Source organism: Macaca fascicularis, chromosome 3, assembly GCF_037993035.2.
Source record: "Macaca fascicularis isolate 582-1 chromosome 3, T2T-MFA8v1.1".
Taxonomy (NCBI): domain Eukaryota; kingdom Metazoa; phylum Chordata; class Mammalia; order Primates; family Cercopithecidae; genus Macaca; species Macaca fascicularis.
This window is the reverse complement of record NC_088377.1, coordinates 92,560,261-93,516,092: the sequence shown is the minus strand read 5'-3', so window position 1 is coordinate 93,516,092 and position 955,832 is coordinate 92,560,261. Positions and strand designations below refer to the sequence as shown.

Below are 955,832 nucleotides of genomic sequence, written 5' to 3'. Positions count from 1 at the left end.
GAGTATCCCAGGTTATCCAGGTGGGCCCAAAGTTATCCCAAATTTCCTTGTAAGAGAGAGATGGAGACAGAATTGAGGACTAGAGTGATGTGATGTGAGGACTCAACCCACCATTTCTGGTTTCAAGATGGAAGGGGTCACAAGCCAAGCAATGTGGGCCGCCTCTAGAAAGCTGGAAATGATACAGACACAGAGTCTCCCCATGGAGCCTCCAGAAAGGGATGCAGCCCTGTCAATACCTTAATTCTAGTCTGGTGAGTTCCATTGCAGACTTTTGACCTCCAGAATTATAAATTAATGAATTTGTGTCTTAAGACATTACATCAGAGGTAATTTGTTATAACAGTGATAGGAAATGTATACCAGCACTAAACCTGTCCCTTCTTTGGCAAGGAAGCCAATAATGGTCCCAGTTACCCAGGGTGGTGATGAGAACCATGAAAGTTAAGCATGTGGTGCCTTGGCACAGTGCTTTGCACAGGATAAAGGCAGTGGTCAAAGCAGCAGCTGCAGTAGTAGTAGTTCTAGGAATAATAATATTATTGCCATTTAAGGTAGTCGGGGAGGTCAGTTGGGAGTTCAAAGAAATACCCGAGAAGAAGCAATCTGATTGAGTCTTGCAGGAGAGGGCAGTGGGTCCCAGGGAAGGCACGAAGGTGGCCATACTGAGGAGGGGGATTCAGGAAAAGGAGGTGGGTGTCAACCGTTGAAGACACCCCCCTCTGTCACAGAGAAGCTGCACAAGCTCAGGTGAGTTAGGGAGTTGGTCCCATCCCTTCCCTCCCCTTTAAAACTTCCTGGCCAATTCTGTACTTTTTTTTGTTTGTTTGTTTTGCTTTATTTTTAATTTTTATTTTTATTTGAGATGGAATCTTGCTCTGTCGCCGTGGCTGGAATACAGTGGCGTGATCTCGGCTCACTGCAACCTCTACTTCCCGGGTTCAAGTGATTCTCCTGCCTCAGCCTCCCAAGTGGCTGGGATTACAGGCGTCCTTGACCATGCCCAGCTAATTTTTGTATTTTTAGTAGAAACGGGGTTTCACCATGTTGGCCAGGTTGGTTTTGAACTCCCGACCTCAGGTGATTCACCAGCCTCGGTCTCCCAAAGTGCTGAGATTACAGACATCAGCCACCAAGCCCAGCCTCCTGTACCCTGTACTGTTTTATAATGTTGGCTGGGATAAGTGGCAAGGGACAGAGAGGGGACAGGTCAGCATTCTGGGAGTCCTGAGGACAAGGCCTCTAGGCTCTTTTTCTTCCATTCTGGATATCTCCTGGAGACTCCAGAGACACCCATCTTTACCTGTGTAGCTGAGACCTTTGGCTAAGCAAGAACTGCTATTGAGGTTGGGAACCTGGGTTTAGACCAGGTGACTCTATTTACTAGCAGATGCCCCTGGACAAGGCAGCTTCTCAGACCCTGGAAGATGATGGGACCAGATCTATGGTTTTCAATCTATGTTTCAGGGGATTCCTCAGGGGCTGTCATTGTGGGACCAGGCCCAAAGAGAGTCCTTGGGCTCCTGCTTGCCAGTGTCATCCCAGCACCTCTGTGTTTACCTTTCATGGAGATTAGAATTTCACACAGGCTTTGGTTTGGGCATTGGGGGAGTTGTTGGGGGCGGGGGGAAACTTTGAAAATCACCAGAGAGATCATCATTTCCAGCTTAAAGTTCAATGATATTTGGCCCAAGCACACAGTGAACATAGGTTATATAATGGGAGAGTCAGGAAGAATCTTTTGGGGGGTTGATTAACACTGCCTCCTGTCAGAGAACAGAAGGTCTATAATCAGGAGAAAATACTCTCTTTTCAACTGGCTTCTGCCTGGAGGTCCCACCATCTGGTGGAGAATCCTCCCTAGAATGTGGACAGCTGTGTGAAGACCCACCTGCTGTGGGAGTAACAATGGCTCAGGCCAATCCTCCTTCCCCACCATGTGGGAGAGCTGGCAGGTTACCAACGCCTGGCCTCCTGCATCCCACAGCTCCAGGCCTGGGTCCTGCCCAGGTGGGTTTCCCATTTAGAAAGTGAGATCTGGAGCCCTGATTCTCAGCCCTGACTGTACATCTGATCACCCAGAGAGTTTAAAAAGCTTGATGCTCAGGTCTTCAAGTTTCAGACCTATAAACTCATTATCTCTGGGTGTGGGACAGGAGGATGGGCCCATCCAGCAAGAGACTCCTGACTCCCCGAGGGGCCAAGCCTGCAGCCCTGGAGATGCCCTGGAACCCTCTCTGCAATGGCAAAACATGAATTATATCACCACCCCCCTTCTCACTCCAAATTCTAGAATGACTATGGCTGTGATTTTGCAGGGTGTCATCAGCTACGCAACTCATCGTAGCAGCCTATAGCTCAACAGGTGAAAAGTCTCTCTTCACTTTTCAATGGTTTTTCTCCAGTGATCATTTTACTGGAGAAATTGTTCAGGTTGGTCTTTTGAGACAGCTCAGGATCTTACATATGATATGTTTCATGGTTGTCATAAAGATGAATGCCCTTGAAGCCTGCCTTTATTTGAGTGAGAGGTGCTGAGTACGTTGAATAACAATAAACCGCATTACATATTGTTATTATTGCTCAGCAGGAAAAGAACTATCTGTACAGGGAAATAAGCCAAGTTTCATTAGTCAGCTCACCTATCATGCATTTGAAATAAACCTAGTGTGTATTCTTCTTAATATGACATCTGAGATTAGAAGTCGGTGTCAAAGTCAAACACCAGGAGAAAACAAAGACAAACACAGCTCTCTGGAAGGCTCCATTCTCATTAGAGTTTGCCCAAACATTTAGATGACTTGGTTATATTTTAGCTCGTGACTTTACAGATAAGCTAACTTTTAACCAGACAAAAACACATAATGTGTCAACCTTTGGACGTGACTACAGATGGGCAGGGGTGTTTATGTCCAGGTAGGCTCTGTAGATACTCCTTAGCTGAGTTTTTAGTAGACTGTTAGCTCCCAGTGTCACAGTACTTTAGTCTTAGCCACAGAAAGCTTTACTAATTTGGGCTTGCTGTCTTTTCCCATCTTCTGTCTTGGTTCATTTGGAGGAGCTACTAAACAATAGAGTGAATGAAAAGAGCAAGGAAGGGAGGCAATGAGGGAGGTGGAGGTGGGGGTTGAAGAGAAAGAACAATTGAGAAGCCCCTGCTGTAGTTCACATTCATGCTTTGCAGATGTTAACCCCATCTGAAATCTCATAATAGCACTACGAGGTAGCCCCATTCTCACAAGCGGGATCTTGCTGAACCCTAAGCTCCAGGAGCAAATCTGGTTTTGCTTATCAGTGTACAAGAGGCCTCAAATAAAATGGTTTTGTTTAATATTATTTTGTTATAACACTGATGAGAACAAAATTTGATTCTTGGCCGGGGCCAATGTCTACATGAAGTTGACATATTCTCCCCGTGCCTACGTGGATTTTCTCCAGGGCCTCAGGTTTCCTCCCGCATCCCAAAGATGTGCATGTCAGGGACTTTGACGTGTCTCTGTTGTCCCAGTCTAAGTGTGGATGTGTGTGAGCGCACCCTGCAATGGGATGGCGCCTGGTCCGTGGCTGGTTCCTGTCTGGTGCCCTGAGCTGCCAGGAGAGGCTCCGGCCACCTGAGACTCTGAACTGGAATATGTGCTTAAATAATTATCTTACTTGTTTTTATGAACCTTTCTTAGATGTCCATTTTACTCACTATCATTTCAATGTTTAATATTAGAAGTGTTTTGAGTCCTTAAGAAGTTTGGAGATATTTTTGTGACCAGAAATACGCCATAGGAACTTCACTTCTGTTTATCTAACTCAGGCTGTGCTAAAATTGATTTTGTTATATGCTGTTTCACTTAAAATCACAGTTTCCAAGAACCTATTGATGACATTAAGTGAGGACCTAGCCCATCGGGGGAGGTCGAATGACTTGCTGAGGGCAATAGAGCCAGCAATGGAGTCAAGCTTTGACCCCTGGCCTGTCTGATGCTCAAAGCACTTTGCACATTGGTCCACAGTGACTGTGATCCGAACATCTGTGCTTCCCAGCCAGGACTTTGCACAGGACAGTCATGGGCACCTTTTTTGTGGTGTGGGGAATTAGGCCACAGGTGCTCCTTCTGAGCTGCAAGGCTTTACTCAGCTGAGTGTGCCTGTGTGCATTTCCAAGAGCCTGTCTTATTGTAGGTGAGAATGGAAACTGAGGGCAGTGGAATCCCCTCCTTCTGCTTGCCTGCCCCCTTCACCAAGCACACATCTGTACTAAGTGGTATTTCTACCGCTGTAAGAGCACGTGACATCTCAGCACAAGTTGAATTGAGTCTTGACTCCCAGTTTTTTTGAGGCATTCCCAGCTGCTACCAAGTGCTGCAAGATGAAGGTGGGGCAGGCTCAGCAGATGGGAAGATACTACCAGAGAGGCTACCCTATCGCTTAGCACATGTTTGTATGTTTTATTACCTTCATTATCTCACAAGTAACCAGTGCAGATTGAGGCAAAGTTAGGCAATATAACTGAATTCAGAAATCATGAACGGATGGACAATTATGCAATACATAGCCCAAAGAAAGATTAAAAATATAGAAAGGAAGTCAATGCCAGCTCTTTACCTGGAACTCTAGGCTACATTGAGTTAATTTTTAATGAAAAGAGAAAATCTAGAATAACTCAATAATACTCAGTTTTTCCCTCCATGATGTATGTATCTTTTTTTCATTAGTAAACTATGGTCCTGTCCTGAAACCTAAAAATAAAAATACAGTGAAGAATTTTTAAATAAATAGATACATTGCCAACAATGCCACAATTTAGAGTAATCACACTAGAGATTTGGAGGAATATAATTTCAGGTGTGTGTGTGCGTGCATGCGTGTGTGTGTGTGTGCATGCGTGTGTGTGTGTGCATGTGTGCGCATCTACTCTTACAAGCATGGCACAAAAGTACATACTGCATATTTTTAACTTAAATATTACTTTGTTGTAGAAATACAATTACGCAATCTTTACAAGTTTCTCTCTTTAAGAACATGACATGGGCAGCCTTGCCATTTATTTTTCTTCTTTTACACCTCTCAGGAAAAAAAATTAGTTTCTTCAGAAAAGTCTAACACATTTCTGATTAAAATTAATCTTCAGAATTCTGTTTGTGTGGTTATTGTGTAGCTTTTTTGTTATATAATGATGGTGTAGTTGATTTGTAGGGAGGCTATATAACTTTTTTATTATTTGTAACTATCTTACTGAAGTCTCCTATGAGTTCTAATATTTTTTTCAGGCAATTCTCATATGTTTTCCAAAGAGGAAATTATATTTCCTGAAAATAGTGGTAAAGTGCCTCTAATAGTTATAGTTCTTATGTAATTTTCTGTTCAATTGCATATCTTAGCACTCTCGGAACAAGATTGCCTGATAGATGCAGGTGATGATGGGCACCTGTGTTTCATTCCTGATTACTTGCTCTACTGTTTTACTATTAAGCATAATGCCAAGTATTTGATCTAGGTATTTGTTTATCATATTAAGAAATAAATCTTCATGATCTTCGACAAGATTGTTTTATTTTAAAACTCAAGAATGAAAGCTGAATTTTATCAAATGCCTCTGGGTATCTAATAGGGTGATTTTGTTTTTGCCCCCTCCTTCGTTAAGTTAATGTGATAATTACATTAATGATTTCTGATGAGAATATATTTTTTCAGATAAATTCCAGAGTGGTATGGGGGATGAGTAGGTGAGAAGGAATCAGAGGGGAAGTGGGAGCTGGAATCAGGACTACATTTTCCAGATGAAGGAAGGGTCATCTCTGGAGAGTACTGGACTTAGAAGGTGATGAAGTTGGAGGAAGAACATCACCATGGGGTCAGAAACCCCTCAACAGGATTCCTCATTTGTGATATGTTTATATTTTTAGTAAAGTAACCTTGTAAAATAAATTTCAGAACATTCAAAAAATAAATAAGGAAATTGATTTTTTTTTTTGTGGAAAAAGGAGAAGAAAAAAAGAAAAGGCTTACAGTTTGTTATGTGACCAGCCCTAGATGGCTGGTGAGAGACAGTGAGGAGGCAGAAGCCCAAAGAAATAAGGCCTGGGATTTACAAGAACTGCTTTATGTTGCTCCGTAACTCAGGACTGGAGTCCAGATTCCTGAGAAACAGGGAAACCCTAATTGATGTGTGGGTTACAGAGAGATTTTCTTTTTTTTTTTTTTTTTCTTTGAGACGGAGTCTCACTCTGCCGCCCAGGCTGGAGTGCAGTGGCCAGATCTCAGCTCACTGCAAGCTCCGCCTCCCGGGTTCACGCCATTCTCCTGCCTCAGCCTCCCGAGTAGCTGGGACTACAGGCGCCGCCACCTCGCCTGGCTAGTTTTTTGTATTTTTTAAAGTAGAGACGGGGTTTCACCGTGTCAGCCAGGATGGTCTCGATCTCCTGACCTCGTGATCTGCCCGTCTCGGCCTCCCAAAGTGCTGGGATTACAGGCTTGAGCCACCGTGCCCGGCCAAGAGAGATTTTCTATTGTTAAACCATCCTTGCATTTCACAGCTAATTTTGCTTGCTCATGGTATATTATTCTATTATACCAAATTCTATTATACCCTGCTGGGTTCAGTTTGCTAATATTGTATTAACAATATTTATACCTATAATCCTAAGATTGATCTTTTTTTTTTTTTTTTTGGTATTATTTTTTCTCAGGGTTTGGTATAGAGATTATATTTTCCTTATAAAAATAATTTATAGAGTTTAATTCTTTCTATTTTTTGAAATGATTTAAATAAAACTAGACTATCTGTATTTTGAAGATTTGATAGAAATTTCCTATAAAATTGCTGGGCACAGTGGCTCACACCTGTAATGCCAACACTTTGGGAGGCTGAGGTGGACAGATCACCTGAGGTCAGGAATTCAAAACCAGCCTGGCCAACATGGTGAAACCCCATTTCTACCAAAAATATTAAAAAATTAGCTGGGCGTGGTGGCTCATGCCTGTAATTCTAGCTGCTTGAGAGGCTGAGGCACGAGAATTGCTTGAACCCAGAAGGCGGAGGTTGCAGTGAGCAGAGATCATACTATTGCACTCCAGTGTGGGTGACAAGAGCAAGACTCTGTCTCAAAAAAAAAAAAAAAAAAAAAAAAAAAAAAAAAAAAAAACCAGAAAAAGAAAAAAAAGAAATTTCCTATAAAATTATCTGGACTTTGGGATAGATGTAGTTCAATTACCTTGTTGTTTGTTTTTTCAGTTTCTCTACTGGTTACTGTTCCATGTGAGTTTTCTACCTTTTCTTGGAATCTATATTTTTTCTAGAAAACAATTTAATTCATATTTTGAAATTCACTGGCATATCACTTTATCTAAATTCTTTCGCCATGTTTTTAATTACATGCCATGTCTGCAGTTAATGGTTTCTTTCTCATTCCTAATGTATTTGTTTATTTCTTTTTTGAGGGAATGGAGATAGGAGGTAAAATTTGCAGATTTGTCGCCTTTAGAATCAGGGTATGGGAGTGGGAGGGATTAAGAGAAATGAGTAGTGGTTTTATCAATACAGCAGAAGCTCTCTTAATCCAATATCCACTGACTCACTGCATTTATCAAATTTTTTCACTCATCGTAAAATGTACCACCTGAGCTGATGTATCTAAAATGTTCACAATTATGACTTAAGTTTTTCATAGGTACCTCTCCCTCTCTCCCCAGCTGAGTGGGATTATCTGAAAACTGTTTATGCCAGTTGTGAATGTTATTGCAATTATATAATCTACTTACATATTATATTAACCAATGAATATGAATTTAGAAAAAGTTGTTTCCTAGAAAACTAGGTTGAATATTTTGGAAAGTCTTCATTTTTTTTAAAATTGCTTAAATATTGCTGTTGAGTTAGATGTGGAAGAGGCAACTGTCAGAATCAGGAAAGAAGCCAGGTGCATACCTGTCATCCCAGCTACCCAGGATGCTAAGGATGGAAGATCACTTGAACTCAGGAGCTTGAGACCAGACTGGGCAATATAGTGAGACCCCATCTCAAAATAAATAAGTGAATGAATGACTAACATATGGGGAAAAGCTTCAAGACACTAGGATTTAGTTTTCATATTACTTCTCAAGGGGTTGTTTATTTCTCTTCTCACTTTAAAGAAATGGAAAATAACAGTTATAGAAGATGCATTATGGGAATGGTTTATGTGAAAAAGATGATGGTGCATTCCAATCAGTGGGCCCCATGTAAAGAAAAGACTGCCATAAAAGGTTGAGGAATGACTGCACGTTTATGTTGTCGGTTCAAATAAAGCATATGTTAATTTGTATGACTCCTGGCTTTCTTTGAATTTTTCAGTTAACTGCTCCTGATTGTGGTAGGAAGAGTTTCTACTGGACATTAGCTACTTTTGTTTGTTAATTCTTTGTGTTTACTGTCCTATGGTTTAATTTGTCATGTTTTTCTAGCATCTGGAATTGAATGATTAGTGCCATGGACATTTCTCATTTTTTTTCGGTCCAGCGTCCTCTTCTTTAGGAAACTGTTCTTTCCTCTGCCACCTGTGATTCCACTGGGCCCCCAACAATGGGATCCTGGCTCACCTTGGATAGATCACCTGAGATAATTCAGTCAGACATTCTCTCCTGGGAAGCTGAATCTGGTGTGGAGACATTCAGGGATGGATGGCAGTTGTAACTGCGGCATGCTAGTTTCAGCATCTTGAAGGAAAGGTCCATGAGTTCCTAACGTTTAGTTCTGACTTCCCTTTCTTTCCTCTTTGATTCTGTGACATATTCCAATGGAAAAATTGGAGTCTCCCAATGGATAGCTCACGGAGGGCTGGAGAATCCTTTGAATACATTCCAGAATCAGCTTTTTAGTTGTTGTTGTTGTTGTTGTTGTTGTTTTTTTGGCAGCTAAAGAAACTTAACAGAAGCACTACATTTATTTATTCTAAATCTTACTTCTTTAATAATGTATTAAATGCTATGAATTTCCCCCAAGTACAATTTTCACTAGAATGTGGCATAATTATCATTAATATTGTCTAAGTAACTTATAATTGCACTTTTGATTTATTCTTGATTCCAGAGTTATTTAGGGAGAAATAGTTTTTGAGTTCCTTCCAAACTCAAAAACATGAGGGTTTTTCTTCTGTTTACCATAATTTTTTTTTAAATTTTCATACATTCTGACTCTATAACCAGCACCTAGCATATTGCTTGGCAAATAATAGGCTCTCATTAAATATTGAATGAATGAATGAATGAATGAATGAATGGAAGAATCAGAGAATGAGACCTATAGAATTTCTACCCTTGAATTTGTTTGTCTTTTTAGTCAATTTTGACAAAGTTTTATAAATATCTTGGGGTAATTTTTAAAAACGTATTTTTTGGTGGGGTAAACAGCTCTATATCTATTTATTAAAACAAATATATGTTTCAGAGCCTCTAAATTTTTACTATTTTTGTTTGAATTCCTGGTTCATAAGAAAACTGCATAAAACCTTCCATCAGGTTTTAAACATTGCCAAAAGTAGGGATGATTATTTCTCTGAGCTAGACTTTGAATCTTCTAAAAGCCATGAGATGGAGACATGATGGCCTGAAAGACATAGCCCAAACAACACAAAACAAGAATAAACAACCTTTAGATGTTACTCAGATTGCTTTCATTCCTCTGCTAAAGAAGAACAATAACATTTTTTTTTTCTGTTACTGTCCAATCTCAAACTCCCATATCAGTCTAGTTTCCTCAAATAAAAGGGAAGCACAAGAAGTTTGCCTTGTCACAAGGAGTCAAGGTTGATGGGCTTTACTAGGTGGCTGGTCCCCAGTGGGTGGTGGTACCTCCTCTCTTATTACTTCCGCTGGAGTGTAATTAGGGTGCCCAAGGATCACATCAAGTCACAATGTTATTAGATTTGAAATGCTAAGGGACCATCTTTGTTTGTTTTTCTTTTTCCCTAATAGAAACATTAAACAGCAAGCAAGCATCATTTCCAAACACAGAGAGAGTGCTCAGAGGAATCTTGCAAACATTACAGGGTCTCCCTGGGAAGGAATATGGAGCTTGGAAAAACTGCCAGTTTATTATATTAATTCCATTTGTTTCCAATGAGAATGATGGTGTTTCACATGGCAATACTAAAGAGCCCCAGCCCATTAAAACAGGTTTTCCAGGGGTTTTTCTACTGCATATCACAACTGTGGTCTTTGCTTTTCTTGCCTTTCTGTTTTTGTTTATTTCTGGGCTAAGGCTGGAAGATCACTTGAGCCCAGGGCTATGTTATTTGACATGTAAAGGTGTGTGACTGCTATATTTTCACTGTGAATTATCTTCCTATCCACTAAAAATAAGCCTCTTTGTTCTTTTTAATGCTCTTGCCCTAAATTCTACCTTGTCAGACAATTTTGCCACCCTAAACTTTTTGTGTATTTATGTTCACTTGGTAGACCTCTCCCTTTCTCTTTCATTTAAAACTTTCTGATTGTTTGCTATTAGATGCGTCTCTTGTTTAAGAAAATCTTCTTTTATTTGAGGATCTTTTTCTTACAAGAATGTAGCCTACTTATATTCATTTTTATCTCATTCATGTCCTCCCTAATAATGTAATATTTTTCTTTTTCTGCAGTAATATGTGCTTTTCTACTCTTAATGTTGTATATTTGTGTTCTATCTCCTTTGTTTTATTAGTTAGCTTTGTCAAAATTGAATCACCTTATTTTGGTTGTTAACTGTTCTGTTTTTAATTTATGAATTTCAGTTTACTGTATACATTTATTATTCATTTTCATGATTAATAGGTCCATCAATATTGGTAAAAGTATGGGTCATGTGTTTTTATTCTTTTTGAAATGTTTTTCATACAGTTTTGGCCATAGCCAATTAAAATGTGGATTCATTCTAGTCATTATAATCACTTTCTGAATCATCCTTAATTGCAGTTTTAATTTCTTCTTTGATTCCAGTGTTACTTAGCTGTGTGTTTTTCAGTTTCTAAGTAGATTTTTTTTTTTTTTTTTGAAACGGAGTCTCACTCTGTTGGCCCAGGCTGGAGTGCAGTGGAGCGATCTTGGCTCACTGCAAGCTCTGCCTGCCAGGTTGACGACATTCTCCTGCCTCAGTCTCCCGAGTAGCTGGGTCTACAGGCGCCTGCCACCACGCCCGGCTAATTTTTTAGTAGAGACGGGGTTTCACTGTGTTAATCAGGATAGTCTCAATCTCCTGACCTTGTGATCCACCTGCCTTGGCCTCCCAAAATGCTGGGATTACAGGCGTGAGCCATCGCGCCTGGCCAGTAGATTTTTTTTTTTAAAGAATTGGCAATTAGTTTGCAGTTGCATTGCATTTTGGTGAAAAATCTGGTTGATATAATGTCTCTTTTGGAATTATTGAGATTCGCTTTTTAATTTAAGATACTGATTTTTTTGTAAATATACAGTGGATGGTTGTAATAAATGTAATCAACAACAGCTAGCTACCTAGCTAGAGATATAAGCTCATTAATTATACTAATTTTTATATTCTTAGTGAATTTCTCTGCTACTCTTTTGGGACAAGTATAATAAAGTTGACTATAGGATACATTTTTTTTGTCAATGTCTCCTCCTATTTTGAATATATTTTTCAATATTTTGATGCTATGTGATTAGGTGAATAGACTCAGTCATTGTTCATGGCTGTTGTATCTTTACTGTAGATATTCAAAATTTAAAACAGCCCTCTGTCCCATTTAGTAACTCTCTTTATTTCAACTTTATTTGATATTACTATTGCCATCCCTACATTCTTTTATTGCCCAGTGTGCCTGTATTCACCTCATCATTTTAAACCTTCTTACTTAATTTTAGTCAAGTCTCTGGAAAACCACATTTAATTAATTTTTTAATTCAACTAAAGCTGAATATTTCTTATTTCTAATTCTTCTATTTAATACATTCGTATTCACTTTAATAACTTTTTTCACCGTTTTCATCATCTTATTTTGTACTTTTAAACTTTTTTTCACCTTTTTCTTACATTTTATTACATTGACCAGATTTTCCTATTTTTTTCTGTTTCTTTAGAAATTAAATTTTTGTCTACCAATGATAATCTTCGGCTGACAATATATTTCTTTTGAATACCTCCATAAACTATAGGAGAGTTAGCAGACTCATGCTTTCTCCTTTCTTCTTCCCTTCCTGCCTACCATGTCCCCTTGGGTTTTACCAATAGACACTGGACTTTCCATCCAGATTAATAATAGTAATGGCTATCTGGTTAATTTAATGTCATGAGTATTAACTTTAAAGGACTATTTTTGACATTTGCATTGTTTCACTCACACTAATATCAATTATTTAGAGTAATTCCAACCTTTGAATTTTTGTTTTATTGTTCATCACCATCAATTTCCTATCCAATCTCCAGACTCAACTTCTTGGTTTGGAGCAACTGTCCATCAATACTTCCACAAGTAATTTCTACTAAGAATAAGTGTCCCAACACGCTGCTTTTTGTCCTAGCATGTATGAGACATCCTTCTGATGTTCTTGTGCATGTTAAATATGACTTTATTGGATACGGAAGCCCCAGGCCATGATATTTCCCCATCAAGTGCCACGGTTCTTCTCTGTTGACTTTTGATATCTGGTATTTTTCAAGAAGTCTGGTGCCTACTAAATTGTTTCTATATTTGGAAGACTTGTTTTTAATCCCTGAATGCCTGTAAAATTTTTTCCATGTCTCTTGAGTTTATTCCACCACATAGGTTTGCATTTCTTTCTGGATATTTTGCCTGGTACCTGGAAACCTTTTGTTCAGAAGATTGCTTGAAACAAAGCAATTTTTCTTTTATGATTTGTTTAACCATTGCTGCTTCTCCTTTGCTCTCCCCTGCTTCTGAAATTTCTCTTTCATATGAAACACACATAGATATAATTCTCTGGATCTACTTTTCCATCTTTTTTTTTTTTTTTTTTTGAGACAGGTCTCACTCTGTCATCCAGGCTGTAGTGCAGTGGCATATTCTTGGCTCACTGTAACCACCATCCCCCAGGCTCAAGTGATCCTCCCACCTCAGCCTCCCAATAGCCGCGACTACAGGCATGTGCCACCACACCCAGCTATTTTTTTTTCTCTTTTTTTCTATGGAGAGGGACTTTTGCCATGTTGCCCAGTCTGGTCTTAAGCTCCTGGACTCAAGCAATCCATCAGCTTCGGCCTCTCAAAGTGCTGGGATTACAGGCGTGAGCCTCTGCGCCCAGCCATTACTTTTCATCTTTTTAAATGTATTCACATGGACTTCTTTCTTTAGCCTTTTTGTCTGAATTTTGGTAGACATAATATCATCTTCTTATTGACTCACATAAGTGTCTGTAGTATTCCATTTGCAGAATGTTGCTTTCATTGCATGTCTAAAAAGAAAAAAATTGACTTATTTTGAAAAATATAAATAACAGATTAATTCATCTTTTAGATAAAAGTTGAAGCAATTAAAATACAGTGAAAACTGCCCTTAACATCTTCCCAACTCATTTCCGTTTCCCAAAGTAAAAAGATACATATCTCCATCTTTTTTTCTGTGTATTTATACCCATCTAGAAATGTATGCTTTTGTTGTTGTTGTTGTTGTTTTCCATTATTTATGTGGAAACGTTCTATTCATACTGTTTTACAACCTGCTTTTTTCCTTCAACATTAGGTAGTGGAGGCCTTTCCACACTAGCTTAGGTTAGGGTTTCCTGGGAAACAGAAGCTGAGATAGAGATTTGTATGTAGGACGTTTATCGGTCACTGCTGTAAAGAGTAATGCCCCTGGGGGAGTAATGGGAGCAGGCTTGATCAGAAGGACAAGTTCAGTGGCAAAGCAATCACAACAAAGACCTCAGCCATCTTATGGGAGGCTTTGGAGCCCTTCAGCGCTGTTCCATGTTGAGGCAAGGGGGCCTTTATTTATCCTATATAGCTTTGAAAATGGATGTGAACTGCCCCTGGGGAGGGGCAGCTCCCCTTGGCCAAGGTCGGTTCCTGGGAAGGGATTCAGCTTTTAGACATCAGTAGGCAACCCACTGAGATGCTGGGGAAATAGTTTCTCCACCCTGAAGAGGGGATATAGACAGAGCATCCCGGCACCCACCACGTACTCCAGTGTAGATCTGAAGGTGCAAAGTCCAGGTGTGATGATTTTTAGACTGAGTGGAAGATTCAGAAAAAGAAAATTCTGTTCCAATAGCTGCCTGTTATGAGTAACGAATCAGATAAACATGACGTCCATTTGACTGTAACTTATGTAATTGTTAAAAATGAACATTTAAAAAAAATCAAAAGAGAGAAGAGCACAACAAACCGCCTGAAGTGAATTCCCATAATTTTATGTTGCCTCAGCATCCATGTTTGAAATTAGTTGGACTTTATCATACCAGAAGCAGGGCTTAGTCAACCTCAACATAGTGTCCAGTTCTGTACCTCTTCCCAGTTATTCAATCTGGTTGATCTAGATATCTGCCTTATACAACTGCCTCCTGGTGACCACTACCCCATGGGACATATAGATGCCTGCTTGACTCACCCCACTGACTCCCACACCTCACAGGGACTGCACAGACGTGCCACAGTGACACCTCTCAGTTACAGTGTGCCTCCACAGAGCTGGGGCCAGCTAGTTATAAACCCATCAATTGGACTTCCCACAGGAAACCCACCTGGGTTACGCATGTTACCAGCTCCCCATTGGCCCTGTGAGGACGGCTGCCCTTTTCTCTGGGATCTGTAAGTAATGCACTGCTTCTGTTACTTCCTGTGGTTTGTTGAGTGGCCCTCCCTGTATCTCGTGTCTCCACTGACTGACACACCTGAACCTAACTTCATTCCCCATCAGGGCTCTCTTAGAGAATGACTTTCTTGGAAGGAATAAACCAGACAGAAGTCAGACAAGAGCCACAAAAGCATTTGCCGGTATAAACAAGTTTCCCATGAGTCATGGGTTGGACACTGAGGCATTAGGCCATCCACAGGTATCCTGCCAGAGACACTCTAAGCACTCACGACTGTCAGGGCAGGGCTAGTGCTTATAGCCCATCTTCAAAGGGAGACCTCAAGATCAAACAAAGAAAACTACAACACCTCCATATCACCAGCAGCCAGATTCAGTAATAATCAAGATTTTGCAACATTTTCTTTGTCTATTCCTTTTTTTCCTTTTGTTGAGATATTTTAAAACAATGCCAGCCATCATGTCATTTGTGATTTATGTGTGTGTGTATGTGAGGTGTGTTTTGAGATACAGTCTCACTCTGTCACCCAGACTGAAGTGCAGTGGTGCAATCTCAGCTCACTGCAACCTCTGCCTCCTGGGCTCAAGTGATCCTCCCACCTTGGCGTCCCAAGTAGCTGGGACTATAGGCACGTGCCACCATGCCTGACTAACTTTCTTATTTTTGTAGAGATGGGGTTTCACTACATGTCCCAGGCTGGTCTCGAGCTCCTGGAATCAAGTGATCCTTCCACCTTGGCCTCCCAAAATGCTGATATTACAGGCATGAGCCACCACACCCAGCCCACATTATGTCATCTTTATCCCTGGACTTTGACATATGCATGTCTAAGATTAGATGGACATTTTCTTGAATACACTATCACACCTAATAAAATTGACAAAAATTCCTTGGTATCACACAGTATTCAATCATGTAATTAAGATTCTCTGAACATTTCTAAAAATGTCTTTTTGCCTTGGTTTGTTTGAATTAATATTCAAACAAGTTCTTCCCTTCCCATTTGGTAATTTTTTTCTCGTAAGTCCCTTTTAATCTAGGGCAGCCCTCTTCCCTCCTTCCTTTTTGTTTTATACCAGTCAGTTGTCTTATAAAATGTCCTGTACTCAGTATTTGCATCCTGGTGGTGTCAATTAACTGGTCCTTCCTTCTCTCTTCACCCAGGTTTTCTATAAATGGTTACCTTGAAAGATTTGACTGGATTGTGTTTCACCTTTTTTGGCGAGGCTCAATCAGAGGCGGAACCATGGGCTTCCTGCTGCATCACATCTGGAGGCAGGTAATGTCTGGATGAACTGCCTTAAAGCCTCTTCCCTGATATTAAGTCAATCACCACTAACAATAGTAATCACTTCAGTCTGAGCTCTCCCTTTACAAAGCACTGGGATGCCTTTGACCATCATTGTCTGAATCAGCTCATGCATTTAATAATCCACAAACCACGTTTTTCATATTCAAGTCATCTTTTCTCTCATCATTTTGATTGCCTTTCAAAGGTATGATGTTCTCTCAAATTCTGTTATGCAGAAAACATATTTTTCAGAAATGTTTGTATTTGGTTGTTGTTAGTCTGTTGTGTAGGGAGATGTTTTCTTTGATTCCTTGTGTAAAGTTCTGTCTTTTGAAGTACTGAATCTTGTCAAATGTCTGGTGATTTTCCTTCGTTTGCTTCCTCTTAGAGACAGAAGTCTTTCTTTCTCAAGTATGAATAGCGATGGTGATTTCAGTCCAATATAGGGGACATGCATTCCAAAGACAGCAGTTGTTACCAAACTGAACTGGGGTCTGCTTGCCTGGCACAGCAAAGCCAAACACTGACATCAGGATTGCAGTTTGAGAAAGTGAAGCATTAATTACAGGGCAACTCATGCCCAAGACCCAACCTCTTCAATGGCTGACAAGGAAGGGTTTTTAAAGGTAGGGAGACAGAGGTTACAGGCAAAGCCATAAATCAATACACAAAGGCTATGTATTGGTTTGGACTGAAAAAGCAGGACATCTTGAGGTGGGTAGGGGTACAGGTCATAGGTGGATTCAAAGAGTTTCTGATTTGATTTAGGAGGTGAAGCTTTGTCTGAAAATTTGGGATCAGCAGAAAAGAATGCTAGCTTTGGCTCATGGGTTTGATCTCCTCCAGGCCCCTCAGGAAGAAATTTTGACGGACGAACAGCAGTCAGAGTTCAGTCCCAGTTCCCCCTTATCAGAAGTCTGTGTGCCAGCAGATTCATTTGGTGGGGGTCTGGGTTTCTGAAAACAACTCAGGGACATATGTTAAGATCCTATTCTTAGTTTTTATAGGGAGCAAAACATCTCCTCACTCTAACTTCCTTGGCTATTGTTTGTTTGTTTGTTTGAGACAGAGTCCCACCATCGCCCAGGCTGGTGTGCAGTGGTACAATCTCGGCTCACTACAAAACTGAACCCAGGTTCAGGCGATTCTCCTGCCTCAGCCTCCCAAGTAGCTGGGGTTACAGGTGTGAGCCACCATGCCTGGCTAATTTTTATATTTTTAGTAGAAGCAGGGTTTCACCATGTTGGCCAGGCTACTCTCAAACTCCCGACCTCAAGGGATCCACCCACCTCGGTCTCCCAAAATGCTGGGATTACAGGTGTGAGTCACCATGCTATTGTTTAAAACTAGTATTAAACAATAGCCCTATGGCTATTGTTTAAAACTATTACTACCTTCTTGTTTATCAAGTTGCTCATTTACATCTCAGAGTTAGGTAGGTGCCTAGAATTTTCCTTGAAGGAACTCAAGATTTTCCTTTATTTCCCTATTTGGCAGTGCCCACAGGCCCCTAAGAAGGGTTCCCGCTCCAACTCACAGGGATGAGAGCTAGAATCAGGAGGTGAACGAACTGCATTCTTTGTACTTCCAAGTGTTCATAGGCTGAGAGTTGCCTCTTTCTCTGGGCCCCAATGACTGCTCTCACTTTTGGCTCCTCTCAGCTAAAATAGTGGGTGCAGGGAGCTAGGGAATGGGGCGTATAGCTGGGCTTGTCCTGTCCACCTTCTGGTTTCTTAATTGTTTTATATCTTTGTCTTGGCAATTAGAGAGGGAAAGGAATTAAATACTGAACAATATTGCCTAGGATAGGCCATAGGAGGCCTCAACTATATATCTGCTCCAATTCCCACACCACGGTAGTTCTTAAACTTTCTCATGTGCAAATCATGTGTTGGAAGCTGCCTTTCTATTGTGAAATTGATTTTTAAATATTATAACTATGTTTGGGAGCATTTAATATGTCAAATTCTGTTTTAAGCACTTCACCTGCATTACTAACTACATCGTGACAACCCTACAAGGTTGGTACTGTTATTATCCCTGTAGAAATAAACTAAGACAGTTCAAAGGAGAACAAACAGAGGCTTTTCGGGGCTTACTTACAGGAGAGAGTCAGCCCCCACCTCTTGTGTTTGGCAGTGACTCAAAGGCAGGCAGGGAAGTGGGAAAGCTTTAGAAAGGGAGGCTTCAGATATGCTCTGTTGGCATGGCAAAGCAGAGGTTGCTAGCTAGAAGTGGGGCATCTTATGGGATTTGTTAAGGGAGCATATGTGGCTTTGGCTTTTTCTGGTTGGTTCTGGGTTGGAAGGAAGGGCAAAAAAGTAAGGAAGCTGGCAGTCATTGCCCACATCCTGACTGTTCTGGGCCAACTACTGTAGAGATTGAGGATCGGAGCTCCATTGTCATATATGGTCTGGCCATTGTCCGTTTGTATAATACCCCTAAATTACAGCTAGGAAACTGAGGCACAAAGAGTTTAAGTAACTCACCCAAGGCATTGTAGCTAGGAAGGGCGGAGCTGGCATTTAGACCCAGGTAAGTCATGCTCCAAACCGCCAGGCAACAATACCATAGCTTCTCCTGTTTGATCTGGTCCACACCCAGTGCCTCCCCTGGTCGGGTGTGGCACCTAGAGCAACTGGCTTCACTCTCTATGTCTCTGTTTCTTCATCAAGAAGAAGGCAATTAGAAAAACAAAAAACAAACAAACAAAAAAACCAATTCCCTCACTGGGTTTTTATGAGAATTCAATGAGATTACAGTTGTAAAGTGTCTGGCATAGGCTAGACCCACTGAATGTGTGATCTTGCTTTTGAGAGAACAGGATTGCGCTTTGTAAATATAGGTTCCTTTTGAAAGTCCAGTCGATAATGATTTACATCCCCAAATCTTTTTTGTTTGCTTGCTTTTGATAAGGAGACTGGGAAATTTTATTGGAAACATATTTTAGGCCGCTTTTCTCTGAAAAGAATAAGGTGTTATGGCTACACACACCTCCTACTAATTATAATAAGATGTTTAAAAACTTACACATCATTTCTTCCAATCCTTTTCATTAAACTTGTCACAGATTGAAGCCATTTCTGCTATTTTTCTTATTTGGGCAGCCTCCATGGTGGCATCTGCTTTCTATTTACAGAGCCAAACCCACAGACTCCACACTGCTCTGATTAATTAGAAATCACCATAGCAGGATGGACTCTCTTCCTACCCTCCCAAACGGTGAATCTTTTTTTTTATTTAGCTCATGTTCCAAAATTAAAGCATTTGGCCCTTACAGTCAGCTTATTTCAGGCCCAATCAGAGGCTGATATTTTGCCTGACCATATTCCTGGTTACTAAAGGGGCTGCCTGTGCTACTTTGGGGAGTGAGGGACCCAAACAAAATATAGCAGAATCACAGGCCAGTGGGAGAGTTGAAATGTGGGTAACCTTGATTGACATTTACAAGGGACTAGCATTGAGCTCATAGGGATAGAAAGCATAGGAGAATGAAGGTTGGATGTGTCCTAGGGAGTTATTTGAACAGAGACCTAGTTCTGGCTCTGCACGCACCTGCTGTGTGACCTGTGGGTGGATCACAACTCATGGAAACCAGTACCTACCTTCCAGGTTGCTATGAGGTTTAAATGGAATATGAAGCACCTTGATAAGCTCCACTCATCCCAAGAATGGCATGCTATTTTCCCAACAACCATCTTAGCAAACGGTATGAAGATTCTACGATTGTAATTCACCAGTACAGAACACAGGCAAAGGCATAGATTTAGCTAAAGTTACTATCAAATGACTGTTTTTATAAGAAATGAAAAGAAAAATGATATGGGGTTTGATGTTCAGCTGCTTTCACCAAACCTCATCATCTCCATCAGTGAGCTGGACAGGCCAGATCCCAGTGGAGACAGGGAGTAGGATAAGATGAGGGGACCTTGAATTTGTGCCTAACTATATTCCTGACTTTAGACCACTTTCTGACACTGTTTCAGTGGCTCAGTTTTAAGTGAGCCCAATGAGTTTTAAAATCTATACATTGCAGAAGAACAAACAGAGGTTTGTAAAGGTTGAGTGAATTGCATTAAGTTTCAACTTCAACTCACAGCTAATTCCGCAAGCCCATGGACTGTGACACACTAGCTTAGAGGGAAATGATCTGACAGACTAGCCCAAGCATCAGGATTGATAAAAGCAATCTTTTATGTTTTATCATCTATGTTCCCAGGCTCTTCTATACCTTTTCTCTAATCCTCACCAAACCCTACAAGAAAAGTGGTTTTCATTCTGGTTTTACAGGAGCAAGAACTGCAGCCAAGAGGGGTTAATTGACTTTCCAAATGTCATGCCACAATTAAATGCAAGAGACAGAATTAGGAGACAGGTCTTGCTTCCAAACTAACTGCATCTTCTTTCTACATCACATGAAACAGGAATGTCTGGAAAGTGATATTCACTCTGTTCAAAGCCAAAGGAATTGAACTACTGGCAATAGCAGCTCTGTCCCAAGGAGAAGTCTGCGCAAAGGAGAGGGGCTGGCAGAAAGTTTTGTCTATACACCTTCATTTGGCCCTTGGATATATTACCATGTGCCATTTCTGCTTTGTCATTCTCTCTAGCTACTAACTTTTCACGTATTATTGCCCCTGGTGAACCTGTGAATACTTGAGCCCAGGGATGTTCTTTTACTTCCCTATAAACCCTAAATTCATGACAAAGTGTCTGCACATAAAAAGTTCTTGGGATAGCAATTCAGACGGCAATGAAGAGGGCTACTCCTGGAGGCAGTCCGGAAGGCTGTCTCCCCACAGGGGGAATATCAGGGAGTAGGGTTTTTTTTCCAGCTCAGCATTAAGGACCCAGAAACTTGATCTAATCAACACGGACAATGAGTGTGGCTTCATTTCTCAGAAGTTGAGTCACATTAACCATATTCATAAGGCTAATGCATTGATCCAAAAACATCAATTTATGGACTTAAATGAGAACTCAATGTTAAAAGTATAGGAATACTTGATGCTTACTAAGACTCTCTGCTCCCCAGATAGAACCGACATTAACTGGAGAAGTTCTTTCTATACTTCCTTGTCAACTCATTCTCATCCTAGTAGACTTAGTCTTACCTTGGATCTCTTGATACTTTCTGACAAGTTATTTTCAAGCCTTGTTGACCAGGGAGTCATTTTTTTTTTTAACCTTACCTCTGTATATCTCCCATGGATCAATTAGGTGTTGATTTTATAGCTTAAATCTAAGAGTGGCATCTAAGAAGGCATCAAACTATAGGTTTTAGGTACTGGTAACACTAAGTACTTGTCATGTGAATAAATGAATTGAGTTCTGTATAGGTGTTCACCACCATTCCAATGCAACCCTTCTTGTCGAGACAGCCAGTGACCACCATACTGCTAAAACTATTGGTTAGCTAGGAGTCATAATCTGACTTGACTTAACAGCATTTGACAGGTAATTTCTCTTTCTTGTCCTTAACCTGGTTTCTTTATTTGGTTTTTATTTCAATTGTTAAGCCTTCTTGGCCTTTCTGCTGGTTTCTCCTCTTTTTTCCAACAACTTAACACTGATTACCCCATGGCTAAGTCTTTGGTTGTGTTCTCCTCTCCATCTAGTAGGAGCTCATAGTCTCATGGCTTTAAATCTATATGCTGACACTTCCACATTTGTATCTCCAACCTCAGCCTTTCTCTAAACAATAGGCTTATATTTCTGTCTAATTATTTGTTATTTCTACTTAGATGTCTAATGGACCTCTCAAACCTAGCATATTCACAACTAAACTCATTATCTTACTTGCTCCAATCTATTCCTTTCACATTTTTAATAATCTCAACTGATGATAGCTCTCTTCTTCTGCTTGTGTGGCCCACAAATTTTGGAGCCATCTTTGACTACTATCTTCTCTCATACTTCTCATTCAATGCATCAGAAATTTTCTTGGCTGTACCTGCAAAATATATCCAGATTCTACTGGTACCACCTTGATCTAAGCCATTATCATCTCTCACCTAGATTATTCCCAAAGCCTCCTAATTCTTCTCTTACTTCTTACCTTGCCATCTACTCTTATTATTCTATTTGTAACATTGCAAAAATATCACTTAAAAGCAATAGCCAAATGGTGTCATCCCTCTAGTCAAGACCCCAATGTATCTCCATCCCACTCAGAGTAAAAGCCAAAGTTCTAACAATGGTCCTGTATAACCTGCCCACAATGCCTACTCCCATTACCTCTTCGGAGTCATTTCCTACTACCCTCCTCTCACCCTGCTCCAAACATGTTGATTTCCTTGCTTGACCCTGAACATGCCAGGGACAACTATCAAGGGGATTTTGCTGTGCTCATTTCCTCAACCTGGAATACTCTTCCTCCACAGATCTGCATGGCTAACTGTTTTACCTCCTTCAAGTTTTTGCTTAAAGGTCACCTTCTCAAAGAGGTCTCCCATGACCCCATTATTCTAAATTGCACCTCTTCCACTCTACACTCTTGATTGCTCCTAGGTTGCTCTATTGTTTTCTACAGCTCATATCACCTTGTAATGTACAGAATAAGTATTTATTTATTATGTTTTTAGTTCATTATATCTCTGTTCCATTAACTAGAAACGCAAAAAGGTGGAATCTTGTTCTATTTGTTCAGTTACATATTCCAAGTACCCAGAACAATGCCTGGGACATAGTGGATACTCAAAGAATGTTTAGTAAATTGAATGAATGAATGAAGGGGTGAGTACTTTGCCTACAGGATTCCTCTCAAGCGATAACATCTCTATTCTAACATAACATATAAAGCAATAGATATGAGACACTCGGTAAGGAGAGATCACGTTCATGTACATATAGAGGGTGGGTAATTAAAAAATCTGAAAGGCAATGTATGAATTTTGTTCAGTTTTTAAAATGCATCTTCTTATCGCAAAAAGCTTAGAAAATGTATCCTTGGGAGCCACTATGAAATGATGGAAAGAATAAGACTTTGAATCAAACCTGGATTTGAGGTCCAGCACTATCATTTACTAGCTGCATGTTATGATGTCAGTTGCTAAACCTCAATTGTTCCATGTAAAACTGGTTGTCTCTATCTTGGCAGTTCCCAAACTATGTTCAATGCAAACCGTACTTTGATAGGCATTCCTTGGAAAATAGAGTCCATAGACACCCATATTTAGGAAAAGCTGGATTAAACAAAATTAAACAGGTTTCTTTTCTGCAGGATTTCTCAGAGCTTTTAATATGTTAATGTACATTATGAATATTAAATTTGATAATAGTGTACAGTATTTCCAGTACTTGTAACCATTAAATATTTCTTTTTGTGGAATATCTTTTAACATTTCTTGGGGCACCAATTGAAGATCTCATAAGATTGTTATAAAAATTAAATGTGTTAATATATATGTAGTTAAGCACTGACTTAGTTGACCTAGGTTGTTTATATCCTACACATTCCAAAGGTCTTCAGGACTAGTGTTTGGCCAGCTGTTGGGAGATAATTTCTCAGCCCTTGGAATATACTGTCTGAGAAGAGTGTCTTTGTATATCTAGGGCCTTGGGCCATGTTGTATCAGTTTGATCTCTGGAAGGGCTGGAGACTGAGAAGTAAGTTAGGGTCAGCTACATGGGTACTGCTTGCCTATGTGACTGACTTCTAACTAAAAACATTTGACATCAAGGCTCAGGTGAATTCTGATGGCAGGCCATACTTTATATTCAGCAAAATTATCCTTTAGAAATAGGAAAAACTCAGACATTTCTAGATAAACAAAAATTGAGAGAGTTTGTTGCCAGTAGACCTTCTTTACAAGAAATGCTGAATGTAGTCCTTCAGGTTGAAATGAAAGAACTCTAGATAGTAACAGTAGACAATAACTTGAATCACATGAAGAAATAATAAACACTGGTAAGATAGCTGCATATGTAAATATATAAGTAAGTATTAATGAATTTTATATTTCTTAGCTCTTCTTTTTCTCCTATCTCATTTAAAACACAATAATTATGAATCTACATTTACTAGAGTACATGTTTTTCTTCCTCCAAAATTTCTATGTTAAAGTTCTGATTTCCAATATGATGGTGATTAAAAGTGGGGCCTTTGGGAGGTAATTGGGTTTTGATGATGTCAGGTGTGTGGGCCCTCAGGATGGCATTAGTGTTCTCATAAGAAGATCTCTTTCTTTCTAACATGTGAGGATACAGGGAGAAGGCAGCTGTCTTCAAACCAGGAAGAGGCCCTCACCAAGAACCAAATCTGCTGGCAATTTAATCTGGGCCTCCCAAACTCCAGAATAGTAAGAAATGAATTTTTGTTGCTTCCGGCATTTAGTCCATGCCATTCTATTACAGCAGCCTGAGTTGACAGAGACACCATATTTATGGGCACTCAACAGATGAGGATATAATTTGTGACAACAAAAACACAAAGGGAGAGGAGATATACAGAAGTAAACTTACGAAAATTAACAAAATAGATTGTTAGAGCTTAAGATGTTAATTATAATCACTAGGGCAACCATTAAGAAAATAACTAAAACATATATAGTAAAATAAATAACGAGAGAATTAAAACAGTACACTAAAGTATCTATTCAATACACAATGGATGTAATGGAAGCAGTAATGGAGGAATTAAGGAATGTAAAGACATAAGATATGTAGAAAACAAATAGCAAAATGGCAGAGGTAAGTCCTTTCTTATCAGTAACTACATTAAATGGAAATGAGTTCAACTTTTCAATCAAAACACAGAGATTAGGAGAATTGATTTAAAAAAAAAAACAACATGGCCCAACTATATTAGGCCTATAAGAGACTCAGTTTAGATTCAAAGATACAAATAGGTTGCAAGCAAAAAGATGAAAAAAGATATTTCATGCAAACAGTATCCCAAAATGAACTGAAGTGGCTAATCTACTACCAGACTCAACAGACATTAGGACAAATTTCTTAGCTCTTCTTTTTCTCCTATCTCACATCTTATTTTAAACGTATAATGTTTTAAATAAGGACATTATATGATAATGAAAGACCAACCATCAAGATATATAACAATTATAAATGTGTATACACCTAACAATAGAGCTTCAAAATACATGAAACAAAACTAACAGAACTGAAGGAAGAAATCGTTCAGAAATAATAGTTGGAAAACTTTATACCCCACTTTCAATAGTGTATAGAACAACCAGATAGAAGATCAGCAAGAAAATAGAAAACCTAAACAACACTATAAACCAGCTAGGCCTAGCACACATTATAGAAAATTTTACGTAACAACAGCAAAATACACGTTCTTCTCAAGTGCATATGGAATATTTTTCCAGGATAGTTCATATGTTAGGCCACAAAGCAAGATTCAATAAATTTTAAAAGATTGAAGTATGTTCTCTGACCACAATGGGGTGAAATTAAAAATCAGTAACAAAAGAAAATTTGGAAAACTCACAAAGATGTAGAAAATGTAAAAGCACACACTTGAATAAATAATAGGTCAAAAAAGAACTCACAGTAGAACTTAGAAAATACTCTGAGATAAAAAACAAAAATAAAACAAATCATAACTTATGAGATGCAGCAAAAGCAGTGCTCAGATGGAAATTCTATAAACAACTTTCTTATCTTAAATCAATAACATAACTTTATCACTCCTTAAAGAAGAGAAAAAGAAAAGCAAACAGAAGGAAGAAAATAATAAAGATTTGAGTGCAAATTAATGAAATCAGAAATAGAAAAACAATAGATAAAAATCAATGAAACAAAAAAATTGATTCTTTGGAAAGAGCAACAAAATTGACAAACTTTTATCTAGATTTACCAAGAAAAAAGAGAGAAGACTGAAATTACTAAAATCAGGAGAGAACGTAGGTATTTTCTAGATAGTAGTACTACCAACCTTACAGTACTAAAAAAGATTTCAAGAGACTACTATGAACAATTGTATGCCAACAAATTAGATAATGTAGATGAAATGGACAAATTCTTAGAAGCGCCAAAGCTGACTCAAGAAGAAATATAAAATCTGAACAGATTTATGACAAGCAAAGCAACTGAATCAGCAATGAGAAAAAAACACTTTCAACAAAAAAAGTTCAAGATTAGATGGCCTCATTGGTGAATTCTACCAAATGTTTAAAGAATAATTAACACCAAAATATAGAAGAGAGAGGAACATTTCCTTGCTCATTCTATGGGGCCAGTATTACACTGATACCAAAAGACAAAGCCATTACAAGAAAAAGTAAAATTAGAGACCAATATTCTTTATGAATATAAGTGCGGAATCCCTAACAAAATACTAGAGACAAAATCTGGAATTGTATAAAAAGGATTAGAAACCATGACCAAGTGAGAATTGTCCCAGAAATGCAAGGGTGGTTGAGCACAGGAAAATCAATCAGTGTAGTACACTGTATTAATAGAATGAAGGGGGAAAAACTGCCATGATCATTCCAATACATGCAGAAAAAGCATTTGACAAAATCCAAAATTCTTGCATACTAAAAACAACCAACAAACCAAAAAATAGAAAACTACTCAACCTGACAAAGGTCATCTGTGACGAACCCACAGATAACATTATTCAGCATGATGCAAGAGTGAAAACTTTCTTCTAAGATCAGACACAAGACAAGGATGTCCACTTTTGCCACCTTTATTCAACATTATGTTAGAAGTTCTAGCCAGGGCAATTAGCAAGTAAAAGAAATAAAAGGCATCTAGACTGGAAAGAAAGAACTAAAATTATATCTGTTCACAGATGACATGGTCTTATATATAAAAAAAAAAAAACCCAAAGAATCCATTGAAAAACCCCAAAACATTGGTGCTCATAAAGAGTTCATGAAGGCTACAGGATATGGCCAGCCTCAGTGGCTCACGCCTGTAATCCCAGCACTTTGGGAGACTGAGGTGGACAGATCACCTGAGGTCAGGAGTTCAAGACCAGCCTGGCCAACATAGTGAAACCCCATGTCTACTAAAAATACAAAAATTAGTTGGGCATGGTGGTGGGCGCCTATAATCCCAGCTACTCGGGAGGCTGAGGCAGGAGAATCACTCAAACCTGGGAGACGGAGGCTGGAGTGAGCTGAGATCGTGCCATCGCATTCCAGCCTGGGCAACAAGAGTGAGACTCCATCTCAAAATAAATAAATAAATAAATAAATAAATAAATAAATAAATAAAACAGTTTATAGGATACAAGATCAATACACAAAAATCAATCATACTTCTATTATACAGTAGCAATGAACATTCTAAAGATGACATTAAGAAAACAATTCCACGTACAATAGCATCAGAAAGAATGCCTAGGAATAAATTTAACCAAAGAAGTGCAAGACTTGTACACTAAAACTGCAAAACATGGCTGAAATAAAGATCAGTAATTTCTTCTGACTGCTGTGATTCAATGAACCTTGCCTTTTCCTTTCTACTACTCATGCATTTGCCTCACCTCTGACCATGTTTTAAATCACCTTTGTATCTCCTTAGCTGCTCAATAAATATTTGAATGAAAAAACATTAACTTGAAATTGACAAAAGACTTAATGTAAGAGCTAAAACTATAAAACTCTTAGAAGGAAAGGTAGATGTAATTCTTTGTGATCTTGGATAGATAACTTTTTAAAACGTAACGTCAAAAGCACAAAAAAATAGGTAAATTGGACTTCATCAAAATATAAAAAATTGCATCACCAAAGAATACTATCAATAAAGTTAAAAGACAATTCACAAGTTAGAAAAAATATTTGCAAGTCCTATATTTGACAAAGGGTCTAATAATAGACTATTTAAATCAATTTTGCAATTCAAAAACAAAAGACGGCAACCCAATTAAAAGTGGGCAAAGAACTTGAACAGATGTTTCTTCAAAGAAGATACACAAATGGCAAAGGAGCACATGAAAAGGTGCCCAGCATCATTAATCATTAGGGAAATGAAAATCAAAATTACAATGAGTTACCACTTCACTTCCACTAGGATGGCTATAATAAAGAGAAAAAAAGGAAAATAATTTTTTGTGAGGATGTACACATTTGAACCTTTTTTTTTTTTTTTTTTAGTAGAGAGGGGGTTTCACCGTGTTAGCCAGGATGGTCTCGATCTCCTGACCTCGTGATCCGCCCGTCTCGGCCTCCCAAAGTGCTGGGATTACAGGCTTGAGCCACCGCGCCCGGCCCACATTTGAACCTTTGTGTATTGCTGGTAGGAATGCAAAATGCTGCAGCTGCTGTGGAAGTCTGGCAGTTCCTCAGAAGGGTAAATGTGGAGTTACCATATGACCTAGCAATTCAATTCCACTCCTAGGTATCTATCAAGAGAACTAAAAACAGAGGTACACTAATGCTACCTTTATAGTAGCATTACTCATCATAGCCTAAAGTAGAAACAACCCAATCCCCATCAACTGATGAATGGATAAAAAAAAAGTTAGTGCATTCATACAATGGAATATGAGTCAGTCATAAACAGAATGAAGTAATGATAAATGCTACAACATGCATGAAGCTTGAAAATATTATGTTAAAAAAGCTAGTCATAAAGGACATGTATTATATGATTCTATTTGTATGAAATGTCCTAAATAGGCAAATCCATAGTAACAGAAATTAGATAGTGATTGCCCAAGGCTAGGGAAATAGTGGAATGTGGAGTGATTGCTTAATTGGTAAGGAGTTTCTTTTGGGGGGATGATGAAACATTCTGGAATTAGATAGTGGTGGTGTTGCTTGCACAACATTGTGAATATACTAAAAACCCTTGTACACTTTAAAATTGTTAAAGTGGTGAGTTTTATGTTTTGTGATCTTTATCTCAATTTTAAAAATCCAAAATGAGGGTAAAAACCAAGAAAGCAGAAGCCATGGGATCCAAGAAACAGGAGATACATTGAAAAGAGTTAGGATGATAGTGAAGGAAGTTCCTAGATGCCCACTGTGCATGGAAGATAGAAAGCAACCAGTTCAGTGGCTTCTGGGAGAATATCTGTGAGAAGATGAAATTGATATTGCTCCTGATGTGTTCAAAAATATTGAGAGGAGATTTTGAAGATTGGGGAAGAATCTGAGCAAATATAAAGGAAATTAAGTGTATTCATTTGGGTTTTCCAGAAAAACAGAACCAATAAAAGAGATGATGGATAGAAAGATAGTCAAACAGATGATCGATCGATCGATCGATAGATAACAGATGGATAGATAGATAGATGATAGATGAGAGAGAAGGAAAGAAGGAAGGAGGGAGGAAGGAAAGGGAAAAGAAAGGGAGAAAAGGAGAAAGATGAAAAGATAAAGAGATTTATTATAAGGAATTGACTCACACAGTTACAAAGGCTAAGAAGTCCCAAGATCTGTATTCAGCAAGAGACCCAGGAGAGCTGATGGTAGAGTTCCAGACTGAGTCCAAAGGCCTGAGAAGCAGGAGAGCTGATGATGTAAGTTCCAGTCCAAGTTCAAGTCTGAAGGCAAGAGAAGACCAGTGTTCCAGCTCCAAGATAGACAGAGAAAGAAAATTTTCCCTTTCTCAGCCTTTGTTTTATTCACTTCCTCAGTGGATTGGATGAGGCCCACCCCATCAGCAAGGGCACTCTGCTTTACTCAGACTACAGGTTCAAATATTAATCTCATTCAGAAAACCCCTCACAGAAATGGCTAGAATAATGTTTAACCACATAACTGGGCACCCATGGCCTTGTCAACATGACACATAAAATCAACCATCAAACTAAGTCAGTTTAAAAAATAGTCCAGTTATTAATTTCTCAGAAGACAAATAGCTGTGCATATCTTATGTGACTCAACTGAGAATAGCATTTATATTTGTATAGTAATAATATCAATATTAAATATTGAATTAATCAAAAATTTGACATAAGTATAACTGGAGTTTGAGGGGAAGAGAAATGTTTGTGTGTGTGTGTGTGTGTGTGTGTGTGTGTGACAGAGAGAGGAGAGATGATAATGGTGGGGCAAAGAGTATAAAAGAGCTAAATCCTTATCTTCCACAGTGGGAAATCATTTTATGCTGCCTAATGCTGAAAATCACAGTAGTGCTAAAAATCATATGTTATTTATTGATATGCAGCTGAAAAACAAGAGCGATAGTTTAAAAAGCTGCAAAGGTAGCCTTTTAGGAATGGAAACTTGAGGTTGTAGGTGGGGAGCAGGGCATTGTTTTGGTTCAGCTTGATTTTGGTAATAATTCTGGTAAAACAATTTGACTGCATAAGTATGCATGTATAACTTCGATTAAAATAAAAATCAAATTTTAAAAATGTATGGTATATGGAGTTGGAGAAGATCAAATAACAATAACCTACTTTTCCCTGCTAATGTATTGTACTGTATGGACTCCAAGTTTGATTATGGGAGACAAATTCTTTCTGCATGGGATCACATAAGTATGTCATATGTGTTTGAGTACATATGTCTGCACACATGTGCATGTGTGTTCATGGGCATAATAAGATATGCCTATTCTTACGTGTGCCAAAATGAAGAGAGATATATTCATACATATTCATACATATTCGGATATAGACTGGCTTGTAAGCAGCAAGAGAGTAAATAATGTGATGCTTACAAGAAAAGATAAGAGACAACTGAAAGTAATGGAATTCATTAAGGAAACCATAAGCAGACATTAAGTTTTTAAAAATCTAGCTAAACAGCTCTTCTTTAGAATGTGAAGGCATTGCTAGGTGAAATAATTGAGGATATGGAAATGACTACTTTTTTTCTTTTTGCTTTGCACTCATTTTCTATAAATAGAGAAACATAATTATCATTGTCAAAAACAATGTATTATTCATTATAGAACTTATAAACATAATTAACAACAAGTTCTTGTCAGTTTCTGGAACAAATCAATGAAAGAAACACTGAAGGAAATAAATATTTAAATGCCATCTGATATTTTTAAAAAGAAAATTTGTATTCAAAACATATAAATTTGGTCGATTAAAAATTAGCAACTGTTTTAGAAGGATTTGTGTGGTAGCATAGCATTGGAGACAGTTGTATACTCCTAGAAATAAATGAGCTTTGTTGAGATAGAATTCTGGAAGGGAAAGTATACAGCTGATTTTAACCCTGGAATCTCAGCTCTCCTTGTCTACTAAGAACCACCTGGCACAATTCTCAGAGGAATAGTTTGGCTTAGACTGGATAGAGATAACCAAAGGACTCACTGAGAAAATCTAGACCTGAATGATTAATGAAAACATACGCGGTGGCTCACACCTGTAATTCCAGCACTTTGGGAGGCCGAGGTGGGCGGATCACCTGAGGTCGGGAGTTCGAGACCAGCCTGACCAACATGGAAAAACCCATTCTCTACTAAAAATACAAAATTAGCCGGGCATGGTGGCACATGCCTGTAATCCCAACTACTCGGGAGGCTGAGGCAGGAGAATCGCTTGAACTCGGGAGGTAGAGGTTGCAGTGAGCCAAGATCGTACCACTGCACTCCAGCCTGGGCAACAAGAGCAAAACTCCGTCTCCAGAAAAAAAAAGAAAAGAAATAAAAGAAAACATATACGTATATGTTTATACAATAAATAAGAAAAAAAAAATTAGATATAAACTCTGTTGTTAATCCCTGGCTTATTCTCTCTGAGATTGTGTTACAGCAGCAGTCCCCGACCTTTTTGGCATGAAGACAAATTTTTTCCACAGACCTGGAGTGGGGGCATGAAACTGTTCCACCTCAGATCATCAGGCATTAGTCAGATTCTCATAAAGAGCACACAACCTAAATCCTTTGCATGCACAGTTCACAATAGGGTTTGCGCTCTTAAGAGAATTTATCTAATGTTTTTGCTGATCTGACAGGAGGCGGAGCTCAGGCTTTAATGCTCACTCCCACCACTCACCTCCTGCTGTGTGGCCAGGGTCCTAACAGGCCATGGGCCAGTACCAGTCTGCAGCCCAGGGACTGGGAACTCCTGTATTATATCCATCCTTGGCCTATTCTTTTCCTGGGTGTTACACATTTCTCTTGACTTATAAAGGAGATGACCGATTGTTCACCCTTATTAGAACTTGGTTAAAAAGTCTTAGTACTTGGTTGTGTTTTCTATAAATACCATGTTTATTCTGAGTGTTTATCACTGATTTCTAGAGTAGGCATTGTTTGCCACCAATGTACTTGGCCAGCACTGGCTATGGGTGTAGGTTCCGTGAGTCTCTGTTCTGGCTGTTCTGCCCCGTACTCTCAGCTCTGATGACCGCGTGCTTAGCATACTGTAGGCAAGTTTAAAATTCTTTTTGGAGGGAAAAATCATTTCTGACTTAAAGCTAGAGCTGAAATCATCCCTCATTATATTTAAACACAGGCACCAAGATGTTTTCTCTGCAGCACCATTAGACATCCCTCCAGGAGCAGAAATTGGGTGTGACACTGTTCAATATTTTCAAGTTTGGCATCATCTACCTCTCAGAAGAGACTTGAAGAGGTAGTTTAGCCTGTTGTCTTTTCCTCTTTCTAAGCTGGACTGCACTACTAAAAGCCACAAACTGAACGGATGAATGAATATATAATGCCAGCTGTTGGCAATTTCTCCATGGTGGCATGCTCAGGTGTCCATCTGTATTTGTTTATCCTGTTCTCTCTTCCCATTTCTTCTGGTAAAAAACTCCCTTTATAGTTGAAGAATCCATTCTGTGAGATTTGGAAGGGTCAGATTTTCCCATCTCCCTACCCACTGAGAAAGAGAAAACATGTACGTTAGGAGTTTGGGGGCTAAAAAAGTGGGGGAAAGCCAATATGGTTGGGGAATTCATTCTCAGGACTTTGCCCAAGCAAGTTACAGAAATAGACAGCATCTCATTTGCTTTCAGGACATGTGTTAGCACATATGAAATGTTGATATGTCTTCATTTTAATGCCTCTCTACTACTTCCTATGTTTATGTTAGCCTACCCCAAGTGTTTCCAAACTTCTTTGATCATCAAAATCACCAAAGGAGCTTGAAAGTGAAGATTGACAAAATGAACCCACATATTTTGGAATCATATCTAGGAAATGGGCTTTTTTTCAGAAGCTGCCCAGGGAGTTCTTCAGATGAACCAACTTTGGAATTTATTGTGCTGCATACAATGTGGTGTCCATCCGTGAAATCATTAGTTAAGTGATTATATCTCTGACTGCTGCAGAAAGGCAAACGCTTAACTGGCCACATATGATATTTCACAGTACCACGTGTTTCTGCTGAAAGGTCTGCCACTTTCAGCCCAGACCAAAGAGAGTAGAAGGAACTCCACTCCCCACTCCACAGGGCAGGCTGAACCCAGGACCAACACTGATGTTACAGAATAAAGAGGCTTCAATTAGAGCACAGAGGCAACATGCTACCAAAAATAAACCAATTAATTAATTAACAAATTAATAAATAAAACTCGCTTGAGGATAAAAGTTATCAGTGGCCAATGTTTTGCAGGCTATATTTGAGGGAAGTAAAATCACTGTATCACTGAAAATGTGTATAATTAAAGTGAATAGTGAGTTAACTCACAAGCTGAGAATGAGGGACCCTGCTTCAAAACAGACATCTCAAGACAGATGAACCTGGAGCAAGAATAGAATAGGATGTACCCTAATGATCAGCAGATCTTAGACTAGCCAGAGAGATGAGGGAACCAGACTAGACCAGAATGGAGAGCCCTCTCTTGGCCACATGGGGTGGCCAGCCTCTCAGATGATACCCAATGATCTTGCCCCCTGTATCTGCACCCTGGTATAGCCCCCTTCAATGTTGTGCCTGGTTGCTTTGTGTGACCCATAGCAGATGGCCTAAGAAATGACACGTCACTTCTGAGATTAGGTTGAAGAAGGGTGCAGCCTCTGTCTGGGGGCACTCTCTCATTTGTCTGTGTTGTCTCTGTCTCGGATCACCTGGCTCAGGGGAAGCCATTCTGTAAACCATCCTATGGGGAGGCAGCTTGGGGAGGAACTGATGTCTTTTATCAGAAACCATGAGAGTGAGTTTAGAAGTGGATCCTGCACGTTCAGTGAATCCTGAGGTTCCAAGTGACAGCTTGACTGCAACGTCATCTGAGACCCTAAGCAGGAGTCGCCTTGCTTGGCCAGTCCTGGATCCCTGAACCCTTGGAAACTGTAAGATAATAAATGATTATCATTTTCACCTGCTGAGTTTTACCGGCATTTACCACAAAGCAATAGATAACTAATACACCACGCCAACTTCACTGTGAGAAAGTCTGTACATTTATTATCAGAAATGACTCTCTATCTTCAGAACTTGTAATTTATTGATGCTTTAGTCAATTATGTCACTTAAATTCTGGGATGTTGGTTGGTAGTTCTCAACCCATTTTTGTCATTGTCAGTCCTTTATTCCGCAAACATTTGATCATCTGCAGTACCAGCTCCTGGTTTAGGCTTTATGAATATAGCAGTGAGCAACAGTGGCAAAGTCCCTACCTCATACAAGCTTCATGAAAAGTAAATGAATACTTTAAAAGGCAATTGCATTTTATGATAACATGCACAGAAAAAATAAACAGATGACCTGAATGAGGGTAACTAGCTATAGGGCTGGAGTGGGAGGCGACTTCTCTTGATAGGGTGGGAGGGAAGGTCTCTCTGCAGAGTGGCATTTGCTGAGATTGAAGGGTGAAAACAGCAGGCCGTGGGAAGGGGCAAGGAAGGGAAGCCCAGGCAGAAGAAGTCAAGAACAAGGCCCTAAGCTGGCAAAGGGGACCAGAGAGGACCTCCTCCCTTAAAAAGCACATCCGAACCCCGTGACTCCCACCTAAGAGGCTCTCAAGATGTTGGTGCCCAGGTAAGTGCCCTTCCCTTCAGCAGGTGGCTAATTCTAGTTTCCTCTCCCCCCAAACACCCCTGGCCCTTTCTGAAGAGCAATAGGAAACATTCTCATATATTATTTTATTGAAATATTGTTGTATAAGCTAGAAAAGAAATATGATTATTACTGGATAGTATTTGGGAATCCTTGAATTTCATGCCTGGCAGTTTTTAACAAGCAACTCTTATACTCTTAGCTTTCTCTTTACGGGTTTCTCTCAAACTTTGAGAGAATTGGATATTTTGGAGACAAGATGAAATGTATTTTGTCGTATTTCCTCAATCCACACTCTTACCCAGCCTTTGAGGAAGCAATCCCACGATTTTCAGTCCTAGTCAATATCCCACATCTGCTGTGTGAATGAATTAAGGAGTTCACCAGGGTGGATACATGCCATTTTGTCTGTGTCTCTCATTCCCTTGCTGTCCTAATTCTCCCATCAGCCCCATTTTGTGAGTCTTGTTATGCTTCCTAAGGAAGCTTGCTTAAACAGAGCCTCCCATTCCTACGAAATGCAGGTGCTGAGCTCTGAAGGGCACGAGACACCCTCTGATGCACTGGCCAGCTGTTCTGAGCACCCAGTGAATCATTCCTTCTTACACAATCCGATTGTGTGACTCTGCTTATGTTTAGCATCAATTAATTTGGAGGAAGATAATGTTTTGCATTTTGCAGTGTGACATTGTCAGAATCAGTCATCACTGTTAGCTTGATACCAATACTGTGTATTTCGGGTGATCTGGAGAAGGCATTGTGACCCTTGGAGAGAAGCTGGTCTGTGTACAGTCCTTCTGTTTCATGTGACAGTGCAATGTCACTGAAAATCTGGTTAATTTATCTTCCCTGCCCCCTAGACTCTCTCCAACATAAATTATAATGATACTCAAAGTGTCACCAGATTGGTAATTGAAAGAACACTTGGCATCTTCAAGAAGGGTTCAGATGGGGAGATAAATTTATCAGAACATTGCTGAGCAGCTCTTACCAGAAAGTTCCTTACTCCTGTCTGGACCAGTTACAAACTGACTTAATAGGTCATGAAGTATGGTTTATACACAGATGAAAAGACACAGATTAATGAGTCAAACTAATTGCTGCCACAAATGAGTATGATATACAAGTTGGAAAGAATTAGAGATACAGGAAGGAACACTAGTTGAGATAACCCTGGATTGGATTCCTTTAAAGGCTAACAGAGGACTGCAGTTTTCTGCCAGGTGTTGATAAATTGTACGCTATGATTTGTTCCTTTGTTCTTATTTCCATTCAGAACATCTCTAATACATTGAGTATCCCTTTTGATGAGGCCATAAGAGAAATACATTTACCATTTAGTATGAATTGGAGAAGTAATAAGCATTTCAATGTCAAAACACAATCTCAAGACCTGGGGAAGAAAAAGGTTTCTTAGACACAATATATTTTTTAAATTAGCCAAGCTTGGTGGCATGTACCTGTAATCCCAGCACTTCCAGAGGCTGAGGCTGGAGGTTCAACGAGCCCAGGCCTTTAAATCCAGCCTGTGAAACATAGCAAGAGCCTATCTCTTAAAAAATTCACTAGCCATAAAGGAAAACTGGACTACATTAAAATTAATAACTATTTCATAAGACATCATTAAGAGTGGAAAAGGTAGGTCACAGCATAGAACATATTTATAAGACCTATATCAAATAAAATATTCAAATTCAGAATATAAAGAATTTATACAATTTAATTAGGAACAGACAAATAATCCAATAGAAATATGGGGGAACCATTGAATGGACACTCAAAAACCTGGTCTTCCAAATGGTCACTAGCTATATGAAAAGGTTCTGAAATTCAATAGTCAACAGAGAAATAATTTCAAACTACAATGGTGATACCAGTATACATTCACCAGGATGGCGAAAATGACAAAGACAGACAATACTCTGTGTTGGCAAGGACATGAGTCAATTGGAACTCACATTGCTGGTGAGAATGTAACCTGACATAATTATTTTGGGAAACTATTCTGCAGTACCTGTTAACACTGAATATTGGCATACACTAGGAGCCAGCATTTGCACTCCTAGATATATAGTCAACAGAAATGTGTACCTATATTCACCAAGAATGTGTGCAAGAATTAAGAGCAGCAGAAGTAGCAATAACCAAAATAAAAACCCAAATAGTAGGATGGATGATTAAATTGTGGTATGTGTTCACACAAGGGAAACCCATCCAGCACTGAGAAAGACTACAACTATATGCAGCAAAAGGAATCAATCTCAAAAATATAAAGTTGAGTGAAAGAAACCAAAGAGAAAAGAATCCATACTGCGTGATTTCATTTGTAAAAATTTCAAAAACGGACAAAACTAACCTAAGGAGTTAGTTAGAACAGGCAAGGCTAATTTATAGAGTTAAAAGGTTATGCTTGGAGGGTGATTAGGGACTGGAAAGGGACCCCAGGGGCTCTTGGGGTGCTGGTAATGCTTTGTTTCTGGATCTGTGTACTGGTTACTCACTTGGTGAGGATTTGTCAAATGTACGATTATGATTAGCATTCTTTTCTCAATGAATTTTATACCTAAAAGTTTACATGGAAAGCTCTCCACTGATGAATGAATGACCAAAATGTGGCATATCTATACAATTAAATGTTACCCAGTGTTAAAAAGGAGTGAAGTACTGATATCTACTACCATGTGGATGAACCTTAAAAGCACTGTGCTAAGTAAAAAAAGCCAGTCACAAAAGGCCACATATTGTGTGGTTCCATTTATATGAAATGCCCAGAATAGGCAAAATAATTCAGAAAGCAGACATGGTTGCCAGGGACTGGAGGGAGGGAGAAATGGAAAGTGACCACTATGAATATAGGGTTTCTTTTTGAAGTGATGAAAATATTCTAGAATTAGACAGTGGTGTTGGTTGCACAACACTGTGAATATGCTAAAAACCACTGGAATGCACTTTCAAAGGATGAATCTTATGGTGTGGGAATTAAAGTTCAATTACATAAAAAACCTTCCTTAGTGTTAGTATATTGTATGCAAAGGCCTACATTTCCACAACCATCAAGATGTATGGACTTTTTCATTGATTTGTCAGCTGACAGAGGCTGGATCATCTGAACTATACATTCCACATTGGTTTGGGTACCCTGGATCAGGAATCCTCAAATTTTACATAGAGCCTGACATTCTCCTTGAAAGCCTTGGGGACTACCAGTAAGCAAACAGTTTCAAACATTTCAACCAATACCAGTGGATTGGAGGAAGTAAAACTTCATGTACATTAATGGGCTTAAAGTCCTGCTATTTCCAATGATTTGTTATTCATATGCCAATAAATATATATCAGTTACAGAACACTTGTTTATAATTTGATTAGGAAAAACTAACACTTGCCTCATGAATGGGCATGAATCAGGGGTCTCAAAATTATTCATACTCTTTGATTTAGTAATTCAACTTCTAGGATTCTGTCCTAAAGAGATAATTAGCAATGCCATCTGGATTAATTTAAAAAAGCATTAACCACAGGGTTGTCCTAGTGAAGCAAAAGTGCCCAAATGATAAACACAAAGAGGGATGGAGGCAGAGACTCGCAGCACACAAGAGATTCTGGGCATGGAGGCCCTGCCCCCACACTTTCTGAAGAACTGAGAAGTGTCCATAATGGATATTAGAATACCAAGCCAGATAGACCCAAGGCCCTAATCCAAGTGCCCCACCAGATATGTGAATTGCGAATTTCCTGTCTCATTCCTTTCCTCCTCTCCCGTCCATTCTTCTTTCTATACTTACCCCAATTGCTCAGGGCCTGACCTTGGCTAAAATCCCTGGAGAGAAGACTGATTAGCTTTTAGTCTTGACCAATTAAAATCAGCTGGGGAGCTTTGATCTGGAAACATCTCTAGAAGGGGCATGAGTAACAATGTTAAAAGTAGGACAATGAAAACAGTTGGAGTGTTAAAACAAGGACATCCTCATTCACTCGCACCAATGAACTCTTTGCCAAAATGTTTATCTCTGCCAAAATGTTTGATCTCTATGCTGTAGATGTGTATAGAAGCTAAGTGAGAGGCAGGGAAAGGCAGAGAAACTGGGCCACCTTGGCTCTCCTTGATTAGCTTCCAATTTGTTGAAGAGGAATAGGGCAGGGCCAGAACAGGTGAGTTTCCTTTAGTGGTACTCCATGGAATTCTAACTTCTGTCTTAATGTAGTAGGAGATAGTCTCAGTATTTAGAGGCTATGTTCTTATCACTTGTTCTACTTTCTATCTTAAAGTCAAAGAGACTCGGTCATCCCAATAATCCAAAGGGATTGTGTAATAACATTTTTAAAATCACTTAATTAAAACTCTTGTTATAAAAGTAGCACATACTTATTATTTTAAAAGTGACATTTACTCTGACACCCTAACTCACTCTCCAAAACAAATACTTATAACTTCAGTGTTTTTGTATGTATGTAAAAGTATATATGTAGATATATCTAAGTACAATAAAGCAATTTTTCTCAAACTTTAGTGTAGATCATGCAGTTATTCAAGAGCCTTGCTAAACATGCAGATGGGGCCCAGGAATTTATGTTTTTAACCAAGATAATGATGAAGGGGGTCTGCACCAAGATAAGCCCCAATAATCACCATCTCCTAGGATTCATTCCCTGTGCTTCTCTTCCTGTATCAAACATGGTTGACTTTAGTAACCAACAGAATATTGCAGACACAATTAAGTACCACTTCTGTGACTAAGATCATCAATGTCATTGAAACTTTCACCTTGGATTCTCTTGGGTCATCCCCTCTGGAGGAAGCCAGCTGCTGTGTCCTGAGGACACCCAAGGAGCCCTACAGAGAGGTCATCATGGCAAGGAACTGGGGCCTCCCACAAAGAACCAGTGTCAGCATGCCAGCCATGTGATGAGCCACATGGGAGCAGGTCCTCCATCCACAGTCCAGCCTTCAGATGACTGCAGCCCCAGCTGACGCCTTGAACAAGATCTCATGAGGGATCCACAGACTGAACTATCTAGCTCAGCCTCTCCTGATTTCCTGGCTCATAGAAACTGTGTGAAATGATAAATGTTTATTATTTTAAGACACTAATTTTATGGAAATTTATGGCAGAAAAATAGATAACTAATGAGGAACAATGCTGTAAAGTATATTATTGATCCCATTAGCTACCTTTAAAAATAGTTACATATTTTACATCATATATTTTATGTCACAGGTGAGGTTTGGTGACAAGTTAATGCCTAACATTATCAAAGGCTAACATTTCTATAGATGTAACTTACTTCAATTCCAAATATTAACAGTACTAAACAGTAACACCTTAAGAAGGGACCCTTTCCTGTTTTTTATTTAACAGGATAAATAAAAAAAATTTTATTTTTTATTTATTCTGGCTGAAATTAGATGTAAATCTCCTCATAACCCCTAAGAGGTTTTTCTTTTCTTTTTTTTAAATATCAATAATAGGGCCAGTACATATACATAGATAATTCAGTATTTATTGCCAACCATCATGCTACAAAATTTACTTATCTACAATCTTTACTGTTCCTTCACTAGGTAAGAATTATCACTCCCATCTTACAGATGGGAGGACTGAGGTTCAGGAAAAAGGATTAAACTTCTACACACTTTTCAGCTGGCAAAAGGAGGAGCCAGAGCTTATTATTTTCAAAATGTCAGACCAAGTGTTAGTTATTGGCATTGGATTTGCTACTGTGGCCACAGACCTGAGTGGGAGTTGGGGTAGGTTATCCTGCTTTGGAATGTTCCTTATACAGACACCAATCAGACAGTGAACAGCTAATTGTGAGTGCTCCTTATGTGCCAGACACTATGCCATGTTCTAAGAAGATAGTGGTTTAAAAAAATGAACATGGGTTCTACCTCTACCCAGTGTATAAATTGGTAGGCTGCATACTCAAGATTTATTCTTATTTTTTGGTGGAAGTCACTGAGGTTAAGAAGCCATTTAAGCAGATGCCCAATACTTCCAAATAATGAATGTGATAAAGTGATATAGAGTGTTTTTTAATAGCACCAATGATACTCAGATCACATCTAGTCCAACTGTTTCATTTTAGAGAAGCATCTGAGGTTCAGAAAGGGTAAATGACTAATGAAACGGGAGCTAAACCTAAACCTGTGTGTAAGACCAAGTCCAGAGCTCCTCACACTCTAATCTAATAGCTTTCTGAATTTAAGGGGCTATGAGATAAAACCACCCCAACTGTCTGACTCATTATGAACTGGAGCCTGGCTGACTTCTCAACTACACCAGCTTCCATGCAGTGCTTCTCAATCCTGGCTACACATTTGAATCACCTAAGAAGCTTTAGAAAACTCCAAAGCCCTGGCTGTACTGCCACCAATTAAATTAGAATCTCTAGAGGTGGGTCCAGGCAGCAAGATTGGTTAAAGCAGTCTAGGCGATTCCATAGTGCAGCCGAGTTTGAGAATTCCAGGTTGAGATTCTGGTGATAGAGTCTTTCAGGTTCTTCCAGGTTTTGCTAGTTTGCTTTTTACCATGCACTGGGTTGGCTAGTGCTCCCCAAAATTCATGTTCTTCCTGAAACTCAGAATGTGACTTTATTTGGAAATAAGGCTGTTGTCAATGTAATTCATGAATTTAAGAGAAGATAATAATGGAGTAGGGTATGCCATTAATCTGACTGGTGTCCTTATAAGAAGAGGCGAAGAGACACAGAGAGACACAGCAGAGAGGTGAACACCATGTGAAGACACACACAGCGGGCGGGTGGCCATGTGATGATGGAGGCAGAGATGGAGTCATGCAGCTACAAGCTGCGGAACACCAAGGAATGCCTGTCATGACCAAGGGCTGGGAAGCAGACCATGGCCCTGCTGACACCTTGATTTTGGACTTCTCAGGTCCACAACTGTGAGAGAATATTGAGTTGAGCCATACAGCTTGTGGCAGTTTGTTATGACAGCCCTAGGAAACTGCACTCCTCTCCACCAGCCGGGGACTACTTCCCACTTGAATGGCATGAGTCCAGCAGACAAGGTTTGTTACTACTTCTAGTCCTACTGTGATCCCCTTCTCTCCCTTGTGTGCCTTATCTCTGGTCAATGGTGAATGTCCTGGTCTTCTTCCTCCCATTCATCTCCAGATTTCCCATGCAGCAAACACATATAGTAGAGCTCCTCTTTACCTCAGAGTTCTTAAATTCCCTGGTTATGTATTTGGAGAACATTTTCCATGTTCTGCTGTTTGCTTTCCAATCTTTTCCTCTTTCATCTTGCCCCAGGGAGGAAGGGGAGGATAGTATCTAGAGCACAGACTTTAGAACCAGAGAGCATTAGTTCATCCCCTGGTTCTAACAGTTAGTACCTATGTGGTCATGAACAAATTTTTAACCTCTCTAAGCCTCAGTTTTCTAATCTGTAAAATGGGGGTAATACCTTCCACACAGAGTTGTCATTATAAGGATGAAAGGAAGCAATGTCTATATTTAGGATGGTGCCTTCAGCACATGGTAGAGATCAAGAACTCTCTCTCAAACTGCTCTTTCCTCTCAACCCTAACTTAGCATTCAGATTACCTCTATTAATTGGTCTAATGTCCTGTTCCATTGCTCCCATGACATCTATTCTCCCTGGACAAGACTATAGCCCATTGGAATCCCTCTTGTCTATTGTTCTTTGACTTATTTGGAGGCAGAGATAAGCCCATCCTTCCTCTTTATAATGTCAAGCAGTGACACATCATTATTCCAGCCCTCCAAATATGCCATCTGCAGAGGAAGAATTATTGACCAGGAAGAAATTTTGTTTCATGAGGTAAGAGGAGTGAATGTGTGTATGTGTATATACTTTGTTTTAGAATTCATTTCTAAAAATCTATATGAAAAAATCTATTGGGTCTATCCAGAGAGAAAGTGTACAGCTAGAAGAGAAAAGAAATCTAATCTCTGGTTAGTGCGAGAATTTGGGGAAATATATCTAGAACCTTCATGAAAAAGCCTAGCTTTTTATATAACATGAACAACAGCAACAACAAATAAATGGGAAAAAATAACAGACTTAAAATAAGAATTAATTTATTAAAGAGAAATTAAAAAGAAAATGTTATTAAGACAATGATTGGGAGAGACAGGATAAAATTTTAAGGATAGAAATTTTTAAAACCTAGAATAAAAAGTTCTTTTAACCCTAGAAGAAACCCTAGGCAATACCATTTGGGACATAGGCATGGGCAAAGACTTCATGACTAAAACACCAAAAGCAATTGCAACAAAATTGACAAATGAGATCTAATCAAACTAAAGAGCTTCTGCACAGCAAAAGAAACTATCATCAGAGTGAACAGGCAACCTACATAATGGGAGAAAATTTTTTCAATCTACCCATCTGACAAAGGTCTAATATCCAGAATCTAAAAGGAATGTAAACAAATTTACATACACACACACAAAAAAAGCCATCAAAAAGTGGGAGAAGGATATGAACAGACACTTCTCAAAAGAAGACATTTATGTGGCCAATAAACATATGAAAAAAACCTCATAATCACTGGTCATTAGAGAAATGCAAATCAAAACCATCATGCCAAATACCATCTCATGCCAGTGAGAATGGCAATCATTAAAAAGTCAAGAAACAACAGATGCTGGAGAGCATGTGGAGAAATGGGAACACTTTTACACTATTTGTGGGAGTGTAAATTAGTTCAACCATTGTGGTAGACAGTGTAGCAATTCCTCAAGGATCTAGAACCAGAAATACAGCAATTCCATTACTGGGTATATATCAAAGGATTATAAATCATTCTACTATAAAGACACATGCACAAGTATGTTTATTGCAGCACTTTGCTTTACAATAGCAAAGACTTGGAACCAACCCAAATGCCCATCAATGATAGACTGGATAAAGAAAATGTGGCACATATACACCATGGAATACTTTGCAGCCATAAAAAAGAATGTATTCGTGTCCTTTGCAGGGATATGGATGAAGCTGGAAGCCATCACTCTCATCAAACAAACACAGGAACGGAAAACCAAACACTGCATGTTCTCAATCATAAGTGGGAGATGAACAATGAGAACACATGGACACAGGGAGGGAAACATCACACACCAGGGCCTGTCAGAGGATGAGGGGCAAGAGGAGGGATAGCATTAGGACAAATACTTAATGCATGTGGGGCTTAAAACCTAGATGAGGGTTGGTGAGTGCAGCAAATCACCATGGCATATGTATACCTATGTAACAAACCTGCACATTCTGCATATGTATCCCAGAATTTAAAGTTAAAAAAAAAAAGTTCTTTTGAATGAATCAATAAAATGATTAAAATAAAAATTCAAATAGATAAAAGGAAAGATTTAAATAAAAATTTAAACAATTAAAAACAAAACCTGAACCTCAAAAGCTAAAATGAAAACCAAAACAAACCTAAATGTATATACTATGATGTAAGCTAGAATGTCAAAGATGAAGGCATGAAAAAATAATAAAAAAGGAAGCTCTGGCTCTAAAACCCAGAAGGTTAATGATTGAATGGGCAAGCAGTTAAATACTCTCTAAAGTTTCTAGACACTTTAGAAAGGCAAAAAAATATTGCAAGAAACAAAAATCAAAAGGATAAGGAACACTAAAATGACCCAACAAAAAAGCATGTTAAAGTCGAGATATTGTCTTAGTCTGTTTGTGATGTTATAACAAAATACCTTAGACTGAGTAATTTATAAACACCAGAAATTTATTGCTTACAGTTTTGAAGACCGGTAAGTCCAAGGCAAGATCAAGGCACCAGCATTAGGCGTCTTGTAAGTGCCTCTTGCTGCATTCTTAGGTGGCCAAATGTTCCCTGAAGCCTCTTTTATAAAGGCCTTCATCCCACTCATGAAGGAGGAGTCTTTATGGCCCCATCACCTCCTAAAGACCCCACCTCTTAATAGTATTACACTGGAGATTAAGTTTCAACATGAATTTTGGAGTGACACAAACACTCAAACCATCACAGTTATTAAAAATAATAATATCAATAAAGAAAAGCACATGAAAATAAGTAAGTTGCTGTTTGTGGAGCAATGGACACTTCCATACCCAGGGGTCCTTCGGGGGCAAGAACTGAGGCCCTTGTAACTGAGCTTGGAGGTCAAAGCTGTAGCCCAGTTGCTCTTCCAGAATTTGAAGGGTTGGTCTCAAATGCAAAGAAACCAGTAGCTTCCTTCTTCTCCCTTCATTTCGCACCCCCCCAAAAATCTTATTGTAAGACCCTGCCTTGCCATTTCCCTATAGGTCCCCCTTTCAATTAGAAGTCTGACTAGATAAGGGAGCAGGGACCTGGTGGGTTCAAGTGAATGGGGAGAATGGCATGTCAGTGTGGGGTTGTGGCAGAGAAAGCTCACCTCCTCCTATGTTATATTTCCTGGAATGTCCCACAGGTGCTCGCACTCCTATGTCCTAAATAAATGCAAACATCTTCCTCCGGATCTGTTCCTTCCACCCCGACCCTGCCCACTCTGTGCTCATTTAGCCCTGTAATGTCTCCACCATCAATTTAATCAATCAAGCAGGCAACCTCAGAGTCACGTGGGACTGTTGAGTCAGAAAAAGGATGGTTAGTACTGGGTCCAGGTCGATGTCCAGAAGTAATTCTAGAATTAATTCCATACCACTGGTCCTGCCCCGTGCTGCCTCACTTGGCATGACTCAGCAGACTTCTGGGCATGGTGTCATTTTAAGCAATGGAAATGGACTGGCTGGCTCCTCCATTGGTTGAAGTAAGTCTGGAGAGATCAGCTTTAACAGTTCCCGCCTTGCTTAGCATATGTTTTATTTATTTATTTATTTTAAGATGGAGTCTCACTCTGTCACCCAGATTGGAATGCAGTGGCATGATCTCAGCTCACTGTAACCTCCACCTCCCAGGTTCAAGTGATTCAGCCTCCCAAGTAGCTGGGACTACAGGCACGCACCACCAAGCCTGGCTAATTTTTTGTATTTTTAGTAGAAACGGGGCTTCACCACGTTGGCCAGGCTGGTCTCGAACTCCTGGCCTCAAATGATCTGCCCGTCTCGGCCTCCCAAAGTGCTGGGATTACAGGCATGAGCTACCGTGCCCGGCGCATATGTTTTATTCAAAGGAAGACTAGAAGAGATCTGAGTGACCATGGAAGGCTTTGGGGCCCAGAGGCTTTTTAATAATCTCCGTCAATCTCTCTATTTTTATCCCTCCACAATGAAGCAGGGACTGCACAAGTCACCTATGACTTCTATTAATACAGGAGAATTCAAGTCAAGGGACTGCAGGCCATGGCCCAAGAGCCTTTCCTCTCACTAATCTGATTAGACACTCAATCTTCTGTTGCTATGTGATTCAGGCCAACACTTAGACACATGGCATGTCTGGGCTCTTGAGAGATGCACCGGGGTTTTCCCTGTATGAAGGCACTTTGAGCTTAACATGTTGTGAACAGACAGTGTCTGGAGGGGATGACAGGAATGGGAGAGGAAGATGCCACTGCAGAGACTTCTGGCAATGAACTCTGACACTGACATCCCTGGGCAAATCACTGCCACTTGTTTGAAAAACAGCCTCAAGTGGATGTCATGCTGACGGTAATAGGATTTAAAATTAGTCTTAACGTGCCTTTATCAAAGGAGGCTTAATTGCAGGGTCTAATCAGTACACAAAATACTCTAACGACAGTTTTGCTGACAAAGTAATTCTAAACAGACCAGAGGATTTAGAAATGGGTAAAATCTTTGTGGAATTACTCAGTTTTGGTGTCACTAAAGTTGGCCTCCATTCAAGCCCATCTCCTCATGCTCTAGGTCTTCTGATTTAGAATTTATACATTTAGAATTTCTAAGATTTTCTTGCCTGAGATCCAGGAACACTATCTTATCTTAGTGTATCTTGTCTGGCCAGATACACTATTGCAGAGGAAGGAGCTCTGCTGTTTACCTGCTACGTGATCTTGGGCAAGTTACTTACCTCCTCTGAGACTCAGTTTTCTCACCTGTTAAATGAAGGAAATAATGCCTGCTTTGGAACGTTGTTGAGAGGATTTAAATAAATGAGCTATGTGGATCCATTTTTATGTTGTTTCTCTCTCCAATCCCAGAAAGCTGTGATGCTCTCAGCCCTAGTGACCCTAGGGATGCTGTTACTAAATGTTTTCCTGTGATTTGCAAGTAGGATTATTGCATATGTAGCTCAATGGTTCTCAACTTGGGGTGATTTTGCCCCCAAGGGACATTTGGCAATGTCTAGAGCCATTTTTGGTTGTCACAACTAGGAGGAGAGGGGCAGGTTCTACTGGTGTCTAGTGGGGAGGGGCCAGGGATGCTGCTAAACATCTCAGAACATGCAGGACAGCTCCACAACAGACTTATCTGGCCCTAAATGTCAATAATGCCCGGCCCTAGAGGATGATATATATTAGCATTCATGGGTTCCCCTAAGGAGTATGCCTTGTATATCTCCCTTTTGTTTGAAGAGCTTTTAAAGAAGGCTGAGCAAAAGTACTCCAATGGAATTGCAGTGAGTTCCAATTACTCAGCATAAGGGAAGCAGATCTAAATCCAGCCTGACTTGGCCAGTATTTCTATGTTCTTTGTTCTTCAAGTGGAGGTCTGTGAACGGCCTGCTAGCATCCTGCATCTTCTCATTTGCGCCTGACTCGAAGTATTTCCTGCAGCTTTCCTCCATGTGATATGTAGGATTTACTTAATTTTGCTGTCCTTCTCACCCATGAATGCTGAATATTGAGAAACATACAGAGATATCTTGTGTGTGAAGTCAAGAGCAGCTAGACCTGCCAGGAGGCTTTTCCAGAGGTCAGGAGGAATGGTCACAGGAACAAGATATTAAACTTCAGAAGAAGATGAATGGGATCACTGAAGGAGACCCTGAGGAAACCTGGCTACTTCGAGGGCAAGTGTATGACAGATTCATTCTCCCCAGCTGATTCCATTCAACTGGTGATACAAGTACATATAAATATACAGAATATTCTCGGTTTTATTTGCCTGGAAGGAATATATATTAAATACTAATGATAGTTATTTTCTTGATAGATATAACTTTTTCCCCTGGGTAGCTGTTTTTGAACTTTCTAAATTTTCTCTGAGTATTTTACATATTAAAAAAACAATGGATATTTTTTAAAGAAGAATTGAAGAGTCGTTCCTTATATGTCTGCCTGAACTTTATATTCTGAGGATTTCTTCTCCTCTGTAAATCACAGGTTAGATGTTGGCAAGCTGCTGCTAAGAGATAAATTGCTCTCCCACCTCCCCAGCTGAGAGTCATGTCTGGGTAACAGCTGCTTCGATAATGACTTTATTTGGTGATGGATGTATTCTTGCTTTACAGATGCTGAGATGACTTGAGCCAAACGAAATTGCATGTATGACTGTTCATTTCTCCTCACTCTACTCGCAGTAGGTGCCAGAGACAGAGGGCCTCAAGCCAGGGCAGGAGGATATGACATTGCTTTCCTCTTCATAGAGGCGATGTCACCCTTGAGCACCTGCTCCTAGAGAGCTGCATGCAGCTGGCAACTGCACCAGCACAGCAATATCGCCCACAGCTGGCTCCGCTGAGGCCAAGCCCCACCCCGCCCAGGCTCCTACTCTCCCTTCTGCTTTGCATTTTGTGATGATGGCATATCACTCTTTTCCAAATGAAAACAGAAAAATGCAAAATCCAGTCTTGAGAAGGAATGTTCTCACTTTTCAAAGAGCTACTGGTCTGTAATGTGAGAAAGCTAGAAAGCTGTTTATTGGAAGAACTGTGGATGTTTCTTGTCGCAAAGGAGTGACCCTATGGTGCTGAAAGGCATATGTTTCGGAATAACAACTTCTAGCATATATTTTGGAATGTAACCCTCTCAAAGAACTACCTTGCAGCTTTCAAGGACCACCGTGATCTCAAGGAGAAGTTAACTAAGAGCAAATATAGAAGAGAGAAGGACCAGGTAGAGGAAAGTTGGGAGAACCCAGGATAAATCCAAGTTTGGGGGTTATACTGAGAACAGAGAGGACGTTCTCTTACAACTTATGACCAGAACATCCACTAGCAAAATGTAGTGGCCTGTTTCCTCCATCCAAAAGAGAAATGGGAAGCCCCAAACTTGGGATCAAAAAAGTGAATAACACAATTATCAACGTGTGAAAGTCTAACACAAACTGTCCTTTTGAGGACAGCAGAGCCCATGGAATCAGATAAAGCCTAACAGCCCCTGACTTAACCCCTTTCTTACTGTGTGACCTTGGGGAGTGACCTAAATGCTCTGAGCTTTTGACTTTTTATAGGTAAAGTAGGTAGTAATACCAACCTCCTGGGAGTATTCAGAGAGAGAAATGATAAAATGCAAGGAGAGTATTTAGCACAATGCCTTGCACCAGGTTGTCAGTCAACAGTAGCTAACTCGTATCAGTGGCAGCCAAAACCACATGAGCACCACATGCCTGATGTCCAATAAAGGCACGTCGCAGGGATTTTGCCATTATTTCTGGTGCCACATAGAATACCCCTTAGCTCCTGACCCTGGTGCCATTTTTTGCTGCTTCTGCCTGACTCCTGCATGTTGACTCAGGTTCCATTTTTAGCTCTACTCCTGCAGATTGAACCACAGATGTTGGTTTTCTAGGTAATATCTATCTGGAATTGGGCCTATTTGCATAACACCTAGCACCACCACATAGGAAGGTGGGGGTGAGATTTGGATAGTGGGATTTGGAAAATGAGACACTGTTAATTCATGAGAAAGAAATATGAGGATTTTAGTTAATTGTAAAATCCACATGGTCAACAACACATTTGGGAGGAGGGATGAGTGTAATCTGATTCCAAAACTCAAAGGGGGGCTTCCAAGTGGCATGAGCTTGATTTTGGGCACTAGAAAGGTCTAGCAATAAGTATTTACTAGGCACTAATTATCGAGTATTCACTATATACTAGACACTATTCGTTGAAATGTATAAACACGATTTAATATAATCCTTCGACCATTGTTAGTAAAGATTGCACAAAGTTTTACCAACCAGGAAATAACTTACCTGAAGTCAAAACAGCAAGCAAGTGTTGAATATGGAATTGACACAGGCCTTCAAAGTCAATATATATATATTTTAACAACTAAAGAACTCTAACATTGGCCCCAAATTAGGCCTTTCCTCAACAATTAGTAATTATCACACACACACACACACACACACACACACATTTTGTTTCTTCCTTCCTCTCAAACACTCAGAAGAGTTAGCTAGAAAAGCACTCATAGATTATTAATTTTTAGTGTCTCATTTTTTATGCCTCTCATCTTAAAAACTATGTTTGGTATCAACAGATCTTGCTCAATCTCTTAGAGTTTTAGGGCAACATTGTTACCTGATTCCAAAAACAAAATGAAATGGCATAATAAAATTAAAACGGTTGTGTTCTTCAGCTTTAAATGTGCAAAACTACTCTGCAAGTTAAGTAAAGCCTTTTGTTTGCTGGACTGTCAAAACACATTTAGAAAACTAATGGGTTTCAAGTGATCTATTTTAAATGGAACATCACTGAACGAAAATTTATCTGTTGAAGCTAAGCTGCAAACCATGTCACATAGGAAGGGTTGAAAAGAAATAGAAAAACAGAAAACTAAAAGGGACATAATAGTTGTTTTCAAATATTGAAAGGCTGTTGTGAAGAAGTCAAATTAAATGTATCCATATGGCCTTAAGGAGTGCATAGAGGGAAGTCACTAAATGTAATGAATGTTCTTATATTCTTGTGTATATTCAGATTATTCTGTGTTCAAAGGGGGACATTTTGGCGGGTAGTTGGTTTTTGGCTCTATAGTTTTCCAGCGGAGGCTGGCTTGAGGATGGACTTCCTATACTTGGACAGTGGGTCAGATTAGTGACTCCTAAGAGTCTGTGATTTTACCCATTAAATTGCATCATCCAAATAGGCAGGTATCCTCATTGCTGTTGGAAACTTTTGCAAAAATCTGAGACAGACAGAGTAGGAGTGAGGGTAGGGGTACCACTGCCCATGAGACTACAGGAAGGCCTGGTGAGAGAAGGAGATGAGAGAAGAAATGGGAGAGCTGAGGTCAGAGGTCAAGGGAAGCAAATTGAGTGTCAACAATAGGTGGTAGATAAATAGAAGCATGGTGTATTGGTAGAGGTTGGAATGAAGCAGGAAGTTAGAGTGCAGTGGGCAAGAAGGTAATGTAGGGGATCGAGTGGATAAAGTTAGTCCAGGTCCTTAATCTGCTGACACTGAATTTAAAAATTCAAAATAAACTTTTCTTATTTCAAATGCAAGACATGCTCCCATTACAAAAATCTGAAATATAGACTTTCATTACACAAACAAGAAAACATAAATTCCCAGAGTTCTAGTCAATCAGAGAAAACTACTAAAAACACATTATTAGGGCTGAGCATGATGGCTCATGCCTGTAATCCCGGTACTTTGAGAGGCCGAGACAGGAGGATCACCTGAGGTTAGGAGTTTGAGACCAGCCTGGCCAACATGGTGAAACCCTGTCTCTACTAAAAATACAAAAATTAGCTGGGTGTGGTGGTGGGTGCCTGTAATCCCAGCTACTCGGGAGGCTGAGGCAGGAGAATCACTTGAACCCTGGAGGCAGAGGTTGCAGTGGGCTGAGATCGCCCCACTGCACTCCAGCCAGGGTGACAGAGTGAGACTCTGTTTCAAAACAAAAACAAACAAAAAAAAACACATTTGTGTATATCCTTCTGAATGCTTTTCTAGGCATATATACAACACACACACTGACATTGTAAAATAAAATCCATATGCATTTTCATAGAGTTTTATGAGCTATTTTTTTCAGTTAACATCTTATTAACATCTTTCCTTTCAATGGACCACTTCACATGATTGTGAATGTTAGTCATGTATGTCACGGTATAAATGGATGTCTCATAGTTTATTTTAGTCTGAGGTTTTACAATTTTATTTTAAACACTGGAATCCTTTCATGAAACAAAATCATACATAGGTGTGTAGCAAATAAACAGATAAAACAAACAGAGCAGCTCCATTTGATGAGTAAAATTGCAAAGTCAAGAGTCAGTCATATTTTGAAAACTTTGGCTATGTATAACCAAATTTTTTCCAGAGAGATTGTGAGAGCCTGTTTTATTACCCTTTCACCATCACTGAATATTTAAAAAATGTTCTCAAATTTTGTCTTGCGATGTGAATGTGCCTTTTAATATTATTTGTGACCTTAAACATTTTCTTTGTTTATTGATTTCTTTGCTTATTCATAGATATTTACTATTTTAAGTCCACATTTATTTTGGATTATACTATGCTAAATTATTCTGGTTTTTTGTTGATTTTTTAATACCACTTATACATTAAGAGAAATCATCTTTAATCATACAAAAATTTGCCAAGTTGATAGGCCAAAAACATGTATCATTTTAATGTGTATTTCTTCAAGTTTTTTTGATGGTATTTTTTTCAATTACTCCCTGGTCAGTTATACTGATATTTTGTTAATTGCCTGTTTATTTCCTTTTCACATTTTTCATCGAATCATTCATTTTTTCTTATTTATTGTTGAATTAATTTAATTTTCTTTATCTTTTTCCTCTTCTGTTGATAGAGAAGTCACACATTTTGTTTCTAATATTTTCAATAGTTATTCTCCAATTTTAACATGTAGAGTTGATTTAAAGTCTAAAGATTATCAGTATCTCTAAGCTTCTGAAAACTGAAAGGAGGATAAAGTAGTTTAGGTTACGTTATAGACTTTCATTGTACGTTACATTATTCTGTATTTTAATTCCACATAGTTTTAAGACACCTTAAATTAGTTATTATTAGTTAAAAGGTGTGTTAAAACTTAATACACCTTAAATTAGTTATTATCATTGTGTCTTTTACACAGCTATTTCTGGTTTAGATTTGCTTTCAAAATTATCCTTCTTTCTCTTACTCTTAGAGATCATCTGTGAGTGACAAATTCCCTTTAACCTTATTGGAAATGTCTTTATTTTGTTTCCATTCTTGAGTGACAGTTTAACTGGGAATACAATTCTACTTAAAATTATCTTCTTTCAATGCTGTGAAAACATATCATCAGCCCTCCATTCCAGAGCTTCTCCACGGGTGCTGCAGCATATACCTCTCTCCTCATTGCAATGCACTGCTGACTGGGCACTGGTATGCAGAAGAATTGATGGTCTTGTTGTCAGGGTGTCAGGGCAGGGCTTGGGCTGTGGCCCTTCCTGATGAGCAGCCTTATCTGCTTACCCTCGTGTGTTGTGCAGGCATCATAACTTTCAATGTACTCTGTGACATAAAAATACTCAGGCAAACATAGAGCCAAATCATGAGTGAACTCCCATTCACAATTGCTACAAAGAGAATAAAATACCTAGGAATACAACTTACAAGGGATGTGAAGGACCTCTTCAAGGAGCACTACAAACCACTGCTCAAGGAAATACAAGAGGAAACAAACAAATGGAAAAACATTCCATGCTCGTGGATAGGAAGAATCAATATCATGAAAATGGCCATACTGCCCAAAGTAATTTATAGATTCAATGCTATCCCCATCAAGCTACCATTGACTTTCTTCACAGAATTAGAAAAAACTACTTTAAATTTCATATGAAACGAAAAAAGAGCCCGTATAGCCAAGACAATCCTAAGCAAAAAGAACAAAGCTGGAGGCATCACACCACCTGACTTCAAACTATGCTACAAGGCTACAGTAACCAAAAGAGCATGGTACTGGTACCAAAACAGATATATAGACCAATGGAACAATAGAACAGAGGCCTCGGAAATAATGCCACATATCTACAACCATCTGATCTTTGACAAACATAACAAAAACAAGCAATGGAGAAAATAAATAATGTTTAATAAATAAATAATGTTGGGAAAACTGGTTAGCCATATGCAGAAAACTGAAACTGGACCCCTTCCTTACACCTTATATAAAAATTAACTCAAGATGGATTAAATACTTAAGTGTAAGACCTAAAACCATAAAAACCCTAGAAGAAAACCTAGGCAATACAATTCATGACATAGGCATGGGCAAAGGCTTCATGACTAAAACACCAAAAGCAATTGCAACAAAAACCAAAATTGACAAATGGGATCTAATTAAACTAAAGAGCTTCTGCACAGCAAAAGAAACTATCATCAGAGTGAACAAGCAACCTACATAATGGGAGAAAATTTTTGCAGTCTATCCATCAGACAAAGGGCTAATATCCAGAATCTACAAAGAACTTAAACAAATTTACAAGAAGAAACAAACAACTCCATCAAAAAGTGGGAGAAGATTATGAATAGACACTTCTCAAAAGAAGACATTTATGTGGCCAACAAATATGAAAAAAAGCTCATCATCACTGGTCATTAGAGAAACGCAAATCAAAACCACCATGCCAAATACCATCTCATGCCAGTGAGAATGGCGATCATTAAAAAGTCAGGAAACAACAGATGTTGGAGAGCATGTGGAGAAATGGGAATGCTTTTACATAGTTGGTGGGAGTGTAAATTAGTTCAACCATTGTGGAAGACAGTGTAGCAATTCCTCAAGGATCTAGAACCAGAAAAAGTATTTGACCCAGCAATCCCATTACTGGGTATATACCCAAAGGATTATAAATCATTCTACTATAAAGACAGATGCACACGTGTGTTTATTGCAGCACTGTTCACAATAGCAAAGACTTGGAACCAACCCAAATGCGCATAAATGATAGACTGGATAAAGAAAATGTGGCATATATACACCATGGAATACTATGCAGCCATAAGAAAGAATGTGTTTGTGTCCTTTACAGGGACGTAGTTGAAGCTGGAAAGCATAATTCTCAGCAAACTAACACAGGAACAGAAAATCAAACACCACAGGTTCTCAATAATAAGTGGGAGTTGAATTATGAGAACACATGGACACAGGGAGGGGAACGTTACACACCAGGGCCTGTCAGGGTTTGGGGAGCTAGGGGAGGCATAGCATTAGGAGAAATACCTAATGTATATGATGGGTTGATGGGTGCAGCAAACCACCATGGCATGTGTATACCTATGTCACAAACCTGCACATTCTGCACATGTATCCCAGAACTTAAAGTATATTAAAAAAAAAAAAATTACTCAGAGCCCTCTTCCATTGTTGCTACTGAAGGAGCAATACCTGTTAGTCTAACACTTGCTGTGAAGGTGATCGTCTTTCTCTCTAACATTTTCTCTGTCTTTGGTGTTTTTCAGGGTCATTGTGATTTTTATCAATGCATATTTATTTATCTTGCTTGGGAGTTTTTATATTTCCAAATCTAAGGATTTGTTTTACTAGCAAATCTTCAGCCATTATTCCTTGAAATACTGCATTTCCACCAATTGCTCTTCTTTCCTTTTGGAACTTCTGTTAAGAGTTCTCACCTTCAAGCTGCCTAACAGTCATTTTTTTTTCTCAATTCTTTGCACTGCCTTTTGGGTAATTTTCTCAGATCTGTTTTTCAGCTGATTCTCTCTTCAGTTGTGTCTAACCTATATTTAACATAACACTGAGTTCATTTTTTCCAAAGCCTATATTTTTCATGTTTTATTGCTTTTGTCATCTCTTTATTGTTCTGGGGATTTCAATACTATTTAAAATATGTTTATCTTAGGCCAGACATGGTGGCTCACACCTGTAATCCCAGCACTTTGGGAGGCCTAGGCAGGCACTTTATTTGATTTTCATGTTTTTATTCTATTGTGTCAAGTTTTGGGGTGTCTAATCTTACTCTTACTCATTATAGATTGTGAGTCTTTTTTCTCCCACAGCCTAGTCAGAGAAGATTTCATGTTAGCTTCGTACGCCAATGGTTAGGGTTCCCCCACCAGCTAACTTGCAAATGAGGGTGTAGCCCTCTTAAGATCCTGGCTTTTGTGGGAAAACAGTTCTCTTCCTCATTAATATGCAAATGAGGCCTGTTCTCTAAATCCCCACCTGGACACTAGAACTTACACCTCTCTCAAGACAACTACCACCCTGGGGAGGCCACAGCCTCAGCCACAAGTTTAGTGTTTTGGATTTCAGTTCTTTCCTTATCTCTGACACCTGTGGATTTCCCTTTTTGTAATAGAAGATCAGAGAAATCATCTAAAATGATCTGTATTGTTTTAAAATTTTAGTCATATTTGAAATAATTGTTTTTGGGGGAGGATGTTTTGGGTATTGCTATGAAACCTTTATACTTACATTCTGTCTCATGGTGTAAAGATTTTCTTTGTGGCCATCTATATGAGGAACATTTTCCAAAGATATATTATGTATATTTTTTGTAGACTATGTATATCTAAACATCTTTATTTTTTATTTCTTTTCTCTTTTTCTTTTCTTTTTTTTTTTGGTCACAGGGTTTCACTCTGTTGCCCAGGCTGGAGTGCAGTCGCTCGATCATGGTTCACTGCAGGCTTGAACTCCTGGGCTCAAGCAATCCTCCCGCCTCAGCTAAGCAGCTAAGACTACAGGCATGCACCACCATGTCTGGCTTTTTAAGTTTTTTGTAGAGAAGAGATCCAAAACATCTTTCAAATTCAGTTAATCATATATATGCCATTATTTGAAGTCTCTACCTAAGGAATGGTGCTCATCACTTCTCTTCTATATATAATAGTATTGGTTTATATATTTCAAGGTGATTTTATTTAGCATGTAGATATTCTTGATGAATAAAATATTCTATTTTATTTAGCACACAGACAGAGACATGAAAAAAAGTACCAACATAAAAGAGTACAGAGGGTCTGCAACTTACAATGGTTCACCTAGATTTTTCGACTCTGTGATAGTGTGAAACTGTTGTAATTTGGATGTACTTCAAATTTTGAATTTTGATCTTCTCCTGGGCTTGCAATATGCAGTATATGAGATACTCAACACTTTCTTAAAAAATAGGCTTTGTGTTAGCTGATTTTGCCCAGTAGGCTAATGTGTTTTCAGCACATTTAAGGTAGGCTAGGCTAAGCTCAGATGTTCAGTAGGTAGGTATATTAAATGCATTTTCGACTTAAGATATTTTCAACTTACAAAAGGTTTATTGGGATATAACTCTGTTGCGAGTTGAGGACCATCTGTATTATAAAATAACTTTCTTTTTCGTATCTTTGTATTTTCAATTTTACTTTGCCTGATGTTTATTTGCTCTTTCCCCGCCACCTCCTCTCCCGACTCATTGCACTGGGACTTTGCCTTTGCTGGTATTTCTTGGTCAACTCTGCATTTGCAATTATTGTGTGTCATTTTGTCTTAGGCACATATCTTATAACCAGCATTTGTCCAGATTTTGCTTTTTCAGCCAGTCCGAGAAAGATTTGGTCTTATTTCTATTTTTGTATTTATATATCGAACTTTGAAAATACAGTTGACCCTTGATCAACACAGGTTTGAACTGTGCAAATCCATTTTTACGTGGATTTCCTTCCGCCTCTATGACCCCTGAGACAGCAAGACCAATCCCTCCTCTTCAGCCTACTCAATGTGAAGATGATGAGGATGTAGACCTTATTAATGATCCACTTCAACTTAATATTAACAAATAGCAAATATATTTTATCTTATGATTTTAATAGCATTTTCTTTTCTCTAGTTTTAAGAATACAGTATATGGGGGGGCAGAGCAAGATGGCCGAATAGGAACAGCTCCAGTCTCCAACTCCCAGCGCGAGCGACACAGAAGACCAGTGATTTCTGCATTTTCAACTGAGGTACTGGGTTCATCTCACTGGGGAGTGCCGGACGATCGGTGCTGGTCAGCTGCTGCAGCCCGACCAGCGAGAGCTGAAGCAGGGCGAGGCATTGCCTCACCTGGGAAGCGCAAGGGGGAAGGGAATCCCTTTTCCTAGCCAGGGGAACTAAGACACACAACACCTGGAAAATCGGGTAACTCCCACCCCAATACTGCGCCTTAAGCAAACAGGCACACCAGGAGATCATATCCCACTCCTGGCCGGGAGGGTCCCACACCCACGGAGCCTCCCTCATTGCTAGCGCAGCAGTCTGTGATCTACCGGCAAGGCAGCAACGAGGCTGGGGGAGGGGCGCCCGCCATTGCTGAGGCTTAAGTAGGTAAACAAAGCCGCTGGGAAGCTCGAACTGGGTGGAGCTCACAGCAGCTCAAGGAAACCTGCCTGTCTCTGTAGACTCCACCTCTGGGGACAGGGCACAGTAAACTATAACAAACGCAGCAGAAAACTCTGCAGACTCAAACGACTCTGTCTGACAGCTTTGAAGAGAGCAGTGGATCTCCCAACACGGAGGCTGAGATCTGAGAAGGGACAGACTCCCTGCTCAAGTGGGTCCCTGACCCCTGAGCAGCCTAACTGGGAGACATCCCCCACTAGGGGCAGTCTGACATCCCACACCTCACAGGGTGGAGTACACCCCTGAGAGGAAGCTTCCAAAGCAAGAATCAGACAGGTACACTCGCTGTTCAGAAATATTCTATCTTCTGCAGCCTCTGCTGCTGACACCCAGGCAAACAGGGTCTGGAGTGGACCTCAAGCAATCTCCAACAGACCTACAGCTGAGGGTCCTGACTGTTAGAAGGAAAACTATCAAACAGGAAGGACACCTACACCAAAACCCCATCAGTACATCACCATCATCAAAGACCAGAGGCAGATAAAACCACAAAGATGGGGAAAAAGCAGGGCAGAAAAGCTGGAAATTCAAAAAATAAGAGCGCATCTCCCCCGGCAAAGGAGCGCAGCTCATCGCCAGCAACGGATCAAAGCTGGATGGAGAATGACTTTGACGAGATGAGAGAAGAAGGCTTCAGTCCATCAAATTTCTCAGAGCTAAAGGAGGAATTACGTACCCAGTGCAAAGAAACTAAAAATCTTGAAAAAAAAGTGGAAGAATTGATGGCTAGAGTAATTAATGCAGAGAAGGTCATAAACGAAATGAAAGAGATGAAAACCATGACACGAGAAATACGTGACAAATGCACAAGCTTCAGTAACCGACTCGATCAACTGGAAGAAAGAGTATCAGCGATTGAGGATCAAATGAATGAAATGAAGCGAGAAGAGAAACCAAAAGAAAAAAGAAGAAAAAGAAATGAACAAAGCCTGCAAGAAGTATGGGATTATGTAAAAAGACCAAATCTACGTCTGATTGGGGTGCCTGAAAGTGAGGGGGAAAATGGAACCAAGTTGGAAAACACTCTTCAGGATATCATCCAGGAGAACTTCCCCAACCTAGTAGGGCAGGCCAACATTCAAATCCAGGAAATACAGAGAACGCCACAAAGATACTCCTCGAGAAGAGCAACTCCAAGACACATAATTGCCAGATTCACCAAAGTTGAAATGAAGGAAAAAATCTTAAGGGCTGCCAGAGAGAAAGGTCGGGTTACCCACAAAGGGAAGTCCATCAGACTAACAGCAGATCTCTCGGCAGAAACTCTCCAAGCCAGAAGAGAGTGGGGGCCAATATTCAACATTCTTAAAGAAAAGAATTTTAAACCCAGAATTTCATATCCAGCCAAACTAAGTTTCATAAGTGAAGGAGAAATAAAATCCTTTACAGATAAGCAAATGCTTAGAGATTTTGTCACCACTAGGCCTGCCTTACAAGAGATCCTGAAGGAAGCACTAAACATGGAAAGGAACAACCGGTACCAGCCATTGCAAAAACATGCCAAAATGTAAAGACCATCGAGGCAAGGAAGAAACTGCATCAACTAACGAGCAAAATAACCAGTTAATATCATAATGGCAGGATCAAGTTCACACATAACAATCTTAACCTTAAATGTAAATGGACTAAATGCTCCAATTAAAAGACACAGACTGGCAAACTGGATAAAGAGTCAAGACCCATCAGTCTGCTGTATTCAGGAGACCCATCTCACACGCAGAGACATACATAGGCTCAAAATAAAGGGATGGAGGAAGATTTACCAAGCAAATGGAGAACAAAAAAAAGCGGGTGTTGCAATACTAGTCTCGGATAAAACAGACTTTAAACCATCAAAGTTCAAAAGAGACAAAGAAGGCCATTACATAATGGTAAAGGGATCAATTCAACAGGAAGAGCTAACTACCCTAAATATATATGCACCCAATACAGGAGCACCCAGATTCATAAAGCAAGTCCTTAGAGACTTACAAAGAGACTTAGACTCCCATACAATAATAATGGGAGACTTCAACACTCCACTGTCAACATTAGACAGATCAACGAGACAGAAAGTTAACAAGGATATCCAGGAATTGAACTCATCTCTGCAGCAAGCAGACCTAATAGACATCTATAGAACTCTCCACCCCAAATCAACAGAATATACATTCTTCTCAGCACCACATCGTACTTACTCCAAAATTGACCACGTAATTGGAAGTAAAGCACTCCTCAGCAAATGTACAAGAACTGAAATTATAACAAACTGTCTCTCAGACCACAGTGCAATCAAACTAGAACTCAGGACTAAGAAACTCAATCAAAACCGCTCAACTACATGGAAACTGAACAACCTGCTCCTAAATGACTACTGGGTACATAACGAAATGAAGGCAGAAATAAAGATGTTCTTTGAAACCAATGAGAACAAAGATACAACATACCAGAATCTCTGGGACACATTTAAAGCAGTGTGTAGAGGGAAATTTATAGCACTAAATGCCCACAAGAGAAAGCAGGAAAGATCTAAAATTGACACTCTAACATCGCAATTAAAAGAACTAGAGAAGCAAGAGCAAACACATTCGAAAGCTAGCAGAAGGCAAGAAATAACTAAGATCAGAGCAGAACTGAAGGAGATAGAAACACAAAAAAACCCTCCAAAAAATCAATGAATCCAGGAGTTGGTTTTTTGAAAAGATCAACAAAATTGACAGACCACTAGCAAGACTAATAAAGAAGAAAAGAGAGAAGAATCAAATCGACGCAATTAAAAATGATAAAGGGGATATCACCACCGACCCCACAGAAATACAAACTACCATCAGAGAATACTATAAACACCTCTACGCAAATAAACTGGAAAATCTAGAAGAAATGGATAATTTCCTGGACACTTACACTCTTCCAAGACTAAACCAGGAAGAAGTTGAATCCCTGAATAGACCAATAGCAGGCTCTGAAATTGAGGCAATAATTAATAGCCTACCAACCAAAAAAAGTCCAGGACCAGATGGATTCACAGCTGAATTCTACCAGAGGTACAAGGAGGAGTTGGTACCATTCCTTCTGAAACTATTCCAATCAATAGAAAAAGAGGGAATCCTCCCTAACTCATTTTATGAGGCCAACATCATCCTGATACCAAAGCCTGGCAGAGACACAACAAAAAAAGAGAATTTTAGACCAATATCCCTGATGAACATCGATGCAAAAATCCTCAATAAAGTACTGGCAAACCGGATTCAGTAACACATCAAAAAGCTTATCCACCATGATCAAGTGGGATTCATCGCTGGGATGCAAGGCTGGTTCAACATTCGCAAATCAATAAACATAATCCAGCATATAAACAGAACCAAAGACAAGAACCACATGATTATCTCAATAGATGCAGAAAAGGCTTTTGACAAAATTCAACAGCCCTTCATGCTAAAAACGCTCAATAAATTCGGTATTGATGGAACGTACCTCAAAATAATAAGAGCTATCTATGACAAACCCACAGCCAATATCATACTGAATGGGCAAAAACTGGAAAAATTTCCTTTGAAAACTGGCACAAGACAGGGATGCCCTCTCTCACCACTCCTATTCAACATAGTGTTGGAAGTTCTGGCTAGGGCAATTAGGCAAGAGAAAGAAATCAAGGGTATTCAGTTAGGAAAAGAAGAAGTCAAATTGTCCCTGTTTGCAGATGACATGATTGTATATTTAGAAAATCCCATTGTCTCAGCCCAAAATCTCCTTAAGCTGATAAGCAACTTCAGCAAAGTCTCAGGATACAAAATTAATGTGCAAAAATCACAAGCATTCTTATACACCAGTAACAAACAGAGAGCCAAATCAGGAATGAACTTCCATTCACAATTGCTTCAAAGAGAATAAAATACCTAGGAATCCAACTTACAAGGGATGTAAAGGACCTCTTCAAGGAGAACTACAAACCACTGCTCAGTGAAATCAAAGAGGACACAAACAAATGGAAGAACATACCATGCTCATGGATAGGAAGAATCAATATTGTGAAAATGGCCATACTGCCCAAGGTAATTTATAGATTCAATGCCATCCCCCCATCAAGCTACCAACGAGTTTCTTCACAGAATTGGAAAAAACTGCTTTAAAGTTCATATGGAACCAAAAAAGAGCCCGCATCTCCAAGACAATCCTAAGTCAAAAGAACAAAGCTGGAGGCATCACGCTACCTGACTTCAAACTATACTACAAGGCTACAGTAACCAAAACGGCATGGTACTGGTACCAAAACAGAGATATAGACCAATGGAACAGAACAGAGTCCTCAGAAATAATACCACACATCTACAGCCATCTGATCTTTGACAAACCTGAGAGAAACAAGAAATGGGGAAAGGATTCCCTATTTAATAAATGGTGCTGGGAAAATTGGCTAGCCGTAAGTAGAAAGCTGAAACTGGATCCTTTCCTTACTCCTTATACGAAAATTAATTCAAGATGGATTAGAGACTTAAATGTTAGACCTAATACCATAAAAACCCTAGAGGAAAACCTAGGTAGTACCATTCAGGACATAGGCATGGGCAAAGACTTCATGTCTAAAACACCAAAAGCAACAGCAGCAAAAGCCAAAATTGACAAATGGGATCTCATTAAACTAAAGAGCTTCTGCACAGCAAAAGAAACTACCATCAGAGTGAACAGGCAACCTACAGAATGGGAGAAAATTTTTGCAATCTACTCATCTGACAAAGGGCTAATATCCAGAACCTACAAAGAACTCAAACAAATTTACAAGAAAAAAACAAACAACCCCATCAAAAAGTGGGCAAAGGATATGAACAGACATTTCTCAAAAGAAGACATTCATACAGCCAACAGACACATGAAAAAATGCTCATCATCACTGGCCATCAGAGAAATGCAAATCAAAACCACAATGAGATACCATCTCACACCAGTTAGAATGGCGATCATTAAAAAGTCAGGAAACAGGTGCTGGAGAGGATGTGGAGAAATAGGAACACTTTTACACTGTTGGTGGGATTGTAAACTAGTTCAACCATTATGGAAAACAGTATGGCGATTCCTCAAGGATCTAGAACTAGATGTACCATATGACCCAGCCATCCCATTACTGGGTATATACCCAAAGGATTATAAATTATGCTGCTATAAAGACACATGCACACGTATGTTTATTGCGGCACTATTCACAATAGCAAAGTCTTGGAATCAACCCAAATGTCCATCAGTGACAGATTGGATTAAGAAAATGTGGCACATACACACCATGGAATACTATGCAGCGATAAAAAAGGATGAGTTTGTGTCCTTTGTAGGGACATGGATGCAGCTGGAAACCATCATTCTTAGCAAACTATCACAAGAACAGAAAACCAAACACCGCATGTTCTCACTCATAGGTGGGAACTGAACAATGAGATCACTTGGACTCAGGAAGGGGAACATCACACACCGGGGCCTATCATGGGGAGGGGGGAGGGGGGAGGGGGGAGGGATTGCATTGGGAGTTATACCTGATGTAAATGACGAGTTGATGGGTGCAGCACACCAACAAGGCACAAGTATACATATGTAACAAACCTGCACGTTATGCACATGTACCCTACAACTTAGAGTATAATAATAATAAATAAATTTAAAAAAAAAGAATACAGTATATGATACATGTAATATACAAAATATGTATCGATTGTTTATATTATTGGTAAATCTTCTGATCAAAGGTAGGCTATTAGTAGTTACGGTTTTGGGAATTCAAAAGTTATACTTGGATTATTTGACTCTGCCGGCAGTTGATACCCCTAACCCCCATGTTGTTCAAGGGCTAACTGTATAGCCTTTTATTTTGCTACCTTTTGCAATAATGATCAAGTTTCATCTCTTCTACAGCACCCTGTATATAATCTCTGTTGGATTCCATTTGCTTCCAGTAATTTGATTGATTGAATGATTGATACATCCAGCCTTCTTTGAAAGTGAAGCATTTTTGACACATATTCAGCCTCCAGTCCCACTCTTCCCCAACTCCTCTTTTGTGCTGCTGCCTGTGTGACAGTCGTGATCTTAAAATGCAAATCTGGTCATGCCGTTTACCCAGGTAAAATGTGCCAGTGGTTCTTGATCACATAAAGAATATATTTCCAACTTCTTGGCAAGACAGTCAAGATTCTTTACATTTTTTTCCCATCTTATCTTCTATTCTCTCTCCCATATTCCTCTCTGTTCTCCAGCCATGAAAGTTTCCTCTTTCTAATGCCTCAAGTGGTTAGGGTATTTTTTTATATGCATTTACAGCATACACTCTTACCTCCCCACTGGAATTTATTTTAAATTGTGGTTTTATTGCATTACCTCCAATCCTTAATTCAAGAAGTATATCAAAATTCTTAAATTTTCCACCCTTCCTTTCTCTTTCTCATTTTTCTTTACCATAAAACAGACTGAATTGGTTGAAAAACAGTCCTGCATATCTACAGGTTCTGCATCCTTAGATTTAACCAACTGAGACTGAAAATATTTGGGGAAACAAACAATAAAAAACATAATACAAACTCTAAATTTTGAAAATGATAGAGTATAAGCTATTTGTGTCACATTGACATTGTATTAGGTATTATAAACAATCTAGAGATGATATAAAATATATAGGCGGATATGCATAGGTTATATGCAAATATGATGCCATTTTATATAAGGGACTTGGGCATCCTGGGTTTCGGTATCCATAGGCTCCTGGAACCAATCCCCCATGGATCTTGAGGGATTGATCGCATATCATTTAGTTAAGCTATGCTAAAGATCCCTCCCTCAAACCACCGTGGATAACAGAGGAAAGGAAGGAAAGGGAAGGGATGGGGAGGGTAGGGGATTTCCTTTTTGAGCAGTGACAGTTTTCAGCCACCTCATGTATAATCCTCACAATAACATTTCCATTATAAATGAGTAACAGGCACACAGTAAATGACTTGCCTCAAATTATCTGTTTGGAGAAGTTCACCAAATGCACACTATCTCATTATTTCATCTCATTACTGTTCCTCCTCTCTTCCTGATTTTTGCTCACAGCCCTATCTCTTACCTATTCTAGGAGCTCAGGAGTCCTCTGCACTCTTCTGTCTCTCTCACCCCCATGCTAATGAAGTCTTCGCTTCTCTTTAATAACTTTACCCTCCTCCCCATTTCTATTGCTACTACCAAAGTCTAGGCTCAAATAATGCTGGCTTGGGATTATTTCAAAAATCTCCTTGCTAATATTTCTGCTTCCAGTTTTCTCCCACTTCAAGTTTGCCCGCACAAGGCTGTTTTGTATCTGCGATATTTCTGAATGGCAAATCTGACATCACACCTCTTAATGCACTCTCTTTTGCCCTCAAGTAAACATCCTTGCCAACTCTGTCAGGATTTTCAGGATTTGTGCTTTTCTTCCTCTGCAGTGTTATCACCCTTTGCTCTCTCATAAGCATCCTGCACAGCAACCACATTGAATGACCTACAGATTCTTGAGTTGTTCCAGATCAGCCTGCCTCCATGCTTTGTTCGCACTTTGCTCTACTTAGGTTTCTCTCTTACATGGTGAAAATCCCTTTTTCAAGATCTTACTCAAGTTTCTACTCCTCTCTTGCTTTCCCTTATACCATTTTGGAAAGTGTTGGTCACAACCTCCTTTCTACTATTCTACCTTGTACCTATTTATATAATGCTATTTACCACACTGTGCTGCAACTTGTTGGTTTTATATTTGACTAAGTTGCTTGTCATTTCCCTGACTTGATAAATTTTGTTCTCATTTTTACAAATGTTAATTTTACAAATTTTGTTCTTGTTGAGTTCCTAGGGCCTATCTCTAAGCACACTTTTGATTATTGAATGGATATTTCATTCCCCTTAAAATGAAAGGTTTGTGTTAATTGTATTTTCATAACTAAAACAAAATGGATGAAAGGTATGCATGTCACTGGGGACACCCATTGCTTTGTTCACTGTAAAAGCAGGTGGACAGGACATGCTGTAGTTGATAACTGAAGGATGGCTTAGAATGGACTTGCAATTAGACTCAGGAAATATTCAGCCTTGCACTTTCTCTTTTGCAATTACTATTAGCTTTCCCTGCCCTCAAATGTTGTCACAGAAGTTTGAGAGGCCAAATCATTCTCCTTCCTCTTATGTGTTCTGAACAAGATAGGAATTTAAACATCAGCAGATTCAAATTATCAGTTTTATTTTGAGCAAGGCGAATGGGAGAACGCAACTTGGACTTCATGACATCAGTCTTCCTACTTTACTTCTGCCTTGGATTTGGCTGAATTGCCCAGGCTTAGGAAACTGCAGGCAACAGGAGATGAGTTGGAGGCGGTAGGCTTATTGCATGGGAAAAAAGCCTTGGGCAGCCTGGAGAGAGAAGGTGAGGTGGCCAAATATGGGCAACAATCCTTCCCCACATGGTCACAAAATGAAGGGAAACAGATGGCATACTCTTCAGATCTCACAGGTCCAAAGGATGGTCTAGGGAGGAGCTGGAGAACGCTGCCTTTTATAGTCCTGAAAAGATTTCTTTCTATTAAATGCACCAAAGCCGGAGTGCCAGAAGAGAGAGGGGCTGGATCTTCCCAGCCAAGGTCACAGGACAGATACATTTCTTAAACCCAGAGTCTCAGGACCTCAGAGATCCTGGTCCAGAAAATTCCCTTTTTCATGGATTGGATCTTATAACCCGTAAGTAAAAAATAATATGACTTTGTTTGCTTTCTTTGACCTAACAGTTACTGTTTTATCATGATGATGGGTAGATTAATAAATGCTCTTGACAGCAAGTACATGTTAATAACATCGAAGCTTAATGATCAACGAATTAACAGCTCAACACTCAGGTGTGAGTGCTCTGATGGGAAGAAGGAACTCCTGTGAATGGCTTTGGATTGCAAAGGACTTTTTTTTCCTGCAATGCATGCAGTGCTCTGGACCATATCATCTCAACCCAGGTCAATCTGTAATTGCACATCCTGATGACGGTAAAGAGCAATGACCTGGATGCTTCCACAGCTTGTGCTGTGAGGCCAGAGTGGCTTGTGCTGCACCACACTTAATACTGCACCTTGGACCCTTCTGACATCCCTCCCAGGGCTGGAAGTTTACAATCCTGATAATGCCTCCAGTGGAAATGACCTAAGAAACATCCTTCGCTGGGCTCTGACCCATAATTAATCCACAGTTAGATTTATTTAGTTCTGGCTTAATTTATTTCAGGTCTGTGGGTTTGCATTCTTTTCACTGCTAAATGTACTTCCTCAAAGTTGTGATGTGTTTAATTTGACCCACTCTATAAATTATATCATGGTAAGAAAGAAAAAGAAGAGAAAGTCATGGTCAAGAGACAACAATGTAAAAGGGATAGATATTTTCATACAGTGGGTCTGATATTCTCAGTGAGTAGAGATGGTCTTCTTAGAAGTAACATTCTCCACTGATAATCTGAGCCTATGGTGACCTAGTAAAGGTGGAGGGTTTCCCACAGCAGTGTTTTTCAAACCAATGTACATACACATCACCGAATTCAGCAGGTCTGGGGCAGAGCTGAAGAGCTGGCATCTCCAACAAGCTCCTAGGTGATGCTGATGACTTAGTAGCAAGAACCTAAGTTACTAAATCAAAACACCAGCTCCCCAAATCATCACAATCCATTTTATTCCACAGCATGTTTAAGGGAATGTTATTTTCAGGACGATGTTTGGGATTAAAATAATTAAAAAAAACCTGGAAATTCACACATTTATGTATCTCTTCTTTTCATTAAATATATATCTGTTTGGCAAAAAATGTTAGACTCTTTTGTACAAAAACAAAGCCAAAAAAAAAAAAGAAAAAAAAAACACTAACCCAAAACTCTTGCAAATTGTAAATACCAGTAATAATTACAATGATGTAAACTTGGATGTCTGACAGTTTGACCATCCTGTGGAACTCATGTTGCAGCAGGACCTCCCAGGAGAAGGTAACACCAAACCCTTGGATAGCAACAGCCTGTCCTAGAGGCATTTAGGTTTAGTCTATTAGAGATGGAGCGAGACTACTGATTTCACCATTTGTGCTTTCAGCTAAAAGGCTGGGAGTGTGGGTGGAAATGAAGAAGGCAGTTCTGGCCTGGGGCAGGGAGAGGAAACCCCAGACTAGCTGGTGAGGAGGGAAGATTTGTCACGATCACAGTGCAGACGCAAAGTGGGCGTGGGACCTGTGGACTGTTCGGGAAACTGATGCTAGGGAGGATCACGAGGAGGCTGCGGCTGCTGCTCTTGGGACCAAAGAGGAACAGAGCAAGGCAAAAGCAGGGAGGGAGGTGGGAGGAGATTTGAGCACAGATCTCAATTCAAGTGGAACTGGTGGTACGAGATGATTCTAGAGAGAGGGGAAAGGAGGATGTGGGGTTTGGTCTTCTTACCAAATAGCTGGGCCATTTCCTCCAGACAGGGGCCGTGGGGCACTCCCCTTGGTCTGGTGGGCAAGTTTTGGGGCAGTCTGGGGCTGCTGGCTTTCCTGCCACGGGGAAGGAAGGGCATGCCTGCGGGGGGCTAGGATGGAAGGGCCCTTTGGCCTTCTTACTAGCAGTAGGCTTTGCTCTTGTCCCACCGGTGGACTGCAGCCATGGGAAGTGACCTGAAGCAGTGGAGCCGAGGAACAGAATCAGGGTGGTGAGCAAGATGCCAGCTAGGGGCTGAAAGTTGTCGGGGTTAGAGGTGATGCTGAAGGGAGTGTGGACCCACAGCTTCCCTTTACCAAAGGAGGGTTCCAAGGCGTGGGCATGTTTTCATTCCTCTCTCCTGTTAGCTAGGTGTTCCAGTTTTGGAAGGGGCGTGTCTGGGCCCGGCCACTTCAGTTACAGTCATAGACGAAGTCATAGTTGCTGGGCTCCTTGGGAATCGGCGGAGGTGCATCAGGGATCTGGATGTTTTCCAGATCCAGTAGGCGGAGCTTGATTTCCATGCTGAGCAGGGTGTCCAGGTCATTCCGCGTCAGGTCGCTCATCATGTCCTTCCCGAGTAGCGCATTCAGTCCATCCGTCCAGATACAGTACTGGCAGGAAGGGAGGCAACAGCGATCATTACTCGTGGCAATTGCAGAAGTATTAATAGTAAAAATAGCTAACAGTGAATACTCATCACCCAGTAGGCTCTGCGCTAAGTGCTCTGCCTACTTCGTCATTTCATATTCACAACATCTCAATATAAAGTCGATACTTCTGTTATCATCTCTGTTTTATAGGTGAAGGAACTGAGGTACAGAGAAGTTAAGTGACTCAGTACTACATAGACTGGGTGGGATTTGAACCCAGGCAATCTGACTCCAGTGCCTGTGCTCTTCTCTGCAAAGAATGGCTCTCCGTAACAGCTGAGGATTGGAGTTCTCCATGACTTGCAATGTAACACCTATGTGGTAGTCTATGACTTTTAGGTATTGGTGGAATCTACCAGTCCTGGACTCAACATCAGGTGAAGCTGGCTTCTTTCTGACTCCAGTCATGGCTCCTAGTCTAGTATCTCATCTCTGCCTGTCTTGTCTGATTCCTAGCATTCACAATGACAGCCCTGTCCCACCCTGGAGCCAATGGCCAACAGTAGTCCCACCTTGGTGTTTCTCAGCTAAAGGGCTAGGAAATAGCCTTCTGCTGCCCAGTGTCTAGCAGCCAAAATGGTTAAAATTATTGGGCAATCTTAATGGGAGGAGGGTTGGCTGCCTGTCTGGGGACCTCTTTAGCCTTTGTCTCCAGTTCCTAAGGTTTCTTTTCACCAGGTCTCTGGGGCCTGATCCCTGGGGACATTATCTGTTTTGGAAAGACCTTCAGAGTCCCCAACTAAGAGTCTGATTCTTCTCCTTTCATAGCCTTTTGTCTCTCCAGGAGACTATGATCTCTCTGAGGGAGAAGGAGGAACTGTGCCTTGTCTGAGGACCTGCTTTTCTCTTGTTAGCTTCTCTCCCAGAGGCTGGAGTTCTGTACTGACCTGGACAGAGAACCATGACACCTGGTGGAAGAGGCACCCCTGCTGCATCACAGAAAGCTGCTTGGCGTTCTGGATGCTGGGCTCCACTCACACACTGGAGTTAGGTTTCTAACAGTCCTGTATAGGATTCTATAACAGCAATTATTCTCCTATTTTGTTCAAGTGATCTTCCTTCTACCATGCACTTCAGATTCCCAACTTTTCTGCCTCACTAGGTCAAGTGGCAATTCCAGACCCTCCTTAACCTACTTTGGCACTGTGGTTATCTGGATTGTATTCCATGGTAGCAGATCTCAACATAAAAGTACCCAAAGTATACAGAAAAACACTATATAAATCTCCAGTCACTATGATGTGATAGAAATCTTCCGTGATGCACATCGGTGGTCCTACTTTTTAAGCTGAGGAGGTGCACAATGGGTGTATTCTGAGATCCGTGTTTGAGGAGGGCAGCGTTGATTTGGAGGGCTTTCGTTCTACCATGGTTAGGTGATCTCAGCCAAAGCATTTAACCCATCGAAACATCAATTTCGTGTTAAGGGATTTCTGGAAGAATTAGTGTCCTCATGATCTGATTCTGAACATGTCTAACCATCCATTTCTGCAGTGTGTTTCTTTTTAGAAACAACAGGCACAGAAAATTTTATTTGAAAGTACATCGACCAATAAATAAAAACCCTGTAGTATTGATACTGAATTTGAGTTGGAACTATCAGTATCATTATGTAGTTTATCTTAAAAAAAAAAAAAAACCCTCCTAGCTCTGTCCCCAGAAAGGGCTAAAAAATAAAATAATGACCAACCAAGAACCATTGCACCATGGTGTGCAATGACCATAAACATACCTCATGCTTAGATTCTGGTCACTAAATACCATTTCCCACTACAAGTAATAAAGGCTCCACAGAGAAAAGGCAGGAAACAAAGATAAACCTGGAGCACCCCATCATACCAGAATGCCAGAAAGTTGTCAAAGACATAAGGGGTCCTCCCAACAGGACTCAGATGCCAACCCAATGGTGTTCCTATTTATTCCAGACTAGATAACTAAGAAACTAATAATGACAGTAACTGCAACATATTGAGACATAATTCTGTTTAAATGCATGATTTCCTACTCAACTCCTGCCCCCAAATGCCTCATTGTTCTTCTTTGAAAGACACTATTTTGAAAACTGGTAAAGAGAATCAAGTATTTATCCTGCCTACCATATGTAAATTGTATAACTTTAGGATAACCAAATAGTTGATGAGGCCAGTTTCTCTCTATCCCTTTAATAAATAAAGAAGGAATTATAAAATTAGGATATCAACCTTTTGCAACCTCTAATGGTTCCAAGGATCCAGACAACAATCATCAGTGCCTGCTAACATCCAAGAAAGGGGAGCAAGAAATCACCATGAAAGTACAAACACCACTGCTACTGCTTAGAAAGGGAGCCTGAATTTGATTAATCCTTTAACTACAATTCATAGGACATACAGGGGACAGATGAATATATGAATTATACTGCAGGTTGTGGTGAGAACAATAATACCCGCCTTCCAAAGATACCCACATTCTACTCCCTGGATCCTGAGAATATGTCAGGTTCTGTGGAAAAGGGACTTAAGGTTGCTATCCGCTGACCTTAAAATAGAGAGATAATCTTGGATTATCCAAGCAGGCCCAATGTAATCCCAGAGGTCCTTAAAAGTGAGAGAAGGAAACAGAAGAAGAGTCAGAGTCAGAGAAGTGAGAGGTAGAGGGAGATCCGACTATGGAAGAGGAGGCTGAAGTGATGTGATGAAAAGGTTCAACCGGCCATTGCAATGGATGGAGGCCAAAGAGTGCAGGTGGACTCTTGAGTGAAAAAGACAAGGGAAAATTCTTCCCTAGAGCCTCCAGAAAGGAACACAGCCCTGCTGACACCTTGATTTTAGCCCAGGATACTCACATTTGACTTTTGAAGTCCAGAATTGGAAGATAATAAATTTGTGTTCTTTAACACTAAATTTGTGGCAGTTTGTTACAACAGCAACAGTAAGCTAATATATAAACTTATAATCAGCACAGTCTAGACTATTAACATTACAGGTTTAATGACCTGTTTTTCCCAATAAATAAATTTCAAGGAAAAAAGGCACATGCTCATGATTGTGAGAGACAGAGAAAGAGAAATCTGTAGATTCAGAGAAACCTAAGAAACATGTCAACCAACTGCTACGCATGGATCTTATTTGCATTCTGACTTGAACAAAGTATGAAAGAAAAAAACACATAAATGAGACAATTAGAGAAATCTGAAAATTGACGGCACATGGTTTAATAAATAAATACCACATTATTAATTTATTTGTGATCAGGGTATTGCAGTTACAGATTTTAAATTGAGTCTTTATTATTGGGAGATGCATACAGGAATATTTATACATAAAGTGATATCCAGATTTGCTTCAAAATAATCATGGGTGATGGTGGAAGAGTAGATGGGAGCACAGATGAACCAGATTGGCCATGAGTTGGTGACTGCAGAAGCTGAGTGATGGGCCTGCCAGGAATGTGCGAGCTCAGTGCCTGCTCCTTCTCTTCCTAGCTCCACAGTGTAGGGGTTAAGTGAGGGGCTTCTGGAGCAAGGCTGCCGGTGTTTAAATCCCAGCTCCGTCTCTTACTACTTGTGTGACCCTGAACACGTTTCTGAAGCTCTCTTGCCTCATTTCCCTCTTTTAGTAAATGGGGATTCTTTCAGAGTTATATGAGGGTTAACTGGGGTGAAATATACATATAAAGCATTAATGGTGCCTGGCAGAGAGTAAGCCAGGGTCGTTATACTTATAGTTGACCCTTGAACAACATGGGTTTTAACTGTGTGGGTCACTTATACATGGATTTTTTTTTTTTCAGTAAAACTTCCACCAAGTGTGCCTGTCCCTCCTGCTTCCCCTTCCACCTCTTCCACCTCTCCAGCCTCTGCCACCCCTGAGACCTCAAGACCAACCTGTCCTCTTCCTTCTCCTCATCCTACTCAATGTGAAGACAATAAGGATGAAGACCTTTATGATGATTCTCTTCCACTTAATGAATAGTAAACATATTTTCTCTTCCTTATGATTTTCTTAACATTTTCTTTTCCCTAGCTTACTTTACGGTAAGAATACAGTATATAATACACATAACATACAAAATGTGTGTGAATCAACTGCTTATGCTATGGGGAAGTCTTCTTTCTGGTCAACAGTAGGCTATCAACAGTTAAGTTTTTGGGGAGTCAAAAGTTATGGGCAGATTTTCAACTGTGTGGGGGGTCGGTGCCCATAACCCCCATGCTGTTCAAGGGCAACTGTATTAACCTTTCTATTGTTGAGGGTATTCAGTTCTGGGGGGTCTCTCCCTGCTCATTTGATAAATGAGAATGTCTGTAATAGAACTTTCTATTGTATGTTGTAATTATGGAAATAAAATGAGGTAATAGAGAGGAAAGTGGTCTGAAGTAATTAAAAGTGTTCACAAGCATATGGCATTTTTCTCTTCATTGTATCTATAAGAAGTGGCAGATATGAATAAAAATCTGGCAGTCCCAGAGCATTTATCTTGATCTGGAATTAATGTACACTGGGGAAAACAGCCTTGCATAGATTTAAATAACATCCAAAGTTCTACTATTTTAAGTAGTTTTGTATACAGCTCTATACATCTTGAATATGGTGGCCTGTGTAGAACCGCAATTTTATTTAAAAACAGAAACAGTAGGACACAGTATCTATTTTCAGAAAGATGAAGACAAAGTCTTACCCTTCAGCAAACTAAATGTCAAGTGACACAGAATTATATTTAAGCACCATTCTAAATGCAGGATTTGTGTCTAATCTTTCCTCTCTCTTTGGGATATACAATTTTATTCAAAAGCTTCAAACCAGTGAAAACCAGATACTGAATAACTTCTAAATGAGCTAAATGTCCTAGGGGAAATGGGGAACAAAAATCAGATTCTATTAAAATGTTCTCTTCCTTTCTAAAAGCTGTTTATACAACCACATGCAAAACAAAAATTTGAATGGTATCATCTAAAAATAAAAGTTTCAAGCATGATGTTGGGTTCCAGTTTATAAAAGAAAGTTAAATCAGCCATAACTGCCACTTTATCTTACAAATGCATTTTCCTAGATTTATGCTAAATATTTTAAATATAGCTGACAGCGTGCTGCAAGAAGAGAAACAAATTATACATATAACAAGATGTCAGAAAGGAATAAAAGCATCTCGAAAATAAAATCCCAACAGCAGAGACAGCCCTAAACCTCTTAAAATAGCTTAAAGAAATTTGGTAGAAAACCTACTTCCTCAGATGTTTTAAAGAAGAGAGACCAGTTTATCTTGGGAAAATCCAGACCAAAAACGAAAAATTCAATGAAAACCAAAGCTGTAACCAGGGCCGCTTCTTTCTCTGGATTAACAACTATGCCTTTGCTGCATTTGAGGCCTTTTACATCCTTTTTCTTTACCAGGCTACTAAGAAGTTGAATCTGTTGCAAGGGGCAGTTTGTCAAGAGGTTTCTATTCTACTCCAAGTCAGCAAGATGCCCCTTGGTGCGTCATTTTTTTGGGCAGATCTATTTTTCTTAAGCAAAATTTCTTTCTTTCTAATATTTTTCTTGAGAAAAGATTACATTCTCTCATAAATTATCCCCCCTGAGACCCTTACCTCATGCTTGTCAGGAGCGATGAAGTTCAGTTGGCAGTTTGAGTCATACAAGATGGAGAAAGCGAGTTCAAGCACCTCCTACAAGAGATGAGAGAAAACAGCACCTTAAGGAAAATCGGCACATTTCATTTTGCTGTTGCAAATGGCTGCACATTGACCATGGAACAGGGCCAGCTTGTCTAGACAAGCAGAGCTGCAATGAGGCTGATGGAAGGAGGAACCATGTTCTTCAAGGTTCACGGCATGATTCCTTCTCTCCATTCAGGGCGGTCTGTGTACCATCTCATTTAATTCACATGCAGCCCATGTAGCAAGTGTTTTCATCCCCTTTACGAGGCGGGGCTTAGAGAGGTTCAATGAGTGTCCAAGGTGACAGCCCCCGCCTCCGCCACCAAAACCGTGTTATTCTCCTTTCTTTGCATCTCCCTTCCAGAGAGGCCACAAAAAAACAGTAAACTCCCAATCAACAGCATTAAGGGCTGTCCTTCCTTCTATCATCCTAAGACAGACAGAGAGGCCCACCGAAGTATGAATTCACTAAAATGTGGACGCTACGCCAGCTGTAAGGAGGCTTCTAGGTGAACCCATTATCTTTACATCTGTCCTTTGACCTCTGAGCTACTGTACAGTAAAGGCTACACAAAGCTTAGGTTTTACCCAGCAGAGACTCCAAGGTATGATCGAGAAGCATGGTCTCACTCATTGGTGATCACTTACGGAGTACACACAATTAGCCAGGCCCCAAAGGTCCGGGGACCAAGTGACATTTTCATTTCATTGCAGATGAATGACCAATGGCCAAGGCACTCAGTGCCATGTCTAATATGTACATTAAACCACACTTCTCAGACTGTACATGCTGTACCAATACTGGGTAGGACGATCATTCTAGTGGTCTGAGTGGTCAGCAGAAGATGAGAATCATCAGCTCATCTCAGCATCCTGAGGACTCCTAGTCTGGAGGGGAAGGGCCAAGTGTATCCAAACCAATGCTCTACACTGTTCCAGCATGGAGGTTCTAGTATGCCTTCCTTCTCTGTGCTTCTATTAGGCACCAGGGATGACCATCCCTCTCCCCTCCTGTGATCTGAGAGTCATATTGCTCAGTAATTGCCCACAAAGCATTCTTTCTTAGGGAGCCAGATCTCTTCACATCATTCTCTACCTTGATATCTGTTAGAGAGTTTGTCTTTCACCTGTGACTCACAGCAAAAATGCTCCAGAAAGATAAAAGGCAAAAAGATGAGGTCAGTGCCTACAGATTTCAGAATTTCAGACGGATTAAAGAATTATTCCAAAGTGGCTGCATCCCTCTCCCGACACAGTCCATCATCTAACTATTTCTGGCTCTCGTGGAGTTCTCAGTGTCTGGTTCACCTCCAGCTGTCCCTCAATGAGAGGTGGCAGGACTTGTTCTGAGGATAGACCTACCAGCATCTCACATTCATAAGGTCTCCTCACCTTGACAGAAATAGAAACAAGGGAAGGAAAGAATGCTGAGTCGTGGAGTGGGAGCTATTCTGCAAAAATGCTCTCCTCATTTTCTATTCTTCTTCTTTAGGCCCTGACTCAGGCCTACCCAGTAAAGACAATAATGTAAAAAGGAAGTTTGCTGAAACAAGCAAACAAAAACAATTTGCCATTAAGTACAGCATCTGTTTCCATAACCATCTCTCTTGGGACTTTTAATTTATAAATTAAAAGAGTCACAGACTTACTATTAGTACTATAAATTCATATCATCCTTTAAAAAAAATCAGTATGAAAATCATATCAAGAACCAGAGATGCTATGCCTGAGATAATTTCAAAAGAAAAATTCAAAAGAAAGCAAAAGCCAAATATTATTATCTGAAAGAACATTATGAGAAACTAACCTCTCCCTCTTTTGGGTAATAAAGATATCATAAATTTGCCACCAAGGGAAATATGTTTGGTCAATCATTCAGTAAGATAATTATGGGGAGCCGAAGTTAAGTGGAGAAAAGCATGAGACATGAACACCGTGTACACACTGATCACAATTATGAATAATTCCTACTTATGGACAGAGACTGGAAAGAAATATGGGAAATGAAAATAATTATGGTAAGGTGACAGGTCATAGGTCATTATCTCTTCTTACAACTGTTTTTTCAACAAAATGCTATGCTATAATTTCAAAAATTCATAAAAATTATTCTCAGATTTGTCATGTTCATTAAAATGACAATTTCTTCACTAATCTTGAAGTCATTTATTAGGCAAACTCTCTGACTCATACTTGAGAGATTGGAGAAAAAGGAGGGAGTGAACTTTGCTTCTGAACAACCAGTCAGGATATTACAGGGGGCCCTCAGAGGTAAACAGGAAAAGGTAAAGTTCATCCAGGCCCCTTTGGGCTGACCCTGGGTGACAAGTGCCTGACTGCTCAGGGAGATCACGTGGCTGATCACCCCTGGCTGACAGGAGCTGGTGTGAACAGCACCACAGCCCAGATGTGCTCCCGACAGGATGCTGAAGTCACTCGAGACCGGAGTGTCAGCGTGGTTACTGCTGTGATACTTTCTCTTCTGCAGGGGGATGGAGAAGGAAGGAAAAGGAGGGAGCATGCGAACTTTGGGCTTTGCCCTTCTATGACATATACCACTCACGACGTGAATGATCGGAACTGTCATGACCTAGATTCCTGATAAACACAGGCAAGAAATGGGAAATTCGTGAGAATGTCAATTCCCACTTTAATTTCACCAAAGCTGCCTGGGAGGGGGTGGGAGGAATTAATTCTCTGAGCTGCATGTCTGTGTTAAAGGGTGCTATCGCTTATAATGGGTTTTATTGATGTCTCTGGCTTGCTGTTGTTGAGTCATTGGTGAAGGTCAGCTCTTCAGCACTTGGAGCAGGGAGGCTGCAGAGCTGGGAGCAATGGCACCTCTCAGGCTAACACTCCAGAAGCTGCCACCTGTCCACACCGTCCATGAGGGAGAAGGTGCCAGGTGGTGAAGGAGTAGACTGTCACTGATCTGTGTCCCTCTCAGGGCCTACTTGCCTCCACACACCACAACACTCACTTAGACATCGAATGCTCAGGGGCTTTGTTGCTCATGACTGAAGCTCTTTTATTCCTCTGGTTTTAATGCAGTGAAAAATTACATCTAGAAGCAGCTTCTCTCCATTCTCTGCTGCACTGATGCCTGCTTGCCACCTTGTCATGTGGAGGAAGCCTGAGTTCTAGGGAAAGTGGAGGCAGAGGAAACCGAACATCCTTTCATGCCCTGAGGCCCCTGACCTTTGTACTCAACGCTCTGGCCCTGGGACAGATGACAAGGCACACTGTGTCAGCGGATGCTCAGGAAAATGGTTCCTGGGTTTGGGGACTGCCATCTTCCATGGGTCAAATGAGGGACTGACTGATGACAAGAGTAGAGTTCTATGCAACACATTTTCAGTGTGCAGTGTTGGCTGTCAATCCTTATGTTGTTGGAGGGTAACGCACCACATTTGGCCATTTTGCTAGCATTCACTTAACTATGCTGGTTCTCTATTTATCCAGGTCATCATGAGGGCAAAACCTTTTGATAAAAGACACAGGATATAACTTGGCATGTGTGTGGGTGTTAAATTATGGTCACAGAAATAGCAGTAGATTTCAGAGCTATAGTGTATTACTGCCCAGATATCTATGAATTTGAGTTTCTATTTTAGAAGGCAAAAACCAATCATTCATGTCATCCACTCACTCACGTAGTACACAACAGAGATTACCTTCTTCAGGTAGTTATAACTCTCCAGCCCCCATCTACCTTAGCAGCATAACTGGCCAAGAGTTCTCCAACTCACATTCTTCTCCTCATCCCCATCCATCCTATAGTCCAAATTCAGTGTTTCCCAATTAGAGGATGCTGTTCACATGAGCAAAGGCCCTTGTGCCTTTTCAGACTGTTTCCTCCTCTTGGAAAGTCTTCTCCTCACTTCTCTGCCTGGCCAATTCCTTTTCAAAAGCTAGATCAGATGCCATTTCCGGCATCGGCCTTTCTCAATTCTTCCAGGCTCCCTCTGTGTTTAATTTTTTTTGGCATAAACATATTAAATTGTAATTGCATATTTAAATATAAATTTTATCTACTGGACACCTAGGACCAGAGGCCAGGTCATATTTATCTTTGGATTCCTGGCACCTAGGACAAAGGAGATGCTCAATACATTGCTGAATGAATGAATGAGTGGATGATGAATGAAGTAAATGTGAATAAAGGGCTTTCTGGCTAAGACCAGGATTTTCAAACTGATGCAAGGACATCAGCTTCAGTAGAATATGCTTCTTATTTCAGGTTTAAGCACCACACTAGAAAAACAAATGCTTAATTCTGGCAAATAGGAAGATGGAAGCTTCTCATATACCAAATACACTCCTATCTGAATCAATGAATCTTCACTCTGGTGGTTTCATGTTGACTGTTGAACTAAAAGCCCCAAATCCAGTCAAACAAGTACCAAGAATGCCCACCTTAAAGCACACAGCCACAAACCAGCTTATCTTTATAGAGTTTGAATTTAGAATCCTTAATCCTTGTAAATCTAAACCTTCCAACTGCATTTCCATCTACTCATGGCAATTCTTTTCAAGTCTCAATGAGAAATTTTCTGATCCCTGTGTGAAGAACCCAGCATTTCTTGTCTCCATAAAAATGTGCCTGCTGCACTGACCTCTGTTAAACAGAGTAGACTCTAAGCTCCAGAAAGACAGGACCCCGGCTACCCCATTTACATCCTATGCTATTTCAGGCACTCCCATGCTGGCTGACTGGATGACTGACTACATGAACAAATGCCTCTGCAGCAGACACCCCAAGGGAAAGGACCAATTTTCTTCTTTCTGTTCTCAGGGTCCTGCTGGGAACATCAGCAGAGACTGAGTGGGTGAGAGGATGATCAGTTACCAACACTCTGCCATTAACGAACTATCTCCTTTACTGATGCCAATGTCTCAGTTTGCCTTGCTCGGTCATTAAGTTAACCATGGGTCTCATGGCACAAAATGTCAAAAGCTGTTCCACAGCTGGAAACACTGTCCACAGAGCCAGCAATTTGCCTTGGTTATCGTCCATCCACTGTGCACTGACAGACCTCTTATGAACACATTTTGGTCGATTCTCCTTTTAGGCTGCAGGTCCCCCTTTCCTACCCAGAAATCCCAGAGGTAGACAGGGGGGCACCTCTGGAGTACAGGGAAAGGGGTGTGGGTTGGGGGGTTCAGCAGGTAAAATTGTGGCTTTCCTTCTGCCTTTTGATATTTTTGCTTGATGACATGGTATATATGAATGCTATTAACATTGCAAAACAAGTAAATTCCATATATTTGCCAATTAAAGGGCCAGGCTGCTTGAAATTCTGCTAGTATCATCCCTCATGTCAGACTGGAAGGGCCCAGGGTAGCTAGAAATATGGGCCAGTGAGTCCCAGGAACTAGCCTCTATTTGCAGTCTTATCTGTTTACAGTAGCGTACTCCATCCATCCATCATCCTCCAGCTGTCCATCCATCATCCATCTATCCATCATCATCCATCCTGTGTTTTATGAGTGTCATGACAATACGTGAAAAATAAAGGTTGCAAAACATCATTTACTCGGTTTTACTTTTTTAGTCTCCTTTAAGTAGAGAGGAGTCTGATACAAGAAGGCCAAATATACTACCTCACATGTTCAAATGAAATCATCTCCACATCTGTTATATTGGTGACTCTCATTTTTTTCTTGGTTGGCCAGGCTAAAAGTTTATCAATTTTATTCATCTTTTCAAAGTACCAGTTTTTGGTTTTGATTTTCTCTACTGATTTCAGTTTCATTGATTTCTACTCTAAATTTTATTATTTCTTTTTTTTTTCTGCTTGCTTTAGGCTTAAATTGTTCTCCTTTCTTAGTGTCCTAAGGTGGAAGCTTTATTGATTTTAGTTATTTTTTCTTTTCTAATGTAGTCATTCAATGCTATAAATTTCCCTCTAAGCACTGCCTTCACTGCATCCCACACATTTTGGTAAGCTGGATTTTCATTTTATTTAGTTTGAAACATTGTGCAATTTCTCTTGGGAATTCTTCCTGGAACTGTGGGTTATTTAGAAGTGTGTTGTTAAATTTCCAAATATTTGGGGGATTTTCCAGCTGTCTTTCTGCTACTGATTTCTAGTTTAATTCCACTGTGATCTGAGAACATACTTTGTATAACTACTGTTCTTTAAATTTTTTAAGACATGTTTTACAATCCAAAACGTGGTCTATCTTGGTGAATGTTTCCTTTGAGCTTGTGAAGGATGTGTATTCTGCCGTTGCTGAGTGGATTATTCTATTAATATCAATTAGATCAAGCTGATTTATGGTGCTGCTCAGGTTATCAATATTCTTGATTTTCTGCCTGCCTGGTGTATTGATTACTGACCGAGGGATGTTGAAGTCTCCGATATATTAATAGTAATGAATTTGTCTATTTCTCCTTTCTGTTCTATCAGTTTCATAACTCATGTATTTTGATATCTTCATGTTAAGTTCAGACATGTTAAGGATTATTATGTCTTCTTGGACATCTGACTTTCCACATTCCATGGTGATGGTTTGCCTTCAACCTCAGTTCTAGGATAGGTCCAAGAAAACTTGCTGATTTTCACTTTGTTCTGCTTTTTTTTTTTTTTTTTTTTTTTGAGACGGAGTTTCACTCTTGTTGCCCAGGCTAGAGTGCAGTGACGTGATCTCGGCTCACCGCAACCTCTGCCTCCCGGGTTCAAGCGATTCTCCTGCCTCAGCCTCCCAAGTAGCTGGGACTACAGGCGCCTGCCACCACACCTGGCTACTTTTTTGTATTTTTAGTAGAGACGAGGTTTCACTATGTGGGCCAGGCTGTTGGTCTTGAACTCCTGACCTCGTGATCCGCCCACCTCGGCCTCCCAAAGTGCTGGGATTACAGGAGTAAGCCACCGCACCTGGCCCACTTCTCCTTTTTGTGAGGATGGGAGCACAACTCTCAAGCTCTTTACATGTTGGGGCTGAAACAGGTGGTCCCTCCACACCTATTTTACATAATTCCCTGTCTTTATTTAGCACACTTGAACTCTGGCAGGTTGCTATTTTTCCAGGTACACCCTTCCTGGTCTTCTCTGGGTTGCAGACTCCCAGACCCCTATTATTGCCAATTTCTCCACACTGTTTCCAGCTCAGCCCCAAGTGTTATGTAAACGTGGGGACCTTCTTGGCTGAAGCAGAACCAGTGCTCTCCGAGATTGTGGAGAGAATACCTGACATGGGCAGCATATGGTAATCCTGGCTGGTGTTGAAGAAAGTCTGCCCCACAAGAGGCGAACCATGAAAACTGGAGATTTGCTGCTAAAGCTAAGGATGCTTCTCTAATCTGCTCAGCTATAGAATCTCTGTCTCCCCACAGCATGCAGAAGAGAGAAACGGAAACCCCCGTCGGTGCTGTGTAACAGAGAGGCCATAGATCCTGGCCTCTTGGGCATACCCTGCCATCAGTATGCTTGCCAATCAAATGTGTTACATGACAGTGCTGTGCTGGGCTCAACAAAGTAGGAGTTCCCATGGAGTTGAGGCGAGTTATACTTATAGAACTTAAGAAGGAAAGATCTTACAATCAGCCTCTTCAGCTGCATCCCCTGCCCTCTGCCTTCCTGAACAGTATTTTCATAGCACTTTTGTTTTTCCTTAACTATAGATAGGGCCATCCTGCAAAGAACTGGATTCTCTTTGTCTTACAACAATAGAAATTACAGAGTGGAAACTATTTATTTTAACTCTGATTGGTAAATAGATTGTATATCATTTTAGTGTCCCTCTTAGACACTGACACTGGAAATAAAGATGCAATCTATTGCTCTATGTGACATTTTTGGTACCAGATTATCTGGGTACTCCAGATAATCTGGATACTTTTGTTCATTAATGGTATAGATCACAAGATTCTAAGAGGCATAAACAAAGAACTGGCTCCCTGATGGCCTCTCCAGCGGGCAAGAGAAATTCTTTTATCTTTTCAAATAATGTTCCCTCCTGTGCCCTCTGTAATGGAATGATAATGGAATGGTTGGTAAACTAGGAGGGGATGGTGAAAGGTATTGCAGTATGAAAGGTATTGCAGGGCTTAATACACACCTCTGGGAAAATTTTCTCCTTCAGTCTGAGTTGGAGATATTTCATAGCCTACTTTCCACAATGCTAAAGGGTATCAGGCCTTTAAATTTTTCTAAGATGCTTTGAGTCAGCTGCTCTCTGCCTGTCCTAGGCTTCGCTGAGAGCCCGGGGAGGATATTAAGAGCATGATTACAGCAGGAGAAAATGAAAGATGTTGGGGTGGAAGTTGGAGAAGGGAGAAATAAACATAAATGGGGGAGGTGAGGAGAGGCCCAGGGAATGGATGGATGAGCAGAGGGGGCTCAAGAGAGGACAAAGTGACAATAGTAAGGGCAATTCTCAGGGTTGGAAGTAGACAGGAAGTGAGAGAATGGAAGAGATGGTGAGCATCAGAAAAGTCATCAGGAAGAGAAAGAATGAGGGTAAGAGATGTAAATGGAATCGGGACAGGAAACAGGAGAGCTGAGTAAGAGAGGTGTGTCGGAACACATGCACACACACAAACACTGCTATAAAGGAGGGCTGGGCTGGCTGCAGTTGCTGACTGCATTGGGCAAACAGAGTTATTTGCAATAATCTGGAAATCATACCTTGTTTTGTTTAAGGGCACCTTTCTCTTTCATATGAGGGCAGTCCTTTCCCGTCACCACGGCTTTGATATCTGCCACCGGCACTGCAATTCATAAAAGAAAATGCAAGTAACTACACCATGTGAAAGCTTCAATGTCAATAAAGAAGCAGGACTAAGCACTGGGTCCGCTACTGTGGTTGTCATTCCCAGAAACTACTGCAAAAAGAGAAAAGAAGATTGTGGAAAAGAGGAAGAGAAGCCAGGTACTGTCCCAGGACTAGAAACTAAAATATATCTTATATTCTCATAAAAAGCATCCCTGGGGAGAAAGAACTTGCTTGTAAGCAGAATTTGGTTCAGTGAAACAAAGACCTATAAAAAAACACCCATCATAGTACTGTTTGAAGTGATGGCATTAGAAGCAGTAGTAGAAATAACAGTGACCGTAGTAACAACAGTGATACTCATACTGATATTACAGAGGGCTCCTGTGTGACAAGAGCAATGCCAAGTGCTTTACATATATCAGTATCTCTTGCTATAGCATTTGCATCTATTTAGTTTCTGAGTTTTTGGATAATGAGAGAAAGCAGCCCTCCCTCAAAAAATTTATCCCACTCTAAATAGTTCTGAACTCTCACTCTCCAAAATCTCTTTCTCTGCCATCTCATTAATTCTGTAAAGCAGGTTTTATTATCCCTGTTTTACAGACAACAAAACTAAACTCAATTAAACAAAGGGAGAATTCCTTTCTGATACAGGATTCTGGAAATAATGCAGTTAGACAAAATGATGTTATCTTATGTCTTACTCTGGAGTTGGAGGAAGATAAGAAAATATATGGAAGGGTTTGTGCACTTAAAACTTTTGTTAAGATCAGGTGAAAGAGTCTGGGAACAGTAAGTGGATCATGCCTGTAATTCTAGCACTTTGAAGGGCTAAGGCAGGAGGATTGCTTAAGGCCAGGACATTGAGACCAGCCTTGGTAACATAGGGAGACCCTGTCTCTACAAAAAATGAAATGAAAATAAAAAATTAAAAACAAAAAGATCAACTGAAAGAAAGAAGGCAATAGGATGGTTTGGAACCTTAATTTAAAGTAATGCAAAGTCATCTGCCCCTCTCCAATCCCTAACCCTTCAGCCCCACATGGGTTTATGAATCAAGGTATGCACACTGGCTAGTGTGGCTTTACCAAGAATTTGGGATATGTGGGAATGCCAAGTAATCAATTCCTTAGACTCTCTTAATGATGAAGATGATGAGAGATTTCATAGTTAAAGCTCACATCTTTTTATTGGGCAACTGGGTTGTGAAGGTGAGAGATAAGGATAAAATTACAGAATACCTAGAATATTAAAACAATAGACAGGAAGGCCTCAAAAGCTAACATTTTCCAGGTACCCTAAAATTGCTAAGAATTTGGTCCATATCTGTTGACACTCCTAGAATATTAAAACAATAGACAAGAAGGCCTCAAATGCTAACATTTTCCAGGTGCCCTAAAATTACTAAGAACTTTGTCCATATCTGTTGACACTCCTAGGCCTCTCTGTAACCCTAAGAAGAGTGGGGTTGTGATGAATCCTCCAGGAATCTCTGTAGGTTCCCCTGCCATATCTCACCACATCTTGCAACCTGATTCTGGACCCTTCTGGTAGACATTACTTGTAGTTATGAATAGCTGTCTCTCCTTTCCTTCTGGACACATAGAAAACTACACTTCCCAGCAACCTTTGCAGTCAGGTCATGTGATTAATTTTAGCCAATGAAATGTGAAAGGAAATGCTACTTTTCTAGGTGGAGGCCCTCCATTCTGTCTTCCCCTGCCGCAGAAACTGAAGGAGTGACCTGTTCCATCCAGATGGCACAGGAGAGGCTCAGGGAATGGATGGATGAGCAGAGGAGGCTCAGGGAAGACAAGGTGACGATAGTCAGAGGGCAATTCTTAGGGCTGGAAATAAACAGGAAGTGAGAAGATGGAAGACATGGTGCACACTGGTCTGTGTTCCTGAGTGACTATATGGAGCAGCCCTTTGCCAACCTGTGTATGTTGTATAAAGTGAGTGAGAAGTAACTTTTTGTTGTGCAAGCCATGGAGATTTTGGGGTTGTTTATCCCTGCAGCACATGGTAGCAATATAGCCCCACCTGACTGATCTCAGATCCCTTTTCTGCCTCTTTGCCTGACCCCCTTGGGGTTGGCATCTTCCTGTGGGTGGTCTCTGTGATTCCTGAACCCACCATTGACCATGAACACTGACTTCAGTTCTCCTCAAATCCATTTTCATAACCAAGAACTGGCCTCCTTTCCCTCAGTAGCTGATCTGGCTGCCTAATTCCTACCCTAGGAAGGGACATTTGGATACTCTGGGAAGTTGGCTAACTTTCCAATGGAAAACCACCATTGAAGGGAATGTGATATAGTCAACAAACTCATTCTAAGAAACGTTCTCAAGATTCAAATAGAGTTTGAGTCACAAGTGCCTTGTAGAAAGTTTTTGTGTTATAATATACAGCATGGTCCATGAACTAGAGAGAGTGTCCACAGTCTACAATTGGTAAGTTAGCCCTTAGCTTTGAAAACCCATTGTATGGAATGTGATAAGAGTAACACCATAGTCTGTCCTGGGGGTGGTCTTCAGAATCTCTAACAGAAAGGCTTCCAAGGAGAAGAGTCACTTTTTCACTAGGTTTTGTGGAAGTACATGTATATTTTTTAACATGCATTGTCCCTTGTCCTAGAGACCAGCTGCTACATCATTCATAGGATTATGACTAAAAGGAAAACAAAAAGTTCTAAAAATACAGTGTAGCTTTTAAAGGTTGCTTTTTGCATAGTTTGTCTCTAGATGCACCAGAAGATTAGGCATTGGAAAGGCTCAAATGCTGGCCTCTCTATTCTCATGAGCAGAAACAGAGGGGTCAGACCCATATCTCCGGAATCTACACTCTAAGGAGACCGCAGGGAGCTCTTGATGACTTCAAAGCCAGGCTAGCATTTTGATGAGGCCTTTTTTATGGAAGCACTATAAAGAAGGGGGGTCCAGATCTGTGAGAATCAGGGTCACCAGTGAAGAACGAACCCTCCCGCCACATTTACCCCCTGGGGCATGGCCTCATTTCTTTCTATGCTTTTTATAGTTTGAGCTGGGTTGAGACCATCTTAATTCAACACTCCTATTTTACAGATGGGAAGACTGACCCTAAAGGGAAGAAATCAATTATGCAATGACACAGAGCTAGGCTAGTAGGGGAAAAGAGCTGGGTTTAGTGATTCTTCTTCCACTCCATGTTCCCTTGTTAGGCCATGATTTCTCCCTTTGTAAGGGGCCAGCCCCCTAAATCATGCTGAGCACAGCCCTAAATGTAGTTATCACTTCAGATGTTCAGGAAACTCTTTGATTGCTAATACCCGTGGAAGGAAGTTTAATTGTGATTTAAAACAAAACTACTACTGAAAAAGCAAATGTGGCCACCCACGATGAAAACAGTTTCAGCTTTCATCACTGAGATCCAAGTTCAGGCAGAAACCATTCAGAGGAAGTAGCTAGGAAGGCTTGAGCTCTTGCTGTGTGCACAGCTCCGTAGTAGAAGCTCCTGTGGGTAGAAATATGAGGAGGTACAGGCTGATCCCAGGATAGCTGCATGAAGAATCTGGTCTCTTTGGCCTAGCAGATCAGCCACATGACATGGAATGGTGGGGAGAGATGTGCCTTTGGAATCAGAGTGCCAGGGTTTGAATTCTACATCCACTAGCCCACTACTACTTTGGGCTTAAGTTTTCAGAACCTCAGTTTCCTTGTCTGCAATGTGTAACTCTAACATTATCTATCCCATATGGTTGCTCTGAGAGTTAAATCCTGATGCTGGAGCTGAGATCACTGTTGATTTTTAATCTAGGCAGTATACAGTAGTGGGTGAAAATCTGGGCCATGGAGTTAGACAGTTACATTCAGATCTTTGCTTTACTATTTACTAATCTTATGACTTTGAATAAGTTACTTAATCTTTCTGTATCTCAGTTTCCTTTCTGTAAAATATGGACAATATTATCTACCTCTTTAGGTTGTTGAGAATAATTTACGTAAAGCCCTTAGCATAGGGCCTGGTATATAGTAAGCACTCAATAAATGCCATTTGCAATTATTCCCATTATCAATAATCAGATAATGTTAATTCTGTAGATGGAGGGACCTGAATTATTCTGTGTGCTTTGGTGACCCAAATTGCCTACGGTGCCTCCCTGTGTTGCCGCTCTCCGCATCCACTGGAGCAGGCTTAATCTCCACATGGGCGGGTGAGCCAGCACTTTCCTCCCTGCCCCCTCTGATGAGGGAGCGAGGAATGCTGGCCTAGATTCTTTCAAAGGGAGGCAGTGAGGAACCCAGGGCATGGCTGCAAAGCAATGGGGTCCTGTGTGTGTTGGGGGCTATGACAACCTGTAAGTCAGCTTGGGAGGGATATGGGGAAGGTGGGGCTGTAAGAAGATGTCGATTTTCAAAGGCCAAGTTTCCTGACAAAGAAAAGCAACACAAAATGAAAGATTTCCTAAAGCTTTGGAGAAGACAGCCAAAGAGGCACCCTCAATCATGTGCACTGTCTGTATTAAGAAAACTCCATTTTACTATTTGATTTATCAATAGCTCAGTATTCAGCACTGATTAACTCAAGGGGCGCAAGACGATCTCTGCCTTGGTCTCAAGAGAGGGCAATGGTACATGGCAAGAGCAAAGACACTGAACATTAATTAAAGGCACGACTCATTTTTCCAGTGGAATGGGGTTTCTGACTTTTAAGGGTTCCAAAAGGTGGCTATTTTGCTCTAGGCAGAATGCAGAATTGGAATTAAATGCAAACCAAGGTGGCAGGCCTGCAGCAGGAAACCTCAGCTTCCTAGGCCGTTTTTTTTTTTTTGTCTCAGGCACAGTATTGCTTCATTTCAACTCATTACATGAGTATCCCCATTTCTCTAGCACATACGTGCAGAAGGATACAATCTTACTAGTACACACACACTCTCTCTCTTTCTCTCTCACACACACACTCTCCCACAAGGTGTGGATAAATACTTGTGCAGATAAATAGATCCGCACAAGTATGCAATCTTAGTTCATCATGCAATGGATAAACTGTTTTTGGAGCAGCTCTTTGGAACTTCATTTCAGAGGAAAACGGTTGCTAAGAGTTTTGGAGGCATTGTCAGGAGGGGCTATCACAACCCCTTCAAGAACCAGCCTTGCTCAGTGGCCACTGTGAAAAGCTGTGTGGAGATTTGCAGCTGTGGCCTTGCTCTCCTGCACTCACCCTGGCAAGCCGGCTCTCCCTGGCATCAGCACCTCTGGTTCCAGGTTAGTTATTTTCACCCTGGAGTCTTGGGGGTGAGGGTCTTAGCAGAGCTGGGGGACATCAGCTTGTGGGCAAGACCAGGAACTGCCCCTACACAAGGCTTTGTTGCTGTGGCTGCCAATTTCCTAGGTAGCTGGCCATTTAGCATGGGGGTGCTGTGCTAACACCTGGTAAACCTGTCAGTCAAGTGCCTATCTTTGGGTTGAGAAGTGATTACATCCCTGTAAACACGGGGCTAAACACTATGTCCTGTTAGTGGGAGAGCAGATTCACTGGACCATATGGGGAGTCAGGTTGTGTTTGTTCTGTCCTGACCACTTTTCCCCTTGTGACAGGTTAAGAATGGGGCTGTGGGGCCCGGACCTCCTGGGGAGCTGCTGTTTGTTTCAACCAACAATAACCTCTAACTCTTTCTGTTTAACCACTGCAGAGCAGTGATTCCACATCGCTGGGCTCTGGTCAGTTCCTAGTTCACAGGGGAGTTCACACCAGTGAGATTTTCACCAGTTAATAGCAAATGCAGAAAAATGAGGACACCGGTGTGAGTTTTTCAGCGAGCTAATTTAGTTTAGCAGAGGGGACTGTCTTTTATCTAAGATTAGGTCCTTCTTACTTTTTATTTTCTGGTAATTGAGGGACCTTTCTTTCATGAAAGGGTTGTGATATTAAACTTTAGTTAGATTTTATTTTTTTAATACCCTTTTTTTTTTTGGCCCAAGTTAAAAGTTAGCAACATACTATTAATTTACTTAAACTTTTTTTTTTTTTTATAATTATTAGTGAAAGCCACGTTTGGGGAATCACAGCTCTCAAAATATGCATGTCAGAACCGCCTGGAACATCTGTTAAAACAGAGATGGCCGGTCCCCACCCACTGAGTTTCTGATTCAGCTGGGCTGGGGATGGGGTCTGAGAATGTGCATTGCTAAGAAGTTCCGAGGTGATACTGCTGTTGATGTTCCAGGGACCACGTTTAGAGAATCACTGGTCTATAGCTTGGCCAAGGTGGGGTGGGGAAGGCTTGAACTGTAAAGGGAGGATCCTCATTTACAGGTAGAGGCCCAGGACACCCCTAACTCCTGCCCCAAAGCAGGGAGGCATAGACAGTGTCCCAGGCTCTCTGTAGCAGTGGATTTCAGATTTCTTTCTGTAAACCCTGACTTAGGGAGCCAATAATGTGGGCTGGGAAGAAAGTTCTCCTATGAAAGAAAACAAGATTGTTTTCTGAACTAAATGACACTACAAAGACCAGACTGTCCCATTTTTAAGCTGGAGGAAGAGTGAATGTTCCAGGCTGTCTGCCTGAGATGTCAGCGCAGAGTCTGAATGTGTCAGGAAATTTCCCACTCCTGGGTTATTTTCGCCTTCAATGGCCGTGAGTTGTAAGGAAGGCAATCCAGATTTGACTTCCATGGGCCCCAGGGTGACAGGACAGAAGGTGTGAGACTCTGGGTAAGGACTCTATCTGGGACACGCTTATCTGAATACTGCAAGGTCAAGGTGACTTTTAAAGGTTATTTAAAAGTGCTCTGAATGTTTTCTCCCTCTCGGATTTTTCTACCTGGGATATCCTCTGAGGCTACGTTCATTTTATCTCATTTCTCCTCAAATTAATTTATCACCCTTGTGTATTTCAGTGTTTCTATAATACTTGTTTAATTTGTATGGCTAACACTGTCAAAATAATCTGGCACCTGGTTCCGTGTGGGGCTAAAAGAATCCTGCACATTACTGTCTCTTCAAAAGCATGCATGTTAAAACAGACAACATACAGAAAAAGTCAAAAAATATACAAGAGAAATATTTAGCAAACAGTAGAGGTAACTGATCATCATTTTCAGTGTCTTTGAGGGAAACTAGCTATATTTGGACCTGCCATTAACTCTGTGTCATAACTATGGGATACACAAAATTGTAAAGAATAAATGTTGTAGGGGTCAGGCATATACATTATGAAAATAAGAAATTATTATGGGTTTTCAGAAAAAGACAACTGACAGAGTCAGGTTTGTATTGGTTTTGCTCCTTGACACAGCACCTGGATAAACAATGTAAAAAGCGGACATTTGAACCCCAAGTTTACGTCTTTCAGTGAAGATACCTTTGCATCCATTTTACATTCTCCCCTGTTCAGTTCCAAAGCCCAAGTCCATCCAGGTCTTGCACTTGATGAGATGGCTCAGGCCAAGACTTACAACTAGATGAGATGTGTTCAAAGGGCTTACTTAGGCTGATAGTTTTGCTGCATGATATATTGTGATTAGGAAACAACCAACGGACCAACACTCAGGCCTCTGCCAAGGAGAGCTACTTACGTTTGTCCTGCAAGGAATCGTGAGGCACTTCTCCCTGAGGACTCTCTTCTAAGTCTCCGTAATGCAGGACTTTGTGATTTGGTGAAAGTCGACAATACCAAAACTTGTCTGAGAGAAAAAACACAAGTTTACAAGGTAAGTGATTCTGGTTTATAGAAATATGATCCTGGTTATTTCTTAATACTCTTGCCTGGAGGAAACAAGCAGTTCATCTGATTTTAAGTCCTGAGGAAGGATGAATTCTAGGGCCCTGCACAGTAACTTCCCTTTTGAGTTTGATATTTACTTATCACCTGTCCTGCTTGCTATACATTTGGTAACCATTAGTAAAGTCATCGACCCCTTCAAGCTCAACAGCAATAGATTTTAAGAGGTGGTGGTTTCCAGAGGGTATTTTATCACTAATGATAACCACCATAGGAACTGCTCCGTATTCATTTACAGACAAAAGAGGGAGGGAGATGTAGAAAAAAACAGATTTCTCAGAATGTTTCTGCTTCCACTTTCCTCTCTGAGAATTTCAGACTGTTGAGACAGTTGTGTCCAAGGCCATATTTTAGCTGATACAACAAACCCCTACCCTAGGCTACTACACACACATTAATCATGAACGAATTGTTAGGCAACTGGTGATACACACGGTGGGTGGGATTCATGAGGAATTCATCTAAATAATTCAGGGATTTAGCTACAGAATGGGGACATGCACAATCATTCTCCTCTCTAATTCCCAGAATTTGCTTATCTGGATAGGCATGACCAGGGGATTAGGATCATTCTTATAAACAACTTCCTCAACTTTACTGCCTCAGTCTCTCAAAAGTGAGAAGAAATTTTGAGTAAGCCTATGAGGCAGGAAGAAAGAGGCAAAGAGCACTTTTTATAGATTAGGGACTTGAACTGTGACAGCAATGCTTGTGCAGCTGTCTCCTCCAGGAAGCCCCCTTTGATCCCTGCAGCTGAAGGGCCTCTCCCCATCCTCTGAGATGTTCTAGAGTCTCCTTTGCACCACCAGTTTGGCTTGGACTGGCAATATTGGAGCCTAATGTTAACACCTTAGTATTTCCCATTATCTGCTACAGACCCTAGGTAAGCAACTTGCCCTTGAGGGTGTATTGTGAACAATACTGATAGGAGAAGAGGATTCCAGCCCTGACAGTGTGGAAGACTCTCAGTCTCTCTGTTGACAGTCACTGTCTTCATAATTGCAATGTCCCAATCTCTTGGCACAGTGTCTGACACATAAAAGTTGCACAGTTGGTGTTGGCTAAGCTGATAAATGAAGACCCAAGGGGACCTGATCAAAATGCCTAAGGCAAGAAGTGTCTGTCACCTACAAGCCCCTTTGCGCCACTGTGCGGTTGGTACCCTTTGAGGCCTTGGCCAAGTTACCTCATTATTGTGCCTGAAATATAATTTGTTTTGAAGCCACTCTGACTAAAAAGCTCTTCATTATATTTTAAGAAAAGTGGTTTTCTCTCTAAAATTGCTGTCACTGCAAACCCATGGTTTAATTATGATTCTTTTAATAGAAATAGAAGTTTTAAGAATGGAAGTAAAAGCCACACAATGAACAAAGAAAATGCCCAAATTTGATCCACAAAAGGAGAGCGTCTCTGTGATTCTTATCTTCCTTGTCTTTAAATAGGGTTTGAGAATTCCGAAGCATAGTCAGAATACAGCAATTCATAGATTTAAAGGAATCTGAACTCTGGTGGAAAAAATTGAGCAGGAAAAAGGTCATTTAACAGCTAGGAAAACATTTGAAATTGCTAAGTTTCAAAATTATGCCATATATATACCAAACATGGGTCATTTTGCTGGGAGAGCATTTCAAAGGGAGAAAACAGTTATTCTCTGAGTAATTCACAGACATTTAAATTAGGCAAATGTGTACTTATGGGTTTTCCATGAGGACAGCAACTTTGGGAATTTGACTTGTAACTCACAACAGGAATTGTGAATTCCAGAGCAGGAGGCAATGGCTTTCCGAACGTCAACAGTGCTGTTGGGGGCCTGTGGCAGCTGCCTCTCCGCACAGGTTCTTCCCCCTGCCCTTCGTGGCTGTGATGATCAGAAAGCCAGCTGGAGAAATCTGCCATAAAGTTTTCCTTTCCTTGCTGCATCTAGGTGATATGTTTGGCTAAGTGAGCAACTAAAGGGTGATAGAGGCTGGGAAGGAAGACAGTGAGAAGTAGTACTTGGACATGCTGGGCTTATTGTGAGTTAAATCTTAGCCTGTGCTTTATAGGAATCCCTTACTTCTCGAGCTGGGGTAAGTAAACTCTAGGGGTCAGCAGTGGGACTTGAAGCCAAGCCAATGTGTCACAATCAAACAAGATCAATGACACTCAATTGATTTTGAGGAGAGGAATTAAGAAATTTAACTGGTGCACAGTATAATACAAACATACATTATTGTAGAGTAAATTGCACAGCTTAATATTCACATGTAAGATATATTGATTTGTAAGATTTCAAAAATTTTGCTGCTCTACTTTCAGGATAAATTTGTTTATCCAATGAATACTTGCTGTGTGGCTGTCTACAATGCACACAGCACTCTACTCGGTGTAGTGAAACATCTTTAGAATGGAAGGCAGACATGAAAGACAAGGCCAACGAGCTCAAGGAAAAGGAGCTCCCTCAGTTCTTCATGGCAGCTAAGAGAGAAAGATGTTGTTTCCCAGGTCTGGGAAGTAGGAACTGGGACAAATCAGTAACTCTGGCTAGCCTATGGAGAAAAAGAGGAATGCAGAAATCTCTTGTGCAACACATTCTTACATTTGGAAATGATTATAGAACAGTGGCTATTTATCAGAGTTTCAAGAGGCAAAACAGCCATCTTCCTTGCAAAGTTGCAGTTGATGTTTGTTTAAAGAAAACTCAAAGGGTCTGCAGCAGACAGACTTTCCTCCTTTCCAGAGCTTAAATTCCCTTGACTTGTATGACACCATCTTGTCCTGGTTTTCCTCCTACCTCTATTCTCTTATCCTATACAAGTTTCTTTTCTTCTGTCTACTACTAAAATGATAAAAAGCAAAAAGATCGGTACATCACAGATATAAGTGATGTGTTCCACTCCTCCTCACCAATTAGAAAGTCTTGGATGGATGGCAAAATATTGGACAAAGGGGCTGAAAAGGCTGAGAAACTTGTCTTGACTCATAATCAAATGGGAGGCTACTCAGCCAGTATCTTCCTCACAGTAAAACGGGAGTCCTAAGGTTTGGAAGGCTTAGACGTTGTGTATTTCTGTCCTGAAGGGAAAGCCGCTACAAGGATAGCATCAGCACAGTGCGTCGACATGTTGGGTGAGACAGTTTCAGTGTCAGCCACCAGCAGCAGCTTGATTTGCAGTTTCTTTTATGGCAAGAAAAATGTGTATTTTCCTTTCAAACCCCAGCATGATGTTACTCGTTCCTTTATCCCTCTGGGCGATGAAAGAGTGAGTTGCATCACTAAAAGCAATTAGCAGGAAGCAGTGAGAACATTACCAAAGATTGTTTACTAGCATTTAGGTGAAAATAAGAGTTAATATGGAGGTCTTCCAGTCAATGACTAATGAGAGTATGTTAATAGCCAGGCTTGGTCTCCAAACCCAAAACAAAATATGGGGAGAATTTTGTGTTTCAATCTTGTGTGTGTGTGTGTGTGTGTGTGAAGGATAAGAGGGAAAAGCTGCTTCCACAGCTCACGAGCCTGGTAAGAAGGGCTGATTAAAGCTATTCCCAATGTCACATAGATTGCTATGGAGCTAATAACCACTGTCAACTGTAATTTTTTGCAGTGTCGTCCAACAGAACTTCCTGCAATGATGGAAATTCTCTATTATCTGTTTTATCCAATACTAAGAAAACAAATTATAAATTTTCTTTCATTTTAAGTAACTTAAACAGCCATAGGTAGTTCTATCAGATAGTGTAGCCCACTGTCTGTTTTCATCATCCAGGCTGAAGATAAGCTTGGGGCTGGTCCCCAGGTCTCTGGGAGAGCCCAGCAAGGTGAACAGTAGCAACCACTGCTAGGTGTGAAATGCCAGCCAGTTCAGTGAGACGCAGGGCACAGCAAGAACCAAGCCCCAAGACTGCCGTGGAATCAGGACACATCTTTGTCTTGAGTGCAGAGCCCGCTGTCAGCAGCTGGGGGCTGACCCCGGGGGCCCTAAGAGTCCCATATTAGGGAGGAGAACAGGTTTTTGTAAAAGATGTCTTTAGAACACTCCCATGAGGATTCTGAATTTTCCCAAGGATAACCTAAAATGTGCCAAGTCTTCTGTGTGTTCAGAACAAGGTCAGCTTTCTGCCTAAGGTCCAACCTTTCCAAGTCACAAAACAAGAGGGACCCAGCAATGTGTTTAAAGGGAAATGTCATCTTTCGGGTGATGAGATCTAAGATTTTTTTTGTTGGTGCAAAAAAGGGAAACAACTATCGATACCGATGAAGGGCATCAAATCTTTCTCACTTCACTGAGCTTTCTTTAAAAGGACAGATTTGTGTTTTGATTCTGAATTCTGCCTCCCTGGACACAGCTGCTCACAGCAAATGACCCCTGAGTCCCCAGGTACTTTTCAAGATGATTTGGTTTAACAGATGCCTTGAAGTCACACATACCTGGGTGACACACCTGGTTCTGATTCTTATTAGCTTCGGGGCCTTGGCCTAATTATAAAAACCTCAAAAATCCCTGTTCTTCATAAGTATAATGGTCATAATTATATGAGTAAAATACACATAAAGTATGGATCCTACATCTTCCAGAATTGGTTCTCAAAACATATTTGTACTTTCCTGCTCTTCCAGTCAATAGTAGTCCCTCTCATCCACACTACTGTCCCTCCATCTTTTGGGAACAATGATTATGCATTATTCTGACCTATTGGGAAGTGCCTTTTTTTCCTGAAAATGAACTGGCTTTTCATAATTTGAAAATATGTATTTATTTATACCTGCCTTTTTGTAACAAAATATTAAAATAAAATTTCAACCAAGGATGGAGAAAGGAATGACCTGCTCCCCACAACAGGGCAATATGGTTACTGTGCCCGAACACACCACTTGGCTCTAGGTCTTCTGACGGGGTCTCCAGAGCAATGTAAGATATACCAGCCTTGTTGGCAGGAGTGGTAGGCATGCATTTTGCCCAACACTGAGTTCCAAGATAAGCCTGTCATGTCAGCACTTAGGGAATGCCAGTCAATCAAACAGACACTGTCCTCCGCAGGAGGTTTCATGTTATCACTTCTTGAAATGATTTCCAATGTTAGCCCTGGACTCTCACCAAGGCCATTCAATGCAAGTGATTCTGAAAGACCTTCATCTCTGAAATACAAGAGAAGTAGGGGGCAGTTCTTGAGCCTACAGATTCTCATGAAGCAAATAGTGGCTGGTATCATTTGGATCTGTGTCCTCACCAAATCTCATGTGGAATTGTAGTCCCCAGTGTTGGAGGTGGATCCTGGTGGGAGGTGACTGGATCATGGGGGCGGAGTGCTCATGGATGTTTTAGTACCATCCTCCCCTTGGTACTGTATAGTGATAAAGTCCTCTTGAGATCCGGTTATTTAAGTGTGTGGTACTTCCCCTCTCCCTGTCTTCCTCCTGCTGTGGCCATGTGAAGTTCCTTGCTCACCCCTTGCCTTCTACCATGATTGGAAGTTTCCTGAGGCCTCCCCAGAAGCAGAAGCTGTGATGCTTCCTGTACAGCCTGCAGAACTATGAACCAATTAAACCTCTTTTCTTTATAAATTAGCCAGTCTTAGGCACTTCTTTATAGCAATGCGAGAATGGACTCATACAGTGTCCCTAACACAGACAACTTCTGGGGTTTCATCTGAAATCTCTCCTGCAGGAGTCCAGGGAACACAGGAGCCAGGCAATTTCCATGCCAAGGATTCTGTGACCAGGGCTTATACTTCATGGTCAGTAAGTATAAGCTTGGGGAGAGAGTGGAGTGATGCAGGTTAGTGGCCTCCAATGCCACTCCACCTCCTGTGTTTAGAAATCTATATTCTGGCCAGGTGCAGTGGCTCACGCTTGTAATCCCAGCACTTTGGGAGGTGAGGCAAGTGGATCATCTGAGGTCAGGAGTTCAAGACCAACCTGGCCAACATGGTGAAACCCCGTCTCTACTAAAAATACAAAAAATTACCCAGGCATGGTGGCGGGTACCTGTAATCCCAGCTACTCGGGAGGCTGAGGCAGTAGCTTGAACTCAGGAGGCAGATGTTGCAGTGAGCCGAGATCATGCCATTGCACTCCAGCCTGGGTGACAGAGCAAGACTCTGTCTCCAAAAAAAAAAAATTCTATATTCTGAGGCGCTACGAGCTAAAATTAATAGCCAACATCATCAATGAATGTTTGATAATCTGCCCAGCATCAAAGTGCTATAGATGTATAATTTTACTTACCCCTTACGGCTATTTGATAGAGGAACTAACATCATCCCCATTTGAAAGAAGAAGAAAGAGAAGCACAAAGACATTGAGCGGATTGCCCGAGGCTACCCAGCTAGTGAGTAGGGAGCAGGGACTTCAGCCCAGCGGATTGTGTCTTTTGAGAAATATTACCTCCCAGTTCTAATGTGGTTAGAATTCCCAGAAACCCAGATCTGTAAATGTCTGCATCTGACTCTTCCAGTAGCAGAGTTGCACATGAGACAGGCAGAAGGATCGCCAAGTATCAACTCAGGGATCTTCTAGCCAAACGTGGCATAGTCGAGTACTCTCTATTTTTTCCATCACTTTCCAGTTCTGTGGAACTGTAAGTTCTTTCATATTTTCCCTTATAAAGTTAACTACTTAAAAATTCACTCATCTGTATCCTATTCATTGTCAGACAAGTTTAAAGGGAGTATGCTGCTGGCTCCTGCACTGGGAGTGTCTGCTCTTGAACCTGTGATGACATCTGGCAGGCAGTTGTCCATCCCAGTCTGAGGTCTCATGTAGAAGTGCATCTTTTTTGAAGGGATTAAAAATGTCATGTTCTCATTAATCTGTGTAAATCTAAATGGAATGTTTTGATGGGGTGATAGGAAACCAATTTCAGCACAGTCTGCTTTGAATCCCTATTTTTAAGCACAGAACCAGTCACCAGATTTCAAATCCATTTACCAAATACCAAAAAGCCTTCCTTTTTGCACTCGGAAGGATGATTTTGTATTAAACACAGATGGTCATGCTCCCTAGGGAGCTCAACTCATAAATTTATAATCTAGATGCTAATATTTTTTTTGTTCAGGAGGTAGTTCATTATTAGAAAATTGGAAAAATTTACAGATACGGGACTAACATTTTTTAAACAACAACAACAACAAAAACGCTGTTAATTAATACATCTAGAAACAGGATTATTCTGATAGAACCCATCCACTTCAACCTAGTCAGGGAATTCTCATGACGCAGTAGACTAGAAGGTTAAATTGGTGCTAGGAGCTAGGTTGTGAGGGATTCTAGCTGGGCAGCAGTAGAAGCATTGGGTGTCTATTTGCCATTTCCCATCCCCAAACTTCTGTGTCCTTTGCCCAATGTCAAGTAAGTAAAAATCTTATAAATCATCTTTATGGGGGCAGTATATCCCAAACATTGATTTTTTCCAAAGGCAAAAAAGACATCAGGGCATACAATCGGCTCTCTGACTAAATGAGCTCCTGGATCCCCTAATCCTGTCCTCCCACTTTACAGATGAGAACTTGGGGCCTTGAGAGGTCATGTGTCCTTCTAAAGACACCTAGATGGTTCATTAAAGAACTGAGAAGCCTAGCACCAAGTCCACTCACTCTGGCTCACTGCTTTTTTCCTACACAATCTTAAAGAACAATAGTAGCTCCCTTTTCTTGTTGTTTATTGTTGCCACATTCATAATCACCTCTCTTCCTCATGATAGCCCTAGGAGACAGGCATTGCTATCCCCATTTCAGATGGGGAAACTGCCCAAGGTCACACAGCTGGACAGGTGTAGAGGCAAGACCGCACCCACATTGCCCGGTTCTGGGGCTATGTCCTTGCCACTGAGCCCTGTGGTCTTCTTGGAACACCATTTACTCCGACATGATACCTGATGCAAGGAATGCGATGAGAGGAGGCATGAACTCATCCTTCAGTGGCTGAATGGGAGGGAGGAGTTCCCTCTTCCACTGCTCTCACTAATAGGAGGCTTTCTCTGTAACTCAGCCCTTATTATTCTGCCTATTGTCCTCTCCCGAGGCTCAGCCTGAAATTCACTCTAAGAGCTTCTCATCCTCTGTGAAGAAACTGCATTTTCCTTCCTCCAGGAAGTTCTGCCTTCGGAAGTTCCTCAATGTGATGTTTAATGGTGACATGAGAAACACTTCCAATTTACTGAATATGCAGCACAGGACAGTTAAAGTAAATGGCCGGGGGATGAGTTCAGCTGACAAACACAAAATGATTTTTGTCATTAGTGGGTGAGCTCTGTGGCTGAGCAGGGCATTCAGCAGGTTTCAAAATATCTGCCAAAGTTTCTCCTGGGCCATAACTGGTGTTCTTAGTATAGTTGCTAATGCCTATGCTTGCTCCTGCCTCTTCTTCAATCTCTTTGCCTCTTCCCAAATCTTACTTTACAGTTTTATGTTCTGGCTGTTTGCTTCTAGGAGTGTGTGGTATGAAGACTCTAGCTGTGCAATCAGCAGCATGTCAAGAGAGCAAGAAAACAGTCAAGGGTGCTTTACTTGTCCAGGAAAGAAACAGCTAGACATGTTTCCCACCTGTTGAGTCTAGTCTTTTGACATTCATTTGGATTTGACATTTTGAAGTTAGAATTTATAGAGACAATTCAGAAATCTGTCTTGAGAAATTATGTAAGTGATGCTACCCTATCTTAGTTCACTTACTTATATCCCCATATGAAATAATTCTGTCCTAGAAGAGAAGCAGTGTGGGGGATTTGACAATAAGGGCCATCCACGCTGAAAGCTTCAAGATCAAACCCAACAGTGGGTGCCAGCTCTCCTGCACCAAGGGGAGTCATTAAAAGGAAGGGTCCTGGAGCTGTGGAGTTTGAATCCTTGCTCTTCTGTGACTTTGGGCCAGTTTCTTAGCCCTTTAGTGCCTCCATTTCCTAATCTGTAAACTGGGCATAATCCTAGTAGTTACTTCCTAGGGTTATGGTGAGGATAAAATGCATGATAAAGTAATGCATTGTAACAGGTATCGGCCAGAACACAGATCTGGAAGTCAGAAGACTAGAGTTTCAGAAGCACCTGGCACATGGTAGGCTCATATACACGTCAGCTATTGTTGACACCACCACTAACAGTTTTGTGGCACTAAATGGCAAAGAATGGCTCTTCATTTCTGTGGCTCTTCTGGTAATTGTGGACTTTGATTCTCTCTGGATGTGCATGGGAAGCAGAAATGACCTGGACTGCTATTCCTGTCCTGAGTACAATGCTGCATGGCCTACCCTTAAACCAACACCACACCCCTGTGATGCTCCAGGGAGCAGGCCACTCTTTACCCTATCCAAGTTTGGAGTGTCCCCAGAAACAATACCTTGCCTCCGCCGGGCGTTGAGTTTCCTAAAGCAGGTCCCTTCCACGAGGCGGTTCAGGCGTTGCTGTTTGATCAGCTCTAAGATTTCTGGCTGAATCTTCTCCTTTAGTTCCCTGTTACAGGAAAAACACATTCCACAGCATGCCTTGAGAAACAGAGTGTGGCTTGGTGGGCATCATGGGCAGATGGGCAGGGGAGAACAAGTGCATCTTTTCATGACCATCTAATACCTCCAACTTGGCGCTTTAGAGAAGTGTTTATTAAGAGTCAGTGGCCAGGGGCATAAGTACAACACCACAATAGATTCTGTGACATTTACAGAATTCCACAAAGCACCAGTCACTTTAGTGATGTTTTTCTGGAGCTAAGTGTCCTGAGAAATTTCTTCTTTTATTTTCCAAAGCCACAGATATAAACTTACACAAAAATCCATTCAGCACTGCTAAGACAATCAATCCTTGGTCAACTTTTTTTCCCCTGTACCAGGTAAACTCTGAGACTGTATTTGTGATGATTAAACAGGCTTATTAGGCAATCACACGATTACTATTCCACAGCAAACACTGTATAGTGAGCAAACCACAGGACCACTTTTGCTTCGAATTCCATCATTCACAAATGGGGACAACACTGTCCCAGATTCTAGCCCACAGAGACTGAGATAATCATGGGATAAATGAAAGATTATTTGCATCTTGTCTCAGGCTAATGCAATATAATTTAGTTTGAGATCCATTATGCTGCAAAGATATCATGATAGAGTGAAATGGTTTTATTTTTTTTTAGAGCAGAAATTTTTATCACAGGAAATTTTACATAGCACCCTAGCATTTGAGTCTAGTAAAGCCAAAACTATTCTAGTTGAAGCTGGACAGAGAGACCCAGAGCCCATTCCTCACAGCAGTGTTCTAAGAAGCATTGGCCAGAACATAGATCTACAAGTCAGAAGACTAGAGCTTCAGTCTAGGCTCTGCCCCCATGACTAGCATTTCACGTAGCTCATCTAAGTCTCAGCTTCTTCATCTATAAAATGGGAATAAGAATCTTTCCTGCTGTGACTCCCAAATGAGACAGAGTACAAGTCTTTATTAAGCACTGAGCAGGAATGTAAGGCACAACTGAATTTGCTTTGGTGACATTCTCTCCTTTCCTCAAGCCAAACAGTTCATAGGCCTATATTACCCTGTAGTCAAGGTTCACACATTCATCAGCTTCCACCTTAACTCTGGACCTGCCCTGATGCTGAACTGCCAGCAACCTGTTCTCACATGGTGCTCCATTCCAAGGCGAGAAAGGGACTCATGCATGTTGGGCACCTACTGTGAGCCGGGTAGCGCAATATGCAGTTTTAGCTCATTTAATCTTCTTCCCCTCCCTCCTGAAAATAACATCTTTTGGGGAAGGTATTAATTTCATCATTCCCATCTTACAGAAGGGGAAACAACTCACAGAGGTTACGTGTAGAATATGGGCACAGACTTAGGTTTTCCTTGTGCAAACTGCTTTGATTTACTCATCAGAAAAAAGAAAAAAGTTACATAAAAGGATAAGGCCATCTAACAGGGTATTCTAGCACTCCATTAACACATTTTTTTGAGGCTTAAGTGCCCTCAAACATTCTCTCATTTGATACTGTTGCAACTGAACATCTATAAAGCATAATATGGAAATTCAGTCCTAATAATAGTTTGGGACATTTGTAAAGTCTTCCCTGTACAGGTCTCTTAGGGTCTCATTTCAGACTTTCAGATCACTAAACTATTTATTATCAGCGCGTAGCTCTTCTAAAATGGACTCAGTAAATTGCAGCTTTGATGAACCCTGCACTGAGTGGAAAAGAAAGCTGGTATCTGCCAGGGAGTTGCACACAGCAATAAATCACTTTATTTATAAATCAACTTCCAAGTCCAGGTGACCGGGCGCACACAAAGACATGGTACCAGAGGATGGAGAAAATCTGGGAGAAAGAGTTTTGGAATTTCATCAATTCTTAGGTTATAGATATATATATTTAAATAATAGTTTCACTAGGCCAGGGTTGAGTTATTAAAATGGAGCGGAGGATGCAGTGATGAAGACCAAGAGAAGGAAACCATTGAAGGAATTCTGAGTAATCTTAATTGATGCTTTATGACTTTTTCGTGTAAGACCCAGAGGTGCCTGCCACAACACATTTCATCATGGAACCATATTGTGAGGATGCACTATCAGAATAAGAGAATCTGCTGCTACAAGAATTACTCCTTTTTTTTTTTTTTTTTTTTTTTTTTTGTTATAAGCCCCCAAGGACTCCAAAATGTGACCAGGCAACGAAGGAAACGAGACAGCTCTTTCCTTCTATTGCACTACTTGGCTCATAGCAGGTGCCCACCAGCTCTTTCTTTTTCGAAGCAATTTCTTCTTTCCTGGCAAATGGACTCAGTAGCCGTAGAATTCACACACGTTAAGAAAACATAAGTAAGCCCTACAGTATGTTTCTGTGGCTGATATCTGCCCTCTGGGGTAAGCCAGGTAATAGCTTCATGGGCTACAACTGGCTTTTGAAATTCTGAGCTTGGGGTCAATCAGGCCAGAGCTATGGGTTTACTAGCTTTGCTTTGATAAATATCTTTCTCATTCTATCCAAAGGCCTTGCCAATAAATAAAAGGAAGAAGATTAAAGGAGAAAGGATTTAAAGAGTGTGTGAAGAGCAATTCAAAGTCTAGCACTGTTTCTGGAAAACAATTTCAAGTTCAGGTCCAGTAAGGCCACTGCTATACACAGAAGGCAGACAGCACCATTAGACTGGTGAGATTCCTTCTTTGACTTGGGGCCTGCCCTACTGAGCAACTACCCACTGTCCATCTCTCTGCTGAACCCCAAGCTCAGCTGTCTGACTGTCTAATTGGACGTCTCGTAGCTTCATATATCCAAAGCCGAACTTCTGATCCCCTGCTCCACTTGGTCTGTCCTTTAGTTGTTAAGGCCCAAAACCAGGAGTTCATCCTTGACTTCTCTCTTTCTCTTACATCCCTAGATATTTCCTAATCAATCAGGAAATACCTTTGTCCCTTCTCTTCAAAATGGATCTCATTTTCAGTACACTATAATAATTTCTCATCACCTCTTGATTGGGTTATTAAAATAGCTTTCTCATTGATTTCCCTGCTTCCAAAAACTTGCTTTCTCAGAGTCTATTTCCAATACAGTAATAGAAAGATTATTTAAACACCTAAGTCACATCACATCATTCCTTTGCTCAAAACCCTCCAATGGCTCCCCAACAAGGCCTTGTGTAATGGAGCTCCCTGCACCTTTCTGGCCTCACCTTCCATTGCTCTCTCCCCCTCAGTTATTTTGCTCCAGCCACACTGGCCTCCTCTTTATTCACTAAACACCCAGACCTCTCCAACCTCAGGGCCTTTGCCCTGGTGGTTCTCTCTGCCTGGAATACCCTTCTCCCAAATACCCACATGGCCTGCTCCCTTAGTCCCTTGCAAGTCTGTACTCAATTGGCACCATCCTAATTAGAGAGCTACTCTAACCAACATATTTAAAACTGCACTCTATTTCCCTTATCTTGCCTTGTGCCTCCACTGCATGTATCTCCTCTTAACATGCTATCATCTTATTCACTGTGTGTATTGCCTTTTTTCTCCCTACTAAAATATAATCACTGTGGGGGCAAGAAATAGGTCTGTTCTCTTCACTACTGAATTGCCAACACATAGACTAGTGTCTGGCACGTGGAAGGCGCTCATTAGATATTTGTCAGCTGTCTGAACACTGAACATTGTATAACTGACCAGACTGTCTCCCTCGCATTGGTTATGAGAAAGCTCTGAGTGAAGCATGTGGCAGATCTTTAGCGAGGATGCAGGTTTGCAGGGTAGGCATCAGCTTTATTCCTGGCTTTGTTTTTGCTTTTCTTTCCCACTGATTTCTGTTGTACTTTCTAAGACAAGGGAGAGGCATATATTAATACAAATACATGCACAGTGTCAGTTTTATCATTTACATATCAACAGTATCACAACTTGTTAAATTCTGATTACAGGCTAGTAAGACAGAACATTTCTTCAAGTGAATATTAAGGCCCGGGCATATGATAAGTGCTTTTCATGCATTACTTTGTCAAATCCTTATGACAATCCGGTGATGTAGACACTTTGACACTTTTGATATCTTCATTTTTAGAGATGAGGAAAGCAGGCTTAGAATGGATTACATAACTTGCTTACAGAGCCACACTTGTAAATGACCCCAGGTCAGTCTGATAGCAAACTGGGTCGAAGTTTTACACATTTTGCTTCACTGCTTTCACTGATGTTTGTCCTCGCATCTCCCCTTCCTTTCCAACATAGTGTTAAATGATCCATTTTTGGACTATTCAAACTTTTTATAACCATTAACTCCGATTAATTGTGTGGATGGACTTATCTTCCTTGGTAAGTTGCACTAAATAAGACATAACAAATACCTCCTCTTTGAAACAATTAGTCAAGAGCTAAGAAATAAAACAGAGCTTCTTCAACCCACTGAATATATATTCCCCAAAATATTTATTCACATGGAGTTTACATTTTTCTTCTCAGGAAACATAACCATTTTGTAACAACAGGGTGTATTAACAGCTCAAGTGGTCTGCATGGAGCTGAGGTTTGCCACCATGCTGTGTGTGGCATACACAGAGGCAGCAGGCAGCCTGATGGCCAGTGGGATTCCCCACTGGTGGTCAGGCCCCAGTCAAGTTGCTGTCCCTGTCTGCAAAATGAAAAGCTTGAACTGGATGGCCTTAAGGGTGATTTTCAGCTCAAAAATCCCAATATCCTAACCCTCAAGCTTGGGTTAGATCCATCTCCTCTGTGCTCTTCGTGTAACTAAGCACTGAGCCCAGTCTATGGTAAATCCGCCACCCCTAATCCTAGCCTGTGACAGAAGGAGGCCAAGTGTCTCTGGGTCTCTGCCTGCCCCCAGCACCTTGCGCAGGGCCTGGCATGTAGGAATTGTTCAATATATGTTTGTGAAATGAACAAATGAATGAAAACAAGCATACATGGTCTACTCCTCTATTCCTTTCTCTTAGGTGACTTGGGTTTATTGTGTGAGCCATTTTGGCAGAAGTTAGACTTCATGTAACCCCATAATGAATTCCTGTCTAGTAGATCACTCTAATAGGCAAAACATACCGCAGCTACCCTCTGCCGGTTTCAGAGGTTGGGGTAAATATCAAACTGGTCCCTGGCCCTCCTGCTTAAATGCTGTGGCTCCTAACCACTCTCTGTGACTTTGCTGCAGCTACAGATATGCAGCTACAGATATCAAGACCTCCAGTGGGCCATGGTACTTCTCGGTCCTTGGCCGAGGGATGATGCAAAAGCTACATCCATGCAGAAGATTCCCTTCATATTTGGATTGTTTCAAAGATAAGAGCATCTTATAATACAAGGGGAAAGAAACTTCAGAATGTCACAGGCAAAGTCTTAGGAAGTGAAGATATAAAGCCAAAGTAGGAGTAAAATGTTCGCACTTGCCATGAGGTTAACAGTCTTAACTTGAAAAAAGTCAAGGTCAAACATAATTCATCAAATGTAATTCAGAGTCACTTGCCTTTAACGGAAGTGATTCCACAAGTCTCCCTTCAGGTTTTAAGATTTATTATCAAAAGCATAATAAAGTGTCCTATGTTTATACATCTGCTGAAACATGTTATGAAATCCAGTATACTGTAGGCCCTGGGATGGGGCAAGGAGCCATTGTCCCTCTTTGCAGGTGAGAAACTGCATCTCTGAGGAGCCAGTCACTTATCCAAAGTGCATCCTGCTTGGTGTTTCTAGCTGTTACCGTCTTCTGGCTGAGGACCAATGCAAAACCCCAGCAGTACCTCTTGTCAAGGCTAGCTGATGCTTATGCAGGTATGACTTAGGTTTTGCAATGATGAAACCAAAGCACCTTGGAAGCATTTTCCCTCCCCAGCTGACTGACTTCATGCCAACTAGTCTGCAGGGTTCTACTCCACAGTTTCTAACAGTGCTTCTTAAGATTGGAAAACAAATGTACAGATATTACTGCTTAGCTATTGTCCTTTTAGACCTGTGCACTTTTTAAACCTCATTTCAGTCTCTCACATTGCAAAGAAGCTTGGGCAGGGCAAACAAAATATTAGCTGAGGGGTCATAGACTTGAGGCTCAGTCCTGGCTCCTCCACTTGTTAGCATGGTGCTCACCCCTCCAGACTAGCGTTTGCATAGGAATAAGACCTGCCTATCCTGGCCTTTGCATGGGAGTAAGGCCTGCCCATCTCACAGGGATGTGAAGAAATGAAATAGCATGAAGGGTGCTTTACAAATTGCCAAGCATTAGAAGTGTCAAATACTGGAGGTCAACAAACAAAAAGGGAAAGAATCAGAAACAGAAAGAGAGCATGTGTGCGTGGTAGGGGAGTATAGCCTTCAGAATTAAAACTATGTTACAAGTTGGCTTCATGCAAAAGCTCAGAAGAAGCTGTGTCCAGTCTTCTGAGGACAAAATGAGAATAAATATCAAACACATATGCCTTTCCCTATTTTTTTCCTCTTTAAAATTGACCCAGCTCTTAGAACAGGACAAAGGAAGGGAAACAGAGCAGTTCTAAGAAAAGATGAAGCAAGCAAAATACCCTTCATGTGTGAGTTCAGAACACTTTAAAGATTGGAATACATGAAATTTTGCAATGCTTGCAAGTGGCGTTTCTTGCAAAGTCCTGTGAAGGGGGGCATGCTGCCTCCCCACTGTAGGACTGTAGGTTCATAGTCATGAAGGCCATATAGCATGCTGCGATGCCAACCAGTGCCAACAGGGCAAAGAGGAGGTAGTTCACTCTCTTCCTCTCAAGCTCTCACTCCCACTCATTTGGACTCATGCTACTTTCATTTTCATATTGCTTTACCTATGGATGGGCCTCACTCTGGCTGGCTCGGAAGGTCTTGCTATTCAAAGGGCACCCGCATGAAATATAGTTTTACTGGACAAAGGGAAAAAAAATTGTTCCAAGTGTTGGAAAAGGTCCAAACTTTTAAGCTACAAATCCCTGGAAGACTTGTCACTAAAGGGGCCGGTTCCTGGTTTAGATCCATTCTTCCAACACCTGGCCCACTCCACTCAGCCCAGCCCTTCCTCAAGGAGCTGCTGAGACTCCCCTAACTAAATAAGAGATCCCTCGGAATGTCTTCTGCTGACCTTCCCTGAGGAGCTCACGGCACAGCCCAGCTTCGTGATAGGCAATCATTCGAGAAATAGTGGGTTAGAGTCTTTTGGGAGACAGAGGTCAATACGGGGTAACTTACAAAATTGGGCGGGACTGGAAATCTTCCTGGTTCATCCTCTCGGACTGGCGGATTTTCAGGATCTCAGTGTAGCTCAGGTTCTGCAGTTTGCTCTTGAACTGGTCCAGGGAGCTAGGCTTGGTTGTAAGTGCTCTCATAACCTGCTCCTTCACCACCTGCATTACCTGCAGATAAAAGGAAAACCATCATTTTTCTGGGGGCTGACCTTTCCCATTCAGAAAAGTCTTTCCGAGTTAAGGGCTCCCTGCTTCCCTGGTGCCCTCTGCATGCATGCTCAATATGAACCTTGAGCGTGCTTTTCCAAAAGAGTAAACTTCCATCATGCCCATCTTTCATTTTCTCTTGTATTGCTGGAACACAAGAAAGGAAATGGATTGATAACAGGGAACTGGTAGGGTGGGGAATCTTGGGGTGGGAGGCGGACTCCACTTGCTTGACATATTATGTGACTGCTGCTGACTCAACATTGTAAACAATGCCAACTCAAGAGTCAGGAATGAACGAAGGCCAAGCAGCAGCTAGAGCCCTGCATAGTAATTATTTTTTTCCAGGAGAAAATCACTGAGATACAATTAACTGTGGAAGTTTGGTTGGCGCTGCTTCAAATGAATGTGAACAGATACTCACACCCCCCTCTCCCAGACTGCTTTCCCCATGTAGTTAGGGCCTGAGTGTTCATACTAATTATGCATTTGGAAATGTACATGTGGTATTGCCTCTTTGAGCCAGGCGCTAAAAAAAGAGGTTTATTAAATTAGAACAGACATATCCCACTGGAAGCTTCACGAAAAAAGAAGAATATGGTAATTTTCTGCCTCAGGACAGGGCTAGCCCACAAGGAGGCAATTAACTACTGCCTCTATTAATGTGGGTTCATCTTCATCAGGATGCATACAGCAGGAAAAGACCAGAAAAAACACAGAAGCATCTCAGAGTGGAATCTTGCTGCTTCTTTTTTCACCCTCCATTACAGATGATAGCAACAAGTGATACCATTTATAGGAATCTATGTGCCAGATGCTATGGTAGGTGCTTTATCTATGTTTTCTTTCTTTAGCCACTCAAATCTATGAGGTAGATATTACCATCAACTCCACTTTACATATGAAGAAACTGAGGCTTTGAAACCTTAAGAAACTTCAAAATCATACCATTGGTCGTTAAGTGGCTGAGCTGGGATTGGATATCAGGATTGTAAACACCCGACTGTGCTGCCACCCATGCCACCATTCTTCGTGTCATTTGGGAACTTAAAAATAAGGCAAACGACAGATGCACCCCTGCTATATGTTGAATTCTGTGCTAGGCAGTTTGCTCTTTATCACCTTATTTAATCCTCCCTCCAATATGGTGGAGGTGCCATTACCACTATGTAAAAGAAAAGGAAACTGACTGAGAAAGGATTGATGACTTGCCCCAAATCACACATATGTAGTTGAATCCTAGGATCCCAAGCAACCCAAGAGGATGGATTTGGCATAGACTAGATGTTGAACAAATATGCATATGATGTATTTCTTGCCTTCTATGAACTAATGGTCTCAGAAAGGTGGACATGGCCAAGGATCATTACAGTAGAAGTGCAGAGACGATAGAGATGACAGGCTGATGGACTTTGTTGGCAGGTGGATAGGCTTTTCATTGAAGACATTTCATGGGAAGGGAAATAAATGAATAATCTAGAACACCACTGTGTATCAGCTGCTTTGAACCTGGGTTGCATCTGAATTGGAATTAGTCACATAAGCATTGTTTCATGCCCCCAGCATAATGTCATACAGGCAAATTTCCAGTTGATCTTTCACCAGATCTGTTTTTTTTTTTTTAACGTAGGCAAAATGCCAAATTTGGAGTGCTTGACAAATTTGGAAATTGTGACCATCTAACATCATGTGGCAAAAATGATTAAATTTGGTCAAAGTTGAGCTATAATGCTTTGCTGTATCATATGAGGGGCACCATAGGGGGTGCTGCTTTGCCCACTTAGAGAGACTCAGAATTGAGCCAAGGAGATCATTACTGTTTGCCAATGATATCTGGCTTTCTTGTAGGAGGTTGGACATGATGAGAGACAAAGATATAGTGATAAGAATACCAAAAATGAAGATATGATTTTCAAACAGAATCAGGTTAAAGCTAAGAGTTTTAGAGCGATCTCCACTCCCCTCATTTTACAGATGAAGAAGGTGATTCCCTCATGTCATTTGTTTCTTAAGGGGATGTCACAGAGATAATGGTGATTACACCACATCTGCCTAGACACAGCAATGAGCCAAAGTGGTCACGTGACCTGAGCTGACCAATCAGCATCCTTCCCCAGACTTTTCTGCCTCAGACTTTTCTGTCTTGAGGCAGACCCGAAGCATGCTCTCTTTCCCTCAAATTGAGAACTGTAAGACTATGTTCCTTCATATTTAGGAAAGGGGAAGATAATGAGACTAATGCCGGTAGAAGCACACAGAAGACAATAGATGTGTGTGTGTGTGTGTGAGAGAGAATGTTAATAGTTAAGCCTTGTTCAACTGTAAAGGTAATTCAAGTCCTGCATTTGGTTGTTTGGTTACAAGAGCCTTTTTTTTTTTTTTTTCCTTTGGAAGATGGCTTGGATGATGGCTTGACTGTTCCTGTCACTTGCAACCAAAGAATCCCAACAAATACATACAGTGATGTCCAAGAGGAGGACCAGCTGTGGGGCTGAGATTGTCCAGGGAAAGGGAGGAGTAGGAGAGGGAAGCTGGATAGAAATAGCAAAGTTAATTCAACAAGTGACTTTTAAAAATCGCCTGCATTTACAGGCTCATGGGTGCACCTCTGCATGGAAATCATGATGATCCCTTATGGAATGTGGGGAACTCTTTAACTCCTACTTATAGATTATGCTTAAAATCCACTCCTAGAGCCCCATTCCTCTAGCTTAAGACTTTGATCCTTGCTAGATGCAAGAATACATAAATAGAATAATCCTTTGAATTTTCCCCAAATCACTTATACTTCAGTTTGAAGAAAGTATAGAACTTTTCCTAAGACTAGGTTGACAGGGAGAAGGAAAAAGCAGGCACCTGGCCCCAGAGGAAGGGATGTAAGCAGTGGGTATAAAGCACAGGACAGAAGTTGGTGGAGTGAAAGACTAGCTTCACCTACTTCACTTCACAGTTGTGTTGGCACCAGCCCTGAGAAGTTCTATGGTCACTCTGCATGTCAAGGAAAATAACCTCAGTGAAAGGTATCATTAATTTTTTTAAGAAGACAAAAGAGTTACATAAGTCAAACATTCCTCTGTGCCTTTGCAATTTAGCTACAAGGTTTACAACTGATAGCTTTATGTCTCTGTTACTGTTTCGCATGTGAAAGACATTCACAAATCAAGACATTCACAACCACCATCCTTAACTCTATCTTCCTTAGAAAACATCACACCTTTTACTATTTGTTTGAAAAACCCACAGACGGTGTTGTGGAGGCATCAGAAAATCAATAGAATTAAGCTTTTAGTTACAGTACGTGCTTTGCCACAGACATCAAAGACAGCACACTCATAGAATCTGCATTCGCTGTTGGTATTGCCCCCTCATTCAATCGATGTCTGGACCCTGTCAGTGGTGTGTTTCTGGAGTCTTCTTAGCCCATATTCTCTGTAATAATGTTACAAATTACAAAAAAAGTGAGAGTCCCACAAGACATTTGTACTTCGAATTAAGAAATCCTTTTGGTTCCTTGGAAGACCAGGTTAAAGGTACGAGCATAGGAGGTTCCTAAATGGAATCAAGCATTCTGGCAAAGTCCACCTATGTCCCTGCTCTCATTGTTGGTCATGTAAATGTGCTCCTGTGTTTTATCACAAGACCTACTGAGTCTACATGTGCTCCTCATCCAATCAGTTCTCCCATCCTGCCTTTAACCCACAAGCTTCATCCAGCATCATTTATCCATTTTTTTAAACAAATGTTTTGTGAGCACCTACTCAGTGCAAGGAATGATGAGACACTGCAGGCCTTGCGCCGGATGAGCTCTCGGCCTGGGACAGTGGGAAGACACATACTTGCCTCACCCAAGGGAAGACGTGATGTCACAGGGGAGCAAGGGGTCAGGTGTTCACTCCACGAACACTTATGGAGGCCCTCCCAAAGGGCTGAGGGCATAGCACCAGGACTTTAGCCGGGGCTGGTGGAAAGGTCACATGCAGACAGGCTGAGGTGCAGGGGAGGGGCCATTCTTGGTGACAGCAGCAGCCTGAGTGAAGTCTTGGAGGGGGAAGGAGAACATAGCCGTGGGTGGGGAAGAGTGTTCGGCAGTTTTGTTTAGTTGGAGAAATCAGGTGGAGCTGCAAGGTGTGGTTGAAAAGCAAGCTGGGTCAGATGGGGGATGGCTTTGATGGCTAAAATGAAAACTTTGGATTTTTTTTGTTTGTTTGTTTCTGTAACTAAGGATATGTCACCAGAGGACTTTGGGGTCTGTGAAGGAATTTGATAATATAAAGTATGTTGGAACGCTTATAAAGAAGTCATTATTTCTGCTCTAGCTGGGGTAAGGAGGGGATGTTACAGAAGTCTCCATGGCTGAGACAACATTTTGCTTGGAGGATGAATGGGAGTTACTCAGGTGAAGTAGAGGGAGAAGGGAATTCTAAGCAGAAGGACCAGCATGAGCAAAGGCAAGGAGGTAGGACGTACATGCTTCAAGCATGGAAGAAAACATGCTTTTGGAGTCTACATTAGTAGCTTTTGGCAAACAGACAGGTACTAGCTGCAGTATAGCTTCTCAGCCTTTAGAACACCACACGTGATTTTGAATCCAGCATGCATGTTTCCTGGGGCTTTGACCTTCCTCAAGACACTCAATCTCTCTCAGACTCATTTTTACTATCTTTACTCATTTTTTTTTTTTTTTTTTTTTACCACTCCTAAACTAGGAGTACTAATCATTTAGAATTCAAACAGTTGTAAACTGGATAATACCCCACATCCTTTACAGTACATACTGGATATCTAGCAAATGTAAGTTCCTCTTCCTAAGCCTTAGTTTGCTCATTGTAGAGTGCTAGTAATAATATGAAATTCACAGTGTTGTGAAATCTAAACAAAATATTATAGCCAAATTACCTAATATACTGAAGAGAACATATTAGACACTCAACCAATGTCAGCTCCCTTACAATCCCAGAAGGAATTTACGTATGTAAGAAGCTTCTCCTGTAAAAATATTTTGGACAGGGTATTCCTGGGCCACACATGCATCAGCTGACAACTTGGTAGGAATGCAACTTCCTGGGCCCACCCCAGATTTACTGAATCAGAAATGCTAAGAGTGGCACCCAGCAATCTATGTTAACAGTTCTCTAGGTGATTTTAATGCATGCTCAAGTATGAGAACCACTGATTTCGGCAAACATCCAGCACCCCTTCTGAGTCTTCCATATGGCATCTACATCTTCCAGCGAGTCTTGTCATATCACCAGCAAGCAGTGAAGCTAGTTATTGGTGTACATTTCATGCTGTCTAGATTGTAAGTCCCTGGAGGGCAGGAACTATTTCTTACTTGTATGATGGCCCATACTACTTAATACAATATATTCCAGAGTGTAATATGGTTGGTATGAGCAATGCCAGAGGCTTTTAGGCTCCCACCTTTCATCTGTAGATTGACACAACAAATAAGTCCTTAGCAGAATGATGAGTCTGCCAACAAGGTTTATAAAGCACACTTTCACAAAGCCAAAGAACAAAGCCTGTGGCTGTGGGATGGTGTCTTAGGGCTCCAGCAGTCATTTTGGGCTTCTTTCCAGGGAAAGAGCTGGAAGGCGATAGATCTACAGCCAAGTGAAGGGTTTCTGGAGAAGGTACAATGGTGTATGCTACTGGGCACTGCCACTAACAGGTGGTCAATACTTACAAAAAAAGTACAGTTTACCCCCAATCAGTGGTGTCCATTAAATTGATTTATCTTCACGGTGGAGAAAAGGCTGTCTTAGGAAAAACAGATGCCAACCCAGTCTAGCTAAAAATGACTCATGTGGGGGAGACTTTATTGCTGGACCATTTTTCTTCCTAGGAATGTTCCTTACACACAACAAAAGGACTGAAGGCTCACAACAACCGAAGAATTGGAAAGATTCTGCCTGCAGAGGGGTCTGGGGGAAGAAGACCCTAAGTGCTCATGTGTGGGAAGGATAATTTCCCAGAGGCCAGGGATCGCTTTGGGGCTACACTCTAAGGGTACAATGTGGAGAAATGGCCTTGCCCAGAAAAAGTGTGAGAAGTGAGGGTACAAACTGATGGCTTACCTGGTAGGGGCAATTACTGATCCCTCCTTGGCCTACCTCCATATAGAGGTCTTTAAAATTGGGTCAGCTTCTGGAAACTCACATAGTTTTACTTTATAGTTTTGCCAGATCAGGGAGTGGAGTACCTAGGCCAGGCCATGCATGCAGGACACTTTGCTGAGTGGTGTCATGCATATTAACACGAAGGAGAGAGAAAATAAAGGTGCTGTCTGGGCTCAAGGAGTAGCAGTTGAGGTTTCTGAATTTATTTTAGGACAGTGAGGCTTAGACAGGGGTTAGCAAACTTCCGTTAAGGGCAGATAGTAGTATCTTAGTCTTTGTGAGCCATATAGTGTGTGCTGCAATTACTCAACTCTACCATGGCAACTTATGTAATGACAGACAATATGTCAGTGAATGGGCATGGCTGTGTTCTAATAAAACTTTATTTACAAAACACAGGTGGTGGGCTGGATTTGGCCTGCAACAGTAGCTTGCCAATGCCTACTGTAAAATAAAAACAACACCTGGCTTTGTAGTTAGGCATAAGTCATTTCAAAGTCTGGTTCTGTCACTTACAAGCTGGGCAAATCACTCAACTTCTCTGAACCTTGGTTTTCTTATCTATAAAGTAGGGGTAATAATCTTTAATTAGGATTAAGAGATGTAGAGCATTATGCCCAATATGTTACGACGTTTCCTCTGAATCACAGTCCTAGACATCTTATCCAAAAAAAAATCATCTCCTTGCAGCTTGCAAACAACTTACGAATCTTCACAAGATGACTCTGGGTGTTTTATAATACATGCAGGGTGGTTCAAGATTATATTCAGGACAAATTGAACAGAATTGGTTCCGACAGATTAAAGAGAGGTGTTTTCATCAAACAGTATTCTCAACTCTTGCCTGAATGGTTTCAGGGCTCGGAAGATGCTCTGGCCTGTCCTTGCTCTCTTCTGCCTCACCTCTCACTGTGGTTCCACCACTGCAGTCCCCTGGTGAAGGGGCTCCTCGTCTAGGGTCCTGTGGGGTCAGCCTTAATGTCAATGAAGAGAAACTGCTTTGAAATCACAGCTCAGCCAGTGTGCAACCTCTGGCTCCTCTCAATTTCATCATGTGTCCTCAATTATACCAGATGAATTCAAAACACTTTGTTCATTAATAAATGCAAAAAAGCTTCTCTGAATTTCACAAAGGATGTGTGGTCTAATCTGGGCATCCAGTAATAAAAGAACTCAGCAAGTCATTAACTTCTCCTGCCTCTGTTTCTTCAGTGTGTCCCTAACGGCCCTCTGAGCTCTAAGCTCCTGTAAGCATCTGCCCGAAGGGGTGATGACACCTAATTTAGAGCCAAAGCCAGTGCTGTGCTTAGCATGGGCAGTGAGGTCCTTGTAAGTCTTCCTCTCTAGGACGGCATTTCACAACCCAACCAACACGAAGCTTATGGTGCATCACATCAAAAACGAAGTTAAGTGCTATGAGAAAAACAATGGTCAACAACAGACTGAAACTTTCTCCATTGGTTTTATTCTTCCTGGGTTATTCTTGAATGCAAACCACTGACAACTCAAGTCTTGTTCTCTGGGCGCCATATACCTGGATTTGTGACCATATGTAACTCTGAGGGTGTCTTTGGTAAGCGATGGCAAGTGATGTAGCAGTGATCAAAATAATGAAACTTCTTGAGCTTGGGAACCTGTATGTTGATGAAAGTCAGGAATTTTGCTCTGAGGATCAGAGTTTTCAGGAGTGGTGGGACGTTGACTTTGCCTCTTGAATATCTATTCCTTCTACTTCACGTCATTCTCACTGACCTCTCCCTGGACCCTTGCCCTTCCTGGTTTAGCCATCAACCTTCTTACTTCAACTCTGCCCCTTCCAGCTCCTCCTCACTCCAGCCAGCTTATTTCCAAAATGCAAAGCTGATCATGTCATTCACCTGTTTAAACCCTGCAGGGGCCCAGCATTTCCTCTTGGGTGAAGGCCAGCCTCTCCAATGCATTGCCGTCTACCTTCCCATCTCGTAGAGACGTCCTTACCTGGCCGAGCCCTTGCACCCCTCGATCTTGTCTCACTAGGATCCCCTCAGTGCTTGAACTTCACTCCTGTGCCTTCATTCTTGCCCTTCCTCCTACCCATGACTACTACCTTCCTTCTAGCCCCTGCTCATTTGTTAATCCTAGGCCTAGATGTTACCATCCTTGATCATTCTTCCTGACCTGCCACACTTTCCCCAAAGTCAGGGTTCCTGTCCCTATTCTCCCATCACAGCCCTATCACAGCACTGACTGTACCATAATATGACCTGTGCCCTCCTTTATTACTATCTCATCTCCAGAGCCTGCACAGTCCAGTCACAGAGTAATGATTGAGAAAATATCTGTTTAATTTATGAATAATGGGCTCACCAAATGACTACCAGAAAGAAACTGCCTCTAAAACCAGTGGTTCTCAACATTCACTGTGTAACAAAATTCACGAGATGTCTATGCCTGGCCTCATCCCTCAAGATTCTGACCCTGGAATGGGTTCTGGACACGGGTCATGTTCTGCAAAGCTCTCCAGGGGAGGTGCATACGCAGCTGGGGTGGAGGAAAACTGGTCTGAATTAAGAAGCATAAGAAGGTAGGAAGGAGGAATGACTGCACTTCCAGGGAAAAGGGAGAAAGGGCCTGCACCCTTTCATCTGTGCTGCCCAATGTGACTTACAGATGCCAACCAGAGAGCCGAGTCCTCTGTGTGTTACTGCCCACAGTTCTCCTAAAACTTGGTCTTCAACTCCTCCCGACAGCATGGATAGGATTGGTACTCTCATTGGGGACAGTCAGATTGGCGGACAGGGGACTGTGCCTGCTCTCAGCCTGCTTGGGTGGGTCCCTTAGACACCACCTGCTACCTGAGGCCAGACCACTCCCCCTGGGCTGCCTCAGTGAGAGGCATGTGGAGGGCCTCAGGCTACCTGGATCAGGCACTGTGTAGGGACTGCTTTAGCAAGGGCAGCCAACGTCTTTCAAAGTAGCTCATACCTCCTTGGGCAGCAGTGATGGTCAGTGTTCCCAGAATCTCCATCAGAGGTGGGCAGCAACGAGTGCCCACCCTGAGCGGTCAGGCTTGCAGCTGGCAGCGTCCAGGCAGTGCCCGGGGAACCTGAGGACAGGCTGTGATGAAAGTATAAAAGGTGACTTTTCAAATATGCCTCGAGAGCCAAACAGATGGCACTGAAGCAGTTGGGAAGGGAGCTGCTCCCAGTGCTGCCACTGCCTTGCTTGGATTTGCAGCTTCTAATGAAACAGGAATGGATGGCAGGGGACAGCGATGCTCAGGCAGCTTCAAGCATCCTGAGAATCTGGTCATAATCCAAAATGGGAGTGTTGAGGGCCCTGGTGTTAGACCCCTAAATAACTTGTTATGCAATGCCTTACCCTGCAGTTCGGCACAGGTGCTCACTGGGTGTTGCCCCACTCCTAAGACTCAGACACAGGCCATGAATAACTGCCATGCACCTCATGAGAAAGCACTTTAATTTAGGGCTCAAGGCATCTTTATAACTGGTAAAAATAAATAGGTAAACACATTAACCAGCAATTCATCTTAAACTCAATTAGTGCTCAGTTGAAGAACAATGTTTATGTAAGCAACATCCTTCTCACTTTCTTTAGCATCTGCACGGACCTGATGCAAAAGAGGAGACAGAAAAGGTGAGGTTTGGGGTCACCACTTTCTCTTTGCAGTCTGCTCTTGAGACAAGAGATCAAGAGGCAAACAGCCATGTGACAAAGCTGCTTTTCCCCATTTAAATTTAGCCCAATTGCTGTATTTCAATTTGATTCTCTATTTAAATAGAGCACTTGGGCTAAATTTGCTGGTTAGCTAATCGAAGGACCTGGTTGGACAACAGGAAGCTATTTTCACCAGTGTCTAATGGAGCCTGCCTCAGGCAAAGCCCAAGCAAATCACATTAGTGGGTGGCATTTAATCCGCAGCTTTAAATAAACAACATGTCAAGCAAGTCAGTTCAAAACATGTGACCTTGAGGAGACAGGGTGGGGGAAAAGCAGAAAGAAATAGAGTTGGTTTCTTGTAAAGAAGGCTGGAAAACTCTTTCACCAACAGGATTGGGAGAAAATGGCTATACCTTTTTAATAATCATGCTACTGTTGGTTTTTCTAATGCCTGTTCAAATTTGTCCATACTTCGCCAAACATGGGGTGAAAACAAAGCCTTCTACAAATCATTCTGAAGTTACAAGGAATGACCCTCCCATATGGAAGGTCTCCTAAACTACATGGAGTAACTCCTGGGGTGCTGCTCTCTTGCAGCTAAGTTTTGCCTGTCCTTGGTGGGGAGGGGATGGTGGATTCACTTCCCTGGGAGCTCCCCCAAAATCAGGGGAGGAATTCCATTGAAGAAGTAACTGAGACTAGATGGATTTTTCGTTTCCAAGTTACACCATCATGATGCCAAAACACAAGATGCTAGGAAGGGTTAGCAAATCCTTTTTGTCTTTGTTAATGAATAAATGATATCCACAGGCATTCTTTTCAACATTCAGGATGTTTACCAACAAATCTGATACTCAATCACTGCCCCTTCTTCACTCAACTCATTGGTAAGGCCTGAAAAGGGGTCAATGGTCACTGTGATGATCTCTCATCAATGCCTGTGAATAAGCCCCACACACTTAGCTCTACCAGCATGTTTTGCATAAGCTGTTAAATAGTGACAAATGAAATGGGACAACCTGCCCCTCTGGAAAGGAGATTTGATAAACTTTTCTTAAGCAGACTGCTCAGGCAAGACCACAGGGGAAATGAGGTAGGAAAAGCAAGGTCTGGTTCCCATAAACCAGCTCTGATCTTCCATCAGGCAAGGATGGTGAACTCAGAGGAAATCAAAGACCACTCCAGCAAGTCACCCTGCGAGGAGAGTACAATCAACCAAAATGAAACTGTTCATGAACTTGCCTCAACAGACAGACCAGGCAGTGGAAGTGGCCACAAAGCTGAACTTCAGAGCCTACTCGTCAATATTCTGTGATATATACAAGAAAATATTATGTTTTCACCCTTTTAGCACAGATCAAACTAACAGTGTCACATTTTAAGTGGCCCATTCTTTGTTGAGAAATTGAAAACACCATTTCAGTTTTCAAATAAATTCAGCCGAATTATTAATGAAATATTGTAAGAATAAATATGTTCTGATTGTCTACATTTTTTCTAATAAGTTGTTGATGCCTGGTATTATGTTAGAAGCATCAGAAGTATATTCAGGCCTGTATTTGCTCAGCTAACATTTACCAAGATTAATATGTGCTAATGGCTGGGTGAGGAGGTGCTGGGAGCAGAGAGAATGACCAGACCAGTATCCACCCCTGAGAAACTCAAAAGCACTTAGGTGAGGCCGGGCACAGTGACTCATGCCTGTAATCCTTGCTACTCAGGAGGCTGGGGTGGGAGGATCGCTTGAGCCCAAGAGTTGGAGGCTGCAGTGAACTATGATGGTACCACTGCACTCCAGCCTGGGTGACAGTGCAAGACCTCAAAAAAAAAAAGGCACTTAGGAGAAAGTTGGTGTGTAAACAAATTATAAGAGTAGATCTCAGTAAGTGCTATTATCAATACAATTTAGGGGCAGGAAAACAAAGTGATTATTATGCACACCACTGTTTTTTTTGCTCTTAGAAATCTATGTCCATTCTTACCCTATTGCTTTAACAACCATATATCTCAGAGTGCAGTGAAATTATTTATTCACTACTCATCTCCCTAGCAGGACCTTGAGCCCTTTAAAGGAAGAGACCATGCTTCATTTGTCTTTTTATGACTACTGAATTTTAAAATCCCTCATACTTGGAAAATGTCCCTTTCGGTCCAGAAACTGAAGGTCAACTAGATTGTATTTCTAGAGTTATGTGCAAAAAAAAAAAAAAAAAAAAAAAAAATTCTGGCAAGTCTTCATGAAGGCCAGGGATGAATCCCTGTGATCGTTTTAAGCAGAGGGAAAAAGAGGGTTGAGAGAGGAGCAATGATAGATTAACTCTTACTAACATACTGCTGTACCAATGTCCTGCTGTATTTCTCCCAAATGGTTGAAAATTGGGACACCCTCATAAATCCCCAGGCCTTTTCTCTTCTATGACTGGTTATTACAGTGTTCTGGGGCAGAAGAGTGCTTTCCAAAGTGAAGTAATTGCAAGCCATTTATAATCTTTAAAGGGGAACTTGTCATCTACCACAGCTACAAAACTCAGACAATTAAAACCACCCAGAGTGCCCTGACTCTGCAAAACCTGGACAGTTCCTCAGTCGTGTGAAGTCAATGAGCCCAAGCTAGATCTGAAAAGGTTCTTGTCTTTCTTCACTCCATCCCTCTTCCTTTCTGCTCCTCTGTTCTACCCCTCACAGCTGTGAAGCCAGCTATTGTAATGGTTTCCAGAAATCTGCTGGGTCTGCCATGCTCTCACCCGAATGCAGTCCCTTTCCTTACTGATGAGTCCTTTGGAGGACACAGAATAGACAATTATGTGGCATATATCTCACCACTCCTCTCTCCCATGCCAATGGCAGACATCACTAATCTATCACGGCACTTCTTTTTTCTGCTGAACCTGGACTCTGTCTGCAAGTAGCCACCACCAATCCACTAAATTTGGCATTCACAGTGGCACCATCCTCCATCTCCTATATTGGTGGGCACTAGTTAATCTTACCTAACACATAGAACGGGTCAATAACTTTGGATCAGGTTTTCTTATAAGTCCCAATAAGCACTAACTAGACTTCCTTGAGGACTAAACCAAGTGTTTTTCGGGGCCTGAACTTGTGTTCAGTTTTATGTCCTTGTGAAAGTTATTTGATCCAATAGCTAAACAGAATTTCTATATCCCTTCCCATCTTGGCTGCTGAAGTCAATACTAACACCTCTGACAATGATGTGCTGGTTGTTGTAAGGACATGCTTATGGGTCCTAGAACAGTGCCAAGCACTCAGCTCAGAAGGAGCCTGTTGAATATTTGTTGAATAACTGAAATAGTGAACAAATTCTAGACGTACTGATGTTGAGCACAACCACCTTTTTCCTTCTTTTCAAATTTCAATGATTTTGTAACTAGAAAAAAATTTCTGACTATAATCAATGTCTAAGGAACTTTCTCAGAATTATAATTTGGGTGAAATTACTGAGGATTTTTTAGAAGTAATGTTTATTTATAAATCAAAAATGTTCTTGCTACTTGTTTATTAAAAACAAAATGATTCCCAAAAGGATATAATTTGTATTAGAATTTTGTTATATAGCAAAGCCAATACCATGTTTTGTTATTTTTTTTAAAGATAATGTGAAAGAAGGGAAAAAACAGCATACATCTTGTAAAGTGACAATCAAAGTCAGCTTCATAAATAAATAACTTTTAAACTACATAGTGTAATGGCAGTTCTCAACTTCTTATTTAAGAAGAGCATACATCTTATGTTGGACCTCACCATGCATCTCATCCTTGAATTAGAAAACGTATGTTTAAAAACTGAAAATGAATTCAATACCCCCCTTTCTCCCACCTAATTAGGCACAGTATCAAGTGAGTCAGGTGCATATAAAGCACCTCCTATCTGCTAGAGGCAACAGAATGCTGACTATTAGCATTTCCTGGGTGTTTACTAAGCACGGGCACAGTGCTCTAAGCTTGGAGTCTTTAAACTCATTATATCGTCACAAGAATCCTACCAAATAGGGACTATCCTTTTTTTTCAGTTGCAGAAACCAAGTCTCGGGGCATTTATACTGGTAAATGACAGAAGAGAGACTTGAATCCAAGTTCTGTAATTAGAAAGCATATGCTTTAAACTATTATAATGGAAACATGGAGCTGAAGTTGACTTCAGAATGTGAGAATTGAATCAAAGACTTTTTTTTTTTTTAGAGGTTTTTTTTTTATTATTATTATACTTTAAGTTCTAGGGTACATGTGCATAATGTGCAGGTTTGTTACATATGTATACTTGTGCCATGTTGCTGTGCTGCACCCATCAACTCGTCAGCACCCATCAACTCGTCGTTTACATCAGGTATAACTCCCAATGCAACCCCTCCCCCCTCCCCCCTCCCCATGATAGGCCCCGGTGTGTGATGTTCCCCTTCCCGAGTCCAAGTGATCTCATTGTTCAGTTCCCACCTATGAGTGAGAACATGCGGTGTTTGGTTTTCTGTTCTTGTGATAGTTTGCTAAGAATGATGGTTTCCAGCTGCATCCATGTCCCTACAAAGGACACAAACTCATCCTTTTTTATGGCTGCATAGTATTCTATGGAATGCTCATCATCACTGGCCATCAGAGAAATGCAAATCAAAACCACAATGAGATACCATCTCACACCAGTTAGAATGGCGATCATTAAAAAGTCAGGAAACAACAGGTGCTGGAGAGGATGTGGAGAAATAGGAACACTTTTACACTGTTGGTGGGATTGTAAACTAGTTCAACCATTATGGAAAACAGTAAGGCGATTCCTCAAGGATCTAGAACTAGATGTACCATATGACCCAGCCATCCCATTACTGGGTATATACCCAAAGGATTATAAATCATGCTGCTATAAAGACACATGCACACGTATGTTTATTGCGGCACTATTCACAATAGCAAAGACTTGGAATCAACCCAAATGTCCATCAGTGACAGACTGGATTAAGAATCAAAGACATTTTTAACTTTAACCTACGATTAATGAATGCTATTGCACTAAGTTGATGAAAAGATTAGTGAGTAATGCATAGCTCCTAGTGAGTAGTAAGCAAGCACTCAAGTAGTAAGTAAACAAGAAAAGTGTTTATTATAAATGAAATCCATCCACCATGAGAATTTTACTTCTGTTATTATTGTGATAAAGGAGTCTTGGAATCAGCATGGACATCTGACAGGTGAAAACTGGGAGTCAGGGAATTTGCTGGGGGTAGAAGGGACAAAGATGGTTTCTGCTTTGCAAAATGGTGTCTGCTGATGGGGTAGGCAGAACTGCCATCTCCTACAATGAATGCCCGAGGAACTGTAGAAGCTAAAAAGCGATCAAAGATTTTAGGTGCAAAAGGGGACACGCACCATTGAACATGGCATGAACCCGATTATTTAAATTAATTGATTCTTTTTTCGTGTGTGTGGGTTGGTAACTATGGGCTTGTATGTACAGGTACACAAAGATTGATTAAATGCTGAAAAAACTGTAATGCTGAAAATGTTACAAAGTATTTATGGGTTATTTGCCTAAGTTTTGTCTTCTGAGATCTCACATTATAAGAGTGACTTTTCCTTATTTGCTTCGGTTATTTTAAAAAAAATGGAAAGTCCTTTTCTTCAAGGATTTAATTCCAAACCTATGACTATATTGTCCCAAAGTACTGGTGAGGCCTCCAGAAGATGTCAGAAACAATCTTGGGAAGTAACAGAAAAATTCAATGCCAGCAATAAATAAATGAATGAATGACCAAATGAATAAACAAACAAATAAATGGGAGTGAGTTACAACTGAAGACCAAAAAGTGTCTCTCATCAATACTCCACTGCCCCTTCTTCTGCATAACGCATTGCATAGACAGCAGGAAACTAGGGGTGAGGTGGGCATAGACAGCAGGGAAGTATGGGTGAGGGAGGCACAGATTAGTACAGGACTCAACTCACACTCAATATTCTTTTCAATAATATAACAACTTTAGAATCCTGGAGTTTTTGGCTAAGCTGGACTTTAGAGGTCAGGTTGATGCATCTGCCAAGACAGAATTAATTGGCTTACTCAAAATCATTCCCCAGATAGTGCCAGAGCAGGGATTTGAACCTAAAGCTGCCTATTCCCACCTGCTCCAGGCTGTCTGCTTTACAGGCACTGGTGCCAAATGAACAGGCTGTAGTGCCATGTGATTCACAGGAGGAAAGGCCACTTCCATTTCAGGGTGGTTGGGAAACACTAAGTGAACAAAGCAGGCTCTGATGGGTCCTGCAGGATGGGTATAATCTCAATCTAAAAAGTGGAGTAAGGGGAATGGTTAGAACTTTGCAGGTCAATGAAAAGGCAACTGCTCAAGATCAGTTTGGCTCTAGTGAAATATGGAAGGAAAGAAACAGGAACTGGCATCAGGCAGAACTGATTCCAAATCCTTGGCTTGCTCACTTGCCATCTGTGTGTCCTTGGGCAAATTCCTAAACCTCTCTAGGTCTCAGATTCCCAACAAATGGAGTGTACAGTGCAGACCCTGCACTGTAGGGCAAGGATTAAAAGAGAGAATGTTGGTCAGTGAGCTTTGACAGGACCAGATATAAACAATGGCTGGAAATGCAGGATCTTAGAGCAGATGAATGAAGTGGTACAGTCAAAGATTATCAGGTAAGGAGGACACCCGGCACCTCCCTGGCTTTGTGTCTTTCTTGTCCTACTGCTCCTGTGTAACCTTCAGCACATCCTTTCACCTCTCTGTATTTTCCCCCCAAAATGGGCTTGGACATCCTTGTAACTTCTCACTTGAGTATTCTGAATAAGCTTGTGAGAAAATGCCTTCTAAAGAAGGGGTTATTTATCTTTAGGAAATCGATGTTGCTACTGTCTCTGGTCAGGAGTTGCCAAAGGAACTTACAGTATGAGAGAGAAAGGAGTTCTCTGCCAGGAACAACCACCCACATGGTGCTACGGAGAAAGGGATCTATTCTGGAAAGGACAATGAAAAATATTTTGTGTTTGGTTTTGCCATGCCACTAAAAGGACGGCACCCCAAGCAGGGCTGAGACATTATCTCTACAACTTCAAGATCAATGCATCCTTTCCTCACTGCCCCACCTAAAGAATAAAAAATACAAAAGAGACAATTTCAGAAAAGAAGTGGATGCCAAACCAACATGACACAGTAGGTGAATGAAATGAGAAAGAAAAATGAGACATAGGAAGGACATAAGGCAAAATAAATACTATATGGGGCCATATTGAAACCTTTTCCAGTGTAAAATACACTTGGTAAATAAAAAGCAAGGCTGTAAATGCTTGTTCTTTTGGCATAAGGGCTTCCAAACGAACATTTCATGATGTTTACTGGTATAAAGTGCATTTTGTCTCAAGGTATGACTGGGAAGAAGATAAGCTCTTTAAGCAGGTTTCTAAATGGTGAAACTCAAAGCACAGAAACGATGCTGTTTTGTGAATACATCTGTAACATGCCTTAGACCTGATCCTGGGGTGTCTACCAAGAAGCCAGACCCAAAAATAATGTCTATTGCAGAATCTGTCCCTTCCCCTAGTTAGGATCACCAAAAGTCATGCTGGTATCTCTCAAAATGACTCTCCTGTCTCAAGAGCCCACTTCCCTCACTCCTATCAGCCAACTTTCAGCTATTTGTCTTTAGCTAACTGGGTTTCTAAGGTGGCTCTGCAAACTGTCTGCTCTCCACACATCATTAATCAGTGCCAAACTAAGCAGGCTCCAGGCCCAGCTGAGAATACAGCAGCTCGGCTCATCACCCCAACACCTCATGAGCAAACATAAGTGATGACTGTTGGGTAAACACTATGCAGAGAACGTACATCAGCTAAATAAGTATTGCTTTAGATGTTACACTGAGGAAGGCTACATGACAAATATTGATATCCAAGTTGTTTCAGACATATAGTAATTTTCTAACGCGGCGAAGCTTGATGGCATTTATTTAAAGTGTTAAATTGTGAGACAGATGAAATCTGGGTCATTTAGTGAGTATACCCAGCAACTTCTGATATACTGAATAGATGTACTGGAGCTATAATAATTCCCACCCAAGAAAGGATACTATAGAGGGTTTGTCAGTGGTTATGTTAAAAAGGGTATGAGAGGCCCTGATTACAAGAAAAGGTGCTGCCACGCCCAAGTCTCCTTAAGGAATGCCCATGCTTAGGATAGCATACCTATGGAAAGTCAGCCTAGAAAGGCAGCACGGTTAATTACCTCCAACACGAGTACTAAATCATAGGAGAAAGACAGGAGGGAGTTGCTTGGCCAAATCCAAATGAATTTATTTTTGAAATTACCAGAATATCCATAATCGTTAAAGTTGCTAAGGGCCAACCCCTTAGGATGTTTCAGGTATCTACTTACCTGTAGTAGAAAGGAGGAAAAAGATCAATGAAGTCGAAAGAAAACTGAAACTAAATGGGTCATATTCTTCCTCACTGTATTATTTTGATATCTTTCATAAGGCATTTCAGCAATATAGAGTGGAAACAGCATGAGTATTAGGAACAATGATTTCTTCAGCAGGTTATTTATCAGCTCTGAGCTTTAATTTCCTGCTCTGTAAACTGAAGACAATACCTGCCTCAAGCATAGTTAGGAATATTAAATTAGATAACATAAGTGAAAGTGTTGAAAAGAATTTTTGGTGCACAATATGTGCTCAATAAATATTAGTTTCCTCTGTTTTTCTGTATATGTATGGCATGTATCACTTCTACCTCCACTATAAAGTTTATTTTGTGTATCTTTGTGAAGCTCTGAAAGTATCTCGAAGTCAAGATTTATCTGAGGATCCATCTCCAAAGCACTTAGCACATTGCTCCGGAGGGATATTGCCGAGAAGTGAATGACTCACCCCATCAGATAAGGAACGGTGGAGCACGCACAACATGAAATTTTGGGTCTGTTGCTATGTTACTTACACTGCGTGTAATTTATAAATTCACATTGGCCACATTCATTACACTGGGTTCCTCGAGAGAAACCTAGTATGTAGCAAGTACTCAATAAATACTAAATGACAGAAAACTTTAATATATCTCTGTATCTGTTTGGGGACCCTGTTGATCTGAAAGGCTATTGTATTAGAGGAGAGAAATGTCAGCAATGTTAGATGGGGGAATAAAATGTATTTAATAAGTTTGTTTCACGGGAAATTACATACAGCTTGTAGAAAGAGGCAAAATTTGGAGGTGAAAATTGCAGAATGTTTGTATTTCTAGAGCAAAAGTGAGTTGAGTTCTGAACACAGAGTTTGACCAACTGAAGCTGAGGATACAGTGGAAGATCAAGTGTATGTTCAACATTCTTACCGTCCTTGCGGTAGAATCTTTGCCTTATGTAACGAATTGGGACAAGAAAGGCCACACACCAGTCAATAAATAATAACAAAGCCTGAACATGTGTTCTGCTAGCCCCACCTGGGAGGATAGTTTGGAGAGATGTCTGTGAAACAGGCCAAGCAGAAGGTCATGAGGAAAAGGTTCTGAGTGATGTATACAAGAGTTAAAATGAGTCCCTATGCTATAGTTTCTGGGTACTGCAATTGTTTGCTAATCTGCTGACTTGTGCTGATAACAAAGCCTGTGATCCTAGCTAGAATCCTCCAATCATACAGCAGTGGGGTAGGATCTTTGAGTCTCTCAATATAGGACTTGGCAGCTCAGAGATTTGTTTGGAGTTTTAAAACTCCATGTCCCATTTAAAGCAAGGATTATTACTTGAAAGTTCTACAAACAAAACTGAAATTGTGCCGTATTTTGTGAACATGCACGTGTGTTTTTCTACCTCCGGAAAGTTTCTGGGGCTTTGACTGAAACTGGCTAGTGGCAGCTAGGCACAGGAAGCTATCTTGAAAGGAAAGGGTAAGGAAAGCAGCTCACAAATAAGAGCCCTGGCTTCACACGGATGATATGAAGCCCTGTTTAATTCCATGAATCCTGCCTCCTTGATATTGACCTGAGTGTCAGCTGAATGACGATTCATATGAATCAGCTCTCCGAAAGTATCGTATTATTTCTTCATCAACTTAGTATTGTTTGTGGCTAAAGAAATAAATTACTTGTATGTGTTAGGCCTAGGTGACTGCAAACAAAATGTCCTTTGCTTTTTAAAGTAGTACTATATTAGAAAGTTTAATGCTTTTTGCAACTTAATTTGCTTATATGAAATACAGATGATAAAATTTACCCGATAGAGTAATTAGGTAAAACAGATCATTCATATGAAAGCACTTTGTAAAATGTAAGGTACTATATGAAATGAATGTACATTTTTTTTTCTTTTTTTGAGATGGAGTCTCACTCTGTTGCCAGGCTGGACTGCAGCAGTCTGATCTCAGCTCACTGCAACCTCTGCCTCCTGTGTTCAAGTGATTCTCCTGCCTCAGCCTCCCAAGCAGCTGGGACTACAGGTGTGGGCCACCATGCCCAGCTAATTTTTGTATTTTTAGTAGAGATGGGGTTTCACCATATTGGCCAGGATGGTCTTGATCTCTTGACCTTGTAATCTGCCTACCTCAGCCTCCCAAAGTGCTGGAATTACAGGCGTGAGCCACTGTGCCCGGCCGAAATGAATGTACTTTCTTAACTCTCCATTTGATTAGAATGATCAGACACACATGAGTAAACTGCCTTCTGGTATAAAATGCAAGATTCCAGAAATTCAGAAATTCAAATTGTGAAATCCATACAGTTTTCATTTAGCAAAGCAGTTTTTTGTTTGTTTGTTAGTTTGTTTCAAGAGATGGAGTCTCGCTCTGTTGCCCAGACTGGAGTGCAGAGGTATAATCAGCTGACTGCAGGCTTGAACTCCTGGGTTGATGCAATCCAGGCATGCACCACCACATCCTGCTAACTAAAATAAAATAAAATAAAAAAATAAAAATAAAAAAATAAAAAAATAAAAAAATTAAGACATGGGGTCTTGCTCTGTTGCCCAGGCTGGTCTTGAACGTGTGGTTTCAAGTGAGCCAATCTTTCTGCCCAACCCCCTGAGTAGCTGGGATTATAAGGCTCAAGCCACTGTGCCTGGTGCTAACAAAGTGGTTTCTTAAACAATCAGCCCTATTAATAAAAGGCTAAGCTTACATGCATTTATTTTTGGTAATTTTTCTATCTTGCTCAGAACACTGCTCATAATATATGCATATTTGAAACAAAATTTCTCAGCCACATTTTTCAATATGTTTATTCTTTTATCTAAGGAAGGGGAAAGAGTGATTTCATACTGTAAAGGATTCTAGTCAGAAGAGAGAAAGCAAAGATCTCCAAAGCTGCGATCACATTCAGCCCCCATTCAGGCTTCAGAGATGGATCCACCACGAAAGGCTTTCCAGCCATACACAGCTTTTCGGCTTGAAGTACAGAAAGAATTCATGAATGAATAGAGAAAGCCAAGAAGAATCAACAACTTGGTAAACCAGAAGGCTGGACTGCTATCTTCCAATCTCCCTTTCTGAGGCAAAGTAAAAATAGCATGGGTTTGTGTTGGCAATCCAAGATATCAAAGCAGGAGAGATGCTAACAGCTGAGTCACAGCGAGTGACCTGATCAATAGGGAGGATGAATGTAGCCAGAAACCAGAGATGATGCGGCTTGACCCCCAGGCAGGAGGTGAGCACTGGAAAAGATGCAAGCATCAACGTGATGCCCAATGTGAGACAGAAGGACTTATAAAGAACTTCCCCAGCCACTGCCTAAATAAGGTTCTGGGCGGCTAACTGATGTGTTTATTCGGGGTCATCCTAGTGAGTGGAAAGAACAAACAGTGGTTTGGGAGCTGGCAAGCTCAGGGAGCAAATCTAAGCTTTTCCCTTTACTTTTATGAAGTTCAGTTTTGTCACCTTTAAAATGGATACAGCAATACCTCTCTCCCAGGGTTGCTGTAAGGATTCAGTGGAAGGCGGCACCTGGATGACTAGACCAAAACAGGTGTTCCATAAACATGGGAATTTCATCGTCCCTACCTCCAACAGGCAGGAGATTTAGTTTAGGTAATTCTTTTGGTGTTAACTTTCCTCTCTCGTCATTTCCAGTCCTGACATCTTTGCACGAGCAGGGAGATTAGGGATCATCTAGGTCCAGCTTCTACCCAAGTCGGCGATAATCCCTGCCACACTCCTGAGATGCAGCCCTTCAGCCACCTGCTGGGACAGACTCTGTGATATGGAGCTTAAATTGTGAGAAAGTGTGCCATAGTGGTTGAGATATGCCTACCTTATCAGGTTTTATAAACTCAAATAATGTAACAGGGTTTTTCAAAATGTAAAGCACTATATATAAATGTAACATGAGCAGAGAGATGAAAATATATCAGTTTATATTAAGTAGTCTAGTTTTTTAAGGCAGTGCTTCCAAGCTCCCCTATTCCTTTTAGCAGTAGAATCCCTTTTCCAATAGATTTTACTTACATAGTGCCTAAAGTACAAAACCAATAAGGCAACACTTGTGTGGGTTAAACTCAGGAGGGGACCTGTGCCCAGCCTTCCCTCTGGTTCCCCAGTTTCCACCCTCGTTCCTCTTATACTGCCTATCAAACAGTTGAGCTGCATCCCAGAGCTCCTTAGAGAAATAGCTGGAAACCTCCTGCTCTGAGGAGACAGAAAATTCTGACATCAGCTTCATATTTTCCTAGGCAAGGCAGAGACATCACAGAGGAAGGACTGGTTTACAGTGTTATTGGAGTGAAATGGCTCAATTTGGGTACAAGTGGTAATTAGCTTAATGAAGGCCAAAGCTGTAATTTCAACCAGCCTGGCTGTAATGCAATTTGAGGTACTTTGCAAGAATTTAGGGGCAGAAAGGAAAATTCAGCGAAATCTGACTGACAGAAGCTGCAGGATGCAATTTTTTTGAGATCTCTGATTAAAACTCAGAAAATGTTTTTAGTGCAAATAATACTTGGTTGCTTTTAAAATGTGAATAACATGATTTAATTTATTAACAGGTAATTATTAATAGTTTCAAATCCTGCTGCTAGATAGTAGTGTGACCTTGGGCAATAATACTAAATAAGACATAACTACCTTATTCACAAAAACAGGAATGATATCCTCTTGAATGGAAAATTGTTTCATAAAAAAGATACTTAAATCACTAACCACAGTTGAAAATTGTTGGATTTATCTACATTAAATTGTAAGGATTTTTGTTCAAAAAAGAAATTATTGATAAATTATCAAATTATAAATGGAGTGAATTAGTTTAACCTCTGAAACTGACAAGGGCTTAACACACCTAGAATATTAGAAAAATAGAGAATTGGATAAAGGATAGAAAGATGCAATTTGCAGAAGGAAAAATCCAAATGGGTAAAAAGTATGTGAAAAGATGCTCAAGCTGACTAGTAATCCAAGGGATAAGAATTAAAACAATTAAATGTCACTCTCAGACATCAGAATGATGAAAATTCAAAAGGTGGTTCATACCAAATGGTGATGTAAGGAGATGGGAACTCTCATTCATTTCTATTAAGTAAAACAATCTGAAATTAAAGAGGCATACATCATATCTGGACCCCAGGATCCAACTCCTGGACACATATGCCAGATATTAGTCTCACACAGGTCCCCAAGGGTCACAAATAAGGATGTTCGCTGCAGAATTCTTTGTGGCAGCAGGGAGCTGAGTGTCTATCAACTAGTGAAGATATAAACAAAATGGAATAAATGCAGACAATGAAATACTATGCAAATGTGGGAAGTTTATACAACAACATAGATATATCTGAAAACATAATGTTGAGTGAAAAAATAAGAAGCATTCTTACTTTCTATACAGTCTATTTATATTATGGAGATTTATCATTTATGTAAATTAAAACAAACACACACACAAAATAATATATATTTTGTAAAGACACACGTTCATTTTAGTTCTAGCATATTAGGTGGTTCTCTTTGGAGGGAAGGAAATGGGCGTAGGGAATGGGGGTGAAGAGGAACAATAACCAAATAAGAGGAGGGTCTTGCATGGCCTTAGGGTGACAATAAGCTACGCACTGAGCAGTATGCATAACTCAACTCCATATCTGAGGGCCAATAAATTCTTTAAACATTGTTGAGTTCTTGTACAGATTAAATCAGATCTATAAGTCAAACTTCTGGCAATGTAGGAGGTGCTCAACACCTATTTGCTCCCCCTGTGGCTCTCAGAAAATGTAAAAGGGGATAGAGTTTCCCTTTCTTTGTTTCTCTAATAATTTTATAAGTGAAAATGAGAGTCTCAAGAGAATGAGGTATGAAGAGTAGCACTCAGATATGAGTGTAGAAGGCTGGCTCTCCACCCTGGGTGCATATCATAGTCACCCAGGGGATTTACAAAGAATTCAGATAATCAGGCTCAATCCACTCATTCCCTCCCCCAGTGACAACGTGTATCATCATCTCTAGGGTCAGGAGGCAGAGGGGCCAGGGCCAGGGCCAGGGCCAGGGTCCACAGTACATTTTGAAAAGTGTTAGCCTTGGGTCAGAGGGTCTGTCTGTCCACTGTGCTCTCAGCCACTCATGTTCTTTGGATTGTTGCTTTTGAAACTTTCAAGGGCTTTTGCTAAATAAAGCGTCACCAAATTGCTCAAAAAGAAATACATTTCAAAATATATGATTAGTGTATACAGTATGGTATCCCATCTGCTCTTCCAAAATACTTGAGTTTTAGAAAATAATGTGTAGACAGGTCTATAAATTGCTACCTCCCACAAAACAAAGTAGACTCACTTTAAGGGGTAAGGAAAAATATTTTTTTTTCTTTTGGTTTACCCATAGCATAGCAAGCGAGCTAATCTATAAGAGCAAGCAAGCATGCCTTCATTCATTCATTCATTCATTCAGTGAGTCAGTAGGCACCTGGGCTAAAATAAAGTACTTTATTCTAGGGATGGTTCAGCTAACTTACAGGAATTTAGCATCCATAATAAATATAACTTGCACAAACACAGCAACTTTTCTTCTCACAGCTCAATACTCAAGCCAGTAAATATGCACCTTGGGTTGCAAGATCCTAGAAGGCAGAGAATGTAACTCTGTTGAATGTCACTATGTGCTCCATGTTAACCAGCATTTGGTTAATAGTGACTAGGACAATCGTTCATATCTATTACTATTCCCATAGCATTTAATATCGTGTGAGTCTCAGCCTTTTCCAACACTGCTCAGATGCTGGCTGAAGACTTTGAGACTTTAGGCTATCCCTGACAAATTCCTGAACCAATCTCTCTGGCAAGTGATTGAGGCTCAGACTGGCACAGGAGAAGTAGCACAGTAAACTAGGAAGAATGTGGGCTTTGGGGTCAGAGAACTCTGGGTTTGAAACCTGGTTCTCTCGCTTATGGTCTAAGTCTCTTCATCTGCAAAATGGGATAATGGCATCAACCTTGTTGGGTTGCTATGATAATTAAATAATGTACATTTAGTGCCTAGAACAGAGTAGGCCTGGCAACTGTGGAAGGGAGGCTGCTGGCAATCCAAGTGTGTTGCTGCACACCCAGTATCAAGTATCCTAAAAGAAGCTCTGATTCCCCATTGCTCATGAAACTCCAGTTGGTATTTCCAAGCTCTGTGATGGATGCTGGGCTCAGGGGGAAGAGTTTCTGCAATCCAAAGCTCCCATCAGAATGGGAGCCCTTCCTGAACCCCATTGCTAATGTGACTGCAACTGAAACAACCTGTCTAATCATTTCCATCTCCCTCCCTCTGATTCATTTAAGGAATTAATCAATGCCTTAATTATGTGGACCATTCAGAACTATAACGTGTCATGACTGGGAACTCCCTATGAGATGCCAAAAGCCCCACCCCTTTTGACATCAACAGTGGCCTGGATCAGGGATGCTTTGGTTCTTTCCTCTGGGTATTCTAGTCTGGACTGATGTCCAATCACTTTCTTTTGCAAGGGCCAACCTCACACTTTATCCCTTCAGCCTGGCCACCAAGACCTAGCTCTTGCCTCTTCTACTCTGGCTAACATGCCCCTTGGCCAGGCCTCACAGCCAACTATAGGGCTTAGGAACTACCTGAAAAATATTTGTTGAATAAAAGAGTCAATGAGTTTGTGAAACTGAATGAATGAGTGAATGAAATGAGTTGCTTCTCATCTCTGAATGAGATTTGGATTAATTGTTTCGTTGGACTGTTGCCCCATGCAAGCAACTATCATCTGGCAGTGCCTCTGGAGGAAGAGACTGACCTCATATAGCTCTAAATATGAAGTCCAAACATATAGTTTGTTTCCTAATTCAGCTGATTTGTGGATATTAAAAACAACTGCCACAATGTCCAAAACTAGATGGTTCTTTAAAGTTAATCACAACATGGTTTTTGGTTTATATTCTAAAATATAATCTCTCACCCAATACATTAATTTACATATCCACATAATGAGATTCATGCATATATATGTGCACATATTTTAATGAATCTAAATAGATCACTATAGTTTTATGCATGAAAGGCTTTTAAAAAAATTTGGCATAAAACATAGCATATTAAATCCCTCTCCAACATGGTAATTTAAGAACAGAATTTTCCATGTTGTTTTCTACTGCTGATTTCATTTTCTACTGTTAGACTGACCACCTTGTGTCTCCTGAAATGCCATCTTGCTTGAATAGTCCTTCTTAACTCTCCCACAAGTCACTCTCTTCTCTATGCACCCCAAATCCTTTTTATAGGTCTCTATGAGCAGTGTCAAGGTCTTCATCTATGGTCTGAATGTTTGTGTCTCCCCCCGCCAAATTCATATGCTTAAATATAATCCCCAGTGCAGTAAAATATTAAGAGGTGGAGCCTTTGAAGGGAGAGGATTAGGTCATGAGGGTTCTGCTGTAATGAACAGGATTATTGAAGTTATAAAAGAGGTCCAAGGGAGCTTATTAGTCCCTTCCACCATGTGAGGATGCAAGAAGGCATCATCTATGGAGCAGGAAGTAAGGCTTTGCCAGGCACCATATTTGCTGGTGCCTTGATTTTGGACTCCCCAGCCTCCAAAACTGTGAGCAACAAATTTTTGTTGTTTATAAATTACCCAGTCTAAGGTACGCTGTGACAGTAGTCTGAATGGACCAACACAATGTCCTTGAGAAGTAGTGTGGCCTTGTGGTCAAGACCAGGCAGGCCCACTGGACCAAATCTTCTGCCTTTGGAACCTGGCTCTGCCACTTACTAGCTAGCTGATATAGGCAAGTTATTAAACCTCTCTTGGTCTTAGTTGCTTCAACTGTAAGATGAGGACAAAAACAGTATCTAAAATCTTGTGAAAATTGTGAAACCCATGAGCAGACATTTATGTCCTGGCATCAGAAACACAGCAGCAAGCAAAACGACAACTCTTATTATTATTGATGTTATTATTATTGTTATTGTTATGACTACTACTCCTTTCTCACCTAGTTTGTGATTTCCTTGACAGGTAGAAGAGGTTCTCTTTCTTGCACCTGGTTCAAGAGTCAAGTAAAATTGTGGTTATACTTGTAGGCATTTACTAACTATAATGTATTCTCTAGAATTCCTCATTTTCCACACAGAAAAGATCCCAAAATGCTCTTCAGTGAAGAAAGTGCTAGGATAGGATTCCTTGCACAAACCTCTCAATTATGGTAGTCTTTTATTTTTCAAGGCTGTATGTCTCCTGTGAAAGTTCTCTAAGGAAGGATCTCATCTGGGGTATTTGCTGGGCTTTAAAGATTGGACAGTGCCCAGGTAAAGTCAAATAATACCTAAGAGTGGTAAGATCCCTCTGCATATGCCTGTGTGGCACCGTCAGATCTCTTTTCTTGTGGAGCTTTCCCTATTCCCCGTCAAACTCTTGAAATTCTAAATATTTGCTCCTTGCTAATTTTGTTTTTTTCTAATCCCTTAAGGAAATGAAGCAAATCTGGGGGAAACAAAGTATGGTACCTGTTTGCAGTAAACCAGTTTAAAGTTCTAATAAAATCAATAGGTGGTCAGGTGTCTAGTTGTGCAACTGAAGTAAGTTAACAAAGAGGAGAGGAAGCGGACTGAATGATGCTATTTTTGAAAGCAAACCCACAGATTCATTAGCTCTTTTACTAAGACTATATTTTCTCTCAACCTCAAAATTCACAAAAGCTCATGAACTTCTATTTTATTTTCTACTCTTAAACATTTTATCACTTTTTTCTCTTTTAAATTCAGATATCACAGACTTGCAAAAAAAAAAAAAAAACAAAAAACCAACAGATAATTGAGTTCTTTTATCAGCCTCCTCCACCAGGCACTTTAAAAGACATTTTATTTATTCTTGGCTTTTGGGAAAATTTCAGCCCACAGATTATTTGTCATTTTTTTTATTTTGGCCAATTTGTCATTATAATTAGTTTTATTCTTGGATTGCGGGATCTTTTCTTTCTGCAAATTAAGAAACCTTCCCAAAGATGACTTGACAGAGAAGGGAAAGGAAGGAAAACAAGTAAGACAAAGAAAAAAATGACAAGCTCCGTCTTATAAATGAATATGACTTAACAATTAACTTGCTGCTGCCGGGAGGGCATCAAAGGGGCATGGTGGCTGAGTTCCAGGCAATCCTAAGTGTTTCCATGTGGATGCTACACTCAGATGCCAGCACCGATCAAGGCCTAAGAACCGCCCTTTCATATTCGTCTTTCATGACAGCTTTTTAAATAATGGCTGAGTGTTAGCCTAAAAGTTCATTCTAATGGCATGTTTTCTATGGAAAGTGCTCAGAGTCTCTCAATGCACCTCCTGTCTTAAAGGTGACGATGAGTGGAAACGACCACCAGCAAAGTGGTCATGGAGGATGGGCACACCACTGGTCTCTAGGGATCTCACTGTCACAGCCCAGTCCCTCATCTGGGAAGCTGTGTCCAGACTTTCCCACAAGCTGCCACTCCCTCCAATCGGCTCTCTCAAATTCTAGTACCTGTATCCATGGAAGCCCCTTCTGTGGGCAGTGGAACTATGAGATGGGTTAGCTACCTCACTGAACTGTGAGGTCCTTGGTATTTTTTCTTTTCTAGCATCCCTCAGATGCCAATTAATTAATTAAAGAAAAGGAGGAAAAAGACCACATTCATAGGACAGAACACAATCTTATAGAACTAATGGGTTTGTTAGCATAACAATGAGTGAAATTTCTTCTGAAACTGGACTCACATCTTGCAGTCAAACAGTGTGTGTCAATGTTATATCTTCAGGTAGGAGAGTAAAGGTCAAGAGGAAATTCAATTTCAGTTTAAGAAAACAGTTCCAAGGAAGCTATGACCATTGAAAACCTACAAGGAAGAAAATAATGATAAAAACCCTTGTATTGGTTGGATCCACAGGATCAGAGGGCCTAGTGTGTGGGCTTAAGATTATCTAGGCCTTCCCCAGAGGAAGAGGCTGGGTGAAGACTGTAGAATTTTATAGGCACTTTCTGGAATTTAGAACTTCAGTAACTGATTTTAAAAAAATCTTCTCAAGAATGGCACATCCTAAATTACCTCTGAGGGATAAGGATCATGCCTTAATCCATTCAATTACATTCAGGGAATTTCTACTTTGTATCACGTATTGGAAATTCAGAAAGGAACATAAATAATTCCAATCGATTATGAGAACTATAATATACTATAGATATTAGGCAGAAAAGTAGCACCAAAGAGATGTTTGAGGTAGGTCATGAATGATGAGTAGGAATTTCCAGGCAGAAGGGAAGAAGAGAGGGACATTCCAGGCAAAGCTGTGGAATAGCCTGGCACATCGAGAAAACTGAAAGTGGTTCTGTATGTGTGGGACACAAACATTGAGGAAGCTTCGCTGGAGGAAAGACTGGTGATGAGGCAATTATGGGCAATTATAGGAGCCTTGCACTCCAGGCCAAGGAGGCTGAACTCATTCTGCAGGAGCCACTAAAGGGTTGTGAACAAGGAGTGCTGAGGTCATGAGAACTGTGTATTAGAACAACTGCTCTTCTAAATACCACTCATTTCAACCACACTCCACTTCCAAAGTCTAAATTTAGATCTTATAAAACATTTAGATCTTCGACTGTTGCCCAACAGCTTTGGCCTTGACTTTACGGTTTAGCTTGCCTTTCCTAGGAGAAACGCCTCTCATTCTTCTTTGGGGGTGTGCTGAAACTGGGTGCGGGAGGTTTGCAAATCCATGGGAGGGAGGCTGTGCCCACTCAGTATGCATCACCACCAGCCTACATGATATGTACGTGCTTCCCAGCGAGGGCCCTCCTGCTGGCAGAGCATATCTCCTTGTTCTCATTCTGGAACCCCAAATACTGAACAGTGTAAAAGAAAACCAATGCTGTATCAAAAAATAGAACCCCAGAGACCTCAGGACGAGTACGTCCTCTTGGCGCTGCCTTTAAAAAACACACATAAACAAAACCAAATGGAAACACAGAGTAAAAATGTGTTTTCTCCTGCTGAAGCAGCACATTTGGCAAACTTTTACTTAAAGGAAATATATTTGGTAAATATAATGCAAATATTTCATGACAAGAACAGTGTGCACTAAACTTATTATGTTATGGGGGGGAGGAGGAATGTAGAATCATTTCATCTGATGGAGGCCATCAGAGAACGCAGGGGAATAGCACCCCCATGGGGGAGGGTGGCACTGGCCAACTGGAAGGCAGGTGGGCACAAGAGAGCTTGGTGGTCTGGGGGAATAACTGAAAACTGAAGAAAAACAATGCACCAGCTGTAGGAAAGGTTGTGTTTTCTGCCCTCGCTTTGTATTCTATGGAGGAAAAAAAGCTGATGACTTTGAGGATAGAGAAGTGATTTCAACTTGGAACAGTTTTACCCCCTGCGGGAACACAGGGCAATGTCCGATTATCTCCAGTGGTGGCGGGGGTGCCACGGGCATCTAGTGCGCAGAGGCCAGGGATGCTGCTATACATCATACAATGCACAGGACAGCCCCCCAGCCAGGAATTATCCAGCCCAGAATGCCCACTGTGCTGCGGCTGAGAAACCTTTGACTCCTTGTAAAGTTTCTGCCTGCACCCACCCTTGCCTGCACCATTCCACTTCCCAAGGCTGCATCTGAAGACAACTGCCAGTAGATTTTTAAAAACACTATAATCTAAAAATAAAACCATTTTTATACTTCAAGGAACAAACAGAGCGATCATTTTTTTCGTGACTCTCTGAGTGCTTGAATGCTTCCAGAGTCTGGGAAGAGCAGCCCTGCAATCTATACATAGCTCCCAGCCCCTCAGATCTTCCCTGTGCCGTGTCTGGCCTTGGCCTATCTGGGTTGGCTGCTGCACAAAAGATAAGACCTTAATTTATGAAAGGATGCTATTCCTGGCAGGTAATGACCAGGTACTTCCAGGAAAGCCTCCCTTCCTTATGAGCAGAGTCTCTCCTGTCCCATTATTCCTTGGGTCCCTATATTGCCCCCAACCCATTTCAATTTTCCTGGGCCCCAATGCAGGGCCTGAAAGCCCAGCAACTCGTCCTTTTCTTTTCACTTTGCCCTGATCCCTCCAATTCTAATTGCAAAGACAGGCTGGAAAATGAATTTTTTAACAAGCAATTTTTAAAAAGGCAAAAGGTCCAAATGCCATTAAGGATCCAGAGTTCAGCCTGGCTATTACCTCCGACAAATCACCTACTCGTAATTTTCTTCCAACAAATGTCTGTGAGGGCTGCCAGGCTGCAGCAGAAATTTGTTTAATGACAATCTCTGGAAGTTTAAATACTCTGAGCAATGGTGATGGATGTTTCTATCCCCCAGCACCACCCCCTCAGCCTCTTTTTCAGCCACAGACCCAGCAACGACACCGAGGACTGACTACAGATGACTGCCCAGGTCCAGAGGAATCAATCTCGATTTTACACGGGCTCTGTTCCTTCCCATTTCCCTCCAAGTCCCTTTCATCTTCATTCTTCCATCCCCAGAACCCAGTGCGGTCCCAGCTTGGCTATAACTGCGGGGTAATATTTTTACCTTCCTGCCCTCCTTTTCCTGAACGTGTTACATAAGGAAGATCCCAGCTGCCCGAGGCAAAGGGGTGGAGGAAGGGAAGAACTCCAAATTCCAGACTGAGAGTCCACCCTCATCTCTACTCTGCTTCATAAGTCTCAGGACAATCGCAGATAGTCCCTTTGTTTTACACGTGAAGAACAATGCTTGGGCCTGGAGTGACTTACTCAAGATCGCACATATAGTTAGTGACAAGGTTAGGACTCAGACCTCACTAAACTCCCATCCTCCTGAAGAATTTGGCTTTGAATTTTTAAGCCTAGGTGGGCATTTTTTTTTCTTCATTCTTCAGTATGGCAGCATTAGGGCAAATCAGTTCTTCCTGTGACCCCTCCCTAGAGTCCCATGGGAGAGGTGACCCCTCCGACTAAGGGTGGAGTCTCAGGTTTTACTTTTTCCAGCTTTGGGATCCACTCAGAATTACACTTAAACCCATATGACTAAACCTTCCCCTCTCCTCCTTTTTCCCTTAGTGTGAGGAGGAAGAGGACAGAAAGAAAATCCAGCTACTTAGTGTCTTACACTAACCCTAAGAGACAATTCATTCAGATGTGCTCTTAATATATGGAGTTGCAAATAACATAAGATCTGGTACTCCGGTGTTTCCATTTAGTAACTCATTGCTGAAGCTCAGAGGCCTCTTTCAATTCCTATTTGATATTCATGAGTTACATTTTTCTTTATTTCTAATGCAACAGAATCCCATAATTTAGTATGTGTTCTGCTTTTTGTATTAATTTTTTTCCTAATTCGATACATGTTAGAGAAAAATTAAAATCCCCATAACTTATTTTTAAAGCAAACAATAATTAGCCTGATAAGATTAGTTCCTATGGGAATTGTCTCTTGGTGATTAGTACCATTTAAAAAGATACCCAGCCTTTTGGTTTCAAAAAATATAACAAGACTAACACTTCTAGAGAACTTAGCATGCATTAGGGACATTTTAAAATGCTTTATATGGTTGCATTCATTGAATTGTCTCGACAACCCTAGGAGTAGATACTATCATTCCCATTTTACAGACGAGAAAACCGAGACAACTTGCCTGGGGCCACGCCAAGAACCTAGATTGTCTGGCTCCAAATTCCTTAATCACTATGCTATCCCTGCCTCAAGAGACATTCCTTAACAAATGAGTTTAATGAACAAGGAAGAATGTAAAAGATATATAGTACTGGAGATTTAGAAACAACTAGCGAAATCAAGATTGTTTCTTTAACCTAATGCTTCTCAAACTTGTTGGGCGACAGAACACTTTTACGTGTTATGCCTGTTAACAGTATCTTGAACACTTATTCCATGGAATATAATTTACAATCTGCTGCTCAACAGCAAGCCCACATATAGAAATCCTTGTTTAAATTAGTGCTAGTAGAGTTCTAGAGTTTACCTAGGCCGATTCTCACACTAACACCAAGAAGTAAGCTATAATCTTCCCTTGTGAAGAGTCAGAGTAGCAGAATTGAAAGCTTACGGTATACAAGGCAGCCCAGAACTGGGGACCACACAGTGGTTCCATACTCAGCCTTACTTTTGGGAGACAGTCCCACACTATTTTGTTTATGGTAAAACACATACCCCTCCCTATACATTTAGCATCACTCTAGGGATTAAACTTGAAGGAACTAGTTCATACTGGAGTATGAATGACTGACAGGGGCCCAAGGGCTATTTACATATTTAAATAAATTGGTTACTTCCAAGGACTGTCATTTTAACTACAGTAATGGGCTCAAGGGGAAGAGATTTGGGAGTTCAAATATCAGTAAATAGGTGATTGATCTTGAAACAGTTCTGGAAGCCAGCCTTGGGATAATCTTAATAATTCATGCCAGTCAATCTCTGATTGTTCAGAAATCCAAAATTTATCACTTTGTGGTTTAGTACTGTCTTTGGGTGATAGTAAATCTCTGAAAATCGGCAAATGAGAGAAAAAGAAGATTCAAAAGTTTTATTTATTTATTTATCTGTCACTTGTTAACCAAGAAGATAAACTCCTTTGATTCAAGTGAGGCTTCAGGATTAACGTCAGGATTCGTAAGTGCATCTTCGCTCTGCATGAGAAAACAGAAAGCTGGCTGTCTCTTGCCACCTGCACTTCTATCCAAGAATAGGATTATTTTAAGACATTCTAAATCTCCTTCTGCCTCCTTTCCCACTGACTCAACAGGGCCTTAACAGCAACGCTTACCCTTCCCCATCCAATCAATAAGACTTTAAGCAAATCATTTAGCGTAACCAGGCAAAAAGAACCATCTATAAATCAGGTGCAGAGGGCAATTACAACAGCCTCAGTGACACACAAATGGCATTTTGTATTTGAAAAGTGAAGTCTCTGATAAGAACAGTATATTACAGCATCGTTTTTTTTCCTTCTATTCCAAGAAGCACTGACAAGAAATGCATCAGGGGCAGTGACACCTATTTCAGCCCTGTTTGGTTCCCACTGCCTGGTTAATAATGCTCATCTTGAAGGAGCAGGCCGAGTAAACTCTCAGCCCCATTCCCAGGCCAGACTGTGACTATTATCTATGGTCTAAAGTGCAGTCAGTCATCCCAGCCACCAGGGCTGTGGGAGAGGCCTCAGGGAACCACACGGTCCTGCTGAGGAGCTAGGGATCTTCTTCCACTAGATTAAGTGTGAAAGGGAGCTTTTCTGAATGGTGAGAATGTACTAAAGTATGGCATGTGACAGACAAAGAGCTGCACAGCACGTGCACCCACAACGAGGGACCAGAAAGACAGGAGGGACTGGTAGCAGCATGACCTCACTAGCCATGGGCAACCTTCACCTATGGAAGTTTTATCTGGCCAGCCACTGAGCTACGGGCTGCATCTGCCCTAATAGCGGGGATTACTAAGAAAGGGCAGTTGAGAGAGGTTAAGAGTTTTACTCGGGGCACCTGGTTAGCAAGTAGCAGACTCTGCAAGAACCAAGGCCCATACTCTCTAGTACTGCCTCTAATGGGGTTACCTTGGTCTAGGCAGCTACAGATTGGGGTATGGACTTCTGCCGGGCTTACTTCCTGATGTCCAGAGGCTGGCTGCACCACCAGCACTGCACTGACTCTTTCATCCACATAGAAGTGGGGTCAAGCTCCACATGAAAGTGCAAGTGCTGCCACCTCCTCTTAGTTCCCTAGGGTCACTCCCCTGTTCCGTCTCCTGCCTCCCAAATCTGAGTTTTCTGATGGAGTGCACATCAAAGCATTGGTAAATACACATCAAGGCATTAGATGTGATGGAATGCACATCAAGGCACAGGTAAATACACATCAAGGCAGCAGATTGAAAATTTTTCTATTTAAGTTGAGATTAAAATGATCATATAAATATTTCTTACTGGGGCAATATGCCACTCTCCAAACCTTTATTAAGCACGCTTTATGGTCCTCCAGCTCAGTGTTTATTGTGGCCCAGTTCAGAATGGTCACCACTCATAAAATACTTGTTGAAAAAATAAACAATGAATGGGTCAAGCAGCTGATGGTTTTTATAGAGTATGTCTTAGAGTCACTGCAACAGAACAATGTGAAAGTAGCTGGCGATGTATACTAAAATATTATATATTCAAGTCTATGATGGTCAAATCTGTTGTATTGGCTTTCAAATGCACTTGAAAACCATCACTCCCAAGTGAGTCCCCTGGAAACAAGCCAGAGCTTGTCCGGTCAATGAGTTACTCCCAAAGTATAAGTAAAGAGGTTCATCAGCTTTGCATACTCCTTCGGGAGCAATTGGGAAAATGAATAGTCTGCTGCTCCATGAGATCCAAGTGGCCTAATGAAATAATGCATCTCCACAAGGCCCTAAATTATGTTTAGAGATTACGTTGTTCATTAGGTAGCATCCCTACTGTGAGGAGCACTGGTCGACCCAAATCACAGAGAGCTGGGAAACACATCCAGTGACTGAGGAGTCATGAGCTCGTTATCTGTATAAAATGCAACCGAACTGACTACCCTGGTGTGCGGGTCTCTCCAGCCCATGGGCAAGCTACTATTTTCCAGGGAATGTTTACGCCCTCTGGACATGTCTAGAAATGGTTAGGTGGCTTTTTGGGCCCAATGTAGTTATGTTAATAAAATCAATAGCAAGCCAATGTTGGGCTAATTCAAAAGCTGTATCTTGCTTCCAAATGGCAGATTCAGTGAATTTTATTCCATGTTCATATACTGTAATATTTTTCGATGTGCCTTTTTAAGATAAAAAGAGTAGAAAGTCTAACTCCATGCAATTCCCCCAATGAAAACTACAATTTCCTAACCTTTGAAGGTTCATTTCTCTTAGGCTGTCATTAAAATTACTTATGCTTGGCCGGGCGCAGTGGCTCAAGCTTGTAATCCCAACACTTTGGGAGGCCGAGACAGGCGGATCACGAGGTCAGGAGATCGAGACCACCCTGGCTAACCTGGTGAAACCCCGTCTCTACTAAAAAATACAAAAAACTAGCCGGGCGAGGTGGTGGACGCCTGTAGTCCCAGCTACTCGGTAGGCTGAGGCAGGAGAATGGCGTGAACCCGGGAGGTGGAGCTTGCAGTGAGCTGAGATCCGGCCACTGCACTCCAGCCTGGGCGACAGAGCGAGACTCTGTCTCAAAAACAAAAACAAAAACAAACAAAAAAAATTACTTATGGTTTTAATTTTCTGAGTTGCATTTAGTGGGAAGCCTCCCAAGTCACAGGCTGTGCTCTGTTACTCACTCCTGTATTCCAGGGGCATTGCTCCTCACAAGAGTAGTCATAATAGAAATACCCGCTAAGATAGGATAAAATCATCTTCTACAGAGCATGCTCAGGCACCTCATTTTTTAATGCTGTGTTTTTAGAACCACCTCACTGATTTTTTAAAATAAACTTGACTCTGCTTCCCTCCCTTAGTGAGAAAGTCTATCATTCCAAACATGTCACGCTCACAATTGCAACTGTTTTCCAATAAGGCAAGTGCAGAAATGGTCGAAGCATGTTTTCAAGGGTAAGAAAGACATGCTTCCTCTCTTTCTGCACAAAGGGGGCGTGCAGAAAAATTCAGTGAATCTTTTCAGACTCACCTTTGAGGTGAGAACATGAGCACCTTCAGTCTCCTATCTCTTTCTCCATCAGTCCTCGAAAGGGGTCAGAATGGATAACAGTTTCTTCCTTTCCTATTGCACTTGATCCATTTTTGTCAATTTGATAGTTAAGAAATGTATTCTAAAATAATGCAGAATTTAATAAAATGAAAGCTTTGGTCACTATCATGCTTATTGGGCACCATGCTAGAGTGAAAAGGATGGATACAAATTTGGAATAAAATGTGCTTCCTTTAGAACACTTAAGGCAGCTTTTCGGGATTTATCCCAGAGAGTCAGTCTCCCAGGACCAGTACTAGCTGCTTAAGCTGTAATGGATGCTAGTGGAATAGGGTCCTGTGGTGTAAAAACTTGTGGCCTTAAATAAAACTCTTCTTAAGACCTCAGTTTCAGGCCAGGCATGGTGGCTCACGCCTGTAATCCCAGCACTTTGGGAAGCCGAGGTGGATGGATCACCTGAGGTCAGGAGTTCAAGACCAGCCTGGCCAATGTGGTGAAGCCCTGTCTCTACTAAAAATACAAAAATCAGCTGGGCATGGTGGCAGGCACCTATAATCTCAGCTACTGGGGAGGCTGAGGCAGGAGAATCTCTTGAACCCGGGAGCAGAGGTTGCAGTGAGCCGAGATTGTATCACTGCACTCCAGTTTGGCGGCGACACAGTGAGACTTTGTCTCAAAAAAAAGACCTCGTTTCATCATCTCCCTAATCACCACACTAATATATACTCTGCAGAGTTGTTGTAGTATTAAATTATAAGCACGTGGCCAGTTCCCAGTGGCACACCTAGCACATGGTGGGTCCTGAATACATGCAACCTGAACACAAATCCAATGCTTGAGCTGTATAACCTTGGGCACACGTGGAGTTACCTCCACGAAAGGGAGAATGGTATTCCCTAGCTACAGACTTCCCTTAATAACCATCTGTGTGTATTAAACACTAATTGAGCAAATTTTATGTGCTGGGATCTTTTGGGTATATCTTTCTCTCTTTAAGGATATGTCAGAAAATCAGAAAGCTCAGCATAATATATTGTTTCAGGTAACCAGAAACTATACACAAGACTTTAAAGACTGAAGATACTAAAACACATGCTGAGGTGTAAGATGATCTGCTCTTTGGAGGGTTAACCTCATTCATTCATTCACAGAACACTGAGTATAGCTGTGGAAAGGGCAACTACTAGACACCATTGAAGGCTCCTGTCCACACACAGGGAAGGGTTCCCACACAGTACCTGGCTCAGGCTCCTTCATAAAAATTATTAGTTTTCTCTTTTCTCTGTCTCAAGGATTTCCCTGATTAACTAGGAGACAAATGAAAATCAATTCAGGATTGGGTGATAAGTGATAAGAGAAAGCAATGTGCTAAATACCCTTCTGTCACTTCCCGTTTCATGAATGGAGAAAAAAAGCATGTTAGATTTAGGAGTCTATCTACTTCTAATTAAGAATCTTGAAATGTATGGATGAAAAAATGTCCTGAATTCAAACCCTGCTAAATGAAGTCTTTGTACTTCAGAAAAGGATTGACTGTGGCTTACTCTTGTGGGGGCAAGGGCAGCAGGGAGAATACAGTGCAAAGGAAGCGAAACAAACTAAGTGAACTAAGTGAAACAAAGCTGGAAGGTTCTACGGAGTCTTATGCTTCTGTAACTGAAGAAAAAGCAGGCTGAGAGGATCAGAGAGGAGACAGACACAGAGCAAAGATGAGATCTGATTTCATTCTTCTGTGTCTCTAATATCCATTAGACTCTTGGATGTTTCCAAGATGTGGGCTCCTTGTACCTCTTCAGCCTGCTCTGTCAGGCTGGCAATACCCTGTGTGTGCTCCATTCATCACTGAGTGTCCAAGCTCAGTGCCCGGACAGCAAGAGCTCTCTAGATGTTTGTTCAGGCAACAGATGAGTGGGAAATGCTTGCTGTCCATGTCTGAGATCCTCTGGGGTGCTGCAGAGACAGTGGGTGGAAGCCTTCCCAGGGCTGGTGCTCCAGCCAGGGCTCAGAGAGTCTCAGCGTAGAGACTGACTTGGAAAAGATGTGAAGCTATCACTTCTGTCCCATTCTCAATCACAATCCCGCACTGCTATGATAGAGTGACAACGAGGTGTCCTTTTGGCCCAGTTAACTTCTGCTCAAAGCAGCTCAGAGCACATGGGGCTAGACAGTACCTTTATGCCACTCACCCATGCTTTGAGAAGACTATGAGACGCCAGGCTGTAGGCGAGGAATCACTGTACCCCAAGTTTGCTTAGATAGGACTCTTCACAGTGTCACCAACTTTCTACAGCTAAAATGATACAGGAACAGAGTATACAATGGCATTTTTAAGGATATTAATCCATTTGGTCCAAGGTGCCCCAGATAGGAAGAACTAGTCGCTTTCTCTAACAAGTCCAGGTCATTTTCTAGTTGAAGATCCACAAGGGCTTACATCTCCACTCTTACCTTGGAACTTGGTATGGGAAGACGAATAGTAGTTCCTGCTAAGCCTCTAAGGTGAGAAGTGAGCTGTGAAATCACAATTGCATGAGAAGCACTTTAAATGCTCTGTGTGAAATACTCTGTGTGCTTGGATGCCCTAGAGTGAGAGGTGTGGGGCGCTGGGAGGACAGAAGTCTAGGACCAGGGCAATAGGATGTGAGCAACGCTCTCCTGCTAAGAGGCTGCATCTCTGTGGGATGAAGGGCAACCCTGTGGGATTCTTCCAGACACATGACAACTCAGGGAGTTCTGGGGAATCTGGCGGAGCAGGCAGAAGTTGGAGAGGAGAATGCAGAGGCAGGTAGCACTGAGGCACCTGCCAGACAGGCAGCAGGCCTGAGGCTTCATGGCTGCAGGCGTGTGACTTCAGGTCTCTGATCTTCAGTGTTCAAAAGAGGCAGGGCTCACCTCGGAGTGCCAAGGGGCAGGACTTCAAGTTGCCCCTCCCATCTGAATGACAACAGCTCTGCTGTACAGCAATTATTTACTGAGTTTCCTCTAAGCCTTTTTTGTTTTGTTTTGTTTTGAAGAAAGGGTTTGGTATGGGAAGGTCTGAAATGTAGGCTCTCCTAGCAGGATCCTGGCAGCTTTGGGTGGCTTGTGGGGTTGGAGAGACCCCTCTGGGAATGAAGCAAAGAGGGCTGGGTTGAGGGTAAGTCACAGTTTTGGAGGGAATTTGCAAGGGAGAGTAAGTTTTTGTAGAGATTGGGCCATGATGGTAAGAAGCGGACTTTGGCGAACTAGGGCAATGTGGATGACAAGTCACGTGCCTGGCCAATTTAACTCAGCCCTTACCCAACCAAGAAAATGAGAGAGGTTGCTGCAATGCTTTCCTAAAAGGCTCAGGAAGAGAGTGGCCTGGGTAGTGGCTCTGGAAAGTGAGGCAAGGGCTGACAATATGTGCCTTTGCTTTGGCAGCTCTGCACGGAGGGAGGAGCGCTAGGTTTCGCACCATCCACACTCTAGTCCCTTCTCCCTGCACACAGCTCAGAGACCAAACCTGCTGAGGGTGCCTTCCCAGGGAAACAGGAACCCTCAGGCATGGCTAGGTAGGGTTCACAGCTGTGTACTTTTGGGCATTATAAAAGTTAATAACATTGGGATTGTTTCTGCTTTGGATGCAAATAATTGAAATGACTGAAATGGAAATGAAAACATGTGCTTTTGATGATTAGGCGATGAAAAAAGAAACAATTAGCATGAAGGTTAATAATGGGCAAAATAGTTTTTTTCTCCTTGACAAGAAGTCAGATGCTCACTAAAGAAAATGTCCTTGAAAAACTCTTGGTTTTTGTAATCCTCTTCTGGTGACACTAGAGAAAGCTTTAAATAGCCAAGGGCCAGAGAAATTCTAAAGAAAAATGCACAGAAGGAGTTCAACTCCAGGTTCGAGCCAAGGACCCACGTTGTCCCCAAGGTCTAAGCCGAGGAAGCTTGTTCTTCATTTCTCGTCACTTGAGTGAGATGCCAGGGACACAGGAAAATTTTTCTTCCATCTGGGAGATTTGCTATTACTGCGAACAATATTATCAGGACCACCGTGGTCTCCACCACTGCAAGTTTTTCCTGAGAGGCATTGCCTTTGATATGGTTTGGCTGTGTCCTCACCCAAACCCCATCTCGAATTGTAGCTCCCATAATTTCTTCGTGCTGTGGGAAGGACCCAGTGGGAGATAACTGAATGGGGGTGGTTCCCCTCATACTGTTCTCGTGCCAGTGAGTAAGTCTCACGAGAGCTGATGGTTTTATAAGGGGAAACCCCTTTTGCTTGGCTCTTACTCTTCTTATCTGCTGCCATGTGAGACGTGCCTTTCACCTTCTGCCATAATGGTGAGGCCTCCCCAGCCACGTGGAACTGTGAGTCCATTAAACCTCTTTTGTAAATTGCCCAGTCTTGCATATATCTTTATCAGCCACATGTAAAGGACTAATATAGCCTTGTCCCTTCTAAAAAAAAAAGTACTAGTACTCTACTGGCCTAACGGCAAAGTTGAGGAGAGCAGCTCTGTTTTTTGTTGACATCCTTATCTGATGATGCAACCTATCTGATATCTTGATCAAAGTGCATTAAGGCACAAAAGGAGGCAAACAATTTAATGAGCGGTTCTGCTGAGGCTGTCTATTCAGGTGGGGCATTTTCCCAGCACAGGCACCCCCAGAATTCTCTCTAAACACTCAATGACAGCACAACAGCATTTTCATTCAAAGGGGCACACACATTTTGAGGCTATTGATGCTCTTACTACAAGGCGCACAGCTGAGGGTTTTGAAGGCCATTTCTAATAAGCTATGACTACACTACTATTCCAAAAAGCCCAGGAAAATGGCTGGCCCCTCCAGTAAGAGAATAAGTGGTGGTATGCTAGACAAAGTCAAAGCCATTTGGTCTTGAATGTTCATCTAACACAAGCTGTGTGATTTTGGAAAGAAGTGAGCAAGCAACTCCCTAAATCTGAGTGATTTCATCTGTACCCTGGGCCTCCTGCAGTGGATACTGTTGGTTGCTTACCTAAGATTGCCCCCTTCTCCTTCCTGAGAGGACCCTGTTTTATTCAGGTGTCCAATCACCCTCCAGGCAGCCCTAGCATCTGAGTGAATGCTGACCACCGCACCCACCTGCAGAGGTAGCTCTGATTGGTCTGAGTGCAACCCCTTTTACTGGGACAGTATTTGGTTCAGAAATAGGCAGTGGGCACAAATTCAAGCCAAGGACCAAGTAGAGGGTGGACTCAGTGTTTCTGTTATGTATTTTCGATCCTTCTGGGATCACGTTCTGAAGATAGCCCTGTCTCTTCCATGGGATGCTGTGGTGTGCAAATGTCCCTCATTACTGCCACCCCCTTACTAGCTGCTGAGCAATAAAACTGCCACACGGAGGAGGGAAGAGCCCAGGGAATCATGGGGAAATGGGCTACTGCCCCTGGATTATGCTGGCCCTGAATTCTACCTTAGTCTGGCTTCCAGTTAAAGAGCCAATACGTTTTCTTCTCTCAATTTTTTATTTTTATTTTTTAGAGATGGGGGTCTCACTCTGTTGCCCAGACTGGAGTGCCATGGTGCAATCATGACTCACTGCAGCCTCCACCTCCCAGTCTGAAGTGATCCTCCTGCCTCAGTCTTCCAAGTAGCTGGGACTACAGGTGTGCACCATCATGCCTGGCTAATTTTTGTATTTTTTTTTTAGAGATGGGGTCTATGTTACCTGGGATGGTCTCAAACTCCTGGCCTCAAGCCATTTTCCCTTCTTGGCTTCCAAAAGTGTTGGGATTACAGGTGTGAGCCACTGAACCTGGCCCACTTTCTTCTTAGAGACCATTAACGTTTGGTTTTCTGTTGCTTACAAATGAAAGCATATGAAATGCTAAAGATATCTGTTAGGATTTGAGGGAAGATACATTCAAAAAAGAATGTGCTTAACACAGGATTAAGTATAGAGTAAGCACTGAAAATATGGTATTTCCTTTTATTGTAGTTTCTTTTTTGGGCCCCACTGCCTCACCTCAGTTAGGGGGTTCTCCCAGGGATCTACTTCAGTTTTATTCAGGCACAGGGACATCACTGGCATTTTAAATGTTAGGAGGCTTTGTTTTATTTCTGGCAGTTTCTAGGGGCAGGGAAAAGAACTATATTAAACAAATCTTTAGCACCGGTTATGGGTTTAATTTTGCTCCCCCCAAAAGATACGCTGAAGTCCTCATACCAGTACCTCAGAATGTGACACTATTTGGAAACAGTGCCATTGCAGATGTAATTAGTTACGATGCAGTCATACTGGAGCAGAGTTGGCCCCTAGTCCAGTATAACTGGTGTCCTTATAAGAAGATGGCAATATGAAGACAGTCACACAGGGAGAAGGCCACGTGACAACAAAGGCAGAGACTGAAGTGATGCAGCTGCAAGCGAGGGAATGCCAAGGATGGCCAGCAATTCAACAGAAACCCGTGAGAGGCGAGGAAAGATTCCCCTGCAGGTTTCAGACAGAGCAAGGCCCTGTAAGCCATGCTCCAAAAGTAGGAGACCATAACTTTCTCGTAGCCTCCAAAACTACGAGACCATAACTTCCTGTTGTCTGAAGGCTCCTCATTGGTGGTACTTTGTTACAGCAGCTCTAGGCAATGAACACAGTGCCTATTCAGAAACACGTAATGGAAGAAAATCAACTGTAAACCAGACATTTAAAATCACTTGTCTCTTGAAAAGATTTCAGACTGTTATCAGATGTCCTCTATTGATAATAGTGTATGCTACTGCTAAAGGTCTAAGATTTCCTCTCTAAAAGCACCACAATATCCATTGTTTAAAGATAATAATGGTTTGCCCTGTCTTCCTATTTGAATAAAATTAAATGCAGCAGTGAGAGGTATGAAACAAAAGTGGAGCTCCCACAGCTGCAGGAAGCTGGGGGGTTTCAGACTTGCTGGCAACACTCTCTGGTGGCCCCTGAGGCCACCCATGGAACTGCCAGGTGCCACAGAACTCAGGCTGAGAAACACTGTTCTAGGAGCTGCAAATAATGTCCGCTTATGGTCACATCCAGGAGTACAGTAGGAGTTCTCTTAAAAGATGGCCACCATAACAGACTTGCCAGTTTAAGAAACACCCTCCATCCTTTTTGTAAAATATACTGGCTGTTGCCCAGGCTGACACTCCAAGCTCATAGTCAAGATGCTGGAATGCCCCTGGGTTTCTGCTCCTACCAGCTGAGATGTGAGATTTAGGGGTCTTTGTCTCCTAAATGTGTTTCTTCCAGTTATACTTGTCCTTGTAATTATGTAATTTGATTGCATATTATATACACTGATGAAATATGAGTAGAAAAAGCTTCAAGTTGAATGCTTTGAAAGACTGGATGAAAACGAGTTGCTGAAACCAAGCCAAACCTGCTGTCGAACCACATGTGGGAGGGTCAACCACAAAAAACTAGAAGAGATTGTACTTAGATTACTTCAAAAGTGTCTTCAGAGCTCATTCCACTTTAAGAAAACTGAAACTGGAAATCACAGATTATGTCTTTTTGGCATGGTTTATCTAAGAATGGTAATTAGAAACTCCAATCTGCAAATTTAAGAAAAAGCTTGGGTCTCACATTAAAAAGTGGGTGATTTAACATGCATTTGTATGTTTTACATTAAAATAAAATATTTAAGGTATACATATGTCATATTATGATTAACCATAACCATTGTCATCAACTTTTTAATTAACTAATTAGCTGCTAACTCCTGCTACATGAGCTAAGAGGGCCTTTACTACAGTTTCTTCATTTTGGATACTGTGTTCTTGGATGGGAAAATCCTATTTCTCTATTTTAGTTGTCATCAATGGCTACCTACAATGTAAGGTCCATGAGAGAGATTTTTTGTCTATTTTGTTCAGTGACGTCAATTTTTTAAAAATTCAATTGATTTAAACATCAAAGATTAGCTGGGCATGGTGGTGCATGCCTGCAGTCCTCAGTACTTGGGAGGCTGAGGTGGGAGGATTGTTTGAGCCAGGGAGTTCCAGGCTGCAGTGAGCTATAATCGTACAACTGCACTCCAGCCTGTGTGATAGCAACACCCTCTCTCTTAAAAACAAAGCTATAGACATTGCTGATTTAAGAAAAACATGAACATGTATTTCCCTGCATAATTGTTTAAGCTAATAAAAATAGAGACTAACCCCTAAAGCACTATGGACATAACTGTATTCTGACACATCTAAGACATGAGTTTTTTTTATCTCCTAGCCACAGCATACAAAGGCCAAAGACTTGGCCACTTACTGAAGACAGAGTCTAAGAACTGCTCCAAGACTTAACCTAGTCAGGCTGGGGGCTCAAGTACTCACAGAAGACTTAACCCAGTCAGGCTGGGGGCTCAAGTACTCACAGAAGACTTAACTTAGTCAGGCTGGGGGCTCAAGTACTCATAGAAGACTTAACCTAGTCAGGTTGGGAGCTTAAGTACTCATAGAAGACTTAACCTAGTCAGGCTGGGGGCTCAAGTACTCATAGAAGACTTAACTTAGTCAGGCTGGGGGCTCAAGTACTCATGGAAGACTTAACCCAGTCAGCTTGGGGGTTCAAGTACTCATAGAAGACTTAACCTAGTCAGGCTGGGGACTCAAGTACTCATAGAAGACTTAACCTAGTCAGGCTGGGGACTCAAGTACTCATAGAAGACTTAACCTAGTCAGGCTGGGGACTCAAGTACTCATAGTAGACTTAACCTAGACAGGCTGGGGGCTCAAGTACTCATAGAACTCTTCCTGCAGGCTCTGTGTGTTTCACCTCCTGCAAGAATAAGTCTACACAGAGTAGATCCTATTCCAACTTGGATATCTGTTTTGATCCAGCTCACTTAACCAAGAACTGCATTTTTTAAATATTCTCAGAGATGAAGTGGTGAACAGAACACATGAGAAGCATTGCTGTGGCTCTGGACCATGCCACACGTAGACAAGGGTCCCCATGTTCGAAGTGCAGATCAACCCTTTCCCTGGGATTGTGGGGGGGATGCCCCACTCTCAGCCAGGCCGAGAAGGAGAGAGTAGGAATTGCGAAAGCCCCCTCTCCTGCTTTTACTGCTGAGGGATCTGGGAAGCAGAGGGGCCAAGTGGCTGGTCTGAGGCAGACATGGAGTGGCAACTGACCCACAGTGAGAAAACAAATCTCCTGTTTCATTCTTCACCACACTGTATGCTCCTAGCAAAAGCAAACCAGTATGAATGAATTCATAACACTCACCCTATCCTTACATGTGGCGTGTGCTCAATAAATACTGGTTGGTTTTATTGCCTGACTCCACAGGTGGCAATCGACAGGATTTTGAGTGTGGAAATGATCAAGACTTTGTAAACAGGAAGAATCTGGAGTGGCATATGTTGTTGCCATCCCCTTAACCCCATTAGCAGCTGGGTGAGTGAAGAGTAAATAGACAACCATCTCCTAGTTCTGAGGCTGCTTTCCCTGAAGGGACTTTCTAAATGAGAACCTTGCCTAAATTGGCAATTAACCCAAGCTTAACAAGGGCTTACAGTCACACTGGGGCAAATCTGGTGAAAGCAACCTTAGATAGAATAGGCCAAGGAGAGCCTTCTACACTCACACTGTATGTGAGAAAGCAATTGGGTAGTAGCATTCAAGTCTTTCATCCCTAGGGGTGATTATCTCTACAGTGGGACTTAAGGAGAATGGGGAACTACCAAGGCTCCTCTGAGGCTGCCCTTTTGGGTTGTGGGTATTTGTATATTCTTTACTCCTTAAGAGGGTAATTTAGTGATTTAAAGCACAGGCTTGGGCAAGATACAATTGTAGTTTAGAATATTAGTTCTGATACTGGGCAAGATATTTTATGAATTCTTAAAGCCTTGGTTTCTTTTTGGAGAGGGCATGTATCTACTGCAGAGTTTTGTTGACAATATTGAGTACAGTAATCAATGCAAATTGCCTAGCACATAGATGTTCATGAAATATTAGTTAATTGACAACTAATTATTAGCAACAATAATAATGACAAATTAACAATCTTAGGGAAATACAAGAAAGTCTCACCAAGTCAAACATTTGAGTGTCTAGCATGTGCAGGCTCTCTGCTAGGCACTGGGGGACTCTACAACAAGAGTTTCTTCATCAGCAGGAGAGACAAGCCACGCACACAATTAGCTCTTGCATTAACAGCGACAGTTATAAAGGAAGATTTATACAGTTAGGAAAGTTATAAATGCACAGGAGAGGCACAGATAGTGTGATAAGTGGTTTGGAGAAGGAAAAGACAACTTCCAGCTGGGAAATCTAGAGAAGGTTCATGAAGGAGGTAGCATTGGCCCTGAGCTCTGTATTTTATGAAATATGCCTAAACAATGTAAACGAAATTCCAAGTTTGTTTCCAATTATGTAGTATACTCTTTGGATATATCCCATCACTTCTTATCCAGATTGGCTCTAAAAGAACAAATTGATTTCTGAAATTTCAGCTAAATAAAAAACACATAGAATAAAAGCCTAGTACTTCAACCAATCACCTTCACTTCCTATAAGGTATATTCAGAAGTCACATATTTGCTTTTCATATAGTGTTTGGTATTGGCATTGTCTATGACAATGTGCCTTTCTGGTAGCACAGGTGTCAAGAGCTGAGAACACTAACTGTGGAATTCCTTAGATCAACGCTTTTCAGAGTAAGCTCTGGGTTACACAGGTTCCATGATATGTTGGGTGGGGCAAAAGAAAGAAAGGGAGCATGAGATAAAGGAAAAGACTTTATGATGTAACATTTTGAGAAACTCCATCTTTTATGTACAAACATATTAACATCTACATGTTAAATCTGTTCGATTTCTTAAACCTAGCATATCACAAACATTTGGTCATGTGAGGCCTTTTATCTCCTAGCATGACACCTATTAATTTCTCAGTTCCCTTTAGAAATTGTCACTTTGAGCAATTGCCATGGCATTGCTAAAGGGTCATTAGAATAGAATGTCAAACCTAATAATTTGGATCTCTAGGAAGAAGTTCCATGGCTTCGGTCTTGTGACCAGTCCTGGGTAAATGGCCAAACATGTACTTTCAAAGGATTGAACTCATCTTCTCCATTTGGAAGACACTGCATTCACTCTACAAAACATCCTGAGAGGGGGCCTCATTTCTCTAGTTTCACAGATGAGCAAACTTATGCTCAGAGATGTAAATCAACTTGCCTCGGATCAAACACCTGGGAAGTGGCAGGACTTGAATTCTGTTTCCTAAGCCTTTCTGCTCACTCCACCCCAGGTGCCTTGGCTTTGAAATCGTGTTAGTAAGCTAGCATCACCTTAGCTTCGTGCTGAATGATTTCCAGGGAGCAAGAGTTTTAGAGGTAGAGGTTAACATTGATTTGTAATTTACATAAAACCAATGGACTATACAATCATCATTTCACCAATGGCTATACACAGACAAATTTTTTTTTTAAGGTACAATAGTCCAAAGCACTCCCCTGTCAGTCCAGACCTCCAGGTAGCTGGTTCACAACCTGGTGGACGTGGATCAAAAAATAGTAAAGGCCATTGGGAGGCATCCCACCCTGACTTACTAAGGAGGCATCCCCCTCTCTGCCATATCTAGAACGTCTTTCCTCTTCTATCAGGAAGTGCAGCTGCACATTACTTACTTCTAAGACCCCTCAGCTATACTAGAAAAACAAAATGATTTACCAGAGCATGTCAACAATGCTTAAAATAGAAATATAAAGTAATTACAAGTGACAACCTTCAAATTGTAGTGAGGCTTAAAAGTAACGTTTTCTCTGTCTCAGGAGACAGGTGGGTGCTGCCACCCTCTGAGGCGGCTTATGACATGGAAGGGGATTTCAGGAGGGAAATGAAGAGGACGTTTTCTTTGGTGTAGACGACAGATTATCTTTAGTCACATAAAAAATATAGATTTGTATGGAGAGGGAATAAATCTGGACAAATGGCAGGGTTTACCTTTTTTGAAGAAAGCACTTGCTTTGATGGTGGGTTCACTGTGTTTTGGCTTGAAGGAATGATAACAGGAGATCATATACGGCTTTGCATGCTAATTAGATTTAGTACCCCAGCCAGGAAATTTTTTAGGCTCTGTAAAAAATCTACACTTATAATGAACACTTCCCAAGAAAATGAATACATAGTACAGAAAGGCCTTTCCCAGTAACTGATAAGATGCTCCCAGGAAAGAGAAGAAAAGATGTCCAAGGATCTGGAAGGAAAAAGGCAGTCCTGACAGCACACCACTGAGAGCTTCCAGAATTCTCATGGATCAAAAATCACCATGACCAGCCACCTTCAGATCACGGTCGCAGCAGGCTGGCATGGGGGACAGTGCAGTGTGACACAGACTACGTGCGGAACCCGGGTCCTACCTCAGACGTGCTCATGGTGAGGGCTACTGCCTCATTCCCTTTGAGCTCTAGTTCCCGCATCTGTACACTGGGGACAACACTGGCCACTGCAGCGGGTTGAGGTGGGTGAACATGCAAATGAGCAGGCAACACATTCATTAAAGTCCTTCCACTGTGTATGTTCGGTATCACTTATCTACTACGGTTACGCAGTTCTGTGACTGTTAACAATACCTTTTCTTTTATGCTTAAAAAATTCAGAGTAACATGGTGTTTATATAAATCCAGTCTTCCCTTTCCCCCATCTTCTGTAAGCTCTGCCTCAGCTAAGCTGCTACACTCATCCTAACACAAGGGCCACCGGCCTCCCCTCGTCTCTGTGCTCTCTGTTGGCATTTTAGATCCTCCGTCATGAGCGGCTCTTTGTTCAATTGCTTGTATCACCAATTTCATTCATAGACAATTTGATTGGAGTTTTGGGGGATAAGGACTGTCCTGTTCCTATTTCTATCCCCAGAACCTGGCATAGAACCATGTATAACTGAACTGCTATATAAGAAAGTTTGAATGAATGAATAACTGGAATATTTAATGCCTCGAATAAGTGAAGTGTATTATATGCCTCTGAATAGTTTATTCACTCCTTACTCAAGAAACATGTATATTACTTTTAGTTTTCAGAACACTTTGCACTTTTGTTTTCAATTGCAGAGCATATTTTCATAACAAAAAAGAAATGAAACCTTAACCCCAGTTCTGAGTAACAACATTCATCTTTTTCCTCGAGAGCTCCCTTCCTGGCTTTCCATGAAAGTCGTGCCAACATCTGCTATGAGGGGGGATATACACTAGACAGGGTCTGCACAATCCTTTAGGAAAATCACAACAATGGGGCTGGTTTCGCATTCAAAAAATGATCAGGAAACATAAAAATGATCAAGAAAAGAACAGGGAGAGTAAGAGAGCAAGATGAAGGTGGGGAGTACCACAGGAGGGGCATCTCTGCTCAGTGCCACCTGGTATTGTCACAAGCACACGTGCAGTTCTTATGTGCTTCACAGTGATCTTAGAACGTTACATAGATTAACTATTCCTCATGGCAACTTTCCCTATTTTAAACATAAAGACATGAACATAGAAAGACTAAGTAATTTGCTGCAGATGACTCAGCTAGTAAATGTCAGAGCAGGAATCTGAACTCGGCAATCTGGCTCCAGAATCCCTGCTTGCCACCTAACATTAGACTGCTTCTTGGACACGACAATCCTAAGAATCCAATTATTATCATGTGTATTTTTAAAATGGGGAAGTTGAGATTCAAAGAGACTCAAACTTGACCGAAGTCCACCAGCTCACTCAAAGGAGTGCACGATTCAAACTGAAGTCTGCTTGATTTCAAAGCCCACATGATTTTCACTCTACTCCTGGGACCTCCCGTATAATATTTTCTATCCTCACAGGCTGAGCAAAAGATGATTCATTATTTTCTCTGCTCAGCATCTTGCTAAGCTCTACTGGTGAATATCAAGCTGTAATTTTACTCACGAAGCATATCTCTGGTCTCTTCCCCAATGTGGAGATCAGATTCTCTGATGACCAGGGCTCCTTGAAGTCAACGGGGCTTCACAAACATTGATTTGTTGCCTGCTGGATGCCAGGTAGTATAGAAAGTACTTGGGAAGCACAATGGACTGGATGTAGCCCAGCCCGGGAAGTGTTCCCAGCCCTTACTGAAAACATAGGCCCTCACACATGGAGACAAGATTTGGGAGAAAAGGCCCAAAGCCCTAAAACACTAGTACACTTTCTTAATGTAGAATTAGAGCTAGAAGGGGCTGCCCCACCAGAAAAGCAAAGGAGCCTATGCTAGCAGTGACTGGTTGCCTTGAAGTGGGAATAAAGGGTCCTGAATTCACTCTGTGAACCCAGAGCAATGGCAAGTGTATTTGCTGTCCTTTCCAATGCCTGCTGACTCACGGCAGCTTTGCTCTACTCTCCGGGGATAAGGGTAAAGAAAATATCACAATAACTCTGCTTTGGGTGTGGTACCATCATTACTTTGTTATTCACAGGTGATTTCCTATTCCAGTTCTCAACATTGTTTTCTTCCTAATTTTCAATTATGATTGTTTTTAAATGCACAAGGTCCATTATTATCATACATTTTCTCAAAGCCTTTGTAGGATACAAAATTGTTTAAGTTACTACTGCTATCTTAGGTACCTTCCAGAATCCTCTGACTCACTTTTATATGGTTTCTTTCTTTTCTTCTTCCCAAAGGGTCTTGAAGGGGCTTACAATACAAATGCATTAAGTCAATGAGCCCAAAGAAAGAAACTGGAGCAGAATATAAACCCCAGGGAGGGAAGGAGGGAGGTACAGGCATACCCCAAACCAGAGACCAGCCTCAGTGACGGGCATTTAACTTAGCACGAAGCTTTCTGGGCATCCCTAAAACGATCATTTAGAATGCCATCACCTCAATCGGCTTTTTTACAGTTATGGGCTCTTAGTCACATAGTTGAAAAATAAGAATGCCTCTTTTTTCCAACGGTGGCTCACTGTGTTTCCCTTAGCTCCCAGGATGGGGTTAAATCGGGCAAATTTCCCCAGTCAGATGACCCGCTGTGGCTCCATACCCCTCACATTCCCCTTAAGTCAGAGTCCACGCCTGCTAACATAATAGCCTGACATGCTGCCCAGAGTCCTTGAAGGTACTATTTTTAGCAACAGGGCCATGTGGCACACAGTCTAGAGTGACTGTATCTCACTCCATCCAATTTTCTTTTCAACGGGACCAACTTTAATTAAAAGGGTCGAACACATCCCCAGATCAGACAAATTCCCACTTTGGACTATAGAACCCGAGGAAGTGACATTTTTAAGAAACCCCTTCGGAATCCTGGAATGAAAGGCATAGGAGGTAGATTATTGAAATGACTGATCTCCACCTGTCCCTGCCTCTCCCTGCCAAAGGAAGATGGGATATGGACAGTCGGCAGGCACAGCAGAGGTAGCCTGAGCTGGGAATAGGAACAGCAAAGCTGACAGCTGTGCTTTTCTGCACCAAGCACCCTGGGAAAAATCAACACTTGGGCAGCCCTGCTGCCATCTGTGGAGTTCCTACAGCAGACAGGTTATTTATAGAAACTTGTTTGTGCAAAGCCAATATTTACCTGTCGGGGCTGTCAAAATTTACATTTCATCTGTGCCATTAGCCTGCTGTTTCCCTGTCAATAATGGAAAGTTCTATCACTAGGAAGGGAGACTGGGGGGGCAGCTATGAGGACTACAGTCCCCTCCCAGTAAGTGAGAGAATGAGTGGTATTCATGGTTACAGGGTAAGTGCATCTGTCGTCCAAGTGGCCACTGGACCCTCCTGCTATGCTATGAAGACAAAGAGTTGTCAGGACCCAAAACTGGAATTCTCCCAACTGCTTCTTTGTAATTTAATCTTCAAAGCCACCCCTGGTTAAAATGAGAATGGCATTTACTGCAACCATCTCTGTGTTTGTGTTGCTCCATGCCTTCCAAAGGTACTTATCTATGGTAAGTATGAGGGGTTGGGGGCTCTCCCTAAAAACCCACTTTCTTCTAAAATCATCAAGATCCTCCATTTTTCACTGAAAATAGTAATCTCTTCTACTTCTCTGAATATCCTCTTCAGTCTTTTGGGAGTTCATCTTCTCCTGCCTGTCCCTTAAATGCAGATGCACAGTCCTGGGGTCTTCTGCTCTTCTCACTCCCCACCTTCTTCCTCGGTGAGATCATCTATTCAAATGACTTAACAATTTTATCTAATTCTTGTCACTCCAATTTCTCCAGCCCATCTCACTCACCTTGTCTCTCTAGGCTCTTCAGCAAAATTTATTTTTTAACTGTTAATTTATTTTATCTTATTTTTTAAAAATTATTTTAGATTTGGGGGTACACATGCAGGTTTGCTACATGGAAATACTGCACAATGCTGAGGTTGGGACTTCTATAGAACCCGTCACCCAAATAGTGAGCACAGTACCCAATAGGTAGTTTTTCAAACCTTGCCCCACTCCCTCCCTGCTTTGGGAGTCCCCAGTGTCTACCGTTTCCACTCTTATGTCCCTGTGTACCCAACGTTTAGCTCCTACTTATAAGTGTGAACATGCGGTATTTGATTTTGATTCTGTATTAATTCACTTTCTAGCTTTGAACAGCACAGTATCTCCATCTGGATGTGCCCAAAGCACTTCACAGCTAGTTCATCCACTGAGCTATTCTCTCCCCTAATCCTGGTGTGCTCTTATTCTCACATTCTCTATCTCAACTGGAGGTACTATTACCCACCAATAAATCATCCCCAGTTTCTCATTCTCCAACTCAGTCTCCATCACATCGTATCAACAACCCAAACCTGTTGATCCCACATCTGAAACATCTATTGACCACATTCCCAATCTGGGACACGACGTTGATTAGGTGTTTATCTCCTAGCTTGGATCAGACGTTGGTCTCCTAATCTTTTCAATCCAAAGAGTTTTCTTTCCAAAGCACAGATCTGATCATGTCTTTCCTTAGCCTAAAATATTTCTGTAGTCTTCAGTAACCTTGGGTCAAAGTCTGAGCTACACAGCAATTTATACGAGGCCCTTCCTAAGCTGACCTCACCTCGCCCGCTGCATTTCTTGCCCCTTTCCTCCTCACACTCTGACCAGTGACCTAGAAGCATCCTTCTCTCTTCTGGCCTCCACCCAAGAGGCCACTCCCTCTGCCTGGAATGTCTCATCATCTCCCCACAACCACGTAGGCCCTGGGGATTCTTTTCCTAGCTGACTCTCTGTCCTCCTTCAGGATGTAGCCCAGGTTTATTTAATTGAATAATATTGCAAAATTAATGAAGGTCGAGTTCCAGTGACATAAGCTAGGTAAACACTTGTCTATCATAGACACAGTCAAGTGAGTTATTGTGTATTCTTCGACTTACTATCCCCAACTCCTATGTCGGTTCCTAGCATGCAGATGATGCTCAATAAATGTAGTTTGAATAGATAAGTGGTGAAAAACATAACTAGAATCAAGAGGTGCTTGATTTTATATAAAATATTTATCTTAGAGAAGCTTATAAATACTTGAGAGGACAAACACTTGGTTCTTAGAATCATTTAGAGGGGTAGACAGTGGGTGGGGTGGGGGTGGGTGGGGAGGGTCACTGTGTCCTGCACTGGTGGGTTGGGTGAAGGACACTAAGGCAACATGCGGAACCCAAGTTGACATCATCGTGTGCAGAAGACGCCAGACTCCTTCAACCAAAGTCCGGAGTACGGAGAAGATTTCACATTGAGTTATAGAATGTCATCTATGCACCAGGCACTTGGCATACATTGTCCTTTTATCCTTACAAAGGTTCTACAGAGCACATCATTTCATCTCTCTTTTACAGATGAGGAAACTGAAGTTCAGAAAAATTAAACCAACTGTATAATATCACACAGCTCTTACCCCTCCACAGAGCAGTAACTTCCTCCATACCACAACAGTCTCTACCATTTATTGAACTCTTGACTGTGTGCCAGGTGCTATTTGAACCATTTTAGATTATCTCATTTTTTTTCTTACACTATAACCCTACAATTATCTCCTTCCTATGAAGAAGGAAACTGAGGGCTAGGATATAAACCCAGTTCTCACTGTTCCTAAATCCATGCTCTTAACCACCATGCTATATATATCAAGACGCAAAAGGGCTTCGAACATGTTCCCACCATATAGCAGAGCCTCTAGGATATGCTCTATATAGAAGGTACTGCTCACTCACTCCTTTTTTTTGTTTGTTTTTGAAATGGAGTCTCACTCTGTCACTCAGGCTGGAGTACAATGGTACAATCTTGGCTCGCTGCAACCTCTGTCTCCCAGGTTCAAGCAATTGTACTGCCTCAGCTTCCCAAGTAGCTAGGATTATAGGCACCCTCCACTACGCCCAGCTAATTTTTGTATTTTTAGTAGAGAAGGGGTTTCACCATGTTGGTCGGGCTGGTCTTGAACTCCTGACCTCAGGTGATCCACCCGCCTTGGACTCCCAAAGTGTTGGCATTACAAGCCCTGAGCCACCATGCCTGGCCTACTCACTCGCTCTTCAAAGCTTTCATAACACTTTTTCACCCTATGGTAGAGGTACTTACTTCAATCTGCCTTGTGTGATAGGAGACCCTATCACTGAACTGGAAACTCGGCAGGGTGGACACCACTTCTTATTCCACTGTGTTTCCCTCATATCCCCTTGCCCTGTGCCTTGGCCACAAATGGAGGATATAAGTATCTGTTGATTTTCAGGGAGACTCACACAAGAGCTGAAAAGACAGGTGGAACTTCACGGAATGTTCTCATCTGGTTCCTCTGATGACAGACCAGCTGAAGAGCCCCCTTCTCAGTGTGCATGGTCACACTCTCTCTCCTTGGCAGACATCAGGCCAGGTTCTCTTGCTCTGTCCTCTTCACTTGGTCTAGGCCAGGGTTCTTCAACCTTGGCAGTACTGACATTTGGGTCAGATAATTCTATGTTGTGGGAGCCTGTCCTGTGCATTGTAGAATGTTTAGCAGCATCTCTGGCCTCTATTTACTAGGTCTCAATGGCCCCCCACCCCCAACCCAGATGTGACAAAACTATCTCCAGATGTTGCCAAATCCTCTCATCCCCATGGCAAATCCCTCCTGTTCACTGTAGAATGTTTAGGAGCATCTCTGGCCTCTACTCACTAGATATCAGCGGCCCCCCTCCCACCCCACCCAGATGTGATAAACAAAATTATCTCCAGACATTGCAAAATCCCTCCTCCTATTTGAGTACTACTGTGTGGCCTCATGCCAATCACATAGGCAATGCAAACATCTTTCAAAGCAAATCCCCAAAGTCCCATGGCTAAGCTGGTTCTGCAAAATTAGCTTCTCAGATTTAGGTTACGGCTCTTTCGGTTGGAGTTCCCTCGTTCTATGTTTGCCCCACGCTCCTATACATCTCATTTCCATTCTCCCCATCTAACTCACCATTTTTTTTAGCATTTAAATCTAAAGATACAGCTCCCTGTATATCCTAAACAGACACAGAAAACAAGAAACAATGTACTATTCAAGACCCACCATCAACAAGGTGCGAGGGACAGCTGGTGAAAACGACTCCTGACTGGCTGGACTGACTGGCAAGCTCATTATTAGTATCTGTGAGAGACAGAGGTGATGCTTCCTTCAGCCCTGTGAGCAAGACTCAGGAACTGAGCAACCCACAGTAGCTTTTTATGTAACCAGCCCACCTTCTCTGCAGGAGATGAGCAGAGTTAAAAGATCTGTTTTCCTTCCTATTCCCTCCTGCAGTTCACTCTTCACAGTGGGTGACTGGGCAAAGGGTCACTCACCACCAAGCCACAGGTTTCTTCTATTTTCTCCTGGGCCCCTGGCCACTCCTATCTTCTGCTTCTGTCTTTGGTTCAACCCCTTGGGCTGTCTGTGTTTCATGGCACCAGGCAATTTATCTTTTTTCTCCTTGCTAAGGTGAAGGTAACAATTATACATCTTTAATCAAGGCTGGGGACTGACTCAATATTTTTTCTGATAGGAATGCTGCTCTTCCTGCAGACCGAGTCACTTAGGTATTTCTCAAATGTTCACTGCACACAAGACATTGTGCTAGAAGGACAGAGCACTTATGGAGATCAAAGCAATGGCTCCTTGATCTCCATGAGGGCTCAGGGGTCTGGGCTGAACTGAGGACTGGCCCACGAAGACAAGCTGAAGATGGACTCCATGAAGCTGTTTACAGTGGAATTTCAGACCCAGCATGTTACAGAGTGTCTGAGAGGAAGGTTGAGAGGGCATGTCCACTTCTTGCCTCTCTGGAGCAGTAAACGACCCATCCACCTACTCAGTTACTGAAGCCAGACACCAGGAAGTCAGTCATGATTCCCCCTCTCCACCACTACCCCTGCCCACACCCCTAATCAGTCAACAAGTCTTTTTGAGCTTATTTCTAAAACATATCTCACAAGTACCTTCTTACCTTATTCCTACTGTTGCCACCTTGGTCCAGGCCACCTCCATCTACTTCCTGGACCTGTGCATCCGCCTCCTTCCTGGTCTCCCACTTCCATTCTTAAGCCACTCCAATCTATTCTGGACTCAACAATAGAGATCATCTTGAAAGGGAGTCCAGATCAGTGCAAGGCATTGCTTAAGATGCTTCAAGGGCTTCTGAACTAGATTAAAATCCTGTCCCTTCACTTTGGTCTGCAAGAGCCTATCTGATTTAATCCCAGCCCACATCACCAACACTTGGCTCTGGCCAAAATGGTCTTGGTTTCAGTTCCTCAAAAAAGCCAAGCTCTCTCCTGTCTTTGCTCATCTGGACCCTCAGCCTGGAAGGTGCTTTCCTCCACACTTCACATACCTACCTCCTTCCCATCACGCAGGCATAGCCTAAATCAGTGGTTCTCAATCTAGGGTGGTCACTAGAACCACCTGGAGGGCCCATTAAATACAGACCGCTGGGGGAGACTCTGATGAATCAGACTGAAGCGGGTCTGAAATATGGTCTGAGAATCTGCATTTCTAGCAGGTTCTCAGGCAATGCTGATGGTGTTGGTCCAAGGACTACAGTCTTCTCTGGCCATGCTATTCAAAATATGGTGCCCACTCCTACTAGATTCTGTCTCTGTCTCTTTTTGTTGACTTCATAGCACTTCTTACACTTGAGACCACGTTGCTTTGTTTACTCTTCTGTTTTTCTTTTACGTGTCGTCTTTGCTAGAAACTTCCATGAGGTCAGAACCATGTTTTTCTGGCTCAGAATTATGTCCCCAGTGACTGCTGCAGAGCCTGGCATACAGTAGGCACTCAATAGATGTTTACTGAAGAATGATTAAATGAAGGGGGGTTTAAAGGCCAAAGCAAGGGACTCTGAAGTCAAAGACCTCTATGTGGAAGTCAGGAAGTAGATTAGAGAAGGATCTGGCGAGGAAGCAGGAAGCAGGGAGGATGGTCTTGGCACCAGCAGGATGTCCCCAGATGGAGGGGGCATGACTGCTGAACAGGTGCATCCCACACAAGCCCATGCCAGAGAGATGCTCAGTGTCTCTGAGGCCTTCATCCACTCCCAAGGGCAGCCACTGGGCTCAGTGTGGAACATGCATCCTGAGAAGAAGCTTCCAGAGGATCCAGGCAGATTTGAAAGGAAATCAGTCAAAGAAGCCATCAGAGGCCCTGTAATTTAATGTTCTGCTTGGTAATCTCTTAGTGATCTTTCTTTGTACCCAGGGGCCAAACACAGCACATGGCCACAGGAGGTGGGAGAGAGATGGAGCCGGTGATGGAAGCACTGGTGGCATTTTAATGAATGCCTCCAAGAGCAAGTGGGGCGGGGAGATGAGCACAGTGAAAGATGACACTAATGAATCTTATCCAGCTGTGCAGGTTTAAGTGATTAATGCCCAGTACAGAGCAAACGTTTGATTAATAAGGCAGCACCTCCATATCATCACTCTAACCTTCTGAGGCTCCCAGGTAAAAGTGGCTCTTGTGAAAGGGACAGGATACATTCAAGTACAGTTCAAAGAAAAAAGAAATCACTCTAGACTCGGTTATGAAAATGAATGGATGGGGAGCGGGAATTGTAATGATGCTTTTTCAAAAGAGGGGAAAAAAACTGAATACATTCTTTTCCATCACAGTCTCAAGAGAGGTCCACTTACATAAGAGAAATTCTACTGGTGTGTGAATACCTGGGAAGGAAAAAAAATACGCAGAGAGCAGAGGAGGAAGAGAGCAGTATCATCTCTTGGAGGAGACAGACCTCTTTGTTACTCCCAAAGCATTTCTTAGGTGACCCACTGGAGAGTGAACGACTCTCAAGACATTTCAATATAATAAGGTCAGCATGCCAAATAATGGAAGGTACTACTCTCTCTCTCTCTTTTTTTTTTTGAGATAGTGTCGCTTTGTTGCCCAGGCTAAAGTGCAGTGGCGCAATCTCGGTTCACGGCAAGCTCCCAGGTTCACGCCATTCTCCCGCCTCAGCCTTCCGAGTAGCTGGGACTACAGGCGCCGCCACCATGCCTGGCTAATTTTTTGTATTTTCAGTAGAGATGGGGTTTCACCGTTAGCCAGGATTGTCTCAATGTCCTGACCTCGTGATCTACCCGCACCTCTCTTGACATACTACTCTTGAAGGTACTACTCTCTTGACATTTAGACGGACATCACACAAGAGCCCCTAATGAGCTATGCAAATATTTTTAAGTCTGCAGCTGAAGTCTAAAAGCCCCAATTATTACTATCTGTCAGACAGATGTTTATCATACAAGTATGTTAGATTCAAAGTAATTAAACTAGACAGAATAGATAAGCAGTATTTTAAAAGGTGATCTAATCCTATCATTTACAGAAAATGTCAAAAATGTTGCTGCATATCCTTTTAAAAGTCTTTCTAAGCATGGTTGCAATATATAATATTGTATATATTGTTTTTTAATCTTTTTAAGGTAACAATATTTTTATATGTAAATGATGCTTATACACCATCATCTTTAAGGACAATACAGTTTTTTATTTATTTCCTCTATTGTTGAACATGTAACAATCTTAGCCACATAAAATGAACCCACTGAGATTCTGGCAACTTAAAGGTGTGTGTGTTTTGCATGTTGCTGAATGAATGAGTAGATTTCACTCTTCCCTGCTCCAGCTCTGGTACAGTATATGGGGTATGTTTTGAGTGTGTGTGTGTGCGCGCGTGCGTGTGCGTGTGTGTATTAGTCATTTCAGTAGGAACTTTGGAAGAAGGGGAATTAAATGTTTCAATACAAAATTACTATCTTTATTCAGAGGCTAATTATCTTTTAGTAAAAATTAAAAAGCTGTTTTTTTACTTTCTACTCCATGCCCCCAACTTGGACCCTTGCTCTGATCCCTAGGCAGGATTTCCTAATTCACTGTTGTTGCTCAGAAGAGCATCTACATACAAGTTCCTGAGGGGCAAGAGTTCTTCATGATCTGGACAGCAGACCCCACACAGCAGGATCTCACAGAGCTTGAAGCACTCGCTTCATCTTCACAGCAATGCTGCAACCCAGGTGCATTTTGCTCATTCACAGGTGAGAAATTGGAGGCTTGGAATTAAGTAAGGGAATTAATGGGGGTCACAGAAGCAGAAGTATCAGAATTAGGGTTCTGGCCAAATGTTTGGGTCACCTTCCGATGCATCACAGATGTTCCTTGAGGCAGGGGTGTGGGGGAAGGAAGGACAGAATGGGAGGTTTTGGAAGGTTGTTAGCCTGATTCCCACCCAGGGGCACTGCTGACAAATGAACGGTCAATGTGATGGGAGAATGCAGTGGGTTTGAGTTTCTGCTAGCAGCAAGCAGGGTAATCTGTTCTTGAATCCTCCACCCCAAGCATACCATAGGAGTTCAAAAATGCTAGCACCTCCTTTATTTGGTGCAGGAGAACAAGGCCAATCTCAGCTGGGGTGCCTGTCAAAGAAGACCTTCAGAAGCCTAGCAAGGGGTGCTTGCATTTTCTCTCAGAAGGTGAGTCCAAGGTTTTATTAATAGGCTGGGCAACTTCTGGCCTGATTTTACTGGATGCACATAACTTTTAAGATCTTTTAGGACAGTTTCTACAAGAAAATGGTCTCCTTGGTCCTCCTTCCTCGCAACTCATGAGATGTCTGCTCAAAATGCAGATTCTTAAACCCTGTCCCAATCCCATTAAATTAGGAATTCTGGAGATGGTTCCCAATATTTGATGTTTTTACAAGCATACCAGGTGAGACATGTTTCTGTATCCCAGAAGTTTGAGAAGCATTCAATGAGCCATTCATCTCTTAACCTGTGACCCTAAAGTTGTAACAAAGCTAAATTCTCAAAGTATACCAAGAGATCAGGAGGACTACGAGCTCCCATTTCTACAGCGTTTTATGGCACAAAAGGGGTTCTCTAATGCCTCATACGTAGTATCTTAGGAGCCTCAGAATAGCTCATCACCTCCCTCTACATGGCCGAAGGCATGAGACTCCAGGAGGTCAAGGGACTTTAGTCTAAGGTCGAGTAGCTCCTAACTGGTCACACTAGTAAATAAACCCTCCTCTCAGCTCAAATCTTCTTTTCCTGTACTATCTGTTTCTACACTACAGTTTCTCTACACTATCTCCTCTCCCTTCAAATTCACCACTATACCCCTTGGCTCCCATTCGCCAAAAGATACAGAATCTATTTTCAAGCAGAAATTCCGAAGTAAAAGTACTTGGAAAAACCACACAGTGAACAGGTGTAAAACCTTCCTTTATGAAAACACCCACCAGATAAATTATTTAGACTTGTCACAGAAAAATGGTCCAATTCTGCATTATTTCAGTACAGTAACCTGATTTCTTATATCCTGGAGTATATAAGTATCAAGTAAATATGTGTTCTCTGCACCATCTTGGAAACACATATACATCTTTTTATTCATCCTAAATCTGTCAAAGGTTGGGTGCCAGGAAACTCACAGAATCTTTTCCATATGTAAGGATCCAAATCACTTCTTTCTGTCTGTTGCTACATCCCCAGGGTCCCAAAGTCTACCCTATTCGTGCCCTTAATCCTTTACTCAGGCTGTTGCCTCATCTTTAAATTCCTTCCCTGACACCCTCTAGCCCATTCCTATCCAAAATGGGTGGTAAATTCTTGATATCCTTCAAAGTCTAGTTCAGATATCTCCACTCTTGTTCTCTGTAGGATCCCAGCTCCCTACTCACCCAAGAAGATAAACTGTTCTTACTCCTCTGTTTCAGTCTAATGCTAACTCAACTGGGCTACTGGATTCCATGTCTCTCTCCTCTGCTAGACCATTCGATGCTTTAGAAGATCCCTTTTTCATGTTTAGATCTCTATCTCTTAGCACACTGTGTGATGCAAAATAGGTGTACATCTCAAATTTATTTATTGCAGTATCTGTTCCCTTTCTGAAAGCCTTTTCTTGTCTAGGGTGCCCTGAAGGCTACACATACTTCTTGGAGGCTAAATAGGTATACTTCTTGCTTCTGCTTTCTGCTTCCAGACTACTATCCTTTCCACTTGCTAATCTCCTGCCCAGTTCCTTTGAGGTGCCTGCCATGGGACTACAGCCTTCCTTATGTTACTTATTCTCCTTTTGGTCATGCCACAATCCATTGATGATGTTCTTATCCTTCTCTTAGTCAGGGCAGAATCTATAATTCCCTTCAAATTCTGCATTTGCCTTCTTTTCTTTTTTGAAATAAAATAATTAAGTCAGAAACTTTCAAAACAAGGCCTTGTTCTCTTCTACATCCAAGAAGTAATTTCAGACCCAAATGCCATCCGATCAATCATCATGTTACATGTTTGTAAAGGACAATTCTGAAATAGGCAAGACTGCATATAAAAAAAAGGTCACTTTATTCAACAAGTTTTATTTTATAGCTCAAAAATGCACCCAGGTGTACAAGAAAACTAATTAGACTTTAAGACTACCAAGTGATGCCATCTTGTGACAGCTTATAGTGACAAAGCTTTTTAGCAGTTGTGAAAAAGACTTTCATCAAAAATATGTTGTTCCTATATAAAAATCATCAATTGGGCAATTTTTTAAATGACAACTTTGAAATGGGAAGAGTGAGAAAGTGGAACTTAATGAGTAAATAATCAGTAGCCTACAGGTTTGATTACAATGCTGGAAAAAATGGCAAGAAATCATGAGCCAAGGTAAGCGCGCGTTGATTGCCGTTTCCCAATAACTACTCTTCTGGTAGCCTGTTTCCCAAGTCCAAAATGCTCAGTGGCGAGCAAAGAAAAATATCATTTCCAAGTTATGTTCCATGGTAATGTTGTCGATTTCCCACAAACTGTGATCTCCCCAAGAGATAGCCAAAGCTATTTAAGGGCTGTCAGCCTTGTTTCTGTGGAGAGGATGGCACCAGCTCTTTTCCAATGTAAATATGAAGTGCTCTCCATGAAAACAGTATTTGTGGAAGCATTCAACCAACTTAGTAATTCCGAAATGCATTCAGGCAAAGACCCCAGTTGCTGAGTGGTGATTTCCTAATCTAGAAAGTAATGAGCAAATGAAGGGGTATGGCTCCTGGAAACCTTGAGGTTGCCTTTGACAGGATTGAGGCAAAGCCCTTGCAGCTCTGCAGCCCCTACTGGACCACTGCTCCTCCTTTCTGCTTCCAGACCACCATCCTTTTTACTCCCTAACCCTCTGCCCAGTTCCTCTGAGGTGCCTGACATTATACTACCCACCATCCTTCTTTATGGAACTTACTGTCCACCTGGTCATGCCATAATTCATTGACGATTTTCTTACTCTCCCTTCTCTTTATCATCATTCTTAGTAACTTCAATATCCTCACAGATGATCTATCCACAAAGTCCTTATGGTGCCCTGAGCTTCTGGTGCAATTTTCACTCTCCCTTCTCCAATCTTGCCCACCATAAATAAGAGTCCTAACAAGTAGCTACATTTAGTGCTGAGTATCCCATTCTCCTGTCTGGAAGCAGCCCTGTCACACCTCTTATTCCTGGGTACCTCAGTCAGGAGCAGGAGCCCAAGACTCCATCCAGCTTATCCCATAACACCCAGGTTTTCACAGATCCACTGTGTCAAAGGCTCTGCTTACTCCCTAATTTAAGCTCTTATCTCCCTACTTCTCTACCATCACCAAACCTCTCCAAGGTGCCTTTTGTACCTCAGGGTCTGTCATCAGTAAATTCTCATATATCTTCTCCAGGCATTTGCTTCTCTTTCTTGCCCTGATAGAAACCTAGCTGACTCTCCAGGCAACTGCTAATCTCTTGCAGCCTCCTAAGTTTTTTGTCCCACACCCTTGGTACTGCTGGTCTTGAAGGCCAGATAGGTGTACCTCTTGCTCTTCCTTTCTGCTTCCAGACCACCATCCTTTTTACTCCCTAACCCCCTGCCCAGTTCCTTTGAAGTGCCTGACATTATACTACCCACTATCCCTGTTTATGGTACTTACTCTCCACCTGGTCATGCCACAATTCATGGACAATTTTCTTACCCTTCTCTTTATCATCATTCTTAGTAACTTCAATATCCTCCCAGATGATCTATCCAGTATCTAGCTTCTCAGTTCCACAATCTCCTCAACCCAAAGATCTTGTTCTTTATAATCTCCTAAAGCAGGCTTTGCTGTGATTGTAGCCTAAGCGCTGTCATTGACAATACAGAATCATTGCTGAAGTCTTAAGTTTACAAGCACCATCTCTTGTCTTTCCAATTCACTCTTTCTAGTATGCCCATTCTGTGGAGTCCTGATTAGATAAGTAAACAGCAAGGAAGATGCCCCAGGTGTGGAGAGAACAACTGTTCTGAGAGAAGGCTAACCACCAACAACCTGCTGACACAACATCCTGTTCCCAAATACCTTGCTTTGAATGTAGCCCCAGCAGCACAAACTTATCTGTAGGTAGCCCCTCCAGCACCACTATAAAACTTCCCTCCAGATCCTGTCTCTTTGCAGACAGCTTCTTCTCTGCTGTGCTGCCCATTGCTTTAACTCACTACTGTCTTTGTAAATTATCTTACCACCCACAATGCTGGCTCCAATCAGTTGCAACTCGCAACACATTCCAAAAGTTCTTTGATCCTACTGTGACTTTTAACATTGCCACCTTTTCCATCACCCCATTCATGGCTTCACTTTCCTCATTACCTAACTTCTATTCCATTATAATTATAATCTCTCCTTTTATATTCATGAATACATCCCCAGCACCTCTTCTCTCTATCATATTTGCTTAGCAAAACCAACCTTGCTTAAATCCTATTCTCTGCCTCCTCCACCCACCTGAACAGCTGAACAGGCTGCAGAAAAGCATACAATGGTGCTGTCTGATCTCATTTTAAATTTATGACCTGAACTAACAAGAGAGTTCTTAGTTCTGTTTGAAATCTGACTATATTTTTCTAGCTGATTCACTCTTCAGACAACTATGTACAGCTTCTCCTCTATTCACAAACCTCCAGAGTCCTTCCCTCCCTCCTTTTTCATCAGATAACTTAGATCCTCATTTGACTAAGAAACTAAAAGCAATCATAAGAGAACTCCTGTAATCAGGCAGTGAATCAGAGCTGAATCTGCTCTCACTGGGGGCACCAGTGACCTCCATGAGGTCAAATCTGATCACTTGCCATCTTCATTTTACAACAGAGTTTGAAACAGCTGATAATGGCCTCTTCCTAAAGAGCCTTTCTTATCTTGGCACTATAAAACACCACACTTGTTGTTTGCATACTTCTTGCTTCCTAGTATCGCTTCCTCAGTCTCCCTTGCTAGGTTTTTCTCATCTTCCTGACTCTATTGGAATGACCTGAGTTTGGCCCTTGGACCCCTTCCCTGTCTTCACTCACTCCCTAGGTGATCTGAACTAGTATCATCTATGTGTGAACAACTACAAATTATATCTGTAGTCCCAACTTCTGCCTTGAACTCAGATGCATCTATTCCACTGGTTTTTCTATATCTGCACTTGGGTGTCTATCCAAGCATCTCAGAGCCAACAGGTCCAAGCTCAACTCTTTCTTGCACTTGCTTGCCCAAATCTGTTCCCCATCTCTATTAGTGGTGCCATCAAAACCTAAAGTCTTACTTGTCTTTATCCAGTCTCTCCCACCACAATGCCCATCTGTCATATTCAGTCAGAGCATCCTGTCAGCTCTACCTTTCAAATAAATTCAGAGCATGCCCACTCTTTGTCATCTCCAACCCCTCCACCTTAGTCTATGCCACATATGCCTTTGCCTGATCTGCAGCAGGGGCCTCCTCATCTGCCTCATGTCCCCTCATTCCCCTGCAGTCTCAGTGGTCTTTTAAAATCTGGCAGATCATGTCACTCCAGTGCTCAAAAGTCTCCAGTGGTTCCCTGCCTCACTCAAAATAAAAGCCAAAGTCCTGACCACGGTTTTCAAGACCCTGAAAAATCTGGCCCCTGGCTAATGTTGAGGCTCATAAAATAATACCCCAAAGTATGGCTCTTTGACATCTGCGTACTTTGAACTAAAGAAGCAGCCTCAGAAACCAGGTCTCTTTGGCCCTCTCCTGTCTCCATTTCTTACCCCTCTGCCTCTTCCTAAGTGAAGGGAGGGGCTTTCTCGGAAGTTCCCTTGTCTGACTGAGGGAATTTCCTCTAGAAGTAATGCAGTTGTCTTGAGCTCCCTCTCTGTAATCTCTTTTAAAAAATTTTCTCTAATTTTTTATTTTTTGAGATGGAGTCTCACTCAATCTGTCGCCCAGACTGGAATGCAGTGGCATGATCTCGGCTCACTGCAACCTCTGCCTCCTGGGTTCAAGCGATTCTCCTGCCTAAGTCTCTCGAGTAGCTGGGATTACAGGCATGTGTGACCACGCCTGGCTAATTTTTGTATTTTTAGTAGAGATAGGGTTTCACCATTTTGGCCAGGCTGGTCTTGAACTGCCGACCTCAAATGATCTGTACACGTTGGCCTCCCAAAGCATATAATCTCATCAAACAAGGAGGATTAACTCCCAGGAAAGACCAGAGTTGACATCCACACCCGGCCTACTGGAACTTTGTCTTAGTCTATTGTCTGTTCCTCCTGTCCATTCATCTCCCCTAAAAACCATTTACTTTTCCTCTAAATGTGCCTACAGCCCCCAGTGCCCTCTTTCAAATGAGAAGGGGACATGCATTTCTAAATTTCATTGAGCTATTGGGTACTCACTTTCCTGTGATGCCCCCACACAGGTAATAACTTTATTTGCCTTTTCTCCAGTTAATTGGTCTACTATCAGTTGATGTCAGCAGACTCAATTATGGAAACTTCAGAGGGCGGAGAGGAAATTCCCTTTGCTCTAACACTAGCTCTCTGACTGAGTCCACTCACAGGCCTCTCCTTGTTCACTGCCCTCCAGGCACAATGACTGACTGGCTTCTTAAAATTTTATTTTATTTTATTTTATTTTTTGCCTTGCTTTCTAAATAAACACACCAAGTTTGCTGTCCACCTCAAGCCCTTTAAAGCCTATTCTCTCTTTCTGAAATGTTCTTCCCCCAGCTGTAGTTCTGTAGCTCTCTCTTCACAGCTCAAGGGTTACCTCCTTGGAGAAACAACCTTCAGCAAGCACGACTGAAAAAGCAGCCCCCATCCCCCCCACTCTCTCACCCCTTAAACCTTCTTTATTCTTTTTCTATGACACTGCTATGACTGGACAGTATTATCCACCCATCTATCTATACTGTGAATACTTACATCTTCTATTTTAAGAAATAACCATTCAACAAACTGAAAATAGTACTGTAAAAAGGCAGCTTGGAGATCCCTTGAACTAGATAAGACTTCGATGAAGATCAGTGTTACGTAAATGACAGGCTACGTAAATGACAGACCTGGTCAAATCAAACCAATCCACTGGGCCCTATGCAAACCAGACACCGCCTCCTCCAGCGTCCCAATATAAGCAACCACTTTTCTGTCACACCTGGGGTTTCCCTTTGTTCAAATCCCCCTTCCTCTGTCTCTATACGGGGGAGTGTTTGCTTTTTCCTTTCTTCTTTCTTGCCTAACAAACTCTCTGCTCCTTAAAACCACCCCACGTGTGTCTTTGTAGTTTTATCTAAACTGGCACAAGACCAACGACCCTGGTGTTCCTCCAGTCATTGATGCCGTATCAATAGCACAATGCTTTGAAAACTCAGACAAGCTAGGAAAAAGTATTTTCCATTATTATAAGCTTTCTCTAGGTCAAGGATCACATTTCTCCTTCCCATACACCTTCTCAGAGAGGCCTGTTACACAAAATTCCATTCTTTATCATGCAGGCTTTAGCTCAGAAGATAACCTGGGCCTGCCATCACCCAGGCACGGGGACACAGTATGAATAGGACAGAGACAGTCTTTGTGGAAATTACATACTAGAGGAAAAAAGAGAAAGAAAAGCAACCAAAGCTGTTTTAAAAGCTAATCTCTCTATTTTTCAGAAGTGATATTAACAATATTAGTAGCCAAACTAGGAGTTCACATTACATGGTATGAAAATTACAGAGTTTTAATCCATTAAACTACTATAAGATTAGCGAAAGATAAAATAGAAAATAAAATGCTATTATTGCAATATCCTTTTCAGTTTCACAAAGTACTTTTTCTAAAAACTTCACCGTTAATTCAATGGAAACATATAACTGCTCAAAAATCTTTTTTTCTTTTTGTTAATAGTTTGATATTTATGAATACGTTGCCTACAAGAAACACAAATCATTAAATAGCTTTTAAGCATTTTTTCATAAAGAACCTAAAATTTAAACATTCTACTTGAAAAAAAAAGTAGTTTAACATAGTGCTCTAATAAGATTGAAACAAAATACCCCTCTTGCCCCTCTGTCCCACAGAATAGTACTTTCTACCCGGACCTTTAATGTGGCCAGGCATGTAAATAGTATTATCCTAGAGCAAATCTTCAATTTCAACTACCTGCTTTGCATTAACAGAGAAGCAAAAAATCCTGACTCAGCAAGAAAAGACTTCATACCTCAAAAATGGTGTTACTTAATTAAATTAGACTTCCTAAATGGAAATGATCTTTTAATCTATACTTGCAAACATGCTGCTCTTTGGTGAAATGCTTTTTAAATTATTCCTAAAATAACCACACTGTGGTAGAAAATTTTTGGCTGTAGCTTAGGGAAGTTTCCAGCTATAACTGGCCTCATAACCTAGTGTCGGTTCCAAGCAGACCAGTTTCCACAGTGCCCATTTTGGGGATATCTGAAGAGCCAAGCTGCTTGAACTGAAATCACAGTGGAAGTTTAAAGAATACCGATTCTCAGGCCTCAGCCTCGGTGACTTGATCAGGAAATGAAGGCCGGTATGTCCAGCTGAGGAGTTTGAAGTACATCTAGAAAACAATTTGGGGCCATTAAAAACTTTGAGGCAAGGGAGTGCATCATGAGATGGACATGAAAATGAAGTATGAAAGATGGATTAACGTGGGAGCCAAACCCAAGAAGTGGAGAGCCCTGAAGAAGTTCTGTGGTGACCCTGGGTCACTACAGAAAAACATGAGGGAAAGCTGAATGATGTGGGAAGAAGGTAAGCATGAGATTCAGGGCATTTTTTAGGAGGCAGAATGTAGAGTTTGGTGACTAACTGGATGTGGTAGGTGTTGAGTAAACAGAAGGAGCTGAAAGCTCTTTCCATGCTCTGGCTTGAGTTAAGCATCTAAGGGAATTAATGGGGGTGGGGTGGGGGTCAGAAGAAAAGCACAACAAAGGAGAATCTAAAATTCATGAGCTCCTTAGGAGCTTTGAAGTCCTCCTTCTGCAAAAAGGATAGCTTAGCATTGTCTGCAGTTAGCATCAATAAACAAAGATCTTACATAAAAGCTTTGGGTATGTGTGTGACTCAGTAAGACGCAGAATCACAAATCACTGTTCTCTCCACTACTAGAAAAGTATTACGGAAAACTGGAAAAGTGAGAAAAGATATATTTAAAGAATGTTCACACAGTATTGTTGCTAATAGTGTACAACTGAGAACAACCTATGTGTCAACTCTAGAAGACTGGTTAAATAAATCCTGATAGAGTTACACACTTGAGTGTCATGTAGTAATTAATAATGGCATCTTTAAGCCAGGTGCGGTGGCTCACGCCTGTAATCCCAGCACTTTGGGAGGCTGAGGTGGGCAGATCATGAGGTCATCGAGACCATCCTGGCCAACACAGTGAAACCCTGTCTCCACTAAAAATACAAAAATTAGCTGGGCGTGGTGGTGTGCACCTGTACTCCTAGCTATTCGGGAGGCTGAGGCAGGAGAATCTTTTGAATTCAGAGGTTGGAGGAGGCAGAGGTTGCAGTGAGCTGAGATCGCACCACTGCGCTCCAGCCTGGTGACAGTGAGAGACTCCGTCTCAAATAAATAAATAAATAAATAAATAATAAAGGCATCTTTGAACTGCATGTCTTGATGTGCAAAGAGGTAAAGAAAGGGGACCACAGAACAGTTGGGATAGTGTGATACACATATACGCAGAAAAATGTCTAAGAGATAAATACCAAAATGCTTGCAGTTTTCTTTGGGTGGATAGATAAGAGGCATTTTTCCTTTCAGGATGCCTACTTTTTCTAATTTCTCACCTGTAAGCTTGAATTAGTTCTATATAAAACAAATGTCTTAATAGGAACAAAAAGCACCACTGAAATTTCGTAACTGTTGATTTGTCACCTATATGTCTATATCCAATGTGTCTTCAATTAGTTATACAGAACACATGTGTTCCAGCCTCCCGAGAGAGTCAACTTTGAAGGACATCTTATAAAACCTGCCCTTTCCCTGTCTCTACTAAAAATACAAAAAAATTAGCTGGGTGTGGTGGTGGGCACCTGTAGTCTCAGCTACTCAGGAGGCTGAGGCAGGAGAATGGCGTGAACCCGCGAGGCGGAGCGTGCAGTGAGCGGAGATCGTGCCACTGCACTCCAGCCTGGGCGACAGAGCGAGACTCCCAGTCTCAAAACAAACAAACAAACAAACAAACAAACAAAAAAACCTGCCCTTTTGCCCTGCCCCTGGGTACTGTGTATTAAGTCCTTGATTACAGAAAAGCTCTAAACCTGACTGGTTACTTTAACTCTTTCCCCTCACCCTGAACTGTCCCAGAGTCATGCTTTAATGCGACATCTGAAATTGACAGAAAGCAATTAGAGAACCTACTTTTAGATCCTATGAAAACCAGTATTTGTACCTGCTGTCTTGTAGTATAGTTATTTGTGTAGGTTCTTTACATATCCTATTAAATTGCAAGCCCCAGGAAGGCAGAATTTATGTCTGATTAAAGCTTGCATTCCCTAGAGTGCCAATAGTTTTTGTATATTTGGCATTTAATATTCATAAAGAGAATTATTGATGAATTACTGTATAAGACTCAGTGAAATACAAATATTCCTTGACTTATAATGAGATTGTGTCCCAAAAAACCCATCATAAGTGGAAAATATTTTAAGTTGAAAATTCACGTAATGCTGAACATCATAGCTTAGTGTAGCCTACCTTAAACATGCTCAGAACACCCACATTAGCCTACAGGTAAGCAAAATCAACTAACATACAGTATATTTTATAATGAAGGGTTAAATATTTCATGTAATTTATTAAATACTATACTGAAAGTAAAACCAGAATGGTTATATGGGTCCTCAAAGTATGGTTTCCACTGAATGTGTGTCGCTCTCACACCAGCATAAAGTTGAAAATCTTAAGTGGAACCATCGTAATTTGGAAACTTAAGTCTGTACATTAGGTTTAGAATTTAGTAGTAGATGTTTCTTTCCTTAAGAATGAAGGGCCTTCCTTTTTTAACTAATTAGAATTATGTAAGCCATTCTTTTCTTTTTTTGTTTTTTCTACTCTGGCTTTGGGGAACACAGAACTACATTTTAAATTCTCAATCCCACTATCTACAGTACCCTACAGTTAACTTCCTTCCTTCTTCCTCCACATGGTCTTGAGCTTTTATGAACCAAATGAACCTGTGCATACACAACGCATACGTGAGTTACCACAAAGCCATTTTGGAAGTCGAAGGAATACAAACATAAACAGCTTAGTCATAAGAAGTTTAATAATAAAACAAACCAAAGTTAAAAGCAAACTTAAAATGAAAAATTCTGAGTTTCCATCACAGCCTAGTACATGTTCTCCAACCAGCCTTGCTTCCCTCTGACCTCTTGGCCACGATCACCCCAGCATCCCACATCCAGGATGGGCTCTGGCCATCTTCCCATTCCTTGAATACCTCTGTCTCTGGGCTTCCAGGAACTTTCCTGGCCTGAAACACTTTTTCCCAAGCTCTTGATGTGGCCACTCTTCCTCAGCATCCCGGTTTCTTCCACAGGCCTTACCCACCCATCCTTTCCCCATGAGTTCCCTCCCTAAGATCCGTTTCTCCCCATTCTTAATGTATTCATGGCATCACGGCTGGAGTGGCCTGGCTGCCTCCCCAGCTGCCTCCCTGAGGACAGTCTCCTTGTCTTTCCTCCTCACTGCTGCAACCCATTGTCTAGAAGAGGGAGGGCCTGGCTTATCATAGGCACTGAATAAATATTTGTTCCAGCAGAGGATGAATGAATAATTAAAGGCACTTTTCCCCTAGGTTATACAGAAGAAACCTTGTTCTTTCTCCCAGAAGATTGTTTTCGGACTCGGCTATGGGAGAAGAGAGGGAGGCACTGGAGAAAATGGCTTAGTAAGGGGAATTGCCGAGATGCTCAACCTGGTTTCCCTCAGAGTTGCCCTTTCGTGGGTTTTATATGTAGGGTTCTACTCTGTTTATAATAAGGATTTGGCAGCTACAATAAAATGTGAAAAACAATGATCAACGTAACTGATATGCCTGCAAAAGAATCCTGTCTCTAGTCAGTACTGAAAATTGAAATCAAGTTTCTATAAAAAACCTAATCCCAATCATTACATGTTGCAGTCCATAAAGATGACAGTGGAAAGGTACAAATGGGAAAAAAAAAAACCCATTCCAAACACATCATTTCCTCTGCATTACCTAGCAGATCATTAACACTGCTTGGAAGCATCACATCTGCCCGTATGATGTGACCTTAATTGGAAGCAAGCATACTTCCCCACATAAGGATATATATGTTGGATATAATGCTTACATTTTGATGTCTTGATCCCCCATGCTGCCTGTGTTCATATTTCATTTTTTCCCCTTACCAAATGCCTTCAAAGCAAAACTCGGAAGGAAAAATGAATACACTTCATTTATTTTTAAACTCTGCCAAATCATCTCAGACAGGTAATGGAAAGGAAAAGAGGAAAATGCTTGGTGTAATAGAGCCATATTTTTACTGCAGCTCCTCCATTTAATTCCCAGGACCTCTGGCTGCCTTCCTTTCAGGACGCAACCCCATTCAAATCTTACATTATCTTGCCTACTTTCAGCCATTCATTATTGCAGAAGTCACGCCACAATGGCATTCTGCCAACATGAGTTTAATGTCACTTTTATACGACCTAACTGTATACCTTGGAAACCATTTGTGAAACGGGAATCAGACCTGAATCTATGGGTCAGCTTGAAGGTTATTTATATTTGGAATCCTTTGTGTAACAATGAATATTAAGACCGCGGGTTTTTAAGTGAGACTCCTAAAAACTTGGCCTGTATCTACTGCTCCCCAAATAATGCTGTTTCACATGACAAGGACACCCCTTCTCGAAGCAGAAGCAGCAATGAAGAGAAAACACCCATCCACAACAAAGGGCTCTTTCCTTTCTCAATCAATAATTCTGACGAATCTGTTCTCTACAACTTTACATGTGAGTGATAAATGATTTGAGGAATGTGTTGATATTCATATGAACTGTCTTCTTTTTCCTCCATGGATGATTAGCATCAATGAATTGAATTAATGTGCCACTTGACAGTTTTGAACAAAGAAGTGGTAAAAAGACATCACCAGAGCCCAGAGAGAAATAATGAAAAAGAAACTTTGACCATAAGACAAATTATTCTTCAGAGAGGACCAGAATAGAAACACCAGTTCAAATTAGGGCCAGTTTTATTTAAGAGATGCATTAACCATCTGGAAAACATGATAAGCAGCATGTTGATTAAATCAGCAGGCTGCTCCAAAGAGGCTGGCTGGCCACTGGAGAACACATTTCAGGTATGGGGGATGTTTAGAAATAGAAATGGAGAAGAAAGCAACAGTGCCAAGATATAACATGCTTGGTTGTAATTTATACACTGATATGGCTGCAGGTAGAATAAAGTAGCAGCTAGTCTTTTCACAAGTGTTCACTGGAGGACATCAATCACAAACGTCTCTGGTTTCTATTCTCTTTAGTAATGTATACTAAGTTTACAAGAGATTCACTCTTATATTGCCTCTCTTCTCTAAAATATATAGAACCATATGCTCTAGGCCAATCAATTTGAAGTTTGAATGTTTTTTCTCACATTCAGTACTAAAAATTGGAATCAAGTTTTCTATAAAACACTGAATCCCAATCACTATGTATTCCACAAAAATGACAAAGGAAGGGTACAAATGGGACAAAAGCCCATGGTTGAGATGCTTGTTAAAAAAGAATACGTATTTCTGGGCCATACTCCTGAGGTAGGGTCCAGTGATACGTCTTTAATTAACAAGTGCCCCAGTTAACCCAGCGTGGCATCAGTGCTGGGCCTTGGCTTTTGGTTGGTCAGTTCAGGAGTTTGTTAAATTGCCACTAGGGGGAGTGTTGGCCAAACTTTGCACTTCTGGCAAAGGGAGGGTGCTGCTGACCACTTCCAGAAAGCTCAGATTCAGGGACAGAAAGCACAGAGAAAGGAAAGAGCAAGAGAAATTCATGTCCCTGGATAGGTAACACCGAAAGGAGTTTCTGGTAGGGATTCAGGCACCTGGCGATGAACAGCTGACATCTTAGAGATTAATGATAAAAGACCCAATGATGGAAACACGAAATAAAAAAGAATTCAGGTTTTGGAAAGAGAACACATCCTAGCTAATATCTTCTCCCTCCACCTCTCATTCATGTCCCTTTCAGGGAAATGGAAAGTGAACAAACTAACCGGGGAACATTAGGATTTGGTGGCATCCTCAGTCTTGATAAATTATGCAGGCATGATTTTTGTATGTGCTTTGCCTGTTACTAGAACCTTTCCATTATTTTTGTATTAAATTTTTGTTTCAGTAATTTTATTATTGAATTACAGAAATACTACCTTCTAATTGAATAATATTAGGAAGAAATATAAAAATGAAAGGAAGAAGTTAAAAATCACTTGTAATCCTTACACTCCAATAATGAGTGTTAGCACTGTGGTGTAGAGTCTTCCAGAATTATTTTTAAGTTTATAATTCCATGCTATTTTTTCTAGATGAAATATTGGTTTTACTTCTCCCCACAACCATTCATATCATCAGCTCACTCCCATGACATGAGTCTTCCTAAGGTCTCTTAAAATATCAAAGAATATTTATTCTGCACTTCTGATTTTCTTAGGATGAACTCTTTGACTTGGAATGGAAGGATAAATATCACAGAAAATTTTGAGTTCTTAATAAACATTGCCACTTTCAGAAAGACTGTACTAATCTATACTTCAACTGGCAAAGTATGACACTTTGCTTTATTAGCAATGTATATATTTTATCCCAAATATATTATTCACAGGTAGCCTATGGTTATTTTGTTTGTGCAGGCATGCGTGTCTGTGCGTACTAATTGAGTTTTGTAAAGCACACGAATATTGCCACCGATTAAATTCATTAATTAAATTTTAATCAGCTCCATGTCTCTGTCATTTTCAATTAAATTTTGTTAATTATTATGTTTTCTCTATATTTTGTTTGATAGACTGTCAATTATTTCTATTAAGTAATTGCCTTAATAGCAATAGTTCTTAGATTCACTTATTGATTCTATTATTTCTTTTATTTTCTAGTTTATTGCCTTTTATTATCTTTCCTTTTGTATTCTTTGGGTGCTTTTGTTATTTTCGAACATGAGTTATATCCTGAGTTCATTTGTTTTTATTCTTTCTATATACATAATTTAAATATAGTAATTTTGGGGCTACAAATATACTATATGAGGGCAGCTTTGGCTATATCCCATAAGTTTTGGCATGTGATGTTCTCACTGTCATCATTTTTTAAATCTTTAGTAGCAGTTTAGATTTCCTCTTTGGTTCAGTGATTATTTAAAAGCCTTTGAGAATTTACTGAGGATCTTTAGCCATGTAAGTGATGCATTTTTGAAAAAGTTGCATGGATACTGAAAAATAAGGCCTACTCTCAGGGGAGGGTGTCAATTCAGTGTGTACCTACCTATTAGTTGACACGTTAATTATATTATTAAAGTATTCTATATATTATATTTTAACATAATACAGTTACAATGTAAAGATATGCCATCACAGCTATATTTAAAGGTATCCATACAATACGTACATATTAGTTGACATGTTATTTATATTACTGAAGTATTCTATATATTATATTTTAACATAATAGAGTAATAGTGTAATGAATGTCAGTCCAGCTATATTTTTGTTCATTTCTTCTTGCATTTCTAGTTTTTTCTTATATTTGGGTGATAATGATATATGGTAAATTCAATATTCATGATATTGTATATTGTTTTTCAACCCAATTTAAGATCTGTGTCATTTCACAAGCAGTTTAACTCAGTATGTTTACAGCCACAACTGCTTCCTCCCACTTTCATCACTTCCCTAGTTTTATACCTTAAGTTGGTGCACATCAGGATTGACTGAGGAAGCTGCTGGTGATATATGTGTGTAGTATGTGGGGTGTGTGTGTGTGTGTCTGTGTGTGCTGTTTAAAAACATACTTGCTTAAGCCTCCCTTGAAATTCCGGCTTAGAAAGTCTGGGATCATCCTGGGGCTGGGTCTCAATTTTTAAAAGACTCAACCGGTGACTATATCCAGCAAAGGATGAAAATCACTGCTTTAAATATTTCCAAAACAAACTCTAAATAAGTCATATTTCTTTAATAATTAAAGTCAAGAGTAAAACATTCCCTTTATGAACCCCTTGAGTCGCTTTCCTGTTCATATTATTGTAAGGGGTTTAATTTTTATTAGTATTTTAACAAGATTTATGTTGTTCAAAAATCCACTTTGATGGTTAAATAAAATTATTATAAAAGTCAAAACATACCGATAGTAAAAATATGTATCGAAGAATACTATACTAAAAATAAACCTCTTCGTCTGGATTCCCCAGTCTCATTCTCCAGCATTAACCACTCTTGATAGCATTGTATTCATTTTTCAGGCTTTCCTTATAGATACAAACACACATACACATGCACACACACACAAATATATTCATACACTTAATACACATACACACACACACACACACGCACACATACACCCCAGGGATCATGCTGTATGCTGTCCTAATACCTTCTTTGTTCCATGAACTATTTCTTGGTAATCTTCCTTCGACAAATACACACAGAGGCACTGCATTCTATACAATAAAATCATATTACACAATTTATCCAGATGCGGCTGGGCAGCAGACATGATAAACTGGTTGGGAAAACCATGCCAGTGTGGACTGTGCTGTTTTCAAATGTGGTAGCCACAAAACTGTGGCCTGTAACTTAGTCCACTGGAGGCTTCCCCCTCTGTGGTTAACTAGCTAATGTTGCTTACAACCTTATAAGCTTTTCACTGTTTTCTAAGATCCCTGAGAGCAAAAGCTGGATTGTATTCTTTTTGAATTCCTTCCATGTCTCTGGCATATTACTAGGCATGTAGCATTCACTTGATAAAGGTTTTGTTGAATCACTGAATACTGGTAACAAGTGACAAAACGACCACACTTTTACCACTCTTCTAAAATAAGAGCACAATAGTTTCCTGTCTTCTCTTTTCCTGAATGCAAGAACAAAAAACAAAACCTGAGTTACTTAGGTATGTGGTTGTGCAGCGTCAGAGCTGGCCAGTCAATCTGGAACTCCCGCTTCTCCAGAACTCTGAACTGTGGGATTAGGAAGAAACGTGGCATTCAGAACATGGATGCAGAGTGTAAGGCTGCTCACATGAGGGAGATATCAGGGGAGAGGCCAGGAGCCTTGCCATTCCAGCTACCTGGTGCCCGACAGAGCTGGACATCAGGATGGACACACCATCTTCACTGCCATTGCCAAGGAGATGGGCCACCCCTGGGACATGTTCTCCCTGCAACTGTGGAAACCTAGGTATGGAGGACTCACTGGTGAAGTTGTGTGTACGACTCATTTCAACTTGAAGGGAGATTGGAAAGCACTACCTGGAGAAGTCTTCTTCAGCAAAAAACGAAAGTTCTAGAAATACTAAGTTTCACCAAACATTAAGAGGATAATTATCTACAAGTACTTAACAGGCCTTACCACCAAGGTGAGGCATGAACTGTTCAAGGTGCTTTGTGGAGGTGAGAGAAAGTTTTGGCAGGTGGTGATAATTAAATTAAACTGAGAAAAATTACATTTCAGCTGGGCATCCAGGGAAGCCTCCCTTTGAGAGAGGTCTATTAAACAACTGTCCCAAAGGATACACTTAAGCCATTTAAAGTCAAACTGAGCTTGTTATTTGAAGACATAAGAAAAGAAATAATTTTAAATGGGGGAACAGGAGGAGTTAAGGGAAGAAGTAGCTGACTTAATTTGTTACATTTTTTTCTGTTGCTTTGAAGGGTTGTAAACATTACACTTCCACCTCTCCCTGGGAAGGAAACATCCAGATTCCAGTGATTCAGAAAAGCAGTATTACCAAGAGATCTAAGCGTGGTGTTATTTACTTACTAAATTTACTCTTTGAAATGTGTTTGGTCAGCTGTGCTTGGCCTCTGTGACTAGCCGTATTTGTCCAGAGGCTAATTAGCTCGAAGGGTAAAAAGATCAGAGAGTTAATCCATAATCTCGAGTGACTGATGAAACCTAACTGCCAACTGGTGTCGGAGCGGATCCTTTTTTAAAAAAAAGGATTAATAGGACATGCTAGCTATTCTCAAATATTAACTTTTCCAAGAATAAGACAGGATAAAACAAGAGAAAAGACAAGCAGAGATTTTTTTAAAACCTCTCCAACATTTGTAAGGTAATTTCACAAATAAAACTTCTAGAATTCCAGGGGAGCATGCGGGCTTTCTTGCTGTGTGATTCATGAGTCTGGGGTGCTCTTAGGCACTGGTTGCTTTCTGGCCCCCCAACAATGGCAATGAACGTTTCATTGTCGAGCACTTATTATGTGCCGAGCACCAAGAGTTTTACATGTTATTAATTCACTTGGTCCTCCAAGTAATCTAAGAAGCAGGTATTATTATTCTATTTTATAAGAGACACCATTTGGGCCAGAGGTCACACAGCTAATGGGATTTAAACCCAAGAGCTCTGGCTCCAGTCTTTGACCTTAATTGCTCTTAGGGGAAGGAGATAAAAATTCCTATCCTGATGGCCCACGCCATGTGGCAATTTCAAAACACAGCTAAAAGAAACAGAAGTCCCTGGGCTTTGGAAAGTCCATGAAAAGAAACTGTGCTTTTGAGTGCACTCTATCAGTTTGCCAGGGCTGCCATGATGAAGTATGGCACACTGGGTGGTTTAAACAACAGAAATTCATTGTCTCACAGTTCTGGAGGCTGGAAGTCTGCCTTAGCAGGGTCGGTTCCTCTTGAAGGCTGTAAGGGGCTCTGTTCCAGGCCTTTCTCCTTGGCTTGTAGATGACCATCTTCTCCCTGTGTCTCTTTACATCATCTTCCTTCTTTTTTTTTTTTTTTTTTTTTTTGGTGTTTCTTTTTTTTTTTTTTTTTTTTTTTTTTTTTTTTAAATTTATTTATTATTATTATACTTTAAGTTGTAGGGTACATGTGCATAACGTGCAGGTTTGTTACATATGTATACTTGTGCCATGTTGCTGTGCTGCACCCATCAACTCGTCATTTACATCAGGTATAACTCCCAGTGCAATCCCTCCCCCCTCCCCCCTCCCCATGATAGGCCCCGGTGTGTGATGTTCCCCTTCCTGAGTCCGAGTGATCTCATTGTTCAGTTCCCACCTATGAGTGAGAACATGCGGTGTTTGGTTTTCTGTTCTTGTGATAGTTTGCTAAGAATGATGGATTCCAGCTGCATCCAAGTCCCTACAAAGGACTCAAACTCATCCTTTTTTATGGCTGCATAGTATTCCATGGTGTATATGTGCCACATTTTCTTAATCCAATCTGTCACTGATGGACATTTGGGTTGATTCCAAGTCTTTGCTATTGTGAATAGTGCTGCAATAAACATACGTGTGCATGTGTCTTCATAGCAGCATAATTTATAATCCTTTGGGTATATACCCAGTAATGGGATGGCTGGGTCATATGGTACATCTAGTTCTAGATCCTTGAGGAATCGCCATACTGTTTTCCATAATGGTTGAACTAGTTTACAATCCCACCAACAGTGTAAAAGTGTTCCTATTTCTCCACATCCTCTCCAGCACCTGTTGTTTCCTGACTTTTTAATGATTGCCATTCTAACTGGTGTGAGATGGTATCTCATGGTGGTTTTGATTTGCATTTCTCTGATGGCCAGTGATGATGAGCATTTTTTCATGTGTCTGTTGGCTGTATGAATGTCTTCTTTTGAGAAATGTCTGTTCATGTCCTTTGCCCACTTTTTGATGGGGTTGTTTGTTTTTTTCTTGTAAATTTGTTTGAGTTCTTTGTAGGTTCTGGATATTAGCCCTTTGTCAGATGAGTAGATTGCAAAAATTTTCTCCCATTCTGTAGGTTGCCTGTTCACTCTGATGGTAGTGTCTTTTGCTGTGCAGAAGCTCTTTAGTTTAATGAGATCCCATTTGTCAATTTTGGCTTTTGCTGCCATTGCTTTTGGTGTTTTAGACATGAAATCTTTGCCCATGCCTATGTCCTGAATGGTACTACCTAGGTTTTCCTCTAGGATTTTTATGGTATTAGGTCTAACATTTAAGTCTCTAATCCATCTTGAATTAATTTTCGTATAAGGAGTAAGGAAAGGATCCAGTTTCAGCTTTCTACTTATGGCTAGCCAATTTTCCCAGCACCATTTATTAAATAGGGAATCCTTTCCCCATTTCTTGTTTCTCTCAGGTTTGTCAAAGATCAAATGGCTGTAGATGTGTGGTATTATTTCTGAGGACTCTGTTCTGTTCCATTGGTCTATATCTCTGTTTTGGTACCAGTACCATGCTGTTTTGGTTACTGTAGCCTTGTAGTATAGTTTGAAGTCAGGTAGCGTGATGCCTCCAGCTTTGTTCTTTTGACTTAGGATTGTCTTGGAGATGCGGGCTCTTTTTTGGTTCCATATGAACTTTAAAGCAGTTTTTTCCAATTCTGTGAAGAAACTCATTGGTAGCTTGATGGGGATGGCATTGAATCTATAAATTACCTTGGGCAGTATGGCCATTTTCACAATATTGATTCTTCCTATCCATGAGCATGGTATGTTCTTCCATTTGTTTGTGTCCTCTTTGATTTCACTGAGCAGTGGTTTGTAGTTCTCCTTGAAGAGGTCCTTTACATCCCTTGTAAGTTGGATTCCTAGGTATTTGATTCTCTTTGAAGCAATTGTGAATGGAAGTTCATTCCTGATTTGGCTCTCTGTTTGTCTGTTACTGGTGTATAAGAATGCTTGTGATTTTTGCACATTAATTTTGTATCCTGAGACTTTGCTGAAGTTGCTTATCAGCTTAAGGAGATTTTGGGCTGAGACAATGGGGTTTTCTAAATATACAATCATGTCATCTGCAAACAGGGACAATTTGACTTCTTCTTTTCCTAACTGAATACCCTTGATTTCTTTCTCTTGCCTGATTGCCCTAGCCAGAACTTCCAACACTATGTTGAATAGGAGTGGTGAGAGAGGGCATCCCTGTCTTGTGCCAGTTTTCAAAGGGAATTTTTCCAGTTTTTGCCCATTCAGTATGATATTGGCTGTGGGTTTGTCATAAATAGCTCTTATTATTTTGAGATACGTTCCATCAATACCGAATTTATTGAGCGTTTTTAGCATGAAGGGCTGTTGAATTTTGTCAAAAGCCTTTTCTGCATCAATTGAGATAATCATGTGGTTCTTGTCTTTGGTTCTGTTTATATGCTGGATTATGTTTATTGATTTGCGAATGTTGAACCAGCCTTGCATCCCAGGGATGAAGCCCACTTGATCATGGTGGATAAGCTTTTTGATGTGTTGCTGAATCCGGTTTGCCAGTATTTTATTGAGGATTTTTGCATCGATGTTCATCAGGGATATTGGTCTAAAATTCTCTTTTTTTGTTGTGTCTCTGCCAGGCTTTGGTATCAGGATGATGTTGGCCTCATAAAATGAGTTAGGGAGGATTCCCTCTTTTTCTATTGATTGGAATAGTTTCAGAAGGAATGGTACCAACTCCTCTTTGTACCTCTGGTAGAATTCAGCTGTGAATCCATCTGGTCCTGGACTTTTTTTGGTTGGTAGGCTATTAATTGTTGCCTCAATTTCAGAGCCTGCTATTGGTCTATTCAGGGATTCAACTTCTTCCTGGTTTAGTCTTGGAAGAGTGTAAGTGTCCAGGAAATTATCCATTTCTTCTAGATTTTCCAGTTTATTTGCGTAGAGGTGTTTATAGTATTCTCTGATGGTAGTTTGTATTTCTGTGGGGTCGGTGGTGATATCCCCTTGATCATTTTTAATTGCGTCGATTTGATTCTTCTCTCTTTTCTTCTTTATTAGTCTGGCTAGTGGGCTGTCAATTTTGTTGATCTTTTCAAAAAACCAACTCCTGGATTCATTGATTTTTTGGAGGGTTTTTTGTGTTTCTATCTCCTTCAGTTCTGCTCTGATCTTAGTTATTTCTTGCCTTCTGCTAGCTTTCGAATGTGTTTGCTCTTGCTTCTCTAGTTCTTTTAATTGCGATGTTAGAGTGTCAATTTTACATCTTTCCTGCTTTCTCTTGTGGGCATTTAGTGCTATAAATTTCCCTCTACACACTGCTTTAAATGTGTCCCAGAGATTCTGGTATGTTGTATCTTTGTTCTCATTGGTTTCAAAGAACATCTTTATTTCTGCCTTCATTTCGTTATGTACCCAGTAGTCATTCAGGAGCAGGTTGTTCAGTTTCCATGTAGTTGAGCGGTTTTGATTGAGTTTCTTAGTCCTGAGTTCTAGTTTGATTGCACTGTGGTCTGAGAGACAGTTTGTTATAATTTCTGTTCTTGTACATTTGCTGAGGAGTGCTTTACTTCCAATTACGTGGTCAATTTTGGAGTAAGTATGATGTGGTGCTGAGAAGAATGTATATTCTGTTGATTTGGGGTGGAGAGTTCTATAGATGTCTATTAGGTCTGCTTGCTGCAGAGATGAGTTCAATTCCTGGATATCCTTGTTAACTTTCTGTCTCGTTGATCTGTCTAATGTTGACAGTGGAGTGTTGAAGTCTCCCATTATTATTGTATGGGAGTCTAAGTCTCTTTGTAAGTCTCTAAGGACTTGCTTGATGAATCTGGGTGCTCCTGTATTGGGTGCATATATATTTAGGATAGTTAGCTCTTCCTGTTGAATTGATCCCTTGACCATTATGTAATGGCCTTCTTTGTCTCTTTTGATCTTTGATGGTTTAAAGTCTGTTTTATCAGAGACTAGTATTGCAACCCCTGCTTTTTTTTGTTCTCCATTTGCTTGGTAAATCTTCCTCCATCCCTTTATTTTGAGCCTATGTATGTCTCTGCGTGTGAGATGGGTCTCCTGAATACAGCAGACTGATGGGTCTTGACTCTTTATCCAGTTTGCCAGTCTGTGTCTTTTAATTGGAGCATTTAGTCCATTTACATTTAAGGTTAATATTGTTATGTGTGAACTTGATCCTGCCATTATGATATTAACTGGTTATTTTGCTCATTAGTTGATGCAGTTTCTTCCTAGCCTCAATGGTCTTTACATTTTGGCATGTTTTTGCAATGGCTGGTACCGGTTGTTCCTTTCCATGTTTAGTGCTTCCTTCAGGATCTCTTGTAAGGCAGGCCTAGTGGTGACAAAATCTCTAAGCATTTGCTTATCTGTAAAGGATTTTATTTCTCCTTCACTTATGAAACTTAGTTTGGCTGGATATGAAATTCTGGGTTTAAAATTCTTTTCTTTAAGAATGTTGAATATTGGCCCCCACTCTCTTCTGGCTTGTAGAGTTTCTGCTGAGAGATCTGCTGTGAGTCTGATGGGCTTCCCTTTGTGGGTAACCCGACCTTTCTCTCTGGCTGCCTTTAAGATTTTTTCCTTCATTTCAACTTTGGTGAATCTGGCAATTATGTGTCTTGGAGTTGCTCTTCTCGAGGAGTATCTTTGTGGCGTTCTCTGTATTTCCTGGATTTGAATGTTGGCCTGCCCTACTAGGTTGGGGAAGTTCTCCTGGATGATATCCTGAAGAGTGTTTTCCAACTTGGTTCCATTTTCCCCCTCACTTTCAGGCACCCCAATCAGACGTAGATTTGGTCTTTTTACATAATCCCATACTTCTTGCAGGCTTTGTTCGTTTCTTTTTCTTCTTTTTTCTTTTGGTTTCTCTTCTCGCTTCATTTCATTCATTTGATCCTCAATCGCTGATACTCTTTCTTCCAGTTGATCGAGTCGGTTACTGAAGCTTGTGCATTTGTCACGTATTTCTCGTGTCATGGTTTTCATCTCTTTCATTTCGTTTAGGACCTTCTCTGCATTAATTACTCTAGCCATCAATTCTTCCACTTTTTTTTCAAGATTTTTAGTTTCTTTGCGCTGGGTACGTAATTCCTCCTTTAGCTCTGAGAAATTTGATGGACTGAAGCCTTCTTCTCTCATGTCATCAAAGTCATTCTCCGTCCAGCTTTGATCCGTTGCTGGCGATGAGCTGCGCTCCTTTGCCGGGGGAGATGCGCTCTTATTTTTTGAATTTCCAGCTTTTCTGCCCTGCTTTTTCCCCATCTTTGTGGTTTTATCTGCCTCTGGTCTTTGATGATGGTGATGTACTGATGGGGTTTTGGTGTAGGTGTCCTTCCTGTTTGATAGTTTTCCTTCTAACAGTCAGGACCCTCAGCTGTAGGTCTGTTGGAGATTGCTTGAGGTCCACTCCAGACCCTGTTTGCCTGGGTATCAGCAGCAGAGGCTGCAGAAGATAGAATATTTCTGAACAGCGAGTGTACCTGTCTGATTCTTGCTTTGGAAGCTTCCTCTCAGGGGTGTACTCCTCCCTGTGAGGTGTGGGGTGTCAGACTGCCCCTAGTGGGGGATGTCTCCCAGTTAGGCTACTCAGGGGTCAGGGACCCGCTTGAGGAGGGAGTCTGTCCCTTCTCAGATCTCAACCTCCGTGTTGGGAGATCCACTGCTCTCTTCAAAGCTGTCAGACAGAGTCGTTTGCGTCTGTGCAGAGGTGTCTGTGTGTCTTAGTTTACTGTGCCCTGTCCCCAGAGGTGGAGTCTACAGAGACAGGCAGGTTTCCTTGAGCTGCTGTGAGCTCCACCCAGTTCGAGCTTCCCAGCAGCTTTGTTTACCTACTTAAGCCTCAGCAATGGCGGGCGCCCCTCCCCCAGCCTCGCTGCTGCCTTTCCGGTAGATCACAGACTGCTGCGCTAGCAACGAGGGAGGCTCCGTGGGTGTGGGACCCTCCCGGCCAGGTGTGGGATATGATCTCCTGGTGTGCCTGTTTCCTAAAGCGCAGTATTGGGGTGGGAGTTACCCGATTTTCCAGGTGTTGTGTGTCTCAGTTCCCCTGGCTAGGAAAAGGGACTCCCTTCCCCCTTGCGCTTCCCAGGTGAGGCAATGCCTCGCCCTGCTTCAGCTCTCGCTGGTCGGGCTGCAGCAGCTGACCAGCTCCGATCGTCCGGCACTCCCCAGTGAGATGAACCCAGTACCTCAGTTGAAAATGCAGAAATCACCGGTCTTCTGTGTCGCTGGCGCTGGGAGTTGGAGACTGGAGCTGCTCCTATTCGGCCATCTTGCTCCGCCCCCCACATCATCTTCCTTCTATGCACGTCTGTCTCTGCATCCAGTATTCCCTTTTTATAAGGACACTAGTCATACTGGGATTAGGGTCCATCAGATGTCCTCATCTTAACTTGATTACCCCTGTAAAGACCCTATCTCAAAATAATGGAACTTTCTGAGGTTAGGACTTCAATCTTTATCTATATATCTATGTCTATATATACATACATTTGCCTAGGCTAGATGGAGTACAATAGTGCGATCTCGGCTCACTGCAACCTCTACCTCCTGGGTTCAAGCGATTCTCCTGCCTCAGCCTCCTGAGCCTGAGCAGCTGGGATTACAGGCACCCACCACCATGCCTGGCTAATTTTTGTATTTTTAGTAGAGACAGGGTTTTGACATGTTGACCAGGCTGGTCTCGAACTCCTGACCTCAGGTGATCTACCCACCTCAGCCTCCCAAAGTGCTGGGATTAGGGGTGTAAGCCACCCACGGCTGGCCGGGACTCCAGTATATATTTTTGAGGAGGACATATTTCAATCTATAACACGCATCAAGGTTTCTAAGCAGACTTAAATGTCCACTTGAGTGGTACAACCTAATTGGTGAAGCCAGAGCATGGTGCAGTCTCCCATCCATCCTACAGGTACATCCTGATAAAAAGCCAGCCCTCCGCTTCCTGGAGGGAGACTGCTGTTCTTTTTCTACCCTAGCTGGCTAATTAGAAGTGCTAGTATAGGGAAAATTTTTCTGATCTGCATAACTGAGGCCTGACATTTAGGAGGACTGTGCTTTGACACTGTCCCATTAGGGCCCTATGTCTCTATCAGCTACCCTCTAAGTTGCAGAACAATAGCCTGAGTGAGGGCTGAGATGCCCACATAGGCCTCAATTTGCCCCATGAGAAGGAAACAAGCTCCGGCCCATCATTAGGATGGTCTTGAACTATGGAAGCCACACTAGTGATCCTGTCTTCTAAGGCAGTGACTTCCCCACTCCCTATTTTAAAAACTGTATGTATGGCTCAGACATTTTTAAGTCAACAGTTGAAGTTTTTCATCAGGCCAGGCGTGGTGGCTCACACCTGTAATTCCAGCACTTTGGGAGGCCAAGGTAGGCAGATCACTTGACGTCAGGAGTTCGAGGCCAGCCTGAGCAACATGGTGAAACTCCATCTCTAATAAAAAAAAAAAAAATTAGCCAGGCACGGTGGCACATGCCTGTAATCCCAGCTACTTGGGTGGCTGAGGCAGGAGAACTGCTTGAACCCAGGAGGCAAAGGTTGCAGTGAGCTGAGATCATACCACTGTACTCCAGCCTGGGTGAGAGCGAGTCTCAAAAACAAAACAAAACAACAGAAAATTTTCATCAAAGTTGAAATAGTTTCAAAGAATATCATTTTCAGTGTACTACAATATTGACATTTAAAAGATAAAACTGGCTGGGTGCTGTGGCTCACGTCTATAGACGTGAGCACTTGGGAGTGCTCCCAGCACTTTGGGAGGCTGAGGCGGGTGGATCACCTGAGGTCAGGAGTTCCAAACCAGCCTGACCAACATGGTGAAACCATGTCTCTACTAAAAATAGAAAAATCAGCCAAGGGTGGTGGCGCATGCCTGTAATCCCCGCTACTTGGGAGGCTAAGGCAGGAGAATCGCTTGAACCAGGGAGGCGGAGGTTGCAGTGAGATGAGATCGTGCCACTGCACTCCAGCCTGGGCAATAGAGTGACACTTGTCTCAAAAATAAAAAGATAAAACTGTATGCCATCTTTTAAATATATAGTTGAATATACATACAATAGTAATTTGAGATCCATATCACTCACTTAAAAATACATGAATAATCTCTACTTGAATAGTTGGAAATCATAATAATTATTTTCCTCCTTGAATAGTGGTCAATAGGATTTATGTAAAAGCCTCAATACCAAATATTTTAGGCTTTCTAGGCAGTCTCTGTCACAGCTACTTAATGTGCCACTGCAGTATGAAGGCAGCCACAGACAGTACACAGAAAAATGGGCACAGATGTGCCCCAATAAAATGTATTTAACAAGTCCAGGGAGCAGGCCACAGGCCATCATCCTCTAATGCCTGACCTAGAACCCAAACTCCCATTTTATTTCCCATTTTCCCCACTCTACCTCAATCTTACACATACAGAATTTTATCATAATGGAATTTTATGCTTAAAAGTCTTTTATTAATCATCCTATCATACTTCTCTGAAACAAAAACACATACACACTAAAATCTAACTTAAAAAATACTTCCTGTGAACAGAAGGCTCTAATAAAACTTTTCTTCTTGATTGAGCTTAACAGCATAATTATTATTAATATAAACTAATTTAAACATGACTTTATTACCAATTTTGATACATAATTTCCAAACCCAAGAGAAGTATCCCATTGGGAATGCATCTCTTAACGTGACAGGGACCCACTTATGGTTCCTTATTTAAAAGATAGGTCACAAGTCCTTTTGTTTGGCTCTCAGAGAAGGTTTATATACTTTGAGCAACACACCATAGTAAGATCTGATGGAGGTGAGCGGGGGGCTTTCTTTTATCAAGAGAGAGAAGAGCGGTTGGGAGAAGTTGGTGTGAAAGCCACAGGTGCGGTTGCAAAATGATCAGTTTTAATGTATGTGTGGAAGCTGAGAATCTGAAAATGGATTATTGTGAGGCTAATTATCCATGCCTTCCTTTCCCCTGAAAGGTCTTCACACCCTTCAGAAGAATGAGCACCCAGGTTGAAGATTACTTTTCCAGTGTATTAGCTATAGATCTACGTACAGTTGGTGTTGAAATGGAGGCACCTGACCTCAGTAAAAACGTGGGCTTGGGAATCAGACACACTTGAATTTGAACTTCACTCTGCCACTTACTAACCGGATAATAAGCTAACTCTCTCTGTGACACAATGCCTTTTAATACTGCTTTTAACACGCTACTGAAACTGTTAGGAAAAGGACAGAGACTGAGAATTGGAGTCTCCCTGAGTCTGGCCCTCTATCCTTTGAGCATAGGAGGATGTACTCTTCAATAAAACTTGTTGCTTGACAGAGCATGCCATGTGGTAATTTTAAAATAATCACTACATTGAAAATTTTAAAAAAGGTTTAAGAAATCCCACTAAAGGAATATGCAAAATGCCTGGCACACAGAGAGTGCAGCTCTTAAAACCATCAGTGCAAGTGTTTCTGAGATTGGTCTGGCCTTGAAGCAAGTAATGGGGAGTCAGAGTGGTAGACAGAGACAGATCACCATACACAGTGGGTAGGATTATTGTATATTTACCTACAGTATTCAAATTTGGGGATAAGAGACTTTCATCTCCATTGCCATTTATACTTCTACCCAAGTCACATGGAACTGCAACAGTTCTAGATCACCATAGGTACAAATTCTTTCTCTTTTAACAGTTCTAACAGTTCAGAAACTTTTGAAAAAATTTGGTCCACCCAGGTTTCTACTTGTAGGTTGCTTTGTAAGACTAGGATAGTGTACACCTCTTGAATTTGTTTTTACAGTTCAGTTTCTCTTGGGTGTTTAGAGGGGAAGGAAGGCGGAAGGCAAAGATAGCTGTCGGACAATTTGTTTTCACTGATTACTTTCAAGTAGTTTTCAAACAACTCTTACAAAGGCCCAGTTTTTGAAAGTGGATAAATTTTCTTTATGTAAACAGGCATGGAAATGAATGCATAGGTGAATGCACAGATGACTTAGTGAATACATAAATAAATGTGGTTTGTTGAAAATTTTTCTTATTGTAGCTTCCATATTCCAGGGAATTCCAACGTTGAGGCTAATGATTGCCTGAAAAATAAATCTCCATGCAGGTTAATCCATATATACTCACAATTGGGAATCCCAAGGCCTAGAACAGTACCTGATAAAGGACTGGCATTCAGCAAACATTGGTTGTTGAATAAATTGAGCAAGAAAATGTGAACTCTGTCTCTTGTTAACAGTGGATATTAGCAAGTCAATGACGGTCTCTGAACCTCACTTTCTTTACCTGTAATAAGGTAACTGCATGCTACTACCCTCCCCTCACTCCCTGTTGGCTCATGGAGCCCAGATGTACAGCCCCAACAAGCCATACCAGAGGGCCTAAGTTGTCACCAGATGAAATCTATTTGACATCCTACGACTCAGGTTACTTCAAGATCTAGGATGCTATAGGTTTATATCAAATAGATGTCCAGATGTGACAGAGAAAGAAATCACCCCTTCTCCTCTCTTGACAGAATACATCATGGGTATGAAGTGCGTGGCCGGCGGGAGTGGAGGAGGGGTGGAGAAGAAAGTCATCAAGAAGTGGCTGGGAATCTGCATGTGAAAGAACCAAAAATGTACACGTTTCTGAAACATTATGCCTTCAAGAAGAAGAAAGAGTTGGGCTAGGATGGCGAAAGCTCAGCTATCCAGAAAGATTTATGGGCCATCTGCCGAGACCAAAAACATCTTGACTTACAAATGTAAAAGCCACCGATTATTTATGGCAGGTCACAGCCTTCTTGAATGCCGCCAGGCATCTCCCTAGAAGCACAATATCATTTGATGTTGACTGGCTTCCAAAACCAGGAAACTACACATCGCTGTAGCTCCACATTCTGGAGCTTCTGCTACCTTAGAAATAGGTTTCCAATTATTCCTCCTTAATAAACAAGGCTGAGTTAGGAGATACTAGATTTGAAGCATAATAGTAAGATCTTATTTTACAATCCACAGAGTACATGGGATATATTAATAAATGTGCTCTCTAAACATTTCTATGTACCAGATAGAGTTGATAAGATCTATATTTTATCCAGGAGAAAAAATACTAAAGATTGGAGAGGCAACATGGTGAAACCTAAATCTTACTTAGTGGCTATGCTGAAACTTGACCCAGGCCCTGGGTTTTAAGTGTAGTGCCTTTCCCTCTGGGTGGCCTCCAGTGCTAGCAGGGTTGGAGTGGTGTCTCAGGATTATCTAGGAGAATAATCAGAAAGTAGAGAGACCCTTCCATGGCAAAAGAGCAGAACTAGACATTCTGTGAGACGTGAAAAATAAATGGCTTCTACCCAAGGGATGGAATCAGACTATTTTCTCCTCACATACATATTCTAATTTAGTAATCACTCACACAGACATCATTCATATTTTCATTTGTTAACAGCCTCATGGGAAACGTACCTACTTCTCTTTCTACAGATGAGGAAGCTAAGGTTCAGAGAGATTAAGGAGTCCCTCTACCCAGTTCTCAGAAAATTTTAGAGGCAACAGAAGGATGGCTCATAAGGTGGTCTTTGCAAAGCTTCTTATGCCTGCTTTGCCCAGATATTTGACCCTGGCTTAGGGAATCTAGGATGTGGCTTTTATCCCACCATCATTCTCTAAAGCTAAAAGGTATGGCCCTGCTACTACCCTCATGGTACTAGAAAGAGTGCCCTGGAACCTTTAGCATGAAGTAGTCTAGGTTTAGGGACAGTACCAATGTTGGTGGTTTTCAAACCAGCTCCTGCTTTGATATCCCTCTTTGTATATGACAAAGTTTCTGAAATGCAGACTTCAAATTGCTGGCTCATTAGGCAAGGAGGGGGCTCCATCTCACCTGCTGGGACCTGTGACCTGGAAGACTTTAGTTAGAACTGAGTTGCCCAGAGCAGCTTGACTTGGGCTACCATTGTGAAGGCCTGAGTTCCATTAGCTGATGGGTGCTTCTTTCCAACCAGGCAAGTGGATGTCAGAGCTGCCCCAGATGCTATCTTAAATGTTCAGCTGCAAGAATTCCATCCAAGTTGGAAAGAAACTTTATTTCATTATACTTCCAGGTCTGGGAATGATGCCAGTGAACAGCTCTCCTTGACAGGTCTCTCATCACTTACAGCTTAAAGGAAAAGAGAAGTGAGCTCCCAAAGTGCAAGGCTGCAGCCCTCCTTGTCAGATGGCAACACCTCCACGGAACAGCTGAGCAAGAGGATGAGTAAAGAGCTGTCTGCCTTATCACCAAAACCCTGCATACTGATGATAATTCCCTGTATGCTTCTTTTCAAAGTCTTGCACAAGGCCCTGAGCTGAAGCAAGGACATAGGAGAGGGATGAAAAATCAGTTTCAGCTGTAAGACAATTCTGATATCTCACTAGTGGTTGACTAAGTGCTGTGTTAAGAAGGATTCTGAAGCTAGATCTGGATACACCGGGAAAGATTGTTATTTTCAATGGAACATGGGCGCCAGAAGACAGACGGATAGATAGTTCAGAAGTTTGACACATTTATGCCATAGGAAGTCACCAAGTCTAAACTTCAGTTTACCCATGTAAAGTTGCTGAGAATCACAAAGGTTAAATAACTTGCAAAACTTAGTTGCTAAACTAGAAACCACACTCTAAAGCCTTGGATTCTAGATTACTGCTCGCCATCATATGAATACTTTTCTAGTCATTATTTCTAGAATATCACAGATTGCTTGAAATGAGCTAGCAAATTAGCAGACTTCCAAATCCTGTGGTAATCCAAAGATACTTATTGTAATGATAATTCTACGTATGTGATGTTCAGCTACTTCCCAGCATCTCTGCACTCACTGAAATCCCAAATCACTAATTTCCACTCATGACTGAGAGTCTTAAGCCTCGGCTTGGCTGAAAATCAGCAGACATGCAAAGCAATTCATCTTGCCCTGATATTCAACCCTGCCTATGGTTTAATCTATTTGTTCCACCAGTGTTGCTTCACTACAAAAAGTTAAGTAATATTATCAAAAGAAAGAAGTTGTAAAGGACCCACACAATTTACTCCAACCAACATTCACAAGGCATTCTTTGGAATTCTGTCCAAAATGCAGGAAATGGGGACCATTGGGTCAGAAGGCATTCCTGATAGGAAAGATAGTATTCAACCACATGGATTTTGTTTTTCTTAATGTTTTGTGGAATTCTTAATAGAGCTCTTTATTAAAGGAAAGTTTAAGAGGACTGAGCTTAGAGTGAGCTTTGGCAAATGGAGGCCAAATGAAGGCCAAAGCTCACTCTAAGCTCAGTCCTCTTAAACTTTTCCAAAGTTCACTCATTTCGTCCATTTGATTTGGGTGAAATCATCAATTGGGGACATCATTAGAAGACTAAGACTAGTTGCCTCTAGGAAGGCTTTGCAGGATGGTTTTGATGTAGTTATTGAAGAGATTGATTACTCTTTCATGGTGAGTTTTACGTTAAAATAAATGTTTGGGGGAGTGAAGATATAGGATAATATCTGGTATTGAAGGCATGGATTTGAAGACCAAATTAACTGAAAGAATTATTTAGTCAATATTTTCTCGCTCAACAAAATTTGCAGAATTGAATGAGATGATAGCAATTAAATCACTCCTTAGCCTGAATTTATACTTGTCTTCATGAAGAATTATCTGCTTGTAGCAGAGTTACCTTCTCAGTTATGGTTTGTTTATAATTAAAATTAAACCCACGTTCCATACTGAGTTGACAGAGGGGGCCACAGAGCACAGTAAATAGCAGGGCCAAGATAAGTAAGGATTAAGAAAGAAATGCCACAGATGGATGAGTACTGACTTTCTGTAAGAGGAAACAGCATACTATTTTAATCCCCCCTTGCCAAACTGTAATGGAGAAACTAAGATTCAGCTGTCCATCTTGAGTTATGAGCAATGGTGAAAGCAAAAGTTAGTATGCTTGTGAATACTAACATTCTGTTTCTCTGTTACCAGAGCAGGTGGTCCAGGTACCCTGTGGAGGTAAAAGAGATAGAGGTGCCGTGGCATGATGATGGAGTGAGAGAATTTACGGGCCTAGTGCGCGAGGAATGTTCTGAGATCCTAGTGCCACACTATCCAGTAGAGTAGCCACTAAACACGTGGGTAGGGAAGCCTTGGTGAGTAAGTGTGGTGAGTGTGACTGTGCCGCTGAATTGTAAATTTTATTTAATTTTAGCTCATTTAAATTTAAAAACCAATACTCAATTCAGTTATTGGAAAACTTTGATGTATGTTTGGAACAACTTGTGCACATGAATCTACTTTTTTAACTATGAATTTTATGAGATCTAAATACAGATTTCCTGTGAAAATCCAGTATCCAAATTGAGTTGTGTTGTAAATGTAAAACACATGTCATATTTCAAGGACTTAACATGAAAAATTCAATGTAAATATTTTGTTAATAGTTTTGTAGAAATTTTGTAGTTTTGTAGAAAAATAGTTTTGTAGAAAATGTGTAGTTTTGTAGAAAAGTTGAAATAATGATTTGGACATAGTGGGTAAAATAATACATATCATTAAAATTAACTGGCCTGTTTCTTTTAACTTTTTTTCAGGTGAACTACTAGAAAAACTAAAATTACATACATAACTTGCATCATATTTCCATTGGACAGCATCGATGTAAAATGAGATCTGCTATATTGTCCCTGTAGTACATTTTTTGTACACTTGTTAAAATGTCTTCTACACATTTACATACCTAGTATAATACTAGAAAGTGCATAATACTAGCAAGCATAGCCAAGAACCCACGTTGTAAAAACCTGTTACCATGACCCCTACAGATTCCTTTCCACTTAGCATTGCAATCTTGTTTATTTTTTTATATCAGATAAGACATCCTGATAAGATGAACAGCTTTTCTTCTTCCTTCTAGCAGCCTAACCCCTTCCTTCTCATTTTTTATTGTTACATCTTCATTGTGAATCCATTTATAAAACAGATACAAGGGGAGATGCAGTGGCTGAACCGGGAGTGGAGGACTCACACACCCATCCAGCTCCACATTGCCCTAGCAGTCATCAATTCTCCCTCGAACTCTGAGGAACACAGTTTCTATTTCTGAGCTGGGCCCACCTCCCCTGCTCACAGGTCTTGAGAAAGCATGGTAGTCCTGGTGATTCCTGCAGCCATTGCAGTTCATAGGCACCCCCAAACTGGCTGCCTGGTGGTTCCTGGTTGTTTGTCACCCTCGCCATTGCTTTGGCCACTGCAAATCATTCCTGGCAAATGCAAGCAAAGGGCAGCCATGGGACACTGGTGACCTGTCACCTCTCCCAGATGGCCCAGGAGGAACTGGTCTCCTAGGTTAATTGACCCAAATCATACCAGGTAAAAATGCTACAGGAATGAGATGGGGCATCGCACGTAACATAAAGGGACAATCAATGGGGCATTTTGTGATGAGCTTTTTCTTAGCTCAAACTTCCCAAATAGTATTATTAATAATTAACCCAACCACCCCAAAATGCCTTTTCAATTTGACTTTAATTATTGTGATGACTGTTTAATTCAACTACCTATGGTCTGACTCCACTTGACAGACTGATAGGTTGATGAAACCATCTTCCCCTACCTACTCACTCTTCTTCCATATATGAATGTAGCAATAAGTACATCAACATGCATGAAACACCTAGCACTTGTCAGTTCCTAGCTGGATAAACACAGGCAAGGTCCTTAATATTTTGGCAACTAAATTTCCTCATCTAAAACAGGCAAAAAACATTAGTCCTATTAGGGCTGCTGGAAGATTCAATGTATTATTATATCTACATATAAAATGTACTGAGCAGTGCCTGGCACACATTAAATGGTCAGGACAGATTGAGATGGGGCTGCAGCATTTAGCGGACCCATATGAAAAGAAGGAGATGATGAACTTCAGGGTATGATACATTCTTGGCTATTCCCCCAGGACAGGGATCTTGCTTTACCCTAAAATGCCTGATAATCAAAGTGTTATGTGTTTATGCATGAATGCATTTGGGGGGTGTGGGCAGAGAGGAGGTTCATAGCTTTCACATTCTTAAAGAGTTCCATGATCCAATAATAGCTTAAGAACTACTGTTTTAGAATTTTTTTCATAAACATTTTTTACTGCTTCCATAAAAGGCTGGTTTCTTCTCTCATTCTTACCAACAGGTGCCAGCACTTCACTCATGTAAAGTGACACTACTGGGGGAGAGAAGGGGCCAAGGCAAAATGGACACTGACTCTAAGGAGCTGACTGTCACTTAATGCACATCCTCTAGAAACCAGACTTCCTAAAAACCGAGCATCGAGGTGTACTGAGGAGTGTGGTGCAGCAGGCAGAGTTAACACGCACACAAGCTCTTCCAGTCAGGCAGAATTCTCAATGTATGCAGCCATCTGGAGCCTCATGGGATCAGAGAACAGCCTATATCTCTAGAAAGGCCTTCGGCTAACTAACAGGTCACTGACCTTGTCAAGTGACCAGGTGTCCCTGATGCACTGTCACCTGCAGTTAGGAAATTCTCCCTCTCCTGCAACGTCAGCCCTACTTCTTTAACAGACAGAGTAGAAGGTCTCTCCCAGACACCCAGTCGCCCTCACCCTGCCTTGAGTCTTCTACAGGCGCAAGATTCCTAGCTCTTTTGTTTCTTTAACCATTCCTCACAGGTCCCATTTAGGATAAAGTAAATTCTATCCTAGAGCCACGTGAAAACCCACAACATTCTCCTCTGCAAAAGGACATTTTTTAAAAAGGACAAACCAATAAGATTTCTCTTGTTTGACTATTTCATGTGCATTTCTTCATAAACCAGATGATAATGCATCATTCTCTTTTCCTCTCTCCATTATTTGAAGTCAAGTGGACTGTAAATAGAAGACATCAAGTGTGCTATGACACTTTCAGGCACATAAGACAGGAAATCACATTTTTTAAAAAAAGCAACAGTGATGAATCCTCAAAATCAGGAGACAAACAGGGGAAAAGATCTTAGGCAGAGATAGAAGCCCCAACTTCATCCCCCACTCTCTGCACCCAAGCCAATGGCAATACCTTTCCTCTCCCCGTTTAGAATGATTATAGCTGGTCTGGAATCCTGCTCTGTGCTTGGATTGCATCTTGCCACATACATTTTTAAGTTTGCAGCTAGAAGGGTCCCTACAGGCGAAGAGTTTCTCATTCCCCATGCTCCCCTCCATTGCCTGTTTATAGTTCTTCCTGTTTCTACCCAACGAAATTGAAAATTTCATCACCAGTGTCAGAAAATTAAACCCCAGGGAGCAGAGCAATAGCTCAGAGCATCCCTTTCCTGGCAGAGAGCCAATCCTTGAATATAACTTTGCAAACCCTCTCTGGTTTTTCAGAGGTTTGAAAGGATGCAAAATAGAGTCATTTTGAAGCATGCTTTTTGACTGCTAAAATCTTTCCAACTGCACTTCAATTTATCTTTGCAATTAATTAAAAAACACATTTCAGTTTGGAGACAGGTTTCATAAAAGAAGGAAAGGACATGACCTAGCTCAGTTACACATTTCCCAAGCAGAGAACAGTGGCACACGGAGAAGAGATGCTTCGTTCCGTGGCTGGGGATCTGAAGAAGTGTTTGACAGACCATTGTAATAACATCTGTCTTCACAATGCAAACACCAGCAATACATTCAAGGAGCTCCGGGCTCCGTGCCTGCACCTTTTTCTCTCTTCCTAGCAATACACAGGGTTGACTCTTATTATTAATGTAGCTTTAAAAGCATTTTCTTTTGAAATGCATCGACACCCAGGGAAATAAAGCAGAACTCTGCTCCTTACACTAATCCTAACAAGACAACCAATGTCCAAGTATAATGTACAGTCAACTACAAATCGGATCAGACCAAAGCAAAGCATGCAGTCTTTTGAATTCAGAGTCTCCTACATCATGGGAACCCTTGAATGCCCGCTCTTCCATGTGCTTGTTCCAATTCAGTTTTCTCGGCAGACAATAGGACAAAGCTACATTTAGCTCAGGCTGCTAATACCAGTGGACAGATGTGTCAGACGGAGGTTTACTCACCAAGCTCCCGTAAGTCCATCTTTCCCAACCACAAATACTGATTCTAAGCTGCTGCCACCACAAAGCGACTTAGAGTCGTCCCCCTGAAGAACAATGTGCTGGAATACCACCAGATGGTTCCTGAGTAAGCTTGTTCATGAAACAGGTTTCCAGTTGAGCCATGTGAACAGAGACCTGCCGCACACCTTTGAATGGTATACACTCCAAGTCCAGAGGAATAAGCATGTAGCTTTGCTTATGTTTATGGAGCTGGAGCCCAGGGATGCTCCGATTGGCAGAAGTCGAGGAAAGATCAGCCAATCAAAGGGCGCCTCCATTTCAGGGAAACTCCTGCTCATTTATTTAGCATCTTCAGAGATCATCGGCTTTTCTAGGAAGAGCTTTTCTCTTAGAGTATCACAAGAGAAAAATTATAACTTCGTTTCTATTTTAGTGTCCTATGCTCTTTTGTCAATAAACACATAGCTCCCCTTCTTGGTACTTCTCAATATCTCCCGTTTTTTCTTATAAAGAACTGAAAAACAAATAAGGACAAGAAGAAAAAGAAAAAGCTGGTGATGGGCTGGAGATAGTTCATATTCATCAGCCTCCACCTTGTTGGGAGAAAGGGGGGAGTGCCTGGGCTCAATAATTACTGATTCTGTTGCCATAGAAACAGACTGGCTGCAGCGAGTTGGATTCGTGTAGAACATCTGCTGCCAGACCCATAATCAACTGCAATCTCATCTCTTCCCCCTCTCTACTTTTATTTGATTGTGAGTTTGCTTTCTCCTACCTTCTCTTCACATACAGTTTTTATCCAGAAATGTCATAGAACTACCTCGCGATACCTTGCCATGTACACACAACGCATGCACGCCAGGGGTGCTCACATAACCAGGAATGCAAGCATTCCAGCGTGCATCCCAGCAGGGGTCCTACTGGGAGGATCCATACTCTAATTCCTACCCAGGATGTAAACAAACATAAACAGCCTCCATCTCTAATTAAAATGACTGCAACTTTTAACCTAGAGAATTAGAGGGACATCTTTAAAAATATTTGTTGCCTAACAGCCCTGAGAGCTCCGCAAATAAAAGTTAAAGTTTTCAATGGTATTCCTCAGAGGGCACTGCGGTGGTTCCTAGCAAACCTCTGGAATGAAGTGATTACACTGGCGGCTTGTGGAAGATTTTGTAAGTACGGAGTGTTCAGGCCCAGCTCTTTTCTGCATTAGCACCTCACCAAGGCGCCCTGAACACTGGGGATCTCCCTGGATTTTCTCAGCCCATTTTCATACCCTCAGACTCCTCCCCTGCTTGCTCCAAATTCCCCGGGTTGCATGACTAGAATTAATGTCACCAACTCTGAATGTGCTGCCATCTCTCTCCTTAACAGCAGGGGCCGCCACTGAGCAGTGAATGGCTACACATCCTGGTCAGACTCAGGAGGGGGATCATAAGGTGGCAATCTCACTCAGGGGTCTGCGGAAGCCCTCAGTTCCACAGAGATTGACGGAAAATGGTAAGTGTCACAGAAGGCACTGATCTGGGCTTATGTTAGAGAGAAAGGAATTACTTTGCCCTATCGTCATCTGCCTTGGCATCATAACAACCTCAAGGAGAACCTTCTCTTCCTTAAAGGTTTCTGCAAGCCTGGGACCCTCAGCCCATAATGACCCAGATGAGGCTTCTGAGGAGGCTGGGACCTGCTCTTCGTGTGTTTCTGATTCTTGAAGCCAAACTGAACTGTCCATCTACCACACATCCACTGTCCAAACAGCAACAGTAGCCCTCGGCCTCCTTTCTTCCTAAATGAGGCTCAGTATAAACCCCATATCCATCCAACTCCAAATGCTCAGCTATACCCCACTGGTGTTATTGTTGTTGCTGTTGTTTGACAGTCTTGCTGGAGTGCAATGGTGCGATCTCGGCTCACTGCAACCTCTTCCTCCCGGGTTCAAGCGATTCTCCTACCTCAGTCTCCTGAGTAGCTGGGATTACAGGCATGTGCCATCATGCCTGGCTAATTTTTGTATTTTCAGTAGAGATGGGGTTTCACCATGTTGGCCAGGCTGGTCTCAAACTCCTGACCTCAGGTGATCCATCCACCTTGGCCTCCCAAAGTGCTGGGATTACAGGCAAGAGCCACGATGCCCAGCCGCCCATTGGTCTTGATGTTGGATTTGCACCTTCAAGAATCTGAATGCTGGTTTTCCATTTTGTCGATTTATGCCACTAAGTGTAGGAAGAAAGTCTCACCCAGGTGCAGCACCCACTGCCAACACTGTCAATCTTTCTCGGCTCTGCCCAGACAACTTTCACTCTCAGGGTGGTGGATGGCTCAGGTTTTCTCTACCAGCTTTCTGGAACATCTCCTCTAACCCATCCTACCTAGTCTCCTCTGCCATGGGAACACCCAGCCTTTGCCATCCCATCCTCTTGAAGGGTGTCCAAATCCTCACTGTTTATGACAAAACCATCATTCCATCCAAGTCTTCCTCAATCAAAATTTAATTATCTTCTCAACAAATATTTAGCAAGTATCTATATGCCAGGCACTTGTGCTAGTGATACGACAAACTGACAAGGTTTCTACCTTACAACCTGCAGACTCTAGTAGAGGAGGCAAAAATATTAAGCATAACTGTGATATGGGGTATAAAAACAGAGCTACTAACTCTGTGTTCTCTTAGCACAAATAATCACTTAGTGAGATCAGGAAAAGCATTTCAGAGAAAGTGACATCAAGCCACAATCTAAAGGAAGAGTAAAAGTTAATAAATTGAGAGTGAGGGGAAGAGTGACCCAAACAGAAGGAATAACACATGTGAGCTAGGAGGCAACATGGCATCTTTGGAAACCTGAAAGAAGCCAAATGTGAATGGATCACAGTGAGAATGACTGGGAGGACAGTGTAAGATCAGACCAGCAGATGCTTAGAGACCAAGTTAAGGAGTCTGGTTCTTGTTCTACAAGGAATGAAACCCATTGCAGCGCTCCATTAAATGACTCCTAGCCCCTCCTAACGCACCAACATAACCCAAGATATTCCTCAGTTGAGCTGAATGACAGATTAACAGAATACCAACCTGATTGAAACAATCTATTTCAAGACATTTCTGATTTGTTGGGTTGATCTAGCTAACATTTACTGAGCAATTAATAATCCAGGAATTAATCCAGCAATTAATAATTCAGCAATTAATAATCCAGGAATTAACCTAGCAGTTAATAATCCAGTGCATTCTAAGCACTTTATCTAGATTAACCAATTTAATCCTCCCAAAAGACCTGTGAGATGTCATTCAACTATTTATACAAATGAGGAAATTGAGACATAAGGAGGTTAAGCAACTCGACTGAAATGACAACAACAAAAAAAGTAGCAGACCCAGGATTTGAATCAAAGGATTTGAGCTCTGGATTCTTTAAGTGTGATCCACAAGGATCACCTACATTAGAAATTCTCATTACATGCAGATTCCTGGGGGGAAGTGCATCTCTCCCCAACCAGAATTTCAGGGGGGTAGAGTCACGAATATTTTCCTAAGCACTCCAGGGCTTCTTACGCACACCACAGTTTAGGAATCACTGCTAAGAGATGTTTTCGTAAAGGAGGAGAAGACTACCCCAAAAGTAATCTTCCACGTACAAAATGGAAAAAGGCATTTTTTTGGAGAATGGGACAGAGGGTCTCACTATTTCAAACCATTACAAAAGACCATCTACATGAGAGTAAGATCATCCTTCTTTTGAATGACTGCAAATTTGGTTGTATCATATAATCCAAAGTTAAAGTGGAGGGTGGGTAGACAGCACAGTCTGGCGCTTGGTAGTTATCCTAGTAAGGAGGTTTATGAAGAGAGAGCGTGCAAGTTCGTAAAGACCACATTCATGAGGTAATACAGATGCTATTAGAGCCATCAGCAATAAGGTAGGAAGACTATGTATTATTATTGTTGATACTACGTGAAATGTCATAAAGTTTTTTAAGGTAATTTTTATCCTGAAAAACTCATTTTTAATACAAAATTGCAAGATAAACAGATAATTTGATTTTAGCCTTCAATCCTTCTCCCCCTCATCTATTCAAAAGTTAGCAAGTAAAAGCTCTTTCATTCACCTAGCTAGTCATGGTTTTAGTTCTAGAAAATAAGCAGTTTCATCAATATTTTTAGAGGGGCTGCTTCACAAAAAAAATAGCTATAGCAGCATCTTTGAGGAAACTTCCAAAGAATTTTTCCATGGGATCTTGTCCAGTGGTTTTGTTAAGGAGATCACAGGCTGGGTGCTCTATTTAGTTAACCTGGCCTTTCTGGCGATTTTTTCCCACTCTAGATTGTGATGAAAAGAGTATATACAAGCTTACAGAGCTGCTGGTGAGCCTCAAAAAGAGGGAAACCCAGATTTTGTTAGCATGATATTTGGATGACTGCTTGTCAAGCTCCTAAGAACTGGCATGAAGCTATTCTGCATACACCTAATGGACTTGTACTCCACGGGCTCCACATGGATGACAGGTAGCCTATCATCCAGCTTCTGAACACATTCAGATTGACTATGTGCTATCCACAGAAAGGAGAAGGGAATCACAGTATCAGATACTTAGAAAATTCAGGGGGTGGGGTGGGAATCACCCCTGGGCATCTGAATAAAGGTCAGAAGAAATCCCTTTTTATTTTGCTTACATGTTACAACCTGTACCCTTTGTTCTGCTTGGAGCAGGCACTGTCAGTACCATTTATCCCATATTGTCTTGGGGCAGATCCAACCTCATGAAATTTTATTCCTTTCCATAAACATGATTTATTGAATGTATTATTACTAAATCTGATGTAATTCTTATACATTTGTAATAGTTTTTAAATAAATCCACAAATCAAAAAAGAATGTTAGGTGGTATGCCTGTATTTTTGAATAAAAAAATATAGTGACTGTTATAGAATAATTTCTAAACTGGCTGTCCAAATTCTCCTTAGTTCACTTATAGGTCCTAACTGAAATGAGCACCTTTTATATTGAGCCTTTAAAAGGCAGATGAAGGGATTCCATTTACTGGGCCCTATGAGAGGTGGCACTTACAGCCATTCCTTTCATTTTCCAACTCCTGTTCCCAAACTGGACGCTTCCACTGAGTATCCATTTCATCAGGATGCATGTTCCTTGCTGGCAATGAAGGTCATGGTAATGGTCTCTACAGTTTATGACATGGCTATGCTGCAACCCATTTTTGTTTGATTAATTCATTCTTATGAGGGAGGTCATCAGGGTCAAACACAGCCTCATGAAAATTCCAAACAGGTAGGGTGTATATGCACTAGGCGCTTCTCCACCTACATCTCAGCCCTCTTATGGAACGCCCTCATACACACACGTGCACATGCATGAGCCCACACACACAAAACACGATGACATCGCTTCCATAACAGCAACAGGCTCAGTGCAGACTGCATCAGACCATATCTCCCAAGGGTGTGAGGTAAGAAGTGGGGACTCTTCCTCAATGGGTCAGAGGTGCAGCCACTACTGGCTCAGTGAGACACCTTTATTTCATTCAAGAGACTTTGGAGAGATATTTCTCTAGATGTTGGGCTGACCAGTATAGTTATCTCTGATCATTTTACATGGTGCGTTTTTAAAACCAAAACATATGCAAAACTGCAACTGAACATAGGAGACCTTTTACAACTCTTTTTATCCTCAAAGGGAGATATCAATAATATTCCATAGAAACATTCCCATACATAGGCACCTGCATCTCTTTTCCTCACTTTCATGGAGAGATGATCCTGAGAAGAATGTGCAAACCCTGCCACACTGTCACTTTATCTTTTGGTCCCAGGATGCTGAGCTCTCTGTGATAAGCCTGGACATCTGTGGAAGCTTAGGAGAGTAACAGAAAATGCAGATGCAGTGCTTACCATGGGCCTCTGCTATAAAAGGCCCCATTTACAAATGGAGAAATGAAGGCCCAAGACATTCAGATAACACGTCTCCAGTTGCCATCTAGTAAGTGGGGCACTCAGGATTCAAACTCAAGTGTCTATCTGTGGAGCACCTTGAGCAGCACACCCCATTGTGGCCTCACAGTTCCCCAGGCAAGCAGCTGGAGCAGGTGGGATTGTTCCCAAGCATCCTAAGGCTGAGTTATGAGTCGTTAATATGAACTTTATTTCCCTGGGCTTTGCTACTTTTTATTACCCACAAAATGCCTAACATGTAAGTGGTACCTACAAACAGTAAGAAATAACACCAGGATCCACAAAATGCATACCCATCTATAAACAGATCCCCAACCCATGCATTTCTTCCTGCCTCTTCCAGAGCACCAGGCTCAGAGAGGTGACCATGATTTGGATTCACAGGATTGGAGAGTCAAGGTCTGGAAGTTCCTGGGGCATCACAGACCTAATAAGTGAATGGGCTGACCCAGAAGAACATGGGCCTGAAGAACAAGGGCCAAAATGATGCATCTCTGATCATTCTGAAAGCCTTCAAAGGGATAGTTGGTGAAATTCTGAGTTTATCACTTGCCGATTTGAATTTTCCAAATATACCATGGAAATGAATTCCAGAATTGCAGGCTGATGAAAAATCAAGCCAGAAGGAAAAATGAAAATGCCAAAATTGTCAGCTCAGTCTTGCCAAGCACATCCACTGGCAATATGGTGACAAAAAGCGACTGGGCCAATGGTAGGATATCCTTTAGATGGTGCAAAATGAGAAACAGCTACTTTGCCATAGGAAAAGGAAAGCTTCATCACATCCTCCTTGGTTTTCAGATCTAATGAATAAGTAAACCTCTTCTAATTCCAAAACACACCCATTTCACATGCAAATAATTCTACCTTTCAAGAAAAAAACTAGTTTCTGATATTCTCATTAGAGGACTAATTTAATTGCAATGTGTAGAGATTAAACCCATGGCTCACCATGTTTTCTCAAATGGTTAAACATTTGATGTCCTTACTTTTTCTGCTCTTTCTTCTCACAGATGCAAAGGTATTTTATCAAATGAAAAGGCTCACAGATAACCTATGCATTCTGGTCTCCTGTGACAACAGGGATTATGCCACAACAGAAAAGGGTGCACCAGGGATGCAGGGAAGAATATAGGGTCTGATGAATAAGACAGAAACCAACAAGGTCAAGAACACAAGCAAACTCAGCTTACCCAGGCAAGCAAGGAAGTAGTAGCAGAAATTGGAGATGAAACTAGAGATAAAGGCAGTCAGTTCCAGGGAGATCATGTTCTGAAGGGGGTGGACAAAGCAGAGAGGCTTAAAGGGGGATCCAAGAGGTCTGTACAGGGCTAGATATGGAACCACAAAGGGAGGGTACCCAGAGGCCCAATAAGTTACCATATGAAATTCTAGGGTGAGTCCTGTTTAAACCCAGTTGTTTTAACTTTGGTTCTTGGTAGTAAGTTGGTTTTATCAGAAGCCAGTCACACAATGAATATCAGCAACAACCCATAACCTCTCTAAACAAACTAACTAAGGGTGTACCTGGTCTTAGCGAACCAGCACTGCCATCACAAAAACAGGATTGCTGTTCTTTTTTTTTTTTTTTTTTTTTATATTTTCCCCCCAATTTGTTTTGCTTTTTAATTTTATTTTCTAATGTACAACAGTTTTATATGGACAAACCAGTTGATCTTTATCTTTTGATTTTAATTCATTTATCATTTTTAAGTTTTAAAATCCTTTCTCACCCAGAGATTTGATAAATATTATATTATTTTTCTGCTGTTCTTAAATCCATCTTTCGATAGCAACAGCATGTACGAGCCAGATCGCTTCAAACTGTTCTCTTTCTATGAATACTTCCAATCAAAGGAAGTTTTGAAATGTGAACCATGACCCCTAAGCAAATGATATTTGACAGGTTATTCTCCATTTTCACCAAGAATAAGCTCTATAAACTAATTTGTGGAGAAAATAAATTTAGAAAAAAATATAATTCCATTTTATTGTCCAGTACTTGCCTGCAACTTTTAGCTACTAATTGCGGAAAGGAGTTAATTTGATAATAAAAATAAAAATTGGCCCTAAAGTATAATAACCAATCCATGTATATACAATGCAAAAATGTATCCCTGCCCCCACCAAGTCATCTTGAGCTAAATATAGAACATGGTTTCCAAAATGCATTACCTACAATTCTCTCCACACAATGAAAAGCATGAGAATGACGAAGCAAATCTTTCAAATAATCACATACATTGAACCTTGAATAAGTGCTCTTGCTTATGTTTTGTGAGAGTCTATTGTGTTGGACCTCTCAGCTGTTCGAACACACATTGAGAAAACATATTTCACACTCAAAAAATCCCAGTTGGGAAGTGAGGAGTCCGTGCATTTATTCAAGTAATATTTAGGAAGTGCCTGAGATAATGCACTTTAACATGTTGCCTTGTGTTTCCTTCAAGTCTTGGGAACCCAAGAATATAGCCTTAATATCTTGAAAATAATAAAGTTCCATTTATTACATTTTGTGTTCATGAATTTCATTATATTTAATATCTTTTGCAAGCAGACTCTATTCTGCTCACCTGGAGAGCCTCTATTCTTATGATGCTCTCTTAAAGTTCTTCCTCTATGTAATTTTTCCTTTGCATTCTTTCCATACAATATATGTGCTATGGCTATTGCACATTAATCTCTTTTCACAGCTCTCCCCAATACTGGGAACCTTTAAGGCTGGATTTACTAATACAACACCAGGAATACCATCTCTAGATATATCTGATAACTTAGACAACAAGACAAAATCCTACTGCAAACCTTACATGTAGACGGGTTATACAAGCCTTCTTCTCTTCTTCTGAGTACTTCTGTCATTCTACCCACCATTGTAGGTACAGCCATGGGATGAGGATATCTGAAAACATCAAAATGACTCATCCCCTGTTGTCTCCCATTCCTTCCTCCTCCCACTCCTGCAATCCCAGTCTGAGAGGGACTAGGGTGCTCTGAGAAGCACTGCTGAACACTACCCCTTTCAGAAATTCATTTCACAAGCAATCCAGAGCTGGGTCCAGCTCTGTCTGCAATGTGGCTTACTTTTTCAAGGGTGTCACATCTGCTTAGAACTTCCTTCCAGTTAATGAATCTTTCTTGAATCAAACCTGAGAGGGCTTTTGATCTCAGTACCAATCAACTTCAGGCTAAGATGCTGGGCACTAGCTGGGCTGGCAAAGCTGGCCCAAACCCATGCTCTATTTCAAGGAAGAATAAACAAACTTAGTCTGAATTTATAACATGGAATGTCAAGATAAAGAAATTCCCCGTAGACTGACACCACTGATCAGACCACACCTGAAGTTTAGTACCAGTTCTACACCCACATAATTTAAAGTGTTTCTTTAAAAAAAAGATTGTAAGGTAATACATGATAGGTAGCGAAGATGGGGAACATTAAAAACATAGTAAAAGAAAAATATAATTAATCACACTATGCAAAAGAAACCATTTTTCTTTCAAACCCATAACCCAACATCATAGAAGCCATCATTAAAATCATTTAACCCGGCTGGGTGCCGTGGCTCACGCCTGCAATCCCAGCACTTTGGGAGACCAAAGTGGGCAGATCACGAGGTCAAGAGATCAAGACCATCCTGGCCAACATTGTGAAACCCCGTCTCTACCAAAAGTACAAAAATTAGTTGGGCATGGTGGCATGCACCTGTAGTCCCAGTTACTCAGGAGGCTGAGGCAGGAGAAGCGCTTGAACCCAGGAGGCGGAGGTTGCAGTGAGCCGAGATTGCGCCACTGCACTCCAGCCTGGGCGAGAGAGTGAGACTCCGTCTCAAAAAAACAACCACCACCAAAAAAAAAAACAACAAAAAAAAACAAACGAACAAACAAACAAAAAAACAAATCATTCAACCCTTTTTAGTTTGTAGTTTTATTAGTTGAGATATAATTTTGCATGCTGCTCTACTCCCATTTAATATAGTACAAAACATATTTCTGATATTTAGATACTATTCATGAATATCATTCTGAGTGAGTAAAAAAATTCTAACAGAGAAATAAATGTATCCATAAATTAATTTATCATATCCCCACTGTTGAATAGTTGGGCTATTTTCAATTTCTCACTCATAAGTAACAATGAAATGAACATCTATATGCGCATCTTTGCTTTTCCCCCCTTGAATGACTATAATTCTAAATAGCTGTATTATACAGGATGGCTCTACAAATGAGATAATCAATGTTGGTGAATTTCCAACATTGAGTCAAAGGATCATGAGCCAAAGGAACCCTGTCTCAACCAGTTTCTTAAAATTCTACGGAAATGTCAAGGTTTCTGCCAGCAAAGTGGTAGCAGGGCATCCTTTCGCATCGTCATGAATGCCAATTCCTCCTTTCTGTTTTGCAGAAGGAAGTGCAGGTCTTCTCCCCATGCAGAGGGGTGTAATTGACCTCACAAACAGCTGGAAGCCAGAACTCCAGCCTCAACCCAGCGTGGTCTGGGAAGGGAAGTCTTTGCCATCATCTCAGCCCTGTCTCTGTGCGGGAGCACATGCCAGCATGAAAAATCAATTGGCTTTTGTTAGACAATAAATCTCACCAAAAGAAAATCCAAAGATGTTTTTAAGACAGTAAAAAGTATTCCTTTTCCTTCTCTTTTGGAAATAGCTTAATTTTTTTCATCTTGGTCTTAAAAGAAATTGCCACTCGAAGAATCACTCTTTTTCCTGACATAGCCACACAACACCATTCAATGCCAAAATGAGTCCGTAAGACTCAGTTTGTTCTGTAGGTTGCAAAGTTTGTTCTAGGGTGTGCTTTTTCCTTTTAAGACCTTATCAGCTGATTTAAAAATAGATATTATTAGCTTTTTTTTGTTCAACAATAGGATAAAACTTCAATTTAAGTAACATTTGTTAAGCCCATATATATTTCTTTCTTTCTTCTTCATAGGCACTCTGGGGTAGAAAGGTAAGAATCAGTCCTAGTTCTTAGGGGTAGAGACAAGAAGGAGAGAGAGTAGATAATACCCATAATCTAAGATCATGATTTTCAAGCCTTTGGAATTCTGCAGCATTGCCTCAAGATAGCCATGAGGTGGGACAGAGAACGAATGGGAACCCAGTTAAATCAAAGATAATTGGCTAAAATAAGTTTCCAAACTTAGTGTATGGCTAAGTTAAGTGCTACAGGAGAGGGGAAGAAAAGTGAACCTAAGAGGGAAAATTACTCCCATCCCCATGGAGGGGCTTGGCAGGGCCCATGAGTTGGACCTTGAAGGACAGACAGATTTTCACCAGAAAGAGTGAATGTTCCTCCTTGCTAAGGGAACACAGTCAGGGACAGATACTGGGAAGTGCAAGGCATGCTGGGCACTCAGCATGAGTAATGATGGGTTAGTAGGAGGTGTGCTGCTAGACATAATAGGCATGTTGTTTGGAAGAATGGTTTAGGACAGAATGTGGAGTTTTGCTATCCTGCTGGAAGAAGAGAGAGCCAAAGGTTTTCGAAGACAGATGTCTTATGAGAAGAGCTGTGCCCTAGAAAAGTGTTTCTGGCAGCTAGGGGAAAGAGAACTTAGGCTTGGGTCAAGTCCAGATTTAGGAAGACCAATTAAAAGACAAACACATCGTCTACACAAGAGATGATGGTGGCAGGAAGGCAGGATACAGAACAAATTGAGTCCATAAATGAAAGGCACAGGGTGGCTAAGCTATGACAGGAGAAAGTGATTCTTGAGAGCAATAAGATTTCTTTTAAGACCAGAAAAAAAATTAAGCTATTTCCAGGAGAGAAGGAAAATGATTTTGTCTTTTTCTCTCTTAACAACACCTTTAGATTTTCTTTTGGTGGTATTTACGGCCTGACAAAAGCCGATTGATTTTTCATGCTGGCATGTGTTCCTGCACAGAGACCAGGGCTGAGATAATGGTGCAGAAAAGCAGAGTTACAGCATTAAAAGGCAGGTGGCCCTTCTCATACGGTGGCGGATCAGTAGGACTTGGGGACCTATTAGGGAGAAAACATAGGGAAGCCAGAGATCACTCCTGGATTTCAAGTCCGAGATACGGGGTGGACTGTGATGTCACTCCTGGAGTTAGAGCCCACAGAAGCAGCAGCAGGAAGGAAGCCATGAGAATGGAGAGTTTAGTTTTGGATATCCCGAGTTTGAGGAGTCTGCAGACCATCCACAGGGGTGGAGCTCAGAAGACGGTAAGGGTGGAATTCTGTCTGCCTCAGATGCTGGTTGAAGGTGGGGAGGAGGCGGTGGTAGGAGAGGAAAAGACGAAGGCCTCGGGAAATGCCTGTGCTAAAGGGGTCAGTGCCATGGGAATGAGGAATGGAGAGGATCCCAGGAAGCACAGGAGGAAACACAAGCCAGTGCCTCAGAGCCAGGGATGAGGATGAACAAGAACAATCAGAAGGTGTCCTTGAGCTAAATGAAGCAATTGCAGCAGGTGGGGGTGGGTGAATATCAGACCACCTTGAGGCGAGGAGGTGGGAAAGTGGAGATGCCGTTCTCTCCTGGAAAATTTGGCAGTGCACAGACGGACAGAGATTGGGTAAGAACTTGAAAGAGGAAGAGGGTTGGAAAATACTGTTTAAGGACAGGAATGATTTGGGTATATTTTTAGGTTGAAGACAAGAGATGGGGGTGGGGGAGGATACGAATAGCATGAAGGTGTAAGGGATAAAAGATGTATTTTTATAAATTTTTTGATGTCTATCTTCTTCATCAGAGTGGGGATTCATAACAATGTGACTTCTTTCCAGTCTTAAATTTAGAACAAACTCAATGACTCCTCTCAATTCCCACTTGTCTCTTACAAATCATGTATTTTGTGGCTACAGAAGTTTTCAAGTATTCAAAATATATATTAATGCACTTTGGAGTCATATTTCTTTTCTTGAGCTCAGTTATATTTTTAGTTACCCTTTAATTTTTTTTCTAAAAATACTGCTAGTAACTGGAACAACAACAGTTATTTTATTTCTTCCATATATATTCAATGTGCCATTTGTATATATATCTTAGGTGTATTGTATGTATATACATATATATATATGTCTGTATCTGTATCTGTCTCTGTATATCTATATCTATCTTGCATGTACGTTCATTTCCAAAGTCACAGGAAAAAAAATTTTTTAAGGAGAGAGTGGCCCACAGGGTCAAGGGCTGCAAAGGTGGCAAACAAGATTGAGATTTAAAACTGTCCATCGGAGGTCATTATTTGTCAAAATCAGTGACTTCTGTGGCTAAAGAGGTTTTCAAGGACTGATACTATATTTCAGTGCTTTTTAGAGTCCTATTTCTCTTCTTTTGCTCAGTTACATTCTCGGTGCGGCCAGAAGGCAGGCTACAGTGGATTATACATGAAAAAGTGAGCTGGGAAACTGAAGCAATGACTTCAGAAACCAAGCTGGAGGGGCACAGGTGAATAGGGGGTTGAGAAAATCATTGATTTATTATTAAAAATGTGAGAGATTTGTGTTTATTTATATTCTGGTGAGAAGACCACGTGTGAGAGGAAGAGACTAATGATGCAAAGATTAGAAGTGATAATAGACAGAGAGCCCCAGAGGAGGTAAGAGGGGATGGAATTCAAAGCACAGAAGGAGGCCATCCCCGGGGCCACAGCCTTGTCTAGAAGGGAGGGTGGTGAGTGCAGGATAGGAGAAAAGCCCCGGGTCATGCAGGAGGTCACAGGCAGAGCTGGACTAGAATCCATGCCTCTCCAATGCCTCATCTGGAGCGTTGTGTGTGCTGTGTGATGTTCATGTCATTTCCCTCACGGGGATGGCCCCAAATGCTTTTCATTTATTAAGAAGAGTGGAACAGAACTACACATTTTGTAATTCAGAAATGGTCCTATATTGGCCATTTCATGAGGTTCCACCTAATCTTGGTTCATTTAACCCTCAGAACAACTCTATGACAATCAGTCTCTAGACAGAGAGACTGGGATACAGGGCACGGCAATTAACTTGCTCAAGCTCACCCAGCAAGTAAACAAAGGAGTTAAGGTGTGAACCCCACTCTTTGGGTCCAGGGCCAATGCTCCTGACTGTTAGACTTTACTACAACTTATTGTGGTGAGCTAAATGATCACAGAATAAGAGAACACGAAAGAGAAATAGGTACTATGAATAACACAGAAGAAGACTGTGTCAGGAATCAACAGTGAATACTTATGGGTAAGTACCGCTGATTCCATGTAATGTACAACAATTTTTGGTTGAGCCATTTGAAATTGCTGTATTTGTCAGACAAAAACAGTCCAAAACTGGCAGTTGCATATGGCTCCATGTCACCTTTGTGTGTGTGTGAATCTGCAAATCCCTTTCTTGATTCCTCAGTCATGCAGGGGAGCAAAGGCTGAGGCTGCATCTGTGGCAGCTTCAGGTCTCCATTATCAGCCTAAAAGCTTTTATAACTTGAAAATTTAACGAATAAAATATTCTGGTAAGCTGCATCCAAAAAACATTGATATCTTTTACTCACAGCCTTTTCTTCCTGGTACATGCACAAGCAAATTTTTATCCATCTGAATCCCTGACCAACGAGCATCTGCTCAGTTGAGGCTTGGAAGCAAATGTCCAGGCTTGCCCAGTGCCAAAACCACAATAAAGCAAGCCAAGAACCTTTTTCAAACACACATTGGGGCAAAAATATGTCCATTTTATATACACTTTTTGTGGCAATGAATGCATTTTAATAGGAAAAGCATCTCTGTGTGACGCGTGGGTCTTACCCTTTTCTACTTCTGCTTTAAGAACACATAGTGGCCAGGGAGCTTTCGGACAGAATCCCGTGCTCTGTGATTCACAAAATGGAAATCTGGCATTATGTGCCAATGACATTTACTTCTGTGGCAGCTCAAGCGGCAAAAAGCCATATGCCATACACCTCAGATCCAGCCAAGCCATGCAAACAAATATGTGAAAGAGAAATAAGGAGAATAGGACCAGAAGAGTTCTGGGAAGTTGATTGCCTCCAGCACTTAAAACACTCACTGAGGCAAGAACTGGGTCTTCCCACTCTTATGACATTCTAAGGGGGGATGCATTTTTCCCCCAATTTAAGAGAACTTTAGGAGGTAAAGGTAAAATACAAAAGATAATTTTTGTGAACGACATGATGTGTTCACACATGTGATTCGACATTCCTGCTGCACAAGCACACATTTCCTGGGCGTGCTTGGGTAAGCTCCCGTCCCCTACATGGGATGGAAGGTTGACAGTCACATTTGTTCTTTGCACTGGAAGATCTCTCGGCAGCCATTCTGGGAAAGAATAAGCACCATTACTGATGTTATTTTTCCCACTGGCCTGGAAACAAGGCTAGTGGGAAAAACAGTGCTCTTGGAATGGCCAGAGTACATGGGTTAAGCAGGTCTAAGAGCAATATAATAAATGAGTGAAGGTGAAAATGAAAGAGAGGGAGATACATATATATATATATATGTGTGTATGTATATGTGTATACACACACACACACACACACACACACACACGTTTTTTAACAAGGAGTTCCAACCAATCTTCTTGGAAAAATAACAATTCAGTTTCTTTTGCAAAAGTTCAATGTCTTTGAAACTTTCTATTCACCTTGTATAAAGCTACATACGTAGAAAAATGACAACTGCCATTTTTATTAAGAAACAGATGGCAAAATCATTTCATAACTTCCTCAGAGTATTAGCATCCGAAGAGATTCTGATGGCGGGGTGTAGAAGTGTTTCTCAATCAGGCCTGTTGGCATTTGGGGCAAGAAAATTCTTTATTGTGTGGAATTCCAAAATACCCATGGCCTTCAGAAGTTGAACAACAGTGGCCACCCCATATTAAGATGGTGTATATGAATTTAGCTTATTGGTCAGGTGGACCATTTTTAATGATCATTGAATTAAACATTTCTGGCCATTAATTAATTCAACACTGAACACCAAGTATTTGAGCAGATACTACTTAAAAGTACCTGGAGGATATTAAGACATAAAATCTAGCTCTTGCTTCCAATGATATATTGACTTTATTTAGGAAGACAGATTTAAAAATAAACAACTACTACAGAGCTAGAAGACATTCTCCAAAAAAATTTGAACTCCATGCTGTGGGAGCAGATGTAAAAAAATTCATTCTGAATAAAAGGGAGATGGTAATTATCTCACTAAGGTGGCACTTGTGCAAAATCCTAAAGGATAAGTAAAATTTCAACAGGCAGATGGGGGAAGATGTTTCTGGTAGAGGGAATGAGATATGAAAATGTAATTGCACATACAAGAAATGGTGGGCAGTTCAGGTAGAGCCTAGGGTAGGTGCAGGGGAAGATATGGAGATAAAGCAGAAAAAGTATTTTAGGTGAATTAAAGATAAATCTGAACATCTTGCTAAGGCCATAAAATTTAATGAGTCAGGGAATGAACAGCCACTGAAGTTTTAAAAGCAAGAATGGTATGGTCAGATCTGTGTTGAAGGAGATTTGGAAGATGGAAAGGTTTCCAAGCTGGGAGATAAGTTGGTGTAACAGTTGCTGTCTTAGTCAGCTACTGTCACCATTAATGCTGTGTAACAAACAACCCCAACAGGTAAGAAGTTATTCTCACATTCACAGATCTACAGGTCAGCTGAGGTGGCTGTTTCAAGCTCTAATTCTGTGGGCTGACTGGAAAAACTGTGCTCCATATATCTCATTCTGGGACCTACAATGAAGGATCAGTAGCTGCCAGGGGTATGTAGTTCTCATGATGATGGCAGAAGTGCAAAAGCCCAGCTCAATCACTTGAGTAACAGTCAAGCTCCTGCTCATTTCACATCCATGCACATCTCACTGGCCCAAGCAAGTTCACTTGGCCAAGACAAAGGTCAAAGGGTGGAGGAAATATACTTCACCCATCATGAGGTCATGGCAAGCATGTGGAATTATTCTACTACCATGAAGCAGTGAAGAACTGTGACCAGCCATTCAATCTATCACATTGGGGTGAGAGAAGAGGAAGACAGAAACTGAGGCAATGATGAAAACATAAAGGACCATGTGGTGATTGTACTGACTTTGGCCACTAATCAGTTTCACAAAGAGGGACTAGCCCATAAATTTCTAAGTAGAAACTTACTAGACTGCCAGCTCTACGACAGCAGGAACCATCCTGTCTTGCTCACATCTGTATTCCCAGTGTCTACCACAAACACTGTGTTGTAGACACAAATAAATATCTGTTGAAAGAATGAATAGCGTTTGAAGAGTAAGTCGGATAGTGACCCCATTAACCAAGATGTGGAATGCTGATGTGGCTGTGCTGTATGTATGATGGTGGTGAGACAGCAACTCTGAGTACCTTCTAGATCCCAGGCATGGTGCTAGATACTCAGAATAGAGAAAGAGCAAGACTCTGCTCTTAGGAAGCCCGACAGACAACTGCAGTTCACTGAGATGAGTTCTAGGATGTGGGTATTCCTAGGGACACAGTAAGAGGGACATCTCAGAGGCATCTGAGTGAGTTGTTGCCAAAAGTGATAGCTGCAGGCTTGAGCACTTTCCTAAGGAAGACAGTGGTCTGACTGATATCTGAGCTGATTACCTGACTAAATGACTGCCTCCTACACAGTTGGCCTGAGCATGCATTATTTTTAACTTTACCAGAATAGGAAGAAAACACATAGAAATCAGAAAATAAAGGGAAGAAGGAGGCGGGGAGAAGAAGAAATTCGGTTTGGAATTATCATCTCTCAAATTCAAGTTTTAATGTAAATTTTTCTCCCTGTGATGACTGCCAAAAAGGTGCTGGAATGCTGGGAGTGGTAGCTCACACCTTTAATCCCAGGTATTCGGGAGGCTGGGGTTGGAGGATTGTGTGAGGTGAGGAGTTTGAGATGAGCATGGCCAACATAATGAGACAACGTCTCAAAAACAAGAAAGAAAAGAAGGAAGGGAAGGGAAGGGTAGGGAAGGATGTGGAAGGAAGGGGAGGGGAGGGAACCACTGCCAAATGTAGACTTACTTTGATACCCTCTTCTGGCCTCTCAACCTCTGTCCTTGCTTCAGCCTTGTTTGACTCAATGACTTGGTTCTATGACTGGTGACAGAGCACGAGGGTCAGTGTGTGGGTTGAACAAGGCAGATCAGTGTTTAGCTCCTACTTTGAAAAATGAAGGCAGATAATCTTGACCCATAAGTCACTGTTGCTCAGATAAAAGAGCACAATTCTGAAAAATTTGCACAGAATATAAGCAATGTAAATTAGAGGCTGAATAGGCATATGAAGTTGAATATGCATGTTTAATGATTTAGTCATTAAATATATATTTTAACTACCAAGCACCTAGATCTGGTATTCTGCAGAAAACATTTGGAAATCTCACTTAGGATCTCCTAACTTTTTCTAGCTCTTGTTTTGGAGTCTTTGCAAATAGCTTCCAATCCCACTCTCTCATTCCGACTGCTTGGTTTATCTTGTCTAGGGCCCCTTGTTGCCCTCAATCCTTCATTAATCACAACATCTGGTACCCTCAGTTGGCAACAGGGGGGCACCTATATGACAGCACCTACGTGCTCTTCTGTTCTGCCTTAGGAGACTCATCTCTTTTTAGAAATGTGCTCTCAACCTCCCATGTAACATCACTTACATTGCAATTATGAGATAAATATTTTCTTTTAAATCAATGAGGACCTGTATTTCATGAGCGATTCCCACCTAATGGTACCCTTCTTAGCTATCCAACTCTGCTTCCTATCTGCCCTTTAATTTAAAATGCCTAAATCTCATCATGCCTTACTTAAAATGTAGGCAATTTCCTTTTAATTGGACATATACTAATAAAATGGTTTCTACGCCATTATCAAACCTTTCATATAAGCCACAATGGAATCTGGAATTCAGGTCATAGAAACCAGTTAACAACTCCTACACAGCTCCAATGTATATTAATAAAAAGGAAAGAAGTTTCAGAAGTCACTGAACAGAGTTATAGAAAGCAGTTAACTTAAAGTCATCATTATTCTCATGCTCAGGGATGGTCAGAAATTGAACCAAGGAACTGATATATCTCACTACTGTCCAGCAGAAGAACCAATCAATTATTTTCTCCTCCTAATTGGCAAATCTCAAGTTAGCACATGCGAAGAAAGATACACTGGCTCTGGAAAGACTTCAGAAATGAAAAGCACTTTATGCAAAATCTTGAACACAAAGGAACACCCACGAAGTATATTTACTACTGTCAGGCTTATTCAAACTGTGAGATTTACTCTTGGTCAAAACCATTTTTATAAATGCTCCTGTTATAGAAAATGTCCAGAAAACAAAACATATTAAAAATGTCTTCAGCTAAAGACAGCAGTCAACCTTTATTTAAGCAGGTTTTAAATAGTTTAACCATTTTTATGAAAATTACATAGGCTGGGGGCATTGGCTCATGCCTGTAATCCCAGCACCTTGGGAGGCTGAGGCAGGCGGATCGTGAGATCAGGATACCAAGACCATTCTGGCCAACAAGGTGAAACCCTGTCTCTACTAAAAATATAAAAATTAGCTGGGCGTGGTGGTGCGTGCCTGTAATCCCAGCTACTCGGGAGGCTGAGGCAGGAGAATCACTTGAACCAGGGAGTTGGAGGTTGTGGTGAGCCGAGACTGCGTCACTGCACTCCAGCCTGGTGACAGAGGAAGGCTCTGTCGAAAGAAGGAAAGAAGGAAAGAAGGAAAGAAAGAAAGAGAGAGAGAGAGAGAGAGAGAGAGAGAGAGAGAGAGAGAGAGAGAGGGAGAGGGAGAGGGAGAGGGAGAGGGAGAGGGAGAGGGAGAGGGAGAGGGAGAGGGGGAGAGAGAGAGAGAGAGAGAGAGGAAAAGAAAAGAAAAGAAAAGAAAAGAAAAGAAAGAAAGAAAGAAAGAAAGAAAATTGCATGAACAGGGTCAACAAAATCCAACTCTTCCTGGATGACTCAAGATTCCTTGCATTCTCCTTCCTAAAAAGAGATGCTGCCAGGGCTGTAAATTCAGGGGGTAGAGGGTTGGGAGATGCAGGGTACAGTGCACAACCCCAGGACAGTCCCTGAAAATGGATCACCCTCTGAGGTCTTCTCTATGTTCTTCATAAAAGCTGCCATGGACCCCATGCAGCTAAGACCACCACGGCAGCACACTTGGAAGTTAAGTCACTACTGGCTGGGCATGGTGGCTCACGCCTGTAATCCCAGCACTTCAGGAGGCCAAGGCAGGCGAATCACCTGAGGTCAGGAGTTCAAGACCAGCCTGGCCAACATTGTGAAACCCCATCTGTACTAAAATTGCAAAAATTAACCAGGTCTCATGGCAGGAGCCTGAAATCTCAGCTACTCTGGAGGCTGAGGCAGGACAATCACTTGAATTCGGGATGCAGAGGATGCAGTGAGCCGAGATTGTGCCACGGCACTCCAGCCTGGGTGACAAGAGCAAGACTCTGTCTCCAAAAAAAACAAAAACAAAAAAAGAGTCACTACTAAGTTAATCACTAAACTTGAGGGAGCAGTTTGTCCACCTTTCCTGAAGATGTTTGCTGTCAGTGTTGCCATGAGCATCCTTTTCCTTTTCAGATGCATTTGGAAACCCGTGTCACCCGGTCTTCTCCCAGCTCTCCATTACTGTGGACTGGTGTTGGCTCCAGGCCACTGCTGAGCCTGCCAGTTTATCTGCTTGATGCCATCAGGGTGCACAGCCATCCTAGCTGTGGGTAATTTCCTATTCCCATCTTACACATGAGGAATCTGAAGCCGACAGAACCGAGTCCCTTGCACAAGGTTACCCAGCTGGAAGGGAGGCCCTTGGCATTTTTATGTACTGTCCCCAGTCCCCTCCCTCACCTGCAGTATATTTGTTTGTGGGTGGGCTGGGGAGGAGTGACCACAGTGGTCAAAATCCCCTCTATGGCCAAACTAAAGTTCAACGCACCCCCATACAGAGGTATAAAACAATCTGTATTTATGGATATTTGAACAAACTATCTGGGGAAATCAAGGCAGCTCAATTACACTGCACGACCAAGTGCAAATTACTGCCACTTTAGGTTTTGCCTGTTGAGATTAGCACCTCCTATTTGTATAGGGCAATTTGCAAAGCAAACCTAATGATAGCTTAATCCCCAGTGACTCTGGGAAGTATTATTTATTACTACTGCCACTACCAGTTTACAGGTGAGAAGGGATTTGGTGGTTAAAGGACAAGATCAAGGTCACACTGCTGGTGAGGGGCCAGCTGGGACTGCCACCAGATCCTCCAGCTAATTCAGCCTCGGTTCTTGCCTTTGCACCATGCATTCTTGATGAGGGTGTGGGGACATCATCCTTAGGGAGGGCACAAAAATGGTTCTTGGAGGAGTAAATCTTACTCTTTTTACATAAAAGGCACAGTTATACATACATACACAAAGAGATATACAATATATCTGTAATTACAATTTCGGGGGAGGGTGATTGGGGAAAAATACCTATAAAAACTCTCTAGCGGGGTGATAATGCAAAAGAGAATGTGAAATATCGCTCTATACCACAGCGCTTCCCTGACTTGGCCAGAGTCATGTTACCTGTCATTAATCCGTATCTGTTTATGTATGACAATGGGGTCTATTTGAACATACACTTATTGAAAAACATAAGTTACCAAAGTCACGTTCCCAGTCTGTCTGCTGTCTCTGGATAGTATAATTGACACTGATGAGGACTGGAGAGGACATATCTTGATTGCTGTCCAACAGAAAGTGACAAATTCCATGGAAATAGGTAACACTATCTTACGCGAATAGCTTAAAAGCAGACACACAAATGAAACTCTTTGCTACCTATCCAACAGGGAATGTCAAAGAAATAATAATTAAATCTATTCATAGAATGCATTTGCTTCTAGAGGAGGTTCCACTGCCTGTGTGGCAAGCCTAAGACCTTTGTGAAACATCAGAAGCCTTTTGAAAAAAAATGCTTGTTAATGGCCTAGACAGTTGAAAAATGGAAAACCTCATTGTACGACATTAGGGCTCTTTAAGACTTCTCCTCTACTCAAATATTCATGTTTCAATTAAAACATACACCTACTTTATTAGCCACATCAGGCCCAGTTCAGATCAATAACAGCAGCACTAGATGGAATCCTAATGAAGATAAACAACGCTGAGTCCTCCCAGCTTCCCCTGGGCATGGATGCACAAAGCTTCCTTTCACAGCTTGCTCCAAGATATTTTACAGTCACCTGCCTCATGCAAATGAGGAGACTCATGTTTATTCATGATGAGAGTTACAGACCACCTTTCATTCCCTAGGCCAGCTCAGCTAACCAACAGAGCGCCGTCTGCACCACTATGAAGTTGAACTGTCCTAGTAAGGGGACTCCTGAATATATAATTGTCCCCTGAAAAGCAGGCACAGAAAGTCAGTAAGCTGCAAACAGTTTGAGAAGCAAACACATTTCCCTTTTTTATTCATGTGTTAGCTGCCTTTAAGGTTTTAAATACAATCCCTTTTCTATCCCACACTATAATCCACTAGATGTGACTAGCTGGTGGTTATTTCCTATGAATAATCTTCATAGGGGATTTCTCAGGATGTTTCCTTCTGTCCTGCTCTCCCATTCTTCCTAATTGAGATTTTCTCCCATTGACTCAGATGAAGCTCACAGCCTGGCCAGGGGCAGCTGCAGCTTTGTTTAATGGGCCTGGGTTCTCCCTATGCACAGTCTCTGCTATTTTAAGGGGTGGTTTTTCATCTGCAAGCCTGAGACTCTAAGCTCTATTGTGTGCGCTTAGTTTATTATGCTGCTGGATAAAGTTTCAAAATAGTGCTTTTTACTCTAGAGTGACTTCATTTTTCAAATGAATTTCTTCCATTTTGGTAATCTGAAAGTGTGGCACAATCATCTGATCTTGGCTTATAATGTCAATTTTGATAGCGTCTAAAGTAACACCAATGCTAGGAACAAATATTTTGATGGTTTCTAAAAGGGCTCAATCATCAGCCAAGAGATCTGGGCAACTAGTAATTGTTGGGGAAGACTTAATTGTCATCAGCCATTAAATATGTGAAAATCATGCGACCTTCTGATTTTTAGACTGCTACCGTGTGTTTCACAAGGAAACTAAGGTACCTAATAAAGTTGTCTGGAGGAAGACACTTCCAAAATCCATGAAAATTTCAGCTTAAAGCCTACTTTTGTCAGTTACATGGGTTATTAATTCAGTTCAGAATTTAGTGTGAAATTCATAGCTTCACTTTTTTTTTTTTAACATAGCCAAAAAATGTCTGTTTGTGAAAAGGGCAATTTACTCATTTTTTCATAGAAAGGCTTTACCTTTTTCAGTACACTCCACAACTACATATGCCATTTTTATTTCCTCGAGGCTTTTTTTTTTTTCTTTTTTTTCTGACAGAGTCTCTCTCTGTCACCCAGGCTGGAGTACAGTGGCACGATCTTGGCTCACTGCAACCTCAAAGCATTTTTACACTAATTACTTCAATTTATTATCACCCCACCAAAAGAGAGGGTGATAGATCCTTTTAAAAACTATTATTATTTTTAGATTATCAGACAGAGCTCTGGAATAGCAGACTTAGGATGAAAATCTGAGTCACACAGGTCAACAAGCATCCTACTCCATCAATGCACGAAATTTATAGTAGCTTGTGATAAGTGTCACATATGTCAATGATGGGGGGTCTATTAACATAAATCACCTTTAATGGTAAAATCTACCTTAATGAAAATACTCATTCATAGCTTTCCCCCTCCGATGATTTAATTAATCTGTGGTGCGGTCGTCCAGTGGGATAACAGGGTTTTCAAAAGCCCCCAGGTGATTCTAATGTACAGTTAATGGTGAGAAACAGTGCTACACACAGACATATATTTTAAAGTGTACACTCTCATTAGATTTTTTTTTTTTTTTTTTTTTACAGTGGAGTAGTTAGCCACACATGCTTTAAATGAGATTCCCATACCTAAAATATCCAAGTTACTTGTGTCCCCTTTCTTACCCTGCTCAAAAATGAAGATTTCAATGAAATGATTATGGGGCTACTTGTGTGCTGAGGTATCCAGCTGCAGTTTAGCTCTTCTCTAATGCCCATAAAAATGAATAATGCATGCTCTAAAATATTGGTAATAAAAGACAAAAACATAGAACACAAACTCAATGGCCTGAATCAATGGATTATTCTGCAGAGTGCTATATTGAGAAACTGAAAGAAAGTACTTTTCAAAGCATAAATATTTTAATCACTCTCCAATTCTACTTCTCTTATATAAATAAAAAACATTCCATCTGCTGCTTCCCAAGCCCGGAAGAGCAGACGACAGCTGCTTTTCCAAACACCCTCTTCCAGCAGTGGCATTAACTACCAAGCACTCGATATCTATAAACTGGTGTCCCAAGCAAGGCGGGCTGCAGCAGCTATTCCTGCCTCTGATAGAATCCAGTGTAGTTTGTTGGGCAAATCAAAATTTTAAATTGAGGGGCACTGCTTCTCCAGTGAGGAGCTAAAGAAGGCAGATAGCTAAGCCCTGCTCACAGAGCCCTGGGTCCCAGGGTTGACAAATAAATCCACCTTCCACGCTCTGTTTACAGTGGCAAGAGCCTGAGATGGTGTCCAAGAAAGTTGAAAAGAAATTATGTTTCATGTTGGGCTTTTAAAAGCTATTTCTGAATTTGAATGTGGACAGTCAGGGAATAAGAAAAAAAACATTAAATCTACCAGTAATTCACAACCCACATTTGTTCCTAAATTCAATCTCCTCTGCTACCAAGTTAATAACAAGAAGAAAAGTGAACTGATTTAACTTTCAGCTCTTCTCTCTTCTCCAATTTATTATCAGGTAAAGCAGAACAGTGGCTGATAGATGGGCAGCAGGAAAAAATCAGAAAGGCAGTCTTCAAAATGAACTAGAGGCTGTCACACAGGGGCTTCCTTTTTAAAAAGGCTAGTGGAGGCAGAACAGGGCCATAAAAGAAAACGGATATAATTATATCTGTATCTGAGTTGCCACTAGCAGAACTCTGTGACAGGTATTATGTCTACCAGCAAAAAGAAAAACAAACGAAAGGCTCGTCTGTCCATGTTTCATTAATTTAAACTGATCTACACATCTAAAAATCGAATATAGCTGCAAATCAAATACACACTGGAGTAGGCAGAATAACAGCTTCCCATTGGTGCCTGTGTTCCGATCCTCAGAACCTGCAAATACGTTACCTTCTGCAGCACAGGGGATTGGGGCTGCAGATAGAATTAAGGTTATTATCAGCCAACTTTAAGATGCGAAGATGATGCCGGATTATCCAGGTCAACCAATGTAATCACAAGGTCCTTAAAGGTTTGGAAGACCAAGGCAGAAGAGGGATCAGGGTGATGGGATGGCATGTGAGAAGGACTCAAGCTGTCCTTGCTGGCTTTGAAGATGGACAACAAGGACATAAGCCAAGGAATGCAGGTAACCACCAGAAGGTGAAAAAAGCAAGGAAACAAATTTTCTCCTAGAGCCTCTGGAAAGAAACAGCTCTGCTGCTGCCTTGATTTTAGCCCAGTGAAATCCATTGTTGACTTCTGAACTATGAACTGTAAGATAAATTTGCATGGTCTAAGCTACTAAATTTGTGGTAATTTGTTATATCAGCAACAGAAAAGTGATATACACATGATAAAAATGTAAATACCTGATACATTTTTCTGGTTATTTAAGTAAGGCATGCACAGTACTGAGAAAAAGGGGGGGGGGGAAAAGCAAACACAACAAAAGTATTTAACGTAGCAAATTAAAATTCCTTGTCCTCCCCATCCCTGATTTTCCTCTGATATCTGCTCTTGCCTGATGGCTATCTGGATGTGAGGCAGGACCCTCTGGCTCTCAGGCCTGGAGCTGTTTGTCCTCAGCCATAAACTGTCATCCCTACTTGGCAGTAGAGGTGTGACCCCCCAGCATTAATCTATGATCTGTAAACAACACAAAAAGATGGCATTAGAGCTACAGTAAGAAACTGCACCCAAAACCTGGCTCTTAGGTCTTACTGAAGAGATTTCACAGCTATATAGGCTAATTATGATAAAAGTTTCAGAGTGACACTCTGGGGGATTTGCTGTCTCCTGCCAGGGCCCTGAACAGGCAGGATGTCTGCCACCAATCTGACCACATGGCCAGAAGCCACAGGGACCCTAGAGCTATGGTCACCTCCCTCTACCTGCTGTGCCCACCTCCTCCAGCCTGGGGCCTCTGGCTTCCTTTGCTAACAAGGAACTCTTGGTGCTTCATGTTACAAACTGTAACTTCTATAGGATTTAAGTGTCTGAATGCTCATCCCCAGAGTCAGTCCTCTGCAGAACTTTCATAATATTTCCTACACAGCTTATCTGTGCCTAGATCAACACCAATAATATCTGAAACATTATTATTTGCAGATATTATTCTGCAAAAATGCAGAATCTATAATTCAGGAGAAGCAGGATAAATGAGATCTCTCAGAAAGCAGACATCTGATGCCCAAATCCGTAACAGCTGGTGAGGTCTCCTTCTCCTGGAGGAACAGGTGTCCCCAGCTCGCAAAGCTGAGGACTGGATGGCTTTCACACAGCAGCACATGAAAGAGCTAAAATGATCCAGGGCAAAGTGGCCTTAGTCCCTTAGCCAGTTTCAAAGACTACTGATTTAACTCTCTTTTTTTGGTTTGATTGAACAAACGCCTCCCTGCTCCCCTTTCCCTCTTTCCCAGGGATGATTTGCACCTGAATTGCAAAGTCTCTCATAATCAAGTGAAGTACACTTAGGAGGCCGCAGTTATAATCATAAGGAAATTAATGGGCTTCTTTTCTCCACTTTCCTTCTTGAAACGTGCCTGTCTTCCGGCATAGCTGCTCAGACACACAACGGCTCTGGATTGCAGTTTCTAGACCAAAGCTCTCCACAGAAGGGCATTACTGGGGTCTATTTCAATGAATTCAATTGATGACCAAGATGCAAAGGACAGATCGTTGGGATGACAGAGATGATATGGCAGGTGAGAACACTGTGCTGAGGAAGAAAGTCAGATTAGGACCTGCCTGAAGCTTGGGGGTCCTTTTCCTGATTTTCTTTCTTTTCTTTTTTTTTTTTTGTTATTATTATTATACTTTGTGTTCTAGGGTACAGGTGTACAATGTGCAGGTTTGTTACATATGTATACATGTGTCATGTTGGTGTGCTGCACCCATTAACTTGTCATTTACATTAGGTATATCTCCTAATGCTATCCCTCTCCCCTCCCCCACCTCACAACAGTCCCCGGTGCGTTCCCCTTCCTGTGTCCAAGTGTTCTCATTGTTCATTTCCCACCTATGAGTGAGAACATGTGGTGTTTGGTTTTCTGTTCTTGCAATAGTTTGCTGAGAATGATGGTTTCCAGCAGCATCCATGTCCCTACAAAGGACACAAACTCATTTTTTTTTATGGCTGCATAGTATTCCATGGTGTATATGTGCCACATTTTCTTAATCCAGTCTGTCATTGATGGACATTTGGGTTGGTTCCAAGTCTTTGCTATTGTGAATAGTGCCGCCATAAGCATACTTGTGCATGTGCCTTTATAGCAGCATGATTTATAATCCTTTGGGTATATCCCCAGTAATGGGATGGCTGGGTCAAATCGTATTTCTAGTTCTAGATCCTTGAGGAATCACCACACTGTCTTCCACAATGGTTGAACTAGTTTACAGTCCCACTAACAGTGTAAAAGTGTTCATATTTCTCCACATCCTCTCTAGCATCTGTTGTTTCCTGACTTTTTAATTGCCATTCTAACTGGTGTGAGATGGTATCTCATTGTGGTTTTGATTTGCATTTCCCTGATGGCTAGTGATGATGAGCATTTTTTCATGTGTCTGTTGGCTACATTTTCTTTCTTTTCAATTGGTGTTGGTTCAAGATGCCACAAACCAGAAATATAGTGGGAAACAAGGATGAGATGTATATCCAGGGAGAAGGTGACAGGGAAGCAATAACCAACAAGCATATTAAGTGCAGGTGAAATTCAGATATCACGTTATGCAACAAGCACATGCCCATGAAAGCCCCACAGTATGACTGAGGCCTAGACCCTTCGACTCTTAGTCACAGCCCTTAGTGCTGGGTGAGTGGGCATGGGTGACAAACCCGACCACATTCAGAGCCATCAATAGCAGCAAATTAAAAGTACTAAAGGCTGCAATATGCCATTAGTTATTATTGCTAATTAGGCCTTTATCTAAGGACAAAGATTTTGCTTCTGTATGAAAGCATGGATACTGCTTCTGCTCTCTTTAAGTTGGCCAATGCCCTTCCCTCTGCTCGTTATTCACACACAAATGGAAATGTGAAAGTCACACTCTAGTGAGATGTTATGATATAGAAAACCAAAGGACATCTCAGTTCAAAGGATCAAATGCTTACTGTAAACCAAGAAATGTTGCATATAACCTTAATGACTCAGTTCTTTGAAAGAGATCTTTCATTTTAACAAAAATTCTTTTGACACAGCACGGGGCAGATGATCACAACACATCCATAATCCACAAAGAAACCACTGGACTAGGTGGAGCAGTCTTCCTGATCTCATTTGCTGTGTACCAATCTCCTACACAGGTGGAGGGGAGGCCCCTTCCCTGGCAGATCTTGCAATATTGACAAGGCATCCCAAACTAATGCTCTGAAAGGAAACGTTCTCCTTGATAATGTATCTCAAGAACAACTCTCTGCTGGTGGCTACGACTTAGACAAAAGGAACAAAGCTGCTCCAAGCTTACCCCCAGAGGGAGGAGGTCATCCCCAGCACACAGATTCATGTCTACACAGGGATGTTTGTCTTTCTCCACTCTTGAAGCAACTGTCATTGCAATCTTCCTCATTTCCCCACCTTGCCAAATGCCTTCTGCACAGACAAGGGACCACGCAGCAGGCCCCTTTGGTGTCACAGGAATCCCCTGCCTCTAACTGAGATCCACATTACCTTGTTGAAGTCTTCAGAAGTTGCCCTCATTTCCTTCCATGTCTTGTTCAGGAGCTGGATACAGATGCAGAAAAACTCCTCAAAGGATCTGTCGTGGGTGAAGAACATCGGGTGGAAGTCGTTGCAGGTCTCACTAGCTGGAGGAAACATGGAAAACAAGGAAAGAAGTTTTAAAACAGTGAAACGCGAGGACATAACCACAGGTAGGTGCCCCAGAGGGAGACAAGCGGAGGTATCTTTGGTTCAGGCAATAATGGTGAAAAAGCATTTCTGAAAAAGCAACCAAAGGATGGTCCCCATACAACTTGGAAGCTTAAGGGCAGATAGCCAGACCTAGCCTTAGAGACATATTTTGACTGACAATAGTCAGTCCCTAACCCATACCAGGACATGACCCCCTTGGCTTTGCTCTAAAACTGCTGTGTTGATTATGAGCCCTATATCTGCCTTCTTGACCTTATACAGATTATTCAAACTGCCCTCTCAGGCACAGCTCCTCCATCACCCTCAATTTCCTCTTTCTTATCAGAATAACTGGCAGAAGATGGGTTTTCCTGAATACACGATTAATTGCAACTTTGAAAATAGCATCCATGTTTATTTCTCCAGGGGGCTCTTTTCTCTCTTATGGCAGTAAGCAGGGGACATTTGAGATCATTAACCATCTGATGCCATTAACCATTTGTTTTACATTTCCAGGCACAGATGGCTGGAGGTCAAAGCAACCCGAATGGCTTTGAAGGCGGCAACTGGTCCAGTCCTGGGCAAAACCGTAAAGTCAGCCAAAATTGCCTTCAAGCCCCCACTGGAGAGCTTCCTTGGGTCAGACCTAGTGCTCTGAACACTGAACTTTAGGTCTGGTCCCTACTCTCCTCCTCCTCCTCCTCCTCCTCCTCCTCCTCCTCAGACCAGCGCCCCAGCCCCTCCCATCATCCCATCAGTCAAGCTTACATTTTTATAGCCCTTCTGTACATTAAACCTCATTTGATCTTTACAGTTCTTCTTATCACTCATGTCTTATGGATGAAAATACTGTGGAGCCCATGGAATTAGGGTTTGTGACCCCCAAAACCAATACCCTAAGGTTTTTAAAAAATAAATATATATGCTGTTACATACAGTGAAAGTCTTTTCTATTTTATTTGGAATCTTTTTTTTTTTTAGTTTTACTTTAAGTTCTGGAATACAAGTACAGAACGTGCAGGTTTGTTACACAGATATACATGTAACATGGTGGTTTGCATGAGGACTGGATGACTTTCAGGCTTTCACACAGCAGCGCATCAACCCATCATGTAGGTTTTAAGCTCTGTATGCACTATCTGTCCTAATGCTCTCTCTCCCTTAGCCCCCCAACCCCCAACTAGCCCCGGTGTGTGTTGTTCCCCTCCCTGTGTCCATGTGTTCTCATTGTTTAACTCCCACTTATGAGTGAGAACATAAGGTGTTTCATTTGCTGTTGGAGTATCTTCTAAGGTCAATTCATCCTCAAGGCTCAGAATGGTGGGGTTTCAGGCCCTGGAAGTCCAGGATAGGATGGAGGGAGGGGTGGGAACAGACTTACAGCAGAGACCTTCTGTTCTCGGGGAGAGCCCTGGTGCCTGCCATGTAGATGAGCAGTGGATCTGCTCAGAATCCTACAGAGCAGGCCCCCAGTGAACAAACCCTGATCAAGTCTCATGGACACACACTCAAGGGTACCCAGCCACCAAGCTATTACACACCAACCTCTTCTCTCTTCAACCTTCATGAACACAGTGAATTTCAGACTTCTCAACAGTTTAAAACAACAGCAACGTAGTGTATATTTGCACAGCTCACCACTTCTAAAGGGCACAACCTGATTTGAAGATATGGTAATGCTGTTTTCTTCCGAATAAAGTAAGGGCATGGGCCAGGAGCAATGCACAGTCCTGCAGGAAGAGTCCAGGGGTTGGGGGACAGAAGATTTGGGTTCAAGTGCAGCCCAGGCCAATCAGGAGCAAGTCACTTCACCTTTCTACGCCTCAATTTTCTTAATTAAAAAATGGAGGGCTGGGCACAGTGGCTCACACCTGTAATCCCAGCACTTTGGGAGGCCTGGGGGGTGGATTATCTGAGGTCAGGAGTTTGAGAGACCAGCGTGGCCAACATGCTGAAATCCTGTCTCTACTAAAAATACAAAAATTAGCTGGGCATGGTGACACGCGCCTGTAGTCCCAGCTACTCTGGAGGCTGAGACAGGAGAATCGCTTGAATCCAGGAGCTGAAGGTTGCAGTGAACCGAGATCACACCACTGCATTCCAGCCTGGGTGACAAAAGCAAAACTCCACCTCAAAAAAAAAAAAAAAAAAAAAAAACAAAACCAGAGGAAATGAAATCGCCTCTGCCTTCTCCCTAGGCTTCAAAGCAGATCAAACAAGTCAACTGATGGGAAAGGAAAGTACTTTGGACAGGATAAAAGTTAACATCAATATGGAGGGAAGTGGTGGTGATGACAATAAATATTGCACCTGCCTATGGTTTCCAGGAACGTGAGTTTTTCTGTGATTTTTTTTTCCCACTAATTCCTAGTCCAACCTGTTCACATTTCAGCAGTTAAAAGCAAGAACATATAAGTCATCCCACCCCAGCCTGAGTCTAGCAGAGAGATGGCAAATGTGAAGTTCTGACCTGCGACACAAAGCTATTTAAGAAACTCAGAAGATCAACACTGGCAGCCTGTGCAGTTTGCTGCCCTGGGCAATGAGCGGTCGGTCTCACTTTCATAAGCACCAAAGCTAATGAAATTTACAAATCTTCAGCTGTACCTTAAAACACTGTTGCCATCTAAGAACTTGTTATTAATCCATATTATCACAGTATCATTTTTGGATCTAGTGTGATTATATGTGTACTTTATGCCCTAGTAAAAGTTTTTATGTGATGAGTGGAGCTAAGATAGCCAGACAAAACTGAGACTTGCAAGCCCTGCTCTTGCTTGGGTAAAGAGGGAGGGAAGTGACATCATTAGTAATTAACTAAACAATTTGTTGGGTACATATGACATGCCAACGGTTCTACAAGCACTATTCTTGCAACAACCCTCGAAGGTAGGCCTTATGGACATCCTCATTTTATATATGAGAAAGGTAAAACTTGGATAAATAACACCTTCCATCATGAGCTTTTTTTAGTCGGCCCCAAATGAGCATCTGAAACCCACAGTCAGCTGCTCCAGCAGCAGACTTCCTACCTTAGTTGACATCAAGAGCTCACTGCATTTCTTTGTGGTTGCTGCTTTGAAAATTAATTCCTCCACCCACTCTCTTAGGTCTCCCGTACTCCTCCTTCAACATAAACCCAGATCATGACCTGCAGTCCAATGTGGATCACAGCAAGTATGTAGCCAGCATCTGCTGACTGAGAACACTCGGCCATGAGATAGCAGTACCAAGGCCAGCAGCCACGCACCGGGCACTGGATGACGGACTTCATAGTCACTTATTATGTCAGGCACAAAAGGAAGATATTACTAACTTCCTTTTAAGATTATAAATAGGAGATTTAGAAAGGCTTGGAGACTTGTCCAAGGTCACATAGTTTGCAAGCAGTGGTGCTAGGATTCAAGGTCGAGTTGGCTCCAAAGCCCATCATTGTTCTGCTTCACTCGCTTTCCTCATTCTGTTTCTCAATTAACCCTGCCTCCAATGCACTTCCACAAACACAAATCTGAAACAAGTGTTTTTCTATCCACAGAAAATATTTATGAAGTAAAATCTTACAAGAGGCGCAGCTTCATCTATGAATGCTTATGTATATTTACTGTGTGAGATTCCTCTGCTTTCCTCCAGTACTCGTGGCTTACGTGGAGTTAGGTTGGAATCACCAGGGTTCCGCTCCCCTTCTGGACCTTACGTCTCCTTTCCTGGGTCTGGGCAAAGCTGCACTCTCAACAACTGTGTTGAGCAGCCAAGAAATCGTCTACATGGTTCCTAGCTTCTGCTGAACCAACTCTTTTTTCTTCCTCAAGGTATTTTATCTTTCTCAGCTTCCGTAACATATCAAGGTTTCCTCAGGTACTCAGTCACTGGGGAAAGGTCACACTGGATGAATGCATTTGATTTATTTCAAGAAACTCACAAGTTGGGTTTCATGTTAATAGAACTTGAGTTTTGTTCATGACAACAATGTGCCCAGCTAAAAAAGTACAATTTGCAGCCTCCCTTGTGATTAAGAGTCATCATATGACCCAATCCCAAATAACAGGTAAGTGAAAACTGTTGGGCACAGTTCCCGGGAAAGACCTTTAAAAGGGGAAAGACTTGGTTGACTTGTGGCCTTTTGTCTCTGCCTCCCCACTTCAACTTCTTCATGTCTGGAACACAGGAGTGATGACCGGAGCTCCTGCAGCCATTTTGTCAGCATAAAAATGAGGGCTATACCCTAGACAGTTAGCAGGAGCTCCTGATGACACTGTGGAATCACCACAGCAAACTGGAATTGGAATTCTTTTGTACATAATTCTTTGTACACAATTTGTTGGTATGTAATTTGTTTAAGCCATGTGAAATTACTAATATTAAAAAGAAATGCAAGCAAGTACATTGACAATAGCATAAGAAAACATGCTCAAGATCACTGGAGGTCAGAGAAAACACAGGAATGAGGAGGCAGGATACTACAGCCGTGAGAGCGAGACAAACTTGCATTCAAATAATTAAATGTGATGCCCCCTAGTGTGCCATAAAACCTTAGACAAATAAACGCTCCCTGAACCTGTTTCCTCATCTGTGAAATACATAACCACAGAAAGTTTGTAAGCACCAAGTTAGATTACGTACATAAAGTATGCAGTAAAGTGCCTAGCACATGGCATAGGATTAGTAAACGGTGGCTATTAGTTACTATTTTTTTTTTTTTTTGAGACAGACTTTTGCTCCTGTTGCCCAGGCTGGAGTGCAATGGTATGATCTCAGCTCACTGCGACCTCTGCCTCCCAGGTTCAAGCGATTATCCTGCCTCAGCCTCCCAAGTAGCTGGGATTACATGTGTGTCCCACCACACCTGGCTAATTTTGTATTTTTAGTAGAGACGGGGTTTCTCCACATTGGTCAGGTGGGTCTTGAACTCCTGACCTCAGGTGATCTGCCCAAAGTGCTGGGATTACAGGCGTGAACCACTGTGCCTGGCCTAGTTACTATTTTTAATCAAGCACCTGGCATAGGTTTAGTAAATGGTGGTTATTAGTTACTATTTTTTTTTTCTTTTTGAGATGAAGTCTTGCTCTGTCGCCCAGGCTGGGGTGCAAAGGTGCAATTGTGGCTCACTGCAACCTCTTCCTCCAGGGTTCAAGTGATTCTCCTGTCTCCTCCCGAATAGCTGGGACTATAGGTGCCTGGCTAATTTTTGTGTTTTTAGTAGAGACAGGGTGTCGCCATGTTGGCCAGGGTGGTCTCAAACTCCTGACCTCAGGTGATCTGCCTGCCTTGACCTTGCAAAGTGCTGAGATTACAGGCATAAGCCACCATGCACAGCTAGTTACTATTTTTAATCAAGTACATGGCATAGGCTTAGTAAATCATGGCTATTAGTTACTATTTTTAATCATCATCCCCAGCACATTATATAGCTTCTTTTTTTTTTTTTTTTTTTTTTTTTGAGACAGAGTCTCGCTTTGTCGCCCAGGCTGGAGTGCAGTGGCCGGATCTCAGCTCACTGCAAGCTCCTCCTCCCTGGGTTCACGCCATTCTCCTGCCTCAGCCTGCCAAGTAGCTAGGACTACAGGCGCCCGCCACCTCGCCCAGCTAGTTTTTTGTATTTTTTAGTAGAGACGGGGTTTCACCGTGTTAGCCAGGATGGTCTCGATCTCCTGACCTCGTGATCCACCCATCTCGGCCTCCCAAAGTGCTGGGATTACAGGCTTGAGCCACCATGCCCGGCCTATAGCTTCTTAAAGACTCCAACAATTCTAGGAGATGAAGAAGGAAAGAGGAATCTGGTGAACGGCCTTTAGGGTCCCGTAGGTAAGGGCGGGTAGAGTCAACCAATCATTCTTGATGATTATGTCAAAAACCTACTGAAGTATTCAGACTCCAAAGCTGAAACTTCACATGAAGAGGTAACTATGTGCAGGGTAATCTTTTAAGGACTTTTCCTGTCTGAACTCTCTGAATGTGTAATAATGACAAAGGTACTATTATTATCATCCCTGTTTCACAGATGAGAAAACTGAGAAGCTGTGAAGATGAGTAACTCGCAACGACAGTGCCAGAAATCAAATCCAGCATTCTATCTCCAGCACTGCTGTTTCTGACCTCCACATGAAGGGGTTGGCCTGCCATCATTCTAAGATTCTTGAAGACTCCTCCTTTGCAGGGAGATACAGGCAAACAACAAAGTAAGAACAACTTGGTTCTTGACTGGTAACAAAAGAAACAGTGATGTTTGTGTATGCGGATACAAACTTCATCAGTTCGCTGTGAGGATCAAACGGGAACAGTGACTAAGACAGCAAGCTCAGTTCAAGTGTGGGCCAACGGGGTGGCCATGTTCACCATTTATCAAGTGGAGCCTCTCCCAGGCTACACATTTATACACGTGAGCTTGTCACCTTGCAGAGACAGCCTAAGTCTAAGAATAGAGTTCTTAGGTTTAAATAAACAAATAAAAACAGGAAGGGTGAGGTTTATTATTGTTTTTAAAGGAAAACAACACTTACTGAGAAAAAAAATTAGCAGACAATTATTTTATAAACGAAATTTAGAGAGACACTTTCAATGAGACAAAAATAGTAAGACGTTTAAAAACGAAATTGTTTTAATGACACTATTTTTAACACAATGAGATTTTACTTTATTTAAAAAATCCAACACAATGGTTTTTTAAGTCTGGAATATTAAGATATTTTCAGGACTGAGGGTACAACAGATTCTATTAATTTGCTGATATCTCATTCACTTATAAGCAAGCCAGCTTTGAAAGCAGCTATAACCTGAACATATATGTTTTTAAAAATAAACATAAGAATGCTGTACACTTATGTACCACTTTGCCTGTCAAAGTAGATGTATTCCTATTTTGCACTGGGTAATGTGTGGTGAGGCAGGTACTGTCACTGGCTCTCAGAGAACAAGGATTACTGCAGTGTAGCAAACAAGCAATGAAAAATGAGTGTAGGGAATGGTTCTAGAGCTGACCATACCCTTGCAAAGGTCACTGCAGCTCCCTGGGCTCCAGATTTCCTACCTGTAAATGAGTTGGGCTAATTGATTTGTAAGGCTCTTGCCAAGTCCAAAATTACAGCAGTCTCCATACACATATACACCAGATAATGTATCTTCAACTCCCCAAAGTCCATCCAAAATTATAGAATTTAGAGAGTCTGCCTGCACTGAACTTTAGTTCCTAAACTACTATTTCCTTTATTGACAGGATGACGACACATTTAATTTAGAGTGTAAAGACATTAGAGTGGTATTTGATAGGTTTAGCAAATGTTTGATGAGCAAGGATATATTCTTTCTTTCATAAGAAAATTGTCAATTGTTTTTACACTTTCTCAACTTGTTAATCGTACCTAATGCAGACCATTTCATAAGGAAATTACTTGACTAATGATAGAATGACAAGATCACAGGAAAATGCATACCATTTTTGCTCTCACAGAAATTTTCTAAAGACAAATACACATTTTCAGATGCTGAAAAGCTCTGTTTATCCTTTCTATGACCTTGGTGATGCTAAGAGAGACTCTGAACCCATTCACAAATAACAGAGATTTGGGAAGCACTGGGCAAGTATGAATATTTTTTACCATTACTTCATGAGCTATTGCAACAGACTTTGGAAATGGTGCACTTTGAAAAAGACACACGCACTGGTCTAACACAATGGACATTTTGTTGTAAAATTATGAATTACAGGAAAAAGGGAATACATCATACACACACAAAGGCATTTAACATAGAAAAACTGCTAGAGCAGTCATTAAAATCTGCCTGGTGATCCACAGCACAGAAACTTACAGTAGAACTATTTGTGGTTCTATGGTCAGTCTGGATAATATATTTATGAATTCTCTGATGCAGATGTATATTTATACCTTTGTATAAAAATAATCTTACCCTACTTAGAAAACTTTGAGTTTTCTATTTTTAAACCTGGTATTCCTTAACGGTTTGATTTTGGAAGGTGGTACTGCGTGGGGAGATGCTAAAAGTTCAGAACCTTTTGTAGGTGGGAGAGGTGAAAAGAGGAGAGTGGGGTCAAGAACTTGAAGTTCCTTCACTGCCTATGAGTTCAGCCTAGATAGAAGCTACCACCCCTGCTATTTCAGGACAGGGGATCAGAGGCTTTAAACTTTCACAGCTCTTCTCAGCTCCTGAAGTCTGGTTTAATAGAACTCTGGATAGTCTTTTGTATCCTCAGCCATCCTAAAAATAGTATAAAATTTATACTAAAAAATAGTATGAAATTTATCCAATGCTTCATTGTTCACCTTCCCTTGGGCCTTTTTTTGAGGACATGGAGAGAGGAAAAAAAAATACCGACTAGTGTTAAGGCTGAAAATCAGACTCATAGCACCAAAAGACAGCCAATTCAGCAAAAGTAATCAGAGGCCACATCCCAGGCACACGGTGTGTGTTAATAAAAGAGCAGAGCTTCTGCAGCCAGGTTGGCCTGCATGCAAATTTTGACGTCACTACTTAATAGCAATGTGACCTTGATCACCTTAAAATTCCTCCATGCCTCTATATCCCCATTAAAAAAAAAAAAACAATGGCATCTATCTTATCAGGTTGCTGTTAAGATTAAATGTAGAGTGATTCATATATTAACTGAGATAAAATCAGCACTCGATACATGTCAATTTTAGTAGTTTTAATAACAAAGTAACTACTATCGTACCTAGCTAAAATGCCAAATTTGGAAAACTTTTGGGACCAAATATAAAGACTTGTAAAATATCAGCAATGAAGACAGTGTGATATTGGTGTATGGATGGAAAAACAACAATGGGACAGAATAGGGAGTCCAGAGATCCATATATACAGTTACTGGATTTATGACAGAAATGACACTGCAGTGGAAAGGAATTTCAATTTGTTGAACTGGGCCAGTTGTATATGCATCTGGAAGAAATGAATGATGACTCCCTATCTGCAAAGATCAATTCTGCATGAATTATAGATCTCAATGTGAAAGGAAAAACAACAAAGTTGTTTTCATATAACATAGGAATATATTCATGATTTTAAAGTGGGCAAGAGTTTCTTAAACAAAACAGAAATATCATTAATCATAAGAAAACAGTTTGATTCTATTATATTAAACTCAAAAACTTGTCAAAATATACAATAAAAATGGCAAATTTAGAATACAGAAAAAACTTTAACATTATCTAATAAAGAACTGGTATCTATGACACATAACCACTTCTATAAGCTGTAAGTCCCTAAGAAAAAGACAGACAACCCAGTAGAAGAATGGGCAAAATGTAAATAGGCACTTCACAAAATAGGATGTCTATGTGGCCAACGAACACATGAAAAGGGGCTAAGCTTTTTAAGTCACAGAAAAAAATATGTAGCTTTAAACCACAATGAGCTACTTTCATACGTCCACCATAAGGGCTAAAATAAAAGATGGAAAACAGTAAGTGTTGATAAGAATGTGGAACAAATGGAATCCACTGTTGATGGGAGTGTAAAATTGTTCAACCACTTTGTAAAACAGTTTAGCAGTATTTACTAAAGCTAAAATATTCTTACTTTATAATACAGCAAGTCTAGCCAAAGATATAAACCCGACAGAAATGCATACATATGCATTCCAAGAGAAATGTATATGAATGTTCACAGCGGCACTATTTGTTAGAGCCAAAAACTTGAAACAATCTAAATGTCCATCCAGCAGATTGGATAAATAAATTATGATTTATTCATACAGCAGCGTACTTACTACAAAGAAATTATTTTTAAAAATGCTACACACAATATGAATGTATTCAAATAACTTTCACAATAACATGAATGAACTGAAACAAACATAATGTGGAGCAAGAAGAGCCCCACACTAAAGAGACCATAGGATATGATCCTATTTATTTAAAGGTCAAAACAGGCGAAATTCATTCATGATAATGGAAACAGGGTATTGTTCTTTCGGAAGGGAGAAGAAACTGAGACTGAGAGGATGGCCCAAGAGGGCCTCTGAGGGTTGTTTAATACCTTTTCTTAATCTAGATAGTAGTTACATGGGCAGTTGGTGGTTTGAAAATTCATTGAGCTGTGTGTGCTCTTTGGATTTGAACACCTCTATGTAAGTTACACTTTTTATGAAAAGTTAACTTAAAAAGGTGGAATATGAGCTCTCTAGGAGCAGATATCCTGTCTATCCAGCAAACAGGATAAAACTGTAACATTTCATAATACGACTTCAGTGGGCTTCTCAGAATGAGTGTTGTGTATATCCTGCCCATCACCTCTAGAAATAGGGATTGACATTTTATATAACTAGGTTTACTGGCTGGGTAAAAAAGTACGTAACTGGTTTATGCAGGCATCCTGGACCAATCACCTAACTGCTATCAGCTTCTGAAGTTGGGCAGGGGGTACCTCTCCATACCTGGACTTTAATTTCATCTGTTGGATGGCTAAATGAGTATATGCATGCATTTTCTTGTTTTGGAGATGGAGCCTTGCTCTGACACCCAGGCTGGAGTGCAGTGGCACTATCAGGCTCACTGCAACCTCCGCATCCTGGGTTCAAGTGCATGCCGCCAAGCCTGGCTTTTTTTTTTTTTTAATAGAGACGCGGTTTCACCATGTTGGCCAGGCTGGTCTTGAACTCCTGACCTCGAGTGATCTGCCTGCCTCAGCCTCTCAAAGTTCTGGGATTACAGGCACGAGCCACTGGCCTATGCATGCATTTTCTTTCATGAATGGGGATCCCAGTCTTACTGAAGGGTACTGCAGATGTCGATGCAAAAACTATAATAAACTTGACTAGCTGTGTATGAAATGTAAAGAAGTGTTGCAGGGTTCTTTCAAATCATCTCCCTCTCTTTTTCCTTCCCTCCCTTCCTTCATCCATTTATGGGTGCTTCCTTTCTCCCTCCCTCCCTCCCCTCCTTTTCCCTTCCTTCTGTCCATTAATTCATGTGCACATTAGTCCATCAGTCGGTCCATCCATCCATCTAACTAGCAAGGTGGTTACGAGCATGGCCCTGGAGCCAGTCTGTCTGAGTTTGGATCCTGGCTCTGCCACTTATTATCTGTGTGACCTTGAGCTCATGAGCAAGGAGAGATGGGTAAAAGCCAAGGCTGAAGAAACCAGCAGACATCGGTTCGCACAACGCTTTGTAGACCGCATTAGGGAGGTGAACTCATTCCACCTGCAATGGGAAGCGACTAAAGGGGTTTAAACAGGAGTGTGAAAAAGTGACAACTTTCCACCTCTTTTTTTAACTCTTATTTTGGTCTCTGTTTAATGAAATTAAAATTCAGGTGATTTGGCCGGGCGCGGTGGCTCAAGCCTGTAATCCCAGCACTTTGGGAGGCCGAGACGGGCGGATCACGAGGTCAGCAGATCGAGACCATCCTGGCTAACACGGTGAAACCCCGTCTCTACTAAAAAAAATACAAAAAAAAAACTAGCCGGGCGAGGTGGCGGGCGCCTGTAGTCCCAGCTACTCAGGAGGCTGAGGCAGGAGAATGGCGTGAACCCGGGAGGCAGAGCTTGCAGTGAGCCGAGATCTGGCCACTGCACTCCAGCCTGGGCGGCAGAGCGAGACTCCGTCTCAAAAAAAAAAATAAATAAATAAAATAAATAAATAATAAAATAAAATTCAGGTGATTTGAGGATTCTTGTTATTATGGAATCCAGTGAACTGATATTTCAGCATATTAAGGATGAGTGATGAACCAGGTAAATACCTTAGCACAAAGTGGTTAGGAGTGTCATTCTGGAGGTAGGACTGCAGCTAGAATTCTCCCTCTGCCACTTAACTATGTGATCCCAACCAAGTCTGTTCATGTCCCTCAGCCTCTTTTACTATGATGAGAATAACAAAAACTCGTATCTTGTAGAACTGACTGAAGATATAGTAGAAAGATTCCCATAAAATGCTTAGTCCAGCACCTGACATTTGGTAAGCACTTCATAAATATTAGTCATAAAATGTTATGCAGAATAAAAATATGATTTTTTTTTCAAAAAAGTCCTTGCTTTAAGGTTTAACTTGTGGTGAAATCTTATTTACTTAGCTTCGCGTTAGAAAGGTACCCTAATCTCCTAGAAAGTTATAGAGCAGCATTCCCAAGGTCATCTTCTGAGATGTTGAACTGAAAGGCGAAATATGCAGAAATTCCAGCAAATTGAGATTTCTGTTAAGTGCATACCAAGTAGCCCTTGGGAATTTGCTTATAATTGAAAAATGGTCTTGCTGATAGGTTCTGTGTTTGCTCTTTTCCTTTGTCCTCCAGTTGAAAACAATCAAGACGTGCACAGAAACAAAACCTGGATCATTTACCCTTCATCTGTTGGCAAAATAATCATTTCTGGAGCTGCTTTTAGGTCTAAGAAATGTTCTTTCTTGGCCCAAAGAGAAAAAAATAACAGTAAAAAACAACGAAAAAAATTTTTGGAGAGGAGTATCAAGTTTGTGGTGTGAATTAGCAATACAAAACTGAGTATGAAACACACTTATCTTGCTAAATACATTTTACTTACCTTCTGGGAGTGGTGTTGATGGAGCATAGGGAGATGTGGGTAACTCTATGCATCAATCTGACTGGGCCAAAGAGTGCCCAGATTAAACATTATTTCTGAGTGTGTTTGTGAGGGTATTTCCAGTAGAGATTAACATCTGAATAAGTGGACTCAATGAAGTAGATAGCTCTCCCCAAGGTGGGTGGGTAACACCCAATCCCTTGAGAGTCTGAATAGAACAAAAAGGTGGAGGAAAGAGGAACTTAGCCCTTTTTCTTGCCTCTCTGCTTGAGCTGGGACATCTCATCTCATTTTCCCCTGTCTGTGGACTGGGAGTTACATGATCAGTTCCCCTGGTTCTCAAGCCGTTGGACTTGGACTGAATTACACCACCAGCTCTTCTGGGTCTGCAGCTTTCAGATGGCAGATTGTAGGACTTCTCAGCCTCCATAATTACATGAGATTATTCCTCATAATAAATCTCATATATATATACTTACATACATATATAATATATATATTCTATATATACATGAGATTTATAAGGAATTCTCTCTTTTGCTGTCTCTCCAAATATACATATATTTTATATACATATATAAAAATAAAATATGAGCTATCTATTTTTTCTATTGGTTCTGTTTCTCTGGAGAACCCTAATACAAGAAGGGAGAGCAGAAGATGAAGAGGAAAATTCTAGTTGTGTGGTAAACAGTTCAAGGCAGGGCAAAGGAAAATATATTCAAGTGATTTCTGCATACTCTTGTTAAAACTTTATGAGGAAAATTATTCAGAGAAATGGCACATTAAGAGACTGTCATACGGCAAATTTACTGTGGATATAAGTAATTGCCTGTCCAACCATGTGAGATGGGCACCTGAGGATTATGTTGGGATACAGGCAGATTAATAAGCAGTTGGGATGTCCCTCACTGAAGACCCATTAAGAACTGTGTCTGTCTTGCAGAGCCATGGTGTGACTTTAGATTACACCTTAACCTGGGGCTCAGAGCATTAGCCAGGTCTAAGGAGCTGGCAAATGGGCTAAAAATAAGAAATTCTGTATTGGATAAAGTGAATTTAAGGATAAATGCCAAGGATTGCTCATTACACAGGTTCTTTCTTGTCTTTGGTGCTCAGTAACTGACTCCCCTTCAAAAGTCATTACCTTGTAGTGATCACCTGTAGTGTTAGGGAAAAAATGCAAATGCTTTAGCAAGGCATTCAACACTCATCTAAACTTGAGCCAACTCCACTACTTCTTGCTTTTCTCTGATCTATGAATGCACCCTAAATTCAACCATAATTTGTACCTCTGTGTCAAACAAACCACCCCTGATTGCATTTCCACATGCTTAGCTGATGGTTTTCCCTCTATTTGGAGCCCACTGAGTCAACCTCCAAAGCCCAGACCTCTGCTAATGGTACTTCACTTCTAAAGCTCTGTTCCACTTCTTGATGCTTTCATAGGTCTTTCGTTTCCTCCTTCCATTTGGATTCCCACTCCTGATTAGAAGCCTAGGGAAAGTGGGGAGGCTGACTTAATCATGTCTGCACCCTTCATGGCTCACATGACCTCACATGGTCAGCCTTCCAGAAACACGTGACTGTACTCCCTTCCTTGGTTTCCTGCCTCCTCATGCCTCCAGCTACATGCTTTTCTTCTACGTGGCTTTCATTATGTTCCACTTCATGCACAGATCGTGGAGTATCCCCTAACATACATCACAGCCCTCCTGCAGTGGGGCCAGCACAGACACACAGCGCTCTGGAAGGCTCCCCACAAGCTTTACCCAGTGCCTTAAAATAGTCCATCCTTCAAAATGACCCATTCTTCCTCCCTCTCTCCTCCAACTTTCTGAAACTGAGTGTAGATGTTCTCTTAAAAGAGAACAATGAATAACATCACAAAGAAGCAAACTCATTGCACAAATTCAGCAGAAAACAAAAGCAAATCTGATTATGTTTTTAAAATACAGAGACATAGCCCTCCTCTGTACAATTGCCAACACGTAGTCCCCAGAAAGGGGATTCTCTTTACCATGCACCACCTGCCCCATTTACAGGAACCTACTTTGAGCAGGAGTACTGGGCTTAGTGCTCATCTCAGCCTCTGCCAGGATGAACATATCGCCTCAAGGACGGCATAACATTGTCAACTATGTATTAATCCTGGACAAAGGCATTAAGGGAGATGCAGGGGATATTAAGGGAATGATCCATTGACAATCATGCTTTGGTCAATGTGAGATTTGAAAGGATAGAGACGCATACTAGTAAACAAAAATAGAGTTAAATCTTGTAATATTTTTGCCTATACACTGTTTGGTTCAGTGTCTTAAACAAGTGAGTGTGGCAAGGACCATAGCTCTTTGCTCCCCAAACTCGTGTGGGAAAGGTCATGAGTGGAACACAGAGAGGCGCTCTTAGCACATGAACGCAACCCCAGACCCCAAGAAGCATATCCTCAAGCACTGTGGTAACTATTTAGGAAAAGGTCAAGTTTCACACAGCCACTTAACTGAGATTTACAAAAAAAGGGAATGCTAAAGGATAAAGCATTAAATATCAAACCAGTAACGGCTGGCTGGAAAACTTGAAAAGGACATAATCTGAATAACACGACACTTGGGGGATCTGCTTCAGCAAATTAGGAGAGCCGCCTAGAAAGGTGGGTTGTTTATCTTAGAATATTGCAATGACCATACACCGGGAACTGTTTTTTTGTTTTGTTTTGTTTTTTGTTTTAAACAAGTATTTTCTCATTTAATCTTCATAACAATATCACAAAGTTAGTGCAGCTATTATCATCCCCATTGTACAGATGAGAAAACAGAGGCAGAGGAGTGAAGGAGCTTGCCCAGACTCACAGAACTAACAAGAGGAAGAGCCAGGGTTTAACAACAGTTTTAGTACAGAATTCCTGGTACTTTGCTGCTCACTGGAGAAGAATTTCCTTTCATGGAAAAAGCAGAAAGTTAATACTTTCTAGAAAGCTTACTTGCCGTGATTTTCAAAAATAGTTGATTCCACTTCTTTTTTTCTCTGATCTTCCATTTTTATGGAGACTTGATCTTGTCAACTATCTAATTTTTGGACATGCAATCCTTACAGTTGATAAAACAGCACAGAATTTTCCAATTTATCCATGGCAAACGTGTATTCCCATAGAAATGTTATTGTTTTAATATTACTGGGAGGAAAAGTAGACAATTCACAGACTTTTCATTTCAAGGACTACTTATTTGTTTATTGGTTTTATAAATCTTGCTCTTTTAAAAAAAATTCTTTTTTTGAGAGAAAGTCTCGTGGTCTTGCTAGGATGGAGAGCAGTGGCATGATCACAGCTCACTGCATCCTTGAACTCCTGGGCTCAAGCGACCCTCCCGCTTCAGCCTCCCAAGTACCTAGGACTGTAAGCATGTGCCACTACACCTAGCCAGTTATTTTTTGTAGAGAAAAAAGTCTTGCTGTGTTGCCCAGGCTGTAAATTCTGATTTCAGTACACAAGATACCAAATGCATCTCCTTTAATACAAGGCTAATATCCTGAAAGATTAAGAAATTCAAGCTAATCAGACCAATTTATTTCTTGCCATGCATTTATATAGTGCATAATATATAACAGTAACTGTTCTCAGTATTTTACAATTATCAAGTTATTTAGTTCTCCTATGACCCCCTATAAGACAGGTTTGGGTCTTATTTCCATTTCATAGGTGAGAAAAATGAGGCACAGAGAGGCTAAGTGACTTGCCCGAGTCACACAGCCAGAGAGAGGCAGAGCCAGATGTACGTGCAGGAGGCAAGCGGCTTTCACAGGTTGTGATCTTAACCAGATCTGTGTATAACCAGTGCACTCAGAGGTCTCCTTGGCCCAGAAGCTAAATAAATACATAATTGCTGCCATTATGCAGTAGGAGATGTGAATTTGCCCACAGTTCACATAAAAAGACCACAGGCCTCTTTGATCCTGACTGATCACATACATATCAAAGATTACCCCAGGTGTCTCAGATTTTAGAATCTCTCATCAGTAAGTAGCCAAATTATATCAGTTTGATTCATTACAAGAAATTCCATGCACACTGATTTCTTTAAAAAAGAAAATGAAAGAAAAGAAAACAACCACAAAGATTACATAAGCTGGATTTCTTTATTTCACAGAAAGCGCCTCAAAACCAAACCAAAACAACCAAACACAACAGATGTTAGTGTTTTGGTGGTATTTTGGGAAATAAGTTTAAGTATAACACAGCATACTCACTAGGGTGTGCTCTCAGAATGTATTGCACTGTCTTGAATGTACAGACATCCTGGAAGGGAATCTGGTTTTGCAGTTAATAAAAATTATTTGCACCATAAAAACACCCTAATAAAATTAGGTTTAAACTCTTTTTATTGGTATAAGGAGTCTACTTTTTCATTCTCCACATCATTGTAAGCTAATTGGTATTCCTATGAATAAAACATTATTTTTTTATTCCTGGGCCACTGGGATGGAGACACGTATAGATTCTGCCTTAGAAATCTGTGTTTGTGAAGAATTAGAGTCTTAAATTAATGGGAGAAGATCTTTTTTAAAACCTTAGTTTCCTCCTAAGGTGTTTGTAATACTGGATGTCTGCTACTTTTTTTCTTCAATCTTACTAACTTATAATGATAATCAACCCCTGAAGGTTCTATAAGATCCCTGCAAGTCTTTTCAGGTGGCTGTAATCCAATCACAGACATTGCCTCCAGGAGAATTTGCCCTAAACCAAATTCAGTGAGGGCTACTTTCCTCTCCAACTTCTTGGCCGCCATCTTTCTCTCTCTTCTTTTTAAAAATCTTCACTAAGTAGAGACCATTTTAGATAAGAACACAACTTAATGAAAACCTAAGGATGAGACTAAACATAAGATGCTTTTAAAGGAAGAAAAATACTGATGAAATTGTTCAGAACTTCCTCCTATGTGAAATAAGAGTTGATACTCTCAGGCGTTTTTGTTCCCATTCCTTGCAGATATTTTATTTCTTAGTCATTCAATTTTGTTACTAATATTTGAAACTGGTTTTTTCTCTCCCTTGACAAATGCATTCTGAAACTTACATTTTATAAACACCTGCCAATTCTCTAAAACCAGAGAGCATTTTTACTATTCTATTCTCCAACACATAGAAGTGACCCAGGACATCTTATATGGTTAATACAATGTACAATAAGATACCCAATATGACAACATGGTTCTTCGTAAGAAAGACATCTATCGAGTATGTGTATATATTCATGCAGGTTCTTTATGAATGGCTTCAAAATTATTTGATAGTCATTAGGACCTCACAGGGGAAAAAAGCATCAGCTCACTAATACTGGAGAAGAGATATTTAGATAATTGTTCTTCTTCCCAATCTCATTGCTCTTTCTTGTCTCCTTCACAGATTTGTTTTTTGTTTTTGTTTGTTTTCCTTACGCCCAAAGTTCTTTTCTCACCATTCTTTTCTTCTCACTCTTCACTCTTGCCGAAGGAGGACTAAGCTGGTCCTGAAGCTTCTACGTTCATAGATGCCAAATCTCTACTTTGAACCAAGATAGCTTCCCGAGCTCCAGACAACTCCTTAATGGATACACCCATCTTAGCCGTCTCTTAGCCACCTCAAAGTCAAAATTAACAAAACGTTAACTCCTAATCTTTATGGCTTATCCAAACTTACTAGGTTCTCCATCTCAGCTATTTCCACTCAGTTGGCCAGGGTAGCCTTGACTCCTCTCTCAATCACCATCTCACAAATATATTACATTTACTCCTTTCCTTTCCCATTGCCACTGACCTTGGTTCAGGTGCTCATCACTGCTCTTCTGGATTAAGACAAAAGGCTACAATGGTCTCCCAGCCTCGGGACAGAACCATTTCCCTCACTGTCTTCCATGAGGAGCTCGTGAAAACCTAACTACAGCCACGTTTATAGCCTCTGCTTAAAATCCTTCAGATAAAGTAATGCCTCTTCACAACTGACTCGCCCTGAATGAGATGGTTTCTGGGACAGCTTGAAAAAAGGTTTCCAGAATGCATTTGCCAGGAGAAAAGAAGAAAACAACTGCAAAATTTTGAGAAAATAAGAGAATAACCAAAAACATAAAATAAACTGTTCGGAAGACTTCTAGATTTAATACATGCTTTTCCCTCTGCCTTAATCACCCTTCCTCATCTCAATCCACTTCTCAGTGGTAACTCCTGCAGGTCTTTCAGAATCCAGAGCAGTTGTTCCCACTTCCGAGGGATCCTTTTACGCCCATTCTCTATAGGTCAAACCTTCTAAGTGTCTCCATCTCACCCTCTGCCAATTTTCCAATGCTCCGTTTGCTTTTATGTCTCCCTGTGGAAATTCGAAGACTCTTGAGGCTTAGGAGTATGCCTTCTCTCTCTTTATATATTCAGTACTAAGGGCCTCAAAAAATGTTTGTGGAATGCATGCTTACACGCGAAGTAGGCCTTATCCAATGCAGCCAAGTTCTTGAAGTCACAACACTCAAAAACTCTTCTTCTCCTCAGATTTGAAATATTGCACTGAAATATTATATTCTTGATAGTGACAGTTAATCATTAAACATCCTTCCCCACTGGCAAAACAAAACATGACCACAGGAGAAGGCTCCGTGGAGACCATGCCCACACATTTCAGTGCCTGGGCTAAAATAAGCATGTAAGTGTGTAGGACTAATCATCATATTGCACCAGGAAGCGCGCCCTTCCAGATTTAAAAATATACTTGTTTGTCTTGATTCAGGCTGCTCCTCATTCCAGGCCTGTGTGAGTCATTGGAGAAACATCCTATTAGAGTGCACCCCTACTGATTGGCTTCCTTTGTATGTTCACGGTGACTCAGAAGAGATGACTCACAGTTCACGCTTATGACAAAAAGAACTTGCTCTCTCTTCCTTTTCATTACCCATGTTTTGCAGGCTTTATTGGCACCTTTGAAAAACATCTAAGGGAGCAAGGGAAAGGAAAACACAGGGGGCAGCCTGAGTATTGGCATTACTTATTTTTAACAAGCAACCCTACTTAAAGCACCTTTTATCAGAGCAGCACAGATATACTTCAGAGGCCTAATACATCCAACACTCACATTATTCCTGGAAGGTCACTAACTGGATGCTATTGCTCCACCGTGTCAGTTGATGGGAAGGAGCGATGCTCGAAGGACATAAAGATACTTCACAATGTCCCTCTGCAGGGGTGGCACCCAACACTGGGCTCTCAGAGCCGCTGCTGATAAAATGGCTGGTTAGATCATGCTGTCTCGGTTATAATACCCAAAGCCTTGGCCAAGGAGAGAGAGATTCTCCAAAATAATCAGTGGTCAAGCAGTGAGCATGAAGCAAAGTGAGAGGACAATCCAACCATGACAATCTTCTGGTTGCCTCAAGATGCTCATGACCTCCCACTGGAAGAAACTGTTGGGCTCTGTGCCAGTCACAAAGAACAGAGGTTAGTTCCCTTCACTCTACTTCAGAAAACATTTCTGAGTGCTTATCCACAGAGATGGATCAGGCATAGACTCTGACCAGGAGAGCAACAAGATAAAGTGTGGTGAGTTATACACCACAAAATAAGGACGGGTCAAGTGTCTACAGAGTCCAGGGGAAGAGTTGGCTTTATTTTTTAGAGAAACTGGCATTTGAATTGCACCTAAGGATGGGTGGAATCTAAATCATACTTCTACACTTCATCTTAGCCAAAACGCCAAGAAGCGATAAAATCATATTTCTGAATGTGTTTTTCTTTCAGAATAATTTACTAGTCAGGCTCATTTCAAATTCCATTTACATTCAGACTCCACATTCCATAATCGCTGTCTCCTGGAAGCCATTGAAATGCATGCATGTACGTCTGCCTGCAAAGGAGACACTTCTGTGTGCAGTTCTGTCGGGGTGGGTTTATGGTGCCCAAATGAATGGAGCAGGAGCAGCGCAAATGGGCTAAGTCCAAATTGCTCCCCCTTCCAGGGGATCCTTGTGCAGTGAGCTCTGCCTCTGCTTTAATAAAAGCGGATAAAAATACTTGCCACCTACTTACCTCCAAGGCACACTGCAAGGCTGGATCGTGTTCACAGCAGTGTGAATTTTTCAGGAGATAAGTGCTCTATGAAAACAAAGCTTTATTATCATAAATGTTGAGAGAAAATGAAGCAAAACCAATGTCTAGGCCATGTGTTTAGTGTAAAAAAACAAAAAACAAAAAACAAAACAGAACAAAAACCAAACAGACACCAGATTATAACTTTCTAGCAAGCTGGCATTCCAGTGTCAAGGCCTGAATGTCCCTTCCCAGGGAGTAGGGCTACAAGGGTCCCGGTACACGGAATATCTGATGAAATGAAGCAAATGCAGTATTTTGATGACAGATGTTTCTGATAAGAATACAGAATTTGGAAAAGAAATTGCAAGGCAAATCTGTCCCATGATGTGAGATGAGGGACATGAATACTACGGACCAAGATCATCAGAACTGATCCCTAAAGAACTATGAAGAGGACATGTAGAGGACACTAAGAGAAAGACTATTCATTGCCCAAGGCAGAAAGGAGTGGGTGGTTCAGAATCTTCAGGGGTGCGGAATAAAGACAACAGAAGAGAAAGGGAAGACGTGAACAGTTAGCTAGTAACTCCATTAGGTTTAAGATAAGAGAGACAGTGCTGTGCAAAAAAAAAAAAAAAAAAGAGCATTAGAGGACTTAAATTGTATTCCCATGTACAAATTAGATATACGTTTAGGAGGTGAATTATTTCTAATTCCTCACAACCTCACACAGTTGAGAGATCAGAGGGAAAAAAACATGTAATATAACATGAGTTAAATTGTGCCCTCCCACCCCCAAATTCCTATGTTGAAGTCCTAACCCCAGTAAGAATGCGACTATATTTGGAGAAACGGTCTCTAAAGAGTGAAGCTGAAATGACAACAGGGTGGGCTCTAATCCAATAGGACTGGTGCCCTTATAAGAGAAGGATATTAGGATACAGACATGAACAGAGGGAGGCCCATTTGAAGACACACGATAATATGGTCATCTACAAGCCAAGGAAACAGGCCCCAGGAAGAAACCAACACCTTGATCTCAGACTTCTGGCCTCCATAATCATGATTTTTAAAAAAATTATGTTGTTTAAACCACTCAGTCTGTGGTACAGTTGACCTTTGAACAACATGGAGGTTAGGGGAACCAACCCTTTGTACAGTCAAAAATCTATGTATAACTTTTGACTCCCCCAAAACTTTACTAATATCCCACTGTTGGCTAGATGCCTATCAGATAGCAAAAACAGTTGATTAATACATATTTTACATGTTATATGTATTATATATTGCACTCTCACAATAAAGTCAATCAGATAAAAGCCTTACTGGTCCTTATGACCCCCTGATCTAGAAGCTGAATTAGGGATGTTGTTTGGGGGCAAGTAGACCATTTCAGTTTCTTTGATTTTGAACTTATGGGGTTCTGGGTGACAGGGGCATTGTCCAATATGGAAAGCACTTTAAAAAGCAGTCCCTTACTGGCAAGGTACTTTCTGACTTCAGGAACAAATATCCATGGAACCAATCCAGAAAAAGGGTTCTTTTTGTCCAGAGCTCCTTCTTGTACAACCAGAAGACTGGAAGCTGGTGTTTATCTCCTTCCTTCAGGGGTTGGAAGTGAGCAGCTTTATAGATAAAGGCAGCCCTGATCATAAACCCAACTGCATTTGTCCAGAACCAGTAGAGTTAACCTAGTCCTTGCAGCCTTAAATCCTGGTGCTTGCTTCTCTTCCTTACCAATAAATGTCCTTGGTGGCATTTTCCATTTCTCCAAGATAGGGCACTTTCATCTTCATTAAAAATCTGTTCAGGCAGATATCCTTTCCCCTTAATGATTTTCTTAATGGCAGTTTGGAACTCATCTGCTTCCTCTTGTTGATAGAAGCTATTTCTTCTATCAGCTAGACACTTTTAAAGATACACTTCTTTCTAAAATTATCAAACCATCCTTTGCTGGCATTAAATTCTCCAGCTTTTGATCTTTCATCTTCCTTTTGCTTGCAGATGAAAGTGTTCTTGCTATTTCCTCACATGGTAGAAAGAGAGAGATGGCAAGCTCCCTGGTGTCTTTTCTGATAAGGGCACTAATCCCATTATGAGGGTCTCACCCTTGTGAACTCATCTAAACCTAATTACCTCCTAATGGCCCCATCTCCAAATACCTTCACATTGGTAGTTAGACCTTCAACACATACATTTGGAGGGAGGACACACTTAAGTTAGTAGCACTTGGGAACTCTGAGATTGAGGCTTTTTCTTGAAAGAATTAGAAAAAGTTTTATGAGGTTTAGAAAATGAGTCACTGCTGCATTTTTTTAAAAAAATGATTTAGTTTGCAAGGACAACCACATGGGTGCAAACAGGCTCACAAAATGAATGGCCCTTTATATTACATACTTATCAATGGGCAGAATGTACAGATTATAACATGCCATGGTTTGAGGTCAACTGGTTTTGTTTGTTTCAAAATGCTGACATTCCTTCCATAATAATAGGAGCTGCTTTGACTCCTAGAAGCCTCCTGGTCACTGACTGTAGGCCATGGGGAGGGGGAGATACAAGGGCAGGTTCTTTTGTAGTAGGCTCCTGCTGGTGGGCAGGGCACATAGCAAACTGTGTCTTTGTTTCTTTCCCCACAAAACCGGAGAACAGATCTATCATTCCAGTTTGTCTTAATACTGACTCAACAATGAGGGGAACTGAAATGCTGAGAGGGCAGTTTGGACTTTTCACAGTTACACCATCAGAAGGGAGCACTGTATGAGCACAAAAACCCATCAACATTGTCCTTATGGAAACAGGGAAGCAGAAGCTGTTGCAGTCTGCACCGTCTCCTTATGGGAAAATTTTCCTTTTTAGTCTGAGGCTAGTTGACTCTATTTCAGCCTGTGTCTAATTCCTCTTTCTATCAACAATCAATACTTACAATTCACACGGTTTATTTAGATAAATAAAATTGTTGGTTTTATTTATTTGTTGACATGAATTAATCTCTCTCTACATGAGCAACATCATGTTGATTGAAGATAAATTACAGGTGCTGATCCAGAATAATTAAAAAGTGCAAAAGACGTAAACTCTCACATTTTACTCAGATTTTTAAAATGTTATCACAGAAAGTTCTGCTGGACAGTATTGTAATGTAATATTACATTATATTACAGTATATTACAATGTTGTTCAGTAGGCTTTCCTGTGATAATGTAAATGTTTATGTTTGTGTATGTGTATGTGTGTGTGTGTGCATGTGTGTGTACTGAGCACTTGAAATGGGGCTAGTGTGACTAAGGAATTAAATTGAATTTTAAAATTTTACTTATTTCTACTTGATTCAAATTTAAATAGCTACCTGTGGCTAGTGGCTAATATACTGGACAGTAGTTTTAGAGAGACAGATGTTCAACTTAGACACCTACCACCAGACAAAAACCATCCCCAAAGCACAAAACTAAATAAAGCCAAAAGAATAGTTTGGGATCATTTTCCTTATTACCCCCAAGGGTAATGGTTACATGGTGACTTTGTTAAGGACAAAAGTAGCTGTGATACTGTACAAACAGTTCTTGCAAAACAGGTCTTCCAATGCAAGACCAACAGAATTGAACTCCCATGTAAAGGACTTAGCATCATTATGACAAAAACATTAACTGATACAGGAACAGCAAAAATATAAACATAATAGCACCCAGCTGCTATCAGCATGTGCGTGATGTGACACGCAGAAGTCTGTGGATGCCAAATCCCTATTCCTCCCCAGCATACGGCTTTGTTTATAGTGGAACAAAAACAGCTAGTCACAAACCTAAAGTAATGTATGTTTCACACACAATGTTACTGCCTGTTAGTGTATTTCTCCATCGGTGAAGGAGTAACAGGGCATTATGTAGCTGCCTCATCAGCTATATCCTGGTGGGTATAAGCAGCAGATGTGCCTGCCTTATTCTTGTATCATTAGCGTTCTAGCATTCTAAAAGTTACATGGGGCTGGGCGTGGTGGCTCACTCCTGTAATCCCAGCACTTTGGGAGGCCGAGGTGGGCAGATCACCTGAGGTCAGGAGTTTAGACCAGGCTATCCAACATGGCAAAAACCCGTCCCTACTAAAAATACAAAAAAAGTTAGCTGGGCATGGTGGCACATTCCTGTAACTCCAGTTACTCAGGAGGCAGAGGCAGAAGGATCGCTTGAACCCAGGAGGCAGAGGTTGCGGTGAGCCAAGATCATGCTGCTGCACTCCAGCCTGGGCAACAGAGACTCCGTCTCAAAAAATATATAATAAAAAAATAAAATAAGTAAAAGCTATGTGGGAGTAGGAAGTTGAGATCAGAAAAAAGAGGGGCATATGTGATAGGTAATGTCAACACTTGGTACAGGAAAGGAAAGAGGGAAAAACGACTCTCAGGTTACACTGTTGCACTGACCTTGGCTGTCCCTACAATGTCCTTAGGGGAAAGGAATAACACAAAGATTAATGTGATCATTTGTCATTTTATAGCCATAACCTGAACAACATAAAGCCTTATTCATCATGGACAGACTAAAGGACTCTGAAATATACAAGGTCTATTTCAAACGGGAAGGTCTTGGCCCACCTCGCTGATCTACTGTGGCCTGAGTTGGGATTGCAGCAGTGGTCTGTATGTGCCAAAGGAAAGATACACGTTTATCAGGCGTGAGTGTTTTTGTATTTTTTTTCACTAGTCCAACATCTCCCAGAAATTCTCAGCCACAGTGAGGAAGTGGGGAGCAAGGAAGCGGGGAAACACTGTTTGAAAAGTATCACCAGAGACAAAAAGGATGAGTTTATCACATACATGTAAAATAAATGCATAAATTTAAATTGAAGTCATAGCCCCTGAAATATTGGCAGAAGAAAGGAGAATGAAGATAAGAGGATCAAGCTGTGCTCAGTGGTGACCTTGCCAACAAGAACACATGAGTTAACGTGGCAGAAAAGCAACCTCCCAAACCGGCTGTGAGCCCTGCAATGGCACCGTTTCTCGTTCACTGAGTTGCACCGAAGCGGACACAGGTTTTCTTTATTTTATTTTATTTTCTATGTTGATGAAACACTTGTCGCTAATTATATTTGCAAAAGTAAAGAGATTCATCACTTACGTTTCACAATATCTGTAATTGTTTTAGTGTATTCTTGACAGGCCTATTTTGTTCAAGAGAGTTACAAGGTCGGGCATGGTGGCTCACACCTGTAATCCTAGCACTTTGGGAGGCTGAGGCAGGTGAATCGCTTGAGCTCAAGAATTTGAGACCAGCCTGGGCACATGGAGAAACCCCGTTTCTATAAAAAAATACAAACACCATCCCACCACTGCACTCCATCCAGCCTTGGCTGTTTGAGTGAGATGCTGTCTTTAAAAAAAAAAAAAAAAATAGAGAGAGAGAAAGAGTGTTACATATGCACTGGGAATTTGAGCTTCATATTTTTACATTTCGCTGTAAAGGAATATTCAGAGCCATGCTTTAAAACCCAGTTCATGGCCGGGCGCGGTGGCTCAAGCCTGTAATCCCAGCACTTTGGGAGGCCGAGGCGGGCGGATCACAAGGTCAGGAGATCGAGACCACAGTGAAACCCCGTCTCTACTAAAAATACAAAAAATTAGCCGGGCGCGGTGGCGGGCGCCTGTAGTCCCAGCTACTCAGGAGGCTGAGGCAGGAGAATGGCGGGAACCCGGGAGGCGGAGCTTGCAGTGAGCCGAGATCACGCCACTGCACTCCAGCCTGGGCAACAGCGTGAGACTCCGTCTCAAAAAAAAAAAAAAAAAAAAAAAACCCAGTTCATATGGGGCACAATGTAGTAATGAATTAAATATTTCCATACTAACCCTATTGCTGCTGGTAGGCACTGATTTCTCTTAGTTGAATTCTGATTTCTTCCTTCCCTGTGCTAATCGGCAGGAGCCCATCAGCCCAAAGCAGAGCTGCTCAACTGCCCTGTGAGTGATGTCACAGTTACAACTGAATGTCTTTGGGCCTGGTCAACTGGAATTCCAGGTAGGGACTGGGAATATATGTATGCAAAAGATGCAGGCTGTATCAGAAGACAGTAGAGATGTGTCACTAGTGACCAGACGTTCACTTCCAAAATCTGAGACATCCTCAACATCCTGAGAACATCTTTCTTTAAGTTCTAATGCCCATGAGTCTTATTTCCAACTGTAAAGCCTTTGCACTGGCTGTTCCTTTGGCCTGGAATATTCATTAACTCCTCATGGCTGCTTTCTTCATAACATTCAAGTCTCAGCTTAAATGTAACCTTTTCAGAGAAGCTCTCCTGGGCCACTCAATCTAAAGTAGCCCCCACACTCTAGAGTATCACTTGGATTCAGTTCTGTGCATCACATTTTCTGATACATATTTTCTTCTTTGCATATGGGTGTATTTGTTCCTTGCCTATCTCCATGCACTTGAAGCAAGCCCCATTTGAGCTGTATATGTAGTTCATTATCGTGTCCGCATTGCTGGGAACAGTGTCAGTCACCTAAAAATGGCTGCATACATATCTGATGCCCTCACAGTGCTCACTGTGGCAGGTTCAGGAGGCCTGCTCTCCCCAGACAATGCCAGGAGCCTCCTCCCACTCCAGTCCCTTCTCCCTTCCAATTACCACTAAACAAAGAAACAACAGCAGCAAGAGTGGGCAACAGAACTGCCTTCTCTCAGCTAAAATCCGTAAGAAAGCCTAAGTCAAAGATCATCTGATGGATGATCCTGTACTGTGTTAACTGAGCCCAGCAGTTCTCATCCCTGTGCCCCAAGCATCTTATTAAAGGCTGCCAGGTAGCTGTACTCAGTTGCACATTAAAATCACCTGCATTTAAGAATTAGTGGTGCCCCAAAAAGCAGAGGAGTGGCTGCCAGGGCCAGGCGTTGGGGGAAAGGATGACAAAGCGGGCACACAGGAGGTTTTGGAGTGATGCAAATGTTCAGATCTTGACTGTGGAGTTGGCCATATGACTGGATGCCTGTGCTCATGTCAAAACACAGAGAACTGTACTCAAAAGGGGAAATTCTACTATGTGTAAATTGTATCTCAATAAACTTCATTACAATGATATACTAATATCTGGGCCTACCCCAGATGAATTAAATCAGAAAATCAGAGTGTGAGCCATAACATGAACATTATCTGAAAGGTCCCTGGTGAATCTAATGTGCAGGCAGGATGGAGACCAACGAGAGTTTGGCCTTGTGGCAGCAGGACAGTCACATAGAGCAGGGAGCCCAGCACACAAGGAACTGGGGCCAAAGGCCGGCTTTGCTGCCTGCTTTAGATCAAGAACTCAGGGATCCTTTGCTGCCTGCTTTAGATCAAGAACTCTGGGGTCCTCAGGTTCATGAGCCGAGTTCCCCTCTCTCTTTATAATGGCGATGCCATCTCCATTCCCCAAGACTTGAAATAATGAAGTAGTCTTTTTTTTATATACGTCAGACACTCTCAACGAGAAGGGTGAAGCATGAGATGTTTATTTATAAGGGAAAAGCTCTACATCCCACTCATTTTAAAAAACAATTACAACGAACAGGTTTGTTGTTATTTTTGTACAAAACAAAATAGAACAAAAAGGCTATGCTCAGGCCAGGTGTGAAAATGCTCAATGAGGCATGAATTGACAACTCTGTCCCAACCAGAGGGTGAGAGGGTCCTTACTAGTCAGCGGGCACAACGAATGTAATGGCCACTCCTTTCTTTCAGATCACCTGGAAGACTCACAGCAGCCAACCTACATGAAAGTCATCTGTAAACCGTATCCCATTAAAATAGTGTGACTGCACACTTCCTGCACTAAGCACTTCACATGTGTTATATACGAATCCTCACAACATTCTAGGTCTGCACTATTATTGCCTTCAGTTAAAAATGAGGCAGTTGTGGCTTTCCCACCATCTCCACATTACCAAATCCGGGGTGCCTGGTAAATCACCATCTCACTCACCCATCACGGTGTCTGAGGTGGTGATCACCCCTCCCCATGTAGACGGCACTCTCTCTCAGCTCTCCCTATGATGGGTGCCTGATTCACTGTTTCCCCCTCCTGTTCTTAATGTCCAAACCTGGAGCTCAATCTGCTGGTCTTTGCTCCAACACCTGTTCTCACTCTCTGGGTGATGAACTCTTACCCAGTCTCCTGGCTCCTCCCTCTTTCTGCAGCGAGATGCGTGGTTCCAACTATCTGCATTCCCATGTCTCACAGACATCTCAAATGTAACATCCAAGCCCGGGTGTTTGTTTTGCTTCCATCCTCAAGTCCTCCCCTTCCCTAGTCTTCCCTTCTTTAATAAAGTATGAATTAGAGAAGTAATGTTAGCAGCCATGTGCTGTCATTTGCTGTGGCTGTTGTGGGCTATTTTTTTTTTTTTTTTTTTTTTTAATTTCCACGCTAGGTTTTGCCCATGTTTTGCTTAAAGTGGCTATACAGCTAAGCTCCAGGGTGGAGGTAATATTACTAGGCTGGTATGAAGCTATGAATGCTTTACTAGCATGGTCAATAGAGACTGTTAAAAGAGTAACTAGTTTTATACACAGATACACACTACCAGTAAATTCTGAATCCAGACCACCTGGAGTAGCAATCAATGACTAAATGCAAGGTGATATTGCGCGTAGAATCCTGGAATACGAAAAGGACATTAGATAAAATAAATGTATGAATAATGTATGGACTTTAGCGACCATTACTATTACTAATGGTAATAAATATGATACACCGCTGTAAGATGTTAATAACAGGAGAAATGGTGCAGGGGACATACGAACTCAGTGTGCTCTTCTTTGTGTTTTTCTTGAACTGGACTAAAAAACAAACTTTCACTAAAAATCTTTTAGTGGTATAAGAATCTGAGGACTTGCATTATCTGCTTGCTGCCTGGAACTTATATGGCACGTTATTATCATTTTAAAAAACTTCTCTTTTTCTCCCAAATCACAATAGTTCAAAAACTTTCTAAAAATGCCTTTTTTCCTTTGCTCACTTCTTTTACTCAGCAGCAACTTCTCTTTCCTCTTTTCTCTACTAAATTTTAGTAGAGAGGAAGTAAAAATACCACTTATTTGAACTTGGGAGGAAGAAGAGGTTTTTTTAAAAAAATATGTATTTATGCAGTGCCACATTCCACAAAGGAATTAAGAGAAAAGGAAAATAGTTAAATACATCTTCCTTTTCCTAGATTCCCTAAAATAGTCTAGGATTATGAAACAGTCTATATTTCTATGATGGAAAGTATCTTTCATGCAATACTTCAGTGTTAACAAAGCATTTCCCCACAGCTTACCACACATATCTAGATAACAACCACTGTGAGGTTTAGAATCAACCCTATCTCATAGGCTCTGAGAGGCGAAGGATAGACTTCCTAGGTACGCAGAGCTGTCTGCTTCCTGCAAATCCCATGACCGCTCCTCTACCCAGCTGGTCCTGGAGCCCACACTGTCTCATGGGAGGCAGGCTTGAATGGATTAAGCCCACAGAAACAACTTGCCAAAATCTAAATCAATCCTAAGTTTATAATCACCATGTCCACCTTTACCTACACACAATCTTCCTGCTTCCTGAATATAAATAAGCCAAGAAAGAGTCAGTTGATCTTTCACTGTTGCCTATAACAAATATTTTTCTTGACTCCTTTTAAAATTATATAGAATATGTATAACTATCCAGTAATTATTACATACAATTTCAATAGACTAACTCAGGGTTGGCCTCTGAAAGAGAGAAACTGCTTTTCTACACGTATAAGCAAGTCAGAACATCTCAGATGACACTGCCAGAAACATCAAGTATCACTTTTCTCATAAGGAATCCCAAGATATTAGTCCTCAGTAATGAGAAAAAAAGCCCAGGCCTCTGCCCAGTGGCCTTCGTGTAAAAGAACAGTGTGGAACTGACCCACGTGGGGCTACTTTTCAGGCTTTGAGTTGGCCAAAGAAAGGACCCTAGTATGATTTCTTTCTTTAGACCAGCGGCTTACATTTTATATGTTGATATTTTGCAATCATTAGTGAATCAAACAGGGGAATGAGAATGATGAAAACAAAACAAAACAAAAAGAAATCAAAGTATGAGACAAATCAAAGAATGAAGCAAATGTCTGCTGTTAACCTTAATTCTCTGAAACTCATGGAGGGATCAAGGGGAAGGCCACAATGTCTATCTTGCATCAGATTTTCTTAGGTCAAGAAGGGGCATCTTTGAAAGATCAAGGGAGTTTCTGGAGCAAAATAACAGCTAACACAAATTCACCTTCTGATTTTTTTTTTTTAAGGGAACCTGGGAATGCTAAGTGATTTCAGTACAAAGAACAAATGAGTTTTCAAATCCTTTTCAAGCTTGTGGAAGGCACTGGAAGACACTGGAACAACTCACTATGTGCTTGCTAATGAAATAGAAATTTTCCTTCTATGTTTACAAGCCAGATTCACCAATAAGAAACTTATGATTTAGGATCATAATTTTCCAAATATTATACTTTTTAGAAAGATGTCATAGTTGGTCTTAGGTAGTCACTGTTGTTGCTTATTTAACTTACAAAGGAGAAAGAGAAAGAGCTGAACCAAAATGAATGTGTAGAGGCACAGAGCTATCTATGGCTGGTTTACCTTTCTGTCCCCACCCTATAGTGCTTTGTCCGTAATACATGTTTGTTGAATACAAATGACCTGGCATTTCATTTTATAGGCCAATTTAACGAATAGCTTGTTAAATCAGAAATAGTTCATTAATCGGTGTTCCTTCCTGTCTCAGCCTTTCCTTCTCTCTCTATAGCTGGTGTTTGCTTTAAAACACCTAAGCAAGACAGTTGGGCTGACCACAAAAGTGGGTTCAGGTTCAAAACTGGACAGACATGACACTCTGGCCCCAGTTAAGGCTGGGATCTTACAAGCACATGAGATATGTAAGGGTGGACTAATGACGCTACTCCGGTGTCACCTGCTCCCCATAGAATCAATACATTAACATTCCAGATCTTTCTGAATCAGGAAATTCTGGCTGCAACACAGTTACCACCTCTTTTCCTGACTGGATTGTTGGGCTTATTCTAGTTAAATATCATAAAGCGTAACCATGGCTTGTCACTACAAATGTGTCTGAATTGTGGCTAAACAGGCTGTATATGTATTGGAAAGGCTTTTCTCTAAATAAAGTATATAATTTTTAGTACATAAATGAAGTTATCTTTTTGTCAGCAAGAGATATTTGTGCATTCAGTTGGGCCTATCAGATAAGTATCTCCAGGAAAGAATTCATACAGTACAGACTAGTTTTCTCTTCCCCAATCTTCCTAGTAAAAAAAATTGTGATAGTTATTTTTGAAAAAAGGTATTTTAAAATTAAAAAAACCCTGCTTTCTTTGATTAGAATATGTCAGTACCTTAAATATTTACAATCATGGTTTATCTGAAAAATCATTCCACTCTTATCATAAATCATTGGTTTGCCTTGTAGAACTAAATCTTCACATCTTGAAATTTATAACAAAACAGTATTGATTTAAGCTAGGGTTTCTCAACATCAGTACTATTAGTGTCTGGGGCTGGTTAATTCTTTGTTGAGAGGGAGGCTGTCCTGTGCATTGAAGGGTATTTAGCAGCATCCCTGGCCTCTCCCCACTGAATGCCAGTAGCACCCCCAAAGTTGTGACAACCAAAAATGTCTCCAGACACTGCCAAATGTGCCCTGGGGCACAAAACCAACACTCACTGAGAGTCACTAATTTACACACTAAAATCTAGCATAAAAATCTATTTTATCAATTACATACTTATAAAATAAATTTCCTTAAATTATAAAAAATAAAGCAACCAGTTGCATTATAGAACTGATTCCAATTCTTTCATAAGACAGCAAATGAAAGAAGATTCCTGTGCATTTGCATAATCATTATGACTATTCTGTGACTTGAAATGCTGAACAAGACTCTGACTCCTTGGTACTAGAGAATGGAAGCCTCTGTTTTGAGATCTGTTCCCCATCCAGCCCACAGGCAACTCTAAAGCGAAAACATGGATGAGAAATTCATCGTTTATTTTATTCATGGCAAATAAACCAAATAAGTAAACAATGTATATTTGAGCGTTCTCATGGAAAGACTTAGCCTGAACACTTATTTAAACACGTTTCATGAGACAATCGTCAGAGTGATTCCTTTAACATTTTCAAGATGTTTTCCTATGTATTACCTCAGCTCAAAATCACATAGCCAATGTCCTTTGAAAGACTTAAAAACAGGGCCTAGGTACCTGCAGTAACCTGTTTGGACAGTTAAAGTTCAGTTGACTCAGAATATCCTGTATTTGCTGAAAGGGCTTGAATTACATTTCTTGATATGGGCAGCTTTTTATCTCTTTCACAGACATGAAAACGGAATGGAAATGGCTATTCCCAATGAGTTTAGAGGAAGTGACGTGGTGAGGGAGACCCACTGGGAAAGCAAGCCCTTGCTTTCTTTTCGATTCATAATTTGGTAGAATTTGTAATTATTTAATTTCTTTTTAAGTTGTTTTTTCTGTCTTCTCACTGGAATGGGAAGACCGTGTTTTAAGAGAGACCACCCTGTTATGTTTGTCTTGTTAACGGATAAATATTAAGTGCCTAATGTACCACCTTGGACTCAGGACACAGCTGGCTCTGAGTCGGGTGTGGGGAGAGGGTCACTGCCTGCAGCCTAAGCAGGGACAGTGCCGCTTTGGGACTCCCCAGGCCCTTTCCCCCAAAGGGCCCCTGGTTCAGCTCTTGGGCCGGGATTCTTCTCTGATCACATCAGCTCCCAAGGAAAGGCTATTCTGCTGCAGAAAGGATTCTGCTTGGCGACCCTTTGAAACCAATTAAAACTATGTGATGCGCCCAGCTCTCTTCTCCTTTCGGATTTCAGCTTTTCCCTTCCAAAGGAAACCATGGGCAAAAACGTGAAAGGTGCAGAGCTGCTCTGTCCCAAATGTGGCTTCTTCTTGGGAGCCTGCTGTATCCATCTCTCTAGGACAACTAGATAAACCAGAGGCTCAGGTCAGAAGCCATTTTTGTGTCATATTCGTTCATGGGATTCAAAGAAAGCTGCTCTCTTCAGGCTTTCTTCAGGAGGAGAGGAGTCCGTCACAGATTTCCTATGAAGGTGGAAGACTTCCACAGGCAAACGATATCCAAGTGTTTGAGAGCTGTAAAACTCATTGCTCTTGTTGCCCAGGCTGGAGCGCAATGGCACGATCTCAGCTCACCACAACCTCCGACTCCCAGGTTCAAGCGATTATTCTGCCTCAACCTTCCGAGTAGCTGGGATTACAGGCATGTGCTATCATGCCTGGCTAATTTTTTTTTTTTTTTTTTTGTATTTTTAGTAGAGACAGGGTTTCTCCTTGTTGGTCAGGCTGGTCTCGAACTCCCGACCTCAGGAGATCTGCCTGCCTCAGCCTCTGAAAGTGCTTGGATTACAGGTGTGAGCCACCGCACCCAGCCTATTTTTTTGTTTTTTGAGACAGAGTCTTGCCCTGTTACCCAGGTTAGAGTGCAGTGGTGCAATCTTGACTCACTGCAAACTCTGCCTCCCAGGCTCAAGCAATTCTGGTGCCCCAGCCTCCCAAGTAGCTGAGACAACACGTCACCACACCCAGCTAATTTTTTGTATTTCTAGTAGAGATGGGGTTTTGCCATGTTTTCCAGGCTGCCCTTGAACTCCTGAGCTCAGGTAATCTGCCCACCCTGGCCTCCCAAAGTGTTGGGATTCCTTGGCCTCCCAAAGTGCTGGGATTACAGGCGTGAGCCACCATGCCTGGCCCCCAGTTCTATTTCTTAATAGTGCAAATCATAGCCTTGAAAGAAAACCAAGAATTAACTGTTCCTCTGCTATGGTGCACAAGCCTTACAACAACTCTGCAAGGCAGTGCACGCAAGTCTGGGGACCTAAAAAACAGCATGGGGACTATTGTCAATAATATTGTACTGTATGCTGGAAATTTGCTAAGAGGGTAGATTTTAGGTGCTCTTAAAACACACACACACACACACACACACACACACACACACACACACACACACAGCAACTATGTGAAATAAGCCAAACTGGCTTGACTGTAGAAATCATTTCCCTATGTATATGTATTTCAAACCATCATGTGGTGCACCTTAAATACATACAATTACAGAAAACAAACAAACAAACAAACAAAAAAACCCTATTTGATAGATGTAGAAGCCAAGTTCAAAGGTTTTTTTTTTTTTTTTTTTTTTTTTTTTAAATCACAACCTTATCTGCACTTCAGTGAAAGACATGTCAAACATTTGTTGCTAATATTTAGTCTGCTCCAACCAAGGTTAATGATCATCCAAGGAGACAATTTAACCACAGAAGGTAATACATATGGAAGGCATCATGGTTTACTCTAAGGGTTTCAGGTAGGATGCCCTGCCATAAATGGTGGTATTTCCCATAAAAATTCTTTCTTTGACATGTTCAGCTTCCTTCTTCTTTGGGTAAATGCGTAGTAATTGTTCTGAGCCATTCTGTGAAACAAATGACTGGATATTGTTTTCTTTCAGAATCGATATAAGTAGCATCAAAACTTTGGAAAGAACTGCAGTGCTAAAAGAAATGAGAAGTGATAAAAACTGAACTGTGTCTACTTGGCCTCTTATGCATGCTGAGTGAGATATGATAATAAGAGCTGTGCAAATGTACACTGGGTCACTTTAGCTCTGAAGAATATTTTACTCAGGAAATAAAGGTTTTAAACTATTCAATAAATGGGCTGCTTCTTTAGTGACTCTTTCTAATTTGGATAATTTTTGGAAGACTAATAAATCTGAACTTGAGTTTGACCAGATGTTAAAAGACTGGCTTAAATTATGAGACAGTATGAATTATTTCACTTTCCAAGTTCTTTCTATGAAATATTAATCACAGAATCTCACTTGCTGAATTCTGAGGATTAAATGTTTCACTTGCTATATTTCCTGAAACCTTGTTTTTATTTACCCTGATACTTAAAGTTTTTTTTTTTCTCATTCTGCAAAATTCACATGAACCTTGGAACGCATTTACTAACTACATAAATGGGTGTAACATTATTCTATAAATTACAACTAGTGAGCTACTTTAAATGAATCCTTTCTTCAAGGAATTTTGCCATTAAAATCTGGCTATATAATTTATGAACCTTAAATGGTTTGTCTTCTGTGCAAGTTTTTATAAAAACTAACTGTCATTAAACAGCAGAGGTTCTCAGACCTTTCATTCCCTTACGATCCATGTTTTTCTCTTCCTTTAGCATCTCTTTTTCTTCCTTTTAATTCTGAGATCTCCAAGATCCTTTCACTTAGCTCAATCCCAGTTGCCTGGGTTCTTGGGGAGCAAGGCTCACACCAGTGAATTTCTGTCTGTTGAGACCCCACAGAAGAGCAGAAGTACCTTTCCCTGCTAGCCCAGCAGTGTTCTCCTCTCATCAGGAGAATATGACTGCCTACTCTAGACAGGCCAAGTTCATCCAATCTCTGCTTTTGTTGTCAAGTTATTCCATCAAAGTAGTTCTTCCTGTTGTCATTTGGTAACATTTACTCAAAGCTATTTCATTTCATGCAAAGTCATGTTAGTTTAAAGAACTGCTATCTCCAGTCATCAAGAACAGTGCTTTGTATGTATGAGAGAAATAAAAAACATAAAAAATTCCAACTTTTATATCTATTCTATGAGAGCTCTCATTGAACCCTTAAGGCCCTGTTTTTCAGGCTGCAACCTGCCATATCCAATATTTGCCTTCATATCTAAGTCTACTAAGATTCAATGAATCTATACCATGGGATGACTCTGGAAGTTACAGAAGATGCAATTGTTTAATAAGTCTATATAGATCTATGAATGTGATGTTTCACCTGCTACACAGTTCCTTATCCAAATCTCAAACCTCTTGCATAACTCATCTTTCTTGAGAGAGAGGTCGGTGAATGAGGAATCAAAGTAGTCACAGTACCAGTTGGATTTAGCAAAGGCAGCAGAATTATCAGATCAACAGGCAAGAGGTGCAACCTGAATTGCTGCAGGGTAGGGATAAGGTTAGGGACAACCTTAGCCTGGGAGGAAGCCTGAAGGCCCAGCCTCAGTTCAGCACCAAGGAGAGCACCAAACCCCCAGGTCCTGTTTGTCTGAGGCTCCCTAATGATGCAATCTGTCTCTTCCATAAAGAAAGCCTGATAGCAGTGTCTGTGATTTACAGAATGTTGAGCAGATGTCCTGGGGTTGGGTGGGTGTCAGGCAGAAAGAATCTAGTTCTCTGATTTTATATCCTTGAAAGTACTTTTGTCAGAATATTCCTCTAAGAATCTGCATTCATTTCCAGACATGGACAAAACACATTAAAAAAAGTCTTTCTTTAGGTTATTTATTTTGTGAGAAGTTAGTACATATGCACATGGCCAAAAAATCAAAAGACAAAAAGGAAACTCTAACTTCAATCATAGCAACGCCCATGAAAGATTGCCATGTAATTTTGGTTACACCAAGAGAAGTGCCCCACAACTTTGCAGAACATTTTCATTTTGTTAAAACACAAGCACACACACACACACACACCACCACCACCACCACCACCACCACCAACAACAACAAAAGACTACTGTCTGGTTTCCTAACAGTTCCAAACATTGCTCCTGATTTATCTTCTAGAGTTATATGCAGTAAGTCAAATATCTTTTCACTCGATGATTATTGAAATACTTGAAAAGAGTTCACGTGTTTCCTCTTAAACTTCCCTACTCAAGGCTAATCATACCCCATTTCATCGACTGTTGCTTCCAGACATCATTACCTTCTTCTGGATGTGCTCTTGTGCCACAGAATGATTCCTAATATTCCCGGTATGATCTGAGGCAAGCATATTTATCACAGGACAATTAACTCCCTCCTTGGATCTGGAAACTATATTCTTGTGAGTATAGCTGGATACTGCACTGGTTTTACTTAGCAGTCATTTAATAGCTTAGATTGACAGGGTTGTCAACAAAAATGCTCAAGTCCTTTCACCTTGGGTTATTGATCAAAGTCTCTTCAGTTCTACATGTATGCAATGTGCAACTGATTCTTTAAGTATAGAATTATATCAAGTTAAACAAATCTTGATATTTGTCCCATGGTTTCAGTCTACTAGAACATTAAAAAATCTTTAATTATGAAATAAGTACTCCTCTTGGCTTGGGGTATCCTGAAAAGTCTGATAGTATAATTTGCATTCCTTTATTCAGATTATGGATTCAAATCTTGAAAAAATACACAGCTAAGGATAGACTCATGCTCCCTCCACGGAAATGATTCTCAGATACCTATAAACATGTCCTTAAGCTAAAACCTAGATACTATATTTAGGATACCTGTGTAATTTAATATTTATAACATAAAAAGTTATTTCTGGTAGAAATTAAATTTAGTAAACCTAAAATGGCTCCAAGTATTTGTTACTTTCTCTTTTAATCATCAAAACCTAGTCTTTTCCAAAATCCATTAAAAAATGTCAGTGGCAATAGTTTCAGAATCTACTTTTAAAGACTGTGATGATGAGATTCACTCTCAGCCCCAGTGGCCTACCAGGAAGATGAGAAGATGCGTAAGACATGGCCTGTATTTTCAAAGATCTTGGAAGAATGGGAAATTGGTTATGAGCATAAGAATGGCACTGCAAGAAGAAGGTGATATATGCTATCATAAAGAAGTACACAAAGTTTCAAGGGGCCATTTTGCTTTGGGGTTAGTAATAACAGGTGAAATGTACTAATGTTTTATTAAATATTTTAAGGAAGTCTTGAGAAAAATGTGAAGTTTTTCAGCATTTTGTATAATCACAATGCAAGGTAAATTTAAGAACTTGTGTTTATTCATACTACACTCAATGTATATGAGAGATCTAATTCATGTAGTATTTTAGAGAATCTTTGGGTTTCAAAGTTGGCAGACATTTTATCCAACCCCTTGTAGATAGCATGCATGCCTACAGTAATTCAGAGGATGGCACTACTATGTAGCAATCTCCAGTTTCTGGCACCTCTCCCAACTTCATTGAAAACCTGCTACAAAAATTTCATTTTCCATTGGCTGTAAATGTGAAACAGACAAGCTTCTTTGATTCAAACATCTTTCCAACCATTCATGCACATATTAGCATATGTATTGCATTTCTTGTCCTAGCAGGAATGCTACTGCTCAAAAACAACAGCACTGAGCATATTCCATCACCCAGGGAACAGATTTCTAAGAAGCTTATCATTTAGCTTTGCCACTACATCCACATTTCCCTGTCAGCCATGTCAAAAAGCAGTTGTGACTCGTCCTGCAACATAAACACTGGACATTAAAATGAATGTGTGCACATGGCTTCTGTGACCAGTGGATGCAGATACAGAAATAACAAGAAACAAAGAGCTGAGACATTTATAGTAAAGATACTGCCCAAACTAGAAGCAGCAGAATATACTGTGAAGAACATAGGCTTTAAAGATTTGGGTGAATGCTATCTCTACAACTTAGAAGTCCTGTGTATTTGGGCAGGCTGATTTCCCTTTGTGAACCTCAATTTCTTAATCTTTTGGCAAATGAGACTATAGCAGGAGACAAACAAAGACTCCTGGGTCCATAATTATGCAAACTTCAGACTTTCAAGTATGTGTGTAAATCTAGAATCAAAGTTGTAGTAGTCAAGATACCTAACCCCTTCCACACTCAACTGCCCAAATATCCTCCCAAGAACCAACGAAATGTGGTCACTTTTTGCAGGACCTGCCCCAATCAGCTTGTGAGTCAATGTTCAAGAGGATGTTAGCTCTAGCCTCCTGTGGGCGGAAATTTCTCATTGGTTTTGCCTCCCTGAATTCTGAGGGTAAAGACCTTCTAGGCAACACATGCTCACCACATCTGTGTTAAGTCTTGGGTCCTGCAGTACCCACAACTGGACCATTGCATCCAGTTGAGTGGTACCAATTCTAGGGGGCACCATCATCCTCACTGTCCATGTCAGCCATGCACCCTGCAGTTGCGCCATCCAGGTACAGTGGGCAGTCACAATCTTTCTAAGGGAGATGTCCTACCTGTAGTCTCGGCTGAAAGGGCAGCCCTAAATTTTCATGTTTTACTCCATATAATTCATTAAGATTTAGCATTCAACTTAACCTTAATTAGGAACCAATTAATCACAAAACATTCAGAAACATTTGATGCTTTAGGAAGAACAAAAGAAATGTAAAGGCAGAATCCTACCCAGAAAGAATTTACAATTTACAATGGTCTGGCTTTCCTCAATAATATTTCAGGAAGATTTCAGTTCTAGTAAAATTTGTTGAGTCGTTCTCACACTTTGGGGGAAAGGCGATTTATAAACACAAGCTATTTTATTGACTATAGATCCCTAGCCAGTTCTTTACAAGGTCGTGTACCCAAGAGTGAAGAAATGCAGTGATTAAAAAGCAACAACAGTTGCAGTTTCTTTTAAGTGACTTTCTTGACAGGGGCACCAGGCAGGGTCAGCTTTTCACATGTCAGTTCACAATGAGATAAATAATTCTTGGAGCACCGTCCTTTAGAATTCTTACTGCAACCTCCTGGCTCAGACCAAGCAGAGCTCCTAGGAACAAGCTTAAACCAGATCATGCTCCATTAGAATGCAGTGTCAGTGACTGTCAGAAAACTGGACAGGATATCCCTACCACAAACTGAGTTTATTTCGTCCATCAATTTTTGAAGAGGAAAAGGATGACATGGAAAATTAAAGAAGCATACTCTTCTCTGGTTCTTTCCAAGCAAACAGATTTGACTTGAAAAGCAGGTTGAAAGGCACCAAGGGCAAGGTCCCTTTGAACACCAAGAGGAAAGGTGCCCTGGCACCAACAGATGGCAACGTCTATCATCCAAATAGCCTATTTCATCCTTGTGTGAGTGTGCATGTGATGGTGGAGAGGGCAGGAGGAGAAATACAATGATATACTCAGGGCAAGAACAGTGGAGTCCAGTGGGGGACTTGGGAGTCAGAGTCCTGAGTTCTGGCTCTTATTTGGTCCCCTTTTAGCTGGGGCATCTGGTGCCAGTTACTGCACCTCTGAATAGGTTCTCTCATCTGTCAAATGGAAATGAAGACAGTATCTTTTTCATAGGATGGCTTCAGTATTAAATAATTACTGTAAAAAGTCTTATAAGAAATGTCCTACACATAAGTACTCAAAAATATATGTATTATATTTTTATTAGGTTAGGTATAATATAGAAAAGATGAGGAAAAGGGTGCTTAACGCATTGTTAAATAAATGAAAACAAACATATAACCAGACAGATGTAAATTCTAATCATTTTGTGGGAAATTATATTACCAATGGCAGGTTTTACCTTATTTTTTCCTTTAATACATTTGGGCTGGACTTTACACCCTGACTCTGATATAACATGCTAAAATCAATGATATCGTGGTACACAGTTGTCATGTGTTTTGAAAAAAAAATTAAGAACCATTTAGGAGTATGTCTAACTTTATAGGATTAAGGAGAATCAAGTATTAGAAGGCTGACTCCCTTAGTGATCTCCGGAAGGCACAGCCTGCCCTTTGTGGGGTACATGTGTCCTGCCACCTGTTGCTCTAGGTAGAAAATGGGAAAATGATTTCGAAGTGACATTAAGTTTTCCTTAAGCTATCAGGTTCTCATGAAATAATCTACACAATAGCTTCTTTCATGAGCTTTGTTCTTTACAAGGCCTTCATTACTCCTTCATTCAGATGTCCCCAAGATACAGAAGCTTTATCCAACTCAGGAACACCACCTTAGCCCAACAAATTCAGAGCATCATTGGTAGAGAAGAAACTAGTCTGTCCTTTTCAACGCAGATGTGTGCATACACACACAAGCACATGCCCACCATGAATTGACCTTTGGGTTGATTAGTGAGAACACTTCTCTTCACATTTCCAAGCTTCTTCTAAAAATTGAGTTTAGAGGGGAGTGAGTCCTGGCAGTTCAGTTAGTTAATGATCTCTACTTTCAGACCAGAAAACATTTTCTGTTATATTTGTGCATTGCCATAATATTACCAACTTCCTATTGTGTCAACTAACACCATTTGAAAATTCTTATACCATTACTACCATTTAATAAAGAGCAAGGGGTTATCAACCCTAAAGAAGATGGCAGGAACTGGTTACAGAAAAAGGTTATTTCTTCAGTGGCACAAAGAAAAGACAAAGGGCAACTCTACACAGGCACACACGTGTGTTCACAGAGGTAAGTGCATGCATGTACACTCACACACAGTGTACATTATATGACTGGCTACTGAACAGTGAAAACTCCACTCCAGGCTAGCAAGGTCTTCAGTCGAGAGCTCCTTGGACTCTATCAATGCTAAGGTCCCTTCTCCTTCTCACTGTTTTTGATTCTGTGGGCTGGTTTCATACAAATGTTAAGTCATCTTCTCTAGGATGTTTCACTCAGGTCACAGCAATAGAGGTGCACAATTTAAAAAATCCCACTCTCATAGGAGAGGTTTTTTAGCTAGCTTATATTTTCATTGTAAATTTTAAAATTCACTTAAAAAACCTAAAAGGCAAGGGGTCATGCACCAACCTCTCTCCTGCTCTCAAGGGCACACCTACGCTGTCCCTTCACTTCCTGCTGCACTGGGGTGGGGGACACGCTAACAAGAAGTGGGCAGAGAAGAGAGTGAGGAAAAGAAGGGAATCTGTCCAGGCTTTCATCAGACTGACTGGAGGTACTGGTGCGAAATGATTTTGTGTCTGCATGAGAGTAAATGCATACCTTCTGAAGGTTCCATCAGGGCTCCATTCCTTCTGTGAGAGTGGGATGTGACCTTTCCTCCAGAGAATCTCAATGCAGGAAGCCCTGGGGATACCCCAGGACCAGGGAAGCCTAGAAGACACTTCTAGGAAACCAACTGTCCCTGATTCTACATGGGCCATATCCTCATCTGAGAGTACTTGGTTAAAGGATTCCTCAAAGATTGTGAAATGTTTCAAAAATCTACAGTTAGCAGTCTGATTTCATCCATACCCCAAACAGGATTTCTCAGAGATTTCTGGAACCCATCATGGGTTTCTTCCTTTCATAGGGACACCCAAGAAATGATCAAGGGGGATGTTGGGGAAGGTTGCATACCCATTAGGCACAATATCGCCATACATGAGGCATCCCATTGGCTCACGATGTCCCACTCAGGCCACCTGAGGCAAGGAAAGGTCTCCCTGTGGTTAGAGTCTCAGATGAGAGTTTCATGCTGGAATATTTTCCAGTGCTCAGTGAACTACCCTGAGATGGTTCTTTTATATGCACTCTGATATATTCCCCATATTGGTGAATATTTTAAATAAACCCAGGGGAGCCAATTCTGATCCACCAGGGAAAATATCACTCCAGCGGGGGCTTTTACAGACAGATGCTCTGTGGATCAGGGTTCCAGCAAGTCACCACCCTTTGCAGTGCTTGTCAAAAATGGAAGATTAAAATTATTTCAAGGCAGGAATGCAAGTTTAGGGCCAATGTATCAGCTTTTTATGGGAACATCATAAAAATCAGATAACTTATCCTTGCTGAAAACTAATATTATGTGCGTCAATCTTCTAGTATAGTGTAGTAGAAACTATTTTATGGACTATTGTTATATTTTTCCTCTTTCATTGTGTGACAGAAGCCATTTCTGTGTTTCACTGCTTTTCAGTATGAACTGCCATCAATAATATCTCACAGAGCCAAAAATGATTCACTATTATGTTAATCATTTGAAATTATTTTTAGCTGGGAAGGAGATTCAGACTTTAATGGCCACTTAAGGAAACGTGGCTTTGAAGTCATGTGCAGGAGGCCCCAGACAGCACAGCTGAATTCTAGGGAGGTTTCTTTTTTCTTTATTATTGTCTTCCTCTCTCAAATGTTCCCACCAGAGACCTCATGGCACCAGAACAATAACGGTAACAATGCCTTTCATTTTCTCATTAGATCCCAATGGCTCCAAATTACCACTCAGAGCTGGAAATACGAAAAGGGAAAGGAATGATAAATAAATGACTTGCCCAAGGGCAGGCGCAGAACTACACATGGGCCACCTGTTGGCATTTAGTTCTGACAATATCACTTTTAGAGGTTTCTGTGATAGCACCACAGGAAGAGGATGGAAACAAGATACCTGGCAAGGAAATACATGGATTGAGCACCTACTATGGATTAGGCCCTTTGTTAGGGACTTTCATATCTGTGATCACACTGACCTTCATAACAGTCCCATGAGGTAAGAATTATTACCCATGCTTTCATAAAGAGAACTTAAGTAACTTGTCAGGTGTCACAGAACCAGCAAGAGGCAAAGTGAAAGTTTAATCATGTAATTCCAGCGTTGGCACTGAGAAAGTGAAAAATTGTCTTTTAATGAGGCATAGTTCTTTTTGGTTGGAAATGGGTGTACGGAATTTTAAACAATGGGCCGAACATATACACCCATGGAATACTACACAGTCATATAAAAGAATGAAATCATGTCCTTTGCAGCAACATGGATGCAGCTAGAGGCCAGTATTCTCAGTGAATTAACCCAGGAACAGAAAACTAAATACTGCATGTTCTCACTTATAAGTGGGAGCTAAACACTGGATACACAAGGACACAAAGAGGAGAATAACAGACACTGAGAACTACTAGGAGGGAAGAGAGGGTGGCAAGGGTTGAAATCTAACTGTCAGGTACTATGCCCACTACCTGGGTGACAATGGTACACCAAGTCCCAGTGAAATGCTATTTACCCATGTAACAAATCTGCACATATACCCTCTGAACCTAAAAGTCAAAAAATAAATAAAATAAAAAACAAGAAAAAACCCAAGTGACGAAAACATAAAAATTTTAGTCAATAATTCCTTTGAGTTTTACTGCCCATGAAATATTAGATCTTTGGCTTTTTAAAAGTTTGATTTACACTATAAACTAAGTAAATTAATTAATATGTCAAAAATTGGGGGTAATGTCCCAAGACACCTGATTCTGGCCCAATTTGGTAATGGGCTAGAGAGGAGGGAGGCACAGAGGGAAGAGAGGAGGACAGAGACACAGAAGGTTTCTGTCCACAGAGGCTCCCAGACTAAGATTCCGATTTCCAAGTACACATCTGAATAACTATATCTGTCAATGACTACTCTCAATTTGCCAAATTTGGTTATCATTTATATTTTGCTTTTGCAAAGATGATACCTGTCATAACCTTAGGTTTGCTTTGGCATAAACTGTTTTACCTTCATTTGTCACTGACAGAACAGAGTGCTCAGAGAACCAGAAACAGATTAATGGGGATTGGTGGGGGGGTCATTTTACACGGAATTATAGCCAAATAGAATAGGTAGTTTTCTTTCATTTTGAAGATACAAGGGATTTGAAAGGCACAGACCTACTGTATAAAACCAAAGGTTTCTACACAGAGTTAGCCTTCCTTCAAAGCACTGAATATAGCCACAAAGTAGAGATCTCCTTAATGCAAAAAGACATGTTCTAGAGAGAAGCTTTATTGAAACAAAGAATACAGCAGGCCTAACGAATAGCGGAACAAAGTGACTGGGGTTGCCCAGAATTCAGTCTCATGGTGGTAGCACTTATTGACCCAACCTCTTTCCTCCCTCACTCCCACCTGTCCTTTTTTCCTTCCACAGTGCTTTTGTGGCCACCATATACAAACCAGACATTGAGGTGGACTAGCGGAGAACAGTGATAAATCAGCCAGTGGTCTTCAAGAAGGGGACACGTAAGCAGCCGTTAAAAGAATCAAGTCATTTAGCAATGGGGTACCTTAAGGAGACTGTGCTGTCTGCTGCCTTTTATAATGAGCATGGATTATTTAAAAACAAAAAAAGAACGATAAGCAAATTATATTAAATACACTGAATAGCATCAGTACTCATGGGGTTTTCTCTATGACTCAGACATTTAGATTAATCGCCAACCTAAAAGGTTTCCACATTTTAATATTTTTCATTCAGGATTTTATCCTTTTCATTCCTAATATTCTGTGGCCCCAAATGTGCTTCATCTAACAAAAATGGAAGGTCACACTGAAAGGCAACTTGTGACTTTGGACAGAAATAAACCCTGGCCGGGTTATATTTCATTCTATGAGAAGTGTTCAGCATTCAACCTGCAGCATCCTAGTTGACACAGCAGCATCCTGTAATTACCCCTAACGGCCATTTGATTTGATAATATATTCACCACCATGTATAATTTACATAATGTTTTACAATTATCCATTAATATGCAAATGTTAGGCTAAAGATTATGTGGCCTGGAAATGCAATGCAAGTATTTCTCTGACAATCACGCTCTGTGTGTATATAGATACCTAACCTGATAGGCCCTTCAATGTTAGTGAAGGAATGACTCATGGTGATTAAGAAGAAATGAGAATGAGCCCAGCATTCTAAATTTGCAATTCGCTTACCAAAGTACATAAAGCCATGTTAAGTTCAATAAACACTATGACGATGAACATTTTTCTCTCTAAATTTCTTACATGGATCTCTGGGACATCAGAAAGCCTGTCAAAACCAGCACCAAAGGTGGGAAGTAGTTCAGACACGAGCATCCTTTAGACATGTAACTACCATGAAAATAACTCGCCAAGTGTATATTAACACACATTAATCAGATAAACTGGGCTGTGAAATTAAATCCTCTTTCTCCTTTCCCCAACAATAATCTATCTACAAAGGGAAAAGGAAATGAAAGTGGGGAAAGGGATAAATACTTATGTCACTTTAGCATCACTGTTGATGTGTTAAACGTACAAAAGCCAGGAAATTCCGTTACCGTTCCCATAGCAACTGCAGCTTGCCTCCTGGACCTGGTAAATTAAGTTATGAAAATTAATCCCACTTAGAACATGAGGAAACACTGCCTCTAAGCAAGGGAAACCACAGTTAGGTCGAACTTTGTACTAACTGAGTAGCAAGCTCTCCTCAAGATGAGGTCCAGAGGAAAAGACACTTGCGTGAGCAGCTCACTGCAGGCTGCTCTTCAGGAAAAGGGGGATTTCCTTCAACTGGTATGACCTGACCAGCTGACAGCCCAGTGAGTGGGAGACTAGACATTCCAGAGGCATCAGAGAGAGAATAACAGACACAGCTTCCCCACACATGGAGGCCCAGGATGTGAACTTATTTAATCCTCCCGGTAAGAAAAGAAGCCACCATACACATGGTGTACCTTACTACTACTTGTAAATGCCAGTTCTCTTATGATTCAATGAAAGACCAACAGAGAACAGGGGACCGAAATCTGAAACTGAAGTGAAAGGTAAAGCTTCAAATCTTATGTGATTGTCATTCAAATGGTGCTTACACCTGGACCAACTCTGATTGTATTACCTGAGGAGGGCTGTAGGTTGTATTTTAAATAAATAAGCAGCTTTTGGTGACTAGCTAAATTCTGGTGAAAATTCACCCAATTAAGATTTCTTTACTATGCTGGTACTTATTTTCAGGTTCAGTAAGGAATCTAAATATTCAAAATAAAAACGAACAAAAGGTCCTACAGTCAGTACTAAACAAAGTTTAAAAAATTGTAAACAGGCATACATTTTCCTTCCCTAATGAATACAACAAATTAGTTTTGGAACTAAACTGCAAACATTCTCTATAGTATCAGCAATAGACACAGAAGTCAAATGGCATATTATTTAATAGTAAGCGTTTTCAAGCCATGATCACAGTCTTTCTCTTCATCACAGCTTCTACCATCATCCCGGGCTGCTTTTAAATCCACTTGTATGACCCTTGGCCTCATCTCCAATGACCCTTCCTCCAATTCACCTCCGCTATCTCCCTCTGCAGTCACCCTGGAGCTGAGAGTATTGAGAAAACGCATAATCACCAGAATCAGCACATTCCAACACTCAAGTTTTTGAAGACAGCCTCCTCTCCTACCTCCTTAAGTACTAAACACACTGCTGTAGTTCTTCAACCTAGTCAAAACTGCAAGTTCAACCAGCCCCCTCCTGCCACCACAACCTCTTTCTCCCATGCAGATTCCATGGTCCATTATTATAATCATGCTGTTTCTACCAAATTCCCTAAATTCCTAAATTCTTTCATCCTTGGATCTTCTGCCGCATCCACTTGTCATAGTCCTAACCATAGAGGAGCCCCATGGGCTTCTTCCTCTGGGCCTACATGGAGCAGCAGAAGTGTCTGCAAGAACACAGTCCCACCAGATGGCCTCACTGCAGTCAGGATCTGAACCATCAGCTGGGCCCTTGACACTGCCTGGGCATTTTCTCGTGTTCCTCTAGTCGGCCTGCTCTCACATGTTCCACAGCATCATTTCGTACATTTTCTACTATCTTTAAACCTTGCTCACTGACTGACCTCATGCTAGGAGGGTGATGTTGCATCCTTCATAGAGAAAATGGAACAACTGGTGGGGAGCTCATGTCCCAGGGAGCTCCTGCCCTGGGATCTGCATATCCTCTGCGATGCAGTAGAAACTGCAGGGGACTATGTATGAGGGCTGGAGCATCAGATCATCAGGTTCCAATCCTGGCTACATGGTTTGACAGTCAGTGGGCCTTGGGCTAACTACTACACCCCTCTGTGCCTTGGATTCCTCATCTACGAAGACACAAGGATGCTACCTGCCTCAGTGGTGTAGCTGTTACAGGAAGTAATATAGGCAAAGCCTGCAGAACAGTGTTTGGCACACAATACGCACTCAGAAATGTTTGTCTTGATAATTATCACTGTTATTATGAATCTTGGCTCTCTCCTCTCTCATCCTTCTTACTTTCCCTCCTATTAAAATCCTTCCTGCTTTTAAAAGCCAATCTCCCCATAAGTACTCAGATGCTATCTCCTTCCCCATCTGCAGAGACTAGGCTCCAGCAGTGTCTCCTCTCTCTTCTGCACGTCTCTCCTACAGTGGATTCCATCTATCTGTATTCAGATATGCTCAGCAGTATGCGGTACCTGTTTAACAGCTAGCTTTTGGTGGGGATGGTGGGGTCTTAGTTGTGTTTGCCAGTTTCTGTGGTGTAAATATTCCCACCATAGCCGAATCTAAGCTGCCCACTGTTTAACGACTGGCTACCAAATTTGCTGAAAATAATTGGCTCTAGTCCATCGGTGATATATGTTGGAGTGTCTTTCATCTTTAAACAAACTCCCAAACACCACCATGAACAAAAACAAAACGAAAACCCAGCCAGGATTCTAACACACACCTCTACCTCCCACCCCAAACAGCTTTTGCCCTATCTCTTCATTACCCTTCATGGCTACCTTTTTTTTTCCCCTGAGGTGGGGTCTTTCTATGTTGCCCAGGCTGGTCTTGAACTGGGCTCAAGGGATCCTCCCACATCAGCCTGCTAAATAGCTGGGATTATAGGCATGCACCCACCTGTGGCTACTATCTTGAAAAGAGGTGTCTCCATCACCCCAGGCCTGACATCTACTCTGCCTTCCATCTATTTCCATCCCTCCATGAGAACTATGCTAGCTAAAGACTCCAATGTCCTCCAGGAAAGAATTCAGCCCTCTTCTAACTTGACTCTTCGCAGCATTCACTGGTGCCTCCGCGTCTTCTGGTTCTGCCCTTCCCCCTCAAGTCACTCCTTCATGTGGTCATCCTTCTCTTCCTCTAGGAGCCCTTAAACAAACGTCTTCCATAGGTTTGCATGCTGGACCTCTGTTCTTCCCACTCCAAATTCTCTTGAGACAATCTTAACTCATCTCATAACTTTACCACCAACACACATGGAAAAAAGTGCCAATTTATTTTCTCTGCATAGGTTTTCTTTTTGGGTTCTCTGTCTGAACGTATCTATTTTGAAAATGAAAACACTCGTGCTAGCAGACTGGAGGAACAAAACCACCATAGAGACACTGCCTGCCTTAACAACATTCAGGCAATCTGGGAAAAAGAAACAATCTGAAAAGTTGTATCTGTGACTCACTGATATGGTTGGGCTGTGTCCCCACCCAAATCTCACTCTGAACTGTAATAATCCCCACATGTCAAGGGCAGGGCCAGGTGGAGATAGCTGAATCATGGGGCAGCTTCCCTCACACTGTTCTCATGGTGGTGAATAAGTCTCACAATATCTGATGGTTTTATAAATGGGAGTTCCCCTGCACAAGCTCTCTTGCCTGCTGCCATGAAAGACGTGACTTTGTTCCTCATTCACCTTCAGCCATGATTGTGAGGCCTCCCCAGTCACGTGGAACTGTGAGTCAATTAAACCTCTTTCCTTTATAAATTACCCACTCTCGGGTATGTCTTTATTAGCAGCATGAGAACAGACTAATACACTTGCCAGCCAGGTGGTAAGTCACAACCACGTGAGGAAGAGGCAGAATCAAAACTGTAGGGCACTGAGTGTGGCATGTCCATTAATGCAAGCACTTATGCCTGGTTGTATAGCCTTACTTCTCTGAATCTAGTATTTAGTCATTTGGGGGCAATGGCAAGAATGAGGCAAAACTGAATCTTCCTCAGCATGAAGTGGTTCTCCAAGCACAGATGCAGGCCCCTTCCTGGCTGTGGCCACTGGGTTGTCCCTTGGTACCCAGTACCCAGGCCTTCTGGGATCATTCTCCAAAGAAGGCACTGTGGCTACAGGCCAGTAGGCCTCTGTGCCTCAAAGAGCCCCAAAGAGTTCTAGTGTTCTATACCACTGTAGGATGACAGTGGTATTAATATATAGTTTCAAATAGTTGGAAGGAGGATATCGAATGTTCCCAATACAAAGAAATGATAAATGACTGCGATGATGGATATGCTAATTATCCTGATTTGACTACTATACCTAGTATATATCAAAACATCACTGTGTTCCCCATGAATATGTACAATTATTATTTGCCAATTAAAAAATAAAATAAAAGAGCTATTGATACAGAGAACATTGAACTCAAGTGCTCACATCAGTTTTAGGGTAAAGCAAAATTAATTTTAAAAATCCAGAAACTGAGGGCACTATGTTTTGATCTGCTCTGATACTTGGAAATCCACTTGCATTACCCAGCTAAGAAAAACTAATGGGTCACGATAACCTACAAGAAGATTTTTGACTGATTAGACAGTGATACCCATCAAAAGGACTTAGGAGTGAATTATCTGGGCAACTTCTGGGGCAGGAAATATTTTTTTCCACACTGAATTTATGAGACAAACTTTGTCAGAATTTAAAGAAGATCTCATAAAACTCAAGATCCATGTATTCTCCAGAAACTCATCCATTCATTTTTAGGTAAAGGTCTTAAATTTATAGATGCCACTGATTACTGAGAGTGCCAGGCAACCCAAGCATTCATCTACAGACGTGATGCTTTGAGAGTAAACATTCTGATCACATGGTGCTATGGCACCATCTCAACTGAAAAGAAAACTGAGAAATCAACATGAAAAAAGTATCCAGTCCGCACATACCTGCTGAGAATCTCACTACTTTTCAGGTCTGTTGGTCAGTAGGGTACAGCAATGAACAAAATATCTAAACATATGTGCAACAAAGAGTGACAGAAATGCAAAGTATTTTCTTCCTATACTTCATATTCTAATTATTGTATTATGTACAAATATTTATTTTCTTCCCATACTTCCTTTTCTAATGATTCTATTAAGCTATCTGCTTCATCATCAGGAAAAGAAGTGGAGCTTTGTTTAAGGAAAAGATGTCGAGAGAGATAATTTCAGAAATGGCTTCAGATGTTTAAAACATTACAACAACTTTGTTTCTAAGTTATCTCTATTAACTTTAGAACTACAAAATTAACAAACTAGAAATAGAAATTGTTCGTCTGGAACAGCTTGAAACTCATAATTTTTTTTCTGAAAAGACAGAATTTTTCTGTTATTAACACCATAAAGGTTAAAAAAAAAGCTTCTTGGAAATGAAGTCATGTGGCTAATAAATGTGTTCTTGAAGGCTCTTCTTGGACTGGAGTCACTCAGAAATCTCAGAAAGATGAGTTGAAATATAAACTCTAGGCAGGCTATTCTCACTCATAAATAAAACAGTTCGAACTCTGCTTGGGGTTATGAGAATCCAAAATTCAGTATTACGGAGGTGCTCAGAACATTTGCATTTGAACATTACAGACCAAATACTGGGCTAAGAGAATGGAGAAGACCAACAGGTAATAGCAGGCACAGATGGCCTGGGCACAGGTCTACTGCTCTCCAGTGGAACTGACTGTGAGTCACCTGCTCCACTTTGACACATGGGAAATTTCATATGCCTCATCCCTTTCCCAGGTAGGCCCTAAATGAAAGCTGTGGTGACACAAGATGGGTTGTGCAATAAAGCAGTTCCCAGCTGTCTGGGCGAAACTCTATCCCAGTCTCCCTATCTCAGGAAAGTACAGTATGTTAGCAAGTGAGAGTGACGTTAAAGAGACATTCTTGAACTTACTCTAGGAAATCACCTGTAACCTTTGGCACTTTACCTATTCTTAGTAATAGAATATTTGTGACCACTAAGATGTGATAGTGTTACACTTGAGAGTGGCCAATGTATATGACACTTATTGTCAACATTAATTCCCAGGACATACTCCCATCTCTTCTTATTGCAGTTGCTAGTATACCTGTGAGGCCCACTCTGTTAAGGCAGATGACTTTTAGCATATGCCTCAGTAAAACACAAATAAGAAAATCAATTTCATAAAAGAACAAAACATTTAAGATACAGGTAGCTCAGAAATTAACATGCAATGTCTCAGACTTAAATAACTGAGAGAGTAGAGAGAACTATGATTGGTTCATTACCCGATATAATGATATAATGAAACTAAGGAGTGTTCACGCTGGTTTACAAAAGGGGAGATAGTGGTGCTCACTAAAGCACAGATAGCTTGAGGGATTCCTACAGAAATCCCCTTTAGGAGGTCTGGGCCCCACAAACAAACATTACATAGTAATGAGCCCGACTCCTAGGTCATGAGATGCTCCCCCAAATTATTGAAGGCTATAAATCTTAAATATAAAGGTCGCTAATACAAACTAATTACAAAATAGCAGTTTGAATTTAAGTAACAATTCTACAAGTCAAATATAAAAGTGTTAATGACCTCATTTTGAAATGATTGGTCACATGTCTCCAAAGCCTCATCTCTCCATGTAAGAGTCAGGGTTCTATCCTGACAGTAGGACACTCCTTCATTCCTCTAAGATTGCAGCTGCTGCTCTCTGGGAGCCCGTCAGTGGTGGGAACAGCTCCACTTCCATTCTAAATCACTAAGAGCTGCAATAAACGGTTACCATTTACTCCCAGGGTTGGCCAGTAAGCCCCTCCCCACTTCCCCAGTAAGTCTAACTAGAGACATTAAAAAAATGTGCTTTATCTATACCTTGCAAGTCTGGTCCTAAGACCTCTCTAAATAGATCTAAGCGATCTATTTAGAAGGAAAAGAATCTGTTTCTTGATGAAAACCACTCAAATTAGTAAATTAATTCTTGGTCTGATAAAGTCAAAACAAATTCCACTCCATCACTTCCCAACCCCTTCATCTATGAGGCAGGGGAAAAAATCTAGAACCAGAGTTACTAAAAGCAGAAAAGTTCTAGCAGCTGCAAACATGAAAATTAAGAAATTCCCTAGAAGAGAAATTCTCAAATTGTGCCTCACTGTAGCAAAGGAAAGTGAATGACTAATAGGTGCTAAAATTTCTAAAGTCTCACATCTCATAACATGCCCCAAATTTATAATTTATTTCATAACAAGCACTTTTAGCTCAATCTTTGGAAGAAACGTTTCAAATGGAACTGATCTCCGATTTTATACTAAAAGTTAATGAGAAAATGGGTCTCAGAATTAGTAATCAACTTTGCTAAAATGTTCCTACTGACTTAAAAATTAAGAATTGGAAGAATTTTATAACTAAAATATTGTTATATTCTATTTTGATCCATCTTACCAGCATAAGTTGAAATTTTTCTTATGTGAAGTTACTCCAATTTCACCCTTTTTAACTTTGAGAACATGAGTTAATTTGTGTGCTCTCTCTGCATATTTTTATCTAAATCCTAGATTTGCTTGAAAATGTGAATTTTATCAGTTGTCAGAGGCAACTCAACATAGGAGGGTGACAGGGGGAGAAAATAAAATTATATTCAAATGAAACTTAAGCTGGCTCCCATCTGGCTAAAACTTTAAGGCTTCAAATAAATGCAATTTTCTTTTCTTCACCTCATCCAATCAGACATAGAAAATATTCCTCTAGGGGGTAAGGAGACAGCAATCCAAGAAGGCAAAAGAGGGAAAACTGCCACTGCATCCTCTTACAACCTCATCACCCTACGTTCCTGGCACCATTGGATGGCAGAGAAGCCCATGCTGCTTAAGTCTCTTCATTTTGTGGCTCTTCGCAAGCCTTCCACATCTTGGGGAGTGTGATTAAACAGACGTGAAGAGGATATGAGAATACATATGAGAGGCTGGGAAAAATTCATATGAAAATGCAATCCTCTTATATTCTTTATTTCCTTTTCATCTATAGTAGAGGGCTAAGACCATAAAAAGTACTTCTTTATCAATTTAGTTCACTAAAAATATCGTACCCTTTCTTGATTTCCATTGGAATTTGTGAACTGAGTGTGTGTGTGTTATACTTAGAACACATATTTAAGTATCAGCCTGGGATAATAGCTGTAAATTGGAAACGATGATCAGAAAATACACGGGTTTCCAGCCTCCTGTTCTCATCTGTGGTCCCGCGTGTTCTTGAGCAAGGCTTTCTTGTTTGGTCTGGCCATCCCTGGCTTCTAGTGAAACATGGCGTGATGGATTTCAGAATGATGGGTACCAGCTTTACTCTGTTGTCAGGGAGGGGTCCTGGCTCACCCTTTGGAACTAACCACACCTGGATTAATAAACGAGGGTAATCCCGTTAAGGGGAGCATCTGTGATGTATTTTCTCTTCTGGGACATTCCTTTATACACAATTCACAAAGGGGAGGCATACTCTCATCGAGGAATCAGTGCATCATCCTAACAGTTAACTCAATGAGATTAGTGGAGATTTCTGTCAATGAGCCTAGATTTACTTTCACCACGTTCCCCCACCGATTATCCTCCACCAACTGAGAACTACTAGTCAAAGAGGCAAAACTCATTGTCCAGAGAAAACTTTTAGGAGAACTGAAAATAGCCTGTATCCTGATTTTGATGGTGGTTACATGACTGTGTACATTTACCAAAACTAAAGAACTGTACATCAAAAAAAGGGTAAATTTTACTGTATAAATTATCTCTCAATAACTCTGACTTAAAAGGAGAACAAAGAAAACTGAATCTCACCTGGCATTAAACCAGTATGTAATAGCCTGAATGACTCAAAAACCATATATTGAGTGGAAGAAGAGAGACACAAAAAGCTACATATTGTGGGATTCCATTTACATGAATAGTAGGTAGAAAAGAAAGAAAATCAATTATTCATCCCTTCCACCTCCACCCCTACACATACAAACCTCATACTCTTCACCATGCCCACAATCTTAGGGGAAAAATAATTGTATTTTTCCCAAAACTGGCCTCACGCTCTCAAAAAGAAACTAGCAAGAGATTTCATAACTGTGTTTCAGAGTCTTGAGTGGGACTATTGTTCAAGAAGAGAATCAATTTTGGATGTTTTGATTCAAATCTCCTAAGGAGAATTCAACTCCAGAGAGAGCTCAGTGGTGGTGCACATGCAGTCTCTCTACCTTCCCCGCTCCTCATATTTAATTAAGCAAAAAGATTTCAGTACATTCAACAAGTAAGGAAGACAATACAATTTAATAACACCTTCCTGTATTTGGTGTAACTTGAAAAAAACAAAACTCATGCTACCATATTTTCTCAACTAACATTAGCTAAAAAGATCATCCCCCAGTATCTTGCTAGAAGATGAAAATAAGAAAAATTCCCTGCAGGCAAAACTAACTTTGTTAATGCCCCCATTTCAAACATAATCTTAGATCAGACATTACTCTGGAATATTATCCAGCCTTTAAATACACACACACACACACACACACACACGCACACACACAACATATATAATATTAGTATACTCAAAAAGGTTCAGGAGAGCCCTTAAGCTGGGAGCTGAGGCTCAAGAGTAAACAAGTTCTTCTTGAGAATGAGGAGGAGCATTCTTTCTTTTAAATCTAAAAGTATTAACTCAAAAAGAATCTAAAACTTAACAAAAATTAGACACTAACCCAAGTATTCTATAGGCTTTTGGCAATTCAAAAACCAGAGTGTTAAAGTGCATGACGCACCAAAAAAGGGTCTCCTCTGAAAATAGGGCTTGGGCCCTGATATGGTTTGGGTGTATTCCCACCAACATCTCATTTTGGATTTGTAACCCCCACAATTCCCACATGTCGTGGGAGGAGCCTGGTGGGAAGCAATTGAATCATGGGGGTGCATCTTTCCTGTGCTGTTCTCATTATAGTAAATAAGTCTCATGAGATCTGGTTTTAAAAATGGGAGTTCCCTGCACAAGCTCTCTTTTCCTGCTGCCATCCACGTACGATGTGACTGCCACGTGGAACTGTAAGTTCATTAAACCTCTTTCTTTTGTAAATTGCCCAGTCTCCGGGATGTCTTTATCAGCAGAGTGAAAACACACTAACACAGGCCCCTCAATACTTAACTTCTTATGAACTCGGAATGCAAATCAATATAGCACCTCTATTTTAATATTTTTAAAGCAGTAAACTACATAAGTAAAACCTCCACTCCATACGCATCCCAAACGAGGAATCGTCTATTCCACCTATTACTTTAAGAGTCAACCTTCATAGTTCCTTTGTTAATAACATGTGTCACCATTAACAAGGAGGAGCCTGCAGTGAGGGGGTGCCACTGGTTTATCTTCTTCATAAAACATAAGGCGGGTACCACTCACATGCAATTACAACAGAATCAACCATTTCAACACACAAAATATACATGGACAATGCATATGTCAAAAAATGTTTAACCTTTCTCATAAAACAGCTAAGAATAAGACAATATCCTGAACTCTCAAGGTGACAAAGAGGTTTCTTGGTTTTGTTTTATTGTTGCTATTCTTTTTATCATACCCCTGGCTAAGGGGCCAGAAACATCAAAGGAAACTTTTCAGAGGGCAGTTTAGCAATATGTTTCTAGTAACCACACATGCCCACTGACTAGCAATTTCACTTCTAGGAATTTGTTCTAAGGAAAGGATTAAAAATGAATCCTTTGGATTAATTCTGGTATTAGCCAGAGGTGTTTTTTACAGTAAAAATTTGGAAACAACCTAAATATATAGAAATAGACATCTTTTGTACATAATTTATGATATATATATATATATACACAATGGGATGCTATCTAGTCACTAAACAATATGCCCTTGAAAGATATTTTAAGATATGGAAAAAAGTTATTGATGATCATTTTGAGGGAAGGAAAAAAGAAACCAGGATTCTGAACTTCAGAGGCAGTATGACCCCATATTTCTTATATATACATGTATATGCAAACATATGTATTTATGCAGATAAGGTGAGGATACAATTATAGATACAGTAGAGGCTAAAAGGGAACACATCACTATGCCTATGCTGTTATCTCAGGGTGGCAGAATAGTAAGGGGCTTTAATTTTCTCCTTTAAATATCATTCCCATTTTCTAAAACTTCTACATTTTCAACAGTAGACAAGCATCTGGTTTTTATTGTTGTTTGTGAGTGCATGTGTGTGCTTTTTTTTTTTTTTTTTTTCCTTAGAGACAGGGTCTTGATGTGTCACCCAGACTAGAGTATGGTGGCACTGTATCCTTCACGAACATACCATAGTTCACTGTGACCCTTGAACTCCTGGGTCTGTGCTAGGACTACAGGCACATACCAGCATGTCCAGGTAATTTTATTTTAATTTTTGTAGAGACAGGGTTTTGCTGTGTTGCCCAGACTTGTCTTCTGTCCTCAAGAGATCCTGCTGCTTTGGCCTCCCAAAGTATTGAGATTACAGGAAAGAGCTACTCTGCACCTAATGTATTGATTTTATAATATTAAAATATATTTCTATATATATTATACAGTGCAGATTTTGTGTGATTATTTTAGGAGTAGGGAAATGGCAGAAAAAAATTCAAGAACAATTATGTGACTGTTTTAAAAAATGAAAATACTGATCCTCTCAAAAGTTATAATACAGTATAATTAAATATACAGTATAAATATATAGTATGCAAATATACATAATTATATAAATATATTTATATGTATAATTATATAAATATATTTATATATCAATATACCATATATTTATGCATATTTATACATAAATACACTTATTCATATACTTTCATATGTTTTATATATGCATAAATTCATATATAGGGTATAAATATATAGCATAATTTAAATATAATAGAAAATATTTGGAAATAAAATCTATGCTATGTCACTTGTCTAAACAGTGGTAGAAATCAAAGGATTACTGTGGGTAAAACAGTTTTATTAATATTCTGTTTTGTTTCTATAGAACTACTCTTTGCTCAGTAGCTTAAAATGATGTTAGAATACAAACAAATAAGAAATAATTCACGATTCACTTTTCACTTATCTTCACCAGATCAATAAACTCCCAGTGCCTGGAATGAGATCTCGGACATAGCTGACGTACAGTAAGTATTTGCCTAATAACTCTGTGGCCTGGGTTCTCGGGAGGGTGAGGGGATGAAGACAAGAATCCTGTTGTCTTTGCTGTCCTATCTGGGCACCATGCTTGCAACACGGTAGGTGCCCCATAGAAGTGCACTGAATTATACTTAGCCTGGATCCAGGGCCCCCAGAGTGTTGTGTGGTGGTGGCAATAACCCGGCTGTGAATGTGGGGTTAATATTAGACCAGAAGCAGCTAGGCAGAGAACATACCAAGGAGGAGTCAGAAGTGAGGTGGTTTAGCTTGTTTAGGGAGTTGCAAATGGGCAAAATGCAAGCTGATTTTGGTTGTGAGTTTAGTTTTCTTTTGAGTTGCATTAGAAAGTTAGGGCAAAAAAGCAGGCAGAAGCCAGATTACAGAGACTTTCAAGGCCCAAAGCAGTAAGGGTTTTTCCACAGACCTTGGCTTGAATGGGAATACATGACTATTCAATCATTTTCTTCTTATTTGGGACCCTGAAATTGCTTTCTCATGCCGCACTTATTCCCATTCCCTGGATTATGTGTGAGGATGTCCAGGAGCTATGAAAGGTGTATAACAATTAGCCAGCCATTTCTGCCTGGGTTTTAGATACAGGGCTTTTACATAGATAGTAGTTGATGGTTTTCATTTGGAAATATTTTTAATGGAATATTATCTTTCCAATAAAACACTGGCAATACACTGAGACAAATGAGAAACACAGAAGCTGTTTTAAGGCCTAACTCCAGGAGGATGAGACCAAGGTTCTATTTGGCAGCTAAAAGGATGGACACTGTCCTTTTTTTTAAAAGATATGTCTTGTGGCTTCTTCTTATGTGCATGTAGGAAATGTCACACATTCCTACTTTCTAATCTATCAAGAAGCCCTTCTAAGAGGGGGAGAAGCCTAGGGCTATGGGGACATCACAAAGAGCCAGAAGGGGCACCAACAGAGAGGCTGTGGGCAGGAATCGGATGGCGACAGATGACGATCAGCCTTCCTTGCATCACCGCGTGCCAGGCAACTCGTCCCTTAAGATAAACCCTGACAGAAAATAATGAATTTGAATAAAAAAGTGTAATGCACACATTAATGTGAAAACAGACAATGCTCTATTGAGTAAGTAATTTCAAGGTGAACTGCCTTATAATGGGGCAGGGGTGAGGAGAACTTTTTAAACTATTTCAGCTGTGACCTACAGTATGAAACACATTTTGTACTGCATCCCAGTACACAGGCAGACGAATGTAAAACTGATTTAATGAAACACTTCCCTTTGCTACTTGTGAAGCACTCTAAAAATTATTTTGCTCCATTTTGAAACCACTATCCGAAATTCAGTAAAGTGATTTCGTTACCCCGGATGAGTCACTATTTGCAATTACTTCAAGAGAGTAATCCATTTGACTGCCTCCTTCCAGTTATTTTTTTTCCTATTTCTTGAGATAAAAAGCCTCCACAACCACATCTCATGAACTACTCAAAGCTAGAAATCAAAGGACTCAAGGTCATGACTAAAGAGAAATAGTCAAAAATGAAAGAAATTATGTTATTATCTTAAGCATAAATACAGACAACCACGTGGCATGGGATCCGATGAAATAAGAATAAAGGTTCAGGAAACGGTCTCTTCTGCCCATCTCACCAGCCACGATGACCAGTGTTTTAAGAGAAAAACAACACAGTCAACAGACAGAAGGTTAGACTGATCTTGTTTGGCTGTTTAAATTTGTTTCCTTACCACCTGAGAACCCAAACCTCTAGCCAGCCAAAATAGTTCAGTAAGTGTTATTGGCTATGATTTTAACTTCTCCTCAAGGCTAGGAGCAGCAAAGAAACTGGGGCTCCATCCCACATAAAGAGAACAAAGATCTTGAGTTCCATTGGTGAGAATCTAGTAGCAGCAGGACCCATCTGCTGGTTTCTCACCTCCTTCCCACTGCCTGCCAGTGATGGTATTATCCTCAGGGTACACCATCCCCCACCACAGACAGCCCCGAGAGGGCAAACTCCTGGCCAGCCGGGTTCCCAATGCTGCCTCCATCGGGATGATGATGACAGGCAATATCTGCTGAGCACAGGCTGTGTGTCTGGCACTGCGGCTAAGACCCTTCCCATTGTCTTCTACCATCCCATGTGACTGCCTGTGCTGACTGGGAGGTTTTACGGATTATTTACTGTCCCAATTGTGCCCCCAGAAACAAAGAATTTAACTTTCTAACAAAACTGTCTTCTGTTCAGTTCAGCATGGTAGCCACTAGCTGCCCCACTCCAAACCGTGCAGCCTCTCCAAGCTTTACATACATGTTGGATTAAAGGACAATCTTATACTAGAATTGGGATGGAACTGATACTAATTATGGGGCAGATGGAGCTGGAGGGAGAAAAGCTGCAAATAAGTATATGAAAATATGCAATTCAATACAGTGTGAGATGTGCCTCAACAGGGGGAAGGGCAGGATCAAGCCCAGATCTCAGGGAGCTGTGACCTCAGGGAGAGGGGCTGAGAAGTGGGTCTGAATTGCACAAGCACAGGGATGGAAAGGACATTCTGGAATGAGGACCCAGTGTGGGCCATGGCCCAAGGTGAAGAGAAGGCACATCACACTGAGATTTCTGTGGCATGGAGGTGTTGCAAAGAAGTCTGGGCTTCAGCCTAAGAGGAATCGTGGCCCAATGAGGGGTTTTAGACAGGTCTGACAATGCTGTAGGAGAAAACACACAGTTGCCGGATGAAGCAGGGGTAGACTAGAGGAGGCAAGGATGCAGGCCATACAATGGTGATCTGAATTAGAGTGATAAGAGTGCATATGCAGAAAAATCAGGAGATTTAAGAAATATGGGTACTGAATTAACAGGATGTGGCCACTGGCTGGCTGCGGATGTGAGGCAGTGACCGAAGATGGAACCAAGTTTCAGGCGCCAACAAGGGGGTGAATGTAACCCAGGGGTCAGGAGGAGCCACAGGTGGAGAGAGGAGCTAGTGCATTTTCACTTTTTCTTGATTGTTGGAGCCAGGCCTTCCAGTCTAGCCCACTGTTAGGGAGAAATGAGCCGGAGCATACGAGCAAAGGGGAATGTACCTCCTGCCTTCATGAGTAGAGGGAAAGAAACCTACCTAGGAAGCATGAATATTTATACATTTAGTTTTATATTTTCCTCCTTTATTTTTTACAAGTAATGTCTATTCATTATCAAAAATATAAAAAGTACAGAGAAACAGAATCAGGACTGACCTAGTCAGGAGGCCTGGCAGGCACAGTGCTGCAGGCCCGCGATGCTTTCAGACGCCCCTGAAAATATTTTAATTTCATTTAAATCAGAAAGAAAACATAAATAGAATAATAATGAATCCAGCCAGGATTATATCCATCTTTATAATAATGCAGTCATAAAATGTAAGTTTTAATATTGTTTTATGAAGGAAGGGACCCATAAAGGCAAAAGTACCTAGGGCACACGAAAGTAATAATATGGCTATAGTGGAGATGAAGAAAGAGCATCCATAAATCCCTATCGATAAATCTCTACCTATAAATCTCTATCATAAATATGCATAAATCTACCATGCCTAATCCAAAAGTCTCTATCGTGTCTATATCTATTACCATCTATCTTAATATCTTCCTATATATGGATCACCTCAAATCCCACCATCTCAGTTAGGTTTCTTCCTCCACCCCCAATTTTTTAATTAGTTCAAAAACTGCCTTTTATCTGCATCTACATGACTGCTCAGTGAAGTGCAAATGCTTCAGCTTTTCTAGGGGTTAATTTGGTAAATAAATAAAAACCTTTAATATTTCAGACCATTTGACACAGAACTTCTTCCAAGAATTAATTTACAGGAAATAATCACATGGAATTACAAGGATGTTCATCACACTGCTATTTCTCATGAAAAAGAGAAATGTCCTTAAATATCCTGCAATAAGAGTCTAGTCAAATTAATTACAGTAGATACAATGAAACACTAAGCAGACATTAAATAATGATACAATTACATTTTTGTTATAGTGGATAGTTACAATATATTAAATAATAGAATATTAAAAAAATACATACTCTAATCCTGTTTTAATGCCCCAAAATGTGGAAAGGTATATATGAATCCCTCTTGATGGCGGGATAATATATAATTATTGGTTCTGCTTCTCTGCATGTTTAAATTTTTTAGCATTGAGCACATATTACCTGTGAATTTAAAAATACTAAAAGTATGCACTAATTCAGAATCTCTTGGTAGGCACTTGGCTAAGGAAATTATTAAGATGTGTGTAAAGACAGAGATACAGGTCTCCTTCTTCATCAAATTTTCCCTCTCTACCAAATCTTCCCCAGGAGCATATAAACATGCTGTTATTCCCCCACCGATAAAGAAATCTCACTTGACTATAACTTCCCTTCCAGCTTCCACCTTATTTTCTGTATCACTGTGAAGCAAAGGCCCTTTAAATGGTCATCTATATCAGCACCTGTCAAACTATCTGCAGTGAAAACCAGTTTGTTTTCAATTTCTAACTTGTTGTTTAGAAACAGACACTCTTGAAAAAAAGTATAATGAAATTTAATCACCAGAAAAATGATCATGGGCTTCACTGAAGGCTATGGTGATGTCAAACTGTGTAAAAGTTTCTAAAAGCCTCCTCTTCACTATCTCCTCACAGCCATCATCGGCCAACACGGAGCAGCATGCATTTCTACTAACCGTCTCATTGCCTCTGCCCCTACTTGCTCTTAACTCATCTAGTTGGGCTCTCTCCTCCCCCGCTCCAATGAAATCACTCTTGTTCAGGTCACCCTGACCTCCACCTTACTAAAATCAATGGTCAGTTATCAGTCCTCATTTAACCCCACCACCTGCAGCATATGACACTGCAATCTCTCCTTCACTTTAAATTGAACTTTCTCTTGAGTTTCTTCCTATGCTCCTGGAGCTCCACACTCAATTCCTTCCCCAGTCTCCTCTTCTCCCCAGCCTCTAAATCTTTGGGTGCTCTAGGGATCAATTCTAGGGCATCTTTGATGCTTTCATTCAGTCTCATAGCTTTAACTATTATCCATATACTGGTGATGCCCAAAGTTAAATCTCCAATTCAGAACCATCCCCTAAACTCCAGACACATATATCCAACTTTGAAATCAGCATCTCCAATTAGATGTCTAAACATCATCTCAACACTAACACAAATAAAACAGAACCCCTAATCTTCTATGCCCCTCCATCAATTTCAGTGATGACTCCCTGCTTCTAGTCATCCATCCTTCACTCCTCTTATTCCCCACTCCACATCCAGTCATCCAGGAAAATCCTGTTGGCTCTACCTTTAACATAAATCCTGAATCCAACCTTTTTACAGTACTGCCACTGCTAACACTCTGGTTCAGGACACCATCATCTCTCAACTTGCTTATTGTAGTGGGGTGTATTAATTTGACCTCCCACAGTCTAATCTCAATAGATGAGCCACACAGTTCTTTGAAATTATAAATTACATAATGTCACATGTATGCTCGATCTGCCCAGTGGCTTCTCTTTCCACGTAGAGTAAAAGCCAAATTGGTTACAAGGGCCTACAGGTGCCTGAAGAATCTCTCACCCACTATCCCTTTTTTTGTTTTGTTTTGTTTTTTGAGACAGAGTCTCGCTGTGTCACCCAGGCTGGAGTGCAGGGGCGTGATCTCGGCTCACTGCAATCTCTGCCTCCCGAGTTCAAGCAATTCTCCTGCCTCAGTGTCCCACGTAGCTGGGACTACAGGCGCCTGCCAACACGACTGGCTAAATTTTTTTTTGTATTTTTAGTAGAGATGGAGTTTCACTATATTGGCCAGGCTGGTCTTGAACTCCTGATCTCATGATCCACCTGCCTCAGCCTCTCAAAGTGCTGGAGTTGCAGGTGTGAGCCACTGTGCCCGGCCACCCACTACCCCACTCTTACACTATCTTCCCCTGGTTCTCTCTGCTTCAGCCCCACTGGCCTCTGTGTTCTTACTTTCTCATGGCGAACACTCATGCCTCAGGGTCTTCATATTGGCTGTTCCCTCTTTCTGGAAAACTCTTGTCCAGATACCATCTTGGCCCACTTCCTCACTTCATTCATAATTTGGATCAATGTCACCTTCTCAATGAGGCAATCTCATGAGTCCTCCCTTTTCTGCTCGATTTTTCTCCATTGTATTTTTTACCATATGACATACTTCTTTATCTGTTTATTATCTTTCTCCAACTAAAATATACTCTCTTTAAGGGAATGCATAGTAGTCAGATTATTTCACTGCTATAGCCCCAGTGCTAACATGTTAAGTGTATTTACTAAGCAAATGTTCATCCCAGTGCTCTTTATAAGAATAAAAATTTGCAAACAATGTAAATACCTATCAATAGGAAACATACTTACATAAAATGAAATACTATTTATATCCATATCCACAAAATGACCCTATCTATAAAATTGAATACTATGCAATTATTAAAAGTTTGAATGAACTACAAATGAACATATTTTCTGAAAGGAAAGATGTCTCTAATACATTAAGTGAAAAGAGTCAGGATATAAACTAATATGCATATTAGTCCATTTTTACAGTAAAATCACATAGGAGAATTTCATATAGTATATGTGATATGGTTTGACTGCGTCCCCACACAAATCTCATATAGAATTTTAGCTTCCATAATTCCCATTTGTTGTGGGAGGGACCCAGTGGGAGATAACTGAATCATGGGAGTGATTTCCCCCATACTGTTCTCATGGTAGTGAATAAGTCTTATGAGATAAACCCCTTTCACTTGGCTCTCGTTCCCTCTTTGCCTGCTGCCATGTAAGACGTGCCTTTTGCCTTCTGCCATGATTGTGAGGTCTCCCCAGACATGCGGAACTGTGAGTCCATTAAACCTCTTTTTCTTTAAAAATTACCCAGTCTCAGGTATGTCTTTATCAGCAGCGTGAAAATGGACTAATACAATATGCATTAAGGCAAACTCTTGATCTAAAACCAAAAAAAAAAAAAAAAAAAAAAAATGATGAAAACAATGAACCCTGCGAGACCTTACATTTGAGGTTTCTTCTGATGATGGCAATGACACAGAAAAGCGGCAGGATGAGTTCTCACCCAGCCAAGTCCATGGGAAAATAAGTTAGTGCATTTTTGTAGGATTCTTAGGGACTCTGGCAAAAAGCAATTTCTCAAACAATTAAATTGCCAATAAAAGACAAAGAAACATGAGAGCTATGCTTCTTGGGGATAGGTATGACTTGCAGAAATGTTAATAGCATTTGCATTTAGGTTCATTTGTTCCTCCAAGTGTCAGGTTTATTTAAACACTGCTGTTTCCATGTAAAGATGGGCCAGGCACCTGCCACAACCCCCAAAAGCTGCACTGGCATTATAGAGTGGCCACCAAACCTAGCCCAGAGGATGCTTACGTGGGAAAATAGAGGGGGAGAAATCAGTTGGGCAGAAAATAATGAAAACAGAGGGATTTTTTTTTTTTTACCACTTCCTATATCTGTTCTGGCAAAATTAATGTTTAATTCCTCTAAAAAGATTCTGATGGTTGATATTTCGAAGTAGGAAAACATGCAGAATGAGAAAGGCATATTTCACAGCCAGGCACGGTGGTTCACATCTGTAATCCCAGCACTTTGGGAGGTCGAAGCAGTGGGCTTGCTTGAGTCCAGGAGTTCGAGACCAGCCTGGGTAACACGGTGAAACCCTGCCTCTACCAAAAAAAAATATATAAAAATTAGCTGGGTGTGGTGGCATGTGTCTGTGGTTCCAGCTACTTGGGAAGCTGAGATGGGAAGATCACTTGAACCTGGGAAGCAGAGGTTGCAGTGAGCTGTGACTGCATTACTGCACTCCAGCCTGGGTGACCCTGTCTCAAATAAACAAACAAACAAATGGAAAAGCCCATTTTGCTTAAATGTCTGTCCAAAAGCTGAGAGTCATCATACCTGCAGGGGAGAGGTAAATCCTTTGGTCCATGCTTTGAGGTTGCCTATTCCCCAGGAGCCCTTTATAACAAGGCCTGTGGGCATTTCCATAATTCTCTTGTACAGAATGGAATAGCCAATACATGTCACTCAAGAACAGGTGACAACGAAGTTCAAGTAAAACTAATGTGGTGGTTACAGTCAGCATATTGGTTACATAACAAGGAGTACCACAGTAGCTTTTGAGTTGGTGGCCACCTGGACAATCCCAGCACTTCCCCGCCTAGGAACGTGAGGGCCATACAGGAGATGCTTGTCTAGAGCTGCTTGGTAGTGGAGCCAGAACTAGAATCCAGGTCTTCTAATGCTTAATCTCTCTTAGGCACTGTGACCGGCTCTTGCCACCCCACGGTAATATCCACTTAGCCATGATCTGAATTCCCAGGAAAGGATAAGTCCAAAGTTGGGAGGGGGCAGTCGGGCTGCCTAGGAATCAACTGCAGAGTCTATTAAGCTTGCTGATTTCTGGATTCCCCTGCAGGAATTTGCATTTCACAGAAGCTCCCCGAAGTGAATCTGATACACAGCCAAGTTCAGGAATCACCGGACTAAGTTATACAAGACAGAAGAGCAAAGAAACCAGCAGATTTCCATGTAAAAAAATGCAAGTCATTCTCCTTACTCACGCTATAAAAAAAAAAAAACATGGAAATATGCAATTATAAAGCTCAAAATAGCTTCTTCAGGGGAAAAAAACTGTGATTCACACTTCTAAAGATGCTCAGGCCACAGCTGCAATCTGTTCTTGTGGCCAAAACCCTTGGGAAGCAAAATTAAGGGAAGCCACATTGGGCTTGTTTGCTGGGATCTAGAACTGTGTCCTGCTCCCTGCAGACAGGTCAGAAAGGCCTCTCTGGGAGGAAGAGAGTGAGCTCACTCCAGAGAAGACAGACAGCCAAAAGACCTGCCAGCTGGAGCTGCCCCTGATAATCTGGCTTCTGACAGCCACCATCCGAGAGGACCTGGCTCCCATCAAGTCCTGGTGGATAGGTGCACCTGCTGAGGAGGAGGCAGCTCTGCAGAAGTGCTGTTTACTGGCCTCTCGGAGTCCTTGCTGGAGTCCTGCCTAGAACAGAGATTGAACTCTGTGCTGGTTAAAGTCGAACTCATTTCCCATAGAGCAGGAGTGGGTAGAAAAAAAGCAGCAAGCTGAGAGCTGTCTGGAGGCAGTTGGGGATATAATAAATTAGGAAGTCACACAGCTGTGTGTTCTGAAACACAAGATTGAAAATAGATCATTTTTTCTCCTCTTGGGGGAACATACTGTAGTGTTGATATTTTCTAATTCAAATTTGGACTCAGTGGGCCTTCTCAACCAAATTACCCTGTGGAGGAGGGGGAGGGAGAGGAATGAAGAGAAGCCCTTTAGTATAACTCATTCTCACTTATTTTAGAAGAAAACAAGAATGTTGTTTGAGAGGTTTCAGGGTAAAATGCAAAGTTTATTAAAAATTTAGCAATGTCTGAAGAATATTTTTGGAACTGACCCTGAAGCAAATAGAAAGCTACTCTATTCATGCAACAAACACTTATTAAATGCAGACAACATGTAAAACACTGGGCTAGAATTTAAGATGGAAGATGAATTCACTATGAGTCTAGTCCTCAAAGGGCTTACAGTCTGTAAGGAAGACACAATATTTACAAAAAAAGTGAAAGCAGTGGGTGATAGTATTGCACCATAGTTAAGGGCAAACAGCACAGGAGAATCTCACAATAATTCACTCCATCTAATATCTGCATCACCTCAGTCTACTTAACCTCTCCCTTCATCTCAGGTTCTTTATTTGTAAATGGAGACGCTGAGGGGGTTAACAGAGGTAACATGAGCTTATTATTGACTCTGGGAATCCTCTGTTACATAGAAAGCGTCCAATAAAAGGCAGTGGTCACCCTCTTTTTTAAAAAGCAAATGTTTTCTCTGTTTTTGAGATGGAATCTCACTCTGTTGCCCCGGCTGGGGTGCAGTGGCACGATGTTGACTCACTCCAACCTCTGCCTCACAAGTTCAGGCGATTCTCCAGCCTCAGCCTCCCAAGTAGTTGGGGTTACAAGCTCCCAAAAGCATACCTGGTTAATTTTTGTATTTTAGTAGAGACGGGGGTTTCAGTATGTTGGCCAGGCTGGTTTCAAACTCCTGACCTCATGTGATCTGCCCGCCTCAGCCTCCCAAAGTGGTTGGATTACAGGCGCGAGCCATTGTGCCCAGCCAAAATCAGCAAGTGGTTTTTGATTGAAGTTCAAGTGCCCAAGGTTGGGAGACCTGATTAGCACTGACCTTCTAATCTACTCCAACCACCAGGTAAATCTTTACAACCAAAGGCCCCAGGTGAAGGATGAGAAATAAAAGCATTCTAGAACTTTCTGTCCTCAGCTGCTCCCCTAACCACTGCAGACTCCCTGAGGGAAAAACTGACACTGTGGGAAGCCACAGTGTCTTCGAAAAGTGTGTTAAAGACTTTAGCTCTGGGTATGCTTCTGTGTTTTTTTTTTTTTTTTTTTTTTTTTTTCTCCATTTGTTTGTTTCACTCATGTATATTTTGGTTTTGAAAACTTTACAGTTAGCATTTCGTTACCTTTTCAGTGCAGTTTGACATCCTGATTTCTGTGGTTTTACTTTCTTTTAGTGATGTTAGTTTATTTTACTATCTATTAGAAACTTCTAGCATTCTGCTTATACTTTCCCTCCAATTTCATGCTGCCATCCATACTAATATTCTACTTTTACAACTTATGAGGACTTTGGAGGGTATAAATGCTGATGACAGTGATTACTACTCTGGAAAAAAACATAACCCATGGGTCCAAGCTTGAAATTTAGAAGAGATTGGCATCTCTGGAACCAGGGAAAGATGGTTTTTGCACTTTACACCTTTGGAATGAGACTAGTTACTGTGATACTCATTTTACTGATGAGACTTGATGGTGTCATCCTGCAAACTGCCTCTGTCATTGATTGGAATCCTGTTACATTTGTGATTTTGTTTTATGATGTTTCTCCTGCTATAAGATGCTTGCATCCTGAATTTAAACTTCCTCATGTATATAAGCACTGGCATTTTAGGAAAACGACATCTACCAGCATTGGAAAAGACTAGAAGGGAAGGTGGACGTAAGTTTCATTCAAGAAAGGTCCCTGACAGCAACACCGTTGATCTGCTTTGGGGAGAACTCGGCAGCAGTGAGTCTCTCTCAGATCTCTAAGGGCAAGCAGAGGTGCTCAGCCAGACTCCGGACACCACTTCCAGATGGAGCCTCACTCTGTGGCAGCGGAGTCCCTTCATCCTCCACAGCCTTCCCGGGCAAGCCTCCTGCCAGGCAGGGCTCCAGCACCTTTTGCTCTTTCAGAGACAAGAGGCTGGAGTTAGAACTGATTTAAAATAGTTCTATTTTGAAATTTTCTTCAGGTTATATTTTTTAAAACAATTTTTTTTTTTGGCTAAAAGAAACATTTTTGTAACAATTCATGACTGTGTGTGTGTGTGTGTGTGACGAGAGAGAGAGAGAAAGAGGATGAATGATAAAACGTATGTGGCAAAATGTTAACATAACCATAGATGAACCTGGGTGAAAAAAGAATGAGTTATTTGGGCCAGGTGCAGTGGCTCATGCCTGTAATCCCAGCACTTTGGGAAGCTGAGGCAGGCGGCTCACTTGAGGTCAGGAGTTTGAGACCAGCCTCACCAGCATGGCGAAAACCCATCTCTACCAAAAATTCAAAAATTAGCCCGGTGTGGTGGTGCATTCCTGTAATCCCAGGTACTCGGGAGGCTGAGGCAAGAGAATCACTTGAACCCAGGAGGTGGAGGTTGCAGTGAGCCAAGATCACACCACTGCACTCTAGCCTGGGCAACAGAGTGAGACCCTGTCTCAAAAAAAAAAAAAAAAAAAAGGAATTCTTTGAACTTTCTTGCAAAAAAAAAAAAAGTTTAAAAAATATATTTTTATTTACATTATTTTTCTATTGCTATTCTTTATCAATTCTCCCTTACCAATTCTCATATCCGTATTCTTTCAAATGAAGTCTAGAGTCATTCTGTGAAGGTTTCACCCTAATTCCCAGTGGTACTGTGGAATGCGATATGAGCCTGTCCACTAATGTAGAGGAACTTGCATCTTTTTCACATTGTTTTCTTACCAGGAAGAAAACATTTTGCTTCTCTATTTATTTGAAATGTCTATTGTATATTTTGGTAAAGTCTTATATAGTTTTCTTCACCTAAGTTTCTAAGATGTTTTCCATTGGGATTATTCCAGAGTAGTTTACATTTTCATTGCTACTGTTAAATAATCTTTTTTTTTCCATTTTGTAATTAATTATTGCTGACATATGGAACATCTACTAAGTTTTGTTTATTCACTATCTAGCTAAACCACATTAGCTTATCCTTTGTTTCTTCAGGGATAGAAAATCTTAATACCTATAGTTTAAAATATTTGTTTCTATCGATGAACTCTACCTCTAATGTGTTTGTAAGTTTTCCAGATCAAGGAAAAATAGTAATGGTGAATAATATGAGCATCATATAGCATCCCAGTTTAGTCTCAGTTTTTTATGGGAAAGCTGTTTTGGTATCTTCATTTTAAGAATGATGCTAGCTTGTCACTTTCTGGCAGATTTTTCTTTAATGATAAGAATGTGTCCTAGTCCATCATCTTTAATGAATGTATTAAATATTATGAAATACTATTTTAACATTATTGGGTTTAAATTGAAATTAGCATCTGGGTTTTTACATTGAGCTTATTCATGTGATATGGAGCACTGACCTGTTTCATATTTTCAAGCTCCTCTTGCTTCCCTGAGACAAATGAATATTTGAACCAAATTCAGTGTCCACTGCCAGCAAATGCAAAGGCTTTTGTAACATGTACTTTGCTAACATTCATCATTCATTTTTCCATTTTACTTTTTATTTGCCCTGGTTTTTACCACGTATCATTATTTTTTATTATCTTCAAGGTTTCCTATAAACCGCCCCAATTTTTAGGGGAAGTGAGGCCAGGAATGAAAGAAAAAGAAAAGAGTATGTATTAATAAACAGTAGAAAGCATAACAAAGAGACACAGAGAAAGTGCTACAGGAGTTCTGAGGATGCTGTAATGCCCTCCCACAGTGAGGGTGAGGTGAGGAATCAGAATGGTCACCCAAACCTGTCACTTGAGATGAACCAGAAGTGTTTCTCTAAGGCGTAAGAAGACAATGGGAGCCTGTGCCTTTCAACAGATCTGCATCTCTCATTACCAGCGTGGGCAAATCTACCAAGCTCACCTCTTAGGCATGACCTCTAAGAGACAACAGGAATGGATGCTGACTGGGGCCAGCTATGTATCTTTTCAGAAATAATGTAAAAAGGAGGAAGTCCTTAAAAAGCCTAGGATAAATATTGTTTTCATCCATTTATAATTGAGATGTGCTTGGTATAGTCTCCTTTTAAACTGCCAAGTTTAGTTGCTCTCTGCAACCATTTCCTATGGGGATGAACATTTTACTGCAATTTCAAAAGTATCTTCAAGTACTGCCTTCTGAAACAAAAACAAAGCACCACAGAATTTCAGATCACGCACAGAAACAGTTGGCTTTGCTGCAAGATGCATCTTGGTATCTCTAAGCTTGTGCATATTCAAGATAATTTATTTCTTCCACAAATAGGGCATTTTGCAGTTAACAAAGCACTGTAATTTACATTGCCTCACCTGATTCTCAGAAGAGAATGATGACGATGACTGATGATGATGACAATGATGATTGATGATGATTGATGACGATGATATCCCCAAGTTACAGATGGGGATACTAAGGGGCAAGATGAAGATTAACCATCATGGCAAAAGCCCTCATATCAACTATCCCTATCACAAGGGTTTCTGATTCTGAATGCAACAATCTAATATGAGGTTCTCCTGCCTTCGAGAATGCTATTATAAATCCCACTATTAGTTTTATAATTATTTAAAACAATCACCTTCAAATGACTTTTATGCTCTCTCCTATGATTATTTTAATTTGGACCAAAAGTATCTGCAACTTCCTAACATCACAGTTAGGCTTTAGAACAATTGTTTTGTTTTACTTTCAACTTAAGGTTGAAATAGAATATAACAGTACAATGTGAAAATTCAGGGCAGAATCAAGATCTGAGAGCATTCCACTTTGCATAGAGCAAGAGTACAAGCTCGTATTTGGAAGGAAAAAAAAGGTCCTTAGGAGATTTAATTGTTAAAAGCTAATTTTCTTGAGTTTTCTTTAGCTAGAATGTTTTGCCCAAGAATGAAAGTGATGGATGGTACTTCTCAAGGTACGAAAACACCAATGTCCCAGAGTCAAGTGTCTATTCTAATTGCTGCTGCACTCCAAACAGTCCTTCAGGTTGCTCATCTGTGTTATTTTTACTTGCTAAAGCAGAGGTGTCTGGGTGATGAATTATACAAGGTGCTCTGCTCGGCACCACTGGTGTGTTATAATAAATATTGCCATGGAAAGACAAAGTAAGGAAATGGTGAATGTTTTCATAGTGTGTGATGTAGGTTTCTTTCTGTTTTGTTTTGTTTTTTTTTTAAAAAAAAAAAAAAAACCAGAGAAGTAGTTATTAAATTGTAATCTAATTATAAATGGTTAAACAGGTGAATTTGGCAAAACTGTTTCAAGGCTTCAATCACAAATGTATGTCTATTCTGCCCTTCAAAATACACCTGAGAATAGCTCCTACACAAAAGTGTAACTGAGGAAGTGGAAATACCCATTTGCTAAAACGACAGTCATGTAGTGGAGCCCTAGCATCTTAGTGATGAAAGAAGAAAGGCATTATAATCAAACCTCAATTTCCATTTTTCTGCAATCTTTGATACTGCTACATTACAAAAGACACTAGTGCATTTCCCCAGTTCTCAGTACAGACAAAATGACAGAGGGCTATAATCTGGCTTCAATTTGTTATAGTTTTCTGCACCAGTAAGGACACTGCAGAAAAGACTGTAAAGAGACAGAACTAAGGGTTTCAGGTAATTATTTCTCCCATCTTAACAGAACTCCAGTTTTCTTTAGATATCTAACATCCTGTGGTCACATAACATTCTCAGGAGAAGTATCTTATACTAATGGGTAATGGGTAATGACTAATCCAACCTCTGGACAGTCTCATTCCCTGTCCATGGCTGGGCGAGGCACAGTCAGAGGCCACAGTGTCAGCCAAGAAAATATGAGAGAAAGTGTGCTGAAAGTCTTTCAAAAACACTTCTACACATCTAGAAGAGATCCACCGGAAGAGATGGCCTCTTGTTCCTCTGAATATGTGAAGGTAGCCATCATCTTGCTACCAGACACAGAAGAGAAAGATGAAAATAACTTGGGTCCCTAATGACATCGCCAAACAGGTATGCTAACCAGCTCTAGGATCTATACAACTCTGGACTTATGCAATACATGTTCCTAGCAGGACATTTTGAGTTGGGATTTCTACTATCTGTAGCTGAAATTGTCCTAACTGCTGCATTATTAGACCAGGGCTGGGGTGAGCCTGTACACCATCATGCTCACAAGTTATGTCACACCCAGAAAATATAATCTAATTCTAGTGTGTTATGTCCATAACTGGGACATTTCTTTTCATTATTAAAATCCTTCTATTGGTTTCCACTACCTGTAAGGTAAAGTCAAAACTCTCTGCATGGCAAATAACTTGTGATCTGACAGCTGCTTCTTCTGCTAGCACCTCTGCCCTTTGCTTCCTCCCTCAAACCCTCTGCATTAACTACACAGAACTAGAATTCCTCGAAGCTCCAGATCTTCTAGCTCACCAATTCTCGCTACCTAGAATTTTCAACAGCCGCCTCCCACCATCCACACAGTCATGCCTGCCTGATACCTCTTTGTCTTTGTTAACCCCACACGCTGGTATCGCTTCTTCTCTATCACATCTTCCAAGATTCTCCTTTCCACAGCCCTACCCAGTTCTTCACAAACCGAAGGAACCAAATATTGCCTCCCAGAGACATGAACGTGACTCAAATGTAATGTTACAAATGGAAAAATGTTTTATAATCATTTATTTATGTAAAGGACCCCCCAGTTAGCGTGAGCTGCCTGAGGATGGAGAATGGGTTCTAAATCCATGTCTGCAGTGAACCTGATCCTGACTCATAGAGGAACCCTAGTTATTAAGTAAATAAATGAATGAGTGAGGAAAATAAAATATCTTAGCTCTATCTGACATCAGAATATAATTGGGTAAGGTTCTACCTATTCAAAAGAGAATAACTGGCCCATTTGTACCAGAAATCAAGTATTCCAGCCACTCATCAACAATTTATTCATTTATTTATATTTTTACTTTTTTGAGGCAGAGTTTCATTCTTTTCACGCAGGCTGGAGTAAAATGGGGCAATCTCGGCTCACTGCACCCTCCGCCTCCCGGGTTCCAATGATTCTCCTGCCTCAGCTTCCTGAGCAGCTGGGAATACAGGCATGTGCCACCATGCCTGGCTAATTTTGTATTTTTAGTAGAGACAGGGTTTCACTGTGTTGGCCAGGCTGGTCTTGAACTCCTGACCTCAGGTGATCCACCCACCCCAGCCTCTGAAAGTGCTGGGATTACAGGCACGAGCCACCATGCCCAACCAACAATTATTTCTTTCAGGACAAGTGCTTTAATAACAACAACAAAAAATAGCTACCATTTCTTTTTCCACAGCTAGAAGCTGGGCATCTTCTTAATGACTTCACATTGATAATAAGCACATGTGTATTTATCTGTGCCGTGCCTCCTGTGTTCTGTAAGGGTACCACTCCCTGCCCCCTCCACTCTCACTGACCCTGCACACACAAATATACCTCTTCTTTTGAAGACTTGCTCCTTTCTTGAAATAGTCTGTTTTCATGCTGCTGCTAAAGACATACCCAAGACTGGGTAATTTATAAAGAAAAAGAGGTTTAATGGACTCACAATGCCCCGTGGCTGGGGAGGCATCACAATCATGGTGGAAGGCAAAAGTCAAGTCTTACATGGCAGCAGGCAAGAGAGAATGAGAATGGAGCAAAAGGGGTTTCCCCTTATAAAACCATCAGATCTCATGAGACTTATTCACTACCATGAGAACAGTACAGGGGAAACCATCCCTATGATTCAATTATCTCCCACTGGGTCCCTCCCATAACATGTGGGAATTACGGGAGCTGCAATTCAAGATGAGATTTGGGTGGGGACACAGCCAAACCATATCATCTCGCAATCTTCAATCCTGTTCTTCTGACTGGGGCTGCCAATTATCCAAGCCAGGCTATGGGGATATGTGACCACGTCCAGGTCCCTAAGTATTCTTCTTTGTAATTTCTGAAATTGAAACTAAGAGAAAATATGTCTTGCTCACAAAAGAGCCTCATGAAAAAAGCAGGTTAAAAAGAAAAATTTAACCAATATATAGAAGATAAAGAAACAAGGGACACTGTTCCAGGCCCTAGATCCAGCTGTCGCTTATGCCAGAGCACCCTCCTCGCCTCACCGAACTTTCAGTTTGCTCTCTTCTTCTTCTTTTTTTTTTTTGGAGATGGAGTCTCACTCTGTCACCCAGGCTGGAGTGCGGTGGCGCAATCTCAGCTCACTGCAAGCTCCGCCTCCTGGGTTCACGCCATTCTCCTGCCTCAGCCTCCCAAGTAGCTGGGACTACAGTCACTCGCCACCACACCTGGCTAATTTTGTATTTTTAGTAGAGACGGGTTTCACCATGTTAGCCAGGACGGTCTCGATCTCCTGACCTCATGATCCACCCACCTCGGCCTCCCAAAGTGCTGAGATTACAGGTCTGAGCCACCACATCCGGCCCCAAAATTACCCATCTTCTAACTAGGACAACATCCATTATCTCACTTAAGGCTCCAACCAACTGTGCACAGCATGTACTATCTTTATCTCATAAATAAGGAACCAGAGGCTCAGAACAGATAAGAAACATGCCCTAGGCATAAAGCCAGTGACCAAGATAGGTCATTCAGATGCCCAAAGGCAATCACTCTACTTTCTTGCCGCTTTCTACACTGTCTCTCTCTCTCTCTCTTCTTTTTTTTTTTGGCTTCCTAAATTCCAGTTTGAGCTCAGTAAACTCAGACATTATGCAAGTAAGTAGGTCTTCCCTTCACTAATAAACATAGATGCCATTGCTCTTGATTAACTCCTGAGAGTGTTACAGACTTCAAATGAATAACCTTGACGAAGTGCTCTGAGAATGTAAATAGACATTATTTTGGACCATGCTATTAGAGGTAACATTTGCTTCTTGCAATGTCAATAATTAGGAAGCAGGAAATAGTGCTGTTTTTTTTTTAAAGCAACCTTAGAAAATGGTACATAAATATTTGGTATTAGTAATTAATTGAACATTAATATGTTTGCTTTAGACACCAAAATATAATTGTTATTTCAGAAGTGGGTTTCCTCAAGAGAACAAAAATTAAAATCAAAAGAGAAACGCTTTCTAGAAAATTGGATCTTTCTGCTTTTGTAAACATCCTTTCCACCAGTTAGAGTTTTAATTGAGTATTTCTGTGGTCTTAGCACTTCTTTATAGAACAAAAGTGACCATAGTCTTCAAGATTAATTATTAACACAAACCTGAGAAGTGCTCAGAACCATGAACTTAGGAATGGAGAAAAACAGACATATATAAGCCAAGTGAAGATAGATTTGTGTGTAAATCTAATTTTCCTCAGAAGCAAAATAGGCATTTCTTTCAACATAAGGGTGTATTCAGATTAGCTCTGCATATTAGTAACTTATTTAATATGGCAATGGGCAAAAAGCAATCAATTAAAAAGCAATTTTGCTCTTACCACAGGGTGTTTTATCATTTGATGTCTAGCATTCAATCAGAATGTAACATTCTTTTAATATTTTATGAGCAGAAAACAACTCATTTTGGCATGTAGGCTTCAGAAACATGAGTGTTTTTTGTAAGCCTTGACAAATTTCCAGAATGGGCTTTGCAGATGATGGCAAGCAACAAGTCAAACTAAAAACTTAAACTTACAACTATTACAACATTGGGGAAATTATGCTTCAGGACAGATGATGGGCATGTGTTAAAAAACATAATGACAAAACTCATAGGAAAAAATATCAGTCCCAGCTCATTCTCCCACTTTCTGAAGTGTGTAGGAAGTTTTCTGAACTCCCTCAGGGACAAGGACCACATCTGGTTCCTTTGTACCTGCAGTGTCCCTCATAGTCTGTGGCATGTTTTAAGTACTGGATAGATTTCATTGAACAAATTAATAAATGTGTTTGTCATCTTAGGTGAAGAGAGACTGCTTTGACAATGCCAGGCCTCAGGTGTCCAAGCCCAGTCTCGATGCAGAAACCAGGCCTGAGTGAGTCGTGCAGAATGTCGGGAGTCTTCTCTCCACCAGAAGGTGGGAGATGGAACAGTCTTCAGTGCAGGAAGAGCATCTGTGGCACTTCCAGGGACCCGCGAGGTGTTTGCCTTCATCTCCACTCTGTTATTTCAGCCCACAGAGTTCTGTCCTGATTCCTGGATTGACCACCAGATACTCAAAAGGCCAGGGTGCCACTCTGCACCTGCCAGAGGTCAAGCCCTATCCCCTATTCTGTCCCCACCCCATCCCCAAGTACAAAATGAACACTCACCTGAGGAGGACTACCTGCCCAGATTCTTGCCAGCTGAGGTCCCCTCTGCCCACTGGATGGGGACCCAGTGACCCAAAGGCCAGCCCACGTCAGGGTCATGTTTACCCTGCCTGCACCTGCTCTGGAATTCAGCCATCTCTTCCAAGCTATTTCCCCCAGGCTGAATACAAGCTGTTCCCAAAGAGCTTCTCTCACTGAGATCACTGCAATTTCAGCCAGAAAATGAACACAACTACTCAAATCATCACCCCAAATACTACCAATCCATTTCTAGACATTCTGCTCTGGAGAGAACCTGGAGGTGTAGGAGCACAGTGCGGTTTCTGAGTAATTCACTCAGGGACACAAGGCCCTAAAGTAGCAGAGTTGAGCTCAGTTCCCCTCTATTACCAGCAGTCTCCACCTCCTACACCAGATCACTCTTCTTTGTTTACTTTTTGCAGGACAGACATATGTCCCTTGGGCAAAGGAGAAGAGCAGATAGCTGGGCATGGCATGTCATAGAACATGAGTGAAGGCACATAGACAGTGTGCCTTCTGCTGCCATCAAGATGAGCATAAACAGCTAAAGGGTGTCATCAGAAAGGAGGGGACAACGAAGGGCAGTGCAGAGCAGTACCTTGGACACAGAAATACCCATCTGGTAGAACACCACTACTCACTCCAGTTCCTGAAAATTAACTAGATGGTCCAGACATGCTTTCCAGCCAGCAGCCTTCACCAATTTCTCCCATGAAATTGAGATAAACATGAAACAGTCACAGTTATCAGATGGAGAAATTCAGCAGTATTTGTTTGATTTAGGACTTACATCCTTAAGCTGAGTAAACAGTAAGTGATACTGCAGACTGAAATCTCAGCGAGTTAAGTATAATTAGGGAGAAGGATAACTCAAGTCAAGGATCCACGTAAACAGAAATGTTCACATTGGGTGAGCTATAAACCAGAGTAGATGAATGCAGAGATCTCTCAGGTTACATTGCTACTGTTCCAATGCAAAAATGCTCATGGTCCATGTCAACATCGGCTGCTTCCTCCCATGAGCCCTCACTGGAAGATGATAAAGGTTCCCACTTGGCCAAGCAGGCTCAATTTCTTAGTATTTTCCCTTACTAAGTATTAAATTTTCTAGTTTATTTCAGCAGCACCTGTAGTCAGTTCTACACTGTAAATAAAACATAACTCTTTGTCCAATGTAATCATCGGATTCCTCCCATTAATCATTTCAGGCCATTATTTTAAGCTCTCAAGCAAGCAACTGAATATTTATATTTTCACAGTAATACCAAACACCCCAACATTTTTCTGTTGTAAACAGTCTTTTCTGGTGCTCATGTGATTAAGCCTGTGAGGAAAGATTTATATGTGTGTTGGCTTCTAAATGTTGGATGGAATGGAAGTAAACCACTTTAAGAAGACTCAATGTCAACAACGATAACGAGGACAGGTTAAATCATATCCACCTTCATAGGTTAAAGCCAAATTATGCCAATGAATGAAAGGCAAGAAAATTCTCATCCTTTCTTTTTCTGTATGTACTCTCATAAATTTTGTGATATAAGAAAAAGAGCAATAAAAATATTGCTGACCACATTTTTCATTTTCAGCTACCTATTTTCTTTAATAATTTCTTCTTTCTTAGAGAAAGTATTCCAAACAACAGAAACACTGGGAGCAAGAGAATTTCATTAAGGTATTCAATTTTTCTTTATAGAGAAAAATTGCTTTGAAAGAAAGAAAAGGATCTACTGGTAGGTTATAAACTGGAATTTTAAAAAAGAAATCCATAGTTTTTTTTTTTTCCTCAACAGAAGCAAGCCTGTTTTAATATGTACTCATTTACATGATATTTGAAACTCAGCCACAATATCTGTAAATTTCTCCATTCCCATAGGTTTTAATCACATTTACTTCCAGAGCAGACATGCAAAAGTATGTATTGTAAACCTGAGCCAAATAATAATCAACCTATGCACAGTGATGACCATAAGAAGCTGTCGGCGTCTTGGGATTTCTTCATACAGGTAGGGGCACAACCCTGGAAGCTGGGACTCTGCCAGGCTTCACACCCATGTGGGAAATAAGTATACTTACGCAACTCGCCCACTTTCAAGATCTCACACAGCATCTTGGTCAGCTCTATACTACTGCGGCCAAAGGGACATTCATGCTTATCTTCTCGGCTACTGTTCTCAAGCACAATCTGTAATGGGAAAGGGAACAGATTAGAAAGGCAATTCAATTGCAGAAAACATTAAGAATATCAACTTCATTCCAATAGGTGAATACACAGATCCACTTCAGATCCCCAAATGAAGACTCCCGGGGCCAGGACAAAATAGTACTCCAAGTATATAGGACCTAAAAGTCTCATTTTCCCCCACTAAATCTTTGACAACCCTCTTCAACCCTGTAAGAGGATATTTTGCTTGTTGGTTCCCCATTTACACAGAGGAGCCTGTGGAGAGCGTTTTGGAATAGTACAATAAAGACTTTTTTATTTCAGTGACCAAACAACTCTCTCGTCCTCCCATTTCTATCCTCTTTTCTTGGGAATAGTAACTCCTTCTGTGACTTCAATCTCAAACCTCAATAGGGTATTTTCCAAGGAAGTCCATATTCTTACAAGCTCTTCACCCTCTGGCATCAGTTGAATAAATCATGCCTGGAAAATGTGACATGATGGACCAATCAGAGTCCTTTCCTGAGACTTCATACTAAGAAAAACTGGGGCCGGGTATGGTGATTCATGCCTGTAATCCAAGCCCTGTGGGAGGCCGAGGCGGGTGGATCATTGGAGGTCAGGAGTTGGAGACGAGCCTGACCAACATGGCGAAACTCCGTCTCTACTAAAAATAACAAAAGCATCTGGGTGTAGTAGCAGGTGCCTTTAATCGCAGGTAGAGGGCAGGCTGAGGCAGGAGAATCACCTGAACCCAGGAAGTGGAGGTTGCAGTGAGCCGAGGTAGTGCCACTGCACTCCAGCCTGAATGACGGAGCGAGACTCTACCTCAAAACAAAAAACAACAACAAAAAAAAAAAAAAAAGAAGGGAAGGGAAGAAGGGAAGAAAAGAAAGGAAGAAAAAGAAAGAAAGAAAAGAAAGAAAAGAAAGGAAGGAAGGAAGGAAAGAAAGAAAAGATAAGATAAGAAAAGAAAAAAGAAAAGAAAAGAAAAGAAAACTGGCTCAACTATGCTGACGGTGCCCCTGGGGTGTGGACTTAGGAGTTTAGGAGTTACCCGGATGTTGGCCCTTAGAAAAAAAAGAAAATAAAACTAAAATGCAAAGTAAAACAGAGAGGAGAGGCAGCGAGAGACCTAGAAGTGTTTGAGACTGGTTCCACCTGTTCCTACTGGTCCCCTGTTCCTATAGCACAGCTACTTCCCTGTCTTTCTCCTTTGGTTGCTCAATCCCTCCTCTGAAAATCCTTTTGTCCATCTAATAAATTATCCTCTTTTCTTAAGCTAATTTGAGATGTTCCTATCACTGTCAACTAAGGAAATTACTCTACACACAGATGGAACAAAAGCAAAACAAAATAACAAAACTCTCAAGTTATAAAATGTTATCCATGTCTAAAGCTGCCTCTCCAAAACTCATCCCCAGTAAGAGTTTTCTGGGACTTCCTTAATAGCTACAGCACTTTGAATGACCATCTCTCAGTAGCATCTACAATGCTGCTGTGCAGTGACTCATTCTGTCACCTCCACAGACTATGAACTCTTCAGTGGCAGGGACAGGTGTTTTATTCATGTAGTCAACAGTATTAATTGAGCACCTATTATTTACCAGGAAGATGGCTGAGCTCCATAAAATAGACAAGGGCCTGACCTCATTGAGCATTCATTCTAATTGAAGGACACAAAAACAAAAGACGTAGTTACACAGTTTATCGCAAGTGCTATGAAAATAAAATAATAACTTGTTGAGTGACAGAGAGTAACAGGGAATACTTGGGGAGGGGAGTTTAGATAACCAGGTGATCAAGGAAGGTTCTCGGACTATTGAGAATCAAGCAATGGGAAAGATCTTGCTATGTCAAGGTATATGAGAAGGAACATTCCAGATAGACATGAAGGTCAGAGCCCATTGAGGTGAGTTTGGCAGTGGGCTGGCCTCCCCAAAACATATGCACTCAGTCTGCCCAAGCACAGAGGATTTCACTTCACTCAGCCTGAATCACCCTTTTCCTTTTCAGAGAACCCATTCTGGAAAGCAGGAGGGGAGAACAACTAAGTTCCATTAATCAGTGAATTTTATTTCCCTTCTAAATGTTTTCTGAGACAGCCAGATTAGAGAGCTAATCTGAAGCTCCTGATGATGGGAGAAATGAACTGAAAAAAAGAAACAGAGCCAGAAGACAGTACATAAAGAAAAGACAGAAGACAAGTAGTTTTCATCGGCTCCCAGAGAGCACATTCCCTTGTATTTCACATTAACATTCTATTAACATTTCATGAGCACATTAATATTTAATGAGGCTGTGATCTGCATACACTGTAGGTAGAATTACTGCAGCCAATAAATGCTTGGGAAACATTTCCAAGGCACAGTTTATTACCAGGCGCTAAATTAAGTAGTAATTTAAGTAATCAATATGTAAATCAGCTTGGAGAAGCCCTGCTCTTTATTTTTTAATGCACCATCCATCTTATCACATTTACCCACGTATAGAAAAATAAACCTGCCACCTTCTTGACTGATTTCTGTTGTCAAGGCAGACACAAATACTTAAAGCTATGTGTGTAACTCTTGAGATCAACTTTCTTACAAAAATACTGTAAAAAAGATTGTAATTATGAATGCTACTAGTTAGACACTACTTTAGTGAGAGATAATTCTTAAGCTGGACAATGGCTTTTATTTAACACATTGATACATCTACATTCAATTTCGACATTCTGATATTAACCATGTCCATCAGAGACATTTTGAAAAGCTCCATTTGGAAATATCAAAGCTTATTTTTCATCTTTATTTTCCCCCTTACTCTTCAGTTTTAAGAGCAAATATGCTAGAACAGAAATCACAGTGAAGTACTAAGAGCTGCTATTACCACTCATCACACACCAAAATAAGTTCTTTCTGCATGTTTTATTAAAAAAAGCTGGATATCTGTGCAATATGAAGTTATGTTTTATAAAATGCTTCATAGTTTACAGAGTATGTTTATATATTCTCTATCAATTGACTTCCAACAAGTACATCCAGTGATAAGGTAGGTATTATCAGTCTCTTAAGAATGCTGAAACAAAAGGTAGAGGTGACTTTTTAACCCTGGAGTCCTTTTTTTTTTTTTTTTTTTTTTTGAAGATGTAGTGTCACTCTTGATGCCCAGGGTGGAGTGCACAATCTTGGCTCACTGCCACCTCCGTCCCCCCCACTCCCCCTCCCAGTTTCAAGCGTTTCTCCTGCCTCAGCCTCCCAAGTAGCTGGAATTACAGGCGCCTGCCATCACACCCAATTAATTTCTGTATTTTTAGTAGAGACAGGGTTTCACCATGTTGGCCGTGCTGGTCTCGAACTCCAGACCTCAGGTGATCCACCCTCTTTGGCCTCCTGAAGCGCTGGGATTACAGGCATGAGCCACTGTGCCCAGCCTTGGAGTTCAATTTTTAAGGTTTCCAATGACCAAATCTCTTCCTGTCTCCTTATAGTTTACAAATTGGCTTCACAAATATACCAAGAAACTCAGTAGATTTCATGTCTAAAGAGGCTAAGGGGAATTTGATCAATTTTTTCTATCTACTTGAAGTGGTCTATAAAGCCCTACTCCTTCTAGACAAAGCTATAAGGTTCTGTGTCATCTCATTTATCCCCTGAAGATGACAATTCCTCATGGTGAGTGACCAAAGCTGCTGCAGTGTCCCCACAGACTTTATTTCCATAAATTCCAGGCTTTCCTCTGAATGCTCTGTGTTTCTTGGCACTCTTCTCCAATTGTGTAGATCAGGAACCTCTTTGGCTTGGGCATGACCATGAAGTGTTGAGTCCAAGGCCAGCCTCACCCAAGTATGAATCCCTTCTCTGGCTCTCTTGCCCTCCTTGCCTCAGCATACATGGCTGATTGATATTCACCTGCTCGTCTCTGACACAATCTCTCTTCCACTTTCTATTGAAGTTCTCTCTTTTTGAATTGGGAGAGCCCAATTCATTCTGTGTCTCCTGCAGCCAGCCCTGGAGGGCTTGAGGGCTTCCTTCACACCCTGTCACCTGTGGAGGCTTCTCTTCCACTGTGAACCTTTTCCATGTCACTTTGATGCTAACTTAGGGTCAGGTGAGGCACAGTGGCCTCCCCATAGGCCACACCAAGGACAGCGTGTGTGAGGTGGTACTGTCTGCAAAGACAGGGGACATAAAGCAGCTATGAGAAGCACCGATAATGTAGAGACCTTGGACAAAGGTGCCGCCAACTAGGATGAACTTGCACGAGGCGCTGCATCTCTTTGTGAGATACGAAGACCTTATATAAAACCCACTTCATGGGACTGTTGTGCTATCAAGTCACGCAACAAATGCAAAGTCCCTAAAACTGCCTTCAGAGAGTTCGTGTTTTTATCTCTTTATTGCGCTCCCTCTTCCTGTTTCTGCATGGCCCATGGCCAACATTTCATGCAACACTTTTACCAGCAGCTAAAACAAAATCATGACTGCAGTGAGACTGGCTCTCTGATGACAGGCTTCTAGGGACTCATGAAAGTAAGCCAGAGGCCTTCTGGTTGTTTTAGCATGAGAGGCAGAGAGAGAGATAAAAGTAGGTCCTCACCTGCTTACAAGAAGAATGCAAGATAAAAAGTCCCATGTGCTGGTGTTTAGGCAGGGCTCTCCCACAGGAATGCGGGGTAATAGTGTGAAGAATGAACAAGGATCCCACAGAACAAGTCAATGCATGACATGGTGTTTCTGGCAATAAAGTCCTCAAACTAAACTGTTCCAGCCACCATAGGGCAATTGTCCTGAAAATCCTTGTCAATGTCACAAATCAGTTTCCTGACCCACTGCAGATCTTCTCCTATGCTAAATCAACAAATAAATAAGAAGCCTTATCAGTATCAATGAGATCTCCCCACACTCCAACACAGGGTCAGTGTCCCCTTAGGAATAGTATCAGGCAACTCCCCAGAATAAAGTGTTAGTCCTTAGATCATATCCCAAGACACAGATCTATTCCAGGGTCAAACAGTAAGCCCAGTTTTGATTCCCCTTACGGAGACTTGGGCGCCACAGGGGAGTCACTTCTCCTACATTCTCCCTTGGTTCTAATGCTAATGATGATTGGTGCCAAGAAAACTGAAGACCAGCATGAGAAAGAACCCTGAGTTGCCTCAAGGGGGCTGCACAAGAGGTTACTTGTGATCATGAATTTCAATCAAGTCCAGAGAATTAAACAAACATGTCCAAGCTCCAATAGGATGGTTTTAAACGAGCAGAGGGAAAACACTAAAATTATAGAAAGTGTGCCAAGCAGACAAACAAAATGGAACAGAGCAGAACCACAGGCTGCTAGTTCACCAGATCTGCCTAGAAAGGTAGTGAGGCATGGAAGTAAATAAACCCAAAAGAAAAAAGGCTTTAGGGATGCTGTCAAGATGGCAGCAAAAGGCAACAAACAGCTAACATTTATAGAAAGCATTTCTCTCCCAGGCCTTCTTCGAAGGGCTTTGTACAGATTGTCTCATTCCACACACATGTACCAGCACATGACAAAATACTAAGCCATCTCACTTTACAGATGAGGAAACAGAGACAAAGAGATGTGTCATTGGTCCAAGGTCACACAGCACAGAAATAAACAGACCCAGCATGGAAGCTTAGGTGGCCTAACCCCAAAGCATATATTCTTGGTTACCAATTCCTATTGAATACAGAAAGGGTGAAATATTACAGTAATAAAGCTTTGAGCAGGAAAGACCTTCACATAGTCACAAAGGAGTGATCAGCACTGTGGTTCTGGACAGAAGCAAACTTCCTGGATCTGTTTCTAACAGACAAAATCAACTTCTTGGTGACTTTGTACATATCCCTTAACTTCAGTTTTCTCCATAAAAATGAGGGCAGGAATACGTATCCATAAAGGGTTGTAAAGATTAAATGGGAAAACAAAATGGAAATAAAGGTTTCCTTAGTGCCTGAAACACCTTGAACACTTGATGGAGACAACTGATACTACTATCACGATAATAATTACATAAGCTCTTGTTCCAAGGTATTACTCTTTGCATTTCTGAAATATTCGTATAGCTCTTGGGAAAAGCTGTCGAAAAAAAGACAACAGAAAATAAAACATGGTTGCTGTAGCCGTTATTAATCTTGCTTTTTGTGATAAAGTAAGGACTTGGGTGAAATAAATAATATTTCTTTCTTAGATGGGTTTCCTCAAGTTCTTTTAGCATCTCTTTAGAAAAGTGTGTCTTTAATGTGTGTCAGAATCACCTGGAGAATTTACTGAACGCAGGCTGCTGGGAGGCTCCCCTAGGGTTTGATTGAGAAGGTCTGAGGTGGAACCCACAAAAATAAGTAAGTCAGTAAACCAAGTCCTAAAGTTTTCTGAGACAATGAGGGGACTGAGGGAGAGAGAGTTAGAAAAGGATTTAAGAGAATATTTAAAAGTTATTTTCAGCAGCATGCTCTTAACTAAAAACTCCATCCCCTCACCTTCCCTGAGCCTTAACTGGTCATCTAGAGAGAGGCAGCCATCCATGGTTTGTCCAGGCTGCGGAGGCCTCAGGCCTTTGGACAGGGCCAGTGCTGCCAGGCAGCTGAGACGGGCTTTCAGAAGATTGGAAATGACCAAGTTAAGAATGTGAGTATAACTGACCACCAGGGAAAAGGACAAAAAACTTAAAGCGATATTTCTAAGAGCCAAATAACAATGCATCCCAGGAAAAGGAGAAAAAGAATGTATTAATATAATGGGTCAGACTGTTAAAAAAAAAAAAAAAAGAAAAGAAAAAAAAAAGGCACACAGGGAATCAAGATAAATAATAATCTGGACAAATGAGAGGAATGGTATAAAACCCAGCTAATGAGGTGAAATGCTTCCAGAATAAAATTAGGCAATTGCACATACAGAGGCATAATAAAGGCCATAAATATAAAATAGCAAGGAATTGACTGGGTAATGGTATAGTAATTAAAGCCTGGAGGTTCATAATAGACCTCAAATTGAACATTAATCAACCAAAAAAGAAATGCTCCCTGTACAACAAAAGCAGGATGTGTGAAACACACAGAGCAATCACAGCCACGTTTTGCTGAAAGGTCCTCCCTTTGAGCATCACATTGGGTAGCACAAAGAGGCCAAAGGATTAAATAATAGCAGAATGACTTGTGTTTGTGCCTGCACAACATTACTGAGGGAAGCCGAGCTCTGTTGACTATTCAAAGGCCAGGAGGTATCAGGGGCAATCCTCCAGCTGACTTCCCCACCAAAGAAGCTAGGCTAAGAAGATCTCCCCTTTTATGCCAGTACATGTGTTCCTGGGCCCAAGGATGGGTGCAGGTGTAGTGGGCACCTGTAGGCTTCACTCCAGGTTTATTTAAAGCAATAGTTCTCTAACTTGAACTTCTATTAGAATCCTCTAAAAGTTTATTAAAATGCAGATTGCTGGATTTCACCATCCAGAATTTTGATCAGACATTCTGGGGTGTACTCACGAATCTGCCTTTCTAACAAGTTCCCAAGTAACACAGATCTGCTATTTTGGGACCACACTGTGGGAACCACTGACTTAAAGGTCTGTCACATCTACACTCCCAATTTCCATCATTAGCAAACCTTTTGTTTTTAAAGACATGTAAAGCAATGAAAGTAGAAAAAGAAATAAATCTGATTGGTTCTGGTTTGTTTTGTTTTTCCTGTGACTAATAAAAAAATCATTAATAAGAATCAAAATCCATAGAGAGAGAAGGCAGAATGGTGGTTGCCAGGGGCTGAGAAGTGAGAATGGGGAGCCACTGCTTAGCAGGTATGGGGTTGATTTTTGGGATGATGATGATGTCTTTGGATCTACACAGAGGTAGTGATTGCACAACACTGTGAATGTATTAAATGCCATTGAATAGCTTACTTTAAAATGGTTAATGTTATGGCATATGCATTTCATCTCAATTAACAAAAAAGAGTTAATATATATTAGACGATTACCATGTGCAAACTCTCAAGTGTTTAGCTCATTTGGTCCTCACAAGACATTGATCTGGGATGATGATGTCATCTTTGGATCTACACAGAGGTAGTGATTGCACAACACTGTGAATGTACTAAATGCCATTGAATAATTTACTTTAAAATGGTTAATGTTACAGCATGAGCATTTTATCTCAATTAACAAAAAAGAGTTAAGACATATTAGATGATTACCATGTGCAAACTCTCAAGTGTTTAGCTCATTTGGTCCTCACAAGCCATTGAAGCGGGACTACATTTTAGAGCTTAAGTAAGTTGCATGCTGTTTAGGAGGAACACTGCTATGGTTTGAATGATGGTGCCCCTTCCAAAGTTCATGTTGAAAATCCCCAGTGCAACAGTAATAAGGGTGTGGCCTTTGGGAGGTGATTAAGTCATGAGGGCTTCTCTCTCATGACTGGGATAACAACCCTTATAAAAGGGCTTGTGATTGAAAGGAGGCTCTCACTTGCCCTCTCTCCCTTCTACCATGAAAGGACATCATGCTCCTCTCCTCCAGAGGATATGGCACCAAGGCACCATCTTGGAAGTACAGAGCACAGCCCTTACCAGACACCAAGCCTGCTGATCCCTTAATCTTGAACTTCCCAGTCCCCAGACCCATAAGAAATAAATTTCTATTGTTTATAACTTACCCAGTCTATGGTATTTTGTTATAACAGCGAAAACAGACTAAGACACTATAGGTGTTGGCTCAGAAATGGCCCAGGACAACAGTCCCACAGGACATCCAAGGACAGGACATTGGGTGTGCCCTGTAATACAGAGGGGAGTAAAGTGTGGCATTCGTACAAAGTCCTGTGGTATCGTTGAGGTAGAACTCCCTACTGCATACTCTTTAATGCAAACCACACACACTTCACTGTAATTTTTTTTAAAGTTCACATTTTAAATTATTTTGCAGACATATACAATCCCAGTACTTCTCAAACTTTAAAGTACTCACAGATCACCTGGAGATCTTGTTAAAATGTGGATTCTGATTCAGGAGGTGTGGGTTGGGACCTGAGGTCTCACATTTCTAAGCTCCCAGATGATGCTGATGTTGCAAGTTCAAAGTCCATAATTTGAAAATCAAGGCACTGCTTCCCCAAACTACCAGCTCAATTCTAGCCCTAGTCTTTCCCAACATCCTTACAATGTATTACCCTTTGACCAATTCCTTCATTCCATGAATATTTTTAAGCATTGATTATTGCTGAGCAACTTGCTAGATACTAAAAATACATGTATGAACAAAAGTCCATTTTGAGGGTCTTGCAATCTACTTGGAAGATACAAGGACATGGGATTGGTAGGATGAGCCAACTTTCACTTCCTTTTATGTGCCTCTATATTGTTTGCATTTTTCACAAAGAACTATCACTTTGTGCAGTGAAGGTGCATATGAGATGCAATGGGCAGACAGGGGGCTTCATGGAGAGGGTGAGCCTTGAGTTCAACCTTGAAGAAGAAACTGATGTCAAACTCTCTCCTAAGGCATCTTTTTAACATTCCACACCAGAAGTGAGCTGTGGAATGCAAGAAAGACTAATTACAACGGGAAAATGGATGCTGAATAAAGGCAGAGAAGCCCCTATGCATCTTGGGCAGTATGAGCAATAAATCAAGATCACGGGGCAGAGTTTTGACTCTCTCAACATTACATTACTGAATACAAATGCCTCGCATCTCCTTCACCGGAGTGCAAAGATACCAAGATGTTTGGCTTTTGTCTGTCAGTCACTGGTGGATGAAAAATTAAGTCTGACATTTCTCAACCCTGACTTCTTACTGAGAAATTGTCACCACTGTCTGAACAATTACTGCTGTCTTAAAGCACAGTTACCCTCCACATATATTGTCTGAAACATATTTGAATATAATTCACTTTACAAAACAAACACATTCCAGGAAAGCTAGTGGTAAAATGAATTTCTCTAAGTCAGCTCCCACCTCACTTTCTCACTTAGTACATTGATTTAGAAATTCACTCTGGTTTGGGAGAACAGACTTGAGAAGATGGAAAGGTGAGGAGAAAGAACTATTTCTTATTATCCTCTTCTGGACAAATAATAAATTGGCCATTTCGGGAACATATTATCAAACAGAAAATGTTAATTTTCTGATTATGCACATGACAAGTTAGCTACAATGAAAAAATTATTGACTGAAATCTAATTAAGAAATTGGGCCATAAGTTGTTTTACTTGAGGTTAAAAAAGCATGTGAAAAGGAAATCTTTTCTTCCTATTACATCTAGCTTTTTAAATGGAGTTCATCTCATTACATCTCATTCTGTGTATGAATCATAAATATTGCCTATTCCTGCTAGAGGAAGATCTCCCTCTGGTACAGCTCTCCTACCACGCTAGGCCAAGACGTGGCTCCCTCCTAGGGAAACTACCTCCCCGACACCCCTCCCTGACACTGCCCCTCCCACACCTGTCTCAGTTTTCCCTCTCCTTCAGACCCAATCCAGATGTCACTTTCTCCATAAAACCTTAGGCAATAAAACCTTATGTACAGTTTTCCTAAACAAGCCTTTGAAGTGTGGACTTTGTCCCAGGGAGATTTGCTCCAGAGTTTTTCATTCACATAGCCACATTGTCCCTGGGGGCACACCAGGCACATGCTTCACTGCAGAGAGTTTCCAAGTGAGTTTTGTCCCGAGTAAGATAACCTTTTATCTGTATCTTTCTTACAATAATTCCCATTTTATGCCCCCAAATTATGGTAAAGTGTAGGTGTCTTACCTTCCCCGACAGAGTCAACCCCTTGAGGTTGGGAACCACTTCCTCATTTGTGAATCTCTGACATTGCAGCAGAGTTGCACATACAGTAGGTGCTCAGTAATGAAGCAGTTACTCAACAAGTGCATGGACACTACGAGACATGACTCTGGCCTCTGGTGAGGCTGGCAGTGCCCACAGAGGGTTCAGTCAGCTTCTCCATCCCTTACATGAATACCAACTTGCCTGGCTTTAGCATGAGTGATTCCATAACTTATTACATCTATATGTTCAAATGCATCTTAAGTGAGTCATCCCTGTCCTCCATATTCCCAATCAGAAGCAAGGGCTTACATGACGTACTGGGAACCTCTAACTTTCCTCTTCATCAGGAGGAGGCTCAGAACCCAGAGGCTACTCAGCAGTCAGGGCACGTATTCCCACAGAGAATCCAAGCTGGGGAGAAAACTCACTTGGAGACTCTCTGCATTGAAGCATGTGCCTGGTGTGCCCCCAGGGATGATGTGGTCATGTGGATAAAAAACTCAGAAGCAAATCTCCCTGGGCCAAAGCCCACACTTCAAAGGCTTGTTTAGGAAAACCGTACACTCAACCTTCTTTGTGTATTGTGAAAATAAACATTTACAGAACATTGGAATGTGTGAAAAATGTCCTTAGTTGTGTGTTTATGGAAAACACTTGGCAAGTATTTGCTATAAATGCTTCCTGTAAATGTTGTGAGTGAGAACCAGCAGGAAAATGTATGAGATGAGAGGGAGCCAACTCCCACAGCAAAAGAATGTCCCCTTCCCTTCCACACACCCCACGCACTGCCTCCACTCTGCACCCTCCACCCCACCCCCGCACAAACGAGGCCCCAGGGATCTGGGAATGTGAGGGTGGGGGACAGAGAAGGGGCAATCTGTGAAGGGGCCTCGAGGCTCGGCATTCCATGTTGGAGTGCAGAAAAGGAAACTGACTCGTGTTTCCTAGGTGATGACGCCCCCTAATAGGATTTCCTTCCCCTTCATGCATATTGGTTAACAGTTCTGATTCCAAGTCCCTCGTTCCAGCTGGAAACATGGCCTCAACACCCACCTGGTCTTCCCCACACCTGAAGACTAGTTTGCCTCTCAGTTAACTCTTGGACGCTTTCAGGTGAAAAGTAAAAAGTGGAAAGCAAGAGACTCAAATATATTTCTTTAGAACAAGATGCATGGGACATTTCTCTTAATTCCTCAACAATGGGCAAAGACCTCTGATGATATGAACTGAGAAGGGAAGACAGTGTTGCAGGCCACAGCAGTGAACACCTGTGGTTTTGCCAGGAAGCAACCTTGACCGCCTCCAGATTGCCCTCTGGGATGAACCAGGTCCTCCCCTGCCACATGAGGTATGTAGTGGGTACTGCAGAGAGGTTGGCTGCTCTTGGTTCCAAAGCAGCCTCCGTGATAAACAGTCTCAGTGTTGAAATATCAGGGAGATCAATTATCTTGCAGATGTCACACGCCAAAAGGCTACTTTTTTTCATTTCAGAATTCTTTCCTTTTTTAAGAAATAAAAGGACACAAATCCAATGTGCTTAAGCCTGCCAAGGCGAAGAGGCCCAGCTGCCTGGCTGTATTTATATCTGCACAGGTGCCCAGGGGAACTCCAGCCTCACTCTCAGCCTCGTCTCCAGGTCCCCTACCTCTGCCCAGAGGTCCTCACGTCTGTACCTGACTGGAGCTAATGACAAACATCCTTACACAGCAACTTTTATGTTGATTTGCAAAATGATTTAAGTACATTTCTAAAAACAAACATTAAGTCAAAAGGTCTCAGCATTTTTGCCACTTAAAGTATACCTATGTAACAAACCTGCATGTTCTACACATGTATCCCAGAACTTAAAGTATAATTTAAAAAAAATACATATATATAAGTATTGATAAACCATAATCTAAAAATGATGTAATTTCATACTTCCCAAAGCAATGGAGGAGTTCCCTTTAAAATCATTTCACCGGCTCATCTAGACTTAACATGGGAAAGAAAAATCCATAGTCTCCTCTGATGGAAGAAGAAAGGGGCTATGAGGTCCCAGACTCTCCCAATCAGCCCCATGCTGTGGCTCTCCCCAACTATGGACCAGCACAGCCACTCCTTAATCATGAAAGAACCCAGGATTTCCTCTCCTCCAAGCAGCTGCACCCTTGCATGGCTGGGTATGTATGGTGGTAAGCGTAGGGGATTTTTTGGTAAGCTCTTTGGGGAAGAATTCCTACATCAAATATATATTTATGAATTCAGAGAATTAAGAAAATTCTGAATTGAGGAAAGACTGTCAGTTACTTCATTCTCCTACTCCCTTTGCCACCACATTCCACCAGCATCAGCTGCCCCAGGACCATGTAGGCCTCTCTCTTCCTGTCCAGATCCTCTTTTGTTTGTCCTTCAGCCATTCTGACAGTAGGTTCCTTGGGGCTTTTGGTCCAGCTCTGTGTTCTCTGCAGGCTCCTGCCCTAAGAGTCAGTAAGAGAGTGTTTCTCACCTCAGGCCATGACTTGGTACTATGGACTGGACATATGACTCACCCATTGAAAAGATCAAGACATATAAGTTAACCTCACCCATTCCACAGTCCCTCATATTGCTAAGAAGAGCAAATGGGATAATGCCTGAGAAGGCAAAAGCACCATCAACATCCAGCGGCTGGTGCCAGAGCAGGCAAACCAACTGCTGCATCACTTTCAAAAGGCTTGCAGGCCATAGACTGCTAGGAGCTTGAAATCAGCCACAGCAGGAGTATTGATACCACAGAAACCAGCAAATGCTGCAAAAATACTAATCAGATTTTTTTTTTTTAAAGAAAAACTTATGTATTAGCATACTACCAAATCCAATGTAAAGTATTAAAAAGTCACCACCAGAGCTGTCTGGGTCCAAAGGCCCCATTCGCAATTTACTATCTATTGTAACAATGGGCAAGTTACTTCACCTCTCTGAGCCTCAGTGTTCTCATCTGCAAAATGCACACAATGATAGTGAGAATTCAATAAGGTAATGCATATAAAATGTTCATAACCATAGCTGGAAACATTCATTACTCAATATAGTTTAGCTTTCTTTTTGTTCCTACCATATGCAGAGTAGAGCCCTAAGCTGCCAAGCTATCAGCAGAACTGACCCTTCTGTTGAAAACTAAATGTTGGTCTTCTTAGTCATTTGCTTATAGAGAACTCATGTCTGCTCATGTAACATATGCACATCTTCATGGCTTTCATAACTGAAACTTGTTGTAAGGCTTTATCCTATGTAGCTCAAACTGCCCAATTTGATGGTTCCACCAGGTCATGGAAAAAGAGATTCCTTCCAAGTTATGCTTCAGTTTTGATCTTCTGACACATATCACCTAAGGCCATAAAGGACTTCAGAGGGGGTAAAAAGAGGAACAAAACCCTGTTCAGAGGTTCAACACATCCTATCTTTCATCATTCATTTAATTTAGATGGTCCGGTGACAGAAAGTAAGGACATAGGGCAAAAAAAGATGGTTCCTGCTCAAAATTTTCATGTTTGAGAGAGAGAATAATCAAATAATAAAACATATGATTATATAATTCCAAACTAAGTGCTATAAAGGGAGTAACATGGAAACAAAACTAATGAAAGAGGAGCCTGAAGGGTAAGGTCCTGCAGGATTAATCTGGGGATAAGTGGGCAAGAGGGGAAGGCATGGAGAAAGCAGGAGCTGAGTCAGCAGAAAAAAACATGTGCAAGGGCCCTGTGGCATAGGAGCATCACCAGTCAAGTACTGAAAGATTGGCTAGGGTGACCTTCCTGATCTTGGCAAATGCAAGTTTGTACACAGGTGTGAATGACATTAACCAGGGTCTTAGATTCAAAAAGTCTCCAGATATCAGGACCAGTGTTACAGAGCAGCATTTGATAAACCAACCAAAGAGAAGTTAGTTGTTAGGGTTGTTATATGTGTTGTTAAAATTGTTTCAGTTGCTTTATAAGACAGAAGAAAAATATTGTCTATTATTTATGATGTATGCCAAATTCTGGAACCTTGGGTTTTACCAGTGCAGGCAAAAAGTTGATAAAATTAAGGTCAATGTAAAAATAAAATTACCCGACAATGTCAACCACTACTGGGTGCACCAGGTGTATGGCATAGTTCCTAAGGGGGAAGCTATTTTTAACTAATACAAAGGGACATTTGGGAACATTACCACCTAAATTTTATTATACCAGTCCAAACTGCCCTTCTGATTTGGTAGGCAGGTTGCTAATACTGGCTGGGCTCTGGTCACATGAATCCTGTTCAAAAAGGGAAGTCAGCAGTGACTCACCCAAGCCCAAGCACCAGCATATCTGGGGCAAGGCCATTTTGGGGCATACCGATATAGTTTCTAATTTGGTTTTCATTCCAGGACGGACAAAGGCCAGAAGGGCAGCTGCATCCAGAGAGGTTAGAGCGTGTTCCAGATGGAGATCTACTTCTGTGGTTTCCATCCACGGGGTGAATCTGGCCAAAAGGTGGAACACCAGAACCCTCTGGGCGGAGTCCTGCCACTCACTCGATCCAGGCACTCATTTAACAAATGTGTGCTAGTGTCTTCTGTGTGCCTGGCACTGCCTCCGGCACTGGGGTACCGCAGTAACATCATGGATACTCTGTGTTTTTATGAGGTTTGCTGGCTAGTAAGGGTGAACAGGAAATAAAGAAAACAGTGAATACAGAGCATGTGAGAAATGTTAAATTTTGAGAGAAATAAAGGAGGTAAGGTAGACAGGGAGCAAGAGGAGGAAATCAGTATTTTATATCCAGAGGTGACAGAAAGCTGCTCAGAGACTAAAGGAAGTGAGGCAATGAGCCACGTGGCTACCCAGAAACAGATTCCTAGGAGAGAAAGCAAAAAGTAAAAGGCCCAGAGGCCAGAGGTATCTGGTATGTTCAAGGCCAACAAGGGTGCTATGGATGGAATTGTGCCCTTCCAAAATTCACATGTTGAAGCCCTAACCCCCTGTATAGCATGTGACTATATTTGAAGGTAGGGCCTTTAAAGAGGCAATTAAAATCAAATGAAGCCATCAGGGTAGGGTCAGAATCTGGTATGACTGGTGTTCTTATAAGAAGCAGTGACAACAGGGTGTGAGTGCACAGAAGGATGGCCATGTGTAGAGGTAGCAAGAAGGCAGCTGTTTACAAGCCAAGAAGGGAGGTCTCAGAGACACCAACCCTGCCAGCAGCTAGATCTTAGACTTCCAGCCTTCACAGCTGTGAGAAGATAAAGTTCTGTAGTTTAAGCCAACCAGTCTGTGATATTTTGTTATGGCAGCCCTAGCTGACTTATCCAAAGGGGGTCTCTGTGTGTAGAGTTGAAGGAGGAAGGAGTAGGATAGAAGGACATAAGGATGGAGAGCCAGAACACTGCAGAGCCTTGAGAGCTGTAGCAAAGGTGCTGAATGTTTACTCTGAGTTAGATGGGAGTCACTGGAGGTTGTAGGCAGATGAGTGACGTGATCTGACCAATACTGGAAGAAACACTATGGCATCTTAACGTTCTGGCTACTGTGTTGAAGACAGAAAAGATGAGCAAGGGTGGGAGCAGGCAATACCAATCAGAGGTTGTTACACTATTACAGGACAGAGGTTTGATGTACTGGATTACTGTAATGGTGGTAGAAGTGGGGAAAGGAGGTAGGTTTCTGGAAAGCAGAGTCAATAGGATTTTGAGAGTAGAGTCAATAGGATTGAAAGTAGAGTAAACAGAATTTGCTGGCATTAGTTTGTTGGTAACTGGGTCTTAATGGAAAAAAGAGTAACTCACTGAGCCAGAGACTTTAGTCACTGGGTTGGCCTACCAAGGCAACCCATATTCAGTGCCATGAAACATTTAAATAGCAAAGTCCTGAGTAGGTTTAGCCACACTGAACCCCTGTGGAAGGCAGAGCCATTGCTAGAAGGATATTTGTAGCAAAATATCAATTGAATGGGGAATTCAAGCAACGGAGAAAAACATACAAAATCAAGCATCTAAGCTTCCATTTTAGAAAGCTAGAAAAAAAAGAACAAATTAAAAATCAAAGTAAGATGAAGAAAAGTTAAAAAAAAAATAATGGAGTGGAAATCAGTGAAATTGAAAACTGGAAAGCAATATAGAAAAATCAATAAAATCAAAAGCTAGTTTTTTGAAAAGATCAATAAAAACAACAAATCTCTAGCCAGGCTCAACAAGATGAAAAGAAAAATGACAAATTATTAGCATCAAAAATGAAAGAAGAGTCAACTTTATGGATCCCATGGATATAATAAAGGAATATTATGAACAACTCTATGCTCAAAAGTCTGATAACGTAGACGAAATGGACCAATTCCTTGAAAGGCACAATCTACAAGAACCCACACAAGAAGAAATAGACAATCTGAATAGACCTATATCTATTAAAGGAATTGAATAAATAATTAATGACCTTCCAAAATGGAAAGTATCAGGCCTGGAAGGTTTCACTGGTGAATTCTATAAAATATTTAAACAAGAAAATGATACCAATTCTCTACAATCTGTTCCAGAAGGTAGAAGCAGAAGGAGTAGTTCTTAACTAATTCTATAAAACCAGTATCACCCTAATACCAAAACCAACGGCATAAAGAAAAAAAAAATACAGACCTATATAGCTCTCATTAACATAAATGCAAATATCCTTCACAAAATTATCAAATAGAATCCAACAATCTATAAATAGAATCATGTACCACAACCAAGTAGGATTTGTTCCAGGTATGCAAGGCTCATTCAACATTCAAAAATCAGTTGATGTAAAGCATTGTATCAACAGGCTAAAGAAGAAAAGTTGTATAATGGTATCAATAGACACAGAAAAAGCATTTGACAAAATCTAACATTCATTCATGATAAAAACTCTCAGCAAACTAAGAATAGAGCAGTTCCTCAGCTACATAAAGAACATCCACATAAAACTTATGGCTGACATCATACTTAATGGTGAGAAACTTGACTCTGCCCTAGGATCAGGATCAAGGCTAAGATGGTCGCTCCTATCACCCCTAGGTAACATCTTACTGTCAATCCCAGCTAGTGCAATAAGACAAGAAAAAAATAAAAGGATATACAGATTGGGAAGGAGGAAACAAAACTGTCTTTGTTCACAGGGGACATGACCGTCTATGTAGAAAATTCCAAAGAATTAATACATAAATTCTTGGAACTAATAAACAATTATAGCAAGACTGCAAGATATTGGCTTATCAATTGTAACAAATGAGCCATTCTAATGCAAGATGTTAGTAACAGAGAAAGCTTACTTTTGCTCAACTTTTCCATAAACCTAAAACTGTTCTAAAACACAATGTCTATTAATTAAAAAATTAAAAAGGCAGAGAGGTCTGCATTCTCTTAACTTGAGAAAAACAGAAGAGAGAGGATTCCCAGAAACCTTTCCCCTTCAAAGAAGTAAGAAGTGAGCTGCAGTTCTTTTAACTCTTGCATTAGAACAATTAAAGCAGAAAAGGGAGAAGAAATAGCAAACCCCCAGCAGAGCAGCTGCTGAGGTTCGCACAGTTAAGGTAGAAAATGCACATTTAAAGATGGAAGCTTGGTCAATTACAGCAGAAAGAAAGAGGGCTTGTCACAGAGCAGGTACTGTACTCAATAAATATTTAACTAGCTAAACAAAACATAAAAATGAACAATGTGGGCTGAATTTGGAGAACTGGGTTGGAGAAATAATGGAAAGATACTAACTGGATCTAAGATAGAGAAACCACAATAGTTACTGTGAGCTAAGTCTTGGCTGGTACCTCAGTGAGGGAGTCAGGCACATGTGAGCCTTCTGAAGTTTTTAACCTTTCAATTCACACTGGACTTGGGTTTACAGTATGTCAACTGCATACAGTTCACTATGTAACTTAGTTTCATTTTTCTCAACAAATCCATCACTGTTTTAAAGTCCCACTGTGTTTTAAAATTTTCTGAGAGAAAAACCAACACAACAATAACAGCAAAAACCCTCTGGAGAAAGCTAACCAAAAAAGTCTGAAACCTCTTTCACTAAGGACTCTCCAAGATGGGTCGCTTTTGCATCAGAAACCATGAAAAGGCAGCCTGGGTCATCCTAGAAAAGTACTACACGTGCCTGGGCAATGACTTCCACAGGAACAACTGTGTGGGCAAGGAAATCACCATTATCTCTGACAAGAAGCTCCGCAACAAGGGGGCAGGCTGCATCCTGCGTCTGATGGAGCAGATTTGGAGGGGCCCAGTGAGAGGCATCTCCATCAAGTTGCAGGAGGAAGAGAGAGAAAAAAGGAGAGATAATGATGTTCCTGAGGTCTCAGCCCTGGACCTGGAGTTCACTAAAGTAGGTCCTGACACTAAGGAAACGCTGAGACTTTGGGGCTTTCACAGACTGTCCAACGTGTGGGTCTCTCGGCCTACAGTTGGGATAAATTTCAAAACACCACGTGGAGCTGTTTGGATCTTTCTGTAATGCTGTAGCATTTTCAGTTAACCTGGAACAACAGCAAACAAACAAGCAAGCATTCTGAACTTAATGCTCAGATTGGTACCAAGAGAGACAAGGAGGTAACAACCACCTTTCAGCTCTGCTTCAGATTTCAGACACCTCATCCAGCACCCCAAGAACACACGTGAGCACCCTAGGTGGTGTGAGCACACCACATAGGCACTGCTACAGTCAGCTAACAGAGGTTTGTGGACATTGCCTTCCCTCCCTGGGACAAGGGATCTTCTGAGATAAAACCAAGCCCACATTTAACAATGATCTCATCCTCATGCTTGAAGTATTCCATTCAAATCACTGGCTTTGGAAGTCAGAAATTCTTCCTTCCAGCTCAATTAGTAAATCTAATCACATATTCACACTCTCAAGGGGTCCCGATTGTTTGGCAGTAACAGCTTGGTTATTCACAATCAACGAAATTAATGCCACTATTTTTAAAACATTTAAAAATCCTGTATATACAAACAAGCCTCCAAGCTGTGGACCTTGGTCAAAGAAAGAACAAAAATTAAAGGCAGGAAAAAAGTACTTAAATGAATTATGAGACAAAGAATCATTTCAAACATCCCAGCAAGGCTGTGCCTTTGGGGTCCTTGTTATTCTAAACTGAATCCTTTCTCCACATCACCTAGAAGAAAAATGTCACTCAAATGAAAAATGTTCCTTTACATGGGATTGTGTGTTTAATTGGCAACATATAATTTTATTTAAAAAAAAAAATGAAGAGCAATTGCTGTTGAAGCCATTTCGGGGATGAGAGAAGGGGAGGCTCTGTCAGCACACTGGGAACAAAAAAATGATGTGCACTAAGCGTTATTCCAATCATTTGCTTCATAGTTAAGTTTAATTACACATTACACACTGCCCTGTAATTATGTCGCTTGGGGAACTGCCAATTTACCCCGTGAAATGTTAAAAGTCCCTCAGTTTATTTTAAAGTCTGGGCATCGCCTCCACCAGCACCCTGCCTTAATGCACAGGGACTACTTGGTTCCTGTTCCCTTCAATGCAGACTGGTGTGTCCTGCGAGGGATCCACTCTGTGGTCTGACTCCTGGTACAGAGGGCTGATGACGCGCAGAGCTCCCAGAGCACTGGTCCAGTGCAGTCTGTTTGTAATATAATCTTGTGACTTTTTTTCTTTAGAATTCACAATGGGAGAAACTGGGAAACATGCCTCTTCCTCTTCTTCAGTCTCAGGAGGTTGGGATTAAAGTACTTTATTCTCAGCCAGGGAATAAACGCCCAACCAAAGATGAAATGTCTGCTTTCTGGGAGTTTACAAGGATGAAAAGATAAATACCGAGCAAATACATATGAAACTCCCAGAAGACTGTACATCAGTCAAGTACTACTTTAAGGAGTAGGAATGGGAACAATCAACTCAAATGGTTGAAGCACCTTCTATGTGCTGGCGGTGTGCTCAGAACTTCACAAATGTCATTTACAGACTATCAGCATCAACGGGCACTAACTCGAGTGCCTTCAAGTACCAGGTAGATAACTAGAAAGCAAGAAGCAGTCAGCCATAATACAAGAAGGTGTCTGGGGCTCTCAGTGAATTGGGGAGGGAGTGTAAGCCCTGACAAAAGGCAATCAAATTCTCTTCTTTTTAAAAACACTGGGTCAGTGAAGCAAAACACATCCGTAGGACTCATTTGAACTGTGGCTACCACCTCCATATGAATCTATAAGCCCTCAAAAGCACACGGTATGGACAATGGACACATATTATCTGGATTTAAAATTCAGCTCTGGTACTACCTTAGCTGTGTGACTTTGGGCAAGCCACTTAACCTCTCTGTGTGTCAGTTTCCTCATCTGTAAAATGGAAACAGTAACAGTGGCAACCTCAGAGGGGTGCTGCAAGAAATAAATGAAAATGCTCAGCTTAGTTGTTCTAGTGAGCTCCAAACATGTGATTGCTGTTATCACTGATGTTTATGCTTCCTGACCGGAAAAGCTGAAAATAGATTCCCCAAAACGACTCTGAACTTGAGGTGGGCCTTGAAGAGAAGAACAGAGAGATCTATAGACTGGAAGGAAAGGGCACAAGGTTTCGTTATCTTCCCACGTCTGGGAACATTGAAGGGAAATTTCAAATAATGTATGTGAAGTACTCAGAACATAGTAAAGGCTCAAAAGATAGTAGCTTTTCTCACGCTAGATAATTTCAGAGCATTTTCTTGAGGTTTCTGCCTCAAAAAATCCAGGCCTCCCTGTGTCAACCATTAGTTAGGATCTAAATCATTACTTCTCCCAACTATTTTGTATAAGTATGATTTACTATGTACGCATCATGAGGAGGAAAAACCCACTTAAAGGTTTTAAAATAGTATAAACTAAACATACTTTAAATTCTTCATTTGTTTAAAAAAGTGGCTATAATGAAACAATCTTGAGAAAACAATTCCTCAGTAGAAACAGCCATCTTTACTCACAGTCTTTCTTACTTGATACATTATAAATATTTCTCTTCTGATTTGGTATAATATTAGAAACATATATATGCTCTCACAATTGCATGAAACCATTGTGATTAATCTTATTTTTAAAGGCATTTCTATTTTCCCCCGTCTCAAGAAATTCATCATCTTCTATAACAGTCAGCCAGTATGCAAAGATTTTCCAACTAGATGAAATGTTAATCATAAATTATGAGGGATGCTGAAGCAAGAACTGTAAGGTACTGTCACCGGATTGTATATATTAATTATGTGATTTTTTTTTTTGGTATAGCAATTATATCTCGATAAAACTAGAAAAGAAAAAAGAATTGTGGATATGTAAGGAACACACAGTTTCCAGGATTTACTTTTAAATTTGTTCCTGGAAACCTCAAGATTATACAAATTCAGTTGGGTAACAGCTTTGTTGGGTAGGATTTTATCAACTGGTTGGGTATCAGTTTAATTAAGAAAATATTTTATTTATGACATAGCACCATGTCCAATCAAACAGAGAAAAGGGGTCAGGCTTGTTCTATTCCACACTGACTGCCCACCAGAATACTTCTCTAAGAAGCAGTGCCATTGTTTAAAATTAGGTCGCTGGGAAAGGGGGCAAGCCCTAAGTGATTCTGACATAAGCAGTGTAATAACTTACAAAAGAATGAAATATTTACCTCCTCAATACATTGTGAAAAACTGCAAAGAAGTATCTAGCAATATTTTTAAAACTTGAGAGTTGTGCCCAGTATAAGTCACATCTAAAAATCCCAAAGGAAACAAGGAATCTCTCAAGTAAAAAAAACAAATAAACAACTACTCCCTTCACTTGCTTGCTTTTCTATTTCAGGTATTTCACAATCAGATCCTGCCTTTCTTCACCACCACAGCTACTGCGCATGGCTCCATGCAGGTGTATGGTGGATGTTTGGTAATATTTCATGAAAAAGTCAATGAATGAATGAATGAATGAATGAATGAATGAAAATGAATGTTAAAAGGATTTTTCTTCTTTTAGTTGGATACTTTTAGCATCTAAGAAGATGGACTGTTTGTTTTCTATGTATATTTTTTCCTCTGAAAAAGATGTAAGCAATAATAGAAACATCTCATTTGCGGGCACTTGGATTTTATTGTTGCATGTTAAATGTTTATCTAACTTTTTTAGAGCCTGGGATTAATGCGCAGTTTGCTTCTGTCTGACTGTGATGCCAAGAGGGTTCAGATGACTGACAATAGTTTCTGAACATCCGAATACTTCTGCACGTTACTTCTCCTATCATCACGCTGAAACTAAAGACTATCTCTGAAACGTGAAAAGCTTTGCAATGACACCTTCCCTGGGCTCACTTATTCCTTAAAATAGCAACTTTTGGGTGTCAATCAAGTATCTTTAGAAATGGCTTCCTGACCATGCTAGATTTCAGAAGATCTTTAACTGAATATGATGATTTGTTTGATAGTCCTGTGGACCTTCTACATTTTCTAATCATTCTCTCTTTGAATCTGTCCCCTTTCCCTCCATTCCAAGGATAACACTATTGCCCTCATCATACTCCAAGCCCAGAGACAGAAGGCTACACAACTGGAAGGAGCCTGAGATTTGCAGTCCGCATATGTAAGTTCAAATTCTACTTGTCGACTGGCTATTTGACAGACCAGAACTCTGCACCTCTTTAAGTCCCAGCTCCTGAATTTATAAAATGGTGATAACAATGCTTGTTCCTAGGGATTACTTGAAGACTGAGCTCATCTATGCAGCCTGTCTTGCATGTTACCAAAACCACACTAGGTATTCATTTGCTCTGGCCAAATGGGAAGGTGAATATTACCATGCAGAATTACGTCATCCTGAAACCACCCCATCTGCTAGTCATAGCCTTTTTCTTAAGTTTTTCTTATTATTCCAGTTCCACCTTTGAGAGAGCCCTAGGTTTCCTTGCCATTGCTTCCTGCTTTGTGGTTGAATCTTGGCTCCCACATTGGCCAGCATAGGTCTTCAGTCAAACTAAAACCAGGTAATCTGGGTTTCTCAGTAGTTCCCAGTGAATAATTAAATGCATCAAGAACATGGGCTGGGCTTGGTGACTCACACTTGTAATCCCAACAACTTGGGAGGCCAAGGCGGGCAGATCACCTGAGGTCAGGAGTTCAAGGCCTGGCCAGCATGACGAAACCCCATCTCTACTAAAACTACAAAAATTAGCTGGGCGTGGTGATGCATGCCTGCAGCCCCAGCTACTTAAGAGGCTGAAGCATGAGAATCACTTGAACCCAGGACACAGAGACTGTGGTGAGCTGAAAATGCACCACTGTACTACAGCCTGGGTCAAAGAGTAAGACTGTGTCTTTAAAACAAACAAACAAACAAACAAACAAAAACCCCATAAATTCTAAGTCTAAAGATTTTGTTTCCAAGGGAGTCACTAAGCTTCCTTCTTCCAAAACACTGAGAAGTGTCATTCCAGGGAGTAAGAAAAAAGCAAAACAAAACATCTACAACACACTCAACTCTGTACCATTATCTTGTCTCTGAAAATAATGACAGCAGGATCACAGGCATGAGCCAAGAACCCTCCCCTCCACTTGTCTCCTTACTGAGATAGCCTCATACCATTCCCTTGGTGGGGAGAGCTGGGGAGTGAAGCATTTCTAGAAAAAGTAAAAGCAATTATACCCAGAGTAAATAAGACTTGGGAGTCTGAAATAATGCTATGCCCCAGATTTTACTCGGTGCACAGTAAGATACTCAGATTTGCAATTCCTCCTCATGTTCTGAGCCTGTCCAAGTGTGGGGTAATTCAGTTACATCCACTGCTTTTGTCAGTACACAGTTACAAAACTTTATTCGAATACAACATGAGAAACCGGGCTGCCCATCACAAAATTCACATAGCAAAAATATACCTTTATTACTGTTAGGAGGAACAAAGGCCATGATTCTCCAATGGTAAAAAAGAATTGATCATGGTCAAGAGACCATTTAAACCAGAACTAAAGAAACTCTTTACTCATGTGAATTACAAGAAATGATTAAAAGCCACTATGTGCTAGGCTCTGTCAGGGGCTAGAATATAAATGAACCTTGGTGCCTGCTCACAAGACATTTACAATCAATTAGGGAAACCGAAAGTAAATACATTTAAGGTTGTACAATGTTCTAGGATTTAAATTGTGTGTCCACGGTGCAAAGAGAGTGGATGGAGTCATCCGGGTAGAGGGTCAGGAAGCCTTCTTCAGACAGAAGATGGCCTTTGCCATGAGGACTGTCCAACAGACACATGGTGTGGGACAGGCACTCAGGCAGAAGCAAGAATGGGAGCAAAGACATAGTGGTAGAGATTTGCCTGGCTAGTTAGGCCAACCATCATTTATATAGGCAAAGGCTACTATAGCGGGGGGATGGGGGATGGAAAGAGGGAAAGGAGAGTCGGTAGCAAGAGATAAAGTCACGGAGATAGGCTGCAGGCCAGGTATGGTCCCTGAAGCACCCAGAACTCTGGTTAGGAAGATCATCCTAGCAACTGGCACAGAATATGGGTTTGAAGGTTCCAGACATTAGCAAGGAAGCCACTAAGATAATATTGTGACAATATAGATGAATGAATTGGAGGGAATAAGAATGCTTAAGGAGTTAGAATATAGAGTGTGATGTCTACATGGGTCTGAGCTCAGCCACCCAGATCTCACTGCCTACTGCATATGTCCTCCTAGACAGATGTCCTACATGCATGTAAGAGTCTGGATGGTCCAGATGCCTGCCCCTGCACAGACCTGCACTATCTATTTCCTTAATGACGCCACTGTCTATTCCCACTCAAGGCAGAAACCTCCCTCTTCCTTGGAGAAGGTCAAGTTGATTTTAGTTCCAAAGTAACTCATTCAAACTGTTCCATTTCATTGCCACTCCCACTCCCCTAGTTCAAGTTATCTCCATTTCTCTTTTATTTTTGCCCACATTTTATTTTTGCCTCTGGTCTTGATTTCTCACATTGGTTTTCTAGTGGGACAGTGATTTGTCTAAACTTCATTCTCATCTTGATTTAAAATACTTCAGAAATTCTTCACTGCCTTTAGGTCCAACAGACCTCTTCGGATGGCTTAAGACATCCCCACTGAACTAGCACATTCGCCTCACAAGCCATGTTCCATTTGCCAGTCCCTGCCTTGGCCATCCTATACTAGCGTGGCTCCCCGAACAAAGCATGCACCGTTATACCTTTGCTCTCGTGGTTCCCTCCACATGAGGTAGTACTCTCCATCTCTTCCCTTCACCGGGTTAACTAGTACTATTCAACAGCTCTGAGCCTAGATGTCACTTCCTCCAGGAAGCTTTCCTGACCTGACCCCCACATCTGTGTTGGTGACTTTCCTCTGTGTTTCCAGCATACTCAATCAAGACACACGCCAAGTGACTTGGAAACTGCCTGGTATTTGTCTCTTCACCCCACACCCCACCACCACCTCTACTTTTGATCTCTAGACAGTGAACTCCTCAATGTCAGGACCCATGAGCAACTTGTCTTCTTGAGGAATCCCCATCCTTTGGCTCACAGCTGGGTATTTGATGGTTACTCAGGAAATGTGCAGCCTCAGGGACTGAGACAAGCAAAGGTCCAGAGACAGAGTCATGGGGGTCCTGTGCATTTGATGGGCAGGCAGAGAAGAAACCCTCCAGAGAGATTAAGAGCAACTGTCAGCAACAGAGCCAAGACAGATCACTGGCTGCTGGGCAACAGAGGGTCACTAGAGAGTGTCAGGTGTCAAGGGCAAGGTCAGTGAGACAAAGGATGAGGAAAGTGCTCTGCATTTGGCAAGACAGCTTCCAGAAAGCAATGGAGAAACGTCTTGGAGCAGGCGGCTGAAAAGTGAGTGGCAGGCAAGATTAACACAGGGCAAAAAACAACTTGGGAACACATGGCTAGAAAGTGGGTGAGGGACCATGATACCTGGGAGTTACAAGGGCAACGAGGGAATATTTGTGCATATATACATGTGTGTTTGTGTGTGTGAGTTACAGTTATTTAAAATCTCAACTATAAAACTGACTGGCAAAGAGAGTGAATAGTGAGGCAATATTCAGGTACAGAATAAGCATTTATCAAATGAAAGATATAAATAACAAATGAAAAACTGCATTCATAGAGAAGATATACATCCTCAAAACAGATTTTTATCAAAATGTAAACTGAAAAGATTGAGCCCATCTTAACGTTTCAGAAAAGACCACTGAGCTCATAAATCAAAATTTAATTAGCTGTCCAGATCACTATTTCCACTACCTATAGCACTACTGCCATATCATGGAGATATCTATTTTCAAAGTCACCCTAAAATTTCCTTGCAGAGATCTTCAGACTTTATATATGCTCTACTAACCCCATGCATTCACATAAATAGCCTTAGCTTTCTATCTAGTAAATGCCCCAAAGTCAAATGGGACACAGAAAAAAATTAGGGAAAGGACACTTCTGAGAAACCAATAAAGTCATCTGAGATACAGGAAAGTCTAACCAATAAAGAAAAGTGCCTGTGGACCAAAAGCCACACTTTTCTTTACAAATAGGTTTTTTCTTTTAAGTCCTTATCAAATATAAAGTTTTGTCAGGCTGTCATGGTATTCATTTCACTTACAATGTTTAAAGAACACATTGAGGAAAACAGACTTAAAACATTAAATTACTTTTCATGAGACATATGCTTCTTATGCAATTAACAATACATTCAGCATCAATAAGCTCCAATTTTAGAAACACTCATCCATGAACATTAATCAGTTAATGGTAAATTCAATTTCTACTTAGCTTCTACTTTTCACGCTCAACTCTCCAAGGCTATACTACATGGTATCTCAAAAATATTAATTTACTTACTACAAAAGCAGATTACACTCTTAGAAACCATCTGTGCAACAAATATATTTGCATGTAAGTCAAATCAAAGTTTTATGGAAAAACAATTTTCTTATGTGGGACTGTATTTCTGACCAAACACCTGATCCCAAACCTTCTAGAGAAATGACAATAAAATTATCTGTATAATCAGATTGCAAATAATATTTCAGAATAGGTCAAAGTTTCCCAAAATGCATATATATAGAACAACACATAGATTTACAATATATTGCCTACACAGAACTCAGTGATCTGGCATGGCCTTATTCAAGGAGGTCACTGCTGGGTGGTACAGTTTTTCACTGTACAGACGGTCCCAGAGATTACAGATTTTGGCCAGGAGCACACCACTAGGCATGATGACAACCGAAGAAACATGCCCACATATTGCCAAATGCTCTCTAGGGGAATAATTACTGTCCCAACTAAGAACCGTCACGTCTCTCTGGTTTACAGAGGAAACTTGAGCCCACACCAAAGGAACTGCCCACACTGACATCACTGGATGATGATAGTGCCAGGCCTCCAACCCAGGTCTCCAGGGAGCCAGTGCCACAGAGAATCCAACAGAGAATGTGAGATTAATGGACATGCTCTTACTATATTTTAAGTTCAGCCTTACTCTTCCTGCTTTAGGCGACTTGTTCATCAAATACTTTCTAAGCTTACATCTAGTCATCATTTTAACCACTCACCAATTCCCCTGCCCCATTTATTCATATCCTTCCCTGATCTCAATCTTGGATCTACCTCATCTTGACTGAGTCTGGGTTCTTCTCCCTGAGGACAGGGTAGAGGTGTCAGCACAAATCCAGGGCTCCAACCGAGTAGCCCTGATAGATGAGTGTTCTCTGCCACTGTCACCTTAGGCTCCCATTCATTCATACTCGGTTTCTTCCATGCCAGCACTGCCCAGTCAGCAGGTGGCATCTTCCATTTCACAGAGAAAATAGAGTCCCCCACTTCCTTCTGCTCCACCCACAAATTAATCTACCTTTTTGACTGAAATTTGACTAGTCTGACGTGAAATGTAAGAAGGCATTTCTCTGCCTTCCCCATCTCTCCTATTTTTCTTTGTTTCTGTTTATCTTATTGTTCCTCCAGCATCAGACTAAACAGCCACTGAATTTGGAGTCATGCAGGTTTTTGGTAGGTAGTTCACTTTTGTTCCTTGTTATTTAAGAGTTTTTGTCATAATTCAATATTGGACTATATGAAATGGTTTTCCAGTATCTAATGTATTTTTTAACGCCATCAAAAGAAAATAATTAAAAGTTAAAATCCCCATTTCAGTCCCGATTGATCTCAATTCTGATTTTTCTTTTTTTTAGTTTACTAAGAAAGCCAGAAAATATGGGATGATTCATCTAAAGCTAATCCCTCCGTATTTGTGCGTTTGAAATTAACATTGAGTAGGAAACACAATATCTGAAAAGGGCCTTCATACTTACCCGAATATAGGCATCTTGGTGGTGCTTGGCAAAGTACAGCATGTTGTCCAGAGCCAACATCCCAGGTGGAGTCTGCGTGAAGTCCATGGCAGGGTTGACATGATTCTGTGAGTAAAACAAAATGCATGATAAGGTGAATTCTTCAGCAGATTTCACCAACCACCAGAGATCCAATTTCCCTCCTCAAGAGTGAAGTACTACAAGGCAAGCTACAAATAATCAAACATGATGACATTTTCTATCTCCATGTAAACCTACTGAGGTGGATGCAGCAACTTCTTTCTACTGCTCCTCAGGATAGCAAAACCAGATTTATACCTGGGATTAGGAAACCGAGCTAAAGATTCAAATACAGGATTATTCTTAGACATGTGACATTGTGAGAAAAAGAAAGTGATACGAAAATTATTTCTGGTAGCTGCACTAAAATGAAACCAACAGCATTTGGGTAGAAAAAGCTGGGATAAAGCCACACCTCTGGTATTTAATTCGGAAGCTGACTCCAAGGAAACTATGGCCTATTCACACCTTGACTCCGCATCCTTATGTGGGAGGTTAAATACAGCCGCATGCATTGATGGACTTTGTGAACTGTCCAGGTTTACACAGTCCATAGGCCTCTGAGCACAGGCACCGGATAAGTTCAGATATCCACAGCGTCCTGACATCTGTCTGCTCTCAGGAAGTCTGAGAACCTTCCTCTCTGGTCTTTAGGGTCACCATACACAGCACACAGAACCCCAAAGGTGAAATAATAGTTGCAGATATGCAGAACTCAAACACCTCAGCAAATGAAAAACAATCCAATTTAAAAGTGGGCAAAAGACATGATTAGACATTTTTCAAAAGAAGACACACAAATGGCCAACAAGCATATAATGCTCAACATCAGTAATCATTGGAGAAATGCAAACAAAAACAACAATGAGATACCATCTCACACCAGTCAGAATGGTTATTAGTAAAAAGGCAAAGAATAACAGATGGCAAGAAAAGGGAAAAAAGAAAATGCTTATATACTGTTGATGGGAATGTAAATTAGTGCAACCTCTATGGAAAACACTATGGAGATTTCTCAAGAACTAAAAATAGAACTACCATTCAATCCAGCAATTCCACTACTGGGTATCTACACAAAGGAAAAGAAATCATTGGCTGGGCACGGTGGCCACTCCTGTAGTCCACTTTGGGAGGCTGAGGCAGGTGGATCATGAGGTCAGGAGTTTGAGACCAGCCTGGCCAACATGGTGAAACCCCTAAAGATACAACAAATTAGGTAGGTGTGGTGGCACGGGCCTGTAATCCCAGCTACTCAAGAGGTAGAGGCAGGAGAATTGCTTGAATCTGGGAGGCGGAGGTTGCAGTGAGTCCAGATTACGCCATTGCACTCCAACCTGGGCAACAGGGCAAGACTCTGTCTCCAAAAAAAAAGAAAGAAAGAAATCATTATACCAAAAATCACCTGCACTCTTATGTTTATTGCAGTACTATTCACTATAGCAAAGATAGAGAATGCACCTATGTGTCCACCAATGGATAACTGGATCAAGAAAATGTGGTACATATACATAATGGGATACTATTTAGTCATAAAAAAAGAATGAAATCATATCTTTTGTAGCAACATGAATGGAACTGGAAGCCATTATTTTAAGTGAAATAACTCAGAAACAGAAAGTCAAACGTCACATATTCTCACATAGAAGTGGGAGCTAAATGATGTGCACACGTGGGCATAGGGTGTGGAATGATAGACAACGCAAACTCAGAAGGCTGGGAATTGGTGGGATGACAAGAAATTGCTTACTGAGTACAATGCACTATGTAGGTGATGGGTACGCTAAAAGCCCTGACCTCCCCACTATGCAGTATATCTATGTAACAAAAGTACACTTGTACCCCATAAATTTACCCAAATAAAAAATAGTTACAAATATGCCTAAGAGGAGAAGACCTGGCTGATCTGAACTCTCCATATACTTGAGATCACTCAGCAAAAACACCACAAGACTCTTAGTAAGATTAGCAATTTACTCTTCACCATTAATTACTGAAAACAACGACCAAGAACTATTCTGAAAATTCAGATCTGCCATTTTTTCCAAGAGGGTGGATAGGAGGCAGGATTAGTTGCAGCTTCCACTCGGAAGGATAGAGCAGCATGTGGAGACTTACACCATGAACTTTTGTTCCAAGAACTAATGCAGGAACATACCAGGAAAGCTGAGATAATTCACAGACGCTTTGAAGGAACTGGATCACCACTGCAGGCTCCCTGGGAGGCAACCAGCACACTAAACAAAAACATAACCAAGGACCCACACCACTTCACTCCCCTACTAACTCCACTGAAGCAGGTGCAGTTATCCATGGCTGCAAGACCTGAAGACCGATCATATCGCAGGACTCTTTGCAGACACGTGCCAGTACCAGCACGGAGCTGGGTAGCTCTGTTGGGTGGCTAGACCTAGAAGAGCAAACACAATCACTACAGTTTGGCTCTTAGGAAATCACATTCTTAGGAGAAGGGGGAGAACACCACATCAAGGGAGCACTCTGTAAGACAAAAGAATTTGAACAGTAGTCCTTGAGTCCCAGATCTTCCCTGTGACTTAGTCTACCCAAATGAGAGGGAACCAGAAAAACAATTCTGGTAATATGACAAAACAAGCTTCTTTAATACCGCAAAAGATTATACCAGCTAACCGGCAATGGATCCAAACCAAGACAAAATATCCGAATTGCCAGAGTAAGAATTCAGAAAGTGGATTATTAAGTTACTCAAGGAGGCAGCAGAGAAAGGTGGAGTCCAATTTAAAGAAATAAAAAACAGGATACAGGATACAGCAAAGAAAAATTCTTCAGTGAAATAGACAGCATAAATAAAAAACAATCAGAACTTCTGGAAACCAAGAACACAGTTAGAGAAATGCAAAATTTACTGGAAAGTAACAGCAATAGAATTGAACGAGCAGAATAAAGAACATCAAAGCTCAAAGACAAGGCTTTTGAATTAACCTAATCCGTCAAAGACAAAGAAAAAATACTTTAAAAAATGAACAAAGCCTCCAGGAAGGATGGGACTATGTTAAACACCCAAACCTAAGAATAATTGGTGTTCCTAAGGAAAAAGAGAAATCTAAGTTTGGAAAACATATTTGTGGCAGTAATTGAGGAAAACTTCCCTGGCCTTGCTAGAAATCTAGACATCCAAATACAAGAAGCTCAAAGAACACCTGGGAAACTCATCACAAAAATATTATCACCTAGGCACATAGTTAACAGGTTATCTAAAGTTAAGACAAAAGAAAATCTGAAGAGCTATAAGGCAAAAGCATCAGGTAACCTATATCGGAAAACCTATCAAATTAACAGCAGATTTCTCAGCAGAAAACTTACAAACTACAAGGGACTGAGGTCCTAATTTTAGCCTCCTTCAACAAAATAATTATCAGCCAAGAATTTTGTATCCAGTGAAACTAAGCTTCATAAGTGAAGGAAAGATACAGTCTTTTCAAACAAACAAATGCTGAGAGAATTCGCCACTACCAAACCAGCACTATAAGAACTGCTAAAAGGAGCTCTAAATCTTGAAACAAATCCTCAAAAAAACAAACAAAATAGAACCTCCTTAAAGCATCTATCTCAGAAGACCTTAAAGCATAAATCTCACAATACATATATATTGTGTATATAACAATAACACAATGAAGAAAAACACAAAGTATTCAGGCAACTAATAGCACAATGAATAGAGTAGTACCTCACATCTCAATACTAACACTGAATGTAAATGGCCTCAATGCTTCACTGAAAAGATACAGAATGGCAGAAGGGATAAGAATTCAGGAACCAAGTTTCTGCGCCTTAAAGAGACACATAAGAACTCACATAAATTTAAGTTAAAGGGGTAGAAAAAGATATTCCATGAAAATGGACAACAAAAGTAAGCAGGAGTAGCTATTCTTGTATCAGACAAAACAAACTTTAAAGCAACAGCAGTTAAAAAAGACACAGAAGGATATTATATAATGTTAAAAGGACTAGTCCAACAGGGAAATATCACAATACTAAATATATGTGTATCTAACACTGGATCTCCCAAATTTATAAAACCATTACTACTAGACCTAAGAAATGATATAGACGGCAACACAATAATAGTGGGGGACTTTAATACTCACTGACAGCACTAGAAAGGTCATCAAGACAGAACGTCAACAAAGAAACAATGGACTTAAACTATACCCTACAACAACTAGACTTAATGGATATTTATAGAACCTTCTACCCAATAACTGCGGAACACACATTCTATTCATCAGCACACGGAATGCTCTCCAAGACAGATCATATGATAGGCCACAAAACAAGTCTCAGTAAATTTTCTTTCTTTCTTTTTTTTTTTTTTTTTTTAAGGCAGAGTCTCACTCTATCACCAGGCTAGAGTGCAGTGGTGCAATGTCACTCACTGCAACCTCCCCCTCCCAGGTTCAAGCAATTCTCCTGCCTCAGCCTCCCAAGTAGCTGGGATTACAGTCGCATGCCACCACGCCCAGCTACTTTTTGTATTTTTAGTAGAGACGGGGTTTTGCCATGTTGACCAGGCTGTTTTGAACTTCTGACCTCAGGTGATCCGCCCAGCTCGGCCTCCAAAAGTACTGGGATTACAGGCATGAGCCACTGTGCCCGGCCCAAGTCTCAGTAAATTTAAGAAAACTGAAATTATATCAAGTACTCTCTCAGACCACAGTGGAATAAAATTGGAAATCAACCCCAACAGGAATCCACAAAACCATGCAAACACATGGAAATTAAATAACCTGCTCCTGAATGATCACTGGGTCAACAGGGAAATCAAGATGGAAATTAAAAAATTATTTGAACTGAATGATAATAGTGACACAACCATCAAAACCTCTGGGATACAGCAATGGTGGTGCTAAGAGGAAAGCTCATAGGATTAAATGCCTACATCAAAAGTCTGAAAGAGCGCGCACAGACAATCTAAGGTCACACCTCATGGACATGGAGAAACAAGAGCAATCCAAACCCAAACCCAGCAGAAGAAAAGAAATAATGAAGATCTGAGCAGAACTAAATGAAATTGAAACAAACAAACAACAACAACAAAAAAATATAAAACATAACTGAAACAAAATGCTGGTTCTTTGAAAAGATAAAAAAAAAATACTATTAGTGAGATTAACCAAAAAAGAAGAGAGAAGATCCAAATAAGCTAAATTGGAAACAAAACGGGAGATATTACAACTGATTCTAGAGAAATATAAAAGATTATTCAAGGCTTCTATGAACACCTTGATGCATATAAACCAGAAAACCTAGAAGAGATGGATAAATTCTTGGAAATATGCACCTTTTCTAGATTAAACCAGGAAGATACAGAATTTCCGAGCAGACCAATAACAGGCAGTGAGATTGAAATGGTAATAAAGAAAATTTCCAACACAAAAAAGTCCAGGACCAGATGGATTCACAGCTGAATTCTATCAGATATTCAAGTAAGAATTGGTACCAATCTATTGACACTATTCCAAAAGATAGAGAAAGAAGGATTCCTCCCTTAATCATTCTATGAAGCCAGTATCACCTTAATACCAAAAGCCAGGGAAGGACATCATAAAAAAAGAAAACTATAGACCAATATCCCTAATGAACACAGATGCGAAAATCCTCAATAAAATACTAGTGAACCAAATCCAATAGCATATCAAAAAGATCATTCACCATGATCAAGCGGGTTTCATACCAGGGATGCTGGGATGGTTTAACATATGTAAGTCAATAAATGTGACACGCCACATAAATAGAATCAAAAACGAAATCATATGATCATCTCAATAGATGATCATCTCAATAGATGCAGAAAAAGCATTTGACAGAATTCAACACCGCTTTATGATTAAAACCCTCAGCAAAATCTGCATAGAAGGGATATACCTTAAGGTAATAAAAGGCATTTATGACAAACTCACAATCAACATTATACTGAATGGGGAAAAGGTGAAAGCATTCCCCCTGAGAACTAGGACAAGACAACAATGCCCACTTTCACCACTATTCAACATAGTACTGGAAGTCCTAGACAGAGCAGTCAGACAAGAGAAATACATAAAGGGCAGTAAAATTGTCACTTTTTGCCAATAATACAGTTGCATACCTAGAAAACCCTAAAGACTCATCCAATAAACTCCTAGAACTGGCAAATAAATTCAGTAAAGTTTCAGGATACAAAATTAATGTACACAAATTAGTAGCTCTGCTACATACCAAGAGCGACCAAGCTGAAAATCAAATCACTCAACCTCTTTCACAATAGCTGCAAAAAATTAAAATACTTAAAAATATACCTAACCAGGGAGATGAAAGACCTCTACAAGGAAAACTATGAAACACTGCTGAAAGAAATTATAGACAACACTAACAAATGGAAATGCATCCCATGCTCATGGATGGGTAAAATCAACATTGTGAAAATGACCATACTGTCAAAAGCAGTCTACAAATTCAGTGCAATTCCTATCCAAATAGCACCATTGCTCTTCACAGAACTAGAAAAAAGCAATCTTAAAATTCACATGGAACCAAAAAAGAGCCCACATAGCCAATGCAAGACTAAGCAAAAAGAACAAATCTGGAGGTATCACATTACCTGACTTCCACCTATACTATAAGGTGATAGTCACCAAAACAGCATGGAACTGGTATAAAAATAGGCACATAGACCAATGGAACAGAATAGAGAACCCAGAAATAAAGCCAAATACTTACAGCCAACTGATCTTTGACAAAGCAAACAAAAAAAAAGTGGGAAAAGGACACTCTATTCAACAAATGGTGCTGGGATAACTGGCAAGCCACATATAGAAGAATGAAACTGGATCCTCATCTCTCAACTTACACAAAAATCAACTCAAGATGGATCAAATACTTAAATCTAAGACCTGAAACCATAAAGATTATAGAAGATGACACTGGAAAACCCCTGTAGACATTGGCTTAGGCAAAGACTTAATGACCAAGAATCCAAAAGCAAATGCCACAAAAACAAAGATAAACAGATGGGACTTAATTAAACTAAAATGCTTCCGCACAGAAAAAGAAATAATCAGCAGAGTTAACAGACAACCCACCAAATGGGAGAAAATCTTCACAATCTATACATCTGATAAAGGACTAACATCCAGAATCTACAAAGAACTCAAACAAATCAGCAAGAAAAGAACAAACAATCCCACCAAAAAGTGGGCTAAGGACATGAATAGACAATTCTCAACAGAAGATATACAAATGGACAACAAGCATATGGAAAAAATGCTCAACATCACTAATGATCAGGGAAATGCAAATCAAAACCACCATGCAATACGACCTGACTCCTATAAGAATGGCTATAATCAAGAAATCAAAAAATAATAGATGTTGGCATAGATGCAGTGAAAAGGGAACACTCTTACACTGTTGGTGGAAGGTAAACTAGTACAACCACTATAGAAAACAGTGTAGAGGTTCCTCAAAGAACTAAAAGTAGGTCCACTGTTTGATCCAGCAATCCCAATAATAGGTATCTACCCAGAGGAAAAGAAGTCATTATATGAAAAAGATACTTGCACACACATGTATACAGCAGTACAATTTGCAGTTGCGAAAATATGGAACCAGCCCAAATGCCCATCAATCAATGAGTGGATAAAGAAAATGTGGCATATTTATACACACCATGGAATATTACTCAGCCGTAAAATAAAATGAAATAGTGGCATTCACAGCAATCTGGATGGAATTGGAGACTGTTGATCTAAGTGAAATAACTCAGGAATGGAAAACCAAACATGGTATGTTCTCACTCATGTGGGAGCTAAGGCATAAGAATGACACACTGGACTTTGGGGACCTGGGGGAAAGAATGGGGGTTGGTGAGAGATAAAAGACTATACATTGGGTACAGTGTACACTGCTTGGGTGACAGGTGTACCAAAATCTCAGAAATCACCACTAAAGAACTTATTCATGTAACCAAACATCACCTGTTCCCCAAAAACTTACTGAAATTAAAAAAAAAAAAACTGAAAATAAGAAAGTTTAAAAATTCAGATCTAAATGGTAAATAATTTAAGACAAGTTTTTTTTTTTTTTCCAGGTTAAACAGATGAAAAAGAAAAGTTAAAGAGGTATGAAAGAAAACTGCTTTTGCCTCACGATCTAGATAATTTGTATGAAATGACATACTTTCATTTTGGATAAACAGCACGAATCTCTGTTTTTCCAGGGCAATTTTGGTTAAAGGCAATTTTTTTTCTAACTTTGGTGCTGGAAGGCCTTTCTGTTCACTTGTTCAAGGATCAAACAACTCACACTTTTCTACATTATTCAAGAGTACATCTAAACTATCTTACCCATGCTGATCTGAAATTTTGTTTATAAGCTAATAAGCAATATCCGAAACTATGAGAGAGTAGTGCTGCCTACTGGCCACAGTTCCACAGTTTAAATAGCATCGCTGTCTACAACTAGAGGTTGTATAAGTGCAATGATTTGAGTATTTTATTTCAGCATTTTATCCTGATTCATTTATTCCAATGTTGGAAAGTTTTTAAAATATCAGAGAACTGTTACTAACGATAAGAATGATACATCTCAAAATAAATATGATTGTAACAAAAATAAAAACCATTCTGCATGTCATATACAGTGGGGTCCAGTTTTAATTGGAAATAAATGACCAGAGATTAAGTCTAAAAAGTAACTTACCATTAAAGATTTTGTAATGTTTTTACTTATTTAGTAAAGAATAGTAAAAACTCCCTACCCATTACACACAAATTGATTATTTTGACTCTGATACATCGAATTCTCATGAACACAAGTAGCATTTAAGAAGTTAACATTTGCTAAGTACATTCTGGGTGTTAGCACTATTTTGCACTTTACATGTATTAAATCTCACACCTGGTAGGTGCTATTCTTATCCCAATTCTACTGATGAGGAAACTGCCGCTCAGATGAGTTAGGAAGCTTGCCCCAGACCTCACACCTGGCCGTGGCATCACAGGGAAAGATTTCACTGGACAATATGTCTCAACCATCTTTCGTTCCTATTTTTTTTCTTACCACCAGTTTAGAGATGAATCCATTTATTTTGGTACTGCTAGCATTTAGACTTTACATAGACTGTGAAAAGTGTATTTAAGAAAAAGGTAGGCTAAGCAATATTAGCCATTGTGCAGCATAGGCCAGCCAACACAGGAGGGGAGCCAAATGTAAAAGAGAAACATGATATTTAGTTCAGACCTATTTCTAGTGTTGCTATATGAGTTTCAAAAATAAATACATAAAAAAGGAAATCTAGTGGAAAAAAAATTGTATCTCTGAATCTAATTCTAACAATTCCCCAAAGCTATGTTAATGAAGCTGATGGAGGAGAAGATCCCATGGCTCAAGAGTTATCAATCTTCTTTGAATTTTGCACCCAATATGCCCTTCAAACCTCCTTTCATCAATCATACCCCTCCGCAGGATTTCATTTGCTATTTTCAAAAAATTCTTACAGTTAAAAAACAATGTAATTGAGTTTTAGGGTTCCTTTAAAGAACTATATGACTAATTAGCAAATAGTCTCAATAAAAGAATGCCTGCTATGCACCAGGCATGCGCAAAGTGTCTTGCACACGGTGTTCTCAATCCTCACAAAACTCTCACCAGGTAGATACTGTCATTATCCCCCAAAGGAAACCAAAGCACTGACAATTGGGTAGCTTGCCCAAAGTTTCAGAGCCAGTTGTGGCAAAGCCAGACTGTGAACTCTGAGCATGAGCTTTTTACCAGGTTGATCAACAACCTAACATTGCTGGGAATTTCACAAAGATGTCCAATGCAGGTTCTCCTCAATCAACGTTATTCCATCTGGCAGAGTGGGCCTGAGATCCATCTTTTATTTATTTTTTATTTTTATTTTTTTCGCGACCAAATCTTGCTCTGTCGCCCAAGCTGGAGTGCAGTGGTGGAATCTTGGCTCACTGCAACTTTTGCCTCCCAGGTTCAAGCAATTCTCTTGCCTCAGCCCCCTGAGTAGCTGGGATTACAGGCGCCCGGCACCACGCCCAGCTGATTTTTGTATTTTTGGTAGAGATAAGGTTTCACCATGCTGGCCAGGCTGATTTCGAACTCCTGACCTCAAGTGATCTGCCAGTCTTGGCCTCCCAAAGTGCTAAGATTACAGGAGTGAGCCACTGCAGCCAGTCGGTTTTTTGTTTGTTTGTTTGTTGTTGTTGTTGTTTTTGAGATGGAGTCTCATTCTATCATCCAGGCTGGAGTGCAACGGCATGATTTTGGCTCACTGCAGCCTCTGCCCCCCGTGTTCTAGCAATTGTCCTGCCTCAGCCTCCCAAGTAGCTGGGATTACAGGCATGCGTCACCATGCCTGGTTAAGTTTTGTATTTTCAGTAGAGACAGGGTTTCCTCATGTTGGCCAGGCTGGTCTCAAACTCCTGACCTCAGGTAATCCACCCGCCTCAGCCTCCCAAAGTGCTGGGATTACAGGCGTGAGCTACCACTACTGGCCTATCTTTTTAATAAAAGTTATAATTTATCTACCCCCTCAGACATTATAACAGACCCATGTCTCTCTCATGTTCAATAAACCACATCCCTAATTGTCTATAGCAAATAGGCTCTTACTGAACAAAAGCCAATTAGAAAATTGCCTTTGATTTTCAATGACTTACCCTAAATTATGGAGCATCACTACATTTTTTTTTTTTTTTTTTTTTTTTTTTGAGAGGGAGTCTCGAGCCGTTGCCCAGGCTGGAGTGCAGTGGCCGGATCTCAGCTCACTGCAAGCTCCGCCTCCCGGGTTTGCGCCATTCTCCTGCCTCAGCCTCCTGAGTAGCTGGGACTACAGGCGCCCACCGCCACGCCCGGCTAGTTTTTTTGTACTTTTTAGTAGAGACGGGGTTTCACTGTGTTAGCCAGGATGGTCTCGATCTCCTGACCTCGTGATCCGCCCTTCTCGGCCTCCCAAAGTGCTGGGATTACAGGCTTGAGCCACCGCGCCCGGCCGCATCACTACATTTTAGATAACAATAAAAACTATTTTGGGGTAAAGAGTGAACTATGTTCTCATTCTCTCTCTCTCACTCCAGGTATCATTTTCTCAGCTTTCTTTTTTTTTTTTTTTTTTGGTTTCAATAGTCAGTGAAATAATTTTACAACCACAAATTTTAATAACAGGAAAAGGAAAAGAATTTCATGCCAAAACATTTAAAAGCTTTCTGTACTGTGACAAAAATACTCTGAGAGCCCAGCAAGGCCAGCAACTCCCCTACTCCTTTCTTATTTATGAGATGCTCTGGATACAGATTTATTTTCTTTTCTTGTTCCATGTTATTTTTTTCCACCTGTCTTGAAATGGAAGCTGCAGGAGCTTTGATAAACGGCTTGAAATTTTCCCTGGTTTTACTGCAAAGCCTGTGTACCTCTGGTACATTCTTCTGAAATGCCATTTGTTAGTTCCCGTTGAAATGCTGCTCTGTGAATCACAGCAGACAGCTCTCAGCCCCTAGAGAAAAGGGAGATGGCTGCTTCCTTTTCCAAAACACCAGAGTTTTTTACTTTGGGAAAGTAGTACCAACCAGCTGAAGATATTATGAGTTATTTTGTAGTGAGTGCCCAAGGTGCCGTTTGGGTATCTAGTCTGAGTATCTAGTTCCTGGAAATCAGTTTCTTTTCTGTTACCTGCCTGTCAGTTTTTCAGCCGCATGATTTCAATCACACATCCAAGAGAAGGTATAAGCTCTAAGACAGAAAATCTCTAAACCTATTCTGTGCCCACACACCATGGCCATTGGAGAGCTAGAGTAAACCTTAAATATAATCTAGGCTGGTCCTCTTATTTTATAGATAAAAAAACTGAGCCCCTGGTGGAGAGTAGCAGTGCTTAAACTTGAGCAGGCATCTAAATTTCTTGAAGGGCTTGTTAAAGCACTAATTGCTGGCCCCACCCTGAGTCTGATCCAGTAGGCCTGGGGTAAGGCCCAGAATTGCATCTTTAATAAATCGCCAGGTGATACAGCTGTTGCTAGTTGAGGACTCTTTGAGAGCCACTGGTAGATAGGATGGTTCATCTCAAATGACACAGGTAATATCAGGAGATCTAGAGTCCAGATCCACCATTCCTCAAATCCCCATGCAGCTTCTATATTATACCATGCTTTAATCCACTGGTTCCCAGGGGCACATGCATTTTAAATATACTTGCTGTTCCTTGTCTCTGTGCTCAGGACTCTTATCAATAAAACAAACCCCCTTATTCAGAAACAGGAATTATAATTTAGAAGCTTCTCACTCCAATGGCTCAAATTTCTCACTAAAATAATATGTATTAGCACCTCCACAGGGAAGTAGCAAACTGTAATCAGTCAATATTTCTACTCTTGAATACTTCCTGGCTTGGAAAACAGTACTGGTACTAGCCTGAATGATTTTTAAATGATACGTGTTTTTCAATTACCAGTGCCATGCTAGTCCTTTATTAGCGTGGATAATAAAGAGCTGATGATAACAATGCTTGCCAGATGGCATATCATGGGGAAAGCCTTTGAGGATTTAGGAGTTAATATTTGTGTTATGAGTGCCTACATTTGCTGAACAAATATAGCATTAAAAGCAAACTTTAAAACAAGTCACATTGAGTGAATATTCATTTAATCTATGAAAAGCTCTATTCGAGGCTATTTCTTGAGCTGGTGGTTCAAGGTCACATTCTCTAAGGGGAAGAGAGGTCATCTAGGAACTCTGTCAAATGATATATGCCTCCCTCTCCTCACCTCTTCACCCAGGAGAAATGAGTATGTGGGTGTTTCAATAAGCTCCTGAGAACAGCAGTTCTCTGTCTTAGACGCACCTGAAAATCCCCTGGGGAGCTTTAAAAAAAATTCCTGGTGTCCAGGTTCTAGTCCAAATCAGCTCAATGAGAAGCTCTGTGGTTGGGAGCCAGGTGGTTGAATTTTTAAAGCTCCCCAGAACATTGATTCCAGTGTCCTTCCAAGGTTGAGAACCACTTTCCAAATCATTCTCAAGAACATCAGAATCTCCTAGAGGGCCTGTGAAATCCCAGGTTGCTGGGCCTCACCTCCAGATCCAGTAGGTCTGGAGTGGAGCCAAGAATTTGCATTCGTACAAGTTCCTAGGTGCTGCCGATGGCTTCTGGACCATACTATAAGAACCACTGCTCCAAAGCCACATTAACCAAATGCAAGCGCATGTTAGGGAGCTATTCATAGCAGCCCATGGAGCTGGTGCCCTTGACTTCCCCTGTACCAGGTGTTGGATTGGGCAGTGACTCTTAGCGAATGACTGTTTTAGATGGGACATATATTCTCTGAGTTGACACGGGCCCCACCACTCTCTCCTCACCTGGTTCTTACACATTTGTATAATGAGGTTTTTGAAGGCCTCTGACTTTGTAACCCCCAACATGGACCAGTGTCCCAAAGATCCTTACAAGTAGCCTCTAGGAATCTTCAGGTTCTGCTGTTGATCCCTCCCCATATATAACAGGAATCTATTAATAAGAATCAATAGATTGGATGAAAACAGGGAAGACAGTCTATCAAAACTGACCGAAGACGGAGACATGGTGAATACCCTGAGAGCAGAAAAATAACTGCGACAAGGTGTTGGCACTGATACTGATGGGCTTCACACCCGGCACTCCAAATGCAAAATTCCAATTATCTTCCCAACCACCCATCAAAACAAGTGACGAGGTACCTGTTATGGTTCTCATCCTATGGATGAGGTCAGAACTTGCAACTTGGGAAAGACAATGGCTAATAAGTGGCAGAGTCACCACTTCAATTCTGTAGCTTTTTTCCCCTTTAGGTTCAAAAGATCTTTGGTGACTAGGCATATGGGGTCCATTAGCAACAAGAAATTTAATCAGAGAAATATAAAGTCCCTTAAAAAGATTTTTAGAAATTCAAGCACATGTGTACAGATTAAGGGAAATCTGGCTCATGAATAATTCATGAGATGCAAGCTCCTCATCATCTCTTTAAGGTGAGGCACAAAGCTGCCTCCTGAAAGAAACACCCAGGAAGATGCTAGGGATCTAGGCCAATAGATTCTAAGCCCCCTGGATTCCCCAGTGTACCTCCGTCTCTGATGTACATCGTCTTCTCTTTGCCTGACCTCCTTAACACTTCCACTCATCTGTCTCATTTCATTCACCCACCTGCTACCTCCTGGCCCCAACCTTGGCTCTGTTTCTCTGGGCTGGGCAACTCCACAACTGTACCCCTGGTGTGATACCCCAGGTTCAAAGAAGCTCTAGGACCACCTCCAAGTGTCACTAAGGGAATCTCCTCCCTGAAAATGTTCTGAAACCAAGCAGAGTCCATGACTGTTCAAATTATCAACTAAGAATTGAAGTTGGCAACAGGTCCAAGAGGAGTCAAGTTCATGTGGCAACCAGAAGGCTCTGCCATGTTGGGTTTTATTAATAGGAGCACAACAAGAACAGAAGAGGTTCCACTGGACTGGGCCCTGCCCAGGTCACATCTGGACATGATGCACAATCTGGGGGTCACAATGTAACCCAGTTCCTGACACATAAGAAATTGTACACACAAGAGTGGCCGGAAAGAAGCAGAAATGTCAGAACAGAGAGGCATGTCAGAAAAGTTGGAAAAAAAAAAAAAAAAACTAGTTAGTTAGCCCAGGGAAAATTAGAAAGGTGTGTGAGGTGTGGTGATTAACTGAGATGGAAGTTGTAGGTTGGACCAACACTGTCTTCAGGCATCTGAAAGGGTATTGACAATATTCTGTGCCACTATAGAAACAGGAATAGCAGAAAAGATTTTGTCCTGAGCAATACTGTGGTCAGGGCGGGATGTACAGCAGGGACACTGTCTAGGGAAGGGAAATGCAAATAACCACTAGATGGCTTGCAACCCTGAGCTCCTTCTCATCACACAATTTTGGACGTCCACTACTATGCAAGGCACTGTGCAAGACAGAAATTATACATTTCATCGAAAGATGAGTTTAAAACAAAAATAGTACCTGCCTTCGAGGTACTTCTATTTCAGAAGTGAGTTATTAAAAGCCTTAATAATACAGCAAGACACACACACTCATAAATTATACAGGCACAAACAATGGAAGATCATACACCAAAGATTCTGGATTTAAGGCAAACTTTCCTAGTTAAAAAATAATACTCTTTTACATTTACTCTTAGAAAAGGCCATGTACTGCCAGGTATGTAAATTCATGAAAATCTGAATTGACTCTCACTTCATTATTTTGAAGAAGCAGAACTGAGACTTCCTGAATGAAAGAAAACACTGGAGCATATTTTATTTGGTATGTTGATTCAACAGTCAATACAAAGAATTACCATAAAAACTCAATTAAAAAATGCTTTGGGGATAAATTTCCTTTAAAAATGAAGCTGGTTATGATTTTTTAAAAAGTCTTTATGAATAATGAAATAGTGCTGTCAAGGTTTATAAAGATATCTGCAACTTTTCTACTCAGCTGAGCACATGGGGGATTTGGAACAATCCAGATATCATGGCTCATTCTAGCAACAGTGCCCTATTCTTTCTTTCCTTACCTCCCAGCTCCTCCTTGTATCACTCCTTTTATGAACCCCTTTCTCCCACCTCTTATCACTTTAAAACAAGGGATAAATACATGTCATATACAGTGGGCATCTCTGTCTCCCCTTTTCATTCATCCCCAGGGAGAGCACAGGCTATGATATCCAACAAAGAACACAGCACATGTGCAAACAGTACTCCTGGGCCTTGATAATCCGTTATGAAGCCCATTCTCCTTGAGCCCAGCACAGCTCTCCAGGCAGCCTCTGGTGAGGAACCACCATCAGCATGGGAGGGGAAACCTCTCTGCCATGGTGAAGCAAGGAGCTGATCAAGCTGCAGCTGCTACAAATGGACTCCCAGGAAGTCAAAGAGATGCAGAGATTTCTCCAGAGCCTAGCACTGTCTGGCCCTAGCATAGGGCTGCAGCACAGTTAGTAACTGCAAAAGCAGGAGAGGGATAAAAATCTTTCTCCCTGAAGATGTTCTTCAGTGCTTTATTTACAATAGCAGAAGGATGTAGATGGTGACGATGGTGATAACAACAGCTGTAACCGTGGGGGTAGGAGCTAACACATACATAGCAATCACTAGTGCCAAGTACTGCTCTAAGCCAGGGGTTAGCCAACTACAGCCCAGGGGCCAAATGGTTTTTGTACAGTTGAGAGTCTAAAATATTTGTTCTTTTATGTTTTTAAATAGCTTTTTAAAATCAAAAGACAAAAAAATCTATGATACGAAAATGACATGAAATTCTAATTTCAGCGTCCACAACAAAAGTCATATTGGAACTCAGTCATACTTATTGATTTGCACATTGTCTGTGGCTGCTTTCACACCAGGGAGCTGAGACACCCAGAAGCTGTGACAGAGCCTTGCATATGGCTCACAAAACTTAAAATATTTACTACCTGGCCCTTTATAGGAAATATTTGCAGACTCTTGTTCTAAGTGTTTGATCCTCCCAGCGACCCATGAATTAATCAGAAAATCAGTCCTTGTCCAGAGTTAAAAACTCCTTAATCAAAAGTTCAATATCTTAACAAAGAAATGCTAATATTTTGCTCCCTGAACAACACAGTGGCCCCTTTGTAAATGTTTAATGTTTTGCTCCCCTGGATAAATACTGTAATGATTTTATAGACTCCCAAATGTTTCACTCAACAAATTCTCTGTCCTGCAAATGTTATGTTGAAAGGAATATTTTCAGGAACCTTAGCTCATGGCTAGAAGGTCCCCATTCCCCTGCCAGCTAGTATCACAGTGACTCAATGCCCAACCTTTGTGTCTTAGGGCCCCTTCTCCTCTTTTGTTTAAAGACAAACCTCAAATAGGGCCTTTGATATAAATTCAGACATAAAAGACGACATGCTAGGGATCTGAGCCATGGCTGGTAACATAGCTTACCTCCCTTCAATGTACTTCTTATAAATGGCAACGTCTGAAGACTTTGGTTTCTTTTCTGCAACAGGTTATGCATAATTCTTTTTTTTTTTTTCTTTAACAGGCTACATACAACTCTTACACCAATTTTAAAGTTTAACAGACAGAGATAAAGAGAGATTAAGCATCTTGCGCACATTCACACAATTAGTGTGTTGGGATTTGAACCAAACCGTCCAGAGTCCACGTACTTTACTACACTAAAAGGAAAATTTGTTAACTACATGATGGAAAACCGACTTTAGGGAACACTATGCAACATTTATGTGCATAGAGTATTTACTTAGGATGAATGAAAAGGGTAGGGATATAAAATGCAGCCAGTTGTATTTTGTATACAATCTCTATAGTAGCATATAGTCCTGGTCAATGTATATTTTATATAGAATATTTTCTATAAATTCTTATTATATAAAGTATACATGGATCAGCAGTATCAAGACAAAGACTTAGTATAATTACGTATTTTTTGAATGCATTAAAATCTGGAAGGAAATTTGCCAAAGTAGCAGTAATATTGATTTGTAGTGGTGGGAAGATGGGTAATTTTTTTTTTATCTGTCCATATCTTTCTAACTTTTTCTAATAAAGATGTATTGATTTTCACTTATATTTGACTAGGGGTATGTCCACTCTTCTCTAACAAGGAAATAAATTCATTTTGCAGGAGAACATGAGAAACAGTTTGGCTTCTCATCCTGGACCCTGCTCAAGTACTCACTGAGGCACCTCCCTGCAGGTCAGCATCCAGCTGTGCCAGAGCAACTCACGCTGGGCAGAAAGGCTCATGCCCACCTGCCCAAGTCAGTGCTCTGCAGTCAGGGCAAGTGGCCTGCATTCTGCCCACAGCATTTCAAACAGTGTGGGGAAACTCCGGTGTGGATAGAAGAGGCCAGGAAGAGGATCTGTCTGATTTGAATCCTCAGAGTCAGGGGCAGTCTCAGGTCCTGAGGTCTCTCAGGCTTGGGCCTCTCCAGGTGTTTGCCTAATTTTCCTTTCCTGCCAGGGAATAGCCCTCTGGGCTTTAAAGGATCCCCATCCTTTATTGTGATCCTTGAAGCCTGCACCTCCTGGAGCCTGACCGTTCACACCACACTTCACATTTCATCAGGGGCATTCTATGAGACAGCTTCAGCACAGGTGAATCAATTCATCATCAACTGGGCAATTAGGCTGGCCCCAGGTGGTCCCCTGTAAACCTTGAGAACTGGGTAATAGAATCCCCATGGGGCCTTCTAGCTCCCAAGCCTTCCCACCTGTAAATATTCAGGGTAAACATATTGGGTTGAACCACTGAAGTGACAATATCTGGCCATTTTTGAACTACAAAAATGTAATGTTAATCATATGAGTCAACCTAATAGCTAAACAGACATAATTGGCCCCCGTGATCCTGAAAGTTTCTGAAAGGAGATGCTTTTCTGGAGAACATATTGGAAACAATTCCAGCAGGAATCAACTGGAGCTGAGGATAAAAAGACAAGAGAGATGGACGTAGTTCTGGTTTAAAAATCAATGTTGAAATTAAAATTTTAAATTAACTTTTTTCAAATGCATCGTGTGACATCCCACGACAAAGCCAGCAAATACCGAGGAGAAATTTTCCACTCTCTTTCTCTATCAAGGGTCAGGAGCAGCAGATATACGGTGGCTTCTGCTTCAGTTTTGTTTTAGCCCATGGAAATCTGCCCACCTGCCAACACAGCAACTGTGCCTTTCCCAGCCCTGAGAACAAGCTTTTGAGAATGAGGATTTGAGTCCATCGCCAACCAGAGAAGTAATAACCTTGAGGGAGGAGGAGAGTATTGGAAATGTTAAGTAAATAGCATGTGAATGCCGCATTGCCCCTAACCTTAGCAAACAGATTAGATGGAGTCAAAACTACTATGTTAAAAAATAAAAAATAAAGCTTTGGTGTCCTTGTGAACCTCATACAGTCATGATTCCAGGTACAGACTAATGTGACCTTGGATATCAGAGGAAGCTGTGCCTGAAATCTGGATGGCAGCAGGTGGCCATCCTCCTGCAAACCCGCAGAAGAGGTAGGGAAGGCCTGGCACACGAACGCTGCCCTGAGCTGCCAGGGCTGTGTGGGAGTGGTCTTCATTTGAAGTTGGGTGCAGAGAAAGTGACTTTGTCTGAGAAGACCTGGGTGAGAGGTTTGGATCCCCCAGGTATGTTCTGGCACCTTGAGCAAGGCTCTCTCTTTGTAAAAACATTTTGCTGTTTGGGCTTTTTTTTTTTTTTTTTGATGTTTTTCAAATCTCAACAGTAACAGCCACTTAGTACATAGAATGTACCAAGTGTGATCCTGTTTTTGTACAGAAATGACCAAATATACCTATGTGTGCATGTGTGTGGAGGAGTGTGTGCGTGCATGTGCACATGTATACACATGATCATAAAAGCATTTAGAAATGGTGGGAAGCATACACTAAGATGGTTAACACACAGTACTGGAAAGAAGGGAGGCTGCAAACAAGACAGGGAGCTTCATTTAGTGAAGTTAAGGAGAAAAGGCTATAGTTCAAAAAAGAAGAAAATGAAAGGAACAGAATTTGTGATACAAACTTCTATGTAAATATATTAGAAAGCACTAGATTGTTCATCTACTTAGATGTGAGCATGTCCATGATGAATTGAGAAATAAAAAAGCAAGTTTTTGTATAATGTGTATAAGCTGGTTGTGTTGGGGCAAAACCCAAACGAATGGTAGTCCTCTGCATATGTCTCCAAGCAGTATCTGCCGGAGTGGACACCTATAAGGGACGTCCTTATAGGTGGGGAAGGATCTACCAGGCTCCTCAGAGAAGTAATGAGGGGCAGGAAAAGCTGGAACCAATTTCTGAAAGTCTATTTTTTGATAGTAGTTATACTAACCTCAACCTCCTCCAACAAGTGGACACTTCAGGAATTATACTTCACAGAAAAATGACTTTAAGAATAGACGTATGGGTCACTTCCAAGATGGCCAAATAGGAACAGCTCCGGTCTACAGCTCCCAGTGATACTGACGCAGAATACAGGTGATTTCTACATTTCCAACTGAGGTACCTGGTTCATCTCATTGGGACTGATTGGACAGTGGGTGTAACCTATGGAGGGCAAGCCAAAGCAGGGTGAGGCATCACCTCATCCAGGAAGCACAAGGGGTCCAGGGATTTCCCTTTCCTAGCCAAGGGAAGCTGTGAGTGACTCCACCTGGAGGAATGGTACACTCCTGCCAAAATACTGGGCTTTTCCCATGGTCTTCGTAATCAGCAGACCAGGAGATTCCCTCCCGTGCCTGGCTTGGTGGGTCCCATGCCCACAGAGCCTTGGGCTGCTAGCGCAGCAGTCTGAGATCAACCTGGGTTGCTGGAGGTTGGCAGGGGGATGGGCATCTGCCACTGCTGAGGCTTGAGTAGGTGGTTCTATGCTCATAGTGTAAACAAAGCAGCAGGGAAGCTCAAACTGGGCAGAGCCCACCGCAGTTCAGCAAGGCCTACTGCCTCTCTAGATTACACCTCTAGAGGCAGGGTGTATCTGAACAAAAGGCAGCAGACAGCTTCTGCAGACTTAAACGTCTCTGCCAGACAGCTCTGAAGAGAGCAGTGGTTCTCCTAGCACAGCGTTCAAGATCCAATAACGAACAGACTGCCTCCTCAAGTGGGTCCCTGACCCCCGAGTAGCTTGACTGGGAGACACCTCCCAGTAGGGGCAGACAGACAACTCATACAGGCGGGTGCCCCTCTGGGACTAAGCTTCCAGAGGAAGGATAAGGCAGCAATATTTGCTGTTCTGCAGCCTCCGGGTGTTACCCAGGCAAACAGGGTACGGAGTGGACCTCCAGCAAACTGCAACAGACCTGCAGCTGAGGGAACCGTCTGTTAGAAGGAAAACTAACAAACAGAAAGGAACAGCATCAACATCAACAAAAAGGACATCCACACCAAAACCCCATCTGTAGGTCACCAACATCAAAGACCAAAGTTAGATAAAACCAGAAAGATGGGGAGAAACCAGAAGAGAAAGGCTAAAAATTCAAAAACCAGAGCATGTCTTCTCCTCTGAAGGACTGCAGCTCCTTAACAGATGGGGAACAAAACTGGATGGAGAATAAGTTTCACGAGCTGACAGAAGTAGGTTTCAGAAGGTCGGTAATAACAAAGTTCTCCGAGCTAAAGGAGCATGTTCTAACCCATCACAAGGAAGCCAAAAACCCTGAAAAAAGGTTAGATGAATAGCTAACTGGAACAATCAGTGTAGAGAAGAGCTTACATGACCTAATGGAGCTGAAAACCACAGTACGAGAACTGCATGAAGCATACACAAGCTTCTATAGCTGATTCAATCAAGTGCAAGAAAGGATATCAGTGATTGAAGATCAAATTAATGAAAAAAAGCAAGAAGACAAGATCAGAGAAAAAAGAGTGAAAAGGAACAAAGCCTCCAAGAAATATGGGACTATGTGAAAAGACCACATCTACGTTTGATTGGTGTACCTGAAAGTGATGGGGAGAATGGAAACAAGTTAGAAAACACTCTTCAGGATATTATCCAGGAGGGCTTCCCCAACCTAGCAACGCAGGCCCATATTCAAATTCAGGAAATACAGAGAACACCACAAAGATAGTCCTTGAGAAGAGCAACCCCAAGACACATAATTGTCAGATTTACCAAGGTTGAAATAAAGGAAAAAATGTTAAGGGCAGCCAGAGAGAAAGGTCGGGTTACCCACAAAGGGAAGCCCATCAGACTAACAGTGGATCTTTCTGCAGAAACCTTACAAGCCAGAAGAGAGTAGGGGTCAATATTCACCATTCTTAAAGAAAAGAATTTTCAACCCAGAATGTCATATCCAGCCAAACTAAGCTTCATAAGTGAAGGAGAAATAAAATCCTTTATAGACAAGCAAATGCTGAGAGATTGTGTCACCACCAGGCCTGCCTTACAAGAGCTCCTGAAGGAAGCACTAAACATGGATAGGAACAACCGGTATGAGCCACTGCAAAAACATGTCAAATTATAAAGACCATTGATGCTAGGAAGAAACTGCATCAATTAATGGGTGAAATAACCAGCTAGCATCATAATCACATGATCAAATTCACACATAACAATATTAACCTTAAATGTAAATGGGCTAAATGCCCCAATTAAAAGACACAGACTGGCAGATTGGATACAAAGTCAAGACCCATTGGTGTGCTGTATTCAGGAGACCCATCTCATGTGCATATAGGCTCAAAATAAAGGGATGGAGGAAGATCTACCAAGCAAATGGAAAGCAAAAAGAAAGCAGGGGTTGCAATCCTTATCTCTGATAAAAACAGACTTTAAACCAAAAAAGATCAAAAGAGACAAAGAAGGCCATTACATAATGGTAAAGGGATCAATTCAACAAGAAGAGCTAACTATCCTAAATATATATGCACCCAATACGGGAGCACCCAGATTCATAAAGCAAGTTCTTAGATACCTACAAAGAGACTTAGACTCCCACACAATAATAATAGGAGACTTTAACACCCCACTGTCAATATTAGACAGCTTAATGAGACAGAAAATTAACAAGGATATCCAGGACTTGAACTCAGCTCTGGACCAAGTGAACCTAATAGACATCTACAGAACTCTCTGCCCCAAACTAGCAGAATATACATTCTTCTTAGCACCACATCACACTTATTCTAAAATTGACCACATAATTGGAAGTAAAACACTCCTCAGCAAATGTAAAAGAACAGAAATCAAAACAAACTGTCTCTCACACCACAGTGCAATCAAATTAGAACTCAGGATTAAGAAACTCACTCAAAACTGCACAACTATATGGAAACTGAACCTGCTCCTGAATGACTACTAGGTACATAATAAATTGAGGCCGAGAGCAGTGGCTCACACAAGTAATCCCAGCACTTTGGGAGGCCGAGGCAAGTGGATCACAAGGTCAGGAGATCAAGACCATCCTGGGTAACACAGTGAAACTCCGTCTCTACTACAAAAAGAAATACAAAAAATTAACCGGGCGTGGTGGTGGGCACCTGTAGTCCCAGCTACTTGGGAGGCTGAGGCAGGAAAATGGCATGAACCCAGGAGGAGGAACTTGCAGTGAGCCAAGATCATGCCACTGCACTCCAGCCTGGGTGACAGAGCAAGACTCCGTCTCAAAAATAAATGAATAAATAAAAAATAACGAAATTAAAGTAGAAATAAAGATGTTCTTTGAAACCAATGATAACAAAGACACAATGTACCAGAATCTCTGGGACACATTTAAAGCAGTGTGTAGAGGCAAATGTATAGCACTAAATGTCCACAAGACAAAGCAGGAACGATCTAAAATCAACATCCTAACATCACAATTAAAAGAACTAGAGAAGCAAGAGCAAACAAATTCAAAAGCTAGCAGAAGACAAGAAATAACTAAGATCAGAGCAGAACTGAAGGAGAGACACAAAAATTCCTTCAAAAAATTCAATTAATCCAAGAGCTGGTTTTCTGAAAAGATCAACAAAATAGACCACTAGCAAGAATAATAAAGAAGAAAAGAGAGAAAAATCAAGTGGATGCAATAAAAAATGATAAAGGGGGTATCACCACTGATCTCACAGAAATACAAACTACCATCAGATAATATTATAAAAACCTCTATGCAAATAAACTAGAAAATCTAGAAGAAATGGATAAATTCCTGGACACATACACCCTCCCAAGACTAAATCAGGAAGAAGTTGAATCTCTGAATAGACCAATAACAGGGTCTGAAATTTAGGCAGTAACAGCCTACCAACCAAAAAAAGTCCAGGACCAGAAAGATTCACAGCCAAATTCTACCAGAGGTACAAACGGAAGCTGGTACCATTTCTTCTGAAACTATTCCAATCAACAGTAAAAGAGGGAATCCTCCCTAACTCATTTTATGAGGCCAGCATCATCCTGATACCAAAGCCTCACAGAGACACAACAAAAAAAGAGAATTTTAGGCCAATATCCCTGATGAATATCGATGTGAAAATCCTCAATAACATACTGGCAAAACGAATCCAGCAGCACATCAAAAAGCTTATCCACCACGAGCAAGTCTGCTTCATCCCTGGGATGCAAGGCTGGTTCAACATACACAAATCAATAAACACAATCCATCGCATAAACAGAACCAACAACAAAAACCACGATTATCTCAATAGATGCAGAAAAGGCCTTTGACAAAATTCAACAGCCTTTCATGCTAAAAACTCTCAATAAACTAGGTATTGACAGAATGTATCTCAAAATAATAACCATTTATGACAAACCCACAGCCAATATCATACTGAATGGGCAAAAATAGGAAGCATTCCCTTTGAAAACCAGCACAAGACAAGGATGCACTCTCTCACCACTCCTATTCAACACAGTATTGGAAGTTCTGGCCATGGCAATCAGGCAAGAGAAAGAAAGTCTATTCAATTAGGAAAAGATGAAGTCAAATTGTCTCTGTTTGCAGATGACATGATTGTGTATTTAGAAAACCCCATCATCTCAGCCCAAAATCTTCTTAAGCTGATGAGCAACTTCAGCAAAGTCTCAGGATACAAAATCAATGTGCAAAAATCACAAGCATTGCTATGTACCAAGGACAGACAGAGAACCAAATCATGAGTGAACTCCCATTCATAATTACTGCAAGGAGAATGAAATACCGAGGAATCCAACTTAAAGGGATGTGAAGGACCTCTTCAAGGAGAACTACAAACTACTGCTCAACCAAACAAAAGAGGACCAAACAAATGGAAAAACATTCCATGCTCATGGATAGGAAGAATCAATATTGTGAAAATGGCCATACTGTCCAAAGATTTTTATAGATTCAGTACTATCCCCATCAAGCTACCACTGACTTTCTTCACAGAATTGGAAAAAACTACTTTAAATTTGATACGGAAGCAAAAAAGAGCCTGCATAGCCAAGACAATCCTAAGCAACAGAACAAAGCTGGAGGCATCATGCTACCTGATTTCAAACTATACTACAAGGCTACAGTAATCAAAACAGCATGGTACTGTTACCAAAACAGATATACAGACCAATGGAACAGAACAGAGGCCTCAGAAATAACACCACACATCTACAACCATCTGATCTTTGACAGTCCTGAAAAAAACAAGAAATAGGGAAAGGATTCCCTATTTAATAAATGGTGCTGGGAAAACTGGCTAGCCATATGTAGAAATCTGGAACTGGATCCCTTCCTTACATCTTATACAAAAATTAACTCAAGATGGATTAACGACTTAATGTAAGACATAGCACCATACAAACCCTAGAAGAAAACCTAGGCAATACCATTCAGGACATAGGCATGGGCAAAGACTTCATGACTGAAACACCAAAAGCAATGGCAACAAAAGCCAAAATAGACAAATGGAACCTAATTAAAGTAAAGAGCTTCTGCACAGCAAAAGTTAACTATCATCAGAGTGAACAGGCAATCTACAGAATGGGAGAAAAATTTTGCCATCTATCCTTCTGACAAAGGGCTAATATACAGAATCAACAAAGAACTTAAACAAATTTATGAGAAAAAAACAAACCCATCAAAAAGTGGGCACAGGATATAAACAGACACTTCTCAAAAGAAGCCATTTATACAGCCAACAGACATACGAAAAAATACTCGTCATCACTGGTCATCACAGAAATGCAAATCAAAACCCCAATGAGATGCCATCTCATGCCTGTTAGAATGGCCATCATTAAAAAGTCAGGAAACAACAGATGCTGGAGAGGACGTGGAGAAATAGGAATGCTTTTACACTGTTGGTGGGAATGTAAATTAGTTCAACCATTGTGGAAGACAGTGTGTGGCCATTCCTCAGGGATCCAGAACTAGAAATACCATTTGACCCAGTGATCCCATTACGGGGTATATACCCAAAGGATTGTAAGTCATGCTACTCTAAAGACACATGCACACATATGTTTACCACGGCACTATTCACAATAGCAAAGACTTGGAACCAACCCAAATGTCCATCAATAATAGACTGGATAAAGAAAATGTGGCACGTATACACCATGGAATACTATGCAGTCATAAAAAAGGATGAGTTCATGTCCTTTGCAGGGACATGGATGAAGCTGGAAACCATCATTCTCAGCAAAATATCATAAGGAGAGAAAACCAAACACCGCATGTTCTCACTCGTAAGTGGGAGTTGAGCAATGAGAACACATGGACACAGGGAGGGGAACATCAACACACTGGGGCTGTCAGGGGGTGGGGTGCTGGGGGAGGGATAGCATTAGGAGAAATGCCTAATGTAAATGATGAGTTGATGGGTGCAGCAAACCAACATGGTACATGTATACCTATGTAGCAATCCTGCATGTTGTGCACATGTACCGTACAACTTAAAGTATAATAATAATAATAAAATAATAGACTTATGGCTCTAAATTGAGAATATTATTTCAAAATACAGCTCTGAAGAAACTTTCACTTAGTATTTTCACAACCATGTTGTCAAAGCATAAAAACGTTCAGGGGGCTGGCACAGTGGCTCACGCCTGTAATCCCAGCACTTTGGGAGCCCGAGGTGGGTGGATCACCTGAGGTCAGGAGTTCAAGACCAGCCTGACCAACATGGCAAAACTCTGTCTCTGCTAAAATACAAAAATTAGCCAGGTGTGATGGCATGCACCTATAGTCCCAGCTACTCGGGAGGCTGAGGCAAGAGAATCACTTGAACTGGGAGGCAGAGGTTGCTGTGAGCCAAGATCATGCATGGCACTGCACTCCAGCCAGGGTGACAGAGCGAGACTCTGTCTCGGAAAAAAAAAAGAAAAATTCAGGGGAATAACATACATCAGCCTCATGAAAGGAGAAAGAGGAAGAGAGGATGTGAAGGGGGCTGTACAACAACTGTATCTGTAATGTGCCATTTTATTAATAGTCATAACATAAAGTCACGTTTGAAGAAAACACAGCAGAAAGTTAGTATCTGTATAATCTGAGTGGTAGGTACATATATGAATACCATTTAATTCTGTTTTTCCCTTATGGTCAAAATATTTCATAATGAAAATTTTAATTTAGAAAATCTACATTTTATTAATTAAAAGCACAATGAAACTAGTATCTGACTATCACAAACTCAAGTAGGTTTGATAGTTTCAGGACTTTGTGCTTTAAATATTATGGAATAATACAATGTAAAATCAAAAGTGGTTGTTTGCCAAAAATGCAAATACGTGCTTGCATTTGATAATACTTTTGCAGTGATTATGCTATCTTCTCCCTCTGCTGTGTGCTGGTATGTAAAAGAGAGCTGAAATATATTTTCAACAATGAAGAAGGAAGTAAAATATTAAAGGTGACCCTTGGAGATCAGTTTTCATATTACATTTTGTGAAATTCAGTAGATTCCTCTGCTTCTCTTAGATAAGAAATGTTAATGGAACATTTCAATCCTCCACAAATGAATCTTTCCTGAACAGACCTGGAGCATATATGCACAGTCTTTGTAAAACCATTCTGAACATATTTTTATGAAATCCTCCCCTGTCTACAAAATAGCATGATTTTCCTTCCTATTCCCCCTTTTTCCTCCTATTTCCCCACTGGCACCTGATGCAAAGAAGCTTTTGCTGGCTTCACACGCTGTCAGAACAGCAGAGGAGCAGGGCGGTTTAAAGCTGCCACAGGTACTGCTTCTCTCAGTGGCCCCGTATGTTGGAGGTTGGAAGGACTAAGTCAAACGACAGTTCAACGGAATCATGAGTAGCCCCCAAATGTCCCCAGAAGAGCCCACCCTTGAGAGAACAGGTGCCTGGGAATCCTGTGTCCACCAGTCACGTGACTTCTGCCTGTCCAGATGTCCCACCCCAAACTGGCTTTCTGCAGGAGCAAAAGAGCCTGGTCCTTCAGGCCTGATGGTCTTCATCAGGTAAGAGGCTGGCTACTTGCAACAGGTGAGAAGAGCAGACATGGGGGCAGCACAACGTCATGATTGGCAGCACAGAGGTGGAGAGAGACCAACCTGGGTTCCAACGCAATCTTCAGTATCAGTTGATACTCTTAGAAAGTTCACCTCTCTAAAGCCACTTCTTCCCCTATAACACTGCAGAGGTGCTACTCTCTCACTGGCCTGGTGTGAGGGTTAAACGACATGATGCCCAGAAAATGCTCTGAACAGAACCCAGAACCAGGTGGGCCCTGGCGAGGTGGCAGCTGTCAACTATGAGCTTCCAGTCTGGAGTGGCATCAGCATTCTCCACTACATTCTTCTAAAGCTCCCTCTTGAAGAAATCCTGGTTCTTATGCCGTGCCTGGTTCCCTTCAAGACATCAACTGACCTTGAGCTCTTACTAGACTTCAGATGTCATTCATGTGAAGTTTGGCTTTCTCACTGGCTCCAGGATTCTGATTCCCAACACCATTCTGAGCCCACACTTATCTTGAATCCCGTAAACATTGTACTAAAGGAGCCTCCTTCCTGAGACTGTTGAACTGTACATATCTCCATCCCCAGGGTTTTATCAACATAATCAGACAACTAATTAAAGAAGCAAAAGTCACCCAAAATATTGTGGGGATATTCTACCTTCTCTCAGTGAATTAAGGAATGGACATTTTCAGTCTCCTACCCGTATGGTCACTTGTTCTATTTATGAAGATTTCTCTGACAAAGAATTTAATGGCCTTTCTTGTTTTCCACTCATTTATACTTTTGGCAACATCTTACCTGACTTTTGAGTGCTGACTGACTACATAAGAAAATACAGCACTGTACTGTGAGTATTCTGTCAATTCAAAATTCATGACCCTAAACCACTTCAAGTTTGAAACACTTTAATTACTACCTTAAGAAAATGGCTAAGTACACTAGATAAGGTGATCAGTGCAACATTCAAATACACAGGAAATTTCTACTCCCTGATGTCTGTGTGTTTCATTGATTGGTGTTTACCATAAAGGCTTCCACTAAGACATTATAGAAAGCCTTCAGGTAATCAAATAAATACATATCTCAGTTAAGTGTGATGTCATCTTCTACACCATCTCAAGTGAGGGAGGGTTTGTAAATAGATAGGTCAACAGAATAAAAGGGGAGGAGGGAAGGAAAGCAGGGAGAAAAATGGGATTAATGCAAGAGGGAGGGAGGTAAGAGAAAGTGCAGGGTGGGGGTAAACTGGAACCAAGTACATTTAATGCCTGATACACTCAATTGATTCCGAAGAGATCATTCTGAAGACCCAACCATGCGTTTCTGAAGCCTCTGAAAACAGAAAAATCTCCTCAAATCCCCTGAAAGACAAGAATAGTAACTCCAGAAACCACCACACACATTGTTGAGAGCTTAGAAAACCCCACACCAGGTGCTGGAGGAGCAAAGATGAACAGCTGCCTCGTGGGGCACCCCTGCATCCGCAGGCTCTTCTGAAATGTTCTGGCTAGATTCCTTGCACAAGCCCAGCTTCGGCCCCTGAAACTTCCATCCACACAAGGAGAATCATGTGCTAATCACAGGGGAGTCCCTTAATGAAATCTAACTCATGCACAGGTTCAGCAATCTAGTTTTAAACCTCATAAACAGGCATTTTCATCTCTGCAGGTCACTATGAACTACTACCAAGAGCACTTGTCAACCTATAAATACATAACATAATGATGAATAGTAACTATTTCACTTGAGAGGTTTAAAGCTCAACAAAATGAATTTTTTTTTAAAGTTTAAAACAGGACTCATAAAAATACAGAATAAATATATGTCAAGATTTACTCAACTCAATAATGAAGAAACCATCAAGATAATAAGGCTGATCTAAAGAGGACTGATGGAGAATGTGTTTCTAGCCTTTGAAAATGTTAGTAGAAAATTGCTAGGTTACCTGCAAAGCTGGTTAATGTCCTAAAATGCATAAAACATAGGGTTCTTTCTTTCACTAGACAGCTATTGCCAAAAATCTATACAGTAACACACAACTTCCCAGTGTCTATAGACTCCAATTAAGAGTGAAAAACAAAAGTTAAACATAAGGAAGTTCTCCTGAATAATTAAATAATTCTTGGTCAGGTTTATTTATTTAAAAAATGTTCCAATATGATATTGAAAGGATATGCTCCTCTACTTTTTTGCCTTATTTCCAAGTTTTAAATAGTTTTTCTTAACCCATTGGCTATAATTCTACACATTTCAAAGAAAGGAGAATACAGCTATGATTTGAGCCAGTTTCAGTTACCAATACAGATATCTTTCCATTGCTTTTCCTCTCTTCAATAAGAAGGTCATCCTTAAATCAGATTTCTGAATTTCTTACAGTAAAACAAATATTTGAATTATTAGGGGAAAAAGTTTTTTTAACCTGCCACTTAAATGTTCAAATTGAGTCACTTTAGATGTCTTGAAAAAAAATGTATTGTTAATATTTGTGAATAGCAGGCTCTGAAATTGAGGCAACAATTAATAGCCTACCAACCAAAAAAAGTCCAGGACCAGATGGATTCACAGCTGAATTCTACCAGAGGTACAAAGAGGAGTTGGTACCATTCCTTCTGAAACTATTCCAATCAATAGAAAAAGAGGGAATCCTCCCTAACTCATTTTATGAGGCCAACATCATCCTGATACCAAAGCCTGGCAGAGACACAACAAAAAAAGAGAATTTTAGACCAATATCCCTGATGAACATCGATGCAAAAATCCTCAATAAAATACTGGCAAACCGGATTCAGCAACACATCAAAAAGCTTATCCACCATGATCAAGTGGGCTTCATCCCTGGGATGCAAGGCTGGTTCAACATTCGCAAATCAATAAACATAATCCAGCATATAAACAGAACCAAAGACAAGAACCACATGATCATCTCAATTGATGCAGAAAAGGCTTTTGACAAAATTCAACAGCCCTTCATGCTAAAAACGCTCGATAAATTCGGTATTGATGGAACGTACCTCAAAATAATAAGAGGTATTTATGACAAACCCACAGCCAATATCATAGTGAATGGGCAAAAACTGGAAAAATTCCCTTTGAAAACTGGCACAAGACAGGGATGCCCTCTCTCACCACTCCTATTCAACATAGTGTTGGAAGTTCTGGCTAGGGCAATCAGGCAAGAGAAAGAAATCAAGGGTATTCAGTTAGGAAAAGAAGAAGTCAAACTGTCCCTGTTTGCAGATGACATGATTGTATATTTAGAAAACCCCATTGTCTCAGCCCAAAATCTCCTTAAGCTGATAAGCAACTTCAGCAAAGTCTCAGGATACAAAATTAATGTGCAAAAATCACAAGCATTCTTATACACCAGTAACAGACAAACAGAGAGCCAAATCAGGAATGAACTTCCATTCACAATTGCTTCAAAGAGAATAAAATACCTAGGAATCCAACTTACAAGGGATGTAAAGGACCTCTTCAAGGAGAACTACAAACCACTGCTCAGTGAAATCAAAGAGGACACAAACAAATGGAAGAACATACCATGCTCATGGATAGGAAGAATCAATATTGTGAAAATGGCCATACTGCCCAAGGTAATTTATAGATTCAATGCCATCCCCATCAAGCTACCAATGAGTTTCTTCACAGAATTGGAAAAAACTGCTTTAAAGTTCATATGGAACCAAAAAAGAGCCCGCATCTCCAAGACAATCCTAAGTCAAAAGAACAAAGCTGGAGGCATCACGCTACCTGACTTCAAACTATACTACAAGGCTACAGTAACCAAAACAGCATGGTACTGGTACCAAAACAGAGATATAGACCAATGGAACAGAACAGAGTCCTCAGAAATAATACCACACATCTACAGCCATTTGATCTTTGACAAACCTGAGAGAAACAAGAAATGGGGAAAGGATTCCCTATTTAATAAATGGTGCTGGGAAAATTGGCTAGCTATAAGTAGAAAGCTGAAACTGGATCCTTTCCTTACTCCTTATACGAAAATTAATTCAAGATGGATTAGAGACTTAAATGTTAGACCTAATACCATAAAAATCCTAGAGGAAAACCTAGGTAGTACCATTCAGGACATAGGCATGGGCAAAGATTTCATGTCTAAAACACCAAAAGCAACGGCAGCAAAAGCCAAAATTGACAAATGGGATCTCATTAAACTAAAGAGCTTCTGCACAGCAAAAGACACTACCATCAGAGTGAACAGGCAACCTACAGAATGGGAGAAAATTTTTGCAATCTACTCATCTGACAAAGGGCTAATATCCAGAACCTACAAAGAACTCAAACAAATTTACAAGAAAAAAACAAACAACCCCATCAAAAAGTGGGCAAAGGACATGAACAGACATTTCTCAAAAGAAGACATTCATACAGCCAACAGACACATGAAAAAATGCTCATCATCACTGGCCATCAGAGAAATGCAAATCAAAACCACAATGAGATACCATCTCACACCAGTTAGAATGGCGATCATTAAAAAGTCAGGAAACAACAGGTGCTGGAGAGGATGTGGAGAAATAGGAACACTTTTACACTGTTGGTGGGATTGTAAACTAGTTCAACCATTATGGAAAACAGTATGGCGATTCCTCAAGGATCTAGAACTAGATGTACCATATGACCCAGCCATCCCATTACTGGGTATATACCCAAAGGATTATAAATTATGCTGCTATAAAGACACATGCACACGTATGTTTATTGCAGCACTATTCACAATAGCAAAGACTTGGAATCAACCCAAATGTCCATCAGTGACAGATTGGATTAAGAAAATGTGGCACATATACACCATGGAATACTATGCAGCCATAAAAAAGGATGAGTTTGAGTCCTTTGTAGGGACTTGGATGCAGCTGGAATCCATCATTCTTAGCAAACTATCACAAGAACAGAAAACCAAACACCGCATGTTCTCACTCATAGGTGGGAACTGAACAATGAGATCACTCGGACTCAGGAAGGGGAACATCACACACCGGGGCCTATCATGGGGAGGGGGGAGGGGGGAGGGATTGCATTGGGAGTTATACCTGATGTAAATGACGAGTTGATGGGTGCAGCACAGCAACATGGCACAAGTATACATATGTAACAAACCTGCACGTTATGCACATGTACCCTACAACTTAAAGTATAATAATAATAAATAAATTTAAAAAAAAAAAAAAAATATTTGTGAGCATCCTAAGGAAGGGGAGAATCACACTAAGAAATTAAGACATTTCAAAATCTCAAGTTTCTGCTTTTTTTTTTTTTTTTTTCTTTTTCACTTTTCTTCCCACGTCAGATGGGTCATGTGATGACATCATCACAAGATTTGAGGGAGGCACATGTCACACATGAATGTGAAAACCCAATCATCACGCTTAGGAACCAACAGGAACAGCTTTTACTTTTGACTTAGCATTTTGGTTTATGAGCTCAGTAAAAGTCCACAATTCTCATCTGAAACATTAAAAATTCTAGAAATTATATTTAATCATTATCTTTCATTAACTCTAAAATGCACATCTTTTTCCTTTTTTTTTGAGACAGAGTCTCACTCTTGTCGCCCAGGCTGGAGTGCAATGGCACGATCTCGGCTCACTACAACTTCTACCTCCCGGGTTCAAGCAATTCTCCTGCCTCAGCCTCCCGAGCGGCTGGGATTACAAGCGCACGCCATCACGCCTGGCTAATTTTTTTGTATTTTTAGTAAAGACAGGTTTTCACCATGTTTGCCAGGCTGGTCTTGAACTCCTGACGTCAGGTGATCCACTCACCTTGGCCTCCCAAAGTGCTGGGATTACAGGCATGAGCCACCGTGCCTGGCCCAGCCCAGATGCACATTTCTTTTCATCTATTACCAACTCTAAATTTGGGTACAATTTCACAATGAATGGCATCTTTCAATTGCAGTCAGATGGACAGCAGTTGCAAAGCAACTTTCATGTGTGAATATTTAAAAATTCAGCATTGAATTGAATTAGCAGAATGGGTCTCAGCAACTGTAATGAAAACCCTGAGATATACCAAAGCAGTTACTAACCCTAGGCACCAAATGGTTGTTGGAAGTGCTGGGATCTGTTCCTTTACATTCCCAGCCCAGCAACAGTCAGAATTGTGTTAACATGACAAAACTGCAGTGGTAAACAGCTTAAGAACTCAGCATCAGTGAACTAACTTACCCTTTCTTCCTTTCTTGTCTTCCTTCCTTCCTTTCTCTTTTCTTTCTTTCCTTTTTTCTTTCTCTTTCTCCTTCCTTTTTTTTTTTTTTTTTTTTTTGACAGAGTCTCAGTCTGTCACCCAGGCAGGAGTACAGTGGCGCTGTCTCAGCTCACTGCAGTCTGTGCCTCCTGGGTTCAAGCGATTCTTGTGCCTCAGCCTCCCAAGTAGCTGGTATTACAGGCATGTGCCACCTCGCTGGGCTAATTTTTGTATTTTTAGTAGAGATGGGGTTTCACCATGTTGGATAGGCTAGTCTCAAACTCATGGCCTCAAGTGTTCTACCCACCTTGGCTTCCCAAAGTGGTGGGATTACAGGTATGAGCCACCATGCCTGGCTGAACTTTCATTTTTAAAATTTCTTTTTTCCAGAAACTTTGAAGAAAGTGTTAATTCAAAATAAACCAAAATAAAAATTCTTTTAAAACTATTTCACCAATATTCTTTATAGCACAAAGGGCAAATCGTGTAGCAAGTTTAGACACTGAAGAGTTGAGTTGAAAATGATTCAGAAGACTTATATTTTCTTGTGTAGAAGTGTCAGGAGTAAAAGTTACCTGATGTATTTTTCTTGTATTTTTTTACATGTTTATAAGAGTGTTCAATGATAAATACCTATATATCATTAAGTCCAGAGGAGTTCTTTCAATAAATATATTTTTAAAATATATTAGATACACTCAATTCCTTCCTAAAAGATCATTTAAATAATGGGAGGTGCTGGGAAATAGTTTAACTGGCTAGGTTTCTTTTTCTCAGTTGTACATAAACTGTGTATCCACCAATCAGTGGCATCGTGGGCAATAACATATGGACATACAAATATAGATATGGCAGCAATATTTAAATATCTGATTTCTGGGTAAACTTGCCATTAAGTAAAAATAATCCATTAGTTTATTCTTGCAACCAGGCCTTACTTTCTTTTCTAATACATTTTAGACTAATGGGAAGCAATAAAGAATCTAGCTTAGAGAGCTACTTATCCCCCCATCAACTTCTAAACACAATCAGATCCAATCCAAAGACAAAGATCAACAATATTCACCATGTTGGGTCTTTTGTTTTTGAATTTTGTACTATTATCTGCTCAATATATAAGTAAAGTTAGTAAAAATATTTTTAAAACAAAAACTTGTCATTTGGAGGAACATAGTTTTGACATTTAGAAGATACAAGCTGGACAATAATAGAAGCTAGGCGTTATTAGAGCCTCCAATGAGTATACTGTAAGAAAATTTTCAAAGACAGAGCTGAGTTTCCACGACTTAGAGTGAGTACACGCTCTAGGGGAAAAGAAAAAGCAATTCCATATGGAGAGTTTTAATTTTAGATGGCTTCTCTTGTCAGCTTCATTTCTGTTCCTCCCCTTCGTTGAAATTCACTGTTCTCAGAAATTCTGTAAAGGGTTGAGGGTGGAAAGAGAATTGTCCGTGCTTACATTTAAAAAAAAAAAAAGTCATCTCAACCTGAAGTCCTCTTCTGAGGCACTTAAGATAGGTTCAAGAAAAGAAATTTACTCAGTATCTAGGAAATGTTCTCTCTGTATTTATCTGAACATAAGAAAGTCTAAGTGAGACATTTCAAGGCATCCCTCATTTCATTTCCTCCCTGCATTCTTACCCAAAAGACCAAAACACCAAAGCTAGCTTATTATATTATTCCTATTCTTTCACAGACTTCATCAGCTGAATGCAGAAGAGGTAAGATTTGATGTAAATGGAGGAGCTAAGCTGCTATCAGAAAGTACTAATAGCCTTGATTAGGATATTAAGAGTCTATAGCTAGTGGTCAAAAGGCTTGTCCTAGGCAAGTACACTGCCAACAATACCAGAAATAGAACTCAAGACAACTACTCAGTTACCAAGTAGAGCATTTATATGTTACACTGAGAAGGAAAATTGCCATCTTCGTTACAACACTGAAGCTGAAAAAGAAATTTGTTCCATGTACGCATATAAGTACTGCATGCTTGATACAGCAAACAGAGGTTTCCATTGACTATTTTCATTGAGTCCAAATTTCCCTTCACTAGCAGACAGCTCTTACTCATCTCAGCAAGCTGCTCACAGATTGACTTTCTACTGTGCAAAGAGTAGAAGGCAGCAGGGAACTCGGATGCTGAAACAATGAGAAAATTAAGTTGAGATGGATATGTAAGAACCTTCCGTTATAGTAAACAACGTTCACAAGACTTGACTTTCCTCTTCAACACAATGTGAAATGGCATTTCCTGTATCTTAATTTAACCTGCCTAATAAAATGTTTATAAAAGGATTACATCATCTGCAACCATACAGAATTTAAGGCAAACTCATTTAACTCTAGAGATGCACTCTTTGAAATTGCATTTAGAGACTATGTGATATCCAGTATTCTCTGTCCTGGCCAGCATGGACCAGCACCTAGGACTGCAGGCCACCTCTTCTTGTTCATGCTACACCATCTTCTGGTCCCAAGTTACCTTGTGAGGTTTCAAGAAAAAGGACCACTGAGGGAGCACAAGCCACGTCACAGAGATCCCCACTGATGGAAGGAAACAACAGAGTGGATGGCCAAAAACTCTTTGAATGTTATTTCAAATCTGCCTTGGATTATATATTGGACCTATTATAAGGGAATTTATTTCAAATTAAGTAGTGAAGCTACACTGCAAAAGCACAGATAGCTCTTAGTCCACGCTGCTGTTTCTGAGTGAATAATTAAATAAGTGAGCCTGAAGCGGTTTCAGCACAGTCCAAGTTTTCCCTCTCTCTGACCTTCTCCTCCAGCCCTACGGCAGCGTCTTGAGCAGATATAACTCAAAACACAAACCCAACGTGAAATCCTTCTTGATCAAAGCCTGTTAAGCTCAAAACTTATGTAGAGAAGAGAAAAGAAATATTTTATTTTTAAAAGGCCTCTCTTTCCCCTTCAGGCTCCACTGAGAACCACCACCCCAAACCTGAAAGCCCAAAACAGTTAGTGCCTGCTCAGTCGGCTTTAGTGAGGTTAGACAAAGATAAACCACATGGTGGTGGCTTCCCCAAGCCTCAGCAATTCCAAGAATTACTAACTGAATCCATGGCCACATCAGTCCATCTTCTGGTGAAGCTAACGTCATCTGGCTTGTGTCCTGAATAATACCTTAGTGATTATCTGAAGATCATTGATACTCAGCCTTGCTCTCTCTTTGTCCTGACTCTGTCCAATTACCTCATCAAATTCCTTAACGTAGTAAATGAAACCATGATTGGGGGGTTTAAATCTTTAGTCTTGTGCCCCTCCCTATTCTACCCCAACTTATTTTACACATCTCAAGCAAATGAGAGCATCCATTCTATGCTTAATACCCTCCCCCTTCCTTTTTCCTATAAAGGTGCCCATCAGTCATCTCACATTTTTGTTAATCACTACACAACACCAAAGCCGAGAAAAGGACTGGATTCACTGCAACTCTCATTCCGGGAGGCAAACCTACTTCACTATGAATCTCTGTTCATTGTGTTTGGGGTTTAGAGAACTCTATTTAGGAGTCTAGTTTAATCACCAAAAATTGAGCCCCCTAAGATTCACCTGATATATTCAAATGTTTTCTGATGATTTCTAAACAGTCGACGCAGGCACTGCGCCTAAAGAGGAAAGGGTCAGTTTGCCCCTGGGCTCCTGGACACGTCAGTGTGAAGCTTCAGAACTCATCAGCCATCTGTATCGAACGGCTATCTGAGGATGCATGTCAGAGCTCTTGTAATCCAGCATCCAGCAATTGAGCTTAAATGTCACTCCTGGCTAGATATCCAGGCATGCCCTGTGCCCACTAGGTCCCATGGGTACAACAAACTCCAGGCACCAGTACGTGATGTTATTCATTGAACGGCACTCACTTTATGATCTGTGGCTGGCACACTGTTAATTACACGGCAAGGGGAGGTCAATATCAGGCTAAAATGGAACCCAGCTGTCCCACAACATAATCATGTCCACCTGAGACACTGAGCTATCACCCTTAAATCACTTGTAAGCACTAGCTTCCATAGCCTCTCTTCTATCAATAAGCCACACCACAAATACAGTCCCTGAATCCTGCAGTTTTTTAGCATAAAGCGACATTTTCTTAGCATACTCCAAATTTAAAGCCTATTTTCCCAATAAAAGAGGAAAGGGGTCAAGAATGGTAAAAAATCAAAGGGGAAGTGGAATCTAAGATGAAGTGGAAGGAGCAGAGAGAAAGGTGATATAGAAAAAAGGAGTGGGAGGGAAAAAAGGAAGGTGGGAAAAGTAAAGAGAAACAGCATTTAAAACACTGCAGAGACAAAGATCAGCAGAATAATAAGGAGACAAAGCGAAGGAGTGAAAGAAAAATAGGTTGGGTAGTGGTGAGATGAGCATATCCGTAGTGTTTGTTCCTTCCAAATTTTGAATACAGGCTTCAGAGCAAGCTGTTCACTACTATCAACACCTTGTGCAATGCAAATTAGTCACTACCAAATCTCTTTACATTTGTCTGGAATGGCATGACAATAGTAACGCATCACAGAAGGCACTGTCAGGTCACAGAGTCAGTCCTCCCTTTAGGACAGCTGAAACCAAACAGCAGTTGATACAGGAGGCCCACCATGGGGTTATACCGAGGGTCACCTTCCAACAGGTTTCTTAACCCTCTGGGGACACCTGGCTTTCACTCTTCCCCATGCCCAACACAAAACTCAACAGGCCGGGCACTGTGGCTCACACCTGTAATCCCAGCACTTGGGGAGGCCAAGGCAGGCAGATTGCCTGAGCTCAGGAGTTCAAGACCAGCCTGGGAAACATGGTGAAACCTTGTCTCTACTAAACATACCAAAAATTAGCTGGGTGTGATGGTGCACACCTGTTATCCCAGCTACTCAGGAGGCCGAGGCACCAGAATCACTTGAACCCAGGAGGCAGAGGTTGCAGTGAGCCGAGATTGTACCACTGCACTCCAGCCTGGGCGACAGAGTAAGATTCTGTCTCAAAAAAACACAAAAAACAAAAACAAAAAATGACTCATGATCACTTTAGAATGGACAGTGTCTCTGTTCTCAGTGTAGAAGATCACAGTTACCTTTAGTTCCAAGTTGAACTGCAATACTTGAAAATGATTTTCACAGCAGCATAGGATTCAGATTAGATGTAAGAAAGAACTTTCAAGTGATGTTTAGAATGATATGCAGGAGATCGTGGCTGGTTCTACAATAGTCTTTGGATATAACTGAGAATATATTGTCATTTACTAGATATAATTTCAGTAAAGTCTACAATGGGCTAGACAAATTAATTTCAGAATGGCCTTTAACATCCCAACAATTTCCCAAGCTCCCCAAAGACTCATCGACTGTTATACTTTCACTATTCAGTTATTTCCTAGAAGAGCTTCCTCAGAATCCTAACAATACTTTCACAAAAAGGACAGCTTCCTTATTGTCCCCTCCTCCCTATGCATTGACAAAGCACTTTCTTATAAATGACAATGTGCTAAAAATAGTCACAAATAAAACAAAAAAAAGGAACATATAGCCTAACCACTATGAAAGTCTCCAAATACTTTGATCTATTGCAGTGAGATAACTGAAAAAGAAAGAGAAAGCTGTAAGAATAAAAATGCACAATATTTCTTGCAAAAATACTAGAACACTGAATGTCCAGTAATTAAAAATATCAAAATATATACAATGCATCAACTCAATGGAATGAACAGCCATAAAAGTAACTGTGGTATAACAATATGAAAAAGTGCTTGTGAGATAACGCTTCAAATAAAATATAGAATACTCTCTTCCCTCCTATTACAATTATTTTACCATTTACAAAATGACCAAAAACTGGAAGGAAACAGAAAACAAAAATAACAGATGCACTGTAATGGAAACATGGAACTGATTTTCTTTTATTTCTGTATTACTTTTATTCTGATATTTGTTGCAGTAAATGAAAGTTAGAAGATCAAGTAAAGAAGGGAAAAGGAAAACACAGTTACAGCTTTTAGAAGACTATACAATCAATGTCACACAATACTGGCATAGACCAATATGGAAGACACAGCTCAATGAGAAAATACGGATATGGTGTAGCCATTAAAAATGCTTAGGAAGGTCTGTAGATGTATCTTGCAGTGGGAAAAGTGACCCATGCAGAAATGGACATTGTATGTTACAAACTAGATAAAAGGTGGGAGGAAGAGTTTCCAGTGGAACTGAAATTAAGAGCTTCAAGGAATTAAAGAAGACCACTTTTCCAAATAGATAGGCAGAGTGAGAACGCTAAACATAGTATGTTCTAGCAGAAGATTGTCAGATAAAGCAAATCTGAGATTTTACTTTCTCTGCCCTATCAAGAAAAGTTTCTGCACATAGTGGCTTATAAAACTCATGATACTGACAGGTGACAAAGTGCTAGCAGCCCTCACTCTCAGCGCCTTCTCAAGCCTGGGTGTCCACTCTGGCCACACTTGAGGAGCCCTTCAGCCTGCCGCTGCACTATAGGAGCCCCTCTCTGGGCTGGCTGAGGCCAGAGTCGGCTCCCTCTGCTTGCAAGGAGGTGTGGAGGGAAAGGCGTGGGGGAGAACTGGGGCTGCTGCACAGTGCTCGAGGGTCAGCGGGAGTTCTCAGTGGGCGCAGCCTCGCTGGGCCTGCACTCCAAGTGGCTGGCCAGTGCCACTGGCCCCGGACCTGAGAGGCTTAGCACCTGGGCCAGCGGCTGTGGAGGGTGCGCCCGGTCCCTCAGCAGTGCTGGCCCGCGGCACTGTGCTCGAATTCTAGTTGGGCCTCAGCCACCTCCCTGCAGGGCAGGGCTCAGGACCTGCAGCCCCCAATGCCCAAGCCACCCCACCCCCACTCCCCATATGGGCTCCCACATGGCCCGAGACTCCCAGACAGGCGCGGCCCCCTGCTCTGTGGTGCCTGGTCCCGTCCACTGCCCAAGGGCTGAGGAGTGCCGCTGCAGGGTGCAGGACTGGTGGGCACCTCTGTCTGCGGCCCCAGCGTGTGAGCCACTTGGCAAAGCCAACTGGGCTCCTGAGTGGGGTGGGGACTTGGAGAACTTTTATGTCTAGCTAGAGGATTGGAAATGCACCAATCAGCACCCTGTCAAAACAAACCAATCAGCTATCTGTAAAATGGACTAATCAGCAGGATGTGGGTGGGGCCAGATTAGGGAATAAAAGCGGACTACCTGAGCCAGTAGCCGCAACCCGTTCGGGGTCACTGCTGCTCACTCTTTGGGTCTGTGCCACCTTTATGAGCTGTAACACTGCAAACGTCTGCAGCTTCACTCCTGAAGTCAGCGAGACCACAAACCCACCAGAAGGAAAAAACTCCAGACACATCTGAACATCTGAAGGAACAAACTCTGGACACACCATCTTTAAGAACTGTAACACTCACCATGAGGGTCTGCGGCTTCATTCTTAAGTCACCGAGACCAAGAACCCACCAATTCCAGACACAATACTCTGTGGCAATGGTTGCCAAACGCATTCACACACAAAACAAAAAATGCAATTAAAAACATCATGAGCACAAGAAAGTACAAAGAAGTGGCATGGGAATAGTGCTTCTTTCAATAGTTCTCAAACTTCAGAGCTAATTAAATTTATTTGTTTTCCCCAATTGGAAGCATAGTAATTAGGGATATTCAAGTTACAGCACAATAATTTAAAATGTATTTTGAGAATTTGAATTAAATCTTAGGAAATAAGCAAAAGTGACCTTCCTTCTAAAGACTGACTTTGTTTTTTAAACTATTTGTATTTGTTTTACTCTGTTATGTGTCACATTTCATTCCTGTCACTCTGTGTTCAAGAGAACACTACTTAAAGATTTCTAATTTAGTGTGTACCTAATGAGAGAAAGCTAGAGAATGATTGCTCCAGCTGCTGGGTGGTCATGGATTGATTAAGGTTTGTGGATTACTCTGGCCCTTCTTTTCCTTGACTCACTGTTTACTATGTGGTATATACTGGGACCTAGAGAGATCATAAGTGAAAGGAAATTGGATAAAATCTGTATCTATATTTTTCTTTGTATTTGAAGGGGAGGCTTACATTATAGATTGAAATCAGCTTTCTAAAATATCCACAGATCCATCAAACCGAATAAATGCCCTTCCCCCAAACTCAAGGCAGCCAATGCATGATTCAGGAGGGAGTTAGGCACTGGGGAACTTCCTGTGATGGCTAATTTTACATGTCAACTTGCCTGGGCCAAGGAACACCCAGATAGCTGGTGAAGCACTATCTCGGTGTGTCTGTGACTGTCTCTGTGAGAGATTAGTAGTATATTAGTCCATTTTCATGCTGCTGATAAAGACATACCCGAGACTGGGTAACTTACAAAGAAAAAGAGGTTTAATGGACTCTCAGTTCCACATGGCTGCGGAGGCCTCACAATCATGGAGGAAGGTGAAAGGCACATCTTACATGGCAATAGGCAAGGAGAGAATGAGAACCAAGCAAAAGGGGAAACATCTTACAAAACCATCAGATCTCGTACGACTTATTCACTATCACGAGAACAGCATGGGGGAAACTGCCCCCATGATTCAATTATCTTTCATTGGGTTGTTCCCGTAACACATGGGGATTATGGGAGCTACAATTCAGGAGGAGATTTGGGTGAGGACACAGCCAAACTGTATCAATTAACATTTGAATTGGTGAACTGAATCATGCAGATGGTTCCCCAGTGTGGAAAGGCACCATCCTGTCCACTGAGGGCTCAAATAAGGTGTAGGAAGATGGAATTCACTCTCTACCTGACTGCCTGAGCTGGAACACCAATCTTCTGCCTTTGGTCCTCCTGGTTCTCAGGCCTTCAGACCAGCCTGGAATCCATACTAGCAGCTCTCTGATCTCCAGCTCTCCACTGGCTTTCGTGTGTGTGTGTGTGTGTGTGTGTGTGTGTGTGTGTGTGTGTGTGTCTGTGTGTGTCTCTGTGTGTGTATATATCTTACTGGTTCTGTTTCTCTGAAGAACCTTGACGAATACACTCACTCAATCACTTTTCCTCTTGCATTATTTCTTCCAGTGTATAACATTTTACAAAGTGATACACCCATGCTTTTCAAGTGGAGTTGAAGAAAGTACTTAGGGTAGAGAAAGCAATGCTCTGAGTTGATATTCTTTGATGGGGATATCCCATACTATACAGATAACTTAAGCAGGTTCTAAGGATTTTGCATGAAAAAACAAGTAACCGATCCACATCATTCCACTTTAAAAAGCAGTACAGGCCAGGTGTGGTGCTCACATCTATAATCCCAGCACGTTGGGAGGTAGGATAATTGCTTGAGCCTAGGAGTTCGAGAACAGCCTGGGAAAAACACGGAAAAACCCCCATCTCTGGCTGGGTGCGGTGGCTCACACCTGTGATCTCAGCACTCTGGGAGGCCGAGGTGGGCGGATCACCTGAGGTGAGGAGTTCAAGACCAGCCTGGCTATGGTGAAACCCTGTCTCTACTAAAAATACAAAAAATTAGCCGGGCGTGGTGGTGCACGCCTGTAATCCCAGCTACTCGAGAGGCAGAGGCAGGAGAATCACTTAAACCCAGGAGGCGGAGGTTGCAGTGACCCGAGATCACGCCATTGCACTTCAGCCTGGGCAACAAGAATGAAACTCTCTGTCTCAAAACAAAAACGAAAAAACAAACAAAAAATCCAAAACTCCATCTCTTCAAAAAAAGAAAAAATAAAGAAAAAATTAGGCAGGCATGGTGGCGCCTGTAGTCCCAGCTACTCAGGAGGCTGAGGTGGGAGGATCGCTTGAGCCCAGGAGGCAGAGCTTGCAGTGAGCTGAGATCACACCACTGCACTCCAGCCTGGGCAACAGAGCCAGACTCCGTCTCAAAAATTTTTTTTAATTAAAAAAAAACAGTATTAGCACCACAGAAAGATATTTGAAACTACACAATACAAGAGAATAAAAATTGTAAAAGTCAGGAGAGATGTACCACCTCATACGTTGTGGCAAAGGCACTTTGCCTCTGTAAGCTTCTCTCCAAAAACCTATAACACCAGTCTAACCATGAGAAATAACAGACAAACCCAAATTGAAGAACAATCTATAAAACACATGACCGGACTTCCTAGGAAATATCAAGGCCATTAAAAACAAGGAAAGACTGAGAAGCTGTCGCAGGTTGAATGAAGCTATGACAACTAAATGCTATCTGGGATCCGAGGAAAGAAAAAGGACATCAGGGAAAAACCTGGTGAAATCCTGAAACACTCTGCTGTTTGGTTAACAGGATCATACACTGTTAATATTTGGTTTTGATAAATGTACTTTGTGTAAGACATAATGTGTATGATATTAGCATTGCTGGAAGCTAGGTAAAGGGAACAGGATAACACCCTGTACTATGGTTCCAATGGTTCAGTCAACCCCAAATTATTTCCAAATAGATAGCTTAAGAAAAAAACGCAATAGATAAGTTTTTTTTTTTTAGAGGGAACAGACTGGCAAGAGGAATTTTGTTCACGTGGCTTAAAAGTAATCCAAATTTCATCTGAATGTTTGCAGACAGCTTTTTTTTTTTTTTTGAGATGGAATTTCACACTGTCTCCCAGGCTGGAGTGCAGTGGTGCAATCTTGGCTCACTGCAACCTCCGCCTCAAGGGTTCAAGTGATTCTCCTGCCTCAGCCTCCTGAGTATCTGGGATTATAGGCGTCCACCACCATGACCGGCTAATTTTTTGTATTTTTAGTACAGATGGGGTTTCACTACGTTGGCCAGGCTGGTCTCGACCTCCTGACCTTGTGATCCATCTGCTTCGACCTCCTAAAGTGCTGGAATTACAGACGTGAGCCACCGCGCCCGGCCTTGCATATAGCTCTTTGAACTTTAAAAACAAAAGGCAAAATCTTTTAGGAAAAGCTGAATTATCAAATACATGTGAATGGGGAAAGAGGAACAAAGACTTGGGTAAGGCTGGCTACACGGATGAAAGAAAACAGTGGAAAGATAGATAATCACTTCCTTGGATCTACTGCTAAGATTAGCTGTAAATTCGTAATAATGTACACAAAAGAAATCAGCAACATATCAAAATTGAGATTGTCAATTTATTCTCCAGGTAGCAAGGTGCTTTTGCTTGGCAGAGGAAGTTACACAGCGAGGTAAAGAAAAGGATTCATCCTTCCAGGCAAAGTGTGCAGGAGCCCAGCAGGCGGCCTGGGGAATTTTTCACCATGCCATAGAAGACTGACTTAATCCTCTTAAGAACGTACGTTGTAAATTGTCATTTTTCTCACTCAGCATCTGACAGTGAATGAACATATAGCAAATTCCATTTGGTCAACGGTATGAAAGAATGATTTGAACCCAAACGGCTGCACAATGTGCTTCTGCATCACCATCTTCCAGTCTTGAAGCCATAAACCTCCCATTTGATGATGCCCGAAACTAAAGGAATAGTGTCAGATTTTCCACGGTCTTCAGGAAACTGGCCCTCATATCACTAAAGCCCACAGAATTGGGACAGCTTTACAATGTAAGGCTAAAAACTGCCATCACTGGTTTTTGTAGGGGTAATAGGATAATCAATGTTCCTAAGTTTAGCATGTGGAAATCAGGACCCGTTTTCCCTTAGGAGGGAGATGATATATAAGAACTTGAATCTAATCATGAAAAGCATTAGCTAAATCCAAATTGAGAGAGATGATGCACAAAACCATGGTCTGTACTCTCCCAGAAATGTCAAGGTCAAAGAACACACAGAAAGGCAAAGCGCTATTCCAGATCAAAGGAGAGCACAAAGGAAGACAGCTAAATCCACACAGGACGGAGGACTGCATCCTGGTCTAGGAAAGAAAAAGTGTACAGAAAATTTGATGAATTTTGAGTCATGACTGTGGATTAGATAATAGAACTGTATGAATGTTACATGTTCAGGTTTTTATAATTGCCCATAGGGCCATATTAGGAAATACATACCTACTAAAGTATTTAGTGCTAAAGGGGCACAATGTCTCCATCAGGCTCTAAAGTGTTTTTTGGGGGGAAAATGTATGTATACACACACATGCACATACACACACACATGCACACACCCACACACATGCACACACACATGCGCGCACACACACACAGAGAAAGTGAACACCAGGGAGAAAATGAGGCAAAAGGTAAACAGTGAATGTATCTGGCTGAAGGTTATGCAGAGTTCCTTGTACCATTCTTGTAATTTTTTTCCTAGTTTAAAATCTCATCGAAATAGAAACTTAAAAAAATAATGATTTTTGGAACTAGAGGGTGATTGTGCAGTATTACAAATGTACTAAATGAACTGTCTACTTGAACATGTTTAATTTTATGTTATGTGAATTTCACCTCAGTATATAAAAATAATAACGAAGAGTCCCAAGAGACTCTCCATAATTCCAGTGGCCACAGTTGCCTGGACTCAAAATGGGGACAAGTGACAGGCATAAAGTGTTAGATGGCAAACCCTTAGCATGCCCAGTGGCCACAAGTCAGCCTCCCTAAAACAGGGGCCAACTTTTTGTCCTGAGAACTGTCTCTGAACCTACTCCAAGCCTCTACTCATCCCAGGTCCAGGCTAAGTCACCGAGAAGGAGGATGCCCGCCTCACCCCTGCAGGGTGGCTGTTCACCACACCTGCCCCTCTGTGGGCTACTCTTCACATTTTAATTAAATCATCGGGCACTTCCTGAGGCAGCTCTGTCTTGCATTTTCAGACTGGATGGCCTTTGAGTGTCCCCGTATGAGCCAAGACTTTTGACAGAAATGCAATCCTAGTTACAGAAACAAGAGGCCAACTTATATGAAATTGAACTGGGAGGTACGTATAAAGACCATTATACACAGGACATAATACCACGTTCCACAAGTAAAGAAATTCTCAATAAATACTTGTCGAAAAAAGAAAGCAGGAATGTATTGCAGCCCTCACATCACAGATGAGTATGTGATGCTCAGAGAGGTTAAGTATTTTGCCCAGGGTCACAGCTAGTAAGTGCCTAACTGAGGTTTGATTGAAGGTCAGCAAACTAAAGTCAGTACTTTGAACAGTGACCTCCAATTACTACCATGTTTCTTTGAGAAAATACGGTGTAACTTACGGTTGCAACAGGCACTGCTGAGCACTGCATCCCTAGTAAAGGAAAGAGTTATTTTTTTCTGCAGAGAAAACACAGAATACACATAAAATACCTGCTTATAAAGTACCAGATATTTCAAATGTGTATGCCAACATATAAGCTGTATTTCCCCTCTCCAATTGCCCCCCTCTCAAATAAGAAAAAAAATTAAAAACACGTTTACATCCGTTTTGCCCAAACTTGGATGATCAGGCTTGGAAGGTAAGAGGTGACCAGCTAAGGGATGGGGTTTGGTGTGAGTTTCCCACCCTCCCAGGCTCCTAAGTCCAAAGGCATGGGAAGGTGCTGCCCCCTCGTGACGACATGAGGTAATCAGCTCAGTACAGTGAAGACTAGCGCTTCACACCCTCTCAGAGTTTGGTAACACTGGCAGAGTTTCAGAGTTTCATACACTGGCAGATATGGTAGGGCAGATTCTAAGCAATCACTGTAACAATCACAATCCCACCCCATTCACTTGCACTTAAATGTACTCTTGAGGCAGGGAGAGAAAATGGCAGCGGAACAGCTCTCAGCACATAAAAGGTGGGAAAAGGCTAAAAATGATAACATAGGAAGGTAAATAGATCACGAGTGCTCTTGCTCTCTCTCCTTTCTTCCCTCCCTTCTCTCCCTCTCTCTCTCTCCCCTTTCTCTCCTCCCTTCTCTCTCTCTCTTCCTCCCCCTCCTCTCTCTCTCTCTCTTCCTCCCCATCCTCTCTCTCTCTCTTTCTTCCTGCCCCTCCTCTCTCTCTCTCTCCCTTGACAGGCACTTTTGCATTTGCATTCCTGAGTTCTCTTAACCTTTTACTTAGAGTGGTGCAGTATGGTTTAGAGTAAATAAATTTTAAAAGCCCAGAGGCTTAGGAATGATACAATTATCACTGAATTTTGGTGTCCCTTCTTACCCTGTGTTAGACTCTGGGCAGGTTACTCAACCTCAGTATAGTATTTTTAGATATAAAACCACTTTCACCAGTTAGCTGTGAGAAGAGTGTCAAACACGGTGGAGGGGCCCTCATATGTGGTAAGTATGTTTAGTTCCTCTTTCCCTCTAGGCAGGCACTCCATAAGGACGGCTCATAACTTTGCTATGCTCTTTTTTTTTTTTTTTTCTGGAGAAACCCTATAAAAATGTCAAAAAGGACTAACACACGGAAAACAGGTTTGAAATGCAGAGACCAACCTGCATGGAGTCGAAGTGATTGGTGTGTTGACACACTATTATGGAATAATTTTAAACAGAAATATAAGTTTAGGAGCAGACATCCTAAAAACTGCCCAGAAGGCCTAATGAAGGAAGGGAAGCTGCTGAAGAGGAGGACGATCTGGCACAGACGAAGAAGGAGGAGGAGGAAGGAGGAGGAAGAACAGGTTCAACGAGAGTGAGCAACATGTTCATTTTCACAGCAACTAAACACATCAAACAAAAATAAAACCCAGCTATAAATAGTAAACATTCTGCCAGTGTACTGGGTAAATAATATTGTTTCAGTAATTAATGTCATTTTTTATAAACCGCCCCTAAAGCATTTACAATAAGGATGTGACAATGAGGAGGAAGAGGCAGGGGGAGAAGAGGACGGACCCAGGGCCCCAGAGCTTTATTTGTTCATACACTACACATGAATCCAACTTTTATCAGGGAAAGAGATAAGAAAGGCCTAGAAGCTGACCTCCTGTTACTCAGGACCCAGCAAAGGAGCGAAAAGGAGGTAAATTGGAATTTTCTCTATAAAGCACAACAGCACAGAGGTGCTCACAGCAGGACAGAAGCAGCAGGAAAGAGGGAAGGGTCATAGTCTATGTCCCCCAACTCCCTCAACTTTCTGACTTCACTAAGTACTGCATTCCAGACTTATTTTTTTTTTCTCAAGGCCAAAGAGAATAAGGTTTAGAAGATGAAAAGGTAGACAGAATTGTCCTATCTGCTTCTATTTCACTGGTAAAAGTATAATAAAATAAAGGCAAAATACCTTATCTTTACCCTTATAAAATAATAGCTTACATTTGTAAAAGATCTATTATATATTATTACGTACAACTTCAGATATTTTATTTTTTGTTTCTAGAATTTCCATTTGGTTGCTTCCTACCATTTCCATTTCTCTACCAACACCTGTTCTCTGCTAAGATTCTCATTCGTTGAAAACATGGTTTGTTTTTCTCACTGGGGATAGTTATTACAGTCATTTTAAACCTTTTGTCTGTTAGTTTCAACATCTGGTTCATCTGGGAGCTGGAGCTGATTGATTTTCTTTTGTCCTCATTCTCCATGATCTGAGAATTTTTTATTCTTTTCCAGATATTATAAATGTTAGGTGGTGAAAATTCTGGATTCTGTTTTTTTTCCAATGAGTGTTGCTTCCTTTGTTTTAGCAGATAGTTCTCTTGTCTGTGCACAAACTGCAAACTGTTTCTAGGGCTACAACTCTGGTCTTAGTGAGATCTTCTGTCCATAGCTAGGGTGCTTTGAGTAGGCTCTATGCATGTGTGGTTCAGAGTCAGAGATGTTGGGAGATATGGTTTAGGGGTACCCTCTCTGGCCACCTTTGTGGTCTGGTTCCAGGCACTAATGAAACAACTGAAGACACTTGTTGATATGGGCTCCTATAATTGCTCTACACAGTCAAGGCCAAAAATGAATATGTTACCTGGAAAACCATACTTTCCAGAGGACAAAATTATTGCAAGCCAAGGGTTAAAATATCCATTTAAATCAAACTGCTTTGGCTGAAACCTTTTACTATGTTTATGAAGTCCATCACGGCATGGTGGCTCACACCTATAATCCCAGCACTTTGGAAGGCAGAGGTGGGCAGATCGCTTGAGCCTGGGAGTTTGAGATTGGCCTGGGTAATACAGCAAAACCCTATCTCTACCCCCCAAAAAAGACAAAAATTAGCCCTGGTGTAGTGGCATGTTACTCAGGAGGCTGAGTTGGGAGGATCACTTGACCCCAGGAGGGTGAGTCTACAGTAAGCCATGATCATGCCACAGCACGCCAGCTGGGACAAAAAAGTGAGACGCTGTCTCAAAAGAAAAAAAATAATCCATCACAAATTACTTCATTGCTATCCTTTTTTCTCTTGTTCTACATATTTGACTAATCTTCATATCTATTAAATAGGAACTCATAATTTATAACGAGTCTGTCTAAATTATAACTAGATGGACAAATAGAGTATAGGCTAATGTAAAACATTTTGCATTTCCTCTCCCATCATGTCATTAAAAACTGTCTTAAAGAGCAGAGTTATTGTGAGTCAAATATGATAGCCTAAAGGCAAAGAATCTACAGATTATGTTGAATTTGTGGCCAATCTTTATTCTTAGCAGAGCAGCAGCTAGCTAGAGTTTTAAATTAGAAACCACTTCTACGCTGATATTACAATAGAATTTGATACTGAGCCCAGAATATTTAATAGGGAGGTCTAAATAGTATCATTTGTAGAGATGAAAGCTTTAATATTACTCATTCTTTCCATTTACTAGTTGTTAAAATAACACTGTACTTCAATTTTCTTAAAGTAAATGAATAGAGCTCAAAAATAATAAATAAGTATTTATGTGATATCTGAGTTCCAAGTAAAGGTCCACTTTCTGGGCAGGGGGTCGTAGTGGGCATGGTAAACCCACTCATATCACCCTAGATTCAAGCTTTTGTTGGAAAAACAGTACTGTATGTATATACATACCATATATATAATGTGGAAGGACCACATAACCCTGGACGTGACTGATTGTGCCAAGGTGGTTACGTGGCTCAAGTCAGACAAGATTTTTGATCCAGACAATCTGAAGTATACTTCTTAGGGATCATTTCTATAGGTCTATTGATAATAGCATACAAAAGAATGAAATACAAATAAATTTAAAAGATAAGAGTACAAAATTTATACTCTGAAAACTACTACACAACACTGTAGAAAGAAATTAAAGATGACCTGAAAAAATCAATGGGCACCCCATGTTCATGAATTAGGCGGCTTTATATTAAGCTGGGATGGCAATGCTCCTCCCAAACTGATCTACAGATTCAATACAATCCCCACCATAACTCAGCTGACTTCTGTATAGAAATTAACAAGACAATCCTAAAATTCATGTGGAAATTCAAGAGACCTTCACTAGCCAAAATAATCTTGAAAAAGAACAAATTTGGAGAACACACACTTTCTGATTTCAAAACTTACTACAAAGTTTCCGTAATCAAGACAGTGTGGACTTGCCATAAGAATAAACATATAGCAATGGAACAGGATTAAGAATCCAGAAATAAGCCTTCACATTTATAGTTAATTGATTTTTGACAAGGGTGCCAAGAAAATTCAAAGAAGAGAGAACAGTTTTCAGCAAATGATGCTAGGAAAACTAGATATCCACATGCAAAAATGAAGTTAGACTCCTTCCTTACACTATACACAATTAACTCAAAATGGATCAAAGAACTAAATATAAGGGTGAAAATTATAAAACTATTAGAAGAAAATGTAGGTATACATCTTCATGGCCTTGAATGGAACAATGATTTCTTAGTTATGACACCGAAGGCATAAGCAATAAAAATAAAAAACAAACTAGGTATGTATCAAAATAAAAATCAAATTTAAAAACTTTTATGCTTCAAAAGACACTCTCAAGAAAGTGACAAGGCAATCCACAGAATGTGAGAAAGTTTTTGCAAGTCATATCTGATAAAGGACTTGTATCTAGAACATATAAAACTATTACAACTCAGTGATTAAAAGATAAACAGCCCAATTAACAAACAAGCAAAGGATTTGAACAGACATTTCCCCAAAGAAGTTATAAAAATGACCAATAAGCACAAGAAAAGATGCTCAAATATTATTAGCCATCTCGTAAATGCAAATCAAAATCACAATGAGATACCACTTCCCTCTCATTAGGATGGCTATCAGCAAAAAGTCAGATAATAACAAGAGTTGATGAGGACCTGAAAAAATGGAAATCTTCATAAGCTACTGGTGAGCATACACATTGGTGCAAGCACTTTGGAAAAGTCTGGCATTTCCTCAATGCCAGGTTAAATATAGAGTCAGTATGTGATACAATCATTGTGCTTTAAGTACAGAACAAAGAGAAATCCAAACATACACCTACACAAAAACTTGTACACAAGTGTTCATAGCAGCTTTAGACATCATAACTAAAACTAGAAACAACCCAAATGCTCATCAACTGATAAACAGATAAATAAAATGTGGGATGTGTGTGTATGAGAGAATAAAATCAGACAATAAAAAGAAACAAAGAACGGATACATGAGACAACATAGATGAACCTTGAAAACATCATGCTAAGTGAAAGAAGCCAGTAACAAAAGACTACGTGTTGTATTATTTCATTTATATGAAGCATCCAGAATAGACAAATCTATAGAGAGCGGAGACTAATGGTTGCCTGGGGCTGGGGAGGATGCGCAGATTGGGGTGACAGCTAATGGGTCTTGTTGGGATAATGAAAATGCTCTAAAATGGACTTTGGTGATGGCTGTACAACCCTGTAAATATACTAAAAGCACTGAACTGTACATTTTAAATGAGTGAATCACATGGTCTATAAATTATACATCAATAAAACTGTTAAAATATGAGTTATGTTCTCAGTTTTACAAGTTTTGTAAAAGTGTTTAAATAAAACTTTGCAATTCACCCCATTCTTCTAATAACATATTATGCTTTTAGTGTACTGCATTTAATAACTTTGTTTACTATAGATATTATTATAACCAGCTTTTTATTATCAGTCATTTACTCCAAATGAATTCTGACAGTAAAGAAAAAGGACTGTGCAGGTAGACTGTAGTAAACTGTATTACTGTAAATATGGGGCCACAGGTGCACTGAAATGTGATAATTTGACTATTTCAATTAAACAATGCCTTAGCTAATTTGTGTGTAGACTAAAAACTGTTAAACACTTGAATTCACAGTGACTGACAGAGCACAGTGAAAAGAAAATAACAACACAAGGTCATTCTTCAAGGGAACTCCCTGAATATTCCATTTCTAGAAATTCCTATCCCAGCCCAAACTGGGGAATCTGAAGGACTCCAATTAGTCAATGCCAGTAGGTCTTCTTTGTCTAATCATTTCTATTATCTTGTGACAAGAATCTCCATTCACAGAGTTTAAAAAAAAGGGGGGGCATCAAAATCTTGTCTTCAATGGCAATCATATTCACTTTTACCGCGGTTCAGAAATCACAGACTTCACACACCAGGTCTTCCTGATCTCTAATAACTTTTTAAAGAGAGGTGTTTAAAAGCACCATCACGACTTTGCAAATCAATTAGCTGAGGTTAAAAAAAATAATGATTTGCCCAAAACTAATCAGGAAGAGCTGCAGAAAACAGAGCCCCAATCCTTAGGTTCCAAATGACACTTACTGATGAGACGTTTTTGTAGAACTGGATTACTCCATTATCCTTGGTTAAATGAAGTTGTACCTTACAGTCATTTATTCAAAGGCGGGGGCTAGTGCTTAACATACAGACTGTGCTTCATGTTAAAACGCGCACACACACACACACACACACATTCACAGGCCACTGGAGGAAGGTTGAAAGAATAATAATAATAATAATAATAACAACAACAATAACTAAGAGCAAGAGAAGACTATAATAGGGAGATAGGAAATGTGGCTGCGGGGATTTAGAGAAAAGGCATCTTAAGAGTTTTTTTTTGGAAACCATAAAATTAGTAAAGAAAAAAGAAAATCTTTAGATTTATGAAATAGCCTAGGAAGGCTTAGAAACAGCCACTTTCTAAGACTAATGGTAAGGGTATAAATTGTCACCAGTTCTGGAATATTTTGTAATATGCATGGAAATCTTCAAAAACACAACCCAAACCACTAAATCTTGCTGGGGATTAGGGTATGAAATGCTTGGATGTGTCCCCCACAGTCAACCCCATGACTGAGCCTTCCATGAGAAGCTTCTATGAGAATATGCAGAAGAGACAAGTTTCATCATTGCTGCAGCTGTAGCTCATGTGTTTCTGAGATTTTCATTGAACTTTCCGACAATAACTATTTTAGTCCTTTTCCTCCTGAATTATATTTACGTTATAAAATATGCCCAATCCTTAACCAAGGACCTGCACTACTAGAGATTAAGTTGTAGGTCTATTTGCTGTGGCACTGTATATAATAATTTTTAAACTGGTAACAACATATACATTCAAAATTAAGAAATTGCTTAAAAGACTTTGGTAGTTGTGTGTGGAACACCATACTTTTAATCATGATGTTTGAATGTTTATGTACATGAAAGAGATTCAAACTGCACTGCCATGGGACAAAAGGAATTCAAAAACTATGTATGATGGACACACAGTGCAGGCATAACATACATTCTTAGAAGCATCAGACTTTCAGCCTCCATCAACAGATGCAGATTCTAATGTGAACATGAACAGGGAAGAAAAGAATCCTTTTGAGAAACACTGGTTTCTGCAAGGCATTCTGAAGGAGATCCAAGTGACTTATGCAAAGATGACAGTTGCTTGAACTCTGAAGCTAATGAAAAATGAGTGTATATAACATATGCTATGTAACTGAAGAAAGACACAGGGGAGTTCATGGGAACCCAAGGAAAGAGATAATGAGCACTGAGACCTCTGGGAAGGAGAGAAGGCCACTCTCTGGGGGCCACATGGGAATGTAACTGTGATTATTCAAAGACATAAGCACTAACTCTCTCCATGAAATCCGATTGTTACCTAGCTTAAGCAATGATCTCCCAAAAGAATGAGAGACACATTTCCAGGGAAGAATTCAGGGAATCTTAATAAACTGTTGCTAAAACTTGAAAAACAAAAAAAGTAAAATAAATGGCAGCAGATTTTTGTGGAACAAATGAAGTACATATTCACCACATCATTCAATAATTTATAAAGCCTATGTCAGTCCCAAGTCACAAGACTGAATGAAATATTATCATCCTACATTTTTATCTAAAAAATGACATTATCAGTTGGTTTTTATGGATGCACCAGAATGTAAACCTCTAGAAAACCCTGAGGAATCTGTGGTTAAACAATCCTGGACTACAAATCTCTCTACAAACCATGCCAAATCATCAGATTTCTAGAGACACTTTATTGTTCTATCCCTAGCAAAAACAAAAAAAGAAGAAGAAATGGTATTTAGCAGAAATTCTTATACTGAAGAGCAGCAGCAAAGGCTCTTTATCAAAAGGTCAATATTTATAAGCCACAATGCAAGTGATAAAATGTTTAGGAAGACATACAATGAACATTACGCTGATAGACTACTGATTACTAAAAATTGCTTTACTTTAGGGCAAGTTTCACTTGTTCTGAAGGTTGCATGTATATTAATTTCCATGGATATTAATAGTAATAATTATTCAATAATCCCAGACTAATGTGGAGAGAAGTCTCAACATGCTTTCCACAGGGATATGTTTTTTAATCAGTTTTGTACCTAAAACATGAAGAAAATCTTCCATTACGGTCTATCAGATGAAGCTAAGCATATACTAAGATGGCATCATAAACTATCCTATTCTAGGTTTTCACATACAAATGTTATTTTATTTATTCATTTATTTATTTAGAGACAGAGTCTCACTCTGTCACCCACGCTGGAGTGCAGTAGCATCATTTTGGCTCACTGCAACCTCCGCCTCCAGGGTTCAGGTGATTCTCCTGCCTTAGCTTCTCGAGTAGCTGCAATTACAGGTGCCCTGCCAATCATGCCCATCTAACTTTTGTATTTTTAATAGAGATGAGGTTTCACCATGTTGGCCAGGCTGGTCTCAAACTCCTGACCTCAGGTGATCTGCCCACCTTGGCCTCCCAAAGTGCTGGGATTTCAAGCGTGAGCCACCGCACCCAGCCAGAAATTTTATTTTAAAAATTCATTTTGAAAACATATTTCAAAAACCTATATGATCATATTTTCATGAAACCATACTTTCTTATACAAGCACAGAAAATATCTGGAAAGATAAATATCAAAACTATAACAATGTTTCATTTACATATGTAGAAATACGGCTGATTTTTATCTAAATGATTTTGATTACCTACATTTCTGAATTTCTGTGGTAAGCCCATCGTGCTTTCAGGATTAGAATAGTTTTTTAAAAACCAACTAAATCAAAGTAGTTAAAAAACATATAAACAAAAATCCACCTCATGGAAAGAAGAAGTACTTAAAGATAGAAGGTACAAATAAATATCAAAAATAATTGTGCCAAAAATGTTCTTACATTTTGACCCAAGAATCTAACAATCCATTCTAAGGAAATAATCCTCAATGCGGAAGAACAGTTATTCGCATATGTTCATGGAACCCCTTTTTGTAACGTAAAAAAAATCGTAAATATATAGGAGAATGTTTAGATAAACTTTGGTTCAACCACTTAATAAAATGTTATCTGGTCTTGGCTGGGCATGGTGGCTCACACCTGTAATCCCAGCACTTTGAGAGGCCAGGGCAGGTGGATCACAAGGTCAGGCGATCAAGACCATACCGGCCAACATGGTGACATCCCATCTCTACTAAAAATACAAAAATTAGCTGGGCATGGTAGCGCGAGCCTGTAATCCCAGCTACTTGAGAGGCTGAGGCAGGAGAATCGCTTGAACCAGGGAGTTGGAGGTTGCAGTGAGCCAAGATCACACCAATGCACTACAGCCTGGGCGAAAGAGGGAGACTCCAACTCAAAAAAAAAAAAAAGAAAAAAAAAAAAAAACTTACCTGGCCTCTGCACGTGATGTTTATCAAGGTATACTGAGGACACATGGAAATGTTAGGAAATCAAACATAGAGGTCAGTCTCCACTGTGTAAAGGACAGAGTTCACAGAAGAAGAAGAAAGATGCTAACAGTAGCAGTGTTTGCCTGTGGAAGGTGAGACTATGAGTGTTTTCTTGTGTGTGTTTTTCACAATTTCCTCTCCCAAGTTTTCCCCATAGGGATGTCTCTCATGGATTAGCAGAAAGAAATACTGGTAAAAAGTGGGCCCGGGTCAGGTGCAGCGGCTCATGCCTGTAATCCCAGTACTTTGGGAGGCTGATGCAGGTGGATTACGAAGTCAAGAGATTGAGACCACCCTCGCCAACGTGGTGAAATCCCATCTCTACTAAAAATACAAAAATTAGCTGGATGTGGTGGCGGGCACCTGTAGTCCCAGCTACTCGGGAGACTGAGGCAGGAGAATCGCTTGAATCCAGGAGGAGGAGGTTGCAGTGCCAAGATCGTGCCACTGAACCCAGCCTGGCGACAGAGCAAGACTCCATCTAAAAAAAAAACTGGGCCGGGTGCGGTGGTTCACACCCATAATCCAGCAATCTGGGAAGCCAAGGAGGGCAGCTCACTTAAGGTCAGGAGTTCGAGACCAGCCTGGGCAACATGGTGAAGCCTCATCTCTACAAAAACTATAAAAATTAGCCAGGCATGGTGGTGCACTCCTGTAATCCCAGCTACTCAGGAGGCTAAGGCGGGAGGATAGCTTGAGCCTGGGAGGCAGAGGTTGCAGTGAGCCGACATTGCACCACCGCTCTCCAGCCTGGGTGACAGAACGAGACTCAGTCTCAAAAAAAACCACACATATATATATAGATACATATATATTTTATATATATAGGAGATACATTTTTTAAAGAGTGGAAAGAAAAAGTTCATGAAATCAAAATACAAAACAAAACATTGCAGATGTGTACCCAGACCCAAAAATGGAATTTTTGTGAGGGATTTGAAGAATTCAACCTGATTACTTACCCCTTCGCTGGGTTTGTATTACTTTGTAAAGCAAAAAATGCTGAGAACTTTGTGAGTGCTTTGACCACTTCCCCTCTGGATTCTTGGTGAGAGGGGAGGCTCAAAGAGGCCAAGCTGACTCAAAACCCCTGTACCGGGTCGGGCTACACTGCCCAACCCGCACAGTGATTGTATCCAACCGAGAGCCCCCTGGCTCTCTATGATCTGCCTAATGTTTTCACAGAACTCTCCTTTAAGACAGAGGTAATTTTTTCTAACATGTAAACTGAGTAAGAACAAAAAGCCATTATATAAGCAGCGATGGAGGGAAGGCAGCACAGAGCGGTCACCCCTCGGGTTAAGGATGTTCTCTGCCAGGGGTTATCAGAGAGTGACACGGAGGCTGGAGTCACTACTCAGGGGGCTCCCTGAAGGAGCTTAGAGGCGCAGCCTCCTTGGTAACCGGCAGCCTTCCGCAGCACACTCATACTCTGCACTAAAAATAAGGCAGCACTATCTATACAGTGTTAGTCACTAGGAAACGGCGAAAATATGACTGCACCAATGGCCTGCTATGGGAGGAGTATCAATTGTGTTTTCCAGCTCTTACAAACAAATCAGAATCCCTGCGTGATAGGCCATCCTCTTTCCAGTTTTCTCTTATCACCATTTTCTCTCCTGCTGGCAGATGAGCACACACATGCACACACACTTGTGCACACACACGTACATACATGTGCATACACATAAACACGACTGTAGTACACACTTAGAAGAACCCACTGTAGGCTTCAGCAAATGATCTCACCTGGTGCTGCCTCAGCAACTTGTCCCTCTAAATACATCTCATTGGCACTTCTCATCCAGAATGCTCTGGAAAGCCCTGGCTCTCCTGGAGAAATTCTCCAGAACAAGCACGGTACTTGACGCATGAAGGCGGGAGTCCTAGGCGTCACACACTCGAGGTATGTCCTGGCCACTTTATTCTCTGTTCTATAGTTTCCCAGATCCCCTTTCATTAAATTAGGCTAACAAAACACTTGCCAGGTTTCTGTAAATCTCCAGCAAATGTTAACTTGTGCTAGGTATTTTTATTTCCATTGGTCTTCTAGCTGTCTCCAGCTGAAAGTCCTGACAGTAATTCAAATGTCCTTTATCCTAAATGGAACAAGCCAGCCCCTTCCCAAAGCTGCGTCTCCTATCAGCAGAAAGAGCACCCCAGCTTCCTGGCCACACAAGCTGTGCAACACTCCCCACATCCAATCTGTTATCAAGCCCTGTACTCCACACCTTTTCTTTCACATTTGTTTTTTCCCTTTCTATTCACCTTCTATTTCTAGTTTCGGCCAATATCACCTCCAGCCTCTTCCACCTTCCTGCCATCTTTTTACTACCACCAAAGTGAAATCCTCAGCTTTAACTGCATTATTTCCTAACTTACAAATTATCAAATATCATCCAAACACCACAGCACATAATATTTTATGGCCCAGCCTCAAAGGAGTAGAAATTGAAGGAAATTTCACATTCTTCCACTTTCCACTCCTTGTTGATCACCCACGCTCCTCCTCCTCCACAGCTCACTCATATCCAAATGCTCCCTATTCTTTAAGATTCATCTTCACTGTCCTCTCCACTGTAAAATCTCATGGAGTCCTCAAACAAATTCTCCTTATCCCTTTTTGGAATTTCAGAAACACTTTATAGTCTATTTGTATGATTCTCATAGTATATATCAACTTCTACCTATAAGTAAACGTGTGTTTCCCTTCTTGAATGGTAGAATCCTTAACTGATCATTCATTCATTCATTCAACACACACTTACCATATGCTTATCCAGTGGGAGGAACTATGCTGGGTGCAAGAGATGCAAAGGTGTGCTAAGTAGACAAGGTCCTATCCCTCTGGTGGGACATCAGGTTAGTAAGGAAGTACAAACTACGTGCTGAAACAGGGGTAGGACCTGGACTGGGAGAGCTCCCAGCAGGCTCCCCCTGTCTAGTCTAAGAATGCAACATACTCAGTTCTTAACTGAGAATTGTAGAGGAGAGGGGATGAGAGTGCCAGGAGAGAGAACAGCACACGAGGTCCAGAGTGACAGGGAGTTCACTCAACAATCAGTTCCATGAAGGCCTTGGCTTCTCCCTGATTCATCTTTGTGACTACAGTCCGCACACTGCCTTAAATATCATAAATGCTCATAAGTGTTGGTTGTACCAACAAATGAATCAACACATTAGTCTCTTATTTTTAGTCTAAACTCCAACATGACCCTGTTCCATAGCATGATCCGTTACTATCAAGGTGCCCTACATGTGACCGATGGGATGCCATCCTTCAGTGAGCCACTCAGATAGACGGAGGAAATCCACAGGCCCCTGTCCCACGCCTTGGATGCCTGTTTGGATGCCCAGCCTCGCCCAGCTGGCTGGAGGCGGGGCTCCCTGCAGTGAGCAGCAGTTGCAGGAATCTGTGATGCTTCCCCAAAGTGAGGAAGAACTGGGCCTCCTCCCACAGCTTTCCTATCTGCAAAAGCTGGCATGGCTCATCTCCTAACAGACATGGTCCCAGACGGACCATCTCCAGCAGATGCCCCTGAACTGTAAAAGCTAAACGGCAGAGGCCTCCCTCTTCCTGGTCCCCATTTTCCGGCCCTTTCCCTTTGCCCTAATGCTCATAAGTGACATGGAAGGCTGCAGTGGAAATGCGGGAGAACCCTTCCGAGAAACATAAGCAAAAGCTTTAGTATATGACATCGCGGATAAATATATAAAAGGGCTGGGGGGACGGAGAGAACCAAATTCAAAACTGCTAACTTCAGGCTCCATCCATGAACAACAGAAGGCAAAAAATGCAGGCCGATTTCTGCGTTATCCATGAAACAGGAAGATGAGCACTCAGGACCTCAGCCATGAAAACACTTGCTTTCCCTCACTGCTTTGCGCTGGCTATGCAGCAAGGTCATCAACAAATGAACAACAGGAAAGCAGGCAAAGGCTCAATAAGCCAAGAATGGAGACAAGGCCTCCTGGATTTACCTGAATTGAATGTAAAGAGAGACTGAGACCTTGTAGCCAACACGTTCCCTTTTCCTTAAATAGCAAGACAGCACAGCCTCGAGGCTGAGGTGGGGGAGGACTGGCATCAGGGTGAATGGGGCCAAACGCTGGCCCTGCCACTTGCTTGCTGTGAGCATTTGGGAAGGATTTACAGCATCCCTGGAAAACTGGAAGCATAATTTTGCTTTCAACCCCCAGATAGAAACGTGGTCTTGCTCCTGCTGGGTTTAGCTTGAGATCCAGGAAGGACAATGCTCTGCGCATGTTCCCTTAAGCAGCAGCAAGTGAATGGCCGGTGTGTGGTCTTCATTAGTGGGAATACCACGCTAAGTCTAGAAAGGCCACAGTGAGACAAGCATTTGGTGGCCTTCTCAAGGACTCCAAGGGAGTGGAGGGTGTCCCTGGCACAGGAGGCTAGAAATAAAGCTTCACTGAGATCTGCTACTTTCGTCTGTGTCACTGCCTTGCTCCCGTGAGTGTCTGCACCTGTGACTAAACAACTTGAAAACAAAAATTAAGTCTGCATATGTCTCCTTGTCCTGCTCAAACACTGTAGCTATTGTGGGCAGGTTTCAAATCTTCTGAAGCTGTAAGCCTCTTTTTCTTCATCTCTAAAATAGACATAATAATCCTCGTGTCTTGTGTCTTGTGGAGACAGAATGAGATACCGCATATGGGAACTTTCTGGCTCAGGTCCCAAAGAGTCCCCTAGATGCTACTGCTGCTGGGTGTGGCTGCTGCAGCTATTTTCTGCAGTTATTTACTGGGATAAGACCAGTGGAAACCCTAGCAGGCCACCTAAAAATGATAGATTCTCAGCAGTCTAGCCAGTTTGGTAATGTAAACATTTAAAGAGGAGGGACAGGAATAACAAGAAAGCAAAGGGTTAATAAATACCCCTTACCCTTTTAACCATGTTGTCCCAACCACCATCTGGGGAGTGTGCACCACTTCTCATTGGAAAGTTTGTAGGTTTGCAGAGTTCATGGAAGATTCTTCCTGCTCCTCTTTCTCTCGTCTTCAGAATGAACAAGTACAGGAAGTGTGCAGAGATGCCCGCACAGGGCCAGTTCTTATGTAACCATGTGATTCTCAAATTGGTTCTTGTCCCTTCCCATTGGAAAGGTTTTGACAGTCTTCCTACACATACAAAATGCCATCCCCAGAATTAGAATCCCACGCCATGAAGCCGGCTCCCAGCATAAAAATTACTTCCTGGCAGACGTGAAACAGACATGTCCGAGTCTGGACATCGTGCTCACATCTCCTCTCCCGAGGTCACATCGCACTGAATTCAGAGGTAGGAAGGACACTGTGACAAAGTCACCACTTGGAAAAACACAAAACAAAATAAAAAGTATCGCAACAGCACACTATCTCAGGAGAAAGGATAAACATAGAAGGCATGCTAGCTTCGCGTGGAGCTGTTCGATGGCCATCAAAAGCAGGGTCAATGGGAAGCAGGTAACTGGATCATGAGACTCTTAACTGGTCATTCCTTCCCTCTCTTGCCTGTACCCCAGAATAACCAGCGTGATTCTCAGGGGTGCTTTGATATGATCCTACTAGAGGCAAAGTCACGAGTACAGGCACCTACAGAAAATCTTTGGAGGAAGAGGTGCTGGATGCCTATAACTACCCATCCCAGGTACCAGGACCCCATCACCACTCAGCCCCGCCAGATTCTGGTGGTCCTCTGTCCTAGCAGTGCCTAGCCTAGGTCCAAGGCACTCTCCAAAGGGTATCATGGATAGAAAAGTGTTTCCTGTCATGGACAGTCACATTGATTCAATGTATATTGTGGTTTTGAGCCTTACCTGCTTTTGAAAATCTGCACAAGAGCAGGCACCATAAAGACATCCTCGGCCATGTGCCTACATGCTAATTCCCGAGTAGCAAAAATGCAGAGCAAAAAATCCACCTCTTCCTTCACTAAAGAGGCTCTCTGAGGGGTATAAAACTCCTGCACTGCTAAGCACTCTTATGAAAATTCTCTAGAATTCGTGGACTTTGGGATATGCCACTCCTCAGGATTAACTGTTTTTGAAGCCACGTTGAAGAATGTCCCCAGTCATCTGGGGTGTAAATGCATTCTGCAGACTCATTTCCACCATCAGATCCAAATAACAATCATCAATTGTAAAAAACTTACTAAAATTGGCTCCATGCCAAGGCTTCTCAGCACTTAACATCAATTAACTCATTAATGTCCATAACAAGCCTGGGTGGGAGATACTACTAGATCCAACTTACTAATGAGGCAAGGAAGGTTAGGTAAATTGTCCAACGTCACAGAGCTAATGAGCAATGAAGCTGGGATGCAAAACCAGGCAGTCTGGCACCAAAGGCTGCACTCATAAAAGCTATGTTTTATTAGCCTCACACAGAATTGACTTGCTTATATATCACGAGACCCTGATGTTTCCTCGCCCTTGGTTCCCTGTGTGTCACCCTTGCACCTGCTGGATGGTGCTCTTTTGCTCGAATGCCCCATGTGCAAAGAAAGGATGCCAAGGAAGTTTGCACGATACACCAGAGACGAAGGACTGACACTGTTTAATATGTTGCCTCTCCTTCTGCCACAGCCAGGGTATGGAGTTATTGGAGATTTTGAGCTACAAGGGGGAAGGAGGAAGATTCTGGCTGGAAAAGCATTCTTCTGAACCTGCTGAACTTAGCCCCCACTAAGTCCTCCACCTCATGAACACATCAGAGCTGCTCTTTATCCAAGCGCCATCAGCCTGCAGAGTTTCTCACACACATGCCTTTGATAGGCGCGCCCTCTAGTGGCCAGAGAACAGATTCAACCTTAACCGCCCACAAATGTCCTTCCTAAGGCATAGCAATGCGTGCTAAATAGGAAAGGAGTTGGAAAAACACGAGTGGAAGAAACCTATCTTTTCACCTGGTGTTCAATAACCATCCTGGAGAAATTGTGTCTGGAGTTAAAGTTAATTACCGTAAAAAGGAAGAACAACGAAGGTCAAGTATTATCATGGCAATGAATCATAGGTCGTCTGTTTTTAAAAGTTTTCCCTTAAAACACTTCCTTTAAAAACATGAAAACAGGCTGAACATGGTGGCTCACAACTGTAATCCCAGCATTTTGGGAGGCTGAGGTGGGATGATCACTTGAGCCCTGAAAGGTGGAGGTTGCAGTGAGCCATGATGACGCCACTGCACTCCAGCCTGGGCAAAAGAACAAGACCCTGTCTCCAAACCACACCACACCACACCACACCCCACCCCACCACACCCCACCCCACACCACCCCACCCCACACCAAACCAAAGTTTTAAAAGTCCAATTATTCATGCATCCCCTTTTCAGATGGAGTCCACAGGTCACGGGTGCTTCTGAAATTAGACTATTCCCAGCAATCAGTACTCCTCCCTGCTCCCCCCCATGCCGGGGTAGGAAGAAGGGAATAACACATCACATACGAAAGTCACCAAACAGATGGAAATAGTGGCAACAGCACATGCCCTGCAGCAAGAGCAAAACATGGGCCGACTCTTCACCCAAGACAGTGACAGAGAGCTTGTGTTACGACTGCCCCCAGGGGTCCCACTGCACCAGTTCGGATGTCCTTTCTCAATGCAGCGGATGGCAAAGGTGGGTCACAGAAGAAAGATCTGCAGGTATTCTAAGAGGGACTTCTCGATCTCTCTGCACCCCTAGGAGGTATGATGATGCTACACTGAAGTGGAAATGGCCCCATGAGACCTTGAGTTATCTGAGAAGAGCCCATTGTGCAGAGGCCCTGCCCCGTGACTTAATGTGCTTGGTTCGCTTGGTTCAATGACAGGAAATAAATCTCATCTTCTTCGGTTTTTCAAGAGTTTTCCAAAGCTAACTTTTTCTTTCCTACATGTGCAGCTACAACTTGTTTTTCATCCCCCCACAGACAGACAGGGTCTCGCTCTGTTGCCCAGGCTGGAATTTCAGTGATGCAATCATAGCGTGCTGCAGCCTTGACCTTCTGGGCTCAACGGATCCTCCCGCCTCAGCCTCCCAAGCAGCTGGGACTACAGACACGTGCCACCATGCCAAGCTAATTAAAAAAACTTTTTTGTTTTGTAGAGACAGAGTCTCACTTAATTGCCCAGGCTGGTCTTGAACTCCTGGCCTCAAGTGATCCTCCCTCCTATGCCTCCCAAACTGCTGGAATTATAGGAGTGAGCCACTGCACCCAACTAGCAGCTACAACTTTAAGACAACTATGGTCTCTGCATATAAAATTAAACATGAAGACAGTGCATGCCATTCTCTCTGTCATTTGACCAAAAGCAGCCAAGAAACACAGTACAGAGGCAACCCTGAACATGTACGGGCAGGGTGCTGGCAATCCTCTCTTCACCTGTAACGAATGAGCCACTGAAAAGGATGCCCACCTGCCAATCAATGAAGTGTGCAACGAAACTCTTGACAGTTTTTGCCTGACCCATCGGCCGCCCACTTTGGCTTCTCTTCCCTTTTAAAATTCTCTTTTATGGCCAGGCACCATGGCTCACACCTGTAATCCCAGCACCTTGGGAGGCCAAGGCAGGTGGGTCGCTTGAGCTCAAGAGTTTGAGACCAGCCTGGGCAACATGGTGAAATGCTGTCTCTACCAAAAATACAAAAAAATAGCTGGGCCTCGTGGTAAGCGCCTGTGGTCCCAGCTACTCAGGAGGCTGAGGTGGGAGGACAGCTGGAGCCGAGGAGGCAGAGGTGGAAGTGAGCCGAGATTGCACCACTGCACTCCAGCCTGGGTGACAAAGTGAGACCCTGTTTCAATTAAAAAAAAAATGCAAATAAAAATAAATTCCCCTTAATATTTGTAAGAGTGAGGAAGGAAAAGTTAGAGATGAAAAGAATGCTCAAGAGGCTCGAACGCTCCCCACCATTAAAACAGAAATCTCAACAGTACCTCTAAACATACAGCTCCAGAGGTGGCTACTGTTTAAAAAATTGAAAAATGATTCTAAAAGATTCTATTTACCTGAGAACCACATGTCAAGAGTCAGATCAAACTTCCCCAGACAGCTTTGCATAACTCCCCACCAATGCTGGTTCACTTTAACTCCCTTTACTATCCTGCCCTCTTCATGTTATTACTGTCACATATTTTAATTATGTGACAGAACTTTCAACCCCCAAATACATTATTATTGTTTTTACAGCCAATATTCATAGAGATTTTCCATTTCCAGTGCATTCTTTCCTGTACTTCCATGTTAAAGCAGAAAGCAAAAATTACTTGTACAGGTTGCCTGCCCTACTTAAAATACTTTCACGGTAGAATAAGGAAAAATAACTGGGAATGAGAGTTGGGAGACTCGGGTACTGGGAAAAAGCCCATCTGCCATGAACATCAGGCAAATCCCATTTAATACGGAGGCCAGTTGCACATCCAAGAATGCTTCTAGCTCCTTCTGGGCCCTGATGAAAGCTTTAGAGCCCTCTAAGGAGACCCCGAGAACCCGAGAACCCACTGTCGTGGCCTTTAAACTTTAAGCAACTTCAAACCCTTCAGGCTTATAAGCAGGGTTGCAATGTAACAGAAACGTCCCAGCAGCTAGCCGGCCAGAGTTCAGCGGGCTGGCTGAGAGCCAATGCCTGTGTATTTGCGCCACCTGGTGGCTATTTCTGCTCTGGTTCACTAAAGGAATTTCCTGGCTTGTTGAGGTCAGGGATGCCTCAGAAGTTATTACGACTGGGGTCTGCAGCATTTCAGATAGGAAAAAGAGAGTCTCTGATCTGATCCAAGTGTCAAGGAGGCAGAAAGTATAAGATATGGTCCCTGAGGAACAGGCACATCTGCGTGAGTTCATGCAGCCCGAACCATCCCGGGTAATCCCTTTACCCATGACCCCCAAGGATCCCTCAGGGGAAAGGGGCTGACTGGGGCTGGTGGACTGGCTAGGATTGGCAGAGCTTCGCTACAGAGCACCCTGGGACCTCTTGCATTCTATATAGCTATAACCATACAGGATTTCAGGAAATGTGTGTTTTTAAATATACTGTCCTTTTACTTTGAGGTTTATGGGTTATATCTAAAATGTATTTGAAAGCAAAGTGCTTGTTTAAGAATACTATCCCAGTTATTAATATGGGATATAGGGAAAAGTGATTCGATTGACAAAAACCTGCATTATCTTGTGCTTTCCAGAGATGGCCTGTTGCAAAAAGAGAATACCACAAAAATTAAGAGAATGTCAAAATTTAATTTCTTCTATTCCCACAAATGTATTCTAGATTCTTACTAATACTGTCCTTGTACTCCAAGAGACTGCACCACATTCTTAGTGATGAAAGCCTGTGGTAAAATCACATTGGGATCAGTGCTGAAATACAATGCAAGTCCACTGTAGACTGGGTTCTCTTCATCTAGAATGATTTTTCTGAGAATTCACCAGGTTTCAGGGATGTAGTATTTTGGTATAGCAGGCATTTTAAGGCAGTTTCTGGCTTTAAAATAAATGAATTGAATCATAGTAAGTTATAATACTTTCCCTGTGAATTCCAACATGGTACTGAGTAGTACTGAATGATTTGCAGAAATTATTTAACTTTTCCTTCTTACTATAATTTACACTTCCCTCAGGTGGCCATTTTTCCCCATCAGTGAGAGAATATTGGGGCCAGGCCGTAGTGCAGAAAAAAATGAGTCGCCTCTTTTTCAGGGTTTGTGGGTCAAATTGGTCCCAATGGCTTAGGATGCATTTCAAGGGTGAGCCTGTTGATGCCTGAGTGTTTCCCAGCTGCAAGACAAAATCGCCAGCGTTTTGGTTTGCTTTGTTTCTCCCCCTGCCCAAGAACCCTCAACAGTCCCTGGACCCTGCTGATGGGAATAGCTGCGCTCACCGATGCAGCCGCAGAAACACCCCCTGCCCAAGAACCTGCAATGGTCCCTGGACCCTGCTGACTGGAACAGTTGCGCTCACCAACGCAGCAGCAGAAACACTAGTTTTCCTCCCAGACCACAAGGAGGACCAACAAAAGTCGGATTTAGTGGCCCTTACCAACACATTCTCAAAAACCTGCACCCTTGCCTGTCCTCCTAGACCATAGAGAGGACTGAGAAAAATCGGATTTAGTGGCCCTTACCAACGCATTCTCGAAAACCTGTTAAAGTCCTAAGCATTCCTCTGTTAGTATTGGGACCTTACCCATGTCCTATAAAGATGTTATGCCCCCAAAATGAAGTGGACGGCCATACCCTGAGGGAGGCACGGGCTCTCCAGATTCGGAAGAGTGATGCCTTTTCTCCTCACTTATATGAATAGGAAGGATACAATTTCTGAGGCTCCCCATATCGTAGCTTCAGGAATAGCTTCTGTTAGGCCTGCTTGTCTGAGGAGGGATCCTAAAATTCCAGATAGCCCCCTCTACAACGGGTATTTGTGCAAAAATTATGTCCTTCTGACTGGTGAGCCCAGGTGCCTAAAGAAGGTAACAGAGTCCTGGAGTTTATACTAGAAATCATTCTTATACAAGAAAGTAGAAAAGCACCAGAGACAGTGGTTTTTCAGATGCGGGACTAGCCTCGGAGAAGAGAGGTGACAGGAAGTTTGTCTGGCAGGCGTTAGGACCCAGGGGGCAAGGGTCAGGATAGATAGGATAGATGCGTGAGTCTCGCTTAGGCGACATGCCTTTGAGAGTTCTGCTCAGGGCCGCAGGATCAGCCAACTTGCTTTCGGGCTCCTGAAGCTGCATGGCTTTCCTCTCTGTCGACCCTTGGCTCAGCCCAGAAGTACAGGGGAAGCGGGAGCTGGTTCCAGGCAAACCAACACTCCCAACTCCGAAGAGTCATGGGGTTGCTAGAGAACCCTTTCCCAGAAAGCCTGACAGCTGTGTCTTTAGTCCAGTGGCCATGTTAGTCACTTTTAACTGGACAACAGGTGCCCGGTATTTAGCCCCCGAATTCTAAGGAAAAATAGGACAGAATAGCAAGCGAAAGGGGTCCGATGGTACTCACCGCTTGGCAATATGCAATAGTCTCACCACTTGGCGACAGGTGATGGTCCCATCTGGGTCAGCAAAATGTGTCCAGAATTGCTGGGATCTTGGTCTCACTGACTTCAAGAATGAAGCCACAGACCCTCACAGTGAGTGTTACAGTTCTTAAAGATGGCGTGTCCGGAGTTTATTCCAATGTTTGGATGTGTCCAGAATTTCTTCCTTCTGGTGGGTTTGTGGTCTCGCTTATTTCAGGAGTGAAGCAGCTGCAGACCTTCGCGGTGAGTGTTACAGTTCATAAAGACGGCACGTCCGGAGTTGTTCGTTTCTCTCAGCGGGTTCCTGGTCTTGCTGACTTCAGGAGTGAAGCTGCAGACCTTCACAGTGAGAGTTACAGCTCACAAAGGCGGCGCGGACCCAAAGAGTGAGCAGCAGTAAGATTTATTGCCAAGAGCGAAAGAACAAAGTTTCCATAGCATGGAAGGGGACCCGAGCTGGTTGCCACTTCTGGCTCAGGTGGCCTGCTTTTATTCCTTTATTTGGCCCCACCCACATCGTGCCGATTGATCCACTTTACAGAGAGAAGATTGGTCCATTTTACAGAGTGCTGATTGGTCCATTTTACAGAGTGCTGATTGGTGCATTTACAAACCTTTAGCTAGACACAGAGTGCTGACTGCTGCACTTAAAATCCTTTAGCTAGACAGAAAAGTTCTCCAAGTCCCCTACCCAATTAGCTAGACACAGAGCGCTGATTGGTGCATTTACAAACCTTTAACTAGACACAGAGTGCTTATTGGTGCGTTTACAATCCTGTAGCTAGACACAGAGTTCTCACCCGACCCAGAAGCCCAGCTGGCTTCACCTCTCATTACCATTTAAGAGCAGACTTTCTCCTCCCCACTTATCACAGAGGGGGGGCCTCTGGGATTCTCCTCTCCATAGTTTACTTCTGCCCAAAAGCTCCCTGGGGACTTCCCAGTATAGTAGACTCTTCTTATTTGCAGTATTTGTGTCCTAGAATATTGCTGCAAGTATAACTTACTTATAACTACTTACTTATAACTACTGAACCATTGCTCCTAGGAACAATATAGAATTGTTTCTGCGAGCCTTTGACCATAACGTTTTTGCCAACCAGTGAATATATAACCTTGTTTTATGTGTGTTTCTGTTTAAAGACACCCTATTTAGTATACGTTGTTGATTCATTAACATTGAATGCTCAGCCAACAGTTCTAGACTGCCTCAACAAAGCTTAACAAACCCATATATTTTTGTATTTTTTCTGCGTGGCACATCACAGCCTTCTTACACTTCGAAACACTAAAACGGCACTTCAGCACCACATTTAAGGGCCATGTGAAACTGAAATTACCATCAGAAAGCAGGAAGCACAAAAGTGAGAAAAACGTGGCCTAGACAGACTGGGAAAGGGACACCTGTTTGAGGCATAAGAGCTGAAACAGGAAGGCAGGGCGGTGGCTTGTTGTCTTGTTCGACTTCAGCTGGAACATCTGAGTTGGGCAACTCAAATTTTTTTGCCACTATGCATTTGTCCCAGAATGATCTAAAAAAGCACTTTGAATATTGATTTGGGCGTTACAAATAAATTTCAGCAAATAGGCAAATTTGCAAATATGGAATCCATGAATAATGTGGACTGATTGTATATAACAAAGCCCTTTGAATTTAAAATTCTTCTATAACTCTTCCCTCACTCCTAAAGCCAACTCTACTTCTGTCTCAGTTTGCAACATAAATGCTGGCCATGATAAATGACCTGCAGTTTCCCAAGCACCCAGTGTTCTTTTGCCTTTAACTGTTACTTTTACCACGCATTTCACATTACCCTCCTGGGACAACCTACAACTCTCACATTCTGCCATCACAATCCATCATGGTGTCAGAGCACTGGGTGCCGTTCCAATATTAATAGCAATCATAACATCGTAATAATAGCATCTAGATTCACAGACTATGTAGCAGGAACTGCTCTGAACAACTTACAAGTATCTACTAATTTAATCTACACAACACACGTATTGATAGAGAAAATTATTACCCCTCACTTTAAAGAATAAAAAAGAGACATGAAAACGTCAAGTACCTTGCCCAAGTCACTCAGCCTGTGAGTGGAAGAGTCAGAAATCGATGTCAGCAACCCAAATCTATAGCCCAAGCTTAATCACAATGTTACTCTCACAATGACTATTGACACCTAGTAGCATTGAGACAAAGATGCTTCCTTCCTTAGTATTAGGATGGAGACAGAGATAGAGAAAGAAAAATATAAATATGCAGTTCATTTAATCCCTGCCATCTCTATTTGGTGAAAAACTGTATTAAGACGACACCAACCCCTGCATATGTAATTTTGTATAATTATACTTGTGTAACTACAGGTAATTACTTTCTATCACCCAAGAAGGTAGAAAATCCTCTTAAAAATTTGAACATGAACCTTAATTCTGAAATAATGTTTTTACCGTTACCCATAACCTCTTCCACCTTCACATTTTAGTCATTTTTCCCTCCAGGATGATCCTGAAATATTATGAAAAAGTTTTGTAAAATGTTTCATGTTAAAACACATTATATCGTTTAGAAACAATTTAAAAAAAAAAAAAAAAAAACAGCTTATTTTCTCCCCAGTCAATACAAAGGAAAGGAAAACAAAGCAGCTAGGGGAAAAAAAAAAATGCCTTGTCTGATTTTAATATCTGCTTTGATTCAGAAGGGATCAGAAAGATGAACTACAGACATCTCCTTTTTCACGCTCATCCACTAGACTGAACAAGGAAAAATTCACAAATAGGCTACAAATTGGAAATCAAACCAGAGACAAACTCTGAAAGGGCTCTAGCCATGAACACAACACTTTGCAGAGTGTGAAAGCCATGGTACACAGGTCTTGGTGGCTACAATCAAGAGGGACAAGTTTGTAGATAGCATTTCCCCTGCTCTCAAAATAAAGTCATCCTAGAGGTGAGGGTCTGCCTTCCATTACTCTCAGGAATCCATGTGCCCTTTCTTAGAAGTTCCACTAAGAATAGCATTATCCCGGAGGGGCACAGTGGCTCACACCTGTAATCCCAGCACTTTGGGAGTCCAAAGTGGGTGGTTCACCTGAGATCAGAAGTTTGAGTGCAGCCTGGCCAACATGGCGAAACCCCGTCTCTACTAAAAATACAAAAATTAGCTGGGCATGGTGGCACACTCCTGTAGTCCCAGGTATTCAGGATGCTGAGGCAGGAGAATCACTTGAACCTGGGAGGTGGAGGTTACAGAGAGCAGAGACTGTGCCACTGCACTCCAGCCTGGGTGACAGAGCGAGTCTCTGTCTCAGAAAAAAAGAACAGCATTATCGCAGACAACTGTCTCTTCCCACCAAGGGACCTACAAAGGCTTGTCCATTTTGAAACCAGAGAAATCAGTAACAGAGATCTTAGAAGATGGCTGGGGTAGTGCCTCATGCTTGTAATCCCAGCACTCTGAGAGGCCGAGATGGGCAGATCACCTGAGGTGAGGAGTTTGAGACCAGCCTGACCAACATGGTGAAACCCGTCTCTACTAAAAAGAAAAAAAAATTAGCTGGGCGTGGTGGTGGGCACCTGACAAGAGTAAAACTCTACCTAAAAAACAGAAAGCAAAACGAGCTCTCAGAAAGAAGACGAAGCACCTTTTCTGTGTTATGACTAACCTTACAAGCCACTCAGCCACCTAGATTGTGACTTTAGAATTATTTTATCAGAAAAATCTGCTCCACTGGCATGTTGTACTGAGAAGGAATGTGATGCCCATCTGCCTCCTCAAAGTTGTTGTGGTTTATTATCCTTTAATAAACTGTTCTTCTTGCCTTGTTGGAGCAATGGCCCCTTTTAACTTGGAAAACTTAAAAGACTGCAGATGATTTCTAAGATGTGTTCTCTCCAAAAGGAAGAAAGGGAAGTAGCACTGGCTGAGTGCACCTCGGTTCCAGCTGCTGTGCTAGTCGTGGGCAGACGGTCCTGTGGGGCCCTCCCATAACCTCAAAATGGAAAAGATGCTGCCCAGTTTCACAGCTGAGAAAACCCATGCCCAAACAGGTTAAATGACTGAACCACTGGCCCATGGCTCAAAAGCAGGAAAGCTAAAATTAAATCTAGGCCCAGTGAACTCCAAAACCTTGTCATGGGATGCTTCCTGGGCATTGCCTACTTGGGAGCAGAAAAATGAGAAATAGCAGTCTTCATCTTATGAACTGAACTTTTCTTCAGAGGGATCCAAAAGATGATCCCAACCTCAAATTAATCCTTAACGTTCAGTAAGGAGTTTAACAGGCAAGATGACTCCTCTTTGGGAAGTACAGAGAGCATTCTGCATGGGACTGCTTACAGCATCTAGAGATTTTGCAGCCAGACCCTGGTATCATCAGCTAGCTTTCAGTGTTTTCCCAAGACCGTCTCTAGGTGGTGCCATGACCATGCGGTTCTGTTTACTGAGGCCCGTCTATTTCTGGCTGACTGGGTACTCAAAGTGAAAATATCTGCTTGTCAAAAGTTGGATCATTTCCAGCATTCAAAATCATTACTAAATAGTCGTTCCAACTTCTCAACTCTCTGATGCAAGACTGTGACCTGGGAGAAGTTGCAGGGGAAGAACTAAAATCAAAAACTAAAAAAGAACCATGGAAAAATAAAGAAAACCAACACTCTCTTATGATTATTCTCTGTGCAGGGTCTTTGCTTTTTCTAGGATGACTTTTCAAGTCCTCATAAGTGCTAAAGGTCTTAACACCACCTCCAATTAACATTGTTAAAATAAAAAATAAAAAAAATTAAAAAACTATTATTCTGTACTCATGAAGCAGAGCACTCCCCAGACAGGGAAAACTAAGACAGAGACACACCAAGACTAAGCTGTACAAGGAATTAACAAGAATGTTTAGACAGATGGAGCTACATTGAGAAAATTTACTCCGATTTTGGCTCACGGAATACCCTGGTCACCTCACGTAAGAACAGGGCCTGAAAATAAAAACGAGATGCTTCATAGCACACACTCCCATTCCAGATACCCCTCACAGGGACCCAGATTCTACAGTAATCCTATTTCCTCCATGTGGTCATCCCACAACCTCCCTCTCTCCTCAGTCCCTCCATACTGTGCATTCTGGGATCCAACTACCCCCGAGGAAAACCACTACTGGGATGGAAACACATGCATCCCCGGGACAGCACATGGAAAGAATTCAGGTTTTGGACTTTCTACATAGCTCAGAAGAAATCCAGGCACTGGCAGGAGGAAGACGATAAAATTGCAGTCACAGGAGCACCTTAGAACCAGGCTCTCCTTCAGGAGAGGAATCAATTAAGAGTATTTTCCAAACGTACATGCCCTGATTATTCCCTGGTAATTTTGATATGACTTGAGGGTAAGAGAGATTGCGCGATTTCGCAAAGCTTCCCAAGTGACCTCGATACGTCTTGCTTACCACATAAAAGTAAAACTTGGAAGGAATTGAGGGCAAGGCAGAAAGTGAGTCCCATCCACCTTCCCTGGACCATCGCTCTGGTAGAGTGGCTCTGCCAGCAAGGTCACTGCCACCCTGGAGCTTTTGGTCATACACACACAAGTACAGGAAATTCACCCGCTCCACCAGTCATGACACTTTCTGCTAAAAATTTAAAAAACTTATTCAACTAAAAGATAAAGTGGAATGCCAAGGTCGAAATATAAAATATGATGATATAAAAATAATTTCAGAATACCTCTGTAAGGCAAGCTGCAAAGCTGAATATTCAGTAAGTATTCTTATTTAAAATGTCATATTAAAACTAACACTAGAAAAACAATAACTTGTTAAGAGTGTTAGTTTTTTAGGTTTTTAGGCATTTTTAGTTTAAGAGACACTACTGGAGAGTTAAAGAAATGATCAGTCTGACCCACTGCTGGTTAAAATGGGCATGACTTTCTGTGTTTGGAAAGCAATTTGACAGTATCAAGAGCCTTGAAAACATCTTATACAAAGTACAGTTCCACAAATTTATCCTAGTAATGTGAGCATGGGTGTGCATACATTCTGGGCTGTAAGATATTAATTATAGACTTATGGTAATTTCAAAACATTGAATCATTTAGTAAAAGGCCTTGGTTAAATACAATGCATTACATCTAAATAATGAAAAACAAATCAATAATGAAACACAGTACATGTTAAGTAATATGAAAACATTTTCAAAGAATATTCCCATGAAAGACAAGGCTTCTCAAATAACACATAAAGCACGATACCATTTGTCAAATTACATATAAATATTAATGGTGTGTATATATACAGATATATACATTGTGTGTATATATACACAGATATATACATTGTGTGTATATATACAGATATATACATTGTGTGTATATACATATATTTGGGTGTGTCTGTGGATATGTATATGCACAAATACATATATATAAAACATATACACTATATATACACACACACACACACATATAGCACATATATTTTTTTTCCAAGGAAAGAGTATTTGAAACTATAAAATAAGGCCTGGTGATTTCTAATCACCAAAGCCAAAATCTCAGTAATGCCATTTATGATGGGGATTAAAATGGAAATCCAATTTTACACCTGCAGAATTTGATATTAGCTTAAGGTCACTCAGAGACTTCATGGGGATAAAATCAAGAACATAATGCAAATTGAAATAAAAACAATGGATTATATTCGGGACAAGCTGTGTTCTGATTTGCAAACTGAAAAAAAAAATCTAGGAGACAACCTATCAAAATTCATAGCAAGAGAGGCCTTTTAAGCAAACATAAATTGTGTTAATGTCATCATGATTAAATTTCAGGAGACTTTCAATTTGACTTTGATATAAAATTGATGTATGTAAGTAATCCACTCACTAACCCAATAATAAGATCCATCCCACAGCTGCCATCATTCATTTAAGTCAAACACAAATCTTAAGCGTCTTGTGAAGTAGATTTAATGAAGTCGAGATGCATCCCGGCCGAACTACTCTTGGTTACACTTAATCAGAACTGAATAAACAAACTCAGTATTAGTCACACTTGTGCAAGTTATTCCATTTCACTGAAGCCAGAAGAGATTTTCATGTGATCCTGCTTAAACCAGCTAAACATCTGGAAATGTGGAAACTATTCTGTAAAGCGCAAGAGGACCACACGCTCGGAAGAGACATCAGTTATGTGGCTGAGGTCAGGCCCGGGGAGGCTGGAGGGAGAGCGCATACTGGAGATAGCTTACTTACAATGAAGCCAAGTTTCTTATAATCTCGCGTGTACATGGACTTGCGTTTCTCCATGCTGCCACTGCTGTTATTAGGTTCAGACTCGGCATCAAAAGCAATTCTTCGAAGTTCAAATATGATGTCCCTCTGAGCCTGAAGGAAACAGGGAGTAGAAAGAAAAGGGAGGGGAAAAAGCTGCTTTCATTGTGTGACATTACATATACTCTTTCCCTGGGGTCTAAATGAATCACTGCATTCAGGCAAAAGAAAAACAGATAAAAGAGAACCAATGTTCTAAGTTACAGCTTTGCAGACCGGTCTTCCCCTGTCAGTCTCCCTGCTGGTCAGGCCTAGCTGTATTCCACAGTAGTCCTCTTAGCCAAGTAGTCATCTGGAGCACGAATATTGATGGTCCAGTGTAGTCTTAACTGAGAGGCCCAGATATGATGGAAGGGTCGTGATTGGAGAAAGCTAAGCTAGAGAAACTGGGGATACTGTACAGTTGGGAACAAAGTAAGAGGTACCCAAAGTGCCTCACCCCACTAAGTTACTTCATGGAAATAAACACAGGACAAAAAAGAAAGAAAGGGTCAAAGGTGCAAACAACCCAAGTGTCCATCCAAGGGTAAATGGATGAACAAAATGTGGCGTGGACATCCAATGGGATACTATCCAGCCTTTGAAAGATGGCATTCCCAATAGATGCTACAATATGGATGAGCTTTGAAGATACTACGCTGAGTGAAATAAACCAGACACAGGAATATGCATATTGTCCGATTCCAATTATATGAGGTCTCTGGAGTAGTCAAATTCATAGACAGAAGGTAGAATGGTGGTTACCAGGGGCTAACAGGACAGGGGAATGGGGAAATAGTGTTTAATGGGTACAGAGTTTCAGTTCTGCAAGTTGAAAAGAGTTCTGGAGATGGATGGTGGTGATAGTTTCATAACAATGTGAATGTACTTAATGCCACTAAACTGTACACTTAAGAATGGTTAAAATAGTAAACTTTATGTTATACATATCCCACCACTATAAAATAAACATATAAATACATTTTTAAAAGGGTTTCCAAGCAAAGAGGGTCACTCAATATTAAGATGCATTGCTCTCTGTCACTAGAAGTGGTAAGATGACAGTCTCCTCTCCCTGGGATGACCACACCTTGCCAAAAACGTGGGGCACATTCACTGCCTCTCAAAGCCTCTCCATCATTCTTAACTGCATGGCCTTGCTCCATGAATGAAGTGCCGCGGTGGCTACACACTTCACATACGCAGTTCACATCTGCAACAGATCAGGCCCTCACGTGCCAATAATGAGTGTTTTCCTTTCCAAAGCTGCAGCACTGTTTAAGCTGAAAATGTGCTACGGCAGGGCTCACAGCTGTTTCCTCTCACTCTACCCTCACACAGCAAAAGTCCCCAAAGGCTTCTGAATGGAGATATAACCTTTCATGCACAACAAGAGACCTAGCAGAGAGCTACAGCCAACAGCCAACCAACAGAAATGCTGGCCCAGAAATCAGGTTTAATCTGGGACCCTACTCTTGGCACTGATCTCTAGAGGATGAAAATTGCTGCCTCAACCCTGTAGAATCAATGCCACATAGAGTCACCAAGAGGCCCTCGTTGTCTGGGAACTTGACTCGAAAGCTACTACCATTAAACGTACTTGGGCCCAGGGGCTAAGGTCTGTGGTCACGTGACATCAAACTTTCTTATTCAATAAAGGCAGAACATGCATGTTTGGAGCCTAATGGAAGAATGCATTTGGGTATATTTTCTGATCCTGGATTCACCTAATTTTGAAGCCATGCCCCTATGTTCTGAGATGATAATAAAACGACATCATCTCAAACTGTGAAACTCCCTAGTTGCAGGGTACCTCAAAAAAAGACTTTTAATGACACTTTCTGTCCGTCCTATGCTTTAAATGCTGTCCAGTGAGCACTCACCTGGTCCTGGGGGTCCATTTTGGTCATCATCCTGTCTTCCAGGAGGTTAAAGGTGAGCACTTGCAGAACATACAGCTGGTGCGCCATCTCATTGTTGATGGCCCGCTGGGCTCGGATGACATGCTAGGGAGATGGTTCACAAATGAAATTTTTTAAAAAAGAAAGAAAAGGAAACAACAAGAATTAACCCTCAAGTAGGCTCTCACAGTCTTCATTGGGAGGTACAAGGAATGGAGAAGGTAGGCGAGGGTACAGGGAATTTCAGAGCTTTCCTTTACATTTCAGAGCCCAGGAAGGTTCCTGATCTTCAGGTCAGAGTCCAGGAAAAAACCTACTGTAGGCAGGCGTGAGTGGAAGGGGAAAAGCGCTGGAAAAGGACTGGTGACGGCAGCCATATAAGTCAAGAGAAGATGTGCTTGAAATGGGGGTGTCTCCAAGACAACTGTGGATTTCTCCAATGGAAGCATCTGTCACATACAGCAGAAAAACCCATGGTGCATACCCATAGGAAGCAATCTTGCCATTATCTTACCCTATGACTGTCTGACAGGTAAGCCCACTTCAAAACAGGGAAAAGTTTCACAAGGAACACACAAAAGCAAAATACCCATCAAGTCTTAATCCACTGTGGGAGCTACATAAGGATGTCTACCATCAAAAGCAGACAGCAAAAGCTCGTGAATTACTTTACTCACTGTTAACAATTAAATGAAAGATAAAATGACTCTTCCCCATAGAAACAGAACTGAAAACAGAACAAAGAACGAGTGGCAGGACAGGACGACTGGATAGGTCCACCCCCAATCCCCTCACCCCCACCCAGAAATGGGACAGCTGCCATCAACTGAACATTCAGCATTTGGGACTAACACATAGCCTTTTCAACACAGATTCTGGCCGTACATTAAAAATGCCAAACAACGGATCAATGTGGTGAAACAATCCATCACATCAGTTACTTCAAATGTTAGCCCCAGTCATGCCTTGCTATCTGGAAGACCAATTCTCTTGGCAATCTGTACTTGCTCCTGGGTAGACTGCTGCAAACCAACTTCTAAGTGGCTATTCAGTAAATGACAAAGTTCCCCATTGTAGAGAAAAATGATCTTCCTCCAGGACTAGAGGAAGTCTAGGTCCTTAGAGTGCTGCCTGGGTGCCTCTCAACCTGGCATCCACCTGCAATCCATACCCTAGCTGTTAGTGCCATGCTGAAATAGCCAATTAAAGAAGGAGGGGTGAGAGAAGATTGAGGAATAGAAGAAAGAGGACAGGGAGAAATCAGAGAATACCAAGTCACCGAACCAAAATTATGGGAAGCAGGGAAGCTAGACAACAGGATGGTTAGGAGCAAATCAAACCCCTTATCCTCCAATCTTCAGAATAGCATGTTAACTCATAGCACACACTTAGTATCCAAAGTGTGTGGGTATCTCTTTTCTTAGCAACTCGAAAGTACTGCCTCCAAGTTCTTACAGGAGAGTACCAACCTCGAACTTCAGCCATCAACATCTCATAAAAGAAGAGATGTTGATTTTTGAGACAGGGTGGCCACAGTCATTAATGCCACTCATTTCTCAGGGCATTCTAACCCTGAGTGCCACATCAAGGTAATATGAAGACACTGAGCTACACATTGATGCTGTAGCTTCTACATTTATTGAGAGCCAATATAAAGAAGGACAGCAATTATGAATACTTGTGCACTTCCAAAACCACAATTGGACCTAGATGTATTCAGATGCTCTCCCAAGGTTCATTTCAGATTTCAGTTCCAGAGGGAAAAGTTTTATCTTTCCCGAAGAACTGGGGGACCTCTTTTTATCAAACAATGAAAATTACACTCATATGTTTCGTGTCATCCTTCACAGCCAGGAAGTTTAAAATCGAACTAACTTGGTCACAAATTGCAGTCATTACCACTGGCTTTGGGATCTAGAACATTTATTTTCAACATTAATTTTTGATGGCTTACTTGCATTGGTCGGGGAGGGAGGGGGGATAGTGTGTGTGTGCGTGTATAAGCCACTTGTTTTTGGTGTTTTGACATCTGGGACCTTGCTGACCCTGGAGAGACTGCCCCTCTCAGATCTAGCCAATTCCTAGAGCTAATAAATGACTCCTTTCATATGCAAATGAACCAGTCCAGAGCCTTGGCAACCACACCCTACTCCTCTACAAGCTCTGGCTCCTACTCTTAGGACCACTATTCCCCTGCCCTAACCACCCAGGGCCAGGTACCAGACAACCAGAGACAGCCCATAAACTCCACAGCCCACTGAAATTATTCAAACTAGCCAATCCCAAACCTGCTCAGCCAGCTTACCTGGCCTCACTTGTCCCTTCCCTCAAAAACCACAGTAAGGGCTCTTACCCAGATCTCCTTGGGCTTTCCCTGCCTCCCGACTCAGAAGCTTCCCCTGCCCCCACAATCCCCCAGTGGCACGGCATGCCCCCTCCTTTGGGGAACTATAATTAACAAACTTATCTTTTCAATGCCAGCCACCTCCTGATCTGTTGGCCTCACCATACCCGAATACTGCTAAAACCTGCATTTGAGGACCAAGTGTTTTTAACTGTAAGCTTGCTGAACTGCTCTTTGGAATCACACAAAAAGAAATTCTTCTTTTTCTTTCTTTTCTTTTCCTTTTTTTTTTTTTTTTTTTTTCTTTTTTGTAAGCAGGGCAATCAATCAACCTGCTTCTTTCAAGTAGCTGGTAAGTCAAATAGCGGGTAAGACCTCAGGAAATCTTGTTACTTGGTTTATTTCTAAACATTTACAAGGTGACACCTTAGGGCTTTTTTTTCCACCAATGTTTAAGGTCATTTTGCATTGCAGCGAATGAGTGGCTCCCATCTTCATCTTTCCTTCCTCTCTCTTGCCAGGGGGCCCCAAAACTGATGTTCAACATCTCAGGACTTCTCTTGGTACCTGATATGTTTACAGCTAGCTTTCTCATTAAAAGAGCAAAACCTCATCAGGGTGAATCTTTTAAGCCTGATTTCCCTAACCTGCCCCACTGAGAGAGCTATCCAATCCCTCCTGCCAGAATGCCTTCCCCCTTCCTCTCTCTCCAGGGCAGTTCCAGAAACCCCTCCCTCCGATCCAATGAGGCAATTCCTGTGGGAAAGACTTTATTTATTCCAACTCCAAAAGCTCACTTTTTCCTTCTTTAGAGTTCCTACTGCTTCACCACAGAAGCAAGTCACAGAACAAACCACAGATTGAAGCCAAAAGAAGAGATTAATACATGCACCAGGCCACTCCTCCCCCACAAAGAGGTCACAGCACACAGGTACTCACTGTTAAAATGATGGAACGCAATTGCTTCTGAGCCAAAATATTCGCCATCTCCTGTGAAAGAAAAACACGCCCACACAAAGGCTTAGGTTAGAAAGCTACATTTCGACATGGCCAAAAATGACTTTATCCTGGGGTGTGCTTCGTAACTGTATATCAGCAGTATTTCGTATGAAATAATGAACTCAAACAGGCAGCAGTATTCAAATTATTTTTTTGACTGTTCCATTTAGAATGTAAAAGCCATGTCCAAAAGCAAAGGAAATGTATCTGGCACCTGCAAAATTCTTTTCTTTAGGAACTTCTTCCTTCCAGAAAAAGGTGGGTGCTAAATAAAAATCAGGCACTCCAAACAAAGCAATCGTTCTCTATTAGAAAGCCTCATCATCTTTTATTAGACTACGTATGTGCAGAAAGCTTTCATTAGGCAACACATGCCTGTAGCAAGGAGATTCCAGTCTCTTCTAAAAGTCATTTCATCTTAATCTGTGCAAAACCCAAGAGTGAGTAATACATATACCAGGCTACATAAGTGATCTGAGTGGAGTTTAAGTGAAGGGCAAATATCTGGGTGATGCAAAGCTCTAGAGTCTACACTCACTGAGCTCTGCAAGGCCTGATTTCTACAGGTTGTGTTTCATGCCTTAGCATCTCCTGAGTGGCATGGAGGATTCAAGGGTGATTTTATTAAAGGGAATGATGCACAGACTCCTTTTATAAATATTGACAAGTAAAGACTAAGGGAAAATAACATTAAGCACAGTCTTGGAGCACACATTTTAAAGTAAAAATACTGCTCATATTCAGGAAGACACTTGATTGTTGTTTTGTGGTAGGGGGTGTTTTTGGTGTTGCTACTCTTACTGAGTAGAGAAGAAACTAAGCTATGGTTTAAAAACAGAACCATGATTTCTACCAAGGTGAAAACAAATTTGCAGAAAGCAAAGAGAACCAAGAACATGGGGGTGGGGGAGATTTCTGAGGGGGGCATACAAGCAGGGGTAGACAGGAGCCGCATGGGAGAGCAGGGCCCACTTTACGCTGACAAAGGGAACGTGGGTGACTTACAGTCAGAGGACAATCAAGGATGTCAACATTGCTCTCTACATCAACCTAACGGCGTCATCGCCACCACAGAAAGGAAAGCAAGCAGGAGAGAAGAAGGGATGGAAATTCAGAGGACTCTGTTAGAGGTTGACCACTTTATTTGAATGCCCCTGCTGACCCACTGCATTGAAAAGTGCTTAAATACTGTAAGGTGACAAAAAAGCTAGATGGCCCTCAAGTCAAAATCCAATACTAGGTCTTCTTCCACGCTCTTGAAAACAAGAAAGCAGGAGCAATGACGCATTGAGAAACAAGTCAAATGGTAACCCAGAAGGAACCTTCCCTTCCACTAGGCATAGAAAGCAGTGCTTTCTTCCCAGTCTTCATAGAAAGGCCCACTGGTGGTGGTTTTTTTGTTTCTTCTAGGCCAGATGTCAAGTAAAAACCTCAAAGGATCCTATAGCTGTTTTAATTTCTTTCCTTTAAAACATGAAATTATTGCTCATAAATAAAAACAGAAACAAAAATTTCTGTTCCTATGTTTGCCTATCAGTTTATAAAATTTAAAGTTAGAAGGGACAATGCATGTCCAATTTCTACTAAAGAAATCATTGTAATTATCTGTTTACAATGTTTATTGTCTACATAAGCTGTGGGTCCCTCATGAGCAGAAACTTTTTCTTTTTTGTATTCCAAGCCCAAAGAACAATGTCTAACACCTAGAAGACAATAAATGCTTGATAAAATAACAAATAAATATTTTACACTATCCTCCTAAGGAACAGCAGCTTGGTCAAAGAGAAAATAGAAATATTCATACCTCCATTTCTTAGTCTAATAGTAAGGAATTGTTGGAGTAAATGTGAGAATCCATGGGGAATATTTTATAGCATTAAAATTATGTAAAAGTATATAGATACAAATATGAATCCAGATATACTGACATGGAAAGATGTCCACAAAATATTGTTTAGTTTCAAAGGCAGTTTAGAAAAACTACACTGCATGTAGTATGCTCACATTTGGTGGGAAAAAAAAATGATGTATTAGGAGAATTTTTGCACAGAACAAACAGGGAAGTAACACCATGAAAGTCACAAGAGTTGTAAATAATTGCAGTGGTTTTGCCTCTGGGAATATAATTACAAGAATCTTTCAAACTTCTTCCTTTTGAGTTAGTATTTTCTGATTTTTCTACCAAATCTTTTAACTAACAAGTTTTTTAAATAGTGCTTATCCAAAGTATATAAATATTTGTAGAGAAATTTGGAAGGGATCTCAGCAACGTATTTGCCATTGAAATAGTGAACTGAATAATGGTGCAAGTTGTAAACAAAAGGATGCATTTGGCCACCTAACAGCAACCCCCTCCCCGACAAAACTAGCACAGCCCTTCCCTCCATTTGTGCCAGGAAACAGAGAATCTCCTACATCCCAGAGGCATGGGAAAGGAAGGCCTCCACCCCTGGGGGAACCCTAGACCCTCTGGAACCCTTCTCCAGAGGAAGAAGCTTTGCCCTAGGTCCCAGCACAGGCGTCTCTCAGTAAGGCCTACTTCACGGATGCAAAGGAAAAAATAGCACAGGTCCTTCTGACCATGGGGGCATTTTTTTCAGTAACAGCAGAAATAGGGTATAAGTGTTTAAAAGCATTCCAAATTCCAAGAAAAGCCAGATAATGGAGTCCTATGAATGTGTCTGGCCCAAGTCAAAAAAAGAAGATGAAATTTTAAAAAAGTATTTGAGTGAAGTAGAATCAGGCACCCCAAAAAAAGCAATGGTTCTAAGGCTTTAAACAGGTAAAACAAAACAAAACCAACAAAAACAAAAAATAGTGCTCCTGCAAATCCAGTAAATACATGTTTAGATTACCTTTCTATCTAATTGGAGTGAGAAAATGGGCTTGGTGTTATCCAGGCTTCGGGGAGCTGTTTACTTGGCAAACACAGGGGAATTCTGTGAGTGACATCTCTTTGACAGGTGTTGGATGGGATGCTTTGCAGGTAAAAGCAGGGATAAGGTTGGGACTCAAACTCTGATTCTTACCCGCTCAGTAACCTGGTCAAGTTCTTTACTCCCTTTGAGTCTCAATTTCCTTACTTATAAAACAGAAATAATGTGGCTTTCTCTGAATATGAGAATAAAATGAAATAATGTAATATAAAATACTGAGCACTGCCTGGCACATGCCAGACTCTCAATAATATTATCATTGATGGCTGACTTTGGTCAATTTTTCTATTTGCCAAAAATTCAGAACTTTTAATTTTTCAGAACATATGCCAGCAATGCCAACGTCAAATTCAGACCAGTTGAAACTTAGAACATAGAGCCCAGACTAAGGTGTACACGCTCAGCTGTTAATATAAATCCACAGCAACCTACGTGATATTACCAGTTAGCTCAGTCTTCTGCTTCACAGGCCTCTACTGACCTTCAGAAAATAATATCCAACAAATTTTTCTTCATTATGAACCTGAAATCCCTTTTTAGAGCTATCTCGCTACTTACTGATTTTTTTTTTAAATTTAAAAATCATGATACTCCCTTTACTTTGATTAATAACACTCTTAATTTCAAGAGTTTATAGTCTATGAAGTCCACATCACCTTTCCATGGGCAAGTCAATTAAATACGTTGTAGCTATTTTTAGAGCTTGATTGAGTCATATAATACTTCATAAATTTCTGCTGAATTATATACAGTCTTTCTTAGTTGGAATCTTTTCTTAAATGGTTTAAGGTTATTAGACTACACTTTGAGGTGGTTTATTACTCTTTGCGGTAGTTTATTAGAATAATATATAGCTAAACTGTTTCCTGTCAGTCTTATGTTGCATAGTTTTCAAAGAAAGACTTGGTTCACAAAATCCAAACCCAATCTTATGTCGACATTCCATTATATTACCATTATCGGCAATGTCCTGAAATTCCCTATTTGTCCATGGTCATGAGAGTCCAATTTAACAAGTGAACAGTAGTGCTTGGTATAAAATAAGATGCCGTATGCATTTTATTCATGTCTAGATTCAGAGATCCAAGTGAAGCGGCCTTTTGAGTGGGCATGAACTTTCATCTCCTCTAATCCATCTTCTTCTTTCACAGATGGAGAAAGGAAAGGAAACTTCCAAGAGTTGAGATCAGAATGCAGCCTTCCTGACCCCACACGCTACACTCAGCTACCATGTGGCTGGGCCAGAAGTCCCTGGTCTGGCCAGCAGAAGGACCCAGTTCCTCCAATGCCCACGTCAAGTTTGTGGATATACACAGTGAGAGCTTCCAGACAACTTCCGGGCTGCTTGGGAGTTATGAGTTCAGTATTTAGACTAAAATATCACAGAGGCAGCCCTATCCATGACTTCACCTCAGATCTGCAAAGCCCCTCCTAAAAATCCAGCCAGGGTAAGAGCGCCCCCACCACAGGCTTGTGGAGGGCAGGCACCTCCACCTAGTTCCAGCGAACACCAAATCAAACGTCCGGGAAACTATTAATCGACACCACTCCTTGTGCAGACACAGCCCCCCGGGAATGAGTAAGAAATTCTAAATGGAAAACAAACCAGAAGCCGTCATGTTTAGTCACTGAGGTTAAAAATCCTTGGCAATGAAAAAGTAAAATAAAATCCAAAAATTCTTGTCATGGCATTCAGTAGCAGGTTTGCTTTCTAATTTCTTCTAAATGAACTCACTGGCAACTGCCATCAAGACCCTCAGCATAGTTTCTAAGTGGGTGAAAAGAGCTCATATTTCCACCTATTTTTTTTAAGGAAGGAAACTGTGACCAGGGTAACATATTACAGGACACATTGATTGAAAAAACATGAATGGATTTTGAGGTGTGAGCTACATTCTAAGACAAGGCAAAATTCCACTTTTTCACGTCCCCTCTGTAATACTCCTTTCCTTCGTGAAGAAATAAAGGATCTACAGACAAAGGACACCATCAAAGGAGAGGTTCCATCTATGTACATTAAGGGGTTCCTTCCTCTTTTTTTTTTTTAAAAAGATAGTCTCGCTCTGTTGCCCAAGCTGGAGTGCAGTAGTGTGATGTCAGCTCACTGCAACCTCTGCCTCCCGGGTTCAAGTGATTCTCCTGCCTCAGCCTACCGAGTAGCTGGGATTACCAGTGTGTACTATCATGGCTGTAAAACAGGCCGGCTAACTTTTGTATATTTAGTAGAGATGGGGTTTTACCATATTGACAAAGCTAGTCTCAGCTTCCTGACCTCAAATATCTGCCTACCTTGGCTTTCCAAAGGGCCGGGACTACAGGTGTGAGCCACTGCACCTGGTTTTTTTTTTATACAGAGGAAAGAGATGGCTCCATTTTCCCTGCCACATCCACACACAGAAATAAGTAATCTCACCAAGCAAGGAGCCCCTCTGACATGTGAATGCAGTTATCTCCACCAGGAGCAGCCATCTGCATATTATCCCTCCTGTCCTCTCACCTTCCATCGCCTCCCTCCCTGGGAAAAACGTGGCGCCTCTCAGGGTCTCCCTTTCCTGATCCAGAAAACGAGGACTGCACTTCCCTCACCCTAGTGAGCATCCCATGAAACGACAGAAGGTCGCGGGGACTCCTAACTCCGCTTCCACCCAGCAGCAACGTTTTCACCTTTGTACATCTGGTCTTCCAGGTTGCATTCTATTTCATGAAAAGGCTCTATTGCTGGAACACTCCTAGCATCCCTCATCAGTCAAGGGTTTACCGTCTCTACCCACTTGCCCCTGGATTTGGGAAGGACCCCAGCGGGCCAGCTGTGCAGCAGAACATAGCTGCTGTGGAGAGTCCATATGCGGCCAGGACAGCAGAGTGGCCCAACGAGTCCCCGGATGGAAGGAGAGGGCGTTCTCCGCACACAAAGTTCTTAGCCCTGACATAGCCGTTAGACTAAACAAATGCAACTTACCTGCCTCCTGTCATCAGGAGCCTTCAGGAAAAGTGCATTAATCACTGCAATAGTATAGGTTTGGATTTCTTGATCTGACCTGTAAAGATACAGAACAATTCAGAAAATCAGAACACAAAGTTAGAAGAGACTAGCCCTGGGTCAAACCCTGAAAAGCCTCAAAATCAGCCTCCTCTCCCAAAAACAAGTGAGAGACAAAGGTAGGGCCTAGCAAATGCATTTAGCACTGAGAATGCATTTCAAACATCACAAGGCGGTAAATATACAACTAGTATTACCAGCTCACAGTACACTGGTCAGTGCAGAATGCCCAGAAATACAGGCAGCCTTCTCTCTTATTCAGATTGAAAGCATAAACCTAGGGGATGTTGTAATTGATGTACTACTAGTAATAGTTGTTTGTATGTATGTATGTATGTATGTATGTATATGTGTGTGTACATATGTGTAATTTTCTGTCTGATACAAGAAATATATCAGGGAGTAGTTTCAGATGTCTCTACATTCTTGGGCTAATTGGGTGGCTCTATTACATATTCTAAAATTCTATTTCCAAATATAAACATTTAAATAACAAAAAGAACGGGTGTTTGTTTATAAATCTCATTTTCACTGGAAAGCAACCAGAAATAATAAATGAAACAAAGCTCTAATGTAAGGCATGTGGTAAACAGTAAATAAGGAGGACTCAAGGCATAAACAAAGAGTGACTTATGAGCTACATTTAGGAATAACTTATCAGGCCAGCGAGACAGAAGTGGAGCTTATAACCAGGCCAGGATAGGGTGCAAAGCCCAGTTCATCACAGGCTGGCTGAGACCTTGGACAAGTTCATGGGTATCCCCCAAGGCACAGTTACCTCATCTACAACGTGGGGTTAGACACACTTACTTCATGGGATTGCTGTGAAGATAAAATGAGATTATGCATATAAAATCCTTAGCACAGTACTTGGAGAATAATAAACTCTTCACTTTGGTAATGTGCTTTGGGATGAAGATGTGTGCCTTTGAGATTCCCAGAAAAGACACAGTATATAAATTAATGCAGTTCACACTCAAAGGAAATGTGAAACTGGTCTTATTTCTAGAGAAGCTACCTACATTCTCATCATTTTGAAGAATTATGATTCTGAGGTCACAATCACTGAGGCCACCACAATCCTCAGCTTCTGTGACTTAAATTTTAAATGCTGATCATCTTCCCACCTCCAAATGAAAAAAATATCTAATATAATCTACTTTGGTAGTTTATATTATAAACACAACAGTTAACATTTCAGAGAACCATTCCCACCCTGCACCACCAACCCAAATGGGCCAATCGGGTTTCCTCTTGAGAACTGCGACCTACTGGACCAGGGACAAGAGTTAGTGGGAGTTGGGTCATTGTAGTGCCAATCACAATTCTAGAGAAAAGGCCATCTGCTGAGGACTCCAGGGAAGCTATGGTTTCTCTCCTCCTCAAGGCTTAGCTACTTATGTCATTTCTGGATTCTACAAGGTACCCCAGTATTGTTCCAATAACCTCCTTTCCTGTGTGAGCGAGCTCACAATGTTTATTATCACTGCAACCCAAAATACTTTAATTTCTAAAGTAGCACTGTACAATAGAGTCCTCCTCAGATTGGTATCATCAGAGACAACCTTCCTAGTTACCTAAGGGAGGAAAGAAGGGGAAAAATGCCTCAAAGACTGCAGGCTGCAGAGGCAGCTATCTTACTTCCATTTTATAGCTCAAGCCACTAGAAAAAAAAAAAAAACCTTTATTTTATTATAAAATACAAAAGAAGCAACTCACTAGAATCACCTTGAGCATAACTAAGAAAGAAGCCTGCCTTTAAAAATTCCTAGCAAAAAGGCATAACATTACATTTCTAATTAACTATGAAAATACTCATTATATCACAGAAAACATTAGCTTAGATGGTTTAGGAAAGAGAACTTAAGAGAACAAATCATCCTGTTTTACCTTCTTAAAAGTAAAACTCTGCCAATATCTACCAATATGCATTAAAATTGAGAGCTTACCAAGGGCCAGGTGTGGGGACAGGCAGTGCCAAGAACCAGTCTGGAGTTCAGTGAGGGACAGGGGCCAAGGGAAAGTAACCATGCCATTCCAGTGGGACACATGGTTTGGTTATATTGAGATTTTTTTCTATACATTTAACCAAACGATAAAAACACAAAATGTTTCCCAGTGCATCACCGTGGCCATCTTCCTGAAGCATTTCTCCTCCCCAGAGCATCTCAGCATGCTTACCCTTGCAGGTGTGGAATGAGCTGGCCGATGGTGATCTCCTGTGCCACTTTCTGGTAGAGGTCATGGCTATTGAGCACCATCGACTCCAAAATGGCCAAGGACCGCTGCAGGATCGAGATGTCTATGGCTGACTTGTTCACAAAACTTGCTATCTGAAAATCCAAGTGGGACACAATTGACTGCTCGTGGTAAGTAGAGCAGAGACGTGGAGAAGGGAACAAATGAAGCAAATCGGGAACTCATTTAAGAAACACCAGGCACTGAGGATGACCTGGAATTACAGCAAATAGCAAGAAACCCATCAATCCAGGGATGATTCATGATATCATCACAAAGCATGATTTATCACATCTCTATAATTCACTGATAAGCAAATTTTTTCAAAAAGACATACTTCCAAAGATTATTCTTTCTGTATTTCCCAGGACTATTCTCCTGAGTTTCATCTTTTGGGGGCAGACAATTTCAACACAAATATTGTAAGGATGCCTGTGTTTCTCTGGGACGGTAATTTCAACATATGATAATTGCCATTCCTCTTGCATTCCCAGGCTCCTCCCTCATCCACACAATCCATGGCTTTTATATGCTTATTATGTTCTTGTTGCATTCTTAGGGGACTCGCACAAATCTCACTTGTCAACACAATTCAACTGGCAACTTCTCAGTCACTGGCCACTCTCTTAAATGAAAAACTCGTTACCCCTTTCTTCCAATTTCTGATGGTTAAAATAAGTTCTTTTCATCTCTCCTAAATTTAGCAAACAGGAAATCATTTAAATGAGCAGTACTAAAAGTTAAAATACTAGTTTAAGCTCCAAATTAGATTCTCTAAGGAATTAATCACTAAATCCCCAAACATAATAAATCACATTGTAAGAGGAAAATAAAAAACAGAGGTTAGAATAATGGATCACAGTAATCCAAACACATGGGTACCATAAAGGTCTTATTTTAGAGGCCTCATTAAAAGTTATTACTGTCTGTTGACAACTCACAATAAAAAGCCATTATTATATCAGTATAATGACTGCTTTCTTAAAAGCTAAATAACTTGGTTCCACAAGAAGTAAACACTTGCTGTTTCCCCGTCAACACTAATTTCTCCCTTTCTGCTGCCCCAGAGACCACTCGCCTCATCTCCTCTCCATCCTTGCACATGATAAATGCACAGTGCACCATGGCAATTCCCAGGTACCATCGGAATTGTCCCTAGTCCGCTGATGTCCAGGTGAAAGGAGGGGTGGGATATGCAGATCGCAACACTCTGCCTACCCCAGCTACATCTGGATCTCAGAGGTGGGAAATGAATAATGTGAAGAAGTGCGGTGACATTATGATTTTACATTCTGAAAAGCTATTATTTTAAAATACAAACTTCAGGAAGAGTATGGAAATTTTAAGGTTCTCAAAAGACTGCTTCAGCTCTTTTCATGGCTAATAAACTTCTCCAACATGTTTACTATCCTTGGCAAGCCTTGACTTACTCCTCACAGTCTGCTCCAATCCACCAAATCTACCATACTAAGGCCACCCTTCTTTCCCTAGGGCCATCTTTCTCTGACAAAAATCCAATTACTATTACACTGTGTTTAGGGTTTAATGCTTAATTTAGACATCTTCTAAACAGAGAATAAATTCTCTGACTCCTCCCTTACCCCACCAAACCATTTTTCATGCTCTCGGCATAATTCTTGGCACTGGTATTAGGAAACTGAAGAACTCATAAAGAAATTCATTGACAATACTTCAGATTTTCTTGCAACTAATTTTCTCCTCATTCCTGGCTCCCCTGCTTGTCTCTATTTATTAAATTTGGATGTGCCTTAAGGCTGCATGGAGGCTTCTGCCTGAGAAGCTGTTGCTGATATTGTCAAGCACCCTCCACCTCCATCTTCATGCACTCTTTTCATTCAGCCAATATTTACTCATCAATAATTGATCCATTTCAGTAACATGCATTGCTTGTGTGCTATACAATAGGCTTGCCCTGTCCCACAGAGCTGGAAATACAAAGATGAAAAGAACAAACAAATTTCAAGGACCTTACAGTCTTCTATGGACAGATAAAAAGGCATTTACCATGAAGTACACTGAGGGCCTATTCTTGGCATCCAAAAGGATGCCACCATTTGGATATTTCAAAAAAGCAAAAAATTAAATGGAGGGAATATCAACCTCATTGTCTTCGTACTCCTCTCTTCCCAATTATCACTCTTTTCTAAGAATCCATAATCATTAGTGATTCATATTTCCAGCTCCCTATTTTACATCTCTGGGATACATCTGACATGTCTCCGTTTTGATACATAGTATATACATAACACTGGCCCAGTGGTCTAACTCATTGCTGGGTTACTAAAACACAGTCTTCTGCATGTTCTTTTATGTTCAAGTTTTCCATCAAATGGAAATTTACCCCCTGAATTATTCCCCTACTTCCATAAATATCCTTTTTACAGTATTTCCTTTCTTGAAATATTCAATCAGAACTCTCCGTGTTTTCTTCTTTTTATTTATTTACTCATTTTTTTTTTTTTTGAGATAGAATCTTGCTCTGTTGCCTAGGCTGGAGTGCAGTGGTGTGATCTCAGTTCACTGCAACCTCCACCTCTCCAGTTCAAGCAATTCTCCCACCTCAGCCTCTTGAGTAGCTGGGATTACAGGTGTGCACCACCACACCAAGTTAATTTTTGTATTTTTAGTAGAGACGGCGTTTCACCAGATTGGCCAGGCTGATCTCGAACTCCTGACCTCAAGTGATCCACCTGCCTCGGCCTCCCAAAGTGCTGGGATTACAGGTGTGAGCCATGGCACCCAGCCTACTCTCAAGTGTTTTCTGATAGGAAGTACACCTTCTCATAATGGGTTTTAAAGTTCTCTACGAATCATTAACTCTTCCCTGCTCCCAGTGGGCTTGCTCAATGGTGGCAAAAATAATCTGCTGTCTTTGCTTTAATTTAGGCATATTTATATCCCACATACATATTCCATTTCCATTAGTTATTTCTACATATTTTTCTCCTAAGAAATGAATCCCTTACTTTCATGAAAGTATTCTTTAAAATTCATTTTTCTAGTAATTCATTTCTTCCTTGACATAAAGAACCTAACCATTTCAGCAGTCCTAAAGCATGTTACGTAATGAGCATTTTGTGTAACACACCTGGAGCACTCAATGCATTGGAGTCCTATGTACAAGTCTGAAGTACATGCTAATAGTTTTCTGAAACTTAACTTCTTTCTTTTGTCTTATTTGTCACTGGTTTTAGCTAGGTATTCAAATGACCTAATATTTTAACTGAATGAGTATTAATAACCAAGGCATCAGAGCTGATCCAAGTGAAAGTAATAACTATCGTCCTCCAGGGAACTTGAGACCAACTCCTTATAACTGAATGTATAAATCAGTTAATGGACAAATGTCTGTATGTCCAGTTTGAAAACTACAGATCTTCGTATAGCTAGAGGTTATTCATGTCTATTTAAATTTTCATTTCCTTTATCCCACAGAAGAGTAATAATGATTCCCTCTGCCTTTCAATTTATCCCAACTCCATCACTGCACTTCTGGGTGACACAAGTGAGCCAACCCAAGCCAGCCACAGTCCAGCTTCTCAAAAGTAGGCCCGTATCATAAGGAAGTAGTAAGTAAGAGGAGTCAGCAGTAATTTTATATACACTAGCTCCTTGTACTGCTCATTCATTTGAAAACCTTAGCTAAATAAAAGAGAAATATTTATGTAACTTTTAAGAAGCTAAGGGGTATTACAGTGCATGAATCAACAATCCAATAAATACTTCTTAGAATCACTTAGAATGAGATCTTAAAATTCTCCTGTTATCAAAAACTAAAAGAACCATAGAAGGCCGACACAGTGGCTCACGCCTGTAATCCCAGCACTTTGGGAGGCTGAGGCGGGTAGATCACGAAGTCAGAGGATCGAGACCATCCTGGCTAACATGGTGAAACCCCGTTTCTACTAAAAATACAAAAAAATAGCCAAGCGTGGTGGCGGGCGCCTGTAGTCCCAGCTACTCGGGAGGCTGAGGCAGGAGAATGGCGTGAACCCAGGAGGTAGAGGTTGCAGTGAGCCGAGATCGCGTCACTGCACTCCAGCCTGGGTGACAGAGCGAGACTCTGTCTCAAAAGCAAAACAAAAAAAAACAACCATGGGGAACATGAAGCTCCACTCCTGTATTTAAAATTATCTAAGTAGAGGCCTGTAAATCTCTCAAATTTTTAAGAGGCAAAAATTACCAGGTCTTTAAACCAATATGGTGGGATGTTTGTCCAGGTGCTGAAAACATTTGTGGGGTGAGCCAGGTTCTCCTGCACAGCTAAGGTTTTCTGGAGCATTTATGTGAAACCTTCCTTCCAAAAGAAGGCACTGATATTATAATTGGCTAGGGAAAAACCAACTCATAACATATAAAGTTTTTTTTTCTTTTCTTTCTACTCCGTGTTTTCTTACTTTGTCCCTAAGTAGCCGAGTCTTTAAAAAGCAACAACATTATATATTGGTATCAAGGAATTCCAAGTTTCAGAGTTGTTTATGAAATGATGCTATTTATTGCAGCCAAAATTTGTAAACCAGAATCTAGATTCACATATAACAAAACAGATAAAGTAATAGAGAAGGAGACAGAAGCTGGCAGGGAAAAAAAATATTTCTCCAAAGTGGTATGAATTTGGCATTAATAGGAAGCCAACTCTAGACCACAGAGATAGGCATCTTTTGTCAGCCCATTTCCTAGTCGATTTTTGTTGAGATAAAGCTCCATTTAAAAGACAGTTGCCTACATACAATTCGTGGGTTGTCAAAGTGCTGAATTTGGTCCAGCTAATGAATAAAAAAGTTAACCTTACAGAAAAGTAAGTAATTTTTTGATGACTATTTTTCAGATTCATGTAACACATCTCTAAGTAGCAATGCAAAGAAAATATGACTGGGAATGAGGACACGAAATAGATTAAATGTGTTGCTTTTTAAAAATACTTACTTTTTTATTGAAACCACCGAGACTGTCAGTCTTTACTTTCTTACATTTAATATGATTTTTGAATTAATTTCAATGAATGAAAAATATTTTCTTAAGTTGTGAGAAAACTAAATGACTGTCATTCTCTCTGGCCACTGCTCACAAGAAACACAGTTTTCTAATTCCTTTCCACTCATAACCGAAATTTTACTTAAAATATATTTAAATATGGTACCACTTTTTTCCCTTCTCTTCTTCAAATTCTGTGGGTATTTTTAATGCTTCCAAGCAAATTTTATTCATTCATTTCACAGAAATGTATTAAGATCTTACTCTGTGCCAGGCCCCGAGGATAAAGTCATGAAGAAAGCCGTGTTTCTGCCTTCCCGAGGTAATACTCTATTGGGAAAGACTGTCAAACGAACAAAAAATGCACCGAAATGTGACAAGTGCTGGAACAGGGGCATTCAGGAGATCCCAGGGGAATAGACAGCAGAAGAAATCACTTAACTCTAGCAGTAAGGTCATGGAGGAATATGTAAGAGACAGGCTGGTTAAGCGAGGCTCCGGGAACTATGCCTTCTACCACTTGGAAAGCACAGGTGCATGATGATGAGGAGAAGCGCTCTGACCATGTGACCAAGGACGCCCACTCACTATGTGACCTCATTCAACCTCGGCAAGCCACTGCATCCCTGCCTCCTAACCAGAAATAACAAGACTATCTGTTCTGTTCTGGAAAGGATTGCTGTGTGGAATCAAAAGAGCTAATGTTGGTGAAAGCACAACATAATTTCAAGGAATTCACATTCAGTACAACATTGTTGTTACATTCTATAGCAAAAGAGGCTCTCATAACAGACAAGCCAGGCACTCTGGAGGTAGAAAAGAAAGCCTGCTGTAAATTCAAAATGTTAAAATGTTTGTTAATTATTAAAAAATCAATGATACTTCCACATCTTCAGATTTGGAACTGCTTCTCTAGAACTGATCTTAGAGAGGCAAAATAGTGCAATTTATTTTCTCCTCTCATAATCTAATGCTTACGTTCCCTGCCACCACCAAAGGTGGCAGGAAGGTACTTCATAACACATCGGGATTTTTTTGGCTTCTTTAGCTATTAGGTTAGTGCAAAGGTAATTGCGGCTTTTGCATTACTCTTAATGGCAATTCTAACAGTTCCTTTCCTTTATAGCAATTCATACCACTGACAAATACAGGCAACAAGGGGCCTCTTCCTTTTCTGTGCATTTTCTACAGGGTTCCTTTTGCTCATCCCCTTTGGCTTTATGGATTTACATAACGAAAGAGAGTTGATTTCGAGATGTGTCAACAAGGCCCTGGGTTTCCATCAGCTCTGGTCTTAAATGAACATAAAACATAGTGTAGGCATGACATCTGTGGGCCCTCTGATCCTACCCCCCTCATTCAACAGATTAGGGCCATCCCATGCCCTTTGATTCAAGGCAGCATCTCCCCTAAGATAATGATTAATTTCCAAAAAAAAAAGCAGCACATTTACAGTGGGGAGATCCAACAGATGTCACCTAACCATGTAATCCAGGGTAACATCACCAGTCAGAGGACAGTGACATCATGTGCCCATGAAAGGACGCACTGAGAAGGATGCACCATAACTTCTGTAGCATTCTTGCCAAAAATGCATAACCCTCTTTAATTGAACCATGAGGGAAATATCAGACAAACCCAAATTGAGGAACTTTCTACAAAATAACTGACTGGTACCTTTCAAAAATGTCAAAGCCACAAATGACAAACAAAAAAGCTGAGGGACCGTCACAGACTCGGGGAAACTAAAGAGGCATGACAACCCAATTCAATGTGGGATCTTGGATCAGATCCTTAACCAGAGAAAGGCATTCATAGAAAAACAGGTGAAATCAAATGCCAGCATTGCACACAGCTTATTTATTAATTTTGACAACCGTACTGTCATTATGCAAAATGTTAACTTTAGGGGAGGCTGGATGAAGGGCTTATAGGAACATTCTGTACTAATTTTTTTTTTCTTTTTGAGACAGGGTCTCACTCTGTCACCCAGACTGGAGTGCAGTGGTACAATGTTGGCTCACTGCAACCTCTGCCTCCCAGGCTCAAGTGATTCTCCTACCTCAGCCTCCCAAGTAGCTGGGATTACAGTGCCACCATGCCTGGCTAATTTTTGTAGTTTTCATAGAAACGAGGTTTCACCGTGTTGGCCAGGCTGGTCTTGAACTCCTGACCTCAAATGATCCACCTGTGTTGGCCTCCCAAAGTCCAATTTATTGCAACTTTTCTTTAAGTCTACCATTAGTTTAAAATAAAAGGCTTAAAAGCTTCAAGTGACTCTTACCGGATTTTGCTCTGATTTTCTGGCTTGCACAGATTCACTGAAATTCTCTTTCTAGTAACTGATACTTATGAAATAAAGTTATGAATTCCAAACATCTCTTTATTACTAATACAACAGTAGGGAGGAGATATGCCAATGAATTTATAAACCATTTTGCAAATACAAAGAAAGGAAAAAATAAATCAATAAATGATAATTGTCCATGATTTAATCTACATTTGAGAGTAACAAGATCAAGACTGTTTATTTTTAGTCAGAAGAATGGAAACAGAGTTGCAAATGTGCTATACTTCAATTGCAAGGAATGGTGGGGTGGGGCTCTTCTGCACCCTCTCCCTGCACCAGGTCCATCTTCATTTGCTTCCTCCAAAAGGAAGAATTGGTAGAACTGGGTGATGTCTGAGATATTCATTGCACCATGATTACAAGTAAACATACTCATTCTGCTTAAGACACATGGATTCAGGTAGCCCTCCTTTTCATACATCCTTGCTTCAAACCTAGGTATGCAGATCATTGGTATACTTTGCCCCTTTCCTTTTCCCTGGACAGCAGGCTGGGGATAAAAGGCTCAAGAAGGACAATAGTAGGAACTCTGTTTAGGACTTGAAACCAACAGAGTCACACACAGGGATTCAACAGACACTTGTGCAGTTATTAACAGTGTGACACACTGATTTGGCCTGAGCTATTGCTGTGTACATGCAATCCCTTATAATCTCTTACAATCGTTTTTATATAGAATTTGGGTTTCCTGACACCCACATACATAATATTATAAAAAATCATACCCATTTTCATATATAAAAGAACTAAATGAAAGACAATTATGAAATATCCTCACAGCAGAGAAAAATAGCTATGAAAGAAGACAGCAAGGAAAGCCTAAAGAGGCAGAGTCCGCCTTACCTTCTTAATGAATGCCACCGAAAATGTATCCCAGGACACTATGCCATGGTCCATCAGCTCAACGAAGGCCGTCAGGGTGAAGGACAGCATGTCTCCAAAGCTGAAAAAGACAGGGAGGCACAAGAGTCAAGAACCCCAAAGGTGAGCAAAGACACTGACGCAAGAAAGTTCTGGGGAAGTGAATACAAGCAGAATTTTAAAAGATCAAGAGATAAACAGCAGGACCACAGGTGACTTTCTCACTAACATGAGTGACAAGAAGGGGCAGGATGGCCTTGCTGAGGTCAACCAGGGCTTCAGCATCCAACAGACCTGGGCTCACACCAACTCTTGCTCTGGTGAGCTATGTTGTTCTGGGCAATTCACTGACCCTGTCTGAGCCTCTATTTCTTCAGCTGAAAAACTGGGTGGTGATATCTATTTAGCCACAGAGCTACTTACTTAATAAAGCATGTAGCATATAGATACTTAGTAAATGATGACTTAAAGAAAAGCTTCTTGGCTAATGAAATTTGGAGTCGCTTAGGGAGGGCAATGTGCTTCCTTTATTACCCATACACATCAAAAGAGAAAATTAAAAATACTTCTATTAAGAGAATTAGTACTTTTTTTTTTTAAGTGGTCTATACATCCCTGTGTGGACACACAGACACAAACATATATGCAAGTAAACATACTCATTTTGATGTTGGCCAGCATTTCGTCTTTAGTTAATAACTTTTCTGGCATATCGATGGAGATAATCACTCCACATAATGGGTTTGCTGACAAAGACTTGCTGAGATTCAGCAGGCCATAAGGTGGGCCTAATATGTGGTTTGAAAATCCAAACAGAGATTAGGCTCAGACAAATGCAGTTCCACCTAGGACCCTTATTAGACAATATCCTGGTTTCTAGAGCTTTCAAAACAACACTTTAGTAGAGACTTAGATGCACAGAATCTTTTACAGATATTCACCTTTATTGTAAATTATCATCTTCATAAATATTAACACCTTTATGATAAATACTCTTTCTTTGAGTACAATGAATTATGCCAATCAAGATCTGCACAATGTATTATACAACAGCACTGATTCCTAGGCTCAATTTTTTAAAAAATAAAGTTGGTTATATAGATTTTTCATTTGTAGGCTCATGCATACCATTATCGATACCCTACAAAGTCTCCTAACATATTTAGAGTGAACCTTCCCACTTATTTCCAACTAGTAGAATAGAAAACAGGTAACATTTCTTTCGAAACAGCTTCTCAATTTCCCTTCTTCCTACTGTTCTATTCGGCCCAGCCTCAAAAACAACCTTTGAAATTCTGCACCACCACAGAAGACGTCATGCTAAACGGAACCTATAAAAGGGGAAGTGGTTCTCAGGGAAAGACAAAGATCCAAAGCTGCCGGAGACCAGGGAAAACAGAGGGGATGCAACCAGCTAAACGAAAACGGCTAAGCAGGTAGTTTCTGGAGTCAGACAACAGGGGTTCTCCCTCCAGCCCTAAGTAGGCAAGTTATGCAACATCCCATGCTTCTGTTTCCTCATTTATTAAAAATGGGGATGATGATGGCAGTGGTCATCACACCTAGCTCACAGATTTTTGGAGAAATGAAAACAAGCAAACATGCTTAAAGGCCTCCAAATGCTGTGCAGTGAATAGTAAGTAGCGTGTGAGTGTTACTACATTCTCACTATGCAAAAGTGAAATTTTTAAAAGGTGAATGAAGCACAAGATTTTCAAATATTTCACCTTGTGTTAAGGATTCTCTGTTCTTAGAACTAGAAAATGAAAGCAAAAACAGCAATGCAAGGAAAGCCAAACCATTCAGACCAGATGGAAAAGCAGCTAATACCTCTGGCTTTTCAGAGCTGCACGGGGCAACCTCGATCTTACAGGTGCCCCCTAGGTGGCATCAAAGGATCATACCTCAAAAAGAAATTCCAAACCAGACAACACAAACTTATTTGAAGAACAGAACAGAACATTACAAAGACAGGTGGAATACTGAGCTGAAGAGAGTAGTGAGAAAGGTTAAATAAAAATTCTAGAATGACTCTTTCTACAGACAATGGGTCACATGAAAATCCAAATATCCGACTGCAAAAGGAAAAAAAAAAAAAACAGAAAAGAAAGTAAAAAGATTGCCTCAGGAAAATAAAAGCCAGGAAATAAAAGCAATTAGTAAGATTTATTAACAGACTGGGTAGGCATTAGTATTACTGTGAAAACATTATTACATAGTAACATACAGCATTAGCAGTAAGGAATGTTAGCTCATTTATTTTATTTACTTAAAAAGAGGAAAAACAAGAACCAAATGATAACTAATAGTGGACATCTGGTCATACCCAGCATACTAAAAGACCTCAAATGTTAAAAAAAAAAAAAAAATCCCCTATACATGCCACGGGAGGACAGCATTCACAGCATCTCTACAAGGCAAAAAAAACTGCCTCAGTGACATCAACAGCAGCACAGGCAATGGAACAGGCAGTGGCAGAGAAACACACACACTATTGAATCAAACTCTTGGCCTGGTGCCGTGGCTCATGCCTGTAATCCCAGCACTCTGGGAGGCTGAGGCGGGCGGATCACCTGAGGTCAGAAGTTCGAAAGCAGCCTGGCCAACGTGGTGAAACCCTGTCTCCGCTAAAAATACAAAAATTAGCCGGTCATGGTGGCAGGCACCTGTAGTCCCAGCTACTCTTCTTGGAAGGCTGAACCCAGGAGGCGGAGGCTGCAGTGAGCCAAGATCATGCCATTGCACTCCAGCCTGGGCGACAGAGTGACTCTGTCTCGAAGAAAAAAGAAAACTAACAACAACAACAAAAAACCTCTTCTCTGCACCCCCATTAGCTAGATAGCACTCAGATAAGATGAGGAAACTAGATGACATTAGTCTTTAGCAGATCCTTTAAAAGCAAAAGATAAAGTATATTTATGTCCTCTAATATATGAACGCAACATGACTCTGCTCCCTAGCTACCTGCTCAACAGAACCCTAATCCAATTGATCTTAGTAACATCTGGTACAGTCAATTGTTCCAAAAATACACTCCAGAGCTCTGTCTACAGACTCCTCAGACAGAACAGACTGCAAGGACTTTGGGGAAAAAAGGCTGAAGAGAAGGAAAAAGGGTATCATTTGGTTTCCACATCCGCACGCTTGTTTGGGAGTCAAGATTTCAATCTCTATGGCTGTTAAGAAGGTGGAGCACCATTTCTGAGACTGCAAATAGAGCTATCTGTGCTTCTCAAGTATCCATTAGTGGGAATGATTGGTAAGTGAGAGTAAAGCTTTTTCACAGCATACACCAGTCAAGGTACTCAGAGGAAGGATAATTCTCCTGGTCTATCTAATGACATGACAGATAGGGAGAGACAGATAGGAATATATAATAGGACCTATTTTACATATTACTAGTATCTAATATTTATGTAAAATACACATAGGTATATAATATATACATATTACATAATATTCTGTATTACATACATATTCTGTATATAACATATATAATTCATTAGGACTGGTTGCTGGGTGACATAGTAAGTTCCCATACGAAATAACTTTTTCCAAATTCAACTTCAAACTCTCAGTCGCAAAGAAATGATGGCCATGCTAAAATTTTATTACATTCCAAATCAAGGGATTCAATCACCTCTTTCAAGTGAGGTGGCTATAAAAGCTCTTACTGAACCTTGACATAGGTGTTTATTTCCACTCCTAGAGGAGTAATTCAGGCTCCAAACAGGGAAAGCAGAGGGCAAGTTCTGCCTCTGAAATCAGTGCTGGGTACAGAGAGTCAAGGCTAAAAGAATTACAGATAAAAAGCAATCACATGGCATATCCGGGAACATTTTTATTTGTTTGGATTATTTGTATTTTGTAAGTGTTAGGCTAAAGATTGTGCAGTACTGACAGCCACAAATTAAGTCAACTGCAAATTTTACATGCTGGTGGAAAGCCACTGTCACAGCCAACACACCATGTGTGCTGGAATGATTCAAATAAATGTTTCTCATCAACTTAGTAGACACCATCTTCATTCCAACAAAATTCAGCCAATCTCAGAACAAGCATGTAAATTTCTGCTACTAATTTTATAAAAGAATAGTGCTTCCAAATGTTTCCATAGAGTGGTAAGCCCAATAGAATTTTTTATTTTTATTTATTTAGTTTTTTTGAGACACAGTCTTACTCTTTTGCCCAGGCTGGAGTGCAATAGTGCGATCTCAGTTCTTTGCAACCTCCACCTCCCAGATTGAAGCGATTCTCCTGCCTCAGCCTCCCAAGTAGCTGGGATTACAGGTGCACACCACCACGCCCAGCTAATTTTTGTATTTTTAGTAGAGATGGAGTTTCGCCATGTTGTCCAGGCTAGTCTCAAACTCCTAACCTCAGGTGATCTACCTGCCTCAGCCTCCCAAAGTTCTGGGATTACAGGTGTGGGCCACCAAGCCCAGCCCCAATACAGAATTTGAAAAAAGATGAAAATAAGGGTCACTTTTAAAGCTATAATAAATTGTACTCAATAGATCATTAATTGTCGAGGTTAATGGCCATAGTTCTGCCCTGCCCTCTGAGGTTTTCCATTTGTTTTCCTCCTTGAGGAAGTAAAATGTATACACATTTAAAGGTATGGATTTATAAGTCATCCTTTAGAAAGCATGACTTACCTTCAGAAAACATGACTTATGTCAGCAAACATTCTTCTAGCTCCTTTGTTAAAAATTTCAGTGCAGGTTGATTCTGGACTCTATTCTACTACATTGATCTGTTTACCCCCTTATACCAGTATCAGACCATCTTGACAGCTAACCTTATAGTAAGTATTGAAATCAGTCAACAACACTCTTCAACTTTATTGTTGATCATTTTGGCTATTCTAGGTCCCATGCATTACCATTGGTTTTTAGGATTGATTTGTAATTCTTTTAAAAAATAATTGATATAGCACTGAAGCTATAGTTTGAAGATGATATGCTTTGGCTCTGTGTCCCTGCCAAAGGATGTCAGAAAAGAACTGCCATCTAATAATATTATGTCTTCCAACCCATGAAATCTATCCCTCCACTTGTTTAGATCTTCTTTATTTTCTCTCATTTATTTTTAGCAAATAAATAGATATTGCATGACTATCGATATATTTATCCCTAAATATAACTTAAGATCTATTTCCACAAATAAATTATGATTTTGATACTTTATAAGTGAAAATTTTAAAATGTCATTTTCCAATGGTTTCTGTTAACATATAAAAATACATTCATTTTTATATATTGATATTGTATCCTGAAACCTTGCTAAATTCAATTATATCTAGCAGTTTCTTTGTAGATTCCTAAGAATTTTCTAAATAATCATGTTTTCCATGAATAGAGATGGTTTTACATCTTCCTTTCTTATATTACGCTTTTAAGTTTCTTTATTGACTTATTGCAATAGCTAAGAACTCCTACACAAGGTTGAACAGAACTGCAGAAAACAAACATATTTGCCTTATGTAGGGTAGAAAACATTCAGTCTTTCAACATTAAGTATGATGGGGTTCTTGTAGATGACTTTATCAAGATGAGGAAGTTCCCTCTATTCTTAACTTGCTGAGAATTATTATTAATAGACATTAGATTTTATGAAATGCTCTCTCTCCATTAAGATGATTTTTCTCTTTAGGTTTTCTCCTTTATTTCATAAAACACTGAGCTGCTTGATTGATTTTCAAATGTTAAACTATTTCTGAGATAAGCCCTTATTGGTCACAAGGTATTATCCCTTTAATATATTGCTTGATTATATTTATTAATATGCCTCTGGGGATTTTTGCATCTGGTCTATAATTTTTATTTCCTGTATTGCCTTTGCCAGGTTTCGGTATCAGAGTGATACTGGTATCATAAAATAATGAGTACTGGTCCCTCTCCTCTATTTCCTGAAAGCATGTGTTTAGATTTGGCATTTCTTCTACACTATATAATATAGAATTCGCCAGTGTAACCAGTTATTGTTGTATGAAAGTTTTCGAGAAATGATTTCAATTTTTTTTCTGAGATAGTCTCGCTCTGTCGCCCAGGCTGGAGTGCAGTGGCACAATATTCGCTCACTGCAACCTCTGTCTCCCGGGTTCAAGCAATTCTCTGCCTCAGCCTCTCAAGTAGCTGGGATTACAGATGCCTGCCACCATGCATGGGTAATTTGTTTGTATTTTTAGTAGAGACAGTGTTTCACCATCTTGGCCAGGCTGGTCTTGAACCCCTGACCTCGTGACCCACCTGCCTCGGCCTCCCAAAGTGCTGGAATTACAGGCATGAGCCACCGCGCCTGGCCAATTTCAATTTTTTAATAACTATGGGCGTCCAAATTTTCTATTTCATCAAGAGTCAGTTTTGATGTGTCAGTTTTAGTCCTCTGGGAAGCAGATGCTGAGATTGAGCTATGAGAACAGAGATTGAGTGGGAGTTTGGGCAATGTCCGTGGAAGACAAAGCAGGCAGAGAGCAGGATTGGGTATAGAAAGCCTTGGGACCATGAAACAGATCTGACGCCTGGGAAAGGAAGGGGGAGAGGAAGCAAATGCAGATCTGAAAATGTCTTAGCCAACTCAGTGGGATGCTGCAGAACAAACACTGCCTCTTAGAGAAATCCCATAATGGGTAGAAATGACCAGGCTCTGGTATCACCACCATGTTCAATAACTAAAGACTGCCTTGGGAGAGTACTGAAAGCTGCCATGAATCTGGAATGCCATGAATCTGGAATGTGTGATAACTGAAAACTATCAGCCAATTGCACCCTTCTTGGCAAGTTCTTTCCTGAAAGGAAATCAAAGCCATGCATTTCCATGGTTAACACATTTGGTAAATCTGTTTTCCATGGCATTTGTCTATTTCATCCTAAATTTTCTTTCTTTCTTTCTTTTTTTTAAGATAGAATCTCACTCTGTTGCCCAGGCTGAAGTGCAGTGGCATCATCTTGGCTCACTGCAACCTCCGTCTCCCTAGCTCAAGCAATCCCCCCTCAGCCTACCGATTAGCTGGGACTACAGGCACAAGCCATCACACCCAGTTGATTTTTGAATTTTGTTGTAGAGATAGGTTTTTGCCACATTACCCAGGCTGGTCTTGAACTGCTGGGCTCAAGTGATCCACCTGCCTTGGCCTCCCCAAGTGCTAAAATGTTAAATGTATTAACGTAAAATTATTTGTAATATTCCTTTATTTTATTTTTAATGTCAGTATGATTTGTAGTGATATTCCCTCTTTTATCCCTGGTGTTGATATGGGATTTCTCTTTTTTTTTTTTTCCTAATAAATATTTGGCTTTAATTTTCTCTATTATTTGTCTCTTTTCTATTTCATTGATTGGTATTATTATTTTTTTTTCTACTTACTTCACATTTTTAAAGCTTCTTAAGTAGAAACTTAGACCACTGATTTTTTTTAAAAACCATCCTTCCTTTTCAACATAGATATTTAAAGCTAAAAATTTCCCTCTAAACACAGCTTGAGCTGCATTCACAAATTTGGGTATACTGTATTTTCATTACTGAGTAGTAATGAAATTCATTACTGAATATTTCATAATTTCAACTGGGTTATTCCTTGACTCTTGGATAGTATGAAAGAGTGTTTTCTAATTTCCAAACATCTGAGGCTTTTCGGCTATTTTATTGTTACTGACTTCTAATTTAATTTCCTTGTGATCAAAGAACATAATCTGTGTAATTTTAATCATTTGAAAATTCTTCAGCCTTACTATGGACTATCTTGTGAACATTCTATGTGCATTTGAAAATAATGCATATTCTGCTGTTGTTGAGTCTGATGCTTTATAAATGACCATTAAGGCAAGACCTTTGATAGTGTTGATCAAATCATCTATATCCTTATTATTTTGCCTAGGCTGTTTTCATACCAGTTAGGAAAGACTGGTTTTAAAACCTTCAGCTATGCTAATGTGTTTGCCTCTTTTTCTCTTTAGTAGTCCGTTTTTGCTTCATGTATTTTAAAACCTTATTATACCCATGTATAATAATTTTAAATGAGCATACACATTTAAAATACAAAGGAGGATTAAATCTTAATGAGGTGACCATTTTTATTACTAGTCACCTTTCTTTAACTCTGATAATATATTGCTTCCAAGTCTTATCTTTCCTGATATTAATAAAACCATTGTTTTGTTATTATTAGCATTTGCATGGCATATGTTTTTCCATCCTTTTATTTTCAACGTACATGTGCCCTTGTCTTTATAGTACATCTCTTATAAACAGCATAGAGCTGGGCCATGCTTTTTTAAAAATTTCATATGACAATCTAAACCTTTTCATTGGGCTGCTTAGTCTATTTACATGTAATGTATTGATATGATTAGATTGAAATCAACCAACTTATTCGTCTTCTATTTGTCTCAACTATATTTTATTCTACTTCTCTTTTCTTACCTTCTTTTAAATTAATCAAAAAAATTTTTAGGAGTCTGATTTAATTCCTCCTTTGTATTTTGCCTTATGCTTCCTTGCACTGTTTTTAGTTGTGACTCTGTGGATTACAATGTGCACCATTAATATACTAATGTCTACTTAAAGGGAAGATTACACACTAGGAAGCTTGCTGTAGTGTAGTTTCTCTTATACCTCCATCCTTTGTGCTCTCATTGTCATACATATTGCATCTACATATGTCATAAACCCTACCAAACAGTATTATAATTTTTGCTTTATATCGTTATAGCCTTTTAAAGAAATTAAAGGCAAATAAAATTATATTTTGTCTTTTTATATTACCCACATATTTACCGTTTCTGTTGTTCTTCATATTTTCCTACAGATCTGAATACCTATCTAGTATCATGTCTCAACACTCTGAAGAACTTGCTTCATATATCTCCATCGTTATTTTCTTCTGTAATTATTTCCTCAAATATTTGTCTTCCCCATTCTTTTTCCTCTCCTTTTGGGACTCCAATTAAATGTATTTCAGATCACTTATTATCTCACAGGTCAAGTACTCATTATTCATTTTACCTACTTTTGAGATTGGGTAACTTACACTGATACATCTCCAAGGCTACTGTCTCTTCTTCTGATATCTTCAACCTCATACAGTAAAATTTTCACTTTACTGTGCTTTTCAATTTTATAATTGACATCTGGTTATTTTTATGGTTTCAATTTCTCTATTAAGACTCCCCATCTGTGCATTCATTACACTCACACTTTTCTTTAGTTTTTAACATATTTATGAAAGTTTTGTAAAAACCTTCATCTGCTAATTCCAACATCTGGGTCATCTCAGGGTCAGTTTTTACTACCTACATTTTTTCTTAACTGTAGGTCATCTTTTCCTGTTTCCATACATACCTAGTAAATTTTTATCATATACTGGACATTGTGAACAAAACACTGTCAATATTCAGAATTCAGTTTTGTTCCTCTGAAGAGCGATGATTTTTGTTCTAGCAGGAAGTAAAAGTGTAAACTCTGCAGTGAGTGACAGCTGACATCTTTGCTCAAATCTTTTAGTTTCCAGTTGCTGTTTTTACCATTAAAGTGTGCGTTCATGCTTCAGTGATCAGCAGTGGACTGGGACAGGGTTTATATGTGGATGTGGAGTCTCCCACTCTCTGAGCTTCTCTTCTTTCATAGATTCCCTCTAATTAGCTGCTCTGCAGTCCCAAAGTATATCTTCTTAGTAACTTACTAAGACTGAGGCTTTCTGCCACCCCATGCTGCCTGGATAAGTAGGTGTTCTCAGGGAAAAAGCTTCAAACACAGAAATCCCATCAAAGACCCATCTGGTCTCTCAAGGGTTAACTTCCCTCTACCTTCTGCCTGTTTTGGGTTGCTATCCAGTGCCTTCATATAGCTGGTTTTAGATGTTTTGTTTATCATATTTTGTCCAGATTTCATAATTGCTATCTGTGTTAGTCTGATTGTGCCACTCTGCCATTATCAGAACCAGAGCCTTGACTATTGATTTCTGTCTATGATTAATCAATAAAAATCATGAACTACAAACTGTCCAGCATATCTATACACCAAAAGATTAAAACTACTGGCTAATAAATTTCAAAGAAATTATTTTGGCTTCAGGGCCCCAAATTCCTCCATATTTGCAAATTCTATTAAGTAGATGGGGAGAAAGTAAGTTTGAATCCCAGCTCCTCCACCTGATTTTAACTTCTGCACCAAGGAAATACCAAGCTTGTATGTTAAATATAAGTGTGGATTTGGAGTAATGAGTGTAAACACTGAGACAATGCCCAGGATAAAGTCTCATAAAAAGTGGCTTCTGCTGCCATTACCATTAAGTGCTTCTACTGTATTAAATATATCAAAATGAAATTTAAGAAGCTTTACCCAGAAGCTCAATATTGCTTTCTATTTTATTAGAATTTAATAAACAGAAGAGTTCCTGCAACTCATACTTTTCTGTGTGTGAGGGGTAGAAGAAGATGAAAGATTTGAGACCAGCATAATACTATAGTACATTGAAGGTGATGAGGATTTTCTCTGAGAGCTTACAAAATAAGGTTCACCTTTGAGATGCTGGTCAGTGTTCCTTCTCAAACTGACATTATCTGCTTAATGGCTTGGCACCATGAAAATCTGTCCAGCTTACTTCAAAGAGTTTGTTAGACCATATTTGGACTCACCCTGTTTAATGGTTAAGAGAGAAACTTAGAATGGAAAACTCTAAGAAAGGAGTTTCCTATCTTCAGACACAATTATCCAATTCACTTCATAGGTAGATGATTGAGCACTGTCTCAGACTCAAAGTAAATAATTTTCATTGCATCCTTCAATCTTGGATACTTTTTAAAATGTGAATCCTTTTTCTTTCTGAGCCATTGAAGAAAATCAAAGACTTTTGACTTTGAACATCACACAGCCCACAAAAAAGAAAGTTTTGTTTAAAGTAATACATAAAATTATGCTTAGCATTGCTCCAGAAGGAGGGTAGCAATCTTTCTGTGGTTATAGCATCACTTAGTGGTTATATACATAAAATACTCCTTCTACTCCAAAGCAAAAAAGGGGGGAAAATACATTTTTGAAGAAGCTGTTTATAAAAGAACATCAAACAGAAAACAAAAACAGTAAGAAATCACTTATTCAAAATACTAGATGCATAGTTCTACAATCAGTCACAGGACAGGGTTCAATTATGCAGGAAAGTAGGAAGGGTTAAATCATCAATATCCATGGATCATATATTCTTACCAAGGCTTCATGATCTTCTGCAATTTCTGGTATCGCCTGCAAAATTTAAAAACAACCATGTGAGGGGCGTACTTAAAAGCAATGATTTTTAAATAAAGAACATATCTTGAAGAAAACTCAGGATTAGATTTAGGACAGATTTAACTACCATGAAGTAAAAGAACTTTATCCATTTCAAGACATCATTCAAAGTAACAAACTGGTGTTCTTTAATGATCAGAAACAGTCAATCAAAAGATCAGCATTAAACTACTGTCATCAACCAGTTGCATTTGCTTATGAGTAAAGGCATCCAGAACCGTCCATTTAGATCAGAATGGGTCTGTGTTCAATGGAGCGGGGGGTACACAAAGGGATAGGAATTGATAAATTTTCAATGAAAAAACATTGAGCCAAAAAGCACTAGACTATAAAGAAATAATTTATTATCTTTCTTTGGTAGAATGTCCACTAATTTTACTTGCTCTGTTCTCCCTCAGGTGGCTTCTTCTGCGGGAAGACGTTGCAATCAATCTCTTTGCAATAAGACATTGCACTAGTATTGAACTCCAAAACTGGAACTCTGGGCTGGTGGCTTAGAATAGGCAAATCTGGCTACAAGAAAGGGTAATTATTATTATTTTTTAAATAAAACTAGGGTCAAGAATATGAAGAAATAAGTGTTTCTAAACTGCCCAAACCATCTCCCATTCCTCAAGTCTGCCAAATCTCTCTGGCTTTAAGTATGATCTTCCCTCTATACGAAACATCCATCCCCTCTTTGCCCAACTCACTAAGTCCCACCCCCAAACTCATCTCATTCTAGGCTCCTCTGGGAAGTCTCTCTGATTTCTGATTTCTCTTCCTCAGACAGGTAGTGCCTGCATCTACAGGCCACAGGCCCTGAGGACACATCAGCTATAAGCCTCAGGACATCTCACTGTCCTTCTAGCTGTTTAAGGGCTGGGGCTCTGCACTGTGGCAATAGTGTAATGTGAGGCACATCCCGAGTAGGGACTGACATGGCTGACAAATGATTTTACTCTTCAGAAATGTTCACATTCTCAACCATATAAAATGTACCCACTTCAGAAACTCAAGTCACCAGGTGAAGACTAAATTTAGTCTCTGGTAAAATTTGCGGGAAGAGGATTGAAAATGTATATAAAGAGATCTTTTTCTTCCTTTTCTGCTCCCCTCCTCTACCTGTCTTTTCTTTTAAAAAATATTTACTATTTCCTACCCTTCCTTCATCAAAAAGGAACTGTGCAGGGTGAAAGGGTGAAAGGGGGAGAAGGGGAAGCAGGCCCGAGCAGAAGTTGGCAGCACGCAAGGGCCAGAGGCTACTCTCCACTAAAAGGAACTGGGGCTCCTTGGGGAAGTGGCTCATGTTAGGGGGTGGGGCAAGGAGATCTAGATAATTCTGGAACATCTTGTTAAGCCAGAAAGTAAAGAAATGCTCAAAACATAATGAAATACAGGTCAAAAGGACACAGAAGTCACCTTAGAAAAGCTCCCACAGGCCAAATCAGGGACACGTTGAGCATCAAAATCAATAATAATAGTGATAGATTAAGCCCACTGAATAAAACAGGAATGAATGAGTCCACATTGTTACAGAGTGATGTGCTGATGTTGAAACACCAGATCTCTGGGGAAAAACACACAAATCTGCTTGATATTGTTTTCCAATTTCCACGGTGTAACAACTCTCACTACGGCCAACTTAAAGAACCAACATGAGATCAACGAACGCAGAGCGGAACAGAATTGTACAAAAGTGGCTCTCAGGAACTAGTATGAGCTCCCCACAGGAGATAAACATGTAGGTGAATAAATACATAGGGAAAAAACAGAGCTCTTACTACCAAAGAAAACCAACTAATACATGTAGAATAAATAATAATATTCGAAAATTCCCCTTTGGAAATCATCAGAGCAATAATTAATTCAGATAAGAAATGTCAATGCCAAAACTGATGGGTGAAATTGGGGTGAGCAATGAGGCTTTACATAGTTTCACTGTGTCTCCCTACAAACTTTTCATGAATTAGCTGCTAAGGGAGGGAGAAAGTATTACAGTGGAGACATCTGGAAGATGCTATCTTAATGAAGCAGTCAAAGTTACCACCAGTAATAAAACAAAGAGATACCATGTGCCATCAACAGGACAAAATGGGAAAAAAAAAATCACAACCATCTGTTGTATTCCAGCCAAAGACGTACAATATGGGTCTCCATAAGGAGAAGGGAAATTTTTGTTGTAATGTTTGTTGTGATGAGAGAACACTGGAAAAATGTGTAGAAAACAAAATTCTGTGTTTCAGTAAAAAACTAAGCAGTGCCTACAACATATCCTTTGGGCTATGAGATTCTAGGCCTGTTGGCTTTGAGTTATTTTACAACTCTTTGTAAGGTGTAGGTAACTGATGTGTGTGTATATACATATATATATCCTGTCTTGCAGTGATTTAATTGACTTCCTTTCCACTGGTGGAAAACCAGTTTTGTCTCCATTTGCAATTCATCTCAACATTCCTCTCCTTCATATATATTTGTGCTCTTTTGACCTTTCCTTTAAAGTTACAATATCTGCCTGGTTTCACCCTACCATATGAGTAAAATAAATTATTTTAACACACGTTTATTTGTATATCTGAAATCAAAATGTAATATAGAGGGAAACCTCTAAATTAAACATTTTGCTGGGGAATTACAGAATTGCAATTTGAAGCATACACATAGACCAGTAGACTTTGGTATGTCTGAGGAACAAAGAAAACGTTGGGATTTTTATTAGAAATAGGAATGTTACCTATGGTTTTGAAAGAAAGTTTATAGGCACAAGAATTTTTGAGAGCTGCTAAGCTCTGATTGCAGTGGTAGGTAAAACCAGTCCTAGAGTCACAGCAGGTCATTCCAGCAGCTACTAGATTAAACTGGTCTTAGGGTTACATCAGGCCACCTTAGCAGCTGGGCTTGCAGATAATTCAATTCTTGGAGTAGGTGCACCATGTGCCCATGTGCTTTTTGCCTCCGTTCCTCAACTGTGACTTAGTTGGGTGTGACAAGAATTACCCAATTTGTACAATCAATGTTCACATCTGTATGAGAGTTATGATTTTACTTTCCCATGAAAATTACCTTTAACAAATTACCCTTTAACAAACCCAAATTAGAGGGTATTCTATAAAATGGCTAACCTATAATTTGAAAACACCAAAGTCATGAAAGAAAAGCAGTGAAGAACAATTCCAGATCAGAGGGGACTAGGAGGAGACGGGCCATCTGTGTGCAAGGTGCCACCTGGAGCTAGATTCTTTCCATTAAAGGATGGAGCTGGGACAATGGGTGAAACTTAAATGGGGTCTCCAGGAAAAGAGCAAGTGGCGATTTTCTGCTTTGTTCTCGCAAGTTTTAAGTTTAAAAAGGTTTTGAAATAAAATTTTGTGTGTGTGTGTGTGTGTGTGTAATATATAAAGCGGTCGCTGTAAAGTTTTAAAATAACTTTCTGGCCTGGGGCCTGAGCATGCTTATGGTTTTTATACGAGTTCCGCCTCCTCCAGTATCCATGACCTTGGAGAGCTCTCCCTGACCAGAGCACAGACATAACTCAGTGCTGAGTCACAGTGCTTCATACTCCTCAAATTTGCACCCTCACTTTGGCTTCAGATTACGCATAAGGAGAAGAGAAACTGTTGTTGCAACGTCTGTCTACTGCCTTAAGTGGGATTTTGTGTGTCTGTGTCTGTCTGTCTGTCTCTCTCGCTTTCTCTCAGTATACCCATTTTTTTTAGAGAAACGTGACTAGAAGAGAAATTACTCTGGAAAGGTTGATGTTTCACAGTGGCCAGAAACCTCTCACCTCAGCCCAAGGAATAGCAACTTTTCTTTTTTTTTTTTCGCCAGCAGAAGATAATCTGTTCTTCAAATGGGCTGTGTGACCCCTTCGCATTTCCATTACCAGAGTGAAGGACAAAGAGGCACAGAGAAAGCAAAAGGAGTGAGGAGGGGGCAGATCCTGTTTAGGGAATTTTCTGCCACACAATCTCTGACAAAGCCCAAGAAGGTTGGCCTCTTTGGCCTTTGTGATGCAAATTTCTGGCAGAGCCCTCAAGAGCTGTTCAGTTGGAGCTCCCTGAGCAATGCAGAGTGCACTGCAGGCTCCAGGAAAACAGCAGACAGCGCTGGGAAGATGTGGCAGCCTTCACAGCTGGGGTTGACTGCAGATACCACAGGAGCAGCTTCTTTCTGGCTGGGTCTGTCGTCTCCGAGGAGGTAAAGTGCAAAACGTGCATGGTGTCAGCTGGCCTTGGCTGCAAGGCAGTCAGTAGATGAATCACTTTGGCCTGCACTGGAACTTCCAGAACGGCCAAGGCTTCTAAGAGACACCAAGTTCTCAGAGTCAATGGCGTAAGTTAGAGCTGATCATCTGTGTCCTTGGAGGTTAACAAAGTTTCAAAAAAGACATTTATCTTTTGTGTGAAGGCAAAATTCCAGAAAAGGTCACACATAATGGAAAACTGTCATACACATCTTTGTGTTATCCTCTATGCACCTCCTCTTACCCCTCACATGCCTAACCCAGTGTCAGGAGTATGGTTCAGCATTCAGTAATACGCATTTTGCTAAAGGAATAAAACATACAAATCCATCTCAAGTGTGGGTGCTAGGGAACATCAAAGCAAAGTGTATAATTCAAGTCATACCTCAGTTTTCACAACACCCAGAAAATGAAAACAGCTCTGGTTCAGGCAAGATGAAAAGAATTTGAATAGCGAAAGGTTAATATGAGACAGAGGGAACCTGTTTTAAGACTGTTCTTGTATTAATGCAACAATGACAATTTTTATATACATGTCATCCATACACACAGCAATAGACTTTTCCATCTGTGTCATATGTATGACACAGTACGGAGGGGACTAATAATTTATACAATTAATGTTTCTTTTTAAGACAATTACGTAAGAACTTTACATATCACTAAAATAACTATGGGACTCCTTCCAATGTTTCTAATACTACAGCCAGATTTTGGAGAAATGACCTCAACGAAACAAATAAAACAGCACTTATAAATTCCCCAGATTAGTTAGAACTCCACAAACACCACTGCTATCTTTCTGAGGAAAACCAGAAAGCCAGTCCAGTATTGACCAAGGTATTGGAAATAGACATACTCCCACAAGAATGGTAAAGTATAAATTAGAACATTTCTGCAAGCTATTGGGCTATTCTTATTTTAAAACAGCTTTAAAATGTATATATTCTCTGAGTCAGGAATTTTATTCCAACAAAATAAATTAAATATCCACAAAGATTTTGCTAAAAGAAAAGCTGATTTTAAAATATTTAGAAAGCCAGGCCCGGTAGCTCACACCTATAATCCCAGCACTTTGGGAGGCCAAGGCAGGAGGATTACTTGAGACCAGGAATTCAACCCCAGCCTGGGCAACACAGAGAGACCTTGTCTCCATAAAAAAATATTTAAAAATTAGCCAGGTGTGGTGGCACCTGTAGTCCCTACCTACTCAGGAGGCTGAGGTAGGAGGACTGCTTAAGCCCTGGAGGGTCAAGGCTGCAGTGAGCTATGACTCTGCCACTGCACTCCAGCCTGGGCAACAGAGCAAGACTCTGACTCAAAAAAAAGTAAGATAAAATAAAATAAAATTTCAGAGAAAAACCCTGAAGACAATATAAATGTCCTACAATACGGAAACAGTTCACCATACTATGCACATTCCTCAAATTATTGTATATTAATTATATATAATAAGCTATAAAGCTGCAAAAATGAAACAGTATGCAGGCAACAAAATTGACGGGAGAATAATATTTGTCACATGGAAATATTGTTAGCTACAAAAAACAGGTTATAAAAACATGAGTATTATAATTCTACTTGTATAAAGCCTGTGCATATGTGTGTATCTAAAATATATAAAAAAAGGATATTCATCAAGATATTAAAAATTGTTGTCTGTAGAAAGGCACACTACAAATGATTCTTATTTTTTCCTTCTGCTTATTTATATACTTTTCAAATGACAGATAATAATTTTTCATAAGGAAAGAAAGTTAATTTAAAAAAACTTTCCATCCCAGCACTTTGAGAGGTCAAGGTGGGCAGATCACGAGGTAAGGAGATAGAGACCATCCTGGTTAACACGGTGAAACCCCATCTCTACTAAAAATACAAAAAATTAGCCGGGTGTGGTGGCAGGCTCCTGTAGTCCCAGTTACTGGGGAGGCTGAGGCAGGAGAATGGCGTGAACCCGGGAGGTGGAGCTTGCAGTGAGCCGAGATCGCGCCACTGCGCTCCAGCCTGAGCGACAAAGCGAGACTCCGTCTCAAAAAAAAAAAAAAACAAACTTTCCAAGTTCATCATAAATACATGAATTTAACTTTTGCTCGCAGTTGACTGTCCTGCCCAGGGCGGTGTTACAGCTTACTCATATTCCAGCGGCGTAATTTTCCCATCACATTGCCAAGTGGGAAGGAAACTGTAAGTACCCTGCCCTTTCATTCTTGGAAATGTTTCCCCTGTTTTTCTGCCCCTAGTGATGACTGACTAACAGTGGAAGGACACAGAAGTAGGCTGTCTCATTGTGTGTGCGCACAGAGGCATGGACAAAGACGGTGGTGTTTTATTAAAACCCAAAAAAGATTATTTTTTACGACATTGGACTTAAGAGTTGTGGATACAATTTTTCTCCTTTCAAATAAAATAAAATAAACATTTCTGAGAAACGCTTTGATATCCATCTTTTTGATATTTGTCTCTGGAAACACTGTCCATTCCTCAATATCCCTTATGTTGCTCAGGCTGGGAAAATATGTTTCCCCACAGCTGTATTCGCGTTCACATCTATGTTTCAAGCAGAAATTAGGAATGAAATTTCAAAACCCCATGATGGATAGAACAATTAAACTCGGGTTTTAAACACTGTGCTTGTGCTCTGTCAATATGATACTTCCTCATTGTTTCTCTGTTACTGACTTTGCTCCAGGGCCCCACCCAGTACCAGCTGGAGAGAGACCTTTTAAAAGCCCAGCCCTGCAGTGGCAAAATCTCTCACCGTTTGCTTGCCTGCAAAGGATTTTATTTCTCCTTCACTTATGAACATCTCAAAATAATAAGGGCTATTTCTGACAAACCCACAGCCAATATCATACTGAATGAGCAAAACCCGGAAGCATTCCCTTTGAAAACCGGCACAAGACAAGGATGCCCTCTCTCACCACTCCTATTTCAACATAGTGTTGGAAGTTCTGGCTAGGGCAATCAGGCAAGAGAAAGAAATAAAGGGTATTCAAATAGGAAGAGAAGAAGTCATATTGTCTGTTTGCAGATGATATGATTGCGAAATTAGAAAACCCCATCATCTCAGCGCAAAATCTCCTTAAGCTGATAAGCAACTTCAGCAAAGTCTCAGAATACAAAATCAATGTGCAAAAATCTCAAGCATTCCTATACACCAATAACAGACAAACAGAGAGCCAAATCATGAGTGAACTCCCATTCACAATTGCTACAAAGAGAATAAAATACCTAGGAATCCAGCTTACAAGGGATGTGAAAGACCTCTTCAAGGAGAACTACAAACCACTGCTCAAGGAAAGAGGACACAAACAAATGAAAATGTCCATACTGCCCAAAGTAATTTATAGATTCTATTCTATCCCCATCAAGCTACCATTGACTTTCTTCATAGAATTAGAAAAAAAATACTTCGAATTTTACATGGAACCAAAAAAAGAGCCCATATAATCAAGACATTCCTAAGCAAAAAGAACAAAACTGGAGGCGTTACGCTCTCTGACTTCAAACTATACTACAAGGCTACAGTGACCAGAACACCATAGTACTGGTACCAAAACAGATACATAGACCAATGGAACAGAACAGAGGCCTCAGAAATAATGCCACACATATCTACAACCATCTGATCTTTAACAAACCTGACCAAAACAAGCAATGGGGAAAGGATTCCCTATTTAATAAATGGTCCTGGGAAAACTGGCTAGCCATATGCAGAAAACTAAAACTGGGCCCCTTCCTTACATCTTATACCCAAATTAACTCAAGATGGATTAAAGACTTAAATGTAAGACCTAAAACCATAAAAACCCTAGAAGAAAACCTAGGAATACCATTCAGGACATAGGCATGGGCAAAGACTTCATGACTAAAACACCAAAAGCAGTGGCAACAAAAGCCAAAATAGACAAATGGGATCTAATTAAACTAAAGAGCTTCTGGACAGCAAAAGAAACTATCATCACAGTGAAAAGGCAACTTACAGAATGGGAGAAAAATTTTGCAATATATCCATCTGACAAAGTGCTAATATCCAGAATCTACAAGGAACTTAAACAAATTTACAAGAAAAAAAAAACAACCCTACCAAAAAGTGGGTCAAGGATATGAACAGACAATTCTCAAAAGAGGACATTTATGTGCCAAAAAACATATGAAAAAAAGTTCATCATCACTGGTCATTAGAGAAATGCAAATCAAAACCACAATGAGATGCCATCTCATGCCAGTTAGAATGGCGATCATTAAAAAGTCAGGAAACAACAGATGCTGGAGAGGATGTGGAGAAATAGGAATGCTTTTACACTGTTGGTAGAAGTATAAATTCGTTCAACCATTGTGGAAGACAGTCTGGCGATTCCTCGAGGATCTAGAACCAGAAACAGCATTTGATCCAGCAATCCCATTACTGGGTATATACACAAAGGATTATAAATCATTCTACTATAAAGACACATGCACACGTATGTTTACCGCAGCACTGTTCACATCAGCAAAGACTTGGAATCAACCCAAATGTCCATTAATGATAGACTGGATAAAGAAAATGTGGCACATATACACCACGGAATACTATACAGCCATAAAAAAGGATGAGATCATGTACTTTGCAGGGACATGGATGAAGCTGGAAAACATCATTATCAGCAAAGTAACACAAGAGCAGAAAACCAAACACCATATGTTCTCACTCATAAGTGGAAGTTGAACAACGAGAACACATAGACACAGGGAGGGGAACATCACACACTGGGGCCACTGGGGCCTGTCAGGGGTGAGAGGCTAGGGGAGGGATAACATTAGGAGAAATACCTAATGCAGATGACGGGTTGATGGGTACAGCAAACCACCACGGCATGTGTATACCTATGTAGCAAACCTGCACGTTCTGCACATGTATCCAAGAACTTATCAAGTGTACAAAAAAAAAAAAAAGCCCAGCCTTGGATAATGAGGAGGAGGTAAGTCATCTATGAATCTTATTATTCCTAAAAGTAAGGCGAAAAATTCTAGCAACATTTCTTCAATGTCTACGAAAATTTCCACGGGTCCTGCTTAGGAAACCACCACCTTCTCCAGCTGGAACCTTGCCTAGGAGTCATGACTAAATGCCTTTCAAATTGCAGGAACCTATTTAATTTGTGTGGTTTCTATCCCAAAGATTTCCTGTTAATTAATTGAAGTCTTGCTCTAAGTTTAACAGAGAAGCCAGGATTTCTTACAAGAAAAATGACTCTTTTCTTTTTAATCTTAGCAAAAGATCTGAAAAATTTGCTGTGGATTAAATAAGCCACCTCTGAGCGTGAGATGCAGGACCAGCAGAAGGATGGCAGTAGGCCTTGCAACTCCAGTCCCTCCTTCCTCCATCCCCGAAAGTAGCGTAACTTTCAACTTACATAAAACAGGAAGGGGGTCACAAAGGTGACCCAGAGAGAGATCACTCCTTCCCACAAACATAGTGTGATGGGAAAGTGTAAGAGACCAATGCAAAAGAGAATACACCTAACACCTGGCCTTAAGCTCTGTTTATCTGTCTGAAACCGGGCTGTATGTTTCAAGTTGGGACAGCTTACTGATTATTATAAATACAGTCATGTGTTGCTTAACAATGGGATACATGCTAAGAAGTGCATCATTAGGTGATTTTGTTGTGTGAACATCATAGAGTGTACTTACATAAACACACATGGTATAGCCTACGATACACCTAGGCTATGTGGCACAGCTTATTGCTTCTAGGCTACAAACCTGTACAGCATGTTACTATGCTGAGTAGTGTAGGCAATGGTAACACAACAGCAAATATTCGTGTATCCAAACAGAGAAAAGGTATAGTAAAACCATGGCATAAAAGATAAAAAATGGTACAGCTGTATAGCGCAGCTCCATTATAATCTCATGAGACCACCATTATATTTGTGGTCCACCACTGATCGAAATGTTCTTAAGCAGTGCGCGACTGTAGTTAAGATATTAATGAGCATAATACTCCTTTTTTTAAGAAAGGCATTCAGTGGCTTTAGTTCACATAAAGTACGTTCAATATTGACATTCTCTCACATTGTATAATACGTGTGCAGCATGGAGAGAGAATTCAGAACTGCTGTCCCCCATCCTAGGTCTGAGGAATGGTGAATCTTTTGGGCTGTTCTGCAGGTGAAGATGTGTCATAAAGTAAGGCCACAGCACTGAGAAAAAGAATGTTGACAAGGCACACACATAGCATCAGTTCTGCCTAGTTCCTGATGCTCCACACTCACACCAGAGAACCCAAGCCTTCGCTGAGAAGGGGAGCTCCCCAGTAGGAAGGCACATTCCTTCCTCCCTCCTGGTGGAACTCCAGCTCCCTCAAGGACAGTTCACGCTCATCTCCTCTGTGGGGCTCTTTGAGATATAATGGGTTCCAGCCAGGAACGGTGGCTCACGCCTGGAATTCCAGCACTTTGGGAGGCAGAGGCAGGCAGATCATTTGAGGTCAGGAGTTTGAGACCAGCCTGGCCAACGTGGTGAAACCCCGTCTCTACTAAAAATACAAAAATTAGGCTGGGCATGGGGGCTCCCACCTGTAATCCCAATACTTTGGGAGGCCGAGGCGGGCAGATCGTGAGGTCAAGAGATTGAGACCATCCTGGCTGACACGGTGAAACCCTGTCTCTACTAAAAACACAAAAATTAGCTGGGTGTGGTGTCACACGCCTGTAGTCCCAGCACTCTGGGAGGCAGAGGCAAGCGGACCACTTGAGGTCAGGAGTTCGAGACCAGCCTGGCCAACATGGTGAAACCCCATTTCTACTAAAAATATAAAAATTAGGCTGGGCGCAGTGGTTCACACCTGTAATCCCAACACCTTGGGAGGCCAAGGCAGGTGGATCACGACGTCAAGAGATCGAGACCATCCTGGCTGATATGGTGAACCCTCGTCTCTACTAAAAACATAAAAACTAGCTGAGTGTGGTGTCACATGCCTGTAGTCCCAGCACTTTGGGAGGCAGACACAGGTGGATCATTTGAGGTCAGGAGTTTGAGACCAGCCTGGTCAATGTGGTGAATGAAACTCCATCTCTACTAAAAATACAAAAATTAGGCCAGGTGCAGTGGCTCACGCCTGTAATCCCAACACCTGGGGAGGCCGAGGCGGATGGATCACCAAGTCAAGAGATCGAGACCATACTGGCGGACATGGTGAAATCCCATCTCTACTAAAAATACAAAAATCAGCTGGGTGTGGTGGCACACACGTGTAGTCCCAGCTACTCGGGAGTCTGAGGAAGGAGAATCGCTTGAACCCAGGAGGCAGAGCTTGCAATGAACTGAGATCGTGCCACTACATTCCAGCTTGGTTACAGAGTGAGACTCCGTCTCCCCCCACCCCCCCAAAAAAAGAGAAACCAAAAAAAAACCTTAGCTGGGTGTGGTGGCACATGCCTGAAATCCCAGCTACTCAGGAGGCTGAGGCGGAAGGATCACTTGAACCCAGGAGGTGGAGGTTGCAGTGAACAGAGATTGCACCACTGCACTCCGGCCTGGGCGACAAAGACTCCATCTCAAATAAAAAAAAAAAAAAGAGAGAGAGAGAGAGAGAGAGATAATGGGTCCACCATCTAGACTCCTGGCTCTCAGGAGGAATTATACACAATAGAATTCTGCCCATATAATAGTCTCCACCAATTTCTGGAAGGCAAGGCTCATATGAAAAAATGTTCCCATGTTCAACTCTTTTGCATGCACACAGTAGGTCATTAATACATGCTGACTGCATTTAATTTCAAGTAATTAATGACAAGTATTTAATCATTCAAGTATTATGTTTTAAAATTACTTCAGGGATGATATCTTGACCTGGTTTTATACTTTGAAACATAACTTGAACTAGCTTGAGCTGTCAATAAAGAAAGAAATATAATTAGGTAATCTAATTTTTTTAATGGATTAAGGGAGGGAAAATTTTTCTTAGGGATAGGCAAGGAATACGAGGGATTAATGTTTTGTCGAGTTATAATTTCATTGTTGGCAAGGCCCTCTGAGATAATGACATGATATTTTTCCACATGAATCTGAAATTTCTAGCACTTGATGGATTTCTATTTTGTCTCAGACACTAGATGTTGGTGGGCAAAGGATGGAGAACTCCTGAAATTACAAACCCACTGCCTTGCCACTATCTTAAAAACTATTTTGTTCCTGAGTCTAACCAAGACTCTGGTCTTTAAAACAGTTTGCAAGTGTAAGGAATGTAATAATATTCAAAACGCTGAGACACATAGGACAGCTGTGGAAGTTAGGAAAAAAGACGCTTACTCAGTGCCGCTCTCCACCATCTGCGTGAGGAGAGAGATGCCATCCAGGTTTATAAACTCCTGGGCAAATGTGACATCCCGGGAGAGGCTGGCCAAGTCCTTCAGGGCTTCCAGTTTGGCATCCATACTCGAGGACTGGATTCGTTCATGGAGCTGCTGGGCATTCTGAGCCTTCCGGGGCGAAAGCAAAGGGAAGAGTGTTGACAAAGGAAACCACAACAGCAAAACAGATTTATGTTTCAATGAGAAACAGAGCTACAAAGGCCAAAAGCACAAGACTATCTGCATATTACAGAGTGGGCATCTCAAGGACAGGCTTCAAGGCTTCCAACCCAAACATTCCACCTTCAGAGCGAGGTCCGCTTATCTCACAACAGGAAACAGTTGCGTTCTTCTCAAAGGAGTTGGGATTTCCATTTCGAGGAAAAGACCAAGAGCAAGAGTACAAGAATATTAAAGCCCTAGAAACTGAACAGGATGTGGCAGAAAGGAGGGAGGAAAGGGGAAGCATTTACCCTTTAAGTAAAATTATGTAAAAGCAACTGAAAGCTATTTGCTCAGTTAAGCAATTACACAAATTTATACAGCATGCTCACCTGTTCAGTCAATACTGTGAGTAATAACTGCCTACACATGTTCGGAAGCTTCATTAGCCACCCAAATGATCTTTCTAGGTTACTGCAAATCTTCCAGCACTCCACAACCATGCTTGTAAATTTGAATTTTCAACAACATGTGTTTCACATGCAGTGGCTACTTGTGTGAATTTAAAATTAAATAATTAGGAAACCAAATTAACAGCTATGCCTAGAATTACTTTCAAGGCATTTACACTTGGCTTCTACATGCAGGACATAGAGGAATCGAAATATATTAAAGAAGCTGAACTTCTGGGTAATAACTTATAGTCCAGATGTCTTATTCATCCAGTCGTGGTTTTCATATCTACCTTTCAGTTGAGGCAAGCAGTAAGAAACACAAAGGAATAAAATGTTCTGCCTGTGTTTTTGCTTAATACAGATAACTGAGTATCTGTCGTGGTTTTATTTAACTCAAAATCACTGTGGTGAAGCACTATGCCATCATCATATTCTCCTTCTCAGGTACTTGCTTTCTCTTTTGAAATCGTGTTATATTTTAGAGAGGGAGAAGATACGGTGTTGACCACATTAATGAGGTATCTCTCCTCAACAGACACTGGTTACAACTCTCTCAGGAACCCCTGTGAACTATCACAGGTTAAGGTTGCAGAGTGGAGGCAGGAGAACCACATAGGTATTGAAGGCAAAACCAATGCTGGCCACAGACCTTGCCTGGAATGGGGGAGGGAATCCACCCCAGCAGGTCCACAGCCACAGAGCCCTCCCTCCTTGCCCAGCGCCCCCTCCACTGTCACCTGGAAGCAGCCCTCAAGAAGAGAAAAGAATTCAACAGGGGAACTGATCCAATTCTTTAGGACCCAAGACAGGGATAGAACCCATGCCCCCATCACTTGGTCACAGATGTGCTCAGGTCTCCCATTTAATTAAAACCAAAAACAGACGCTTTGCATCAGAAATTATAAAAGGAAAAGAGCAGGGAGGAAAACAAGAGCCCTCCCTACTTATCTATTCACTGATCTACAGATAACCCACACATCACTCAAATACTAGAAGGGAGAGTGGAGAGCTGGGTGAGAATTATTTATTTCTTAAAATTGTTAAGGAATATAGTATTTTCCAAAATTTTCAAATGCATATACAGCATTCACATGAACATATAATAGTTAACCCAAGCAAATCATTTCAAATTCCTTGAAAAGTGTATTTTTTCTCCAAGAAGGATGTTTGCATTTACTATCTAGGTTATGACAATAATGAGTACCCAAAAATTATTTCATTGTCATTATTAATGCTAACTAATAGTGTTTGATGCAGTTGATACCAATATGAAAAACAGCCAACAGTTACCTAGCACTTTTTATGAGCCACTATTCTAAATACCTTCATTTAATCTGCACAATAGTCCCACCAGGTAGGTCCTATCATAGTCTTTGACAAAGGAAATTGAAGTTCAGGGAAGTTAGGTAACTTGCCCAAGGCCACACAGCTTATCAGGGCTAAAGTTAAAACAGAACCTGGGCAGCTAGACTCCAGAAAACACACTGTAAACAGTGGATCTCAAATTGTTGCCTGTGTAAGAATTACCTGGATGACTTCTTAAAACACAGGCCATGGCCACCCCTAGAGTTTCTGGTTCTAAAGGCCTGGGGTGGGGTCCCAAAAATTGTGTGTTTAACCAGACCCTAGGTAGTGCTGCTGCTGGCCTGGGAATTACACACTGAGGACCACTGCTCTACATCACTCAGGATGCTGCATCTCTCTGTGATTATAGAATAAGCAGCACTGTGGTGTTTTTCTTTCTTTTTTTTTTTTTTTTTGAGATGGAGTCTTGCTGTCACCCAGGCTGCAGTGCACTGGCACAATCTCGGCTCACTGCAACCTCTGCCTCCCGGTTCAAGTGGTTCTCCTGTCTCAGCCTCCTGAGTAGCTGGGATTACAAGTTCCTGCACCATGCCTGGCTAATTTTTGTATTTTTAGTAGACACAGGGTTTCACCATGTTGGCCAGGCTGGTCTTGAACTCCTGACCTCAGGTGATCCACCTGCCTCGGCCTCCCAAAGTGCTGGGATTACAAGTGTGAGCCACCACACCCAGCTGATTGTGTTTTTCAACTACCACCTGATCTTCCCCAGCTGTAACACAAGGAGGCCCTCCTGGTTTACGGTACCTAAAGAAAGTGTGCTTGCCCTTCTAAAAGCTGTGCACTTTTAAGGAAGAACCTTTGCTAAGAAAACAAAGAAAAAGTCAACAATGTGGAAGCTAAGTAGATGGAATTTACTATACCTACTCTTATTAATATATAATTTATTATACCTACTCTTCCTACTTCATTTACATGCCTTCATACTTACCTACTTAAAAGTAAATAAATAAATAAATTTTAAAATAAAAGAAGTGAGGAGAGAACGGAAACCTGAGAAGGACTAGTGTCCCAGGCAGAGGAGTCAAGACTGCGGAGTCCTCCACAACCGCTCATGGGTTGCTGCTACAGAAATTGAAAATATTTTACCAAGATGGTCACATGTAAGAATAGCAAAGCAATATCCTAACTTGCTGGGATCTTAGCCAAGGAGTCACTCCCATAATAGCAGTAAAGCCTTCTCCAAACTGCCACACTACAGCAAAGCTCATAGACTCAATGGCCTGGAAAGTTCCTATAGAACTATTCACCCCTCTCCTGCACTCAGCCCAGCACCTGAGAATGATGTGTTCTATTGGCATGGGGCTCTTCTTAACTCCCTGCAGGCCTTGCTCCTTCCCTTGGTACCCATATCTAAGGAGACAGCCGTTCTTCAAAAAGTGCAGTTCCCACAGTGTTTGCTTTGGGGTAAATTTCCCTCTTCATCCTAGGACATAGGTGAACAACCGGAGGAGATACGGTCACTAAAGAGGAGGGGAGGAGTGTGGCAAGCCAGGAGGTGAGAGGACCATGATGGAAAGCTCCATGAGCCAGGAGTCAGAGGCAGGGCCACTTACATCTCTTTCACTGGCTATCTCTGCAGCCACAGTGAACTTCTCTCTTCACTTCTCTTGGCCTCATTTTCCCCATTGGTAGGTACACCAAGGAACTGTGATGAGATCATGTTTAAGGTTCCCTTCCACCCACAGTGTGACAAATTGCATCTCACCTGGGCAGTAACCCTCATCACAGAGTCTGCCAGGAAAGGGTGATCCACAGAGGTGAGTCCCACAAGTGACCGCCAATCAAAACGTTATGTCAAACTGGTGGGACCCTTTTAATGCAATATTTTTTTCAACTGAATCCAGAACAGGCAGGGATATACCTTCTTTTTATCTTCTCTAATTTCTAAATAATCTGGAAATACAGCTTTTATTACACAAAAAAAGTGGGAATCAAAGGTTTTGTTCTTAAAATATTGGAGTTTTGTAAGGAAATTTTGTTTTTGGATATTAGTTATCGCAGATCACTCTGTATATAATTTTGCTTAGCCTCTTCTCAGACAAGTCTTTCTAGTTATCCAGTGGAAAGGAATGTCCCTTCAAAATCCTCAGGATCCTCATTCACTGGTTCAATATACACTTCTGAAAAGCTTGACATTGTTCTGCACATTTGGGATACAGCAACAAATAAGACAGCCAAGGTTCTCACCCTCCCGGGGCTCACCCAAGCTTGGTGTGGCAGGTGGATAACTTTTAAAATTAACAATAAAAAATCAAATATTGATGTTTTATAGCAAAACCTAAAGTGGAGGGTTTGCATTAGAGCATGACTGATGGCTTCTTTAGATGGAGTGGTTTTCAGGGACAAGCAACCTAAGGTAGTGACATCCAAGGAAAGATCTGACTGACAAGAAAGACCCCACCACATTGGGGAGTGGAATATTCTGGGCAGCATCAATGGTTAGTGTCAAAACCCTGATTCAGGTGGAACAAGCCTGGTCTGTCTGGAGGGAGAGAAAGGAGAGGACTGATGTGTCTGGGGTCTGCAGGCCAGGGGGTGTGGAGGGAAGTGAGGGTGTGGAAGCGGCAGGCAAGGTAGCCTAGGATGTTCATGAGCATGCAGAGCTGAAGGAATCCCTGGTGGTGATGTGCTTCCCTGAATGGATGCATGTAAGTATCTGAGATGAATGTGTGGTACAGTTGGAGCCCTTAAAACAGCATTCATAGCCAAACATTGAGCAGCCATCGTGTTTACCAGTAGGACAATGGTGAAATAGTCATGATATGGTCATAGGATGAAATATTATATGGAACTACATGTGGAACTTTTAGAGAATGTAAAATAGTGAGAACATCCTCACGAGGCAATATTAAGAGAAATAGCCAGGATGCAAACATATTTTATTGTTTGCGGGAGGTGGGAATATGTGCTGTGGAGCGTGTGTATCTGCTAGAATGTCATGTCACCCAACATATAGAAGTGTGGCATTTACCATGAGTTCAAAACACATTTCACTAAATGAATGTACAAATGAATACATATATATATGAATGTCTAAATGAATCTATATATGAACCTATAAATGAATATACATTCATGTATGCACACATATGTATTCACGCATTTGCATACAAATGATCAAAGAAAGCAAGTAGATGTGACCTGTGCTTATTTATGAATTGTAATATTCTAAACAGTTTTCTTTGCAGGAAGCCTTAGTTTCTGCATTAATCTGCACCATTTTTATATTTGGGAGGAAAGAGTCAACATTATTAAAAAAATAAGATAGCCTTAGTTCTGATTTTTCAAGCAACCAGCACACATGAAAAGAATCTAATAGTCACATAGATCTTTGTATCAGACAGCAAGTTATATTTTCTGGTATTGTTCTAAGGATAGAAAAAAAGTTTTACTTTGGGCCATTGAAACAGCTAGATGTGGCTACCTCATGTCCCAGATAGGAAAGGGTTCTGGAACTCAGACTCCAGACTCCAAGGGAGGAAACAGCTCATAAAGGATTAGCCGTGGGCACAGGAAAGGGTACCGGTAGTGTGTGTGTGTCAAGCATTTAACATCTCTCTCCCAAAGATACAAGTTAAAATCATCCCCAAGAAACTGCTAGCATAACTCTGGATCCATGATGCCAATTAAAGAGTAGTCTAAAAACATCCTTAGGTTCAACAGTTTAATAGATATCTTCAAATGTACGGTCAATGTTGCCCAGCAATCCAATATTTTCCTGGAATGTTTGCTATGCCCTTTCAGAATAACTCCTCCACATCTTTTCTTCTCTCCTTAAACCCCCTCTATGCCTTTCTGCTGCCTCACCTCCATTGGTGATCATTTCATTGAGGAAATCAAAGCAATCAGCCAGGAGTTCCTTCATCTTCCTACTTCTAACAGCACCAGCTGCTGGCATCTCTACCCTCAAGCTCTGCTTCCTCCTAATAGATGCTGTGTGGCAGGGACCCTGTTTCCTACCAAAAGTCAACTCTTCCCCTCAGCTCTGGATCTCCTCTCCCCTGACCTTCTCAAGTATTCTACTTCAAATTTATCTCCCTTTCTTCTGTATCATCAGTTCTCTCTCTGCAGTGGATCATTTCCAACTGCAAAAGTCTCCAAAATCTCCCATCTTTAAAAAAAATAAACAGAAAGGTAAAAACAGCCATTGACCCAATTTCCCTATAGCTACTTCCTCATTTCTCTGCTTGCATTTTCAGCAACAGTTTTGGAAGAGGGAGTAGCTCTAAAGTGTTGCCTCCATTCTACCTCCTATTCTCCCCGCTCTTATGAGGCGCCCCTGTCCAACCCTGCATGGAGAGTGTCTCTACGATGCTATTAATACCTGTAGGTGGTAGCCCAGGAACCACCCTCATCTCATCTTCCTTATTACCTGGGCAACCTCCAACACACGTAAATACGCCCTCCTCCTTGAAACACTTGGCTCACCTGGCTTCTTGTTCGGCTCCTCCTCTAAACTTTAGAGTGTCCCCAGGGGTCTGTGCTGAGCCCTTCTCCTTTACTTTCCCCATGGTGACTTCTTCCAGCCCACAGCTTTAAATGACATTTGTACGGGGGTGGCTGGCACATCTGCATCTCTCCAGGCTTCCTAGTTGATGACATATCCTCATGGACACATAATGAACATCTCAAACTTTTCATCCTCTCCACCTTTCTATTCCAGTAAACAGCACGCAGTTAATTTTGCCAGAGCACCAGGAAGAACAGGACATCCTAGCTCAAAGAGCACCACATCCTGAAGCTCTGGGGCTTGCCCTCTATAACACTCCTTCCAACTCTCCAATTCCCTACAAGACAGGTAGCCCAAGCCCCCTGCATCTCCTGAACCTGCAAGAAACTCTGACCCTGTGCCCTGGCCGCCGTTGCAATCTGTCCTTGGGCAGCAGCCTGGGCATCTGTGACTCCTCTGCCCGCCAGCCTCCAATGGCTTCTTCTCCCATGAGCCAGGCTGCTGAAAGCGATGGCAAGAAATAGAATTTAAGGCATTTTACAACCCTTTATTAGTTTCTCAAACCAGGAGAGAAAAATGGAAAACCTGAATTGAAAAATGGAATTTCAAAAAAAAGGCATTAATGGGCTTATTAAGAATCTCCGATAACCTGAATCCACACAGTGACTGAGATAATACCATTTTTCTTATTGCCAGAAGGAATAAAACCCAAAAATCATTATGACAGGCCCTCTGACCTAGATAACGCTGATACCAGCTCCCTAAACCAGAAAGAGCAGAAAGCGAAGATTATGCTTACAGCTGACAAGGCAACACTAGGGACTTGATGAGCAGTTCTGCTTTCTGTAATACGTCCACACAGGCCAAAAGAAGGCGTAATGGGCAATAATTCAGTTCGCATATAATAGGGTTCACAAAAAAACTCATAGTTTGCAATCCTGACATGTTTTTAGCATGGGACATTATGATTCGCCTCTTTTGTACTATAACGGACTTAAATATATATTTGTGTTTTCTTTAATTAATACCAGCAAATGAGAGAGGTAGAAATATATGAGTACAGCCGGGTGCGGTGGCTCACGCCTGTAATCCCAGCACTTTGGGAGGCTGAGGCAGGCGGATAACTTGAGGTCAGGAGTTCAAGACCAGCCTTGCCAACATGGGGAAACCCTGTCTCTACTAAAAATACAAAAATTAGTCAGGCATGGTGGCACACACCTGTAGTCCCAGCTACTTGGGAGGCTGAGGCAGGAGAATCACTTGAACCCAGGAGATGGAGGTTTCAGTGAGCCATAATCGTGCCACTCTACTCCAGCCTGGGCCACAGAGCAAGACTCCATCTCAAAAAAATAATAATACACACACACACACACACACACAGAGAGTGCTACTGGAAGTTATCAAATAAAAAAATAAAGTTAGCCCAAAGTTAAGTTTCTTGTAGGTATCCCTTGAGAAACATTGTATCCCTTTATCTGAATATACACACACTTCCTTTCCACATACATAACAGGCATCCTTCTTTTTTTTTGTTTTTGTTTTGTTTTTTTTTTTTTTTTGAGGCGGAGTCTCGCTCTGTCACCCAGGCTGGAGTGCAGTGGCTGGATCTCAGCTCACTGCAAGCTCCGCCTCCCGGGTTCACGCCACTCTCCTGCCTCAGCCTCCCGAGCAGCTGGGACTACAGGCGCCCGCCACCTCGCCCGGCTAGTTTTTTTTTTATTATTATTTTTAAGTAGAGACGGAGTTTCACCGTGTTAGCCAGGATGGTCTCAATCTCCTGACCTCGTGATCCGCCCGTCTCGGCCCTCCAAAGTGCTGGGATTACCCCCCCATGCATCCTTCTATACAGGATGTTCTGCAACCTGCTTTTGTGTTAATAACAGGCTTTAGAGATACCTCCTCGGCAGCACGTATCACATTCTTACTAACAACTGCACAGTATTCTACAACATAAAAATTACCTACAGCACTTACCTAGTCCAACTGATAGACATATAACAGGTTCCCAGTTTTTGATCACTAAAAACAATGATGCATATAGCCATGCTTGGGCGTGTGTGTGTGTGTGTGTGTGTGTTCATCCTGCAGTGCTTTTGTGAGTCTATTTATTATATAAATTCCCAGCAGCAGTACTGTTAAGACAAAGGTATATGTATTTTAAACTTGGGTGAATACAACTAAATTGCCCTCCAAAGAGGGCACACAAATAGACTCTACTTCAAATTTTCAAAATCCTGACCCCACAGCATCTTTTCCTCACACTTTGATTATCTAGGACTGTAGATTTTCATCTGTAAGAGAGGCTGAAGTTCCTCCTAGATAGATAGATAGATAGATAGATAGATAGATAGATAGATAGATAGATAGATAGATAGATAGATATAGATAGATAGATATAGATAGATAGATAGATAGATAGATAGATAGATAGATAGATAGATAGATAGATAGATAGATAGATAGACAGACAGACAGATACATACATACATGCTTCTGGAATTCTTTCCAAACACAAAGTTTTTGTGGGGTTGTTTTAAGTTTTTGGTAGTCAAATTTACTGATCTTTTTCTTTATGGCTTCTGTGTTTTGTATTCTATTTAGAAGTTTCTCTCCACTTCAAGACTACAAATATAGTCACCGTAAGCACCTCTTAAAACAAAAATTTCAGAAGAGTAACAACAATGGTCTGGCAAGCCAAGCTTCTTCTGCTACGAACAATAGCCAAAGCTGATTTTAAAATATGCTGCATGCAACAGAGGACCTCAGACTCCATGCCCACAGCTATTATGATCATGGCAGGTAGGACACACTATTCAGCTCTGCACTCAGAAGTTCCCCAAACCCTGACTGCTCCAAACGTCACACACATTTGCACACATTCTCTGGGTGTGTTCCTGGCGCGCGCACGCACTCGCTGTCTCTCTCTCTTGCGCGCTTGCGCTCTCTCTCTCTCTCTCTCTCTCTCTCTCTCTCTATATATATATATATAAAACTCTGTCGCCCAGGCTGGAGTGCAGTGGCATGATCTCAGCTCACTGTAACCCTCGCCTCCCGGGTTCAAGCAATTCTCTGCCTCCGCCATCTGAGTAGCTGGGATTACAGGCACCCACCACCATGCCTGGCTAATTTTTGTATTTTTAGTAGTGACGGGGTTTCGCCATCTTGGCCAGGCTGGTCTTGAACTCTTGACCTCGTGATCCACCCCCCCTTGGCCTCCTAAAGTACTGGGATTACAGGTGTGTGCCACCGCACCCAGCTTATATTTTTATGGTAACAGGAGATGGATAAACATACCACACTAGAAAGATACACTTGTTTAACACGGCCACTAGAGAGACTGTCTAAAGATGTACCATGCAGTGGAGAAGCAGCAGCCATGTACAAGGCCTATTACAAATTAAACAGTGCAGGTTGTTTGTTTAGATCCTCTAGTATCAATGACCTAATTCTCTAGGAACAATCTAGAGCGACTGTTCTGTGATAAATGGAGACAGAAAACAAATTCATCAATCAACAAAAAGACCACCTTTGACAGAGTGGAGGTAAAACTCAGCATAGCTACACATTACATAAAAACAGGAGTGTGTGTGTGTGTGTGTGTGTGTGTTGTGCGTGCGCGCGTGTATGTATATCCGTGTGGGTGTTGAGATGTCCTTATCTGGCTTCAGGGAGAGTTCAGCTGAGGCAGAAGGAACTTCAAAAGCTAGTATAACACCATCTGCTGGCTTCTTTATGGTAGCTTCATAGGTGTTTTTTTTCTTTAAACATATTTTTATTGTGTATAAAAAAATGAACGAGTACATGCAACCTGTATTTTTCAGCTAAATGCAAAATTATAAAAAACAACCTATTTAAAGTTCACAGGTCGAAAATGTCTTGCTTATAGAGTAACTTCCCAATTCTAGACCCTGTGGCCACAGCCACAACACAACGTGGTTGCTTAAAAATGCAGATTCCTGGGGCCAATTCCCAAATACTGTAATCCACCCTCTCTATTAAGGCACCAGATATCAGCATTTTCAAAGTTTCACAGCTGATCCAAGTTTGGGAACCACTGCTTTTTGGAAACCATAAGCCAGTCTCTTGTAGGTGGGCTCCCATCTTTAATAGTGCCTCTTACACGGGCTTTCACATCTTTCCATTCACTGAGCTGGGAATGTGAGGATCATTCTCTCAAGAACACAAATTCCATTCTCCCTGATGACAAGTCATCCTAAGTTTCCTTTGGGATGCTGAAAAACTTCACCCTGTCTCATATCCAGCCTTCTTTCAAGGAGTGACTTAGATTGTGGAAATTTTGTTCATGAATCCATAGCAATAAAAAAATGAAACTAACTCCTTCTTTGCCTTAGAGAAGGCTTTGATTAAAAACCTGTCTTTTAGACTCTAAAAGGAAATAAAAGGCAAGGTCTACTTTTTCTGTCCAGCAAGCAGATGATTACATTTAGCAGGATAAATAGAAACTACAAAAACCAAACAAAACAATGGTCTAAAGGTCAAATTAACATTCATTCATGCTGACTTGAGTAAGAAGACCAATGCAAAGTCAGACAAAAATGCCTCAGCTCATCATGTAGCCACTGAAAAATGAGTAAAGATTATAATTTCCATTAAGTAGCAAAGCAGGCATCAAAGACAGTTCTGCGAACTGTAGCAACTCACTCCACTGAGCTCATCACTGTTTTTAGGTTCAGGATGTTATTGGGTAAAATGTTTAGGAGTTTCTAAGCCACTCTAACGTAATTTTCAACAATAAGAATTTATGGTAGTTACAGTACCCGCAGCTTAATTTTAGCCAGATGCTTTTCCCAATTTTTAAATTTATTTTTAGCCTACCACATGGCTTCAGTGGAAACTGAAAATGATAGTTAGACACAGTTTTCATCACATATGCAGAGTGAAAATAGTAACACGTGGTGTATTTGGGGCAGATTATTTTTTTAAGAAAGCAATGAAATGCACTGTAAAATAACATAGTTAGATACACTAATGTTACTACCTAAAGTATCGCCAAGCAAGTAGGAAAGATCAAGAAAAGAGACATCATCGACTACAATAGTCTAAATATACTGTAGCATCTTGTTTAGCAGCTTTAATTCAGAAGACTCTAAAGTTCTTTATGTAGAATCAGCTGTCAATGGAACAGTGAAGTGGCCAACATTTGTAAATTATTTTTATGAATTGTTGTAATAACCCATTAAAGCTACAAAGTACTTAAACTCTCTCTTTCACACAAACACACACACGCACACTGACTTTAAAGGGAAATAACCGACTTTGGTTTTGTTTGTTTGTTGTCTGAATTTGCTCAGATGGCATTAGGTGGATGTGTGAGCAGGTGGGTAAAACCAGTTGGTACAGGTGAGTGATCCCAGTTGTAACACAGAAGTTGTCAAGACGACCTCCAAACTCAAACCTTAAAGCAAAGTCCAATCTTTTGGCTTCCTTGGTCCACAATAAGAAGAAGAATGTCTTGGGCCACACATAAAATACACTAACGATAGCTGAATAACTAAATAAAATACAAAAAAACTCATGATGTTTTAAGACAGTTTACGAATTTGTGAATTCAAAGCTATCCTGGGCCACAGGTCAGACAAGCTTGCCCTTCGCTTGGAGTAAGGTCTTCCTCCTCTGCAGTGGGAAATCTATGGAGGAGCATTCCTGCTAATCCAGAATCTGCATGTCAGGACATTCTGGAAGCCTTTTGCTTTGCACTAAAGTCATCCTCAAAAATTAATATCTCACATATAGCAGAAACGCAGAGCAAAGAATTTACTGGGAAGTTAGAAGCTGAGATCAACTTACTGGAGATTTGGTTAATCGAAGGATAGTGCCATTTTTTATCTCATTGCGGTTCTGGAAAAGAAATAAAAAATCTTTGTAAATCTTCAAGTAGAAGCTTGGTAAAGAAGAGAACAAAGGCAAATATAATCTAGCAGATAAAACAGGCATTCAGTTTATTCTCACTTGAATAATTTTTAATTATTTCTAGAAAGGCTGTTAACTTTCTATCTGACAATATTCAGTACCAAGGAAGTGAATATAAACCCAAAGAAAAGGAATATGAGTCCCAAGTATAGCAAACAAAAAAATTAATTTTAAAAGGTTATTAAGGTCATATGACCTGACTCCTACATTTCTACAATTCCTGACTCCTACAATTACACTCTTACATATTTACCCAATAGAACTGAAAGCATGTGTCCACACAAGAATTTGTGCACTAATGTTTACAGAAACATTATCTGTAATAGCCAAAAAGTAGAAACAATACATAAGTCCACTACTTGATAAATGGATAAGCAAAATGTGTTCTTTCCATTCTGCAGAAAATTAATAAGTCATAAAAAAGGAATGAAAGGCGTGGTGGCTCACACCTGTAATCCCAGCACTTTGGAAGGCCAAGGCAGGCGGATCACCTGAGGTCAGGAGTTCAAGACCAGCTTGACCAACACGATGAAACCCCGTCTCTACTAAAAATACAAACAAACAAAAAAAAATTAGCCAGGCATGGTGGCGGGTGCCTGTAATCCCAGCTACACAGGAGGCTGAGACAGGAGAATTGCTTGAACCCAGGAGACAGAGGTTGCAGTGAACTGAGATCGCACCACTACACTCCAGCCTAGAAAACAAGAGTGAAACTTTGTCTTAAAATTAATAAAAGGAATAAAGTACCAATACATGCTACAACATGGATAAACCTTGAAAACATTACACTAAGTGAAAGATGCCAGACACAAAGGCTTCATGTTACATGACTGCGTTTGCATGAAATGTCCAGGATGGGCAAATCAACAGAATCAGGCATTAGGATAAATGGTTGCCTAAGGCTGGGGGAGGGAAGCAATGGGAATGACTGCTTGGTGGGTTCAGTATTTTCTTCTGGGGTGATGCAAATGTTTTGGAACTAGATTGGTGATGGCTGCACAACACTGTGAATGCACTAAACACCCCCTTTAAAAGGTGGATCACTGTGACATCTGTCTCAGTAAAGCTGTTTCTTTAAAAGGGTTATTAAAGAGCTTCGTTTCTTAACATTTGCTGGTTCCTTTTGCATGTTGCCTTGAAGTTAAGAATAAATAGCATAAATAAGCAGCTCTCCAATCAGCCTGCCTCCATGTGGCAAGTATATTTGAAGTGAGTGTTATGAAGCTACCACTTAGCATCTGATGTGGTTTGGCTTTGTGTCCCCACCAAAGTCTCATCTTCAATCATAATCCCCATGTGTTGAGAGAGGGACCTGGGCGAAGGCAATCGGATCACAGGGGCAGTTTCCCTCATGCCATTCTCATGAGAGTGAGTGAGTTCTCACGAGATCTGATGGTTTTATAAGGGGCTCTTTCCCCTCTGCTTCTTTCACACACTCACTGACTCGCTGCCATGTAAGACGTGCCTGCTTACCTTTCTACCATATTTGTAAGTTTTTTGAGGCCTCCCCAGCCATGCAGAACTGTGAGTCAATTAAACCCTCTTTTCTTTATAAATTACCTAGTCTCGGGTAGTTGTTTATAGCAGCGTAAGAACAGATTAATACAGCATCTTTGACATTGAAGATAGAATTTCATTGGTGGTTTTATTTGTACCACACATAATTTCCAGGAGGAGGCCTTCCAGGACTCACCATGGTTGCATGCCCTACCTGGTATGCTGAAGTTGGGGGTTAATAAATCTGCCTTCAGGATCACTACCTTGCATAATATAAGATCAAGCCACAAGCTGGAGTTTGCTCAGGACTCAGTAGACACACTGAGGTGGTAGGAAATTTCTTGATGAGATGCCAAAGACACATAAAATTGCTTGCTTCCTCAGCCAATTCTGATGACTTTTTGGACAATGAATTTTCTAAAAGAACCACCCAGAAGGGGGCAGCCTTCAGGCCAGAATTCCCTCCAAAAGAAAAGCAGATCTGAACATTTCACACCAAGTGCAGGCAGGCCCGAAAACCCAACACCACCAGATCTGGGCCCTACGTGTGCAATTTAGCCCAGTGTAGAGCATCCCCTGATGCACTGGGTCACCTCTGGAGAGAGCCAGCTCGTCATTACCGGAAGCAGGTAAGCATGGTACTGAATGTCTCTTGGCAGGCAGGCTGAGATAGGAGATGGGGAAATGAATTCAAGTCATTTTTAAAATCTCTTTTCAACTCTAAAATTCTGACTCTGTGAGAAATGAAAAGGAAGATGGCAAATACTAACAACAGAGTTCTAAGGAAGCCGAATACATAACATACCCTTTCTTTGCTCAAGCTCTAAACAACTTGAGAAAATAAGATGGAGAATGAAAAATCCTTTGTATTAGTGACTATGAAGAACAAGTCTCAGAGTGAGCCAGCAGACGTGCTGATTGAACCCTTGGGTCAGGCACACCTGTTCATATAAGGCTTAAGGCAGTTCTCTTCCTAAGAGGAAAGAGGTCTAATTTATTCTTACCAAATTTTCCAAACAGGAAGGGAAGAAGGTTCTAGGGGTATAAAAATGTCAGGAGGGTTTAGAAACAATCTTTTTTTTTTTTTTTTTTCCCCCAGAAGAAGTCTTGCTCTGTCACCCAGGCTAGAGTGTAGTGGCACAATCTCGGCTCACTGTAACCTCCGCCTCCCATGTTCAAGCGACTCTCCTGCCTCAGCCTCTCGAGTAGCTGTGACTATAGGTGCCCACCACCATGCCCGGCTAATTTTTGTATTTTCAGTAGAGACGAGGTTTCACCATATTGGGCAAGCTGATCTCGAACTCCTGACCTTGTGATCCGCCCACCTCGGCCTCCCAAAGTGTTGGGATTATAGACGTAAGCCACCACACCTGGCCCAGAAACAATCTTTCTAATAATCATGGAAGTTTGGAGTTGTGATGAGGCATTCCTAACAAAAGCAATAAACTAACATTTATTGAAAGGAACTGGGCTGGGAGTTTTTGTTTCTCATGCTTATGTAACCAACATTACACCTCTATGCCCACGTTAAAGATAAGAAAGCAAAGCTGCTGAGAGGATGAGTTATTTGCCCAACATCATGGAGGGGATGAGAGGACTCAAACCCAGGTAATCTGGCAACAAAGGCTGTGCTCTGTGTGCCTGACAAAGGCAAGACCCAGACCTTGCATTTACCCTCAGAGGGGAGAGTTCATCAGTCGCTCAACATACATGACAGCAAATAATCAAGACTGGATTCCTAAGTGCTAAGGAATGCTCCCCAGAGTCCCAGGGCTTCCCCACCACACCCAAGGCGACATACTGGGTGCTGGGTGGGAGGAGGGCTGGGAGAAGTTCCTCATTGGCCTCTAGGCTCCCTCAGGCACTCCTTCAAGGTTCACTGCTTCCTTTTTGGAACCCAAGCAAGACTGCTTTCCAGAAAGGGTCTTGATGATTGTTTGTTTCAAAGCAAAGCATGATTAAATCCTCTGATAAAGCTGGGCTCAATTCCTGCTCTGCTTCCCACCAGCTGAGTGGACTCAGTACAAGCTACTTAATTCCTCAGACCTAAGTTCTCTTCCCAAAAGTGGGAAGAACAATGCACTGTTAGAGGTGAATAAGAACAAGAGGAAACGGACATAGGCACTGCATCTAGACTCGAACTGGCTGAAGAATGGGAGCAATTCCTGTTGTCCCAGAGACAGCAGCACCTTCTGCCTGTGCCTTCTCAGTCAACAATTACATTTATCTTCTCTCCTTTCCTTCCCCCATGCTTTTATATCAGTGTCTTGTACTTCAAATGAAAAGGAGATATGTAGAAGAACTAATAAAATATGCATTAAAAATTTAAGGTCCTGGCAGAAAGGCAGAGCAAACTCAGAAACAAAGGCAGTGGTAGACCACTGCATATTCTATCCAGAAAGTCAACTGGATTACAGCTTTTTCACCATGTGCTGATGACACCTTTGGCTTTGTAAGAAAGGCCTAACTTAAGATGTAAACTTCATTAACAAAGGAAGAGGCTTGTCATTGTTCTGATTTCATAAATCCCACACAGGAGGCATAGTCCACAGCTTAAAAGTGATGGGGCCACCCAGACTGGACACACAATTCACTTCCAAGCGGGAAAACCTGGTGCAAGTGGCATGGCTGTCCTTATGCTCCCAGCTTTCTCATGTCCCCGGCTTTCTCATATGGAAAACGAGGATATTGCCTATTTCCTAAGGTTATTCTGAGGACCAAGTGCGATAACCCATTTAAAGTCCTTAAAACGGTGCCTGGCACATTGCAAATGCTAGAAAGAAATGAGAGAGACAGAGAGAGAAAGGGAGAGAGTTCACTGTTTATTATTAAGCACAAAAATAATACGTAAAAAGCACATTGCTATATTCTTATTTGTTTTTAGCTAGACCCTATATGTAAATAATAAATAAAAATAATAATACAATCTATGTTACACCAAGGACAGAAACATCTACCCAGCAGGATAACAAATATTAGCAAATGCATACCTCTTCTGTAAGTTGACCAGCATGTCTAAGGAGGAATTCTGTCTCACAGGCATGCTTCGTATTGGAGGCAGGGAATCTCTCACCCACTTTTTTTATCCTACTCAACCCTCAGTCTGTTTCAGAGGGAGCAGCCCTCTAAGCATCAATAAGTGCTGTCTATGTGCTTTTACTTATTCATCTTTTTTTGTTCATTGGCTGTCTCCCTCACCCCTAAGATGTCACCTCCAAGAGAGCAGATAGTTTAGTATGTGTATATGACTCCCATCCAGAATAGTGGACACCTATGACCCGGCACATGCCGGCACTCAAAAACTATCTGTTGAATAAATGGCTAAATTACTCTATGCCAGGCACAGATGAGGCACCAAGGCAGATACAAAGTTAAATAGGACTAATTCCTGTCTGCTGGGAATTGGTCAGTGAGAGAAACTGACATGTAATAACTGTATCTGTACCATGGCAGAGACCTGGGGGTGACCAGCGCTGCATCAGCACATAGGTGTGATGCGAGGAGAGGGGAAGAACAGGGTGTGCAGCAAAGGTTTTTAGAGGAGATGACATTCAAGATGGCCCTCTGCACATAGGCAGGATTTCCCAGGAAAGAGGTGGAAACAGCACATCTCAAAGCTCTGAGGCACGAAAGGACAAGACCGGAGAAAAGTCCTGTGTGGTCGCTTAGAGCTGGAGATGCAGGAAGAAAAGGAAGACGGGACACTTGAAAGGCAGACTGATCTTCTACCATTTAAGAAGAGGGAGGAGCAGGGGTAAGAAAGGGGTGGCGCTCCAGCTCTGATTTGCTGTTAGCAAACGTGTCATCTCTCTCAAGGAGCCAGCTGGGCAATATGGCAGTCGTATCCGTCCACAAATATTCTCCTGAGAAGGAGAATTGCAAAGCTCAGGCTTTGGGAACAAGGGTCATGTGGCCGCTTCATGAGAAAGGAATCCAGAGCCTCTGGACTGAGAACAGAAACCGTCTACCTCACCCCCATACTCAGCTGGTCACTAAGAATGCACACCTTCCAATGTCTGCAGTAACAGCACTTTGTATGCTTCCTCTGTCTTCACTGGCATAACTTTATTCTTCCAGAAGTCTCCTGCTTAGGCAGATGGCATGACTGCTCATTACAGAACTTTCTGAAAGACCCAGAAACTCAAATGAAAAACATCAACTGTTTATCCTCTAAGGTTCTTTGAATCCCTTGCCTCGAAACCTGCAGTTTCCACCAATCCGAACTGTTGTATCATGACCCATACATGCTTTGAAAGACCCAACTAAACCAAACTTCCAATTCTCAATAAATTCTGACTTTACTTTCTGTGATAGCCTTTTTTTTTTTTCGGTACAGCTGGGGGTGGTGTGGTACTGGGTGGCCTTTTTGATGTGTCAGCTTGACTAGAATACAGTTCCCAGTTATGTGAATACTAATCTACATGTTGCTGTAAGGTATTTTGTAGATGTGATGAAAGTCTATAATCATTTGACTTTAAGTAAGAGAGATTATCCTAGATAATCTCAATGGGCCTGCTTCAATAAATTGAAAGGCCTTAAAAACAGAGTTGTTTAGCCGGGCATAGTGGCTCATGCCTGTGGTCCCAGCTAATTGGGAGGCTGAGGTGGGATGATTGCTTGAGCCCAGAAGGTCAAGGCTGCAGTGATCTATGATCCCACTACTGCACTCCAACGTAGGCAACAGAGCAAGACCCTGTCTCTTCAAACAAGACAAAACAAAACAAAAAACAAAACACTAACAATAAAATAGAGCTGAGGGTTCCTTGAAGGAACAAATTCTATCTGTGGACAGTAGATAGCAGATTTAGTCTGTGTCTCAGAATTCCAGCCTTCCCTGTGGATTTCGCGTTTTCCTAACCAGCTCCCATAATCCCACGAGGTAATTCCTTGCAATCAGTTCAAATACATCTCCTACTGGTGCTGCATCTCTAGTGCAGTCCTGACGAATTCACCTCTGCCTGAGATACTGACAAAGTGTTGCATGCTGATGTTCTCCCTCAACAAGGTGAGCAACAAGGTCATCTCTGTCTTATCAACAAGTGGTATGGGTGACACTTGGGAGCCATCTTTTGACAGGGTCAATCCAAGCAACATTCATCTGAGGCAAGGTCACTTTGCTCAGGCCAAAGAAACCGCATCAAATGGCATATGAAAGTGTGTGGAGGGCCAGGCGCTGTGGCTCAAGCCTGCAATCCCAGCACTTTGGGAGGCTGAGGTGGGTGGGTCACGAGGTCAGGAGTTCGAAAGCAGCCTGGGCAACATGGTGAAACCCGGTCTCTAATGAAAATACAAAAAAATTAGCCGGGCGTGGTGACGGGTGCCTGTAATCCCAGCTACTCAGGAGGCTGAGCAGGAGAATCGCTTGAAATTGGAAGGTAGAGGTTGCAGTGAGCGAGATCGCGCCACTGCACTCCAGCCTGGGCAGCAAGAGCGAAACTCTGTCTCAAGAAAAAAAAAAAGTACCTCACTGGGGCATTGCAACTGAATGGAGAGACTTGGCTCTAAGGCTTTAAAGTGGCAAATGGGAAGGGGATCATCATGGCGGACGGGAGGCAGGACTAGATTGCAGCTCCAGATAGTGCAGCATGCCGAAGTTCGCATTGTGGATTTTAGCTCCAGATAGATTGCAAGGACAAACCAGTAATCCCGAGAGGACCCACAGACCCTCTGAAGGAAGCAGACTGGCTCCCGCAATACCCAGGAGACACCCCAAATACTGTGAGTGCCCCAACTGTGGAAGTAGGAAAGGGAGACCCTCCTCTCCGAAAACACTCCCACTAGAGAAGCTGAAGGTCTGTTTGCAGGAGAAGTTTCCAACCTTACCTGGAGCTGAGCCAATTTAGAGAGCAGAGAGAAATACAAAGTAGAGGAAGCAGCAGAAAGGTCCTGGGAGCTCCCTGCATCGCCTAGCAGGCCATTACGGCCTGGCACCACAAGGATCCAATGGGAGGGTAGACACTGGAGCAGCAGGTATAACTCCACAGAGAGAAGGAAATCTGTAGCCGAACTTTGTATGGTGGGAGTGAGACTGGCCCTTCAGTTAGCGTGGGAGCTGGGTGAAGCCTGTCACTGCCGGCCTTCCCCCACTTCCCTGACAACCTGCATGACTCAACAGAGGCAGCCATAATCCTGGAGACATCACACTACCTGATTTCAAACTACACTATAAGGCCATAGTCACCAAAACAGCATGGTAGTGGTATAAAAATAGGCACATAGACCAATGGAACAGAATAGAGAACACAGAAATAAACCAAAATGCTTATAACCAACTGATCTTCAACAAAGCAGACAAAAACATAAAGTGGGGAAAGGACACCCTTTTCAACAAATGATGCTGGAATAATTGGCAAGCCATATATAGGAGAATGAAACTGGATCCTCATCTCTCACCTTTTACAAAAATCAACTCAAGATGAATTAAGGACTTAAACATAAGACCTGAAACTATAAAAATTCTAGAAGATAACATTGGAAGAACCCTTTTAGACATTGGCTTAGACAAGGATTTCATGACCAAGAAGCCAAAAGCAAATGCAATTAAAACAAAGATAAATACCTGGGACATTAAAGAGCTTTTTGCATGGCAAAAGGAACAGTCAGCAGAGTAAATAGACAACCCACAGAGTGGGAGAAAATCTTCACAATCTATACATTTGAAAAAGGACTGATATCCAAAATCTACAAGGAACTCAAACAGATCAGTAAGAAAAAAAAAAAAAATCCCATCAAAAAGTGAGCTAAGGACATGAACAGATAATTCTCAAAAAAGGATATACAAATGGCCAAGAAACATATAAAAAAATGTTCAACATCCCTAATGATCAGGGAAATGCAAATCAAAACCACAATGCTATACCACCTTACTCCTGTAAGAATGGCCATAATCAAAAAAATAAAAAAAATAGTAGACATTGGCATGGATGTGGTAAACAGGGAACACTTCTACACTTCTGGTGGGAATGTAAACTAGTATAACCACTGTGGAAAACAGTGTGGAGATTCCTTAAAGAACTAGAAGTAGAACTACCATTTGATCCAGCAATCCCACTACTGGGTATCTACCCTGAGGAAAACAAGCCATTATTCAAAAACAGATACTTGCACACGCACGTTTATAGCAGCACAATTCACAATAGCAAAATCGTGGAACCAACCCAAATGCCCATCAATCAATGAGTAGATAAAGAAACTGTGGTGTATATACATGCATACACACACATATATACACACACACACATATATACACACACATATATATACACATACATATATACACACATATATACACACACATATATACACACACACATACACATCTATATATGAGATGGAATACTATGCAGCCATAAAAAGGAGTGAGTTAACAGCATTTTCAGCAACCTAGATGAGACTGGAGACTATTATTCTAAGTGAAGTAAATTAGGAATGGAAAACCAAATGTCACATGTCCTCACTGATATATGGGAGCAAAGCTATGAGGACACAAAGGCATAAGAATGATACAATGGACTGTGGGGACTTGGGGGGAAGAGCAGGAGGGGGGGCAAGGGATAAAAGATTACAAATATGGTGCAGTGTATACTGCTCAGGTGATAAGTGTACCGAAATCTCACAAATCACCACTAAAGAACTTATGTAACCAAATACCACCTGTACCCCAGTAACTTATGGGAAATAAATAAAGTGTGTAAAGAAGAAAAAAACAATGCGGCAATACTCCCCACAAACAGGGAAAGGGATTCCATGAAAGCAAAGAATGTATCTATCAACTCACAGTGCCAAGAAATTGCCACATGCCCTCTCTGGAAAATGAGTCTTTAATCTTTCATTTCTCCTATGATCTTCAGACCATCTGTTTTAGAATCACCATGGGTGAGTATTAGGATGCAGATTTCTGGGGATTCCCCTCCACAGCCCATGAATCAGGGACCTGGTTTGCTGCATTTTCACTATGATCCCAAGTAACTCTGATGCAAAATGAAGTTTAGAATCACCACAGTCTAAACTTTTGTTAAGACTACACATGACATTTGGAATAAATATTCTGAATTTTGAGGTAATAAATAATAAAGTTTGAAGCAAACAAAACTCATGTCAGCTTCTCAAAAATGAGAAAACCAGCAGAAAGAACATTTCTGCAGGGAAATGTCCTGACTGAACACAATGTATGAGGAGAATGACAAATGGCCCAGTGAAAGCCAGCCAAAGCCCTGCTGTCATATTTACCAATACCCAGCAGTTCCAGACTGTACCAGCCCCTGCCATTCACAGACATCTCGATAGGATGTCTTTGTGTCTTTACTAGTTCATCGACTCAGCCTCCATGCAGATTGAGTAATAAGATGGCACAGAAAAATGTCATTGTTGTCATATGTTTCCCTCTGAAATCTGTTTTTCTCAGTATGCCAACTTTCTACTGAGTCAGATAAATTAAGAACTCTGCCTACTCAAAAATCCCAATTCTATTCTCCTTCCTGTCTTTTAGCAAGGACAACAGGAGGTCCACAGGGAGGAAGGCTTCCGATCCCCTGCATTCAGGCCCTGTGGAGGGCAGGAAGCTCCAACATCTTCCCTGGCTCCATCTCTTCTCACTCCCTCTCCATCCTTGTCTGTGTCTGTCTCTTTCTCCAGATGTGAGGAGGCCCTTACTTTGGATATGTTACTGTAAAATAATGCAGTTGTTCAGGTCTATTTCTTAATCATCACAGAGACTGTTTTTGCATGCATGCCTGATCGCTTTTGTCCACTGTGTGTCCATTTTTTTGATGTTCACATCTTCAGGCTAATGAAACAACTGAGGGCAATATATGATATGCTGGTTGCTAAGTTACAGAGCAATGTCTCCAGACAGGACTACGGATCTGACCGTTAAGGAGGCATGTTAGAACGTTAAGGAGGCATGTTAGAAATACCCTAAAATAAAATCCAGACACCACCCAACCCCCGCCAAAAAAAAAGGGCGGGGAGAAGGCAAAGAGTTGGGGATGAGGAAGAAGGATAAGGAAGAAAAAGTGGTCAGCTGCTGTAAATGCCCATTCCACATAACAGAGGCTCCAGCCTTCCAGGGGCTGCTCACCATCAGAAACGGCAACCCCGCCACCCCATTAGAGTGGTAGCACTTCGTTCCCACCCATTAATTTGAAGAATTTGTGGTTTGACTTCTTTTCTACTCTTTTTTCATGCTCCTAAGTGAGAATTCCATTTTCAGCTGTTGTCTTTTTCTCCAATCATTTCGCTTTCCACAGGACCCAGATATACTGTACCCAATTCCCAAAGCCGAAAAAAGAAAGAACAAGACAAGTATTAAGAGATATCTATTAACTACCTATTTGTGGTCTGTAAACACAGAACATGAAGGTGAAGGGCCTGTTCTGCAATAAATGGTTTGCTCTCTCTATATCTGTAATAAGATCTGGGTCAGAAGGAGCAGACAGAGGTGGGTAGACAGCTCCCAGGAGCCAAGGGTATCTGTCAGGACATGGCAAGCCTGAGGGAAAGGACAGAAGGAGACTGCCTGTCCCCTTCAGTGTTTTAACCAAGGACTTGTGGAAGATAGAAAGAAAGAACAACATGCTTTTCTGGAGATGACAAACTCGCTTTAAAGGAACATGCACTACCAGATGTCCACGATTAAAAAAAAAAAACAAAAAACAAACAAAAAAGCAGACCCCTGTTGAAAGACATGAAGTTGCTTGCTTCCTTAGTCAATTTCACATGATAGAAGCCAGCACATACCTACTTTTGCCTGGTGTCCAGGCTGGGACTAAAAGCTCAGGGTAGAACCCAGTTCATGTCCACATCTCTAATACTGTAGGATAAGAATTACTGACTCGAATCTGTTAAACAGTAATGGAATACAATTATGTCGATGTGAATCTTGGACTTGGCCTTGAAGTTAGGTGTAGGCAGTCCCCTTGAGCACAGCAGCTGAGGGGGGCCATCTTGGCATTTCAGACAGTGGGGCAGCCCCAGCAAGGGCATAGTGTGAGCACTAGAGGAGTGTGATACCTGTCGCGGGACAGGTGCTGTGCTGGGAGAACAATGAGGAGTTAGGGTGATGGAGCCACAGTGGTCTGGCAACTGCGAGAAGCAGAGGACTGGGAGGAAGGAAGCCCTGGTTGGGCCTGACCAGCTCACTTCCCATGTGACCTTGGGCATGTCATTTTGCTTCAGTCCCTCATCAACAGAATGGAGGCAAGGGACCCAGGGCCATTGGTCAGTTCTCTCCTCTTCTCTTTCATTTGCACTGCCATAAACAAAGAGGAAACGTTTACAGCTTTTGAGAGAGACTACTGATAGGATGAAGGGGATGTTTTAGGGAAATGAATTTGTTGAAGCAGCTAATGAAATGGGAGGGGAATGCGTTCAGTAGACTGAGCAAGATGAGGGAGGACTTCAGCAACACACTACTCCCTCCCTCCATGGCAGAGCTTGGCCCTTATTACATCAGACTGCAGGCTCCAACCTTGGCATCGCCGGCTCTGAGCATCTCTCAGCCTAAGAGTTAACAACCCAGCAGACAAAGCCAACATTCGAAAGGTAAAGGAGGAACAAGTTCTAAAACAAGGCTGTATGTCTTTGCTCCCATACACAGCACCCAGTAGAGTCAACAGGATGATTTTGTAACATATGACTAAGGCCTTTGAAATGTTCAAATTCTATGAATTTATCCTACCAACACATCAGAGATGCAATAAACATTTTATGAAAGACGTTTGCTACAACACTGTTTACAGAAAAAAAGGCTAAAAGCAAGGCCAAATATTCCAGTTATTCATTTATTGTCTCTCAACTCAAAACCATTCTTGGCCCTGCTTTCTGACAGGTTGCCAGCTGCGGCAATGTGACGCTTCACCAATAGAGGGCACTGGAGTGACTCTGCCTGGGGAAAGCACATTCCCTTTGGGATCCACCATTACCATTTCATGGGCAAGTCCTCAAGCCTCCTGCACCCGGGCTCTGCTCTCCCTACCAGGGACTGCTTCAAAGCAGCTCTGCCTACCCAAGCTTCTGACAACAGAGACGCATCTATAGTGCCGCACAGCCAGCTGGCCAGCTGCTTTCCTCTGACAAGTCTCTGTACCACCCATGGGTCGTGACGTCCCTGTGGTGGCCATGCCCTCTTTGAAGAACCCTGGGGGATGAGCAATGCCTGCTCTTGGTCTTTAGTTCCTCAGTTACCCACTCTTCCTCAAACTGGAGGCCATAGCTTCTTTTCTGCAACTGCTGCTTCTGGACCCATAGGAATTCTCTTTTACTCACAACTAACCAGCTTCTACTAGCTGTCAATGATTTACACTGGAATATCCCCTGTTTAAATAACAGTATGGTTTCTGTATCCTGATTAGATGCTGGCTGAAATCCAAAGTCTTGCAAATGTCCCCTAACACAAAGAAAACCTGAAGTAAATTATGGTAAGGCAGGCCAAAGATATACCATGTAGCCATCGAAGTGCTGCTATGAAAGAATGTTCAGTAATATGGGACCCTGGGACACTGTACTGTGGTGACAAAAGCAGGATGCAAAATAGTAAAATTGCACCAAACATATAGAATATAATCTGTGTTCATGCACTGAGAAAGTACTGGTGACCAGTTGGATAATCCCATGTACATTAACATCACTTGCAACATGGAAAAGAAGGGGAAAAAAGCAGCGAAAATGCCTAATAGTGTGGGTATTAGCCCGACCCAGCCAATGAGGAGTGCCCGTGTTTCCAAGGGAGAAGCAATCTCCCTGGTTTTGGACAGAAGGGACCTGTATGAGTTGAGCGAACCACGTTGAACAGTCTTATTTTTCCACCCACTTGAGATAAGAGACCTGACTGCCAGCCCTTTCCACTGCCAGCAGTTTTAACTTACCCCTCAATCAAATGCCATGTGCAAATGCTTAAACATGGGTTGCAATGGGCAAGTTAGAGCCTGTGGTCTCAGAAAGCCACAAAGTGCTACAGAGACAAGAAAAAAGAGCTGCACTTATAGGAAAGAAACTCGTGCTTGCAAAAAAATAAATAAATAAATAAATAATACATTTCTAAAGGGCCATTCCAGTGGCATGAACAGGGATCACCGAAGATGCTACTACAGCTGGGAAAATACTGACTCCATGGCCTGTTCTAGGCAAAACAATACAAATAGTGGTCTGTGGAGAGAGGATGAGATAAAACCCTTTACAGCTCACAGCCAAGGAACAATGTGGTTGGAAACACTAGGGATGGAGGAGTGGCCAAGCTTGAGGCATCAGGGTCTCACGTGACATCCTGAACATAACCTGCTGTGGCATGAGCCACCCAGACACTAGTGTCAGATGGGCCCGATCCAAAACTTGGCTTCACCAGTAACAGCTCTGTCACCTGGGAATTTGGCACAACCCCTGGCACACAATAGGTGCTCAGTGAATACAGGGTAAATGAATGACGAGCAAGACAACGTCTTGGGGCCTCCTTTTCCGCAGTGCTACATGAAGACAGTCAGATCCATACTACACAGTGTTATTATGGGCATTGCTTTGAACAGTGCTAATAAAGCCTCGCTTGGCTCATTCAGTAAATGTGTAGGATCCAATATGTTATTCATAAAAAGGAGACAGCTTTGGTACCACACTCCAAAAGAAATGGAAAATCTGCCAAAGGAGGAGGGAGAGAAGGGAGAGAATCTCAGGCAGAGGAAATAAATACAAGTCCACCCATTTGGATCCCCAGCCTAAGACAGTGAAATACAGGAATTCTTTTTCTTTCTCTTTTTTTCCTAGTCTTGGATGTCTTAGAGAACTCTGGTGAAGCCTATAGATCTTCTTTTCAGAATAACGTTTTTAAATGCATAAAATAAAATAAATAAGCTTGCAAAGAAACCAAACAGTTATCCAAATATTTTTAAAATTGTATCATAGGCCGGGCGCGGTGGCTCATGCCTGTAATCCCAGCACTTTGGGAGGTGGAGGCGGGTGGATCACGAGGTCAGGAGTTTGACAGCAGCCTGGCCAATATGGTGAAATCCCGTCTGTACTAAAAATACAAAAATTAGCCAGGCGTGGTGGCATGTGCCTATAGTCCCAGCTATTTGAGAGGCTGAGACAGAAGGATGGCTTGAACTCGGGAGGCGGAGGTTGCAGTAAGCCAAGATCACACCACTGCACTCCAGTGTGAGCGACAGAGTGAGACTCCTTCTCAAAAAAAAAAAAAAAAAAAAAAAAAACTGTATCATAGTAATATATATACTGCTTTATCAATGCATGTATCAGCAACCTTTTTCCAGCCAGACAGTAAGCATTTTAAGCATTGCAGGCTAGAACATCTCTGTTACAACTGTTAAATGTAAATAAATGGGTATGGCTGTGTTCCAGTAAGTTTTATGTACAAAAACAGGTGGCAGCTTGGACGTGGTCCACAGGCTATAGTTGCTGACCCCTGTATTAAAGCATTAAATAACAAGATCTATTGTAAGGTCTAATAACTACCATAATTTCTAATTAGGCATAAGATGATAAATGATATTTAGAGATAACTGTGATAACAGTAATAAATGGATGTATCTTTAATTTCTGTTGGTAATAAAGGTGCAGATACTGCTTATCTTATCATGGCTTGTTGCTGACATTTGTGATTCAAGCTATGAAAAGTTTACATTTTTATACGATTGTAATGTTTCTCCTACACAAGTTCATGAACCCCAGGATAAAATAGTAGCTTTTCATTGTACTTGGAAGGAGATCCAAATTCCTACTATAGTTTAGAAGACACTGTGATGCAGCCCTAGTCAACATCTACAATTTATCTGGTACCTCCTCTCACTCCCAGCTCACTATCCTGTTCTTTTGTTCTCTAACACACCAAGCTCTTTCATGCTGCAGGACTTTTGTGCTAGCTGTTCCTTTTCCTGGAATGCTGGGGTCTGGCTCCCTGTTATCCTCCAGTCTTGGCTCAAATGTCATCTGTTTGTTTGTTTGTTTGAGACAGAGTCTCGCTCTGTTGCCCAGGCTGGAATGCAGTGGTGCGATCTCAGCTCACGGAACTCTCTGCCTCCTGGGGCCAAGCAATTCTTCTGCTTCAGCCTCCTGAGTAGCTCAGATTACAGGTGCACACCACCACACACGGCTAATTTTTGTATTTTTAGTAGAAACAGGGTTTCACCATGTTGGCCAGGTGGGTCTCAAACTCCTGACCTCAGGTGATCTGCCAGCCTTGGCTTCCCAAAGTGTGTCACCTCTTTTTTTTTTGAGACAGAGTTGCGCTCTTGTTCCCCAGGCTGGAGTGCAATGGCATGATCTCAGCTCACTGCAAACTCCGCCTCCTGAGTTCAAGCGATTCTCCTGCCTCAGCCTCCCAAGTAGCTGGAATTACAGGCATGCACCACCATGCCCAGCTAATTTTTGTATTATTAATAGAGACGGGGTTTCTCCATGTTGGTCAGGCTGGTCTTGAACTCTCCACCTCAGGTGATCTGCCCACCTCATCCTCCCAAAATGCTGGGATTACAGGCATGAGTCACCACACCCCGCCTTGTGCCACCTCTTTAAAGAGACCCTGATGCCTTAAAGCAATCTTGGCCAAGGCCTACAGATGGACAACCAGGGCCTTGAAGAGTGAGGCAGATTGCGCCAAGCTGGCACAACCACAATGCAAAGATGGAGAACCCAGACATTAACCTTGGTTAGCACAAATCTTCATGGCAGAATGACTGCCTTAGTGTATAAGTTTGTTTCTCGACACTCATATGGTTGGAGGATGAAGGGCCTTAAGCCCTCAATTCTGGAAACCATGTGCACCCATATGTAGTCTCATTTTTTTGAAATCTGGTTGTTTATAAACATGAAATCAGGCAAGTCACATTTCTGGGTCATTCTTGAACCTATATTCTATGGCCAAGCCAGCAGACTAAACCAAAGGAGCAATACCTACCACACTCTGCCCCCATGTCTTTTTTGAGGGCTCTCCTACTCTATTTTCCTCATAGCGCTTACCTCAATCTAAAATTAATTGCCTTGTTCTTTTTCTAAACCTTTCCTGTCAGTTTGCACACCCAAAAGAACAAATGCCCAAGAAGAATGGGCATCTCCATGTTTTGTTCATCACCAGTGCCTAGAATGGTACCTGGTATATCAAATGTGTTCAACAAATGCTTTTTGAATGAATGGAATGAATATTATAACAGAGTCTGGAACAATAGTGAAAATATCTATAAACTAAAGCTCACTGGTAACAATCCCCTCCCCCCTCTCACAATGCAAATAAATTTCAAACCATCCTTCCTTTCCTTCCCTATTCTATAACCTTCAGTCAACCAGTGAATGCTTATTTCGTACCTACTATGAGCACACTTATTATTAAGCATTTTTTAAAACAGAGAGTTGAGATCTATTTGCTCAGGTTCCACTACCAATCCACATGTCTGCAACACGTCCTGCACAGAAATGAACCATCTGCCATCAGCTGTTCACTGACGCCACAGCACTAGGCAGCCTCAACACTGAAGCAAAATTATAAACAGCCCAGGCATCTATAACTACTGTGCTCTGAGGCTCAAAAAGCTGTCCAGGACCATTCCCAGAAATGTACCTGCTCCAGCCCTAAGAGGAAGGGCCTAGCAAGAGATGGAGAGAGGATGCCAGAAAGAAACTCCAGACAAATGGGATCTAGACTGAGAGCTGGAAGCAAACAAGCCAGCAGCATACATCTGAGAAACTGCCCTTGCATTGTATTTGAGATTTTTTTCCCTCTATCCTATTTTCTCTCTCTCTCTTTTTTTTTTTTTTTTGGCAGGGGTGAAGTTAAAATCTAAGGCTTTTTTGGAGGTGTTAGTAGGGATACTAGGTGTCAGAAGAGAGAGTTAAACACTTCAAATATTAAAAGCATTAAAAACTTGTCTTCATCTTACCTTAGCACATTAGCTTTTCTCCTTTGGCCCTGGACCACCCACACTATGCTCTAGGCCTTGCCTCCAGAGCTGTTGGGAGGGACTAATACAACACAGGCCTAAGCACAAGTAGGGCAGTAAGCAATTAGGAAAGCCACGCTAATTCAATTAGGATGGGTGTTTTCCTTAAGAGCTGATCCAAAGATAATGACCAGAAAAGGCATTTATTTTATAGACTTACTCTCTGCCATGAATGTGGCTATCCAGATGAATTAATTAATTGATATTAAGAGACACACTGGGTGAATTAAGTGCCTCTTTCACATACAGGCTCTGTAATGAGATTTTGGTTTTTTAGTATTAAAAAAATCCTGCTAAACAAGATAACATACGTCAGAGAAACATTAGCTCATTTAAAAGGAAACGCTCTTAGAAAAAGGTAAAGATTTAGATAAAACTAAGTTCAAATCCAGGCTGTACACTAGTCATATACAATCATATTAAAATTATGTAATCTCTGATACTTAATTTTGTTAATCTTTAAAACATGATAAATACACCTCAGTATATTTGCAGAAATTAATTAAGTTCAGCAGAATTTGCTATACACAGAAACTATTCAACAAGAGGTACATAAATAGCTATAAACAATGGAAGTGCTTAAAACAGGTATAATTTATGATGGATACAAAATTCTGAGGTACATAGGCATATATCTTACTAAATATACATACAAAAATTTTAAGGGGAAAAAGGGTTAAGCTTTATTGAAAATGTTAAAGAATATTCTAATAAATAAAACGATATATTGTTTTCATAGATGGGAGAGTCAATATCTTAAAGAAAGCAAATTTCCCCCAAAATTAGTCCATAAATTCAATTCAATTTTAATCAAAATTTTAATGGGATTTGACAAGCATATACTAAAATTCATATGGAAGAATAAAAGGTAGAAGCAGGGTGATTTTGATGATGATGATGATGATGATGGAGAAGAGGAAGAAGAGAGGAAAAGAAAAAGAAGAACAAGAAGATGACGACACTGAAGAAGAGAAAGAGGAAGAAAAAGGCACAGAGATTCATTCTACTAGAAATCTAGTCTTGTTACTCAGTTGGAAGCTATCAAAGCTGTATGGTAATGGAACAAAATAGAGAGCCACAGAGACCCCTATATTCACAAAACCTTGACAAATGACAGAAGTGACAATGCAAATCATGGAAGTGGGAGATAGACAATGAATAATGCAATAAACAGTGGTAAGACAACTGGCTGTCTCCATAAAAAGATAAAATTAGATCTCCATATAGTACCGCCCTACACACACTTTCAAAATAGATTGATGACCTATATGAAAATCAAAACTTTGTAACTTTTGAGAGAAAACACAAGAGTATCTCTTTAAAATATACAGAGAAAGTGCTTTTAAATAAAATGCAAAAACTCCAGGTAACAAAGGGGAAAAAAAGGACAAATCTGATAGATTAAAATGGTCTTACAAACCTCTGTTTGACAAAAGACACAATAGAAAAGTTAAAACACCTATGGACTGGGTGGAAATTTAGGAAAAAGAATTGGTTTCCACAACATATAAATAACTCCTGTAAATCCATGACAATGAAACACTCCAAACCCACTATTGGACAAAGAATGTATAGGCAGTTTATAGAAGGGAAAACTGACTACATAGTAAACACAGAAAAATAAGCTCAGCCTCAGCAGTTGAGAAATGCAAATTAAAGACATGTAGGTCGGGTGTAGTGGCTCATGCCTGTAATCCCAGCACTTTGGAAGGCCAAGGGGGTCACCTGAGGTCAGGAGTTCGAGACCAGCCTGTCCAACATGGTGAAACCCCATCTCTACCAAAAATACAAAAATAAGCAAGGCGTGGTGGTGGGCGCCTGTAGTCCCAGCTACTCGGGAGGCTGAGCCAGAAGAATAGCTTGAATCTGGGAGCCAGAGGTTGCAGTGAGCTGAGATCGTGCCACTGCACTCCAGCCTGGGCTACAAGAGCGAAACTCGGTATCAAAAAATTAAAAAAAATTGTTAGGGCTGGGCGCGGTGGCTCACACCTGTAAGCCCAGCACTTTGGGAGGCTGAGGCGGGCGGATCACGAGGTCAGGAGATGGAGACCATCCTGGCTAACATGGTGAAACCCCGTTTCTACTAAAAAATACAAAAAACTAGCCGGGCGAGGTGGCGAGCGCCTGTAGTCCCAGCTACTCGGGAGGCTAAGACAGGAGAATGGCGTGAACCCGGGAGGCGGAGCTTGCAGTGAGCTGAGATCGGGCCACTGCACTCCAGCCTGGGCGACAGAGTGAGACTCCATCTCAAAAAAAAAAAAAAAAAAAAATTGTTAAATTTAAAAACCATTTTCTCTATCATAACAAATTTTATTCCTGGGTTTCATAGTATAATTTTAAGTTTTCCACTAAGATTTTAATTAAATAACTTCTGCAGTCTATATCTTCTTTTTTATATATAAAGATGAGATTTGCTTTTGGTGTCGTTAAGTAAATTTTATAGTTATTTGAACTAAGAGTTATCAGTTGCTACTGCCTGACTTTTTGACACCATACAACTTACACTCTTGAATTTGATATCTGATGTTTTCTCTCATTCAGATGGCATATACTTTTTAAAATAGAGATAAAAGATTAATATATTTTCAGAATCAATACAAATCTGGAAGTATGTTTATGCTGACTTCACACTGCAAGATCTTGAGGTGTGCCTGATGTTTACTTTGCACATAACCCACTTTTCTATTCATGGGCTTGGGTTTTCTCTTTCTTTGCACCTATAATCCCAGCTACTCGAGAGGCTCAGACAGGAGAATCCCTTGAACCCAGGAGGCGGAGGTTTCAGTGAGCCAAGATCCTGCCACTGCACTCCAGCCTGGGTGACAGAGCGAGACTCTGTTTAAAAAAAAAAAAAAAAAAAAAAAGACAGGAGAAGTCCCCATGGTGCCCCAGTCAGTTGGCTAACATTAGCCAGGCTATGCAAACAAGCACTGGTTGGAGTGAGGGGAACAGAAAAGCTGGTAACTTGTGGGTGGGACTGCAAGCTAGTAGAACCACTTTGAAAAGCAGTAAAGGTGAGAATGATGTTTCCTCTAATCCAAAAGCTTTCTACATTCTATTCTACAGAAACTTTTAAACAGTCCCACACAAATACATGCATAGTACAGTATTCTTTGTGATGCCAAAATTGAGGAAACAACTGATTATTGGTTTAAAAAAATGGATAAATCGACTGTGTTTTATGTCATGGGATATCACAAATTCATCTCAAATATATTACATACATAATTCGTCTCAAAAAATACTACTCTGAGTGAAAAATTTAAATGCAAAAGTTACCTACAGTAGGATATCAATGCTTTAAATTTTAAAACATAAAACAATTCTTTATATTATTCATAAACACATACATATGTAGAAAACCTACAAAACATTCATGAGAATGATATACATCAATTTCAGGCTAGTACTTACCTCTGGGGAGAAAGGAATAGAAGGAGAGGCAGAAAAAATGATAGGGTAAGGTTTTAGCTATGCTTGGAAGTGTTTTTAAAGGTGATGCAAAACAGTAGGCAAAATGTTAACATCTATCAACATCCAGACGGTGAGCTGTACAAGTGTCAGTTATATCATTTTTTGTAGTTTTTTGATATGTTTGAAATATTGTATGATTTAAAAGTTTTAAAATTACTACTTAAATGAATTCTGATTTCAAAAAACAGTATCACTAGCACAAAACTCATCTGTCCGAAAGGATGGCGGGATTTCTTACATCTATGCATTACTTTATAATGAGAGAACAATTAAAGATAAACATACACTTTGAAACAATGTACTGAATATAAATTAGCCTTGCACAATCTTGCTTTTCCTTTCCCTGCCAACAGTTACATTCTTACAACAACCAAAATGCAGTCTTTTTAAAAAGCGCCTATTAGTCAAGACAGTGGTTTTCAAATAATGGAACCCTTTTGTTCTAGAAGGAGGAAAAAAAGTTCAGATAATGCCTCAGAGCCCAAATAGAGAAAGAGGTATTGTACCAACATTAATATGTTTTTTGAGCTTAGGTTTGTCAATGTATATTTTATTAAGGTAATAGGCAGGAATAATGAGGCTTTTTTATTAACATAAAAACTCAATCTCTGATTTATAAGTGATCATTATAATAATATAGCAAGTTTCCACATTCAATGTGCTTTTGTGTGTTGTTGTCTTACTTAATGTGGAGGAAATGTGAATACATTCCCCCCGTGTATTTGCCAGTTTTCCATTGCTGTATAACAAATTACCATAAACCTAGGAGTTTAAAACAGCACAGATATATTTATCTCCACAATTTCTATGGATCAGGAGTCCAGCAGCTTTTAGTCGGGTGTCTGTGAGGGGTGAAATCAAGGTGTCAGTCAGCTGGGTCCTCATTTGAAATTCAGAGCCCTCTTCCACATTCACTCAGGTTGTTGCAGAATTCATTTCCTGTGATTACACAACCGAGATCCCTCTTCCCTCTATTTCCCGCTAGCTGTTGGCCGGGGACCACTCTCAGCTCGGAGAGGTTGGTCTTAGGGCCTTTCTCTGTACCCCTCTCCACAACAAGGCAGTTCGCTATTTCTCGGGGCCAACAGGAAGACATCTCGTTAATGCTTCATCTTCTTTCGTCTTTTAAAAGTCTATCTGATTAGGTTAGGCCCACCAAGATATTCTCCCTTTTGATTACTCCCAAATCACCGGTTTAAAGACCTTAATGACACCTACAAAATCCTTGTTGCCATACACTGTGACACAATCACAGAAGTGATAGCCCCCCTTATTCACAGGCCCAGATCACACTCAAGAGGCAGGGATTAGATGGGTGTGTACCACTAAGGGTGTGGGAATTTTGGGGCCATCTCAGAATTCCACTTACCATACACAAGGCATTATCTGTCAACATAGAGCATTAGCTGGAAACTGCTTTTAAGAGCTTACCTTGAAATCTCAGGAATCTTTCCAGATACTTGGATATTTATTTTATCACGTAAATTTGTATAAATAACATCTAATCTCAACTTTTGGTTCTTAGAATAAATACTGGAAATCAGGGGAAAAGTACCCAAAACTTACAGAAAAGAGGAAAATTAGGTTTTCACTTTTATTAGACACCTGACATGCTCCCAAGCCAATAGGCCTGAACTATCCCTGACCTTCCATGAGCCGAGGACACAGGTGCAGCAGCAGCGAACTTGCTGAGATGATTTTTCTTGAGTGGGTGGATTCATGCCTGATTTAAGATAAAAGCAATCTTCCCAGTCAATGACACACTTTATAAGAAGTGTAAATGTATGCACAGGGAGAGGAGGAAATGAAATGCTTTATATTGAGGCCCTCTCAAAATCAACTTAGCGTGGCAGCTTAAGCTATAATAATAATGAAGCTTGCTTTCACTGTGCTCCTATCCATTATCAGCGTTTATGTTGATTGTTTTTTTCATGTTTAAATCATACAAAACAATATGTTTCAAGGTTGTATAAGTCAACTCCTTCTGCAATTCCTGAAGCACCTCTGAAAAGTCGCTGAAATGGAACTTTCTTCACAATAATATAAAAGATCTTATTTCAGTTCCAATTCTGGCATTCAGAAGCTATGTGACCTAAAACTCTCAAATGTCTAAGACTACTGTGAATCCTAAAAGTTTGAATGAAATAACGCATGAAAGTGCCTAGCACCTAGGGGGTCCTTCATAAATGATGGCCACATATACCTAGATGACACAATTTATTTGACTCATCATTCAACTTTTATCAATATTTTATAAGGAAATAGTTAAGGAATTACATATAGACTTACTTTAAAAAGCAACCCCTTTAGCACTGTTTGAAAAAAAGAGAGACAGAGAGAGAGAGGAAGATAAACAATTTAAAAGTCCAAAAACAAAGAACTGACTTCAAGAATTGAGTTGAATTCTTTTCAGCCATTAGGAAAGTTTGACAAATAAATAGGAAATATGACTCACTGAGGAATGACTATGGGCTAAGCGCCTTGCAAACTGTGTTGCTGGCATTACCTTGTTTAATCCTCATTATATAATAAAGTAGGCAGAGTATATTAACTACTGTGTTATGATGGCTGCTATATATTAAGTCTAGAGCTGTGAAACAATGTGTATTTTTCACACTTGTAAAATACAAATATACTTCTAGACTTAAGTATGTTTGAAGCAGATATAGTAGAATGCCACTGGTTTTCTCTAATAGGATTCTGATCTTTTTTTTTTTAATTTACCTTTTTTTCTTCTAATATGTCTCAATATGCCTAATCTGTATAAATGTTTTTTAAAGACACTTGAGATTTTGTATCTGCTTGCTTCAGAGCAGCAGGCACTGAAAAAAGAATGTTTTATACTAGTTGTATTAAATCAGTAAAGTGGCAGCTCATTTTTTAACATCTAAAAATCTGAACCTAACTACAGTGTTGACAAGTCTAAAGCTGCAAGAGGGGGGATTTGAACATCAAAAAGGTGGAATAAAAGTAGGTGGACAGAGACTAGGAAGTTTTTAAAAAGATGGCTAATAACCCAATAAAGGAGACGGTAGTGAGAAAGAGAGGGAGCAAAATAAGAATGAAGCATGGAGAGAAGGAAAGGAAGGAAAAACAATCACAAGGAAAAGGGCCAGAGGAGAAAGAAAAATAAGCACTAGGGAGTAGAAAAAAATGAGAAGTGAGAACAAATATATCGGGAAAAAAACACGACTGGAAGAGGAAGTTATCCTCTCCTATTTATCTCCTAATGAAATGAAAAATCTCAGTTAAGATCACAATGAATCACTTTTAAAGTTTGTGTTTTGTAGTATTTCTCCCCCATAGGAGTTCAAAGCAAATGAATTGTGCTTGATGACCAAGGTTGCCTTAACTTACGCCATTCCCAGAACAGAAAAGAGCTGCAGTTCATCCACCCAACCACCCCTCTCCAGCCCTTTCTCTCAGTCAACGCACCAAGTATAAGACTGCCTTGGAAAAATAAAGAATCGTTACTGCTTTACAAGTGCAGTTGATGGCAACAAAGCACTTTTATTTTTTGACTTTAATCCTCAGATATGGTAAAGGCAGTGAATCCAATTTCTCCTAAAATTGTGCTCAAAAGAAGGTGTAAATATCAAAGTGCCAAATAAATTTCCTCTAAATTTCTTGGTTTACATGATTACTGTTCCCCCTCCCCACGCTTAAAAGAAGCAATAGATCTGTACCATTTATCAACAGAGAAAATTGCCGCATTCTGGCTGCTCTGTGTTTGTATGATGCACACTTTCTTCTGTTTTTCTTACTTTATCTTTTAGCTTCTTCCTCTTGGTTTAAAAAGTTAAATAATTACAAAAGCAAAAGACACAGTTTCATCTTTGGATAACTTCTGGAAAATAGTATACCTATCTGACAACTTTCCCTGAAAAAGAAATGTAAAGACATGATGGATGGTTTAATTAAAAAGCCCCCAGGTTCTTTGCCACTCCTTTCATGGAAAGGAGGGGTCTACGTCCCACCTCCACTCCCCCTTTTTTTTTTAAAGACAGAGTCTAGCTATATTGCCCAGGCTGAAGTGCAGTGGCTATTCACAGGTACAATCATAGTTCACCACAGCCTACAGACACCTCAGTCCCCACAGCTGGGACAACAGGTGTGCACCATGCACCAGGGCTATGTCTCATCCCCTCTGATCAGGGCAGGCTTGTGACTACTTGGAGCAATAGAGTACAGCAGAAGTGATCCTGTAAACCTCTAAGGCTAGGTCATCATGAGCCATGCAGCTTCTGCTTGTCTCTCTTAAAACACTTGCCCTCTGGAAGTGCCCTCTTGTTGGAACTCCTTTTCAGAACACTGCCACCATGCTGTGGGGAAGCCCAAGCCGCATGGAAAGGACATATGTAGGACACTCCAGTTTACTATCCCAAATGAGCCCAGTCTTTGAGGCATCCAAGCCCAGAAGCCAGACATGAGTGAAGAAGAGGCTTCCAAATGCTTCTAGTCCCCAGCTATTCATGTCTTCCCAGTTGTGATTCCAGGCATCAAGAAGAGACAAGCCATCATAAGGATGGAAAGATGTCATGTCCAAATCCTGGCCTGGAGAATCAGTGAGTGTAACTAATCATTTCTACTGAGAATGAATTTTTGCTTTGTTACTAAATTTGGGTTGTTTTTTAATGCGTCAATAGATAACCAGAACCATGGGGATCAGAAAGAAACAATCAGACAATAAATTATTGTAACTTAATTCTAACCACAGTGCAAAGCATGGGCAACCCAGGACCCTAATGTCACTGAGTGTCATCTCCAGAAAAGAGCTGCAGGCACACTACCTTTCCTGGGTGGAGATAAGTTCACCTTCCTCTTATCTCTCCCCAGACTTTCTGCCTAACTTTCTACCTTTCTTCTATTTCTGCTTTTCTTTTTGGTCTTTTTCATGCCTGACCCCTATGCCTGCCCTTGGGTCACCAGTTCATTTTCATAGTAGGTATTCATTATTCCATTAAACAAATATTTATAGAGTACTGCGCTACACACTGGGATAACCAAAGTGAGGAAATCTAGCTTTGTGTCCGACCTCGTAGAGCAAAGAGTGTAATGAAATGTTTTTCCATCTGTGGAGCACAACCATCAGTAGTCATAAAATCATCCTGATGACTTCTAACAAATATTTTAAAAATAGAAAACAGACTAAAAACAACAACAAAAAGGTATTCCAAGTAGTAAGGTCACCACTTTTTCATGGATATTTTATTTACCCATGACACACAAACACAAAAAAATATATACAATGTGTATTTCCAAACTTTGAGAAACATAATCTGACTGCTGTTCAAAAATAAATCACATTTTAGAAGTATAAACAATATGAACAGGAGTGTGCTTAGAAGATTTGCGATTAAGTTTCTGGCCTGGAAACAAATTATAAGAATCACAGAGCCATTCTTGGAGCTAACGTTCTCTACTAATAATGGTTTTTGCTTTTCACTATAGTTAGTTTTGTTTGGAAAAAGTGCTCTGGTGTTTTTAGGATCATTTTTGGTAAAGAAGTATCTGTTTGGAGGAAACCCATGTGTCACTCATTCTCCAGCTGAGCATTACACAGTTAAATGTTTCAGTACTTGAGTCAATCTATTCATTAGTTTAATAGCTGAACTGGAGAACATGGAATTATCATGACCTCTGGCATTTGTCTTTGCCTGCAATTCTAGAGGCAGTCACATCTTACCAAGCATAAGCTAGGGAGCCTAAGCTACAAAGTTAGCTGCCTGTGTAATCATCTTGTTATAGCCTCTATCCAACAGTCAGTGGTAAACATTAAATAACATGTCATAAAACCCACCGACATCTGAGTAATGCTGGTGGCAGTCACTGCCCTGCTCTTCCAAGCTCCCTCTCATTTAGGTGACTCAACTTAGGCTGGTTTCTTTTTTCTTCATCCTGAAATAAGTATATATGCTTCCAAGTCCTCTCTAGAGGAAACATACCAAATGATTTAAAATGATAGCTCCCATCCAGTTCCCAAATTCTAATTAGAAAAGTCTAAAACCACCCAAAAATGTTTTTAGAGACAACTTCAGAAAGTCTACTGCCAATTTAGTTTGAGTCACTATAAGCAAAGACACCAGGGCAAAAGAGGGGTGATGTTGATGGAAAGAGGAATGGCTGGGTGAAGCCCAATGCCAGCGCTGGATAGCTCCTAGGGGAAGTCAGGACAATCTGAGGAGGGTGTGGGGGTGTGTGTGTGTGTGTGTGTGTGTGTGTGTGTGTGTGTATAAACATGCACTTCAATTTTCCTAGGTTGTGATTGAGAAAGGGTGGAGGAGGCCAGGCTCAGTGGCTCACACCTGTAATCCCAGGACTTTGGGAGGCCGAGGAGGGTGGATCACCTGAGGTCAGGAGTTCAAGACCAGCCTGACCAACATGGTGAAACACTGTCTCTACTAAAAATAAAAACATTAGCTGGGCGTGGTGGCATGCACCTGTAATCCCAGCTACTCAGGAGGCTAAGGCAGAAGAATCGCTCGCACCCAGGAGGCGTAGGTTGCAGTGAGCTGAGATCGAGCCACTGTACTCCAGCCTGGGCGACAGAGCGAGATTCCATCTCAAAAAAAAAAAAAAAAAAGCAAACTAGAAGATGGCATATTTCAGTGTTTTTCCTGTTTGCCAAAATTGTTGCTCCAACTTTTGTTTTAAGCAGCTTGTTTTCACATATGTATAGAGAATTCTGACTGCAAACAGTTGCATTCAATTGTTCCTTGGTTATTGAAAAATATGTCACCACAGTAGAGTGTGACTGTGCAAAACTTTTCCTTTATTTAATGAAAAAGTGTGTGGGGGGTAGGGGAGAGAGTATCAGCAAGGTTTCTAAGTCAGTGCCCATGTTTTCCTTCACAGAAACTCTAAAGTTTTGTATGTATGTAAGCCAACAATTCTATCTTCTGTGACACTGCTCCCACAGAGTTAACTGCCTGAACTGAAGAACTGAAGATGGGTGAGCCACCTGAATATTAATGGATGCTAGCCTGGGGTGAAATCAAGTAAAATTCATTTCTCAAAATAGAACAATAACGTAATTTTGAGTACATTATCTCTCACAAACACCATTTGGTTCTTAGAGGATGTTATTTGCTATAATGAGAACAAAACTGATAATACTTTGAAATTGTATTACTGTTTGGTGATCTGCATAGTGATAGTTTATTTGTATATTATAAGATACCAGAGAGTCTCTGTTCCTTATTTCCCTCCCTCTCACTATTGCTGTAAACTGGAGATAAATTCCGAGAGCTGACCAAGTTCTCTGAAATAGATCATTCATTCTAAATTGGGGATTCTAAATAAATAGCTCATATATTCTAAATCCATGGGTTTTTCAAATTGGTTGTTTTTTGGAGGGGGGGAATACAAGTCAATTTATCTATAGGTTCTCTACCTTGTCATTCCTGGTAGAGAGGGAACAAGAGATTTTTGTAAATTTATGTCCTGCTGAATATCATTTTGTGAAATCTCATGAATCTTTTAAGAATTTGTGGTCAATATCCAGCACGGTACAGATTTTGTGTGTGTGTGTGTGTGAGTGTGTGTGTGTGTGTGTGTGTCTGAATGTACGTATTTCTTTGAAAAAGGTAATTAATCATTTGTTGCAGACTGAAAGCCAAACTAAACTTTCAACACCATTTTAAGACTCTAAGAGGAACATTAAGATTCATTTATTCACCTACAATTTCTCCACTGTGAATAATCTTAACGTGTATGTGCATCTTCTGGTAATTGAATTAACCAACATCATACATAATTTATCAAGCACTAATTGTACTTTTATCTACAAAGAAAACTATGTAACATAAAACCCACAACCTTACAACACCTACATATTATATTCACAGAACCATGTGAGACGCACAGCTGGAACATACAGTTTTTTATGTAAAGTACTTGGAATCTTGCTGAGAGGAAAACATAAATCAGCACGGAAATAGTTAAACAGCTCAAGGCAACGATAAAGCAATGTAGGTCCTGATCAGCTAATACAGACACCTGAGAGAAAAAGAACTAGTAGACAACAACACCTACAGCAGCAGAGAGGAAGGGTAGAGATATATAAGAGGACTGAATTAAGAGACGAATCTCCAAAAGTGGGGCTACAGTTACGTTAGGCAAGAAGCCAGGGTTTCTTCCAGCTCAAACAATTTAGGATTGGTAGGAAGAGGATGAACTGTTGTCCTGAAATGGCAGTCATTTAAATGACATTGCTCCTAGGTATGTGTGTGTTTCTAAGATTCAGCTCTCGAAGCAAGCAGTATGTCATTTCATCTCTTTACCCTCAGCAGCTAATCTAGTACCTGAAATAATGGGAGAGAGATAAAGAGAACTGAATTCCAGGTTAGTAAAGCTACACAAAGGAGACAAATCAAGATATATTTAGAGAACACTACAGCAGTTTGGCTAAAATTGAGTGAATAAGAGAAGGAATAAAATTGAAAATGTTGACTTGTGATGCACCCTTTAACTCTGGCTTAAGAAAGGAGGTTGGACTTCATTCTCTGTTGGCAACAGTGGAAACCAATCAGAATGACACCCCCAGCTCAGGGAGTGCATGGGGAGTCCGTGCCTACAAGCCAATATGCATTCAAAATACGGTTTTTCATCCCATGCAGGAATAGCGGAAAGATCCAGAGGCTGCTCACACTTCCACTGGAAAGTGAGCTTAGCACTAGGACCAGCTGTATTTGTTAAAGATGCCTGAACCTTAGCCTTGAGCTACAGAATCCGAATCTCTAAATTTGGAGCCAAAATCTACATTTAAGGCTGAGAGTTACTGCTTTGGAAGATGAAAATACTGGAGGTGGAAATATCACAGCTTTGCTATCGAAAAAATAAAGCACTGCAGAACTCTATGAATATACTAAAAACCATTGTATCATACACTTTACATGGGCAAATTCCAGGGTGTATAAATCTTACCTCAATTATGATGTAAAAAAATAGTAGAGGAGTTCATATCCTAGTCAAAATATTTTTTAAGGTACACAGAATCATATGGTCAAATTATAAACCTAAGTGACTCGAAAATCATATTCCTAATAATCTTTTCAAGTAGGACCCCTTTTAATCACCCCAATGACTGGAATTGTTATCAGCCCAATCTTCCTCTAGATTGAAAACTCTGTGGAGACAAGGACTGTACCTTAATTATCTTTCTCTTCGTAGCACATTAACTGTCAAATCTGGGCAAATTCATTTCTCCTTCTTATAGTCCTACACTGGGAGTGTCTGAATCCTAAATTAGGTGTCCAAAGGAGAAGTTAAAATTTGATATAGATTAGTCAGGTGACATGTTTTGGCTGTGTCTCCACCCAAATCTCATCTTGAACTGTAGTTCCCATAATCCCCACATGCCAATGGGAGGTAACTGAATCATGGGGGTGGTTACCTCCATTCTGTTCTCACAGATCTGATGGCTTTATAAGGGGCTTTCCCCGCTTCACTCTGCACTTCTCCTTGCTGCCGCCATGTGAAGAAGGACATGTTAGCTTCCCCTTCCACCGTGATTGTCAATTTCCTGAGGCCTACCCAGCCCTGTGGAACTGTGAGTCAATTAAACCGCTTTCCTTTATAAATTACCCTGTCTCAGGTATGTCCTTATAGCAGCATGAGAAAGGACATGAACAAATACATCAGGTAACTGAATATTAACATTTTATCAGGCTGTGTAAATAGACAAATTTATCAAGAATATATCACTTTGGAAATAAATAAAATGAGCAGTTTTATTCAACTGCAGTGTATCATTACTACCCTCAGCCAAGCTGTCAAGGAGATAATAGATAGTAAACTCTTTAAAGGCAGACATTTAAGACTATCGTCTTGCTCTATGTTTTCCTTGGAATCAAAGTGCTACCCAACATTTGTTGTCAATCTCTATGCGTATTTTAAAACACCCATGCAGCCAGGCATGGTGGCTCACGCCTGTAATCCCAGCACTTCGGGAGGCCGAGGCAGGTGGATTACCTGGAGTTCAAGACCAGCTTGGCCAACATGGTGAAACCCTGTCTCTACTGAAAATAAAAAAATTAGCCGGGCATGGTGGCACATGCCTGTAATCCCAGCTACTCGGGAAGATGAGGCAGGATAATTGCTTGAGCCCGGGAGATGGAGGTTACAGTGAGCCAAGATTGCACTACTGCACTCCAGCCTGCCAGACAGAGCAAAACTCTGTCTCAAATAAATAAATAAATAAATAAATAAATAATAAAAAAAACACCCATGCATTCTTTTCCTCTCCAAGTCAACAGTTTTCTCATTGTTTCTGGCATAGGTTAATGATTCTTACAACAGAGTGTACTCAATGTAATCACAAGGGAGTCTGCAATTCAATCATTTGTCATCAAGTCCAGCTGAAAACCATCTCAAGGCTTCCCAATGATTTTAGGATGAAGTTCAAGATCTTTAAGATGACCTTAAAAAGTCTTGAAAATCAGGGCATATGCAAAACTTTCGAGACACATCTGGATGGTCCTATGCTGGCTTTATCACTATTTCTCTGCACACCATAAATCTGGCCCACTTTAAGAGGCTCCCATTTATCCTCCCTCCTTTCTTCCTAGATCTCTGTCTAAATGTCACTTCCTCAAGGATTAATTAGGCCCAGACACTCACATTTCTCCTTTGTGGCACTCACTGTCACTGTAACTGGTTAATTTCAGGTAAAGATTTATTCTGTCTGTGAGAATCTGGAAGGTTAGAGATATCCCCAGGGTTTAGCACGGTACCTGGCACACACTGGGGAGTCACTTCTAGTTTTCTCTATTGGGTGTGTTCACATGTGGCTTTTTTCCTCCCACCATGGCCATTTCTCTCTGGCTGCCCAAATGATGAGTGAGAGTCCAGATAAGCAGCCTGTCCAGGAGAGTCCAGTGTTGCCAAAGGCTGGGGACAAGAATACAAGCAGCCTTTGGGCATCCACACAGCATCCATAGCAGAAATCAGTTTGGTCATCAGGCAAAAAGGAAAGAATTGGGTAGCAACACACGGGTTTAACAGAGGAGACAGTAGGCAGCAGGGTCTCAGAACAGGAAGAAGAGACAGCACAGGAGAATTGCTTGGAGTCAGGAAACCCTGAGGAGATAAAGGGACAGGCCAAAGGGAAAAGCAGTGTAATAGTCCGTTCTCATGCTGCTAATGAAGACATACCTGAGACTGGGTAATTTATAAAGGAAAAGAGGTTTAATGGACTCACAGTTCCATGTGGCTGGGGAGGCCTCACAATCATGGTGGAAGGCGAAAGGCACATTTTACATGGCAGCAGGCAAGAGAAAGAATGAAAAATCAAGAGAAAGGGGTTTCCCCTTATAAAGCCATCAGCTCTTGAAAGACTTATTCACTATCACGAGAACAGTATGGAGGAAAACTCCCCCATGATTCAATTATCTCCCACCAGGTCCCACCCACAATATGTGGGATTATGAGAGCTGCAATTCAAGATGAGATTTGGGTGGGGACACAGCCAAACCATATCAGGCAGAAACGTTTTTCTCCACCCATTACTGCCTATGGACTAGCCCAAGAGGAGCTAGCCCAGGGCTGCTGGTGTGTCTTGCTGAGGCAGCCACAGTGACTTCTGTTGATGAAACAGAATCCTTCACCAAAGGCAGCAAGAAAGGGAATGTTGCATAGGGTATTTGGCTGGTTTAGGAAATTTACAGCTTTCCTGGGCATGAGTTTGCTCAAATTAAAATGCCTGCCCTAGAGAAAGTTCTTTGATTGAGAGTAACAAAGACAAGCATAAAGTGATTTAAGCAAAGGGGCGGGAACCGAAAAGCCACAGCAGGTCTCTCACAAGGATGCAAAGACAGGAAGCACAGAAACCAGAGCTGGAAATCAGGACTGCAGGCTTCTCCCTGTCCATCTCCTTTGATTTCCTCCCAGGCCTTCATCCTGGCTTACCTCTAAGTCTCAATCATTTCTGGAGACTGGGATTACTCTGCTTACTTACAGTTGGATCTACCGAAGCATGATAGTTGAACTGAATTCTGCAAAATAGTAGAGTAATCTCCTGACCAGAATGAAATGCACAAATCCAAAGGAATGCACAATTCTGGCTGCCAGGGATTCTGGGAGGCTCGGGAGCTGTCTGAGAACCCAGGGCACTTAGGAAGTGGGAAAGACAAAAAAGGGGGTGTCCCCCAAACAACCCTACTTCCTCACCAAAGGTGCCTGGGGCCAGCTTTGCAGAGAGGGCCTGAATGAGGCTTAGCTTATTTCTGTGATTACAAGATAAGGAATTTATCTAAATAAGACATTGAGTGATACATCACTACACTTCATACATGCTAGAGTAGGTCTCAATAGGGAGGAAGTAAGTATCATCCTGCAATCAAAATAAAACCTCAATTATCCACAAGCACACAATCCAACCTCCTCATGGCTTCCTCCACTGTGCCCTATGCTTTCTGGGGACTCACCTCCATACATGCTTACGATTAGGGATGACAAGGCAATTTTCCTGTTTGTCTAAAAAGAATGGTATTCATGCAATCGCACTGCCTTAGGCAGTCATACGATCCATACCAAAGGCAAATATAAATGCACTTTGTGAAGCTCTAGTATGTGAAGACTACCTGTTACAACTTCCTCCAAGTTACCCTCAGAGGGAATAAGGAAGCCACAGACTGAAGCTGGTAACCAACGTTCATAGTCTGTAACTTCCTGTATTTATTGTTTTGGGGACAGTCACCATTAGGATCACTGGCTTGATGACAGTGATGCCCAAAGAAAGGGCATCATAAACAAATTGGGGCTGAGGCAATGGTACAGAGGGTTTCTCAGAGACGACATAGAGAGCTCTGGGATCAGACTCACCGGGGTCCAAGCCTCAGCTTGGCCACTTCTGATCTGTACGACCCACACAAGTTGTTGAGTAATCTCGATCTCAGTCTCACTTTTCTCGTAAAATGAAGATACCAATACCTGCATCATTGCACTGTGATGACAGTCATAAACAAACAATGCTTAGTGCTGTCTCAATAGAATTCTTATTCAAAAGACAAATTCCACTTAAACATACCCTTCACTTAACATTTTTTATTCTCTCTCTCTCTCCTGGACATCACCATGAAATAGTTAAGTTTCTGGAGCAGAATTTTAACTTGTGAATCACTGAATCTTAACTTTCTCTGAGGCATTTCCAAGTGATGCTTCTGCTGAATGCTACTTAACATGACATTTTCCCCCACTGCACCAGAAAAACCTCAGTTAATGGCCTAATAAGCAAGGGAAGACTATTTCAAAAAATGGGCTTGGAGAACATGAGAAAAGCAGGGAAAGTGCCTTCTGGAGGATCTTAGAAGAGAATCACAAGCATCCATTAACCTCTATTTCTATTGGATTGATTGGCCAGCTAGAGAACTTTTTTTCTGAAACTACAGGTGATTTTCATCTTCAGCGAAAAGACAGAGACCATCTCATATATAAGGGAAAATCAGTAACTAACAGCATGCACAAGTTTCAATAATGAGTCACCGGTTACCATAGTGATGCAAATATTACCTAACTCCTCACTGGGCTGTAAGTAACCAAGATGATGCTACGTATATTATTTTTAAAATGGGAAAAAATGTCTGTATTTTTAGGAATACTTGCAAGGAAGTAGATGGACCTAAGCAGCAGACTGAAGGCAGCCCAGGATCAACCCTGTGGAGCCAGGAGTCACCATCATCTCCTGCTCTGTCCGTGCGGAGCTCCGTGACACATGCAAACCCACAGCTGTGCCCAGTGACAGCTGCATGAGGAAGAGCGATGACATTGTATTTACAAACAAAGAACTATGATAGGGAAGATGAGTCTTCTCAATCCCTAAACTCTTCATAAAAGAATAATCTCTGCTACAGCCCACTGAAGATGAAAAACTCCACATGACAGACTTGGTGGCCAGTCCTTTATAAACTCAGTTTCAAGAATGTCCTCAGGCAAAACAAGATTCCCAGAAAATAACTAAGATGCACCATAAAATAATAATTTCCCCCTTTCTCTACAGTTTGAATGTTCTGCATATACATGAATTTTAATTAGGAAAAAAGTATAACCATCATATGATGTTAATAATTTTCAAATTATGCCAAGAAATGGCAGCACACAAACACATTCCTACATACTTTGTTTTTTTGTTGTTGTTGTTTTTGTTTTCAAGATGGAGTCTTGCTCTGTCACCTAGGCTGTAGTGCAATGGTGCAATCTTGGCTTACCGCAACCTCCACCTCCCAGGTTCAAGTGATTCTCCTGCCTCAGCCTCCTGAGTGGGACTACAGGCATGTGCCACCACACCCAGTTTTTTTTTTTTTTTTGTGATGGAGTCTCGCTCTGTCACTGAGGATGGAGTGCAGTGGCACGATCTCAGCTGACTGCAACCTCTGCCTCCTGGGTTCAAGCAATTCTCCTGCCTCAGCCTCCTGATTAGCTGAGACAACAGGCGCGTGCCATCATACCCAGGTAATTTTTTTGTATTTTTAGTAGAGACAGGGTTTCACAGTGTTAGCCAGGATGGTCTCTATCTCTTGACCTCATGATCTACCCACCTTGGCCTCCCGAAGTGCTGGGACTACAGGTGTGAGCCACCACACTCGTCAACTTTTATATTTTTAGTAGAGATACGGTTTTGCCATGTTGGTCAGGCTGGTCTCGAACTCCTGACCTCAGGCGACCCACCCGCATTGGCCTCCCAAAGTGCTGGGATTACAGGTGTGAACCACGCGCCCAGCCTACATTCCTAAATTGAACTTTGTGCTCAACCGCTGGACAGAAGGCGTAATGTCCTGTACACATGGGTCCCAGTTCTCTAGAAAATAGGCCCCAGGGCTGTTTCTCCCAGTGGTTCCAGGTATCCAGCATCAGACCGCCCAGAAGGTGCTTTAAAAATGAAAACTCCCAGGCCATATCCAAGTCCCACTCACTCTGAGTCTCTGGGGTTGGGATCTAAAGCCCCACTTTTTTTTTTAAGGTTCTCTGTGCCATGCTTATGTTCTCTCTGAAGTCTAAGAACCCCATCTTTAGTGATCTTCACTACACTGAGGTCTCCAGACAATGGTGACAGAAGACAGGATGTCACTGGGGGCCATCTGCCAGCACAGATTACTCAGAGCCAGAACTATTCATGACTCAACAGCTTTTTTACCACAACCGAGGGTAAATCACCGGTGTAATCTGCATGTATTATGTATGTGGGTAGGAGAAACAAGTATTTCACAAGCAACACAGGAGATATACTCTGACCTAATCTACTCTACTACGTTCCAGTGTTTAATGCTCTGGCAACTAACTGAATTGATTTCACTACCCAGTAACTGCTATGAATGAAACCATGGTGATACCTTTAACTGCTGTCATTTAACTTGGATTTCTACATAACTTCTTTAATCTCACAAAGAATAGCATGCAAATTATATACATGCAGTATAAAATAAAGGAAAAATATTAAGAAACTGAAGCAAAGGGAAAAAAAAGATAGGAAACTAAATATTTATACGGAAGAAGTCAAAGGAATCAAAGGTAAACTTAATAAATACAAGGCATGGCAGGAAACTGAGTTCACTTGTTAACTCCCAGCTTTGCTTTTTCTTTTTCTCTCAAGATGGAGCCTCGCTCTGTCGCTCAGGCTGGAGTGCAGTGGCATGATCTCAGCTCACTGCAACCTCCGCCTCCCAGGTCCAAGCAATCCTCCCACCTCAGCTTCCCGAATAGCTGGGATTACAGGCACCTACCACCATACCCAGCTCATTTTTGTATTTTTAGTAGAGACGGGGTTTCACCGTGTTGGCCAGGCTGATCTGGAACTCCTGACCTCAAGTGATCTACCCTCCTTGGCCTCCCACAGTTCTGGGATTACAGACGTGAGCCACCGTACCTGGCCCCTTTCTCAGCTTTCTGGCAATCAACATGAAGAAGAAAACAGCATCAGTTACAAAATTCCCAGTGTCCATCTGGGAAGAACGACACAATTTCTGAGACGCATTCAGGCCTTTGCGGCCTCTCTGCTGCTGAACTGAATCCCTCCCTCCGTCTTTGGGGTAGAGCAAGGGACTCATCAGTGGAAGTAGGACCCTTGTTACTGCCTCCACCTTCTACCACCACCTGATTCATGGGTAAAATTACAGTCACTCTAGGGACTACTAACTGGGACGAACAAAGCCTGCAATATACTGAAGCCTGAGGCCACCCGATTCTCCCTCCTTCAAGAGCACTTTGTACTCACTTCTGTTTCAGCACTGGCCACCTTGTTATAATGACAGCTGTTCACAGGGGTGTTCCTTCCCTCCCTGCTGACCCCACAAGATCAGTTTCATGAAGACAAAACTGTTTCATATGCATTTCAGTGAGCTCGGCCTAAAGTGTTGAATGCAAAACTATTGTGGAAATTCCAAAAGACAAAAATCAAAGAAGCACAAAAATCTAAACTTGCTTCTTGTAGAATCAAGTATGAAGCATTAGTCTAACCATTTGTCCTCAATGATTCAGTTTCGTACCTGTTACCCAAAGCCAGTATTTTTATAGCCCAGGTTAGTCTTAAGGAAGAAATCTGTGAACAGATGTAATGTGCGTGGCTCAGTTCCTGGCACACAGTATGCACTCAGTAAATTCCAGTGTGCCCTTCCTCTATCAGGGATCTTGTACATATTAATTTTACTTGCTCCCAGGGCCATTGCTGTCTTCACAAATCCCTCCTTCTCCTTTACTCTTGCTAAAAAGAGTTCAAATCACCCAAGAAGAGAGCTGGGTTCCCAAGATTCATAGAACACTCTTAGTGCCTACATACATAATGCCACATTTGAAAAGGTTTCTTATCATTATTTCATGTACATTAAGCAAGGGTTAGAGGGTATTTTGGAAAAACAAAATCTGAGAAAGAAAAACCCAACTAAGTCATTAAGTATCAAATAAATCCTTTAACCAAGCAGTAAGAAAGAGATAACATATTCACTCTTCGAAGGCAACTGCAGTTGCTGAACAAGACATGAAACATATTTGGTCTTTACTCTTGAGCTGCTAAATATCATCTTGTGGATGCTAAAGTAGCAGTTATTTGCTTTACAGACCCTATTTTCATGGATAGTAGAGACGTAAAATTTAGACCAGCATGTCTAGTCCTGAACAGAGGAAACATCATCATGATTTACTTTCCTTCAACATGTGTCCCATATTAAATAATGTGGTTGACCTACCTTTTCTGTGATATAGAAGTTTGAACTATCGGCATGCTGCAGTGCATAATATTCATGGTTGGGAAGAGACCACCTTAAAAATACAAGCATATACTGATTAGAAAAATGAAAGTGGCCATTTTCATTTGTGTAATTTTTTAGTGTTGGATGAACTAAGCACCCTGTGATTGGAACTGGACCAATCCCAACATATACCACAATGCAGTTCCTAAAGCAAAATGACTTTAGCCTACCTTCCACACCCTGAGACCAAACATTTCATGTGTGGACTGCCTAGACCTTATGCTAGGCCTGCTGCTCACCTTTAAGCATTTCATCTTCAAGGCTTGCTGTGGCAGATTTAAATACAAATCTTTACAATTCTACTGATTTTAAGGGATTGAAGCAAAGAAAGAAAATAAATGCAATTTAAGTTTTGGATATTCAGCACATTTTAATTGTCTCTGTATTCTACAATCCCCTATCAGTATAGTTGTTACAGACTGAAACACTCCAATTAAGTACTCTAGGCCTTACACAAATTTCAGTTAACACAACTATTTTCACAGTTCTGGTTTAAAAGAAAAAAAAAAAACTCATGCAGCTACCATATATACATTTCCTTTGTATTGTTTAGAGCAGCCACAAAAAAGTAGGAAAGTCATATCATTGTGAGATCCCATGGGGCAGTACAATTACCCACTGCCTTGTCTGTTCAGTTCTTTCATCCTCTATGAGGACCTGAGTGGTCCTCTCAGTTTATACCAGATCAAGTGTGTACTGCGCCCTCAAAAACCCTTAGAGTACTCCCTGCTGGGTAGGACAAAAGGAACACAACTTCCTAAAATAAATAAAGCCAACCCCACTGTGCACATAACAGTCATTTCACACTTTCTGCTCTATGAGGACTAATGGTAAATTCTGGTGGAAAAGGGTGTGATACTCCTACAGAGTAATTCTTAGTGACTTTGAGCAAGTCAGTGGGTGACTTATGAATAATATTTTACTATTCTACTGGAAATATATTATTTGCTTGTCAATTTATCAACTAGAATGCCTTAGATAAATCCTGAGTAACACTTACCCATCACAGACTTCCTTTATTATTGCAGACAGTGGTTTTTTCTGCAAAATAACAAAAAAGGAAATACTTTGTTAGTTTCATTTCATCATTTTAAATTTAAAAAAAGAAGAAGCTTCACAAAAGGATACCTAAGCAAAGAGAATTTACATTCGCTATTCTTAGTTGTCAATAAGCCTCTTATTTTTCTCAAGGTAACAATCTACCAGCTGTTACCACCAAATGTATTGATTTATTACCGCTGTGGTCCTTTTTTCTATACTTAGCATTATTAGTTGAACAAAACATGCATCATATTTAATCTAGCCACACTGAAATTAGGGTGAAAATATAGCTTTGTTCAAAGATCTCACAGACAACAGAAGCCCATGAGGCCAAGTCAAAACCAGAATCCCTCAGGAATAGTACATGAATCAGGCAAGCTGCAGTTTGGCTTTATGCAAAAATCGTGGATTGACGATATTTTTATGAGAACATGTGGCAAATGGACTATGAAGTGTTACGAAATGGTTCTTACAAAGTACATAGAATTCTTCCCCTGACGATGGCCCCGATAAATGCCAATCATGCAGCAGCTTGAGCCAGATACACTCCAGTAATGCGACCATGACACCATGTGCCCTGGTGTCAACTGGCGGGTGACTACAGCTGTGCTCTTGCGCCTAACAGCCACACTTGTGCTCTGCCTGCCTCCAAGATAGAAGGAATGCAGCAGAGAGACACACCAGCTCTCCTAGAGATGTGGAAACTCTTCCTGTTTTGGATGCAAACAAGACCCTGTCTCTAGGATGGCGAGTATCATGTCAACCCAAAGAATAATCACAGACAAGAAATGAATGGGGAAGAGAGGAAGAGAAGATGAGAAATCAGAGAAGTACAATACATGGTCTGGGTTTTCAGATACAACCATAAAAAATCTGTCTACATATAAGCAAGTTTTACTCCTGTCTATATGAAGGGAAATGTGGTATCTGCAAAGAGATTCTGAATCCAAGAGATCAGTTCAAATCCACGCTCTATCACCCTGTTTGCTGTTTAAGTAACCTGCAATTTTCTTCATTTGCTGAACCCCAATTAGTTTATCTGTAAAATGGAAATACATTCTACCAACCCCTCAAGTTGTTACAAAAATTAAATTATATTAATTATATTTTTAAATTAATACAAAGGGCAAAAGACTTCAAAAAAGGATTAGGACTCCTGAAAGGGCTCCATTTCCTTCTTGCATCCTCACCCTTGGACATGATACTATGCCTGCCCTATTGGTGAATTCTGAACACCATTTGCATAGTCCTCTCCAAGGGCCTCCCTAAACCCTACTAAAGGCCCAGTTCAGTGTGCAGTGTCCCTCCAATGAACTCTCTCCCACTGGAGCTCCATCCTCTATGAGCACATTCACTACCATGTGTGCAAAAGAATGTGTCTTTGCCTACAACTATAAACACAGTTGGAGGTGTTCGTTGCAGCACTATTCACAATAGCCAAGATTTGAAAGCAATCTAAGAGTCTATCAACAGATGAATGGACAAAGAAAATGTGGTACATTTATACAGTGAAGTATTCAGCCATAAAAAGAATGCGATCCTGTCATTTGCAATAACATGGATGGAACTGGAAGCCATTATATTAAGTGAAATAAGCCAGGCACAGAAAGACAAACATCACATGTTTCCATTTATTTGTGGGATCTAAAAATCAAAACAATTGAACTCATGGAGAGAGAGAGTAGAAGACTGGTTACCAGAAGCTGGGGAGGGTAGTGGTAGGGTTTGTGGGAGAGGTGGGGATGGTTAATGAGTTCCAAAAAAAATAAAGAATGACAAGACCTAGTATTTGATAGCACAACAAGGTGACTATAGCCAATAATTAAATTGTACATTTTAAAATAAAAGAGTATAACTGGATTGTTTGTAACACAAAGGATAAATGCTTGATGGGATAGATACCCCATTTTCCACAATATAATTATTATATATTGCATGCCTGTGTCAAAACATTTCATGTACCCCACAAATACATATACCTACTATGTATCCACAAAAGTTAAAAAATGAATAAACACAGTTGGAAAGAAAGGGAAACCTAGAATTACTGAGGAGTAGAAAGATGGTGGGGGTATTCCTTATATCCTGCATCTGTCCTCTAGAATAAGATGACAATGGCAATTGGGTTCTACTGTAGTTACATGTTACGCAAGTCCTAGGCCTTTGCAAGAAGCTGTCCACTGTTGATGGCTCTTGCTGTGAACTGATGAACAAATGTGTTCTCTCAACCAAATGACTAAGGAACTTCAGAAACAAAACTTTTTTCCATTAGACAAGAATTTTGCCCTTCCAGCTGCCAGAGATCCCTCTACGCTATCAATTTGTGATGACTTATCAGAGAATCTCCCCAAATCTCACTTCATGCACCCTCAAAACTGAAACACAAATAACAGAGCCAGGTTTTAGTCTTACATAACACTGAAACAAAAAGTCAGGTCAAGAAGGTATTGTTGAGGTAGCGGAAGGCATCAAAAGCAACTGTTCCCGGATTTAGACTTAGAGACTGAAGTCTCTTAGAGGAATTACTTGGATTTCAATTCAGGTCTGATTCATAGAGAATCGAGTTTTAAAAGACAGAGGTCTCTAGGGTACTATTATACCTAGAACATAATGAAGTTGGATATATGAAAGGAATAAAGACCACAGATGCACAAAGCTTAGAGACTTAATAGAGAAAGATGAAAGAAAAACTGTAAACCACAGAGGAAAAGGAATTATAGTTGAGTGAACACCCATAGGGTAGCCTAGCCAATTAAAATGAGTGTTACATAATGATGGGCCCCTCCATTCTTCCATCTACCTCAATCAAACGTTAGCCCTCACCACCCAAAAATTAATTCCAATAACCTTTTCACCGTTCTTGCCTTCCTTTTCCTGTCTGCCTTATTTGACACTGTTACTACTTTCTTCTTTTTGAAACCCCCTTTCCAGAGCTATGATATAGCACCGTATTTTCTTCATTCTCCTACACATACAACTAATCCTTCAATGAAGTCCAAGAAATCCTTCATAGTTGCTCTTTTACCTGTAGCTCTCTAACTCCAGATTTTTTTTTTTCTCATCTTTTCTGCTTTTATTTAGTCAGTCAGTTCCTCATGGATCTCATTCTATTCAACTGTCCTAAGTCTACAGTTGTAGCCCCAAACACTTTCTTGCAAATCTTTGACAGTCTCTTAGACGGAACATTTTAACTGTCCTGCAGGGATCTTATTAAAAGTGGAAACAAAAATCACCACTTTCACATTCCCTACCCCTCAATCTACCCAATGGTAGCACAAGCCCCTCAGATCCCACACCCGATGCTGCCATGACTTCTCTGCCCTCATTTTGGCACCACTACTGCCCAAGGAGTCTCGTTAACCTTTATGTCTTCACTCTTCAGATATAAGGTGCTAACAGGTTATGTACATGTTTCCTCTGTGATGTCCACAGCATTGCTTCTCACGGCCTAACTGTTCTTCTGAACTCCTGACTCTCCTCATTCCAACTCCTGCCATCAAATAGATCTTTGAGTGTACGCCCCAATCTCATCACCCTTAATTCTGCTGCTTCTGACCCAGCACCTTTCCTGAGTACCAGCCCATCATTAATAACTATTTGCCATGAATTTCCAATCAACTGCTTCCCTAGAAAATCAACCCCAAATCGTATCTTCCATCAGTTCCTACACTCAACTTGCCTACTTTCAGCAGTTCTTTGAGGCACATTTCTAGCCAACTTGTCCTTGTCTTCTCTTTCTTCCTTAATACATTCTGTGACATACACATTTGCAAGACACTAAGTCTCATCATTACTTCCACAACCTCTCTCCCTTTAATCTTTCCAGACCTTTCCTACCACCTTTGTTCTAAAGATCCCATCACCAGGTCCCTGCAGATAAGTCTCCGCATCTCCAATTTCTTTTTCTCCAATCCCCATGTCAACTATAAATACACAAAATTAGACTTGCCCTACAAACTTTGCTTATATCACTCGTTTGCTCCAATAAAAGTGTCAGTCCCAGCTAGAAGCGGTGGCTCACGCCTGTAATCCCAGCACTTTGGGAGGCGGAGGTGGGCAGATCATGAGGGCAGGAGATTGAGACCATTCTGGCCAAAAATGCTGAAACTGTCTCTACCAAAATACAAAAAAAAAAAAAAAAAATTAGCTGGACGTGGTGTCGCATGCCTGTAGTACCAGCTACTCAGGAGCCTGAGGCAGGAGAATTACTTGAATCCAGGAGGTGGAGGTTGCAGTGAGCCGAGATCATGCCACTGCACTCCAGCCTGGCAAAAGAGCAAGACTCTGTCTCAAAAAAAAAAAGAAAGTCAGTCCCTTAGCTTGTCACCCAAAGCCATCCACAATCTGGTCTCCGTAAGTCTACTATTCTGTACACGTTCCCCATGCTTCTGGATCTTGATGGTGAATCACCAAAAACAAACAAACAAACAAAAATCCCATCTCCACACTTTCGCTCATGCCATTAGCTTTGTTGAAATGGCCCTCTCCTTCTTTCTGTTCCAACTCTAACAAGGAACTCTTACCTACCATTTAACGTCTATGTCAAAGCCACCCCCTCTAACCAGATGCCCCCTTATCTCCCTAAATAGATGTAATTACTCCCTCTGTGGACTTAGCAGATTAAATGATTCACTTCTGAGGACTGTATATCTATCTTATCTCCCCATCCCTTGAGAACAAGGCATCTTAATTCATCTCTGTAGCCTTCCCCACCCCTCAGTACTAGTTACCACAGTATGTAGGTATTAACAGGATCTAATAGGAGACTCAACACACCTCTGCTAAATGAAAAAAATCTATACATTCACGAAGTTTCCTTTAAAAAACAACAACAAAAAGCCAACTATTTTTAATGATAGCCTGGATTAACCAGCATATTTCCCATTTCCTACCACTGCTGGGTGACTGAGCAGCTGCTGGCCATAAGCTGTTAGACACTGAAAGCTGTCACTACTCCCTGTGCTGTCATTCATGTAGGAATTAGGCAATTCATGGCTTGGAAGAGCACTGAGCACCAGCTGACAAAGAATGTAATTCAACAGATAAATCAGATACCAATCAAACAAGTGTCACCCTCCATAAGCATGACCGAAGAGGTGAGCCTTATACTCTCATAAGCAGACAAGACTGACCAAGACACCCCAACTACCTTGAAAACACTAGCCTGGTATCACCGCTTTTCTCATTTCCTATAGAAAGCCCTGTTTGATGTGAACTCATTGCCTGACCAGTAAATTCCAAGCCAAATGCCAGCCCTGCCTTATGGACTTTTTAGTTAACTTTTGCCCAAAAAGTTACATAAGGTATGTCTGTCTATCTGTCCAATTCTCCAAGACCTGGGAGTAGAGTGATATGAATAATACATTAATAGCTTTCTGTAGACCCACTGAATAATCTGCTTTCCATTTCATTGAAAGAAAAGCCCCAGGAGAAAAATTAATTCAGTTCAAAATGATGAAACTGCTTGATTCTTCTCCCTATAACTCCATATACCCTAAAGGAACTAAAAAGTAACTCCTTTTTTTTTTGTAGACGGAGTCTCACATTCTCACCTGGGTTGGTGTGTAGTGGCATGATCTCGGCTCGCTGTAACCTCCTCACCTCCCAAGTTCAAGCGATTCTCCTGCCTCAGCCTCCCCAGTAGCTGGGACTACAGGCGCATACAACCATGCCTGGCTAATTTTTCTATTTTTAGTAGAGATGGGGTTTTACTATGTTGGCCATGTTGGTCTCGAACTCCTGACCTCGCGATCCGCCAGCCTTGGCCTTCCAAAGTGCTGGGATTACAGGCGTGAGCCATGACACCTGGCCCTAAAAATTAACTTCTGTACCCTATTGGAAAATATTTGGGCTGGGCATGGTGGCTCATGCCTGTTATCCCAGCACTTTGGGAGGCCAAGGCAGGTGGATAGCTTGAGTTCAGAAGTTTGAGACCAGCCTAGGCAACATGGCAAAACCTCATCTCTACAAAAAATATAAAAACTAAAGGCTGGATGCAGGGGCTCATGCCTGTAATACCAACACTTTGGAGGCTGAGGCAGATGAATCACCTGAGGTCAGGAGTTCGAGACCAGCCTGGCCAATATGGTGAAACCCCATCTCTACTAAAAATACAAAAATTAGCCGGACATGGTGGCAGGAGCCTGTAATCCCATCTATTCAGGAAGCTGAGGCAGGAGAATCGCTTGAATCTGGGAGGCAGAGGTTGCAGTGAGCTAAGACAGCGCCAATGCACTCCAGCCTGGGTGATAAGAGTAACACACTCTGTCCAAAAAAAAAAAAGTACAAAACTACAAAAATACAAAAATTAGCCAGGCATGGTGGCATGTGCCTATAGTAACAGCTACTTGGGAGGCTGAGGTGGGAGGACTGCTTGAGCCCAGGAGGCAGAGGTTGCAGTGAGCCGAGATAGTACCACTGAGCCGAGATAGTACCACTGCACTCCAGCCTGGGTGACAGAGCCAGACTCTGTCTCGGAAAAAAATTGGTTTTAGAATATTGAGGCCAAATTATTTTAACTGCTTCAGTATGTTTCCCTAATTTATACAAATCATCACTAAATTTCTTAAGCTTTTTGTTTGGATGATCAAAACTGCCTTCTCAGACTCAACAGAGAGCTGAAAAACAAGAGCAGGATTTTTTTTCAGAATAACCTGGAATATTAGGCAGTTACCACATTTCTTTGTGCGGGGATTAAGGCCCATAAGCACAGAGGCCCTGACCCCACATTCTTTTCCCCATTCCCCTTCCCAACAGTGAGGTCATCTTGCAGCATATGAAAGTCTTTCTTCACTTTATAGTATATTCTGGCGAAATTTTAAAGTTTGCAAAAATATTGTTATTTGTTAGATGAAGTATGCATTTCCATATGAACTTGACTGGTAAAGTACCATGTGTCAATAGCTACACTCAAGGAGTAGTTTTTCTTATTAAGGGTGTATTCCTCTCTTTTTATCTTAATTCTTTCTCTAAAAGAGTTCTTTCGTTAACTTAATTTACTAAAGAGAGTAAGTCCACAAAGCAAATTTCCTACACAAGAAGATTTATTGCCAATTTTTGTAAAATAAGTTAGATTTAAGGCTGGACGCGATGGCTCATGCCTGTAATCCTAGCACTTTGGGAGGCGGAGCCAGGTGGATCACTTGAGATCAAGACTTTTGAGACCAGGCTGAGCAACACGGTGAAACTGTCTCTACTAAATTACAAAAATTAGCTGGGTGTGGCAGGCACCTGTAATCCCAGCTACTAGGGAGGCTGAGGTAGAATTGCTTGGACCCAGGAGGCGGAGGAAAAAAAAAAAAAAGCTAGATTATTGAAAATGGCCAAATTCTCTACCAGCTGATTTTCAATCTATATCTCTCTCTATTCCTTAAAGTGGGTATTGGGCTTTTGCTTTCCTTTCTACATTCGTTTTCCTTTGCCTGTAACATAATGCTAGTACCACTAATTCCTAAATCCATGTCTCCCCTCTGAGCCATCTTCTAGGTTTAGTCCTGCATAACCCGTTATGCGGATCCATGGATCACAAGGATGCCCTGCCACCCTTTTAAATTTAACACTTCTTTCTTTCTTACTAAACAATTCTCCTTTTGCCTCTTTTTCATCTCTTAAAAAAATATGATCACTCTCTCACTCAGAGTACATGTTCCTTTAAGGCACTGGAGACCCAGCCACCTGGGGAGTCCCTGGCTGTTTATTTAGGAGGTGGCCAGTCCAGCCTTCCTGGAGGCACTTTTCCGGGAGACCCTCCCAGCTGTCAGCCCTCATCAGAGCCCCTCCCTGCCCCGCCTCTGATGAGCACTGGCAGGCCCTGGCTGTGCAGCCACCTGTTCCTGTCTGTTGGCCAAGGCACCTGGCTTAGGGACTTTACTAAGCCCAAAAGCTCACCTTGGAGAGCTCAAAAGTCTGTTACTGCCCACATTTCTGCCTTGACACCGGCCTGCTGAGGCTGGCAGCACCCCCAGCCAATGTGCCCACACACCTGTTTTAGCCACTATGGAGTGTGGGCTGCCGTTCTCAGCTCTGACATCCACTTCTCAGGCCTCTGCCTGCCTCAAAATGGGCATCACCCAGGAAAAAAAAAAGTCTGCTTCCATCAAGTTTATTCATTTCAAACGTTTCTAATGATATGGGGAAAATGTTCATGAGGTAGTATCAAGTGAATAGACACCAGAAAAGCTTTTAGAATGATGAATTTTTATTGACTACGTGTTTTTCTCTCTCTTCCCCTCAACTATGAGCTCTTGGATGACTTTATTATTTATTTATTTGAGACATGGTCTCACTCTGTCACCAAGGCTGGAGTGCAGTGGTATGATCTTGGCTCACTGCAGCCTCAACCTCCTGGGCTTAAGGGATTCTCTTGTCTTAGCCTCCTGAGTAGCTGGGACTAGAGCTGTGCACCACCACACCTAGCTGGTTTACTTTTTGTAGAGACAGGGTCTCGCTATATTACCCAGGCTGTTCTTGAACTCCTAGCCTCAAGCAATTCTGCAACCTTGGCCTTCCAAAGTGCTGGGATTACAGGCGTGAGCACCACACCTGGCCATCAAAGACTTTAGAGGACTTCCTGGGATTGAAATTGAATCCCGGCTTCTGCAGTCCCTGGCTTTGCAACTTGGGCTTGTTACTTCTCTCAACACTTCTGTTTTCTCTTCCTGTTATGAAGATAAATTGAGATAATGGTGTAAAATTCTTGAAACAGCACCTGGTACATAGTAGGGCATTACATAATGTTATCTATAGATAGCTTCTTTTATTTACTTATATCCCTTGTTTGGATGCTTCACACATACTTTAAAAAAATGCTGGTTAAAGAAATTGAGTGAAAAAACAAATGAAAATCCAATTCCTCCTTCTTCCTTAAAGTGACTCCAGCCCGACGCTGCCTTTGGCACTTGCCGCATCCTGCTGGTTATTCTTAAATTCATCTTCTTGTGTTTTGCCACCTGCATGGCATTTACTTTGGCGGCAGAGACTGCCTCCGGGACACTGTCCCCTTCCAGGTGCGTGGCTGCTGGGCCTGGAAAGGCATGCAGTTAATGAACATTGATTAAAAACCCATCTTCTGTTTCCAGACTTTTAGCTTCTTTCTCTTTTTTTGTGCCATGGAGGCTCAGGGGAGCAGCTAAAGATGGATCACAGCAAGCGGAAGACAGAAGCGGTCCCCAGTCCCCACCGCTCCTCCACCCTTCCATTCAGCGATAGCCTCATGGCCCTCTAACTGCAAAATGCTTTTCCACAAAGACTTAAAGTTTTTGGTCCTAGACTATTAAAAAGCATTTCTCCAGTGCACAAAAAAAAAAAAAGAAAAAAAAAACCTGACAGATGCTTTATTCTAACAGTTTGAGGTGGTATAGCACAGCACTTGGGATTTTACTTTGCTTTTATAGGTAGAAATTCATTGAACACATTCTGCTCAGCAGTTATTAGTAATGTTGGCTCAAGAAGAAAAGAAATCCAGCTTCCAAATGTCAGGACGCCACTGAGAGAGGATAGCATGTTGACTATGAAGCATACAATGTGACTTGAAGGAACTTTAATGTACAATAAGCCATCCAGCTCCCAGAGGCACCTCATGACATTGTGTCAATGACACCAATCACTTTACAACAGTTTTACTCTTCTTCCAATGATCCTATGACCACTCTCCATGCTTCTGAGCCATCTACTTTTTCATGGAGGAATCGGATGTGTTCTGAAAAGGCTGTGTCCATACCCTATCTTCCTAATAACAGCCTGATGAGTCTGAAAAATAATGACAAAGCCACACTTTCCTTAGGCAAATTCACCTGGCTCTTGGAAAGCAAGTATTCTGACAACAGTTGCAGTGTGAATAACAGGCACAAGATTCAAGCAATTATCAAAAATGACACAGGGGGCTTACAGCAACCTCTTCACAGTCGTAAAACCATGGATCACATTAATTTTAAAAACTGAAAGACGGGCGGGGCACAGTGGCTCACGCCTATAATCCTAGCACTTTGGAAGGCCGAGGCAGGTGGATTACCTGAGGTGAGGAGTTCAAGACCAGCCTGGCCAACATGGCGAAACTACATCTTTACCAAAAATACAAAAATTAGCTGGGCGTGGTGGTGTGTGCCTGCAATCCCAGCTACCCAGAGAGCTGAGGCAGGAAAATCACTGGAACCTGGGAGGCGGAGGCTGCAGTGAGCCGAGATCACGCCACTGCACTCCAGCCTGGAGCAAGACTCCATCTCAAAACAAAAACAAAAACAAAAAAATTGAAAGATGATAGGCTCTGCCAACTTTTTCTTGACAAATGATGATTCATTTCAAAAAAATGGTTAAATGGTTTACCAAAAGTGACTTGTTTCAAGCTTCATGAAACAAATTAGGTATTAGATTTTACCAAGATAAAGTACAGTCTTTGTGTCATAAAAATCACTAAACTATGAAGATAAATGAAGACAGAAACAATTATGTCGAATGTATTAATGGGTTAAAGACAAGCAGACCTACATTCTCCTTTAGATATTCTAACATGCTTCTGCTCAGCAGACACTGTATTTCCCTTCAATTAGAAGGGAAACTGCAACTTTAGAAAATGACAGAACTATAGAGATGAACAATGCAAACATAAAGGACTACTTAGATCAATCATAATCTTTTGTGATTCTCCTCCTAGTTCCTGATTAATTTAGTGAATATTGTTACATATCAATGTTGCCATAGATATCAAGAACAATTTTTTCCCAAATTTCCTTATCTCTGACAGCAACAACAACCACTGTCCTAATTCCTATATTGTCTTCAAATTTCCTTAATATCAGTCTTTTCCAAGTACTTCTAGATGACTCTAAACACATAGAAGGCCACTGCACTCCACCATGCCTTTGCAATCAAGTGTTCCCTTTCATGTGGAAATGAATGATTCACACAGAGAATCAAATCAGGCCTTATGGTCTGCTTACCTTCACCCATGTGAAATAATTTATTTATATGTGTTAAGTTCACCTTTGGAAAGTTAACTGTATTTATGTGCATAGCTTAAAAATAAAAATTCACAGAGATTCAGTAGGATAAACAGAAATGACTGTCAGCGCTAATGGATAGGATGTTATCAGGCTAGGAGAGTAGATATGAGAAAGCCAATAAGCCCTGAAGGCAAAGTAGGGTTCAGGCTCCATCTCCACACAGGATTATGAAGGTTTATCAATGGCAAAGAACCTGAGATTGAAAGTAAGACAGCGGTCAAAAGAACACTGAAAGGAACAAGTGACCAAAAAAGTATGAAATTAGTTCATGTTTCTCATTTAGGTTTTTTTTTTTTCTTGTATTTTTTGTCTCTCTATGCTACTAGTTGGTCTGTGTGTTTGTGAGTGGATGCACTAATGGCAATTCATCCTCCTTTCTTGAGTGGCAATGGACATGAGACATCCGCCAGCAGGTAGTGGAGGGATGTGGCTTCTGAGTCTCAAAAAACGTTCCATTAAGCTAATGGTGGCAATCTGAGGCAGAACCTACAGCACTGAAGAATAGTAACACAGGCTTTTCAGGAAGGGTCTAAACTATGCAAACAATTATGACAATTTCACACTCTTTCGCCACCCCTACCTTCAATATAACATCAACCCAGACTTTACTATCTTCTTTTACTATGATCACTTGGCCAGCCCTTCTAATTATGATACAGTGTAGCAACAGCTACTGTTTTTTGAGTGACTACTATACACTCCCTACCAGATAATATTACTAAGTGTATTTCACTAATGAGAAAACCATATGAGGGATCTTAAAATATTAAGTAATTTGGCCAGTGGTTCATGTCTGTAATCCCAACACTTCGGGAGGCCTAGGTGCACAGATCACTTGAGCTCAAGAGTTCGAGACCAGCCTGGGCCACATGGCGAAACCCCATCTCTACAAAAAGTACAAAAATTAGCCAAGCATAGTGGTGCATGCCCACTGTCCCAGCTACTTGGCAGGCTGAAGTGGGAGGATCACTTGAACCCAGAAGGTCAAGGTTGCAGTGAGCCATGATTATGCCACTGCACTCCAGCTCTGGGCAACAGAGGAAAGCTCTGCCTCCAAAAAAAAAAAAAAAAAAAAAGAGAGATGCTATGTAACTTGCTGAAAGCCTCATAACACATGGGACAGAGTCAGAATTTGAACCCAGACCTGTACAATTCCAGAATCCTTACCATTTAACTCCATCCCAAATCATCTACCAAGTCATCAAAACCATGAACAACAAGCCCAAGTGCTCAGAGCTAACACCTGTGGAGTGGGTGCTGGAGCTGGGTGCCTTGGTTCCTGACACATAGGAAGTTAAGGACAAATGTTATTTGAAGTGCAATGTTTTAGCATCACCATATGAATAGTAGATGATCCTTCCTCACGCATAAATTATAAAATCCTAAATTAATGCTGGAACATTTGATACCAACCAGAAGAGCCTCTCTGCTCAAGCTCACTCTGGATGCCCAAATCACCATCTCCAACCCCTACTTCTTTGAAGTCCTTTCTGTCTCAGACCAATTCAACTTGAATGCACATCCTTTCATAACCTCAAACTCAAATCTTACCCCAAAACTGTCTTTCCCAGTTTTCAACTTTTATTCATCTTCTTCTAGTTTGTCAGAATATAAACTCAGAATCAACACTACATCTTCCCGCTCTCCTTCATATTGCTGTTTGTTTTCTTTCCTGCCAATGCAATCCGGGGTGACTCTCAAAGCTGTCCTCTTTATTCTGCCTGTGGGTACAGGGAAGCAAGTACAAGTCAGTGCTATTTGGACTGCCTAAGGCATTCTGGGTTGAATTTGCATTTGGGCAAATGCAATGGCAGAGCGAAATGGATGACCTCTTCGCATACGGAGGAGCTGACAATGTCGCACAAATGAAAGATGAGACAGAGGCTCAAAAGGCAAGATAGAGGAAAAAAATGCCTAATTCCCGTAGACAACTCTTTTAGTTTTTAGTTATAATTGACAAATAATAACTGCATATTTATGGGGTATAAAGTGATATTGTGATACATGTGTACATTGTGGAATGATCAAATCAGAGTAATTAGCATACCCATCATCTCAAATATTTATCTTTTCTTTGTGGTGAGAATATTTACAATTCTTTTACTGATTCCGAAATATGACAACTCTTAAAGGTTTGGACCCATGTGGGTTTTTAGACAGCGAAGTAGCATAATCAGGTGTGCATTCTCAAATGATAAGGGATTGCACTGGGGTTGAGAGAAGTTAAACAGGAAAACTGGCTGATGTATCAAACCCAAAGGAAATATGAAAGGAGATATGCTGACACCTGAACAATTTCCTGTACCCCTTTGTAAGTTGTCCATGAGGAACGTTAGTCCACCTACACAGTCCTCTACAGATGTTTTCTATCTTGGCAGATGTCACCAGGATCCTTCCAGTTGTTCATACCAGAAATCTCAGAACTGCCCTTAGCACTTTACTTTGCCTTACCCCACACCCATAATCAATCATCAATTTTCTGTCAAATTAGTCTTTCCATATGTCACAACGGGACACATACCTAACTTCTTTCTATCTCCCTATCTCCATCCCAGTTCATGGCATAGTTGCTTCTTGATTGGGCTACTGCAAGAGCAATCTAACTAGCCTCTCATTTTCCATTTTGCCCCCAAAAACCAATTCTCCAATTGGCACCTTCTAAAAGTACAACTAACTATGTCACTCCCCTGCTTATACAACTTCCATTTTCTACTCCCTTGGACAGGGTATTAAGTCCACATGGCTTCTGATGGGAGAGCCTCACAGACCCAAGTGGCCAAATGCAGAGCCCCTGTTCTTTCTCACTGTCAGATTTCCCTTTAATTCCAGAGAAGCATGATATTAGCCAGAAGCTCTTTAAATATTTTGTCTCCAACATTCATTTCCTTATTAGTGGAACTGCCAATTAGACATAGATTATAGCTTCTTAATTTATCCTTTTCAATACAGCTTAGCATTCGTATTAATATTTTTCATTCCTTTCTCTTTTGAGCCATGTTCTGAATGAATTCCTCATTTTCAACCTTCAATTTACCAACTCTCTCTTTAGCCGAATCCACTCTAGACTTACTCTGTGTTTTATTGTTTTATCTTTCTGCTGTTGGTTTTTTTTTTTTCTTTTTACATTTTATTAACATATACAGTAGTCCCTCTTTTATTTGAGGGGCATATGTTCCAAGACTTCCAGTGTATGCCTGAAACCTCAGATAGTACTGAACCTGACTGCCATCAATCAGAACATGTTTCTCTTCATACCTTCCACCCCCAAATTTTATGCCTCTTGATCTTAACTAAGCATTCATCATACACTGTGGCCATAACTTTTGCAGTTTGAGGTTTGAGAGCAAAACTAGCATGAATTATTTTTCTTTCTCACAATTTCACAGATAGAAGATTCATTCTTACCATATGTCTTAGCAACTGATTTTTTTTTCCCTTCCCTAGTAAATCTAGACCTTTCACCTTTTCACTTAAAGGAAGCTTCTCTTGGGTATATCTGAAATGCCAGAATCACTAGTCTTACATTTTGAAGCCATTATTAAGTAAAATAAGGGCCACCTGGACACAAGTGCTGTCATACCATGACAGTTGATCTGATAACTGAAATGGCTACTAAGTGACTAACAAATGGGAAGTGTCTACAGCACGCATACGCTGGACAAAGGGGTGCTGCAAGTCCCGGAGGGACAAAGCAGGATAGTGCAAAATTTTATCACAGTACTATGAACAGTGCACAATTTAAAACTTATGAGTTGTTTACTTCTGGAATTTTCCATTTAACATTTCAGACTGTAGTTGGTTGGGGAAAGCAAACCCACAGATAAGGGAAAGACTACTGCATTTTTCTGGTTGTTTTTTTTTTGTTTTTTTTTTTTTTGAGACAGAGTCTTGCTGAGTTGCCCAGGCTGGAGTGCAGGGGCATGATCTCGGCTCACTGCAAGCTCCGCCTCCTGGGTTCATGCCATTCTCCTGCCTCAGCCTCCCGAGTAGCTGGGACTACAGGCACCCACCACCATGCCCGGCTAATTTTTTTTTTTTTTTTTTTTTTTTGTATTTTTAGTAGAGATTGGTTTCACCATGTTAGCCAGGATGGTCTCAATCTCCTGACCTCGTGATCTGCCCGCCTCAGCCTCCCAAAGTGCTGGGATTATAGGCATGAGCCACCGTGCCACCAGTGACTACTGCATTTTTCACTTATAAGGTATCTAGTTGGCTCTTTCTCATGTACACCTGTTCACAATTTATACCCATTTGCTTTGTCCTCATAATCTCCTGTTTGTGTAAATATTATGCTCTCTCTTTTGAAGAGATGTCTTTGAGGATACTCAACACACACTGATGTTAAGCTCTCTCCTGCTCTCTGTACTCCTCCACACTGACCAGAAGGAAGAGGTCCAGATAGGGTGGCAGCAGCAGATGTGACCAAGACCAGAAAATGCAGACAAGTTTTCTGTGATGACTGATTGGACAACAAAGATGAGGGAGAAAAAAAGAGTCTAAAAGACACATGGTGTCACAGCTTGAGCAAACTGGGTGTAGTTCACATCTGTCACCAAGAAAAGGAAAACATGAAGAAAAGCAAAACTGTATGGGTTTGAGGTGGGAGGAACAAGGACTGTTTTGAATATGCTGAGTTTGAGATACAAGAACCATGCAGATGAGCAAGGCAGACAGGCAGATGGATGGTTGTTTATATAGGTCAGGGTGGTCAAGGAAGAAATGACAGCCGGAAATTATGAGCATCTCATGATTATGAGGCTGATCAATCCAAACAGATCACCACCAACTTCTCCCAGAGTAAGGATTCATCCATCATCATTTTGAGATGGTTTGTCCCAAAGTCACTGATTGTCTTTTAACTACAGATGGCTTTGATGGAAAGACACACAAAGATTTTCCTAAAGTCGGTATTTATAAAATGTAATAATGTATTTAGAATACGTGGTGCAAACGAGGCAAGGAATGTCTTCACCACAGCCATTCCTGTTCACATATTATTGTCTGTATCAATAGACAGAAAAAGTATCAATATCACTTATTTCCTTTACTCAACAAACACTCCTTTATGAGTTTACCACGTGCAGGCCCTCTGCTGGCGCTGGGGACACACTTGGCCCATGCAGAGCATCACACAGTGATTACAATGCTGACAAGTGAAGCCCTGTGGGATGTTGCAAGTTCTACATAGCAAGCGCCCTCATCCAGTCTGAAGAGTCAGAAAAGGCCTTAGAGAAAGGTCTAAGGAACTTACACTTCATCTGGGATGGAAGAATAAACAGGTGTTAGACATGCAGAGAACTGAGGAGGGTAATTTCTAGTTAAGAGAAAAATCACATTTTTAAAGACTTGAAGTGGTAATAAATTTGTGTTTGTGAAAGGAGAAAATGTTTGCATATGATGAGAACTCAGATGGTGGTGTTGGGGAACTCCACAGTGGCACTAAGCAAGGCAGTGCACTGGCAAGAGCTGGAGGCAGCCCGGGGCCCTGCCAACCCCAGCAAGGACGTCTGGATTCTATTCTAGGTGCAATGGAAGCCAGTACAGAATGTTAGGCCTAGGGGAACGGATTGAAGGGGAAGGAAGAAGCATGGCCTGGCAGCCAGCTGTGATGCTACTGAAGCCACCTAGGGGAAATAAGCTAGAGCAGTGGCAGCTAGGACGGAAAAAGGATGGATGGACTCAAGCCCACTTAGGAGGCTGATTCTACAGGACTTGCTATTTGAGGGGCTGTGGAGTATGTGGGGGTGGGAGTCAAGCATGATGGTGATGCCACTGACCCATGAATGCATTTGATGGAAAGCTAGGAACAAGAAACTAGAAAAGCACATATTTTATTTGCCGGAGGCTGCTCTCGTTTCCTTGGAGTTCTTGACACACTGCATATTGGTCAACGTACTCCTGAAGTACAAGCTGTTGTGTTCCTGGGTACCCAGAGTTCCTTCTCAACACTGAAATTCACATATTTAGATACTCTGCCACAATTAACCTGCTGACCTAATAGGAAAATAAGCACAAAGTGTAACATTCACAAAAGGTTCTAGAAATGTCAGCGTTCTTAGTCAAGAAGTCTTAAGAAAACATAGTTAATAGGTGTGTTCTGAGTTGCCCAAACTTCTGAGTGACAGTGTTGTGGAAGGAAGTAGGACAGAAGAGAACCCCACCAGCAACCACCTACAGAGCAAACTAAAAATCTGCATTTCATCTGCAGAAGGAAAAGGACAAAGGAAGAGTTCATTCTTGCTCAATTAAACTCAGCTCAGTTAAAGGGAGAGGTATGTTTGCTGTGTTTTTCTTCAAAAACATGGCAAATTTTTAAGATTTTATGAGGTTATTATATAGACTCTCTCACTAAAACCAGAAAAGGAAGTACCCAGTCACCTTATTTTAAAGGAAGTTTAAGAAATAACTGTTACATTACCAAATCCAAAAGTTGCAAAAATCAGACAAAGGATGACTATTCCTCTACCAATATCTCTTCACCTATTATGACAGTATGAAAGCAGTGGTGCAGTACCACACAGTCTTTCTTACACCTTTCTTAACTGGAGCAAAATGAGCTCTTAAAGCTATGTTTGTACTCTCTGTAAAGTAAGGAGAGACTAAAAATTTTTAGCACCATTTCCCTCATGGAGAAATTGAGGCACTACCTTTAAATGACTCACTAAAAGTTACTGCGGGAGCCAAAGGTAGCTTCTGTAGGGCGAGAGAGAAATTTCAAGGGCTTCACAGCAATGTTTTCAAATGTAGTTCCAACAGCATGAACATCACCAGGGGAGCTTCACAAAAACAAGGATCCCTGAACCTTGGATCACTACACAATGATCCTCTGTGTATTTTCAACATGTTTCATAAGTGATTCTGATACAGAAGCAAGCTCAGGAGGCCCTGACCTAGTCCATTCTTAACAGGAGGAGACTCAGTCCACCGCCCGAGAGACATTTGGCAATGTCTAAGCCTGGCCAACATGATGAAACTGTGACTCTACTAAAAATACAAAAATTAGCCAGGCATGGTGGCGGGCACCTGTAATCCCAGCTACTTAGGAGGCTGAGGCAGGAGAATTGCTTGAACCCAGGAGACGGAAGTTGCAGTGAGCCAGAATTGCACCATAGAACTCCAGCCGGGGCAGTAAGAGCAAAACTCTGCCTTAACAAGAATAAAACCAAAAAACTGCCTGGGTTTTAGTGTCATACAGTGCTAGATTCAAATCAGTACCTTCCTAACTGAGTAATCTTGGGCAAGTTAATGAACCTTTGAATAATTATGAAGTAGGGAGCCTAAGTCGATCTTGAAGGCTGTATAGTAAGGTGATGAAATACCACATGCAAGGCCTTCTGCTGCCTGCCACATAGTGTGTTGCGCTATTATTACTACTACTACTAATGAGCAAAACTCCATGTAAAGTACAAAAACTCAAATGGGTTTTACTCAATGAGATTTTCAAAGTCTCGTGTAAATCAAATTTATGCATATGGAATTATATCTTAAATATGCAATAGAAATATGGTAGTTGAAAAACTGCAGGCAATCGCACTTACCTAAAATACATGCATCTGTTTTTCTTTTAGGGAACTAACCCCCTCCCAATATACTGGGGTAGGGGAGATGTTATAATTTTTCTGTTTGGAGAATGAGGACCACCAGTGTTTTATTCTTATCTTCACTGTTCAGAATTAAAACCTATTGTAGATACACAGTAATGGAGATCAAGGTGATGAACCAAAGGATACAAATGTATGTAAGCCACAGGATGACCTCCAAGAGCTTATAATCTGTTTCAAGAGAAGTGAGCACGAAAAAAGAAAAATGTGAATTACGTTATGTGTGAAATGTATTAACTGCAAATAAAAGCTACAGGCAAAGAAAATGGTATAAGAAATTAGAAAGCTGGAGAAAAGACTGCATTATAATGTGATCAGAAAACGTTTGAGTACAAAGGAGGCTCTCTGCAGTGCTTAGCAAAGCCAGGATTTAAAGCAGTGGAGAGCTGGGAGAAGGCAGGGGGCATTAAAGGTAGCATACTTTTAGAAGGAAACGGCAAGAAATGAAAAAAGACCGTGGATGTGCAGGAACAAGCATCTAAAGGAGCAGCTTCTACAAAATGGAAGGGTACCTGGGAATCACATACAGTGCCTGCAGACACCACCTTGGCCCAGGGGTAATTCTTATGAAATATATGGAAGGATACAAAGTCACCCTAAAGAATCTGACTAAAGTCTCAGAACACTAGAAAGCTCAAGAATCATCCATGTCTATTTTTTAAAACTGATAAACTTTTTTCAAACAAAATCTTCCCCCAAATCATCCACAAATGAAAATGGGACAATACAAAGGTACTGCAGCAGGAGTGAGTGAGGAGTGCCCAGAAGCCCTCGGCAGCCACCCCTCTGCCCCAAGCCATTTGAGAAGCAGAACTAAGGTTGAAAACTATGTATCTCTTCCCATTGCCCTTTTTGGGCCTGAATATGCTCACAACCTCTTCTCCAAGCATTTTTCTGATGCACACTTAGTAGAGATGATGGATCAATCCCCTCACCTGCTGAGATGGCCCGTGCTGGCTTTTCTTGAGCAAAAGTGGAATCTCTCTCCTAGTACAAATAGGATGGAGTTCCTACACTTGGGCCATGAAGAACACATCTAGGCAGGGTGTGGTGGCTAATGGACTGTAATCCCAGCACTTTGGGAGGCTGAGGTGGGAGGATCGTTTAAGTCCAGGAGTTCGAGACTAGCCTGGGCAATATGGCAAAACCCCATCACTACTAAAAATACAAAGATTAGCCAGTCATGGTGGTGCACACCTTTAATCCCAGCTACTCAAGAGGCTGAGGCAGGAGGATCTCTTGAGCCCAGAATTAGAGGTTGCAGTGAGCTCTGCTTGAACTATTGTACTCCAGCCTGGGTGACACAATGAGAACCTGCGTCAAGGAAAAAAAAAAAAAAAAAAAAAAAGAACATATCTAACGGTCCCTTCTCTGCATGATATAACCTCCAAAAGTTGGTAACACCTGTGAGACCCCTTTCTTCAGGTTAACATATGGGCAGTTTCACTAACCATTTGTCTCTTCTGTAGACAACTGAAGTTAGAAGTTAGAGAGGGGAATCATATATCCACCCAACAAAGAAATGAAACTAGTGAGTAGCTGGCAGGCCACACTGGTGACGGGAACTGCTGTTATGTATGTAGGCAGAGGTGAAACTTTAACATCATGAGTGAACATGGACTCTAAGACAAAAAGTGTCGACAGTGAACACACAGACCAGAGGGCTTTGCACGGAGGCTGGAACTGATCTGGAAAGAAGAGGAACCAGGAAGGAAACAATCCCAGATGAATCAAACAAGGAGGAAGAATCTCAGGCACTGAAGCTAGAGGATGGGAGGGAGAGTTTCAAGAAGATGAGAATGAGCAACTTTGCTGAGTGTAACCGAGAGGGTGGGGACAACCAAGGCAGAGGTGCCACCAAAAAGGGGAGCCCTGTAAAGAGGTAAACTGTTGTTCGTGCAAAGATTAAAATAAGCATGGAACAACATCGATGGCATATACTGGAAACATTTAAATAAGCTTGGAATGGAAAAACAGAATAAAATACTACCAAAAGAGAGTTACTAGGTCAAGGGGAGGATTTTCCAAGGTAAGAACAGAAGAGTTCACTGTTGAAGACAGTGGAGCATTGGGGACTGGGATAAGCTGAAAGCACTGGAAACAAATTGGGACCACCTCTTCCCTCCTCTGCTGGCAGTAGAAGCAGCAAAACAAAACAGGAAGGCATGAGACAAAGGCATCAGGTAGTCTGTGGTGCCATGCAAATATGCAGGCAGACAAGTTCTAAGGCAAAGACAGAAGTGGTAGCTTTCTGGTCTGTGTCTTCCTTGAAAAGCAAGGCCTGAGGGGGCAGGGCAGGGACAGGAAATACTGGAGGCTTGAAGACTTTATGCAGGGAACAGAAAAGCTGCTGCTCAGAAATGGTGAGTGGCCAAGATGGAAAAAAAAATCACAAAGTACTAGGGAGCCAGTGAGGATTCCATAGCACAAACTGGCTATGTGTCCAGTCAGGACACCTCTTTATTACCAGAGGATGCCTCCCACTTATCTTTTAATTTTGTCTCCTTCCTAAACATGTAAAAAGTTAGTCAGAGAAAGAATGAGAACAGAGGGCAACTGTTCACATGGAACTGCGGGTGAAAAGGAAAACCAGAGTACCTAATTTTCTAATCTAATGAGAATTTGCTTAAAACTAACAGCAATAATGGCTGCCTTTATTAAGGAATCACTCTAAACTATGCAACATGCTACATTCTTTTCACATGTTTTCTTTAATCTTCACAAGGACCATCAAAGTAGCAAATTAATATCCCAAAAAGACTAAGGCTCAACAAGGCTGAGATTTTCACAGAAAGCAGGGCTCCAGGACTGCTATGGTCTGAATGTTTGTGTCTCCCCAAAATTCACCTGTTTGAAACCTGGCCCCTATGGTAGTGGCATAAAAACATGCTTGACAGAGCCTGTTCGCCCCTTCTGCCTATGGGGAAACATACAAAGGCACCATCTATGAGGAACAAGCCCTCATCACACACCACATCCACTGTGCCTTGATCTTGACTTCCCAGCCTCCAGAACTGTGAGCAATAAATTTCTGTTGTTCGTAAATTGCCCAGTTTAAGGTACTTTGTTATAACAGCTGAAGGAACTAAAACAAGCATCCAGGTTTAAATGTCCTTGGAGCCTATACATGCCCCTTTTGCCACACTGCCTCTTACTACATGCTGCTTATCGAAGTGTTTGGGATTCCAGACTCTTGACCGAGAAACACATACATTATTCAGGACATAATAAGTTAACAAGAACAGTGGATGCGGGAGCCTTGATGTATCCAGACAACAAACATCCTCAGCCTCAAGTGGCCCCCCAAGCTTGAAATTCAACAATACATTGTGAAGGCAAGAGCAGGAGTCAGGAACCAGTGAGCTGGTAATTCTTTTGAGACCTTCCCGTGATACAGCGAAGTCCATGTGTAAGAAGCTCCTGGGGGGGTTTCCTGCTGAGTGGAAACACAGAATTTTCTCCTAAATATTTAGAAAGAAGAGAAACAAGTCCATCATGGGCAGACGTCCCTCTGACAACTCCAGGCACTGATGGAGGGTGGCTGAGCAGAACTGAGTACCTGATAAGATAATCACTACTCAGGAAGCGCCTCCTCCCAGTGATTCATTCATGAAGTATCTTTTCATTTTAAGGACTATTCACCAGGCAAGGAGAAACCACAGTCAAAGACAGGCAGTTCCCAGTCTAATGACTGCTTCTCAAACTGTGGAAGCCCTTGGATTAGATTCATCTGGTGCTTATCACAGATGCAGAAGAAAGGCCCTGTCCCTGGCCAACAGAATCACGATCTCTGCGGCTGGGGCTGCATTTTGCACAAGGTGGTATATGCATATTGTATAAGTTCACTGGATGCTTCTTGTACACACTCAAGGTTGAGGACCACTGGGTTCAGTTGATAGACAAGCACAACACAATGTGGTAAGTGGAGAGGCACCCAAACTTTTGGGAGACAATAGAGCAGCAGTGCTTAACCCAACTTTTGGAAATGGTTTTTAGTGAAATAGCAGCTATCCAGGCTAAAAAGAAGCAAAGAGCTTTCTAAATGAAGCTAACATGCTATGAGAGAGAGAGAGGCAGGTTATGTGCTCTTTACTGAACAAGGTAGAAGGTAAGGAGAAAACCCAAGTAATGGTCATTTCTTCTACTCTTCATTGCATGTGAAAACATACTTCTAATTCTCATGCCAACTTCTGACTCAATCAAGAAACATCTGACAGCAACACTTCCATAAGTCTCACTGTAATTCCGGCAACTGCAGGGCAAGAGTCTGGGTTCCTACCTGTCTGTCTAGGTTTCCATATGTGATTAACAGGAGGCCTACAATTTAAGCAATTGTTTACACTTGTCATCTGTAAAATCAGAATAATCACCAAGAATCAGATAATGCAACATCATGTACCTCTTGATATGATGAGCCAAAAAGGACACATCATTTCTCTACATTTCTGCCAAAAATACAAAACTCGAATCTGATCAGTAGGATATGTAAGAGAACCTCAAACTGAAGACTTTTTCTAAAACAGCTGTCCTGTACTCTACAAAAACGTCAAGGTCACAAAAGGTAAAGACTGAGAAATTTCTAGAGATCAATGGAGATCAAAGAGATCTGACAATAAACATACTACATGATCCTGGATGGGATATTACACCATAGAGAAAATAAGGCCCTATATGAGGACCTTATTGGGACAACTGATGGAATTTGAATATGAATTACAAACTGTGAATTTGACGATAGCATTATACCACTATTCAATTTATTTCTGGTTTTAGAAATGTACTGTGATTATTATGTAAGAGAATGGTTACGATATTAGGACATACACACTGAGTGTTCAGGGGTGAAGGGGGATGGTGCTTCCAAGGCTCCATCAAATGATTCTGGAAAAGTAGGTACAGAGTTCTTTGTACTATCCTTGCAATTTTTGTGTGTTTAAAATTGTATCAACATACAAGTACTTGTCAAAGTTATCAGGCCATGAAAAACAAGGAAAAACTGAGAAATTGTCCAAAATGGAAGGAGACTGAGGAAACATGACAATTGGTATCCCTGGATTGGATCCTCAAACAGAATAAGGACATTAGTGGAAAATCTGATGAAATCCAAATAAAGTTGGTAGTTATGTTAATGTAATGTACCAACGTCAATTTCTTAGTTTTGACTAACGTAACAAGATTAAGATTTTAACCTGAGGGGAAACTGGAAAAAGGGTATAAATGTAAGCATACACAATCTTTGTAGCTTTCTGTCAATCTAAAATTATTCCAAAATAAACAGATAATTTAAAATATATACATTAAAACACACACATAGCAAAGGACACCTCCAAAGGCAGAGAACACTACACTCACCTCACAGGTAAGGAGGACTGTCTATTAAGAGCTGCTGTCTTAAAGCAGAGGTTTTCAAACTGCACTGACCATGGCAGAATCAGAATTAAATAGTTTACCAGAACCACTAAATTAGAGTCTCTTGGGATGGGACCACTGAAAACAGTTATTTCGAGTAAGTGCCTGGGTAGTTCTGATGAGTACCGGGCTTGGGCACCAGGTATCTAGCTCAGCAAGTCTCAGATTGAACTATGCACAGGGATACCCTGGGGATCTTGTTAAAATGCAGACTCGGTCAGGAGATCTGGAATAAGACCAGAGATTCTGCATTTCTAATGTGCTTTCAGGTGATGCCCAAGCATGTGATCCAAAGCCCCACAGACTGAGAAGGGCAATGCAACAAGACAGAGGGCCCGAGTGCATGCCACTGCAGGGCATTCAAGACCTCTACACGTGTGTGAGACCAACTTCTATCTCATTGAAGCCATCGGTCTCTCAGGCTGTGGCCAAACCTAATCCAAACTACATTTAGTCTGCACCAAGTATCTCCAAACATTTTCTTAAGGTAAATTTTAACTAGCATCTCAAACCACACATGAAAGCAGATAAGCATCTGTTGCCTGACTCAAAAGTATCCGAAACTATTAGGCATCTCTACTCTTCTCTATTTGTATAGGTTGCTTCTTGAGTCACTAGAAAACTACCTTAGACAGCAGTTAAAATGACAATGATGTGTGGTCTGATGACAGCTTTTTTGACAAAAATCCCAAAAATTTACCCTTTCTTACATTTAAGTTTAAGTTCAATTAATTCTGATCTGACCCGTATAATTCATTTTAATGATTCCTTTGGATTCACACAATTCCATATAACTCTTGCATTGATCTGCCGCCAGATAATAAAATCTGATCAGGAAAAAAATTGTAAATCATAATCGTAAAATAGCATAGAGAACATAAAGATTGGAGTTGCCATGGTATTATAATTTTTAAAATGTAGAAAGCCATTTAGAACCCTATATTATATACATTATAAAACCCGTAAGTATATATTAGGTCTCAACCTTTTATTTCTTAAATCATTTGCTCTTGAATGACTACAGTAAAGTGAGGACAAAATGAACCATTCCGAGATAACCTATAATCAAACAGTGCATGAGAATCACACCATACAATTCTCAAGACTCAAGTTAAAGGATGTCTTTATGGGTCAAACCACTTTTATAAGTCTTCTTGATATTTTTTAATTCAATAAACACTTGTTGAGTATTTACTTCATGGCAGACAATATGCTAGACACATAGTGAATTTTACACTAAAAATAAAAATTACAATTGGCTGAAATCCAAGACTGAACCCCTCTATACTAATTTCATTATAAAACTATTAATGTAACAAAGTATCAGTGCATTTCGCTGCTTCTGCAAAAAATGAAGAAAAAAGTGATTTTAAAAATTAAGTTTTGTCTTGCCTGTGTTCCAACAATCTGCACATATTCATGTGTCATGGCAAGGCAGGGATGGGGCAGCCTCCACTGTGTCAACTGCCCAGGGCCCGATCCACTTGTCCCTCCCACCTCCTTCCCAGCTTCAGACACAAATCCTGCATTGACACAATCCAAGTGGATGCTGGAAGAGTATAAAAACTCCATCCATCACTATTATATGTACCACAGAGATCAAGCTACATTGCAACTATTACTGCACAGATTTTTCAACACAGCTAGAGGAAGAAAGGGAGAAGAGCGAACTATCCAAAGTCTATGAAAATTCCCATATAGAAAGGAAACTGAAAATAAACACCCAAGGCTGTCACGTTACTAACCTGATCAATTTCCATGAGTTTGGGGTAGGCGCCCGGCCATTCTATGGCCACCTTGACGATGTCCGCGGGTGGCGGCATTGTAAGCCCCCAAAATGTTCAAAGCCAGTGGGACTGGGGATCCTACAGTGTAAACGGCCACACGTGTCTATACCTAATGAGGAATGACAGAAAAAGAAAGAGAAGTCACTCAGTGCCGATGCAGGGTGAATTTTGCTTCATCACTTCCTGTTTTCATGGTGGTTTGGTATGAAAAACGGCTCCCCTTGGTGTCTGGGTGCTGGAGGTGAGGGGCACAGCCAACGGTAAGACGGGCTCCTGAGGAAAGAAGAAAGATGGGGGTACCCGTGTCAATGCCCTTGAGTCAAAGCCGCCAGGAGACGCTGCCCTGTGGGGCACGGCTTGTGTGAATCTTCAGTGGAAAGAAAGCTATTCCTTACCACTGAGTTCTGTTCCAAATGGTGCCCAGGGTCTGAATGAGCCAGGCTCACTCTCTGTCCAGACATGCATGTAAATGTCTGGCGCTCAACAGTCTCCGGAAGGACAGATTGCCCAGGAAGTCATGGTCAGGAAGCAGTGTTTCTTTAAAGTGTTTTCTGCGTGTCACAAATAGATCTCCGCACTATAGCAACCAGGATATCATGAAGGAGAAACACCCTGAGAGCTCACACACATGCACACTCATACTCCCCCGCCAAGGTCAGTTCCCACAATGCACCTTCGGTGGGGGGGGGCGGGGCAGAAAAATGTACAGCTGTGGATTGGATGGCATTCAGAACAGACTCTGAATTCTCACTTGAATGAATCGTGCTTCTTACACAAAGGAGGCAACCATTATCCTCTGCGGCCTCTTCCTAGGCTAGCCCATTTCTTTTTTTTTTTTTTTTTTTTTTTTTTTTGAGACAGAGTCTGGTTCTGTTGCCCAGTGGCACAATTTTGGCCCACTGCAAAATTCAAGCAATTCTCCTGCCTCAGCCTCCCGAGTAGCTAAGATAACAGGGGCCCACCACCATGCCTGGCTAATTTTTGTATGTTTAGTAGAGACAGGGTTTCGCCATGTTGGCCAGGTTGGTCTTGAACTCTAGGTGATCTGCCCACCTCGGCCTCCCAAAGTGCTGGGATTACAGGTGTGAGCCACCTGGCCTGGCCCCATTTCTTTTTAAAATTAGTTTGTTAACGATCATGTGATACAAACTTGTGTGTTTGTGTGTACAAAGATGTACATTGTAGAGTCTCTTCTCCCAATGTCACCCGCCGGCCCAATATCTGCTTTCACTCCTTATCCTTCCAGTTATCCAAGTGATTAGGTATCCCTCCAGAATTTCTTCAAGTATAGAAGGCAAATACAAAAATACATTATTGCATTTCCACTTTCTTTATATAAAAGGCAGCTTTTTTTTTTTTTTTTTTTTTTTTTTTTTGAGACAGTCTCCCTCTGTTGCCCAGGCTGGAGTACAGGGACATGATCTTGACTCAAGACAACCTCCAGCTCCCAGATTCAAGTGATTCTCCCGTCTCAGTCTCCCAAGTAGCTGGGATTATAGGCGCACACCACCACACATGGCTGATTTTTGTATTTTTAGTAGAGACAGCATTTCACCATGTTGGTCAGGCTGATCTCAAACTACTGACCTCAGGTGATCCGCCCTCCTCAGCCTCCCAAAGTGCTGAGATTGCAGGTGTGAGCCATCGTGCCTGGCCAAAAGGGAGCATTCTTTTTGTTTCTTTCAGTATATTTTCTAAATCCTTCTATGTTAGTACAAAGAGAGCATCCTGATTCTTTTTACAGTTACATAGTAGTTCATTGTGCGGATGTGTCCTATTTGATGAACCAGTCCCCTGCTGTGGACCACTGGGTGATTTCTTAAGTTTACTTATCATAAACCAAACTATGATCCATAAACTTATGTCTAACTAATTTTGCACATATGCAGGTACATCCTTACAATAGATTCACAGAAGTAAAACTGCTGGGTCAAAGCACAGATGCAGTTAATATTGATAGCCATTTCCAAATTTCTCTCCATTGGACTTGTATGATGTGGCCTATTTATACCCAGCCTCACTAACAGAATGAATTTTTGCAAACCTGACAGGTTGAAAAATAAAATCTTAATCTATTTTTAAATTCTATTTCTCTTATTGTGAGGTTGAACATAAAGAGGAAAAGACACACCCTCCCTTTTTGTGAACAGTCCAAACCTTTGCCCCTTTTCTATCAGGTTCTCTTGTCTTTTTTGAGAAATTGGTATCTGTAATGAAGATCTTAAACATGTGCATTTGGTCCTTTATCAGACCAGAGTAAGCCTTGTCAGTTACTATCCCAGATCTCAGCAGTAGCTGGACGTTACTGAGACAACAGAGATAGCAGAGTTAATGGAATTCTCACCACCACCAGCAGTTATATAAATAACTAACTTCAGTGCAGCTGACAAGTAAAGGAAATGAACCAAAACAAAACCGCTACTCCTTTGACCAAAGACGATTAGGGAAGCCTGCTGAGAAGCTAATCAGTGGTAACCAGCAAGAGCAAATCTACAAAGCACTGGTTTAGTCACTCATTCAACAAATAATTATTGAGCCTCTGCTCAGTGCCAGGTCTATTCCTCGTGCTGGGGATACAGAGCAGCAAATCTGGGAGTTAGCAACAAAGGATATGAAGAAAAATCAAGCAGGGAAGGAAACTGAAGCCTGTGCCTCTACCAGTGTGGGAAGGGCAGGAATACAATTTTAAACAGGAAAATCAGGGAAAGTTTCACCGAAAAGGCAGCATCTGAGAGTAAAGACATCTGAGGCCAGATGTGGTGATTCACGCCTGTAATCTCAGCACTTTGAGAGACTGAGGCGGGTGGATCACTTGTGGTCAGGAGTTCAAGACCAGCCTGGCCAACATGGTGAAACCTCATCTCTACTAAAAAATACAAAAATTATCCAGGCGTGGTGGTGCTTGTAATCCCAGCTACTCGGGAGACTGTGGCAAGAGAATCATTTGAACCCGGAAGGCAGAGGTTGCAGGGGGGCGAGATCGCACCACTGCACACGAGCTCGGGCAACAGACCGAGACTCTGTCTCAAAAAAAAAAAAAAAAAAAAAAAAAGACATCAGAGAGGTGAGGATGGGAGACCTGTGGACATCTGGAGAAATCAGTTTCTAGGCCAAAACAACAGCAAGAGCAAAGGCCCCAAGGGAGGAGCATGCCCTGTTATGTTCCTGAAACAGGGTACTTGCTGAAGTGAAGGGCAAGAATAGGAAGAGAATGTGTTCAGAGAACGGTGGGGTTATCCTTGGTAGGTTCAGTTTTCCATACTCCTGACCCCCTGGACAACTTCCACCACACCTCTTGGTTTGTGACTTCTAAAGAAGGAAGCTGTGTGTCCCTGCACGCCTATTCAGAGTGTAAATCAGCACAGCTTTCTAGAGGGCCTTTGGCAAACTATACGAAAAGCCTTAAAATTTTGCATCCCCTTTGAGTAATTTCAATTTTCTAGAATGTTATCCTCAAGAAATAATTATTAACCACAGCAATGCCAATTTCTGTTTTGTCTGTAATTCTCGAAACTTGAAAACAATTGAATATTCAACAATAGGGACTTGTTAAGTAATTATAGTGTCTGCTATGTGCAAATGCAAGCAAACAATCTGTACTCCCAACTTCCTCTCCATAGTCTGTATGCTCTTTGAATACTTGAGAGCTCTAAAAACAATGCATTATATCTGTGCTACATTACTTCAATTCGAGATCCAAGTTCAATTACATACCCTAGAATAAGAATTAAGAAAGCAGGCTCTAATGTGCAGAGAGACTCTGTGAATTTTAGGTAATACTATTCAAAAGAAAGCATACACCATCTTGGGGGTTAAGACAGTAAATAATAAAAATAAGAATGCATTTTAAGCACCTTGCCCCCACCTGTACATAAAATCATCTAGAATTAGAGCAAAAGAGGTCAGCTAACCTTTTAGGAATCAAAGGCCACGCTTGTATTTCTATCCTTTTAACTAGTATTTATTTCTCAAAGACCGTTCAGGAAAAACCTGTTGAACAGGTGAGAATACAATAACGTTGGCTCCAGTGGAGAGTCAGAGGGGAGCTGTACACAAAGCAACCATTGAGAAAGCAAAGGAGCAAGGAGGCTTCCCCTTGGGAATTCACTTAACCAAGCCCAATTAGACCTCACCAGTTTTCCCCAACATTAACAAACCACAAGGGAAAGGGAGGGGGACACAGCAAGGCTACTCTGGGGTACAGCCAGGTGCACAATTGCAAAATGGATGATCTAGTTCACATTTTATCATCAGAAGTGCAGACCTTATCCTCTTAAATTTATATCTTCACTAGGAAACAGCACCTAAGGCTTCTATATATAATCAGTGTTACTTCTGATGAACTTTAGGGAAGAAAGCTTCTAGCCTGGGCTTTCTCATTCCTGGCACAATTAGCAGCTGGGGCCATACTTCCTTGCTGTAGGAGCTGCCCTGAGCATTGCAAGATGGCTGGCAGCATCCCTGGCCTCTGCCCTCTAGAGGTCAACAGGCCCTTCCCCTCAGTCTCAACAAATGTTCACGTGTTGTAGAAGGGACCCAGTGGGAGGTAACTAAATTACAGGGGAAGTTTCCCCCATACTGTTCTTATGGTAGTGAATAAGTCTCACGAGATCTAATGGTTTTATAAGGCGAACACCCTCTCGCTTGGTTCTCATTCTCTCTTGTCTGCTACCATGTAAGAGCCTTCTGCCATGGTTGTGACGCCCCTTCATCCACATGAAACTGTGAGTCCATTAAACCCCTTTCTTTATAATTACCCAGTCTCTGGTATGTCTTTATTAGCAGGATGCAAACAGACTAATACAGGTGGCAAGCTAGCAAATCCTCTAGGCGGATTACCGACAATCAGGGCAACACACCCCATCCTTGAAATGGACACAAGGCACACGGTCTCATTGGGCTCTCCAGGAAAGATCAACACACAAGCCCAACTCTTCGTGAGACATAACTGAGAAGGAAATCCATTCTAAAATCTTCAGCCAACAAAGTGAGCATCCTGGTGTCCTATGTTTCCCCCAGCACAACTCTGGGGTTACCGGACTCCCTTTGTCAACTTCTGCCCACTACATCTGAAGTACTCTAAGGGCAAGGTCCACATCGCATTCACAGTTACAGATTCAGGGCCGCAGTAGGCAGGCATTTTAATACATGGGTGTTGTATGAATGCATCCCCTCCTCAATGAACATCTCATTAGAGCTACCAGCAGTACAACTGAGCCTAGTGTTGTCAAAATTACCAAAGTAGATAACCTAGTATTACTTAAATTGCCCAGTAAAACACAAGTTACAAGAAGTTGTGTAGACAGCCAGGTATAATAATGCTTATACAAACTAAAATTTAAGAACCATTAAAGGGAGAAACAAAAGGGAAGTCTAGGCAGGTGGCTAGACATTCTAATCATTATGCCTTCCAAAGTCACTATCAAATCCCAGGAGGTGGGTAAAGAATGGGCGGAGAATGCTATACTGTTCCTGCTTGCCTGCTGGCTTGACTTTATTCCATTCCAAATATATGGGAATTGTTTCATGTTTAATACTAAGATTCTATCACCTCGATATGCACTTTAAATGGCATGTTTATAGTTGAGTGAATTAAATAAGAAAGAGGAATCACTTCTTCTTCTAGAGTTAGGTACTGAAGTCTGCATAGCAGTTAACATCTGACTCTATCACCCATGAACAAGCCCACTCTTCTACTAAATGTCTCCCTAGCTTTGGGTTGCATTTTGAAGACAACGGAGAGAAATCGCTTTGATTCCCACCTAGAAGCTCATCTCTCTACACATTGTTCTATGCCCGAAGTTCAACGCATCTCTTGCTGTAGTCTCTTAAAGATGTTACATGTCTACAGGTTTTTCCATACAGCATAATTAATTCTTTGGGTTCCACAAAGCTCCCAAATATCTGATCACTTTTGTTTTTTCTGAGTTTCCCATTTGGTTTTAGTTTTGGGTGCCTGCAATGGCTTTGAACCCTTTAATGCTCTTTCTAGTCTTTCTGTTGCACAGTGAACCCTACTGAGAAAAAAATTAAGCCTGTAAGGCCATTCCTGCAGAAGCTGTGTGTTGGGGAAACGAACACACTTGCCCTGGTGAACCGTGTGTCCCCTCCCCCACTGCACTCACAAGCCCAACAGATGGGCCAGTGGAGGCCAGGGCAGATCAATGGGTGATAAACACCAAACAGCTGGAGAAACGATCTGCTTCCACTCCTCAGCCCCTTCCTTCCTCCCCAGGAAAGCTGTCCTCTGCCCGCTAACAGTCATTATCCACTGATGATGGATAATGGGTTTATAATGATGATGGGGATAGTGGGAAGGGAGCTGTTCATCTCATATTTTTAATGTTGAGTTGTCTCTGATAGAAAAAGACATAAACCACATTTTCCTCTTGCATTACGTTAGTCAGAAAGGGAAAGGGCTTCAGGAGGCGCACCCACTGAAAGCAGCCTTCCCTCTTGGCCCTGCTGTCTTCCTAGAGCCCTCTAGTCTTCACTTTTTTTTTTTTTTTTTTGAGACAAAGTCTCACTCTATCGCCCAGGCTGGAGTGCAGTGGCGCAATCTCAGCTCACTGCAACCTCCACCCCCCGGGTTCAAGCAATTCTCCTGCCTCAGCCTCCCGAGTAGTTGAGATTACAAGCAGGCACCACCCTGCCTGGCTAATTTTTGTATTTTTAGTAGAGATGGGGTTTCACCGTGTTGGCCAGGCTGGTCTCGAACTCCTGACCTCAGGTGATCCGCCTGCCTTGGCCTTCCAAAGTACTGGGATCACAGGCATGAGCCACCGCACCCAGCCTAGTCTTCACTTTTGACAACACTGCCCTGCATGGTACACTGAACCTCAGCAGGGGCCACTGAAACAGGCTTTGGGTAAAAGTTTTGCTCTTCTCTTCTTTGTGCTACCATCCTTCTTATGCCAGACAGACTGAAATTCTCAATACCTTTGGTGTCTAGGTCAAAGAATACATGAAGCCAATGGTGCTGTCAGCTGACATTCAGGATGTTACGAGTGTCCACGTTTGCTGAAGCCAGTCTTTGTTTCCCATGGGAGCAGCAGTGGTAGGCACGTGTCCCCCAACCTGCCCTACACTGGAGGATCTGGATGGATGGGTACATGGTGCGGGTGTCATTTCAGGTTCCTGTATCAGGGACCTGATGGCCATTCTGAAAACAGCCCAGGGCCAAAGAGGAAGTTTGCAGCTTCAGAAATGAGGGAACACGGTGTGTTCAGAACAGAACATACAAGCACTCAGCAGAGAGAGAATAAACAGAAAATGGAATCGCGTGTGGAGGCTCAATATTTCATTTTCTGTATACGCTGTTGACAAAAGCCATGTATGCTAATCTTAGCAACAATTCAGCCCATTCACTTGACAGATGGGGAAATGTGCTATTAGCTACGGTTGGCTTGCAATATAATGGAAACTTGCAGAGAAAAATCTTTGCTTTCCCAGTGTCTGGCATTGACATCATGAAGGCTACGGGACAGCTGCCAGAAAGAGTGGCGGGCAGAAGCCCAGAGCAGGCATGTGGCTGGGCACCGTAGATACACACTTTACTCACTCTTCTTCACAGCCCTGACTGACAGGTGTTATTTGCAGTAAATTAATGAAGATACTAAATATTAGCTAGTTTAAAGGACTTCCTTCAAATCCTTAAACCCTCTCAGGGCGATAGACGCCTCTTTAGTATGAGAACGGTTAAAGGTGAATTGTGTCCCCCCTCAAAATTTGTATGTTCAAATCCTAACCCCCCGTACCCTCAGAATGTGGCTGTATTTGGAGACAGGACCCTGAAAGTAGTAAGGTAAAATTAGGTCTTCAGGCCAGGCCCTAACACAGTGTGTTTGTCTGTTATCCTTATAAGAGGAGGAAATTTGAACACAGAAGGTACAGAGGGAAGACCATCTGAGGACACAGGGAGAAGACAGCCATCTGTAAGCCAAGGAGAAAGCCCTCGGAAGGAACCAACACTGATAACACCTTGATCTCCGACTTCCAGCTTCCACAACAGTGAGAAAACCCTTTTCTGTTAGTTAAGCGCCCCCGACTGTGGTACTTTTTAATGGCAGCCCTAGCAATCTAATAAACCACCAAAGACAGAATGCGTCAAAGAAGAGCCTGATGATTTGATACAAAGAAGCTTAAAAACTTCTGAATTCCAAAAACCTTCATAAAAATTGAGACAGTGCTCGCTTCAGCAGCATATATACTAAAACTGGAACAACAGAGAGGATTAGTGTGACCCCTGTGTAATTTTTATATATTGAAGTATGTATTTTAAAAATTTAAAGACGAATAACAATCTGAAAAAAAATTTACAATAAACATCATCCAACCTAGTATAATAAATACCCTTAATAAGGATCTCATAAATTTATTTGTTAGCTGGGCACAGTCGCTCGCGCCTGTAATCCTAGCACTTGTGGGGACGAGGCGGGGGGATCACTCGAGGCCAGGAGTTCTTGCTCTGCTGGGGATGAAGCTGAAGCTGCAGCCATGCTCTATGGGGAAAGTCATCTGCAACAGGAAAGAATGAGGCAAGGAGAAGCTAAGACAAGTCAAGAGGAAAACATTCAAAAGGGAACAAGGACAGGATGCCTAGCTATGTTCAGTTTCTGTCGAGTTTTCCTTCACTTTTCCTTCAGTTCTCTGAACTACCCTAATAACCTTCCTAGATAGACAAACTAATGAATTCCTCATTATACTCAGTAAGCTTGAGTTCAGTTTCTGTCACTTACAATTGAAAAACTCCTAATACATCAACCTAACCATATCTGTTTACTGCCCTGAGTGCCAAACTTGTCATTAAATGACTGGAAGGCAAAAGAGACTGAAGTTACACACTCTAACCTTGCAATCAAGAGGAAATGATCTTTTGCTCCCCAATTCTAGAGCTTCATATAGCTGTAAGTCCACATCTGTGACCTAGCGCTCAGCACCTAGGCTCTGCCTTTCCTCTGGGGGACTGCTACCAGAAGTCACACATGGACTGCACTAGTTTTACTCTGGCATTTCCCACACAGCACCGCTTCTCTGAGTTATTTATAAATGCAATGCAAAAAGAGGATTCTTGGAAAACACTGAATGGAATAATATCTAATAACTAGTTCATGTACTATATACTTTTCAAGACAATTTTATGAATTAGGTACCATTACCAGCCTGTTTCACAGACAAGCAAACCAAGATGTAAAGACATTAGGTATCTTGCCCAAAGTCGCACATCCACATATGGAACCCAGCCAGAATGTAATCTACATGTCTGATTTCATAAGCTCATGTTTGTAACAACTATGCCATTTTCTTTTAATACAGATGAAGTCTCACTATGTTACCGGGTCTTGAACTCCTGAACTTAAGCGATACTTCTTGCTGCAGCCTCCCAAAGTACTGGGATTGCAGGCATAAGCTGGACTCTATGCCATTCTTTTGAAATAGTTTCCTTTACTGCAGGACTTCTCAGGGACTTTAATGTAACACGTGTTCTGTGAAATGTCCATATGCAATCTACAATATTTCCCAAATGTATCTGTCCAGGAAACTTTTTTTTTAATAAAATATCTTGTGGCACAGGTTTCTCATAGGCCATACTTGGAGACCATTTGCCTCCTCGGCTGCGCAGAAAAAAAGAGAATCGCTGAATAGACTTAGCCAGGAATGTAATGGAAAGTGGCAGAGAAAACTTTCCGTTAGTCCCGTATTGAATTATCATCACCTGCATCTATGGGCTTGTCTCCAGGAAAGTAGCCCAATTCTTTTGAGTAACTCTTTCCAACTCACAGAGAACAGTAAAAATTCTATTAACTGCAGCTTCTACCGTGCAAAGCAACAGAATGATAAATAGTAAAAGAAACAGAATACTTGCATTTGTAATCATTTGAACATCTCATTTCCTGCTTTAAATCTGTAGATGGTGACTTGGGACCTCTAGGATATAAACCTTTCACAGCCTGCATCCAGGTACCACCGGTGCATCTTCCCCCACCCAACGAGTCCCTGCTCCCCAAACCCCACGCACTTGCAATGGCTTTGTAAGTCAGACATGGAAAACTGGTTCTACCTTAAGACTGTCAATGATCAATTTGCGGCGGCTGCTGGTGGCCCTGCGTGAAGAAGGAACCCCCAGCCTAAATCAGGATAATCCTCCAGCTAGCTATGGTCTGGGTGAAGGACTAGAGAACTTGAGACAAATGTTTGCAGTATCTCTTCTCAATTCATAAATGGCTTGCCATTTCCTGAGCCTGCCAAGGTCCTCTGTGTCCAGAATTGGTGGGTTCTTGGTCTCGCTGACTTCAAAAATGAAGCCGCACACCCTCGCGGTCAGCGTTATAGTTCTTAAAGATGGTATTTCCAGAGTTTGTTCCTTCAGCTGTTCAGATGTGTCTGGAGTTTATTCCTACTGGTGGGTTCGCGGTCTCGCTGGCTTCGGGAGTGAAGCTGCAGACCTTTGCCGTGACTGTTACAGCTCTTAAAGGTAGCACGTCTGGAGTCCTTCTTTCCTCCCGTGGTATCGGTGGCTTCAGGAGTGAAGCTGCAGACCTTCACCGTGAGTATCACAGCCTATAAAAGCAGTGCAAACCCAAACAGCCAGCAGCAGGCAAGATTTACTGTAATGAGCAAAAGACCCACACCTCTACACAGCCAAATGCGACCCCAGTTGCAGCTGCTAATGCAGCGTGGCCTGCTTTTATTCCCTTATCTGGCCCCACCCACATCCTGCTGATTGGTCCATTTTACAGAGAGCTGATTGGTCCATTTTACAGAGAACTGATTGGTCCGTTTTACAGAGAGCTGACTGGTCCGTTTTGACAGTGCTGATTGGTGCATTTACAATCCTTTAGCTAGACAGAAAAGTTCTCCAAGTCCCCACTCGACCCAGAAGCCCAGCCAGCTTCACCTCTCGTTTTCACCCTGTCTTTGTTCATAATGTTCTCTCTACCTCCAATGTCCTTTCCTTCCCTTGGGTCTGCTTCAAAAATTCCCACTTAGATTTCAATGCCTATCTCAAGCGCCAGCTCCTATTAAAGATTTCCCTTACCTCACAGCCTCCTGTGCTAGAAGTAACTGCCCTGAATCTGTCTTCTTAGGTGCTTACAATGACCTACCAGAGCACTTTTCCACACCTTATCTTATTTGTTTATATGAGTTCCCTGAGGGTAGGCCTCATATCTTATTCATCTTTGTTGCTCCAGACCTGATCAGACAGCATGGTAAAGAGCAGCTCGATATTTTTCAGACAAGTGAATTAATAAATGAACCACTCTTTCCTTAAAACCAAATTCAGAGATTAAAATTACAAATGTGAAGGATTACTCAAGCCAGTGATGCATTTTTAAAATCCAGAATTCCTTGCACAGAAAACCTTCCGGCATTTCTTCAAGCAGCAGCTATTCATTTGTTCCCACTGGACAGAAATAGAAAGGGAGCTGCTGAGAAGTGAGAGCAGGGTCTATTCCAGATTCCTTTTCCTCCTGGAAAAAATCTTTCAAAAACAGGATGAGACCTGAGCTGAGCCACTAGCTCTCTTTCCTTCACTCCAAGCTCTCTTGCACTTTGGGAATCAGCATTTCAACTGGAAAGTTCATCATTTTGCAAACTAATGCACACACTTCCTCCCTTGTTCTGGTTTTCTGGATATTTGCTTTTCAAATTCCTTTTCAGCTGTTGTAATGCCAGTGGCTGCTCCCTTCCTCCCAGCAAGCCCTGTCACTCGGTGATGTGTGCAGACAGTCCCCAGTGAGGAGGCAAGGCTCAAGCTCAGTTCCCTATCGCAGAACCCAGACTAGAGGCCACAGGAAGTGCTGGAGCATTTCCACCATCCTGTGAGCCAAACATTCAAAGTTTCCAAACCTGCTGATCAAAAAACAATATGTGAAACTTCTTTCTCCAGCCCTCTCTCCAGCAACAGCAGAGCTCTAACTGCTACCCCTAAGAAATTTGATTGCATCACATTATCAGTGAAGGCCCCTGCAGAACTCTGGGCTGTGCCTCCACTGGGTTTCACCTGACAACCCTCATACACAGAATTAGTCATTCTGATGCATAATGCAATACTACATGGCTGCCTCACACGGAATACCATTAGGCTCGGCCTTTTTCTCCCGGCCTGGGGTCCTTATTCCCAGAAGAGCACAGACTTGTATGAGGTCTCTGGGGTCAGTTGTTGGCCTGGATGTTAATCCTGGTTCACTCACATTGAAAACACTGTGACTCGGGCCGGGCACGGTGGCTCACACCTATAATCCCAGCACTTTGGGAGGCTGAGGTGGGCAGATGACCTGAGGTCGGGAGTTTGAGACCAGCCTGACCAACATGGAGAAACCCCGTCTCTACTAAAAATACAAAATTAGCCGGGCGTAGTGGCACATGCCTGTAATCCCAGCTACTCGGGAGGATGAGGCAGGAGAATCGCTTGAACCTGGGAGGCAGAGCTTGCGGTAAGCTGAGATCATGCCATTGCACTCCAGCCTGGGCAACAAGAGCTAAACTCTGTCTCAAAAAAAAACAAAATAGAAAACGCTGTGACTCTGGACAAGTTACACAACATGCTGAGCCTCTCAGTATCCTCATCTGTGAAACTGGAATGACAGTGGTACTTTTCTCATGGGATTATTATGAAGATAAATTATCTATAAAGCAATTAGAGTAGTGCCTGACCTGGTATTATTATTTGCCAGACATGGGGTAGCTGGATACATAAAACTGAGGAAACACATCTGTAGTCCAGTCTCGTGAAACACACACAAGCCACACTGCATGAGAATTCCTTTTGCTGTAAACATCATAACCGAATTGGACAAACAGCTACGGTACTAGAAAGGAAATAATAACTTCACCTTAAGTTCAGGTAGTTTTTTAGATTTGAAGTTTTGAGGGCATACAGAAGATTCCAGGTGAATGATTGTGTTGACAGAAATCGGAGAGGGGAAAGTTAGGGTAAGATTCTGGAAGGATTGACCTACATTGCAAAGGCAGGAAGTCACAGAGAATTGCCTGAGCAGATGCCCTGATGGAAAATAAGAGAACTATTTTCTCTCCTGACCACAGGTCTAGTCCTCTAGGAAAGTTCTCTGAGTACACGAAGGTGACCGGGAGTCAACTTGTCCTAAATCCTTTCTCCCCAAGGAGAACCGGATGTCATCTTGAGTTATGAGGCAGCTGAGTGCTTTAAGAGGGCCTACAGGCGAGCCTCTGTACAGAGGGGGATCTGCTCCACTATTACCGCACAACTTCCCCAACTGTATGTTCTTCCAGCCTTGCAGAGTGACATCTATCTTTTTCTGTCTAATCCTCCCAGCAAATATTCAGAGGGTAGTGTTGGGGCTTAGAAAACAATCAATACCCCAAAGTATGGAGCTTTGACATGCTGAGTACTCTGAACTAAAGAAGACTGGAAGGTGCTAGAACCAAGGTCTCTCTGACCTCTACTGCTCTCCTTTCTCCCATCTCTCTTTCACCGCTGAAGCAACTCATAAAAAACAAAATTCCGTGGTGTCTATGTGCCACATTTTCTTAATCCAGTCTATCATTGATAGGCATTTGGGTTGGTTCCAAGTCTTTTTTATTGTGAACAGTGCTGCAATAAACATACACGTGCATGTGTCTTTATAGTAGATTGATTTATAATCCTTTGGGTATATACCCAGTAATGGGATCGCTGGGTCAAATGGTATTTCTGGCTCCAGATCCTTGATGAATCACCACACTGTCTTCCACAGTGGTTGAACTAATTTACACTCCCACCAACAGTGTAAAAGTGTTCCTATTTCTCCAAAGGATGAGTTCATGTTGTTTGCAGGGACATGGATGAAGCTGGAAACCATTATTCTCAGCAAACTAACGCAGGAACAGAAAACCAAACACCGCATGTTCTCACTCATAAGTCGGAGTTGAACAATGAGAACACATGGACACAGGGAGGGGAATATCACACACCAGGGCCTGTGTGACAGGGGAGTGATGGCATTAGGATAAATACCTAACATAGATGAAGGGTTGATGGGAGCAGCATACCACCATGGCATGTGTATACCTATGTAACAAACCTGCACATTCTGCACATGTATCCCAGAACTTAAGGTACAATTAAAAAAAAAAAAAAGAAAAGAAAAGAAAAATGATCAAGGGATAGGAAGACAAATTCACAAAATTCCTTTAAGCATTAACTTATGTTAATGAAAGAATAATAAATACAAAGAAAAAATTCCTCTTCCACAAGGTAGGTCATAGAAACTAGAACCTCTCTCCCCCAAAGTAAACCATGAAACCTATGAAGGTCACTCTCTTCCTTCTCCCCCAAGACCCTTTTTCCAGAGGGATCCTGCCCTATATCCAGGAGGAAGAAATGCTACACAGAGAGGCCAATAAGAATCTGAACCAACAGCCCTTGCTGAGGTTCCTCCTCAGTCATATGGCCATTACGTCACACCCTTTGTCCAATCATAGTTCTACATGGCTGTCCATTCTATATCAAGCCTAAGCATAAGAATAGTTATGAGGCTTTGGGTCTCTGTTTCTGGGGCTTTGGGTCTTCATTTCTGGGGCTTTTGGTCTTCGTTTCTGAAGGCTCTCATGTCATATAAAACTTTGATTAAATAAATGTGTTATGCTTTTCACTTGCTAACCTGTCTTTGGTTTCAGGAGTGTCAACAGTGGCCCATATGATGGTTGAACACAGGCATCACACTATCACACACTGATAGTAGGCATGATTCACCTGGGGCCTAATGAGCTTTGCTGGCGAGACCTCAGCCCAGCTGCCCCCCAGAAGCTGTGGTTTTAGTGGAGACTAAGACACAGTGATTACTCAGCTTCATTCCAAAGGTTGTCTTATCATGGCTGTAAACAGCAGAACCTCAAATGTTTCTCAGGAAAGATGCAGTTAAAAAACAAATTTCCCCCATTTTCAGGGTGGTAGATATTTTACCTCTCTAGTTATTAGCCACAACGCTACCCTCACTAGTAAGACAAACAAACCTATAGATTTTTTTCCTTCTCATCTCTTTCACCTTAGGAGGCTCTGCCAAAACTCCCTGGATTTTATGATACAAATCTCTTCCTTCTAGTTTTTATCTGAGCTCCCTCACAAGTTTGTTGCAGTTCGATTTAAGATAAAACAGTCAGGGCACATGCTATCAGCATGGCCATACGGCCACACTGTGAGAGCTTTTCACACAAACATCAAGATGACAGTGGAGCCAGTGGGCCATGCTTAAGAACAAGAAGGCTTGTTCCTGCTCAAATGCATAGAGAAGTAAGCTCTGAGGTGGTAAATGGCAGTCCATGGTGCATATTTGGGGGGAAAGTGGTATGTGGTTCTATTCTGAAAGCCAGTATTATTGATTACATCCTAGTGTTGCTGATCTGCTCACTGGTATCCCAAGGATAACATTCTGAATGAATTGTTTTTTTCATGCTCATTTTCCCTTCAAGTTAGCCTGGGCAGAGAGCTTCCCCACAGCCTGTCTGCACTCCCTGGGAAATGATCAGATTAAAAGCTGGTAAGAGGAAAATAGAGAAACTTCCAACCCTGTGTTGGTAGTTTGCTAATTTCATAGTTCTGAAAATTTACTTTGATTTCTCCTCTAGCCTCTATTAACAGGATGCTGATAATTTCAAATGCTTTGTATCTGCATTCAGTTCTAGCAAACTTGGAACTCAACTTGCTAATATCCACTTTGACAAGGACTCTATTGTGCCATAACCAAACTAATGACAATAAAAACAAGTACACAAACACCAACACACAAACCCCTAGCTAGACTGATGAAGGCAATTGTGAAAAAAATTAGAGAAGGCCATCTTGCATCTTATCATTTTACTATTACAATATACTTTGCCTTGCCCAGAAAAATACCAGATATTATAAACCCATGTGGAACACTTGAGTTCTGCTGACAAGTCTGGCAATGGGTATAGAGTCTGGGGCCCAATTATCTGAGGTGTGAATTTGATGAGTAAGTTTAAAGAAAACCAGATTCCACTGGACACCTAAGAATCTTACTTTTCTCGACCTTTCAAATCAAGGTCAACTCATACAAACTTTATAGAGGAAAGATGGGGGAAAAAAAGAGAACAGGCTATGGAGGCAGACAGACCTGGATTGGAATGTAAAAGCAGGTAATGTGTTAAGCCCGGCCACAAGCTGACCGGATTTGCATTTTACCTTTGCCTGCATGAAGAACACACTGGCATGGGGCAAGGATGACAGGGGTAGGTTGGTAAGAAAGTGACTGATGGCAGTGACTTGGGCTGGGGTGGTCGTGGAGACAGAAAAGGTGATGGATTTATAAGCTATTTAAAAAATCAAAACAATTGATAATAGACAAACAGGGAGAAGCTGGAGTCATTGATGACCCAGGATTATGACTTCTGTAACAGAATAGGTGGTGATGTCATTTCTGAGATAGGACTACTCCAAAGAGAAGATGGACTCTTGGCCAATTTGTTGACCAGTAACAAGGCAATGGGTGTAGAGACTCATCTGGAGGAACCAGTGGTAAAGTCCAAGCCGTCAGTGCCAAATACAACCTTCCTACTCACTTCTTCCTTGCAGGACTATCTGCTTTACTGCAGATCACATATAAAAATGCACAGTCATTTTCTCCTAATAAGCAGGAAGGCAGCAGAGTACAGCAGTTAACAGCCACTGATTGGACTCTGACTGTCTGTATTCTACTCCTAGTTTCACTACCTCCTAGCCTTGTGGCTTTGGGAAAATTCTTCTCTGTGCCTCAGTTTACTCAACTGTAAAATGGAGAAAATCATAGCACCTATGTCAATAGTTTCTTAGGATGAGTACTAAAATAACTGTAATAGCCAACACACCTAGGTAACTTACCCTGTGCCAGGTACCCTATTAAACAGTTAATATAAATTAACACATTCAGCCCTCACAATAGCCCTGTGACAAAGACGCTCTCATAATCCCCACCCTAAACATGGGTAGATGGAGTCACTGAGGAAACCGGTCACTCATTTGGCTAGTCAGCAATCTAGCCCATCCGCAGTGTTCTGAACCGTTACCCTAAACGTCCTGGGACCTTAACAGGCACAATGCTTAGAGCAGCGCCTGGCACCGAGTAAGAGCCAGCCAACATTATCCCTGACTCTGAAAGTCACATCCCGGCTGGTTCACAAGGAAGACAAAGGCTTTATGCACTTTTCCATTAGTGATCATGGTCACACCTTTCCACCTTGTACTTGTATAATACTGACTGCGACACAGTGAACTTGCTTCTGACTTTGACTCTGTGGACAGGAATCAGTTATGGCCTGAGATTTTCAGGCTCCACAAAGACTCCATTCTTGATGCTGTGATAGAAGCTGCAATTTGACACTACCTCTGAGAGTCAGCTCTGCAGGAAAAATACCCCCTGGCTCGGATCATAATTTCCGGTCTGGTAAAACGGGGATCTCTTCGTGACCTACAAGCTTTTACCTTTTCACTTCATGAATGGATAAACTTTGTGTGAGTTGAATACACACCCCCTCCCCTTAGAGAAAGAACAGAGAGATTCTTTTATAAGCAGATAACGTGATTTTATTTCCACTAACAAGGAATAATCTTAATTGACATCTTGCTCTGTCAGAGTACAGCCTCAGAACAAGTACTCAAAACTGAAAGAATCACTTTTTGGTAACAGACCCCAGCATTTAATGAGCTTATTGTGGCAAAGAACCTACATGCAAATCAATTCACTCAGGTACAAGAGAGTTCAGTGGGAAGTTACACGGCTTAAAGTGAAAGTTTATGAAACTTAACTGAGATTTAAAAAAAAAAAAAAAAAGGTTGACATTTCAAACATCTACATAAAGTTTTTCTAGGTAAAAATTAGTTCAGTCACACACTTAAAAGACAAAACTCTAGGGGTCCAACAGATACATAACTTTTTGGAGAAAAATCTAGAATCTGCCTGTGGGTTGGCCTTGGTACACCCAGGAGGAGATGAAGTGGCTGCCTATTCAGAGGTGGGATTAAATTAGGCTCCTCACATTTCAAAGATTTCAACCCAGTACTCAGCCCAACTGAGTAGTAAGGTCTGTGTGGTTTTCAGTAACTGCAATGTGTAAAGAGAAATTGTGCTCTGCCCCCTTATCAGTAAGTCTAACACTGAATTAACTGCCATCCACAAAGGTGGCGTCTACATCGTTCTCAGGAAAATGTTATAAAAACGTTAAGATTAAAGAATAGAAAATAGTTTAATAATTTATGGCAAAACTATGAGATAGAATAAGAGTCATTTTTTTAAAATGCCATTAAAATACAAGTGACACTGGACAATATTCACAACATATTTTCAATGACTCATTTACATCCATTGACATTTGAATATTAATAAGTATTTACTTCAGGACACACTCATGATGATGATAAAAACTTAGAACGACTAGAATTCTTATACATTGCTGATAAATAGTAAGACTTTGAAAAACGGTTTGGTCCATTTTTAATAATATTAAATACACATTTATCATATGACACAGCAATTCTACTCTTAGGGATTTACCTAAGAGAAATGAAAACAAAGATAGGTGTATGAATGTTCATAACAACTTTATTCATAAAAGCCAAAAGCTCAAAACAACTCAAATGTCCATCAATCGATGAAAAAACAAAACGTCATCCATATAATGGAAGACTACTCAGCAATAAAAAAGAATAAACTCCTGATACACATAACAATAGAAGTAAATCCGGAGTGAATTATGCTGAGTCAGATACTGGCACACTCTAGTTTATGGGCCAAATCCAGCCCTCTCAAAGTTTTATTGGAACAAAGCTACACCCATTCAGTACACATTTCATACTACCAACAGCAGAGCTGAGTAGGTAGATCCTACAAAGACCATACCACCTGTAAGCCTAAAATATTTACTATCTGAATCTTTATAGAAAATGTTTACCAATCTCTATGCTAAATAAAAGAAGTCAGTTATAAAAGACCACATACTGTATGATTCCATTTCTAGAAAATTCTAGAAAAGGCAAAATTATATTGATAGAAAGCATATCATCTGGGCACAGTGGTTCATGCCTGTAATTCCAGCACTTTGGGAGGCCAAGGCCGGCGGATGGCTTGAACTCAGGAGTTCAAAACCAGCCTGGGCAACATGGAGAAACCCTGTCTTTATAAAAAATACAAAAAAAATTAGCCAGGCATGGTAGCACACACCTGTAAGTCCCACCTACTTGGGAGGCTGAGGTGGGAGGACCTCTTGAGCCCAGGAGGTGGAGGTTGCAGTGAGCAGAGGTTGCACCACCACACTCCAGCCTGGGAGACAGAGATCCAGTCACACACACAAAAAGAAAGCCTATCAGTGGTTGCCAGGGGTGAGGTGGGAGCAGAGTCTGCAAGGGGGCACAAGGGAACTTTTTAGGGTGATGAAACTGGTCTATTTCTCTTATACAAGGTAGCATGAAGAAAATAAAAAATAAAATAAAGCTTTAAAATGGTCTGTTTTTTGACTGTGTTGTGATGGTTACATGACTACATACATTGGTCAAAATCACTAAATGAAAATTGATTTTATTGTACCTCAATAAAAATGTATATGATATATATATATATAATTTCTCCATGACATCCTTGTGCCAGGTATTGCCAGGTACTACCTCCTGCCAGGTATGCTTCCAGGTATTGGGCATAAGACATTGAAAACAAAACACAAAGTTTCTGCTCAGATGGTACAGTTATAATATGATGGGGCCTCCCACTCTGCCCCAGTGGACATCTGGCATGGGTAAAGCCTGTGATAAGCCACTAGGACTTTTAAGATTGCTTGGATCCACGGCAGAGTTTAGCCTAGACTAACTAATACAGGGCTCATTTTTGAGTCCTTGTCTTTCTTCAGACATTGTCTCTAGGTAGTCTCATCCAATACCACAGATACATTTTAAACGTATATCCTGAACCCAAGCCAACCAACCTACCTACCTTCCTTCCGTCCTTCCTTCCTTCCTTCCTTCCTTCCTTCCTTCCTTCCTTCCTTCCTGCCTGCCTGCCTGCCTGCCTGCCTGCCTGCCTTCCTCCCTCTCTCCCTCCCGCAAATAGCCAACTGCCTACTTGACATAGCTACTTGGGTATCTCACAAGCATCTCAAATTTAACATATCAAAAACTGAACTCTTTCCTCCAGAAGCTATTTTTCCTTCAGATTCCTCACATTAGAAAATGGCTTTGTGGTACACCTTTACACCAGATTTCCTGCTTCCCCACTTCTGAGCACTCTAGGGAACTGCACTTCTAGCCCTCTGGCAGGATAAGGTCACAGCCATATACATGACTCTTGTGGCTAAAGACATGTGAGTGGAAGTGACAGAGGCACTGGAGAGCCAGGTTCTCTCTTCCCTTGCCACAGTGAATTTGGTAGAACCTGAACTGATATGGAGGCAGACTAGACCACTGAGTTTGAGGACAGCTGCTCTGGAGGGTCACTTGGACTTATAGCAGATTTTGCAAGACTGCAAACTCTGTTGCCGTGGCCTGAAATGTTGAAGCCGCTGTTGCCACAGCATGAACTAGCCTCCTCTGAGGACTTCAGGGCCCTCTGACAACTTCAGGTGCTTGTGCCAGACCAAGGAGTCCTTCTTCACACTCCTTCTCCCTCCCCTCCATGTCCAGTCTACCACCAACTCAACCCTCACAAACATTCCCTAGGCCAAACTAACATTTCCCACCTGGGCTCTTGCAAGAGCCCTTAGATCTATTCTCCACATAGCCTCCAAAGTCGAAATCACAAAGACTTTCAAACACCTCCTCTGTTTAAATCCCTTCAATGGCTCCCCACTGCTCTCAAGCTCAAATCCAAAGTCTTTAACATGGCCCACAAAGGCCTGTGTGATCTAACCAGGGCCCATCTGTCCTGACCTCATCCTGGGCATCCATCCATCTCTCTCTCCCTCACCCCATTCCTCTCTCCTATCCCCATCCCACGTCAGTGGCTCCAGCCCTCTCTCAGTTGCCCAAACATGCCAAGCTCCTACCATGAAAGGTAGTCTCTCTTCCTCTCCATTTTTCCTTTCTACCCCCAGCTACTTGAAATCACTCTAAAGCTCACCTACCTTCTTTCACTTCTCCCCTTTCATTTTTTGCTAGAAGGGGGAAAATAAATCTTGAATGTGCTTGTCTTTGAGTCAGAAGACAAGAGGATGAGCTATGAAGTTAAATTCTCAGAAATCACGTGACCATAAGATCTAAACATTGGTAGGAGTTGAAAGAGAAGGAAGACACCTCCAGGGCTTCAGAATCAGGGGACAGAAATTAAACCAAGTCACCAGAAAAACCGAAGAAGTCAGGGAAGGGTTCAGTAGAAAATCACACCCTAGGCCTAGAAGGACTCTAACCCCCCACAGCCACCACCACCCACTCTCACCCATGCTTCTTCATTTGACTAATGCAAATCCCTCTGGAATCCCTCTCTCCATTCAATTCTGACTAACACTCTACCAGGTCCTTAGGCCTCTCTGATATAAAGGAGTCCTCTCCCCACAGAAGTCAGACAATACCCCCCCACCATACCCCATCCCTGGGTCAATATAGGGGCAAAGGCTGATATGCTCTCAGCAGGCCAAACTTCAATCCTCCATCAGGGTTTCCCTCAGAACCAAAGACTACAAGCAGTTTTCATCTATGCCTTTATTAATATAAAATGAGACTCCAGAGAGACACAGGGGACCCTCTCATGGTTGAGTGTATTCTGCCAAATATGTATTCTGCCAAATATGATGTTAAATCTACGACTAAAATTGTTCCCAGTTTCAGACAACAAGCAACAATATTGAAACATATTTATTCTTAAACTAGAGATCTCCTAAAGAGAGATTCACGGCCGGGCGCGGTGGCTCAAGCCTGTAATCCCAGCACTTTGGGAGGCCGAGGCGGGCGGATCACAAGGTCAGGAGATCGAGACCACAGTGAAACCCCGTCTCTACTAAAAATACAAAAAATTAGCCGGGCACGGTGGCGGGCGCCTGTAGTCCTAGCTACTCAGGAGGCTGAGGCAGGAGAATGGCGGGAACCCAGGAGGCGGAGCTTGCAGTGAGCCGAGATAGCACCACTGCACTCCAGCCTGGGTGACAGCGTGAGACTCCGTCTCAAAAAAAAAAAAAAAAAGAGAGAGATTCACACTTGATCATTTTTGCTTTCACCTAAATACCTAAATGTTTATCCAATGGGAGAAAGAGACTTCTTCACTTGTTTTCAAAACCTTTAACACATAGGAAAATGAGTTGTAGGTTCTAGAAGGCATACTTTAATGCTTTAATTCTGGCTTAATTTTTTTTTTTCAGAATATTTACCTTCTGTAATTAAGATAGGGAAAAATTCAACTCAAAACCAAATTTCTTCTTCTTCTCATTTCACCATCTTAAAATTTGGCAAATTTTGCTTGAGAAGGAGAGCGAACTCGAGTGCTTTTGTGGACACATCCTGTTTTTCAGGCGCCAGACAGCTAAGGATATTGGCTTTTCTATCACCATTGATAGAAAGATAACACAAAAAGCGAATCCTATTGAAGGTGGGTCAGAAGCATCTTCTTAACAAAGCTCAGAATGTTTTCATAAACTCTTTGTGTCAAGGCACTTGGAAGCTGTTAACGATTCCTGGATGATGTCCAAAATGCCATTATATTTGACAGTCGTGAATGACTGTCATAACTTGAAAGGTTAGAAATGTGAGTGGGCTTTTTAGCTTTTATCAAACAGAAAGTTCCTCATCCCGACACATTTCCATCCGAGCCTGCCGAGAATGGGAACACAACGGCAGTTTTCCTGTCCGTTCCCACCAAATGGAAAACACAGCCGTCCCCTCTTACGGAAATAACTTCTAACACCAGGCCACCTTTCCACTTTGTGTTTTAAATTCTATGATGTGATCCTAAACTCTTGCAGTAATCAAAGGCTGTGAAACTTCAGAGTGAAGGGTCTTTCAAAAGGACACCGGAAAATAAAAGAGGTTGTTTTGCTGAGCACTGATCAATTCCCCAGCCGGCTGCAGGGGATCCTACTGAAGGATGGCCAAGATAAGAGTGGACCCAGGAGCTTCCGAGCTCCACAGAGTCAACCCTGTACCCAAGCTCCCTCTGGTTGGTGTGGACCAACACCAAAGTCACTGCAGGACAGAACGGGCAGCAGAACACCTGCTCAACAGTGGACCTGAGGAAGCTCTCCAGCTGGAAAAAGCAGAAAAGAAGTCTTCTTCTACCCAGCATAGGCGAAGCACCAGCTCTCAAATACCAACTACTCATCTCAGTCATTCTTTCTTATGACCAAAACTTTGATTTCAGCCATCATAGAAGCTCAAACCCAGGGTGAAAACAACACAGGAAAAAATGTGGCTTCTGAGGTAAAGTGGGGAGTTGAAGAACTAACCAATGCATTAATCAATGCAGACAATCTGAAAATTCTTCTTTCCTGAATAGTAGGTTCCTTTCTCTCAGTCACTTAAACAATTTTTCCAACTCACTACTTACTTTTTCAAGGCAGAGACATAGTAAAGTATTACCATAAGCGGCATTCTCCCTCCTGTATTGTCGTAGTATCAAATGTGTGCAGTGTTTTTAAGCTTCACAGGTATGAAAATGTAAAATGGCTAATATGAATTGTAGAACCTACTAGAGAGTACAGCCACTACATTGATAAGAAAATATCTGATAGATGAATGCCCAAGATAAGATTTCACTTCCATTCACCACTTACAGGGACCTCTCCACCAACGAGGTTCCCAAGTTTATTAAAATGACCTAGAAGTTATTTCTAAATTCTAAGTTGTTTCTAAAATCACATCATATTCAAAGGGGCTAAAAGATGAGAAAGAAAATTCAGAAAGAATGCCCTGATTTTTACTCCTTGATTTCTATAGCATGTATTCTTCTACAAGACAAAGGAAGAAACTATTGTCATATCCTTTCGGTGGTCTCAAAAGAATATCCAGCATTTTTTTTTCTTCAGAGTTAAATTACATTACATACAATAAAAATAAAAATTATTATTAATAATCATTTTATATCAGACTGTAGCATTAACTATTTCTCATATATTAAGAAAACAAACCACCCTTTCAACATCTAAATCACTTGATCACACATAGGGTCTTTGTGAGGAAGGTCAGCAAATACTGCTCTATAATCTCATTTTATCAACAGGGGATTGAAGCAAAGAAGTTAAGATCCAGTTCAAAATGAGATCCATTCCAATCTCCCAACACCTAGAGTTTAGAACAGGAGCACAAGCAAGACAAAGTTCTAGAGTCACACATGAATCATTTACACTTGGTTAAGTTAGATGTTTCTACCTGGAGAAGGAAGTCAGACTGAGAATCTCCCGTCCTCACACAATGAGGCTCTACCACAGAGGAAACTCAATGCTGGCTTATTCCTCTGTAATCTCCCCCTGGTAGCATCACCTCCCCACGTGGTGCAGTGAGCCAGGCCAACTTCAGCAATAGCATTCTCCAAACTCCTCTAAGGGAGAAAGAGAGATTCTGTATTCATTTCAAGAACATTAACAAGAAGCTTCTTCCCATCAATCACTGAGTTTGGAGATTCTGAGACAAGAGTGAAGACCAGGATGCATTGTTATTCCCAGAAATCAGATAACAGACTGATGAATTCTTTGAGAAAGTAAACAAAAATATTACGTGCCTCTAAAATATACTTACATAGTTTCATCATATCAATAAAAGCAAAATCTCTCTAATGAGGATCTTGCAAGTCCAGCATTTCCTGGCCTCTGTCTCTTTCTCTGTCCCCTACCAGTTTCTCCTGACTTGTTCTCTTGTGACCACACCTGACTCCTTCAAGTTCCCCAGACTCACCACACTGTCATTCATCTGCTGTTCCTGAACTTCCCGCAGCTGACTTGCTCACTGTATTTGGGGCTCAGACCAAAGGTCATCTCCTCAGGGAAGCCTTTCCTAGGTAACCTAATGCCAGTAAAATGGGCACACACACATTCCCAGTCATCCCTCCCTCTCTTTCTCTCTCCCACTCACTCCTTCACTCACCGCATCACTACCTTGCAATGCTACACACTGGCCTATGTGTTTATTGTCCTGATTCCACTCTGGAGAGTCAACTCTATGAGGGCAGGGATATTTTCTTCATCATTTTACCTGTGGTCACATAGTATGCTATCAATGAATATCTGGCGAGTGAATAAGTGAATGAAGGAAGAAAAGGATCAGATTGGAAGGATACCACTGATTTCTTAGACACTTTAAGAAAATTCTTCGGGAGTACAGTGAAAAATAACAGGCTACAGGTGCAACTCGCTACGTGTGTGACATGGAAGACTACAGAAGACTAAGGAAGAAAGAATAGGTTAGTTAAGCATAGTGCAAATTGAATATCACCAATGTGTAGCAGGAAAAACTGGTGGGCCTAAGACCAGCCACAGTTATGGAATCAGAATGCTCTAAGTCCCTATGAGAAACAAACAAACAAACAAAAGACACTGGAAACAATAACCCAAATGAGGTAATTTGTATGAAATTATTTTATAGCATATAAAGCAATCAGAAAATAAGTATATAGCAAGCATATATTACCTCCTCCTATCTTTCCCTCCTCACTAATTTCCACTGCAGACATCAAAAACAATCATGGGCCGGGCACGGTGGCTCAAGCCTATAATCCCAGCACTTTGGGAGGCCGAGACGGGCGGATCAGGAGGTCAGGAGATCGAGACCATCCTGGCTAACACAGTGAAACCCCGTCTCTACTAAAAAACACAAAAAACTAGCCGGGCGAGGTGGCGGGTGCCTGTAGTCCCAGCTACTTGGGAGGCTGAGGCAGGAGAATAGCATAAACCCAGGAGGCGGAGCTTGCAGTGAGCTGAGATCTGGCCACTGCACTCCAGCCTGGGCGACAGAGCGAGACTCCGTCTCAAAAAAAAAAAAAAAAATCATGGATAATAAATGTAACTCCTTTCTGCTACCGTCAAACAGGACCAATATACTAGTCAATCATAATTTTTTAAAGCATCTTAGGAAAGTAGGCAAATTAGGAATGGCAGAAAGCTTCCTTCCTAAAGTATGTCTACAGAAACTCTATAGCAATCATCATGCTCAACTGTGAGCCATCAAGCTTTTCCTTTAAAATCAAAAACAAGGCGAGGAAGTCAAATATCACTACCTCTACTCGATATTGTACTGGAGATCTCATTCTAAACATTGTAAGAATGGGAGTGGCAAATTTTTCATTATTCAGATAATATTATTGTCTATCAGAAACTATTAGGATGAATAAGGCTTTATCAAGGTTTCTGAGTATAAATCAATATATTAAAGTGACTAGCAATTCTATACACCAGGAACAAAGCATCAGAAAGAACTATTTCTTAAATATACATTTCATGATAATAAAACAAGAAGATAGTGTTGGAGTGCAGAAAATGATGCTTCACAATACAGAGCGTTGGCATGCTAAGTGCTTTGAAAAGTGAAAAGCCTCAGAAATAAGCCTCAGAACCAAGGTTTCTCTCTGACCTGCTTCCACCTCCCTGTCTCTGATCTTCTTTCCCAAAGCACCGGGAGGGACTCTCTTTGGAATTTCTTAAGACCCCACTCCTTAGGAATCTCATCAAATAGCCCAAAAAGATCAACCACCCAGGAAAAGAAGAGAAGAGACTGTAAGTCATCACCACATCCGGACAGGCTTTTCATCTATTCTCCTAAGGGCAGCTCTCATAGATTACCTGGGAGGCTTTATCTGCATAAGATGACCTTTGCTCACAGTGAAGTTCCATCCCTCACCTTCCTGACACCTCCCTCAGAGCTCAGGGGAACTTATTACTTACTTGCCCATTCTCTATCTCCTCTCTCCCATAAATGGAAGGGTATATAAGCATCTGGACTATACTGGGCTATTGGTAAATCATTCTCATGTGATTTCCTGCATTGTGCACATTAAATACATTGTATGCCTTTCTCTCCTTTTCATTGGCCTTTTGTCAGTGTATTTTCAGCAAACCTTCAGGAGATGAAGGGGAGAAGCTTTCCCTCTTGGCGGCTGCAGCAACACTTAGGAATATATGAAACAAAATTTTACAAGATATTTCTGTATAAAGCAATAAAAGTTATTGAAAAATATTAAAGAACACCAAAATAAATGGATAAACATACAAAGTTTAAGACTAAGAGAGCCCAATATTATAAAACTGTCAACAAAGTTATGTAACATTTATAGCCTCGAGAAGGACTTTCACCCATATGGAAGCTTGATATGTGCCAAAAGTGACAGCGCAGACCAGTGACTGGGGGAGACAGGAGGGATGAAAATCCCTTATCTGAAACACTTGGGACCAGAAGTGTTTCAGATTCCAGATTCTTTCAGGTGTTGTAGTATTTGCATTATACCTGCTGGCTGAACATCCCTAATCCAAAAATCTGAAATTTAAAATGCTTCCATGAATATTTCCTTTGAGTGTCATGTCAGCACTCAAAAAGCTTTGCATCTTGAAGCATTTCAGATTTTGGATTTTCAGATTAGGGATACTCAACCTGTATTTAATAAGTGGCATTGGGACAATGTAGGGGGCAAAATGAAATCAGCCTCTACTTTACAATGTACATTAAACAAAACAATTCCAGAGGTTAACTATTTGAATGAAAAAGAAAAACAGACATCTCAGAAAATCTTAGGATACAAGAATAACCTAATAACTAACGGGTAAGAAGGATTTCTTAAGCAAGCCATATATAGCCCAAAACATAAAAAAAAGAGACTGACCAATTCATCTACAATATAATTAAGAATTTCTGCTTATTAAAATGTTTGATAAGAAAAAAATATATCCAAAAAATTTTAATAAGAAAAAATAGAAACCACACATTGAAAGAAGATATCTTCAATATTGGGGCTCAGAAAATGCCCTGAAATATGGTGCCTTGACATGCTGAACTAATGAAGCAGCCTCAAGATCTCCATCTAACCTCCCCCTACTCCCTCTGATCCTCCTTACTATTCAAAGCACCAGGACTGGCTCTCTCAATAAGTTCCCTTATCTGATTGAGAAAACTTCTAAAAGAAATGCAATTGCCTCAAAACCCCTTCCCTAGGAATCTCATTAAATAACCAGGAAACGTTAACCACCAGAGAAGAGACTAGAAGTCTCTGTGCTCAGGACACCATGCCCAGTCAGCCTCCGCCTCTGCTCTCCTGAGGGCAATTCCAAGGGAAGACCTGGAAGACTGTTATCTGCATAATAAGACCTTTGTTCACAATGCAGCTCTGCCCTTACCTTCCTGTAACTTGTCTGCAGCTACTATTTGTCCTTAGGTCCCATTCAGAGTCCAGAGAGAATCATTTACAAACCACTGGTGTAGTTTTTTGGGCCCATTCATTTACAGCTCTCCACCTCCTTCTCCCCAGTGAAAAGGATATTTAAGCATCAACCATCTGGTCCTTTCTTGAGTTGTCATATGTTTTGTATGGCTCCAGTGTTTAAGTACATTAATGAGTTTGTTATGTTTTTCTCATGTTGATCTATATTTTGTTATAAAGGTGTGGGCTGTGACTCTTGTGATGGGGAGGAAAGGGATCACCCCCTTCCTGCCTCTACAGTAACATCTATAATGAACAAAGATTTAGTACACAAAATATATAAAGAACTCCAATGAATCGATATGAAAAGGACAAGCAACCCAAAAGACATATTCAGGCATTTCATGAGAAAACAAGAAGGTCAATAAACCTATAAAAAGATGGTCAACCTCATTAGTAATCAGAGGAATGCAGAGACCCCCATGCTGACACCATTTTACACCCAAAAGGCTAGAAAATGTATATAATCTGACAGCCCCCAGGTTTTGGCAAGTATGTGGAGCAACAGGAACTTTCATGTACTCCTGGTGAGAATTAAAGGTGGCACAACTACTTCGGAAACAAGTTGGCATTGCCCAGTAAAATTTTAGGTGTGTGTAGCCTTCAACACAGCATCTCCTCTCCTCTCCTGGGTATACATCCTGGAAAAACTCTTGCTCATCTACACTAAGACAGATGGACAAAAATATTCACAATATCCTCCTAATAGCAAGAAAATGGAAACAACTCAAGTAAATGTCTATCTCTCCTGAGAAAAATTAACTGTCCCATATTCATAAAATGGAATATACTCTGAAGAATAAAAATGAACTACATCTACATGGGTGAACTACATTCTCATAGTTGAATCTCAGAAACATAACGTTAATATTGAACAAGCCACTGAAAAACTCAGAGAGAATCATTCCACTTTTATAAAGTTGCAAAAAAAATTATTAATATTTATGTAACCCCAAAATAAAACAAAGAAATTACTAATAAAATATTCAGGACAATCTTTACTTGAGTTAGGGAAGAGAATGGGATCCAGGATTGAAAAGTACTGCTAGCATTATATTTCTTAGGCTGCATGATGGGTACATGGATATTCACCTTATAATTCTTCACTAAACAATACATAGATGCTCTAATGCATCATTTGCTTATATCGTATACTTAATAAAGGTTTAACATTTCATTATAATCTATTATGAAACATTTAGTTTTAGCTTTCACTTATTTGGAAAACTTACTTATGTGAAACACCAAACTTAAGCACGGTAACAAAATGGGGGGGGTTCCTTCAGTAATAAATATGAAAGTACAGATAGATATTTCAATTGGCTATGTCTTTGGAAACTCCAAGCAATGTAGAGGAATCTCCAATCTGCTAACGAACGCTTCTTTTCTTTCCTAGAGAAGTCAGGTGCACATTTTCTATTAAGGTAGAGTTTAGTAACTTCCAGATTGAATAGCACAGAATAACAGCAGTCTCTCCTGGTTCTCCTAATTAGTGAACTGTTTCTTATTCGTTGCCTGAATTCCCTCTTCTTACTCATCCCCTGCATTTAGTAGTCACTCTCTTGATGAGTTGCGAAGGGCAGCCGATTGCCCTTGCTTGCAGTGTGATTATTTAGCAGCTCCTGGGAGATGATGGCGTTGGAGGAGGTTGGTTCAGAGAGAAATCAGGAAGCAACTGAGATGCAGACTAAGAAATACCTTCTCTCAGTGCCCTGTTACTAAAACTAATAACTAATAACTGTCAAAGATAAAATCCTGAAATGACTTAAATTGCTACAAATACTGCTGGTAATTACCCTTTAGTCATTCTCTTGACCTTTTGCAGTGAGTATGTGATGAACATCGCCTCTGCTCAGTTTCAGTTAAAAAAAAAAGATAGCACAGTTCCAAAACTCTAATTTGTTATAAAGAATCTAGTCTTGCCCCCACATTTTAAAAATAAGGAAACTAACCCAAAAAAGTTAAGTGACTGCAGCATTTAAAATATGAAGAATGAAGACCATAACCTCTGAGGTCAGAGGGCCTGGGAGGGAACCCTGGATCTATCACTAACCAGCCGGGGGGTGATTCTGGGTAAGTCGGTTAAGCTTGACAGGCCTCAGTTTCCCCATTTGTAAAATGGGAATGATAATGCTATAACTCACAGGGTTGTTGTAATGATTAAATGATTGCAATGAGTCCCTGGTACATAATACATGTTCAATAAATGATCATTATTATTTTCTAAGTTCACAAAGTCAAGCAGGTCAAAATAAAATTTTCCAGGAATTTATATTGTTATCCCTCCTAACTTACACATCTCATTTTTAAGTTATAGCAATTTAACAATGAGTGATGTTTATAACTTTGAATTACATTAATAAAATTTTCTCTCTTCCCCAGGGCTAACAGAAACATATGCAAGTGTATTTCAAACTAATAAAAATGCAATAATTTCATAAACAACTGTCACCCTACTTTCTGCCAGTCCCTTCAGTCTAGTTTACATATTTAAAGGAAATTTTCCACTATATTTCTAGATTAATCCCTCACACATTAGGGGATCTGGCAATTGGTACTTCTCAGCACACTTTTTCATCATTATCTATTTTTCCAACCTGGCAAGGAGCAGAAGGGAACAATTATCATGAGATAACATCTCTTCCAGTCAAACAGGCTCTTAATGATGGTAAATGAAGCCAGAACCAGCCCTGAATCCTAAGGCTACTAAAGGGAAGAGCCAGACTTCCACAGCTAGTACAGAAGTGGCACCCATGCTGTGTCACCTACAGGGAAACATCACACAGGCAGGTAAATGGTTCTGTCTGAAATCCTGTCCATTGTCTGCCTTGAGAGTCAGCATTTCATGATGCAGCAGGAGATGGAATCAGGTGTAACACTGCAGACGGCGCTAGCAGAGGTCGGTTCTGGGAAAGGCACACTTACCCTAAAGTGAAAAGCAAATCATTTCACCAATCCAACATGCAAAAGTGGTAGTTTAATCAATTTACACTTTTGTAGTAAATCCCTCTCTGTTAAGTATTTTGCTTTATTTTTCCATTAAAAGAATTACAAGGTAGCCGGGTGCGGTGGCTCACGCCTGTAATCCCAGCACTTCGGGAGCTTGAGGGGGGCGGATCACCTGAGGTTGGGAGTCTAAGAGCAGCCTGGCCAACATGTTGAAACCCCGTCTCTACTAAAAATAATTTTAAAAAAATTAGCTGGGTGTGGTGGCACATGCCTGTAATCCCAGCTACTCTGGAGGCTGAGGCAGGAGAATAGCTTGAACCCAGGAGGTGGGGGTTGCAGTGAGCCGAGATCATCCCACTGCACTCCAGCCTGGATGACAGAGCGAGACTCCATCTCAAAAAAAAAAAAAAAATCCAAAACTTATTTGTTTATGGCCCTATTTTAATTTTTTAATTTTAGCAGTGCTTTTAAACAACTCAATACGTTATCATAAATGCTTAATGGCTGTGCAAACAATTTGCACTCACTTTAAGTCAACACAACTACCAATGGAAGCTCAAAATCTAAACAGAACCAATCCTTAATTCTCAGTTCTCTCCTTCCCCTGCTGCCTCAGGGAGGCCTACTCGGAACTCAACAAAGGCTCATGTTGAAGGCACCAGCAAAGCAGGAGCACCCAATCATTGAGAAAATAAAACATAATTTGTTACTTCATATTTCTAAAGATGTACTGAAGTCATCATTATGGGGGAAAAGGACAGTGTTGGATTTTCTTACTTGTTTTATTGTTGTTTCTCATTTTAACTAGAGGTAGGGTGTGGGCACGATGCATAAAGTTCCCAAAGAGCTAACGTGGCCGTGACCCAGCTTCCGTCTGCTTTTCCCAAGAGCTCTAGTTTATTACACCCTGAGAGCATATTTAAAATATTTAACAACAATACAGGATGCACAATGATCCATCGGAATGAATGCGGGTCCTAACACCAGTATGCCAATGAGTCTTAGCTCAGGGTCACCTAAGTACCCACAGGGAAAGAAGGAGAGGGGAGGCTGAGGCTTTGCTGTTGTTATGCAACCATCATGTCTAACTATATTAGCATCCAGCTCTCATTTCTCCATGTTGTCCGAGAACTAATAATTTTTTTGAAATCTTGCTAAAACCTATATATGCTATATCCAATGCATCATTACTGCTTGCCAGATAAAAAAGAACATTAGTTGGTTGTTTAAAAAAATCCCTTGGCACCGGGCGCGGTAGCTCATGCCTGTAATCCCAGCACTTTGGGAGGCCGAGGCGGGTGGATCACGAGGTCAGGAGATCAAGACCATCCTGGCTAATACGGCGAAATTCCATCTGAACTAAAAATACAAAAAATTAGCCAGGTGTGGTGGCACGCACCTGTAGTCCCAGCTACTCGGGAAGCTGAGGCAGGAGAATCGCTTGAACCCGGGAGGCGGAGATTGCAGTGAACCAAGATTGCACCACTGCACTCCAGCCTGGGCGACAGAGCAAGACTCCGTCTCAAAATAAATAAATAAATAAATAAATAAATAAATAAATAAATAAATAAATAAAAATCTTGGCTGGGTGCAGTGGCTCACGCCTGTAATCTCAGTACTTTGGGAGGCCGAGGTGGGTGGATCATGAGGTCAGGAATTCAAGACCAGTGTAGCCAAGGTGGTGAAACCTCATCTCTACTAAAAATACAAAAATTAGCCAGACGTGCTGGTGCATGACTGTAATCCCGGCTACTTGGGAAGCTGAGGTGGAGAACTGCTTGAACCCCGGAGGTGGAGGTTACAGTGAGCTTAGATCATACCACTCCACTCCAGCCTGGGTGACAGAGGAAGACTCTGTCAAAAAAAAAAAAAAAAAGAAAAAAAGAAAGAAAGAAAGAAAAAAATCTCTTAACTTTACAAAGTAATTTTTTTGCTCTTTGTTTCCATCTTTGTGATTATTCTAATATTTCTTCTCCCTAGAAGCAATGCAGCGCTCAAGAGAGGGCATAATCATATTGTAGCAGGTTACATTTCCCTTGCTAAACACTTGGTAACTGAAAAAAGAAAAAGAAAATATTTCTGTTTTTATAATCTAGTAAACAAATATTAAATGGTTCCTAACCAAAAACCTGATTCTGGCAACATGACTCCTGAGCAGTAAACAAGCTAGGGAACAATAGCTGGTCATCACTCACCTATGCGGGTCTTAGCAGAATTCGGGCCCCTCCCATAGTTAGCCTTGTCTATGCCCAGGAATAGCAAGGGCAGTTAGCTCATGAGGTTCAAAGCAAGATGGAGTCAGGTATGATTCGAGCCCCGGTCCTGGACCCTACAGCCACCAAGATGTTGATGCCTAAGAAGAACCAGATTGCCATTTATGAACTCCTTTTTAAGGAGGGAGTCATGGTGGCCAAGAAGGATGTCCACATGTGTAAGCACCGGGAGCTGGCAGACAAGAATGTGCCCAATCTTCAGGTCATGAAGGCCGTGCAGTCTCTCAAGTCCCGAGGCTGCGTGAAGGAACAGTTTTGCCTGGAGGCATTTCTACTGGTACCTTACCAATGAGGGTATCCAGTATCTCCATGATTACCTTCATCTGCCCCTGGAGACTGTGCCTGCCACTCTATGCCGCAGCCGTCCAGAGACTGGCAGGCCTCGGCCTAAAGGTCTGGAGACTGAGGAACCTGCAAGACTCACAAGAGGGGAAGCCAACAGAGATACCTGCAGATATAGTGCTGTGCCTCCTGGTGTCAACAAGAAAGCGGAGGCTGGGGCTGGATCAGCAACTGAATTCCAGTTTAGAGGAGGATTTGGTTGTGAACATGGTCAGCCACCTCAGTAAAACTGGAGAGGGTTATTTTGCATTGAATAAACTTACAGCCAAAAAAAACTTTAAAGAAACGAACAAACAAACAAACAAAAAAACACTGATTCTTACAGCCCTTGAAGGAAGCGATGAACCAATTCAGTTAGCAACGTTTAGAATTATACCTTTGATCACAGACCTGATCTAGTGCCCACTGTTTTTAAACATTGTGCTAAACTACCTTTGCAAAAAACTATGACAGTGAAAGAAATCTGACATACCTGACTCCATCTTGCTTCAAACAGCCCTTCCTCATTCCTGGGCATAGACAAGGCTAACTATGGGAGGGGCCTGAATTCTGCTAAGACCTGCATAGGTAAGTGATAACCAGTTATTGTTCCCTAGCTTGCTTATTGCTCAGGAGTCATGTTGCCAGAAGTTAAAAGATTTGTAACTTCTCTAATTGTTTTTATAGATAACATCACGATTGTAAAACCTAAGATTGGTCTTTGACATATGTTTCAGATTTTTTGCATTCTGGTGAACTGACTGCCACCTCAGGGACCTGACTCATCTCCAGGAGCTGATTCAATTAGTACTGTAACCCCCACCCAGAAACTGACTCAGCACATGAAGACAGTTTTCCACACTCCTATGAGTTCATCTACAACCAATCAGCAGCACTCATTCCCTAGCCTCTTGACCACCGAATTGTCCTTCAAAAACGCTTGCCTCCAAGCTCTCAGAGAGGCAGATTTGAGAAATGTCTCCTGTCCTTCTGCTCGGCTGCCTTGTGATAATTAAACTCATTCTCTATGTCAACACTGCCATCTTAGTGTATTGGCTTTATCTGTGTAGCAGGCAAGAAGAACCCACTGGGGTGTAACATTTTCATTTATCAGAGATTAAAAAATTGCAAGAAATCTGTGAACTGGTAACTCACGGCATCCCTTAATTATCCATTACCAATGCTCCTTGACTTTCAATGGAGTTATATCCTGTGAAGTTGAAAAGATCGTAAGTGAAAAATGCATTTAATATACCTAACCTCCAGGACATTCATTATAGCTTAGCCTAGTCTACTTTAAAGGAGCTCAGAACACTTACATTAGCCTACAGTTGGGCAAAATTGTGTGATCTCATGGCTGACTGCAAGTTTTGGAGAGTATTATACTTCATATTGCTAGCTTAGAAAAATATCAAAATTCAAAATTTGAAGTACGGTTTCTACTGAATGCTTATTGCTTTTGCACCACTGAACCCCCAAAAATCTTAAGTTGAAGTCAGGGACCATCTGTAGTTAAAAATATCTATATCCATAGGATGTGGCATATCTTACCTAGTTTCAGGAAAGTGAAGCTGCCAGGCCATGTGTCTCGGGGTAGCCAAAGTGAAAAGTCACTTGAGGCAGATCTTCCGGGTTCAGGGATGAGTCAACACAGTGGCCTCACACAGTTATGTAAATGGAATGCGCCAGTACCACCAACGATGGTAGAATGGGGAATACCACCTTTTTGTGACTAGAGGAGGGTCACCCCTCTCAATGCTCTTTGGTAGACAGAGCAGGTCACTGGGGAGAAGGTAGATATACTTGCATGTGGATGGGAGACACTTCCAGGAGCCCTTTTCTCCCAGCATTCAATTTAGACTCTCTGATGGGCCAGGATTCTTCTGAGAGGAAAGGAAATTTAGGGTCTGAAGGGACGAACAGCCCATCAAAGTAGTATTCTGAATTTAAGCAGAACCTCCGGGAAATCCAGCCACCATTGAACCCCCTCCAAGGGTGTTTGCTACGTGGGAGAAGCCGGCCCCTTGGCACCAGGAAGTACAAAATCAGTTGCCATAAGCATCAAAAAGCACAACAGGGCCTGCTATACTTCCCCAGTGAAGCTCAGCACTACTCTTATTTGTTAAATTGGTATATAAATGTACCTGTCTGTGCAGCACTTATCAAAGAGTACTTCAGTATATGGAAATCAACCTTGTTTTTTCTCCTTTTAGTCTATTGACAGTTAATGCACAGCCCCCATCCCTCAGACCGTGCAACCCTAAGAGGAAAAGTTTTCTTCCCAAGGCAATTCCCAAAGATGGGAGGAGGAGTCAGAAGTCCAACCCAAGTTCAGAAACAAAATCCAGAAGTCCCTATGGATAGGTTGGTCCAGCTGATGGCATGGCTGCCACTGAAGTTTCTACAGTCCCAGCATGCTGGGATGGAGACTCTGCCCTGGGACAGCAGCTGAGATTGGGAGTGAACTGAAAAGCTATAGCCTCAGAAGGCCAATGCTGGGGCACTGTGTGGCCTGTACAATAATCTAGAGCAGATAAAGCTCCCCGTTCTCTCTCTTCCTGGTATCCTGAAGCAGATCTGAAACCTGCACCAGGGAAACCACAGAAGTTTGTGGAGAGAGGCAGAACTGAGGAGATGAGTATTAACCGACTTTCCACCTAATGCATGCAAAAGAATGTCCAGAAAACTGATACGAAAATAGAAAGAGGGGTTACCAAATTTGGACTCTGATAAACACAAATCTACAAATCTCCCTCCAGAAAAAGAGGGAGATGAAAGGAACAAATGTCATTTTAAAAATTCCTACCGCCAGGGTATAAATGAAAAAAAAAAAAAACTAATATTTACAGATGGTCTTCTATGTAAATGCACTTTAATTTGCTATATTCTTGACTCCGTGCCCCATGATCTACTTCTCCTTCAACATTTCCCCTTTCAGAAAATGGTACCTCTGTTCAAACAATCTGAAAATCCTTCCTGATCTTTTTTTTTTTATTTTAAACAGTCATATTCAAAACCAATAGATCTGACCTTGTGAGTATCTCTTCCAAACCTATCTTCTCCTTTCACCTCTACTGCCACCGTCACTTTTGCTTGGACTCCTGCAGTAGCCTCCTAACTGGTCCTTTGCATTCACTTGCTCTTCCTTCCACTTCCAATTCCATACACTCCAGAGAACTGTAAAATATCTTATTACTTCCCTGCTCGGAATCCTTCAGTGGATCCCCATTGCTCTTAGAAATCTTAACAGGACTTTATCTTGCATCACATTCTTCTTGTTCATTACTTTTCAGCTACTAAGGTCTTCCTTGAAGGGGTCGGGCTCTAGACTGCCTCATTCTCCACCTGGGAAGCTCTTCTTCTGGTAAAATGAAGCTCATCTACCCATCTTGCTTTAAATTTCATCTTTTCAAAGAGGCCTTCCATGCCTCACCATTCCAACTTCCCAATTCGATACTTATTCTTGTCAATAACAGCTTACTGTTATCCTTCATAGAACTGGGTCATAATCTATAACTTGTGATCTGAGAGATCAAAACAGATACCCCTTTATCAACTAAGATGGACTCTAAGGTTAAGAAAAGAAAGTTTTTTATGTGTTGAGGTGTCAGGACCCAGTTGGCATAGCAAATTTCCAAATTCCTATGGCTCTAAACTTCGTAACAAATGGAGATATCAGACTCCTCTTAAATCTGATTTACAACCCAGGCCACTGCAACTCTGATTGGACAGAGGATGGCCCTCACAAACACTCTTTTTGGATAAGGTACTGCAGACCTTAGGCCAGTTTCAGCAGCTTATAGAGGATGCATACAAACTGCCTTTGTGTCCTAGAGTTCACCTTTGGATGTAAAGAGCCTTTTCCAACTCATTTTAATTTTAAAACTATGCCCCAAAGTGAACGTGGGATGTATGTTGCATATATGTTTACCCATTGTGCATGTACTTGGATCATCTCATAAATATGTACAGCTTTTCCCCCAAACCTGCTGAATATGCATGACTCTTGTGTAATATGAATCCTGTAAGGCATAAAATCCAAGTTGTCCTTCCCCTCTTCCAAGATAGAGCACCTTCAGTCTATGTACAGACTTCCTCTTCCTGGCTTGCAAGCCCGTATTACTAATAAAGCTCTCCATTCTACTATTTAGCTATCCTGGTGACTTTCTGAATGACAGACAATATGATTATTTGTATGCTTATTCATTTTGTGTCTTCCTATTCCAATACACTATAAACACCATGCAGAAAGAGGACATGTTGGTTTTGTTTATCACTGATACCCATTTCCCTATATAGTACCTGGCTCCATAGGGGATGGACAATTATTTGCTGAATGCTACTGAAAGGAGGTATTTTAATATCCATTTTACCCAGGATAGGATGACCGTATGACCCAGTTTGCTTGACATAGCCCTTGTTTAAATGTGTTGCCCTGGCATAATGACTGATAATGTCTCAATGTTACTTTTCGAAGCTGAGAGTCAGAAAGACTGAATACAATCCATTCTCACCATTAGAAGTAGTTGTGTTCTATAAAGTCACCACAAACACTGAATTTGCCAACATTAAATGATTGCTCCTGAAGGAAAATACGGAGTTAGGTCCCTCTGAGAGTAATGTCACAGCATCGTTGTCAACAAATCAATGTGCAACTTTATTTTATGTGTGTTTCTATTTAAAGACACTTTCTTTAATACATATTATAGATTTATTAACTTCGAACCCATGGACAACAGCACAGTGACTCATGCCTGAATGAAGCTCATCTAACACTCGTATTTCCTCCATAAGGCACATACAGCCTTCTTGTGCTTAGGAACATTAGACAGCACACCAGTACCACACCTAGGGCCATTTTAAACAGCTAAATCACCAACAGAAAGCACAAAAATGTGAAAAATGTGGCATTAAATAGACCACAGAAAGAGTACTTGCTTACAGTATGAGAAATGAAACAAGAAGACAGGCCTAGAAACATGCCCATCAGGTGACTCAAAGTTTTCATTGCTCTGCTCATCCACAAATGACCACAAAAGTGCCATAAGCACTGATTTGGGGGTTACAAATAGATACTAGCAAGTAACTGGATTCTCAAATACAGAATCCGCCAATAGCACAGATAGCTTGTCTAAGATTACCCAGCTGCTGTAGAGTGAGAACAGATCCCAGATAATGTCCAACTTCACGGTCTGTGTCATTCATAAGACAACTATTACTAAAAAAAGAACCAACCTTTCTCAGAGTACCATTTCTCTAATCTGGGTGACCATAATTATTTAAACCCCCCAGATTACTGGTTTACCAAAGTTCCAAAACCAAAGGCAGAGTTTGAGAAGCAGAACTTCGAGAAGCAGAACTTCATGAAGTGAACTTAATTCTGTACCAAAGTAGTCAGTAATCTACAACCCTGCATTAATGAAGAGTAAAACCACTGGGAACTGGCTACTATCTCTCAAGTGACAATTCACAAGGCAATCCCAGAGTACTTACAATAACAATGGGTGGTTTCATGATGGAATGTAGACCATAAGATAAGTTACATAAATGTAAACTTATGGAAAAATAAAATTTTTCAGAGTTCAAGCTTGAACCATCCACAAACCAATGTTGAGGGAAATTTATGTCTAGAACATGAGAAATCCAGTGTCCACACCTCTTCCCAGTCCATAGGGATGGAGAGTCTTCAACAGGGTTCCAGGATCGATCACTCTCATCATTCCAAAAATCCCTTCTATGGTGAATTTCTCATTTCTTAGTAAAAGTTCATTTCCTCTTCTAAAACACATTCAATAACAAGGGTTGGGATCCTTCTGCAAGTTTATGAACAGTGGGAATAAAATATTTTAAATTATATATTTTCAAGTTGACTCTTAAGGAGCCAAAAAGAAAAAGAAAAAAAAATTATATATGAGCTTTCTTTAAGAATTCAGCAATCTATACATTAGAAAAATACTTCCTATTGGTCCATTTCATTCTAACTGGCTCCTCTGGTATGTCAAGACTCTCTGGATAAAAGATAATTTTGAAATATTTTAGCTATTTTATATACATTTAAGGCAATCTCAGAAATACTTGCCTTACCTTTAAAAAAGAAAAGTTTCCCTCCTACTACTTGGAAACCACTAGGATAAAGGGTGTTCTGCAGTTTTGGAGAAAATAAAATGTTCTCTCCTAAGCCCAATTTAGAGTTGATCATTCAAAATAATTTCAGACATACATAAAAGTTCCAAGATGAATGTAAAGTATACCCTTCACCCATATTTCCCAAATAATACCATTTTATCACGGTAACTTTATCTCACTTTTTCTTGTATTATTATTTTTTTCTGAATCGTGAAGGAGTTCAGAGTGTGCCATTCAAAAATACACCACTTTGGCATAAGAATTATTTTGAGCTGAAGGTAATTTTTTTTAAAAGCAGAAACAGGACATGCTCTTGGCCCTCTCACTATCTGCCTGAAAGCAGAAGATAAATTCTTGTAAAGGTGTCCCCACCATCCCATACCAGGAAGGGGATGACAACCTTATCACCTGAGATGAGAGTGCATCGGGATGGACCTGCACAAACAAACCTTACTAAATTAACCCTTATCTGCCATTAGTATTCCCCATGTATTTACCTTCCCATAGTCTGCCACCCTGGGAAGCCTAAAACCCTTTTCCTTTGTCTTATCACTTCTCTGCAAATTTATTGCTATTTGTTAAGATACTAGATAAGCCCAAGTTCTAACCACTCTGTAGAGATACTCATCACTCAGTTTCTCCCAGATGTATGCATGCTGCATGTACTAATAAACTTCTGTTTGCTATCTCTTGTTAATCTGTCTTTTGTCAGTCTAATTTGCAGGGCCCCAGACCCAGAATCTAGGAGGGTAAAGACAACAGAAGAGTTCTCCTTCCCCTTCAATTGTATTATGAGTAAGTTGCAGATGTGATACCACTTTTCCCCTCCATACTTCAATGTATATTTCTAAAGAACAAGAACATCCTTGTAGATAATCACAGCACAATTATCAAAATCAGGAAATTAACATTGATACACACTATCATGCATATCCCTGTGAAGAGACCACCAAACAGGCTTTGTATGAGCAATAAAGCTTTTTAATCACCTGGGTGCAGGTGGGCTGAGTCCGAAAAGAGAGTCATGGAAGGGAGATAGGGGTGGGGCCGTTTTATAGGATTTGGGAAGTTAAAGGAAAATTACAGTCAAAGGGGGTTGTTCTCTGGAGGGCAGGGGTGGGGGGGTCACAAGGTGCTCAGTGGGGGAGCTTTTGAGCCAGGATGAGCCAGCAAAAGGAATTTCACAAGGTAATGTCATCAGTTAAGGCAGGAACTGGCCATCTGGATGTGTACGTGCAGGTCACAGGGGATACTATGGCTTAGCTTTGGCTCAGAGGCCTGACACACACTATTATATAATCTACAGGCCCTCTTGAAATTTCACTAATTATCCCAGTAATGTTCTTTATTATAAAAGAAAAATGAATTTGCTTCCCTGGTCTAAAAGCCAATCCAAGATTACTTAGGGCACTGAGTTTTTCTGTCTTTAATCTCCTTTAGTCTGGGATAGTTCTTCACTCTTTGCCTTTCATGACCCTGACATTTTTTAAGAGTACAGAAAAAAATCTACAGAAGTTTATCTAACATCTCTCCTCACAATGAGAGTCAGGTTATGCATTTTTGGCAGACCTATCACAGGAGTGATGTTTTATCAGAGGGCATATGTAGTTGGTTTGTCCCATTAATAGAGACGGTAACTTTGACCACTTGGTTAAAATTGTTCTTCCTGGTGAGGTAATGAAATTTTACTTGTCGTTTATGTTACATGGCATTTGAGACAAAAAAATTTCAAAACATTTCATAAATGAGCACACTTATATAAGTATCTACTGCTTACATATTTTGTTACATTTTTGGAAATTTTATTTGGGGATTCATCTTTAATTTCTGCCTATTTAATTATTCCTTTTATTATTGGGTATAATATTTCTAGCACATTTCCTTTTAATGTTGCAACTGTGTTATGGGAAAAGAATCTAATCATAGATTATTTTAGGCAACATTTAAAAGGATACATGTTTTAGGTAAATTTCAAAACATACAGGTTTTTTGTTGTTATTGTTTTTTGAGATAGAGTCTCACTCTGTTGCTCAGGCTGGAGTGCAGTGGCGTGATCTCGGTTCACTGCAAGCTCCACCTCCTGGGTTCACGCCATTCTCCTGCCTCAGCCTCCCAAGTAGCTGGGACTACAGGAGTCCAACACCACGCCTGGCTAATTTTTTGTATTTTTAGTAGAGATGGGGTTTCACCGTGTTAGCCAGGACGGTCTTGATCTCCTGACCTCGTGATCCGGCCACCTCAGCCTCTCAGAGTGCTGGGATTACAGGCGTTAGCCACTGTGCCCAGCCGAAACATACAGGTTTTGATGGCTTCTATATTTTACTTATGGTATAAAATATGTTGCTTAGACAGTCTACTGAATTCTATTTTAGTCATATCTACATTGATAATACAGATTATTACCTCTCTTAGTAACACAGACTGAAAACAAATGACACAATTAAGATGATAATATGCACATGTAATTACCTGGACCCAAACAAGATTAATGAGGTGTTATACATATCAATAAAAAGTACAAGCCATTAGAAAAGGCACAACATTTATAAACAAGAGTGAGCAAAATAATGAGATAGAAGAAAAATTAGAAGTTTCCAATTTGTTTATTTGTCAAGAAACCAGTAAGTTCTAGATCTACTTGAGAGGCTGCCTCAGAAATCTGACCTCAAAAAATTACTTCTTTCACTCTAATCTGTAATAAAACTAGCAATGGTTGCACACACAAAAGACATGAATAAAAATGCACACAAATTCGTTTGAGCCTGTGACCATGTTCAGATAACACTGTAAGTATCACATTTGAAAATATGCAGAATTATCTGACAATATGCAAAAAGTATATATTCCATACTTTGCTCTGAAGTTCTAAGAATAGTAAACACTGCCTAGCAATTACTTTGAAGCCTTGCTATAATATTTTACCTGCCGCATATGCATAAACCTCTCCTAGCTGCTCCCTGGACAGTGCTAAAAAGTCTACCTCTAGCTGATCTCTCCAACTCTACTCCTGCCCACAGTAGTTGATGTTCTAGAATGATCCATTTGAGACCTAAGTCAGGTCATGTGGCTGCCCTACTCAAAACCTTCGGAGGCACCCTATCACATTTAGAAAAACATTCAAAGCCCTAGCTATGGCCCATCTGCCTCTGTGGTCTGGCCTCTGGCCCCTTTTCTGTTCCTCATTCCATCTTCCCTTCCCCTCCAGCCACATTGGCCCTGCTGTTCTCCAGCAGGCCAAGCACAGGGCTATTCAGCTGCCCATAACATTTCCCAAACTGCCCTGTGGCTCACTCCCTTTCTTCACTCCGGTTTCCATTCAAGTGTCCTTAGAGAAGCGTGACTTGGCTTCTAACTAAAATGGTGCTCCCTGTCCTTCCCACTCCACTCTCTTGTTTTATTTTCTTGATGGCACTTCTCAGGGTCTGAAATCACCTCAGACATTTGTTTACTTGTTTATTTTCTGGATCCCTGAATAGAAAAGAAGCTTCATGCAAGCACAAGTGTTTGGTTTTCCACTGTATCCCGTGTCTAGAAGAGGGTCTGGTAGATATTGTCACCTAATAAGCATTTGTTGAGTGAACAGCTGAGCGAGCGCCTAGCTTCCCACATAGCAAAATGCATGCACATGCACAAAATACGAAGGGATGGCCAATCTGCCTTCACAGAAGCAGAACCACCCCTAGAGCTTTTGAGGAACCGCCTGGAGAACTTTGAAAACTACCAGTGCCAGGCCCAGCTTCCGGAGATGCCCAATTCCCCAGGAAGTCCCTAGTGTTATGTGCTCCACAGCTGACTGTGATCCAGGCAGGAGCCAGAAACTTCACCAAGATCTAGACCCCTCCTCAACTGGAGAGCTCCAGGCCAGTCTTTCAGATGCTGTGTGTTAGTGGCCTGCCTTTTACCCAGAATGGCTTCACCTTTAAGGAAGTGCCTGCAACCCACAGTGGTGCAAGCCACAGTGATTTCATGCCTGGCCCTGGGGCTGGTTCCTTGAGGAATCAGCATACTTCCTCAACAAATGTGTTTTCTTTGTGAAGAAACGGTGTGCAGACAGAAAGTCGCCTTGGATTTGGAAGCCTATCGGATGTTGCAATTGTTTTGAGCAGGTAGCTGGGGAGGGAGGGCTGGAGGCAGGAATCAAGGACTAGGTTTGGAAAATGGGCAGAAGGTGACAGAGGTAGATGGTTCCTACCTAGGGAGACCACTGAGAAAAGGGGGCGGGGGCTGGAGAGGGGTAGCCTAGTTCATCTCCCCATAGTACTTACAGCCCTGGACTCACTGCCCTTATACACAGCCTCCCACAGACCCTCACCACAGCCTTCCTAGGGAGTCATTATTATCCCTAAGTGTTAAATCAGGATGCCACAGGAGAGAGCAGCTAAACTACTTGCACCTGGTCCCAGCAGGTAAGTAGAGATGCAGGGTCCACACTCAGGTCAGGTTAGTAGAGATGCACGGTCCACACTCTAGTCAGGTAAGTAGAGATCCAGGGTCCACACTCAGGTCAGTCAGGCACGCAGCCCGAGTGTTCTTGGTTTCAACAAAGAGCCTCCCATTCCCTGCCGAATTTTGGTTGGAGCCTCCTCCCCCAGCCCGTCCCTGCACACGGCCTAGTGTCTGCTTCCTTCCTTCAGTGGTTATTAGCCTCGCATGCACATTGTAATTGACTGAGAGTTTTTAATAAAATACTTGATCTTCACTCCCAGAGAGTTCAATTAATTGCCCTGGGGCGAGGCCCAGACAGTTTTTTTTGTTGTTGTTTTGTTTTGTTCCTGTTCCCCAAATGACTTTAATATATAGCAAGAGTAAGAAACCTCTGTTCCAGGTCAATGGGAAGTAAGGGTGGGCCCCAGTGAAAACATCACAAATAGCATAAAGAATAAACCCATAGAAAAGAAAGAACCAGAGAGGCACTTGAGTATGCAGCTTCTAGCACAAGGGATATGGCTCTGGCCCCTCCTGAAAAGAAGTCTGAGGTACTAAACTCGACCCAAGAGTGCCAATGGATTAGTTCCGAGTGCTGCCTTAACAAAGCACCACCAACTGTCTCACAGTCGTGGAGGCCAGAAGTTACAAGGCCAAGATGTCAACAGGGCCCTGCCCCCTCTGAAAGCTCTAGGGAAGCATCTGTTCCAGGCCTCCCTCCTAGCTCCCGGTAGTTCCTTGGCTTATGGCAGCAACACTCCAATCTTCACGCCGTGTTCTTCTTGTATGTGCTTCTATCTCTAAATGTCCCCTTTTTATAAGGACCAGTCATATTGGATTAGGGGCCCACCCTACTCCAGTATGATCTCATCTTAGCTAATTGCATCTAAAACCACCCTATTTCCAAACAAGGAAACATTCTAAGGGCCTGGGGGGTTAGGACTCGAATATACCATTTTTGTAGGGGACACGATTCACACCAGACAGGCATATAGAGCCAAACTTTGAGGCAGTGTTTCCCAAGCAGGCGCTTAGGAACTCATTCCTGTGGGAAACCGGATGTCTATTCCACTTGCTGTCCTGAAAAGTCATGGTGTACTTTTGTATAGAAAAGGCTCAGAAAACTCCTTCAGGAAACCAATCTGTTTGGCTTGATTTATCCTAGTGTCTCTAAAATTTATTCAACCATGGGACCCTTTATTTTATCTTGAGACAGGCCCTGACTCTGTCACCCAGGCTGAAGTGCAGTGGTACAATCACAGCTCACTGCAGCCTTGACCTCCTGGGCTCAAGAGTTCCTCCCGCCTCAGCCTCCCGAGTAGCTGGGACTACAGGTACATGGCCACCATGCCTGGCTAATTTTTTACATTTTGTTGTAGAGATGGGATCTCCCTATGTTGCCCAAACTGGTCTCCCCAAGCAATCCTCCAGCCTTAGCCTTCCAAAGTGCAAGGAACCCTTTAAACATCACCATCTAGTAACAATCTGTGGAACACACTTTGAGAAACACTGCCTTAAAAGTCAGAGTGTGAAATGAGCCATTATTATCCAGACAGATAAATGAAAGCCTCCTATGAGTGTGAAAGTGCTCACCACCAGAGGAGCAGACAACTCGATACAGAGACAACAGGTCTCCCCTTAACATACACAGATACTAAGAACAAAACAAGACTTACCAGGACCAAAATACTGCTTTTTTTTTTTGGTACGGTGTTGTAATAAGTAATCCTGACTTTTATTACACAACGTATGTATCTGATTTTTTTTTTTGGTAATATTATAATCACGTGCCACCACATTTCAAAGAATGACATTTCAGCTTTCTGAGAAGTTGTAATCGGGGAAGAGGAGTATTATAATTTGGAGCAGGGCACACTGACTGGGAAAACCACATGTCCTCCTGGATCCCAATAACATCATGGAGAAAGATGCTGCAGTCACTCCATGATGCCAAGGCACATCACGTGCAAAAAAAAACACACAAAAGACTGCCGCCAGCTGGGCATGGCTCATGCCTATAGTCCCAGTGCTTTGGGAGGCTGAGCAGGAGGTTCTCTTGAGCCCAGGAGATAGAGGTTACAGTGAGCTATGATTGTGTCATTTCCCTCCAGCCTGGGCAATAGAGGGAGACCATGTCTCTAAAAAAGTTTTTAAAATAAAAATACCACCATCACCTGACCCACACAAAAGACGTTCTGCATGTCAACAAGAGCTTTGGAAGGGTTACCTTTAAGTAGCACACAAAATAATCCAATACACATTTTAGAAGTGCGGCTTCTAAAAATAAAACCACGTAATTTACATGTTTTTGAAGCAGAACTTCCTCAAACAATTCCCTGAACACAGGGAACCATGGGCTGTTTCAGTATTGATGGGCTTACATTTTTCCAGTTTTCTCTTTTGAGCAAACTAGGCTTTCTTTTTTAAACTTTAATTCAAGGAAAGAAATAGCAATGCAACACCAAAGCACTACTTTCCACAGCAGCAAATTAGAGAGGACTAATTTGTGGGCATGGCTGTGCCCTGTTATCTGTACCTTGTCACTTTAATTTGGCACAACCCAAACCAGGCAGTTCCTTTCATTTTTACTTTTCCACAGAGCAGAATTTTAGCCTTCACGCTGGGTTTCAAAGAGTCCAAAATAAAACCAGCCCACATTAAGCAAAACAGCCACATAAAACGTTTCCTTTATATATGGAGGAAAGGACTGTCAACGTTCAAAAGAATTTTTTTTGAAGGCACTAAACAGTCTCGGTAATGTTTTAAAAGTCTATTTTAAAACGTTGAGCATTTTTCCCTCCATCGTGCTGATGCGCATGTAGACCAACATGTCTATTTCCTCTAGCGGAAGCAATGAAGTTGTCACCTGAAATCTGCACACTTCAGTCCACTGCTAAAACATCTCAGGCATGCGAGAGTCTCCAAGAGTCAGGAACCGTCCAGGTGGAAGACAAACCTTGCATCCTGCCACCTCGTGGAGCATGAAGAGGCAGGAATAATAGCCTGGACACAGGTAGTACGGAGACATAGGAGTCTCCAGACCCTGATATCCAGCTTTTGCTGGGAAATTCAGTTGTCCTTTAACCATAGGAAAGAGTCTATCAAGAGTGTAGGGGAACCAAATACTTCCACCTCCACCTAGGGGTATGCGTAAAGAATGAAGCACAGGCATCCCCCAAGATTCTTACTAATTCTCCAGCACATGCAACCCTCATTACCGAGAGCCGCTCTTTGAAACAAAAATTAATCACCGTAAGCAGAAAGGCATGCTTCCCACAGTCTCTCCCATGTTGCCCAACTTCCAAAATCTCATAGCCTTCCCTATCCCACCTCTTGAAATTCAGATTCCCTAGTGCTTTCATCCCCCAAGAAGTCACCTTCTGGAACGTTCCAGAAATCACTTGGTTAAAAAATCAAAAGAACAAGAAATGGCTGTGTATAGGCTATCACAGCAGCAAGTTGTAAAGCTGCACCATAGACATAAAAATGCAGACTTTTTAAAAACACAAATGGTAACAGGAATTTAGAGCTAGTGCCCCCACCCTAAATCTGTACTTTGCAGCTGTCACTGTGAACATAAAGTCAGCCCCTTAACTGAGCAGGAACCCAAGAAGCATTCCTTCACAGCTGTCAGGCTTGCGCCACTTGCATGGAGTATGAACGGTTTCACATGAAGCCTGCACTCACTGTGCAAGGGAAGGTCTCGCAGAGTGCAGGGTGGCAGAACTCCCCCCATCAAACAGGGAATCTGACTGACAAAGACACAGGTCAGTAGGGTGCCCCAAGGAGCAAATTTCTTTTTTTTTTTTTTTTTTTTTTTTTGAGACGGAGTCTCGCTCTGTCACCCAGGCTGGAGTGCAGTGGCCGGATCTCAGCTCACTGCAAGCTCCGCCTCCTGGGTTTACGCCATTCTCCTGCCTCAGCCTCCCCAGTAGCTGGGATTACAGGCGCCCGCCACCTCCCCCGGCTAGTTTTTTGTATTTTTTAGTAGAGATGGGGTTTCACCGGGTTAGCCAGGATGGTCTCGATCTGCTGACCTTGTGATCCGCCCGTCTCGGCCTCCCAAAGTGCTGGGATTACAGGCTTGAGCCACCGCGCCCGGCCGCAAATTTCTTATTACACTCTGCCTTTTTTTTTTTTTTCTGATTCCCAGAAGCACAGTGGCCCAGGGACAGATAAAAAGCAAAAGCTACAGGTTCCTAAGCAGACCTCAGGCCCCACCTGTTTTGAATAACATGTGTTTCCAGTGATTCTATTCCTAATCCTTTTCATGGTCCCCATAGTTTAGGACTCATCACCATCCCTGACCCAGTAAAAAAATCAAACAGATGTCAAAGACTAATGGCAGAGTTCATATGGGGCTTATGGGTTTGTTTTGGTTTGTTTGCAAATGGAAACCAAGTCTCTGCTCTTTGAGACTTATAGGAGCTTAGGACCCACCACCACCACCATCCCCCGGCCCTCATGCTATTGCTTCTATCTACCAGGTGTTGAGGGCCATGAGCTTATCAGGAGTTTGCACTTTTAGATGAGAGGACAATCTGGTTATAGACAACTGCCAGGGCACACAGGTGGCCAGGGCAGGACACTAAATTGACCTGGTGACCCTGTAGACACTGTTTCCCATCCCCAACTGAATATGTGATAGAGGGAAGTGGTTCAATGTTCATATCAAGCCCAAATCAGGCATATTCTGAGAAAGTAGTCCCTTCCTTCCTTCCTTCCTCACTCCCTCCCTTCCTCCCCCACAGCTCTTTCTTTACTTCTTTCTTTCTTTTTTATTTTTAAGATGGAGTCTTGCTCTATTGTCCAGGCTGGAGCATAGTGGCTTGATCTCAGCTCACTGCAACCTCCACCTCCTGGATTCAAGTGATTCTCCTGCCTCAGCCTCCTGAGTAGCTGGAATTACAGGTGCCCGCCAACATGCCTGGCTAATTTTTGTATTTTTAGTAGAGATGGGGTTTCACCATGTTGCCCAGGCCGGTCTTGAACTCCTGACCTCAAGTGATCTGCCAGCCCAGCACCCCAAAGTGCTGGGATTACAGGCACGAGCCACCACACCCAGCCCAGAAGAAGTTATTTATAAAGGCATTTGTGTGCAAGGCCTTATAATATTATGACAAAAGATAAAACAAAATATAAAATTATAGTAAGTTGAGGACCCTTAGGTTGGACCAGTGTGAGCCAGTCTATATATGTACTTCCTCTCTAAAGTTTCTTTGAAGAAAACAGAGTTTATTCCAGGAGGTGCACAGGGCCTTCGTTACTCATAGAAGGACCCACACCTCCTCTAACCGGCCTCTAACCACCGAGCCGTCCAGAACCCCCAGCTGGGGGCCGACTTGCATGCCACGTTTCTGATTTCAGGAACCTCTTCAGAAACAGCCTCTGCTACTCAAGAGCGTCAAGATTTGGGCAAGCCCCCATGTCACGCTCACCAGGGAAGAGATGGCTTTTATACAAGGAACCATTTGGGACCACAGGTTCCAGGGCTAAGTACCCAGAAGGCCTGCAGGAGGAGAAGTGGCCACCTGTGCAAGAAAGAGCAGCAAAGCCTGTGGGGGAAGTGTGTGTCCCACCCTAAGACAGCATTCAGTTGTAGAAAGAGAACTGTAATCTCCACACACATGCAATGGCCCTGCATGGACTTTGCACCCAGAAATGGAAGAACTTGAGTTTCCAGCAGGGAGACACACTGTTCTCAAATGAGAAATATAGATATTCTGGCTAAATTTCGAAAGGAAGTCTGCAACCCAGGGAAGTTAAAGAACTCTAGAGATAATAAAATATTCCAGGATGGTAAACATTTTTTTTTTTAAATAATCTTTCTTTCCTCTGATGTGGCTCCAGACTTCAAAACAAAGCAAAACAAAACAGAAAGAGGGAATTTGCTACTCTAGAGGTCAGCATCTCTGTAACTCAAGTTCCCACATGGCCAGTGGTCTCTGAGGAAGTACAGGGTGGCAAGGAGAAGCTCTAAGGAACCTGAATAAAGTGGCATATGCCTCTGACAGTTAACGTATAAAACCAATCCAGAAAGAATTAACACAAGATCTCAGATCTGCAAAGTCATTCAAGAGTCCATGGGGCTTTGCAGTTGGCAGAACTTGGTAACAACCTAGCTGAGGCCATTCGCGTATCTAAAGCAAGAGCACATCAGTCAGAAGCAGAGGTGGCCAACCATGAAATCTGAGCAAATTGGCACTGCCAGGCTACCCCAGCTCTATACAAGGGAGGGTGGCGCCACTCTAGCCTCTCTGTTCCACATCTGCTGCCAGGTGTGAAGCCTCCCTACAGAATGGGGGGATGGAGCTGTCCTGACTCTGGAGGCCTCTGGACTTTCTGATCACACTGGCTAGCTCTTCTCACTGTGATTCTACATTTACCAAACACTCTCCTGATTACAACTCCTTCCCTTGACATCTGCTTACAGGGAGGAAATCTGCTAGTCTGAGTACCAGTGGTCTTGATGACATTTCCTACAGTCTTGATGACATTTCCTATCATCAAATTGCCTCTTGCTTCCCAGTCACTAAAAACCTGCTTTCCCAGTCACTAAAAACCTCTTGCTTCCCAGTCACTAAAAACCTGCTAGTTGCACCTGCCCTGGGAGGTAACTGTGCTCCCCTGAAGTCTGCTGTCTTCTGAGCCTGTCTGCACTTAAGGCCACCTCCTGAGGGTTGCTGAGAAAGGATGCAGGTGTTCTCTTGGCTGTGCCCCTTGGCTTCACCACCTCCCCACCCCCAACTCATTCCAAGGTCTACCAAGGTCACTTCTGCGCACATTTCCATCAGGAGATAATACGAAACGTCTTTCCTGGGCAACTTGTCCACGGGGAAAAGTCTAAGCTTGCTCATTGATTTTTTTTCTTTTTAAAAACTTTTTATTTTGAAGCAATCTCTAACTCACAAAATTTGAAGCTATAATATAAATAAATTTATTTCTTCCTGAACCACTTGAGAGTAACTTGCCAACCCAATGGCTCACCATCCACTAATACCTTAGTGTAGATTTCCAGCAAACAATGACATTCTCCTATATAACCACCACACAACCTTTCAAATCAGAAATTAACATTTAATAATATTTGCTCCTGTGACCTCGTTCAAATTTCACCAAATGTCCCAATAATGTACTTTATAGTACATTATTTCACCAAATGTCCCAATAATAGTACTTTATAGTATATTACATAAAAAAAGAAAATCCAGTTCAGAATCCCACACTGCTTTAAGCTGTTGTGCCTCTTCAGTCTCTTCATTCTAAAGGGCTTCCCTCAGTTTTCCCTTGATTTTTCTGACCTTGACCCTTGTGAAGACTATGGACTGGTTATTTTGTGCCTCAATTTGGATTTATCTGGTGCTGCTACTGATTAGATTCAGGTTATGCATTTTTGGTGAGAATATCACAGAAAGGTGAAGCTGTAGCCCTTCCCTTGCCTGCTGTCAAGTGGTGCCTGGGTTTGGTTTATCCAAAAACCAATATCACTGTTCATTTGTTCCTCAGTTTGCTTTTTATGCTCAGATCCCCTTTTTTATGCTCAAGTCCATACTCCAAGGAGAGGCTGAACTAGAAGGGCCTTGGGCATATCTTGATCTATAACTTTTCTGCCTTTTATGGTATAAGTGCTCCCTGCTCTGCCCCCTAGATAGGACAAAGTGGTGGAAAGGAGAGATGATATGCTTTATGGAAAATAGAAGAATACCTGAAGTCCTACTCACACAATTTTTCCATGGCTAAGTAGAGGTAAGCTGCCTTAACTTTTTGACACAAGAAATACCTCTTTTTACTCATTCATTCATTCATGCCACTTATATTTACGGGGAGCCTCTCCCTATTAGGCCCAGGGACACTAATATATGTTGGACAATGCCCTGCCCCAAAGGAGAGAATGGTCTCTTACAGAATACTATTACTAGAAAGCTACAGGACATTAGTGAGAAGGAGATGCTTGACCAGGTGGAGGGGGAAGCAGTCCAGCACCAAGGAGCAGCTCAACATGGTCTGGCATGTTCAAAAACCTGAAAGAAGATGTAAATAGGGCCTCAGTCAGACTGTGAGCTAAGCTGAGTGACAGGTGAGGGGAGACTAGAGAACAAGGAGACAGGAGCTGGATCAGACAGGCCTCAGACACTCAGCAAGAGCCTATACCTGGGCTGATAAGAAACATGAATCTCTGAAGGTTTGGAAGCCAAGTGCCAAGATCATGCACATTCTTACAACGACCTAAGGAACCCATCTGCAGAAGGAGAATCATTGGGGAACAGAAGGGAAGCGAGGTACATAAGAATATACATGAGGAGACAGTGGAAGTGTCTTCCAGAGCAGAGAGGCTGATGAGGGTTCATCTAGGGCAGGAACAGTGTGGAGGAAATAGAGACCAGATTCCATAGAAACACCAGATCTGCAGAATTTTGCAGGAATGTAAGAAGTGAAGGGCTGAGAGTTATCAGGAGGGCCTGGGGGCTTCTGGATTAAGTGCATGGCAATGGGGGTGCCTTTGATCAGAATGCAGATGAGAAGAGTAGGTGTTGGTAACTCAGCACCTCTAGACACAAAACCAATTTCCCAATATCTTAAACTTGAGACTCCAGCAAATTTTCACTGAGTCTGATTACTGGAATGTTTCAAGGCCAAAGTTTGCAGTCATGGATGAATATCATGGCAGACTGAGTATTTTAATTACATTTTAGTTCCCAGTGTTACCTCCTGCAGTAATTATCATGAGCATAGCTGGGAGTAGTTTGACAGTACCAGAAAGAGAGAGCGAGCTGTGTTTTAAGAGTTGCTAGGCCGGGCACGGTGGCTCAAGCCTGTAATCCCAGCACTTTGGGAGGCCGAGACGGGCGGATCACGAGGTCAGGAGATCAAGACCATCCTGGCTAACACGGTGAAACCCCGTCTCTACTAAAAAATACAAAAAACTAGCCGGGCGAGGTGGCGGGCGCCTGTAGTCCCAGCTACTCGGGAGGCTGAGGCAAGAGAATGGTGGGAACCCGGGAGGCAGAGCTTGCAGTGAGCCGAGATCGGCCACTGCACTCCAGCCTTGGCGACAGAGCGAGACTCTGTCTCAAAAAAAATAAATAAATAAATAAATAAATAAATAAATAAATAAAGAGTTGCTCATCCTAGGCCAGGCGCAGTGGCTGACGCCTGTAATCCCAGCACTTTGGGAGGCCGAGGTGGGCAGATCATGAGGTCAGGAGTTTGAGACCAGCCTGAACAACATGGAGAAACCCTGTCTCTACTAAAATAATACAAAATTAGCCGGGTGTAGTGGTGCACGCCTGTAATCCCAGCTACTCGGGAGGCTGAGGCAGGAGAACCGCTTGAACCTGGGAGGCAGAGGTTGTGGTGAGCCAAGATCATACCATTGCACTCCAGCCTGGGCAACAAGAGTGAAAATCCATCTCAAAAAAAAAAAAAAAAAAAAGAGTTGCTCATCCTGCCTCTCTCACTGCCACCTACCATGTATGCTTCCCTAATCATTTCCAGTAATTCTAGAATTAGGGCAGCCCATTGTTGACTTAATTTCATAGCACACACTTCATTTATTTCCTTTTAAGGAAAGTAAGTTACAACCAATTTTGTTTTCAGAACTTGATGAGATCCTTAAGAAAAAGTGAAAACACCCCGGAGTGATAAAAAGCTGAATTTAGAAACTGTACATTTACATGTTGAAAGATGAAAACCCAGGGTTTGGCTAGAGTCTAGAAGCAATTATGGCTCTTCTTCTCTCTCAACATCTTGTATGTTATGCTTCGTTAATGTAAAGCAAGCACCTCTGCTACTTCTTATTTTAAACCACTTCTCTATACACACACCGTAAGCAAATATTCAGGGCTGAGGTAGGAGACAGGGACTTTCCAAGTAAAATCTGTGTAGTGCTACAATGAATGAAAACAAGTGCACAGACATTTTGCACACTTTATTTCTGATTAATGGTGAGAAGAAAATGCAATAGCATCATAGTTTTTTGTAGGCAGTCTCAGCCTTTTTGCCTTTACTTATTTCTTCCTTTTATTAATCTACATTCTTTTGTGCACCTTATTGAGTCATCCTCAGCTGCACTTCATCATTGCAGTCCTTGGTGAGAATAATGTGGGTTTTCATGGTGACATCACAAAGTGTATTCAACAGTGGACCTTATTCAGATGAACCTTTGCTCCCTTGGTGGCTCCAAATTACTAAGCCATCCATCCTGTATCAGGCCACTTGAACACCTTTGAGCCTCCTTTCTTTCTAAGCACAGTAGACATAATGATAAGCTCACCTAAGAGGATTTACATGAAGATTAAATTGCATAAAGCAGCCTGGCACAGTGGCTCATGCCTGTAATCCCACTACTCTGGGAGGTCAAGATGGGAGGATTGCTTGAGTCCAGGAGTTCAAGACCCCTGGGCAACATAGCGAGACTTTGTCTCTACAAAACAAAACAAAAAAGGAAAAAAGTAAAATGTATAATGCATGTCAGAGCCACTAATATAGTCCCTTAAAGAAAAAAAAAAACGATAAAATAAGATTGCTGAAGTAGATAAAAAAACCTAAGTAATGCTTTATAGGACGTTAAAATGGTACTTTGGGGCTATCTTTTCTAATGGGCAAGAATCATTCACACTGCTATCACACAGAAACCCTTTGCATCACTGTCCATTTTCTATAGTATTCATTTACCCTTACGGATTGTACAATATCCTAACCAACAGCAAATAGTAAATTAAACAATAGCAGAGAAAGTCACCTACTCCTAGAGAATTGGATAATCTTGAGTGGGGACAATAATTCTGTATGACATTGAAGGGACATGCAGTTATACTTTTGCCTATGTGCCTATTTCCAAGTGTTAGATGTATATATTTTTCCTTAACACAACAATATCACAGGAGTTCAATAAGTGTTAGCCAGAAATTAGCGATTCTGAAATTACTATACATGAAATTCCATAGGACGTTGGCAAAGGAGTGATAAGAGGACAATTGGTGGCATCAAGTGCTTCCACTGAGTAAGAAAAAGAAGAACATTGAATATGACTATATTGCATTATAAAAGACTACCTGTCTACCTGGTAGCTGAACCCAAAGAGAGACTGAGGTAGACTGAAGAAAGGAACTTTTCTCAGACAGAAAGAAACTGGCTGGAATATAGACAACCACAGTAGTAAACTGTAATGAACAGGTTAGAATGTCTGCAAAATATATAGTCAACTGAACCTTACTTAATTTACTTAAATATCAAGGCAAGAAACAACATAAGACCCACAAAAAAAAACTTAAGACTTTTTTCATGATCTCTCAAATTAGACTTTGTTAATTTTATTTGTCATTTCCTTTTCTTCTCTTTTGAATAACAACACTTAAAATATCTCATGCTCAAAAGCGAAATATTTAGTTCTCAAAGGTTTGACAGAAAATTGATAGTAGGCTCAATCCCATCTTTGGATCAACTCTATGAGGAATACATAGGGTAAAGGTATGGGTCATAAAAGGCATCTGTAAGACAGCCCCATTGGGCAGCATCCATGTACAAAAGGCGTTATGGACAGCACGCCTGTGAAGATGCAGCTGGACCCCTCAGATCTGTTTGCCTGTGATTTCCTTCTGGGCAGTATCACCTCTGTGCACCTCACTTTCCTCATCAAGATGGATAATACGATTCCTCAAAGATCTAGAACCAGAAATACCATTTGACCCAGCAACCCCATTACTGGGTATATACCCAAAGGAATATAAATCATTCTATTACAAAAATACATGCATGCATATGTTTACTGCAGCACTATTCACAATAGCAAAGGCATGGAACCAACCCAAATGCCCATCAACGATAGACTGGATAAAGAAAATGTAGTACATATACACCATACTATGCAGCCATACAAAGGAATGAGATTATGTCCTTTGCAGGAACATGGATGGAGCTGGAAGCCATTATCTTCAGCAAACTAACACAGGAACAGAAAACCAAATACTGCATATTCTCACTTATAAGCAGGAGCTGAACAATGAGAACACACGGACACAGGGAAGAGAACACCACACACAACAACATACCTGTCAGCAGGTGGGATACAGGGAGGGAGAGCATTAGCAAAAACAGCTAATGAGAGCATTAGGAAAAATAGCTAATGCATGCTGGGCTCAATACCTAGGTGATGGGTTGATAGGTACAGCAAACCACCATGACACACGATTACCTATGTAACAAACCTGCACATCCTGCACAGGTATCCCAGAACTTAAAATTAAAATTTAAATTTAATAAAAGATGGCCAATAATACACATTTCATTAGGACTGCTGTGAGAATTAAACGAGCTCACAGAGCTCTCGCACAGAGCCTCCCTGACACATAATTGATGCTAGTAAAGATGTACTACCTTTTTCTGCCCCCCCGGGGTTATTGTTTTTTAATTGTATAAATACATGAAACAGCAGTAAAGGGCTTTTGAACTCTCTTCTCATCACCTAGAAAGAAAGGAGGTTACTATTTTTGGTTTTTATTTTCCCTTCCTATGTTCAAAAACATCAAAGTTTCCTTCAAACAAAAACCCAATCCATATATTCATGGAAATGTAAACAGTCAATTAATCATTATTGTCTTTCTTCTGAAGCCCTCTTCACTGCTCCATTCAAGAAAAAAAGACAAGGCAACTCAGGGAGGAACCAGAAAGGGATGGATTCACTAACCTTGTTTATCTTTCTGCTTTGTTTCCAGGATTCTATTTACCTCCTGATGTTAGATTCCTGGACACTTGAAACAAAAGTCAACCTTTCTATACAAGGAAACTAAAGGGCTGAGGTTTCCTTCCCTAAGGAAATGACAAGGAAGAATGTGGGACGGGAGGACACCCCCTGCTCGTGTGTACTGCTGCTATCATCTTATCCTGTTTTCTGCTGCACTGACACTGATTCATTCCTCTCGGAAAATGGAGAGAAGGATAACTTCAGCTAGGGCAGCACTTCGACCCTTCTGCTAGACTCAGTCAGCCCCCTGCTAGACTCATGAGCCAGGTCTGCATCTACAACGTGAGGCCCTCCTTCGCCCCCAAGCAGCACAGGAAGGTTTCTTTCAAGGCACCCTGTTCCTGCAGGCCAAACCCAGCTCCATGAACATTACAGCTTAGTAGGGCATGGAGCAGTATCCCATATGTATGCTTATGTACGTGTACCAGCCCAAAGAGCCAATGCCTGCCTGGTACCTATCGCTGAGCCCTCTGGTCAGAGTGTACATCCTGCCTCTTGGGCGAATGGCGATCCTCACTCTCCTGCTGAGTTTCTGCCTTCCCATCCAGCAGCCACCTGGATCCAGAGGCACAGGGGTTCCCGGTTCTGGCTCCTCCTTGATCTGCCCCCTGCCATGATGTCATAGCCTGCCCAGCCTCTGCCAGGAAATGCCCAGGAGGGCTGGGACCACATCCAACAAACTCTTGCAGAATGGAGACAGAGATGGGAGCAAATCTCTCCCAGGACAGGAGTGGAGGCAGTGGGTTCCTGGACAATTTTATTGCAGATCAATCTAAGTTTTAGGTTTTGTGTGAGGATTTTCTGCCAGTGAGTTCTCACTGAAGGGACCACCAATTTTGCATTCTACCATGGCCATTCTACCAGGGCCACTCTCAGGAAGCCCTGGGCATAGCCACTTTGCACAGGCACATGCTATTCCTCGACCTCAGCCCAACAAGAGCCCAGCACACACAGGATAGGGAAGCCAAGTATTTGCCCACTAGCTGCTGTCAAGTACGTGGAGAAGGAGGAAAATCAGAACCTTTCATCTTATGCTTTGGGTAGATAAACATTCATCATGCTTTTGGATAATGCATGACATCAGCCTCCGGTATTCAGAATACGCTGAGTGACTGTTTTGGTGGGAATTTTACAAATTCGTAAAGAGGCCAGAAGTTCCACCACCTAAAGACATCTGCAGCATCATTACTGCTACATCTTTAGGGGAGATTACGTGCTCTTCAAGGGCCCATTTCCTCTATAATTTCAATCCTCAATTTCCTGTGACCTGAAGTGGGAGTAATGCTATAGTTCCCGCTCCACACACGGCATAAACCCCCTTCCCCCAGGGTTGTTGTGAGGATTAAACAATTTGAAATGTGCAAATTATCTGGCACAAAAATGCATTCCAAAATTTACTAGTTCCCTTCCCCCTGCATTTATGTGAAGAATGCCAATTAATTTTAGTGAAGCAGAGTTACTGATTTAGTGACAAATATACAGGCTTCTGGGAGACTTTAGCTCCAACTTTGACACTTCCTAGCTATTTAATATGGTACAACTTTGATGTGTCACTGTCTTCCACAGCAAAATGGGAGAACACTTATTTTGGAGGGAGTTATACATTGTAAATGAGATGACACATGTAAATATAGAACATCAGATAGCATATGCTCAGTTAGTACAGAGGCCCTTTTTCTCATACACAGCAGGGCTCATTTATTTAAATACTGCACCAACAAGCCTGGAAAGCCAGTGTACCTGCCAGGATCAGGCAGACAGAATCTGCATCAGTACACTGTCCATAGATCACAATGTGCTGTGTGGACCATGAAACCACTGGAGTTATTTCAAAAAAAAAAAGTCAGTTTCACCCAATAGCAAATTCAGCATAGACCTAGTTTCTGTTTTTGTTTTCATGTATTTTTCTATTCCATAAAATTACTTCAGGGCATATATGCAAATTACAAAGTATTGTAACTAAGATATACTTTATTTTATTTATTTTTTTTTTTTGAGACAGAGTCTTGCTCTGTTGCCCAGGCTGGAGTGCAGTGGCCGGATCTCAGCTCACTGCAAGCTCCGCCTCCCAGGTTTGCGCCATTCTCCTGCCTCAGCCTCCCGAGTAGCTGGGACTACAGGCGCCCGCCACCTCACCCGGCTAGTTTTTTGTATTTTTTAGTAGAGAAGGGGTTTCACCGTTTTAGCTAGGATGGTCTCGATCTCCTGACCTCGTGATCCGCCCGTCTCGGCCTCCCAAAATGCTAGGATTACAGGCTTGAGCCACCGCGCCCGGCCTAAGATATACTTTAAAAGCCCAGAACATTTTCCAACCCAGATTAATACTATATCATATATTAAATGCCCACCTGAAAAGTCCACAAATTTCACATAAACGTGTGAGAGATTTAGGAAACAGTGGAAGAGAATACAGATCACCCCTTTCAGTTACTGCAGAATCTTTGATAAATTCCATTTGGAGATACCAGGAAAGATCAAAACTTCTACTTTTTAGGAATAACACTTAGACTGATGGCCATCTTCTTATCTTCCCCCTCCAGACCATCAACTTGACAAGGAAGAGCTAAGATTTAAGCCACTTTTTAAAAGGCAAATAAATTCCTTTTTCTTTAGGACAGAAGACAAAACAATTTTCTTCCAACCTGTGCACAATATGGGTATTTGGTAAAGTTTTCAAGGCAAAAAAATCCTAGGGATTTTGCAAAGGACTCAGGACAAGACTAATAGCCTTGTCTCATCTTGGTCCAAAAGTCTGACTCTTAGAATTGATAGAGACATCCACCTAACTGAATGCTTTTACCCTTAATTTTAGCTGCAGAAGTTTAATTCAAAGGAAACCCCTAGGAAGTCTACCCTGGGAGGAAGCTTAAGTAAATGAAGGTATGCTTGTCTAGGAAGAAGAGGGAAGCCGGAGCCCTGCCCTCTCAAATTCCGTTCACTCTCCCTGCAGAGACCCCTACACTCATGTCAGAAATATGGGGCTCCATAAAACACAGTTTGAAAGTGATGGAATAATTCAGCCCTCATGCACAGATAAAATAAGAACATTGAAGTGATGGGTTCAGGACCTGCTACCCCAAAACATGGCACCTTGGCATTTGAGAAAACAACAGAAGCAGGAAGGTCACTCTTACCTTCCTGTCACTCCTTTTCTCCTAAAGCAGGTCATAAAATCGAGGAAGGATTTTCTGACTTTTCTTTAAAGCACTTCATAAGAGCCTTATAAGAGAGTGTATTAGTCTGTTCTCACAATGCTATAACGACATACCCAAGACTGGGTAATTTATAAAGGAAAGAAGTTGAATTGACTTACAGTTCAGCATGGCTAGGGAGGCCTCAGGAAACTTATCATCATGGCAGAAGGGGAAGCAAACATGTCTTTCTTCACAAGGCGGCATGAAGGAGAAGAATTCAGGTAAAAGCAGGGGAAAATCCCTTATAAAACCATCAGATCTTGTGAGAATACACTCACTATCACAAGAACAGCATGAGGGTAACCACCCACATGATTCAATTACCTCCCACCAGGTCCCTCGCACGACCTGTGGGGATTATAGGAACTACAATTCAAGATGAGATTTGGGTGGGGATACAGGCAAACCATATGAGAGAGACTCCTTCCCTATACCCAAAGGAAAGGAGCTGAAGACATAGAAATGACAAGAAGAATCTGATCAAACAGGCTTGCTAAATTTCCCACAGTTCATTACAATTAGATCATAGATAGCCCCTTTGTCCAATCATACATCTCTAAGACTGTCTACTCTTCACCAAACCTAAGCATAAAAATACACAGGTTTACCTGCTTCTTCAGGTCTTTCTTTCCTATGAAGGCTCCTGTGGCACATAAAACTTACCTCGAATCCTTTTCTATTGTCAATCTGTTTTTTGTTATGGGGGCCTCAGTCATGAACCTGATGATGCGTGGGAAGAAGCTATTTCCCCTCCCATACAGTGACAAAAAGTTACAAGTGGCTCCAGCAATATTCTGCTTGATAAATGGATGAGGCCAGGCTGTGAGTGAGAATATCATTACAGGAAGAAACCAATAGCAGAAATTAGAGAGACTCCAAATTACTGTTTCCTGGCCTCCATGCAGCTAGAGTGACTACAGAACCCATTTGGGGTTAGTAAAACATCAGAGAAAATCTGCTGGGTTTTTCATTGGGGTGGGAGTGTTCACTTTTCTGATAAAAGGGACAAAATGGAAGGACAGCTTCCTCTTCCTCTTTCGCCTTCCTCTTTCTTCCTAAGTGTTTGGGGACATGCTGCCTGGTGCTATAGCCGCCATCTTAAGACCATGAAGTATGAGCAGAAGACAGAAAGCCAACATACTTATGGAAGAGTAGAGGGAGAGAGTCTGGATCCTTGAGGACAGTCTTGAGCTATTTAATGAATCTGAAGCCATCTGATCCCTAACTTCTGGTTAAGTAAACAATTAATATCCTTATACTGAAGAATACTGTTAGCCTTTATCTCACCTAGCACAACACGCTTCTCTGGATAATTCGGAATCAGGGTATTACACGTTAAAAGTAGTACCTGCATTTTTCCACATATTATCTTTAATTTCTGTCCCCAAACTAAAGTCAATGGAAAATCAAAAAGCAAGGGGGAATGGTGTAACCACCTTTGAAGATAGTTTGGTCCCTTCTTCCAGAGTTAAACATAATCTTGTCTGTTACAATCTGGCAATAATGCTTCTAGGTATTTACCCAAACAAGTTGAAAATCTATGTCCACACAAAAACCTGCACTCAAATGTTTACAGCACTGTTCTTCCTATTTGCCAAAACTTGCAAGCAACCCTGATGTCCTTCCGTAGATGAATGAATAAACTGTAGTATAGATACACAATAGAATATTACTCAGCAATTTTTAAATGAGCTATTAGGCCACAAAAAGACATGGATACGTTTTAAATGCATATTTCTAAGTGAAGGAAGCCAGTCTGAAAAGGCTACATACCTGTATGATTCCAATTATATAACATTCTAGAAAAGGCAAAACTATAGGGACAGTCAAAAGTTCAGTGGTTTGCCTGGCACAGTGGCTCACACCTGTAATCCCAACACTTTGGGAGGGTGAGGTAGGAGGATCACTTGAAGCCAAGGGTTTGAGACAAGCCTGGGAAACACAGTGAAACCCCCCCAATCTCTGAAAAAAACCTCACTGGTTGCCAGGGGTTTGGAGGCCAGGAGGATGGTAGGGGGGTGCATAGGTGAAGCATCGTGGATTTTTAAGGCAGTGAAATTATTCCGTATGACTTTGTAACAGTAGACACATGACATTGTGCAACTGTCTTTTTTATTTTTTATTTTTTTTAAGACAAGGTCTCACTCTGTCACCCAGGCTGGAGTGCAGTGACACGATCACAGCTCACTGTAGCCTTGACCTCCTGGCCTCAAGCAATCCTTACACCTCAACCTCCAGAGTAGCTTGGACTACAGTCACACATCACCACACCCAGCTATTCTTTTATTTTTTGTAGAGATGGGGGTCTCACTGTGTTTCCCAGGCTGGTCTCGAACTCCTGGCCTCAAGTGATCCTCTTACCTCAGCCTCCCAAAGTGCTCAGATTACAGGCACAAGCCACCATGCCCAGCCCATTACGCAACTATCAAAACCCATAGAACATCCAACACATAGAGTGAACCTTAATGAACTGTTGTTGTTCATTCATAATAATGGATACTAGCCTAATTATAACAAATGTACCACACTAATGCAAGATGTTGATAATAGGGAAAACTGTGGATAGGTGTATATTGGAACTCATTGTGCTACCTAGTCAATTTTTCAGTAAATCTAAAACTTCTAAAAAATAAAATATATTAATGGGGAAAAAAAGCAAGAGAAAATGAGGGGTGGGAAAGAGAATCTCTAACATTGTAATCATTTTTTCTCTCCAATCAGTCCAGAAAGAAATTCATTTTAAGGTATGCATGGGAAGGTTTGGGCCAGCACTTTCCATCCTCACTAGTCCACGCCCTCTCCCATCCCACCAAGACCCATCTCTGAATGTCTAGGTGGCTCCCCTTTCCACCTTCACTCCATGTGGCAGGTCTATCCCATGCACACTGCATGCTGCCCCATGCAGGTGACTGTGCACCATGATTTCCATGGGTATCTTATGCTCTTTCTCATCTGGTCCTATCACAGCCAATGCCCGCCATTGGCACAGCTTTCTGGTGCATCCCTAGGTCCCACACTATTTTTAACCTTTGATGTTGATATATCTGACAAACAATGTATCCTTTAGATGCTTCTCCATGTTAATGGAAGTAACAACCTAGTTTATAATAAACTCCCTGAGCCCTTGGGGTTGTTCTAATAAAGGTTCTCCTATAACCAAGACATTGTTCAAACAAACACACCCCATCTGTGAGGCCCAGATGCTAATCAGTGTTGAAATGTTCCTCCTCCTTGTGGCAATGTAGCAAGGTTTGCAAACTTAGCATGAAAAGGAGATACTACATCCCAGTACCAAAAGTTTCCTGGATCTTTTTTTTCCATAGTTTTCTTTGGGGCTTGGAAGGCTGGCTTAAATTTTTAGTTCTAAATAGATTGTGGTTGCAACTGGGTAATTGTTACTTGATGAAAAACAAAATATCTAGTTCTTAAAAAACATTGAGCTATTGCTTGGCTCACATCCCTTCCCCTCTTTTTACCCCCCATTTTTTATTTTTTTCTGAATAAAATGCAAACAGCACATGATCAGGAGTGTTCATTGGAACTATGGGCTCTGAAATTTGCTGGAATAAGGCATTTGCTGAGCAAACACTTCCAGGAGAGAATTCACTGTGGCCAGACCAATGAAGCAGTGGTAATGTGGGCCACCAGCAGTGGGGGACTGAAATGGTTGTGTGAGAAAGCATAACTTTGAGTGACAATGGGATTTTATCTGAATGAATCTTTCCCAAGAATAAGGCATGGGTGCTTTTTATACTTCAAGACCAAAACAACAACAATGGGGGAAAAAAAAAAACTAAGAATTCCTCCAGAAATGTCAGGCTTTATTGCAGGTCCCAGCTCTTGCACATATTGTTCCCTCCTTCTGGAATGCCCAATGTTTCCGACTCCCTCCCTACGCCCCAGCCTCCACCTTGTCTCACCTCTGCCCCCATGTCTGTCACACCCAGAGCTTGCTTATCTGCAGTTATTCTTCCAAATCACAGAGAAACACTATATCAAGATAGGAGCAAACACATTTCCATGTTGCTTTAACTGACACAAATACGTGTGATGAAATGAAATGCACGGAATCGCAAATGGTATCCTTATAGGCAATGTGTTCCTTCATTTCACATTTTAGGCAATCACAAAGCAATTAAACTTGTGTGTGCACAGGGCACTAAAGTCATGTGTGGCATGCTTCCTGGGACTCAAGGTGTCGGGCTTCTTAATGGGAAACAGGGAGTCAGGAAGATAGGCTTATTCATTCCCCAGCAGTTAAAACACAGACTGTCTGGATCACAGCCCAGCCAATCCTCCTCCAATACTCCAAAGGCTTTCCACGGGAAACCAGAGTGTCTTGAACTTGCTAGCCTCAGAGGACAGTGCATAGGCTGCCCTGCCGCAGAGGTCAACTCTGCTGGTCCCGAAAGCTAGCCTGGCCTCAAGAGAGCTGACCACAAAACCTGGGTCAGAATTCCCTGGAGAACCCATCCTACTATGGAAAATGTCAACACTTGCTTCCCTTATCAGTAATTCCCAGTCCACCGCAGCTACAGGCAGAATCGGAAGTCAAGCTCAAGCTGCAGAGCTGAGATACCACTGGGATCTAGGGGTATTTTCAAGCTGTTAAGCGGACCTCATCTCCCACTCCTTGCATCTTAGGGTTCATTCTGTCATTCATGGGAACGCTTGAGGACCCACGCTGGTTCAGGCCCTGTGTCAAATATAATTAGTTTGGGAAACAGAATCTTCTTGTTAGTGAAAATAAAGATGGTGCAAGGGAGAAATCTGCAGTTGGTGCACGGGAGAAATACGCGGTATTACTCTTTCATTTCTTTTCCTCTCTTTGTATATATTCCACCCTCCCGGCAAATGTGAAAGATTTCCGTTGGATGAGATACTGAATTCAGTAGCCACAACAATGAGGGGCATAAGGCAATGAGACTAAAAACATATTCTTAGGAAAGAAAAATGAAAGTGAAGAAGTAAGAAAATTTTTCTTTTTTTTTTCTTTTTTTGAGAGGGAGTCTCGCTGTGTTGCCCAGGCTGGAGTGCAGTGGCACAATCTCAGCTCACAGCAAGCCCCGCCTCCTGGGTTCACACCATTCACCTGCCTCAGCCTCCCAAGCAGCTGAGACTACAGGCGCCCACCATCACGCCCGGCTAATTTTGTGTGTGTGTGTGTGTTTTTTTTTTTTTTAGCAGAGATAGCGTTTCACCATGTTAGGCAGGATGGTCTCGAACTCCTGACCTTGTGATCTGCCCGCCTCGGCCTCCCAAAGTGCTGGAACTACAGGCGTGAGCCACCATGCCCAGCCAAGAAAATACTCTTAGTCTTGTTTCTTGCATCTTTAAAATATAGCATTAACTAGAAGATCTCAAAGTTCCTTCCAAGATTAAAATGGGATGATTCACTAATAATCAGGAAATATAAATTAAAATAACAGTAAGATAGATACCCACATTCACTCTTCAATTGGGCAAAGATGAAAGAATTCATCAGTATTAACTGTCAGTAAGAATTTGTAGTAAACAGAATCACACACACTGCTGAATGGGAGTGTAAATTAATATAGCCTGTGTGGAGAACACTTTGGTAATTTATATTAGAGTTTAAAAAAACTTATGTCTATACAAATTCTGCACATGCATGTTTACAGTAGCCTAACTTATACTTGACAAAACTCAGAAGCAACTAAGATGTCCTTTAATAGATCAGTGAATAAACGATGGTACATCCACACAATGATACAGTACTGGGAGATAAAAAGAAATGAATTATCATGCCATGAAAGAACATGGATGAGGGGTGGGCGCGGTGGTTCATGCCTGTAATGCTAGCACTTTGGGAAGCTGAGGTGGGCAGATCACGAGGTCAGGAGTTCGAGACCAGCCTGGCCAACATGCTGAAACCCTGTCTCTACCAAAAATACAAAAATTAGCCAGGCGTGATGGTGGATGCCTGTAATCCTAGCTACACAGGAGGCTGAAGCAGGAGAATCACTTGAAACCAGAAGGCGGAGGTTGCAGTGAGCTGAGACTGGGCCACTGCACTCCAGCCTGGGCAAAAGAGGGAAACTCCATCTCAAAAAAAAAAAAAAAAGAACATGGATGAATCTTAAATGCTATTCTAAGTGAAGGAAGCCAGTCTAAAAAGGCCACAGATTGTTTGATTCCAACTATATGCCATTCTGGAAAAGGCAAAACTATTGAGACACTAAAAACATTGGTAGTTGCCAGCAACATGCAGTAAGAGAGGGATACATTCGTGGACTGCAGGGGATTTTTAGGATAGTAAAATTCTTCTGTATGATAGGATAATGGTGGATAAATGGCATTATGCGTTCGTTCAATCTCACAGAACTGTAAAAAACAAAAAGTAAACCCTAAGGTAAACTATGAACTTCAATGAATAATAATGTATCGATATTGGCTCATTGCTTGTAACAAATGTTAATAAAAGGGAAGCCCTGCTGGGGAAAGAGAGGATATGGAAACTCTGTACTTTGTTCCCAATTTTTCTATAAACCTAAAATTTATCTTAGAAAAAAATTGATTAATTTTTAAAATATTTATTAATTTTAAAAATAGTAATTTCAAAAAATTGTGTCAAGTCTATAAGTGAATTTTACATTGGTAAAGAACATTGAATACCACAACAAATATATACATTGGAGTTTATATCCACACCATATTTGTACCCTTGTGTTCCCCATACTAAAGAAATAGCTATCATGCAACAAGGGTTCAATAAACTAATGCTTGTGAAACTGCTCTGAAAGTAATAGAAAGCCCGGCAGAGGTTTAATTCTAATCACATCCGGTTACACAATAGATACACATAATGAAGTTGAAACCCCCAGGAAGAATCTGGGCAGTCTGGCTACCTGATTATGTATCACTCTCTAAGATACCTTGGAAAAAGATGGCAAAGAACTCAGATAAGCCTCTACTATCTGTCTTTCCAATGCATTTCAGTGAGATTCTGCTATTGGTAGGAAGTGGAAAAAATAACAGCAGAGCGACATTTGCACTACTGTGTACACTGCAGCATTAGTCACAATAGCCAGGAAGGAGAAGCAGCCTGAATGTTAATTAATAGATGAAGGGATAAAGAAACCGTAGGAATATACATACAATGGAATATTATTCAGCCTAAAGCAGAAGGAGATCTTGTCATGTGCTACAACTCAGATGAACTTTGAGGACATGATACTAAGTGAGATAAGTCAGCCACAAAAAGACCCATACTGCATGATTACACTGATAGGGATTATTTAAAGTAGTCAACCTCTTAGAAACATAAAGTACAATGGTAGTTGCCAGGGGCTGGGGAGAAGGGAAAGGGGAGGTTGTTTATCAGTGGGTATAGGGTTCCAGTCACTCACAATGAAAAAGCTCTAGAGATCTGTTGTGTAAGAATATGTATATAGTTAATGCTATTGTACTGTATGCTTAAAATGGTAAAGTTGTAAATTTTGTGTTGCTTTTTACCACACACACACACAAAAGTTTTTTAAATAAAATAACAGCCTTGAGCATGACTATCACAGAATAATCTGGAAGTTTAAACATTGTTTACACATCGGGCCATGGCACAGAAAGCCTAAGTAAAACTCTGAAACGACAGAGAACACAGAGTTCAGAACAAACTCAGCACAATAGCAGCAGAAAGGTGATCCAGAAGCTGACACACAGCAGGGTTTTGCAAGTGGAAAAAAAAAAAAAAGTGAACACAATTAGTTTCCTAAAACCTACTGGATGCCAAAAGTTCATAGGTAGCTTTTTAGGTTGTGACCTTGCTTTGAACTAATGCTGATGTCTATTAAATAACTTCTCTTAACTAGTGATAATAATGAAGAGAGCTATCATTAATGGGTCACTAGTTTTATGCTGATTTATATGTATCATTTCATTGACTCCTCTTAGCAACTTTATGTGGCAAGTGTCCTGGTTGTATACTGCTGTATAACAAACCATCTCCAGACTTATTGGCTTCACACAACAACAATCACTTTATTTTTCCCATGAAACTACAATTTGGGCAGGGTTGGGTAGGTATGGTTCATCTATGCTCCATGCACAGTCAGCCAGGGCAACTCAACTGGGGCTTGCTGGGGGATCCACTTGTAAGATGGTCACTCACATGGCTGGAAAGTTGAGGCTAACTGTTGGTTGGGAACTCAGCCAGGCCCGTGGGCCAGAGGCCTCAATTCCTCCCACTTGAGACTCTCCATGGGCTGCTTGGGCTTCCTCCCAGCGTGGTGGCTGGGTTCCAAGAGATACACTGCAGAGCAAGATGGAGGTGAATAACATTTTTATGATGTAGCCTTGCAAGCCATATAGTATCACTTCTGTTATGCTCTGTTGGTCAAAGCTGTCACAGCATTCCACTCAAGATCAAATGGAGGAACATAAACGCTATTGCTAGATGGCAGGAATTTCACAGGGATATGGTAAGATCATGTATAATAAAAGATACTGATATGACCATTTTGGAAAACACAATCTACCACAGTAAATATTATCAATATAATCCCCAATTTACAAGCAGGAAAACTGAATCTTGAAAAAGTAATTATCTCCCTCCTTCCCCCAAAGTCACGCAGCTATTAAGTAACGAAGCCAGGATCCAAAACCAGATATATCTGACTCCCAAGTCAGAACCCTTAACTACTATGACTATTTTGCTCCCAACTTCCTCTACAATTCCTGCTATAATTATTCTAGCTCAGAGAGTCTCTACCTTCTTTGCATAGGAAGGATTATTTTATGTAATTGACATGAAAATAAATGAACTCCCCAGTACTATTGCAGTTTGGTGACTGACACATAGAAAGCTCCCTAAAGTTCTGCTACATTAGATGTGTCTTCTCTCCCCTACTAAAGTATAATCTCCTTGAAAGAAAAAAACAAGTTTAGTAAAACCTGGTATCCACATAAAATTTGACTCAGTTCCTTGATCACAGCAAGGGTTCAGTAAATGCTTATTTGAAATGTATCTACTTGTCTTCCTGTCTTTCTCTCCAACCCTCCCCACAACCCCAGACTGTGAGCCACTAAAAAGCAGGGACAGAGGGTCAGATGCCTCAGTTCCAATAACCTTCTGCTCTAGTCCCTCCCACCCCTTAACACATACACAGCCCTACACAGTGGGTCTTCTACAAATGTCATAATGAACAAATGAATGAATAAGTGACATACATGGATGAAAATGAAATGAACAGTAATCCAGGTTTATAATCGCTTTCTTCATTCAAACAAGGGAAAACTAATACAATGAGAAAAACTAGATCCCATCATAGAGTCTGCTGTCCTAGCCCTAAAGGAAGGCAACCTGACACATTTTGGTAGAGAAACAAAAAAACAGTGGGTTTCCTGTTGGAGAAAAAAACAAAACAAAACAAAAAACTGCAAAGGGAAGAAGACAGGAGTGGAAAGAGTTTTTAGCTAACTAATGAAAAGGATGCAATTCATGAGCTATCTGCTGTGACACTTTTTGTCACCCTCCTCGCTGGATCCTGGGGTCAGTGCAGAAGGCATAAGGATAGAGAAGCAGGAAGAGAATTAATGTTTACTGCACACCAGGCACTCTGTTAAGTAAGAGCTGAGCTTTTACTCCCACTTACACATTTTCATAATAAAACCTGGAACAGCTAGAATAGGAAGTAGGAACAAGAAGTAGTGTGACATTTTCCTGGTTCTCAGAAAACCATTTTAAGAAATAATTATGGAGATGTAGCAACTAATTCTACCTTACCAATATTCTAAATGGGAAGTCCCACAGATACTAATACTGGATTGTTAGTGGATAAATTCAAGGAGCAATATTATTCCCTGTCCACATCTTTGCAAACAAAGTTCCCTCTCTTTCATTTACCACTAGCCATTGGTTTCTTCTAGCTTTTCAACATCCTACAACACTTTATTTTAAAAAGAAATCCCTGTAACAAGCTATTATGCTCTTTCTTTTCCAGGAACAAGTGGGTACAATAAATTGTAGCAGTGATGAAAGTGGAAAGTGACAGTGGAGAAAAATTAATATCGTTGTGCTTTTCATCCTCAAAATTCTTTAAATAAAATTTAATTTTCTGGCTCTTGCCCTTTATGTGTGCTAAGTTAGAGAGAGAAAATGTATTCAGCTTTTCCAACTTCTCTATTGTATTAGAGGGTCTCTTTTCATACACTCTACAGAAATGGCCATACAGTCTACACAAATGGCATTTTTTGTGTGTGTGCAGGGCCAAGGAAGAAGGGGGAACCTCAGAAGTGTATTGTTATGTTCAGAAAACTAATATTCATATGACTAATGAGCATATTTTTCCTGATCTGGTTCATAAACTTTTTCCGTTATTCTGGTAATTATCAAAGACACTTAATTTAAAAGCACTCACATTCTCCACTTCTCAGAACTCTGCCTCCCACTCCAGCAGGAACGGCATGATGGTGTGAGATCACATGATCACGGAGGGCTTCAGCTTTGATATTGCTGAGAATGGTGGCTCATGTCTTTCACTGCTTTAAACACAGTGTTATGGTTCAGTCCAAGTACATATTTAACTAATATGCTCCACAGAGGAGAAAATTCTGTTCAAATTCAAGTCCCTTCCTCACTCTCAACTGCTTCCTATCGCTGCCCACAAGCACGCGCGCGCACGCACATACACACACACACACACACACACACACAATGTTTTTGGAAGAAATGGTACTAACCATCATTCAGTGCTATACATCATCTTTCAAACTATGTGTTTATAATACAGAAAATAATTCTTATAACTATATTTTGCAAAACAACATGAAATCCTTTTGTTCTTTCCTCAAAGGAACAACTGAACTCCAAAAGAAAAAATCACAGGAAGGAGTGGATGGGTCCATGAAATGGCTTCTAGAGAGTTCTATTCTCAGGACCCAGGGTGTTAGTGGTATCCTCCTGGACACTGAGGAAAGGCTGTGCCAGCCCCCTTCACCACCACCTCAGCCTGAGCCCCTGACTTCTACTTTATCTGTCTTCTATAAGAGGCTTCTGTGGTAAGATGTCTCTTGGATAAATTGCCAGTTTCTACTTTAAATGACTAGTTTAACAGATGAAGACATTATATATACCATAGTTTACCAATCAAAAAACTACAATGTGCCAACTAATATAGTTAAACACTGTGCAGACACAACAACTAAAGAAAAACTAATGCAACTATCATTTTTGCTTGTCATTTTTTTTTTTTCAAGAATGGTATTGGTTTTAAAACATGGGTGCATATCCTCGGATGCTCCTCCCTTTAAAAGGTGAATCCTCTGCCCCTAGACCCACCTTAGTGACTCTTCTCTAACATGCAGAGTATGTGGGAAGCTATGCTATGTGATTTCAAAGGCTAGGTCAGAGAAAAAAGATGCCACATGATTGTCTCTGCCTGAAACTTTCATGCTGGGGGAGGCCAGATGCCATGTCATAAGGACACTCAAGCAGCCCTAAGAGACATCCATAGCCAGCAGCACCTTGTCAGTCACAGGAGCACACCATCTTGGAACAAGTCCTCCAGCCCCAGTCCAGCCTTCAGATGACTGCAGCCCCAGCTGACATCTGACCGCCACTTCACAAGGGACCCTTAGCCAGAACCACCTGGCTGAGCTGCTCCTGGGTTCCTCAACCACGAAAATTATGAAAGAGAATAAATGATTCTTGTTGAGTCAAGCCACTAAGTTTTGTGGTGATTTGTTAAACAATAATAAGTCACTAATATGAGACATAACTGGACCAATTTATTTATTTATTTATTTATTTATTGTATTTTAACTGCTTCACAACATTTAGGCTCGAAATTCTTAATACTTGCTCTGTCTGCAATCCCCCCTCTTCTCCCTTCCCCTTGCACACAAGGACTTTCTTCATCTCTCCAGGAATCTTTCCTTCCCTCCTCCAAACCCAACAGCCCTTTTTCCAAGCCTAGCTTTCCTCTTGGTCCTTTGTATTATGGTTATTTGTGTGCCTGTCTCATCTCCCTGATCAGACTGAAAGACCAGGAAGGCTAAGGAAGTCTTGTTCAACTTTGAATCCACAGAAAATACCTTACACATAGCGGCCTTTGGTTGATTTACTGAACAAAAGAAGAGAATATCAGTTGGTGCAACCTGACAAGCAGGACAATCACCAAATTAACCAAACTGTCTGAAGATATTTTTTCACTTCTCAGAAGAAAGCCCCTTGGTCAAAAATGAGCGTCCATGTAACACGCAAAGTATGCCCTTAGCTCTCTTTTTCTTGCCGTCTAAAGTTCCAGCCTGTCACTCAAGAAAACACCCTTTAGCACTTTCCTTTTTTGGGGGCGGTGGGTGGGAGAAAGAGTCTCACTCTGTAGCCAAAGCTAGAGTGCAGTGGCGTGATCTCAGCTTATTGCAACCTCTGCCTCCTGGGTTCAAGCGATTCTTGTGCCTCCACCTCACGAATAACAGGGATTACAGGCGTGCACTGCCATGTCTGGTTAATTTGTGTATTTTTAGTAGAGACCGGGTTTTGTCATGTTGCCTAGTCTGGTCCGGAACTCCTGGTCTCAAGTGATCTGCCCGCCTCGGCCTCCCAGAGTGTTGGGATTAGAGATGTGAGCCACTGCACCAGGCCACTTCAGCACACCAAAAACACAGGGAAACTGTGAAGTAGCAAAGTGAAAAGGTATATGACAGTCCATTTACCTCCACTTTAATAACAAAATAATGATATTTTAATATAATTAATTTAATATCAAAATAATATTAAGTGAATGATTCCATAATGAATCATGGAATTCATTTGAATGATTCATTCCATTCATTTTCCACTAAGAAAATTAGAAAACTTTCTTTGATGTTAGCAGCCAACATCCACATCTTATCAGGTCTATGGGATTGGTAATGGGAAACTGAAATACGCTAAACAGTACCTCTTAGTATCCTGCTGGAAAATCTTTCTATGCTGAGGGACAACTACAGAAATATTCACCAAAACTATCTGAGGGGGAAAACCCCTATCCATTACATGTAGAATATTAACACCTACAAGGTGGAGAAGAGAGAGGATGGATAAGTTCATTAATCTAAATTAAGCATATCCAGGTCACTGGCTATGGCGGATACTTGTTGGGGCACACATACCCCAAGTCACTCTTCTTAAAAATTACCTAATGTTTGTTCTGGCATTCTCTGATCTCCACCCTGCGGGTGTGTTGGGGGAATCTGCCCTGTGGCCAGCTCCAAAGTCCAATCCTGTTTGACAGAGACAGAAAAAAAAAGAAACCCTAAATGACCCAGAGAGTGGCTGTATCAGTCTAATTCTATAGCTCACCATACCTCTAATCTCTTCAATTATATAAGCTTTTATTGTTTAAGCCAGTCAGCATTCAATTTTCTGTTCCTTACCATCAAAGTCATCCTACCTGCTGCATTGGAAAAATCTACCGCACATCCCTGGGTGCATTACAATGAACCTTTCCCTGTGGAATAAGACAAGATCAAATAAACAAGTAAACACTGGGCAGGAACATTGCAAAAACACTAATAATCCTTTTTTTTTTTTTTTCCTGTAGACTGCAATGCACATAGCATACATTAAAAATCTTGAGAAATATCTAAAGCCAGAAAAGCTATTTAACGGTTTAAACCGGTTATCTAAGTTGATTTGACCTTGGTATTACTAATTACACCAAACCAAGTAATATCCTACCTTCTGACATACATACTTTGGGGCCATAGTATTCATCTTCATGGCAATTAAGTTGATTCTTAGTTATATGCATACAAAGCCTGTTAATTTTTAAATCCACACTAATTTCTCTTGCAATCTGGAGCCTTGTTGGAATATCTCCCACTGCTTTCAGCTGCTGCCTGAGCAAATTAGCATGCATGTACTCCTGAACAAAATAGATTGAGCAAAGCGAATCTGTGGCCCCCAAAGTTATGTTACATGAAAATACAGAGGTCTTTGGAATCACTGAAAAGTTCTGGGCTATATGTGCATTTCTGTCCTCAAATGCAAAGATGTCCCTATATCTTCAATATCAAGAGTGTAGGGTTTAAGAGCATAGTTCCAGAGTCAGAGACTATGTGTGTTCAACTCTTGGCTCCTCCACTTTTAAATGTGTCGACCTGGCAAGTTTATTTCCCCAGTCTCAGGTCCTTATTATAAAATGTGAGTTATGATAGACAGTATGTAAAGTCTAGCGTGGATATAAAAACCAAATGATTGTAATAATAATTCATCTAAAGCAGGCAACACAGTGCCTGACACATAATAAATGTACAACAGATGTTTCTTGCTGTGATTGTAATACCTGCAATTGATACTGAAAAGGAAAATAATTAATGCATGAAAAAATGTATCTTCCCAAAGATATATCAGGGCTTCAGGGAAAAGAAATGTGAATTAAAGTAATAATAACTCTCAATATAAAGTGAGTGGATCCAACTTAAAGTTAAACATTAATTCTTGATTATTTGCTTTGGGAAGAGGAAAGAACAGAGTACATTAAAAATAAATAATACCCCAACAACTCATAAACCCAATAACTACAGCACAGCTTCAACATGTCTTAGAACAGAATTCCCAAAACATTGATTGACCCATATACAAATTAAGTTAAAAACTTATTCCATAATGAAATCTACAATCTTAAAAACCAGGATTTCAGATGATCGGTATCATTAAATGAGCACACAAATTCAAAACTGTGCAGATTTGCAGCTGACTTATAACAGAAATAAATGAACTAACTAGACATAATTCCTTTACTGGGCTTCCATCTAAAGCTAAGCTTTACTTAGGCTTTCAAATTGTGGCACTTACTTCCTAAATCAGATATGCCACCAAAACCGTCCACTTTTGTCAACTGTCAGGAAAACTGACAAAACGAAGTTCACAAAGATGAAGCAGGGAAGAAAATAGCAATTTGACTTGCAGTCCTCTCTCAGTTTTTCATTTTACGAAAAATTTTATATACACATATATTTTCCAAAGTTATGGAATATGGTTTAGAATCTCAGGAATCCCATTCTCATTGAATAACTAAACTAGGAGAATAAGAAGTGTCACACAGTGACAATGCCACTGTCAGGACTTACTGAACCCCGTAAAGGACCCATGGCCACCTCACCCAGAAGAGCAGCCTTGTCCACGCACACGCACAGACCACGGTATGAATGGTGCCCCTGGAACTGGGCAATGCATAATCTCCATTTCTTAGATTTCCACCCTAAAAGGAGGGCCACATTTGCTTAGAACAGTGCAAGGCCTAGATTCTCTGGAATTTTCCCAAGACAGTGACTTTGCATTTGCTTACAATTTGAAAGCCTAAGTAAAGCTTAGCTCTAGATGGAAGCCCAACGAAGAAAGTATCTCTAGTTAGTTCATGTATTTCTGTTATAGGTCAGCTGCAAAGAGTAGCCTACAAGATTTTAATCAAGCAAATACTTGGAGCAAAATGAGTGCCGACAACAACCTTGTAAGCAAAATTTGTGTGCAGGTGAGTCAGAATGTGTTTTGTGGCACTGAAAGAGTTAACCACCAGTCCTATCAACAGTGTTTACTTTTGTGTTTGGCTCATTCACTTCCTCAATTTCTCCACAAACCTAGCTTATGAAATCAAATGACTGCAAGCCTAGCCATAAACGCTAAACCCCTACTGAGCACTTTCTGTGAGCGGGATACTCTGCCAAGCATGATTTCATTTAATTCTCTCAAAGATCCTAGAAGAGGGCACCGTTTTACAGTCAAGGAAACTGAGGCACAGAAGTTTTGCTGGTGGACACACCACTGAAGAGGGGATAGAAAGATTGGACCAGAGGCAGCTGTTATGCATGGAAAGGTGTCCCCTGAGAAAGACACGTTGAAGTCTTTTCCTGCTATCTGTGAATGTGACCTTATTTGGAAATAGGTCTCTGCAGATATAATCAAATTAAAATGAGGTCATCTGGGCAGGTGCTAACCCACTAGGACCGGTATCTTTATAAAAAGAGGAAGATGTCTACCAAAAAAAATGCAAAAATTAGCCGGGTGTGGTGGCACACACCCATAGTCCCAGTTACTCGGGAGGCTGAGGCAGGAGAATCGCTTGAACCTGTGAGGCAGAGGTTGCAGTGAGTGGAGAAGGCGCCGTTGCAGTGAGTGGAGACGGCGCCATTGCACTCCAGTCTCGATGACAAAGCAAGACTCTGTCTCAAAAAAAAGAGGAAAATGTCATGCAAAGACAGACACACAAGGAGGCAGCCATATGAAGACGGAGGCACAGCCTGGAGTGATATTGCCCAAGTCAAGGACCACCTGGGGCCACCAGAAGCTGGAAGAGGCAAGGAAAGAGCCTCCCCTGGAACCTTCAGGCCAACTCCTTAATTTTGGACTGCTAGTTTCTAGAGCTGTGAGAGAACAAATCTGTATGGTTTTAAGCCATGCAGTTCATCAAAAGATGTTAAGGGAGCCCCAGGAAACAAAATCGGCATTGCAGGCTCTCCCCAGCTACACTTTCCTGCCTCCATTTTCTGTCCACTTGACCTGACCTATCTGCCAAGAGACAGAAACCAAAACCTTCATTCCACATTCTTTTTTTTTTTTGTTTGTTTGTTTGTTTTTGAGACGGAGTCTCGCTCTGTCGCCCAGGCTGGAGTGCGGTGGCCGGATCTCAGCTCACTGCAAGCTCCGCCTCCCGGGTTTACGCCATTCTCCTGCCTCAGCCTCCCGAGTAGCTGGAACAACAGGCGCCCGCCACCTCGCCCAGCTAGTTTTTTTGCATTTTTTAGTAGAGACGGGGTTTCACCGTGTTAACCAGGATAGTCTCGATCTCCTGACCTCGTGATCCGCCCGTCTCGGCCTCCCAAAGTGCTGGCATTACAGGCTTGAGCCACCGCGCCCGGCCTCCACATTCTTTTTTTGGATTCAAGATTGCTACAGACAGAAAGTGCAGCACATTTTGAACTGTCTTTAGCAGTGTGTTTTTTAAAATTAATTTTCACATTAGAGCATTCTACCCCTAAGTATTTTCTAGATCAGCTCAGGCATCTCTGCTCCCCATACCTCTACCCCTGACAGCTGCCTGCAGCACCACAGTACTCCAAGCAGTTAGCAACTTCAAAACACATTTTCTAAGGCAGTACCTGGTGGCCTGGCCCAGTACATTGCAATAAGGTAGGGCCCGTAGGGAGATTCCAGAATCTGGAACTGGATCTGCCCAGGCCCCAGGGGTAAGCAAGACCTCTGGCAAGGACAGAGAGCTTCAGGAGCGGGAAGAGAGTGTGCTGTGCCAGTGGAACTCTGTATCTGGTGAACGGCAACACCATGGATGCATCAGAGTCAGCTCGGATAACCTGGCCAGCATCTGCCAGTCAGATGCTGACCTGCAGAAGTCTCAGGCAGGGCCAAGCGTGGAGATGGAAAATCCAGAAACACACAGGTGCAGGCAGGCAGAATTAGAGAAGTCATCTTGCAGGTATTATAAGGAGGTGTCAGTCACTAGGTTAAGCGTGGGAGCAAACTGTAGCTTCTGCAGTGAAGGGGGCAGTGAGGCAAGATGAGGATGGTAAGAGTCGAGTGCCCAGCTCTCAGGGTGCTGCAGAGGCTAGGATTCAGGCACTTGTAACAAGACTAAGCAGCTACGGAACATGAGTCGAGGGAAGAAGAGCACCCAGCGTGATTGGCGTCTCTCCAGGGTTGGGTCCCAGGGTCCTAGAGACTCACCCAACAACCCCACCCCTACCCCCCAGGGCTGAGCCCGCAGAGGAGGATGTAGCAGGGAGAACAGAAACAGCCGCTCAGGGTGCAGGCAGGCTCTGACCCAATGTGGACTTCTAAATGCCTTAGCTGAAATGCAGAAAGCATTTTCTGGTAGAATAAGGCTAGGTTTCCAAGCTCAGAGAAAACCCAAAATAATACTCTTAAAATATTTGTAATTAAAAATCTACATAGAAAACTATGCTAATTGAGAAGAGAGTAGTATTTTTTACCTTTGTTAGAGTCCTTGGTGAACAGTAGAATAAATTAGGGGAACAGGAGGAAGAAGGCGGAGATGGCTATCGGGAAATGTCAACATATTCATGGGTTGTTTGTGGTTGGATAGGTTTGTTTTGTTTAATCTGTTTTCTATTAGAAATGTATGGGGTTTTTTTTTCTTTGTTGTCCTCTCAGGGTTGTTGTAAAATTTGATATGATAATATGTGATAACAGTTTGGAAACAGTAAAATGTTAGGGCAAATTAAGGCTGCAATATTGCCATTTACGTGGAAGGATCAGAACTATCATTATTTAAATAATTGTACCTCAGGCCAGGTCCTGTGTGTGCCTCGTCTGTAAGTACTATAAAGATGAATAAAGTTTGGTCATATGTGGATCATCCAGAGATGACCAGTGGTAACATTTTCATATCATTTATTTCAGTATTTTTTAGTTTACTTATTTTTACACGATTGAGTTCACACTATTTCACATCATGCTGTTTTCACTTATATGCATTTTCCCTTGCACAAAACATCTTATCATCATTTGTAATTGCTGCAATATTCCATTGCATGGTGATATAATTCAACCATTTACCTGTCTTTGGAGAATGAGGATGTTTTCATGATTTACACATACCGAATATAAATCACCGGGGGCTTTCAGAGGCTGAGAGGTAAGGCCCCTGAGTCAAAGCACAGGACGAGTCTTGTGCTCTCAGTACCGATAGCCAAACTGCCTCCCAGCAAGGTTGCAGCACTGTTCACTCCAAGGGCAATGTGAGAATAGCTGCCCTGGCACACTTTAACGGCACAAAGTGCTCCATGGGGGCACCTAGCAAAGATGGTTTTATTAGGTTGTAAGAAGGGGAAAAACACATTTTATATTTGGCCATTAGGAGCAGAGATATATCACCATGAAGCTAAGAAACCGTAATCTTCAGAGCCTTTCACTTGACTGAGCCCTGCCCATTCTCATTCTAAATAAACCATTCACTTTAGTACCCAATTTTGTGTTATTTTCATAAAGTGGGCTCCACAAAACGTGGATGGATCCATCACTGTCTAGGAAGAACATTCGAGGCTGTGTTCAATAAACCAGTGACACTTTCCACAAGCACAGAGCTAAATTACATTGCCCGGCCTTTCCTGCATGTGCCACAGCTGGGATTAGGTTCTGGCTAAAGGAAGGTGATATGCTGGCTAGACATTGATGCCCTGTGTAACTCCACTGACCACTTTGTTAGAGTACTTGGTGAACAGCAGAGTTAATTAGGGGAATAGGAGAATGTACTTTAAAGTGATCAAAAACTACACTCTTATTGTATTGTCACTGATATTTTGGGGTCATTTATAACAGCTTTTAGAATTAACTACAGTGACTAAAGCAAAGCCTTCCAAAACTTAGCCACAAAAGACCTGTCCATCCTGCTGGCTCTCTTTGGATGTCTGTATCACAACTGCCTTACTAATTTGGCATCTTTCATTCTTACTTCCAACTCAAGCAAGCATACTGATCTACACAAGTGTGCACACTTGTATCTGATGGCCTCAGATTTCATTGCTGGAAACCTGCTTCTGCCACGCAGTATGTAAAAGTGAAGCCCAGAACCCTAAGCCACATCTTCCTCTTAAAGTACACTCTGAGCAGTACAGACTAAGCTCTTCCTAATGAGGAGATGGAGCAAGTGGCAGAGTTAAACAATTTCCAGCAAACACTTTAGAATCCTGAGTTTTCTGCAAAGGAGCACAGATGTTCGTATCTCTGACAACAGCCAGAAGCCTCTGCCAGGACATCAGCCCATTTCAAGAGAAAAACAGACACAAATACTAAGTATATGCCAAGTTTCCTCTCAAATAGCTTTTCCCCCTGTTTTCTTATTTCATCCAGTTTGACGTTCTTTTTACCTTGCCCACCACATATTTTGTGATCTCCCAGTGCTCACCCATTTTGCAATGATCAGCCAGAAGGCCTCAAAATTGCTTGCACCCTTCTGAAATACATTCTGCTCTATATCCAACAACTTCCTCAAGCACCTTATCAAAATATCACATGTTCCTTTGGGCCACAATTAATGTTCTCACCCCAGATGCTATAAATCTTTCCCTGTGAGGATAGTCCTCATGATATCAAAGCTAAGAACAGTCAAGCCTGGAGATTCTCGAATATAATCAAAACTTCTAAACGCCAGGCTGTTTTGAAGCCAGCACATCAATTCATTCCTGGATTCTTAGGGGCTGAATATGCAGCAAATGGATGAAGTTGCAAAGGAAGGGGTGGAAAATTAAAGGCTTTATCAAAATGATAAAATGAGATTGCAATGGATTTCTGAATATTCTTCCAACAGACAGGGATAAAAACAGCCACGCATTATAGACTTCAGCAGAAGAGGGCTGGCCAGAAGCGTTAACCATTCTCATTGGTCAAAACTGGCCCCTCTGCTTGGAGTTTACAATGCAGTGGGACTTAACCACAAGGAGCTGGGGCCAAAAGTGACGGGCAGTGGTGTTTCTGACCTGAATGGGACCAGGAAGCCAACCTATCTTCCCAAAATGTAGACAAGGGGTGCCTCTGTCCCCATACAAAGGATGACCTTTAAAGAATGCAGTTCCCAAGCCAATTGCATTGTGCAACTGAGATATTTGTGGTCTCGTCTGACTGGTTAGCTCTCATGCTTAGAACATCTGGCTAACAAGATTAAAGCTTATCCCAGGATAAGAAAATTAGCTTTCCTCTATTTCAACACCACATACTCATCCTCATCCCAATTTGAAACAGCTACACAAAGCAGGCAAACAATATTTATTGATTATCCATTATATGCATAGCATGGAGGAATAAATTCAATGGGGGAAATGAGCCTGCATTATTCATCAAAGTCTTTTCCAGCCCTGGAAGAGTCTTATTTCTGTGAGTTTAGAAAAAGAATTTACATTTCTCTGGCCAAAAGGTTGGAGTTATTGGCTTAATTCATCAGCTTTTCTTTTCCCCAAAAAAATCTGTGCTTCACTTTGGCCTAAGGGACCTGGTACAAGTCACAACACATCAGCAACATTAATAGAGAAGCTCGTGTGGCTTTTCTGCTTCTCTTAGAGGATTCAGCTGGTCGCAGGAATATACAAGACTTTCAGGGAATTTTGTTTAGTCATGAAGCAAATGGCTTTCATAATTTTAAATGTTGTGATGGATTTTAAAACACTGAAACAGGCCTACGAGTAGATAGATGAAGCAGGCAACACTTACCTTCCTATTTAGAAAAAAACAGTTTTAAAATTCATTTACTGATTGTGTAAACTCCAAAACGTTTTCCAGTAGTGACGCACTGCAAGACTTCTTTGGAAATCTAAAAATCAGACAAGCATGATGCCACACCAAATGAAGTCATGATGTCTGAAGATACCTCCAAAGGACATTTCAGACTCTCTGGGCTTGGGGGAAACCATTTAGATACTTTTCTACCTATAGTTCATAACAAAAGCTACCATTTATTGGCCACATCCCATGAGTCAAGCCTGTTAAGTCTGCACAGCAAACTCTAGAGATCTGTATTGTTACCCCCATTTTACAGATGGGAATAGAGATTCAAAAGCATTACTAACTTGTTTAAATTTTCGTATCTGGTAAACGAAGAAAATGGGATTCAGGTCCCATTCCTTCAGGCTCCTGGTGCCATGCTCTTAGTGAGGCACTAATGTCTTCCGTGTTATAGGTTGTCACTCTAAAATATATAGGGGAAAACATGGCACCATTTCCCTTCAGTAACATATGTCATAATTTCATCAAATATTCCTCTTATAACCTACAGTAAACTACAGATATGATTAAGCCTGTGTCTCTTTACCTAATGTCTAAAGATACTTCTGAGGCTAAATAAAACTCACAGCTGGCCAGGCACGGTGGCTCACGCCTGTAACCCGAGCACTCTGGGAGGCCAAGCTGGCAGGATCACCTGAGGTCAGGAGTTTGAGACCAGCCTGGTCAACATGGCGAAAGCCCGTCTCTACTAAAAATACAAAAATTAGGCAGGTGCAGTGGCGGGTGCCTGTAATACCAGCTACCCGGGAGGCTGAGGCAGGAGAATTGCTTGAACCTGGGAGGCAGAGGTTGCAGTGAGCTGAGATTGTGCCACTGCACTCCAGCCTGGGTGACAGAGCCAGACCCCGTCTCAAAGAAACAAACAAACAAACACACAAACAAAACCCTCACAGTGTTCTACTGTATTTCATTTTTGAAACACTGATTCCTATTTTTTTTATATATGTATTTGTCCCTTTTCTGCCAGTAGTTTATTTCACTCTGCATGGCTTTATGGATCATACCAAAATCAATTTCTTCTCAGGGAAATACTGCCTTGGGAAAACTTAGGTTTCCACAAGAAACCTAGCAAATAATTTGACAGATAGTGTCCGATTCATTATCCTTTCTCTTTTTAAAAAAACGAATGCCCTCTACCAGAGAAGCCACATTTCTAATCACTAAAATACCCATCTCTGAAAGTGATGATGCCCTTCCCTTAAACTAAATGATCTCTCTGGATGAAGTGTGTGTCAGTACTTGCTGGGGGCTACGCTGGGTGGTCATCCTTGGGCCTCATGGGTAGGGGTCTTTCTAAAGCAGGGAGTCCCCTGTGGAATAGAGATCAAGGTCCAGTGGGGCACTTGCCCTCTTCCCAGGACAACAAAGAGAACTAAGAGGCCAGGACATGCCACCAACAGATCATCATTTCCGCCAGAGCAAAATAGTCTTCGTCAGCCGCAAATTCTTTCAAGAAAAAGATAGGCAAGTAGAAAAGCCATATGCTTTGATCTTCTTTACCTTTCCTGCCAGCACTGACCACCTGGGCAGCTCCAAACCTCCAGTCCAGTGGACGAAAAACTTCTCATACTATACTAATATTAGCCAGTTTTCTTATGCTAGAATCAAATAATGCCGAGAAAGCTATCATCCTTCTGTGAGTCCTTCTCAGTACTCATGGGCAGGGATTCAGTATCTCACAGTAGGCTACATAGTTTAGAAAATTGCTAGATGGATGGATTGCCCCATACCCACAGGTATGAGCTGATAAGATTCTGAGTCCCATCCGTTTTGCATCTGAACAAACTATATACGCCTCAAGAATTCATCAATATTAGCAATTGGGCTAGGCCTTAGAGATTCTGGCACATTAGCAAAATGGTCAAAAGCCTGGTAATCAAAATATGGCTGTGATCTGAAAATTCCAGCCAGTGACACAATTTAGGAATGCCGAAAAACCTACAGAGATGATTTTCAAACATTACTCATGTCACAAATAATCTGTCCTGTAATGAGCATTCGAGGTCAATGCTGTTCAGAACCGGGTTTCTTAGCAAGGCTGACCAAGAGACCTATTTCAATCTGGGGACCTCTTGGAACATTTTGTTTTAAACGTCCCAAAGAGTAATACACACCAGAACTAATAATTATCCTATTATTATTTTTAATAATAAGAATAATAAGCCATTTTGTTATAGAATGGGAAAGATTCCAATCCATCAACAGCTTATTCAACGAATATTTATTGAGCCTGTGTTATTGCTGCCTCATACTAGAAACTGGGAAAACAAAGATGAAAGATGAAAAAGGCAAGCCCTCTCTGCCTTGAGAAGACCCAGGAAATGCTAGGGTTTCCAGTCTTCATAGATTTATGGTCTTCTTAGTCAATTCAGGATGCTCTAACAAAGTACCATAGACTAGGTGGCTTATCAACAACAGAAATTTATTCCTCATAGTTCTAGAGGCTGAAAATGTGAGATCAGGGTGCCGGCAGGGTTGGGTTCTGGTGAGGGCACTCTTCTGGGCTGTGAACTGCCAACTTCCCATTATGTCTCACATGGCAGAAAGAGTAGCAGAGAGCTCTCTTGGGTCCTTTTTATAAGGGCACTAATGCCAGAGGGCTCCACCCTCAGAACCTAAGGCCCTCCCAAAGACCCCACTTTCTAACACCATCATATTGGGTATGAGGATTTCAACATAAGAATTTGGAGGGGTGGGGGTGTGGGCACAAACATTCAGTCCATCATGATTGTTATCCAAAACTATTTACATGTGGCTCCTATTATCTGTGTCTTGTCTACTGGTTCAATGCTATACCACCAATTCCCAGCATGCTTGGCACATGGGAGGCACTGCATGTCTATCTGTTGAATGAATAAATTAATTAATGACATAAGCTCTGCCAACAGCTAGTTTTGGCTTTGGCCAAGTAATCCCAAACCTCAGATTTCCCATGTGTAAAATGAGTTTAAAACGTTAGCTTCCCCAAATAGGTGCTCCACAGAGTACTGGTTCTGCAAAATGTAATAGGTTTTATTGGAGAAAAAGGGAACCTGTGGCTAAGTGATTTTGAAAATCATCAATATTACAGAAGAAAGCTGATTTCTAACTGAGTCTTCTCCATCTGTAATATGCTGATATACTGAGAACTTCTCAGGGGATGTTCTAGGCAAAGTCCCCCTCTCCAATGAGGCTATAAAAATCATCATTTGCAAGTCTCCAGAACAAGGCTCTGGACCCTCATGTCCAGCAGTTTAGCACCAACAAAAGGATCCATTCTTCAACATTTTCTTTGATGTGAACTATTCTCAGGGAGCTGAGATGGACAGAGGTGTGGTCCCTCCTTCACCTCAGCTCTTTCTGGCTCTATGGCCCTGGGCAAGTTACTCAACCTCTCTGAACTTAGAGTTGTCTTCTCTCTCTCTCTTTTTTTTTTTTTTTTTTTTGCTGAGATGGAGTCTTATTCTGTCACCCAGGTTGGAGTACAGTGGCACAATCTTGGGTCACTGCAACCTCTGCTTCCGGGGCTCAAGTGATTCTCCTATCTCAGCCTCTGAAGTAGCTGGGATTACTGGTGTCCGCCACCAAGCCCAGCTAATTTTTTTAGTTTTAGACGAGACAGGGTTTCATCATGTTGGTCAGGCTGGTCTCAAACTCCTGACCTCAGGCAATCCGCCCTCCTTGGCCTCTCAAAGTGCTGGGTTACAGGCGTGAGCCACCACACCCATCTTGTTGGCTATAAAATAAAATACTAGTAGCAATTAATTCAAAAAAGGCCTGTAGTGAGAACTAAATGAGATAGCATATATAAATCACTTGGTACTATTCACAGGAGACGCTCTGAAAGGTCAGCTCTCCTTGTTATTATTCACAAACATACCAGCATTTCATCTGGATTCCAGTTTCAAGGTCACCAACAGGTAAACTTTGGCAAGTCAGTCCTTGTCTTGCCTCAGAAGTGGCACAGACAAAATCCAGGTTTTGGTTTACATCAGTGTTTCCCAAACTCTAGTTCTTCAAAGACCATTTCCCAGCCCTATTTTACTCAGTATTTCTCTTACAATTATTGCATGTTAGTCTCATCCTAAACAAGGAAATCTAGGAAATCACAGGTTTGATGTACTTGTTATTCTTTTTCCAAGACATATGAAGATGAATAAAAAACATTTAAATACTTCTTAAAAGCCAGCATTATACCTAACTCATTTTCATTGCCATACACCGAGAAACATTTACTCAGGATTTTTATCCAAGATCCTTCTGCTAAAAAGATTCTACATCTTTTTTTCCTGAAAAAAAAAAAATCACAAACTAACCTTCGCAAACACTAACCTGAGCCTCCTAAGGCAATCCAGTAGTTCAGAGCACAAGGGGGTCTTCTTTAGAAACTAGATTCAAATTTAGTTGCTAAACTAAACATCTGAACATCAGAGATCACAGAAGGTGTGGAGATGACTCGATGGCTTTCCAAAGAATGACATCAACTTCCAGAATACAGTGACATCTCTGTGATGTGCTACATTAGCTGAGATATGAGGAGACGTTTTTAAAGATATGTTTCAGGCGAAGACTTTTTCAAATTCTAAAACTAAAATTCACAAAAAGTCATTGCTCTCCCTCCAGGAAAAACACCTGCTGTAGAACTCTTGCAGTTCTGCATGGAAGAATCCTGTCACCTCAGTCTGGGTCAGCAGTGACCAACACCGAAACGTGTCACAGATCACTCCAATGGGAATATCACCATCCTTCGGAGGCCACCAAAACCAACACCACTATTGGATGGCTGAAAACCTATAAAAATATTTTAGATTAGTCATAAACAAAATGACTCAGGATGATATTCTGCAAACATTTTATGGATTCCCAAACATTAAGCCTTTTCAAAAGTAAAAGTGAGCATAAGTGGCAATGGATAATATCGTGATTTTTGCTTTTAACTGCAATTATTCCTAAGCCCTTTTAATAGCTGTCACTTATTCATTTCTAGGCTGTAGCAAATTATAGTAAGAGGAGAAGGGAGCTGACAGCTCATTTCTTCTGTGAATGGCATGCTCCTCCATTTCTGCAAGGCCTGTGGGCCCCGCTTTATGGCACATTCACCATCCCCAGGAAAATCCTGCTAAAAGAAGCAATAAAGACAATAGTGCTCAAGTCTCCCAGCTTGGAGGCTTTAGGTACTCCAGCAGAGTTTCCCAGGCCTCCATGCATTCTGATCAATAGGGGAGAAAAATAAGTTATCCCCATAGATACCCCAAAGGCATTTTATCTTTTTATCTACATGAAGGATGTATGCTTGGGGTGTGTGTGTGTGTGTGTGTGTGTGTGTGTGTGTGTGTGTGCGCGCGCATGCACACATGTTGGAGGGGAACAGAGACAGTTGGTTTCATTTGAAAGGAATTAATAATGCAGGTATTATTAATATCATAAACCTTATCCTCTCAGGACACACATCCCAGGGAAAAGAGAGCTAGGTCAAAGGCACAAGACAGTCCATAAAAAATAAAATATTTTTGAATCTAAAATAGTACCTAATAAAAAAAAAAACTGAGTGATCACTTTTGGCACCTAGAAAATGATGCAGCCTGTCCCTAAATATTAAAGTAATACGAATACAAAAATAGCTTTTAAGAGGAGCTTTCAGAACTCGAGCTAATGAATCCAGTTTATGTTGCTGCTTAGCAGTCTTGACGAAATGGAACATTTGACTCCTGACAGGGATTGAGCAGAACCAGCTAACCAATGTGTACATGCCTGGAGCCAATCTCATCTGTGTCACCAGAGCGACAATCAGAATCCAGAACCTTGAGATGACATTTCTTTTTGTAATATTGGCTTTTTTTTAAGTCAACATGTAGCCTAAAGATCAGAACAATCAAACGAAAATGTGTATTAGAAAGACCCCTAGGAAATATTTTCCACCACACCTTCAGAAATGCAAAGACCCAACAGATGAAAGAGCAATCCTGAAATTAATTGCTGCTCAGAAGATCAGCTTTTCACTTTTTAATTAACATTCTGTCCTTAATCCAAGAGCCAGAAGAAAAACATACGATGTATAGTGCTTACGCACCTCTTATGGGGAAGTGTTAACCTTTCTTCCTCAGCCTTTCTCTATTTTCATCAAAATGTGTTTAAATTTAAGATGCAGTCTTGGCAGAGTGTGTAGCTCAGTGATGCAAATAGTGTGGGATGGTGCCACCCAGAACTCTGTGTGTGGGAGAATAACTAGGAAATCAACTTTCCTTTTCTCTGTGCAACTCTATTTCATCCAGAGGAGGATGTGGGCACACGTACTGCAGGTTGGTTTTGTTTTTTTTGGGTTTTTTTTTGTTTGTTTTTTTCCAACTGGGCAAGGGAGGAGGTATAGAGAGGAAAAGCCAAGTGATATTTTGGAAGGATTTGCAAAACACCTGGGTTTAAACTGTCAGGATCCAACTTGTCTTCTTCCCTGCTTACCTCCTTCAGTGATTCCACATCCATTCTGGGTGCTGCAAATTAAGAGATGGAATAGTTACCTCTGTAACAGTCATAGATGTGGTAGGAAGAGGCTGGCACAGATCAGGCATCACAATGAGCAATCCCAAATACGTTGGAGTGATTTGTTTGAAACATCTCTTAAATCTTTCCTAGAGGTGCTAACAGGCAGGGAAAAAGGGCTGATCTTCAGTTTTACCATTCTCCCATCTGGTCAGCTCTGAAAATCCCCTCCTGGGTATATTCTACATGCCAGGCAGTGGGCAGAGCACAGACGATGCACAGATGACTGGCTACGGTACCATCACTATGTTCAGGTGCTCTCAGGCCAGCAGGGGAGATGGGAGAAGTGAATGAACTGATGCGTTTTGTTTTTGTTTTTCTTTCTTGCACAGAGGCATGAACTAATAATCCCCTATGGAGGGCTGCTCAGTTAGAAGCCAAGAAGGTTTTCTGAGAGAGACATTTAAGATGGCATTAGGATGTGAAGGATGAGGAATGAACTAGAGGGAAGAGGCACATAGAAGACATTCAGGGCATCCCTAAGGGGGCTTCAGACTACAATCACCTCGTGCAGAGAGTCTTTGTATAAATAGAGATTTTAGGAAATTACTCCAGAATCAGAATTTCTGGTGATGAGATCCTAGATTCTAGTTTTTGCAAGCTGCTGAGATGATTCTGAATGCAGCTGACTGACCTACAGATTTGTGTTTGGGATCCATCAATCACATCTAGCATCCTCCCTCCACATTTATAAATAGCTGAGAAAAATTTGGCATTGAAGGAGAGCACAGATGATAGTCAGGGTCAGTCCCAAGAATAGGGCCCTGGCCTCTTGATTCCAAATTCAATGTCTGGACCACCAGTCCCCGAAGAGCTCCACCAGGAACATCATCTTCCATGAAGCACGTCTTTGGCCAACAGGACACAGGCCTCTTCTGCCATCCCCACCTGGTTTCTGCCTGCATGAGAGCATCAGCCACGCATTACAGCTGTGCCCACTGCAACCTCATCTTCCCCTGCAGAGGGCAAAGGCACTCCACATGTATCATCATTTCCTGGCCTCAAGTGCTCAAAGAATGAGTTAATGAATGAAGTCCACAAATAGGACTCAGAAAAGGCACTCCTCAGAGGCGATGGGAAGTATAAAAAAGGTCGCCTCTCCCAGACAGACTTTATTTTCTCTGAACAGACAAAAAAAGCAAAATCCAGAAATCAAACTGCGGTACTGAAAAACACAGCAAACTTGAAATTTAAGTCTTAATGCAAAGGACAGAAAAGGCTGTGACATTTTTTTTCAGACACAACCTGTTTAAATGAAATGACATTTTTTTTCTACAAAAGCTGAAATCAAGCATCTGTTTCAGATTGTCAGCAAACTTGAAGGGCACAAGAAGCCAGACAGGAACAGTGTGCTCTGTGAGCTCACCGCTGACTCCTAATTCCATCCCTTTCAACCAGCGACAGCCTCTGGCCACAGAATTTTGGAGCAGAGGTTCAAAACTCCTACATCCTCTCACATCTACTGTGTGCCGGCCGAGGCCAAAGAACTTTGCTGTTCGTTGATTATATTTTTTCACTTTATCTTGACAACCACACACTGGCATCATTTCCATCTATACAAGAGGAAACAGAAGCTACGAGAACTTAATAAATTTCCCCCAAGTCACAGAGCAAGTGAGTGGTGATTAATCTCAACCTGGATCTGTGTGGGTCTGGATCCCACAAGGCAGCTCAGGGAAGTCTCTAAGGGAACAAATGGGAGCAAGCCTCGGAACAGGCGCAGAGCCTAACTGAGCACTTTCTAGTGTGGCATAGTTATCTTAATGGACAGCAAGGTCAACATGGCCATCAGAATAGTGTACCTTGGCCAGGTGCAGTGGCTCATTCCAGTAATTCCAGTGCTTTGGGAGGGCCAAAGCAGGAGGCTAACTTGAGGCCAGGAGTTTAAGACCAGCATGGGCAACACAGCAAGACCTCACCTCTTCAGAAAATAAAAAGATTAGCCGGGCATGGTGGTGTGCGTCTATAATCCTAGTTACTCAGGAGGCTGAGGTGAGAGGATGGCCTGAGCCCAGGAGTTCAAGGCTGCAGTGAGTTATGACTATGCCACTGTACTCCAGCCTGGGTGACAGAGCAAGACCATGTCCCTAAAAAATAATAATGATAATTAATTAAAAAAAGAATAGTCTAACTTGCACAGGGCTATACTGTTGGCTGGATGATCATAGTATTTCAAAAAGTGGGAATAGATGAGAAGCCTACTAAATTTCTACTTGATGTGTATAAGTGGAAAAGTCCTAGGTCAAGTGAACAAAAGTCTAATCTGAATCATGAAAACAGTCATGGTCCCTCAACCAATCCTCAGACGTGAGAGTCAGTTTACAGTGAGTTTCCACGGGCTCAACTAGAATGAAAGGAAGGCTGGGTCCCTTTGAAATAGGGCCCTGGTACACTGCCAAAAGTGTATTCGTTAATCTTTCTCCCAGCCTTCCCCAAGAAGACCTACGTACAACCTTTTACCAGGGTAACTGCGCATTGGGGAAAAAGGAAAAATCAGACATTTTGGGAACTAATGGACAATGGGTCTGAATGAACACTGATTCCAGAACACTCAAAACATCACTGTGGCCTCAGTTAGTAGGAACTTATGGGGGCCAGGTGATCTACGAAGTTTCTTTGTTTGTTTTTTTGTTTGTTTTTTGTTTTTTGGTGTTTTTGACACGGAGTTTCACTCTTGTTGCCCAGGCTGGGGTGCAATGGTGCAATCTCGGCTTACCACAGCCTCCGCCTCCCAGGTTCAAGCGATTCTCCTGCCTCAGCCTCCCGAGTATCTGGGATTACAGGCATACGCCACCACGCCTGGATAGTTTTGTATTTTTCGTAGAGATGGGATTTCTCCACGTTGGTCAGGCTGGTCTCGAACTCATGACTTCAGGTGATTTGCTCACCTCGGCCTCCCAAAGTGTTGGGATTACAGGTGTGAGCCACCGCATCTGGCTTGATCTATGAAGTTTTAGTTCAGGTCCACCTCACAGTGGACCCAGTGGGTCCCACACCTCATCCTATGGTCATTTCTTAAGTTCTGGAATGCATAATTGGAATAGGCATGCTTAGCAACTGCCAGGTTCTCCACACTGGGGAAGCAAGGAGTTGTTTGGTTATTGTACTGAAGGAGAAAGGGGAAGTAAAAGGTCTGAGAATGCGGCTCCAAAGGCCTGAATATGCTCCATTTCCAGAGTGAACTGAGAACACTTAAGTTGGGGGTTTACCATGTGTGTGCTACTTGGCTTATAAGAAATGGGCTCAGCTCTGCACTTGAACATCAGGATAAATTGTTCCAGCAATGAAGAGCCAAGACACTATCAAGTTTCCATTGCTAGCTGAAACCCCTGATAGCTGCTAGAAAAATAATATGCAATTATAGCCTAGAAACGTAAATTATCAAGGCCACGGTGCTCTCAGAATGTAATAAATGAAATGTGGGTAACCACACATGTGGTAAAAATCCCAGCCCCCAATGTGTATCACAGATGCCTAGTCACCCACAAGCACTGGGGAGGGAGGAAGGAAGAAACAGACGCTTCAAATTCAACACTGGCCGAACCGTGGATGAAAGGATGAAAAGCCAAGAAATCTTTGCTATGTTCTTTCCAGTTATGGTCTTCAAATGTCTATGCCCTGTAGGCTCTTGGGTGACTAGGAGAGAATTATAAGTAGACAAGCAAGTAAGAAAACTTCTGCAGAGAGTAATGCAATGACAAAATGTTGGTTTCTTCTTCTGTAATGTTCATTTTATCTAGAGTGGATTTGGGCACAGTGGAATGACACTAAGGCAGTAACTGTTGCCTCCTAGGGTTAGGGCATTGCACGGCCGTGTGCCTCTCCAACACCCAGAGGCTCCTCTATCAGTGACCTTGGGTCTTCAGCAAAATTGGGGACAGCGAGAGTTACATGCCAGACATCCCTAAATAGAGTATCCCCAGGGCCCTTACTCAAAGATGAAGAAACCATTTTAAAAGACTGTGAAAAGGACGCAGCGCTCACATGCATGAAAAATAGTGCTTCTGTCTACAGACATTTACTGAGTACTTCTTATGGGCTCAGCCTGGGAACACCTGCCATGAGCCCTCCAGGCTACTCAGGGAGAAGGACATGAAACAGAGTGTGAAACAGCACAATCAATGCCAGCACAGGGAAGCACTTCATGTGTCCAAGGAGCAAATGCCAGAAGTCACAGAAGGTTCCCAGAGGAGGTGACCATCCACTCATATCATGTGATCCAGGCACTTCACTCACAAAGGAAGCCAGGGGCCTCTCTCTCCCAGCCCACCAAACTGCCGGAAACCTCTGGCATGACTTCTCTTTTGCTTGGTGTTTCCCCTTAATATTCATTTCAACCTGATTTCACCTGATTCGGAATTCTGGGGTCTTATGCTCACTTGCAAGGGAAGAATCATGAGCCCACCTTATCCCTCACTGATGGCTTCTGAGCAGTATTTGAAGACGGGCAGTATTTGAAGACCCAGAGAGCAGGGTGCCTCAAGGAAAGCCCCCCAAAAGCGAATTCTTCTGGTGTCCCTGAGTCTTTATGTCTCTGAAAATAATTCCCTATTTTGGCAGTCATGAACTAGTCTCTCCCCTATACATGCCCTGTCTCCTGCTGCAGGGGGCAAAACAAGTAACACCTACAGAGGGGCTTTTCCTCTCCCCTCCTCATCAGGCCAGGCTAACCCACCCCCTCAGAACCCCTGCCTGCCCCCAAATCTCATCTGGGACTTATGGAACAAGATTTTTATTAAACGGCGACAAAGATGAAAAGTAAAATATCAGAGACACACAGAGAGTGAGCCACAGATCTGAGAAAACAGCTGCATATGAAAGGATTAGAAAATAAACGAAAAAAGTAACTCAAAGGATTTAGAATCCATTTCAGGTGCACTGGAAGAAAATCCCCCCGGGATTGGGAGAACAGATCCAGGTTCAAACCTGGGCAATAGGAGGTTCTAAGGAGGTTCCATCCTCTTCTAGCTGCCTGATTAGGTGGTACCTTGAGGTTTATAATTTCTTTTTACTCACCACTTTCTAGGATGACGCTTCTTGAAAGAAGAGAAAAGTAAAGTCTGGGACCACGTGCACTTGCATCACCTGAGAGGCTGCTAAAAATGTGGTTTCCTGGGTCCCCAGTGATTCTTAAGCATTCTGAAGTCTGAGAACCACAGAACTAGGTACTTCATCATTCCTAAGTGGTTGCATTACCCATGCTAAATCACTCTTTTAAATTGCTGTTTAAAATTTAAAGAAGACACTAGTGGCTAAATTGATTATTTTAGAAATGGTTAGATTCTAACAGGAGTGATTGTACAGTCACATTGTGACCAATTTTAAATGATGTAAAATTTACACATTGAAGCCAGAAGGATCTTTTCAAAGCATAAATCTGATCACGTCACTCCCTTGGGTAAAAGTCTTCAGTGACTTCCCTTTGCCCTTTTGAGAAAAGCTCAGCCCCATGATCCCGATCAGCCCTCCTCTCCAGTCTAATCCACGGCTGGAGTGCTCCCTGCCTCAGGCACTCTGCTCCCCAGTTCCTGCAACATCCAAGGTCAGCCTTTTACACAGCCTTCACGTGCTAGTTGTCTGTACCCAGTAACATTCTTTCACCCTCCTCCCTGACCTCCCTGACTACATTAATCTCCCTGTTGTAGGCTCCCCCGGCATCAGTAACTTCCCCCTTCAACAGCCCTTAGCAGAGTTCAAACATCACACTTATTCGTGTGATCCTTTGATCAATGCATACTTCCTCCTCTAGTGTGTAAGCAGCCCAGCTGTTGTTGAAATCAACAACAGGCCTACTTTTCTCTCGGAAGGAGGCTCACCATTGTTTACGTATCACCTAGTACACCACACGGTACACAGCAGGTGCTCAATAAATACCTGTGAATTAACAAATGAATATTTCCGTTTGGTCCAAGTGCCGAGGTGTTTACAACTAATTGATCATAACCAGTTACGGATTTCTTTGTTCCTTCTCCACTACCACTGCTTCACTTGACTAGCCTTGAAAAAGCAAAAGGAGAAAAATAAAGACTATTTCCGAATCAAATGCTGGAACAAATTCAGGCACACAGTAGCAATTAAGAATTTAAAATACTCTGATCCCTTTCCTGAAAGGTAAAGGCAGCAGTCTCTCCCTAGCCAAGGATTAAAGTCCTATGGTGGTTTCCCTCCCCCTGCATATGATCCAATACTCTTCAAAGCACTTATCACTTCTAATGGATGGACCAAACTATTCCTAATACAACTTCTGGGTTTCGAAAAGGTGAAACTCAACATTAAAACTACTGTTATGCCATTTCTCTGGGCCTTGCTTTGATCTAGTCATGAAAAATTGTCTTAAAGATATATGTTGAGATAAAAACAAATCCGAGAATTTTCACAACTTCTTGTATTTTCAGACACCCTCATCTGCCCGTCTTATCATTCCCAGGTCCAGACGCCGAGTCTCAGACTGTTTCATTACACACTTGCACGTGCTAGAATTGTTAGCAACACATTTGAAAAGATTCAACATGGCCCTAAACCAGTTGACAATAATTAGATGACAACGCTTGTGACTGTGGGAGGTTGTCTCACTGGGTATATAAAGGAATCTCTATTATGCGCTCTTCTCTCTACCACCCTCAGGCAGTCAGCCACAGCTGGGGTAATGCTTTGCTGCCCCGATCGCGCTCTTTTACGTGCTCCTGAGGCAGCAAATTGTTCACCATCCTTCACCAAGTAGCTCAACTCAACATAATGATCCAGCGTAACAGGTTCAACCGAGGCAAAAGTGACGAAAACTTGGCAGCAGGGGTATGTACCATATGGTATGCTGCAGAAAAGAGGGTATGGTTTTGAGTCTATGTGAAGTTGGGCAGCCAGCTTCCCAGACACCTGAATTCCCTCATCTGTAAAATGGGTACATGTTTGAAATCACTTTTAAGCTGCTAGATATTTTGGTATGAACATAACTCTCCAGTGAGTTACTGTAGATCGTATTTCATTACCTAAGTCTTCTTATGGGTCTTTAAACATGTATTTACCACTGGATTCTATTTCAAGGTACACACCAATCCTGATATATAGAAAAGAGGCGTTGCTACACAGTGGACACTCTAGCTGCTGAATAACCCATGTTTACCACTCTCCTAGGTAAAAGAAAGTGACCAGAATTTTTTCACACTGAAGACTGTGTATTTGTCAGGTCCAATAAAGATTTACATACAGTCATTAGACAAGTGATTTTCATGACTATAGTAATGGAAGTCAAGGTGGAGACCAAAAGACATCATTTTCAAAGCACTAATTTGGAGAAGCAGTTTCTGTTTGGCACATGGCTGTCTGACACCCCTACTTCTATCCAGGGCATTTTAGTGTCTAGATTAAGGTTTCTCTCTTTTTCAACCCACTCCTTAAAAGCTGTTACTAAGTGACTGTTTAATGGGTACATGAGCTACTGCTTAATGAGCTGGTGTGCCTGTAAGCTAGTTGCTGCCTTCCTGAAGAAGCAGTAAGTGGAAAAAGCACCCAAACAAACCGACCATAGCCAGAGAGAATGATTGGAAATGGAAGCAGGTGGCTTCTACTTAGGTGGCCATAAAATGAATTGTCCGATCCAGGGCACTTTGAAAGTGAAAGCTGGTGTAATTGAATGTGCTGGGACAATGGGGCCACACTGGGTCTATACACTTGGGACTACAGACATTCTTCTTTTATTTTTCCACTTTTATCCCCAGGATAATTTTTAATCTGGTTGGCAGCTTGATCATCTGGCTCAGATTAAAGAAGAAAATGTAACACTTTACAACCACCCATCTGCCAATGAACATTTCAGCAGTCCCCTACTTGGTGGAAGGTTCCTAATGATTCAAAAAGGGACATTTCCAAAACACTATTGGACCCATTGACCCTCTTTTACACATAACATAATCATATGAAACCCAGTTCAACTGAATGAAAGTCCTGCCAATTGCTCCTTCACTGTTACTCCAGTGACATGGGGTTTCTCCCAGGGCCCCTGTGCACACTTGGACAAATGCAAACAGCCCCAAAAGCTGGAATCAAGAAAAGGGAAAGAGCTCCAGTGGAGCCATCTCCATTCTCTCCCCTCAAAGTAAAAAAAAAAATTAATAATACAATAAAACAGTAAAATCTCAGGTTAGCTCAAATTGAACTGGACATATATCTATTTAGAAGAGCTTTCGCTTGAGAACCCTAAATTGCTAACTTGAGTCATTACATCAGTTATTTTAATTCACAGTCAATCATAACTCATCCCAGTCTGTATTTTAACAGTTGGTACTTCTCCTGTACTGGTTTAAGTTTCATTTTTATTTAACAAATAGTAATCATTCATATGTATGAGGTACGATTGGATGTATTGATACATGCATACCTAAGGAATGATAAAATCAGGCAAATTAACATATCTATCACTTCAAATATTTAGCATTCCTTTGTGGTGGGAACATTTAAAATCCCCTCTTTTAGCTGTTTTGAAATATATAATATATAATTATTAACTATTGCCACCATGTTGTGTAATAAAATCACCAGAACTTATTCCTCCTGTCTAACTGAAACTGTCTATCTGGCTTTGACCAACATCTCTTCTTTCCCTGCCAACCCCAACTTTCTTCTTGTTTTCTTGAAGAAAAGACATATTAAGCAAACTAATTCTAGTCAAGACTTTAGGAGGAGTTACCTAGGTCACTTGAAGAAAATTAAACACAAAATGCATGTTTTTATATGATTTTAGCAAGATAGTTTAATAAAGAACCTGACTAGAAACTACTGAATCAGTAATAATAACCTCAATAATAATAGCAAACCCAACCCAATGCCTTTAGGGTACGCTACTTTACAATCATGATTGCATTTAATCATCTCAGCTACTCGAAGAGGTAGGGACTTACATTACCTATATTTGAAAGATGTGAAAACGAGGCCAAGGAAGGTCACTAACTTACCTGAAGTCACCCAGCTGTGTACTCAACAGGAGATCTGAACCCTCCATTAACAAGTGTGTGCTTATGTCGCTTTAAACCACAAAGACTCCTTTTCCTTTTTCCCAAATCCAATCAGTTAGCAAATCATTTAATTTTGTCATCAGTATCTACAGGCAAACACGGTGTGTGCAGGCCTGCCCTCCTTTCCCTCTGCTCAGACTCTGGCTGGCACCCGCTGAGGGGCTCAGGCTGGAAGGTGGGGGCTGGGCAACCTGTCTCCAAGTTTCATTGGCACAGCAAGCACACTGCTTTGTTTATTTATTCATCTGACCAAGACCATGTATTTACTTAGGCAGGCCTAGCAGGAGCTCCCATCTTTTCTCTGCCCCTCCCTCCAGCTGTATCATCTAATCTATCCTCCAGGTTGCTGTCACTGGAATCCCACTGCATCTTTTCCTTGCCTAAAACCCTTCGGCTTTCATTTCTGCTCAATCCAAATGCCCAGCTCCTGGGATTGCTGATGTAAAGCCCCTTCCAGACTGTCCTCCACCACCCTGATTGCTATATTCCCTGGACGTATCATATTCTTTCTTTTAATACTCAGCTTTCCAGATCTTTCTCAAAAGTCACTTCATTTGTGAACACCTACCTCTGTGATCTGCAATCACGGTAAACATACCTTTAGCATACTGTTATGACTGTCTCTTAACAGATCTGCCTTTGTTACAGCCCTCCCTACCCCTTCTCCACATATGGAGTGCCCAGGCTACAGCATACAAATTGGCTGTAGCAAGCAAAATGGCTGTAGACTGACTGAATGACTGAATGAAGCATTATGATCAGGGCTATAAGCCCAGCAATAGTTTGGCTTGAAAATATTTATATACGTTTCAAGGATAAGCCCAACATCTGTTTTTAAAATATATTACAATTAAAAAATAAAGCTTTACTGTGCTTCTCTCATAAAAACCCAAGCAAATGTTTCTCAAAAACCTTCAGCTGGAGAATGGACAGTAATTGAGAAAGTAGTTCTAATGAGTCAAAGTCGCTTCCTGGCAGTGCAGTAAGCCTAGAGATGATGGAAACATATTCATTCCTTGACAAAATGCTTAATTTCATGTGATTTGTGCTGACTTACTATAAAAGTGATAGCACTGGAGAAAACAGGATTTAGCAGCTGATATAATCGTTTCTTTGCTTCTAAAGGCCTTTCATTATTAGGAGAGCTGCATGGGTGTATGTGTGGCGTGTGTGTGTGTCTTTCTCTCTCACACACACATATGTACAGCACATTTATTATTTAATATATCAAATAATCAGTCCCATTCCCCCAAACCAAAATTTTTGAGTAGTGGTCACTTCCCAGAGTGGTCCACAATGGGAATAAGTGAGGCACAGGTCCACTATAAAGAAATCTAGGGGGCAGGCACAGTGGCTCACGTCTGTAATCACAACACTTTGGGAGGCCAAGGCAGGCCAATCACAAGGTCAGGAGTTTGAGACCAGCCTGGCCAATATAGTGAAACGCCGTCTCTACTAAAAATACAGAAATTAGCCGGGCGTGGTGGCAGGCACCTGTAGTCCTAGCTACTCAGGAGGCTGAGGCAGGAGAATCACTTGAACCCAGGAGGTGGAGGTTACAGTGAGCCGAGACCATGCCACTGCACTCCAGCCTGGACAACAGAGGGAGACTCTATCTCAAAAAAAAAAAAAAAAAAAAAAAAAAAAAAAAAGAGGCTGGGCGCAGCAGCTCACGCCTGTAATCCCAGCACTTTGGGAGGGAGAGGTGGGCGGATCACGAGGTCAGGAGATCGAGACCAGACTGACCAACATGGTGAAACCCTGTCTCTATTAAAAATACAAAAATTAGCCAGGCATGGTGGTGGGCACCTGCAATCCCAGCTACTCAGGAGGCTGAGGCAGGAAAATCGCTTGAACTCAGGAGGCAGAGGTTGCAGAAAGCTAAGATCGCGCCACTGCACTCCAGCCTAGGCGACAGAGCGAGACTCTATCTCAAAAAAAAATCTAGGAATCTGTGCGGTGGGGCGAGTTGGAGGGTGGACAGGAGTCAAGTAAAAACCAGCCTGACTGAGTGTTATTGGAATTCACTCCTCACTTGACCAAAAATGAGCAATCTGACCAAACTCCTCCACTAGCTCTACCTCCCAAGCCACATGCTTTCTGAGGGCCAAGGGTAAAGTCAGCTGTGGTTATGCATTTGGGCTAAAGAGGCCAAAAACAGAAAAAAAATTATTTTGAAATGGATTACTCTTCAAAATTAAGGGTAATTGTGTGTAGCAGCCTGGAAAATACAGCTCATCTAGCTCTGCCACTGAACCCCACAGCACAAAACTCTTGTGCTCTAAGTGCAATTCTGAACTGGAAAAAAAAAAAAAAGGCACAAAGAGCGGAAGGAAGGGTGGAGGGTTGCTATAGGGCTAGCTAGTCATAGCTAGTCTATAACCCAGCAATATTTCTATGGCACTTAAGCCACTCGATGGTATTCTGGACTACGATAGCAGCCAAGCAGAGAAGGTAAATAAAAGGCTGACAGATAATTACATAAGAAAATTAACGTGGCAAGATTAGGACAGAAATCTAATGGACAAAGTGGGAAAGGACTTCGCATAAAGCAGTACCTTGAAGGCTTCTCCCTGACCTGCTGCAATGTCCTGGTCACACTAATGGAATATCAATATCTGTTACTATCCAACTAGTCAAGGTGGATTTGACAAGCAAAGGAGGAGGCACTGAACTCACTTAACTCATTCCCACACAGACATTTCCTTTGTCTTGTGACAAAGGCCTCTGAACAAGCCAAGCTGAGCTTTGCTACCCACCTTCCTCATTTCATTTATCTTACTGCCATTATGTAAAGTCAAGACAGTAACCAGTGGTCAGAATTCCAAACCTTGTTAAGAAACTGAGACAAAAACTCACTAGTTACAGTGTTTTTCAGTCACAGGTACTAGGAAGAAACATACATGCAAACGAAACTTGAAAAACATTTGGATTAGAGAAACAATTGCAATATAGGAGGGAAGAGAGCTAGAAAGGAAACTTGGAGAGCTGGAGGAAAGAAATGAACATAAAGAGTGAGCCCTCTCATTTGTTAATACACCACCTTAGACTCTAAGGAATAGCCAGTAAGTAGAAAAGCAGGGCACTTATAACTGCTGTTGAAAGTCTGGACTATCTGATAACACACAACTGGTCTCACTAACTCAGGAAGACAAACCAGCGGTTCTCAGCCTGGGGACAGGAGAGTTGATAGGACAATCTGCAATACCTGGAGACATCTGGGGTTGTCACAAATGAGTAATGCTACTAGCATTAGTGAACAGCAACCAGGGAAGACAGTAAACATTCGACAGTACACAGGACAGCCCTTACAACAAGGGATCATCCAGCCCGCAATGTCAACAGCACTGAGGCTGACACTGCCTGAAATAATGGGTTAGTAAAATGGCCAACAGCCTACAAGTAGAAAAAGAACTGTACAAGTAGCCTCAGCCTCGCCCAAAGGAGAAACCATCCCAGTCAAAGGACTCCAGTCTCTGGTTTCCTTAGTTAGTATGAATCCATCAACAAGAGAATTAGCAAAAGTTATGATAAGCTAGAAAACACTGTCAAGTATATTTCTCTTCCAATTGGTTCCTTCCCAGGTGGTTCCATGCTTTTGCCTTCACCATGACTCATCCAGAGAGGAATAATGTTGGCTGAAGAACAGATGCCCATTCTTCTTGGCAAATACTGTTCTCATTTTTTATTAATAAATTGCCTTCTGGCTCATACGCTTCAATATCATGAAGTCGGTTGATGGGCATACTGTCCCTGAGAGAAGAATCCATTGACTCTCAAAATTAAGGTCAACTTTAGAATGAGATACCCAAAGAGAGGGATTGACTCTGAAGAACTAGGACTCAGTGGCAGCAGAGACATCCCTGGATACCATGGCAACCCAGGGCACATCCGTGTGCAGGATATACAGGAGTGAAGAGCCTCTCAGGATGCCACTGAAGCATAGCTCCACATGGGATCCCGGCCTCAGAGGCTGGCAAGTCCAGGGAACCAACAAAAGAAGGAACTAACCAGCGCAGACATCACGGTGCAGCAGAAAGAAACAACACAGTAAAATGAGTCAGAAAAAATGGGTTTAAGGCTCAGATGCACTCTCTAAGTATCCTTGTGACATTTCATTCTTCCAAGCCACATCTGTAAAATGGGATAACAATACTATTCTGATTGTTCCCCATCATTTCCAAAACAGCATCCCCAGAGGAAGGGTATGTCAGGGCACAGAGAAACATGTCGCATTGATCCTGTGACTCCAACTCCACCAAGAGAATGCTTTATAGGGCTTACCTGATTATCATTCCCTTAAACCACCGTTCCTTATGCAGAGTACAACCCACTGAACACATCGCAGTCCTATAGTCTGGCAAGTTGTGCCTTTCCAGTGTTTTCTACTGATGAAAGTTTTGTTTCCTACCTTAACTGTTAGAACTAAAGCAGTCAAAACTGTAGCCTCAATTCCTAAAATTGAAGTTCCAATAATAAATCTGTTCAGATTCTGGAAATCAGTGTTTGTGGGGGCCTGGAACACTGAGAATCATCTCCTTCTATTTATACATGTGACTAATTTCTCGACTCAGCACTATGCCAGTTTGTTACTGTAGTTAATTCTGTTTGATGAGCTAGCATTTCTTCTCCCACACATAGTCCTATCTGATACTTAACTGTTCATCCCACCTCAGGCCAGTGACCAAATTCTGCTCATACCATACCTGCACTTATATTGCAACAGGTTAGAAAACATAGCACTAATACACAAGTAGTTAATGTAATCAGGAATCCCGATATGGCTTTGCAGGCTTTAGTTCTGGCTAATATGGATAAGTTCCAATTGTTAACACTCAGAAAACCCAAATTATCCAGGGAACTGAGCATTGCAACCAGTGTGTGCACTGTACATACAGGCTGGCTTTCCTGAACCTAAAAACGCTGTGCTGGCATACTGGAAGGCTTTCGTGGCCACACACATGGTCCTGAGAGCCACACCCTGTGGAATGACTGTCCTTCATGATCCTTTTATTGTGGGCAGTGAAGAAGTTCTCAGACTTTTTTTATTTTTAAGACATGGGGTTACCCACCTCTTAACTCTTTGTCACCCAACCTGGAGCACTGTGGTGCGATCACAGCTCACTGCAGCCTCAGACTCCTGGACTCAAGCCACTCTCTTGCCTCAGCCTATCAAGTAGCTGGGACTACAGGTGCATGCCATCATACTCAGCTAATTTTTTAACTTTCTGAGAGATGTGGTCTTGCTATGTTGCCCAGGCTGAGTTGTCAGCCTTTGACTTTCTTCTTTCAACAGCCAATCCAAGCCCAGGTCAGCTAAAATGCTTCATCTAATCATGCATCCCAGCAGTGTGGCTGCCACCAGAAGAGATTACAACTGTCTTCGTAATTAGAATCATTCATATGGGGAACACTAAATGTAAAATGTGAAAGAAGTTGAGCAGAGTAAATTTCCAAAGACCTCAAAATGGTGAGAAAAGGGGATATCCTGTCGATTTCATTCTAAGCAAGGTTAAAGAGTTATTGCAGAGGGAGCTACTGCCTCTCTGCATCACAAAAGTGAAAAGCATGTCACTTGAGTTTCTAGTTCCTCCAAGATGGCAGCATCAGGGCCTAGCACACTGGCAAGTTCTACAAATAGTAGCATTTTTAAAAGTTAAGTCAACAGCTGACAGAACTGCATCTGGTTCAACATTTGGAAATAGCATCTCTTGCAGGGGGATTAAACCAACAGTATTTTGTTAATAGGAGATCGCTAAGTATTTCTTAAAAGGATAGCCCTCTAGAACATCTTCATCAGAATCCCTGGCAAGTTAGTTAAAGATGTAGTTTTCCCCAGAATTATTGAAACAGACTTTAAAAATCGTTACCCACATTGAGCAATACTTTGACATGAAGACTGGGTGTCTGTTTTATGAAATTCTGTTTTCCACACCACTTTTCTCTTTCATGTTTTAAACTGCTGGTCTTGGCCTACTAAAGTGATACCATGATCCACTCATGGGTTACAACCCTAAGCTTAAAAAATACTTCTCTGTTTGATTAGAAGGAACCAGAACTAGAGTTGCACAATTAGTAGCAAACACTCCAGGCTTTGTGATGCAGAGAAGGTTTATTAATCCACCACATTTTCCAAATTCAGTAGAATGTCTTATAAACCAAATTATCTACTTGGATGGTTTCAGGCACCAAAAAGCGTTTACCAGCTTGAACTACAAACCTTAATGGTATCCACTGTCTTAGATCTAGAAGGGAAATGTTACCTCCATAGGAACGATCACCTTTAACCCTTGAGCATTAGGCAAGATGATGAAGTAAGCAAAGTGTGTGATCAGGTGAGCTCCTTGCCTCACCCCCAGCCACATCCTCTGGCAAAGACTTCAAAGCCCTTTCCCCACCCTCCCCACCCACTCACACCAAACACCCAAAGGGGGTAAATTACTTTGAAACACTCAAGTATTACCTTCTTTTCAATACAGTAATTTAGTAAATGTTCAAGACTTAGCTGCACCTGCAGAAGACCTTCATGTTTTCTCACTTTCATTTTTCTTCTCCTAGGCATTTCTCATCTCCCCTGCATCTGCCACACAGTCTCCCTTACAGCCTCCTGTCTTCACTTCCATATCCTAGGAGAGCAGAATGGGATACAGTAGATGCCTCTGACTTCAATCCCCTTACAATAATGCCCTTCTTCCTAGGCGAAAGCAACACAGACTTCTTTAAAAGACCTTCTCCAAGGAGAGTGATGAAACACCAGATCTGGAATGGTTATGTGGGGTTTTTTTGTTTTGTTTGTTTTTGTTTTTGTGTTTGTTGTTGTTGTTGTTGTTGTTGTTGTTTTTTTTTTTGAGACAGAGTCTTGCTCTGTCGCCCAGGCTGGAGTGCAGTGGCAAGATCTGGGCTCACTGCAAGCTCCGCCTCCAGGGTTCACACCATTCTCCTGCCTCAGCCTCCTGAGTAGCTGGGACTACAGGCACCCGACACCAGGCCCGGCTAATTTTTTGTATTTTGCTTAGTAGAGACGGGGTTTCACCGTGTTAGCCAGGATGGTCTTAATCTCAATCCACCCGCCTCGGCCTCCCAAAGTGCTGGGATTACAGGCGTGAGCCACCACGCCCAGCTGGTTATGTGTTATTAAGTGCACTGGTTGTGTAATCTCTCAAGGAATCACCCCTCTGTTCCTTTCTTCAGGCTGAAAAGGGGAGGAGTCTACTCGAGGCAGAACAGGGTCTAAAAGAAGAGTGGCTTGGCATGGGGGAAGGGACGGGGGAAAAAACAAAAGCCCATTACCTGGGCTTCTCACTTGCACTAATGCTGCAACATTTTCCTGGTATATTTCCCTGGTGGATCTCTCCCAATATAGCCACCTCTCCTTTAGTCAGTCTACAAACACTTATTGAGCACTGAAGTCATGCTAAGAATCCATCTAAGTTCTGGAGCTGTAAACAAGACAAGGTAATCACTACCCTCATTGAACTTCTGCTCTAACAGGGAGAGAGACAATACTCAAATACACAAATGACTGTATAATGCCAGGGAGTAAAAGGTACTAAGACAAAAAACTGAGTAACATAAGAGGCCCAGGGAATGTCTGGCTGCTATTTTATATGGGGTAGCCAGGGAAGGCCCCCTATAAGCTGACAGCTGGGCAGACACCTGAAGGAAGCAGGGGAAGTCAGTCATCTGGACATGTGGGAGAAAAGCTCCTCCTGTAATTTCATGGGCAAAGGCCCTAGGGAGAGAACTCAGTGAAAAAGAAGAATGTGAGACGGTGAGGGTGCCTGCAGTTACCAAGGACAGTAAGCATGGCCATCACTAGAACTGCCCATCTTCTTGCCCAATGACTGCTCCAGGCCCTGAGTTTCCCCAGACTCCCATCTGGGTCTGCCTCCCAGCCGGGTCTGCCTCCCAGCCTGCCCCTCCCTGATACCTACCATACTTCTTGTTCTCCAGTTCAGTACCCTCCTGACACAACCCCTCCCCAAGAGTCACAGCAGTCCAGGTCATTTCCTCACAATTTACCAACCTAATAAAAACAAACAAAACAGAGTAGAAAAAAGGCAGCATCCACATTTAACCACAGCCTTCCAGAGATAGGAAATGTACAACAGTAAAGAGTAAAGCTTCAAAAGGTCAGCTATAAGAAAAATTAAAAGTATGCGATGTGTCTGCAGGGGATCTGGCCTCCTAACTTGCCATTATTTTCCCCCAGATCTATAAATCGGGGGACAATAATCCTTGAAACAACCTTGGAAAGTAGGCATGGAGGTGAGATAATGTGAGAACCCAGAGGAGAACCTGAGAACCCAGAGATAACATGGGGCCAGAGGAGACAACAATAACAGCTGCTGCCAGTCTTTGCAATCTCAAAGTGATTCTGAGAAGGATTATATCCCTCTATGTCCCAAAATTGGTCGCAGGGTTTTGGTATGTAAATACAGGTCATTAATTACCTTTATAGAAGCAAAAAAGAAACACTCAGATATTCTTCCATAGCCTCATCCCCAAGGCACCGGCCGCGCCCAACAGGGAGCCTCCGCCTCTGGAGGCCCCATCCCCTGCGTTAGGTTATCTAAAATCTTAACCATAACGAATTAGGCCCGAATCATTCACGGCCAACGCAGCTGGGAAGCCCATGATCCAGCGCGAGGGGCATCCCAAATACGTTCACTGGGTCTCGGGGGCCGTCCAGGGGCTCTCAGAGCTGGGTCACTACCTGGGACCAAGCCTGAGTCTGGTCCTTTGGGTCAAGGCAGGTCCCGTCCCGCCTCCAACTTCAAATCGCCCCCTAGGCTGGAGAGGGTCACTGGGCGGGTAGTTCCTGGCTGTGCGGTAACACTTACACACACACACCGACAACACCCTCCCACACCGACAACACCCACCCCCCCCACACACACACACTTACACACACCGATGACACACCACACACACATACATATGCGCGCACACACACGCGCGCGCGCACACACATACACACACACACACACACACACACACACACACACACACGCCACCTCGCGCGCGCTCGCGGCACAGCACCGACTTCCCAATTCCAAACACACGCGCGCACCCCCGGGACAGCTGAGTTCTGTATTTCCTCTTCCTCAAAGAGACTCCGGCGATCGCGGTTGCCACTCTCCGCTCCGATTCCCGGGCCCCCGGCATGCCGCCGCCCCCTTCTCTGAAGGCGCGCCTGGTGCATCCCCTCTCCGAAGCTGAGATTTCCACGAAGCTCCACAAAACCCCCCGCCGCCTCTTCCGGTCTCGGCGGAGACCCCGGTGTGTCCCTGGGAGGAGAGTATTTACAACCAGAGCCTCCGGGGCTCCCGGCTGCCCAGACCGCCCTCTCCGGCCCTCCTGGCCCCCATCCCTCTGGCCCATCACCGCCTCCTCCCACGAGCGCACTCGCCGGGGGATTCCCTCCCATCCCTGAGTGCAGGAGAAGACGCAGAGTCCGAGCCGCCAGCCGCTTCTCTGGCTCTATAGGAAATCTTGACTCCAAGGTCCCAGCCCCACATCCCCCTTCCCCAACAACCTCGCGCCCGCGTCGCAACCCTCCGGCGCCCCCCTCCCGCAGACCCTGGTCGAAACGTCTCGGCGGGCTCCCGGGCCCCGGGCCCCGGGCCCTGCGCTTCATCCCCGGGCGCTGCACCTCCAGCGCCCCCTCCCTCCTCTCCCACTCCCACTCCCGCCATCCCCCGAGCTCAGACTTCCCCAATTGCAGAGCGCCCCGACGCGCCCACAGCTTTCACCCTGCCGAGCGCGGCGGCCACCCCCGCCGGAGCCGCGGCGCTCCCAGGGAGGAAACAAAAGTGTCTCCGCGGCTCCCGGAGTCCCCCGGAGCAGTACGGCTCCTCCCGGCCCCAGTCCCGGCCCCCTCCCCTGCCGCGCCGAGGTCAGGAAGTCGGGGCGCGGCGCCAGCCCAGGAAACTTTACGAACCTGCTTGGGGTCGCAGGACAGCAGCGGCAAGGGTTCCCGGCGATCAGAGCTGCGGCGACCTGCCACCATTGAAGGGGAACTGGAGGCTCTGTCGCCCAGCGTGGGGCCGCGGCGGCGTGGGTGGCTCTACCTCTATCCTGTGCCCATCCTCGCCCGCTCCCGCTCGCCCCAACACACGCACTTACACTCTGGGTCGGCCGGCTGCTGCACCGCCGGCTGCCGCTGCTCTCACTTCCTCTTCCTTCCTCCTGCTGGCCAGAGACACATTTTGCATCTGCAAGGCATCCGGAGATCAGCCGCGAACTCTCCTCCCGAGCGGACGCTGCGGAGTTGCAGCCGCCGCCCCTGGCACCTGCGCCAGGACACTCGTGGTCTGCGCGTTCGCCTTGCGCCCGCACCCTGGTCCCTGCCCACGGCACTTTGCCTAGGGGAATGCCCACGACTTTTTGAAGTCCCCCTACTTATAAAGACAGAAATGTCAAACACCATGCATGCCTCAAATCTGCTATAAATAATATGTGTGCAGAGCATGACTTCGATGAGCTCACACACGGCGTTTGGAGGCACTAATTAACTCCGTCACCCTCATAGCGCCACCTCCGGGAGGCCAAAAGCGAGTAGAATCTTTTCACATCTTTTTTTCATTTTTGGCAACCGGTTCCGGATATTAAGGGGAAACTTCGGTGGGCTATTTGAACGCTACTTTAAGACGTGTTTGTTTTGACGCTGTGCCTCTACCCTTGGACAGAGTGGCAAAAATAACAAAACATTTCCTCCCTCTCAGTCGACATCTATGTATTTACTAACCCTGCCATTGAAGCTACAAGATGTATTTCTAACCAATTAAGCCAGGGACTTCCTAATTTTGCATAACTTTGCATAAGGCAAGACGTTCTACCCCTAATTTGGTATTTAGAATAAATTACTTAATTCTTGCAACCTACTTAAATCATTTTCAAAACAGAAATCAAAAACGTTAACTCTCAGCCTAGCTGGCAGGAGGGAAGAGGGTTGCAGGCGAAACACCTGTCCTCCCCCAATTCAGCAATACCTACATTGGCTCTACCGGAAAAGTCAAAGGCAGTTAGGCATTTTCTTCTAATTGGCAAAGGAAATAAGTTGGGGGCTGGGAGGCATCAGAATCAAGGTGGAAAACTAAGCTCCCTTTTAAGATCCTCCCCCTCAAGAGCCACAGGCAGCTGTTGAGCACTTGAAATGTGGCTAGCCCTGAGATGTTCTGTAACTGTAAAACAGACATACAATTTAATATTTTTAAAATGAATGTAAACTAACTTGTTAAGTATTTTTATGTTGATTACATTATTGCAATACATGAGAATAGTTTGATGTAATAAGTCCATTGGGTTCATCATGTATTGGGTTAACATATAAGCATACATAAAATTAATTTCACCAGTTTCTTTTTACATTTTCTGATGTGGCCACTAGAAAATGTAAGGCTACACATAGGCTCTCATTAGTGGCTCACCTTATATTTTTAATGAACAGCTCTGATCTAACTCCTTATTACACACATGACTCTGGGAGGCAGTATTAGTATCAAGAGTGCCTGGGTCCACATGGTTATAAAGCCAGTAACTAGGGTGACTGCAGGAAAGCAACTTAACTTCTGTATTTCCTCATCTATAAAACAGTAATGATACAATAACAAAAATCAATAGCACAACTATTAAATGAGGTAATTTAATAAGTAGTCAATAAATGGAGCCTTTACTAACAATGCTCTGAGATGCTTGTAGTGATGAGCATGAATTGGATCTACAACCTTGTAGCTAAGGCATATAAAGACCTTAACTTTAGTGCATGCGTGGTGAGCACTCAGTAAACATTAGCTGTCATAATTGTTCCCTCCTTGCACAGCAATTATGCAAATCCACTCCCCTGTAACCTTTGGTCTTCACATTTTTCCTCCATGAAGAGGTCTTTCAGATCTTTGAAGATAGCCCTCAAATTTTACCTAAACACTCTGTTTTGAGGATTAATCATCCTCAATTACTCTGACTCTTCTTCATGTGATATAGCTTCAAGTCTCTCTCATCTGAGCCATCTTCTCCTGGAAGGGTATGTGTCTCTGCCCTTAAAAAAAAAAAAAGGATAAAAAAGTAGTTGTCTTATAGATTAATTACCTAATTAACCATTAGCAAACACAATACAGCCTGAGATCTTTTCTCTCTCTCTCTCTCTTTTTTTTTTTTTTTCTCAAATACATCTCAATGTTGATAGGAGTACATGGAGAAGACTGGAAATTCTTTATGGTGTTATGCTTAGGCCATGCACGTGAACATGGAGTTGATCTTTGGAACCAAAGTTCCTGATCCACTTTCTCTAAGTCCCTTAGGATTGGATTCAGGCATCCAGTGTCTCCCCATATTCACGGATTACATAAAAATATTAAGATGCCACATGACATCCCACTAAGGAGCTCCCTCCGCTAAGCTGGGAGCATAGCATTCTTTGGTTCACTGGTTATTAATAAACTGCTTAACAGTGCAATTGCCAAACTTCAATTTTCGATTCTATTCATAAAGACATCTTAGAAGTGTTGTCAAGTGTCTTAGAGGAACCTGCCTTCTCCCTGGGCTCTGCTGGTGGTCAGCAGCGGATACAATAGAGTGGAATATGTGGTGTTGTCATGTATGTGGGCTCCATCTTTGGACCTGGTTGTTGTGTATAAATCCCACCGTTACCATTTACTGGCTGCATTACTCTTAACTCATGAGATTGAAACCGTGCCTACCAGATAGGGTTGAGTGAAGATTAAATGAGTTAATTCATGAAAAATTCTTAGAACAGGACCTGACACATAGAAACACTCACTGAATGTTAGCTATTATTATCTACAACAGTTCTTCAATGGACAATTCATATTAACAGACTCAAAAAATAAAAGAACAACATCCATTCCCTCTTTTCACATGTCAGTCTCCACCCATAATGGTGAGAAAGAGCTGTTACCACTTTCCCTTCTCAGTTCCTGGTCACAGCTCAAACCATTCAATCATTAGGTCATGCTTTAGCAGAGAGGAGGGCCATTTTATAGCAAGGAACAGAATCCAAGTGCATCCCCTCACTTGCACTTCTGGTAAGCCCACTTGGGCAGAGCCCATACCTTTGTGCAGACAGGCCAGCCTCATCCACATCTCAAGTGGTTAGGGAGACGGATTCAGGATCTCCTCTGTAGAACCATCCATCTTAGTTTCAGGATAAGCAGAGGAAAAGAGAGCAGGGTAGGGACAGATGGCTGGAAAATCAAAATCACTTAAGCCTCAAGTCTAAGCTTCATTCCCCTACCGTGTTTTTATAAGAAAGCTTTGCATTGTTAATGGACAGAGAGGTATTTGGGGCAGTTTCTCAGATTTAAATACTTTGATCTTGTGTTTCCTATATCTTTATCTTTCCTTGTGTGTACAAAATTCCAAACTAGGAGGATTGAGACCCTATCAAAATGTCACCGTGCAAAGTGTCACCATGAAACCCCAAACTGAAATAATGGCCTGTTGTATTTTTAATCAATGATGACTCACGTTGATCAACTCCTTCCTAAGTGCTCATAAATATTAATTTCTAATTTATTTTTTAAACTTACTGGATTCTAAATGGATCCTGTGCATTTAATAATACATTCAGTAATTTGCTTCAAATTTCTGCTCCAAATCAGCACCAAATTCCTTGATCTACAGTTTGACAAATCTATTCCCTTTTCTTGTGTTAGAATCAGGCTCATGCTGGTTTGCCTCCAGTCTTCAAACAGCTCTGGGGGCAGAGAGAGTTGCCTCAGCTCCAGGAAGCGGCTACACCAGGGATAATGAGATCTGGGCAGCAGGCAGACACCTGCAATTTACAGCCAACAGGGTCAGCCCTGGAACAAGCAGAGTGACACGGAGGGCTGCTGTGAGAGGGCATTCCTTTACTTGATCATTCATTAATTCAACGTGCAGTGAATGCCTTAAGTGTGAGTTTAAAAGGGAGAAAGGGAGAGTACAATCATGAACGAGAGAAACATGGCTTGCCCCCTTTTGGCATTTCCATTCTAGCTCAGAAGACAGATTTTAAATGGCCATTAAAAACAAGTGAGGAGTATAATATTAGGAGAAGGACAGAACACTGCAGGACTGTATGGAGACAGGGATGCTAACATCACCTGTAAGTCAGGAAAAGCCTCCTGGGGAAGTTCTGTTGATTTGAAACCTGAAGGGTGAGTGAGGAGGTGTTATCCAGGACAAAAAGACAAAAGGAAGTGGGTTGGTAATGAGGAAGGATTCTAAGCAAAAACAGTTAACTTTGTATAAAGGTTCACAGCAAGCTTGTCCCACCCATGGCCCACAGGCCGCATGCAGCCCAGTACGACTTTGAATGCAGTCCAACACAAAACTGTGAACTTTCTTAAAACATGATGAGTTTTGTGATTTTTTTTAGCTCATCATTAGTGCTAGTGTATTTTATGTGTGGCCCAAGACAATTCTTCTTCTTCTTCCAATGTGTCCGAGGGAAGCCAAACAATTGGACACCCCTGGAGAAATCATAGTGTGGGAGGAACCTTAAAAAGTCTATTTGGCCCAAGTCTGAAAGTATCAAAAGTAAATCTAAAAGCAATGGGCAAAAGCCAAAATTTGGAAGCCCTTGAGAGTCATATTACAGAATTTGGATGTATTAAGGATGATGGAAAGGCCTAATAAGTTTTGATTTGGTTTGTTTTCCACTGAAATGTTTTAAGCAACTGATTGTTGTGGTCAGTTGTTGTTTTAAAGGTCATCCTACTAAATAGTGAATGAATTAGTGGGGAGACAAAAATGCACGTGGGAAGAATAGTGTCTTAGTCTGCTCATTCTGCCATAGCAAAATTCCATGGACTGGGTGGCTTAAACAACAGAAATTTATTTTCTCACACTCCTGAAGGCTGGAAGTCTGAGATCAGAGTGCTGACATGGTCGGCTTCTGATGAGGGCTCACTTCCTGGCCCGCAGACTGCTGCCTTCTTATTATATCCTTACATGGCAGAAAGAGCAAGAGAAAGCTCTCAGGTATCTCTTCTTATAAGGGCACTAATCCCAGCAGGAGGTCACCACACTCAAGGCCTCATCTCAACCTAACTACTTCTCAAAGCCCCGTCTCCACATACCATCACATTAGTGGTAGGGCTTCAACATAAGAATTTTGGGGGAGAACAAGCATTCAATTCATAACCAACAGATAGGGAATTATTGCATTGAGGTCAGAGATGGGAGCCTAAGTCATGCATTAATGGAGAAACTGAGAACTAGAGAAATTCAAGTGTTAGTTATGTTTGCGGTAGAGGGCACATAGAACTGATGTTCACCCTGGTTGGGGAAGCTCTCAAACTAGCAATTTGCTTTTGTCTTCCTTCATTGGCTCAACCAAACCTAAACTTGCTTAGCTTTCTTGTAGCCTAGTATCCAAAACAATATCACCGACAACATTTATTCCCAGGTCAAGGACAGACTCAAGATATAAAAGGGATGACTCCCCTCTTGTTTGACTTTCTGTGACACCATTACCTTGCGTTCATCTCCAGTGTGTTCCCATTTCTTTTTCTTTTTTTTTTTTTTTTTTTGAGACAGAGTCTAGCTCTGCCACCCAGGCTGGAGTGCAGTGGCCGGATCTCAGCTCACTGCAAGCTCCGCCTCCCGGGTTCACGCCATTCTCCTGCCTCAGCCTCCAGAGTAGCTGGGACTACAGGCGCCCGCCACCTCCCCCGGCTAGTTTTTTGTATTTTTTAGTAGAGACGGGGTTTCACCGTGTCAGCCAGGATGGTCTCGATCTCCTGACCTCGTGATCCGCCCGTCTCGGCCTCCCAAAGTGCTGGGATTACAGGCTTGAGCCACCGCGCCCGGCCGTGTTCCCATTTCTTAATCACTATATTACTGTCCATTGGTGAAGAACATCCACCCAAAAATGCAAAATTTATTGTCTGCACCAGTACCCCTCTGCTCCAGCCATTCCACCCTACTTTTAAACAAAAAATATCTCCATGGACTTCCAAGTCACCTATTAACCAGATGTCTTCTCCTGTTTTGAGTTTTTCTGGGTAGATTTATCAAGACTTCTTAGATCTATATCCATTGTCTACCACCCAGAGTCCAATGAACAATAGCCAAATAAATAGTATTTATCAGTAACTCAAGGAATCCATCCAATATTACAATAAATACTGACAAGAGGATTGACTCAACCATCTCATGAGAGCAAAATTTAAAGAGTATTTAAATGTCCAAATAGACTTCAAAATGCTTTGAAGTCTACAGATGTGAAAATCCTAGCTCTACTTCTTAGTAGCCACTTAACTTATTTTTCTCTAAGCCTATAAAACATGGATGTTGGGATAATGATACTTCTTTCAGACAGTGCCTAGCACATACTGAACATTCAATAAATGGAGCCCACATGAATGCTAACCACTATATACTTGTAATGGTTATTAATAGATTGCATAACAGTCAGGTGAAAGTATCAATATTCTTTACTTTGTCTTCAAAATGTTTTAAATAAATATATGTCCATTTACTATTATTAATAAATATTATTAGTAAGCAAATATTTGCTAATTTATAGATAATATAATGAATATATACATTCACAGTCCTAGTTAGTCCCTAGAGGTCAACACACTGAGTTTTTTCTTTTTTGAATTTTTTGGTAATTCATGCCATGCTTCTAACTGTTTGTACTATTTTGTTTGACCAACTTCAGACAGTATTTATTAACTCCCTCCTCTGAAAAGTTTTTATAACTTTTGTTTACTTACCTCTCTTTCCTAATTCTTCTATTATTTCTTTGATTGTATAAGAGTATTCTGTTTTTTTATTGATAAATTTTCTATCTCATGGGCCTTCTGATATTCTCATTCATGTCACTTAACTTTTCTCTCATTGCTTCTATTCCTTATGAGTCTTAGTACTGCCCTCTGGGACAATCCTCTGGCTCTGTCTTCCAATTCATTAAGTCAGTCTTTAGCTTTGTCTATTCTTTCTATTTATATAGTTCAATGGTTTTTAAATTTTTAATGATCCTAATTTAAATTTCTTAATTTTCTCATTGGCACTTTTAAATAATTACCTCTAGTGGGCGCTGTGGGCACACCCCCTCATGCCGCGGCTCAGGACGAAGGTGCTCCATCATCCAATCACACAGCTGATGATTGATGCATGAATACAACTCCAGAGCTCCCCATGAAGTTGGCTGGGTCCTCTGTTGTGACTACATTGCATCTCAACTTCTTCCTCTGCTCAGTCCTGCTTACCTCAGTTTTTCTCGAGTATGGATCTCAAAGGTACTCCAAAGTCACCCTCCAGTAAGCAAACCTCAGTCTCAGAGTATTTGTCCTGGACAACCTGACCTAAGACATTACCTGCTCTTGTTTTATGGATATAATAGCCTCTCTTATTGCTGTGAGGATATTAGTACTTCTTTCAAATTCTTTTTCTTTTTTTAATTTACTCTATTATCTCTACTTTCCTAGGTTATAGTTACTCAGTTTAAGTTGGATGTCTCCTTGTTTGCATGCTGAACTTTACTAATATGATTCTCCGTTCGCCTGCCAGCTGTTTCTATTTTCTGCAGCTTGCAACTGGTGATCCTGGAGAAGAAATGGATTACCAGGTGGAGATGCTGGTAGTTTATTTCCAGTGTGTGGTAGCACTCCCCCTCCAGGAGATGAGAGGATACATGGAGCCCCTCCGTTTCAACCCAGTTGCTCACATTCACTGCCCTGTGGGGAAGGAAGGGTAAGGCTGTGAGCTCCTCCGCAAAAAGTGATAGTTGGGGCAGAGAAGAGAGAGAGCAGTCCCACAATTAATCAGTGCCCTTGGACACTCTCCTGTCTGTGGTGTGTTTATGCCAGACTCAGAGCACACTTGAACCAAATGACTTCTAATGTTGTAGTAGTAATTTTCAGCTTAGATTTGGGGCTGTGGTGTTGGGCATGGTGGCTCACACCTGTAATCCCAGCACTTTGGGAGGCCGAGGCAGGTGGATCACCTAAGGTTAGGAGTTCGAGACTAGCCAGGCCAATATGGTGAAACCCCGTCTCTACCAAAAACACAAAAATTAGCCAGGTGTGGTGGCACGCACCTCTAATCCCAGCTACTCGGGAGACTGAGGCAGGAGAATCGCTTGAACCTGGGAGACGGAAGTTGCAGTGAGCCGAGATGGTACCACTGCACTCCAGCCTGGGTGATAGAGCAAGAATCCATCTCAAAAAAAAAAAAAAAAAAAAGAAAGAAAAGAAAAAGATTTGGGGCTGTGGTTTCCTTCCATTTTAATCTCCTCAGTCTCTCATCTAGTACTACATCATTAAACCTGTCACCTTTGAGGAAGAATGTATCAATGGTCAAGATCAAACAGATTTTCTCTTTTGACATTCTCTCGATTGCCCCAAATTTTGATATAATTCAATATACTTTACGGAGATACCATGCATTTCTTTGTGTTTTGCTCTCATTGGAGTTTTAAATTGGTGAAACACATGGAAGTCTTCTATGTTGTAAAAAATGAAATCCACTTTCCGCCAGGCGTGGTGACTCACACCTGTAATCCCAGCACTTTGGGAGGCCGAGGAGGGTGGATCACCTGAGGTCAGGAGTCTGAGACCAGCCTGGCCAACATGATGAAACCTTGTCTCTACTAAAAATACAAAAAAAATTAGCTGGGCATTGTGGAACGTGCCTGTAATCCTAGCTACTGAGGAGGTTGATGCAGGAGAATTGCTTGAATCGGGGAGGCAGAGGTTGCAGTGAGCCGAGATCATGCCTTCCAGCCTGGGCAACAAGAGCAAAACTCCATCTCAAAAAAAAAAAAGAAAGAAAGAAAGAAAGAAATGGAATCCACTTTCCTCTTGAAATGATCCTCCACGTCTAAGGATTATACCCCTTCTCTTCAGGTCCAGTCTTGCTCTTTGGCTCTGCTATGAATAATGTTGCATAATTACAATGCTGTAAATTCTGTTTTTCAATTTTTAGAATAAATCTATAGATAAGCTTTAATTATAGTGTCAAGATAGAAGGTAGCAGAATGTAAATGTAGTAAACATCCACAATGTAAAAGTAATATTAAGTGTGGAAATCTAGTGTCCTCATGATGCATATCTACCCTTCTAGCACCAAGTCCCACGAAAGAAAAGATATAAAAAGAAGACTCCATAGCCACACTAGGAAAAGGAAGAAAGAAAAAAGGAAGGGGAAAAAGGAAGAAAGGGAGGAAGGAAAAAAGACACCAGAAGTTTTGGAAAACAGATTTTGTCCCAGTTTGGCCCACTTTCCTGCTGTTTGCCAAGGGTTTCTTCTCATTATTCTCTGGTCATTTCCACTGTTTCTTGAATACCTTGTCTGCTGCTTTCAAAGACTTCTTTCTCCTCTGAAGTACATAAGCATCTTGTAATTTTTTTCCAGAAAGTATAAATGGAAGGTAAACTTTTCTGAGAAGCTGCATGTCAGTAAACATCTTTGTTTTGCAGTTACATTTGATTGATTGTTTATTTAGTTATCAGATCATAAATATCAAAATGTTTTTCATCAGAATTATTAAAAACATTGTTCCTATCTTCAAGCTGATAAGAAATCTGAGGCCCAGGTGATCTTCTTTTGTGGTATGCCTCGTGTGTGTGTGTATGTGCCTATATGTTCTCATTTCTAGAAGCATTTAGAATCTTCTCTTTATTCTTGCCATTCTGAACTGTTATCAGGATGGAGATGGGTGTGAATATTTTATCATTCTTCCCAATTGACACTACTTAGGCAGTTTCAATCTAAAGACTTGTCCCTCTTCAGCCTAAGGAATTATTCCCCATTTTAAAAAAATTTTCACCCTATTTTCTGTAATCTCCTTCCTAGAAGTTCTATGTAAGTCAGTGTTGGACCTTCTGCATCAACTCGTTTTGTCTCCTATCTTTCTTTTTTTTTTTTTTTGAGATGAAGTCTCGCTCTGTCGCCCAGGCTGGAGTGCAGTGGCTCGATCTCAGTTCAATGCAACCTCTGCCTCCCAGGTTCAAGCAATTCTCCTGCCTCAGCCTCCAGAGTAACTGGGACTACAGGCGCATGCCACCATGCCTAGCTAATTTTTTGTATTTTTAGTAGCGATGGGATTTCACCATGTTAGCAAGGATGGTCTCAGGTCTCCTGACCTCGTGATCCACCCGCTTCGGCCTCCCAAAGTGCTGGGATCATAGGCATGAGCCACTGTGCCCAGCCATCTGCTACCTTTCTTCCTTTGTTTGCTCAGTGCTGTTCTGGAAGTTGTCTTTGACTTTATCCTCTGACCCTTATATTGAATTCTTTCAGCATCAGCCATCATGTGTTTTAGTATTTCTAATTATTCCTTTTTTTTTAATGGCAGCCCATTTCTCTTTTAAGGACATAATATTGTCTCAAATCTCTGATGACATTTTGATTAAAATTTATTGGGTTTTCTTTTTAAAATTCTCTTTGTTTCCTGAGTTGTCTGTTAAGCTGGGGTCCATTTTTTTCTGTTTCTTGGCCTTGATTCTTTTTTTTTTTTTTAATACTTTAAGTTCTAGGGTACATGTGCACAACGTGCAGGTTTGTTACATATGTATACATGTGCCATGTTGGTGTGCTGTACCCATTAACTCATCATTTACATTAGGTATATCTCTTAATGCTATCCGTCCCCGCTGTCCCCTCACCACAATATGCCGTGGTGTGTGATGTTCCCCTTCCTGTGTCCAAGTGTTCTCATTGTTCAATTCCCACTTATGAGTGAGAACATATGGTGTTTGGTTTTCTGTTCTTGCGATAGTTTGCTGAGAATGATGGTTTCCAGCTGCATCCATGTCCTTACAAAGGACACAAACTCATCCTTTTTTATGGCTGCATAGTATTCCGTGGTGTATATGTGCCACAATTTCTTAATCCAGTCTGTCATTGATGGACATTTGGGTTGGTTCCAAGTCTTTGCTATTGTGAATAGTGCCGCAGTAAACGTACATGTGCATGTGTCTTTATAGCAGCATGATTTATAATCCTTTGGGTATATACCCAGTAATGGGATGGCTGGGTCTAATGGTATTTCTAGTTCTAGATCCTTGAGGAATCGCCACACTTTTTTCTACAATGGTTAAACTAGTTTACAGTCCCACCAACAGTGTAAAAGTGTTCCTATTTCTCCACATCCTCTCCAGCACCTGTTGTTTCCTGATTTTTTAACGATTGTCTTGGCCTTGATTCTTAACTTAGGCACTGATGTTTTTTTCTGATAGTTTAGTAATCATTAGTTTATATTCCTAATATTTATGTCTGTGAACACAGATGGCGTATGTGTGGCTGTTTTCAGCTGTTATGAAATTTGATTTCCCCAGCAGGCTTCTCCCCAGACTGTGAGGACCCCCTGTGAGGCCTGTGGATAGGGGATACCAGCAGTTCTGTCTTTAGGGTGTCCGTACACAGAACTGGCAGGCATGCTCTCATCCCCTCAGCTCACTGCTCCCAGTCTTGGGGATGTCAATTACAAACTTGCAGCCCCAGCCTTTTCTAGGCAAATCTTCCACCTCTGCAGACAGCAGCTCTCCATTTGTTAATCAGTGGTAAACAGAACAGCTTCCGGTCACTTTCTAAACATAGATGGAATCCACTGGCCCAGCTTTTCCATACCCTGTTCCTGTCACCGCAGTCCTTGATGATTGCTCCACAGTCCATTCTTGTTCCCAATGCATGCAGGCTCTGAACTTGAAGCCAGCATGGGGTCTCCTGGACAGATTTGCTCCTACACCTTTATAGCAACCTTCTGTGTCTCTTCCAAGTAACAGCTCCCTCCACTCGGGTTGACACTCACTAAGATCCCATTTGCTCTCTAAACTACACAAATTCCTCAGAGCTCTGGACTGTGGTCCTCCCTTTCTGTTCTCCCTGTGGTTTCCTATTGATCCCCTCTGTCTGTCTGTTTTGTTACTTCAGTGGGATTTCTGGAAGTAAGTGAGAAAACACAGATGCTCAGGCCACCATCTTCAATGCAAACCTCCCTTAATTTTCTAAATCACTTGAACCTAACTTGGCATCCACTGGCTGAGTTGACTGGAGATCCAGTCTCTGTCAATTTTATGGGGTTTTCACCCTCTCTATGATTATAGGAGTGAACTGGGCTGTTTATAGTTGACAACAAAATAAATCTCTTTGTTCTGGGCCTCATCATGATAGACCCTCCATGTTGGGGGTAGGCACTGCTCACTCTCAGCCACAGGTGGCTATGGGGGCCTCACTTGCTGTGGGTACCAAAGCCTTGGTGCCTCCATGCAGCCAAGCCTTCTCCTTAGGGGCAGTGCAGCTTACCTGGATTTTTCAATATGTCAACTTCATGAAGATTTCTAAAGGAAAAGACAATAAGCAGAAGTGAAAAGACAAATCCAGAGTAAAGGGATGAAAGACATCAATTCGCACATAAAGAATGCATTGAATAAGTCTTGATAAGAACCTGACTCCGGGGGGAAATCTATAAATATATTAGTTGTGTCAGTTGGAGAAACTTAAATATTCATTGGAGATTATATGATATTATAGAATTAGCCTTACTTTCTTAGATATAAAAATTATAGTATGCTTATGGAAGGGAATTTTCCAATACAACTATATAAATCAAATTTGGCAAAATTTAACAATTCTTGAACCTAAGAGGAGGGTACACAGGCATTCTCTGAAGTATTCTTTTAAGTTTTCTGTATATTTTTAAATTTTGTTGATAAAACATTGAAGTCAAAATTGTGCTTATTCGAGGGAGCAGTCCTGAGTTATTTTATCAAAAGACACCTGGTACTCGAGGTTTGCCCACAGTGGCAGAATACATGGGCCAATTAAATTGAATTAACAGATTTTTCTGTAAGGTGCTCTCTCTGAGCCTCAGAATCTTGTTCACTGGAATGAGTTGAGATCTACCACGTGTTTTGAGGGGAGGGGTAATCTACAAGAATATTTGAAGGATTGTCTTCTGTGAGATTTTTTAAGGACCACAAAAAGATGAGTTGAAAATTAATGAATTCTTATGTTTAATAAAAACTTAGTCTTTGTTAACTTATGCTTACTTCTATTTCATAAACGCTACATACTGTGTCTCTGTTTTTTTTTGTTTTTTGTTTTTGTTTTTTTGTTTTGTTTTGTTTTGTTTTTTGAGACAAGGTCTCACTCTGTCACCCAAGCTGGAGTGCAGTGGCACGATCACAGCTCATTGCAGCCTCAACATCCCAGGCTCTAGCAATCCTCCCATCTCAGCCTCCTGAGTTGCTAGGAGTAGAGGCGCATGCCACCATGTCCAACCAATTTCTGTATTTTTTATATATATATATAGAGACAGGGTTGGTCTCTAAATCCAGGCTAGTCTCAAACTCCTGGGTTCAAGCAATCCTCCCACCTTGGCCTCCCAACGTGCTGGGATTACAGGTATGAACACCACTGCCTGGCTGAGGCACTGGTCTTAATCTCTGATTTTTTTCTCATTAAGCAATTGGGTAAGAGTCTGTCTGGAGTTTCTTCTTTAGTCATCCAGGTTCTAACTTGTTCATTAACTCTCTCTATGCCTTACAGTATTAAGAGGTAAAATACTACCTTTCTATCTATCAATGAATTACAATCACTATTACTAATTATTTGTGAGGTCCAGGAGTAGCCTCTTATAGAGTATCTTACACTTTAGATTTGTCTGGTTTTTCCTATGGTGTCATTGTATTATTCTGCTGTCCTTTGCGTTTCCATAAAAAGTAGGTTTCATGAGATTTAGGCTGAACATTTTTGGCAAGAACACTTCATGGGTGATATGGAGACTTCACATTGCATCACGTCAATATCAGATGCATCACATCCTTGTCAATCTGTCCACTATGATGGTGCTAACTTTAAACACTTGGTAACGTTGTCATCACTAACGAGGCTTTCCAGTGAAAAGGTACATTTTTCACTTACAAATAATAAGCCATCTATGGAGGGATACTTTACATTGTGCCAATATCCTATCCTAGAACCACATTTGACCCAGTAATTTTCGCATCTACTGATAACTCTCCCCAACTGCAATTTTCTTCCCACTTTCTTCCCAGTTTCTTTAGTATATTCCCCCACTTCTGACTTCCAGTAACCATATCTCACTTCACACCTACCTTCAGGTCCCCTGGAATTGGTGTTCAGTCTTACTGTCAGCTGGCTTGAACTTATCTTCTTTTGTTCTCTTTCAGACTCAACTAATGTTTCCAATCCTACCGTCTTTCATTGTTTTTGCTCCAGTGTCTCTCTCTATATAACTCAGGTTAGTACTGTCTCCTTAGGCATGGCAGGGATGTGGGCATACATACTGTGCTAAAAGAGCTTCTTTCTACCAGAGCATGCCATTTACTATATCAACACTAATACTTTCTGGAGATATAGAGAGGGCTCCAAGCAGTGGAAAACACAGTGGAAAATGTCACAATGTATTTTGTCATAGAAGTGTCCAAAGAAAAACAAGGTAATTGTTCCTTTTTTGTTTTCTGCTAGTAGAAGTAATTTTGTGTCTTGCCAATTTGTGGAATCAGATAGTTGAGAATTTTCCTGTCAAAGACCTCTCCTCCATCTCAGTGCTCTTTCTTCTGTGTTTCCTGGGCTAAGTTCTCCCGCAAGCTCAAAGAGTAATGGTGCACGTGGCTGTGTAAAGATCACAAACCAGGAAGGAGGGATTCACATATTACATACTTGACATCAAATAGGTCATGACCCTGGTGTTATATTGCTCCAATCAGCTTTCTGCTGTTTGAAGCTTTGATTGGTTTCTTCTAAGTTTCCTCTATTTTCACTTTTGGGCTTCATTAGTCTTCCATCCCTTGGTTCCTTAAACCTCTATAGAGGTTTTCTATCCTCCATAAACAATTTTTTTTGCCACCAGTTCCTTGTTTTCTGAGAAAGTAAGGCCCTTATATTCTAAGCAACAGAATCTCCCCAAATTTAGAGTTCAAAAATATTTTCCTTCCTTCCTTCCTTCCTTCGTTCGTTCGTTCCTTCCTTCCTTCTTTCTTTTTGTAATACAAGGTCTCACTGTCACCCAGGCTGGAGTGCAATGGCATGATCTCGGCTTACTGCAACCTCTGCCTCCCAGGTTCAAGCGATTCTTGTGCCTCAGCCTCCCAAGTAGCTGGGATTATAGGACCTATCATCACACCTGGCTAATTTTTGTAATGTTAGTACAGACGGGGTTTCACCATGTTGGCCAGGCTGGTCTTGAACTCCTGATTTTGGCCTACCAAAAAGGGTTGGGATTACGCCACTACACCCAGCCCAAAAACGTTTTCTTAAGCTACAAAAAAATATTGTGCCCCTTTGTAGCCAATACCTCCACCCCTCCTCTCACCCAGCCCTAAGCAATCACTGACGTGTTTTCTGACACAATAGGTCTGACCTTTTCCAGAAATCCACATGAATGGAAGCACAGAGCATATTGCTCTTTTACATCTTGCTTTTTTTCACTGTGATGTTGTTGAGATGAATCCATGTTGCGTGTATCAGAAGGTCATTGCTTTTTACTGCTGGTAGTATTGTATCGTGTAGACATATCATAATTGATTTGTTTATATATTTATTTACCTGTGGTTGGACATTTGGATTGTTTCAAATTTTTAGGTATTATGAATTAAACTGCTACAAGCACCTGCGTCATTTGTACATGGACATACATTTTCATTTACCTAGGGTAAATGTCCTTTTCATTGATTGTGGTGATGATTCCATGGGTGTATCAACTTGTCAAAACTCATCAAAAATGTAACCTTAAAATTCATATATTTTGTCTTCCAGTGGGTGACTGCTTAAGCAAACTGTGATGCATTCCTACCATGAAAAACTACTCAGCAATACAAAAGAATGAACTGTTGCTACAACTGCTTAATTTTCAGGGAATTATGCTGGATGAAAAGCTCTACCCTAAAATATCACATGCTATATGATTCCATTTAAATAGCATTCCTGAAATGAAAAAAATTATGGAAATGGAGAACAGATTAGTGGTCGGCAGGCATCAGAGAGAGTGAGAGTGAGGAAGTGGGGAGAGGAAGGGGGTGTGTGTCTATATAGAGGCTACATGAGGGAACCTTGTGGTGATAGAGCTGCTCTTTATCTTGACTGTGCCAATGTCGATATCATGGTTGTGATATTGCAATATTGTACTATTTTACCGTTGGGAGAAATTGAGTAAATGGTACATAGAATCTTTCTGTTTTATTTCTTACAACTGCATGTGAATATACAATTATCTCAAAAAAAGTTTAATTTTTCAAAAGGTGCATTGCATTGTACGCAAATTGTGCCACCTTAAACTTTTTTTTTTTAATGTCTTTTTTCAGTCTGCAGAACACTCACTCAGTTGCACTCTCCAGAGACCACTCAGAATTTTTTTGAAACACTGTTACCTTTTCTTCCAGGCATGTGGCACAATCATCAGGCACTGTGAGCCATTTAGCTCTTCCAGCTTTTCCCTTATTCATTACCTCTCCAAGAATCACAGCCACATTTTCCAACGGCCCCTCCTGGGTCACCATACACACTCAAGGAGTCAGCACAACTGAGTTTATCCACCAGCTTGACCCCTCTGAAGACATATACACCTAGAAAAATTTAGCTCATCTATAATTCTATGTACACTATTTTTTAGATGTAGGTCTCAGATTGATGAAAGGTTATTTTCAACTCTCAAAGATCCACCATAACACCAATTTTATCTTAAGATCCATGTCCCAATTTTTGCAATTTATTGTCAACACCTTGTTGTTTGTCCCCAAACATGACCTTATCTGTTTTTTTTATCTTCACTGGAAAATAAGTGAGAGAGAGAATTAAATGTGAAAGGAAAAGATGGAGTGTGTAGTAATTTTACTATTGCCAATTTAGAGTCTTCAGGCTTGTAATGGTCCTTAAATCTTATAGAAAAAAAAAAAAAAAGAAAAAGTTTTGCTACATATTTGGATAAAATTTGGAGGAATAACATTAAATCTCATGATAATAAAATAGCATTTATGACCAAGCACAGTAGTTACTTGCTTCCAAGCATGTGAATTTGTTTCCCTAATGAGTCTAATATTTAGGGCATGAATGAGGACAGTAAAGGGCAAATAAGATTCCCTATTTCTTTGCCTGAAGGCAAAAATGTTAAATAGCAAAATGTTTTAGATGAAACTAAAGAAGTTAGGCCTTCTTTTTTGGAAAATACACCATGGATTTGAAAATACACCATGGATCAAGGTAGGTCACATGAATAACATAATTACGTTATCTTAAGTACTCATAATTGAAGTGAGATCCTCTTTAATTTACATATGCACTTATGAAAATTGGAAAGCTTTATAATATTGGGAAAAACGGTTCTATGGTTTATTCCAAAGAGACTAATTATTAAAAAAAAAAATTTTAGCATCTTAGCTTAGGCAGTAGATTGTGGGTATGTTCCTATTTCATTAAGGTAAATAATCTATTTGAAGTACTGATATTCCTTATCCGAAATTCCTTATCTGGTGAGGCAAAAATTAAGTGAAGAAAGGCCTTTTATTTTTGTTCAATTTCACAATAACCAAACAAAAAATATCGTATTATTCCTATTTTACAGATGAAACAAAATTAAAGAGGTTAAGTGGTGTATTAGTCTGTTGTCATGCTGCTGACAAAGACATACCCAAGACTGGGCAATTTATAAAAGAAAGAGATTTACTGGACTTACAGTTCCACATGGCTGGGGAGGCCTCACAATCATGGCAGAGGGTGAAAGGCATGTCTCACATAGTGGTGGACGAGAGAAGAGAGGAAGTTTGTGCAGGGAGACTCCCGTTTTTAAAACCATTAGATCTCATGAGACTTTATCACTATCACTAGAACAGCACGGGAAAGACCTGCCCCCATGATTCAATTGCCTCCCACCAGGTCCCTCCCATGACACGTGGAAATTCAAGATGAGATTTGTGTGGTGGCACAGCCAAACCATATCAAATGACTTGCCAAATTCAGACACCTATCAAATGGCAGATTAGGACTGAAAGCAGATTTTTCACTCCAGAGCTCACAATTGTTCTGCTATGACAAAAATCCATACCACAACTCTGCACTTGATTTTATGGGGACTATTGAGAACTTAAATTCAAAGACTGGCCAGGCACAGTGGCTCACACCTGTAATCCTAGCACTTTGGGAGGCCAAGGCAGGTGGATCACAAGGTCAGGAGATCGAGACCATTCTGGTTAACACGGTAAAACCCCATCTCTCTTGAAAATACAAAAAATTAGCCGTGTGTGGCGGTGGGCGCCTGTAGTCCCAGCTACTCAGGAGGCTGAGGCAGGAGAATGACATGAACCCGGGAGGCAGAGTTTGCAGTGAGCCGAGATCGCGCCACTGCACTCCAGCCTGGGTGAAAGCAAGAGAGACTGTGTCTCAAAAAATAAAAAAATTTAAAAAATAAAAAAATTCAAAACTATCAGATGACTAATTGGATTTGGGGGAAATGCCTTTGCAGTCACAGAAGTGAATTAATTATTGTTGGATATTTGATTTAAAAGCATTTTCTCTATTTTAAATAAATATTTTAAATATTGTTATTTAAAATGAACACCCTTGCACATACATCTTTAAACACAATTCCTAAGAGTGAAGAAGTTGGGTCAAAAGATGAATCTGTGGCACATGTTGGTATATATAAGTGAATTGTCCTCTGGAAATGCGCCAAAGCAATAAACTCATAAATGCCTTCTGTTTCTGTTCTCTTTCTCTTTTTAATCCTTACTGCACATTACCAGGCTAATATTCCCAATAAGCTATTTATTCATGACTAAAATTAAAGGTTATTACCCATTGTCTGCAAATGACTCCAAACTCTGTGTAACATTCAAAGCCTTCCACTCTTAGGGCAGCCTATCTCTCACAGTTCTCTCTCTCTTACTTTTTTATATGACCTCTGTGACTCAGAGGCTGGACATGCTGGGAACCTAGGGTCTCTCTGCATCTCAGATGTTCATCTGCCACTTCTTGTTAAGGCTCTAGCCAAAAGGGAGGGTAAAGATCGAAGAAAGTTATTCCCGGAAAAAGAAAAGAAAAGAAAAAGTCATTGTAATGAGCTGATTTTTTATTTTTAAAAGTTACTATTTAGGGAAAAAAAGGTCTATATATAAGAAGAATTTTTAATAACGTGAGAAATTACATAATGTGGTACAAATCACAAGATACTGAATGAAAAAAGAGAAATTTGTCTGTGTATTATATCTCAACTGTATATATGTATACCCAGGAATACCAGTGCTCTCTGAGTGAATTATTTATTTATTTTCTTTGTAATTTAAACAGTGGGCACATACCTGCCTTAAAATTTCAAAGATTAGAAACCATTTGTGCTATGCTGTTGATATGAAGTCTTGCGTATTATGTCACTTCTGTCTTTTGGGTTCTCTCACCCTCCTGTTTTAGTGTCTATCACTCCTATGGGACTTGGCAAATCAGCAAAGGAAACCATTTCCTTTTGAAGTTTGTAAACCCAAGAGCTAGGACTGCTTCTTTTGCAATGCTGTGCACTTTGCAAAAACTTGAAATCACTTTCAAGATGACTAAATGCATAGATGAGCAAATGGCTGGCTGTCGGAAACACTCCAGAGGGTTGAGTTGTATCTCTTTGCTCTCAGAATGGGCAGAGCAGCTATTGGTACAGAAAGCCAAGAGTGTTCTGTCTTGTGGTCCCTCTGTCCTGTGAGGACTCATGTTCCATGTTTCTTTGTCTTTTCCTGATGTGTACGCATTTAGTGATCTCTTAGTCAAAGGACGAGACTCAGTGTTTCTCCTAGAACCTTGCCTTCAACGCTGATGAAATGCAGGGCTCTGGTTAGTCTAGTGTTTAGAAAATCTACTTTTTAAAAAAATTTGCCTAGAAACTATTGACATAAGCACATAGTCATAAATTCAGTAAACCTTAATAGACTACTTCCACTGAGACAGTTCCCTTATGCATGTCTTAGGCATATTTAGACACTCATATTTAGAACATTTCATCTTAAATATTCCAGATTTCGTGGGAGGTGGATGGCATTTCCTAAGTTCCTTTCCCACTCGCATGAAGAAAAAAAAAGATCACACCTACTGCCTCCATTCATTTCTTCTCAACTACCAGCAGAATTATTTAAATTACTGCTGAAGGTTATTCAATAAGGAGTTTCATCTTGTTACTAACATTATTAATGAATTGGGAAAGACCACTTTTCTTTGATGGGGATGGCAAACATTCTAGTGTTTATCTTATGTCATTCATACTTCCTTTCTTTTCTCCAACTCTTACTTCTCAGAGGTTAGGAATGGCAGACTCTGAAGTCAGAACTTGGGACTCAATGCTGCCTGTAACAAGTGGTACTTATTCTGTTATCTTGTACAGTCTCTACTCTCCGACACTTGGATCCTTGTATATAAAGTCGAATAGTCAGAGTACGTGCATCACAGGCAGTTTTGAGTATGGTATTAAAATAGTATATTTTGATTGGCAAATTTTAATTACTCACAGGATGTCAGCCATTATTAATTTAGCTATGTAGGAGAGTACAAAAACTAACAAAAAATAGTGTAATTAACAGAAGGGTTCTCCCACACTCAAACCAGTTATTACAAGTATTGCTATTTGGTCAGTTGATTCCTCGTAAATTTTAAGTGCACTTGAAAAAGAAATACTACAGTGTGTTCAAAACCTGTGTTTTGGCTGGGTGCGGTGGCTCATGCCTGTAATCCCAGCACTTTGGGAGGTCGAAGCAGGTGAATCACCTGAGGTCCGGAGTTCAAGACCAGGCTGGCCTACATGGTGAAACGCCATCTCTATTAAAAAACAAAAATTAGCCAGGCATGGTGGCGCATGCCTGTCGTCCCAGCTACTTGGGAGGCTGAGGCATGAGAATCACTTGAATCTGGGAGGTGGAGATTGCACTGAGCCAAGATCGCACCACTGAACTCCAACCTGGGTGACAGAGAAAGACTCCATCTAAAAAACAAAACAAAACAAAGCAAAAACAAACCTATTTTGCAAAGCTTGTGGATATGGGGAGGAAATTATTTCTCTACCCTCCTAGGCAGCAAAGTTTCTCTCCAGGGCCAACTCCCTCTTCTTTCCTTCCTCACCTCCAGCCCCCTCTGCAATCCATTCACTCTTACTTTTGCTTCCACCATGGCATTGAAACTGCTTTGACAAGGCCACCAACAACCTCCCATTGACCAGCTCAGAAGAACTCTTTCACCCCGATTTGCTCACCTTCCCAGCAGAATTCCACTCAGTAAGTTGTTTACTCCTTCCGAAATACTCTACTTTTGTTTTCTTCCAAGTCACAGTTCCCCACCTTACTGGGCCCTCCTTCTTGGGCTTGTTTGCCAGTTTTCCTTTCTCCATCACACCTACAAATGTTTGAGTGCCCCAGGAAGTGGCCTGGGTCCTATTCTATTCTTTTCTAAATGATCTGTTCTTCTCTCATAATCTTAAATACATATATATGCAAATATCACCCAAATTAAATCTCTGAGCTAGATATTTCCCATGAAACTTAAGCTTGCTTACCCACCTGCCTACTTGAGATTTCCATGTTCAAACATATGGTATCCAAAACTCAGCTATCTCCAAAGCCCATTGATATGGTTTGGCTACGTCCCCACCCAAATCTCATCTTGAATTGTAGCTCCCATAATCTCCATGTGTCATGGGAGGGACCTGGTAAGAGGTAGTTGAATCATAGGAGCAGGTTTTTCCCATGCTATTCTCCTGATAGTGAGTAAGTCTCATGAGATCTGATGGTTTATAAAGGACAGCTCCCCTCCACATGTTTTCTTGCCTGCTGCCATGTAACACGTGCCTTTGCTTCTCCTTCACCTTCTGCCATGATTGTGAGGTCTCCCAAGCCATGTGGAACTGTGAGTCCATTAAACCTCTTATTTTTTGTAAATTACCCAGTCTTAGGTATGTCTTTATTAGCATTGTGAAAACAGACGAATACACCCATGCTCCTCCTTCTTTCCCATTTTAGTAAATGGCACCACTGTCCAAGGAAAATACATCTCATGTCAATCCACTTCCACAGTGATCTTTTAAAAAGAGAAATGAGGTCATGTCACATTCGTATTTAAAAACCTTAAATTGGAACCTATGGCTAATGGCTTCCCTGACCACTACAAAACTCCCCACTGACTGCCGGGCCGCATTATCTGGGTCCCCTGCATAACTGACTAGCTCATGCTACTCTTCTCTCTTGTTGAGGACTCTCACCCTCTGGTCCAGCCACACTGACTATGTTTATTGTCTTTGAACACAGAAAGCCCATGCTATCCTCAGGGCCTTCGCACACACTCTTCTTTCTGTCTGGGATGCAAAGTTACCTAGCTTTCCACATGGCTGGTTCCTTCTTGTACTTCAGACCTTGGCCTAACTTCTCCTGAAGTAGCCCTACCTTGACCACCCTATCTGAAGCAGACCCTCCCACAACTCATGGATACCACTCCATTTATTTTGGCCACTGCTCTGTCAAAACTGTTACCTTAATGCTGGGTGCAGAGGTCATGTCTGTAATCCTAGCATTCTTGGAGGCCAAGGCAGGAGGATTGCTTGAAACAAGGAGTTTGTGACCAGTCTGGGCAACAAGGCGAGATCCTGTCTCTATAAAAAGTAAAAAAAGTTCACCTGGCATGGTGGTGCATGCCTGCAATAGCCCTAGCTACTCTGAAAGCTGAGTTGGGAGGATTGCTTGAGCCTAGGAGTTCAAGGCTGCAGTGATCTGTGATTGTGCCAACTGCACGCCAACCTAGATGACAGAACGAGACCCATCTCAATTTTTTTTTTTAAATACCATGTGAGATAACAAAGTTTATATTTTAAAACCCAAACTGTTATCTTATTTATTAGGTAAGCTTGGGAACTCCATGAGGATAGTACCGTGTTTACCTGTTCATTTCTATATCCTGGAGGTCTGGCAGAGGGCCACAGTCAGCTCTCGGTAAATACTGGTTTACTGAATGCATGTGGGTCGTAGTGTTCTAAGCAAGGGGACTGGGGATGAAGGAGACACAGGTCCTGCCCTACTTGATAAGCATTGTCATAATGACTGTGCAATGCGCAATGGAAAGCCATAGATGAAGGAGAAGCTGCACTGAGGAGGCAGCAGCTGCATTCAGATGAGTACACACATGCTGGGGAATGGATGCTTGGGCCAAGTGAACAGCAGGAGCAAAGGCCTGAAAGTGTGGGAAAAGCATGCCATGTTTAAACTGTTTGCTTAAGCAAATTTTCCAAAGAAATTAAAAGTAATGCAGATCCATAGAACTTGAGTGGAAAAGTCAGAACCTAAATAAACTCAGGTGATGGAGAAAGAGTTTTAAATTTGAGCAGAAAATGCAGCTTCACTAGTATGGCTTATTTAAGCTATGGGTAATTAAAAGCATATATAGTAACAAACACCACCTGGGCTTTGCAGGTGTGAATAAAGTCAAAAAAATATAGAGGGAAGAATTGTTTAAAATGGCTCAAGAGGCAACTAAAACGAGGCGGTGATGTTAATGCTTTTTGACCAATAATGGGAATGAACATGCTGATGGCAACAACCCTCTGGCAAAATAATCTTATTTACAGCAATTCATTTCACTTAAATTCAGCAAACGTATACCTAGGCTCTGGACTAGGTAGTGGAATTTAAAAAGTAATAATCTCGAGCCTCTAAGAACCCATACCTAATAAAAACATGGGCACAGGAGCAATTGCCATTCTAGAATTCAAAAAAAGAACCCTCTACGTAACCTCAGTAAATGTGTAAACAGTTGTTTAAGACCACAGGAATTACATTTTTCAAAGACTGCAACTGCAAGTTTACACAAAGCCATTTTCTCATGGGTTGTTTGAGCCTGCACAGGACAGTTCTGATGGTGAGTTTCAGATAGCAAAACAAATGTCAGTCACTGGCAATTGATTGGAAAATGTCAATGCAATATTTTTCCCTTTATGCCTGAGCGACATCTCTTAAAATTTTTTTGTACTTAAAACCAATATACTCTTATTTTAGAAAACATTGAAAATTTTAAAAAATATGTTTCACATGTTACATACAGAATTTTAATAGACATTTTAAAAACTAAAAGTAAGATCATATCATGATGTGTTTGCATTCATCTTCACTGATTTGAAAGTCATATATAGTGTATTTTATTTTGTTATTATCTTTAAATTTTTTAATAAAAATTGCTATTGTCTTACATCAAAATCAAGAATGAGAGCAATTGCTTGAGTCCACCTTATTATAAGAACTGTGGGGCCGGGCGCAGTGGCTCACACCTGTAATCCCAGCACTTCTGGAGTCTGAGGTGGGTGAATCACCTGAGGTCAGGAGTTCCAGACCAGCCTGGCCAACATGGTGAAAACCCGTCTCTACTAAAAATACAAAAATTAGCTGGGTGTGGTGGCGTGGGCCTGTAGTCCCAGCTACTTGGGAATCTGAGGCAAGAGAATCGCTTGAACCTGGGAGGTGGAGGTTGCAGTGAGCCGAGATTGCGCCATTGCGCTCCAGCCTGGGCTACAAGAGTGAAACTGTCTCAGAACAAAACAAAACAAAAAAAGAACTGGGAAATTTAAAAACCTTTTCTCTATCATAACCAATTTCATTCCTGGGTTTCATAATATAATTTTAAGTTTTCCACTAAGATTTTCATTAAATCACATTTAGAGTCTGTATCTTTTTTTATAGATAAAATTGAGATTTGCTTTTCATATCATTAAGTAAATTTTAAACAGTTATTTAAACTAATAGTTATCAGTTGTTACTGCCTGACTTTTTGACACCATAAAACTTATACTGTTGAGTTTTTCATTTAACCTTCTCTCTCATTTAGATGGCAAATGTACCTTTTAAAACAGATGTAAAGGATTAACATATTTTCAGAATCAATACAAATCTGGAACTATGCTTATGTTGACTTCACACTGCAAGAAGAGCTTCTCACACGTGATAAAATTCTTATGTTACAATTTTCCCCCAAAACTCTGCCAATGTTTTGTTTTTACTATTTAGTGTCACAGAGAAATGACTGAGATCTGCCTGATTTTTTCTTCTTTGCACGTAACCCACTTTTCTACTCATAGGCTTGGGTTTTCTCTTTCTTTGCAGTTCTTATAAATTAAGCATCTGTCAGAATGTAATCTAATTTTTCTAGGAATGTGATGTAACTTATTGAGTTGGATTCCTCAGTATTTTTTTGGTCTAGAAAAGTATTCTACATTCATGTCTCATTCTTGTTCTTGATCGGTTCTTCCATTTTCTTCCTTAGGAACACCAAATAATTACTCAGTGAACTCTCTAATCTCTGTCCTAAACATTCATCATCTTACTTCTTATCATTTTTTCATTCCTTCATTCTCTTTCTCTGTGTGTTCCTGAGAGCTTTTTTAATGTTGTCTTTCTGATCATGGATTTGATTTTGTGAAGTTTTCATTTTTTCTCCTAATTGTTGTTATTTTGAGTTCTGTTGTTAGATGTTCGGTTTTCTTAAATGCCTTTCTCATCTCATTCATCTCTCTCTCATCTTAGAATCTTTTATTCTCTATTTTTCCTGCTTCTTCTCTCCTGTTGAAGTTGACAGTTTGTAATAATTTTCTTTGCTTTCTGAAGGAAATCCATTTTGGAGGCTTGTTTTTCCTGTTTTCAGCATCATGTTTGGCATTCTTTACTCTCTGGTAGTAGTTTTTTTCATGGGCATATTTTGTTTCTGTTTTTGTTTTGTTTGTCTATTCATCCCAGGGGAAGATAAAGCTATATAGCCCCAAATTTGGGGTTTCGGCAATCAGGCGTAAACAGATCAAGAAGAAGGCAAGCTCTTCTCATTTCGTGGCAAACTAGCACCCCTAGATAAGGCACAGATTGCATTTTCCAATCCAAACCCATCGACTGTAGAATTAGAGAACATTCTTTCCAAACTCCAGTAATAGGGTGGTAGAAAAACTTAGTTTTTGATGTGGTTGAATATTCCCCTTTCTTCTCACATTTTTATTTGTATTTTATTTTTGGAAGTCAGGAAAAGCCACTTTGGGGGACAATAACCTGCTGTCATTTTTTTTCTCCTCCATGAAATGATGTTCAGAAAATTCATTTTTCCAAAGCTCTGAACTTGTATTGAGGTATAAGAGCTTCTATCAAGACATGGTAGGATTGTGGATTTGGTAGGGTTGGATTTTCACCATAGGATAGATAACTTCCCTGCTGCCATCAGCAGTCTGAGGCCACCCTTTTCTGTCACATGATGAGTTGATGCTCAGCAATAAAGCTGAATGCTTCCTTCTCCACCAGTAATTTTCTTAGCACTCAGAGAGGGCAAACCCCCAAGACCAGGATGCAGATGGTTCCCAGGCCATAGCAGCTGTTTCCTCACATTCACATGAGACCCTTTTTCTGGATTTGGAATTTGTAGGTAGCCTGGTCTTCTGGTAACTGGAGGTATGTGCTGGGACGGAAGTCACTGCATGAAATGATTGGTTTACTAATTTGGCAAGCTGGACCTAGGCAAGTGCTTTTAAGCAGAGGAATTAAACCTGTTTGAGGTTACTTCTTTGTGGTTGTCTTTCAGAGCTGAGAGAGTGAAGGAATAAAGCAATTTAGACATAAGAATAATGGGAGTCGGTGCAGGGAGAAAAGAGAAAGCTAAGTCCCCAGAGCTACCTCTAACTCCATGTGCACTTATTTTTTATTTTTTTTCTAGAGACAGGGTCTTGCTCTGTCACCCAGGCTAGAGTGCAGTGGCACAATCATAGCTCACAGAGGCCTCAACCTCCTGGGCTCAAGTGATCCTCCTATCTCAGCCTCCCGAGTAGCTGGGATTACAGGTTGTGTGCCACCACGCTTGGCTAATTTTTACTTTTTTTTGTAGAGTCAGGGTCTTGCTTTGTTGCCCAGGCTGGTCTCTAACTCCTGGCCTCAAGCTCCCCTCCCTCCTTGGCCTCCTAAAGCACTGGGATTACAGGCATGAAGCATGATGCCAGGCCTCCATGTACGTTTAAGCCTCCAACCACCTTCCTAAAACAAGTAAGTTACTTCCTTTAGAATCAGCACCAGAAGGTTAGTGAGCATTCTCCACCTTTTCTGGATAGAGGGAAACACGTGGTAATAGGTGTATGAAGTGCAATAGCCCCTTTCCCAGGTAGAGAACCCAGTGTATGCTGGCCACACAGCACTGTACAGTTGGCCTTTTTTCCAGGTTTTAACTCACCATCTTTCCACACACTGTTCTGTTTACCAAATCTTAATCTCTATACTTTCTATCCTGATATTAAACATTATTTTTGGGGGTGTATTAGTCAGGGTTCTCTAGAGGGATAGAACTAATAGGATACATATAAAGGGGAGTTTATTTAAAGTATTAACTCACATGATCACAAGGTCCCACAATAGGGTGTCCGCAAGCTGACGAACAAGGAGAGCCAGTCTGAGTCCCAAAACTGAAGAACTTGAAGTCTGATGTTCGAGGGCAGGAAGCATCCAGCACAGGAGAAGAATGTAGTCTGGGAGGCTAGGCCAGTCTAGTCTTTTCACATTTTTCTGCCTGCTTTATATTCTAGCCGCACTAGCAGCTGATTAGATGACGCCCACCCAGATAGAGGGTAGGCCTGCCTTTCCCAGCCCACTGACTCAAATGTTAATTTCCTTTGGCAACACTCTCACAGACACACCCAGGATCAATACTTTGCATCCTTCAATCCAATCAAGTTGACACTCAGTATTAACCATCACTGGAGGGTTCCCATTTAGTTCTTTATTTTTTTACAAATTGAATTTTCCCAAATGCTTAAATTAATGCATAGCCCTAAAAAGTAACTATTTCTTCTTCCTCAAAGTGTCAGCAGCATTGACAGTGTGCAGCTCTGCCCTGGCAAATGAGCCAGCTTGTTAGCACTTGTTTGGGTGAGGCAGGAGAGGACTAGGGGATGAATCCTGAAGGTTACCAACCAACAAAAGCTATTTTTATTTCTTTCTTATTAAATGCACTATTCCCTCTCCCAACAAATTCTTGCTTTTATTATCCTAAGTTTTTGATGAATTTCATAATGAAATTTTTAATGAAATGATTTGTATGACAATTATTAAAGAATTCCGTGCCTAAATTTCCTTCAAATATTAAGGTGCAAATGTGACCAGAAGTCAAATGTAACCCTACTGATTTTTAAAAACTAATTATATACAACATCCAAACAATGAATATTAATTGTCTACTATGTGTCAGACACTATTCTAGGTACTGGGCATGCACCAGTGAGCAAAATGGAGTTCCTTCTGTTATAATTTAAACTTAGGATAATTTTCACCATAATATTGGCCAAAAACATGTAGAAGCCATATGGCCAAACATACAAATATAGGGATTAAAAATCTAAATATTCAGTCTTTTCTATCTAGGTCCCTTCTGAAAAGGCTGGTTTACTCTAACACTTTGTTGCCCAGAATGGGCAAGGCAGAGGAATACCTGTTCAAGTAATGGCTGGAAGAGGCTTAGGTCCATGAGGCAGGGTAGGAGGGTTGCAGCTTTTTCTATCAAAAAATATTGCCTTGGTACCACCAAACCTGGTTTCAGATTCACAAATATTGAACTTCTCTCATGAGTTAATGCAACTGCTGTACATGCTCTGGCATTAGATGGGCAGTCTGTCTGAGGGTTCATCGTTCTCTGAGTCTCCATGGGTGTTTCAGGGGAAAGTTGGGAGAGACCAGTTTTCACTAGCCTCTAAACTGCTACTTAGATGCCATATGAAACCAGCAATGGCTCATTTTGAAAGCCAGATTTTTAAAGCCTGTTTCTTCTTCAAACAGGTGAAATGTCATTAATTTGAAATCCATAATCTAATGCTACATGATGAAAAAAATCTAACTTTATCTCTGACCTAAGGCAATACAGAGTATTTTTTTCCCCAAGAGGCAGAAAATCTGTTGTGTTAACATTGGAAAAATTAGGGAGAATCATGTTTCCTCTAGCAAAGGGGTAAAGGCATTTTCTAAACAATCACTGGTCACAAGTGACTAGAAAGATGCCCTCTCCCTCTTGCTTGGAGGTGGAGATCTTGCTGACAAAACAGTGAAGGTCAAGGGTGAGGACACAGCCGGACATCCTTACCCAAAGCCCAGCTGACACTTGTGTTGTGCCATTTAGAGTCTATGTTTTTGAATGAATAAATGGTGATTTATTCTTGAGCTTATGCAAAACACTTCCAGGAAACTTCCAGAAATATTGGAGTGGGGAGTTCTTTATAGGAAGCAGGTCTCCTGTGAATTGGTGATGTTTCCTCTGTGGATAAAATTTGGCCTTTATTGCAACTCATTTTTAAATTTTTTTTTTTTTTTTTGCAGAAATTCTTGTGAGACTGGAACAACTTAGAATGCTCTGTGAATTAAAGTGGTCTAGTTGTACAGGTTTCAACATTTTTTTAAGCTACAGAATTCCTTTTGTAAGCAGAAACTTTGCATTTAAACCAAGTAGAAGTGGAGCTTCACTGGTTGCAACAGAGAGGAGGAACTGGAACACGTTGAAATCTATAATCTAATGCTACATGATGAAAAAAATCTAACTTTATCTCTGACCTAAGGCAATAGATTTTTTTCCCCCAAGAGCCAGAAAATCTGTTATGTGTTTACACTGGAGCTCCCCACAGGAGCCTGCAGGACAGTCTGAAAACAACTGGTTTAGGACTCATTCTGGGCTAATTTTCTAAATATTGTGAGTATGTTAAAATAGATCTAGTCTTTGTCCTTGCTATGCCTGATTCCAACGTTAAAATGTGGTCATTTGATCTCATTCTCAAGATCTGCTGATTGCCTAATTAAATTTTGGAAGATCATTCTACCTGTGTACTTGGCTTCGTGCGGAAGAGAAAATACTGTCAATTTAAGCTCTGAAGAGATTGATTACTGTGACAAATGCTACTCCTTAGTTTGCCATTTGCCATCAACTTTACTGGGCAGGCTTCTAGTTTTCAAAGTAAATGTACAGAGGATCAAATTTCTATCTGAGATAAGTTTCAGAGAGCTACTGTGCAACATATCACTTACAGTTAACAATATTGTGGTATTTAAAAATTGGCTAAGAAGATAGATCTTATGTTGTGTTCTTATCACAATCAACCAATCAGAAAATAAATAAATGAGTAGGAGGGAACTTTTGGAGGTGAGGGATATGATTATGGCGTTAATTGTGGCAATGGCTTCTTAGGTTTATACCTATCTTCAGACTTATTAAGGTGTACATATTAAATATATACAGCTTTTTGTGTATCAATAAAAAAAGTCTGAAAAAGAAAATCTCACTTACGTAAAACTCACCATTAATATGTCACATCATGGTGAATGAGACTTGTGGAATGGAAGCAGGGATGTTCAATCTTTTGGCTTCCCTGAGCCACATTGGAAGAATTGTCTTGGGCCACACATAAGAGATACTAATACTAATGATAGCTGATAAGCTAAAAAACATTGCAAAAAATTCTAATGTTTTAAGAAAGTTTACAAATTTGTGTGACCAACAGGCTATGGGTTGAATAAGCTTGGATTTGAGGTTGAGATAGGAGTTTCACTTGATCATTTTCGATTTATTCTTTCATAGCATTCATTTCATTGATGATTTCATTGATAGAACTTCAATTGATAAATAGTTTGTGTTTTCTTTTTTTTTTTTTTAAATTCTTTTTTTTGAGACGGAGTCTCGCTCTGTCACCCAGGCTGGAGTGCAGTAGCCGGATCTCGGCTCACAGCAAGCTCCGCCTCCCGGGTTCACGCCATTCTCCTGCCTTAGCCTCCCGAGTAACTGGGACTACAGGCGCCCGCCACCTCGCCCGGCTAGTTTTTTGTATTTTTTAGTAGAGACGGGGTTTCACCATGTTAGCCAGGATGGTCTCGATCTCCTGACCTCGTGATCTGCCTGTCTCGGCCTCCCAAAGTGCTGGGATTACAGGCTTGAGCCACCGCTCCCGGCCAATAGTCTGTGTTTTCTAAGAGTCCAAGAGCCTGGAGTTTGCTTTCTTCCTTTTTTTTTTTTTCTCTCTCTCCTAGTTTCCTTTTTCATTTTCAACAGGCTGATTGAGATATAGTACACATAACACAATTTGCCCTTTTAAAGTATAAAATTCAATAACTTTTGGTATGTTCAGAGTTATGCAACCACCACAGTCAATTTTAGAACATTTTTCGTCACCTCAAAGGAAAATCTCATATGCTTTAGCTATGACAGTCTTGTAACCTCCACAGCCATAAGCAACCACTAATCTACTTTCTATCTCTACAGATTTGCCTATTCTGGACACTTTACATGAAAGGAATCATATGATGTGTGACCTTTGGTGACTGGCTTCTTTCACTTGGCATAACGTTTTTAAGATTTATCCATGTTTTAGCATGTGTCAGTATTTCATTCATTTTTTAATGTATTATAATATTCCATTGTATGGATAGAATGTGTTTTGTTTATCCATTCATCAGTTGGTGGATATTTGGTTTCTACCTTTTAGCTATTATAAATAATGCTGCTATGAACACTTGTGTATAAGTTTTGCTGTGGTCATACGTTTTCGCTTCTCTTGAGTATATACCTAGAAGTGGAATGACTGAGTAAAATGTTAATTCTATTTTAACGATTTGAGGAACTGTTGGACTGTTTTCCAAAGTGGCTGTACCATTTTACATTCCCACCAGTAGTGCACGAAGATTTCAATCTCTCTACATCCTCACCAACACTTGTTATTATCGGACTTTTTTATTATGGTTATTTTTGTGGGTGTGAAGTGGTATCTCATTGTTGTTTTGATTTGCATTTTTGTGATGACTAATAATATTGAACATCTTTTCACGTGCTCACTGACCATTTGTATACCTTTTCTTGGAAATGCCTATATAGGTCCTTTGTGAATTTTTAAATTGCGTTATTTATCTCTTTTTATTACTGAGTTTTAAGGGTTCTTTATATATTCTAGATACAAGGCCCTTATCAGATAAATTATTTGCAAATATTTTCTCCCATTCTCTGGGTTTTCATTTTCTTGGTAGTGTCCTTTGAAGCACAAAAGAATTTTGATTAAGTCCAACTTATCTATATTTTTCTAATGTTCCTTATGCTTTTGGTGTCATTGATTATGAATCCATTGCGAAATCCAAGGTCACAAAAATTTACCTTTATGCTTTCTTGTAAGAGATTCATAGTCTTATCTTTTACATTTAGGTCTTTGATTCATTTGAAGTTAATTTTTGTATATTGTTTTTATTTTTGTCATTTCTTCTTTCATTTTTAGGTCTTGAGAGACTGAAAGAGTCAAATTTGTTTAAAACAAATTGACCAAATAACATGTGAAAATATTAATAAACTGGCTATTGGTGTGTTGAAGAAGGGAAAATGTAGGCAGTAAAGCTAGTTAATTTTGTGTTTGTGTAATATATTACGTGGTCTACGTATCTAATGCCTCCTGTATAATATTGTGGTTAAACAATATTCAGAATCCTATCTCCACTTCCTCCTTGCAATGAACACTTCTTCCATGTTAGTTATGAATATTCATATCTTGTTTCCATTCTTGCTGTAAATGCCGCTTCAAACAGTGTTGCTTACATAACCCAGCTTTTGTTCCCTATTAAAAAAAATCTGCTTTCTCCACGGGCACATAGCATTCACACACACATACACACACAGTGCAGCCTCTCCCCATATGCTCATGTGTTGGCTGGCACGGATGTCTCTGCAATTCACCTCTTCTCATCATTCACCTTTCAAGTTATTTTCACAGGCTCATTTCAGCAGGGATTAATCTGGAAAATAAGAAAAAATCGTAACAGAGAGGAGGGGCAACATAACACCCTGGAGTATTTAGTCATTTCTTTGTATTTTAGGATAAAAATGTAAGATTTAGCTACAGAGTAAGCATAATGCATAATTATCACATTGGGATGCTAAACACAGGCACTGCATTCACTCCGTGCATAGAGTGAGATCTGGTTCATGGAAAACTGCAGGTTTTGCATTTTTCCAGCAAAATAAGTGAGTGGGGGTGGAAGGAGACTGGCATTCTGATGATTTTTTCAGAATACTAATGCCTGCCATAGGCGGTGGCAGTGTTGGGTTGGCTGGTCTCTTCTGTATTATGCCCACAGAAAAGGGAGGCTCCCCTCCTCTTTAGGCGTCTTTTATGGCAGCAGCCCAACAGGAAATCTGACTAACCAACATTAATTCTTTTGCACCGCTATGGAAGAAAACATTCTCCGAGTGCTCAGGAAGAATCCAGACAGGAAAAGTAAAGCCATTCTCATGTGGTCATGGGAGAACAATTAAGTGTCAGGTAGTGTGATCCTGAATGTGAGGGCCGAAGGGGGACAGAGAAGGGAGGTTAGTGAGCCTTGCTGGCGGGAGTGGAGGGCGTTGGGAAGCCTTCATGGAGAAAGTGGGCTGTGGAGAATGAAAACAATTTTTAAATGTAAAAGGGGAAAAAAAGGAGAGCACACCAAGTGAGAGGAAGGAAGGATGGAGGGTGAGCCTAACATAGCAGTTACGATGGACCCAGCCTTGGGCAGAGGCCTTGTTATGATCCCCTTTGAGTATTTAAACAATTCTGAAAGGTGTGTTAATTGTCCTTTGGTGGAGTGTAGTGACTTGCTCATGGTCACTCAGCTTCTAAGCAGTGACATAGTATTTGGTTCAACAGTTCTTTGCCCTGGCAATATGCCTTGTTGATGCCATCCTGCAGTCACAGAGACTGGAGTTATTATCAATTCTCTACGCATTAACTCTAATTCCACTCTACTGCTCCCTCTCTGAATCTACCAGGCAACACAGAAATTCAGGTTCACTGTTTCAGATCAGTGGGCTCCAAACATGTTGATCCTTCAGCTCATCTCAGGAGTTTAAAAAAAAAAAAAAAAAAAAAGGCCTGTTTCTACATCCAACTCCAAACCAAATGAAACTGCATGTCCAGAAATGAGATTTCTGATTGTTCTCCAGAACCTCACTTACTATCTTGAATAAAGTAGGTATCAATAAATATCTGGCAAATGAACAATTAATGTACTATCTAAATCATTTTTTAATCTACTGATTTGAGTTCCTCGTTGCCTTGGTTTATTCCTTCTGTATTATACCAAGACCATCCTTCTGTGCAAATGTCTGTTTCCGGGTGACGAAAATAAGGACTGATGAGCTTTTCCCAGTCAGGAGTCCACTATGAACCAAAGAGCATTTTACTAGGACTTGCAGGAGGCAAATGCATATCTTCTGGCACTGAGGAGAATGCACATACCAAGTCTTCTGTCCTTGCAAACCTGGCTGTCATTTCGTCCTAATCCAAACCATTGTGTTAAGACAAGCCTTAGCAGTTTCTCTTTTTCCGGAGCCAAACATCCAGTGCTTCTTACCTTCTCTACAATTGTTGTCCTCTGGAATAGAAGGGTGATTGACAGGCCCTTGCTGATTATTATCTGAAACTGGCCTAAATTAACTTTGGTTGCTGAGTGGAGGGGGTTGGAAGATGAAGGTAGGCAAGTAAACTGATTTGGTCTTTATTAATTCCATTGGTAATCTGATTTAATGTCAAGTTGTAGGTTGTTTGGGGTTGGGTTGTGTTCATCAGAATGATTTAACACGTTGCTTGATTCGGTTCCAAATTGAAGTGCTTGATAAAGTGGTCCTGTGATTTTTCCACTACTTTCTTTCTGCATCTATCCACTTTAGCATGCTACCAAGGCGTCGTCTGGATCTCATATAGATAAGTGATTGGAGATAGGTGACGACGTGATTAGAAATACTGGAGTTCTCTGAGTTTAAGAGTGCTTCAGTCATAGACATAATTATTAGTGTAATAAAAACAGGAAAAGTCTAGCTGAGATTCCCCTCCCTTTAGTATCCATGGGATTTGAGATGATATTTCAGGCTTAGTTCATTTTTCCCTTCTGCATTTATTATTCCATTATTATAAAATGTCACTTTGCCTATAACATATTTCGCCTTGCTGTCAAATTTTATTTGGTTCAGCTTTTAAGTCAGGAACATTTGTGACTGAACACTCCTGTCTGTCTGTGCCAAAGGAATTTTCCAAGCTACAGTATTTTTGTTAGTTTCATAAATACTCACATTGTTTTTAAGGTGGAGAACAAACATTTACTAAAAACAAAAACAAAAACCATAATATGCAGAAGACACACATTCAGAATTTAATTGAAGTCTTATGGGAACATCCTTTACTGTAGAAACCAAAATTTTGAAATTGTCATTAGAATTGATTGGGATGGAAGAAAAAAAAGCAAATCATCTATGCTTTCAAGGGACAGTTAGTCACCAGAGAGAATAGCAAGCTGTTTGATGCAAAAAGAAAAAATTTCTTAAAAGCTTTGATACAGATGAGATGATTCAGTTTTGCTATGTTACCCTGGCCTGTTCCACACTACCACCCACCATTTCAATTTTGCTGGCCTTTCCTTTATCATCCATCTTTCAAAACTGTCATTCAGATTTCCAGCTGCTTCTCTAGCACATAAAACACCAGCCTGCCTGGTGGAAACTCCAACTGTTGTCCTCTTCTCTTACAGTTTCTTTCTAAAAAGAAACTCTCCATTAAATTAATTCTCCCTGTACAGTTTGATGAGAAGCAGTCAGTTACCAGGAGCATGTCTTTTCTCTTAGTCTTTAAAAAGGCAACATAATAAAATATGGACTCTATTAAGAAAAGAAGTAGTTTTGTAGGAAAAATACAGTAGGATGCATTCAGAGTTCATGCTTACCAAAGATCTGTACTACTAGACAACATTGGTCTTCTTTCTATAATCTACCAGATTGCATTTGCCATAAAATAAGCCTTCTTCATTGCTGTTTGCAGTGCATCTCTTTTATGCATAAACATAGGCCATGAGGTATTTTTGAAGAAAGGCAAAGATTCTTACAGAAATGCAGTTTTCAAGTGTTTTGTCAATAGACAAGATAATTTACCATTGCCTCCAAGGACACAAACACTTCTGATAAAAGTGTAATATGTTAACAGATTTTACTTATTTTCAAGGAAGGGGTTTACTCTGATGAGGTTGTGCCTTTGCAAAACCCATTGTGGATGGAATTCCTACCTTTATTGCAGTTCTGGACATGCCGCTTAGACCACCCTTTAGAAGGGCTCACAATGCCCATTGTCAGCTATCGTAAAGACAACAGATGAGGGCCAATGATTTATGGCAAGTGCCAAACTGATGTGTATGTAGTTAATGGATTGCCTCCCTTTCAGATTTCCTGGTTGTCAACCAGCTTGCTCCATGTGGCATTTCATATTGTTCTTTATGTTTGTTCTGTATGTTAAGTTGCAACATCAATATATGAATGAAGACTGAGGCAAAGAAAGGAACCACTGGAGAAAAAGAAAATACAAATCAGAGGTTTCTACAGTTTTGGTTAATTTACAATAAAATTGGAGGTCTTTGGATACAACATTAGTCAACTTCTCACTGAAAAGCACTAAGATGTGAGGATTTGAGCTCACAAAGCGTTTCACTTGGCCATTGCCAATGCCTGGAGCCCAACCTTTGTTTTCTAGAGTGGAGACTGACAGATATCAGAAGAAAAAGTCAAGAAATGTGGTGACAGCTGGAGGAAGGGAGAGAAGCTGAAAGGACTTTAATGTCACACACAAAAAAACAGGTCATGAGCAAAATAATAGACCATGGGCCACTGCTCAATGAACCTGCTCCTGTACTTACGTCATTCCCTAATACTTGAGACCTTTGAGGCAAGAAGGGAAGGTGAGGAGAGGAGATTACACCTTTTTCAGGTATTAAAAGCCAGAAGAAAATATGGTAACTGCACCACTGAGTTAAAATGCCAACAGGCAGCGAGCATCTCTAGTTCAGTCACATAGATAGCCCCTTTAATGGCAATTTGCAAAGGTGGTTTTTGTACTGGGTCCAATTGTCTTGATAAATAGTGGAACTGGTGAAAACCTCCTGGCAAGGAACTTGCAGTAATTGAATAGATCCCCAGGCTGGCTGCCATCCGGGAATATAGTTCCAGATGCCTGCTTGGCAGGGCCACTGGCTGCTCACCCCTGCTCTCAGAACTAGAGGCTGCACTCTCACTTCGAAGGAGTCTGATTTCAACATTTTAGAAGAACAATTGTATTCAGCCTTCAATGGGCCTGGGAATCCACTGAGCTGGCTCACTGCAATTCTCCCATGCATAGAATAGACTGTAATTTAATGTGGATTTTCATTTATATCTCAACAGAATGGGTTTCCTGCATGAATCACCTTGATTGTGGTGGTTTTATCCTGGGCCACTTAGCCACATTATAAACGATCTTTAGAGGCATGAGATAAATCTTCTGCCTTTTTGACTCACCATTTTACAAACGAAAAAAATGTAGACTTATTTAGCTATCTATTTCCAGAGTGGCCAACAGGGTTTTGGGTTGGTTGATGTCAGATGACGAATGGGCACTTCTGGGGCAGTCTATGAAATGGCTTGTGTGAGAGTTCCTTGCATTCCCTGCCCTGTCCTTTTTCCTTCCTAAATTCTGTTAGCAGATCTTCTTCCACCTTGGAATTCATGCTATGCGCATGGCTCTATCTTTTCAAAGTTTCAACCTTTCTCCTAATATGAACTTTAACAGGTTCCTCTGAGTACTAACTGTGAACAAACATTGGCACAGCATTTCTGGTCTGTATGAACTGGAATGAGTTCCATGAACTTCCACAATCAGCCTCATTAACTAGGCAAAGCTATGGAGTCCTTTGAGTTCCCCTCCAATCCCCTTGGGGGGGAAATAAAAAGTAAAGATTGCATTTTATATAGGTGCCTTCTGAACAAATCGTTAATGTTTTTCCTTTTTACCTTCCCCAGTGTTTTCAATCAGTGTCTTATTTCGGGGACTTTTTCCAGTTGCTCAAGGTGGAGATTTCCTGGAGCATTGTGTCTGAAGACAAGGCACCTGTGTGCTCTAGGGTCCGTGCTCTGGGTAGGCCTTGCTCATCTGCACAAGGTTGCTTTGCTTTTCTGTCTATTGCTGCTCCCTTCCTGGAACCCAGCATTGCTATCATCTGTTCCTGTCCGGACTTGGCAATGATACATACGGTATCACTAACTATGCAGAGCCAGTGGGGTGATGGGGAGCACAGCTAAGTCCTTCCCGCTTGCTGAAGGTCTCATCCTGTCACCTGGCGAATTCCCCTTGTTTGGGGGAGTCACGCCTCCAGATGCATGTGGGATTCTTCTTCAACAGTCTAACTTTGGTTTCTAATGAGGATTTCTGAGTCACCCTGGACTTTAGATAGACACCTGGAAGAAGGCAAGTGGTTGGCCCTCTGATGCAAGTCACAAATGTATGGATGTTGTTCTGTGTTTCTTGTACAATAACAAATAGTGCCCATCTCACGCATGAATTTTTCTTTAAATTTTTATTTTAAATTCAGGGTTACATGTGTGGGTTTGTTACACAGGATAGTGCCTATCTCATACATGAGTGCTTCTTTTTTTTTAAGTTCAGGGGTGCATGTGTAGGTTTGTTACACAGGTAAACTTGTGTCATAGGGGTTTGTTGTACAGATCATTTCATCACCCAGGTATTAAGCCTAGTACCCATTAGTTATTTCTCCTGATCCTCTCCTTCCTCCCATGCCCCACCCTCCAATAGGCTCCATCATGTGGGATTCCCCTCTGTGTGTCCATGTGGCCTCATCATTTGGCTCCCACTTGTGAGAACATGCAGTATTTGGTTTTCTGTTCCTGCATTAGTTCATTAGTTTGCTGAGGATAATGGCTTCCAGCTCCATCCCTGCAAAGGAGATGATCTTGTTCTTTTTATAGCTGCATAGTATTTAATGGTGTATATGTACCACATTTTCTTTATCCAATCTTTCACTGATGGGCATTTATGTTGATTCCATGTCTTTGCTATTATGAATAGTGTTGCAATGATCATACACATGTATGCGTCTTTATAACAGAATGATTTTTGTTCCTTTGGATACATGGCCAGTAATGGGTTTACTTGGTTGAGTGGTATTTCTGTCTTTAGGTCTTTGAGGAATCACCATTCTTTTTTTTTTTTTTTTTTTTTTTTTTTGAGACAAGGTATCACTCTGCTGGGGAGGTTGGAGTGCAGTGGTGCCAATATGGCTCACTGCAGGCTCACTGCAGCCTCAACCTCTCAGGCTTAAGTAATCCTCCCATCTCATCCTTCCAAGTAGCTGGAACAACAGCTGTGTGCCAATATGCCCAGCTAATTTAAAATTTTTATTTTTTATTTTTTTGTAGAGACGGGATTTCACCACGTTGCCCAGTCTGGTTTTAAACTCCTGGCTCAAATGATCCTCTTGACTCAGTTTCCCAAAGTGTTGGCATTACAGGCATGTGCCACCCACCACGTCCAGCCCAGATGTGCTTTTTCAAATTGACGGCAAATTCCCCAAGAAGAACCTTGATTGGTTGTAAATAATACTAACTGCAAAAGTCAGAAGTTCATTTCCTGGGCAAAATGAAATGTGGTGGTAGTTTAAAACTTTTATTTTGAAATCATTATAGTCTCATGAGAAATTTCAAAAATAGTACAGAGAGGTTCCATGTTTCCATCACTCAGTGTTCCCCAATGGTACATCATTTTTATATAATGCAGTACATCAACACAATCAGGGCATTGGCAACATTTTTATGGCCAGAAAGAATAAGTACCAGAAAGCCAGATGCACACCTAATAGTCAGAGTTCTGGTCCACTAGTTGATTAAAGAATGGTTTTAAATGAGTCATACATGGACTCTTTGGGCTACACACACACACACACACACACACACACAGTCCCAGTTAAAGCCATTCCAGACCATGCTGGATTCCATTCCTACTATGCAAAATGTGGTGAGTTATTCAGACAGGGAGCTTGCAAAAATAAGGGACCTACAAAGAATCTTAGTAACATAAAATAGGTGTTCTGGCCGGGCACAGTAGCACGCCTGTAATTCCAGCACTCTGGGAGACTGAGGCAGGCAGATCATGAGATCAAGAGATGGAGACCATTCTGGCCAACATGGTGAAACCCTATCTCTACTAAAAATACAAAAAAAAAAAAAAAAATTACCTGGGTGTGCTGGCGCGTGCCTGTAGTCCCAGCTACTCGGGAGGCTGAGGCAGGAGAATCGCTTGAACCCGGGAGGTGGAGGTTGCAGTGAGCCAAGATCACACCACTGCACTCCAGCCTGGTGACAGAGTGAGACTCTGTCTCAAAAAAAAAAAAAAAAAAAAAATTAATAGGTGTTCTTGGTTCATCTGGTCACTCCTGGTATCTTCTTGTAAAATACAGTTCTCTAGATATTTTGAATACTATGTTGTCTGAATGGACCTTAGGATGAAGGAAGAGCCAGCTTTATTAAAAGTTGTGTACCTAGGTTTATTAAAAAAAAAAAGCGTGGTCAACATTTATTATAATGTAAGAGTTAAGAGCTTGGATCCTGAATTCAGACAGGTCTGGTTTAACCTCCAGCTTTGTCCCTGACCAGAATGTTGACCACAAGTTACTTTACTGCTCTAAGTCTCAATTTTCTTATCCATAATATAAGGACAACTATAGCACATGAGAAATTGTTAGAAACAGATAATGGGTGCCACAAAGAAATGTCAGCACGGAGACAAAGGATCTCTCAGCAAGGCAATCTTTATTTTCTGCAGAAAGGGTATCCCTCGCAGATGGAACAATGGTGAGAGCACACCTGAACAAAAGAAAAGCAGACATATTTATCCCTTATGCATTTTGGTCATCCTTACTGCTGTGTCCTGCATCCATTGGCTGGAGCTGGACCTCACAGTTTTAAACTGATACATGATTTGCTAATAACCTAAAACTTTACTAAATAGCTAAGTGCAAGGGAGAACAAAGAAGAAGAGGAAGTTGCTTACAAAAGGTTTAGGGAAGCAATAACATTTCCAAATAAGGAAGAGGCATAAGCTATGAGCTAAGACTTGCCTGGGCCTGTCCAGGCATGCCTGAGTAAGCCAAAGCAACTAACTGGACTAAAATGTAAGAACTAATAATTGATAGGAGGCTTTAGAGTAAGGAGCTATTATTCCCAGTGTCTATTATTTTATTTTAAACCAAGCAGAACTTTGAAGAGGAACTTTTCTACTTTCTACAGAAATAAATGTTAATTGATTAGGAACTTTAATGCATATAGTAAGCATTTGTAAATTTTCACTGTTTTTATGCATAATCATCTCTGATCAGAGTATTCTGTCAAGTAATTGTTATTCCATTCAGTTTCTTGGTTGTATTTTCAATGCTGGTACAGATGACTTCAAAAACATCTTCTATCCTTGTGGTATGAAAAGTAGGTAGTGACTACTCATTATATTTTGAGAACCATTTTTATTGTTATTACAGTTATTATTTTTAAATAACAATTGCTCAATATCCTATATTATAAATTGTATAACTTGCAGATTATTAACTGCTGATAAGTTACTGTATCATAAAACAGTCTAAAATTGGATCAAAAACAAGTACAAGATTTTAAGGTCTAAAATGCATACAATCTAGGCTCATATGACTAAAGTTAATGCAGCTAGATCCACAGTTACCTGGACATTAATTTCCTCAAAAATATAAACAGAGGCCAATGGAATTGCTTGTAACAATCAGTCAAACATACACTACATGTGAAGGAACATTAATTGTTTTTGAAAAATTTTTGTTATAAAAGGTGGATCTGTTACCAGGGTTGCTTATGTCTTGTTTATAATTGTAGGTTTTCTTTTTTTAGCAGTTGAAGAGTAGTTTAGTAACGAGTGGCAAAAAAAAAAAAAAAAAAAAAAAAAAAAAAAAAAAAAAAAATCCAACATCAGCCCTCCTTTAGTTAATAATGAATAAATCACTGAAAATTGCATGTAAATAATTTTACACTTAGATTTTAGAGTGGATGGAGAAGATTTTCCTAAAACATGTTTATTCTTCTTTTAAAGCAGAATATTACATCTCCAATTATGATGGTGCAAATTAGAATTTTTAAAAAATGGTTTATTGCAAAGCTTTTATATGGAGAATTATCAGCAAATAGCCTTGATAAAATGAAAAGAGCCCTAATTGTGGCAGTTGGAAGTTTTGTTGCCAGATAATAAGATAATGTGGAGCTTTGTAAATAGACTATTCTGCTGTAATCTATCACAGAAGGCAGATATCTCTGATTGGCAACATTTCCTTTTAGAGTTGAAATTTCAAAGGTAACACTTCATGAGTAACTCTTTCGGATTCTTATTCTGAGAAGCAACCCAGTGAATGACAGTGCTGGAAAGAAAGGACTTGTATTCCTGACACCAAATCAGATGCCCAGGACCAAAATCCAGTCCTGTGGTTCCAATTGTCATTAGCAATGCATAACTATGCTTCCTTTGTTTTCCCTTTTTGTTATTAGCTGTGGGAAGGACAAAGTTGCTGCTTTGAAATTTCTATGAATTGTGTTTTTAGAGTACCAGAAATATTAGAAAATATTTGTTTCCACTTTGATAACACTGCCATCTAAGACAAACTGAAGAAATCATGGCTGTCAGCAAGACTTTCTGGGTAAAGTAGATTGATCAACACAGGGAAAGACAGTGTTTAGCAGAAAATTTAATATTGATCTGATCTCTAGATATGGGATGACTTTCAGAGCATGAAAACACTCAAACAGAAATGTCAATATATTTGCATAGAAATGAAGAGATTTCGTGTGTTCAAAACATAAATACAATTAAATGCCAAACAAGAACAATATTTAGCTACCAATAGGCCCAAAGGATAAAATTTTTTAATGTTTGACAAGTTTATATAATAAGAGTTACTAAACAGCAAATGATGGAAACAGATGATTCACATTAGAAGAAACACAACTGGCTGATAACTATATCAGGAAAGCACATAAAGGAGCTAATATTAAAATAATTAACCTAAAAACAAAAATGAGAGTCTTTTTTTCTATCAAATTAGCAAAAATTTAAAATACTGGATATATACTGAACCTTTCAATGCTGACAAAGATTCTTTCAGTACAGCAGGGACCAGGGCTCTGGAGTTAAATCATGTGTCTACAACTTGATTGTACGACCTTGGGAGAAAATTACATAACCTGTCCTTGCCTCAGTTTATCATCTGTAAAATGAATATAAAGAATGCCTATTTCATATTGTTATGAATAAAGTTAAATGAGATAACACAAATAAAACATTTAGCATCGTGCCTGGCCATAAGACATCAAAAAAAAAAAAAAAAAAAAAAGAAAAAGAAAAAGAAAAGAAAAAAGATAGCTGCTGTCTGCTATTCTTATAGTTATCAAACAATGCTGGTAGACCTTAATCCACAAACTGTAGCAACACTAGAAGGTGACATGACAATACTTAATCAAAAGCCTTAAAAATATTCAAGTCTATTTCTAGGAAACTGTTCCAAGAAAGTCACTAACATTATATGCTTAAATATTATATATAAAGATGGTCATAAAGATACATTTCAAATGATGTAAATGTTCAACAGTAGGTAATTGATTATTGGGCATATCTATAGTGGAACACAGCATGGCTATTAAAATTATGTTTGTTTTTGAGACAGAGTTTCACTCCTGTTGCCCAGGCTGTAGTGCAATGGCGCTATCTTGGCATGCTGCAACCTCCGCTTCTCAGGTTCATGCAGTTCTCCTGCCTCAGCCTCAGCCTCCCAAGTAGCTGGGATTACAGGTGTGCTGCGCCACCACGCCCAGCCCAGTAGTAGAGATGGTGTTTCCCCATGTTGGCCAAGCTGGTCTTGAACTCCTGACCTAAGGTGATCTGCCTGCCTCGACCTCCCAAAGTGCTGGGATTACAGGCGTGATCCACCATGCTTGGCCTAAAATTATGTTTTTTAAAAAGAAGGTTTAGTTGACGTGTACGTTTAAGAAACAAATTTAAAAAGCAAAATATGAAATTATACATATAGCATTTATATATGTCAACACAGGTATAATTTAACACCAAAAATATAGAAAAAAATGGAAAGAAACCACAACATTTTAGTAGCTGTTATTTCTGGGGAGTGAGATAATGAGGATTTAAAAAAATATACTTCCATGTGCCTTTTTTTTCCTACAATGAACCTATCTTACTTTTTCTACAATTAAGATAAAATATGAATTCAGAAAAGATTTGAAAAGGCATAGTGTTCCTCATACAATGTGACGTGTTTTCCAAGAAGTAGGAGAAAAAACAAGACTAAAGAAATCTGTAGGGGACACAAATAAAAACACCTTTATATCATGATCTTGAGAGGCGACAACGTTCTAGCAGCCCTCGCTAGCTCTCGGTGCCTCCTCCGCCTCCGCGTCCACTCTAGCCCCACTGGAGGAGCCCTTCAGCTGGCCACTGAGCTGTGGGGGCCCTCTCTCTGGGGCTGGCCGAGGCCGGAGCCGGCTCCCGCCGCTGGCCGGGAGGTGTGGAGGGAGAGGTGTGGGCGGGAGCCGGGGCTGCGCGCGGCGCTCGCGGGACAGCGCGGATTCTGGGTGGGTGCGGGCTCGGCGGGCCCGCACTCGGCGCGATAGGCAGACGCCTGCTGGTTTTGATGGGAGTCTGAATCCAGTGCGTGGACTGCCGTTCCCTCTTTGCGGGATCGTTGGCCACGAGAGCAGGTCTCCATCTCTTTCTCACTTCTCCTCTTTTCCCCTTGAATGTCTGGGACGAGCCCCCTCTGGGCTCACGGAGTGCCCGGGCTAGGTGCCGCAAAATCCCGTGTCAGCGGCAACCACAGGTGAAGCTGCTTGGGCTTCTGGGAAGGATGGTGACTTGGAGAACTTTTGAGTCTAGCTACAGGATTGTAAACGCAGCAATCAGCACTCTGTATCTAGCTAATATATATAAACGTGCCAATCAGCACTCTGTCAAAACGGGCCAACCAGCGCTCTGTAAAGCTGACCAATCAGCTCTCTGTAAAGCAGACCAATCAACTGGATGTGGGTGGGGCCAAATAAGGGAATAAAGGCAGGTCACGCCATCCCGTGTCAGCGGCAACCACAGGTGAAGCTGCTTGGGCTTCTGGGAAGGATGGTGACTTGGAGAACTTTTGAGTCTAGCTACAGGATTGTAAACGCAGCAATCAGCACTCTGTATCTAGCTAATATATATAAACGTGCCAATCAGCACTCTGTCAAAACGGGCCAACCAGCGCTCTGTAAAGCTGACCAATCAGCTCTCTGTAAAGCAGACCAATCAACTGGATGTGGGTGGGGCCAAATAAGGGAATAAAGGCAGGTCACGCCAGCCAGAGGTGGCAATCTGGTTTGGTCTTCTTTGCAAGGTGTGTCAGGGTTGTTGTTTTGTTCTTTGCAATAAATCTTTTTGCTGTCAACTGTGTGTCTGCGATGCCTTTATGAGTTGTAACACTCACAGCGAAGGTCTGTAGCTCCGCTCCTGAAGCCAGCGAGACTAGGAACCCTCCCTGGGAGGCATGAACAATGTTGAACGCGCTGTCTTAATTAACTGTACCACTGCGAAGGTCGGCAGCCTGACTCCTGAGGCTACAGAGACCACGAACCGACCAGAAGGAAAAAACTCCAAAGACACTCATCTTTAAGAACTGCAAAACTCACTGCGACGGTCTGTAGCATCATTCTTGAAGTCAGTGAGACCAAGAACCCATGAATTCCAGACACAATCTGACTTGTCCTTGTGTGTGGTAAACTCAGTCTTTACCCACAAGTGAGTTTGTAACTGGTTCATCTGTCCATTGGGAATGTTTACTGTGGGCCTACCATGTACCAGGGACTACGCCACGCTTGGAAGACCTGCATAGAGTTTACAGCTGGTGAGTGTTTTGTAATTCCAGATTGAAGTCTCCAGAAATGAGCTCAGGCCTTCCCGGGTTTAACATTTGTAATCTCCTGTAGCCACTTTTCAATGAAAAATATTAAGGGCTGTTTTTGTTCATTAGAGGGAATGTTTTTTAAAACCGAAAGGAAAAAGCAATGCTTTCGATGTGTGTGAGATGTTGGCATGGTTAGACGTGGCTGGAGGAAATACTGCGTAGGTCGTAGATGTTTGAGAACCCAGGGTTGCCAGCTGTGCTGCAGGTCACAGAGAATGCCCTTGTTTTTGGAAACTGTTGCTTTTGTTCACCAACTCCCACAACTTTTACCGAAGAGAGAACAGACGAGCAGTTACAGCTCTCCTTTGTAAAGTATCACTAGCCTTCTTGTTAGCCTTCTTGTTAGCATTTTTTCCATTTAATGACCTTGATAAAGATAATTGTTAAAAATAACTCAAGGAAAACAGATTGAAATAAAGTCTTTTCCCAAAGGAAAATAATGAGCTCCCCTTGGTCAACGTGCCTCATAATAAGAGCATACTCAACATGTATGTATGTATATATATATGTATGTGTATATACACACAAGCAATAATGCAGGTGTGCTTTTTGATAAATGAAAGCCCTAAAGCACATTTAGACATTTTTGTTAAAATACACTATGCTCTTAGCACACGAAAAATAAAATACATAAGATTTATATAACTTGAGGGGCCCACACAAAGCTTTTTTATAAATGTTATGATTCTAGCCACAAGTAAAAATAGATTAGAAAGATTTATTTGAAACAAGAGCTCGACTACCCACGATTCAACCACATGCAGTTTCACCTTTTGTGAGAAAAACCAAGAGCAAGAAAATAAAACAGCCAGACTAGACACGGCACGGTATGCACCACTGCCGTCATGGAGCAGTCCCTTGCGTAACGGCCCCGCTCTCCCACTTGCGCTATGCACGTTCTTAGCAAAACACGACTCTCATCCTTCCAAGGCCTCTGCAGGTTAGAAATAGAAGGGGCCCTCCCTGCTGCCTTGGTGTGTTGGTAGCAACACAAAATAACAATTGAAAGTAAGGGGGAAAAGTAAGAAAACCGTACCATGGAGAGGCAACAATTCCCAGAGCAGAGTTGCCTGGGTTCATGTACTCTGGGTACAAACAGGTCTTTAGGACCTTGGCGGACCCTGAAGACACTGCCGCTTTCAAACACTACCCACGAATCCATTTTCACACTTATTGTGCTAAGTTGTAATGAAACGGTTACATTTTCTCAGTTGAAATTGAGTAATGGGAAATATATTTTAGAATATTGTCGGTTTGAAATATTTTAAAACAAGTGAGTTTAAAGAAGCAAAGTTGTGATTCTACAAAAAACTGGTTTAAAACAACAAAAATTCATTTCAGAGGATCCTAGAGAGCATGCGCGCGAACACCACACACGCGTACGTACACATGCATACCTACAGTATACACACATGCACATTCATACACACATTCCTATGCAATAATTAGCTGAACTTCAGGAAGATGGTTTGTGTCTCAAACTAGGGAAAACAAAATAAACTGCTTTGCTTAAAAAAAAAAGAAGTTTGAAAATATCCACAGGGAGTAAGCAATACGTTTCTTTCAACTCCAGAGATCAATGTAATTAAAAGATCAATGTGTTTGATTCACCGTTTGAATATCTATTGTAAATATCACCCATTCTTTCCAGAAGAGATTCATTTTCATTATATTCTATAAAATACATTTTTCCCCTTCTGCAAAGCTGAACGTACTTTCCAAATATCCTGTTACATAGAGTTGAATCTGCCACTCTGAATTTTCTTGGAGAGATAGTAACCTAGCAAAATCTCATCTGGAGATTTTACAGTGAAACCTATAATCCCTGACCTTCAAGATACAAGCTATATGGGAAGCAGAAAAAAGTTTCAGAACATCACAAACTTATGAACCAATTGTGGTTTCTCACTACTAGAAAGATTGAGAGCAATCTAAATTTAGTTCTCAGAATTTTGCATAACAGTCAAGCCAAGTGCATGCTGTAAAAGCAAATTGAGGTTCCCACTTTGTCCCCACCACTCTGATACAGTAATGCTGGAGGCTGGTGGCCTTGCCTAATTTTAATTGTCATTCCTGGTGGTAGGTGACTCACTCTTTCAAGGGCCCTGGCTATTTGAGCAGACTTTTCCTTCTCTCTCTTAACGTCTCTGTTTTTTTCATCAAACACTTTGGAATTCAGATATAAGATAGTCACCTCTTCAAACTTAAAATTTGTCCTCTTGATTGGAGATTATTATTCTAAGTGAAGTAACTCAGGAATGAAAAACCAAACATCGTATATTGTCACACATGAGTGGGAGCTAAACTACGAGGACACAAAGGTGTAAGAATGACACAGTGGACTTTGGGGACTCGGGGGAAAGGGTGGGAGAGAAGGTGAGGAATAAAAAACTACACATTAGGTACAGTGAACACTGCTTGGGCGATGGGTGCACCAAAATCTCAGAAATCACCACTAAAGAACTTACATAACCAAACAACACATGTTCCCCTAAAACCTATTGAAATGGAAAAATAAATTTTAAAAAACTACATTAAAAAATTATCCTTTTTTTTTTGACCTTGTTGAAAAAGAACATACTCATCCCTTTGATAGCTTTCTTGGCCTTGAGTATACCACCTAGCGGGAAGAGGGGTAATTGCAGGTTCTTTTGAAAACAAAGAATGTTTTGAATGTTTCCATGACTCTAGGGAGAATTGGCAATCAGTTTTTTTTTCCAACATTTCCAGGAGATGTGAATGAGCTATAATTTCTCCAAGGTATCATTAAATCTTAAGCACTTAGCAAAAATATATTTAATAACATACTTAAAATTATTGCTGGAATAAGCATTTTGTTTAGGGTAAACTTTCAGAAAGATTTAGACTGGCATTTCATTTTTGATATGATACACGTATATTTTATAGTACATTGGGCACCTTTGTATAGTTACTATGTTAAGTTTGTTTCTTCCATTACTGTTACTGTTTGAGAGGGAGTCTTGTTCTGTTACCCAGACTGGACTACAGTGGCACGATCTTCGCTAACTGCAACCTCCACCACCTGGGTTCAAGAGATTCTCCTGCCTCAGCCTCTCAAGTGGCTGAGATTACAGGCACCTGCCACCATTCCCAGCTAATTTTTTTTTTTTTTTTGTATTTTAATAGAGATGGGGTTTCACCATGTTGTTCAGGCCGGTCTTGAACTCCTGACCTCAAGTGATCCACCCGCCTCAGCCTCCCAAAGTGCCAGGATTACAGGTGTGAATGACCGCGCCCAGCCTGTTTGTTTTGAGACAGGGTGTTGCTCTGTTGCTCAGGCTGGAGTGCAGTGGTTCGATCATAGATCCCTGCAGCCTGGACCTCATGGCCTCAAATGATCCTCCTGCTTCAGCCTCCCAAGTGGCTGGGACTACAGGCACACACCACCACTCACGGCTAATTTTTTTTTGTATTTTTTTGTAGAGATGGGTTTCACCAGCCCAGGCTTGTCTTGAACTCCTGGACTCAAGTGATCTGTCTGCCTCAGCCTCTCAAAGTGGTGGGATCACAAGTGTCAGTTACCTTGCCCAGCCACATCTATAGGTTTGTGTATAATTGAGTTATGCCTATTTTGTGGGATTTAGGGCAGAGTGTTAAATCTTCTAAATTATTACCAGAGTTTACAGTTGAGTCTCTGCTTTTGTAATAAGATGTTTGTTAGAGAGATGGTTGGTTCTGAAATCGGTCAGCTTTCAAACTCTCAACTTTCACATTTTTCCTTATCCTTAGATATAACTTGCTGGGTGATGTCACACTTGTTGGGTGATGGTGGTTTCAAAGGTGGGCTACCAGGCTAGGCGTGGTGACTCACGCCTGTAATCCTAGCACTTTGCGAGACCAAGGTGGGTGAATCTCCTAAGCTCAGGAGTTCGAGACCAGCCTGGCCAATATGGTGAAACCCCATCTCTGCTACTAATACAAAAATTAGCTGGGCATGGTGGTGCATGGCTGTAATCCTAGCTACCAGGGAGGTTGAGGCAGGAGAATTGCTGGAACCCGAGAGGCAGAGGCTGCAGTGAGCTGAGATCGTGCCACTGCACTCCAGCCTGGTGATGGAGTGAAACTCCGTCTCAAAAAAATAAAATAAAGATGGGCTGCTTACATAAGGAACTCAGGGAAATCACTGCTTCAAAAGCATTCTTGACAAACGATGCCAGAGAAAATTTAATTTTATGCTGAATGCAAAGCCACAAACATAAATGGGTAGTGTAGGGTTTCCTTTTCTAAGATTTCAGGAATAAAATAGGAGAAGCCAAGTTCTGTCCTTGTCCCATGCAACATTATAAATCAGGAGTGCATTTTGATACACACTCCCAAAACTATGCCTTAAGAGAATAGAATACAAGCAATAAATATGATACTATAAATACATACAATAAATGTATTATAAATATGACTCTGTAAAAAAGACCGTCCTCTTCTCTTCCTTTCTTATTTGTAAGACATCATCATCTTCCAAGTTGTCTTAATTAACTGCCACCCATAAGCATGACTGTTGTCACAGATGGGTGCTATTCAAAACGGTTAGCAATTCATTTACACACGCCCCCAAAGGAGAAAACACGATTCATTCAGTTGAAAGAACTGCCTGTGAAAGCAGAGTGGAATTCTCAGTGGTGGAAAAGATAAAATAGATTGTCCCGAAATAGACTGCCACTTGGAAAGTGTCTTTTGTTTCTGATGGTGGTAAGAGCATAGTAAGAGCGTGGCCTACTCCAATGGAAATCGTTCCTCACCATGCCACAAATAAGTGTGACCACTCTGTCACTTCAGAAAAAGAACTGGTTAAGTACATTATGCAGCATTTCTAAAACTGTGGGTCCATAGAACGTTACTTTCTCTGAATGCTCATAGATAGATGTATTTGAAATAGTGTTGTGGTCAAATAACACGACCAGAAATGCTGTTAGTGTAGGCTATCGTAGAGTGTTTAATTTCATTATCAGTGAAATCCTTTCTTCTCCCTGAGGAGCTCCTGACGCTAGTGTTTCTAGAAACCGGCTTTAGGAAACATTGACTTAAGAGGTTATATTATCTCAGAAGTATTCCCATGCACACGCACAAATATCTGCATGCATATATTAAATATGAATTTGGAAAAACTGGGCCAGTGTTCTCTGTGCCCTGTAATTTACTACATAGTTTACTGTGAATTATACATTTCTAATTATATATGTATAAATACACATATATATATACTTAGGTATTTATTATAAAATTGAACTATTCATTTCATGGTGAAATCTTTAGTTAAGAATCACTAAACAGCACATGGTCTCTGCCTTCAAGACCTCGGTTGGGTGGGAGCAAAAACAGACATGGGAAAAAACAGTTTCAGTGTATGTGGAGAAGATGCTTTCGAGCTACTGCTAAAGAATGTTCTGGGAGACCGAGAGAGGAAGTTTACTTCATTTTCGGACAGACTAAGTATTTCATATGTTGGACATACTTCATTTGGTAATAGTGGATCTCGGAGAAGACAATGCTTGAACTGAGTACTGAAGAATAAATAGGGATTAGTAATTCAAAGAATGAAGTTAAACGGGGCTTGCATTCCAGGCAAGACACATCCTGAGGCATAGAAGAGCATGTCAAGTAATAGGTGGGAAGTTTTTCTTTTCTTTTTTTTTTTTTTTTGAGACAGAGTTTCACTCTTGTTACCCAGGCTGGAGTACAATGGTGTGATCTTGGCTCACTGCAACCTCCGCCTCCCGGGTGCGAGCGATTCTCCTGCCTCAGCCTCTCAAGTAGCTGGGATTACAGGCATGTGCCACCATGCTTGGCTAATTTTTGTATTTTTAGTAGAAACGGAGTTTTTCCATGTTGTTCAGGCTGGTCTCAAACTCCCGACCTCAAGTGATCTGCCTGCCTCGGCCTCCCAAAGTGCTGGGATTACATGTGTGAGCCACCGCGCCTGGCCAAGAAGCTTTATTAGGAAGGAAGAGGGGAAGATGAAACTGCAAGACACTGAGAGACCTGGTCATGGAAAGAGTGCAGACACTCTGGTTTTCAAACATCATGACACATTAGAATCAACCAAAACTTGTCATTCAATAAGGCCAAATGATGAGTAGGGTGATCTGTATTTTGGATAAGTTATTTAAGTGATTTTATGTGTCCAGCCAGCATGAAGGCCTTTGGGAACCACTGCTATAGGATCACGGAAGGGTTTTGAGTCATTGAATGAGTCACTTTGCATCTTGAAAAGAAAACCTCATTAATTCAAAATACCGTGAAGACTAATACGTGTTCATTACAGAGAGAAATGCACAAACAAAATAAAAAGAGGACGGGGCCCTGTCTTTTCTTTTTTTCTTTTTTTCGAGGCAGAGTTCCACTCTTGTTGCCCAGGCTGGATTACAATGGCATGATCTCGGCTCACTGCAACCTCCACCTCCTGGGTTTGAGTGATTTTCCTGCCTCAGCCTCCTGAGTAGCTGGGATTACAGGTGCCCGCCACCATGCCAGGCTAATTGTTCGGTATTTTTAGTAGAGACAGGGGGAGGTTTCACCATGTTGGCCAGGCTGGTCTTGAACTCCTGTCCTCAAGTGATCCGCCTGCCTCAGCCTCCCAAAGTACTGGGATTACAGGCGTGAGCCACCACGCCTGGCTGACAGGGCTCTATCTTTTATCCTTCAAATCCAATTCCCAAAGGCAACCAGTCTTGATTGTTTGATTTAAACAATTATGTATATAGTCTATACTTAGGCATGCAAACAGAACTAAATCAAAATAAGTAACATCATGTGCATTGTTCCAGTTGTACTACATTTATTAATTCCCTTAATTTTTGTAACAACTTGGTGGGATAGGGGTTAGTATTACTGCCAATTGACAGATGGGAAAATGAGGACTTAAGTTTTCTAAGGTGATACAACTAGTAAGTGATGAATCCAGGATTCGAACCCTTGCTATGTGGCTCCATTACTCTCTATTGCCTCTCATATTATTATGCAATTATTTTCTTTAAAATATACTTTGCATCCTTAATAGGTTAAACATAGAATTTCCATGTGACCCAGCAATTCCATTCCTATGTGTATACCCCAAAGAGTTGAAAACAGTTACTCAAACAAATAACACGCACATGCAGGGTCATGGAAGCTCTATTCACAACAGCCAGGAGGTAGAAACAACACAGACATCCATGGACAGATGAAGGGATTAACAAAACGTGTATGTCCGTATGATGAAATATTATTCAGTTATAAGAAAGAATAAAATACGGACACACGCTACAACATGGACGAATCTGAAGAAAATGATAGTAAATTTTGAAAGTCAGACATGAAAGGCCACATATTGTATAATTCAATTTACATGCAATGTCCAAAATAGGGAAACAGGGACAAAAAACAGACTAGCAGTTACCAGAAGCTGAGGGAAACAGTAATGAGAAACGATGCTTAAAACAGGGTTACCTTTTGGGGCACTGAAAATGTTCTGGAGCTAGACAGTGGTGAAGATTGCACAACAGTGTGAATGTGTTAAATGTCACCGAGTTCTGTATTTTAAAATGATTTAAGTGGTGAATTTTATGTAATGTGTGTGTATTTTACCAATATCGCTATTTTTAAGTAAAGAGTTCGGTGGCATTTAGTATGTTCATAATATTGTATAATCAAAGGCTAGAACATAGTAGGTGCTTAATAAAGGTAAATATGTATTTTTATAAATTTGTTTTTAATACAAGTATGTGCTCTTTAAAAAGATTCAGGTAATACAAAAAGTTTTAGTTATAATTATATAAATACAATAGCTAACACATTCATTGTTTTAAATTTATTTCTTATTTTTATTTTGAGACAGGGTCTCACTGTGTTGCCCAGGCTGGAGAGCAGTGGCACAATCTCGGCTGAGTGCAGCCTCTAACTCCAGGGCTCCCAAGTAGCTGGGACTACAAACATATGCCATGACACTCAGCTACTTTTTGGTAGAGACGGAGTCTTACTATGTTGCTCAGGCTGGTTTCAAAACTCTTGGGCTCAAGCAATCCACCTGCTTTGGCCTCCCAAAATGTTGAGATTACAGGTGTGAGCCACCATATCCAGCCTCATTCATTGTTTACAAGTTCTAGACACTGCTAAGGTTCTATGACTATTAATATGTTTTATCCTCTTAACAGCTCTATGGAATGTGTTGTTCCCGTCCCTGACTTATAGATGATACAACAGAGGCCCAGAAAGGTTAGGTAACTTGACTAATATCACATAGCTCGTAAGTGGCAGAGCCAGAAATACAAACTATACACAGCTTGTCTCAGCATTGCTAATATCAAGTGTCACCTTCTCTCATGACATGAGACGTCCTTTCCTGTTCATATTTGGGGAGGGGAGGAGATGGTCTTCCATGCACCCCTGAGTCCTCCACTTGAGCCCTGCTCCTCTGTGGCATCTATTCCATGCCACAGTGGGTGACATTTCATCGCATTCCCATTCTGGCCTGGAATCCACTGGTGCTGTGACCCTCACTTCACAGGTCCCTGATGGCAGACTGATGGGTTATGTTGGGAGTTGGAGGTGGGGACCTGACACAAAGTTGGTTAAAGGGTCAGAAGGATTAAAGGGAATTACAACATATGAGGGAAAGAATTGAAAACTTTGCCTTTAGTGTGAATATCCCCTGAGCCCATGACATGAACACTCTTGTAGGCCTCTTACAGGAACCCTGAGTTCCTGACTTCCTCATCCACAGGGCTCTGCTCTTGCCTGAGAATACCTTCTTCTCTGAGCCTTTGTTCTGTGACTTTGCACTGTCCCTTAAGGAGATTCTATCTTGGTGACAAGGTTTAGTCTCCCCCAGCCACATCCATTCCTCTCCCACAGTAATACTGTCTCCCATTCTGACCCTGGAGCTCCCTCTGGTCAAGCTGTTGTGTCCCCTTGTGGAGTATTTTGAGGGGAGTTATTCTTCCACTTACAGCTCATTATTCTACTAAATATTCCACTAACATATATTCTATGTACTATGAATATATTTGGTGCATATCATTTCATATACGTTGTCTTTGTATTCTTAAACTTGAAACCACATTAAAGAAAAATGCAGTACAGTATGTTTAATTGCTTCTAAGGTTAACTAGCTCATGGACGTTTATTAATGCCAAACACAGCTTCATAATTATTTTTTGCTATTTTAAACTAAATATTTTTATTATTTATTTATTTTTTACATTGAGTTCCTGCCCCTGGACCTTTATGAGTCTTAATGGTTGTGTAAAACTCCATTGTGTGGCTAAACCATCATACATGTTGAATTCCAGCTTGATGGATGAAGAGGTTGTTACCCATTGCTGTCTATGGCACACACTTCCCTGAATACACATTTTTTTCACGCGTATTTGCCACGTTGTAGAGTTTCCTAAGATTTGCTAGTTTAGAAATAATGTAATTTATGTAATCCACTCACAATAAGTACCTTTATTTACTTTTAAACCACAGAAAAATGAATAAGTAGAAGAGTGAAAACAAACGCATGTATGTATATTTGTGTGTGTGTGTATGTATATTTATGTGATGTGTGTGTGCTTATACATATATATGATACATTAAGCCTTTCAAATTGGGATGGGATGAAGAGAATGCATTGGTTAGAGTTGAAAATTTGATGGATATTTGTCACAAAGTGGCAGGTACTTATTTAAAAACAAATTCCAGATGAAATATAAAAGGTAAAGGACATTAGATGTCAAAAATGTTAAAACTTCTGTGCTTTTAAAGAACTATAAACAAAAAAGTAAAAGACAAATGATAAACTCAGGAAAATATTTTCAGTCTCTATTAAAAAGTGATGCTGGATTTAATATATTAGAATGGTTATTAATGAAAAAGAACAAAAACCCAATGAGAACATGGGGTAAGGATATGAAAAGGCGTTTCATGGAGGAGAAAGTACAGTCAGTAAGCATGTACTGATAAAAGAGATGATGTAGATTTAAACAACAATGGTATCCTACTTTTGTCTTTAAACTTAAACACATTAAAGTTTTTAAGTTTTATATGTATTTAAGTTTTATAGATAAAAGTAGAATCCCATCGTTTAAGTACATTACATTAAGTAACATAATTACTCCATTTGTGAGGGTGTTGGGTTGTTGAAAAGCAGGCTCACTCATTTTTGGTGGCAATAGAAATTGAAATTACTGTTTCAATTTTTGTCATTAAACTGGAGAGCAGTTTAGTAATCCATTCATTATCTGTTAACCCAGGTGTATTCTTTAGCCATAGGAATGTATATAAAACTGGGTGTCTAGTTATCCACCCATGCCACTGCAAACATTGCCACCATCACCACCCCACCACTCCTGTTACTACCATTACTACCTTCTTCCCCCTTTTCTTTTTTTCCTTTTTGAGATGGAATTTCACTCTTGTTGCCCAGGCTGGAGTGCAATGGCACAATCTTGGCTCACTGCAACCTCCGCCTCCCGGGTTCAAGTGATTCTTCTGCCTCAGCCTCCTGAGTAGCTGGGATTATAGGAGTGCACCACCACGACCGGCTAATTTTGCATTTTTAGTAGAGATGGGGTTTCTCTATGTTGGTCAGGCTGGTCTCAAACTCCTGACCTTAGGTGATCCGCCCACTTCGGTCTCCCAAAGTGCTGGGATTATAGGCGTGAGCCACCGCGCCTGTCTGATACCATATAATTCTTAATACGACCTTCTAAGAGAATATATTTTTATCTGCATTTTTCACTTGTAGAAGAAAGACGATCTGTATGATTAAGTAATTTGCCTAAGGTCATCCAGCAACCAAGATTTGAACCGAAGTATTCTAGCATTCTAGTGATGATGGCAGAGTAGTCGAAATGATGTTTATCAGTTTCTGCAGTAAATCATTTCAGAAATTTTTTACTTCTTCAAGTATTCAAGATAGTTCCTTTCCCTTATGTGGATTATTTTTTTCATAAGCTACCCTAACCCTTTTGTTCTACTTAATCTTCAAATAAAAAGTGGTCTGGGCGTGGTGGCTTGTACCCGTAATCCCAGCACTTTGGGAGGCCAACGCGGGAGGATTGCTTGAGCTCAGGAGTTGGAGACCAGCCTGGGCAATGTAGTAAGGCCTCGTCTGTACAAAAAATAGAAATATTAGTTGCTTGCAGTGGCAGGCGCCAGTAGTCCCAGCTACTTGGGAGGATGAGATGGGAGGATTGCTTGAGCCCAGGAAGGCAGTGAGCTGAGGTCGTACCACTGCACTCCAACCTCCCGGGCGACAGTAAGATTACCCTGTCTCAAAAAAAAAAAAAAAAAAAAAAAAAGTGGCGTGGTGGGGTGGCTGTTAACACTGTATGTGCAAAGCCCATGGCCCTATTTTGTATCTATATGAGTTCTTCCTCACATTTCATGCAGTTTTACGGCAGACTTCTTCAGCTTCAGTGGACTTTCATCCAGGGCATTTCTGCTGGCTTGAGATTCCTGATACTCTGAGCGAATGGAGAAAATTAAAAACTTGCAATCCCTAGGCTGTCCTGTTACCTATGTGGGTCCTCTGTTCTTGTCTTTAGCTCTTTGGTGGATGGTGGCTCCCAGAATGCAATAAACTGCCATTGTTCTGGATGTTGCAGTTTCTGACTAGATGGAGAAAGGAGAGGCACCCTGGGAAAAGACTAACAGTACCCGGCTTGTCTTAAAAACCTGTATCCAAGCATTAGAAAAATGGCTGAATGGAAGAGTCTGAATCAGGAGGTTGAAGCTGGGAAAGGAGGAAGCACATCTGTTCGTATTTTAGAATGGAAACCTCTATTATTTTGGGAGGAAAGCACCAATTAGTCATCTATTGTTTTTGTCAATGGGTTGACTTTGGAGTTAGTGTTATAGAAAAATTTCTCCCAGATTCTGGCAAGCATTCTTTTTTTTTTTTTTTTAAACAAATTGTATTGTGCCTCGTTTAAAAAAAAAAAACAACTGTATGTGTATTTTAGTGGGAAATAGGAGGATGTGTCAGGGGCTGCTAGCCAGATGGGATTTTTAACCAATTCATTTGTAAATTTGTAACATAATGAAATCCTGTCGCTATTTATCTCTTCAGAAATGAGCACAGCTAGTTATTTGACAATTTCTACATGAAAAGCTTAATTTTTAGGAGCACATTATGAAAGAATCTCTGTGCATAGAATACTTTATTCTGCTGTTTATATTCACTTGGACCTTATTACAACAGTTTTGAAGTTAGTAGCTGCATTGATTGATTGCTTACCTTTTCCCCCCGGTAAGGCTGTAAGTTTGGGGAAAACTCTTTATAAAAGATAGCTTTTTATGTGTGTGCATGTGCAACAAGGGGGGAAGGGAACTTTCTGAGGAAATGTTGGCTAAGTTAGCAGATAAATGCCATGTCTAACTGAAGATTACCTGACCAAAAATGAACCGTCAGCTAATTTCTGTCCACAAATATGCCAAAAACTCTAGGATAAATTGACATTTCTGGTTTCAGCTGTGAAAATAGGAAGGCCAAAGTATTGAGAGCATAATGTTCTGTAATAATAATTGCATTTTGCAAGGTCACCATCCTCAAGGACATCCTTAAGTAGCTATTGTTTTATTTCAGAAAGGACTCTGGCTCCTACTTGACTCCAGTTTTTGAAAACAGGTTTGTCTCTAAAACAACAGCATTGACGTAAGCTGTAGCTACAAGAGTGACCAAGGGTGAATGTCAGCTTGGCCCTGGAGATGAGTACATATATATATATTTTCAAGTTTTCAAGTTTAATCACCAATGCTTTCCATTGATTTAAGTGAATACAAAGTCACCATAAGATCACACTTTTAAAATGACTTAATCTAACATAAATGAGCCTTTATAAACCAAATGAATTTTCAGCCTACATGGATCTTATCTAGTTCTTTGTAAGAAATCTGTGAGCTAGGCATTATTACCATCCTCATTTTACAGGTGAGAAAACTGAGGACCACTAGGTCCCAGTCCCTTGGGTGGCGGAACACAGCAGCCGAAAGCTGCTCCTGTGACATGACCAGAGGTCTTGGGGCTATGAGTCCAGGGCTGTTTCCACCATTACAACAGTCTCTGAATCTAGACAACGCTAGAATATTTTTCTCTTGGATTGAAAAAGTCTTTCCTTTGTCCTAGTTTACACAGTAACAGCTTAGAAAAATCGCTTTATTTAAAAACTTTATAAAATCTGCCTAACAAAATTACAGCAAGATTGTTTACAATGTAGGGAAAAATGTTTTAGTGCTATTACCCCAATCAGATTCTTACTTTTTTTTTTTTTATTGTGGGTAGAAAGACATAACATAAATTAGATTCTTTTCATTTTTGTATGTCTGAATCTAGACACTTTTGTTGACATATTCCCTGGTGACTGTAATATGTCTGTATCTTTTTCATAGATATTTATTCTATTTGCTATAATTTATTGATCACTATCTGGTTTCAGTAACTGGGATAAGCTGTTTCATATTTTCTCACTCAATTTTCTACGCTCGTATTTTCTTCACTCAATTTTCTCGACTCTTTAAAGTAGACATCAGCATTTTCCGTTTTGTAAATGAAAAACGTGAAATTCAGAATGGTTCGCTAGCTTGCCAAATTTAATAGTGAATTAGCAAAGAGAGGATGTGAGCTTTGCTTTTTATCCAAATTACCAGCGTAATGACAATATGGGATTCAATCAAGGGGCCCTTCTAAAGTATAGCTAACACATTTGTTAGACCATTAGTTTAATTCCAGGTTTTTGCTATAATAAATATCAGAACTGAGAAGGGTTTTGAAGGCAGTGTCTCCCACTATTTAGGTTACTTCCTTAGGATAGATTCTCAGAATGTAGTTCTTAAAGTCAATTATTATGGATAGTTTTACTGTCCTTGATATATATTTCTAAATTACTTTGCAAAAGTGGCTTTTCAATTTGTACTGCAGCCACTGTTGAATCTAAGTTATACTTTGCTTACATTCTGCCTTTCTCCTAAAGCCTTTTCAGAGAGTTATGGCTATAAAACAAAGTGTAAATATTTATGGGGAAGTTTAAGAAACCACTTTACAGATAGCTCCCTAATGGCATAGGAGCAGCGGAGCATGGAATGCACTGTTGGTACTCAGGGAGGCAACCATGCACCTTTGCATATTTAAAGACTGATAGGATGCCCAAATGCATGCAGCAAGGCATGCAGTTCTCCCATTTTATCCCTCTCCAGTCAGTATCGTGCTGAGCTTTCCATGTCTGGGCAAAAATTTGAAAATGGTTCAGAAGAGAGCTGCCATTAAATAATCAGAAAGTAAAGCTCGTAAGTCAGGATACAATGAGATGAAATGATTTGGCTGGGAAAAGTATTTGAAGTCTTCAGTGCCGTGAGGAAGAGGACCAGCTCTTCTGTATGTAAGATGCAGTGAAAAGGTCCCAGGTTTTGAATAAGAGAAAGCTGACTGTGGACCTCGACTCTTTTACCTACTGTCTATGTGATCTTGGGCAAATACTGATCTCCCTGCATCTCAATTTCCTAATCTATAATATGGGCATAATATCCATTTCAAAGTAGTTGTCAGAAGGACTAAATGAGATGACATGGTAAAGTATCCACAACAGATGATACACACCAAATTCAGGATGGTAGCTTCTCTGCAGGAGGAAGGAAGGAGAATGGGACAGAGACAGGTAGCAAAAGGAGCTTTAATTTTAACTGAGATAGTTAGCGTCTTTTACTCAAATTCAAAGAGATCTGAAGCAAGCATAAAAATACGTTGACGTGTGGATCTGGAGACAGTGCTTGTTACATGATTTTCCGTACTTTGTTTATGTTTTTAATTAACAGAGATAGTGCAAGGCACATAGGGAACACTCCACACAGATATAGATTCTTTTCCACAGCCCTCATCAGAAGCTGAAGAGCATAGTCTCCGTTAAGATGAATTTAGGCAGGACCCACGGAAAGAAATCCTGCGGAGAGCCTGAGCCAAGTGGAATTTGCCTCTGGGGAGCTGCCCCCGCCTTTCACAATGGAGCTCCACACGGGCAAGTTCTTTCTTCCTCTCCTCCATGTAGATGGAATAAACACAGCATCCCTGCTCTGCCTTACTCAGCTCTATTGCTCAGTCCAGAGACACGTTGTTGTTATGAGATCTAAAATCAACAGCCGGATTCGATTTTCTGTATGGAATTTTCTATCAAGGAAGGTTGTTTATGTCTTAATCCACTGCAGCACGCAAGCCCTGCCAACGTATGTGTCACTGTGATTTCCATATTGAAGACTTCCTTTCCTCCAAATGATGTTTATTTAGTCTGTACAGTTTGTTTAGATTTTCCTCATGGAAATTGTGGTTTTAGGGTTGTGAAAGTAACTCTTACAGAGCTCCTAAATGTGGTGAGCTCCACATGAAAACTGGTTTTCTTGAAGCTTATTATCAATGGATCACCATGCACAGAGGGTAATGGAGCTTAGAGCGGGCGTCCACCTATCTTGCAACAGATAGTCACATAAGGCACAACACAGGGTTCAGCAACTCAGGCTTTTCAGACACCGAAACAACACAAGGCTGTTCCGTTGTTTAGTTGTTCTTTTTTGACCTCCTATCTTTCTATCTCTACCCCCACTGTCCTCACCTGGATTCTTAGGAAGGAAGAGGCTGTGTTTTTGGAGACAGAAATTAAATGAATCAAGCCTATCCTAATGTGTATTCCTAGGAGCTCCGCCATCATTCGTATAGGAAAGACTCATTGTTCACGCATGCAGGGCTCAGAGAGTAGTATTCTTCCACTGCCCAGGAAAGAGAAAAATAGTGTCCCCTTCCCTGTTATTTTTGTACCATTGATGAAGGGGGCACGTGCTGTCAACTCGGGACTATGCAGCACACAGGAATTTCAGAACATTTTATATGTTATAAAATTGCAAGTTAACAACAGACAGGGATATTTGAGGAAATTAGACAGTCTTTCAAATCATTTATCAGAGTGCTTACAATTCCCGTTTCAAGGCAGGTGAAGTAATAATGGATGGTTGGGGCTTGAAATCATATTCAATGTGTGAAGGAGAAAGGCCATCTGCATCTAAATTATTTGAGTAAATGGAAGAACCAGAACTGCCTGGGCAGATATTGCTGTTGCTGCTGCTGCTGTCGCCGTTTTAACTCGATTCTGAGTGGCAGCCCTGGGAGAAGACAGAGAGAGAGCTAATGCTCATTGCCTTAAAGAAAACCTTCCACGCGAATCCACATGCTACCCTTGTACCTCCTAGGCTATTTGAACCAGAAGTCAAAAAACAATCGGTGAAGAGTTTGGTTTCCTTCGAGAGGAAGCCCAGAATTAAAATGCTCGTCTCTTCCTTGAGTATGACTCCCTTGGTGTTCTAAAATAATAAAACGGCAATATCCTTTTAAGCCAAAAAGCAATCTCCTCAAAATAATTATAGTACATCAAGGATAACTTGCAAATATGCGCTAAGAAATCAAGACAAAGAGAAAATTAAAGGAAAAAATAGATGTTTCATCAGCTAAGGCCCATGCGAACGGCAGCACTTTCATAGCATTTGGTCATGGCAACATGGCTCAGCTGGAAGGAAGAACACCTAAAACCTGAATCCCATTAATTTTACAATAGTATTTCCATAGGGTTTCCACTGAGACTTAGCAGGGTTTTTAATATCCTTTTGCGGGAACATCAATACAATTATTTGTGGAGTACTTTGCAAAATGATCTGGGTCTATAATATACAGCCAGAATAAAGCGAAAAAGCCTAGTTTGGAACTCTATTACCACCAACAAACCCAGCTCCACGGAGCAATTATTTTTATGTGGTGATTTAAATTATGCAATAATTTAACCAACTTGCTCTGCGAGGGAATCATTTATCCTCTGTTCTCTAACATGGCTGTCTTGGAAAGACGTACACTTTGAAAGAGAACATTAAACTAAGACAGCAAATGAGAGGAAGAAAGAATGATCACAAATACAAAATTTAGAGGAAAATGCCACCTCGACTCCCTTCTGCCCTCTGCTGGGTATTGTAGTCCTTTTAGTCCACCTCAGTTCTTTCTACAGGACAGTGTTGAGGTGATCTGGGTATGACAAATACTTCTATTCTGGTGAATCTTGTAGGTAAATATGATGCAGGTGAGTCAAGTGGTGCTTTGTAAGTTTTCTATTTTTTAAAATTGGGACAAAATAAGACATAAAAGTCTTCATTTTAGCCATTTTGAACTATACAGTTCAGTGACATTAAGTATACTCACCTTATTGGGAAACCATCACCACCAACCATCTTCAGAATGTTTTTTCATCTTGCAAAAGTGAAACTCTATCCATTGAACATGAACTCCTGCTTCCCACCCTTCCCCTAGCCAGTTTTCTTTCTGTCTGTACGTATTTGAATGCTCCAAGTACCTCATGTAAGAGGAATCATACAGTATTTGTCATTTTGTGATCAAATGTTTATTTTTAAAACTCAAAGTGAAATACTATAAAAATATATAGGTAGCAATGAGAGGAGATGAACGAAGGAGTATGGAAGAGTTTTGGGACAAGCATATGAAGGAGGAGAGAGGGAGTTAGCAAGAACAAAGTGACAAAATGAGAGAGCAGCAGTGTAGCAAATCCTGGCAATGTGCTTCCTTGTTAAAATGCCGTGACTTGGTGGGATGCGGTGGCTCACGCCTGTAATCCCAGCACTATGGGAGGCCGAGGTGGGTGGATCACTTGAGGCCAGGAGTTCGAGAACAGCTTAGCCAACATGGTGAAAACCCATCTCTACAAAAAATACAAAAAATTAGCCAAGCGTGGTGGTGCATGCCTGTAATCCCAGCTACTTGGGAGGCTGAAGCAGGAGAGTTGCTTGAACCCAGGAGGCGGAGATTGCAGTAAGCCCTGAGATTGAGCTGCTGCACTCCAGCCTGGGAGGCAGAGTGTGACTATCAAAAAAACAAAAACAAAAAACAAACCAAAAACAAACTTGCTGTGTCCAAATAAGCACAGAAGAAGTAAATTGCACAAGGACCTGCAACTAGCATGTGGTGGAGCCTGGTTTGACTCTATCCTTTTGGGCTCCAGAGGTTCATTGGACCTATGTCCTTACGAACCAATTTCTTCCAGTGCAGTTTCTCATCTTTTAAAACATTAAGACATTTTCCAGGGATTAGGAATATGGCCCTTGCTTACTGTTCATCTCATGCATGAAGTGATCACCTATCAGTTAACTTTAGTATGCCTGACCTCCAAGATCTTGAGCCCCAGGTATCTGCCATTATCCCACCCTTTGCCTGAAATCTTACAACGTAAAGGTAGCTGTTTACCCCTTGCGACCCTGGGATTAGGACAATAATTGTCCCTTAGGTCTACTCCATTTAGGTAGAGCTTCTTGAAAGGTGCCTAAGGGTCTTCTAAACTGTGATTGGTAGAACCAGCAAAAGGATTAGTTGAGACAAACGGAAACCACACTGTATTCCTTCTACTAAGCACAGGTATAGCCAACAACCAAGCAACAAAAAGAAAGCCAGTTAATGTTGGTGTACTGCCAGGACCGTTGAGCAGCTACCTTCTCGCCAGCCTAGTGGAGTACTGGGAAATGCTCATGGAATCTACCGCCGCCACCTGGTTCATCTCTAGGTCCCACTCACAACAGAACCCTCCATGGGGGTCTCCTGGCATCTGGACTGATTACTTTAGTTTCCTTCCCTGAGGGGACTATGAGTTCACACTTAAAGTCACAGAGTCATCATCTGCTGCATTTCTAACGCTCTAGCTGCCGATGTTCCTGTTTGCTCTTGGCAAGTCTGTGCAATTGCTGGAGAGACCTTCTCATTCTGTAAATCTACCAGCTGTTTAAATAAACAGCAAACATAGTGACCTTCTCACTGTCGGTTCTGGCAGTACTGGGGGAGTTCGGTAGTTTTAACAGACTTTGGTGGGAAGAGAAAAAGTTCTTGTTTGGAAGAGTCACTTCCCTGCCTTGGTCTCTGAAGGACCCTGACTGGGGTTGCTTACCACACTAGACTGTCAAGATACCCCTCCCACACAACAGCTAGGCTTAAGAGAGTCCATCTGCTGCTTCTACAAGATTTTATTTTGCTGTTTATTTAACAGTTTTATACCCACTTAATATTATGCTTTCTTATGACATTTACGATTGAGTTGTAGTGACTTAATAAATGCTTAGTGGCTGAATAAACCATTAGAGCAAAAAACTTGTGTTAAAATATTCAAGGTTTTATTTCTCAGAATGCAGTCAACTCTTATCCATTTAGATGACAATAAACTGGCTCACAGGAATCAAAGTCAAGTTATAGAGAACATTTTTATTTAAAATTAGATTTATAAGCATAACTCTTATATTTCCACTCTGGTTTACTAAGACTAGGTAATTTATATAATTATAGTGTGAACTACCTTGTTATATAAGTCAAGAGGTGTCTTTAGTTGGTTTTGGTCAGATGTCCACCTGGACTGGTCTTCCTGAGGATGGAGGTCTGTTTGCATGGGTCCTTATAAAGCTGGCAAAGTAATGCTCTCTTTTTTATGTTCTGCAAGTGAGTGGCCCACCTCCGGACTGGAGCCTATATCCTTAGCTTGCTTAGCCTGATTCTGAGCTCCCAACCTTAGCTCCATCAGCATGGCCCCTAAACAGCTGCAAACTACTTTCTATCTCAGACTTCTTAATCACACAGCAAGTGGCTCAGAACTCAAGATCTGGCTTCCTGCAGAAAAACTCTTAGAACCCAGTTTGCCCTCTCACTGGCCTCTAGCAAGCTCCTCCCTCTCAGGGGTGTTGGAAGCCTCCATGGAGGAGATGGTCTAAAGACCTAGCTCAGTTCCCTGTAGTAGATGCTCACATCATACACAGTGGCTCTCGTTACAGTGTCAAAGCGGGTCTGGACTTACATGTTGGGGCTCTGGCTTTCGGTTCCATCCCTAATTCTTGTTTTTACTTATTTTTTTTTTTTACTTTTATTTTTATTTGGGTGAGGACTTGCCACTGGTTCCCTTCGTAATCCAATCTAGGTTGAACAATGACTTGACTTTCTGGCCACGTCGATGGCCACATTTTCAGCTGTGAATTTCCTAGATGCTTAGGCTTTTCCAGAATACAATGATCTTTTTAAAATTCACTGAAATAGTCTGTAAAGCAGCAGTATTCCACTGGTTGGGTTCCCACCCCAGCTCTTGTCTTTCACCATCTGCTTATCAAAGTCTCCTCCAAATGTTGTAGTTTTCTCATCTGGAAGGTGGATATAATAACAGTGCTTCATGGGTACGTGTGGGGATTTGACAACCAAATCCATGAAAATCGGTAATTGAATGCTGCTGTTATTGTTAATGTCTTTTCTTAATACAGAGTTCCAATATTGGATTGACTTGTGGTTAGAGATGGGGGGATGGAGAAAGGAGTGAGGGCAGAGAACAGGGAGAGAGTAGAAGTGTGTTAGGCCCTGGGGAGGGACCAAACAGAGCCTGATGCACCAGGGGTGACTTAAGATGCTTTTGCCTTGGAGCCCCCAGCCTGGGCCTGATACCCTCAGAAATCACAGCCTGGTTCTCTTTCCCTCCAGAACCTGAATTGGCTGTCAGTGACCTTTCAGAGTAACCTGTTTAGGAACTTCTCTTGCCCCTGATGATGAGGGGAATTTAGGGATTGTATCAATGACTCCAGGGTTTGGGAACTTAGTCAAAGGGCCCCTATTAAACATTTGGTGGCTTCCCAAAGGACACCTCTCCTTACTTATTCTTCTAACTCATTGAAGGGCATCGTTAAACCAAGAAAGAGTTACTTGACACAGCATTCCAAATACCCAACTCTAGCAAGCAATATACCTGACCTTCGTCTAAAGCCACTTATTTAAAGACAAAATCCCTAACATCCTCTTCTGTAAAATGGAGATGATAATACCTGCTCCATGGGGTTGCTTAAATGAGGTAGCATTAGATTTGAGAGTGCTAGGCATAGAGATTGGCACTACATAAAGAGTTCAGCAAATATTTCATGCTGCTGCTGCTGCTGGGAATGATAATAGTTATAAGTGAGGCCCACACCCAGCGAGGATTCTGAAACAGCAACACAGATGTCCTTGACTGGGGCTTCACACAACAATTGCTCATGGTGCTTTTCTAGTGATTTAGAGTTTACAAAGCTCTTTCACACACTTTATCTTATTGGAGCCTCACAAAGGCTCAGTAATTGAATGCTACTGTTATTGTTGATGTCTTTTCTTAATACAAAGTTCCAATATTGGATTGACTTGTGGTGAGAGACGGCGGGGGGTGGGGGATGGAGAAATTTAGGAGGAAGATCTTCCAATGAGGAAGATTTGGGACAGAGCAATATTCAACTAGCCCTCTGTGTAAGCTCCAGAGGATGGGGTGAGGAGGGTGTAAGGAAGTGTGAGGGGTGAAAATTGTCTTTCCTGCTCCTGGATTCTTCTCCCAGCTTAAAAAAGTCACAAGGAGTCATCATTAAAAGCTCATTAGACATGAAGCTTTGGAGGAGTGGAACCCAATCTCTTAGTTCTTGGCCCCCACCGTTCTGCTGCAGCCCGCTCCTTCTAGGGACTGAAACTCACATGACAGACCCTCAGCACATACTAGTGACCTGCTCACCCTGGGATTGAGGCTCACACGGCAGGCACTCAGCACACACTGGTGACCTAATCACCCTGGTTTTACCAAGGAACAAGTTCAATGGAAGAACTGTCCTATGGTTGTTTTTGCAAAAGCTGCAGAGTCTGGGACTCAAGAAAGGACAAAGACTTCCTCTTTGACAGGCCATGGGAATTCAATTCAGAAGGATTCAGGTGTGTTCCTGTTTTAGTTACATGGCCTTAAGCAACTTCTCTCAGTCTCAGTTTCCTCATCTGTTAATTGATGATAGTATTAACTGTTTTGTTCTTATAAAGATTAGGGAAAATGTCTTGGCGTATATCAGGGATGCAACAGATTGTAGTTATTATAATTATGACTGCACCTCCAAAGTAAAAGGGTGATGGGATAGAGAAAAGGAAAACAAACGTTGTTGCAAAAATATCATAGGCTACTGAATGTTTATGATTATCTGGGGCCTATCTTACAACTAAATCTAGGTTACACAATAGAAATAAAATAAAAATGAAACATCCCACCAAACACATACCCTCCTCAGGTCCAGCATTAAAGTAATGTGTGTATTTATTGGTCAGACAGGCTGAACCTGCTCTGTTAAATGCCTGTCGGTGTTCCAAGGACACCACCACACCTCTGCAACCTAGACCATTCCCTAGGAAACCTGACAGAAATCTACAGGCTTCACAGTGCTTGGGTCCTCTCCATTTGTGGCTGACGTAATTTTTTCTTTACTTTTCTTCCTTTCTTTCTCTCTCTTTCTTTCTTTCTTTCTTTCTCTCTTTCTCTCTTTCTCTCTCTCTCTCTCTCTCTCTCTTTCTCTCTTTCTCTCTTTCTCTCTTTCTCTCTCTCTCTCTCTTTCTCTCTTTCTCTCTTTCTTTCTTTCTCTTTCTTTCTTTTCTTTCTTTTTAAGACAGTCTCACTCTGTTGCCAAGGCTAGAGTGCAGTGGCATCATCTTGGCTCACTGCAATCTTTGCCTCCCCAGTTCAAGCGATTCTCCCACCTCAGCCTCCCGAGTAGCTGGGATTACAGGCCCCCATCAGCACGCCTGGCTAATTTTTGTATTTTTGGTGGAGACGGGTTTTTGCCATGTTGGCTAGGTTGGTCTCAAACTCCTGACCTCAGGTGATCTGCCCACCTTGGCCTCCCAAAGTGCTGGGATTACAGGTATGAGCTACTGCACTTGGCCATGTAATTTTTTCTTTAGAAGACATGTGCACATATTTGTGCGGGTTTGTGTGCAAGCTGATCCTGAAGGTTGGGAGTTGACGTTCTTCCTGTCCAAGTCCTGTGGCCTCAGGGCTGTTACCCATGTACCTGCCCAGGCAGGAGTCATGAGATAGAGAACATTTTATTAACTTAGTAGTTGTTCTAGAATCCTTCTTAGGGAGCTCTGCCTTTGAAGACTTCTACTTAAGTCAAAAGTAGTTTCCAGGGTCAGAGAAAGGAAGGACATAGGAATATGTAATGGAAGGAGAACTGTCATGGTAGGGGTGTGGGAAAGAGGTTGAGGAAGAGAGGAAGAGAAGGAGAGAGGAGGAGAAAGGGTGAGGGAGAAGGCAGAGTGCTGTGGGCTGGACACCATTCCTCTTTCCACACATACCTCCCAATCGTGATAAATACGATAATATGATAACTGTACACTGCTAGTTGTGGTTAGTTCCTTGTAGAAAGCTATGGTAAGTGGATTCTTGGTTGTCACCAGGTGATACCAGTACAGCAAAGGAGGACAAAGAGGCTGAAAGCCACAGGACACAGGGAATGCTATATCCACAAGAATTTGCAAAACTTGGGGAGAGCTTTAAGTTTTTCCAGACTTGGATGCTTTTGGGTTAAAAAAAAAAAAGTCTTCATTCAAGGGACAGAGATGGACATCATTTGTCACAGCTCTCCCCCAACTTACCCTGTGCCTAGATGCCAGCCTGTTTGCTGCTCCCGAGAGCCTTGCACAAGAAACCTTTGTCCTGGCTATTCCCTCTGCTGAAATGCTTTGCCTCTCACTCCTTTCGCTCTTGGAATGTGACCTTCCTGAGAAGCCTTCCCCACTGCTGAACCTAAGGTGGCCCTCACCCTGCTCTCTACCAATGCAGCCCTGTTGTCATATTTTTATAGCTGTCATTACTCTCAGACATTTATACTACATAAGTGCATTTATTGCCAGTTTCCCCCAACTTGTACATGTGCTTTCTGGGGGCAGGGCCTTTGCCTTTTGTGTTTACTTCCTTGTCTCTAGCGCAAGATCACTCAATAAATACTGAGCAGTGACAGGCAGATGGCACAGTACTGAACCCACACCCCCCCTCAGGACAGCTCAGGTCCAGCCTGTGTACAGCGGCATCAAGCACATTCCTCAAGGGCTGCTGCTAACCTTGATGATGATGTGGTTCTTTTATCTCTTCTCTCATTCTCTATCCTCCTCAACCTATTTTCTGCTGTTAGAGCCTTTGGGTATCTGCTAACCTTTCCCTCGCGTCGCCTCTCATTCCTGTCCCTTGCAGTGCACAAAGCCCACTTTGTTGTTCATCCTCACACCACAGACCCCACACCACCCAGAGTTAGCATCTGTGGGCATGTACGTGCTTCCGAGGCCTCCTGCTGCCTGGTCAAGGGTTTGGGGTTTGGAAGTGATCTGGTCTGGATTTGAATTCTGGCTTTGGGCTGGTTGGCTGCCAGACTAGGAAAGCATCTTACCCTTTGGAGCCTCAGTTTCCAATCTTGTGAGAATGGAGATGGTTTCACTGGCCTGGAAGGAGGAGTGAGATCAGCCCCTTGTTTCTCCCAACATGTGGCCAAGGTGCTGCTCAGTAGGAGGCAGTCATTGTTGTCATTCAGCCCCTGGAATGCCCACACCTCATGGCCCCTGGGGATTTCCTGTGCACGAAAATGGAGCCGGAGTGGCATTTTAGGTCTAACCACTTTTAATGTTTTATCATAACATACATAGTAGTTGGCCAGGCGTCACTGGGGCTGACCCTGCATGTTTCCTTGGCGTTCTTACAAGGTTGATCTCTTGGACTCTGTTACTCACCTGATTCATGGCTTCCTTCCAGCAAATGCGCTCTGGGATCCCACCCCAGGAAGGTGAGTTTCCAGCACAATTATAAAGACAAAGAGAAATAAGGATGTCTTAGTTTCTTTCAGGTCACCCAGAGGCAGAACCTGAGGCATGAACTTGGGTGCTGGTGGCTTAGTGGGAGGTGATTCAGGCAGCACAAGCAGGGAGTGGAGAAATGAGACAGAGGAGAGAAGCCAACAAAAGGTGCATGGTTGTGAGGGTACCTGTGAACTGTCCCTCTAGGAGCTCCCTGGGAAGCTGTGTGGAATATGCCTCAGAACTGCCCCACCCAAGCACAGAGAGGCTGGGGCGCTTATCCACAAACTCCCATCCTCCCTGGGTCATACCTACCCACAACCTGAACTACTGAGAAAATCCCAGGGAGAGAAGCCTTGAGCAGCAGGTACTTGAGATTGGAAGTCGTCAGCATGCTACAGACTGTCCATTGCAGCTGTAAGGGAACTCAGAGCAGGGCTGAGGGGCTGTGGGGGTGGGACATTGCTGCAGGATGGAAGCAGACTCTAGGAAGGAGATTTGTAGGCAGGAAGTATTTTAGGCGTGTTCTTGGGATCTACACCTGTTGGGGGAAGGGAAAGAGGCAGGAGTGGGCAGAGGGAGAAGTTTATTTGGCAGCAATGCAGCCTCAAGGAGGGCCCTAGCTTACCCCACAGGGATATTTGAAGCAGAGATGGCTCTTCAGAGGGGTCCTCAGTTGAAATGGAGGAAAAAGGTCCTTATTTCTCCATGTGAGCCAGTCACTGGATAAAGGTTGCCCTAGGCGAGACAATACCTTCAGCCAAGGCAATTCACTAAGAGGACTGAGAGCTGAGGGCCACTGATCAGTAGCCCACTGGACAATCAGGTAAGTGAGTCCTTCATTCCTGAACGGAGATCTGGGGAGTAGAAGGGGACTTCAAAATGCGTGTAAAAAAATAAAATTAGAAGATAAAAATCAAAATATAAACTTTATTTCTCAACATAAGCTTTATCCAGCTCAATACACTTTTGTAAGTGATGATACCAGTCATGGCAGCAATGGGCAGAAGCCACCCCTAAAGAACTGAGGGTTTTGGGAGTTTAGCCATGTCAGTGTAGGCTTTTTTACATCATTAACTGAAGAAAAGTGGGTGCCCTGTAAAGATTACTTAAGATTAGTAGACAAAAAGAAGTCAGAAGGAGCAAAATCAGGAGTGTAAGATGGATGCTTAATGATTTTCCATCAAAACCTTGGCAAAATTTTCCTTAGATGACGAAAGGAATGAACCAGGAGCATTGATGTGGTAGAGAAGGACTTCCTGGTAGAGCTTTCCCAGGTGTTTTTCTGCTACAGCTTTGGCCAACTTTCTCAAAACACTCTCATGATAAGCAGATGTTGTCATTCTTTGGCCTTCCAGAAAGTCAACAAGCAAAATGCCTTGAGTGTCTTAAAAAATTTATTGCCATAACCTCTGCTCTTGACCAGTCTGCTTCTGCTTTGACTGGTCCACTTCCCCTTCTTGGTAGCCATTGCTTTGATTGTGCTTTGTCTTTAGAATTGTACTGGTAATGCCATGTTTCATCACCTGTTACAATTCTTTGAAGAAATGCTTCAGGATCTTGATCTCACTTGCCTAAAATTTCTATTAAAAGTTCTATTCTCATCTGTAGCTGATCTGGGCACATTGAGTGGAAAGTTTGCTAAGCTTTAATATTCCAGTCAGAATTGTGTAAGCTGAACCAACAGAGATGTTTATGGTGTTGGCTATTGTTTCTTCTATTAATCATTGGATCTCTTCAATCATGGCACGAACAAGATTAATTTTTTCCTTGAAATTGATGTGGATGATCTGCTTTTGCAAGCTTCACCTTTGACATTGTCTTGTCCCTTCTTAAAATAAGTTACTCATTTGTAAACTTATGATTTCCTTGGGACATTGCCTTCATAAACTTTTCAGAAGTTGTCAGTGATTTCACTATTCTTCCACCCAATGTTCATCATAAACTTGATGTTTTTTCCTACTTCAATTTTAGCAGAATGCATGGCGTTCCAATGGGACTCTTTTCAAACTGATGTCTTGCTCTTAGTGCCTCAAACTATATCCTGTTTAGACATCTTATAACAAGTTAGTATGAATTTATTTTGGTGCAAAACATTTTGAAATCCATGCATAGTTTTTTCATAAGATGTTTTTCCAACGAACTTTTGAAGACCCCTTGTACATCATGGTGTCTGCTACAGACATCAACAACATTCGCATCACACAGTTTTGAAGAGAGGGATAGAGGTGGAGAAAGTTGCAAGGACACAAAGCCATGTCTTTGACTATAGGTAAGTGTTATTAATCTGGGCCACAGCCCAGCACTTGTTCTTACTTAGGATGAGAAAATGACCAAAGCCTCACTCTCCTTCTGACCTTAAAATATGACATACTTACCCTCCTAGGGCTCTCAAAACTATTTGGGTCCACCATTTGGTGTGATAACAGATCTGGTTTTTCCTAATCTATTGTCGATGGTGACAGTAGTGATAATGGCAATAAAGATTTATAAACTCATGACAGACATTGGCAGAAGCCAGGCTCCCTGAATCTATTACAAGCTGCCTAGTTTTGGGGAAGCTTCTAATAAACATATCTCTGGTGACTGCTAGGGAAGGCATTGAGTGAAGACATACAGTATACAGTGGCCATAACTGGCTAGAAGGTTCTCCTGATGAGACTGAAGACCTAAGCTGGAGAGCATAGGTCTTTCTGGCCCTGTGGGAAAGGATCTTAAAGTGACTAGCATGTTCATCAGCTGTGTAGAGGTTACAGAAACCCACATGTTCCTGAAATTCTTCCCCAGCTCCCCATAAATCCAGACCGAATTAATATAAGTTATAGCTCATCTTTGAACATTTTTTGTTGGCAAATGAAAAACTAATTTTGTCAATACAAACAGTTGCAACGACAATACAAGTATTTCTGGGGCCTTAGCCTCTAAGGATGCCCAGGTGCCTATAAATCACTTTATTAGTGTTAGATATCTATCTGCCTTACCCTCTGTCTGCACAAACACATTTGAAGTTTTTTTTTTTTTTGGTCACATTAATGGGTTTCTTGGCTACTTTTTCTTGAGTTCTGTGCTGCACAGGTTGCCATGATTCCTGAGCCTGAAAAAGCAGTTGACAAATCCACTAAGGTAAAGTGCCACCCACACTGAAAACTATTTGTGAAGTGGAAACTCTCTCATAGCTTCTTATTCATTCAATGATGCTTTGACCAAAATGCCGTGTCATAGGTGAGCAGAATATGTGATGGGAAATATGGGCAGGAAACATGCTCTGTTTGACGGTCATGTGTTAGGGGAGGTAGGAGTAGGGGCATCCTAGGTGAAAATATAACTGTGTGTTAGTCTCAGCAGTTCAGGGTGGGCTTTGTAAAATGATGAGAATTCAGTGGCTTTGAGTAAGGCCTTGGGGTGCCATGATTAAAATTCTTAGTTGTAAAGTGAGGGCAAAGATCAGGCCAACATCCTAGGAGAGAGGGGGAAAGAGGAGTGAATGGTTTTATTCCACTGGTGCTTTTAGTCTGGGGCCAAGCATGGTAGGATATCCAATCACAGTTTGGGTCTTGGCTGTTGTGTCCTCAGAGATAAGAAAGTCACTTTTATAGTTTATCTTTATTTCAGTGGGAGCTTGGGTTCATTCTGGAAGTATAGGTTTGAAGTAGGCAAGGATGAAATGTTTGGCATATAATAGATATAAAAAAATAGTTGATGCAAATATTCCCCTGGCTCATCTTCCACACAGTTTCCCCACAGTGTCTGACAGAGAGGCTTCAAGGGAATGAAACACCCTGGAATTGCCATGAGAAGCCTTCTCTACTGTCATCAGAGCAACATAGGTAATTTTGGAAGTAAAGGGGTAGGAATGGAAGGTGATAGCCACGTGAAGCACTTTCTCTCCATCTTCATGATTTCTTACACTCTTCATTGTTCTCTCAGAACTCTGTCACCTACCATGATGGTTAATTTTATTGTGTCAACTTGACTGGATCCAGGGGGTCAAATTGAATGGATCATTGGGGTGACCAGATGTTTGGCTAAATGTGATTTCTGGGTGTGTCTGTGAGTGTGTTTCTGGCTGAGATCAGCATTTGAATTGCTGGACTAAGTAAAGCAGATGGCCCATGTGGTGGGCATCATCCAATCTGTTGAGGGCCTGAATAGAACTAAGGGCCAAGGAAGAGAGATTTTGCCCCTGCTGTCTGACCACTTGAGCTGGGATATCAGTCTCCTACTCCTCTGAGACTTAGACTTACACCATCAGCTCTCTTGGTTCTCAGCCTTTACACTCATACTCAACTACATTACTGGCTTTCTTGGGTCTCCAGCTTGCAGATGGTGGGAATTTTCAGTCTCCACAATTGTGTGAGCCAATTCTTTCTTCTCTCTCTCTCTCTCTCTCTCTCTCTCCCTCTCCCTCTCTCCCTCCCTCCCTCCCCCTCTCTCCCTCCCTCCCTCCCCCTCTCTCCCTCCCTCCCTCCTCCTATTCGTTCCTTAACTAATACAGATTTAATGCTATTGTATCCTCTCCTCACAATTCATATATTGAAACTCTAATCCCCAGTGTGACAGTATTTGGAAATAGGACGCTTTGAGAGGCAATTGGGTTATAAAGGTGGAGCTCTTGTGATGGGATTAATGCCCTCATAAGAAAAGGCATGAGAAAGCTTGCTTCCTTTCTCTCCTCTCTATCTCTCTCTCTGCCTTTGCCATATGAAGATACAGTAAGAAGGTAGTCATCTGCAAACCAGGAAGAAGACCCTCACCAGACACTGGATTTGCTGGCACCTTGAGCTTAGATTTCCCAGTCTTCAGAACTGTGAGAAATGAATGTTTGTCATTGAAGTCACCCAGTCTATAATATTCTATTTTAGCTACCTGAAATGACTAAGACACCTACATTTAAGTATTTCAACACTACTGGCAGAGCAGGGGTGGTGGTGTTCCCTACTACAGACTTGGAAACAGACATGGAAAATGATTCCAGCTACTTCCTTGGGGCAAAAAAGTTATAAATGTCAGCAGGGCATAGAACCAGGTCTCAAATCCTAATGTGTTGTGTTTTCTGCCAAGCAGTAATGACTTTTTGTCTTATGTGTTTCAGGCCTTTTTGTTTCTACACACCCAAATTGCTCTCCTCCTCTCTCTCTCTCTCACCCTCCCTAACTTAATCTGTCTGTCTGTCTGTCTATCTATCTATCTATCTATCTGTCTGTCTGTCTGTCTGTCTGTCTATCTATCTATCTATCTATCTATCTATCTATCTATCTATCTATCTATCTATTCATCCATGTAGGAATGGCCCACCAGGCAAGTTAGTCTTTTAATCAAGGAATAAATGTAAATGACTACTGGACAATAGCCAAATAGCTATTACTGGTGAAATATTTCTTTAATTTCAGCTACATGAATTCAGGATTTGTTGATAATTCACCCAGAGCATAATATTTGCTATCTGTTGAGATGAAAATAATTAGTAAGAATTCAATAAAAAGAGAGTTTTAATTTATTAAGAAAACAAATCATTTAAGAACTTCAGACTTTGATGAACTCACACAATTAATGTTAGTCTCTGTGTATAAACAATTAATGTACTAAATATCCTGTCCGTTAAAGCCAGCTTAGCAGGGTCTCAATTTGGAAACACTGTTGGTTGTTTGAGTAATTCTGTATCATACTTGAGTAGAGTATGATATTAAGTGAAAATGAACTTGAGAATATAGGCTATTATTAGAAATGAGAATTAAAGCAGGCTGCTAGAGCCTTTTTTTATCAGAAAGTAGAGAAAGATAGCCATAGGACACCAGGAAATAACACCATTTAGCCTCCAGGGAAGAAGCACAGGGAGAATAATGCTGGTTTGCATTAACCTACCCCATCCAGGTCAGAGGAAGTCTAATGTGAATGGATCTGAGTACACAGATATTTAATGAGTCCAGTCACTTGCAGGTGGAGAATTTTGAGAAACAAGGGGAGGAGGCTTGGATTCTAGGTCAGAATGGAAAGTTTTTCTTTTTGCTTTTCTCTCTCTGCAAATTTTCTTTCCTTTCTCCTAGAACTTCTTTCTTAAAAGGAGTGAGAAGCTGCCTCCCCTGCAAGCTTTCCTTTTTGCCCTCCTGCTACCTCCAGTGGCTTGTTGGTCAGAGTCAGATTCCCCTTTTCTTCCCTGCTTTTCCTTGGTCTGCTTTTCTTTAGCCTGGTCTTGCCTGGCCATTTGAAAACCAGTAATAGAAGGCTAGGATATGGGTCTGGGTGTAAAGGAAATGTGTAAGTAAGTGCCTCTGCTGACTTTGTCTCTAAATCCCATGGCTACTGAGTTTAAGCAAGACAGTTACAGAGACTCCATTATGGTTTTCACATTGGGATCTGGTCCCAAAGCCCCAGTTAGCAATAAGGTGATATTTACCTAGTGTTATGCTGTTTGTGTTCTGTTGCATTAATTATCTATTACTGCATAACAAATTATCCCAAAACCTAATGGCTTAAAACAATACATATATATTATTTTACACAGTTTCGTACATCAGAATCCAAGAGTAGCTTGGCTGGATGTTTCTGGCTTGGATCACTCATGAGGTTGCAGTCATGATGTTGACTGGGGCTATGGTCATCTGATGGGGCTGTGGTCATCTGAAGGTTCAACTGGGGCTGGAAGATACATTTTCAAGCTAGCCCTCTTACATGGCTGTTGGCAGTTTGTCTCACTGTTACTGACTTGGCAGAGGGTTTTTTTTTTTCTTTTTGAGATGGAGTTTCACTCTGTCACCCAGGCTGAAGTGCAGTGGCACTATCTCCGCTCACTGCAACTTCTGCCTTCTGAGTTCAAGCAAATCCCCTGCCTCAGCCTCCCAAGTAGCTGGGATTATAGGTGTGTGCCGCCACACGCAGCTAATTTTTGTATTTTCTTTTAGTAGAGATGAGGTTTCACCATGTGGTCAGGATGGTCTTGAACTCCTGACTTCGTGATCCACCCACCTCAGCCTCCCAAAGTGCTGGGATTACAGGTGTGAGCCCCACCATGCCCGGCCTGTAGAGGTCTTAAATTCCACATCACACTCAACTTCTCTATAGGGCTGTTTCAGTATCTTCATGGCACAGCTGCTGGCATTCCTTTAGTGTTTCAAGAAAGAAGGAGAGTGAGCAAAGCGGAAACTGCAATACCTTTCCTGACCAATTCTCAGAAGTTACACAGTGTCACTTTCAGCATACTCTCTTCTTTCATACTGAGTCATGTTAGAACCTCGAGCCCACACTCAGGGGAAGGGGAATTAGATTCCACCAGAGATTTTGTGGACATATTTTAAAACTACCACACATCTCAAAGATTGTTAGTGCTTACTAATACCTGTATGTTTCCTGTTATTTTGGGTACAAAACTAAGTTTTATATCCTAACCCCTTTTCAATTATGTAGGACCCTCTGACATAGAGTCAATGGAATATGAGCAAAAGTGATACAGTCTCTTGGAGGCCTGGCTTACAGAAGCACATGTTGACCTCTGTTCTTCTTCCCTTTTCCATGATAACTTGGAAGATATGTTGAAGATACTGCCTCCAAATGCCTAGTATCACAAGCTGGAAGGGGCCCTGGAGTGACAGGCAGACTCTCACTGGTGATAACAATGGTCTGTAGTCTGAGAAAGTAATACACCTTTATCATTTCAGGATGCTCTCTTAGAGAATCTAGATTTATTTCTCAAAGAACGTGTGCAACAGGGACTTAAATTGATGTAGGGTATGTGTATGAGTGTATGGTAGATACGTAATTTTTAATGTGTTAGCATGGAAAGTTATTTCAAATATATAGGTGATAATTTCAGCAGTGATAAGTTGGGGATACTTTTCTACATCATTTTCATATTGGTTATAGAATATTTTCCAAATTTTCTAATGTTTGTCATAGCATGTATTTTTTTAATCTTTAAACAAGAAAAATGTATATTTTATGAGGAAAATAAATTCTTGCCTTTATTTTTATTTTTACTGTTTTTGTTATTTTCTAGTTTTCTTTTCTCTTTGACGGCTTACTTTCTTCAGCTTTTTGGCATCCAGTCACCAAGATCCAACAGGTTACCTGCCTAAGAAAGATGATTATGTGCCCTTCTTGTTGCCCAGTCCCTCAGCTGAGATTCTTCTAGACTGTAGGGGTTGGAAATCGTAGGTGTCGTACTCGGGAGCACTAAGGAGACCTGGTGGGACTCCTGTAGCAGAGATGGGGTAGGAAGAAGAAGCCAGGACCTGATGTGCTGGATGGAAAGTATGGCTGAATGATGAGAAATCACATTTTGTTGCCCTAATTCAGTCGTGATTTTGCTCTTCGCTTTTGTAATTCTTTACCTTTTTTTTCAGTTCCAGAAGTTCCTATTACATCTCTTCTTTCATCTTGACCTCTTCTGTCTTTATGGTTCTCTGGTCCTGTTTTTTTAAGGTCATACCCTCCATGTCATTTTGAAGACATCAAGTCAATATATGCTAAATTTTTTCTTTCTTCCTTTTTCTCTTCCTTTCTTCCTCCTTCCCCCGCTTTTCATTCTCCTTCCCTCCTTCCTTATCTTCCCTCTCCTTCCTTCCCTCTCCTTCCATTCTTCCTCCTTACTTCTCTTCCTTCTCCTTCCTTCCTTCCTTCTTTTGTTGTTGAAAGCCATTTTTAGAAATATGATCTAAGTTTTCAGAAAGCATTACCTTTTCCATAAGCATCAAGATATTTTATGAATCACCTCATGTTTTTAATTTGTTTGTTTCTCCATATTTTAATAGAGAAAGATCTTTCTAGACCAACAGATGGTATGTTGGCTTAGAGGGTATCAAAGAGATTCAAAGAGAAATAAGAAAAGTACCTGCCTCCTGAGCCTACCATCTCAACATGACCCCAACATTCTAACAACTCATCACAATACCAAATAACAACCTGGTGACAGAGGGATGCAGACTTTTCTGGGGTGTAGGCAAGGGAGAAAGGAATGCTGCCTAGAGATAGAGGGAAGCACTGAGAAGAATAAATGTGGCCGGGATCTTAAAGAATGGCTCATAATTGACTCAGTAGAGGAGAAGTAAAACCAGCATGTGTAAGGTTGGGGGATGAAGAAAGCCTCAAAGTGAGTAGTGGAATAGGGAGCATGTGAGTGATGTCTGAGGACGTAGGGACAGGCAGCAGGCAGTCATGGAGGGACTGGAAGGCCATGCTGATGATTTTAGATTGTACTTCGAGGGCAAGAAAGGAGCCACTGTTATATTTAAGTAAGGGGAGGACGTGAAGAGTCCTGCATTTTGAACAACTCCTTTTGGCAAGGTGGCAGCTTAGAGGACATAACCAAAGAGTGGCACTGGGCCTGGGGTGATTTCACCTGCTCCCTGAAGGACCCGTGGAGACTGGTGGGTCCATGGGCAAGATGCTACCACTTACTGTGAAAATATGTTTTCCTGGTCCTTCATTCAAAAGACTCCAGCGAACCATTTTCCTTCCTCCTATTTAAAAATAAATATTTCCATTATATGAAGCATTTAAAATATCCCTGGATTGTTCTTTCCAGTTAAAAATGTATTTTATTTAATTGTACTTTGTTTATAAGGCTGCCTTTGCTTTTAAATAATCTGAAAATCTACTCAGTGGCTGAAGTAATGACAAATGTTTTGCTTCACTTTGAAACTCTTTCATATTAATTTCTCCTTCTGTGTCTCCTATGTTCTGTTCTCTGAACTTTGGAGACATTAACATGCAGCTCAGTTTGTGTCTGTCACCTTCTTCCTGCCTGCTGGGATGTGGGGAGGCGTGTCAGCTTGCCAGTCCCCTTTCCAGGGCCTTGTACTCTGGGACTGTCGTGGCATCTGCCAGGCTGTGTTTCTTCACAGGGCCTTTTGGCAGCTCCAGTTTCTTGTGAAAATAAGATAATACATGTAAGACAAACGACTGCTGCCAAGTGTTAGGATTTGGGCTGTGTCAGGTGGCGGTGGGTGCTGTGCATTGAGCAGTAGCCATTGGGAAGTCATTTACAATGATGTTATGGCAATTTTGTTAGGAGGGGTGAATCCTCTCTCCAACAGCCTCTCTTTGCATAGGAGCAGAGACATCAAGAAAATACAGTTCTCTGCCTGTGTTCCTTAGCCCCTTGGGGAGCCTTTCTGTGGTTGATGTTAGGCAGTGTCTCTCCTGTTGATAGTCATCATTCTACGGGATGCTGAAAGGCAGCTGGAAGAGAAGCTTCTGGAAACGTAGAAGCCAGTGGAGTGAGGAACAACTGATGGGGCAAACGGTGTCCCAGAAATATATTTCTGTAAGGAAGCTTATGGGGAGTTTTACTGCTTTAAGTTTTCTTCTAATTGTTTAGTGAACTTGCTTGGATCTTTATGGCTTTAGTCAATTCAGGCTGTCCTAACAGGCAGCCATGAAGGCTAAGAGTTGGAATTTGAGCTTGAACATCAGGACTAATTGAACTCCTGCGTGGTCTGCTGCAGCAAACCCAAGGGCAGATTCTCTGCCACTTCTTCACAAGGTTTTGTCTAGGAGAGGATATGCTTTAGTCCTTGACAGAGCCAAAAGGAAGCATGACTGAGGACAGAGGTGTGTCTTGGAAGACCATGGGTAAAAAGGCCAGACTAGAGAAATTAGGGATTTTGGAAACTGAGGCCACCCTGGATGAAACCCATCACCTTTACAGTTCAGTGCAGCTCTCTTCACATCCTTTGCTTTCTGTTCTGGGTCTCTAATCTTTTTCATGAACTCCAAGTGGCCTTCTGGGAACCCATTGGCTCACTTACACTCATCTCTTTCTTTCCTTTCCTTATGGGGTGAAGAAGAGATTTTGCATTTTGTTACACAATAAAATTTTCAAGAAAATTGTTGAAACACCTCAAATACCTGATAGAATGATTCTCAACTCTTGTTCAAGTATTCTATTTCTGCTTCTTTTGAAAGCAAATACTTTTTTTTTTCCCCCTACAATAAAACCTATACATTGAGTTGAGGCCAAAGTTTTTCAAATGTATTTTGTGAAATTCCATCCTATAAAATGCTCTTGGAAAAATAACGTTGTGGAAAATAGTTAAGGAAATAGAGAATGCTATTTCTTTTTCATAGAAATTCAAATTGCTTGAAAGCAAAAACTTAAGGAATATTGCAGAAACAAAACACACAAAAAAACGAAACCTGTTTAATTTTGCTTAACTGATAATTTCCTAAAGTTAAGTCATCAAATAAGCTATCTACTCCTCATTTAAGAACAGAACCTTCTTGGGAAAATGTTTCTCCAGATTCCTTTTGGTCACACTGAGAATTGTAGATGACACACAAAAACCCCAAATCACAAGATTCTGGGGGAGCACCTGTAGTCATATAATTTATTTCCGTCTATGGAAGTCCTTAAGCAATTCCGGAGAGGTTAAAATCTATCCTCATTTTAAACATTGCCTGAAACTTCCCTCAGTAATCTCATTCTCTTGTGTCATCATAGCCTTCTTCCACGTATCCACTCTAAAGGCCTCAGGAGTACAGTGTTTGAAAGCATTTCTTCACATTTTGTCCTAAACTTAGAAAAGGAACATCTGGTCTAAATCAAGCTACTGGATAAGAGACTTTTGTGTAACTGAAATTGAGAACCATGATTTGAGTGGCTACTTAGGTTTCTCTGCCTCTACTAAACAAAGACAGAATCTGGCCTTTCTTTAGGTATCATGTTTTTTTTTTTCTTTTTTTCCCCCTGTATTTCCTAATGCCTGTCCGTGTTTCTTCATCTACAAACTGGGGGCAGTTAATGATATCAGCCTTGCCTATCTCCATAGCTGGTGACTAATAATAATAAGATAAAGTACAAGGAAGCGCTATTTATTTGGAAGAGAACTATAGAAGTGCAAGGTGGTGTTATTACCTTAAGCAATTTACAGGGCACACCAAAATCCAGGAGGCTTCAAAGTCAAATTCAAACCTTGAGTCTGTTTCTTGAAGCACTGGAAGGACAGTGTATGCTGGAGAAGGTGGGGCCCTGGAGGATGGGGTTCAAGGTCCATACTGGGCACTGGTCAGCTGCCCAGTTGTTAGATCTCTAGGTAGAAACAAAAGGAACTGGTTTTGCTACCCCTTAAGGACACGGGGGCAATCTAAAATGACTTTGGAGTTTAGCATCCTAAGGGAACTGTAAAAGAAGACAAGCATTCTCTTGCTTTATAGTTGGACTATCAGATGGTAAATTGGGGAAAATATAGCACTGCCACATCAGTGACAGCTGAGGTGGCCTTAGCAAGCCTTATCCAAGGTGCCCACAACACAGGTGAAGAGAAGCTCAATGCCACACGTTTGTTGCCAGCACAGTCTTATATCCATGACATTTCAAGGGATTCCATAAAATTAACAGACTCGGGGAGGCTTGGCAGGGAGTTGTAAGTCCTGCAATAGTAAGTGGGAAAAAGAGCCAATGCAAGCATAATTATTTCTGTTCATTTGACCCTGGTTTGAACTTTACCCTTTACTCTCTGCCTGGTGTAACATAGATTATATATAAATTTGAAACTGACACTCTCTGTATCTCTATATGTATATCTGTAGATATGTATATCATCTATATCTATCCATATCTATATATCTATATATCTGTCTGTGCATATATGTATTTGTATAGATCATGCTCCTATGAGAGTAACCTCAAAAAGAGATTGTAATAATCATGGAATAACCATTAGTTATGATTTGTGGCAATTACTCATCACTTTTCTTAATGCTTTTTACTACTTTAGCATATCAGTACTTATTTTCAGAGTAATGTTGAGATAACTGCAAAAGTAAGTTAGCATTCCTTTTATTTGCACAATGTTCAAGAGCATTTGCTCTGGAGTTAGTCTAGGTTCAAATCCTGGTTCTTCTACTTGCTAGCTGTGTGAGTTTGGGCAAATTAATCTTTCTAATCCTCAGTTTCCTTAGCTATAAAATGGATAAATAATACTGCAAAGACAAAAGTAGTGCAGTGTTCTGAGGAAACGCAGAGAAGGGGTAATTGACTATGAGGGGGCATCTGGAAAGTGTTCATGGACTGCTCTGTTCTCAGGAGGTAGTGAAGGAACAGGAGAAGCAAGACAGGGGAGAAAGGCTGGTGCCGGATCAGAGAGGTCTTTGGATGCCATCCTAAAGAGTTTGCAAAAGCTTCAAACAACCCTAATATATACACACTCCTCAGATACGGAGTTGAGGCTACCTAAATTCTCAGAACTTGTTTGTGTTTTCTGACTGTATGTATACCTAGGAGGAAAGGGTTTGTTATTCACAGTGTAATGGAGTAATGCACTATTTACCCAGTAAGATGCAGTTCAAGTCATCCAACACAACTGTGTTTTAGAAAATAGCTGTCCCAGGTCTCAATCTTTCCATGGCAAAAAGGGCCAGGGAGCTTCCCTAGGTGTTCATTCATCCATCCTTGTTCCCGACACCTACCAATTCATCCACCCACCCATGCAACAAGTATTTACTATTGGCTCTTTGTCAGGCCCTGCCTGGGGTACTAAAGACATAGATAGAAATAAAATCTGATACCTGCCCCCAGGGAGTGCACAGCATAGTTGGGAGATACACATGCAAGACACATTATGACCCAGTAAGCCAAGTACTTTAGGAGAAGTCAGGATAGAGTTGTGGGGCCCCCAGGGAGAATGGGGAGACATCACTTCTGGGGGCATTTCAGCTGGGCCCTGCAGGGTGAATAGAAGATACATGTGACTGGCATCTTTTTTTTTTTTTTTTTTTTTTTTTTTTTTGAGACGGAGTCTCGCTCTGTCGCCCAGGCTGGAGTGCAGTGGCGCGATCTCGGCTCACTGCAAGCTCCGCCTCCCGGGTTCACGCCATTCTCCTGCCTCAGCCTCCCGAGTAGCTGGGACTACAGGCGCCCACAACCGCGCCCGGCTAATTTTTTGTATTTTTAGTAGAGACGGGGTTTCACCGTGGTCTCGATCTCCTGACCTTGTGATCCGCCCGCCTCGGCTTCCCAAAGTGCTGGGATTACAGGCGTGAGCCACCGCGCCCGGCGTGACTGGCATCTTGAATGTGAATTACATGTAAAATAACACATCTTATTTAGTTGAAATGACTGTTTGCTTTCATGGTAAAGGAGAGAAGGCAGCTAACATTTGCTTAGGGCCCATATGTACCAGGTCTAGGTACTTTTACAAAAACTTTTCTCATTGTACTTTTAGCCAACTGTGAGGTAAGTACTATTCTTATCCTCTTTTTACTGATTAGGAAACTGAGGCTCAGAGATGGTGAATACATTTACTCAAGGTCTCACAGCTAAAAACAAATGAGTTAAGAAAGAAATATGAGTGGTTCAAGGCCTCCTATCTGGGTTTAGATAATCAGCATAATAACAAAAGTATAATAATGATTTCTAATAAAATATAGTAATAGTGATATAGTGATGATCTGTTGAGCATTTGCCATAGCAATGCTACCAGCCTTGGTTCTAGGCACTACATATATGTGTGTGTGTGAGTGTGTGTATATATATGTACATATATACATAAATTTATATAATTCTTAAGCTCACCTTGAGACGCAGGTGCAATTATATATTACAAATGAGGAAACTGAGGAACAGAGAGTTGAAATAACTTGGACAGTGTCATTCAGTGACACAGGCAGAGCCAGGACTTGAACCCAGGCAGTCTAGCTTCATAACATGTGATACATTCTGTGCAGGGGTCAGGGGAGCCCAAAGCAGATATCATTGTTTGCCCTTCTCACTCTAGTCAATGCTCATTTTACTAACACAGGGAAAGTTGTAATTCAAGTGAAATTAATTCAGAATAAATACCAGGGGATGGTTAGAGGATAAAAGTAAGTAACAAAACTATAATCTGGGGGTTGTGCTGGACAAAGTGTGTGTGCATTATTGTAATTGTGATTGTAATGACTTCCTGTAGCAACAGGGCTGATGAGATTCATAGATATAAAAGTGTCTCAGGGCCAGGCATGGTGGTTCACGCCTGTAATCCCAGCAATCTGGGAGGCTGGGGCAGGCAGATTACTTGAGACCAGAAGTTCGGGACTAGCCTTGGCAACATAGTGAGACCTCCAACTCTACAAAAAATTAAAAAATTAGCTGGGTGCGATGGTGTATACCTGTAGTTGTAGCTACTTGAAAGGCTGAGGTGGGAGGAGCAGTTGAGTCCAGGAGTTGGGGGCTGTAGTGAGGTATGATCTCACCATTGTACGCTAACCTGGGTAGCACAGTGAGACCCCATCTATAAAAAAAGAAAAAAAAAACCTGTGTCTCAGACTGTTTTTTGTCCGACCACTTTCTTTTTTCCTCACTGAGTTCTTGCCTCAACATCAGTTCAGAGTTACGTCAAGGGACAAGTGTCCTAGCTCACCTTACACTAGGAATTATTCTGTGCCCAAGAATGTTAATCCACATGCAGTGGGTCTGGGGATGGTCAAAGAGTCTACATTTCTAAAAGTTCCTAGGCGATGCTGGTGCTGCTGGCCTAAGGATCACACCTGGAGAAGCATGGACACTTTGTTGTAAACAGAAGACCTACTGCTGACCACAAGCTAGCAGCCATGAGCTATAGCTGATGTAAGGAAGGACACAGAAGGACAGACCAGCCAGGGTGAGTGACAGCTAAGGTGTCCTGCCCATTTCCCTAACCCATGATAGTCTGCAGAGCTACCGGGTAGCATAAGATAATAATTGATATTCTTTTTTTTTCTTTTTTTTTTTTTTTGAGACAGAATCTCACTCTGTTGACAGGCTGGGGTGCAGTGGTGTGATCTCAACTCACTGCAACCTCCACATTCTGGGTTCAAGCAATTCTCCAGCCTCAGCCTCCTGAGTAGCTGGGACTACAGGCATGCGCCAGCACATCTGGCTAATCAGCTAATTTTTTGTATTTTTAGTAGACACAGGGTTTCACTGTGTTGGTCAGTATGGTCTGGAACTCTTGACCTCGTGATCCACCCACCTCAGCCTCCCAAAGTGCTGGTGTTACAGGTGTGAACTACCCTGCCTGGCCAATAATTAATATTCTTAATGAGGTGACCTTCTTTTGCAAATACAGTCATTGTCTTCTGGATGATATATTGAATAAATTAGGAAAGTATACAATATGTGGTAAAAATATTTCCATCAAGCATTGTTAAATTAAACAGCGTGGGAGTTGCAGGTAGTGAACATCTGTTACAGAGAAAAAAAAAATACCTCTGCAGATTTCCCAAAGGATTAGGTAAATAAAGCATTATCTAAATTTGTAAAACCATTCTCTAAGCTCCTGTGGTGCCATGAATTCTGTGGTGAGATAAAATTTCAAGGAAACAGCAGATGTTTCCTAACATATTGTTGCCTTAGCCTTCCTCTCATTGAGTTGCCCATTGCTGTGGGAGATGGTGGGCTCAGAATTAGTCCAGTATCTGAATAGACGCCACTGTTGTGAACACTTCTGGTAGTAGAGCCAGAGCCAAGATTTTTGACAGAAAAAGAGGTTTTTTTGAGTTTTTAAAGAGTGAGGAAAAATTCAAGATGATGAGAGAGCTTGATTTGCCTCTAGTACACGAAATCAAATCTGATTTGTTGGTAAGAAGGATATTCGAGGACGCAAAACCTCAGACCCCAGTGGATACCTAAGCAGTGAAGGGATCTTCTTTATCCCTCAGCTGAGCCCTAGACCTGGGGAAGGGAACTCCAGGTGAGTTGGAGACACTTCAGAGCATCTATTTTTCTGGATGTAGCCTGAAGAGGTAGCAGATCCATGGGCCAAAGTGGGTGAGGTACAGTGGACATGGGATTGTGTGAGGGGCATTTCTAGAGTGGCTACATTTACGGACTTTATTTTCTCCTAAAAATATCATCAATCCCCTCTTTTAAAAATGTGTCATTTGTTTTGCCTATTTTTTGAACTTTTTGTAGTTTTCTTCAGTGACTTGCTTTTTTCCTTTGCCTAATAAGAGCTTTTGAGATTCCTCCATGTTTAACCTGTCCCTGTAGTTCACTGTTTCCCCTGCTGCATTCTACTCCATTGAATAAGCACACCACCATTTATCCATTCCATTGTGATGAATTTGGGGGTGGTTTCTAGTGTATTTTGCTGTTACAAACAAGGCTTCCATAAATGTTTTTGCACGTGTTTCATGACAAGTTTCTTTTTACGGCCATACTTCCTGACCCATCATGAGAGACATAGAAAATGACAGCATTTGTTCAACACACAGGGGTAAACTGGAGGGTGTTTGGAGGCATCTCCATGGGTCTTGGTGCAAAAAGAATTTTTTTATATTACGTAATTGTATTAAAAATGAGTTCGTATGAAATTTCCACATGGAATCTTCCAATATTTTTAAAAAGAGAAACTTAAGCTTTCCTCCTTGAACATATATAGATTTTTTTAAGTCAGGCTTTATGCATGAAATGGTTACATGCAATTTCTGGTCAAGATTTAAAATGATGATCTCTTTAAATTCTTGATAGTCACCACTGATGAAAACCATTGCTCTTAAGGTAAGTAATAAAAATTTTAAAATCATCTAATAAGAATTCAAAAATGATAATGAATCAAATTGCTCCTTTTTTCCACTGACAAGTGTTACATTGAAAATACCTTGCTAACGCAACTCAATTTTAAATTCAATCAAAAATTTTTATGTCAACTGTTACAAAATAATGAGGAAGCTCTGATTTGCTGAGTAGGCTTGCATGGCTGGAGTAGTTACCCTGCTACTAAATGGATGTCGCAAAAGAGACCTTCTGCTACAAATGGCTGGAACCATTCAGTTTAGACCTCTGACTAATGGTACATCTTCCAGTAGTCCTGTCTGACCTCCCAGCCCCCAGCCCTAGAACCCAAAAATGAGACTTCTCAGTTTGTACCCTTTGAGAGGAGGTACCCCACTGGTATTTGGGGAGGAAAACCTGGCCGTGTCTTGGACCAAAGGACTGCTGGAGGACTTCCTTGTTTGTGTGGCACAAGACGTAAATATCCGAGTTGGAGAGGATCTCTTTCTTACACCTAGGCTGTTGTGGATGGGAAGCATGAATGGGATTTTGTTCAGTGGGCTCCCAGCCTACTGGGTGTCCTGCTGATTCTGGGTCTCCTCCACTTCAGCCAGTACTGAAGAGCAGTCAAAAGCCACAGCCCAGAGGGTGCTGCTGGCTAGAAAGCTTGGCTCACCTTGGAATTGTCTGGATGTTTTAAACAATACTGATGTATGGGTCTTATGATGTATGGGTCTTATGAGATTCTTTTTTAATTGGGTACAGCCTGAGGATCAGGATTTCTAAAAAACATGTCAGGTAACTGTGATATACAGCAAAGTTTGAGATCCACTCTTAGAAGTGGACTTTTTGGATTGTAAGTTAGAACGTTTTGAATTCTCTGCAACACCCAATTGTTCTACAAAGTGGTTGCACCTATGTACCTGTAGCACATGAGTTCCTGATCATTGCTTTCTATCCTTCTGCTGTGCTTGGTATTTCATCACGTTGGTGGTTATGAGATGGTATCTCGTTGTGATTTTAACTTGCATTGCCTTGTCTAGTAATGACATTCAGGATATTTTCATATATTTGATGGCTTTCCTGTCTCCTCTCCTGTGAAATACCTATTCAAGTGTTTTGCTCATTTTTTTTTTATTAGGTTGTTTGCTTTTTTCTTATCAATTCATTGACGTTCTTTTATTCTGGATATTAATCTTTTGTCAGTTAAATGTTTTACAAATATATTCTCCTAGGTTGTGCCTATCTTTTCAACTTTTTATGATGTCTTGGTGAGCAGTTCTTAATTTTAACGTTTTTAAATATATTATAGCTTTTAAAAATAGTTCCCCCCCACCACAGTTTTTTTTCTTTCTTTCTTTCTTTTTTTTGAAGGCAGGGTCTCACTCTGTCACCCAGGCTGCAGTGCAGTGGTACAATTATGGCTCACTGCAGTCTTGACTTCCTGGGCTTGGAGGATTCTCCTGCTTTAGCCTCCTGGGTAGCAAGGATTACAGGTGCATGTCACCACACCTGGCAAATTTTTTGTAGAGACAGGATTTTGCCATGTTGTGAAACTCCTGGGATTAAGCCATCTGCCAGACGTGGCCTCCCAAAGTGTTGGGATTACAGGTGTGAGCCACTATGCCCAGCCTTATTTTGTCTTTTTAAATACATTCTTTCCTATCCTGAGGCCATAATGGTGTTCTTTTGTTTTCTTCCAAAAGATTTAAAGTTTTGTTCTTTGCATTTAAGTCTTTATTTCTATCTACAATAGATTTTTTTGTATGTCTTGAGATAGAAATCTATTTTTTTTTTCTCGTAAGGACCACCAACTATTCCAGCAGCATTATTAATTAATTCATCCTTTCCTTCCTAACCTGCAACAGCCAGTTTCTCAAATCAGGTGATAGGCTATTTCATGCCATTCTCACAGAACACATGATTCAAATTTATGCCTTGGAAAAATTATAAATACTATGAGCTATTAGCTATATAGCACTGTTATAGTCTTCATAGCTCATGTGAGGAAATAAAAAGGTGTTTTTTAAAGGGCATTATCTATAAATCATTTAAAGGAAATCATTTATGAATGATTACCATGCCCATGTTACAGATGAGGAAACAGGCTCAGAGAGGTTAAGTCACTTGTTCAAGGTCACACAGCCAGTGTTCAAATGCATTGTGGCTCCAGCGTCTGTGCGTTAACCACTGTGCTGTGCTGCCTCTCTAAATGAGTGCACATTCTAAACTTTATGGTTCCTTAAAATTATGAATCATTAATGCCTCTACTATACTGATCGACTATATGGAAGTTTAAATATGCAAATTAAGAAGCATAAGATAGCCAAATGGTTTATAAATGATACCGTTAAAAAAAAAACCACTCTATTTTTAAGTATTGAAAAATATCAAGAAATCCACAGAAAGACCTTCAGTTCTTCAGAGTCTCCTAATGACTGTAAACAGTCACTCTAGCAAGCAGGTCAGAGTCTACAAATGCACTTCCGTCAGCCAAGTTCACCTTGAGAGTTAGTGCTGCAGCTCTTGGTTATTTTCAAACACTGTCATTTGTTTTAAGTAAAGAAAACAATTTAGAAGAGACTTGGTTCCGCATAAGCACTGATTGGGTTCAAGAGGCTGGGAGTGCAGGAGGCCAGATCCCAGGGAGGTGGCAGCGCTTTGCTTTGTAGGTGCCCATTTGGCTTAAGATCCTAAGGTCTCTGTTGCCAGAAGGGTCGGGCGGAGGCCGGTTAAAGTCAGAGCAGGAGGATCATCTGCTTTTTTGTTTTTTCTAAAAGCAGTCGGAGTAAACCAATCTGAGACAAGAGGCTTTCGTTTGTGATAATTGGTTTCTCCTGCAAGCAAGTTGGCATGCAACATTAGCTGTTTGCAATTCTAATGACCTTTTGGTTGAGTACAGACAAAATTGCCAAATGGCTCTAAAATAACTATGTATTCTGACCTCTTCATCAGTTCTCTCCTGGGCAATATTTCCATAAGAAAACGGGAAGAATGGTGCTCATGCCTAGGAGACCTTTTTATTTCTCCAAATTATTTGCTCTCACTATACTTTGCAAAGGCAAGGCCCTGTTTTACTGACTTCAGCTTCCTGTCATCAACTTTCACGTCAGATTTAAGGGAGACCTGGTTCACAGATGTTAAAATCCCAGCTCATTTTTCACTGTCTTCTATTGACACCAGTTGCTGTCAGTATTGTTGGGAGCAGGCAAGAGTTAACTATTTAATACCTTTCTCACTCTACTATCACACTCACAAGATAAAACAAACAAACAAAAACAAACAAACAAAAAACCCAAACAGCAATCAAACATATAAACAAACCCATTCAGATGTTGAGCATGGAACCAAAAGGTAAAACTCTAGACTCTTTTGTGGAGCACCCTTGCTGAAGATAGGTTGAAAATAACAAGCCTTTGCTCCAAGAGTGGAACATGTTTTTACATTGACATTCCAAAGACTAGGACAAGCTGTGTCCTCTCTTTTGTTTATTTTTTCATGAGGCTGAAGAGGGATGTCTTCCTTTATAGAGAGAGAGAAGGATTTTGGAAAAAAGAAATGGGGCTCATCTGTGGAAATAGCAGTAGAGATGGTTTAGGTCAGGGAGGAGAGCATTCCTGTTGCTCACTAATAAGGGGGAAATGTGTAACCATATGTCCCATTACGGATTTTCTTAGGTAGATGAATCTAATGCAATTTTGTTCTTTTTTGATTAGAGCAATTAGAGGCTTCGCTAAATGTGATTTGATTTTTATATTTTTTAGATTATTTTACTTTCAAAACTCACCAGTCTCTTGTGAAGCAAATCACCTGTTTTAGTTCAGAAGATACTGTATCTATGTAGGGCCCTTCTATCCAGAAGCCCAAGGATGGGACTGTCCAACACCTGCTGTACTGTCAAGGTCAGGGATCAGTGCAATGCATCCAAGGTAGCCTTTGCTTCCCTGCAGGGGTTGGAGTGAACATACACTGTAAAACCGGGGGTAGCTGAGGTGTGTTGAGGCCTTTGAGGATGAGACAGCTGGCAAAACTGGTGAGAACAGCCCTATTTGCTCTCCCGGGCATGGGAGGCCTCAGCACTACTGGGGAAACTCAGGAAAACCATGGGTTTAGTGGGGAGGAGATGAGAAGCCTTGTGACAGAGATCCTCATCACATCACCCATGCTTCTTTCTGTGAGAGAATTGCCGAGCAGTTCTCAATGGTGTGTTGCCTTTGGCATTCCATCAATTTAGCAAAAATGTACAAGTCATTTACTATGGAGGAGTAGGAACCCAGAGAAGTTAAACAAATTATTCCAGGAAGTATAACCAGTTGGTGGCAGAGCCAAGACTGAAAGCCAAGTCTCAGGGCTTTTGGTTCCCGGTTGACCACGACACCACATTGCTGAGTATTTACTGCCTGCCTCTTGTTGCCTTGAGGTCATTTTGCTTTAGGAGCTGAGTTTTTATACCAAGAGATGACAGGCCTATTTTGGTAGCCGGGGGAAGGGGAGGACAAAAGAACATGCAACAAAAGTAATATTTCTTGTATCAGCCTTCAGAGCTAGGTAGAGAGGGCCAGATAATAAACAACATAAAGACCAAGGATAAGAGAAATATCTAAAACTCATTTCTATCCTCATCTACACAAGACTGGCCTCTGTGACTACACATGTAGCCGCCATCTGCGCTGCCTTGCTTCCTCTGGGTAGTTCTGCCCTGCGATTCTTCCTCCTGAAGGAAAAGTGCAAGTTACACAGCGCAGTGGCACTGAATGCAATTTTGAACGATGTGAATTTGAAAGAGTGGGACCTAAAAATATTAGCAAAGTCTCAATAGGCTATGCACATTTGGAAAAAACTCAGTAACTCTCCACATTAAAAAAAGTGTAAATAATTTACACAATTTCAGAGCAGGGGACCCATCAGAATTGTCTGCTGTGTTCACACTGTAAATGTGAAACAAACTCAATAATTCTCCAAATTAAAAAAAGTGTAAATAATTTACAGTTTCAAAGTAGGGCCCCCATTGGAATTGTCTGCTGTGTTCATGCAGTTGCCAGATGACAGTGCCGCTTCAGCTGGTGAATGGAAACATGCGGCTTCCATTGTTGGTGGCTGTGGATCACTCTCATGTTGACATGCACCAGAATTTCTGCAAGGGATTTTGGTTATTTTTGTACTGTTATTTTAATATTCATTGCTACTTAAAAATTAAAACTTTTGAATCACGTATCCTCTAAGTTGTCATTAAGCCATATTGCCTGGGCTTGTGCTGAAAAATCAGTCACTTTGTGGAGGAGGTTATGTAAATTTGAGTGCCCAAAGGGAAACTTAGAGAAAACATTGAGAAAAGAAAAAAGAAATATTAAAAAGCAAACATGTTACGTGTTTGTGGATTAAATACATTTTGAGGCCCGGCGTGGTGGCTTATGCCTGTAATCTCAGCACTTTGGGAGGCTGAGGTGGGCCGATCACTTGAGGTCAGGAGTTCCAGACCAGCCTGTGCAACATGATGAAACCCCATGTCTACTAAAAATACAAAAATTAGCTGGGTGTGGTGGTGGGTGCCTGTAATCCCAGCTTCTCAGGAGGCTGAGGTAGGAGAATCATTTGAACCTGGGAGGCGGAGGTTGCAGTGAGCCAAGATCATGCCATTGCACTCCTGCTTAGGCGACAGAGCGAGACTCCGTCTCAAAAATAATAAATAAATAAATAAAGTAATTGATTAAATACATTTTGAGATTGTAGTCCCTCCACAATTGTTTTACCTTTAGAAAAATTAATTTTGTATTATGAAAATTTTAAGTTCTATGGGGGTCTTGAGGAATGCATCCTTGACCCAAATAAGAATATGGTATACCCAAATGTTACGGGTGAATTGTGGCTCCCTAAACGATGTTGGAGTCCTCACCCCTGGGACCTGTGAATGGGACCTTTTTGGAAATAAGGCCTTTGCTGATGATTAAATTAGAATGAGGCCATTACACTGACCCTCATCCAATATAACTGATGTCCTTACCTAAAAGGAAAATTTGGACACAGAAACAGACATGCACAGAGGGAGACAATGTGAAGACAGGGAGAGCATCATCTACAAGTCAAGGAATGCTTGAGGCTACCAGAATCTCCGAGAGGGGGCATGGAACAGATTGTCCCTCAGAGCCCTCAGAAAGAATCCACTCTGTGGAGACCCTGATTGCAGACTTCTAGCTTCCAGGACCTGGGAGAAAATACATTCCTGTTTGAGCCACCCAGTTTGTGATACTTCGTTATGGGAGCCCTAGCCAACAAATACACTAAGTGGCTGACCTGAGTTAAAATAATGTATTTTTAGGAGGGTACAAATGTTGTGGTTCCAATGTTTTGGCCAACAGCAGAACCCAAGGAATGGCCCTTAGAAGGAGGGAATGCCCACCCCAGTTGCTACCAGTCCAGGGGAAAGCCTTGCTTTCTCAGCCATTTATGTGCATGTGTGATTAGTTCATCAGATGCATTTCTAAGAGATTGGCTCATGTCAAGGTGATGAGTGACGACTTTGACTGGAGTGATAAAATTGCAGGGAAAGTGGAAGCATTGCCCAGCTGACCAGGCATACTACCCAGGATCTGGTTACCACTACAATAGCATGAAGGGAAATTGATGGACCAGTCAAGAGGGTTGGTTTGTCTAAGAATGTCATACACAAGGTCACAAGGTTTGCAACCTGTTTTTTTTTTTTTTTTTTCTTTTTCTTTTTTTTTTTTTCCCACTATGGGCTAGGTCTGTGCAGGTAACAGAAGGGTATGGCTGCATGGAGAGGTCAGGAAAGGAGTCGGGGAGCTGAAGGGAGGATCCAGGTGCTGAGATAAGGGGACAGAGCTGAGGGTTGAAGGGAAACAGTGGGAGGCACCATGGTTTGCTTAATGCACTGCATGGAGCCAGGACCCTAGGTGGGACAAGGCTTGGCTTTCGGTGGACAAACATCAAGGCTGGAGGAAACAGAAACGGAAAGGCTCCTCTGTGCTTGGCCGAAGAAAACTGGCAGCACCTTCCCAGTTACAGGGGAGGGATTAGGGCAGCATGGGCTGTCTGGACAGGGTCATTCTGTAGTCATGTGTTCAATTATTCACAAAGCAAGATGGTTTCTTGGGGTGATGCATATTTTACACGTAGGCTGGTGGTTTTGGAGACAAAATAAGTGCCAGTTAGGCTGCTGTGCTTTCTGATGCAGAAGTGTCTTATAATGACTTTGTGTGCAGAATACGGAACAGAGTTAAGCGAAGTGGTTGATAGACAAATGCACATTTTAGTCTTTTGAATGGCTAAGGCCCTTTCTCTGATCCGGCAGGAACCAAGTTTTTGCTTTCATTTCTTCTATCCTCTTGATCCCTCCCTTCGTCATTAGATGAGCAAACATGGAGGCAAGTGGGAATGCTGGAAGGCAGGTAGGAGATGTAGGGAAACAAACCATTACATATCTTTGGGGAGGGTGGTTTTAACAGCAATCCCAATAACAGCAACAGGATTGCCAGTGGCTGATACTCACTGAGGACTTGCTATGTGCGAGCCCTAGACTTGATATGTTGATTCCCACTCTAAGTATGCAAGGAAGCTCTAATTAATCCTTTCCTATAACAAAAAACTGGTGTCTCCCAGATGTTTAGTATTGGTCTACATTACTACTCTTGACACACATGGCTAAGAGTAGACTCTAGTGATGTACAGTATTATATCATAATATCTAGCAAGCAGAATTTTTGGCCTAGTTTTTTTTTCCTCACATTTCTCATCATAACACAGGAGCCAGATGACACCTTAGTCCCTTGCCGTGTTCTGTGACAGTAGGGAAGACCCAACTTACAAGACAGCTTATTCTCTTTTTCCACGTGAGGTCTCAATGTAAAAGAAATGGCTGTGGATGAAATGAGCAGTGAAGGTGGAAATGTACCAGTTTCAAGGTGGGGGGTATGGTTTGCCATATGATGAATTTTAGATGTCCTTGGTGTGTGCAAGCAATATCCATTATTAGAACAAGATAGAGCGGGGCAGCAGCGTCCGAAGATGTGAGTGGTTTGGACCACTTGTTCCTGTGAATGCTCTTCTGTGGGTTGAAATTCTGAGGCTATAAAGATAACATTTCAGAAATGACCCCTTTTGTGTGCATTATTTGTTGCCGGTTGGGAGAGGAAAGTTTCTTTTTTATGTGTTTAGTTGACACCTAATAATTATACATACTTATGGGGTACAGAGTATTTCCATACATGCATGTGATGTGCAGTGATAAACTGGTAATTAGCATATCCATCAGCTCAAACACCGATCGTTTCTTTGTGTTGGGAACATTCAAAATTCTTCTAGCATTGGACCACACACAATAAATGATTGTTAACCAATTCCAAATTCACCCTGTGGTGTGAAGAGGAAAGGTTCTTTGTCAGACGTTATTCCAGGGCACTCACTTGCTGGCATGCTCCCTGCCTCTCCTGCTCCGTTCCTCAGCTGCCAAGTGCTGGCAGGGTTGTGTGTGCAGTTGCAAGTTGTCACTTGGGTAATAAAGGAGAGGGAGCATAGCTTGGCAGACTCTCCAACATGGCCATGTGCATCCTGTGCAAATAGAATTATGATTAGTGACTAACGTGGCAGCTGAATTGGACTAGAGAACTTGGCCGAGGTCAAGGTAGGCTCAAGGAGCAGCCTGGGTGAGGCTGTCTGAGGCGGGAGATGGCACAGATGAGGGGCAAAGCCCAAAGGAAGGCAGGCAGAGGCTGATTACTTGGGGGATCCTGTGTAAGGAGGGGATCTGCAGAGCAGGGGAGCTGGGAAGGGTGGTGGGGATCTGAACCCATGTCCTGTGCACGAGGCCTGACTCCTCCTGTGGCCAAGCTTGAGCTGCTCTACTGCCTTTGTAGGCTGCTTTGTGAGTTTTCTCCAGCAGCCATAAAAGTTACCTCCATCTTGGTGGCTTAAAACAGTTCTGAAGGCCAGAGTTGAAAGATAAGATTATTGGCAGGGTCGCACTCCCTCCTAATGCTCTAGGGGAGAACCCTCCCTTGCCTCTGACAGCTTCTGGTGAATGTCAGCGTGCCTCGACTTCCCTGGCCTGCATGGCTCCAGCATGCCTCAGTGGCCACAGCCCCTCCTCCGCATGTGTCTTCTCTTCTGTCTCTCACAAGGGTACTCGTCATTAAATTCAGTGCCTACCTGGGTAACCCAGAATGATCTGATCTCTTCATTACTTCTGCAAAGACCCTTTTTTGAAAGAAGGTCACAGTCACAGGTTCCAGGGGTTAGGAAATGGACATAATGTTGGGGACCACCATTCAACCCATTACAGTTGCTGAGAGAATTGTGAGGGCCTAAATCTGTATTGTTTCTTAAAAAAACATTTTTTTTTTTTGTTTCAGTTGAGACCACACATATTCACTGGGCTTGAATTTGCATGTGGTGTTCAGTGGCAGGCAAGCCAGCTTTCAGGATGTCTGTTATCCAAAGCTGCACTCTTAGGGCACCTCCAGATGACTCTTGGGCTTCCCAATCCGATCTTCTGCTTCTCCTCCGCCACATGTGCCCTTCATCTTGTGGTAGGCAAATCAGACTCAATACCTACGGAGAAAGCAAAGGACATCAGTGACCGTCTCATTCACATGTGTTACAAATGATTGGCACAACACTAACTGACTCTGCCCTAGACTCATAACAGATATTAATTATCTACTGTGACACCAGTTCAGACAGAACCTATCTATGATGGTTAATTTTATGTCAACTTGATGGGGCCACAGGATGCCCGGATGTCTGATGAGCATTGGAATTGGTATGCCGGGGAAAGCAGACTTCCCAGTGTGGGTGGGCCTCATCCAGTTCATTGAGGGCATGGATAGAACAAGAGGGTGAAGGAAGGTTGGATTCACCCTCTCTCTGTCTGACTGCTTGAGCTGTACATCAGTCTACTGCCTGCTCCTAGTTCTCAAGCCTTTGGACTCATGCTGAAATCTACACTATTGGCTCTCCAGCTCTCAGGCCATCAAAACACAGTGCTGCACTTCCTGGGTCTCCAGAGTGCAAATGGCAGATCCTGGGACTTCTCAGACTGTAATCAATACCTTATAAGAAATCACACACACACACACGTTCTATTGGTTCTGTTTCACTGGAGAACCCTGACTGATACAGAGCTTCAGACCTCTCAGGCCAGGCCTCAGCAGCCACTGTCATGGGTTAGAGGTAGCACCCAAAATGAAATCTCTGCCACTTCTGACCCAAAACGAGCCTCATTTCATAGATAAGGAAACTGGGGCCCAGGGAAGATGAGATAATTGAAAGGTGGTTGCCTATTCAAGTGGTATTTTATCATTGCATTTCCCATGTCAAAAAAAAAAAAAAAATCAGATGAACAGCCCATAGATTTTCAAATTATTATTTTTTTGACTTTAAAAACACCTAATATTGAACTGATTTTCTTCATATTTTTTGATAGCTTCCCAAGCCACATAAACACCTGGAGCCTGTCACCCTACCAGTGTGACTTATGACATGCTGTACAGCCATTCTGTTTCATAGCTTTCAGGATCCATCTGTTAGCTCATATAAAACAAAGTTTATATTAAATGGGATTTTAGAAATATCCTCATGGCCCAAATTGAACATCATATGACGGAAAACAAAACATATGTTGGCAATTTTGCTTTTGATTATTGGATTGGGTGATTTGAGTTCCAAAGGGGAAAGAAAGAACTCCTCTCCAGACCTTACTGTGATCCTGTCAGAGTATTGTTCCTAACACCTCCATTTATTTTTTTAACAACTATTGTAATTACTACTTTTATACAATATAAAAGTAATATATATATTTTAATAAATTCTTTTAATCATTTACATTTTTAAATTATGGGCAATAATAGTTGTATATATTTATGGGGTACATGTGGTGTTTTAATACAGGCATACAGTGTGTAATGATCAAATCAGGGTAATTGAAATGTCCATCACTTCAAGTCTTTACCATTTCTTTGTGTTTCACTCTATTAGTCTGTTCTCATGCTGCTAATAAAGATGTACCCGATACTGGGTAATTTATAAAGGAAAGAGGTTTAATTGATTTACAGTTCCACATGGCTGGCAAGGCCTCAACAGTCGTGGTGGAAGGTGAAGGAAGAACAAAGTCATGTCTTACATGGCGGCAGGCAAGAGAATGTGTGCAGGGGAACTGTCCTTTTATAAAACCATCAGAACTTGTGAGAATTATGCACTATCATGACAAGACTACAGGAAAAACCTGCCCTCGTGATTCAGTTATATCCCACCGGTCCCTCCCATGAGACATAGGGATTATGAGAACTGTAATTCAAGATGAGATTTGGGTGGGGACACAGCCAAACCATATTATCCACTTTTTTAGTTATTCTACAATATATAAGTTATTGTTAACTCTAGTTACTCTGTTGTGCTACTGAATACTACACCTTATTGATTCTAACTGTATTTTTGTACCCATTAATATCCTCCACCTTATCTTCTCTCTGCTATCTTTTTCAGCCTCTGGTAACCATCATTCTACTCTTTATGAATTCAACTTATGTTTTTCTCTCAGCTCCTGCCCATGAGTGAGGACATGTGACATATGTCTTTCTGTGCTTAGCTTATTTCACTTAAGATCATGTTCTCCAGTTCCATCTAAGCTGTTGTAAATGACAGGATCTCATTCTTTTTTATATACCTCAATTTCTTGAGAGCAGTTCCCATCCAACTCTGAGTGGCTAAAATGCTGACTTCCTTAGAAATTTGAAATTGTCCCATTTAGACCTCTTGTTAAAATAGAACAGCTCAAAAACATTATATTCGATACAGCTTTTCCAATAACAGTTCTTTGGGCCGCTACAGTTTGGAGAAAAGTTGAGAAAATAGGAGTGAGCATTTCAAGTTTGAAAAAGAAAAAGAAGAAATAAGGCTAGAATTCATTGTTAGCTTGGTCCATTTACTCCTAAGGATAATGCCTATTTGATGCAGTTGAGCAAAGGGACATTGATGGGGGGATTCTGAGGCAGAAGAGGACTCCAATTTACAATATTCAAAGGGCCATATACAATACTCTGTCAAAGCATCTACAGTGACCCTGTGAGATAGCTGCTGTTGTTTCCATTTTACAGAGGAAAAAAAAAAGTGTGAGAAAATTATTTGTCCAAGGTCAGCTAGTAAAGGGCAAGTGAAGTAATGGATTTACAGTCGTGTCTTTTAATTAAGTAAGGTATCCCAGTAGGAATTCATGGTAGCTCCTGATGCTTTTCTTATTCTTGAATAGGGTATTTCCCTAGGGGAAAATGCTACAAGTAAATTAGGATCAAATATGGAGGAAAGGAGCAGAGGAAAACTATCATGGGGCACAAGATACAAAAAGGCAAATAACAGAGAAGAGGTTGGAGAACTGTGTGATAAACTATTCCCTTCACCCCCACACTCCAGCTAATCTGATTTTGTAAGTCGTACAGGCATTGTTAATTACATTTTGACTATATTTTGAGTAATGATTAGAACTACCATACCAAGTGCTTGGCAATATCTAAGATTAAATGTCTCATTTTTAATTCTCACCATAACTTGGGGTGCAATGGGATGTGTATTGTCATCTCCATTTTACAGATTAGGAAACATGCAAAATGCGACCTAATTTGCCTCCAGTCCTGGGGCCGAAGTGGGATTTATTGCCAAGGCTGTAGCTCTGCACAGGACATTTCTAGGTGATGTCCTGTGGTTTGAAACTCCTCTGAGTGGCTTCATTTTTTGTTTCTCTTTCATTGGGGAGGATAAAGTCACCACCAGGTCTTTTCTGTGTTCTTTGCTTCCTTTTTCTCTTCAGCATCCACAGTCATGACTTGCTCTGTTTTGGTCTGGATTTCAACTAGCTGAAACTTAATCTCTGATACTGTTAGCTGAGAGAGAGCATCAAATATTAATCCTCCAGGGAGTGTGTTTTTTAAAGGAGACACTGGAAGGGCAAAAGGTCTTTTAAGACTCAGATGATTCCGTGATAATGAAAATTGAAGCGGGGTGAGGGGGAGAGAGTTTTAAGAGGAGGGGTTGTGTCAGGGCTTCAGAACCGGTAGACACCATATGGCCCTGGAACCAGCAGCATTGGCATTACCTGGGGGTTCTGTAGAAATACAGAATCCGGGGCCATCCCAGGCCTACCAGTGTGCATTTTAACAGGATCCCCAGGTAATTTGGGAGTACATTACAGTTTGAGAAGCACTGGTGTAATCCATGCTCTGACTTTTTTGTCTGAGCTCTGGCAGTGGGCTGAGCTCAGCACTGGAACTGAAAGGTAAACTTAAACCTCCTTTTTCAAGTGAGCAGGTAAGAGGTAACTTAAGGAAAGAGCAGCAGAAAATCAGTTCTGGGCATACAAGAGTTGGCAGTATGTTGGGAAACACAGTTGACTGATTCAGAACAATAAATGGGCCAGTCTCAATGTGTAGTTGCTGAGTTAGCAAAAATCTACCAGGTCAAATCAAATTCAAAGTGTTTTAGCTTTAGATAAGCAATATCTAGTCTCTCCCTCATGAGAGCCAATGTAAAATAGTCTAAAATTTTTATTAGCAGTGGGAGAATTGGCAAGATCCTGTTTCCTCTGGGAGCCAATGCAGTCATTTCTCTCGCAGTTCATGAACTGACTATTTTCCCTGGAACTGAAATTGTTAGTTTCCTTGAGCAAAAAGCAATTTCATTTCTCTCTGATTTTTTTTCTAAGTGCAGTTTAGCCTGAAACTCGGCACTGCCCTGCTCTGCAGACATGTTCCAAACTGACCTCTTCTTCTTAACAGTGTCATCTTGCAGATAAATCGGACCCTAAGAATCAGGGAAAAAAGGAGCCCCAGAACTTGGCTTTTTCTCAGCTTATCACACTGAGTTTTTGGCAAATGTTTTTCAAACCTTAAGTGTTTTAAATTTTCCCTAATACTGTTTACCTGGCAATCTCCTCCAGGAATGCTGAGTGAAGGTTAATGAGATGATGCAGCTGCTTTGATCTCCTGGGGAGAAAAAGAGGGTTATAAATATATCAAGCCCAATGACTAGATACAGACGAGATTTTAAAAAGTAAAATGATACGTCATTAACACAATCACCTATCCGCATTAACCATGCTGTTTCCATGCTGTTTTCTACTTATAGGCTTGAGCCTAAGAGTCATTCTTAGTCATTCTCTAAGAGTGTGAGAGAAAGACAGCGAGTGCTCTGTTTACCCACATCTGGTCATTTTCATTCTCCTGCTGCAGACCTTCTAATGCCTTCTCACTGTTTTCAGAATTGCATCTCAAAACTTCAGTTTTTGTGTTTTGATCTTTCTTCACCTCTCCAAGCTCAGTTGATCACTTCCTGCCTCTCCTTTGCTGTAGGGACATTTTCTGTTTGCTAACACACCAGCCTTTCTCTCCCTTCAGGGCACTTTCTTCTGGCATTTTCTGGCTATTCTATTTGCCCAGAACACTCTTCTTCTCCCATCTTCCCAACATCTTCACCTGGCCATTTGGCAGGACCTGGCAGGTCTCATCTGAGGTATTCCTTCTCTGGGCTCCTGAGCCTTTCAGAGGACCCAGATCCTGGGCTCTGAGAGCCCCACATGATTTCGTTGCCTCAGGTGCTTAGACCCTTTCTGGTGATTCTCTGCTTTTTCATCTTCCTCTCCTAGACCACTGGCCTCAACCTGGGCCACACGTTAGAGTCGCCTGGGTACATTTAAAAACTCCTGCTATCCAGATCACATCTCAGACTAAATAAATCAGTCTCTGGGTGTGGGATCCAGGGATCAGTATTTTTAAAAGCTGTCTAGGTGATTCCAGGGCACAGGTCCATTCAAGAACCACTGTACTCAGTGGTAAAATCCTGATGAGAGTGGGTACAGCCATGAGCATTACCATAGTGCTTGGTATAAATTGGCATGCAATAGAGCTTGTGGATTGAATGAGTTGAGTGAACGAGGCTTTGGCTTTGCAGTTCCTGAACTTTGGTTGCCAGCTCACTCTTGGAAGTATTAACCAAAAAGTGACTAATGCAGATCTCAATAGATAGAGGTTTATTTAGCCAAGGTTAAGGATGTGCCTGGAAAAAAATACAAGTCACAGGAGCATCTCTGACCTGTGCTTTTTCCAAAGGGGGTTTTGGGAACGTCAGTAAAGGGGAAAGAATAAGCAGGAAAGGAAAAAAGGAAGAGGAGGCAGGTGGTTATATTTTTGGGAGGCTCTGATTAGGCTCAGCAATATCTACAATTTGCATGTGAAAAGAGGGGCTGGAGTAAGAGTCAATTATACATCGTCTTCCACTCAGTAAATCGTACACTTCACACAACATAAAGTGAATGTCCAGTGCAGTGGCTCACACCTGTGATCCCAGCACTTGAGGCCCTTGAGGCCCGGGTGGGAGAATCACTGAAGCCCAGGAGTTTGAGAGCAGTCTGGGCAACAAGGCAAGACCCTGAGTGTCAAAAAATAAAAAAAAAATTAGGCACAGTGGTATAGGCTGTAGTCTCAGCTGACTAGGCTGAGGCAGGAGGATCCCTTGAACTCAGGAGATCAAGGCTGCGGTGAACTATGATTGTACCACTGCACTCCAGCCTGGGTGACAGAGCGAGACACTGTCTCAAAAAAACAAAAACAAAAACTAAAGCAAACATATGAAAAGAGGGAATAGAGGGAAAAACCAGTTATACATTCATCTCAGGGTAGACAGAGGGATGATTTCTGGTCTTGTCCTTGTCCTGTGGAATTAAACCGGCAATTGACATTATCAGAAAGTAATTCAACAGAATTTGGTCTTAGGGTTAGTTTATGGGGCGATATATATACTAAAGCAGGGGCGCCCAACCTCAAGTCCGTGGATGGGTACCATTCGGTGGCCTGTTAGGAACCGGGCCACATAGCGGGAGGTGCGCGGTGGGCCAGGGAGCATTACTGCCTCAGCTTCACCTCCTGGCAGATCGGTGGTGGCATTAGATTCTCACAGGAGCACGGACCCTGTTGTGAACTGCACATGTGAGGGGTCTAGGTTATGCACTCCTTATGAGAATCTAACTAATGATTGATGATCTGAGGTGCAACAGTTTCATGCCAAAACCATACCTCTTCCTTGCCCCAATCCGTAGAAAAATTGTCTTCCAGGAAACCGGTCCCTGGTGCCAAAAAGGTTGGGGACTGCCGTCCTAAAAGATTTAGGGACTCACAGGGAATTTCCTTGTGAGCAATTTCTGCAGGAGGCCATCGGGGAGATATGTGGCCTTCTATTGTCCAAGCTTAACTTTCCCTTTGGTGTAGTGAGTCTGGGATCACGGGATGGTATTTTCTTTCACAGAGGATCAGGCCTTTGGGTACCTGAGGCCCTGACATTTCTCTTCAGCAGGAATCAATTCATTTGATTTTCAGAAAATGTGACCAAGTTACCCGGGTACTTTTATCACCCTTCCTGCTCCCCAGCTCCCCACCATCAGCCCATTCTTTTCACAGGCAGAAAGCCTATTTAGAAAGCTAAATTAAGATTAGATAAGAAAAGGAAGGAAGTTGAACATTGTTTTTATTTGGCTCTGAGGCCCAGAAAACCTCAGCTTTCTGCTATAAACATTCCTGAAACTGCATATTCTTGACATTTGAGATGATTTATCTGAAAGGGCTTTGAAAACCATAAAGCAGCATTACTGTTATTACTGCGTTTCACTTATTCCCATAACAAGGCTTCATAGAGTCTTTATGATTGCCATAGGTAATGGGAATTTAAGGGGCAAAAAGGGCAGCCACTCACCCCAGAGTACAGAGTGGGGTGGAGTGTCCCGTGTACAACTCATTGGCATGCAAGGTAGGAAGTCCAGGAACTGGGAACTCAGGGAAAGGAGTGCTAGCTACCCTGTGCCTCTTTCCTTTGGATTCTGAATGCCTTAAGGGCAGAGGCCATCCTATTTATACACATTTCCTCAAGGTCTCATGTAATACCTGGCACATAGTAATTATTTGAATGATGATGATAAATTATGGGCCATTTGTTTGTTAGGATTCTTTGAGTTCCAGGTAATAGAAAACCACCTTGAGTCCATCTAAACATGAAAAGATTTATTGGAAAGATCGGGGTGGTTTAGAAAGTCAACACCACCATCAGAACAGAAAAACAAAACCTAAAAGCAGAACCTGGGGAAGGCTGTGCCCAGGGCTCTTCTGAGAACTTCTCATCCTGAAACCCCGGGCACCCGCAGGGTCACTCACCTCCCCTGCTGTTGTTTGTGTTATGTTCATTCTCTCCTCCTGCTGGTAAGCTGCGGATATGCAGTGGGCACAGATGAGAGATAGGAGTTTGGCGGCACTGGTTTCCTAAGACACAGGATACAAGACTCCTCCAATAAAACAGGATGCAGTAGAGAAGCTGAGCAAAACCCACCAAAGCCAAAAAGGCAACAGAAGTGGCCTCTGGTTACCCTTGCTGCTCCTAATGTGCTAATGATAACACACTAGCATGCCAAAAGACACTCCCACCAGTGCCAGGAGGGTTTACAAATGCCATGGCAACCTGGCGGCCCACTCCTCACCCCTAAGAAATCACCTGGAAAACTCATGAATAATGCACACTTCGTTTAGCATATGATCAAGAAATAAATCACAAAAATAGCCAACCAGCAGCCCTCAAAGCTGCCCTGCCTATGGAGTAGCCACATTTTTATGGCATTACTTTCTTAATAAATGTGTATTCACTTTACTCGTTGGCTTGCTCTTGAATTCTTTCCTGCACTTAGCTAAGGACCCACTTGGCTTCCTGGGCTGACCCTAATTTTGGGGTTTGCCCTGTGACGCAGGGGAAGCTGGTGGTTCTGAACTCTGAAGTTTTCAAATCTTAAGAGAGGGAAGGGCTGTCTCTTCTGAGCTTATTATACCACTCCGGGGGAAGGACTCTGGCCCAGGAGGAAGAGGTCACCAGTCACTGAGATAGACTACAGGGGTGTACATGTGAGAGCACGGTGTGGGGGAAGAAGCTCCTCAAAGAAGGCAGATTTTCTTAGAACAGCACCTGCTGGCATGTAGTGGTTACAGGAGACCCCCTGACTCCAAGGAAGCAGATAGGATTAACAGGGTGTGACTCTTAGTTGCAGAATTTTTGGAAAGGTACAATAAGATCTAAATGTCCCTCTGCAGATAGACTAAATTATAAAAGTGAAGGAGAACTTTTGCAAATCCTAGGCTAAAAGCCCTTTGTTTATAAATCATGCTCACTTGCTTTTATGTTGCTACCAAAATTAGGATGACATTTGTTCCAGAGTGTCCCAAATCTGATAAGACAAGATTATGACTATAACTTTTGGTCTGAATGAAATAGTAAGAGTGCAGAGACGGGTACCCTGCCCTGGTATGAGTGAGTTGTTCTGGTGACTCACGGAGTTTTGGTGGCTCTGATCAGTGCTCTAGCAGCTCTGGAGTTGGATGACTCTGTAGCTGGAGAAGCCTCAATCCAGGATTGCAGGTGCTATTTAACTATTTCCTGGTACTTCCTTTAATAGAGCATAGGAGAGATAACCTTGAATAAGTCTCTATTTCTTATTATAGTTCTGAAGTTTCCATTTTATTGCAAACAAAAGACTCCAAGGTTGTCTTGCTCAGAACCAGGAGGGCTCTGGTTGGTCTTAGACCAGTGATGTTTCCATGGTTCTTTCTGATGATCCAAAGTTCTAGAAATTGTTATGCACGTGTCTAATTGAAGAGACAGCCTGAACAGGGTAAGTGTGAGCAACAAGGCTGTTTATTCACTTGGGTGCAAGTGGGCTGAGTTCGAGAAAGGAGTCAGTGAAGGGTGGTGGGAGTGAAACTGGTTTTACAGGTTTGGGGTAGGTAGTGGAAAGTTACAGTTGGGGCAGTGTTTTCGGGCAGGGGAAGAATGTCACAAGGTGCATAGTCACAAGGTAGGGGGAGGTCACAAGGTCGATTGATGAGTTAGGGTAGGGCAGGAACATCACAATGGTGGAATGTTGCAAGGTCGGTTAATCAGTTAAGGCAGGACTTAGCTGTTTCTTCTTCTTTAGTGGTTCTCTTGTTGCTCCAGACTTTGTGACTCCAGGAAGCCTGTACCTGTGGGTCACAAGGGTCACAATGACTCGACCGTGGTGTAGCCTGTTCACAGGACCTTACAGAAACAAGGCAGAGAGAGCACTGGCTTCCCCCAAAGTGAAGAATTGGGACTCGCCTCTCCGATAAGAAACTTCTGGGAGAGTTGGGACTGTGGAGGAAGTGACAGGGAAAGCCTCTTTTGCTGAAGGTTTTCACACTGGCTGTGTAAATTTGGGGTGGCAAAATGGTATGAGGGACAGAGGTCATTGAGTCCTGTTCACAGGAGGCCAAACACTGGAGACAATGCATGGAAAGCAGAGATTCCAGGAACAGAGTAGATCCAGAACAGGTCCTGGACCCTGAAGTGGGAATGAGCAAAGAAAGGCCCCAAAGGGGATTTGAGATCTGGGTCCAAAGACACTGAATAGAAGCCAAGGAGGCTGAATAGAGCTGTCAGCGGGAGGGCTGAGTCAAGAATACAAATGGTAGTTGGGTAGATAACCAGGTTGGGAAAATGAGCTGGGGGTAGACTTCTTTACATTTTCTCAATTGTGGTCTCCTAGGCTAGTGACCCCGGAAAACACAAAGACAGTAGCATTCATATAGCTCTTTTTAAATAGGGCTGCTTTCCTGAGGCAGGCTTTGCAGCCAAAGTTCCCATGCAAATTTCCACTGAGTGTTGCCACATTTTAAATAGGGTTCTTTGGTGAAGCCACAGTTTCAGAGTAGCAAGAATTTTAAAAATTGCTGTTTAAAACAAACATTTCATCAATGCTTCTTCCCTCTGCTAGCATAATTGCTCTTAGGGCCAAATTGTTTTCTGCTTAACCAAATGAATTAATAGATATGTGGCTCTGTTGGGGACAGCTCCCCTCCTACTGTACAAGCAGCCACACCATTTGGAAGCAGAGGGCAAAATATAGAGAAAACCGAATGGCTCTGCATAAGAAATCAAGCTGAATTCAGAGTGTTTGTGGTCAGAGGAGTGAGGGGGTGAAGGACGAAAGGGGACCAGATGAGCAACATGACAGAGCTGGGTCCTGAGAAGAGATGACCCATAAAAATATCTGAATCTGCCCCTCCTGGTGGTAGGGCTGGTCAGGGGACCTCTAAAATGGGCAAGGCTGCCCTTCAGTTTTCTCACTTCATTAGAAATAATACTACAAGTATAGGATAGTAAAGTATATCTATCATTTTAAACTGTAAAGGCAAACTGAGTTAAATTTTGATTTCAAAATATTCCATTTTGTCTGTCTGATGATATTCTGTACTAGAAGCCCTGCCCCAAGTCCTTGCCTCCAAATCCGTAGTAAAGGTGGGGTTTGTGAGAATCAAGGAAGAAGGGACCATATTTCATCTTTGGGTCAATGTGGAGTGAAGAGAAGGGAACACCAGCAAGTATGAGGAGAAAAATGTGGCAGACTCAGCAGGAGGATGAAAGTGATGCAGTGGATTCTGCATAAGCAGTGCCTGGGAGAAATAGGAGTGGGCCCTGTATTTTCCATCATGTCTGGGAAAGAAGCTTGTATTAGTCTGTTTTCTGCTGATAAACATACCCGAGACTGGGCAACTTACAAAAGAAAGAGGCTTAATGGGACTTACAGTTCCACGTGGATGGGGAAGCCTCACAATCATGGCAGAAGGCAAGGAGGAGCAGGTCACATCTTACGTGGATGGCAGCCGTCAAAGAGCAAACTTGTGCAGAGAAACTCCCGTTTTTAAAACCATGAGATCTCATGAGACCCATTCACTATCAGGAGAACAGCATGGGAAAGACCCGTCCCCGTGATTCAGTCATCTCTTACCAAGTCCCTCCCACAACACGTGGGAATTATGGAAGCTGCAGGATGAGATTTAGGTGGGGACACAGAGCCAAACGATATCAAAGCTGGAGCCACTTTTTTGTCTTACTTTATTTTTAAAACAATTCCAGCCTCTCTAATAAATGAAAAGTTTGAACATCCTGAAATGTTAAAAGAAGAGCCTGCTGACATCCTGTATGCCCACAACAGAGAGTCAAGAATTAACATTTGCCATATTTACTTTATTTTTCTTTATATGTGTTTTAATTTTTATTTGTATATTTACTTATTTATCGAGGCATTTACATATGAGTTGTGGAATATCATGACACTTGAATACTATAGACTTAAGTATATATAAGCCACCGTTATTTAAATATGAATAAGGGTCAGCTCTAAAGGCTGGGGGACTCAAAGATCTCCAGATAACTGGCACCAGAGTTACAAAGGTGCACAGAGAAAGGCTCCCACTCCTCCTCCTGGGAAGTCTGGACCCCCGTGCAAGTGAAGCCCTGTACGCATCCCCACTCCCTCAGGTTGGCTTTGGTCAAAACCATTCAATAAGTCTCTAGAAAGTTCCAAACTTTCCCATTTCTTCCTATCTTTTTCTGAACCCTTCAAACTGTTCCAACTTTTGCCCATTACCCAGTTCCAAAGTTGCTTCCACATTTTCAGTTGTCTTTAGAGCAGTGCCCTCTTGGTACTCTGGGTACCAATTCTGGTACCAGTTTTCTGTATCGGTTCATCCCCACATTGCTATAAAGAATTATCTGAGACTGGGTAATTTATGAAGAAGGAGGTTTAATTGACTCACAGTTCCATAGGCTTAACAGGTAGCATGACTGGAAGGCCTCAGGAAACTTTCAATCATGGCAGAAGGCAAAGGGGAAGCAAGGATCTTCTTCACATGACAGCAGGAGAGAGTGAGCAAGCAAGGGAGGGGGACATGTCACACACTTTTAAACCATCAGATCTTGTGAGAACTCACTATCATGAGAACAGCATGGGGGAAATCCACCCCCAAGATCCAATCACCTCCCACCAGGTCCCTCCCCCAACATTGAGAATTACAATTCAACATGAGATTTGGGTGGAGACACAGAGCCATATTATATCAGCCCACCTTGTCACAGCATCATCTTGTCTTCTCTTTCTCACTCTCTTTTCTTCTCCCCAGGACATTTCCCCCTTGTCTCTTTTCTTGAGTCTGTTTCCTACTCTTGTCTGTCTGCGAAGTATCTCCTTGTTGCTTTCATCCCAGACGGGGTCTTTCTGAGTACCTGGAGTCGTAGAGGACTGATGTGTTTTAGAGGAGGACAGAGTGGAGGAAGTGTGTCAGGGGAGCAGAGGGAGTGGTATTTTGGGGAAAATGGTTTTGGATGCCCTTTAACCCAGAGTAGCCCTGGAAATGGCTTGGGTGAAGGCTGTCTTGGACCACCTCTGGTGGTCGGTTTGTCTGTCCATCAGCCTGCTCTGCCGGGCTCTGTATGTCTGTCTGGACATAATTCTGTCTCTGTTTATGCCTCAGACTTTATTTCCTTCCCTTCCTGCCTCTATCTTTCTCTTTCTTTCTGGCTCACTCTCTCCCTTTACCTCTCCCTGTCTGTCTAATACAGCTCCTCTCTTTACCATTTTTTCCTCCTTCATGTTCAAATGGTGCCAACTTGAAGAAGCCAGCTGAAGCAGGGGCAGGATCTGCTGCTCAGCAGCATCTGCTCTTCTGTTAGTGATGTTTGTGTCCAGACACCATCTGAGAGGGGCCTTTTAAAAGGGCAGTATGTGTCTCTGAAGGATAATGTTGGCAAAGGCAAATTAGAAAAAGGACATAAACCATTTTGTAATGTTATGTTTATTTCCATTTGGACGTAAGTTCTCATGGAATAAATGGGCAACATTCCAATTTCAGGACACTTTGTTCACCACATTGCTTTTTTGTCTCCATGTGGCCTTCTTGAGAGGATGGAGTCTCTCCTAATTTATTAAATCATTAAATCTCCTAATTTAATAATTAGGGCATTAAATTAATTACAGCATTAAAGAAGAGGCAGGCACTGCATTCCTGGAGTTCAGAAGATCAGATCTGCTGCCTTGACACAAGGGCCTCACAGACAGTCCCCTGGTGTCCGCTGGAGTTGTGGTTCCTGCTGAGGCAATGAGGACCTGGGCCAAGAAATTAGAAACCCCAGTGGCATCTTGGCATGCACATCTCCCAGAGCACCCAATAAGCCCCCTGTAATGTGCCCACCCAAGCCCATGACTCGCCTCAAGAATTCGCTGCTCTGGTTACTGTTACACTAGATCTGGCTGGTACATAGGCACAGATACGAGTGTAGGTGAATGGAACATGGTCAGTGGGACTTTTTGTCTGTTGGGTACCATTTCATCCTCCTAATTGGATCTAACAGAAACACATACCTGCTTGGGCAGGCAACTTCTAAATCAGACACCAGCTGTCACAGGAGCAACCTGTAAGACAGCCATGCTGGGTTTGCTGCATCTGAATTCTGAGTTAGATCACTACCATCTGATTTTCCCTATCTTCCTGGAGAAACCTCTAGAGGGAACACTTTGTTAAGCCAAATTATTTAGCTTCACTGCAAATGCTGTTAGACACACAACATCTTTAACTTCAAGGCAATCTATATTTATTGGGAACCAATTAGGTCCCCTCACTGTGCTGAGTCTGTAAATGGATGCATAGGTGGCTTAAGATGACCTAGACAACAGACATACGGAGTGAGGAGATTGGGAAGGAAATTGAGAACCTCTCCTGATAGGTGGGGAGGGATGGCATAATGCAAGCAGGAACTTGAGGAATGCAAAAGACTTAGGTAGGTGAAGAAGGGAGACAGCAGGAATGTCCAGAGGGAGACAGCCTGCAGCATGAAATATTGCAGACTAGAGCTGCTCCTGGAAGAGGGACATAAGGCTAGACCAATAGCCTGGAGCTGTTTGGTGGAAGGCTTGGAAAGCCCTTCTGACAGTTTGGCTGTTTTCACTGTGTCATGGGAACCATTCAAGCTTCCTCTGCTTTCTGAATTCAGCATGGACTGAGTTCATACAGTGGGCTCACTTTTAGAAACGGGGATTTTGTTGTACGCTTACACTTTAGCAGAAAATGCAGGGCTTTGACACTTGGTTTCAATTCTGGAGCTCTGCACATCCAAAGAGAATTCTGCACATCCAAAAACAACCTTGGGCTGCTTGCTTCCTTCCTCCCCTCCTCCTTCTCTTTTTTCCCCCCTTTGTCCTCTCTTTTTGTTTCTTTTTCTTCTCTTCCCACCACTTCTGTCAGAATCTCCGCTCTAAGCACAGTGAATGGTGTGCCCAACTGGGAGGCCTTGCCTGTGCCAGCTGTCCCATCTCCCCAGGCTCCTGCAGCCGTCTTTGCCCAGCACCAACCCAGGTGCCCAGCTCAGCACTTGGTTGATTCTCTGCTAAGAATCCATTAATGGAAAACACTGGGGAACAATGCAGACTTTACTGAAGAGTCCTTTGGGGGCAGAGCGGGGTGTTTTCATCAGACATTCCACAGAAAATAACTTTAAAATCTTCAATTGGGCATTTCCATTCTTTCAAGTCACTTTCTGGCAGTGTGGTCCCCAGACATGAGCTTTGTTTTTCTTTCCCCACAGAATCCACTGGCTCCTTTCTCCTCCTTTCACTTTGCATTAAAATAAATTCCTCTTCTATTAGGCAGAGCACTCCAATCTTGCCCCAGCAACTAGCTGCAGTCTGTGTACCCAGTTGGTGTACCTGTCTTGGTGGTCATCTGTTGGCATCTTTGTTACTTCAGCACCCAGCAAGAGGTACAAAACAACACCTGCATGGGTGCTTTAGGACCTTAGGAAGATGATAGGTTTGTATTAGGTTGGTGCAAAAGTAATCGCAGTTTTTGCCACCACTTTAATGGCAAAAACCGCAATTACTTTTGCAATAACCCATATAGTCAGCCCTTACTCTTCTGTTGTCAGTAGAAGAAGAACCATGTACACCCTTGATGAAATAACTCTGGTCATATTTGATGAGTTCTAAATAATATGCAAGAGGCTTTCCCTATTAATGTCCCGACTCTCCTCACTCTGTGACTGGTGTCAAAGATCTAGTCCTGGTGGGGTCTGACTCAACATCTTTCTGCAGCTCTCTGTTCTTGTCCCTTACACTGTGAAGCAGTGTCTCCATCCTGCCTTTTCATCCTCCTCACAGTCCTTAGCTGCTGCTGGGTAACCTCCAGAATGGCTTGTAATGCCACAGTCCCCGGCACCACCTCCCACTGTCTGCCATTTGTGGTGGTTCAGGTGGCTGCGTTTGCCTGCAGGATCAGTGTTCTGCACCCTCTGGTGATGGCAGTGAGAAGATTCACTTCAAATCTAGAATTTATTCCCTAATTGTGTCATTTTGTGACACTGCTGAGGAACGTCATTAAATACCACCTTTCCCCCGTTGTAGCAGACTTAGATATTACAGTCCGGTAACTTCATGGCAAGTACCCTGTGGGTCACATGAGCTTATGACCTTGATTTTAAGTCTCTGTTCATCTCTATGTAAAATGGTGTGAATAATACAGACTTGCAGTGTTGTGGTAAGAATGAATGCTTTTTTTTTTTCTTCTTATGCAAGTATCTTGGAAACTAGTGACTATTTAGATGCTTCTTTCCCACACATTCCCGTGAATTTCGCTTCACAAATACAGAGTTGATGTTATACTTTTATTGATCACAATAAACATCTAGGAAACAAGAATCAAGATAATAAGCTAATATTTGTTAAATACACAGTTCATATTATTATATAAATTAGGGTAAAAACTAGACAAGGGATGGGAGAACAAAGGAGCAGACTGAGGAAAAAAAACATAAAAGTGTTCACCCTTCCATCTGGATTCTAGAAGATTATCAGCTGAAGAACTGAATACATTAAAATATTATATAGGCCTTTGTTTTAGCCTGGAAATAATTGCTTCTCTCCAAAGGAGGATAACTTGTCCTGATTGGTCTTGGTGTTTCTGCTATAAGCAGAACATAGAACCTTTCCTTCTCCACCCAGGGTCTTCTCCATGAGCTTTCTAGCCATCCCAAGATGAACTCTGGATTTTTTAATTTTTTTAATTTCAGCACTTTCTTCCCAAATAAGGATATGAAATGAACTCTGAGTGAGTGAGTTTGAATTTAGGCTTTACCACTTAGAAGCCAGGTGACCTTGGACAAGTTCTGAGTTGTGTTTTTCTGTAATTCCGTAAGATGATATTTACCCCATGTGAACCATGTGAAGTCACCAAGCAGCAAATACAAACTCACCGAACCTTGGGTCCAGTCCACCATTCCCAAGTGTAAGGTTTGCCTTCACCATGTGCATTTGCCAAAAGGCCAGTTCTTCCCTTTACCCATTCAGTTCCTTTTCTGGCTTTAAGGTTTTCTAGATGGACTCAAAGACTTTGCTTTGTCACTTGTTTCCTAATGTTTCTAACCAAGGATACACATCTTATGTGAAGTCTCAATCTCTCTCTCTCTCTCTGTGTGTGTGTGTATGTGTGTGTGTGTGTGTGTGCGTGCATGTGTATGTGTATGTATGTGTTGCGGGTCCAAAGGCAATTTATTTGTGAACAATGATGAAACAGGACAGGGGTGTCCAGGGAGCACCTGTTCCTTGCTGCTGAAGCCCCTGGCTCCGCAGGAGCCCACACTCCACATTGCCCAGCCATTATCCCACAGTCTCCGCTGGCTGTGGGTAGCCGAAAACTTTGAACTACACATTTTAAATGAAACTTAGTAAGTGGGCAGCTACGGCCAACAGTAGAAGCAGAAGACTTGCTAACTGGACAGGCCACTGAATTTCAAAATTCAGGCCAGGTCAGGTCTAGCAAGTTTTTCACCTCAAGCATTTAGTAGGGAAAATGTCTCCGTATGATAAGGCAGGAATCCAACAGAATTTTCAGATACTGCAGTTTAAAGGTTTAAAGGAGCATGTGCCTAATTGCAGGGAGTGAACCTCCGGGTAGAGGTGCAGAGGGCAAGCCTTTGTTACCTCTGTTTCATCCTGAGGTCTCAACTGGCTGGCCCAGCCTGGAGAAGCTTCTGGGACTGTGCTCCATTTATTTAGGGCACTCATCTCAGTACCCTAAAGAAATTATATATTCGTTAGTGCGATTTCATTGTCTGTCTCCTAGATCACAAGCCACAAGCTCCATGTAAATTGAGACTGCATCTAGCACGGTGCCTGGCACGCAGAAGGCTTTCCATTGTAGAAAGACAGAAAATGGACATGCATTTATGAGTATACATTTACAAGTTATGCCAACTGAATACTAAATAGAAATAAATCATTACCAAATGTAGCTGGGGAAGAACATTAATTATGTGTAATTTGGATTCATAATTTTTGTATCAAATCCTAATTAACATTCCCCATCTAATTGGTATTCTAAATAAAGTCCCTTTATTTGGATTTTGAGTTTGTTTGTCCTGGTACTCCAATAACAACCTTGCATGCAGTTGGAATTTGCATGTATAATGAGAGAACAGGGCTGTGGATTTTAATATTTTTCAAGACATTAGGAACAGGCAGCCCTTTAAAAAAACTAAGTATCTAATTATTTGCAAACATCTTTTTTTTTTCAATGTAGCACAATTAAGGAATTTTGTTATAGAAGAAGATAAAATAAATGGAATATGAAGGTAAGCATGAATTAACCAGAAATCACTTGGAAATAAAAGAAAACTGAAAATAGGGGAACAAAGGCGTAATTGAGGAAAGAAAAATATCTTGAATCTATTGAATCCATGCTGAATGAGAAATCGAATAATGATATGAATAAAACCTCACTGACAAAACATGAGAGCTATTGCAATAGATGGAAAAGGCAAGGCATGAAATCAAATACAATTCACTTGTGCTGAAAAACAACCTTTAGTGGCAATGTTTCATGGCATGGTTAATATAAAATAAGTCATTATTTGAAAAGGAAAAAGAAAGGCTGCCTTATTACATCACATCAATAATGCATTTTTGAGGAGCTCATCACGGCTTATTCTATAAAGGCCAAGTAACACAGAGGAATCATCTTTTAAGTCTGCTTTTGCCTTCCTGCCTAGAAGGGTTCACTTCATTATTCTGCTTTGGTTCAACCTATAAAAATTCTCAAGGGGTTTTAATGCAGATGAATTCAGTCACTCTGTGTAACTATCCAAAAAGAATCAGGACAAAAAAAGAAAAAGTAAAATAAACATCCTGTTCCTATTTCCACTTCCCATCTCATTTTCCTAGCAAGGTGCTTTATGTTTTAATCTTATAGGTAATTAGCTTTGTTCTTCATTTAATTTTGCCTTTAGAGAAATGGCCACAGGCTACACATGGTCGTTAGTTGTATAATTATTAGCCCTGACTATGCGTTAGGGGCTGTTTGAGGGTGATCCAGATTCTTAACTCTTTGGCTTTTGGTCTCCTTATCTGGGAAAGAGGGGTAATAATACCTACTTCATGAGATCTTGGTTGGGATTCAATGAGATAAAGTAAATGAGATCCAAGGCACAGGGAAGACTGGTCCCATTCTTGCTGTTTCTCATTTATTACCTCCATTGACAGAAAAACCTGTTGACCACCCAGTAGGTGCTGCCCTGCAGAAGCTTCGAGTTGAGGGAATGAGAAAGGCAAGCAAGCAGAAAATAGAATAGGCTAGGATTCACACAAAGGTGTAGGTATTCCTGGGGCACCTGGCCCACCTAGCTCTGTGGTGCAGGATGAGGGGGTTTTCCAGCAGAAGGGGTTGTGAGAAATCAATGAAGGGCATGTCGTCAGGAGCTGGTACCCGGGGGAGAGTAGGCTTTGGTGTTTTTGGAGACCTGAGAGTAGTTCATTCCAGTCTTGGACTGTAGTAGAGAAGGTGTGGTGAGCCAAGGCCAGATAATGAATGAACTTACATACATTTGAATAAACTTTAGGCCCTATTATGAGGGCCACAGAGAGCATCTTGGTGCTGTTTTTAAAAAATAGTATTTTAAAATTCCGATTACAAAACTTTTACCTGTTCATGAAGGCAAATACAGAAAAGCCTAAAAAAAAAAAAAAAAATGAAAACCCCATAGTGCTTTTGCCCAGAGGTAAGTATTGTTATTGTGGTGTAATTCATGATTAGGATCATACATTTTGGTCCCTTTTGTTATTACAAACATTGTAGATTCATTGTATAAAGGTAAAGAAAATACAGATAATTTAAGACACAAAATGAAACACGCCAAAATTTTCTTTACATGGCTACATTTTTTTGTTTGTTTGTTTTACTTTAAGTTCCGGGATACAAGTGCCGAACGTGCAGATTTGTTACATAGATATATGTGTGCCATGGTGGTTTGCTGCACCCTATCAACCTGTCATCTAGGTTTTAAGCCCCACATGCATTAGCTATTTGTCTTAATGCTCTCCCTCCCCTTGTCCCCCACCACCCAACAGGCCCAAGTGTGTGCTGTTCCTCTCCCTGTGTCCATAACATAGCCACATTTATAAATGCTTATATATCCTTCTGAATATATATCCTTCTCAGTCTTCTCCGTGTGTCTCTGTCTGTCTAATTCTCAATCTCTGTTTGTCAATCGCTTTTTAATGTTTTTTTTAAACCTATATGTTCCATTAAATATACCAGGAGAGTATTTCTCTAACAATAAAATTTCAGCATAGTCTAATTAATAATGACCAAATAAAGTTACATTGTATAACAAAATTCATTTATCCAACCTCCTATGGTGAACATTTATGCTTCTCCAAATTTTCATTCCAAATACAATATGGTCATAAAAGTTTCATAGCTAAACTTTTCACAATCTCTAAAGATTTTCATAGAATAAAACATTAGCAGTGGCATTTAAGATATGTAAAGATTTTGATACGTCTGCTGTTATATTGCCCACCGACAGGCAGTTTCACCATTTCTTCTGGTCTGTGTCCTGACCACCTTAACCACTGAGTATTATCAGGGTTTTATAGGTACAACATGGTAGTTCATTGTTGCCAATTTGCATTCCTTTACTAAATATGAAATTAAACACATTTTCATGTATCTGTTGGTTAATTGTCTTTTCTCTTGCAAACTGTATTGATGATCTTTGCCATTTTTTATGAATTCTTTTCTTACCAAATCTTACATTGAGGATATTTTCCTTTTCATATATAATGAATGTATTTTTGTTAGTAAATAGTTCGTTGTTGGATTGTATTCATTCATGGCATTTTACTGTAAATAAAATTAAATTATAAAAGTTATTGCTAAAAAGTTTTCAACATTTTCATAATGGGATCTATTGAACCTTCCCTTCATGAATTCTGCTCATAGCATTTGTCATAGAAAGGCATCACCCACTGTGTGATCATGTGGATACTAACCTGTGATTGATCCTGGTAATTGTACCATTTCTGTTTTCAGTTGTTACATTTTTTGATCTACATGAAATTTAGTTCATGTAATACATGAAATAGAGTTCTAATAGTCTCCTCTCCCCCAAATGGCTAGCCAAGTGTCCCAATCCTTCGTGTTAAAGAATGCAGCCTTTCATCTTTTATTTGAAATACATTCATGGCTGGTTCTGTAATATTATCCAATAACCATTTCCCATTCCTTTTTACTCATGGAACCCAATTGTTGGGAGCAATGAGCCCGTATTTCTTTGCAGCTGGCTGCATGACCCAGAAAGCAGGACTGTCAAGCTAATATTTCCTGAGCTGGTGGATGCACTGTTAAGTATTACTGACTCTTTTTTCGTCTTTGTTCCTGGAATATGAGGTGAATCTTGTAGGTTAGGTAACCATCTTTCCACCATAAGGGCAAACCCACCTGATAAAAATGGCGGGGCAGGAGGCTAGAGAGGTCCGACCTTACATGGCTTTCTGGAGTAGCCACTGCAGGTACCGACCCTTATTTGTGAGAAACATAAACTCCTATTTGGTACATTTCTTATCAATGGATTTTCTGTTTCATGCTGCCAAATTTATTTTAAGAGATAAATCACTCTTTTCTCTCTCTTAAAATTTTTTTATTTTAATTTTTGTGGGTATACAGTAGGTGTATATATTTATGGGGTACATGAGATATTTTGATACAGGCATGCAATGCATAAAAATCCATCATGTAAAATGGCATATCCATCCCCTCAAGCACTTATCCTTTGTGTTACAATCCAATTATACTCTTTTAGTTGTTTAAAAATGTACAGTTAAATTATTATTGACTACAGTCACCCTATTGTGCTGTCCAATACTAGGTCTCATTCATTCTTTGGAACTATTTTTTTTGTATACCTATTAATGATCTGCACCTCCCCATACCCTTTCACTGCCCTTTCCAGCCTCTGGTAACCATTGTTCTATCTCCATGATTTTTAGATCCCACAAATAAGTGAAAACATGTGATGTTTGTCTTTCTGTATCTGGCTTACTTCGCTTAACCTCATGAGCTCCAGTTCCATTCATGTTGTTGCAAATGACAGGATCTCATTCATTTTTTATGGCTAAATAGTATTCCGTTGTGTATATGTACCATATTTTCTTTATCTATTCATCTGTTGATGGACACTTACGTTGATTCCAAATTTTGTCTGTTGTAAACAGGGCTGCAATAAACATGGAAGTATAGATAGCTCTTGATACACTGATTTCTTTTCTTTTGGGTATACCCAGCTGTGGGATTGCTGGATCATGTGGTAGCTCTATATTTAGTGTTTTGAGGAACCTCCAAAACTGTTCTACATAGTGATTGTACTAATTTACATTCTCACCAATAGTGTTCAAGTGTTTCCTTTTCTCCATATGCTTACCAGCATTTGTTATTGTCTGGCTCTTTTTTTTTTTTTTAATCTAAGCCATTTTAACTGGAGTGAGATGATATCTCATTGTAGTTTTAATTTGCATCAGATAAATCACTTTTATAATGAATGAATTTTCTTGGATGCCAGAGGATGTTACAGAGCCTTCCAATATGTGTCGTTAATCTCTGTGTCCTGCATGATTCAGACACCACACTCTAGCTTTTAATCTCACGTAGCTTACATACCAAGTCTCCGCCATGCCATGTCCCCGATTGTTTTTTTTCCAAAAAGTTACTTGCTTTTTTTTAATTGCCTGTCTTTAGATAACTTGGTATTCATTTTGTCAGATTTGTATTGTTGCTCAGTTGTCCAAATCATCACTTATGTCCTTCAATGAAGTTGTATCACTTTGTTCACATAGGTCCAGGATACTTCTTTTACCTTTTTCCTATGCAATGCCTATATTTTGTGCTTATTAAATAGGGATAACTTCTTCCAAATATTTCCTAACATTTATTTATTTATTTATTTATTTATTTGAGACTAGATCTCACTAATGTTACCCAGGCTGGAATGCAGTGGCATGATCATAGCTCATTGTATCCTCAAACTCCTGGCCTCAAGTGATCCTCCTGCCTCAGCCTCCCAAGTACCTGGGACTGTAGTTATGTGCCACCATGCCCGTCTTTCTATTAGTTGATTTTTTGTTGCTATACTTTTGATTCTTTGCTGATTAGCTTATTGAACTTTCTTATTATTTTAACATTTACCGATTGACTTTTTTTGAGTTATTTTCCTGATAACTTGTCATTATAAACTTATATTGTCTTTTTTCCTTCCCATAGTAGTGTGTTATTTCTTTTCTCATGTCAGTACCCCACTGAGAATTTATGACCATTCTTAAATAAGCATGCTGACTTATTTTTCTCCTTTTTTGACTTTAGCAAGAATGTCTGGTCCATCATTGTGAAATTTTATATTGGCTCTTAGTTAGCTCGTCTCTGGCCTTCCAAAATGTTTTAACAAAAGGAACATTGGACAAATTATAGGTACTGAGGAGGCTTAGAGTCAAGACATTTCCTTGACTTTGTTCAACTCAGCTCTTTCCCTTTTACTTATTCTATAACTGTAGATTCCATTGGATATTTGAGAAATGTTCATCTAATAATATTACTAGAAATTCTAACAATAATTGAATTTCTGAAATTTATGATTTTGAATTAGATTTTCTATTTTAATTAGGATTTGTGTATTACTGTTTATAAATCAACCTGCAATTTTTTTGTCGTCTGTGTGTTATTCTGTTAGAATTGGTATGGGGATTATGCTAGCTTTCTAATATAAATAAGGAAGCTTTATATTTGTTTATAAGCTCAAAAAGAATCTAAATAGCTAAGCAATAATTGTAACCATCCAATGGGTTTTTCTTGCCCACTGTACGGGTAGAGCCGATTTATCAAGCCAGGGGAATTGTAATAAAGTTGCCCACACCAAGAGCCAGCTAAATGAGAGACCAGAGTTTTATTATTGTTCAAATCAGCCTCCCTGAAAATTTGGAAGCTAGGATTTTCAAGGATAGTTTAGGGAAAGAGAGGAGCTGGACAGGCAATGGGTGCTTGCTGCTGATTGGTTGGTTGTATAATCACAGGGGTATGGGAAATGGCCCTCCTGTGTGCTGGGTCAATGCTGGGTGGTGCCACAGGAACCATGGGTGGGTCCAGGTGGAGCCACTGGTCATCAGACATAGAAAACACCTGAAAAGATCCCTCAAAAGGCCAATCTTAGGTTCTGTAATAGTGATGTTATCTGCAGGAGTAATTGGGAAAGTTGCCTATCTTGTGACTTTCAGAATAATGGCTTGTATGTCTACACCTTAGAATTTGGGCTCCTCTCATCCTTCTAGCCTGGTGGCCTTTGCTTAGATTTAAAAAGGCGATTGAGCTTTGAGGAAGGGCTACTATGATTTAAACTATCAACTAAATGTCTCCCAAAGTTAGCTTGGCCCAAGCCTGCGAATACGTCAGGTAAGTTTGAAGGCTAAAGGCAAATGGAGGTGGCCTTAGATCAAATCTCTTTTACTACCATAATTTTCCCACTGTTAAAATTTTTGCAAAGGTGATTTTATTGTCTTTTCTTTAATATCTGAACAAACAGACTTGGGGAATGGCTTACTTGGGGCCAGCAGCTCTTGTGCTTGACAGCTTTATCTTTTTCTTCCATGATCATTGCTCAATTCAGACTTTTTTTGCTCTTCTTGTTTTAATTTGGTTACTCATTTTTCCTAAAAGGTCATCACTATCAATGAAATTTTCAGAACTTTGGCTTATAATTATACATAACATTCCCCAGAGCTTAAAACAAGCAAACAGAAAACCCTCTGATATTTGTAGTTATATTCTCTTTCTCATTCCAGATGTTTCCTATTCATGTTTTCTTTATTTTGATGTTGATCTGAATTTTAGAGATTTGCTTTGATGACTGACATTTTGAAAGAACCGGTATGTATTCATTGCTTGCAATTTTTTCTTTTCTAATTAATTAAAATGTTCTACTTTTATCTTTATTAGTTCTCTCCTGCTTTTCTTGTTTGTTTTCTTGATTTTCAAACTTCTTCCTTAGAATTTTAAGCTATATATTTTGATCCTTACTTTGTAACTGTACACCAAAAGTGACCAAGTCAGGTCTCAGTTGATAAGAGGTTTATTTTGCCAAGGTTGAGGACACACCCAGGAAAAAGAAACACAAGTCACGGTAGAATCTGTGTCCTGTGCTTCTTCCAAAGAGGGTTTTGAGAACTTCAATATTTAAATAGCAAATGGTGAGCAGAAAAAGAAAGAAGAAAGAAAAAAAAATGGGGGCGAGTAGGCAAGGAGGCAAGTGGTCATATTCTTTTGAGGCTCAGATTAGTACTCAGTGAATCTACATTTTATATGTGAAAAGAAAGGAACGGGGAAATAGCCAATTCTGCATTCACATCCTACTCAGTAGATCTACATTTTATATGAGATAAAGAAAACATGTGAAGGTCTGGGAACAAAAGGCAGGCATTTTTTGCGTGACTCAGCTCCCAAGCTTAACTTTCCCTTTAGCATAGTGAGTTTGGGGTCCTGTGATTTGATTTCCCTCTCACATAATTGTTAGCACTTAGGGAATGTATCTGAGTCAGGCAGCACCAAAGTATGTGAGTGGTGGTGAATCTGTATGGGTCTGCACCAACCTCATTCAATTCTTGCCTCCTCAAAAGAAAGAATTCCACTGAGAGGCATAAGGCAGAGTGAGAGACCAAGGCAAGTTTTAGAGAAGGACTGAAAGTTTATTAAAAAGTTCTAGAGCAGGAACAAAAGTAAAGTACACTTAGAAGAGGGCCCAGTGGGCAACGTGAAAGATCAAGGGCACAGTTTGAGCTTTGACTTAGGGTTTTATATGTTGGCATACTTCTGGGGTCTTGTGTTGCTTCTCCCCTGGTTCTTCTATTGGGGTGGGCTGTCTGCATGCACAGTGGCCTGCCAGTGCTTGAGAGGGGCTGCATGTGTAGTGTGTTTGCTGGAGTTGTATGCGTGCTCCCTTGAGGCGTTTTTTTAAAAAATGCCAGCGTTTTGTCTGTTAGTGCTCATGCTTGAGCCCACTCACCCAACTCCTGAGATCTTATTAGGAAGTTGCTGATCACCAGTTTCAGGTCTTTTCTGTCTGTTGGGACAGTGCTGTTCCCTGTGCTGGCTGCAACCAATTATTGTTTTGGAGAGACAGCTTAATAATCGCCTGACCATCACCTCATGGTCTCCTGACGTTCCTGGTGGGGGGCGGGGAGGAGGGCGGTCTTCTGCCCTGCTCATGTCAGCTTACCTACTGTAACATAATGAATTCATCTAAGGCTATGCATCTTTCTCTTGATACAGGATTACCTGCACATTGCTGGATGGCAAAACGAAAGCCTCTCCAAAAGTCTGACTCTGCTTGGAGGCCCTTTACGCTCATATGGGGAGACAATAGCATTAGTGGTTGGAAGAAGGCTTGCTAGACTTTGGAAATAGCAGTCATTCTCTCCAACCTGGATTCTACCTGTGCACGGTTTGGTAGCTCCATGTTCAGTTTCTGGATTTAGACTGCCCAGACTGACGTCTTGGCTTTGGCACCTACTAACAGAATAAACTACTGGAGGGACAGGGGTACTGGAAACAGTTCTGGATAAACTACTGGAGGGACAGGGGTACTGGAAACAGTCGTCCCTCCCTCCTGCAAACTGGCAGGGTTGCCCCCTTACTCGGATGAAGCCACCACCGTTCAGGGAAGGGCATCCTGTGAGGTGGACTTCTCCAGAGCCCCCGGCAGGAAGTGAGGCTTTCCACTGTACTAACCCACTCTAGGACTTTAGACAAGAGAGAGGAGGTCAGGATCTGCGTGTTTCACTGCTTTCCTTTCTTTCCTTCACTTTCTTCTTCCTTCTATTCCAGAGACCAGAGTACATACTTTTTTTTTTCATTTTACTGAGATCTGCTTACATCAGGCACCCTCCCTTCTCAAACCAAGCCTTTTGTATTGGCCAAGATATGAGGAATCAAAATGATTCACAGCTAGGAAAAACAAATCAGGAAATATTTAAAAACCACCGTACTCATGAACACAAACACAGAGTACCATTTCTCTGAAAAATACTTACCACTTTTTGAATTCAGAGATATCATCAATTGTGAAATGCATCACCAGCTTTATTTCAGCTTCTTAGGGAAAAATTCTATTACATTAGCTGAATAATGAACTAATTAACAGTGACACAAATGTATAGTTATAAACCACTTTTGTTTCTCAATCAAGGTTTAAGTCTATGATTTTTAAATTTTCGTTAATAGCGCCAAGTTTCTTTGGAAAAATTTTGGCCATAGCAAGTAATTATGTAGTAAACCATAAAGATAATAAGTTTTTTACAATCCAGGTTGTTGAACTCAAAAATTTAGTACATTTAGGCTTACCAGTATAACGTAAGTTGTATCAAATAATATTAGGTTACTGTCTGTATTTTTTCTTTGATTAAAAGGTTTCTTTTGCTTTCTTTGCTAAAGTGAAAGATCTCTAATGGTTAGCTAAATAGTTTCTATTGCAAAGCAGTCACTCTCGACAAATCTAAGTTCATTTCCTAAGTGATTCACCTCCATGCATGATTAGGTCACTCTAACACTTGGGGGCACTGAAATGTGTCTGCTAAATTTGGAAATACCCAGCGATGACCAAAATAAAGATAAAAGCAGGAACTGACCATCTACTAGAAAGGCTGACGTGGGAGGACTGCATGAGCCCGGGGGGTTGAGGCTGCAGTGAGCTGAGATAGCACCTCTGCACTCCAGCCTGGACAACAGAGTGAGACCCTGTCTCAAAAAAAAAAAAAAAAAAAAGTCATAATTCCAAAAGGTAGTTTTTGAAAACTACTAATTATAAATTTTTTGCAAGACTGATAAAGACAATAGAGAAGGCACAGTTTACTGACATTGGGAAGGAAAGAGGAACATTAACACAGAATCCACAGGGATCAAAAAGGTGATAAGAAAACATAATGAAATCCCAGCAATTTGGAAGGCCGAGGTGGGCTGATCACATGAGGCCAGAAGTTTAAGACCAGCCTGGCCAACACGGTGAAACCTCATCTCTACTAAACATAAAAAAAATTAGCTGGATGTGGTGGCATATGCCTGTAATCACAGCTACTTGGGAGGCTGAGGCAGGAGAATCACTTGAACCCGGGAGGCAGAGGTTGCAGTAAGCCAAAATCATGCCACTGCACTCCAGCTCAGGCAACAGAGTGAGACTCCGTCTCAAAAGAAAAAAAATAAAAAAAGTAAAAGACAGGAAAATTACAGACTAGTAACTGTCATGAACATAGATGGAAAAATTCCTAACAAAAATATTACAAAATCAAATGCAGAAATATAGAAAAAGGATAGTTCATCATAACCAAGTGATTTTTATCCCAGGAATGTGAAGTTGGTTTAACATTTGAAAATCAATCAATATGATTCATCATCTTAACAGAATAAAGGAGAGAAACCATATGACCATGTCGATACATAAAGAGAAAGCATTAAATATTTTTCTATTTATGACAATATCTCTCAACTAATTAGACCTAGAAGGAAGCTTTTTCAGTCCGATTATTGGAATCTACAAAAACTACAGGTAACATAATTAATGGTTCAGGATTGAATGTTTTTTCCCTAAATTCAGAAACAAGGCAAAGTTATCCACTCTCACTACTTCTATTTAATATGGTACTGGAAGTCCTAGCTAGTATAGTAAGGCATACAAATAAAACAAAAGTCATATAGAAGAAAGAAATAGTTAAACTAGTTTTATTCTTAGATGGCATGATTGTCTATGTTGGCAATTCTAAATGAATCTACAAGAACTCTGGAAGCTCACAGGATAAAAAGTCAATCTACAGAATTAATTTATTTCTGTATACTAGCAACCAACAGTTGGAAAATCAAATGTAAAAACCAGTACCATTTATAATACAATAAACAATTTAATATACTTACAAATAACATGTAAAACTCCATACTGAAAACAAAATACTGTGGAGAGAAACTAAAGAAGACCTGATCCATGAGTCTTTCTGTCCTTATGCCATAGCACAGTCTATTAATAATTTTATAATTTTACAATAAAATTTAAAATCAGATAACTGAAGTCCTCTAACTTTCTTCTTCTTTTTAAAGATTGTTTTGGCTATTCCAGCTTTTTATATTTCCTTTAAATATTAAAATCAATTTGTTAATTTCTACCAAAATGCTGTTTTTGAACAGGATAACATTGGTTCCATTAATCATTTTGGGAAGGATTCACATCTTAACAATATTGAGTTTTTCAATGTATTAACATTGTCTGTTTTTGAAATAATTTGTCTTCTTTAATTTATGTCTGCAACATTTTACTGTTTTTAGCGTAGAGGGTCCTTTTTTTTTTGTTCTTTTGTTCTGTATTGTACTTTCTTCTTCAAAAAAATCCTTCATATATTTACCTATTTGATCAATTCCTCTGAATATAACCAATCTCCCAGCACTCTTGCCATGCCTGCTCCCCCACATAGATAACTTCATTATGCTATTTGGGCTGTGACAGGCATGCTAGGGTTTTCCCCCAGATGAATATCCTCTTTTCCTTGCTTGGGCTTTGACTCTGCACTCCAGGCCTACCTTCTGCATAGATGCCTCTCACTCTGCTTTGGCTCTTACATTTCATGCCTGGGTTTGCAAACATGTGAATGTCTACCTCCCTGTGTTGGGTTCTGACTCCTAACACTGGGTAGTCTTCAGTCAACACACACACGAATGCTAGATCCTACCTGGACTCTGAGGACACTCCACTGAATGTGTTTAAGAGGGAATTGTTTTGGAAATGGAAGGGAAAGTATGTGGAAGATGATGAAAAGGATGAGCAAGATGGACTTTTAATTTTTTTAGGCCTGGGCCTGGTGGCTCACACCTGTAATCCCAGCAATTTAGGAGGCTGAGGCAAGCAGATTGCTTGAACTCAGGAGTTTGAGACCAGCCTGGGCGACATGACAAAATGGTGTCTCTACCAAAAATACAAAAAATTAGCCAGGTGTGTTGGCTTGAACCTGTGTTCCCAGCTACTGGGAGGCTGAGGTGGGAGGATCCCTGGAGCCCAGCAGGTGGAGGTTGCAGTAAGCTGAGTAAGCTGAGATCACACCACTGTACTCTAGCCTGGGCAAGAAAGTGAGACACCCATCTCAAAAAACAAAAACAAAAACAAAACAAAACAAGAATCTTTTAGTATTACTGAAATTTTATTCTGTTTTTTCTTACTGTTTTTAAGCAAATACATTTTTATTTTTTAATTTTTGTGGGAGATGGACTTTTAAAAAAATGATGTAAGGATAACTAGATAGCTGTTTAGAAAGAGAAAAAAATTGTTATCTCTGCCAACTGTGTACTAGCATTAAGTTCCAAATAAATTAGTAACTTAAATTGGAAAAATAAAATATATAAATACTAGACAAAAACGTGAATGAATTTCTTTATACACCAGGAGCGTGGAATAGTTTCCTGCTTATTACTCAAAATCCAAAAGCAACTTTTACATGGCAAGTAAACTAAAAAGAAAAATGACCAATGGGAAAAAATAGTGCCACTTATATCACTTCATATATAAAGAGCTTCTAGAAATATAAATAAAAATTTTCAATAAACTTTTAGAAGAAAAAGGAAAAACTGCAAATAGCCCGTAAGTGTGAGAAAAGATAACTTCACTTAGAGTAAGAGACATACAAGTTAAAATTTCATCAAGATATTTTTCACATATTAGATTGGCAAAAATGCAAAATTTGAAAGTAATATTGTTGGCCAGACTGAGATAAACCAACATTCTCATTCCCTATTGGTTGTAGCTAGCAAAATTACACATGCATTTACTTTTAACTCAGCTGTCCCACTTTCGGTAATTATTTTAAAAAACTAGCAAAAATATGAAAATATGTACGCCTTAGAATATTTATTGCAACACTATTTGTAATAGCAAAAGATTAAACCAGCCAAATGTGTAATAATAGAATAAGCCGTAGAAGATCTGCACGACGGAGGACTGTGCGGCATGAAGAAGATACCAAAGATCACCATCGGCACTAGAAAACGTGGCTAGGGTAGTTTCATAGATGGAAAAGGCATACCAGAGAGAAGTGTGTAAACTATGCTGCCTTCTATCTGAGACAGGGGAAGGTGCAAAATACATCCATCCACATTTGTTTATATTCAAAAACCAATGGAAAAGACCAGGTGTGGTGGCTCACACCTTTAATTCCAGCACTCTGGGAGGCCGCAGCGGGTGGTTCAGTTGAGTCCAGGAGTTAGAGACCAGCCTGGGCAACATGGAGAAGCCCTGTCTCTACAAAAAATACAAAAATTAGCCAGGTATGGTGGCGAATGCCTGTATTCCCAGCTACCAGGGAGGCTGAGGTGGGAGGATCACCTGAGCCCGAGGGGTTAAGGCTGCAGTGAGCTGTGATTGCGCCACTGCACTCCAGTCTGGGTGACAGCGTGAGACCCTGTCTCAAAATAAGAAACAACAACAACAATAAAATGATAAAGCTAACATGAATGATTATCTTTAGGGAGAAGGAGAACACAGAGTGGAAATGATAAATGCGAAAGGTAGACTTCTTAGCATACATCTTATGTAGTAGATTTGGCACTGGAAAAATGTACATTCTTTACATAATTATAAACAAAATTAAATCTAAATAATAAAAGTCAAAATGACATGAAAGAACCTGCCTCTGTATTGAGTTGGTTGTTTTAACAAAGAGAATAATTATTTCAAGTGATTTTAAAACACAATTATTTGATAGTATACTCCTTCTAGAATATATCCTAAAGACAAAAAGAACAAAGTAATCTTAAACAGTTTTCAGTAATCATAGTGTTTATAATATTATTAAAATTGTTATTCTAAACCAACGTGGGTAAGTAGGTGTGTGTATGCCTACATACACATATTAGAACATAGAAAACCAGTAATGATGTTAATTGTATTAATGCTGTTAGGGTTCAGTATTTTCAGTGTAAGAGGGAAGAGATACAAATATAAAATCAAAGATTCTACATCAAAACCTGTCTTAAATTTGAATGATAGTGTAAATTTTATAAATATCAAATGCATTTTCTCTTTAAAAACTTAAATGTTTTTGGCTGGGTGCAGTGGCTCATGCCTGTAATCCCAGCACTTTGGGAGGCCAAGGCAGGTGGATCAGCTGAGGTTGGGAGTTCAAGACCGGCCTGACCAACATGGAGAAACCCCATCTCTACTAAAAATACAAAATTAGCTGGGCGTAGTGGTGCATGCCTGTAATCCCAGCTACTTGGGAGGCCGAGGTGGAGAATCGCGTGAACCTGAGGGGGAAGGTTGCAGTGAACCGAGATTGTGCCGTTGCACTCCAGCCTGGGCAACAAGAGCAAAACTCTGTCTCATAGAACAGTAACAAAAACAAAACAAAACCTTACATATTTTCTAAGTTTTTCCACTGAAAAGTTCTAGAAAAGCTACTGACTCAGAACAGATGACCATCCCAAGTGTCTGGACTGTAGTCTCTAAATCCCAGCTTTAATGAAAGCAGGGATCTTTGGAGAAATGGCTGATTCCAGGTCTGTGGCAGCAAATGTACAAAAGAAGCCTGAAACCTCAATCCTGAAAGTAAGGAAAGAATTGAAAATCACATTGAAGTCATATCAAAAGGACTCAAGAACCAACTTAAATTGGCTCCCATTTGTCTCAAAAAATGGGGTAACTGAACCACCAATAACAACTATAATGAATTGAAACATATCAAATATATTTAAATCAGGTTGAGATAAGGAGGGCAGAACAAAAAAATCTCTAGGAAACCAGTATTTATATTGTGCGTTTGAATGAATGCATGCCTGAATGCATGAATACTGTGCTAAGTGCTTTATATATGTATATATATTACATCTATATGTACAGTATATATGCTGTAGTATATATATTATATTTACATATAACACAGACACAAGGTTTAAAAAAAATCTTTCCAACAGTCCTGTGAGGTCATTATCATTGCTATTATTTATTTATTTATTTATTTATTTTTTTGAGGCGGAGTCTCGCTCTGTCGCCCAGGCTGGAGTGCAGTGGCCGGATCTCAGCTCGCTGCAAGCTCCTCCTGCCGGGTTTACGCCATTCTCCTGCCTCAGCCTCCCGAGTAGCTGGGACTACAGGTGCCCACCACCTCGCCCGGCTAGTTTTTTGTATTTTTTTAGTAGAGACGGGGTTTCACTGTGTTAGCCAGGATGGTCTCGATCTCTTGATCTCGTGATCCGCCCGTCTCGGCCTCCCAAAGTGCTGGGATTACAGGCTTGAGCCACCGCCCCTGGCCGCTATTAATTTTTTAAATCATCATATTGATCAAGAAAGGTAAGGAGCTCAGATCACCTAGTGAAGTCTGTGCTATTTTTACTAAAGCACATAGGAACAGGGATGATGTAAACGTCCTCAGCTGTTTTGTCCTCCTCATTCATATTGGCCATTAGAGTTCAGTATAGGAGACCGGCCTTGCTTTGTCCCCCGTGACAGCCCATGTTACCCACTGTCATGGTAATAAGAATGAATCATGGTTCTCCTCTGCCAAGGCCAGTCAGGGAGCAGGTCTTTGTGTTCTCACAGCATATATAGGTTCAGAAGGAAGCTGAATTTTCTCTAGATTCTGCTTTGCAAAGCACTTCTCTTTTCTCCTTGGGGTCTCACATGGATGTGTAGCACAAATTCTGCTTATGTAAGTCTTTTATCATGGATTTTTATTAGATTTCCACATCTTTGGAGAATTTTTGACGTTAGAAGCTGAAAAACAAGCTTATTTTAAAACCGAAGTTAAACTGCCCATTATCTCCACCAAAGTGTCTTTTATGAAAACACCACCCCCCCACACACCCCCCCCACACACCCCTAGAGAAAAAACTAACTGCCAACAGACCCATCATGGTCGCTTGATATATTACAACAGAGGCACTATTTCCACCAAGCATCGGCTTCCTGGTCTCCCTAAAGACCAGCAGAGGAGAAAAGCCAGGGTTAAGTCACAAAAGCTTGATGGGCAGTGGAATAACAAAGGCTATAGCCTTTTCAGGTAAGGAGCATTCCAGAGAAACAGCATAACTCAGACCCAGGAGCTATAATTTTGGCTTTACCCCTGACTGTCTACAGACCTTGCAGGCCACTGAATTATTTGTAATTCAGTTGTCTCATCTAAAAGTTTTAAAACAGAAAAAGATATTTCTCGTTTTTCCTATGCATTATTATACTTCTACGAACGAAGACATTATTTTTCAAATGATTGCATTTGGAAGATCAATGAAAGATCCCAAGGATTTGGTGGTCATAAAACTGTTCAGTATTTGTCCTTTCTGAATCTTACATATAAAATAATACCTAGCTCAAATGAGATCATGTATTTGAAATACATAACATGTAATCAAAGAGTAAACACATTGACACTCAGTAAACATTTCCTTTATAACCGTTAATAAGACAGAGCATGATGTAATAATTTGTTAACAACACATGATATAGAGACAGACAAACCTGGGTTGAAATGCTGCCCATATTTGACCTTGGAACAATAATAAACCTCACTATTTAAACATTTTAAAAATAAGGAAAATAGTTCTATTGTAATGAGTAAATTAGGCATAGCACCAGATGCAATGGCCGATGCAAAGTAAGTACTCAAGAAATAGTGGCTTCTATCTACCTAAATAAATACCCATTCACCTATGGGTCCTGTGTTTATAGCTTACATTGTAGCTTACATGTTTTGTAATACTTGCTGCTCTAAGACCAAATAACTGAAAATATTGACCCACTGAGTTCATGGAGCTTCATCCGATGTTTCTTTTCCAAAGAAATTTTGCTATTACCTTTTTCCAAAGTAACTTTGGTAGAGTGCTTGCTGTTAGTAATATTTGTGGGTAATTATTAACATTTTCATATTTGCCTGTTTGCACTACTATCTTAGCTCTTTGCTATATAACTGTTTTATTTTTTACTTGTAATAATTTGGCTTGGCATCTTTGGAGTTAATTGCGTTGCTATTACTATTACTGATACTACCATTGAGAAAAACCACTTGGGTTTTTGGTGTCCTAACTGCCTGAAATCAATTTATAAAGCTAGGACCAAGCCCTGTCATAAGCACAAAATAACTGTTACTGTTCTCTTTCCCCTCTAACATAATTTGGTTGTTAAGGAAAGATATGTAGTGTGATTTAAGCCTATGGGTTATTATTGGAATATAGGAGGAGTCTTACTCCAGTCAGTGTAACAGCCTGTCACAGTTGCTTGGTTATATTTGAAGTCTACTTAAATGGATACATATTGTTGTACTGCATCATGTGCTTGATTTAAAAACATTTCCATAGCAGGCTTTCTGTATGGACCTACTCATTTTCTTTCCTTAACTTCATTAATCAACCCTTTTTCCTGATTTTCCTTAGCTAGAATTTAATTTCTATGTTATTTTATATTTTGTAAGCTATATTAAATTCTAGCTGGAACAAAAAAGCTATCTTTCCTAAAGATATCTGATTTTTGCATCCTGAAATTTCCATAAACACTTTGCAGAGCTTATCACGTGAAAAAATTCTTACATCCTAATGCTGTGGCATGAGTGATAAATATAATAATACATTAATTTTGATATTAAGATGGAATTCATCTCCTATTTAGCAGAGCTGTGAAGAGAAAACAAAACAAAGCACTGCCCAACAATAGCAAGACAATTAGAACACGGGCTTTGACTCCAGTGAATATGAAACCCAGGGACAACCACAGTCAACTAAGTTTTTTAATAATTCGTATCAACTGCATCTGAAAGTATAGCATGTTTTTTTAAATAATGTTTTTGTTGTCGGCTCAGCACAGCATTTTCCCTCTGGGCTGTCTAATTCTGCACACACACACTAAATCAGATGTTAAAATGGTATTTGATAAAATGAGTTTCAAATTAGATAATTTCAGGATCAGAAATGAAGTTAATACGTTGTGTAAAGAAATCAATAATTAAAAGGAAGGTAATAAATTTAAAAAGATGAATTTTGCGATAGAACTAAAGCTCACACCTGAAGTATAAGATGTGAGGCTAAAAGTCAAATATATCATTACTTATTTATTTATTTAAATGATTGGATGAGCATCAGCAGATTTAGTCCCTTTGCTTTAGCATCTTGAGAAATAACTCATATTTACAAGACAATGAAGACTTATCCAATCTGTTCCTTTCTTGTTAACTATTGTAGACCCTGAAGATGTGAGGTAAAAAAATTGCTTAAAAATTTAGACCTCCATTTATTGAATCCTTTAAGTTAACAACATAATAGGCTTAAATATCTATTCTGAAATAAATGGCTTTCTGATTTTTTATTAAGAATCCTGAGTACTTGTGCTGTTCTTCCCCTCTAAGTCATGCCAAAAACTTTAATTCAGGGAAGGAGGTGTTAGTAGATATAGCAAGACTTCCAGCTTTACAATAAAACAATTAAATGAGAATTTCTGGGAAGTCGCCAAGTGCAATCAAGAAAGATGTTGCCTTTTATGCAGAACACTCACTGAAGAATAATTTTACATCTTTGTCAAGGCGCAGATTCTCATTATTTATTTAGATTTATTTGGCAGTTATTCTCTGAAGAGCTCATTAGAGTACATTATTCCAATACCATGTTAATTTCTGACTCTTATTTATCCTCATGTTTCTTTTCACATTTTTGCAGATTTCTCCCACCACCTATCTCTTGAATCTAGTCACATCTGTCCACCTCCAATGCAAGCCCAGTCCAGCCACTTAGCATCTTTCACTCACATGGGTGGGATTGCCTGGAAACTGGGCTCAGCACCTCCACTCTGGCTGCCTGCATCCGTTCTCTGCAGCACAGTTCCCATAGTGCTTTTGGTTTTAACAGCTTTACTGAGATACAATTCATATACCATAAAATTCAATAGTTTTTAGTATATTTACAGAGGAATGCAGCCATCACCACAAGCTAATTTTAAAACATTTTTATTATACCCCAAAAGAAATTTTTGATGAACTCAAATGTATCTATTTTCTTTGTCTCTCGTGCCTTTGGTGTTATATCTAAAAAGGTTTTCCCTAACCTAAGCTTCTGAAGAATTAAAAAAATTTTTTTTTCACATAATGTGATACTCATGATTTTAGATTTTTACAAGTGGATTTTAGCATATTCACAATATTGTGCCGCTATTATCCTTATCTAATTCCAGAATATTTCCATCACTCCAAAAAGAAGCCTCATATTGATTCACAGTCAGTCCTAATTACCTCTTCTTTCAACCACTGGCAATCACTAATCCACCAGGGTTTTACTTATACTGGACATTTCATATAAATGGAATCATATATGCGACCTTTTGTGTCTAGTTCTTTTCATTTACCACAATGTTTAGAAGTCTCATCCATGTTGTAGAGTGTTATCAGTACTTCACTCCTTTTTATGGCTATTGTATGGATAGTTCAGATTTTGTTTAATCCATTTATCAGTTGATGGATATGTGGGTTATATCCAGTTTTTTGCTATTAGGAATAATGCTGCTATATACATTCATGGGGACACATGTTTGTGTGAAAACATGGTTTTTAGTTCTCTTGGATATATACCTAGGAGAGGCATTTCTGGATTGTATGGACACTTGACGTTTAAATTTTGAGGAGCTGCTGAAGGGGTTTCCATAGTGGCTGCAACATTTTACATTCCCATCAGCAATGTATGAAGGTTCCAATTTCTCCACATCCTTGCTAGTACTTATATCCTTCCTTCTTTTTATCTTCTTTCCTTTTTTGATTATGGCCGATCTAGTGGGTGTGAGATATCTCATTGTGGTTTTAACGTATATTTCTTTAATTAATGATATTGAACATCTTTTCATGTGTTACTGGCCATTTTCTTTGGAGAAATTATATTCAAACTCTGCCTATTTTTAATTGGGTTGTCTATTTATTATTGAGTCATACACCTCTTTATATATTTTGGATAGCAAGCCCTTATCAGATCCAATTCTGTGGGTTGTCTTTTCACTTTCTTGATAGTGTCTTTTGACACACACACGTTTTTGACTTTGATAAAGTCCAGTTTATCTTTGTGTGTGTGTTTTGGTGTCATATTTAAGAAACTGTTGCCTAATCCAAGGTCCTTATGCTTCCTTCTACAAGTTTAATAGTTTTAGCTCCTACATTTTGGTCTTTGTTTCATTCTGAGTTGATTTTTTTGCATATGGTATGAGGTAGGGGTCCACATTCCTTCTGTTGCATGTGTATATCTAATTGTCTCGATAACATGTTTTGCAAAGACTGTTGTATTCCCACTGCATGGTCTTCACACACTTTTCAAAAATCAATTGACAATAAGAGTAAGAGTTTAATTCTAGATTCTCAATTCTGAATTCATTCGTCTATATATCTATCCTTATGCCAGTACCATATTGTCTAGCTTTATAGTGAGTTTTGAAATTAGAAAAATTGAGTCCTACAGCTTTCTCCTTTTCAAGGTAGTTTTGACTATTCTAGGTCACTTGCATTTCCATATAAATTTTAGAATGAGCTCTTCAATTTCCATAATAAAGACAGTTGGAATTTTGATAAAGGTTTTGTTGAATTGGTGAGTCAGTTTGGGAGTATTGGCATCTTAAAAATATTAAGTCTCTGATCAACGAGCAAATTAAATGTTTTTCCATTTATTTAGGTTTTTCTACTTTATTTCAATGATGCTTTATAATTTTGTAATTTGCAGTGATGTTTTATACTGCAAAACCTTGCAGTGCAAGGTTTGCATTTCTTTTGTTGAAGTTATTGTTAAGTATTTTATTCTTTTTGATGCTATTATAAATGGAATTTTTTCTTCATATTTTTAATTGCCATTATTGCACCAACACAGTATATGTTTTATATACATATGTCTTAAAGATTTCCCATTTTTCAGGAATTCAGATACATTATATATTATCATCTTGAGAATACAAAGAACACAACATGGAGGAAGATTGAGAAAATAGGTTGCCAGTATTTAGTCACTAATGATTCTACAGACTTTCCTTTTAGTGTTTTCTATTGGAATTTTAATATGTCTTGCCATGGCTCTTCAAGAATAGAGCTTCCTGGAAAATGAGGCAATGAAAAGAAAATGGACCCAAAGTCAGAAAAAGTTAAAAGGAAATCCAGGAAAGTAATATATTTTGAAACTAAACGTAAGGACTCCCTTCTGCCAGAATGTACATTCCAGATAGGTGCAAAAGGGAAGCAAGTGTATCTTCCCATTTAATCCTCAAAATTGCTCATTTAGAAACAAAATAGAAAGTACCCATTCATCTAAGAAGCAGAACTTTTTTCACAGCATTGTAAAAGGAATGGCAGGGAAGAGGGAAAAGAGAGTGACGGGAGAACAACTTGCTTTTAAGATACCCTGGGTGACAGGTATCAAAGCCTCGGGCAAAACCTGTCACGGCAAAGCTGTGATTCTCCAACTTCTTTCACAAATGACAATATAAACAATAGCAGCTTTCTATTAAAGAACTACATGAACTCAAAAGAAATGTTTATGGAAAGGGGCCAGATACCCAGACAGCAAGGCAGTATGGGTACTGAACAAGAGTTAAGTGCTTTCAATCTCTCTGCTCTACAGATCAGGTTAAAAACTCTATACCCTTCAACTTTAGGTCAAATAACAGGGCAAATACCAATTTATGCCATGCTTCAAATGCAGTAACTAGATGGAGCTGCAAGAAATTAAACACTACTATAGAATATCATTTGGAAAGCACAGCCTCTTGAACCTCCTTCCTCACAGAGACACCCATTGGTCAAAGGTGTTTCACAATTCAAATTCAACAAACTGAAAAGAATAGTGGATGTGCCACCAATGCAACCCTTTTTTTCATAGAAAGAGACATGTAAACACACACAAGGGTGATGGAGCTGCACCCAGCACTGAATGTTCACTGAGTACGATAAGCCTGAAGAAGGCTATACAGCAGAGACCCAGGAAATAGGTCTTTCTCCATATCTACCGCTATCAAAATTCTGAATTTGTAAACACTGAGGTCAACCTGTCCATTTTTAGTCCTGGGTTAGTGGAGAAGGAAGTTGCAAGGTTTTTGACTTCCCTGGAATTGCTAAATGGGGCTTCACAAAGAGGCACACAAGGGTCAGGAGATGTCACTTCTCAGAGGGCACAGCCTTGGGCATGTACACAGTTTCTCTGACCTTCCTTCCCAGAGATGACTATACATGGTCCAGTTCTCTTGGACTATCTCTTTCCCTGAACACCCAATTAAGCTACAGGCTGATATCACACCTAACTGGTAGGCTCCTCTAATTGCTGGCTGATTACTATATTGTTTTTGACAACACCTTGGGCCATACATTGCTCCAGTCTTATCCAATTAAAGTTGGATTCCTTTGCAAGAGTAGTCTTTACACCTTGCTTTATGCAAGGAGAACTCTTCTTGGCTACCTTTTTCCCTGGTTCTCTATATTTTTGTCAGGTTTGTCGAAGATCAGGTAGTTGTAGGTGTGTGGTTTTATTTCTAGGTACTCTCTTCTGGCAAGCTGAGAGGCAAATCATGAATGAACTCTCATTCACAATTGCCATAAAAGGCCATAAAAGGGAATAAAATGCCTAGGAATACAGCTAACGAGGGAAGTAAAGGCCCTTTTCAAGGAGAACTACAAACCGCTGCTCAAAGAAGTCAGAGATGACATAATCAAATGGAAAAACATTCCATGCTAACAGGAAGAATCAATATCATGAAAATGGCCATACTACTGCAAGCAAATTATAGATTCAGTGCTACTCCCATTAAACTATCACTGAAGTTCTTCACAGAATTTTAAAAAACCTATGTAAAATTGATATGGAACCAAAATAGAGCCCAAATAGCCAAGACAATCCTAAACAAAAAGAACAAAGCTGGAGGCATCACACTACCCAACTTCAAACTATACTACAAGGCAGCAGTAACCTAAACAACATGGTACTGGTACAATACCATGGACATATAGACCAATATGTGGACAGACACACACAGATCAATGGAAAAGAACAGAGAACCTAGAAATAAGACCACACACCCGCAACCATCTCATCTTCAACAAACCTGACATCACCAAGCAATGGGGAAAGGATTCCCTATTTAATAAACGGTGCTGGGAGAATTAGCCATATGCAGAAAGTTGAAACTAGACCCCTTCCTTACATCTTATACAAAAATTAACTCAAGAGGGATTAAAGACTTAAATGTAAATTCCAAAACTATAGAAAACCTAGAAGAAAATCTAGATAGTATCATTTAGGACATAGACATAGGCAAAGATTTCATGGCAAAAAAGACAAAAGCAATAGCAGCAAAAGCAAAAGTTGACAAAGTGGGATCTAATTAAACAAAAGAGCTTCTGCACAGCAAAGAAACTATCATCGGAGTGAACAGGGAACCTACCAAATGGGAGAAAATTTTAGCAATCTATTCATCTGACAAAGGTCTAGTATACAGCAACTATAAGGAACTTAAATTTACAAGAGAAAAACAACCCATTAAAAAGTGGGCAAAACTCTCTCACCACTCCTATTCAACATAGTGTTGGAAGTTCTGGCCAGGGCAATCAGGCAAGAGAAAGAAATAAAGGGTATTCAGTTAGGAAAAAAGGAAGTGAAATTGTCCTTGTTTGCAGATGACATGATTGTATATTTAGAAAACCCCATCACCTTAGCCCAAAATCTCCTTAAGCTGCTAAGCAACTTCAGCAAAGTCTCAGGATACAAAATCAATGTGCAAAAACCACAAGCATTCTTATACACCAATAACAGACAAGCAGAGAGCCAAATCATGCTCAATGAAATAAAAGAGAACACAAATAAACGGAAGAACATTCCTTCCTTCCATGGATAGGAAGAACCAATATCGTGAAAATGGCCATACTGCCCAAGGTAATTTATAGATTCAATGCCATCCCCATCAAGCTCCCAATGACTTTCTTCACAGAATTGGAAAAAACTACTTTAAAGTTCATATGGAACCAAAAAAGAGCCCGCATTGCCAAGACAATCCTAAGCCAAAAGAAGAAAGCTGGAGGCATCACACTACCTGACTTGAAACTATACTACAAGGCTATAGTAACCAAAACAGCATGATACTGATACCAAAACAGAGATGTAGACCAATGGAACAGAACAGAGCCCTCAGAAATAATACCACACATCTACCATCTGATCTTTGACAAACCTGACAAAAACTAGAAATGGGGAAAGGATTCCCTGTTTAATAAATGGTGCTGGGAAAACTGGCTAGCCATAAGTAGAAAGCTGCAACTGGATCCTTTCCTTACACCTTATACAAAAATTAATTCAAGATGGATTAGAGACTTAAATGTTAGACCTAAAACCATAAAAACCCTAGTAGAAAACCTAGGCAATATCATTTAGGACACAGGCATGGGCAAGGACTTCATGTATAAAACACCAAAAGCAATGGCAACAAAAGCCAGACTTGACAAGTGAGATCTAATTAAACTAAAGAGCTTCTGCACAGCAAAATAAACTACCATCAGAGTGAACAGGCAACCTACAGAATGGGAGAAAATTGTTTCAATCTACTCATCTGACAAAGGGCTAATATCCAAGACCTACAACTAACTCAAACAAATTTACAAGAAAAAAAACAACTCCATCAAAAAGTGGGCAAAGGATATGAACAGACACTTCTCAAAAGAAGACATTCATGCAGCCAACAGACACATGAAAAAATGCTCATCATCACTAGCCATCAGAGAAATGCAAATCAAAACCACAATGAGATACCATCTCACACCAGTTAGAATGGGGATCATTAAAAAATCAGGAAACAACAGGTGCTGGAGAGGATGTGGAGAAATAGGAACACTTTTACACTGTTGGTGGGACTGTAAACTAGTTTAAGCATTGTGGAAGTCAGTATGGTGATTCCTCAAGGATCTAGAACTAGAAATGCCACAGCCATCCCATTACTGGGTATATACCCAAAGGATTATAAATCATGCTGCTATAAAGACACATGCACACGTGTGTTTATTGCGGCACTATTCACAATAGCAAAGACTTGGAACCAACCCAAATGTCCATCAATGACAGACTGGATTAAGAAAATGTGGCACATATACACCATGGAATACTATGCAGCCATAAAAAAGGATGAGTTCATGTTCTTTGTATGGACATGGATGCAGCTGGAAACCATCATTCTCAGCAAACTATCGCAAGAACAGAAAACCAAACACCGCATGTTCTCACTCATAGGTGGGAATTGAACAATGAGATCACTTGGACACAGGAAGGGGAACATCACACACCGGGGCCTGTTGTGGGGTGACGGGGGGAGGAATAGCATTAGGAGATATACCTAATGTAAATGACGAGTTAACAGGTGCAGCACACCTATATGGCACATGTATATATGTAACAAACTTGCATGTTGTGCACGTGTACCCTAGAACATAAAGTATAATAAAAAAAAGTGGGCAAAAGACATGAACAAACACTTCTTAAAAGAAGACATATATATGGCCAACAAACATATGAAAAAAGCTCAACATCACTAATTATTAGACAAATGTAAATCAAATCCACAGTGAGATACCATCTCACACCAGTCAGAATGGCAGTTATTAAAAAGTCAAAAAACAACAGATGCTAGCCAGGTTGTGGAAAAGAAGGAATGCTTTTTTGTATGTGGGAGTGTAAATTAGTTCAACCATTGTGGAAGACAGTGTGGCAATTCCTTAAAGACCTAGAGGCAGAAATACCATTTGACCCAGCAATCTCCTTACTGGGTATACACCCAAAGGAATATATATCATTCTGTTATAAAGATAACATGCACATATATGTTTATCATAGCACTTCACAATAGCAAAGACATGGAATCAACCTAAATGCTCATCCGTGATAGACTGGATAAAGAAAATGTGGTACATTTACATGATGGAATGCTATGCAGCCCTAAGAAGGAATAAGATCATGTCCTTTTCCGAGACATGGATGGAGCTGGAAGCCAGTATCCTCAGCAAACTAATACAGGCATAGAAAATAAAATACTACATGTTCTTAAGTATAAGTGGGAGCTGAATGATGAGAACACACGGGTACATGATAGGGAACAACACACACTGGGGCCTGTAGGAGGGTGGGGGTTGGGAGGAAGGAGAGCATCAGGAAGAATAGCTAATGGATGTTGGGCTTAATGCCTAGGTGATGGGATGATCAGTGCAGCAAGCCACCATGGCACTCATCTACCTGTGTCACAAACCTGCACATCCTGCACATGTACCCCTGAACTTAAAAGTTAGAAATAAGTAAATTCTCAAGTTTTAGGGGGCTGATTGCCTTATGTAAAGTTCACTTTCTGCAGCCCCCTACAATAATCCTGAGGGAGCTCCCCGAGGTATTCCATTTGTTTTCACAATCATTATCAGTCTGGGCCAGGTACTACTGCTCTCCTGCACAATTATCCACTGGGCTTCCACCCTCTCTTGCTGGACATCAAGGTCTCCATGGGTGTCTTGTTGTGTGGCCCTATCATGAAGGCACTAATCCACAGGGCTACAGCCATGATGATTAATTGGTTCTGAGCAGAAATGAGGACAATGCTCATGGCACGCACTCTGTGTTAAACTTTACCTACCTTCTAGAAGCCTGGTAGGCACCTGTTGGGCACCAGTGACAGAAATGAATAAACCATTATCCTGACCAATAGAATTCAAAGTCTAGTTGGGGCAAATCATTTAAAAATAGATACAAATACATTTTAAAGTCTATTTCTATGACAGTAGATAAGGTGTAGTACAAAGTTTCCTACTTATTTCATATTAGATCAAGTTAAGTTCTTAACCTTCAATCAATGCTCTTCATCTATAAAATTGATCATAATACTTTAAAATATTTTAAGGATTGAATAAATATCAAAATGTATATATGTGTGTTATAAATGTGTAGAGAGAGAGAGGTAAAGAGAGATTGAGGAAGAGACACAGAGGAGAGAGAGAAAGAATGATAAAGCAAACCCATATGTCTTTACCAAGAGTTGTCTTTTAATAATGTCAGTAAAGAAAAATGAGCCAAGTCCCAAATCATTTTAGGAGGTTTATTTGCCAAAATTAAGGACACACCCAGGAGACAGGTCTATGCTTTTCTCCAAAGATGATTTTGACGGCTCCAAATTCAAGGGGGTAAGGGAGGGATATTAAGAAGTACACAATTTTCATGTAAGAGGGCGTTATTCATGCCTTTATCTGGCTCAGTGAATCTGCATTTTTTTCTTTTACATAAAATGGCATAGACAAATGTGGCAGAGGAAGGAAATCTGCATTTTACATAAGATAACATAGACAAAATTGGGCAGGGGAGCAATCAGATAAGCATTTGTGTGTGATGGGCTGGGGTTACTTTGCCTATAAAGATAAGCTATCAATTTGCATTGCCCTGGTGAAATTTAACAGAAAACAGAAACATCTTAAAAGATCTTGCAGCTCACCAAGAATTTCCTTGTGGGCAAAATAGGGGGGAGATGTGTAGCTTTTCATCTTGTAGCCATTTGTTTAGGAACAAAAAAAGGGGGAGGCAGGTTTGCTTGACCCAGTTCCCAGCCTAACTTTTCCCTTTGGCTTAATGCATTTGGGGTCCCAAGATTTAATTTCCTTTTACAATAACAAGATTAAATAACCTCTTGAAACTTCTGTTTTAAGTTGGAGGAAGTGGCACTTTGGCCTCTAGCTTAAAGCCAGGGCATAAATTCCTGCAGAGAAAGTTCTGATAGAGACTCCTAGAAAAATATTTGGTGGACAGGAAGATTGGAGATAGAACCCTTCCCTCTTCATGTGGCCACCTGTACTTCACCCAGCCTCATCTCTGCCTGGCCCCTCCTCTCAGCAAACACCACAGTCCATAGTCAGGATTTCTTGTCACACACAGGTGAATAGGAATTCTCTTTGGATAATAAAAGTACACTTGTGGTCAACTAAACTGTCAACTTAAAATAGCAGCATACAGTCCAAAATCTCCAAAAATTTTCAGAAAACTACTAATGTAAACAGTCACCAATATTATGAAAACACAAGAACTATGTGAGGAAGCGGAGTTAATGGGGGATGCAACAGAAAATATTAACAAAAGAGGGCTCATAACTCATCAAGAATGAGACAGAATTCTGGTCAATTAAAAGCAAACAACAGGTAGATTAGATAGGGAAGTTGGCTTGGGTAAAGATGAGTTAGTGGTCTAAGAGATAGAAAGGAAAAGTCTCCCAGAATTCACTGTAGATGGAAAAGTAGGCTGATATGGTTTCAAGAGGTTGGCTCCTGACTGTGCAACAAATTATTATCTGGGACTTTGTTGTCATCAGTAAAGCTGGTGTGCAGGAAACTCCAGTTGAGGTGGGTTTTATGTATTAATAGGATTGGCTTAACTTTTTGTAGGAATTCATTTTATTTCATGTCATTTCCTTTTCTATGCTAAGGTTTTATGGCTGACCAAGAAAGTAAGAAACTAAGTATGTTTGGCAGTGTGAATGGACCATCAGCCTCCACCATCCCCTGCTCACCATGGTTGAGCAGGTCATTTCTACCTTCTGGTGGATGGCCATATAATCTGGGGCTCAGAACTGCTTTACCTGGCACCTAGTGAGGAGGAGAAGACAAACTCAAAATACCTGCTCTGCTGGGGCTGATACAGATGTTGTGTTTTACTAGGGAAGCTGTTAATTTAATGATAGCAAATCTGGACTGTTTATAGACAAACTCGTACAGGAGTTTGCAACAATTTCACAGCTCAGTTTGATGTTTTGGCAGATGTTATGGGAGCATTCTGCAAGATCATTACAGCAGAGCTGTGGTAGAGTATACTTCCCTGGGGAGCCACCTGCCCAAAGCAACTGCACTGGAGCTTGTCTGGACATGTCCCCAAGATGGGTCTTCTCTGAAAAAAACCATCCCAGCACTTTGGGAGGCCGAGACGGGTGGATCACGAGGTCAGGAGATCGAGACCATCCTGGCTAACACGGTGAAACCCCGTCTCCACTAAAAAATACAAAAAAAACTAGCCGGGCGAAGTGGCGGGCGCCTGTAGTCCCAGCTACTCGGGAGGCTGAGGCGGGAGAATGGCGTAAACCTGGGAGGCGGAGCTTGCAGTGAGCCGAGATCCGGCCACAGCACTCCAGCCTGGGCGACAGAGCAAGACTCCGTCTCAAAAAAAAAAAAAAAACAAAAAAAACAAAAAAAAAAAACACCTTCCTTCATGTGATAAATAGGTGCTTTTCCCCTAGAGTTAACTTATGTGACTAAAGATGCTTATTTTTATTACAAAGTTTCCTAACACAACTGTGGCACATGTTAAAAGGAAGTTACTATTAAAAGAAATTTATTATTTTGCGGGAGCCACTGGCAGCCAAAATGGAGGTTTCTTTTATTTTGTAACATTTTGAGGAAAGGGATGAGAAATTGAACAGAGGCTAGGTTTCAACATTTCTAAAAGTGTGAGTTGTAAAAAGCCTTTATATAATGAGTCCATTTTGTTCACAATGATTCAGTTAAGGTAGAGATTGTCGAATGATTTACCAAGACCCTGACACTTAAAATGGGTGAGTTTAAGTGGTATATTAGTCCGTTTTCATGCTGGTGATAAAGACATACCTGAGACTGGGTAATTTATAAAGAAAAATAGATTTAATGGACTCACAGTTCCAAGTGGCCGGGGAAGCCTTACAATCATGGTGGAAAGCAAAGCAAAAGGCATGTCTACATGGCGGCAGGCAAGAGAGAATCAGAGCCAATCAAAAGGGGAAACCTCTTGTAAAATCAACAGATCTTATGAGACTTGTTCACTACCATGAGAACAGTATGGGGAAAAGCACCCCCATGGTTCAATTATTTTCCACTGGGTTCCTCCTACAACATGTGGGAATTTTGGGAGCTACCATTTAAGATGAGATTTGGGTGGGGACACGGTCAAACCATATCAAGTGGCCTTCAAGATTTTATGATTGACTACAAACACTCAGCCTGCTAGTCAACCCTCCCAGGTCCCTAGATGTTATTGAGGCAAATTCCCAAGAGGCTTGGGACATTTTTACGCATGGCACCAGACACGAGAACAATTGGCAAGGCCCACTATGCACCAGTTGAAGAAATGAGAAGCTTTAAGTTAAAGGCAAAATTTGAAAAGTGTTAGAGCAACATTCAGATGAGATGTTTATTCTGGCTAAATATATATATTTTTAAGAGACAGGGTCTCACTCTGTTGCCTAGGCTGGAATGTGTGGTGGTGTGATCATGACTCACTTCAACCTCAAATTCCAGGGCTCAAGGAATCCTCCTACCTCAGCCTCCCAAGTAGCTAGGACTATAGGCTCACACCACTACTCCCGGTGATACAGTCTGAATGCTTGTCCCCTTCAAATCTTACACTAAAATGTGATCCCCAGTGTTGGAAGTGGGCCTAGTGGGCAGTGTTTGGGTCATGGGAGCAGATCCCTTACCAGTGGCATTGTGCTGTCCTCATGGTAATAAGTGAGTTCTCACTCTGTTAGTTCACATGAGAGCTGGTTGTTTAAAAGAGCCCACAACCTTCTCCTCTCTCTCTGCTCCCTCTGCCACCATGTGACACGCCAGCTTCCCTTGCCTTTCGCCATGAGTAAAAGCTCTCCAAGTCCTCACCAGAAGCTGAACCAATGCCAGCATCATGCTTCTTGTCCAGCCGGCAGAATCAGAGACACCTCTTTTCTTTATAAATTACCTAGCCTCAGTTATTCCCTTATAGTAACACGAAGTGGACTAACACACCTAGCTAACTAAAAAAGTTTTTTGTAGAGATGGAGTCTTGAATTCCTGACCTTCCATCATGGTCTTCCAAAGCACTGGGATTACAGGCATGAGCCACTGCACCAGCCTGGCAAAAGATTTTAATGTGGGTTCTGCTCAGTTTATATACTCAAAGAGGTACAGAGAGGCTTTTGTTTTTTAACCCAGATGAGCTTCAGAAGATCTGCACTCAACGCTCCCAAAAGCCCCTGGTCAAGAAGTGTGGCAATGTGTTAGTGAAATTTCTGGAGTGGCCCCCAAAGTTGAACAATTAGATCCAGTGGATAAAACTGGATTCTCTATTACAATCCCCAAAAATACTTTAACATTTGTTTGCTTCAGAACTCTGCATCTGACTACAATTGTTTCACTAGACTACAAGTTGGCAAGCTACAGCCCACAGGCACAATTTTGCCTACTGCCTGTTTTTATAAATAAAGTTTTATTGGAACACAATCATACCCATTCATTATGTATTGCCTGTGTCTGCTTTGGCTTTACAATGGCAGAGTTCAATAGTTGTAACAGAGCTCGTATGGCCCAGAAAGCCTAAAATACTCACTATTTTGCTATTTATAGAAAAAGTGTGCTGACTCCTGCCTAGAGCATCCCAGAACATGATACATACTCCCTGAACATGTTAGTTCAAACAAGGGCACAAGAATGGGGAACAAAAATTTGGTACAAAATGTGAATGAGTAGATAAAATTAAGCTAAACTATAAACTGAACTCATGCTAAACTTTGTTCTGAGCCCACCCTGTGGTGCCTCTAAAGCCTGCTGGGGTCACTGTTATATAATCATCAGGGACACTCTGGTCCTGTTACAGAGTGTAACTACAGATGTGGAGTCTACCAGCATCCTAGCTGTATGAGATTTAATCCTCTGCATATCCACATATTTATGATGCAGCATCAGATGGCTGGAAATCATGCTGTGCCACCGATGAGGTATGTCCTGGCTGAGGCACATCTCATCACCAACAACACATGAGCCAGGAGCTATGACATGGTGAGAGCCTCACTTTTCACACTTCTCACCATAGCTGGTAAGCAACCATCCTTTCAGCAGCAGCAGCAGCAGCATCACAATAAAGGCTGAGCAGGACCAACATGTATTATTGAGAGTTGTATTTTGAGAAAGATGAGCTATTTAATAGAAAAAAAATGTCGCTTTCTAAATAGAATTTTGGATTCACAGATATTCATGGAACAGTAAATATGTGTGGGGCTCATTTGGAGGCTTGTTTTGAAGGGCATGCAGGGTGACCAGCCATCCGTGCTTGTTGGCTACCTAGGGGTGTCCTCATGTGTAGGGATTTCTGTGCTAATATTAGAAAAGTTTTAGGCAAACCAAGACAAATTGGTTACCTTAAGGTCATTTCTTTTTATTTTTTACTTATTTGGTTTATTTTTTTAAATTTTAAATTTTTGTGGGTACATGGTAGGTGTATATATTTTGTATATATTTATGGGGTGCATGGGGTACTTTGACACAGACATGCAAAACATAATAATCACATCAGGGTAAAAAACAGAGTATCCATCACCTCAAGCATTTACCTTTGTGTTACAGACAATCCAATTATACCATTTTAGTTTTTTGCAATGTACAGTAAATTATTGTTGCCTGTAGAAGGTAATGCCTTTTTAAAGAAAAGGTTTTGAGGTCACTAAAAGCATTAAAAATAATCCTGGGAAGATGTGTTGGTGCATACTTAAAAAGTCACACACATTAAAAATATAGAAAAGAAAGAAATAGAAAATAAAGGGGTGAGTTTCAAGAATCCCGATGAAACTTAGGATATTTATGCCTCAGAAGAGCAAAAATCCAAAAGTGAACAAGTTAACTTTTTCAGACTTCATAGTGGACACCAAAAGAGGAAGAGAGGAGACCTCAAGATGAGCAAATTATTCCACTCAGCTCAGGCTGTCATAACAAAATAGCATAGATGGAGTCTCTCTGGTGTCTCTTGTTATAAGGCCACTAATCCCATGATAAGAGCCCCACCCTCATGACCTCACCTAAACCTAATTAGATCCCAAAGACTCCAATTACCATCTAGTTTTCTCCAAATACCATCACATTGCAGATTAGGGATTCAACTTAGGAATTTTAGGATGGCACAATTCAGTCCATAGCAACAGGTTTTATTTAATTTTTTTAAAAAAGTAAATTTTAATATGATTTGTGCAAATGACATTTGTACATTGAAGTTCAAAAATACCAAGTTGGATTTGGACCTTTAAAAGATACAACTCATATAGTTATGATTGGAAAACATTTGAATTTTATGCTCTCCAAAATCATGATGACCTGAGGCTAAAAACTGCTCTTGTTTTCCGTTCACAGAAAAGGGTGACAAGCTGACATGTACAGGGAAGTTGTGTAATCCTGACCTACACTCATGTCACTACCATCAGTAAGACCAGCCAAATCATGAGGGTCTTCATGAAACTTGCACTCAAATCAACTGCAGTGAGCATTCACCCTCTCACATCTTCCAGGGTGAGTAAATTGTTGCAGAAGTGGTTCCCAATTTTGTAATGTCTCCTATATCCTCACTCTCACTGACTCTGGCCTTTGACATGGGACTTGTTTTGGCCAATAGGACATTAGCACAGGAAATCAAGTAAGCTTTGAAGAAAATGCTTGCACATTAGATTTGCCATCTCTGACCACTGTGTGAACAGCCATGCCTGGGCCTCTAGTGGATGAAAGGCCATGTGGAGAAAGACTCCAGTGGTCCCAGCCGTTGTTCCAGTGAGGTCCCCTGGAGCAACCAGCCTGCCAGCCATCAGCGTATGAGATCATCCTTGACCATCCAGTCCTCACTGAGCCACTGGCTGACTGCAATAATGAGCCAAGCTAGCCCAAGCCAGTTGAACCATTCAAAGGACTAACCCAATCATGACAATAATCAATGTTGATTAAAAGCCACTAAGTTTTAGGAAGCTTGTTATGCAGTAAAAGCCTACTGATAGACAAGAAGGTAAATTTTACAAAGATGCTGCTGGTAACCAGAAATACATAGCAAAGCAAGGAGGAAATGAGGACATTAAGAAACATTCATATTTCACTGCTAGAGGTAGATATTTCCACTTTTTGAACCTTCACACTGACTACATAGTACTGCTAAGTAGTATAGATGTTACCCATAAACTCTATAAACTGTACATCGTTTCAGCTTCCCTGTTTGCTGAGAGACCCTGGTGGTGCTTGCTGTACGTTGAGGTCTTGCTGGAGTTCTGTTCCCAGCCAATGCTGTGTACCTGGTGGACTGGGAAGGTAGGAAAGTGTTCAGCGTGTCTCAGGGAAGGCAAGAATGTAACAGGAAAATCCATTCCAAAGGCAGTTGCTAACATAACTCGTGCTGGGTTCTGTCATCCATGGATAATGGCACCATTGGTGGGGATTATTATAAAAATTCTCCTGACTTTAAAGATTATGGTATTGACTTAGGGCCTCTGGATGTGGGTGGGGAACCCAGGAACTTAATCAGGAGGTGACTCCCTTGTAGGCTAGGGAATAACACAGAAAGGAACAAGTGCTCTCTGAGAACCATGACGAGTAAAGCCAAGATCACACATTTTGCCATTAGACCAGCCGATGAGTAGTCCAGTCTCCTCTTCCCAGAACACTGCTCTCTGTCTAGTATGAGGAACTGCGGGCAGATACTGGTTCACCAGAGTTTTGCCGACAGTGTTAACATGGTCACCTGTAGTATTTTGGATGCTGTCATAGATGTCACTCAGAGATGGAATACATTATTTCACTGTATATAAACATGGAGAGTTACATTTTACTGCCATATAACTGAAACATCCAGATATGGGGCAACATTTTAAATGTTGTCTCCATTCACTGCTTACCAACAGATGGACCGTGAAGTGTTTGGCCATCTGTGAATATGCACATTAAAAATTGCTGTAATTGATAATATAGAATCTGTTTCTGATTTTTTTTTTACTCCATGAATGATATTTATTATCCCTTCTCTACGTGAATATGGATGGGCCGTATCTGGTTTTTGTAAATAAAGTTTTACTGGGACACGGCCACAGCTATGTGTTTATGTGTGATTGATGACTGCTTTCATTCTGCAATGTCAGAATTGAGTAGTGCAACAGAGACTATCTGGCCTTGCAAAACCTGAACTGTTTACTATCTTGTTTTTAACAGAAAAAGTTTATGACCTCTGCTATATGTCCATCATGAGCCCAGCCCCACAGCACTTGCTGTGATCAGCCCAATATCACCCACTTTACCACCCTGCCCTGAGGCTTAGATTCTCCTTTTTCTCTCCCCTGCCCTTTGTCACCTCTTATTTTTCCCTTTTAAGGAGGGCAAGCAGAATGCTTATAAAACCCTTATTTTTAAGAAAACTCTATTTTTTTTTTTTTTTTTTTTTTACAAAGCAAGTCATGTTTTCTTTTTCTTCAAAATATTTAGTTCTGATATACCTATATCAGGATAATCTTTCACTTTCTTGGAGCCAATGTACTGGGCATTTTTGCTGAGAAGAATGTTGCCTGGTGATTTCTTTCATCTGCTCCAGCTGATATCGATGAGCATGTTTCCTCAAGATATCAAATAGAAAGTTTAGTTCTGATAAGAGTCTCATAAATATCTCCCACCCTTAAGGGTGTTGCTTAGCTGTGCTCAACTGTTTGGCAAACAGACCAAGTCCCTGCTGTCAGGGGTAGCAGCTTTGTGCTTTCTATTGCATTCTAATGGTCCTTCTGGCCATACATTAACCTCTATACCTGCTTCATCTTGTTCAGAAGCAGCTCTCTTTTTCTCCCTCTTGTTCAGAAGCAGTATTTTTTTATATGGTTGATTTAAGCTGGGTTAGGTAAAAGTTGGTTGATGGATCTCTCAGTTCAAAAAAAGGTGTAGTCTCCTTTTCTTGTTTACTCTGGTGTGAAACATAGAGCTTTGTTGAAGTACAGACTCGTATCTTTTCTTAAAAGTTTTTTTCAGACACTCAGAGTATTTAAGGCTTTTTAAATGCTCCTATCCGTATGATATGGGTAATGGTGGTGACCATATTTTCATCAGCAGGTATATTCTTTAGTTTTTCGCTAAACACAACTTCTCTGGACCCTTCATCACTGATGGTCAGGGGTTGAAAGCAAAGGTGGGCTAAGCTTTGGGATGCAAAAAACCTTCCTCTTGCCCCATGGACATTTTGTGGTTTTAAGGGGGCTGTAGTACTACCCAAATCTTTGGTCATTCCTGCATTATTTCCAAAATCTGAAATCAGTGTACTATCTGGGGGATGTTTCCCTTTAGAACATTGAGGGCAATCTCAAGGACTGCAAAAACTAGATCATCAAATACACCCGAAAACATGCTTTTTCCCTGTCAGGATATTTGCAGAAGTAATTCCAAAAGTTTTGGGCTTCCCACCACATAGCAAAACATGACTCTGCCACATGGATTCAGGAATATACAGTAGCAGTTCCCTGTGGGAATGTACTTATAACATCGTCTCAAAGGAACGACAGTCATGAGCCTCCAGGGAGGCATAAGCAGTTGTGCAGCTTGTGTTCATGCAGCTGTGTTTAGGTCTACTGCAGTGGGTTGAATTGTGGCCACCAAAAGATACGCTCACACAGAATCTCAGAATGTGATCTTATTTGAAATGGGTCTTTTGCAGATGTAATTAAGGTAAAGATCTTGAGATGAGATCATCCTAGTTTGAGTTGGCTCTTCAATTCAGTGATGGTGTCCTTATGAGAGACAGAAGGAGAAGACACATAGAGAAGGTCTTTAAAAAAATGAAGATTAGAATTATGGATTATTCTATTGTTATGAAGGTTAGGATTAGATTACGCTGCCAGGAACCAAGGAATGCCTGGAGCAACCAAAAGTCGGAAGAGTCAAGGAAGGGTTCTCTCTTAGGGGCTATGGAATTCCTCTTGGCACCTTGATTTCAGACTCAGGGCCTCCAGAAATGCAAGAGAATCAATTTCTGCTCTTTTGAGCCATCCACTTCATGGTAATTTACTATGGCAGCCCCAGCAAATGAATACAATCAGCACAGGTACCCTTGTAGACTACGGCAGCATCACACAAGGTTACAGAAAAAAATAGTGCTTGGTTCGTGGACATCTGTGGGGCCAGTGTTACCTGTAATTAGTCCCAAGCATTTTGAAAAAGAACCATGACTTTTTCTTATGATGGCACGGTTTCCCTTAGCCTGCAAAATACATTTTGAACCATATTAAAGAGGCTGAGATTCAGAGATGTCATACTTTGTGGGATTTTATTTTTAATTTATTGTTGTCATGGGCTCTTGCTCTGAACATTCACAATTACACTGCACACACTCACACAGGCAGCTCCATCCTTCCCAGCTTAGAGGGCTTATTCAGTTTTTCGAAAAGGGGTGTTGTCACAGACTACTGTAATCTCAGCAGGAAGAAAGTGTCTTAAAGCCATCAAACTATGTTTGTTGTAGACAGCTCACTGATGTTTTTTCACATGGTCTGTCTCAATTGTTCAAACCACAGACTGCTCTTTTAAAAATGTCTTTATATTTACCTGCCTTTTTGAGGAAGTAAACAAGCATGAGTTCCTTAAGACATCAACATTGATTTTGGTACTGTTCTAGCTTTCTGTGTAATGCTTCTGAGACAGGGAAGAACATTAGCCCTGATGGATCGAGGTCCCCAGAGGTAGTCTCTGCAATATATACCTGAGGAACAAATCCCCTACTCAATTCAGCCAGCTTATCAGCTCCAGAATGGTTCCAGTCTCTGTTCTGTGTTGCTAAAATAAAGGAATTCCTTGTTACTGATTAAACATATTAATTTAAGCAATCAGGTAAATTATACTTCATGGTGAATGAATGTTGAATTAAAGTAGGCAATGACAGTTTTAGCCCTCTTCTCTATTAGGCAAGTGATTCCAAAAAAATCACCCTTCCAACAAATCATAGAGGTATAGTCATTTATGAATTGGCACCAGGACATAGCATAAGAAAGAGACAACAGGAAGTGGTCAAGCTCTACATGTACCTTCACTAAGGCGATGTTGGAAAGATTTAACTGTTGGGCAACCTTATAACCCCGTGAAATAAAAAATGGCTTGGCAGTCTGTCTCCTGTGGGCTTCTATTACATCTGCTGGGGATTCAAGCAAATCCCCTGCAGGGTGATAATCCTCAGGACATTTGTGTTTTCTGGCGTAGAGTCTCATACATCTGGGAAAGCTGGAAGCCTCTTGCTTATGGCTTAGGTGTGGTCACGAAGATCACTAAAGAGGTCCATGGAAGTTTCTTTTAAATGCCAAACTTCATAAATCTCAGTACCACATTCACTTCCACTGTGCTTCAGGTTCTTGCTGAGCAGTGCTATTTATTCCTGAGGTTGCCCTTGATATGCTGGGGAATTTCAGAACGGGTTTGGTAAAGTAGAAGGCTCTCCACTGGCCCTGGAGTGCAGTATGGGAAAATTATAGCCTGGGTGAAATTTCACCTTCAGCAGCCCCGAGTGGGATTTCTGAAGATTTTTGAAATTATCGGGATTTGTTTGTGTGTGCCTTGCAAATATTTCTTGGACTTAAATCTACAAAAAGATACAGGTTTGTGACATCATAATAATGTCACAAGTGTGCACATTTTAAAACATGGTGTAGATAGATATTGTTTGTGTGACCCCTAAAGAGACTCCAAAAGTGAACTCTCGAAGCCAAAATGAGTCTTTCCACATAGAACTGGAAGCTCTGAGAATAGTGTTTTTGAAGTGGGTAGGATGACAACCTTTAACATTATATCCATAAAACTTAAAGAACACCATAATCGTTATCAAAATATGACCTGATGGACTGTGCCCACCTGGAAGCATGGCATGTGGATATCCCAATGCTTCATATAGATGCTGTGGGTCAATATTGCCTTTGGTGCTGATGGTAACTTTCAGAAATGAAAAGCACCAAGGCATCTGGCGATCTGCCTGTACATAGCTGTTGTAGAATGGATGCTGGCCTCACATACTGAGAATGTCCACGTGTCCTTTGTTACTGATTAAACATATCAATTTAAGCAGCAATGCCCCGATGTGCATGTTTGAAACTTTGCATAAGGCCATTAGGGTCATCTCTTCAAGGCCTTCTTCCAATCTCATCATCCACTATAGAGTAAATGCTACTACTCTTTCCACTGCTTATTTTTGGTAGCACTTCAGAAGCCCTTCTCTCTTCATGGCATAATATGTTGAGAGTTATGTTAGAATCAACATAGGAGCCACATAATTTTGACTGAACCATGTTTACAAAATGGGGAAAGTGTCCTTACTTCCTAGAAATTTCACGTCTTGTGAAAGCTTACTTAGCTTCAAAGGTAGAAATACAAATAGTTGTATGAAATATAAAGAGTGGTATTTAATTTTTTGATATCTCTGAATGTAACTTCTCATCTGTGTCATAAGATTTAGGAACATTTAATCAAATTATCCAGCACCAGTCACTAAATAATAAGTGATAAATATATATGCCCCAGAAAATCAGCAGTCATAGATTTCTTTATAAACAACTAAGCATAACATGTAATCTAAAATTCCCATTCTCACTTTCTCTTAAACAGGTGTGTAGTATACATAGAATTTGGGTATTTATCTCAGTTTCTTACAGTCAAAATCACATACACTCTAATCCTTGGAGAATTTCGAGTTTCCAAACCCATAGCCCCAGAAAATAGATGTTTATCAATTTTAAAGCAGACTTTTTAGGGACACCATAATAAAAGGCTTCACTTTCATTTTCCTGGGGAGAGAAATCCCTGAAGCACCCTCCAAACAATATATTTTCTTTATGTCTCATTTCCCCACCAGCAGCCTTCACTTTCTGCCATTTTAAGCAAAGTTTGGAGCAGCAGATGGCCTCAGACTGGGGGTATCCATATGGGTTCTCCGCCCTTCTCCACAGTACTGATTTATCACAATCCTTGGGTTTGTGTCCAAGAGCACTGTGACACTGATCGCAGATGGAGTTATCACCTAAAGATCCTACATGCACCAGCATAAAAATCATCCTTGTGTCTAGCACAAAAACTGTTTGCATCACTATAAGCTGGGGACTGCGGGTCACAACATGGTTGCTCTCGCCTGTGCCTGTTATAGAATATGATAATAGTAAAGGCTAGGTAACCCTTACACGCAGACTGCACTCAGGTGGATAATTTTCTAAATGAAAAATCTCAATGTGTTTTGAAGCCTTTCTCTTTGGGACATCAACTTTGACTGCAGTCTACCCTTGAAAAGGGCTGCTGTGAAACCACTGAATTCCAGATAATCAATACTGGATATTAGTGATCCCGATAAAGTGAACTACTGAATCCCAGGTAATTCCAATTGTCAACATGGCACTGGTTCTACAGATGAAACTTTCTGCCCTCACTCCCTGCAAAGTTCTTACTGTTGTTACTGTTAATATAAACAACTCAGCACAAATAAACTCTGTATTATTCTGTACCACATTAGCAAAATTAGTTAGAAATTCCAAACCATTTAGCTCGCCAGTCCTTGGTCTGTAGAAGAGGAGGATTGTTTAAAACCTTAATTACATAACTTTCTGAAATATTTCCTATGAAACTCATACATGATCTGCAAGTTCCAGTTGATCACTTCCATGGCTTCTAGAAATGATGGTATCTTGGACAAGTTTATTTAAAAACTCGTTATTGATTGTAATATTCAAAATTTTGGAAATGTCTACCATAATTTGATATTCTTTCAAGGCCCACCTTCCTAGTATCTGTTGTCACTTTAATCACCCTTTTCTTCTTTTAGTAACTTCAGAACCTCCTTTTCTATTTTCTGAGGATTCTGAGGGACCGTGTGTTGGGATTATGTGGAGTGAGTCCAAGGGATGCCAGGCTGCATCATGGCTCTGGAATTTACTTGCAACCACAGGCTCTCCCAACCCTGTTATGGGGCTTCAGGGTTTGGAGGTGGTGAAGAGGTGGCCAAAGCTCTTCAACCCCACAGGCGCCGCACATCCAATGTTGTATGAGACCGACCACATCTTGGAGAAGGCTTGATATGCTGACCTCTCAATCTGTGCTAACACTTTTTCATTAATATGGCTTACTATATCCTGACTAATATCATATTCTCATTTCCAATTTTGAGTCTGTAAGTCTGCAAGTATTTTCTTTAAAGTCTAGAGAAATCTGCAGTGCTACCCTATTTTTTTTCTTTTCTGGTTTTTGATATCACCACTTAGTTTGCAATGTAATATTTTTATATCTAGATATTAAATTTAGCAAAATGTAAATAGCAGTAACACACATTTTTATGACATTAGCACTTTTTTTTAAACCTTCTTGTAGTGGTGGCTGGTCCTGGTGCTGCTTTTTCATTGTAGCTTTTCCCATATTCACACAATAGACAACTGAGACCATAACATTGTGAATGAGGCTATGTGAATATAAAGGAGTAATATTGTTGCTGCTGTTTATTTCAATAATAAGTTGAATCATAGAGCACTCACATTAAACCATATACACATACTTTCCATATAGTTCAAACCCATCCTTGAAAAAAAGGTAACGATAATGAAAATAATATAATGTGATATAAAACAGCCATCACACTTGCCTGGCAGTGTGCATGTATCCCTTTGCCTCTAGGGTAATTTCCACACATGGATTTAGTAGAGCACAAAGAACCCGCAGAGAAGTCAGGTTATAATGATTAAGTTGGTTGGTGGGTACAGGCTATTATTGTTTTTTCTTTAAACTCTACTTATATAGTATATATGACTGGCCCTTTAACAAAACGGGTTTGAACTGTACAGGTCCACTTATATGCAGATGTTTTTCAATCAATATATTGGAAAACTTTTTGGAGATTTGCAACAATTTGAAAAAGACTTTCATATAAACATTGTAGTCTAGAAATATCCAAAAATTAAGAAAATGGTAGGTATGTCACGAATGTATAAAATATATGTAGACACTATTTTATCATTTACTACCATAAAATATACAGAAATCTGTTATAAGAAGTTTAAATTTATCAAAACAAACACATACAAACACAAACGATGCATGGCGCATAGAAGTTGAGAGAAATGTAAAGATGCAGTGTTAAATTATAACTGCATAAAATTAACTGTACGGCATATTGTACTTCTATAGTAATTTTTTAGCTGCCTCCTGTTGCTGTTGTGGTGAGCTCCAGGGTTGTGAGTATCTACTCGCTGTGTGATGATAATCATCTCCTAATGAGTGGTTTATCTCTCAAGTAAATTGTGTATCACAGCAAAACGTGATCCCTTGAGGTTCTTGCATATTTTATTTACATCATGTTTAGTGCGATCCTGTAAACCTTGAATGACACCATGGCATCCATACTAAGTACCACTAGTGATGCTGGAAGTGCTCCCAAGAAGCAGAGAAAAGTCATGACTTGAACCGCTTGGTGTGCACCAGAGATTGAGGTCTGCAGCTGCAGGTATTTTGCTATTTCAGACAGATGATTCATGTTGGAAGCAGAAGATGGAAACTTACAGGACCGATACACATAATGCACTACTGTAAATGTATTTTCTCTTCCCAATGATTTTCTTAATAAGATTTTCTTTTCCTTAGGTTACTTTATTACAAGAATATATTATGTAATGCATATAACTTACAAAATATATGTTAATTGGCTGTTCATGTACTGATTAGGCTTCTGGTCAATAGTAAGCTATTAGTAAAATGTTGAGGGAGTCAAAGTTACATGTGGATTTTCCATGGTGCAGGGAGTCAGTGCCTAGAATGCCTACATTGTCTGGGTCAACTGTTTACTGATTTACTTTTGCTGATACAATACTGAAAAGAAGGTAAGGCAAAAAAGTACAAGAGAAAACCTGAAAAGTCTCTTTTGAGCTCCCAAATCTCCATTTCTTCTCCTGCAACCTCCAATATTGAACTGTATATGACTGCAAACAATTATCTGCAGATCAACATACAGTTTGTACACAAACATGTATATACACAGAGGTTTTAACATTTTACATAAATATGATCCAAGTCCTATGTAAATATCATTGTGATTTTGCTCTTCAATAATTTCTCTTTTGATCTTCAGTAATAAGTCTTTGGTATCTTTACCTATCAACATGTCTTTAAAAAGAATAGATTTTGTTGTTTTTTGAGACAGGATTTCACTCCCGTACCCCAGGCTGGAGTTGATAAATGATGTGTGTGTTCTGACTGCTCCACCAACCAGTGGTTCCCTCATGTCTCTCTCTCTCCTCAGGCCTTCCTATTTTCTGAGATACAGTAATGTTGAAATGAGGACAGTTAGGAAACCCTACAAAGGCATCTAAAGGTTTAAGAGAAAGGAAGAGTCACACGTCTCTCACTTTATATGTAACAATATATTGTGCCAAAATACATAATCATACTATGTAATATATTTCACATATTACTATTATGATCTGTGATATATTATTCTTGTTATATTTTCTGATTTCAAGTGTTTTTGCATCTATGGTCATAAGATATATATCTACCTATATCTGTGTCTGTATAGTTTTTTTCTTTTAATACCTTTGTCTTTTTCAATTTTTTAATATTTTAAATCAGTGCAGCACCTGCTTAAATGTCTTAATCCTCAGAGAATGAGAAGGAAGTATTGCCTCCTCTTTGGTTTTCTGGAATAGTTTGTGTAGAATTGTTATTATTTCCTCCTTAATATTTGGTAGAACTCATTAGTTAAGCAACTGTAGTTTACCGAAGAAATTCAACTTTCACATTATAAAATAAATTTAACTTATTAAAAACTACAAGTTAAAATTTTAAAACTAGAAATTAAATTTCCTGAATAAGTATATGGCTACTCAGCCCATCTATTTCATTTTGAATGAATTTGGCAGTTCGTATCTTTCAAAGAGTTCGTCCATGTCATCTAAGTTTCCAAATTTATTGCTACAAAGTTTTTATCATCCTTTAAATATATATAAAATCTGTAGTGATGTCGCCTCTTGTTTGTGATGTTGGTAAATTTCTACCTTCTCTCTTTTTTTCCTGGTCAGTCTGGCTATACGTTTTTCAATTTTATCTTTTCAAAGAATTAGCTTTTGGTTTCCTTAATATTCTCAGGTTTTTTTTGTTGTTGTTTTTGTTTTGCTTTCTATTTTATTGATTTCCACTTTGATATTTACTATTTTCTTTCATCTGCTTGCTTTAGATTTAATTTGCTCTTCTTTCCCTGGTTTCTTAAGATAGACACTAAGGTCATTGATTTGAAACCTTTCTTCTTTTCTATTGTAAGCATTTAATGGTATTTCATGAATTTATTTTTCCACCACTACTGAGGCAAGATCCTTCTGAGAACTCTATACATTGTCCTTTTTACAGTCTGTGGATTTCCAGTCTTTGGCTGGTAGGTACAGTCACTATTATGGCCCTGTGTTACTACTGGGTTTCCTTTAATCTTTTCTGGTAATTTTCCTCTGATAGTTTCCTCACATTCATGGACTGATTGCTACTCAGATGAAAATTCAACAAGGTCCCTCTTCAGCCCTCTCTTCTGCAGTACTCAATTCTCTGTGTTGTAGCCACCTTGTTCTCATTGGATTCTTATCTCCCTCTCAAATCAAGGAATCTGCTGGACTCCTCCTGGGCTCCCACTGCCTTGGCTATAGCTTAGAAACTCTCCCAAGCCAGGACTTTGGGGCAATCACAGAGTTGACCTCATTTATTTCCTATCTCTCAGAGATTAGTATCCTTCGTTGTCTAATGCTAAGTGTCTTGAATGTCATTGTTTTATATATTTTGTCTTTTTTGCTCTGGTGGTGGTTGCTGTTGTTTTCTCTCTCCATATGTGTGTGTGTGCTGGGGGTGGAGGGTGAGATTTAGTTGCTTCATTTTGATCCTCATTTTCTCTTGATTCCACTCAAGGAAGGATTTTATCTTTATTATTTTACCCAAAACTGCTCTCATCAAAGTCAATGACAACTTTCCATTGTTAACTCTAATATTCATTTACTAATCCTCATAATATCAGAGCAATTAGCAGAAGCTGGCCTATTTGATCAAGCTGTCTTGAAACATTTCCTTCACCTGGCTTTCAGGATACGACATTTTATTTTGTTTTTCTCTATCTTTCTGGCTGTACCTTCTCAATCTATTTTCTGAATCATCCATATCATTTCCTGACGTTTACATATTGTAGTTCCATGGAGCACAGTTCTTAGATATCTTATTTTTCTCATTAACTTCCTCTCATCTAGTGTCATGACTTTAAATATCATCTCTGTACTTGTGGCTCCCACATTTCTATCTCTAGCCTGAACTCAAAACTTACATATCCATTTGTCTAACCAACATCTCCACCTGGATATTTAAACATGTTTGAAATAAATTTCCTAAGATTCTTCCTCAAACCTGATCGTCCTGCAGTCTTTCTCATCTCAGTTAAAACCGTTTCTGGGCTGGACGTGGTGGCTCACGCCTGTAATCCCAGCAATTTGGAAGGCTGAGGTGGGTGAATCATGAGGTCAGGTCAAGAGATCAAGGCCATCCTGGCCAACGTGGCAAAAACCCGCCTCTACTAAAAATACATAAAAAATAGCCAGTGTGGTGGCGTGAGCCTGTAGTCCCAGCTACTTGGTGGGGGTGAGGTAGGAGAATTGCTTGAACCCAGGAGGCGGAGGTTGCAATGAGCCAAGATTGAACCACTGAGGTCCAGCCTGGTGACAGAGTGAGATTCCGTCTAATAAATAAATAAATAAAATAAAATAAAATAAAATAAATAATTTCTGTCCTTCTAATCATTTAACCCAAAAACCATGGCTCTGTCCTTAATGTTTCCCTTTCTCTCACATTCTACATCTGATCCGATAGCACATAATTCTACTTCATATTTAAATCTCTCTCCTGAACCTATTACTTCTTATTTATCTCCACTGCCACCACCTGGGCTTAGCAATCATCATTTCCTACCAGTATTGTTTCCATTATCTCCTTACTATTTCCCACTCTGCCTGTCTTCAGTCAGCAAAGCAGCCACAGTGATCCTATCATCACAGTTTCCATGGTCAGATCATGTAATTTTTCTGCTCAAAACCCTCCATGCTTCCCATCTTACTCAAAATAAAAGAAAAGTTCTTATTATGACATACTCCCTACATGATCTGCTCTCTGCTGGTCTAAGTCTTCTCAGGTTACTATAACAGAATACCATAGACTGGGTAGCTTAAACAACAGCATTTATTTCTCATAGTTCTGGAGGTTGGGAAGTCCAAGAACAAGATCAAATTGCCAACAGATTTGATTCTTGGTGAGGGCTTCCTTCCTAGCTTCTTGCTGAGTCCTCACATGGAGGAGAGTGAGTTCTGGTCTCATTTTCTCTCTTATAAGGACACTAGTTCCATCATGGGGTCCCACCTTCAAATATCATTACATTGGTGTTTAGAGCTTCAACAGGTAAATTTTGGGGGATGCAATCATTTAGTCCATAGCACTGCCCAACATCACACCTTCCCTCTTATCTCTCTGACATAATCTATACATGTTTTATCTTCCTCATTCTGTTTAAGCTTCTCTGGTATCCTCACTGTCCTTGAATATAATAGGCATGGTTCTATATCAGGGCCTTTGGACTTCCTATTTCTGTTGCTTGGATTGCCTCCTCCCTGCCCCCAAGGAATCAATATGGCTCACACATTCTCTTTTTCATCCTCCTCCCTTTTTCTTCTCCTCCTCAAAAGTCTTCTTAGAAAGGACTTCTCTGGTTACTTTATTTAAATTTTCACCCAACCAAAGACCTTATTTCCTTTCCCTGCTTTATTTATTTTCTTTATAACATTTATCACTAACATATCATATATTTCATTTTTTAATTTTTTTTTTTTTTTTTAGCTGCACCAACCACTAGACTTTGGTTGGTGGGGCCAGGCACTCTTTTAGGCAGAAAGACTACAGCAAAGAATAAAATAGAAAAATCTTTGCCTAGAAGAGTGCCTGACTCATAGTAGAAGCACAATGGATAGTGATATCGAATGAATGGATTCTGTTTTTTCCTCAGAGAAGACCACTTGGATATGGGAGAATAGATTGTAGAGGGCTGTAGTGGAAGCAGGAGAAAAATTATTAACAGGAGTCCAGGTCAGAGGAACAGTGGCTCAGGTTAGGCTGCTAGCAATGAAGATAGTTGGATTTAGGGTTTATTTGGGAGGTAGAGTCAACCAACCTTGCTTAAAGAGGTTGACAGGAAAGTGATAATCATAGGTGATACCTATATGTCCGTCTTAAGCAGTTGGGTAGAAAGTATTGCCATTTCTTAAGGTGAGGAAGGTGGAGTCAGGAACTAATTTGCTGGGGCTGGTAATTGAAAGTTCCATTTAATATTTTAAATTTGAGTTGCTATTAAACATATAAAACAACTGAAGAAAACGGTGTTGAAGATACAAATATGGGAATCATTGGTGTCTAGGTGAAAACTAAGGAGAAAGTATAGGTAGATATGACTAGAGGGTTACCTATAGTACACACTAAATTGGCATATATATTTGGGTACATGATTTCAGTCTATTTGAAGTCAATGATCTCTTTGTTTACGCACCAATACCACCTACAGTGGTTCATGTGACTCTATGGAATGTTTGATACCTGGTAGGGCAAGCTCCTGTATGTTTAAAAAAAGTTGTCTTGACTATTTTTGCACTTTTCTTTCAAATGGGATTTCTTATCTGCTTGTCAAGTCCCAAGGGAAAAGTATTGTGGGCTCAATTTGAATTGCTTTGAATTTATTAAATTATTTGATGAGAATTGATGTCTTTACATACAGGATCCTGATATGTCAGGTTTTTCTTACCTGAAAATCACTTTTCAGCATATTTGTACAATTCTTTTCAAGTCTTAATATTTCTGGGTATTTTTTGGATGTCTTAGTTTTATCTCCATTTTGAATGGGCACAGTTTTGATTCTACTTTAAAATTGGACAGTTGCATGTACATTAAAAAGGTATCATTTGGGGGTAACTCCCTTATTAGAATTATTGATTCTAATAGTTTTCTGGGTAATTTTCTTGAAACACATTTATATCATGTGAAAATAATAACTTTTAAAAGTTTCTTTTTAATTTTTATATATCATATTTCTTTTTCTAAAATCTATTTTCCCATTTCATTGGCTAGTAACAATAACAATAATAACTGGCTTCCTTGTATTTCCCGTCTTTGATGTGAATGCCTCCAACATTTCATCTTTGTGCCTCTAAGTTGAGGAAGTTTCCTTTTATTCCTCGTTTACTGAGAGTTTTAAATTAGGAATATGTCAAATTTTTTTAAGACTCTATCAGGACAATAATATTTTTCTTACTCTAGTAATTTATGAATGTAGTGACTACAGAAATAGAATTCTAAATGTTGAACCATCCTTATATTCCTTAATAAAACATTACTGGTCATAATGTATTGTTCTCTTAATAAACTATGATATTTAACCTAAAAATATGACATTAAAACTCTTTAATAAGCTTGCTTTCTATGTGTGTGTGTGCTGAATAGGGATGGTGTGATAACTGTGCTCTTCTTGGCTGATTTTGGCATCAGAATTAGATACAATAGCTTTTCTCTCCTCCTGTAAGTAAGGTGTTAACTTTCTATGTTTTCCTTCTGGTTTTGAAACGGGTTAGGTAACAACAAATATGTCTTTCTTTAGGTTTAATAAAACATGCTGTAAACATATCTGGGTGTTTTGTCATTTTGAGAGTGTATCTTGCCTAACTTCTACATTTTTTTATGATTACCGGTGTATTCATGTTATTTATGTTTTCTTCTTAATCTTGAATTAATTTGTTAAAATAATCCATCAATTTCAAATATATACCATATTTTGTTGGTATAAGTTATCACATAATTAAATACATTGTAAATGTATTTAAAATTTTTTATTCTTTCGGATATTTTATAATGCAACTTTAGGTAATTGAATTTCATCATTCTATATTGAAAAAGAAAATGTTAAAACTTCAAAATGAATTATATGCAAATGCTTGGCACATTTACTATGTAAGTTAGCTTACTATTACTTATTATTAAAATATCATTAGACTAACTGAAGTAAAATACATATAGAAATGCTATGCATTTAATTTAAATGGTGTATTATCTCCAGTTGCACAATAGATTAGCACATGGTACTTATAAATGATATATTCATTTTATGCTATAAATTTAGAAATAAACATTAAATTTGGAACTTCATTAGGGAGAGATCATGTCTCATTTGTTTTTACAAATCCAACATGTAGCCCAAGTAAAATGCTCTTAGGTAATGTAGCTTAATGAAGGATTAAATGAAAAGTTTCATGGTTACTTATTAAAAGAAAAGCAAAGAAATACTTTTGTGTTTATTATAAAGTTTTAGGGTTTAAGCCTAACTACATCTCTTATACAAACCACAAAAATGTACATCATTAAAATAATTTACACTATCAAAACTACTAATACTTTCATAAAGTGTAAACATTCATGGAGTGTACTTTTTAAGTAGGTGAGAGCAGCTAGGGCATTTGGGGACAGTGCTAATACAATTTCAACTGAAAAAATAACATGTGTTCTAAATACACAAATGAATGCAATTGTGACTTTTGAAGATTTGACGTTTAAAATATTTGAGAAATTGCAGAAAAATACCTGGTGGTTGTTATTTTATCTTTGACATATAATAATTTAAAATATATTTGAAAAATTTTGTGGGTTGCAATTTTTTTAGCAGTTACTTTTTTCAATAAGTTATTTTCCAAAGTAACAAGTAGATGGCATTATATCACTATTCTTAACAGTATTATAATACAATTCTTAGCATAATGATAATGCTCTAGAAACAAATTTCATCACGTTTTTTATCTTGAATTAGTCAGAAAATGAATGGGTTTATTCTAATTAAATAGAGCTTAAGAACACAATATTTTAATAATATAATATGGCTTGTTTCGTCAAAATAATGGTGTCTCAAAATAATGGCTAAACATTAAATATTTATTAAGAAAAATAAAACAACATGGGAATAAAATTTCCTGAATCACTTTGCACATAACAATATGGTAAAATCTTAAGTTGTTCCTGAGTCTGGAGAAGAGATAATAGTTATGTTTCTTCAGTAAGTACGATGTCAAAATAGTGCATAAGTGTCTACAGTGTCAAAATAGTGATGACTGCCAGGATAATCATAATTGTTCCTTAAATTTTTATGTCACTTATAAAATTGTCAGCCCGTTAGCAACATGTTATCTCATTGCAAAATGTGCTTTATCATATTAAATGCACTGAAATCATCAGAAAAAGGATTCTGTGATTCTGTGGGGCCTTGGAAAGAAAGTCTGTCAATAAAAGACCTTCCTGTGCAGTTTGTTTTCCACAGTTTAGCTGTGCATAAGTGCACTTTGAAAAAATGTGTATACTGTGTATGAAAATGACTCTGTGTAAGTTCACTAGAATGAAAGAGAAACATGCCCTCATTACGGGGAAAGTGAATACAACTGAGATTTGTTTGATAGACATATCCAATTCTTTCCTACCCTCACTCCCTCCTTAGCCACTGACAACAATGAATCTGTTCTCCATTTCTACACTTTGTCATTTCAAGGATATTATATAAATGAATTCATACAGTATATAATCTTTTGGCGTTGGCATTTTTTCACTCAGCACAATTATCTGGAGATTTATTCATATCATTGTGTGGATCAATAGTTTGTTCCTTTTCATTGTTGAGTAATATTCCATTGTACAAAGTACCACAATTTGCTTAACTGCACGTTTGTTGAAGGATATTGAGTTGTTTCTCATTTTGGGTTATTATGCATAAAGATGCTGTAAACATTTGTCCACAAATTTCACCTGTATGTTAATTTAGGAAGAACTGACAGCTTTGCTATGTAGGATCTTCTGATCTATGAACACATAAGGTCTCTCCATTATTTCAGTATTCTTTGATTTCCTTCATTAATATTTGCAGTTTCCAGCATATAAGATCTGTACATATTTTGTTAGATATACAAGTAGATATTTTATTTTAATTTGAACAATTAGAAATTGTATTTAATTTAAAAATTTAAAAATTTTTCATTGGTACATAATAGGGGTATATATTTATGGGGTACATGAGATATTTTGATACAGGCATACAATGTGTGATAATCACATCAGGATAAATGGGATAGTCATCACCTCAAGCACTTAATCATTTCTCTTACAGACATTCCAATTGTGCTGTTTTAGTTATTTAATAATGTACAATAAATTATTGTTGACTGTAGTCACTATGTTGTGTTATCAAATACTAGATCTTATTGGTTCTAACTATACTTTTATAGCCACTAAACATTCTCACTTCTCTCCTTCTCCATCTGTTGATGGACATTTAGGTTGATTCCAAATCTTGGCTATTGTGAATTGTGCTGCAATAAACATGGGAGTGCAGATATCCCTTTGATACACTGATTTCCTTTCTTTGGGGTATGTACCTAGCAGTGAGATTGCTGGATCATGTGGTAATTCTATTTTTAGTTTTTTAGGAACTACCAAACTGTTCTCATGGTGACTGTACTAATATACATTGCCACCAACAGTGTAATAGGATTCTCTTTTCTCTACATCCTTGCCAGCATTTGTTATTGCTTGTCTTTTGGATAAAAGCCATTTTAACTGGGGTGAGATGATATCTCATTGTAGTTTTGATTTGCATTTCTATAGTGATCAATGATGTGGAGCACCTTTTCATATACCTGTTTGCCATTTTTTAAAGTTTTTAATATTTGTGTATACACAGTAGGTGTATATATTTATGGAGTATTACATGAGTTGTTTTGATATGGGCATGCAGTAAGCAATAATCACATTATATAACATGGGATATTCATGTCCTCAAACATTTATCCTTTATGTTACAAGCAATCCAATAGTACACTTTTAGTTATTTTAAAATGTACAATTATTATTGACTATAGTCACCCTGTTGTGCTATCAATTACTAGGTCTTATTCATTCTTTCTAATTTTTTTGTACCCATTAACTATCCTCACCTCTCCCCTACCTTCCAACCCCTTCCCAGCTTCTGGTAACCATCCTATTCTTTGTCTTTAAGAGTTCAATTATTTTGACTTTTAGATCCCACAAATAAATGAGAACATGCAATGTTTGTATTTCTGTGCCTGTCTTATTTCACTTAGCACCATGACCTCCGGTTCAATCGATGTTGTTACAAACAACAGACTCTCATTCTTCTTTTATGACTGAATAGTACTCCATTGTGTTTGTGTATCACATTTTCTTTATCCATTCATTTGTTCATGGACATTTAGGCTACTTCCAAATTTTTGTTATTGTGAATTGTGCTGCAGCAAACACGGGAGTGCGGGTATCTCTTTGATACACCAATTTTCTTTCTTTTGGGTATATATCCATCAGTAAGATTGTGACATTTTATGATAGCTCTATTTTTAGGTTTTTGGGGAACCTCCAAGCTGATCTCCATAGTGGTTATATGAAATTACATTCCCACCAACAATGTACGAGGGTTCCCTTTCCTCCACATCCTTGCCAGCATTTGTTATTGCCTGTCTTTTGGATATAAGCCATTTTAACTGGGGTGAGATGATATCTCATTGTAGTTTTGATTTGCATTTCTCTAGTGATCAGTGATATTGAGCACCTTTTCGTATGCCTGATTGTCATTTTTGTATGTCTTCTTTTGAGAAATGTCTATTCAGATCTTTTGTCCATTTTTAAGTCAGATGATTAGATTTTTTTCCCTATAGAGTTGTTTGAGCTCCCTGTATATTCTGGTTACTAATCCCTTCTCAGATGGGTAGTTTGCACATAGTTTCTCCCATTCTTTGGGTTGTCTCTTCACTCTGTTGATTGTTTCCTTTGCTGTGCAGAAGTTTTTTTATCTTGATGTGATCTCATTTGTCCATTTTTGCTTTAGTTGCTTGTGCTTGTGGAGTAATATTCAAGAATTTTTTGCCTAGCCTAATGTCCTGGAGAGTTTCCCTGATGTTTTCTTGTAGTGGTTTCATAGTTTGAGGTCTTAGAATTAGTCTTTAATACATTTTGATTTGATGTTTTGTAACATGGTGAGAGACAGGGGTCTCATTTCATTCTTCTGCATATGGATATCCAGTCTTCCCAGCACCATTTATTGAAGAGACATTTTTTCCTAATGCATGTTCTTGGCACCTTTGTCAAAAATGAGTTCACTGTAGATGTAAGGGTTTCTTTCTGTGTTTTCTATTCTGTTCTATTGGTCTATGTGTCTGTTTTCATGCCAGTACCTTGCTGTTTTGGTTACTATAACTCTGTAGTATAATTTGAAGTCAGGTAATATAATTCCTCCAGTTTTGTTCTTTTTGCTTAGTATAGCTGTGGCTATTCTGGGTCTTTTGTGGTTCCATATAAATTTTAGAATTTTTTTCTACTTCTGTGAAGAATGCCATTGGCATTTTGATAGAGATTGCATTGACTCTATAGATTTCTTGGGGTAGCATGAACATTTTAACAATATTGAGTCTTGCAATCCATAAATGTGGAATATTTTTCCATTTTATTGTGTCTTCTCTAATTTCTTGCATCAATATTTTATAATTTTTATTGTAGAGATCTATCACTTCTTTGGTTAAATTTACTCCTAGGCATTGTATTTTATTTCTAGCAATTGTAAACGGGATTACATTCTTAATTTATTTTTCAGATAGTTCACTGTTGGTGTATAGAAATGCTACTGGTTTTTATATGTTGATTTTGTATCCTGCCACTTTACTGAATTTGTTTATCAGTTCTCCAGTTTTTTGGTCGATCTTAGAGGAAAGGCTTTCAGTTTCTCCCTATTCAGTGTAATAATAGCTATGGGTGTGTTGTATATTTGGTTTTTATTGTGTTAAGGTATGTTCCTACCTTCTTGATGTAGGCACTGAAAACTTTCCTCTTAGTACTGCTTTTGCTGTATCCCATAGGTTTTGGTATGCTTTGGTTCTATTTTCATTTGCTTCAGGAAATTTTTCAGTTTTTTTTCTTAATTTCTTCATTGACCCACTGGTCATTCAGGATCATATTGTATAATTTCCAAAGTCCCTCTGGTTATTGATTTCTAGTTTTATTCTATTGTGGTGAGAGATGATACTGGATGTGATTTCATTTTTTTTTTAAATGTTTTAAGACTTGTTTTGCATCCTAACATATGGTCTGTCCTTGAGTATGATCCATATGCTAAGAAGAATGTGTATCCTGTAGCTGTTGCAAGAGATGTTCTGTAAAGATCTCTTTGGTGTATAGTGCTGATATTTTTGCCTGGAAGATATCTCTAATGCTGAGATTGGCATCCTAAGTCTCCAGCTATTATTTTATTGGGGTCTCTCTCTAGCTCTAATAATATTTGCTTTATATATTTGGGTTCTCCAATGTTGGGTGCTTATACATTTACAATTGTTATATCCTTTTGCTGCATTGACCCCTTTATCATTATATAATGACTTTCTTTGTCTTTTTTTTATAGTTCTTTTGAAATTCCTACTTTTTTTTTTTTTTTGGTTTCCATTTGCATGGAATATCTTTTTTCATCCCTTTATTTTCAGTCTATGTGTGTATTTATAGGTGAAGTTTGTTGTAGGCAACAGATTGTTGGATCTTATTATTTTATTCTTTCAGACACTCTATGTCTTTTGATTGGAGAGCTTAGTACATTTACATTCAATGTTGTTAATAAGTAAGGACTTACCTCTACCATTTTGTTATTTGTTTTCTTTCTTTGTTGTTGTTATTTGTTTTCTGGTTGTTTTGTGGGTTTTTTTCTTCCTTCCATCTTTCCTTCCTTCATTTTTGTGAAGGCTATTTTCTTTGGTGGTATGTTTCTTGCTTTTTATTTTTTGTGTGTATGTTGTAGGTTTTTAAATTTGAAGTTACCATGAGGCTTGCAAATAACATCTTATAACCTAATATTTTAAACTGATGACAACTTAATACTGATTGCAAAAGCAAAGTAATAAGCAAAGAGAAAACTAATTTAAAAAACTGCCTTAGCTTTGTCTAACACATTTTAATATGTTGCATTTTTATTTTCTTTTAAATTATAAAAAATTTCCCTTGAGATTTTCTCTTTGACCCATGAATTATTTGGACATGAATTGTTATTTTTCAAGTGTCTGTAGATTCTCCTGTTATCTTATCATTATTGGTTCCTAGTTTCATTTTATTGTGTTTGGAGATTATATTTTTAGTGATTTCAATTCTTTTAAATTTGTTGGGGTTTGTTTTATGGCCCAGGATGTGGTCTTTCTTGGTATTTGTTTTATTGGCACTTAAAAACAGTGTGTATTCTGCTATCTTTGGGTGGAGTATTCCAAAAGTGTTAATTAGATTTTGCTGGTTGATGGTGTTATTGAGTGATTTGTATCCTTGCTGATATTCTGTCTAATTGTTCAGTCAGTTATTAATAGAGGAGTTTTGAGGGATCTGACTATTATTGTGGATTTGTCTATTTCTTTTTTTCAGTTCAATCAATTGAATTGAGAAATTGCTTCACGTATTTTGCATCTCCGTTGTTGGGCATGTAAACATTTAGGATTGCTATGTCTTTTGGATGGATTATCAAATCATCACTATATGATGTTACTCTCTGTCTCTAAAGATTTTTTTTTTATGCTCTGAAGTCTACTTTATCTGATATTATGTAGCCACTCTTGCTTTTGTTTGATTAATGTTTGCATGCCATATCTTTTACTTTCAGCCTGCCTATATTGTCATATTTGAAGTGAGTTTCTAATAGAGTTCATATTGTTGAATCATGTTTTTTAATCCACTCTGCTGACCTCTGTCTTTAATCGGAAGAGGTTTGTATTTTTTATTTTCTACCTGTTCTTTCTGTTTTTCATTTCTCATTTGCTTTTTCTTACCTTCTTACAGGTTGCTTATACCTTTTTAGAGTTCTCTTTTGATTTATCAATAGTGTTTTTGAGTGTATCACTTTGTATAGCTTTTGTTCAGTGGTTGTTCTATGTATTACACTACACATATGTTACTCCTTATAATCTACTGTCATCATTTTTCCAGTTTGAATGAAATATGCTTACTTTATGCTACTTTACTTTTCCCAATTTATAACATTATTTTAAAAATATTTTCTCTACATATATTTAGAACAACATCAGATGATGTTAAGATTTTTCTTTCTTCTGTCAAACATAATTTAGAAAACTCAAGAGGAGAAAAATGGTATTTGCCCATCTTATTGTTTATCATATTATTTCCCCGTTCCTGATGTCCCAAGGCTACTTCTTTTATTATTATTATTTTCTATTTAGGAAACTTCCGTTAGCTACTCTTTTACTCTTTTTATTTTAAAAAAATCAAAAAAATTTTTTGTTTCCTCTTCATCTTATTAAAAAAAGTCTTTATTGCCCCTTCATTCCTGAAGGATACTATCACTGTGTATAGGATTCTGGATTGGCAGTTCTTTTCTTTTAGCCCTTTGAAAACAATATGGCTGTTCTTTCTGGCCTCCATAGTTTCTGATGAGTCGTATGCTGCTATTCAAATTGTTTTTACTTTATAAGAAGTAGTTGTTTCTCTTTTGATTCTTTCAAAACGTTTTCTTCATTTTAAGTTTTGAAAAATTAACTGTGAGGTGTCTTGGTATGTATTTCTTTCATTTATCTTGATTGGGAATCATTCAGCTTCATGAATCTGTAGATTTATGTCTTTGTGAAATTTGAGAAGTTTTCTTCCATTTTTTTTTTTTTTTTTTTTTGAGTACTTGCCTAGCCCTGTTCTCCTCCTCTCCTTTTGGAACCCCAGTAGTCTGAACTTCAGATTTTTGTTATTGTTTCATAGTTCCTAAGGTTCTGTTATTTGTATGTATGTATTTATTTTAGCCTGTTCCCTTTCCATTGTTCAGATTGGGTAATTTCTGTTACTTTATGTTCAAGTTCATGGATTTTTAAAAATTCTGTTCTCACCATTTTGCTCTTGAGTCCGTCCGTTGAGTTGTTTATTTTGCTTATTGTATTTTTCAGCTCTAGAATTTCCCCTTGCTTATTTTTTATGTCATTTATTTCCTTGCTGAGGCTTTCTATTTTTTCATTTGTTTCAAGTGTGTTCATAGTTGCTTATTAAAAGCATTTGTATGATGGTGGCTTTAAAATCTTTGCCAAATGATTGTAATATTTCTGTAATTTCTGTGTTGGAATATGTCATACATTTTCATTCAGTTTGAGATCTTCTTGGTCGTGGTATGAGGAGTGATTTTTGACCACAACCTGGGCATTTGGGGTAGTATGTTATGAGACTGCATCTCAGTTAGCTTTTCGCTTTAGCAGGCTCTTTGTGACACCATTCTGGAAGGACAAGGAAGGGGCATGTCCTCATTACAGCCAGATAGGGGAAAATCCAGGTTCCTCACTCAGCCTCCATTGACATCCAAAACTGGGGCTTCGCATTACTACTGGGTGGAAGTGGAAGCTCAGTACCTGAGTAGGCCTCCACTGAGAGTGGCAGGCATGCCTCATTCCTGATGCTCACATGGCACCGCTGGCACCAAGAAGTGGGTGGTATCATTACCACTGGGTGGTGTGGAAGGTCCTGATGCTTCCCTAGTCCTCCTTTGACACACTTCAGTTGGAGGAGCGAGCCTCATTTATGCCAGGCTGGAGTGGAAGTCCAAGCTGCCCATGTGCTCTCCGCTGATGCCATTGCCGCTCTCTACTCTCCTCTGACACTATATCAGCAGTGGGTGGTGTTTCTTTATGGCCTGGCAATGGTGGGAGCCTAGGCTCCTGCTCAGCTCTCGCTGGTGTGGCTGGGGATGGAGCCAGTTTTTTATTTGTTTGTTTGTTTTTGTTTTTTTTTTTTGGTCCTGTGGTTTTATGGCTTCCATAAAGCAGTACTTTTCTAAAAATTTTCTGTCTTGCTAAAGAGCCACTTCTTTATCTATATGCTAGACAGAGTAAGTTACTGTCTGGGCACACTGAGTTTCCAGCTTCTCCAGAACCCTGTCTGGGATACATGAGGTTAAAAGAAAGCCCAGGGTACTCACTCCTGTGTCATTGTTTGAGTCCAGAGAACCCCAGCCACTCTGCCTTAGTCTTTCCACCTTTCAGTATCTACTTATGTCTGCTTTAATGTAAAATGACAAGGTTTTTAGTTATATTTAGTGGAAAGAACAGGGAAAAATATGTCTGTACCATCATCCCAGAAGCAAAAATTCCCTCCCTCCCCCTGTACTTATTTTTACATTAGCCATTAATTAGTCATTTTCAGATTTTCACATTTTCAGATACGGTAATTCAAATCAGAAAGAAACATGACCTTGAAGATATGAAGGCAGATCCATAAAGACAGACAGATTTGGTTTTCTTTTATTTTCTTCAACGTTTATTTTAAGTTCTGGGGTACATGTGCAAATGTGCAGGTTTTTTATATAGGCAAATGTGTGCCATGGTGGTTTGCTGCAAATATCAACCCATCACCCAGGTATTAAGTCCAGCATCCATTAGCTATTCTTCCTGATGCTCTCTGTCCCCACTGTCCACCCAACAGGCCCCAGTGTCTGTTGTTCACCTTTATGTGTCTGTGTGTTCTCACCATTCAGCTTCCACTTAGAAGTGAGAACTTGCAGTGTTTGGTTTTCTGTTCCTGCGTTAGTTTGCTGAGGATAATAGGATTCCTTTTTATGGCTGCATGGTATTCCATGGTGTATATGTACCACATTTTCTTTATCCAGTCTATCATTGATAGGCATTTAGGTTGATTCCTTGTCTTTGCTATTGTGAATAGTGCTGTAATGAATGTACACATGCACGTATGTTTAGAATAAAATGACTTATATTCCTTTGGGTATATACCCAGTAATGGGATTGCTGGATCAAATGGCATTTCTGCCTCTAGATCTTCGAGGAATTGCCCACTGTCTTCCACAATTACTGAACTAATTTACCTGTCATCAACAGTGTAAACACATTCCCTTTTCTCTGCAACCTTACCAGTATCTGTTCTTTCTTGACTTTGTAAATTCTGACTGGTGTGAGATGGTATCTCGTTGTGGTTTTGATTTGCATTTCTGTAATGATCAGGATGTTGAGCTATTTTTCATATTTGTTGGCTGCATGTATGACTTCTTTTGAGAAGTGTCTGTTCATGCCTTTTGCCTACTTTTTAATGTTTTTTTCCTTCTATATTTGTTCAAGTACCTTATAGATCCTGGATATTAGACCATTGACAGATTGATAGATTGCTAAACTTTTTTTTTGTTTTTTTTTTTGTGCTGTGCAGAAACTCTTTAGTTTAGTTAGGTCCCATTTTTCAATCTTTGCTTTTATTGCTATTGCTTTTGGTGTTTTTGTCATGAAATCTTTTCACATGCTTATGTCCTAAATGATACTGTCTAAATTTTCTTCTGGAGTTTTTATAGTTTTGGGTTTTACATTTAAGTCTTTATCTTGAGTTAATTTTTGTATGAGGTGTAAGGAAGGGGTCTAGTTTAAATTTTCTGCATATGACTAGCCAATTCTCCCAGCATCATTCATTAAATAGAGAATCCTTTCCCCATTGCTTGTTTTTGTCAGGTTTGTTAAAGATCAGATGGTTGTAGGTGTGTGGAGTACTTCTGGGTTCCCTATTCTGTTCTATTGGTCTGTGTGTCTGTTCTTGTACTAGTACCATGCTGTTTTGGTTACTGTGGTCTTGTAGTATAGTTTGAAGTCAGGTAGTGTGATGCCTCCACCTTGGTTTTTTGCTTAGGACTGTTTTGGCTGTTTGGGCTTTTTTTGGTTCCATATAAATTTCAAAATAGGTTTTTCTAATTATGTGAAGGATGCCAATGGTAGTTGAATGGGAATTGCATTTGAATGTATATATTCCTTGGCCAGTATAGCTATTTTCATAATATTGATTCTACTTGTGCATCAGCATGGAATGTTTTTCCATTTGTTTGTGTCTTCTCTGATTTTTTGAGCAGTAGTTAGAAGTTCTCCTTGAAGAATTCCTTCACTTCTTTTGTTAGCTGCATTGTTCCTAGGTATCTTATTCTCTTTGTAGCAATTGTGAATGGGAGTTCATTCATAATTTGATTCTCTGCTTGCCTGTTGTTGGTGCATAGGAAGGCTAGTGATTTTTGCACCTTGATTTTGTATCTTGAGACTGCTGAAGTTGCTTAAAAAGCTTTTGGGCTGAGTCCATGGGGCTTTCTAGATATAGGATCATGTCATCTGCAAAAAAGACAATTTGACTTCCTTTCTTCCAATTTGAACACCCTTTATTTTTTTCTCTTGCCTGATTGCCCTGGCCAGAACTTTCAACACTATGGTGAATAAGAGAGAGGCATGCTTGTCTTGTGTTGGTTTTCCAGGGGAATGTTTCTAGGTTTTGCCCATTCAGTATGATACTGGCTGTGGGTCTGTCATACATGGCTCTTATTATTTTGATGTATGTTCCTTCAATATCTAGGTTATTGAGAGTTTTTAACAAAAAGATGTTGAATTTTATCAAAGGCCTTTTCTATGTCTATTTAGATAGTCATGTGGGTTTTATCTTTAGTTCTGTTTATGTGATAGATTATATTTACTGATTGGTGTATGTTGAACCAACTTTGCATCCTGGGAATAAAGCCAACTTGATCATGGTGGATAAGCTTTTTGATACGCTGCTGGATTCAGTTTGCCAGTATCTCATTGAGGATTTTTGTATAATGTTCATTAGGGATACTGACCTGAAGTTTTCTTTTTTTGTTGTTGTATCTCAGCCAGGTTTTGGTATCAGAATGATGCTAGCCTCATAAAATGAGTTAGGGAGGAGTCCCTCCTTTTCAATTGTTTGGAATAGTTTCAGTAAACATGGTTCCAGCTCTTCTTTGTACATCTTGAATAATTCAGCTATAAATCTCTGTCTTTTATGTCTATAAATCTGGTCTTAATTTAGAGTTTGGTTTTTTTTTTTGGCTATTTATTACTGCCTCAATTTCAGAACTTGTCGTTGGTCTATTCTGGCATTTTATTTCTTCCTGGTTCAGTCTTGGGAGGGTGTATGTGTACAGGAATTTATCAATTTCTTCTAGATTTTCAAGTTAATGTGCATGGAGGTGTTTATAGTACTTGCTGATGGTTGTTTGTATTTATGTGGGTCAGTGGTGATATGCCCCTTGTCACTTCTGATTGTGTCTATTTGGTTCTCTCTTTTCCTCTTTATTAGTCTAGCTAGTAGTTTATTTTATTAATGTTTTCAGAAAATTCGCCCTTGGATTCATTGATTTTTTTGAAGGGTTTTTTTGTGTTTTCATCTCCTTCAATTCTGCTCTGATCTTGGTTATTTCTTGTCTTCTGCTAGCTTTGGGGTTTGCTCATGGTCCTCTAGTTCTTTTAGTTGTGATATTAGGTTGTTAACTTGAGATCTTTCTGGCTTTTTTATGTGGACATTTAGTGCTATAAATTTCCCTCTTAACACTGCTGTAGCTGTGTCCCAGTGATTCTGGTATGTTGTCTCTTTGTTCTCATTAATTTCAAAGAACTTCTTGATATTTGCCTTAATGGCATTATTTACCCAGCAGTCATTCAGGAGTGGGTTGTTCTATTTCCATGTAGTTGTGTGGTTTTTGAGTGAGTTTCTTAATCTTGAATTCAAATTTGATTGTGCTGTGTTCTGAGACTGTCTGTTATTATTTCAGTTCTTTGCATTTGCTGAGGAGTGTTTTACTTCGAATTATGTGATCAATTTTAGAGTAAGTATCATGTGGCAATGAGAAGAATGTATATTCTGTTGTTTTGGGGTGGAGAATTCTGTTGATATTTATCAGGTCCACATGTTTCAGAGCTGAATTCAGGTCCTGAATATCTTTGTTAATTTTCTATCTCAATGTTATTTGTCTAATATTGTCAATGGGGTGTTAAAGTCTCCCACTATTATTCTATGGGACTCTGAGTCTCTCTGATGGTATCTAGGAACTTGATTTATGAATCTCAGTGCTCCTGTATTGGGTGCATGTGTGTTTAGGATAGTTAGCTTTTCTTGATGAATTGAACCCTTTACCATTATGTAATGCCCTTCTTTGTCTTTTTTGATCTTTGTTGGTTTGAAATGTTTTGTCAGAGACTAGGATTGTGACTCCTGCTTTTTTCTGTTTTCCATTTACTTGGTAAATCTTTTTCTATCCCTTTATTTTGAGTCTATGTGTTTCTTTGCATGTGAGATGGATCCCTTGAAGACAGCATACTGCTGGGTCTTGACTCTTTATCCAGTTTGTCATTCTGTGTCTTTTAATTGGGGCATTTATTGCATTTACATTTAAGGTTGATATTGTTATGTGTGAATTTGATCCTGTCATGATGCTAGCTGGTTATTTTGCAGATTTGTTTATGTGGTTGCTCTGTAGTGTCACTGGTCTGTGTGCTTCAGTGTGCTTTTGTAGTAGCTGGTAACAGTTTTTCCTTTCCATACTTAGTGCTTCCTTCAGGAGCTCTTGCAAGGCAGGCCTGGTGGTGACATATTCCCTCAGCATTTGCTTGTCTGAAACTGATTTTATTTCTCCTTTGCTTATGAAGCTTAGTTTGGCCAGATATTAAATTGTGGATTAAAAATTCTTTTCTTTAAGAATGTTGAATATTGGCCTCCAATCTCTTCTGGCTTGTAGAGCTTCCACTGAGAGGCCCATTGTTATTTTGTTGGGCTGACCTTTGTAGGTTACTCAGCCTTTCAGTCTGGCTGCCCTTAACATTCTTTTCTTTCATTTTGTCCTTGGAGAAACTGATTATGTGTCTTGGGATTGATCTTCTTGTGGAGTATCTTACTGGGGTTCTCTGGATTTCCTGAATTTCAATGTTGGCCTGTCTTGGTAGTTTGGGGAAGTTCTCCAGGATGATATCCTGAAGTATGTTTTCCAACTTGGTTCCATTCTCCCTGTCTCTTTCAGATACCCCAATCAGTTTTAGGTTCACTCTTTTTACATAATCCCATTTTTCAGAGGTTTTGTTCATTCCTTTTTATTTATTTATTTATTTTTTTTGAGGCAGAGTCTCACTCTGTAGCCCAGGCTGGAGTGCAGTGGCATGATCTCGGCTCACTGCAAGCTGCAAGCTCCGCCTCCTGGGTTCACGCCATTCTCCTGCCTCAGCCTCCTGAGTAGCTGGGACTACAGATGCCCACCACCACGCCTGGCTAATTTTTTTTGTATTTTTAGTAGAGACGGGGTTTCACTGTGTTAGCCAGGATGGTCTCAATCTCCTGACCTCGTGATCCGCCTGCCTCAGCCTCCCAAAGTGCTGGGATTACAGGTGTGGGCCACCACACCTGGCCCCTTTTTATTTATTCTTGTCTGCCTGTCTTATTTCAGAAAGATAGTCTTCAAGCTTTGAGATTCTTTCCTCTGCTTGGTCTATTCTGCTATTGATACTTGTGATTGCATTGTGAGTTTCTCATGTGTTTTTCAGCTTCATCAGGTCATTTATGTTCCTCTCTAAACTGGCTGTTCTGGTTATCAGCTCCTGTTTTGTTCTATCATGATTGTTAGCTTCTTTGCATTGGGTTAAAACATACTTCTTTAGCTCAGCAAAGTTCATTATTACCCATTTTCTGAAGCTTAATTCTGTCAATTCAGCCATATCAGCCTCAGCCCAGTTCTGTGCCATTGCTGGAGAAGTGCTGTGGTCATTTGAAGGAGAAGAGCACTATGGGTTTTTGAATTTTCAGAATTTTTGCATTGATTCTTTCTAGTTTTTATGGTCTTATCTACCTTTAATCTTTGAGATTGCTGACCATTGATTGGGGTTTTTGTGGGGCCTTTTTGCTGATGCTGTTGTTGCTTTCTGTTTATTTATTTTAACAGACCACTCTTCACTCTTCTGTAGGGCTGCTGTGGTTTGCTGGGGGTCTACTCCAGACCCTAGTCATCGTGGTCCCTCCTGAAACATGGAGGTATCACCAGTGAAGGCTGTGAAACGGCAAAGATGTCAGCCTTCTCCTTCTCTGGGAGCTCCATCCCAGTGATGCACTGACCTGATGCTGGCCAGAACACTTGTGGGAGGTGTTTGGTGACCCCTGTTGAGAAGTCTCACCCAGTCAGGAGGAACAGGATCAGGGATGTGCTTAAAGAAGCAGTATGGCTGCCCCTTGGCAGAGCAGGTGCACTGCACTGCACTGACTACCCGGCCTCTCCAGAACAGGCATCCTGGCAGACTCTATCCCAGGGAGAAATCAGAGTTCTGTCTGTATAAATCTGGCTGGAGTTGCTGAAATCCCCACAGGGAGGCCCCACCAGTGAGGGGGGATGAATTGGGATCCCACTTAAAGAAGCAGACTGGCCATGATCAGGCACAGCAGTTGTGCTGGGTTTTGGGGAATTCCTCCCAGTCCCCAGTGCTGGCCTGTTAGAATGGCCTACTCCAGCTGCAGGTATGGTGGCTACCCCTCCCACTGGAAACTCAGTCTGTCTCAGGTTGCTGTCTCAGTCTGTCCAGCCTGCTGCCACTGGCCGGCTGGAATTCTAAGCCAGTGGGTCTTAATTTGTGCGGTGCCGTGGGAGTGGGGCCCACAGAACAACACTGCTTGGCTTCCTGGATTCAGCCTCCTTCTTAGAGGAATGCACGGAATCTCTCACCTTGCCTGCATTCTTGTGGCCGGAGTATGCAAAACTCCTGGGTGCCTGAGCAAGCAAGTAAGTGAGCAGCTGCTCAGCTGAGACTGTGCACAGCTCTGTGCTTTGGATCCAAGGCCCTTGTGATGTGGGCTCAAGAGGGGATCTCTTGATCCATGAGTTGCAAAGATCCATAGGGAAAGAGTGGTTTCCTGGGCAGGATTGCATAATCAGTCACTGCCTCCCTTGGCTAGGGGCATGGACTTCCCTGGTTCCATGGGACTCCTGGGTGTGCTGTCGCCCTACCCTGCTTTTCCTCACTCTCTGTGGGTCAAGCCATCTGCCTAGTCAGTCCCAATGTGAGAACCTGGATCCTCAGGTTGCAGGTGCAGAATTCACTGGCCATTTTGTGAGAGCTGAGACTGCAACTGCTTCTAATGAGCCATCTTTGTCCCTCCTCCAAATTTGGTTTTCTAAGAATTAAGTTTCTTTCGTCAAGAAGTATCACAGAATTGAAAAGCAAAGAACACATATGAAAAGCAAAGAACACATATAAAATATGACAATATAAAAATATATTTGTCATACTTAGGACAGCATTTTATATATATAAATATGTGTGCATCTGTCTAGCTAGGTAGTACTAAGACATATCAACCTGAAAATTAATATGAAAAATAGGAAACTTCGTGAAAAATTTGTCAAAGAAAATGAATAGGGAAATTGCTAGTTCTGATCAGTGAACATTAAAGAATGCTGAACCTTATTAGTAAAATAAATTCAAATTGAAGGTAAAATTATGTCTTGCTTATCAGTTGTTAAGAATTAAAATTATTAAAACACCCAGTTTTGGCAACAGTGTGTTAAAAGACATTCTTTCATGTAGCCCTGGAAGATGCATTGGTGGCACAAAGTTTCTGGAAAGCTATTTGGCAATGTGTCAACATTAATATATCCATTGACCCAGCATTTCTACCTTAAGGGTTTACTCAGAAAATACCTAAACACGTGCACATCATAAGTATAAGAATATACATTGCAGTTTTATTTATAATTGTAGCAAATGTGCTAATAAATTACATTTTTCAATTTAGAAAATTGTAAGACATGGGGTAACAAAATTATGCCACATCACTGCAATATTGCTTTGCTGTGTACATTGTAATTATGCAGCCATTTTAAAAGATGAGCTAGATCGATACATCTTGTCTTGGAAAGATGCTGTACTGTATTATTAAATGCAGAATAATACATTTAAAAATTGCTCAAGTTTTATAAATATGTCTCTCTATATATATTTGTATATAGAAGCACAGAAAATATTCAGAAGAAAAGACACCAGCCTGCTACCAGTGGATATCTCTGGGTAATGTGATTACAGTGAGACTTTCACTATTTACTTTATTCATTTATGTATCTATTTGAATTGTTTTTTCAATGTATATGTATAACTTTAATTTTTGAAAGAGTATAAAATACAGAAAAGTATAGAGAACAAATGACTTTATTTATAACTAGAATTTGAGCAGTTTGTCTCCAGGTTAAAATCTTACATATATTTTAGGCCTAACCATGAGCAAATTCATGGCTTATCCTGCAGCTTTATGGGAGGAAACGGCTTTTCCTACAGACTTGGTGCACAGCCAGTGCATTGCAGTTCTCTGCAGGGAGTTGCTGTCAAGAATTCATCCCTTTTCTGCACCACCACCAGCCATGCTCACCTGCATATGTAATTCCTCACCCTGCTGCCGCCATCCGGAGGCCTCTTGCTTAGCAGCCTTGACTGAAGCACTTTTCCTCATTTTGACTCAGTACTTTCCTCCTTAAAGCCCTTCTCTTCTTCTCCCAGGTCTATGGGTCCATGAAGAGACAAAGGCCTTTTGTTTGGGGCTTTTCAGCAGTGAGATGACTCCCCCTCATTCCTGAACCTCACCCAGTTCCATTCTGTAGAGGAAAATGAAACACTGGGAAGCTGGAGCCCCTTTGCACTTCTTGCTTGCATTGTAAGTGAATAGGAAGCTTGATTGTTGCTTTCAGTTTGTCTTGTTGACTCAGTTTTCCACCTTGACACCTGATTGCTCTACAGAGTTAACAGTTAACATTTTTTAAGAATTTTTTAAATAAAGGAAGAAAACATAAAATACCTTAGATGGAGTTGAAGTCTTATTTATTTTTTCCAGTTCTTTTCTTTTCCCTCCAGAGTCAACCACAATTAATTTGATATGTGTCATTTCTGAACACATGTGTGCACACACACAGAATGCATAATTTTAAAACAATATACATATACACATTTGTTTATTAGAACAGCTTTACTATTCTGAGTTACCTACCCAGGAAAGGGTAAGAGGCCAATTTTGTTTCTTCTCAGTGTACATATACATAATTTTTACGAGTATTTTTACTCAGAAAATGAAGACATTTATATTAATAAACGATTAGGGGAAGCAACTTCATTCTTCCAATGAGGGTATCATAATTTATAATTCATATGCTGGATTGCTCAAGAGGGTGCTAAAAATGTTCAAGTTGTAAGTTTAATCCATTAGCCATAGTGTATCAGCATGGCTAAATTCACAAGAGACTAAATAATTGATGCAGTGTTTTGATCAGAAGAGTTAGGTCCTTAAATGGCTTTTGTGATCTCATGCTTTCCAGCCATCAATGCTGAATTTCTTTAAGGTCTCAAACATTCCACCATCTTTGATAGTTCTCTTGCTGTATACATTCTGTTGCCTTGCCTGTAATGCTTTCTTCCATATACTTTTTATCTGGAAAACAAACTTTTGCCCTCAAATTTTAGTCCAAGTATTTTATTATAATTATCTAAATAACATCTTAAAGACTCTGAGAAGAGAAATATCTAATTTAATTTTTATATACATGAAGTTTACACGATAACCAGAAAACATGAGTGCAACTTTACATTTGCAGTATGGTTCTGAAATTAAACCTTGGCAAGAAAGACTGAGAAGCAATAGAATTAGCCTCTTACCCTTTCCTGAGTAGATACGAAGGATAATAGAGAAAGATGTGGTAGGAAATCTACATTGATTGCTTAATACATTTTGTAGTAACTCCATGGGGCAGCTAATACCTCATTAAACAGATTGAGAAAGTGAAACTTAAAGCTATTAGGACAGATATCGGTGTGATGATGCAGTATGAAGTCAGCATTTCAAGCACCTTTTCTAGAAAACCAACAAAAAGCAACATGGAAAAACACATGCAAACTCTTAAAAAAAAATAAAAGGAGACGTGAAATGCCAAACCACAAAATAGGTGGCAAAAGGACCCAGCAAAGTGGAAATTGGGAGGGAATGGGAACAGCAGAATCCTCCCAGGAGCCACACAGGGACAGATGGATTCTAGAGCGTGTAAAGCCAAAGGTGTGCATGGGCTCTCAGGCTGATGGTGGAAGCTTGGCTTTCAGAAGCCAGAGAGGCAGAGATGAAGCCAACACCACGTGGAGAAGCTGTGGTTACTGGAAACAGTCATCCATGTGGAGGAGTTATGCAGAAACCGTGCCTTGAGGGACAACTGCACGGTTGCCTATAGCTTCATTTTCTGGGAAGAAGCAAAGGCCAAATATTGAATACAGAAGTCCTCAAGTCATGAGAAATGTTTTCTCAAACAAGACCGGGTGCTTCCCATATTCCCTGTTGCCTGAAAATAGCTGATTCTCAAAAGATGCCAAGTCAGATCAACCCAAATAGATGTCTGAAACAAAACAGGAATCAGAATAATGCCTGTATAATAATACTATAGGAAAAGAAGTAAAGAGAAAGAGAAAGGAAAAACAAATCATAAATAAAGAATGGTTACCTGAAAAGTTTTGCCACAGAGAAGGTCTAGCGTTATGACCTATTATATAGCTACAAATTTAAAGATATTTAGAAAGAAATTCTCTCTCTCTATACACACACACACATAGATATATATATATGCTGAAGTCAGTGATCAGAGATGTTGAGAGAAAAGGATATGAAGTGATGTTTTCCGGAGGAACTCAGAAAAATGTAGAAGACTAAAATTAAAATACCATAAATAAAGGCATTTGAAAACAACTCTGGGGAGAAAATACACTGTTGAATGAAAGAACTCAGAACATAAAAGACAGGAACAAGAAAGCCCAGCGAAATGAAATAGGAATAAAGAGTTAAAAAGGATGAGAGAGAAAGGATTGATATAGAACAGGGATTGACAGTAGTGATATTTTCAGATTTGAAGGCCATATGTTCCCTGTCATAATAACTCAATCGTATTATTGCAGTATGAAAACAGTCATAAACAATACCTTGTATTCCAGTAAAAATTTATTTACAAAGACAGGTGGTATGCTGAATTTGGCCAATGAGCCATACTTTGCTGACACCTGAAATGGAGGGTAGGCAAAAGAGATTTAATATTTTTAAAAATTGGAGTCTTAGAAGAAGGAATGGAGGTGTACAGATATTCTGAAATATGATTCAAGGTAATATTCCAAAATATAGAAGGTAATTTGAATCTATGCTTGATAAGGCATATCATGATCTAGGAAAAATAGAGATGTGTCAAAATGGAGAATGATTTCAGTAAACCGATTCGGTTTCCAAGGAAAAAAATCTTTAGGCGAGCCAGACTAAAAGTATCTACAACTTACAATTAAACAAGTTGGATTGTCTCAGATACAACACAACCTTCTAAATCGGGCAAAATGTCCTTAGGGAAAAAGTCCTTATGGAAAGAAAGTGAGAAAAGATTTTTTTAAAGCCAAATCAAACTGCCATGCCAATGTGAAGTGGAGAAAGATGTGGTTAAACATGCAAGTGTTCAGGGAATGTTGTTACTATAAATACCACCCCTGTGTCTTCTTAAAGACACTACTTGAGATTAATTGTCAACAAATTAAGAGATAAATGGAAACAGTATGGTTAAAGACATGTAAATGTTATAAACTCTGAAAATATGATGCTACTAATAAGAATTGGTAGGTGCCCTAGGCCGGGCGGTGGCTCACGCCTGTAATCCCAGCACTTTGGGAGGCCGAGGCGGGCGGATCACGAGGTCAGGAGACCGAGACCATCCTGACTAACACGGTGAAACTCCGTCTCTACTAAAAGTACAAAAAATTAGCCGGGCGTGGTGACGGGCACCTATAGTCCCAGCTACTCAGGAGGCTGAGGCAGGAGAATGGCCTGAACCCGGGAGGCGGAGCTTGCAGTGAGCCGAGATTGTGCCACTACACTCCAGCCTGGGTAAGAGAACAAGACTCAGTCTTAGGAAAAAAAAAAAAAAAAAAAGAATTGGTAGGTGCTCTAAATTTCATGACGGTCTTATCTATCTTTTCATTCCCAGGAGCCAAAAGACATCATTTTAAATAAATAAGCCAAGTAGTGGAGGAATATGTATATTTAACAACACAAAACACATAATGAGAAGGCAAAAACCAAACTGTTGTGACAGAGGAGAAAGGTAAGGAGAAAGGGGGCACTTTGTCAATTAGTCATTGATGAGAGTGGGGAATTACCAAAATCAGACCCACAAAAGTTTCCTGATACTATATTATTTTGAAATAGAAGATTCAGATGATTATTGATATTATAAAAAACCACAAAGTAACCATTAGAAGAAAAATACAGACTTTCCAATTATCAGAAGAAGCACATACACCTGAACAAAACAAACAGCCCAATAGTCTCAGTTTTAAAAACCGAATTATAAAAGCAGAAAGTATGTCACAAAGGAGAGCTAAATCCTAACATAACTATCATACTGATAAATGCAAATTATATTTACATATACATGCTTTAAAAGAAAGAGTTGTATAGGATCACCAAGCAAAAATCAACTCTATGGTATATTTGAGACATTTTAACACAAAGTGATTATAAGTTGAAAATAAAGTATGAAAAATGATATACTGGTGAAATGCAAACTAAGTATAAAATCAGAAATTCCTTACTGCTTGGAAATTAAAAAAAAGTTCTTAACTAACTCATGTTATGGCAGAACAATCTAGACATGAAGGCAGCACGCAGAGAAACATGCATAGCATTAGGCATTCTTCTTTTTTTTTTGATGGGGAGTCTTGCTCTCTCGCCCAGGCTGGAGTGCAGTGGCGCGATCTCGGTTCACTGCAAACTCTGCCTCCCAGGTTCACACCATTCTCCTCCCTCAGCCTCCCGGGTAGCTGGGAACTACAGGCGCCCGCCACCATGCCCGGCTAATTTTAGTTTTGTATTTTTAGTGGAGACTGGGTTTCACCATGTTAGTCAGGATGGTCTCGATCTCCTGACCTTGTGATCCGCCTGCCTCAGCATCCCAAAGTGTTGGGATTACAGGCGTGAGCCACTGCGCCCGGCCAGCATTAGGCATTCTACTGGTAAATAATGAAAGTCAATAAATTCGTCATACAACTCAAGAAATTAGATTGGGATTAATAGAGAGAAAAATTTAAAATATAAAAGAGAAAAGTGACAATTTTTAAAGTTTTCAGTACTGCTTGTTGAAAAGAAAATGAATCATTAGCTATCCTAATTAAGAAGATAAAAAGCACAAGTAGGCAAAAATAAGCAATGATGAGAAAGTATAGAATCAGAGAAAATTAAAAGGATCGTGAAGAACTAATTTCCTCCAGCACATGTTAATAAGTTTGGAAAAGCTAGATGAAATGAATAATTTTCCAGGAAAATATAATTTATCAAAAGTAACTCTAAACAGATGTAAAGAAATCTAAATAGATCATTTATCTTAGAAGAAATAGAGAAATTTGTCTAAAAGCTACTGACTCCCCGCAGAAACAAACAAGCAACGATAAAAGCAAACAAAGCAAGTTGAGACACTTCTACCAAATCTTGAAAAATTAAGTAATTTCAATGCTTCAAACATAGAAAAGGAAGGTAAGTTTTCAAATTCTTTTGAAGATGTGAGCATAGTTGATATAAAGCATAGTTGCTTTAAAAAGATGAACCTTACTTGAGAATATTGATGCCAAAGTACTACGCAAACTATTTAGCAAGTAGGATCCAGTGGCATATCATAAAGAAAAGCAGATGATGAGCAAGTAGACTTTTTTCCAAGAATGCAGGAATAGTTCAACATTAGGAAATCTATCACCAAAATTTATAATATCAGTAATACTAACTGGTAAAGATGATATAATCCTCTGTACTATTTGTATAAGTTTCTGATGACTTACAATTCAAAGCAAAAAAAAATTATTTCTTAATTTAATTTAATGTTTTTAGACAGGGTCTCACTCTGTCTTCCAGGGTGGAATGCAGTGGTGCAATCATAGTTCACCGCAGCTTGACCTCCTGGGCTCAGGGGATCCTTCCACCTCACCTCAGCCTCTATAGTAGCTGGGATTACAGGTGTGCATCACCATGCTGTGCTAATTTTTTTATTTTTGTTTTTCTGTTTTTGTAGAGATGCGAGTTTCTCCATGTTACCCAGGCTCCTCTTGAACTCCTGGACTCAGGGGATCTGCCCACCTTGGCCTCTCAAGTGCTAGGATTACAGGTGTGAGCCACCACTCCCAGCTCAAAGGAAAAAAAATTGAAAAGTGACCATTTGTATCAGTGCTATTCAAATAACTAATAAAATTTTTACATTGCTTTCTGAAAAATAACTTTTAATAAACAAGGAAGAGTGGAGCCAACCTTCCTTCCTTCCTTCCTTCCTTCCTTCCTTCCTTCCTTCCTTCCTTCCTTCCTTCCTTCCTTCTGTCATCAGCAGTGTTTTTATTTGTGTTTTGACTTACAAAAAGTTATACATATTTAATGTAGACAGCTTGACAAGTCTGGAGATAATCATACACCTATGAAAGAATCAATATAATCTATGCCATGAATATATCCATAACCTCCAAATGTTTCCTCCTCCCCCCTCTGTTATTATTACATGTGTATAATAAGAACCCTTAACAAAATACCCTCTTAGCAATTTTGAATATATAATAAAATATTATTAATATTATTAACTATATGGGCCCTGTGCTGTACTATAGATCTCTAGGTTTTATTCTTCTTGCCTAACTGAAACTTTGTGCCCTTTGACTAATACCTCGTTTCCCCTTTCCCCAGCCCCTGACAACCACTGTTCTATACCCTGCTTCTATTTTCGACTCATCATGTGTTGCTTAACAATGGAAATGCATTCTGGGAAATGCTATCATTAGGCAATTTTATCATTGTGTAAACGTCATAGAGTGTACAGTACTTACATAAACCTAGATAGTAGAGCCTAATACACTACATAGGCTACGTGGTATGGCCTGTTGCTCCTAGTCTACAAACCTATACCGCATGCTATTGTACTGAATCTTGTAGGCAATTGCAACACAATGGCAAGTATTTGTGTATCTAAACATAGCTAAACATAGAGTATAGTAAACATGTGGTGTTATAATCTTATGAGACCACCATCATATATGTGATCCATTGTTGACCAAATTATCATCATGCAGTGTATGACTGTAAGGGGTATCATGAAGTGTTTGTTTTTTATGCCTCTGGCTTAGTTTATTTAACATGGTGTCTTTCAGATTCATCTGTGTTCTTACAAATGGCAGAGTTGCCTTCTTTATAAGGTTGACTAACATTCCACTGTGTGTATATACCACGTAATCTTTATTTCTTTCTCTGTTTGTGGACATTTAGGTTGCTTTCGTGTCTTGGTTATTGTGAATAATGCTGCAGTGAACATGGGAGTGAAGACATCTCTTCAAAATTCCAATTTTAATACCTTTTGATATATATCCAGAAGTGGAATTGCTGGATCTGGTGGATTCTTTCTTAACATGATAAAATCTACTTACATCTTAACTCCAAATCCTGAATCCCACTTAATGGAGAAACAATGGAATCCTTCCTTTAAAATCAGCTTCCTGATTATTGACAGTAAATACTGTGAATAATCAATAATCACTTCTATTATTTTGTCAAATAAGTATATAGCCAAAAAATGAAACAAGAGGTAGATTGTTATAGGCTGAACTGTGTCCTCCAGAAATTCTTGTTGAATTCCTAACTCCCTCTATGTCAGAATGTGACTGCCTTTGGAGACAGGTTTAGTAAATGGGCTAATTCACTTTTAAAATGAAGTCATCAGGATGAGTCCTAATCTAATATAACTTTTTTCCTTATAAAAAGAGATTAGGACACAGAGAATCACAGAGTTAAGACCAGTTGAAGACAGCTCTCTACAAGCCAAGGAAAGAGGCCTCAGAAGAAACCAACCCTGCCGACAACTTGACCTTAAACTTCTAACTTCCAGAATTGTAAGACAATAAATTTCCATTGCTTAAGCCACCCAGTCTTTAGTACTTTGTTATGGCAGTCTTAGTGAACTAATAGATAGATGTATAAATATTGGAAAAGAATAGGTAAACTTTATTATGTACAGATGACATAATTGTATACCCAAGCATTCATCACAAAAAGGGACAAATAGCACTTTAGAAGACATAGTAAAAGAAAAGACGCAGTTTTCTGAAGCAAAAATAAACAAAATAAAAATTTGTGTGTGTGTGGTTTTTTTTTTTTTTTTTTTTTTTTTGGTCTGTCTGAATTGCAGACAACATAACCCAATTGTGATAGTTTAAAGAGAAAATACTTACATGATATCTTAGTGTGTTCAGCTGCCTTAACAATATACCATAGACTGAGTGGCTTGTAAACAGCAGAAATTTATTCCCCACAGTTCTGGAGGCTTGCAAGTCCAAAATCAAAGTGCTGGCTGATTCACTGTGTGCTGAGGGCCTACTTCTTGGTTCATAGACTGCTGTCTTCTTGTAGTGTACTCACATGGCAAAATGGGCAGTCAAGCTCTCTGGGGCTTTACACAGGCACTAATCCCATTCTTGAGGGCTCTACTTTCTTGACCTAATCCCCTCCCAAAGCTACCACCTCCAAGTACCATCACATTGGGATTAGGTTTCAACATCAGGATTTGGAGGGGACACATTCAGTCGATTGCTATTAAGTAGCTTACAGAATGTCCACAAGGGAAAGGGAACTGGTATTGGAAGCAACACATCATGAAGTAATACAGCAAGGGAAATTGCACAAACACAGCAAGAGACCTGGTGCCAGTGGAAACCCCACTGTGGCCACTGAGCACATAACATATCCACATACAAAATCCAAGATCACATGCACGTACGAAAACCAGGAAGAATATGAGTAGCTAATTGAGTCTTCTTTCTGCAAATGGTCATAAGGGAAAAGTTTGTATAACTTCCTGCCTGCCCTTTCCACATTCCCTTTATACCATACAAGTCTTTATATAGTTGAATAAACCAAACCTCCATTCTTGTTCATTTGAGCCTTTGGAGTCCTGCAATGTATGGAATTACTGGAGTCTTAGGTTTTAACCACTACACATGACAGTATCAGGAGGCACCCTAGAGAATCTCCATGTTCTAGAATATTCACCTAAGTTCCCATTATGTAGTTGGAAACCACTTCTTCATATTTGGGATCAATCACGTCAGCTAAATGCCACAGCAAGCATGTATTTTGCTGGATTTTCTAATGTCATGGGAGAACTGGCCAGTTGCATTCTTAACTTCCGTTTGATGGAACCATTGTTGTATTGCCTGGTGGAAGCATTAGTCTCTTGGGTACTAAGACTGCTGAACCAACACAGCTCAAATTTGTGATAATAGGAAGCAAAATTTTTCATATTGTGTCATATTTTGTGCCATATTAGAAAAAGACACTTCAACTTCTATCCCTAGACTTTCAGACTCCTATAGTTCAGTGATAAAAGAAGCAGCATCACATATTGGCTGCTGGTTCAGAATATATTCTGTACCTATTGGCTAGTATGCCAAACTCACAGGCTTTTCTAAAACTTAGTTGATGCTACCTCTGAGACTCCCATAGGTCTTTCTACGCTTCTATAATGTCGATTTTTGGATGATGGATTACACAGTGAGATCAGTGAATCCCATAAGCGTCAGCCTATTGCATTTACTTCTTTTGCCTAAAATGTGATCCTTGGTTAGAAGCCATGTATCATTATGATGAATACGGATTTTGTTAAGTCCGTGGATGGTATTGCTAGAGGAATTGCAGGCAACAGTATAGCAAAAATAGGTTTCTATTTGAATGTGATATATCACCGCCCATTACATAATGAAAGGGATCCAATTCTGTTGATCTGCCACCAGGTGCAGTCTGGTCCCCCTGGGCTATGGGGCTATATTTGGGAATTAGTGTTGGTCTCCGTTGCTGGTTGACTTGAAGTTAGGTCAGACTTGGTGAGGGGAAGTACATGTTGTGAAACTCACATGCAATCTCCTTCCCTGCTTCCTTTGGTCACCTCTTCATTGGCCCATTGTGATCAATGGTGTATCTGGAGAAAGAGGCTGACTGACATTCACAGAGCATGTTGTCTTGCCCACTTTATTATCTAGAATCTGTTTTATAGACACGTCCTGAGGAGTGTTCTCTAGGATGCAGATATACTCATACTCTTCTAGCATTCTGAGAGGCACCTGCAGAAACCTCTTCTCCAAACCTTATTGTTATTAATCTTCAAATCTTGTTCCTTCTTAACCTTTGATTGTTTACCAAATCACCAGCATCAACACAGGAGCATAAATATCTGGCCACCTGTCCTTTCAGGGAAAGGGCTTAAAGAGATAGACTGCTTGGAGGTCTGAGTACTGTGAGGATTCCTGAGTCATTAGGGATAGCCCTCAGAGGAGAGTAATTCTTTGGTAGTCCACTGGGGCCAGCACATAGTGCAGTGCTTAACTGTTTTTTGGCCCTAGTAAGGGGGTTGCAGGATGATCCCTATTGGGCTGTAGATATGGGAGAAGGGTGAAGAGGCCATGTGGCAGGAGTAGGCACACTGGGAGTGCTCACCAGCTGCTTAAGCAATGTACTTGTGCTTTCAGTATCTCCTCAAACTCAGTCTCATATAGACCACTTCCTCTTGAGGGTAGGATGCTGCTGGGCACACCCAGCTTAATGCTGTGTGAATCTAAATAAATTAGACAGTCATTTGCTGTCCACGGTCAGAAGCTGAATCTACCAGGGCTACCAAGCATATCTTAACCCCAAAATACAATAATGGAGTCCTATTATTTAACCTTCCAGTGCAGTTAGACGCAGCCAGCCTACTCCATGATCCTTGTATACCTAGTACCACATCAAAGTAGTCTATCACAGATGCCACTTACTCTCTCCCAAAGATGACCCCTTACATAACTCTTTTATCACTTTGAGTTATGGAATATGATGTCCCACCCATTAACGCTAACCCTTTAACCCAAACTGAGTCAGAGAGCTGATTCTAAATTCCAATTGCCTTGATGGTCTGTTGCCTGCAAACTTTTTTTGGGGGGTTCTAATTATTGCAGGAAACAGGATATCAGGTAGATTAATCATAAAGAATTTTTTTACAGAATTTCAGCAAGAATCAGGGAAACTCTTTTGGTTACTTCACAGGCAGGATTGATGCAGATTAATCCACTTTGTTTAGTGGAAACCTCAAAGCTGCCACCTCCTCCTCACTACTTGTGATAGTGGCACCTCTGCTGCAGATGCTTATGGAAATTCCATCTCCCTGAGTCTAGATGTCATCTCACACTGCTCACTCCTGCCTTCTAAGACTTGTATGAACATTTCTGCTTGGTGGAAGGACCTCCAGCTTTACCCCCTCTGTGGTGGAGGAGGATGTGTGAGAAGTGGTGGAAGTAGGTGTCAAATTGCAGTAACTGCCACACCAAGAAATATGTGCCTTTATTATAAATACCTATATGAAGAAAATGCAAATGTTCAGCAGTGAACTAAAAGGAGATGCAAACATAGAAAAAGATATACTGTGAACTCGGATAGGAATAGTCACTATCATAGAGATGTAAATTATCTTTAAATTATACATGTGATGTGATCACAGCAAATACTTTAAAAACTGTTATAGCTAGGGAAGATGACCCTGAATTTCAAATGGAAAAAAATAAGCAATAATAGAAATAAAATTTTTGAGTATAAAGCAGGTACTGAAGTTGATTTATCCTTACCAAACACTAAAACATATACTAACACTATAACTAACTAACTAACTAACTAACTAACTAACTAACTAACTAAAATAGCCTGGTAATGTCAACATGAATAGAACCAAATAAATGTCTAGAAATGGTACCAAGCATATGTAAATACACACACACACACACACACACACACACACACACACACACATATGTGAAGTGGACTAACAAATCCATAGACAAAAGGTAAATTATTCAGAAGTAATGTAAAGATAAATGGATAGCCTGCTGTAAATAATATGATTGGATCCATACTTCCATTGTACACCAAAATACAGATGTATCAAATATTTAAAATTAAACAGACATTTAAGTTCTAGAAGAAACTATGTGAGAAGTAGAAATGGTCCTTTCTATTAGGACATAAAACCCAGAAACAATGAAATAAAAGATTCATAAATGTAGTGCCTAAAAATAATTTCTCCATAGCACAAATATCATAAGCAAAGTCAAAAGTCATACAGCAAACTGGGAAAATTATTTGCAACTTATTGAAAAAAACAAAGGTCAAATTTTCTTAAAATAGAAAATATATACTAAATGAGTAAGAAAAAAAGCTGCCAGTAATTCAAGAGAGGGTGAAGAATTGAACTGAGAGTTTACAGGTGGGCAAACATGAAAGGCTTTTAAACACATTAAAGATATTCAGCATCATTCGTGGTAATAAAATATAAACTAACACTTCATTGAAATTGTCTTTTTCTCCTATCATACTTGCAAAACCAAAAGAGTTTGGCAGCACACATTGTTGACAGGTGTGGGGATACATCCCGCTGTTATGGGTTTAAGGGAGACAAACAAGAATGAATTCTTTGGAGTATGAGATGGAAATAATTTTTCAAAATAACCACTCTTGGGTGGGAAGAGGGAGAGAAGCAGAAAAGACAACTGTTGGGTACTGGGCTGAATACCTGGGTGATGAAAGAATGTGCACAACGAATCCCTGTGACATGGGTTTACATATGTAACCTTCACATGTACCCCTGAACCTAAAATAAACGTTAAAAAACCCCAAATAACCACTTCTCTATTTGTAGGAATTTATCTCATATATATATCCACACATATGCAAAATGATAAAAGAAAAATGTTATCTATTGAAGAATTTTAATAAGAATTTGCAGTAACCTAAGGTTGGGGGCATAGCTTTCTCTTAATAGCCTACTTCAATAATTTGTAGCCCATTCATACAATGGAAAACAACGCAACTATAGGAAAAGATGGCAGAACTACTTTGTGTCCTAATATCGAACAATTTCCAAGATAGATTATTAAGTATAAAGTAACATGCATGACATTGTATGTAGTATGTTTCTGTGCTTCCATGTATGGAAAGGAAGTGGAGGGAGTAGAGAAATAGAAAAGAATACTTCTTGAATGGGAAACAAGAAACTGATAATATTATTGGCCCCTGAGGAAGAAGAGAGGGGTGAGAGATTGTCACTCTACTGTATGTTTTGAATTTTGAATCATGTAACTACATTATCTATTAAATTCACATTAAAACTATATAGTTTTCTATATTTGTAAAAAGTATACAGTTTTGTATATTTGTGTGTGTATGTATGTGTGCATTTATTTTGTCTCAAATTACCCACCTATGAAAGTGACAACTGGAAATTTGGAAATACAGGGGTTCTTAAAATAAGATAGTCATATGATATTTAACCTTTAAAAATGTCTTCTTTAACACTTCAAGAAGGAAAAATGTTAGATGTGTCAAAAATATAACAACATTGCAAAATCAAAACAAAAGACTGTCTAAACCCAGACAATATTTTTCACACCATTTTTGAGAATCACTTCAATTTGACAGGCTGGTGCACAGCAAGATGAACTGAGATGCAAAACCTCAACTATGCCAAGCATATTGTCCACTTCATTTCAGAGTACACCACCTCTGTACTTAAAAATGATTTCTTTTGACATGCTTCTTTTGTATGACATCAGTATTAAAACTTCTTACTGTATTCTTTCACCTTTTACATTCTATTTCAAATACATTCAATGTTTTTTTTTTTTTTTTTTTTTTCGTTTTCAATGTTCAGAAACTTACATGTAGTTGGATACAACTAAGGGTATGAATCTGTTACTGGAAAGCGCTCCGGATCCAGATCCCAAGAGGCTTCTTGGATCTTACTCAAGAAAGAATTCGAGGGGAGTGGATAGAGTAAAGTGAAAGCAAGTTTAAGAAAGTAAAGGAATGAAAGAACGGCTAGTTTGTAGGCAAAGCAGCCCTGAGGGCTGCTGATTGTCCATTTGTATGGGCAACAAGAGGTGGATTAGTCATGAGCTTTCAGAAAGGAGTGGGCAATTCCGCAGAACTGAGGAAAGGAGTGGGCAATTCCGCAGAACTGGCTTACAGGCCATACAGGGTAACTTCCTGACATTACCATCACATTTGTAAACTTTCCTGGCGCTGGTGTGAGCGTTTCTTAGCATGCTAATGTTGTATAATTAGCATATAATGAGTCGTGAGGATGACCAGAGGTCGCTCTTGTGGCCCTCTTGGTTTTGGTGGGTTTGGGCCGACTTCTTTGCACAACCTGTTTTATCAGCAAGGTCTTTATGATCTGTATCTTGTGTCGACCTCCTATCTCATCCTATGACATAGAATGTCTAACCTCCTGGGAATGCAGCCCAGTAGGTTTCAGCCTTGTTTTACTCAGCCCCTATTCAAGATGGAATTGCTCTGGTTCAAACACCTCTGACAGATGGATTCATTTCTTTTCTGCTGTAGAAGTAAAATCTTTTCAAATAATCAAGTAGAATCTATCCTACCTTGTGGTGAATATAAAATCTGAATTTCTGAGAAAAAAAAATGGACTCATAGGTATAGAAATAATATACTGTATATAGAAATCATATGTATTTTAAGCAACCAGTATGTAGTTATTTTAGCGTCCTTAATGACTATCTTACAACAGAAGCATTGCTTTGTGAACACATTTCGTTCACTCATTCACTCTAAAAATACTTAGCCCTTACTTTGTGCGAAGGGCACCTTTTGAGACCAGTTTCAGGTTTCAGTAAAACCTTCACGCCTACCTTATTTATTTTATAATTTCTGAAAGAAGCTCATAACTATATGCTAAGTGTGTTTTAATAAAGAAAAAGTACTGGATTATTTCAACAAGTTCCAAAAAATCAGCTAAATAGCATCACAAAGGAATGATTTCTCACACAAGTCAGTTGGATAATGAATTAGACTAAATTTCTTTTAAAGCCAGCCCATCCAATTTCATAAGGATACAATCTAAACTATATAATATTTTCAAAAGTTTCAATTCCACTAAACTATTTTTTATTGAGGATGTTCTAAAAAAGTAGATACTTTGTTCTTTCATTACTGTATTGCAAGAGCCTAGAATAGTGTCTGGAATACGGTAAGTCATGTTAAAAGAAAATCTTTAGCCGAATTACATTTAAAGGAGTTTAATTGAGCAATGAATGATTCTCAAATTGAGCAGCCCCCAGAATCACAGCAGATTCAGAGAGACTCCAGTGCAGCCACGTGGTGGAAGATTTACAGAGAGCCAAAAGAAAGTGATGTACAGAAAATGGAAGTGAAGTACAGAAACAACTGGATTGTTTACAGCTCTGTTTGCCTTATTTGAACATGATTTGAACAGTTGGCTACATTTGATTGGCCAAAAACTCAGTGATTGGCACAGGTGTGAGCTATGGCTGGTTTATATCTTCACTTGTTATAGTTCACAACGTACAGAAAAACCTTTAGGCCGAACTTATATATGTAAGGAGGCAGCTTTAGGCGAAACTTGATTTAACAGTAGTGAATTTTTTTTTTTAGTAAATGAGTGAAGGAATAGATGTTGGTTCCATTTGTGCTAGGTGTGGGGATTCAAATATAAATAATACACAGTTCCTTCTCTCAAAGATATCAGTGTTACCTACTAATGTGGTGCAGTTTGGTAATTGCTATAGGAATAAGCTTGAAGAAACAAATAATTTTACTCAAAAGGAAGGTGAGGTTACAAAGAATGAGATATTTGAACTAAGTCATGAGAAACAAATGTCTTCTCTTTGGACAGGCAGGGGAGCATACATTTTGGAAACTTGAGTAAAGTCATCAAGATATAAACGTTTGTAGTTAAATTGGAAAATAGTAAATAATCAGGTCTGGCAAGTAGAAAAGTTGTGGTCAGAACTGTGGAGTGATTGGAGACAAACAGTTAAATTTAGTACATACACAGCCGGGGTCTTCGTTTTCATCTGAGAGGCACTGGAATTCTGCAGGCAAAAGAGGAGAATGTACACAAAATTATGTATAACAGATTCTGTCAGATCTTATAGTTAATGTGAGGGAAACCTTTTTGTGTTGTTGCTAAATCTATTCAGCTCTTTTAAATAGAGTTACCCTAAAGTGATTGTGCTAACCCGATGATTGGAATTAGTAATCAGTAGGAATGAGAGCCTCGTTTGTCTCAACTGAAAAAGCGTAAAGAGAGTGACAGCTAACATTTGGGCAAAGAGACAACAGCTGGTTCTGACAAGATGGAGCAATCTTAAATTGTTTCACAGTGTGATTGCTCCCTATACCAATTCTATTTGTTCTTATTAGTGAAATGTGATCAGTACATTTATTGTCAAAGACTTCACCAGTGTGTAAATAGGTCCACCTCACATACACTGGTGAGCCTCCCCAAATTGCTCCTGGGGATAACATCACTATTGTAAAACCTAAAATCAGTGTTTGAGATAGTTTGCAGTCCCTGCACTCGATGTGCCAGCTGACACTACCAAACCAGTAATCTGGCTCATCCAGTTCTACAATCCCACCCAGGAAAAGAAGACGCAAGAAAAACTCATTTTGATGCCCTGATTCCGTCTCCAACCCGACCAATCAGCACCCCCCACTTCTGAGCCCCTGCCTGCCAAATTATCATTAAAAACTCCTATCTCTGAATGCTTGGGGAGACTGATTTGAGTAATAATAAAACTCCCATCTCCCACACAGCCAGTTCTGTGTGAATTACTTTTTCTCCATCGTAATTCCCCTTTCTTGATAAATTGACCCCACCTACACATTGGACAAGGTGAAAGCTTTGGTCAGTTATAGGAGTAATATGCTTTGGCTCTGTGTCCTCACCCAAATCTCATCTTGAATTGTTATCCAAATCACAATCCTCAGGTGTTGAGGGAGGGACCTGGTGGGAAGCGATTGGATCATAAGGGCCATTTCCCCAATGCTGTTCTCAGAATAGTAAGTTCTCACAAGATCTGATGGTTTTATAAATGGCAATTTCTCTCTCTCTCTTTCTCTCTCTCTCTCTCTCTCTCTCTCTCTCTCTGCCCCCATCCTCTATCCTCCCTGCCTCCCTCTCTCTCTCTCTCTCTGTCACTTGCCACCATGTCAGACGTACTTCTCCTTTGCATTCCGTCATGATTGTAAGTTTCCTGAGTCCTCCTAGCCGTGCTTCCTGTTAAGCCTTACAAGGAGCAACACTAAACAAATTGTGATAGTATCTGTCACGAGTAAAGTTATCTACTAAACACAAAGACTCTCAAACTAAAACAAATGTTAAAACAGGGAACTCAGAATAACTTAAAAGTAAAATGTAGATATTAGGAAGCCACGAACAGACTCAAGGAAGACAATAGAAATATTAAAAGCATGTTTAAGGCAAAAATTTAAAAATTAAGCAGAGCAATTTAGTATTACTCTATATTAGCAAAAGGAACATTCCATAGTGAAAATAATCTCATAAAATATTGGGCTCCTGATTTTTGAGTATTGAAATATATAATGCCTAGCTAAATAGAAATATTGGCTACAATCTTTCTTATAACTGAGAAAAATCAAACCCTTAATTTCCGACTCAGCTAACCTGCCACATAAAATTCTTGAAAACTACCCATATGTGTGCATATCAATACCTCATCTGTGTTTATTTCAGGGTGGTGGCTTTGTATATTATTATTTTCTTCACTATACTATTATGAATTTTCCAAAGTATCCAAAGGAAATATGTACTTGTAGCCACAAAGTAGGTTAGTTGCTCTCTGTATGAAGAGTCCCACTAACAAGAGTGAGGTCTTGGGAAGTCAGCGTGAATTGGCCTTAGATTTCCTGCCCCCAGACCTTGGTGTTTTCTCTTTTAGGAAGTTAGCACAAATTGGCCTTAAGTTCCCTGTCTCCAGACCCTGTTCTCATTGCTGCCTCATTGGTACAAGAAAAGGAATTTATTTCTGAAGCTAGCTTGGGGGAAGTTCACCCTGCTTGGAATGTGTCACTTTGCTTTTGGAACAAAAAGTGGGCACCTTTATTAGGTAAGGAATGAAGTGAGCAAGGCCTGGGGGTGTCCTGATACCCAGAAGTTATCAACTAGGCAGTTGACTTGGCATCTTTCTGAGTAGGAGTCAGTTATTGAAGTGGCCTAGTGGGCATGCCTAAAACATGTACCTGGAGATGGGAGCTCCATGGGGACGTGCTTTGATCTGCAAATAGACTGTCAATTCTACAGGAGAGATCCAGAGCACAGAGATGAACTTGCCCTCTAGGGAATGTCTGGTGAGAGAGAGGTGAGAGGTTATTTTGCATTTCAGAAAGGGCTAAGTGAGAAGTAGGGGTGAGGGGAAAGGAGAAAAGAAGAGAAAAAAAACCCTCTCTCTTAGAAAAATGGGAGTACTTTGTTATATACTGGTTTTTGAAAAACACAATTATTATTTTAAAATTCTACATTTAATTGAATCCTTTGTTATGGCAAATACACGGTTAACACAAAGCTGTGAGATTGGGCGGGGAAAGATACGAGGAGCGGTTTTTGTGGTTAGGATGGTGGATGGCTGGTTACTGTTTCATATATTTTTTTCTACTGATCTATTCCCCTTTTTCTTTCCCACGTTGAAACAAGCACAGAAATTTGTCACCAGATTAAAAAAAAAATAGATGTGGTTTTTTGTTTGTACATTCTCAGGTCCTCAGGGAGATTATCTGTGGATAGAGAAGTGGCTTGACGGGAATTAGAGAAGGACTCAGTCTGCCCAGGCTAGAGGCAGTGCAGGAGCTCAGGACTTGGTCTGCCCAGGCTAGAGGCAGTGCAGGAGCTGGGTTTATTGATTGTGAGAAAAGAGGGATCCTGTGCTGTCCTGGGGGTATACCGCCACAGGGGCAGCCGCATACAAGAGAAAGTCTGCCTGGTGTTTCTGGGAAGATGGGGCTATGGATACCTTGCAGATGTTCCCTGTGTTTTTCTTCAGCTGCAGTGACAGAGAGCTTAATGTCTTCTTAAAGCCAGCTGGTAGGGCAATGGCAGATAAGCAATGAAGGATGGGATGCCTTTTTTTCCCTGCCCTGCTGGGCCTTGGCAGCATTGGAGACTCTGGACGTGAAGCACTGCTCAGGGCAGATAAGGAATCTCCAGAAAGAACTGTGTTGTTTTTCTCAATAGCCTGTGGGAATGGGGGCTTTAAGTCAGAAAATCATGTGAATAGAATATAAACAGGACATTTCTTGTGCCCTAGTTTATGGACTGAGAGTCATACCCATTAGTTTGACTTTATTCTTTCCTGCGTTGGGGAGAGCAAAGATCACCCGGTGGCTATCAGGCAGACCATCCAGAGGCAAACTCCGTATCCGGAGAATTCAGAAATAATTAGACGTCCCTATTATCTAAAGCCAGCACCTGGTTTCAGGTTTCTTTCCCCACAATTTATAACTAGAATTTCTATACATCTCCGAAATGCTTGCATGTTGAAGCTCATTGTGTTAACCTTTACATCAAAGCACCAAAATTCCTACAAATGTAATCATTTATCATGATTTATGTGGCTAATGTGGTCCAATTTACTCTTAAGCTCCCACTTTAAGGCCCATAAATACCCGCAAGGAAAAATCCACCGCTGTGTGCTCAGTTCTCTCTTGCTGAGGCACCCCGCCGCACTCTCCTGCAGTATTCTTTCATCTAATAAAACTTTCCTCTTCAAACCTATACTGTTGTTGGTAAATTCTTCTTACTACTTGTGAGACAATCACTTTCTGTTGCTGAGGCTCTGACACCTTGCCCAGCATGAATCTTCTTTCTTAACAATTGCTTCTCAAAGAACTTCACATATTGTTTGGTGATTTGTCAACCCTATGAGGCATTACCTGTTTGTACAGCATGACTGGTCCTGTCTTGAGCCATCACTGTTGCCCAACACTTATTATAATTTTGAGACTAAACTACAGAGCCAGACAGGACAAAGGCATCCTTAGCATATTCAAGCAAAAAGATCAGGAAACTCCTAACTTACTGTGCAGACCTCCTTTCTGAGGCATTGAGGATTCTCTCCCCTCTTCCTCTCCTCACCTCCTCCCTCTCCTTCCTCTTCTCTCCTCACCCTCCTTCTCTCCTGCCGCCTCATCACTAAGTCTCTACTCTCATTCACTTAGAGAAAGAGGCAACAGCACAAACTCAAGACTCATGAAAGCATATGGAGGAGAAACGTAAGAATCCTAACAATTAACTTCTTCTGATGATTATTCACAAGAAAAAACAACGCCTTTGAGAACATTTACTCTGTGTTCTCAAGAACAAACAAGAAAACATGGACACTGAAATGAGATGAAAGGTGACAAAACAGGATAAGAGTATGAAATAAAAGCTAAGAGAAGACAGAAACTGGCCAGTGTGCAGGCTGTGGGAGGGGGAAGGGAGGCTAAGAGTGCCCATTTCTTTGTATGAGGCCCACGTGACTGGAGATAGAAGACGAAGGATCCAGAGAGACCAAATAAAGATTATCATGCATATAAAGTGATATTGAATGCCTTGGTTTTGGTATGAGAGCTAAATGGGCTTGCCAACTTCATGACCACAGGGAATGGCCTTCAGGGAGGAAACTTGGAGGGGCTGACTTCCACAGGTCCCAGGTAGAAGTGGAGAAAGAAGAAAAAGATCATCTCTTCCATGTCAAGGGCTTTTGATAAATTGGCTCCACCCAGTATGGAAGTATGGAGACCAACTGTTATTGTTCATCAGTACAATAATTGTTCTCACCTCTGTGGAGAGAATTAAGAGGCAGGCAAGAGAACATAAGGAAAAACCTCCTCTTCTCGAAACCATCTAACATTTTCTCAGCTACTGCTTCTCTTAATTCAGTGGGGTTAACCATTAAGCTCATGCTAATCAAGGAGTTTGTGTTTACCCCTTTGGGAGGGAAGATTATGATTCTATTAGCACAGATCTCCTCCTCTAATTTTAATCAATCACTGTTCTTTTTAGGGTCCTCCTAGGACTTTCACTGTTTTTTTTCAGTGAAGACTCTGAAAAGGGTCAGGACAAAATGTTAAATAAAATTAACCCTGTAGCCCCTCTGTTCCCAAAGCTAAAATTTTTATTGACTATATTATTTTTCATCCCATAATATATCCAGCTACATAATTCAATATAGGCTTCTGCGTTGAGATCAGATAATAACATGAAGATGCTGAGTTAGAAGAGAAACTCCAAGGACAAGCATGATGGCTCATGCCTGTAATCTCAGACTTTGGGAGGCTGAGGTGGGTTCAACACCAGCCTGGCCAACATGGCAAAACCCCATCTCTACTAAAAGTACAAAAATTAGCTGGGCATGGTGGTGCGTGCCTGTAATCCCAGCTACTTGGGAGGCTGAGGCAGGAGAATCACTTGAACCTGGGAGGTGAGCCAAGATCGCACCACTGCACTCTAGCCTGGGTGACAGAGCAAGACACCGTTTCAAAAAAAAAAAAAAAAAAGAGACACCCCGATTTGGAATGTAAGTGACTTCCATCATGGTATCCCAAGGGAAAGAATTTAGTTCAAAGAATAAATTTTCTTGCAAGTTAAAATCTGAACACATTAAAGACCAAAAGAAGTAAGGTCTGACACCCAATTTACATGGCTCTGAAAGTTAAAATTGAAACAAACCAAGCTTCCAGATTTAGTTTACTCAATTCTTAATCTATTCTGTCAACCTGATGGGTTTTTGATACAAGGTGGAGTTGATGTTTTTTCCTGTAGTCTTGGAGTTGGGAGAATATAGTTCCTCTGAAGTTAATTCAATGCTAAGTCATTGAGTGCCTCATATTTTTAAAGTTTATCACAGTAGTCCTAGCTTCTAAAATTTATCCCAGGCAAAATATGTTTTTAGAAAGTGTACTTTGCTGTCAAAAGCCATAGCAGAAACACAATGGGAGTGCAAGTTAAGGAGACAGACCATGAAAATATTCTTGATTTTAGGCTCACCAGGATGTCCGTCAGTCAAGACTCACAGTCATGAGTCCAAGACTGGTAAAGATACACTCAACAGGGAGAATCCCCCTGACAAGAAGTTCACGTTGGCATTACGCATTTTATCATATCTGGGGAAGAAGGAATCCGCATATGTATCTGGTCTTCTCACCTCAGAGTGGTATTTGAGTCACTGGTGTTTTTTTTTTGACAAGTACTTTGTTTTTCCTGCAATCTGTGAATCCCTTCAATGGCTACAAGGTAGAAGATATTAATTGCTCCTTTTTCAGGTGAGAAAGCTAGATAGGAAAATATTTCTTGTCTAAAATCAGACCAAAACTGGAGAAGAATGGGAAGATTTGGTATGCAAGGTTTCAGGGCATGTGCAGGCACAGTATGGATGTGTCTGGTGCTCACCTATTTTGGGTATTGGACAAGTTTACTGGTTTCCCTTCAGAGAGATACTATGGGGATGAGTTTGTGAACTTGCTTCAATGTTCCCCAGATGAGTTCTTGCAATATTTATTTTCTAGAAAAAATTCTGAAAGAAAGATAAAAACAGGAAGTCAAATGCCATGGCCTATAATCCCAGCACTTTGGGAGGCTAAGGCAGGAGGATCACTTGAGCTCAAGAGTTCAAGACCTGCCTGGTCAACGTAGGAACACCTTATCTCTACAAAAAATTAGCCGGGTGTGATGGCACACACCTGTAGTCCCAGCTGCTCAGGAGGCTGAGGAGGGAGGATTGTTTGAGCCTGGAAGGTCAAGGCTGCAGTGAGCCATGATCACAATACTGCACTCCAGCCTGGGTGCCAGAGCAAGACCCTGTTCCAAACAAATCAACCAACAAACAAAAAAACAGGGAAATTTCACTAATACGAACTTTTACTTGCCTGCTGGTTTATTTTACAGCTTTTCAGTGGAATTAGCTGGATGGTGGAAGCTCTGAAAAGTGTGTGTGTGTGTGTGTTTTGTTTTTTGTTTGTTTGCTTGTTTTTGCAGTGGTAGGACACTGTCTATGAATTAGGATGGGAAAGGTTGAAATATCAAGTGGCATCAATGAAAAGGGCACAGTGGCTATTCATGAAAAAAGCTCTTCAGAGGGGTTTCTGGAAATATGGAGAGAGGATTTTCCTGCCTTTCCTATAGCCTTTGTCATACAAAAAATATCAGTTAAATGCAAAAAGAACAATCAATTACTCAGCAATACTTCATCACCCACTGAGATAATTGTAAGGAAATCACAAAACTTGTACTTATCAGTTACCTGACACTAGTTATATATCAGGTATGTGTCATGTACATTTTCTTTTCACAGTAATCAGGTGAGATAAGTATTATATTCCTCTGTGTGTGTGTGTGTGTGTGTGTGTGTGTGTGTGTGTGTGTTGTCATGAAGAAATTGTGGCTTGTCAACTTGGCCAAGTTGACAGAGGGACATGACACATGTTAGCTCTGGCTGCTGGCAGCACTGTTAAATTGTCTCTTAAGGATGCAAACGCTCTCTTTTTCTTTTCAGTTGCAACTAGTAACACATATTAATTAAGTTAGGGTTTTTTTGCACTTAAACAGAAAGCTTAACTAAATATGACAAAAGTTATAGACATTAAATTATCTCATATTAGAAGAATTTTTGAGAATGCATGGAAGAACAGGCGTTTTGTGCAGTGCCTGGACTGATGTCAAAGACCCAGCTCTTAATAATCCAATATGCCAACCTCAGCATGTTGGATACTTGTTCTTAGGTGTACCCCTTGCATGGGTACAGCTATGGAAGCTTGTTCTCATTCAACTCGTTTCAAAAAGAAAGGACAGGTCTCTTTGTTATCTCCCTGCTAACCCCCTAAAAAATGAGAGAGCAAAGTCTTTCTCAGGAACCTCCAGTGGCTGCACCTGCATCATATTCCCACCTTTAGACCCATTAACAGCAAGGAGGATGTGCATCACCAAGCCTGGCTAAAAATTTATTGGCTGAGAATAGATCCACCCAAGCTGGGTACTTTGCCAACCAAACAAAATTGACATCCCATTTGAAAGGAAGTAGGAAAATCCCTGGGTGAGCAATAGCTGTGTTTTCCAAAAATGTCAATCTGCAGGAAATTTCATCCTTGTGTCAACTTTTGTTTCATGGCGTTTGGTACTTACTTTAGTTTCTGTAGATGAATAGAAGGAAACAGAAGACAAGGAAAGATTCAATACCTGAAAACAATTGATAGGTATATTGACTTGGTGGTAGAGTACATTTAAATGAAGAATGAGGAAATTAGATAACCCCAATTCACAGTTGAGTTTTCCTATCATAAAACACACCACAGTTTTATTTCCTATTTAACTGATGTGTAAGAAAAAGCAAATACATATATTTAATAATATCAAAGCATGTCAAAACCTGTGGTTCTATCCTGGTCCTTATCAATAATGGAAGATGAAGTTTCAAATTGATTTAGTGATGACAATTTAGTGATGACAATGACTTTCTGTAATGGGGAACTACAGGAGCAACTGTAGATTAAACTGATTTTATTTTCTTTAGGTAGTGCTGTTTCTAGGAAAGCAGAAGTTTTTTTGTATGCTCCATTTCCTGGGTTGGCCATGGACAGAGAAGTGTGAGTAAGTGAAAAGATTCCATTTAATAGCTCTCATTTAGATTGTCCTGCACGTAGAGAATACATACAATGAATGTAATAATTGCACTATCTTACAGGGTTGCCTGAGGACTCTGTAAGATAATAGGAAGAAAATATTTGTTGAAGACATAAGTATCCAATAAACGCTAGCAATAGGATTATAAATATAAATGCAAATCTGACTAACGTAATACCAAGTAATAATAGTATTTGTTAATAATGGTCTTGAGCAACTTACCACAATATTTCTAGTTTGCTTCCCTATCCATAAAGCGACACTGATGATTCCTACCCTTATAAAATCATTGTGGGGGTAATACTAAAAAATTATGAAATTCTTACTGTCTGCCTGGCACAAAGTAAGCATCTATTCATCCACCCATAAGCAAACATTTGAGCACCTACAGTGTTTTTGGTGCTACTGTGCTAAGTGTTGGTGAAGCAGTAAGAGATAAATCAAATTATCCTAATTTCATAGGGAATTTCCTATGAAATTAGGAAAATATAGGATAATATAGATATTGCCTATGAAATTAGGATAATAGATAAATTATAGTTCCTAATTTCATAGACCCGCCTTTCTGTTGAACTGTATACAAAATATGGATATCAAATCTAAACAATTGAGTTTATTATGGTAGATAATTTAAGGTTTTAAAGTGCAAGTTGAAATAGTAGTGAAAGTGACAGTGTGTGAGAAGGAGACTGGTGCATAAAGATGAAGAATTCAAAGGCAAAGAGACTGTCTAGTGGAGTGCTGGCAAATGCAAGGAGATTGTTGACTGACATTGCACAAGCAGATGACACGTTCCTTAGCAAAGGCAGAATCAAACTAACAGGCAACTTCTGGACCTACGCTGTTAAGTACGATGCCTGGTCTAATCAGCATTTTTGAATGAATTGATAAAGTCATCCTTGGAGAAAATCCACTCTAGAGATTCAGGGACCACAATAAAGGATTAAGAGAAGGATGTTAAGTAAACAGTAAGCCACAGATTTTTTTGTTTTTTAAAGAGAGTAAAACTCTTTTAAAGCCACTAAGGTAAAGACACAGTGTAACTGTTTCTTATCTTTCTCAAGCAAGAGCTGGCCATTCTCTTTGAACCTCTCACAGAATGAGTGTTAAAACTATCATTGATGATGAGTTCCAAGCTGGGACTCCATCAGGTAGAGAGATTGCCTGGAACTGAAGAAGCTAAATGTATCTTCAAGTCCAAGGTGCAGCCCCGGGCCACTAAAAGGAGTTAAGGCTAAACTGTCAAGAGCTGAGTGAATGTAGACTTGGCAGTGTGATGATTAATATTGAGTGTCGACTTGATTGGACTGAAGGATGCAGAGTATTGTTCCTTGGTGGGACTGTGAGGGTGTTGTCAAAGGAGATTAACATTTGAGTCAGTGGACTGGGAGAGGCAGACCCACCCTCAATCTGGGTGGGCACCATCTAATCAGCTGCCAGCACGGCCAGAATAAAAGGAGGCAGAAGAACATGGAAAGACTAGATTGGTTGAGTCTTCTGGCCTCCATCTTTCTCCCATGCTAGATGCTTCCTGCCCTCAAACATCGGACTCCAAATTCTTCAGCTTTGGGACTCTTGGACCTTTGACCACAGACTGAAGGCTGCATTGTGAGGTTCTCTGCTTTTGAGGTTTTGGGCCTTGGACTGGCTTCCTTGCTCCTCAGCTTGCAGACGGCCTATTGTGGGACCTCACCTTGTGACCGTGTGAGTCAATACACCTTAATAAACTCCCCTTCATGTATACATCTGTCTTATTAGTTCTGTCTCTCTAGAGAACCCTGACTAATGTAGGCAATGAGACAAGAAGTTAAGGTTACTGTCAAAAGAAAAGGTCAGAGACTATTCCAGCAAACATGGCTAGGATGCCTGAAGCTCATAACTGGTGGCTGACCGGCTTAGCCTGGAATAAAAGCTCTCGTTTGGTGATTCAGTTACTAGATTTATTTGATATGTGTACATGTGTGTGTTTGAATCTTATTGATGAATAAATACATTAAAAATTGAAATTCTGCCCTGATATTCTAAGCCTTCCTGCCTAAGACAAAATACCATTAGATTTCTTCTCTATTTATAGGAGTATTGTCTCCCACAGAGCAGGGCCTGCTGCTCTGTTTCTGGAAAAACACATTCTGCTTTAAAAATGACTCTGTAACTCTGTTTCCTGAGAATTACACAGGACTTGAATCTAGTCCTTTGCTGAGATGAAGTACAGATTTGAGGTGCATTCATGCTCCCCATAAAATATGTTTGTCACCCTAGCAACTGCCCTAAAATACCTTGTAATATCCTGACATGAGTATAAATACAATTTCTCGTACTCTGAGAAGCCAAGCGAGTGACATAAGTTATTCCAACAGCAGAAGTCTTCCCAGTGTAGACCTCAGGGTGGAAGCGAGGATATCATCATCATCAGCAGCAGCAGCATCAGCATCATCATCATCATCATCATCTTTGTCACATCACTATTTCTTGTCACAACATTTCTTTACAGGTGACAAAGGTTTTTTTAACTAAATATAGTGTCTGAATGCATCAAATGGTAAGAACCTTTGCCTCTGCACTGGGGGGGATGTTTGATAGCCTCTGTTTCAGATCATTCTGAAGTGTGAAGTTTGAAATTTGTTGAACACTTTAAAGAGAAAATACTGCTTTAAACAAAGGTCACACAAATTGTAAAACAAACACATTTTCAAAAAATCTACAATAGAGTTATAGGTAATTACCCCACTGTCGCAATTAGCAAAATGATGCTCAGAAAGTCATATGGTCTTTCTACAGACACCCAGTTTACCAGATGAAGGGGAGGAATTGAGTGCAGATGAACTTCCAGATCTCTTTGTACTATGTGAATGCAGCATCTACATCCTAATTCATATGGCTGGAAAGCTCAGTTGCAACAGGAATATTTTGGACAGGTTATCAGAATGAAGATGGACAATATTCATTAGTCACAGGTATGTGGTATTCAGTGAGGCATTTGGCAAGGCTACTGCTGACTATGTTGACCTTACGGAAACACAGGCTGTATGATATTTGGAGAATACCTCCAGGCAAAGGACACTCATGAATGAACTGGTGCCCAACTGGAGGCTATCGGGTAGCTGGTGGAGGACTTGTACCTCAGGTCTGTTGTTTTGGACAATTTTTCACATCTTGAATGAGGTGAGTGGTCAGATTTAGGATCTAATAAGTCCTGAAGAAGGCAGGAGGAAACTCAAGTTTAATAATGATCAATAAAAGGTCCTTCTCCTGGGTCCAAAATCACAGGATGGTGGAAGTTGTGCTTGAAGGCAGTTCTTAAAGCACCACATAAGAGGAGAGAAATTTTATTTCACAGGTCGGAGCACACTGAAAGGCATTTGGTGTAGTTCTGGATGAACACTTTAAGAAGGAGGAACTTACGGAAACTAAAGGATGTTGTAAACAGAGTGGCTGGGAGAATGGAGGAACTCAAAACCACATCACGTGAGTATTGCTTTAAAAGATCACAGCTCCACACATGGAGAAGGGAAGACTCAGACCGAACAAGACAATCGTCATTCAGTACTTGCAGGGCTGTCACGGAGAAAAGGGATTAAACTTCTTTTCTCCTTGGCTTTAAGATGGGAATTAAAAATGTGGGTCATTAGTGTAAGGAAACATTTCAGTTTGTAAGTAATAAATAACTTTAAATGCCAGAGCTGTCAGAAGATGAACAACTAGATGGTACTTGGAGGGTTGTCTCCAGTATCAGCGAGTAGTTCTAAACACTGAATTTCTGTGCTTCACAGATCCCTCCTTTGCTCTTTACATATTTGGCATGTTATCACCACCCTGTTTCTTGTGTGAAGTCCCAATATTGGAAATCATCCTTTTTTTGTGATTCGGATAATTTTGAAGATATGCAGCAGAGTTCAACCAGAGTTTACTTTGCATGTAATAACGTTGATGTAATAGGTGAGAGCTGGAAGCTTACAAATGCCAGATGCAAATTTGTTCTAAATGAGCTCTAAATATGGATTTGGAACTAATTGTTCTGGCATTTATTTCAATGAGATAAAGCATTGGACAAATATATTTTAAAGTGAGGAAGAGGATGTTTTAGCATCGTTCCCAGGAAAATGAGCTGTAGCATGCAGGTAATTCAGAAAAGGAGGACATTTAATGTGAAGCTTCATGTGAGAAAACAGAATGTTGGCTGGATCATTATTTAGAAATAATAGAACTGTGGGTGAGGTGGGTAGATCACGAGGTCAGGAGTTCGAGACCAGCCTGGCCAAGATGGTGAAACCCCGTCTTCACTAAAAATACAAAAATTAGCCGGGTGTATTGGCATGCGCCTATAATCCTAGCTGCTAGGGAGGCTGAGGCAGGAGAATTACTTGAACCCGGGAGGTGGAGGTTGCAATGAGGCCAGATCACGCCATTGCACTCCAGCCTGGGCAACAAGTGTGAAAACTCCATCATAAAATAATAATGATAATAATAATAAAACTGTGAAAATAATTAGTGTTAAATCACCTATACCACTAAATTTTTAGTGTGGAACATTTAAAAATGAACTTTCATTATTAAAGTATATTGTTTAGACAGAAAAATGCACAGGTCACAAGAGTGCAACCAGATGAATTATCAGTGTCAGCACATTTGACTGCTTACCACCCAGATCAAGAGGTAGCACAGAAGTACCCCTTCTTCCCCTAATTGCTCCCACTCCTCCCACGCCTCCAGTGGTAACCACTAGCAGGACTTGCAAAATCATAGATCAGTTTTCTCTGTATTTAAACTTCGTATAAATGTAACCACACAGTGAATTGTTTTTGGTTTCTGTTCTCAATACTATGTTTGTGAAATGCATCTATGTTTTTGCATGTAAAATTATTTCATTCATTTTCATTGTTAAAGAGCAACTACATGTCCATATATTTTTTTAAAAAGAATACATTTTATTTTTGAGCCACATCAAGGATATTTCCAGATTTTGACTGATGTGCATATTTCTGTTGCGAACATTCTTGTAATATTTTTGGCACATATACATATGCATTTTCTGTTGGGTACGTATCTAATAATGAAATTGCTGGATCATGAGACAAAGGTATGTTGAGCTTGAGAAGTAAAGTTTTAGCTGTACCACTAGCAGTGTATGCAAATTCTATTTGCTCCACATCCTCCTCAATACTTGGTATTGTGAATCTTTTTAATTTTAGCCATTTGGGATATATTTAGTGTTATTCCACAGCTGCTTTTAATTACCATTTACCAAATGACAAATTTAGATGAGTAACATCGCCTGTACTTATGAGAAAACCTTCTTTTGCAAATTGCTTATCCATGTGTTTTATATGTACTAATTTTATTATATTATCTATCTTTTTTCTCATTTATACATATTTGATATGAATCTTTGGTCAGTTATATGAACTGCATATATCTGCTTTCATTCCATGGTTTGTCTTTTTACTGTCTTGATGGTATCTTTGATGAGCATAAAATCTTATTTTAAAGTAATTTGACTCAGTCTCCTTTTTAGTGATTAGTGAAATTTGTATTCTTAAAAAAATTTTCCTATACTCGAAGGTCAAGAAGATAATCTTTGTTATCTTCTAGAAGCCTTATTGTCTTACTTTTCACATTTAGATCAACAATCTATCTGGAACTGATTTTTTGCAAATAATGTGAAGTAGAAACTCAAGATTCATTTTTTCCCCCTGATTTGAATGTCTAGTCAACTCAACACCATTTATTAAAAAGACTTCCTTCCTTCCTTCCTTCCTTCCTTCCTTTCTTCCTTCTCTCCTTCCCTGCCTCCCTGCCTCTCTCTCTCTTTCCCTCTTTCTTTTCTTTTTCCCCACTGCTTTATATTGCCACTGTTTTTGTAAATAAGTGTTCATATATGCATGTGGCTCATTTGCTGGACTCTGTACTATACTTGTTTATGATTGTGCTAATACTATGCTGTTTTAATAATTTTAGCTTTAAAATAGATCTTGGTATCTGGTAATTCAGTCTTTCAAATATTTGTATTTTCTTCCATTGTCTAGGACATTCAAGGCTCTTTACATTGCCATATAAATTTTTGGATTAACTTGTTAATTTTCACAAAGTCGCTTATTTGGATTTTTATTAGGAATATATTGAATATAGGTAGTTTTGGGGAAGCACTGCTATCTTCACAATATTGAATCTTTTTACCTGAAAGTAATGCATAGTTGCATAGTCTTCTACCCACTGAGATCTTTGTTAATGTCTCTCAATATTTTATATTATTCTACATTGAAGACTTGCTTATCTACTGTTAAATTTATTCCTAGGTATTTAAGTTTTTCGTTTTGATGCTAATTTAAATGGTATTATTTTAAAAATTGTATTCTTTGCTTCTTTGCTGCAAGTGTGAAATGCAATTGATTTTTGAGAATGAATATGTAACTTTTGGCTTTGCAATAGTTAACAAATTTATTCTATAAGTCTATCTGTGGAGTCTTTGTATTTTATATATATATAAAATAATGTCTCTTGCAAATAAAGATTCTGTTACTTCTTTCTTTCCAATATTTATACCTTTTATTAATTCTTTTGCCTCACTACATTCTGTTAGGATCCAATAAAACATTTTTAGTAAGAGTGGCAACAGATGGCATCCTTGACTTATACTTGCTATCAGGAGGAAAGCATTCAATATTTTCCCATTAAAGCAGGTCGTTTGCTGTAGGATTTTATATGTATATGTCTATTCTTCATTTGTAGGTACCTTTTAAAAAATCATGGATAGGTGTTGAATTTTATCGCGATTTTTCTGCCTCTATTTGAAATGATCCTATGATTTTTCTCCTTTATTTTGCCTATGTGGTGAATTGCACTCAGTAATTTTTACATGTCTTGTCTTGTCAAAATAATTCTTGCCTGACCATAATGCCATGCCATTGCGTGTGTGTGTGTGTGTGTGTGTGTGTAATTTTTCTGTTTGTTTGTTTTGAGGCAGGTCTCATTCTGTTGCTCAGGCTGTAGTGCAGTGACTTGATCATAGCTCACTGCAGTGTTGAACTCCTGGGCTCAAGAAATCCTCTTGCTTTGGCCTCCCAAAGTGCTGGCATTGCAGACTTGAGCCACCATGCCCAGCTATAATTTATATATATGTATCACTAGATTTTATTTGCTAATATTTTGTGTAGGAGTTTTGTGTCTATATAAATCAGAGTAGACTTGGCTTAGGCCCTTTATTATAATTTCCTCACTGAATTTTGCTATCAAAGTTATGATAACCTCCGAAAATGAGTTAGAAAATCTTTCCTTTTTTCTGTGCTGTATATAAAATTGTATATAATGTGTATATATAAAATATATAGTGTATATAAAATTGATGTTATTTCTAAATGTTTAGAAGAATTCACATAAAATCATTAGGCCTGGAAATTTGTTTTCAAAGGGTTGTAGTTACAGATTTCATTTCTTTTACGAGATATTAACTATTTGTGTTATATATTTCTTCATGTGGCAGTTTAGTATATAAATAATGGCTTTTTAAATTATTTCAGCATTTTATTGAAATCATTGCTCTAAAATTGTTATGATATATTTTTGTTAGCATTTTATTACCTGAGGGATGTGTAGTTAAGTCCCTTCTTTAAAAAAATCTTGATATTTGGATTTTGTGCCCTCTTTCTTTTTTTCTCTATTTTTCTATAGATTCGTTAAATTTATTAGTCTTTAAAAGAATGAACTTGTAGATTTATTTTCTCTTTTATACATTTGTTTTATCTTTCATTGACTTCTGCTTGACTTTTCTTACTTCTTTCTTGCTGCTTACCTCGAGTTTCATTCATTTCATCTTTCCACCTCTACTATATGCATTTAAATATGGCCTTAATTGTAATATTAAAGTTTTTACAAGTTGAATTTTCATTATCATTCAAATGACAGTATTTCCTAATTTTCATTTGTACTCACATTTTAGCTTGTGATTTATTTAGAAGTATATTGAGTACTTTTCAAACATATACAGGTTTTAACATTATCTTTTTGTTATTGATTTCTAGCCTAATTGTGCTTTTTGTCAGAAAATATACTCTGTATAATCTCAGTCTTATTATATTTGTTATATTTGTTTTATATCTACCATTGAGTTAATTGAGATTGTTCATGTGATATGAATTCTGCATTTGCTGAGTATAAGGTACATGAATTAGGTCACGTTTATTGATTGCATTGTTCAAATGTACTATATCCACATTGAATTTTTGTCTGCTTCTTGTATCACAGAGAAGTTTGTTAAAATCTTCTACTATGATAATGAATTTGTCCATTTTCCCTCGTGTCATGTCATTATTTTGCTTCACATATTTGAGACTAAAACTGCAACAAATTCAGAATTGTAATGTTTTAGAAAGATTGACACTTTTATTATGAAATTAACTCTCTTTGTTGCCAATAATGTTTCTTGCCTTAAAGTGTAATCTGATAAGTGCTCAGTGCATTTACATATTATTGTCATCAAATTTGGGGTTTTAAGTTTGCTCTCTTACTCTTTGTTTTCTACTTATCTATCCATTCTATATGTCTTTTCTCTACTTTTTGGCATTTTTTGGATTATTATTTCTTCATTCCATTTTTTCCTGTTTTATCTTGCTATTTTTGTTGTTATTTTTTAGTGACTATTCCAAAGATTATGGTGAGCATTCTTGACTGATTAAAGTTCAATATTAATTAGTACTTTTACCACCTTCAAGAATATGCAAAGATTTTAGAACACTCTTCTATGTTTTATCCTATTATTGTCACGAACTTTGACTCTACCTATATTTTAAATCCTGTTAGGTGATTACTATTGTTATTGTAAATCTTCGATATGTACTTAGGTTTACCCACACATTTGCTCTTTCTAGTGCTCTTGGTTTCTTTGTGCAGTTCTGGCTCTCACCTGCGATTGCCTTTGCACTTTTGGAATCAGTCCTTTTAGCATTTCCCTTAGTTCATGTTGGCAGGTTACAAATCATAGGTTCAGTTTGTCTGAAATTATTATTTTGTCATTAAGATGATGGGTATTTTTATTGCATAAAGAACTCTAAATTAGTTATTTTCTTTCATAATTTTGAAGATGTTGTTCCATTTCCTTTGGGTTCCATTGCAATTGTTGAAAAGTTTTATATACTGGACCTTGGTGGAGTTTTTGTTGTTGTTTCTATCCTCTTTAGGATTCATAGTGCTTCTTGAGTCTATGCCTTTTTTTAATTATGATTTTTAAAAAATGTATTGCCCTTTAAAATACTGTTTCTTCCAAATTCTTCCTCTTGTTTCTTTCCAGAGCAACATTATAGGCATATTAAAACTGTGCCCTGTGTCTTTCATGTCTTTTGTGTGATTTTATATGATTTTTATCTTTTTTTGTTGCCATTCCTCAATCTGGTATTTCTTTTTTTGTTTTTTTTTTTTGGTTTTGTTTTGTTTTTTGAGACCGAGTTTCGCCCTTGTCACCCAGGCTGGAGGGCAATGGCGCCATCTCAGCTCATTGCAACCTTTACCTCCTGGGATCAAGTAATTCTCCTGCCTCAGCCTCCCTAGTAGCTGGGATTACAGGTGCCCACCACCATGTCCAGCTAATTTTTGTATTTTTGGTAAAGACGGGATTTCACCATGTTGACCAGGCTGGTCTCAAACTCCTGAACTCAGGTGATCCACCCACCTTGACCTCCCAAAGTGCTGGGATTCCAGGTGTGAGCCACCACATCCAGCCCAATCTAGTATTTTCTACTGACCTATATTTCAATTCTGTCATCCTCTGTGTCTAATCTTCTATGAGTCTTCATCAGTTGAGTAATTTCAGTTATTTTATTTTTCAGTTTCAGAATTTCTATTTGATTAAAAAATTCTCTAGTGTAAATTTTCTATATTTTGTGTACGTTCTTCAATTAATTACAGCTATTTTAAAGCCAATGAATTCTGAGTGCCCTTGTGCATTTGTTTCTATTTTCTGTTTATTTTCATGGTCTGTTTTTCTAGACTTGTCTTCAGACATGGCTGTTAATAGTTATTGAAATTTGGACATTGTGTCAAAAAAGTTTGAGAACCAATTTGTTGATCTGGTTGGTGTTATTGTCCTCCAGAGACTCTTTACTTTTGCTTGGTGTGTGCGCGAGGAGGTTGTTATGATGGTGGCAAATCTCCTAATCTATTCAGTGATTGTCTACCTAATTAGGTCATTTAGGTGATTTGAAATTGGGCTCCCACTTCATGATGGTACAATATTTCTAGTGCATGCTCTCTCCTAGAGTGTAGCCCTTCAGGGGTCCTAACTGAAAATTTTGAGGTAATTATAAGGGTACCACGTCCTTGGTGGTCTCTAGACTCTAATTTTGCTTCTTAAACTAGATTTCCTTTACTTCTGAGCATCTTAGACACTCCATTTCTCCTGTTTCTTTACCTCTCAGTGTCCAATTTCAAATCAGCAGTGCCTTGAGTAAAACGTACTCAAGAGTTGAAAATCAGATTCACTTTTTGGTACTTCCTTTCTTCTGTGGATTTTATTTCTTTAAGTTCTCATCGCCTGGGCAGCTTTCTAAAGCCTTTGAACTTACAGGTTTTGCATTCTGTTCATTCTTTTAAGCTGCTCTCAGCAGGAGGGTTTGTCAGCAACAATCTTCTCTACGATTAATAAAGCCTGAAATATCTCTAGCATGAGTTATTTTGAAGCAGATAACATTTTAACGCATATAATGGAAAGAACGTACATCTGCTGAAATTGAAGAGTTTCCTGATGTAGAGGCCTTTCCTTCAAACTAAGAAACAAAGTTGGAAGCACTTATAACATTTTGTTCGGAGTAAGAAATGTGAACACTGATGAAAGCAAAACTGCAAAAATTTTGCCTAAAATATGAGTGTTTTAGCATTGTAAAGAAGACCAGGAATCACCCAAAATGACCAAAATTACTCTACTTAGGGACCTTAAAGTAGAAATAACCCAGGACCAGTATCATTTTGATGCCTTTTAAAATTTCTTTTTGAAATGGTGAAATGTCACAGTGGATTTTTAAAATAGGGGAATGTTTAAAATGTTGATATTTAATAAATTAGTACTTTTTAACTGATAAATGTCCATAAAATATTATCATGCTCATTACATCAGGAATTCTCAACCCCGGGGCCACAGACCAGTAGTGGTTCATGGCCTGTTAGGAACTGGGCTGTACAGGAGGAGCGGGAGCAGTGCACAAATGAGCCAGCAAAGCTTCGTCTGTATTTACAGCTGCTCCCCATCACTTGCATTACTGCCTGAGCTCCACCTCCTGTTAGATCAGCAGCAGCATTCGATTCTCATGGGAGTGTCAACCTTATTGTTGAACTGTCCATGCTAGGGATCTAGGTTGCAGTGTTCCTTATGAGAATCTAATGCCTGATGATCTGCCACTGTCTCCCCTCACCCCCAAATGGGACCATCTAGTTGCAGGAAAACCAGCTCAGGGCTCCCACTGATTCTACATTATGATGAGTTGTATAATTATTTCATTATATATTATCATGTAATAACAATTGAAATAAAGTGCACAATAAATGTAATGTGCTTGAGTCATCTGGAAAACATCCCCCAGCCCCGTCTGTGGAAAAATTGTCTTCCATGAAACCTTTCCCTGATGCCAAAATGATGGGGACCGCTGATTTACATGATAATTAGAACATTTATAAAATCCTAATTTATAGAGTGGTCATAAAATGGTAGGAAAGTTAAAACAGTTTGAGGAACTGACAATTTTTTTTTTTTAATACTTGCATTGCATCTCTATGACTGTGGACAGCTTCTTTTGGAGATAATGTTGACAGTCTAAGAAGTTAAGCTGTGACAAATTTACTCCCCTCCCCTGCCCCTGTAGCACACTCTGATTTTAAATGCTTTTTATCTTAATTCTAATTAAATGACATAATTATAGTACCATATCACAGTCAATGTCATTTATCAGTAACAGCTAATTAACACAATTATAAAAGTGGGAGCCCTAAGTGGGAGCCCAGTGAGGTATAGAGCAACTCTGGAAATTTTCTCCTTACTGAAAGGAAATATTACATATATTCCTTCACCAGAAGAACAATACACAGTTTATCTTCCCTTTTTGTTTTTGATAATATCACTTTGTTCCCCATTCTCTACAAAATTTCGTTTGAATAACATTTTAAAAACTTGATTCATCATAGTCATCAATCCTTCAAAAATATTTCTTGACATAATTGGCCTCTCTGTAGTTTTGCAACTTGGACTATTCATGTTTAACAGCTTAGTTTTTCAAGACTATTGTGTTTCAGACGGTTTTGAGGTTTTATGGTCTGTTGACATTCTGAGGAACTTAGAACACATTCACTTCCTTTTGCTTGGTGAGCTGTCCAGAGCCCTTGCAAATGCATGCAGAGCATGGAAATGCCCCAGCTGCCCTGCTGTTGAAACAGAATCCTATTTGGAAGGCAGACATGTGGCCCATCTCTGTAGCCATCACTGAGAAATCTGGATTTTCAAGGTAAGTGCAGAAGACTTAGGTTTGGGGAGACATGAATGAAAATGCCGTAGAAATAAAGCATACTGAATTGGTTGGCATAGTTCTAATTCGGAATCTTCCAACGGTTCTGCTATAAAAAGCAAGCTTATTCTCTCCAACCACAACTCCTTCTTCATAGAAAGAATTGTTCTATTCTTACTGCTTAGGATACGCTGCTCTGAAAGTAAAACCTAATTTTTATTGGTAACTATGAACCAAAATGATTTCAGAATCTCTCTGTCAAAATACCGGCTAAACGTATCATAGAATTTTTTAGGGCACCTGGCACTATTGAATTTATGTATAATTATTTAAATGCTTATCTTTTAAGTGATGTCTTAATTTTCTTTTGTTACGAAAAATCCTTTAACTCTATTACTGCATTATTTTCAGATAGAGTTTGAAACTATTCAGGCAGCCCTAGTCAATAGAAGGAAACAATCTGTAAGCAATCAGGTACTTAGACATTTCTAAAAGAAGCATATTCAAAATAACATGTGAAATAATGGTAATTATCATTCTTTCCATACCACTTTTAAAGTACTACATAACAGGAAGGATCCAAAAATAACTTCTTAAATAAGACAAATAAAAGGAACAACATCTGTTCAAATAATTTTACTTTAAGTAAAATACCGTCTGTACCGATATGTTCTACTTCCAAGAAGTAGCATTTTTCAAATATGTCGAATGAAATATAAGGCAAAGTTTTTAAAAAAATAAGTAATGCCTAACCTGAATATAGGCATTTAATTTTGTTTCACAAATTTGTTATATGACTTTTGATAGGTCACTTAATTCTCTGGACTTTAGCGTTCTACATAATTGCACAATTACTTATCTGAGAAATTACTTAGTAAGTACTCCAGAATTACATGTCTTTGTTTTCTGTTTCATTGGGTTTAAATCAATTAATTAGTCAGGATTTTAATCAGTCAATAGGAGTAATAGGAAGACCAATGAATGAGGAATCAGGTGGTGTGAACTCTAGTCCTCTGTTTTCTAGTAACTGGCTGCATAATTTGGGGGAATATTATCTAAGGATTCCAGACCACGGGTTGGCAAACTTTTTCTACGAAAGCCTAGATAGTAAATATTTTAGACTTTGCAAGCCGAGAGGTAGAACTGAGGCTAATATATTGGTACTTACATAACCATTTAAAACTATAAAAATCATTTGTAGCTCATAGGCTGTACAAAAACAAGAAGTGAGCCAGATTTGACTTAGGGGACACAGTTTTCCAACTCTTCTTCTAGCAATGATTTTCAACAATTATAAAATGGAAGTTGTAGACTAGATAAGAGATGCTCAGCTAAGGGAGATCCTGCATGGTCTTTAGAGTGATACACCAATCCTCTGAAGTTGCATGCAAAAGTGTAATGTGTGTTTTTCTTTTCTTTTTTTTGTGTGTGTTTGTTTTTCTCTCCCTCCTTACTTCTTTCCTTCCTTCCTTCCTTCCTTCCTTCCTTCCTTCCTTCCTGCCTGCCTTCCTTCCTTCCTTCCTCCCTCCTCCCTCCCTCTGTTTCTTTCTCTCTCTCTCTCTCTCTATCTCTCTCTTTCTTTCTTCAGGGCCTTTCTCTCTGTTGCCCAGGCTGGAGTTCAGTGACCCAATCATGGCTCACTGACTGCAGCCTCAATCTCCAGGGGTCAAGTGATCCTTTCATCTCAGCCTCCTCAGTAGCTGAGACTACAGGTACTTGCCACCACACCTGGCTAATTAATTAATTTTTTTTAATAGAGACAGGGTCTTGCTCATGTTGCCCAGGTTGGTCTCAAACTCCTGGTCTCAAGTGATCCTCCTGTCTTGGCCGTGTTGGGATTACAGGCATGAGCCATTGTGCTTGGCAGCGCTTTTTTTTTTTTTTTTTTTTTTTTTCTTTTTCAAATAAGAAAAACACGGATTTCATCAGATTTTCAAAGTGGTCCAAAATCCAATTAAAGTTAAGGACCATAGATCTAGCTAATTTCTAAAAGTGCTTTCCAAATTTAAAATCAATGAACCCGTGAAATGTTTACTGGTGTCTACTATGTATAAGCCATTGTGCTAGCACTATAAGAGACATAGCATGTTGTGACTAAAATATGTTAAATATATTGTTAAATAATACGTTAAAAATATATTTTTGGGACAGGGCCTCGCTCTGTCTCCAAGGCAGGAGTGCAGTCACGCAATCACAGCTCACTGAAGCCTTCATCTCCTGGAATCAGGTGATCCTCTCACTTCAGCCTCACGAATAGCTGGGACTGCAGGCGTGAGCCACCCTGCCTGCCTTTTTTTTTTCTTTAGAGAGGGGGGTCTCACTGTGTTGCCAAGGCTGGTCTCAAATCCCTGGGCTCAAGCAGTCTTCCTGACTCAGACTCAGACAAAAAATATTTTAAAGAAGATTAGAGTATGTGCAAGTCAGTACTATCCTTCAAAGTAGCAACATTGAAAACGCGGGCGGATCACAAGGTCAGCAGATCGAGACCACAGTGAAACCCCGTCTCTACTAAAAATACAAAAAAATTAGCCGGGCGCGGTGGCGGGCGCCTGTAGTCCCAGCTACTCAGGAGGCTGAGGCAGGAGAATGGCGGGAACCCGGGAGGCGGAGCTTGCAGTGAGCCGAGATCGCGCCACTGCACTCCAGCCTGGGCAACAGCGTGAGACTCCGTCTCAAAAAAAAAAAAAAAAAAAAAAAAAAAAAAAAAAAAAAAGAAAAAGAAAACAATTTTCAATTGGTCAAAGATTTCTGAGACATTGCTTTGCAAAGTGTTTTCTTTTCCTTTTTTTGAACTGAAGAAGAGTTATTTTTTATTGTTTAAGTTCTAGGGTACATGTGCACAAGGTGCAGGTTTGTTACATATGTATACATGTGCCATGTTGGTGTGCTGCACCCAATAACTCGTCATTTACATTAGGTATCTCTCCTAATGCTATCCCTCCCCCCTCCCCCCTCCCCCCTCCCCACAATAGGACCCAGTGTGTGATGTTCCCCTTCCTGTGTCCAAGTGATCTCATTGTTCAATTCCCACCTATGAGGGAGAACATGCGGTATTTGGTTTTCTGTTCTTGCGATAGTTTGCTGAGAATGATGGTTTCCAGCTGCATCCATGTCCCTACAAAGGACACGAACTCATCCTTTTTTATGGCTGCATAGTATTCCATGGTGTATATGTGCCACATTTTCTTAATCCAGTCTGTCACTGATGGACATTTGGGTTGATTCCAAGTCTTTGCTATTGTGAATAGTGCCACAATAAACATAAGTGTGCATGTGTCTTTATAGCAGCATGACTTATAATCCTTTGGGTATATCCCCAGTAATGGGATGGCTGGGTCAAATGGTATTTTTAGTTCTAGGTCCTTGAGGAATGGCCACACTGTCTTCCACAATGGTTGAACTTGTTTACAGTTCCACCAACAGTGTAAAAGTGTTCTTATTTCTCCACATCCTCTCCAGCACCTGTTGTTTCCTGATTTTTTAATGATCCGCATTCTAACTGGTGTGAGATGGTATCTCATTGTGGTTTTGATTTGCATTTCTCTGATGGCAAGTGATGATGAGCATTTTTTCATGTGTCTGTTGACTGTATGAATGTCTTCTTTTGAGAAGTGTTTGTTCATATCCTTTGCCCACTTTTGGATGGGGTTGTTTGTTTTTTTCTTGTAAATTTGATTGAGTTCTTTATAGGTTCTGGATATTAGCCCTTTGTCAGATGAGTAGATTGCAAAAATTTTCTCCCATTCTATAGGTTGCCTGTTCACTCTGATGGTAGTTTCTTTTGCTGTGCAGAAGCTCTTTAGTTTAATTAGATCCCATTTGTCAATTTTGGCTTTTGTTGCTGTTACTTTTGGTGTTTTAGACATGAAGTCCTTGCCCATGCCTATGTCCTGAATGGTATTACCTACCTAGGTTTTCTTCTAGGGTTTTTATGGTTTTAGGTTTTACATTTAAGTCTCTAATCCATCTTGAATTAATTTTCGTATAAGGAGTAAGGAAAGGATCCAGTTTCAACTTTCTACATATGGCTAGCTAGTTTTCCCAGCACCATTTATTAAATAGGGAATCCTTTCCCCATTTCTTGTTTTTCTCAGGTTTGTCAAAGATCAGATGGCTGTAGATGTGTGGTATTATTTCTGAGGGCTCTGTTCTGTTCCATTGGTCTATATCTCTGTTTTGGTATCAGTACCATGCTGTTTTGGTTACTGTAGCCTTGTAGTATAGTTTGAAGTCAGGTAGCATGATGCCTCCAGCTTTGTTCTTTTGGCTTAGGATTGTCTTGGCAATGTGGGCTCTTTTTTGGTTCCATATGAACTTTAAAGCAGTTTTCTCCAATTCTGTGAAGAAAGTCATTGGTAACTTAATGGGGATGGCATTGAATCTATAAATTACCTTGGGCAGTATGGCCATTTTCACAATATTGATTCTTCCTATCCATGAGCATGGTATGTTATGTTCTTCCATTTGTTTGTGTCCTGTTTTATTTCACTGAGCAGTGGTTTGTAGTTCTCCTTGAAGAGGTCGGTCCTTTACATCCCTTGTAAGTTGGATTCCTAGGTATTTTATTCTCTTTGAAGCTATTGTGAATGGGAGTTCATTCATGATTTGGCTCTCTGTTTGTCTGTTACTGCTGTATAAGAATGCTTGTGATTTTTGCACGTTGATTTTGTATCCTGAGACTGTTGAAGTTGCTTACCAGCTTAAGGAGATTTTGGGCTGAGACAATGGGGTTTTCTAAATATGCAATCATGTCATTTGCAACCAGGGACAATTTGACTTCTTCTTTTCCTAACTGAATACCTTGATTTCTTTCTCTTGCATGATTGCCCTAGCCAGAACTTCCAAAACTATGTTGAATAGGAGTGGTGAGAGAGGGTATCCTTGTCTTGTGCCAGTTTTCAAAGGGAATGCTTCCAGTTTTTGCCCATTCAGTATGATATTGGCTGTGGGTTTGTCATAAATAGCTCTTATTATTTTGAGATACGTTCCAACAATACTGAATTTATTGAGAGTTTTTAGCATGAAGGGCTGTTGAATTTTGTCAAAGGCCTTTTCTGCATCTATTGAGATAGTCATGTGGTTTTTGTCTTTGGTTCTGTTTATATGCTGGATTACATTTATTGATTTGCATATGTTGAACCAGCCTTGCATCCCAGGGATGAAGCCCACTTGATCATGGTGGATAAGCTTTTTGATGTGCTGCTGGATTTGGTTTGCCAGTATTTTATTGAGGATTTTTGCATCGATGTTCATCAGGGATATTGGTCTAAAATTCTCTTTTTTTGTTGTATCTCTGTCAGGCTTTGGTATCAGGATGATGTTGTCCTTGTAAAATGAGTTATGGAGGAATCCCTCTGTTTCCATTGATTGGAATAGTTTCAGAGGGAATGGTACCAACTCCTCCTTGTACCTCCGGTAGAATTTGGCTGTGAATCCTTCTGGTCCTGGACTTTTTTTGGTTGGTAGGTTATTAATTATTGCCTCAATTTCAGAGCCTGCTATTGGTCTATTCAGGGATTCAATGTCTGCCTGGTTTAGTCTTGGGAGAGTGTAAGTGTCCAGGAAATTATCCATTTCTTCTAGGTTTTCTAGTTTATTTGCATAGAGGTGTTTATAGTATTCTCTGATGGTAGTTTGTATTTCTGTGGGGTGGGTGGTGATATCCCCTTTATCATTTTTTATTGCATCTCTTTGATTCTTCTCTCTTTTCTTCTTTATCAGTCTTGCTAGCAGTCTATCAATTTTGTTGATCTTTTCAAAAAACCAGCTCCTGGATTCACTGGTTTTTTGGAGGGTTTTTTGTGTCTCTATCTCCTTCTGTTCTGGTCTGATCTTGGTTATTTCTTGCCTTCTCCTAGGTTTTGAATGTGTTTGCTCTTACTTCTCTAGTTCTTTTAATTGTGATGTTAGGGTGTCAATTTTAGATCTTTCCTGCTTTCTCCTGTGGGCATTTAGTGCTATAAATTTCCCTCTACACACTGCTTTAAATGTGTCTCAGAGATTCTGGTATGTTGTATCTTTGTTCTCATTGGTTTCAAAGAACATCTTTATTTCTGCCTTCATTTCATTATGTACCCAGTAGTCATTCAGGAGCAGGTTGTTCAGTTTCCATGTAGTTGAGCAGTTTTGATTGAGTTTCTTAGTCCTGAGTTCTAGTTTGATTGCACTGTGGTCTGAGAGACAGTTTGTTATAATTTCTGTTCTTTTGCATTTGCTGAGGAGTGCTTTACTTCCAACTATGTGGTCAAGTTTGGAATAAGTGTGATGTGGTGCTGAGAAGAATGTATATTCTGTTGATTTGGGGTGGAGAGTTCTGTCAATGTCTATTAGGTCTGCTTGGTGCAGAGTTGAGTTCAATTTCTGGATATCCTTATTAACTTTCTGTCTCATTGATCTGTCTAATGTTGACAGTGGGATGTTAAAGTCTCCCATTATTATTGTATGGGAGTCTAAGTGTCTTTGTAAGTCTCTAAGGACTTGCTTTATGAATCTGGGTGCTCCTGTATTGGGTGCATATATATTTAGGATAGTGAGTTCTTCCTAATGAATTGATCCCTTTACCATTATGTAATGGCCTTCTTTGTCTCTTTTGATCTTTGATGGTTTAAAGTCTGTTTTATCAGAGACTAGGATTGCAACTCCTGCTTTTTTTGGTTTTCCATTTGCTTGGTAGATCTTCCTCCATCCCTTTATATTGAGCCTATGTGTGTCTTTGCATGTGAGATGGGTCTCCTGAATACAGCAGACTGATGGGTCTTGACTCTTTATCCAATTTGCCAGTGTGTGTCTTTTAATTGGACCATTTAGTCCATTTACATTTAAGGTTAATATTGTTATGTGTGAACTTGATCCTGTCATTATGATGTTAGCTGGTTATTTTGCTGGCTAGTTGATGCAGTTTCTTCCTAGCATCGATGAACTTTACATTTTGACATGTTTTTGCAATGGCTGGTACCTGTTGTTCCTTTCCATGTTTAGTGCTTCCTTCAGGATCTCTTGTAGGGCAGGCCTGGTGGTGACAAAATCTCTAAGCATTTGCTTGTCTGTAAAGGATTTTATTTCTCCTTCCCTTATGAAACTTAGTTTGGCTAGATATGAAATTCTGGGTTGAAAATTCTTTTCTTTAAGAATGTTGAATATTGGCCCCCACTCTCTTCTGCCTTGTAGAATTTCTCCCGAGAGATCTGCTGTTAGTCTGATGGACTTCCCTTTGTGTGTAACCCGACCTTTCTCTCTGGCTGCCCTTAAGATTTTTTCCTTCATTTCAACTTTGGTGAATCTGACAATTATGTGTCTTGGAGTTGCTCTTCTCGAGGAGTATCTTTGTGGCATTCCCTGTATTTCCTGAATTTGAATGTTGACCTGCCTTACTAGGTTGGGGAAGTTCTCCTGGATGATACCCTGCAGAGTGTTTTCCAACTTGGTTCCATTTTCCCTGTCACTTTCAGGCACACCAATCAGATGTAGATTTGGTCTTTTCACATAATCCCATATTTCTTGGACGCTTTCTTCATTTCTTTTTACTCTTTTTTCTCTATACTTCTCTTCTCACTTCATTTCATTCATTTGATCTTCAGTCGCTGATAGTCTTTCTTCCAGTTGATCGAGTCGGTTACTGAAGCTTGTGCATTTGTCACGTAGTTCTTGTGTTATGGTTTTCATCTCTGTCAGTTCTTTTAAGGACTTCTCTACATTGGTTATTCTAGTTAGCCATTCGTCAAATCTGTTTTCAAGGTTTTTAGTTTGTTTGCACTGGTTACGTAGTTCCTCCTTTAGCTCTGAGAAGTTTGATCGACTGAAGCCTTCTTCTCTCGACTCTTCAAAGTCATTTTCCGTCCAGCTTTGTTCCATTGCTGGTGATGAGCTGCATTCCTTTGGAGGAGGGGATGCGCTCTGATTTTTTGAATTTCCAGCTTTTCTGCACTGCTTTTTCCCCATCTTTGTGGTTTTATCTGCCTTTGGTCTTTGATGATGGTGATGTACTGATGGGGTTTTGGTGTGGGTGTCCTTTCTGTTTGTTAGTTTTCCTTCTAACAGTCAGGATCCTCAGCTGTAGGTCTGTTGGAGTTTGCTTGAGGTCCACTCCAGACCCTGTTTGCCTGGGTATCAGCAGCAGAGTCTGCAGAAGATAGAATATTGCTGAACAGCGAGTGTTGCTGTCTGATTCTTGCTCTGGAAGCTTCGTCTCAGGGGTGTACCCCACCATGTGAGGTGTGAGGTGTGAGGTGTCGGTCTGCACCTAGTGGGGGATGTCTCCCAGTTAGGCTACTCAGGGGTCAGGGACCCACTTGAGCAGGCAGTATGTCCATTCTTAGATCTCAACCTTTGTGCTGGGAGATCCACTGCTCTCTTCAAAGCTGTCAGACAGGGGCATTTACCTCTGCCGAGGTTTCTGCTGCTTTTTGTTTAGCTATGCCCTGTCCCCAGAGAAGGAGTCTACAGAGGCAGGCTGGCCTCCTTGAACTGTGGTGGGCTCCACCCAATTCGAGCTTCCCAGGGGCTTTGTTTACCTACTTAAGCCTCAGCAATGGCGGGTGCCCCTCCCCCAGCCTCGCTGCTGCCTTGCTGTTAGATCTCAGACTGCTATGCTAGCAATGAGGGAGGCTCTGTGGGTGTGGGACCCTCTGGGCCAGGTGTGGGATATAATCTCCTGGTGTGCCATTTGCTAAGACCCTTGGTAAAGCACAGTATGAGGGTGGGAGTTACCCTATTTTCCAGGTGTTGTGTGTCTCAATTTCCTTTGGCTGGGAAAAGGAATTCCCTTCCCCCTTGTGCTTCCCAGGGGAGGTGATGCCTCGCCCTGCTTCAGCTCTCGCTGGTCGGGCTGCATGTGTGGACCAGCACCAACTGTCCAACACACCCCAGTGAGATGAACCCGGTACCTCAGTTGAAAATGCAGAAATCACCTGTCTTCTGTGTCACTCACCCTGGGAGCTGGAGGCTGAGGCTGTTCCTATTTGGCCATCTTGGGCACGCCCCCAGCAAAGTGTTTTCAAAGCTACTTCATGCATTATACCAAAGTATTTTCCAAAAATTGTTATTGTCCCATCTTATTTTGAATGACAATGTTATTATTCATGACAATCATAATCAAACTTAATCTAAGCATAGTCTGTTTCTTAAAAACATAATTTGCTTAAGGTCAGGAACTATGCCTTTGCTACCTTTATATTTTAGAACAGTGTTTGACCCCTAGTAAGTACTCAGCATCTTTGGAATGGTTATATGAGTGAATAAGTGAATGAAATGATGAAGGTATTATCATGGAGATTATGTACCATAGATACTGAAGGCTTGGAACTCCAGATGGTCTCAAAGCGGTAGTTGCTAAGTCCAAAGATGGCTTCTCTTTTCAAATTTGGAGGTAACTGTGATTTCAAAATAACTGGCCAACTCAATATTGCAGTTCCTGATGATTAAATCACTTTTTAAAAAGAGTGAAATTTGTGAAATTTAATTAACATAGGAGAGAGAAATACTTCTTACAAGGTTGCTAGTAACCTACTCTCTGGGATGGCATGAGTGGAGAGTGAAATTTTGTTAATGAAAAGCATTGCCATCAGCATCTGAGCCCTTTGTGTCCTGAGACTGGGTAGAAGATATTATCAGCTGGAGCATCATGCATAAATGGTAGCTCTTCTGGGAAATCCAAAAGTCAAGTCTGGTAGAACTTAGGGCACTACTCTGCTCCCTGATAAAAAAGTTCAGACTGCGCTCCACTGCCTGCCCAATTGATGATGTCAGTCAGTGCACTGTTTCCTGAGAATTTTCTACAGCTACCTGGGGCAGGGGAATAACTTGTGATCAATCAAATCATAGCTCTGTTCACACTCCAGGAACAATTCCACTAAAAGAAATCCAATCTATAATAACTAGTATATGATTCACTCACTTCTCAGGGAAATATAAGATTTAAAATTTTAAGAAATGGTAATGAAAAACCTGAGTAGCTTTGTATATAGTTGGTATCATGCCTGAGACATCCTTATTCAAAAAAGTGCCTCTCACCTCTGCTCTTGTCATCCCCTCATCTCGGAAGCTGTTAGGAAATAGCAATGTAGTCTTTGCTTTGGGATACAATTATACAGTGAACCTGTGCAGAATCACTCTATATTAAATAGCACCATTTTCTTCACACATTTAGCAGTTTTACCGAGGACATATTTCCGGATCTCCTTAAGGATTGAGATTAGTCCCAGATGTAATCCAAAGACCAGAACCTTCATGAATGGGAGCTCGAATATGTCTTATGATCCAAGGTCTCACTTGGGTGTGGCAGGAAGCTTAGTCCCCTCTCTGAGGATTTCTGAGACTCCCTGGGCAGTGCTTGCATGTTCTACAAATCCAAGACTGGTAGCACCCACTCCTCTCACTTCAACTGCTGCCCCGAGCTCTATTTTCAGATGACCTCTGCACTTCTCTGGAAGGCTTTACTCCAAAAAGTGGTCAAGACCCCTTTCATTTCCTCTCAAAGACAAGTAAACTTACATCTGTGGCAAACCTATTTTGGGGGCAAAATAGGTTTTTCTTAAAGGACCAGATAGTAAATATTTTAGATTTTGTGAGCCAAACAACCTAGGTTGCAACGATACAACTTATAGTTGTAGTGTGAATGCAGCCACAGACATAAATAAATAAGTGTGGCTGTGATCAGATAAAAACTGTATTTACAAAAATGAGTGGCCAGCTCACGGGATGTAGTTTGCTGGCCCATGAACTATATTGAATGCTTGGTGTCAACTTTAAAAAATTACAATGTAGTAGGCCAGACGCGGTGGCTTATGCCTGTAATCCCAGTATTTTAGGAGGTGGTTGAATCATCTGAGGTCAGGAGTTCGAGAACAGCCTGGCCAACATGGTGAAATCCTGTCTCTACTAAAAATACAAAAATTAGCCGGGCATGGTGGTACACCTGAGGTCAGGAGTTCGAGATCAGCCTTGCCAACATGGTGAAACCTCGTCTCTACTAAAAATATAAAAATTAGCCGAGCATGGTGGTACACACCTGTAATCCCAGCTACTCAGGAGGCTGAGGTAGGAGAATCACTTGAACCCAGGAGGCAGAGGTTGTGGTGAGCCAAGATTGCGCCACTGCACTCCAGCCTGGGCAACAAGAGTGAAACTCCGTCTCAGAAAAAAAAAAAATTACAATGTAGTAAAAAGATATACAAAATTCACAGTTAGAGAATGCCTTCCAGAAGTATTAGCACTTCCCTTCCTGGAGGTGCCCATCACTCATTTTAGCCCTGGCCTGAGGCGGTGCTACTGAGACCCACTCATCCTTCCTGGCCAGAAGTCCTCTCTCCTCCTTGCCTTCACTTCCACAAGTTCAGGTTCTTCTCCCCGTATGTTAAGCCCCAGCTAGGGATGTGAAAAACAAGTTCATGCCATAATCATCTGACAAGAGGAAGGCCCATTGAACAGAAATGTGGTCCATGGAGGTCGGAAGCATCTCTGAAACTACCAGTAGCGCTTATCTCCCATTCATGCCACTAAACGGCTTATCAGAATTTTCCTTTCTTGACTAAAGGGAGAGTCTGCTGTAAAGACAATTCCTTTTCCCTTTCTTTTGTGGTAAAGTATATAAAATTTACCATTTTAAATATTTTACCATATAGCTTAGTGGCTTAAATACATTCAGTTTGTTGTGCAACCAGGACTATAATTCATTTCCAGAAGTTTTTCATCATCCCAGACTAAAACTCTTTACTCATTAAACAGTTAATCCTCATTCTTTCCTTCTCTCAGGCCCCTGGTAATCTTATGAAGGTATGTTGAAATTTATCAAATGCTTTTTCTGCATCTATTGAGATGATCACATGGTTTTTGTCCTTCATTCTGTTGATCTGATATATCACATTTGTCTATTTGTATATGTCAAACTATCCTTCTATCCTTAGGATAAATCCCTTTTGGTCATGGTGAATAATCTTTTTAATGTGCTGCCAGATTCCGTTTACTAGTATTTTGTTGAGGATTTTTGCATCTGTGCTCATCAGGGATATAGGCCTATAGTTTTCTTTTTTGGTTGTATCCTTGTCTGGTTTTGGAATCAGGTTAATGCTGGCCTTGAGGAATGAGTTTAAAAGAATTTTCTCCCCTTAAATTTTCTGGAAGAGTTTGAAAAGAAATAGTATTAGTTATTTTCTAAATGTTTGGTAGGATTCAGCAGCAAAGTCTTGAGGTCTTGGGCTTTTCTTTGATGGAAGACTTTTTAAAAATTATGGATTCAGTTTTATTATTAATAATTGGTCTATTCAGAGTTTCTGTTTCTTCTTGAGTCAGTCTTGGTAGGGTATACGTATCCATGAATTTATCCATTTTTGCTAGGTTTTCCATCTTGTTGGTGTACAGTTGTTCATGGTAGTCTTCAGTGATTCTTTTTTTATTTTAAATTTCTGTGCTATTAATTGTACAGTCTCTTCTCCTTTCTGATTTTATTTATTTGGGTATTTTCTCTTTTATTCTTGGTTAGTTTAGGTAATCATTTGTCAGTTTCATTTATATTTTCAAACAGATAAGTTTTTATTTCATTTCTCTTTTGTATTTTGTTTTCAGTTTCAATTTCATTTATTTCTGCTCTAATCGTTATTATTTATTTCCTTCTACTAATTTGGGGTTTGTTTTGTTTTTGTTTTTCTAGTCCCTAGTGATACAGTGTTACATTGTTTATTTGAAATCTTTCTACTTTTCTGATGTAGCCATTATTGTTATAAACTTATCTCTTAATACTGCTTCTGCTGTACTCCATACATTTTGGAATTTAGGTTTCTATTTTAATTTATTTCAAGACATTTTAAAATATCCTTCTTAATTTCTTCATGACCAATTGGTCATTCAGGAGCATTTTTTTTTTTTAATTTCCATGCATTTTTACAGTTTTGACCGTTTCTCTTGTAATATACTTTGGATGTCCCCTCTGAATCTCATGTTGAGATGTAAATCCTAGTGTTAGAGGTGAGACCTGGTGGGAGGTGTTTGAGTCATGGGAGCAGATCTCTCACGGCTTGGTGCTGTCCACCTGGTAGTGAGAGAGTTTTCACAGGATCCACCCATTTAAGTGTGTAGCACTTCACCCATCCTTTCTCCTGTTTTTACAGTGTGATGTGCCTGCTCCCACTTCACCTTCCACAATGAGTAAAATCTTCCTGATGGCTCCCCAAAAGCAGATACTGGCACTGTGCTTCCTGTACAGCCTGCAGAGCCATGAGCCAAAGAAACCTCTTTTCTTATAAATTACCAAGTCTCAGGTATTTTTTATAGCAATACAAGAACAGCCTAATACACTCTTGTTATTTATTTCTAGATTATTTCATCGTGGTAAGAAAATATATTTGATATTATTTCAGTTCTTTTAAATGTGTTGAGGATTGTTTTGTGGCCTAACATGTAACCTGTCCTGAAGAATGTTTCATGTGTTGATGAAAAAAAAAAAAAAAAGTATTCTGTAGCTGCTAGATGAAATGTTCTGTAAATATCAGTTAGGTCTATTTCATCCAAAGTGCAGCTTAAATCCAAATTTCTTTGTTTATTTTCTCTCTATATCATCTGCCCATGCTGAGAACAAAGTGTTGAAGTCTCCTGTGATTACTGTTATTGTAGTCTATCTCTCCCTTTAGATTCGATAACGTTTGTTTTATGTATCTATGTGCTCTGGTGTTGGGGCATACATATTTACAATTGGCATGTTCTCTTTATGAATTGATCCTTTTTATCATTATAGGATGACCTTGTTTGTATCTTTTTAGAGGTTTGATTAAAATCTCTTTTATCTTCGTAAGTATAGTTACTCCTGCTCAATTTTGGTTTCTCTTTACATGGAATGTCTTTTTCCATCTCTTTACTTCTAGTCTATCTGTACTATTATAGGTGAAGTAAGTTTATTGTGAACAGAATATAGTTGGGTCTTTTTTTTCACCTAGTTATCCAGTCTGTATCTTTTTTTTGTTGTTGTTGTTGCTGTTGTGTTTTTTTTTGTTGTTGTTTTGCTTTGTTTTTTTGAGATGGAGTCTCACTCTGTCACCCAGGCTGGAGTGCCGTGGCGCCATCTTGGCTCACTGCAACCTCTGCCTCCCTGGTTCAAGTCAGTCTATATCTTTTAAGTGGAGAATTTAATCCATTTACATTCAAGGTTATTATTTATAGGTGAAGACTTACTCCTGTTATTTCGTTAATTGTTTTCTTGTAGTTTTGTATATTCTTTGTTCTTTTCTTCCTCTCTTATTGTTTATTATTGTGGTTTAATGATTTTCTGTAATATAAAGTTTGATTATTTTCTGTTTCTCCTTTGTGTATCTGCTCTACCAGTTAGTTTTATACTTTTGCATGTTTTCATGATGATTGTCGTTTTGCTTCTAGATGTAGGACTCCCTTGAGTATGTTTTGGTAAGGCTGGTGAGTGGTAATAAATTCCCTTAGTTTTTGTTTGTCTGGGAAAGATGTTTTTATCTCTCATTTCTGAAAGATACCTTTTCTGGGTGTAGTCTCGAGTGGAGTATTTTTTTCCCCCTTTAACATTTTGAATATATCATCCCATTCTCTCTTGGCCTGTTAGCTTTCTCTTAAGAAATGTGCTGTTAATCTAATGGGGATTCCCTTAGAGTGACTTTATATTTTTTATTGCTGTTTTAAGAATTCTCACTGTCTTTGATTTTTTTTTTTTTTTTTTTTTTTTTTTGGTGGGCTGAATTGCATGCTGTTTTTCTTTCTTTTCTTTTTTTAATTACATCTTAAGTTCTGGGATACATGTGCAGAACATGCAGGTTTGTTACATAGGTATACACGTGCCATGGTGGTTTGCTGCACCCATCAACCCATTATGTACATTAGGTATTTCTCCTAATGCTATCCCTCCCCCAGCTCCCCATCCCCCAACAGCCCTCAGTGTGTGATGTTCCCCTCCCTGTGTCCATGTGTTCTCGTTGTTCAACTCCCACTTATGAGTGAGAACGTGCAGTGTTTGGTTTTGTGTTCCTGTGTTAGTTTGCTGAGAATGATGGCTTCCAGCTTCATCCATGTCCCTGCAAAAAACATGAACTCCTCCTTTTTTATGGCTGCATAGTATTCCATGGTGTATATGTGCCACATTTTCTTTATCCATTCTACCATTTATGGGCATTTGGGTTGGATCTAAGTCTTTGCTATTGTGAATAGTGCTGCAATAAATATGCGTGTGCATGTGTCTTTATAGTAGAATGACTTATAATCCTTTGGGTGTATACCCAGTAATAAGATTGCTGAGTCAAATGGTATTTCTGGTTCTAGATCCTTGAGGAATCACCATACTGTCTTCTACAATGATTGAAATAATTTACACTCCTACCAACAGTGTAAAAGCGTACCTATTTCTCACCATCCTCTCCAGCATCTGTTGTTTCCTGGCTTTCTAATGATCACTATTCTAACTGGCGTGGGATGGTATCTCATTATGGTTTTGATTTGCATTTCTCTAATGACCCATGATGATGAGCTTTTTTTCATATGTTTGTTGGCCACATAAATGTCTTCTTTTGAGAAGTGTCTGTTCGTATCCTTTGCCCACTTTTTGATGGGGTTGTCTTTTTCTTGTAAATTTGTTTGAGTTCCTTGTAGATTCTGGATATAAGCCCTTTGTCAGATGGATAGATTGCAAAATTATTATTATTTTTTTATTTTTTTTATTCATTTTTTGCTGTGCAGAAGCTCTTTAGTTTAATTAGATCCCATTTGTCAATTCTGGCTTTTGTTGCCATTGCTTTTGGTGTTTAGTCATGAAGCCTTTGCCCACGCCTATGTCCTGAATGGTATTGCCTAGGTTTTCTTCTAGGGTTTTTATGGTTTTAGGTTTTACATTTATGTCTTCAATCTGTCTTATACAAAAGTTAATTTTTGTATAAGGTGTAAGGAAGGGGTCCAGTTTCAGTTTTCTGCATATGGCTAGCCAGTTTTCCCTACACCATTTATTAAATAGGGAATCCTTTCCTCATTGCTTGTTTTTGTTAGGTTTGTCAAAGATCAGATGGTTGTAGATGTGTGGCATTATTTCTGAGGCCTCTGTTCTGTTCCATTGGTCTATATATCTGTTTTGGTACCAGTACCATGCTGTTTTGGTTACTGTAGCCTTGTAGTATAGTTTGAAGTCAGGTAGCTTGATGCCGCCACCTTTGTTCTTTTTGCTTATGATTGTCTTAGCTATATGGTCTAGAGGAGTCAGGTATGGCTGTATTTCTGTAAACTGAGCCAATAGGCCTCAGTGGCAACTTGGGACAAAGGGGATGAAGCACCTCCTAGTGGTGAGTCTAGACCCTGGGATGGTGGGGCTTAGCAGCATCCCAGACTCTGTGAGAGCAGGTACAGTGGCAGCAAGTATCCCAGAATGGTGGGGCACAGCTGTTAGGGCCCTGTGGGAGCATGAAGCAGCACACCAATGACTCTACTTCCTCAGAAGAGAGGTATCTCAGTAGTTCAAACTCTAGCGGGCTAGTCCAACTCCAGGGAAGCAGAATACTAGAGTTATTTTGCCTGTAGGATGGGGTGTCTCAGCTGTTTTTCTTGGATATAGGGTATCTTGTCAATTCAGCCTTAGATGTGCAGCTTCTTAGCTTGAAGTCTGTAAAGACACGGAGTTCCCAAGGGCAATGTGCCACTTCAGCCAGTCCTGGAGGGCAAGACTGGTCTAGATGACCCAGGCACCATTTCCTTGGGATATAGGACACTGTTTCGGCTTAGGTACTGCAGTGTATGACCACTTCAGACAGTCAAGGCACCATTTCCTGGGAGGCAGGTTGTTGCTTCGATTTAGACTTTGGTGAGGTATGACTACCCTGGGCAGCCAAGGCACTATTTTCCTGGGATGTCTGGCATTGTTTCAGCTCTGAAACCTGTGTCAGGGCCCAGTAGTAATCAGAAGGGATGAGAGGCAGTGTGCAACTTCAGTATTGGTTCTGTGGGACAGGTGCAGCAGCGACTGGGAGGGGTTTTGGAGCAGCTCTGCCAGGGCACTTTTTCCTTGGGAGGCAGTGCACAGCCTTGGCTTAGGCCCCTCAGGGCAGGGTGCAGCAGCAACCGGGAGAAGTAGATTAAGCAACTCCACCAAGGCGCCATTTCCTCAGGAAAGATTGTGCAACTTGAGCTCAGGCCCCGGGGGGCAGGGTGCAGCAACAACTGGAGAGGTAGATGGAGCTGTTCTGCTGAAGAACTGTTTTCCTAGCAGGGAGCATGCAGCTCCAGCTCAGGCCCTGTCTTAGTCCATTTGTGTTGCAGTGAAGGAATATTGAGGCTGGGTAGTTTATAAAGAAGATTGGTTTATTTAGCTCATGGTTCTGCAGCCTGTACAAGAAACATGGCAGATGTGCAGATCACATGGCAAGAGAGGAAGCAAGAGAGATGGGGAAGGTGCCAGGCTCTTTTTAACAACCAACTCTCAGGGAAATTCTCATGGGAATTAATAGAGCAAGAATTCACTTATTATCATGAGGACAGCACCAAGCCATTCATGAGGGATCCACCCCCATAAACTTAGCACTTCCTGTTTGGCCTGGATTCCAACATTGGGGATCAAATTTCAACATTAGGCTTAGAGGGTCAAGTATCCAAACTACAGCTCTACCCTAAGGGTAGAGCTCAGTGACTGGGAAGGGTAGATAAAGGAATTCCGCTAAGGCACCATTTTCCCAGCGGGCAGTGTGCAGCGTCAGCTTAGGGCCCTGAAGGCAGGGCACAGCCAGTACTGCGAGATGTATATGGAGCTGTTCTGCCAAAGCAAGGTGTCCCCAGCGGGGATTGCACAGCTTCAGCTTTAGCTCCAGACGAGGGGGCAGAAGGAGGAGCAGGTAGAGTGGTTTACAGTCACTTGGCCTCCAGGGAAGGGTGTAACAGTTGCTCACAGCTCAGCTTGTGGATATCAGGCCACAGAATGGGGGTGGTTCCATGGCAGCTTAACTTCAGGGATGAAGGGGCCCCCATAGCTCCATGCCCCTGGAGCAAGACACACTCTAACATAGTTCCAGTTCCGAAATGGCATAACAGTAGCCATGCAGGCCACTGGGGGTGGGACACTGTGTCCACTCCTTTGCTAGGAGCACAGCTGTGTGGACTCCAGGCAGCTCCCTCAGCTCGACTTAATGCCTGTGAGGACAGTAGAGACCCACTGGCAAGGTCTGTAGATGTTCAAAGTGTGGATGAGGTAGGCTAGGGTTCTCTTGCTCACCTTTCTGACAATGGGAGAAATTCCTCCTCGCTCCCAGCTGATCCTGGCTGGCGGATGGAATGTAGGAGTCCCTGTGTTTCCTTCTGTTCTCTATGTGGGTATCCTAAGTTTCTGTGTTCATTCAGGTTTCTGTTACTTCTTTAAGGAACTCTGCCACTCTGCTCTAGCTATTTTTATTAAAATGTAGTTATGTATTCATTGTTTTGTCTGTCTTTGTGGTGAGGACATGTGCTAGGGGCTTCTAGTTAGCCATCTTTCTGTCACTCAGCTATCCTTTCTCTTTAAACACTTCCATAGTGTTTGAATTAAAAAATGTACATTGACAAGCCAACATGTCATGTTGTCACTGTGTGGCGGTTATCCCCTGGTTATCTCTATTCTACTTTCAGTCTCTATAAATTTGACAATTTTAGGTCCCTTGTATAAGTGAAAGCATATAGTATTTGTTCTTTTGCTTAAACATAAATTCTTGCATCTGTTCTTGGAGTCACAGGAAAAAATAAGTTACCCATATACCTTGGCCTCCAGCCACCTCTGGTTTGAAAGTACAGACAATCCCCCATTTAAACAATGATTGACTTATAAGTTTGCAATTTATAATAGTGTGAAAGCAATACTCACTCAGTAGAAAACAGACTCTGAATCTTGACTTTTGCTTAAAAATCATTTATAATAATGTTATTATAAAATAGCTTTGTGTTAGATGGTTTTGCCCAACTGTAGGCTAATGTAAGTGTTCTAAGCATGTTTAAAGTAGTTGAGGTTAAGCTATGATGTTTGGTAGGTTACATATGTTAAATACACTTTCAACTTAATGGTATTTTCAACTTACAGTGAGTTTATAAAGACAAAACCCCGTTGAAAATTGAGGAGCATCCATATTGGAATCTTGTCTAAGAGTACCCTGCTATGTGCTTTTCATGCATTACTTCCCACTATCCTCCACCTGTTGCTCCTGAAAACATATATTGTCTGTTCCCTTCTTTGGAATGTTATGATCTATGCCTGGCATTCAACCACCTCATTTTCCTAAGTGCAACTTGTCATTCGACCCAGTACAAGGACCACTGATGTGCACATATGGAATAATTCTCATTTCTCTATGTCATTTAGTATAATGGCACTCATATAACACATCATATGCTGCCTTACAAAGATAATTTTAGTTTAGGTTTAATCTTATTATTTGGTTGTAATCTCCTTGTAGAACAGGATCCAGTCTTTATGCTATGTGATGGCCTTGCTTAGAGATTTAGATATGAGATGCAATAATTTTTTAAGAAGTTAAACAATTGTCACATTAATTTGATGCCTACTCTCTCTCTCCTCTCCCAGTCACCCTTCATACTCATTTCAGATGCAGTAAATTTGACACAAACATATATAGGCTTCCTTAATTGAGTTTTCTGGAAAAAATTTTAATAGTAAAATAGAAATTATTTTACCTAATTTACTCTTTATAATACCATAGATAGAGAGTGAGAGAGAGAAATTTAAAGAGGGAAATTCAAAGATATTTTTATAACCCATGCATTCCAGGAGGCTATAATTAGTTAGAAGGACACAATTTATATATGTAAAACTAATGCCAAGATCAGAAGACTTTCTGAAATTCTATACTTGTAAAATGCTTTATGATTTATAAAGAGGAGGTAGAAGTAATAATTCTTATTTTACTGTTTTTTCCCCAGATATTTAATTAGGAGAAATTACAAGTTAAGTGTCAAATTTTCTTCACGGGAACAGATCTAAAACAGGCCAATTTGGAGACATTTGCAGAAAAACAGAGTGATTAGATAATCTTTGTTAGCATAAATGGAAAAAGAACATTGAGTACATATCACTAACCAAATGACTGAGTGGGTAGTTAGTTTTGTAGCTAGTTTTCTAGAATATGTCCTAATACCATTAAAGTTTATTTTAAAAACTTTAAAGCCTTATAATGCAAATGGAAAAGTCAAGGCTCAAGGTCACCTAGCCAGTCAGGAGAGTGAATTTTGACTTCAAGCTCTAAGTGTGTCTCAGCAGCCTCCATGCTCAGGCATGAGTTATGGATGTGGACCCTGAACGCTGAGGTGGTTTAGGAAGGAGGGAGGTCAGTGAAGGTGGAGAGATCAGAAGGTTGACTCTTCACTGAGTCTCAGTGTACAGATGGCATTTGGATAAACAACAAAGAAATTGACACTCAGGCACATTAAGGCAGTGATTCTCAAAGGCGGTTTGTTTCAGAATCACCTGAACCACTTATCAGCACCAGTTTCAAGGTCTCTCCACAAATTCTAATCCAGTGGTCTGAGAAGAGGCTCTGGGCACCAGGGATTTGATTCATCTCTTTAGGTGATTATGAAGGCTAGAGGTTAGGAGCCCGGTTATCTCTCATCTTGTATCCTAATCTTGTATAGTAAGTGCCAATACCAAGGACATAACTAACAGCTGCTCTGAGGGCTTAAGTTTAAGAGAGGGAGGAATATTCAGAGACAACCTGTGCATCCTGGCCACCATGCCTGGCAGCATGGGATACATACAGGAGGTTTATGCCACAGGGGGATATACAGGCTAGTAATTTTATTCCTTATTTCCTAGATTTTCTTTATAAAAACAGTGATGATTCTGTCTGCTATTGTGTACTTTAAAGAAACAAGCTAATCTGCCATATTCCAGATGCATGGCCTTGGTCAGCTTCAACAAGCCTCAGATTCTTGTGTAAGTAAAAGGAGGAGAGTGATATCTAACTCAAATGAAAATTGTGAGGATCAAAAGTAATAATGTGTGAAAAATGCCTAGGACAGAGTATTATTCAAAATTATTACCCTTCTTCCCCACTACCACCATTGTACAGTTTTTAGTTTTTATAACATCTATAAATGAAACCAAACTATCCTATCTCACTATTCCATCAATCAGCGACTTTCAGCCAAAGGCCACGAGAACGTGTGGGTAGGGCCTATGACTCATTGTAGGGAGGGGAAACACACCCCATGGGGAATCTTGGGGCAACTCAGCAAGAGAGTGTTAGAAACAATCTATGGAAGGATTTGGGTTTTGGTTGGGTGATTAGGGAATGTGGGGATTTGCTATGTATTGGATGCTGTTTGCTGTCAGAAGGCAGGGACAAATTTATGGTTACGTAAAGAAATGTCAGTCACTAATTTTAACCAGAAAAGGGGGTGTTTGGTATTTTATGAGTGGCCCAATGACCTTGTTTTTGTCTGTGCTTAGACAAAAGTGTGCAGTAGACTTGTTTTGTACCACTTTGTCATGGCCTTAGAGTGATCTTACTTGAGCTGCTCTCTTTTTTTCTTTCTCACATCTGAAATAAAAGAGAATGTAGGAGCAAAGCTGATATATATTTGAATTGTGGAAGGTGGAGAAGTGTTGAGACGCTGAACATTTGTTGAGCAGTTTCTGTATCCTACGTCAAGATAAACTTCGATCCTTCTGAGAATCTCACATGTATATTATCTACATTAGGTGGGATTTGAAGCCAGATCTATCTGACTTTTAACCACCAAAACTCCCAGTCTGGTGTGCTGTCACCTTATTGAGCTGTGCTTTGGGCACCATTAGAGCATGCGAATGAATTCCTGCCTGTCTGTTGAAATGGCCTGCCTTTGACTTTACTTACAATAGAAAACATACTTTGATCTAGAATCAGGGATTGGCAATTTTTTTCCTATGAAGAATCAGATAGTAAATATTTTTGGTTCTGTGGGCCATAAAGTTTCTAGTAGGACTACCCAACTGGCAATGTAGTGAAAGAGTGGCCATAGATCATATGTAAACAAATAGGTGTAGTTATGCTCCAATAAAACTTTATTTATAAAATCAGGTGGCAGGTGGAATTGGGCCCTTTGGCTTTAGTTTGCAAACTTTTTATCTAGATGATAAGTAAACAAAGATCCCAAATGAACTTGGGTTTTTAAAAATGTGTTTAACACATTTCAAGTTGCTTTGAATAAGTAAATATGTGTAATAAATATAAAATAAATATGAACAAATAGACGCTTTGTGAGGTTTTGGTTTTTCAGGGATTTATTAATTTATTTATAATTTTTAAAAATGCTTATTTCCAAACACAATAGAGAATCAGCATGGTGCCTCATGCCATTTGCTTTTTCCATCTGTATAGTGACAACCAGATCTTGTGAGGCCAAAGTGTTTATTGAATAGTTTTTCTGTCCTTCAGTCTATCAGGCACCATGCTTGGCCCTTCCTTTCATTATTCCTTAAAGGATAACTCTTGTTTGCTAAACTGAGGCTCAGAGATGCTGAACAATTTGTCCTTGGTCATCCAGATATTGTGGTAGAACTAGTGCTGAAACTCACACTTTTTCCACTATACCCTATCCCTCAATTTTTATAAATTATTCAATTGGTGCTCTGGGGCATAAGATCTTTGGATCATCTTCTGAATCATCAAACTAAAATGATGTGATCAGATTGAATTTAGTGCAGAGTGTATTTTGTTACATTTAAATTTTTTGAAAACTTAGAATTAAAGGCTAAATGTGGAAATTAGAATTCAGTACCATAGTGTTGGAGGGCATTGCATATTGAGCCTCAGCATGCTAATTTCCTTTTTATATATTCCTCTTTCAGCAAAGCGTAGCATAATAACGCCACCTGAAAACCAAGATCATCTACCACCACCATGTCAGATTGTCTCCACTGTAGCTTGACGGTAGAAAGATGAGGTAAGGCATATCATGAGAGAGATTTACTCTAAACCTCTCCTACCACATGCTATGCCACTGATCTCAGTCAAAAGGAATTTTCAACTAAAATCTCCTATTCTCTGAATATAGAAAACAAATACAAACATGTATAGGTAACATGTAACGGTACAGGTACCTTCTTATGATTTTATGTTTATAGTCAAAAAACACACAATGATATTTTTCATGCAAATTAATTAAAACAATCTCCTAGTCATATAATGTTTACATTCATTTATACCATATACCCAGCTTCTACATATTTCTGTGGATAAATATGAAAGATATCCCAAAAATATCACAAGTATATTATATATGTAAGATGAAATTTGAAGCCAGATCTTCAAATCTTCAAAACTTTAATATTGCCACTAAACAATATTCTCTTTTAGAAGAGTCTAACCTATATTTTTCTCCTACCACCAGCCTGGTAAACTCACCTGCCCCAGGAAATGGTGTCTGATTCACCTGAGTGTGGATGCTTTATTCTTCCAGTCTAGACAGAATTTGCATCCTTAGCTTATGCTGAAAAGTGAGCATATACCCCTTGTGCATGGAACTATGTCATTGTGGTAGGACATTGTTATAGTGAATTTGCAAACCTTGAGACAATACATCTTACGATTCATCGTGATTTGGCAAAGAAAATTCTTCCAAATGCTTCAAATGGAATGTAGAAGAAAATGTATGATTATTTTTCCTAAGTCTCTTTCTTTCTCCAGTACCTCACTGTATATTCATTTATGAAAATAGTAATAACTATTAATAAAAGGAAATATAAATCATAATAGATAAATGGTCATCCATATATTTCTCACTTCAATGTTCGAGTGGGTTGTTGGGAGAGGAATGGAGGGAGACTTGCTTCATGACCCAAGGAAAGGCCTTTGAGAAGCACCACTAGATCTCAGCTCAATTCTGTCCTCCGTTCTATTTCACTTCCTATGCAGACTTGCCAGATTTAGAAAATGAAAACATAGGACTCCCAGTAAAATTTGAATTTCAGATAAATGGTAAATATTTTTTTAGTACAACTTTGTTCCAAATATTGCATGGGGTACTTATACAAAATAATCATTCGTTGTTTGCCCGAATTTCAAATTTAACTGAGTATCCTGCATTTTATCTGTCAACCCTACACACAAATACTTAAGGCTCTGAGTTTTCATGTGGAGAGTTTTCTCGTTCAACAGAATTGGATTTAATTTTCTGCACAACCACACATAAGCCTTTAGAAAAGTTGCTTATCCTGGAGCTAATAATTCATATTGTGGAGTTGTCATGAGGATTAAATGGAGAGAATGCAAATAAATCTCCTAGGTTCAGGTTAGGATTCAGCAGCTGCTCAAAAAACATTAGGTAAATGTTTATTTTCTTTTTGCCTCTCAAACTTACTTCAGTGCTTTCCTAACCTTTCTGAGAAGAATAAGGAGCTCCTCCCTTTTCCCTTTTAACAGGCTGTACTTATTTCTGTTGCAGCAACCTACATGGTTTAAGGCTTGTTTCGTAATAATGACATAGACATATCAATTTCTTTCTTGTTTGGTTTGTGTTTGTCAGACATAACTTTATAAGATTTTTTTTCTTTCAAAACTTTCCAAGTCATCTTATTTAAAACATGTCTAAATAATGGCCTTCTAAAGCAATTTTTAGACACAAAGTCTGATTTTAAAAATCTTATTTTTAACTGTAGAGTTTGGTACACAAGTTATCTATTGATAATATGTACATCTATTTCTGCCTTTTAATTTTTTGTTTATTATTTGTCTATATTTTTGTAGGTTTTATATTTTCTCCTTGCTTCCTCTCTTTTCCCTCCTTTCCTCCCTCCTTCCCTTCTTTTTTTATTCCTTCCTCTCCTTCCTTCATTTCTTTCTTCTTAAGTAAGCTTTTTTCTTCTTTACTTCATTTTTTACCTTTACTAGTTCAGAAGATATACACTCTATTTTTACTATTTTATTGCTGTCAAATACAAATTTTCACATTAATTTAAGAAAACTGAAGTTAAATAATCTTACTTTCTTCTCAAACAATACATGTCTCAGAACACATAGACAGAAAATACCCCCGAAGTCATATAATATTGTTGCCTGGTATTTTAGTATTTTCTTATATTTTAAACTGATAAATTAGATATTATTGATTCATACAAAATATGTTTACCCATATATTTACAGTGTTTTGGAGTATAACATTTCTTCGTTTGTTATTTGATTTTCCTTCTTGTATAACTTTCATTCTTTTTCAAATGTGTCCTCCATGTGTACCTTTAGTAAGGGTAAACTGGTAGTATTATCTTTCAATTTTCATTTGTATAAAAGGTCTTTATTTTGCTCACATTCTTGAAACAATTTTACTGGGTTCACATTGTAGGTTGATTATTATTTTCACTCATTTTTTAAAGATAATAGTTAACTGTCTTCCTGCTTCCACTGCCACTTTTAAGAAGCCACTTGACTGTGTAGAGGATTTTTTTCAGTGGTCTGTCTTCTCTAACTGGCTGCCTTTAATATCAGCTTCTTTTTCCTTAGTATTATGTGGTTTCACTATGCTGTGTCTAAGTATGATTTCTTTTTATTCACCCTGCTTAAAAACTTTTGACCTTACTGAATCTGATGATTGATGTTTTTCATCAACTCTGGAAATTTCTCAGCTATTATCTCTCGAAAAAATTGCCTTTACTTTGCTCTCTTTATCTTCTACTCTGGAACAAATTTAACCTCCATGTGACTTCCTTTTTGTAATTTTCAATTTTCTTACAGGAACATAGCATAGTTGCTAAGAAACAGAACTGAGTCCAAACTCTCTAGGCTGAAATGATGCCTTTAACTCTTAGTAGGCATATAAATTTGAGCAAGTTTCTTAAGCTTTCTGTGCCTCGGTTCACTCAGTTCTAAAGTGGAGGAAGCAATAGTATCTACTTCATAGGATTGTTGTAAGGATTGCAAGATGAAATATGTGTAAAGTGCTAAGAAGCTTGAACAGTGTGCTCTTATTTAGTTTTTGTGTTGCACTCTGAGCAATTGTTTTCATGTCTATTATATGGTTCACCAATTTTTATTTTCTCTTTCTAGTTCTATTAGTATATTTTTCACTTTCAAAAATACAATTTTCCAAAAGTAACTTTTTGGTTATTTTTCAAAATGCCTATTCATTTTTGAAGATCATTTCCTTTTAATATATTACATTATTTTATATATGTATATTTACATTGACATTTGCTTTTGCCAGTTACCTTCTGCCAGATACCCAGAAACTCTGGGCCATTTCAAACTAAATTTTCAACATGGGATTTTTTGAGACCCAGTGATAGTATAGATTCCTTTGTCCAAACTCTGACAAGGCGGTCTTATGATTATGAATTTTTGTGGGGAGAATATATTTTTTCTTTTCCACCCAAAGCTAAAACTAGGACAAGTAAGTAGACTGTGTCTTTCGCTGGAGTGGATTTTTTTCCCGAGTGTTTTCCTTGTCTTAGGTTGTAGCTTTGTGTGTGTATTAGTCTGTTCTCATACTGCTATGAAGAAATACCCAAGACTGGTTAATTTATAAAGGAAAGAAGTTTAATTGACTCACAGTTCCGCATGGCTGGGGAGGCCTCAGGAGACTTACAATCGTGGCGGAAGGCATCTCTTCACAGGGTGGCAGGAGAGAGAATGAGGACCCAGTAGGGGAAATGCCAGTTGCTTATAAAACCATCAGATCTTGTGAGAACTCACTCACTATCATGGGAACAGCATGGGGGAAATCGCCCCCATGATTCAATTACCTCCCACTGAGTTCCTCCCATGACACATGGGGATTGTGGGGATTACAGTTCAAGATGAGAGTTGAATGGGGACACAGCTAAACCATATTAGTGTGGTTGAGTCCAATCTGACTTTACACTTTATATGGGGCCCAGGCTTTGTCCCTGTTGTCCTGTGTATATGGGTCTGTTAACAGGAAAGATCTAAGTCTCCAGCATTGATGAATAACCTCAGAGCTGCCTCTGCTTTTAGTACTCACTTACTAGCTTACCGTTCTTGATTTATGTATTACTAAATTATTCTTTTCTACTAAGACTTTATACTTATTTTAACTCATCCATGAATTTTTAAAAGATGTTTAAAAATTATTTTTGGCATTTTAGGGTACTTTCCACTGTGAACTGAGGTCAACACTTACTGACTCTGCCTCAAATTCCACATCAGAGTTATTGCTGTATTCTCAGTGACAAGCCCAATACTTGGTATGCAATAGCCACTCTAATAATACTTATTAAATGAATAATTATATGTATAGTTGAATGTAACCCTGGTATTATTTAGATATTTCTCTAAAAACCCAAGGAAAGCTTATTTTGACATTGAAGACAATTAAAATATGTTAAATTTAAAACATTCTATTAAAACTCTGAAGAGAATACAGGCCTCAATCTGCAACTTTAGGAATTTTTATTGACTTCAGATGGGCAGTCCACAATTCAGGTGTTTGCTCTTTTGAAGAATATTTTTCCATAGAAAATAATACTCTAAATGTTGGTTTGATCACCAGACTAAATGGTAAAACCTATATCGCTGATAAATTATTTACATCACAGCATAAATCCATCTAAAGAATGTATTCTCCATTTATAATATTATTTCTATGACCACAGTAGAGAAAGGAAATGCTGGGGACTGCGATATATCAGTTGGATTCTGGCTTAGGCTAGTTGTCTGAAGGAAAGTATGTCTGCAAATCTAGGGTTTTTACATTGGAAATTGCTTGCTGGCCTCTTCTCAATATGTTGAGAAAACATATTGAGGGCAAGAAATAAAGTGAGTTCTGTGACTTGGTAAACCTGATTTGAAGTGACAATGAGATGGGGGTCTGAGAGAAAAGATACCAAAGCCTGAGGTTGAAAATTCAAATTTGCAATTGAGAAAATGGTTTTCATCCTGGGATGCCCATTGAAAATATCTGGAGAGCAATAAAAAATATAGACACCTATATGGTATTCCCAGAAGTGAGAACCACGTGTCACTATTTTGCAAAAGCTTCCCAGGCAATTCTATAGTGCAGCCAGAGTTGGTGCATCAATCTGGATGTCATGAGAAAACTGAAACCACTCCAGGTATTTCAAACAGGAAAGAGGTCTAGTGTAGGGAATCAGAGGCTGCAACAGCATTGAAAGGGCTGAGAGAGAAAAGAGACGAGAAAAAGCTGCTGCTCCTGTTCCAGAAATCAGGAAATGCAAGAATCTCTAGAAACTACCACTAAAGAGGGCAGCTGCTTTGCTCCAATGTGGGTGGTTTAGAAGAAGCCCGAGACCCACTGGTGAACTACAGGTCTCCTTTCTCCAGAAGCTCTCGGGCCTGCATAGTGTTTACACACATACACAAATAATGGCTTCTCTTTAGTTCTCCCTGCAGCTGTCACAGTATCAGCTCTTATTATTCATGGCGTCTAACACTAACCTTTATGGCCAGGGACTCTACGGATGCATAGAAGGGACAAGATGGTGCAAGTCTGTCAATAGATTGAGAAATACTTGGAGAGCATTTAAAAACCAGATTAAGAACCATTGGTTTGGGATAGATGAACTTCCAAAATTCAGAGCACTTATGTACTCTGTTGTATTAGTAAATTTTAAACAGCAAAATATTTGTAAAAGCATTTATCTAGATTCAAGAAGAAGGCTTGAGGTTTAACATTCCCAGTGAAGAGAACTTTTTTCAACCCTCCAGATTTCTGTAAGTACCAGGAGGAAGTGGAACTATCTCCCCCGACTCCCTACCAGAGTTCCTTCCACTCTTCTGGCAGCATTAAAGAATTCACAAATCAGCGGCAAAAATAATTTTTAAGAGGATTCTAGCCAAACAAATTAAAGGCCACACTTGGCAGAGGCTCAGCTGAACCTGGTACTCAAATGGAGAGGTTTCCTGATGGGTGTCATGAAAATGTGACTATACAAAAGGAAAATGTGTTGATACCAAAGTTCACATCCTTTGTTCTCCATACCATTGCCTCTCTATATGCAAGTGACAGTGTGAATTTTGTAGGACGCTTTTTCACATACATTTTCTTTTCATATAAATCGTAATGATTGACTAGAGACCCTTACAAATAGCCTGGTCATGGACAAAGGAAAAGAAGAGCTGCCCCTTCTTAAGTCGGTGGTTTTCCCTCTTCTCCCTCCTGAGAGCAACCACCCACCCACCTGGTATGTTTTCTTCTGTTCCACTCCCACTGCCCCTTCCTCTTTCCCTTTCCCTCCAGTGCTTCCCTGACCCTCTTCTCCTTCCCTTTACCTCCTTCCTGTTAAAAAGTGTGTGGTGGTGGAGCCAAACAGAGCTGTGGTCAGAGCCTTTGGGATTCCTCACGGGCAGGGTAACCTCAGGTACTGTGCCCATGAGAAAAAAGTCACCCTAGAGGCAGCCATCTCTATCCTGAACCTCCCAGAACTTCTACATGATAATAGAGTGTTTACTTCTTGACAAGACAATTCTAAGTATTTTAAAATTTAGTGCTGAGAATGGTGATTTGAATGTAGTTTGTACCTTACAAGTAGATAACGTTATTACCATTATCCCCATTTTATCAATGTAGGCTTAGAGAGGTCAAATACCTTGCTCAATTTCAGATAGCTAATATTCAAATCAAGTGGTATATATCCCACTGTACTTTGAGCTTCCCTGATTATAACATTTTTATGACTCTAGTTGTGGCATTATAATTTATGAAGGTCATTGATGAACTACAGTGTCCAAATATCCTGGCCCTCTGAGGAAGGTATTGAAACCATACTATCTTTATCACTCTCATCAACAATAAGCATTTATCAAATGTACTCTCTATGCCAAGTCTTATGATGTGTTTTATATAGATTATTCACATGCTTGTAAAAACAGTACAAAAACTTTATGAAACAGGTAACATTATAATCATCCCAATTTACAGATATGGAAAATAAATTATGGAGATATTAAGTAAATTGCCCAAGATGGCCCAGCTAGTAAATAATAAAGGCAAGATTTTAGACTAGAAATGCTGGCAGATTTTAGAGCCAACGCTTATGATCATATACTACACTGGAAACTTTAGTTACTTGCCTGAAAAAGAAAGGATGACAGGACACAGAGGAAGATGGAAGTTGGGAGCAAAGAGAGAAAATAGGAATATTCAGTTGACAAGGAAATACCAACTAGAGAGGAAAAACAATTACATCGCAATGCTACGACAGGGTTTTTCTAGGAAGGCAGATTTCTGCACAATATGATAAAGGACTTTCCAGCAACTATTTTTAACAACACCACAGACTGCCTCTCAAAACAGAGTGTGAAGATTTTGACCTTGGAAATTTTCAGATGCTAAAGAAATTTCCTAAATTGAAGAGAACATTGGAGTGTATATGACCTCTAAGCTAATATGTGACCTCTTAGATGCTTTGGATATACAAGTTAGCTCGTTGAAACCGTCACAGCAGCCCGACAGATGTAATGATAACATTTTATAAGTGGTCATACTGAAGCATGATAAGGACAAGTGGTTGAACCCATGTAAATGACTAATCTAGTCATTGAACTCAGCTCAGAATCTAGTCTCTGCCAGCATTTCTAGTCTTTGCCAGCATTTCTTTCAAACTGCCTCTTGACAAATTGCTGGCCAAAAAAAAAGAAAAAAAGAAAAAAAAAAAGCTGGCCAAAAGCAGCCTGCATTTTAATTAAGCAGAGAGTTGTTCTGGAATTTATTTTTTGTGCTAGGAAGACACATTTCTTCCTCTATGCTGTAGTAGAACTACTGGAATGGTGGTGACCAAATAAGGTGCCATGTTCAGAGGGTGGTGAAAGCTAAAGCTGACCTTATAAGACCTGGGAAAAATGAGTACTCATCCTGTCTGAGAGCAATAATATCATGCTGTGCCTACAGCAAAGTCAGGGGTTCCCTCTGGGAAGAGGCAGATAACTCCAAGAAACTCAAGAGGGAAATCAGGGTGGCTTTCGTAGGATACTGACCTCATACAGACAGGGTCCTTTCGTGCATAACTATTAGTTTCATTATGTAAGAGCCACCTAGAGTGTAGAAGAGCAATAAGGTATCAAAGCTCAAATGCTTTCTTTGAAGTACCCATTTAAATAAGTCATCATAGAGGCTACCATTTTTACAACATTTCGTAGATTACAATGCATGTTCAGGTTTGACATCTCACTCAAGACTTCTCAACATTTTACATTCAAAGGAAACTATGAATGTAAAGGCATATGAAGGTTAATATCTCATTTATGTTTTAAATGACCCTGAGATGGAGGTATTATTAAACTATATTTTTAATTAAGCCAAGTAAAATTATATATATATATATATCCACAAGCTATAGCACCTATTTTGAGTGCATCTAAGACTGTTGTTTTGTTTCTGTCATTAGGTAACTAAGAAATTTGGCCAATTTTGCATGGTGAAGATATATTAGAAGAACATATGAAACAGGGTTCTTATTATTGCAGAAAAATGGGAAATCGTTGTATACTGTACAGAAAGAAAATAAAAATTATTCGTGATCCACCTGCCCAAAGCAACAATGTTTAAATATTTGGTGCAGTTACTTTCAATAAATAAATATATTTGGATTATATGGTCAGGATTATAGTGTGTGTACAAGGTTGTCTTCTTTATCACAGAAATTTTTCTATTTTATTTAATATTCTTAATAAGCATCATTTTAATGACATAGTAGATCATATGAGTGGAGCATAATTTACTTAACTTACTGTTAACAAATCTCTTTCATATAGTATATGTATTTTGTACCTGTTGCTGATATTGCTCTTCGTAATTCCTAGAAGGATTACTACCCCAAAGAGCATGACTGCTATTAGTGATCTTGCCACATATGGCCAAACTGACTGTTAGAAATGTGGTACCAATTTCAGCTCTAATGAGCAACATCAGCTTGCCTTTGCCAGCATTGAAGATTGTCACAATATTTTAATTCACTAATTTTATAGATTAAAAGATATTGTTGTTTTCATTTTCACTTGGCATGGTCACTTTCCATTGTCCACACAACTTATTAAAGACATGGATAAAAGAAATCCTTGTAAAAGGCAGCTTAACTGGATGTTTCCCTCCAAGGGAAAAGATAAGAACTCAAGGGTGAGGGCCAAGATAAGAACTCAAGGGTAAGGGAGGCTTGGGTATTGCATACAAGAACTGGGAGCACAGCAGCAGGGACTAAAGGATGTGTTGTTTGTCAGCTTGCCTCTCTTTCTTCCATTCTGAGTATTTTTCACTGCATGAACAGTTGTCCAATGCCTGCCGGGTTCCATGCACGCCCGCAGTAAGCATTCTCTCACAGCGTGGATTCTCTGTTCTCGAAGCTCTCTCTGCAAAGAATAAAACAAGAATGGGTTCCAAGTACAGAAACTGAGAGTACGTGATGACCTGGAGGATGCCCCACAGGCAACATTTCCTTTTGAGGCATTGAGTTTAGTCATCTTACTCTTCATAATAGAAAATGGAAGTATAACTTTTGTTACTATTTGGATTTTTTTCTTTTGGGTATTTTTTTCTGCCCTTACTCTTTTGTTCTTAGATTACTAATTTAAAATGTTATTATGGAAAATTTGAAATCTGTAGCACAGTAGAGAGCAATAAACCCCATACAGAGTTGCATGTACCCATTACTCAGCTACGTGCAACTCCATAGACTCCATGCAAGGCTGCCCTGAGTGATTTATTCTGTCTCCCCACCAACCCCTCAGCTAGATCATTTTGAAGAAAATCCCAGAAATCCCAGATGTAATACCATTTATCCATAAGTATTTTGGTATATATCTCTACAAGATGGTTTTTGAAAAACCCATCATCTTGCCCAAAATAATTCTTTAAAATTGCCAAATAGTCAATAACTGTTCAAATTTTCCTGATTGCCTCATATGTTTTTCAGTTGATTTCTTGAATTGGGTTCCACACAAGATCTGTACCTTGCATTTGTTGTTTTGTTGTTGTACTCACTTTAATAAGTATAAGTAAATGGTACTTCTGGTGGAAAATGATATTTAAATAAATGCCCACAGTCTGAGTGCCAGGGACACTTATTGCGACTCTGATGGTTATTATTTCTGGACAGAGCTAGAAAGTAATAGGAGGGTATTTTTATTTTACATACAGAATTTTAATTGCTATTTACTTATTTATATAACAGTAGGTCATTTTTTCTCTCCTGAGTATCAGAGTTCTGTATCTTCTTAAATACTCAGTGTGATTATTGTAACTAACAGTGTTTTGGGTTCTTCTGGGTGAGAATGGGAGGGCTTACCAGTGATCTGGCTTTCAAAATCTTCCTTTATATTCTGCAACATCAATGAATCAAAAAGAAAAGAAAACAAAGCAAGTGGAGAGACTGACATTACTTAAAGTAAAATCACAGAGTAATAGAGCTACAGGGGTTTACTGAAAACATTCTAGTTGATTTCTTCATTTTGTAGAGAGATACACTAAGGCTGGAAAGGTGACTTGCTCAAGGTGATCTAAATCAATGGTTCTCAGAATTTAACATGACCAAGAATCATCTGGAGGCCTTCTTAAAACCCAGTTGCTGAGCCTCACCCCAGAGACTCTGATTCAATAGGTCTGGGTGGGGCCCTGGTGATGCCGATGCTGCCAATGCACTGACTGATTTAGTGACACTAATCCATCTACATGTTGCCTAATTAACAGCCAACGGGAGCATCTTCTTGGCTACAGCCCTGCTAAAGTACAGAGGAACTCACTTTGCACTACATGGGAGTAAGTGCTGGAAAAATCAAGTCATAGGGCAGGAGCAGGTGAATTGTGGGTTGACCAGGTTGTTTCCTACCTGATGTGACAGATAGAGAAGGCTCAGCTGCCTCACTGAATTTACTGGGGGTTGTCAATTTTTCATCATAGGTTCATTCCTTTGAGATAACTCCTCCTTTTAAAAATCAAGTCCTTAAGAAAGATTCTCCCTCTCCAGACAAATTTAAACCACTGATTGCAATGTAAGCCTGTTGCAAACACTGCCAGATATCTTTATGTGAGTCTCCTAACTGGAGGCAACCTTTCTCTGAAATCCCACAGCCTCTGCCTGTATGCATCTCTTGTCTGTGATTACTTCCTTACTGGATCTGTTTAGACATTCTTGAACAGGCAGTGATCTGGATACCTGGGTTATGCCAGAGATGCAAATTTTAAACTCCAGTCAAAAGAGTACGCTGATTCGCTCGAATAACGGCTTCCAAGTTCAATTTGTCGCAGCCAGAGTGCCGGAGGTTTAGAAAACTCAGTCCTGTCTGTATGGTAAAAATAGATGACAGATGCCCTCAAAGTCAGGGGAGATACCTTCATTTCATAACAATTCAGGAATCTAAGTCCAAGAAGCACCTTTAGGATTTTAAAGTTGCTAGAAGCTTTGTAACTCTCCCTGGGTATTTGAGTTTCTCATCTCCTGTTACTTGATTAACCAAAAATATGAAAATCTCAAAGGCAGATCCCAGGGAGACAGAATCTGCCCTACAGAGAAGTTCTAAGTGGAGAGAGTGGGTGGGGGCATCCCTGGGATACTGAGAAGCTGGCTGACCTTTGGTACACAGCAAGAGAGCAGCAATCAAATTCCCACCTGTGATCGCCTTGATAACAGTTATGTTTTCACCTCCATATCTCCTGGGCTCGCCTGAATCGGTGGTATATGGTGTAGGGAGGAGGACCCAAGCATTAAGGGACTCAGGGTGTGTATGTCTGAGGGCAGGGCGGGTCAAGTAATAAAGAGTATAAAAGAAACAAAGACAAGGAGGTTAATAAAGTGATCAATGTTGTCTACTTAATACTGCCTTTGTTTGGGCCATTGATGCTAGACTGCCATTTACTCCTCACACCACCTGCCCCTCTGTTTCTCCAGGTAATACCTCAGGTCAAGAACACCAGGTCATGAATCAAAGGCCTTTTGTTTTTAAGCACACCTGATACCTGAAAGATGGAAAACAGTGGCTGCCCTTCTGGTGGCAATGCATGAGCAAATGGGGACAGTAATTTTTAAAACAAGATAAATAAGATGCCTCTGAAGAACATTGTGTTTAGTTAGCTACTGCCAACAAAATGCCACCCAATAAGTTTATCCCAAGACTCAATAGCACAAAAGAGCAATCATTTATCCTTATGGACCTGTGTATTGGCCAAGGGTCAGCCAGATGGTCAAGGCTGAGTTCGGTGGCTCTGCAGAACTCGGTTGGTCCTGCTTCTATGTCTGGTGTCTGCTGACTCTAGCGGGGCTGTCCTGGATGATTTCACTCTGCTCCATGTGTCTTCATCTTCCTGTTAAAACCAGGGGCTAGCCAAGCATGTTTTTCTCATGGTAGTGATAGAGGCACAGGGGAATGTACAGAAAAATCGTCTCTTAATGCCAGAGCCGGAAACTAGCACATTGTGACTTCCACTTTGGTCTATGGGCTAAAGCAAGTCACCTGGCCAAACACAGGGTCAAGAGGGCCAGAAATACATTATGCTCCTACAGCATAACTTTGAGAAACTGCAAAGTTATAAGTCAGGAAATGTGCATATAGGCTTAGGCAGTGCATGAAGAATTGGGCAAATAGTGTCCCTAACACAAATATACACCATGTGTTATCAATTAAGTTAAATACATGTAAGATAATTTAGATAAAATACCATTAGGTTCTGATGCTAATTTTTTTATTGCTATTTTTTATTTTCTTAGAGATCTCATTATGTTACCCAGGCTGGTCTCAAATTCCTGGGCTCAAGCAATCCTTCTACCTTGGCCTCTCAAAGTCCTGCAATTACAGATGTGAGCCACTGTGCCTGGCCTGATGTTAATTTATAATGCTTTCCTGTGAATAAACTGTTAAAACACTTTAGTCAATGTATCCAAATCTGACTGGTGTTGTTCAGAATTCTTTTGCTCCTCTGCTGTATAGATTCTTCTAATTCTTTCCTGTGTTCCTCATGCTTCCAAAGCTATACTTGTCTGCCTTGAATGTTGTTACTCAATTAAAATTCTCAGACTCTATAACTGCAATTTTTCTGCCACTTTAAAGATACCCTGTCTTTAAAGTTGCTGTGAAAGAGCCTCCAGTTCATTCTGCAGAATACGCATCAGTTATATATTTACGTGACCGAGATGTTATTTCTCTCCTCGAATATTCTGTGTAATTTTAGTTGCCGCATATTGAGAACCTTCTAATGGAAGAATCTACACTAACTCCTATGTATCTCTTTGTCATCTCCTTTAAACCTTACAACAACACTGCAGTATTCATTGAGTAATCCCCATTATGTAAACAAAACTGAACTCAGGAAGATTGAATACATTGCTTAAGGATGAAATGGTAATAAGATCAGAATTCATACAGTTTGGTTTGGCTACGAAGCCAATGGTTTTTCTACTATTTTCCACGTATCTTTTTTTTTTTTTTATCATCTCCCCTCCTCTTACCCATATACTTGAGTTTTTAAATTTTTCTCTGAGATGTAGTAAAGAATGTTTGGGTAGCAAGTGTTAGTGCCATCTCTTTTTATTCTCTTGAGAGCCTGTGAGTGTGGCAAGGCACGTGTTACTGTTATCTTCTATAAAGCTGCAGGGACTAGTACTTTGAAGTGAAGAGATTTACAGGGACTGGGATGCAGACTCAGTATATTTTCCTCCTCTCTTATTTAAATTACTATGTTTAATCATGGTAATCGAAGGTGTGAGAGTCTACAATTTTGCTGCTGGAACTAACCAGTGAACTTGGACCTAAAGGACTATATTTATACAGTTCTGGAAGAGGTTGGGAATAAAAATAGCATGGGTGTTCTTCACATTGCAATAACATAGAAATAAGATGGCAGAGGATAGTTACTATTCAGCCATACAGCCCACTAAGTTCTAGAGTGTTGGGTTTATAAAAGGATTTTTGAATAACTTGGGACTCTTGTTACTATTGGTTGTTTATCTAACTTCTTAGACAATTTAAGTTAAAGGATAACCCAAAAAGAAGTCAAACTAATTTCAATTTATCTAAATAACCTTGAAGAAAGCAAATTGAAATTTCTTCCCTTCCATTGTCCTCACTTTCCAATGAACATGTTTTACTGTAAAGATATGGTCCAAAAAAAATCATGTTTATTTTTCTTCATGTTGTTTTCATATGCCATTTGTGTAGCAAGCACTGTTACGCCATGGCAGTTACTTTGATGTGTGGAAACAGGATGCAAGCTGTTATGTTTTTTGCAATGGCTTCCCATTCATCTGTGTCTCAAGCATTAGGAATTTCAAAAAACTCTATGAGTTCTGATTTGCGTTAGTTTTATCTTCATGAAAGTTAGAAAATGGCATTTCTTTTCTGGGTATTATTTGTCTTTATATTGAATTCTGCAAAACATGTTATAGCAAGAATTGTTGGCTATTAACATATGTTAGTGGTTTTAAAGTGTTTTATTTATTATTAACAAGAATTGTTGGCTATTGATATATGTTAGTGGTTTTAAAGTTTTTATTTATTATTTATCTTATTTTATTGTTTTTTAGAGACAGAGTCTCACTCTCCTCTCTTGCCCAGGCTGGAGTGCAGTGGCATGATCATAGCGCACTGCAGCCTTGAACTCCTTAGGCTCAAGCACTTCTCCTGCCTCAGCCTCCTGAGTATCTGGGACTATAGATGTGAGCCACCACATGTGTCTAATTCTTGTTTAAAATTTATTTCTGTAGAGACAGGATCTCACTATGTTGCCCAGGCCAGTCTGGAACTCCTGGCCTTAGGCAGTCCTCCCACCTTGGTCTCCCAAAGTGCAGGGATTACAGATGTGAACCACTGTGCCCAGTCTATTTTCTCCTTTAAATAGTGGGGTTTTTTTCCTCCTTAAAAAGAAAACCTCGTTAGATGAGGAGGAAAATAAAAGGAAACAAATGATATTTATGGAGTGGTTGTTCAGCATCCAATCTTATGCTGGGTGCTTTACATAGTTTATTGCAATGTTAGTTCCATATTACAGCTGAAGAAACAATGGCATTTGATAATGCAAACTGCATAGATCTCTAATTTAGCTTTTTTGGTTATCAGGCTTTGATGGGTTCAAAATTTGATAGGAAATTTTGTTTGTTTCCTTGCATATGAAAACATAGTTCTTCTACCAGATCCCTAAAAGTCTGTGGCCAGCAGGTATTAGCATCAGGAGGTGAGTATTAGTTGAAATATTGACCTCTGTTATGTTAACAAAATGGTGGCAGCATTTGTAGGTCGCCGATGCACACATCCCACTACCTAAAACAAGAGAATTTGCCTTTGTCCACGCTTCCTGAAACGAGTCCTGAAATTCATTCTGATTAAACCACCATAAGCCTTATGTGCAGCCCGAACTGGTAATTGTGATTAGGGGTGAGGCGGGGGTGAAATGCATTGCTCCATTTAACATAGCCCAAGTCAAGAATCCCATCCTTGGAGCTAAGACAGAGTCAACTTTTCAGAATTACTTGGATCTTGAAATGGAAGTGGTAGGCTTTGAGGAAGGCAGACAGACATGGAAGTCTGGGAGCCAGGCAAACCCAGCTGTCCACAACATCATTTATTCTTTCAAAGCCGCATCTAGAGAGCAATCGGGCTAAGAACAGTGGGAGAAACTGACATGAATTAGACATAGTTCCTGTCCAGGCTGCCTATAATTTGTTATGAAGAGGGAGGAGCTAAATTAATAACTATAATCAAAACCTGAAATGCTGTGACATAAAAGTGGCAACTACCTATTAGAGTGAGAAGGAGAATTACTTTTTGGCACAAATAATGGAAAATTTTCAAGGCGGGTGAGAGATTTCTTAGAGCTCGAAGGGGTACTTAGGAATAGGAATTATTTTAGCTGCATGTGATATGATGCTGAGAGAAACTGGGACATAGGGAGAGTAAGACTTGTTAGGGAACAGGATGGACAGAAAGATGAGGAGAGGTAATGCCCAGGGCTTTAGTAGAAAATATAAGGCTCCAAAGAACAAAAATTACTCAATTTCGCTGTTTTACTTCGGATCAATTTTTCCAATAAGTGTGGTCAAAAATTCAGAAGTGTGTGGACAAAAGTATAATTTCTTGTTGGCTGAAAAATGGTAAGTTCTATATTCTTTGGTGAGTTAGCTCTTTGCTCAGGAAACCAGAGTATTGCAAAGTATATTTTCTGTCAGCTTATATGATTCCTTCTTAAGAATTTCTATTTCTGAATAAAGTTGCAACTATATTTGTTTACTTATATCTCTTTTGCTCTAAAAGAAGACTCAAAGTACCTGAGCTTTCAGCTAAGTTTTCAACTCAAATTCTGTTTCTAAATATTAAAGGGAAGGTTTTCCTTTACACACTGGAGATGGATAAAGTGCCTGCCAAGGGCTGAGGGTATTGTGAGCATTTAAAAGGGCTCAGCTCTATGTAAGGTTCTCAGGAAGATAGGTGAGAGGTCCTCCATCTAAGAGCCTCAAATTTTGATGATGGAGAGGATCAAAAGAGAATCAAGCCATGTCCAAATCACGGGTGCCTCTGAGGACAGATAGGCCTTGCTAATTATGTGTGTCTTCTACTAAGGTGAAAATTTGCTTCATTTTCTAAATACATAATAGACACTAGGAGGGAATGTGGTTCAGAAAATATGCATGAAGGCTTGCGAGAAGAAGAATGAAAAGCTGTTTTCAAATCTACAAAAGGGAAAGCTAAGCTTCTACATTTAAAGTAGGTGGCCTGTGACCTAAAACTGAACCAATAAAAGAGAATTGCAAGTATATTTCTTACTGAAATCTCCCTTCCCCTCAAAGGTTAAGAGGATTGAGGACATCTCTGAAAAAGGAGGAGTAGATAGTCAAAGTCTAGGTGGAGGTTGTGTATTTGCTGATTGATACATTTCAGACCATAATGGAGAAGACCACTTTGTTCATTAACAAATGTTTCAACATCAGTGCCTGCCTTTTTGGCTTATGCTATCCATCCCTGATATTTTCTGCCCCCTCTTTCTTTCCCTCACCTCCTTGTTGTGTGCTGAATCCTTTCTATCTTCAAGTGTCACTCCAAAACCAGCTTCCTGAATGAAGCCTTCACAGATTCCCCCTTCTCCAAGATTGGCTTGTTCTCCCACAACAATGCCCTGATGCACTATCTTATTTTACTTTCATGAATTTCTACAACATGCATCTGTCTCCTTCACTAAATTATAAGCTCCTTGAGGGCAGGACTGCTCTTCTTTTACTTTGTGTCCCTCCTTCATTACTGAGCAATCCTTATACATCTCTTGGGCAAACACATATATCTTAAATATGATTGTTTACATTGCTCATAAATATAATTGTTAAATATAATTGTGTGATAAATGTACCAGGAAGTGGATCCCCTGGTCTAATAGCCTTGCAAAGTATTCCTTCTCTCTGGGCTGAAATAAGTCAATTATATTGAAAGTTAGAATTGTTAAAAAGTTTATAACTAGTAAGGGTGATTAGAAGCCCTAAATTCAGCAAATGTTCAGCAAAGTATTTAGTGTTTACTAGGTATCTAGTATCATGCTAGTGATGAACTAAATAGTCACTCTTACCACCCTCATGGAGACTATAGTGAGGAAAATGGTCAATTCATATGCAAATTACCACACAGATTTACAGTTAGACATCGTATAAGTGCTATAAAGAAATTAAGCAGTTCCAGTGCTTTAGGAGGCTGATGTGAGAGGATCACTTGAGGCCAGGCATTCAAGGCCACCTGGGCAACATAGCAGGACTCTATGTGTACAAAAACTACAAAAATTAGCAGGCATGGTGGCGTGTGCCTGTAGTCCTAGCTACTCAAGCTACTTGAGAGGCTGTGACAGGAAGATTGCTTGATCCTAGGAGTTCGAGGCTACAGTGAGCTATGATTAAACCACTGCACTCCAGTCTGGGAAACAAAGTGAGACTCTGTCTCTAAAAAAGGAAGGAAGGAAGGAAGGATTGATTCAAGAAAAAAAAGTTTAGAGAAAATGTGGGTTAGAAAGTCATTTCTGCTGATGAGCTTGATTTAAGATAAATTGAGCTATCCTCATTCATGGAGATGTATGAAAAAGCCACTGGTTGGCAAAGGAAACAACATTTATCCTGAGCATAAATGAGAGATACATTGGTACTAGAACCCTGTCTACATCCACTTAACAATTGCTCTTCTGAGATCACAAGGGTGATAGAGCCTATGTAGATCTCCCTGGCTCACTGAACCTTAACCAAGGGCTTCTGTTAAGCTTTGAATGCACACCAGTGACATAGAACTGAAGATGCAGTATCTTAAGCAGGGCTCACATTTGTAATACATTTGTATTTTAGGCTTCCCTGATAAGTTGTGTGTGTGTGTGTGTGTGTGTGTGTGTGTGTGTGTGTGTGTGTTGCAGGGTGGGGGATGGGGTTGGAGGGCATTATGAAGGCAAGAAGAACAAGCTGTCTTGCCTGTGTGTGAAGAGTTTCACCAGACGATTTCAACTTTCTCATGTGACCTGGGAAAGCTGTGATGTGGAGGATGGCCAATTTATACTTCAAAATGTCCACACAGTTCTGGTTGGTTCTGCCATGCCAGAATCAAAGGTTGGGCCAAGAAAGAAATGCCTTTGGCTGCTTGGTAACCGGCACTATCACAAGACAGTTGTGTTGATTGAGTCTAAGGTAGAAGTTTGTGTGAGCTATGAGAGGTGGTAAGATATGACTGCAAGGAGAATGGCGTGAATCCGGGAGGTAGAGCTTGCAGTGAGCCGAGATCGCGCCAGCCTGGGCGACAAAGCGAGACTCCATCTCAAAAAAAAAAAAAAAAAGATATGACTGCAAAAGCCAGGACTTTGCCAAATCATACACTCTCGAGATAAATCATCTTGTCTGACCATCAGATTCAGTGATGAGTTTTTGTATCTTGCAAGTTTTCAGTTCGGCAAGAAGTTTCCTGATAATGCTTGGATATCTGCATCTCTTCGTCCTTCATCCAGCATTGATGGTTAGTAACTTCTTTATAGCACTTATACAATGTCTAACTGTAAATCTATTTGTTAATTTGCATATGAATTGACCATTTTCCTCACTAGACTATAGTCTCCATGAGGGTGGTGAGAGTGACTATTTAGTTCATCACTAGCATGATACTAGATATCTAGTAAACACTAAATACTTTGCTGAACATTTGCTGAATTTAGGGCTTCTAATCACCCTTACTAGTTATAAACTTTTTAACTTCTTCTAATTAACAGATGGGTCCTCTCCCATCTTATATAGAGGATCAAAATGATTCTAGCAACTTAGTTGCTTTCCTCAAAAATATTGACACTCACCTTTGCCACACATGTCTGCGAATTATGAGTCATTGTCATAAGGGACTAAACTGTCTAACCTTAGAGTTAGCCTTGGCCATATTTAGAATGTACAGTTCATAGGCAGCTGAGTAGAAAACCAGAAAAAGGGGGCTGAGAATTAGACGAGAAACTGAGGAAATGAGTGAAATTAGTGATTCTCCACCTGGTTAGGAATTGTTTTTGGAAAAACATTCCTTCAACTCCTATGACATACAGCAGGGAATGAGCTTATTGGAAGAGATTAGGGAATGAGAGTGTGAGGTAGAGCTTGAATCCTTTCAGAGATCCCATTGGAAATAAGGCAAGGATTGGGGAGCTAGGACAGCCCTTGGAAACAGGGAGCAGCAGGAATAATGGGGAACGCAGCCCCCAGAGAGTGTCAGAGTCAGGCTGGAACCAGCCTCTGAAGGGGTGACTAGTCTTGGAGGGTCACTGGTCAAAGAGGAACATCTAAACTACTGCCAGGGCCGCAACATGAACGAAAAAGGTTCTAGAGTGTGGGGAGATTGTTGGGGTTCAGGAAGGCTTGGGACTCAACAGGGCCTGGGAGGTGAATTAGGAGTTGGGCAGAAGGCAGGCAGAGAAAAGGTGTGCCGTGACTCAAGCCTGGCACTTCCAAAAGAGGGACTGTCCCCGGCACTCATCCCGTGTTCACAGGGCACAGGGCAGCAGACACTTAGAGATACCAGACCCTGATGCCCACTGATGGCTTTACCTGGCCCACCTTGGGCTAGGCCTTCTTGGAGCTGAGCATGTGAGTTGAGTGCATCATAACAGTCTCTGAGTGTAGTTTCCAATCTCAACAAAAGCAGACAGTTAAGGACTTAGAGTTCAAAAAGGAAAAGAAATTAAGAAAAGGGTTCAGAACCCTCTCTGGGATAAATTAAATTTGGGGAATTAAATTTTAGTGCAATTTTGTTTTGCTCTTACATTGCAATCTGATGAACTGCTTTTCAAACATTTATTGGCTTTAGAGAACTCCAGTAGGCCTGTTTTAATTACTTCTCCAAGTCCTCTTCCAGTATTCTAATTAATTACTTTTCAATACCCTGATAATTGGTCATAGAGATACAAACAATACATTTGAAAAACAAGGACCGATTGTCTAGGGGAATCCACAGCTCCAAAGGAGAGCAGGGATGGAGCAGCGAAGAAATGTCACTTTTTCTCTTTTTTCGTAGGAAAGGGACTTCTATGTTGCTGTGACCCTGTGATGTGCTGCAGAACTTTTGGGCTTCAGAGTCAAACAGCCTGGGGCTCCAATTTCAGGGCTATCATTTGTTAGTTGAGTGAACCCAGAAAGCTGCTTAATTTTTCTGAGTTTCATTTCTTCAATTAATATTTGGAATAAAAGTACCCATGTCCTAGATTTCTTGGGAGGATTATAAGTAGCATATAAGAAATTTGCATCTTAGTGCCAGGAACTGAGGAGGCACTCAGGACCTGGTGGCAAAAGTTATCAATACATTATACTATAATAGATGTGCCCATTATTAGTGAAAAGGCATAAACCTAGAGGTACCTGGGACTAAAGACAGAATAAGGGTGAACTTGGACAGATTGGCCTGGTTAATGTCTCAGTAGCTTTGATTTAAGAAAGGTCTTCTCTGAATGGATTTCACTTTGGTGGTGTGGTGTTTTCCATCCATAGATGTTGATTGCTTCTATAGATGAAATCCCCTTTATAAACATGCCCAACATGTCCTAAAACTATTTTCCATTCCTGGTTCTCCCTAGATTTTCTGTTGGCATGGCAGCTGAACTTGTTGGCAGATTATATTGGGCTCCAAGACAAAGGTCGACAGTATCTCCATGTCTCTGGGTGTGAAGTGGAGACACAATTTTTAGATCTTCTGGGAGAGTCTTCTCTCACTGTCGGCCTGGACTGTTGAGGCCTGAAAGTATGGTGTCTGTCTCAGGGGCCAATGCGTTGCTTGAAGGATGTATTTTTTCCACAGCCTTTTTTGTCTTGTTCATTTCGGAATTTTGCCTACAAGTGTACTTCACCTACAGTGAATAAAGATTGATGGTTGATTGAAGCCATCTGGATAACATATTGGAAAACTTCTTGACAGGAATAGTTTAAGTTAGAAAACAGAAATAAACTTTTGACTTTAAGGAAATATCTCATGTCTGTCAACATAAAGCAACTTGGCAGTATCAATCTGTATCCACAAATACTTTCATGTCCTATGACCACTTTTTTACTGGACACCACCTTTTGGAAAAATCTAAAATACGTAAAACACTAAATTCACAAAAATGATTATCCCAGAGTTATTTATAACATTAATGAGTTAGAAACATAACATCATTGAAAATTTGGTTAAATCACTTTGGAGACATCCACTTGATGAGATGCTATGCTGTCATATAAAAGTGCACAGAAACAGGTCAGGCATGGTGGCTTGTATATGCAGTTCCAGCTACTTGGGAGGTTGAGGCAGGAAGATGACTTGAGGCCAGGAGCTTGAGACCAGCCTGAGCACTATAGTGAGGTTCCCTCTCTAAAAAAAAAAAAAAAAAAAAAAAAAAAAGCCGGGTGCAGTGGCTCACGCCTGTAATCCCAGCACTCTGGGAGGCCAAGGCGGGCAGATCACTTGAGGTCAGGAGTTCAAGACTGGCCTGGCCAACATGGTGAAACCCTGTCTCTACTAAAAATACAAAAATTAGCCGGGTGTGGTGGCAGATCCACCCACCTCGGCCTCCCAAACTGCCTGGATTAGAGGCGTGAGCCACTGTGCCCAGCCTAAGAGTCCAGAAATGCCTAATTTTCCTTTAGTGACTTTTAGTTGCCTCTTTTTTTATTGATATAAAACAATCCCAGAAACACTGAGAAAATAAAAAGAAATAAAACCCTAGAAGTTACTAGGAAGAAAAAAAAAAGTGAATGGCATGGAAGATGAGCAAGTCAGATAGTGAAATGCCTGAAGTGCACATGGTGAGGGAGGGAAGAAACTATGATACTGGGTGAAGCACAGAGTGAATCCTGTGAAATGATGATGTGAAAAGCAGCCTCCTTTAGTGATGTCCTGTTCTTGCTCTATCATGTTTTAGTGCTTCATGGGCCATAAGGAGGCTTGGAGGCAAGGAAGTTACCAGCATTGTTGAATATCACGTTTTGCCTATCTGAAGGCCTCGTCCCTTACATGTCCGTATAGACATGTTTCTCTGTCTTTTGAGGCTGGGTGGATTAAGTAGGCCAGATGGTGTGTCGAAGGTGACAAGAAGGCCGTGGTAGCACTGGACACTCAGGAATTCCAGAAACACAGTCCCCCAGATTTAACAATTTCAGAGAATAAAGCACAGTCCCTGGACAATGAAAGATTACTTTGAAGCAAAATTTCTGGTAAGGAGATGGACATTCAAGAAGATCAGAATTCATAGCTCATTTTAATATCTGCAGACCTACGGATCTATGCAAGGCTCTCACTGGGAATGGAAAGAACTCACGAACTCACTGACAGTTCCTTATTTTGGAGAACACGGGTGGCAGCAGGGGCAGCCTGAGTGCCTTGCGGAGCAGTGTGGTTCACTCTACACAGACACAAAGCCTCTGAGTTTCAGTTCCCACTTCCCTTGTAGGTAACCAGAACTTGCATCCTCACCTGTTAGAGAGTCAGCAGCAATGGTGAATTCCTCAAGTGAGGAGAGAATGGATAGCTCAAATCCAGAAGCCTGTTCTTTGGTGGAAAATGATGTCTTTGATGAGTGAGGCTGCACATCTAATTTTACTTGAAATTGCCTAAAAAATGTATTATTATTATTATTTTTTTTGCTATTAAACAAACCATAGAAAACCCGAGAGAGTCCTTTCAAACTTCAGAAATAGGACGTACAGAGGAGGACGACTGTGAGAAGAGTTTGAATATGGACAAAACAGGGGGCAATTTTCATATTTTACTTAGGCCTATAATCTTCTCCAGTGGATTTCTTTAGAGTGGATATTTCTCTTTTGTTGTTTCCCACACTGCTTCAGATATTTTCAGACAGATTTTTTGGTTTTGGTTTTTTAGCTATACTGAGCTGGTCCTTAATGTGGGAGCTGCCATCCCAGAATCTTTTTTCAATATATTTTGGATGAACTGCTGCTTGAGTTTCCCTGAGTGAGTGATTAAAGTGATGGCTCCCATTTGTTTTCTGCAAGCACAACAAACTATAATTCGTTCAAAGGAGATCTCAAAGGCAGGGAAGCCATTTGTCTGCTGACAACTTTTTCTCAGAACAACCTGTGATGCCTCTTCTAGCTGGGGCCGGACATCCATCCTGGCTCCCAACTGGTGTCCTTGAGGTGGGGCCTATGGGGCTGGACTTAAAGCATAGTTCTGTTGATTAGAAGCTGCCATCTGTCTCACTGGGCCTCTGGAGTCTGCCTGTAGTAGTGCTGTGTCACGGGAATAGTCCCAGACTGAGACACAGAACCTGGAACTTAGCCAGTGACAAGCCTTGCTAGCTTTTGAAGGTCCCTGTGTGGGCCTCGATGTCTTCCTCAGTTTAATGAGTGCACTGGATGCTATAATCTCTAGGTTTCACTCTGACACTAAGAATTCGTGATTTTGTCTTCTGATTCCTGGTCCAAGGGTTCCTTCTGTCCTGGAGATGGAGACATCATGGCCACTCTCATGGATCTTTTCTTCTTGGAAGCAGGGATGAATATAGAGAATAACAAAGAAAAAGTGAGATGACAGTGATCAGTGCTATGAAGCACATGGCTTGGGTAGGGCTGGTTCCTTGTAATGAGTGGTCAAGAATCAAGAAGCTGAATCTGCAGTCCCATCTGTCCAATGTGCAGCGGAAAGAAGTGAAGCCAGGGATGGAGTGGAGAGCCAGGAGGAATGAGCAGCCACATCAGAGGGACTAGGCCTGCAAGCTTGAGCAGGGTGAGGCACCCAGAGCTCCTGGTTCCTGGCACGGCATCCACCTAGCCCTCTAACCAGGGGAGCTTCCTACTCTGCCCTCGATATGAATAAATGAAGGAAGTCACCGGCAGCATTGATTCTCTGTCAATATTTCTCCCGCTCCTCCCTCATCACCAAGGCTCAGCTCAGATGCAATTTCTTTCTCTCTTTTTTTGCACAATGGCTTTACTGAAATATAATTCACCAACTATAAAAGTCATTTTTTTCAAAGGACAATTTTATGGCTGGTGAACCACAATTCAGTGGTTTTTAGTACAGTCACAGAGTGATAGACAAAATTTCTCGTTTTTGTAGGTGGAAGAAGGAACAAATTATAAATTGTGTGAATTCGGATGTCTGGACTTTTCATTCTTTTATCTTAAAATATGTTTATTTACCATGTTTGCTTTTTTTTTCCTTCCTGCCTCTGTTACTGCTATTGCTGTGCTCTGTTTTTCCTTCTCATAATTTGCAAGCCATACATGTAACTTTGGTTCACTAATTGATTGCTCTTAAGTTTTCGTCAAGAAGTTACATTCGGCCGGGTGCGGTGGCTCAAGCCTCTAATCCCAGCACTTTGGGAGGCCGAGGCGGGCAGATCACGAGGTCAGGAGATGGAGACCATCCTGGCTAATACGGTGAAACCCCGTCTCTACTAAAAAAAAAAAAAATACAAAAACTAGCCGGGCGAGGCGGCGGGCGCCTGTAGTCCCAGCTACTCGGGAGGCTGAGGCAGGAGAATGGCGTAAACCCGGGAGGCGGAGCTTGCAGTGAGCTGAGATCCGGCCACTGCACTCCAGCCTGGGCGACAGAGTGAGACTCCGTCTCAAAAAAAAAAAAAGAAGAAGTTACATTCATTTTTTTTGTTTGTTTCTCTACACTTAAACAGTACCTTTAACCTCTTCCCCACCAAAAAATATTAAGATATTCACATACAATTTCTCTCTTTTATTTCCCTCACTTCCACCTTGTGGAAACCAATGGGTGTTTTAATTTGGTATGATCATGAGCATTGTAGGTTTAAAATGTATTTCACTGCATTTTGGCTGTAGAAAGTGAGACCAAAGACAGAGAACGGGGAGGAGGGATCGCATTCTATAAAGTCTTCCACACCATTTCCAAATCTTGATTTGACTCTGAGAAAGGTGAGAAGCCATTGGAGGATTGAGATAAGAAGAATGACATCTTCTAACTTACATTCTGAAAGATTACTTAGGTTGCTGAGTTGGGAATAGGGGAGATAGTAGTAAAAAATGATTTGCTGTAATAATCCCTTTAAGAGTTAATGTGGCTGAATCCCAGTTGTTGCAATGTAGGCAATGAAGAGGTGACCAACTGTATGTTTATTTTATGTAATTTTTCATAATTTTTAAATTTAGAAATAATTTTACACACAACATTTACAGTGTTGTAAGAATGATATAAAGAGCTCCAATATAACCTTCACCCAGATTCCCCAATTGTAATCTTTTCCACATTGGCTTTTCCCTTTTTGTATATACATGTTGTAATTTTTTTGAATCTATTTGAGAATAAATTGAAAGCATGCTGCGTTTATCCATATGGTATGCAGTGATATTGTATAAGAACAGGATATTCTCTTATACAACCACATACAATGGTCAAGATCAGGAAAATAACAGATGATGTTGGAACTTCTATTAATAGTTTCGTTCTAGGTGTTTTTTAGCTTTTCTTTTAAATCTTCCATCTCTTGACCTTTTTTGGTTCTATCTGCGGGAGTCTTCTCAACCTTCTTACAATCTCATTGATTGTGTGGTTTGGTGCATTTTAATTAAAATAACAACTCTGAGTCTTACTTCACACCATTCTTTCCTCTCTGAGCACATTTAAAGTTACTTTTTTCCACTTTGCCTTCTTAGCAAACCAACCCATCTGTTAGTTCTTTTGTCTGGGAAATTTGGTATCCATCTAATGTGGCATTAGCTCTCCTAAAATGTCCAGTGACTCATCCTTGCTTTCTTATTGTTGAATGTGGATGAAGGTACCTGAAGCACGTACTTTTCTCTTCCAAGCCCAGACTCTTCAATTTTTGTTTAATTTGGGGGCAAGCTCTCCTAGGTGGGTGTCATCTTGCTCCAATCCTTATAATATTTTAACTTGAATAACCCTTCTCCAACCCTCCGTTCTGTTGCCAAAACAAACTTTCAAAACTGAAATATTAAGATGTCATTCAGTATTCTACAATTCCCTGCATCCCTCATAATTTTCAGAATAAAATGCAAAATCCTTAGAGTGGCAACATGCCGTATATATGGAAACCCTCATCTACAGATTCTCACTCATGTTCTCCTCATGTGTCAGATGTTCCAGGCACATCAAACTATTGGTAATTCCCGGAATGTGCATCCAAGCCTTTGCCCAGAATCTTCTCTTTCCCTGGAGTGCTTTATTTCCTCCTGTCTACATCTAGAACTTCAATACATCCTTTCAGATCCAGTAACTGCTACATATCTGTACCCAAGCATCTTTTACTTTATTTTGATGCCTTCATCCTCCAGTACCTCTTAAATAACTACTGCTCTTTCTGAATTCTTGCAGCATTTTTCATGTATCTGTAGGTGTTTCTGTAAATAATTGATGTGTCTCTTTCTCTCCTACCAAACAGAAGGAGATTTAAATGCGGGGATGTGTTTTATTCATTTCAGAATATTTGCTACCTACTGTACAATAGACACTTAGAGTGATATCATTTGTTTAATAAATGAAGTGAGAAATCCCAAAGTAGGTTATACTTGTTTGCCTGTTTTAAAACGGTACAGGGAGGGGTTCTGGTGACTAAGGTCTACACACTAATGAGCATTTGGATTATTTAATGTCATTTTGCAGGGTTCTACAAATTGTGTAGGACTCTCATTTTGTAGGCTGGTCTCTGATGTTGGCTCTACCATAGGTTTCTTATGAAACAGCCACTAAAACCACTTCCGTATCTCACTTCTGACATTGATGTAGTCCTCAGGCCATGGACAATGACTGCTGAGACCCAAGCAAGGTTGTGGGCAAGGCTTTGGGAAGGGGGTTGGTAAGATACAAGGGAATAGCCACCAGCCAGGCCTCAGGCAGACCTGAGGAGCTCTCTTGTGTGTGGGATGAGATCAGATCAGAATCATAAGAGAATCATGCAGGCACGATGGGAGAATCCTGGTGCACCAGAATAGGGGAGAGGCTTGTTTAGAGCTACAAATACCAGCAAGACCTGGCCCGGTATGTCAGGTCAGCTAATATGTCAGTTTCCACAGCTCCCATAGACAATGGGATGCCAGGGAAAGTTTTTAAAAAGAGAAATGAAATCATTGATGACGCAATTTGGACTTCAGTCTAGTTGTTTCGCTGTACATTTGGGGCATAGAGAAAAAAGAAACAAGCTGGGGGTATGAAAGAGAACATTCCAAGAACGATAGGTAAGTCTGAGTCACAGGACGAGGCTGAAGGAAGGGGGTTAGAGAGGAGGTGTCCCTTGAAATAGAAGCTGAGGCCAGTTTGCAAAGGGCTTACATGTCATCGTAGGAACTGAGAATTTATTCTTTTCTCTAAAAGGAAACAAAGAGGATTTTAAGCAGAGACATGATAGAGGGCAGGGGAAAGTCAGAGTTTGAGGCCAGACTTCATGATGACCTTCCAAGATCAATTGCAGAGGTAAAGAGGGGATCCCCATGTGGGACAAGGAAGTTCACAGTCAGCCAGAGAGGCAGTCCTGCCCCCTGAGAGAGCTGGCTCTGGGTTTGCAGTTTATTTCTGGGATCCTGATGTCAGTTGTTAGTCTAGATCCAAATGTGGCCATATCCAAAAAATATTTAATCCAGTCAAGGCACTTGTTCACCATTATTTCACCCATTCAGTTAATAACTCATGACCGCTATTAAAAAACTATATGCTAGTTTTGAAAGAAATTCAAAGTTAAAAGCAAGTGCACAAATGAATAAAATAATTAAAATAGAGAAATTAATAAGACAACAAAGGAAGGACTGAGAGGCACCTGTAAAGCATTTTGAGAAAGCAGCTGAGAATGTCCTGGGGTCCTGAAGGGCTTGAAACTCCGTGTTTACACCTCAAAGATGTGCAAGACTGTGTGAGTGGGGGTAATATTTTGGGAAGAGAAAGCACAGTGAAGACATATAGGTGAAATATCTAAGTAGCATCAACAAATAACTGTTGTTAATGTTATTTGAAAAAAAATTCCCTGGTTTCTTGTATTTGGAATGGATTGTCTCCGTGGAAGCAGAAACTACCTCTTTCTTACCTTCTTTCAGGTTTTCCTGGATCAGCTGCACTCCTTAGCAAAACTATATTGGACAATCAACTGAGAGAGTAACTGAGACATTTGAATCATTTCTAGGTGTAAAGAAAGACCGAAGCCCAGGAAAATATTACGGTCAGTTCAATGCCTTAAGTATAACACCAGCATCACTGACTGGGACCCTCAGAGCCTACTCTCCTATTTTCCCTTCATCTTCTTCTCTTCTTTATTTTTCTTATTCCTTTTCTTTGTTTTCCCCACTTCTTTCTCTTTTCTCTGTTCCTCCCTCACTTTCTTGATCTCTCACCCTCTTTCTTTCATGAATACATTGCATCATGACAGAAGTACTTGACACATACCACGTCCCAAATTCTGAGCTAGAGTACATGCTATATTTTTCTTCAAAATTAAGTGTGAGGTGGATCTTTAAATAATAACAACAAGTGTGTCTCAAACAGTCTATCCTGGACACTTTGTAAGCTTCCAATGTTTTCTCTTCAAAGTGCCTGTGTCCCAAAGCTCAGGACAAATTTCAAAACCTGAACCTGAATATCAAGAAATCTAAACATGTATCATCTAAAGCTGGCACCCATGAAAACAGAGCTTTTCATTTGATCAGAGACTGCATATTTCTTACCTACAAGTCTTTGTTTTAACCACACTTGGCAGGTTCTGTATATAACACACATCAAAGCCATCAGTTGCACTTGTTGTGACTGTGGGTGCTGGCTTGCTTGTTCCAGGGTCCCAGGGCCCGGCCATGGACATGGTGTTTGTCTCTCAGGCTTGTCTGTCTCATGCCTGGCAGGCTCACTGCTTCACAGCTCACTGTGTCTCTCAGACCTTCTCTTGGCTTCCCACAGTCTCGGGGACTGTTCTAAATAACAAGCTAATATTCTGAAGTGAGGCATTGGAAGCATTTCTGAGGAGCATTTATTCTTTTTGTATGCGTTCAATTTTTTAGCAATGAAGACATTTCCTTTCAAGGTTATTAAGCTTTGAACTTTCCATTTTGTGAAAAGGCTCAAAATTGCCTTCATTCTTTGTGGGCATCCAACTCTAACAGACACGTAAATTAATAGACTAGGGAATATTTAACAGTCTAAGTTCAAACAAATATATTTACTTTGATTGAATTGATGTTGCTATTAATTGCCATTGAAGGAAACCACTGTAAAAAGAAATATGCCCTGGAGGACAAATGTGACACTGCTAAAATTAAAACTCAAATGAGAATAATCTGCAGATTTTAATGTTTCAAATTCGATTTGGAGAATACAGTTCTTTAATGTAATACTGATAAAATCATGTTATTGATCCTGCATACCCATCTCTTCTCAGGGATTAGAGAACAGGCTGTTATGAATATGTAGCAATCCCCCATGCACCTGCATAGGTGGGGAGGTGATTGTCCAGCTCTGCTGGTTGGGAACTGGATATAGTCATGGCTGCAAGCAAGTTATGCACATGGAGAACAAGGTGTCTCTCTGAAAGAAATGTAAAGAGAAAATTTTAGGTCAACTAATTACAAATTCCCATCAATCCCTAGAATAGTATCCCATATGCAAAGGAATACTCTGTTGCCCAGGCTGGAGTGCAATGACCAGATCTCGGCTCACTGCAAGCTCTGCCTCCCGGGTTCACGCCATTCTCATGCCTCAGCCTCCCGAGTAACTGGGACTACAGGCGCCTGCCACCACATCGGCTAATTTTTTTTTTTTTTTTTTTTTTTTTTTTGTATTTTTAGTAGAGACAGGGTTTCACCAAATTAGCCAGGATGGTCTCGATCTCCTGACCTCGGGATCCACCCGCCTCGGTCTCCCAAAGTGCAGAGATTACAGGTGCAGAGGAATACTTCTTACACAAATATATAATCTTTTTGTCCCACTAGGAAAAACTTGTGCCCCAATCCCTTTCTGGCCTTTCTTACTATCTGTGAATCTTGAAAGAGTTTATTGCTTCATGGTCTTCCTCCATTTGGCCCCATCCTAGTTCTTGCTCGGTTTTTAGATGCTGGGGAGCCATCTTGGGAGTGGGGTGCTCATTACATGAGATGAAGTGGTCTTCGGGGGGACAATAAGGGAGTAAGTGCCTTGTAGAAAGAAGCAAAGTAAAGAGGAAGAGAGGTTTATTGTTTGTTTGCTTTTTATTATTTATTTATTTATTTATTTTATTTTTATTTTTTATTTTTATTATACTTTAAGTTCTAGGGTACATGTGCACAACGTGCAGGAAGAACTTTCTAACTTCTTTTCTTTCTCTCTCTCTGTCTCTCTCTCTCTCTTTTTTTTTTTTTAAGATGGTGTCTCACTCTGTCACCCAGGTCGGAGGGCAGTGGCGTGATCTCGGCTTACTGCAACTTCTTTCTCTTTTTGTTATTAGGTTGTTGCAAAACAGCAATTACTTTTGCAACAACCTATTACCTAGGCTAGAGTCAGAGCCCCGCACCTTGAGAGTGATGAGTTGCGAGAGTCTGCCCCCAGCAGGCAGATTGAGAGAGCGCATGGTTTAGCGGAATGATTATTTTAGCTATAGTCCATGGGACAGAATGGAGATGTTGCAATCTGATGCAGATCATCTGAAAGTCTTGTGCAATATCCTGATTAAGTGTGGACAGAGCACAATAAAAAAGGAATTTGGAAGTTGGAAACATGCTGGGTTCAGGCAGACATAAAAGGCAGCATCTGGAAAACCTATCAGGACTCAATTTCAGGACAAGTGATCATAGGTAAGTGGGATCATGGAACTTGACCTCAAGGTTACAATATAGGAACAATAAATAGGTTATGAAGATAGTGAGCAGGTAAACAGCACCACCAAGGAATCTCAGTAATAGATTTGTAACAAAGGAGCAGAGCAGAACTCTTTATGAGAGCTAGATGGTCATAAGGAGAGGGTTGGCACAGCAGTGGTTCATGCAGAATCTCCTGAGATGCAGATAAACCTTTTCTGATTGGGAGAAGGTTAATCCAAAACTTGAGGTAGAGATGTAGTCACAGGAAAGTAGCAAGAGTATATGGGGGAGCTGCGACATGAAGAGGCATTTCCTAGAAGGGAAAATCAGGCTTTAAAGTCAGGCAGATGAGTTTGCCTGGGAAACAATCAAGAGAGCTGAGTCTGAGGCAGGGAGCTGGTGGGGAGTGAGCCAAAGTGTGTCAGGTAAGGCAGAGAACCAAAACCAGATATCAGGTGGCAAGTCAAGAACAAGTAACGTAGAGTACGTGGATGGATCTGGGCAGGGCTGGGAAGACATACACTTGGCTCTATGTGCTTGGCTAGCTGAATGTTTTGCAGCTATATCTACAGGTGCTTTTATTATCATGCACCTGGCAAGGAATTTTATTATAAACAGCTTGGGTCCTAGGTTTTGGGACGGGAAGAAGCCTCTGCTCCTGGGAATAACTGTGATGTTACCATAACACATGGTGACTTGTCCCAGCAAATGGAGCAGGGACATGGATGAGGAAAGCCACAGAAAAGTATTGTGGCCAGGCGCAGTGGCTCACGCTTGTAACCCCAGCACTTTGGGAGGCCAAGGAGGGTGGATGACCTGTCAGGAGTTCAAGACGAGCCTGGCCAAAATGGTGAAACTCTGTCTCTACTAAAAATACAAAAAATTAGCTAGGCATGGTGGCAGGCACCTATAATCCCAGCTACTCGGGAGGATGAGGCAGGAGAATCACTTGAACCTGGGAGGCGGAGGTTGCAGTGAGACGAGATCCCACCACTGCACTCCAGTCTGGTGACAGAGTGAGACTCCGTCTCAAAAAAAAAAAAAAAAAAAAAGAAAAAAAGAAAAGTATTGCTAGGATTAGCATCCCTGATAGTTACCATTCCAGTTATTGCCAACTTGATAGACCCCTCAGAAAAACAGAAGTTTGCAGGAATTTTGCAGCCACAAGATGATGTTTAAAATATTCCTAGAAGATGTTTTCCACTTCACACGTTGGATATTTATCTCATACATTAATCAATATTGGTCAAGTATGGTGGCTCATGCCTGTAATCCCAACATTTTGGGAGGTCAAGGCAAGTGGATTTCTTGAGCCTACGAGTTTGAGACCAGCCTGGGCAACGTGGTGAAACCTTGTCTCTACAAAAAATACAAAAATTAGGCCAGGTGTGGTGGTCCACATCTATAGTCCTAGCTACTGGGAAGGCTGAGGTGGGAGGATCACTTGCGAACAGGAGATCGAGGCTGCAGTGAACCATGATGATGCCACTGCACTCCAGCCTGGGCAACAGAGCGAGACTGTCCCAACTAATTAATTACTCAATTAATCAATATTAATTATGTTGTATATTGTTTTAATTTGGCATAAATTATCTAGTTTGTCTCATAATGGCTATATGAGGTAGGTAGGGCTTATCCACATTTTAGGTGAGAGAAATAAGCCTCAGAGAGGTTAAGTAGTTTGTTCACAGTAACACTGCAAACAGTAGCAGAAGCAAGAATTGAAGTAATGCACTGTTCTGTTAGCTACATGTTATGAATATTTAATTATTCTTCTACTTCATATTTAGAGACTATATTCTATGTGTTGGCTATTGCTATGGATCTAAGAGTGGAAAATAATAAAAACATGCACAGTCCTTGTCCTTGTGGAGCTTAGGAGCTTATAATCTAGGGGGAAGAGGGAAGATACCAGCAACCAGCACCTATTTACCCAAGTGATTATTTAATCACCCTTGTAGAGGTGGTTCTTTTCAGAAGAGGAGAAAAGAGAAAGTCAGGTAGATCTCATGTAGTGTAGGAGTTCTCTGACTTATCTTCTGAAAGAGGCCAAGTAGATCTTATCTAGTATGGGAGTCAGAGAAAACTTTCCTAAAGAATTGATAATGGAGTTAAGACCTGAAGGATTAGTAGATGGGTGGGGAGGGGAGAGAAGAAGTGTTGGTGCTAAGGCAAGAAAGAGCTTGAGGCATTCAGTGAAGGTAAGGTGTTATGGAGTGTGGGTGCTGAAAGCAGGGATTAGATGATGCACTTTAAAATGTACAAATAACAGTACTATAACGTATTTACATCAGAATATAAATTTATAAAAGGGAACTAATCTTTATATGTTGGGGAGGAAGTTACCTTTCTCTTGTTAATTCCATTAATTTCAAGACTATAAGAATTTATTGCACCACTGAAACATTAAAAATTGCATTAGCTTCTGCATCTTCATAGGATGGAAGGTTGATCAACTGGTTAGTGCTCCCGCCAGGAATAATCCAAGAAATCAAATAAAGTAAAATACCGAAGTTATTTGCTTGAAGACAGTGGAGCGCAGTTGAGGCAATTAGTGAAGAGGTTGTGACTCCCAAGGAGAGAAAAAGCTCAAAGCAACTTCGTTCACCACAGTAGCTTTTTCAGAGCTGAGAATTCAAATTCTTCACCAATGCATGAAGACATTTTGATGAATTCTGGGACTTTGGGGAGATGGGAGACTAAAATCCTAAGCCTTAAAACATCTGAAAAATATAGCAACAATGTCAGCAGTTTTGTAAGACCAGGATTTGAAGTCAGGCCAGATTCATCAGAAAAAGAGGTCAGAGATAAGACTGTTGACTGTAGCTGAAATTACAAAAGGGGCTAAGGAGACCCAGAAGTACACTAAGTCTTACTAGAACTGCAAACAAGGCTTGACTGAAAATAATGTTAGTATAGTGGTGGAAAGGATGACCCCTCTCAAGAAAAAGAACATTACTTGGAACCACTACCTTTTTTAAGAAAAATATACAGAACTTATTAGTAAATTACTAGACATATCAAAGGATAAGATTACATAATGGAAAACCAAGAGGAAAAAAGAGATAATAGAAATATATCTACAAATGTTCTTGACGAGCCTTTTGAAATAACTATGGTTAAAGTATTTAAGAAATTAAAATTAAAGGAAAAGGTGAAGAAAATGAAATAGATGAGAAAATTTCACAAAGTAGAATATAGAATGTATAAGACTGACACAGCATAGAACTGAAAGTATTACATATCTGATATGAAGAACTATAGTTGGTTTAACAGCAGAATGGAAACAACCAAAGATAAAAGCACTGAACAAGAATATATCCAGACTGGGCATGATGGCTCATGCCTATAATCTCAGCACTTTGGGAGGCTGAGGCGGGTGGATCACTTGAGGTCAGAAGTTCGAGACCAGCCTGACCAACATGGTGAAAACTGTCTCTACTGAAAATACAAACATTAGCCAGGCGTGGTGATGGAGACCTGTAATCCCAGTTACTTAGGAGGCTGAGACAGGATAATTGCTTGAACCTGGGAGGCAGAGGTTGCAGTGAGCCGAGCCGAGATCGTGCCACTGCACTCCAGCCTGGGTGACAGAGCAAGGTTCTTTAAAAAAAAAAAAAAAAAAAAAAAAAAAAGGATATATCCAAATGGAGAAAGGGAAGAAGAGATGGATGAAATGTATATAAAATTCAGAAAAAAAGTAGAGACAGAAGGGAAGCAGTTAAAATGTCTAACATAACTATAATTGAACTTTAAGAGGAGATAACAGATTGGGACAAAGCAATATTTGGAGGGGTAAAACTGATTATTTTCCAAAAGGGACAAAGACATTAAGCTATAAATTTAAGAACCTCAAACAGTATAAACAAAGAAGAAAAAAAAAACCGACACAGGCAAAAGTGCAAAAATATCTTTCTTAAAAAGAAAGAAGGAAAGAAAAAGACATGCAACCTTAATAGTAGCAATGGCAATATTGACAACTGAAGTTTCAATGATGAAAGGCAGGAGACAATGTAATAACATCTTTAAAGTACTGAAAGGAAATGCCAACCTTGGCTTTTATGGCTTGCAAATATATCCTAAAAATAAAGATGAAATGAAAACATTTTCAGACACACACGTACAAAAGCTGAGAGAATTTATCCGTAAGAAATCTGTACTGAAAGAAATTTAAAATGGAGTTCTTCAGCAGAAGGAAAGTTATATCCAATGGAAACACAGAAATTCAAGAAGACATAAAAATCAATGGTTAAGAAAACTAAATGGACAAAAATAAATGACTAGGGATTGAATGTTAATGATACAATACAATAATATTGTGTGGGGTTTAATTAGATATATAGAAATAAAAAGTATGAAAACTATAAGAGAAGAAGGGAGTGTGTAAATGGAATTAAAATGCTCTGAATTTATAACATTTTAAGGAAGAGTCAAAATTTCTATTTACAAAACACACATTTTAAAGGTAGTAATCATAAAGATTGCAAGAAAAAAAGGGAAAACATATAAAGTACACACAATAAACAAAAAAGCTTGAGTGTGTCAAAAGTTGATCTCAAAGAAGAATCATTATTTGAAACAAAGAGGACATTTCATAATGAATATATCACTTTTATTATAATTCCTGTATTTATAATGTCTTTCTTAAAACCCATGTAGCTGGATCCTGTTTCTTTAATTCAGTGTAACAACCTTTATTTTTTAATTGGACTGTTTAATCTATTTACATTTAATGTAAAATGTGATTGAAATTATGTGTAATATATCATATTAGTATTTGAAATCCAGGATTCTATTATAACAGTCCTAGAGAAACCAGATAAATCTACCACTGTCTTGTCAAATGGTCTAATCCAAGGTTATCCAACTTGCGGCCCATGGGCCACATGCAGTCCAGGACCGCTTTGAATGTAGCCCAACACAAATTTGTAAACTGTCTTAGAACATTATGAGATTTTTTTATTAACTTTTTTTTTTTTTTTTAGCTCATTAGTTATTGTTGGTGTATTTTTTATATGGCCCAAGAAAATTCTTCTTCTTCCCCAATGTGGCCCAAGGAAGCCAAAAGATTAGACACCTCTGGTCTAATCTCTCTGCACATTGACATCCCTCATTTGCTTCACTTTTGCCTCCAAGTTTTGCAATAGTGCAACAGACTACCAGAAACTAAGGCACATACAAGCACTGTAGATGCAAAAAGTCTGTACAGAAAAGCAGTCCAGAAAAGGTTCAGGTGGATATTGAGTGAATTAACATATGGGATTGACTATAAGCCAAGTAAAGGGAATGGGAAAGTAAGATATCAAAAAAGAGAGAAAAGCACCTTTCAAGATATATTGGCATACAGCCATGTGAGTAGAACCAAATTTCCGTGGCCTCCTTTCCTTCTTGTATTACAATTTAGAAACTTGGACTTAGGAGATTCACAATGCTTCTCTGTAATGTATAATAAAGTTTTGGGGAGTGTGTGTGTGCTTTGGGCACCTTGGTCAAATGACTTATCCTGCTAGGGCTCAGTTTTGTCATCTAAAATTCAGTATAATAATACATTACACAATTCATAGAACTGTTGTAAGGGTTAAATTAAATAAGACAAAGTACAGGCAAGGATGTAGTGTAGTCCTGAAACATGGAAGATATTTAACATGTGTTTCTGTTATCTGGCAACGATCATGAGAGTTTATAATAAGAAAGAGGACTTGGGACAAGTGATGTGCTTACTTACTTTACTTTCTTCAATTAGGAGTCAATCCTACTAGGCCAATAGCCAAAGGAAATGGTGAGCAGAACTTATGGTGGCACATTCATTCTTGACTCACATGTGAACACAATATAATTTCATGTCTCCTTGATAAAACTACTTTTCTACAGGGGAAAATAAAAGGCAGGTAGAGAGATTTCAGCCTACGGATGAAATACACAGTGTAACATGAGACAGCTGTTGCAGAGCCAACAAAAAAATAATATTCAGTTAAGTGAGTCACAGTTCCTTGAAATTGTATTCCATGCCCACAAATGCAGAAGGCTCCCTGAAGTTGGGTTATTATTATCTTTTTTTTTTAAGTTTCATTGAGGTATACGTTATATGCAATAAAAATAATCAATTTTAAGTATACAATTCAATGAGCTTTGGCGAATAACTGCAATGGTAACCAACATAATATAAAACAGAAACTAATCCTTTCCCTGACAACCTGGACCTTGGGCTAACTGATTTGCTTCTTGTCATGTTAGTTTTGCTTTTTCTAGAAAAAGATATCATACAATATATAATCTTGGTGGCTGGTACCTTTTATTTAGTAATGTTTCTCAACGTTTTGTGTTTGTTATGGTCCCTCTAATGAGTATTTTTCCCTAATTGTCTCTCCCCACTTAATGAAATTTTGCTACCACAGATAATCTATATGTCTATGTACTGTGTATACACCTGTGCTTTATACAGAGTAAGATTTTTTTTTTTTTTTTTTTTTGAGGCGGAGTCTTCACTCTGTCGCCCAGGCTGGAGTGCAGTGGCACCATCTCGGCTCACTGCAAGCTCCGCCTCCCGGGTTCGCGCCATTCTCCTGCCTCAGCCTCCCGAGTAGCTGGGACTACAGGCACCTGCCACCGCGCCCGGCTAATTTTTTGTATTTTAGTAGAGACGGGGTTTCACCGTATTAGCCAGGATGGTCTCGATCTCCTGACCTCGTGATCCACCCGCCTCGGCCTCCCAAAGTGCAGGGATTACAGGCGTGAGCCACCGCGCCCGGCCAAGATTTTTTTTTCACAGCTCAAAATGTTTTGCCCCTTACAAGGTGCTGTCACCCCATTGAGAATACATGATTTAGTGTAATGTTTTTGAGATTCATCAGTATTGTGTATATCAGAAGTTGGTTCGTTTTATTGCTGGGTAATATTCCATTATACAAAGAGACATTCAATAAATGAATAAGAATAATTGAATATGTGTTACGAAGGTCAGGGAGTGAGTGCATAATGCAATTACTGTTCTTTCTCAAATCTTAGTCTCCCTGGTGTTAGTAGACATACCTCTAATAACACAATTGTTCAAGTCAAAAATCTGAGAGTATCAAGACACTTCATTTTGCCTCATTTCCCCATATCAAAACCATTAAAGCCTGCCAATTTCATCTCTTGATTATTGCTTGAATCTTGTCTCAAGGGATCAGATTTTGCCACTGTAACCCAGAACATTCCAGACATGTAAGGCTATCAATCTTTATCTTAGAAGAGATGGGAAGCCATTGAAGGGATTTAGATAGGAAACTGACATGACTTTCTCGTGAAATTAAAAGATTACTAAATCTTTTATAGCAAGCAATGAATAAGAATATGGAGAATGAATTAGAAAGGACTGAGAGTATTTATGGAGCGGATCTTTCAGGAGTCCAGGGGATAAATGACGATGGCTCTGTCATGAATTTTCAAGTCCTTTGAGAGTAGATGAGAGATTGGGAGACATGCTGTATTTTCAGTGGGGCCCATGGGAAGGCTTAGCAAGGCCTCATTGCTGGATGATCACATAATTATAATGAGAAATTCAGGTAAACCTTCCTATTGCCTGCTGCTGCCTTGACTTAGATGATATTTTTGGTCAAATTAATCAGTATTCTAAATGAATTAAGTATGAATATTCTTGGGTTATTTGCTAATAAGTAAGAAAGAATTAGAGAATTATAATCATGCCCATAAGAAAAAAAAATTGTATACTTCATGAATCCGTCGATCTTTCTATCCATCTTACAACTTTTTAAAGGGTTACTGTAGTACTAGTATCCAAGTATCAGCTCCAGATGGTCTGCAATCCTCCTGAAGTTTTATGTAAATTGTCTTATCTACATACACATCTCTGGGGGGCAACTTGAAGATTAAAATTCGATTTTTATTCCTATTAAAGAGTAAGAATCAATGGCTTCCTGTGCTTTAGGTTTAGGGTATGCAAACATTCATAGGACATAATCTTCATTCTTAAAGCATGTAAAGTTTATATCATGTAAGCAGATAAATGACAAAGTCACATTGTCAGTGCTAGAAAAGAGATAGGAACAAAGTTCTGAAAGCTTGTCAGTTACTCTGGTGCTTTGTCTCCTCCAGGTGACTTCCCAAGTATGCCTGGCCACAATACCTCCAGGAATTCCTCTTGCGATCCTTTAGTGACATCCCACTTAATCAGCCTCTACTTCATAGTGCTCATTGGAGGGCTGGTGGGTGTCATTTCCATTCTGTTCCTGCTGGTGAAAATGAACACCCGGTCAGTGACCACCATGGCGGTCATTAACTTGGTGGTGGTCCACAGCGTTTTTCTGCTGACAGTGCCATTTCGCTTGACCTACTTCATCAAGGAGACTTGGATATTTGGGCTGCCCTTCTGCAGATTCGTGAGTGCCATGCTGCACATCCACATGTATCTCACATTCCTGTTCTATGTGGTGATCCTGGTCACCAGGTACCTCATCTTCTTCAAGCGCAAAGACAAAGTGGAATTCTACAGAAAACTGCATGCTGTGGCTGCCAGTGCTGGCCTGTGGACGCTGGTGATTGTCATTGTGGTACCCCTGGTTGTCTCCCGGTATGGAATTCACGAGGAATACAATGAAAAGGACTGTTTTAAATTTCACAAAGAGCTTGCTTACACGTATGTGAAAGTCATCAACTATATGATAGTCATTTTTGTCATAGCCATTGCTGTGATTCTTTTGGTCTTCCAGGTCTTCATCATTATGTTGATGGTGCAGAAGCTACGCCACTCCTTACTATCCCACCAGGAGTTCTGGGCTCAGCTGAAAAACCTATTTTTTATAGGAGTCATCCTTGTTTGTTTCCTTCCCTACCAGTTCTTTAGGATCTATTACCTGAATGTTGTGACGCACTCCAATACCTGTAACAGCAAGATTGCATGTTATAACGAAATCTTCTTGAGTGTAACAGCGATTAGCTGCTGTGATTTGCTTCTCTTTGTCTTTGGGGGAAGCCATTGGTTTAAGCAAAAGATAATTGACTTATGGAATTGTGTTTTGTGCCGTTAGCCACAAACTACAGTATTCATATTTGCTTCCTTTATATTGGGAATAAAAATCGGTATGGGGAGGTAAGAATGGTATTTCATTACTTAATCAAAACCATGCCTTGATCTACACAAAATGAAAGAACTATAAAATGTCAGAGCCTTCATTGTAGTCCTTGTGGGATCCCTGCCATCTCTGAGTGATGCCCATACAAAGACCAGTGATGTTGATTCCACCTGGAGTTGCAATATTACATTATTTTCCAATACAGAATGTCTGCGTGGCCCATTAAAGCAACATAGGTCTTAAGAATTTTGGAGTTTCATTAGCTCATTCTAATTTCCTCTGAAGCATGATCTTTTCTTAGGTTTTGGACTGAACTCAGCCCTTTAGTTCTTTTCATCCCACTTCATCTTAGGTAAGTAAATCCTGACCACCACCCAGCTCCAAAGACACAAACTCTCCTTGGCTAACCAGGTTAGATGTCCCATTCATCTCACACCCTGATGAAAACTGATAAGGGGAGAGAATAGTTAAAAATTTTTCTAGGGTATCATAACTCTGGTGGGAAGTCATCTGTCTAGAAATCAAGAGACAAAGAACGTGTGGCCTTCTGTTTTAACAAGGTTTTCTAGATTTGTCCTGTGAAAGGTCATTTCACGACATGGGGATCAATTTCCTCAATATCACCAATTGCACTGTTGCTCCAAAAATCATTTAAAAGCTTACTGGACATATCTACATAATGGTGAAACTGTAATTTAGAAAATATTCTTGACCAATGTGCTGGTAGGCATTAAAATGAGTTCCCAAGGGAAGTGATTAAAATTTTTTTCTCTTCTGTTTTTTGAGAGAATTTCTAGATGTCCTGGGCCACAGTAAATTAAGATTTTTACGGGGGACAGAAAGTTATACTGAAATCTTTAGAGCTCCCTTCCACCGTTAAAATTATAGATATATATATATTTTAAATTATACCTTAAGTTCTGGGGTACATGTGCAGAATGTGCAGATTTGTTACATAGGTTTACATGTGCCATGGTGGTTTGCTGCACCTATCAACCCATCTACATTAGGTATTTCTCCTAATGCTCCCCCTCCTCTAGCCCCCTACCCCTGGACAGGCCCCAGTGTGTGATGTTCCCCTCCCTGTGTCCATATGTTCTCATTGTTCGACTCCCACTTATGAGTGAGAACATGCGGTGTTTGCTTTTCTGTTCTTGTGTTAGTTTGTTGAGAATGATGGTTTCCAGGTTAAAATTATATATTTTTAAATAAACGAAAACTATGTTTTTAAAAGAGAACTTTTGAGAAGTATATAGCAAAACCATTAATTTAGACTCTGTGAGATTAGGTTGCATGAAGAAGGTTTTCTGAATATTTGAAGAATGGATAAATAAATGTATTCGAAAGTAATAAAAGTATAATCCTTTAAAATATAGGAAAAATAACTAATGGGTACTAGGCTTAATACTTTAGGATGAAATAATCTGTACAACAAACTCCCATGACACATGTTTACATATGTAACAAACCCGCGCATGTACCCCTGAACTTAAAATAAAAGTTTAAAGTAATAATAATAAAATAATTTGGATTTTCTTTCCAAATTCTGAGTTACTTTCTGTAAAATTGTATTAATGACTTGTGACATGTGGCATGTTAAACTGACTTTATTTCAAAAACTTCCATTACTGGCTAGGTTGATACATTGGCTTGTGGATTTTTGCTTTTTGGGTTTTTTTTACCTCCTGCCCATACTCTACTATCTTCAATGTTTTATCTCCTTAAAAATTTCCCAGGATCTGATCCAGTTTCATATTTAATGCTTCAGAAAACCTAGAGTAATTAGTAACATGAATAGAATAACATAATGAATTAAGGGACCTTTTTTTTCATCAAGATATATCTTCAGGATTTAAAAGTTTTTCTTAATTTATTATCACTCTGTGGATCCACAGATTCCTCAGATGAATAAGAAATACCTCTGTGAATTTCTGTGACAACTAAAATTAGTGAGCCACAGAAATTAATTTGAGGAAGCAGAAGTAGCAACATAGTTCAAACACGACTTGTTTCCATATATTTTCTGTTTTATATATTCTTTTAAATGTCCTTTTAAAAAAGTAATATTTATTTTCTTTCTTGCCTTTTTTCCCATTTATTTTTTACATTTTTTCTCTCTCATTTTGGACCATAAAATTTATAAGACAATTACTAAGACCCCTGATAGTTTTAAGAAAATTTATAATACCTGTAAATATGTAAAAAAAATAAATTTAGAAAATATTTAAATTAAAAGTATTCATTAGAATTTCATTACCTTGTAGATTATATCATACTCTCTTCCACATTTTATATATGTTGAGGTCAGGCAATTCAAAGGAATTAATCTCTGTATTAATCTGTTATAATGTTAACATAACACTATGTTATTTTCATACATTATAATAAAGGGCTTATTACAAATGTTACTCAAAATATAGAAATGCAATATTTCATAATATAAAATATCTTTTTCATCAGTATTTACAGAGTAAATAGAAAAATTTTAGTTTTCCTGTTCTTTGTCTTTAGTCAATACAGAAATGAACCTCATGTGGGATTGGGGGTGACATTGGCCTCTAGGGCCATTTTTGGATATCACCATTATAAGAGAGCACTAGTATTAGCATTTGGTGGTGGGAGCCAAGGAATAGACATCCTGCCTTGCACATAATTGTCCGTATAATAAAGAACCATCAGGCCTTGCTCTCTATTTGAATGCCCTATTAGATATTAATGAAGTGAAACAAAACCATCAGAGCAGTTACCAGGTTTTACCCAGTTTTCACAAACACATAGTATTTTTTTGTATAGCTTTAATTCTCTGAATTTTCTGGAAATGCAATTATCATGGATTGAAGAAAGATTTTACTTTGGTTTCCTCTGAACTTTACCAAGAGTTGTTCAGTCCTTTGGAAATGACATAAGTAGCAATGCCATTTATGACATTAAAATATGACACAACATGCCTGTAGGCAGTATTTGTAGCTGTTGTATTCAGGGAATATTACATACAGGTGTCAGCATCAGACTCACTCATTTTGTCTCTTTATGTGGTGATGCCTAAGCATTTACACACTGAATTATATACTAGTATTGATAACTTTTCATTACTCATTTATATTACAGTGAGAACATTATATGTAAAAATAATGTGTATATTTACATTATTAGTGTAGAAAGTATATACATTTCATTCCGAAATGGTAAAATTATCTGTAAGTTTTATTTTAGAATGGTAAAAGTATTATCAAATATTTGTGATAAAAAGCAAAGTATTGGGTCTGAGAAAGCTGAGAACCACTAAATTACCACAAAGGGACAAAATAAGAGGGAAATTTATAAATTTTAACATTATAAACAGGAAAAATATTTCTGTTTCTGAGATACTTACCTCATCTTCATTCAATTCTAAATTACTTCTTTTGTTTCTAAAGCAATTAAATGCAACTTTTAGAAAAATGTGAAGAAAATATACATGTGTATTTTCTTTTTTAATGAGAAAAATACATTTTTTTCTGAGCCTCACCACTCTCAGATTGGCTCTTGATCAACATCTACCAGATTTTTAACCCAGGCATAATAATTTTTGAGGTCCAGGCAGAAAGATCTCTTCAGGCACCCATTAAAAGGGACAGTATATGCTCTTATTTATTCCTTAATTTTCCTGTGACAGGATCATTGAGTCCGCTGCCTTCCTCCCCAGCGTCATTTAAATTCGGGATAAAAAGATTGTTTCACTTGTAGGTGAAATGAACTTTTTGTAAAGTGATTCAAGAGGTGCTAATGAATCCCTCCTGCCTCCCCAAATCCTCCTCAATGAAGCTGCCATGAAAACACGATTGTTGGGTTAAGATTCAGTTTTTCTGAAGGAGGGTATTGGGCCAATCCATTCTCAGTCACTGGTTTTTGGTGTGAAGTTAGAATTTGGGACGCTGTCATAGCTTTGATTGGATAGATTTTGCCCACTTTCCTCTATGAGACAGACAGAGGCCAAAGACTCTCACACCTATTGGGGCAGGAACAAGGAAGCTCTTCTTGTTATAGGGGCCAACTACAGCATTTTGTAAATACTTGGTACTGAGAGCTTCATGGTAAAGGGGCACAGGGATGGCAGAACTGCGGGGATAATGCTCAGAGATTGCAACATGCCAAGGGACACCCATGGGGATTGGAAACCAGGGGAATCTGAAGACCCAGCAGGAGCTGCTGGGGAAATGAGACCCAGGACTGAGAACCGCTAGCTGAGAGCAGGAGGGGCTTGTGGGAGTCTTGCTCAGGAGTTCTGAGCAAACAGGACTGTTCTTGAAAAACAGAGCAATGGAGGCAGCAAACAAAGAAGACAGTTTTGAACAGGAGGTAAGAAGGTGCTGGAGAGTGAGGTTTGTTTTATTTGCAGTTTGTCCTAATCGTTTATGTCATTAGCAATGAATGATTCCTGCCCTTTGTTGTTGATCTGGGCCACAGAGCTCATGGAGGACAGGGTGTGGTTACAAAAATGTAACCACTGGCAACCTGATCAGAGATTTTGGATAAAGATCTCCAGCTCATCCCTAAGTCAAGTAAGAAAAGAATCCCTTGGATTTAGAAGAGTCAGAAGAGTTTCCCTTCTGTTTTCAGGAAAGCATCATCTTACATGTCAAGAGTAGACACTTGCCAAAGTCTACACCTGCCTTCTGGCACCCTCAGGAGGGTCTGGAAAGACATCTAGGTCCCCTCTCCAGTGATGTTCAATTCTGTATAACACAGCACACCTCTTACCACAGCCCAGTTGGGTACCCCATTCTCTGAGTTGTCCTTTGCCTCTCAGAATTCCATTATTTTCATAGCATTGTGCTTAACAATGGCGCACACTACTGACCTGTACACTTAAGAATGCCTAAGATAGTTGATTTCATGTCATGCATATTTACCACAATAAACAATTTTTTAAATTAGAAGATATATATATCATATATATATTTAGTTATATATATAACATTTCTAAATATATATATGTATATATTTAGAAACTTTAATAGGCAAGAACTGAGCTGATGGAGAAAGTTAAAATATTAGAAAGAAAAAAGCTAGTCTGAGACGTAAAAAGAGTTCAGTCCTCCTATCAAGGGACTACCTATAGGGAAAGCAAATGGAAAACACTTCACGTCTGGACATATCCTTGGAGATGCTTTTAATATTAAGAACAAAGAATTAGTACAAAAAGAGCCAGGCAAGAGAAATGTTTACCTCTAAAAGAAAGAAAAACAATTAGAAAGGTATTATTTTCCTTCACAGCCTAAGTGCCAGAAAATGGGAGTCAATGCCTATTGGATTTTGGTTTAAAACGTCATGGCTAAGAACTCTCTAAGCAGGCAACTACTGTGCATGCCCCTAGGTAGACAAAGGGACTTGAGACGGATTTTCCTCTCCATCTCGTGGCTTATCATCTCAAAGCCATTGCTTCTCCAACTCCAGAGTCTTCCCCAGGTAGGAGAGCAACTCTACTTGATTATCTTGAGGCCAAATTATCTTTCCAGGAGGCAAGTTGCTGGTGAATCCTAACATTCCTTTTAGAATAAGATCCATTCAGCACTCGGTCTAGAAAAATGTTTCTTCCATGATTCTGACAATAGGAAGGCAGGTTTCCTTGGCCTCTTGTTCTCATGTTCCATCCACTCTTAGAGCCACTTCCATGTCACTATTTCCTTAGACTAGAAAGAGCCAGATATCTGTTCTGAAATAATTGTCTCTCCCCTCCTATCACAATCATCTTCAAAATTTTGCTTTGCATTTAAATTTTTATTGCATATTTAGTTTCACAACCTTATTTCCTAAACTTTCCTAAAATTAAATTTCTGCCTCATCTCCATTTTTATCACAACCTGTTAACATATTTCACATTTAACCTCTTGTTCTACAGAAAACATGTATTTTGAATTTTGTCAGTGGTTTAAAATTGACCAGTACTGTCTACAATGTCTTTCTGTCTCATTCAGAAAATTCTATTCAAACGTACTCTTTCTACCATTTGAGCAGTTCTGGTTATTGGCCACGTGTAGTTTTCCCCTCTTATTCCTGTATTCCTAAATAAGCGATCCCTAGGCCTTAGTTTTTCTTACCAACTGTGTCAGTGGCTTCTTCTCATCAAGTCCTTATTATCAGGCACTATTAGAGGCATCCACTTAAATGTAAACATAGGAGATTGATTACCAGTTCCTGGTGTTAAGTGCTGAAGGGCAGGAAAGAGGCTGTAGGGATTATGGAAAACTCTATTAATGCTCCACTGTCTTTTGTATAGTTATTAATTCTCTTGTGTAAAGTGGTCAGCCCTGTGTACCCAGAATGATTCTGGAGTGAAGAAACTGCCTTTTTTGTGTGTGTACAAACCCTCTCCCCGCAATGTCAGTGAACCTCCAAGTAGCCTTCAATCCACAAATGACAGGTGCTGCTTCATAGTAAAATTTTGTTTTTCCAGGGAAATAAGAAATGCAGCAGTGATGCACTGTGTTTCTCTTAAAGTGAAACATATTTAATGATATATTCAGAGACATATTTTTATAATCACTTTATTTGTGTTATATCATAATGTACTAGAAATATTATAAACACCATTTATAAGATTATAATTAAGTAATCTGCAAGATGGTGGTTGTGCTAAGAACCACATATAGACAACTTTCTTGAAAATACTGGTCAGTTTCCAGTCTTTGGTCTTAGGTGCCCTTTGGCCAGTCTTGGTATATCATGGACACAAAATGAATCCTGTATCTGCTATTGTTATCAGTAAAGTCACCCCAGATGACACATTGCCCCAAAAATATCTGGCAAAGTTTTTAAAAAAATAAATTTTTATGTGAGATTGAAATTAGTTGTAAACAATCAGTAAGTGAACACATTGAATTTCTCTCAAAGTCCTGACTTTTGATATATTTGATGATTAAAATTAATTCTGCCTTTTATGGATATTATAAGATCAAGCATGTTAAACATGTCAAAGTGAAGTTTGATCCAGTTTATCTGTTTGAATGTTCTTTTTTGTTGTTTGAGATGGAGTCTTGCTCTGTTGCCCAGGTTGGAGTGCAAAGGCGCGATCTTGGCTCACTGCAACCTCCACCTCCCAGGTTCAAGTGATTCTTCTGCCTCAGCCTCCTGAGTAGCTGGGATTACAGGCGCCTGCCACCACACCTGGGTAATTGTTGTATTTTTAGTAGAGATGGGGTTTCACCATGTTGGCCAGGCTGGTCTCAAACTCCTGATCTCGGGTGATCCACCTGCCTCAGTCTCCCAAAATGCTGGAATTACAGGTGTGAGCCACTGCATCTGGCCTTGAATGTTTTTTAAAAAACCTGAAAGAGTAAAAATGTGTATGCCACGAATTGCGTTGTGCGTAAATTCACAGAAGGGCATGATGAAAATAAACATCCAGCCTGCCAAGGAGAGTCATGCAGAATTTCTTGAAAATATGAGTGTTCACATATTCATTTCAGATTTATTGAACTAAATGCAAATGATCAAAGCAACTCTAGTGCATGATATAATAAGTTTTGTCTGCTGTGATGCTTTAAAACCACAAAACCTTTAAAGATATTTAAATATAGGATACTACCCTAAAAGATCAATGCAGATAATTTTTTGAAATAAAAATGCTCCAAAATTATGAAACTACCAAATCTTGAGTGTTGGTATATAAATATGTACTTATTCCACAGACCTCATCCTCTCTTGTCAACTCAGGACTTCGCCTCTGCTACTGTGGCCTCAGACTCCCACACCATCATTTTCTCTCTTTCTGCTGAGTCATCCACATCTGCATAAATAATATAGTATTAATGAAACAAAACCACTCCCATCATCTCCAGTAAATGCCATGCTATTGTTCTGCCTCCCTTTATAAGTTTTCTACAAGAAAACTCCTTGAAAGTAACACCTGCATTATTTTATTTTATTTTATTTTATTTTATTTTATTTTATTTTTGAGAAGAAGTTTTGCTTTTGTTGCCCAGGTTGGAGTGCAACGGCGTGATCTTGACTCACTGCAACCTCTGTCTCCTGGGTTCAAGTTATTCTCCTGCCTCAGCCTCCTGAGTAGCTGGAATTACAGGTGCCAGCCACCACACCGGGCTAATTTCTGTATTTTTAGCAGAGATGAGATTTCACTATGTTGGCCAGGCTGGTCTCGAACTCCTGATGTCAGGCGATTCACCACCCCCCAACCCTTGGCCTCCCAAAGCTGCATTCTGTTTCCAGTTCCTCACCTTCCATTATTCCCTTGGCCCAGTTCCATAGTTTCCTTTATGCCCCACTCCATACCAATTTTGTCAAGGTCATTAATGGTATCAATTATAAAATTCAATGGTTAAGTTTGAGTCTTCACCTTATTCAATCTCAAAGTAAGGTAGGATGCAGTTGAGATATCTCTTTTTATGGAAATATTTTCCTCATTTAATTACTAAAATGTCTCCTGCTATTGGATTTTCTCCTACCTCATTGAGTATTCCATTTCCATTTCTTTGTTTGTTTGTTGTTGTTGTTGTTGTTGTTTTTGCTTTTTTTTGAGGTGGAGTCTCACTCTGTCGCCCAGGCTGGAGTGCAGTGGCGTATCTCGGCTCACTGCAAGCTCCACCTCCCAGGTTCACGCCATTCTCCTGCCTCAGCCTCCCCAGTAGCTGGGACTACAGGCGCCTATCACCATGCCTGGCTGTTTTTTTTTTTTTTAATTTTTAGTAGAGATGGGGTTTCACCCTGTTAGCCAGGATGGTCTTGATCTCCTGACCTCGTGATCCACCCGCCTCGGCCTCCCAAAGTGCTGGGATTACAGGCGTGAGCCACCACACCCTGCCTCCATTTCCATTTCTTTGCTATTCATCCTCTTCTTCCCAGTTTCTAAAGGTTGGAGTGCACAGGTCTTCATCCTCAGCAACCTTCCTGCCTTTCTCAGCACACTTCCCTAAAAAAATCTTAGCCAGTTTTGTGGCTTTGAATGTGATCTGTATGCTGATCTTCACCAATTTATATCTCTCTGTCTTCCCTCCTAGATTCCAGCTACACTTGAAACTGCTACTTATAATAATAAGCAACTTCAATTTAATTTCACCAGATCAGAACACTGGATTTCCTGCCTCAGCAGCCTTCCCCATCTCAGAAAATGGCATCACTTTTTACCCATTAGCTCGAACCAAATACCAAGAAGTTATTCTCAACGCCCTTTGTGTCCATCAGGTTCCAGTTATGAGACAGAAACTGCTTGGTGATTTAAACAGGGAAAGTTTAATCATTAGCTATAACAGGCGTTGAGAGATTGAATCTCTTGAAGCATTGAGAGATTAGCTACTAAGAGGTAAAGAGATGTCTAAAGAATACAGAGTAGGAGATATAGCCAGCAGCCACTATCTTCAGACCAGAGGCAAAGCATGCAAAGAAAAAAGAACCTGGGTAAGGAATCCTCCCCCTTGCCCCCACCAGCCCACCTCACATACACACACAACCAGCGCTGAAATGCAGACCTTGCAGGAAATGGTGGCGGGCAGTGGTGGTGGGGGGGTGGGGGGGGTCCCCTGGATGATGGAGAAGTTCACAAAGGTGCTGTGCTGATGGAACTCGCTGAAAAGTCATCATAGGGGTATTAGGAAAAGCTCTCCAAGGGGAGAAACTGCATCTCAGGCCATGCTGGGCATCTGTCCAGGAACTGAATGCCTTTGGAAGCTGCCCTCTGAAGGGCAGGGGTGACTGTCCACGAGGAGGCCACATGCATTGTGTGCATTAGGCAGCAGCCTGCTACAAGACAGCAGGTACCAAAGCCAGGGAGAAAAGCCTATTCCTCCCCAAGTACTGCTTCAGCGCCTTGTAATGATGAAGATTAGTTTAGCATCCTGCCCACTGGTAAGGGAGAAACATGCTAGTTTCATGGCAGGGTAATAGAGGGTGGATTTGGAGCCGAAGACAATATATGGATGGATAGCCTCTCTTTTGTTCACACCCACACCACATACGTTGTATCTTCTAATATGGATGACCCTGCTTTAAAGCATGTCTCTCATTTCTGCTGCTACTACCTTCTCGGGCTAGCACAACATTCTGCCTCTTTCTGTTTTCACTTTTGTTGCACTGTGGTCAATTCTCTGCACATTAGCCATACATCACGTGGAATTATAAATTCAATGTTATACTAATTTATAGTACTGATGTTAAATCATGATAGTCTCCACTGAAAATTTTCCTGTGGCTTTCGATCCCACTCAGATGAAAATATAAACACCATGATCAGACCCTTGCCTGCCTCTCACTTAACTTCTTTCTGTTCCTTTGTTTTTGCCTCATAAGCTTTCAATTTTCTGTTATCTCTGATGGGAACGTTTCCTCAAATGGCTGGTTCCTCCGTATCATTCACATCTGCTCCAGTGTCATCTCCGCAAAGACGGTCCTGATTTCTCTATTTCTCTATCTAAAATTGTAGCTCTTCCTTCCCTACTTTTTATACTATTTTATATATACATATGTGTGTGTGTGTGTGTGTGTATATATATATATATATATATTTTTTTTTTTTTTTTTTTTTTTTGAGATGGAGTCTCATGTTCTCATCCAGGCTGACTATAGTGGTGCCATCTCGGCTCACTGCAACCTCCACCTCCTGGGTTCAAGAGATTCTTCTGCCTCAGCCTCCCGAGTAGCTGGGATTACAAGGGTGCACCACCACACGCAGCTAATTTTTGTATTTTTAGTGGAGATGGGGTTTCACCATGTTGGCCAGGCTAGTCTTCAACTCCTGACCTCAAGTGATCCTCCCCGCCTTGGTCTCCCAAAGTGCTGGGATTATAGGCATGAGCCACCACACCTGGTTACTTTACATTCTTTATGGCATTTATTATTACCACAAATTGTTATGTATTCTTAATTAACAAGAATTAATTAAATTTTTGTCCACTAGAATTTAAGTGTCATAAAGAAGGACATTTTTTTTGCCTGGCTATTGTGAGCTAAGGTTTAATGGCATTCAATAAATATATGTTGAAAGAATAAAAAAATGGGTAAAGGAATGAATTCCTGCTTTTCATCAGACTGATTTGAACCCACGATCTGCCATTTTTTAGCATATAAAATTCGAGTCAGTTTCTCAATATCTAAGAACCTCAAATTTTTCTTCTCTAAGATGATAGTTTAAAACATTTAACTCTCTGAAGTTAATGTGAAAATTCACCAGGTTGGATGATAACTCCTCAGAAAATCAACAGAAAGACTTCTTGATCAAGCAGAGCCATCTCTTGATGGAGCCCAAGGAGTTTCTTAAAAAGAGCAATTAGGGCAGGATATTTATAGGGCCACAGGCCAGCCTGGGAGATTTTAAAGGTATCTTTTAAGGTTTGGATTGGACAGAGTTTATGAAATAACTGTGCTTTGATGGACACAGTAGGGTGAGGGTGGTAAAGTGAATTAAGTTAGCAAGCTGTTAGTCCTAATGAATTAGTGATTGGGTTGGCTCATGGTCTTATATTCCACGAGCAAGTGTTTCAAGGAGCAAGTAGCTAAGTGTGTTTTGCTTGTTCTCAGTATTGGTTAATAAAGAAACAGGGAGAATATATTGTCTCAGATTTGGTTAGCACTGGGGCAGAAGAGTATGTTCTATGGCATTGTTTATATGGGACAGAGGTATTTTGGTCCCAGATCTCAAGTGAGGTGGTATTTGTGAGGTATGGAAACAGTGCCAGCCCATATGCACAATGCCATAAAGCCGAGTAGATGTCTAAGTGAATTGTCCTTCACTGAGCAGCTTAGCATATGTACAGCCTGTATTCAGATAAAAGTGTCATGGTTGGGCCTCTTTGAAAAGTTCTTTTCATTAATAAAATGGTTTTTTTGGTCTTTTTTGGATGATTTAAAAATGATTCTTTCAGAGATGATAAATTATGTGCTTGGGGAAATTCTGTAATTCTGATGGGTTTGTAATGACTCTTTTTGACTTTGTGAATTGGTCCAGTAGAGCATAAACTTCAGGAGTGCCTTAGGCCTTAATAGACTATGTTCTTGTTTTAATAGTTTTGACAAAATTGTTGTGGGAATTATAATTAGAGTATCTCTCTCAGTGAATTTGATTAATTTTAAAAAATTGATAACATCTCTACATAAACAAAAGGTATTAGGGTGGTGTAAAAGTAATTGCAATTTTTGCCATTAAAAGTAATTACTTACCACAATTACTTTTTCAATAACCTAAATGTAATAAGAAAGAGGGGAGAGCCTATCCCCGAGCAGGTGTGCACTTTAGGGAAGCAGTTGATGCTTGTCCTCTGTTGTGAGGTTTTGTGATTGAATCAGCTGCTCAGGCTATCAAAGAATCTTCAACCTGAGGACCAGTTACATCAGAGTGCTGTCTGCCTGGACCCCTCTGTTGAGAACTGTAACGATTCTCTGAGTTCAAGTGGGAAAAAGAGCTGTGGTATGACCATAGGAAAGGTGGATGATGGCTTACTCATAGCACATTTATTGGTACATTGTTGTTTTTGCTGCTGTTATTGCTGTTTCCTGTTTCATTGATGAATCAGGAGTCTTCTTTTATTAAAAACTATATATACTACTTTTACACATGTTCACAGTAACATAACAACAAGCATAGGTCTTATCATCCACTTATTCCAGGGCCAAGAATAGGAGTCAGGGAAGTTAAGTGACTAGTCTGAGGACACAGGGCTAAAACTTGGCAGAGACATGGATGTGGATATGCCCAGGTATCTGTGGCTGAAAGCTGGTGCTCTGTCTGTATGAAAGACAGGCAGAGGAAAACCTCTGGTTACAAAATTAAAAAAAAATCACAACAAAGTGACAGGAAAACAGAAACCATCTAGAAAAGAAGTCATGTCTCCTTTTTAATGACAGCTGAACTTTGTCAAGGAATTGAGATAATTATGAGCTAATATTGGGTAAAGATTCTGATTTAAAGCGTTACAGACTTTCTAAAGTTTTACTTCTTTCAGGAGCAGGAACCAACTCCCTTTTCCCCTTTTATCTACATGATTTAGAAGAGTGCTCTGCTAGGAGGTCTATGAATATTTATAGAGGATAATAATGATTAAGGACAAAAGTTTCAAGATATGCACAGCAGAATTAAAGAACAGGGTCATATTTTGTGTGTCTGTTAGTGTTTAAGAGAAAGATATCTCTTAGTGTATAAGTTTTTATTTTGTGAATTTACATATCCCAAATGACAAATCACTGTTACACATGGCCATTAGAGATTGCACAATATATTTACATCTCTCTTTTAGGTGACAAAGCTATTTGAAGGGGAAAAGGATGTGTGTGGGACTGAATATAACCCAGTTAAGCATTATTACCAGAAATCAATCAGGGACAAATGTAACTTTGTCACCTCACTGCCTAAAATCTTCACTGGTTTTAACTTGAGAGGTCTCTGATTCTCCTAAATTATTTGTAAATGTTTGTGTGTACCTTATATGCATGCATTTTCCAGATATAGAATCCATAGTTCTCACTAGATTTTCAAAGTCAGTATGCAACTCAAAAGAAGTTGTGAAAGTAACAACATACAGGATACAGCCCACATTACTCATTATGACCTCTATAACTTGATGATCTGGCTCTTGCCTGTGTTTTATCTTTTTTTTTAAATTGCATGTATTTAAAGTGTACAGCATGACGTTTGCTTATACACATACATAGTGAAATGATTGCTATAGTTGAGCAAATTGACATAGCCATCTCCTCACAGAGTTGACTTTATTTTTCTTTTTCTTTTTTTTTTTAATTTATTTATTATTATTATACTTTAAGTTGTAGGGTACATGTGCATAACGTGCAGGTTTGTTACATATGTATACTTGTGCCATGTTGGTGTGCTGCACCCATCAACTTGTCGTTTACATCAGGTATAACTCCCAATGCAATCCCTCCCCCCTCCCCACTCCCCATGACAGGCCCCTGTGTGTGATGTTCCCCTTCCTGAGTCCAAGTGATTTCATTGTTCAGTTCCCACCTATGAGTGAGAACATGCGGTGTTTGGTTTTCTGTTCTTGTGATAGATTGCTAAGAATGATGGTTTCCAGCTGCATCCATGTCCCTACAAAGGACACAAACTCATCCTTTTTGATGGCTGCATAGTATTCCATGGTGTATATGTGCCACATTTTCTAAACTAGTTCAACCATTATGGAAAACAGTATGGCGATTCCTCAAGGATCTAGAACTAGATGTACCATATGACCCAGCCATCCCATTACTGGGTATATACCCAAAGGATTATAAATTATGCTGCTATAAAGACACATGCACTCGTATGTTTATTGCAGCACTATTCACAATAGCAAAGACTTGGAATCAACCCAAATGTCCATCAGTGACAGATTGGATTAAGAAAATGTGACTTTATTTTTCTTATGGTGAGAGAACCTAAAATCTACTCTCTCAGCAAATCTGCCATACACAGTAAAGTATTATCACCTGGAGTCCTCCTGCTAGTCATTAGGTCTCTAAACAGTCATCCTACAGAATGGCAACTTTGTACCCTTTGACCAGTATCTCCCCATTTCAACTACCTCCCCATCCCTATTTCTATGTACTTAATTTTTAAAAATTCTACATATAAATGAGATTATACAGTATTTTTCTTTCTGTGTCTGGCTTATTTACTTAACATAATGTCTCCCAGGTTCATCCATGTTGTCATAAATGGCAGTGTCTCCTTTTGAAAGGTCACATGACATTCTATTCTGTACATGCATGTGTGTGTGTGTATATATAATATTAATTTTAATATTAATCCATAAATCCAACATTTTAATCCATAAATCCACCAAATGGCACTTAGGTTGTTCCCATAGCTTGGCTATTATGAGTAAGGCTGCCATGAACATGGGAGTGCAGGTATCTCTACCAGGAGCTGGTTTCATTTCCTTTGGCTATATATCCAACAGAAGGATTACTGGGTCATGTGGCAATTCTATTTTTAATTTTTTGTGGAATCTCCATTCTGTTTTCCGTAATGACTGCCCCACCAATAGTGTACAAGGGTTCCCTTTTTTTTTCCACACCCTCATCAACACTTGCTATCTTTTGTCTTTTTGATAACAGCCATCCTAAGGAGTGTGAGGTAATATGATTTGGAATTGCATTTTCCTAGTGATTAGTGATGTTGAGTTTCTTTTTATATACTTGTTGGTCATTTGTATGTCTTCTTTAAGAAAATGTCTATTCAGGTCCTTTGCCCATTTTTAAACCACTTGAGTTTTTTTATTTTTTTCTTTGGTTAGTGAGTTGTGTGCATTTATTATATATTTGTGATATTAATCCCTAATCAGATATATGGTTTAGAAATATATTCCCCCAATCCTTATATAGAAATAATGGAAATATATCCTTTGTCCATAGTTTAGAAGAATTAATATGATTAAAATGTTCATCCTACCCAAGGCAGTATGCAGATTCAATGCATTCCTATTCAAAATTGCAATGACATTTTTAACAATTCTAAATTCAAATAGAACACAAAAGACCCAAAATAGCCAAGGCACTCTTGAGCATGAAGAACAAAGCTGGAGGCATCACACTTCTTGATTTCAAATTATACTGCAAAGTTATAGTGATCAAAAGAGTATGATGCTGGCATAAAAACAAACACCTAGACCAATGGCAGAAAACAGTGAGTCCAGAAAGAAGTCCAAACATATAAGGACTACTCACTTTCAATAAGGAAACCAGTGTTACTCAACAGAGAAAGGATAGTCTCTTTAATAAATGCTATTGTGAGAACTGGATATCCACATGTGAAAAAAGGAAAATGAACTCTTATCTTATACCACACACAAATATCAAGTCAAAATGGATTAAAGACTTCAGTGTAAGACTTGCTGTAAAATTCCTGGACAAAAGATAGGGGATAAGCTCCTTTACATGGGCTTTGGCAGTGATTTTTGGGTTATGACAACAAAAGTTCAGGCAACAAAAGCAAAAATAGACAAGTAGGACTACATCAAACTAGAAAACTTTACTTTTCTAGAAAGTCATCACTTATAACTTTCTTATGTGTGAGCATTATGAAGTTTCTTTAAAACTCCCAAAGCACTTCACATGTTTTCTTGCCTCAGTGACTTTGCACACGCCATTGTCTTGTTTCTCTACTGCCAACAGTGGTCTCTATTGTTTGCCCAGCAAATTGCTGACTGTGCTTTAAAACCCAGAACAGAATTCATTCCTTCAGGAAGAGCTGATCATTCCTTCATCTGTACAACCCTGCCTATTATCCACAGGTGTTTTATATTATTATGTACTCCTAAAAATGGTGCTGCTGAACTTTTCTTTCTATGAGAAAATGTTCTTTATGTATTATTAAGGAAACTAAGCATGTGATAAATCCAGTGTGTGTGTTTCTCTTTTCATGTAGAGTTTTTGAGAAGAATATAAATTGAGATTTTGGCTGTACTTATAGTTGATTCTGATTGGCTTTTTCTTTTTTCTGAATGTCTTTACTCCTGTGCACTTTAAAGTAGTAAATGTGTATGACTTACAGAATATTTTAAGGTTTAAGAAAGCAATCTATTCACTCTTGGAAAAGGTGAATTTAGTGTTGCAGTGGCCACCTTTGGTGAACAATTAAAAGCAGCATTGAAAGAATGTTGATCATGAGGTAATCTCATTTGATCTGCCAAAGGAGATTTTTGCTGTGAGGGCTGGGTGTCTAATGACAGTAAACTGTAGTCACAGATAAGGAGAGAGGATGGTTTTCAGTTAGAAGGAGGTGGTATCACATGACTACTCTCTGTTGGAATGAGGAGAGAGAACTCAGCCTCACAGAGAAGGGTGAGTTTCGAAGTGCAACTAGATTCAATACAATTTCTTCATTTTTGTGTTTTTTCTTTTCAATAAAATATTTCCTAGGTGCTTAAGTGAGTATTTTCAGAAAAAGAACAAATAATGAAGTTTTAAAATTAGGATATTCCGATCAAAGTGAGGTAACAGAATATCATCTGGGCCCCTTGTGGAAGAGTCCCCTGGCATTGCCACACATGATGGGAGCACTTCAGGGGGAAGCCCCACAGCCAGGGCCTCGTCTTCTCTGGCCATGCGCTAGTGCAGCATTTGACCTGAGTTTTTTTTTCTTTTTCTTTTTTGAAATGGAGTTTTGCTTTTGTTGCCCAGGCTGGAGTGCAATGGCATAATCTTGGCTCACCGCGACCTCCACTTCCTGGGTTCAAGTGACTCTCTTGCCTCAGCCTTCTAAGTAGCTGGGATTATAGGCATGCAACACCACGCCCAGCTGATTTTGTGATTTTAGTAGATACAGGGTTTCTCCATGTTGGTCAGGGTGGTCTCAAACTCCTGACCTCAGGTGATCCCGCCTTGGCCTCCCAAAGTGCTGGGATTACAGGTGTGAGCCACCGTGCCTGGCCTTGACCTGATTTTTAACCAGTGCTCTCAGATGTGGCTGATTAGCTCTCACACCACAGCGATGTCATCACTTTTGTCAAAAGCAAAAGACAATTGGTAGGGACAGTAGTACTTCCACAGAGTGTTAGTAGGACACAAACCTGGCTGCACCCTCCCTAGGCTCTGTGGTTCTAGTCATCAATCCCTTATGTGCACTTGTTGGCAGGTACTTGATATAATCTGCTCTTAAGTATTTGCTTATATGTCTCCTGGATCGTGAGCTCCTTGAAGGCAGGGCCTGTTGCTGAAACAATCTTTATCTCAAAGTCTGCCATGTGGTCATAGCAGTTAAATATTTAATCTAGTGTAAATTAATCATTTAATTTAATTTAATGTAGTGGTACCATAAACCAGACATCATCTGGTGTCAGCATGCCTTGATTAAAGCTACAGAGTTTTGGAAGAAATAGAATTTGTGTAACTCTCAGTCCTGATGACTTGCTTTTCTCCAAGGTAACGAGATTCTTATTATGTATTTGCAAGTATAACCTGGAGAGTGGGGAGCTTTCAGATTCTCATTCTTTTCCTTTTGCATTCTTTTGGGCTTTTGGGAAGAGTAGCACTTAGCCAGACCAGTCATTTTTCTTTCAATGTGAAGAAACTAGTCCTCGCTGGAGGCTGACTTTGACAGAAAATCACTGCAAGTGCCTGGAATGTGGGTTCTGAGTAGGAGTCCATGAGGGCTAGTTACTAAGGAAGAAACAGTGGAGAGAGGCAAGTGTCAGGATCAGGAGGGCAAAGGTTGAGATGGGCCTGCTTTCCTAGTTCAACTGCAGTCTAGCGATGTCCAAGAACATTTGGACAGGCATTTCAGACAGGAGCCCAGTTACATTCTCTGAATTTGACCAGACTTGGGGACAACAAAATATTTGACAAACTACCTGTTAGAAATATTTTCTGTGTTCATGTAGGCAACGGTGACACATGCAGCATCAAGTGAGTGAGCAGGCAGGTGCATGTAGTTCTGCACAGTCGTTCTCAACTATTCTTCCCTATCCTGTGATGGATAGTACTCACACATGGAACACTATATCTCCCAGTAAAACTCACAGAGGCTGGAGGCTGGTGGATATTCCCTGTGGAGTAGCCGTAATTCTGCATTGTCCTCTCCTCTTCAAGGAAATATGTTGGAACATATGGAAAATATGTCATAACAGATGGAACTTAGATGCTGGCTGAAAAGCTCCCATTTCCTTTGAAAGCAGCTTTCTCCCTAGGGCTGGAGATAACCAGACTTTGTATTTTTGTACCTGAAGTTTTGTGCCTACTGAAATAGACCCTTTTGCTCTCAATGGTCCCTCTTAGTGATGTTGCTGGAGATCAAGTACCCCACTTACTGTTCTGAAAGAATGTGTCATCCATGTAAAGCTCAGCAGGAACCTGGAACACAGAAACCTTGCTGTGTATAGTTAGGCAAAATGTATCCCTTACGTATTGATTTGATTCTGCTTTATGTTTTTTCCTAGAAGCCAAGGACCTTTCTGGAAGAAAGAGAAACAGAATACAAATATCATCTCTGAAGTTTACAATAATTAACTAGAACATGTGGATGGATTAGAAGGGTGGCAAATAAAACCAGCTACCAAGAAAGGTCAACAGGGTATCCCAGGAGGAAACTCACCATCAGGGAGGGATCTAAATGAGTGATTTGGATGCAACCCCAGAGCCTAGATATTCTTCGAAAAAGGCTGGATTGAGACACAATTTGTGGCTGTACTGTACCCTTTCCTGATGCAGTTCCCATTATTTTACTCTTTCCTCCTATCTTCTACTGGGAAGAGGCGCATGGATGCAAACTCAAAGAGCTGGTATCTCAGAGCCCAGACAGTTGGGTGTTGCATCCTGTGCCTGTTGCTTTGGGGCACCCCTGGTTGAGTGTACTATTAGGAGTCAAACACTTTCATCCATTACAGAGAAACATTGAAGGATCAAAGACTGTAGACAGCATATTACACAGGGTTGCTGGAGTGCCAACTGTGCAAGGGTGGCTGGGCCTTGGTTACCATGGTGATTCCTCGGACAAGCAGAGCCCAGCTCCAGAGCTGTGGGATCACACTGGCTTACTGCTCGCTAGGTCCCAGCAGAACATGGGGCCTGCACCACCTACCCAGAAGTGAGCAGATTAGAGATCAGCTGTCGTGGGCACAGCTGGTTCTGTGCTCTCCAGACAGATGGCAGCAGCAGGGAAACACCAAGGAGAGCTAATTATTCAGGAGTGTAAACTACACTAGAGAGTCTTAGCATGACCTGGATAGAAGCCCAGAATAAAATCTCACTTTCCAACCATGTGCTTGGGGACACTGTCGTCACAGTTTGAATACTAGAGGAAATATGACTGTGTTTTCATTAATGAACTAATCAGTTGATTTATTTTTTATTGTACATATTTACAGTGCACAACATGATGCGTTCATACATGAAGTGAAATTATTACTCACTTTGGAGTACCTTTACTTTTATAGCATGGAATACTATACATTCTTTAAAAAGAATAAAATCATGTCCTTTGCAGGAACATGGATGTAACTGGAGGCCATCATCCCAAGCTAATTCAAGTAGAAACAAAAAACCAAATGCTGCATGTTCCCACTTATAAGTCGGATCTAAACATTGGGCACTTATGGAAATAAAGACGGGAACAATAGACACTGGGGACTACTAGAAACGGGAAGAGAGGGCAAGAAGGACTGAAAAGCCACCCATTGGATACTATACTTGCTATCCAGCTGATGGGATCATTCGTACTCCTAACCTTGGCATCATGCTATATACCCATGTAACAAACCTGCACATGTACCCCTGAATCTAAAATAAAAACTGAAGTTATTTTTAAAAATGTTGAATAAAAGGATGAGAGAGAGCTATCATTAATTGCATGTATAGATGAGATAACTGATACTTAGAATAATTTGTCCAGTATCACACAGCATAAGCAAAACACTGTCTTTCTGATTGTATTTTTGTACTATGGTACATTATCTAGAGACATGCCTCATTCAAATAGGTAATACATTAAATGTTATAATTTATGTAGAATTGTGTGTTACTTTCATGTTACAATTTTTTTCAGTTAAGATGTATCTAGTAAACATAAAACTAAATGTGATTTAATTATATGTAAACATTTTCATTTTAAATGCTTGATATAAAATTCACCACCTTATCAAATTTTCAATATACAATACAATATTATTAACTGTAGTCTCCCTGCCATACATCAGATCTCTAGACTTGTTCAGCATACATGATAGCATTTGGACTCTTTGACCTACATCTCCCCATTTCTTTTCCCTTCCAGCCCCTGATAACCACCATTCTAACTCTGTTTCTATGTTTTTGACTTTTATTTGGATTCTACATATAAGTGAGATTACGTAGTATTTTTCTTTCTGTGATTTCATTTATTTCACTTAGTACAGTGTCATTCAGGTTCATCCACGTGGTAGCAAGTAGCAGTTCTCCTCTTTTTTATAAGGCTGATGAATATTCCGCTGTAGATATATACTATAATGTCTTTATCTATTCATTCATCAATGGATACTTAGGTTGTTTCTATAACTTGGCTATTGTGAATGATGCTGCAATGAACACGAGAGTGCAGATATCTCTACCAGGTGCTGATTGCATTTCCTATGTGGCAAAACCAGACTCACATAAAACTTCAAGCTCGGAATACTTCTATGTTGAGATAGAAATTGAGAATAAGAAAGGGAACTTACACAGCCAATTAATTCCTGGCCAGGAAAGACTTCAGGGGCCAGCTAAGTTCACTCACAGAGGAACAAGAAAAATATCACTTTCAGCTTCTAGGGAAACAGTGTCTTCTATATTATTTCAGCTCTTAATTTAGTTGATTTTTGAATTTCTCTTCTCTGCCTCTGATACTTAGGGTTTATTACATCAGAGGACCACTTGCAGAAGAAACACTTTTGTTCTCCAGTTTCTCTCTGTGTGTGTGTGTGTGTGTGTGTGTGATCTTATGCTTAAGATTGTCAAAGGGAAGAAAGTTATAGGTTCTTTAAGAGCACAGGGAGGGCAAAATGTACATAGCTTTGAAGACCATATAACCTGGATAACTGGAAAAATGAGAAGGAAATAAGAAACCAGCTGTTACTGAGAGCCTGCCATGTTTGACAGCCTACATGTTATTTAAAAAAAAATTCATATGACATGAAGTCATCTGCTCCTTGAGAACAGTGACCACGTCTTGTTCAATGCACTCTGTGCTGTGTGAAGTACATGGTAGGTACTCAATAAATATTTGTTGAGTTTATACACTCTTGGTGAGAATGTAAATTAGTTTAGCCACTGTGGAAGGCAGTTTAGAGATTTCTCAAAGAAATAAAAAACAAACTACCATTCTACCCAGCAATCCCATTACTGGGTATATACCCGAGGGAAATAAATCATTCAACAAATAAGACACATACATTCATGTTCACTGCAGCACTATTCACAGTAACAAAGACATGGAATCAACCTAGGTACCTATCAACAGTAAACTGGATCAAGAAAATATGGTACATATACCATGGAATACTACACATTCTTTAAAAAGAATAAAATTATGTCCTTTGCAGGAATATGAATGTAGCTGGAAGCCATCACCCTAAGTGAATTAACACAGAAACAGAAAACCAAATACTGCATGTTCTCACTTATAAGTGGGAGCTAAACACTGAGAACTCATGGGCATAAAGATGGGAACAGCAGACAATGGGGATTACTAGAGGGGGAAAGGGAGGGAAGGACTGCAAAGCTGCCTATTGGGTACTATACTCACTATCTGGGTGATGAGATAATTCATACTCCTAAGCTTGGCATCATCCTGTATACCCATCTAACAAACCTGCCTACCTACCCCGAATCTAAAATAAAAGTTGAAATTATTTTAAAAGAGTTGAGCTGGGCGCAGCGGCTCAAGCCTGTAATCCCAGCACTTTGGGAGGCCGAGACGGGCGGATCACGAGGTCAGGAGATCGAGACCATCCTGGCTAACACAGTGAAACCCTGTCTCTACTAAAAAATACAAAAAACTAGCCAGGCGAGGTGGCAGTCGCCTGTAGTCCCAGCTACTCGGGAGGCTGAGGCAGGAGAATGGCCTAAACCTGGGAGGCGGAGCTTGCAGTGAGCTGAGATCTGGCCACTGCACTCCAGCCTGGGCGACAGAGCGAGACTCCGTCTCAAAAAAAAAAAAGAGTTGAATAAAAGGATGAGAGATATCATTAATTGCATGTATAGATGAGATAACTGATACTCAGAATAATTTGCCCAATATTGCACAGGAAAAGCTGAACACTAAGTCTTTCTGATTATATTTTCATAATATAGTACATTATCATTATTCAAATAGTCAGGTAGTGCATTAAGTGTTATAATTTATATAGAATGGTGTATTAGTTTTATGTGACAAATTTTTTTCAGTGAAGACAACCTAGTAAACATAAAACTAAATGTGATTTAATTGTATGTAAGCATTTTCATGTAAAAAGTTCTACAACTCAGAAAATAAATCTGTCCAATCATGTATTTTTATTTGATTTAGAAAATAATATGACTGGGGGGCAGGGCCAAGATGGCCAACTAGAATCAGTGTCGATCGGAGGCTCTCATAGAAAAGAACCAAAACAGTGTGCGAATCCTCCACCGGCAACCCAGGTATCCAGGTTCTGTCATCAGGACTGTGTAGGAGGCTGGCATGACCCATGGAGAGGAAGGAAGAGCAGTGTGATGGGCGGCCCACCTGAGAGCCACACAGGACAGAGGAGACCCCAACCGCCAGCCAAGGGAGGTGGTGAGTGAGTGTGCTACCCAGTCTGGTAAACTGTGCTTTTTCCATGGAACTGAGCAACCCACAGATCAGAAGATCCCGTTTGTGAGCCCAAGCCACCATGGCCTAGCGTCCCAACCATGGAGCCATGCAGATTCTCAACAGCCAGTCAGCTAAAATCTGCCTAAGCTTGCCCGGTTCTTGAGAGGAGGGGAGGCTATCATCACAGCTGTAGCTGCCTGCTGTCTAAGCTGTCTGGGCTCCTTGGACGAGGGGCGGCAGGCAACACGGAATGCTAGCTGCCTGACGCACTAAGCTGCCAGGGCAGGGGAAGCGTGGCAGCCATCTCTACAGCTCCAGGCCACGCTTTTCCCCTGCTGGAGCCAAGGAGGCTGGACGGTTTGGTCCCAAGAGGTATTCCCCACGGCCTAATAAACCGGCTGTGGCAGAGTACTGAAAAAGTGCCTCTTCAGACCTGACCTTGACCTATCCCTCCTCACTGGGTGGGGCCTCCCTGCAGGAACTCCAACAATTCCAGCCAGGGGCTCAGGGACAGAACTCTAATTTCCCTGGGCCTGAGCCCATAGAAGGGGTGGCCATAGTCTCCGTGGACCAGCAGACTCAGTCTTTCCTTCTTCTAGTTCTGAGGAATCGGAGCAGCCCAAAGGAGTAAGTTTCCCCACAGCAAGGCACACCCCTCCACCAAGGGACAGCCAAAGTGCTTCGTTCAGTGGGTCCTGCATCCCATGCTACCCAACTGAGTGAGATCCTCCAACAGAGGTTTTCAGACACTTTATATGGGAGCTTTTCTACTGGCATCAGATTGGTGCCCCTTGAGGTCAGAGATCCTAGAAGAAGGAGCAGCCATCCATCTTTGCTGTTCTCCAGCCTCCTTGAGTGATATCTCTAGGCACAGGAGTGAACCAGATGAATAGGGCCTGAAGTGAACCCCCAGCAAACCACAGCAGTCCTACAGAAGAGGCAGCTGACTATTGAAAAACAAACAAACAGAAAGCAACAGCAATAGCATCAACAAAAAAAGCCCCCACAAATCCTCATCCAAGGATCAACAGCTTCAAAGATCAAAACTAGACAAACTCATGAAGATGAGAAAAAAATCAACAAAAAAACCACTGAAAACCCAAAAGGCCAGAGTGCCTCTTCTCCTCCAAATGATCATAACACCTCTCCAGCAAAGGCACAGAACTGAACAGAGGATGACATGGATGACAGAAGAAACAATAGATGCTGGCGAGGCTGTGGAGAAATAGGAATGCTTTTACACTGTTGGTGGGAGTGTAAATTAGTTCAACCATTGTGGAAGACAGTGTGGCAATTCTTCAGGAAACTAGAACCAGAAATTCCATTTGACCCAGCAATCCCATTACTGGGTATATACCCAAAGACTTATAAATCAGTCTACTATAAAGACACATGCACACGTATGTTTATTGCAGCGCTATTCACAATAGCAAAGACATGGAACCAACCCAAATGCCCATCAATGATAGACTGGATTAAGAAAATGTGGTACATATACACCATGGAATACTATGCAGCCATAAAAACAAATGAGATCATGTCCTTTGCAGGGACGCAGATGAAGCC

The 955,832-nt window shown here is 40.7% G+C and overlaps 2 protein-coding genes, 5 long non-coding RNA genes, 1 other non-coding gene and 1 pseudogene across 67 annotated transcripts; 5 read left to right on the top strand and 4 right to left on the bottom strand.

Annotated features, from left to right (window-relative positions):
• Positions 1 to 14,637: 14,637 nt before the first annotated feature.
• Positions 14,638 to 16,357, top strand: LOC141409868 (uncharacterized). The gene is made up of 2 exons (XR_012432537.1): positions 14,638 to 14,725; positions 15,895 to 16,357. It is a non-coding gene; the product is annotated as an uncharacterized lncRNA (long non-coding RNA).
• A 51,332-nt stretch (positions 16,358 to 67,689) lies between these two features.
• Positions 67,690 to 650,509, bottom strand: ELMO1 (engulfment and cell motility 1). Of its 33 annotated transcripts, none has more exons than XM_074035218.1 (23): positions 650,211 to 650,509; positions 542,918 to 543,068; positions 517,125 to 517,165; positions 516,062 to 516,134; positions 495,574 to 495,665; positions 477,859 to 477,909; positions 465,578 to 465,747; positions 452,977 to 453,012; positions 441,754 to 441,853; positions 433,509 to 433,660; positions 431,247 to 431,325; positions 425,292 to 425,342; positions 421,991 to 422,113; positions 420,051 to 420,182; positions 343,700 to 343,804; positions 314,569 to 314,677; positions 234,449 to 234,585; positions 107,862 to 108,025; positions 100,557 to 100,669; positions 91,044 to 91,151; positions 83,400 to 83,482; positions 74,698 to 74,775; positions 67,690 to 69,089 (listed from the first exon to the last, which is right to left on the bottom strand). In XM_074035218.1, the coding sequence occupies exons 7-23, from the start codon at positions 465,700 to 465,702 to the stop codon at positions 68,889 to 68,891; spliced, it is 1,896 nt and encodes a 631-aa protein (XP_073891319.1). In that variant the 5' UTR covers positions 465,703 to 465,747; positions 477,859 to 477,909; positions 495,574 to 495,665; positions 516,062 to 516,134; positions 517,125 to 517,165; positions 542,918 to 543,068; positions 650,211 to 650,509; the 3' UTR covers positions 67,690 to 68,888. The 33 variants fall into 33 exon arrangements, with proteins under 33 accessions (XP_073891319.1, XP_045243582.1, XP_073891318.1 ...); XM_045387647.2 differs by lacking the exon at positions 495,574 to 495,665 and adding an exon at positions 426,357 to 426,401; XM_074035217.1 differs by having other exon boundaries at positions 650,026 to 650,215.
• On the top strand, positions 233,980 to 235,442 carry LOC141409867 (uncharacterized). Its single transcript, XR_012432536.1, has 2 exons — positions 233,980 to 234,651; positions 235,148 to 235,442. It is a non-coding gene; the product is annotated as an uncharacterized lncRNA (long non-coding RNA).
• On the bottom strand, positions 376,990 to 377,091 carry LOC123572678 (small nucleolar RNA U13). The gene has a single exon (XR_006697227.1). It is a non-coding gene; the product is annotated as a small nucleolar RNA U13 (small nucleolar RNA).
• On the top strand, positions 576,574 to 577,072 carry LOC102140617 (small ribosomal subunit protein eS10-like; annotated as a pseudogene).
• LOC141409866 (uncharacterized) lies at positions 611,290 to 614,076 on the bottom strand. The gene is made up of 2 exons (XR_012432535.1): positions 613,688 to 614,076; positions 611,290 to 611,580 (listed from the first exon to the last, which is right to left on the bottom strand). It is a non-coding gene; the product is annotated as an uncharacterized lncRNA (long non-coding RNA).
• A 96,762-nt stretch (positions 650,510 to 747,271) lies between the features above and the next one.
• LOC102137599 (uncharacterized) lies at positions 747,272 to 751,951 on the bottom strand. The gene is made up of 2 exons (XR_006696881.2): positions 751,887 to 751,951; positions 747,272 to 747,528 (listed from the first exon to the last, which is right to left on the bottom strand). It is a non-coding gene; the product is annotated as an uncharacterized lncRNA (long non-coding RNA).
• A 78,637-nt stretch (positions 751,952 to 830,588) lies between these two features.
• Positions 830,589 to 843,268, top strand: LOC107129208 (uncharacterized). 2 transcript variants are annotated; one of them, XR_010585701.2, is made up of 4 exons: positions 830,589 to 830,907; positions 831,391 to 831,544; positions 836,952 to 837,044; positions 838,184 to 843,268. It is a non-coding gene; the product is annotated as an uncharacterized lncRNA (long non-coding RNA). The 2 variants fall into 2 exon arrangements; XR_012432534.1 differs by lacking the exons at positions 830,589 to 830,907; positions 831,391 to 831,544 and adding an exon at positions 834,879 to 834,995.
• Positions 843,269 to 867,746: 24,478 nt separating this feature from the next.
• Positions 867,747 to 932,582, top strand: GPR141 (G protein-coupled receptor 141). 27 transcript variants are annotated; one of them, XR_010585700.2, is made up of 8 exons: positions 867,747 to 867,901; positions 881,002 to 881,151; positions 888,672 to 888,791; positions 890,688 to 890,782; positions 894,936 to 895,034; positions 899,193 to 918,654; positions 919,269 to 919,390; positions 921,555 to 926,341. XR_010585700.2 is itself a non-coding variant. In XM_065542112.2 (8 exons), the coding sequence occupies exon 8, from the start codon at positions 930,098 to 930,100 to the stop codon at positions 931,013 to 931,015; it is 918 nt and encodes a 305-aa protein (XP_065398184.1). In that variant the 5' UTR covers positions 867,747 to 867,901; positions 881,002 to 881,151; positions 888,672 to 888,791; positions 890,688 to 890,782; positions 894,936 to 895,034; positions 918,556 to 918,654; positions 919,269 to 919,390; positions 930,084 to 930,097; the 3' UTR covers positions 931,016 to 932,582. The 27 variants fall into 27 exon arrangements, 25 of the variants coding, with proteins under 25 accessions (XP_065398184.1, XP_065398174.1, XP_065398185.1 ...); XM_065542112.2 differs by lacking the exon at positions 921,555 to 926,341 and adding an exon at positions 930,084 to 932,582 and having other exon boundaries at positions 918,556 to 918,654; XM_065542102.2 differs by lacking the exon at positions 921,555 to 926,341 and adding an exon at positions 930,084 to 932,582.
• The last annotated feature ends 23,250 nt before the right edge of the window (positions 932,583 to 955,832 follow it).

Excerpts from the sequence above, each read along its gene's own strand:
- GPR141 (XM_005549778.5), top strand. The coding sequence starts at position 930,098 with ATGCCTGGCCACAATACCTCCAGGAATTCCTCTTGCGATCCTTTAGTG.
- ELMO1 (XM_045387647.2), bottom strand. The coding sequence starts at position 542,995 with ATGCCGCCACCCGCGGACATCGTCAAGGTGGCCATAGAATGGCCGGGC. Across the intron at positions 100,670-107,861 it reads TTCCAGTCCCGCCCAATTTT|GGAACTAAAGGAGAAGATTC; the intron begins GTAAGTTACCCC and ends TTCCTGTAACAG. Across the intron at positions 83,483-91,043 it reads CGATTCCTTGCAGGACAAAC|TGCCGGTGGCAGATATCAAA; the intron begins GTAAGTAGCTCT and ends TATGAATTGCAG.